At 40.5% G+C, this 1,153,433-nt stretch overlaps 3 protein-coding genes and 2 long non-coding RNA genes across 25 annotated transcripts; 1 reads left to right on the top strand and 4 right to left on the bottom strand.

Annotated features, from left to right (window-relative positions):
* Nucleotides 1-875: 875 nt before the first annotated feature.
* Nucleotides 876-53,245, bottom strand: SPATA6 (spermatogenesis associated 6). 2 transcript variants are annotated; one of them, XM_077182491.1, is made up of 13 exons: nt 52,903-53,245; nt 37,418-37,555; nt 36,039-36,087; nt 35,255-35,296; nt 33,791-33,915; nt 29,505-29,585; nt 27,444-27,722; nt 25,766-25,853; nt 24,529-24,569; nt 23,310-23,482; nt 14,118-14,217; nt 10,517-10,584; nt 876-6,778 (listed from the first exon to the last, which is right to left on the bottom strand). In XM_077182491.1, exons 1-13 carry the CDS (start codon nt 52,966-52,968, stop codon nt 6,598-6,600), a joined length of 1,431 nt encoding a protein of 476 aa, XP_077038606.1. In that variant the 5' UTR covers nt 52,969-53,245; the 3' UTR covers nt 876-6,597. The 2 variants fall into 2 exon arrangements, with proteins under 2 accessions (XP_077038606.1, XP_054494521.2); XM_054638546.2 differs by lacking the exon at nt 52,903-53,245 and adding an exon at nt 42,149-42,305.
* Nucleotides 53,246-66,167: 12,922 nt separating this feature from the next.
* LOC129124075 (BEN domain-containing protein 5) lies at nt 66,168-949,371 on the bottom strand. Of its 14 annotated transcripts, none has more exons than XM_077182498.1 (14): nt 949,248-949,371; nt 932,157-932,279; nt 902,856-902,980; nt 902,652-902,705; nt 731,063-731,157; nt 596,095-596,311; nt 482,599-482,635; nt 270,243-270,332; nt 245,372-245,486; nt 209,144-209,255; nt 158,225-158,377; nt 144,262-144,424; nt 77,656-77,752; nt 66,168-66,330 (listed from the first exon to the last, which is right to left on the bottom strand). In XM_077182498.1, exons 1-14 carry the CDS (start codon nt 949,288-949,290, stop codon nt 66,207-66,209), a joined length of 1,548 nt encoding a protein of 515 aa, XP_077038613.1. In that variant the 5' UTR covers nt 949,291-949,371; the 3' UTR covers nt 66,168-66,206. The 14 variants fall into 14 exon arrangements, with proteins under 14 accessions (XP_077038613.1, XP_077038612.1, XP_054494774.2 ...); XM_077182497.1 differs by having other exon boundaries at nt 482,599-482,638; XM_054638799.2 differs by lacking the exon at nt 902,652-902,705 and having other exon boundaries at nt 482,599-482,638.
* LOC143694660 (uncharacterized) lies at nt 888,581-901,381 on the bottom strand. The gene is made up of 3 exons (XR_013183311.1): nt 895,515-901,381; nt 891,697-891,763; nt 888,581-888,972 (listed from the first exon to the last, which is right to left on the bottom strand). It is a non-coding gene; the product is annotated as an uncharacterized LOC143694660 (long non-coding RNA).
* Nucleotides 949,372-984,946: 35,575 nt separating the features above from the next.
* ELAVL4 (ELAV like RNA binding protein 4) lies at nt 984,947-1,049,137 on the top strand. Of its 7 annotated transcripts, none has more exons than XM_054638422.2 (7): nt 984,947-985,074; nt 1,007,249-1,007,489; nt 1,029,850-1,029,953; nt 1,039,958-1,040,111; nt 1,040,472-1,040,697; nt 1,042,092-1,042,130; nt 1,046,370-1,049,137. In XM_054638422.2, exons 1-7 carry the CDS (start codon nt 985,027-985,029, stop codon nt 1,046,695-1,046,697), a joined length of 1,140 nt encoding a protein of 379 aa, XP_054494397.1. In that variant the 5' UTR covers nt 984,947-985,026; the 3' UTR covers nt 1,046,698-1,049,137. The 7 variants fall into 7 exon arrangements, with proteins under 7 accessions (XP_054494397.1, XP_054494396.1, XP_077038620.1 ...); XM_054638421.2 differs by lacking the exon at nt 984,947-985,074 and adding an exon at nt 985,370-985,510; XM_077182505.1 differs by lacking the exon at nt 984,947-985,074 and adding an exon at nt 987,456-987,549.
* A 20,899-nt stretch (nt 1,049,138-1,070,036) lies between these two features.
* Nucleotides 1,070,037-1,111,735, bottom strand: LOC143694638 (uncharacterized). Its single transcript, XR_013183242.1, has 3 exons — nt 1,111,672-1,111,735; nt 1,086,924-1,087,024; nt 1,070,037-1,070,167 (listed from the first exon to the last, which is right to left on the bottom strand). It is a non-coding gene; the product is annotated as an uncharacterized LOC143694638 (long non-coding RNA).
* Nucleotides 1,111,736-1,153,433: the final 41,698 nt, after the last annotated feature.

Consider the following 1,153,433-nt stretch of genomic DNA (forward strand, 5'->3'; position numbering starts at 1 on the left):
TTCATGGTCAGGTGATGGGGAACAGGGAAGAAACAGGAATGGATTGGTAAGAAAAGTGACCTTTTTTTGGATTTGTGTGTGTTTGTTTGAGCAGGAGGGCACCATCACTCTTGAGCTTCCTCTTTTCAATACCAGGCACTGAAAGAGTGGAGTGTGATCCTCACAGAGCCAGAAGACACCAGGGAGGAGCAGGACCCCTCCACCTGCTCCTGCTCCAGAGCTTGTGCAAACAACACTGAGGGCAGGCTTTGATCTTTGTATGAGCCACACACTTCAGAGCTGGCCTCAATGGCTCTCGTGGGTCCCTTCCAGCTCAGAATATTCTGTGAAATCTACTCACTTTTTTTTTCTTTTTTTTTTTTTTTAATTTAAACCAGCAGATCAATGCAAAATTGAGCACTTCACGCTTGTCATTTCCAAATGACTCCGGTTATATCTCAATCTTCAGTGAGGTTTTGGGTGTAAGACTGGGTAGCACTGAGGGATGCGTCAATTTATAGGCTCTGCAAAAGCCACAGTTAAGGAAAATCCTCAAATACATGAGAAACCTCAATTTTGATTGGCCACATTCCCATAACTTCTTGATAATTCAACTCACTCGAGTATTATTCAGTGTTTTCCTTCTCCCTGCTTTTTTTATCTCTTGACAAGTTTACAAAGAGAAGAATGGAGCCGAGCTGAGCTGCATTCCATCCAATCTGCTGCCTCCACAAACGGCAGAGAAGCTAAATGAAGCCCAGAACATATGGCACTGTGCTGACAGAGCTCCCAAACTGGTTCTGCATGAGCAACAAGGAACATCTTGAAACGCACAAGACATATGTGTTTTAGGAAGAAGATTGAAGTGTTTCATAATAAAACAGGACAAAGTGAAATACAAGTGCAGTATAAAATTTTAATTAAAAACTGGTTTTACCCCTCGACGTGAATATACAATATGTTTCCCAGATGGATTTCATATTTAAGTATTATCCAAACCAGAAACATAAATGAGACAAATAAAGCCTTCAAAAATGGCACAGAGGCTAAAATGTGTGTAAACACTAGATGACTGTGGTGAAAACAAGGCAGGCAGGGAAAGCAACCTCTTAGCAAGTGTTTACTACTGGAATCCTGAATGAAACAGTTCCTACAGCTACAGTCAGGGTGACAATACAAATACAAGCATTAGAATTCACCACCACTCAGTGATGTAAATGGTGCTTTTGTTACTCAGGAGCTGTCCAGGCTATTTCCTACACTGATAACTCATGGTATAGAAGTGCATAATTCATGGATGCCACTCTCCTTGTCTGCCTTGCTCCCAGGCTCCTACCCTGCTCTGTGTGAAGCTCTCTTCATTCCATGCCATCAGCTCCACAGGGGTGTGCAAAGGCCTGGCCACAGAACAGAACCTTTGTGCTGTCTCCTCAGGATCAGTAAATCCTCATGAACCAGGAGGGATGTTGTTTTGCAGCAGCAAACTCCCTTCCCCGAGGAGGTGAGAAGGTGGCTCAGATCCCACTGCTCAGGCTGCAGGAGTTCTCTGCTGGACCAGAGGCAATCACCCAGAATTGAAGGGAAATGCACACCAAGAAAAAGCACAATCTCCACATAGATCAAGCAAAGAGAAAGATTACAGTTCCTTTATGCTGCTATCCAGACAAATTATCACCACACTTCAGAGAATTTCTCACAAAGATAAAATGGGAACAAACCCCATGCCTTTGGCAAGCCAACACTGATAAAAGGAGCTACAGCCACATCTTTGAAGGGCTTTGGTTGATGATGTTTTGAATTCCATGGGGGAAAGCAGCAGAAGCCAACAGTAATCAAGGAGGCTTCTGCTTAACAGCTCCTGTGCAATGGAAACAGGAATATTGGGGGCTTCAATCACTTCCCACAAGGCTGCTGCATTTGTTGGGACTGAAAGGAACTGGGCAAAGAGCAATTCCCTGCTGCTCCCAGAGACATCACCCAAGGCAGACACCCCTTCTGTCAGGGAGGCAGCTCATCAGGATCAGCCCTAGAAGTGCTGTCCTCTCTCAGCTTCAAGTGTTCTCACTGGAACCAAGAGGCTCAATTTCATTGATTTGAGTTTCCTCAAATTCCTTGATTACCAAACAAATTCTCAGCATCCTGATAATGATCACTTCATGACCACTGAAGTAATTAACACCATGGCCTTTCCTGTGACCCAGAGATTCCACATTACCAGATTTATGCAGCAAGAGACCACTGCTAAAAGGCTGAGAATTTTCTTGCATAGTTCAGTGTTTCAGAAAACATTTCAAGCTTAAAAATTGGGAAGAGTAGAATTATGTACCAAATTATTCCTTATACATGGAGTGGGAAGGCAGAGATTCCTTCCAGCTTTCCCTGACAAAGCCATGGCACATTGCACCCTTTGTTCCTGGGGAGAGGATGAGGATAAATGATGTGAGAGATGTTAACAGTGCTGGTTAGTACACAGAGCAAACAGCACTAAGGCATCAGGATGAAAAACATAATTTATATTTAAAAAAAGATAAAAAAGGTATCATAAGAGCAATCAGTGTGAGGATATGAACCTGGATCATGCAGGAGACAGAAGCTGAGCAAGATACCAACTGCAAAGATTAGCTCCTAAGAGCACATGTAGTAAAGCAGCTCATTATCTTTTCTAGCCCTCTCTGATCAAGATAGGAATCTATTAAATCTGATTAAGATTTGTTTAATAATTGTCTGATTAAAACATAATAAATCTGGGAAAATTAAAATAAAGCCTTTTTAGTAACCTGGAGATGAGATGGGACTTTTCAGCCAGGCTTCCATAAAATAATTTCTTTAACATTCACCTCAGGATCCCAAAGCACTTCACAGTCATTTAATTAAGCTTCAACAGAGCACAAACTCCCCATTTTACAGCTGAGGTAACAATGAGAAGGAGTTTGGAAAAGACTATTTAATACTGAGCAGAGCTAAATGTTCTGTTATTTTACCCCAAAAATAGATTCTGAACATCTCCAGGTAGATTTTTTTCTCCCCTGATAATTTTGGCAGCCTCTGAAGTAATAGTAAAATTCAAACATGTGATGCACAGTCTAAAGAACAGCCCTCATCACTTCCCAAGCTGCTCAGCTTTGGAGCATAAACACAGCTCCCCATCCATCTTACAAAGCTGCTCCTACCTGTTCCCATTACTCCAGCCATCCCTAGGTTTCTTATCCTCAGTGGAGCAATTTAAGCTTCTCTTCCTCTAAGTCAAAAACTTAGATAAGGCAAATCATTAAAGAGTTTGACATTTTTGCCTTTAATTCACATCAGGTCAATGACTTAGTGATTTCCAAAGCAGCTACTGTCAGCCAAGGATGGATTTGCATTTCTCCTGAACACAGGCAGGCAGTTTGTCTAAAGCCAGCCCAAGATCCTAAACTGCACCAAGTTATTCATAGGAGAGATGGAAGGGAGCAAGTAGGAAGCAGAGTCTGACTCACTAAACTGAAAGTGATTAAAATATTGCACTGATTGCATCCTGCAAGCATCACTGGATGCTGAACAGCTTTTGGTGAGAACACCCGTGGGTTATAATAACTTGGGGAGGGCAAGAGAGACACAGACTCCATAGAAAAGCGCCAATTCACTCCTCATCTGGCCCATTATTGCCAGATTTGAGTAGGCAGCTTTCCTTTAGGAGCTAAAACAACAGGGGTGGAATTATGCCATCCCACTGTCACTGGAACTTTGAGGATGGCAAAAGATAAGGAAGGAGCACAGCAAATGCTATTTAAAGCTCCACTCAGGCACCTAGAAATTTGCATTTGATAGAAGGGATTTAAATTGTATTAGAAGGCAAGGTGCAGTAAACAATTAGAGCTTATTGCTGCGTTGGTTCAGTGCCTGAACCTCCACTGCTCCCGGGCTGCAGGGGCAGAGCAGCAGCCATGCTCAGAGCTGGGAGGGCTGGCAGGGCCACCTGAGCAAACAGGGAAAGGGAAAATGCCTCTGAAAACAAAGTGCCTCGAAGATACTAGGGACAGATCAGAGTAATTTGGGCCCAAAGTCACATTCCAGAGGAAAGTTTTCCATTTGCCAAACTGGATTTCCAGCACAGTGCTCGGAAGAGAGCACTCTTTGCTGTACCACAGTGTGAGCTGTGGAATAACTGACCCAGGAGAGGAACATCTCCTGCAGCAGCTGATTCAGAGAGACACTGAACACACATCTCCCTCCCAGCTGGAGCAGGGCCAGAGGTACTCAGTCTGTCTGCTCCATTTGATGTTATGTTGCAGAAGAAGGCTACACTGAGAATATTCATACTGCTCAAAATTCAATAATGACATTTTTTTCTCCCATCCAGTTTTCACCTTTGCTGAAAAATTTTTAATCTTTGATGAGAACTGAAGGTTGCCATATTACCATATGCTTCCTTTTTTTAGCTAGGGGAATCAGATATCCTCCAACCATTCCTTGGACCCTTTGAAAGCACCACCTTGCTTTCTTACAGTGGCTCCCAACCTTTCTCATCCCCTTGTGTATTTAGTTCATGGCAAATTGTGTCCTTCATCCAACATACAGAAAACCCCACAACAATCCCTCAGCATTTAGGCCTTCTCACACAGTGAACAAACAGGGACTGAAATCTGCTGGATTGCTGGGGAGGGAAAAATCAAAGAGGTTTTCTATGTCAGGGAGCCAGATGAGGCCAAAGGGGAGCAGCCAATCTTCAGAAGACTAACTTTTACTCAGCTGTGACACTGGGGAGGGAATGCACAGAGAATATTGAATGAAAACTGCATCTTATGGCTCAAACACATAGAGGAAGCTGCAAAACCCTTCAGGATTCAACAGATTAATTTTACACCAAAAGCTTAGAAAGTATTTCTCAGAATCTGCCCCACCTACTTAGGATCTACTTCAATACAGCTACTCCTCTGGGCAGGAAGAAAACTATTCCTTGTGGACAAATGTGGGGTCACTGGAGAGGGCAGTGAACACCACCACGTCCTGGTAGCACAACCCTCCATGGCCTCCATGCCTTCAGGGACACAGCTTGGGCAAATTCTACTTTTCCCTTCTGCAACAAAAAGTGTCCTGGTACTTCACAGAGTGACTCAGCACTTCTCCATGTCATGAGAGGGTGCCACTAATGCCCTCTGAAAGCACTAATGTGCTAAATGGCAGCAGGGACAGGAAGTTATCAGTGTTAATCCACTTCAACTTGTCCAACAGTTACAAGAAATAGAAATGTCTGTATGTGAGACACTTCCTCTGAGAGTGCCCTTGCCTGAAACAGCAGCACACAGCCCCTCCACGTGCTCTCCCACCAGCAGAATTGCTCACCAACTGCTTTCTCAAATCAATTATGTTGTCTCAGCATTAAAGGAGGGAAGGCAGAATAGACTGACTTTTTGTTTATGTAGGCATGCTGGCAGGTTCCAGTCATATGTTGTGCCATCTGTACTGCTAGCTTTATCCTCTCTCTCATCACAACAGGTAAAATGGCATCGGTGGAGCTGCCTGTGTTTGCTCAGAGAAGGAGGCAGCCAGAACAGGCATTTGTTTTTTCCTCATTCTGGGGGGAAGCAGGAGATGGACACTCTTGCCCTTTTAAAACATTCAGCTTTTCAATGGATGGGCAATTTGCCCTGGTCTGCTAATGTGGGATCTGCTCAGTGCAAGGCTGAAAAGGTTCCATCCCTGGGGAAAGCATCGAACTGCTGATGAACATTTGGTGGCCTTTAGCAAAAACGAAGTGATTGCTGCCAACAGGATCCCAGCAGACCGGGAAGGACAGGCTCCAAATTAGGTGGGATTGTGATGCAGGAATTTCAGAAGGCCTGTACAGAACACAAGGAGCTTGCTGACTAGCTCTGGTCTTTCCCCCTGCACAGTCCTTTCTTATTCATATTTTTAAAATGACAAGTGTATTGGCAAATGTCATGGCTGCATTTAGGAGAACGTGGAAGCTTTCAAATGCAAAGGCTGTGTGAAGATGACCTTTCATCTCACACAAAGGCTGCTGGGCTGGGTGGTTTTCATTTAGAATCTCATAGTATTAGAACACTTGTGACTAAAGGTGCTCAAAACTACTTCAAATACATGCCCGATGGGTCCTGCAGTACCAAAGTTTGTGCCATTCTCCAAAATAATTCAATTGTCTAGAAAACAATTCTCTTTGTCCTCGGTGGGGCACTTTTAAACCAACACTCACATTCAACTTCCCCTTTGGGTCTCCCCTCTGCCCACCAGGACATGTTGCTTCTTCAACCAATTCTGTTAAAGTTGCTAAATAGATTTAGATATTTAATGAGAACTGGCTGCAGCTGAAACCTGAGTTGATGTCACAAAGGGATGTCCAGCAGACCTATTAGTCTTCAAATGACTCTGTGTTCAGAGTCTCAAAGGAGCAACACCATCTTGCTTAATTGTAGAGGGGATTTTTTGTTAGGGATTATTGTTTCTTTTTTTGGGAATGAAATGTTAATTATTTCCTTTTCTCAGCCCAGGCCAAATCCCCATTTCTCCAAAACCCTGCTTAACCATAAGACAGCTTAAAAAATAGAATACAAATATTGTTGTATAAAAATAGGTTTAGTTTCAAATACTATATACTGTGCATTTTCAGGTGAGTGGCTTTCAGGAATGTGTTTTGTGGTCTGAAACAGCACCAGCAGTTTTTTCATACATCTCTCTATATATTTTTGCAAGACTCTCCTCCAAGATTGCTCTGTGAGGCTTCTCTTTGTACACAGCTGCAGGACCAGGCCAATGTTCACCACTATCCAAGTGAACAGGAGTGCTCTGCTGCACTGGAGAACTGTCAGAGGAAAGAAGATAAGAAACAATGATCAAACCAAGATATGGAAGAGGAATCAGTGGCACAAAACCAGCAGAAATACCAATGTTAGCTGCTTAGCACAGATTGCCTTCCACAAACCAAAATTAAAACTGCACTGCAGCTACTTTTAAGAAATGAGAACCACCCCCTCCATGTTATTCATTCACACAAATCCTCCCCCACTTATCTGAGTACACTTTGTAATGCCCCCAAATAGAATTAATTTTCAGAGAACCTGCAGGAACTTTGCTGTATTTTTGCAGGCTGTGTGACTAGGCAAGAGCAACACAGTAGGATTTTTGTGTCCTTTGAAGGTGAAATTGTAAGCACAAGCAGCTATTTCAATATGAAGACAATCTATCAGGGGGACATTAAATTACTGTGGTTGCAGCTGTAAAGTGCTGTATTGGAAGCATCATGGATTAAGTTTTCTACCAACTACATTTTGATATAGTGGCAATCCAGGGTTCCTTCCCCACCCCATCTTCTGTGTCACTGTTTTAATACTAAACACAAATACAGGCTCATCTTTCAGTTGCTTTGAGAAATTATTCCTGAGATCTATGAAGTGAAATTCATACTCTGCAAATCATTACAAAACACTGACAAGTCTGAGTAGTTTATATCTCAACATCATGACTATCTGCTTCCTCTTGACACTTTCAAAACAAAGGTTTGTGTCATATAATTAAATGAGCAATTTCCCTGTAATAAAGCATGAAACAAGAAGCTCAAAAATCATCAGAAAAAAATTACAACTGAGATGACATTTTTCACATCTGCTCAGAGATTTAGGCACTTAAGACACTTAAAAATTAGGACTGAGTAATCTTCAGCTTTTGCAAATGTTCTCTGGGAAATGAAACTGGAAATGTGAAGTTTAAGGTGACCATCTTCACTTAGGAAATGGGTTACATTTCACAGGGAAGCTTTACAGCTTCTTATATGCACGTCATTTATTAATGGTAGTGTCTTCTGCAATCAAACCAGTACTTAAAACTTCATCCTCAAGCTACTATCAGCCAACATATGACAAAATTGAAAGAAACCTTAGGCCACATCCATGAATACATGTATTCATCTGCATCAAAACACCAGGTTTTCATCTGAAGAACAGAAAAGGGGAAGAAGAGGAAGATGTAGGATCGGTGTTCTAAATTCACATCTCTAAGCTTCTACTGTACCATGGAAAAAAAAAAAAACAACAGAAGGATCAGCTTTTGCTTTTAAACTTCTTACATTCAAATATTAGGGTGATGCCAACCTACACCAAATAAAGTAAGACCTCTTGTATGGCTCTAACATTAAAAAGAGAGGAAGGCCACGTTCACACTTATTCAAAAAGGCTCCATCATTTAAAGTCAGTCAATGGCATGAAGCAAATTTAAACTTGTTTATCATCCTGAGATAATTGTGCCTCACAGTTTGGACACAAAGAAACCAACCTACCAACCAAAATCAATAGAGCAGCTATACAGGCCTGTGTCAAATGCAGACAAGTCAACACCCTGGGGACTCATCAACAACTGCAGTTTCACTTTCTCCTTCCTGCAGTTTGTGGTACCTCACTTCTGATGGAGAATTCTCAGGCCAACAAGCAGGCACAGCACTTGTAACTATACAACAAACAGCTCTGACACTCTTTTCCTCGGAATCCATTTCCAGCAGCATCTTTGTGCTTGCCCTTTCTTCTCCTAAAAGCTGAATTTACTCAAACCCCAACACTTTAATTGCAGTCAAGACTCAAAAACCAACAGCAACTTCTACAAGTTCCTTATTCTGGTACTGAAAAAGTCTTGTAAAAAGGCCTAATTATCCCTTCTCTTTTTGGAGGAGGCATTTCCATTAGCCAGCCACTTGTGCATGAGACACCTGGACAAAGCTACAGCCAAGGTAGGGAAGATTCCCCCTCCTGTCTCAACTGGAAACCAGCTGACAACCTGAGCTAAGCAATCTGGGAATTACACTCACAAATCATATTAACAGCAGGATTTCTGCACGCAACTCCCTGCTCTGAAATACCTGTCATATGCTTTTGTTCCCTCATACATCTCCTTTAAGAGTCCCAGAAGTTCTTTTCTGAGTGAATCATATACTAAATATTTCACAAAACACAGACCTTTTCCTTACTCCCAGCGGTTTTCAATCATCCATCTACTTTACTGCCAGCATTTGGTCGACAGTACCCTGTCCTTCCATGAACTCTGTCTCTGTCCTTGTGTGCTGTTTATGAGCACTGTGGCAAGCACTCAGCAATGTGACTGTCCTCGAGGCCTTAATGTCTCACCCCCTGTGCTGCTGGCCTCTAAAGCAAGGAGCAGTCCTTTCCCAACCCGAGTGCCACACTTCATATCCCATCCCTTCAGGATTCTGGAGTATTAAGGTTTATTTTCCATGTTTTTTTTCATGGTCTGCTGTTTCAGCGTAAATCTCCAAGTCCCAAAGCTGCCTCAAAACAAAAACTTGCACTTTCTCTCTCACAAACACATCCTAAACAATTTAATTGCCCCAGCTGTCAGGACAAAGGATAAGGGAGCAGAAAGGCTACACAGAATACAGGAGTGAGCACAGTACAGCAGACACAACTGCAGCAGCAACTTTAGAACCATATGGAAGTTGGAGTAATCCCTTGCACGGAGGGGATTACAAACCACAGCGATTTTTAAAGAAGTCAGCAAATCAGAAATGAACTTTTTGGAGCTTATATATTTCAAGAAGAAGTTTGTTATGGTACCCATGTAGAAATACCCTCCTTTCAGGTGTAGACAGTGGTGATTAGGGGTGCCATTGTTAGAAAACAGTGTGAGATACTTAACTATCAAAATAAAGCCTTTTCTAATGGCAACACCTCTCAAATATAGCATCACAGTTCTAGGACTTCTCCTTTAATATAAAGAAAACCAGAAAAGCCATAGGAGCCCAAAAAAGACTTCTAATACTTAGTATCTTTCCTCCAACAGGTACTCAAAACGTTGTACAAAATACTGTGTGCATACACATAGAACATCAGTATTGGTAACTTCTACTACAGAAGTAATCAAAACCAATATAATTGGTATCTTATAAGTAAATTATCAAATTAAACCCTGGTCATGTAAGTGAGGAGCACACAGAGTAATTAATGTACATAAACCAGGTTTATAAGATCTCAGGTTTCCAAGAAAGCTTCTGAAATACAGCATGCTGAATCACTAAACTATACCATATAAATTTGCTGTATTTTTTGGAAAATGCTTTTCTTTTCCAAATATCTGTTTTGCCAAAAAAAAAAAAAAAAAAAAAAAAAAAAAAACCAAAGAAAGGACAATCCAAAAACTGAGCCTCAAACCATATTACTAAATAAACTTAAATTTATTTTTGCACTCCCATAGTTTTAAAGGAAAAATAACCAAGTGATTATTTTAAAAGTGACATTTGCCCTCTGGTTGACAAATTCCAAAAACGTCTGCCCAAGAATCATTTTTATAGCCAAGTCCAGTTCCAAACCCAGTGTTTTATGAAGACTATACTGACACAGTGCCAAAGGACATCAAAGGCACAATAATTTAACTGTATTTTGCTTTTAGGTGAGAAAGCTTAGTATGAGTAACGCCTCCTGAAACCTTTTCCCTGTCCAATACAGGACAAAGCTCAAAATGGGAAGAGAAATTTGTAGCTAAATGTAAAGGGCAATATTGAGTATGATTGTTTTGTCTTGGTCAGAAAAAAACTCCATACCTGCTCCGCAGCTCACTCACAGTCAAGGGCTTATTATCTGTAGGTTCTCTTGTCTGAGGCAAATCATCCTAAAAAAACCCAGAAATCAAATTCTCATTACCTTGGTTTCTGATTACAATGATCTCATTTCAAAAATACTTTCTTTCCATTTAGAGGACTATTAAAGTGCTTACATTTCTTGGGGGAGAAAGGGACAAAGTGTAATGAGCCAAATGCCATTTATGAACACTTTTAATTAAGTTCACTACAATTCAGCTAATAATTTTCAGGTAATAAACTGGAAAGAATTTCTAGACAGTGTAGATCTAGAGAACTATGCAGACAGCAAAAGCTTCAATAAACCCCAATAAACACATTGGCAAAATGCTATGGAATGTACTACTTACTGCTTTTGTGTTCCTTGCAGGAAAGGGGGAAAAAACACCTAAAACTTATGTTATCTATTCCATGTGTTTTACAAGGCAGAAGCATTGCACACACCTCAATTCTTGAATTTCATATCCAAGGTTGAATACATGCTTACTGAACTTTAAAAAACATCTGATGCACTTAATGACCCTTCAGTCAGGTATTCTCAGTTGCTAGAATGCAGTTTTACCTTCCAAATGCTATCTAGACATTAATTAACCCAAATTTGCCCTCTTAAGTAAGAAAGAAAGAAAACACCCATGTGGAGGGAGCCAGCTGCTCACCTGAGATGGGATGGTAGAAATTCCAGCACACACAATCATGTTCACTCTACTCTGAAGAGCAAAGACCCTACTTAAGGGGTGATATTAAGTGATGCTTTCAGCACAAGTCAATTGCTGTAAGGACTACTAAACAAAGTCATCTTTCATGCTATAGGAGAAATAATTGGAAAAAAAGACTGCAGTAAAAATAATCACACTTGCTGGTAACACAGAACTGGGAGAAAAGACAAGAAATATAGTGGTAGATGGCAATAAGATGCAGAGCAAGCTGAACAGCAGCATATGGATGAGGAAAAACCTGAGAGAATTTATTGTGGTGAAATACAAGGTAATAAGTGTGTTTGTAAACAGGAGAGCTCTCTTCCTCCAGCAGTCACAGACTACAAAGCACTGAAGAGGAAATGGGGTACAGTGGTAAATAAAATTCTGCAGCATTTGCCAGAGGCAAATTATGATCTGGAAAGCAAAAAAAAAAGATGGAAACATTACAATACTGTCACAATGTCACAGCAGAAGGGTACAGTGGACACCCCAAGGAATCTGCAGCAGAGCTCCAGTCACACTATTTTGCAGAGCATTATGAAAAAGAAATTTTGGAAGACACAGCTGTATGCTTCTGGGAATGGTTATTTAGTATTAGGCTCTTTGGAGTGAAACAGAATAAGAGGTACTTTTTAACCTTTCAAAGTTTGAAGAGGATCTAGATTGGAGCCAGAATGTGCTCACCACATTGCTTTACTACTCCCTCACCTGTTTTACTACTCCCTCACTTTCAAGATGACCAATTTACCTCAGCCATCTGCTGAGCCATACCACAGCCTCAATTTTGGGCCATGTGGGGAAGCACAACCTGTCTTGGTGAATTTTAAAGCATTCACTGCAAGGATATTTTTTTTCTTTTTTGATTAGGTCAGCTGCTGTTAGCACAGCTTTCATGAGCCAGCTGTACACAACTATCTGACACCACAAGACTTCTCTGTAGCATCCTTCCCTTCCTTTTGCTCAGTGGAAGGAAACAGAATGAGAAAAATGGTCCTTTGCCAGCACTGGCTTGATCAGGTGGGTAATTAAATACCCCAGTAGCTGGATTTTTTAGGGCAGAAACACAAGGTTTTCCAACAGAAGAGGACACAGTATCATCTCTGCTTATTAATCCCTGTGAGGATTCAGCAAGTGTTTGATTCTGGAAATCACAAGGTGAACCAAGAGAGCGCCAGCAGAAAATATCACAATTCAAGAATTCCACCACAATGTTTACAGCGTCTTTTTGACTGTATGGAGAGACCATATAACCAATCATCCAACCCTCCTTATCATAAAGTCATGGTCTACTGTTTGAGAAAAGCAGTCAAGAATCACTGCAGATGGTTCAGGCTGTGCAAGTGTTCATTACATGTAGGTGTTGGACTATCAGGAAATCCAGTTTGTTATCATAAGTTCATTGAAACATCAGGGGAGCATTTGACATGATTTGTACCTATTCTGAGTGGCTGAAACACAGAAAAATGTCATGGGAATCTTCTATTTGAGAGGCAGCAGCTCACAAAATCATAACATTCATATAATAACTCAGGGAGGTACAGCATGAACTAGATCAAACTGTCTTAGTATGGATGAGACAAGGTTTTTCTGACTTAAAACCTACAACTAAGCTAAACATGAACATTGAACAGAAATGAGAAAAGAATCAGATTAAGTGAGAATGAGGTGAGACACTGAGCTGCCCAACATGACTAAATCTGGGGACATGAATAAACAAACAAGCAAACAACTAAATAAATAAATAAGGACTTCAGAGTGATGTTCTTCAATCCATCTTGCAGGACTGGATCAAGACAACAAATATCACTTCTGCCATGGGCTTCCTGTAGCCAGTGGAGTCCCCCATCCCAGGCAGCTGCACCTGCTCTTGCTGTGGGAAATGTGAGGGGGGGACATCAGGGCATCATCTCACACTTTCTATCCCACTTCCCACTGATACAGGGAACTACAGCTGAGGGGAAAGGTGGACAGCTGGGGACAGTAGCAACTTAAAATTGCACCAACATTCAAAAGCAGATTTCTGTCAACATTCTATTTTCTAAGAGAGAAACTGAAGCAAAAAAAAGATGCCTTTCTCCACTTTGGGAGACTTATGCCTCTTCTACCCCATCAATAACATTTCTGAGTTAGAATGCCAGAGCTCCTCATCATCTTATATCATAATCATCATTATCATCATTGTATCATAATCATCTCTCATCCTTACAACCTTTTTATCCTACCTTTCTTTTGCCTCACCTCACACTCAAGATTCTAAATTCTCTGCAGATGAACAATCTTCTTATTCAGCTGGTACAATGCTCCAGCATTTTTTTGAGAAACTATGTTTCTCAAAATCACAATAGGAAAAAATTTGTCTGTCGAAAACCACACCTCAAAATTTCATCAAAGGTAAAATACTCTGTTCCTGGGTGTAATCTCATTAGATAAAGAGCTCTGTTCATTGAAAGCCAGGTAATTAAAGGAAAAAAAAAATCACACATCTGAAGGATAATATTAGCTCTAGAAACAGCTGGATACATGCAGCTGCTGATGTGCAGCTGCACAACATGTTAAGCCTTGATGTTCCACACATCTGTAACATCTTTTGCTTAAATTGGGAGTGGAGAATCAAAATATAAAAAAACCCACACTCCAATATAGTTGTACTCAGTAAGGCATGAGAGGGTTGCCTGTACTACTTCATCAAGGTGAAAGATAAGGAGGCTTCTGAAATCAGTGTGAAACAGTTGAGCTCACACACCAAACCCATATTTCTACAATCAAGGCTGTCCCAAAGGACAACATTATAATAAATCCAGGACTGTAGGCACAGTTCTCTTTTTCAGCCATTTTGGAGAAAAGATTGAGTTTGCAGTCAAACTTACAAATATGAGGCGCTGTCTAGCTCTGTGTGTCCTTAAAATATTTTTCACTCTTTTATGGATCTCATCAATATTTGCTGGTGAAGGCCAACCAGTGCCAAATCTGCAAGAGGAAGAGAAAAAACAAAGTGAAGAAATATGTTCTTGTTGAAAAACTCTGTGATACAGATTTCTTTTTCCTTTTAATTATGAAGCATGCATTACCTTCTTCTATTTGGAACACACACAATGTTTCGATTTGATTCTTCTCCTCTGGAGTATAAGTAAAGAAAAGCAGTGCATAAGCAGTGCATAAACAGTGCATAAACATTAACAGCCACAACAGCAACAGAAGATGAAAAACATAGAAAATGTTGGTGATTTTTTAACTTGAGAAATATTTCTGTAATGTTTGTGTGGTCCCTACAGAATAAAAAAGCTATACTATTCCCAGTGATCAGGTTTCATTTGCCTCTTTAAAGGAAGTATTGCACACATGAAGTTCTTTTCACTGGAATCAATCAAAAGGAAGGTAACCCCAATGCATGCAAATTGGAAAACACATGGAGTAAAAAACTTGCAATTGCAGTCTTTATTTCATGAGAGGAACTGCATTTTAAGTTTGGTTTTTTTGGTTTTTTTTTTTTTTTTTAATATTGAAAACTAGGTAGCTGCTTGGTACGGGTAATTTAAACCAAACAGCTACTTTTTGGATTTTACCTTGTTATGTTTTGGATTATTTTTTTCCACTTTACTAAAAAAAGCCCTTCTCATCCTTCTCAGCAGCTCATCCTTCTGAGCAAGTTCAGAAGCTGACAGAAATTTCATATCAATAATTATCCTCAGTCTCTTAAGGGAGGCAACAAAGATTTTGAGAATATGATTGTTTACATGCCAACCATATTATTACATTAAAAATGTATTTTTTTTAAAAAAGAGACATCAACAGAAGGAAAGCATAATTGGAGGGGAGTTATGAAATGCTTACTTACACAAGCTCATCACACTGCAAAGAGACAGAGCACTAAATGAAGATTGTGCATCTTCATTTCAATGTTGCCTAAGCTCTGAGAGCTTGACTTGGCACCCAGAAAAGCCCAGCTCCTGATGTGGGATCATGCCAATGTGAGCACGGGTCACTGGTGAGCTGTGAGCTGCCAGAGCAGGCACTGCAATCTCAGCTGTGAACGGAGCTGCCATCCCTGCCTGCAGCAGGAGCACCAGGAACACCAAAGGGCTTTGCTGGCTTCCCAAATTTGATGCAGTGGAGAATCAGCATGACTCTGGAGGCTGAGATTCCACAGTTTGCTCTGTGCAGGGACTGGGAGTGCCAGCTTTCCTGCCCTCCTCTCTCCCAGTTATCACATTCCCTGCATTATCCAGTCTGTCACTCTCAAATCCCCAGTCTGATCGCGCCTGGCGCAGTTCACCTTCACCAAACCTCTAGAAATTTCAATACAGCCAAGGAACTGCTCAGCTCCTTTCAAAAAGAACAAACCAAGTACACAGAGAAAGCTTCAGTGCAAAACAAGCAGCCTGGCAATGTAAAAATTAATGGAAGCAGGATCCCAAAAGTGGGATGTGACAGATTATCTTGAAGGTTGCAGGCAGGGCATAGAGTTCTTTGCAATCTTTTGGATCATTCCTTTTATTACCAGAGACAGAGACTGAAGTATAACTAAAAAGAGACCAGTTTTCTGCTTTTGAGTAATCTTCTTCTATGTTCTTTTGTCTAAGCAACTTATTTGGATTCACTTACTGTTGTTTGTATGTCCAAAATATCTCTCTTGGTTCTAAACAGCACCAGTATTTTCAGCTTATTTATGAGTTTCTTTAAATCAATTAATCTACTTGAAAATGCTTCTATTTTTTTTTCAGGAAAGGGTGCCAAGAAATGACACAATATTGGAAGTATATAACATATAATCTATATGGGGATGCATTCCCATGTTTCTAATGATTTTATTGCTATTTATCCTTGGATCACGACAAGCAGCAATTTTCACCAAGCTGACTACAGAATTCAAATGACTGTCCTGAGAAATTTACAATTAATTCCAAACCCAAGAGCATGTATGGCAAATTCATGCTGTGCAATTGTTTTGCATACTAGAATCCAGCAATCTGTTGCACTAAAAGATTTCACCTAACTTCTTCTAAAAGAAAGTAAAATGGCTTGAGAATTTTGTTAGGGGAGAAAAGCATTGCCTTTAAAGAAACAGAAGTGTGAGTCCCTTAAGCAGAAAGGAATGTTCATTTCCCTAATGCAGTCAAACCCCATTTGATGTACTGCATTACAATGCATGTGCTCCACCACCTGTGTTTTGAAAAAAAAACCCCACACTTTCTTTTTTTAAAAGAAGAGAGGTAAGGGAAAGGATCTGCAGTGATACTATCATCTTATGGCTTCCCATTAGAATTTACAACATTTACTGATATTAAAGGACCTCTGAAATGCATGTTTAAAAATCTGCATCCTAGATGCAGTAAGAGTGAGTCATTTCCCACTTGACAAATAAAAGATAGAGCCATGAAGTCATGGCATTTTTCCTTATTTATACAGCAGCTGCTGTTCTTCCAGCACTCAGGTGGCTTGCTCTGAGAAGTTGGAATAGATTGCCTTTGGGAAATAAATTTTATGAAATTCGTATGTAAGACTTCAGGTCATTGTTATTAATCGTAAATTTACAAATATCCTTGGAGATAAATGTATTTACTTTTGGGAAAAAAGAGAAAACCCAGCTTGCTATTGTATTCAGTTAGAAAATACATGGCTATGTCTGCAAGAAGAAGATTTAAGTACTTAATTCGGGAACTATTAAATTCTTTCTCCAGGTGATTTTATGGATCAGTCCACTAGTGTGCGCTGTGGTATAACAAATGTTGGCTCCTCACACAGATCCCAAACTTCATTTAACAAAAAAAAAAAAAAAGGAAAAAAAAAATCAAAACCTTAAGTGTGATTAAAAATGGTACCAGCTTCTTTTTAATTAGCTTTTCTAGTATTTTTATTGTCTAATTTTAGCAACAACTATCGGGTCTAATCCACATTTAAAGAATAATGTTAATATTTGCCAACTGAAATGCAACTAAAATAAAATCATGCCTGAAATGCAAACTAAAATAAAATCATGCCTGAAACACAACAACTATAATCTGAAGTGAAACCTTTTTATGATATTCTAACTCCCCTATTGGAAATACTTTATAAAACAGCCTTTATTGCACAGCTTCTTGGACTATAAATACGGGGATTCCATTTGCCCAAAATCACCAATAACAACTCTTTAAAATCACCAGCTACTTATTTATGTGATTAAGGTGTCACTATCATACTGCAGTGTTCAAAGGAAAGTCATTTCATTTCAATGACTGTTTGTCCTGATAAACAAAATAAACTCCTACAGCTGTATTCTTTGTCATACTTTCAATTTTCCCTAGGACTTGCAAACATTCTGCAGTTACATCAGTTTAAATTGTTTATTGATTCCAATAGATTGTATAAACACTTTGGAAATATAGCTCAGTGACCTAGAAAAAGCCAGATCAATCAGAGAACTTTTCAAGATTAATTTCAAAGATGTTGTGTTGAGTCCGATCAAGGAAACAGAACCATTTTCCCTTGTAATGTGACTAAAAGGCATTTATTTTCTTTTATGAGATAAGGATTTTTTTAAGGTCATACAGACAACATCTGCCTTGATGAAAAAAAAAGAAGCAGCCAAAGAGAGAGTGTAGATTTTGTGCTAAAGATTATTTTCATGTATAATTTTATCCGTTAGGATGAAATACTCCATTAGAAATGCAAACAGGATACATCCACCCATGTACTCTACTCAAACAGCAGCTTGCAAACTTGAGAGCTGTAATAAATAGGAATTTTTAAATGTCAGACAACCCAATCATCCACTTGCACATAGCAAAAACATTAATATCACATTTCAGCGGGAGATATTAATACATTTCCCAGCAGCAGAATTAATGCCAGAGCCTTGTGCAGAGCATTTGCAGTGGCTCTCGTGACCCCTTCCCCCACCACAGCACTCCCCTGCCTTGGGAACATTTCTGTGCATGTGGCCTCCACGAGAATTCATCAGCTTCAAAGACACAGTCCTCATGCTGAGCAAAGCCACATACAAGGACAAACCATCACAGGACAGAAATCAATGAAGTCCTGTAATACCAGATTCACAACTGCAGAGAACACAACTGTAATTGGGGGAAAGAGGGAGTAAGAACACTTAAAGCTGAGTATAACCTGAAAAAAACCACAATCTGCAAGAACTTACACAGGGAAGAGGAGAGAGCCTCAACAAAACCAAAGATATTTAACTCTGAAATAAAACCCCCACCTCACGTATTTTATATCTATGCAGATATTTACTCAGCATTCATAGCAGGGAAGGACATTGCTTTACTCTCATTTTAGAGACATGAGGTGGTAATTGAGCAGGATGGACCTGGTGTGCAGTGCATACTGCTCTGTAAGGAGGCACAATAGAAAAGCTGGGCTACGCTTCTGGGTTTTCCTGGTCTATTTAGTCAAGGACACCATTTTGCTTTTTTGCTTTTTTTAAAAGTGAAAGGCTATGATGCAGCCCTGAAGTGTTTTAGAGGCTCTGTTTGTACATAGAAGCCTGAATTGTAATGAAGTTACACCAACACAAAACCCCTTCCATTCTCACAATGCTGGAAGTGGAGGAGGGTGGCTGCTTTCACAGTGGCAGGATATTACTACAAAGCAAGAACAACCACACACAGACAGGGCCCTAAATCAAGAGCACAGATGCCTAAATATTTGGAAGCAGAAGCTGACAGCTTAGCTGTGCACCAATTTGCTCTCCCTCTTCAGCAGGACATGAAAAAAAAGGTAAATTTTCTCATGCTTTCTACATAGCTTCTCTTACTTTCAAAGCTCTGTTTATAGATGGGCCTTGAAGCACTTGAGACACATTCAGTGTTGAGTTCTTAAATTAGTAAATGCTTTTTCCCCCTCCTTTTCATATCCAGCCCTTAAAACTGTGGCAATATACATCATGTAAAAAGTGAAACTTAATGGCAGACAGCTTCCGAAATTTCAATGAAAGTCAATACTCCAGCTGAGCAGTTGCTCCCAAAAGGTTGAAGTCATTGTGGTACTAAATCATTAGTTTGTCACAAATTGGCTGCACCTCCTTATGCTCTTTGCAAGATTTTCCATTACCTTCTATCTTCTCTGAATTTATTAATTTATACACAAAATGGCTCTGACAGCAATCAATTTCAGATTTACTTACTGCTGCAGCAAAATCAACCAATGAAGATGACAAATAGTACAGATTTTGGTCAAAAATCTGAAACAAGGCTTAGGTATTGCTCACTTTCATCAAATCTAGTATGATTTTCAAGTGCTGATTCCAGAAATTAATATTTAAAGGATGCAAAAGAAGTCAACTTTCCCAAGAGATGAGACTGATAAACCCCAAACCTTCCTACCAAAGAAAATTCCAAAAATCATAAATAATGACTTTTAAATGGCTAGAAACAGACAGGAAACCAAGGTGCAGCCTCTCCTGAGAGCAAGCTTTTTCCTAAGAAGTTTGCAATATTTTTCAGTGTTCTACTTTTTAGCAGGAGTTCTCAAAACCTAAAACATATGCTCTCACAGAAGCAAACCCTGTCTCAGGATGCATGCCAGTCTCTAAAATATCAGGTGAACCACCTGTTTCTGGTTTTTGCTGTGCAATAAAATAACCCTCAAGATCCTGGGACGATTGTTTTCAAGATCACTGAAGCCAAAAATTCTGGTAACTGATGTTTTCAAGGACTTCACATAGGATTTAGTATTTCATTAATATCTATTAGTATCTGTCATTATATCTATCATTACCAGTATCTAACTTCATGCTGTTATTTCCCTAGTACTAGGAAAATGAGAATATAAAAAGATGGTAGTAAAACAATACAGGAATATTACAGAAGGGCATCTGATCCAGACACTTAACCTCTGTCTCACTTCAAAGAGAACTTAGGTTTTTGTTAAATTTTATAGCAGGTAAGATCATATTTCAGCAGCATAACCAGGAGGACATGAAAAAAGCTATCGAACTGCACTTCAATCTGGAAACAAAAGTAGAAGCATGCTATTTCCAGAGCAGGAAAAAGACTCCTTTGATCCCAAATGCACAAGAAGTAGCTTTGCCTCTCACATCAGAAATAGTCAAATACTCCCATGATTGTTGTAGTCTCTTGAGGAAAGGATTTTTCTTGTGCCAGCACACAGCTCTGTTCAAAGGACTTTTTGACCTTATGGAATCCATCTCACTATTTCTCCTTTTCTTTCTGACAGGTACTTTGCTGCAGGTTTCAGTGCTGCAAGCAAGGCTTAGCTTGTAAGTCCCCAAGAAAAACCCCATTTGCTAGGAGTGTGTGAGGATGTCTGTGCACCATGAAAGCAAGGACTGGACTCCAGCTTTGCTTTCCTGAAGCAGCACTGAAAGGACAGAGTGTGAATGCTCTTTCCCAAAGCATCCAGGATGCCCAGGATGCTCCTCTCTGCACAACCAACCAAACAACTGCCTTGCCACGCTGTGGGCAGAAACTCGAGGGTCTGTGAGTGCCACTGGGGCTGCAATCAAACCCCACAGAATCATGGAATAGTGAGGGATGGAAGGGACCTCTGGAGGGTTCTATGACCACATCACTGCTGACTGTCAGCTCCCAACATCAGCAAATGCTTTCCTTAGATGTACATAATGAAAAATGTAAAAAGAAAGTATGAAAAATCAATATTCAAAACTTGGCTGTCTTGTTCAATAGTAAATCTATTTACAGTTCTGCTTCTGACTGAAGTCTCAGAGGAAAGGGGAAGAGGATTGATTTGTGGTGTCTCTAGCAGGCTCAAAGAAAAGACTGGAAACTGCCAGGGAGGATACAAAAGGGCTCAGAGGACCTTGCACAAGACCCCAATTTCTGTCTCACTGGAAAGTATTGCAGTGGTTTTACAACCACACAGCAGGGCTCTGGGACTCACTCCCAAGAAGGCAGCCAGCCACTTGACAGTACTTTTTAAAAAAGAATGGGAAAAGAGGGAACTAAAGGTCAAGGTGGGGAGTCAAGTTTCATATTGACTGTGGGTTGACTAGCATTAAAAACAGTAGCCTGGATATGCTAAGCAATTTGTCTTTGTAATTCAAAATAAAATTGAGGAAATAAGCACCAAATACTGTGAGATAAGACTCCATATTCTTGCAATCACACTAACACTGCTTTCCTTTCAGTGCTCTGATTTCCTCTGTATTTCTATGATCTGAACAGCAGCGTTTGCATGCATTTCCAAACATTGACCTCTAAACCATGTTTGTCATTCCAAGTATAACTCTCAGTACACAATCAGCTCAAACCATTGTTATCTCGGAAGCATGAAACAGAGATCAATTTTTTTTAGACTATGCCCTTTATTTCTCATTTTGATTTTTTTTTCTGATGACAGAAGTAAATGGTTACATATTTTACATAAAGAGATGTTACAGCTCTGAAGAGCTGAGAACATTTGCTTTAATAAGAAGAAAAAACATAATTTCACAAGATCAGAAATCTCTTCTGGAGAGAGGCTCATAAAGAGAAAAAGCAAGAACATTCAGACAAGTTCAAGATTAACTGGCAGACGACTAAATTACTATGCATGTAACAGCAGCTCACAACATACAAGACTTTCCTGCTATCAACAGAAGGCACCCCCTAAGCTCTAAATAAAATGTGTATATAATTTAGCCCAAACCCCCCCAGAAAGAGTCCAGCTGAAGAAAGGATAAAAAAGTTACCATGACAATATCTCTTCCCAGATATGGGCAACTAATGCACAAACACTGTCAGAGGAGAGTGGGGAGGCAGACAAGATGACAAAGAAACCTCCTTCAAACCCCAGATACATTCTAATCTCTGTGTAACACTTTCCAAGACGCACTATTACACACAACAACTAACAAACAAGTTTTCAAGCAGAGGAAGATGTTAAAACACCAACTTGATCTTTGTGAGTATTAAAAATTCAGTCCCCACCTGCCATCTGTCATTTTTCTTTTTAAAGAAAAAACTGAGACAGTTTTTCTATTTTGGAAACAAGCATTAGGCTGTGTGAAGGCTGTAAAATGCAACCTGCAAGCATTGACTAACTTGGTACCAATGGTAACAGAGTGTGAACTGGTCACCAAAGCACATCTTCAGCATTTAGGATGGGACATCAGTTTAATGCTTAGTTTTTCTCAATTAAATTATTTAATCTATTTGCTTACTCAGGCCTAGCTTTTCATACAGTTTTTCTGTTCCCAGAAAGCCAACCAGTAACTTGCCACCTGAATGTACAAGAGAAGCACCAAGAACACATTCTACTTAGCAGGAAGCAGGGAATACTCCCCTTGAAGGATTGGAGGGCTCAAGCATGAAACCATCTGTTGCTTTTTTGACATTTCTTCCATCCCACCCTCATAGGACACTGAAGCTGGGAAGCTGGCCCAAAATATTAACCCAGGGACTGAAATCCATTAAATTAAAGGGTATTTGAAACTGTTCCCAAACAAGTCCCACTGGGGTCAGTGGAGATAGATAAGAAAAATAATTGAAATATAGCAGTTAATCTACACACAAGAGCTGCAGAGGTCCACACTTCCACTCAAAAAATCAAAATCAAGATTTTAGGGTGTCAAAAAAGTGAAAATATTGGAAAATAACACACTGAGTAGATTAAAGCTAGCCCAAGCATGTTATGCACACCAGTCACACATCTGAGTAGAGCACAGCCACAAGGACGTGCTCAAAAACACCTGTGAAAAGTCAGATGGAGAAAAGGTTTCCAAGCACCTACTGTAAAGTTTACTTCCCATTTTTACATATCTGTATTTACATTCCTGAGATTCCAATCACCTCTGAAACAGTGATGATTCATTTAAGTGATGATTTATTAATTCTCTGTTCCAGATGGACATTGGCAGCCTGAAATTTGGGGTGTCACTGTTTCAGACATTTTCACTGCCATGTTACTAGGATTGTCATCATCAAGCAGAGAGATAGCAAACAGAGCAAAAGGAAAAGTCAAACAACAACACAGCTGTTGCAGGAAGATTTTTCAGTCTCTTCAGCCCTCACACCTCCAAACATGCAAATACAGTCATGCAGGCATTGCTATCACCAGCTCATGTTCCTGATTCCAGAATGTCATGAACAAAACCAGGGCATTACCTTTCCCTCAGAGAAGATCGACTCAGCACAGAACTCTGAGACTCCTGAACTGCTGGAGGTGCTGAACACTCCAAAGAAGCTGCAGAATGGGACTCTCTGTTGGGTGGATCTGGGCTCACATCCTCCTTGTAAACAGCAGAACTATCCAAGCCTTTTCCACTGGTGGATTTTGCCTGAAAAATACCCCACCAAACTAAAAATTATTATGAACATTAAGATGTACAATTTTCATCTTAACCTGAAAGGCTAAAGATTGTATATTCATTCAGATTGTACATTCTTAAAAAATCCATGATCTAAAGTAAATCAAAAACTCTCAGAAGAATCTGTTCGTAACTAACACACCATCTTATGTGAAACTCTTCTGCAACAGCCCTTTTATCAACTTTTCTGAGTGCACAAGTAAAGGCTTCCCAGGAATCCCACAGATTCAGAATAATGCCTGAGAGCCTAAACAACCCATGGAAGAATCCAGAGGCAGCACAATATATTAGACTACACAGTACACAGAACAACAGCCCTTGGTAATAAAAGTTTAGAGTCTGACAAAAGTGTGCTTAACATACATATCAAGGTTTATCCTCATAATTCCCTTTCTTTCCTCATCCCTATTGTCATCAATTTTCCCAGTCATTAGGAAATCTAGGAGGGCACACATAACTGCATAAACCCAGGATTTTTACAGTACTTCAGGAACACAGGCAAAAAGCAACTAAATGAGGATGTAAAGAATAAAACCTCCCAAACCCCAAACAATCCTGACATTAACCTTTAGATTCTTTTAATACAGAAAGAAGCCAAAATTGAAAAAGAAAGGATGTGAAATAACACAACAGTGGCTTCCCAGTTGCACCAGTGCCACCTTCACATACATTTCCAGAATAAAGAATGCTCTCAGAGTAACTGGTCAGGCAAATGCAAACAGCCTTTAAAGGCTCCTCTATGGCCTTGCTGCAAGCCTTAATGCCAAGGAAAAGCAAATTCTGTATGTGCAGGCATCTTTATCTTTAAAGAGTGCTAAGTTTCCTTCTAATGTTTGTAAATAATCTGTCAGCAGGCCTTTACTGGGCTAGATCAGATTTAAAATGTCCTTTTTCTTGCTTGTGATACTACAGTAGATAACGTTTCAAATACCTATGCAAGACGATCCAAGAAAGACTGGGAAGCTCAGAGCTTCCCAAAAAACAGTGTGTAAGCAAAACCACTTGCAAGTACTCACTTCAGTTTTCTTGGGTCTGTAGCTGTTGAGAGGAGAAGGATCTGGAGAAGGAAAAAAGGTCCATGACAGAAGAAATCAAAATCACATTTGCATTTCCTAAATTCTATGAAATCTTTTACAAAGCATCCTATCTGTCCTCACAAACATTAAATCTACTTCTTGGTCTGTTCTACCAGTTTGTACTGAACAACCCTCATACTGTGACCCAGGAAAAGAAAAAAGGGACTAAACTGTACTGTCTGCATTAAGATTTCTAATCCTAAGGATCTGTTCTTTTCAGAAGTTACAGTTAAGCCTCAAGACACAGACAGGTGACCAAAGACTCCTCTGGATATTAATAGAGGTAGATTTTGGTCTCTTAAACACTGGCCAGAAACCACCAGCTCATTTTTTAAGTGTGCAATGGTATCAGATGATCTGGTCTGTTCCATTATCCAGCCATCACAGACTGACAAATCTGTTCCCAAAGGGGATGTGAAACCTTTAAAATCCAGCACCCAGTGCAATGACAAAGAACGAATGTAAAATAACACGTTCATAAGGATTTGCTGTATAACAAATTATAATTAGTGAGGAAATGAAATAAAAATGAGGCAGAGCACACATAAACAAATACTGATGAGACTCATTAAAATCCTCATATTGTAAGACATGTGCAATAAAATCAAATTTTAGGGTGCTTTCTTAAATTTCTGGTCCCACACTTTTTATTAAGCTCTCACTTACTGATACCAAAGGGTGCTGAAGCAGATACTGGAGCACATCCTGGATGCTCATTAATAATGGTAAGTCACTGATCCACTACTCACAAATACTGCTGAAATAAACATTACCCATTTTTGAAGGAACAGAGCCCCTGAACTTCAAAATAATCAATACCCCAAGCTTGATCAACACACCCAAAAACCGTGATGCAAATTTTCTCCACCATCCAACTCAACAAAAAAGGGAGTGAAACAGAGCACTCGTCTGAGCTTTGTAATTCTCTCCTATTTTCATATAATGTAGAACTATGCTCCAAGCTTCATGAGGCAAAGAACTTTTCAAGGACACCCTTTGAAGCAGTAATTTATTCAGCATTCTTCCTTTTCCTAGGAAGAACTAACAGCTTTTTCTCCATCACAGATTTTCATAATAAATAAAACCCCCCAAAATAATAATAATAAAAAGCCCCAAATAAAACTGCTTCCTGCAGAAATCAAAAGCAGTTATGAGCTATATAGCAGAAAATACTGACCATGGGGTGCCTTGGGCCAGGCTTCTGCTGTGATTTCTCGCAGGGAACACAAGGAATGAAGTTTAGCACCAGGACTTGGTTGTCCAACCTGAAGCAAAAATACTGTTAAAATACTCAGTATCAGATGTATCAATCCCTGGTTTTTCTGGTTTTGTTTATAAGACCACAACTGGTCTATTTTCTGCAATATTTTACTTTATTTAAATACTATTTTAGACTATTTTCACAGCACTTGGCTCATGGGCATTATTAGTATTACTGTGCATAAACAGAAACAGTGCTAGAAAGGTCGAGAAAACTCTGAATATCGTATTGTTCAAAGAAAGGGAAAATACAGACAGCTTCTCCTTCATCTGTAATGTCTGCAGTCTTTTTAAACAATTCCTGGTATCTCATACTTATTCTAAACAGCTCAGATCTCACCAAGAGAGATCTGAATCTCTTCCTAATTAAAAAGTTACATTTAATACAATCCAATTTTGATCTTCATAACACAAAATCTCCAGGCCAAAAGAGTTCTCAGCAGTAAAGATGCCCTAAAAGGAGATTTCTCAATCTAGAAAGGCCATGACAGTGAGGACATGCTGAATTAAGAGACAAGCTTTCTCCTTTTTTTGTACAAACATAACCAAGCATTGAAAATCAATAATCAGTGTTAATGATACTACAATTAAACTGTGAACTTCACCTATAGATCAAAACCAAGAAGAATTAAATAAAAGGAGTTAAAAGAAAAATATTTGAGAAAAACAGAAGATTGATTAATGATTAATGACTTATTCAGGCCATTTTGAATTTCTTAAAGGTAGCTATATGTAGAATAAAACTTCTAAACTTTGACAATATAGTATTAACTAATTATTACTGATACTAGGTAAAAATATAAGGTAGAAGCAAACTATTTAACCACTTGATTATCTAACTGGTTGTGGTAGGTGCCCAGAACTGTAGAGAAACCATAATGCCACAGCACAGAATATGAACAATCCCATTTCTGCCCCTACAAATTCAAAGTGATTTTCTAAAAACAAAGAATTGTTGAAATAAGAAGAGTAATTAAGAGGAGGGAAAAAAAATGAGTATATGATCCTCCAGGTGGCTGGGAAATGTAGGCCCTTCATTTTAAAAGAGCTACACACAATTTCTTTAAGTACCTAATTTCAGGACAATTTTTCATGTATGGCAAAATGTCCTTATGTTATGAACTCTAAGTCAAAGCGTTTCAGATGTAGCTCTGAGCAAAGGAAGTGTTCCAAATATCACAGGATGACAACATGAAAAAAAGTTGAAAGAGAGGAAGTGTAAGTGTTCATAATGTGACTAGACACTCTTTCTTTAAAGTCTTATTCAGGAATTTTTAATACTAATATCAATTACTTCCAAGCCAAATTTATACACCTATTATCCTGTCTAGTGTGCTGGAAGAAAAGAAATGGGGCCTCAGAGAATTTAACCAAGATATTCATGAAAGAATTTGATCTTTGTCTGTTACTAAAGCGGATAAAAGAAATTTTAGTTTAGTTAATTTTACATTTAAATCATTCTGTGACAGACTGTTAAGGAGAAGAAAAAATTCTTCATCTAAACTAAGAGCTGAATGAATTTTTGGAGCGCTATTTAGTGAAAGAACAACATTTGAACTGAGCTTAAGCTGGAAGCCCTGGGAGCCAACACAAACCCGTCTGATGACAAAGGGAGGTTTGTCAGTGTCTCTCCTGAACTCGTGAGGGCCCAGGTTCAGGTGGGCCAGTCTCTGCCTGGCCTCCTCCGAGAGCTCGCACATGCGGCGCTTGGTGTACGGGGACGGCGAGCGCGACTTGGAGGCAATGGTGGGCAGCTCGTAGCTCCTCAGCGCCGAGCTCTGCCCGCCCTGCTCTGCTGAAGGAGGGCTCTTCTTGGCCAACTTTGAGGGCATTCTTCCATTTGGGGTTGGATGATGCACCCACTGCCTATCGGTCTGAAGCGAAAAAGAGAAATGATCTGATTTGACAGTAGGATAAAGATCGCTGAACATAACACAAACAAGGAACTAATCATTTTACCAGAAGGAGATGCCATGGCAGCTGAAGTCCCCCTCACAAAACTATAATCAAACAGCAATTTAAAAAGCGTGTTTACCATTTTCTCTGAAACCAAAAGAAGGATAAACACCTAGTACTGCATGTTAGATGTTAAGCGTCTGATACTCAATTAGCTTTCTCACACAGTTAATGGAGATTCTAAAAATTAAATTTAATTTTGTCTCAAGTTCCTTTAGTACAAAGTTTATCTGAATTAGCCATACACAGATTTGAAGCATGTTTTCATCTGTTTAAGCTTTTATTTTAAAATTTTTCCCCTTTAAAGTACAAGACAAATTAAAAAAGGAGCCTTTTTAATAGTTTAAATTATATGCATTTAGACTTGCCTAAAGCTCCAGAAGAAGTGCAACTACATGCTCTAAAATTAATATTTTCCTGGATTATGGTGAATTTATTAGTTTTTTAAAGTGTAAAGTTTAGTGGAGAAAAACGATACTCTTTCTGTCAGAGATTTTTTTTCAAGCTGGAGCTAGTTGACATTAGCCCTAAATCTGAATGTTACATGGACTGCTCTGGTTCAGAGGGACCCAGAAATAAAATGTCCAGCTTGCCTTCAAGGCTTTCTTTTTACACCCAGCCAGTGAGGCTGAGGCTGTGTGTTTGTTTTGTATTGACAGAATCTGAACTCACTGGGGCAGCTGATGGTGAGACACAGCACAGACCCAGCCACACAAAGCCAGACCTAATTTTCTAAGACTAATCTCAGCTTCACCAGAAGCAGGTGATGCTGTTCCTGGCTTACACCAGTTGTAAAACTGCAACACAAGTGAATCTGAGCTGCCGTTCATAGATACTTTAGGAACAGTTTAAATTTTAAATCAAATTGCCCTTATTCAAGTCACCTTCACTGAAGTCAATTTTCTGACAATGACAATTTTCACTGATTTTTAATTCTTTTTCTGTCTCGATACATTTCATTTGCTAAATTTGGAAGAAACTTCTCATTGAAGTCATTAGCAATGCCACCAACAGGTCAAAGTCATCTAAGTGTCTTTGCACACAAGCCTTGCTGACAACCATTCCCTTCCAATGATGCTGCACCATTTTTCAATATTACAGCAGAAGAAGGAGGATATAAGAGTAACTTTACATGACAGCTTGTTCCAGAAATCCAGACCAAAATTCCAATCTGTTAGACCAGAGAAGAGTGCTACTTCACCTTTAACTTTACTTGCTGCAAAAGCAGCATTTCCAGATTAATACAGGTGATAGCCTTTTCAACAAAAATCTGCATTTCCATTACTGTCAGTGATACAGTTATGGAAAACAATTAAATTAACTGGTTTGGTTTAATAATGCACCTTCTCTAACCTCACCTAGTTTTTATTGTCCTTAATTTTAGGTGTCAGTAACTAATGGTGAGAAGGCATCTTCCCATGCACAAATGCACCAGGGACTGACACTTCAGCTGATCATAGAACACAGCAGCTGATAATTGTTTCAGATTCAAGGAACTCTCAGCATCTACTGTCATGCACCAAACCCACTCTTTACTCATACTTGATTAAAAATTTAATCAAGTTGTCAAGCACCCGTGATACCCGCTTTAACCACAGCAAAAGAATGAGGAAAGTTTGAAGTGAGCAGCACATGCAAAAGTTGGAAGCAAGGCTATCAATATTAAATCTAGAAATTGCAAACAATTAAATTGTGCTAACCTGTATGTGACTCCTTCCTAAGATTAACAGACTGTCTGAAATATGGCAGGTTGTAGAAAATCTCAATTTTGGTGCAATTCCCTAGAAGAGAGACAATAATTGCATATCAAGCTTCAACTCAAGATAAAGGGTATCAAAGAGGTAAATGTCACCTAATGTAACAAACCATTCCTAATTTTCAGCCATTTCCTTTGTTAATTTCAGCCTTTAATAAAGATAATTAGAAAAGACAGAACAGCAATGGTAAATGTCAAGATGCTAACATTTGCATTTCTGACAATTCAATTACAGATGATTACACTGCTTTTGTACAACAATTAAGGTCTGACTTTTATTTTAATACATTTTTTTGTCAAAAGCACTTTTAAAGATTTTTCATGCCATGCTATATGGCATCAATAAAAATTTCAGTCATGCTCTAGAAGTTTCATTAATACTAACTTTGTAAACTTGTTTGAAAACAGTCTCAGTTGTGCCATCTCATTTGTAAAAACATTTTGTTTAATCAGTCAATCACACTGCAGATAACTATTCCTTTTTAACAGTATGACTAAGAATACCCTTAATTCTGTAATCTTTGGAGTAGTCTGATTTCTGTGGATGCCTCCCTTGTTCCACAACCATGTTCCACCCCCTCACAATCCCCTCCTGCCCATGGGGCAGCCCTAGTTTGTTCCATGTGGAATCACTGGGGTCCCACTGGGCCTCCTGGTGAAGCACAGCACACACAGCAATGGCCAGCATGTCCCTCCATTTTTACATGATTAGCAGCTTCTGTTCCACTCACCTTTTACTGCAGCCATGGCTAGGAACACAACACCTCAGAAAACTACTGCCTTTCTATTCACTGAGCATTGGCCAAGGCATTCAGAATTTACTGGGTGTAAAGGACAGGGATTACAACACACAAGGATTATTTCCCAAACAGCAGCATTAAAAAAAGGCATAAAAGAACTAAATGCCACATATGCTATAAACAAGTGGCAATCATCTATGTGCATCCTATACAGCTCTGCAGAATCCAAGAGAAAATCAAGTGCCCCCAGAAATTCCTACCCCCTCTTCTTTCAACATGGACAGAATTTGGTGCCTAAGGCATCTCAGTGCACAGGCATTTGTGCACATGAACACACAAAATCACTAAGACATGAAAAAGAGCTGGTCTGTTTGTGACTTTATCCCACATCCATAAGAATTAGCAGGAACTTCATGAGTGAAGTCTATTGATTAACCAAACTATTCTCTACCACCTGCCTAAACACTGATTTCCCATTAGGGAACATGATTTGGCCCCAGGATAGATTATGGAAATCAAATGACAAAAATGCCAAGAAAGCTCAGTCGCAGTAATTAACAGAGTCCAGGATTCAATCAAGTCAAGTTATGGCACATAAAAGAGGTTTTAAGCCTGATCATCTTTAATCAACTCGTTTTTATTACTAATGAATTGTCAAGTGCTATCAACAATTTAAAAAGGGACACATCAGAATTAGTAAGTCTACTAAAAAATGCAACAATAGAGCACCTACTGCTCTTACAGAGACTGGAAATGATTACAAAATTGTTAAGTGTTCATCCCTAAAAAATGACACAAACTATGGTTTCTTCAGAGAAGTAGTCTGTAGAGAGGGAATATGGGATGGCATTTGAATGCACAGGCATGGATATGTCAAAAGCAACTCACATGCCAAAGCCATCAGACAATTTGCTCTTTGTTTTCTGCAGTTCCCAAATCAGGGGTTGCTGTAGGATACTCCACACAGAATTATGTAAATACCATCATATAGCCCCAGACACATCTGTAAATGAAAATCCAGCTGGAAAGTTTTTGGGATCTCTTCTGCTTCTGGCTTTGTAGTGTCTGCAGCCCTGAGCATTTCTGCACCAATCATTAAACAGAAGGGACGTAATACCAATTTGACCACAGAAAAAGTATAAAGGTGGTTCACCTTTAGAAAAATACAAGTCTAATATGTGCTTTTGACTATAAGGAACACAAGTACAACCCTAGTTTAAAAAAAGTATACAGGAATGTAACAGAAGGCCCTGCACTGGACTGTTAATGGAAGATAGCATAGCTAAAAAGAAATTGTTTTAAGTAATGTGGCAAATACTGCATGAAGGTGGGGAATGGAGATAAGAACATCTGTAAGAAATCACTACCACAGTCCAGGCATAAACATATTCTGAAAGGTAAAGGTTGCAGAGAAATACAGAAGAGCCAGCAAGAGCCTCAGCTGGGCAACACTGGACCAGGAGAGATAACTCGAGGCATGTCTTGTATGCACACTGAGTTTGTAAACCTTGTAAGACATTTAGCCAGGGACATTATCAGCCAAGTGCCAGATTTCTGGAGGGGTTTTGATCCTCTCAACTTGGGATTCCTTCCAACTGGCAGATTAGCAGTGTTAATCAGACACTGCTTGTCACTGCCTATCTGAACTCCACAACCGTAACCTTACTGTTGCTACCTTTATTTTTTTAATAAAAGACAAATTTATTTGGAATCAAACTGTCACTGAAGCACAGCTGCCATTCAAAAATATTCAACATCTCAGCTGGCTATAAATAACTTTTCATGTGGGAAGAACATGGCTTCAGTAGCATAGGAATAATGTGAGGGTTCTCATGACCTTGTTCAATACTTCCTTTTGCTTAGCATTCACATCCAGCACTTCATGCTGACAGACTTAGCAAGAGACACTTGCCAGTAAAGCTCAGGGAACACTGGGAGAGGGAGGCACTTGAGACTGCATTTCTACTGGAGGTAAAAATCCTTTCATAGTTTTTCCATGTGGCAAACGAGGAGAGGAACAAGAAGTTCCTTTTGGGAGCCTCCTTCGAATGCAATCAAACCCAGCTTCTGCATTATTCCTGAAAAGGGGGTCACTATGCCAAAATCCTCTCTTATACTGTACTTTCAAGTTATGGAGATGGAATAGAGCAACAAAGGCTTCTGCAGTCCCTGTTCCAGGCAGAGATGGATTTTGTTATTCTGCTCCCAAGGATATGAAGTACATCTGTGTCTTACAGCAGTCAACTTTTTAAAGCTACTACAGTGTCATCATTCATCACCTACACTTCCAAATTACTCTGACCACATCTTCTCACAGCTCACAAATTATGGCACCTTCTTTTTATTAGAAAGTACATAATTTTTGTTTCAAATAACTCAGTTTGACAAAACCCATCAAACTTGTCTAGCAGCTCTGCTTCTATGAAGAGTCACTATATTCTGTTCACAAAAAAATCTAAAAACATTTAGCTAATACCACTTCATTTGTTCCTACCTCACTGTTCTTTCTCAACACCAGGAAGGCACCTATTCTATGAGCAGCATCAAGGCCAAACAGGCCCACCCCATCTCTTGAGCCACACCACCAGGCATGGGATGAGCCACATCAAAGAAACACTACAGCCAAAAAATAATGGTTGTTTTTGTTTTTAAGCTACTGCAGAATCAGACATTTTGTAGCACAAAATCACAACCTCAATTCATTCAAATGTAACACAGCATTAGACACCAAATTAGCACCTCTAATTGCAAGTGTCTGGGCAGTTTCCAGGTTGCCCTTTCTGGGGAAAGGCTACACCAGCTAAAAGATAACAATGAACTTTAATCAGCATTTCCCTCCTCCTATGTGCTTTTAGCCCAACCACAATGGACAGGGTAATTGAGTTCTTCTCCAAATGTCCTGTCAATCCACCAGTAAAACTCCACAAAAACCTCAAAACACATCATCACCATCCTCCTTAAGGTGCCTTCCTGGGTTATTCTGCTGACAATTAAGATTCAACAGTCAAACTTCATGAAAGGGCATTGTGAAATGAATTCATTCTCATTTAACATGTACTTGAGCCCTTATCTCCAGAAAATTAGCATTAATTCACTGCACTCATTCTGCCAATTAGCTATTGTTCCAAAATGCTATGGAGAGGGACCAAGGAGGAGGGTTACATGGCTTCTGTTGAGAACCATGAAGTCAATATGACATCTCCTGCATCCCTTCAGCCACCAGCTGCATCACAGATTAAACTGAATGGAGACATGTCATGGTGCCTCACTGGAAACCAAGTGGAAACTAACTTTTCCACATTAAATAATTTCTTGAAGCATTTTGAAAAAAGATTATACTTTCCCCGAAGTTCAGCTGTGGATTTGTACATTCAACACCTTAAAATGGCAAAATCTGTCAGAAGTAATCGCTTTTCATTTGAAGCAGTTCAAGGGGTTTCTTCAGTGAAGCAGACTGTGTCATAAATACAATCCACAGACATTCACTCACTGTGAAAGACGGGGACCTCTTCATTAAAACCTCACGCTGCAAACCACGGAGCCCATGGGTAAGCTTAGGGTCAGGGAACAGGAAATCTCTTGTATTTTCTTCATATGTAGCTAGAACTTTTCCCACTAAAAAGAAAATACGTACTTTAATTGGAAAATAGACAAAGCCACACAGCACAGACACCACACACAGAGCCATGTTGAAACCAGGATAAATTTTGCTCTTTACAAATTAACAGCATGGCTCTAAAACTCCTATAGCACTAGGAAATAACCTCATCAAGTTAAATCAGCAGCAAAAATGTGCAGAATCTACTATGAAACTATGTTTCAATGTTAGTGGAAAAAAAATTAAAGAAGATTGTGTTAACTCTTCTATAACAGGTACATGAAAGGTTTTCTTCAGGTAACTTTTCAGTACTTTTCTTCCTTCTTTCCCTTCCATGCCACAGAAAAAAACCAGTATTTTTTAATGGCACCCAATTCCTTATGAAAACTACCATTCCATACTACAGAACAGTAATAGTAGCAGTAAAAAAAAAAACACAAGCAACAGCAAAATAATTAAGATTTTTCTCAATACCCTGTCTTGCTACTTCTGAAAAAACCAAGGTTTTCTTTAGTTGTAAACCCTTGAATGTATATTGTGAAAAAATGTATCTTGTGATATTGCAGCCATCTTGCTAGCTTATGCTGGGCTGTATCACACCTATGTCTGAGCCCTGAAAATAAATTCTTATGCAAGATCCTTTACTTCGCACAAAAAAACCCCCATTCACTACATTTCTTCAAGTAAACAGTCTGGTAAGTCACCTGAGAGAAGCAGTAGTTTCCTTGAAAGTACTAAGGACAAGTGAGAGAGTGCTTTTAATACCACAGTTTCCAAATGAGTCCTCTTTAAAACTTGACTTTATTTCCAATAAAATGCAGATTTACATTATTCATGGGAACACTTGAATTTCATTAAAATAGATTTTTATAATCACACAAACCAATAACAGAAGTATGACAAATCGCTATTTATTATCTTCACACATCCCAAGAGACCTGTAATACTTATAGGGAGGATAAGAGTTTTCCCAGTGGTCACCATTAAAATGGAAGGAAAAAAAGTGTCACTCTGAGAACAAGATTATGCACTCTGAAATTTCACAGACAGCCTCTCTAGAAGTGAATTGTGATGCAGTTAATAATTATGCACTGGATGATTACAGTTTATTTTCCATTTTTAAAATATTATCACTTTCCTAAGCCTCAGTATGATACATTTAAATATTCAGTTATTATTCTCTTTCAAGAATGAGATCCTCTTGATCTATTAACATTTTCTATTCAGAGGACTATTTGTTGAAGGGCTTTCTATGTTGTTTGTGTGTTGAAAAAAGTAATTATGCTGTAATGGGCAATGTCCACCTGGAAATTCACCTATTAAACTGCATAATTTATGAAAAGACTGATACAATACCTGGAGGAACGAGCTGTATTAGTTCAAGTACTGCTGTGTCAACTAGAAGGGAAAAAAGTTTTTCATGAGTTAAAAAAAAACCTAAAATGAAAATTTCCATAATCAAAACCCAAGAAAAATGAATCACTGATTTAAACTTCACTGCACTGTACATTGCTGCACTATTTCCACCACACCAATAATAAGATAAATTTAAGTATAGCTTGCATAAATATCATAGATGAACACAATGGCATTAGCAGGGTACAAATGACAACACTAAATCTGACTTAGAACTTGTAAGTTCTATCTGCTGCCAAGTTTTTCCTCTTTTAAAGAAGATTATGCAAGCTTTGCCCCCTTTACAGATAACTCCCATGTGAGGGAGTTATCCTGCAGTTTGAGTTCAGGTCAGCGTTTTCTCACCACAATTCATTATACAAATGTAGCAAGACATAATCTTCTTAAAAATGAAAAGAATAACTTTACAAAAATTACAGGTTTATCCTTTTAAAATTTGAAAATTAATCAAATAAATAACCATATAAAGGAACCTACTACCAGATAACCAGCTGGACTTTCAACTACTTATGACTTTTTACCCTTTTCCTGTTCCACAGCATGTAACATACATTTCTAGAGGCATTTTGTTAGGTAATACTGGTTACCTACTAGTTTTTCAGAGAACAGTCTCCTTCTGATAGAAAAACCATCACATACTTTAAACCTCCAAAACATCTTTAGAGCCCATATATGTATGGCATTAATGGATATAACACAGTACAAAAAAAAACCCAGAACTTACACTCCAGTAACTTCACAAGGTCTCCAGGATCAACTATATTAGCAAATTCCTGAAAAAGAAATAATAATAATAGTAGCAGTAGTAATAATAATGATGACACAATCAAAGTAATCAGATGGACCTCTTGGGAAAGTGAAGGGAAAAAAACCCGAAAATCAATGCTCTTCCTTGCTAGGATGGTTGTCAAGAGTCCTATCCCCAGTGGAAAAAATAAAGGATACTAAAATTATCATTTGGAACATGATCGAATTCATTGAAAGCCAGCAGTTCTTGTTATATACTTCCTATGCATACAGAGTTGCCTCTCTGTATGTAAATAACAAAAAATAATTTATTGTGAAGTGTTGAAGGTGTAAAAGTAAGCACTGTCTAAGAAAATTTCAAGAAACATAATTTGCTGCACGTACTACAATTCTGATAGGTCAATGTTCTCTAATTTATTAGTAATGTTTTAAGCTTCATTTTCACGGAGGTGACTTTTCAGTCTCCTGTTCAGGTTTTTTTTTAACCTGAATCCCATGTGAACAGATAGCAAGGAATAGGGTAGGATGTTGCACTGGATGGAAGTCCCTACATTACACTGAAAACAGCATTCAGTACATTCCCCTTAAGAAGTTTGTGTTATGTTTGCCTTTAAAGAATGATGGTCTTTCCTACTCTTCACAGGTAGTGAAATAATCACTGTTTGTTTCTCATCCCCTTCACCAGAGCATCACTCTGAGCAAGTTTACTCAGCCTGGTTTTCAAAGTGCTGGGGAATGCTTAAAGGAGAAGAACTGGAAAGGGCAAGGTATTGTTATTCATAGGTAGTGGAGAAGCCAGATCATATCTGTAAGATACTGTGTTTCATTATCCCTGTGGTACTAATAATGAAGCTAGTAGGGACTCAGAATATGTGATAAACAACTATAAATTACAGGGCCAGAGTACCAATCTGGGAATTCTGGTGACAAACCATGAAAAAAGTATCTCAGAGGGAGTAAGATGTCGCCAAAAAGGCTTGAGCTGCTATTTTATCTTTCTACTAAATTAAGTTTCCTCTCCTATATTTTTGTACAGTCTCTGTTCTTCACCTTGCCGTAATTTTTAGAACAAAAACATTCAGGCCAGGAAAACAGACACTGAGGAAGGACAGTTCACAAAAGAATCAACAAACACCTAAAAACTCTCATCATACATTAGAATCTTCAGTACACACAATTCTTGAGTCCCCATGTGGATAATACAGGCACACCCCTCCTCTGTGCTAAAGAGAAGCAGGAGATAAAATACTGCTCCATTCTCAGTGTGATTATTTGTGCTCATGGGTTTTGCAGACCATTTTTGTGGAATTTGTGATGGGGTTTATTTGGGTTGTATCAGCACTTGACATATCTTACCTTTTCAAATAGTAGTCTTTCTTGAAAGAAGAGTGGGAACACTGCAGGGACACATTCAGTTTTGTGGTACTGCCCAAGTACAAAGACACTGAGATAAAGTTCCTGTTTGTCTTTCAGCTGCACTCCAGGACAAGTTATCTGTAGGAGTAACACACTCATTAAACAAACTGAACTTTAGCTAGACAAGCAATGGCTGTTTCCAAGATAAAAATGAAACAGTCAGGACTGAAATGGTTGATTTGTGAAAGTCAGGATGCAACAGACTAGAGCAAAAAAAAATTCTTCTCTAAAGCAATTCCATTTGTACAGAATGGACAGGAAAAAAAGTCACCATTTTAAAACAATCAGGACCAAATTCCTGCATAAGTAAACACACTCCATTGTCTTCAACCAAAACTGAAACCCAAGGCCAGATTAGCACAATTAAAGGTATGCTCTGACTGTGTAAGGCATAATCATCTTCTATATGAAGACTCATGTAGAATGAAGTCTACATGAGGCCAAAACACAAAACCCCACCCAAAATTCAGCCTAACTACAGAATGAAACTGGTAAATTTATGTGCTTAGATATCCATACTCTGTCCAGCCACCAGAAAGGGCAAGTTTATTGGCAAATTGTCTGTAAATGAGAAAAAAGCAACTGTTGTTCCAGTACTACCAGACACATTTCTTCCTTTCTCTGGGAAGTCTGGCCATCTTTAAACTCAAAGCAGGGAAGGCTTCTCACTAGGCTGCCACATACTGCCCCAAATCTCTCAACTTTCTCTGCACAATTCTGAAATTCTTTGACTAAGAAGTCAGTCTGTTTTTAAAGCTCTGATTGCAAGAATGTACACAACTCACTCCAAAACTATTTGCTATTTTCTCCAAGCCACGTGGATTTATTTTATTTCCCCGAGAGAGAATTGACACCTTTCACTTAAGGTCTCATGCTATTTTTTAAGTCAGTATTAGAAACATGAGGTTGTCTCTTCCAGCATAAGGTTTCTGGAGAAAGTGTTCAGACTTTCAATTGCCAGGAAGAAAGACAAAGGAGGAGAGTGATGGGAATTAAAATAAGTGATTTAGTTACAGTCTCCTACTCCCAAGTGAACATTTTACTTGAGAAATCCTAACTGGATTTAAAAGAAAACTGTATAAACAGCAGGAAAAAAGGTGGAAGAACTAGAAGAAAACAATGTGTGATAGATCACTACAGATAAAGTATAAGGTAAAAAAAAGGTTTCCTCTCCATATAAATGAGGGCTTCAAATCTACAAGAAAAGTGCCAGAATAATGGATAACCCAATTGAAACAGTCTGTCAAGCATTAAACAGCTTGTATGACACTCATGCAGTTGCAAGTGTGAACAGGAGTGAGAGAGACAGATTTCATTCATTCAAGGAAAGATCCCCAAACTACATACTGCATGTCGTATCAGCTTTACTTCTCACTTTTGTCTTCGATATTTTTGTAGAATTTACAACCATTTTAAGCTGGAGTTTTGTGCTTTTCACCTTAGAGAAGGGAACCAATGTTTGCCTATTTGTTAAGAGACCTGAAGATGCTGGAATGGGCAGACCTGCCAACAACAGATGCCATTTTTCTGGTTATCCTGTAAAAAGAAGACAAATTCTTACAAATGAGCATGTGGGTCAAGGTAGCACATGTGGAAACTTGTGATTCTACTACCCTGGAGATAAACTGCACAACTCATCACCTGGGCTGGAACACCAAATCTATGTGGCCATGTAACTTTAAAGCAGTTCCAAAAATGCTTTTGGAAAATGAATGACAAAAAATGAATGACACATGCATACCTGCAGCTCATGACACCTATTCTGTGACATGCAGAGCTCCATAACACTTGGGAGACAAACTGAAGCTCTTATCTGACTGCAGACTGCTCCAGCAGGATAAGGGACTATTTTAAAGAAGGTAAGAGTGTTATCTATGGATCAGCTAAGGAAGAGGGAGATCAGTGCTGCAATTAACTGACCTCACATGCAACCCCAAGGACCATGAGAAATTTCTAGGACAGGTTTATGCTGGGTATCTCTGCTGAAAGTTCCCAGGAGGATGGAAAATGTGTACCAGCCCCCAGTCCCTCCACTGCTGGGACATCACATATAGCCATAAAGAAATCACTGAATTAAGCTCACAGAAAAGGACAGAATTCTACTGATCTTAACCCTCTAGAGCAGTTATTACACACAGTCCATGGCAGGATAAACCAAACAAAAAACCTGCTTAGTCTTTAAGTAAGGCCTTCCATTTGAGAGGAGAAATGAAGGAAACTACTAATAAGACAAACTAAAGAGCTGGTGGACTCAGATTGGAGAAGATCTTGGAATTTCATTACGTCAAAGGAAGCAAAACCCATCTGTATCCTAAAGCAAGGGTAAAACAGAGGGCAGAACTTCTGACAAAACTGGACAGATTTCAAAGAGGGTGGAGAAATATGTAGAGCACTGTAAAAATGGCAGGAAAATAAATCAGAAATCTGGACAAGACTTTGGTCACAAATAAGGCAAACAAAGAGAGAATTAACGGACATGGCATAAATCAGCCAAGATGTGAAAGCTAACAAATCTATGTCGCAAACACAACTGAATATTTTGCCTTGGTTTTAATAAAATTTAACACAGGAGAAAAAAGACAACTCAAAGAATTAAGTTATGGAAACAAAAGTCATCCAATATGCACTAGGCCTGGACCAAGGAGCCACAGGGAGTCTGAACCATCTTCAGCACATGTTGTGAAAGAATATAGTTTTTCTTAAATGAAATGTAATGAAAACAGGGAAGGTAGAATCTGCTCAAAAATCCGTGTGAGACAGAAAGAGAGATCTGAAAACTGACCATCCCATTGACCGAAATATTTAAATATTCAAAAATAAAGAATAAAGACGTGGATTAAAAAAATCACTAGGAAAAAACCCAGTAGGACACATTCCATAAAAACAGATCAATCAAAAAAATTCTACATTTTCTTGAAAATCCATTTTCTGGATAAAGGATATCATATAGTATCATGAGGAATTATTATTTATGACGAAAAAGTTAAGGATAGTTAGTAGAGGAGTTAGTATCAAAGATGGCACAGAACTGGCCAAAGGACAGCATCAATAACGTGCAAAAACCAGGATGTATCAAGCTGAGGTTACCATTAAAAACATTCCTCTCTGCTTACTGAGATTCATGTCTTTTAACATTTTTAATGACCCTGACTCATATTAAGATACATAGGATGAAAGTTGGCCTTTTTTTTTCCCTACATCACCTAAGACAAAATTTAGGGTTTAAAATTAGGGTTCAAAATTAGGGTTCAATTTTGACTCTGATCAATACATATTCAAAGTGGAAGAGTAGCTCCCATCCCTAAGATGGTAAGAAAGCTGGTGAGTCCATCACACAAAATACTACCAAAAATATCAGCTTGCTTTAGCTGATAAAGATCAACTGGGAAATAAAAGAACTGCTGCCCAAAAAACACATCAAGTGAGCAAACACCAAGGGGAAAAAAAAAATCCTTAAATGAAAAGCCAGTGTTGACATTTGTGTAAGAGTAGTCTCCATTCTTACTTGTAGCCTTGAGAGCAGGGTAAATAACAAATACCCCACGCCTGCAAACCTGACCCTGGGGAAATGTGTTCCCTGTACTCAATCCTGGCACAGGAATAGCCCACAGGCAGTGGGAACAGAAAAGGCAAGCACATTGCCCTGCTCCAGGAACCAAGCAGGCCTTGGCATTGTGGAGACAAACACCAGCTGTTGAGACAGCACAGCAACAGCGCCAGGGTGACACCCTGGCCATCCATGTGTGCAAATCCACAGCTCTGCCTCGGAGCAGCCACTCAAGTTTGGGAACAAGGGCAGCTAAGCAACCAGGAATACCTGGCCAATTTCCCAGTACAGACTTCCTGGATTTGCACTCGAGTTTTGTGGCTGGCATCTCGTGTTTTTCTCCCAGCAGCAGGTATCCTTTTATGTATGGCAGTGTTTGTTCTGGACACAGGACCAGGGCATACGAAGCCACCGACTCCAGGTTAACAGGGCCCTGTCTAACGCAGCTACTTCTGCAAGTGTTCAGGAGCATCATACAGCACCTTGCTGTGCTCCCAGCTTGGATATGAGCAGAAAACTTTGCAAAGTGCAGAGTACTATCCTAACATAATGAATGTCAAAACTTTCCACTTTCACACTTTCTGACCTCACTCCCCGCCATGTAACACCCAGATATTCGGGGCTGCCCAGAGCCATGAACGAGCCGCTCTTTCCTGGGACTTGTTTTGGTTTTAGCTTTTTTTTTCCTTTACTCCCCCCCGAGAGTGCTTTTCCCTACACCCTACAGCTTCCCAAGAATCAGTGTGTTTCAAAAAAACCCTTTTCCACAGGAAAATGCGAACTCTAAAGCGGCACGGCCGTTGCTAACACGAGAGGAAGGGCGGGGGCACTGGGACAAACATCCCCCACAACTTTGCCACAGGAAAAGGGAGCTGCGGAGGGGCACGGCTGCTGCCAACACCCCACGGGGGCTGCACACAGGGGCTGCAATGCCAGACGGAGCTCGGCCCCGCTCGGCAGCAGGGCCCGGAGCAGCCCCCCAGAAGCTCCGCCGGGCCGGGAGCGCGGGCGGCGGCCGGCCGAGGAAAGCGGGGCGGGAAGCGCTGCCGGAAGAGCCAAGCGCGGCTTCTCCTGCCGGCCGCGGCCCGGCTGAGGCGGGCGGGGAGCGCGGCCCGGGCACTCACCGAGCAGAGCTCCAGCTGCAGGACGCAGCGCAGCGCTTTCCGCGGCATGGGCGGGCGGGCAGCGGGGCCCGCCGGGTCCGGGCCGCTCGGGCTCGGCCGACGCCGTTGTCACGGTAACCGGGGCGCGTCCGGCCCGCGGCGGCCGCTCCGCCCTCCTCGGGGGCGGCTTCCCCTCCCTCCTTCCTTGTCTCGGTGCCCGCCCCGCCCTGCTCTCACCGCCGTCGCGCTGGAAAGATGAGATCCTGTGCTGGCCCTGCCTACACGCGTCCCCCGAGCGCCCACGTCCCCTTCCCCTCAGCCCCTCACTGCTCTCCGGGTCCTCCTGCCCTCACAGAATCAGGCAGGTTGGAAAAGATCTCTGAGATCGCCGTGTCCGACCTATGGCCGAACACCACTCTCAGCTAGATCATGGCGCACGTCCCGTCTTTCCTCAAACGCCTCTTCAGGGACTGTGGTTCCCCCACTGCCGTGGGCTGCCCGTTCCAGTCTATAATGATCGTTTCCATGAAGTTCTTTCAAATTTCAAACCTAAAAGCCTGGCACACTTTCAGAGTACGTCCTCTTGTCCTGTCGCTAATCCTGTCCCTCATCCCTGCTCATCCCACAACCTTCTCTGGTTCTCCCACCTTCCCATCCTGACCTCAAGCTGGCTCATCCTGGCACTCCCCACAGGGCTTTCTGGAGCTGCTGGAGTACCAAAAGTACCATACATAGTAGATAAAAAACTACCATAAATAGTAAACAAAGCACCATAAATAGTAGATAAAATACAGTTTCCATCCTCTGCCTCCTGAGGGTGGGACAGTGCCAGTGGTGGGTGATGGAGCACTGGTGAGAAAGCGCAGGTGTCCAGTGTGGGACAGGGAATCAGACAGGTCACAGGCTGCCTTGGGACATCCTGGAGGAACGTGAAGCTCAGGATGTGTCAGATTCCTCCAGCTTCTTGATCTGCCAGATTTCTCTAGCTTCTTGGTCCTACTGCAGAAAGGTGCAGAGAGAGGCAGCAAGCCTTCTCTGCAGCAGAGGGGTCTCAACCAAGTTTTATACATCTCCAGGCTTAAGTAGCTAAAAAGCACTGGATTTCCATGCTTTTTTTTTTTTTCTTTTACTCTTTTGATGCAATTTACCCGCATCGTGTTGTAGACATCTGGGCCCTTTTGACTCAAGTATCCCATTTTAATGTTCTCTGTGGGTGAGACACAGTGCACAGGGTATATTCCATCTTTGAAGACTCGTCTGCATGCTCATATCTGAAACTGTTTATTCCTATCCTCCCACAAACTCAGATTTATGTCCTTGATCTTCACCATTTTGGTCATATCAAGGATATTCCCCAATGTCTCTGCTGCTTAGTTGTTTTCAGAGTATTTGCAATCCCATCCAACACCAAAATAGTTTGATTTCTGTCTTAGCAAGTGGAGATTATTTCAGCCTCACACCTTGAGGGGATTTTGGGCTTTAAATATTCTTTCCAAGTCCTGAAGTACAGCTGTAGAGAGGACAGAAAATTTTAATTGCTTCCAAAAGAAAGCAGTGGCTCAAATGTATCCCTTGGCTTTTTTTATTTTAATTTTGCAATTTCAAAGAAAAATCATGTTAAGTGATCTGGAAAGAAACAGCATTCTGAAAATGCTTTGATTTCTGTCTTTGTTTTTTGGTTTTGCTTATTTTTTTTAAAGGAAACAGCAAAGAACACAATAGGCCAGTGCAGACCAAAAGTGAAATCAATAGATGGATTAAGTGTTGCTACTAATACTTGATACCAATATTTTAAAACAAATAAAGGATTGGAAAGGCAGGGCTTGTTTCCATTAATGTGACTTCTGTAGCAGCTCTATTTGTTTCTGTTTAGGTGGTTTTGGGTCTTTTTTAGGGTGTGGTTTGGGTTGTTTTGGTTTAGGGTTGTTTTTTGTTGTTTATTTGGTTTTTGTTTTTTGGGTTTTTTTTTTGTTTTAGCAAAGGATTCTGTGTTTAGGGCCTGAAGAATTCTCTGTAGACTTCTATACGTATATTAAGGAGGGGCTTATTGTTGGATAAAATAATTTTCTAAGTTTTATTAGTCTCAAGGTTATGAATAGCATTCCAGAGTTAATGAGAAGAAAATTCTCACAAATCCATAGCTTCAGATGGTACCAGTATTAAAATGGTTTATTGCTTATTTTCAGCCAGCTTTCATATATATGCTTTTTAGAGGGTTAAATAATGTGTTAAAGATTGTGAAGTATGAGATATTATGGTAAGTGTGGCCTTATAAGAACAGAAGATAGATAAATGCTGAAATCAAAAATGGTATCATGTTTGTGATGAGAATTTAATATCCATGTGCAGTGCCCTGGAACAGAAGTACTTTATAGCCCTTGAAAAAGGAGCACAAGGCAGGACAGAAAGCTTCTCCAAAGTGATAAGGCAGTGATGAATTTCAGTGCCTTTCCCTGGCAAACCCTTCTGGTCTGCAGAGTTTCTGCCCCTTCTCCCTGCTGGGCCTTGGGAAGGAAGGCTGCTGCTGCTGCTGCAGTGCTTTCCTCTCCAGCCCTTTCTGCAGCAATGTGAGACCCAGCTGGACCTTCTCATTTTTGTTAAATGTCTGATTTACACTTGCATTTGCACTGCAGGAACAGTAATGCAGGAATCTGGGTGACAATGAGGGAAACCCAGACTTTTACTAAAAATGCATTTCTAATAAGAAAAAACTGTTAAACAAAATGACAAAAAAAGTGGTTGCTCCTGTAATAGATCTCAGATTTTAACTGCTGTAAAATTTCCCTGCAGTGAAAGCACATGAATTCCTTTGCATTTACAGCAGTAAATCTTCTTGTAATACTACTTATACTTAGTTCTATGTATTAAAGGACTATGAATTACTTCTCTGCATTGTGTTATTTTTTTCTTTTACAATCTACTCTAGTTATGGGCTTCAGCTTTTCCTGTCCTCTGGCCCTCTAAAATGGCTGCTACAGAAGAGCTGTGATGTCATCAAAATACTCAATTTTGTTCTTATTTCTACCACTGCAAACTAGAAGTAACTGTCAGAAGATTGAAGTCACACTGGTTTAAGATAATTAACCACAAGATTTATATCATATTGTTGCAGTTCTCATGATGGTCAGGCATCAGGAGATTCAGTGCATTGAAATATGCTGCAAAATAGGTAAAGTGGGAAAAATAGGAAGGGTGAGGTTTGCAAACAGTGGGTATTGTACAGTTCAGAATCTAAAAAATACTAGGGATTAGACAGAATTAGATCAGATCAGGCTGGAGATCAGAGAGCAAGCCTAACATCACCGAGTTTTTCAGAGGCTCACTTTCAGCTAAGAAGCCAGGAATGGTTTTCTCCATTTCTTAGGAAGCAGAACGCCGGGTGCAAAGTGATATTTCACAGACATCCTGGCAATCAGAGTGAAGGGAATAAAGGAGCTTTCCACATTTGGCACCCTGTGCTACAGTTCTTAGGAATATTGTCAGAGGTTCATTTCTACCTATTTTGAGCCCCTGATGTTGCCCAGGCAGCCAGAGGAGACATCTCTGTTCTTGCACATCGAGCCTGTTATTTAGATATTATCACTGAGCATGACTGACCATTAATAACTGAAGAGAATTCCAGGAAGGCATCTGCTCAAATAACAGCAATAAATTACAGGATATGGTAAGATTTCCACATTAGAAAGGCAAACAAACAAAACATTAAGACTGTGTTACTTTAGAGGGGAGAAAAATAAGATGTAATTCAAAGGAGGTACATAAGGGACTGAATAATATGTAGAAATAAGTTCTTCTGTTTGCCCATGCCTATTTATCCTTTCAAAGGACACGTGCAGTGAAATTAAAAGACGACAAAATCAAAACTGATAGAAGAAAGTACTTTAGATGGTGGAACTTGTTAGCACAAGATGTATTCAACAATGTTCCAAACAGAATTAGGGTGCTCTGGGGACCCCACTGGACAATACCCCCTTGCATTAATTTTGATCTTCTGACTCACTGTGAGGTTAAATGTGCAATCCACAAAAGTCAGTCCCTGTGCAAAGAATTGTAGTAGAAGAAAACAGGCAGCAGAAGTTAAGACTAAATAATCCCAGAACACTATAGAGCAGAGCTGGAAGAATTTTGTGAGAGATTCTAATAGGATCTAAGGGGACCGAAGTGAATTGGATTACTGCAGACAGTAATGTAACAGGGAAAGGTAGAGTGCTAGATTATTGATGAGGACAGAGGATGGAGATTACCTGAGGGTGTCAGCACACTCCTCACAAAATACATTTTCATCTAATCTTTCTACTTTAAAGCAGGGAAAAAAAAGTTGCCCAGAAGTTCCCATTCATTAATATCTATTGCTTTCGAAAAAGGCCACAATGATTTTGTTGATCCTGTCTTATTGAGCATCTTGCTCTTTCCTGATGTGCAAAGACACGACTGGGCAGAGCTCTTGGCTTTCTTGATGAATGTACGAGTTGCTACAGGCAAAAGGCCACCTGCTCATGTTTTTATGTAGGTGAAGCAGTGACCTTTCTTTGCCATGCCCTCCCAGTCTCACCAGTGCCTTTTGCAGAGCATTTTTACTGCACATCTGGAGAAACTCAGTGCCTCTTTAACATTTCACTGTGGCTCAGCCATGACAGAGCAATTCCTCCATTTTGCTGCTAAGTCAATACTCACTTTGGTGCATGTGAGCATTAGCTTCACTTATTCTTGATGTATAACAAAAAAGAGTAATAGGCAAGCTATCTAAAGACACTGAAGTTTTCTTAACATGTAAGCTGTTTTCCAGGTCCGCTAAATTCTTTTTCGACTGGCTGCAGCTGAAGAAATCAAACCTGATTTGATTACAGCCACTAGAGGAATATTCCAGATCTTGAATTCAGCTGTAGTAATTGGAAACTTGTGTTGTAAAGGAATCATCTAAATTCATCTAAGAGATAACTTCTTTGAATACAGTCTTAGGAATTCACAGATGACACAAATTCAATCAGCGAAGACAGCATTAGCTTTGTACCCCAGAAAGTTCCTAGTCTCTCCCTTACTCAGTTCAGAAGAGGTAACATCTTTTTTTGTGCTTTACATTTAAAATAAATTGTCTTAGGTGGAGACATTGCCCCAGCAAAGTTTTTGCCAGAAACAAAATTCTTCTAACCAAGTTATAAACCCCTGAAAATAGGGCTTTATAATGGGACTGCTGATAGACCCTTAACAATAGCACTGTGAATGGTGCTGCTATAATTAATGATACTTCAGAAAGATTTATGGTCCTTAGAAAGAGATAAAACAGAAATATCATTGCTTCTTTTCCGCCCATCATTTTATCCTCTATGAAATTTTATGTGAAATAAGTCAAATGAAAAATGTAAGCTCTTAATCTTTTCCCAGAGTCCCGTCTCTCACTTGATGAACACTTTCACAGAATAAATTAGAGCTTTTTACTTCTTATGTATGTACAGCTTTGTATTTAAAAGGCAAAGAAAAGAACATTGTTGGCTTGGCAAAGCAGCTCAAGACAACGGTCATGGAGGAAGCAAACATGACTCACTATTCTTGTCTGTTCTGCTACACCAGAGACAATGACTCTTGTCCTGCAGTAGTTCTGAGCAGCTGGGTAGTGTCCAAAAGTGCTCTGTAGGGAAGATTCTCTGCTGATGGAAAGTCAGCCACAATGACTCTGGCTGCAACAGCAAGAGCCCAGTGGCCTGAGCAGAAAGCCAAAAGCTGTGGCTTGATTACAGCAGATAGTACCTTTGTGAAAACACAGAATACTATATGGATGTTTAATTTAACTAGGAAGGGCATAGCAAGAATCAGTTGCTGGAGGCTGAAGCTAGAAAAAAATTGAATTAGATATTTGGCATTATATTGTAACAGAGAAAGGGAGTAACCACTGGAACCGGCTATCAAAGAGAAAGTGAATTCTCCATTTCCTGACCATACCAAAGGAGAATGAGAAGCTCACAAAAGAAATGCTTTTGTTGAAACAAAACATATTTTAGCCAAACAAAAAGAAGATTGACAGCAGTATTTAATGGCCTGTGATGTACAGGAGGCTGCCCTGACTGTATGTTCTGTGTGTGAATGTTGTGACTGTACAGCATTTTAACAAATAATGGTAAAGCACTGCTCACTGAGCAGAGATCAGTGGAGAGGGCTCTGAAGGATTTGCCTTGGAGCCCATTCCCTGCAGCACCTGGCACTGCCCAGGGAGCTGCTGGGGGGTGGCAGGGAATGCCAGCTTCTGAGGCTTCTGAGCCTGCAGGGGGACAAGCTTCACCTCTGGGCAGCCAGGCTGAGGCAGCAGCTGAATAGGGGCTGAGAAGTCACAGACTTGGCACAGGCCACCTGGAACGGCAGTTAAAGCTCAAAATCCATCACATCCAGATCAAGGCTCTGGCTTGTGCCAGCCTCACCCAGCTCAGATGGCATCAGGCACTTGTTTTCCAAAAGCCTCTGCAGTGTGTCAGGAGTTTTGTCCCACTGCCCATTAAAGGAGCAGCGTTTGAGCATCTTCCCTGTTATTTTGATTGACAACAGTGAAGTCACTAGAGAACCTCAAGGACTTTCTTGCTGGCTTGTTTTCCTGTTATAAATCATAGCTTTTTATATTAGAGGAAAAAAACCTGAAATGCTATTTCAAAATAATGACTGAAGTTAGTTTCTAATAGGAAGCTCTGAGGGCTATGCTCAAATTCCCCATAAATTATAACATTGCTGCTTTAAAATGTCTCCAATTCATCAGAAAAAGAGAGCGATATTACATACATATATATCTATATATATACTTTAAAAATATTTTTTTTTTTATGACAAGAACTTTTGGTTTTCAATGGAATTCACTTTGGAGGGCAGAACATTTTCTTTTTCATTGTAAGAAGATTTGTAAAGGCATCCCAAGGGGAGCACAAAAGTGCCACAACATGGCTGCCTCCACAGCTTTTTCCTTGGGAACATCCCTAACCCTAGGCTGATTACCTGTAGCAAAAGAAAGGGCAGAGTGGATTAGTGTTAATCAGGGACATGGGAAAGTCAGGAAGGTTTTAAATGAGCTTTTGGGCTAGCAGCTCAAATGAGAATTCCAGATCCATCAGATGTAGGGGCAAAAATACAATTCAGAATAGCAGAAGATACGTCTGAATCCTGGGTAATTAACTTTTGAATGTAATAAGATATTTTTTGGAAGTAGAAGCCTCTCTCTCTCTTTCTCTCTAGCACTGTTATCCTAGTAAAAGTGTGCCCTTAGTATTATAAGAAAGTGACTCCTACCTGCTTTCTTTTTCAGTGTCTTAATTGTGTATACACACAGCACCTTGTTAAAGGAAAGTTAAGTAATAATGAACTAGAGCTTCCCAGTCTCTGGCAATAAATTTTCCCAAACACAGAGTGCAGATGAATTGCCTCCAGAGTTGGGTGAGTTACACCAGGTAACCAGGTAAGGAGCTGGCACAGTATGGGACAGTCATAAGTGGTCTGAAGATCTTGGGGTTCAAGATGAGTTCCAAAATCCCCTAGAGACATTGCTGACTTCAGTAAACATTAGAGCAGGATGGCTGGAGTGTAAGGGTAGGGAGTCTCCTTACAGCTCTGAGATATGAAATATCCCTTAACATTTCTGTGCTGCCAGTTTAACTCCCTGTAAAATGAGGACACTAACACCTAGTCACTAAAAAAGGAAAAAAAAAAAAGAAGAGAAAAATAAAAAAAGAGAAAAAAGAACCCCCACCGATTATCTTTCTTGGAGGCTGTACAATGCTATAATTAACAATCCTATTTCTAGCTGTTTGTGTTTCTTTTACACATGAATCATCATTAAAGGTTAATGAGAAAACTAACACTATATGAAAAGGTTGTTTTCTCATTATTTAAACATTTTCATTTTAAAAGCTCTGTGTATTCCTAGAATATTATTAATTTATGATTTGCTAAACAATATCTTAACTAGTCCCTTTTTATTTCCTCACATGGCATAATTTTAAGCAACTGCAATCAGTGCCCTTAGTTCCACTCATCAGTTCTGAATCTCTGCACTGCTGAGTCTCCAGAAGAACAAACTTCATCCAAACAAAGCACAGACATGTCCATCAAATCAGCCAGAGCTTCTGACACGCACCTGGTGCCAGCTTGGTGCCCTAGTGTTGGCTTTACACTGACTGCCAGAGGAACAGAGGATTCTGGATCCAGTGTCATGTTAGCTCAGCACAGAGAGGTGATGCCTAACGTAGCATAAACCCCATCAGCACTGCACCAAACCTTCCACGTTATTTTTTAACAAATTTAAGCCATCAGGGTGAGCATGTATAAGTTCAGTGCTTTACATCAGTAGATCCAACACTGAGAGCCATAAAGTTACAGGTTGGTCACATCCAAGCCTGCAGTAAATTTTACACTGTGATAAAACACGACTGAATTTAAAAAAAACCCTATAAATCATTTGTCCATTTTCAGTGCATTGGAATATATTATGGTGTTGAAAGCAACTCTTCTGGCATGGTGGAAGATGAACCCAACATTACAGCATCAAACCAAGCCACCTGTGCTCGTGGCCATGAGGGGAAAAGATGAGCAGAAACCCAAAAGTTTGCTCAAGTTCTTGCTCCACACCAGGGCTGTACGTGCCAGGTTTTCCAGTTGGACGTGACTCTCTCTTAATGACCAAAGTTAACAAAACAACCCTTCTGAAAACAGGACTTCATGACAGAAACGCCTACACATCTGTAAGAGCCACTTCTCAAATGTTCCTCTGCTTATGAACCACAAGACTAATATGGCAAAATTTGCCGACTTTTGCAGTTTTCCCCTCTTTTGTCGAAACTAATGAGTCACGATTAGAGTAATGCTTTTCTGTGACTCTGAAACCATTTTGCCTAATGAGGTACTAAGTCTTTATAATTAGGCCCAGAAGGGAGCTGGGACGTGGCCCCTTAAGAGCAATAATTATTTAGGTTATTTATGGTAATAAAAAATTGAAAATAGGAATTCTTCCTCAGAATGCAACTATTTATTCTTTTACATATTGCCTAATAGGCAATTACCCTATTAAGGCAACGTTTTGTTGCTAAAGACATTAATTGAAATGTAAATTAAATGTAAATCAGCTAATTAAATTGATATGTAATGAACTTGTCATGCAGGCCTTTGAGATCAGATGCATTCTGCTAATAAACAAGTGTTTTACTGGTGCCATTGCTCACTGGAGTTAAGGTTGTTTAACGTGTTGTGTCGATAACACTCTCCCATCCCAAACTGAAAGGTTTGGACTGTGTTACTAGAGCCCAGAATGAAGCTGGTACTGGGACCTTCAGGATTTACTCCATCCTATTATTTCCCAATCAACTTCATTGCAAGGTAAGGTGTTTCCCTAATGGGAAGTGCTGCACATCCCATTGGGTTGTGATCCGAGCTCTGTCTGTTCCTTCTGCTCCCCAGAAATGACAAAACACTTTGTAAAAGCCCTCTCCAAGATCAGTTCTGCTGTTTTAGGTGGCTTCTGGAGGGGTTAATGTTATTTCTTTCTCCACTAGCTATGGCCAGTTCAGCAGAGGTAATGAACCCTCCCAGCAGTGGGAGGAAAACTCTACACGTTCCTGAAATAGAAATAAAATGAGAAATGAAGCAATCAGAATTTGCTTGGTGATTATGTTGACAACGTACAAGGTAAACATCAAAGTCAATGCAGCAACAGGAGAATGAGCTAGAATAACCTTCTGTGCTGGCCATAACACACATGTAACCTTCAGCATCAAAGCGTGGGCTTGTGTCAAGCTGTAAATTAAAGGGAAAGAATAGGAAACTATCAGTTCTCCTCTGAAACAATCCATTTTCCTGCAGCTGCTATTTGAGCCAGACGTACTAAAATTTCTGGCAAAAATTCAGGCCCTGTATTGAAGGTATCTTGGAGGACAAAAGTCCTCCCCTGCGAGATACATGGACAAAACTCACTGCCTCCAATTAAGTAACAGTAAGGCAAATATCACACATTTTGCTTTCAAGAAATCTCAGGTCAGCACCTTATAGAACTCACCGCCCACTTCTGTTCACATCATGCAGACATTCCGTGTGCTCAGTCACAAAGCTTAAGCAAATGTAGCAAAAAGGGCTGTAGAAGCAAGAGAATGGAAAAACAGTTCGGAGTTGTGGAAATCCAGAAAGTTTACCTGGATCCATTGTGCTGTAGCTGCACCTGAGCATTAATGCTTAATTATTCTGTCTGGAATAAATCAGATGCTGCGTTTATAACTTCTTCTATCCAGAGAACCTTCAACCCTGCAATCCTTCAGGGCCTAGGGATATTTAATAAACATGTCAACTACCACTCTTCTTTAGCTTGAATGCAGCATCTTGTTTTGTCCTACTGAAGAACACTCCAGTTTGAAGTTTACAGAGCAATTAAAGACCCTCATGGGGCCCCTGATATTGTCAGCATATGTAGATTAGTAATTGTCAAGTTTCTCCCTAAGGCTGAAGAGCTCTTAGTCAAATTCCAGAGATCATCAAATATTCAGATTTCAGTGGGCTTTCTGTCATACGCAACATAGTGGCATAATTAAACTAAAATGTTTCTTTTTTAATAAACTTTTGGATCTGTATATGTTTCTATTGTTATTTTAATTAGCTATGATCACAAAATAAAAAAGAACATCAATCTAAATCTGAAATTTTTATGCTTCCAAAAAAGTAACCCTGGTAGTACCTTTATCTTAAAAAAGTTGGGATTTAGGGACCACACTTATGCTGCCATGAGGCAAGGCATGATTGCAAAGGCTTGATGGAGCACAAACCTCATCAGACTGGAGGTACAGTTCCTTCTCTGCCTTCTTTCCAGTCAACACCTGGGCGCAGGCCATGATGCTGCCTTCTTGAACTGTATCTTCATTGATCTGGTGGCTTGGACTAGCTCAGTTTTTAGTCTATTCTTAACTAGTTTTGATGTCTGTGAACATTGATGTAGATAGAAACAGCACTAAAAAAAAAAAGGAAGAAAAAAATACTTTAGAGGTCAAGAAGGGAATTAGAATAGGGATCCTCCTAACACAGAGTCTTGCTGTAGTGACTGACTCCAACCTTCCCCATTGTTTGAGCCCTCTGCCTGCCACACTGGGCAATCAAATACTCACCTGAATTTAATATTCATTTACCTGAGTGTTGGACAGGAAGTTTGCTGGCTTGCTTTGAATCTTGCATGGTCCAGCAGCTCTTGGAGATCAAATAACTGCTATAATATGGTAAAATCGAGTAAGAAGAGCAACTGGATGAAGCTTTCCTGCATTAAGACTGGCCTGTGCATGTTCCTCCAGCTGGTTCCCCCTGCTGTGGGTTCTCACATCCACTGGATTGTGGTCCCAGGGCTTGGAAGGGTCAAAGTGTTGGTCATTGGTCTGCATCCATCTTTGGAGTCACGTTTCATTGAGCTGTGTCTGTGGACAAAGCCTGTGGCAAGGAGGAAGTTGTTGCAAACCTCTCTGATGTTTTTGACCTACAAACTCAGATTTTAAAGCTGCATTTGGGATCTGAAAGTTTAATTCCTGGCAAAATGAAAAAGAATTGGACTTGAAAATTGTGAAGGCAGCTTTTATAATCTTCATTACAGCATGTTACATAAAAGAGCTACGTTACTGCTCATGAGTAGATCTTAATCTCCATGCTGTTCACATTTTCTAGGTGTAGCAGAGGACAAACTGGCAGTGCTTGGGGACTGACAGAAACCTTTTGTTAACCCCAGACTGCCCATGCACACACAGGTGTGTTCTCACTTAGACTCAGACAAATGTGTCCAAATGAGCAACATTTCTCAGGCTGGTCAAGTGAGTAGGAAATCCTGTTTGTGTGTCCAGGAGGAAAGTCTTTATTACCTCCATTACTGCACTTCAACGGCACTTCTCCCTCTGTAAATCCCATCCTATTTGTCACAACTTACCTGCAGTGCTGAATACGGGCAGCTCTGAAGGCTGAGATCTTTCACTAGCCCCAGAACAGACAGCTGAAGTATCTCCTTCTTAACACAAGGATAACCTGAAGCCAGCAGGTAATTTCAGAGTGGTTTTCTGCAGTCTCAAGCTGACTTTAAAACAAAGCTCTATTATTTTGCCTCCAAGTCTTTCAAGCCTCCATGTCCCCAAGCCCCTTTGTGGACTGAATTGTCATTTCTTGAAAATAACTTAAATTCTTTACCCACTGCTGAGTAACACCCACTGTTGATGTGGCTCTTCTCCACTTGGTGCACTGCATATGGCAGAATATAGTGCTGCTTTCTTTTCAGAGGCTATGGAAAGTGGATCCAAGCAGCACAAAAAATGTTGGGTCTTAAATAGTAGCCCAGGAGGAGATCTCAAGAGTCCCAATAAAAGAAGATCAAAAACTTTCCTCACATTCTTCCTATGATGATACGTCTCAAAATCATTAATTTTTCTTGTCCTTTATCATATCTTAGTCCAAGCTGTTTTTCCCAAGTGAATTGCAACGTGGCCTTTGGTTCAGTGAGTTTAACTGAAGCGTGGCTATCTGGGAAAAGGACTGTTATCTGTAATAAAGTAACTCCTTCAAATTTATTTTCTTGATCTTGTACTTTGGCTGGGCTGCCAGAGTCTTAATGCCTGGAAAAGTATCTCTCACCTAGGGCCCTAATTTTAAAGGACATTAGATTTTCTGGGGCTGGATGGCATCATCTGCTTGCATGGATTTTGTCAGTGTATTCCTGCGAGTGAGCCAGCCTGAGCTGTGTGCTAATTTCCCATCTCCTCTTTGGGTTGATGACAGTCCCTGGCTCAGTGAGATTTCACTTTTGCTCAATGGACTCTTCTTTCCCTGCCCTCCCTGAGATATATTTTCTAAGCACCAATTTCACTCCAAAATTAAAGATGAAATTTAAAGATTGGGGACTGCAGGGTATTTTTTTTTTGTTTTGGTTTTTCTTTTCTTTTCCTTCCAAAGGCATTTCAATGTCTCACACTCATTGATTGAGTTAGGTATCTAAATCATCCAGAGCAATCTGGCCCCCATTCCAAATTAGGTGATGTAAAAGGCCAATTTGCCTTTTAAAAGCTCTCCAGTTTAATCTCCTGCTGTGCGATTAGTGCCACGCGTAATAAACACATTGTGAGCGCCGCGCCGAGGGCAGGTGTGGCTGAGGTAATGGATCCCACCGACTGCCTGCACTACAAATGCCAGGAATATCAAACACTGCCTGCACCAGTCTGCGTCCCAGTCAATTCTAATTACTTGAGTGGACTGACTCCAAATTCAGGTGTGCTGTGGTGTGACTGAGGTCAGGGTCCAGTACATGATTCTTATCTTAATAGCACTGTAGTGCTGGAAAGGTCAAACTGAGCATCGTGCAAGGAGAAGAGGTTCTGGCTCTGTTAAAATTATTCTTCTCTCCACTCTTGAACTAAGGGGTGAAGATCGTGTCTCTGCTGAAGAGTGTTCTGACATACTGCATATTTAAAATAAAAAACAAGGAGGAATGGAGGAATCATTTGTGCAACAATTCCTAACTAAGCCTTCCTGAGCTTTGCCTGAAACCTTGGAGCACTTGGTCTGCCAATCCTTTGAACTACAACTACACCAGAGTCAGAGGCCAGGGAGGGCAGCATTGCCCCTCCAGGCAGGGGTAGTTTCCAGTCCTGACCATTAAGAAAATCCAGCTTTACCTACCAAATAACCTTTTCAGAAAACATTAAAACCCTGTGTTCATTTGTAGGCAATCCTGCTGTTGGAGGAATTGCTGATGAGTGGGGCACAAGGCTGAACTTTCCTTTTCCACTTGCTTACCACTATCCCTGTATACAGTGTATATCAGCTGTAAAGCACCTCCAAGTAGGAATGTTCCCCGTGTGCCAGTTGAAGCATTTTGTTCTGTTTTGCATTGGTTTTCATAACTTTATTAGGTAGTGAGTGCATATCTGGGATCAGAAGCGGTTTTAGTTGGGCTCAGCTCACTGTTAGGAGGTTTTATTATCTGTACCCATTTCTAGTGTAACTTCCCAGGAGCCCACACACTGGATCCCAATCCACAGCCATTCTGCTCATTTAACTTCAGCTATCTCTAAAGTGTTAACTGCTGAAAGCAGAAACACGAAAGCCTGCAACAGAGAGAGCTGATTAGAATTCAGCCCACTGTATCACCCCTAAATAGGAAATAAAGAATACATGGCTGTGATTAATCATCCATAAATGGCCACTGCCTGCTTCCTCTGCTCCATACAAACACAGTCCACGTATTTATTCAGCTCACCAAAGGAGTAACAAGATCATTCCTATTTGTTAGGACCTGGGATTTAAGCAAGTACTTAAAGGGGAGCTCAGTTCTTGTGTGTCTGTAGACATGCACACACATCTGCTCTTCTGTCTGGTTTTCACTATCCATGAGATAAATCAGATTTTTTTTTTTTTAAGGTGTACTTGCCTATAGATCAAAATACATTGAGATGTAAAATCACAGCAATGTCAGTTTTAGTAAAATGATTTTTATGCTATTACAAACATCAGTCTCTAAGGATTGGCAATAATTGTACTATTAAGAAAAAATGTTTTGGTTTTTATGCGTTGCAGCTTGGCCAAATCTGACACCAGGACACTGGGAAAAAAATAATAATAAAAAATCATGTGATGCACAGAAACCTGACCTGTAGCTTGAAGCACTGGTGGGTAAAGCCTGTTTTTACCAGTTGTGGATACATTTCCATTGGAGCACCAGCTTGCCTGCTTGTGGTTCAGCTGAGCTCAGCGGAGCAGGGCTGCCTGCACCAACCACTGCTCCCTGGCAAAACACAGAAACATCTTTCCTTTGCTGGGATTTGCAGTCCAAGGGCTGCATCTGTGAACAGAGTGCTGCCTCCTGAACCTTCATCCTCTGCTGTCACTGGGTGCTTAGAAATTTCCCTGGAAATACCACTTGCACAGGCCTTGCAGTGGCAGCACTGGTCTGGGAAGGGGAGGTGACACTTTGGAGATTGGTCCCTTTGCCCTCAATTTTCCTGAATATCTTTAAGCAAATCCCTTGGTTTGTGGGTGCCTCAGCTGATCAATGGGGATTGTGAGCTACAACCCTCATTAAAAGCACTGGAGATCAAGGAGGGAAAAATGGTGCACGAGAGCCAAATATTTATATTATTACCCTGCAAAATGGTGTAATTGCTGAGAAATGGCCAGAAAAATTGTCAAAATCATGTATAAGAAACAGGAAACAGAATCACAGAATGGATGATGTTGGAAAGGGTCTTGAGATCACTGTGTCCATCTCCTCTGCCCAGGCTGAGTTACCTACATGGAGTTGTCCAGGGCTGTATCTGTCTGGGTTTTGAATATCTGCAAGGGTAGAGACTCCATAGCCTGCTCCAGCATTTGACCACCCTCACAGTTAAAAAGAACTTTCTTGCATTGAGATGGAATTTTATATATTTGTTTTAATTTGTGCCCTTTGCCTCTTGTGCAGCACGTGGTCCCCACTGCCCCCCTGGGGAACCAGTGAGGCCCAGACAGGGGCTGCATGTGACCAGATGTGATCTGATTTTGCCTAGTCACCTTTGAGATCCCAGTGTTCATTCTTTTTTCCCCTCTTGATTTTCCTCAACAGGCTACTTTTGCTTGGAGGCCAGTACCAGCTTGTTGAACCAGTGGGTTTAACAGCCTCCCATCACCTGGAGATGCTCTAGCACCATCCAGGGGCTCCACACCCCCAGGAAGCCAGCAGAGATTGCCCAGCAATGGGGAGCCTTTCCCAGGTGAGACTGTTGTAAAATAGTGATTACCACCACCACAAGATTTCTCTTCTAGGAGAGGAAAAAACCTCTCTTGCCTAAAGATGTTATCATGCATAATTCAGGGAAGAAATCCATACTGCATTTAAAAGATTACATCTTATCATCCAGGGTACTTATTAGCTTGATGATTTAAAAGTAGATGGGGATAGAGCCTTTCCTGCTATTCTGCAGTAGCATCAGTGCTGTGTGCTGATGAGTGATGGCCTCGTGGCTTGGTTTGTGGCTGAACTGCTTTTCTGATGCCACAAGTGGTCCAGATGGGATGGAGAAATTCCCAGTTCATAGCAAGCAGCCCTGGCTCTGTCTGTGTGGGGGTTTCACTAGACTACCACCCCTCTTCTTCCTGCTGGGTTTGGTTAAGTTTGTGGCAGGCAGTCACAAGGGGTTCGTGGTGTTTAGCTCCTCTGGTTAATGCCCTGTCCAGGAGCACACAGCACTCCCATCTCCCCAGGGGCAGGGGAAGATGCTTTGGGACAGCCAAGGGCAGGCGTCTGGACACTGAAATGGTGAGGAGGTTGGAACAAAATTCAGGCAGTTTTACCCTAGACAGCACTAATTGTTCTGATGGCCCTTGGTGATTTCCAAATACATGTTCCCCTTCCCAGAACATGCCCTCCTTTTGACCTGGCATGTCCCATGCTGCATGGAACCTTGCTCAGAACAGGGCTGGGTTTCCACCTCTGCCCTCAGACTGTGCAGATTGTCACTATTTTTCTAAATCAAGAAAAATCTCTCTTTTTTTTTTTTTTTTTTTTTTTCCTAAAACCAACCCACATATGGGCTGGTTTAAATCAAATACGCATTTAAAAAGTATAGTGTAAGTTGTTTAAAAAAGGCATTGCACCAGCAAATAATTTCTTTCAAATACCAGTTGCACCAGATTGAACTTGGAAAGGGAGAACTTGGTTATGACCATGATTTTTACACCATCATTCTGTCCCTCTTATGCCTTGTGCCTCCCCTGCATCACGAGGCAGGACATAGCAAAACTGGCCATTCATGGCAAAACTACTCCAGGTCATCATCTCAGGACCAATCTGCAATACCTAAATAAAGATTTTTTGTTTTTTTAGATTTTGGGCCTTATTCTGCGCTACATACATGTATTAAGAGTGAAAATATGTTCAAGTTGTGTGAGGATGCTTAGGAAATCATACTTTTTTTTTAATCAAATATATCCTGGGCAAGAAAAATTAACCCCAAAAGGTGGCAACTTGCACTGATTGAAGGAAGTGGTGTGGGGGTTTCTAGGGTATTTCTCTATGTGGCTTTCCACACAAGCTCTCATCTCAGAGATTTCCTGATTATATCAGGGACTTAGAACTAAATGATAACCTGGGGACTCTGATTATTACAGCCATTTCAGGCAGAAATCCTCAGATGAATGGCTTGGGAAGTCTCAGTATGGCTGAATGACAGCTTGGTTCAGGAACAGGGTGTACTGAACATGAAGCGGGAGAGTGAGTAAAAAGGAAGTATTCTGCAAAAACCCTTCTCCTGTTTCAAGGTTGAGAGGTATGAAATGTCTGCATTTAACAGTTATTATTAATTACTGCTTACTCTCTGCCAACACTGCCTTGGGAGCATCTGTGATGATTTAGCCAAGCATCCATGGCCATCACTCAACAGGCTGCTGTGACTCACCCATGGAGCCTCGTTCACTTCCCTCCCTGGCTCTGTGACCCACTTCTGCCCTGCTTCAGCTCACTTCATCTGCCTGAGTCTTGGGCCACCATGTGAGAAATGGGTGTTTCCTCACATGGAAAAAATGATATATAAGGCAACATTAGTATGAGGTAAAAAATCATGGGGGTTCGGATGGCAGACATGAATCACAGAGATAAATATTCCTCACCTTATCCTAAATCTTGCAATATCTGATCCATAGAAGAGCTAAAAGTTGCAGTCAAGATTTCCAAGTTAAAATCCTGGCTTTATTAAAAATAGCAAAATGCTTCTTCACCTAAAAAGACCAAAGGTTCATCCTCTGGAGGCTGAATCACAATCTCTGTGAGACCCATGTTCCCATGCCAAAAAAGGGAGAAGAGGGGAGGACTCAAGACTCCCATGCTCAAGAGCAACTTTATGCTCTAACCAGTTTCCTCAGCTAAAGTTAAACTGTGCTTCTCCCCCTTTTTTCTACCCTCTTCTTCCTACTTCTTAGTCAAGCCTCCTCAGACATACTTTGTGTTTTCCACTTGGTGACTCAGCATCAGCTGCTCAAACTCTTTGGGAGCGTGACAGGGCTGTGACCGACTGAGAGGGAAAAGAAATCTGCCTTAGGGGACACAGAAATGATTAAGTGCTAAGTACAACATGAATTTGCCAGAAAACAACATCCCCACCAAGAGCCTGCTGTCTCCCTGCAGGGCTGTGCTCAGCCTTCAGACTTGTGAACACCAGCCAGCAGATTTAGTGCTCATGGCAGCTCTGGAAGGGGCATCACACAACAAGGATAATGCTCAGGGCCTAAAATAATCACACCTCTAGAGATTTATTAACCCAGCCTTAAAATGGGCCCTAAATGCTGTAGAACAAGCTTCATCAATCTTAGCAATACATGCATGGGGCAACCCCCAAAAACTCCCTGCCTTCACCTGGCACCAAAGGGAAAAAAGTACAAATCCTCAGCATTTGTTCAGGCTGCTTTGGTTGAAAGTATCAGGGGTAACAAGCCTAAAAGTGCAAAATGAACAGGGGGCTCTTTATACCCAGGGTAATTTTGTGTACATAACAGAGAATCACAGTAGGATATTGACTCCCTTATGGCTGTGAGAAAGACTTCATCCCCAATGGCATAACTTGCTCTAGTACTCTTTTCTTCCAAACCAAATAAAACCTTCCTTCAGATACACAGGCTATTGGTAGGTGCAGTTTGAATTGTCTGGTTTCTGTTCCCATTGCTTCCAGACAGTAAATTTCACGCTTTACTGAAAAAGCAGCATTTTTATACTTCACAAATTTGGATTCTTTAAAACATTTTTGAAAATAAACAACTTTTTTGATGAAAGACTTAATGAAAAAGAAAAATATCTGTTACATCCATGCCCATCAGTCCTGATGCTCCCAGTCTCCCCTGTGTTCCTTCCACAGGAGGATTCAGAGCCCTCCAGATGCACTCCAAAGCATTTCATCCTTCCACGTGTGCTGCTCTGCCATGGAGGGGTGCATGGGATGTGAGATAAATCACACCTCCCCATACTGAGCAGCACTCCAAAGCATTTCATCCTTCCACGTGTGCTGCTCTGCCATGGAGGGGTGCATGAGATGTGAAATAAATCACACCTCCCCATACTGGGCAGCTGTGACAGCCCCTGACAGCCATGTCAGCTGCCCTTGGATCTCTGCTCAGAGCCACCAGATGGGGAGGAAGATGAGTCATGAGAGGAGCTCCTCCATGCCAGGCAGAGGCACAGGAGGGGTCTTGGCCTGTCCTGAAATCCCCTCTCACGCCACGAACGCCCAGTGCCCAGAGCACTCACCTGCAGAGAAGGGACGAGGCCATGGTGGTCACTCTGCTGCTGAGAGTCACTCTGCTGCTCTGGCTGTGCTGTCCATGCCTGGAGGTGATGTGGCTGCACTCACAGGGTGATGTGGAGGCAGTGGCCAGGCTGTGCCCATCCTCCCCCTGCGGGGCTGTGTGCTGCCCCAGCCACAGCAGTCCATCCTTGGAGCCCTGGGTTTGCAGGGAGCCAGGGAACTTGCTCTTTGCTGTTAAAATGTGGTTATAGATCACTGAATACTGATACTAAAGCACAGGGAAGACCTCCATCAACTCTGGCAAAGTGCTTTGAAATCTTTTTTCTGCACAAGGACAGAGAGATTTTAGGAGATGGAAACCAGCTCCTTTGCCAGCCATGCCAATTGTTTTCTGCAACCTCCAGTGGGAAAAGAAACATGGTGAGCTCTGCTTATGTATCATTCCCATCCAGCACCATTCCCCTGGCTGCTGAGGAACCTGGTTTAACTCATTTTTATGTGCAAAGAAAGAGGTAGGTAGACACGAACACACACATACAAATATATAGAGCACACACACATAGACACACGCAATCTAGGAGGCAAAGAGAGAATCTGTACCTGCATTTGCGATATCTTCCTGCACCAGGTAAGGAAAGCATCTTTTTCCTTTTAACTGGGTGCTGTACCTACATTGTTTCCTTGCAGTCTATCTTTAGGTTATAGCAGTTCACAGGTTTTTTCAGCAGATGTGTTATTCAATTACTTCAGGGCTTTTCCATTTGTAATATTGCGAAGCAATGATAGCCAGCGGACTTCACCTGTCTTTTAGAGATAGCCAGCCTGGTAATTTTAACTCTGCCCATTTTATCCACACCAGTAAATTTCATAACATGGTTATAGAGAGATTCCAATTTTTGTAGAACCTTCTCCTGGGAATTCCTGTATACAGTATTGCCATAGTCTGTAATGGACATAACCTGTGATTGGATTAATGTTTCCCTAGTGAAGAAGTCAAAGCATTTCATGTTCCTATAACTGGTTTGCAGCTCTGCAGTAAAGGTCTTTGGTGTGGCAGAGAGACTAATTGCAAACTCAGCCCCAATTATAATCCCCTCACAGTGAGGGTCTACCTCAGTGCAGTTAGACTGCCCATGCAGGGGTTTGTAGTGGGATTTTCTTGTCAGGAGAGCAGAATGCATGGAAAACAAGTTAATTTCAGCACTTTAATATTCATCATCCAGTCCTGTACGAAGGGAGGCAAATACATTGCTACTGCTCCAAGGGAGAGCCCTGCAGCTCCCCAGAGCAGGGAATGTGAAGAGGCAGGCAGGGCTTTGCAATGGGCCACTGGTCCCCTCACAAGAAAAGCCCTCCACTTGTGTTCAGATAAACATGTGCCCTTGTTCTTAAGAGTAAATACCATTCTGTCCAAATAAAAGCCTAGCTTTGGACCCATATTGGCTTCTGAACCTGTCAGCATCCCTGGTGTCACCTTACCTTGGTCCTGACACAAGTGACTAATAAGGAATTACTGTTGGGAGTTCAGCATGCATTACTTACATCTGAGACACGGATCATCTCCAGGAAGAAGAGGCTAATGGCAAGCCAGAAGTAGGCTCTGAAGCAGGATCTGCCTGCTCAGGTGGAGGAAGAGACCTTCAGCACTCACATGGGAGGAAAAGGGACCTAGAGGCTGGGAACAAAAGGTCTCCTATTTTAACCTCCCATGCTAGTCTCCCCAAAAAATGGGATATGTAAACCCTCAGGCAAACTAGCAGAGACCCCTCAGTGAAAGAAAGGCTCAGGCTCCCATCCCCAGATGGTCAGGGAGAGCTTTCAAGAAGCACAGTTTATTGGAGATCCCTGAAAGCAGCCATGGGTCTCTGAGGAAAGCTGACCATAAAGTCAGCTCTGCCTATGGGGTTCAGGGGAGATGTGACTGGGATCTCAGCATGGAAAAATTGGGTACTGGCAACTGTGGCTCGGCCAGAAAGTGCCAGAGACAAACTGAAAGAGGAATGAAAAGGGAGGCAAGAGCAAAGAGCTTGAACAAGACATTCTGGAACGAGGATGGGTTCCAGGACGGGCGTGCTGCCTGGCTGAAGAGCAAGGCAGATGCTCTTGGCAGATAACCTTCTGTTTGGATGTTACAGCATTGCTGGGCAGGTGGAGAGGATGGGAAGGTTAGCACCATGGGACTTGACAAATGGGATGTCATCATTCCCCATATGGGTAGCTGTCTCCAATCTGTGCTTCCTGTGCCACTGGAAGGTTGGAATATCTCAGCAGAAAGGCAGCATCTCTGGCAGAGATGAGCAAACTACTTTAGGTCTGTCCTAAGACCTACAGATTTCAGGCTGTGGGGCAGATACCTGTGCACAAGACAAGGAAGAAGTGGAAACAGTGATTTTCAGGAAAATCCAGTTATTAAACTTAAAATATTGACTTTTGCAAGTCTGACAGAAGGAGCCTTTGACAGCTGATAGCAGGGCAGCACAAGGGCTTCCCAGAATCCAGCTGTCTTGGTTTTGGAGTGATCTGGGAGCCTGTGAGGAAGAAGAAATGGAAATGAAACAACACGCTCATTCCACAGCTGCTTTTATCACTTTATTCATATTTCTAGAGTAGTCTTTTTAGCAGCTAAGCAAATATTGAAACTCTCTCATTATATATATATATATATGTATGTATGTATGTATATATAGTAACATCCAAAAATAAATAGTGAGGAATTCTCCAAGTGTTTTTGCAATGAACATGCAAAAGAACATTTTAACTCCAGTAAACCAACTTAGAAAGTCTTCCACTAAAACCCTATAAAACCCAATGATAGTCATAAATTAGCACTAGATTAATTCAAAGGAGAACTTATTGCCCCCCTGCGTACCTTCTAATCCATATCTCCAAGAGGTCATTTTAATTATCACACTGTCACTGCTATTCATTATTCTGCTTTTGGAGCCAGAGAGCCAGCACTGTGCCTTTTGGATGCCTTGGAATTCATCATATGAAGGCATTTTATTCTCCCCAAAAATGTACACAGTTTAACCCCCTCACCTTGAAATACTGACGGTAGCAGGTTTGCTTGGTGTTTTAAATCATTTTCCTTACAGTGGGATACCTCCTTCTTGCTTTCAAGTGAGTTCCTCTTGTCAGACAGCAGCTAAGGAAAGTCCAGCTAATGGATGGCTTATACACAGGTGCATTCAGCTCAAGTTTTGGCAGATCCTGAGTAGCTTGTCCTTCTTCAGAGGCATGCAGAACCAAGCTTTTGTCACTGCTCACTCGTTCTGGCTGCAGTAATGCAAACTGGATGGAAACCATTCGCCAGTGGCTCCCAGGAGGTCCACTGGGATGTGGGAGCCAGCTCAGCCTGACTCTGTTCCTGGATCATGGCACTCCTGTCCTGGGAAAGAGGAGAGGGACAACCTACACATTTCTTTTACTAGAGAACACTGTCTGGGGTTAGTACTTCTTCAGGGCCACCCCACACTAAGAGGAGCTCATTCAGTCATGTTTCACTCATCTTTTTTCACCCTCAGTCTCATTCATCCTTTCCCTCTCTTTCCTGCTGGGTCTTGGCACCTTCTCTGCCTCCAGCCACCATTCCAGCCCAGCTCCTGGCAGAAGGCTGTAGAGAAGCTTCTTCCCAAGGCTCCTGATGGGTTGAGAAGAAGCACTTCTAAGTGCATTCTCCCCTTCTATCCCCTGGGAGACATTCACACTCCACTCTGGGTCATCCTCTTTTTGTCTCCAGTCTGAGAATCAAGGCCAGATATTTCAGAGGGTCACACATTGCAGGAGACAAGACTTGGTGACAGTGGCTTTTGAGCAGACATTTTACATGCTGTCCATCCAATGGAGAGGTGCTGAGGTTTTGCTTGGGGTTTCTTACACAACACTGTTTGTTCACCCCTTTCAGCACTACTCCTGACTCACTCTGGCTCAGTCATACATCTGTTGGCAAGTCTGGTCTTTCTAGACCCCAAACAGTTTTTGATGGAGGACCACTGTCTGTGCCTGTTGGACAGGTCTCACAGCAAGTTTCATACCTGCAGCCTGACAGTCCCATTTCTCACATGACCCCTCTCCTCAAATGATCTGATAGAAGAGAAAAAAACCCAGCCATGCAGCGAATGATAAACTGCACACTGAGGAGCACCTGCCTGGCTCCCAGAAGCTATTTATCAGGCTCTCTTAATGCAAGCTAACAGGACTAGCACATGCAGTAGGCATAAGGGCTTCTGAGCCCAACACTAAAAGGGGAGACATCAGATGGTACAGTAGAGAAGCCAGGACTCCCTCATTAGCTCATCATATGGATTACCCCTTTAAAGAGAGAGAAGGGGACTGATGGAGGAAGGAGAGGCTTTTTCATTTTAATAAATAGCTTTTCAGACACCACAAATGATTTCTGCAAATCTATCAGTTCACTCTTTTTTTTTTCCCCTCACAGATAGGAAAAAAAAAAAAAAAAGCCCTGAAATTGATTCACCATCTATAAATAAAAAAGAATCAATAGTAAAATTTCTAGCTAATTTCCCTCTCCCTCTTTGCTCCTTGGACTATTTGTTATCTTAGAAATATTTGTCTGAGGGAAAAAAAAAGAGAAACATCATCGATTCCTGACTGCGACGTGTTCCTCCACCTTGCCCTACAGCTCTCTCCTCTCCTCTCCTCTCCTCTCCTCTCCTCTCCTCTCCTCTCCTCTCCTCTCCTCTCCTCTCCTCTCCTCTCCTCTCCTCTCCTCTCCTCTCCTCTCCTCTCCTCTCCTCTCCTCTCCTCTCCTCTCCTCTCCTCTCCTCTCCTCTCCTCTCCTCTCCTCTCCTCTCCTCTCCTCTCCTCTCCTCTCCTCTCCTCTCTCAGCGTGTGGACACAGACGAATCCTTCAGATGTGCCTGGCTCCTCCTGTCAGGTTTTCCTCCAGCGTGGCTGTTCCCTGGGCCCCGCTGGGCAGTGCATTTATAGGGTGGCACGTTGTCCTTCCTGCCAAAGGAAGAGAGAGAGGACAGGGGCTGTCAGCCACTGCAGTGCTCCATCAGCAGGTCAGCGTGAGTGGGGTGAGCTCTGAGGAGAAGCTGTGTGTGAAGTCTCACAGTGAAATGCATCTGTGAGGAAGGCTTTGGCAGCTCGAGACAAATTAAAGGTGTTAAAGACCAGCTGGTGCCATCCCTCTCTGGCCAGAGCAGGGTTAGTCCTTCCAGGAGGTTTCAAGGGCTTTGTGCTAGCTCTGAGCTCTCCAAGAGAAGGATCCCATCACTTCTCTTTGGGTGAAGCCCTTCCCACTGTTTTCTCCTTCATTTCTGCTCATGAACAGCCCTCCTCTCACTGTGAATATTTCCTTCTGGGGCATGTACCATTCCCAGGATGGCTGGGTTCACACATCTGCTCACAGCTGGATTGCCCCCACTGCCAGGGGTGTTCACAGCTGGGTCAGAGTCTTTGGGGACAGACTGATTGTGTGGCCAGGGAACACCCAGCTCATGATGCCAGCTCTTCCAGCATCCAGACCAGTGCCTTCAAAGGGCCCACAAGGATGTGATACTGCTACTGTGCCCATAACTCCAATTGTCTAACTCCAATTATCTAAGCAAATTTCATGCCAAATTTCAGTTGTCAGTATAGTTTGGAGTTTCCAGTGCCCCTTTCAGGCTGCAGCCCCAGCAGAGCTGTGGGAGTTCTATAACTGGCCTCCAAAGGAGCAGGGTTGTGATAAATACAAAGTGCTTTTTGCAGTGATGCCCCAGGAGTTCACAGGGTAAGAACTGAGCTTTTCACAGCCCAGCACCACAGAACCAGCTCCCCAGCTTCCCACAGCTTATCTGGTGGAAAGACTTGCTTTGTAACACTTCAGTTCCTGATAAGGAACTAAGTCTCATTACTCCTTTCCCAGGCAAACACTCCTCTGTGTATGTGTTTACAGTGTGCATGATGAATTTTTGCTACTTTAAGGAAAAATAAATCTCTGTTAACAGTTAATTCTGCAACATTTCTGTTCTGCTTACTTATAGAGCCATTTTGCTTGGAGGTTGTAATTAAAATCCTCCATCTTACAGCCTGCCACTCTCACTGCCCCTCTTCCCTCTGGGTCCTGGCACACTGCTCACAGCAAGATGGGCACAAGTGACCAGACAGCCTCAGCCCTGGTCTGTCTGTCTGTCTGTCTGGGCAGAGCCAGGCCTGGGGAAAAGGGGTCATAACTCACACCGTTGTGTCCAGAGGCCTTGCTTGATGAGAGGCTGAATTGCAGAGGGTGTGGGTCCTGCAGCACCATCCTCATTCAGGGAGGCTCAGCCAGCACTGGGGTGTCCCAGAGCAGGGGCCTTCCCTTCACAGCCCCTGCCAGCACTGGTGGCTCTCAGTGGGACTGAAAAGCTGTCTCTGAGTCAAACACTGCCACCAGGAGCCAGAGGAACCATCTTTGGCAGGCCCTATAAGCCTGCCTGTGGGATTCCATTGGAGAGTGGGGTCCCTCCACACCCACCCTAGAGCAACACCACCTCTGAGCAGCCATCACCAGCCCCTGCAGACAGACCTTCAGACAGCTTGTCCTTTGTACAAGCAGCAAACCCAACTATCCATTCCCATCCCAAGGAAGATAATCATGCTGTGCTGTCAGTGTTGCTCACACCAGCCAGGGGGCTCCAGTCACCCTTCATGCAGCTCTTGGGCCCCTCAGCCATGCTTTGCCAGCTTTGCTTATTTTCCCCCACTGTTGTGGCAAGACACAGACGAGAAGATTCTCTCCTTGTGCCTGGTATGCTCTTTGAGCTCTCAGTCTGCTCCCTCTGAGGTCAGTGTTTGTATTCCCCAGGGCAGCTGCTGAGCCTGGCCAGGCTGGTGCTGGTGCTGTACCAAACCCTGCTGAGCCTCAGACACCAGGAGGGAGAGGAGCTGTGTCACACATCCGTGTCACACATCCATGTCACAAGTGAAGTGACCTGCCAAAGGCCACGCTGCAGACCTGGGAAGAGCTAAAAAGAGCTAATGGAACCCCACTTTTCTTGATCCCTGCACCCTGACTCACCCCAAGGAATTGGGCTCCTCTGTAGTGACACAGAGAAACCTGCCTTCCTTGCCACACAAGTGTGTGGTTTTCAATACTTCTGCTTTTATTTGCACAAGGATGTTTTAATATACATTTTAAAAAATTGTAATAATGAAGTTGCTGATGGGGCCCAGGGCTTAGAGGGCTTTACCTCCACCAGCCCTTCCCTCCCCACTCTCACAGCTGCCACCAGTTCAGCATTTACTGCATCTCTACAGTTCAATCACCAACCTAAGGCATAGTGGTATTTTGAAGAGATAAACATTGAGACAAAAATAAATAAATTAGGACCCTGGGAGGGAGACCTGAAAGGCACAGTGAAGTGAGAACAAGCATTTTCTCTGGTTCTGTGTCTAATTACATTGACATGTTCCTAGACAACACTGGAGACCCAAACACAGCAGCAGCTGTGATCTAAATGGAGACTCATGAAAAACATCAGAAAGCCAGCCTGGCAGCCCATCCCTTGCCCTGGGGCTGCATCAGCACTGCCCATGTCACTGCTGACAGCCTTCCTGCCCTCTCCCAGGGCACAGCCAGCACTGGGTGGGCAGGCAGGGCTCAGCTCCTGGTCCCCTTTTCTCTGCACCCACTCCAGTCACCCAGCAGCACTGCTGAGTGTCATTCCCACACTGCTCTATGCAAGTGAAGGAAAAACTATAATGCAAAATATGAAAAGAGGACAAAAATGGGTCCTAAACTTCCTTTTTCCTGATTTGGTTAACATAGGAAAAGGAAATCCTGTCATGCCACCAGCACTTAGAGGTGAGATTTTTAGACACTGGCCTTTTTCAGCTGTCCACTGAACTGAAGCATCATGAGAATCAACCACTCGGTTCACATCAGGGACTTGTGGCAAAGTGGTTTTTTTTGGACATACAGCCAATTGACAGTCACAATCAAAGCACAGCTCTGCTGCATGTTCATTGCACTGACAACAGTTAATCGTGCAGCCGTGCAAACTGGTTTGCAAATTGAAATCTCAGAGGCATAGCAATTACAATACCAAATTTATACCACATCTCTCACTCAACTAATTGTACATCCAAAAAATCACCACTTGAATAATCTGAATACATTCACCTTTACAGCTAAAAAAGCCTTTGCTACATGCTTGATCTCAACACAATTTTGAGTTACAGAACCCCATGGGAAAAAAAATGCCAACCTCTGATTTCAACAGGAAAATTGCTTCTATCTAAATACAGCAGATGCATAATTCACACTGAGGTCTAACAGCCTGGTGTTCCCAGCAAAGCTTGTTTTTACTCTGCAAAACTGGGGACGTTGCTGTTGCTGCCTGCAGCTCTCCCAGCCCATCAACAGGACAACCCCTGCTCTGAATGTAGTGTTCACATCCAAAATAACAGCACCTGGATTTCTAATTGTTTGCAAATCTTAAAGGCCTTGAAATGAATTGGCAGACCTACAAATTGGGCTGATGTTTTGGATGAGTTGAGGTTTGCAGAGCCACCAGTGGGGGCACATTTGTGCTGCTGTGGCATTTTGAGCTCTTTCACACACACATTTCTTGACTTTTGTTTCCATCTCGTGAAGCAAGGCAAGGTGGGGAGATTTGAACTAGTGACTTTGCAGCTGGTGTATTAAAGAAAGTCAAAATAGAAGAGAATTGGTGTTTAAATTGCAAACAGAGGTAAAAATAAAGTTATCTAAGCCATGTGAGTGGGATCAAAAATGAGTCATCAAGGCTGGAAAATGGGTAACCTCTGATCCCTGAGACTAAGAAATCTGGCTGCTGTTGTGTTGCTGCTGATCTAATTTTTGCACTTTCCCCTCCAAACAGAGGAGACACGTTTCCATTGTGTCCATCTCAGCTAAACAATCAATGCCTGATCAGTCCCAATGCTTCACTCTCAGGGATGCACAATTAACCAGCTCCATGTTTGACACTGCAAGGGGAGCACAGTATTTTCTGGGAATGCCTGACAAGTTTCAATCATAAAGAACACAAACCAAATGACCCAGCAGATAATGACAGCCTGTGCCCTGACAGTTAGATAATGTGCATGCTCCAAAGCAAGGCCAATTAGAAGCAATAAAAACAAATTTGAAATGTTAGAGCAAAGGTCAGAAATGCTCAGCCATTACCACAGGCTTGATTTTTCTTTTTCTCAAGCAGTCACCAGCACCTATTTCCAGTAAGTGAGCATGTAGTCATGTTTGCCAGGTGCCCACCCATCCATTACAGCACATTGTGACCTCTGGGCCATACAAACCCCACTAAAGCAGCGTGCAGAGAATCCCAGCACTACCTGGAAATCCCATCAGGTCCCTCTGCTATGGCTCTGCCCTCCTGAGTGCAGGGGCTGGTAGTGCAGTGCTGCTCACAGAGAAGGCAGAGGTTCGAGGGTGTGCACGTCTCTCCCTCCACCACAGAAGGGATCCTGCTGCTTGCCATCCATCCCTGGCCTCCCTCCCCAGCTCAGTGCAGCAAGACACACCTGCTTTGTCCAGGAGACAGTGCCTAGAGGCAGGAATAATTAGTTCATAGCTGGAGCCACACTATCACATAAGAGAAGGAGCCACAATTACAAGCAACTCACGTGGCTCACACGCAGCCCACCTTGTGCATCTCTGCTGACCCTGGAGCTGAAGAGAGCACAGGAATGGGTTTTGTCTTGGCTCCTGTCCTCCCATTTCCTAAGGAGCAGCAGGACAATAATGGATTGCACTCACCTGAGGAGATGTAGCAGAAAATGGCAGTTTCTTGAGCTCGTTCAAGTTACCAGCAGGATATTGGGATTAACATCCTGTGTACATCAGACATTATCCACATCAACTCACTCCTCACACAGGCCCCTGTCTCTGCTTTCAAAATCCCAGGCCAGGGTGATGCATGAAGTAACACAAACACTGTAAATCTGCTTATTGAGCCCTGGCTTCCTCAGAGCAGCAAGGCCAGGGAAGGAGAAGGAAAGCAGGTGGGTACCTGCTACAGGCATAGCTATGTGAGGATGCCTGTGAGAGCTAATCTAAATACATTTAGGGTTTAAATGCAAAGCTGATCAGTGAAACCACAGCAAGCTCTCATGTGATATACTCCTTTGGAGTCAAAGTAGCCATAATTCAATTTATTCATTTAGCTCATTTCCAAAAAGTAAATTAAAACTGTAGTAAATTAAATTAAAACAGCCGACAGCACCTTCACTTTGAAAATGATTGTTAACATGGACCCTGACTACTTCATACAGTAATGCAGATTATTTTTGCCTGCTAGGCCCCCCATCAGGCACATCAGCTCCCCATCCTGAAGTATTTTTACACTCTGGTCAGGGAGTCTCCAAGAGCAGGACCAAGCTGGACATGTATTTGGGTGTTTGCATGTGCTTTAGTGTGCACGTGCTCAAATCCAGGGTAAAATCCCTGCAGCTGGCAGCCTCGTTCCCAAGTGTTTGAGAAGCTAATTGTTGTAATGAGGAATTTTGGTGAAGCCTCTGCTGGGAGCTGGCCAAGCACTGCACATCTCTAAACTCTGTAAATGAATCCTTTTCACTGAACCCATGCAAATGTCACCGTTCAAAACCTGGAAGGTGTTCTTTAGTGACAGCTACAAGTATCAAGAGTTGCATAAAATGTGCAGACATGTGTGGGAGCAAGCTGGATTATAATTACCAATAAAGAAGGGGGGAAAACCCCCCAAAAATTATTTTTTTAGGCAAAACATATAATTTGCCTTTAAACCTTAGTATTGCTCCCATTACTAATACAATTTACAGACCTGGAAATCAAACTGAAGTTGTTCTGTTTTGCTGTCCTCATTCCATTTCCTCCCTCCTCTGCAAATTGTAAGAGGTTTTGCTGACCTTTCATTTGTTTGGTCTAGAACATTTTTCCTGATTATTACACTCTGCTCTCCTCTTAGCCACTGAAAATGGTGGGAGAAAAGACAACAAGACAACAATTTAAGTTTGGGACAAGTGAGCTGGGGATGGAAACAGAGCCTCTCAGGAATAAAGCAGGGAGGTGGCTTCACTCCCAGCTCTCACATCAGTCATGGCCAGGTCAAAGAAAGCACAACCAGATGTAGGTGAAACCTCAAAAATCCTGAGCCTGAAAGTGTAGAGAGGAGTTTTTCTGGAACACAGGTAGAGGTGAACTCAGGAGAACATTCCAGACGCGGTGGGGTAGAAGGACCTGCACTCAGCACGTGCCACAGAGCAGCACAGCCCTGGGATGGTGTCAGAGCCTGTCAGCCCACACAACCTCTGGGCACAGCTGCTTAGTGTTGAGATGGGGCTCAAAATGAGCTGTCCAGGCAGAAGGACCTACCTTTGGCCAGGCTGTGCCCACACACAAAGCCTTTCCCCATCCCCAGCTCTCCAAGGTGGGTTAAGTGGGCACAGAGCACTAGGACAGCTCTTGGTGGTGCAGCAGACAGTGCCCATGGCCTCTGGATGGTGGGACAGTCCCGTGGGCACATCCAGCCTGTTGGAGACACAGCTGTGCTCTCATACATCATCATTAGAGCTGCAAAGTCAAGCAGCAAAAGGAGGAATTGCCAGAATAAAGGCTGTCAGAGCAATTTTAATTCAACCTCCTGGCAGATATGCCTTCTGATGGGGTCTTTAATTACCTCATCACAGCCTACTTTTTCTTCAACAAGGCTGCTGCTTTATTCAGGGCACGATGGACAGACAGCAATTAATGAAGGGCCAGTCAATATTTTGTTCTGTCCTTTTTTCATTCAGTGTGTGGCCCCAGGCTCTATTTGCCACATGCCATCAAATCCCTGCTCTTAGAATTATTCATCTTCTTCTGAGCTTTTCTCTCATGTGTATCAGTGTAGCAATTGTGAGGTTCCCACATAGGAAAGAATTTCTTTTCCAGCATTTCTGTGAGCAGAACACCTGGGTTTTACCTACAGGAAAATATGGGGCAGACATGAGCTGCAGAATGCTCCACCAGCAAGGCCCAGGTGGGATTTCTCAGGATACCCACACTGTCTCTGTTCAAAGCCCATCTTCCCTAACCTCTGCCAAAGCTATTTAAACACTCAGGACATCTAGAATTTGAAATTCAGTGTGCCCAGAATATGAGTAACACGGACCTAGTGGATCTCAGAGAGAAAATGTCAGTGGTCTAAAGAGGGAAGATCTCTGCTGATGCTGTGCTGGAGCAGGGCTCTGTCACAGCCAGGGAGCCAGAGTGAAAGAACAGAGAAATGCTGATATGGGCAAAGGGATGAGCTTCAGGCAGTGCAAGCTGACTGGCATTTGTGAATTTTTCACCAAAAGTTCTGCTTTTCCACCTTAGTCATTCTCTGTAACAGCTGTACTCTGCTGTCTCTTAATCTCTTACAATTTTTTCACCTTTTACCAACCTCCTTTCAGAGGAGGACATTTCACACTTTCAACCCAAGAAATCTTAACCTTTCCTCTAGCACAAGTAGAAAGAGGTGAGAGCAGGACAGAGACTCTGTAAGAGCAAGAGCTCCCTGTGCCACTGGCAGCATCAAAAGGAGCCCCACTCAAATGGTTTCCAGTGAGTGCACTGGGAGTGGAACTCTCTGGTCACTGAACAGCTTAGAAAAGGAACAAGAGGAGAGGAAGGGCATGGACCTTCATTGCTGTCCAACAACCCCTTTCTGCACTGCTCTCTCCTGCTCTGTGCCCACTTCACCCACCCTTAGAGAGCTGTCTGGGTGTCCAGGACATGCTCTCTGAGCCTCTCTCAAGCACAGCTAAGTGGCAGTGCTCTCTTCTCCAGCAGCTTCTGCAGGCAGCACAGAGCTCTCTTGTGCCCTGCTAGAAATTCATGGGCCTGCTGGCTTGTCACTCCAAAGAGCATCCAGCATTTTCAGCAAGGCTTTTAATTCATTAGCTCACAGAGGAAAATATTCTAACCTTCTTGCCCTCCTCAGCTGAGTCAGTGATGCTTTCCTACCTCGCTGCAGACACATCACCTTCAGGAAAATAATTACTTAGCATGCAGTTAACAGCAGACATTATCTTTGTGATCTGGGTGTTTGTTTGGGATCACAGGGTCTCCCTGCCACGAGGACTGCAGGACACCCTGGGGTTACAGCTTCAAACCTGCCCTTCCTTTACAGGCTGTGGGAAAATCTGTGCTCACTCCAAGGGGAGCTGGGGGATGCTGGAGGGAGCTCAGTAGGAGGAAAGGGCTGAAGGGTTCTAGGAGGAGCTGGATGAGCTGTGCTGGGCTCCATCACTGGAAGAGGTTGCCCAGAAAAGCTGTGGACTCCACATCCCTGGAAGTGTTCAAGGCCAGGTTGGATGGGGCTTGAAGCAACCAGGTCTAGTGGAAGGTCCTCCATCTAGGGGATGGAACTGGATGATTAAAGTCCCTTCCAACCCAGACCAATCTGTGATTCTGTGATATGTTGATCTACAGGTGGCATTTGGGCTCCTGTAGGCAAGGACAAGTGGAATTTAACCCCGGGTCCAGCCAACCAGTTGGACTCACTTACAGGCACATAATGGCATTATACACAGAATACAGATACAGTTATTTCTTGTGACCTTGAAATAAGCTGCATTTTGGGTAGTGGAGGGTGCCCCACCTCCAGCCTCAGTCTTGTTCTGTAACCAGATCTGTTGCATGAGTTGTTGCCTCCTACTCCAGATGATCCTGATCCCATTCCCACTGAGCTGCCTGCATTGCCTGTGCTGTAGGATGGCTGCTCTCTGACAGCCTGACTGCAAGGAAAAAGCTCTTGTAAAGGTGCCTGAATTTGGGTACCAGCCCTATTTCTGACCCTCAGCTCCACCTCTCCCTTTGTGTGCCTCAATTTCCTTCTCCAAAACATGGTGATTCCAACACAAACATTTCCTTCCTTGTGGTCAGATATGCTCTGGAAGTGTTGCAGGTTGTTGCTATTTCCAGGCCTGTCATTCTAACACATTTTGGCTGCACTAATTCCCTCAAACAGAAATTGTTCTGCCTGTCCTAGTCTGGGACAAAGCAGGCAATTAGCTGTCCCTTACACGTCTATTAACTCTGCAGCTTTCTTTCAATGACTATGTGAAATCCAGTAATGTTTAAATATATTTTCATAAACTGTGGGCACAACATGTCCTGTTTCCACTAATAACCGTGCCATATAATTAGTCCTGATTACACAGATATTTAGTATCATTTTACATATTCCAGTCCTTTCCTAGTGCCACTGCCTAGCCAAGGCATATTTAAAGCTACAGCCATCTCCCTTCTGTTTCCCAGCAGTTTGCAGCAATTCCTTTTGGAGAGGATTGCAGTTAACACAGCAGCTTCAAAGAACAATTTCATTTCACTGGTGTGCAATTTAGGTGCATATATTAAAGGCATATATATATATATATATATATATGTAGGCTCTGATCGAATGTCAGGTGACAAATCCCAGGATACAAATAGAAGGCATTTATCTACTTACAGGGAAAAGCTGGTATTTGAAATCCATCAGAAAATTAACAACATGAATCTTTAAAAATCCATTCCTTAAACATCTGTTGGCTTAGGGCTGAACATTGACCGTATTTAGGATTTTACTGTGAGGAAGCTCCTCCCAAACAAAAGATCCCTCACTGCATTAGGCTCTGGTGGGGGGGACAAGAAGAATTTGCTCTGTGCAACCTGATTAGAGATGTGTATCTTTCCCTGCTGGCGTGGCTGTCTCTATAGAGATGGACATGGATATTTGATGAGATTAAAATGCTTCAGTTACCACTGTCAGTGGTTCTTTAATTTAAAATGAAGAAAGCAAACAACCATTCCTTTTGATGAGGTAACTGGATGATGCTATGGAAAAGCACTTTGCTGTCAGGTGGTAATTAGGTTCAGTAATAGTTGTGGGTTTTTAGCCTTGGAGGCTGTGGCCCCTGGGAGTCTGAGAGAAATGATACATTCAATTTCCGGAGGAGAGGAAGATGCTGGATGCTGTTCCCTGCTAACCCTGCAGGTCTCTGCAGATAAGAGCATTCAGAACTGCAGTGCTGACAATCCTCCTTGAGCCAGCCTAAACTGTGGTGTCGAGATCACAAACAGGAAAGGGAGATGGGCTCAAAGCAGGCCCAACACAGGCAGCCTGGCTCTGACCACATATATAAGGAGCTGCCAGAATGGCTGCAATGAGAGGATTTTTGAAGGCTGCAGAAGGAACTCCAGCAATTGCTCTCTGGTCTGGGCTGATATTTGTAGCATCCATCTTACACATCACTAGAAAATCTTCAGTAGGAAAGTGTTACTGTGCAAACAAGGAACATTCCCACAGCTACTCTTTTAAGGGAGGAAAAAAGAAGGAAAATCTCAAGGCTCAGCTGCCTCCCTTGCCGATTTGGAATTGCCTTTTCCATTGCAAAATATAAACTATATATATTGGTTGTGCTGTTAAGAGCTGAAACCCAAATGAAACATTCCAATTGGTCCAAATGCATTTAATTGAAATTTTTCAGTTTGGAGGCATTATTGCTGTTTTCTCAGAACAGAGGCAAATAGTGAGTATGAAACAGTTGCACAGGTTCCTGCTCTGCTCCCCTCTGGATGTTGTTCCACAGCTTTTCCAGCTCAAGGAATGCTGGTTCTCCATAAACAGCTCAGTGGTATCTCCCCTGCTCCTCACACAAGCTAAGGGACGCTGAAAGGATGCAGCTGGCCAGCACCAGAGAAGGACCAGCAGTGCTGCAGGGAGCCGAGCCTGGGCATTTCATGCTTTTGTGCCTTGCTCACCAGGGCCTGACTTCACACCCCACTTCCTTTTGGACTAGCACCCCCTGAGCTGGGTGTGGAGCTGGAGTAGGGGCTCAGAGAGAGAGGGGATCCCTGGGCAGAGTGTCCAGCTGGGCTGGCAGCAGGAGCCTGCCTCTGGCTGCCAGCACTGCAGCAGCAGCTCCGAGGGCAGGGGGAGAGCTCTGCCTCAGCACAGGCTTGCCAGTAGCTTCCTGAAGCACTGAAAAAGTTTTCACTTCCAGAATTAAAACTTTGCGAAATAAAAGCGGTTCTGATTCGCTCTCAGGAGATAAATGAAGGGTAAGTGCATTAAAGATACTGGTGTGAGATTGGTGCACAGCAGACAGAATTCAGGAAAGATATCGATATCTCCAAAATCCTCTGAATATTTTTTCAGACATAAACCAGGTATCTTTCCTGATCACAAATGCTTTATTTCCAAATGGAATTTCAATAAAATAAGCACAGTTAGACTAGCACATGTTATAAAGCTGTAATGCAGTAGCACTGAAGTTTAGTCAGGAAAGGTATTAAAAGAGCAGCCCAGCTAAAGCAAGAGAAATTGCTTTCTGACCTACCGAGTTTTAGGAGTAGGTGCTAGTGGTCCCTCCACCAAGGAGTTCAGCCTGTAGTAATCCAAGAATGTCCTGGCCACATTTCTTCCAAGCTTCATATCTGTGAGTTTTTAATTAAGGAGCATTTTCTTAATCATTAAGTGTAATAGTAATAATAATAATAATTTTAAAAAAAGAGCAGACTCTAAAGGTAAGTTATTGCTATTTAATTCAAGAGCAAGATTTACATTAACCATCCCACAGAGTTCAGTCTCCAGGCAAAAATGACTTACACTGACAGATAAGGTGGGGGTCATCTTGTTTGCTTCTTGTTTTCACAGGCAGATGCTGCATAAAAACACAGCCAGGAGGAAACAATCTCCCTTTTCCCCCACGCCTGGCTGCAGATCCCTGTGGTTCTCATGAAATAATACACTAAACAAAAGGGGCCCTCCAATTTCCACATTCAGGGAGAATAATTACCTTAAAATGCTTGGATACAGGCAGTGTTTCTGTATCCAGGATACAAGGTCAGCTACACCACGGTGTGAACCTGCCATGGACCAGTGTACTGAAGGTTGGGATTAATGCTGAAGCCCTCCACACCTTTAGCTCTGACACCCAGGGTGTCGTGGGAGCATTCACTGTTCTTTCCCTGGGTTGTATTCAGGACCTGGAATGGTGATTTTAGCACCGACCTGGAAGGACAGTAGGTTACCTTAACAAGTTCAGCAGTAACTCTGGTGTTTCTTCTTACTAGCCACGACTTCTCCTTCAGCTGACCCCTAAACCCAGCATTAGCCAGGCACTGCACATCAAAGCTGCCATGGAGACCTCAGGGGCACAGGAACCAGACCTTCCCAAAGACTCAGCTGCTTACAAAGATGTTGAATAACCTGTGGATTGCATTGAAAAATATCCCAGACAACACGTCCATGGGGTGAACCTGCTGCTCATGTGAGAAGGCAGCATTAAGCCTGCCTGTTACAGAGCAGCATCTCCTTATCATCCACGGGGTGATGTCCAGCTGGGACATATCCAGACATTATCCACAGCTGTGTTGTGGGGGCTGGAGGCTCCTTTATTTGCCTGTTTTGAGCTGATGCCTACCCAGGCTGCAGTAACCTCAGGGTGCTCCAGGGCACTGCCCCAGAGGGTGGTGGTGAGGAGCATTTCAGCAGGGCTGCTGCAGCAGCTGAGGTGTGAACAGCACCTGGGGAGTCTGAAGGGATCTCTGCATCCAACACCCAGCAGTCCAGGAGGATAAACCATTGCTGGGGTGTTTTGTGTGCGTGTATGCATGCTCTGCTTTATCAGCAGTTATCTGCTGATGTTGCCACTAGAGGAAAATTCCAGAAATGCAGCATCCCAGGGGCTTCCAGCATCACCACTGAAGACACTGGCTCCTAAATGAAGTTTTTATTACCCGCCCACTTACATTAGACACATCCAAACAAGTGGGCCTGAGACATCAGGTGCACACAGCACTGTGAGCTCTCTTTATCATTTATTTCTTTATTTATAAGGAAGGTCAAGCTGACGTGACAGTCTTTACTTCTGCAAAAATCCAGACACCAGCTCTGCTAGTGCTGCAGTCAGGTCTAGTGGCTGAGGATGACTCCTGACGTTGCTTTTCTCTCCAATGATCTTATCCTGCTTTTCCAGCTCCCACTGCTGTGCTGGGGATGGTTCCATGGATCTGTCCCTCCTGAGGGTCTGTCCTGACACACTCCTGATCCTAATACCACAAGTGCTGTGGGCACCTCTGTTCTCCTGGCCAGCAGCAGGGCAGAGCTGGAGCAGCTGGTGCTCCCAGATGTTGCCTGCATGGACAGGGAGAGGCAGCTCTGTGGACCAGCACAGGCTGTGTGGATCAGCACCAGCTGTTCCCCAGCTGTTCCCCAGCTGTTCCCCAGCTGTGGCAGTGCCCAGCCAGCTCCCCTTGCAGCCTACCAGGACTGCTGGGCAAGCCCTGCATGCAGGGAGGCTCAGAAAGTTGGAGACAGCCTGAACTTTAGCAATTCAAGGGAGGGCAGTGTTGCTCTGAAAGTGTTTGGTGATTGTTTCTGGAATTTGGGAATGGCTGGGGGCAGCCTGGTTGCTGCGGATGTGGACTCAAAGCAGTGGTGAAGGTTAAGAGTTCAGAGTAGTCTGAGGAAGAGAGGAAGACGGGGAGAAGGCTGTCAGACACTTAAGGGATTGAGAAGACTAACATGGCTTGATCTTGTAGTTTCTTTCATTTACTCGTCACTTTAAAGACATAAAGTGGTAATTGGACTCAGTAAAGTCTCGAGGACATTTTGTCAGTGGCAATCTCAGAAAGCTCCTCTGCCAGAAGTGGCCCTGCTGCCCTTTTCTCTGTCTCTCTGCACTGCTTTTGTTTGCATGGTGGGAAGCACCTGGCCTGCTGTCCTGGGGGAGGAAGCCCTTGGATGGCAGTGGGTGCAGCCCAGGAGGTGGCTCCAGCAGCTCCTGCCTTACCACCCTGCCTCAACCTGCAGGAATCCAGTTCCACTGCTGAGCTCAGATCTTAGGAACAGCTTTCTGAGGTTAAGGACAGCTAACCAGTGGAATAACCTGCCTTAGCATGTCAGGAAATCTCCAGACCAGAGCTCTTCAAGAACAGGCTAAACCCAGAGCAGACATGAATGGTTTAGGTGTAACTGGTGCTGCATGAAATTTGGGTAAGGAAACATAAAAGGGCCTCTCAGGCCACTTCACCCCATTTTCCTACAGTTCTGAACGTATTTTGCACCCCACATAGAGACCTGTTTGCTAAGATTGCCAAGAAAGGTAAGGGCATTTTGCAGAGCATGGACACAGCTGGAGAGCGTGAAGAAACTGGAAATGCAGTGCCACATGCATTCACTGAAAAGTCACAAAATGAGAATAACTTGCAGTCAGCAATGATGAAAAGAGACTCAAACCAGCATGGGATAAAAAATGTGCATGTTCTAATACTAGTCTCTCCAGCCATCCTGCCCCCTCTGCTCTGCCTGTCACTTCTGCAAGGGATGAGCGGTTTCTGTCATGGAAATCAGGCACCTGATACATAAAACCAGGGGCAGAGCATTGGTCTCTCCCTGTGACTGTCCAGTCTGGGCAAGAGCTGGCATGACTCCCTCAGCGAGTGCCAGCAGCACGTGTGTGCAGAACTGGTAGAGGAAAACAAATTAAAGCAATAACATTTGCATTTATCTGTGGTGCACGGAAGGCTCAAGCTCCACTTTGGCTTAAGGAGTATCCTGAGCACGTAAATAACAGATACTGCAACCCAAGCCCACTTCTACTGGGTGCTTTGGTCGGTTGGTTGGTTTTTAACCAGCTTCCTTTCTGCAGTCACACGTGCTGTGTGCCCACAGGAACTCCCTTCCTAGCCTGAGCTGCACTTGACAGAAGGCCATTTCCCAGCTATTCCCATCATGGGAGCTCAGCTCATACAGGACAATCAAAATGTATTTGTGAGAGTCATGTTGGAAACAGCTGGGTGTGTCCTTACCTTCACTAGCATCTGCAGCTCCCTCTGGTCTCTCTTCTTCCTCCACAGACTCATTCCTCCATACTCCATATTTCTGCTTGGAAGTGGAAACCAGTGTCCCTCCTGCAAACGCCCTTCTCACAGCATTCACTCTGTGAATGGCATCAGCAGATTTGGGGAGATTTCAGGACAGTCTGTTTATGCCCAACTCTGCCAAATTTCACAGATGTTCGGAGGTTCAAGAATCGTGCTGGGCTCTCTGCAAAACCCCGCACGTTTATGATCCCTACCATGCCCCACAGCCCAAAGCTTCCAGCCCTGGTGAGAAAGGAGCACAGAGGAGTGGGGACTCTCACAAGCCATTACTAGTTTTCAGCTGACACGATTCATTGAGCCTATTGTGAACAGTCTGCTTAAGCTCCAGCCTCTGGAAGCGCAGACAGAGCCTTGTTCTGTCTGTGCATGGAGGCAATAAAAATCTCAATTTGGAAACCAGTTAGCAGTACAAGTCATTAGGGGAGGTACTAAATGTTGCTGCTTTAATAGCTCACTGATCCTTTAATAATGTCACTGCTGCAGAGCATGGTGGCACCATTCGCTCGCTTTTGTTTTGCTTTTTGAAATTCAGGGTCATTCCACTTTCAAGTGAGTGGATTATCTCTCTTTCCTCCTTCTGCCAGACACAGCAAACTGCTTTAAATAATTAGAAAAAAGGATGGCTCCTTCAAATTCACCATCTCATTTTCATAAGGTCCAGTGTCATTGCTTTGGAACAGGAAGAGAAACCGTGATGGTGGTAAGGATTTGACAAGGGCAAAACAGTTAGCAGCCCCCACTCATCTTTGATAAGTCCTGTGGGGTCTCTGCCAAGCAGATTGGATCTCTGGTTTTATGTCTCATCTAGAGGACGGCACCTCCATCAATTTGAAACACTGCACTGGGTTATTAACTTATGGAATTCATCCAAGTTTAATCCTAAGTAGGATTTGAAATGTGACCATTCAGTCCAGAGGCACCACTGGCCAGACCCACGCAAGTCTTTTGTTTCAGACTAACAGCTTTAAGTTATCCTAAAGACAGACAGAGAGGAAGAAAAAAAAAAAAAAAGGAAAGGGAGAAAGAGGGTAAGGAAAATGAGAACAAAGAGAAAAATGAATCTTTTTAATAGCTCAAATTAAAAACCAGAAGAAGCTCTTTGTTTGACACAACTGAATTTTACAGCAAATCTCAGTCCACCACAACAACGATCCTGTTATTTATGAAAAGAGGGTTATTTTGTTTGGGAGAGTCCCAGATGACTGTGGTCAGTGAGCACACTGTCAGCTTCACACAATCTCAAGAGAAATATGGATGAGGTTTTCTCATCTGCTTATAACAGCTTCCATCAATGGATCAAACCCCTTCCTGACTCGAACAAGAGCTCTAATGGAAAATGGCATTACAGGGCTTTAAACCACCATGTTATATCATGCCAAGCCTGATCAGAGCTAGTCCTCTATTTTAGGAGAGCTGTTTTCACCAGTTACTTGCCTATTTTGTTTCACAGTGCTGACACTGCTCTCTAATAAACAGATGCTGCCCCAGTCTCATCTCATGGGGGGCCCACCCCAAGCAAAGTGTGACTGGGGCAAAATAGAGACTCTGTGGTGAAGGAGGGTGGGGAGAGGGGCTATTCCAAGGCTTTTCACCAGCATTTAATATGGTGCAAGTCTGGGTGCTGATGATGCATCCTTTCCTGGGACTCACTCCAAGGAAAAAATGTCCCCAATTCCTAGCACAGCTGTTACATATTTCAAAATCTTTATCAAAGAAGGAGGAAGCTTCTAAAATGGGAGTTTGGGGAGGAGATTGGGCTTTCCATAGCTCCAGTGTAAGAACCAGGCTCAGAGTGGGAATTACTGGGGATACCCTCTCCTGGTACTCAGCAGGTCAAACTCGAGAAACTCAGCCAGACCATGCAGCCTTAAACTCCATAAAAGCCCTCAACTGCCAACCTGGAAATAGCAAAGGGACTTTCCCCAAGGAGAGCATTTTCATTCCCAACAGCCCCAGCTCCTGATCCCAGATGGGACAGACGCTTTTGGAAGCCAAAGGTAACAGCAATGACAAGCCTTCATTTTTATTCTTCTTGTGTGTTATCAGGGGAGGAACCAGGCGGAAAGATCCCTGACCGACTATTTCAGGCTTTCAGGCCCTTTTCCTGAAATGCTTGATTGTGGTGGAAGAAATTACCAAGATGGGAGCTGTATGCTCTTCTCCCTGAGTAATCAGAGGCGTGTAATTTTCTCTCCTGCTCTGAAAGAGGAGATTGGAGAACAGGTACCTTGGAGAGCGCTGTTTTATCTGTGCTGGAGGGGCTGTGCTTGAGGACCACGCCGTGTGTCCCATGAACTCATTTCAACATCAGCCATTTCTTTTGTCCTCCTGAGCTGACCTGAAACAGGCAGATCCCACCTAACCTCTGGACATTGAGAACAGAGAAGGTGGTGGTGCTGCACAGGAGCCTGTGTGTTGGGAAGGATGAAAGTTTGTCAAGAAAGTCTCACAGATGTGTATGCTTAGCAGAAAGATTTTTAAATGTTGTGTCTGATGAAGGAATAGAGATGGATGCAACTTTTGATATAGAAGAAAAGAATTGCTGAGCCAGTCTTACTGGCTAACCAAGGAGGTAAAGGGTGTGTTAATTAGAAGGGGTTTTTATGGCTTAGAGCAAAGGATAAACCCACCTCAAACAAGAAGATGTTTTTACCAAGCAGAAAGATGGCACAGGCAAACAAGTCAGCAAAGTTGCAAGTAGAAAAAAGGTCTCAGAATTTTCCACTGCAAGAAAACTGAAAAACAACTTCTAGCTTAAACTGTAATGTACTAACTTTTAGTGATTGGAGAATAGTAACATGAATATGGTAATTACAGTAGTTATGATAGGCTGTAGATAATAGTTAAGGTATAGATTGGTTCTACTGTATTAAGATGCTCAGCAAAGAAAAGTCTATAATGCATTGTAACCACAACCAAAGGGTCTCCAGGCCTGCCTGCAGCTGGAGCTGACAGGTGAAGGCACAGGCTCTGTCACCCACGACCCTGGGCTGCTGTAACCTCTTGGATGGAATAAACTGCATTTTGGAGAGATGCCTGGAGTTCTGCATCCCTCATTTTGGCTCTTACACCTGTGGCTGGACAAACCAAGGGCTCCTGGCCCTGCTGGGGAGCTGCATTGAGGGGCAGCCAAGGCAGGAGGGGAGCAGAGTGTGGGGGAGCAGCAGTGTGCCCCAACTCTGCAGCCTGTGAGTCTGGGCACGGTGAAGGAGGTGCCCAGCTGAACCCATTCTGCTGCTGATGGGAACCTGCCCGTGACACTGAGCTGCAGAGTGGCTGCCACACGTGTGGCCATGAGAAGGGAGCACCTGGCTCAACAAAGATTCGAGACACACAGACAGATACAGGGAATTCAGGGTGTCTGAACAGGCACAGAGCAGTGAGGGCTGAGATGCCTCACTGGGAACACCTCAGGGCCACAGCCCATTGTACCTCTGCATCCACGTGCCTTCCCCAGAGCTGTGAGCATGGTTTAACAGGGACACCTCTGACTGCTGCTCCATTGTCCTCACACCATCTTCACATTGCTCCATGCAAGTGACATTTTGCCCATCTTACAGTCTCTGTACACCAGTGGGAGATGGAAATGGGCCCTCCTCTAAATGGTAATCTGGCCTAAACTATAAAATGACCAAAGAAAATGGTTTATTAAATATCTTGGCATTGCTGACTCCTGATGAGGTTTTCTCAGGGACAGAGGTCAGAGCCAAGATCACAGCTGAAAAAGGAAAAACCCTGAAAGAATGAATTTCAGCATCATTACATTTTATTTCATTAAAATATTGCAGCAGCATCACTTCGTAAATTGGTATACTGTAAAATTATGCATTTAAAACCTGATTGTAACAGCTTCTATCAAACTGTCCCAAAATTAATTTGGGCCTGAATTTACTGGTCTCATATTAATGTCTGATGGATCTTTAATAAGAGTAGCAGGAAAACATAGGATAAGTCTCTTTTGTGATTTTAACATTTCTGATCTTTGCTATTGTTTAATTCTGGTTACTTGCCAGCTCTGGGAAGGAGCCCTTGTGGATTAGCTGACCTCAGCTCTTTACACAGTCAATGAAAATTACAGAGCTGATTCTCTCTGATGTACTGAGAAGGGATGAGGACAGGGGAAGAAATTTCCAAGTGAAAATCCAGCATTCACAACCTTCTATCACTGATGAATATTCTCAAATGCACGGGGGAAAAAACAGCATGAAAAACAAAGCCTTAACAGTTGTTTTCAGCTTGGTTGGAAATCCAGGAACAGTGCAGTACTCTCCAATTGTAATTCAACCCTCCCCAAAAATACACTGGAAAATCATAAGCTGAACTCTTTGGGGATCCTCTGAGTCCCTCACGTCTCAGCTCACAAACATGACAATCCCTGTTGCTCCAGGTCTGGAAGTTCCCATTAGACATTCCACCCACTGCTTTGGGCATAACATTTACTACCACCCAAACAAAATCAGTTTCAAGATAAATGGTAGAAAGAGTGTTTCGACACACCAAAGCGTGGATAAACCATTTCTCATCTCTAAATTGCTGGAAGCTCATGAGTTGTATAAATCACAAGCAGGCATCAGTAATCTGTTGTGTGCTGCATTTTCCCTCTTCAGCTGCAGCTTCCACTGGCAGACAGGGCATAGTCAATAGCGTTGACAAGAGCAATCCTACAAAGAAGAAATTAAGAAATGGGATTGACTAAGAAATATGAGGAACTGAGAAACATGAGGGACTAAGAAACAGAAGCCTGTGTGTAGCTGGGTTTAAAGTTTTTGAGTAAAGAGAACTGAAGAGTGCTGGCAGTGATTGCAGGATTCACTGGGATTTTAGGAACCTTCCTTCCCTGTCTGGGATAGCACAGGTTCTGCAGTTGCATCTGCTCTCCAGTGTCTGAGCAGATGTAGATGACCTCCTGAAACCTACCTGAGGTCACCCAGCTGAAAAAGGAATCAGTTCAGTGGTTATTGGATTGTCTAAGTCAAGATGCCTCTTAATAGCTTGCTCAGAGAAACATTGGATTTATTCTGCTTTTAGTCAGTCTTTGTTAAGTCAAAACAAGGCACCATCTGCATTTGTAGTGGGCCAAATGCAGGGAAGGGACCACTTTTCCTCAGGAATTAGTTTAGCTCCTCTCTCAATCTATCCTGCAAGGAAAAAGGACCATGGCCTCAGAGGCTGTGCCTTTAAAAACACTTTCAGTCTCCAAGTAATAGTCATGCTTCAGTGTGTTCAGCATTTCAGCTGAGCTCAGTACAAAGTGCAGTGATTTAAAGCTGGGAGATCAGGCGGGATTCAGCAAATTCAGAATTATTTATTTCTTTAGAGCAGAAAGTCTGGCTACAGATTATTTACTGCAAATGGGTCTGTTTGGGGGAGGGGAGCAAGGCAAGAGGGTAGAGAAGGGGTGAATTGATTGATTGAAATTTTTTTTTCAATTAAAACAAGCAGTTTTTAAAAAAGATTTAATGTTTTATTGAAAACTGTAAAATAATTCAAGAGTCTGGAGCTGTACTAAGGGCAGATCATAGAGATGGGGGGAGAAAAAACAAAAATTTTATTCTGTGGAAGAAGGGAAGAAAGAAGAAAAAAAAAAGCGGGGGGAACTTTGCAATGGGAACTACCCCTGGCCAAAGCAGAGACAGGGCTCCTGCCCCCTCTGCATGGACCAGGCTGGGCTGGGGGGCAGAGAGGCTCCAGAGCAAGGGGTGGAAGTGCTCAAAGGCTCCTTGGGGGTGGCACTGAAGGCTGAGAGGACAATCAGAGCCAAATGAATTAATGCTGGAAGGAAGGGGCCTCAGGCCATGAATGCCAAGACCTCATTTCTGCCCTCACTGCTCCCTGAGACTGAAGGGCCCATCCCACTCTTGGGTTGTTGTCTGCACTAGGGGGGGCTTCCTGCCCAAATCAGGGACACACATGAGCTGGGCCAGAGCTCTCCCCACATCAGCTGGACACACCTCACCATGGGTGGCCACAACAGAGAGGTGGTGCTGGAAGGTAAGAGGAGGATTAGGGCTATTACTGGTAGGTAGAGGAACTAATGATATTTTTGTCGTTTTAGGGAAGTAAAATATTACTATAATCTCCACCACTCCTAAGTTAATTGCCTCTTTGCTAATATAATTCCCATTCCCAGATAAATTTAGCTTTTTCTAAACCCTTTGATTTTTCCTTTGTGTTCCACATTCAAGCTGGAATGCAGTGATAAGGCACTATGCATATATATATATATATATATATATATATGTATATATTTAATCTACACACACACAAATATAGTTATATATAGTCCCTGCCACAAATAACACTCCTCTGACTGCTGTCACAAAGCCCTTGCTAAAACAGCTTCTCACTCAGGCTGGGCTGTTTTCCTCCATCATGTCCCTGGGGAAGGGCTGCTGGCTGTGTCCACAGAAGGATACTGGAAAGGTCTGCAGCTCTCCCCTTCTCCCCTGCCTGTCTCTTCCCTGTGTTTCTCTGATGGGAATGAGCCATTGCCAAACTTCAGACCCACCATCTCCTGTCATTGTCACAACCACCAGCTTTCCTGGAACAGCTGGCAGTGTCCTGCTGTATGTCAGTGAAGGAGTGGCCCTTGAATTTTAAAAGGGGCATCTCAGAGGAAGTTCTTGTGAGGGAATTGAGCATTGAGTGGTGGGGCAGCTTTATAGCCACTGCCATCCTTGGTGAAATGGGGTTCACAGCAGCGTGTTTGTGACTGTAACTGAATCAGCAGCCTCTGGTTAAATTATTTTATGTGACTCTTCAATTAAACCTATCCTATTTTGCTATTGGCACAGTCTCACTCTCTGCTTATGTTGCCTATCTGTATTTCCATATTACCAACAAGGAATAATTCCAGGAGCACTGTTTGCCTCTATTCCCAAGTTCCAGTATCATCCTGGAGGAGTCTCAGTGGTGCCCAGCTCGGGTGACACAGCAGCTCCTCCCTCTCAGAGCCACACCTGGCTCTGGTGTTCACATGGAATCACTGGGGAATATCCACCCACGGGGGCCAAGGATGTTTGCTGCAGCTGTGGCCCTGGTGCAGAGGGCTGGGACTGTGTTTTCAGTGAGCAGCACCTCTGGTCCCTGCAAAGCTGCATGGGGAGCTCCCAGCTGCATCCCAGGCTCTTGTTGGAAGCAGTGTTTGCCTGCTGTAGGGACACAAAGCTCCTGAAGCTGGTTTAATTTCAGCTTCATTGTCTGGATGCTTCAAGGACATAAAAAAAGGCTGATCAGGAGGACAGAAAGTCCAAGGAAGAAAAGCTGAAAAGATTTCTGGACTTTGGGCCATGGAATAGTGATAGAAAATGTACAAGTAAGTTAAGGCTGCTGTTGAATAGGATAAACTTTTCAGCATCTGCTGGTGATGGGACAAGAAGCAATGGCCTTAATTTACAATAAAGCATATTAAGATTAGACTTAGGGGGAAGCTTTCCAGTGACAAGACTAGTGGAGCACAGGAAAAATATCTCCTGGAGAGGGAGTGACATCTGCATCTTAAGACAGAATTAGGGAAAATAGCTATGAGGCCAGAGGAAAGGAGAGTTGAACGTTTTTGAGGATGGAGGGGTCAGCAAAAGGTTGCCCTATAACTCAGTTCCTTGGGATCAGATCTTGCTGTATAGGAGCACTCTCCACCAGTTTTTTCTCAGACCTTAGTAAGGCAATTATGACAAGCCTCTGCTCCTTTTGCATGTCCAGGAAGAAGAGTAAGGGGCACAAAATGACCACTTGGTAGCCCACAAGTCCCAAAAGATCACTCTAACCAGCTCATCATTCACCACCTGCCCTGAGACTGAAAATTCAGCTCCTCTTCAAGGACACCACTGTCTTCAGCTGGATGGAATCCCAAGTCCCCTGTCCCACATTCATCTGCTCTTCACTTCTGAATTCAAACACTGCTCTTCTTTAAAAGCCTCTCTGCCTTTTGCTGATAATTAAAACATTGGTTGCACTCTGGGCTCGCTTTTCCAAGAGGTCTGGACAGCATTGCAGGCAGTTCAGACAAACAAACAACCAGACAAACAGAATCCATTAGGAGCTGCCACTGCTGACTGTCGCCCTTTCGCATACATCACAGTGAAAAGGTTAATGCTTCCCAAAAGGGGTGGGAGAGATGGGTGGAGGGAAGGGCAGGAGGGATCCAATCCTGCGAGGAGCAGATGTCAGAGATGCTCAATACCTCACAGAACGGGCTCCCCCGCCAGCAAGGCGATTGCCCATCTCTTGGCAAAGCTTCCCTTTGAGGGATCTATAATTTATTAGGGAAGGTGGAGTGCTGAATAAATTGTGCATAGAGATGAAGCAGAGATGATCACTAACTCAAATCCCTGGGAGCTTGGCATTTCCAATCTTTAGCTCCCATTTGTGTCCCCCCCGGTCCCTCCGAAGTGAGCGAGCCAAAGAGCTGAATATCGACAAAACATAATGAGCTCATTGAGATCTAAGCGCTGCAATTAGCAGGGTGGAATGGAGCAGAGGGGCTGGGAGGCAGACTGTAATTATTTATAATGTTGATAATCACTTATGTGTAGTTAAAAATATAAATACATCCCAATGCTTGATGGCATTAACCACCCTTCAATTAGCTCCGTGCCCGCTAAGTAAGCAATAGCCAGGTACCCGCAGGAGAGAGGCTGAAGGTCTCTGTCTGGTGGCTGTGCTCACACACACTGGTGGTGGGTGGGTGGAAGAAAAGCATTTAAAGAAGGTACCCCTGTGATAGCTCACACCACCACCTACTGCTGATGGAGTTGTGAAGGAGACAGCCCAGACAAGTGGCTCCTGTTCTCATGGTGGTGGATCACCCTCTGCCATCTTCTTTCCTAAATTTCATCTCCACAGGTTCTCATCCAGATGACCAGAATTTGGTCAAAGCAAGCAATGCCAGTGCAGAGAGCCCCCACTGGGGGTGAGGAGCCCTTTGCTGTGTGACCTGTGCTGCAGTCACAGAAGTACCCGTGGTGTGTTACAGGGACACTTGAACTGTCATGAGAAGCACTCAAACTCCAGCCTCACGTGCCCCTGCACTTCATGCTGTTTCTCCTGTGCCTAAACCAGCTTCTTTAAAAATAGCTTGAGTCCCTCTGTGCTGCAGATACTTCCCTGCTCCTGAAGATTTTTACTAAAAGTCATTTTTTCAACAGAGTCATCCAGTCTGGATGATTCCAGAGATGGACAATCAAAACCCTTCCTTTCTAGCAATATTCCATCTCCTTGTGGATAGCAAATCCAAATGTCTCCCTTACAAAAATATAAGGGATTTTATGAAAGATTTGGTCCAAATACAGTCATGTTTTACCAGCAAGAGGGAAGGAAGAACGAGCAATAGAAAGCAGCAAGTCTGAATTGTAGGCATGGTCTCAGGGAAGATTCCATACCTGACAGTAAGCAGAAATGACCCTTATCATCCCCATAGTGCACTCCATTGGCATAAAAGTTTTACTGGAAAACCAGATAAGAGTAAAACCACAAGAAAGGGGGAGACTGCTGTACATCAAAAAAAAAAAAAAAACCAAAAACATTTTTGTGTGGGAGAGTAGGTAAAACCACAATCTGCCTGTCCCATTGATTTCCTTCCAGGTGAAAGGAGCATTTAACACACTGAGGACTGAAACTTGGACCCTTTTCAGTGCAAATTTACAGAGGACAGCAGTGAAGGAATGGTCACTAGAGTTTAGTGAGGGAGCTTAATGAAAACATGGAAAATGTGGAAAGAAAAAAAAAAGAAAGAAAGAAAGAAAGCAACAAGAACACAAACAGACTGTGTTGCAGCTGAAAATGCTCTGAGAAAATACAGGCAGTGTTCAGTGAAACTGAAAGGGAAAAGAGCAAAACCAGAGTAAATGGAAATTGTTCAAAGATAATTGAATGTATGTCCAAGTGCTGGCGTGTGCCAGCCAGCAATAAATGCACTGCCTGTGAAAACAAGCTGGTAGGGCACAGGGAGAAACTCCTTAAAGCAAACAAGGGGAGCAAGGAGCATCTGCAAGTGGGGTGCAGGGCCAGGAATAGGGGACAAGGAATAGGGGACAAGGGATGACAGGCTGGGAAGGAGCTAGTGAGGCTGGAAATGAGGCAGAACTACATGTCTTGACCTGCATGCAAACAGGACCCCCCAGATCTACCTTGAGCATGGTGGAAATGTGAAGGACAGGCAGCTGGATCACACTGCAAGGGCAGCCTGGCAGTGGCTGGGGGAGTTGGTATTTTTGGGATTGTGTTCTGGTTGAATAACCAACCATTCATTTAGTGAGATGGTGCAGGAAATCAGTCCTTGCTCTGTACATGGCTTTGCAGGGACTGAAGCAGCTAAAAGAGAAATATACCTCAGCTATTCTAGCAGACAAAGAGCAGAGAAAGCACAAAAAGGACAGTGAGTTTCTGGGCTGTCTAGAAAAAAATCCACAGAGAGAGCAGGAATAAAAGATTCTTTCCCAAGAAATACCAAGCCGGTTCAGACCAAGCCTGACCTACTCCAACAGTCTGTCTTTGTCACCAGCCAGTGTCCAGAGGAAGAATTATAAGATTTACACCAAGGGATGAGCCCTTTCTCCCTGTGTGAGGAGCAGTCTTGCTCCTGCAGCAAGGAGCTGTCCCTGAGCTGAGCAGACAATTTAAACTGCCCCCAATTCCTTGGGCACTGACCAGGACAAACATGGCTCAGCCCTTTTCAGAACCAATTTCCCTTCCCTGTTGCCTGGAAAGCCGACCAAGACCTCATGGAACACCACACAGGCACAATTTCAAGTCCTGAATCCATCAGGTAGCACATCCTTTAAAGTGCTGTTCCCAAAGCAAAAATTAATCTAGAACTTAAGGGGCATAGAAAGCTGGTCACCACAACAAATAAAACAATACCTGCCAGTAGCAGAAACCTTTCAAAGGCTGCTGGGCTCCTCCATCTGACATAGATTAAAACCAAAGTGCAAAAGGGGATGTGATGTTTGCAACCATGAAGGAAAATGCAGCAGCACAAACAGAAAAAGGAGCCCTATCCTCACTTGGTCCATGAGAACGTGCCTGTCCTTGGTCAAACTGATGCTTGCACCAGGGGAGACAGTGCAGACACATTGTCTGGAGAGAAGACCAGGGACTAGCATCAAAAACATTTCCACCAAGATTTTCAGGGAGAAAATGCCTTTGGCCCATCTCCATTTGTACTTGCTGTGCGCTGCCTTCCTCAGAGTTCTCAGGAAATCAGTGCAGTGCTGGCTCAGCTCGCACAGCCATGGGGTGATGCCTCACTCAGGTTCAGCAGCTGCACAAGGAAACAAAGCAAGGGAGAGGAGAGAGATCCCACTGGAAGCAGATCCCCTGTCAAAGCATGGCTCTCATGAAGAACAGCCAGCAACTGAGCGGCCACCCAAGAACTGCTTGGCAAAGTAATTTTGAGCTGATGTAGCTGAGAAAATGTGGGTCTACTTGCAGATCATTTGTCAGAGTATGCCAGACTGCTCAGAAGAAACACTTGAGCTGACTGCAATTCTGGGGTGGTTTTTTTTGTTTATTTTATTTTTAATATCAAAATGACTGTGTTTTTTGTTTTCCAAAAAACGTGTTTCCAAAAAAGAGCATATGTTAGTATCAACTACTATTTAAAATATGGAGAGAAAACAAAAAGTAGGACCTTTTCAGTGGAAACAACCTCAGCATTTAAATTATTTCAATGCTACAATATTGTCTCTTCGAGGCAACCAGATAAACTCTAATTAGTTCTGACTAAAGCATCTGCTTTAGCAACACCTGGATCTACAAGCCAAGGAATCCAACAAAAAGACTTCTACTTATTTCAGTGTGCTTTGTAGAAGCTTCATGTTGGATTAACCAGTAAATTCAGTCAAAAACCCAGAGAACAAGGGTGAAATTAATTCAGGCTCCCCAAAAAGGAATGAAGGGATTCTGGCAAGCAAATTCTGAAAGAACAAAAGTGTCTAGATCCACCACCCTTTTATTTTTCTTTATCTCTTGCAGTAACCTGATGAACATGAGATGAATTTATGATGGAAGGAGCCAACTCAGCCAAGCCTACAGTGGCTCCAGAGCCTGCTATTCCTGTCCCAAGAGCCCGATTCCTTTATTGCAGTGTTTTTCATGGATGCTAAAATCCCCTTTATTCTCCTCTGAGCTGCTGTTGCCTTTGATTGTACAGAAGGGATTTCTAAATGCTTATTTACTACCATCCTCCTGTAATTCCTGCATCTGGGAAGAAAGGGAGACCAGTTCATTTTGAAACAAGATGTTCATCTTTTCGACAGCTAGCATAGACTGGGGCATCAATAAATTAAGGGTTCTAGGGATTAATTGATTGGAACAAGGTTGGTTAACTAAATGGGAACTAATCTGCTAGCAGGCAAACTGGAGCTGGGCTACATTTGTCCTCCATGAGTTTGGGCTGTGAAAATGAAAATTTGCTGATGATAGCAGAAAGGGAAAAAGGAGGTTTTTCTCCCTAAAGGAAATGTACACGGGCTCTGCTAGATCTGAAATGATATCTCGCTCAACCTCTTTTCTTTGTGAAAATCACTACTTCTGAAACAGAAATTCTAGTGAAGGGAAGATCCTATTATCAGCAGCAGTCACATTTCACAGCAATGTGATTAACTGCTGGTCACATGCTCCCCTCAGTCACCACTTGTAGACAGCTCAATAATTTTAACAAGGAAAGAAGACTGTCTTTCCCTTTCTTCCTGTCTTTCTTCCTTCCTTTCTTCCTTCCTCCCTTCCCCTCCCCTTTCCCTCTTTTCTTTCTTCCCTCCCCTCCCTTCTCCCCTTTTAGACTTCCCTTACAAGGCAGGCAGTTGAAGCTGACCCTTCAGGAAAGCCCCACCGGGACCTGGATATCACTTATCAAGTCTAAATATGCTGTCCTGGTCCAGGTTGATGTGAAGAGCGGCAGCCACGTCTCAGAAATCTCCCCCTTTCAGAACAAAACCAGTCACCTTGGTTGGGAAATACACCACTTCCATCACAGTCACACTTCAATCACCAGCCTTTCCCTTGTCTCAGCTCCTGTCCTTGGTTCGGAGTATTTACAGCCCATCTGTCTGTCTCAAACACACTTCTCACTCAAGAGGGAAATTAATCTCTCCTTCTCTCCCCTCTCTGCTTTCTCTCTCCTTCTCCCTCCCCCCCTTCCCCCAACACTTGCAATTTGCCATGAACAGCTTCCCTTTTCTCATCTAAAATTCTCGATGACTTTGAAAATTGACTGCACCCACACACCTGGGCACGGTGAGAGATAATTGATTGCATTTTTATTTCGTCTCTTCCCTAAACTGTTTTCCTTGCTAATGGCCAGTTCTCTGCAATTTTTTTTTTAAACTGACACTCAGTGTGAGGGACTGAGGCAAAGGAAGAAATAACCAGCTGCTGAATATTGTCTCTCCTGCCTCTCCAAGGAATTAAAAGCTCGATGAGTGATGAGGATCCTGCATGGAGACAGATCAGCTCTCACAGGGTCCAGGTGATAGAAAGCTTTGCAGGAGACCCTCTGGGGCTTTGCAAAGGGACATGTCCTGTAGCACAGCTAAAAGCAAAGGTCACACAGGCTTCCCAGCCACTAACTAGGGGTACCCCCACGTTTTCCTGTTCTGCTTTTAAGGCTTAAGTTACTCACTGCTCCTGCACCTTCTTTCCAAACAGAGGAGGCTCCCTCTTTTACAAACAGGGAAACTGAGGCATGGTGGAGAAGGGTGATTTCCATGAAATCTCCTGAGATTGGAGGCATTGCGGCTGCCAAAGCACAGAACTGGGAGAGAGAACATCCTTTTATGTCCATCTTGGAATCAAGTGAGGACAGAGGAACCAAATTATTTAGATATGGGCACTGACCTTGGCTCCTAAAGACTGTTAAAAATTCAGAAGTGTTTTTCAGGTAAAATATTGGCTGTGATGTCTCTGACTCAGTTTCCCCATGGTAATAGTGATAGGCCAGTTTGATGGTGAATCTGCCTCTCATCATCAGGATCTGCTGGCAGCTCTGTTATGTCTCTCAGGCTGAAAGGATATTACCAGAACATTTGCTCCCAGGAAAAAAATCTGCTTCTCTTCCCATCCTCTAACTCATCTGGGAATCTTACCCCAAAGGGTGTAGTGGAGATTATGGAGACTGAAATTAGGATGAAGGGATAAGGGATGGATTTCATAGGAGGAATGAAATGGAGTTGGTAAAAGCAAGTCAATCAGCTGAACCTAGAAGGCTGGTTAGGTGAATTCTTCCTGCTTGTGACAACCTCCTTAAGGTCTGTTTCTTGGTTAGTAAAACCTGTTCTTTGTGCTGAGAGGTGGCTTTCAGCACAGGAGTGTGCTGAGGGAAAAGCACAAGTTTCTGAGGTGTGTTGGGTCAATCCATCTGCAGCTGGAGGCCCAGCAAGACCAATCTGGAGACAGATGGCAACACAGGAGAAACCACCTCTGAAATGGCACACAGCATTTGACCCTCAAATCCTGACAGACAGATTCTGTGTATCCAAGTTGCCTGGAGAAACTGAACACACCCCTGGGCAAAATCACATTTATGTCTTACAAAAGAAGTAATAAATGGGAAAAGAAAAGGGCACAGTCCACAGTTTGAGGAAGATTATGAGCATTTCTTTTTGACAGTCTGGTTCAGCTGTGCAAGGAAAAGAGATGGGGCTCCTGAGGAGAAGGAAGGAAAAGGTCTGGATTCAGTCTGCAGGAGGCACAAGCCTCTGATTTCCATTGTATCCATGGCCAACAAGATCCTAGCACTAAAATCAGCCTTCAGCTTAATTCTGTACCTGGGTGCTATGGATTGAGAAAAAACCAGACAGAATATGCAGTCATATATGATTTCTGCAGTGCAAGATAACAGAAATCCTGTAAAGTATCTTGATTTTGCCAGATTACTTGCCAAAACCTAAAGATATTTTGGCACTATTCAGTTTAAAATATACCCTGTGCTTTAGTTCAAGCCTATAGAGCAAAACTTGATCCAAAAGAAACTTCTCCATCCACAGCTGCAGTTCTCCTACAAACTGGAGTTTGCACTTAGCTGGGCTAAGCCAATTTACCTCAAGTCTCATAAAGCCAAAGCTACTCTAACATTTTGCTAATCTGTAAGAGACAGGAACATCCTTCACTTCTAACCTTTCCAGCAAGATCAGCTGATTAGATACATCAAATACTGGTGTCAGAGATGAGCCAGAGCAGCAGCAGTGGGAAATAAGATTTAGCCCCCACCTTCATTTAATTTTTATGATCAAAATGTTTCAAAACCCAGTTATGTCCAAGGGTATCCTCAGGTTGGATGAAGGTGTCAGGCAGATACTGGACCCTTCTTTTCTCTTAGTCCATTGCAAAAGACAGAAAGAACAGCCTGGTGCTTCCAGGAGTGCAGGGCAGGTTTCCAGGGAGAGATTCCTGGGGGTACATTTCTGAAGGATTTCGAGGCAAAGCTTTTCCAACAATAGCATTTAGAAGAGAGTGGATGATATTGTTAGGCAGAATATAGGTTTGTCTGAAATATTCAGCCTCTTCACACAAAACTGTTTCCCCTTTTATCTATTTCAGTGAGCACTCTCTACTTCTATACTCTGAGATGTTTACATAACCTTCACTCAAGGACCACAGATTTAAGCACAAACATGTTTTATCCTTTCCTTTCACCTCATCCATGGATTTCTGTAAATGCAGGAATGGAGAAGTGCTCCCCAAGGCAGGCCCCCCTCTCATCAGTGTGCAGTGACCTCAGGGCTCAACCTTTGGCTTTGCCAAATGTGAGCAAACACAAAATTCGTACAGGGCTGCCATCCAATTCTGCTTTAACATTCCCTTTAGAAGTCAAACCTCCTTGTTATTTACTGTCAGTCTTCAGACCAAAGCAGCAATACCCATTCCTGGTGTGCTGACCTGTCATGACCTGGCCAGCCTTCTTGGCTATCCCCAGCATTACCAACACCCATTTCCAGGGCTGCTGGATGTCAACAAGAGTTAACTTTTGCTGCCCCTACACAGCTCTATCCTCACAGGTGCCTGAAGGCCAACAGCTGGCAGTTTCTCTATTTGCCACCTGGAAATCAGCCTCCTTTTTTCCTGAGTGCTCCATTAACAGAAACCCAGAAGCAGAAGGATGAGGGAATCCAAGTCCCAGCCCAGTGGGAAGCTTCCCTCTGTGTCCAGCAGGCCCTGGATCACCTTCTGCCCAGGCAGGAATTACTTGAAAAGAAAGAGCTGTTGTAATCTTTGGGGCTAGCACAGGGCAGAGGATCATCCATCCATCCATCATCCATCCAGGGTTAACATCCACAAGTGTTAACCCTGCTCTGGTCTGCCAGCACCTCTGCTCCTTCCCTGCCTTACAGCATCATTTTTGGGGTCGGCATCTCCAACTCAGGTACTGGGTAAGACTGGGTATGCACTCCTGTGGGCATGAAAAATCTTAAATTTGAAACCCAGAAGATGAAATTTCCAATGGGCCACATGACTCTGACTCTCTAAGCAAGGCTTTGCATCTTTTTGGCCAGGCTGGGCTTTCTCCCTTTTTTTTTTTTCCACAAATACATTCCAAACAACAGGGGAAATGTAACAAACCAACCATTTAATTAGCAGGTACTGCAGAAAGCAGGAAAAGAGCAATGCTGTTCAGAGTGACTGTGTTTCCTCTCGATTTATTTCACACAGATGGAAGTGTTAGTGACAGCAAAAGAACTAATACTAATTCCTGAAAGAATAATTAAAAAAAACCAAACCAAACCAAGAGGATCCAAAGCCAACCTAACAGTACTGTTTGTAGGCAGTCTGCAAAATGAGCAGCAGAAGGCTCAGCTGCATGCAGAGACAAACTCAAACCTTTCTCTCTATAACACCCAGGGCAGCAGGTGAAGATGGTCTGTCTCCAAATGGAGATGAACAAGAAGCTGATAAATATGTCTGGAGTGGGCCTGGGCTCTAGAGGGGACAAGAAGGTCAAGTGGGCACTACAAAATCCTGGAAAAAGTCGGCTTGGAGCAGATATTGTCGGGAAAAACAAATCCACCACGTGCAGCATGCAGCTGAAGGGAATGTGGTGGTCTTAGGTCCATTTGCCAGTGGAAATGTGTCCACAAGACAAAACCTGCTGAAGGGGTTGGCAGCCTTGTTGCATATTTTCACAGAATAAAAAGGCACTCAGTAGGCTATTGAGATGTCTTTACTTTTCACCTCTAAATCTGGTTCCACCAGATGAGGGCTGAGGCACAGTGGCATGGGTAAGCTCTCCCGTGGATACAGTTTTTTGGGGCTGTTAATTCAGCACTAAATTCACACACATGGGAAGCATTCTCATCAGAAGATATAAAAGCAATTCCTTGTATATGTCACACCATTCACAGGATCTCTCTGGAGCTTTCAAATACAGCACAGTCAGACCTGCTGAGACTTGGAGACACTGGGTCACCTCTGAATGCACAGTTAGAGCCTTTCCCTGCACCCTGGTGACCTGGCTGGTAATGGATGTTTCAGTGAAGAGCCCAGAAACCCAGAAGCTGTCTCACACCGATTACATTTGAGAGTATTGTGCTCTCAAAAACACAGCCTGCACTCAGCAGCTCTGCAGAGCAAAACAAGCTGGAGGCAGCTGAAAGCACCTGCTCCTTCAGGGAAACCTAAACCTTCAGGAATCCTCAGGAAACAGCCAGCTGCAGCAGGGTAAACAGCAATCTCTCTCTCTCTCTCTTGCTGTGCTGCAAACCCTGTTTTCCAGATCTCCAGTTCTCATTCAGCTTGGGCAAACACTTCTGCCATGGCTGGAGGATGCTGTTGATGATGCAAGTTTCCCAAGCTCAGAATTCAGGCACTTGTAGCTGTGTTGATCTACTCCTGCCTCTTAACCTCAGTCAAAATCCACTCATGGGCCTCACTGAAACACACTGTTGTTCTCTGTAAAGAATGTAAGCACCTCCAAGTGACCACAGGGGGATTCCCTCTGTCAGTGGCACTGGGGCAAACGAGACCATGAAGTGAGGTCTGAACTCAGGACATCAGTGCTGGCATGAAGAGCAACACCAGCAGGGAATCTGAGGGGTGCACACTGGCATAAGGGCATTTCAGTGAGCAGCAGGGCTGTTCTGCATCCCCACCAGCCCTTTCATCCATGGGCTCCACCTGCCTGTGCCCTCCCCTGGCTCGGCTGAGCTGCTCACCAAGGTGAGCAGGATGGAATTTGCCCACCTGGGCTTGTGCTTGCTTATCTTGCTCCATGCCCACTTGTGGAACAAAGCACCTGTCAGTTTAGAAGCAATCAGTGCTTAACCTTTACAAAGCCCCAAGAGGGATGGAAAAGGAGGAGGAAAGATGAAATTAAAAAGAAATGAATGATATGGTTTTGTTAACAGTTAATTGTGAAAGCTAACACCCACTTTTTAATTCAGAATGGCATGGCAAGGTCAGGCTGGATGGGGCTCTGAGCAACCTGCTCCAGGCTAAAGGGGGTTGGCACAAGGTGGTCTTTAGGGTCCCTTCCAACCCAAATAATTCTGATTCTATGCAAAAAGTCTGGTTGTCTGTCTCATTTGCTAAAGCACCTCTTCCCCAGCACGGTGATGACTCTACTCTTCGGTAATTCAGTTTAATTGAAATTCTATGCCTGTTAAATTCTGAGCCCTGTATCGATCAACATATGTCAACTGTGGAAAATTGTACTAAATTGTGTTGTTTTACTGTGCAGCAGTCAACTATCTGTTGGTGTCTGAAGTTAGTTTATTTCACCTACTCAAAATTGGGCCTGGACTGATATTACATCTAGAATTGGATTTTCTGTTCTTGATTTTTAATAACCAGGATTTGCACCACACTCAGAGAGATAAACACAGCCAGCAATTGGGGCTGTGGATCTATCAGCTCTTAGGCATGAGGCAGAGCCTTGCCTAGTTTGGAGCTGCATGGGAAAGCTCAGGGCCAGTGAGCTCTTGTGCAAGGTGCAGCTGGGATTTCAGCAAGCAGCTCTCTCCCCTCTCTGCTGGTCCTGAGCCTATCCCATGACCCAGGACACCTGGCACTTAATCATGCTCTCCCCCTCTGTCTGATTTGTCCCCATGCTAAATGGCCCTGAGTTCTACTGACCTTTCTTCTCAAATCCTGTTTTCCAGATCTCCAATTGTCTCTGCAGTTTTTCTCCTCCTGACCCACATTTTTGGGGGTGGCGATAAAAAAAAAATAAAATCCACACTCCAAACTAACCTCTGTGCCCTGGCTGTGACCTCACAAATGCTGAGGAAAGCAGAGGGCTCATTCCAGCACCTATTTCCATGAGAAAATGCTGGTTTCCCCCCACAACAGAATTTATTTCATGCTGGTGATAGTTCCCAAATCCTTTTCATCACTAGTTTGCCTCCTGCCTCAATCCATAGAGCCAATTCCTCCTGCTTGTGTATAAATTCCTGCTTTGCTTTCACTGAATTGCATCCTTCCTCTCTTTCATTTTTTTTCTGAACATTTCTCCAATTTGTTTGATCTTCTCAAGTGGAAGCGCTTGCACTGAGCAGCCTCTACAAATACATGGTGCAGTTTAAATTCCCCAGTGTTAAAAATATCTGCTTGACTGTAAAACACTCTACTTTTTATATGGAAATAGCAGCTCACTGGGACACAAGTGGCACTGTGCTGTATGGCATGCTGAAGCAATCTGGGAAAAAGGAAAACTAATACATACCAGAAGTAAAAATACAAAGTAAATACATAAATAAATAAATAAAGTAAGCAAATGGGATTGAATTTACAAATATATCAAAAACGTCCTATGTGGAGACATTTACTTTCCATGCAAAAGTAGTTTCTTATCTGCTTTTATCTCCATGCTGTGTGCACACAGTGCAGCTCAGGGGACTGACTGCTTGATGTGTTATTGATTTCAGGGGGAGGGGGACACACAGAACTGACAGAAACTTCTTTAGCAAGTAGCACAACTATTCACTCAACATCCATTGGCCTCTGAAACCAATTCTGTCCTCTTTTCCATGTTTTCTCATTTTGTTTTCAATCACCACTGACAGATACCTTCAGCTTTCCTCTCTTTCACACTGCAGAGGGGAAGCAGCTACAATTAATTCTAATCACAGAGAAGAAAAGCACAACTGCAGAGAATGTCCATGGGAAAAATATGGTCAGGAACTCCCCACTCATGCTCCTGCCTGTCTGCTGCTATCATGCACAAAGAGCTGTGAATCCAAAAGGGAGAGGAAAGGCACCTCTTGCTCAGGGTTTTGTGCTTGATCAGGGGTGAATGAGAGACAAAGTAAAGCTCTGTTTAAATTTCTGTGCAATGTGTGGATGAATGTCTCAGAGTGAGTGCATGAATTAGGATGGTCAGCAGAGCCCTCAGGACACATCCCTGCCAGACTGGGACAGACTGGGAGAACCCTTCAAGACAATTCCCACTTTCTGACACTGCTCAGACCTCTGTGATGCTGCATCCAGAATTTTACTGGCTAAATAAAAACTATTCTAAGTGGGAGGCCACCAGTGAATAGACCTGAGCTGCTCCTCTTGGTGTTTAACCCCTTAGGTAGAAGGTCAAAACATTATTTCTTTTGTAGAAGAGAGACAGAAGTGCCACTAAGCGAGAAAGTTTGGAGGGAAAGAGACAGTAAATTCTTTTAAGAAATGCCATTGGATTTTAGAAAAATAGCTGTATTTTGGCCCAAAACCAAAAATAAACAAGGAAAAAACCCCAAACAATATTTTGTCTGATAGGTTTCTCTAATTTTTACGTTTCTTCATTTAGATGCCTCTATCTTTGGGCTTAAACAAGTCTCTCAATAGCCTAACAACAGAGTGCTAAGGATTTGGTACAGGGATTTAGACATGTTTTCCTTTGAGGCAGGTGATGCCTCTAAATTTCATAGCGTTTTTTGAAATGCCACACCTTATATTTTACACCCTTTCTCCTCCAAGAAAAACATATGAACTGACTTAATCTTACAAAAGGCACTAATATTTCTTTCCTCAAGTGATCCAAAATGTTTTACTCATGACTAATAAGGGGCTACCTCTGCATAAAAACATGAGCAATTACTTAGCAGCGTGCATTAACACAAAGTAAAACCCCTTTAAGACAAGAATGACAAGCAGTAAGTCTGCATGAGAAGTTCAGAGAGGAAAAAGATCATCACATCTGCATCACAGTTTGGCTAAGAGAGGTGTCTGCCAGAACACCAAACACTAATGTCAGCTTTTAGTATGACACATGATGTAATCCAAGGATGTATGAATTAAAAAAACAAACAAACAAACAAACCCCCAGCAAAAATAAAAAAAACCACCAGTGCATTATTTCAATGCAAGCATAAACTTAATTCTATGTGGTCAGAACAGCTTAGTGGAGGGATCTGGGGAAGAGAAAGGATGGTCTTCTCTCAATGTTTTGGATTCATGGAAACTCCCAAAAAGGCAACTGCTGCAATGTCCCACTTCTCTAGGGGCAGAGGTGGGGTTTTCTTTGATATTTATGGTCATTCTTACTTCTGGTTACTACCAGAATATGAAATAAAGAGAGCAAAAAGAAGATGTTTTGCAGATATTTTGAACCCAAGAAAACATTTGGTTTACCCTGGGGGAAATACAAAGCCAATGGCCCTTGGAGCAATTTTAACTGGTATTTATTTCTCCTGCTTGGTGTAGGCACTCAGGGAAACATTTCTTGTGCTATTTCAGTGGCTTTATACTGCATGGAAGCTAAAAATCTCTGTGTCCTCATCTCTCTAACATATCACTGTGCTGACAGGGACAGGAAAAGCACCCAGCAAATGCAGTCTGTTGACTCGCTCCTGACATGCATAAAAGGAAGCAAGGAAGATGTAATTTCAGTATTTTATTATACTCCAATTTTCACTCAATCTGATTGTAACCAGCCATTTTCAGAGCCAATACTTTCATTCAGAGAGGCCTCAGAAGCGGGGACATTTTTTTATCAGTGTGAGAGTAGCTTATTGCAGTGTTGATTTATACCAAGGAGCAGGTGGGATAACTTGGGCCAGCTTGAAGCTTTACCATTTAATAAGCAATGGGCAAATGCAACTCATCACTGTGTGGTCTGCTGGGAAAATACTACTTGCTATTTTGATTTCCACAAAAGAGCTGATGCTTTTGTAAAGAATGTGTTGTGCTCCTGGAGGTGACAGGAACTCAGGTGATATGAAAGACATTGATTAATCAGGTAGGCTCCCCCCAAAAACACATGTTTAATCTAAACATGCATAATTATACATGGATACTGTCTGAGGGACCTCTTACAGATGCATTTGTTCTCATGTCAGGCCTTTTACCTCCTTCTGAAAACCTCAAAAAAGAAAAGGCAGCTGCAGGGCCAGAGGTGAAGAAATCTTTTAAAATAACAGAAGGGTTCAGGCCCTCCATGAGTTATGGGCAGTAGCTGGTCCTAGAACTACCAAAGGAGTTATTATTTTTTAGTTATTCCATCAGTAATTTAGTTACCAGGTAGAGTTAACTGAAATACCAACAAATCTGAATTGTTATTATGTTCTCAAATGAAAGTTTCAGGTTATTTTTGCTAGCTTACTAGGAGTTTTTCTTTATTTATTTATTTTGTTATTATTATAATATATAGGGACAGTGCATTCCTCAGTGATGCAGCTGAGATTTCAAATTCCAGACAGTGGCTGGGAGGAAATGGCACTGACTTGGCAGGCATGAAACATAGTTCTGTTTTAGCTGTGCAATTTATTTCCTATCTCACTTTGCACCTGCCTTTTCCTTCTCCCATAATACATTTGTCCACCCAAATTGAACAGCCTTCCCAGCAAGGATGGTCTTTCTCTTACTGTTTGTATCTGGCATCACTCAATAGGGCTCCTGTTTCCTCTGGAGTCCTGAGCAGTATTGTAATTCAGGAAATTAAGATGAGCAAAAAGCCTGATTATTCTGCCTAAAATAAGTCTGTAATGGAACTAAGACTGTGCAGATGGGAGAACAGATACCTCATATGACTATTTTGCTCCATTACACAACAAAGAGTCAACTGTGAGCAGCTCTCTAACAAGCTGGATGTTGGTAATTTTTTTGTCCGGAGCACTCGGCAAACGCTGATAAACAACAAGTGAGCATGCATTTACGAGTGATTTGCTAACAAAACCTGGGAGCCAGCGCTGCTGCACAAACTCTGCTGAAAAGAAATGGGCACACTCAGTTTGCTGTCAGCAGCAGAGGCATCTTCAGTGGTGCTAATGGAGGCTGGGGCCGCGGGCTCTGCAGGGCACGGATTTGGCTCGGCGTTCATACAACACTTAACACAGTCGGGATCCTGCTCTGTTATGGGATGCCATGAATGCTAAATTAACACAAATACATATTTAGTAAGGAGCAAATGATAGATGTTTTGTGGACAGCCAGGCTGCCACGTTATTTGGATTGCAGAGTTTCTACTGCAGCCCAGGCAGTTCTAAGGAAATGCTATAAAGATGCCCAGGAGCTGCCTCATGCAATATTCAATCAGCTGAAGTGATCCGAAGCACTGCTGGTATTAGAGAGCACACTTTGCTGTATTCATCTGTGAGCTGTTCCTTACAGAAATCTGAGCACACAAGAGGTCCAGAATCACAGGTAACATCTGACAGAGGTCTCTTTCCGTCTTAGAAATTCAGCCATCAACATCTGCTGAGATGGGTTCTGTTTCAGATGAGATTTATGGAACAGCTATTGATTAAACCACAGCTTTAGTTCCGTTTACCACTTACACACACATACACAAACAATTAAATACATTACTGAGCTGAATAGCATTTCAAATTAAAGGAGTTTCTGCCTACAAAAGCACTTAAAAGCATTATCCTCAGACATCCATATATATATATATATATATATGTTTGCACTGTTTAATTGACATTGTTTTCCCAACTCCTTCAAGTCACCTGTAATATCAAGTCAATTAAGTATTATTTTCCCAACCTATTTACTGAGCTACCTAGCAATCAATCCACCTACACACAGAGAGAACAAATGCTCATGGGGGATGGTAGATCTTAAAAAAAACACTGAAAAACTGTCAGCCTTCTCCAATGGCAGCCAGGCTCATAGCTTTGCAGGATTACACAGCCTGACATCTTGCAGAAAATAAGTCCATGGGATAAAAGCTCCATATTCCGACAGTACCATTCCCTCCCTGCAAATCAATACACTCCTGTGTGGAATAGCATTACTATTTCAAGTTATACACATGCTAAATATGTTTTGGATTATGTTGGTATAAATAAATAGATGAGAACACATTTCTTTCCCATCTCTGGTCAGGAGATCACCCTCAGAACAGAAAGCAGTGCTGGGACAGGTCAGTAACACTTGGGTAAGTCAGGTTTGGTTCCTGCCATTGCCACCAGGTGACCTTGGGCATGTCACACAGGGCCTGGCTGCCAAACAGGGCTGTGCACAGGGTGGAGAGGCAGAAAATCCCAAGCTTGGTGTCATCCCCTCAGCTACAGCACACTCAGCTAGCCAGAGTCATCCCCACAATACGTTAAATTTTGCTGTATCTGTGTGTGTGGCAATGCAGAAAGAAGCAGAGATATTGTATAATCCACCACTTTTCTGTAGAAGGTGTGTAAATGAGGGTCACTTCAGCTCACAGGTGGTTTATTTGCCAAGTCTCACTGTGATTAAACCCTGTTTTGTCCCTTCTTTGTTTGTGCTGCACCTCAGACTCCATCCCTGAGCACCAGCACCATCCTTAGCACAGGTGGGGCTCCAATTCACACAGGAAAATCTTGGCCTTTCAACATGGACCAAAGAAATAAATCCTGGCCAATAAATCCTGCACAGAGCCAGTGTGAGGCTGGAATCAGAGATGGCCATAAAGCTCTTTCAGAGTGAAAACTATTACTGTTATTATTTGTAGTGCTTCATTTAATAGTAGGGCAAGTCATACCCCTGTACAAACAGGTACATTTTGGGGCACCAAGCCAGGTACTAAAGCACCTGTGACTTGTCAGGTGAGACAAGATCAGTCAGGCTAGGATTTGGAGTTCAACTCACTATTGGAAATGGAGCTTCCTGGGAGCTAGAGCAAACTAAATTAAAGCACAGATACTCACACTGCCAGAGGATTTCAAAATGAAATTTAAAGGGCTTCTTCACAGAGGTCAGAGGGTAATGCAAACAAATGCCCATGAATATTTGTTCACATTTTACAAGCTTCTGCTTTGGCCATTTTCAGCCACCTTCAGTAGTTGTGTGTGTTCAAGTCACCCACATTTTGTGGTTCAAAAGCCACAGCATTTCAGTGTTCACTGCAAATAGGTTGTCTAACATTTTCAGCTGGGGAATAGCACCAGATGATTCCCCCTGCTCAGCTGTATCTGTTGGGACAGCCAACTTTGGAATTCAGTACCAAACGAAAACTGGAAACTTCCCTTCTTCTCAGAGGGACCTGTTTAGTGTTTCCAGAGCAGAGTTACTTATTTTTAGCCTTCTGTGCCCTTCTTGGTCTGAAGAAAGGTCCAGCCTCCCATCATGAGGGCTTTCTGCTACCTTATGCCCAATATCCATTCCTCTCTTTACAGCCCCTGAGTTAATTTTCCCTCATTAGCAGCTGATGTGCCTGCACATACTGAAAATGGGATCCACTGGCAGCATCACCAGACCTGTTGTGTGAGAGGGTTCACACAAACTCTTTCCACAGCCCATCCAGCCTGCCTTTCATCATACTCAATGTGAATAGACCACAAGGAAAGGACAGAATTTCAGTGTAAATCAGCCACTGTTATATACTGAGGACAGTTCTGGAGCAGCCATTTAATCCCTTATTGTTCTTTTTCATAAGAAAAACACATTGCCTACCATAAATCTTTGTTGTGAGTCCACAGGGTCATCTATTTGCCAAAAGAGCAATTATTGATTATTCCCAGCCTACAGCTTCTGTGGCTGTTCCTGAAGTGTGTGTTCTTCTCTAGTCAGAGCTAAGGTTATGACACAGCTTTTGTCATCTGCTTTCCCAGAAAACAACAATATCCCTATGATATCCACAACCAGTGCAGTGGTATAAAACACCAGAAAGAATGGCTTCTTAGTGAAGGATCTTCTCTTATTAGAATCCCATATTTTAGCAGTCCTGATGCCCCTTTTAAATCAGTCAAACCAACTGCAGTTGCAGTCCAGCCTCTGGATCTGTCTGAGCAGGAATCTCTGCCAACTCCTTCTGGCACATTAAGGCTTAGAGGAAAAATTAAGCAGCATTTCAAACACCAGTTAGGTGTAAGACTTAGCCAGGCACTTAGGGTAACAATCAATCACTTGAAATTTTGAAGCTGGGTGTTCTGGCCCTTCTTTCTCACCAAATGATCCCAGTCTCACCAAGGAACAGTGACAGACATGGGTGTGCTAAATGATGTTCAGAGGTTTTGTATGAAAACCTCAGCCACTGCTGGGCCTGGCTGGCCCCAGGAAATGCCAGTGACACTCCTTCTTAGATCATTAGTTCGAATCAATGGTGATGGCTGGAAGGGGCTGCTGTGAAATGAGTTGCTAATAATCATCATGTGTACAGACAGCATTTCAGGGTGGGCTGGGATGCCCCATGTCAGCCTCTACTTTATGTTCACGTGTATAATCCCCATATCAGATAATTCACACCCATTTAAGAGTACCAGTCTGGGAAAATAAATCCTCAGATAACCCACACAGTCAAATAATCCACCAAATCAGATGTGGTGGGATGACCAGGGGTAGGGAAACTATTAGGAGAAAAGGTGCAGGCTGTGGGATCAGAAGCAGCAGAGCTTGACTGGAGAGGAGAAGGGATGCTGAGGTAAATGTCCCCTCATCTCATCCATAAGTGTGGGCAGAGACCACACTGTTCCCAGAGCATTTTGGCTTGTTTTTTTTCACAGAGAATGAGCAGCCTGTTCATGAGAGAATCTAATACTATATGGAATAAATGAGATTTGAAAACTGCATATTTTCCACCCACACTACAATGGGCATTATTGCTGGCAGCCAGCAGTGGGAATAGCTGGGTAGACTAGCCTTAATTAGGAGGAAGGCACATTCTTCTCAGGAGAAAGCTAGGCTTGCAAATGTTTGCATCGAGCACATTCCATGGATTTAAGAGACGTAGCACCATTTGCAAAGCAAGGTCTGATTGAAAATGTGTGTGCACTGGAGGGCATCATTTTCAAAGTCCTGCACAGGACATTTCTCCAGACAAGCAAAGGAGGACAGGGTTTCAGATGCTGTCAGTTCTCCCTTTGTGAATTGTAGGTGATGCATTCACCCAAGATACCAAATGTCAGAAGCAAGGCCCACAATGTCTGCAAGGGTGAGCCCTCTGAAACACTTCAGACCCTCAAGCTGCCATCTGGGAACCCAAGCTGAGCTGTAAAATCATTCAGAATTGGGATCCTACACTGCCTTGGCATGTGTGGCCAAACCTGGTCTGCACTGATGCTGGGGAAAGAGCAACTTGGACTGTCTTTGTAAGGTCTGCAATTGACAATTGCACCCCCTTAAATCACACTGATGTTATTAGGAGGACTTCCTTTGGGATCAAAAGGGGTTAGGAAGGCCAGACAGATCAAGAGTTCCTCAAGCAGCTAAATAATGTGAGCTCAACATTTGTAGAACAGTTTCGATGCCCTTCCTGCATTGGTGTTGTTTTTAGGAAACTGTTTAGAAACAAAATGCTGATTATTCTTCGTGGTGAAAAGCTGAAATGTTGTATTGTTTATCCTGCTTTGGAAGTGTTTTGGCTGCAGACGTCTGAACCTGGCTCCATTTCACTTCTGCATGGCTTCCAGCCTCCCCTGGAGACATCTCACACGCTTGCAGCCCTGTCCTCTGCCCTCCCACCAGCAGGCTGCCACCAAGCCAGGAGGTGCTGCTTCCTCCAAAGCAGTTGTCAGTGTCAGCACATGAATCCTCTGACAGATGGAGACTGAAAGCCATGAGAAAAACAGCCCTGCCCTCGAGATCAAATCCTTCAGCTTCCCACCACGTCTCGCTCCTCTTGCTCACCCAGGAGCTGCCTCCCTGAATCCCCCTGGAGGGTGAATTTCCTTAGGGCCAAAGCACAGAGCTGCCAAGAAGCTGGTGCAGCCCGGGTTTTGTTGTTTCACACTGTAATTACACATTAAGGTTTGGAATGTTTTCCAGGGTTTTTTTTTTTTTTAGAGGCAGCTGAGTCTCTCCATCCTGTCCCATCCAGATGGTGCTCCAACTGGATGCAAATCTTGAGACAACACTTTTGAAACTAAAAACCCAACAACAACAACAAAAAATGGAATTCTGAGTGAATTCTGTGCCTGTGTAAGAGATATGGCTGTGAGGGGGCAGGAGAAAAGAGGCAAATGCCTTAAATGCCTCCATAAGAGGCATTCAGAACTGACCTGGGTGGTGGCTGGAGCCCTGGTGGCACCCAAGGGTCAGGATATGACCCCACCACCCCTCACCTGAACTGTAAGGGTGAAGCACAAATGTCTGTGCTTCCAAAACACCAAGCCAGCATGGCCTGGGTTCAAAGAAAAGCACAACACAGTTCCTCTAATTCCTTTACATTGTTATTGGTTTGGTCTGACTTTTTTATTTCTTTTAAACTTAGAAACAAGAGGAGGCCATTGCCAAGTTCTCTCTGTGAGAGCTGAATCAAGACCACAAAGTCATGTAGATAGGAAGGGTGGTTGAAGGCAAATACTGAGTTTTGGCCCTATGAGGTGAAGGATTTCTAACCCTTCCTGAACACCCATGAGATTATTTACACAAATTCCTTTCTGGGTCCAGAGCTTGGGGTGCCAGAATGGCTCCTGACACCAGAGCACCAAGTGAGTACACAACAATCCAGGAGAAAGTAAAGTGGAGCTGCTTTTAGATCACCTGCCATGCCATTATAATGAAGCTCCTCTATCCAAATGGCTTCACATTAATTTTCCTCATCTGTTTCACACTCTTCCCCCTTTATTGCCCCACTTCTCCAACAATACAAATTATGTTGGCTTGGACCTATTTTCTCTCCAGCAGTTCAATAATTTGGAGACAGCGATGCATCAGAGCTCTCAGTTGGAAAGCACATTCAAACATTTACTATTCTCTCCTACGCTGATTACTCACTCAGAGTGCTTAAAAAAAATAATAGCAACATTAAAAACCAACAAAAACACCAACCTAAAACAAAAAGGGGAATATGAAAGTATGCAGCATTAAAATAAACTCTGGCTCCCTTGCCAAAGTCATTAATAATTTTGGCTTTCAAAAAAAACCCAAAAAACCAAAGAGAAAAAATTTGGATTGCTCTGCTCTTCAAGTATCAAAACATCCAATTAACACAGCTAATTAGCGTCACAAACAGCAGTCAAAAGAATGGTAATTTAGATTCAGGATTTCAAAGGTTTCTTAATCCCAGGCCAATGCAACTAATCTCTCAGAGGCTGAAAGTGTTTTGTTATTGCAATGCAATTGTATAGCATCCCATCAATTAGTGGCATTGCAGGGAACACTCACTTACATGATTCATTTGTATAATCAGAACCTAAAAAAACCTTGGTGGAGTGGGGGGAGGAGGGACAAGAAGGAACAGAAAAATCTAGCCCCGTAGAATGTGCAGCATCAGTTTTATTGAATAATTTATACCATAGCTGGAAATGATTGTGAGTAGCACCACATCCTTCCCAAAAGGAGTGAGCAGGTGGAAGGGCTTTTGCTAGTTTTTAAGAGATTAATAGGAAAAGTAAAGCCAGGCCCAGAAGTGACATCAGCTGGCCTGCAATTAGATGTGCTGGCTGATATGAACATTTTCTTAGAAAGGGAAATGAAAAGATCCCTTTCTTACCGCCCTTCCCTTTATGCAGGACACACAAAAATGGCAAGAGTCTTAACAAACAGACACTCTTACATCACAGTTTCTTGCACAGTATCCAGCGATTTTACCCCAAAACCTCCTGGCAATGCCAAAGTTGACCATGTATCTTATCCTTCCCACTTCTGAAAACCCCCTTCTTCCAGTGGGTAGGAATGCCTCACTGCTGGCATCAGTTTTTTGGTCTTGACTACAGAATTCATCAAATTAAGCATTGAAGGTGTATCTGCCATACCCTCTACTCATTGAGATCATGCATCAGCTCTGTTTTAGGGGTTAAGTCTGCTGGGAAATGAGCAAGATCCAAGTTCAACACAAATTTCCTCTTCATTTGCCATGTTTCTCTCTAAGTTCTAGATCAGCTCAAACCTAGTTTCTGATCAAAACAACACAAAGAAGTCCCAGAGCTCTGGAATCAAACCATCATCTTCTGTCAGCATGACAAGATGAGAGGATTATGACAAAGATGACATTTCATAATAATGGTGGAAAATCACTGATTGACTTTAAGCAGCCTCTACGCAGAGCTGAGCTGCTCAGTACAGCTCACACGTGGAAGGAGTGTTCCAAATCTAAAAACAGAGCTTTTTCTTCCCAGTATGTGCACACACTGCCCCACACCTCCCCACCACAGGGCCCTTCAGCTCCATTTCCTCTTGGGTACAGAGCTGACTTCGAAACCATCAGCATTTCTACCACAGAGGTACCCGAGGGCTTCACTGCTCTGGGTGTCACAAAATTAAGTCTGTGCTTAGGGTAAAAACACTCACTACAAAGCACTTGGTTCTACCCATGGTATCCCTCCTTTGAGTCTGAGAAAAAAGAGAAACACAAACCAAGCTGAATCAAAACACAACCAAGCTGATGGAAAATGGATTATTTATGACAGGAGGGAACCTTTGCCCTCTCCAATCCTAATTTCTAGCTCCTGTATCAAACCTGCCATACAACTGCAGTTAATAAGATTGCATTGAATGAGACAACCCATGAGCAGAACGGGCTCTGTAATGAGGTAAGGGCATGGCCAAACCTAACTGAAGTCAAGAACAGGGAACATACAAAAGCTGGGACCACTGTCTACATGAGCCCAGTAAATGATCCCAGTATCAGTTCCGGTCAAGGCAAAGTAGGTATAAAAAAGGTGTCCAGAGGTGAAAAAAGTTAATGCACAAATACAGTGTTCACTCTTGAAACCACGACCATGTTTTAAGGCATAAAGCGCTAATGAAGATGTATAGACTCAATCTCATGGACTTATAGACTGAATCTCTGCCTCACTTATATTAAGCTCTGGCTGGTCTCGCCCACTCAATCATCCTTAACACACTCATTGGCATCAACAGCTCCTTTTTTCTGTACAGACAGGGCTCCTCATATGCTGCAGGTTTTGATATGAAGTCTAAAGAATGGATAATTATTAAAGGCTGCTTGGCTGTGACTGGACACAGTACTAGTTGGGTTGAACTATTACCATGCACTCAAGAAAAATTAGGAGAAAGACCTTTAGGAAAACCAGACAATGCAAAAAAAATCTCTGAACAGTATAGTTGATTAATGCATGTTATTAGAAATGGCCCAAATGGGAACCTTATCTATGAATTCCTTCACTGTTTTGGGACCAAGGAATTCTCAGATCAAAGTCTGCCTGCATTATTTCCACAATGGAACAGGTGTTAAAAAAGAGAAAGAAAGAATCTATATTCTTTTCTGGTTGGCAACAGTCAGGATGCTTACCAGCCTTGCAGGATTCAAACCTCAAGGGCAGGTTTCCTTAGGAAAAAGGATATCATAGAAATATTTATATTATTTCTTTTAAAATACTGAATCTCAGAGTCAACAAACCGCTCAATAGCATAAGGGATACCTATCCTTATTTCTCCCCCCAGCCAAACGGATCCTAAATCTCTGCACAATTTAGCTTAGCTGACACTAAGGCAGGACATTCTCTGCAGCACATATGCATATGGGTGACAAAATTCAATTATTCAAATTATGTGACACTTTAACTGTTGTTCTGTTGTATAAAGAACAGTTGCTATCAAGTGATTAAAGGCACATTCTGGTTCTGCCTCAAAGGAGAAAGTGATATTTTGATCAAGATGGTTCAAGGTTTTTCACGTCCTGCTCCAGCTTGATAACAGAGCTCATGGACAAAAGAGAATGCAAAGGTAGGAGCAGGTATCTTAAAATAACACTGCAAAAGTTACCAGGTGGCTGGTGAAGTCGTGCTTCTCAGCCTGAAGCTTGAGCAGTAAGGCTTGGCTAATTAAAACACAATAAAGCTGTACTCATAAATAAACACATATAATCTATGTATCAAGTACTCCAGTAGATCATTTTCCAAAACTCACGTTCCTAATGTACGAAATTGAAAGAATATTTGCTTTCCTCTCTAGAGCAGTCTGAAATTCATAAGCATAAAGGTTATTGTTTAGGAGCTCTGAAATACTTCTCTTTATGTAGGGCACATTTACACAATTTATTTCACCTTGTTGTTTCTAGAACTGTTTGGAAATGTGCAGTAGATTCACAGGCAGCAAGTCTTTGTTTGACCAGGAAAAATATTTTGAGGTATGGACTTCCTAGTGCTAGTGAGTCTAAGTCAGGTGCTGAAATATGATCTTAGCATCATTTCTATGTATATTAGCTCAGAGTTAATAGATAGGTACATAGATCTACATTACAATTAATAAGTGTGGCCAGGGAAAAGTAGGTCCCCCAGCACACCTTTCAGAAGCAAGCCGTTATTAATCAGCATTTTAACGAAGCATAATTACAACAGCTTATGGCTCCCACCAGGTAAAGCAATAATTATAGGTGCAACCAAATAAACAAGGAAAATAATTACCTATTTCTCAGAGCTAATATTAATTTAACCAGGCTCGGAGTGATGGCTAGACAGACAGCTTGGTGCTTTCACACTGCCAGCCAGAAAAAAACTGCTCTGATTAGAGCAAAGTCACAGCTGCCATTGTCACGGAGCAGGGAAAGGCACAAAGTGTTTTTAATTTCCAGGATACCTCCCAGATTTCAAATTCCCTGTGTGTGAGAAGCGCATCTTCTCCTGGGAAGATGGGGTGAGACATCCTGGACTGAGACACAGAGCCAGGCTGGATGGGCAGAGTGACACGGGCAGCTCTGAGTGCCCACCATGGGAAGGGTGGCCAGGACACCACACTTGCAGGGATTCTCTGCTTGCCAGGAAAGTCAACCCTGAGACACAGAGCCAGGCTGGATGGGCAGTGTGCACACAGGCAGCTCTGGGCGGGGAGAAGGGCCCACCATGGGAAAGGTGGCCAGGACACCACACTTGCAGGGAATCTCTGCTTGACAGGAAAGTTAACCACTGAGTTAGTCCCACCACTCTGCCTGCCTTGGAGTAAACGGTGCTGTTCAGATGGATCAGCAGAAACTGTTTAATAATTACTTTCCAGAGCAATTTCTGCTGTGCCATTCCTTCTATCCACGGAGAGCAGCAGACGCAGACACACCAAGTGCTGCTGTAATATCTGGAACACTCCAGGCTTCCTCTGGATTATGGTGGCTTGTAAGCACACCCCCTCCTGGACTCAGTGAGGCTTTCTGATTGCATTGGGGATCTCCCACTGCATCAATGCAGGCAAGTCCCTAGCATATGAAATAAAAACTAATGAAAGTTTTGGAATTTGTTTTCGTGATGCTCCCATCTCTCTATGGAAACACAAACAAAGAGGCTGATGATGATTTATTGCCCACTGCAGCCCAGTGGTGTTTTTGATTCCAGCTCTAATACTGTTAAATATTAATACCTTAATGATTCTAATGCATGCTGGTATTACCTGGTGATCCTAAGGAAGGAGGTGGGGGTCAGGGAATATGGTGGAATGCTGCCAAGCACAGGCTGTTCCTCCAAAGTCTTGGATTCTGCAGTGTGGTAGCAGAAATAGGCAAGGAAAGTATGAAGGTAATAGGAAGAGCACTGCACAAAATCACAAGCTGCTGGGTCAAGGCTGAGACTAAATGATACTGGTAGTGATGTCAATATGACACAATCACAGCGTGGCTCTGCTGAGCCCACATTTGTCCTCAGGCCCTTCCCAGCCCTCTGAGTGTTTCAGCAGCACAGTTTCATTGGGTTCTCCAGTGTTTCAGAACAAATCACACTGGTAAACAGATCTGTGGCAACACTCCATGCTGAAAGACCAACTCTGTCTTTGAGCAGCATCGATTCCTCAGGCTGACCCAAGCCAGCACAGACCTGTCTGACTCCAGCCAAACAGCTGGGAGAGGAGAACCAGCCATCCTGAGAGCTCACTAAACCAGCTCAAATCCACAGACCATTTTCCCTCCTCTCTCAATGTTGTAGTGTTTGGCTCTGCCAAAAAAAACAAGTTCAGGAGCATCCTTTGCTGGGGTTGCTTTGGCTTCATAATCAGAACAGCTCCTTTATTCTCATTTTGTCCTTTATTTATTTATTTTTCTCACAAGAATTACCAAGCCTGAAAACACTCACTTATGTTTCATATTTAGCAAAGTGACTTTGCACATCCATGCTGATGAGAGAAAATAAAGATAAAAGGAAACCACAAAAAGAGATGGGGAGGGACTCAAGGCATTTCTGATATTAATAAAAACACAGTGCCATAAGCACTCCTTAAGAAACCATGTTCTCCTGAGTTGCTCCAGAACAAATCATTTGGGAAAAGGTTTGATATATTTCAGCTAAGCTAAACCAAATCCCAAAACCTTTTTAGCTTCACCATCACTAAATGGAGGCTTATGCCACTGTAATTTGGGCTTGAATTGAAGACATGAATGTCAATAGAGTCAAGAGGTTTGGATACAAGTGGGGTGGAAAATTTACCCTGCAGAACAGATTTTACCCCTTGCAAAAGCTGTAAAGCAAGGATTATACAGCAAATGAAGCTATATTGCCAAGAGGAGCACATTTAAACCCTTTAGGAAACTTTTATGTAATTGTATTATTCCTTTAATTTAATTTCTTACAATCTCTTTCTCTCCCCACTCCAAACAGAAACCATGAAATGTTGCACTGGAAGGAGACGTGGTGGTGCCAAATTCTCCTCAGCTGAGATGCTCTAAGCTCAATTTGAACTGACAAGGTGCCTGCACGAGGTGCTGAATCAAGTGCTTGCCTTGTGAAAAGCAACTTTTCTTTGCAACAGAGGGCATTCCTGCTCTGAGGGCCATCATCCTGCTACCCCCCTTTTCATGGCCCAAAACAAGGGAAAGCTTCCTAGCATCCACCAGTACACGAAGCAATAGATTTGTGACCCAGATGTCTGGGTCACCCCCATGGGTTTTTTGAACCTGAAATGTTGTCCCATGGAATCCTTTGGGCTAGATGCAAAAACAGAGCTAAAACCTCCACAAGCAGTTAAAAAGCAATCAGAATTCCTAGGACACTGCTGGAATTAAAATAGGTTCAAACCCTAGGTGTTTTATAAAGTCTTGGGAGAGACTTATCTGTATTTTAAATGCCTCTAAAAACCTTCACCCGTCTTTTGCCTCAGTTCATCTATTTTAAGTACAGTAATAAGCATCATCCCTTGCCTCAGAAGTGTGCTATGACATTTCCTGAAATACATTAGTCAACTCTCAGGAGAGGTCCAAGGGGCAGAAAACTCCTTACATAACTATTGGTGAGGAGGAGAACTCATCCCATGCTAACCATGGTAGCATTTCACAGGAAAAAGGCTCGAAGTAAGAAAATGTTTTAAGAAAACTGCTTCCATTTAGCTGCTGTCTAAAGAAAAATATGAAGCCTCCACTGAATTTCCCCCCAATTTTTCTCCTTGGAAGCTTGTGTGATACTCCAAGTAGCTTTAGGAATCTTTCCAGGCAAGTCAAACTCAAAGCTGTTGCTGCCGGCTGCCTGAGTCACTTGTACAAAGGTTTTCCATGCCACTTTATTTAGAAGGATGTTACCTTAACTTCAAATTCCAGGTATAATTACAGGGAGGGTTTTGTTTTGCCTGGATGTACATTTAATGCCTGGCTGATCAAAGCAGGCTCTGCACATATCTGACTTCACAGAGCTACACTGGCAAACTGGTGCAGAGAAGGAAAATGCAGTGGAACAGTGAGAGTACATGAGGGATCAGCAAGGTGCAAAACCATCCATCACTGAAGGGTGGGACAAAGTCCAGGTATGGGCTGGAAAAAGTCCTCTGCAGAAAGAGATCCTGAAGGCTAAGGTGGCTTCTCCCAGCTGGTTGCCATCTCCTCACACTCCATAAACAGCTGCACCATTCAGAGAATCAGTAAAATGTCTGTTCTGCAGTCACCAACAGGCACACATTTAGAGGAGTTACCTTGAGAACCAAAGTCACTCCTTTTCTTTTGCTTAAATGAGAAATGAAAAATATGAGTGAGGTACCTAAAGTCATCACTGTCCTTTCTGAAATACCCACACCTGGCTGGAGGTCCTGTCCCCAGCCACCCCCCTCCATGTGTCCTGACAACCTGGCATGTGGGAGCTGCTGGTGACAGAGTCCATGAGAGGACCTGTGCAGCTGGGACCTCACTAGCTTGGGTCAGAAATTTGACAACTCATGCAGATCTGAAAGAGATCTACCCTCTCATCCACCTCCTCTTCCTCCCAGGCTATGAAACCAGGGTTACAAAGAATTGCAGGTTTCCTCAGGTCTCTATGAAGCCAGGCTTACAAAGAATTGCAGGGTTTTTCAGGTCTATGGTATCCCCTGTAGAAGTCAAGGCTCTGGGAGCTGTATGATTACTTGAGATTTCCCCAGCATTCATTTAAAAATGCAATTGTAGGCTTCACAGTTGGAGAGAAAAGCTTAATAATGCAACTGTATGCAGACCTAAAAATAGACTCAAAAAGATTGAAAATACTCCCAAATACACCTGGCAGTTCTAGATTCCAGCTTCACTTGTGCATTCCCTTCACTTCAAGCTTTTCTTGCAAGCACAGAGAAACCGGGGAGAGAATGAAAACAAACCAAAATAATGAAGAGGAACACATAACTGTGAAGGTTCAAAAACATTGAAGCAAGAATTAGGAGAAGACACAGTGCCAGAAATTAACTCATTTACAAAGCCTGCCTGGGCTGCTGGGGTCCCTTTAACTGAACACACTCAGCCCAGAAATGAGTCCACATTTATGCAATGAAAATGCTGATGAACGTCATCACCGTGCACTGGCTTCAAAATTGATTTGTAGGGGGTAGGAAGATTTTGTTCCACCTTCCTTAGTGGGGAAGCCAGACAGAGCTTTAAGCTTTATTGACTCTGGTATTACAATCACAGTTTCTGGTCTTTCAACCTGTTTCAGAATTGGAGAGAGGTTTTCTTCTCTGTGTGACTGGGTACTGTGGCATGGTCGATTCTGTGCGGAATTGAAATTCATCAGAGCCTGCTTTGTCTCAACAGAGTAATAAAAGCCTAAAACGTTATTATGCATGAAATGGTTATGGAGCTGGTGAAAGGGTTGTTTCTCCCCCTTGTTGCAAAGAAGGGGAGGAGAGGGGAAATATCTGACCTGACAATAAAAAGTGACTGGAAGAAAGATAAGTGTTTCATATAAAATTGGCTCGACCTGCAAAATTGTGTAAGAGTAGCAAAAAACCTCAAATGGATCTCAGAGAAGGAGCCCAAATAATGAGATAAGAACCTCACCCAGGCCTGGTGCTGCTCAGTGCCGGAGACAGCTGAAATCTCTCTTTGCTCACAGTTAACCCAGTGTTTAAACACAGATGCAGTCTGCACATTCACCTCCTTTCTTGATCTTCCAGCGTGAGACATTAGCAGATACTCCAGGGCACAACACAGTTGTGCCAACACAAGACAGGGCTCCCCTGGCTCCAATCCTGCAGAGAATTATGCACTTACAATACCCCTGTGGCCCAAGTGAGCATTTTTAAAAATCCCTCATGGAATCAAAAGGCCTCAGCAAGACCCAGCTTTCCTAATGGAAACTAAATTGGGAAAATATATACACACAGTCACAATATGACTAAAGATAGAAGAAAACCTTTGTAGCAGGTGAAGACACCTTGATCTTTAGAGGGTCATCTGTCCCAGCTTAAGCATTGCCCATGGAATACCTGTGGTTTGGGCTGCATTTTGTGCTCTTTGAGGTAGACTGGGGGCGATGCTGCTGTGTCAAACTCTGGCTGCATGTGCAGTTGTAAGGGGGCAGCTCACACAGGCACTTCTGGATGAAGGGCACACTCTGAGCAGCTTTTCTCTCCAAGTGCCTATTAGAGTTAATTAGCAATTAAGTAATTGAATTATATACAATTGCACAAAACACATATGCATAGACACAGATAAGTACTATGCACTAGGGTGCCTATGTAAATATATATATAGATATATCTATATATATCTATACCTCCATATACAATCTGCTCAGTAGCACGTACACATAAAATAAAGACACAGGAGGAACTTTGCCCTTGCTGAACTGGATGGGGGTTTGCTAATTTGTTTGAATGGCACCCAGGCTCTGCCTGTGGCTGTTTCCCAGCCATTCCAGAGGCAGTTCCATGACAGGGCAGCCTGCACCTACATACCATCACCTGCAGGGTCAGACTGAGACTCTCTTGCTGAACAGAGTAGCTGGAGATTTAAAGCCATGCCAAACACCCTTGAGCTGCTGGGGACTTCCAAGATTTTGAAGGAGGTAAGGAAAATTCCCAGACATGTGCTAAACAAACCCACAATGTCTGTGTGCTTCTGTAAATTGCTCGATATAAACCACACATTGTTTACCCCTGTGAAAAAAAAGGCTCATGAAAGTGTCTGGTCTCCAACCCCCTTGGATTCTCTCAGAGGGGGGGCTCTCAAAGCAATAACTATTAAAGTGTTCCTGCCATTTGTCTAATGCAATTCCATGCTCCACATCCATCTTTGGCGAGCTGACTTTCATTAACACTTCAAAAATAATTTAAGGTTTTCGCGGTGAAGGTTAGAAACTTTTCACAGCCCAGAGCTAATAGCTCTGCTGTTTACATGCTATAATGTCTTGATAACCTTTTCAAACATGCTGTGGCCGGCAGCTGGGACCTGTCCCTGCTATTTTTGTTCCCAGAATGTAACAGCAGAAATGCAATGACTTTGTGCCCCTGAAATGGTCACATTTCTTCTCTTTAGGCTTCACTTCCATTATGGCACTAACAGAAGGGGCCTCACCTTTTCAAGAGGCTCCCAGTGTACAGAAATACAGCCCTGGCTGTCTTTTCCCTGAAGGGATGAAGCATGCTGATTGTCTCACTGGAAACTCAGTCTTGGGGGATAGGAGGAAGCCTTGCCTTGCCAATCCAGGGGTGCCTTGGAGAAGACAATGGACCTACCTGAACCATTTTGCTTGGAAGAACAAGGGTGGGATTCTTGTTTTCAGATGCTGGCTGGACAAAAGCACAATTCTACTGTGTTTATTCCAACACTGCAGCAAAACAAATTCTGCAGCTCCCTTGCTTTGCTTGAGTTGTGCAGAGATTACAAATCTGTACTGGTGACATGGCAGGCTGGCAAACAGTAGCTGGATGCTGTGGCATCCATAGGATAGAAAATGCCGTCTCCGTCAAAAAGCAGGGATCTCACTTGCTTCAGTCTCCTGCCTGCTCAACAGCTGGAACAGGGAGGCAGCATGGAAGGATGCTGCAGTTTCTAAAAGCCTTTCTAAAAACATCATGCCAGCCTAATTTCAGCATACTGTCCTTAAAATTACTGGGCCAAAAAATGCCCTCAGACACAATTTACATGGAAATATTCAATCCCATGGAGAGCTCCAAGAGGGGTTTTCTCTCCCTTAAACCCAGAAGCAAATAAATGCAGCTGCTCCAAAGTGATAGTGAGCAAAGGCCCTGAAGCTGAGAGAATAGGACCAGTCCATTCCTATTAAGTTAAAACATTAAAAGTCCTGGACAAGCTGTAAAAAACAGAGACATGATCAACTCAGTCAAATTTAGCAGACCTGGGGGCACATCTATGATTTTCTCTCTCTCCTGGGAGCTCTGCTAGATACAGCTTGGAGCAGCCAGAAGCACCACAGCACGTGTTGCAAACAATGGGCTAAATGAGCCCTAAAAGAAATCGTTTTAATGATCATCTTTCTCCTTTTGGGCAGGGAAACGAGAGGCAGAGGTCAATTTGTGCCAGGCTCCCTGTAGCCTTCTTGAACCCATTCAGAAAACCAGATGAGGTGAAATGAGGGGTTGTGGATTCTTCCCAGTCCAGAGAGGGTTCCAGAGGACCCAGTGGTGCCCATGGGCTGCTGCCATCACAGAGAGCTGGTCCTAGAGAGATGGATCTCCACATGGGATTCTAGAGAGCATGGGCTAAAGTATTTCTGGCTACTAGAGAATCACTACCAAGTACCTTGAAGACAAGTGCAGGCTTTTGATCTCCATCCAAGCGCTTTAATTTTTTAAGGTTGAGAAGTGATGACAAAAAACTTTTAAAAGATTCCTTGGCTGGGAAGGAGAGGGGAGTAAATCAAAGAGCGAGGTGTACATCCTACAATTTATCGTGGCTTATTTAGGCAGCCTGGCTAAATACTCCACAGAAAGCTGCAAATTCAGCAGAAATTTTGCAAGGAGTTGGCGTAGCAAATGAGAACAGATAGTGATCAGGCTACAGAACAGCAGAGCAGAGTCACTGTTAATTAAGAGACCTAAACGATGAGGCCCAGTGAATTAGGTCAGTGAATATGCCCCTTCCTGCCCCAGTTTTAGGCTGTGCAAATGACTCCAAGCCAGGTCGTTTTCAGAGTTCCTGTGGTTGCCAGTGGGGCCGTGTAATGGACGTGAGAAACACGGCCAAGAAACACCCAACAATTTAGATCTGCTCTAGAACTGGGTCAACATACGGCAGAAGAGAATTAAAGTCAACAAATGCAAAGTAATGTTCATCACCCCACGATCCTCAGAACCCCTGCTAGGCCTAATTTATATAAATGGCTCTGAGAAGCTGACTGCAAACTGGTTAAGCCTGCTGACAACACAGAATTGGGGAAGTGGACATGGAGAGGGAAGGAGCAAGCAAGCAAAGAAATTCTACAGGGTCCTTAGCTTTGCTGGATAATTTGGACAAGGTGCAGCAAATAGCTCCTAATGTTGACAAATGCAAAAGCAATACAATTTATTTGCAAGACCTCAGGACAAAATGGGAATTGCCTCCAACTTTAGCAAGGGGAGGCTAAAATGGCTACAGCAGGAAGTCAGCAGCCTTTTTCACACAGAAGCCAAGTGGCACAGCCATATAATACATTTTTAAGCTAGGAAAGAAGTCAAGGTGAAGGGAAAGAAAAAAAAACAAAACGCATTCAGGTTGCCTAAAGATAACCCCCCAAATCAGCAAAATGGACCTGCATTTATTATTACATCTCTACAGAAAAGTCTTTAGCTGGCAAAAACACCTGCATAGCTGATACTCTGCAAAGCCTAAGCACAGGTAAGACCTTGCTATAAGTGAATGCAGTAACCTTTGTGTGAGCCAGATGGAAAGGAGCTACAGCTAATTCTGGGTGACTTCTGAGTTACTTCTGGAAGTCCTGCTTAGAAATTTCACTCTTTTGTTACATGAGCAGCCCCAGAGTACAGAAATGACAATGTCCAAAACAAAAGCCAAGCCTTAGAGAGAAGCTGTTTTTGTCATTGACTCGAGATTGATTCTAGTCATACCCAAATGTGTTGCAAGGCTTTTCCAAATGATCAGGGCTTGAGAGGCGTCAGCAGATAAGGCAGTGAGAGGCCAGTTTTGAGGGAGAGCTATCACACCAATTCTACCCCTGCCCATGCCTGCATAGCCAAGTGATCCCACTGCAGCACAGGGCAGGCTATAGGGATCAAGCCTAAATCTGAAAAAGAGGCAGAATGAACTTATTTTAAAAACAAAACTTCCCAGACTGTCCTCCATCTTCATAAAAGCAGTAGAAAGTAACCTTTTGGAGTACTATAGTTCAGACATTAAGAGCAGACTGCACAATGCTTTGGCAAATATACTACACAGCCATGGCTGACCTAGATACAGAGAAGTGATCCATGCTGTAATAGTGAAATGAGCAGCAGGAAAAGCTATAGGACTACTGTAGGCTATAAAGGGGGTGAGTTCAGAAAGGAACCTAAAAGAGAGGGAATAAAAAATACAACACAGATGACATCACAAGTGCGGTAGTCAAGGAAACATGTTTCATTTTTTCCCTCAGTTCAGAGCAAGCAATCATAAAATGGACAAAAATAGGAATTCAGAGCCATTCCTATCTTCTTCCCTGAGATTATACAACTTTCAGAGACAATAAAAAGCAAGGTTTAGTCAGTGTAGACTTAGGATCTAATCTTCAAAAAGGTTTGATCTTTCAATGTTCAGCTCATAGTAATTTTGTTCCTCACTTCAATGCACATTGCATCAGCCCAGGAACAACAGAACACTATGTACATGGTGAGAACTCCTTATCAGCCCCTTTTTGGGGTAGTCTATCAATCACCAACTATGTGTAACAGCATTTTATTAGCTACTCTAAGTTAAATGCTAGCAGCATTGTCAAGGTGCTGCAATTGTGCAGCTGAGCTCCATTTTGAATCTTTGTATGAATGCCATCTCCTTGAGCCCAACAGCCAACAAGCCATTATGTTTCTTACCCCAGACTAAATACCTCGGGCCCACAGGACCTGCAGAATGGTACCAGTGTCCCCCTTCCACTGTCAGAGCCTTCTACTCCCCGAAATTTAGAAAGCAGCTAAAATGATTTGCACAGAAATGTGTCTCACAGCTAGGGAGACGTCCAGAGAGGATGGAAACCTTTTCTCCCTAAAACAATTCAATCATAAAGCAGCAAGCAAGACCACATCAGAAAAAAAGGGAAAATAATGGATGTCAAGCATTGTATTTTGCCATTAGTTAACCAATGTATCCTAACATTATCATTCCTAGGGCCACACAAACAAGTCTATCAGAGTCCCCACCTCTCCACACTATCTTGATTAAAGCAGCTCCCAGTCATTTCCAAATGTAAATTCATAAAAGATGCTTCTCATTTTGCAAATTACTCAACATTTCTTGAAGCAGTGTCGCACATTTTGTCACAAGGGGAGGATGCACATTCCTCTACTGCAGGGCATGCAGAACCTGGAAAATGCCCCCACAAAGAGGTAGTCCAAGGTGGGAGGCACTGGCCATCCAGTGGCATTCCAAATCCTGGGTGCTCCTTTTACCAAGCAAGCCTGCCATATGAGGTCAAGAAAATACTGGTCAAAAAATATTGTTCCTTTTATTGCTTATACGTTTATTTCTTGCCCTCTCTTACAGAATGACCTAGTGAAAAAATACTCTTGTCGTTTATTTCCTTTTAAGCTCTTGCATCATCTTACATTTTTATGTTTGTAGAGATTCCTAACCTTTGAGTCAACACTGTAACCAACATTTAGATACTAAATTGGGAATCACAAACAGATCTGTGGCTATTAAAGATAGCCTGATGCATCCTCTGGATCAGAAAGTTCTTGATGTCCTGATGGCAAAACCTGTGTGAACACTTCAGAATTTCCTCTGCCTTATGTCTCCCGGTTTGATTCATCTTTAGCACTATTCAGTAAAACTTTATTGCCACTAAAAGCTTTATCAAAGTGCATAGTGTTGCCTGAGGTCAGACCAGCCAAGCCTTGAGCCTCATATGAACTGTTTTGATGCATAGAAAATCTGTCTTTAACAATTCCAGCCTCTCCTAATAAACTGGCCCATCCCTAAAGAGCACCAACTTGGAAATATAATTAACCTCGATGCATTCTGCCTTGTGCAGCAAATAGCACTAGGAAGAAAGAGGGTTTTTATCTGATTCACTCTTAACTACTAAATCATGATTCCTTTTATTACGTTTTTGTGCATTTCATCCTAGTGGGACATGGAAACAAGTTTGGGTGGTTTCATTGCCTGAATTTTCTGCTGCATACCAGCTGTCTGGTGTGGCTACATTCTCTGCCCTGGAAAAGAACATTTATTTCCCATTTCTATACTGCCTCCACCACTGTCCTAGGAGGGAAAGATCTTTTCCCTAACACAATTAAAATAAATATAACAAAGTATTTCTTCATCCTAAATCTAGGCATTGTAAAGCCATTTTGTGGTGATGAAGTTATACACCTCCCAGTTTAATTCAGTTTCATATCTGTTCAGTTAAGCTGAAGCTTTGCCAGAGCATATAGTGCTATAGAGAGCCCAGAGGAGGCAGGACTAGACCTTTCATGGAGGTCTTGCCCAGGGATTGCTTCCCCACATACACTGGTGATCTGGGGAGCTCCTTGCTGCCCAAAATTGAGGAAATTAAGAACTTGACAGCATTCAAAGGAGAGGATGTGGCAGAGCCAGAGCACAGAAACATTGTTTAGCCTGTGGACCAGGGTAGAACGTGGGATGAGCAGCAGGGAATGAGAAGGACCCAGCAGGTTTGAGGGAAGATGGATGAGAGGCCGCACACCTCACTCACAGCACATGGGCCTCCATGCCTTTCTCAGGTCACCCTGACAATTTGCTGCTGCAGGAGGAAGGGGAAGCCCTCACAGCCAGCTTTGCAGGCTGGGTACAATCCTGCTCCTGCTGCTTGTTGGATAACCAGGGAAAGGATGACCTTGCTTGGCGGGGAACTTTACACACACTGCATGCCCATGTCAGGTGCCCAAGGCAGCACAGCACCCACCACAGCAGCACCAGGCAGGTACAAACACACCCAGCCCTGGCTGGCAGTTTCAGAGAAAGGCCCTGCTTAGCTCCAGGTAGGCAAGGACCAGCAGAATGTGGTCCCTGCACTCTGTGCCTTGCAAGCAGCTTGTGCTGCTCATTGCAGGGCTGTGCCAAGCACTGCATTCACTCTTGCCCCCACATGCTCTTTGTGTATATCTGCACTAAGGATGCCTCCTCTCGTCACACACACTGTCTGCTCCACTGCTCAGGGCTGAGCTGGCTGGAAAAGGAGAGGCACAAGAGCTGATATCCTCAAACTTGCAAAATTTCTTCCATAAAGAAGGGATTTAGTATATTTGTTATCTCAGTTTAGATGGAAAGACAAGGAGACAGCAAACACCCATGAATTCGAAGGGAATGAAGCTGCATAAAGAGAGTTGGTGAGAGGAGATTTGTCCCCAGAACCACCAGAAACATCTAATCTTCCTTCCTGCCTTGCTGAAAGAATCCTTTTGTTGTTTGCCCAAATGCAGCCATCGCCAACTCTCATACCCAAAATAATTAGACTTGTGACATTTAAATGAAGGACTTTGGCAGGTGAGAAACAGCAGAAGAAAAGCACAGCAAAATGCCATTCTATGCCAGCCTTCCAGGGAACAGTGATATGGGGCAGCCACAATCTGGCTGGGAAAAAGGCTGCAAAGGCTCAAGGTGTCTGCCTCACTCATCTCACCTATGTGTCTCTCAAGCAGAGGAGCAAAGTGCTGTCCCTGCTGGCTCCTGGTGGGCAGCAATAAAAGGAGGCACACAAAGTGATATTTCTCTCTCTCTTGCCTTGAGCAGGTGCCAGCAGAAAGCTCTGGCAGCTGCTGAGTGTTGTGCTCTGGGAATTTCTGCAGCACAGAGTGTTGGTCTCACTGCCACAGTTGGATGACACCAGACCCGTTGGTGACAATGAGCCTTACAAGGAGAAGTGAAGGTGTAAAAACAAGATGAAACCCAAGCTGTGCTCTTTTGCAGGGCAGAAAGCATTTACTGACGTCAAGAGCTGCAGCCTGTTCCATTTGAGGTGTGTGTTGTGCCCAAAATGAATTCAAGAGACCACAAATTCACCTGGAAGATCGATTTCCTGGCCTGAGAGCCAGAATATTAACTGTGCATCACTCAGCTCCAAAGCAGCCCCTCTTTTTCCATGTGTGCTGCTCCTCACAGCCACCACTGCCCAAAGGCACTAGGAAGGCAATTAGCAGAGAGAGGATTGGGGAGCTGGGAAGTGTGTGGGATGAGGTGTGAGGCCAGGGAGACCAGAGGGCTCACAGGGCTGGATTCACCTGTAGCCACGAGCAGGAGCATTGTGCCAATCCCACAGCAGATGGGGTAACACCTGATTTTTATTCCCAAAGAAAGAAACAAGTGGCAAGAAAGATTGCTTTCTGCAGAAAGGAATAAAAGCAATGCTAATTAAGCACCAAGCCTTCCTCTCTGCTTTGTTGCCAGCATTGATCCAAAAGCTACAGAGGTGACTGTGGGACAGATCTCATCTTTGGTGTCACTTTGATGATTTCAGTAGAAACATAACAGGTGATGCAGGAGGAAATTAGCCAAGTAACTTCAACAAACTTGCACCAAGGTGCCAAACAGCCCCCACATATAGTCACCCCTTCATCATCCCCACCATGAAGGATGCCCTGCTCTGCTCACTGTCTCTCATCTTGACCCAGCTCATTACACATCCCCCGTGCAGCTGACAAAGGGAGCAAACAAAATACATCCTGTGTGGCCTGTGCTTCATCCAGCTCACACAGTTAGCACTACTGTAAGTCCAGCTCAAGCTTTCCACTCCCTGGAGCAAAGGAAGAGGCAATCAGCTTGCCCAAACACAAAGATCCCAGCACCAAAGCAGATCAGGAGCAGTATGAGTGACAGACAGAGAGATTTGGTAGAGGGGAAAGTGGTTGCTGCCTCCTTCTTCCTTCCAGCCCCTTCAACCTCCCCAAACATATTGCAAAGCCAGCACAGATTACACAGCTGGAGGATGAGGATGAGCAGGAACAGTGGCATTTGCAGAGACAGACAAGCAGCAGCCAGAAAGTGAGGAGACAGAATCCCACCAGGAGCTGGTGCTTGGCATCTCTGTTTGCCCTGCAGTGGTTTCTGAAGCCAGAAGGTGCCTGCAAACTGGCTCCCAGTGTCCCTGCACCACAGCTCAGCTCTTCCAGGGCTGTGGGGAGGTGACAGGATCCCTGCACTGCCTTCCTGCAGCACTCCCCCTCTGCAGCTCCTTGTCTGCTGATGCGCCCACTGTGGGTTTCCAGCTCCTGACAGGGTTAATTGGCAGGCCCAGCAGGGGAAATAAAATGTTTCAGCTCTGTGGTTGCTTTTTTTTGTCCTTGTTTGCTCATGAGGCTGAGGGAAAGTGCTGGCTCCTGAAGGGTTACAGAGCAAGCACAGCAGGTAGCCAGCTGCTCTAGCTCTCTACCATTTATTCCCGGCCCATATTTGTGCCCCTTCGTGCTGCTCAGGTGCATTTGGCAGACAGACAGCCCTGCTGCCCAGACCTGGGGCTACAGGGAGCAGAGGGCACAGGTCAGGACTGGGGGGATGCCTGGGGCTGAGGGGGACAAGCCAAGGGGCACAGCCCTGGGCACTAAGGGCCATTCTGCATCCAGCAGCAGGAGCTTCTGCAGCCCTTTTTCTCCCCCTCCGAGGCTGTGCTTCAGCAGAGACAAAAGCCCCCTCCCAGCTTCTTCTGTGAAAGCACTCTCATTCCTTTTCCATTTTCATCTAAGTTCCCAATGAAGATTTATTACTCTGAGTGATTACGCTGTCAGCCAAATGAGCAGGGAATAGGAATATCCTTTCTTCTTGCATTCCAGCCACTGGTCTGTTTGGCTCTCAGCAAAAAGAGCAGATTTAGTATGATTTTAGTCCCTTTTTCTTGCAGGTATTATTTATTTTCAGGTTGACAGCATGTGGGAAAACCCATCAAGAATCAGTACCCTGGGGCATGAAGCTGGGTTGTTATTCACCTATTTAAAACCTCGAAGGAATGGGGTGGTCAGTTAAGCCTAAGTCATGTAAAACTCCAAGGCAAAGACTCCCTATCAGCACTGAAAACCAGTCAGATGTGGCAGGAGAAGCAACTAACAAAAGGCAAAGAGGGCGGTGAGGAGACAGAAATGTCAAAGCAGAAGACAGCAATAGTTCCCATCCTACACTCAGAAAACAGGAATTGTACACAGCATGACAATTGCCAAGGAGATGAAGCATGCACGCATATGCAAAGAGACTTTACCCAAGACCTATGAGATCAAGGTTTATTTTTGAAGATTGGTTTGTTGGGCTTTTTGTTGATGTTGTGTTCAGGGTTTTTTCCCCCTGGGATAGGTGGAGAGTGGGACATTTTTGTTTTTAATTTTCATTTCCTTGTAACAAGAATATTCCCCTGTCATGTGAGAATGCAGCTGCAGCAATAACACCACACTATACCTGAATGACAAGGACACAAACCTAAATGTAAATAAAAAGAGTACCCAACTAGTCTGATTTTGGTGCCCACCTGTGAGAAATGCAAGTAACAAACAGATTGCATCAAGAAAAACACCCCTCACGCTGGATTTCTGACATAACTGGTTAGATTATTAAAATGGTAATCAGTAAAAAGGGCAATTTCAATCAATCAACTTCATCTCCTAAGGAGAAGCCACAGGAGGGAGAGTGAAGGAGTCAGGAGATCTGGTTGTGCAGATTTAGGCAAATCACTTTGCTCTGTATGCCTGTTCCATTTTCCTTTTATCTCACTAGACTGTGTCCTAGCACTGTGTCATTGTCTAGACAACGCCATTTCTCCTGTCCTGCATTTTCATCCAAGAAAAAACTGGGTGAGGAAAGGACAGGCACTGAGGCTGCAAAGCACTTTACAGAGCCACAAGCAGATTCACATCCCCACATCTCAACATCCCTAGGCACCAGCAAATGGCCAGAAAACCCTCTGGTAAAAGGTTCCCTTTTTTCTTTCCTTATTTTGGTCCAACAGAGAAGGACAAGGTGCTGTTCTGTGAGCCCAAGCACAGCACCCTGCTCAGGGAGCCCAGGGCTCAGCCCTGCCGATGCTCTGCTCATGTCAGCACAACACCACTTCTGCTCTCGGTTTGCTGTGACAAAATCCAGGAAACGGCACAGAAATGCAATGTTAACAACAAAAAGCAAATAAACAAACCCTGTCAGGATGGCAGAGCTGAAAGCTGCCAACTGGGAAAGGCAGGGAGGGCAGGAGGGAGGCAGGGAGGTGGTGTGACCACCCCCAGTCACAGCAGGTATCGTGACATGGTGACATGCAGGGCAACCCCTTCACCTCAGGTCATGCACAAGGTCCCAAAAGGCCCTCAGTCAAAACAGGGCTGAAGCATCCTAGCAAGGTCAGTGCAAACAAAGCTCACAGGAAAAACACAGCATTTTCAGGGCCTGCCTATGCCAGTGAGGTTTGCCTGGTTCCCCTCGCCAGGCTGCGGATGGAGCCCTGGGATGGGGTTCCCAAAGTGCCTGAGCTGCAGAACACACTGGGGAAATAAATGACAGAAACAATGTCCCTCTGGGTTCTTCTCTTTCTCTGCATATTATCGTGTCACTGTGCATGTCACCTTGTGATGCTGGGTTATTTATCATCACTGAGTGCCTAGATTGGCCCCACTAGAGAAAAATCAAAGAAAGCAGCAGGGGCTGGGGTTTGATGAGGAAGAAACAAATTCTTCCCTTCAAGAGCATGCAAACTTCTCTGCTACCCCTTGCACACCCACACACACAATCCCAGGCTGCTCCTTCCCCCTGCCAGCAGCTCCTCCTCACACATCCCTGCTCCTCTCCCTTTTCTCTGCTCAGACTCAGTGCCTTGTTTCTATGGATTTCTGTGTCAACTCCCTGAAGGATATTCACTGGAATGGACACATTTACAGGATTGCTAACGTTCTGAAAGCAGGTGGTGCTATTATAGTCATACAAAAGCCACCTATTTTTGGTGCCTTGTGCTGTCATCCTGTTAGGCTCTGCTTTGCTCTGCCTGGTTATTGTACCAGCTTCTCAGCACCATGGCTGTGGGCTGCTCCAGTTCCAGCTCTGTCTGCAGAGGCCTGATAGAGGGGCATCTTTGTTCACTGGCTTGGAACTTCCCCACACAAAGGGAGGCCTGCAAGTTTCTCTTGCTGTCATCATTCATTTCCTTCATGAATCTTGAGAATGTACTTCAGAAAAAAAGTTCTGCTATATGTGCATATCTAATGTATGCATACACTCACACATGTAAATTTTCCTATGCAGAGCAGCAGCCTTAAAGTGAAATGTTGGAAGATGACTATATTCACTTTATCCTTATGTCATATTTCAGGTAATCACTTTCAAAGTCATCAGGTAAATTTTGAGTATTGTCTGTGTTTTCCAGTTATGTCTGTTCATATTAACTGCTTTAATAGCTCAGCTTGTATTAGCTGGAAACTCTTGGATTGTCTCATCTCATTTCCTGGCACATGGACTTACCTGTCCCTGCACTCCTGGGTTTGGTTGACAGCACTGTAAGGTGCTGCACTTATCTGCAGCCACAGGCCATCTCTGCCTAAATTCCATCTAAGCACCCAGCACTGAGAAGTAAAGCGAGGTGAAACACAGGCACAAAGTTTAAATAAAATCACATTATTAGCAGTCACATTTCTTGAGCCTCAGTTCTGAGACCTTACTAAACGGATGGTGAAATGATCAGCAAAAAACAATGTCAGCATATGACAGTTTAAAAGTGCATAGACCAGAGCAGGGATCACTGCAGGAAGATTCTCAGGCAGACCAAAACCACCAGGATCTCCTCTGTCCTTTTCACCTTGAAGGGAGAAGCTGGATTTTCACTTTCAGCTCGGCACTTTGCAAAACCTGGCAATCTTGACTCCAGCTCCTTTTACTCCACATAAAGGCAGTGGAGGGCAGTATAAATTGTGTGTGTGCTTCCCAAAGTGTTTCATGCCAATCCAGCTCGCGTGTGAGGGATTTGCATTCAGAGGGCTTACGGTAAGTACAGAATTATTAATACAGCGTTGCACTCGATAGCTGAGACACTGCTTGTAACCAGGGGAAAAAAACCACCACCCTTCTGCCTTAAAGCATCTAAATGGGAATCAGGCTCAGCCTTGTCTCATAGCATAAATGTCCTGACCTGCTGTTCCCTACTTTGTAACACAAATTCAGCTATAATCAATTATGGCTTGAAATGTTCCTTAAACATAGAGAAAAATCCAAAGCACATGCAAAGGCCTCTGATGGTAAATGATATGATAAAGCAGTGCAGGAAACTCCTTTTTCTTAAGGCTGATTCTCAGTGCCTCTGCAGACAGATGCAGTTGCCGTGCTGTGCAGTGCTAACCTTGAACTGACATTAACAAGTGTATCCAAACTTTCCTTTTCCAACAGGATGGGGACTCCTCTGACATTCCCCTCTCCCCTCATTTCATGCCCAACTCTCTCTTGGTAGTCAATAGAGGTCAAATCTAGATCCCATTGGGATTCACGGTGAAAACTATTGCCATCAACAGGTCAGGAATAGCCAAGAGAGGATTTGTACAACAGAGAGAACATGAGCAGGAAAAGGCCACCCCAATCTCAGCCACTGCAAACCAAGATAGTTACAGATTTACAACAGAGAAGGCAGGGGAAAAAAGACAAAAGAGAATAAAATTATCCTTATTTAATCAGCTTGGATGCAAACACAATCTCCTCACAGCCCTGTGTCAGAGGAAAGCTTGGACCTGGCCAGGCTGCTGCAACAGGGATGCTCCGTATCCTGCCGGAGCAGCCCGCTACCGCCGGCGGGGCAGACCGGACTCACGGGGGAAGCAAAGCGAGAAAAACCCTGCTTTGTTCCTGATTTTAGCAACCATCAGGAGCACATGCCCTGCTCTCAGCCGGCTGCCACGGGGGGACGGCACGGTCGGTGCCAGAAGAGGGCACTTGAGCTCCAGCAAGCCGGAGATGCGCGGCAGGGCTCGGGCTGGACCAGCCCCGCCTGCGCCGCGGCACCGGGGATGCGCAAAGGACCGGGATGCTGCTCCCGAGAGCGGCACCGGGGATGCGCAAAGGACCGGGATGCTGCTCCCGAGAGGGCACCGGGGATGCGCAAAGGACCGGGATGCGCAAAGGACCGGGATGCTGCTCCCGAGAGCGGCACCGAGCGCCCTCCTCGCTGTTCTCCTGCCTCGGGGCTTCCTCCAGTCCCCTTGTGGGCAAAGATGGAGCTCCTGCCTCACACAGGTCCCTAACCTGGTTTTCTCCAGCTACATGGACAATGTGCCCGCTGAAATCTCTCCTTACTGGAGCTTTTTGTGGTCACTTTCCCAGACAGACCCTCTGGAGTGCAGTAGCATTTACACTCCCTTCAGTCTTGCCCCCAGCAGAAGTATTTCATGAGTCCCTTTCCTATGCTCAGCTGCCTCTTCTCATCAAACTTGCCCAAACTTAATACTCATGAGAACTCTTGTTGGTAGAAACCAAAAAAAATAAGGTCAGAAGTTTTGGGGTGAATGTGTATCAAACACACAAAAGACTGCTGCCCAGCAAGGCATCCTAAACACAGAGACTGCCTGCTTTTCCCAGCTGTGTCATCTGGTTCAAAACCAGACTGCTCTCCCTACACACCTTACTCACTGAAGCACAAAACCTGCTCCCATCCCTCCAGGCACAACGTAATCAGCCATGCCTCATCTCCTTAGAAAACTCCTGACAACAAAATTTCACAGATTATGCAAAACCCTGAATTAAAGGCAAAAAAGGCCAGAGGAGATGAAGAAAAACAAACTGAATGATACAGCAAATATGGCAATTTAGGTGTTGTTTTGAAAGATTTGTTCTTTTTCAGTGGTGTTCCCTATGACAAATATGAAGCCATTTTCTTGTTTGAGATAGGTGAGCACAAAGTAATAGCTAATGTATCTGAACCAGCCCATAAACTCCCACTGCATCAATCTATACCATCTAATTCTAAGTGGCTGCCTCAGAGTGGTTAGCCCTCTGTTTGCATCCCAAAAGTTTCCAGACACATGAATAAACCAAGCACGGATAAATCGGTCTGAAGGTCTGTTTCTCAGATGGATCTGGCAGCTGCCTCGGTTTATTGGCAGCTCATTTATCATCTCAAGAAAAATATTGATGGTTCTAGAGACACAGGCCCTTTCTGTGTCCTGGCTGAAGGAAAGCTGTCCTTCTGGGCAGGCTTTGGAAAGAAAGTCAATGCAAAGAAATCTGCTTGGCAGAAACGTGAGGGATGTGGCACAAAGAAGAATCATTAAGTAAGGAAGAAGGAACACCAGGATGATAACCCTGTTGGCCCAGAAATAGCCCAGTCTCAAATCTTCACAGTATTACAGCAAGAATATGAGATTGTGGGAGTGCTAACAGGCACAGTCATGGGCATCTTCTCAAGTGGAGGTATCACTGCTGCACAGGAAGAGACAAAGAGCCTGAAGCTGTGTTCTGCCAACAGAGCCAGCCACTCAGCAGACCCTGAAGAAATTCACAGAAACACAGAGATCAAAAGGCTTGAAAACAAGGGGACTGAAGGACTGGAAATTCTCTCCCCTTGGGCTGGCAGCATCATGCAGTCCTGACTCCATGTAGAGTGTTGGCTGTCCAGCTGCCTCTCTCCTAGAAGGACACTGGGAAGACAATTGGAGCCTCTGAGCCATTTCCATTCCCTATCTTGACTAAACCAGCTGCATTCCATTTGAACAGCATATTTAAGGATTTATTGAAAGCAATACTGAGATTTGTCATGAATTGGTGTGGTGGGAAGAGATCTCACTCTTCACATATCCCCCCCATATTGCTCCAGCCAAATGTCCAGAGAAGCCAGTCCAGTGTGAGCTTTGGCTACACATGACACTCCTCTGCCCTGCAGATCCTCCTTGCTGCATGAGAGGGCTTGAGCAGCTAACATTCATACTGGATTTCTTGAGGGACTGGATGATGGAGAAAAGATGAATGGATTGTCCCCTATCACTTGATCTTTTATGGCACCAGATGACAATTGCTGGTTTAATAAGGATTGCTTAATTTCAGAAAAAGAAATAACCAGCCAGAATCATGAATGCAACCTGACTGTGGTAGCATGCTATCTGGAAGTTGCTTTGCTGAACAGGAATTCAGTTAGTTTAAGAAGTTTAGAATCCCTCCTAAGTACCAGGAAAAAAACGAGGACAGGAGAGCAAGCACAGTGTTAAGTGCATCAGGAACTGAACACATGATGTTTACAGTCTCTACTCTGAAACTGAAAGCTTTATTCTTCATTTGGTTCTTATACCTGCTGCTCATGTGACCAGAGTGCCATTTATCCTGAATGCAAATAAAAATCACACAACAAATGCCACTGGAGTCACTGGAGTTGATTCTCCATTACTTGGCAACTCAAACAGTTGTGTATAACCAGAGAAAAACTGTAAGATGACAAACCAACTCTAGACATGGTTACCTGATCTGGTAATATTTTTCTGCTTATGGTGTAGAGGGTAAGTGTGCAGCAAATAACTAAGTAAGCTGTGAAATTTCAAATGTGAAATACAGATGGTTGATGGTCAATGCTGCTCCCAGGCTAACAGGTAGGAATCACAAAATAAAGCTTCCTGGTGGTAGGCTTAAAACAAACAAGTCATTAGTAAGCTATGGAAATCCATAACAAGGAAAGTTGTGGATGCTAAAAATGTATACAGGTTCATGGGAGACACATCCACTGACTGTTATCTCAGATATAATCAACATGTGGGTTTTGGTCTTTTCTCCCAAGTAACGAGTGATAGGACTAGAGAAAATGTCCTCAAGTGGTGCCAGGGGAGGTTCAGGTTGGACCTTAGCAAACATTTCTTCACAGGAAGGGTTGTAAGGCCCTGGAACACGCTGCCCAGGGAAGTGATGGAGTCACTATACCTGGAAGGATTTAAAGGACACATGGATGTGGCACCTGGAGACATGGATTAGTGGTGGGCTTGGCAGTGCTGGGTTACTGGTTGGACTTGATGATCTTAGAGGTCTGTCCCAACCTAAATGATTTCATGAATCCAATAACTCTGGCTCTGGGATCCCCGATCCACTAATTGCTGGAAACCAAAGAATACTGGGAAAATAGTTACATGCTTATTCTGTTTTTAAATTCTTCTCAGGCACCTTATTTTGACCTCTGTCAGACAAGACACTGCAGAGGACTGGTTTTGGTCTGAGCTGATTTGGCTGTTGTCTTCTTAAGAGATGAGACATGAGGGAATCAGACCCACCCTTGCTCTTATCAAAACACAAAGGTTTCTGAGCACTAGATCAAAGCTGCAGGTTATCTTTAGTTTCTGCCTGAGACATGTTCAGGCTTTGTTTTTCTGAACTGTGGACAAAGTTTCCCCTCTAGGTGACAAGAAACACAGCTGGCTTAGGGTGGGCCTGTACTGGCCTTGGCTTGGATGGCTATTCTCATCACCTGTGAACTGAACCCTGACAGGTTTCTGGCCTTTTTCAGCAGAGGTTTGATGGGGAAGGTGCAATCTGCTTTCCAGAATGCCACAAGATATCCTTTCTTAGGGTTTTCACAGGGGTTAGGGGTTGGAGTGTAGAGAGAAAAGGAAAGTGAAGTCTCCACTCACCGTGGGCATGCTCAGAAAGAAAAGGAGATGTTGGATCTGTTTCCTGTGACTTTCATGCCTACTGTCCTCCTCTGGTTTCTAACAATAGACATGCAGCTGTCCCCACTGGAGAGATTAATTGTGGTCTCTCTGCTCATTCAGCCAGCTATTTTTCATGAAACTCATAGGAATGTAATATCTCTGAGACCTTCATCACTGTCACATTCAGTTGCAATTGGTCAAGCAGCTGAGAAAGACACACAGACAGAAAGACACTTCTTTCTTCACAGTTTCCTAAAAATCATCTCTGATATTCTTTCAGAATGTTGGTATTTGAGACTAAAGAAGTAGTTGTCATGAAAAAGCTTCTGCTCCTGCCCTAGAATTCCCTTTAATCAACAGTAACCAAGCTGATAGTAGCAAAATATGAAAGCAAGAAGGAGTAGTTTGGGTGAAAGGCAGTAAAAAGTGAACAAAACCACCAGACTGGGAGGGTCTGATTAGTGAAACACCTCCTGGAAAAAGCCCCATGGGTTGACAGAAGGGCCTGGGGTAGGGCTAATGACCTAAATGCCAACGAGATGGTGAGAACACAGACAGGACAGGCACAGGGGAGAAAACCCAGCCAGATTTGAAGAGACACAGAGAAGAGGAAAAAGAACAGAAATATGGAGACACACAAACACCACCACAGGCTGGCAGAAAAGGAGAGACCTCTCCCAGAGACACTGCAATTTGGCTGTTTATTGCTTTCTGAAAAACACCTTGTTCTGAATGGCTTTTTTCCCTCTTCAATCCCAATGACATTTGGGAAAGCTTCAAAGCACAGCACTGTCTAAAGCCCTTTCCTAACCTAAGTCTCCAACTCACAGACACTAATAATAACCACTCCCCTCAGACATTTCCAACAAATTGTTAATATATTTTAAGCCCTGCTCTCCATTGCCTTTCAGATTAGCCTTGCCCTTTCCTTTGCACTTAAGTTTAGCAAGTGTTACTAATAGGAATTTAACATTTACCAAAGAATTATTTTAACTACGGATCTAATAGCATTTGTATGGTGTTCTGAGCACCCAAGAGCCTCATATCAGTTCTATATGCTTAGTTTTGTCTAAGTTGCTTCTAAGAAAAAGGAAAAATACATGTTTAAGGAAAAGAAAGTTCATAGCAGAGGCATTCAAATCCAGGAAAGCCAGTTCCAAGAAGGATAGCAGCAGTATCTGCAAAGAGCTTTCCCTTCTTTATATTATCCACAAACCTGCAATCACTCATGTGATCAACTTCACCTTCCAACCTTTCAGCAAAAGCTTAACTTGTGCTTGGTCTAAGTTATTTTTTCCCGTGTACAAAAGAAATACTAATAGAAAAAAAATGTGATTATTATTATGGTTATTATTATAATATTGTTATTGATCCATATTATTAGCTGGCAAATTTTATGGGGTTTTAAAAATATACTACCATCAAAACCTTTTTGAACTAGAGAGTTTTGTGCTTGCAGACCAAGAATCATTGAGAGCTTGAGTGGAAAGCACCAGTGAGGCTTACAGTCAGCAAAACCTCAATGACAGCTTGGCACCAGCAGCACTGAGTGTCTCAGCAGGGACCCCAAGGGCTGCATTGGAGGATACCATATCTGGAGCTGGGCATATGAGGATCAGTCCTCCCCTGCCACTGGATACAGCCCTGCCTGGGCTGGGGAGCACATCCTGAGCCAGCCCTGAGTTGAGGACAGCTGCTGGGATGCAGGGGTGGTATTTGCACATGTCTCTAAGATGCTCAGCTGTCCACAAGGTCCCAGTTGCTGAATACAGTTATAAATATTGGTGGTTCCCAAATCAACCTGTCCAAATTCCCTAGTCCAGGCTCACAGCTACTCAAGTCTTCCTGCTCTTCAAAGAAGGCAAACTCCTGTATTCGTGTTTAAAACTGACTTGAGGGCATTTCTGTAAGTCTGAATATGCATCCTGCTTTCATTCTCATCCCACAGCCACCATCTGTTCTCTCCCCTGTACCTTGGTATCCCTGGGAAAGAAAATATGCATACACAAGAGGAAAGAAAAGGTAACTGGAATCATATGGTTAAATTGAATCATTTTGAAGATGTCTTCCAAGACTGATAGTCTACATTTAAGCAAAAAAAAAAATCCTTCTTTAAAATAAAAAAGCACCTTTGTACACTTTCTACTTTTATAGCATCTTTCATCTGAGGCTATCAAAGCACTTTGAGGTACAGCTCCTAAGAAATCCATTACAAAAATTATGCATATTCCTAAGTTGACTGTAGTCACTTCCCCAAATTTCCATTTCTCTACTGACACTCCCAGACAGACTGACGCAGTCAGTGCTACAGGCAACCAGATGAACAAATCTACATAAATATAAACTCTCCCCCACAAACAGCCTCCCCTACAGAAGTGTTTTTGTGCAGCATTGTCCACTCCATTGAGCCCTTTGAGGTGTGCATACTGCAGCATCTTGTACTGCCTTGTACTTTCACTCCACTGCACTTCATTAAACAGACTTTCACTGTTTCTTAATTTTCTTTGAGCAGGTTCCACTGTATATACCCAATATGAACAAACACACAGATTCCTTCTGGGTATGAGCCAACAGCTGCAACCCTGAAAAATATCAGCTTCTTATATCATTAACTGAGTTTCCATGGTGCCCTGGGGCAGAGATATTGATGCTTGACAGCATTATCACTATAAAGTAACTTTACAACTCTATAATTTAACTCTATGCTTCCAGTAATATTAAGAGCATTTGAAATTGTGGCTGTAAACCTTGACACTTTCACACAGACTGGAGAGCTAAAAAGAGGATTTTGTTTCCTCTCCTCCAAACCAGCCCTAAACATGGTACTGAGAAACAAACAAGACATGCAAGGAGGTCACTCAGAAAAATCTGCAGGATTAGGATTAATGCCACGTTTTGCAACACACAGAAAAGAGCCTGTTTCTAGGCCCTCAGCAAAAGAAGTAGACCTCTGGATTCCTTTCCCTGAATATGTGCCTGATTTACTTTGAAATCATCTTGGCAAGAACCTCTAACTGAAGTTCAAACCTAAGCCACGCTGGATAACCTCTGCAGAGCTCCCTCAGCTTTATCAGCACAGCTTTTCATACCTCATTGGCTTCTGCTAGTAATGTTGCCTTTACTGGCTGGGAATGAACCTGCAAGGGCCATAATCTGTCTCATAAGGATCTTCTCTTAAGGATATCACTAACAGAGATAGGAGGATCAGGACAGGCAGTTGCCAAAAAAAGAAATGTAAAAAAGCCCAAAATAACCAAGTACATTTGCCCTAGGGGACTGGCAGGTACATGAAGCTCTAAAAGTTATAGATGCTTTTACTGGAATTGTAGTTTGCATACAGATTCCTTTTCCCCAGGACAGGCATTTACTGAGATCCAAGTACTCTTTAAAAGGAATCTGGATGTAACAAATGACTGTTTCCTCCGGGGATTTAACTTCTCAAGTTCCCAGTCAAGCAGCAGGCAGATATTTTGCTTGAAGTTAAGAATAAGAATGAACCCAGTGGTCTCTGTGTCAAGAGTCCAGGATGTGAGCTCCTGTTAGGTGTTTGAAGAGATTCTAGTCAATCCAAGCCTTCATTTTATGGCTGTAACCACATAAATACATCTTTATGCCCACAAACAAGAGAGAGTTCAGCAGTGCACTTTGGGTGGGGTCCTTCTCCACCTGGAGGAAGATTGGAATTAAGATAAAAATGCACAAAAAAGCTATGGACATGCTGACAATTGTGATGCCCACCCATCTCGATGATCATTCTCCCCTGCAGCTATGGTCATACCAGTTCCTGCCAGTCCTCCATCATTCCTGCCTTCCTGCCTCATGGCTGGGCTGTGGAAGGGTAAAATCCTTTTACTCTCTGTTATGGACTGCCTCCTTTGCAGCAAGCATCCAGTTCAAACACTCTAAACAATGAACCAAATAGATTTTGGAGCTGTTGATGTGAGAGTCCTTTGCTGGCTGCTCTCAGGTCAGGCTGCCATGGCTGCTCTTCAGAGCCATAGTGGGATCCTGGAGAGCACCAGCTCTGGGTGTGCTGTCAGAGCAGGGCTCAGCCCTGCAGCTGGGCACTCCTCTGCCTCCCCCTCTTTATCCCTTGTTCCCTGCCCAGCTCTGAGGCTGGTGAGAATCGAGACAGCTCAGCAGCTCAGCTGCTGCCTGTGAGTGCTGCAGAGCAGTTTACAAGCCTCATGTCATAAGCCCTGTAAATGCCTAGTAAAACATGGAATTTAATGGAAGCGTATCGGCTCATTTTAAAGCTCCTTCACCTGGTGCTGAGCTAACTGTTGTTGTGCTGCCTTTTTTAATCAGTTACCACCAAATGTGTGCATGTGTGAGAAGGGTTTTAAACGTTTCTCTGTCCACTTCCAGGAGAGTAACAGACAAGCCTACAATCCTCTTATTATGCCTTTGAAACAGAGTCCATTCACTGTTATCTGCAGCACGTGTTATCGTGGGGTTTTCTGCAGAGCTTACAGAAAGGGATACAGAACATGTCCCTAATGTTTCTCACACTCCAGGTATGTATCTGTTAGACACAGACCTAGCAGGCACAGACACAGCTCTGCAGCAATGTCTAAGTGCTTTGTTTGCTGAGTGAAAATGCAAGAGGAGCTCCAGCAGTAGCCATTAGGGATACCATGCCAATCAAGGCCTGAGACATTGATGCAGTCATGTTAATTCTATGTGTTAGAAAAGGCCAGAAACTCAACACTCTGCATGATGTTATCCCACCATATATGCCCCAAACATAAACACCCTGCACAGGCTGGAGGAAGACCCTTCCCTCCTGGATTTCATTTAAACATTGCAGCCTCAGTTGCCAATTTGTTTTTAGATCATTCCAGGTGTCATCCTCTAAATTCTGGACCAGTTCATTTAGAACATTCAGACATACTAACTGGAGTAATTTGAAACTGATTTCCACTTCTAATGATACCTTCCCATTCTTTTTTTCTTACTTATCTTATTGAAAAAAGTTACTGTCCACACTAATGGTAAGAATTCAAACACTTAGACTGAAAGTCTGTCTTCCATTTTCATGCATGTAAGGTATCCACTTATCTCAAAAATTACAAAGTATATTTCAGTCAGTCACACAAATCTGAAAAAAATGGATAATCTCACCTAATGTTAAAACATATCTATTACTGCCACATGGAGGTTTGTATGGATCACAGACTTAGCATGTAAAACCTGGAGAACACAAAGAGATAAAAACCCACCAACACACCTAATCCACTTATATAATGGCATGAAAGGGAGAGTACTGTGATCTTATTTGCCACAAATGCTGTAAAGAAAAGAAACTGACAGCTATCATTACTTGTCACCAGTGCAAACAAGTCTATTCAGAGTTTGTTCAGTTTTTCCACCTGTCAACAGGAACAATATCAGGCTAAATTAATATTTTGCAGAATCTGGAGATCCTAATTGGTTTTGTTCTCTAAAAGGAGCAGTATGGCTAGTTCTGGATGTGTGATCCACTTTGTAGTCTCTTTTCATGGTCATGGGTGACCTGAATTTGAGGCTGAATCTCAGTCTGCACTTCTTAATCCAACAGTAGAAGCTTTGAACAATCCTAGCCTCCTGATCCTGTTTCCATTGAAAGGAAAGGGCAATGGGAAAAGGGAAAGAGAAGGGGAAAAAGAGAAAGGGAAAAAGGGAAGGGAAAGGAAAAAAGACTCACACAACCAAATAACATCACAGTGGGATGACCAAAGTTCTAATACATCTTTAAAGGCAGATTTCCAGAATACTTGCACTATCAATTCAGTTCTTGGGCTCGCTGTATTTTCTTCCTTTATTTGCTTGAGTTGCTGCCTGCATGTGAGTAGATAGTTAATAGAAGCAGCCCTGTCCTTGGAGGCCAATATGAGCTGACTGCCTGTGTCTTTGGTTCAGGTCCATTAAAAAATCCGAGCATTAATTAATCACTGACTTGCAAATAGCCTATTCCAGGCTAAATTGGAATGTTCTGCGATTGTTTTACTTTCAGTCACAGGCACTTCAGTGATGTGAAACTTCCTCCCCTGCCAGGACAGGATGTGCATAAATCCAGTGGCTACTCCTGTGTTGGATCAGACCAGTCTAGAGACTATTCCAAGCCGCTCCATTGCTTCCACTAACTAGAAAACTGCACACGTGAGGAAAAGTCCTCACAGGCAGTACTCTGGATAGAATTCCTACATTGAAAAGGAAATAATAAAACCTTCCAGGGCAAAATGCCAGTGGAGCATACTCCATGGGCAAAGAGCCTCCCTCTGCTCTGCTGTCTGCCAGGCCAACCAAAACCTGCTTCTCCTCCTTTTCCACTCAGCTGAGTGAAACCCCAACTGCAGAAACCAAGCTGCTGCTTGAGCTTTCCCTGTGCCAGCTCCAAGAAGGTTCTCTGCTCTGGATCCTGTTTTCTGTGCCCCAGCTGCTGATGGAATGAACAGGGAATAGAAAAGGGAATGGAGCACCTCTGCCTGCAGCAGGCAAGGCAAGCCAAGCAAATGGAGGTGTTGGACCCCACAGGTGAAACTTCTGCCATAGACCAGAAATCTTTGCAGAAAAGGAGACTGAGCCAGTCTGATCTACCGGTCATGAAGGAAAACATTTCCAAGGGAATCATGATCTCGTGTGTATAGGGGCTCTTTCCATTCCTCTCTGTAAAAACTGTTCTTAATAAATAAGGAAGAGAAATAAGTAGTTTTCAGCATGAGCAGAAAGTGAGGAAGAAAATTAAAGGTAAAACTAAGGGACGGGTTCTTGAAACACCAAAATACCAACTTAAGAAAATAAATACCTAAACCTAAGAGTAACAACATTTTCTTCTACAGTGGCAAGATATACTACATTTGTGCATGTTGCAAGGAGCTTTTCCTTCAGTTAACTTTACTGGGCAAAAAAGAGCTTCTATTCCAAATGCTCAAGTCTGGTAAATCACTTTTAATATATTCATCTCCCTCCTTCCTCCAAATTTCACTTTCAGTGGAGAAGTCAAACCAGAAAAGCCCAAATGACAAACAATTCCTTTCCCTGCTCCCTGTTTCTTGCTCTTATTCCCACACTGAGAGCCCGTATACATGGATGGTGAAGAATTATATCTCATATGAAAATTTCTCCCTTGCTATCCCCAACTTCCAAAATGCAGTGGAGAGGTAAATAGGCAATCACAGCTAATCTCTCTCCCTCTGCAGTGTTTCTAAACCTGTGAAAATTTCAAAAGCTGCCATGATAGAATGACAAAATGAAATAACACACCCAGCGCTGAAGTATGGGCACTGGCTGTTTGATTGAGCATGGTGACAAAAAGAAAAAGAAAAACATAAAAGCAGATCATAAGACCAGTCAGAACAATTCCACAAATTGCTGATACATTGAGATAGCCAGATGGATATGTGTTTTTTGAGGAATGAGACACCGCTTCTATTTGAGCACTCAAAAAGGCCAACAACTTTGATGGTTTTGTTTTCACAATTTGACTTCTATTTCTTTGTCAACTGGCATTGAAGATTTGTCCTTGAGGCAGCTGCAGAACCTAATGGATCCTTTTGGCTGCAGTTCAAAGGCAGAGAAGATATTTTACTCAGTACCAAAGACGCACTCTCAACTTGCTATTAAAACAATAACACAAACACAGGGCTAATGAGGGAATAAGGAGAGAAATGAAGAAAGAAATGGAAGGCTGTGGAAGGGAATGGATCACAGACTCTCCAGGACTAGCTCCTATAACAAGTGTGTGAGACAATCTCCTACAAGAGGGAAATGGCTTATTTGATCTAATGTCTTTCTCTTCTTGAATTTCCACAGTATGGAGAATCAATATGAGGGAAATTAAAGCATCAGGAGCAGACTCACATTTCCACTTGTGTGTGCTTCTATCTCAGCAAACTCTTATGGAGACAGAAGTATTTACCTTAAGTGCCTGGTTCACGTGTGCTGCCAGAGGATGGATTTCAAAAGGATACAGGCTTCCTCAGTGTAGGGCACAGCAGGAGCAGCTCCACCCAGGATGTAGCTGTAGAAGGAGACCACCAGGGTGTAGCAGTAGGATGTGTCATTGAGGAGCCCGCCAAGGAAGCGCCGGCCTGTCCCAGCTTTCACAGCGTCCCTGTTGAACGACGTGCTGGACTGCAGGAGCAAGAACACAGGGACACCAGGAGAGCTCAGGAGTGCAGCAAGGGAAGGAGTGTCTGAGAGGATAGAGCAGCTTCACTCACATTGCCAGATCTCATTTGCACTCTACAGACTGCTCTGGGTTTTGATCACGGCCTGGAGGGGAAGCACGATTCTGGCACATGGGCTATAAATGATGCCTGGCAGACCCTCACAAAATTCATCTGGGCTCACCATTAATATCAGCTTTTCCTTTTCCCTCTCAGATAACACAAAGCAAGGCTGTCATATGCAGGAGTTGAAAGTGAGCCTTCCAGATCCCCCTTGCTCAGGAGCTAAGCTGCCCTATTACCTGGATATTGGATTCCTTTGTCTCCACTGCATTCCCCTGTAGCATCACCATTCCCCCCACCCCTTCACCTGGGCTCTTAATCAAAGCAGAAATACAGTGGCATTTATGTTTTGGTGAAACTTTCTCACCTAGGACATTTGACTGGTTCTTAAATTAGGTCACAGAAATTTCCACTTCACTAACTTAAATGTTAAAGGGGTGTTGCTCTCTGGGTGGAAAAATCTACCTCACTATTCTACAGCACTGGCAGCACAGTATAAAAGGCAGTATTTTGTGGTATTACTGAAGATCTGGCTTTAAGAACCCTACAGCTTTATGACTATTCATTTGAGGGGTGGAGGGGAGGACTACAAGCATTTCCATAAATGAGTTTTAGCTCTCCTTTGAAGGCATGACATCTGGAGACTAAAGGGCAGCTCATCTTCAGGTTGATTGAAGTCTCAGTGCTTGTTCCTACCAACTAGACAGAAAAATGGATTCTGATTTCATTTTGATTTTCAGACTCTATTCAGAAACCTCATAACCATTAGACTGAGCCAATCTGGGCTCAGCACAAGCTAGTGACAACCACAAAAAAACGATCCAGCTTGGATCTGTTGTATAAAAGGTCATTACATCTCCCGCTGGAAGAATTTTATGTTGCCAGTGAAACACAAAGAACCCTTAACACAGCTCAATGTTCAGTCATTGTGCCCATGGTGAATTCTTTGAGCTGTCCAGTGTCCTCCTATGAAGCCTTAGGGCTGCTACCTTTTCTAGCCAACACAATGTGAATATTTATGAAATCCTTTTCTCACCAAAACTGGGGAAAATAAAATTTCCTTTGTATTTAAGAAATGGGATGCAATGGCTCAAAATACTGAACTTCTCTAGACTGAGAAAATCAGGTTAATACTGAAATGAGCAACAGTTCTTGATAAATACTGTATAGCAGGAGATATAAAAAAGCAGAAATACCTGTGGGTTTATTAACATTTTGAATGTCTTGAAGTCTCTCTCATGTTGTAAAAAGGAAGGTTTTCCAGTTTAATTAGAATAAAATGGAATTGGGTTTCTTATTAGCATTATATATAGATGTTTTCAAATGCAACTTGATGCCTTTTTGGTAACATAATATTTAACTTTGTGGTAATTTGTACACAGAATACATTCTCCTATGTAGATATCATATAATTTCTGCCAAATTACATATCAGAAGCCTGCAGGATATTCTGAATACCTGTGGGAGAGGGAGTAAAGCACTCATAAGGAATGCTGGGAAAATTAACTGTTAATTTGATATATGGGGTAAAATACTTAAAGAGGTCTACAAGAGGGAATGTTCTCTGGCTCCCTGCAAAATAAACCTTCAAAAGGCCACTGAGATCCTGAGACAGAGGGAAGCTTTGGCCTCAGTTAAATTTCAGAAACAGAGGAAGATGATCATGCTCAGGGAATTTCTTCCTGAGCCAAGTGAGCACCAACTTCAGGGGAAGGTCCTTCATGTTCAAACAAATGCCTGCAGTGGAACTTTTAATGCATGGGAGCATCAGCTGCTGATGGAAACAAAGGAACAGGAAAACAAATGGCTCAGGACAGGATATTGGGCTTTGTGTGCAAGAGCATCACTCACAAAGGGACTAAGGTAGTTCTGAGGCTGTATTTGGCACAGGAAAAACAAGGAAAATGTGGGAGGAGGTGACTCAGGGAAGACATTAGGGATAGAAGTACTTCAGTGAGTAGGAGACTTAGTTACTGATATGGAACATTTGAGAAGATTATGGAATCTCATCAACTATGTTGAAAACAAATTGTACAAGTATCTGCTGAGTACAGTTGGTGGTTTTGGGATACAGTTTGCACATGAAATCCTTCTCCTATTTCCCATTATCTTAATTAGGCTAAAAGAAAGTTATGAGTAGAATTCCTAATAGATGATTCTTGAGATGAATCTTACATAATATTTTCATCACAGTTCTTGGCACGGTAAAGGAGGAGCATGCCAACAAAATTTGCTGATGACACACTGTGGAATGAATCATCATTATGGAGGAGGTTCTGAATATCATACAAATAAAAAAGCAGTGGGATGACTTTGAGGGCCAGAGTGATTGTAGTCAGATGAAACTCAGCCACACAAGTGCCTGGTCATGCACTAAAGCATAATAAAAAAAAAAAATCTGCAATAGGCTATAACCTTGTCAGCTGGAAATATATGAAGAGAGAGTCTGATGTGTTACTTCATTGAAGTGGTTTTTGCTTTCTAGCAGAAGTTGAATCTAGTTATTGGCAAAATTGTATTTGCTGTGTTTCAAAAGTGAAGCATAAGTAGTTTAAACATTATCAAGACAGTTACATAAATGGTAAAAAACAAACAAACAAAAAAACCGACCAAAATTAGCAACTTTTCAGAGTTTGAATTTTTATAACACTATTTCACAGAGCTTAGGGCTTTGGGTTTTATTTTGGGAGGGTGGGGGGCTGTGTTACCTTTTTTTTTGTTTGTGAGTGTTTGTTTAAAAGAAGAGTTTCAGTTTCAGCTGTACAAAATTACTTGAAATAGCAAAGGCATTAATAAAAAAAATCCTCTGTTATTTCTTTGCCAAGTGTTACTGAATTTCCAGGAATAAAAACTGATTCTTCATTTAGGTACCCAAATGTAGATTTTTCTGGTTATAATTGTCCTCATTTTGAAAAAAAAAACCAAAATCTGATGGCATAGGCCAGCTTGGGTAAAAGATAAAACCTCTCATTTGACTCAAGAAGGTTGGGGTAGAACATGACAAATGCATGTTTTGAAACAGCAGCTTGGGCCTGGCTCTAGAGAGAGTGTTATAAGCCAAAATATGATTTGATATTTTATAGGAGAAAAAGAAGACTACAGATAAAAGAAAAATTAGGTAATGACAAGAAAGAGGAGCAGGTACTTGCTGAGTCTGACCTTTACTCACTGTTTTAGCTCAAGATAAAGGGAGTAGGGAAAAAAAAAAGCAACAACTGGCAAAACTTTGATTCCTCACCACAGCTTATCTTGAAGTTTTGCCCATGCACATTTATTTAATGAAACCCTAATCTGGGGAAAAAAGGGCTGGGGGTGGCAAGAGGAGGGCACAAATACAGGGAAAGTTGTCTGCAAATGAGTCTCTTGCTTTTCTGGGAGAATCTATTTCCCTAAACCCCTTTGCAAAGCCAAACTGAAGTCATCATTAAACAAATGCACTGAGCAGGCACAGCAGGAGAACAGCTAAACAAATATTTATTTCTCCAAGGCTGAAACGCATGGGAGTGTTAACAACAGCAGCAGTGAGAAGCACAGTCTGCAGGGTGGGGGGAACACCAAAGACTTTGAAGTTCTTAAATAGTGATATTTGTATAAAATCAACAGTAATGCATTATTAAAACACACAGATACATTAAAGCTCACAGAAGGACTTTGCTTCCCAGCTGGTGTGAGGAAATTCAGTGAATAAAAACTATCCACAGAACTAAAAGCTGCCAAGAAATCCAGTGTAAAAAGAGCAGAGAAGGAAGGGCGAAGGATTCCCTTACTTTCTGGTGGAAGAAAACTCACCAGAAAAAACAGATTTCAAACACATTTGGGAGCCTCAAGGTGTGCTGACTGTCTCTCTACACATCAGGCATTAGTGGCAGCTTCCCCAGGCCTCCCTACCAGACTTCATTCCTCCTCCCATGCTGTGCTGAGTGCCAACTGAACCTTATTCAGGCATTGCAGCAGACAAAGATGTGTGGAAGGAAATAAGAAAGACAAAAAAAAAAAAAGCATGCAAATTCTTTTTGGAGTGATTTCAAACAGAAAAGAATCCTGGCCCTTGGTCAGACCTGTTGAAGTGCCAGAATCCCTGGGATAAGGACACTCAGTGGTCCAGTGAGGCTGGTGCCCCACAGTGTGTCTCCTCAGTGAATTCAGCCCCCTGGGAGGCTCCAGAGCCTGGGCAGCTCCCCCAGGCCTGAGGGATGCTCTTGGCTCCTCAGCACAGCTCCACCTTCCCACTAACAGTGACCAGTGTCACAGACACATTCTATGAAAAACTGTTTCTTTAGGATTTTTTCTCCTGAGAAGTTGAGAGGCCTCAGGAACAAAATGTAAACAATGGTTATCTGCTGCTGTGGAATGCAACAGGTGCATTTGTGATTGGTCTCATGTGGTTGTTTCTAATTAATGGCCAATCACAGTCAGCTGGCTCAGACTCTGTCCAAGACAGAAGCTTTTGTTATCATTCCTTCTTTTTCTATTCTTAGCTAGCCTTCTGATGCAATCCTTTGTTCTATTCTTTTAGTATAGTTTTAATGCAATATAGATCATAAAATAATAAATCAAGCGTTCTGAAACATGGAGTCAGATCCTCATCTCTTCCTTCATCCTTGGACCCCTGTGAACATGGCCACAACTGGAATGAACACACTGGGCAGTCCATGTTTACAAGTGTGCCTATTGCCTCTGTGTGCCTCTGGTAGTCACAAAAGTGTCTCCAAAAGGCAAAGAGGGACATTTGTCACACATCTGAGACTGAATTTGCCCCATCTACCCTTTTCAGCCCTGATGGGCTTGGATTCTGAGTGGCCCTGCATGGCGGGAGCGTTGGCCGGCAGGGCCTCCTCCCCAGTGTGGCCTCAGAGGGGACTGGGCCTGCTTCAGCACCTGAGCACCTCAGGCTGCACAAAAGGAGAAATTGGAGGCAAACACCAGTAAAACTGGATCCAATCTTGAGTAGAAGAAGGGATAACAAAAAGGGATGAAATGTAAAGCAAGCTGTGTCCAGCCAGTGGTGGATGGAAGCTTCATTCCACCCTTCACTGATGGCAGGACAAAGGGACCTTCTCATCCAGAACTTTTTTGGGGAATGAATCTTTGTCATCTTCTGAAATTGCTCAACACATTAAGAAGAAAGGAGCAAGGTATGACCACAGTGTAAGTCAGACATTGCCAGGTTCCCAACATGGGGTCCAGGGTATGGACTGCACATCATTTCTGACCAATGCTAAGGTGTTTCCCCAACCCAGCAAGAATAGAAAAAAAAAAGTACAAAGCATTCAGAAGAATGCCAACCAGGCAGAAATCTGGTCACAGGCTTTGACAGAATGCAGAAGATAAAATTCTGGCATAGCAAGGTCCAGGGAGGTTCCTGAAATTCGAGAGAGATTTTTACCAGCTGTTCACATCTCCTGCAACACAACTGATTATGGATGTGCCTGTGGAAGGAAGTAGCAAACTGCATATATCTTCAAAAATCTGAGCTCTGGTGTGCACATGAATGATTCCCAGATGATCACTTCTCCTCACAAACAAAGTATCTACATGAAATTCAGAATAAAGAGATCTTCCCTAAAGTTTCTTATATATATAGACAATGTAGGTCCAAGAAGTGTCCTACAAAACATGTACAACTGCATGCTCAAAAATCATAAAATTATGTTAGGAATCTTTCCTGGAGAAAAGCAGAGACAAAAACACTAAGAAGATTAATAATTAGAGAATGATTTCATATTGCAACACACAATTAAAAATATGCTGGGTCAGCCTATGCCATTTCCATAGCTGTGTTTCACAGCTGAGCCTAACTACTCCTAAAACACCCCACTCCAAACCCAGTAAATCTGCCCACATTTTACTCATTCTACAGTTAAGAAACAAACACCACACCTACTCGGGTAAACTGGGATTATGCATAGAAGTTGTTTCATGTTCCTCAGTGACCACCACCAGCAATGGCTAGGTGTAATCAGGACTGATTTACAGCATCACCAGAGCTGCTGGCTGCTGATGCTGCTCTCATAGATGAAGAGAAAGGTTTTTTTTCCCAAAGCAGGTCTGACCTCTATGAGCCCTCAACTCAGTGCCGGGTGTGGCCAAAAAAAAAAAAAAAAAAAAAAAAAAAAAAAAAAAAAAAAGTTAGTGCTCTAGAAAGAAAGGAATGGCACACTTGTCATGGAGGAAGAATAGACGTGCCATTGGGAAATGGACTGGAGCCCAGGCAGTGTCAAATCCATCTCAGAGAGCAGTTTTACAGTATCAGCTATAACTCACTCACTCTCATTTTCTAGAAGGCTTTATTGAAGTCTAAAAAAGTTTGAGAAAGGGCACAGAAATGCACTGGCCTTGGAATCTTTGCCACAGACAGAGCTGATTCCTGCCATGGTGTGTCCAGTTGTCGCTGCTTTAACCCTGCCAAACTGTCCTACAAACAAAACTTAACCTCCTTACTTCTCTGGAAGCACTGAGCAAACTTCTCACTTCAAAAGCCAACTTAACTCTCTTAACTCTCTTCTAGATGGTAAAGTAGATGTGTTGGTGTGGTTTGGGGTTTTTTGGGTATTTGTTTTGGCAGTTTTTGTGATAGGCTATCATCAACTCCATGCCAGCTGGGTCTGGAGACTTGGAAATCATGGCATTTGGGAGGCTGCTACCAGGCAGGCTTCTTCCAATTTATTTAACAAGCTGCAGTCAGCATCAATCCCCAAAGCAGACAGCTGATCTGAAGGAGGGAGCAGGCAAAGAGGAAGGATTCTGGGAGCAGAAGTGTGATGGAATGGGAACAGAGCTCAAAATTACTCCACAATTCATCTCACCTTGCAGCTTAGCTGTGTTTCTGATGCACATGAAGAAAACTTATTTCATCTCAAAACCAATTGTGACTACTGAAATCTGGGAAGAGGAGGTTTAGAAAAGTTCAGGATCCTTTCAAAGAGGAATTCCATTGTTTGAAGCTTTTCCAGGTCCCTTAGGAACCTTGGACTGATAATTCCTGGGGCTCACTCACTCTCACAGAAGGCTCTGCAGCTGATATTTCCATAACTTCTGTATACCTGGTAGGAAACACTGAGGTGGGCAGAAAAGTTTGGGTTTAGCTGGGGAATATTCTCTGACCTAGAGTTTGATTTGCAGAAGTCTGAGGAGACCTGGAACAGTTTTAGCTTCACCATGAATGTGAGAGCACCTAAAACTGAAACTTGAAGACCAAAGAGCCTCGAGTCCCAAAAGATTTTTAATAATTCTCCTCCCTGTTTCTTTTTGCCTTCTTCAGTGGAAAGCAATCACCCTTTTTTAGAGGTAGCATCACTGTTGTAGGAGTGCCATGAACACAACACACCACATTCTCAGGCTTTAAAGTGCAATTCTCCTCAGAGAAATAACAGTTTAAAGGTACATTGTCACCACACACACATCTGCTCCCTGAGGGGCTTCATTATCCCTCTAATGTGCAGTGCAGGAATACCAGATCTTCCCCCCTCCCAAGTGTCCTTCAGTCATGCCTGCTTAAGTTTCCTGATAAAAACACATATTTGCATGGTCATTAGGAGAGAGGTTGGAAGGAAGGAGCTTTATAAGCTCTCAGTTTATGCCTCAAGACCAAAAGTACCAAATTAGTTCTTTTTTTTTAAAGAAATTCTGCAGCTAGAAAAGAAACTGGCTCTCAGGCTTCAGGGTTTCAGCTGTTCACCTGTGAGAAGTACAATAGCTGCACTTTTTACTGCTCATTAATACCTGTGCTCTGCACCTTGAACCAGCAGCAGTGCAGGGGTTTTGGGCCTGCATTTCCCATTCCCCAGAATCCTTCCCCACGTGGCCCTAAACTGGTTGTACTCCCAGCTACAGATCTGAAGTTGTTTATTGAGTCTGCTGGGTTCAGCACAGCAGCTAACACGATGGAATCCAAATCACACCAGCAGCTCTCCTGAGGGACAGCTCCTTAAACAACACCTGCAGGGTGGAGATGGCCTGAGACCTCCACAGAGCCAGGCAAGGGTTTTCCTACAGAGATGGGCAGCCCATCACAGCCTACCTGGAAAGAACAAGAGGAGGAAGCACATTCCATCCCATCCCCAAAGCAAACCTCAGGGTTCCTTGTAGCTGGATCTGCCATCCTGAACACACACACCCCCAGAGTGTATGTCCCAAAACATCCTTCCTCAGGTCCTCTCTGCTCCTCCTTTAGTGAGCGTGCATCTCCCCATCACCTCAAGTTCACTTAACCACAAGTGACAATGTCACATACTCAAACATTACCCTGTCACCCATTACCCAGAGTCAGGCTGGAACTTCTCTCCCTTTTAAGAGCCCTCCCAAGCTGTGACCAGTGATGCACACAAATAGGGGATCTGAAAATGTGTCAGGTTAATAATGAAGGAAAGGCCTGCTTTTCCCCCTGTGGTTTTTTTTTTTTACTATCAGCAGCCTCTGCTTCTCAGAGCACCTCCTCCCCCAAACATGCCAATGGTGGCATTTCCTAGGCTAAGCTCTACAGAATAATCACACTGTTTAGAAAATAACTCAAGTCTCTGGAGTTCTCACTTTCTCCATTTGTCAGTAGAAAACGAGACATTTCCTCAAAATATACAATAAAATAGCCTCTAGCAATAGCCTGCAATGCTTCCCTTTACAATACTTTTATGAGCATGAGCGTGGTCTCCTGGGAGTGCTTTCATAATCATTTATACAAATGACAGAAAACTAGGACAATGAGAAGCAAAAAGGAAAATGCAGCCATCATGCACCCAGTTGCTTTGAGTAGTTTGCAGAAAAAGTGTTTTTCTCCATGGCAGAGCTCTCCTCACTTGCAGGCCTAAATCAGGGGACCACAACCTTCCTAAGGTGGGACAGGATGCTGCTCCCAGAGCAACCCAGTGCAGCTCATTGCTCACACTCCTTCTTGGCTCTCTCACTGGTCCAGGACAGTTCTCTGAGCTAGAGGTGTATTCTACATACATTAAAATACCATGTGGTTAAGAAGATAATACCCAAAAAGATATCCTGTCAGGGGGATGGGTGTCCAGTTCTTAACTACCTTCCTGTCCCTCCTTCACAGCACAGTTTGTCCCATCTGAGGGAATTTGTGGTGCTCTGCACGAGGGGCAGCTTGCAGGAGAACCCACAGCAGCTCCTTTCATTGCTGCTACTCTGGGAGGCTGTCACCTGCTCCCAGCAGGTTGACATTAGGTAAGAGTAATGTTGGTCTTTGAAAATAAACCATAAAATTGCTATGAAAACTTGTTTCTTCTGTGTACATTCTAAATTTCTACCTGTGTGGGGATGGAGAAGGGGCTGTCGACTCCTATACGCACAAACAACAAGTCAAGGAGGTACTGAAAGAAAATCCATTTGTTCCAACACTTCCCCCACCCTCCTTTTCTTTTCAATACAAATTCAATCCTCTGTGTACAAGGAGGGGTGAACTGGTGCAGCACAACATAATGGAACAGTTTTATTTCACTGAGGCTCTCCAAAAGGCAGAGTCCTTGTGAGACCAAAGCCTGTAACACTGAGAAGGACAGACTTTACACCAGAAACACATTTCCTGTCTTGGCTCACCCAGCCCCCAGAATAAATAAATAAATAAATAAATAAATAAATAAATAAATAAATAAATTTATGGAGCAACACGTCCAAGAAGCAGCAAGCAGAAATGCATCCCAGAGGGGTGCTAAAGCATATAATAGCTGTATTTGTCTTCCTGGATATGCCTTGGTACAAGACAAAAAAAGGAGGCAGGATCATTTGTTGTGCTCAGGTTTTAAGAGATTTCTGAGTAGATCTGTTAAGCTTGCATGTTGTTAACAAAACCTACCTGAACACAGCAGCTTTTGCCTTTCTGGGAGAAGAGTCTTTTTTTTTTTACTAAAACAGCAGAGAGTCTCTTAGGAGGTGGTGATGCAAGTGAGTATGGATTTTACTTCAGGATAAATTCCAGGCAACTTTTCTACTGCTTCCTCTTCCTTGCTGAGCCATATACAAGCTGGGGTTCTTGTTATTTCAGAACAGATTATAGGGATTTGATAATTCAGTGTTCATATTACTGCCTCAAGCACTTGCACCACCATTGCCTTCAGAGGGAGGTGTCCAGCCAGGGTAAATCATAACAGCCCAGAGAGGCTGCCATAGGTAGAATGGAGGAGGTTTGCTGGAACAAACACATGTTCCCTAAGAAAGCTTGGATGGGGAGATGCTGTGAATATGAGAACAGCAGACCTGGAGTTTGTGGATCAAAGAAAGTCAGCAGAAGATATAAAGAGATCAAAATGTTTTTCTTCGTTGCTCTGTGGTTGAAATCCAAACTAGAAAAAACCAAAAACAACTGAACAAAACACCACCACGGAAAGTACTAGTGCAAATCATTCCATATCTGCATCTTCTCATATTGCTGAGACAATGATAGTCTCTAAAATATGTTTTAGGTGACAGTGTTATGGCATTGGAGCTAGCAACACGCTTCCCTAAAGGAAACTTGGTGGGTTGCTGTCTAGAGACTTCACTCTTGATTGTGAGCATGATATAAAACAGGGAACTGCTGACAAAGAAACAAGACTGGCACTTGGGACATCCAAGTTTTATTCTCCAATTTCTTCAAGAAAATTATTTCTCACCCACTTGTTATCTCTTTCTCAGAATGGTTGGAAGCTTTTAGGGTTGTGCCTAACTTCCTCAGCAGTTACTCAGCATAATGGGACACCAAGTTTTTGTCAGGGTCTTTGGCTAACCCTAGCACATAAAGGTCAAGCAGTGTTTATAAGGAAGGTTCTCTGCTGTGAGGCTGAATACAAGAAAATTAAATGAGAACTCAAACGTATCCCAAGTGCCACCAGTTCACAGTCTAAAGGAAAAAAAAAAAAAGAAACCAAACAGACTGGATCAGGCCAAATACCTCTTGCTGGTCTTTATCCTTTAACTGAAAAGAAAAGCAATCTTTGCAAAGTGATAAAGCCACCCAAGAATGGCTGCAGTTGTTTCTTTTAAACGAACCAGAGAGAACAGATGGTCTCCCCTCATACTGTCACAGGGGTCAAACTTAGCCACCTCTAAGACTAGCAGGTTCTTGAAATGCTCAAATGCTCATGTCTGGTCCTTATGACTAATCCACTCTCCCAAACAAGAAAGGTCAAATGAAGAACATCCCTACAAAAACTGCAACTACTCCAAGCCATGGCTGATGTGTAATGCACTCAGACATGGTGTCAACAACTGCTCCTGAAACACAGTGAGTCAGCCTTTCAAAAGAGCATGCCAGCTTTCACTGTTAGAGCTTTCATATGGATTACATTTACTCTGCAGCGTTTAAAAATATCCTTCTTAAACATTGAAAATATAAAATGTTTTCCTTACAGATTTTGTCCCTTTTGCCCAGGCAGCTGCACAAGAATGTCTCACGTATTTATTTGGGAGCAAAACATCCTAGCTCTTCTTCCACTTTCCTTTTCTCATGCTGACAGCTAAACCAAAGGAAGGCCTCTTTTTTCTGAAGTCATGTACAAATGAGGAATTTCTGGTCCCTTTCCCAACTTATGCCTCTGAACCACAGTCAGCCTTCCAGAGAGCTGTGGGGTCATGAGTTCTGCCCAACAGACAGGGCACAGAGGCACTGGGTGACTGTCCTTTGGTCCTATAACAGGCATGTGGGTACAAATCCCCTATCCATCCCCTACTTTAATCACCAACCTCCCTTGGATACTGTCATTTCAATAAAAAGGCCTATTGGAAATGACAGGTGAAGAAAGCAGCCCAGGCATGAAATGCACTCTAAAGTATATTAATAGAAGGTTGCCAGACGAAACGGTACAAGGCATTTGATCGCATCATCTCAGCCTTGTTGTTCATGCTCCTTTGCATCTGGCTGTGTGATTCCTGCCAGATTCTTGGCTGGAAGAGCAGAGGAGGATTTGCCTGCCTTCCCTAACCCATGCCGGGCTCAGCTGCAATCACGCAGAGCGCTGAAAGAAATCCCTTTGAGTTGGGATTCATTCCGAACATGTAAAACCCAAATGACTGCTTCTCCAAAGTGAATCCCATTTCACAGCAAGTAGGTTATTAGTGTGGAACTCCATACAAGTAGCCTGCATTCAAAAGCCCTCTGCATTATTAATAGAAGATGAGCTTTTGACATCAAAGGAGAACCATTATGTATGCTAAACGGTGGCAAAAATTGTACCCGCACTTCAAACCTTTTCAGCGCTTTGTCCCTTGTAAATCAATCAAGGTTGACAGATGCTTTAAGGAGAGTAATCTTTTCAATGATACTGTCAATGGATAACATAATGGAACATTGTCTCTGTGCTGTGTGAAGACATGGAGCTAGTCAATTATGGACAACACTTCATGCAGCCGCCAGTTTTCACTTGAAGTGCTGCTGTTGAAGTATTATAATCCCAACAAATGGCCACAGCAGCATACAATGTAAATGAGACCTCCTGAAGCTTTGGAAAATTCATTAGTAACAACAGTGGTCCATTCCCACACTTTCAAACACCAGCCTGGTAATGTTAACGATGCACTTCCCCCCTTCCCTTTGAGCAGGCAGTAGGGCATATTTACATACACCCTTTTAAACCTTCAGCACATTTTCCCCCCCCATTTTGGATTCCTTTCCTCTCTTCACCTGATATTTTCAACGAGTCACATAACCCACATGGCTGGAGGCTGGAAACAAGAAAACAGACCTTCCTACTTGGGGACACGTTTTCACTTCACACATGCCAGACACTTCATGGCTGTCCCTTTTTCCAACACTTCTGTCTGCTCAGCTGCCCTGGGAAGAATGGCCTGGAGGGATGGCAGGGGAAGAGCTTCCAGCCTCAATGCACCCAGTGCCAGTAGCACCTGGGTGGAACTCTGCTCGAGAGTCAAAAGGGAGAGACTGTGCTGTTTATTTAGCTATTGGCTTCTATTTCCTGCATCATCTTCTCAAGGATTTTCCCTTTGTCAAGCAAGGCTTGTGCTAAGAGGAACACTTAATCTCCCACAGTAGCAGAGAGAAATCCCACACTTGAGCACAGAATCTCTAAACTCCTATCAACTGCAGGTTTTCATTGCTATGATCTGTGAATGCCCCTTACCCCTAATGTGTTTTTGAAACAACCAGGTGCACACCAGAAATTCAATCACTGAGGGTAAGAACAAGCTGTTCCTTGAACCCAACTTCCCCTTTCCCACTCTCCAAGCTGTAAGTATTGGGCAATTGAAAATCCTCTTGCAGAACAGTTTTCTATGGTAATATCATAGAATTTCAAAATTATACATTCCCTTTGCCACAACTTTCAACAGATGTTATCTAACCTTTTCTTTCAAGCTACGTAATTTTATTTCTATTTGCTAGCATATTATTATTTAGAGTATACAAGTAAAATCTTTGACAAATTAATATAAGCATTGGAACAATAAAGTTGACCCATTTGATCAAAAGAAAAAAGATCTGACATGGTGTGCCAGTAATTCAGAACCAAAGGTTATTAAACAGAAGATGAGAGACCTGCTTTTGTTCATGTGTCTGATGACATATATAAGATCACAACCTACCACTGCTGGATAAAGTCAGTTTAAGAGGGAAGATGGTAGCTAATAATAAAAATTTTAAGTAGGATTTTATTCATACTGAAATAAAATTCACTCAATCAAATAAAGCCAGAGATTTATCATAAAGGCCAAAAAAAAAAAAAAAGAAAAACTAGGAAAAGATAATTAAGAAACACTGACTTACATAAGAAAAGTCTTCAGCATTCTGACAGAGTAGCTTGGGAAAAACAGCCTGTCTCTGAAATCTTTCCTCATCCTCAAAGATGTTCCCATACATGAAGCCATTCATCATGGTGGAGTGGGCATGGATGTCGATATAGAACTCCAGGTTAATCTTCTGTTGAGGGAAAACAACAACAGCAAAACATTCAGCACGAGATAAATCATAACTGAGTTATGCAGGTGAAGCCTCCCATAAATCCAGTTCTGCCATTCTTGAGCCCATCCATGGTGCCAGCAGCAGGGAGCCACACTGAAGATCTCATTGTGATGCACACACCCTTCCTGCCTCTCTGTGGGGGCATGTGAAATACAACAAGGGACCATGACAGACATTTCTTTACCTTTTTTGAGGGTATTGGAACATTCTGCACAGGACATTGTGCAAAAAACCATAATTCATTGTGATACAGGGCTTACTGCCAGTGATAAAAATATGCACCTTCCAGTTCTAGAGCACCATTACTTGGGCATAGCTTTGCCATCTCTGCACAGTTCTGCATTGAATTACGCAGATGTTCCCTTCTGCCAGGTGAAACAGGCTCAAAATTGTGTAAAAAAGACTCCAGTATTTCCTGTGCAGTTTAGTTCTTGTGTATAAGGAGAAAATACTGCAAATATTTTGTCTTCCTCTCCTTTCTAGCAGTAACTCAACAGAAAAACTCTCCAAAGCAATTGCCTGGAATACCCCTCTGCTTGTGCAGGATTCTGCACCAATTCTTGCTTTAAAAGAAGACAGCAGGACCCTATAGCACAGAAGTGCCTGCTCTGCCCACACCCTTCCCATGGCACCAGTGGGAAAGAGGGAATGTTCACCTGGATCCCTCCATACAGTGCCATCAGCAGCACTGTCCAGCACTAAAGAGTGATACCAGAGTAGATGCCACTGAATAACCACGATTCCCCAAATTCTTACAACTTCTGGACCTGAACAAAAGCCCATCCCTGTCACCTGGCCAGCATGGGGCCACTGGGGCTGTCCTGATGCCCAGATCTCACATGTCCCTGCCTCAACAAAGGAATGGAGAAGAGCTCTGCTGGCAGCATGGTGCTCATGAAGCTTCTCCCTGTACTGAAATACATCAGGGAGCTCTGCAGCCCCAGGTCTCTCCTGCACACCAAGTTTGCTGGAGAACACTGAGCTTTGGGACACCCCAGTGTGACAGGAAGGCAGGTTGGGTTGGGCCGTTCATGTGACAGCAGTGCCAGCTCTTCTAGAGCCTCTGATGGGGGGAGAGCATCATTTGGTATGTGACACTAATATAATACAGATTTACTTTCCCCCTGGCAGAAAACCAGTGTATAATACACAGCAACTGTTTGGTTTAATTAAACAACCTAGAGAGAGTAATAATGCATCTTATTAAGCCTCTGCTATATCAAAATGTTAGCTAATGCAATATCAGTATCTGACCATGCTTCATAGGAAAGGGAACATTTGCTTGTGTTTGACTCTAATACAATAAATTGTTTGCTCCTGCCAAAACATTCTGCTGTGCTATAGAGGACCAGCCCTGCAATAAAGCACACATCTGCTATTTGGAGATACAGCACTGAGCAGAAAGATTAGCATTGACAGGATGAAACACCACACAGGATTTTCTTCCTCTCCAAGCATACAGAAATTAAAAACCAAGATTAAGTAATACTATTTTCATGAGATAATTTCCCCATCACAAACAGAATTTGATGAGATCAGATGCACACTGGCATATCACCATAAAACAGAACATCTTGTAGAGTCTCAAAACAGTGATTTGATGAAGTGAGCAGATAATCTAGTTAAACTGGGTATTTGTAAAGCATGAATGTCCTTCACACAGAAGTCAGTGACCTAAGTCATACTCATTCTAGAACAACCAGACAGAATTCTTTATAGGAACATAGTTACTAACATAAAATAATCGAGAAGCACAGTGAGAAATATAACAATAGACTAGAATAATTTGTGAGTTAAGAGAAATAAAATTACTGGTGTAAACTGCAGGATTTGTGGTATGTCATGGTGTACTTATTCATTCACAGTTTTCAAGTTGTTTCCAAAAGAAGGTGGCCACAAACAGAGATGCAGAGGCACAGATTACTAAGATAATTTTCCACAGGCTATCCAGCAAGAAATTCACCTGCAGAACATGACTTGAGCCTCAGCTTAGTATTCAATTATCAAGTTATCCAGTCTAACACAGTATCACTGGAGTATTTTCTAAACTCTCCCAGGACCTTCACTCAAAAAAATTGTTGGTAGAAATGTCACAGAGAATATTAGAAAGTCTCCTGGTGTGCTGAAATTTCCTTGAAGATCTTTTTTGTTCACCAAAACCATTTTCAAATAATCTGGTTGCAATGGTTATTTGTGAGGGAACGGTGTCCTTCACAGATGTCCCCTTCACCTACAGTTTAAGCTTCCAGATCCCTTATTTGGAAGCTGTGCCATTAAACAGGTAGCTCATCACCCAAACAAGGGTTCAAAAACATTTTTCAAGTCATCCATTTCAAGTTAATTAAAAAGTAATTTCTTAGGTTATCCCACAATGACCATTCAACTGGAGTTTTTTTTCTGGTCTTTGTTCCTTAGCCTCCAACTGAACATATAGAAATCTCTATTTCACATAATCCTGTGCGCTAAATTTAGTCCAAACTTGCAACTGCCCATCCTATTCAGCATGTTTTTAAACATTGCTAGAGTAATTGCCAGTTAGATGTACTACTTCCAGACACTGCTGTGTGTGAGCAGAACAGCATTTCAGTGGTTCACATTTCTCCTCCTCACATTCATTACTTTATCAAAGGGAAACATGTTCAGCATTCTCCATTACAGAGCAAAATAATTCAGTGCATTGTTGGTATAACACATGAGTTTCTAATGGAAAAAGTCCTTTTATTCCCAGACACAAAGTTATTGCAGCCTTAAAATGGACAATAACAGCCACTGGGACATTAAAAGTTTGCCACCTCATGCCTCAAGTGGTAAACCAAGCAGCAGACAATTTTTTGGCACTAAAGCTTCACAAGAATTGTGCTATGCTCCTGAACAACAATGATATTTCTTCTTCCTCTTCAGAGTCATAGATATTCATAGGTGCTTTACATGTAGGAACTGTTTCCCCCACTGCCACACAGCAAATTTAGGCAGGGGAATAAAGTTTTATATTTCAGTTGAGGTTCTCTGGAAGATTTTGACATAATTACTAATCTCCAGCAATTCAGGTAGGATCACAGAATTAACATTTTATGGAATATATAATGTCACCTACTGATGGCAATTTCAGCAAAGTCAGCAGAGAGGTGACCTCCTGAATTGTTGCTCTTGGAGATAGGAGAACTTTAGTGGGAGAATGAAGTAAATAAATACATGTTTGCATTTACATGAGCACATGCAAACACGCTTAACCCACTGCTCTCTGCTGCCATACCCCAGGGGTACCTGCCAATATCCACACACCACAACCCACCCCATCAGGGCTTCTCTTGCTGCAGCACCTGCAAGTGAGAGGGGGAATAAATTCAGACATGGTTCAAAGTCTCACATTCACATTTTCTTTATGCAGAAAATAATGAATAACTAGGCTCAAATGGCTCTGGATACCACAGCTGCCTTCTGAGAGACTTACCAGTTACATCCTACAATATGATATTAAACTCATCATTTTCTGCTTTAGAGGTAGAATGCAAAATGATTCAGATGCCTTGTAAAAGTCATCATGCAATTTAATTCTCTCAAGTGTCTTTTCTTTGTGCTTACAAGCAATGGCAGAGTTTTCCTCTCTCACACTGTTTCTTAAGTAAAGCTGTAATTACCTGGATGACCCAGGTTACAGAGCTCCAGAAAACAAAGGCAGACTTGGTTTTTCTTTTCTCTGAGTCTCAAAAGAGAAATCACTTACTAGACTGACAGAGACCATGACTGAACCCCACTTCTTTGGAAAGAAAAGATTCTCTCCCTTTAAAAGAATGGTTTTTATCTCTTCTTGCCACTTACCATATAAACCTAGCATAAATAAACAAGCAAACGAATTTCTGCTCCAAAGTTCATTTGAATCCCTACTGTTGTGACATGCATTTTCCTGCTGAGTCAGTCTGAAGATTCTGTCAGCTTCAGAAATGTACATATAAATTAGAGGGTGGTGAAAATGAAAGAAATCATGAATTAAGAAAAAGAACTCGCATTGTCAAGAGAGGAAATAGTTAAAGTAGTAGAGAAGCTAGTTCATGATGGCACAGAAAGTTTTGAGAAAATGTATCCTCACTTGTCTGCATTTTTATTTCCTTCACTGAATGCCTTTTGGAAGGTCAGTAATTAAAGAGTGAAAGGAAAGAACTATGTTAATATCCAGTGCTGATGTGACCAAACTTAGACTTTGAAGAGTGCAATTATGAGTCTTAAGAAAACAGAGGTTTAATAAATAAATAAATAGAAGCCAGTAAATGCTGTAATAAAAGGATAAATGTGCATTGAGCCCAGAACATGAGCCACTAGAGAGACAAGTGATGCAGGAAGAAGCCAGCCCTGTCCACCAGCTGTCACTTCAATATGGATTTTATTAATTCTTGGGCATAGCAATTGGTTTAGAGAGGCATCCAAAATCCTTCTCCACTCCAATATTTCATATAGGGGATGGGATAAACTCCTTGCAATGTTTTATACAAGCTACTAAAACCATGGACCGTCATTTGTTGGAAAGAAGGGAGCAGCCTCCAGGCAGAATTTGTGCTCTTGCTACTAAACCACTGTTTGGAGTAAATGGACATTCAACAGCTGGCTCAGCAGATGGAGTTTGACCCTTTTCATTCAGAAATTCCCAGCAGAATAGCTCCTTTGATGCTGCCTCAGGTATCTCTCCAAAGCAAAATTCCTCAAAAGAATCCCTTTAAAAGAAAATTTTGCATGTGTCTCTAAGACATCCCTTTTGACATAAGCACATTGTTACCTCAGGATTAGCTATTTTGGGAATGCTTACAGTGGTGACACCAGAAAACAAGCATGCTCCTAAGGAAAATGAAGGAAAACTGAGCATTCAGCATCACATGGCCAGCAGTCCACATTCAGCTACAAAGCAGCATTTCTTCCCCTTTCAGCCCAACTGAATCGTGCCCAGTGCTTTGAATTGCTCCTTGGAGATGTGTGACACTTGTCTCCTTCTGGCTTTCCAAGGGAGCATGAGGTGGGGTTCAAACTGCTTGGATATGGTACACACATTTTCAAGCTTGAAATGCCTGCATTTGGATGCCTGGTAAGATGGATTTTAACCAAATTACTTTTCTTAGCTCTACCTTCTCCCCATATTTCCCCTCCCACCCCAAAAAAGCATTAAATTCTTCCACATTTTCCTCTGCTATCCTTTATATATCCTCTGCTGACCTTTGACAAGTTAGTCCTATGGAATCATTCTCAGTTTTTTCAGACAATGCAAGCCACACCTTATCAGAGGCACTATTTCAGATTTATACCACTCCCCTTTTGTAACCATAGGGACAACATCTTTCTCCTTCCATTCATCATCTCACGGACCACCTGCTCATTCACCTCTGTAAACACCATGGCAACAACAGCAATTATTTACACAAGAAATTAATAGTTGGAAAGGGAGTTGCTATTTTTAACAACCTTAAGAAAAAATGGTTTCCTCATCTTGCTTCCAGAGAAAGGAACATGCCAGTTTAGAACCACTCTTGTTCTCACTGGTGTGAAGCACAAAAGACAATTTTGCTTTTTCTGTAGACACCTTTAGAGTCTGACAATGTCTTTTAAAGTGTCCCTGCAGAAGCAGCTTGCCAACACTGATGTGCCACTAACTCTGCATGACCTTCCAGCAACTCTTCATAACACTTCAAGCATTTTTTTCAGAACATTTCAATGACATTCCAGGAGCTGTTTTCTCTCAGAATGAACCACTCCAACCCAATTGCTATTCATAAGTTACTATTTACCAACCCTGTTTCGTGGCAAATAATGATAAATAATGATACCTCTTGATGGTAGGGGTTACCTGGCATGACTCCCTAGAGGCTCAAAGTGGATGGAGAAGAGACTTCTGTTTGTCTATGGTTCAGCAAAAGGATGGAAGCCCATCAGTACTGCTTTCCTGCCTGCCTGAAAAAGTAAGGGATGCTTTTATCCACAGAAGAGCAGGAACCTGAACCCTACTCTGGTGTGCCCATCAGTCGCCCCAAAAGGAGCTAAACTCAGAGTGCTGGCCTCAGAGTGGGAGGTCAGCAACATGCATATTCTCATCCTGGCTTGTTATCTGCTCGCTTCTCTCACCTGCCAGTGCAGATAACAACACCTCCTGAGGATTAGCTGACGTTTGGAAAGCACTTTGAAGATATAAAGCATCACAGTGTGTGCAAGTGAAGTGTTAATTCCTCTGCGGGGCCGGTTCGCTCTGACCCCTCTGCAGAGACGTCCAGTTAATGTCAGCTCTGGCAGGTTTTGCATTCAGGCACCTGTCCACCAGCCCCTGGACTGCAGCCAGCAATTCACACAGGACACACAAGAGCCGTCAGATGGCAGCAACATTTGGTCATGACAGGCCTGAATTGGATTTGAAAGGGTGACCTGGAGGTGAAAGGCTCTATCAAGAAGCCACTGCTGTTCAAATGCATATTAAATTAGAGAGGCTCCAAAGAGACAGTGTTAAGACCCAGATCAAGTTTAGGCAAGACTTTTGGCTCGGCTGTATGGACAATTCTTGTATAATTTTTACCCTAAATGATTATGACCAGAAAATGTACTCTTATGGATTTAGGGTCTGACCTCAAGCCAAAACTAGAATTGTGAGTCTGAAGAAGGACAGTGCTTGCTCTGTCTCCTCCTTCCTCTCTCTCTCATATGAAGCAAATGTGCACATACACTCAGCACCATTGTTTTTTGACCTTCACAATTTCTGAATTATTAATCCTTGCCTGAATTATTAGAAAAAAAAAAAAGCAGTGGGACTGAACAGGGTCTTGGGGCATTACCTCACCCCAAATTTTGCTGGTTTTACTGGGCTCTGCCCATCTCTGCCCACTTGTGTGTCACCAGCAGATGACCCACAGAACAATTTAGAAATTAGAATTAGAAACAGAACAATCAGAAAATGCTTTAGAAATTCTACCTTGCTCACTCCTCTGCTACTGAACAGCATTGGCTCTACAGAAAAAGGGCTCTTCAGAAAAGACAAGTGGCAAAAGAATCAAGAGCTTTTTAGAAGAGGGAAGAAATCCTACTATAAAAGAGAATAAAAGAGAGAATAAAAGAAAGCAAGCAAGAGGGAAAGAGAGAGTAAAGAAAAGGCAGAGAGAAGATGAGGCAGTAACTGTTACTTATTCTCTTATAATTAAAGCAAGAAAATTAGGTTATGAAACAGAAATATCTAAATGACCATGTTTTCACTGGATAATTAAATTTAGCTCTGGTCTGGTTGTGAAGGTTCTCCCAGCTGAAATGCTCCCAGTGGCTGTGCTGAAGGTTTTAGCATGCCTTGGTGCTGTTCCTTAGACAGCAACTTGCTTGCTGTGTGACAATACACAAGCCATTTAATATCTTCAGGCATCATTAATTGCTGCTTATACGCCTGAAACTATATTAAGGTCAAGAATTCCTGTTCAACTATTCACTTCATAGCAGTATTAATAGCTTTGTGTTTTACCACTAACTTTTAATTATACCTCTGCAGAACCCTCGAACCAAGGAGCACAGACTTTACAAGTACATAAATAAGGCCCAAAGACATTGCCTGCTTCTCCTCTAATTACAAAGGCAAAGAATAGTAGACTAAAAACAATGGCTAGGAGTTATGGCTCCCTGTCCCCTAATTTCCTAGGAACTCTTGCAGTTGGACAAATTGTGTGTAGGCAAATCAAGCTCTTTAACTACCAGTTTCTCTATAGTCTCTCAAATAATATATATCATTATTCACTATTTCTTACTAAATAAGTAGCAGCTGGCAGAATATAAAGTCATCAGGCAGAAGACCAAAGGCAAACAAAATGAAGTGTTTTTTAAATTAGCTTGTACTGCAGCACTCACTGCCACCAGATTTTGGCCAAAACACAGGTGAACAGAAAGATCAATTAGATAAATTCAAAGAAAAATTATGTTATTACACTCCAAGCAGTGAAGACAACTCCTTGAACATTAAATCCCAAATTACACATTATCAGTAGCCTTGCTCTCTTTTTAGTTTACCCCTTAGTATCTGCAATAAAATTCTGAGCCAAATAGACCTTGGGTTTGATGCAGCATCACTGTTCTTATTTTCCAATTACACCTTAATTTATGCTGCAGAATGAGACTTCTGTAGTTCTTAAAAATGTAAAGTGTTGATTGGTGGTGAAAAGTATGTGCATTTCTACACATACATTTACATTTAGTTTAAACTAAGTCTCTAAAACGAGATTAGACAAATGACTCTAAGCTAGATCCTGATCTATGTAAAGCTTTCAGCTCGACAAACCCTAAAACAATGACAACTATAAGTAGACATCAAAGGTAAAGGTCCATTTTACAGATGGAAAATATTTTAGAGGCCCCCAGATTTTCCCACCTATCCAGGAAACTGGATTAGTTGGACTTTTTAGAGGATCTGTAAGGGTTGCTTTTATTTTACATAGATTTGTGTGGAATACAAAGCAAAAAGCCATACCTGGATGGGAACTGCAAACCTGCTCAGCCAGATGGGAGGAAACAGCACTGCCTGTGTCATTCAGAGGTTGGGTGGGCCTCCATTTGCTTGAGAAGACAGGAGGGCTGTGCATGGGCGTTGTGCACATGCTTTACCAGGGCACTGGCAGCTGAAAGCCAAACCAGCTCTTTCTGCTCGCCCTCCTGGCCCAGCCTGGCCACAGGCAGGAGCTGTCCATGGTGATTATTCTGACTCTGCTCCCTTGCAGGCTGAGCCTTTCTGCTCCCTCCTCATGCTCAGGGTGAGCAGCCAGCACATCGAGGAAGAGATAAAAGTGAAAGCTGATAAACAGGAACACAAGGACACCAAAAGAGATTAGGGACTCTACAGCAGACATAAATGCTGAGGGGAGGGACAGCATGCAAATACCAAACAGAACTGACCCTAGTGCTGTCATGCTCACCCATGATTCATCCACAATGGGAAGAACAGGTTTTCTTGGCTTTGTCCTACTCAGAGACAGCTGAGCATAACATTTTGTACCAAACTGTGGGATGTTTTCTCTGAGCTTTACATCTAGCAGTATTTATGGTCTGCACAGTGCTATAAAAGCTAAAATGTAATGCACATTTTGGAAGGGCCTGCCACTACAACTGAAAGCACAACATATCATGCCTTTCCCAGGGCATTTTGTCAGAATCAGTTGTATATGAAACTTTTTTCTCCAAAATTCCCCTATTCCTACTTGGCCAAGAGGTGTTCTGGGCTGCATCAGGCCAGCAGTCAAGGGAGGTGGTTCTTCCCCTGTACCCTGCTCTTGACACCTCACCTGGAGTGCTCTGTACAGTTCTGGGGCCCCCAGAATAAAAATGACACGGAACTGCTGTAGCAGGTCCAGAGGAGACCATGAAGATGCTCAGAGAGATGGAGTAGCTCTCATGAAGACAGGCTGAGAGAGCTGGGGTTGCTCAGCCTGGAGAAGGAAAGTTCTTCTCCAGGGAAGTATAAGTCCTCCTGCAGAGAGGACTTAGAGCACCTTCCAGTACCTCCCTAGGGTGACAAAAAAGCTGCAGAGGGACTTTTGACAAGGACATGTAGTGCAGGGACAAGGGAGAATGGCTCAGACTTAGAGGGCAGGTTTTGATTAGATACCAGATAATTGGGTTTTGATTAGATACCGGATAAAAATTATTTACTGTTAGGGTAGTGAGGCCCTGGCACAGGTTGCCCAGAGATGCTGTGGATGCCCCATCCCTGGGAGTGTCCAAGACCAGGCTGGAAGGGGCCCTGAGCAACCTGGTGCAGTGGAAGGTGTCCCTGCCCATGGCAGGGTACAGGAACAAGGTGATTTTTAAGGTTCCTTTCAACCCAAAGCATTCTGTGTTTCTGTGGTGTTACTGCAGGCAATAATGCCACCTTGTGCTCCTCCTGTCAGACCAAACAGCAGGACTGTGACTATAAATAAAGTCACAACATCTCAAAGACAATGTCTCCCCTGCAAGCACATCCTGGGGACTACTATTTTTTATTATTTCAAACAGAAAGAATATTCAGTTCTTGCAGAAGATGAGGGGACTCAAGATTCAGCACAGTGCTCTAGAAAATAAGTGGCAATCTCAAGAGGACCCACCAGGGCATACCTAACAAAGGATTGGGAGGACTAAGAAGAATATTTCCCACCCTAGACAGCAGCAGCTGACCCACAAGATCAATGGTTGACTTAGAGATTTAGGCAGTTTCTGCATGTTTTTTCCTCTATATATCTATATATTCAACTTTATAAGGATGCCAGTGAGTAAAAATGCATCTTTAAGTACAAATATTTTGAACTTGTTTTCATCCTCCTCCTCTGTATCTGTTACAGCTGCCTGTAATGGACTACAAAGCAATTTTCTCTGAAATGTAAATAAATCAGACCAACATTTAATCCTTGCTCTCTTAAACTTTGCATCATCCCTGGTGGTTTTCAGGTTGAGCATGGTGAACAAAAATATTGTGATTTAACCCTCTCAGGCAGATAAACCCCACAGAGCCACTCACTCCCTCTGCAGTGGACTGGAGAGGAGAACCAGGAGGATAAAAGTGAGAAAACAAGGTTTGCTCTCCTATTCCAACCACAGACCACACAGCAAGGCAGAAACCAACTCCACTCCAAGCAGCAAAGTCTTGCACAAAACTTTGGCAGACAACTCGTGGGCAAAGCAAACTTTTGGTGAACTTGCTGTGTTTTTCCATAGTTTCCCCGACAGTTTCCTCCCCTCCACACTCCCACACACCACACTGAGAGCTGCAGAAAGTCCAGAGCTGTACTTTAACTTTGGATTTCTCAGAAGGAAGGAGGTTGCTGCTATCTCTGATGGTTGGAACCTGATCCTGTCATCATTAAATTTCACAGAGACTCTTCATTTGCTGAATATTGGTCTGTAATAAGAAGCAGGAAGGATAGGCATTTTTATAGCAACTACCTGCCAACAGATTTCAATTCTTTATCCCTTCAAAATCCCACATCTGTCCATGTCTCCAGGCACTAGTGGAAGAAGCTCTGCATTAGTTATTTTTATTATCAACATAAAAATCTTTCCATTTATTTATTTATTAAGGAGAAAAAAACAGCTATCTACAAAACTCAGTTCATTTTGTCCTTAGGCAGACATTTAAAGCTGTCTGCCAATGTCTTTTCTTAATAAAAAAATAAGCTAAAGTCTTTATTACACACTGTGTAACAAAATATGACCAGCTACATTCACCCAGCTGAGACATGCACCATCCATCTATCAGAAAGGATTGCTGTCACTGGAAGAGGAAACATCTGCTAAAGGAGGTGTTATCTACCCTATACCTGAACCTGGCCACTGATGGTGCACCAGCCAGACCCCCAAAAAACCCCACTTTGAGGCTGGGTCTTTGCTTTTGCCTCTTGGACAGTGATATGAGTATTTTTCTGTGATATATGTATTTTTCACATGAAGGCTGAAAAACACAACCCAAACTACTCCTGTACTTTGCACAAATGCCCCTTGGACCCTCATGTGAGGACATGGTGGGTGATGAATCTTCTGCCCAAATTTTTGTGGCCTATATCGTAGGGATATATCCCCATGTCCCTGAAAAGCAGGAAGGATCTGGAGCCCTGGCTGGAATATGTGGCAGAGCTGCTGCCTGCTCTCTTTCTAGGCTAGTGACTGGCATGTTAAACCCAAACAACACATCTTAGACTGACACAAGATGAAGCACATTAGGCAGATGGCATGTTTTTTCTGCACAAGCCAGTGCCAGAGTATTTCCTCCTAATGATCTTCTGTTCTTGTTCTCACAGCAAAATTAGTTTTAAAGCAAAGAGAAACAACAAAAAAAGAAGTAGTATGTAGCATGATGAGAGCAAAGATTATTCTGTGGGAAAAATATCAACAAGAGCAGGGTTTTGTTCTTTCAATTCCATGGCTTTTATTTATATATATATATTGTTTATAAAAACAAACACCCTATTTTGTCAGACTTGAAAAGTCAAAATTTACATTTAAATGGAGACATTTAGCTGGGTTTTTTTTCCTCTCTCTCATCTCTTGAATGCAGAGTACAAAAGATTAAAAACTCTCAATTTTCCTAAATGGACGGATAACAGGTGAACTTTGCATTCTGAGAGCTATTCATTTAGTGAACAATGTTCAACTCAGCAAAAGACCAAAGCCCAGCTGATCAAGGGGAAAAGAGCACTGGCTACTAGGCCTGACACAGATTTGCTCAACAGCTGAGACCAGGAGAAGCTGTGATCCCATTGTGTCCTGTTCCCAAGGGGGAAATTATGTCCTGTACAGCAACACCTACATTTCCAGATGTACAGTGGATCACTATCCAAGCGAAAATCGCTGCAATTTCAGAGATTGCAGTGCTACAATAGCCCTGGTTTCATTGCCAGAACTACTGCAGATGTTTAAAATGTGAGGTGGTCTGCTTGTAAGAGAAAATGAGAAGACTTAAAACAAGTCCATGATTGCATGGCATTAAAGCCATTGTAAAATATCAAAGTGGATGCAAATACTGTGCTGACCCTTAAAGCTTACTACCAATTACCTTCCTTTAATTTTTCTTTTTTTCTTTCCTTTTTTCCTTTTTCTTGTTTACTTCCTGGCCAGGAAAATAATTACTGATTTTAAGCAGGGAGTCTATCAAACAGGTACAAGTGCAAGCAACGTGCTCAGATAATTCCATCTTAGCCCCATGGGAAGGTGCAGTAGCAGCTCATTCAATTCTGGGCTGCATTTCTCCTCTCTGCCTTTTGCTAACATAGAGCTGATCCACAGTGTTAAAAGGACACACAAGCCAAATGGTAACTTCACGTTTTTTAAAACAAGGGTTAACCACAGATCCAGCCAGCCCTTTGTGGGGTCTGATTTTAAATGCTTTTAACAGTTTCTCATTTCTTATACTGAGTGAAATGCATTAATAAAACCCCCACCAACAAACCAAAAATCGCCCCAAACCATCTCCATCTGCCCTGCCAAAAAAAAACCCCAAAACCAAACTCCCTCCACCAAAAAAAAAACCAAACCAAACTAAACAAAACAACAACAACAAAAAAAAAAACCAACAAAAAAAAAACCCCACCAACCAACCAACAAAAAAACAACCAAAAAAGCCCACAAAAACACAAAACCCCCAGGAATAGTAACTGTTTGGAAAAGGCACAGACACAAAATCTAAATGCCTGGGAGGCAAATGCACTATCACTTCTTACCCAGCAGTAGGAAATTACTGACTCACTCTTTTAAAAAAGTTGCAAACAGTGTTTCTAGACTCCCAGGACCAGAAGCTATCCCAATCACATTCCTTCTGGGACATGTATTCTGTTGTTCATCCATCATCTCATTGGTCCCTCTGTCTCTGGAGAGTTTTCCTTTCTGCCACTCTCACAAACCGCAAAAGAATCCATTGTTTAAGCAACAAATGCTGCCAGATTTTCTAGCAGTTCCCAACTTAAAACCATTAAGAAAAAAAAAATACAAGAAAATAGAATATAGTTAATCAATTGATTCTGAATTTAAGTCTTATCCTGAGATTAAAAGGATTTTAACTGAGCCAGCAGGACAGACATCACAATATATGAAGAATGTCTCTCCTGGTTTTCTCCTCAAACAACCAGGAGCATCTGGGAGTATTTGGTTGTATCTGGAGCACTGACTTGACTGGTATCCATGTGGTACTAATCCAAACAGTCTGAGGAGTCTGCCTCAGAAATAGATGAGCAATGACTCCTTTCCCAAGCACACCTCTGCACAGCTGTGTCCATACCTGTGGTTCCTTTCCCCCAAATATGAAGCAGAGCTTTAAGGTAGTGCTGAGATCACTCTGCCATCACTGCAGCTGCTGCAGTGCTGTTTCTGGACACAGAATTTTCACAGCCAAAAACCAGGAGGCTTTTACTTCAGGCAACCCTCAGGATAAGATTTCAGCCTCCAAGTGATATTATCAGCTTGATTCAACCCTGAGTTGTCCTGAAAATGTTTCATTGGATCCCGTGATATTCTCGTTCATTGCCATTTCCTACCATGACCTGTTCTAACAACACTACACAAAGGTTGGTTTATTTACACATTTCTTGTGCCATCCATGCCCACAACATCCAAATCTGACATCTGTTAATTCCACACAAGTGAACTCAGCTGGTCAAGAGGATATAAAGTAATATAAAATGTCAGCTTTCATGTTCTCTGGCCAAAGCCAGCCATGTAATGAGGCACTCTTTATGATGGGCATATCATAGGTAAGCAGTGATGACAGAGTTTATCAGATACCAAAGGCCACTAAAACATTCTCCTGACTCTGCCTCTGCAGGAGTTTTTCCATCAGTGGTCCCACATTTGGCACATGGTTATCACAGCAGGTGGAAACATGAAAGAACTTCTGGGTTACCTTCAAGCCCTAGCAAGAATTAGCATGGCCTTGAATTAACCTTGAATCTTACCCAAGGGAAGAGCTGTGCAATGTATTGAAACAGGCAGGGCTAACTGGCTGCAGAGTGTGAGCTTTGGGACACAACAGGGCCAATAAAGGGAAAATGCTGACCCTTTCCTCCTGATTATCCTGCTGAGGGCTGGACAGGAGCTGCTCTGCTCCTCAAAGGGCCAGACACCAACTAAAGCAGAGTTACATCTCATGCTGAATACCTAACATCTCTAGAATGGCTTCTCTGGTCTGAAGAAGCATCTTCTGGGCTGGCTGGGTGGCCACTGGGTCTATGTGACACTTCTCTGAGTTACCTGAAGCACTTTTATTTAATCCAGGTATTCCTGAATTTCTTGTAGTTGTTTCAGCAAAAAATTTTTGTATTCTTTTCAATAACCAATTTGTGGAGAAAAGGACTTTTAGAAATATTATTCAAAGAAGAATAAGCTCAGCACACAACTGCCGTCAGGTCCCTCATGGAAAGTGATCCAGGCTGAAGGTACACAGTCATTAGTACCATCCTAACTTTTTAGCAGAGTCTGTCTTTACATCCACAAATTTCCCTGCACAGGAGAGATCTTCGTCACATAACTCTTCCTTTTCCTCCACCCACCCCAAAATAACCCCACAAGCCAAGAATCTACAGCTTTATGTGCAGTAATTTGACAACATTACAGTCTTAATCTGCAGCTGGCAAGCAGAGACACAAAGGACAGTACCAGTGAAGAGAAGCAAAGCACCATTCAAGCCTGATTCCTCTTGTGTGCCAACATGATGAATTCATACTCAAACCACCATAGCTAAAACTGTGCTGGGCTGCTCACCTACCTGGAAAAACCAATATACAGTGCTGTTTCTTTTTTTTTTCAGTTTTGTTTATTTTGTTTTTTGTTGTCTTGTTTGGGGTTTTTTTGGTTTTGTTTTGTTTTCTTTTTGTCTTTTTTTCTTCTGGTGAGGCCATTTTTTGCTTTGTTTTCAAGGGCTCTCCAGGTTCCAGTAAATGACACTGGGTTGTGTATAAAGCTGTGGCATTTTATTCTCTAATACCAGAAAATTAATATGCACACATTTTCCAGTTTTTTTTTCTTGTGAATACAAAGACTGAATCAAAGCATCAAAAAAAAGTGGGCTTTTTTTTCTTGCCTAAGTTTTCTGGGACTCAATAATATTGTCAGTTTCTCTTTCTCTCTTGCTTCTATTTTGTCTTAAGGCTCTGCATCTTGGAAGACTGTGAAGCTGCTGTGTGATTTTTATCTCCATGATTAAAGTGTTACACTTTATTGAGCTCTTTGCATCAGCACCAAAATCTGCAATGCAGGATTTTACATAACACTTCATTTTCTCCTCGCACCATTACTGTTATTAACCTGGTTGCAATAAACAGAAAATACAGCTTGGCTCATGATGTACTCCTGAGTTTGTGTATGTGTGTGTATAACAGAAAAGGAAAAAGGAGAAAAAGAATGGAAATGAAAGGGCCTCCACCCTGTGAAAGACTAGGAATGGCTGCATGAACTTGTCTTTTCCTTAAAGAACAATCTCAGCCTTTCAGAGATAAAAGGAAAAGTTCTGTGCTGGAGCTTCTGCATGTAAGGATTTCTTCCAAAAGAAAAGATCAAAACATAACATCCAAACTACTTCCAAATTCTCTAACACATCATTATTCATTGGACTTCTCAGATGGAAGACTTGATTGATATCCTACTTTGGGATGTTGCTAGTTTCTTTGTTTAAATGACAAAGAATGTGAGATCTGCCAAGGGGACACCAATAAGGGTTTGGAAAGCAGCTGAGGATCTGGATGTGCCAGCACAGGTGACCTTCCCACTCCATCAGTGGGTGGAACCTGTGTGTTTCACAGACACCAGATCTCTGAGTTCCCAGGAAAACAATACCCAAATAATAATACCCAATAAATACCCAAATGTGTAGGAATCTGGGTTACTGACAGAGATTCTCTTTTTGCTGAAGCAGGAGAGACCTGCAGGTTGTGGAGCAGAGACATCTAGATGTGTAAGCAAGCCACAGGAGCCATGAAAAAAGAGATGGGTCGTCCATGAACACACGGTCACCAAAACTTGATCAAAGCCTAATGGGGGAGGGAGAAAGAAAGTGTGGGGGACCTGGCATGTCCCAGAGAGAGCCTTCAGAGGCAGAGCCAGTTTGGGTATGGCCTGGCATATATTCTTCAGGAGCTTAGGCTTCATCTTCAAAATAAAACAATTAGGAGGCCAGGCTTCCTAGACTTGCTCTTCCCTTTAGATAACAGAAGCTCTCCTTTTGCAGTCCTGAAATGCTGGAGGTGGGCAGTTGGGGGATATCCTAAAAACCTGTGTCAAGCTGTCTTCACTCAGGTGCTGCAGGACCATGAACTGCACTGTGCTGCCACAGCAGCCCCAGGCAGCTCCTCCCAATCAAAGTCAATGCAGACTGGGCCCAGTGGCACTGCTATAGCTTACCCTGAAATGTTCTGGTTATTTCTGAAGGATTGTTTTGTTTCTTAACCTAAGAGAAATGTTTTCGGAAGCTCGCCAAGCTTCTGCCCCCTACTTATGTGGGTTCTGCTCTTTACTCATGCTATTTATTTTGTACTTGCTCTTTACTCAGTTTACTACAGCTTGAAATATAGCAGAACATTTTTCAGTTCGTCAGTGTGTTGTTTGCTGTCAAGGAGACGAAATGTTACTACTTTCCTCTGGAGAAGCTTAGGACATGATGGATGAAATGTCACAAATAATTAGACTTTCCTTATGAATTACATTTTTTAAACTTCTGTTTGCATGTCAGCAGGTATGTTACAGATAGGCTGCATGGAAGGACCTGGGGAAATTTTAGTTCTCTGGGAACAGCAGTAATGTAATATCTGATAAGCCAGCTGAGACAAACTTTAAAAACTTCTACTATGGCAATTTGGGGCTAGGAAATAGGTGAGTCCAGTGGCAGAATCAAAAAGATCGAATCCAGTTCCTGAATGGCATGGACATTATTAGGGATTTAAAGACTGCCTGACATAGTCTGACCTAAAGTCCATCCACTGCAGTGTCTTGTTTCTGATGGTGATGTGTTGTGGCACTGTTAAGCCCTACATGATATGACACCCAGTGATAATCTAAATAACTATCAGGCTTGGAGGAAATAAAAACTGCAGCTCACTTTCACACTTTGAGCAGAGATGTACTGCAGATAGGCAGATACTCAGATTGCATAAAATTATCCAGGAGACAGACATGAACAAACCCTCCAACTCTGAACTCTCCCTGGATAGTTGGTCTACACTTTATGGGCTGGGCACACAGCAATGAACACCCCCAAATACCTGAGCATGCTGAAAAATCTGCACAAAACAGTCACAGGTATGCATACACTGCTTCTTCTCTAGGGTTTATGTGAGTTTTGAGATCTCTCATCATTTTAATCTCTAAGTTTATAAATGGCTAGTTGTTACAGCAGTAAACACTGGATCAAACATAAAGCTGCAGCTGAATTACTGCTTTGAAATCTTGTACCACACGCAATGCCTTTAAATTGCTTGCTTTGCTAGAAAGGCTGAAAAAACGTGAAGCTGTGACACTCTAAATCACACTAATCAATGATGTAAATCTTAACTGTATGAATGTATCAATAATGAGGAATGCTCCAGGGGAAAAAACCAGGGGAACTGCACACCTTTAAGATCTCCCTTCCATAACCATCTTATTATCATACGTTGTAGAATCATCAAGAAAATATAAAGACTAATAATGACGTGGCAAAATTTACTTAACCCTCTTGACATGGAAATAAAGTCTTATTTTATCTATGGGGAAAAAAGATCTCTCACATGTTATTTGCTCAGCAATCTCAACTGATTAGGAGTGATTCAATTAAAATGGAAGCATTGCAGTGAATGACATAAAAAGCATTACTGAAATTTTCTCAGGAGATTTGAAATGGTATTTTTAATGCTAAAGATAAACTGTATACACACAAATTTTTGAAGGGGAAGAGGAGCCATGAAGTTCCAGTGTTCATAAACAGAACACAGCTTGTTTAGGTCATCACAGTATTTCAGATAAATATTATAGATATTGGTATTATCAAAACAGGGCCTGGGAAAATAGTTTTCAAATACCAGGAAAGGGTAGACACCTCTCAAACCCTTTTTTTCTTCTTACTCAGAAAACAAAGCTGTGATCATCGACTCCTCTCTAAGGATCATAAAACAACAAAAGAAAATTGCCTCCCAATGGCTAACATGATGAGAGGGAAAAGAGGGAGCTTGAGTAGCTCCTTGACTGTGTTGCTTCCTCCCAGCAACAGCTAATGAGATTCCCTGCCAAGGTGGAACCTGCCACACATCCTGTACATCAAAAGGGCTCTGGAGGATATTCTATTGCCTTTGACTACCACGCTGCCTAGTGTGGTAGAAAGCCACATCTGAAAGTCCCCATGACCCCCAAAAGTCACATATTGCTCTCTGAGGAGCTTGGAAGCTGATAAAACCCATAATCAAGGCCTTGTTTTGCTGCTTCACAAACACTTGTTGTATTCTAACAGCTGTGTGCAGGTTTATCAGACAGAGCTGGTTGCATCTCTGCCTTCCTCAGTCAGGCCCATCATAACTTACATGGTCTAATCACTGTCCATCCTTCCCCTTCCTTCACACTGCAGCTAGAGGAAGCTCAGGAACACTGTCAGATTTCCTGTAGTGAAATCACAGAGTTGCTCCCATGGCAGGTTCCCAATCCATGTTCCATGTGCTACAAGCCACCCCTGTGACCGTGTTCACAGCAATCTTAGGATGAGGGAGGAGATGAGGAACTGACTCCATGTTTCAGAAGGCTTGATTTATTATTTTATGATATATATTGCATTAAAACTATACTAAAAGAATAGAAGAAAGGATTTCATCAGAAGGCTGGCTAAGAATAGAAAAGAAGGAATGATAACTAAGGCTTGTGGCTGGGACTCTCTGTCCGAGCCAGCTGACTGTGATTGGCCATTAATTAGAAACAACCACATGAGGCCAATCACAGATCCACCTGTTGCATTCCACAGCAGCAGATAACCATTGTTTACATTTTGTTCCTGAGGCCTCTCAGCTTCTCAGGAGAAAAAATCCTAAGGAAAGGTTTTTTCATAAAAGATGTCTGTGATACAGCCTCAGTGGGGCAAGGCTCAGTTGGCATCCCAGACACCCATGGCTGCTGTCCAACGTGCCTGTGCTCCCTGTGCCACTTTCTAGCCAGTCTGAAAACACTTAATGAATTGTCTCAGTGGGCAGGGTCACAGTGCAGCCCAGCAACCAAAGCACAGGGAGAAAACAACCTGCCCAAGGTCACCCAGGCTGTGAGGAAAAGCCAGGCAGTGCTTTTGATTTCTGTCCATTATGCTGCTGCTCTTGTTTTGGAGGGCTAGGGAAAGGCTCCAGGTGCTGAACTGAAACCTTTTCCATAGTAGACCCTGTTTTCAAGCAGAGTGAAGGTGGAGGTTGTAATACAAAAATGACAGGGAGATGGGAGGTCACTCATCTCTTTCTCTTCTTCCTCTTCTGGGTAAGTATTTTGTTTAGGGGGGACAGGAAGCTTCATAGTCAATGCAGCTTCTACCACTGATCAGTGCAGGCAAAGGAAATAGAGGCTGGTTTTCAGGGAAACTATTTGAAAACCTTGCTGTTTGCTGCACTTTACACTGGGAACCTTATTTCCTTCAGTTTGGGGCAGAGATATAAAGAAGTATTCCAACACGAAGGCATAATTTTGGCTCTGTTCCACTCGACTGGAGATAAGGATGCAGTGTCAGCTGCCTGGGAACATAGCTCCCAGTGCTCTGATATTTTTTTGGATTCCTCTGGTTGGGTCCCAAGTCACTGTGCTCATTTATCACACATTGAGGACTGTTGTTTCCTAGTACTTCTGCTACAGGGAATACTTCAGGAGGCCCTGCCTCCACGGTTCCCAAGCCAGCAGAAACAAAAGGGGCAGAAGCTTCCATCTCATGCAGTGACATGGGCATTGATTCCTCACTTCTGACATGGGCTTGGCATTTGACCTTCAACAAATCACCCAGTTCCCCCCAGCTCTCACTCTTATAATGGGCACTACAGAAACCAGTTTGTTAAATCTCCATAAATCACCACCTCCTCGTGAAAGACACTTTTCCATAGTGCCCAGTAGTGCAAATTCAATGGGATGCTGATCAGAACAGGAGCTGCTGTACCATATATAGCCTGCCATTACACACACCTAAACACGGCACCCTTTTCTTGTGCTCCAGGGTGGAAGTGCAAGAATTACTGGTAAAAGGAACATCCAGAAAAAATGTTATTTCAAAAGGTGCTGTTTACTTAAGAAATTACCCCTACTTTGTATTTAATATTTCATATCTAAGGTTCAATCAATGCAGAAAATTCTCCTTCTATTCTTGTATCTCAACAATAATGATGCAAAAGGTCATACAGCATATCATCAATAAAATACTGTCTCTTGAAAATCAGTTTTCAGATAGTCAAATTATTTTTGAAATAGAAGTGCCATTCTTTAACCCTGACAGGAAGTTAGAGACACAACATTCAGTTTCCATTTAAAAATCAGAGTGTAAAAGGGTAGGGCAAAAAAAATGCCCCAAAAATCACTAACACAAATGTCATTCAGGCCTGGCAAAAAGGAACACAGAGATTAAATGTTACGCTTTATAGTTTGCAACCCAAAGAGAAGATCACTGATCTAGAGCATGACAATAAAATCTATTGCATGTATGCAAACTAGTCAGTCAAATCTCTAGCTCTCTCCAGGCTGGAAAAAATACCCAAAGGAAAAAGAAACAACAAAACATCAGAACAACTGAAAGAAAAAGTAACACTTGAAAAACCTTTCTGTTTCAAGTACATATAATAAGGTGTTCCTGATACTGGGGAAAGTCTGAGGGTTGGATGTTTTTTCTTTTCCTTTTAATGTGAAGGTTTTACTCTGACAATTTATCTTTAATGTTACTTGAACACAGGTTACTCTACCTACACACCAAAATATACTGGCTTGGAGTTTAATTTTGAGACGCTTAACATTACATTTTCCCAAGAAATGGTTGCTCTTCTCCTGAATTTGATGGCTCGTTGAGCTTCCAGGTAAGAGCTGGTTTTACAGGGATGTCTCTGTACATTCTTTACAGTCCTTATAAAACTGCCTGGCCAGCCAGAGCACTCATTGCCTGGGGAACTTTTGGTAGGGGTAGGTTAATCTATGTGACCTCCATAGTTCATCTGAAACTGCTGCACAACTTTCTAAAGGGCCATCTTTATTTCCTCCTCCATCTCTGAGTGACTCCCAGCACACACTTTCTCAAGGATAGATGGATCAAACACAGAGGTGAGCATAAACACACATTTCTTCCTGGGAAAACATTTGCAGTGGTGTAGATAGAGACTCAAGGCTGCCCACTCACACTCACAGTCCCTTGTGTATCAGCCCCAGTGCAAAACCACGTAACTGTGCAAACACAATGATTGTGCTCCAGCAGAAGTATTCCTATTCCCACAAGAAATACAATCCAGCTGCTGAGAGGGGCTTTTTATTAACAGGGATCTGTCCTTTCCACTAATGAAAATAATTTTTCTGTTCTCTAAAAGGACCAGCACATACCATTCATTCCAGGTTAAAGTCTTTTTCCTGTATGCTAATATGTTTGATTTTTAGGCTGATGATGGGTAGTCTGTCAAAGTTATTTCAGTGTAGAGCAAAGGAGTAGCTCCACACAGCTTGTAAGCCCTTCCCTCCCCATCCTCTGAAGCAGCATTAATCAGAACTGCTGCCTAAGCCACGGAATATTTTGTAACTCTACCCAGCCTTCTTCCCACCCCTTAACACCTCCTCTCCTCTTTCCCCCCACCCCATCAGCGTTGCTCCCCCAGCACAAATTGCCACACATCTGTACAAAGGACAGGCGGAAGAATAAGGTGACAGTTCTTTAAGGAAAGAATAAAAATGCAAATTAACAAACACCAAATTTGCTGTAAACATTAAATACTTCAGACATGAAACCTTCTGTGCTACAAGACCGCTTTCAGCATTATCTATTCACAGCAGTTCCTCTGCTCCTGAGGGTCATAAACACTGAGAGATGGAGCCAGCAAAAAAGCTCTAGTTGAAATTCAGCTCACAGCAAAAGCAATTTCCGAGTGTGCAAAGTGCTGTCAGCAGGCCTGATGTTTGTGTATGAAATATAGACAATATGACTGGCCCATCGGCAGTCACTGTCAGCCTGATGGATGGGGCCTGAGCAGGAGTAAAGCGGCTGCCGTTAGGGCCCAGTCTATCAGATGCCTGATGGAGATTCGGGGGCTTAATGGAGGTAAAAGTTTCTTCTAATCGGGCAAAATTTCCAGCAGTGATCACAGAGAAAATAAAAGGGAGAGCGATCTGATACGAGGGCACAAGCAGGCTGCCCTGCCTCGGCACAAAGCAAAAGAGGGAAGAGATGCATCCTCAGTATGGAGGGAAATTGGTGTCTTTGTTCTTGGAGCTCAGCTGTCCCCAAACAGACAGGACAGCCCTAAGGGTCACTGTATGCACAAGCACCTTCGGGTGTTCCCCACTGCCCACTCTCCTGGCAAAATGAAAGCATCGCTCTGGTGCCCCTCACAGCATACCTGTTGCTGTGACACTGATGGACACAGCAACACACCCATGCAGAAATATTTGTGAAACAGCCAGTTCAAATGTCCTCACTCCTTCTACCCTTTGGAAACCAGAGTTCTCACTATTTCTATTTTTCTTTTGCCCCTGATGTCGTTTTGTGGGTAAAACTTGATATGTAGTATGTGTGGGGCATCTGCAGTAAAAACACAGAGGGCTAAACTCCACATCATACCTCATGCTATGGGGTCATTACTTCATGATGCCCCTCAGGGAAAAAAAGTAGAGACCATAGAAAAAAGGCATGGATCAGGGCACTTGTAGTGGTTCAGTTATTAGTACTTGTGCCAAGAAACCATGAAAGTCAAAAGACCCTGTTGAAAAAACGCTGACCGCTTCAATAAAAATAGAGAGCAATTAGAAATGAGCTTGTGCTTCAAAGCCCACGAACCAGTCTGCAGCCAAACTGTATATATTTTGAAACTAAAGAAACCACAGCTTTGATCCATCCCTATTTGCAAAGGCAAAGAAGGGCTGACAGCTTGTGATGTTTGCCTCCCTTCAGGTATGTGAGAAGGCAAGTTCACATCCTAGGGAAAAGCAGAATTATTGCAGGTTTTCACTCCAAGCCAGGACTGCTGAGCAGAAGAAATTTCAATGAATGCTTAAATTTCTTAAGCAAAACCACCATAAGAATTGAGCCAAAATGCAGAACAGGAAATTAGGATTGTGCACAAATGGGAAACCACCCCAGGTCTGGCATTCTGTGTAACATTTTGGAAGAAGCAATATATTTCTACGAGAAAACATAGGTTAAGAAAACCCTTCCTCTTCACTGGGACTTTAAACTTTTCACCCATCATTACAGGCTCTTCCTTGATCAGAAATAAAGCCAAGAGAAATAAAGCCAAAAAATAGTCATTTCTTTGCACTACTGTTTAAATAGCTCTCCAACAGGAGAAGCAGCAAACTTTTCAATACCCTAAATGGTCATGGTCATCGTGACCTGGGCTCAAGAGGACAGAGTACACTTGATTAGTTCCTACCTGACCTTCCAAACACACAACCTACTGGTTCTTTCACCTCTCTGGCATGCTCTCTACAGCTGGAGATTCTCTTCCTCCTCCCCAAAGACATCCATCCCTGCTCTCAGGCTGGGAGCTGATCTTCCCACACCAAACCCATCAGTGTTTCTGTGTTATTCTGTGGGGCTTCTCCTCTGGAGCTCAGTTTATTCTGCCCCAGACTCAGCTGGAAATTCTACATCCCAAAGCCCCAGCTTAGAACCTGTTACAAGGCCTGGCTGTTTCCTACTTACCAAAGGGACACAAGAGCAGGCAGGACTCAGCTGGAGCCTCTGGTAGCAAAGCAGCTCCTGACATTAATATCCTTTAGCACAGGCTCCAGAAGAGCTGCTAACAGTGAGCTTTTAAAAAAGATTGCTGCATCCTTAACAGGTTTTAAACCAAGCTCCTTTACACTATTACCAGCACCTGATGAAAACCACTACCCTATTGAACTCACCAGCGGGCCATTAGAAGTGTGTCAGATTATATTAACTAGGCAATTAAAAAAAAACACCCAACCAGCAACAACAAGGAGCAGCAGCTCGGCTGGTGAGGAGAGCCTGTCTGTCGTTTTGTAAATCCCCAAATTAATTTTGAAAGGCCACTTTCAGCCTGGAGTTAAGGCCAGATTTACCCTCTGTGTTGTCTGCAACGGGCTGAATCTCTGCAGCAACCTGATGAAACTGATTATTTATGATAAGTGACTGACATTGGAACAGTGCCCAAAAGGCGAAGGAATGAAAGCTGCTGTGACCCCAAATGAGAAGATTTTCTTTGATCAGCTTGCACCAACTTCTAAAAAAATTATGACTTTTGGTTTCATGCAGGAGATCAAATAATTAAACAAACAGATGTGCAGATATTAATAACAAAAGGTGTTGCATAAGGGAAGCATTCAACCACAAACAAGCCATTTATTTTAAGACTTAAGTGTTGCTGAAATTCCCAATCAGAAGAAGAAAGAATGATTTTTAAGTGTGGTGGGGGAGACATTTTAGAGAACTGGGGGTAATTTAAAACAGAATATGCTTTTTTGATGAGACTGCCAAAACCAAGATGCCTCTGGATAAAAAATAAAGCAAAATAAAAAGTTAATTTACATACAGACAGAGCTGTCAAGCGAGTCATCAGCAGAGAGAGGGATAACAAGTCTTTGGGTAACAACTCCCTTGTTAGGAAGATGGCAGCAAGAAGCAGGATCAAGGGAAAAGGAAAGTCACTGTACAGATGTTTTAAAGGAACAGTTAGCATTTTCTCTGGCTTGGGGGGCTGAACATTGCAGCTGCTTGCTCAGTGGAAGTAGAGAAACCACCTGCATGAAGGATGCGTGCACAGCTGGGGAAATAATTGAGTAATATCTTCTATTTCTGTTCAGCATACAAGGGTCTGAGCAAGGAGTTTGGGTCTGAACTCCAACCTCAGTTTTCCTCAGCTTTATGCTGCTGGGGAAGGCAGGGAGGATGTTATTTTGGGGTTTTACCTCTCCAGGATAATCAGAAGTGACTTGAGGAGGCACTGGGGAGAGAGTCACAGGCCCTGTCCAAGAACTCTCAAGGAGTACCACACACCCACACACACTCCTTGAGTGCTGCTGGATGAAAAGCCCATGGTAAGAAAAATAAATGAAAAACCTTTTGTCTAGAAGTGAATATTTTATGCAAAAATACATTTTTCTGTTCTTATATGCTACCAAAATAAATCCTTACACTCTGCTGAAGCTAAATATCACACAGATAATTTATTTTAATAAAAACTAAAGTATGTGTGGCAGAAGCTCTACAAAGAGGAAAAACTTTAGGACCAGAACTCTCCATATATTGTTTTAACATGGCCATTTTCATGTATGTGTTTGTGCTGCAGAGCATTGAGCATGCTGCACAGAATTGTACCTTTGTGACCATGGAATATTTGAGTGAATATCAATGTGATAGTGGGTTTCCTCATGAGAGTACAAGAAATAGCTGTTAGAACAGAGCAAAGTGGATTTTTATTAAAAAAAGCCAAAAACACAGTAGGGTAAGAAACAACTTGGGTGGCTATGGGGGTGGACTGGCTAATCTAACAGAGTGTTCCTGTTCCTGCCTTCCAAGTTGCTACAGAAATGACAAATCTACCCAAAATCCAGCCCAGGTGACTCACAATTATCTGCATTTTCCCACTGTGATTGCAGTGATATGGACTGGGGATGGGGTTCAGTTTCAGAAAGCAACACGTACCCACAACTCAGACTGACTTTGTCTTCCAGAAAATGCACAGGGATCAATGCTTTTGGTCCTACAGGAAACCACCAGCAAATTTTCCAACAGTACATTCTCAGGAAAGAGAAGTGCCCAGCCAGGGGACTATTCCTGGCTCCAGTGCTCTACATGTATCCAAGACATGCCTTTGACTGATTCACACAGACAGAAAAATGATCAGTTCTTCATGGCACACGGTCTTTCCTTCCTCTGCATGACCAAAACAATACCAGGATTCAAGACAAATGCCAGATTATGAGGTTGGGGTGGGTGGGAACCACACACACACACGACAGGGAGTGGCCATAGGAGCTGAAAGAGCCTGGCATCCCCACCTTGCCTTGCAAATGCCACAATGTCCCTGTGCAAACAGATGTTCCACTCCTGTGCAACCCCCTTCCCCTTATCAAGGTTTTACACCCTTCACTAAAAATCATTCCCAACATTTTCCTCACTCTGACCTCGCAGTGCAAGAGAACAGCAGCACCAATGGTAATAAAATGTGTCCTTTAGTTTCAGGAGTCTGCCTTCCATTTAAACCATGGAAATGGGAGGCAGCAGCTGCTGATGGCTGTATAAACATAAATGTCCACAGAGCATAACTTTGCTGAACTCATCTCTGCAAAATAATAGATGTGGCTGGTCTGATGTGATAATTCTTGATTGATTTACCCACATGGTATTTAAAATGTGGCTGATGTGACCCTTTTGCTCCAGTCTACCCATGAACCATAGATTTAAACTCCACACATTAAGTGGATTTGTTGGAAAGCTGGAATTCACAAATCAAAGAGGCTGTTAAGGTTCAATAATAGGGTTACATGATGAATGTAAAGCCAGAGCCCATTGCATGCTAAGTATGTTAGATAAAAAGGCATCTCAACAATATCTTAGTGTGATCCCCATTCTTTCCTGTATCTTGACCCTTAGCAAAGTTTTCCAAAGCTGTGAAACCCAGATTTACAGACTTACCAATACAAAGAGCACAACTAAATATAATTTCTTCTGAACATACATCCACATGTTTGAGTGTTTATTCAGATTTCGCCTGGACTTCAACCCCAGCCAGGCTTGAGCCCTCATTAACAACTGTGACTCCAATCCAACATTACCCAGTGACTCTGCTTGACAGCCACCAGTGCTTAGCAAGTCTGTAGTTCTTTATGTCTTGGAGTAGTGCATCATTTAATTTGTCCATATAGCTCAAATGCTTGCTTTGATATATAACTGAAAGGATCAAAGGAATCACTCACGACTGTTTTTCAATGAGGTACCTACCAACATGTTTCCAAGAGCTACAGGCAATTTAGAGGGAAGATGTGGTGGGAATTATGGGTAAACAGCAGCAAATATTACAATAAAATAGAGGAAAACAAATGTTGCAACCACAGCAACAACAACAAGGAAAAATCAGGTTTGTTTGGTTTTTTTTTTTAAACCTGACTGGATTAAAACTTGTTTCCACTAAGCGAAACCAAAAGAAAACCTAACATTTCTAAGTAAAAAAATCCTACTGATTGGAAGTTTTTATTTATTCCTTCTGTGAGTTTCAAAACAAAACCCTATCAAGGGAGAAACTGACTATTTGCTTGTTTTTACCCTTGACAATCATAAAACCACATGTTCAGACAAACCTTTTAACTAAAGAAAACTGTTCTCTCCTCCCTGTGCTTCCCATATGTATGCTCCCTATTATTCACCCTTTTTCATCAATAACTTCCAGCACTTGGAATTTATGTGCAGTATTTAATAAGAGCTGGTGTGAATGTCGAAAGTATCTTGGTAAGATGTTATGTGTCAAAAAGCGATCATGTTACAGTGTGATGGATTAATATGAAGAAACAGCTTGAAGACAAGGTATTCATCTTTTTTTTTTCTTTTCTTTTTTTTTTTTAAATGACAACACTAATACATTTGTTTCAGTTCTGAAATTAATTTCCTAATAGTAAGAAAGGTCAAAATGAACGAGAGACATATGAGCCTTTTTGTCATCTTTGACAAATTATCCAAAACAATCCTGTCAAATCAAAAGGGAAAACATTTTGAGTAATAAATGTTAGTGCTGATTAACTGGTCAAAGTTAATTCTTTCCAGGAATTGCCATATGCAAAAAGCAGGAATTCATTCATTTGCTTTGTTGCATTCATTTGTTTTGGGTTTGTTTGGTGTTTTTTTTTTAATTTTTAATATTTCTTCTATCATGTTTTCAACATAGTTTTCTTTTCTTTCACAGGCCAACCAGTTGTTTTCTGGGAATGATGTCTGTTGCATGGTACAAACTGAAAGTGGTATCTTCTGCAGTGCTCAGATGGGTGTTTTTGAAGTAATTTGAAAGATAAGTGAGATATTAACCGACAGAAAAGGGAAGGGGCTGTTTTGCAATACCTCCTGGTTTCCAGATGCTTTGCAGTGGGATTATGTTGGGGATTTCTCCTGAGACACAAACTCTCCTGAGTATGCAAAGAGTTAACACCCAGTTATAGAAAACTGAAATTTAAATCTAGAAAAAAGAAAGTTCTTCATCATGGCTGCTTCCAAACGGGTAAGGCTGTTGGGTTCTCTAGGGCTGGGTTGCTCTTCTGGGTGTGTTCAGTATGTTCAGAGACTTTGAATTATTAGAAAATCCTTAGGGTAAGACTGGGGCAGAGAAACCACAGATGTCTCAGGGGATTCAAGGATCTGTCCAAGGACAAAAGCCAATAAAGTCCAGCAGATGTTATGGGCTCTTCATCTTTGCCACCTCCGGGACTTCTTTTTGAAAAGAAAAATGGTCCCTTCATCCTATTTCACAAGCACCAAACTATGTGGGAAAGATGTAAGCTGCACTCAGTAGTCCCCAAAACTGCGTAACAAATTGTTATCAACACCTGGTTATAAAACCAGAATACACATAATTTAAATAGAATTTTGGGAATCTGTTTTTCCCAGGTGAAAATCCAGCCCGGGTCTCCAGGGACCAGATGTGATTCATAAGATGTGACTTCCTGGCAGAGTGTCTGCATCACAAAGCAATGACAAACTTGTCTTACTTCTCCAACTATACCAGCTGGGCAAAGGAAAATTATTGCCTCTTCTCCTAAAAACCTTGGGGGTTTTCTGTTCTGAAACCGTGGCAGCCACAGGAACATCGTACCTCATCCCACAAGAACGCCTTAACATCTCCCAAAGGCCTCACTGCACAGTCCAGAAAATCTTTTCTGTGTTTTTGTGAGCTGATTTCACCTGCAGAGCTGCACAAAGGTACTGCTGTGCAATGGTGTGCAGGGCACCCTTGATGGCCTGGGAAAGGGCTGCTCTTAATTCAACCCACACAGTCACAATCATTCTCCTGGCTAAGCAACATTTCCAGCTGCATGCTGCCTTTCTGTCCTCTCTTGGTGACTTCAGCTGCTGCTGTGCATCAGTTCCAGAGGATCCAGCAGAGCTTCCAAGGCAAGCTGAATTACAAACAAGCTGAATTACAAGCACTGAGATCCAGCCACGGTGGGTACCACTGCAGGCTGGGCCCAGCAGTGCCCATGAAGTACCTGGGCTGCTCCAGCAACACATCCTCCACCTCTGCACAGCCCCTCATTTAGGGTCTTCTACTAGAAATACTCTCCTAGGGATCCCCACAGAACTGAATAGTGGCCATGGTCCTGACAGCAAATACCCAAAGGATTTCTCTGTGCCAGTTTTCAGGCATTTAGAAAAATGAGTCAAATTTTCCAATTTAATTGGAAGACTACTCCAGAAGTCTAAAAAACCCCCATACTTAGGGAAGTTTTCCCCTTAACTTATTTCTGTAAACTTATTCTGCTAAACCTTTGGTCAACACTAAATAAATCCTTTTCTCTTTGGGGCTTATGCAAGTCAAAAAAGATCTGGAAGAGAGCACAGAGTTAGGTGACAGGGAGGGGGAGAAATATGCTGAATTCTGATAATTGCTCTTCTCAGAATAAAATGTTTCCAATTTATTACACTTGGAAGGATTTATGCAGCATAGAGAAAGCTATATCAGTCCATACATATTAGCACAAGATTGGGCTCTCTATTATATCAACACTTTCCCAAAACAGGCAGCAGCATGACTAATCTCAAAGCTCCAAAAAAGAAAGTGTCTCTTCTTTGTTTGGCCTCTCAAATCTTCCAAATAATTTTAAAAATATGTTACCTTCTCTTCACCTCCTCCTGCAACTAAAAAAAAAAAAAACCACAGAAACCACAAACCCAAACCAATAACAATAAAAAAACAAAACACACACACACACAAAAAAAATCCCTGAGAAGAATTTAAAGAGCTCATTCAAAAATAAAACACAAAGATAAAACCTCCAGTGGTAGATTCTTTCTAACTGGTGAATTTATTCTAAACTCAGTGCAGAGAACTGAGTAAAATAAAGGTCAGCCCCTGTGCTGGGAATTCCCCTGACCTTTCAGGCTACATCCATCATTGGTATTACACAGAATTTGCCATTTATCACACCAAACAGAGAGCAAATCTTTAACTCCTTTTCTCTTCCCAGCAGTACAGACCCAACAATTATTCAGATTTTAAAACAAAATCGATGTTTATCCAGCTCCTTCTTACAGCTCTGCCTCTTTGGGCTCCTCTCTCTCCAAGCTCTGGATGTACAGCAGGAAACTGATGGAGCAGGGAGCTCATGAGAACCCATGTGTCTTGGGGAGAGGGTGCCAAGGGGTGGATTAAAAATGCAATTGGAAAGGCCTTTTAAAAAGGGTCTGACACCTATTGAAGGGTATTTGTGACAATCCACTCCTGAATTCAGGATCATATCTGGGGAAGCCTGGCATTACTGAGGAAGAGGATTCTTTGAAAGTTTCAGGCCTTCAGATAGCATCAGGGAATTGTTCTGCTACACTTTCTGCAGAAGTCTGGCAGCTGCATACATCAGATTTGAACAGTTTTGAAGGATCCCCCCAGCTGTGAAAGCATCCTGGATGGATGCAGTGAAGGGAGCAGCCCAGCCCATAAGGTCACAGCCCTGCTCATCACCACAGATGAATTTCCCTCTGACATGGAAATCTCTCATTTTATCCTCAGACTTTCTGATAGCAAAGTATAGTCAGTCCAGAAGTGGAGACAAAAAGAAGAAAGAGACTATGGGGAGCAGCCATTTCCATGTGAGAATCCACCCTCCTCAAAGCCAGTGATCAGAGCAGCACTGCCCCTTCTCCAGGACTTGTTCCAGAGAAGAAAATAAACAAGTCAGGGTGCTGGGGTCTGACACAACCACACTGGGAAGCATAGAAAGGAAGGCTGGAATAACCTTATCTCCATCTAAATGATCTCCTGTGTTTACAGCTGCACTACTGCCCAAAAAAATTCAGGGATCACCTGAGACCTGCTCCCTGGGATGCCCCAGCTCAGCTTTCCCGGCTGACAGAGCATGGCAGGATTCAGAGCAAGCCCCTTTCACCTCAGCACAGGGATCTCTTCCTTCCCTAAAAGCTATCAGGACGTGCCTGAGCCACCCAGTGCCCTGGTGCCATTCAGTGGCTGCTGCTTGCATTCAATATTCACATTATCAGCACTAAGGACCAATTTGGGAGCTCCCAAGCTTCCCCCTCACAGAGAATGCAGGAAGAGAGGGCAGTTGCCAGGATATTTATGAAAGGGTGCATGGGACAACTATATCTGTGGAAGGTTAAACAGCCTAATGCATGATATGAGCATCTGTGTCATGAATCAGTGATTAAAGTAAAGCCTCTTTCATCAAAATTCAGCAATCTCAACCATGGTAAATAATAGGCTAATTAGGCATCTGCTCATCCCATGTCCAAAGGGACAGGCCAGTTCCTGGCACAAAGCAAAACATTTGTTGCACCAGTGAAAAGACATTTTCAAGTCTGTGGACCACCTACAGCAGAAGAGATCAGCTCCTTCCTTTGCCAAAGGATGCTCTTCACAAGGAGGAAAGCAAGATCCTCTTCCTGCTGTCAGGGCTTACAAACTGCCCTTGGGTGGCTGAACCCAGCACCTGGTCCAGAGTGAGATGGATGGGGAACTTTGGACTAAATTTTGAAGCACTGATTGATTAGAAAGGATAAAGTGGGGAGCTGGAATGTTCTACCTGCCCAAATGTGTCAGCTACAAGCTTTGAAGTTTACATACAGTTAACAAGGGGACAGAATCTGACCAAATTCCAAAATAGGCAGGTTTGGCCACAACAGTAATTATTTTTCCTTGCACAGACTCGGCCACCCACAACATGCCCAGTACTTCTAGCAGAGGAACATGCTTTATTTGGATCAGGACTGCTCCCCTCCACTCCCATCAAGGTAGGCTCACCTCCCCATTCCCTTTGGCTCTGTAGGTACAGCTTAACACAGGAACTGATGCCTCATGTGCTGTGGTGGGGACAGCAGTGTCCCCACAGCTGGCTGTGGCCCTGGCACCGCTGCAGTGGCCAAATCCATTTGAATGACAGCCAGATTTAAGAGGAGATCTCCTAAGGCTGATTGAAATAACCCCAGGACTGCAAGGATTACATGCCAGTAGGGAGGCTGCAGAACCATCTTTATTCAGAATAAATGCCATTTCTTCCCAAGCACCCTTATCTATCCCTCACACATACCTCTAAGATCCCTTCAAGCAGTGAAGTGCTGCTGCCAGGTGACTGAATACCTGGAGGCCACTTGGCACCAGGCAGCCCCTCAAGCAAAATTTGTCACTAATTTTTCTGCCTGACACACTTTTAAAGACAGACAAGTGGAGTTTTTTGCCTCAAGATTCCTCCTCATATGGCTGGACATTGCAGAGAAGACTGGTCATCCCCTCCTATAATATCAGAAGAATAATCAGCAGCTCCCATGAGTGTAATGAGCTATTTCTTAGAAGGTTTTGTGCTCTCAGCACACCACCTTAATGCCTCAGCAAGGCTCTGTATGCTCTAAAACCAGCCTTGTGCCTGCTGTGGCATTCCCTGGGCTCCTGCATTGCTCCCCCAGGACAGACCAGATTTCCCATGGCAGCTTGCAGCAGACTTCAGAAAGGAAAGTTTTGCTAAATGCAAGATGGTCACGAATAACACAGGGAGTTTAATAACCTGTGTGTTATTTATTTTGCTCCTAAATTCAATCCATGCACTTTATTACATTCAAGGGTGTCAACTCACAAAATATGTCAAGCCTGCTCAGTTATTGCCCAATGTACAGTAAAGCTGTTTTCACTCATATTCCATGAGGTTATTCAAAATGACTTTAAAATGCTTACTGCTACAAGAAGTTCAGGGGAAAGCTAACATCCTCCCTGTGCCCTTCTGTCTCCATTTGTCTGGCTGAATATTTGTCCTTTTGTACCTTCAGCAAAATTTCAGCAAGGTTTTTCATACATATCCTGTCCTGAAAGAGCTGTTTCTGAAAGCCATTACCAGATGCATTTTTAAAGGTATTGAGAACGGGGAGAAAAAAAGTAGATCATCTTAAAAGTATCTTCCTTTTGCAAATACAATTTCTGATGTCAAACTGTTACAGCCAAATTGGCTCTTTCCACATTCTTAGTTTTTAAACATAAGTCACTTTGCCTTCTGAATTTCTGTATCTCACCCTCCTCCTCTCCTTTAATTTTAATGCAAAAGGACTTAGTAGCACTGTGAGAAAAGCTTAGGCTACACAATCAGTTCAAATGAGCAGAGTAAAGTTAAAATAAAAGGAATTTACTGGTACTAAAATAATGAAGCTCAGGGGACATCTAAAGAGCATTCACTTGCTTGCTTACCAGAACTAGTTATTTTGTTTATTAACGTGACAGCCTTTCGTACAGTCAAATAGCTTCACCTGTGCATTACTACAACAACTCTACTACGCTGAAGAAATCCATGGTGAGGTGAAATCTGCACTTAGGAGGAGATAATCCAATATGCCCTGTCTGCAGTCTGTTCTGTCATTTCCAGTCCAAAGCATTAAAATCCTAAAATACCCCATCAAGTCCCAGTGTGCTTCAGGAGGACATTGACTTGGTTATTAACAAAATTAGCTGGGCTACAGAGCCAGTGAGCCCAAGTGCATTTATTTATTTATTCTCTCTACAGGTTGCTGAGCGAGGGTGGCAGCTGGCAGTGCCCTCCATCCAGGCCTGCATCACACAAGCCAGAGCAGGAAAATTCCTACCAGCCCTTGCAGTGAGTGTGCAGGCTCCTGCAGGATGGCTCCCCACAGCTGACTGAGGGGCTGTGCTCCAGTTAGCACAGACCCTCCTGATGCTGGCCAGCCTGCAAAGCCAGATGGCTGCTCCTCCCTGGCATTTTGGGCCTGGGTATACCCAGTGCAGACCACAGCTTTTGGAATGGCCTGGCAAATGGCTCCCAAGCTTTATTTCAAATGCTCCAGCCATCTCCCTGAACTGCAGCACAACTAGATCCAATCATACTTCTGAACTCCACGGGGAAGAGATGCAGATAAATTCCTTTGCAAAATGCATAATCAACAGGAAAACCATGCATAAAACATCCTATAGGTGCAATATATGTATAGACACATACACATAATGCTTTCCCCACTGCTCTCAGTGCACAGATATTAATGGTTCAGGTGACAAATCAATCTGCATGGCTAAAAGCAGTCACAGTGATCATTTACAGCTTCCACTGACTTCAGTCAAAGATTCTAGCACTCTCAAAACAAGACTGAAAACTAAAATAATGCTGCATTGGATGGATTTTGGTGTTTCAGATCTAGCAAGCTGCATTTGAAGTTATTTTCACTAATAACATAAAATCACAATGTCTGATATCCATTTTCATTGCCCTTTCCTATTACAACACTGCTGAAATCAACAAATTCATTTGCAAACACTCTGTCCAGAATCCCAATTTATACAACAGGGGTATATCTAGATTGACTAACACACAGTAACTGCTAAATACTTGGTTTTGCAGAGAACAATCCACTGTAAATAGGCTGGGTTGGAGGGGCTGGTTGCACCACTTCTCCTGGCAACCCATTCCAGATCCCCCTTTCCAAGGGTCTCTAGAGGACAATGAGCATTTACTCCCTCCCTTCCCCTAATCTTGTTAGAGGGTAACCATACCACTTGGAGAATGGAATTAACAGGCTACAACCAGGATGAGATGGGATCAAGCAACCAGCATTTTCCAGCTCTTAAGGAGAAGGAAAAAAGATGAAAACAGTTTTCACTTTAAATCAGCTAATCAATCCTCCACCTTGGACTCTGGGGGAAAAAAACCCAAAAAATCCTGATCTTGTAGTTAATCCTGTTCTTTCACCACAACCCCTTCCCAGCTATGGTGTCAGGCTTTTAAAACAGACTAAAACAGGTCCAAGCATTCTGTCATGGTGAGACATATTCATCATTGCAGAGCTGGAATATTATTTCTTATTTCAAGGGAGCTGGGGGTTTGTGCTAGGAAAATCAAGTACACAGACTTAAATTGTTTTCTAGACAAAAAGCCAACCTCCCCCCAGCAGTATTAGGAGATTCAGCAGTTCCCACTCCTGCAGCTCTGCTTGGAGTTGCTGCAAGTAAAAACTCAGGATCAAAACCTTTTCTCCTGGCTTTTGCTTTCTAGTGAAAACTCCTTGCTGAACTGAACAAGCAAGGAGATGATGAAGTAATTTGCCCAGAGCTGTCAGGCTGGACAACATCCTACCTTCCTCACCCTTCTTACTCCTGGCTCAGGGCAGCTTTAGCCACTTTGATAATTTTTTAAAAGAAATGAATGCTCAGTTATTTGAAAACAGAATTCGTAGGTGGTTTTGCGCACCGTTGTCACTGTGACATATGTTTCCAAACAAGTGAAAATTAGGCTAACCTTTAAACCTTCCTGCATTGCCTGGCAGTCAAAACAAAAATGACAAAAAAATATACTCTAATTTTAGCAGCATCCAAGTGTGACATATGCCAGATTCTGACACATGCCATTTTCCTGAGTCACCAATATGTGGCATCCTGCTGCTCCAGCTTTCACACACTGTGGCTGAGGGATGATGGAATGTGTCTGCTGGTGGCAGTAATAGTCTGGTACCCTTAGCAACATTGGGCAAACTGTGAACCTTTGCTTACATCAGGCCAGATCAATACAGCCATTATCAAGGGACATAAACAGAATAAAAGGCTGTCTCTATTGCATGAGTTAACTGCAGCAAGAGGAGAACATCCAGTTCCTGAAGGGCAGACTCACCAACCAAGCACAGGCAATAACGTTTCCATAGACTACAAGTCATTGGGGAGGATTAAATCTACTCCTGCTGAGATTTAATTCTACAGTGAACCCTTCTTGGGGGAAGTCATAAACCACCACAAATTCCCTAGCAGAAGACCAATACTGAGATGAAGGCAGTTTATTTTCAAAAAATACAAAACAATAGAATAGCTGGACTCAGAACAGAAATAGATTTTTCTTGATGCACATCTAAGTAAACAGCCTTCAAATAGTGCTCTGCTGATGGGGTCTTTTCCAGAGGTGACTACATTTCAGTAGGGCATAAACTGATTCCTAACTTGCATTTAAACTTCACAGGTTTGTCTTCTTGATATAATGAGACAGGACAGGATCCTATTTCAGAGGGTGCTGTTGAAAATCAAAACCTAAATTCAAGATAGTCTCACAGTTAAAAATGGAACTTTGAGGGGTCAGCCCATCAATAAAAAGATTTAAAGCAACAACCTATTTAAAAAATCACATGATAATCCTAGTAGCATTACATATTATGCAGTGTTGATAATTGGGCAAAAGCACCAAAACTACCAAAAACCCCCATTAAATTCTATATATCAACACATATAAAGGGTTGTTGTCTGCCTTGACTAGGAGCTGGCAGTGTCCTTGAGGCCAAGGAGGGCCAGTGGGGTGAGCTTCGACACAAAGAAGGAATTCTGCCCACTGAGCAGGACAGAGCACTGGGACAGGCTAACCAGGGAGGTTATGGATTTCCTTTCCTGGAGATATCCAAGCACCTGGATTTGTTCCTGTGTAACCTGCTCCAGGTGACCCTGCCTTGGAGGGGGCGGGATGATCTCTGGAGGTCCTTCCCAAACCCAAGTGTCCTGTGATTCTATGAACCAAACACAAACACCAGGGTGAAGGAGGGAGCAAACTTGGCACACACATTATTTTGCTGAGCTCCTTTTTCAGCAGTATCAAACACATTGCTGATTTTTCCTTCCTGCTCATATGCTCCATGGTGTGTGTTAACTTAAATTTTGCTTTTTATGCTCAAACAACTCTCTGAATCTCCCAGATATACATTTATGGGAATCAAGGATTATTAGTCTTTGTAATATGATCCCTCCTATGTCTTGAGAAAAAATGAAATAATTTTCAGTATTGTCTCTGAAGGAATCACCCTGGAACACAAACAAGCCCCACAGAAAGGAAGGAGGCAGCTCACACGTTGGAGTATCCCTGGCTTTCAGCATGCTCAGGCAGATTTATCACATAAAGGATGGTCAGATTCTGCAGCTCAGTCCAGCAAAATGACCCAGCTCAGTAATCCAGCTCTACACTGCAGTTTCCTATATATCAGTTCTCAGAAGGTAGATGCACTGAAGAGAAAAATAATTTTTTTAAATTTTTTTTTTTTAAAGAAAAGAATTCGTTTAAAGAAAACCACCTTAGCAGCACAGGAATGGAGTTTTGAAGATATTTAGAGAAAGATTTGATATTCCAGATGCTCTTGTGAGATAAATCCTCTAAGCTCTTTTAGATCAGTCATTTTCTCTAACAGCTAAACCACCAGAAGTTGGGGAAGCTCAGACTTTGATGCCCATTTAGGAAAACCATGATGGATGATATTTAGTACTTTGTAAGTCAGACTAGATTATCACGGTGATTCCTGTCTGCTTTTAAAAACCTATTGATCCACTGGTGTCAGCACTGCAGAAGACAGCAAGCAGAAGCTTTCAAAATACTTTTAAGATGGGGACTATTGCTAACTTTGATGTGGTAAAATTCCAACATCATGATGTATCTCCTGACAAGAAGAAAATTAAACTTCTGTTAATTAATACATTAATTTTAATTGGATTTTTCACAAGGCATATAGTAATCAGATTCTGAAGAGATGACTGAATGCACCCACATAGGAAACATTGGTCTGTCGTGTAGCACTAACTTGAAAGATTTAAGTTGTTAATTCAGTTTTCTTGTCTGAGGAGCCTTTCCAGCAGGTTTGCATATACTGGTCCTCTGGGTTTGGGAGAGTTTCTAAGCATAAACTAGTGAAGGAAGACAGTAAAAAAGCTTTAACAAGAGTAGGAATTAAGTCTTGTTCAAGTGCAGCTTGAGCAATGCTAGGAATAGGTCATATACATCATGGAAACCAGCCATGAAATATAAGAACTTGCAGCCATCCAGAGACTGATTAATGATTCAAATAAGCAATTTCTTTTCATAATTGCACTTAGGGAACATTAGAGACACAGACCCCATTCAACAGCTGAAAATGGGCTCTAGATCAAGAAAACATATGCAAAACTGCAGGGTTGCTGCCTGCAAAAGCCAGCTAGTAATGCTACCAGCATTAAGCCATTTTTTGATGGCTATGAAACTAAAAAAGCAGTTTTTCAGGTTTAAGGAAAACAGCAACTCTGGAAGCAGCTCTGCTTCGTTACAATCCTCACAGGATGAGTTTGCAAAAGGAAAAGATTCTGGCAACTTGAAATCATAAAGGGTATCTATTATATTTTGCAGAAGGGAAAGAGAATTATCCGTTCAGCTCGAGTCACTCACTCTGTAACTAAAACCTATCTGCCTAAATATCCCCACTGGCTCCATTAGTTACCTTCCTTTCAGCTGTGAGGCAGTTGCTCTGTTTTTCTCACAGGATTCCTGTTCTCAGGCATGGGCTCTGGTTGACACAATAAACCAGGCACAAACTGAAAACAAGCAGTGGAGAATCCTGTCTACAGGATTATCTGGGATTACTATTTTGGAATGGCATATGCCAAGAAATCAGTGGGCCTATCCTATACCTCAGTGTATTGTCACAAAGACAATTTAATGGCCTCCCCTGAGGATAATGATCTTTTATCCAGGGAAATCATATGGTATGGAAACGTTTCCCATCAAAACACAGTTTCACTCTTTTTTTCCTCTTTTTTTTTTTGGTTTTTTTTTGTTTGTTTGGTTTTTTTGGTTTTGTTTTGTTTTGTTTTGTTTTTTATGCCACTGCAAAGTACCTCCACTAAAATTCAGATGTCCCCAGGCACCAGAATTAGAGGAATGCAGAGGTACCCAAGGTACACAGGACAGAACAGAGCCCTCTTTTAGGCAGAACAAACACTATTGATTGTTCACAAACCTGATAGTGCCAATCCAGCCACCAAACATCTACTTTAATCAGGGAATAGTACAAGAGGCTGTGTCAGAGGAGCTGTGCTTTCTTTGCCATGCACATGCTCATGAAAGAGCAGCCACACAGATCCCTGGATATGGGCAGCACAGGGTGTTTAAGGAAACAATGCAACAAAGACCAAAAATGAGCACAAAAAGTTCTGATCATCCAAGACAACTTGGATTCTTCACTTCTTTAAAATAATTTGGTTAAAAATTTACCAGTGCTTTTCAGAAATTCAAAATAGGCAACAGGTTGATTGCCTTTATCTTCATGCTCATCCAACCCCCCAAAAAAGGCTAGCAGATGCATAAATTCCACTTTCAAAAATGAAAACTCCCATTAAACCACTGTTATCCATGTTATCTGACTTGTCCCCCATAAAGAGCAGCTCTAATGTGGGAATTCCCTTTAGGCTCCTCACTGTGAGCACCAAAGCAAATAACTCATTTAGCTTTTCTGGAAAGACCTTATTTTCCTTGAGCACTTCTTTTACATCTTGATCATCTATCAACCTTATAGACCTTCAGGCAGGCTTCTTGCCTCTGATGTGTTTGAAAAAGTTTTTATTATTAGTTTTTATGCCTTTAGCAAGTTATTCTTCAAAATTGTTTTTGTCTGCTATTATTATGGGTTTGCATTTAACTTACCAGAGTGTACTGTGGGTTTTTTTTTTTCCTTAGTTCATTTGGGCAAGACTTCAAAGGGTGTCCTTTAAAGCTAATGACCTTCTTCAGTCTAATAATCCCCTTTGCTGACTTCTCATGTAACCTTTTATGAGTTCTGGAGTTTTTCAAATAGGGGTAACACACTCTATAAAGGTAAAGCTACAAAAATGCATCCTACAATGGTGATTTTATATAGCTGCCATGTCACCCCAAAGTGTTATTTTGTTCTGTTTTGCCCTTTTAGCTATTGCTTTTAGATTTCTTTTCCATTTTATGTTGGCCTCCTTTCAGAAGTATGTGCCATTCTAAGGTCTTTTTGCTTTTTCATATGCTACCAGGAATGATGAATTTGAGCATGTTTATATTTATTATTACAGAATGTTTCTATGACAGGTGCATCTTCAATCAAGACTTAATTCTCACTGAGGGACAAATTTAAAAAAAAAAATGCTCTTCTCTTTCAGGCTCTTTGATTTCTTGCTTCCAGAAGATGTCATTTTTAAAGTCTATAAATGTGGTTTCTACATCAATTTTAATCATGACCCTTAATTAGGCTCTGCCATTACATTCTTTGAGTCTTCATTGCTTCTGTGGCAATTCTGAGCATGACAGTAGAGTTGCTTAGTGCTACCATTCCATTTTGGTGTGAAATTTTAATGCACAGAGATTGTGGGATTTTTCAGTACTTGTTGATACAATTCCACTCCCTGCCTTTTTTTTTCCCTTCTTTTCTTTTCTCCTTTTTGCTTCTGATCTTTCTTTGAACTGTAATGTCACTCCTCTGCTGGCTTGGTTTCCTCTGTTATTAGTGTACAATTTTACACTGCTATTCCAGTGCTGCCTGATTGAGATGCTATTATGTCAATATTCTCATTTAAAATCAGCATTTCACTTTACCCATCTTCATTGCATGCACTGGGCTAATTGTCCACTGGCTCTATTACTGCTATCTCACACCAGTAGAATAGCATGAGCAGACATAGTTAGGTCAAACACTTGGCCAGCTGTCTCTAAATCATTTTTGAATACTAAGAGCTCTTTTGTATCAAATAAAAAAGCCCTGGCAGTGACTTTGCCCCTGTGTCTTAAAAGGCAAATGCAATCCCAGGAAAATTGAACAAAGGGCATGGTCCCAACACCTTCTGAAGTGGGGAAAATAAAATGGCTCAGCTCATTCCAGGCGTTTCCACTTGCATCCTGTGAGGAGCCCTGACTCTAAGAAGCTCTGGCAAGAGGCAGCTGGAATTGAGAGCTGCATTGTGCAGGAGCTCATTCTCCTCAGTGCTCAGCAGTTCAAATGCAGGCACTGAAGCAGATTTGGCAGTGACCTTGGCTCTGACCCACTTTATAGAAGCACTTGGGGAAGGAGCAGAAGCAAAGGGGGAGTTTTTCATAAGTGGCTAAAAAAAAATAAATCTCAAACTCCCGTGTCTCGTTGAAAAACTGAGAAGGGGAGGAGAAACATGAAACCAGAATTACTGAGGAGGAGCTTAATGATATCTCCCAGACCCGAGGAAACTCTCAATGCAGCACTGAACATGTCAGCCACTCCCTGATTAATGCTACTTAAAATTAAAAAATCCAAAACCCTCTCTCCCCAATGCAGATGATAAGAGGAATTCAATAGCATCACATCTGTAAGAATTAGAGAATGTATAAGCAGGAAGAGGATGCAACAGAAGGAGAAAAGAATCCATGCTGAACCCCTCTTGTACACTCAGTCCAAGAAAAAAATACATGTATTATATAGAGGGAATGTTTTCCTCCATTGGCAAGGGGTAAATTCTTTGAAGAGATGGCTCTGATTCATCAGCAGGGGGCTGGCAGATGCCCCCAGAAAAATAGAGAACATGGCTCTACGTCTTCAAAAAACTATTTTAGGAGACACTATTTCCTCAGAGGGATATTTGAGTTGTGTTCAGCCCCCTAGGCACATGCCAGGAAAATACAACCATGTTTTGATGGTAGAGAGGATACTAAAGCTTTGATGGATAATATTTTGATCCAAGGTAAAAGAGAGGAGTTTGACTAAAGGCCCTAAAGAGCCATAGAAAGAGGCTGAGATGCTGAGCTAAAACTAAGAAAGCAACACCATAAGTTCCATGTAATAGCAATAAAACACCTGGAAGAGAAGATAAGGTGTACAGTAGATCACTGCAAAGTGCAGGTCATAACTAACATGCCTGCCCCAAACCCACAGCAGCAGCACAGAGATTCCTCAGAGTGCCAAACTCCTGAAAAAACACCCAAAACTGGTTTAGAGCAGTACCAGAAGTACTAAACACAGACACCCCACGCCACAGAATGCAGGAATTAACACAACCTGTGAGAATGTCAGAGTTGAGTAAAGGGACACTTATCTAGAGATATGACAGTGAACCACACATTAATTTGTCTGCAGTGCTTCATGCAGGTGTCTGAGTATCATGGAGAACAGCTCAGATGTGTCAGGTACAAATGAGAACTGGCCATTACTGTGTTGAAAAAAAAGATTTTAGTCACTGGGATTACAACATTTCATTCTTCTTTGTGCTATCAGTTTTACTTGAAACTGTTCCTATTCTAGATAAAAACATTTCCAAAAGGGATAGTAAAAAAACTCCAGTCAACCAAAGAAACTACAACCAGTGTCAGAGATTACCACTATGAAATGATTAGCACAATGACTGAGTACAAACAGAGGGAAATTTGGTAGCTGTAGACACATTTCAGACTTGTTTCCTGGAGACTCTGGAGTATTTGACAAAAATACAGTGGAGCATCATCCAGAGCTAGACTGTGAACATGCAAGTGTGATCAAAACAAAACAAAACCAGCCAAAAAGCCTGTCTAGTTTAGATGAAATGTGATTTATAATTTCAAAATAAAGAAATTTTACTCAGCAAAAAATAAGACTATTAGCACTGGTTGGCCTGAAAAGCACTCCCTTCCTTGACTATCACTTTAACAAGGAGCTCACAGTTACAGGTGGAACTTCATCTAACAGTGTTAATGATTCCTAAAAGTTACCAGAGAAATTATATATTCACTTTTATATATACATTTATATTTATGAAGATTTACATGTTGAAAACAAATCAAAGGGAAGGGATAAAAATCATAGATTAATTGGAGATGAGAAGGAAATCTGTAGAGTTTATTGAGTGTATTCAACTGCCTCAAAAGGGAATTAACTCTATCTTAACCTTTTTCCAATAAATACCTGTCATAAAACCCTCCAGTGGCAAAGATTCAGCATCTCCTGCAAATAATCTGTTCTAGTGTAAAACCAGCTCTGCTATTTGCAAGTTTCTTTGAATATTGTGTGTGTTTAAAGGACTGTGGGAAGAAAGTTGCTGAGATCAGAAGCTGCTTCACCAGGTATAAACATAGAACATATTACTAGATCAAGAGAGAATGTTTACTCCAGGAAGTAAAATTGTTAAAATTTCATGAAAGGAACTGAGGAGTTCTTCTGAACTCTCATAGATAAGATTGCTTATCAGAAAAATGATTGCACACACCACCTTTGCTTCTGTCAGCAGATACCAAATTTATCCTTATTTAACAATGAGTGGATTTTAATGGGAATACTTCTATGCAGCCTGTATGAAGAGAAATGTTAGCTAGAGCATCAGTAACTCTGATTATGCTGGTCCAACAGGAAGGTGTGAAACAGTCAAAATCCACAAGCTTTTGGTGGGTACATCAGACTGCTAAATTACAGCACTGAGAGAAAGGCTGTCCCTGCTACTGTTCAACAAAGAACCAAAATAAGAATGATATTTTCAAAATGCTGAAATTTACACTTCATTCAACAGGGACTTGCAAGAGAGAAGTGGTACAGGGCACTCCTGCAACACCAACAAATGGTACCAACAGGAGCATTGCCATAGCAATGGACACAGGCTATCACAGCTGAACACACACTGCATGAGCAGAGGGGATCCCTCCTCCAGTTTCAGGAGGAGAGAAATAAGAGGCAGCATGTTGGCCATTCTGCCTGAGAAGAACTCAGAGTAGCATATACTATATTATCCCAAGGGTTGTTGGCAGATATGATGCCTGGCAATGACTGTTTTGATATCGGAGTGAAAACCATCAGGTACAAATGACAGCCCAGGATGTCTGATACTCTCTGAGTATCACTTCCTAGTGGGTTGTTAAAATTCAAGATTGAGTTAAAAATGATTATTCACTACTACTGAGTTGTTTAGCAGGAGAAAGAAGTGCAAGAGCTCTGCTAACAGCAAAATGGAGCCAGGTAGTGTGTGATGTTACAGAGCTCATTACCCTGTGTTAATCTGCTCTGACTCCCCACACCAGATGATGCAGACCTCAGCTGATCTGTTTGGCTCCAAGTGAGTTCTGAGCAGCACCAAACCCCAACCCACAGCCTTTCCAAACATTTATTAACATCCAAACTGGCTTCAGCTAGAATGAGAACGAGCTTATAATTTTCCAGTAAAATATTTTCCAGTTTGCTGCTCTGATTTATAACAGGATCAGGGGAGATGATGAGGGAAGAGTTTTTGAAGAGAAAACAATTGCTTGCAGTCATTCAAATGTTAGATTAGAAAATGCTACTTGAGGGCTTATAGCATAAGAAGCCTAAATGTACAGTTTTGATGTGAAAACCTTGCAAAATCTGTTGTTGTACTTTACTTGTCAAATATCCAGTATCACATTGATGGTAATACTAACAACATCATTTCAGGAGATGAGTGGAAGCAGAGCCTCTGAGATTGACACACTTTACAGGACTGACAAAAATAAAATTTATGTCACTCTCCAAGCAAAGCACACACATCTTGGAGACCAGCTGCATATTTCTAAATGTGGAATTGTCTGGTGAAGAATGTGGCACTGCCCAAGGCAGAGAGGACGTGAGGCCACTAAAGCAATGCTGCCATTGGGGATAGTTGCAACCTGCAAAGTACGAGTTCCAAGATTCTAAGCCCGTATTTTGTGACTTAGTTTTCCATAAAAACAGAATGCCTCTCTCAAAATATGGCAGGGATAAGAGAAAAACCAAAAAAATCCTGATTTGTTTCACTGCAAAAGTTGAGGATAATGGGGAAAGTGGGGGGTTGGATGTGCTGCATGTGGAGCTGTCCCACAACACCACGGCTCCTGCACAGTCACAACTCCTCTCCTTGACTGTACACTCCAAATGGTGCTACTGGAGGTCTAGAAAAGATGTATGCTGAACAAGAGCATTGGCAGTGGGTGGCTTAAATGGTGCCTGAAACAGAGCAGCACGAAGATGGGCACTGATGGAGGGACTTCATCAACACCAACACCCAAACTGCATCTTGGAAACAGCTGGGAAGTGACCTGGATGGTAAAAACACCTGCTGAACCTTCTGACAGCAATGAAAACACAGAACCAGAATGGCAGAACCAGGACGTGGAAAGGAAATCTGTGAGCACAGCCAGGGGAAAAAGATTGTACTCCTTGGCAGTGGGAAAACCTAGAGAAACCACCTGGCTGGGCTGGACAGTACAGGCAGCCCTGACAAGGGAGACAATGTGGTTCCCTTCATCTGGGAGCTCACCTGCTTCACACAGCACTCAACCTTCACCTGTTTGCTGTTATCAGGGCTTGTCAGCCACAAGCTGGAACTCAGAGATCAGGCCTTTCTCCCCAGAACAAGCTCTCTCTGCTGTCTTCCTGCAGCAGTGAGGTGCAGGATGTTCTGAGGGTATTCAGTCCTAGGAGGACATCCATCAGCCTCTAAAGAAGGGTCTGAGGAGAGCTGGTAACACAAACCCAGAGGTCTGTATGTTTAATAACTTTGGAAGAAAGCAAATATATTCTCTTTCTGAAGAGGAACACCATCATCTGCTGAAGAATCCAGTTACATTGACTTACCAGCCTAATTCCCCTGTACTGCTTGCCCACTCAAACCTACCTGGATCAAAAGCTGGGCCTCCTCAGAGACACAGGAAGATTGGAAAATGATGATTTTGTTCAAATCTGAGCCTGCACACAGGATCTTAAAAAAAAAAATCCTCAAAAACATAAAAGTTGTCAGTCACCCTCAAATAGCAACCCTCCCCATGCCTACAGTATTGTGTTTACTCATCCTGTCTTATTACTAATGCTGCTGTCAGCAGGTACCCCCAAAGCCCACAGGCTCCTTCCCTCCCTCTTTCCTGTCCTCAGCAATTGCAGATTGCCATCCTCTATCAGCTAATTCATCAGCCCTTGTGGCAGATGTCTGTGTGGTGGATCTAAAGGTTGCAGCCCAGCAGATGATTCAAGAGTTTAGCATGCTGGGACTTTCATTTTGCATAGAAAATTTTCACCCAGAATAGTATTAAAAGTATGCGACATCAAGCACTCCAAAGTCAGGGATGGATAAAGAAAGGTCAGCTTTGCAGAAATAATTTAAATTTTAGTACATATGTGCATGACAAAGGAGATGCTAATTAAGGGGCACATCCCTTAAGTGGTAAGTTGTTTTTTTTCAGTTTTGGATGGGTCTCTGGCTCACTCAGGGCACAAGGTGAACAGCATCTAGCAAAGGAATCATTTGCTTGTAGGACTCCAGCTTCAATTCAACAGGAGGTGGAAAACAGGCAGAACAGAAGAAATACAGAAGAAAGAACACAAAGTCCAGTGTTGCAGTGAGAGTGCCTGGGAGCCCTGTGTCTGCATTTTCACCTGGGAGGAGCAAATTACTTGAAGCAGATTCATCCCAAATGGTCAGTCACAGCCTATTCCTCGTCTCTTAGGTCCTAGGAGGACCAAAGGACAGAAACTGTCTATCCCAATCTTCCTTGCAGAAGGCAAGGGGTAGATACCAGACAGTGAAGGTATCAGTCTTTGCTGAATGACAGGAAACAAATCTGATCCCAGGCACCTTAAACCATCTATCACAAATGAGTAGGTGTGATCATAACTGCTTCCTATACACACAAGGATGAAACATTTGTCTCTCACAGGGGTCCCTCCCCCAAAATAATCCACAGTTCTGTAGTGCTCCCAGGGTATAGCAGTGAGCAGAACAAAAGAGCCTACGAGGAGATGAACAGTTCCATCTTCAGAGCAGGATCTGCACAGGGCACAGTAAACACAGGACAATGCTGCACAATGAACACTGAAGGTAAAACACTGAGTAGCTGCTTAGTGTGTGGGAGTTTTCCTTTGGAGAACTTGGTGAGGGAGAGGTCTAGAAGGGAGAATCACAGCAGCCCCTGAGAGAAAAGGCCATATCACAATGCTCATGGCAAGGGGGCTGAGCTGGCAGTAAGTGCACTCACTAAATCTGTTTTTAAAGGGTGCTGGAATGGCTCACATGCTTTAACAAACTGCAAACATGTTGGTTTAAACAATATATTCATGCTCTGAGATCATTCTGCTACCTGCTCCAGCACAGACAGGGAAACCATCAACAGGTATCATCTGGTGGAGTGGTGGGAAGACATTGCTTGCTCATGTATGGGCAGGCAAAGGGCTTGGGAACAGAAATATCCCCAGCCAGCAGCACATATCTGGAGGAGACTATCACTTCAGTCTCATCTGCAAGACTGATACCACTAGAAACAGCTGAGAACAACCCCTCACTCCATGCAGGTCAACATGATGGCACTGATCATCAGAGTTACTGTGTCAAAATCAGTGGAATGGAGATCAAAAGCTTCCTATTGTTTCTCATTTCTCAACCCACCCATTCCCTCCCAAGGGCAATATGATCCTTAAGGAATCTGAAACACTTTAAAAAGAAAATAAAATAAGCACACTTCGTAAAACCCAGAAGAACAGTGAACCACAAGTGCTTTGGATTATTTTTATACAGTACCTACAGCAAACACTCAGCCTTGGAACACTCAGTGCTGGAATCACTGTAGCTGTGGCATTGTGCATGTGCCTCATACCCACTTCACTTATTTCTGTGTCACTCATCCTCCCTGCTCCAGAATGAACTTTTTTTCAAAGGAAAGAGCTTATCTCCCATACTGCAGAGCTGAGGAAAAATCCTCCTATGCAGCAATATTTAAAACATGGTTTTATGGTCTTATGGCAGCTAATTTTCCTTAAGTGATTTAAGGGAATGAATACATCTAAAAGTCCTGCACTGAGCTGTTCTGCAATGCCAACATGAAGCCAAACTTCCCCTTGCTTTAAACAATCCAGTCTTCTGTGGACAGCCCTTCACAGCAGATCTTGTCTGCAATGGGAGGGATGAAGGTTTTTATTTTTTTATTACATAATTTCTCAGGGAATTGGGTTTTGCATTTAACTTCATTTTCCCCAGTGTGGGAAGACTTTAGATGGGGAGAGGGTGGCAGGACAGATGTGTTCAAACGCAAAATGCCTGATGTGACACAGTTTGACACCAGCTCTGCTGCAGCAGGTCACCTGTGCATGCAGCCAGCCATCCATCATGTAATAGTCATCTCAAAGTAACATTCTACCCCTGAAAAGCACCTAAAATTTTTAGCTGCCTGAAGGGATTCAAAGCAGGTTTTATTCTGGCACTCTGTCTTAACTCAGTAAGAGCAGTCACTGCTAAATGGGATGGTGCATGGACAGTCCCATGGCACCTGGCTTGTCTCCCTCCCCCTTTTGTCCCAGCACTTTGGGTATGGTCTTTTCATACCAATATTACTGGGATCACAGGGACTAAGAATCTGATATTTCCTGAAAATAACAGTAATCCCATATACTGCATTGTATTGCTGAGCATTCCTGATACTGCCAGGAAGGCTGGTGTTGACAAGGCCAGACAAGAAGGTTTTTTTGGTGGGTAGCTAATTCACTAAGAAATGGAATTCTGAACAGCAACCTGAACTTTGCTGCGACTTTAATAAAAAAAAATTCTAAAAAAGTACTTAAAAAAAATTAAATAACCTTGAAAATTAAATGGTTAAAAGAGTCCCTTTTCTTTCCCTCATAAAGAAATTAACTGGAACTGGTTCATCTCAGGTTGATCACTGGGGAGAGTGGGAGTCAGAAAGATGGAGGAAAAAAAAATAATTTCCATTTCAGATCAGCTCTCACCAAACAATTCTTTTGATTTTTCATTTTAGTCACCAAAGCAAATTAATTCATTCTTCACACACAGGACAGCTGGAAGCTACCAGAATTTTCAAAGATTCCTTAGAATGGGATGAAGCTGAAAAGAACTTCCCCCTGTATCCAAGAATAGCTTTACTTTACTGACAGTGACTTTTAATATTGCCAGGATTTGTTGCCTTACTGGCTACAAGCACTTCCCTACATCCAGCTTTCTTGTAATGTTTAAAGACCTCTTCATTCTTGGAAAAAACCTCTTCTTAAAGCAATCTGCATGCTCACTCCATTATCTAGAACAAAAATTATCTTTCTGTTTGGGGTAGAAAACAGAGGAAAGACCAGGCTGGCTCCAAAGCTCCTTTCTGGGCCTTTCCATCATTATCATCATCGCTTTAATAGAGCTCAGGAGCCTTGGTCAGAGGCACAATGCACAGTGCAAGGTGCTGCAGAAACTGAATAGAAAGACAAATTCTGTGCCAAACAATTAGTGGGCTAAGAAAAATATTTTTCATGCAATTGGATTCCAGTCCATATGTAACGATCTTATCTATTAACCTATCTTCCTTGTACCTAAAAACTCCTCTGTACAGGTATTACTGGAAGATAAAAAGTCTAATTAAGATGTATTGGGAAAGCCAGGAGTTAAATTAAAGGAGGTCTTATCCTCTACATGATGTAGCCAGGGGTAAGAATCCTCTTTCTTTATTAGCAAGGGTAGCCAGGTTCTTTTTCCCAGAAACAAAAAGGAAAGAAAGAAAAAACAAAAGGAAAAATTAGCAAAACTTCAGGGACCTAAAGATTCAAATTCCCTCTCCATTGTGAGAAGCAAAAAGAAAAGACAAATACCAGGAATCCTATAATGAAAAAAATAATAATCTATAAAATCTCCTCTTATTTTTTGGTAGTGATTTTTTCCTACCCATATCCATTTTTTTTTCCCAGCAGTTTTTCTTAGGTGCCACGTTCAATAATCCTTCCGCGCTTTGATGTCAAACATTCAATAGCTGTCTGCCTCCCTCCCACTCCTCTTCTCCATATTCTCCTCAATCCATCTCCTCTGATTAGCTAAGATTTCACCTTCAGGAACACCTCTGCCTCTCTGAGCGAGCATGAGTGTGTTCATGTGTCTTTATATAATATTTGCAAACATTCTCTCCCTCCTGCCCCGCACACCACACAGCCACCACCGCCAGAGCCCCGGATTAAGCCTTGCTGCCATTCCCTAATTCAATTTGGGGGGCCTGCTGTTTTGAATCCTGCTCCGAGCAGCTCAACTGAATTCAGGCCCAGCTTTCAGAATTATTTCATAGTTAATCTGAGCTGAACATCATTCCGTGCGCTTTCCCCACTTCTGGTGCTTCCTGTGGCAAAGGCCCGGCTGTTCCCTGATCTCCTGCGGTGGAGGGGTGGCTCCCCCAGCACAAGGGGGGCTCAGCAGCTCTGTGCCCACTCACCGGGTTGTTGTACATGTCGATGATGAGCTCCTTCACTCCGTGCAGGGTGGGGTGAGCCCACGGAGAGGGATTGGCCCAGTGCCGGTTCAGATCGAACCCCAGCAGGGAGCACCTGCACACACACACACACACAAAAAACAGACACTAAAGAACCAGACATAGACTTGGCAGGGCTGTGGCCTTTCCTCAGATCTGCTGCAGAATTAGGGTTATATTCTGTGGCTGAAGTAGTTAAATGTTGTTCTCATGGGGGAAACAAAGCAAACCCTCCCCTGAGGAGAGCCTGCAGCAATGGCACCTTTCAGAAATAACATGGCCAGCAGAATATCAACAGGAACAGCTCTGGCATGCAGCCTCCTTCCCCTCCACAGCCTGTGCTCACTGCATCCTTTGCCTTTTCCCAGTCTGGCAGGCTGGCACTGGAGCAGCCTTGCCTGACCTTGGGGTTCCCTTCTCTTTGGAGCTCTGGCTGAGGGTGTGCAGCTGTGAGGGTGATTCACACACTGCACCACCAAACTGGACCTTCAGCCTGTCCTCAGCCAGGCTCTGACTCAGCAGGGCTCTTCAGAGCGTTGTAATCAATGGCCATTAGGTTTGTGCTTAAGGGATTTAAAGCATGAATGTCATTGTTCCACTAACCCAGGGCCTCTGTCTCTTCCCCTCCTGCAATTGCCTACACAAAAGTTGGCCAACCAAACCAACAAGTTAAAATGCTTATTGGCCATCACACCCTGTAGGCATTGGAGCATGGATGCCACCTTGGCTTCTCCTTCCTGCCCTGGCTCAGATCCCTCCCAGGACACTGTCCTGACTTGGATTGTCCTGCTCACAGCCCCAAAGAGTACCATCCAAATTCTTTGTGAGGCCTCACTGAAACTCAGGAGGCTGCCAATAAGAGTGAGCACTAAAACTGAAAATTTGAATTTTTAAAAAGAAATTAGAAAGCTGGAAGTGGCACAAGTAGGAGAAGGAGGAAATCAGGTCCCTTGCCTGCTGCAAAGATCACCTAGAAAACATTTGGCTACTGATACAGGCAGGAAGAGAACTGTGTCATCTCCAGCTAAGCTTGGGATGAGTTGGGTAAATTCTTGCTCAGGAATTCTGTAGAAGATCATACAAATAATAGAAGCCCAGGTAGAGATGCAACTTCTTCTACAGTTAAAACAAACAAACAAAAAAAATCAACCTTGCTGCTAAGCCTTAAATCTTCTTGAGAAAAGAAGAGCTTTCATTGATCCCGTGTCTATTACAAGAATGTCTGTTCAGCCTTAATCTTTTAAACACACCTATGCAAACAAGAGATTCACTCCTGCAGTGCTATCCCCTGACAAAAAAAAAAAAAAAATCTAAGAATCTGAAGACCCAAAGTATAGGTTTAATTGGCAAAGAGAAAGGAAAATAAAACTAACAGAGGTGAAATACTTAAAAAAGTGAGGGGAGTAAACCAGAGGATGAAATTCATTTCCAAACCTGATGAATAAATGTTTTCCTATGAACCAAAGGATACAAAATTAATGTGACATTCTTTTGTAAAAATTCCTATGGGTATCTAAGCAAGCAGGAGCTGCTTTGCTCCTTGGGCTGACACAACCCACCCATCAGCTCTCTGGCAGCTCAAACACCCAAGTGCAGCTCTGCAGCTCCATCACTGCTGCCCTGGGGGCTTGCTGGGGTGCAGAAGCCACCTCCTTGTCCTGGTAGCCACTTCTCTGCTCGTATAGAAACCAGATGGATTTTTTTTTCCTGGACATTTTAAACAACTACAATTCCACAGACAACTCAGAAAGTTGCTGCCATCCCACTGTACAGCATATTGTGTCAAATTTCTCTCTCTCTCTTCTCTTTGTCTGCATGTAAACTCTCTGCACTCAGCTCTCCTAAATCCTATCTGCTTTTGAACTCATAGACATTAATAAAAACCTGAAGTACTTCCAGAGACGTAGGTGGAATTAGACCAGGATAAGACTGGCAGAAGAGCAGAATGAGAAGAATGAGTTTTTCATTTAATAAAAGCAGAAACTGCCACGAGTTTTACTGTATTTTGGCACAGTTTCCAAGAAAACAACATCCTTACTGTAGAAAAACTTTCTTAAGAGCTCAGAATCTGAACCTATATTTATATAGTTAATATGTCACATTTACATTTTCTTTTAATAATATTTAACACTAGAGAAAATGAGCACACCATCAATATTAAATTTGGGGGTTGGGACTTTTGGGATAACTTTATCTAAGTCATCCCCATAGAGAAAAGAGGTAAGCAATACCTAATTTTTATAAGATCCTAAGTAAGACATTGCAATTTGCAGTATTTGGATGTGTCAGGAATGTCTGGTAAGAGATGAATCTCGTAGTTCATTTAAAACAACAAGAACAGTTGAAAATAGTTGTCTTTACTTGAAAAGACTTTATAAACAGAAGGAAGCAATGCTTAACAAACAAGTTATTCATTTGGGAAGCTCCTCTGAGCTCTGTTTAATAGGAATCCAAATTAATTTCCAAATATCATTTAGCTAGTCTTTGATGTGGTATATCACATATTTATCAATGTAACAACAATTAATTAACTTTCTGATGTAGGCATTACTATTTCTCTCCAGTCTGGAAACAGTGTAATATTTCCTCCCCGCCTCCACTTTTCAAGTCTTTTTTCTTTCCTTTTTGCCTAAAGACAAATTTGTATCTACCACAGCCTCTCTTTATTCATCTGCTGCAAACTTGTGGCCTCTCTAAGGAAACATCAAGTTGTGTTCCTTGGTACTTCAGATTTGATTATTGACTCCATTACATGTAGAGCTGTCTCCCAGAGCTCACGTATATCAGGACATGGCCAAAACACACGGCGAGCTTCTCCCACGTGCCCATTACAGATCCTGCATTCATTTTATTATCTTGCTCCCAGCTGATGTCATCTCCCTCATGGCTAATGCCTCCAATGCAAGAGCTTCAACAGGATAACTTTAAAATTGCATCTTGCACTGTTTTTTAATTCGTCCTCCCTGTCTTAAACCAGCTAATTTCTGGAGCACTTTGCTGCTGGTTCCACTGCTTAACTCTTTGCCTGCAGCTTCAAACACTGGGTAGGCAAAGTAGAAATACAGATATGCTCTGGGAAGAGCATCTCCATGGTGGGAAACAAGTGTGTCCTAAAATAATACATAATCTCTCAATATTTGAGACCAGTTCTTTTGCTCAGGGGGCAAGAGTTGTCATTTGTGTCAATGAACTTCCTCACATGGCTCTAAGTGTTCCCCTAATTTAGAAAGTGCCTCCAAATCTGCCCTATGCAGATTAGATTTATTTTGTGCTGTAAATAAACTAATGTGTTCAGTATAAAATTAACAAGGGGGAAAAAACCCCTAAATTATATCAAAGAACTGCTTAAGGATGCTCTTAGGAGGAGGACCCAGAAGACAAAAAATCAGGAAACATTATGGACTCCAAGAGGTACAAAGGGAGACAAAACCAGCTTCCAAATTAGTGAGGGTTGGACCAAGGGCACTAGAGGATATCCCAATCCAAGAGCATTAATGACCATGCCCATGAATGCTCTTATGAATGTGGCAGGTCACAATCCCACAGAGCCTGATGAGAATGAGGTGCTGGCACAGACTCTCCCAGGTTAGGAAAAAACACAGTCAGAATAGATAGCTACAAGCAAACTAGCAGCCTGCACCTATTACCTGATCTTGGTCTTCATTCCCACTGTAAAAACCTAGGATTTGGTCACATAGTCATTGCAGGAAACAATGACATGTATTTAATTTAAAGCATTTAAGCTGATAACCATTGTTTGAATTTTGGATTATGCTTGCCATAGTTTGCTAGATATACAGACCACATGCTGTGCTTCTGCTTCGTGACTGAATGTTCATTTAAATCAGGTTCTGTGAATATTCTTGTTGAATTAGAATTTGTGTTTCACCAATGTTTTGCAGCCTTTTCCTAAAATTTCTCTTTTCTGTAAGTAGATAAATTTATTACAGTGTTTATAAATTTACATAAACACAGTGCAAATTCAGTCAAAGCAAATGAGTTTCAAAATTGCACTGGAAACTGAAACATTTTGCAGTATTCATCCCTCCCTACTTGGGAGGCAGCCAGATCTGAAGAGGTTACCAGCTCAACTCAGTAAAACCAAAGATGTTCAGACCAGCACCCAGCTTGCTGGGCAGTTCTCTGGACAGAAACCCTCTCTGGGACTGGACTCATCACTGCTTTTAAGGATTTCTTATGCAGCTGCTTTAGTGACAGCATCCTGAGGAAGGATTTAGTACCAAGGCCCATGCTGGGTTTATTTTTCAGGGCTTCTTCCTATTCTTTCAGGAAGAAGAAAGAATCTCTTCTTCCTGGAATCCCCAAGTTATAGAAACCTCCAGGAACTCTGCCTTCCTTTACCTTCAGTTCCCCCTGCCCTGCTCGTTTTTCCTGCCATGTGAGCCTAAATCTCTCCCTTACAGACCCATTTCCACAAGGTGAGATACGGAGAATAATGGAGAAAAGGAGCTAAAGAAATCCTTTTTCACGCCATGTGATTTATTGCAAAGAGAACTGCGCACCCTTCCCTCCAGCTTTGTGAGGCTGCGTTGGTTCATTGGATCAGCACCGGGTGAATCTCCAGATAATCTCCACACTCACAAAGCCAGGGAGCTCCAGCCCACTCGTGGCACCACCAGCAGGGTCAGGGTTTGGGGCTGGGAGGGCAGAGAGGAAGGGGGAGCGCTGTTTTCCTCCCTGCCAGTGCACTGGGAGGGCAGACAGGGGGCAGCTGGTCCCTCTGTCCCTCACAGGCAGTGGCAGCAGGCACTGCCATGGGGGATGGCAGGAGCAGGGATGGCAGGAGTAGGGAGCAAAGGCGAGGGCAGCACGCACAAGGTTTGCTTCTTTTCACAGATATCACCTCAAAACTGGTATGGTCTGTTTTACAAATCAGCTCCACACCTGCCAGCCAAGTCAGGTCTTCATTAGTGTGTGTTTCACCGTCTGGGGGCTTGGGGTTTGCCATTTTTGCATTTGCCTATTATTCATTAAAAAGGACTCACTCAAGCCCACATATTCTAAAGCAATTAGGTAGCAAGACATCCTAACGCTCCAGCTACAGAGAACCCCTGCTCTGAAAGCTCTCTCCTCCTCCCCAGCTTTCTGCATTTTTAATTTCGAGCTCTGGAAACCTTCACAAAGGCTATTTAACAGAGGCACTGCAGTGTGCTCCAGGCAGAGAGCAGCATTAGCTGGCAGAGACCACACGGTGGAGTAGATGTTTGCAGAATGAGCTCTGCCGGGTGTACTGACATAATTTTAAATCGTACATGACGGTTAAAGATGTGTTTCTCCATTTTCTGTGTAAACAATGTTAAATAAGAATAAACACAAAGGGATATTTTCTCCTTCTGATGAATACATGCATTTTTCAGGGCTGGTAAGAGGTGTCACAGGCACACACACCAAGGAAGACACACGTCCCCTTCTGACACAGGCACACTCTGATCTTCAGGATATGTCTCAATTCTTGCATTAACCCTCCTTACACACCCCAGGTAATGCCAGAAGGATTCGTGGGCACAAAGCAGCGTGCTGGAAATAAAAACCCATCCTGCAGGTAGGAGAACTCCACCCTGTGAGTGTGCCTGGTGTGTCAGAGGGTGAGATCCCCTCCCTAGAGCAGCTCACCCCAGCAGCTGTCCCAGGACTCTGTATTTTCACATCTGCATCGTGCCCAGCCCAATTTTCAGTGGTACAAGGTTTCCAGCACTTCCCCTGGGATGCGAGCCCAGCTTAGCAAAGCTGTCCCCTAGGAAGAGCCTGTGCCCATGTGTGGATCTCTCCCAATGACCCTGCAGGAGCCAGTCCCATCTGCCCTGCCCTGGGAGGGCTTTCTCAGGCTCCTGCTCCCAGCTGGATCTGAGTCACTGCCATGCCAGTCTTGGGCACTCAGGTGTTTTAAACAAGCTGATGGCAACACCTACAGTGCTTCCATTTTAAAGCCTGATTCATTGTTTGGCCTTTTCAAAACCAAACACATCACTGACTTAATGACACAGGAGACAGGTTTTTTTCCAACTTTTGGATCCCAAAATATTTCCACTGTAGGCACAGGGCCTTCAGAGCTCTCACATATGTAGCCCATAATGCAGTATTACATAAACTTTTCTGATGTTGTCCAAAAGCCCCTTGCTCATGGATCACTGAGAAAAAGAATTTTAACATGTGCTTAATTTACTGGACTCCCACCCTGTGAACAAGTCAAACTCCTCTAGGCCCTCCTGTCCTATCTACTTGACTTCCCCACAATGTCCTAACAAATGTTTCCCTTCAGATAAGCAACCCTTCTTTAAAACATTTGTATTTTTTGTTGGTCTGTCTACATTTCTGGAGGGGCAAGTTGGGTGAAAATAAGTGTTTCATCATCACAGTGGTTCACTTCTGGAGACATGGCTGCTCTTGAATTGTGCTCTTGTTCCCACTTCTGGCCTTCCTCAGGCTGTGCAAACAGACACACAACACATCTCAGAATTGTTAGGGAATACTCCAGCTGTTATAGGATGGTATAACTCCATATTACACATCTCCTGTCCTGCCTGGCACACAAATCTGGAATTCTACTCACTTCTAGGAAGGAGTGAAGACACATCCTGCTCCCTGCAGACCAGCATGAGAGGAACACCCCCAGAAGATGGTTCAGCTCTTACCACCAGACCCATTACACACAGAGAGCTGCCCTCAAAGGAGCCAACCTTAATGTCACAATGCTGAGCTCTTAAACTTAGGACATTGCACAGGTCCACAGAGCCTTCCTTCAGCCCTGTGCTTGTCACTGTTGTGGCACAGCCTTTAACTGCAGGAGCACAGGGTGCTTTTCCACAGGCTCTCACTTTATTCTGTCACAGGATCCTCACGGGTCATTCATGAGTGGGCTATTCAGTATTTTGGCTTTTCCTTATTGTTCAAAATGCAACCCTATGCTGCTGCTTACTGCATGCTACTCAAAGCCTGCTCCAAGGACAGAGCTATTCAGCTCTTCATGGCTTTTCTAAAGTGCTCAGCACTGCAGGAGACAGCTGCTTTATAAGCACTGATGGACTAATTTTCCCAACAGCACTGGTACAAGAGGGGACCACATTGTCCCCAGTTCATAAAAGAGCAACTGGGACAAAAATTGGCTTACATAAGAGACAGCCACTAATTTGAACCATTCTGTCTGAGAGACAGGACAGGACTTTTTTTAGGAGAATTTGGGTTTACATAGCATGTTACTCGTCCAGCACCTAACTCTGATTTGAGCTGAAGCTGACTGTATTCATATACAAGGCTTCTCCATATCTGACAAAAATGGCACTGTCAGTGGACAGAATATTAGAAACTGTGAATTTTGTCAGAGATCACTAGAAAATGGTAAGGTATTACTGGATCATGAATGGGCTTTGGGTGGGTTTCAGTTATACCTTAATTCAGCCATTTTTCTTGGCTTTATATCTTGATACTGCTGCATTCAGCTGTGTCTGAGAACCTGCTGTAATATGTGGTGGTTAGAGTTAGCACTGTACCTGAGATTTCTTTTATTCTCCTGAATAGATTTAAATGATTACTTTGCTACATTACAGGGTACCAGACTACTTCAACCCAGGACATCCTCATAGGCCATGCCAGAACTCAGCCAGAAATCATCCATCTCCATCATCACAAAGGCCTTTTCGTCTTGGATATCCAAAAGGAAGGGTTTGGCCTGATCCCAAACTGACAAGAAGGTGTGTGCTGGCCCTCAGGGAAGCAGCACAGGGCTGGCAAACTGCTGGCTGAACCCTTACAAGCAAAGTTTAACTCCCCAGCACCAGAGCACGGCTGCTGGATCCCTTTTATAATGTTTGCTGACACGCTCTGACACACTTAGGTACTTCTCACTCCCATACATAGCCAGAATATTAATTGTATTCCTGCATAGTCCTGCTGCATCTACAAATTGTTCAGCTTGAAAGTGACTTTTTGCATTTATAAGGATGCATTTATTTTGGGTTGGTGGGAGGAAAGGCCTATTTGACTTTCCCTGTGCTCTGGTCTGCAAGCAGCCTTCTCCAGCTGCATGGACCAGCAGGAATAAATGTCATCAGGAGTTAGAGCCAGGCACATCCCCATTTGCCAAACACTCACTTTACCACAACTAACTGGAAGTTTTACAGTTGTATGCAAGTCCTGAACAAAATCCCAGTTGTCACAACACAGGAGAGGGACAAGTGACACAGAGGTTCACTCAGGGTGACACCATGAGACTGTCCTGTCACTGCCTCTTATCTAACCTAGGGCACAACTGCAATGCCTCAGTTCTTCACTTGTAAAAATAATTGTAATCCCTCCATGGTGTTTGGAGAGGGAAATGCATGAAGGGTTATGGAGTGTTTTGGTGCTACAGTGATGGGGATATGTAGGTGAGGGTCCATAGTGACCCAGGGTGCCCAGGCAGCTGCAAAGGAGAGACCTTTATTCCAAAAAACCAGGCCTTTTAAAGCCTTGTTATCAGCTCCACAGTTTTAAATCACAGCAAACATCATTCAACCAACCACCACACACCAGAATGTGAACACACAATGGTTACATAACATGTTTTTCTACCCCTAATTCAGCTGAGCCCCTTTCCCACAGTCCCTTTCTGCTTAGCCAAAGTGCTAGGCCTGAGCCAGGGTTTTACAAGGCCTTCCCTTAATGTTTTATATGCAACAGGGTTTTAATAGGTTCTCCAGATGGAGATTAAGTGATCTATGGAATCAAAGAAAGGTTTTCTGACAGGCCCTGAATTTTGTTGAGGTTCATTTCCAACAAGATTGCACAAGTTTGTACTTAACAAACAATCCTGCAATGCCTATAAGAGCATATAGGATAAGATAAGCATGAGATATCCCGGTCCAGCTTTTGAGAAGCATTCTCTAAGGGTTTGGATGGAGAAAAGGGATTGTGTAGGGTCGTGCTGTTGTATCAGTGAACATTCCCTCCTGTTTCTTCTACCCCTTACCACCTGTAACTAAAGATATTTTACTCTCAAATCTGTCTTTATTCTCACTTTCAATTTCAAGGTTATCTGGCCCACTGGGTGTGTTACATATGGCTGTCCAATTAAAGAGAGAAGATTAACCCTATTCTATTAGATTATTTTAACACCTGCCAGGTGACTACTCTGCTTTAGCAAAGGGCCAATGTGACCAAATCAGTTGACAAAACTCCTATCAAAAAATCTAAACCCAAACAAAATACCACACCAAAACCTCCAGATTATTTCATTTTTGGAAAGTCCACCAGAAACTGAGAATGTTGCAAATGTTCTTCCCAGAATCACTACCATAATAAACTAACATTTCAAAGCAGAAATAATACCAGTGTTATGTTTGTCACATAACATTTCAGAAGATGGCAAAGAAGCTGTAAAGTCCTTCTCTGTCTCTGATTGCAATCAATAAAAAGCCCAGATGCTTCAGAAGGGAGTTAAATCAGGCTGAGATTTTTCCCAATCACTTGTTAATTTAAAGGGCAGAGTTTTACCACCTGAGCTTCTCTCTGTGGTGCTGCCTCAGCCCAAACAACCCAGAGAACGAGGAACCATTTGACAGCATGGTGGTCTCTGGTCCATTTCCAATTCCTACCTCAAATCCCTTAGGCTTTAAATTGTCCACAGTGCCAGCAGTTGGGCACACTGTCCACCCCAGAGGGGAAGAGGCCTGGCAAAGAGACATTTCTCACGATGCTCCATGACCCCTCCTCTTCCTAACTCAAAGCCACATGAGAGGGATTTGGTGCCATCCCATGGGACATGGGTCACTTGTCTGATTTGGATGCTCATTGGATGCAGAGGAACAGGAATGTAAAGCACTCAAAGTGTGGCTTCTATCAAATGTGGCTTCTATCCATCACTGCAACACACCAGCAGAATGTGATTTGATACCAAGCCAAGCTGAAACTACACATTTTGGTTCCTGAGCACTGAAACATCTTATTGCAATGAATAATGGTGCAATGATAGATTAGTTTGGGAATCCTGATGAGAATGTTAAAGCTGAAAAATTTAAACCTTCAGGGATTCAGAGGTGGTTCTTTTGTTTGGGGGGGTTATTGTTTGTTTGTTTTTTTGGTTTTTCTTTTTTCTGTTATGCCTCAAAAATAGGTGCAAATGGGTGTAAAATTGTCAGAAAAAATTTATTATTATACCCTTTTCTGAGATGTATAAAAGAATGCAACAATTACTAAAGGCATGTAACTGTTCAAGAAAAGAGATGAGGATGAAACACCAGGGAAGATGAAATCTTCTGGTAATTGTTATACAGAAAGACCAGGAAAACGTTCAGGAGGAAGTTGATCATGGAAGGATTTGGGTTGGAAGAGATATTAAAGACCATTTAGTTCCACCCCCTGCCAGGGGCAGGGACACCTTTCACTAGACCAGGTTTCTCAAAGCTCCATCCATCCTTGAGCAATTTTGGGGATGGAACATCCACAGCTTTCAACCTCCATTGAAAAGATTATATGATGAAGTCAATTTTAATTAGGCAACAGAGAATTCAAATGCCAAAAACCCTCCCACATTATGACTTTTTTATCCATGGAGATTTTCAAATCTTGCCTGTAAGAGCCCTAAGTAACCAACACAACACTGAAGTAAGCCCTGCTTTGAGAATGGGCTGAAGACCTCCAGAGGGCTACACTAAACACTTTTTCTTTATAATTCTTTTAAAGTCTCAGGCACAGTGAAAGTTTCACCTGCTGCTCATACCTCGGTGGACACCAGAGAACCCTGCTGTGGGACAGGCGACTTCACAGGCTCACAGAATTACTTTTTTGGGTTTTTTCTGCATATTTGCAGCCTCACACAGTTCAGCACCCTCGAGATAAAATCCTATAGCAAAAATGTACAATGAATGGGAACATATATGAATGGGAAGCAGAGGAGCAAACAAATTTCAATTTCAAGCTTTCATGGCTTAGCATAAACAAACATGAAACAATTCATCCTCAAAATATAGGGGTGGGAGGGGGATACTGACAGTGTCCTCAAGACACACAGGGAGACTGAGAATGAGGGAGCCTGGAGCGAAGAGAACATTTCAAAAACTCTTTAAAGTCTTGGGAAAGTTTGAAGCAAAGATGAAACTTTCCTGATTCATTCAGTGGGTCTGCAAAAACAATTCTCTTCATCCACTGCCAGCCCCCAGACTGTCAAAAATAAACCAGCTCTGTCAAATGTTGTTTTCTTCTTAACAAAAATGAGCTTTTAAAATATCCGTCAAAATTTGGGATGGGTGAACAGATTTTGAAAAAATAAGAACAGTCTAATAACTTTCTAGAGAAAGATGCAGAAATAGCTTCTAAAGAACTCACACTGAGCTAATTCTCTTTATGAGCCTGCAAAGTCTATTTAAATTTTATATTTTCCTCTCTTTTATTTTTCATAAATTCATCCTCTGCCTGCATCGAAGCTGATACAGGAGTAAAACTCAAAGCCCTCATCTGGGATGGTGCCCCATTTCTACACCTTTTAGCAACAGGGAGTGCAGTGATCTGGAGGTGAATATGAAGTGATTAGGGAGATGGTTTGCTTCTGTTACAGGCTCTTGTAAACATTCATTTGAGCTGTAAATGGACAAAGGAAGAAAGTTCATCTTCCCAGCGGATCTATCCATTAGCTTGTTGTATCCCACACCACACAACCATACAACAGTGATTAACTGTGCAGGTTCTGGCTGTTTTAGCACAATGTCATCCTCCTGACAGGGCTCAGAAATCAATCCCTCCAGTCAGATTCCACCCTGAAAATTAGTTCAGTGTTTGGCAGGCATGAAGGGAATTTCTTCAGCAGAACTGTTACCTGGGTTGTTCAAGGCAGGACTAAGAGCTGAGTGCTGTGGTTTCCACTGTGCACACATTTAGTTCTTTGATTTTGGTAGCCAGCACTCCAAAAACCTTGGAGTTGTTCAGAAGTTGGTTCTTGTTGCCTCCTGACAGAAAAATGCAGGGCCCCCATGTTTGTAAGGTTCTCAAAATGTGATTATTGGAAGCATGTAGGGAAAAGAGCAATTCCTTACCTTCAGAATCAAACAATTCCTCTGCACTGGCTTGACCTAAATGTCTACCAAGAAAGTTGTGGTATCTCTATCCAAAACTTACAAGGCAGAACTAATAAAATAAACCAAATATGGGTCACTCTGTCCATGCATGGGCTTGAAAAAGATTGTGGAGGTAAACAAATCCGAGGATGACAAAAATTTAAATGGTTCACCTGCAGTCAAAGCCCATGGAAAGAGCAGTTTCATGGCCAGGAAGAGACGGAAATTACTTTCTCCACTTTAAAAGAGAATTTATTGAAGCCTTGAAGACAAGAACAGAAGCAAAGAAAACAAAAGAAAACAAAACAAAACAGCCCAGAAGAGCTCTGAAAATCCAATCTCTCCCATCAGCCTCTGGAAAATGGATAACCTATGCGTGGTATGATTGAATTTCTCTGTTTCATCACCCTAGTGGAAGCATCTTGTATGAAACTCTGGTTTATGAATTGAGTTTTGAGAGGGACCTGGGAGAGTAGGAGTTATACCAATCTAATCAGGATGTGACAAACACATGCATCAAAATGTTGCATTGTCAAGATCCAGAAGCCACTTAATTCCAGAAAGATTTTAAAGTTGAGAAAGCAGCTTTGGCAACAGGATTAGAAATGATGAGAGGGCAGATGAAAATCCAGACAGAGGAAGATAGCTCAATTTTTTTCCAAACCATTCTTTCAAAAATTAGGCCATGTCCCTACATGATTTCTTATTAACTTCTTATGCAAACCTATGTTTTATTCAAATGAAGGACACAGTTGCCTTCTTCCATTTATTGTACCTTCTTCCTAAACATATGCTAATGATAGAATGAAAGATACATGAACTGAGATAAATAACACCATAAAATCCTATAAACTCCACAGGTTAAAACACCACAAAACATTCTGAGCAAAATACCCAACAAAGCAGATTAAATACAAGAATAACATGCAAATGTCATTGCCACAGAGCAGAGAAATGTGCTAATGCCAATGCCACAGGACAGGAAGCAAGATTCATGAGACTGATTTGTGATGGCTCCTAAACAAAAGCAGGGCACAAAAATAGCCTGTGATTATCAATAACATGAGATCAAATCAGAAAGCATGTGCATTAAGAGAGATGGCATCAAATGCTTCCTTCAAAAGAAAAAGAATATCACAATCACTTTGTATTTGCCTGGTCTCAGCTTGCATTTCCTATCTAACTACTGAAGATAGTTTCACAGGATAAGTACAGATTAGCAAAATATTCAAGGTGATTGAATGGATTAGCATTATTGTTTAGCACAATGCAAGGTGATAGGAAAATCCACAGAAAAGAAAGATCTGCTATCTGGACAGCCACTTGAAATTATGTAGCTCACAGGTTGAATTCTTACATTTCTTGTAACATCATCAAGTGTCACAGTGGATGCCTGAAAACATTTCCAACCAAAGAGGGAGATTTAAAGCTGGAGATCTTGAGCAACAGGTGGAACAAGAATTCCTAAGTAAACTGCTATCTTGTTTGTCACACAAATAGAAAATCCATATGCCAGTGCCAGAGGCAAAAAGAACATGTTCTAGCAAACAGCACAAAAAACCCCAAACCCTGAAGAAACATTTGTCTGTAGGGAAGGGGTGGGAAAGAAAAGAAGAGATTAAATGCATCTAAAAAAGTCAAAATTACCTATAGAGTAATAAACTGCGTACTAAATCCCAGCCAGGTAGAAAGCACAAATGCCTGCATCCCCACTATCCTGGCCATTGTAATCATGTCCAGCAGCTTGGGCTGCCCATTTTCCCCACCCTTGTGGAGATACCCACTGTAGCTAACAGATGTACTGATGTGCTATGCTCCCCTCAGGCCCCAAGGATGCAATACCTGATCAAACAGACAGACTGTTTCACACTGTGACAGGGAGATTTGGGTTTTTTCTAGGCATCCAACGTTAATAGAGGTCAAACTGTGAACAAATCCACATAACCTGTGACTAGGGATGGAGATTTCACATTCAGACGTTGCAATTCTACACAGTTTTCTTCACTTCCAGAACCAGAGACTTTGTGCCTCAAGAGCTGAATCAAACCCCCTAAAATTCAGACATCTCTGGTTTGCTTTTCAGGGAGTTTCTTGGGGCATTTCACAAGCATTAATGGAATGTCCTCCAATGGTTCAGTGAGGCAGGTGCACAGAATTAGTTTCACTTTGCAACTAAGACCAAGGAGCAGAGGGGGATTGAGGGAATCAGCCAAGATCACTCTGCTTTTGTCTGACAGAGTCAGAAATAGAAATCAGGATTCCAAAAAAAGTAAATAAAACCTCCCTCCCTGGAATATACAACAAAATCTTTGGTTATTTTTGACTGCATGCATCCTTACTGGGTTACAGTCAGGAAAGGAAACATTGTTCTGAGCAAGGTCACTCCTGCAGCAAGTCCAGGCAGACCTTTAGCCATCAATTTTGTGCACAAATCCTCAAAAGAAATAAATATAAATATGAATATTTAAGATCCAAGATACTGGTATAAGGATTTCAACAAATAATAAGCCTTATTTGTTGAAAAAGAGCCCAGTTCCATATTTAGTCCTGTTTCCTCACAGGTAATTATGTAGGAAGAGCTAAACAGTAAATGATACTGGCCAAGCAGACAGAGATTGCCTGGTTAGCAAAATTACCTTCAGATATGAAAAAAACAACTTGGGACAGGCAAGTTTAGCCAAGATAAGGAAAAAAAAATCAGTGTTGATACTCTCTCCAGTGTAGTAGAAGAGCTTAACTGGTCTGTGTGGGGAGGTAAATAGGCAAACCCAGAGAGCTCTGCTTGCCCAAAGCACAACAGACACCTCTCCACTCCACAGAATGCACCATCCAAGCTTAACTGAAAAACTCTTACAGATACATTATTTGGGCTAAAAGGTCTGTTTGCTTTTTACTTCTCCTGACGGTTTTGACAAGATGACTATCAGACAGAGGTTCAGAGAAGATGTAAAGCAAAAAAAAAAGGCCAATTAACAACTTTTTGCTCCTTCAGAAAAATTTGAAACTGCTTTCCAGTAATGAACAATACACAAGCATATCACTGAAAACTGAAAGGTGGCTTACCTGAAGTGATCAGCAAAATAATTGGGACAATTCTCAAACAAAAAAAAAAAACTCCCTCTCTCCAAATTTGTGTTCATACCTCTTCTGACTTCCCTCCAACCCCTGAATTATAAGTCAAGACTATTTTGCCAACACAGGCCCTTTCTGCATCGGCACTAAACGTTCCCTGCAGTCATTGCTGTGGTCACAGTGCTCAGCAAAGGAGGATCATTAACTTTTGAGTAAAAATCTGGCATCACAAAAACCTCTTTAGCCCCGTTTGCTCCACTGTGCCATGCTGCCTCAGCTTATGTTTGAGGGGATGACAAAAAGTTGAGAAACTTTTAAATGCACGAGGTTAGAAGGAGTTCTACATAGAGCAGCCCTGGCCAAAAGGCAAATGTCTACATGACACTTGTAGACACAAATGACAGCAAAAGAGTTGGATTAACACCACAAGGGGACAGGGGGAAAGGAGGAAGATATAAAAGAGCAGCAGATCAGTAACCAATGTAAGAATGTTGGTTTAGTCTTTTGTAGCAGTTCCCATGTTCTTGAACACTTCACTGCTAATCAGACTGACCATTCATGTATAGATACTGAGCCAGAATTAGATCCTAGATACCTACATCCAGTATGATTATGCTTTCTTAGAAGAATAAATTTTTTAAAAAATCCAGAGTGCTGATCCACAGTCAGGTAAATTAGTACAAGTGTTGACAATCGGATGCGTGGATATCAGTAAATTTGAGACTTGAGTCAGATCTCCTGACTCTTTTTAAACAGCTCAAGAGAGGCAGGATAAATCTCACTCTAACCCCAGCCCCAAGTTAACAGGGTTACAGAAATCTGTTCAAATGGCAGCTTATCCCACTGACCATGGATGACACAAATCACTTTCTGGGAATGCCCCACTGAACACAGCCAGCTCTACCAGTCCAGAACACCTGAGTAACTTTTTGATGGCCAAGCCTAAACAAAACTAATCCAACCTGCTCATTCAAAAATGTATTTAAAGTGTAGGTGGTGTTATACCTACTAAGCAAAATCCAGAACCTACAGGACAAGATCTGACAGCAAGAAGACAACAATCCCCTAATCAGGTACACAAAATCTTTCAGGCTTTTCAAAATACTAAAACCCCAAGGGAAATTTTGTCCTCAACCAATTTCAAGTCAAGTTTTACAACCCAATGAGGTACACAGTTTTTCCACTGAGTTTTTACGAATGGAGCATGCAAACCTTTGAAATTCTCTCATGGCTCATTTGTAGGCATCTCACTGTATCCCAGTGAGAGTGGATGAGAGGGATAATTGAAAATGGGACACATGGGCATCAAAACAAGCAAAATGACCCCCTCCTTTCTCTTTTTCCTTTTCTTCTGGTTCATGCTTCTAAATGAAATCCCAGGCTGCCTTCCAACTGCTACTCAGAGCTGTCACAGAGGAGGAACACGTAGAGAGCACTAAACCACTGACCTATTTCCATCCTTGGAGCTGCTGTGTCTAAACCCCTCGTTCTGAATTCTGCACACACACATGCACATGTGCACAGCAATTTCCCTGTATACTCCCACGAGGAACTATTTCCAACATCTAACCTCAGCTCCTAGAGGAGCTCTCTGCTGCTTCCTGAACAGCTGTTAACCCCACGGCCTCAGTGCCCTCCATAATTAGGTTAACTTTTGGGATTCTACCCTTTGGGGAAGACAATAGCAGCTTTGGCTCACTGACCCATCTTTTCTGTTCTCCACTGCATAGTGCTCTATGTCTGAGATATTTGTATACAGGGATCCTTTCATCTCTTTTAAAAATGCAAGCGTGCAAAGCACCGCTGCAGAGTGAATAAATCGAAAAAAGCTCATTAATATGTGCAATTCATGCACACAGCAAAAGACCACTGAAAATGAAACCAAGTGGCTTGTGCCTTCCTACAGCACCTAAATCACTGAAATAGCAAAAGGTGTCAGAACCTGAGGGTTCTCAAACCCTCCCTCCCCCTTTTAGAGTTAAATAAAAAATAAAAGAGCTTTGTTACCCTATATGACTTCTGTGCTACTTATGTCACTTCCTAGGAAGAAGCAGCCACTGTCTTACTGATCTTGGCTCAACTTCAAAGATACAGAAAAGTTAATTGGATGAAATGAGGCTTCCAAAGAAAAACTTTGTGTGAAAAGCTCTTCAACCAAAGATTTACATGCAGTCCAAGGAGCCACAATATGGAGTGGCAGCAGCATTATTAATGTTGTAGAGAAATGCATAATGCTTGGGAGAAAACTTTCCTCTGCTCTTTTTCCTCCAAAATGTTTCATTCTTTTCCTTTTCCCCTGCCCCACCTTCAATTTAAAGGTGTATAAAATAAGAAATGTAAAGAAAGCTAATGAAGGTAATATGGAACATTAAACCAGAGATTATTTCTTAATATGGCCACATTATTGGCCCCTGAGAAAGGATAAAGTAAATGTTGTTCCATTTTTATTTCTTGTTATAACAGTACTCTGGCAAAAGGGAGTATAATTATTACACCTGAAGCTTTGTATCATTCTTCCCATAAGTTTTCTATTTCTGCTTAATGTGGGTTTGTACTGGAGGAAGGCCTGGTCATCAGAGTACCAAGTACTGCACAATACAATTACCTTCTGGGGAGTACAGCACACTCCTGGAGGAGATTTTTATACAGTTATGCAGAACTGGACCAGAAAACTATACTTCACGTGGCCCAGAAAATTGTGATGAACTTCAGAATATCCACATACTATGAAGTCAGGGGAAACCTTTTTTTTACCTAAACTGACTTTTTAAAACAAGAGATTATATTATACCAACAAACTTCTACAGTCACTCTGATAAGGTAGGAAAAAGTTTGGTCTCCACCTGCAGTCCTCATGAGGTGACACTCTGTCATTTGCACTGGCAGCTTCTTTCCCCATTTGAAACATTTACTTTCCTATATGAAAGTCAAATATTTTTGCCATATCCTCCTCTGCTAAAGTTGTCATCACCTGCCTTGCCCCTCTGACTGAGCCACGGTGGTGGGGTCAGCTTCCTGCATTAAACAAAATTATCTCCTTTATCTTGTCCTACAAGGCAGGTTTTCCAGACCTCAGGCAGATCTTTGCATCTCTCTCTCACATCCCAATTTTAAGCCTCCCAAAGCAGAGCCAGTGCAGCAAGGTTTATTGTCTAGGTGGGAGCCCAGTGGCCCCAACAAGCTGTTCCACTATCTGAGTGCAGTCCTCAGTGCTCAGGAGGGTGTCACATAAATAAAAAGTATCTAACATTCACGCCACTCTGCATTTCCACATCAAATGGTGGCAAACACAGCAGTGGCACATCATCCAGGGACAAGAAATCAGTACAGAAACCACCCCAACACTGACTAATGGGCAAGGAGAGAGAGAAAGCCCCTCTCCTCCTCAGCCACACTCAGAGCAGGTTTCAGCTCCTTCACTCTGGCTCTGCTCATGCCCAGAGTATCAAATGTCATTATGGCTCTGCTCTCTTGAGCTCTGTCCCCTCTCAAGCCAAGGATTGCCACAGAAGCTCTCACCAATGATAATCTTGGCATGCATGTGACAGACACCACGTCCTGTCTCCCAGTCATAGGGCACCAAACTCTTAATTTCTTGTTAGCAGATTCAGTCCCATGAAAAGTTGCTGGAATAAAGGGGAATTAGGCACAAGTTACCTTTAAAAATATGTCCCAGAGCAGCTGCAGTCCAGGTACTCAAATTAAAGCAAGTGTCATTGCTTGAAAGGTAATTGAAATGCCAAAATCAGTATGAGAATTTGTGCTAAGTCCTCTCTCAGGACTACACCAAGGCTCGTGATTCAATTAGGTATTACAGCACTAAAGCCAGACCTTCACTCCTAATCTCTGGGCAGAGGATTCAGTATTTTAGAGATAAAAAAAAGCAAATGACAGCACTTTCTTCCTCCTGTTCAGGTCTATATCCAAAAGGCCTGTTCTGCAGCTTTTTTAGGAGATTAGAAGACTGTGTCTCCCGCACACTGTAGTTACAGAGGTGTGTTACAAGGCAAATGCCCATTCCATTAAACCATTTCTGAAGGTTTTTTTTTTTCTTTCTTATTTTAAGTCAGGATAAAGCAAATTCTAAAAAGGGATTGATAAAGAGGGTTTGAGAACCCTCAGGTTCTGACACCTTTTGCTATTTCAGTGATTTAGGTGCTGTAGGAAGGCACAAGCCACTTGGTTTCATTTTCAGTGGTCTTTTGCTGTGTGCATGAATTGCACATATTAATGAGCTTTTTTTGAACTCAGATTGATAAAGCAAGATCTAAAAAGGGAACTCAGATTGTAGATCTTTTAGGACAACTAGAAAGAGTCTCCAGTGCAGCCTTAAAACATGCAGCTGTTACATTCTTGTTATTTACAGATCTAAGAATTTCTTGCAGACACTCTGGATCCTACTTGCTGTAGCATCAACTGTGTCCAGAAATGCAACCTCATGTAGAACTACATCCATGTGCTGAAGAAGAACTACAGAGCTAGTTATAGAAACCTGACCTTACCAGAAAGCTGATATTTTGGATTCTTTTAATTGATAATCTGCATAAAAGTCCTATGTAGCAAACAATTTTTTAAACAAAGGGAACCATCTTAAACTATATATACCAAATATTTCTGTCTTTTTATTTTTTTTGTTTTTTCATCAAACAGCCCTTGAAACCCAGGATTCCATAAAGTTCTTGGGAGAATTGTAACAGTCTCAAGAGAAAATAGAAAAAAAAAAAAAGAGAGAGATAGTACAGCAAGACATAATTGTCTCCTGCAGCTGAACACACTTCTTGAAGTTCCATTCCTATATTCTGTGTGTCCTGAGATGCCCCATCCTGCCCCAAACCAGATCCTCAGCTAACAGAGGACAGAGGCATCTGCTCTGGTCCCAACACTGGTGCATTTATGCCTGCTGGCAATCCCTTGGGAAATTCCACTTGCAGCTGGTTTATACCCACTCCTCCTCTTAGGCTCACTCATGCAAAGGAACAAAATCCAGTGACAGGGGCTGTGGGAGATGAGGAATGCCAAACAGGCCACCAACACAATGCATCTGAATGGAAACAAGCTGAAAGACTGCAATCAGGAGAGGAAATGTCATCCATCTAAAAATCCACTTGCCCCTCTCTTTCATTTACAGGACAAATAACTGTGGAGCCTTTCCATGGCACCAGTGAGGTGCCACACTCTAAATTCCAAAGCCAAACATTGCGAGACTATTTCACTCTCTGATTTGAGAGGTGCTACAAAGGACCTGGAATATTAAAAGCTACTAAACAATCTTCATCTGCACTCCAGAAGCCTTTGAGATATCTTGGGCTCAGTAACCTCAACTTCAGCACCTGAGGACTACAAATTGCTAATGAAAACCACAAGCCCCCAAATCCAGGGCAGAAATCTAAGGCTTTCCTCAAGAGTAGAGCAGGAGGCACAGCCAGGTACCTGAGCCACATCCAGCTCCAGCAGGATGGAGTGAGGAGGGCACAGGAGCTTGGGAAGAGCACAGAACTGATGTCCAGACTGCATTTTCCCTGAGGTGTTCTGAAAGCACTGATTTAACAGACATGGACTGGTATAAAACAAAGCTCTTACTACCAGCCAGTTATATTAAAGTAATTCCAACCATGTAAATGACCACTTGGCATTTTTACTGTATTTTGTCACTGGCACTAATTCTAATTTGCAAAGTAACTTCTTCAGCTATAGAGTATGATAAACACATAGAGAGAGAGAAATTTAGGTGGCCACTTTAGTTAAGATGACCAAAAGCAAAATATTCTGTTATTGACAGAACTCAGTACTAACCTTCACCTTCACCACTGGTGAAAGTCACATTGAGACCATTTAAGCTCTCAAAGTTTAATACAATTTATAATCTAATGATATAGGAAAATACTTTATTGTTTCCAAGACTAGAGAAAAAAGATGTGGACTGAGATACCCATTATTAAGGATGTGGCCACATTCTTTTCTTTGCTCACGACAGCCCTCAGTCATGGCCTGCATCCAACTTAAATAATTGTTCCAAATTCCATGTATCAGCCTTTTATTTTCCAGGTTGGAGATTGTATCTTTATAATAATAATTTGAAAAATCTATTTTTCATGTTTGACCTTAAATAAAGCACCATGTCTATAATGAACTTGTCACCAGGGAACAGGCAGGCACAAACTATTTCTGCTCATGCCAGCAATGGTCAAATGGTCAAAGCTGACTTTCTCCTTGCTTCTGCAGACCTGGAACCTCTATAGGGCTCACACAGCTTCAGCTTCTGCTTAAGGCAAATGTTCAGGGAGGCATCAGCAAAGTTAAATGGATTTTCTGAGGAAGTACAACATTTTATTTTGTGATGTTTCTTCCTTACCCTTTTAAGCTTACATGATACCAAACCACAAACTCCTCTCTGCATTTGCAAAGTTGAAAGGAAAAGCCTCTAGCTTCCATTGATTCTAATGGAATTTGTCATTTGAAAGGAAAAAATTCTCTCCAGAACTCATAGAATACTTCAATTAGATGGAATGACTTAGTTTGTAGGCACTATGTCAAATTTTTCCAGTCAAACAGTCCTTTAACTCTGAGAAAGACCAAGAAATCATTTGGTATATGGGCTTATTGCAAAAGAAAACTATGAGGACTACACAATAGTTTGAAAATCCATTTTCAATCCAGAAAGAGGTTACTGTGATCATCTTTGCTGACCTACCATTCACACACAAAGACCTTTTTTGAAGCCATTCTCATTCACAAAAAAATGAACCACCCCACCAAAAAAAAAAAAAACAAACCCAAAACCAATAAAAAACAACCAGAAAACAAACAAAATCCCAAACATATATTTTAAGAAAATATTTTTATTTCAAACAAAAGCAGTCCATCAGGGAAAACATACCATGTCCCCTTAAAGACTTGAATCTTCTTTTCTTGAGAAGCTGTGTCAAGACATTCAGCTCTGTCTTTCCCTCCCTTAATATGGTGAAAGGAACCTTTCCTGTAACTCCATGTTTATGCTCCTTATGTACATGCTCAGATCACAGACCACTGGGTCCCCACATATTGGCCCCAGATCATTCATTCCCTTGCCTGCTCTCTGCTAAACTGAACAAACAAAGCTCCAGGACTGCCTTGTCGTAGAACGGCTTTTCTAAAACTATTCTTCCTGGTCTTTAGAACAGGTCAAACCTGTGCCAAACACAACTGTTTACACATCAATGCACTTGTCTAAGTGGCTTTTGGAAAGCTGAATTTCCGAACGTTCTGGGTGGTTTGATATAGATCCAAGAAACACAGAGGAAAACTGAATGATGAAATGGACTCAAACCCCCAGGATTCCAAGAAACAGAGTATTTTTTCATACATGAATCAGAAATAAAAGTCTGAGGTAGATTGATGGTTCAAAATATTTTGATTTTCTGATCAAGCAAGCTGTGGTTGTCTCCTTCTCCAGCTTCAAGATTTAAAAAAAAAAAAATCCACCTCAGTTCCTGACTCAGTTCCTCTAAGGTAGCAGTCATTTGACTTCCATGGGAATTTATGAATCCTCAGCTGTGTTGTTACTGTTAACAAGAGCTGACAGTTAAATGCATTTCATTAACAGAAACTAGAATGAGAATGGCAAAACTTTAGCAGATCAGATCTGTAATTGAAAAGGTGACCAATGTAAGGAGAAAGAGCTGCCTGCCAGGATTGCACTCCCTCGCCCCCACACTGATAACAGCCTTATCTCCTGCTCGTGGCCTGTCGCTCTCCCACACAAGTTAGCCCAGCAGCAGCACGATGGAGATGTCAGGAGCAAACCCATGCCAGCATCAGCTCTCCCTGCACATCAAGAGCAGGAGCAAAAGTAAATCCTGCTGGAAGAATTAAAACCAAAGGTTGTTCCCAGCTGAAAAAGTACAGAAGATTAGCAAAGGCACAGCAGAAAGCTGAGGAGGGTGAAGGGTGACAGGCAATCTGTAAATTGATTCTTTTCAGACTTGGAAGAGCGGGCAGAAGACCCAAGGACAACTGCTGGGGTATAAAACTTGCTGGGAGTGCTTTTGTGGGATAGATATTCTCAATGTGCAGCTTCCTCACTGGCAAGCACTGCCAAAAGATTGACTGGGCCTTGAACATCTGTGGATTTTCAAAACCTACTGAACAAACCTACCTCCAGATGCACAGAACGACACTTTAATCCAGATGTAAAACAATGGGTAGAACCATTACACTGCTCAGCTGCAGCAGAATAACAGCAATCCTGGTGCTAGAATGTACTTGATGATTGAACTGGGAGCTGAGTAGAGCTCCACAGATTTGCCCAAGGAGTAAAGAAGAGGAGAACCTCTAAAAGTAATTTATTCTGAAGAAACACACCTTTTGGGTCAACCATCCTTTTCAAATGTATTTTGTCACTGAAAGCTCCTTCCCTGGGTTCACCAAATTTAGAGTAGTCCTACTCTCAGTGGATATATGAAGGTTATTCAGCCTGATTGTGTAGTTTGCTATTGTGTTCCCTTCCACCAACTGGAGGGAGGGAAAGGACACGTGAAAGAGAGGAAAAAACCTACCACTATTCATCCTATTATATTTAGTGCTCTGTCTTCCCCTGCTGTAACAGCTTGCTTGATTGCCTTGTCCCCCTGCTGTGCCATACTCTTTTAGCTCTGAAAGCCCTTGGGAAAGTGAGGATCATTGTTGATACACTTGTATAACACCTAGCAGGACAAGATCTTGGCTTCTGGTCAGCATGGCAGTGTCAAGGCATTATTGACCATCTCAACATTCAGGCTCCCTCACTGACCTCCTCCTGTTCAAACTAATGTACAAAATTTGTTATTAACAATACAAAATACAGCCAGTCTGAGAGGCTTTGGCCTCTTCTGTGACATCCTTCTTTCAGTTCTTGGAGTCCCAAAGATACAGCCTTACTGTGAGCCCTTCCGTGATGCGCCTCACTCGCTGCTTTGCAGAGAATCAAATCACAGCTCAGCCTACTCTATGAGCAGAGATTGGTCTTGTAAACAAGAAAAACAGGTTCTGTCACTCAGCTGTTACTTGGAGAACCAAAGGAAAAACCCCTGCATCCTTTTCTTCCCCTGGCCATGATGTAGAGGCACCTTAGAGGGGTCAGGCTTTTCCAAGCTCCAACAGAGCTGGCAGAGTCCCAGGATAAATGCTGCATGGTGTTCTGGGAAGCTCCAGTCATTTTCCCAGCATTTGAAGGCCTGAATGGCAATGATAAAGGGAGGGGGCAGCCAAACCCACCCCCACCCACCACAGCATTCCAGTGCTGTTAGAAACCCAGCTGTTCTCTGCAAACTGACAGGATTTACTGTTCCTATTTTGGTCAAAGAGACAGACAAAGCTCCCCTTCCCCATCCATTATCATGGTCTAATCTCTCCAGCACATCAGCTCCGGGGCTGCATTAGCATTGCAGGCACGGGCAGCACAGGAGCAGCAGGTTTATGATCTGTGCAGCCCAAGATCAGCACTGCTGGGGGACACCCAGGAGGTGCCCTGAAGTCACCTAAACCTCCAGGAATGTCCATCCTCCCCAGCCTGGGAGGGGACAAAGAGCCACAATCCCTGTGCCTCTCACACAGGCAGAGACACACACAAGGCTTTTGTGGCCAGAAACTGCACGTCCAGAAATCCCACATCCCCTTTCTGATCCCAGCTCCTCCAAGCTGGCAGAGAGCTCTTCCTCCAGCTCCTGGGCACCAACCAGGCAAGGCCATCAGCTGTCACATCTCCCTCCTCCCAGCCTGCCCTGACATCCCCCCTCTGCCTGGTGCCAGGGGCAGCAGAGAAATAATCTGCTATGAGATTAATTGCTCCCTGTGCCAGGTCAGCACAGCTAGGATGGCTGCTGTATTTAGAGGGAGCAGAGAGAAAAGGGATTTGTGGGCAGTTTTTTGCCACGTGTACATAATGGGGTATACCAGGAGCATGGAACACCTCATTTCCAGATTCTGACACCAAAAAGCCCCTGTTTTCTTAAATGGATGTGCCAAGTCAGCCAATTTATTACCAAATAGTATAAATAATTGTTTGCTGCTGTTAGGAAACAATAATCCTAAAAATGAGATCACATGGGCATGGCTGCTTTTGAGCACACCAAAACCCATCCAACAAATCACTGGCTGCCACTGTATTTCATTTCCAAGACCCCCAGAATCACTGCACAACAGCCAACTACAATTTATGCTCTGGATTCAGAATTGCTTTATGTCCATCCCACCCAATCTGCCATGAAAAAGGGATCCCTCTCTGCTCATTCCTCTCTTCTGTCTGGGTCCCACTTTTCTGGCTGCACTGGGAGACAAGTGAGAACTGTTTTGTCAGGCTGGTTTTCTGTGGGATCAGTATTTTTCTAGCTCACAGCACTGCCACACAAGCACCAGTCCTAGCAAAAAGGAGATGGCAGGGATGCACAGCCAGGAGGGAAAACAGAGCTGAACTGCTCCTCTGGGTACCCAGAACACATTTTCCTCAGCTTAAAGCAGCTGTGGAACAGCAGTCTCCCATCTCTCTGTGCTTCAGCAGAAAAGGGATGTGTACTAGTAGCTAAATAAAGTTTCCCTTACAACCACAAACTAAATTTTCAAATGAGCACCAGGACTAGTTTTTAAGAGCTTGATGCCTTGCAAGCTCCTTAAACTCAATATTTAAACATGTTTCTTTTGGGACAATTCCCTTACGAGAATTAAGCCAAGCAAAATGTTTTTTTTTTCTTCAAACAGAAAATGAAACATCACAACTCTGAACCACTTAGAGGTGCTTCACAAGGCACTTCCAAATCACAAAGAGATTCCAGTGTCTGGGGGTCAATGTGCTGACCAAGACACGTGAGTGGGAGCTTTGGGCAGGTGTCTGCCTCTACACTCCTCTGAAGGGATGCACATCCTCAAATTCTTTAATCTTGTTTCATTAATACAATATTGGTTTAGATAACGAATGCTTATTATTTAGCTGTGTCTCAGGATTGTTTTGACATTACATGACACTGCCCTTAGGACCAATATTATAAATTAAACAGCAAGCTGCCATCATTTTAAGTGCTGCAATTTTAAAAATAAAAAAAATTAAAACAACAGCTGTCACCCAGGAAAAGAAAACAACAAAAGTAGAACCTAAACAAACATTCCCTTAGGCTGCTATTGTTTTCCTAATAGCTTGGATGGTATTTCACCATCCCCACCCACACAGCAGCAGTTGGAATAGGAAGACTGGACTTTTCTATTGACAGTTGATAAATTATTTCCCAATTTAAAGAATTAAACCCCTCCCTTGTAAAGCATCATAACTGTATTATATATAATTATAACTACAAGGAAAGAGGCTCTAGCAGAGATCATGGGAGTGACCAGTAGTTGCTGGTGATCTCATGTAAATGGTTACAACTTCAAAAAGTTCCTGGATGTCTGTCCAGAGGGGTCTTCAAGAAAAGTTAATCCCTGTACAGCCTGCCCTGGCAGCTGGTGAATCTGTGCAGGTGAACAGATGTGTCTGAAATGGGACAGTGGAAGTGAGAAAAGATTGAAAAAGATGAGATGATGCTTGGGGTGGAAGAGTCTGAAACTGGGATGCACTCAAATCACAAGCTGGGCCTTTTTCTGTTCACAGACTACAGGCAAAACACCTTCCTCACTCTCCCTCTTTAGGCTGTTCACTCAAAAGGAACTGTGGGTGCTCTCGTGAAGGCAGAATTTGACCTCTAATTGTTAATTTCTAGAGTTAAGGGAAAAATTTCCCCCCTTGACTTGCAATTTCCATTTTTCACTTAATTGTTGCCTAGACAATCCCCGCTGGCACAAACCAGTACTGGAGTGTAACCTGTAAAGCTAAAATACAGAAGTAGCCTGGTTCTGCTCCACGCACCAGCTGAGAGAGGGGCCCCAGTTCTCTGAGAGTCACAGAACCAGAGAACAGTTCAGCTTGGAAGGGACATTTAAAGGCCATCTGGCCCATCTGCCCCACAAAGAGCAGGGAGATCTGTAACTAGATCAGGTTGCTCAGACCCCCAGAGAAGGGAGATCTGTAACTAGATCAGGTTGCTCAGACCCCCATCCAGCCTTGGAAGTTTTCAGGGACCAGGCTTTTACCCCCTCTTTGGGCAACCTGTGCCTGTGTCTGACCACCCTCACCCTAAACATTTTTTCCATTATATTTAGTCTGAATCTACTTTCCTTTATTTTAAAACCATGACCAGCTGTTTGTTTTGTTGCTACAGGCCCTGCTAAAAAGGCTTTTTGTAAGCCCCCTTGAAGCGTTGAAAGGCAGCAATGAGGTCTCCCTGGAGCCTTCTCCAGGAATTCAGGAAGTTCTGCCAAGGACTACAATGGTCCTGTACTCCTCACCAGCAGTCAGGACAGAGAAATCTCTTCCAAAGTAACTCCTGAAGATGGGGTAGAATGGAGGAGACTACTTAGGGAACAACCCAACCCAGGAACTGTGTTAGAGAGGGAAAACCAAACAGGGGCAAGGGCAGGAGGGGGAGAAAGCCCAGAGAGAACCAACACAAGCTCCTGAGTCACAGAGCTCATCCTGCGCACCTCCCTGAGCCAGACCTGCAGCAAAACCAGAGCAGCACAAACCTTGTTTGGGGGAATGGAGGAGACAAACAGGAATTGGAATGGGGAATTGTCCCCACTGGTGACACCTGCACCTCATCCCAGGCCATCTCCTCTTGGGACCCAAAGCACCCAAAGGACTTCTCTGCTGCCCTTTGCCACTGCACTGGCACTCCCCTCTGGTTTGCAAAACCAAAAACAAAGATCCACAGCACGCTGGCAGAAGTTTACTGTTGTTCACATAATTAAAAAAGAAAAACTAACACAATAATAACCCCAAATAAAACACAAAAGCAAGGCAGTCAACCCAAAGAAAAAAAATCACTGGAGAATTGAGTCCTTTGTTTGCTGCTATGAACAGAACTAAGAACTCCAACCACCAGAGATACAAGCCAGATTTATAGAGGAAATTAAAAAAAAGAGAAGAAAGCCAAATATGTTTAGTTACTTAACTGAAAGTAAATCTAAGAAACCCAGATGGGATTATTCAGGCCTAAGATCAGCTATTCAGGAGAGAAAAAAGAGAAACAAATATTTCATCCAAACTGACTTTAACACCTCTGTTAATTACAAATACATTCTGGAAGATAAAGATAAGCAAAAGAAATAAAGTCAGTGAAGGTCAAGAATAGGCTCCTACAGCAGCTTACAGACATAAATGGCACTTAGGCACAAAACTTTGATTCACTTGGCTGGGATTCATGAGCTGGGTGCTTATTCTCTGCATAATGGCTCAAAGGTAATAATCACAAATGGTTCTATTTAAATGGAAAATAAATAGCCCTGTCTCTTTAAGGACATCATGTCTCATTCTCAGTGGAATAGTAGCAGCTATAAAAAAAGCTATGATTTCAGTATTTCTTGTTATGACTTCTCTCCTCGCTCGTCTAAAAATAAAAGGCTACTCTGTAGCTCCAGATCAATCTAACTAAAAGAGAAGAATTCGCTTACAAAAACAAAATAGCAGCTCTGACACTAGTTAGGTATTCATCACATGTGGAAATGGCCCATAATGCTGCCTTCAAACCTTTCCAACAAGTTGTATTAAATTAGGTTGGGTTGGGATTTTTTTTTTCCTTGCACCAAAAGCAAAATAAATATAGCTTTATTTAATGCTGGTAAAACGTTCAGATTCAACTGGAACCCCAAGGCATGTGGCTTTGTTGTTAAAGCACATATAGTGACTCTATTGATTGGTGCAGTCCTCTGTGCAAGAGAATTTGTCACATCAATAGCAACTGAAAAATACTCAGGAGCTGTAATATGGTTTAAATGAGCAGTTACCACATCAATATAAAGAGCATTTCAACGGCAATAGATAGGAACCCTTTTGCAAACCTAGCATTTGTTTTAAGATAAAGCTTGACAACTTTTATTTTTTTTATTTTTTTTTACAAGGGAGATTTTTTTAAGTAATGGTGAGCAAAGCAGCAAGCCCTGTAGCTGTCCTGTGGTGACAGCACTCTCTGGGCAATGAAAGCCACGATGGACAGAAAGCTTCCAGATGGGAAAGGAATGGCAATGCCACGAGCCAGGTGGGTGTGAGGGTCACAGATAACTCTGCTGCTCCTTGGGCTCTTCCATTGCTGCTGCCCAGAGCACACCTGGGTCACAGCTGTGCACCCACCCCTGAGTTTGCTTCCCTGAGCCCCAGCCTGGCACACGCATGGGCTGGGACATGCTGGATGTGACAAGGACACAAGAGAAGATTCCTTACCCATCCTCAATGCCAAGCAAGAGCTGGGGGAGGAGAAATCTTCTGCCTTTCCTCTCCTTCAGCCACCTGGGAGAAGGTGAACCAGGAAATGGCGATTCCCAGTTGAAATCAGATCTGGGTGGGCTCAGAGAGAGACTCACTGGCCTCAATAACATGCAATCCTGTAGCCATGATATTTTCTGAAAAATCCCTTTGCCAGGATTTTTCTCCTGAGGAGCTGAGAAGCCTCAGAGGAAAACCAATGGTTATCTGCTGCTGTGGGATGCAACAGGTGCCTCTTTGATTGGCCTCGTGTGGTTGTTCTTAATTAATTGCCAATCGCAGTCCAGCTGTCTCGGACTCTCTGAGAGTCAAGAGCTTTTGTTATCATTCCACTTCTTTCTTTGCAAGCCTTCTGATGAAATCCTTTCTTCTATTCTTTTAGCATAGTTTTAATATAATATATTATCATAAAATAATAAATCAGCCTTCTGAAACATGGAGTCAAGATTCTCGTATCTTCCCTTGTCCTGGGACCCCTGTGAACACCACCACACAATCCTAATTAAAAAGTCAAGCAAGGTGAGGAGAAGTGCAGGAAGCATCCTGCATTAGTGCATCCTGGGCTTGTGGGGTCTGGCACACAGAGCTGGGCTCCCACACCTCCCCAGGGCATGCAGCCTCTGCTTTGGTCACAACTGAATTGGAAAAAAAAAATATAAATAGGAAACACAAGGCGAGGAATGAACCCCCATTTCAAGGGCTGGAGGAATCCCTGTTTTTCAATAATGAGAAACAGTTCTGTGTTTTCCAAGGAGGGAGCACACTTTTCCTGACCCAGTGTGTTTATAGAGTACAATCCCCTCTCAGCCACACCCCTCCTTCCCTTGGGTTAAAGTGCAAGGGACGCTCTTGTCACCCAGGCAAAAATGCCACTGAAGGAAGATGAGAAGTGGCATGTGCTGCAAGTTTTGAGTAAGATGAGAAATTTCACAGTATCCTGATATCTTCTGGGTAACTGCTTATTTTATGATGACTAATAGGCAATTACTATGGTAATACTGCAATACAACATGTGTGAGGTTTGGAAATGAGAAATTATAGGTAACTACTTTGGACTCATTTCTATGGTAACAAAAAGTAATTGTCATTAAATACCAGTTATATTGCTGCTGTACCTGGTAATTATAGATTTTTTTATGCCCAGTAACATAAATAAAACCAATAAATTTATTCAAAAGGTCCACGATTGTTTACTTATACGTTTCTGTATAGAATACACAATGACAAACACCTAATTAGGAAAAATAAACTCCATTGAGAGCTTCATCTTGTCATCTGAGATGGATACTCTGTTTTTCAATTTAAGAAAATACATGAATTTCACGTCTATTAAATGAAGTTAAGGGGAAAAAAAACCCTTCTCTGCCAGAAAAAAAAGTGAAAAGTAATGAAGAGACAAACAAATGATAGTCTGCATGTGTGGAGCTGTGTCTTACAACTGAATAAGTGATAGTAAAAGCCACCCGACATATCCAGTCCCCCCAAAAGGCACATAAATAATAAAATAATTTGCATAAAGTCTACATGTGCCTTTACTGATAAAAAAAAAAAAATTACGAATTACATGTGATCATGAATTTTTTTACTATTTCTTCAGTCACAGAAATAAAGTCCAGAAAAACATGTTCATGATAAATCTGAAATATTTCACCTGATCCAAAGCCTAGTTTTCTGATTGTATTTCAGACCTTTCAAAATGAATGTTTAGAAAAGGTCAGTTTTTAAACAAATCATGCCATTAACAAACGAAAAATAAATAAGATTGTCCTTTATAAAATGCTGGTATGAATGATTTAAAATGTTTCTCAAGCCTTCCCTTTTTTTTTTTTACTGGAAACAGTTTGCTACATTCGACTCCCTTTTACAAACTATTAAAGTCTTTACAAAACTGCATTTCTGAGACAAAAATATACCATTTGCTCAAAACATGAAATCCCAACACAGCTTTCACATGGACACTGACACTGTTTATGGTGAATTTGGTTTTCCAGTCTGGGTAGGGCTGGCCTCCTTTCTGTCCAACAAATTAATTTGTTAACTCTTCACACAAACAAGAGGTAAGGACTATATTGGGTTCAAAAATATTGTCACTGACATGAGTGAATATTGTCACTGAAATGAGAAAGGATTGGAGTTGGTGTGTGCCCTCTCCTCCCATTCCCACAGATTCTTGCAGTCCCTACAGTCTGACTAGAAGGATACAGCAGTGGTGGGATTTCAGACCATTTCAGCTGATTCATGGCTGTAATTTACTGAAGGCTGATGCTGCCACAGCTCCCCCAGAGAAGGAGCAGAGAAAAGGAATGGGAACACTCACTGGGCCATGCCACAGAGCCTTCAGAGAATGGTCAGGTTATTTCATCTGCCTTGCCATGGCATTTCTGGGGTGCCTTAGTGAAGAGCTTCCCAGACTAAGCAACACATCCCTTTTGGTGCCAGTGTAGGATTTTGCCTCTGAAAGGTGAGGCTGACAAATTGGAACTAATCTAAGGCAGTGTGGTACAGTCATCTCGCCTGCAGGGACACATTTCAGCATTCAGCTGCAGAATGCCAGCTTAAGAACAAGCTCTTGATAAAGGAAAGTTCAGGCCAAGCCTGGGGATGCACGACTTTTAAATCAAGAACATTTTTTTTTTCTCCCCTTAGTCTACCCCCTCCTCCCTGGGGAAGGCAATATGATAATGCTGTACTGCAAATAGAGGGAGAAAAGTTGAGAAATCTCTCTTCACTGCACTAGTTTTCCTTCATTTCCTAAAGCTGTTTCACAGTTTAATCCATCAGAGAGGGTGAGATTAGTGTTATGGAGAAACTCACAAATATTTTTATTTTTGTGCCACATTTTTTTTAAACTAAAGCTAAAGATCAAGTCGTGCACTACCCCCAGCAAAAGGAGTCCTTCTATTCAGGTGAGAGCTGAGGACAAGTTGTCAGCTAGAAATGAGGGGAAATCATGCTGAAGATTCTCTATTTTAGCTGGGTCAAACAATGGCATCTTCCTGGGCAATTTAATTAATAAGCTCATGCAGCATAACACCATCCATGCACTGTAACTGCAAAACCAGTTACACTTAGAAGTGTAATGATACCAGGCTTTAAAGACTTCAAGAAAAGGGAGAAGCCTGTCTTCCTGTTTTGGGAAAGACTCTACATCCTTGGCCACAAGCAAACAGCAGGTACCTGTCATTATTCTGTATTTCAGGAGCAACTGGGTATAATCATGCAGCAAGAAAAGGACTTGGAGGGTATTTTTTCCACTGAGAGTTTAAAAACAACAAACAAACAAACAAGCAAAAAAAACAATAAAAAACCCCAACCAAACAGAGAATCACAAAAACTTGCATTCAGATTGTGTATAGACTTCCTAAATATTCTGAATTAAAGGAGCTGCTTAATCACCCCTGTACATCCCACATTTCTTTTCATTACTTATTGTATAGGAATGAAATTTTTTAAACTCTTGCATAAACTTGAATAAATCAGTAAAGTCTAGCATCCCATTTCCATGCATCCTGATACACTGAGCTCTGACATTCATTTCCAAGACCATTTCTTTTAGAGCCACCTGAATATACCTGCAACATATAAACAGCTTCCTCACAGGTGAGTCTGTGCTTTACAGTTGCAGTCCCAAACTCATTTGTTGCTGGTGATGAAAATTTCACTACATCCAAGTCAGAGTCACAACCCATTTTGTCTGTTGAGAATGAGCAACTATTTGTGGAAAACAGGCAATTCTTGGTGGCATTGTTGCAGAAGTGGCCTAAACTACTAAACCTCAGTTCACAACAACAAAGGAAGAAGGATTTTGGATAAGAGCACAGGACTCACACCCTCAGTCAGTCCTGCATCCCCAAAAACAGCAATGAAGAAAAATCTCACCAGATTAGCTGTTATTATATCACCCTGGCTTGGTGAGTGGTTGGTTCCTGTCCCGATGCCAGGAGAACAAGTCCATCCCATCCCATCCATCCCATCCCATCATCCCATCCCATCCCATCCCATCCCATCCCATCATCCCATCCCATCCCATCCCATCCCATCCCATCCCATCCCATCATCCCATCCCATCATCCCATCCCATCCCATCCCATCCCATCCCATCCCATCATCCCATCATCCCATCATCCCATCCCATCCCACCCTATCCCATCCCATCCCATCCCATCCCATCCCATCCCATCCCATCCCATCCCATCCCATCCCATCCCATCCCATCCCATCCCATCATCCCATCATCCCATCCCATCCCATCCCATCCCATCCCATCCCATCCTATCCCATCCCATCCCATCCCATCCCTCCTCCCAGAGCTGCTGACACTCAGGCTCCTCATGGTGCCTGGGATTCCAGAGGACAGCCAAGTGCATCCAACAGTGCACTTTGCCGGTTGTGCAAGGCTGTGCACTGGTGGGGTAAAAGAAAATCCTCTCTCACACTGGCAGGAGATCAATTTACAAACTCAAGCATGAGGTTTAATTACCCATTTCATTATCTTAGCTTGCATAGTCTGAATGTGAACCTTCAATGAACCAAAGAAATAGTCACCAGCTGCTGCTTTGAGAAGGAGGGAGATAACAGGAAGAAGTTCAAATGCCTAGAACTGCTCTTGCTGCATGTGGCACCCCTTGGAGGTTATCCCCAGCCAACAGATCTGTGTTGGACCCCACTATGTGGAAAACTTCTGAAAGTCCTATTTATGTGCTAATCTGAACAAAGACCAAAAGAGATGAAGCAGAGTTATCTAGCCAATCACTGAGAAGCCTCAGAGTTAAATTTTCAAACACAAGCAAGTGATCCTTAGAGATTTTTTTAGACATTCATCCAGTAAATTCAAGTAAATAAATTGTGATGTGCTTGTGGATTTTGTATGAGCATGAAATAAAGTGTTTGCTGCAAATTATTCACTCAGCACTAGTTAACTGCAATGCTGGCACATTACTAGGCTTTTTAATATTCTTCTCAAGATAACAGGTAGCATTTTGCTTATTATCCTCATTTTTAAGTTATTAGTTACATTAGGCCATTTGTAAATACAGTGAAGAATTGCAAGAAAATCAAATGTTTTTTTTCAACTAGCTCATTAAAATTCTCTTTAGTTCAGGAGGGCTGAAAATCCTGCATATCATGGAAAGTTAAACCAAGAGGACACCATCAAGCTCAGCAATTCCAAATTAATTCACATGCCCTTTCCCTCTACCTGGGTTCCCAAAAGGCTTTTCAAGTTCTGAGCCATATGAATGCCTATAAAAAGCTGCATGTCTTTCAAAAACTATAAATAACAGAGCAGGGGAAAAACCCTACAGGGCAAGTGAACTTAGGGGGAAAACAAAAGCTGCTTAATTGCAAGTGGAGTTTGCTTATGTGCACGGCACCTGGAAGAAAGGAAAGTGATGTAATACCAGATTCTAGAGCCATTTTGGGGTTTTTTTTTCCTTTATAGTGACACATTCTGATAAATTCCTGGTGCTGTCTGATGCCACCCCTGCAGTGTCACTGACTGGTTTGGGATTTGCCAAGAGCTGGGTGAGCATCACTGCAGCTGCAAGGAGCCACCTGTTCTGTGAAGTTTCGCTCAGAACACACAGAACCACTGTGGAAATCACCCCCACCACTCCCTGCTGCTTCATCTTAACAATGAGCAAAGAAAAGGAGCGATAAGGAGCACAGATCACAGGACCATAAATGCTGGAAAAGACCTCTAAAACCACTGAGCCCAGCCATTAACCCAGCACAGCTAATCCATGTCCCTAAGCACCACACCCACACATTTTTTTAATATTTCCAGGGAGAGTAATTCCACCACTGCCTTGGTTCCAATGCCTGATCACCTTTTCAGTAAAGATTTTTTTTTCCTAATATTTAATCTAAAACTCCCCTGGCACAACTTGAGGCTGTTTCCTCAACAAAGAGCTGCCAGCAGCCCCATTTTCTGCACCTTCTATCTTCCTCCTCCTCAGTGGTCTTCTCACCCATACAATAACCCAGCCTTGTTCTGCTTAGCAATGCAACACCTAATTAGATCAGAGCTCAAGGTAGCCTGGCTACAAAGTGAATTGTGTTATTTAGTCTTGCACTGTAAGCAAAACCACATGCAGTATATTTCATTTCTCAGGGGCTTCTCCAGAGAACTGTGTGGTACATGTAATTGCCCCCACAAACAAATCATCAACTAATCAACTGCTTTTCATTATCACCTCCAGCAGCACATTTATTTTGTAAATAAATGCATTAAGAGCAAACAATTTTAGGGAAAACAAAAGATTATCTGAATACGATCTCAGCAGAGGAGGTGGTAAAGTAGTAATTCAGATACTAAAATGGAGCAAAATTAGCATAGGGTGGAATGATTATTCCATTCCATGTATCCCTATCTATTACAGTACAATAACAGAGTGAAATCTGTGACTTTAATGGATGATCTGGGTAGTTTAAGGGAGCTGTGATTGACTGACACATTTACATAGGGGCTGATGAGCAGCATAATGAGTGCATTCATAAAACACAGCTAAGGTCTAACTCTGAGCTGACATTAACTCCCACACCTAGAGGAGCCCTGTACAGCAGATACTCTTGGGGACTTGCTCTCTACCTCCTGGAGCAAACAAATTCCCTATTTTCCCTTTTCCTAGGTGGGAATTTCAGGAAGCACATGGCCATGTGAGAATCTCCAGTTGAAGAGGAATTAATTGAAACAAGTCATATAAGATTAAATGCCAAAACAGTGCAAAGTGTATAAGGCAAATATAACAATAAATGGGTTCATCCCCCACACCATACCTGTAATTTCCTAGGTAAACTCCATCAGGATTGAGCATGGGAGCAATCTTGAACACCAGGTGGTCTCTCAGTACTTTTGCAATTGGATGGTGGCTCACAAGGAAATCAATTATACCTGAGGAAAAAAAAAATTAAAAAGGAGTTTGAAGAGGAGTGTCTGTGACATCAATGATTTCCAGATCTCTACTTGAAATTTCACATATAAAAGATTAGAATGATGATTCCTCCTGGCTCCTGGCACTGCTCCTGCTTCCAACAGAACAAACCACTTGCAATCACACAGCACCTGCTTAAAACTGCAAGAACTTTAAGTAGAAATACCTGAATCTGTCCTCATAATGCAAGTACACCATGGCTGCATTACCAGACACTGTTGGGTTTCCACAGAGGGAGAGGTTACTGCTCATCAGCTAAGCCACAATAATAGAAAGGAGAAATTGAGATACCCCTCACACCCAGCCCGCTCAGAGCTCAACTTGTGAGTGGAAATTTGTTGAGATGAGCCATCTCAAATTCATTTCAGCATACACCCAGACCTACCCACAGCATATGAACACAGATTTCAGATCAGCTGCATGTATGAAGGGGTGTAAAATGCCTCACAAAAACTGGGAGAGTTGCACAATATGTGCACTGGGCACAGGGATATTGTGCCACTGGTGGACTGGAATTTATGCAGCCATATCTTTCACTTCTTTTATACTCCTAAAAAACAGGAGTAACTCCACTTCATCAGCTCCTCTAGTGTGGAACCCTGGCAAGTGATGGGGACCCTAAATGCCCTTCCTTTGGGCACATCACAGCACCAGAGCCTGCAGGAGCTCCTTCCTCTTGGCCTGGTGCTTGGGGAGCCACTGCCTCAGCCCAGGGCTGGTGCTGGGGCAGGAGAAGGAACCTGGCAGCTAAATTCACTGCTGAGTTGGTACTGACAGAAATAGCTTCCAGGGAATTAATGCTGAGATAAATTGAGTTCCTGTGTAATCTCAGGACACCCACAGATAGGTCATGACAATTTGCTATTTATTGTAAGGTCCATCCTGTGAAGCAGGAACCATTTACTGAATTTCCCCAGAATAAATCAATCACTACGGTCTAGCAACAGGGTAAAATTAAGCAGAGAAAAATTAAGGCTGCTCATCAGTAAAATTTCAGTAATGGTGAGCTCTATTAGAGTGTGGAATTGTCTCTCCAGGGTAAGAGTGGAATCCCATCATCAGAAACATTTAACACTGGGCAGGGTAAAGCCTCAGGGAATAGCTATAACAAGCAATAATTCAGCATAGAAGGGATGGCCTGGGCTAACTAGCTGACTTCAGACCTGATTTTTTGTGATTCTATCAAAGAGTTAAAAAAAGCCCCTAAACCCCATGTTCACGCCAGGTTAAACGCATTTGTTTACAGCTTGGCTGAAACATGCATTGAAGATGAGACCAAAATCTTACATTCTGCATGACTCCTTCATTCAGCTAATTTCTTAAGGCCCACTTTGTATTTCAAACACCAGAAAGTCTGAACCTAGGCTGCTGTTGGAATGAATTTGAATTTTCTGGGGCATATGGAGAAAAATTAAGCTTCTGAAATGTCTGAGATCATCAAGGCATAGTTGACTCTAAACATCAGCAATTTTTTCATGTCTCAGTGATGAATCCTGAAGAGGAGAGAAGAACTTTCTGTAACCAGGTCTTCCACTCGAGAAGAAACTAAACCTGAATTTCTGAGGCAAATGAGCATATACATAATTATATTTCTCAGGAAATGTCCCTGCAATTACCTCCTCTTGATGAAGGAAACTGAACATTGATCTGCTTTTTGGCTGCTGTTGTGACTTTTGTTCATTATCCAACAGCAAGAACACGAAGGAACGACGGGGACACAGTTGGATCCTGAATAACCAGATTTCCTAACTGTATGCAAACACAAAAAGCTTAGCTATGTTAAACTGCTGCTCTGACTGTTTCCTGGCAGTGTCTGAAACATAATCCACAGTACTCACACCTGGAGGGCTCAAAATCACTTAAAGGGAAACAACCCCTCACTTAGTCCTTGGTTTCTCAAGACCCTGTGCTGGTTTTAGTTTTAAAGAGCTTGCAACTTGACTCAACTAGACTCAAACTCATCAGTTTGTATTTTCTAAAACACTTGGAGGAGTTAACCACTCAGAAATCAGCGTGTCCAGAACAAGTTTTATCCCAGGTTAGATAAGACCCTTCAAGTAGAAATCAAACCAGCACAAATATTGCATCATGTGCATTGTGGATCATTGCTTTTCTTTCAGGAGGTGACACAAGAGCCCAAACTCTCAGGGCTGTGGCTGCCATGGTGCTGTGGAGAGGCTTGTCCAGGTTCTGCTCGTTTCCTGACGGGGTCTCTGGTGTTGAGATCACCCCAAGGTGTTAGAAAGTCTCTTTTTCCCAGCCCTGAGACCGAAGAAGAAGCTGAGATGTGTCAGTTCTGCTTCCCAAGGTTGTTTATTTTTTCTTATCTATAACATTCTTTCTCTGTCCCACTGAGGTCTGTGCAGCAGGTCGGGTTGAGGCACACTGGCCACCCTCAGGATGCTGTTATTTTTTATAGTAAAAACCACATGTACTTTATTTACAATAATTTTCCAATACTTATCACTTATGTTAGACAGTCTGCCTCTACTCTAAACCAATCCAAAAGTGCCACTATCCCAGCAGAAGATGGAGAAAAAGAAGGAGAAGGAGAAAGACGGGACATGCCCAGATTCCCATCTCACCTCTCAAACCCCCATTCTAAAAATCCCAAAATTCTACATTTTCACCCTGTGATAAATTCACTATCATTCTATTCAAACCCTTGTGGCTCATACATCTTTGCACAAAGTTGGTAATTGCTTCCATGGGTTAAAATCAAGGGCACAGGTGTTTTTGACTCCGTGCCAGGGTCTCTGAGCCCCCTGCCAGGGTCTTGAGCCCTCCAGGGCAGTCAGAGGAATATCCTGGGTTCCGACAGGTTCCCCCTGTTACTGATGCAGCCTCACTCAGAGTTTGGCAGGAGCATCTTGGCAACTGGAAGCTGCAGTTCTCAGCTTTAGCAGGCAATTACTGCTCCCCAAGAAGGAGCATGCAGTGGTGTGGGAGGCTGCACATAAACTGCAGTGGGTGAGGGTCTGCTGTGCCTGATTCACCGCATCCAACTAAAGGAGCTTGGGCACCCAGAGCTTGGTGTCAAACACGACCCAGCATCTCCCCAGGCACCCCAATCTGCTCAGGCTGCTGCAGCCACCCATCAAAAAGAGATTGACTTGATTTTCTTACTTAGCAGATGGTCAGTTAAGCCTGAAGAAGCCCTGCTCCATTGCAAAAATACCAAGGAAGAGTTAAAAATAACTCTCAGAATTCTAACCTGGAAGTAGAGGCAGTTCTAAGGGGCATGAGAAAAGCAGGAGACAAAAGCATACATTTACATATACAATCCTCACTCTAAAATTATTGTAAGTATCCAAAGAATCAATCTAACTAGGAAATAGCTTTGTCCTTCAGAGGAGCCCAATAGTTCTGGACTGCCTGAAATAGTCCAGATCAATAATATTTAAAATAAAAAGACATATATCAGAGTATTAAACAAAAAATACCATTGCCGAGAACTTGGTCCTCCTGTTAATAAATCAATACAAACTAAATTTTACAGCTCCTGTAATCAGCAAGAGACATATCAGTGTATCTCATTAGGCCAGGGTTAAGAATTTGGCAGCAACCAAAGCCCATTTAATATCATTTACTTCAAGGCAGACATGGCAATACAACAGATGCCCTAATTTATTTGTTGATCTTTGTATTAAAATAACAGTTTGCTGGTAAACAGGAAGGGTAATGATGCCAGTCACCCTTGTTAGTGGCTAATAATTGCTTAAATTGTCCACTAATTGACCTGTGGTACTGTTGAAGCACTGGATCGTGTTGCAGGGCATGAAGTAAACAAGGCCACTGTAATGTTACTTTAGAGAATGACTTCTGGAAATAGAACTACTTATTGCCATAAATTTTCTTTTCACAGATGAGCAGATTAATTGGTCTGCCAATTAGTCTGCTATTAAAGAAAAAAAAGGGCTGCCCACAGATTGGTTGGATCTTCGAACTGTAGCCCCAGTTTGGGTCAAAGGAAATAATCCAATCTGAACCAGTCACATCAGCTATGAAAAATAAGACAAGCATTATTTAAAAACACAAACCTCCGTGGCTGGAGATCAAGGAAAATAGCCAAATAATGAAGTAGTAACTCTTCAAGAGACTTCAAAATGAAATAGAGAATGTGATGGAATGGGCCTACCGAGGCACATTACAGTGTGGAAAAGTTCTCCAATTAGAAGAAGCAAAACAATATGGGTTATTTTCCTCTCAAGCTTTCTGGAAAGCAGTTAAAATCTTTATATTTCAAATAATTATGTGCAATTATAGATGCTGCCTGGAACCAGAACAGCTCAGAAATCAGCATTCAGCCATGACACAGGAAGAGGCTTATTCATAGTCCACTAAAAATCCACCAAAGTCTTTACATCAACTTCCAGGAGATTTTCATAGTTGCAAGCAAAAGGGAATAAAGAATTTAAAACAAAGGAAAGGGAAAACAATACTCACAACTGCTAGCATAAGAGACACAGCCACATTGACTTAAAAATGTCAGATTGTTAAAAAACTGATTTCTTGGTAAACCCAGTTTCACTGAAACTGCACTAAATGTGGACCAGGCCCCTTCTACTCTTAGTCACTTCCTTATCATTATTCTTTCTCAAGGCTGAATGCACTTTTTCAAATTTCTCCTGCCTTCTGCAGCTCAGCACCTCTCATCTGCTCCAGTGTTAGGTCCTGTGGCAACTTTCTGCCCAGCCCAAATTATCTGCTGGTTCTTCTCAAGCAAGTTAATCATGCACTCCTCCATAATGTGTCATTTCCACTGTTCTCTCAAGACATTTCCTCAACCAGCCTCCTTAAACTCTGTTTAAACTTCCTGCTGGCTCTAACATGACCTCTCCACATTTGCTCCTTCCAAAGAAAAGCCAGCCTTATCCCCTGCTTTTTCCATTACTCCATCCTTTCACCCTGTCTGACAATATATTTAATTGTGCAGCTATATAATACATTTGCCCTACTCCTATTAGTGAAAATCTAATCAGCACAGATCCTAATGCAATATGGCAACTGCTAATGCAAACATACCCTGCACTGTATCTAGTATATGCCAAGAAAGAAGTGATTTATGTTTTCAAACCCATTTCCTAATGCTGGGTAGCTGCTGGTACCCTTCAGTCAGATCACCACAGCCTGCAGGTTAAAGAGAATGTGACAACTGGGCTCCAACAGCCATAGGATCTATTCACTGGAAAATAAATGTAAAGGAGTCCCAAATACTTATGCTTACATGAAACTGTTGAAATACACAGTTAAAAGAGACTGAATCCAATGTGAATAACACCGTAGTTATGTTTCAGTGGAGAGTAAGAAAGCAAAAATATGGGGTTGGGCTTTTTGGAGAGGTTTTTTTAATGTGACAGTGAAAAAAAAACAAAACAAAAAACCAAACCAGGTGATAATGGCCAAGCACTTACAATATTCTGCCTCCAAAAAACAAGTACAAGACACAGAATAAATGACACCAAGCTACCACTGTGCCACCATTTGCCTGAGAAGTGTTTCTCCTTCTGCAACAGGGCCTTCCTCTGTTCAGCCTTTGCCCTGTCTCATGGCACTGCAGGAAAAAAAAACCCTATAAACCAAACCAAAAAAACCAAACATGAAAAAGACAGATGGACCCTCTTCTCCACCCCAGCATGGTGGGAAAGGTGTCACACTCCCACTGAACCCTGCCCAGCACAGGTCACAGCAATGCTGTGCCAGGGTGGGCTCCAGAGAACACACAGCTTCTCCTTCAGTGCAGCCCCCAGCAGAGCCCTACAGGCAGAAATGGTCCAAAAATGCCTTATTCTGAAGTGCTTCAATGTTCAGCACAACACAAGAACAAAGATAAAAGCATGTGAAGGGTGATAAAGGAGCAGGGCTGACTCATAGTGAGGTTAATGACATGATCTCACATCATGCTGTCACCAAAATTGTTCCTACAAAAGATCATCACAGAGGGGTCCATATGCACAAGATCATCACAGATGCTGACTCTGCCCCTTCTTACAGTTCTGCTCCTCCTCCTAATGTGGAAAAACAGATTGACAAACTCCAGTGTGTTTTGTTTGTAGTATTACACACTTTTTCAGAAACGTGGTTCTTGTGCAGGGGAAGGGGTGAAGAATGCTGATGCTGACATCAATCCAGAAAGAATCTATGGATTTTGAATGCTTTATTAGTAGGTTCCTTTATCTTTCCAAAGGTCCCTTTGGAATCCATGGCAAAACCAAGGTTTATCTCATCAAAATTACAAAAGCTAATATGGCTGGTGAAGAAGCACTGCAAAACCAAAACAGGCACCTGCTTATTGTGTTAGATGAATGAAAATTTGACGTCTGAATTATGTCACCAGTTCCCACATGCCCAAACTGCTGTTCATCTGCATCCATATGCCTCTCTGTCAGTAGTTTCTGGGACTGAGACTGGGAAGATGCAGAGCAGTGTCTGCCTTCCCTGAGCCCCTCTCTGGCCATCCCCAGCACACTCAGCAGCAAGGCAAGGGAGGGCAGGATGCTCTCAGAGGGATGCAGCACCTTACACCTGCACAAAACCCCAGTGAGCATCCCTCAGACCCCACTTCTCAGGCCAGACTCTTCTCCTGCTTCCTCTGCTGACGTTCAGACTTCATTTAGACTTCCCCCAGGAAAGGCTCAGAGGGGACCTGCACAGGCCTGAGGGTGGCACATGATGAAAAACAATCCAGGTGTTTGAAAATGCAGAGAAGTGAACCATTTTCCCCAGTGGTTCCTGTGGACAGGAAGGTCTCGAGGGAGACAACCCAAACAACAACTGCCCATGGCAGAACACATCAGAGCCAACCAAGGCAGGTGAGACAGCTCTAGGAAGGACATCCCTGGTTACATTATTTCTGAAGGGTACAGAAAGAAAAAAGCTCATTGACTCTCTTGGAGTATCAAACCTTTTGATCACACAGCAGTTTGTCCCCAGCTAGACAGGTAAATATTTCAGTGCTAAGATCTCGTTGCATGAGTTTGTTGGTTAAAAGCAGCCCAGAAAAAGTCTGTAGGTTCCCATGGTTATTTCAAGTTTTTTAAACCTGCAACCATCATTGCTGTTGTAAAAAAAAAACCAAAAAACCAAACCAACATTTAGTACTGGTGCATTGTGCACAGAGCCCCACTTCACCTATTTTTAAAGAAGTTTTAATCAACCTGAGACAGAAAAGTTGCCCACCTAACTAAGGATCCAGCTGCAATAAGCAGATTGATTAGAAACACATCAAGCTATATTATGGCATGTTTGTTCTTTTATTTACCATTTAGTCTCTCATCTATTCTCTTCTGTAGCTCTTGGTCTCTTCAAAACACAGGATTAAAAGCAAAGGAAATCTCAAATAATAGGATAAAATGAATGTGCAGGAAATGAATGGGTGAATTAGATTACAGCAGATGAAACACTGAGGTCTCAAATGTAAAATGCAGGGAGTTTATTTAATTTGTTACTCTTTTAAAATGAAAATATGCTCACTGACTTGAATTAGTAATTTTCCTGTTCTAAGATATGTTAGGCCATTACAGCTAGGCCTGTTTCCAGAGCAGTGAAATAAATGGAAAACAGCCAGTCTCCCAGGGAACACAGTCCTCCCTGCATTTTGCCAACCTAGTGGAACAGTGCTAATGTCAGCTCCAGAGTAAACCACGCTTCTGCTGGAGGGGCTGCTGCAAAGGAATTGAGAATGACTGGCAACAAATACTTCAAATGGCAGAGCAAGGCACTGTGGATTTTCTCCAATTTTAATGTGCGTGGTAAGCACAGACAGTAATTGATTTAAAGAAGATTTTAAAAACCCATCATTCCTGACCATTCCCTCCCTCCCTCCCTCCTCCAGCTAGCCCAGGGTTTCACAAATAATTAATCTGGAACTTGGTGTGGCTGGAACACAAATCCATGGAAAGCAATGGGAGCAGCAGCCGGGAACCTCCCAGCTGGGTTTTGTCAGTCTGAGAGAGAAACTGCTCTGTCAGTGGCTGACCCAAGTCAGGGCATCCCAGCCAGCACCTCCACCCCTCCAGGCTCCCCAGATGTCTTCTTTTGTGTGTAATGATCCAACTGATGGGACTGAAGTCTCTGGTGCAGGGCCACAGGTGTGTGACAGCCCTCTCCAAACACACCAGCAGATCCCAGGGTGTGGGGACAGTGAGCGCCCATTGTGCTCCTGCAGCACAGCTCTGTGATGAAATGACTGACCATGTCAACTGTACCCAAGCATTTCAACTGCTTTCCACAATTACATAGGCACAAAAATCCTTCTCACACCACTGTAAGGATACAGGAGACATTTCTGCCATCACAGCCTCAATTGACATTTGGCATCTATTCAGATTGCAAGTTCAATGAAGATTTGGGAAAATTGTGCCATAGTAAAACATTCTGGGACTCCTGGGTAAGGAAATGAACCATATGATACCACGAGGCAGACCTTGTTTCCCATTTTAATGTGTCTGCTGACTGGACAGGACTGACTGGGATGGAAACCTTTAAATTCATCATGGATATTCCACTTAAAGGAAGCACATTTACACCACTGCCTTTCATGTGCACTATCCTACTATTTTTGAGAGACTTCTACATTTAGACTGTGCAAACAAGGCCTCAGAACACCGTAGAGTTCCAGACCCTGACACTCCAGATTAATTTCAAACAGGGAGAATACACAGTGAAATGGATGTGACTGGAATAGTCAGTCACAAATCAGCAGTCTACAAGTACAATCAGTTCAGTGTAGAAAGTTGCTAAGTGATGAGTGTTTGGGATTTCCTATGTATTTTTATGAGCTGTTGCTCTTTCCTCATAAAAAGATTCACATCTGCTTTGAAGGATATGTGGCTGCTGCTGCTTGGCTGGAGCACAACACCCCAGTTCAGTGCTGAAAAGATATAGATATGCATTGCCAGCAAAACATAATTAAAGTTGGCATTCCCAGTGACTGGGATGTGGGACCAGGAGCCAGAATGCCAGATCTTAGTCTCTAGCACTGCTGATTTTTGGCAAGTTGCTACCAGAGTCTGCTATCTTAGTGTGTTCAACTTGAGATAGCAATGGCCAGATTTGCAGGGCAGCAAAACTGGCATCTCTGGGGCCAAAACCAGCAGATGGATTTTCCAAACAAACTCATGAAAGCTCATTGGAGCCGACTGTAGTTGGAAACATGGCAAGTGGCCACAAAATGCTAGGTGTTGAGTAAAATTCTGAAACTTTTCTGCTCTTACTCAGCTCTCACTAGGGAGATCTGAGCCACTGGCAGTCCATCCCCAGCCCACCCTTCCCTAAAGGTAAGCACTTTCTGAGAATCAGCCCTGTAGAGGTCAAGGTGGAAAGACTTTTGGTGACAGAGACAACCAGTGTTACTGGTCACTTCAAAACTGCAGCCCTAAATACTCTCACTCTTTCTTTTCTTTTCTTTTCTTTTCTTTTCTTTTCTTTTCTTTTCTTTTCTTTTCTTTTCTTTTCTTTTCTTTTCTTTTCTTTTCTTTTCTTTTCTTTTCTTTTCTTTTCTTTCCTTTTCTTTCCTTTCCTTTCCTTTCCTTTCCTTTCCTTCCAAACAAGTAAGCACAGAAAGGAGCACGCAAATGTTCCACAAACTATAGCTGGTTCTCAGAACCTCACAGGATTACCTGGAGAGGGGGAAATCTGGCATTTAATTTTGCCTGTAAAAATTTTCAGCAAAAAAAAAAAAAAAAGCAAAGACAATTAAGCATTTTGCAAGGACAAGTCTAGTTCCTAGTTTAAAATTCTCTAGATACTTTATGCTACCTAAAGCCTGATCCAGCCTGAAAAGCCAAAAAAATTAACATTATTAAACAGACTTGAGTAGATGATGAGACCACACAAATGATCTTGCTACAAAAGATGCCCTAGGTCATATAATTCATGTAATTATTAGAACATACATTCATGTAATCTTGTTCTGATAAAACTGTCTTTTAACATGCCTTAAGACTTGCTCTGATGCTTTGGAAACCCCAAAGTTTGGAAACTTTAACAGCTGGAAGCCCCAAGGAACCAAACACTTTGACCCTTTGCTACTTGTTGGATGCAGCAATTTATGGCCTCAGGACTCATTTGGATGCCATTAAATTGTGCATCTTGTGCATAGAACCAGCTGTAGTTTGTGGAACACTTTGTCTGCTCCTTTCTGTGCTTACTTGTTTGGAAGAAGAGAAAAGAGCATCTTTGGACTGTGCATCTTTTCAGCCTTTAGAATAGGGATGCAATGAGGAAAAAACCCACTACATTGAAGCTTGGGTGCTTGAGCACTTGATCAGAGCAGCAGTGGGGTGTTGGTGGCACCATCTCCCCCATCCCACTGCAGCTCTGGGTGCAGGCACTCGCGCTCTCTCCAGCAGCACCACCAGCCCAGGTGGAGCACCAGGCTAATCCCTCCCACCATTTCATGGTCTCTGCCTTCCCTCTTCCTTGCAGCAATGGGATAGCCACAAGCTTCAAGGGAGCAGACTAATTTAGGAGAGCAGAATGAGGCCAGGGCTGGATTTGTCTGGTGAGAAGCGCGAACCTGCACGGAGGGCAGCAGACTGTCTGCCCTGCACAGAGATGAACTCAAATCTCAGCCCCTTCCTTACCCTGATGGCTGATGTTGCTTGCTTAACCACAAACTAATCTCCCCAGGCCCAGGGGCACTTGTGCAGCTCTCCAGCAGGACTGATGCAACCAGCAAAGACCTGTGACTTGAAAGAACCTGTCAGGCTGACAAAGAGAGGAGGTATTGGCAGGAGCACACAGCTCCTGCTTCAGGATTGCCTGAAGGGTTCCTAAATTCAGTGCACAGCACAGACTGAGTGGGTGGCTTCCTTGGCTGGCTTTCCTTTCTTTAATTTTCTTAATATGCTGTAAGGAGCTTGGAGTTCTCCTTGCATCAAAATGAGCCTACCAATACCCCCTGGATAATGCCTCTTTTCCTCCTGGGGAAAAACAAAAGGGTTCCTGGAGAAGCACTGCAAGGATTAGATGATCTTGTTTCATTAATGAATTACTTGGGATTTATCAGAATCATTCTCAAGATGTTACCTCAAGAATATGATGTGCTTGGTCATTATAATTCAAAGTATGTCCTTCCCATGAGTGTGAGTCCCCCAGTTAGCTCAAAAAATATTCACTGCATTATGGCCCTCAATTTTTACAGCACTAACTAATGTTAAATCCAGCTAGAGTTGAACAGAAATATGCAGAAGATTACACCTTCTCTGATGTGCAAGACAAGAGACAAAGCAGAACAGAGGCTTGATTGCAAAGAGGGGAAAATAAAATAAACATAAGGGGAGTAAAATCCAGAATGCATGAGCCAGAGTCAAGCTGGCAGAATTAACTCAGGCACTGTTTCCGGCTATCCTTATCAACTCACAAAACACCAGAGTTTTCACTATGGCCCTGAAGGGGAGTTTCAGCTGTCCACCAACAGCTCACAGAGCACCAGCAAGGAGGGAAAAAGAAAAACCAGAACCTGAAAATCACTTCATTCTCCAGTTTGCTATTTAGAGCTGTAAGGGTCTTGCAGGGGAAACAGAGAAACTGCATCATTATCAGAGTGCTGCTGCTTTACCCAGGAGCAGGCTGAGCTCCCCAGAGCCTGGAAGATGACTGCTTTCCTCCCCATCATGACAACTGCAGATGTGGAGGTCAGAAACCTTTCCAGGGCTGGCAAGAAGACTGCACCACAAGTGTAAATTCTCCAAAGTTGCCTGCACTGGGGAAAAGATTCCCAGCAGAGCTATAAAAGTGATAAAAATAAACTTTGATGGACACAGGGAGGACTAAGCAGACTTAGTTCTACTTGGGAAACCACTAAAATTGCAAGGAATAGGCAAAGAGGATGAACCTGCTCCTTTCAAGCCTTTTGTTGAGTTGTCTCCCCAGACTCAGAGCACTTCCTATATGGCCAGAGTCACCTTTTCACAACCTGGCAGCAGGTGCCTTTCTTGGGAATCAGGAACTTTTGGGATTTCAGTGTACTTGGTGGAGCAAAGGTGGGCACTGGAAGCAGAGGCTGGACTAGTTTTACCCAGTTTCACCCAGTTTTACCCAGTTTCACTCAGTTTCACCCAGTTTTACCCAGTTTTTCCCCCAGGCCTGTCACAGAGTGCTGCTCTGCCGGCCCAGTGAACAAAGCAGCAGCTACACTGAGCTCTTACAGAATTAACTGTGGCCACAACAAGAGCTGCAGAAACCTGAAGATGGATAGATTAGCCCAAGCAAAGAATGTGCTGTAAGCTGAGAAGGCAAAAGGTGGATTTCTCTGGAGGCAGACAGAGAATACATTTACATATGAAAATCTAATACACAGTGAAAAAGGGAAAGGGCATTACATAAATAATGTGAGGCAAGAAATGAAAAATATGTATTTTTAAACACATTCTAAAAACGGTTTCCAGCATCTGCAAACATGTTGCTCAGCCAAGCAAAGACCCAGAGGCAACAGGTTTGGGTCAGGCAGGCACACACACAGACCAGAGGGGCCCTGCAGAACATCACTCATTCACACCAAGTTCCCTTCAGCTCTAGGGTGTTGGGAGAGTGTTGGAGTTATCTCTTTTAATTTGCCTTTATCTTCAATGAGCTGTAGACATATGCTACTGGGAACATTACAAGAGGGCTCCTCAGCCAGACTGACTCCTGGTGCTGGGATGAAAGTGGAACCCAAATTGCTGGGAAGGAGCAGGAGCACACTGGTGCCCCCATGGGTGATGTGGTGCCCTAATGCTCTGGATCTCCAGAGGACACAGGTACAGGACAAAACTGGGATGTGGGAAAGGAACTCTTTCCTGTGCTTCAGCCCAGAACTTTAATCCACTCAGCTAAGGAGAAGAGCTGAGGTGTCCCCTCCTCAGGACTGAACCCCAGCTGTTCACTTCTGCTGGAGATGTGGCTTTGCCATTCACATGTGGCACAAACACTGGCAGCTTGGCCTGGCAGGAACCTGCACAGCCATTTCCCTCCTTTCCCCTGTGGGGATGAACAACCAGATCACTTTGTAACTCCTGATACACAGAACTTACACTAAACCAGCTGTAATGGCACCTTTTGGCTGCTTCATTGATTTCCATTTTACTGGGTTTGCAGGTTACACTGCTTCACTGTTACAGGATTTTCCTGTCCTTCCCTTCAGATGGACTGAAAAGGCACAAGGCAGTTTCTTCCCTTCCCAGGGAGGCAGAGGCACCTGCAAGGCTCCAGTGGCAGAGCAGGGCACAAAGTCTGCAGGCACTGCAAGGCTGGTGTCACCAGCAAGGCAGCAGCTCTAAAATGGACAACCAGAATCAGAGAGAGAGAGAATCCTGTTAATGGAGAGCTGTTTTACACTCTCCTGTGGTTTTTTCTGGGTATGAGAAAGGCAAGAATGGCATCAGCATCCTCAGAGTTGGCTGCCTGTCCCCTGGAGCCAGAGGGAGCTCCCTGCCTGCTCTGGGTTTGCCCCTCAAAGACATCCAAAAGTTCCACATAAGCAAAAGCAGACTAAAGCAGATCTGTGTCCATCTCCTCCCTGACAGATGGTATCAAGGCAGTAGAGGCTGTGCTGCTCTAATCAGTGCCAAAGGACAGTCAAAACTGAATGGAAACATGGAAGTTGATTTGCACAGCAAAGTCTGGAGCTTCAGTTTTGACAGGCAAATAAAGCAGGGACTGTAGGTAACACCTGAACTATTTCTGGGGAAAAGAAAAAAAAGGAAAAAAAGGAGTGATTTATTAAACAAAAACCTAATCCTCAGGGGAGATCTGATGGCCAAGAAAATGCTGGCTGCATCTGAACTTGCTCCCCTTGACTCAGAGATGAAAGTTGTGTATCTGCAAGTTGCTTTCAGTGGTACTGGAGGGGACTTGTTGGGTAGCTGCTTGCACTGGGCTCCAGCAGGAAAAAGCTTTTTTCCCTGTGGAAAAAAGAAGAATATAAAAAAAAAGTAGAAGAATAAAAAAAAAAGTAATGACCGTGTCTCTACATGAAGAAAGAAATTGCAAAAGCTCTGCTCTGCCCCTCGTTGCTGGAGATGGATCTGTTCTTTTATTTACACTGCATGACATCCAGGCAAGAAAAAGCTCCACAGAAATAAATGAGGGTCACTCTCTGTCAGTGCAGGTGTGCTCCTGGCTGTTAAGCAACAGAGTATGGCACAAGCCCCTGCCTCCACTCCAGAGAAAATTTTGCTGTGAAAATGAAGAGGCATTGCAGATCCTAAAGGTGATGGCAATTAGCACTGGAAAGGGAATAATCAGCAGCATTTCCTCACATGAGTAGGGCCACCACAAGCATCTCTCCTTGTGAAGAAGTGAAATTCTCCAGGAGGGTATAAAAAGTACATGTTTCCATCTGAGGAGCATGAGGGAGAAAAGTCAGAGGGATATAACTTTCAGGAGGCCTCCAAGGATTGAGGGGGTTTGTTGTTGCTGTTTTAGGAAGAAGCAACTAAAAAACCCACACTATTTCCTAAAGAATTCTGTTTAGAGACAGTCTTATTGCAAAATCAACTTTGAAGCATATTAAACTAAGAAGGCATAAGATGCTCTCATTCCAGAATAAGAATTGCTGTGGAAATGTTCTAATGCACTCTACATTCACAGTCTGCCTCAGATGCAAATGAAATCTCAAGTGCCAGCAAGCTCCAGACAGAAGCTCTCCCCAAGCACTTTGCAAGGAGGGGTTTAAACTCTGGCAGCACTGTGACCACAGCAGCTGATGTCAAGATGCTCCTTCCCTCATATCCTTGGCCATTAGGAGCATTGCCAGGAAGAAAAATCAGAGTTCACGTGTAACCAGGGGCGAGGAGTGTCTAACTTTCTACCTTGAACAGTCAGATTGAATTTTAAGGTCTTAAAGGTAAACTTAACTTTAATAAACAGCCCCTTTTGCTGCTTGAAGGAGCCAGACTTCAGAAGGGAGAGGTGCCACAGAACAGGCTGAGACCCCAGCGTTCTGCTGTCCCCAGGGCAGGGAATTCCTGCAGTTCCAAGAGGTTTCCAGCTCTGTTCTCTGCCTCTCCCAAGGAATGAGCAGCACACCCAGCCTCTGGAAGGTGGCACCTGGGCCAAGGCTGGGTCACAGCATTTTCCAGTTCTACTCTTGGCTCTCTGACACATCGTGTCCCATCTGATGGAGGCAGGTGAAGCTCTCTGAGGCTGAATGGCTTCTCCTGTACCTGGAACCAGGCACCCTCCTGCTCTCCCTTTGCTGTTATGACACCAAGCACGAGTGTCACAGGACATGAAGCTGATTGGTGTCGTACTAAAATCATCACAGCAGTCAAATTTCAATCATTACAAAAATTAAAAGCTCTCAGTGATGCTCCTTTTAGGTAGGTGGAGGTTGTGGTGAACCAGAACCTGCCCTGTTGTCATTGTCTGTGTCACACCTGTTCTGTAGTCACCCAAATATTTGGCTTGTACTTGCCAATAATATAAAACATATCCATCTTTTTAACATTTTGCCTACACACTGTGCCACTGGCTAAAAATTCTGAAGTAAATTTTTATAATTTCAAACAAAATTTCACATAAGGAGACCTGCAGACTTCTCCTTTCCTCTTCTTTTAACTGACCACAGATCTTTGCCTTTCTTTGTTCTATCCCTTCCCCACCACATTTTTTCCATCAGTGATAAAGTGACAAAAAAATAGAGAAACAAAAAAAAAATAAAGAGACAAAGGGAAAATAGGAGAAAAATAAGTGAGCTTGTATGAAATTTATAATAAAGCAATCTTTGTAAACCTGTGGCATTAGAAAAAAAATACAAATTAATTATTTTTCATCCATCCCCAATTATCTTGTACATTTAGCAGCAGCAGAGACTAAAGCCATAACCTCCAAATCAGAGCACAGACACCAGGAGTGTGTTACCATTTGTGGAACATGTAATAAGTAATTTGACCCTTGAACTAACACTATAGGGCACATCTGGAAATTGCCACTTAGGGGTGACATCAGTCACTAGGGAACCAACCTTCCTGGCCAGAGTGATATTTTACAGAGCCCTTTGCCATTGTTCAAAACTCCCCTAAATTTACCCTTCCTGCCTACAAAGTGTTTAATAGAAGTTTGCCCCTGCATTAGGGTCCCAGCAAAGCAATTCATGCCTGCATCTCTTCTTAGGTAAAAATAAGCAGAACTGGTAATGAATGGGCCCCATTACCCTTTCCTCCCATCCTCAGAGTGCAGAGAAGCCTCAGACTGCACTGAAAGAGCAAAGCCAAGCTCTGCAGGGCTGCAGTCTGGGGCAGAATCCTGCTTCCATCCCAAGTCCCTTCTTCTTGCCCTCCAGACAAGCTGTGCACCCTTCTCTCTGTAAGCTGGAGAAGTCATGGCTCTCATAAATATGTGCACAATGCAACAGGCACCCGAGGAGCTTGTGAGCAATCTGTGCAGGGGCAGAGGGAAAGTTTAATCCCAGTGCCCTGGTGTCAAAGGAAAGCTGGCAGCAGCCAAGTCCCAGTCACTCATCAGTGCTGGCTCCTCAGAGCAAAGCAGGAGGAGCAGGAAGGTAAGTGCAGGGCACCTTGAGACAAAAGGACTGAAAACAAAATTAGAAGAACCCAAAAAAAAAAAATCAATTCAGCTGAACCCAGCCAGGGCAGGCAAAGAACAAAGGGTCAGAAGACAAAGCTGGAAACAATAGACCAGCAAGATGAGTATCAGTTGTGAGGAAGAGCTGGGGCACTGCTGAAGGCCAATGGAAAGGGCTTAAATTATAAAAACTAGGAGAGATTCCTAATTGTGAATCCTGCCCTGCAGCTTGATCAGCACAGCTCTCACACACTGCTGCACTGACTGAAAGGGCTCATCTCAGCCTTCATTCCTTGATGGCAATGATGTTCATTTATCAGAGCCCTTTCTTTGCCATCAACAGAGCCATGCAAAGTAGATCTAAAGACAACCCCAAACTTGCTGTGGTTTTTTCATCTTTGTCCTGAGTTTTGCATATTTATTTCCTGCCTTGGCCCAGAGACCATCTGGTTCCTGGGGGTAATACTGCTCCCTAAAAGTGCAGGACTTGCTGCCCATGGCCTCACAGAGCAATCAGCACAGAAAAGGACCCTGATAGCTGGGCAGACATGGATAAACACCTTCAGAATCCACTCAGACTGCAATTTTTAGTGGGAAAACCAGACCATATTAAGGAAAGCCAAGTGATCATGAAGCCCAGGTAATCAACATTTTCTCTTTATCCTATCCTCAGACATCAGCAACGTGGCCCAGTGTGTACAAATATGATGTTCTTTGTCCTAGAGGGAGGTTGGTAGGGCTGGGAGGAAATTATCTTTAAGCCCATGTTATCCAAAAGTATAAGCAGTCAAGAAACATTGCAAAACCAGGATGTTCAAGAGATTAATTGGGCAATATCACATGGAGACAAAATAAATTTGCCTGTTGTTCTGCAGTGAAAGCCCTTCTCAATGCTCCCCCTTGAAGACCAAGGGCTCCTTTAGCTCTGTGATTATCCCAAAGAGGATTAGTTAAGCAGAGCCAGTCAAAGGCCTGCTCTGGGCAAAGGGCAAACCGAACCAAACAAAGCCACTTGACATTTCTGAGCTGCACAGGCACAGCTGACCTTGCTGTCCCAGGGCTGAGGAGTCACTGGGAGCAGGGAGATGAGCACACAGGGGTGGGCTGGAGAGGGGTGAGCCTGCCTGAGCAGACCAGATTTCTGTTCCTGCCACTGCAGATTGAGCAGAAGAGGTGGGAGAGCAGAGATGTCTCAGCCACAGGTGACACAGCTCTTCCCTCAGGGACAGCTCAGCTTTCCAGAATTCTGGGTTTGCAAACAGCAGCACCCAGCTCATGCATGGTCCACCTCCACAGCCTGCCACCATCACACCTTCTCTGCTGTGCAGGAGTTCCAGAAAACACACCTTGTGAGGGTGTAAATCACGTGACTCTACAGCCTGAGGAATTTAAATCATCATAAATTTCCTCCATCTCAGGAACCTGGGTGTATCACCTCTTGTACCTGCCTGACACCACACACAGTGAATGGATTCAAAGGCTGTGGTACCTTGTAACAGCAAGTGCCACACTGGGGAGCAGGAATCCCTCTCACAGTCTGTTTGCATCAACACAACTTTAAAAGGAGCTTTTATTTCCATTTTATTTCCATTACTCCAATATGGATGCTTTGGTATTCTCAGAACAACCTCTCTCTCCTGGGATACTTCACACTAAAATCTCATCCAGGAGATTTACAGGGGACAGACAATAGTGGTTTTCATGTTGCCTTAGAAGCCAGGGAGAGTGTGTTTCCCTTTGTATTAAAGCTTAGGAGCTATGCACTTGAAAAAAATCTTAGTGGGAAGGGTGAATGCAATTTAACAACTTTAAGAGATCCCTGAAGCTTGTTTTATGGTTGAGCTGCTGAATTCTGTTGGCTTTGTTTGCTTCTCCTCATTTGGTTTCCTGAACTCCTGTAAAGGAGCCCATGAACTGCAGCTCCTGCTCCCCACATTCCCTCACTGCTCCTAAGTGCTGAGCTGCTCCTGAAAGCACAGGAGGGTTCCCATCCCTCCTGAAGGCACAGGAGAGTTCCCATCCCTCCTGAAGGCACAGGAATGCTCCCATCCCTCCTGAAAGCACAGGAGAGTTCCCATCCTCCTGAAAGCACAGGAGGGTTCCCATCCTCCTGAAAGCACAGGAGGGTTCCCATCCCTCCTGAAGGCACAGGAGTGTTCCCATTCTCCTGAAAGCACAGGAGGGTTCCCATCCTCCTGAAAGCACAGGAGGGATCCCATTCCCATCCTGTCCTGACACAACTTGTGCATGCCATTATCTGGATACAGAACACCATTCATTCATGGAAAGATTCTATTCTTCTTTTGACCAAGAGCAGTCACCTCTAGGGTGGAACTGTGCTCCAGGGGATGCACTTTCCTATGGACTGCAGCCAGAAAAAAGATTTTCATAGGATACCATAAATATTGAAAGGGAATGGAAGCTTTGTGTCTTTATACCTTAAAGGGTGGCAAGAGAGTATAAAAGAATACCCTTAAAGTGGAGCTTCTGTGTTGCTCAGTTCTCTTCAGTCTTAGCAATGCAGCCCACAAAGAGAAGCACTGGAAAAGGCTCCCAAAAAAGTCCTTCCTGAACCAGAGAGCAGTCACTCCTTGGCTGCCTGGCCATGGCAGAGCCCCCTCCTGCACCCAGAGATCTCTTACAAGCACATGCAAAGAGGAATTGCAGACTAAGCCTTTATGCATATGCATTCCATTCACTTGGAGCCTAGAAGTAGCCAGGACAGCAGAAGTGTTTGCTTCCATTCTCTTTCATTTGGCAGAGAAGGCAGAAGTGAGACTTGACAGTAATACAACAAACATGCAATTACAGGATTCCTATTCCCTATGGAATGATATTTTCTTTCCCCCTCTGGTAAGAAACATAGCTTGGAAATGAAGATGAATTGGCTTGCTAGACAGAAGAGTAAAACAGATCAAGTGAAATGCAAGCCATGCATTTATTCAGATGCACATTCAGTCTGATGGGAAATCTGGCAGATGATGTCCCCAAGCTTCTGAGGACCCAGTCATTGTCACCACAGCAATTTCTAGGGGCACTGCTTTCTTCTCCAGTGCAGCTGCTCTTCCCAAAAGCTTCTTGTACCAATGGCTACAGAACTCAGTTTCTTTCCCTTAGCAGAAATTTATACCCTGGAGACAGCTAAACAATCACCTCTGCTCCTCCAGAAAGGCTCTTTTCACAGGTAAGGGCTGAATTTGCACTTGTATATAAAACATGTCCTGGCCTTCAGTTACTGTCAACTCATGTCCTAATGCTCAAAAGATTTATGCTTAATAAAAGAAACAGAAAAGCAGCTTTTAACCCTGACAGTATATTCCTCCTCTTTCTTCATAAGAAAAGACAGAATTTGGGTAAAATTCCAAGTAGAAGAAACAGGCTTCACAAGGACCCTTCTCACGCTTAAGACTCTGTTTCCCACAAGAAATAAAAACCACAAATCCCAAACACGTAACAAAACAAAACAAACCCCATAACACAACCAAAAAGCCCCATCCAAGTCACATTTATTGTATTTTAGCAACTTCACTCTCCTACCAATTCCCTCAGGTTTCCTGCAGGATCAAATTCAAAGGATTTGAAGGCACTGCCTCCACAAAATGAACTAGAAAACAGTTTTAAGAGACCACTTTGGAATCTGTCCAGGAGTTAAATCCTTCATAGCACCTGAAGCATCCTGGTGACATAGAGAGCAAGTTCAATTACCCACTGGCCCAGTGAGTTATAGTGCAACACCAGAACTTGAGACACAGCTGCTGAGAGACTTGTTTTCAGGCAGTCTGTTGTCTGCTATTCCATGCTTTAAACTTAGAATTAAAATTTGTACAAGTTTTCAGATTTTTTTTTCCCCTGCCCTCTGCTGGTGAGAGGGTGAGGGTTAAAAACACAGACAAAGAATGCAAACAGGAAATCAAGAGACCTTGCCCAGTGCAATCTGTTCCTTCATTTCATATCATCTGATTTAAGGTGAAGCAAGGGGGAGCATTCATTTAAGCAGCTATAAAGAAAAAAAAAAGATTGATTGAAAAGTAATTTTTTCTCCGTTTCTTATGGAAAAGAGTCACAGGTGTCTGTTTTTCTTATATTTTTTTTTAATGGCTGTTCCCCTTTCAGCCCATAAGATTCAAGGTCAGCTCCAGGTCAAATTACACTGAGCCTGAGATGCTCAGCAGCTTCAAACCCAGCTGTGGGATTCCTCTCTCTCCTGCATTGCACTGGGCTTCCATTCTGGCATCCCAGCCTGGAAATCCCTATGAGAGGCTTGGGGTACAAATTTTCATTTCTGCATTTAGATGGCACAGTGGTTGCCACAGTGGCAAATCAACAAATGACATCCTACTAATAGAACCTGCAAAATCAGTGGGTAAAATATATGTCTTGGTACAGCTAGACATGCTTAACCTTGGAATTACTGACTGCTGGCAAAAGTCAGAGCATACAGGATAAACTTAAACCTAGGAGCATCTCCTACAACTCTCTGTGGATGTGAATAGTGAGGGACAGTTGCTTTTCTCCCACAAAAAATATAAAATCTAGCAAACATAAGAAGTAAAATAAGACTCTGAGAATATTGGGGGCTAAAAGTACCCCTATTGCCAAGCCTTGGATAAAATCCAAGCCTTTTGAAAGCTGCCTTATGGCCAGTGTTTAGAGGGTAGAGGCTTGCACTCATTATTAGTGCACACTGTTACCTGACATTTATTTGCCTTCACAGTAAAGTATGGAAGAGAAAACAGCACACATTTTCTTAAAGGAAAATACTGAGGGGGAGAGAAAGGAGGGAAAATATCTAAGAAAGGAAAATAATCTAAACCCACAACTTCAGAAAAATCCCTCAGAAATCTGAGCAGCCCAAGAGAGACGAGTTCAGGCTGTAAGATGAATTTTCACTTCTTTGTGCTCACTACAAAAGCCCTCCAGGAGCAGCAGTGATTCCAGCAGTTGGTTAAAAAATGGTCTATAATAGCAAAATGAAAACAAATCCTCTTAATCCTGGACCCTACTCCTACTTATTCATCCCTAGAAGTGGTGCAAACATCAATGCTCATGGTGACCACCACCATCTGAGGAGGAGAATACCACCCTACCCTTGGATTGAAAGGTACTCATGTGAATACTCTGAATATCCTCTCTGATGTCTGGGTCTCCATTTCCAGCCCTGAGCTCCACCACAAGCAGTTAAGAACCACCAGGAAAACTTCCTAAAAAGGAGAACCGTTGTACTAACTCTTGAAAGACCAAAACAGAAACAAAAGGTTCTTAATCCATCTTTTTATGAAGAGGCCCTCCAGGGTTTTGTGGCAGCTGCAGCATGTGTGAAATATTACAGCATTTCTTTGTAACTGCTGGATGAGGTGCCTGATGATTCTAAGGAGGGCTGGCTACTGCTGCAAGCACTCCACAGCTGGAAGGTGACACAAATGTCCATCCAAGTTTAAAATACCTGCACATTTGCAGGGATGAAGGGCATTTGTATCCAAAACTCAGTTTTCAGTGCATTCTTTACAGTAGAATATGAAGAAGAATGACAGAGAAACAATTTTGAACAGAGAGATGACAAGATTTTTTTATTCCCGCAGGAATACGAAATCCTTGCTTAGATTCATAACATGTGGGTAAGTGGAGAACAAGGGATCAAAAGACAGGCACAAGCATCTCCTGATGTATTAAAGCTAGAAAACTTGCTTCTTAAGGGCCTTGACTAGTCAAAACCAAAAAAAACCCAAACAAACAAAAAAAAAACCAAACAAAAAAAACCAAAAAACCATGCACACACACACCAAAAAAACAAAAACAAAAACCCCAAAACCAACCAAACAAAACAAAAAACTCATACAAATGGGGCCTGTAATAGGTAGTTTCTGCCAGGCTTCAGGAAACTCCTGTTTGGAGTATACAGCTAAAAATCCCTCAGCAAAAACCAGGGAACTGGTCAGCTCAAAGACAGGATATGAAAGTGAGTAAGGAGTCAGATATTATATTATGTTCAGACATTAAAGAAGACAGTGACTGAACTAATTAAAACCAAAGATCAATGGGAAAATATGAAAACCAAAAAATATAAAGCTTTTTGCTCATTCTCGATTCCCCTATGGACTGATTCTCCAAGCTTGGGCAGTCACAGCTCTGGTCTTCCATCCAGGACATGCTGCTTGCTCCTGGGGAATCTTTGGGATCAGTTTCCAGATCTTAATGCTCCAGGTGGTGAGCATCATCAAACATTCAAGAAGAAATCTCTCCACCAAGAAAAAAAATAGTCCTGACATGTTCCATATGCACTGAGCTGGCATCTGGATATAAAATCTGCAACACCTAACTATGCCAAAAACCTTCCTGAGACTCCAGAAATAAAATTCCTAAGTGTGCCCTCAACTTGACTGCCAGAGGAATCTTTTTTATCCTTTCTTTTGATCCTCCCACACAAAAGTTTCCAAAGATGGAGCAAGCACCCAGTTTCACATTTGGCAGTGTTAGAAACAACTCTGCAATGGCCTTGAAATGTTTGACATTTCCACTTGTCTGGATGCTGATTCTGCACAGGAGGCAGCTCTGCCTGCATGGGGCAGGGGCTCAGTGCAGAGCCCAGAGCCTCTGGGTCCGGGAGTGAATCAGGAGCTGTGACTCAGCCAAAGCAAGTTTCTCATGTGCTTCTCCAAAACTCATATCTTGATATCTCCTTGTTATTTTTCTTGTACTTCCTGCCTTTTTTTTTTTTTTTGCTTATTTGTTTGGGTTTTCTTTGTTTGTTTTTTTGCTTTTTTTCTTACAAAGCATAAAGTTTCCATGAGACAATCAGAGCATGACTTCTATCTAGCTGTTTCATCAGGCTAAGCATGCCACACGCTTTTACACATCCTTTTTTTTTTTTTTCTGATTATTTCCCTTTTGAATAAACTCTCCATTATCAAAATAAAATAACATCATTTACAAAGCACCACCTCAGCAGCATGCCTCAGCTTTCATTTCACAGGGCTATGCCAGCAGCCACAAACAGAATCAAAGCAGCCAATTAAAAATCCATATTCATTAACAAACATCATGTGTGCTATAATGCCCTGCATTGACTGTGGCACGGCAGGAGGTGGGAAACTCGCTGAGTTTTCCTGCTCTCAGTCTGAAGCATTGTTTTATTAGAGGAAGGGTTTTACCTTTGCTGCTCCAGGCCAGCAAGGAGAGTGTCCTGCAAGCCCACGGGGCTGGGGCAGCAGAGGGGGCAGCACCTCAGTGATGCCAGACACAGCCCCTTGCCAGGATGAGGAGCACACAGAGAGAAGAGCATGAATCTGAGCCAGACCCTCCCCACCGAGGTCTTTGGGCACCAGCAGGGCCCATGGCAATGGAGCCTGTGGCACCATGAGCAGACAACATCATAAACTCTGCATATGCTTGATTGATGCAGCTCGTGGGCTCAGCAGGGCCAGGTCCAAGCTGCTGCAGTGAATTACCAAATTGCCCTGGCTCCAGGGGAGCTGCTTTGATTTACACCATCAACACTTCACTGCTGCAGACAGTCACATGCATAAGTACAATATTTCAGACCTGTACAATGAAGTTATATGAAGGCGTGCCAGGGTTATTTATTTATTTGTACCCACGAGCCAAGAGATTTACAACTCTTTATAAATACAAGCTGGGCAATTTGCTTTCTATTTTTAGCAGGAATGCTTTGTGCAGGAAACAGCTGTCAGCCACTGGGAGCTGTGTTCCTCTGAGCAGCAGCTTCAGACAAAGAGAGGCCTCTTAGAATTCAACTGGAGAGGTAGGGTCACTGCTTTGTGTTGGAAAAGAAGCTGGAGATGGTACACAGCAAGAAAAAAAAAAAGCAGTTAACAGAATAAACCCCAAATAAACCCCAGAAAAATGGGCTGGAAAAGCTCGAAGAAAAGGACCTTTACACAAATATATTGCATACAAGTGTGACTGTCTCATTCCTCCCAAACAGCTTCAGAGCCCAATCCTGTCCAATCCTGACCAAGTTCAGAAAACCTTCACGAGACTTGGAGCCAAGCTATTCCTACAGCCTGAAGGAAGATGAGCAGCTGGGTATTAGATGAGAGACTCTGCTGATGTCCTGATATGCTGATTTCCACTGTGGAAAAATCTGTCACGTCCCCTTCCAGAGCCAAAGCTCTCCCCACCAAGCACGTGCAGCAGCAGGAGGAGATCAGATCCCAGATCAGATCTGCCACCTTGGAGCAGACACTCACCTTGGCAGACGAAGGAAGAGGGAGTTTCCCCAGGATGGACCCGTGCTGTGATGAACACAACTTTCTGTTCAGCCCCTGGACGCAGGTTTGCTGCAGCAGAAAGGGGCAGGGGACAGAGTGGGGGGAAAGAAAAAGAGAAATTAAGATCATTAAACTGTGCCCCAGATGTAGAAGCAAACAACTGTTAGTTTCTAAAACACACCCTTTCATTAGAATTGGTCACACATTATAAACAAGCACAATCCCTGACCAAAGGGACAGAGTCACCAGGTCTCCTCCCCAGACTGCACTAGGGCTGCAAGACTAATGACATGCAGCCAAACCTGCAACAATGAGTTTAGGTCTCTTTTTAAACCCCAGGATTTACTGCAGAGAGTTTAACTGCACTGTGATTGTGCTCTCACTCGTGACAAATGACCCCCTGGGCCACAGGAATAGCACTGGGGCTCCAGTCATGGTGAAGCCAATTGCACCCTGCATTACACTTGGTCCAAGCCCTAACAGTGCCAGGCAGTGGCAAAGTGCTACAAATTATATTTATTAGGCTTTGCTCTGGAGGATTTAGAGGTGATTTTTTAAAAATCTGTTAAGTGTTTGGAACTGCACCTGCTCTAACTGAAAGAAAAGTTTAAAAAAAAAAGTATAGAAAAGAGACCAAGATTAAATCCAGGAACCTTCTCCAGTGAGGGCATGAAAATGTGCCATTTCCCCTTCAAATTGCAGATAGGTGGAAGACAGATTTAGATCCCAACTATGCTGACTTTAACATGGGTTAATCCCTCAGTTTTGAAACCACACCACTTTGGCCACCTGCTTCAGCCATAAACTACACGGGTCAACCAGGATCCTTCCTTTGTTTGTGCTGTGACTGCATTTCATAAACAGCAGATGAAAATCCTGCTCTTGCAAAATGGGTTCTGGGAATTTTAAAGACTATAAGAGGTCAGGACCTCAGTTAGATGGCTTATCTCAACCTGAACACACACAGCAGGGGTAATGCTAAACACAGCAGGCTCCAATTGCTAGAGACAGTTTAAATCTTTGTTTTGAAGTAAAAAGTTTACAGACTGGAATCTAAATCCAAGTTGTTGGTTTTTTGTTTTGGGTTTTTTTTTTCCTCTTTTAATTAGGTAGATGTACTGCACACATATCCAAAGTCAGACTTTTATTTTCAAAGATGTGTGAGAGTCCTCAAGACCATACCTTAGTTAATTTTTTTTCATTTCCCAAATTCTTAGAAGTGCTCCATTTTCCCTAGGGCAAATCACACCTTACAGAACCATAGGAATAATCAATACATTTTTTGCTGTTCTCAGGAGACAATTGCAGCAGGTTTCTTCTTTTATTTCCTTAGCATCTCAAAGTCCTGCTGCTGCTCTCCCTATAACTCAGCCGTTCATTTGTTCTCTCTTACACCAGCTTCACCATTCTCTGATGTTTTTGAACTCCAGAGGCAAAGAAATATAAGAAAGAAAGTGTCTGCCAAACCCTGCAGCTGGTGGGGTCAATTCTCTCAGCAGAAGAAAAGTGGGAGGCAACAAAAAGGAGCACAACCCCATCAGCTCGGAGTCGATCACCATCCCACATCATTTGCATTAAGTAGAGTGGGAGGAAGGAGATAAATCACCAAACCAACTTTAAGGAACAAAAGGAGAAGGCTGGGATCACTTTAGCAAGAGGAGATGAGTTTTCTTTCCCTGTTGGAAAACCAGCATTGCATTAAAGGGACTGTGGCACAGCACAGATGTGATGCTCAGCACCATGGCTGCTTTGGGTCTGGATCAGCACTGGACAGGAATCTTTTGGAAAGAGGATTGCTTTGGGGTGTTTTGTGGCTTTGGCTTTGTTTTCAATTACAAAATTGTTGTTATTTATGCTTCATAACACTTATTAGAATCATTATTATGATCAATAACTTTCACTCTGCAAGTCTATTTTAATTGGCAATGAATTAAAATCCCCACAAGTCAAGCCTGCTTTCCCCCCAGTGCAATCAGTAAATGATACCCTTGTCTTTCTCTGACCCATGAGCCTTTCCTTTTTATTTCCTCCCCCGGTCCTGGAGAAGAGGGAGCAGCTGTGTGGGCATCTGGCTGCTAACCAAGGTTAACCCACTAAAAAACTACAAAACACCATTTCATTTTTTAAATTAAATGTTACATTAGAAATACATCCTATTTTCTACTTCAGGATTGAAAAGATCAATCAAAATTAAGAAGATTAGAAGTGTATAGCTTTGCTTAGTAGATGCCAAAAGCGCTTAAGCAAAATGACAGAAAGGCACACTCCATTTAGCCACAGCTTTGAGACTTGTGCAAATGCAGAGAAATCTGTTGTGGTACCACTTTTACCCTTCTGAACACCATAGCAGTGAATCTTAGAAACAAAACTCCTTTGCAAAACTGTTTTTTTTGGAAAGAGAGGAAAGTAGACATGTCTGGAATAGCTCCTTTTCCATTTTCTTTTCTGGAACATATATTGAAGATTTAAATGAATATTTTCTCTTCCCTTTGAAGGCTACCACTATCATTATTGTGGGTAATACTTGCCTTGCCTTACGAGAGACCTAAATAATCTGTCACTGTGTGTTACACCCTGGAGTCCTGCTCCTCACCCACTGCCATCCTGCCCCTGCTCAGAGGAGAATTCCCCAGAGCAAAGCTGTGGAGATCAGAGATGCTATTCAGAACAATCAACACTAACCTCAACATCTACTCTGGCTCCCCAGCAACCACAGTAGTGGTAAACACCAAGCAAATTTCATAGTGAAAAGAAACTCAATGAACTGCAAGCAAGCAGCTCAGATCTCTCATTCTGAACATCACTTGTGCTGCTTGGCCCTCAACCCATGTTCCTTCTCCTCTAAAGCTTTGGCAGGTCAGGCCAGTCACTTAACCCCACTGGCAGCACTCCCTCAGCTCTCACCCAGGAAACAGCAATTTCTACTCCTGGTTGCTTATTGTGCTGCTGCAGCTAAAGGAGGCTCGCACAGAAAACATTTTCTACTTACAAAGAGAGAGTCAGATCGAATTCTAAACCTTCATGGGAAGGCAAGAAATTCACTTAGCCATTTTCATTCAATTTTCATTTTTATGCTACTATAAAAACATGAAAATGATAGTATTTGTATATAGCACCTTAATGGCAGGTATCTAGAACATTCAAGCAGAAATATTAAATTTATGGAATTGCATTTGCACCACCAAGATGAAGTACTATAACAGAACTGAGGGAGAACATCACTCCTCAACCTCCAGGATCTTTTCTGCTGCCTTGTCAGACCAGAATCAGACTGCAGATTTGTGGTTTCTTTAGGTCTTGCAGTCATGATGTAGTTTATGATTCAAATTCACAAATCAGCACTCAGGATGAGAGGTCTGACCCTGGAAGTTGGGTTCAGAAAGCCGTGAGGCTGATGCCCGTCAGGAGATCTTGGGAGTGAATTTCACTCCTTTGCAGAGGACTTCAAAGTTGAGAAAGATACTAGAAAAACCTTGTCATCTCTGTAAGACCAGAAGGCTCCAATCCATGGGAATCCATCATCCTACAAACATATGGCCAAATAACAATTTTATTTAAATACCCACGTATATTTTAATGGAATGTTATCCCCTGCAAATGAATTCCATATTGCCATCCTGTCTCAGGTACTTGGCAGTACGAGGTGGGCTGATGTCAGCTTGTTTTTATTCAAAACCCTGCGAGTTAAAGACTCCACAGAGGAGATCAAAGCAGCTCTATTGCATTCCCCTCCTGTGTGCCACCCCAGCTTGTCTGTGCCCAGCAGAGCTGGAACATCTGTGTCGAAAGCGAGCGCTGCCCCAGGTGCCTCATCCACACCACATTAACCTGCTCCAGCAAATCAAATCCAAGCAGCATTTGCTGTACTCTGGTTTTTCCTAAGAGACCAGATCAGCACCTAATCCCATTTATTTTTGCTCCTTCTGTCCACAAATGCCATTTCAGGTAAGAGCATGCATCTCAGCAATGCAGGAGTGCAAAGGAACAGCAATTTTGGTCACTAGTGAATCCACTGGACTTGGTGAGGTCGGACTTTCTTTCTCACCTTCTTATAGTTGGCTTGAGCAGCACAAAGAAACTAGGAGGTACAGAAGGTAGAAATGATGCCATTTGTACCACAGAGTGATGAGCAAAGACTGGGATAGAGGTTCTGGAAGTCAGACACCCATTCCTATGCAGTTTTACCCAAAATGGGAGGCAGCAGAATTTTGTATCCCATGCAAAAGCCATGGAAGGCCAAGTCTGTGATGGGGTGGCGTTGCTACAGGGGACCCTCACTGCTCGTGGACTGCCCTCACCTCCCATCACCTTCATTCTGTCCTGCCTGGAGTTTTTTCAGCAAAGCCTCCTTTGTGCCAGGACCATCTCCTCAGCAATGGTCCTGCATGTAATGCTCAAAACTGCATCCAAAACCTTCCAAGTTCTGGGTGTTCATTCAGGCTCTGTCCTTGATTCTGTCAGGTGCTTAAGTACATGATTTGTTGGATGGACTTGCATCGTACTCAAAAATGTGCTTAACCATAATTTTGGCATGAGAGCTGAGTTGGGGCCATTTTGCAGGAAGCCTGCCTCTGAGATCATTGTCACAATGTTTTAAAGTTGGAGATTGTGCAACTATTATCCTTTATTGCTCGTTTTATGCCAAAGTCTCCCTTTCTTTTTACATTCCTCTTAAAAGCGAAGCTATTTTGGAGCATTTAATATTATTTAATCTCTTTACTCTGGCAGCATAGAAATTACAGGAACCATTACAATGGTCCTGTGTGAGCGTATGCTTTATTGATGTATATGCTGACCTAATATCAAATTGATTTTACTCAGCTTTTCTGCTGACCATGGAAAAATGCAAATTGGGTATTATATTTGCACACTAATTTTATTGGGCCCCTCTGTCTTCATAAAAAGATAAAGTTTGGGCTAATAAAAATAAAACATTTCTGGGGCTAATATAGGCAAATGTTTATGTAGGCAGGTAACAAATTGGTTTGTCATTTAGGGGAACATAAAGAGCACTAAAATCATCTTTAGGCAAAATAGATTGGTGGCTTTTGCTTAGCTTTTAGCTTTCATTTGCAAAATCAATTTAATGTAGCACAGTGTCTCAAAGAAAGGGTGACACAGGATTAAGACATTAATTGTATTCCCCCTCCATAACTCCCCCTTATTCAGAGGCCCTGGGATTTGGGTTTGCTCTTGTTCAAAGCAAATTAAATATATTTCAGCAGAAAATGGCAAAAAGGAACCTTTAGACTTTTGCCATGAGCATCCTATTGGGACAAACAGGGGCAGGCAGCAAAGTGGGACTCAGTGTTCTGCAGGCAGATGCTGACAGAGTTATCAACACTTGTCAGTGCCACCAGGAATCTGAAAGCCCAGCAGCTGTGTGATGTTCTTCCTGGATATGGCTGTGTCCCTCCCTCCTCTTCCCTCTCAGTCCTCTGTAGCAATGCCCCGTGCCTCCCTCACAGCCTGGAGCTCTGCTGGAATGCAGCTGAGTGAACTTCCACTACAGTTTAAGTAGACAGGCTTATACCAGCAGCCTAACTTCTATTTATTGAAAGGAATTGGCCTATCTACATCTCAGAGCAGGCACTATTTCCACCCAGCTCTTGGTTTTCATCCCCTTGTTCCCCTTCCCTGCCTCAGTTGCAGGGTGTTCTGGATGGGTTCCATGTGGTGGGAGGTTACATAAACAGTTTTGATGTTAAAACTGCATTTTCAACATAATAGCCCAGCAAAAGGATCTGACTGTGAAGCAAAAGGCCAGAAATATCTCCTGGTAAAATTATGCTGAAGCACAGATCGAATGACGCTGCAGAGCTATTTGCAAAATCAGAAATGGCAAATGCCTACAGAGCAAGAGCCCCCTTACCTCCCAGCCACATTTGCTTGTTTTTAATCTTCATTACATCTTGTAAGCAACCATTTTTCCATTTGGGCTTTCTGATACTGGCAGCTCACTACGCTTTTGAGGCAGGAAAATTAAATGCACGCAAAACCATTCAAGATACACTCACATCTTCCCTTCCTCCTCATCTCCACTAAAAAAAAAAGCCTCCAAAAAACACTCCTAAAAACCTGAGGTTTTGTTTTTAAATTATACATATGCATTTGAACATTGGAACATACAGTTCTATGAATAAGAATAGAAATCTGGAATATGAGCAGCACATTATTCGTCCTCAAATGGCCAAGGTGATGACAACTCACAATTAAGGATGCAGACAGTAGCATTTAATGTCACCTACCTGCATCACTGTCATATCATAACAGTTTAGCAGGCAGGTCCCCAGCCTGCTTTCTTTTTCCCTTTTCTGCTTTGCTATTTATAAAGTCAGGTTGGAGTGTAGATCAACCCCTTGCCCTCCAGAGACCAGAAGCATGCAGTAAATTATGGGAAGGCTAAGTGGTACATCAAATGTGTCTCCTCAAAGCTATACATCATCTTGTTAAATTTGATGTCTAATCCCAGAACCCCAGAAATCATTCCCAAAATCCCAGAAAATGCATGTGTCCTTCAGATGATATAGAACAAGAAAGTAAAGTTTACCTGCAGGGAAAAGAATAAAAACACCAAGACAAAAACATTCTAGACACGATTTGCTCAAGTCTTCATTTTACTTGAGTGTCTTTCAGTGCCATTTCCTTAAATGCCATTGACTCAGAACTCACCCATCTGTACTTGAATACATGAACTCTGATCTACAGTACTCACTTTATTTTTCCTTGCAGTGGTTGACAATGAACTACAAATGGAATAAACCAAACGTCCTATTTGTCTCTCTGTAAAAATCTTACATCGGATAGAAATGCAGTGTCTTACATATACAGCAGCACTTCTCCAGTGACAGCAGGAATGATCTTCAGCCATTCCAGAGGGCTCTCTTGACTGGGCTCCACAGCCCCTCACCAGTGAGGAGGAGATGGAAACACTCAGGAGCTGCCTGCTGCCCCAGAGGAAGCAGACCTCATCCTTTGGGAAGGAATCAATACTAACTGGTATCTTTCTTGCTCTCTCTGTTCAGAGCTATCATCCCTCTGGAATTCTCACCCTCCCAGTAGCCTTCACTTTTTACAGAGGAATGGAACTAAAATATTCAGATGCAAGACATTTCCACCTGAAATACTACATTACATGGGTACTTTTTCAGTTTGTCTTTAAAATCCAGGGATTCAGAACATGATGCTAGGACCTCTTAAAAAGCAATTCTCTATCAGCTCTCTCCAGTGGAGAGGGCTACGGCTGTGTTTGTTTGCTATAAGTATGCATGGACTTAAAGATAAGAGAATAATTTATGGCAGAATTTCAGCCAAAGTAGAAAAGAGGGAATTACCACCCCTCACAAAGTAGTCCAGCAGTTACAGGAGCAGCCAGGACACCTTTGATCTGTTTTGGGTTTTTTTTCCAGTTTTGCTGTGGCTTTGCCTGAGATTAACTTTAGTGCTCAGACTTTCCCATAGAAAAACTGAGAAAAACCATGTGCACTTCAGAACAGAACTGAGAGTCAGTCCCTGTACAGCTATTCTCAAAACTCTTCTAATTTCTTTGAGATGCACAGCCACATCCTTGTGCTCTTCATGAATTTTTCCAAGGAAGGCAGCGCTGAAAATGACATTTATAGCTGCCATAAGATACAACTCCAGAATCTGTGAGTCCAGCATCTCTAACCTCTCAGGGCCAATGGATAAAAAAATAGGGAAGGAACAAGCTGCGACAGAACATGCAAAAATTGGGAAAGATGTTTCTGGGAAGCTGTAACCAGAAAATCTCCATTCTCTGGGGCTAGGTCTCATATTATTCACTTAAGAAACAGGCAAAAAGTATAACAGGAGTAGAATTAGGAAAAAAGAAAAGCTTGGTGTGGCCTGAAATAGTGGACAAAGCTGGAGACCTACTCAAGTTTCCTTCTGTGAGGAAAAGAACTGAAAAGCAACCAAAGTTTCAGCCTGCTGGGCTAAGGTCTCAGACCTGGGAGAGCAGTGAAGCAACACAACCAACACTGTCACCAATTCATCTCCTGTGCTCCACCTTTTTGACACTGACCTGAACAACAGGAACCCTGCTCTCTCTTATTCTTCCTGAACACCCATTGAAAAGAGGTGGGGACATGACCAATTACAGGACACAGGAGATGATTTTTTTTTTTTATTTATGTGTTGCATCAGACCCTCCCTGGGCAGAAGGACAAGGACTGACAGGGTTAGGAAGAATAAAACCTTCAGTGTACAAAACCTTGAGAGCAGTGATCCCAAGCAAGAAGTGCAGGGTGTTCTTGCAAGGGGTTTTGGCCTTCACTGAACTATGACTGTGAGCTCTTCGGTAGCTGAGCTAGTGGTCAATAAAAAGCAACCTGCTGAAATGAGATTCATGAAGAGGCATGCTCCTCAGAATGTGACACTGACCTCACTGGGAAGCACCAGCACTCTTTGGAGAGAGGCTTGAGCCCACAGGCAAGAAAGAGACACCACTGAATTGTTTCTCTTTTCATATTCACCACTTGCCTGAAATCAGAATTCAGCCCCGAACCCACGGCACCAAAAATTGAGATGCTCAGTAGAGGGTCTTACACACCAAATTCAAATTTTGAAATACTTCAGCAAGGTGGGGATTACAGACTACCCTCAGGGCTGAAGTACACACACCCCTAAGGCAGCCAGGAGCAAATCCTTCTTTACTGTCATATTAGACATTGGCTTCAAATCAGGGTAAGAAACCTGTTCTTAATGTAAGCAGGATGGCAGAGATGGGGTGGAAAAGGCCCCCTTCTCACAGGCCCCTGCTTTTGCTCATTGATTCTTCTCAGATTTTAATCACAGGGACACGATGCCAGGGAATCTCTGGCTTGGGAGGAGTTGACAGCCCTAAATGAGCTTTGCTTAGGTGTGTGCACTCCATTCACTGGCAACTGACTCCAGCACAGCAGGTGCCACAGACACGGCCTCAGACAGAAGTGCACCAGGAATACTGGACATATCTCATAAATCCCAGAGTCTGGCAGGACAAAGTCCTGTCACACCCTTGTCCTTTCCTTCAAAAGGAAGCAGTGAGATACATGCCTGGAGGCAGGGCACTTTCCATTCTTATTTAGGGCCAACAATTAAGCAAGCTGCCATTCTTTTTCAGATGCTGCTTATGACATTTTCCCCTCTGTTGCAAAAACAATTATCCCAAAGACGTTTACATTCCACCTGGTCACATAAAACCTTCTCCTTCCCCAGCCAACCAGCTGCCTCAGTCCCCTGCCTGGCAACAAACTGAGAGCAGCTCCTCTCACAGACGTGATCCCTCTCAAAGCTCCCTGTAAGCACCACATTAACTTCATGTGCACGCAAGTGTTCACCGATCCTAATTGTCCTTTTTGTCCCATCGTTAGTTAGCAATAAACTCCAGAGGCACAGTCAATCAATACAGCACGGGCCATAAGGGAAAACACATTTTGTTGCCTGCACTAGACACACACTGCAAGGCTGTGAGAGCTTTGCAAAACCTATCTAGTCAGCAAACTGTTAAAACCAATTTATACACACTCACATTCCCTCTCTCAAGGCAATAAGCCTATGGAGAATTTTAATTAAAGTCAAAGGAGCCTTTAAAAGTGGAAGGAGAGAAATCTAGCACAGCGAGAAATAAATTAATAAAAACACGCTCCAAGTTGAAGCTCAAGGGGATCACTCTCAGTCATCATTTATTTAAAGGATGGGACACGTCAAAGATGGGAATGTCAAGTGGGAGATGCTGTGAAGCAGCAGAGGACAGAAGAGGGGCTGATGAACTGCATGCCACAGCTTCTGTAGCAGATCATTTTTTGTCACTTAGGTTATACTTGTGGCTGGCCACCTGCTGCTTGATACTCACTAGCTCTCAAAGTTAGGCACTGAAATATCTGTGTGCCCTTTCACAGTGGAGCTGGGGAGGACCTTTTAGCTCATCTGGAGCATCCTTATCTGGTCAGCACCCAATTTCTGCAGAAAATTATTCCTTTCTCCCAACCTGAGGGAATTTTTCTTGGTATTGAGCCAGCAGTTTCTTTTGCTGAATTTCATTCTATTTGTCACTTGCTTCTTTCCTTGGTGTTTATATATTTTTTTAAATTACTTAATTTTTTATGCATCATTCTAGCTTTTGTTTGGGCCATGGACTACTCCAGAGGAACTGCCTGACCCCTCCAGATGAACTTCTACAGGCAGCAAACCACAGATCTGGTCAATTCTCATGTTCCAGAGCTCAGAGGAGAGCTGGCATCCTGCTCTTCACCTGTCGTTTTTGCAGCCACCAAATCACATCTCACAGCCTTTTTCCATGGCACAGGCAAGATTTCTTCACTCTGGACCAGTTGCAAACAAGCAGTGCCACATTTCTTAACTTTAGCAGCTCCCAGTATCAGCTGCTGGAGCAACTTCTCACCATCCATTGTTACAGCTCAGTGGAGTGTAAGAGGCTTGTGTGGGATCAGTGTCCTCAGCAGCCTCCTGGCTACCAGCCTGTGGCCAAGGGAATGTAATGCTTGTAGCTGGGGCTGTGTCAAAACATCCCCAGCACCACATGCAAATTAATCACCCATAATAATCATGTGATTGTACTGGAAACCCATCCACTCTCAGCCTTCAACTACAAGAAATATGGAGATCAAATATTGACTATCTTGACACTCATTATCTTATTTAGAGAGTCCTGTGCTATCAATTTTCCAGCTAGGTCCCTTGGTAGAAACAAAAACTTCATGGATTAATAAGACCCCACGTTAGTTTCCATGTAAAAGCCTGGAAATACAATTCATTTCCAATGTAGGAAAAAGAACTTCAATTATTCAAAATATTAATAAGTATATTTGATAGTCAATGTAAATTGAATTATGTTTTGCCCTTTCCCATAAAACAAAACAAAACACCCTTTTCATGGAAAGAGGGTTAGAAAGGTTAAAAAAAATGAAGAAAGTCAAAGTCATTACATTCCAATCAAACTTGATAAATATGTAAATTACAGCAACTAAACAATTGTCTTTGACAAATGGCTTCCACGTAATGGATTTTTCATAGTAATGAGGCTACAGTGCAATTGTTTTTTTAAAGCCTTACATTTCTCATTAATAAAAAGTGAGTCAGTGTGCACAATGGGCGTATTTACCAAAAAAAAAAAAGAAATTAAGGAGCAAATAAAATTTTCAGACAGCAGCTGACATCACAGATCACAGAGGGATACCTGAGATGGTGTCATTGCTTCCATCAGCATTGACACATTGTTGACTTTAATTAAGTAACTTTAAATAAGTGTGTTGAGTTTAATTAAATGGCTTGAACTTGAGGAGCTACTCAGTGCCAGAAGAAAGCCCAGGACTTTGCCACTTGCAACTCAGGGTTTGTTTCTCCATCCAGATCAAAAATGCCAGCTGCAATTGCTACACACGCCCTACAACATCTATGAAAATGGCAAAACAAGCAAGAAAATCACTTCATGGCAAAGAAGTAAAATCCCTGGCCACCAGCATCTTCCTGCCTCCTTGAGTCCACTGGCATTTCACCCATGTCAACCTTCACACAGCACCTGTGCATCTCACTACCTTTCTCCAAAGAAAGAAGATTCATGGAAGAAGATGACCATGGACCATACAGCACTGCTTATCACTGTCCTCAGAACATTCCAGTGCTCAGCAAGGCATCTCTAAGCTTCTTACTCTCGATTTCTGTTCCCTTGATGCACTTTGGAGCAGAAGGGCAGCACCCAAGGGGGTTTGAGCCTGCAGCAGCTTTTCCAGGTAAAGGAGCAATGGCTGCAGTGGAAACGTCTCCAGAGCCACAGAGGCTCCCTGGCCACGCACCCAGCTTCATCAGGACACAGCACCCAGGGGTCCCTTTAGTGCAGGCTGCTGGCTACCACCCCTTCCCAAGGCCTGCAGCAGAAAATGCACACTTCTCTCATCTTTTCCAAAGGCCTTTCCTCTGCAGGCATCTTGCCACATCTGCAGAAGCAGTGCTGTTTTCCCCACCTCCACATCCATCCTGATTTAAATAGAAAAAACAGGCTAAATTAAAGGGGGAGCGGAAAAGATCAATCCATTTTTTCAAGTTCTCCAACTTCCCCACCCTATGTGGTATCCCCTATCACCCTGGTGCCAACAGGGCTCTGTATACATATTCAGTATGGTACAAAAATTCCTGAAGTGTAGGGAGAATTTCAATATGCATGCCTACATCATTTAATACAATTTTGGCTGCTCAACCCTTCCTGTTTGAGGGAGGACTGCATTGACATCCCCTCACTATAAGGAATTCTGCCACCTGGAATTTGAATTCCTGAGCCAAGGATACATGACTGAATTTGTATTTACTCCCAACACTCTCTGTGCACCCAAGGGTCAGCCAATACAGGGTGGTGATAGATCAAAGACTCTGCTGCTGATTTTAAGTTATTTAAAGTAAAAACAAACCTTCTCACCCCAATCTGCTGAAAGTACCTAAGGGTGAAGAAGGGAAAACACAGCCAGGGGGAATGTCAGTGGGAAATAAGGACAGAGGAGGTGGAGGAGAGGACTGTTTATAAGTCTTCTAATAAGCCTATAAACCCTGGCTATATCTCTGCATGCATGCATTTCTTTTGCTGATATAGGATGCATACTTCATGTAATGCTATTCTTGTGAGCCAAGAAAATCTGCATGTAATACAGCAGGAGAATGCTAATGGCCTTCAGCTGAGCTGGAATCCAGCAGCACTTCCCTTTATCCAAGGTAGGCTTCAGAGCCAACAGTCAACCTTGGGGTTCCTCATGGAGCTGAGAATCAGGGAGTACAACATGACCACACACATCCCAGTTTGTGCTAAGGGTCCCCCACTTGTACAGGAGTTGGTAATTCTTCCCAAATACCCCCCAGGCTGTAGAAAAGGTATTTTTCAGGCAGCACTTTGTCAGTAAGAGAAAAGCAATTTCAAGCCCATTCCAGTGATGAATTCTTGAAGCAATATGGCTTAACCAGCTCATCCAGCACAGACTGCTGAGTGGTTGGCACAGCCACCAGCAAAACATCTGGTGTTACATCTGGTGGTACATCTTGGTGGTACCCCAACTCCCCACACCACCCTGGCTGGGGGGACAGTCCCTTGGCTTACCCAGACCTCTGATGAAATCAGTGTGTTACTCAACCACACTGTTCTCCAGTCAAAAATATTTGAGAGATTTGGAGCTTTTTCAGATGAAAGAAAAACTAACAGGGACACTCCAGACAAGTGGGAAAACAAGATGTCACCCTGCTGTCCTTGGGAATATGTGACACAAAAGCTCGATTTGAATGAAAATCTAAGTCAGCACTGGCTTGTCTTCTCAGTTTATGAACTGATTTAGGAGAAACAGAGAACAGATTAGTCCTAATTTGCTTTATCTTTGCATTCCCAATCTATTGATTATAATAATTGTGGAAGCTATCTTCCCATTAGCCACAGTTATTACCATACAGAGCACATGCAAAAGCCAGAGTGGATTTAAGAGGTTTTGTTTCCAGTGGTGGTTTAATGGTGCCCTGCACATTTCCAAGGCACAGAAAGTAAAAAGAGAGCTTCCATGCCATTAAATTCAAGCAGATTTTTCTCATCATTGCAGACTTTAAGCTTTCAAACCAGACATGTCCACAATGATGATATTTAGGACTGAACCCTGGAGAGGCTTTTCAGAAGTTGTCAGGGCTGAGCCCAGACCACTGTCCTAGTTTTGAGAAAGCTTCTAAAATGATGGAAAACTTTCTGAAGGTCATTGTCCTCTATCAAACACATAACGTAGCACTGTCTGAATACGAGGAGAAAAGTCAAAAATCCTGTGTTCTTTCTGTTGCTCTTCCACCGAACTGATGAGTAACCTTTCAAAAGACATTCAGGAATAAATCCGCAAACAGATTTAGCCACTAAAGTAGCCTAAATCCCATTTAAGTCCATAGTTTAGATCTTAAGTCCATAGTTTAGATCTACACAGCTGCATTCAGCTGTCACCTAGTTCAGGAGATGTCAGTATCCATAGGCAACTAGAGCTCTTCCTTTGGCCAAGTCTCCCAGAAATCCGTGTACCTCTGCCTCTCCTGCTACTTTTAATAGATATTTCCAAATTGTACCTAAGGGAAGAGCACCACAAAAATCACAGAAGTAAAAAAGTAGTGGCAATAATCTCCAAGTTTTCAACACTCATAGGCCAAGACTTGCCCAGCATTAGGAAAGTCTCCAGGCAAAACCCCTTCTTTAGGCTGAAGACACCTGAAACCACATTTGAGCTTCCAGGAATATCCTAAACACGTTCGACTGGAGATTTTTTTTCTTTTTTTAACGTGCATAGCATTAAATAGTACATGAAGCAGAAACCTGTTCTCCCTCCTTCCACATTGACACCCTGAGCAGAAGATTACAGGATCCTGATTGCTCTTGCCCAACAACTAATCCAGTGAATATTGGCTTAGGTGACAAAGTAGCTTCAGCATGAAGATAGAAGCACCTCTTCCCATCCCCAAAGCATGAAGACTGGGATTCTCTGAAAGCTCAAATTTATAACACAGTTTGGAAAACCTAAAATGACAGGGGTGTGTTAAAAATATTGTTTCCCTAACCCAACTGTCCCCTGGCTTGTCTGTGTAACTTCAGGAGGGATGCCAGGGTGAGAGGACCTTCCCAGTGCTGACAGAGGATGTGAATTGAAAACAGGAACAGAATCCAAGGACTGTCCTTGAGTACACTCTACTTCACTGCCTTGAGTTAACTGGGCTTGTTTAAACCTTATTTTGGGCTTTTTCTGGGAGCACAGATGACTACAGAAAAACTGATGGTTATTTTAAGCAGCAGATCAGGAACCTTCCAGACTGAGAGTGGTGAGGGAGGCACAGGTTGCCCAGAGAAGCTGTGGATGTCCCATCCTTGGAATTGTTCAAGGCCAGGCTGGACAGGCAACCTGGTCCTGTGGAAGGTGTCTCTGCCCATGGCAGGGGGCTGGAATGAGATGATCTTTAAGGTCTTTCCTTTCCAACCCACACCATTCTATGAAAAAATTTGGTACAGGGACTGTGTATAACTGCCCTGCTTTTTTTTTTTTTTTGATGTCTGTTTTCACAGCTCTTGCTCTATTTTCCTCCATTTTGAAAGCACTAGTAATGATTATCTGGTTTTACACATTGCTTTGAGATCCTCAAATCAAATAAAACCTTCACATCTCTTTGCATTTATTACTAAAGCCGAATTGTGCCTGTTTCTTCTGTTCCCTGTAAAACAATCTGGAAAGCACTTTCCCAAAAATCTGCACCTTGATCATGCACTATTTTATCTACAAAAATGCAGATCTCAGGTTTTAGGGTGTTTTCTTTTTTTTTGCTTGAATGGATAGAAGACATCAGAAGAAGGAGAAAAAAATCCCAAAACAAACAACCAACAAACCTTTCCTGGGAATTTTTTTTTTTTGTTGTATTCCTTTCCTACTCCTCTAGCTGTGGGTCACCTATGTAAGTGGCCTTTCATGGCAACATACATCCATGATTATACCAATATAAATCAATAGTAGATATATTTTAGTTCAATTTTTAATATGCCATTCAATCAGTTTTTTTGATAGAAAAAGAGAACCTGAGCTGCATATAAATGGGATACAGTACCTCATGTTTACTGTTAAACATGAATTAAATCGGAGTAGCTTGGCATATCTCTATAATAAAAAAGGAACTATTAATAAGATTTCATTAAATGGGGAGCTAATATGTAACAGCCTTATATCAGATATGTGAAAACAGAGTTTCATAACAAGGTTGGGAAAAGTATTATCAAGGACCTAAGCAGAAAATCTGTCTTTCTCAATACTGGAGGAATTTATATTTGAAGAGTGTTCTTTCCTATTGAGATCTTCATTGACTTGTACAAAAATACCCCTTTTAATCTCAAATCCCCACTGGCATTTTCATATAAGCACTGAAAATGCTATTGGGCTTTAGAGATTTAATTTAATGAAGGAAAAGTATTTCTATTAAAGTGTGTAATTTTTTTTTATTTTATTTTTTTTCTCAACACAACATCTTCTGAGAAACCACGGAAACAGGATTATTTTAAGCTCTGAAAAACTGACTAACCTGTGCCCTTGTAGAACTCCTGCTTCACAAAGGAAGCTTAACAGCTGTGGCAAAGCCTGTAGGTGCACTTGAAAAGGGACCCTACTGTCCCAAGTCATCCACACTGAGAATGCCAAGCCTGGAAAAGGCAGCAGACAGAGAGGAAAAGAAATGTCCCCACGCAGCCAGGTTGTTTGTGCTAAACTGCTGCATCATTAAGCTCCATTTTGAAATGTCAAAGATGGGAAAAACTCACCAAATAGTACTAAATCTTCTGCATTAATAGACTGATCCTCTCATCTGTTCGTGTCAAAAGGTATTAGGTCTGGCTGGGTGGGTAACAAATTCACTGTTGGGGTAAATGAAAGCCACTTCATCAATTTGGGCAGAATTGCACCCATTGGCTCCTGTGATGGACTGGGCTGAATGTGTCATTTAAGATTCCCTCCATACTAATTCTCACAGTGCTGCTTTTGTGAGGCTAAAATCTTTGTTTTATCTGCAGATCGCCCATGCCTTTCTCGTATGAATATTCATTACAAGTATAAATTCCTTTTCATATTGAGAAGGCAAGTGCACTTGACACCAGGAGGCCTCTCAACAGGACACTGCCAGGGCTGACAAGCTCAATAGCAGTTGTTCTATTTGTGTGCAGAGCCTCCACCAAGTTGAATTTCCTCCATTTAAAAAAAAAAAAGAAAAAGCATTTTTTATTTTTTTTTCTTACTTAGGAAACAAGCTGATCACTGAGTTACAGCAATGCAAACCTTACAAGTCATCTACTACAACAACAGCTGGGCCCAGGAGTTAAATGAAAAAGTACTGTGACAGCAGGAGAGGGTAGAGCAGATATAAATACCTGACTTCTCATGAGATCTCCTGCTTATCTCTTATTTGGACAGCCAGCTCTGCAGAGAGGTTATTTCTGCAAGGAGGTGCAGATAACAGAGTACCCAGACACCACCACAAACAAGAAAAAGGGTCATGTCCTGCTTCTGAAGTGAGACAACCTCAGTGCAAAGGGAGTCTGAAGGTCTGATTCCTCATAAGCAGTGCAAGGAGTTGCTGTAGGTTTCACCAGACCTACAGCCCAAACAAGAGTCTGCTGAATCTCACAGTTCCCTTTCCCAGATTTAGCTGCCCATGTTCTCTGTTCAACGTCCTCAGCCCTTTCAGGTAAGTAATATTTCTCCCAGGCATGAAATTGTGGACAAAAAGACAATTGTGCCATTGACCTCAATAGATCCACGATTCCCCTGTGTGCTCAGCCAGTACAGCCATGAGTCTTTCACTGCTTGGGGTTTCTGTGACTGCCCAGGGAAAGCCAAAGTTGGGATTTCACGTGGCTTCCTGCATCAGGTTTGTGAGCTGTGCCAAAGGACCTCATGCTTCATTTCACAAGGTTAAAAAGTCAAATGTGACAAATCTGGGAATGTGGTCAATCACCTGAAGTAGCTGGAAAAATAAATGCACCAGAGTCACAGATGGAACATAAAATTAATTTTCATTTAAGCCTAATTAAAACAGTGGTCAAAGATCATCCTTGAATCTTTATTAAATAATCATATTGTTTGGTGCATATTTGGATAGCTACACATCTGAGCTAGATACACAACTATTTTATTCTAATTGGCTTCATTTATTTTTTTATTGTGGGTAGCATGATGGACCACACTCTGATTTCATTTATTGCTCCTTAAATAGTCCCATGCAGGTGCACAGCTCAAGGGCAAAGACTGACACAGTGTTGATGCTTGGATTAACAAATATCCAGAACTTTCTACTTCTACTCAAGTGTCACCCAAAAATTTGCAAACAGTTATTATACAACAGACTCCTTTTTGGTTTTGTGTGAAAGAAATCAATATTATTAAAACATTTTTACAGTGGCTCTGTTGTTTCCTTACTAAAGAACCAGGAGATGCACTGGGTTATGCCCTGCATAAATCTACAGTCCTACCTCAAAGGCCATCACAAAAGTGGCAGATTAGTTCCATTCTTCCACAATCTAAGCATAAACAGGAGAATAAAAACCTGATTTGATGGCACATGAGCTGGATGATATGAAAGTCCATCTAGTTAGTTTATTTTAAAACACCAGTAGATTTTTTTCAATCAGAAGCTTACCTGTCTTCCTAAACCAGGTTACCCAACTTTTGATTCAGAACAATTCTGAAAAATGCTGTTAACCCCCCAGTCATGAACAGCCTCAAACTTTGGACACAGGTGCAAACTTTACAAGTGACCTCTGTCACCTCAGGAAACTCAACAAAAACAAAAAAACCAAAAAAACAAACAAACCTTCTGGGTAAGGCTCAAGCCACCAGGGACCATCCTTCAGCCAGCACAAACAGCTCCTGCTCTGCTGGAGCCAGTGGAAATGTGACTCCCTGCCTCAGCTCAGGACTGGCCCCAAGTCACTGGCTCATCTCTAATGGCACTGCCAGGGTACAGGGTGGGTGGAAAGGAGAAAACAAGCAGGGAGAAAAGGTTGATGTAGAGCAGCAGACAGGGTTGTTTTGTTTTGTTTTTTTTTTAAGCAGCTGGCACTGTTAATAGAAATCCCTCCTCTTCCACTGCATTCTTATGCAAAGCTCAGATCTGAAGGTTACCTGCTTCCCCAGTGACTTGAAATGGAATTTTTTGTAAGGTAATCTCTTCAATCTGTCTCTTCCTGTATTTACAGAGCATAAAAGTAACCATAAAATGCCACCTTTTCTGAGCAAATCTAATCTGCCCTCCCAGTAATACCAGGCCACATGATGATTATCTCATTTTCTCTTTGACAAATGTGGACTTATTGGCTGGTCATTGTCCAAAAAATGCATGTCTCTACATCAGATACATAGCAGTAAAGACAAATAAAAAATATGAAACACTGAGCATAGGCAATAGGAGGCTGATGTCTCTGCCTGGTGACCTGTTCTGCAGAGTCAGTGACACAGAGCAGTGCTCTTCCATTCCTCTTTTTCCACTTCAGCTTCAGACAAGGAAAGAGGTAAAAAAGGACAAGAAGGGTAAAGAAAACTACTTCTGCATGAAGGGCAAAAGAATTACCAAGCTCTTAACACAAGGAAAGCAGTAAAACAGCCTGGTTTTGGACACCTTGTTTGGGGTAATCAGGATCTCTATAAAGACACAAGGTCAATGGTTTCTAGGGAGGAGGTTTCACTCGATTTTATGTGGATGGAGACAGACTGTAACTGAAGGTCAACCAATGAGAGGAGAAGAAGAGAAGAAGAGAAGAAGAGAAGAAGAGAAGAAGAGAAGAAGAGAAGAAGAGAAGAAGAGAAGAAGAGGAGAAGAGGAGAAGAGGAGAAGAGGAGAAGAGGAGAAGAGGAGGAGAGGAGGAGAGGAGGAGAGGAGGAGAGGAGGAGAGGAGGAGAAGAGGAGAAGAGGAGAAGAGGAGAAGAGGAGAAGAGGAGAAGAGGAGAAGAGGAGAAGAGGAGAAGAGGAGAAGAGGAGGAGAAGAGGAGAAGAGGAGAAGAGGAGAAGAGGAGAAGAAGAGAAGAAGAGAAGAAGAGAAGAAGAAGAGAAGAAGAAGAGAAGAGAAGAGAAGACGAGAAGACGAGAAGATGAGAAGAAGACAGAGGAAGAGAGGAGAGAAAAATAAGTATCTATTCCAGACTTCTGCTATGAAGGACTGGGAGAGGAAGAACCAGCCCTTACAAAATCCAAAGCATTACTTAATTCAGCAAGAAATAACAAGCTGCCCAAAGGAAGCAGTGACAGCTCCAGTGGGGATGCTGCTCCTGCAGCAGATAGGAACTGCTGGAGTGCCAGCACAGTGACACTCGAGTGGTGACAGCCCAATGTGACCATTGGGCTGTCACCCAATGGTGACAAGGCACAGCACAGCCCTTTCCCTGAAGTGCCAGTGCCTGGCTGAGCAAAGCCCAGCCTTACCTGGGCCAGGCACAGCCACTCAGGTCCTGAGCTCAAAGGAGGAGAGCTCTACTCTCCCACTGGAGGTGGAAGCCTTGGATCCCTTTGCTGGGCTGACAGTGGCAGGGTTTGTACCTCAGTTACAGAGCCAGGCTGGTGGGAGAGCTCCTTTGCCAGCAGTAGCAACAAGTGTTACATGGGAAAAAAAAAAAAAGGGGAAAAAAGGATAAAAAAAAAAGGGGTAAAAAAAAAAAAAAGTAAAAAAAAGGGTAAAAAAAAAGGTAAAAAAAAGGTAAAAAAAGGTAAAAAAAGGTAAAAAAAAAGTAAAAAAGGAAAAAAAGGAAAAAGAGGAAAACAGGGAAAAATGTAAAAAAGGCTAAAAAAAGGTAAAAAAAGGTAAAAAAAAGGTTAAAAAAAGGTTAAAAAAGGTAAAAAAGGTAAAAGAAAAGGTAAAAAAAGGTAAAAAAAGGTAAAAAAAGGTAAAAAAAGGTAAAAAAAAAAGTAAAAGAGGAAAAAAGGGAAAAAATGTAAAAAAGGCTAAAAAAAGGCTAAAAAAGGTAAAAAAAGGTTAAAAAAGGTAAAAAAAGGTAAAAAAGGTAAAAGAAAATGGTAAAAGAAAAGGTAAAAAAAAGGTAAAAAAAAGGTAAAAAAAAGGTAAAAAAAAGGTAAAAAAATGGTAAAAAAAAGGTTAAAAAAAGGTAAAAATATGGTAAAAAAAATGGTAAAAAAAGGTCACTTGTAGCCTTGGGCAGAGGGATGGCGAGTTCCTCTGGCTCCCTGGAAAAGTACAGGAGAGCAAAGGCTGACAAAGGAAGTACAGAGGCTGCAGGGAAGAGATTAGGCAGGAACACATCCAGGAGGATATTCAAAAAAGCTCTGTCCTTTTGAATCCACGGGATTTAGACGATAAGGAGGAATCAGACCCCTAAGTGCCTTCCTGTACCTTGGCTTTCAACCAGGATTCATCCCACCTGGCTTTCAGCATTTAAGCAATGAGCCAAGCACCTCCAGAGAGCAAAGCAAGCCTTAGTGGGAGCAGGCACCCTTTGGAGCTTGCAGTCCTCTTGCACTGACTGCCAGGGGAGTGTGGAACCTCCAGCCTGGGCAGCTCAGATAAATGCTCATACTTGGTTGTGACAAATCTAGAGTTTAGCCTCTCCCTGCTTCTCCCTCTGTGAAATACAGGTCAGCCCTCTCCTGTCACAAGCACATCCATACCTACCACAGGCAATTCTCAGCCTGAAGGCTTCATCCTGCTTCTGCTTCACACAGGAGTTCTGCAGCCCAGGGATCTGAGGAAAGCCTCAGGTCTGAGATACAATGCTGTGAGGTGGGACACAGCCTGTATTCTATTCTGTGACTGCCTAGTCCAAGCCAGGACCTGGGAATACTCTGTGTTGGGAGAAAAGGCAGCAAAACCTTGTCTGTGTGGTGTGGAGAGCAAAGAAATGGGGGGGGAGAATGCAGAAGTCTTGCTTAGGTCCAGCAGTCACATTAAAGAACCCCCTTCACAGTCATTACACTTTATTCCTGCACTTTCATTTTCCAGTATCATGAGGCACACTCCAAAGGCATATTTGCATTGCCAAGGCGTTACCAAAGTGAAGTGAAAGAGCTTAAAGCTTCTTTTATAGACAATGCATCTATTCATGGTAGATAAAGGGATTAAAGATCCTACTAAAATCCATTAGAATCAGGAGTAATACTGCCACATATAGTTTTATTTTGCACTTTTATTATACCTTTCCTCACAGGATCTTAGAGCACTTGTCAAATGAGAAATTAGGCTCTGCTACTTTAGCAGCATAAAATAAAAACTCTGCTTTCAGATAGAGAGGACAGCTCCACTGACAGCTGAAGGTCACACAGGAATAGAGCCTGGCTTCTGGGCTCTGCAGCCCATTCTCTTTTTCAATTAAAGGGATGACAGTGCCACATACACGCAGTACTTGGGGTAAACATTTGTCTGAGTTCCTCATCTCCTCCTACCATTATCTGCACCATTTTTATTTGAATGCCTCATCTTTTTTTTTTTTTTTCCCAGAGTTTTCTGCAAAATTCAAATGAAGCGTGAAGAAGAGAATGAGAGGTTTATTGAGCCATAGCAGGCTAACACTACCCATGTTCCTGCATGATTCGAATACTCAAGTGGCCCAGATGCTCTAACATTCAATTAATGAATTCCAGAGATTTGGGAAGGGGGTGGAGGGAAGGAAAAAAATTTCACAAGATGTTAGCTTTGCCATTGCATTATCCTAGGTGTCTCAGTCTGATGAAGGTTAATGAGGAGAGTTCAAATGCTAAGACATAATTAAATAGCAATAATTAAAGAAGCTGACACTGCTAGAAGCAGCAAATGGAAAAAAAGTAAGGTTGTTTCCCTTTAAAAGAAAGTAGGATGTTATTGCTTTAAACACAACCCTAACAGGTTTATGAAATGAATCCCTGTATTCCAAAACACGAGGCAAGCACTCATTAATTGGTATCATTGCACGTTTAGTGCTCTTGCCTTGCCCTCCCCAATGCCATTTGCCTGGTTTTGGATGGGATCCTCAGCACAGTGAGGCCCATTTGGCAAGGCTGGACCCTGCTCAGATGGACATGAGCTGGTCCTGGCTGGCACAGAACTGCCAGGGGTTCAGACATTGCCCAGATGAGCACATTAGGAAAACTGACAGTGAAAACCACTGCCCTGACCCATAATATTCTAGAAGCAGCCAGTGCAGGACATAAAACTGAATGTTTGGAAAACTGGAATATTCAGATCCTAAAAGCTCTGGACATTTGGGTTCATTGGATATCCTTTCTTTAGACTGGCTGGTTCACACAGCATGAAGCAGAAAGGAGAAAAAAAAAAGCAACTTCTAATTTATTTTTCTAATTAATTTGCAGCTGCTAGTTAACATGCATCTTTTGTTAATGACATCAAAACTTCCCACTGTTCAGAAAATTTCACTGATTTACTGAACACTTAAGAATCACTCAGCACTGTCAACATGGCAAGGGCTGCCATGGTAAACACCAGTTTGCCTGCTGCTGAATTCCAACCCTGCATTAAGGGGGAGGGAGACAAGAGGATCTCTCCTAGCTGAATAAAGTTATGTTTAGACACATATAAGGAAAGGAAAGAAGAATGTGTTGTTAAAAATTCAGCACGAGCCAGCCTCCCTCAGAAAGTGTCTTTTTTTTAAACCAGATTGATTCTGACATTTCACCTTTCTCCTGACCACGGGCTCCTGCAGAACTGGCACAGCATCCATCACTGCAAACACCTGAGGAGCAGTAAGTCTCCTTTTGTAAACCTGCCAGCAGCCAGTCAAGGCAAAACTTGCAGCTTTTTAAACAAAGGAGCAAAATCCAGCACTAGAGCAGACAGGTAAGAGCTCATTTTCATCCCAAAGTCACACCAGGATTTGAAGATGGGTCTCCATGGGTGAAAATCCAGTTCATCAATGCACTGAGCTCCCATGAATGCTTTCTTGGGTCATTCTGTCCTTTTAAGAAACTTAAATTAGGAGGAAAACCCACTAAGAATAAGACTAACAACAACAAAAAAGCCACCCCTCCCTGCCTATCTCCATTAGTAAGGTGTGCTGCCCTTGCCCAGCGGTGAGCAAGGGGAATCTGTTTACAGATGACTGGTGGCTGAGCTTTTGACAGCAGAAATATGTCTCCCACAATAAGTTTCTGTCCATCTAAGCTAAAGTGCTCTGCTGTCTCTTTCTACCTACAGATGTCTTAAATTCCAGGCAAGAACTTGGCAGGAGTCAGAAACCAGGCAAAAAGTACTGCAAATATATTCATGGAAATTGTACATTTTGAAGCTTAGCAGACAGAAACCTAATTATAACTTCATAAGCTCTTCCCAAGGTTGATTCCACAGTGGCAGAACCTGGATAATCAACTTTCTGAAGCTGGTCACAGGAAAAAAACCCCTTATTTCCAGGACAGTTTCAGGAGGAAGAAATTCTTCCAGTTATGCAGGAGTTCCAAAGCAATTGGCTCCCCAAAGAACAACCACCCATTGTAGCCTCGGTACCAGCTCAAAAATAAAATAGTAATTACAAAAATCCAAATGAACAGCCCCAACCCAAAACCTGTAGGCAAAGGGCTCTTGACTCAAGAACTCACACCCATTTCAGGATCTGCACCAGCAGAAATCCAAAGGGTTCTCACGTTAACTTTTACTGTGATAAACCACTTTTGCCCTTCAAGGCTTTTTGCAGAGATTTCAAACTGTCAGAAACTCAATTTGCATCCAGAGAAATGAGATAAATGCAAGCCATCTTTAGCTTTTAAGGCCAAAACCTGCTGAAGTTCCCATGACAATGACTAGAGGGCATTTAGATACATCTGCCTGCTCATGACATGTTTTCATTCTTTCACTGCCTCAACTGCTATACTCAAAAAGCCTTTCCTTATTTAATCCTCATGTTTCATATTTCTTTTCAGGTTGCTGGGGTTTGTTTTCAGGGGTTTGGGTGGGGTTGTTGATGTGCTTTGTTTGTTCGTTTTTAAGTATGAATTGCTTGAATGGCTCAGAATGATAAAACATGTAATTACCAATTGTGCATTGTTAAGAGCAACATAAAAAAGTCACAACAAATATTTACAGAACTTGCAACAGCAGTCAAGGCCTCAGGTACTGATCATCAGCCTCCAGAAAATCAAGAGTTAAACATGAAGATCTTAACTGTTTTCTCCTTTGAACTGTTTGAATCAAACAGGATGGCCTATATTAATGGCCATTAAGAGATTACAGGGTGCAAAGACTAAAAGTGGCCCTTAACAATCTAAACCTAAAATCTGGTAAATTCAGGTAGATATAGAGACATTAAACATCCAGAAACAAAGACTTTAAGAATTACTAACAAATCTCTGTCTGAGGAAGATTTTTTGCTGCTCAACTCTTCATCTCACTATTTCTCAACTCTTCATCTCATTTACATTTTGCTTCTCAAGTCTTCATCTATTTCTTTTCTTGTTTTCAAGACAATTTTTCCTGAAATAACTGCACATAAAACACCAATATTCTCTAGTCTGCTGTTAGAATAACATGTTCATGACAGAGGAGATAGGAAAGGAAGGAATAGGAAAGGAAAATAAGGAAGATATGGGGATCAGTTTCTGTACATCAGCAAAAGACAAGTTTTATCAGGTTGGGAAAACCGATGGAGAAAAAGTTGGAAGTAATTTATAGTTCTGTAATCCTACATAAATACAGCTATGATTCTGCTTTTATGTGTAACCTTTTGTTCACCTCACACATGGCACATTCTGCAGGCCAAGAGCTGTACCATTGTCTTTTATCCATGGTTAGGCACTTCTGCATTACTCCAAACTAATGAAACATAATGTTATCCTAATCTCCTCTGTAAAGCTTATCATCAATTGTCAATTATCCACAGTGTTGGGATGAGAAGGGGAAATAAAGTTGGCTCAGCAAAAGAAATTGATAAGGTAAAGCCCATTTAAATTCAATAAATCAGTCACTGTTTTTAAGATGTATATTTTTGAAAGGTGAATTTAGAAGTAGGGTGAGATCATCAATGTGCAAAAGGGTTTTCAAAAGATTAATATCAAGATGATTCCTAAATAACATGGGTAATTGGCTGGTGAACAATCAAAAGACTTGACTACCCTGCAGCTTCTTTCTTTCTTAGAAGTACATTTAAATGCCTCGTTTCATCTCTCACTGTGATTTATACTACTTTTACATAGTCTGCATTACAAGAAAGTTTTGGCCTTCAAATCAGATAGGTCCTCTAGGAACTCAATTATTCACCCAACAAAAAGCTACAGGAAGGCCTCCATATCATGATTTTTCCTGGCAGGTATTCCTAATGAAGTGATGCTCCAGTCAAAGAAGATGGTGGACAAAATGGGACATTTGCAGGCAGCACATTCAAAATTATACATGGACAAAATTAAATTACTATTGAATCATCAATTTCACCATGTAGATTTTTCTCATAATTAATGAGGAGTCTATCCTCAATATTCAAAAGTAATGTGTACAAGGCAAGGCCATACACATCTGTCTCAAACAAAATCAGAAGGCTCTGCTCTTAAGATTGCCAAAATATTGTAACATTCAAGCACAATAATTGAAAATTTAGGCATTTACTTCAACACAAACATACAGAACACACATGCTGAGTACAGCAAAGAAATTCTGATTCTACTTTTAGAAACATATGTAGCAAATGTCCATTTCAGCATTCACCTGATTTCTGGCTAAATAAGCAGCATCCTCTCTCTGCCAACACTAAGGTAATGCATATCCACCATCACCTTCATTGATTTAAAACTGAAAATAATAAAAATAGGGAAGAAACTAATAAATTGACTTCTGTCTTTTAACAGGAAACCCCATATTTATTATCCTAGAGACCAGGCATATGAGAACAGACACAGTTACAATATTGTTTCCTCATTCAAATGCTTCACATTTTAAAAGGAGAAGAACAACAAAATTAAGAAAAGTTGAGGTCTAAGAGGAGTCATCAAACACAGTGGGGTTAAGACTGATTACCACATAAAATCCTGCCAATACCATTAGCCCTCTGTTTATAGTGAACATGTACAAGGTTTATTTTTCAAAGGCAGACCCTCCAGCATGCCAAGCCTGTTTTTTCATGTGGAGATGATGTGTATACTTCAAAAATCACATTTCTAAAGCTAGGAGACATATTCTGCAATGAAGCTGGGAAGGCACCTACAGAGTTTTGCTCATTTACATCACACAGTGTAGCAATCCATGATGCAGAATCTCTGTGGTATCCACTCCCCCTTCCACATTTAACTGCTAACAACTCCATACTGGGAACCAAGTTTGTACAGAGAAAACTTTCCTTAATAGGAAGAAAACCATGCTAAAACTCCATCAGATTTGTATTTTACCTGGGACAGCCTGCCTCCCATCCTTTAGTAAACAGCCCAGTATGAATACAACATTCCACTGAGCCACCTAATAGTCCACTCTCTTCCCTCACTCCCTTAAGCATGAAGTGAAATTATATATTTTATATATATATAGTTTTTAAATTCATTCTTTTGGTGATAAAGAAGCTTCTTATCAGTGATTGCATGCATTAAAATGATGTCCCCTGGAGGTGTAATTTTCCAGCATACTCATTTTAGCATCTGTTGGACCAAACTGTATTTACAATCTCCCTGTGTACCAATATCTGACCCTTGGCCTTGAGGTAGGAATGCTGATCCCCAGCATTTATCTGACAATTCTTCTTTTCCTGCAGTGGCCTCCAAAAGTAAATGAAGATTAGTTTGCTTTCAGGGCTTATTGATTAAGCCCTGTAAAGGATGGTGGTTGTGAACTAACTCAGGTCATAATCACTTAAAGAGGTCTCGGGAGCCAGAGCAGTCATTTTCCTGCAAAGATAACTGAAACCACAGAGCAACACAAGCAAGATAAACACACCCTGGGTTTAGGGGTAGCTGCTGCTTTGTGCTGCAAAGAAACACACAATCAGAAGCGTGTTTCCCCCTGCTTTAAAAACCCTCTCACCACTTTTTCCCTTAAGCTCAGGAAAGGAAATGGGGGCGATCACAATCTCCAAGATGCTCCTGTGTGGTCACATATTTTCTTCCTGCACAGTGCTTTTCATCAAGGATCTCAAATTACTTTTCAAACACTGATTAAGCCCTACCTGTGAGATAAGCATTCTCACAGACACAGGAGGACACAGAGTGCTCAGCAGCTTATCCAAGGACACAGAGTTCCTGAGCTGAGGAGCTGGAAACCAAGCCCAGCCCTGGCAGGGGATGTGATCTCCAGAGTACACCTCCAACCCATGATATTCCCTGCAATGCTGCACAAACACACCACCCCTCACTCAGAATAGCCTTATAAACACCTTCAGTTATTAAAGACAATCATCACGGGCTTCAAAATAAAACTCATACGTCCTGTAGGAGCAGCAGTGGGCAGGAAGATGGCCTCAGGCTGGAAAGACATTGTGTTGGAGGAGGCTGGGGAAAGTGGGCCTGACAAGGGTTTCAGCCTGAAATTGGCTCTTGCTGGAGACAACAACAGATCATCTATCACCTCCCAATAGAGTTAAACCCCAGACCTAAGCCCAGGCCCCGGGGAACAAGCACAAATAACGGGATTTGCACTGGGGAGGAACACAATGAAGAGCACTGCTCACCTCTGACTTCTCAGTGGTGGAAGGACTGCAGTGGGAACATGGACTCAGGGTTTGTGGGCTGCAGACTTTGACTGAGGCAAAACAACTGAGCTCAAAACTAGAAAAAAAACAGCACAGAACTTGCACAGAGCAACCATTTCTTAAATCTGTGTTTAATATTTCACTTAATTCTCGTGAACTAAGTATGCTTGTGAAGTAGCCAGCAGGTATGGGGAGAAATACAATATAAATATGAAAAAATACTACAAATTTCTGTAGGCGATGATGAAGAAAAGTGAATTGCTTAATAAAATGCTGTTTAAACTTTAAAACAAAACACTTAAAATCTGAGATAAACCATATTTTAAAGCAGCTATACAGGGGAGTAACATTAAGTATGCACAAAAATACAAACTGAAGAAAATATAGAAAATATTAATTGAATTAAAAAAAAATCATTGCAGCTTATTCAAATATTATGTTTGATAAGCAAATTGCTGAAGTCTTGCAATTTTCCTGAACATCTGCCCTGCTATATGTAACATTTTTCTCATCCTGTGTCCACAAACCTCCCTGTCCCATCTGCAGAACCCCAGCCCACACACGAATCCCTCACCTCTGCTGCCCTCTCTGCCCCTGCATTGGTTATGCCATCCTGTTTTCCTGCCTGGAGTTCATGCCTTGCTATTAAACACAGTAATTGCACTCTAGCCTTCAGCACAAAGAGGCAGTCTCAGGTATTTCTTCTGGATTCAATGTAGATTTCTGTGGTGGTTGGTCAGGAAGCCTAACAAAGACTGACTCCAAGTGAAGGGATAATATGCCTCTGTTCCTCACTGCTCACCACACAATTGTGCTTCCCACTTACTTTGATCATACAAGAGCAAAAAAAAAAAAAAAAAAAATCAGAATTTCTGATGTTGTTTCATTTTTTTCTTCTAGGTCACTTAAGGAACTAAAATCATACATCTTATACAAAATTATCTCCAAAATGACACATTTTGGGCCCTACAGCACAATCTCCAATGAGCTGTGCTGACAACCACTGTGTCTAACAAGATGCAGCTCAGTTGAAGACTTTCTGGTTCTGCATTGACATTCTTCAGGCTGCAGAGCAATGTGTAGCTCACAATCATTATCTCATTAATATCTAAAAATCTTCAGGTGGTATTGTGCAACAAACACTGAGAAAAGATGCAATCAGTAGGCATTTCAAAACCAGCACATGGGAACCAGCACAGGAGAGGGATTTGAACCAGCATTTACTGTGCAGGAACAGGTGTCACCACTCATCTACACCCCACAGAACAGCAATCAGGGAGAAAAAAGTATCTGTATATACTATCATGAATTCTTCCTTTGCACATGCAGTTGGAGGAGGTTAGTTATGGAATTCAAAGGCTAATTTTTTTTCTTTCATATCAAAACTCTTGGAAATAGTAAAAAAAACCGTTAAATCAGATGTCATTTCTCAAGATGTTCCATTGGACTAAGGGTTGACAATTGATTTTTCTAGGCTCAGAAGCTGATCCCAGGTAGGATTTAAGGCAATTGTGAAGTTAAACCCATTTTCTTCAGTGTACCTTTTGTCTTAAAAGGAAAAGAATAGACATTTTTATACCAGTGTATATATATGTATGTATACACAGGCCAGCACTTCAGGCTGATTTAAAGATTACCTGCAAAAAGGCTTTGTTGCAAGACTCCTGAATCACTGATCATCAGCAAGAAGAGATGCAAGGGACCATATTCAAGGGAGAAAAGACTGTGTAAGCAGAGTTCCTCATCATTACCCTAATATCTAAATTTGGAAAGAACAGTAAAAGCTACTCACACTTACTTCACTGACGTGATTCAGCCAAACATCTGGAGAAACAAGTGTTTAGAAAAGCTCCTTCTTCCTACCTTTCTATTTTCTGTTCTTCCATTTTAGGATCCACTTTCAAGTGATGCTGGTTATTTCGAACAGGCCAATTATATTCTTGAACAGGATGATTTCCCCTCTGCAAAATACGGCCACTCCTGTTCAGCCGAACTTGAATCCACTTGATTTTTCTAAAAATGAGACCACATGGCCTCATTCCCCCTCTAAGCCTAGTCCTCCTCCATTTCATCTCAAAATGCACCGTTTGGTTGACATTCTGCACTGTGCTCTGGTCTGAATTTCAGTGCCTGGGGTACAAAGCCAACTTCCTTTGCCTCAGCAAAAATGTGCAGAGCATCCAAGAACAAAAGCTCAGACCCATGATAAAATTTCTCAATCCTGAGAAGCCTCACCTGGGATAAGTCCTGTGGTTCAATGTGCTCAGTTTGTGAAACAAATTCTCTGTGCTCAAATCTCAGCCAAAGGTGTTGGGGCAGGATGATGCTTCTGCTCAGAAGGGCACGAGAAGTGGCCAGAGGCAGCCAGCAGGGCTCAGCTGATGCTGCATAACTGGATGGGCAGATGGAATTTGGTCAGGTCTCATAAGGTCAGGCACACTTTGCCAGCACTCCTTCTGTGTGTGTTTATAAAACCTGGCTGTATTCTTTGTGTATTACACCACAGAATGCAATATTTTAAGGGATTGCCCTCAAAAACCCTCACCACACATTTGGGTAAGTGTCCTAGATGAAGGAGGCACTTGTTATACTCAGATGTTTTTTAACAAGCTCTGCCTGCACATCCCTCCACAGTTCTGCTTCAAGATCTTGATGTTTATTTCTTACACACAAGACTCTTAGTTGACAGAAAACAAACAAAAAGCTTTGCCCTGAAGCAAGATACTTGACTGCTGGAAAGATGCTTAACTTTCCCTTTGTTCATGGGCTGAGAGAGGAGGGGAAAAGAGCTGAAATTCCTGGTTAAAGTTACTCTCATCATGCTGCATCAGAGCTGGCTAAATCAGTCACGCTGCATTACTCTACATGGCTGATTTAGCCTCCCATGATGAGTCACTGCAGTCAAGCGTCAGCAAAGAGATGTGCTACTTTAGAATATGAAAAAAAAAAATCAGGGCAGGTGCTGCGTGCCCAATTCTGCCTTCCAAATGGACTTTTTGTTGTGGTTGTTGTTAATTTTTAAGCATGGCAGGAGTTTATTTGATCAGCTGTGACTCTTCAAAATAAAACCGTTATCACCTTCATTCTTTATTAATTTTTGTCTGGAGGCCCCCATGCGGGTGGGACACCGCCACATTAGGCACTGCACATTTGTGTGGGAACAGGCAGTGGCAGCACTCCCTGCCATCTCAGCACTCCAGGGGAAAGAAAGAGCTCAGAGCAGGAGGAGTCTGCCTCAGGGTTCCCAGGGCCCAGACTATAATAGTCCTCTAAACCACCAAAAGCCCCTAAAATTAGTTCTGGTTTTCCATGCGTTTTAAAAGGCTCATGGATGAAGGAGAAGGGGAAAACTGAGAGACGAGGATTTGGGCTCTGACAATTAATAAGACAAGAAGAAAAGTCAAGTTTTAGTGACCTTGGCATCTTGTCCTTCCCCATTGTCTCTTCAGATTTCAATGAGAGGTCCCCAAATCTTCCTGCCCCAAGAAAAATTGCAATGCCCAGCCTTGCCTATCACATCATCAGTGTGCTGTGGAAAAGGGGATGAAGAACAAACAAGTCACTGTCCTGCTTTTGTGGAACACAGGCCCCACAGGGCTGGCTGAAAAGGCTTTTTTGGCACTTGAAGTTTTGGGTTGTATTTCTACAGAATCCAGAGACTATTTGAGTGCTCACAGATTGCAGAATAATCCTGGAAAACTATATAAATCATGGTCCCAAGATAGATCTCTTCTTCCTCTTCTTTTCTTCCCTGCCTTCATTTCCTACTTCCTCTCATTTGCTTTTAGATGCCTGGGTAGATTTAGATTAATCTTAGGGCTGAAATGTTACACTGAAGGGTTGTATTAATGCCTGATCCAGCTACTGCATCCTACTGTAATTCATGCACATCGGTAATAAAAATAATCCTCTGGGAAAAATATAGTGGGGAAAGGATTTTTTTTTTTTTTAACTCCGTGACTGTCAGCACATTTTCATTCTAAAGAAAACTAAAAAAGTGTTTCTAAAAAGATACTGCAGTAGAAACCTTTAATGGAAATATCTCTAGGTAGCTGATGATTCCGACTCACTACGGACGCAGTTTGTTTTCAGTCTAAAATAAAACGAGTGGGAAAATTGCAAACCCAAAATATTATTAACTGCATTCCACATATTTCTTTCCTTCATTATTACTTTGCAGTTTCTAGTTTAAGAAGCCAAAGATCAGACTTTTCCACATATTGCAGCACCTACTCGAGTGCCACTTAATCACTTGCCGACAGCTAAATGGGTGCTCCAAAAAGACCCAGTCCTGTCCTCTTCACATGAGCATAATGTATCAGAACCCAGGTGCACCACTTCTAAAAAGCAGAGTTTGCACCAATTTTTCCTACTGTTAAGTCTCTTTTAAGCAGCCTTCTAAAATAAGCATATTTTAATTGAACTTCTTGTAACCCTTGGCAGCATCTTTTGCTACAAAAAAACTTAAAGTGCTTTTTCCATTTCTAAAAAGGCATCTAGGAAAAATAATAATAAAAAAAGACAGTTCATCCAAGGCCATAAGAGGTCACAGATTTTCTACAGAATTAATATGCACGATGAAGAATAAACAAGCATTTATTTACAGGGTATATTAATGGAGGAAAGGAAAAGAATTTTCCCTTGCATCACTACACACACTGACATGAACAAGTAATCATTCAAATGCTTTTAAGAGATGCAGTCTTGCTTGTACAACTCTGGAGTCACAGAGAAATGAATGTAGATTACAGCAGCAATAGAGAAGCTATAAATACACATACTCTGCCAGTCACATCTGGTGGGTTTTTTTAATATAAGATCATGGTATTGATATATTTCTTCTTGCAGATGATTTAAACAGTTATTTAGGATGTCAAGATTAAAAATAGTATTTTAAAGAGCAGCGAAGGTATGATGGTATGATTCCTTGACTTCATTTACTACACTTTCATTTCAGGAAAAAACCCTGCTTACTTACGGAATATCCCAGCCATCAATCAAAGATAAGATCTTTAAACAAATAGGAAGCTTAAAATAAATTATATTATGTGGGAAAATAAAATTAAGTAACACACCAATTAATTCAAATGAGTGTTTTGCTGGAAAGGATTAATTTTAACACAATTTGAATTTCAAAGTTAAGGCAGTCTTCCCAAGTCTCCTACCTGTTCATGCCTACCTTATCTGCATTTTCTATTTCACTGGCTCACAGTTAAAGTGGGGAAAGGGAGATAGAGTTAGAAATTTAAAAAAAGGCATGTTTTAGTTGACTTGTTCTCAAACAAAGATACAGAAAATCCTCCCTCACCCAGCTCAACCAAAACAAGCCTGATTGTTTATAGTCGCAAAATGGGAAAGATTTTTAAGGTCTTAAATTGTCAAATGGTGACACCATTTGATGTCAAATGGTGACTTTCTGCCTACTTTAATTATTATTCTTTTAGCTTTTTTTAAATTCATCAATTCCTGACATTCTGTCTGCCCTCTCGACTGCCTCAAATAAACAAAAGGAGAACATAAAAAAAAATCCACTCTCCCAGCAAAGACATTTGTTCAGAACAGAACACAACTCACACAGGCCAGCATCACTGGAGAAAACTTGTATTTCCTTCTCAAACTGGTAGAGGAATCACAGAAAAATTCAGATAGAAAAACATCTTCTGGATTTTCTACTCCAACACTCTCCTTTAGGAGGACTAAACTCAAAACTGAATGTAGTTAAGTCAAGGTGTTCCATTCCCTTGCACACAGCACAGCTGATCCCCAGGCAGAGCTAAACTGTGGGATTTGCATTTCCCCCTGCAAGGCCCAACAGGTCCTGAGAACCTTGGCAACCTCACAGCAGCCAATTCTTCCACACAAACCAATCACAATTTTCTAAAATAAATTCTTCAACAGATAAACATCCAGCAAACTGGGACAAGAAGATTTTCTTCTCTTTTCCCTTATCTTTATCAAATATTTATTGTTGCCATTGCAAAGAAGATATCACTTACTAATTCCCAAGTATTTCTGTGTTCCTCTGGAATGGGGCACCATTTTGTTTTATAACCTCTAATTTTTTATAGATCTTCCCCTGCCCCTCAAACCTCAAGTGAAGGAGGACTGGCAAAGCTTTATCTTGTATTTTTCTATGATTATATTATGCTCAGCACCAAGAGTGAATTTCAGAGGTGGTGAAATCAGATATAATCCTGATTTCCTCTGCAAACTGAAGAATTCTGAGTCAGTCTAAAACTTGACTTACAGTTTGATGCTGTGAGTAATAAGCTGAAGCAAACAAGAACATGGTCCAAGCAAGCATCACCATACAGAGCTTGCAGAATCATGCAAGCCAAGGATTGGGCCCAATAGATATTTAACGTGAGCAGTGGCCTTTGCAGCATGCCACAACTCAGGACCCTTCAGACTGAGCAAAGCAAGACATATTTCTTGTATAGCTGTAAACCTTAACTCTGCTCCAGCAAAGGCAGCTTTTTTAAAAGTAACACTGTAAAAACATCCAGAGCAGGACATAACACAACTCATCTTTATTAGCAAGCAAGCATCATTTTTCATGGGGGAAACACACTAAATCCAAAAAGGACAGGAAAAGGGAGACATAGATAATTTAATCTTCCAGGAGACAGAGGCAGATCTGTGTGAAAGCTACCATGGAAGAAAACAGGACAATGAGAGTTTGTGATGGAAACAAAGGGAGAAGTTACAAGCAGAATACTTGAATGTGACAAAGAAAAGGAACTCAGCAGTACAAAGATATGCCACACACTTACAGGTCAAGGTTATCCAAGACTGATTTGAGACAAAAATCCTTTCATCCAAAAGTTCACCTGGCTATCCTAAAAACACCCTAAACTGCAGCTCCCAAATCATAAGAAAATTTGTAGGTCAGTTTTACTTCACCCGCTGAGGTCTGTACTGCATCTTTCACTTAGCATGAAGCATTTCCAAGTTCAGTATCATTCCCAGAATAACATTACAATGTGCACAAAGCTATTTGTCAGCCCATAACCAAACACCCAAATTGGGTCTGACAGAACGTGCAATTGCTCACCCTGGACAACACTTGCTGTCCAAACAGATAGAGATTTTGTAGCTAAAGGGAACAATCTTTTAATTATTATTTTTAATCATCAGTGCAGACATCTCATTAATACGAACCAGAAAGGAACTTGACCTAACATAATATACCATGTCAGAAATGAACAAAGGACCATTCCTTTCTTATCAACAACCATTTTCAATTAAAATGTCCACATTTGGATTCAGGATTATTGCAAGAGACTGACTTTGGTGAATAATCTGGCTTCCCTAAGCAGGTCAGTGTTGGGTGAATAGAAGATGAAGGACAGTCTGTAACCATTTCCTCAGACAATCATGTACTCTGTATGTACACAGAAAAGCATTGGAAGGACTGGGTTCTGGGTCCTTACATCCCACTGGAGACAGTTTTGTGCCAATTTGACTCCCTTCTATCCATGGAGTGCTCCAAATTTCCCTTCTGCTCTTCCATTTTGATTTTTTGCTTTTCTACTCTTTGTGTTTCAAGGTAGCCCAGACCTGCTGGGCCCAGATGAACTTGGGATAACATTTTCAGGCACACTCAGCATCACAAAGAGCTTCAGTCCACTTCCAGGAGCTCTCAGAGACAGGCCCAGCAGATACATCCAGTGGGGCACATTTTCCAAGAAACTAATGCAATAAGCAACAGTGTCTCCAAGTCTGGCGGAGAAAAAGAGGTCACCACTGTTTGGCAACACATCATTAACTCCCTAATTATGCACTAATGGACATCTGATATTTCAAAACCACTACTTGATGCAATTACATTCCACTCTCCTACATTAAAGGAGAGCTGTAGCAGCACTACATCATATACCTGCTGCATTTTTTTTTTTAAAACCCACTTAGTTCAGAAGGAATTAATCCCTTCTACCCACCGCTGAGATCAGGCACCAAAAATAAAACTAGTTTTTAGTATTTGAAGGAAAAACAAAACATCCCACACCTTTGATCAGCAACCAGTCTTTGGTACTGGGTATTAGGAATAGGTGACTACTGAAAGGTTTCTCCAGAGCCCTGAGGTAATGGATTACAAGGTTTGGGCCAAAACCCATGCAGTCATGCCAAATTCTGCTGAATGTGTGTGAGTTCCTGGCCTACAACATCTGAGCCAATGCTAACAAAACACTTGTCTCATGTTTTAACTCGGGACTAATTGCACATGCACCTATTCTGTCAGCTGGAGTAATAACACATGTTTTGCCATGGCAGCAGAAGTTGCTGACTCTAACTTATAGCTAAAAAAAAATAAATAAATGAAAGCAACACCACACTTCCATTATTTTTCCTGCTGATCCAAATGTATTCAAAAGTAGTTGTACCCAGCACCCCACTGCTGGACACTTACCAATGTGGTGGGTGACTCCAAAGTCCTGTTACAAATAAAAAGTTCCCCCAAGGCACCATTTCTCCCTTCTCAGGGCAATCACATGAAGGCTTCCCAGGCACTCATGTCATGGACAAAACACCAATAGATACTTTCTGAGTAGTACCTGAAATAGAGCCTCAATCTTTCAGGCAGAGCTGACCCACTGTAGTTCTGACATGAAAGAGCTTTTATAGAAAAAAAAAAAAAAAAAGAAGCAAAAAAAACCCCAAAAAACCAGACCCAAACCCAGTTTTAAGCCATTTATTTTAAGAACAGCCTAGTGTAGCCAAGGGAAGAATTTAGCCTCAATGAAACATAAATGAAATCCCATCAGGAAAGGCCTGTTTACATCCCAGCCCCAAAGGGCTTTTTTCAGAGTTCCTAGCATCCTCAGATGATTTCACTGCCATGATTTATGTATAGCTAGGGAAGACCTTAGATGAAAATCACATGTGGAAATCTGCAGTGCTGCCAGGTGGCCTCTGGAGGGAAGAAACTTCTGGAATGGTTTAAACTTCTGAGCCCCTGCAAGGCAATTTGGATTACATGATGGCCCATAGCAACATGCTGTTCCTGAACACACAAAGCATAAATATAGCAAATCGAGTTAATAGGTTTTGTGCTGCACATCTTGTTTGCAGACAGTGCTACTAGAAACAGCTTCCAACCAGCTTTTCTTTTGCGATTGTTTTGGTCCAGCTCATGCCTGTTTATGCAAATATTCATTTTAAAGTGTCAACTGTAAAAAGCAATTGTGAGTGAGCAAGCGCCGGTCAAGGGCTGGAAAAGATTGCTTGGATTGGTTCCCTCCCCACTGCAGACAATCATGGAAGAAAAGCCAGGATCAAAGAGGCACTTAATGATGTCTGCTTCCCCACTTTTCTCTCTAGCCCTTCTTTTGACCTTCCCAAAGGACGTTTCATCTTCCAGCTCCAGTACAGACAGGGAAAGCTCTCACCCACGGTCCTGACTCTGGGCAATGCAGCCCAAGGGGAAGGAGACCACCTTCAGCACCACCTGCAGAGCCACAGGCTGCCACAGCCACACCTTTTAGGCAACAAAGCCCAGCAGTTTCACCGTGGACAATCCCAACCTGATGCAGCCAGGATTCAAGGCAGTGCTTGGCCAGCAAGTGATCAAAGTGTGACTGTTTGCCTGTAATAACCTACTGCACCTTCTAATTTTTTTGCTGTCCTTCCTTCTCAGAACAAAGCCAAACAACCCACCACATGTGAGTCCCAAGCAACAGATTATTTACCTCATTCCAGTCACCTTGGGGGTACAGAAACCAGCAGGAGCTTCACCTCCTGCCAGCTCTGAAAAGGCTCCTAGCAAACCCATCCTTCCTTAACACCAAACACTAAAAGAGCTTACCAAAAAATGACACTGTATCCTACACACACACTTTGGGTAAATTACCCAGCTTTTTTTTTTTCCTAGCTTAAAGGTAGCCAAATAAATTATTCCATATGTCTGCAACCTTTTCCCATTCTGTGGTGGATTGTTTAACAACCACTTGCAGGCATCTGACACATGGAGGAACTGCTCACCCCTCCAAGTCTGCTGCCCATATGCAATCCTGGACCCTTTCTAGCCTGCTCAAGGGGCCTGGTCCCTCTTGAAACACTCCAGAAGACCCCATTTAATCTCAGCATCTGTAAAATTTGTCCCTGTTTAGCTTGTAGTGAGTGAAGAAACACATCAAGGTGTTGTTACTGTGCTGGAGGACGAGGGGGTAGAGAAAAACCAGAAAGTCACACTAGAGGGGAAGGAAAGCTTCAAGGGCAATCCAAGGATCAGGAAATGTATCCAGCTCAATAGACCCAACATAACTTGGGTATTGACTTGATAACATACACAATTGTGAACTTTCCCAGGGCTTTTTACACATTAATTCATAGTTCACCTGGCACTCCCAGCTCTGCAAGCCTAAGCTCAACACTCCAGTTGCTCAAAAAAATCCTCTCTGGGCTTGGCAGCCAGCACTGCTCCCTCAGTTTTTCACAGCTACAGCTGAATGTGCCACCCACCACTGCTCATCCAGGGAATGCCAGCGTGCACTCAGCCCTGGAGACCCTCCCTGCAGGGGCCAGAAGGGCCAGGACACCAACTCCCTCAGCTGTGAGGGGTTTGGGAAACCCACGGAACCATCTCAGCAAGCAGCAGTGTGTCAGCACTGCAGGGAAGAACTGTGTTAGCAAAGGGACCCATTGACACAGCACGGGGGTGGGAATGTCTGCTAGGGAGCAAGAGCAGGGCAAGTTCAATAGGAACTTGGCACATGCATCAGCTCACTCCATTGACACTGCAGCCATTTGAAAAACACATCCACCAGCAGCTCAGGGAAATTATCCAGCTGGGTTGCAGTGTCTGTCTCTCCTGAGCATTGTCTCCTCCAAGTCTTAATCCAGGGACACTGTGAGGAGAGTCAGGGATCTGATGTCCCATCTCCTGCTGATGAGCGGGCAGGTATGGCAAGGAGACTCGGGAGATTCCCTTTTTAAATAAAAAATGCAGTTGCCAGCACCAGCTGATGGGCATTAATGCAAATAAGCCATCCCAGAGTTGAACTCAGCCATGCCACATGTCAGCACCCCATCACTGCATTACATTATGTAAATCAGCCTCTGAGAAAAACACAACTAGGAAAGAAGAAGCTGCAATCTTGGCAGGCCCTGCTCTGTCAAGTGCAGCCCCAGCTGCCAGCTCCATACAGGAGTTACATCCCAGTGCCTGCAAAGCAGGCTGAAGGCTTTGCACTGGCTCTCCCTCTGCCTCTACTGCTGTTTTATTTAGTTTTCATTGCCTGCATTAAGGGCAGGTCCCTAGGGACTGAGGGAAGGGGATCTAAGGGAGAGTCCAAATCCATGCTTTGGAACAGCACACTCTGCCCAGCACCTTAAATTGGGCCAACCATCCTGGCCCAGCTCTACCTCCCAGGTCAGGTCCAGGTCCAGGTCCAGGTCCAGGTCCACCATGGCTTCTAAACTCAGCCATGCTCTGCACTACAAATGAAAGAAAATAAAGAGGGAAAACAAACAAACAAACAAAACAAAAAACAAACAAACAAAAAAAAAGAAAAACAAATCCCAAAACAAACAAAAGCAAAACCAAACTAGTTTGAAGGACTTATTTAATGTTTTGTCAGGAACATTGAAGTCGCTAAGCATTGAACTCTCCTGTTTATCTTCAGGGACTCAAACCACTCTGCCATCTGCTTTTGCTCACTTCTTATTTGCTCAGTGAAACCTCAAGCTTTGTTTTCAGGAATCCAGGACTGATCTAACATCCATCCACAGTCCACCTTGGTGCTTTTTGCTTTTCACTTGCTTTCTGTCTGCCCAATGCACTCCCTCTGCAATTCTGCTTTTTCCTCATGTACTTGTGCCCGATCCCATTTTTCAGTCACACCACTGGCTGCATTTAACCTACCACTCCAAACCCAAGCTTCCTGCCTCCCACTCACATCTTCCCAACAACTCATCCTCCCCCTTTACTCCCTGTGCTCCCTTCCAGGCTCCTAAGCAGCTTCTCTCTTTTGCTCACTCTTGTGGAAGTCTCACCTTCCACCCATGCATTAAATCTGCGATTTCTTACGTGCCTGACCACACTCCTTCCATTTGTGCCCCTGCAGAAAACATTGCTTTGGTGAGACCTTTCAAACAAATTCACCAACAAATTGTAACAAACAGCCTGAAGACCAAGCTTTGGTGGTCTGATTCACCAGACCTTGCTTGTCTTGGATGTGATACTCACTGCCCTGCTCAGCTCATGAGAGCACTGCAGCAGGGATTGTGATTTCCTGTTCCACAAGGCACAGACCACACTGTCAAGGCCTAATAAACACCAGACAACCTTTCATTTCCTTATAATTAGTTGCATCATTTGACTCATGTTACAGAAAGAAAAGCACAAAAGCAATGCACAGGATTCATGCTATTTGGGGAAAAAAAAAAAAAAAAGGGGATCAAATTTAAATGTAGCATCCAAGAAATATTTAAAGAACAATAAATCTTCAAAGATTCCAAGACAGCATCATAACTGAAAGTAATCCTACTGTAGAGATGACATGCCCTATTCAGTCAGGAAATTTAGAATAGAAATTTCTGTCCACGTTATCTTTACATTATAAAAATGCTTGGTGGGTGTAGGGGAAGGAAAGAGAGGGGAACAGAAAGGACAGGAAGTTTTCCTTTTACTGTGCAACACTACGTAGATTTTTAGCAACTCAAGATCTCAGAGTCTTTTCCCAGTGTGTGATTGCTGGTTTCACTTTTTGCAGGAAGAATTAGGAACTTCAGAGGCAGAATTAAATGCAGGAAAAGAAATGTAAGCAACAAAACAAACTGGAGATGCTTTCATGGTACCAGGGTAGCTGGTAAAAAGATTTTACATAGCCAGGAACTTCTTTTTGTATGTTGTGATATAAAATAGACCATGTTCTAGTCTCAGATTCATGGAGGATGGTCATACTGGTGTTTACATGATCCCATAACACCACACCCAGACCTTTTGTGGGGGGCTGCTGCTGTCCCCAGCCCCCCTAGTCAACCTGCAGCTGACCTTTGCAATCATCCCTGCTGATCCTACAGGGGGAAAGTGTTGTCATTATATTGCAAAGATTTCATATTGCTGTGTCCCTTGTGCAAGAGTTTCACACCTCCTTGATGTTTCTCATGGCAGCTCCTCTAAGCACTGACTCTTCTTTCTTCTCACAGCAAACCCCAGCTCCCCTCAACCATACAATCCACTCTTTTATAACACTCTTCTTATTGGCTACAGCTGTGGGCTATTAAAGTCCTAATCTTTAATAATTTAATAATGAACCCAGCTGCAACTCTTAAGGGGGTAAGATTACTTTCTATACTACCTTTATTTACTTATATTCTATCCCCCTACAGGAAAGAATAATTCCTGCAGGACACCAACCTTCACATTGGGGCTTTAAGTGCTCCTCTAGCTGGGGGTCAACAGGTTGTGGTGGCCCTTCCACCTGGGTGTGCAAAGGCCTGAAAAAAGGATGTTGGGAGGGACTGGAGGCCAGAACAGCAGAGGTTGTGCTGGGGATGGTTCAGCAAGACTAACTACCCTGGTATTAGCTGGATGTGTGTCACTCAAAGGGAGAATGTCTAGTTTCAGTCTGCACAATAATGTCTACAAGAGATTTATCGCAAGAATAAGGAACAAGAAGAAAAGTGCAGAGTCTCAGTGGAGGAAGGGTGAACATCTGGTCTGAGGCAGATGACACTTTTGGAAATGATGGCCATGCAAATCACCCGTGTGTACGAGCTCAGAGCAAAGAGTGCCCACAGCAGATGATCTCCAGGCTCATGCTGCCATTTAAATGGGATCTGCAAAGAAACAAGAATGTCATTTTCATCTGCAGCAGATTTGTTTCACGGCATGCTGGGCCTGACTGGGCTTCTCTGCTAAAGAAATGAGAAATTCCTGGAGCCAAGGACATTAGGAGATGGGACATGGTGCCTGCCAAGTCCCTCTTTCCCCAGGATGTGGAGGCTCCCAGCTCATTCTAGATCAGTCACAACACTGTGGGCAATCAGCCATCTCAGCCCATTCAGACACCAGCCAAACATCATTATGAAAGCTACAAACTCATCCACTCAGAGAAGTGAAAAAACATACATAGCACAATCAAGCCTGTCATCTGCCTGGGCTTTGGTTTGTGGCCATGTTTCAGAGTCACTTAATGAAGTGAAAACCAGATTTCATCTCTGAGTATCCAACAAAGTATGGGGGACATGCCAAGACAGAGAGCAAGGAAATGTGCTCTGTAACAGCCACAAGCAGGTGAGCCATCACATGAGGTCTCTCTAATTACACCCAAACAGAGGCCACAGATTTCATAGCACACGTGAGAATCAAAGGGTTTGGAGAATATTGATCTGGGCATAGTCCAGCACAGAGAAGACGCAGATTGGGGTGACAGGGAGAAGAGAACAAGGCTTATTTTGAAGGACAGTAAAAGCTTTTGTAATCAGGAGGGATGATGTAGTACAGCAATTCCTAAATTCCTTGGGAAGGCAAGACAAACCCCTCTCACCCTGGCATCAAACCACAGGATTCCTGTTACTGTCACTGAGACATAACATCTGGGGATTACAGGAGAGTAAAATTGCCATTCCAAAAGCAAAACACCACCATTTCCCAACGTTTTAGGTCTTAAATGCAAGAAGAAAGACAGACAAACAGTTGAGAACCAGCCCTCAATGGAAACTTTAGGGATTTGGGAAAATCTCTGCTCTCCTCTTGCCCTTCTCAAGTCCTTGGCTCAGCAGTTCTTGCTCCCTGGTTTAGGGTACAGCTTTAGGGGCTGGCAAACACACACCAAAGAGCCCATCAACCCCACAGATCCCAGCCCAATTCTGCTCATGGAAAAGCTGAGTGGGGCTTGAATTAGGACTGAGTGGCAGCTGAATGAACCTTCCAGGGCCGTCAACCTTTGCCTGCTGCTCCCAAAAAATCCTGCATGAGAAATTTGGACTGGGGCACTTGAAGAGGGAAGAGCCAAGTCAAAGCCCCATGAAAAGTCTGAGCAAGCCCACCACCCTCACAGGAGCACCTCAGCAGCTGGACTTACACCTGACAGGGCACAGTCTGCAGCCTGCAGGTCACATCAGGACCTCTGCAGGCACAGGATGAAGCCTCCATCCCATCAGACTCCCACCCTGTCACTGACTGAAACAGCCAGACAAGATGGCATAACCTTCCTCCAAAATCCCTCCTGCAGCCAAGCCTGCCCAAAAGCTCTCCATGCAGGTCTTTTCTCTAAGAGAAAGCTGTTCTTTCTCTAAGAGCAGCTAAGTCCTCCCTGATATTTTCAATCTGGGCAGAGGACTCTGTCGCAGAAGTGCCCCATGAGCCATCTTCCACAAAGATTTTAGAGGCTCACCTTTGAGGCTACCATTTTCCTGTCAGATTTGGTTAGCTGATAGCAATCAGTGGCTCCAGAAGTTATGATGACATACTGCAGAAAGGAGGAATAAAAACAAATCATGGGAATAAAGTCTTAAGGGCTCCAAGTCGAGTACTTAAGTTTAAGATTTGACAGGTGCTGCCCACACAAGTACAACCTGTATAACTGCTATCCAGTGGAGTAAGCACTATATATCTCAGCTGGCAGCTGGAGTAGGGATGTAAGTCAGAGAAAAGAGTTGTTTCCAAGCCAGCCATCACATAAAAGTAACTCTTTGTGGAGTTTCTCACATGCATTGTTAAAGTTGAGTTGCTGCTCGGAGGTACAAAGCAGAAAACCAACACAATCAAAACAGACTTTCAGAAGGGCAAGGAAATATGCCAACAAATACACTGCACAGGGCTTCACCTTGTCAAGACTTTGGCATGCATAGACTTGAAGAAACAAAGGGGAAAAAAAAGAAATCACCTTTTGCCACTTGCTTTAAGAAATTTCACAATCCTCTGAAAACTTACAATGAAGTAGCTTGTTTTGTCAGCGCTGATAAGCAGCTCCTGGATGGAAGACAAGGCAGCTCTCTGTTGAGCACGGCAATATTTTGTCAGGAAACCAATCAACAATATTAATAGCAAGTAAACTCCTTTATTAAGGGAAAGAGATTTCTGCTCACGTTCCTTGCGCTGGCAGATGGCCTCCCATAGATTGCACACTTCAAGTCCAGCCCCAGAGAAAGGAACTGGGGGGAAGGTTTGTCCTTCGAAATAAATAAGCATAGTTTGATTTAACTTTAGAAGGGGAAAAAAAAAATTAGATTACTCAACTGGCTCAGTTGTAAGAACACACAGAAACTACACTGACATTTGGACTTTTTATATTTTCAGAAAATTGAACTGACTTTCTAACTAACTGTCATCCTGCCTCTGCCAAAGGTCTTCCAGCTAGATCCAAAATACTGAAACTTGAGGAGAAACAAAGGTACTATAATGAACAGAGAACATTCCTGAGTACCAAAGCACAGTTTATTCCTCACAAGATGCCTGACAACTTCCCATGCACACAGCAGGTCATTCAAGCCAAAATCAACTCAACAAGAAGAAAGCAAAACTTTCTTAATAGAATATTAATTTATCTCCCTGTTCAAGCTAAGAGGGCTGACAGACAAACAGAAGACTAAGAAGCTTTAGGAATGCTTATTGTTCTAACTCTGACAAAAAGTTTTCGTGTACTTTTTACTTATTAATTCCCTAGCTGCATTTTGATAAAGGCTCTTCTGGACAGAGATCAGTTGAATTCCTAATCAAAACCATGACAAGCGGGGAAAAAAAAAAAACCCAACCAAAAAAAACCCAAAAAAACAACCCAGAACCACTTCTGCTTCCCAGCATGAAAAATTTAGTGTAAAATCCCATGAGCTGCAGTCTAATGACATCACACTAATGGAAGAAGAGAAAACCTTCTAACAATTAAAAAGAGCCTTGCTGAGAAAACACACAGGAAATTGTCAAGCTGTCATTTGTCTCTCAGCCACAGCACATGGGACAGTGCTGGGGACTGCTGTACACCCATTTGTCTCTGTAATGGGCTGCACCAGGAAACAATACAGCCTCAACACTGAAGGAGGTGTTTCTTTGTTTGCTCTTAAACAGAAGGGCAACATCAGTTAAAGGATGCTGTGGTACCACCCACTGCTGCCTTTCCCAGGTCCATGGTCCCACGCTCCCCTCTACAGCACCTGCACAATCCTGAAGCATCCCCAAAAACATTGGAGTTCACCCGTTGCAAAATAAAAAGAGAAGTCTGGCTTAATACATATTCAGTTTTCTGATAACAAAATTTGCGTAGACCAGAGAGCAAATTTTATTTTTTCTCCACGTCCTGCACCTCCAGCAAAATTGCCAGGGAAGGGCTGGTTCCAGCCCCGCGGCTGCTGACACGGCGACGTGCACGGCAGGAAGAACACAGCTTGAGCTTTAGATGCCAGGCTGAGCATTCAGCACAGAAACCTTGTTTTGGCTTTAAACCTGAGCAAATCTGATCTGGGAGTTCACTGATGGAGAATAAATATGGAAGAAACTGATTTCAGATTGTGTCTTTTGAAAGGATGAGTTGACAGGGCAAAAATAGCAAGTGCAATGGGTACCTGACTGCCATTGTTACATTTGTTTAAGCAGAGATTGCTGCAATGTTCAGGAGCTGCATAAAAGACTCTGCAATATGCAATCAAGGCACAGGTCTGAAAACACACCAAGAAACATCCAGTAACTGTCACAAATGATAAGAGCTGGGCAGATAAAAGAAGTAATTACATCTTCTTTGAAACTCTATTTTGCTATTTTTAGTGCTTTAATCAAGGGCCCAATTCTTCCACCTTTCTTCACACCAAGTAATCCTTTACTCTTTAATTATTTTCACTGGTATGGCTACGGGCAAACTAAGCTACAGTGAAGCCAGACTCGAGGGAATCAGAACCAGGCCCAAAACAATTTGGATGAGAAACAGAGACTCTGACAAAACACCACCATCACTGGATAAAAAAAGAAAAAAAACCATGCCTTTTCCTCTTGGTGTGATGGACCCAGCCCAGAGCTGGAGGCTGAGGTTTGCTCACTGTGATATTTAGCCAGGGGCCTCTCTGGGGCTTTGCTAATCAGACCAACCGAGCTGGATCGTGGTCTGGTGCAGGGAAATACAGATGGCTATTAAGGATTGGACTGTGACCAACTCATTCACAAATGCTATCAGGCCATCAAACACCAGCCATTTCTGGGCAAATCCCAGAGGAGAGGGGTAAAAGGTGAAGTATTTCTTAAACAGCAGGGTTTTAGTATGAAACTCCCACAGCAAATCCTGCCATGAGCGCCAAGTGGGGAGCAATGTTCACACAGTGCTCTGCACTGGTTCAGTGGTCTGAATCAGAGTAGAAAGATCCAGAGCCAGAGCAAGACTCCTTTTAATTGCTGTGATGTGTCGACACCAGCAAAGAGTCCAGCCCTGGAGAGGAAGGTGCATGAGCAAGACCCAGACAGCCATACCTAATGAGTTTGCTTTGCTTTGGAGCCCTGTCAGCACAGCACCTGGAGGAGGCTGTCAGTGCTTTAAACAAGAATCACCATTTGTCAGGTTTTGTATTTCACCTTCAGGACTTCATTCTGGTTCCTAACTGTTCACATTCAGATGCTCAGTGCATGCTCTGAGCCTTGCTCAATCAGTATGCAGCACCCACTGCCTCTCTCTTGGTCCCCCCTCTAAGTCCCCATCGAGTTTACTCTGTGTGCTGCATGTTCCAGGAAAAAATAAAGCTACAAAAACAACCCAAAAAGGAACCAAAGACAGGATTAGTGTCCCACTGCTATTTGTTAAGGTATGTTTCTGTGAAAGAAGCCAAATTTCTCTTTCCTGTCAAGCCTTCTTCTTGGAGGAAGGGAGGACATTAATACAAAGAGAAAAAGCCCAAACAACCTCAAGTACAGCAGTTTCAAAACTATCTAGACCAGCAAAGTACTAATACTAATAGAAATACTACTACTACTACTAATAATAGTAATTCTGTAAATAAACATGTAATAAATTATATGTGTTTACATAATAAATATGTAATAAATTATATATCATTTACATATGTAAATATATAAATAAATAAACCCTGACCTTGATAGGGTACTGATCACAAAGTCTGCTCCCCCAGGAACCCCACAGAGCTTAAGTACATCTGGGAAAAGTGTCTCCAGGCACTGTGCTGCTGTGCCAATAGCAGCCCTGTGCTCCTGGGAGTGTCATTTAAAACACCATGGGGACAAGAGAGGAGCAGTGAGGGAGAGCCTTTCCCCCACTGTCAACCCTTCACCTATTGCTGTATTTAGGAAGCAGAATGTTTCCCAAAATTGAGAATAACCCCAACCCCTTAGCATCCCCCATCCCAGCCTCCATCTCACAACAGAGTGCCTGGAAGTCTCTCCCTTCCTGCAGCATGATAGATCTCCTCTGCAACAGCCCTGTCCTGTCCTCTGAAATATTTCCCATCTCTCCAGCCTGAGTTAGGGCTGCATGTGCTCAAAATGCATCTTTTGTGCACCATTTTAGGAACAGATTTCTGACTTTGGAGAAATCCTGCTGTACCAGCGAGTCCAGCCTAGGTGAGTCAAAGTGCTTCAACAGAGTAAGTCCACCAGAGCCTTGCAAAATACAGGTGTTCCTGCAGTTCCCAGCTATTTGTCACAAATAAGAAGCAGAGTGACGCCTCTGTCTTACTGCCAGCACCAGGACAGAAATGTGTCATCATTAAGGTACCTGTGGAGCAGCCCACGAGCACAGGAACAGGAGAACCACACAGGATGGGACTGCAGCCTGGCAGACTGCCACAAATGAGGTAATGGGGAAGGATTCTGAGCACCTCTTCTGTCATACAGAACACCAGCACTGTGAAGCTCCTCTGTTCCAGAAAGGATTTCCTGCCAAAGCCCCAAATATCAGCCACACGAGAGGGGTGCAAGGCACAGCAATGGGAATTAGCTGTACAAACAGCCCTGGTCTACCCTGACCCAAGGCAATTGAATAAGTGGTGTATTATTCCAGACCTCATTTCCACAAGAAGCCATCTGACAGCTGCTACCTCACAAATTGCTCTGTAAAAACAGGTGCAAAATGAGCAGAAAGAGCTATGCTTCCCTTCCTTACTGAAATGGAGCACCCAGAAAAGATGGTTACTAAGAATGATGTTTTCAGAGGGCAGGAAAGACTGGAAGGCCCTTCAGTTTCTTCTACAAAGCAAGGCAGCCCTGTAGCAAACCAGACCTGAAATGATGTATAGCTTAATTACAATCATGGATTAATAGAATGGTTTGGGTAGGAAAGGGCCTTAAAGATCATCTTGTTCCAAACTCTCCCCCCACCATGGTCACTCACTACCAAACTGCTCATTTGTGAGACCTGTAGCTGCAAAGGTGTTAAAAATGCAAAGTGTATCCTTTAAAGCAATAATAATATATATACATATCTTCCTAGACTTCAGAAAAGCTCTATGAATCCAAAGAAAAGTAAAGAAAATGCCAAAATCCTGCATTTGGAGGAATGAGGCATAAAACACTTCAGGACATAATCAGTAAACAAGACAATATTTCCAAGCCAGCCTTTTGAAACTGCACAGAGCAAAGGCACACATATCTAGATTCTCACAAGAAAAGAGCAGCTCACCCACTCGTTATTTTGGTATTCTAAGAGGATCAAAAAGGCCATTTTAATTCTCCAAATCCCTCACAAAAATCTCTCTCAAACACATTTCAGGCAGGCTGGATGGAAAAGAAAGAAAATTGTGATCAGACGCATCACGATTCGGGGAGATCTGAGTGCAGAAACCTGTGAGCATTTCCACAGAATGCAGAGCAGTAATTAAATGCTTCCTATGGAAAAGAAAGTTTGTCCCTTGGACACTTCTGTCAATCTGCATTTAGGAGACACAGCAGCCCTCTCAGTTCAAGCACACAAGCACTCTGGTTCTTTGCTGGAGTGACCTTAGCTGTCAGCCCAGCCTGTCCTGTTCAATATCTGCAGCTCTGCCTGGTGCCTTTCATGAGCACGTGTTGGGATGAGGAGATGCAAAAAGGAAAAAGCACAACGAAAAGGCAAAGCACTGGCCCCAATTAAAAAATTAAACAGGTGTCCTGAGACTGTCAGCCTGAAGATGGAGCATCTACATTTAATTAAAGGGATAAGTTTAGCAGAAAATGCCACTCCAGCTACTGTCAGAATGCATGATTAATCTGTGATAAAATACCCAGCACTGTCTAACAGAAGCAGACGGCTGGGGGACACATATTTACACAATCACTTGTTATTTCTTCAAGATATTACCAATGACCCTCAGCTTAGTGTCAGTGCATTAAAACAAAATTCTCACATCTGGTCTTTTGAAATCTCAGACTTGCTGGAGGCTTTTCCCAAGCAGCCCCATGCAAGAGCACTCCAGAGCCTGGGAAGGGGAAAGCAAACCACTGGTGGAGGCTGCTGCCTCTCCACCAGCAGCGGGGGTCACCCCTTTTAGTGTCAGCTCATCAGCCCATCTCCTGCAGGGACACCAGGGCATGGCTCTTCCTCCAGCTCATCAGCAATGCCAGTCCTTTCCAAGTGATTCCTTAACAGCCCTTTCATTTCCCTGCCACGGCAGCGGGTGCTGCGCCCGCCGCTAATCAACTCCTGCTCCAATTAGTGGGTAGGGTAGGGGGGTTTTCCTCATGATTGATCTACTCTGCTATTGAGCTGCTAAAGAGCACAATTATTTCTCCTCAGTCATAGAGACTGTTTGGCAAACCATTCAGGTCAGATAACGTGCTCAACAGTGGCCTGAAGTTTAACTTTTCCTGCCCCTCTGAGCATGTTTAAATAACAGCTGCCAGGTCCTCAGTGGCTCTCGGCTAAGCAGGAGAGCTGGATTTGTTTCCAGCCCCTGAGACTGGAGAGGTGGTTTCCAGGGTCTCCCTACATCTTCCCCCAGGGAGGGAACATTGTCTTGTCCTGCCTTGGGCTGCCTGAGTCCCCACCTGTAGATTCAGTTGTGCTTTGTTTCCCCTGGATGGGCTGGAAAGGTTTTAAGCATTAAACAAGGCTCCAAGGACACATCTGTGGAACTTCTGCTGGGCTGCTTCCCTGGATTGACACTCTGACATACCATAATAGATACAAACAACTGCACTCAGGGCTCTCACACAACAGGTACTCTCAGAAAGCTGATATCCATCTCTGCTCATACCAGCAGGGGAACACATGGGGCCCACACAGAATGTGCCAACCCCTTCCAGGAAAGAGATTATTATTTCCCAGAGCACAGCAGAGTGCAACTGGCACTGAACAGGACATTATTTGATGCATCTGACTTCTGAATTTTAGGTCTTAATTTTATCCCTGAGAAAGATGAGGAAAAAAAGGCAGGAATCACTACCTTAAACTTCACCTCTGCTTGATGCCAACAGTTTCTTTCTACCTCTGTCCATGGCTATCTCCTAGAATGAGGTTTCTCTTTGGAGACATGCTGGAGATTATTAAGACTTCACTGAGATAACTCTGACTGTTCTACAGCAGAGCCACTTAATCAGCCACATGCTAAAAGCAGGCAGTCATGCCAAAGGTGTATTGTCACCATAAATACAAGATGTGCCACTGCTTGGACTGCCACTGAGCAAAGCTTTTGGCCGTCCCAGGACAGCCAAAGCATTTCTCTTAGCTGTTAATAATGGGATTTTCTATAACAAGTTCATGCAATGTAAATAGCTTTTTATTTATTTTATTTACTTAGCCATCAGCTACCAGTCAACTACCACCAGCAAGGACCTAAATGGATGATAATCTGGAATATTACTACTTCTGCTTCCACAGAAAGAGAGACAATGCTGTGAAAAAAAACATTGCATAAGTCTCCAGCTGGCTATAGGCATAGTTATTCATGATTTGTGTAGTCAAATGGTTGAGCTACTCTCTTCAGTGCCCCTGAAGCATTGAACCAGATCTGAGGACACAAGGCTTGGACAGCAAACTGCCCGTCCCTCAGAACTGCTGCCTCCAGACCTCAGCTGCAGCATGAGCTGCCTGCTTTGGCCTTCATTCCCAGAAGGATCAGCTGTCAGAGGAATGTCACAAACCACCCATATCATATTTCACATCCCCACTTGGATGCTTGATTAAATTAATAGTTATTATGCTTGGTACTAAGACTTTCTGAAGGACAACACCTTGGTTTCTGAGAAGTTTCCCACCTCACACAACGTCCCTTCCATGATCTCCAGCCACAGTTAATAGCACTGTGGAGTTTTGCTCATGGAATTCACTTTTCTGTGGCTTTCCATGGCTCTGTGACCACACTTTCTCTGCACCCTATAACTGTAGGATGGGACACAACAAATCTCACAGATTCAGAGCTGAGGGCCTCATCCAGATGATAGAGGAAAAAGGAAAGGAAAATGCAGAAGAAGTAACTTATTCAAGAGGGCATCCCATAACCCCTTGGAGAGAGTTGGTATATTTTATGCTTTAGCATTACATGAGGATGGAATGGACTAACTATTGGGCTCTTTGTCCCCTTTCCTAGCTGCTAGACTAACTCATTGCTTCCTTTTGCTCCCAAAGAAAGACAGATTTTTGCAGGCTTTCTGCAGTTCTAGCATTTTCAGTAACTAAACTTATCTCTGAGGCAATCACATTTAGGATTACTAGGTTTGCTATCTCCAGGCTAATAGGGTCAAAATGCTTAGCTGCCCTCCTGCCTGCCAGTTTATAGCATTTTGCTAATGGATCATTTCCTTCCATGGGGATAACACTCTGGCTATTAGGTGTTCTCCTGTTGCACAGCAATTTTAGGTGATCAGGCAGTAATAATAAGTGTTCTTGTTAGATGGGAGACTTTATTGCCAGGTTAAAGAGCTACAAGGCAATATGAATAACTTTTTGCTGGCAAAACATCTTCAGCCAAAGACAAGGGACACTTCTGTACTGGTTATCCAATTTTCACCTTGCTTATGCTCAGTTTTGCCACGCTTGTACCCCCAGACTGCAAAACTGCTCAGCTGATTATGCTTCAATGTTCTCATGTTGGAAGAATCCAAGTCCAACAGGTTTTTCTGTCTATTTTAACTGCATCCCTGAGAAGCTTTCTACCTGCAGCACCTTGTTTCTTGTTTTTATTCAGCATTATTCCCTTGTCTGATGTCTCAGCCTCCCCTGCCCACAGAAGCTCAGTGCAGCAGCCAAAGCTCTGAGCAAATGGGCATCCCTGTGTCTTGAAAAGGGGGGGGAGCAAGGAAAAAAAAGGTGCATGCAAACTAATCCCTTCTATGAAATGGAGTGTCTGTGCAAAATGGCATCACTCAGGCCAACTTCAGACCCACACAAATCACTATTTCCTTCCACTCTTTTCACTCCAAAGGGAGTTTATGCTTCTGTGGACAAAAACAATTGCAGTCATATCTACTGCATCCTAGTCTCAATGCAAAGTGGAATGGCAGTGGCTTACCCCCAGAATGTGTTTTTCTGGTAGGACCATTTAATATTACTCAGACCCTTCCAAATGAATGACTTGAAGGGAGAGGATTTCGGATTTTTTTTCCCTAAGTTACTTCAAGGCAATTACATTGCACAGAAAGTAATAATCACTTGTCAGGCTCTCCACTTCACACATAGAGCCTTATTTCCATAGAGGTGAACATGTAGTAGTTCACTTGAATGCTCTTATTTTAAAGGATTTGGTGCAATCAGTGTGAACCTCACATTTTCTCTCTCTCTCTTTTTTCCCTTTCTTAAAAAAATATTTTAAAGAAACTAAGACAACCAATCTGGCATGGGTTCCATTCTCGAGAGCTCAAGAAAAGATGCATTAAAGTTAATTGGTGGCAAAATGAAGCACGTTAAAGTGTGCCTCTTGAGTTCACAAAACTGGAATATGCACAGAGAAGATCTATTCAATTATCTGTGGTAGTGAGATCTGTTTTGAGGAAATCCTTAATGCTCCATCCATTTGTTCCTCTCACAGTCTCTGCCTGTGATCCCATCAGAGCTCCCAGGCTGGGCCCTCTGGCTGGGTCAGTCTTAACAACTGGAGACAGTCAATGGAATTCAGACTTGGACCCAGGATAAACAGTGCTGCTGGTTCTCTTCACCAGCACCACTTCACAGCCCACTCCTCTGATCAGACTGAAAGTGAAAAGGCAGAGAAGAAATAATAGGATTCTGGAGAAAACTCAAGACCACAGAGCCTTAATCAGTTATTTCCAGGAAGCCTTAATCAGTTATTTCCAGAACTTTGCAAGAAGTTATTCTGGAGAATAACTGCTGAGCACTTCTAATTTATCTTTGCTAATATCTACCAAATCTCAACTTATTTGCCTAAGCAAATATTAATCCTGAGCAGTTTGGTTAAAGGCAAACACATTTTCCCTGGAAATAGCTGCCTTTCAGCATTGGGTGGAACAAGTGCACCCCAGCATCACAAATCCAGACTTAATTCTCACTGGCACACACCCACCCCTGGCTGGGGGAGTTCCTGAGCTCCACACAAGCCCCCAGCCTCAGCTGAACAGGGGAAGGCCAGCAGCTTCCCTGGGCTCATGGGTTAGCTCAAGCACAGTGCTAAAGGGGGAGCTTGACAAATTATTATTTTTCATGCCACCTAATGGCACTGTGGTACAAATGAAACACGCCTCAGACTGGCCCAGGCACGCCTTTGACTGCAGAGTAGGTTTATCACACTGAGTGCAATGTAAAATTTGCTCTGGGATCTCTCTGAGTGAAAGACAAGTCATTAACGTCCTCCAAACATCCTCCAGGAGCAGTAAGACAAAGAACAATCATGCACAGGCTCCGCTTTGAATAGCATCTTGATTTTGGCACCTTGTTTCCTATCCCCCATCAGCTTTCAGCAGGTGAGCTGAGGGGGGGATCTGGCTGCACTGGGCAGCAGGCTGAGCTGTGTTTGTTTTCTGTGGGGGTGGCTCATGGAAGCAGCCCAGCAGGGGCTGGGAAGGAGGGGCTGCTCTGCTGTCCGAGCTGGGCGCGCTCTGCCTCCTGCAAAAAACTCCCACCCACACCATGGAGGCACCAGGTGCGGGGATGTCTGGAATATGGAATCAGCTCTGAAGCACAGAGGCAGGGGGAGCAGAGGGAAGATCTGGGCCCTGCCTTTTTCACACCTTTTGATTCTGCCAGAGCTGCAGGCATGGCCTGGCTCTCCACAGCTGCCTCCCACAGAAGCTCAGGCCATGCCCTAAATGTCAAGCCTGAATTTCCATAGTTATGAAGAGTCTGGATGTCAAGTGGCCCCTCCAGGCCTCACATTCATCTGAGGCTGGCAAGACCAGCACAGAGAGTGCTCACAGTTCAATTACAGGCACTGGCTAACAGACTGTACAGCAAGAAGCCCTTTCCCTTTGAAACACTCTTCAGCTTGGGCAAGTCTGTACCAGGACATCTTATCAGGTTATATTATAGATAGATAAGGATTGGCAGAGCTAAAATTTTAAATATGGTGGTCACCACCTATGAGGATGCAAAGTCATTTTCCTCTATCTACCAGTAGTTTCTCAGGGCAAATTCTTCAGTACACAGAATCCTGCAGCTCTAAACTGCAAGCCTACCTGTAGGCATCACATATATACATATATATATATATATGTGTATATATATATATATATATACACACACACACACACATATATATACATATAGAGTGAATCATGCTTTGGTTCAAGAAAACCAGCTTAAGAAAACCATACTGATACTGCCCCAAGCTCACAAAGTATTGATGGAAGGTCTCAATGTATTTTTTTCCCCCTCAAAAAATACTAAATATTCCTTTTTTCCTGCTTCCTTTATGCTGTTTCCCTTTGATGAGTAATAAATAAAGAAGCAGTTGAAAACAGAATGTAAGTGCAAAGCCCCAGATCTGAAAGGGACAAAGACTCCATCTGTCACAGAGAAATCCAAAAATCCAAGTACCAGCACAGAGCCCACCTGCCAAAAAGGTTTTATGTTTATGTTAAGTGTGGCTTTAAGGAACAGAAATGTTCTGGCAGATAAAGGCAGCCACGAGAATGACTAACTGAGATGCACAGACAATAATTCCCTCCTTTGATTTCCTCCACTGTCACAGCTATCAGTTAGACATCTGAATGAAAAATCAGCTTAGAAACTTTGATCCCTTTAAAAACAGAAAAACAAACTCTGTAATCCGGAAATCCTTGGGGGAATATGGAACTGCAGCATCCCCCTATGCAGCACATTTGCTGCAGCTGTGGGGAGCAGGGGTCTGGGCCTTGGACCAGGCAGCCCAGGGTCCAGCACAGAGGTCTCTACTCCCTTCTGGGCCTGATGTGCCTGGGGGAAAAATTTGTTCTTCAGTGCAGCTCCCAGAGCACACCCACCCTCACGGCTTGCTCGCCATTTTGCACATTTTAACAAAAGCAGAATTTCAGGCTGATGTTTCCCAGGCAGGAATGGAGATGGTTGAGTAGCCAGCTGTACCAAACAGGAGGTCCCCTAAATAGCTCAGATTCCTCTATACAGGCTTGTTTTTCTGCACACTCTGTTTTGCTCCTAGTAGACAGAGACTCTGCAATATCCACCTGCTTCCCCAGAGCTCAGCCCTTTGCCTTCACCTCGAACACAGGAGATAACACTACACCTTTACCTTTATGTTGAATTGGAATTAATTTTTTTTTTGTTTCTCTGGCCAAAGGCCAAGACCCAAGTGCTGGAGAATGAAAACACAATGAGCAGTACTGAAGAGCAGAAAGAGCAGAGATTGCAAAGGGGCAGCTCAGCAGCAGCATAATGAGATGTCCTGAGATAGTTCTTGAAAGGGCTGGAAGACCTCAGCACTAACCCTGCTTGGATATGGGAACAACAGCCCCAGCACTGCTTTGCACTGGATGCAATGAACTCCAAATTGCAGAAATGTCCCCAACTTCATCACAAAGGATCAAAACCTGCCACAGCTCCAGAGTGCAACCTGCTCACTTGATCACTCAGGCGCACCAGTGCCACTGGAGACTTTCCAAGCCATCCCCTCACCACCCAGCTCCGTGCTGGGTGCTGCCCTTCCCCAGCCGGGCTCACCTGCTCCAGGTGGGATGGGGCAGCAGCATGGGGAGCCAGCCAAGCTCCTTTCTGGGGCACAGGGCAGGAGGAGGGCACACAGCTCCCATTCCCAGCTACCTCCTCCTTTTCACAGAGCTGCCCTGACTCACCCTGGGTCCCCTCAGCATCCATGTCACCTCCGTGTGTCCCTGCTCCCTCCAGGGCTCTTTGTCTGCCAGCTCTATTAACCCATCTTTGCAGAACACACAAAATACCTGACCTTTCCAAGAAACCTCTCATATCCATGGCCACTAAGGCAACATTTTCCTCCTGGAGTTTTCCCTGCATCCTACACATAGAAGGAAGCAAGAGCAGCTGATTTTAGAGCCTCACACCTGAGGCAAACCTTACACTTTTGTCCTTTCCTAGCACAGCAGTCCTTACTGATGCCTTTTTTCCCTCTGTGCATGTTCAGTGCCTCTCCCCCTCATCAGGAGAGCTTTGAGGGGGAATGTGCACCCCAGAGGATGCCCTTCAGTGGGGTCACTGGGAACAGCCCCCTCCTCCAGCTCCCCTGCCCTGCGAAGGGCACTGGCCCCAGCGTGCCACAGATGGAGAGCAGATATGAAAAACAACAGCCCTGAACACCCCTGCACCCTGACCATTAACTATAATTGTATTCTACATCAATCACAGGAGTTCTCCCCTTAAAGGTTATTAAGTATAATTTCTACTATGCAAATAGTTCCAGCTTCATTAATGGATTTTTGGTTTCTAGTAGAAGTTATTCTTTGATGAATGTCTCCTGGTGTCAGTATCTGAAAAATGTATTGGGGGGAAGAAAATTCTCCCTGATGCAGTGTAAAAAAAGGTCCACTGGAGAGAGGGGGCTGGGGAAGATAGAAATATAATTAAAACAATTAAAATTCTTATCTCATGACCATTTACAGATGCTCCAAAGTGGCTCTAAATTAAAGGGAAATGTCACAGAACATGGATGCTTCTGCCAAAAAGTAGCATTAAAAATGACAAATTCCAAACAGCCTGAACATTCTCGTTAAATCCAAGGCTTTAACAGCTCAACCAAGGCAAGCAGAGTGGGTAGACAAAAAAAAAAAATTCACATCCAACAGTCAGCTGTGGAAATGAAGGAGAGGTGACCAGGGAAAAGCTATCCAGCAGAACAACGAGCCAACATGAGACCTATGGATTTTCAGATTTATTCCCACCAGATCAAGTAGTTTTTCTACCATCTCATCTTTAATGGATTCAGACTGTCTCTTACTATGACCCTGGTTGCTGCCTTTTCCTAACCACAGATTTATTTTTTTTATAAGTGTTTAAAAGCTCTGGTGATGAAAGGCTTCATCTGATATCAAGATTTGCTGGATGAAGTCTCTCATGTACACTCACACCCCAAGTCCCAAGCCAAGGCAGAGAGAAGGCTGGGGGGTTGCATTTCCTCTGCTTTTTCTATTGTTGTTTTTCTCCCTCCCCTTCTCTTCACTCCTGGGAGAAATTTCTTTTGGAATATTTTCTCATTTATATTGTAAGAAACCTCTGCTGGTGTGCTTGGGTAGGGAATCTTGGTTTATTTTTTTCTCAAGGCCATCTGCCTAAACTTCTTACACTCTCTCCCATTTAGGTTTACAGTGGAGAAACTCAATTATAAGAAATACAATAAATATTTATTGAACTGGCGAAAGCAATAGCATATGCTGAACACGCTCCGTTTTCCTGGATATATTTTTTTCTTTCCCCCCCCTCCCTGCATCAAGCCCTTGTTCTGTCAGAATTGTTTTCATGTTAGTATTAGTCAGTCACTCCCCATGTGTCAGGAAATGCAAAACACGCCTGCTGTGAGACAGGGAGCGCGGGTGCCACTTTGCAGCTCCTCGGGATGCGAGCTGGCACACAGACAAAGCGCACACAAAGGATGACAGGCACCACAGCCTGCTCCTCCAAACAGCAAACTGGGCAAGTGACAACGCCTTGGGAGCAGGGCTGAGGTGGGGAGGAGGGAGCACGCGGGTTTGGAGGAGCTGAAAAGGAACTGGAGCAGGTAGGGGAGGTTTCCTTGGCAGGAAGCAGAGCTGCAGGGCACAGCTGCTCGAGGAAAGGAACATCTGTGCGTGGGGTCAGGTACCACAACCTGGAAGCAGAGCCTATTAAGTGGCCATCTGTAGATGGTTTGCTTATTTACAGGCCTTTCAACAGTACAGCTCATCATTACCTAATAAGTGCTAATGAACTTGGCCATATTCTGCAGCTGCAAAGGAGGTGGGGTTTTCATTCCTTCTCCAGCCTACAAAGAGCTTTAACTCTGGATGACTTCACTTTCAGGGGCTCAGCAGTGGTTTGGTTGGAAGTATCCCTCTCTGGCTAAGGACTAGGTTAGACCTAGAGGAGGATTTGGCTCAGGCTCCCTCTCTGTGATGGCCAAACCACACAGGATCCAACCTCCAGAGCACTTGGGGGCTGCCAGCAGTGCTGAGCAGGCTGCTGGCACACGGAGCTGCAAGCTCTCTGCAAGCCCTGGGGACCAGGTCCAGCCCCAAGCACGCTCAGTGCAAGTGCTGGAAGAACAAGCAGCTCAAAATCTTCCCAGGGGAGTCAATCCAGGCATCCCAAATGAGGAGTGTGGGCCCTCATGATCTGATCTCATCGTGCAGAAAGCCCTCGGCACAGTCCGGAAATTAGCTCAGCCTTTCAGCATGCACTGTACTGCCCCAGCCAGAAAAAATTATAGGACAGGAAATTATTGTTGACTGGAACCATCATTATTCTTTTACCATCTGTTACCTTCAGGTTAGTGTTTCTCATAGCTCATACTGCTTTTCAGCATTGCATCCAATTTTAACTGACCAGAAGCTAAAAAAAAAAAAGTTCAGATTTTGATCAGTTCACCTCTAATTCCCAGGGAAGATTTCTGTCATGAAAAATGCTACAGAATCATTAATGAGCAGTTGTAGTGGAGACTTCTGTTTAATCTCCCATCCATCAGACAGCACCTTTGGCATTGCAGTGACCCCAGGCTTCCCACAACACCTGGCACTTACATAGTGCTTCACCTTCTCTAAGCATTTAATTGGCATAATAGATTAATGCTTATTGATTAGCTGACTCAGAAGGAGACCACCACATTCCAGGTTCCTGGTGTCCCTTTTTTGCAGTACATAGCCTTTAGCTGGTGGGTAGGAAGGAGCTAGTTAACCTCTTAGTGTCCAGGATTTCACAGGTTTGGTGGTACAGTGAATTAGGAGGTACCAAGTGACATTCACAGGAGTGATAAAAAGGAGACTCACAACTTAAATAACCTCAATATTAACTATACCACATTTCTACTAATAATATAAAAGAAACAGTGTCTAGCTGCTTACTTGACCCAGGATTACTGATTTCTTTTCCCTGTTCCTTTGGGAGCACACTTCCCCTCCCATCCCCTGAGCCTGGCTCAGGCCCCCAGGCCCAAACACATCAAAAGGCCAAACTCCCCCAGTAAATAATTACAGAAGTCTTCCAAAGCTCCAAACAACTGTAAAAAAAAAAAAAAATTAAAGTGTTTCTTGCCACTGGGCAGGCAGAACACCATCCCCATCACGGGCAGCTGTGCACATGAAGTACAGCAAAGCCAGTGAGGTGTGGAGCACACATCCTGTGAGGAGCAGCTGGGGGAGCTGGGGGTGTTTAGCCTGGAAAAGGAGAGGCTCAGGGAGGACCTTATCACTCCCTACACCTCCCTGAAAGGTGGGGCTCAATGTCCTCTCTCAAGTGACAGGACAAGAGGAGGTGGCCTCAAGTTTTGCCTGGGAAGGTTTAGGCTGGATAACAGGAAAACATCTTCAGTGAAAGTGTTGTCAAGCATTGGAACTGGCTACTCAGGAAAGTAGTGGAGTCACCATCACTGGAGAGATTTAAAAGACATGTAAATGTGGTGCTAGGTTTATGGTTTAGTCCAGGGTCATGGTTTAGTGGTAGACCTGGCAGTGCTCAGTTAGCAGTTGGACTTAAAACACCTTTCCCAACCTAAGTGATCCTATGATTCTGTTTCCCTCTACACAGGCACCTCGAGGAAGCACAGAAAAGCTGTTTGAAATATCTGAGCTCCCCTTTTTTCAGCAAAACATACCAGGGAAGGGAAGTGTCCTCCCTTCAGGCAATGAGCACTGTTCTTAATGGATAACCACCAGCTTAAGAAAAGGCTTAGCAGGCACAAGTGCTGCCTGTAACAAAACACTTTTGGGCAGAAATAATATTCTTTAACACCTTCTTTGGCTAGGATTTAATAAGTGTGAAATCAATGTTATAATCAAACGTAATACTCATTTCCTAGAATAATCCTCTGACACAGCACTTGCTATTTCAGCTGATTAGAAGCATTGTTCAAATAATAGAAATTCCTGATCAGTAACCCACAAGTCCAAGGCAGTTACTTCCCTTCATACTAAATGTTCACAAGTGGAGAAACACTTGTAGGAATTCTTCTGTTGCCATCAACTTAAACACTGTGTTCTCCCAGCAATGGAGAAATAGTGGCTCATTAAGCTGTTGGTGCCTAAGCACCAATAAATTTGTGATTAACAGCCAGACCTGTTCTCTTAAGGCCTGGTTTTTATTTTATTTTTCATACTTCAATAGGCAGAAGCAGAGAGGGAATCTCAGACTGCAAGACTCAATGAGGGAATGCAGGGAAGTCCTCAGGCAACAGGGATGGGATGCTGACAGTCCTAGGTGAGTTCTACAGGTGGAAAACATCTATCTTCAAAAGACTCACTGTCACACACGATAGTTTTCAATAAAGAGATGAAACTGATGGGAGGTTTTCTTTCTGCATTTCTGCCTGCTTTTGGCAGAGCAGACCCGAGTGTGCACGAAGGAGTTATGACTTGACAGCAAGTTGTAAAGCTTTCCCTTCTTATCAAGGCAGAGCAGCTGACACAGCCTCTTCTATAGTTGGCTTTTTAATTGAAAGATTAGAAGTTCTCTTATGCAGTTTGCAGGAAACACAGCATTTCAGAGAGGGCACCCAAGGTCCGTGCTCGGATAACTCCAGGGGTGGAACTGGCAGGTGCCAGCAGCAAGGGGAGAGCACAGGGCTGTCCCCAGCAGGACAAAGCAAAGGGTTTGATCAAGCACCCCCATCTCAATTCAGTGCTCCTCAGGGCCTGTTGGGCTGCACAAAACCCCCCAGACCAGAGTGTGGTGGTGTTTGTGCCTCCCTAGGATGAGGGAAGAGATGAGAATCTTGACTCCATGTTTCAGAAGGCTGATTTATTATTTTATGATATCTATAATGTTAAAATAAAATTACATACTAAAACTACACTAAAGAAAGAGAAAGGAGACATCAGAAGACTAGCAAAGAAGAATGATAATAAAATCTTGTGACTGACCAGAAAGTCTGACACAGCTGGACCTGTGATTGGTCATCAAGTAGAAACAACCACATGAGACCAATCACAGATGCACCTGTCACATTCCACAGCAGCTGATAACCATTGTTTACATTTCTCTTCTGAGGCCTCTCAGCTCCTCAGGAGAAAAATCCTAGGGAAAAGATTTTCATAAAATATGTCTGTGACACCAGAGTTCTTCCCTTTCACCCCCCAGTGCCTCAGGCTCCCTGGGGTCAGCGCAGTGGGAGCAGCTCACAAATGAGGGCACAGCTTAAAGCAGCCCAGCCTGGGACCGAGCCCAGCCCAAGGGCCAGGGCTGATGCCTCCAGGGAGGCTTTCCAAGGAGACAGCAGCTGCATCTCCTGCCCAGGGAGGGAGAGACTTCAGTGGAGAGGGCACCTTGGCAGCATCATCAGTGGGACTGTGATCATGCACCTTGAGCTCCTATTTAGGCCATCACATCTCATTCATGTAACTGAGCTCTGACTCCTGTAACCCCCCCCAGGGAAACAGCAAACACTCCAGCACTGCTGCCCAGGGGAAAAGAGCCAGGAGATGTCTCCCAGCAGAAAAGAAAGGAGCTTCATCCTGCTGCATCCCCCTCTCAGTCCAGCTGCCCCACATCCTGGCAGGGAACAGCAGGGAAACACCTGGGGGTGGGATGCAGGGACACCCACCCACCCCAACACAGGTACAACACATCTTCCCAGTTTTCTATGTCACAGAAAACACCCACAGCTCTTCACAGACTGATCTGGAGTCAATTTTCAATCATTTCCAAGATGGGGTATGCAAAAATCCAGGCCATAAAATCCTGGTGGTGTCTACATGCATCACAGAGAGCAGAGGCATCTGCCAGCACCCTGGAAACAGGAACTACAATAAACACCTTCACCAGAAATGGCCCCTGTCAAAATAAACAGGTGCACATTCCCACTTATTACTGCACTGCCATGCACAGCCCAAGACTTATTTCCAGACTCAAATGGTTCATTACTGAGGAGGTTAAAAAAGGAAATGAAGACAGAGTCACCAAGGGAGAGCACCTTGAGCGAACAGTCTCTGCTTCATGTTTTAACACCTGAGAAAAGAACACAAACCTGGCCCACTAGAGTAGCTCAAGGATCCCTGGCATCCTGTGCCTGAAGACACAATTACATTAAATAAGACAAACTTTGTTTTCCTCAACATATTTGAAATGAAACTCCATTAAAATGGGAGAACGTAGATTTTTTTTTTCCAGCTGATAATCTATTTCTGTTTTGTTTTAATCAGGCTTAAAAATAAACAGTAAAAGGAAACTCTCCTCTCTTTAAGCCTTGCACAATTCATCCATCACCCATCTGTCCACCTTGCACCTCATTATTTATTATTCAATACTCAACAAGCTAGCATGCCAGTTAAGATTTTCCCTGAAGAAAGCTGGCATCTAGACAGACAGCAACTGCTATCAAAATGTTTCTTTTTGATTTCTCTGCCCTCCCTCACTCCATCCTCTGTGGTGGGAATAAATATAAAACCTTTAAAGTAAATAAAACACTTTTTAATGAACCAGCAAAAGCAAGAGGAAAAACAAAACTCAACAGAAGTCTGTTTTCTTTAGTCAGACTTTATCAGTGCTCCATTAAATGACTTTCCTCCTGGTCCCTTTCATCCTCCTGAGTTCTCACCCATAAGGAAAATCTGCTCTCGGACACATGCAGGCTTCTGGATACAAGGCACATCTGTTGTTCAGACCTCAGGCCCAGAGCAGAACTCCAGCCATGATGTTTCTTTTCCAGGCATCCCTCTAATGAGATGATTTAGCTGAGTGGATGCTGGAAAAGCAGCTACCACAACCCAGAAGCCTCATCTCAGCTGCTGGCTGCCCCAGCCAGGGAGCCAGAGGTGCTGCCAGGGCTGGGTCCATCCCCTCCAGCACCAGCACCACCCTCCCATGGGCACAAAGAGAGCCTAGGAGTGACTGGAAATGCAGCCTGTGTTCAGCAGGGACAGCCTGCAGGTCCCCTTAATGTCAGGGGGAATCCCCAAAAGCAGAATTTTGCTTTCTGATTGGGCTGTGCTGGCAGCCTCCAGTCAGTTTGGCTCTGCGAGCAGGAATTCCAGCAAGAATTCCCCCTGTTCCCATCACACTGCACCCACAGAGCTGTCCAGAGGCAGCTGTCCCAGCTGTCCCAGCTGCCAGGGCCAGGCACTCACTCCTGCTGCCCCAGGTGTCCCAGCACTTCTGCTGCCTGCTGGCTCTTGGGTGCACAGGCTCTGCCATGCACTTAAGCCACGTTCAAGGATACCAGCCCTGGACCTGGATCCTCACCACCCAGTGCACTGAGAGATAAGCACACAGCTGCAGCTCCCACCTCCTCCTCCTCCTCCTCTATTTCGGGATTTGCAGAATAATTTAGCAGTGGGCTCCACTCCCAGCCTGAGGGTTACAGCCCCACAAGGCAGCTCCATTCAGAGCCTTGCACTGTTCCATGTTAAAACACACACCTTAGAAAGAAAATAAAGCCCCAGACACCTCTGAAAATCAGGCCTTTTCTCCCCACACCCTTCCAGACAGAGAACAACCTTGTGGCAAAGGCAGAACAGGGTATACAAAGTGCCTTCCTCTCCATGATAACACCTTCCTATTTTTGTATCTTGTATTAAATAACATCCTCCTTTATAACACTCCCAGCAAGAAAATTTATCAGGGAAAACATAAGACAGGAAAGGTGAGATGATTTTTTTCCCCCTTTCTTATCTCAAAGTTTCCTGCCTGTCAGGGTTTCACACATTGGCTGATGTGCCTTTCATGTAATACATGAATATAATTTATGCAGGAATGCATCTCCAAGTGCCTGTGTTAGGGGGCTCTGTGCTTAGGGGCACCTCTGTGAGGGCACAGCTTGCACAGAGCCTGTGTGGATAGCTGGGTTAGGTGATGATGGGGGAAAGTTCAGTCAGTTTTCTAGAGCCAGGCAGAGCACAGACAGTTTGGGAAGGAAGGAACCACACAACTGTGTGACACGAGCTGGGCTTGGGGACAGGAGCTCACAAGTGGTGACTGCCACCCTCAGCTCCAGCTCAGCTGCTCCAAGCACGAGATAACTCCTGGCACATCCAGGTCAGGCATGTGCCAAAACACAAATACATTTTTTACCCTCTCACTAGAAGGAAAAAGGGGAAAAAGAAAGGAAAAAAAAAAAAGCCTCAAGGTTTGGGTTTGGTTTGTTTCTTCTTTTCAATACCCATTGCCCCCCTTCCCAAATGCCTCATTTATTTTGAATTCCAGTTACTTACACCAGTAATATAATGTCCTCATTCCCAAAATTCATTATGATCATTAAGGTTTAAAGCCCACTCAGCAGTAAACGGAGACAAGGAGTAAATGATTCCTCTCTGGTCATGCTACAGTGGAAAGGGAGAACCCCTGGACATTCACAGATGCTCACAGAGCTATACCAGCCCTGGAAAAGCACAGCTGCATCTTCCTCAGCCCCCTGGCTGAAGCATCAGGTCACCTCTCTTACCAAGTATCTGATAATGCTCTAAAACGTCCTACAAACAGAGCTCAGCTCCACACACACCCCTGAAGTACAACGTTCTGCTAGGGAAATGCTCTTTTCCAATATCTTGTCTCCAGAAACAGCATAATCTAAAGTGTCAGTTATTTCATAAATACAAACTAGCGAGACCTGCAGTTGTGGCTGGGTTTTTTTTATGAATCTGCTTTACTCCTTTATCTGCTTACTCATTTGCACTTACCTTTTAGTCTGATCATGTAAGAGGTTTTGGAACAAGTACAGAGGAAGAATAAAAACATAATGGCTTCTCACTGCTCGAGGGCATAACTCTAATTAAAAAGAACATTCTTGCTTTTAGCACCCAGGCTGCTCTCTCCAAAACCTGAACTTTGACATTTTCAAACTGAGATTTAAAACAAGAAAATAATTCTCAGTGCCACGAGGAAGGACTGCCTGCACCGTACAGCAGGAAAGGGGAGGGATGAGGGAGAGAGAGGTTCAAGGCTAATAGACTTATCAGGGAATGGGGGTCAGGAAAATGCAGATTTGCTCATCAGCAAGACCCCATCTCACAGTGCGACGGTCCTGCGCCTACCTGGAGGATGTGCTGCTCTCTCTGCTCAAACCAGGGTGCCACAAATACACCAGCCCTGAACAGGGGATGTTCTCTGCCCCCAGAAGACCTTCCAGGGCCAGGATCAGAGCCAGAGCTCCCCACTGGCAGAGGGGTTTTAAGGATGTCTCTGCTCGCAGGGCGCGGTCCCAACCTCGCAGCTCAACAGCCAAGCCTGGAGCGCTCCTCTTAACACCCTACAGCCTCACACTTGGAATGGCAGCATAGATAACATTGTATTCCTGCTGCAAACTCATCCCACGCTCCCTAATCCAGCCCTTTACCCTCTTCCTGCCCCTCTTTGCAGACACAGCCTCGAGCTACAGGTTTAAGTCATCGAGTGGATTGGCAGAGCAAAATGGAAATTGGCAGCGCGTGCTGCTGAGTCACAGGTGTGGCAAATCCACCTTCTTTACAGGATAGGGTTTGCTTACAGCTCCCTTTACTCCTGAGATATATGAATTATAAATCTTAAGAATATTTTAAATGTGTATTTTATGATTAGCTTCTTGTAATCAGCTAAAAACCATTCACTTCTGAATTATGACTGGGGAAAATAAGGAAAAGTGTAGAGCTCAGAAGGCAAGAAGACAATAGACACAAGATCAAGAAAGGAACAAATGAAATTTTTCAGGTTAGGAATCAAGAATCATTGAAAAGAGCAATTTGGAAAGATGCATCACAGTTACAAAATTGATAGCAATACAAAATTAACTCGTACTACTCTATTTTAACTTCAACACATTACACACCACAGTTCATTTCCTCTTGTAACAATTCAATCAAGGAGCAATTAAATCATTATCACCTCCATCCAATATTAGTATTAATTTTATTTTAAACATCAATATAGAGGAAACATTTACCAACAGCAAATAAAATCCCACACATATATGGATTTCTGAGCTGAAAATCAGCTCAGCAGCTAATATGAACGGATGAGTAAATAATCCCAATGGTTCACATCCAGCACATATTCCCACAAAATGCACATGTAACTGCTCCTAACGTGGCAGAGATGGAGGGATGTGCAAGTGGGAAATCTGCATCCCCCAGGCCAGGCTACCCAGTGCAGTGCAAGGGTAGGAAAGGAAATTCTCCACAACTCAGCATTAACCTGACTGCAGAGCTCTGAGCTTGCAGTGCAGAGAGCTAATGAGTGCTATCAGAACAGCACATGTGCCCATAGAAACATTTGCACGAGGAGCATCCTTGTGATAGGACATGCAGGAGAACTCAGGAGCAGCTGCAGGGTAATTTATTTTTGATTTGGAGTCCTCATCCTGTATAATAACATTAACTAGCTTCTTGGTGATTGACCAGCTTCATCCATCAGATGTTTCAAAGGAAAATGAAGCCACTCTGGAAACATTACTGTAGGCAGATTTTTTTCCCCTTCCTTTTTTTTTTTCCCCTACAGGAAAGGAAAAAATTTTTTCAGTCTTCATTTGCAACAGCAAAAATCCATCTGCACGTGGATGAAACCTTGCAAAGGGCTGGGCATGGACACAAGACATGCAGAACTACAGGTCCCAGACTTTGACACAGCAGTGTAGGAAGAGGGGAGATATGGACCATCCTCTCCACCAGCATTGAGGGTTTGGCTGGTTTAGGAATATCCTTCAAAGCACTGCAGAATTTTGCAATCATTGTCCTGCTGGGGTTTAGTTTATCTGGGATTTTAATTGTGTCCAGCAGTATTGTGTAATGAGAACAGAGGCTGTGCCAGCACACACAGAGGGGTTTTCCAAATCATTTAAAAGTGATTTAGATACTGGGGAAAAAAAGCCCCAAACCTCAACTAATTGTTAACTAAGATATGGTCCAATTTCAATTATTCCACTGATTGATCTCTAAGTGATAGATTTTCAAAAGGACCTATTAATGAAAAGTGTCCAGTTCCCATTAAAATGTAACAGGATTGATACCTAATCTGTTCAGGCTCCTTGGAAAAATCCAGTTTAAATTAATCAGTGGAGAAGCTTTGTACTTTCCAGTTAGTAGAATTTACTCTTGCACTGCATAAATCTGATGAGTGCTAAATAAGATGCTCCTAAAGCATCTGTCCATATGTCTCTGCCCTGGACAACACCATCCATTCTAATCCAGTTCTGGACTTGGGCAATAGAAATCCCCTAATTTCCACTAACCATATGTTAGCTTTGCCATATGGAAAAGAATATGCAGTGATGAGAGTGGTGACAGAGCCAGATTTCTTCCCATATGTAATCTAGAGAATGACAGTCTCTCCAGAGGAGAAAAAGCCAGGTACAGCCCATGTATGTCCTGCAGGGAGAGCCCAAGTTGCCTAGCAAACACACTGAAAAAACTCTCACACAGAGCCTTCAAAAGGATGAATTATCTGCATAATTATTTTATAGTTGTACCCAAATACAAAAGCTTGGTTGTCTGCCATGAGCACTAAGACTTCAAACTGCAAGGAAAAACCTGATTATTTGGTATTACTGAGAATGCCACTCTTAGAGAAATTCAGTGGTGTCTTGATGGGGTTTTATCAGCATCTCAGAAAAAAAAAAAATTGTATAATTTAGAAGAAAAAAACACCTCATGGTTTTGAATTTGTGTTCTTCCAATGTTAAGGTGCTGCTAATAGGCGCCTTTGTTGTGACAGGAGTGATGCAGGTGGCACAGTGGGGACAGAGTGAATATTTGCCCATCTTTGCCCTACAGAACTTGGGTTTCAGTCACAGGCAGGAGTCCAGTGATGGCAGTGTGCTCCCTCTCCTGCCCATCTCCTCACAGACTGAAAGCTCTGCCAGCAAGGCAAAACCCCCAGAAATACAGGGGAGAGGTTTGGCAGGTCCCCAGCTGTGCAGCTCAGCTGTTCATCCCCCATCCCACCTCTCCAGGCTGAGGAAAGGGCTCAAACCTGGGGGATGTCACACCCAGAGTGTGTGACCAGGGCTGACGTGGACCCTGCTGATCCTGACCTTGGATTCAACCTCAACCAATGTGCTCAGGCAGCTCTCAGAGAAATGAGAGAGGCAGAAATTATCTCCTGTGCCGGGCTAATTCCTTCCCTCTGCAAGGAAATCCACGTCTCCAAGTAAAACAAAGCTTCCTCCCTCCTTCCATGGTGCCTCCAAGCAGATGTTCACATGTTCCCTGTTCTGAGTGCTGATACAGCCCAGAAAGGTTATCTAATTACAGAAACAATACTTATTGGATGCACTAATGCTTCTGCAATTTTAATAGCAATATGATAGCTAGGATTTATATTATTTTCCTTTTCTGATTAATTATTTACATAGAGACAAGCATAGATTATTAAGTACGTGTGCGCTGCGCCAGGCTGCAAAGAGATTTTTTAAAAAGAAAAGGGAAGAAAGAGACTCTAAACTTTTTTTTTTTTTTTTTTTTGAAACAATCATCCAAGTGCTTTGATATCCTGTGATCCAGCAATTTGCATTTAGGCTCTTGGGACATTAGTGCAGAGCACAGATTTGATCCAGGACACTACAGGTAATGTTGTGACTCCCCAGTTTGGTGTGGGGAGAGAGAACACTGATGCCAACACATCCATCCAGGAAAGCTGTGTTCAGCCATAAGCCCAACCAAATGCCTCAGAGGAGTGGGAAACATAAAGAAATTGAGGTTGTTTTGCAGTGACTGTTCACCTGTCCCCCATGTAACATGTCCCAAAGGTGCTAACTGGAATCAGGAGAAAATTTAGGGACAATCAAGACTTCAGGGACAGACATTACCACCTACCCAACCCATTTCAAAGCATGGCCATCAGTTCCTCAAGTAGACAGTACTCTGGTGGAAGCACACATTTCCCCTCATTTTAGTTAAAAATCCTCCAACAGCTGTCTAAAATGTATCATATTTTCCTAAGATCAAGTAATTCTTGGAGATTTGCCCCAATATACTTTAACAGACATGTCAGATAATTATTGCTAAATGGCAACATTGAGCCTGGCCAGCTATTCAGGTGGGATGATCTCATTTTCAATATTTCATCAAAAAAAATTCAAATTAGCTTAAGACACTCTTAAGGCCACAGATAAAATTCTGCCCTTTGCAGAAAACTGAAAACCATGGCCACTGCACAACCATTCAGCTGGAAACACAAATCTCTGTTTAACACCTGTGCAAATTCCTCCCCATTTGTTTATCATTCTCCCTACCAAAAAGCACTTTGGTAACTTTCTGCAAATCCAGATATTTCTATGAAATGGTGTTGTGGTGCAGTGGTAAAATTAATGAGAGGAAACTCCTAAGGAGGAAAAAGACAAATCTTTATGCTTATGTCATTAAATTAATTCAGCCTGGAAAGAAATTAATCCTATCAAGTTTTAATCAGGTGGTGACTTTGCTTTGATTTGTGAATAACAGTTTTAATAAAAGATATTTCACAGAACAGAAGAATCTCTAGTGCAAAATGCCCCACAGTCTCCTCCTCTGACTGGAATTTCTGGTCATTAAAAAAAGCCAAAGCAGAACTATCACTACTTACCTCATCTGCAGCTATAAAAACGTGAGTGAGAGGTCAGAGGAAAGGGGAAAAAAAAAAAGAATCCTTGGGAAAAAAAGGGCTGGAAAATATAAAATCTAATTAGAATGACTCTAAAATCCCACCACCCCTCATAGGTTAGGAGGGAGCAAAAGCAGGAGTCCATGAGCCTCAGCAGGGCACGCAGCTCCCTCTCACATCAGCTTTCATGGTATTGCAGGTGGATTAAGTAAATCACTTCAGGCATAAATTTTCCATAAAAGATGGAGGGCACTCCTCCTTCCCCCAGCAAGACCAGGCAGCTGAAGGCATCCAGCAGGCTGCTGGATCATGGGCTGTGCAGTGGCAGTGCAGGGAAGGGTCCCTGCCCTGTTTCCATGGGATGCCCTCCAAGTGGCTGGAGGACAGAGAGATATGAGACACCCTTCCTAATCCCTGCTGCTGGAATAGGGATGTGCCACCCTTGCAGCTCCCAGGGGTGACAGCCCAGGCCTGCATGAACAACAGCTCCAGAAGAGGAGGAGATTTGGGAACAGAAATGTGCATGTATCACACAGCTCATAAAGGTCATAGCTTAGCAGTGGAGTTATTCCAAGCCACAGAAAGAGCCTAGATCCAAATCAAAGGTGGCAGAAACATGGACCAAGGATAAACCATCTTCTCCAAGACCTAAAAGGAAACCAGACACTCTGGGAAAGGAGCCAGAATGGGGCAGATTCGTGTATCTGGGAACTGCAACAGCCTCGGTACCTTCACAGCCTTGGGTGCTGGGGAAGGTGACACACGCCAGAGGGAAAGCAGAAATACTTGTGGATGGAAAGCAGAAATAGTCATGGATAGATAGCAGAAATAGTCATGGATAGATAGCAGAAATACTCATGGATGGAAAGCAGAAATACTCATGGATGGAAAGCAGAAATACTCATGGATAGATAGCAGAAATACTCATGGATAGATAGCAGAAATACTCATGGATAGATAGCAGAAATAGTCATGGATGGATAGCAGAAATAGTTATGGATAGATAGCAGAAATACTCATGGATAGATAGCAGAAATACTCATGGATAGATAGCAGAAATACTCATGGATAGATAGGAGAAATAGTCATGGATAGATAGCAGAAACACTCATGGATAGATAGCAGAAATAGTCATGGATGGATAGCAGAAATAGTTATGGATAGATAGCAGAAATACTCATGGATAGATAGCAGAAATACTCATGGATAGATAGCAGAAATACTCATGGATAGATAGCAGAAATACTCATGGATGGATAGCAGAAATACTCATGGATGGATAGCAGAAATACTCATGGATGGATAGCAGAAATACTCATGGATGGATAGCAGAAATACTCATGGATAGATAGCAGAAATACTCATGGATGGATAGCAGAAATACTCATGGATGGATAGCAGAAATACTCATGGATGGATAGCAGAATCACTCTGGAATGGGCCCAGGTGCCCGTGGTGTTTGCAGCCGTGCTGCAGCCCCGTGAGCACTGCAGCAGCACCTTCCATGGCCAGGCAGCCCTGCTCCCTCTGCCTGCTCTCCTGCAGCAGGATGGGCTGGGAGCTGGCACCTCTCTGCCTGCCAGGAGCAAAGGCAGATCTAGACAGAGCTCCTGCCTCCGCTATTTTCTGGTGAGGACTTCACAATAGAGTAAATCTCAGGTAGCAATGAGCCCTGCTGTGCAGGGAAAAGCTGAGTGTGACTGAGAAACCCTTCCATCACGCTGTCACAGAAAGCAAGTTCCCTGGGGCTTGAAGGAAGGCTGTGCCTTAAACGATTTGCTCTTTAATGGGCTTTTTCTTTGCAATCAGCATGTGAACTTTGAAAAACTGCTGGTTTGGTTTCCAGAGTGTGCAGCCCTGAGCCCACGGAACCCACGCAGCTCGCTGCTCCCCCCACGCTCCACCAGCCTGATTGGCAACCCTGCCAAGAGAGCCTCCCTGCAATTTCTGCATCCTGTATTGTAGTAAAAATAATGTGCTGCTGATTTTAAAAAGAGTTTTTAAAAATATGCCATCGGAGCATCATCTTGATAAAAGCTGAAAAAGATGCATTTTTAGTAGCAGAAATGTGAGAAAAGAACAAAGTCTGGAATGAGGGAGTTTGGCCCAGGTGAGCACTGTAGACCCAGAGTCAGATGGGATCCTCAGGAACCAGAGAGGTTCAGGGTGGGAGTAAAGGATCCTTCAGAGCCAGTGGGAATGGAGGATCAGGCCTGGCTTTGTTCTGACCCCTCTCTAGAGAGAGGACAGGAGGGATGGGAGGATGCAGTGCAAGGGAGGGTGACCTTGCACAGCTGCTCACAGGGTAGTGCTGAATGTTCTCCAGTGCAATGCACACACTGCACCAGAACTGGGGGGCTCTGCAAGACCCAGCTTCAGCCAGAGAAAAGGGCAGCAGCTGGGTGGGATGTGCAGGGAGGAGACTCCTCACTGCCTGCCATCCCTGCCCAAAGCCCCCTCAGCACCTGCTCTCCATGAGCACTCATGATTTGGGCTCCAGCACACACCTAGGACAGCACAGATGTCCCCCAGGTCACACGTGGAGTCTCCAGTGGACCAGAGCACTGATCCAAGGCACCATCTCTACTTCTACAGCCAGACCAACCCTATTCCCCTTGTGCCCTGTATCTCCCACAGTGATTTTTTCCTGGCCTCTTTCTCCAAGGGCCCAATTGCCATCAGTATTTCTCATCCTTTAGGAGGGATGCAGAGGACTAAGGCTGAGCAGCAGCCTCTAACCCCTTCTCCTGAAACAAGCTTAGTCTTTGTTGCACTGTATTTACTTCTGTTTTCCAAGAGTAGGGAAAAGCAAACAATGTAGAAAACCTTTAATTTCACTTTTTTTTCCCAGCTGGTAAAAATGATAGCTGGATATGCACACATCAGTATAATCGTCTCCTAAACAAATGGCACAATGACAAACCGAGGGGGCGGGGAGAGGGGGAGCAGAGCACAAGCTGGTGTTTTCAATTTAGAAAGTATGCATTATTTACACTGCCATTATTCCACTCAATTTGAGTTCACGCTTTAGTCCTAATTTCAGTATAATCAAAGTCAATGAATATTTAATCAGCATTGCTTCCAGAAATTGAGTAATGCCATTAACATAATGTCCCCAGGACTTCAATGCCGATTTTCCTCAAAAGCATGGGACTTTCACTCTTCCTGCCCTTCCCCCCTTCACTTTAACCAGTTGATGCTCTGATCCCCACCTTTGCTGGGCTTTACAAGGTGGGACCTGCCCAAAATGCAGTGAATGGGAGCAACGCTTCCCAAAAGCAGAGATGTGTCCCCGCTGATGCTGATCCAGCCCCAGGATACGTAATAAAAGCAGAGCATTTCCCTTCAATATGGCTCAGTATGGATAAGCATCATAATAACAATAATCCATTTGCACTTCTGGAGCACCTTTCAGTGGAGGGGCTCCAGTCATTCTGCAGGCATTAATTAATGCCTCCCACTCCCCTGCGAGGAGGGCACTTATTTGTGTGATAGCTAATCTGCAGATAGGAAAACTGGAGCATGATGAGGTTAAGTGCCTGGTTTACAGCCACCCAGGAATCCAGTGGCATTTGGGCAGAAGTCTGGAGCTCTGAGTGCCTCCAAGCTTCCTTCCCTAACCAACAGACTGTGCTGCTTCACTAAAATGAGATCAAGAAAAGCAGCAGTACCTATGAATATTTATGAACAATACAAAATTACAGCATAAAAAATTGTACAGACATTTCAGAGCTGCTAAGTGATGGCTCCAGAGCTGTATCTCTCTGTGCACAGAGCATTCAGCAGTCAGGGCACACATGCCCCCTCCAGTGGGGCTGCATCTAATCTATCATCTTTTCTAACATGACTATCACTGTAATATCTCAGCAATGCCTTCAGCTGAAGACCTATCACAGCCTTCCATCTATCTGAGCTGGTTTATAAAGCTTTTCTCCATGGTGCTGGAAAATCTGTGGGGCATGTGTTTTAAAATATTGGATAAATTCCCCACTTTCCCTTCTGTAAGTCTAGATAGAGCTTTAATGCAACCTTTATCAGTAATGAACAATCTCTTGTTCTCCCATAACATTAGAATTAATCCTTTTTTAGGTTAATAAGGAAGGAACAAAGTTCAATTTTGTTCACACAACACATACAGTTGGGAAGTCTGAGGTTACATATAGAAAGTACTTAGAAAGGTATTCTAACCTGATTTTCTAGAGGGTTTTGATAGTTTGGGATCATCACACTTTCATAAACTCTTCCATGAACAATTTCTTATGACATATCAGTTCACTGGTGGCCTAATTTGCAAATCTCTCTGTTCTTCTCAGCAGGTTCCAGCAAGGCTCACCTTAGTGCAGGTGTTCTCTTCACTAATGGCATTAAGGATCATTTTTCAGCTGCTGAAGATTTCTGAGTTGCACAGGTGCATGTGGCATATGGAAATTTTCATTCCCTACCTCTGAGAGTGGTCTTCAAAAATATTTTTTCTAAAAGTTTCCAAAGCTGCTCAAGCTCAAAACCAGTAATACCAATATGTGCCTATTTTGCTGAATTACTTTGGTTGTAACCAACTCTAGCATAGTCCTGCTGGCCTGGCCATGCACTTGGGCTGAGGCTGGCAAAGATGAAGTAGCACCTGACAAATTTACTCTCCAGCTCCATGGAATTACCCTGATGTGGGTAAATATGAAGATCCAGTTTGCAATCATTTAAAAAGCCTTATTCTTGGCTCGTGTCAAGAGTTTGCTCTTGGAGATGGAATGGAGGAAATAAAGGGTGCAGATGGACCAGGGATGGAGGAGTAAAGCCAGTGCCTGCAGAGGGAATGAGGAAGGGCTTTGCTGGAATAGGAGTGGGGAGGTGTTTGTTATGGTCTGGAGAAAGGTAGAGACTTGCTCAGCTCAGGAGCAGCAAAGAATAGCTTGTACATGTCACTGGAATTATAGAATGAAAGCCCCCTGTAATCTCAAGGAGAGCCCTTCTGTGAGCCCAGGTAGCATTTTTCCAACCTATCTCATCCTTAATAACAAATATTTTGAAGCCAGAAGATTGATGGTTTTGTGGCAGTGTCCTATTCTGCTGTCTCTTGGATGAAGTTGTCTCAGCCATGCTCCAGCAACGCCCCCTGATGCCTCCCATTGATCCCAATGGCTTTAAACACCAGCCTTAGCAAACACCAGTGCCACCCTGGCCGGGAGGGAGCAAACCTGGCACCAGCTGCCCCTCAGCAGCAACAGGAATGAAACATGGAGGTTCTGCCCTGGAAAATCCCACCTTCAGCCACTCTGAATGGAGACCAGTGGCTCTGACAACATCTAGGGATTGTTTCCTTTGAAGGAGAGCAGAGCAGTCTCACTCAGGGTCTGCAGCTCACCAGCACCCGCAGAAGGGCAGTCAGCTCTCAGTGCTGCTGGGAAGGATTTCCACAGCCCAGCTCCTGACAGGCAGAGTAAGAGTTAAGCTGGAGGGTGGGGGAGAAGCCAGAGGATTGCCATAACATATCATCAGTGGGTCTATTAATAGGGTTCAGGTTATAACTTATTCATGAACTTGTGCACTTTTCACTCGTACAGCATGGCAGGGTAACTCAGGAACACTTATGAATGACACTACTAATGCACCAAAGAGAAAGGAAACACAGCTCTGCTGCTGTTGCACATTAAACCCATCTATTGCTCTTCAAGACCACAGCAGATCAGTCAGGCAGACATGGATACTGCTGTTAAAAGATCAGCCCTCAGAGCATCACCACCCCGCTGGGCCTGGGATGCCTTTGGCAGACACGTAGCACATTAAATCTTTTTGTCTTGGCAATACTCATGCAATTTGCTGTATGATTCCTGTCTCAGCAAACCCTCCTGAGCATTGTCAGATTCAACAGGCAGCACCTCTCTGCATGGCCATGGAGGCCCAAAGGCATTTCTCTTGCTCTTTGCAAACCCAATGGAATTTGGAGCAATGGCTTTCCTTAACAGTTCCACAATAGAACTCACAGTGAACTGATGCTGATAAACTGGGCCAAAGCAAAGAGTCCAAAGACCTTCACGCCCTGAAAAATCAGCTCTGTCGTTTTTGAAATTCACCTCCTGGGTTCTGAATGGCCCTGAGGGCGGGTGAGAACAACCCCTAGCACCAGGAGGTAATGGCTGACCAGGCAGCACCTGCAAACATCAAAATGGAGCTCACAGAAATGTGAAGGCTCAAATTCCCACTGCTACTTTGGTTCCTGAAGGAGCTGAAGACTTGTACTATGGCACAGATGATTCAGGACTTCATAGATATGGCAAAGGCAATGGGTGTGTCAGTGGCAAGGCTGAGGGAAGAACCTAGAATCCCTAGGGACCAAGAGTATTCCTCTCACCTACACGCCTGGCAAGAGATTTAGCACTTGTCACTGGTCACTGTTTTATCTCCAGTGTCTTAATTGTCTTCCTGCTAGTTAGGGCTCATTGTATGTTCTATTGATTGTTGTTTCCCCACTAATTGACTGTGTGGTTGTTGGTTTCTTTAATTGCCATCCTGAAAGGCACTGTAAATTGTCCTACATCAACATTAGTGATGGTAAGAAAACCAGAGTGGTGCAAGGAATTTCAGTATCAATACAGTGGGGAAACAGCAAGGTCTTGGAATGCTCTCAGCCCATTATTTCTGTCTCTCAGCCAACTCATCCTAACCCTGTACACCAAACATTAAAGTTTTCACTTCCATGTGCTGGATTCAGGTTCTGGTTTTGCCCTATATTCTGGTTCAATATTCATTAACCCAGATGATGGATGTGCAGCACATCCTTTCCCACACACATGTGCTTCCCAGCTCCTTCTCCAGTTACCCAAGTCTGGTCCAAGACACAGAAGTCAGTGGCTATTTTCCAGATCTTAAAACATTTATTACTTCTCACAGACCTAAGGGTACAGACAAGGGACCAAAGGAGATTTTTCAAGAGGTCTAATTCCTACTAATTAACTCAGCCATGTTAGAGCCTTAGAAAGTTTCACAAAGACTCACCAGCATTTTTAGACAGTTGAATTGCTTTACCTGGCTCAGTCCTCCAGCCCCCATATTTGCAAATATTGTCTGGATATGCCAAACTCTTAATCCATGCAACAGGACAGAATGAGTCAGTCATGCAATACATTTAACTGTTCTGGAGATGACAAAAGACTACAAGAAGAAAGATTAATTAAAGACCTAGACAAGGAAAAAAAACCCCTTTTTTTTCAGAAACCATTTAGCAGTGAAAGGCACTGGGCATTATTTGAGCCTTATTGAATTCATGCTGGCTCTCTCTTTTCTGGAATAGCATCAATACTGCAATTGATTCCAGACCTTTTCTCAGAAGAATCCCAGTTCTAATTTAATCCTATTGAGCAGCAGTCAGAAGCCCACCAAGGGAGGAATTCCACTCATTTTAGCCAAGCAGTGGTGGGTTTGACAAAACCAAAAGACATGCCTTTTGCCTTTTTTGAAGGCCTTTTGCCTGTTTTTGGAGGGTAACTGTCACTGCAGCAGTCCCTGTTGCTGCCACTGCCTACTCCAAGAATGCAACATCCAGGATCTTGTTTGTTTTCCTATTAAGGCAACAAAAGTGCTTTGCTAAGTTTTGTGTAAAAATGAAAATGTAGTTTTAAAGATGATAAATGGCCCTTTTGGCTCATGCTGCTTCCTTTTTTCTTTTCTATTCTGTTTTCCTTTTTTTCTCCTAGGTAAGAAAAAAAAATCCCTCCCTTCCTGTGCAAATGTTCACAAGGGAACAGTTAAAGGTTCTTTTTCACACAGCTTTTCAATCAGTCAGTACAGGAGGTCACATTTCAGCTGATGAGAATATGCTATGAAAACTTGTGTGCGCTATGCCTACACATCCTGACGTCCTTCTTATCCCTTCTCACCCCTCCTAGATGCAAGAAAAGCAGCAGAAAAAGAGGAATTCCCCACTCAACACTTGAAATCTTCTCCAGACCACTTGAGCAGTTGTTACTGTAAGTGAGGAGCTAAGGGGGACTTTGAGTTATCCTGCCACATTTACAGGCCTTTCTTTAATTTCAGGACATTGTTCTTGAACTTTAATGGAATGATTAGTGATGTGCAGCAGCAGCAGCAAGAGGAGGAACACAAGTGAAGCCAGGAAAGCCTAGGGATGCAATCCCATCCATCTTTAGATGCCACATCCCCACCAATATCTGCTGTGAGCACCAATTCATTAGGCTGGTGCAATCTCTTCAATAACAGCCCCAGCCTGTCCCCACTGAGCAGCTTGTTAAACCTCACAAGTAAGTGCAGAACCAATTTGCTCAGCCCTCACTGCTTCCCAGCACTAACCTTATTAACCTTTAGGCACAGCAAAAGGGCTGCTCATTTGCTGGAACATCTGCTTTGGATTGAATGACGAGGAGTGTGGTGGGAGCACCAGCCCTGGGAGAACAGCCCAAGGGGCTCTGTCTCATCACCTGAGCAAGTGCCAGGTTCAGCTGGGCTTTTTTCAGAGGAGATGGATGGAGGAGTTCTGTTTCCATGGGTCCTGCTGCTCTGTGCAGATGTTCTGTTTGGCTTCACTTTGCCCTTTCATCTACAAATAAACCAGCTCACCTCCCTCTCCTTCAGAGTTCTACATTTATGTGCACTGTAGCCAAACCACGTCTTTAACTTCTGCTAAAACTTAGATAAATTCCCAATTCTTTGGTTGCCTTTCTGCCACCTCTTTTATGAAGCTGTCCCTGTTTTCCCACACTAACTTGGATCACCTTCTCTCTGAAAGCAGATTCATGCTCAGCAGCTTGAAAAAGAAGAATACGCATGCACACACACACAAACCAACCTAATCCACATCTAATTCTAAGGAGCTGATGGCTACTTGAGGAAGGGCTCTCTTTATAAATGAGAATATATGAAATACCCTACTGAGAAGAGAGGGCTACTCAGTATTTCTGCAGCTTTGTGCAGTGCTCAGGTATTCTGAAGTATTTCTCTTTTGACAGTTTAAGCAAGACCAGTTTCTCTGTCCGAATGCCTTTAACTCTCACCTTCCTGCTAAAACAGAGGCTGTTTTTCCTCTGCCTTCTAGTCCAGCCTCATCACCTATTGCAAACTCCACAGGGAGAAACAAGAAACAAGTGTTCTCCTTTAGCTGCAGCTCTCATGTCCTATATGTGGCACTTGTCAACATTATTTAACTGCAAACTTCTTGCTGGAACCTGATCTGATGGTCCACATTATTTCCTAGCTCTGCCTCATTGTAGGAACATGAATAGAGAAGGTGGCAGAGGTTCTTAGAACAAGAAAGGGAACAGAGACAATCTCTGAGAGGTTTATATCTGCATTTTGAGGTGCCTGACAAAAGTTTGCAAGCACATTTTGCCTGTGAACAGCACACTACCCACCACGTCTGAAGGTGCCAGAAAAGCAAAACTTGGAACGCACACAGGGGAAGGACTGAGCTGAAAAAAAGCCAGTTCAGGATCTATCTGCTCACAACAACCAACAAGCACATAAATGAGCCTTGCACTCTTCTTTTCTCATCTTCACTCTGTGGCCACTCTCCAAAGAGAAGGCAGAGTGATGAGCCAGGGGAAAGCAAAGCAAAACACTCCTGTTTCAAGATCTCATTAACTGGGAAGCTAATAAGTGCACTGAAGCTTTCATTCCTCAAGCTGAAACAGGAAAAGTTAAGAGGGAAAAAAAATACTTTTAAAGTGTTGGAATTTTTTATTTCTCATCTTGAACGGTGCCTCTGTACATTTTTAATAGCTGATCCTCCACATGACACCCTTGGGAGCAAGGCTAGGGAGCCAGAACTTACTGGAGTGCTCACATCCCCATTTCAAAACCCAAAGCCTTTCCACAGAAAATAAGTTGATTGAAAAGCTGCATGAAGTGTCTCTCCCATGTAATCTAGAAGCTTATTAGCTACTTTCTGACTCTTGAGCCATCAAGGTTTACTGGCTCCATGCCTTCATTCTCATCTCCTCTTCCTCTGGGCCAAAAATCTTCCTTGGCTTTCCTGCCCCAACCTTCTCAGAACTTCACCCTTCATCCCTGCAGTGGAGGGGAGGAAGGCAAGGAGTCAATGAGCTCTTTGATACAGCAGCTAGAGGGGGTCAGAGATTTAAATTTACCCAGAGGACAGATGATTAAAAAAACACACCAAACACCCAACCACCCAGAAACAAGTGAGATTGAAGGCTTTGTCTTTGTTTCAAGAACAAGAACTGAGTCAAATGCCTGTGATCGTGACCATGGGATCCTCCCACCTTCAGAAAAACAAAGCACAATCTGAACACAATGGTAACATTTTACACAGGTTATAGTTAGCAAAATGGTCTTTCTTTTATGCAAAAGGGAAAGTAATCCTAAGGAAAGTAGAAGTCTGATGAATTTTTCAAGTCATCCACTTTATTAAATAAGCACAGGACAGAATCAATGGCTTCTGCTAAAATTCAGCAAAACATCCTTGGCATTTTGGAATATCCCTTTTAATTTCCACTGGGGGTGATTTTTTTTTTTCTATTTCAAATTAAGTTTTTTCTTTTTTTGAAGAATTTATAATCAAAGACCATAATTCCTCACTTACTACATGTTTATTTGCTTTCAGCTTCTTAAGACCAATGTACTTATGTATAAAAATAATCACAAGTGCTACTAAAATTGCAAATAAATTCTAAGCAGCCTAGCAGAGTAATGCTCCTAAACCATAGTCAGTGTTTATAAGCAACCCTACAACAATAGATGTGATAAACAATTAACTATTGCTTTTACTGACTTAGGAGTTCAGATCACTACAAAGAGTTGACCCAAACCCTCTGCACAAGACCCTGGGGTATGCATGATCCCACTTTTCAGAAAATCTCTCTACTCCAGGTTGTGTGGTAGCACTTAGCCAAAGTTAAAAAAATTTCATTCGCTTAAACTGGAGCCTAGTAGGCTTTTGTTTATTTTTGTCTGCTAAAAGTGACAAAAATATAAATTTCTGTTACTTAGAAATCTGATATTTAACTGGGAGCTGAGGCCAACACCCCTCAGTTTCAATGGGAGAAAAGGCCTGGGGAACCCTTCAAACTGTGCCCTAGAGATGCCAGGCTGGATTTCTCTTCTTCTCTTCTCTTCTCTTCTCTTCTCTTCTCTTCTCTTCTCTTCTCTTCTCTTCTCTTCTCTTCTCTTCTCTTCTCTTCTTCCAATTAATGTATAAACATTTTTAAACTGACATGGAAAGCAGCATTTTTAGGATAACTGAATGCCTTTCATTCTCTTGAAGGAAAATAAAGACACCTAAACACACCCATGAAATTTGGGGTCCAGTTGTCTGCCTTTAGACAGCTGTAAAAACATTTGGCACGAAGAGGTTGATCCCGCAACAGGACAGTGGCTAAAGGAGAAACTGAAATTGAGGGATGCCCAGATCTTTATCTCTTAAATATCTTTGTAAAACAGTGAGAAAAATGCATAGCTCCAGAACACCCCAGCCCCTTGCCCAGCATGCCAGGAGCGTGGTTGGGATTGCAATGACTGCCAGCCATGGCATTGCCCAAGCAATGACATCACCACTGTCATGGAAACCCCATGGTTTTATCACAGGGAACTGAAACCTGGTGCCTGGGAAGCAACAGTGAGAGCTCGAGTTCCCATTCCAGAGTTCCCATTCCAGAGTTCCCATTCCAAAAGCAACATGTGCCTCTGGCTCAGCTCCCTCCTCTGCTCTGTCCCGTGGCCACAGAGGTCACTGCTGGAGCGGGAGTCTCAGACTGTTCCCTACAAACCAGACAGTGTCTGAAACTGGAGAAAAGTTTTACTTTCTCTTGTGCTTTTTCTAATTTTCACTTTGGGTCACTTCCCTTCCAGCAGCAGAAGAGGCAAGAGGATTCACCCTGGCAGCTGGAGTCAGCTGCTGACAATACATTACACTTAAAATTCCTTTTAATATTCTGCTTAGACACACTGTAAAAGAAGAATGGATATCCCGAATAATTAAAATATGTTTAATTTGCATGGAGCTCAGGGCATTGTTCTGACATCAAACATCACTGTCAACCATATGTGGAATTTCAACTGCCAAGTGCTTCATTTATGTGAAAATTAGCTTAAGTGTACAAAGAATGAAAAATTTATGATTATTTCACATTTTAATAAATGCAGTGCTATGCATTAATTTAGACTTCTAAAACAATTTTGACAGTGACAGGGGAATCCTTCACAGAGTAAGTGCTGCAGCGTGCCGTGCTTCACATGTCCTGCGGAACTGTGTGCTGGAGTGTTAAGGCAGTTAGATTTTTGTGTTTTTAAACAAAGATATTATATGACTATATCACTTAAAACACTGCTTCACTCTTCCCATGAGAGTGGCACAGAACCCATCAATGGCTTTCAGACAGATCGGCATCCCGCGTTGCACAAAAATGTTTGCAGTGAGAAAAAAAAAAGTGCATAAATTACATTGCTCAATGTAACAGGCACTGGCAACTTTCCCCAGACTTTTGTTATACAGGAAAATCACTTGGATCTTCCACAAGGTGCTAAGATCTGGCACCAGTGCATTACTTTTCATGAGCATCTTCTGTTCTTCATGGTAAGACATGAAGCTGCACTACCTCTCACTCCTTATAGGCCTAAATGGAAATCCCACAATGTTTTGGGGTCTGGGGTACCCCAGACTAAGAGAGAAAACATTGGCAACCTCTCACAAACTGCTCCTTCTCTTGCTCCAACCAGAGGTCCCCTTCAAATGGCACTTTTCATATAATGATCGACTTTGCCTTTTGCATGACAAAATTAATAAAGCACTTCTGCAAACATGGACTCATAGGATCACAGCCCAGTTTGGGTTGGAAGGGACCTTTAAAGGTCATCTGGTCCAGCCCCCTGCAACGAGCATCTTCAACCAACGTCTGAAATTCTGTACAAATCCCCTGAACTCCAAATATAACTGACACAAAGAAAGCAGAGAATTTTAGCCATTGTCAGCCCACATAAGTCTGACTTTTGTGCTTTGTAAGATCTGGCATTTACAGACATGTTAAACACAGTACACTCCCCTCTCTGCAGGTACTGCATGCTCAAAATCTACATTAAAAGAAGGTTATTAACACCATCCTGGCAGAGTTCAGAAAAGAGACCAAAACCAACTTCATTCTGCCATTTCCTAAGGTGGGGCTCTTTGAACAAATCTCTTTGGTGTATTTCCATTTCTTCTTTTCTTTCTTTCTTTTTTTTTTAAAGAAAGCAAACTTATAAAAATGGAAATTCTATCACATAGCCTCACCTTGAGCACAGATGAATTATAAACAGGGTTTGATCCTTCAGATCCACCTAGAGCTCTCAGCATGTGAGCTTATCTAGTAACCAAAAGCAGCAAAAAAGCCTTCATCCTATCTGAGAATCAGCTCTGAAAGGAGATGAGATCAGACACATGCTTTGCTATTGGCTTTCATGGCTGTTTCCTGACAGCAAAATAGTACTAAGAATAAAGAACCTTAAGACCCATTCCAGCTGCTTTAAACAGGTGTGATCTGGCAGGCACAGCCACTTCTGTAAACTCTGAATCGTGAGTCAAAATCTCCCCTTCATGGTCTGGTTACTTCTGGCCTTTGTTGTCCAAATGCAGATTTCATTCCTTGTTGCAGGAACACCAAGAGCAGCACCAACCTCTGCTAGGACAGGAGGAAACTTTTGCTCTCTGTCTCTTGGGCACCAGAAAGTTTGGCCTGGCACGGGGAATGAGTCACTTGGAAAATCTGCTGGCTGGGTGTTGAAGAAGAAAATGCTGTCCGTGTGTATGTGGCATTTTGCAGATCCATGACCTGCACAGGGCCTTTTGGGTGAATGTGGGAATGGCCACTCTCTGTGGATGGGCACAGAGCCCAGGACACTGCTGGAGTCCCCCCTGTGTCATTGTTTGATGGTTTGGATGCCACCAGCCAAGCCCAGACTGTCACCTCAGGGCTGGGTGGGCAGGCACAGGCTGCTGTGGTGGCATGCTGTGGTATTTTTGGGGTCCCCCAGCGTGGCGAGGAAAGATGAATCTGACTCCATGTTCTTAGAAGGCTAATTGATATGATATGATATGATATGATATGATATGATATGATATGATATGATATTATGCTATACTAAAACTATACTAAAGAATAGAGAAAGGCTAAAAGATAATAATGAAAACTCGTGACTCCTCCCAGAGTCCCGACGCAGCTAGACTGTGATTGGTCATTAAGTCAAAACAATTCACATGAAACCAAACAATGACCAGTTGGTAAACAATGTCCAAACCGCATTCCAAAGCAGCAAAACACAGGAGAAGCAATCAGATAATGATTGTTTTCATTTTACCCTGAGGCTTCTCAGCTTCCCAGGAGAAGAAATCCTGGCAAAGGGATTTTTCAGAAAATATGACAGTGACAGCATGCCATGGGCCAGCTGGAAATGGAGGGCAATGGAAGGCTAATTTATATATTATATTATATTATATTATATTATATTATATTATATTATATTATATTATATTATATTATATTATATTATATTATATTATATCATATTATATTATATCATATCATATCATATCATATCATATCGTATCATGCTATCCTAAAACTACACTAAAGAATAGGGAAATGATACTTACAGAAGGCTTAACAAGATACTAATGAAAAACCCGTGACTCTCTCCAGAGTCCCAACACAGCCTGACCGTGATTGGTCATTAAGTAAAAACAATTCACAGGTTGGATAAACAATCTCCAACCACATTCCAAAGCAGCAAAACACAGGAGAAGCGAATCAGATAATGATTGTTTTCATTTTTCTCTGAGGCTTCTCAGCTTCCCAGGAGAAGAAATCCTGGTGAAGGGATTTTTCAGAAAATACGACGGTGACAGTTTTGGTCTGAGACTGAGGTGAATCCCTTCCCCCTGCAGCTTCTCCTGTGGGAAGTCACTGGATGCAGAGCTGGTGCTCACACTGCTCCCCTCCAGTGCTCCCTGCCAGCCTGGCACCACACAGGGACCAGGCAAATGCCACCTGCCTTGCTTGGTCCTCCCTGCCACTGCTCTAATGCCTCTGTAGCCCTCAGGCTAAGAGTTTGCACTCATTCACTTGGTGTGTGTGTCAAAGAAAATGAAAATGCGAACAAGAAAATCGATGTTTGGGGGTTTTTTTAACAAGTTATTTTGCTAACATTTACACTGCAAATGCAAGATGGTGTTTGCTATCACTGGCCTACCAGGGCAGGGGAAATAATGGTTCAAAAAAAGCCCCCCTGGAATGAAAACATCTCCATGGGCTTTACACTGGATAGTAGATATGTCATAACTTACATAATCACCTCAAGTGGGATTTCAAAAGTATTCTGCTCTAGTCTTATTTCCACCCCAAATTGAAGACTATTTTAAGCACTGATTTGAATAGAGACATTTAAGAGCCTCAATATTTCTCCAACACTTTTCACTAAGCTTTTGTGCAGTCTGTAAGTCAGATGAGAGTGGTATTTGCATATTTGTAAAATAGCACGTGGATCATTTTTATCTGGAGAATACTGCTGAGAACTGCCATCAGAAACTAAGGGAAAAATCTGGAAGTGTGCATTTAGAAGCAGATGAGGGGCTGGTCTTTTATTTGGCTACCAATTTGTGTAGAATACAACTGTCTGAATTTGTTGGGGGAAAAAATTTCTTGTGATCCTAGGACCACAGTGGGATGTTTTCAGCCAGATGAAATTGAGATCATTCTGGTGTTAAATATTTGCTGGAGGAGGTTAGGCCTTCAACCTAATACCAGCAGCCTGCCCCAAGGAATTGTTCCTAACTGCAGAATGTTTTGTCAAAAGCACTATCATCACATGCTATTTTCAAGCCAGTAACACTAAAGCAGAGAACTGCAGCTGGGGAGAGGAAAAGGCAGTGAAAGGGCAGCAAAAATCAGAAGGAAAAGGGAGCTTGCACCAGCCAGGAGACCAAGGCAGCAGCCAAGAGAGCACCTTTTGTTTATACCAGGGGTGACCAAAACTGAACTTTCCCTCCCCATTTTGCAGCAGCAAAGGAAGGCAGCCACACACAATCCTGCCTCCATGGTTTGAGCAGTTTGAAGGACTACATGGGGGTATCAGTGATGAAACACCCTCTAAGGAGGTTGAAATTGCAGGGGGAGGAGATGGAGCTGAAGATGGCAATGGGATGAGGGAGCAGAAGGGACAAAACAGGATCAGAGCAGGCTGAAACTCCACAAGTGAGACCCTTATGAAAAGAACTGAAAACTTGGCATCACCTGTCAGAGGCCAAAACAGGAATTGTCTCTTCCCTCCATCAAATTATATGGCCCCAGAGCTGTAAAACTATCAGGGGTTTTGTGTGCAAACACTGCTGCTGAATTATGATGCTCATATTGTGGGTCAGGGTTTCTGCACTAGCCCAAGGCCATAGTCCAAGAAGATTAAGAAGACAAAAATCATTAGATGCAAACTCCTCAGAAGCAATGAAAATGCAGCCATGACTCAGGTTGGTCACCACATTTTTAGTGAGCATACATATGCCTGAATACATATATATTATATATCTACAGCTGCAAATCTAGCACAGGCATAACACCTGGAGAAACCCAGAGTGGCTGTAGAACCCAGTGATACAGAATATTCAGCCAAGCCCTTACAGCAAATCAACAACTTTGGAGAAGAGCTCCAAGATCATCTCCAACCTTTGACAGAAAACCCCCATGAAGAGACCACTTTGGCAGGGATGCCTGGACAGCTCCCACACACCAGAGACAAGCAGGGGCACACACAGGGGCACAGCTACACCACGTTTACCCCCTGGCAGACCAGCTAAGACCCATTCAAGGCTCTGTGCCAGCCCCAGCAGGTCCCTCCCTGTGTGTGCAAACAGAGCCAGGGGTGGGACAATGCCCCCGAGGTCCTGCAGTGGTGACAAAGCTGAGCTCTGTGCCCCCAATCCTCCCTGCAGGAGGCAGGGGATGAGCTCAGCCACTGGAAAAGGGATGTTCAACACATCCTTCCCACACCTCCTGCCAGCTGCTGGCAGCTGCTCACCTTGGTGGGAGGTGCAGTGCCACAGGAGCAGGTAGATGGAACAGGAGGAATCTGTCAAGGACTTCAGAGAAACAAAAAAGGGAAAAAAAAAAGAATTAAATAGAAAAAGGGGTTGGGGGATAATTACAAAACAAGTATTTTTAATGGTTGCTGGCAGAAACCCCAACCCTTGTATTTAAATGGCTTTTTTAATTAAAAAACAGCAGGCTATGAATGCTAATCTCTCTGAGCAGAAAGCTCCTGATGGTTTGCCTGTTTCCAAAAGACTAAATCAATCAGCAAGAAGGCTAACCCCATCGTGGGAACAGGCATTTCAGAAGGGCCTCAACTTTCAGAGACTCCATGTGCTGCACTCCTGAGCACACAGGGCAAGGTGTAAACTAACACCAACACTGCAACAAAACATGTCCAATAGTGCTTTTACTTTTTTTTTTTTTCCTAGATCTGATCTGTCTTTCCTTGTTGCTTCAGAATGTTTTTGGTTTGTTTTTTTTTTTTCCTAGCTAAAAATATCAGTGGAGGCCTGCCAGGCTAAAATGTGCAGTTTGAGTCCCTAAGTGTTTGGGTAGGGAATATTCCAATTGCTCCACATTTTTGCCTATGTAAACTACTTAACTTGCAAATCAGAAAGCAATGTTGTATGACACACTTGGGTTTTTCTTGGAATCTCAGCAGACATGCAGAGAAAAAAAAACATATTACCAGCAGAGAGTGTGAGGAGAAGAGAAAAAAGAGAGAGAGAAAGAGAGAGAGAGAAGGATGTCAACCATGTAGTACAAAAATAAATTGTTAGCAATTTTTTATGAACTGAGTTTTCCCAAATGTAAAGCAATTTAACAATTTTGTGCCATTGCAATTCACAGAATCTGTGGGTAGAGGGACTTTAAAGGAAAATCCAGCCCTATTTTATTCTTTGTCAAGAATTATGTGTCATTTTGTTTCTTTCCCACATTTTATATTTGTATAAAGTGTGAGAGAAAGGAAGCCTCACCAGGGAAGGCCACTAGCAGGGAACACCCTAAGAAAATCTGGTGCTGCAGAGCAGTGGAAGGCTCCCTAAGCTGGCACTGTCATGCAGTTTGCAAAAAAAAAAAAAAAAATCCAAATATTATGTATATGCATTTAAGTTAACGCAGTCTACTGGTCTCACAAAGATGTTCAAGAAATATTTTCTGCCAAGTTGCTACACAGAAAGAGGAGATGAAGAGGTCCATCAGTGATGTGCACATCTTCTCTAGAACCTGGCTGCACCAGGAGCCAAGGTTCCTTCAAAGGTAGGAGAGTTTACTCTGCACCAAAGCTGTCACTGAGACACGTGAAAAACCTCAAAGATACCAGCACTCACTCTGTGTGACCACACTTGGTGCACCTGGATGCTCTGTACAGCTCGTGCAGTGCCCTGTAAGACTCAGTGATGGACAAAGCTTTGCAGAGGTGCTGCTCAAATTACTGCCTGGGTGCCCTTTCCTTAAATCAGGCTAAGCTTTCACTGGGATCAAGGTAAGGAACAGCTCCAAGGAATTTCTCTGCAAATTCATTTTGCAGGATGCTGATTTCTCATTATGAGAGAACACAAATCCATTTGACGAGAAATGTTCTCTTCCCATTCTCATTTTGTTTCACAACCTGTGGCCTAAACCTCAGGTGAATTTTCAAATAAGCCGGAGCTCGTCCTTGCAAGGGAACCTCTGAAGGAAACAAACACAGAGAGCACATTGGCATCTTTTGTGTTATTGCCCAGTGCAGCAAGAGAGCACAGGAACACCTTGACAGAAGTGATGTGTGCCCCTCATTCTGCGTGCAAGAAACCAAAAATGCTCTGCAGATTTCTGTGAATTGTGCCACACAGCCTTGCCAAGTTGTTCTTTCCCCCCCTTTCTCAGATGGGGGAACCTGAGGGATGGCTGATAGGAAGGCAGGCCTGGGGAAACTCCCAAAGTGATTTGGGAGCTAGATCAAATGAAATCTCCTGCACTTCAAGAACTAGACCACTCAAAACCAACAAATTGATGTTTCATGCAGAGATGGCTGACTTTATACATTTTGTATTCCAGTGTCACACTGACACTTGCCATTCTTGGCACTGAGGAGCTAAATTTATCACTGTCTTCTTTAATCTGCCCTAGGAAAGGCAGAATTAGAGATGTCCTCCTGCCTGGGTTGCAGCAGCTCCCTGTTGTTAATCCAGCCACGGAACAGCCCCACCAGAAATCTCCTCCAGCTTGATTTGCTCTCTCCACTGAACAGCAGCACGTGGATCAAACCAGCCCGAGCAGCTTGCTGTCCACCTGCCTCTCAAGTGCAACCAAGCAGAAGAAAACTACTCTGACAATTTGAAAGGGGACTACAACCAATTTAGAAGGAAATGATTGCACAGAGTCCAGCGCGGTGCCTCGAACGGCGTCACGGAGCAATCCTTCCTCACTTAATGTGCTGGGCCTGTCACTCTGCTGATTTCAAATGAGCTCAGGTAAACCAGTTCCACAAGCATGATTCACTTTAAAACACTTCCACTCCAGGGCATCACTCTGCATCGCTGGTACTCGTGTACTTGCAAAGAGTGTTTCTACCATGCTTTTCATTTCTTGAAGCAGATTTATATAGATAAAATGTGCTAAATGCAGCCCCTTTGATGACTAATAATCTTATTTCCTTTTGGGAAACAGGAAAAGCTCTGGTAACCACCAATTTGTTTGTAACCACCAATTTGTTTATCGTATCTAGACCTAATTCTCCACCTATGACAGATCTATGCTAGTTAGGTATGGAGTAAACAACACTGGGAGCTCTACTTAGCTAAGACTGATACTTAAACCTCTGGATTTTCAGATGAGAGAGTCACATTTTTGTTTAGTTGAACACTCTTGACCTAAACATCACTTGCTGCCATGGAACTGCATCAAGTGTTCATTGACTTTCAGACCCAAACTACAGTTCAGCATTTTCTTGGGTACTTCAGAAAGAAGCTTGGTTGCAGCATTTCATCCTGAAGTCTCTAATCCCATCCAGTATTAATTTCTTTGCCAAGAATCAAGTCAGTCCATGTCCCTCTGTGCTCCAGCAGACTGCAGGGACTGCCAGAGCAAACCTCACAGGACACTGCTAGAGAAACCCCAGGAAGTCAGTGGAAAGCCAAGCTGAGCTCTGTTGCTTTTGGGACAGTATAAACACCACAGTGGGTAAAGCAGCCACAAAACAAATTAAAGAAAAACCAACCAAACAAGCAAAAAACCACACAGGCAAACAAAACACGAACATACACTTCCAGGGAAGCCTCAGGGGGAGGGAAACAGCCTGCTGTGGTGGGTGCTTGAGGTTAATAATGGTCAAATAACATGACCTAGAAGGGATCAGCAGGATCTTTAACAGCTGTATGGCACAAGCTGTATAGCTACAAGTTACATGGCTAGAAACTTCAAATACTCCTGCAAGGAAACATCACAGATAAAGCGCATCCACAGATTATCTTCCACTTTCCATATACCATAAGTGTAATTTTGTTTGCAATTAAACTGACTTTTTCCAGGTCTTGCCATGGTTACTTAAGGGAAAAGCATAAAAAAGCTGCAGAAATTGTGGCTAATAGGAGTTTTTTCCCCACGGAATTTGAAAAGCAGAAGGAACCTGCATTGTCCAGCTTGTAACAAAGGCACTTCCTCACATTAAATTGATACACACATTTTAGCTTCTCAGTGCTTCTCATGGCATTAGGCTAATTATCAACTCTTTCGGGCCCCAAGTCTTATTTGTGAGGTGGTGAATGCAATCTAACTCCTTAATGGTCCTGCCCTACTTCCTAATAAAGTCCAGCAACGTTGGCAACAGGAGCATCTTCAATGTTTTCAGGTGAGCATTGCTCCCACACAAGTTACATTTATTATCTTCTAGTCTGGCTTCTGGAACTTTAATTAATAGAAGACCACATCCACCCAGGTTTTATCTGCAATAAAGCAATACAGTACATTTCCCCTGGTGCAGGTGTCATTCAGGCTGGGAAGAGCCAGTCTGTAGGGCAGAGACCTGGGGCTGCCAGCTGCACAGCACAAGGGGAGGCAGCCCCAGTGCTCCCAGGAGCTCCCACAGCTGAGGGCTCACTCGGTCCCATCCTTCCTCACATCCCAGATCAGATGTTCCAGACACTGTGGTGTGGGTTTTGGGGCAGGGGAGTGGGGAATCAGGGGATACAGACTGCAGGGAGGCTGTGGCACAGAGCCAGCAGGATGGAGCCATGGAAAGGCTCTGTGTCAGGATTTTTAGCTTATCAGAGTGACCCTGAGAAAAGTTAGAAAGTCTCTTTTCCCAGCCCAGTGCTTGAAGAAGGAGTCAGAGCTCTTCAGTTCTCGGTCTCAAGGTTGTTTATTGTGTCTTATCTATAAAAAATTTTCTCCTGCCCTGCCGAGGTCCATCCAGCAGGACAGTTCAGGCACTCTGCCTGCCCCAGGATGGTGTTATCTCTTTATACTAACAGCTACATGTACAATGTTTACAATTACTTTCCAATACCTATCACCTATGTTAGACAGTGAGCTTCTACTCTAAACCAATCTAAAAGTGCCAACACCACAGCAGAAGATGGAGGCCAAGAAGCAGAAGGAGAAAGGCTGGACATGCCCAGATCCCTCCATCTTGCCCCCTGGATCCCCATTCTAGAAACCCCAAAATCTACTTTTCCACCCCATGATAACTTCACTATTATTCTACCTAAACTGTTGTGGCTTGCTGATCTTTATAAAAGGTTGGTAATTTGCTCCACGGGTCATAATCAAACCCACAGGTGTTTTGGGCTCTGTGCCAGGGTCTCTGAGCCCCCTCTGGCCAGAAGGATGTCCTGGGTCCTGACAGCTCTGCTGCAGGGGCTGTGGAGGGATGCACAAGCAGAGCATCCCCATGGTTTGGGCACATCTGGCTGCCTCTGCACAGTGAGGCACCTGCTCATGAGCTCCTGTGAAGAACCGGAGCTGTGCTCATCCTCCTCCTCCTCCTCACCACCATCCCACAGTGGGGGGAGGAATCCAGCCCTGCCCTGACTCCCTGCACGGGGTCAGGCCATGAATTTGACCTCACTGGAACCCAGATGTGCTCTGTGGTGTCCCAGTCCCTCCCTGTTTAACGAGGACATGTCCCAGCAGCTCCCCTCTGGTGCCTTTTGGAAGCTCTGTCTGCAGCTGCAGAGCTCACTCTGTGCTTCACTAAGAGCAAACTGGGCTTTCAATGACATAATTACAGCCCTATATTAAAATGTTATATTTAAATGATCTCATTCTTCATCAGCAAAGGATACCCCTAACCAAAACAAATTCTTCTATATCATTTATTGTATTTAAGATAATTTAATTCATGCTGGAAGGCAGCAAATGAATAAATTCCACAGCACTTTATTTAAATATTTTTGAACAAATCTTGAAAGATGTTTTCATTTAGCTGAAAGCATACTAATAGCAATTTTTTCCTCTACCACAATAAAAAATATGGGTTTCTTTTTATTGCACTTGTTAAAATAAATGGCATTTTTAATAAAGACTGTCCCCATAACAACATATATGATTTGATCACATTATGAAATAAATGTCATGTGAGATTATACATTTCAAAGCAGACAGTTTATGTTCCTTTAGTTATTAAAATCAATCAGTTTTACTTTTTTTTTTTCCTGAAGGCAGGTATGGTTTTGATTAAAATGTGACCCCAAAAGCAGAATAATTTTAGTGAGAGTGCATTTTCATTTTTTGAAGGTTTATCTACCTTCCCATAGGAACTTAGAAGAAAAAAAATATACGGCTTTCAATGGCAGAATTAAAATTTGGTTTCCTTTGACTGACATTTTTATTCCCAAGAAGACCATGCTACAGCACAGTGCTGAGTGGAAAACTTCAAGCTAACAAACTAGTTACCATGTTTTTAGCCCATAAAATGGATCTGATGTTACAAACGGTCCCAGAATCCATCATTTGTACAGAAACCCAGCCCTGAGCCCCAGGCTGTGACAGGAGACTCCCTGTGACAGGGAACCACCACAGGGCCTGCAGGGAATTTAGATTTCCTCCAGAAACTACCTGAGAACTATTAGATATGAACATGGGTGTGACCATGGTCACAAGGGTTTTCAGGATGAAGAAGAGACAAGAATGTTGACTCCATGATCAGAAGGCTTGATTTATTATTTTATGATATATGTTACATTAAGACTATACTAAAAAGAAATAGAAAGGAAAAGGTTTCTTCAGAAGCTAGCTAAGCTAAGAATAGACAAGAATGAATAGCAAAGATCTGTGTCACAGACAGAGCAAGAGCCAGCTCTGCCATGAGTGGTCAGGAAATCCAAGCATCCACAGGAGACCAATCCCAGGTCTACCTGTTGCATTCCACAGCAGCAGATAACCATTGTTTACTTTTGGTTGCTGAAACTGCAGCTTCTCACAAGGAAAAATCCTAAGAAAGGATTTTTCATGAAAGATGTCTGCAACACATGGGATTGCAGGGAACCAAGCAGGAGTGACTCACAGGACCATATCCACGGCTCCATACAGGCTGACACTTCCTCCACAGGTTTTGGATTGCACTCCAACCGAGAGCAAACCCCCATTCCTGTCTCTGATTGTCTCCCTCCTGCCCACCCTGGCTGCTGAGGGACATGATTTAGGGTGAAGTCCCTCCTTGGGAGGCCCACGGGTCAGAAGCTGCTCCAGCTCTGAGATGGAAGTTGGGTACTTGAGTGGTCTGGCCTTTCCTCCTCACACAGGTGCCCCTAGCACCCCTCTCACACATCCATGGTCAGTACAGTGGGACACCTGCCTGGAAAGAAGGATAGGAAAACCAGCCAATTTTTAGTCTGTCCAGAATGCCCACTGATAATTTCTGGATCATTTCCCTCATTTAGGAATGCAAAAATCAAAGCACTTTGGAAAGGAAGGCTTCATGGTGCCCCTGAGGTCTCCCTCACAACACCAAAGACACAGAATGTGGATCTGCCAGCCCCTGGTGTGACTATCACTGCTGGCTCTTCAGACACTGAATTTTTCTTCAGTGTCTTTCTAAAGCCCTCCCTCCTTTTCAGACACTTTAGCTGCACAACAGCCTTGTTTCGACAAATGAAGCTCCCGTTAAAAATCACTGAGAACACGGGTGTTGGCTTAATAAAGAAATTACTTTTAACCTAAACATAACCATCTGTCAGGCCCTGAAAAGGAAAAACAAGAAAAAAAAAAATAGTGCAGTGATGCACAGCCATGGAGCAGCATTTGAAAGCTCCCATCCCAGCTCTCACTGAGCATGAACACTGAATATTAAACAAACACCTGAAGCTACACGTGCCAGCACCTCAAAGCATCGCTTCATTTTCTGCCGCGTGCTGCGACTTACGGGCAGCATCGCGGGCACCGCCGTCGGTGTTGCCTTTAATTATCCACGGGAGGTGCCCACACCACATCCCACAGCTCCTGCAGGAGCCACAGAGGGGCCACCAGGGCAGGCCATGCGTCCTGGAGCTCGTCTTGTGCTCCAGGGAGTCAGGGCCACGTGCGGTGCCCAGGGAGGTGGGGACAGGCACAGCCTCTCTAGGGTGGCGCTCGCAGGGGTCCCAGGATGAGGGAAGAGATGAGGATCTGACTCCATGTTTCAGAAGGCTTGATTTATTATTTTATGATATATATTATATTAAAACTATGCTAAAAGAATAGAAGAAAGGATTTCACCAGGAAGCTTGCAAGCAAAGGAATGGAATGATAACAAAATCTGTGACCAACCAGCAAGTCTGAAACAGCCAGACTGTGATTGGCCATTAATTAGAAACAACCACATGAGACCAATCACAGATGCACCTGTTTCCACAGCAGCAGATAACCATTGCTTACATTTTGTTTCTGAGGCCTCTCAGCTTCTCAGGAGAAAAATTCTAAGGAAAGGATTTTTCATAAAAGATGTCTGTGACACCTCTCCTTGGGCAGGGGCAGCTGAGGCTCTTTCTCTGATTGCTCTGGGGTGCCCTGACCCCCAGGGGAGCACTGACTCTGACCCTCATTCATGGAGAAAGTTTCCCAGACTTCAAGATAGACTGGAATCCACAAAAGTGTGAAAGAGGTTATAGAGAGTAGTGTAGGTGTATCACTTGGTGAGAAATTTTGGTTTTGGGATTTTTAGTGTGTTGTGGATGGAAGCAAGACGGAGGGCACAGGGTGTCATCCTGGGTTTCTTCTTCATGCTTCTTCTTCTTTCTTCTTCATGGGTTTGGGTGGCATTTTGTAATTGGGCAGAAAAGTCTGCATTGTGGGCTTTTGGGATGAGTTATTGGGTCAAAAGGGAAAATAATCCAGGTGTCAGTTCTTAATTGGATAGTTTAGTCTTAAAAGACCTTGTAACAAGAGATTGTTGGCCATTTTGTGCCTTCTAATGAAAAGCTGCTGAACTCACAGTAGTGAGACTGTTTTACTGAAAAGATATGATAAATACTTGAGTCTGAACATGGATTACTGTCTCACGTGCCTTTAATCCAGACCCAGAGAAACCCACAAGTGAGACCCCCCCAAGGCTCCTCTGCACCTGCCCCAGGAGCTGCTGGCTGCTCCCATTAACACCCTGGGCCAGCTGCTGGAGGCAGAGCTATGAGAGGATGAAGAGGGGAGGATGCAGATCAGGAGCAGCTTTCTGCAGCACTGTCAGGAATTCTGCTGGAGGAAAGTTTCTGATTGCTGACTTGCCTTGAGGTTGGATGAATTGGTGGGAAGCTGGCTGGGTTAGGAGGAAAGTCAGTGATTGACTTCCCCATCATTCCCAACAGCTCTGAGCAAAAGTAATCCTGGGATTAATTGATCCCACCAGCAGCTGAGCTCTAAGGGAGCTTGGTCTGTGCTTGCTGTACCTCCCTGTGCCCCTCCAGCAATCCCAACTGCTCTGTGACATTCCCATCAAACTTCCAAATTATTGCCCAGTCCCTCCACCTGCCCACCCCATCCCACCACCCAGGGGCAGCTGGGGCAGCAGGGAAGGGGCTGGGAAATGAGCAGAAATACCCTGGCAGGCAGCACTGGCAGCTGAGGATGGCTGTGGGTAAATCCAGAGTGAGCAGTCAGATGTTTTACAGACACTTAACTGATCTCCCAATATCCTGCTAAATCTCTCAGGAAATGCTCAGTAAACCCTACTGCCTGCACACTGCAAGTGACAGTCTTCTGCAATTAAAAATGCCAGGAAATGGCTCTCCACTCCTCTGCACAAATAATCCAGACTACAAGCAAATAAACAAAATAAAATTGCTTTCTCAGAAGCAGCTGTGAGGCATCTGGAAAAAAGATGTTCAGGAAACCCAGGCAGAAACAGTGACCCAGACTTGCTCCTTTGGCAGTTCCTGCCCCACTGTCTCCTCTTTTCTGGAGCAAACTCTCCTGCTTATGCCTTGAGGAAAATTTGCACTGAACTGCTCTGAAAAGGTAAAAATTGCAAAAAAAAAAAAAAATGCACCTTTACCAACCAGCATCCTTCTGCTCACAAGGGTTCTTGCTGTGCTGGCGATGGTAGGAATAAAGCCAATTAAAACCAAACTCCAGAAGTCAATCAAATTTTTTGCCCTTCATCCCTTTGTTGTGAGGGAACACTGCATGTTCTCCTCAAGTTACCTCCCCAAGCAACAATCCCATTTACTTTTTGACCTTTGTAAATTAAAACAAGTTTGGAGCTCTCTTGGTTCAGAGCTGTGACTCCATTTACTTGTGAAATTGTTTATTCAAGCAATTCCCACTCTGTAGCATCAAAGTTTGTTGTTAATAGTTGCAGACCACTAATCTACACGATGAATATAACAAAGCTTGTGGAAGAATCCCAAATGGACGGGTGTGATAAGAGATGGTAGAAAGAGGAAGGAGGCTGGCAAAGCTCCAGGTGCACAATATTTTTGTGCCTGACCTCTTTAATTACTTCAACACCAAGCTAGACTGGCAGATGAGCTCCAGAGCTACTCCAGTGACTACCAAGGACTTTCATTTCTGCTGAAAAGATGAGGCTTAATTTTTATTCCACAGTATGGAGGTACCCCCATCCAGAACAACTCACAAAGAGGAAATTATTTTAAAACTAAAAACCAAAGAACTTCACAGCACTTTTCTCCAGCAGAATGTACACATATACCAGCAAATGCACACACATATCCTTCTGTGTGTCACTGCCAGAGAAATATCTCATTGCTAACAGGAGATCAGGGGTGGTGGTGCCACCTCAAGGTCTCAGATGCAGGAAAACTGGGATGGGGACTCTGGAATGATGTTCTGGCTGCTTGCTCCAGCCACTCATCCTAAGGGACCACCATGGGGACCATTCCTGGCTCTGGGGAGACCAGTGGCAATAATGTCTGGGTAAAGGGTTATTGCTAAATGAGGGTTCTACCATTTCAGAGGTTAAATTTTTTATTCTCTGTTGGTGGGTTGGGTTTTTACCCCCTCTTTTTTTTTTTTTTTTTTTTTAAGATCTGTTACACTTCAAAACAAAAGCAGCAAACTACATTTTCATTTTTTTTCCTCATTTCACCTGGTGGACTGCATAAAATGAAATATCTATCTGCTGCTGAAATCAGCATCAAGCTGGAGAGATCCTGACTTCTGAAGTTTCTCCCTAAGTAGCTGGAATTTTTGTCTTTCCTCTCCCAGCTCATCAGGGGCCTGTCTCCTTTCCCCACATCTTGCTGTAGTCTATCATTGAAAAGGTTTAAAATTCTCAAAAGTTTTCACCAAATATCTGTAACTCCCTTCACCCTGGCATTGGAAATTGGAAAGGGGAAAAAAAGATTTTTCAGCTGCAACTTGTCTCAAATCATGAAGCCAAGACAGAATCCCTCACTGGGTTTTGTGCTATGTAGCCTCTATTAAAATTAGCAATATCTGATTTTTGAAGCAAAAAAAAATAACAGATCACAATGTAATATATTATCTTGCCCTTCACAATTGAAAAGATCTTGCAAGAATGAATAAAATTTCATGAAGTACAAAAAGTTATCATTATCATGTACATTTACTGAAAAAAAACATTCAAATGACTGAAGTGATGTTACTCTGTTAAAGGGCAAGAAAATCTCAGGAGTTTCTAAAGCAGAGCTTGCTCCCAAAATCAGTGAAAACTGCCTGGTTCAACATTACTGATCTGGGTGAGCAACTTGGACTTGACTGATGCTCAGCATTTTTTTCACTGCAAAGTGGAATTGTTACTGACCCTCCAGGCTGAACTGAAAAAATAAATCTGTATTTCAGTTCTTGTCAATCCAGAAAGTATCAAGACCTGAGCCTGAAACTTCATTCTTAACCTGAGATATGGAAGAAAACTCTGCTGCTGGTGAGAGATCTGCAAGATGGATTAGGAAGAATTTTGCTTTTGGTTTGATGTTCAAATTAGATTACTAATTCACAGAGTCCTTTTTACTGTTTAATAAATTCAGATGAAAAGGAAAGATACAAATTCTCACAGTTCTCTTGCTACTTAATACATTCAGATGAAAAGGAAAGATAGAGCATAATCAACATGTGTTAATTTATGCAGATCTTTCCCTAGCTCCATGTTTTAAAATGTCTTTTTTAGATAAAAGGCCAATAACACTCAGCATTTTTCATCTTCAAAGTGCTTTGAAAATATTAACTAGCAAATCAGCACAGCACAACCATCAGGGTCCACCAAGATTAGCATCCCTGTTTAAAGAGCAACTCCAGGCAGAAAGGGTATGGGATTTCCTCTCTAACCAGCAGCCTATGCCAAGGAGAGGTGCTGGTTAGCAGATCCATAACTTGAGGTGCAGCATTAGATCACAGCTGGGCTCTAAGTCATTCAGCACAGGTGATGCATGTGCTAAATCTTGGCAACCTGTACTACCTGAAGCTTAAAAAATGCAAAAAAATGGGCATCCTACAGAAAAAAGGTGCATTGTTGGGGAGTGTTTCAGCAGTGCATCATTCTGTTCAGGAGCAGTGCCATGAGATAAGAGAGACTCACTAAGTGGGGGCTGAATGCAGCTCTCACACTGGATCCAGCACGGGGCTGCTGCCAGCTCCTTGGAGCTGCCCATCCATACCTGCTGCCACTGCTGGGCTGGGCAGGGCACCCACACTGCCCTGAGCACAGGGCTCGGGCAGGGCACACAGGGGCAGCTCAGCACACACAGGGGCAGCTCTGGATATGCTCAGCACACCCAGGGGCAGCTCTGGATATGCTCAGCACACCCAGGGGCAGCTCTGGATATGCTCAGCACACCCAGGTGAAACTCAGCACACCCAGGGGCAGCTCTGGATGCCCTCAGCACACCGAAGTGCAGCTCTGGATGCCCTCAGCACACCCAGGTGCAGCTCTGGATGCCCTCAGCACACCCAGGTGCAGCTCTGGATATGCTCAGCACACCCAGGGGCAGCTCTGGATGAGCTCAGCTCACCCAGGGGCAGCTCTGGATGCCCTCAGCACACCCAGGGGCAGCTCTGGATGCCCTCAGCACACCCAGGGGCAGCTCAGCTCACCCAGGTGAAGCTCTGGATGCCCTCAGCACACCCAGGGGCAGCTCTGGATGCTCTCATCGAGTGCCTCTCAGCACACTGAGCTCTGCTCCCTCCCAGCACAGCTGATAAGCAGATCCAGATCCTCTGATCAGTGCCAAGGGCTGCGTGGGCAGATGCCTTTCTGTCACAGAGGGCACAAACACATTGCAGGAGTTGTTCCAGCAGTTTGTTTACAAAACAAGATCACTTTCTAGCTCTGCCACTGGCAGGTCCTTCCTGTCACCCTGGCTCAACCTGAGCCACGCCACTGGGAAAACTTTCACTATGAGCAGTTTCAACACTTCTCCTTTCAAGCTCATTATTTCCTCCCTGTTCATTACGTCCTGTCTGTAAAATAAAGGCACTTTCCTGAAGATCATCAGTAAGGAAACAGGGAAAGGGGTGGGTGGGTGTGCATAAGATTCACCTCAGCTGCTAAGGGCAGGCAGTGTGAGAACTGGGAATACTCCACAAAAAGGCAAAGTAACACAGACACACAATGTGAAAATCATAATGGTTTATGCAAGGATGTAAGCCACAGCTATAGAGAAGCCTTCTTGTTGTGTCTTTTTATTTTCTTTCCTTTTTAAAAATGGACGGCACAGGGCAAAGCGAGGATCTCTAGGTGACAAAAAGCAAAGCTGAAAACATTCCCAGGCCCTAAGTGGGTCATGTGCAGCACCAAATCTTGCTGTAACATCAGCACACCAAGGGCCTGCTTTTTTTTAAACCCAGGGTGTTGTTGTGGGCTGTTTTGGGGAGTGCCCCCAGCAGCAGCAGATCTGTGCTGGCACTTTCTCCAGCCATTCATAACAAGGCTCAGTGATGCAAGGGGAGGCAGCAGCATCGATGGGCTGCAGGCCAGGAGGTGAAATGCCACAGCAATGTTCTAGCCCAGGGCCTCTAAGACAAACATCAGAGTGAGAAAGAGGAGTTCACCAGAGTTCAGGGCTCATCCACGCTGCCTGGGCCTGCCCTTCCCCACAGCATCAAACACTGGGGTCCTGCCTCCACCTTCAAAGCCTCTCCAAATTGTCAGGAGACCTCTGAGAATGGTGCCAGGGCTTTGCCTGGCGCTGCACTGTGGGCTTTGATCCCAGGTAACCCCATCTTCCTTCCTCTGCCTCTCAGGCCCTGCCTCACAAGCAGATGCAGAGCCTCTGGCAGGAGGGTTTTTCTCAGCCCCCAGCCCAGCAGGGTCTGGGATAAAGGATGGGGCTCCCCCCAGAGCTCCCCCACAGCCGCACCTTCACATCTCCCATGCCCCATCTGCCCCCAGCCCCTCTGACAGGAGGAAGGAGGCACCAGGCCCAAGCAGTGGGGCTCTGAAAGAGCTCAGGACTGGATCAAAGGCTGAATGTCGTGTGCCAGCACTGTCTGTAATTGTAACTCTTTCCCACTATGTTTACTCACTCTGTCTCTTACTATGTTTACTCTTCTGAGAGCAAAATGCTCATCTGCTCCAAAGAGCCAGACCCACCACCAAACATTTAAATACTTTCTGAATACAGTGCCTGGATTACAACACACTTTTATCAAAGGTCTGGGCTATCAAAGGTTGCATACTCCATGGGAGAAGTAATATCCGCTTCAGCTTTCAAATATTTTGGCTTTTTTTTATTAAAAATGTGTACAACAAAAGCCTTACACTGTTGTCATATACAAAAGAGATAACAAATGGCATATACAAAGCAGATTAAAAAAATGCAAAGAAGTGGAAATCTGTCAGCTATTAATATCAAAAGGCCACACAGGGAATGAAAGGCAAAGAAGTTTTTCTCTACAGGAGCAAACCAGGTTACTGCATTTTCCAAGCAGCACTTGAGGGGACAGCCAGCTGTGCAGGACAGAGGGGCTACCTCAGCTATGCCTGGGAAAAGTGGCACCAGAGCCAGCACAGGCATGTCCCAGCTTCCACCATTCTCTTCTGGCTTTGCAAGCTCTAATCTGGTGCAAAAACTTTAAATAATTCACTGATTTCAGTGCTGTAAAATCCACACACCCATTGTCAGAGGGCATTAGGCAGATCAGCCTCTGACTCCTGTCATTTGCTCTTGTACACACAAAGGTAGAAATGTCTGTCCCTGACAATTCCAAACGCGCAGAAAAACAGAAATCTCCACAAATGGCAGTAACAGAAGCTTCATGGGGATGTTTTTAGTCTTACAGTAGGGGAAAGCTTTGGGCAAAATAGAAGTTTGTTGGGGAAAAAAAACAACTTTAAACCTGGGGCTAATCCTTTAATTTCTAATAATAAAAATAATACTACTGAGAACAAACCAAAAACAACCAAACTAAAACCCAAACTGGCAACAAACAGAAATTTGCTTTAACTTAGCATTTCAGGTAGGGTAGAAGAGTGATGTATATAACAGAGCAGGTTTGTCCAGTGGAGGGAAAACTGCACTGGGAGGAAGGAGGAATAGGGTTCACAGCTCTGGAAGAAACCAAGGCAACAAGGTTAAGAAACCTTTGCCACACAACTTCTCTGTTTCCAGGTCACTGGTGAAAGGAAGGCAGGCTCTTTTGTGAAAGGGTTCTGTGAGCACACAAGCACAGAATAAGCAGCAATTTTAGATTATTTTACAGGAAGATAATTTTCCCCCTTCATTCAGAAAGATATACAATTTTTTTTTTTTTTGCCTCATTTCACAGCTAAGCTGGATTTGGAGCTTGAAATTACCCTTCTTTTCTCATTAAAAAAATCTGATGAGGCCACAAATAATCAGACTTCACCAGGCGTCTATGAAAAGTATTTCCTACCTTTTGTTCATCTCTATTCCTCTGTAAAGTACTTATGTTTTCACACTTCAGGATCCTTTAAGAGGTAAATTACTTTTGACAACGTATGCTTCTTTTTATTAGGGAAAATATTGATGTCTGCTGGCTTACATCACTATCATAGATGATCTGGAGGCCTATAAAGATAGAAAATGATGTTTGTTGGTTTTTTTCCCCTAAACTGATATTAAACTTTCCTTCCTTTGGCCTTTTGGACTGGTTTGCCCATGACACCATTTCATTTGCATTCCAGCCAAACATAACACTGTCAGTGCCATGTCAGGTAGAACAAAGTCAGACAAACTCATAAAAATAGGTGGTTTGCATTTTCAACCACTGGCAATGACATCAAGGTTAAGAAGATGCAAATATTTTTAGGGCAGCATTTGTGTCACAGCTGCTGTGAAAAACACTGCAGAAGGAGCTGGGCATTGGAACCATCCATTGACAGAGGAGGCTGATCCAAAGGGATATTTCACCAGTTTCCATCTTTCTGCTGGGAAAGTTTAAAGATGAATTTCTTTGTATTTGGCTGGAGAGTTTGCTCAGCAAGTTTGCTCAACCTGTTAAAGCACTGCAAGGGGAAGTACACAACAAAACGTGCTCCCATGCAGCAATGTGAGTTTTGTGGGCAGAAAGGAGGGAAGGAGGATAACACTGGAGAAAGTCAAACTAGAAGCATGGGCCATTGCATTCAGAGTCCAAATATTCGGCATTTACAGAGCAATAATTGCCCTGTGAACAGGACACTATTTAGAAATTCACAAGTGCTGTGTACAAAATGTCAGTCACAGACAAGTCAATCAGTACCAGATAATGAGAAATGGAATATAGAAGCTCATGGCTTTGGGAACCAACATAAAGGGAACATTTAAAAAAAAAGGTTTTGCATGCCACTGCTTCCCTGCAACAAAGGTGAATTCTACATGAGGTATTTGTCACCCTTAGTCACCAATAAAAGTTCAGCTAGTGACCCTGCAGCCACACAACTCCAGCAACTAAAGCTCAGGGTGTCCTTTGCTAGCACGAGCACCCACCCCATGCACATCACAGGAAGGTTTGTCTCCTCTCCCAGGGCACCTGGGGGAAACTGAGCCCATGCTCACAGTGTTCACACTCCTCCCACACCATTCCCTGCAGTCAGGCCTGCATCACTTTGGTTTCAATGATGGCTACCCCCTTGTCTCTCTCTGTCTCTCCAGAGAGTGACGTTTTAATTGTGTGTGCCCTTTTTTTGGCCTGTCAGCTCCCAGTCTCAGCTAAACAGCTGGGCAGCTTTGGTTGGAGTCCAGAGTTAACATAAGTTGTTTTTAACCTCTCAAAGCAAAGGCCTTTCACATGGTTCCCCTGTGTGACCTCTGGGCACAAGGATCTGCTATTAAAAAACAGCACCATGCACAAACCACCAGCATCCTGAGACAGCTGTGCAGAGCCCTGGCCATGGCCTGGGTGGCATCTGGGCACTGTCAATGAGCAGAATATTAGCCTCACCCCTTCTGAGCCAAACACACCCTAGTACAGCACCAGAAACAGCTCCAAAGGATCTGGGAGTATTTAAATACCATTCAAGTTTTAGTTTTCACCAGTTTAGCACTGAAACCCCTTTCCAGTGCCAGGCAATCAGGTTTCCTGTCTAAAGGGGGACTGCACTGCATCCTGCCCACTGTCCAAGGCAGGCAGGGCTGCTGCAGGGTGAAGAGAGGGTTTGAAACACAGGCATGAAGTTCACTATTTAAGAGCTTGGCCATGATTATCAAACACAAGCTGCCAGTGATCAGTGGCTGCTCTGCTCTGCAGCAGCAAATCCCTACTCCAAAGTGCTCAGGCACAGCTGTGCCGGAGCTGCGTGGAATTTGCTGATGAAAGGACTTTGAGACTAAAAGTTAGTCTACTTTTTCCAACTTTCCAGCTCTCAAACTGAGATATTACTGCTTTCTACAAACCCTTGAAACATCAGGACATCTCTGCTTCAGAGGTGAGCCGGGGACTCGGGCACAGCTCCGCAAACGTTGACTTACATAACCTCCCCAGCCAGAGCAGGGAGCGTGGAGTGCAGGGGCTGTCTGAGGGATCCAGGTGCTGTGCCACTGGCAGAGGAGGGATTAATAAGTGCTCAGCAATGCAGGGTAGGCTGCACCTCTTTAATTGCAGGGATGCACAAAGCATGAGTGGTTATTTGCTCGCCTGAGCAACTCCTTCAATAAATGGTGATGCAGGGAGCCGCATCCCAGCCTGCCCCACACTCGGAGCCTGAGCTCCCTGCTTTGGCCATCAGGATGCAAAACCTGGGAAAACTACACCCACTTGAGCCTGCGTGCTTGACAGGGCCCCCAAATATTTGTGTTGACTCAGTAATTCAAGAGTTCTAATCCCATGGCTAAATATCAGCTGGGCCTCATCAGTTCTCATTCGGAGAGGACAGAATGAGAAACCATTAGTTTACTTTTGGCTTCCCTACAAAACAGTGCATTCTCCCAGGCAGCAGCCATCCATTCCACCAGTGTCAGCAGAGCACTTGCAGCAGCGAGGTCCTGGTCCAGGACAGGGGTTGCTAAGCAATATGGAAATACAAACAATAAATGAGTAACAGCCACCTGCAAAAGATTACACACCGAGCTGTACCTTGCCATGAAAGCCTGCGTTTGAAACTTCATCACATTTGGATTCAAATTTGCTGAAATCAAATTTGTAAAGAAGGAATGATTATCGTACAGAAGGTTTTGAGAGATGTAAACGCTTCCTTTTCTATTACTGTGATTCACTTTGGGTTGTTCTCTACTGTTAGGCATTTAAAGCATGCAGCTCTGTGGAACACAATGGCTGGTTTCCTTATTACAGCACGCACTGGAAACTGCTTAAATATATTTTTCTGTCAACACGTATTTGTGATTCCCATATTTAAGGAGTGACTGCTGCTCTGTGTACATGTGCCACCAGCACGACTGATGTCAGAACGGTGTTTGCACAACTCCACTTCGGCAAAGATTAAAAGCTGCTCCTAAGAAATCCTTTTTACAATGCCCAGCTATGCAAACAACCCCATACTAGGACATCTCACCAGAGACACTTCCTCTCAAGGCCGCCTCGCACTGGCTGTACCCGCCCTGAGCTTGAGCAATGGGGCTGCTACTGTGCAGAGGGCAGATTCCTTCCCTGTGGGCTTGGTTTGTGACCATTGGAAAGGTTCCATTGCCTCTAATAGGAATTCAGAGCCTCTCTGCATCACGTCCCATGCCCAGGGCTGGCCAGGGCCACAGAGAGCATGCACAAAGCCGTGCACACAACAAGATCCTCTGGCTGGGGCTTCAGGATTCCACTACGCCTTTGGAATGGTATCCACAGAGTTAAGAAACAAAAGATGCACCCTCTTTTTGTTGCCCTTGGACCTGTGAGCCAGCACAACTCCGTGATTCTGCGTATTCCCACAAACAAAGCTAATTTGGGGTTTTTCTGGTTGCAAGAGAAACAATGGGAAATGAAGGAAAAAACCCCATTTTTTGACAGCGGAAAACCATCAAAACAATTCACTCTAAACCCTGGCATCCAGCTCAGCCACAGCAGCACCCAGACTCCTGTTCTGGCCATGTGGGAACCAACGTGACCCCCGTCCTGTGCACTTCCACAGCAAAACCCTGAAGTAGTTTGGCTTCTTTTGGCTCACAGAGAGTGGGTTTAGGCTTGTAGCCACTGTAGAGCGATTGCTCTCACACACAAACACAAAGCTATGGTTTGCTAAACTGCAGCAATTTAATGACAAATTTTAACATTTGTCATCAAAAGATTATACTACCTGGGGCTAAATGCCCTTCTCAACCTTTGTACACAGCTGGTATACTCTTACCCTGTACCCAAAACTAACAGCAAAAGGTAATATGCCCAGGTTATTTGGTGGGGTTTTTTGGCTGGGGTTTTGGGTGTTTTTTTGTTTGGTTTTGTGGGGTTTTTTGGTTTTTAGTTTTTTTTTTTTTGGTTGGTTGGGTTTTTGTTTGGTTGGTTTTTTTTTGTTGTTTGTTTGTTTTTTGGTTTTTTTTCTAAGAAGCTTTCAGCTGGAGTTTCCTCCCCGGCTCAGAGACAGGGGGGCGGCTGCAGAGAATGGGCAGGTAAAACTGTGCAAATCCCAAAGTGGCAACTTCTGTGGGCAGGTGTGTGGTGTTTGGGATGCTGGGGGAGTGAAGCAAGGCCAGGCAGTGCTGAGGCAGCAGAGGGAATTAGACTAATCCCAGCTCCAAGGGAGGTGCCAGGTTACACAGGCGGATGCGGAGCTTAGCGTTCGCTTTCTCAGGAATGCACTCCCTCCTAACTCGGCTGCTGAGGAGATTTCACTCCACATTATTGCTTAAGCTCACAATCACTCCGTGCTTAAAGATTAATCTGCACAATAAACACAACAACAGCTACTAGAATTGGGGGCATCAGGGAGCAACGTGAACATTCGGGTGGGTTTTTTTAGGGATATTACGCATGCAGCTCAAGAGTTGGAGAGTTCAAAATGAATCTTGCCACAAGTCCTCGAGGCAAGCAAATACAGAGGAGTGTGGCACTACAAACCATCAGCTCACCTGAGCTACTCATGTTTCATAAATATATAAAGAAAAGCAATGGTGGAGCTCAGCCTGATATTGCAACAGTACCATGGGGAAATGCAGGTACAGCACCCCAGAAATCAGAGCCATCAAAATATCCAAAAATGGCTGAAATATCCAAGCATCACTACCTGAAGCTACCCAAGAACCTTGAAAACACAGCTCCCATTAAATTTATCTTCCAGATGGCTTTCCAGATCCCAGCCTCAAGTTTGCACTGACATTCCCCATTTTATAAAAGCTTTTTGATAGTTTTCTGATAAAGATCATACAGTGTTATTTTATGACTTTTAGAACAGAGGGCTTGGGATTGTGTCATCCGTGCTCATTTCTGACTCGAGGTGTGATGCTGAACAAGTCACCAGCTCCCTGTTTCAGTCATTTACTGGAAGGAAAACTATTTTCTCCCCTGGGACAATTTGAGGCTTCATTAAATGTTTACAAACAGTTTTAGAATGGGTAAAACTCTACATAAAAGCAAAGGCAGTTTTCATTTATGCACTGGCTAAGGACAAACTCTAGAGAGACAAACTAATGGCACCATACTGGGAGGTAATATCAGTATGATGTGGCAACAGAGAAATATCAGATGGGAAGTAGAGATCCCTCCAGATGACTTTCAGAAGTGGAATAATGGAGGTGAGATTGAGTTTGACAGCAAATTCCTACAGTGATAGGAAGTCTGCTATACATTAACTCAAAGGAAGGATAACAACCTCAGCAGAGGCATTGATTGCAGCTGAATTATGAGCCCTCAGCATGACAAAGCCATGAAGATATTTCTAGAGAAAGGCATTTCTGGAAAGATAATGTCTCTAAAATGTACTGTTACCACCCAAGATAAAACCCAGCACAAAAGCATCACTGATGGGGAGAGATCAGGCAAGTGCAGGAGACACTGAGTAGGATAAGAGCAGATGAATTGGTGAATGTATCTCCCAAGAAAAATTTAAAAGGCAGGTCAGCCTAGCAAAGGTAAAGTGGATATGATCTCTCATAAACTCTTCAGAGACAGGGAAAAAAAGCTGCTCAAACTTGACAGCAACTCAGGAACAAACAAATAGACTGCTGCTGGTGAGTAAAATCAGACTGGAAGCTGGGTGGGGGGAAACAAAATAATCAAGTCCTGGAGAACAATGTCCTCAGTTTATCTGCCCTGAGCATAGAAAAAGTCAAACTTGAACAGATGAACCTGTGGAACAGTGGGACTTCAACAGCACAGGACCAGTAACTTCAGTCCTGTGTTACAGGTCCAGCAGCAGGTCCAGACACTTCCAGTGCTACAGAAGAGTGGAACAGATACTCTTGGAGAACTTTCCAAAATGAGCAAGAAGACCCTGACATCTTCTAAATTCTTCCTTTCCATAGCAGACTGTAATGTTTACTTTAACTCACCCAAAATATAATCTTACTCCTCCACAAGCCCAAGCCTTCCAATTAAACTGAACTATCTGACACATCCATACAGCTTGATGTGACCTGCAGCAAGGCAATTCAGGCTACAGCTGGCATGATTATTTCACTATTTATTCCCTCTTTCAAGAAAAGCCACATATACAGAATGGAATTCCTGTGCTCTTTTTAATACATCCTTCCCTGAGTTTCATTGTGGATACACCCAGTATCCATAATGCTTCAGACACCACCCACATTTTTTACCATCACCTTTAAAACAGATAATTCATTTGTATCCTCCTACAGGCAAGGCAATGCCAGATGAATTTAGGCAAAGAAGGGATTGTCACATAGCTTCCAGCCCTGGGAGTCAGCGAGGGATTAGCAACAACAGGACTTTCTGTCCTGTGCTCAGGCTCCACTAACCAGTGCCAAGGGATTCGTGGCTCTGCAAGGATGTAGGTCATGCCAGAGGGGACACAGGCAGTCCTGCAGGAGCCTGCAGGCAATTAAAAGCAGTGATGCAGCTGAGCATCACCACAGGCAGTGAAAAGGGACTTCCCCTGAGAGTGGAAATCGCAGACAGGAACGATCTATTCATCTCCCGTGTCCCTGACAAGAAGGGAAGGCTTGGTTATAAAGGCTTTAAAATGCAATGAGTCACTTCTCAAAAGAGGTCACTGAAATTTTGCCATGAGTCACTTCTCAAAAGAGGTCAACTGGTTACTGAATTTTTGCTGAAGTATTTAATACAGAGAATAACAAATACCTTGAATAACAAATATGAATCCCTTTCATCATACCATATCTGATTCTTCCAGTAATTACATTTGGGGTACCTGACAGTACAAATGGGAGATTTTCACATGCAGAGCAGAGGCAATACTGGCCAACAAACCATCCCTCTGCTAAAAAAGCTCCACTAAAATTCATTTCCCAGACCAGAAAAGAGTTTGTTGCCCAGCAATAAAATAAAAGATCCCAAGTTTCTGTGGAACTGCCTGTGTAGCCCTGGCTCAAGGAGGAGGATGCCATGCAGGTTCCCTGAGCAGTGGGCCAGGGCACACAAAGCACCACCCACCCTAAATGCATTTGGCAAACTCTGCAGCCTGTGGGACTCTCTGCATCTCACCACAGGTCAGGTATTGATGAGAAATCTCTCACGCACAAAGGGTGAAAATCCAGCAAGATCTTGCACCACAAAGGTGAAACCTCTCTCAGGTACAGGTTCTACCTGAGCTCCCAAACAGGAAATCGGATTAGTCGGACAAGCAAGGAGACCTCGAGAGCAACTTCTGCACCACCCATAACCCTGCAAAACATCACCAAGGCCTTGCCCAGAGTGTTTAATAATCCTGCAGCACTGGGGTAAGGGCATCGACTGGTTTCTGCCCTTGGTATTACAACATGCACTTAAACTGCACCGATCTAACTCCTCCCATCATTAAGCCACTAGCTAGTTAAAACCTACCCAGCCCCTCCCAAAGCACGTGGGAAAGGGTCACCTTCCACCAGCCCCAGGGAGCCCAGACCAGGCAGAACTTTGCCAGTCCTTCTTTTCTTGAGGTCATCAGACGAGGGCCATCATTTTAACTAGATCAGCTCAGCAATGATGTCCTGTCCATTCTTTGGAAGCTGGACAAACCAGCATGTGAGCTTTAAATTGGCAGAGATATTAATTTCAAATCAATAGGAAGCACAAAAATATCAATAGGCATTTAGGAGTGAAACATTAATTACTTTTCAAAGGGTGCAGTACACAAATTTCCTGGTGCCTTTACAAATAGAAATAAGTCAATAACATGATTTCATAACGTTTATAAATGACTAAGTTAATTAACAGGGAATCTTCAGAGAGATGATGAAGGAAATTTAGAAGAACCTTGTCTAGCATAATTCAAAATTCTCAAAGGAAGGAAGTGACTTCTTAGAAGAGATTAATTGTAAGTTTTTTACTTTACCATGATAGAATATCTGTTTACATATTTAAGCTGGTTTTGACCTTCAAAATTCTGGCAAAGAACAATTTTCATTAAACCATCTCAGTGGAGGAACTTGGCAGATCCTCATCTCATCTCTGAGGTTAAGAGAGGATATTGAGTATTTAGCAGGAATGGTCAAACAAAATATGTATAAGTCCTATCCAAAGCAGCCTTTAATTTATCATAGCAGACACAGCAAGGGCTGATGCACAGCAAGCTCTTCTGTCAGGTCAGATTCCTTCTTGGGACTTGGCTGGAGAGTGGAGTCATCCCACAAAAGTTGAAGTTTCTCCCTAAGGATATTCTACCCAGTTCTGAGAACACATCACAACATAATGATGATAACTTTTCCCCATCCTTTGGCAATTCAAAGCCATCTTCATCCAAGGAAACCCTGCAGGTATCCTGAAGGCACATTCCACAGGAGTAAAATGGCTCTGGCTTCCCTTTCTTCCAAGTTTTACCTCTTCAGTGTCCTATTTTCTGTGAAACTCTGTTCACCTGCTGCCCTTCACAGCCCAGCTGGGCCCCATCACCCACCTGCCTGGCCCAGCTGTGAGGGCAGGAATAAGCAGCTGGAAAGCAGGAGGAACATGCTCTGTCTCCTCACTGGCATGTGAGTGGCACAGAATCAAAGAGGAAAGTGGAGCAGAGATAAACACTCATTTGAAGAACAACATTTCCAGGACAGAGCTACACTTAGTAATAGAGTAAAAATACACTGGGACATCAATTGGTTAAGTATCAAATTATATCAGGGTTTTTTTTTTTTTTCAAAATTAAATTAAGGTTGGCCCACAAAATGAAATTAGTATTGTATATCACATTTTAATACAAAGTGATGTGCCCTAAACCACCAGATTGTATCACATTAACTAAACCAAACACTCCTATAGAAAGAATTTCCATAAAACTCAAATGAGTTTGGGTAGTCATAAAGGAAAAGCATTTCAAAAATGAGTCAGTCATGACCTAGAAAATCTGTGGTGGAAGGAGAGTGAAGGCACTCAGTCAGTCTATTGAGGTGTTTGTGAGCTGCAGAAATACTGGGGGAAGATATTAAGACAGGCAAATTAAGAGCTAGGAATAAGAAGTTAAGCCAGAAAGACTCACAGAGAAATAAGGCACAAGTTGAGCAGCGAGGGCAGCACTAAGCACTGGAATAAACCACTCAAGGAAAAGATGGATTTCACACTTTGATGGATTCTCAAGAATGCTTTATTTTCTGAACAGCACTGCTGTGGTCCAGCCAAGGTTTCTTTTCAAGGGAGCAGCTGAGTGAAGCCTTGTGATGTGTTCTGCAGGGAGCCACACCAGCTCATGGAATAGCCCAGCAGCCACCACAGCCTGCACACCTCCAGGCACAGCTACAAACAGCCTTATCAAGAACCACCCTTAGATCACAGAATTGGAAATGGCTCTTTCTTCCCCAGTTCACCAGGTGGCTGCTCTCACACAGCAGCTGGGAAAAGGAACTAACAGAGGGCAAATTAAAGCCATAGATCAGAATGAATCTGTCAAGGTGCCCAATGTTTTCCAGCACACTCACCTGGGCACTGCCATTAGGTGTGAAACTTCCAGGCCACTGACCCTCTGCAAAAGCAGGGGAACCTCTGAGAAATGAATGTTTTTAAGAGATACTGCTGAAAGATTTACTTATTCCATGTTATCACTTAAAGACCTCCATGTGAGAATGAAATTTCCTTTGCTACAATCTAGGCTTTGGCAGGGCGGGGGGGGGGGGGGGGGAATAAAATAAAACAAACCAACAAGAAAATGCTGCTGTGTGAAGTCCCTGAATGGCAAAGTCTGCCTTACAGTGACAGCAGCACTACCAGATCTCCCAAGGAAATGCTCTAGTTCTGTGTCAGTCACCCCCAGGAACAACAAGCAGGTATTTCACTTCAGAGCCCTGCTGACAATTTGCAAGGCAGGAAACATGAAACGCTCCTGCCTTGTCCCTCTGAGGCGAGCACAGACTCCCATCTGCAGAAGGAACAGCATGGAAAAGGGAAGAGCAGGAAAACAGGCAGGGCTGGGGACCATCAGGAACATTATCAGTTGTGGATTTACATGGCACAGACAGATTTACACAGAATAATGGCACATCACACCTGTACTCATACAGCTGTGTATGTGCAATAGAGAGAGGTCCCTGGCTGCAGAAGAAAATGCTGATTTTGCCACTTCCTAAAGGTTAAATTCTGTGAGCTTTAAGAGTGATTGGATTATTTTTTTTTCCTATTAATAAAACTTTTCACTGATTGAAACCTTAAATGCCAGTTAAACTGCTTGGGATTTTGCTGTTTGGGTACTGACTTCACCTCAATTGCACAAACTAACTCTCTGTAGAAAAGGGGGAAAGGCCTATGTGACCCTTCTGCCACCTCTTTGCCTTCCTGCACCACCAGACTGGGATGCTCCTCCACATCAGGCTGGATGAGTGAATCCCAGTTACTCTGTAAGTTCAGGAAAGCCACAGAGTGGAAGTTGCCCACACCCACCAATGTGGCAATAAACAACATTTCTTGGATGAGCTGCATTAGGGGACAATACCTAAAGAGAAGCCAACTCTCAAGGGTGTCCTTCCCAATCCTAGCAAGGAGGGTGGCTCCTTGTATTGTCCTCCAAAGGAGAGATCATCCTACAACAGCACCTTCAGCTTTGTTTAATCCCAAAAGGCACACCCTTGATTGCTTATTCCTGTAAGGATCTACAGCAGAAAGAAGAACTTGGTCCTGAGAGATGAAAGTGTCCTTGCAAACGCCAAGAAAACCAACGAGTCTCAAAGAATTTTAATATACAGTGCAGGAAAAGAAAGCAAAATCCTACTTTACAGAGTTTTAGTTTTTCATAAGCTAAGACTCTTAAAGAAATGAAAACACAGAACATTAACTTGGAGGCAATGCTCTGACCCATCCACCTTCCATCCTACACATTTTGAGAATTATTCTCTAAAGGTACTTCCATAAATCCTGAAAAGGACTCCATGAGGAAAGGTAAAGTCATAGTTCATCTGGCTCACAAATACAGAATGTCCAAATGGACTATTTTCAAGTATCAGTGGCTTACTACCCCAACTGAAACATGGAGAAAGACATCTCCCATAATGATACTCGGTTAATTACAAGAAAAATGAGAAACACATCAAAGTACATTTTTTAAAAAAACTAAACTACAATTCAGTAAGATTTAAATAAACATTTGGGCTGACATTAAAGATATATTTGAGTATAAAGGATATGAAGCTCCCATAAAAGCATTTTCATCTGAGTCTCCTGTGGAAGGGGCTGGCACCAGTGTGATATGGCACCATCAAGGCACATTCCCTCTGCTGCTGTCCCAGGACATCACTCACACTCAGCAGGGTGGACACCAAAGGGTGTTCACAGCCAATTCTTCTAATGATCAGCCTGTCCCATGAAACCTGCACCCCTCTCCACGCCAAAAGCATGAAAGCTCAGGCCAACTATAAAGGATACACAAGCACCAACACACATCATTTCTTATCTTCTATTTCACAGAACTTTTAGCAATCGTTATGTTACAATAAACGCTAAATCACCCCCAGCCTATGCCTCTCTTGGATTGTTCAGAAAATTTTCTGTGACTCTTTAATTTCAAATCACTAAAGACCAAAATTCAGCATAACAGTAGGTAGCCTGATGCAATGAACATATATATTCATAAAGACTTCAGTTCCATTAAGGTTTTACTATCAATAAACAAGGAACATAAAGTTGATATCCTGCTAAATGTGGAGGAAACAATTTTCTTTGTAGGAAGAAGTTTTCTAGCCAGAAGGCAGTACAGAAAAAAATCCTTTAGGCTCAGCTTCTTCCTCCCCTCCCAGGCTCACTTTCACCTTTGCTCTGATCCAGCCATAATGCAACTTCATCTGATGCTGTGAGGTATTTTCCTCTTTATGGTAAACATATGATCTCACAACCACAGGACCATGATTTCAGTGCATGACAGGAGGGTATCTGACGCATGGAATGAAAGTTATTGTTCAAACATAAACAGGAGAAATAATTGCAAAAGTAAAACAGATGAACAACCACATAAATTAATTCCTTCTTGAGTCACTGCTCCTGTTGTCCAAGTCCAAATGATTCTCTTTCCCTATTTAGGAACCCTGAGGGGATGAAAAAATATCCAAGATGGTGAAATTAAAAATTAGCTATTGAGCATGAAATGTGCAATGATTGCACTTCATAATGCTTTTATTGCCTCGGTGTTGTATGAATCACTTCAGAGTTCCACACTGTTATGATTAAAAAAATGACACCAATAAAGTCTGAGCAATTGATGTTATGACTTCATCAATCCGAGACTAAAGGCACACACAGAATGACAAATATTTTCAAGAGTATGGAGAAAGCAACCACCTCATTCTGAGGAGGCACAAGTTGTGTCTTTGTCTCTTTCAGAAGAGAATTCTCATGTCAGAAAGATGAAATATTGAAATAATCCTCAGTGCAGCTCCATGTGACACAACCTTGCTTTCCCTTTTTGAAACCAGCCAGATTTGGTGTTCTCAAGAGGTATGAACACAGCTCATACACAGTGAAACTACAGCTAATACACAATGCTCCCAATTCACACAATTCTCTGAGCTTCTGCATCAAGATTGTATCATTTTAACAATAACCTGCACTTAGCCTTAATTTTTAAAAGTCTATAGATTCTGGAAGTGTGAAGTAGAATTATCTTTACAATTTCAGTAAATCCCAAAAGTTCAATTTATTGCTACTTAAAACCTCCAAGAGGACAATAATCTCTGCTTAAGACAACAAAGCAGCCATCACAGTAATCTCTCAGATACAACATCAAAGGTAAGGTGCAAAGAAGTGACCTCCCACAGGGAGAATGCACCTGCTTTTGACAGCCAACAACAGCTAACCAATGCAACCTTGAATTCCTACTTAAGAGTTCAACTTTGACATAAGTATTTTACTATTTTTTTAAAAAACCCTCCCATCTCTATAAAGCACCAGTAAATCCAAACCTGTTCTGGAACAGCAGAAACAAACACATTTTTCCCCTCTCTAATAAATACTAGTTTTCTTTTTTTAATTGAGTGGCTAGATTTCCTGACTCAGGTATTAAAGTCCCTGGTAGGATTCTTTCCTTTAACACAACAGCTCATATCCCTTATAAAATCACTAATAGAAAATAAAGCCCTTTTTGTTAACTCTAATCTTGCTTCCTTGCAAGTGTGCCAGAGGCACTTTAATATGGATCAGATTGTGAATATCACAAATTACTGCAGCAATGCGTGATAACAGAAGATCAGATTATTCATATAACAGCAATACCTCCTTCCTGCTTTGATTAAAAAAAAGTAAACTGTCACTTCCTCTTAAATCCATGTCTTTCTGATCCTTACAAATTCAGGTTTACAGTATGAGGTAATGGCCTGGCACAAATCTTAGAATGACGAACGAGGGGTATTACAGGGTGTAATAAAACCTACTTCATTTTCTGTCAAAACTCTCTCCTGTTTCTCATGATGTACAGGTAAGAAGTTACCCTAGAGGAAAAAGTTAGTAGGGACTATTTTCTATAAAGTTTCCTATGGTAGATTCACAGCAGACACAAAATGAACAAAGCAAACTATGTACAGGCAGGCACAATTATGGAAAAATTAATGTACCAACAAGAACAGCCCTGGCCATAAACGCAGTGCAGGAAAATGAAATGAAACTCACAGTTAATTTATACATCGGTTTTGCAATGCAGAAAAGCACACCCCATTAAAGTTCCTATTTTTCTTGGGTATTGCTGGAACACGGAACCGCAGCCTATTTCCCTACTTCAAACAGACACACTGGGAAACAATTGGACAACCTTGATACTGGCTCATGGGGAGGGAGAAGACAAGAGTAATGACCAAATACAAGTATAAAATGTTATTCACACACCCATTACTCCCTGCAGAGCCCCCAGCATGCTACCATACAACACAGTGTGCAGAAATGGCTTATTATTAGCAAAAAACTTATTTCCAGTATCCAAAGATTTAGTTCAAGTTGAAATACAATGTTCTACCTTTAATATATGCTACTTCTTTAACATGACTCAACAAAGTTTCGAGTGGCGCATTAAACACCACTTGCCCAGTCCAATGGACACATTTCTTAGCTCCCATTGACACTAAGTTTCAAAGGGAACTGAACTTTTTTGTGCCACCCAAACACCCCTGTTGAACTCAAATGAAAACTAACCTGGGTTGATGAAATCTCCAGGAAAAACTTAATGAAGCCTTCCATAGATACTGTGCCCAAGGAGAACATTTCAATTCTTCAGCAAAATGCAGTATTAGCATCTGATGGGATGAGTATGTCAAGGAGAAGCCCTAGAAAAGTGATGCTGGTTTTGCAGAAGGAATTAACACCTCTGATTTTTGGGGCCAGGCTGGAGTCCTAACTCTAATTAAATTCTAAGCTGCTTTTTCCAGTTTTCATAAAATAGGCTTATCTTCTAAGAAGTACAGCTTGATCTTCTCATTAAAGAATGTGTTACAATGGAAACACATTAGTACTAAAACCATAAAAGACTGAGGAAATTACGGACATTTTCCCCAAAATAGTGGGTTGCCTTAGTATCACTTAAAAAACCCCAACTTTGCACATTCACAAGTCTGCTTGAAAAGGGGAAAATTGCTGTTTAAATGGTTTTTCAATGTTATCTCTATTTGTTCTTTTTAATTAATAAAAGGATACATGCACTGACATTTTAAACACTAATCTGCTATTTATCATCCCAAATTAGGAGACATAAACATTTATGCACTTCATTAAACACTACCTAAGAACACTTTTGATATTAGCAGGAGACAAGGGAGGCCGTTCAAAGAAACTTCAGGGCACACATAAGACACTGGAAAAACACACTCCTGCTCTTTCCACCCCTCACCACAACAGCTCTGGCTCCATCCTATGGGAAGCAGCTGCTGAGAAATGAACCCTGGAAATCAGTGGGATCTGACACACCTGTTCAGTTACACCTGTGGGGTTAAGGGAAGGCACAGGAATGCAGGTGCACCAGTGGTGAAAATTTGGTGTTCCTGTTTGGCAGCACAGCATGAGGTTGGTGCAAGGCAACCATGAAAGTGACTTTAGAAAGCATAAAGCAAACACTTAGTTATGAGTTAAGACATTAATTACACACAGGTGAAGTACAGGGAGAAACAACCTGTTGTTTGTCTCATCTCTTCCAAGAGAGGCAGGGCAGGTCTAGCACACCTCCTCCTGCCCTCCTCTTTTTCTAACACTCACCCAGCCCTTTAAAGTGTTGTCATCTTATTTCAAAGCTCCCATACCTTCTCGGTGATTTCTCATGGGCAGCTCCTCACAGCCCTGACTCCGTCTTCTCCACAGCACAGCCAAGAAACTGCAGTTCCCCTCACAGCACAACCAACAAACTCCATCTCTCTTCACAGCACAACCAACAAACTCCAACTCTCTTCTCACCCAGCTAACCCACTCTTTTGTAGCACTCATCTCCTTATTGGACACAGCTCTGGCCTATTAAGCTCAGGGCTGTTCTTAATCTTTGGTGATGAGTACAGCTGCAACTCTTCAGGTGTAGACTACCTTCTGCACTATTCTCTTACATTCTAGCCCTCAACATTAAAGAATTATGTAATCATTTAGGTTGGAAATTATCTTTAAGATCATCAAGTCCAGGCACTCACCCAGCACTGCCAATCCCACCACTACCCCATGTCCCCAAGTGCCACATCTATATCTTTTATCATTTAAACACTTCCAGGCATGGCAAGCCCACCCCAGCAGCCTGTTCCTTTCCACATTATCCACATTTACAGGACACTGAAAAAGGCTTCACCTCAGGGTGAACCAGTGCTACAGGAAGGTGATAAGAAATGGGAAGTTTTTCAAGCCTACAGGAAACAGAATTGCAGTGGTAAAGAAACAAATGCTGATGCTCGGGAACAGGCAGACTGAAAGGCAGACAATCACAGCTGTGAGCACAAAATAAATGGAAGGTTAAGTGAGATCACAAACCCTTAAAATTCATCAATCCAGACCTCAAGTTATCTCTAAATCCTTCATGAAAAGAGAATATTTTGCTTCACTTACAGACAATAACATATAGTTCAGATGACAAATTATTTCTAAAAACTTTGCATCGCAAGTCTAACTTCAATGTAGAAAATTATTTTTATTTGTAATTAAAATTTGTGCTAAAAGTGTCCATTGTTAAATTATGGACCCAAACAAAACTGTACTAAATTTTCTACTGTACATACTCTTGCCATAGTGTGGCAATTCTTAAATTGTTTGAAAGTACAAATACACTAAAAAGGTAATATTTCAAGAACAACAGTATGGACACACTGAGGAGCTTTATACCACAACCAGAAATTTGAAGTGTCTTGGTCCCTGTAAAAGAACTGGTTTTAGATTTATTTATTAAAATGAATTATCATGATTTTACAACTTACACCTTTGGGTTCTTTGTTGTTCATTGTTTAGTTTTTGTTTTTTTTTTTTTAACTGAGATGGTAATAGTGATCCGCCTACAAGATAATTGAAAAAGAAACGTTCTTTGTGTATTTTTGATCAAATATATTGTTAGAGATCAAAACAAAGATTTATAAAAACAAACGACTGAAACTTCATTTCAGGAAAAAAACACTTTGTAAAATACAATAAAATCCTTTTCAATAGCAAAGTGAATTTTGTACAGTTCTTCCTTCTAAGCAGATGTTTTACTGCAGCTGAGATCCACTAACTCCAGCAAAACTCAACGCAGGGCAAACGGGTCGGTGTCCGCAGAACCACAACCAACGTACAACCGCAGGTAACAAACAGCAACTCGCTGGAGAAACCTTGGAAACTTCAGTTTTCATTGGGAGTGAACTTACAATATATCTTACATTAGTTAAAAGCAGTTTACACCATGACAGAACCGCTAAAAAAAACGAATCAGTTATAGGAAGAGAGCAACGCTTCGATTCAGCTTCTCCCATCAGCAAAAATGCCACACAAATCAAAAACCAACACTTAAGTAAAACACTAAGACTTTATTAAAAATCCAAAATTTATTGCAAATTGTACTTTGCAATTTCCCTCCTTTCTTCATTTTTACATGATTTATTGATATCCATGATTTTTTCACAGATGTACTTGTTGACTTTGGAGAGTCTCTGTGCAATTTCAGTTTCATCCACAGTTTCTTGTGCTATTCTATCATACAAACATTCTGGGGAGAAAAAAAAAGGAAAGAGTCATTAGGATATTTTTAGAAAACACAATAGCCCTGAGTTGTGCTGACTACTCAAGAGACAGCAGTGAGTAAGTACTGTGTATATTTGTTGCAAGACAAGAGAAGCTTTCCTTGATTCACTGTCTATCTTGTTTAAGTCAAAATTTGTCACCAGGCTTGAATCAGTGGCATGACCAACTTCCAGTTATGCTGTGACTACATTAATAGGCTTTCCATACAGAAACAAGGCTAAACCCAACCTTTTACAGTGCCAGCCTTGCCTGCCTGTCTCCTGCATCTGTCTCAATCTCCACGACAGATTTAAGTCTCTTCCCAGGTGAAGTGTCCCCACCAGAGCTGTATCCACAGTGAGTCACTCCCACCTTCACCCCTTCAGGAGGGTATGGAAATGACAATGCTCAGGAAGAGAAGCAGTAACCAGCAGGAGAACACCTTAACTCATTTATTTCATTTTTTGTATCTCTTGTACATTAATGTTCATGTCTTTATCAGCTGCCCTGTCCCTGGGCTTATTTCACTTTTACTGGTGGATATTCAGGACAAGTGCCATCTCCTTGCATGTTTGATCAATACACTTTCTGAAATACACATTATCTGGAATACAAAAAGCAAGTGATAGCAATAACTGCAAAAGTAATGCAGGCAGTGAATTTCTTCCCAGATTTGGAAGTTTGGTGCCAGAATCCTGCAGAAGTTACTGAAATCTGAAGTGGTGCAACACACATAACTTCTTAGTGACAGGCAGGTTTGGGTTTTTTTGGCTTTTATAAACAGACCAATGTATTTTGTTGTGTAGGCTTCCCAGACTGGTTAAACAAATTCTGTTCTGCTTTGCCTAGTGATCTATTCCATTAGCTGTTTATTGCTTCATATACAGAAAGCCATAGAGATTATTGCTTAATTAATGTGCTTTACAACATTTCTAATGCACCATATTAAAAAGTTATGAAAATTAAGTACTATGCATGTTTTGTTGTTCATTTAGAAACCTCTGAGAAGTTTTATAAAAGGTTATTTTGCATTAACAAGGTTTATAACAGTGCACATCCATCATACTTTTTATCATTTCTTTATTACATACTACACAGTGGGGATTTTTAAGAAGCTATAGAGATATCAGACACATTAAGAGCTAATGTTGTCATTCAAAAATCTATTTTAAATAAGTTAGTCTGTGTCCACAGAATGATGAGAACATCTAAAGCAATGTGAATTTTATGTTGTAAGACGTACTGAATATAAAATAAATGAAATTAAGCAGCATGCAGCCTGATAGCTGAAATGCTGATCATCCATAAACTATGATTGGAAATACAACACCTAAGAAGAGGCACATCACTGGGAGCCTGAAGAAAGGCAGTGTGTTTGCAGGACATAAGCTGGCCCTACAAGAGTGTCAGAACACCCCCAGGCAGATCCACCCAGTAAGGTGAACTCCCAGTGAAAGACAGGCTGTGTTGTTCATTTAGCCACAAAGCCAAGCAAAGAATCACTTAACAGAACTCATTCAAAAGCTGTAATTTTAAAAGTTGGTGTGAATCAGACAGATCTTTGATCACAGTTTTTCCACTCCATCTCTTCCATTTTGTGAGGGGGTGCAGAAATAGTACTTTGGTACTTGCATAAGGATACTGGCTTAGGGCTTCATAGAGTAATTTGGAGGTTCTGCTCCCTTGTTTTTGGGCTTTACAGGAGCACAGAGACACCCCTTCATACTGCTGAATACCAGAGATTCAAGTAGACCTCAAAGGCTAACCAGGAGCTTCACTACTTTTTGTGATGCCTGATCCAAATCACTGGCTACGGAAAACTCCCTCAAATCTCAACTATTTGTCCCCTTGCTGGTCATTAGTTTGTTTTGTTTTGCTTTCTTCTCCATGGTGGGGCAAGAACCTGCTAACACTGACGCAAAGGACACGACAACATGGAAAATCATGGTTATGAACTACCCAGTCCCACTGATACAGGCAGCCTGACACCTCCAACATTGGCCATGCAGATTAACTGGTTCAAGAGGAGATTGTACAGGCTGGAGTCTTAACAAAAGGGAAATCAGAGACAAGGTGAAAGAAACACTAAAAAGAGGAACATAGAAAACCAGGGCATGTAACAGTAGAATTCAAATGAGGGTTGAGGCTTGAAGCAGAAGTATGACAGAAAACAGAAAAACGAGGAAATAGGGAAGAGCTGAATTGCTGGTGAGTGTAAAGGTATGGAAGAGAAGAAAGGGAAGGACCCCATCTGCCTCTCATCATGTACCTGTTGGAGCAGACTCCCAAACTCACTGTAGCCAAAACAAGGGGAGTTAGAAGAAAGCTGTCATTTAAATGGCTTGAGCCATTAGAGTATCCCTGACAACAGTAGAAGAGGAAATTCTCACAGAAACAACCTTGCCAGCAGCACTGAGGAGCAAAATCCTCCAGCAGGGAAACTGGAAACCACATTGCAATGGGCCAGTGGAAAATAACCCCCTTGTGCTGCGTGCTTGTAAACGCACACCAGGGCAACCAATTCTGCTTCCCCTTTGGGAGAGCCACTGCCACAGAGTGGATTCCTTATGTGGCCAGTACGTCACTGTTCAGCTACATGTGTAAGGATTGTACCTAAAGACCCCAGACAGAACTAGAAAATCAGCATGGAACAGCTTCCACTTCCACATATAATCCTGAAGCAGCTTGGTGAAAAAAAACCCCACGTCCTTTCCTCATTTCTTATAAACTAAGAAAGATGACAGTATGGAGATAAGTTTCCAATTTCTCCCCACACAACACAGACACAGGCACACGCACACACTCAGAGAGGAACCGTATTTCTTACTCCAAAACATGGTACTTTCATAGCCAATTACACCACCTATTAATGAGTTCACAGTTAAGAGCACATAGCAACTAAGAACAGGAAATGCAGAATAATGAATCTCTACCAATGGGGAGGTTTCTTTCAGCCCTACTGCAATTTAGTATGGACACACAACCTAAAAATCCAATTTCAGTATGCATTCCATGAGGAAACAACTCAGTTCTGACTTAAAAAGAAGCCTGAAATACCAAGAGAGACAGAAATGATGCAACACAGGCATGATGATACAAAGGGACTGAAATTCACCATTCAGTTCAAATAAAGGAGAAAGCCTCCTCTCTCTCAAAGTACTACACACATGGACTCAGGCTTGCAGTTACTGAAAGTGTCATTGCAATTTTCCCTACCAGATGAGGTCAGCGATTTACACTTCCTGTCCAAATTCCAATTCAAGTGCAACAATTAATTTTTACTATTTCCATTTCTTCACTTAAAAGGGTAGAACTATTCTTTCTTGCCTTTGAAGGTATGCGTATTTTTATAGTCACAGCTATAATGGTTTCTGTGCCTCATGCCAGAGCTGGTTATGTCTGGATAAAAGAATGTCGTAAAGCTACTCTCAGTCTTGTTTAAAGGAATATATGCACTTTAAAAAAATCAGCATGTTACAAATGAATTCTAGAACAACATGTTGTTCTCCAGGCTCAGAGTCCTGCCCTGCACATGGTCTAAAGTGATGATTTTCAAACCTTACTGAAGTCAATGTACAACTCTTCAGCTGTGGAGGCCTGCACTGTGCACAGCTATTGCAATGTGTTTTACTGTTCCTGGGTACGTATGCACTTCACAATGCAATAGCAATCTGAATTACAGTTTTTAATCAGTTAATTTTAAATGAGCTGAAAAGAAGCATCTTTCAACTCGGTGATTAATGGTTAAACTCCAAAGCAGGAAGCAAAAGTTTTCAAATAACCTACCTCTGACAATGCTTAATTTGTGAGGTGAGAGAGGTGGCTTGGGAACGGCATCTTTCTTTTTTTTGGTTGCAACTCCTGTGACACTTCTGTTCTTGAGAACATCTGTTCCCCAAATCATAACCGCTAGATTTTTTGTATACTTTGAATCTCCTTGTGTTACTTGCAGCTGGTGCCATTTCTCCTCATCTACCCAAATTCCACTGCCAAGATGGACCTAGAAGGTAGTAATAATAACAACTTATCTATGGTATGTAGCACACAACAGTATCCAAGTGCTGTAGGAACATTAATATTAGGAACTAAAATAACAGTAATTAGGGCTGAACAAATCCATTTTGCCTAACTCTGAAACTCTTCCAATTTCGGGGGTCAGGGAGTTCAAGTCAACCTCAATATATAATATAGTTCCTTTTAGTAATCCCTACTTTTCCCCCCCACATAACCTCTCTCCTGAAAGACTGTGGTCAGGAACAGAGATTAAAGAAGGAAACAGTGAACACATCCAGTATTATATAATTATGCAGAGCATATAAACCAAGCAGTTGCACCAGCCTAATTCAGGAGCAAGATGAAACACTTCCCTTTGGCTAAAACAGACTTTACCCAAAGCATATTTCAGAGGCAGTAGAGACAGAATTACTTCCTAAGTTGTATTCTGTACCTGTTGGCAAGAGCCAGACTGATTGTTTGAAGTAACTGGAAGGGGAGAAAGGACTTGGAGAGCTCCAATTTCAATATAAGCCAGGAGAGTTGGGAAGCTTTGTAAAACTTCCAGTTCTAACACAAAGTGTGTCTATCATGCACGATCAATGTAAATGCACCACATGAATACTGTTTTGTGGTTAGGCAATGACCCATTGCAGCAACATCATAAACTTTCCACTATCTGAACAATGGGAAGTCGAGGTATTTCACTGAAGTAGTAAAGCAGGATAATATGGGTACTGGAAAACACAGTGTGAAGCCACTGGAGAGTCTCCATAAGGAAGATGCTCAAGTTTGCTTATTAGCCTTACTCAGCACAGACTGTGCTCGGTTGTCTCCCACAGGGCTACCCTATGTCTCCAACCCAAGATTCTCAGTGCTCCAGTCTTAGGACAAATGCCATACAAGAATCCAAGCACCATCCTTAGACTGCCACTACGTGTTTGAGCTGACAGCCCTGACCCTCAGGACACCTTCCAGCACCAGCACAGAGGTAACTCCACGAGTAACCAGCACAAATCTGACACAAGTGCAACCAGGACACACACGCTGGCCCTGCACAGAACCACAAACACTTTGCACCCTGTCTGTCCATGCTCCAGCTCCTGGAGTACAGTGTAGACTCCTCAACTACCTCTGCACACAGAGCTTTGTTCATGTGGTGATGGACTTTACTCACTGGGACACACACTTGCTCTCGTCATAACAAACTAAGGTGTGACCTACAGCTCCCAGCTGCCGATCAGAGCTCACTGCACTCACCTTCAGACAATGTGGACGAGTGCAACATACCAAACCATTGGATTGCTCCATAGCCAAAATCTAGCTTTGATTAGGTCTGGTCCAATGGGGGTTCTTTCTGCGACATTAACGCTTAAAACTAACTTTTGACCTTATGATTAAAAAAAATGCTATCAACAAAATCCTACAGCAAAACTGCATCAGAAGACTGTTTGTCTTAACTGCTCTGCTGTTAGTTTTCTGTGGTTTTACTCATTTCATATGGCTTTACATAAACTGTGCCTGCTACCCACACAAATCCGAGCAGTATCACAGAAGTCCCATTAAATGCAATGAAAATTGGACAAAGCTACTGTAAAATTTTATATACCAAACATTTTATTGCCTGTATTCAACTGAATACCCTTTTTCCTGTAAATGGAAACCTGCTTTAATTATTAATGAGGACTATAACCCCAAGAAATTTCTTGTTACAACGGCATCCTTCAAAAGCAACTAGATGTTTAAAAACTTAAATAGAGTAATATGACTGGTTTGACTACAAGCTATGTTATATTAAAAAAAAAGAAAACTCTACCTTCCTTAAAGCATAAAACCATGCAGCAAGCTGCCTCTCCTGCAGAATCTCCAACACTAAAGGGATTCTAGGAAGCTTTTCACAAGTCTGCATGGACAGAAATTAAACTAGTAACAACCGCAACACAAACACCCTCTTTTTTTTTTCCTTTTTCTCTGTTGTTGAGCCTCTTCATAAATGATTTTTAAAAAGGCACACTCTTTTTGGTGCTCTCTACATATTTTGTTAGGCAACTTCAATGAGCAGTGAGCAGTCTGTGCTCAAAAAATAATTTCATTTTTTAATTCAGTTATTTCTGGTTAGATCCTGGAAAACTTCTTCAGGAAAATGTCGGAAAGTTACCTAGAAAATAACTAAGATTAGAAATGTTGTGGCATAGCAAATTTTGGGTGTTTGTATTACATTAGTGGTAGGGATTGCTGTATTTCATCAAAAATCCAATTCTTCTCTGCCAAAATTAGGGTTTGCCTTTGCCAAAGATTATTTAGTCTCTAAAGCTACTACATTATTCATTAGCTTGAAGTTACTCAAAAGAAAAGAACAAGTTACAGGAAGTATTTTTAATATTTATGCTTCAGACATCATCTCTTCTTTTAACATGCTTCATTTATTAAAACAGCATTTGCTGGTATGAAACACCTATGGCAACAACAACTATGTGACAGACAGCCACAGCCACAGCAATCTTACATCTCCATTTTCTATTTCTAGCACTGTTAGGGTGAGGAATTCAATCTGCCTGTGTCTCAGTTTACCTCTCTACAACAGGCCCTACTGTTTCCTATCAGCCCCAAAGCTCTGGGAAGCTTAGTGAACTCCACATTAAGACATTCCCCTCTTGCTGGAAGAGCTGCCCCATGAGCCAGACTCTTGTCTTGATGAAATCAATGGGAAATTTACTCCCAATTTCAGCAACTGTGGGATCAACCTTCAAGCACAACGCAACAGAGACGGCAGCGAATTCAAAGTGACGCTCACCAGCGTGCCTGTGCTAACATCTGCAACAGATCTAAAACGTGTCTCAGAAGATGAACCCTTTTTTTTCCTTTCTTTCTTCTTCTTTCTTTTCTTTAAATGAATGTCATGGGCTCTTTTTCAGTGACTCCGTTTTCCCTCTGGAGGGAAGAGATTTATCTGTTCTGAAAGAATCCTACTAAGATCAAATCTGGTGCCACAAAGGGTAAGATTTGGAAAAAAAGTACTTCAACTACTCTAGTGGTGCATATCAATAAAGGAATACTGAAATAAAGCCATAAACAAGGAAAACTGAAGAAAACTACCCTCCAACACTCCAAATACATTATTAGTTCACATTTTTGGCATCTGAGCTGGCTGTAGACCTATTAAATAGGCAAACCAAGAAGCAAAATTACAAAAAGAAAATTAAAGAGATACTAATATCTGTAAAGACAGAAAACTTCAGCAAAAGAAGTGCCAAGAAGCTGACAGATGAAAAAAGGGTGCAGGAAAAGCTGCATACAAATACTAAAGGATGTGCCCTATCCCACAGACCTTAAGTGGAAGAGAAGGAGGTAGAGGAAACTCGCACAGTAATACACCCTAAGTACTCATCGCACAAATTTACACAAAATAATCAAGGAAATGACATATTTAAATATATTAGGCAAGAAAAGCCATCTGAACCAAATACCTGTCAAACTGTCAAGATTCTACTATTTTTCACGTACATTCTGTCCCCAGTGATTATGTTGAATTCCTCCTCAAGAGGGACAGACATTGTGCAGTCAATCTTTGAACACCAATCTGAAAACGCAGTTTCATGCTATATTCCTTCAGTAATTCCACTGCACAGCAAAGCTGGAATAAATGGCTCCTCCCTAAAGATTCTCAGATTAGGGTACCAAATGCATCTCTATACAGCAAGAAACAGGATCTGCACAGGCAATTCTGAAGGAATTATAGTTTTGTATAAGAAACATCACACTTATTTAATGATAATGAAAACAGCTGTAAAAGCAGGCCTAGGTAGATGAGCAGTTAATGTGTTAAACAGGCTGAAGTCTGAAAGGCCCTCAGTCAGGTCCTGGCAAACTAGAGCTAGATGGTATTTCAGCAACTTCACAGAGTCTCTGGAAAGTAGCACTACATCAGCTCAATTCAGTGGCAATGCTCCTACCAGCAGCAAGAGAGCCCATTTTCCTTCCAGGGTTCATAACTACCTCCTGCACTCCAACCTAAACATGAGGGCTTCTCTGCAATATGACTACAGCGTATTATAAACATTAAAAACCCTTTAGGAAAAGTATTTTGGTTAAACAGATTCATGTAACTTTATAACGTGGGTTACTGACTTTGGTCAGTATTTGGTGTATTTATGGATGCCACCATACTGAATACTAATGTCAATTTGCCTGTGCATGAATATTTATTTAATATCTATATTCCTCATGTTGCACATCATTCAATGCTCTCACCACTGAGAATATTTTTCTATGCTCTTCATATCTGTGTAACTTCACAATTCTCCTCAGCATAACAGCACACCTTCATGAAAACTGAGGAAGCTTCTACAAGCCACTACCATGCAACACCCCCACGATCAATGAAAATTCCACACGAACATCACCAGATGGACATTTAAAAATGACTCATGCTATATTTAATATAAAATACCTTTCCATTCTCGAGAATATACTTGTCCATTACTGGAACAGGGGCAGGGTAGTACGTTGATGTATTTGCTTCCTCACTGAAGGTCTTCTGTACCTCAGGCTCGGGCTCAATTGATTCAGGTTTTACTTTTTCAACCTCAATGGCAGGTCCTAGACAGTTAAGAAAAGAGAGCTGTCTGCTATCCCAGAGAACATGAAATCAATCCCTTCATCACCCATGATTAGCATAAAATAACATATTAGTCATGTTCATTTTAATGTTAGAAGTAATCTAAACCAAAATCCTACTTCTGAACATCAGTAACTAAAAGCAGGATAAGTATTCCTGCTTTATAAACATTAAAATGTTTAATTTTAATTTAAGTGTTAAATTTTATTCCTAAAGCATAAGGACAATTACAGATATGGGTAAGATTTCTTCAAACTAAGGAATTTATGTTAAAATGACACTGAAATTATAAAGCAAAAGCAACAATAGTAATTCTTCAAATAAGAATTGCCATATAGTTGCATAGGAACCTGCATAATTTACTGTGATAATTACATAAATTATCCACACAGAATTACAAATATTATAGAAATCCAAAATCTCTTTAGATATAACAGAGGTGTTATAAAAATAGGGAGGATCTGCAGAAATGCTATGAAGGAAACAGACTCAGGCTCCTTATGCTGAAGTATCATGCACAGAAAGAATATCAAAGGTTAAAAAACCCCACATAAATTAGAATTTTGATTGTCCAATTCATCCAACACTGATTCTTATTTTTAATCAACAAAAATAATGCACAAATTAAACAACGGAATACTACTAAGCATATGTTTGAGACTTAAAAGTGGATTAGTTATTTTGTTAGTCATCAACTTTTCTTTTCCAGATCGAAGATATAAAATGTTCCTAAAAGGACAGAACAAACTAAAAGTGATTTGTGAACTGGATTTCCTGACTCCATTCATTGCAGGGGTTCCACCAGGAGTCTAGGCTATGGCCCCAAGCCCATCAGTGTCCCTTGATGTGTGGCTCTAGGATCCCAAGAAGCTCCAGCAGGCACTGAAGTTCCATGCAGGGCCAGTGGCTCCACAGCACAGCAAAGTTAGACTCTGGACACCATGGAAATACCCCACGTCCAGAACTCTAAGGATAAACTCACCCACTTGTCAGTGCTAGATTGTCCCAGGCTGGTGCTGAGAGCACTGCAGCACTCTGCAGCCCAACCCTGACATCTTCAGCCATCAATCATCAGGTCACCCCTCAGCTCCCTGCTCAGTGTTTGTGCACACAGACCCAGCCCTGAGCTGATCCAACTCTGCAAGTCACGCTGGCACCACAGCTCAGGTCTTAGTCACGCATCTTAAATAGTTCCTGTGCCTGGAACAAGCACAGCATTCATCCCTCCTACTTTGTGCAGTTTCATTTAGAGATTATTATACAGCAATAGCAGTGCTTCCTCCGTTGTCAGCATTTGACATTTATCCTATAGCTTATCCTACACCTACAGAGCCAGCTCAATGTTCTCAGCTGGCTGCCACTCCACGCTCACCAATGACTAAAAGTTGTCTTGGCAACTCAGACAATCCTACGCTGCAGTGCCACCAACAAGAGGGGCTTAAGAGCCAGCCCCAGTGCAAGCATGGCACAAACAGAGAAATCACAAAACATCCCATTTGCATTATAATTTCATAGTGATCTTAGTAAACACCTCTAGTACCATGAATATACAACAGTACAGCCAAGACAAACTGAACTTCCTAAACTTGAGACTGTAAAGCTGATTGAGACTGGGGGAAGACCTGGACTGGTTAAAGCACCCAAAGCCTGCCCTCAGCATGGGCACAGCTGAACAAGCAGGTGCAGGGATGTAATTGCCAGTGTGACCTTAAGAAGTCATCTCTGAAGCTGTTACTTCACATTCTTCAACAAAGGGCTATTTTCTTATACTTTAAAAGTCACTTTGACAGAGACACCTAAGTATAACCACCTTCTTCCTTGCAGGAAACATTTCTTTCCCTTTAAACACTTTTACTACTCCCTATTTAGAAGTCTTTTACTGTTTTTAGCCATATATTGACACAGCTGGAATTTGGTTTCCAGAGCTTCCCCAAGGAAAAAGCTGATTAAAGTCCACAACAACCACAGCTCTCACAGGTCAGAATTACCTCCGCTCCAATTCATGCTTTAACCACTTGCTTAGAAGTCACCAAAAGAAAGCCTTTAAAATCTCTTTTTTATATCCTGATTTTTGATTCCCAAACAGAAACCTGCCTCTAACCAGGCAGTCTCCACAGCCACTTCCACAACCACTAAACTCTGCATTTTCAGCCCTGCAGGCTGGGAATTGCACATGCAGCTTGCACTCCTGCCTGCCTGCCAGAGTGGTGTGCCCCATTCACCACACTCCAAGCTCCCCCTCTCTGCATCTTATTTTAAAGATGATGAATGGGACACACAAAAATATATACCTCCATCTAAAGGCTTAACAATGACAGCACTTACATAATAAGGATCAGGGAAAAACAAAAAAAGACGAATGCAAGAAGGAAACAAACGTTTTATTGCAAAATCTTTCTCCTGACTGCTGTTTTTTTTAGAATATCCAAGAGGCCAGCAAACTCAAATCAGGATGAAGAGGTAGAAGGCTTCCCTTTACCACCCCTTTTCCTCAAAAATGCATCTTAGGCTACATGCTACTCCTGAAATTAGGAAGAAAATAAAAACAAATTGACTGATAAAGTGGTCAGCATACATTTGTAAGCAGAAAGTTTTTGCACATGGTCTGCTAGAATTTGAAGCAAAACAACACAAGTCTGAGAAGTGGTAAAATAGGTACTTTCTGTACTTGAAAGAAACCTTGGGCCTTTTTTTTTCTTTTAACATCAAAAAGCCAAACAAATGTAGAAAAGCTGAAAAACACTAATACCTGACATGTGGTAAGACACAAATCCCATTTCATTCTCCCTACTCTGGTGTCAGTCCCAAGACACTGTAAACTGGATCACTGAAATTAAACTGGGATTAAAAATAAAACCTTGGGGGTCTGTGTGCACACGCTGATGAATCAATGTTTCTGAATGAATGTGAATATACCACCTGACTTTGGAGCAACACTAATTCTCAGAAATCTAACATGAAATTGAAGAAATTATCAGGGAGCTAAAAACACCCAAGCATTATCCCTATAGAACTTCAGTACTTCTGATCATATTTCCAGCTACAGGAAATGGCACAGATCTTGCCCAGGAGAAAGCTATTTTTTTTTAGGAAGTTATTGAAATTCTTCTTTTGCAATCCAAGGGCTATTTAAAGTCCCTACAGGGGAGAGTCAGTTATTTAATTCTTTAAATTATCTTACTCTCTACTGACAAAAAGAGGGCAAATTAGGTGTGTTTTCAGGTGTAAGAAAACAAACTGCAAAGGCCTACACCTGCAGGGCTTCCAGCTCCCTACATGGGCAATGCAAGAGGCTGCACACATTATTCCAGGAGCTCAAGAGGGACACCACAACCTTTTCCACAACAGTCATCCCATTTTTCCACTGCTCTGGTCCCTACAGCCCTGGTGAAATGCCTGCCTCCTCCGTGAAGAGATGTGCCTGGAAATAATATACTAAAATCATAAAGATGATATTAAGTATTTCTCCATGGATCAGTACTGATTTCACTGCTGTAGCTTGCCACAGCTGCCTCCAAGGCTCTTTTGTGACAAAGAACAATTTGGTGTCACCATGAGGAAGGTGAACCTCCTCACTCCTGCCACAAAAGTGGCTCCAGTTTAGCAGCAGAGCTGAAGGCCTAAGTCTCAAGTACAATGCATTGACTTCCAGCTCCTCACTGAATTCAACACGTTGATGGGAAATTAGGAGACTGACTACTTGACTGCACGTTAGCTCAAGAGACTGTTCTATATTTGATCTGCAAGTTTAAAATGGCAACAGGCAAGCATTTCCCACAGCTGCAATTCATCAGCACAAACCAGCTGTCATCTCATGCAAAGAAATCACAAGTCTCTAAGGTGAAACAGAAATGCAATTAGTTTGCATTAAGTCCAGCCTGCTAGAAGTGCAGTGTAACATAAATTACATGTAATTTGAAACTCTAGGTTTAAGAGATCACTGCAACTGCAGATGAATTCAGGATGTAATTTATTTTCAGAACAATTTTCAGAGATTATTCACATACCCAAACATACCTCATTTATAAGCTGGAAAAGTAAGGAAGACTAAAAAAGTCTTTATGTATCTATTCTTGATTAAAAGTAGTACTTTTTCATACTGTCATCAGACTCTCTAATTTAGAACATGCTGAAGATGTCTCCCTTGCTAATTATTCATAAGTTTTGTATTGATCTTTCTAGAACATGGTTGTTTCTCTGCTGTGAATGAGGCTAAAAGGAAAAACAACAGAGTAAGCAACAGTTAATACACTGAGTCTTAGGAAATTCAAACCCTGTGAAGGACAAAGCCAGCACGGCCAAATTCCACCTTTACCATCCAATGTTCCTTACAAGTAATATTAACAAGGAATTTTTTTTGGAAGTGTCGTATAGCTGATATTTTTCCAGGTATGTGATTAAATTTAAAGAACTTGTCTTCAACGTAATTGGGATTTGTTTTCAGTTGTCACACTGATACATACAATAGAAATGCATGCCCAATATTTAGAGACGATTCAGTATTTTTTTTCCCAGGGTTCCTTTTCCTCTTTCTTTTTTTTTTCCCCTTTTTTCTCTTTTTCTCCTAAGGTTTCTTTATTTGGCTGAAGCAAAAAAATGCATCTTCTTTTTCTTAAAGTGAAAGAAAAGAGATAGAATTCAGTAGCTGTCTTCATTTCACTGCCGGTCTCACCACTCCAACTGCTGTCAAGTCTACCAACTAAATTGGTACTTTACGCTGTTCAGCCCCATTGCCTACCAACATCTGGCTCGTGCTCCATTCCCATAAATTCCAGCTAACTACTTGCAGATGAAGAAACATCTTTCCATCCAAGGAAAATTTTAGAAAGCTCAGTGGAATCTCCTGCCAACCACATCGTCTTTTTCAGGCTGCGGCAACCTTGCCTATTTAGTTTTATTTAGAAAGTTAACTAGAATGTTTATGGTGAGTAACGACATTTTAATTGTGCACAGTGTAACAATGATGAGCATTCACAATCAGACACCCAGTTTAGGTTGTGGGACGCTCCAAGAACCTGGCTCCAAGGGTGTGGGCACACCTGAACACATGCTACAGCACAGGCACATGCTCTCCCAGATCCAGCTCTGTACGTGAGGACTCAGACCCACATGCAAATTGCATGCACTCGTTCCAGTCCAGGAGAAGAGCCAATATCCAACTCACATGCAGAAATTAAGTTTCCAGATACACAAAGGCAGACATAAGAACGGCATGCTAAGTTTGGATGCATAGATTTCAACCAAGTTTCAGTCACCGAGCAAATCTTCAACACAGCAGTACCACATTCTAATTGCAAATAAATGTAATTAGTCCAATTTTTGAAGGTATTCCAAGGGTACCATCTTCAATGAAAAGGATGAACTTTTTATTTTGTCTTTTTTCCCATTTATTCCAACATAATGCTTAAATGATTGTTATAAACCCAAACAAAGGAGCAATTGACCCAAGATATTTAAAAACTGAAATCCAAATTACAAAAACCTGCATTTTGCAACAAGTGTTGATAAACGGGACACTAATATAAAGCCTTTTTAATTATGCTTTTAACAATCCATTGTTTTTCAAATAGCATGGCTGTTTAAAGCCACTGCTAAAACTTCAGGAATATATCACATTCTAATAAGCTGCTGAAGGGAAGAGGGGTCAGAAAATGGAAGGTAACAGTCACATAACAACAAACAAAATCCCTAACTGCAAAGGATAAATTAGTTTTAGCCCAACTATTCATTCCAGCGTCTTTTCTTTACTTTTTTTTTTTTTAAACTGGAACATATTGGTATATTTTGCAGATGATGCTTTATTAACTTTTTCAGCATATATTGGAAGGTCAGAGACTCTTTATAATACAGCTGCTTAAAATGGAACTCTGATTCAGCCATACCAGCACAAAGACCTCTAGTTTTTAAAGAAAGCCGCAGACGTACATAGCATACAAATTCGACACATATTGTACAGCCACAGCAGAAAACCCTTTTAACATTCAATGTCCAGTTTAACAACCACTGCTATTCTTCAAATACATTTCCATGACTATTGATCACACCTGCAAAATTCATTCAAACTAGTCCCACTTAAGTCCGGCACTTACCACTACCTAGTCTTAGGAGCAGTACATCCTGGAGCCTCCTGTTCAAGTCTCTGAGCTCTTTCATTTCTGACACGAGTGCCCCATACTCCTTTAGCTTCTTTGCCTGTTGCACAAGCTGTCTCCGCGTTCTCTCAAGCTCCTGTTGAATGTGTCTCATCTCTTCCTGTTGCTGCTGGTAACTCCTCAGCAATTCCTCATAGAGAATCCGAGGAACTACAGCATCGTCCATATTGTTCATGCCTTCTGTAGCCTCCATAAAAGCCTCCTCAGGGCTGGAAGTATTACTGAGACTCATCCCGTTCTGTTTCTCAAGGCGAGCAACAACTGCTTCAATGCTTTTGTGTGTACCTTCACTTTGTTTCCTCCCATCTTGTCTCTGCACGTTACAATAGAAAACAAATAAATTAGGAGAGTCTTGGGAACTGGTAATATTCTTGTCTTCCAAAAGACTAAGACAAAGCCAGTCTGCAAAAATATTTTGCTTAACAGGTTCTTATGGATCTAATATGCAGCACAACTAACATGCAGCTGTAACTCAGCTACATGCATGTACAAACTTCTGAGGCAGTTAAAGGCCTTCCCACATTTGTGCAACACTTACAAAGTGTATACAGGCAGTGTATACAGGTCACTTGATTCCGTATCATTAATTTCTTTTTGAAAAAGTTGATCTAGATCTCTTTTTCTTTAAAGTTTACCCTTAACATTCAGATTTCTGACAGCAATTGATTTTCTGATAAGCAAGAGAAAGAACGAACTGTGTTCTCCATTTGTCACCTGTGACGACATCAGAGGTGAAAGCAGCACAGGCACAAAGCTGTTCTGTGAGCTCAGGGCTTGTCCTTCCCACACTTTGAGAGACAAAACCTTCACTGAGTATCCCTACAGCACGTTCACCCAACTGCCTGATGCGAGTGACTGAGTTAACACTATCAGCAAACACTGAAAGGGATTTGAAAACACTGAAGCTGGAGACAGAATATATCATCCAGCTTCATCTTCCTTATCAACTGATTCCTTCTATATTAGTACTGCATTGCAGAGGCTTCAGGACCTGGGAACTCTCAGTGGAATTTTACCTTCAGTCATCTGCACAAACCCTACATATAAAATCACACCACTTTCCTGGGGCCTGGATAGTGGGATTAATATGTGACAGTACACTAATATGTAAAGTCACTAAGTTTTGCTGGCCAAATAAGAAAAGGCATTTGAATTTCCAAGCAACTGCAAGGAAAGTAAATGCAGCTCACAGAGTAGAGGTGAGAAACTGACACTATCAAATTCCCATACCACACTATCCATAAGTAATGTGGTAGAAAACAAAATTATTTGATGTTACAACTGCAGCATTCATTCTCTAAAAAAAATTAACAATTAAAAAAAAATCTGGCCCACCACAAGGAAATATACTCATATCACTCTTGCAGCTGCAAAACACATGAAACCATCAAGCAGTATCTTATTCTGAAGGTTGGCAGACTTTTAAAGAAATGATTTGATATTAAAAAATAAATACATTTCCATAGTGGGTTTCTGGCATTTGAACCTAAAAAGGCAACTGGGAGTTAGTATGGAGGGATACAGTCCTGTCAATTCTTCTTCTCAATCACTGTAGTTGGGCAGTCTCAGAGCACCCTTCCCAATTCCAAACAAGCAGTGAGCAATGTCCCCACTGCCACCAAGAACAGCTGGTACAGCTGGGTACTGGTCACTTTTAAGGCATTTTGAGCCAAAGTGGAAGAGCATTGTTGCATCAGTCCCAGGTGGCACTTACACTGTGCAGACAGTATACACAGGAAAACGTCTGATTGCACTTAAATCAGGTTTTGAAAACCCATACCCCACCCCCACACAGAATGTGACCCAATTTCACCAAACACACTGTTTTAAGGGGATCAAAAGCAAGCCTGGAATTCTTAAGCTAGGATGTTCATATATGCCCCAAGCACTTACAAAAAAAGATAAAAAAAGGAGAGGAGTGAAAAAAAACCAGAAAGACTTCAGTACCTTACTGTGTCTAAGCTCCACATCTTCTTCCCCATAATCTGTAACTTCCCCAGCTTCTTCTATGTGATTGAGAGAGAGTTTGGGGATTTTAATTTTCTTCTGCATCACACTGTTCTCAAGGTCAGTTTTGTCCTCTAAAATGTATATTAAAAATAAGGTTTTGTTATATTAATCAGTGTTCTTACTTCCAAATACTACAAGACTTAGGCAAGACCAGTTACAAAAACCCAACCTCCCATACTCCAATCCCCTCATAATACCATGATCAAATTAGTCCATGGTGTAAATCCACTGATGCCCACTGGCAATTCTAGAGTTTCAACTGGGGATCAGGCTGGCCCAACACACAAATAAATACAGAAAAATGCCAAGCTAAATTCAAGTGATCAAAAGTGTTGCTGAGTGGCTTGTACTATCACCAAAGTAAGAGCTGAAGAGGCTGTAAATAAAACTTCCTGCATTGCTCTAAATTATGTTTACCAATGGTACTTTCATATTCATAATCCATTGCTGCAGTTCAAAATCTGCTTAGGGTTAAAGTGAAAATAAACTTGGTAATTCATCCCATACTCTAACCATCATCTGTCAGCAGCACAGATCTATTTGCACACATGGCAGATTCTGCTGTTCTGCAAAGTGCAGGGCTGGAAAAGGGAATTTTGCTGGAGAGCTTCAAAGTGCATTACACAAAAGTTGCATAAGAACCAAATCTGTAACAAAATTACTCCACAACCCTATTTCATTAATTAATGGATTTCATCCTTTTCCTTTAGATACTATTGGCAAAGGCAATAAATATTTACATGAATCTTTGCATCTCATTAAAAATTTGAAATAAAGTATTTTCAAGTCTGTAACATTTTGATGTACCTCAAAATTAGGTATTTAAAAATATTAATCTGAAAATACATTCAAAATATTTTAATATTCCTGAAAAGGTAGAGAGGGGACAGTGAACCAAGAATACAGTCTCCCAAAATGTGCCTGTGATAGGTAAAATTCTTGCAGAACAGACAAGTCTGAGAAGATTCATTTGCTCCTGGCAGTGTCAAGGAGAACTGCATTTAAACTGTCAAGCATTGCCTTCGTACACTGAGAGCTTATGAACAGGAAAATATTTTGAGTCTTCTTATCCACCTGCAAATTTTATTCTGCAACATGTCCCATGAATATTTTTGAAAGTGCCAAGGAGGATGGCCCCTATGAGTGCTTAGTTGCATTGACTTTTGCTTTCTCAAATTAGCATCTCTCCACAGGACCTCAAAATGGTTCGTGTTGACAGTGTAGGAAAGGGAAACAAAGGTAAATCACTGTTTAATGAGGAGCAAGGCATTCATTAGAAATGAATTACACAGATGAATGCAATTCATTTTGTTACAGATAGAAATGGATCTCTTGTAGGCAAATGGTGATATTACAGCCCAAGGCTATGTAAAAAGAATAGGCAAAGAACATGCAGAATGAGACATTAGACAACCTGAAATGAAACGCAGATGGTAGCAATAAATACTAAGACAGATGCAAAAAGAAACAGATAAACAACAAAAAACAGCTAGGCTTATTTTAGATCATTCTCCATTCCCCAGAGCATCGTGGATGCTTATCCCAGTGAAACAAAAAGGCAATCCGACTGTTTCACTTTTGAAAAATAAACCCCTATGTTTTCATTTATCTGGAAAATGTAGGTTCATCAGAAAAGTGAGATAAGCCAATTCTAATGCCAGAGAGATGAGAAGAAAATATGGGAGCCCTTCCCAAAAAAACAAATAATACAAACTTCCAGACTAAAGGATAGACTGATGGGTATTGGTATTATCTTGGAATTTAAGAATAAATGAATCCATATTGAAAAGGGCAAAAAAAGAAAACCACCAACATTTTCTGTGTTTATGTATTTTGGGGTATTGGATAGATCAAGGAATCCTTTGCTAAAATAGGTCTCTCAATTCCTTGGAGGAAGAACAGCACATGGATACTGCAGAGCCAGCTTCTCCAGACTGCTTTACCATCTTCCATAGCACATGCAGATGACCTCCTTCTTCATTTAAAGAATTCAGATCAGCTTCTGTCCTCTGAAATAACCCTTGGCCTCACAACCAGATGGACACAATCCCTTACTTGACACAGTTAACAAAATTTGTCTGCTGACAACTCACTGAGGTCACCAGAAGCCAGAAGCACACAGCAACTGTCAGGGACACAAGGTATCCTCCCCATGGCAGGGAAAAGTGACTCTTGAAACAATCAAGGACAGGGGTCACAGAGGAGTAAGTGCCTGTGCAGACTACAGAAGTCAGCAAATACTTTCCAATGAATAAACCAACATTGAAACAAAAACAATTTAGAAGAACAGTAATATTTATCTTTGATTTTGGCTTTTAAAGTCAATTCAAAATGGTTAGTAACACATTCTATGCACTTAACAATGAAAATGAAAGAAAATATTTAGTTAGGGGTCAAAGAGAACGAATGCAAATTATCTGAATTCTTCATTCTCTTCACTCCACTCAATTTCAGTTTGTTTATGAACTTTATGTTTGCAAAACTTCACTGGTTTTGAAGTTTGTTTAGACATCTCCTTACAAATGCTTAGTTTGTACGTTGCTGGCATGTAACTATCAACACAGTTCTCTTTCTGTTCATTTGACTTTTTGGTTTTACTGCTTATCTGTACAAGAACCAGTAAGACGAACAAAGGAACTGTTTTCTCCACACACAAAATTTGAAGAAACAATGAGTTTATATAAGTTAAAGCTCAGGAACTTTCAACGCATTCAGTAAGCAAATAAATGTTCCTCTGCCTTCCAACAACAATACATGTAATATTTTTTTACATATGCTCTGGCCTTTGAAAGCTTATTTTTACCTAACACAATCCATCCAGTGTGTTGAATATGAAAAGGCCTTTTGTTCTTTTTCTTTTTTTTAAAGTGCATTTCTAACCTCTGTTGTCTTCTACATTAGCTGCAGATAGAGCCAGAAAAATCTCACTCTGAATTTGAGATTAATGCTGGAGTTCTGGCTCTTGTTCTGTAAATATTAATGGAATTTGGGAAGGGGTGGGAGGGAGAGAGTGGAGACTGGGGGAAGGGTAGAAGAAACATGAATATGCATTTATAGCAGCTCTCCTTAGGATTCTCTGTCTCTTGTTGTGGCAGCAAACAAAAGACAGGTACACAAGAACAATCCAGCAAAAAACAACACACGTGATTTTGAGCCAGAAGAAAACCAGGATAGGAACCAAATATATGTACAAGCTCCAATTCAGTGCCTGAGGCTACATACGAGAGAGAAGGGCAGCCTAAAAGCATTGCAACTCAGAGTCTCATTTTGTAACAACCTAAAGAATTTGTCTGGACTTTGTTCCCAGTCATTTAAACCTTGCTAGAAGTTAAAAATTACACCTTCCCCTAGGTGGCTATGATCAGCTTGTTATAAAGTTGTGTCTATTGTTTTCCCCTAGATATGCAATGAGTGGTTCAGTGCTATCAATTACTGAGAACTAGCACTTAACATACTTAATTAGGCACTTGTAACAAAATATGCAGGGTGGAATGCACAATACAAGAATGGATTCCCTCTGTTCTTTAGGAAGGGACATTCTGAAAGACACATGTAAATTAGGAAAAATTGGTTTTGTTCACGGAGAACCTGGTATTCTGTGATTCAAGATAAAGAGCAAAGCATGCTGAAATAACCATGCTCCAAGAAAAGGTCAGACTTGGAGAGATCTTGGCAGCCAACTCCTCCTGGTACTGAGGCACAGGGCTCAAGAGCCAGGGCACATGACAGCGTCTCTCCCCATCCAGCCTTTGGGAACAGGCAGTCAGGAAAAAGGGAACTGCTGAGGAATTCCAGAGTGCCTGGGAACACACTTGGCCCCAGCTCAGTGCTCAAAGAAAGAAAAGCCAAAGAAGCAACTCTGCATTTAAAAATCTCTATCAACTAGCAAAGGATAAACTGTTCCTGGAATGCTTACTTCAATGAGGCCCTCATTTCAGTGTCAGCATGGGTGGATCCAAGCCAAAAGGTAACAGCTTCAAGTCTAGAGGGGAAGGGAACTGAGGCAGAGAAAGCAACTTCAACAGGGCAGGGAGTGGGTTAAATGCAAGGAGAAATAAGTTAGTGCTCTAAAACTGAAAACCCTATTGTGGGATGTAAAATAAAACTATGAAAATCTCAAAGTTCCCTTAAAGCATTCCTTACTTTCTAGTTTAGAAATAAGGACTGAACAAACTAATCCCTTCAAAAAAGAGTTCAAATGCTGATTTTTTTCCATCTTTGGAATGAAAGCTGGAAAAATAAAGGAAGAGAGCTCTGCACTCCAAATGGATGAGGGATGGCAAGTCTGGTATCAGTCCAAAGAAGGGGCTTGGCAATGCCATAAATCTTACAGTAATAAAATGAAAGAACCTTGAACAGAATTCGTCCTTCCCCTAAGCCTTCAAAAAAATTCCACTCCTTGTGAAAAATGATATGCTGACAGATGAAAAAACTTACCATCAGCCTTCTCATTTCCAGGCATGTACCCAGCACATATGGACAACACCTGCACAAGATTCCCCACTCACTGCTGCACTGAACTGGTTTGGTACTGATTCAGCCAGGTTGCTTCTACAGGGAAGGTAAGATCACCTGCCTGGGCAGGCTGTGCACTGGTTACAGATGAGGAAAAGCAAAAGATGCACAAGAACCAGAGCAAACACACCAAGCACAACAGGGCATGGATTCCTAAGTGCCACTTACATACAAATAAACAATTTTCAGTACTGCTGTGACTGAGAAGGAAAACAGCATGATAATAATAATAATTTTTTTAAAAAGCCACCTAGCTTATTTGAAGCTGGAAAAAAAAAGAACTATAAATTACTTTCTTAGCTAATTTAATGCAAACATTAAAGGAGGACTGGAAGAAGAAGAAGAGATGAGATTTCAGAAAATGTAATGATCCTGCAGGAGATATTCACGATACAAAGCAAAAAGAAATGTGCCTCACAGGAGTACACTGAGATTATGACCAGTACAAAAGAAGAAACTGAGAATGACAGTAACAAACACAGGCCAACAGACAGCAGCAGAAATGCAGAAGTTATTTGAAGAGGACAGGTGCCATCAAAATCAATGCAGCTAAAAAAGGGAGGAGTGTGCAAAAGTGGGGTCAACCAGGTGCTGGCACAGTCAATTCAGGATTTGGATAGTAAAATTTACTATGTTGTTGGAAGGACAGAGAAAAATATTCCAGAAATAAACACCAGACACAGTGAAAGCACTTCAGAAGTATATTTAGTTGGACATAAAGGTAGAGCTGAGTGTAAGCAACAAAGCAGATGAGGAGTATGTAAGAGACAGCAAGATTTTGGGTTGGGAACGACAAACGAGATTATTCCTCCTCTAGACTCCAAGTTCAAGACAAATGGACAAAAACTGTAGGAAAATACATTGGGACATCCTAAGCATAAGCTGAAAAAGATTTCTGCTAAGGGTGTCAGAAAGGGAAGCTGACAGAAAATGTGAGAAAAGTTAGCAATAAAAAGGCAGAGCTGAGAGATGCCATCATCTGGGCTTGTATCACTCCCAAAATTTTAAGAACTAAGTTGTTCTGCAGCACTTCACCAGAAAGAGAAAATGACAGCAACACACAAGTGAGTGACTGGAAGGTTGTCTTCAGAGCACAAAGAAGAGTGAGCAAAGAAGTCAGGGAAGAACAACACATCAAGCAGCACTGTGACAGGCAGGGCTGATAAGCACAGGAAGGTGAAGACACGCACTTGAGGAACTGGCCCAAAAGGCTCCTAAATCTTGTGAAGTGAATTTCAATAAAGTCTGAAGAATAGGAAACAGGGTGAAAATAATTCTTAATCAAACTGGGGGAAGGCAAGATAGAAAGGTCTTAAACCACTGCTTGACAGGTTTAGAGATGATGGGTAAGAAGGATGATGTGCCAGGAGCCTGAACCAGGACTGCTCACTGATGATGGAGAGAAAACCACACCTGCTTCGTACAAAGGCACTAAAGAAGGGAGAGAAAGATTAAGGAGCAAAAATCCTACAGAAGAAGAGCACAGATTATATAAACCTCTTAAATCCTCTCTGAAGTCCTACATCAAGTCTGGCTCTTGCTCATTAATATTTAATACAGTAACACAAGTAAATGCACAGAGCATGGACCTGCTGCTGTTCTCACAAAATTCAAAACAAACTAAAACTAAAAAAACAACCTACCATGCCAGCTATTGAAGCAAATAATGTTGAGGTCTCAATGCAATTTTTCTTCCAGTGGAACAACTGAGATAGCCAGTCTAATTCTGGTAGGAGTGACAGTTATTGATATGGCCACCTATTTGTAGTCAAATTTCTAATGCACATGAGGACAATCAAGCATTTTGTTACATTCTCCTTTTGCATGTGCTCACTTATCAGCAGATTGTTCATATCTACAGTCTTGAGTATCAGCCCAGATATTTGCTGCAAGAAAAACCTACATGTATTTTCTTCCTTAATTTCCATTATAAATAGAAAATCTATTTTTCAGTTCTGAAGTGAACACAAAGTCTCATCAAAAATAATTAACCAAAGGCAACACAGCTCAAACTAACACAACTAAAAACAGCCACTATTCTTTGTCTGTGAAACTCTCCCTTTCATTTAACTTTTAGTGATACCAGAACTTGGCTGCAGTACAAACACATGGAGCTGGACAATCAAGTCATGAAAAGACTACTCTGAGAAACAGGAAATCAGGCTCTCTACAACACTGAGGATAGTTTTAATCCTGGATCCAATATTTACTTAAATACTGACTTTGAATAATTCAAACTTTTCATCTTACTGTCCCTATCTAGCTCACTGAAGTGTTGTACAGATTTGTTAATATTTGTACAATACTCTGCACATGTCAAACACAAAGGATTACAGCTATTATAGAACAACTCTCATAATCCTTTCTGAAACAAGTACACTAATACAGCATTACCATTACATTTAAAGGAAACCCTGAAAACAAGCAGGATGTGAAAATGCCATCCATTACATCTTTCCTCTGCACCTACACATGAAACTCAAATATGGGCATTACATTTCAAAAATTGAAACATGATAAATATTTTACAAAAAATATAACAAAAGCTATGTATTTCTTTAGAAGTTCAAAAGCTCATTTAAAGAGACCATCAATCCCAATGACAGCTATAATTTGTCAATCTGGCTGCCCTCCCCAGTTCATCTGTATTGGACTGTACAATTATACTGGGAACAAACCCTGTGATGATTTGATGGCCACACAAAGCCATGGAGATGCTGCCCACAAGCTGTCCAGCAGGTAAAGCAGCAGCCTACAGAGAACACTCCAGGAAGCCTCCACAACATCCCTGCCCAAGGAATAAGCTCACTATGGAAATAGAGGGTAGATTCATGCATTTTTTCAGTTTCCACACAAAAAATGACAATGTGCTTCAGCCTCTACTATTTTTAAAGGAACTCTTTAAAAAACACAAATAATCGACTGACTGGCACTTGGGCAATACACTGGAAGAAATGTCTTACTGTTAATTATGAAAAGAAAAACATTAAGTTACATTTTCTCCCTTTTCACTCCCTTGCAAATTTTAGCATATTTTAATTAGTTTTAGTTACCATAGCTACCATAACCATACTATCTTTGAAGTCAATTTTATTAAAATCCTGAATTTCATATTTTTACTGTATGCTTGCTGAGCTTATACAACAAGTATAAGTGATGTTAAGTGGTGCAACATAACACTAAGACCACGAGAAACAACAACAGTGTAGGTCACCTGTATGTTTTTATGTTACAAAAATAAATTAGATTATTTCTGACTATTAAGGTACAGCAAAAAGGAAACATGACTGAGGAACAAGCAGGTCAGTTGAGAAGGGTTAAAGACAAACAAACAAAAAAATGTATATTCAGAATAAGCAGGGTAATACAGGAAATGAGGAAATTAAATATAAGTGCAAAATCTTCTTGCACAGATGAATCCCAGTTTTTTAATCAATTTTTACAGGCATTGTAGCCTGCTGATGACATCACCACTCTCATTAGGGTTACACCAAACCACTACTTAGCAGTTCCAGTTTTAAAAGTTCCAAATTTTTTTTGCTGCTGCCATTTAGCTTTGTGTCAATGTGCCATAATAAGGCTTCAACACTGAACAAATAACACCAAAAAGACCCCACAAAATTGTGCCTTTGTGGAAGTCCTTCGTACCTCAGAGATGGTCCTACACTAGAATTTAGAAAAAGGGAAAAAATTCCTCCACTCTTCATCTTACATGAGTTAAAAATAAGCCAGAAATGGATCAAATACAAAATGAGTGTGAAATTTAGCTTTAAATATTTTTCATGAGTACTGCCACACTTGTGTTCAGGACTATATTTAGGAGTGTGAAGTAGTTGGTTACTCTGTTAGAGAAAATGATTTGCTGAACCTCTGCATACAGCCAGCTTTTACCTGCTGAAAAGGTAAAACACAGCAGTAGCACGTCAGCTAAGGGTGATAAAGTAGGCCATGCACATCAAATATCACAGTAAAAATTTAAAAAATGAAAAAAAAAGCTATTCTGAACAAGGTTAATTCAGCACTGGCTGGACTGCTGGGCTCAGTTTCTCCCAAAGACTGGAGTGGGCTCTTGGCAGGGCAAGACCTGCACAGGCACAGGAGGTGACACCACCATTAGGGACAGCTGGACTCGCTGCTCAAGGGCAGTGACACAACAGCTCATCCCAAGTACTCCCAAACTAGCCCAGGAAAAATCAAGCCCATTAAAAAGAGCCTGTGAGGAACCACTACCAGTACTGGGAGGTCTCCTACAACCTCTTCCTGGCACTTCTTTAATGAGAACAACCCTTGGGATCACCTGAGAAGCATCTGCAGGTGCTTTGACATTTTTCCTGGTGCCATTTCTCCCCAGGTCTGTCACACACCATCCAAGCAATGCACCCCAGCAGGGGACAGGCCCAGAGATTCCTGGGAACAAAGAGTCAGCTGTCCCTACCACAATGGTTCATTCACCCCACTGACTGCCCTGGGAAAGGAAATGGGGCATATGGAGCATGCAGGAACATAGGATGGAGCGTGGAGACAGTGGCCATAGCCAGGACCTGCTTTAGGTACTCCCCAAGCTGAATGAGGCAAGGAGGAAAATCCTCAGAGAAGCCCAAGACTACAGGAATACCAATAAAAGCTTGGATTTAAATATTACACATCAAGACAACTTCCTGACCTAAATTTTGTATATTCTCGATATAATCTAAAATCTCTTATTGAAAATTTTTCATGTGTTCCAGAATTTGACAAAGGGTCTTTCCTCCATGAAGTTTCCACAGCAAAGAAGCTTGGATTCACACTAAGAAGTTGAAACACTCTCAACCTTACTTTCAAAACTCAGTCCTAGAATCATCTAATTTAAAATCTTTCTATGAACAGATATTTTACATCCTTCTGAAATACATAGTAACATCTCACCATGAGCTGCACAGGCTCTTGAAACAAAAAAAATTCACATAACCTACTCCAATAAAAAGTGGAGCTAACATTTTATTAAAAGGGGCAAGAAAGGATAGGCATGCACCAGGTATTAACATATTTGCTGGGGCAGCTAAGGAATTGCTGGGAGAATCTGATGGAGATATGTCTGCTATGAAAGTGTGGGTGGGAAATGTTGAGGGCAGCAGCTAAAGAGCACAATTATTTGCTGTAGTCAGGAAAGAACACCTCCTAGGAGAAGACAGTCATGATTAACTTGTTAACAAACATAGCCTGAAGTAGGGAACTTTTAGAAGTCTCTGAAACTCAATTCATTCCACCTAATATTCATCACCTAGAAAAGAAAGAAAAAGCTCCAATGGAGTCATCTAAAGATCATGCTGCTATAAGATGCATATGCTCAGAGATAACATTCTGCTAGTGACTATAAAACAAGTGTGGAAAAGCTGCAAGTGGCATATGTGTGTCAAGGAGAGGGACCAGAAAAAACAGCTCTGGAGCATTTTGAGGAGAGGACAGAAAAGAAGAAAGCTGAAGGATGTGGATGATCAGAAAGACAGACCTAAGCTCTTCCTGAAAAGCTGTCTGCTATTTTTGTATTCTCAACAAGACAGACCAGCTAATGTCACCTCAAGGCTGCTCTGTAGTCCAGGCTGCTGAGTTCCATCTTCCATTCAAGAGGCAAGGAAAATTACTCCTTTATTAGTACATGGCATCAGCTGCTGCTAGCCAAATGGTGAACTTGTTAAGGCAAGGCAAGGGACATTGACTTTAACATGCCTTCTGTGGCTGGAAGGTCTGTAACCATCTGAGCCAGGCCAACCTTTCTGGTTTGAGCCCCAGTCCTTGGCTAATGTTTGATAAAGTGGAAGGTTCCCAGGCCAACACATCCCAGCAGTCTCAGCAGTTCCCAACCATGCACACAGGGACACAAAGGGAGGCACAGCTGCTCAGAGTTCATCTACAGCTCTTCTCTAACACTATCACACTACTCACCACAGAATAAAAGACAACAGCATTTATCTCCACAACATACCAAGTCTCTCACAATTACCTGATGATCTGAGCATGTCCCCACACACTTCCCTCTTTTCTTTTTCCATTTTTGAACTTATGATGCCTTTACAGCAGCGCTCTCAGCTCTGTAGAAACAATATCCCTCACAAGTGCATTGGCTTCCAACCATCCAACCTCAGCACAAAGGATCAAAGAATTCCTTCTGGACTCTCTCAAAAGAGGACAATTGTTTTATGAACCCTTCACAAAACCAGTGCTACAATAAAGCTTTGCATTATGGACATAAACCTGTATTTAGGCCTGTGTGAATTCCTACATTACAAGGGTAGATGTTTGAAAGGTATCTAAATTTCTTTAGACATAATAGGAAAGGAAAACTCTTTTCAAAAGAAAAAAAAACATTAATATGTGTCTTGTATCTGTATTCTTTCTTTCCTTCTTTTCTTCAAGTTGCCAGAAAGGAAAAACAAATGGATCTGTTTATTAAACTATGACTAATTTCCACTGCATGGTCAGTGTTTGATGAGAAAAATATATATAAAAAGCTGGAACTTTGTTTACTTGAGCAGCTTTACATGCAAGAAAACTAGTCACCATTCAAACTGTAAAAGAACACTTTGCAGGCTCAAAAAGCCACATTTTCCCCTCTTACTCTCTTCTGTTGTCTGTTTAATTTAATATCTGTAGCATAACTTTGATCCTGAAACCTCTTCCTAATGGGGAATTCTTGGGCCAAAGCAGTAAACCCTTAAAATCATTGAGGTATGGTTTGTGCAGTTAAGGGTTCCTTCCAAAAATTCAAAATCAACCATGTATATTTTAAATATAAAAGCAACTTGATACACATAGTTTACCTTATTACTAAGATAGGCTGAAAACCTTTGGAATTAAAAGTTCTGTACTGGTATGTGAAACGTTACTGCAGACTTGCAAAATTATTTTTAACTAAATAAGCAGTTTGTATAACATTACACTTGCCATGTTTGCCACAAAAACTTGTCATAATCTGAGTTGGTCACTATAAAGCAAGAATTGTGCTACTATGTCTTCATGAAGACCAAGTTTTCTCTCCAAGGTTTTTAACCACAATAAAACCAAAAACCAATATTAACATTTTGGAGAGAAATGACAACTTTAGAAGTGACCCTTGGTATACGACTTCTGTTGAATTCACCTAAGGTATTCTTACATGGTACAGGCTGGAAAGAAATAGAGAAGTAAAGACTCATTTGGTGTTCAAGTGAGAAGTTTTCAAAGAATGCAAAACACAGATCTAGTCAGAATATATTGAGATGTGAGAGCTGTAATAAAGACAGCTGTGTGTTTCCTTGTGTTCCTGGCTCAACAGGAGAATTTCCTGTAGAAATTAGAACCTCTGGAGAGCAATTAGTGCAAATCACTAATACAGGTAATAAGTCCTGTTCTCTGAAGGAAACAGTGTATATTGGTTTGTTCTGGCTCAAGATACATGAAACAAAGAGAAACTGTACAGAAAAATTCAGGAGGGCACATCTTGGGCAGACACAGGCTCTGCCTGGAACAAGGGAAATGGCAAAGATAGGCACTTGCTGCTGGAAAACTGAGGCAACCTGGTGGGCCCAACATGTGAGCAAAGGTCTAATATATCCAAATATAATTTCTAAATATTTCTCTGGAGCACTTTAGCCATGTTGAGACAGAGAGGAAGAACTGAAAGGACACTGCTGCTGCAGGTCCCCAGTGGGACAGAGGAAGATGAAGTGCATTGGGATGCTGCCTGTGGGAAGAGGCCATGCCAACCCTGGACACTGGGATTGTTGTCTTCCATGGATCTGACAGCGACCCTGCAAGAAACACTACACATACACTCCTCTGCCACAGACAGGGCAGCCAAAACATGGGCTGCCACAGGACAACAAAAACTTAGCAGGAGAATCCACACCTCTGCTAGATGGCCTAACTAGTTCTCCTGAACTTCTGGTGTTGGAAATACTCAGAAACTGGAAAACCTTTGCAGGGAACTCATGTTTAGCTGTTCCTGGTTCTTTTGAGGTATTTGTTTATGGCAATACTAGAAACAGGATAATGGCGAAAGTCACTGCTGAGCCAGGAACAAACTGGGCCACCACCAGTCTAAACTGGCTCAGGAACGGCCAACTTCTAAAAATAAAATTAGAAAATTACCAGTTTTAGGTGACTTTAACACCAAGTTACTCTCTTTAGACATCAAAGCTCAGCACTGCCTTCTAAGAGCTCAAGACTAAACAAAAGAGTTTTTTAATTCCATAGTTGGGGAAATAGACATAACCAGTATTTTGTCCAAACTGAAAAAGTCAGGATAACAACCCAGCGTCCCCTTTGCTGCCCAGACTAACATTTCAAATGGTCATTAAAGTCTTTCAAAAGCCTATTGGGCAAGTCCACACTAACCAGCAATTTGCTACAACCACCAAACTTCCTTTCTATGTCAACTATGGCAGCGAGGAAACTTACACAAAGTCTTCAAGGAAACACTCTGCCATAGTCACTATCTGGGGGCAATGTACTGACAGCACTATCTCACCAGGGCCGAACACCTTCAAATGGCCAAGACACGGGGTTATTTCCTAGCATACGCTTGAACTGGTCCCCTTAGCTTGGAGACATTTGTTATCTTTGAACACGAAACAAACCAAACGTAGCAAGCCCACGCTTAACAAGAGCAGTACCTGGAGGTCTGGTTCCACTATTGGTGAAGTCACTTAAACTAACAAAGCGGACATAAAACAGCACCCTCAAAACTGGCAACAACTGCAAAGGTACACAAATGACTCCATGCACTATAAATAAGCCGTAGACGAAAACCTAAACTTTTTTTTCTTTTTTCTTTTCTTTTTTTTTTTTCAGTCTCCACCGCCCCCCTCCCCGGGTACCGCGGGGGGCATCACGGGGGGGGTCGCGGCTATTTTGGAAACCGAGCCTTGGGCCCCCTCCCCGTGCCCGGGGCCGCTCGGAGCTGCCCCTCCCCATCCCCGGCCCTCGCCCCCCACCCTCCCTCCCTCCCTCCCTCAGCGGGGAGGGGGCGGCATCGCCCCCCGCCCGCGGCCCGGTCCGCCCTCACCTGCCAGCGCCAGGATCTGGGCCTTGTGCAGCAGCAGCCGGTCGCCCCACTCGCCGGGGCTCTCGTCGTCCTCGTCCGCCGCCTCCTCGGGGTTGCGGTACACGGTGTAGACCTTCTGGTTGTCGAAGTCCTGCTGGGAGGTGGGGCTGAAGTCCCGCACGCGGGACACGGGCAGCGCGTAGCACACGTTGTCCTCCAGGAACCGCACGAACGCGTACATGGTGCGGGGCGGCCGCGCGGCTCCGCGCCCGCCGCCGTATTGTTCCTGCGGCCGCCTCTGCGCTCGGCTGAGCGGGCCTGGCCGCGCCGCCCGCCGGGCCCCAGACGGCGCCGGCCAGGCGCGAGCAATCCAGCGCGGAGCGACGCGAGCGGGGCGGGCCCGGGCGGGGGCAGCGGGAGCGGCCGCGGCCCCGCTCGGTGCCCGCCGCAAACAGCGCCGCACACAGCCCCGTACACAGCCCCGTAGGGCCCCGGCCCCGCTCGGTGCCCGCCGCAAACAGCGCCGCACACAGCCCCGTAGGGCCCCGGCCCCGCTCGGTGCCCGCCGCAAACAGCCCCGTACACAGTCCCCTACGACCCCGGCCCGCTCGGTGCCCGCTGCAAACAGCGCCCCACACAGCCCCGTACGGCCCCGGCCCGCTCGGTGCCCGCCGCACACAAACAGCGCCCCGCCCGCGGCCCCTCACGGCCCCCGCCCTGCCTGCCGCCACCCTGCAGGCCCGCCCTGCCCCGGCACCTCCGCCGGGGACACGGGTCCCGCCTCCCCTGTCCCCACCCTCAGCCGATCTCGGGCCTCGGGAAGATGTTTTTGCCCCCAGGTTGAGAACTCAGTACACGTGTGCGGCAGGAGGCTTTGTTCCAGAGAATCATGGAGTGGTTTGTGCTGGAAGAGGCCTTAAAGATCGTCTCGTTCCAGCCCTGCTGCCCCGGGCAGGGACAGCTTCCACTGGAGACCAGGGTCTCCAAGCGCCATCCAGCCTGGCCTTGAACACTTCCAGGGATGGGGCATCCGTGACTTCCCTAGACAGCCTGTACCAGGGCCTCAGCAGCCTGACCACACTAAAGAATTTTTTCCTGCTAGCCAATGTAAACCTGCACTCTTTCATTTCGAGGCTCTTCCCCCTTGTCCTGTCACTACACGCTCTTGTAATAAGTCTCTCCTCATCTCTCCTCTTAAGTCTCTTTCAGGTGCTATAGTCTCTTTCAAGGCCATGGTAAGGTCACCCTGAAGCCTTCTCCAGGCTGAACAATCCTGAATCTCTCAGTCTTTCCTCCTTGGAGAGGTGCTCCATCACTCCATCGCTCTGATCACCTTTGGAGGAGAAACAGAGGAGTGACACATGGTGGGATTTGTTTTAACGGCCAGGGCAGAGCCAGTGAGTGCAGGGAAAAGGGGCAGGAGGGAACCTGTGTGAGGAGTGGATCCTTCCTGGCCAGACAACAGAACCCTGTACTCATCTGCCACTTGGCAATGGCACTGGAGCATCAGCTTTTACATGGAGGTCCTCATGGGAATGCAGAACCACCTGCACTCCATCATTCCATGCCCTGGGGGTTGCTGGAGGAGCACAAAGTTCCCCCATCCTCTCCCAAAAGAGCACAGAGAGCTGAGAAATGCTATGCAGGTGTGTCAGAATGAGGCTTAGAGACGGCACACATTTTATCATGAATTACCAAATTTTGGAGGCTCTTAGATACAAAGTATGGATGTTTTGAGGTTCAAGTATGAAAAGGGTAATGTGGCAAAATTGCTTATGGTTCAGAGCAAATTCATACTGCTGTTGTTAGTCCTGAGATCTGTTTTATCCAACCAGACTTAGGAACAGAACAATCACATGGGGAGAACTATGTAATATAAAAATAGAAAAAAAAGAAAAAAAAAATCACAGAATGAGTATGAGAGAAGGGCATCACCAGTTTTTTGTTTACAAAACACCAACACAAAATGAAACCAAAATATATTGCCTTTGTGGGTTTTCATATCCCTGGGCATTTGCAGTACTATCTGTGCCCATTGCACTGAGTAAAACCACACTGCACTTGTTTTTCCTGGTTATCTTTTATAAACTTCCTCCTACATGGAGTTAGACCACAAGCTGGAAAACATGGAGTTCAGTTTTGACTGAGCACTGGCACAGGTTCCCAGAGAGCTGGCGGAGTTTCCATCTTTGGAGGTAACTCAAAACCATCTGGGCATGGTCTTGGGCAACCCCTTGAGCAGGGGCTGAATTAGGTGAGCTCCTGAGGCCTCTCCCAACCTCAGCCATTCTGTGACAGTGCCAGAAACTTTTGGTTGTGCCCAGCAGAAATCTGTCCTAAACAGCACCTGAAAACATAAGGAATCTATACAGGTGTAGTGAAGCCAATGTAAGTATTTCCCCAACAAGCTGCAAACTTCCCATACAGTAACGGCAGCTTTGTTATTTTAGCAATTACAGAGTTTTGCAAATACTCCAGTTTAAGATTGGGGATTTAAATGGCAGTACTTTATGTTAACAATAAAGTATTGCCAGACTCGTGCGTAATTACAGGCAAATATAACTCTGCTACAAAGTATGGATGACAAATGTATTCTAGTAGCAAGTCTGCAAGGGAAATGAAATTCCAGCAAGGATTGTGTCGCTGATCAAACAATACCAGCTGCTGTATCCCTGCTGTCTCCTCTACCTCGTGTTACAGTGGGGCACAGGGAGCTGCAGAGAGATGACAGGACAGGCTGATTGCTGGAATTACTCCATGAACACTGGTAAAATGATGTGAAGGACAATTTTGTTCTACTGAGTTCAGTGGCCAGTGAGGGATTGGGTAGGCTGCCTCCTGCCAGGATTGTATTCCCTCCACAGCTGAATTCTATTAGGGAATAGGAACTCAGAACAATGGTAAAACTGGAAATAAAAGGAAACAAAGAGAAGGTCAGGACTCAAAAATTAGTTTGAGTTGGAAGGGGAGAGATCTCTTTGGGTATCCAAGGATGCCTGGATAATTTGTCCCAATGAAAGGAAGCCAAAAGGCTTCATGTGAAGGCAGCTAGCATCATAGTGGGTTTGTTGGTTGGTTGGTTGGGGCATTTGGGGAAAAGGAACACTCTAATCTGGTGTTTACAATATTTTATGTTTGAATGTTCAATTACAGCAAAGACTGTAAAGATTTTTGCATCAGCAGCAAAAAAATAAAAGGTCTCAAATCCTTTAGGCAGGCTGTTTCACAGTTCTCCACTGAAGGACGTTTTTGAGAACAGATAAGGGTCGGGATGATAAATGCATGTTTACCCTTGGTCCCTTGCAGACACGTTGAGCCAGAAGGCATTATAATGCTAAAGAATTAATAATGATTGCATACATTTTTTCTTCTGCCTACAAGGAAGAGTGTTAATTTCTGGCTTTAAAATCTATAAATAATCTGCACTGGTTAGCTGCGAAGCTGAGGAAAAATCCATTAAAGCAGCGAATGAAACACAAGTCACTTGTTACTCCTGTCTTTTGGACCTTTCCCATTTCTACTAATGGTTAGCCAGCTGCTTTAACACGGAGTTGAGCTTGAAGTTTGAAGGTGCAGAGCTATTTTAAAGGTGTAGATTTTAAAACTCATTGTAAAGGGAATTACTGGAACCTTACTGGATTTAAATCCCTGAGCCATTCCAGCCTTTTAGAAACAGCACAGCCCTGCTGAGAAGTAAATTGTTGTACTTTCAAAATGCAAATGAAGCCTCAGCTGAGAAAGTAATACTGTCACTCCAAGAGTGGAAAAACCACAAAACACAGTCCCAGCCCTTATGGGACTCCTGAGTAGCTCTTTCTTGGAACACTACTTATATTTTGCTGGTGTTATTTTTCTTGAAAAGTAAAAAAAGCGTTCAAGCAAAAGCGGATGTCCACAGCTTTCATGTGCACTCTGTGTTTTCACTTAAAGATACAAAATGAAAAGCTAATAGTTCCAATAAAAGTTATGCAGGTGCCAAATTTCTTTTCCCAGCAAAACATTAAAATTAGGCTCATCATTCACATTATTGCATATTTAGTACCAAATTCTCAAAGGACACCCTATTGACTTTTAATCTGCTAAAGAAGAAATTCCCATTTTCTTTTACTGTCCCAGTGGAGGTGCTTCAGCAGTAACCTGACTCTTCAGCAGTAATCATACATTGGACTACAACTAGGAGTCCCTACACATTGAATATGTGGTTTAGAAAACTGTTGTTTTCTTGTGGATTTATTTGTCCTCCAGGTAGTGCATTTCTTACACAATTGTTTTCAAGCTCAAATGTACCTTGAAGGAAAGATATATTCACAATTTTTTTTGGGTAACACTGTATTGGAACAATGGCATTAAAAGTTATACAAGTTAAAGAAGAGCTCAGCTAACAGGCACAAGAACTGAAGATGTTCAAAGGTTTATATAAGTTCAGGCACGCAATATACTCACAGTCTGGCTAATTTTTATGAAGAATATGATCAGTAGAGTGGTCAGAAGATACTTCCATTCCATGGTTTGCATTTTTTATCATACAATAGAGTGCAAGACAAAGTCATTTTCATATATAAATGTATTTTCCTCCGAACAAAGTCAGGTACAGCTTCTAGGTGTTTTGAAAGAGAGGGTGGTTGGAAGGAGGGAATCTACTATCCAGGTGGAGCAGGGTAAGCATTCCAGAGGGTTGCTTTGTATTTTAAAATAAATTTTAACTCTTGAAACACTGTCACCATACTGTGCTTTCAGCATCACAACGATTACATATAAAAATACAAACAAACAAAAAAAGGTCCTTTCCTGTGTGATCCTAGAAGATGGATGAGAAAATATTTGTATCCATATATAATTCTAAAGCACTCCGTTACCAAGAGTAAGGGAACCTAGATTACACAGATAAATTCTGAAGATTTAATCTTTTGAGATCTATGGCCTTAAACCATCCTCAGTCCCAATTCCTCAGAGTGATCTAACTTTTCTCAGAGCTGTGGATACTAGTCAATCATCTTTTACAGTAAACTCTCACACCCTCACAGAATATTCTTTCAAAGAAATGAAACCCAAGGCACACTTCATGGACCCATTCGCATAGGAGACACTTATTTCCCAGCTGGTGCATTCTGTAACATGAAAAGGTAACGATTAAGCCAAAGTGTCCACAGGAGAAGGCACTTTTCTCACTGTTAATGACTGGCTGGAGAAACCAAGGACCAAAGAAAAAGCCAGACAGTCATTAACTGCTGAAAATTCCTGACCTAAAGGTCATTATTACTATTATAAAATTGGAAAATAAAAAAGTAATTATTGTCTTTGGGTCTTTATATGTATTAAAAATATAAAATTCCGGTGTCTGTTGCTGTGGATACTGGTTGGTAAGGCACTTATCTTTCCAATTCTGGCAGGCTATGCAATGGATAGATCTGGGACTGGCAACCCTTCAGGAATGTGTGCCAGACTGTATTTTCCTCTTCCAAATTCCAGGTTAAACGTGCCCACAGAAAGTCAACAGGAACCAGGAGACGCTGCCAGTCGGCACCATCTCTCCTTGGTGAGAGCAGCAATTCCGCCACCCTCACCCAGCCCTCTCTGGGAGCTGCAAACGTCCTGTCTTTCAGCTCCTACCCTCATGTACCGTTCCAAATCTTGCTAATTGCCATCTTTTGCACTCAGGTAAAATGCTGTTTTCCATGTGATAAACTCCTTTCCTGCAGGGAAGGCAGGGAGGGCTCTGTGTGAGCTGACTCGTGCACGGACTCACCTGTAAAACGCGTCCTTCAGGTGCCATTGCCACCGTCTGCAAAAACTGCTCTGGAGGCGATATTGCTCTTGCAGCCCAAATGATCTTTATTGCTACTACCATCCACTGATGGCTTCAGCCTATATATTTTCACTCTAACTGGAAATTTTATTTGAGATTTGCCCTTTCCTATTATAAACTAGACTTTCCCCTGACTTTTGACAGGCATTTTACTAATATGACTCTAAAAGTAGCTTTGCATGCATAGATTTTGCACCACTGCAAGAATTTGATTCCTTCTGCACTTCAGATGAAAAAGTGACTTTCTTTTGGCAAAGACTAAAGTCTTTTTGTAACTTTTGGTCTTCAGTGTAAAATAACATTACTAGACATTGCCTGTGATTATGTTATAGTTTAGACAGATCCTCTAAGATTATATTAATGACCGTTTTTCATAATATTTTCATTTTGGTTTTCTATTTTCACATCTCTGCAGCACTGTTCTGTCTTGAATGAGCAGTTATGTCTCATACTGACAGGGAAAATGATCCTGCAGCCCTTTTCTGCAGAGACCTATTCTGCTTGAGAGGTTCATACAGTGTAGGATAGACACAGAAGGAAAGGAGGTCAGCTACTAAAAATGCAGGACCACATTTTTTCCAAAAAGGTACCTCCACATACTCCCACTTTCCTTTAGAAATCTGATTATAGCAAGAGCATGGACAGGCTCCAGAGATGGTTCTTGCTGTTTTGGAAGCTTCTGGACAACCAGCAGCTGCAGGAATTGGATTGAGTGAAGGCAGAGTCAAAACTGCTTAAATAGATGTTTTCACAACGCAGTGCTTTTTTAATTTATACTCCTGTCATATTCCTTCTAATCCCTTTCAAGACTGGTTTATATTTCATTACAAAGTGAGTTGAGTTTTTAGAAAATGTTCCCAGGACTTAGTGCTCACATCTCACTACTTCAGAGGGTAGAGTTTTCTACTTCTGATGAAAGTCACAATCAGAGATGGACCAGCTGCTCTTCTGAAGAACATCAACTAATGCGAGCACTTAAAATCCTGTTGTGGAAGGTGAAAGGGAGATAACAGAGCAGGAATAATCCTTGGAATATTTCAGGAAAGTGCCTTCCTCAGCTGTGCATTGTTAATAATCATGTTTAAATTAAAAGGACAGAAAATGAAAGCTGAAACTTCTGGCAAGTGAAAGTGCTCCCTAATCTAAAATCCTTCACTATGCTCTCTGAACCTCTCCACTCTAAATAAAACCAGACATATTTATCATTTATGAGTTCCAAATGAAGCTGCACCTGGTCTGCTCTAGTAGGTGAATTAAAAAAAAACCAAAACAACGCGCAGCAAGTAAATGTGAATTGGAAGGAATTGCTGTGACCCAGCTCTCAAAAATTCATACAAGGGGGTAACTGTGATAGTCCCTCCAAGAATTGTTCTAGTTTTTCAAAGCATAGTGACTCCTTTTATCTCACACAGTGTAGATGATTGGCATTCATCTTTGTCCCACTTACAAGGAAGGTGTTCCCTCAAAATAGAAAATGGCATAGGAAACTGATAATCCAAGAGGTGTTTGAAACCTCAAGGGTCTTCTTGCTTTGCTGGTATTTTCCACAAAAGCCTGAGCAACATCTATTGTTCAATAATATTTAACATTCAGGGGAATCAGGATATTTTTTAAAGTGTGATCAGAAAAAAGGGCCTTTCCTAGGCTGTCCCAGAATTCCTCATAACAAAGAAGGCTTTGTTTCATAAAGAAATACCTTGCACTGGAATACCCTAGGGAAACCAGGGTTTGGGGTTTTTTTAAACAAAGACGGGAATGTTCGAATTCGAAGTTCCCTTTAAGTACTCTTCTAACATGAATATTTTTAAGGATGCTCTATCAAGTTCATGCATGAAATGTCACCCAGCCATTAGTATATTTCTATGCAAATACAGCTGTGAAAGCTAATAACTGAAATCTGCATTTTTTTCCCACATTTCCAGTGTATTAAGCAACTTCTCATTCTTTCCTGTTTTGTAACTCACATTAGCCTCTTGTATCAATAGAACAAAGCTCAGGTTATACTGCTTCCTGCTTGAATTCATCTGCAAACATCAAAGGTGGACATTTGAATAAGCAATTTAATGTATACATTTTTATTCAGTTCAGTGTACTGATTTTCTCCTGGTAGGAATAAGAATTCTGCAAGATGACTGCAGAGAAACACACCATTCAGAATATGAATTGGAATATTGTTGCAATGCTTTTCAGTGAGGATGGTGTGATATTAAGATTAGAATCCTGCATATAATCAGATTTTGATGCTTGTACACATAGTGTGGTATTTCTTTTCCTTTACAAGGTTTGTATGCAAAAACACAGCAATCCAATATTTGGAACATGCACTGTCTGCAGATACTACACCATCCAAACTGATGAAAAAATAATGTCAAGGAAAATAAGAAAGTGTCTGGGGCACTGCTGCATACAAACTTTGCTAAATTCATCAGAAGTAGTTTTACTGTTCTGAAGACAGAAAATATTGCAAACCCAGTCTTTCCAGAACAGCGAGAGCAAACAGGGCTCGTGTCCATTCCTTTATTAAATCTTGGACTAAAAATTGACTCTTTGGGAGCTGTAAATATTTCTCTAATCTTTCAAATTCTCTGATGTGATACACACAGATTTTCTTTTCCAAATTCCCTCTCTTATTATTTACCAGTACATATAAGAGTTAATAAAATAGAAAAGATAAGATAGGTGGGGATTTAATTAGAAGCAAAAGGGGGCACTACTGAGAATATATCACAGTATTTAAGGAACATAAATATAAGGTATACCTTCAGCTTTTATCCAAAAATGCAAGAGAAAAGACCACAAAGCAAAGGAAATCTGAATTTTGTTTAAGGAATCAGCCCAGTGCAGTAGCTCAAAATTCTGCTTCAATAGTTAACTGATTGGGAAGTAAGCTAATAATGCTTTAGATAAATTTTCACTGATGAGAAGTGAGGAATTGTCACATTTCTTAAGAACTAATGACAGTTCAGTAGACACCCTTATCTGTCCTGCCTCTGACATGGAGGCATGATCTAGAATCACAGAATCATGGAATCATTTAGGTTGGAAAAGGCCTATAAGATCATCAATTCCAGCCATTAACCCAGCACTGCCAAGCCCACCACTAACCCATGTCCCTGAGCACCACATCTACACCTCTTTTAATTAACTCCAGGGATGGCGACTCTACCACTTCCCTTGGCTGCCAGTCCCAGGGCTTGACAACCCTTTCAGCAAAGAATTTTCTTTCTAATATCCAATCTGAACCTCCCCTGGTGCAATCGGTGTTCTGTCACTTGTTGTGGGGAGAAGAGAGTGACCCCCACCTGGCTCCAGCCTCTGTCCATGGAACTGTGGTCAGAGATAAGTGAGCAGTGACAGTGATAGTGACAGTGAGCAGTGACAGTGATAGTGACAGTGACAGTGACAGTGATAGTGACAGTGACAGTGATAGTGACAGTGATAGTGACAGTGACCAGTGACAGTGACTGATCAGTGACAGTGAGCAGTGACAGTGATAATGACAGTGATAGTGACAGTGACAGGGATCAGTGACAGTGATAGTGACAGTGATAGTGACAGTGATCAGTGACAGGGATCAGTGACAGTGATAGTGACAGTGACCAGTGACAGTGATCAGTGACAGTGATCAGTGACAGTGACAGTGACATTGATCAGTGACAGTGACCAGTGACAGTGACAGTGACAGTGACAGTGATAGTGACGGTGATAGTGACGGTGATAGTGACAGTGACAGTGACAGTGAGCAGTGACAGTGATCAGTGACAGTGATAGTGACAGTGATAGTGACAGTGACAGTGACAGTGACAGTGATAGTAACAGTGATCAGTGACAGTGATAGTGATCAGTGACAGTGATCAGTGACAGTGACAGTGACAGTGATCAGTGACAGTGATCAGTGACAGTGATAGTGACAATGATAGTGACAGTGATAGTGATCAGTGACAGTGATAGTGACAGTGATAGTGACAATGATCAGTGACAGTGATAGTGACAGGGATCAGTGACAGTGATCAGTGACAGTGATAGTGACAGTGATCAGTGACAGTGACAGTGACAGTGACAGTGATCAGTGACAGTGACAGTGATAGTGACAGTGATCAGTGACAGGGATCAGTGACAGGGATAGTGACAGTGATAGTGACAGTGATCAGTGACAGTGACCAGTGACGGTGATAGTGACAGTGATCAGTGACAGTGACAGTGATAGTGACAGTGATCAGTGACAGTGACAGTGACAGTGATCTCCCCTGACCCCCCTGTTCTCCAGGCTGAGCCCCCCAGCTCCCTCAGCTGCTCCTCACCAGAGCTGTGCTCCAGACCCTGCCCAGCCCCGCTGCCCTTCCCTGGGCTCGCTCCAGCCCCTCAATGTCACTCTTGGCATGAGGGGCCCAGAGCTGGGCACAGCACTCGAGGTGTGGCCCCACAGTGCCCAGGACAGGGGCACAGTCACTGCCCTGCTCCTGCTGCCACACCATTGCTGGGACAAGCCAGGTGCCCCTGGCCTTCCTGCCCACCTGGGCACAGCTGGCTCGTGTTGACCATCACCTCAAGGGTATTTTTACAGTCTCTCCAAAACTCACTAAGATCACTCCTGGCAGCTCTCATGGGTTTCATTTGTTTTGGGGGTTTTTTTGACTCTGTTAACCAAAAGAACAAGGATAGTAGCCATTCTTGCCCTCACATCACGTAACAAAATGAACTCAGAGGTTGGATGTAGCAAAGACACTGGTGGACCTCGGATATCTATCTGCAGCTTTACAACCCAGGAAAACTGACAGAGTTATTGCTTTCCCTGCAGGGCTGTCTCAGTACAAGATCTCAAATACCATCTGTGCTCAGTGTGGAAGCTGCCAAAACCCCATCCACAGAAACAGGGAGCACAGAGTGTTGTAACTCCCGTCTTGCTCTGGAGCAAAGAGTGAAAAAAGACACCTCCATCCTCTTACTTTAACAGCCTAAAATTCTAACCCCTGGCAGGTGCAGATACAAAGTTCCTTTCAAAACTAGACTAAGGGAGATTTATTTCAAAATCCACCAACAAGACCAGGAGATCACCACAGTGATGTCTCCTATTTTTAATTGATAAGCTCCTTGCTGGGCTCCTTGTCTGGAAGTGAGGTGCCTGGTTTTGGTTCCCCCATCTTCCTGAAGGGGTCCGGCCCTCCCAGTCTGCACCTCCACTTGTAAAATCCTTTTCTTCACCTAAGCACATATAATTTCCTCTAGTCAAAGCCCCCAGGAGAGGGATGCATCTGTCTCCTAGTCTCCTGCTCAATGCATTACACTCCAGATGAGTTTTTACTGATCACTTTTAAAGGCAAAAGCACAGTAAGTGACTAAGCTACTGCAGGGTCACTTGAGAGCAAACCACTTTGAATTTACTTACATTCATAGAATCATAAAATGGTTTGGGTTTGAAGGGACCTTAAACATTATCTAAAATCACCTCCCTTGACCTGCTGACTGCACTGCTCTTGATAGGTTTGGCTTTCTGGGCTGCAGGCACACATGGCTGGGTCATGTTGAGCTTCTCATTAACCAGCATCCTCAAGTCCTTCTCCTTAGGGCTGCTCTTAATCCATTCTCTGCCCAGCCTGTATTTGTGACTTGGATTGCCCCAATCCATGTGCAGAACCTTATTTTAAGAGCTCATATATAAGAGCAGTCACTGTAAATCAGCAAATTTGCAGAACACTTGTTATTCCTGAGTAATTTCTTTAGGGGTCTGTATTCTAAAGAGAAAAGTATTGCTGAAGTGGGAAGTAAAAAATGTAAGTAGCAATTAGATTTTCTCTTAAATACTCAAATAGCTCCAAGGTTATGTTTTCTCTGAAAAATATTCTCAGTGAGTGTATGCAGTGCTCTTGCAGCACATGACATGTTTTAGCTTCTTTGGGGAGTCAGTTTTTTATACCTTCAGATTTTAAGGCAAATGGAAGTGGAAAAAATGCTTACATACCTTGCTTTAATTGTTTTAACATTTTGGGGTTTATTTGCTTGTGGTTCTTTCTCAAATAGCAAGACCAATATAAATGCCATGCTTAGGAAGACCAAGAAAAAACTAGAATTCCCTCTGTCTTAAAATTTTGCCTAAAATGGCAGCTATGTCTTTGAGATGCTATTTAATTAACATCAGTGAAAGACTGTCAGTAATCAGTACTGCTGAGTGGTTTATTTACTTGGAAAAAAATATGGGTTTCAGTGCTTAACTTTCATCTTTTAAGTTTAGAAGTTTTGATACCAGCGATATAATTTGCAAAGTTATCTCTAGGCAATTAAAATATATTCTATCGTTTAACCTTTGGATGATGTATAAATATGCATAGACACTCCTACAAGGCAATTTGTCTGCCAATCTGGAAAATGCTAACGCTGTAGTCAATAAGTCAACAGTCTGCAATGTTAAATTATGAAATCAGAAAGAAGTGCAGTTCACATTCAATCCAGATATAAAGATCCTAAGGATTTCCAATTTTCTGTGTGGGACAATAAATTTCAGAGACAACTGTATTCTGCCCCAATAATCACGATCTGCACAGCGTGTTCAGGTATTGTTGGAGAGATTAAAACCACAAAAACAGAGCAGAACAGCTCAGCATCAGATAATCACAAGCAATTCTGTGTCAGCAACAGACAGCTGGAGACATCTGCCAACAATATTGTAAAAGTGGGAAAATGGAGATTTCGTGACAGCAAGGACGTGGGTTTCATACATTAAGCTAAGTTTCAACCCAAAACATTGAAATTGGTGTTCAGAAATAACAGCTCTCTGTCACAGTGTTCAGAAAGTCTACTATTTAGCATAAAAACTATGTAAAGCAAAATTAGGCAGAAGAAGGTATTTGTTTCTCTAATATTTTGCATGTTGACCAGCTATTTGATTTCAGTGTTATCACAGACAAAGAGATCAGAATATTTTTTGCTAAATCAGCTGGAAGAGCTGTCCAGTTATGGACCAGACTAATGATTTGTGAGACTCTTGTGTGAAAAAGCAGTTAGATGGAATTTTATCTACAAATATTTGTCTAAAGATTTTTTCTTCCAAGTATGGTTTAAAAGAAAATGAACAAATCTTGACCTAACTTGAGCTATTCTGTTTTTCCCTTTCCCTTGAGTTTCAAGTGTCCCTGTTCTTCCCTGATACTCATTCCCTTCTATCCCCGCTTTTGTCTTTCACTTTTTAAAATTAAACATCTACTAAGAAGTGAGTCCAAGAATAAAGGCTGAAAAAATCCTATTATATTTATTGCTGTGAAGCAGAAGAGAGTGCAGGGAAAATACTTGGACTTGTGAAGCAAAAAATAATCTACCTTTCCACTGCTTTCTCTCAGAGCCTCCTTTATAGACCCATAAAATCCTTTCCTTTCTTTTTTCTGTAGGTGACCATGTAAAATCAAGATAAAAAAATTCAAGGCTCTGAACCCAAAAAACCCCAAGTTTCCTATTTTCACAAAGAGTTCTCAGAAAACCCTTTGTATGTTTGATTTCTTGTAAAAATGGGAAATAGCTTGAAAATATTCATGAGGAAGTAAAAGCTGTTCTGATAAGTTCACTTCCTCTGCACATGAAGAGCAGTTTCAAAGTGATGTTTTATAGAGGTGGCTGGGCCTGTTTTCTGATTTTGCTGTTGAAGCCCCGCCTTTGTGTCTCAAGTGTTTTGTCCTGGGATCTGGCTGTGATTCCTGAAGCTGTGACTCTCAGGGAGGGTAATGGAGACGAGTGGCTTGTGAGGAAGCTCAGGCCCAGGTCCCCGAGGTGTTTGTGTTTTAGGGCTTGGAGCCTGGTGCAGATTGAAGAGTGATGTAAATGCTTCAGGCATGACTGAAAGAGTTTTAAAAACCAATGCAATAAGAGGCATCAGCAGGGAATGGCAGATTGATTGCAATAACTAATGCCAAAAAGTTCTGCAAAGAAGAAAAATGTAGTCTGAGTAAAAGAAATAAAGAAGAAAAGAGGGAAAGGGTAGTAAGAGCTTGCACGCCTTCCAGCAACTTGCCTGCAGATCGATGTGCATCGGGGACAATTAATCGAGCAATTCCTATGCCTGGCTTTTTACACTGGTGTGCAAACCTTTATGATGCTCTTCAGTCCAGATCTACAGGTTGGATTGACAGGATCTAGCCTAAAAATCAACTTTACTGAAACTTGAGTGGCTTGATGAAGCTTGTCTTTTGGATCAATGGAAGGCCAGCACCTCCAGATGAGAGATCACCCATCAATTTAGGAGTAGGAAGGACCATTCTCTCCTGAAGTGATTATTGGTACCTCAAATATGGAGCATAGACTGGACTCATGGTGTTGGTGTGGCTGAAGCGATATGGGGTAAGGTATAACCTTCACCTTCTCCTTCCCTCCAAGATTAATACCTCAGCTTGTGTGGTAGCTTTTGTAAACAGACCAGAACAGAAACTCTTAATTTCGGGATGTAGTGAACCACACTCTGAACCACAAACCTGTGTGAACAGAGGCCCAGAGCCAGCGTATCTAATCCTGAGAGGCTCACAGAGACACAAAGATGACTTCCAACCCCACAGAGCCCATGCACAGAGCCCATCTGCTGTCACAGCAGGATGTGGCTGCAACAATCCCACATCTGATGATTAAAACCTGCTCTGACTCGTGTTTGGGGTCGCTACCATGCAAAATGCATTACAGCAGCCTCCATGCTCCTCTGCAGCTGGAGAACAGCCCATCAGATCAGCACTGCTGGAGGAAAACTAAAGCCACCTCACAGTCTCACCTTACCCAGGCCAGAACACCGACTGCTGCAAAAAACATGAATCAGGAGTAAAACAGAGCACTGAATACATTAATCAAAATGATCACCGTTGCAAGATCTGCAAAGAACAAAGAAAACAAATCCAAGGAAAGTTAACACTAGAAACCATTTGCAAGGCTGCACAAGTCAGCTAATGAAATAACTGTCAGTTGTAGACACAAACCTTTTGTGCTTTCACACAATTTAAATATAAAGTAATTTGCATTCAGGTATCCAAGTCTCCCTGAAAAAAAAGATTAACAATAGGATTCGCTTTCTTTCTACAACCTTTTTTCTCCCCCCCTTTCCCCCAGGGGTGGCTCTGATAAGGTCACCTTATTAATGCAGATCTCTGTTTTTCAGAAAGCAGCCAGGAGTTTAACTGTTTCACTGTGAAATGATCTATGAGATGAGAACAGTCCATTTTTTATCCTTGATTGATCATTTCAGCATATATAACAGCAAATCCTAAGGGACACCACTCAAATCCCTGCCTCAGAATGACCTAGAGACTCAGCTCTAAAAAGTGTTGCGCTCCACTACACAATCCTTCAGCGTTTTTTCTCAACTTTGCATTTTTCACTGAACATAATAAAGTTGCCTTGCATCATTACAGTTCTCTGTAGAAAAAAAAAAATCTCATAAATAAGTAAAAAGTTTTAACGGCTGAGAATTGGGTGCCACTACAGCCTGCTGAGGAGCTGAGCCATCAAGCAGTTAATGCCTTTTCCCTAGGCACAAAGGCAGGAGCAGGTCTATGATCTCAATTCAGGTGTCACGGCTTCTCATTTCCTTCCCTGGCCACCAGACACCTGTTTCCCTGCTCCTAATAGCCTGTGATGGGAACTGCCTGGTGCCAAAATCACAGGCTCTGGCTCCTGTATGATGAGTTGAAAATAAAGTGATTGCCCTTTATTTTTTTTTAGTTATTTACTGTGTCTAAGCTTTATCTCAAATCCATTGTTGGGTTATTCTTCTCCATTCTGTGTGCTTCCAGCCAACTAATCTTCGTTTTGCTTTTTTTGATGACTTTATGCTGACATGTACAGAGACCTTAAATAAATCATTACGATTATAAATAGCAATGGCTGGATTACAAAGGATTCTGGAACACTTGTGATAGTAAATTAGCAGGCAGGCAAACCTGCAGCTGCCAGCAGCTGATGTAATATTTTAGAGAATTGTTTTCTAGATTGCGTAAGGGAGAATTGTTGTCCTTTGAGCTTCGTTCTCGGTTTCTTTCAGTCTGTCAAACAGTTCAACAATGTGATGCTCACACAAAGTTCACAGAGAAACAGCTTATAAATCCCAAACACCATACACACAGCCTGTCTCAGGCTTTGCAATTTAGAATTTAGGGAAAAAAAAACTCCACAAAGATATCTGTCTATTGCTAACAGCACCCCTGAACAGATAGACATTATATCCACAGAAGCAGCTACCACATCAAGGAACACTTGCACTAATTTTCCCCTTTTTTCCTTCTATCCTTTCTTCATAAACATCAAACTCCAACAGGCTATTGTATTATAATAGTGCATCCTGTAAATTCCTGTAATCAACTGATGGAGCAACATTAATTATGGAGACTTTGTAGAGGCCACATGCATCTTTACATCCCTTTATAAAATGCTGACACATTCCCCATCTAAAAGGGATTACAATCACAGAGGATGATCCTGCAAATGCTTACTATTGAATGTAGCATTTGCTATCATGAGTAAGCCCACTGAAGCTACCAGAAACTCACATGGCCAGACAAAAAGCTCTGATTCACATATATGACTAACAAAGGTGTTCAGGCCACAACATTTTCTGTCTGATTATGCTTTTGCAGATTGAGATTTAGGGGGCTGACGCTTTCAGACTTGAGAATCAGTCTGGGACAGCAGTCTGGCTGGGAGATGACGCAGGCAGGAGGTGCAAGAGCAGGTGGTGGGTGCCCTCAGAAATGTACTGAGAGAAGGAAGACAAAATTTGGGAAGCTGTGTCAGGTATTTATCTTGTAATGATGATGAAGTTGAGATGGGAGGGGTACATGACGTGGAAGGGATACAGGAGATAATAGCAGAGATGTACTAAAGACAAGATTTGGATTAGGTGGGATTTAGCCAGCAGGAACAGAAGGCTCAGCACTAATATTGAAAAGATGGGGAAGCAATAAAAGGATTCAAAGAGCAAGAGGCTTAGTTGTGAGCAGCAGGAGAAGTGATTCTTAGCCAATGCATTGCACTTTGGCAGTAGCTGTTGCTCAAAGGCAGCATGCAGAAGGTGTTGTCCACAGAAAGTCTCATAAAGCTCCCTGAGCAGGGCACGGAGTTGGGTTCCTGATCCTGTGCCGGTCTGGCAGGCGAGGCTCTGGGGTGAGTCATGCAATGAGGCAACCTCACAAACACCGTGTGAGAGCAGCTCCTGGAGCGAGCACCCCGAGATGGAATGCCCTTGAATTGAAAGGAATATGCTGTTCCTTGGCACAACACCTGCCTTTCACTTGTCTCGTTTGGAGAGAGTCATTTTAGTCTTTGGCAGCGATGAGTGGCACATGTTGGAGGTGTTTTGCCTAAGGTGTGCTATTTCATTAGCTGAATGTTGCTTAACAAAGCCTCATCATTTCAGAAGGCACACTGTAATGAATTATTTGCAGGTTATCACTGATGGATACATAAAATCCACTGAAAGCATCAGCTGTCACTCAGCAATAGCATGGCCTGAATATTTATTACCTTTTATTTGCTTTATGCCTATTCTATATCATGGACAGGTAAGAATTTTAAGACATGTTAAAAATCATTTCTGCTGATAAACATCCACAGTGTTAAAATCAATCTCTTTTTGTCCCCACCCAAAACAAAGCAATTCTCTCTCTTCCTATGCCCTGTATTAGTGAAGGCCTGAGTTCAGGGAGAGTTCTTGCTACAGTGCCTGGTGTTGACCAACTCATATTCTCCCACAAATGCCCCTTAAAAATCACCATTAGCATGCAACGATCCAGGGACAGAATAAAGTAAGAAAGCAAGATTAGTGTAACAATGATTAGCTTTAGTGTAGAGCATTATAAGGTCAAATTTCTGGTTGCTGGTCTGGGTGACTATTTTTGCAGCACAGTGTAACTGAGAAAGGGGCTGCTGACTATTCTCAGGTTTGTGTTAAGGCTCTTGGTATGCCCAGTGGGAATGAGAGCTTTCCCAACACTGTGACACCACACAGGGCTGGCTTTACCTTAGTTTTTCATAATAAATTCCAGCCTGTTGAATATTAAATATATGCCTTCAATCACAGACTATGTAAATATTGGCAACATTATTCTGAAAATCTTACACTTCCCAAAGTGATTTTTTTAAAGGCTATTAGTACTTGAGAGGTGGAGGTCTTTGGGACTACACAGTCTATGTACAGCAACTTTGGGATGACATGCCAAACAGAAGTATGTCTGGCAAAGATGTAAAAACAACAAGGAGCAGAATATTTTTAAATTACTTCAAAATACAGCTTGAAGCCACAAACACAAAAGAAGGAACGAACACTTGTCTTCTATTTTGCTTTTTAAAGAATAAACCAAATGAGAAAGGGATTGAGATCTGAGGGTAGTTCAGAACAATTGTAACACTGCAGCTAAAGGGTTATTACTCTTCACTTTGCAGAACATGAACTTCCATAAACATGGGATGACAGGTACAAACCCAGGACTGGCAATAGGTCAGAACACAATGAGGCTACAATGGGGAGTGCTCACAGCAAGTCTGGATCAGGAAATATAAAGCCCTCCTGCAGAGACAGGGCAGGTGGAATAGCTGCACTTTTCTTGATAAAAAACATCATCTGATTCATATTTCTATCATCAGATTGTTTTCTTGTTTTGTTTGTAATTTGCATGAAATATCCTGAGTTGAGCCTGGGTTTCATTGAGGTAAATAGACTAATTTTTTAAATGACCTTCACCTGCTGCTTATATACTGGTCTCTTAGGTCCAAAAGGGATTTGAGGATAAAGGAAAATATAAACCCAAATCAAATCAGGACAACAAGCCTAACTGGACTAAAATAAATAAGCCTATCTATACTGTCCTCAATTATTGACAACTCTTTGGATTATTACTTCTGAATTGAAGCTGACATGCCCCTATGTGATGCACTAAAGCAGTTTAAAGCTTTAACAGATACAAAAATTTAAGGACTCAATTTCTTTCTTAACATAAAACTAGAGTGTTTTGATTTGTTGGAACTTGGGCAATTAGTAATGATACATTTGCTGACAGGTCTTGAGCAGGAACAATCACAAACACTGTGACTCGGTACAAGATTTATTTGTCAGAGTGCACGCTTTTTAAATCTGAGTAAAAATGGATTTTGTAAACTGATTGAGATTAATTAAAGGTATAACTCAGGGAAGGAAAAAAAATGACTCACTGCACATTTATTTTCAGATCATTTTTCACTGGAAAGTTTGCAGGTCTAACGAGCAGAAGCTCCTGACATAGTGTGCAAATGGTTCTGCTTTCACATCACAGGAGAGGGATTTTTTTCTCATTTTTCTTTCCTTGGCTTGTCTGAAAGCCAGGTGTCCAGTCTGTGAGGTTCCTGCCAAGGCACCAGGGAAAAATGTATATTTCTGAGTAGAAGCTGACCTTACTTACTTCAGGAAAGAGAATGATTCTGGAAGGTCTGGGAAAATACTCTCTGTATGAAATTTCTCAACAGTCAGGAGGCAAATACAGAAGAGCTTAAAATATAGATTTGCTCATGTATTTTTTTAATGCTTGAGTCTATAAACACCAAAGAAGAAAAAGAAAGTGATGTAAATTATAAAGCCTTCAGCAAGTGGTTGCAGGCTGCCGTGTCCCAGTGTAAGCCTATGGCTTTAGCCACTTCCCCAAAAGGTTTTTGTACAACTGCAGCTTTTATTGTAATTTAAAACAAAACAAAAAACTGGACCCCAATAGATATGTATTTCAGGTTATCCAGCTGCTGTAAATTGATACCCCAGGAAGGGGCTGAAGTGACACCCATGCAGTTCTGTCCCATGTCACTGTTGCAGTACAGCCTGGTGCAGCTGGTGAGCAGAGCCCAACCCTTGAATCCTTTACCCAAAGCCCTGCTTTTTCCCTGAAGAAGCTGGGGAACAGCTCTCCTACAGCACACACCTTTCACACAGGTGGCCAGGACCCCTCAGCCCCAGAAGCAATAGTGCCATAATACCTGATAGCAGCAGCAACCTGATTTTTTTTCTTGCAAGCAAGAGCAGACATTCCACCCCCTTCCTGGAAGGAACATTTTCTGTGGGAAGTTCAGCGAGGTAACTTGGGGGGTGAAAGGCAGGGACATGGTCCCTGGGAGAGACGCAGTGGGAAGTGAGTACCAGACAAAACATGACTGGTTCTCTTATTATCCAGTGTGAAACCCAGCAGAGATTTCAGGGTTTAACATGATACTGTGAAACATCAAAATTATCAGTTGTGCCCAGACCTAAGGACAAAACATTATTTGTCAAAATATTGGGCAAAACTTCAATGTAAGAATGGTCATCGAGAAACAAAAGGACATCTTTTTAAATGTGATGTTACTCCAGAAGTTCCTTCAGGTATTTTTAATGTGCTTCAAAGAGCTTGTTAACAGAAAGACTTCTCAAAGTCTGCACCATTTCCATCCATGCCACTGCCCCTGCTCAAAGGAGCAAGTCCTCAAAGCAACACATTTGAACAACAGAAATTAATGGAAAGTGAAAAGAAAGTTCAGTAGCCAGAGTTGCTGCCCTTGCTTGGTTATTCTGGTACTGCTCTCTGGGGAACACTCTGCTCCCAGCCAGCATCTGCAGAGAGGGACTCTTGCCACCTTCCAGCTAGGCCAGAAAGGATAATCTATCTGAGTGCCTGTGAAAATCACATAATCCTTTTCCATCAGGATTAATATCCAATGTCACACCAGTCTGATACATACAGGATGAAGTCTGACACTTCTTGTTATAAAGGTCACGCAAGGAAACAATCTCTGCCGTCCCCAAAGCAGAACCCATAAGTGACAAATTTCAATTCCCCCTCTGTGTGTGTTAAAGAGGCAATCTTCATCATCACTATTTTTATTTATTCCTGGGAACAATTTCCACCTGGTGAGCCTGGAGCCTGCATCTGGGTAGTTTTATTCCAGCTGCAGCAGTAGTTTAATCGGAGTGAAGCTAACGGCAGCATCCTTCCTTCCCTGTGCAGTTCAGCTGCTGCCTGTCCCCCTGCAGAGATACCTGTTGTGATTCTTGCAGGAGAAAAATGACCCATTTTCAGGTACACACAAAGAAGCATTACAAAATAAACCAAACTGCTGCCTGCACTTCATCACAAGTTACAGCAACCTCATCACCTGCAGAAAATGTGTTATTACATATATGAGACAGATCATAACTGGAAGTTGGAGGCTCAATAGTCATAAATTCAGGCACAAGCAGTAAGGAAATGTATTTTTCCTCATTCATTTTTAGCCAACAGTATGTGAACAGCAGTTTGAAAAGCTGGTGAAGCAAGGAGGCTTGGAACAACTACAGCACATTCAATCGACATAAGGACGGGACCAGGTCTTGTTATGTATTCATCTTATTCCACCTTGTTAAAATCTAATCCAGCTTGCACCATCTTCAAGACCTGGAGCAGGCCCAGAAGAGCAAATCAAGCTTTCCTCGATGGCATAGAGCAGGCAGGTCCTGCCTTCTGGGATTATTAAAAGATCCCATTTTACATCTTAACCCTGCAGGCAGAAACAAGTCTGCAAGTCACCTTACATGAAGAAATGAAGGAAGGTGTTACATCATTAAAAGCCAGGCTAGTGTTTCTAAGTGGAGCCACACACATTAACTAATTGAATCACTATCTGCTTATCTTGGGGAGACAAGCTGCTGTTACTCCAGATTAAAATGCAAATGTTCACCATCTTTCAGATAGTAATGTGAATTTGAAGTTGGGGACTAGCCTTTCTGTAAGCTTTGACTGCTCTCTCTGCTCTCCAGGCCTGCAAACAGCCAGTGTTATTCTGATTGCTCACACTGCTGAACCCTGGATGTCTATCCATACTGGTGTTTTGCCAACTTTTGCCATCTTCAGCCTCAATGTTTTGTAATTTTTCATAACAGTTCAATACTTCATAAACAATGTGCCTTAGGAAATAATAGGTATACATACATCTTACTGATAGTATAGGCATCAGCTTACTAACAGTCTTTCACAGAGACCAAACAACTCATAATAAATTACAGAATTAGGAAATAAGTTATCCAGACTGAGTGTCCTGTTCCTCCCCCTTCATCATTTTCAGGGATTCTTTCACTGGTATTGACTTGAAAATACCACAAAAAAAAATATTATAGGACAGGATTAAAATTCAGAATGAGCATGACAACTTGAAGAAAGAGCCTGATGAAAAAATGGTGAGAGATCAATAAGGACAAGGTTATACATAAGGAATACCTAACTGAACAAATACAAGCTAGAAGACAACCTGAGAGAGAGATTTTGCAAGAAACTATGACATATATTAAATCAGAAACACAACCCAAGTCAACAGCATCAGACTTTACAAATGAGGCAAATATGAAATACAGGATTTGATCTGCCTGCTCTGTTCAGCTGTTATACAGCCTGAGCTGGAGCAGTGGAGAAATTGTTGTGCAGGGAGCCCTGGGCAGAGCAAGGACTTGTACAGAGGTGACACAGGGGAAATGGCTGGAAGGAGTGAGGTTGTTTGGTCTTCAAAAAAGCAAACTTGAGGTATTTGAAAGTCTGTTGTGGAAAAGGAAAGGAATGATTTATTCTGTATTGTGGAAGGGGTAGAAGCAATGGACTTTTTAGTTCAGCAGGGTCAGTTTAGTTCAGACATCAGCAGACTGCTCTGAGCTGAGACTGCAGGATGGGGATGGGGAGTCTCTGTCCCTCGAGGTGACAGAAACATCCCCCTGGCATGGTGTGTGTTTCCTTGGCTTGGGTTGGGCCAGATGACTCTCCAGGAATCTCCTGGGACAACTGTCCAACACTTTGTGACACCATCTCTGCTTAGGATGACATCAGGGTGCTAACCCAAAGGAAACAGCTCTTGCAAAATTCCAGAATTACACTGTGTACTCCTGAGCCCAGACACCTGGCATTTCAGGGGAGACCAAAAGTATGGCAGAGAGATGTTTGCTCCTGCTCTTTGCCTGCAGCAAACCCAACTGCACGGCAGTGCCACGTGCACATCCTGCAGCAGGGGAGGGTGTTGGCACACAACCATGGGGCAGAGGGGTTCAACAGGCTCCTCTGGACTCTGCAGGCAGGGCAGCTAAAGACTACTCAGCAATGTGGTCACACCAGTCACAGCCTGGAAATGCATCCCAGGCTTGCTCCCGTGGGAAATGCAGGGGTATCTCATGAAGGAGAGGCTGCTTCAGCAGGAGCAAACAGGAGGAATATAACCATGTGGACTGAAACAATAAATTGCTGTCGCATCTGTCCACTATTCCTTTTATTTAGTCAACAGCTATCCAACTCATTTTATTTGCTGTGAAGGAGGAAGAGAAAAGCTGGCAAAACCAAGATGAACTCTGAAGGGGAAAAAAAATAACCTTTTAAATGGTTTTTTGGTTTGTTTTTTTTTTGTGACCCATATTTTTAAGCATTTATTCACATTGACTTTTTAAGGGAGAGAAATACACATAATTTGCACTTTGGGATAAGTTGAAGGTGTCCATGCAATTTCATGGATGGCAGAATACCAATTTTGCTTAAATGATAGAGTCCCACCACATGTCTCCTATTTAAATGACCTGAAAATAAGAGATATGAAGGCATAAGCAAGAACAGAAAATGAACCTAAATATATAAAACTAGTGCATTGTGTGATATTTCTTGGTGTGTATTTCACTGTGAATACCAAGCCCACTCTTGGACATTGTTATCCCTGGCATTAGCCCTCTTTGGAGTGGTCATCCTCATGATGAGCTCTGCTGGGTGTGTACAAAACAGCCAAACACTTAGGGAAAACTCCCAACTCACTAACAAAGCCAGGAGATGGAATTTTTGTTCATAAAACCCATACTGTGTTGGAAGAGCAATATAGCCCTTCTGTGGGACCCATGGTACAATAAAAGCAGCAAAAGCTGGATGCCATCCAGGATTCCCATAGCATTTGAAGCATTGGCATTGCAAGAATTTTATTTCCAAGTTGCAACAAACAAATGAGAAAAATAAAAATTAAAGAAGTTAAAAGACAATAATACCAGATTTTTTTTCAAAATCTGAAATATATAGGTGTTATATCATAAAAAAAATATTTCAAACTTAGCATCATTCCACCTTTTCTCTCAACTTCATCCAGTCAGCTTTGGTTTATGAACTTTAACTCCTCTTCCCATATTTATTTGCTTTGTTTTTTAATACAGTTTCCTGAGATCCTGCTGTGTCCTCTCTCACTTTTCCTGTTTCTCAGAGGAACAGATGGTAGAAAGTTTAAATACATTTTTCTCTCTGTCTTTCCCAGTAACTACTCTGAAATCAGCTGTCCATCTGAAATGCCACAAGGCCTTCAACATCAATGTTCTTTGCCTCGAGTTTACCCAGGTATCGTCATCTTGGAGCTTTTGGTCTCACACTTCCATGAAAACAAAGAACCTTTCCTGGTTTTTAGGTAACACCTGACTTCTGAATGCAGTTCCTAGCCACCCAAATCAAGCTGGGGTGTTTGACTCCCAGCACAGCACCCAACCTGCTCCTCTAATCCAGGAGCTCGCTGTCTTCTCGTTCTCCCCAGGCACATCTGTCCCTCAGATCCTTGCCAGCCCTTAATCTGAGCATAACTCTACCCACACATCCTTCATGCAAATAACTTCTTAAAAATGCTTTTCCAAGAAAGCACATCAGTGTAAGTCCAGAGAAATAAATGATGGAGGCAAACGTGTTTTGAAAATTCAGGGTGAGTGAAGTGTAACCTCCTCTGCTTGGAAATTTAATCACCATGAAATTCTCTGGCATTGTGTATCTTTATTTATTATTCCCATGTAGGATCTATTCCTGTTTCCCCTCACCTCAGTGGCATCTAGGTGGGTTATGAGATGTTAACTTCCACTGAGAAGAAAGCAAATGTTCATTTACACAACCCAAGTGGCAGAGCACCTGCATTATCCATAACACTGTCAGTAGGTGACTTGTTCCACCCGTGCAGGGGGTCATTCTGTTGTGTGCCAGTTGGAATCCCCCTTTCAGATTGGATCATTTCATACACAGCACCTTTCTGAATGCCCAGGGGGCCAAACCTGTGTGAGCTCTGACTCAGGGATAGGTAAGACATGAAAGAAGGTGCCCCAGTCCCCAGCCAGGAGGCTGCAGTCAGCAGCTCTCAGAAATGAATCAGTGGCTCATTTTTTCCTGCACATTCTTTATGCACTGTATAAGTGTTTAATAAAAGCTTTACAGTAGTGCTTTTATTTTGCCTAATTATTTTTAATTTTCCTACGCTTTAATTAGCTGCATTTAATTCACCCAAAATAAAGTATTAGGTTTGTGCTTTCCTCTGGGCCAAGTCATCGTACTTCCAGGAATCATTAAAGTACACATGGGCCCAGCAGTGTAAGCTTACTTGTAATATTAAAAGGACTATTTAACAAGAGCAGTAACTGTTGATTTCCTTCCCAGATTTGTCACAGTTCAAATGCTGAAAGAAAGTAAATAGTATATTTCATTACACACATTATTCTGACATTTGTTCAAATAATATGCTTTGTTTTGTATGACCTTAAGAAAAACAAGTGCCTTACTTCAGAGCAGGATATGTCCCTTCGACTTGTAAAGAGCAGCACATTTCAACATGGTTCAGTACCAAGACATCCTTGTGCAATTCCACTGTAATTAATTCCGAGTTTGGGGGGCTTTTTGGGGCTTCTCAGTTTATTTTAACTATGTTGTCTCTGTGAGCTAAGAAGTTGTTGCTCTGGTCATATTGGAAGGGAGAGTGTGTTAATCAGTGAACAGCAGTGTTTTCAAGTGTTCATTCCACATAGTGAAATGAAGGATGCATTTGGTAAAGGTGCCCTAACAACAGCACCCAGCATTTCTGCAGCACTGAAACACCCACTCATTCCTGGGATGGGGAGAACTGTAAAATCTAGAGGATTTATACAAGTATAGATCTGCAATTCAGAGCAAATAGGACAATAGAAACATCCTGTTAGGCAGCGCACAATGAAGGCAGAAGAAATTTCATATGCACATTCTCTAATTGCTCTGAGAGGGGAGGAAAATAATAACCTAACATTGAATAGTTACATTATAACTGAGCAATCATTTCTTTTCCTGAATTTCCTGTTGGAAAAGGTAGTGTCCCTTGGCTTGGCTGCTGTTGCAGGTGAGCTGTGGTCCTTGCACAGAGCCCTGCAGCAGCACTGCCTGTGCCCAGTTTGACAGGAACCAGAGGGAGCAGCCCAGAGCCCGGGCTCAGTCACTCTGGAGCCCTGCAAACCCACCCAACAGGAACATCCATCACGTTATAAATATCCCATTGCCATCCTCTAGCAGATGGAGCACAGCACTTGCCTCGCTAATCAGCAGAATATAATTCACCTAAACTCTCAAACCGAATTCATTCTCGCAAGGGGAAATCACTCAAATTCACCTGCTGCTTTTCTGAAGGAGTGCAAACCGCAGAGGGGAGCGTGTGCCTTTGCTGACAAAAGCTCAAAGAAAAATACTGAAAATTAGGGAAACGCAATAAACAGAAAACCCCATATGTTGGGGGAAAAAAGAAAAGAAAAAGAAGAATAAGCTGATGTGCTTACTGACTTCCCAAAATACAAACTTCATTTACTTCAAGAATTGAGGTATTTTCTATCTTTTACCTTAAAAAGAGTAGAGAAGGTATTGTGAGGCAGATTTTTTTGAGCTATTTAAACATAAAGCTTCTAAAAAATTATAGGTTTACCATTCTGAGTTCCATTTGCATTTTCTGGCTGTTCACATACCCTTACAATATGCAGTGACTAGAGGTGGGGACCAAGAAAGGAAAGTGGGGAAAGGGAAATGGAAATAAATTCTAAAAAAATCCAACACATTGATATTGTTGATCTGGAAATGAAAGGCAAACCCAGAAAGGCCCAAACTCTGAAAACAGACTGCTAACCACAAGAAAATAAAGTTTTCATGTGGAAGCTTCTTTCCCATTTCAATCCAGTTTTCAGCTTTTTAATGCTACCAGTTCGTTCCATGGGGTACCATTGTTCTCTCTTCCCTGGGTTCTCATATTTCTGTACCAGGCAACAACAACAGGCAACTCTCAGATGTTCAGGAGAGTAACTGAGCCCCTCAGTTCTTCTGCCTGTGATCAGTGGCTGGTATTTTAAAATCTCCTGACTCAGGCTTCAGGACCCTTGTGCAGAGGGAAGTCAGCCACAATTAAACCAGAAGTTTCTATCCTGCCTTACACAAAACGAGACAGATCAGGAAGGCAGCTCCCTGTGGGTATTGCTCAGCATCATCTGATCACCCCCCATCTGCTGAGACAAATGAATTTCTAGTAAAAATCATGAACTGTAGGAACATCAAAAATCCCTGCAAGTAGAACATTCCTAGAAGTGCAGAAATTGCTTTTGACCTTGAAAGAGAACTCTTGAGAGCAAAATTTTATGAAATTCAGAAGTCAGGAAAGAGCCTGATTTTGAGGAATCCATACATCTGAGTAACTGGCAACTTTACAAAATCAGCATTGTAATTTGTGTGCCCACAGGAAGGGCTGGGTGGGTGGCAGCCTGCAGTGTGTGATCCTTGGGAAGAGGGGGAAATTCCACCTGGAGCTGTGCTCAAGGCCAATTTACAGCCCTGTGTAAAGGACATATTTTATTTAACTGAAAATATGGTATGAAAAGCATTACCTTGCCTCATCCAAGGAACTTCTGTGCAATGATTTGTCTGCTTCTCCTGCAGTTTTTAAATTAAAATGCTATTCTGCATATTGGCTTATTATCTTACCAGGACTGAGAAATTAAAATGACACATAGGTCTTGTGTATGTGCCTGTAAACTCTTTCCTGAATTTAAACCTTTTTGTAAAACTAATATGAAATTTGCCTGTTTCACAACAATTCATGTAACAATGGAGTTCTGTTATCCTGTTTATCTATTCTCGATACAAATAAAAAAAAAAAAACCAACCAAAAACAACCTGATGCTTCAAAAGAGCCAATTATTCACAGACAGACAACCAGGCAAATTTGAACTGTGGGAAACCTTTAAACTTTTGAAATGAGAGCAAGCTGAATCCTCCTTTAGGCAGGCTGCAGCTTTCAGCCTCCCTTGAAACACTGATGGGATAAACTGCCACCAGACTGGAAATGGCTCAGAAAGAGCTGGAAAGTGAGATGCCAAGAGAAAAAAGGGATTGCACAAGGTGGGAAAGAAAGGTCATGCTAGTGTTGGGGAAAGACCAGGAGAAATTTTTGAGAATGTTTCTCTTTGCACATGAGCCATAATGAGCTGGGTGTAAAACTAAAGGGCCAAATTATGTATTATGAAAGAGTTCTAAATGACGGAACATATGCGTTAACATATTTCAAGTGATATGTTTTAAAAACATTATCAAGCTTTTATGCACATGTTGCATCGTTCAGCTCCTAAATTCTGCTGCGAGATCTGTGGGAGGAGATAGCCTGCTTGCTTTGATTCCCAGCCTTCACTTTGTGTGCTGCCTGAACACACTCCCAAATGTGCTTGGAGAACAAAATTAACCCCTGATGTGCAACCACACAGCCCAGTCGTGTGGGAGCTGCTTGTTCAGTGAAACAAAGATCTCCATGCATATTGCTTCATCACCAGGTGACTCAGAAATACCTGCACTGCACTCAGGGAGACCCAAGGATGGCTGCACAGGTGCCCTTTTTTTGCCTCAGCTCTAGGGCTATATTAAGAAATAACATATGTGCAGGGTAATGTTTTAAGGTGTTTTATATTTATTTTCAATCTCTTTATATAAAGAGGAAATGCCCCAGACATCTGAAAGCTCAAAGGGCAGTGAATGTTAACCCAGTCCTGATGTGCAGCTCCTTTTGTGCTCTGTCTCACTGCATAAGGGTGGGAGCACTACCCTACAAAAACACTGCTCAAGCCAATCCTAAAACACCCTGACACACACAACTGGGATTCATATTGAGCATTTCAGCATCAATTATGGAGATCAAGGGGTTTGTTTGATGAAACAGCTTCAGGGGTCTGACAGGTATTTACTGTAAAAGTCAAATAAAAGACATCTGAGAGATGCAAGAGCCCAAACCCGCAGTGACAGTGGGGCAGGACACAGGAACAGGCCACAAAACTTTACAGTGATTTGAAAGCCCAAAAATGGTCATTAGGGATTTTAGGATAGAAAAAACTGTGCAAGAAAGCCATGAATGCCAGCCTTGCTTTGTCTTTAAATGGGTATTCAAAATATAAAGTCGAATTTGCTTAGGAAAGCTGCAGAACTTGAAGATTATGTGTAGTGAATAGGTTCAAAGAGAGAAGTTGTGGTTACAGCAACAGGCAGTGGGCATTTCATGTTAGCAGTTGCTGCAACACCACGAGATTATCAGTGCTGGCAAAGAGTGATCTGACAACTGAAAATGGGAAGAGAAGTGGCAGCAAGGTTAAGGCATGGTCAATACTATGGAGAAAAGGGCTCTGGCTCCTGTCTCAGTAATTTCTTTGCTAGCACTGGTGGAAGTAGAATAGGGATCTTATCTGTCATCTTCATTTTCCTAAGATTTTGTTTCTTTTTTGAGTAGGAAATTTAAGCTGGTGCGTGGGTGAAAGCAAGGACTCATGAAAATAAACATGAAACAAACTGAACACCCCACATATCTGTGGTTTGATCCTGTGCAGCACACGCTGCTAGAGCCTGCAAGGAGAAGTGACAATGCCCAGCCCTGCTCTCCCATCCCTCTCCCTGAGCAGTGCCATTTGGAATTGCCAGGGACAGGATTTCTCCTTGGCACAGGAATAACTTCCCTGCTCTGTGCAGCTCCATTTTCACCACAATCCCTAGGAGGTCCAGAAAACCTTTCCCACTGGGCTGCCAATAAGAGGCAGAGATTATTAAACACACACAGAGACTCTTTCAAGGGAAATTTTAGCAGCTCAAGACCATGTGGTTCTTCATCAGACACTGTACATCAGCTTTTTAGCTGCAGTGACACCAACAGAGAGCCCACGTCCAGCCTGCTCTCACCAACATCTCCAACATCACTCACTAAATCTGCCCTCATTGCACCACTCCACTGGCTCCCTCCCCAGCAACCACCACCTTAGAAGAGATGATAAACTCTGCTCTTCACCACCAAACTTCAAAAGGGTTTGTCATTCAGGTGGCTGAATAGTTCATAGCAGCTAAAATTCCTCCTGTGACAGCATTACCTGTTAATTGTCTACCCACTGATAGAATCTCTCCTCACGGTTATATATGCCCTCTCTTTAGGAAGCAGCTAGTTCCAGTAAAACATCATTAATATAATTAATATATTTCATTACCTTTGTTCTGCTTCAGTTATTTTTCAATGGAAAAGCTGAAGAATTTCAATAGCTAGGAGAAGAAATAATGTCACCTTGAATACGGAATTTCTTCATTATGATTCCTGAATTTGATTTCCAGCATGGAAGTGGAATGTATTTGTCAGGATAATGGCCAAAAAGGGAAACAATAGGAAGCCTTTGTTATTTTAAATAGTTAAGTTGTTACACAATATGATGGACTTCTTCTGTTGTACCTTAATGGATAGTAAGACAATCAATAAATGGCTGTAACAATTTCATTCTGCTTCACCTGCTGTAATTGAAAAATAACTCAAGCAGAACTTTGGAGTAGTTTGTGATGTATATTTTTTTCTTCTGCCCTGCCCTGTCCTTTTCTTTTTCCTTTTTTTTTTTTTTGATTAAGATAAAGATTACACTTTAGTGATTGGAGTAGGTGTAATTGTTATTATAAACACCTTTCAACAAGCTGTTGTACCCTGAGAACAATCCTGCAAGGCTACAATAGAATGAATGAAATCAAGGGGAAAAAAACATGGATCTGAGTGGCACGAACAAGGATGTCATTGGTAGAGAGAGAAAATAGGAAGGGATGAGGTGCTGCCATTCACTGCCTCAGACTGTTCAATCTGGAGTGGTCACCACTTCCTCTGCTTGTGACAAACCTGAAGGAACTCTAGGAATTCCAGGCAGAGGATTTTTGTGTTATAAATGCATGGGGGAGAAGCTGTTTCAGCTGTATTTTTACCCAGCTGCAGTATTAAGAACACATGTACTGCAATCATGTCCAAAAGAATTGTTTATAAGAACTTATGTGTGAGAATTCCAAATGGTGATGCAGTAATCATGAATAGAAAGACTACAAACTATAGAAATTTGGAATGGAAGCAATGTTCAAAAGCAGATATGGAAACAGTTAAACGGGACTCAGCCCACTATGCATGCTTCAAGTGCACAGGAAATATTAAAAATACTGTAAAAATATTTTTTGCTTTTTAAGAAGTGAAATTAAGAAGCAATCCCATTTTCAGACTAGGAACTCCTAACTCTCCTCCCTAATACAAGAGACATTACAAAATGATCCAAAAGCTGACTTTCCATGGGTTCAATAGGTTGCTAATCATAAAATCTTAGAGTGGAAGGGACCTAAATGAACATCTAGTTCCAACCCCCACAATACTGGTGATAAGAGAAAAGAAATTCCTTTTACTTCCTTAATTACTTTGCAGAGTGATTGGTTTGGGGGGTTTGGGTTTTTGTTGTTTTGGTTTTTTGGTTTTTTTGGGGTTTTTTGGGGTTTTTTTTTTTGTTTGTTTTTAATAAAAATCTCTGCCACTTTATATTTTGTACTATAGAAATCAGGGCTAAAGAAATGTGACCTAAGATGTGATCGTCTTGTGCTCCTCTGGATTTGTTTCACCACCAGCCTGAGAAAGTTCTGCCCTGCACAAATGAGCTTCCTATTACTGCAAAGAGTGAGTTTTGTTGTGTGGAGAGACTGTCACTGTGGACCTGCTACAAAGTAAGGGGCAGCCTGATCAGGGAAGAGTTTGAATTTAAAGTTTCTGGATATGACCTTCCATCTGATGTCTGGAAGCTTTGTTTGGAAGAAACAATAGTGACAGTCGTCATATTTTAGTCTTTCACAGGGCAGCCATCAGTCATGTAAAGTCTTCAAAGATAGAATGATTTGCTGCATTGTGACCTAAATGCTGCTAATGAGCAAGTCTGATCTGAAGTAGCCAGTGAAGAGACTTTGGTGATATCATAATGGACAGTAAGACTAAAAAATTAACAAATTGTCAGCTGTTAATTGACACAGTTAACTCCTATAGTCAACTTAAAGATTTGAATTCCAAAGAAAACACAAATGTTTTCTGTCCTATTTGTCAAGCATCAAAGCTGATTGTTTATACGTTTTCCCCTCCTATTTAAAGAATACTTGGGGGAAAATAATCCACTTAAAAAAAACCCTTCCAACTGAAACTCTTCTCTTTGGGCACTTCAGTCCACAGCAGTCTCATTTTCTGGGTTCCCTTACTGCTCACTTCTCTCTAATTAGAGCCAAGAGAATAGATCACAGCAAGTAACTTACTCAACAAATTTAGCTTCTTTTCTGCTCTCCAAATGTCTGCAAGCAGATTGCAATTTCCTCAAAACTGTTCATTATTCAAATTTACTGTATATATTTTTTCTCCCTCTGAGTATTTCTCTATGGATTGATCAAGAACAGTTTGCTTTAAGTATTCTGTATTCAAAATCCCAGCTGCCTTCAGTAGTTGTGATTAAATATAGAAGTCATGTGATATCATCCCTGCTTCTCAAATGCAAAAGCATAACTCTTTTTTAGACCCCAATTTGGCAAAGAATTTAAGCATGTGCCTAGAATTAAGCCTAAACGTTCTGCACCACAGAGATGAGACTATTTACCTCATTAAAGTTTAACATGCTTTAAACACTTTCTTGGATCCAGGCCAAATAATATCTCCTCTCCTCCCCCTGCTCCCCCCCGCCCAGCAACACAAGGAATTTTACTCATTTACTTGGATTATTTGTTCCCCTAGCTCCAATCTTTTACAAAACATTTAATATATAGGACACTGCTAAGTCCATGATTTGCCTTCTCTTTCTCTCTCCTGGCCACAGAAATGCTAGTTCCAATGATCTTCCCAGTCTGGGAATTACTTTAACTAAATTCCATTCTTAGTTTTATGACAAGGCTAAGAACACTTAATATTTAACGTTATTATGCACAAATGCACAGTCCATATAGGAAATCCACCTGATGTTTCCAGGCAAATTCAGATGGAGCCATCACAGGGCCCTACTGCTTAAATCCCACTGGAGCAACCATTTGAAAATTCAGATGGAAATTATTTCTGTAGTGATGGTCTCCAAGAGGTAACAGGAGAGTCTGCTTGATAAAGTTTAACATTTCATGTTGCAGGAGTTCACACATTTTGTCCTGTACCTCTGCATCAGAGATCAGTGTGTTCCTGGTGGCCTGAGGTGTGATGCAAGTAAGACTTATGTAGAAGAAGGTAACAAACGAAACAAAAACCCCAACAAAACCCCCACCTTCCACAAAGAGAATTAACAACTGTGAAGACAATGTGTTTATTATTATCTTGGCTTGTTAATGAGGAGTTTTAAGAGTGATTTACCCAAGCTGCTCATCAGCAGTCTCAGGACTGTGCCGTGGCAAACTTCCTAAAGGTTTCTTCTGAAATTCTTCAGCAGTTTTTACTAAAAGGCTGCAGGAACATTATGTCAAGACTATATCCAGATTAGGATGCATCAAAACAGCCCCCAATGCCCAACACTTTGTAAATTTATTTTTAAATAGTGTATATATTCTCTGAGAGGTTTTGTAATGCCTAATGAACCTATGCTCTGTGTGACAGATGGAAAGATTCTTCCTGATTTCATGCTGATTTTATTTATTTATTTTGAAACAAGACCACATCCTGGCCAGTGCATACCTTGCCAAAATAGCACTTGATTCTCTTTGACTCAAGTTATATGCACAAGGGAAAATCTGAGGGTTTATGCTGGATATTATATGGGAAAGAGCTGACTGTGTGTTTTGAAAAGGGCTGTATAGTTCATAGCAGGCAATTTCCCTCAAAAGTGCAAGATTCCACAAAGTAGAAGACATGAAGCAAAGTGCAAAAATATCTCTGATTTTTTCTCATGCCTCCTGCTGCAACTGACTCATGCCTGTCGTTCAACAAATCTCACATCTGGTCTTTCAGGTGCTGTCACTGAGCAGGACAAGCAGTGGCTGCAGGATTTACTTGGAGGGGAGATAGCAAAGTGATTCAGAACAAAAACTCACTGACAGACTGGCTGACAAAAAAATCCCAACACAAAACAAAGCTTTAAGGACAGATAGGCCCTGGAGTCATTCAGCTTTTTATCTTGGTGGCAATGTGCAAAGCCTGTTACACAAGATGTTTCTCACTGCATGGACCAATGTGTCCAAACTTATCATATCCAGCACAACTTACCTGGACCTGGCATCTGATGCACGTGCTGAGATAATTTGAAAGAGATGTCTCACGTCACTGGCTCGGACTCTAACTTCAAATGAGCACTAATTTCCAAATGTACCCTTAAATAAACACACACATAACACAAACAGGACTTGCAAGCTCATTTAAAAATAAATTAGTGCATTCAGTGGATGACCAGGAAAGGGTGTCTTCAATGCCTTTCAGCAGTTTTACCCAGACATCTAGCAAGAATTGCAGTGCAGAAACAGAAATTCTCATCCGGTGGGAGTTTGAATCAGTAGGTAAACAATTTCAAGGTAATCATTCAACGGGAAAAAAAAAGAAAAGCTATTTTTCAGCACATATGAAAGAATAGGAATATGCAGACTAACAAACCTTCAAACCTCATGGTTGCTTTGAAGATCTGGAAGGCTACAGTGGTGCTGGGTAGTGCTAAGCAGACTGTGTCACACAAGGCGCCGTCGCTGGGGTGTGAAATGCAGATTCTGATTACGCTGTCAGTTCTAAGCTGAGCTTTTTCTGTAGCCTGTATTTCTAGAACTCAAAAATATTTATATAGCATCCATTTCTGTCACACCTTCCATCCCACAGAATCCCGGAGTGCGAGCCAAACAGAGATCAACTCCATGCAGGGATGGCTTCACCCAACGCAGCAGCTGTGGAGCTGCACGTGGCAATGCCCCAGACCTTTGTGTGACAGGGAATGGCACCGTGCAAGCTGTGTGCAATGGGAACGCAGGGAGACCAGCCCAAATACCAGTGCTGAGGCTGAGATCTGGTGCCAGCACCCAGGGAAAGGGCTGAGCAGCATCGCTGCCTTAACGCGTTCCAGGCTGGCTTAAAATTCTGCAGGTGACTCGCAGATTTTGAGCTTAGTGCCCTAATTTATCTTCCAGTGCCTTTTCAATTCCCCTATATTTTGGAGCAGTTGTAATCAAGTGCACATGTCACTTTTAAGCAAGAACTAATGATAAAGCAGATTCCATTGCTCTGGAAGGCACTGTTTCCATGATGTATTTTGGTGAAACCTTTGGCAGCTAGAGGTCAGACTGCTTTAATTGTACAACAGCAAAGAATGAAAGGACTAATGGATGTATTCACACCTGAAAAGGCCACCAAAAAAAAAAAAAAAAATAAAAAAAAAAAAAAAAAAAAAGAGGGGGAGAAAATGCAAGTGCAAAGCAGTAAATTTTTTAATGCTTATCAGCTGCAGAAAGGTATCCACATAATAGACTTCACAGGACAAATTTATGATTCTGCAAATGTTCCCGTCATTTAAATCAGCATCCCAGTGACTTTATATCTGCAAATCACCCTAAAATCCTGATGGCCTGAAATTCTAAATGCCACAATGGACCATCTCATGTTCATTCTTCCTGGTAAACAGGGAGGAGGATCTATCATAATGACACTGGGGCCTTTTTGAGGAGCCCAAGGTCTGGCAATTATGCATATTAGGCTGAGTGTTTAAGTCCAATAATGGGGTTTTAGTGATGGATGGATCATCCTTTCCTGTACTTCTAAGATGCTTGTGATAGCTGAATTGTCCCCAAGTGGCACCCATAAATTTTGGCCTTTCAGAAAGGCCCACATATTGTGTAGGTATCACCCAAAGCCCTCATTAGTTAGACTGTGACCTTTGGTGCGTGACTATCAGGCAAAAGCCTACAAAAGGCCTGTGTTCGATTAGCACTGCAATTTGTTCATTATCTCCTGACAGGAATTTGCAAGTGTCAAAGACAATTCTGTTATGAAAAGGTCAAGATCTGAACGGTGGGGAGAGAGAGCATCACTCTCAGAAATTCTGCCCCAGCAGTAGAAACCACCACCTGATTCTCACCCACTTCATTCTGGGTACCAGGAGCCAGGAGCAGGTAAATTGCAATTTCACATAATTCATCATCACAGGAGCTAAATCACTTCAGGATAAAAACGGGTTTTCTGCTTTTTTACTTAAAATTATGGAAATTGTTTCTGACAGCAAATTGCTCCTAATTAATTTACGGTCTCTGCTGGGAAAACGCACTGTACTGTTGATTTCTACCTTCTACAGACTTAATTATTAAAAAAGCAAAATTTTCCTAAACTATTAACTTCTGTGCTGCCAGAATTAAGAGTTATAAGAACTGGAAGGGAGGCTGGGTCTGGTGTGCAACCAGTCTGAGGTTACACTGCACACCTGCAGACAAATGATCCCTCCAGTATCACCCTGGTAATGTAAGGAGCATTATCGCCATTTTAGAAGACTCGATTTTGTTTCATTTTGGAAAAAAGTCAAGCTTCTACAATTGCAACATTGGCTGTCACACCACTGAGCTGCCCTGGCATCGCTTGACCCTTGCCTTGGATGAACTGAGACCTGCAGTGGGTGATGGACACCCAGCACAGGTCTGTCCTTAGCTCTTGGTATTCCTGTCCCCTACCTGAGGCTGTGAAGCAGTTCACAAGGCTATAAATACTTCTCTGATGACAAGCTGTCATGCCACTAATGTGGGAAGGGGGAAAAGTGACTGTGCTGAGAACTCCAGGTTCTCAAACTTGTGGAACCTCTGAGACAGAGCAGAGTGGACAAGATGGCAAAGATGGAAAGATGCAGGCTCATAGTCAGGTGAAAGCCAGACTGCAGCAATACAAATTTCCTCAGCTGTGCCTCACTAGAGGAGCTGAGGAAAAGAGAACCATTACTCCTTTGAGAAAAATGGGCATTGAATCTTCAGGACTGGGGACTACAACCAACCAATAAAAAGGAAAGAAACAGAAGGATCACAAAATCTCTGTAATCTAAATTAGGGGAGTAAGGGTGAGAGGTGAATGGCCAAGATCAGGACTAGGCTACTAATACTTGAGGGGAGAAAAGAGAGAAGAAAAGCTCCCTTTTGAGTCACATTCCATGTTTACAGTGAGGCCCACCTGCACCTCCTGGACACAACAACACAGCTTCAGACTGGTGGTACAGAGGTCTGAGAGGAAACTGAAATGTGCCCTAATCCACAAGGATAAAATTCTCTTGTCTTGGATGTTTTCACCTTTTCCATCTAGATTCCAGCCAAGTCTCAGTGTCAAATTCCTCGTGGCAGCACAGAGGTATAACATGCACTGGGATCCATTCCCCTGTTATTTCCTTGAGGTGCAGGACATCCAATTACACTCTTTATTGGAATTCAAAACTTGTAGTTATCTCTTTGGCAACTGATGATAAAACCTTTGGTAGTGCATACTGGCATTGGTAAAATGTCAAAAGACCTACTGTACAAGCACAGAAAATTTGACCCACTTTTGTAATACTACAAGGGTCAGAGTCTTGCAGTAAGTCCAGTGGGAAAGTTTGGCACAAGCCCATTTGATCCATGATATTTAGTTCTACGAGTCAGATTTACCCAGCTGCTTTCATTTTCTAAGCTGTCCCTGCTGAATGATTCCCATCGCTTGCTGCGAGAGAAAAAGCAGCAGCACATCACAGAAGAATCTAGAAAATGTTGTTCTAATATTTTTTTACATCACTCCTTTGTTGACAGCTGTGACATTTAAGAGGAGAGAAGGATTGGTGAATGAGGATTCACGGCACTGTTGGTTGCCATCAGGGAAACAGCAGCATTGGCACAGAGGGGATGTGCATATTATTAAAGTACAAATACACTCGAGCCTGATACACTTTAAACCTGAGACTGCACAAAAAGGGGCATTGTTGCCATCAGAGAAAACACTTCATATTATCACAGAGAAAAAAAAAAATAAGTAGAGTTTGAGAGTTTGAGGGCAAACAAACCCTGCAACAATTTGCACAGCTATTAAAAGAAAAAACAAAACAAACCTCCAAATAATTAAAGGAAACAAACAAAAACCAAACAAAACAAAACTTCACTGCAAAAATCAACTAAAAGGCCTGAAAAACACAAATTAAGGCTGGGAGCTAGTAGAGAATTACACAGCACACAAGGCAACCTTAACTCTACCCTTTCAGCAGCAATTTGAAAAAGAGTCAAAATAAAAGAGGAAAATTGCTAGAAATCAGGGTATTTGGGATTACTGTGAAAAATACTGCAAACACCATAAAATATTAATACAAAATGGGTCACTCACTAGTCTCCATTCTTTCCTTTGTTTCTTATAAACAGACATTATTCCAATTTTCTTGGCGTAAGAAGAGTGGCCAATTTCAACTTGCAGTAATAGTTTTTCTTAAAAGGTCAACCAGTGATCAATACTGCTTCCTGCCCACAAAACATTTAAACATATACCTCATTTAGAATTTTAAATAGACATTTATGATGCTTATGAAGACATGTTTGATGTTCTTCACTGTCTCCTGAAGTGGGCAAACACCACAATGTGAGGTCATCTCGGGAAATTGTAACCTGTGAGTACAGGCAGCTGGGGCTGGAATGTTACCTGAGCTTACTGCTGCCATTAGGGAAAACACCTGAGCTGAATGACAATAGAGTTCTGCCAATTCAGCTGGGAAGGGAGCACTGCTGGGCTTGGTGGTTAACACAAAGAGAAGAAGTTAATAATTACAGAATGTAACATATCATTTTGAAGGGACTTAAGGGAAATTCCCTCCTTGACAAAAGGAAGTTTACTGTCCCTATGGATAAAATGCAGGAGGAGCAAACGATGCACTAAAGATAATAATCTAAAAAGACATCAATGATAGTTAATGTGCTGTCTCATCAGATGGAGAAAAAGAAAAATTTAACATGCAATAGGAGACTTCAACCTCAAAAAAAGTCCCCTTTATTCTGAGGGCATTCCCTAGGAGGCACAAGGAATTACACAGGGAGTTTTTTACTGACAGGCTCAGGTAGTGACCCTGGCAGGAACAGTCAACAAAAGCAAGCAGCAAGTAAAACTCTTGACTGCTGCAATGAGTGTGATGTGGGCCTGACCCCAAGGACATCTGGCAGCTTCAGCTGGTGCAGGAGGTGGCTGCCTGCCACAGAGGATGAGTCAATGGACAAGAGCATGTTGCACCTGCTCTTGGGCTCCTGCTGGCTGCCAGTCTCGTTCCAGGTGCAAGCTGAAGTGCTGGTTATTAACCATGAAGTCCTTGGTGATGTAGCAACTCAGCGACCTCAGAACGTCAAACACCACGGCTCGATTTTCCTGTGATCTTTATGAGCAGTAAAAGAACCATCCTAAATGAAATGGTTCTTGATCACCAACCAATCCAACTGCCCAGCATCCCCTGTGGCAGCTTTCTGATGCAACTGGTGCAGGTTTCTGACACTCTGGATGCACTGCTGTACCCAATGGTCCCCCAGATCATCTTCCTGGCCAGCATCCTGGATCTGACCTTTCTGTGACAGCACTTTTGATCCCATCAGAAATCTTCTTGATTCCTGATGAAAAACCAAACAGTTTTTCATCAAAACTTCAGCATGAGCAACAATTCCAACTGCAAAGCAGATGGTGATGAGTAAGCACTATTTATTTAGAGTTAAGGTTTTGCCTTTCATTTAATGCTGTGACACTTGAATGCTTCCGTGATGGGCTTATAAATGTCTGCAACTACAAAATGCAGCAGATAAGGTGGAACAGAAATCTTTACAAAAATGGAAGTGGGAAGAGCAGAAATGCACTCCTGTGACACAGTTTGCTGGGACAGAGGCCATGACTCCCACAGCCTGTTCCTGAATGTGACACTGAGTGACATCATGGGAGCTGTGTATCTGCCAGATAATCATAGGAGATGAAAAATCCCCAATTCTTACATAAAGACTGAGATCATGAAGTGACAAGCTAAAAACTACACTGCTAATATCACCACCATTAGCATCAACTTAAACATGAAAAGATTTCCAACAACCCAAATCCCAACTATTGATGAGGATATTTTCTCAAATTTTCTTGTCAAAACAAGAAGTCATTTTACAGACAGAAAAGAACAACCATCAAGTCTTTCTTATGCTCAAGAGATAAACAACCATCAGGTTGCAGAAAATTCCCCACTTTTCCAAATGCTCTCCCCATGCAAGGATGGGGGACCTGCTGGCCAGCTACATCTCCTTTGCCACTACATCTTTATAACTGAACTTTTAAGTCCTGAATTCTAGTGGGAACATAAAGTTTCACAGGTACAGTAAGTGAAGACAGCACTTTTCATGGTTATTTAAGTAAAATATCCTAAAATAAAATGTTAGGCTGCCAAATCCGCTAACTTTGTCAAAATCTTCTGAAGGCGGATCTTTATTATTTGTTAACAAGAGTAAGATTTAGCAATAACTGATATTGGAGAGAAATCATGAAGGGTATTGCTTTTTGCCAGCACAAATGCTCCAGGACAGTGTCAGCTTGGCAGAGCTCAGAAATAGCATTCCTGTTTGAATTATTCCTGACTATTTTGACAGATTAAAGAAAACTGCATTTTTTAATAGGTTTTTGTTGGGTTTTTTTGCCCAGGATATGCATGCTTACAGTAACTCTTGAACCTGTTGAACAATTTCAAGCTCTTAGACAAAGGGTAGTAGCCTGCAAAATCAGAGGCTCCTTCACTTTTAATGAAAACAGGCAGACCATTCAAGGAGAAAGAGACTATTAAAGTGTCTTCATCAGGGGAAAATTTGTAGTATGAGCTCACTACTTATTAAAGACCAGGAAACCCATACTTGCAAGCAGGCATTATTAATCTTTCTGCTAAGAGAACTGCTTATTCTAAAGAAGTGCATGGTGCTGCTGTGCTTCCAAGATATAAGATGACAAATTCATTAAATGTCAAAGTAACTGTTTATACATCAGAAATGGAGCAGACACGGGCACTAACAGGGCTCTTTGTGTGCCTGAGGTGAGCTGCTTTCTCCCAGCCTGTGCAGTTGAGTTCCTCACACTTGTTTGTGGATCAGAAGATGGTACATGAATAGAGGGCGAGGAGAAAATCTTGGGGAGGCACAGCAGAGCCAGGCAAAATGCAGAGCCTGTGCCAGAAAGCTTTTTACACAGACCTCACATGCCTCTGCTGGAAAAGAGGCAAGAGCTCTGCATCTGGCCCGTGCAGCTGCCAGAGCCACCCCAAGAGTGATGGAGAAAAACAGAGCTCAGGAATGCCAAGGGCAGCACAAACCTCTCTGCCAGCACGGGGACTTGATGCCAAGTGAGGAGCAGGATTGCATGCCTCCACCTTGAAATTGCATGCCTTTTTAATAAAGGAAATTTGGATGGAGGAGCAACTTGCCTGGGCACATTTTTTACATGTTTTTAGACTATGCAAAAGGAATAAATGACCAAAACACTTGTGTCTGCACCTATAGCAAGCCCAGCAGTAGTGTGAAAGCTGCCAGCATAACTAAATGAAATCTGCATTGATGCCAGCCACAATCCTCAACTGAGCAGAATATTGCAGAGCTTGGCAGCTGGGGTCTCTGATTGCCATTCAAACAGGTGGAGAGGAGTACAAATGAGACCTCAGTATCTGGTGATCCCAAAGAATCAATGGATTGAAATGATAGTGCCCGAGATTGCAGAAAACGGTAAAGAGAAAAAAAAATGGACAAGAGTGAAGCTAAACTAGGACATGAAAATCCAGGGTAGGCCAGAAAACCTTGCATCTCTCAACAACAAAATAGCAAAATCATAGTGTATTTCCTATTTGTATTTAGGTCATGGACTTTTTTAAGGCGTAAAAGCACATTAGTATTAGAATAGCCTCTGAAGCAGATGAAGCACATTAACTCTACAATTCACTGATGATATGACATCAATGTTGTCATGTATCCATTTGCAAAAATCCAGATTATTCCTTCCTTTGATCCCTGAAAAAGAGAAGCCTCAGATGCCTTTGAGAAAATATCCTCATCAATACTGAAGCACTTGCAGAGCAGTCTGCCACAGGGAAGGAAAGGACTAGACTGGAAAATGAAACATTTGAACTTCAGCCTTCCTCTATTCTTCTAAAACAAAGGAATATAGGAGGGGGGCAGAGTCCATGGGGAACTGCCACAAATTAGACAACTTTTTCAGGTCTGCCATGACTTCAGAGCCCGGGCTGGTGGTGAATGAAAGTCGTGTCCATCTGTGGGCTGCTTGCTGGCAGAGTAGTTTAGCAAACGCTTTTGTGGCACAGGTGCTATTGCTGGCTGTCACAATTGACACTAATTAACGCCCTTGCTGACAGCCTTGGGGGAAAAGGCCAGGGGCTGAATGGGCACAAAGGCTGGCTTGGCCTCTTCCTCCTCCAGCTTGTCTCCTTGAGGGGAGGAGTGGAGGCACACTGGGACATGCTCGGCCTGCCAGGACCTCGTAGTGTCTGTTCTGGGCATGAACACACCAAACTCCACTGCTGGAAACTTCTGGACTGCCTGGCTGTCTGCAAATCCATTCAATAATAAGAGAAGAACCAGAGGGCGTATTTTACAAACGCAGCCTAGAAGAGACATTACAAAGGTAGCCATAATTTAATTGTTTGTCAGCATTCAGTATACTCTCCATTAAAATTCAAAGAATAACCCAGACCCCACAAGAATTAGGGATAAGAGGTATGGTTTATGTAATGTTATTTCTATTTCTTATGCACAGGAGCATTTTTCTTCTAACACCGTGCTGGAAGTGTTAGGTTACCCTGTCAAATTTTTCAAGTCTGCCACTGAGAAGAAGAGACCAATGCTGTGATGAAACCGAAGAAATGTTCTCAGAGATTTTTAATGTACCAGCTTTTCCAGAAGACAGTGACTTTGGTGTGTCATTGAATGAAGTCTTTCACACTCTAAAAGCTGATATCCAGTGTGCAAAAGTGTAGAGCCCTTACGCAAACACAGATTAACCCTGGAAGCTGGACCTTGTTTATACCAACTAGCAAAAGACTGCTACCAAGTGAAAAGTCATACAAACAAATCTGCTAAACAGAGCAGTATTTCTGGGGTAAATCCATCCCAAATTTGGCTTTACTTCAGGCTTCTGTCAAATAGATGCTCTCCTTACAGACCATTTTGGGAATCAAAACTAAACAGAGGAATGAATAACACAGTGTAAAACCCTCCACTTTTCATTGTATGCAATCCACTCCCTGGCCAAATTTCTGACCATTTCCCCCATTGCAGGCAAAACAAAAAAAAAAACCTTCCCACTGTTCAGTAAGAATTCCTACAGGTTTAAGGGGAGAAGAGAAAAAAATGCTTCATAAAAGGGAAACCTCTAAAAGTAATTCACAGAGAAGAAGCCAAGATAGTATCAAGAATACTTCTCAAATCATCCTTGAAGTGAGATCAACTGATTCCTGTGAGTTCCACAAAAACAGAGCATTAACATTTGGGAACAGACTCCACCTCCTGCCTCCTTTCCATCACCAACCCATGTCAATCCTTTCGCAAGAGGAAAAATGCATTTGGCAATTTTGCAGTTGTTCTATCCTGGGACACTGTTTATCAGGCCCTGGTGCATGAAATGTGACAATTCTTCAAGGTTTTCATACTAGGCTATAGCAAATACAGCATATAAAACTGTGATATTAATTCAAAACAGAAAACTGAAAAAACCCCAACAACTTAGAGTCTTGTTTTGCCAGTTTTAAGAGGAGAGACTGTTTCTGGATGCTCAAGGATACACCCACAACAGGCTTTTACCTGCTCAAGAATCCACCCACAACAGGCTTTTTTTTTCTCATGGCAGGCTGAAGCCTTAAATATTGCATGCAACTTTCAAGGCTTGCAGCCAAATTTCAGGGTAGCAACATGTAAATTCTTAGAAGGCTAGTGAGCCTGTTATTCTCATTTGATCCATTCTGATCACTATTGGCCTTTTTAAAATGGTAAAATAGTAAAATATACTTCCAGGCAAAAGAATTCAGGAAATGAGCACATATTTCATTAAGAGAAGTATTAATTAGCTTTTCTGAATGGTTTCACATTCAATGGCAACATCATTTTGCTTATCAAATGCAGAAGTCCAACCTTCCAGCAGTAAAGATAATAACTAATAAATATTGTTCAAAACATAAACCAGCAAATACTTAGATGCTTGCCTTGCCTTTCCACATGATGCATTACAATAACAGCTGCTATTTTACTTTAACTGTGATTTTTCTCTCACTAAATTAAACAATACCCAAACCAATTTGAGTGCATTTTGGTTGTACCCTGAATTAAAAATAATTTGGGATAAACATGTTTGACAACTAGTAAGTTAATGAAACATTTATTTCCTCCATATCACATCCTAAGCATTTTAAGTTTTGAAGCCTGCTTTCTGCATATCTGTGCATCTCCTCATGCTTTGGTTCACATCACAGAGCAATCCTGGAGCACACAAAATGGATGAAATTTAATTAGAAGATGTGCCCTAATCACCAGCAGGCATTCCAGCCACAGGAGCAGACTAGAGCTGATCCAATGGGAAAACCTCAGGAATGCACACAGTAGGTATGGTCATGTGTTCAGTGCCAAATGTTCTGCTCCAAAAATCCAATTCTGTCAGTCCATACAATTTGTTAATCTAAACACAGCTTGAGCAACAGGAGTTGGGATTAACTCTGAGTATTTATCTCAATTGTCTCCACTCCAGAGTTTCTTTGCATGTTCAATGTAAATGTTTTCAGACATTTCAGTTGCATGGGGCAAAGAGGAATGAACATTTTGGTTCTTTTCACTTCTTGTTGCAGTGACATAAGTAGTGGCTGATGGGAAATAAAACAAATACTGCAGATTGTTTTGATTCCTGTCAAGGCTGTTATTACACTGTTCACATATGACTTTTTTTTTTTCTAAAAAACCACTTTGCAAAATAACATGTCTGGTGCTTCACATTGCTGTTGTCAAATAGTCCAGACTATCTCAACATTCTTCCTGTCATATTCCAGAGTATGGCAGAGGAATGATCAAAATGATTTTCTGGGTTTCTGAGCTGAGAAAAAAACATGGATTCCCACAATGAATACTCTTGCTCTTTGGGAGCATCCCCAGTCTTTGAATTCCAGTTGCTCTTCATAACCACATTAAAGATTTGCAGAAAAAAACCCCAGCTTTTTCATTGCATTTGGAATAGAAAAGGGCTGTACGTGTAACTTTTAAAATAAATCTCTCAGGCACAGTGATGTTCAGTACATTGCTCTAATTGTTTGGAATCTGAAAGTTAAATTCTATTACCTCCACCACAACTTGAATATGAACTCTGAAGAAATGCTCTTATTTGTCAAGTTGGCTGAGCGAGGAGAGCACTATCCTTACAGGGATTTCAAATCAATCCTACTCCAGGAGGTAACTGCCACTACTAATAAGGATTTTGTTTGCAATTTGCTGTACGTTTCCTCAGGATGTCACTTTGCTCATCAAGCAAGCCTGCAGGCACTCACTCCACTCCAAACAATATAAAGCCATTAAATTCTTTTGCCTTGTTAAGGGGAAACACAAACTTCCAACCACCCAAATAGAAAGGTAAGTGGAAAAGCAATGTTCAACCCCATGCAAGTGATTTTTTTCTGTGTTATTATTTTAGCAATGTGAGCTCCCTTCCAGTTTGATCTTTAACTTTTGTGAGACTCTCAGAGTTGCACGTATGAAATAAGAGTAATATTTGGTTTTTTTTTTCCAGAAGCAGATCTGCTCTGTTCACTCCTTATTCTCCATGCTTCCAACAGCTTTTGCTTTTCTGGGACATTGCAAATTAGCCCAAAGATTTCCAGAGGTAGTTCATCACACTGGACACTCAAAGTGGAAGAGGAAGAAGTACAACAGAAATGTCATTTTTGGTAGACTGTTCAATGCTGTGCCTGATCCAGCCATTTTGGGTGTTTTTAAGCATCATCTCATTTGTCCATGTAGATCCATTAACTTCAGAGTATTTCAGCAGATTATTGTGCTTTACTCCCCTTTTCTCCTGTCTATGTGTTTCTTGCTTAGCACAGCATGAAACACTTCAACTGTTTACATGGTGTAATTGGTCACCTTGAAGTCAGGAGAAAAAGCACTGAGTGTTTGAGAGCTGACTTGTGAGCTCTGCTCTTGTGTTGGAACTACATAGACTCTATTCTAAAACTTCACATATTCTATTAAACTCTGACTGTTGCCACTTCTCCTTGGTAGCTTTTCTGACTCGAGCTCTGCACTGGCATAACTCTTGGCTGTGATCACACCCTGGTAGCACTTGGATATGTTTATTTCCTCTGACTAAAGGGCAGATCTTCTCAGAAATCCATCTCTGATGCTCTGCCTGTTTCGACACTGTCTGAGCACCACAGAGGGATTCTGAGCAAAACAAAGCTGTAAATTATTTACCTACTTGATTCTAAACCCAGGCAAGCAATGATTTCATCCCTCCACAGCAAGTCCATATAATTTCAGGCAGCCTTGGAGAACACCAGTCCAGCTCATGCCCCACCCAGTTCAGTTAATATTACTGGAAATACTCTGCTTTAAATTTCATACCAGGCTGTACAAAAGACCTTTGCCTGTTGCCATGGGATTCTGCTCCTGATTGTAAGAGATAGACAAAATACATTTCAACAGTTCTTTGCTGTAAATATGTTCCCGTTGTAAATTGACCTCTTATTTTGTGTGTGCCCAGGGACGTAATTCCCATCAAAACTTTGGATTGTGTCTCTCCCATTTGTGTAGCACAAACAGGCACACCCACAAAGGGCTTCTCCACAAAGGCAAATTACATATGTGATTTGGAAGTTGCTTTTTTAAAAAGCAAGTACACACATGCTATCAGTAGGCTCAGAGCCTACCTTCAAATGTGTGTTACAGCATCTCCCTGTCTCACTTTTGACCCAAACTGAATTTAAAGCCTTATAATTTAAACTGGTTTCTCAACTTCTGATACTTCAGTGCCTTTTCTTTGTAAGTGAAAACAAGAATAACACGCATTGAAGTATAAAATATTCCGAGATCCAGGTTTGACATTCTGATCCATTCTGTGTCCCTGCGTATATTACATGAAAAAAGAAAAAAAATGGTTTGAATATATGTCTTTTCAGGCTTCATCCAACTTAATTACTAGACAAACACAATCCCAAATTCTTTTGATCAATACTGCTCCATTAAACAGGCTCTGGCTGCATTCCTGGCTTTAAGAAGCAGATATCTAGTTTGTTTTTTTTTTTTTCTATGCTGAAATGCATTATATTGTGTGAAGGATCCAGCCAGTCAGGAGATCAAGGTTGTACTGTGTGACAAACCTTTCTACATCTTTCTTTACCACTCAACAGCGATGTTTTAATCACTGACAAATCATCATTAGAGGTCTCATTGGGCCCACTACCGTGAAAGGAACCCATTAAAGAGAGCCCCATTCAAGTGAGGCTCCCCCATGGTGAGTGATGTGTGAGATGTGTCAGTTCACTGAACTTTAACCTGTTTGATGCATTCTATATTTTAAAAAGGTTGTAAGGCACTAAATCAAACACCTTAAAAAGTTTATGCAGCTTTGTCAACATATATGTGATATACTCAAAGGCCAAAAAGAATTGTTTGACAAATCCTTTTTCTCTCCAAACACTGATTGCCTTTCATTAGTATTTAACTTTTGCTAACTAAACCTTCATCAGCCTTTTAATTAGTTTCCTGGGGGTTGTTGTCAAAATACCAGTCTGTGCTTACCTGGGTCACACGAGCTGCCTTCCTGAGTATTTGCACAATAAAATGGCAAAGACAACCCTCCCATTTCCAAGACACATTCATTTAGCAGAGCATTGGGTCTGAGGTGATCCCAGCTCCTCTAGGACTCCTGTACTCCTGGTTTAAGAGTGTTTATCCCCAACAAAATCCCTCTCTGTTATTGCTGGACTTGAAAGCATTTTACCCCAAGGTGACAGAAATTAAAAGAAAATCTTACCAGACTCATGGGCCTTTTGAAAATCATAATTTTGAACTAAAACCTGAGGTTTAGTTTATTTAGAATTAAAGACATCCCAGAAAATAAACTAAACTAGAACTTTTTGTTTTGCCCACATGGATTTTTCCTTCATGTCTTTTATTTTCTTCTTCCCCCTTCTTTTCTTCCCCTTTTCCTATTTATTCTTGAAAGCTACTTATATCCCCTATTCCCATTAAGGCTAAACACTTGCTATTAATTTTAAATGCTTTCTTCATTGTGTCACTGAACCATAATGGATTTTTTAGCTAAATTTGTTTTCTTTCATGTCAAGGGATGTGGCTTTGGAGATATGCAATTAATATATTTTCTTACCAAAAGAAAAACCCAAAAAACCCACACAGAAAAAAACCAGAAAAGTATTTTTGCTAAGAAAAATAAATATTTGCTAAGAAATTTGTACAGCTGTGGGAATTTAGTCCTTCTCAAGCACACCATAGTACACCCTTCTCTTCTCCCTTAATGAATATAAACTTGCTATGATCATTGGGCCAGTAGTAACTTATATTTACTGTTGTATTTGTCCATAATCATGCAGCTCAAAATACAGGATGCAGCATCTTTAACTAATAAAAAAACCCATAAAATTTAGAAGCTCAGTTCAAGCTCCACTCCATAGTGGCAGATCCTACAGGAAAAAAAAAAAAAAAATCACAGTTCTACTTGATTTCTTTTCAGATGAAGTCATTTTGCTGATCATCTTCATTGTCTTTCAGAGTACCTCTGCTGGCTCTGCCACCTATTTTTTGATCCATGCATTGTTACATCTAATTTATTCTTTAATTTTGCTGGAATCAAACACTCTGCATTTTTGACTGCTTTTGTGCTCTGAGCAGATGTTTGCAGAGGCTCTGGGATGTCACTCCTGAGGGGTAAGAACTCCTCAGGTCAAGAGAAGTGCACAGGAATTTGGGGCACAGCATCTGTTTTATCTTAAGGTTCTTTCAGCTCCTGTACCATGAAATGCAGTCCCGTGAGCAGGGAGAGCCTTTCTGGATTCCCTTGTCCAAGGTAAGTCCATCACAGCTGAATTACCAGCCACATTTGAAGAAAATCCTGCCAACCACATATGAAGGAAATCAGGAATATGCCAGTATCCTGGCTCTGAATCCTAAATGGACCATCTGCCTGAGCTGCCTGCCCAAGTCCTGCACAGAACAAAAGTTCAGTTGTGTCTGTCTCCTCTGTGTCACAAGAGCACACAACACTTTCAGTTACAATAAAAAAATTTGTAAAAGTCATATTATTGCCATATTATTGTACCACAAACATATTTGCAACTCCACAGCATCTGTTCATTCCTCTGAGCTGGGCTGTGTGTCTGTGCTCCAGTGGGGCAATTTTTTGAAGGTAATACCAGCATGGACAGGGTGTTTCTTTCTGGAACTGATCATCTATGAACAATGGATACAGATAAAACACAGGAGAAAATGTTCTGCCTTTCCCAGGCACTGATCTGTGACCCACAGAGCTGCCTCAGGTAACACAATGGTGTTGTGTAAAGTTTCAGGAACACACTGCACATTTCCAAAGTCCCTCAGCGGTTTGCTGGGAAAGCTCTGAAGCTACACTGATGAGCTGTGCAATCTAGTGCCCAGCTTTTTCAACTGTTCCTATAGATAATTCCATATAGATACTGTTCATATAAACAAGGGCTCTGTTTTGCATTTGACTTGGCAAATAAAGACCTAAATACACAAATATACAAAATTTAATCCAAAGCGTCTCTGCTGTTGATATAAAGTTTGCAGTAAATAGAAGATAAAATATGTAAATATTTGAACAAAAATATAATTAAAGTAAATGAGAGAAACTCCTGTTTTCACATCAGGTCATTGGTGCCAATTGCCAGGCTCACATTTCATCTTCAGGACTCAGTTGATTAAGGTGGCCATGACATATTTTCTGTCAAGAAGCCATTCATGTCTATAACGTTATATGTCCCAACTTCACTCTCTCAAAATAGCAAATTCATTCAGATTTTGTAAAACATGCAAATGCTGCAGCTTCACTGATGCTCATGGAAGGGATCTGCCTCACTAGGGATACATGCAAAAGAGTTTTATTACTTGTTGGATTTTTTTTTTCTCTTTTTTTATCGCCTGCTGTTGGTTTTCCAGCTCCTCACTTTCCAATACAACTTAAAAATACTCAACCTTCCCCAAAGTCATTCCCCAGCAACAAAACTCCATTAGAATGAATGTTATAGGAATGATGGTCCCTTACTACCAATAACTGAATTATAAAATCCATCTTGGTATCCTCATTCTCTGTATGCAGCACCAAGTGGGCAAGGCTGGGAGGCTCCTCCCCTCCCTGGTACATCTCAACCTTGGTGTTGAGGAACTGTCTTCTCCTGGGATAAGAGCCTAATTTACCATCTCTGTAATGATGCATGCTTCTTGTTTCATCCAGCTGCCTTCTTTGGAAGAAATGGACAGCTAAATAGATTTAAATAGATTATATCCTAATTAATAATTAACATTTAAAGCAGATATACAAAATGGCTCACAGCCAAGTGGGAAATAAACCCTTTTCTTCAAGCTACAATTAATTTCTTCCAGAGATGAAATGATAAGAAGTACAAGAAAATATTTAGCAATATTTATCTGCACATTGAAATAGAATTATTATGACCTGAAAAATGTGTGGAAAGGTTCCTGACATCTGGTCCTCCTTGATAATATTCTTCCATGATGCTCAAACAAAATGCTGAATAACAAATACACCACAAAGCTCTGCCTCCTATCCCATAAAGTCTGCTTATCCCTACTATTTTTTTCCTCCCCTTTGTATAAAAATTAAATCAAATATATGAAATTAATCCAGTGAAGAAAAAAATTTCCCAGGATTCAGAGGAGAAATCCTTAAATTTCTACTTATTCTCAGCAAGGTCTGGAAAAGAGTGAGGTTGAACACTGACCAGCTTTACAGACCCTCTTACAGCAAAGATTGCAGGGCCACTTTGCTGCCACTTTTAAGCTCCAGGCTGCTGTGCTATGAATATAGGAAGGGATATTCCATGGCATTTGAAGACAAGCCTGAAAACATGCATTACATATATTTAATATGGTAAATAAAGCATTCTTTCCCCATAGCTCCAGCAATGCAATCCAGTGCTGTTAAACTCCGTGCTTACATTTGCCTTTACTCAATCCCTTTCTATCCAGAGAGCATTTCCTCTTCCCTCCAAACACAGCTGCTTTAATCCCCAGGCCCAGAATAAGCCACGTTTCAGCCCTGGCAGCAGGAGCAGAGGCCAAGGAGCCAAAGGCAGACCTGCCAAGTCTGGAGGCTGCTGTCACTCCTTCCCTCTGCCCCAGGTCTGCACAGGTGATGTTTCCCTCCAGCCTGCATATTTTGGAAACAGCAGGCAGAGATGGGGTGGTACCGTGTGCTCCACCCTGACTTTTGACATGCACGGAGCCCTGAGGAACCTGATTTAGGGGAGGGGAATCCTCCCTGCACATGGCAGGGGGTGGAACATGATGATTTTTACCATCCCTTCCAGTGCAAGCCATTCTATGATTCTATGATGCATTTCAGGTGGGAAAAACATGAAGGATTGAGCTCTTTTCCAGATGGGGACTGCACCCAGCAAAGGATTTACCTGCTGATGGATCCTTTGGCACCACTGCAATAACCCAGATAATTACAAATTGTTATCTTGAGCCAGAGCCTACAGGTCAAACTGGCCCAGAGGCTTCAAATGGAAGCTCACATCATCTTTGAGTGAGTGAACATTAAAAGAAAGGAAGCAGACTTTATCTTTAAGGCTGTGCTAGGCAAACATCTCTTGCAGAAAGTGAATAATAAATATGCTGTGTGCCATAGTAATGTCCATGGGGGGAGGTAAGGAATTGCTATAAAACATGGTATTCTAACTACTACAGATGTTGCTGCTAGAATTTACAGTTTTCCCTGTGTGCTTATCTCTCCTCACCAGTTTCTGCACACTGAATCACATTCAAACATGGGCCATTTGAAGCCATATTTTTATTATTTTAACCTTTTTTTTTTGTTTTGGTGCTGCTATTAATTTCTTCTGTGCTATTCTGTAATGTTAAATAGATTCAAGAACTGTATTTACAAACCACATGCAATCCTATTTTGGCACATGTAAATTACATGCAAATACATTCTAAATTAGTTTGTTTATCACTCCAGAATTCTAATCCAAAGGTTTTGTTTTTTAGATTTAGTTTTTATTCTGACATGTTTACAAATGAGTTTGACTCTGGAAAATAACTTAATAAACTCAGGGTTAGCTATGCAATTAGAGGAGGCATCGGGGAACCATAAAACCTGGAAAACAATATTTACATCTTTTGTACATCCAAGATTCCACCTTTTTTTTTCCTCCCTTAAATTCATCATTTCAAAATATTGCTGTTATTTTCATATGAGGACAAACAGCAAGAACTCATTTTTATAACCAATGACCCCTCTCTCCAACAAGCAATTCATGGGGTAGCACTGGATAAAATGCATAAAGTAGAAGATTTCATTATAAAAAAAGAGAAAATGAAAAATAACTGAATTAACATTGATCATGACTTTTCAACAGCATTTCTTATTATTACGGCCAGGCAAAGTCTCCTGTGGGCAGTAAAGCTTTCCCGTGTATTATTAGCCCTCTACAGAAAGCTATGAAAAGACACAAATCTGTTTTGTCAAAGGACAGAAGAGCATTTAGTTATAGGAGAAAGTATGGCCATAATCCATTGTGGGGTTGAAGGTGAAGAAAACAGAACTATAACACGAAGCCTTAAGAGAGTAATACCCTGCAGTTAATTCCTCAGCTCCACGGCCAGGCTGCCCAGGCTGCAGGGAGAGCTCACTCCCAGGGCAGCCTGGCATCTCCAGGGTTGGTATTTATGAGCAGCAGCACTGCTGCCTGCCAGCCCTGCCCATGCTGGGTGCTTCCAGAGGCATTTTTGGGATGCCACAAGCGGCCACTCCGTGAGCACCAGCGCCCTGGCAGAGCTGTCCCCCAGAGGTGGGAATGCCTTGCTTGGCTGTGCTGCTGCTGGTGATTCAGCCCAGAGCCCAAATGAGACATTTAGGAAAGTTTCCCAGTCCCAGGAAAGATATTTGAGTGTTTGGATAACAAAACTCCAGCCCATCCCCTGGAGTGAGGGGGCTCAGCTCAGGATCAGCGTGAAGTCACTCTCGATGTTGGGTTTGTCCAACCTCCAGCAAGAATTAGGGGTTTGGTCCAAGTCAGCTGCAATTTAAGTGCTCTGGATCAGATCCCAAAGCAAACGTGCAGCAGGTCTAAGTGAGGGTTCCTTTTGCATCCAGCCACAGGCCCTGCACCCTCACAGTCCCTGGAAGGAAGGTGGGTTCAGCACAGGGCATAGGCAGCAGCACAACAGGAATTTGCATCACTGTGAGGCTCCCTGGAGGATGGGCAGATAAATCAGGGTCTCTACAGATAACACCCACCCACCCACCCACCCACACACCCTCCTTCCTTCCTTCCTTCCTTCCTTCCTTCCATCCATCCCCAGAGGATAAGGACAAGGGATGCAGCTGTGCAACAGGGCAGGTAATAAAATAAAGCATCATGAGGAACACAATCTCCTGCTATCTCCCAGGTATTTGGAAAACAGTTATTTTCATTTGGATTCATATGGCCCAGAAATGTGACTCTGGTTTCTGCTGCCTTGTGGCCCTTCCCCTCCTGTGCCTGGCTCCTCTGGCAGCACTCTCTGTCCTGGCACTCACAGCAGGGTCTTGTGCAACGTCAGGAGCAGAGCCTGGTGTTCAAACAGAGTTTCACCTTCCTTTTACTGCTTCCTAAGGACACTGCAGTGCTGCTACTCTAACAGTCCTCACGTTACCTCATTTATAGCAGCTCAAATGACTCCCTCCAAAACTGCACTGAGCTGTGTGATGAACAAGTCTCTTTTCCACCATGGCTTATGCTGCACTTACAGTCTGAATTCACAGAACCAGCACACCTTCCCCATTCAAATCTCTACTAAAAATTCCTTTGTTACAAGCTCAAAATAATAATAAGGGCTCTGGGTTATCCTTTCTTGTGGATTTCCCTGTGACCTTGGCTGACTGCTTTAACAGAAATGTTCTGCATACATAAAAAAATGAGCCCACTGGCAATCCTTAGAAACAAATGAGCTTAGGAAAAGAGCTTTGTGCAGTTCCTGCTCCCCTCTTCCTCAGTCCCACTCATTGTTGCTGTATAATCACCACTGTTTTTGCCATTTTCTGTTACATCAGAGATTGGAGGGAAGGGGGAGAAAAGAGGCACAGTTCTATGAAAATAACATTTTATTTTTGACATTCTCTTTCCATGTTTCCCATCCGCTGCCCTGATCTTTGTCTGCTTAAGTTGCCAATTATTCAGGAGCAGTTTGGTGTCACTGCATCCAGCAGGATGACACCCCTGTGGACTGGGGTACATGGATGCTGCTAAAATAGAAATGAAGCACAGTTGCTGCATGTGCCTGGCTAGGTTAAAAAAAAAAAAGACACAAGCTAAGATTCAGTCCCAGGTGCAATTCAGCTGCACTGGGATAACAGCACCCTCAAGCCAGTGAGAAAAGGACTTGGGGCTTATCTGTCTCGGGCATAGCACCCAAGGAACAGGGCTTGGAGGCAGCTGTCCTCACACTGGTGAGGCTGCAGCACAGCTCTGCTGTTCAGGGCTCTGCTGGCCCATGCATTTCTGCACTGTGTTCTATTCTCTAGTGTCAATATAATCCTCTGCTGTCTTCTAGATATTTAATACAATGATTTCCACTTAGTCTTGTTCAGGTCACTCAGCGAGGAGAAATGTGCCTAAGTGAAGAGTGACAGGTGACCTTGAGAATTAAAATTTCATTAAAAAGGAAGAATGTTTTCCATCCTTTCCATCTGATACTGAAGAAATAAGGGGTTTATGAGAAAAAAAGTTTCTATTTTAAGTTTTCCCTGAGCTTACACAAGAAGAGGATCACAATACACCTGTGCACAGACTTGCTGATTTTCAGTCCCTCTAAAAGAGTGAGATGCTCATTGTGAAATAAAACAGAAAGTATTATGTGCAAACATTTACAGCATAAAAAGCCTTGTCACCTGGGATACTTGCTGCTCCTGAAAATTCTGATCAAAGATAAGAACCAAGACAACTCACTGTAATCAATTATGCACAGATAGTCCTCAGCCTATGTGCAATTCATAAAAATAACACTAAAAACATAACGTGGATTTATATGCAGAAATGAAATATGGACATGGTCAGAACACTAATCTTCTGATTGCTATCTTAAATTGGCAGTCCTGGCACTTTGAGCAGGTCCCTGGCTAGACACTGTTCCCTTAAAGAGATTTCCAGCAGTCCTTCAGCAGCTCCTGCTCACACCAGAGCCACAGCCCAGGGCTGGAGGTGACAGGAGGCAGCGCCCAGGGAGTCAGTGCTGCAACAGCCTGGACATGGGTTTCATGTCCATGCAGGCAGAGATGATGAGCCCCCACACACATCCCCAAAGCCCTCATGGTGCATGGAAAGCCTTCATTTGACAATCTGACTGAATTTTACAGAGGAACAGTGCCCAGCCCTATCCCATGTGTAGCACAGGGCCCCTCTATGTGCACCCCCTGCACATGGACTGCCCAGAGGCAGTGGTCACCCTCCCATATTGGCCACTAAATCCAAAAGGCAAGTTGAGGATGTATCCAGGTTTCAGGCAGGTATGAACATGCTCTGATTGTTGTCCTCACAAATACCAAATTCACACTTTGAGGTCTTTTCTACATCTTTCCCAGCCACCCTTATAACAGCAAAGTCAAGGAATTCATGTTGCAATATCAATCCTCTCATCAGCTTTACACCCCTCAAAACCAGTGAAATATTTAGATTTCCACGTGAGGATTTGTTCCTGTTTTGCTGTAGCTGACATCCTTTCCTCACAGGTCTTACACATTTTTGCCCAGGTGAGCCCCAAAGAGTACACAGTGACTTAATGAGCAGATCAATTACTGTTCATAAGAAAAGATACTGTCTCTTTAAAGGTTATTTGAAGGTTGATTGCTATCTTATTGCTTATATCCTGCAAATCTATTCAGCCTTATGAATGAATTTGACCTTTTTATACTTACTGGGGGAAAAAAACAGAACAGAAGTTAATTTAGAGCTCTATAATACAACACTTTTTCCCAGAGAAATGAAAGGGCATTCAAATCGATACCTGCACAATAACACTCTGATGAATGTTTGCACCCAATTTTCTCATTTTGCTAACTTGAGATTGGGCATTTTGAATAGTTCTCAAAGAACATATTCTTTATGTGCTGTGAAGTATGTGGTATTGTGTCCAAACAATGCTAGAGGATAATCATTATAGGAGTGTCACTGGGCCTGAAAAGGTCAGTTAGTTAGAAATGTCAGCTTTCAATGCAACTGTGCCGGACCTTCCCATGTAAGGAACCAATTAAAGGGACATGCCAAGGTGCATGGAAACACCATGGTGACCCAGAATAATAATAAGGAATTGTGGTAAAGCTTGATATTTTTCTTCAAAAGTAATGGATTAGCCTTTAGAATATCTTCTCTGCAGTCTTATTTTGACTTCGCAAATATCACTTCTTCTACATGTATCCAAAAAAAAGGTCACTTTTTTAAATGCAAAGGTGGGGATGAAACAGCCTTACTCAAAGTAAACATTCTGCAACCAAATGGGGATAAAGTTCTGGTTTCATTATTGAATCCAAAAAGTGTCATTTCAGTAGAACTCAAAACAGGGATGTTGGACATGGACGTGGGTGATGGTGGGGAACACAGGTGGAAATAGGTGAGGGGCAGGCAGAAAGATCAGGGAGGACTTTTTCTTTTGGGACATGGTGTGAGGGAAGGGAAAAGACACTGCAGTAGGAAGCATCTCTGCAATTATTATTCTGGCAAATGCAGAGGTATAACTGAGAATTAGGAAGGTACTGATCTGCATGAAAGAGTAATTACAAGCAACAATATTATTTCTTCTTATCACAGCAAATGGAAATTCTTACAGCTCTTCAGATGAGAAATTGGATATAGTAAAATTTCCTAATTAGCCCCAGGACAGCTGAAGCCAACCTAATGACACAAAAAAATAAAAAGAGTCCACGTCTTCCTTCTGCTCCCTGTTAGTACAATTATCTTGCTAAAGTTTCATCAAGTCTGGAAAAAACTCCTTCCTGTGGCTTTATGGTTCAGCTAAGACAGACAACACGAGAATTTCACTTTGAGCAGAGATTCTAGCATTTGTATTTTATTTTTATGGTAGGGAAATTCTTGTACTGTGGGTTCAGACAAACCATTGCCTTGCTGAGCAGTGAGATTCTGACTCCCCCAGTTATCTCATATTATTGTGGGCAGAGGGGTGGATTAATACCCAGTGATATGGGAAATAATTCACTGAGCATTAAAAGACTCAATTATTACTGGAATTTTAAGTAATTTCTTTTCTCCACCAGCTTTGCAAGTAAAAGAGCGTGTGAAGCTTCAGTAACAAACATGAGCAGTGGTTAAGTTAGGCTGTATAAAATCTTCAATGCCATCCTTTGACACATACTTAGACCAAAATCAATGTGCTATTAATTAATAAGGACTTGCAAAAAAAAAAAAAAATGTCCCTGAGTTTTAGCAGCAAACAACTTTCTGTCACATTTTATTAGTTGGTATCATTTTTACTAATACCTGTCTTATAGCTTCATGACTTTGAGTTCATATTATTTTCATGCTTCAATTAGAAAGAAGTTGATAGCCAGACTATCCTGGAAGGTAATGGAAAAGTCTTGTAGCAGGGCTTAGTGGTGAAATTTATAGTTAAATGAAACTTTGAAATATACTATAAAACTTCTCCTTCCTTTACGCACTTTTACTTGAGGTCTCATAAACAGTAATATGTAGAAATGCAAAACTTAATCAGCTAAAAAATATAGCAAATCCCACATATCACTTTATGCAATGCCAGGAGAGCAGAAATATATTTTCCTAACCAGAGGAAATTAACTAGGCAACAGTCCTATATCTATAATTTAAAGCAGTAAAATATGTATGGCAGAAGCTAAAGCCACCTTAAAAGAATTCAGGGTAGCAGTATATCACAAATTAATGAAATGGAGACATTTTTAGAGCATGCAGCACTGATGATATTAAAGGGGGGCGAATATTTCACCACATAGATCAGACTGATAAATACTTTTAAAATCAAGCATTTTTCTCTGTTTGAAAGTGTAAGATCTTGAATGTTAGGAGGAAGCACGTAGAAGCCATTAACACGTCTGACCAAATCTCAATAGAGATTAGGATTATTTTCCTTTGTCCTTGTCTGTAAAGCTCTGATGTGGTTTACACATTAGGAAAATCTGAGTAAATCAAAAGCCAGGAATTACAGAGTCAGCACTTACATCTTTTCATCTAAAACAGAGCTGAAAGAAACTTAAAAAAATTACTTTATATTCCATGCTGTAGCCAAGCTGGACACTACAGAATATTCAACTACCCCAGGTTTTTTTAAATGCAATCAATTTACTGCTTCCAAATGTAGTAGGTTCATATACATCTGGGAAACATGCACCTACGGTGCTGATGAATTTCTCCTGACATTGCACTGATTTCAAGAGAATGTTATTTTAAATTGGCAGTAGAGAGACTGGTAGAGAAGGATAAAGCCCTGAGGATGGCTGAATCAAAGAGAATTTCAAAAGAATTTTCCTGATGGTTCTTGGATAATATCACATGTTAGCTATTTTCAAAGCCAATAGTTTCCAACACACTTCCATTTATGGTATCAATAATTAAAAAATACTTCAGTGGGAGAGGAACTTACCTTACTGAGAAGAGAAATTGGAAAGCTGTGTTATTATCATAAACACAGGAGATGCAAAAAGCTGTGTCTCCATGGAAAAGCTATGGAAACAGGGGTATCTTATTTGCAGCTATTGAGTGGTTACCACAAAATGTGATGTGATTGCATGTGCGTGTTCAAAGTGCTACTAGAACATGATCACAGAGAAATGAAGGGCAGATCCTCATCTCCTTTGTGCAACAAGGCCAAATTAAACCACCTCAAGCTTTGGTCCTAAACCTCAAAGACAACTAGAATAGCGTTAAGGAAATGTTTTGGATCCAATTCAGAGGTAAAGCTGGGTTTAAAGAAAATTTAAATCACCAAAACTTAAATCTCATTATGTCCCACTCCCTGCCAGCATGTCCCTGCCAGCTCCTAATGAATTTTTAACATCCTTCCCGCACCCCACTGCGCACACCAGCTCTGACTCGGGCACCCTGAACTGTACAGCTGCACTCTAATTGTACCTCACATGTCAAGGGGCAAGAAGAAAGGAGTGTGGTGAGAGCATTGATAAATTTAACTTAACATTCCTCCAGCTCCTCAGCAGCAAGGCAGAGCAGAGAACTCCCCTCCACATTTTACAGGGGTGTCAGTTACCTCAAAGGAATATATTTGAGCACAAGGGAGCCTGGCTTGCTCCCAGCTTATGCAACACTTGTGTCTGGCTGTTTCTGGGGATCCACAGCAAAGCAAAGACTTCCTCCAGTTTGGGACACAGTGTGGAACTTGCCATACCTGTTTTAATAGGGTGCTGGAAGAGGTGAGCCCTGCATGTTGCATACAAACGGTGTAGTTGGAGCTGCAGCTCCAGCCATCTGTATTCCTGTTTCTTTTATTTTTTTCACTTTTGCCCAGGCTTGTTTCAGTCCAGGGTATAGATTAATGGTCTATACCTGTTCAGTTTAGCATACAGATGTGCTTTTAAGCCCAGAACCTGTTCAGGCAGGTTTCAGGAAGCCAAGCACCCATTGCTTGGGGGTTGGAAGCCACATGGAGCAGGGCAAGAGGCAGCGCTGGGTCACTCTCGGTGTGGGTTCAGCACAGCACGAGCAGGGGTGAGGTTCAAGGAACAAAAAACAGCCACAAATTCTGACCCTTCTGGGGGTGATTTCTGGGGCATCATGCAACAGCCACGGCCATGAGGAGCAGTGTGACTGCCATGAGACAATGTTAAGGTTTCTGTGATTCCACAAACTCTCTTTAAATGTTTTGGTTCCTAAGTCTCAACAACACTTAACTTACATTAATGGCATTATTTTACTTTGCAATTAATCTCATTAACTGGCTGATCAGTTTTTGGAAATTGTTTTAGTAGCACATGGAGAACAGCTGTTGTACTATCTGAGAGGGATCACCATCAATCCTTGACTAAAGGTAGAAAAACTGGTTCAAGAGCTTCACACACACACACACACAAGAAAGAGAGATGATATTCATTGTGACAGAAGTGCAAATCTCAGAGGTCACCTTTTCTTTTGAAGCCCTTTGTCTACTCTTACAATTAAGCAATAGGGTTTTGGTGGCCGACACCCCTTGTGGGACACAGAGGACTTTCACAACTCCAGCTAAAGCTGTGTGACCTCTGCCAAAAGCAAAGGCTGCCTGCCTGCGGCAAGGTGGAGAACAGAAACAAGTCCCAGGGGATTGGCAGGTGCAACTAAACAGCTCAGCCCCTCATTTGAATCAGCAAATTAAGGGTTGACGGTGATTATGGCTGATCTCAGCCATCATAACTGATATCACGACTTTGTAAAAGCAGACTGTCAATGTCAGATCTTAGAACTAGGACTCAAAGAATTAAATATTTTAAAGTATCAGTCTCCAAAGACAGACAAAAGCCCCAAGGCTATGATTTATTTTATTTTTGTATTTGTAGGGTTGAAACTAGACCCTTTAATCCACAGGCTGACATTTTCCAATCCTACTGGGAATTGAGTGCCTAACTTTTTCAACCCCTTTGAAAAATCTCAGCTTTAGGCTCTTTGGTAAGTTTGGCCTGATCCAGCACCAAGCTTCTTTTGAAAATGCCTCTTCTGAAGGAAAAACTACAGGCACTTTATTATGTAATCGTGAACAAATATTATTTTTTCCCCTCTGTATACAGTTATGGTAGATTTCTGGTTAAATATCAAAGGGTAAAACTTGTATTTCAGAAGAGGCACATGTTATAGAAAGCTTTTCCCCTACTTTTAGTGCAGCATGCTTACCTACACAGTTATTGAAGATCCTTCTAATTGCTGTGCTCATTTAGTAGATTGCTTTATTAAACAGAGACCTGATCAGCTATTTACTGATCACATCTACGCACCAACTCAACCCAATCAACCCTTTTACGCTGAATACTGTGTCAGAAATTATGAGAAAAGTATCATAAGTTTGTTTTACAGAAAAGTCTCATATTAAGTCATTCTGGTCCCCAACCCTCTTTTCTCTTATTGAAAAAGTGCCTGTAGAGTTTGGTGCCCTTATCCAAGATCTGAGTGTGTGCTATGATTAGGACCTTCAGACAGCTTTTTTTTTTTTCTTTTTCCTCTAGAAACAGGGAATGCTGAAGATATGGAAAATGAAAAATGTGCCATGTTTGTCCTTGAAGTTACAGTTAGAATAGTGACAATAGCTGTATCACACTGTATTGTTGCTTTTATCAGCAAGTGCCCTGAGCATACATTAACATAATTGCAAACTGCGTGAAAAGTGAACATGCAAAAATGTGATGCAATTGCCAATAGCCTCAAACATCTGTCCCAACAAAGTGTTCCTCCTCCTTATTTTAATTCTTATTATTTTAACAAGGTTAGTGAAGGAGAAAGCATGTCACAGATTATATCTACATTCAGAGTGTCAGAACAATTATTGATGCAAAATTGTTATCCAAGCAAATGTGTGTCACATTTTGTTCACTTCCCATAACACCTGTTCATTCTGCTAGCACATTATTACCAGTTAAGGCCAGAATTCATTAGTCCCAGTCAAAGCCCACCTGAAAGCTTAATTCATACACACATCTGAAAAATGAACAAAGTTAACCAAAATTTAGCACTATTTGAGATGGGCTTCAACTGAAGCTGGTGGGCAGCAAATTTCTGTAGCAGCTAATGGAAAGAAAGTGAGCCAGGCAAACAGGAATAAATTAAAAGCCACCCAGCCTTAAGGGCTGAGATCACAGAAGAGCACAAGTGAACCAACCTGCATTTCCACCACGGTGCTGAGACCTTCAAAACTCACTCTTGCCACAGCCCCACACTTTCCCAATAAGAACAAATTTTGGTTTATCTCCTTGACAGGTAAATGACAAAAGCCATCATGAAGCAGATGGTTTAAAGCATTTTAATTCCACCTAAATATTTCCTGCCCCACTTTGGGGTTCTCAGCCCTGAGCCTGGACCTTGTGTCTCCTTCCACATGTCGAGTGCCATCATCTCCCGACTCCCCAAGCTGCTCCCGTTTGCCATCAAGGAAAGTCAAGCTTGCATTTCTGTGATACTTGAACACACTTTGTGAATTTGAGGGCATCTGCCCTGCAGATATACCACTAACTGTAACCCCAGGAGGCTTAAAGAAATATCAGCACTCCAATTCATAGAGTAAAGGTCTGAAGAGGCAGCTCTGTGAACGGATAACTGCCCGGGGCTTTGCCGAGCACAATATAGCTGTCACTTGTTATTAGGTGAAAGATTTTCTGGGGAACAGTGTTTTTCATTTTGCATGTCAGAGACAGGGGAAAAAACACATTTAGACAACCATCTCTTTAAGAAAAGAGAAGAGAGCGGCGCAGCAGAGCTCACTTACCAGGGCTGGTTATTGTCAGGAGGTCAAGCCGCCGCTTCTGCTGAAAAACAAATTATAAAGGAATTGTTAAAAGGGGACTAATTTTAGAGGGTCATCTTAGACCTGCAAAGTAAGTGTTCTGACATTTACAGCAGGATTAATTACAAGTTACATGGCTCACTGTAACTCCTTTGGAAGGGATCCACATGTACTTTATGAGGGAGAAAAATCCCCTTCCCTAGTCCTTTTAATGTGTATTTATTTGCCCTTATAAAGTGTTACTATTTCTTTTTTGGAACATATACTTGAAATGGATAGCTGGAAGCACAGATGAACCGATATATTTATAAAAGTGATTTCTGATTCCACAGGGAAGAAGACATGGAACCAGGACAAGCAACTCTAAATTCTTTATTCATATCAATCATTGACTCAATGCCTGTATGTGATCAAACACAATTATATTGCCTTGGGGTGAACCTTTCAAAGACATGCAGGAGGATCTAGACAAACTCAGAACTGATAAAAGGAAAGCTTCTGTGCATGCTGACTGCAGTCAGCCCATGGATCTTGTTGCCACCAGATATCTCTCATCCCAAAAGCTTGCCAGACTTGATCATCGCTGGATATGTGTACAGACAGCAAAATACAGGCAGTCATTATGGCAAATAATCAAGTTTACACAGAGGACTGGTTTGTAGAAAGGCTGCAAAACTTCACAGGATGAACAAACCCTTACTATGAGAAAGTTAGGAAAATGTTTGGCCTGGAACAAGCCAAAAATCCCACCAAGGCCTTTGTGATGGTGGGTGCATCTGAGGTTCCCTTTTCCCGTAACACGTAGCCAGCGCTGTTACCTACTCCATGTTCCCAGTCTCAGGTGATTTCTCCACCACTATCTCTCTGTGGCTTGCCACTTAAATCCAGGTGCTCCTGGACCATTATCATCTTTTTCCACTTTTCTGTGGGCTGAGAGCTTTCTGTCACAAGCAGGGCTTTCCCCATCTCGCAGGCAGACTGCTACTGCCCCTTCGTCATAGCGCTTTTCAACTTCCTGTCTTCTTCCTAACTTTGCCCAACATCAGTGTGTCTAGCAGGTATTGAAGATTGTACTGTCCAGTTTAATTTCTCTCTCCTAATTTGCTCAATAATGTCTGTGTTACTTTCATTTATTGTCAGCCCTATTGATCTTCCAATCTAATTCTCATCACTGCACTCACTGTATTCCCTATGTGACAGCTGAAAGTCCTTGAGGAGGAAACATTGACTTGGTATTCCCTACCCTGAGTGCTCTTCCTTGGAAATCATGACTGATGAAAGTCCTTTCCAAACCCATCATTTCCCTGTGGTAAACCTTCACTGGCTGAAGTGCATGGGCAGCATTGGTCATCCACTGAATACACTTGAGCTGTGCTGGGCACAACAGCAAATTTGGCCTGCTGGAAGGCCAAGTGGGGCATCAGGATGGAAAAAAACACATTTTCTGAAACCTTCTTGGCCTTTAGTTCCTTACCTCTGGCACAAAACAAAATATATTTGAGAGAAAATTCCTATCTCTTTTTCCAGAGGTTCTCCTTGTTCTCTTAACTCTGCTAAATCATTCCAAGCATGACCTTAGCTGTGTGCTCGAGTATATTTGCTTTAATCTAAAATACTGGGGCCAAACCTTTTTTCCAGGTGTGCCAGGGCAAAAGGGAGCAGAAAACCCTGCTGCTGCCTTGTGTCACCCGCTCACCCTCCTCCTTTCCTGAGAGCAGCAAAGCAGAGTAAGAAATCCTGTGTGTGAGCACAGGACCCACCTTCCCAAGGGGAGCTGTGAGACAAAACATCTCCTAATGAGCTAAATTTTATATAGATCCTGCACCTTTAATCCTGATTCATATGTACAAAGCTGTGAAATGCCAGAGCTTAGCCCCCACTGGGCCAAAAGCTTTGCTTACATTTCTCAGCACAACTGGAACTCCAAATGCTGTATATCTAACGAGCAGCCAGAGCAGAAAATATATATCTGAAGCCTATACTCCGTGAAAGCCTCTCTACTAGGAAAAAAGGTGGAATATAAATATCCTGCATCAAAGAAAGTTGGAAAATGTAAAGATATGGAACAGAGAGAAAGGCATGCAGCCCAACTGGGCCCCAGTCCTGACTTGAGTCTGTTAAATGGGGTAAAAATAAACATTAAATGAAAAACCAAAATAGCTTAGCTTGATGCATCATGAAAACAAAAGCATATAGGACAGGTGAAACAAATGGGAAATAAAATGAAATTATTACAAGTCAAATGTTCAGTTTGTAACTTTTTTCCAGTTTGACTGCTGCCTTCAAGCTGACCTTGGAAAAAACAAATTAACTCCAGATCCAGGAAATCTTTGTGTATATGTTGAACTTTAAGCTGAAGTTATTTCTCTGACTTCAAGTGGAGCAGCACTGATCTTTTGCATCTAACACCTAACTGCTGCAAGGGATTTGAAATGCCACCAGGTTCTTGGCACTGTCCCCACCCAAGTGCTCCAGGCTGGAGCTCGGTGATTCCTGCCTGCCTGGTGACAGAGGGAGGAAAAAATTCTCAGCTCTGACCTTCACTGGACCTTGAAGAGGTTTCTCTGATTTAGCTCCTCAAGGGAAGTTTGTGTACACTCACCCCAGCCCTGGAGAGAAGCAAACAGCAGAGTGCATTCCAGAATCGTGCATTTAAACATGCAAAGATGCCCTAATTATGGACACAATCACTTTCAGGAAATTCCTGCCTGCTCTCAGATCTCAGGGCTAGCTCTGCCGTTTCCAGGGCTCAGCTGGATGCAGGCAGCCTAGTAACTAGATGGATTTAAAAAAAAAAACAAAAAACCCAGACAGACTCACTTATGAGCAGCTATAAAAACAGCAGTATTTGAATTTAAAGAGAGAGACATTACAAATGTCACACCCATTATTAAAATAATTTCATCAGAAGAATCGTGGCTGTGGGGCTTTATGTATTTGCTTCTTTCTTCAGTGCTGAAAGATGCAAATTGCAGCTGTGGCCCCCCTCCAGCATGATCACCCTCTCCCTGTTTTGACAGATTTCTTGAAAGACTCAGCTCACAAGATGTCTGGCTTTTTTTGTTCTGCCTTTAGGAATTTTCCACTTCTCAAACACCTGCCCCTGCTGAGATGCTTGGGACCATCCCAATCTTCAGGCAACCCACTGTCCCAAGAATTTCTTACAATCTGAGCACTGAAATGTGATGAGTGTTGTCCCTGGTTGGGAAGGTGGTGACAGCTTCCCATGTCTCTAAGGCTGGATTTCACCCACGTTGACAAAAGGGCATTCCACAAGAGACACAAAAATGATCCCCACAGCATCAGCCATAATTTATAAGAGGCAAACAGAAATATTCCCTGCATCATCCCAGTATCGCTGCTGCTGCTGCTGTAATCCTGTCCTGCCCTTAAGGGGCAGCATCCTCTTTCCACTCTGCTGAATGTTTGAGCTCCCAAGGGCAGGAAGAGGCCACTGGTGATTCATCCTCATCCCACCTGGAGCAGTTTCCATCGCTGGCACTACCCAGAGGCACAGTCCCTCCAGTGTACCAGGGCTCGGAGCTAACCTGCAGCAGATCGTGCTCACTTCCACAAAATTAACACAATCCTTAATTAATGCAATAAGCACTGATGAGTAATAAATCATATTAAAATACAAGGAAGGCAATTTTTTAATAAATTAAGCATTGATTCACTCAATAAATATTAATCTGCTAAGCATCAAGAATTCATTACATTTTAGGAAACCGGTTGAAGAACGTTGTTGGTGAGCTGGTCTGCAGTGTGCAGAATGGTCCCTGTTCACCCATAATATACACTTACTTTTAACTAATTCCTGAATTTATCAAGTCAAACAACTTCCCTGAAAGTGAGTCTGGAATATTATTCCATTGCAAGATGCAATTTTCTCAATACAGATTCTAACTCACCCTTCAGATTTTTTCCTGTTTCTTAGTAGCTCCTTTTCTAAGTACCTCCTTTATCTTCCTTGGTTTTGGAGGTCTTTAAAATATTTGCTGACTGGTGTCATTTAATTTTTACCTCAATTAACTTAGCAAGAGTTGCAAAACTAGGAAAAAATTGCAGGGGGAGTGTAAATTAACTCATTCATTTAAGTTTAGCTTATCTATGAGATGTTCTTTCACACTTTGCTCTCTGCAGAGTTCCTCCAACCTTTTATATAGATGTGGGATGTGCTGCACTTGCTTTGACTCTTATCTACAGATTAGCAAAAGAGAAGGGAAAAAAAGCCAGATGCAAAGATGCCCCACGAGACTGATATGGAGCTGTTTCTGTAGCAACCGATGATTTTCTTCTCATGTAAGAATGAGCCTCGTCATATCTAATTCTGAATGTATCTGGGCCTTCCTCGCCAGCCAAAGCTGTGTCAAGTATTAAGTCAATATAGTCAGAAAGAGTGATAAAAAAGCAATTATAAAGTCATCTTCCTACTCTTTCTCCAGCCATGATCCAAAAAATATCCTTATCCCTGCCTTCTGTCCCAGCACATCATCTCCAGGGCCCCTGCACCCAGCAGTGCAGGTAAGGGGGGATGGAGCTGGCAGCAGCTACTCAGGGATCTATTCCACACATGATGCTGGAAGCTCCTTCAGCTTCCCAGCCATCCACATCCCAGGAGCCAGCAGAGGTATTTCTAAACAGCAAGGCCATCTATTCCTGCCTTGCCCCATATAAAATTCCTAAGCCCAGAGCTGAGATCAACTCCAGCCCTAGAAACTCCTTTTGGCTTTGTGCCTTTCACTGCCTCCACTCTGTGGGCAGTTTTTGCTGCAGCTGTGAACCCAAAACCAGGCTGCCCACTCACTGACAGCTCCTGCCACTGCCCCCTCACAGGAATCTGCCATTGACTCTCTGGGACCTCACAAGGACTTTGTTTTCTTGTTTTACCCAGCCTGGTCTGTGCTATTGATTTCTTCCCCCTAATTTGAGTGTGTTTTGAGCATGTGTCTGTCCCTCACCACCTTCAATTTACTGTGCAGAGGGTTTAAGATTGAAATGAATTGCACAATGTTATTTTTTTTTTCCTGGAAACTTTGCCACAAGTTGTCACTAACGGCACCTTTTCTTTTTGACTTCAAAACAAGCGTTTCTTTTCTGTAAACTGTGTTGGCACAAGAGTAATTGAAACCAGTGTATCTTATCACTAATAAAGCTGAGGATGTACTGAAGGGTGCATTTCACATTTCTGTAGCCTTTATGATTGCCACCATCTGTAATGCCAATGCTCTGGAAATCTGTCCTTTCACATTATGGCATGAAGGAACCCAGGGGTTCAGAAAAGGATGAAGGAGATCCCAAGTGTGCAGCTTGGCACAGGTGGGTGGCACAACGTGGAGGGAAAATGTGCAGGAGGGGCAGGTTAAAGGCTCTATCCCACCCTTCCTTGTTGCCACCTGCTGTTGGACAGGTTAAGAAATATTCAGGGCTGATCAACATCTGGATAAATTTTTTAAGGAAGGCTTCGATGAAGGAAGGTGCTGGGGAAAAAGTGAACATTCATGTCTGCCCAGTTCCTAGTTCCTCAAATGAAGTTTCACTGCTTGTACCTCCTTCCCTTCAGAGTGCAAGAGTTACCTCCAAAGAGAAACTCTTCATTTAAGTAATGATACCAAAAAAGTACTAATTCAAATCCCACAAAAATGGATAATTTGGTGATTTAAAGATGTCTTTTTTTCCCCCCACATGATTCTGAGCAATAATGTTTTCTTTCCATCCTAAAATCACAGACTTTTGTTCACATTATGAAACAAGATCTCACATTTTGTACTTCCTTTATGAATAGCTGCTAAAGTTTCCAGGTATAATGATAAAATGAACCAGTCAGCTTGTTGACACTTGACTGGGATTTTAGCAAATTGCATCTGCTGTAGCCTACCCTGTGGAATCAATTATTGATAATATAGGTGAGGAAGAACATTTATAAAGTGGTTTGGGATAAGTTGTTGTTCATGCTACGGACTATAATGAGCATTTTAAACCATTTTGACAGTGACCTCTGCAGGTATTTGATTGCTGCAATATGTGGTAACTCGATTCTGGTTTAGAATCAAAACCAAGCCCAAATAATGAAAGACAGTGCCAAAACTTTAAGGAAGAGGGAAGAGGGAAGCTCCTCCACGAGCTCCTCCTGACTGGCTTACCTACCCCCTTTTATCCCGGTCATCTTCATCAGTTACAGCTGCAGCCCATCAAGGGCAACCAGGAACTCTGGGGCAAAGCCTCTATACACATATTCAAATACGTTTCCTCTACTATATTTTCCCCTTTGCTTTTACTTAAATTAACAGTTATACATATATTCAATTACAATACATACATACATTTCTCCATGACTCACAGGCCATGCACAACACACACATTTCTCCATGACTCGCAGGCCATGTACAAACCACATAGCTCCTTGCTCAAAGGCCATACTCTTTCACAGCTCCCTGACCCAAAGGCTATGTTCCGTCGCAGCTCTTGGCCGCCATAGCTCTCGGCTGTCTTATGTGTCGCAGCTCTTGGCCGCCACAGCTCTCGGCTGTCTTATCTTCTGCTAGCAACCACCGCAGCTCTTGGCTGTTCCATCGCAGCTCTTGGCCGCCACAGCTCTCGGCTGTCTTATCTTCTGCTAGCAACCACCGCAGCTCTTGGCTGTTCCGTCGCAGCTCTTGGCCACCACAGCTCTCGGCTGTCTTATGCTCTGCTAACTATCACGTCGGGATCACCACTTGTTGTTCTTCTATTATTTCCAGAGTCCAATATTGTTGTTATTAGATTTCTAAAGTCCATACCTCTTGGGTGTATTCTCATGGCTGCAGCTCTTCACAGACTCCTTCTTCTGCACGCTGTTCTCTCTCAGGCCAGAGCTCCTCCAAGGCTCTCCCTGACTGGCTTACCCACCCCCTTTTATCCCGGTCATCTTCATCAGTTACAGCTGCAGCCCAATTAAGGACATCGCAGCTGCAGCCCATCAAGGGCAACCAGGACCTCTGGGGCAAAGCCTCTATACACATATTCAAATACATTTCCTCTACTATAGGAGCCTGTGAATACATCATAAGGGAGAGACAAATTCAGAGGTTCATGGCCCCTATCTGGACCCTGAAATTGAGTTCTGAACCCACAGATGGTTTACCCCAAACATTCTTTTGCTCTCTATGCCTAAATTAATATTTATTTAAATTGGTACTTAAGTTCCAAAATTCATGTCTGACCCAAGCAGCTTAGGTACCAGCTAGTAGCAGTTTAGTCGCAGTTTTCTATTCTCTTCATGTCAACTAATACTAAGTTTAATAAACTGTCATCATGCCAGAATAGGCAGGACACTGCTGGGGAGGAGGCTGGCTTAGGTTCAAAGGAATTACTGGTTTGCAAAAAAAGGGAATTCTAGGAGAAGTGGAAAAAAAAAAAACCAAAACCACCTCAGATTCTGAAGATGTTGGGAAAATTTCTGAAACATGAGAATTTTTCGCTGAAAGAGTGACTGACTGCAGCCCTCCAAGCTCTGCTCAGGCACCACTACAGCCACAGATTTTTCTGCAATAGGGACAGGCAGGAGGGAAGGGGGAATAACTCTGTGCTTTCACATTTAAACTAGGAGGATTGTTGCAAATCCCCCCCTCAACCCCCAGATATTGTGTACTGTCTCTTAATTACTGTATATAAGTTAAGGCAACATGATAAAAATTTCTTCAAAAAGTTAAATTAGAATCTGTTATGTATGGACAAATATATAAATTTATATGCTCAACTATTTTGGTCTCATCTAATTTCAAGCTTTTCATCTAATTTCAGTTTGAGTCTGTTTCCTTTCACAATCCATGGCAGTGAGTTTGTTTTCCTATTGCTCAAAATTATTTTTTTTCCAAACCAGACCACTGCTTGTCATATTCACTTCAACAAATGATTCAGAGCATCCCAATCTTTATTCTCCCAAAACCTGCCTATTTAATTACAGCCCATGACAGCACTGTCTGGAGAAGTCAAATGGCACAAATGAGCGTGGGCTTTTCTGAGGGTAAAAGGAACAATCTGGCTTTCCAAACAGACCCATCACTTTCTCATTTGTTTCTGAAGTCATGTCATCATGCTTTCCTATGAAATGTGCTAAAATCATCACTAATTCCTGCAGCTGAGGCACCAAGCTTGTGGAGCAAGGTACAGCCAGGCTGCAACTGCTATCAAAATTCCTCAGGACTACCAGGGCAGCTCTGGGACTCCCCACAGCCACTCCCAGGGTCACTCTGCCTTTGTACACTGTCTACTGTAATTCGTGTTTAATCAATGGGTGGTGTCCCTACAATTGTTTAATAAAAAAGCCAAATAGAGGCTACTGCAGCCAAGGCAGCATTTCACTCTATACATTTCAACTGGGACAGTTTCATCTTAGTTTTTAAATTTGGCATTTTAAACCCAAATCCTTCAACCAGGTGCTTTAAACTGTGAAAAGGATTCCAGGGGAATTTTTATTCACAGCAGTTGAAGAGAGTTATATGTGTTGTAAATAATATGTTATGCTATATTAAAGGAGAAAATAAAAGCTTGGTTCATCAAAATCACTGAGCTGAATTAGTTTGCCTGAGAGCAGCCTCAATGGGGAGTTGTGTAAGAAAATGAGGCCATCCAGATATTACAAGTTTGCTCCTCTCCTCAGTCCATGTCAGGTTATTCTGACTAATAAAACAGGGGACAACATTTGTCCTGTCAGCTGAAGAGAGATAAGAGGTCTGAAACCCTCATTTCATTAGCCTCATTGCTAACTGGTTCAAATTATCTCTCTTTTACAGTTGTTCCTTAAGCAATTCACTGGGGACCTGCTACCTGATGTACATCTCATGGTGCTTAAAAAACCCAGAGCACACACTGGTGAAAAATCTGGGCACTACTTTGAGCAGGACGACCTACTGGGAGAGGGAAGGGACCCAAATGCTTATTTACCAATCTTAACATGAAACTGCTCATTTTTTGCATCAGAAATGTGGAGATGCTTCAGGGTCCAGCCCAGCCAAAGGCTGAATTTCCCCAGCTCCCCCTGGTGAGGCACCAGGGGCAGGTTGTGCCCCTCAGAACCAGATCCCCACCAGACAGAAACTGAGATTTGCTCACAGGTAACAAACATTTAACCAAGGACATGGCAATTCTGTTATAAGACATAGCAGTTGTCCTTTGGGCTGCACAGAAAATATGTTTCTCTGGGTAATTTGAAATGTGGATGTTTAGCTATGATTTGTAAGTCACTCTGAAGTTTCCAATTTTTTTTTTTTTAGAAATAGATAGTTCTGTATTTTAACTGCTACCATTGCCCTTATTTACATTCTTCATTTTTTAGAAGAAATCCAAGAGGTTTCCAAACATCCATTGAGCATTAACCTCAAAAATTAATTATCTAGATGTTTGCAACAACATTTACACACTGTGTTAGGAAAAGCAATTTGCTTCCCCCAAAGAGTACCTATTTTTCAGTTAGCAAAAAAAGCTGTGGTATGTCAATAATAACTCAGGGGGAAGCATCAGTCCATCATTTCAAATCAATTTCACAGTTGCAGGAAAGGTGAACAGAGTTTCCACAGGTGAAAATGCCAGGAAAATTTATCCTTGTTCTTAGCCTGAACTCCATTGTGTCAGACAGCAATATTTCAGTGTGGTTTTTTCAAAAAATTTTTTTGAAAGACCAACACAAATGTAAATGTTCTAATTTATAGTGGCAAAATTAGGTGTCAGATTCATTCTTGTTTTCAGTGAGCTTAAATTTTTCTTGTGGGCATTGGAGACAGAGAACATTTTTCCTTCTGAAATGTGGCTCCCTTTGCCACGGTCCTGTGGGTTTGGGTTATGGAGGAGACGCAGGAGCCCAGCTCAGCTTTGCCCTCTCCAGTCCCAGCCTCCCCAGGGAAAACTTTATTCCCCACAGACCACTCCAGAAGAAACTGTCTCTGCTATTTCAGCCACCAGAAATATATCTGTGCTAATTTACAGCTGGAAAAAAAATATAAATATGAGAGTTCACGTCTTTTATATCCCCAAATAAATAAACTAAACGGTTTAGACAATACAATAGAATCAGTATTTTCAAATGAGCTTTTTAATGAAGGCTGAATAGATTTCCAGCCCACATGAGCAGAAAACTAAGTAAAATCATCAGGGATTACTGTTAAAAAGCTCCTTGAAAAAAAAAAAGAAAAAAGAAAAAAGGAAAAAAGGAAAAGAAAGAGAAATTGATCTTAGGGCAGAAAAGGCACTTTGCATACAAGGAACTGGCAAAGCAAGGGGCAGCAGAGAAGAAAGTGTTAAGAGAACTGAAGATAAAAAGGTGCCATTAGGAAGATGGCTTTGGAGCAAATTACATAGAAATAAGATGAAATTTTTCTTAAAACCAAATAAGCAAACAAATCAGCTCCCCCAGCCCTCTGATCAGCAAAGAAATCAGAACTGTCAGCTTTCATCTGCCTCGCACAATAAACCTAAACTCAAAAGAATAGTTAAGTTTTGATTCAAGCCACACAGAGCTAATTTTGCTGGCCATGGCTTTCCCTAACTAGGTGTTTTGGACTCTGAGGAACATGAGATTTTCTAGGTTGGAGAGTGTTTTAGTATTGCTACTGTGTCAACTTTGAATTATGCACGGATTTTTAAATATGGATCTGTTCCTCTACTTATGATGACAGGCACATTCACATCATATAAAATTGGGAATGAGGAGAGCTAAACAAAGCCAGTGAGTTCTGAATTGATCACCTAAAACATCTGCTGTATTGCTTAGGAATTGCAGCCCATATGGTATTTCAGAGCATCCAATATTTGGAGGCACACTACCTATGCAGAGCATCCATAAAATGTCAGAAACACCCATTTTGGCTATTTCAATCTTAACTCTGGATGTTCTTTTTTAAAAATAAAAAGCCTAAAATTATTTCTGGGTTTATTTTTTCTGTTTTGTCATGTAATTTGATTGCAATCAACTTATCTCCTGCCCTAAGTCTCCCCTGTGTTTCTGTATACTGGGAATGTTAATAGTGTTCAAAATAACAAGAACTTAATGGAAAAGAGAAAAATAAGTGATCATCTAAATGTTATCCTTCCTATCTCAGCCAATCTTCTCCTTGCACTTATTCTGAATCTCACCACCATTAGGGTACAATAATCCCTCAGCAACCCTAACACAGTATTGATTAACAACAAATCAGAAATATGCATTTAAAACGGGATTTTGCTCTGATTTAACAATCCTGCTATATCACACTCCAGGTCTTGCCAAGAGAAAGGATGTGAAATTTTTCAACAACTCATCTCAGAGTGAATTAGACACCCAAATAATTTTTAGGCAGTGATGTATTTTTGAGAATGATTCTAAGCATCAAAATCTCACCAAAACAGGTCAGATTGGAGCCTCAAATTTTGCATAAAAAAATAGCAAGGTTACATCTTAAATCATCAAATAAAAGTATTTTTTAAAATTCTACTGGCCAATTATCTGCTTTGCTTTGCAAGTTCGGCTTTGATTTGGGGGAGATAAGAAAGGCTGGACTGCCACAGCCACTCAGACCACATCCCAAAGGAAGAGAGAGTTGCAAAACAGAGAAAATACCAAATGGGGCTTTGGAGCCACAGAGCCAGAGCAACCATGGCATTGAAAATAAATTCTTCAAATGGCAACTAGTCTGGGGAACAGTACAGGTTCAGGAAAGATGGCAGAGATCAGCTAAAATACTTGCAATTTCTCATGACAGAGTTTCCTTTAACCAGTTCAAGCTCAGAAGGAGGTAAGGGTGAACCATGAATCAACACTCACTGAGTCTCTCTGGTAAACTTATTATTTGTTGTTGCAGTCTCTCGCAGAACTCAAGACAAAGGCTTTCCCTCTGCAGATAAACACTAATAAAAGTGCCTGTGTTTTCTCTTTCTGCCTCAAAACCTAATCCATGGGTAAAAATCAGTAGCAAGCTGCATAATTCTTAAAACCCCTCCAAAATTGATTGGATTATGTTCTACAAGTGATTACAAAAAAAACCCAGCACTAATTTACCCTTTATATCTTCAGGCAAATTGGAGATATCCTATTCAGCCATCTCAAACATTCAGAATTTCAGAATTAATTCAGTATTTCAGAATAAAAATATCATTCTCGTGTGGCTGAGAGGTGAATCAGGTACCAGTTTTGCCAATTCCATCTCACATAAACAGAAGGTAATGTGGAGCCCAAACTGCAACACACAAAATTGTATATAGCACTTAAAACAAATTCTGTGCCTAGCAAGAATTGTCCAGTTTAGCAGGATTATTATTTCTAACTCTGGAATGCTAAAATATGGTATTTAATGAAGCTGCATTGTGTACTTCATGATAGCCAGCTGAATAATTCTGAAAATTAAAAGCTTATTTTCTCTCTTTGTACCCTGAAGTCATTGAAACCTAAGAGGGCAAAACTCACAGCTCGCATTTTCTGTGCCATAAACTTATTCTAAACTTAAAAGGTCTCAAATTTTGAAAGAAAAACAAAATTCAGAGCTTTTTTTAAAAGAGCAGATCCCAAAAGCAAAACTATTCCTAGAGCAGAGAGAATTCTGTCAGGGCTCCCTCTTTTGGCAACAAAATAAAAGCTTCACAGATCATCATGAAAAGCTTTTCACAAGGGGTTCTTTGCTTCCAGGAGTACAAACCTCACATCACACATGGCCTGGCTGTATTTTATCTTCTAGGGAAGACCTCAGCTGCCCAAAAGTCTTCATTTAGCCATAAAAAAAGTGCTGCTGCTCTTGAATTTTGGAGTTACTGACACCGTCCCTTGATTCTGAAGATTACTTGGAGCAAGAGGAACCACTCAAAATTCCACATTTTGCTGGGAGCAAAATCTTGCTGGGAGCTAAGAGTTATAGGACTGGCCAGGAGCAGGCAGAAACAAAAGCAATTTGGCATTGGCTGGGATAAAAATCACAGGATTAGTCAAGAAAATAGGTCACAGAGGACAGGCCAAAGAACAAGTGTGAAAAATGGCTTTTTCTGATTAGTCCCTTCCTGGGAAGTGTGCCAGAAAGTACAGAAGGTCCCCAAGAAATTTCCTCAGGCTAAGTTTCACTGTGCAGCTTTTCCACAGAAGCTGTCAAATGGAAAAACATCTCAAAATTTTTTATCATTATTGGGACTGCTGGTACAGAAGATTTTTACCTGGATTTTACACAGGGTTTTTAAGAGCTGCTTGGGAAGCTGCTTGGAGATGGCTTGGGAAGGGGCAGGGCCTGCAACACCTGAATTTGTCACTTACCTGGAGTCTGGGATGTGCAAGGAAGGAAAATCTGTTCACCTGAGCTGTTCCTACATTTCTCAGTAAAATGGAGTTTGGGGTCAGTATGCACAACCTACAGGCAAGTTAAGGCAAATTCTTTAGTATTGTACTAAAACCCCAGACCCATTCATATTAATTTGGCCTTACAGACATATATTTATATATATATTTATATTTAATAAAATATAGGAAAGGATTTGGATAACATTTTCCTTTGGCTTCTCTGTAATTTACATCACCTGATATTCTGAAACTCTGATTTTTTTACAAGGAGAGCTTTTTAGCAACTGTTAGTAAGGGTTATTGAAATTTAAAAGTTCATTATGTTATAATTGTCTCATCCAGGCCTCAAAGGCTTTTGTGTTACTGCTGTCCTGTGGGGAATTGAGCAATGGGGTGCTGGTTTTGTGAACTCAGGGAGAGCTCCTTATAAACATGACAGATATTATGGGGTCTTTCAATTTAAATACCCTGTCTGCAAAAGGCAGATTATTCTGGATTTATACACATAAAGAGAATATCATGCTAACTTTTTATTAAAAATTAAAATCTTTTGAGTCACAACAGAAATCAATATACCACAATTTGAGTGAAGTAGAATGATGATCCTGTGGTTAAGTAATTGAAAAGGGAATTGAGTAATCTGTCATTCCCCCTGCTCTGGGCAACTTAGCTCAGGATGTCTTAAGCATTGCATTGTAGGCTCTTAAAAGAGTTAGACATCATGTTTCCAAAAGCAATTTCAGCAAGCAAGGCAGCATTTTGGGTACATTCCTAAATAAAAGACGTATTTTTTTACATTTTGCACATCTGCAATGGTGGCCTTTTCTAACATCCTGGACTAAGAGGTTCAAGGAGCTCAACAAGGTGGCCAGTAAAGATGGGAGGCATGGCCACATGATCCAAAACAATCAAACATTGCCCATCTCTAACCTGGCAGGTGAGAACCGGCCGTGGCTGTAAAATGTGAGGCTGGGCAGGAGCTGCTGAGAGCTCTGAAATGTGCAAAACCAGCACTGGACCTGCCTGCAACTGGCTTTGAAAAGCATCCTCTGACACCTCAAATCACTTCTGAAAATGAGACTAAACCACCTAAAGTACTTGTGCATTACTCTGCATGGTGTTGTGGAGGTCAAGCTCTAAATTCAAGAGCTCTTTGGGAAACCGAACTGCTCAGCTAAGCAAGAAGGCTGCTGCATTTCCTTTCTTTTGTTCTTTCCCTCCTTAACCAGCATCAGTTTGCCCTATCTGGGAGAACATCATGCAGTGTTGGGGTGTTAGACTAAGTTTTTTGTGCAGATTTTTCTTTGTTGTACACACAATTACATACATCACTGCCTGGTTGTCACGTGGAGCGAGGTGGGCTCAGATGGGTGACCACGAGGGTTTAAAGAATAAAGGCAACAGAAATGCAAAAACATGCATGGTGAAGACAGGAAAATGATGATGCAATTCTGTATGAAAGTGTATCTGTGCAATCAGTGTGGGCAAAATCTGTCCAGGCTACCTGAACCTGGAGTGATGCTTCTTTTCATTACAAGCCATCAGTGCCTTTCTTGCACCCAATGCAGCAGCTCAGGAAGAGAAGTGTTTGCCTTCATTTTGAATTTGCCTGCCTTTTGTCACAACCTTAATTTCACTGAGTTGCTGAGTTTTGTATCTTCATAAAATGCACCATTCAAGCTTCCAGCAGACAGGCAGATTAGCCTTATCCTAAAGCACCTCATCTCTATTTATCCCAGGATAATTAGTCACGTAAATTAGAAGTCATTACCAAAGGCTACAAAAACCTTTAGCAAAGGCTTGTTGACAGGCTAAACATGTTTAAAATACTTTTAGGGTGGGAAGAGAGGGGTATGTATGCAGGGGGAGGTGGGGGGAAGAGAAATATCATCATCAGAGGAAGGAAATTCTGGCAGAGAAAATGGGGCTGTGTTAATCTGTATTCATTCCTAAAGAAAGACTTATACCATTGTGTGCTGCCACGGTGATATATAACAGAGGACATTTCAAATGCCAAGCCATAAAAGTGTATTTTCTTCATTACATTTTCGTTGAATGCTTTGATCTTCCCATTTTACACTATAAGTTTGATTCATCATTACTTTCCAGTAAGAAACTGCCACATTTGATTGTGGAAAGAAGAATTCTTATCTAATTGCAATTTGTAAGCACAGGATTTAGTGTATTGTTGCCTGAAAAATGGAACTGTCTAAATTATTTTCCCTGAAACTAACATCCTCAACAAATAAAAGCAACATATGATAGCTGGGCATAATTAAAGAAAAAATGACACCTACTGTTACATGAATAAAGAAAATATGTTGATGACAAGAAAGGGGAAAAAAAAAGTGATTTCCCTGCAGTTTTGGTAAAACACAAAAGCATCACATTTTAGTTCTTTTAACACATTTGTTCAATGAATTGGAAGAAAAGCAATGCCATCCTCCCAAGCAGGCTGTAATGTACAGTTATTTCCCTGCAGCCCGAGCAGAGCACGTCAGACATTTTGGATTTACTGTGCAGGCTCAGCAGCCCTGTCTGAGTGTCCCGACACCAGCAGCCGTGGGAAAGCAGCCACGAGAATCTGGGCGTGCAGGAAAACCTCCCTGAAAGGTTCCTGTGTGCAGCTTCGCTTTCAACAGCCATTTTGATCTCTTAAGGTGTCTGTACATGTTTTATAAAATCAGTTTTCAAGCAACTTTCTGCTTCTTCAAACCTTTTCTTTTTTTATTTTCTGCTTTATTGCTCGTCGTCCCAGCTCCCTCACATGTGCTTATCTATTCCCTTCCCCAATATTAAGCAACTCATAGAAAACCTCTGGTAACAAAACATGTAATATTCTGTTTGGCATTTTACCATCCAAAGCTTAGAGTATTTGTCTTTTTTTCCTTTGTTTTCAGCACTGTCCTGCCTCACCCCTCCCCACAGCATTCACATATTCATTACAGATGCCTTGATAAACTCGTTTCCACTCCATGGGGTATGAATAGGGTTATGGAAATCACCTATCTATAGCAATACATGATAACAAATATGCAGTGATAGCTCTGAGAGATGAATTATTCCCCATTCTCAACAGCATCAGAACAGTATAATTTGTAACCTGTTGGAGGAAATGCTATCCTGGTATTAGTGAGTTTTCCAGCCCATTCTGAGATCCATTCTGCTCCAGCTACTCCCCCATGTACTCAAGAAAGTTTGAAGCCAGGCTGGATTTTTCTACCCAAGTTGGCAATGCAGCTTTAACTGCAGAGAAGATATATTCAGACAATAATATGTAATGTACTTATAGAAATATACCTAGAATATGACTAAGTACTACAGGAGCACTATTACAATCTACTGTAATAATTACTTGCAAGCAAATATAAACACAGTCAAAAGAAACACTATTAATCCCTAAAAACAACAAAAAATTATGTATTTTCATTGTTTACAAATGGTCCCAAGTATTGTCTCAAAATACAGAGCATTACTCCAAGTAGAAGCAAATAATAATGAGTGGGTTTGCAAGACAAAAATTAATAAAATAAATGGTTACTCTGGAATTTGGGTCATACTGGAGCAACAATGGGGCTGAGCAGCTGTGTGAGGGATGCAGCCAAAACCTGGTCAGAAGCCACTGGCCTTTGCTGGAGATAGAAGAAACACTCTACATGAGTCACCTTCTGAGCCACCTGCAAAGTGCCTATCAACAAGCTCTCAAAATAGCAAAAACATGGCAGGGGGTGGGCATCTGCATCTCTTTCTTGGAGCAGGATCTCCATTTAGTAATAATAAATAATTAATGAAAAGAGGGTTTTATGCAAGAGAAAAATGTGTTTTTCAAACATCCAGGTACTGAACTGGGTGTTTGTGAGCTGTGAAATTTGGCAACAGCTGCACAAGAATTCCAGAGCTGGAGACAGGCCTGACTAAGGCAATGTGATAATAACCACCTTGAAGATGAGTGCCCATTTTGCCAGGATTTCACTGATCATGGCTGCAATGCCATCTTTCACCTCGAGCCATTACATGGAGTTGCTCTCTGCATTGCCAATCATCAGGACAAACCCCGCTATTGGAGCAGAAGAATTTTGCTGTGCACCTCAGGTGAATATCATGTAAAATCCAGGAAAAAGAGCTCTAAACCCAGTTGTTCCAGTGGCAGTGTGGGTGCTGAGCTTGCCAACCAGTGCTGGTGTCCCAGCATCACTGGGAGCAGCTGTCAGAGGCTGCTCAGCAGCCCTGTCACTGCCTGCAGCCACAGTTACCCTTCCTGGATATGGAGAAGGACCAATTCAATTAGAAAACACTTATTGGCATTAAGCATCCATTAGATGATCTCCCAAGGTCCCTTCCAACCTCAGTGATTCTATGAAATATTCTTTTATGTCAATAAACACAAGCAGATCTGATCAAATATTGATTTCCAGCACTGCTCTTCCCCAGGCGGCTTCTCTGTAACATTGTGAGGAGTCAAGTGATGGGGAGGATGAGGGATGTTTTCCCCTACCCTGCCTCTCTTTTGAGGCCTCAGGGAGTTCTTTACAGATTCAAGAGAAACAAAACACATGTGGCTTTGAAGAGAGACAGCTCCTTCTTAGGACTGCCACTGCTGCTTTGGGTCTGAGGGGTTTCTCTGGGACCATTCAAAGGAGAAGTTTTGGACCAGGCTCTGGATGTCCCCTTCACCACGTGGACTCCACAAGCTTCTCCAAATCTAAGATATTAATGAAAATAAAAGGAACAAACAAAAAAGACCATTCCCTGGCATCTTAGCCCAGGCAGGCTTCTTGTTGCTTAAAAGGGAAAATTTCCATTTCTATCAAATAAGTTATGGCTATTGCTGCAGACATTCACTTTGCATGAAAGATTTCTGGATACTGCAGTGTTAGATAAAAGCCCTAAAATATCTGGGATAAAGAACTGTCCCTGGCCCACACTATTTCAAAATATTTGCCAGGCAAAATCAAAATGTGACCTTCTTCAGTAATAAAAAGAGCATTATTTATTTATTTTTCAATTTCCCCTAAAAGTTCCCCAATGTACAAAGAAAGTGGCATTACTGCAGGGCATATCACAAGCATTTGGGAGAGTAGGAAAGAAAAAGAAAAACTCTCCCACTGAGCACCTCTTTTTCAGAAGCATCATTCTATGATCAGGAGTGAGCTGTTTTGATTTCTTTCTTTGTTTTTTTTTTTTCTTTTTTTTTTTTAATTGCTTTCCTATATTGTACCAGATTTTTTTTTTTTCTTGATTGAAGAAAACATTTTCAGTCTGGAATAATTTTTAACTACTTCATTAAATTGTCCTAAAGTACAAAGAATTTCAAAACAGTGTGCTTTTATGATGTGAAAATCCTTTCTAGAGCTTTATAGAGCTACTGCTGTGAAATCATAAATCAGCATGGGCAAAACAATGAACCATAATATTTTGCACGGATGTGGGAGGAACAGTTTCTGGTCTTTTATATAACTTCTAATCTATGTTAAGCAAGAAGTATTAAAAGTAACTTAGAGACACTGTGAGAGTTTGAAAACAGGTATGATAAAGAAAAAGAATTCACTATTGCCTGTCAAACAGGGTATAAACTCAGGCCCTTTCAAAAATTAATCTGAGCATCCTCAAATCCAAAATTAAGTCTGTGGAGTCCTCCAGTAGCTCTGTGGCTCTGAAACTCAGTTGCCCATTTTTTAATGGAGAATGGCAAAATACCTTGTGGGGATACAGAGCAATTTAAAGCATTATGAAGACAAAACACTAAGTACCACTTCTTACTGTACACACCATTTCATCAGGGCATTTTTAATCAGCATGCCTCTGAGAGAGCCGAGCTCAGCTCCACAATATTTAATGTCAATGGCTGCTGGTTAGCAGGGGTGGCAATTCTGCTTAGTGGGGACATCTTCCAGTGATTTAGCAGTGATTAGTGCTGCTCAGTCTCCTGCTGGCTGTGCTGCTCCTTTCTCTAACAATAGCTGCCTGCTGTCCTCAGCCCTTCTGCCTGCTAGAAATTGCTGCCAGTGATTTTCCAGCACCCCCTTCTTGCTGACACCCTCCTCAATTCCTGGAAAGAGCCTTGCTCCCGAGGGCTTGGGGAGACCCTGCTGCACGAGCAGAAATGCTGGGACTGGCCCAGCTGGCAGCACTGCCCTGCTGGGGGAGCATCCAGGCCCTTTCTCAATGAATCCAACATTTAATGCCCCCTCCACGGATCTGTTCAGTGGCAACAAAACACTTTGACACAAGTTTTCAGATCCCTGGGTATGAGCACTGTTGTAGGAAGGAAATTCTTTATGACCTTCACCCATTCAACAGGGAGCTCAGCACACACTGGCCCTTTAAGAAATTCGACAACTTTTTGATAATTTTTGTTTGGTCCTTTTCTCTGGGACAGAATTATTCTTTTGCACATTCTGTCTCTAGTGTACTCACACATTAAATCCCAGTAAATGTATTAGTGGTGCTGAAGTCTGCTATAAGTCCAGACCTGCAATTTCAATACTTTAAATCTGTAATATCATTTGACTGCTTCCTTCCCAATAAAAACAGTGGTTGTTCTTTTGTTGGCTGGGCTGGTTAAGTGATGATTCATGAAATTCCAAGAAAAAAAACTCTCAGTTTTTAATAATTAGTTTCATTCAAATTTAATAACAATGCAGCTTGAATAGAATCCTGATTTAGTGACAGAAAATAACAGAATCAGTCCTTGCTTTTTATTTCTTCTCACTGTAGAACAATACCCGTCTTCTCTCACAGGACACTTTGGGCTCATTATATCAGCAGTAGATGATACGATGTCTAAAATATCAGTTATCTGTTATTGGGTTTGCCATAAATTTCTTGTGTAATCTTCAGCAAGTTACTAGTTTACCATCTAAAGGAATTAACTTCACGCTGTGCTCTACCTGTTCTGGACATTATATGGTTTCCTTAATAAATAGAATAGCAAGAACAGATAGCAGGATATTTTTAAGTGTTTTAAAGGAGAGAAAATTATAAAATACTAGGGGGGTTTTTTGTTTGGTCGGTTTTTTTTTGTTTGTTTGTTTGATTGATTTTTTTTTAATTTTTCTTTGCTAACAACCAGAGAACCTTAAAGGAAGCCTTTGAGCAATGGCTGTATTGCTGGTATCCACTGCTGTTAGAAGAATTTGCAATTTTTTTCGTATTCAAATGGCATCAATAAAACGATGGTTTATGGACACTCTTTAAAATGCAGAGAGGGAAAGAGAATACAGAAAGCTGTATAGTAATGCAATATTCCAAAGACTGCAGCCTATGAAGACAATAAGGACTCTATAACAATGGAAGCCTACAGTGTACATAGAGTTTTGATATCAGACTATTTTTTAATCAGAGAATGAATTTTATCAATGTTGGTCTAAAGTAACCTTGGGCACCGTTAAGATTGCTAAAGGGGGAAGGAGACTGGATAAAATAATTACATATAAATCTCCAAGAAGAAATTGCATTTGATCCCAAGTACACATAGAATATATTACAACCAGGCTATTTTTAAAATACTTACTCAAAGAGATTGAACAATAAGAATTTTCTTGGGCATGAGAAGGGAAAAAAAGCACCTGCTTTTAATAACCATTTTATAAATTGTCCTTATACTTCTTTAAAGACTTCAGGAGAAATACTCACTTGACATAAATGGTTCTAGACCTGCATCTTCAGAAAGTGTCCAGAAGCAAGACCCACAAGATCTCAAAATTTGTACCCCTACATTGTAAACGACAAGCAAGTTTAAGTGCCAAGATTTTTCAGCATTGTTCAGGAATCAATATTTTTTTTTCTGTTCATCTTTACCATGAATTCTACACATGTAGAAAACCATGCTCAGCAGGTAATAAATGTCCACTGGAGACCAAAGCTCCTGGGATTGGGATAAGGGCACATCTCGAACTTCTCCCTCAAAGTTGCTGCCATGCCAAAGCCGCTGAAACTCGGTGAGATTGAGGCAGCCCAAGTGAGGCTGAGCTGTATTTCTTGCTCAGAAACAATTTGGTGCACTGATTTGCATAATGGTGCACGCATTTGCATTGTGAGCAACTTTTGTAATGTTGTATGTGGATGTCCCATGTGCCATAAACTGACTGAAGTTCACAGCCTTGGATATTTAGAAACCATCTAGTGCAAGTTAGTTATCTTGTCTGTCCTTAATATCAATGGATGGATTAAATCCCCTCTATAGGATGAATCTTTTTTACTTCTCTTGGATAAATGTCCTAGGGGAGAGTGAATCATCTTTTAGTTTCCTTACACACACCAGCAATTTAGAAAGAGCCCAAATTGGCAGCTCAAACAAGGTCTTAGCTAAGGTTTGTCATCAGATGAAATTAATTTCACCCTAAAGTTTGTAAAGACTGGAAGGCACATGAGGACAGCAACTTCCCTGAGCCATCCAGCTGCTGATGCTTCTTTCTGGATTAGGTTTTTTAAACTTAATCTTTGTAGGAAGATTCTCAACACAGTTGTAAAGAAAGGAGGCAGAAACTTCCATTTCTAGTTTAAGTACCTTTCGCAAGAGATACTATAGAGTAAGAAAAATCTAAAAATAGGGAAAGGAGTTTTGAAATACTTAAACCACATTACATAAGCAGAACTAACAAGCAAAACAAGGCAGATGAATTTCAAATGGTACTAAATATAACCTTGTAAATAATACCATTCTAGAAGGCTGATTTTCTGAATCAGAGAGCCAGTTAGCATTAATGGACATAACTTCTGTGAGAGATAACAAAACGAAAGGAGGTTAAGGGTTGAACATTTTGCTCTGTTTATTCTCTGAAATCCAATTAACTTCAGGTATTTGAGAAGACAAAGCTTGAAGAACACATCTGAAGAAACATAAGGAATTGACTCCTGAAGGAACAGGAAGAACTCTTGATACAAACATTGCCACACATCCAACAGGGTAAATTCTTTGAATTAGGCATGAAAGAAACAAGAGCTCTTCCCAACAGTCCGGAATGGAGGTATTTTTGTAATTTCTGATCTTCTTTCTGTGCCTCTAAAGTCATCACCTCCAGCAGCTTGAAATCCAGCACTGCTGCCTGTGCCAGATACCTGTATTCATTAGCACCAGCATCTAACAATTGCTGTGTGGCACCTGCTCAGCACTGGGGTTAGGGGCTTATTTGTGCTCCTTGGATGCACAGGCAAAAAGAAAAGTTGAGATGCATAAGCAGATCTTGCACAAACAATCTGTTAGTGATTAAAAAAAAAAAAAAAAAGGAAAAAGCTCCCCCCAAAAGAAAGGAAAACCCCAAGCTAGTGTTCTGGAAGATAGGTGTGCTGCAAACACTGCATAAGTTTGTGAGCTCAGTAACTAGCAAAACTTTTGACAAAGGTGTATGAAAGTGGATCTGTCAGATTGCAGCTTTGAGGGGAAAACACTCAGTCACAGTGGAGAGCAAGAGAGAGGAGTAAACTCTGCCAGGATGAGCTGCAACCTTCCAACAGGTCCATCTCAACGTGAGCCTCACAGGTTGCTCTGCTTTCACAAGAACAAGTAGAAAGGTAAAAGAGAACAGCTCCATCCCACTGAAAAGTCAGGACTGACCCAGGAGAGAGGTACACCATAAAATCAAGCAAATACATAGACTCAGGGATATATCCAGCTTCCAGAAACTGATAAAACCCAGACCATGACTCAGCTAGTGGAATTAAGTGTGCCTGATGTCAGTCATGCTTGCACTTATATATGAAGAAAATTAGCTGCTTGGAAGCAGCTTGTGAGCAATGATGGGCACAATGTTATTTTTTTTTTTCATATAATGGCTGGGGTGGGGACGCTGCTCTGCAAATTAAGCCCCTGCAAGAAATCCAGGGATGAAGTGACTTTGTTGTAATGAACAGGAGTTTCAGCTAATCTGGGGCAAAAGCATTCTCTCATTTTCACCCAAAGTTCAGTATCTCCCTCCTAGAGTTCTAGTGCAGAAACTGATATTAGCTTCTGCTGTGTCATTATACTAAAAAGAAGAAATTTTAGGAAAATAAGCTCAGGGATACTAGATACCAGTAAAAAGAAATGCTAGCACAAAATTAATTGTGATTTGTGTAGCTGGAAGTGAAGATAGATAAACACCTGAAGGGAAACCATACAAATTGAGGATTTGTGGTCTCCTAAAGTCAGTAGGATTTTTGTATTTCTGGACCATCTATATTCACTCAAGTCTGCAGAAGAACTTTCTCTGTATAGACATGTTTTGAAAATGGCAGTCTGACAAATCACACTATGTGGGATCCATCTCACTTATCTTTACAGGATATGCATCAAAGCTGAATTGGTCAACTGGGATTTTATTAAAATAAGAGAAACAGGCCCCTCCAAAGAACTGTTAGTCTCATCTATTGTAAACAACAAGCTCAGGATGGAGCACAGTGCCCTGGAGATCTGTGGGTTTTTTTTGTCTTCATCTATTCCTGAAGAAATCCAACTCTAATTGATAAGGTCAGACAAGAATAACTCTCCCCAGTAAGACAACACATTAGCATGTTCTCCTGGAGTCACAGATATGTTTCAGAAATAAAGAGCAGCCTTGGCTGAGGGAGGGAATGCAGAATTGGATCCCTATAGTGCTAGACAGAGTGTCAACAAAATTGGCTGTAGCTGAAAGGTATGAAATCAGCTCTCCATCTCAGTGCTGTCCATGCAGCTCTGGATTCCCTGTAGTGCTGCTTCTCCTCTTTCACCCTACTCTAGTTGATTTGGGATTAAAATATGAAAGCAACTGGAGCAGAGTAGTTTTATTAAACAGCTGCTGTAGAGGAAGGCTTTGAGCTACCTCCTGTTACTTTGAAAGATACAATGCCAATAAATCTACTTCTGAGTAATGGTAACAACATGCTCAGTGTTAGCGCTGCTCTTGCCCTGTTTGCTTGTCCTGTGAGAAAGATGAATGGCTGTCATGCCTCACATGAGAATCATAAATAGCCTGGTATGAGAAAACGAATTCAGTGTTTATGGGGCACCAGTGCCAGTGAAAGCATTTGTTGGGAGCGTGCCAGCTCTGGCTTGCTTGTGAAAACCACTGAGTTTTCTTTTCTCACATCAGTCCTTCTACTAAAGAGCCTTTGGAGTTTATGCCCACATCGGCATGAGCACTGTGAGGGAATCAGTGCCTGCTTTTAGCTGGAGAGAGGGTTACCAATGCTTCCATAAATTATGTTCTAAGCCTGTGGTTGTGGCAGTAAAAAAACCCCAAAAACTAAAAAAAAAAAAATTAAAAAACACCAAAAAAAACACATCTACAAAAAAACCCCAAAACCCCAAAAAAACCCCCGAAAAGAACAAAACCAAAACAAAAGAACAAAAACCAAACCAAACCAAACAACCAAAAAAAAACCTAAAAAAAACCCCACAAAAACAAAACCCAAAAAAAACCCAAAAAACCAAACCAAACCAAACCAAACCAAAAAAAAAAAAAAAAAACAAAACCAAAAACCTAAACTACCAAAAAAAAAAAAATCTTTATTCTGCCTCTGTGAAAACTGAGGTAAGATATTTCATAGAAATGGTAGATAGAACTGAAAAGCTGGGAAACACTGAAGCCAGGAAAGGAAACAGGATTTTTCTGAAAGGTCTGGGACAAGATTATCAATCTAGATAGGCAATAAATATTCTTGAATGAGGAACTTGTAGGCAGAACAAAATAAACAGTATGGGTGGCAACTTGCAGTCTCAGTTATCTGGAAACAACTGTATTTGTTGAGAATGATTTTGAAATCAGAATGTCTCTCCAAGTAAATATCTAATGTCAGTTATATTGGAGGACTTGTTTACTCTACATTGAGGAGGTTCACATCCATTTGTATCCAGCAAAATAAAGCAGGCACTGCCAGCCAATTAAACTGGTTCCAGTTACTGTCTATAAATCTGTAAATGGCCATTTTTAAATATATTTGTCAATTCTTATTTTAATTATGTAAGAAGTACATTTTATGATCATCAAATTAAAACAGAAGCTAACCCATCTCATTAAACCTATCTGAAAGGAAACAAAATGCACACTGAAGTGACAAATACCAATTGTTGAATCATCTATCAGAATTGAGAGCCAACAAGCATTTTCCTTAAAAACCCTGAAAAAAGTGAAGCAGCATTTCTGAAATAAATGAGTCTGGCAATACAACCTGAAATGGAAAGGGCACTCCTGCACATTGCTCACCCTACCACAGCTCTCAGTGTGCCTTGGTTTTGGGTAACTGGGAATACCATGTGAGGAGACTTCCACAGTGCATAAGGAGCTCCTGGGACTGGGATTTTCTGGGTTCTATTTTAAGGGAATAGAAATAGAATTTGGCTACTAAACTCCTGACTCCATAGCTCCTACAAATTTGAGCCAAGTTCTCCAACAGGGAATGCTTAGAAACACAGATAAATGTGTTTCTACTCCATGCCCCGCAGCATCTCTAATCTTGATTATACAATGAAAACCACAGCCCACACTCCATTCTAGCTACCCTGAGTCAAACCATGCTGAAAATTTCTGGGCTTCTTGGAGTCCATGGACAGACCAGTTGATCAGACAGCATTTGGAGCCAGATTTTCTGCTGGCTTAACACCATTAGTGTTGGTGGAGTTGTGCCAACAGAGAATTTGGCCCTTGAGCCTGGAGTCAGTTTTCTGAAATCCTGTCCATTTCCAAGCGACCACAGAATGTGCTGTGGAGGGCACACAGAGACCAAAGCAAATAAGAGGAGCTTTTTTTTAAAAAAAATCCATGTGAGTACTTTTGGTCTGCCACCAAAAAATAAATAGTGCCTTCAGCTTTCCACCATCTGCAGCACCTGTAATTGCACAGCCCAGGCTCCAAAGGGGCCTGCAGGCTGAAACTGGTTTTGGTTTTAGAACTTACAAACGCTCCATCTCCTGTGAGGTAATGCTGGTTTTTTAAGACTTTTTCAAGGTTTAATTGTCTCACAGTGCATGTGCAATTCACCCAGGTTACTTGCATGCAAGCACTGTCTCTAATATGTCCTGCCTATCTTTTCACACCATTTTTTAGTGATCAGGAAAGATTTTTTCACTGTTTTCTTTTCCCCTACTGTTCCTTTTTTTTTTTTTTTTTTTTGCCTGCTGGCAATAATTATAAGTTGTGCAGACACAAAAAAGCGGATATTAAATACTCTGTATTTTATTAAAAATACTGTCATAGGCTTCAGTCCTGAACCAGCAGTCCGACTAATACATATTTGCCTTCCTTTGGGACATAAACATAGTCATTATTCCTGACAAAACAAAAAAAAAGGGGGGGGGGAGAAGAATTGTAGCTATTTAGTAACAATTTAAGGTTTTCATTTACTGCCTTGCAATGCAATAATGTACATGCATCTGTGTAATTGTTTTTCCTATGCATTCCAGTTGAAATGGATCCTACTTCTTAAATTCATGGCAATGAAACATTTATAGCCCGTACTCTGGGATTAATTTATATTTATCCTATTATATTATATTATTAATATTAACATGCCACTCCTCCACTTTAATTGTCCTTTTCTTTTCATAATAATAGTTTCTGTGAGGAAATACAGTTTGCTGGAAATTCTGCACAAAATTTTTTATCCTATCCTAGTCCAAGGATGTTTGGCCAACTCTTCAGGTGTTATAGCATTAGCTGATTTATACCAGCTGAAGGTCTCATATCTCATTTCAAACTGTGTTTCACTTCAGTTCTCAGACTGTTGTGATAATTCTTCAACTTGATCAGCTCTGTTTGTGCAGTTGTCAAACCCTTTCTTTCAGTCCTTGTTTGCTGAAGAAAGGTGGCTGTGAAGAAAGGTGTAGGTGAGGAACCTACTCACAAAGTTAAATTCTTCAAAAATCTCTGACTCAATGCACAGGGAAAAAATTCTCTTTATTGGCTTCATGCTGTGTTTGCTGCTTACTGCTTGGTTTTGAGAAATGTTTGCTGATCACTGTTCAATGCAATTCTGACTGGAATCAAACAAATTGGACTGGGCTTGTATTGCTGGGATAAAATGCTGTTTTACAGCTCAGCTCTCTTTTCTACAAAATGGGAGAAAGAGAAGACCCTCTGCTGAAGTTCTGTTGGAACAGCAGGATTACAGTAAATGAAATTGGGCAAAAGCTCTAACTGCTGAGCTTTGGAGTCCAGAGATAGTCTCAGATAAAATATCTTTAATCAACTTAATACCACAACAGTTAAGGAAAGATCTTGTGTCGTGTTCTTAGGGTGAGAGATCAGAGCATTCTGAATTTGTGTATAGATAATACAGTGCCTTGGATATTGGTTTCATTTCTGTCTGATCCAGGAAATGGAATTCACTTCTTGGGCATACAAAGCACCAGATAATACTCTCACAGTCCCTTGCTTCTGGGCAGTATCTACCCTCAAATGATCTGAAAATGTATTACATGGAGTGAACTGCACAGCAGTTCAGTAAAGCATAAAGATTGGAGTTGATTATCAGACAGCATTAGTACTACAGACCTCAAAAATATTTCTTTACCTGCTGCAGTAAATCCTGGTCACTGTATCTCAAAGAGTGTTAACTCTTGGAAACAGATGAAATAAGTGCTGTGGGCACACAGCTGAGAGCACATAGCAAAGGCTGGGGCCTCCTCATTTGGAGGGAACAAAGGACACAGACAGTAAGTAATGGTGCAAAAGAATTAATCTGACTGACATTTACCACTATTAAGTGGCAGGAGACAAGGACAGTTTAATGAAACAGAAGGGCTGAACATTTGAAACATTATATGAATAATTCTTAAAATATGCATAGCTAATCTCTGAAACGCTCTAGCACAATCCAGTAAAGAAAGATTTAGTATGATTTAAGAATTATTTGATTTCTGCACATCTAATGAGAATATTCGGGGGTACTTTTGAGTAGAAAGAAGTAAAGGAATTAGCTCTTTGCTTAGAGTAAGACTTTAACCATTTTCTGGTATTTTAAGAAGAAATCAGGCCATAATATGTAATTTCATGGCTGCCCACTTTAGGAACTCTCAATGATGTGCTTGTTACAGCTCATTACTGGTTACAGGATGAAGCTGCTCATTCATCTGATTTGGTGTCTGGTTACTCTTTTACAAATGCTTGGGGTGAGGTAAGAGTGATTTACCTGAGGTGACAGAGAAAATCAGTGACACAACTGGGAGCAGATCCCAAGAGGCTGAATCCCAGCTCCAATAGCTAAGTTGACACTACTCACTTCTCAGTTTTGTAAATAAAGGAACAAAGACCTCTTAAAGAGTGAAAAAAGGCACATTAACTTTGGAAGCATGAGACATTTATTATCTGTATGCACATATCATATTTTAAACCCTGAGACAAAGTAATATTCTATTCCTTTTGCAGACGAAACAGTGCTGGAATTGGTTTAGGCTCATTCAGTAAAACAAGGAGTTAAAGCAAATCTGGTTCTTGCAGTGGGTACTGAAATGTGCACACTGAAATGTGTTAAGGCACACTGAAATTTGCCTTCTGCAACCTCTGCACTGCTGCTGCTGCTGCTGTGCTGGGAAATGCATCACCCTTGGCTGTCTGGTGACTCCACCTGCACCTCTCCTGACCCCTAGAACATCTTGCCCAGGTCCAGGATGGGCAGAGAGGAAGAGGAACCAGAGAACCACAGAATGGTTTGGGTTGGAAGGGACCATGAATGATGCTGTAGCTGCAAGCACCTTGCCAAGGCCTCTAAAGCAACTTCCCAGTGCTACTCAGTCTCTAAATCTATTGCTGAAGAAGCAAGTAATACCAATTTCTTTTAAAATCTGTAGGATTTCAGATATGTTACTAAACAATAATTTTTCTATAACACCAGTTAATGCCCCTGTAGAAATAATGATTTCTATTGCCTGTTCATACACTGGTAACTAGCCACAAAATAATTAGCAACTTGAACTTCTGCTCTGGGTGAAAAGATTCAGATCAAATCCATCATTTCTAGATACCACTGGTTTCTCGAGTAACTGAAGTTTCTGCCAGGAAGTAATGAGAAAAGAAATTCCTAGAGATACATCACAAATTAATTTTCTATGTGATTTCTGTTAAGCCTAAAGCAGGACACACTTCACTCATCTCAGACTTTTTGGGAGGTACTGATGTACTTTAGCACCCTCATGTCACTTCCACTACTGCCAGCAATCTTCCCCAAATCTAAAGCATCTGGTTTCATTTCTGATCAACATCAGGAAGGAATGCATCCCCTGTGAAGAGCTGAGTTTAACTTGAACATAAACTTAATTATCAGCCTCAGAGCATATAAATCACTTGGTAAACTACATCCTGCCTTAAGTCCTGCTGAGGTCACTGCCAGGGGATCAAAAAAGACTGAAAGTTGGATGAAAGTCCAATACATCAAGTGCAGACTAGTGAGATGTTACAAAGGGATGTGGATTTTGAATTTAACAGAAGCAGCTCTAAAACATTCAAAAAATGATCGTTCATTGTCATGGCTTTCATGGTCCAAAGGCTACTGGCATCTCATTTCTGAAAAAGCAAGTAGACTTCTCTTTCTAAGCACTGCTCTGTATATGCATCAAAATTTACTTTGTTTTGACCATCTTTATGCAAAACCCTATTTTCTGTTTAATTATCACCACTACAACATGTTTAAATAAGCAATCCAATCTCTGTGTGAAAATCCACTGCATATCTGTTTGATCTGAAGACAAACTGATGTGTTCAATCTACTGAAAGTAATTCTGTGACATGAATATTCACAGTCCATTTAAACAAAGCTTCACAAAATAATTTGAGTGGTTACTGAGAAGCACTGCAGAAGGTACTGTGTCTGGTGAATTCTCTCTTCTCAGATGTTTGAAAAGATAATTGCTGCCTACACCTTCTATATGGAGAGATTAAAAAAAGGCTTTGGACAATAAGATGCAAAGAACAAATTACTCTTAGCAGTGGGCTGAAATATCACATCCATGTGTACAGTTGACAGAAATCCAAATTAAGGCTGATGTGGAGAGCCTTATGCTCTGTATTGCCAGTTCCATTCTTGCCTTTGTACAAAGTCTTTAGCCTCTGAAAGATTGTCAGGTTTATTTTCCTTAGCTCAGCATTCATGCATGCAGATACATGCATAAGCATTCACCCTCTTATCCATCCTTCAGTTTTTTTGTATACACTAAGAAGACTCAGAAAGCAAAATATGCTGATATAACTTCATTTAGTTTGCTTCTAAGATGGTTATAGCCATCAGGGTGTAGGCTGCTGTTTACACTGGATGACTATCCCCTGGGTAAAGAGCTACCTGAAGGAATGGGGCTTTGGGGAGAATTGCTTTTTCTCTGTGAATTCACATCCTGCTTTTGAACTCCCAACTCCCAAGATTCACAGCTCATACACCACTGAAGGGGACAAGAAAAAATGCAATTAGAAGATAAAGTATGCACCAGTGTGAGAGCTGAACAGGAAAGTGCAGGCACATCTCTGTTAACCCCATGCTTTTGTAGCTGCTTCCTTGTGGCCAGGAGTGTTTGGTGTCAGCCCAGGTCACAGAGCAGAGCCAGACTCAGGTGTTTGCACCTCCAGGGGCAGCTCAGGGAGATGCCAACAGAGACACCAGTGCTGCCCCTCTCTTCAGTTTCCTTGTAACATTTAACACCTTTTTTTCCTAGTTTTTTTATGTTCTGACTATCTGTAGCTCCCACAGCAGCTCACAGAGTCCCAGTGAGGGTCCTCAGGATGCTCTGCCCCATGGGGCACACTGGAACAGGGATCAGTGCTGAAGTTCAGGAGGATCAGGGATCCACTCTGGTAACTTTCTCCTGAGTATTGGCCACTGAGCACTACCATGAAGAAGCTGGAATGCAGCTTAATAATAGTAAATAATGAAATAACATTCATTCTATGGTATCCACCAGAAAGAATGTTATTTCATTATTTACTATTATTCCTGATATTTGCCCAGTCACATGGATGTCAAAGCACCATGCTAGAAGCTTCTCACAGAACCTGTGAGCTGACCACGCTGTCCTCATGCACAGCCCTGTGAATATAACCCAAAAAAACTTTCCCATTTGTATATGTGTTTAGGGAGTGTTAAAAATACCTACAAACTGCAGGAAGCCAGGTGTCCATTCATCCATGCACCTGCACCTGTCTGATTTTCAATTTTGTGTTCTATACGTGGTGACATCAGCATTAGTGACCCAAGGGAGCATCCATGATGCCCACGAAACCAGTTTTATTTAGAGAAATCAGCCTTTAAATAACAATACTGAAATGTTCTTATTTAGTTGCATCTGTAAGGTTTTACTCAGGCATTGCTAGGTATTAACATGCTGTGTTTATCTCTAAGTACCAAACTCCTTTCTGTCCAAAAAAATGATACTGAAAATGCATAAAAGCAACATACTGTGAATAAACAGCTTATCTTGGGGGAGAAAGATAAAATTCACAAAACTAAAAATGGGGGAAACCTCCTTCACTGTTGAATTTACCATTTATAGATTAATCTGTCCATTGTGTTTCTATGAAAAGCTTTTCTGGCATTCTACTCAGAAAAACAAAATCTACATTTAAATGAATGTAAGAGTGTACTACAGCAGGAGCCTGTCAGACTGTTTTATACCTCATTGCTATAATTTAATGTTATTGATGCAACCTAGATTATGTTTGAGAAATGAGATCGTGCAAATTCTCTCTCATAAATCAACCAATGTGGCACAAAATATTAGGCTACAGCATTATGTAGTTCTGAAACTATTATATGACCTCAAAGTTCCCTAAAAGGCTTCAAATTGGCATAGACTAAGAATTTGCTAAGGGTATGTTTTCAAAGGGAATAGCTGTTGCTTGTTCATGGCTTAAACATTATACTATGCCAGTAATAAAATACCAGTGATGCATGCAAATGGAAAATCGTGCTGCTTTTTGTGGTAAAAAGGTTAATTCCTTTGGAAGAAACCAAGTCCCTGGATAAAAAGCATATCTCAGCCACCTGACTAACACACAGACATTTCAGTACAGTTTTATTGTATACAAGGGCTAGGAAAATCTAATAATATCCTGCTTTTTTCCCTAAGATTCAGCAGGTAAAAGCTCTGATTGAATTTCATCTTGATTTCATTAAATATTCATAAAGGCCAATTAGAAGGGCAGCTAAGTAGGCCACAAGGCTCCCTTCCATCATCCTGTCAAAGGCAGTCCATCAGACAGTCCTGTTTGCATTAGGGCCTGTAGTCAATATCTTCATTCAATCTTTATGTAGTATCCCTCTAAATCACTGCTCCATCCCACTTTACGGCTTTTATGGACAGACAAGGGGGGAAAAAAATCTAATAATTCTGAAGGCAAGATGCTTACTCGGTAGAAAGCAAAATGCAAATGAGAAAAAACATCCTCAATCAAATGTTGGAATGAAAATCTTTTCTTTAATGAGCAATGACATTGGTAGAGCACTGATTACATTGAAGAAAAACTGTTTAAAATTCATAATCAATCAAGCAAGTTTATTTTAACCTTTCATGACTAAACCGCTGGGTTACAGTTTAATTTATTGATGGTGCTTATCTCTCCCTTCAACCACTAATTTTAAAATTACAACCCATATAGAATATGCTGAGTTGAGTCACGAAAATATATACTGATGTTTATATTCAAAGAAACCTATTAGCTCTGCCTGTTTCCTTTTAAAGATTCAGTGGCCTTTCCATACATGTCATGTTATATATATTTGCAGTTTATGCAGCTGAAATGCATTAACTCCACTGATGCCTGGCTGGACTGAAGTGTCGTGGCAGTTTTCATATTCAGGTCTGTTTGTCAGATAGAGCTGAGCAATTATTATTTTTTGTACATGAGCACGAGGTAGTGCCTCATGCTGCCACTAACCACTCACTCCTGGCTCAGAGGGCATTGCCTTCCTTGAAACTTCATGAAATTTGAAGATTTTGCAGATAGGCTTTTACTGTGAGCTTTCTAAATTTGTTTATATCAGGTACCATAAAAAGAAAATTATTTCCTTTACTATTGGCTCTCTTTCCAGAAGAACTTCAGGAATGCTATGGGTTATAGCAAGGTAAGATTGGTTTATATCTTGCTTGAATCAGTTGCCTTTGCTTGAATTGCTGTTTTATACAACACCAAAATGTTGTCCCATTTTGGTTTTAAAAGACTTTCAAGCTCTCTCTTCCATTTTCTGAAAATATTGAAATATCTTTCCAACATAACACAGGGCATGGAAACGTAAAGTTTCACCATTCTGAGTTTAAAAAGACATTACTACAAATTCCAGAGACCTAATGGGAACAAGCCCCACCAGTTTCTAAAGGCTGTGTTCATTTCCTTCATGATGATTCCTTGGGAATCTTTAGCAGAGCAAGCTCTGTAGGTCGTTTTCTGCATAGCAGCTCCACGTTTCCTTCCTACAGAATTTGCATGTGTTCAGTTAAGTAAGCTGTACCTAATCCTTAATTAATATTTTCTGCTCATTTTCTTTTTTTCCATGTGTTTAATTACTAACTACCTACTTCTCTTGGTGACAAAGAAATTGAAGGATGGATATCACTGGGAGTCGTTAGCCAGTAGGGGAGACAATTGTGTGTCTTTGTGATACAGCTTCACCTGAGGACACTTGACAGTCTCAAAGGGGTTGCCATGAGAATAAATATATTTTTGAGCAGTCCTCTTTTATTTTCTCAGCAACATATTAGATTATTAAAATGTGCTTCCAGAGTTCTTTATATTAAAAAAATCACCATAAAATTTACTTTACTCAGTTTTGAACAGAGATTGGAATATTCTTTTCTACCTAACTCCCAGTCCTCCTTACTACCTGTACAGCTCCATTAAGGTAGAATGTGGATCTCTGGGCAATTCTGATTTTGGTCATCTGAGAGGCTGAAAAATATGGCCATCCCATTTAACATGCCCTGTAAACTACTGAGAGACAACATTTAGTCTTTTTGGTCTGTGTTTGTTCTGCACTTAGTCCTGCTTGCTTAGGTCAGGCAAGAACCATGAGCAAATTATGCAGGGCTCCCAGCAGGGTGAAGCAAAACACGATTTTCATTTGCTGTGGGAAGGCCAGCTCTCTGCAAAGGAGCTCAGATCTCTTCTTGCCTCTCCAGGCACATCCCAGGGGCACATCCCAGACACTGTGGGTCTGGGGAGGGGCTGGTGCAGGGTCCCCTTTGCTCCACCCACATCTCAGGTTAATCCTGCAGTCCTTACTCTGTCTCTCTGCCTTAACAAAATGCCTTGTGTGGTAAGTAAATCACACCAAAAGGCTGCAACAGCTGCAAGCAGACCAGGCAAAGGGAAGATATTTATCATTTTGTTTGGCCTGCAAAGAGTTTGATGTGCCTTCCACGGGCCACTGGAATGACAGAGCCTTTAAAATATTTGAGTATCTTTTTAATGGAGTAGACATTTTCTACCTGTTCTCTGTTCACTTTCTTAAATCTTGGTCCCATTTCAGTACCAGTTAATTTGAAAAACAACGAGAATAAAGTACACAGAAGCTGCTTTAGGCAGACCAAAGATAACCTACTGTATTGGACATTCCTACCCATAAACCTCTGGCATTAACCATAAACCATCCTAATCACCATTGGAGCTACATTTCTGTCGCTTTCCTAAACTGTGAGCAGAGAAAATCTCTGACCTGTAAAAAAACTAGAAAAATGTCAAATGGCTCAGTTTGTAGCTTGTGTTCAAATGATTATTTAAAGACTCCATCCTGAAAAATTTAAAGCTTAAGTAAACTACTTCTTTCCATTCCTCCCCCTCTGTGTTAAGAAAGAAAAACCATGTCAAATATTCACTGCCCACTTGTATTTGCTACAATGGCAGCCAAAAAATCCCTGACAGGCTGTTGGGAACCACCAGGAAAGCTGTTGCATACAAGCCAGGATGATTTTACCGCTATGCACACCCTTGTGAACATGAATGTTTTGAACCTTGTGTTTGGTTCCTGCATTCTAGGAAGGACACGTGGGGTACTGCATCCAGCTCTGGGCCATGAGGAGGATGTGGACCAGTCTGAGAAGAACACAAAGATGATCAGGAGAGTGGATCACCTCTCCTGTGAGGAAAGGCTGAGAGAGTTGATGTTGGTCAGCCCGGAGAAGTGAAAGCTCTTGTGCTTTCAGTATTACTGGGGGCCTGTAAGGAAGGTGGGGACAGACTTTTTGGCAGGGCCTGTAACAGTAGGAGAAGGGGGAAACCAAAAGGGAAAAGATTGCAACTAAAAAAGAATAAATTCAAAATAGATATAAGGATGACTTTTTTTACAGTGAGGGTGGTAAAACACTGACACAAGTTGCCCACAGAGGTCATGGATGCCCCATCCCTGGAAACAATCAGGGTGAGGTTGGACAGGGCTCTGAACAGCCTGATCTAATTAAAGATCTCCCTATTCATTGCAGATGTCTTTTAAAGGTCCCTTCCAACCCAAATCATTGTGTGATTCTACATTTCTATGAATCTATGACATAGCACAATGAATTTTTTCTATGACTCTAGGACATAGCACAAGGAGAGAGGGTACAAAGAAGGGTTACAAATGAGTAAGATAATGAAGAAACTGCCTAATGAGGAGACTTTGAAAATGCTGGGTTTTTTCAGCTTGCAGAGAAGTCTGTAAGATGGGATAGAGGGTTACAAAATCCTGGAGCTTGTGGATAATATGAAAACAGAAAATAGAGTTGTTACTCACCAAATCTACCAATTACAACCAGGTGCCACTATTCTTACTGAAACCAGTGAAAGAGAGGGTTAAACCAGACAAAATTATAGTGTTTAAATAGCAGAGACTGAACTTCTGGAATTTGTAGCCATAGGAGGTCATGGAGACAGATAGCACTGACAAATTTAAAAAGAACTCCAGGGACATCAGGTCCACAAACAGATCCTAAAGTGAATAGGCGAGGATGTAGTTTTTAATATCCCTAATCCAATGCTGGTGGCTGCTGAGAGGTTGAGAAGGGAAGGCACTGCAAGCAGTGGCCAGCCTGATCCACCCCCTTTGTTGAGCATCTCTTGCTGCCACTGTGGGAAACAGAGCCCTGAGTTAGACAGACCCCTGCCTGCCTCAGCAGGGCCTTTCTGATGTTTCTATATTGCTCTGCAAAAGTGAATGTTCTCTGAAAGATGTGCAGATTGCACCTGTACATGGTAGGTTTAAAAATAAAAAGAGATAAGTTGAGCAAAAAATGTAATATGACATGTTTTTAGGGGGTTACAGAGGAACGAGACTGGAGTCTATTACAGTGAAAAAAGAATCTGAAGTGTTAGGGACCAGTGGTGAGAGGAATGGAAATCAAAAGTACAATAGGAAAATTGTTTTCTTAGGGCTGAAAGGGTGGTGGATACCCACATGCAGATGGGAGAGCATGAATCATTTGTGGCCTTAGTTCTGCTTGTCTGTTAAATGAGGTTTATGCTATTTATCCTGACAGAAAACACAGAAGCTTAATTTGTTATGTTTCAAAGAATTTTGTAGAAGCTTAAATGCAAATTGCTTGGAGATGGATCCAAAATGTGCATAATTCAATAAGGCAATTTTCAATAATTTCCAAGATGCCCTGTGGAAGCCAGCTCTTAGCACTGCACACCAGGTTTAGCAGCAAGCTGCTCAGTGAGAGCATTTGTTTTGCAAACCATGCTCTCATCATCTTCTGGAGGAAAACAGGGATGGATGAACTTTTAAGTTCCTAACACTGAATGAAACTGGAAGTAATTTCCCCTTCCAGAGCATACCATGTTGTAGTTACCATCCTAGACCATCAAGAAAACAAAAAGGTGACTTCTTTTTTAGGATAAAGAGAGCTATTTAAACTGAAAAACTATTCTTAGTCCTGTAGAAATAAAATCTGTTCAGGAGCAGCCCTTAATGATTTTGGTAGCTTTTAGAAATGTTTGCTGATCTACACATCAAGAAGAATCAGAAGAATTTGTGGGGGTTTTTCTGCTTCTTTTTAAGAGCACATTTCTTTCTCCATATTTCTGCAGTTTTTCACATTCTTGTTCTGGATACAGACAATTACTTCCATTAGGCAGCCTAGATACACCAAGAGAGAAATAGGAATGTTTCCCTTTATCCTCCAAAAGCAAATGTAATCATGTTCCCTTGCTGATTTGTGTTTTGAAATTACCATTCTAATCCAATAGTTTAATTTTATTATACCCTTCAGTCTAACAGACCAGGCAGAGAATGTGTAATCACAAACAAAGGGCCAAATCCTGCTTGCCATACTAATGGGAGTAGTCCCACTGATTATAATGGGACTACATCAAGCCTTACCCTTAACTAATGTGAAATGAGATAAACACACTCAGACTCTGCTGCAGGGTTTTCTTGGAGCATTTCTCGAGGCTTGTTACTGAGATTTTAAAACACTGTCTAATGTAGTGCTGAAAGTACCACCAAAGTGGAAAAAAAAACATCTTCTTCATTGGAAAGTGCAATCATTCTGATATTTAGCTTCTGTTGAGATAAAAAGCCTCAAATATAGTATTTATATATAGGCATTTGAGGTGTTTAAATAGAATATATTTCAGTATCCTTTTGCAAAAGAAGCCCTGTGATCTTTCAGGTCTAAACCAACAGATTTAACCACTTCCTGCTTCTCAACAGAATTAATTGTAAATCAGAGTGGTCATGAGGAAAAGGACACTTCATCAGTTCCCTCTTTAGTTTTCCTGGTGCTCATCCCACACGGAGTTCCCTTTGCCCTATACCCCTGACAGGTCACACAGCTTCTGCAGAACTGTGGGGGGAAATCACTCCTTTTGTTTTATCTCAGCTCCCAAACCCATTCTTGCCTGATATTCTCAAACCTTCTCGGTCGAGCCTTCAAGGTAAAGAAAATATAAGTTGTAAAGGGTAGCTGAGACTTATAAAAGAAATCAGGTGGGAGACTTGTAGAGAAAGGTGTTAAATAGTTGCAATATGGGCAAAGAAAGAGCTATAAAGTGAAAAATAAATCTTGGGAAGTACAGCAAACCTATGCTGCTGCCTAAGCAGTATAACCTTTGCTAGGCTATTAAAAACCAACTTTAAAATAATATAATTGATTCCCTACCTCTCCACTCCAACCTTCTCTACAACCAGGATGGAAAAATTTGGAAAAATTTGGAAAACATTTCAGGACAGAAAAAAATAAAGAGGGAAGGAGAGGTTTAGTACTTGGGTTAGGGTTTTTTTGGTGAGTTTTTAATATTTTTTGCCCTGATATTTTCTGCTGTCAGTTGTTTCAGAACCTCAGTGGTTCTGTGTAATATTCAAACTTTTCAATCCTTTAATATAATGTTTATTTCTGTCAGCTGAGCAACCTCTTTATCCAGTTCTCTGATTTAGTATAGTACAAACAAAATACAGCTTTAAAGCCTTCATACTTTCCCATTATCAGGTCCTATGTGCACATTTGGCTTTTTATTCTTGACTATATGTTATTTACACAGAACATCTTTCCTTGGACTCATAAAAGTGTCTAACTGACCATGTTTCTGATATACAAGTCAGTCAATATAAAAGATGTAGAATGAATTGATGACCAAAACTTGCCTTTTCCAAGCCATCATCAGCAGTGCAATAAAAATGATTCAAACACCCAGCATGAGTCATGCTGGCAATCTGATGGGATCATTGTTTCCCAAAAAGGAAGCCTGTACAGAACCCTCTGTGCTATTCACTTCACCAGCCTTCTTTTAAAATAATAAAGCAACACAAGGCTTGTGAGAAATCAGGTCTTACCCATACAGGACCACTCCTCAAACATCCCTGCCATTCCCCTCTTCCTAAGAAAGCCTGGGGACACACTACAGCCTTAAAGCACACATCTCAAATGGGAAAAAAAAAATCCAGAGTACTTTGGAAGTACTTCCCAAAACCAGGGCTCATTTCCAGGAAAGAAAAGCTGGTGCCCTCTCTTTCACAGTGCTTTAGATCCATTCATCCCTGGATTAGGTTAAGGAGGTCACACTCCTTTGTAACCGAATTGATACACCTTATTTAGGAGTTAAGTCACCCTAAGCAACCTAAACAGCTAAGGGAGAGAGACAGACACCTCCAGAAAGCATTTGAGCCAACCTAAGATCAAATTCACTATGGAAGTGCCTTTTTCTTCACTGATTACCAAGAAAGCCCCAGATCAAGCTCCTAGCTTAGAGCAAATCTCAGCAAAATGCTAAAAAAAGGATCAGTTAGGGCTGTAGGCATCTGCAGAGGCAGGCAAATACCTTAATCCAAACCAGACAGGCAGTAGCTATCACAGCTCACTAACAGCTACTCCCATTTTACACCAGCCTTCTCTACAGAAAACTCCTCGTTCTGTAAAGACAAAGCACGCAAAGAACTTTGGATCATCAATGAAAATGAGGGACAAAACTGACCTAAACTCACCTGCCTTCTTCCATTCCCCAATGGCACAAGGGGAAGGGTCCCCTTTAGCCATTTCTATTCATATATGTTCTAGTCATAAATATCTATAGATATATATTTCACATTTGTATTTCTATTCATATATGTAAATAGAGAAATATATTATATATACAATGTTCTGGCCTCAATGGTGTTGGTGGTGAAGTGGACAAGATGAGCCTGATCCAAGGCCCTGATGATGAGGATGGTGCTCCTCATCCACCACTTGCATTAGGGAAGTTGTGCTCTTAGCATGTGCCAGCTGTTCACACACATAAAAACAATTAGTGTCAATTCTGTTCAGGAGAAAATAATACAAAACTGGCCATCACTTCTTCAGTTCTCAAACTGAGATACCAAGATTAATGACATTTTTGCCCAGAAGTGATATGTGGCATCCCAAAATACATACTAAAAAAACCAAAATTTAAATACTAGTTACTGACCTTTCCTGTCTTTCTGGGTAACAAGATACAGTGCGGTCAAGCTCCTTTTGAGTTTTGCTAAGGAAAGGAAGGAATTTTCAATGCCACAGAAGGCATTCCACAGCCTTTTCCCCACATGTGTGTCAACCTTCATGAAGGGTTCTCTTGACAGAGAATTTTAGAAGCTGAAATACAAATTAAAGGAGAGCAAGAACCATCAGGACAAAGGCATCTGAATCTTCTGCCCCTTTAGAAGGAGCATATGAAATGCATCTAAGTCCTTGAAAAAGTGACTTGGAAAAGTGGTTTGGAAAAACAACCAGGCTTTTATACATTATAAAGATTGGGCCAAAAAGACACCAAATAGGGACAAATGTGCCTGAGCCTCTACCCGCTGAGGCAAGAGGCCAAGCTGCAGATGCACAGCAGCAGGGAGAAGCAGCAATGAGAGAAGGGAAAATGGGAAGCCTGGGAGGGAAGAAAGGAGAGAGACGTCCAAAGAGCTCATGGGGGTGATGCTCTTCCAGCTTGGAGCAGCACACTGAGCCACCCTGCAGGGAAAAAGTGGCATGAATGGCTCTGATTTTGTACTCTTCTACCCTCCTCTGGTGGTTTATGTGGACAAGCAGTCTCTTTGCATGGTGACACAAAACAGTGAAAGCAGTACTGTCCAAACACACTTCAAGCAAATTGGGAGATCAAGAGGCAGACAAAACTGACAGACTGAAACTGGAGGTGCCACAGAACTGTAAGATGATAAATAACAGCTATAGCAAATTCAGAGAATATTTTGTTTATTCTTTGCCAGAGGTAGAACAAATGTTGAGTGGCCAGCAATGGATTGATTTTTCTCTGTCAGCTAATGCTGTTCAGAGTCTGAATTGTAATTATTATGCTACTATTACCTGAGTTACAAAAATCCACTCAAGGTTTTCCTTGATTATGCGCAGAACAAGAAACACAGGAGTAAAAACTGAGCAAAGGATTAATACAACTATAAATATAAATGCTGGTGTGAGAGGCATACATTTTCCTCTGACTGGAGCTGCTCACACTTCCAGTAACTAATATCTCATTCAGAAGGGCTGAATTTCAGCCATCCCATAAAGCAAGGACAAGGACTCACGGTCAGCTACAATGTGGTGCACCAAGGCAGGCGTGCCAGCTTTCTATTATCATGGTGAGATTCCATCACTGCATTAAGCCAAGTTGCTTGACAGCTATGAAAAAGACAGCTTCATCCACTTTTATCAGAACACTGACCTTCTCAGGAAATAGCAGGATATATCCTGCTATCATTCCTCACATGAAACTCCTGTTGGGGTCAATAGGAATTTGGCTAAAAATGTGAAATCGGTACTTGGCCCATAATGTTTAGTGCCACATAACAGGCTATTGGGAAAGGATCCAGCCTTGAGCATCAGCTCTCATTAACTACACTGCAGATTCCATTTCAAAAGACTTTCTGAAATTTTCTGTGCACATTAAGTACCAAGAGCCAGATCCTGAGCTGATGTAAATCAGAATATCCACGATGAAGTCAAAGAAATAAGGTCAATAAAAATCAGTCAATGAACTCAATACAGCTAAGGAAAACTACACAACAGAGAATCTGGCCCAATGAATAATTCTTTAGTCCAAGCAACGCTGCAGAATTTTTTATCTGCAGTGACTGATCTTTTCTGCATATTCTGTGGTTCTTCACCTGTGGAAGGTCATTAGATGAAACTGCTGGAAACCCCAATACAACAAAGGCTGTACCATGAATAAATTCAGTTCTGGACTGTAAAACAGCATTTTGCCCTACTATAATAAATAAAATTCTTTTCTGACTTTTGTGATGGCCCGACTTTTCTTGTGATGGAACAATAGCATAATTTACTATCCAACCAATCCCCGCCTACAGGAAAGGGGGGAAGTTCTCTTCTGCCTACTTTTTTTCCTGATTTTTATAGTCTACTGTGTTATGTAAAAAAGGAAATAGGCTCAAATGTTTATTTTTAAATGAAGCACTGCTAAATATGTAGCTTTCTCTCCTCTTGTTTGAATATGACTTACCCAGTCTAGAGCCCTGGCCAATATTTTTGGATACACATTTCTAAGAAAATATATTTGAACTACCTTACAGATTACAAGTCTGTAACATTAGTGTTTGTAGAGATCAAAAGCCTCCACACAGGCATTCAGTGAACCAGATATAAACATTTGGACAATAATTTTAATCAAGTCATAGAACTCATTTTTCCAAGCCAAAATATTACCCTTTTTAACAATAATAATTTATAGTACCATAAATGTCCTAACAAGAAAACAGGAATATTTTTAAGTTAAGCACTGCACAAATGCCAGCCAAGGTGAGAGTTACAAAAATAATAATACAGAAGTCCTGTCACAACCTCTCTTACACTCCAGAGAGGAAAAGATGGAGCAGTAAAAGCAAATACACTTTATGATACTGTACTGCAACAAGTCATCTTCTCTCTGTGTACAATTTGGGTTTGCAGGAAGTCTGTGCACCTTGGTGTTTATTTGGTAAAACTAAAAGCTGGAAATGAATCTGGCATGTGTTTCAGACCATGCAGCATTCTGGCAGCATCACAAAGCCCTAAATGGGGCCCACATAAAAAACAACTCCTCTTTGCAATATTCCTTCATCTTGCGCTTGAAGGTCATCAAAATATGAAATTACCTTAAATATGGAAGCTGCATGACAACATTTCAATTAAAAAGCTTTTAGGAAAGGTCATGGAGAGCATCTATAACATATTTCCAAAGGTCTTGGGAAGGAGAAGGGTACAATATGGGTCACATCACAATTACGGTAAATTGGGTAAAACAGTTTCCTAAGGCTGCTCCAAGCAGAATAAAAGTGATTGAGAAAGTCACAATATGACAGATATTAATAAGTACTACCTATCATAATGTCTGATATAATATCTTTTATCAGAAGGATCCCAGAGCATTTTGTAAAACTCTACGTGAACTAATTTCTTTTATCACTAATACATTCCCATATTTCTGAGAAAGCAGTGCACTGATGAACTCTACACAGCAGCACAGCATGAAATTTCTCATAATCCCAGAAAGGGAAGAATACCATTTCTGTTTGAAATTTGGGCAGGGCAATCTGCATTTAGGGGTAAGTTCTCACTAGCACTGTACATTTTCAATAGCAAACATCCTGAAGTGCTGCTTGCTTCTGTCCAAAGCCAACAACATCCAGCACAGCTGTGCACTTTGTAACCACTTTTTTAGAGTAAGTTCAGAAGAGGAGCATCAGTCACTGAATCACCAGGAATATGCCCTTCGAAATCCGTGTCTAATCCCAAGGTTTCCTATCAAAGCACTGCCTCAGATCAAGATGATCTGAATTATGAGAACTGAAGAGATTCCAGTCCATGTGACACAGCAAATCCCACACTCCTGTGTTATTTAACAGTCAGTAAAATATCGAAAACCTTCCTGTAATCTTACCTGAGTATCTAGGGAAGATGGCCTAAAAGTCATAATGTGTTTAAACAATAATTAAAAAAAAAAAGAAGCAAAGAAACAGATAGATTGCTGAAGAGGAAATCTTCTAGGGTCTGGATTTGACAGCCTTGTCAATATTAAGCAAAAATATGTGCCTAAAGTAAGGAGAGGATGAAAACAAAGACCTATTACCAAGTATAAAATATTTCCTTTTGGTTCAGACTGCCCTTTTCTTACCTTGCCTTTCTTGAACTCTGTGCCCATTCTTAAAATATCTATCTATCTATCTATCTATCAATCATCTATCTATCTATCTATCTATCTATCATCTATCTCTCTATCTATCTATCTATCTATCTATCTATCTATCTATCATCTATCTCTCTATCTATCTATCTGCCTATCTTCAGGCAAACAACAATACAAAAATGAGATTTTTTTCCTATGCCCACAAAGGAAGCATGCCTGATGTCATAAGGATGCAAAATTACAGGGAAAGATCTCTCAGAAAACAAATCTGTCTCTTGTGTCTTGGGAGGAGTTTGATTAGTGTGACTATGGATTTTTTCTGGGTATTATTATTTTTTTCCTGTGCCTGTGAATGTTAAATGAATAATTATATTGCAAGAGTTCAGCTTAAGAAAAGTATTTATTTGCAAAGAAAGGTGTATACAGCTTCATTTGTTAATCTTACTATTTCTCCTTTTCCAGATCATACAATTGAAAAACTGCTGGGTTTTTTTAATATGCCTTTCATAATTTTGATGATGGCAAGACAAATATTCACATGGTTTTTCAAAGGACAGTTCAAGGTCTTTAAAAATCTGGGAAACTCTTTTATTAAATGTGATATGTCTCAAATGAGGATTTTCTGAAATATGAAACCCTTCCATATTTACATGAATTTGTCCAGGTCGTATCTCTCCCTTGCCTTGAATTTTTCCCTGACTTCAAAATGTCCCAGCAGGGCTGTGTAGGTAAGAGGACATTGCAATCCTATGGATCCTATGGATCACCATTCCTATCACTTCAATTATTTCCTAGAAATCATCTGAGATCTATACATGGGGATTCCTGCCTCCCCAGTCCACCACATGTGCACACACACACACACACACACACAAGCACACAAAGGATTATTTTATACTGACATTCAGCTGCCAGCTCATTTTATCCTGGTCTTTATAAAATAATATCCTAAGTAGCCTATTAGCTTTAAGGTCAAAGTCTTTGTCTATTTTCTAAATCTGTTCCCTGCTCTCCCCCCCGCCCCCCACTTCCTTTCCTTTCATTACCCTTTCCTATCAATTATCTCATCCCTGCCTGCTGCCCATCTGAGCAAGCCAGCAGGACCCCCTCAGTGCCCGCCAGATTGTCTCATTCAGCGAGCTCTCAGGTTGCTGCTGATTGCCGTCTTTATTCATTACCAAAACACTTGCTACGCGCCGCCCGGGCCCTGGCAACCAAAGGCGAGGCGCTGCCAGCGAGAACGTAATTACTGCTGCTCCACAAACAGAGCAGGGATGGGTGGAGGGATGGATGGAGGGATGGATGGAGGGATGGATGGATGGATGGATGGATGGATGGATGGATGGATGGATGGATGGATGGAGGGATGGATGGAGTTGTTAGAAGCAGCAGTGAGATGGGCCTGGGCTGGTTTCCTGCTGGAGCTGGCTGCGGGTTTGCCGGGCAGTGAGCACGCTAATGATCGGCCGGACTCGCGGTTCTGACGGGCTTGGTCTGAGACAAAATGCATCTCTAAACAAACACAGTAGCAATTTACAGGTGTGGGATGTGGTGTGAGAGGAGCTCTGCCTGAGCTTTCACCTACGGGTTTGTGAAGTGTCTGCAGCCATGAATGTAGACAGTGCTTGGATGTGGAAGGTGGGCTGGGAGCCTGCTCTGATCCGTGGGAGGCTACCCAGAAGGGCAGAGTTCGTTTTCCTGATTTCTTTGCTGAACTAAAACAGTTATTAGACACTGTTAGGCAGCCCAAAGTCTCCCAAGTGATGATTGCCTTCCCAAAGGAGCTGAATGTTACTTTCAAATGATCTCAGGCACAGATCATCCTTTTCTCTCCTTGCGTGCAAATTGCACAAGTTCTTATTTCATTCTCTGTATTTATTGCCCTTCCCTATAAAAACCCATCTTAAAATTTCCCTCTTCCATTGGGGAAGTAAAGCTGAGCAGTGCTGCTGTTTCTAAAAAATATTTATTAGGGGAAGATCATTCTAACATCAGCTGAAAGCTTCTGTGTGCCTTTTGTATCTGCTCTTCAAATCCTTAATCTTTAAAGTGCTCACAACGAGGAAAATGCCTTAATGCTAAGCAGTCTCTAGCAGATTTGAAAGTTAAATTCAAGCAGCATTTATCTCACCATCAATGGGAAGGATTTATCCTATTACCTATTACTGCCACTGACAAGAATGGGTCCTGTGTATCTCCAACACACAATGGGAAGCAGACCCATCTAAAACTTCTCATATAAGAAAAATCACCTTTGATCCAAGCAGTATCAAACTGTATGACAACAGTTATAGTGATAATACTGTATATCACATGGAGAATAATTGATGAACTGAAAGGAAGCCAAAGAGATAATTAAAAAAAAAAAAAAAGAGAAAAGAGAGAAAAAAAGGGAGAAACCTTTCATACCACAGAGTTACAAAGACCTTGCCCCTGGATTTGTTTGCAGTGCTTTGCTTAAGGTTTAATTCTATTGATTACACATTCCATTTTCCAAAGTGCCATTTGCCTGAAGGAGCAGGTGGTGTTTGCTGTTTCCATTTAACTGATATATTAGCCATGTGGTGCACTGCATCAGTGGGCAGTATTAATCAATTTACGGCAAGATGACAGAGAGAATCACTCACAGCAAAATTGCAAGGGGGAAAAAAAGGACAAAAGCAGGAAAATAATGACCATTAATGGGGAACTTGAAAACAGAAAAAACCAAAATCTGGGCTTTTAATACTTCTCTTTCATAACAAATGGAATTGGAAAAATTTAGGAGCAGCCAGTGTTTGAAAGGAGACAAATATTGCTGTGTTCAGTGCAGTACTTTTTGTAAGCACTTTGCTGTTTGGCATTGTGTAATGAATACACAGTCACAGACCTCAATACTTGCTGAGAAACTTAGATTTCCCTCCCTTAACTAAAAGAAAAATGCATTATACTAGATCGAAGCTAGTGCAACTCCTTTCTTGAAAGATCCATTAAGTCTCTATATGTGAAAATTATTTTTGTGCTACTTCATATATTTCAATAAATATTTTAAATTTGTGAATTTAGTATGAAGATTTCTACGACACTGAGGCATTCAGGTTCAAATCAGCTGATTCCTTCCATCTGTAAGATTTTTATTTTTATTTTAAAAGAAGACTAAATTCACATTGTTCTGTAATTATGTTTCCTCAAAAATATATCTTGATTTAAATTCAGTGAGAAAATAGAGAAAAACACATGCAGAGGAGGGCAAGTGACTTCCTCTCTCTTTGCAGTAAGGAAATTCATACCTTTCTTCAGGAATCACAGGAAAGGCACCAAACTTTAACTAAATAGTTTTGCACTCCAAACTGCTTCCTCATCCACAAAATAAAGAATTGGCAGAGAAACTTTAGGCTTCCCAAGAGTGTCTCCAGCAGGAGCTTGGAGGGCCTTGCTTTCCCCAGTGAGGTCAGTCATACCAGACGAGGAGCAGCCACAAATCTCACTGTCCTTTCTCTCCCCATCCAACATTTTCACCCTGCCAAACTGGGTCCAGGCCCACCCTGCCCTGCTGGGTCCCCATTCTGCAAACAGAGAAATGCCCTGGCCACATCCACACTGGGTTAATTTGGATGGTCCAGCAGAGATTCTCTAGGGAGCAGAAGTTGAGTTCGGGCTTTGGGGCCAGGCTGGATCAGCCCCTACAAACCCGATCCAGAGAGTGCCACCCCGGCCCATGGCAGGGGGCTTGGGGCCAGCTGAGCTTTAAGGGCTTTTCTACCCAAACTATTCCATTATTCTATGATTCTATAAACCACAGAAAAGACCCAGGATGGCTGAAGATTTCTTGAAGTTTGCAGAATCAAAGGATTCTGCGAGAAATGCAAACCCTCCCATTGAATACCTAACAACACAGGGACAAAGAGCTGAAAGGAATGTGAGCCCATGTAAAAGGAGAGGCTCCATTTAGGAACTGTCAGATGTTCCTGAACAGCATGTAATCCATCTCCTTTGTCTCCTTGCACATGCTGTCTCCTATAAACTGACTTATCCCTAACTATCTGATGCATTTTGTTGTTTAATATTCTGTCCTTCCTCACTGTTATAAAGTATGAGGATGCAGTGAAACTATGCTTCATAAATTAACAAATAATAATATAACACTGCTTCAGAAACTTGTCTAAATGATGTAATGTTCTCATGAATCATAGCCTTAATGAGGATAAAGGAAATATTTGGCAATGGAGTATCATACTGCAAAATTCAATGCAGTGAAGTTAAAACAGCTTTCAGAAGTACCCCATCATTAAATAAATTTAGCAAACTTTTCAATTTGATGCCATGTTCTAGATGTAATAAACTTGCGATGAGTTTGCTTTTCTATCTTGTGTGGTTTTTCTTTTTTGCATCTCTGGACAAAGAGAGAGTTTGAACATCTGAGCAAGTTTACGGGGTCTAAGTGAAGATGACAATAATGTGAAAAGCAGAACTGGGAAAATCACTTTAAAACATTAAGTGAAATTGTACATGGGCTAATTTACAGACTAGGGACTCTTAAGGGAAATTTCTTTTATCCTCCTGAGCTACTTCATAGCAAAACATTATCAGGAAACCATTTCAAAAAATCATGCCAGCTTAGGAATTGCCACAATTAATGAATCTCATGGACCGATCTTCCCCATTGTTCTTTCCTCAACAATGTCTAATAGCTTGTATTTTGGAAGAAAATGTGAAAAAGCCCCACAGCCTTGCTGCACACAGCTGTAAGGTTACTCCCTTTGGTCTCCTCACAATTGCTAAAATGAAATAATTTAATGCTGAAGCATATGCTTTAATATTATGGGAAACTTGTTAGGCAATTAGAACTCCAGCTTTTCTTTATAAGCACTCAAGGAGCTGATCTTAGGGGAATGTTTCTGTATTTTTGGTCTCTGTTACACCTGGTGTCTAACAGTTCCACAGTGGATTTTTTCCTGGTACTACTCCAGCAGCAGGCACTATTCTTGCCACCCTGTGGATTACCATTGTTTTTCGTAGATTTTGATCTGTTTGCTGTGATTTTTGTTGTAATGCACTATGTAAAGACACAATATAGCAGCTGCTGAGTGTTCCATCACCTTTGCCAAGCTTTGCAGCTCTTACTCATACAGGCACACCCAGAATATGAGATGCTAATTAGTTCAGGAGAGGCAGTAGGAAGGACTACTCACATCTCTACCCACCGAAACAGAGGACATGGAAATAGAGCTGTGAATTTCTATTTGCAATTTCTGCTTTAGTGTTCTCACTCAGTGCTTTCTGCTCAAACATGAAAATGTTTTTAGTGATGCTGTAAGTAACTGCAATAGATTGCCACAAGTCACGATGCAGGAGCAAGGGCCTTAACATCTCTACCTTAATATTTTCATGATTTTTTTTTGTTTGTTTTACACACCCAAACACATAGTTCTGGTGTCAGGCTGCTTATCTGCTGTTGTGAAGGGACTCACAGAATGATGCTGCTCACGCTTCCTGAGAGAAGGGAAAGATGCCTTAGGAGCTGCAGTGCCTTCATCTCTCTAAAAGGAGTCGTGGGACAGCAGAGTGACCTTCCCTGGCAATAGGAGCGATGCCATTTATGACTGTGATCCCAGAGCACATTCCCAATGCACTGCAGAGCACCTTACAGCACTGCTCTCTACCTCCATCAGCACCACAGCCTTCCAAGAGCGGCGTGATTACAGCCCTGAGCCCATTCCTCTCCTTGTCTCTTAAGGAAGACAAGCAATTTATTTTCTCCTCTGTAGCAGTGCCCTCCTTCCTGGCCTGGCACATCACTCCAAGTCACTTGGTGTGATGTAAGGGCGGGCAGAGACTGGCCCTCATCAGCAATTCTGCATAGTTATGCCCATGTAGAATAAAAGCAGCCTTCTCCACACCAGGCTGCTTATTAAACAGCTCTTAATGGTCTGTGAGACCTTCCCTCTTCCCTCTGCCTCCAAAAATGTACCTTGCTTTATGGGACTTGTGGGAACTACAGGCTGACTACGTAGAACTAGAAAAGGATGAATTCTAATTAAGAGATAATGTCAGTGGAATAGAACTTTGTCACAGGATAATGATCCCCTGCTGTTAGATAAATATGGAAGCAAAACTTAGGCAGTTTTTGAAAATAAACAGTGAGGTGATGCCAAGATGTTTATATTCAGGAAGGGAAACATTTATCCCTCTGCAGTATTTCTATTTCATGGGGTTTTTTAATTAAACAAAACCAATCCTTCCCTCCCACACAACAGAAAACATCTTCATTAATGACCTTGGCCTTGCAAACCATCAGCAGTGTACAATCCTCACTGAAATCCAAGGGAGGTGGAAGGCAGCACTGACAGGTTCACCTTAGGGAGGTAATAGAGTTTTGAGAACGTCATCAATAAAGCTTAGCAATGATTAGTAATATTTTTCCACTTATTAATACTCAAATTACTAGCTATAATGAGCCAAACTACCTTCTGGCAAAACTCCTTTTTGTCAATGGACATACGCCAGCAGGCAATTTGGTTCAGTGTTTTACATTTACTGTATATGTATTCAGTGGGCAAAGTTTGATCTGTTACCTGTTTATATTTGGAGCACATCAACAAAAGTCAGTGGAATTGCAAAGTGAAAACTGTGCAAAATCTGCTTATTAATGCTTTCACACTGTATTTCTTTAATTTACAATTTCTTGGGAGCTGGGAAGAAAATAAAGCATGCAAAATATAGTGATTTCTCAAAATCTGAAGGAAAAAAGCTGCACAAGTCAAACTGTATGGCAGTGACTTTGTTTGCTATGTCTGCCAAAAACAGTTCTCTTCCTCCAATGCAACTGGAGGTCACATGAAAATACAAAAGTGTGGGGAGAAAACCTGGCTGCTGCTTCAGGCTGCAGAAAAGGGCATCAGAAACACCAAGCTTGGAAGTTCCAGGTAACCAACCACAGGCTCTGGTTTTTACCCTCTGTTTAAGGGAAAAGCCTTGTTCTCACTCTATTTTCTGGTTTCTAGTGAATCTAGGAAGGGATACAATCAGGGTGCACTTGTTGGTCCCAAATCCTTGGATATCTTTGGGGCTGACCCCAGAAATTAATGTCAGCCCTGCACCAGTGCCAATGCCGCTCTGGAGTGGCTTTTCTACTACCCCCAGCAAGAAGGAAGGAGGAAATTTTTGAAGGATGGCATAGAGGCATCAATGTGCCAGCAAGAAAGAATCAGCACTGACATGCCATCAGTTGGAACTTGTCTCACATGACAGAACCTATGCCACAAAGATTCAGCTGCTTCCCTACGCAATTTAGGCTCCATCCTATCCCAAATTGCAGATTTTGTCAACTGACAAAAAAGCATCGCACAGATATTTCAGCAAGAATGAGCATAGTTTTGTAAATTGATGAAATGAATCTGGTACACTTCTACATTGTTTTTCTGATCTGTTATTTTCATAATATGGTATTTAGCTGCCAGGAATTACGATCAGGAAAATTCAGTGGCTTGTGTTTGTTTTGGGTCTTTTTTTTCCTAGATGAGCAAGTATAAAAAAAAAAAATCAATTAAAAAGCAGGAATGCAATTTCTAGTGGCACTTTGCAATGACTGATTAATATCTTTTGAATATTTTTCCACCATAAATCTGCTCAGCTTGATTCAATTCCCTAGGAAACTATTTAAAAATGAATCAACTTGTCAACATTTTGTTTATTCTTAAATAGCATCATTGTTTTTGCTGTTGTTATTAGTGGAGAGTAACTTTGGTTTTTTTTGCCATCCAGAGGATTTCAGGAGCTCTGGCTCTGTGCATGGCCCAACTATTTGATATTCAGGATGCTTTGCCCCTTCTTCCATTGCTATGACAAGGTTACACAAAGTCTGCAGCTCTGTGGAAACAGGTTCCTCTGGAAGCTGCAACTCTGACAGACTTCGTACACAGCAAGGCACCCGTGACATCCTGGCGTCTGCCAGCTCCATTCCTGCTTGATTAGCTCTTGGTTACCTCAGTGATAATGTCTGGAGGCACTGATTAATGCACAATAATGGTACATCTCACTGGAAAGATAAGCTTATAGAAAATCAATTAAACAGTGGCAATTTCACAGGCTACAAGCTGGAAGAATTGTACCTGCAGCCTTTTCTGGGAGATGTTTTATAACCAGTCTCTTTTGCTTGCTCTAGAATTTTCATTTAAAATGCTGACTATCATAGGGGGGGAAAAAAGAAACACCCTGAAAACGGAAGGTGATGGTACCCATTAAAATTACAAGGGAAAATTAATATGAATCGAGGGCCCTGAACATTCCTTCAGCTGTCAGAGGGCTACAAATTCTGCTTAGATGATAAGACAAGAAGTTTTTTCAAATGCAAACTTGCCATAAATGGTAAATAAGAGAATGCCATTGTTTCATGCAATTACATTGTTGCCTGGGCAACCATGTACAAAAGTTAATGTAAGTACAGGTTTAAAGATGAAGTGTCTCCCGAATTGGAATAAAACCCCATTTAATAGTATAGATGATCCACAGGAAAAAAAAATGACCTGAATGTAACTATAAAAAGACCTCTTCTTCAGAAGGAGTATAAATTAAAGGTTATCTTCCTCCTTCAGTTTTTAGTCAGTCATTTTAATAATAATAATAATAATAAAAGCAGAAATCTTCAAGTACTATATATTAATAGATATAACAATGGAAATTTAAAGAAAATTAATATCATCTTCATATCAGAAAGCTTTAGAGAGATTCATCCTCTAAATAAAAAATTCACAGGACAGTTTTTCTCATAAGGGCATTTAGCACAGACAACAAATTATTTTGCCCTAGAAAACACCACTATGAGAAAGTACTTTTTATTGAAATGCATCCAGAGATTGTTCTTCCAATAATTATATTTAATGCAGATGGGGAGGGAGAAAGCCCATATTGTACTGGGCAGTCAGTTTTATTACTGGAATGACTACACTTCTTCCTATCATCAGGCTGGAATTAATGGCAGAATTATGGCCCATTATGTCTATTGCAATGACTTCTCCGGAAGAGGGTGACCAAAGATGTATATTTGAATGTGGAACTAAAGCACACTGTTGAATGTATTCTTTGGGGGATTTTGCCTCCCTGGTCACAAGCCAAAGTGGAGAGACATCCAGAAATCATGACAGACAGAGGACATGAAACAGCAAAAGAGCAGAAATTAAGGAAGACAAAGATCTCCCTTGTTATGCAGTCATGGGTTTGGGGTTTTTTTAAATCAAAATATAATCTGCAAGGCATCCTGCATTTACACCCCTATTTATAATGACAGCAACTGCCACTGCCTGTCAAATCAAAAGAAATACCTTTCTCAATTTGCAGGGAAGATTAAAAATACTCTTCTTTCTTTTCTTTACAAATACAGGTATTATTTTTGAAGGAAAAATAAACTCTTGTGCAGTATTTTTTTCACTGTTAAAAAAAAAAAAACCCACAACAAAACAAACAAAGATGTGTCCTGTATTTAGAAAGGACAAAACACAAGAAAACTTATTGAAAGGAACAATGCTGTACTACTGCAGATATGGAGCAGCTGACCTAGCAGGCCTTTTCCATCTCTTACATCTCTGACTCTGTGAGAAATGGTACAAATGCATAATAAAGTCTAAAATATATTCACTAAGACACCGAGGAACTGAAATACGTAACAAAATAACACAATTTTGCCTGCTAGGAAATGGTAAGTGTGTTTTGCTGAAAACGTCAGTTAGGAAGAAAAGAGATTTCTGGCCGATGTTGAAAGAAAAACCTCTTTGTGTTAATCCAGTTGGGCATGATTTTCACAAGTGCAGAACACTTAAAACTCCACTTGAAGTCAATAGAAGCTGCAAGTGCTCAGCACTCCTCAAAATCAAGCCCCTCGGGAACTGGTGAAGAACAAAGAGCAAGGAACTTGTGCCTCAGATAAACTGACTGTCAAAATTTGTAGAGCTGCCATCATCTTCTCATTTAAACATGTTCTTAACACCTTCCTCTGCCTCTGAGTGATAGCTATAAGTCACTCCAATCTGGCACTGGTTAGGCAAGCAGCAAGCTAAGAATTCTGCATTTATGCTAATGCATGTGATTTGGAATGATCATCTTGCGTGTGGAACTCCGCATCTGTACCTTTTAATGCATTTAACACACTTGTGTTGTTTCCTACACTGGTTGAAGTTATTAGAACAGATACCTTCATAAAACATCAATTAGATGTAATCAGTTCTCTCTCCTTTTCTTTTTTTCTTTTTTTTTTAATGCATTATTATGGATCTCTCCAAAGCTGGAATTATCCAGCTTCAGCATGGTGGTTATCAACCCGAGCTTATAGAAATTGCAAGATTATTAAGTTGACATTACAAACCACAGGTAATTGGAAGGTATCAATCTTTGGGTGTCTGTCAGATTAGGGTTATAAATCAACACAGTTAAGAACAAAGAAGGAATTGGACATTGAGCCATTTTTTTTAAAAATGTACTGACAACTCCAGCAACTGCAGTTTGTTTCTGAGGAAATAGGAGAACTTAAAACATTGTCTCAGTTTGATAAAGAAAAGAGATCTTATTGGAATTCTTATGGAGAGGAAAAAATGTCTTGTTATGACTCATAAAATAATAATAGTATGAATAATACTTTGCATTGTTTTAGAGCCTTCTATCTCAGAAGCTGAAAGTAACTTTATAAAAATTAATGGATTAATCTTGACACTTCATCTTTGAGGTGAACCATTATCTTTGTTTTACAGATATTAAACTAAAGGCAAACAGATTCTACACATCTTGCTAGATTAACACTTGGAGCAAGCATTAAATACAGTCTTTGCAGGAAATGCTGGCCTTCTGTGGAAGCAAGGCAGAATTATCAGTTCATCTGTTGGTATAATCCAGATCATATGAAATTGCTTTTGAACCTGATGGTCAGTGACATTTGAAAGAACTGAAGTCAATAATTGGTAATTTCCTCCTGAAGTCTGGAGGCAAGCAAAGGCAATGATCCAACATAGTGTCCCTCTGGCATCAAGGTCTACATTTTCCAGACCTTTTATTTGGCAACAATACCTGATAGCCAACATGAACATAAAACTCAAGACAAGCCATGGTTTGTTTCCTTCCACCCAGAGGATCTCCTGGCGCACATCTTGTGAAAAGGGGAAGAGGTGGGATGGTTTTGGGGCTAGGGGACACAGTAAACAGATTTATGGGATACCAGAGTTAACAGTTCTGCTAAAAGAATGTCTATGTGTGCTTAGTTAAAAAATAAAATTTATTTCAGAAACCAGTCCCTTTAGGAAAAAAAACATCAAACACCTGAGTGCTAAAACACATCTCTCAATATCTATCCTTCATTTTTGCCTAATGACATATGCCTGGATAGCCACCAATCCAGAGTACTTTGGAAAAGATCTTAATCTGTCTGAAATGGAAGAGCTGTCACACTGAGATAAGATCAAGGACTAAAAATTTGTTTTACTAAAAATTGCTATCTGGAAATTCTTTCTGTAGCAAGGTAAACAGTTCCAGCTAACCTACTTTCTACAGAGTCAAAGGAAATATTTTCAAAGGATACCAGAGGTTCACATACCAAAACGCATACGAATTTCTCCGTGCTTGCTTATATACTTGTGTTTATCATGACTGGGCACCTATCACAGTGTCAGCCTAACAGAAGTGAAAGTCAAAAATCATCTAAGTATGTGTTCCTGTGCACAACTGCAATAATACTTCACTGGATGACTGAAGGCATAAAAGCACTGGCACAGCAGTGTGAATAGGTGAGGTTCAAACTGATGAAAACTGTTTTGAGATGCATATCCTGGGGATGGGCCAGAATTACATGGTTTATTATTAAGACCCTTGGGTTCAGCCAGGACAGATCTTACTGACCACAGCAAATTCTGGGAGTGTACTGTTGATGGTATATTATTCATGTAGCACTACATAAAATTAACACAACGGTGAGGAAATATTGGCTACAATCCCAGCAATAAAGCTCTCACCTAATATGAGGGCCATTATTAATGAGGAGAAATAAATTATGTGCTTTAGCTCTTCCTTCATGTTCCCCAATGTAACATGGGCTCCTTTACACCTTGTATGGATTTTGAAGACTGGTGTAAGACTCATATGGATCTCTTTGCAAGATAAAAGGCTTTTATGTATGAGGTATGGAAGACCACGTAGTTCAGTTCACCTCAGCTGCAGAGCTCTAGTGATAATATATAAATCATCATGCCACCAGGGCTAGGTATCTTTGAAGGATCTCTACATTTGAAGCTCTCCTAATCTCAGATCTGATTCTCTTTATCTCTTCAATCAGAAGACGAGGCAATATATGAGAGAGCAAGGTGGAAGCATAGCTGATGAGCTCCCCATTTAACGACTCAGGCTAAAAAGAAGAAATTTCCAGGACTTCGAGATTGTCCCAAGGTCAGCTGCCTTCACTCACACTCATTTTGGAAGGGGAAGATTGGTTTATAGACATGGCTTTGGAGGATGCCTCCAGTACAGGAAGTTTACACAGGACCACAAGTTTGGCTCATCGCAGCACGCGATGCCATGGGGAAGAAGAGCATTTTCCCTGAGCTCTGGATTCTCCCAGTTAGTGAGCACACCAGCTCAGCACACCGGGGGAGAGCAGCACAGTTGACAGGCCCATCCGATTTCAATTAGCATTTCAGCTTCAGCTGACAAGTCAGAAAGACAGAGTAGGGGAAAGCTGAACACGAGACAGCGAAACATGGCACAGAAACTCAGCAGACAGGGAAATAATGTAAAGGCTGCTTGATTTGCAAATTGACTCATGCAGCAAAATCAGTTTCCTTATTATTGTTTTACAAGACAGAAAATTAAGGGGCGGGGGGGCAGATATATAACTACATGAAATTATTTAAACCTCAAAGAAAATATCTGGAAAATGTGAATGGTTCATCCACTTGAAAATGCTGTAGAAGTAACAGGCAGGGGGAGCTCCTCTACTGGTCACAGGTGAGATAAAAACCAGAAGGTCCAGGAGCTGCTGTCATCACTGAGCTGGGGCAATACTGGCCACCTGCTAATTAAAGGGTCTGACATAACTACAAAAAATTCAAGGCTATGGGATTTCCCACCAGTTACAAGATGAGTGGACACAAAAGTCAGGATCTATTACAACTGGCATTTTTTGGCGAAAATGAGCTACACTTCAGATCTATTTTCCCTCAGGGTTTTGAAGAAGGGGGACAGATGGTTGGATAATTTATACCATTTGGCATGAGGTTACATTTGAAAAAAAAAGAGAAGAGAAAATAAAGGAAACCGAGAGAGACAGAGAGGCATGAGCTATACATAACCAAGCAGAGAGGCAATCACTAGACACAGATCTGCTCAGGCAACACCACCAGTGTGTGTCGCTAAATATTATAATGGCAATTTTAAATGGAAGAGAGGGATTGGTGACTCCACTGAGGAGAAACTAGAGGGGACAATATGAACATTTATTTTCTAAGCACTCCCATCTGAAGATTTCAGAAAGCTCTTGCATCTGTTTGTTTACATTAATACGTGATCATGCTTTTCACTTCATATTCTTACTCATCACAAGGTACCAGGCTTCAGTGGTTCACTTCCTCCAGACTTCAGCTTGCAGCAAATACCACCATTTTTCTTGTACAGCAACGAACAGGTAAAGTTCTAGCTAATACTAGATCAATTTTAGGAGGGATCATATTAAAAAAAAATCCAAAATATGATGGTCAATTGCAGTGTAATGAACTTCAGAGCACATAAAAGTGAAGATGAGCTCAATGGAGTAGTAAATGCTACACATTCCAAAACTGAGAAATAACAAATCATCTAAAGGGCACTGCAAAGGGAAACACAGCAAATGGAAGGTCTTTTTCAGCCTGGCTTCCTGAAGAACTCAGTTTATGTAAAAATCCCTAATAATTTTTCAGTCTTCTCTACCATCACTGCACCCACTAGCCAATTGTTGTTAAATCTCTCAAAGACACCTGATTGATATATGGATATTGGGTGGTTTAGGCACAGGAATGGGTTGCCCAGTGAAGCTGGGGATGCTGCATCCCTGGCAATGTCCAAGACCAGGTTGGATGGGGCTGTGAGGAAATTGCCCTAGTGGAAGGTGCCCCCACCCATGAAGGAATGTGGGGACAAGGTGATCTCTAAGATCCCTTCCCACCCAAACCACTCTGTGACTTTGATTCTGTGATATTGCAGTTAGACAGGTTACACAGGGGTAAATAAAGGAGAGATACTCAAAATAGATCCACAGCTGAGAAAAAACTCACAGCCTAAACTTCATGGTGCATTACAGAGCACAGCTGCCACACAAAGCAGTGCCACAAGGAGCCTGTGTCCACTGTCCACTGCTTCCATGTTGATCTGCAAAATAAATCCAAACCAACAAATTTTTCTGAGCCCCTCTGGCTGGTGGAGGTGCAACACTTACCTCAGCAGCCACAATTCCCAACCCCAGCACTTCTCAGTAGCTAACATTTACTCTCTTAAATGTGTTTCTCAAACAGCCACCTCGGGAAGGTCTTGGAAAAAGCCAAAGCAATCAAAATACGTACAGAGAGCTGTGTCAAATCTAAAGCTGTAAATATTAAAAAGCCATTGCATGAATATTGCAAAGCTAAATGCTGCATGTTGGCAGAAAGCCCACAGTTGCCAGTGACCTTCTTTGGGAAGGGAAGGCCGACCTCCAAACAGCCGTATGGGGGTTGCCTGTGTTTGTGTTTATTGTGCATATAAATACACGCTGGTCTGTTGACCAAGTTTGTGGGACATTTACAGTAGTTATTAAACTCAATCTGTATTGTTTCAATCTTTCCAGAGCTCTGACAATGTTTGTACAATAAATGCTGTCATCTACAAAAGAAACTGGGGGAAAAAACTAAAAGGAAAGCGTGATTATATGGGACAGAGAGGCTGTCACAGCCTTGGTGGCTTCCCAGGTGGGAACAGGAGAGGCTGAGACCAACATGGGGGTTGGCCAGTGCTGCAGGCTCAGGAGACTGCACTTGCTCAAAGCTGAGGCAGAAAGAAGCAGCTCTGTCCTGGTTACATGCAAGCTGCTATGGAGGCAGCTGTGGCTGGACAGACTCTGCTGCATTTGCACCAAAAATCTGTCTTGTACTTGGTGCAGACTGGGAGAGGCACAGCAAGAGCCAAGGTGATGAACCTTTGGAAATGCTTAAATGTTCAACATTTACACCATGACCAGACAGCCTTGCTGTGTTTCTTGGAGTTGGCATTTTGGTGTGAAACCATCTCTGTGAGAATTAAAAATCCAGATAAACCCTGCCACAATGAATCTGAACTTGATCCAGTGGAAAAAAATCAGACCAAGTTTTGAATACCCCCATCATCTTCACAGGGTGAAAGAAACTACAGAAGATGATCTTTTAGCAGAGGAAGGGTTGGTGAACACCTTAGACACATCTCTGGCACTAAGGTTTTTATTCACTGGGCTTTTAATTTGTTTTCACAGCGGTTTGAACAAATTGAATTTGTTAATTAAAGCGGTAAAATGAAATGCTGAACATTATTGACTAGATGCTAATTACATTAGAAGAGATATCGGGGGAGGGAGGAGTCCTTGTTTTCAATAGCCAGGACAAATCATATTAAGAGAGACAAGTGATCAGTCTGAGCCTAAATTCTGCAGGGAAAAAACTGTTTACATGTTGTGGTTTAATGTTTATCATTCATGATCTTCAATTGGCAATACCAATAGAAACATGATTACTGCAGCTTGCTATTGTACCTCTTTTCAAATTTCACCCTAGTTTATAACATTCACTAAGCAGAGGTCATTACCCAATTAAATGCAATGATGCTCACTGTGCTAATCAGGAAGGACATTATTTTAAAGTTAGCCTCATGAAAATGCAAGCAGTTCACATTCCATGTCTGAAAAGCCCTTTGAGTGTTCAAGCTGTAACTTTTAGTATTAAAAAAAATATTATCAAGTTGATTGTTTTGTTTCTTCATACTCTCTTTCATTTAATGACTTTAATTTCCGTATTAGCATATTATTTTCAGCAAAATTTTAATTTCACCCTTCATCTATTTGCATGGGAATGGCTGGAATTTGGTATTACTTTCCTCAGTGTAATTTAACATAAATATAACCATAGTCCTTCCTGTTAATGACCACTACACAATTTCTGTTATGTGGATATCCAGCCCCACATAAGTTATTTGTAAACAAAATGCTTTCACCACATGACTGAAATCACTACCTTCAAAAAAATCTCTGTAAAATCCTGCTGCTGTAGAATTGCCAAGGGATTTTGGTTCCTGAGGTACCTAAATAATGTCTGAAAATAGAACTGAGCCCCTAGATTACTTAATTGATAATTAATATTGTACTCTAGGTGCAGCAGTTCCTTTCCAGATTGGAGCTATAGATACCAACACGTCTGATCAAAGTGCAATCCAGTTTAAGCCCTCAGAGTTATATTGACTTTGCTGTGTGAACAGGGGCAATAAAGATTACCAGAAGCTTTCTGTGTCACTACCATCCAACAGCTCGGAATCCAGAGAGAGGAGATTTGCTGAGTAAGAGGAGCCATTTTTAGAGTAACCATTTTCTTCCTCTCTGTTGTGCTCATAATCATGACCCTTTTTTGAACACCACCAGGATACTTAATGCTTTACAAAAACACAAGGAGATTTTTAGAAAGAATGAAGGCATTTCGTTCTAAAAGGCATCAAGTCTCTGCTGCTCATAAATACACTGTAAACAATAGATGAAGCCTCATTATAAAGAAACAAAGAACAATTGTAGCACAGAGAATCAGTGTTAAACCTTGCTGGGCAGAGGGAATAAACATTGTTCTTCCTTTAGAGTCACAGCAGAGAAGTGGCAATAAAATGATAAAAGACTGATTAATGTAAATGGAATAAACTGAAGCATCAATTTCTATGTCTAAGAAACAGGAGCAGAGCAAAAAAGCCTGAACTGCAACCATCAGGAACAGTAAAAGCAGCTGCAAAGCAGGGCACAGCCACCTGCATTAGCTTAAGCAATGAGTGCAATAAAGCCCCAAGCACAGGAAGGTGATAAATTAAAGGTTCTCAGCTCTGGCATGTTGAGAGTGCCTTAACAGGGACAAAGAGAAAACAAACAAATACTCTTCCTGTTAGCTGTTAAGAGCACGTACTTTTCTCCCCTTTCCAGTGTGGACAAACAATGCACAGAATGGCCTAAATGACACATTTCCATTTACTTTCTTTTGGGAAGTTAATTGCCTGGCAGCAACACAACCTGGTTGGGCTCAGTAGGGTCCTGAATGCTCAGCCCATGTGTAACTTCATGCATTCAGGCAGGCTCATTGAATCTGTGGGTTTGCACAATGGGCCCTTTGAGCATGGTCAGTGCTCAGCAGAGTGGTGGCCCTGGGAATGGTGGTGCTCCAAAGGCTCTTCAGCCTGGAAACAAAGCCAGTCAAACCACAGCACATACACTGGGAATGACCCCACTATGGCCAGTAGGTCTGACACACTCAGTATGGATTCATGATGCAAAAGATTCATGGATGCATAAATGAGGCACAAATTGAAGCTGATTTTCACAATGGTTCTATTTAGAAAAACAGGTTCCTCCAATAATAGTTCAGGATTTTTTTCTCACACGTCTTTTACATAAAATGACCTTATAATATGTAAAAACCAGGTACAGTACAGAGAGCTGACAGGTGCAGCCCTGGCTGATGGGTCTGCAGAGACTTCTTCAAGGTACAGATGTGCAGCCTGCACCCCGGGAACCCATTTCTTCAGATGACACCAACTTCAAATAGAATTGTGTACTTATTCTCTGCTTACCTTTTTGAAGGTAAAGAGAGCAGAATAACAGTCAAGAGCCTGATCCTTCCTGCTTAACCTCATTCTGGTCTTTCCCTGAGCATGTTTGAGGTTTTTGGTATCTGAAACAAAATCTGCTTCTGTGTCTATCTAATAATAAATCTGTTGAAAAAATACTCTCCAATAACCAGACTTAATCCGACTAAGTCTGCCCTTTGCTAGTTCTAACTTTTTATTCATATATACTTTATTTGCACTCTAAACTGTGAGTAGCTTGGGTATTGAGTTTTTGGAGGAGTCTCCTGAACAAGTTTCCTTGAACATTTTTGAATGGAGTGCATATAGCATGAAGTTTAAGTTTGAGCCAAATTCTTGGCCAAAGAAATGGAAGAGAGAAAAAGCCCAGAAACCTGAAGTAAAATACATGGGAATGCCACAGCAGAAGTTATTACCACTAATGCTTCCGAGCTCCTGCTGCGTTGATGTGGTTTTACAGATACACAGTGAAGGTCTGTTGCTCAACAAAAGAATTTTGCTCCATGTTTGCATGGAAGAAGTAATAAATTTATTACAATCAGTGAGCAAAATCCAAAAAGATTGGACATCTGCCTTGGAATCTGCTCTCTATACAGAAAACTGTTTAATATTGGCAAAGAAACAAATCTGAGAAGAGCACAGGACCTAATTAAAGGAGACGTGCTTAGAAAACAGATAGCAAAATGACAGACACTGCTTTTGGACTAGAGATGAACCATGAAGAGAGAGTATGAATTTCAGGGTGTTTATTTTTTGAGGTTTTCAGGCAGGCTTGTTAGAACTCTGTGGGTACCAGGGCTGGTGAGGCTGCTGGTCTCTGACAGCGCCCTCGATGGCTCTGTGTGTTTCAGAAAAGTTCTCTTTACAAACTCTTCATGGAGGACTGAGCACACCCTGCTCCACCAGAAATATGCACTACAGGGAGGAGAGGTTTTAATTGATCGCCTTCAATACAGCTGAGGAAAAATGCACAGAACAGACTTACCATGAATTTACTATTTAGATGTTTTATTGATTAAAAATAAATGGCCAATATGGCAAGTCTCTGTCTGCACATTTGTTTCCTTTTTATTTCAACTAATGCTCAATCAGAAAAGTAGCTTTGCTGCAGGGTCTCTCCATTTAATTCATGTTCTGGCCTGCAAAAGTTTATATCTGACATCAGAGGGATATTCCTTTTTCTTTTTTTTTTTTTATTATTCATATGGGCATATTGTTATCCTTTCTTTGGCTTAACCAGTTTAATTCATTTTCTAACATCATGAGAGGAGGAATTTTGCTTTTTCCATGTGACAGAAAATCAGTTCTTAAAACTTCAAATGTTGTGTCACCATTGCCTTTACCAAGCCACTGGAGCTCAGGACTTGAGTTCTGCAGGACACAGCTGTGGACAGTCAGAAAATTCTAGGCAACATTACCCTCTGGAGCTGTTTGTGTTTTGAGAATTGTGTCTGGATTCCAAAGATCAAAACTTTGCTTTCTGCTTGCCTTCCACCTGCATTTCTGAAAAACAAGAATTCTAACTTCACAAAGATTGCTTGTTAGATAGTGCTCCTGGCCCTCGGGAAACTTTCAGAAGCTTCAACTGGCTCAGAGGAATCTAAAATTAAAGGATGACCTTAGTGACCTTCATCATGAAAGTCTGTGCCAGCTAGCAATAATCTGGTTCATATTTTGGGAAGTCAGTAAAACATCACCAAGGAGAAAAGTTTTAAAAATGAATGTAAAAAGCCAAGGGTATTGAAATTAGCACCAAATTTGGACAGCCATTTAAGTTTCCATTTCCAGTAATTCCTAATTGTGGTCAAAGAACATGAAGAATTTCAGTCCATTTCCTCCAGAACAGATTAATGCTGCAATCAAAAGCAATAAACTAAAACACAAAACATAATTGAAAAAATGGAACTGGAAGTCCTTGGTCAGGCTAATGGATGTAAGAAGTGAAGCAATTTGTGAGCTCTTGTTGCTCCCTCTGAGCTGTTCCCTACCACTCTGGTAATGAGACAGTATCACAAAGTTTGTCACTGGAGTGTCAGAACAAATCAACAAAGAGTCAAAAGGTACCTCACCTCTCAAGAAATTGTCTCTACATTTGTCTTAAGAAGCAGAAGGAATTCATATTGCAGTGGTTTGAAGTAAGCCTATGTGTTAGGACCTATTTAGATCTGCATCTGTACTGAAAATGTTACCAAACTTTTAACTTTGCTACAGAGCCACATCACACTCTTGTGAGAAAAATACACCTATGTACACAAAACTTAGGCTGTTTTACCTAAACTATTCCAAACCAGACAAGCTATGAATGTCCCTGTACACTCAGCATGCTGATATGCAGGAAATCCCAAATGTGGGGGCCCATCCCAGCAGCTCGGGAGGTGACGCAGTGAGCTGAACCCTACCACAGGTAATCATGGCACACTCAATTGCCAGCAGCACTGCACAACTGCTGCCAGCAATGATGCCCATCACACAACACTGCAGCTGGGTGATTAAAGAAGAGGACTCTGGACCTTAAATTTCTTTGTTTTGCCATTCACAGGCTATGGAGTCCTAGATTCTTTTCAGAGCTGATATGTCAATGCACTCATTATGGTTTAGCTGAGGTCTGTGTATTGTTCTTCATATATATTCACAGCATACAGTAAACTCTAATAGCTCCTTTGGAGCTTTAACACTGTATGCTGTAAATGGTTATTAACAATAGTATTCATTCATTTACATGTAATGGATTCATAATAGCAAAAGTAGAGTGAAAATCTTATGCTGTAATATAAAAAGTAGATACTGCATAAAGGCAGCATTTTAATACTCAATACTCTGACTGCTTTAATTATTTTTTAAATATCAATAGGTCCTGCTTCAGTAGCTTGTAAAATTACACAAACCAAAGCAGCCCTTGTGTCAAAGGAGCACAATGAACAGGGTGCACAAAGGCAGAGATCTCCACAGGCCCAGTCTTCCCACAGACCTGCCCATGGTGGGCATGCCAATCCATTCACATAAGGATCTCTACCTGTGAATGGGCACCAGGATGGAGATGATCCCACCCCTGCAGTGCCCAACATGGAATGCCTGTCCTCCAGGCACTCACAGGTGCTCCAGGAAGTTGCAATCCATCTGCAGAAGGCAGAGGAGGCAAATGAAGAAAGCCACCAGGGAGAAATTCATAACAGTTTCCAAAATCTACAGGCAGGTCATATAACTTCCACCTGATCACCTTTAACAGGACATTCTTTAACCACTAAAACTTCTCTGGAAGGGAAATTGAAGCTGACAAAAAAGTCCAAAATGGCTCCAAGGAACTGAGAAATGAAGTCCTACATTTCTGAGTGCTGCCATAGAGAATCGATCCTGGTTCCTCCAAATAGGAAAATCCCCAAAAAACTTCCTCACTGAAAACTGTCCTTCTCAGCCCTTTTCAGTGTAAGTTACCAGAACCATGTATTTTTACTGCTTCAAATAAAAATACAGCAAATAAGTCAAATGGATGCAGTTTAGGACAAACAAAGACACTCCACAGAAAATGTCTGAGGCATTCACTCCCCACAGCCATGGTGGCAAACACCCAATGGAACCTTACAGATGCAGCTCACCACTGGTGCAGAGAAAGGGGCAGAGAGAAAGCAGCAGCTCTGGGGCCCTTCCTAATAAAGTGAAAAAGAAATAGTCTTTCTTTGTGGGTTATTTTAGGGTTTCTTTAAGTTCAAGCACAGCTAAAGCTAACCAAAGGAACAGATTTGAAAATGGAGTCACTAGCACACCATGAACACACTATGAAGACTGACACCACTGTGAGAAAGCACTTGAGCTTCCAGTAAAGGTTTGCTAAAGTCATGTTTTATTTATCTAAGAGTTTAGTACAGTTGGGAGTGTATTTTCTGTGGATTTTTTTTTTTCAGGACTTGAGATGGCTTCTTTCAGCACAATCTGAGATGGTAGAATTACATAAGAGTATCAGGTCTCATTATATCAGCTTAATAACTGGTTTCTTTAGTAATCTAGAAATCTAATGGAAACTGTAAATATCAATACAAATTTAGCTTTAGTTGGTATCCTCTGAATACCACTAATTTAGCCATTAGTTAGATTGCCTCATAACATAAATGCAATGCCTTTCTTCTTAAGCAATAAGATGAAATAGAGGAGGAAAAACATACATGAATTCATGATGGTGAGCACCAGATATGCCATTAAAGGGATTTTTTTTCTATCTGAGAAGGTTCATATATAGCATAAAGGATATTGAAGCTTTTTTCTAGCACAGAAAAAGGAAAAGAAATAGATTTTTAAGGGATTCACTGCACAAACTCTTTCTGGAGGCCAAGTCCAACACCCAGTAAAATCCACCAGCAGTTATTTATCACAGAAGAATAATTTGCTCCAATACTTGAATACTTCATGGTGAACAGTAAAGAGCAAATGTTGCTCTTTGTTTTGTTGTTTCTTATTTTTATTTGGCTAATCAAAGGTACTGAAATCACACTGACATAACCCATGTTCTAATTTACCTGTGGTTTACAGCTGTTGTTTTCGAGCTTACACTAAAGGTCAGCAGGGCTGCTTGTATCCCTGTCAAGGACATTCAAAACATCTTATAAATCAGTAATATTCGGGAAAAACAGAATCAAGAAAATTATAGCTGCAATGCCATTTATTTTTGTCTACTTATTAAACTACTATTCCAATGTATTTTATATCTGTAACTATTTAATATAATTAGCTGCAAGGCAATGACATTTTTTATAGCATTGGAGATAAAAAGCTAATATGTTAACCCTCAGGACCCAATTTTTGTGAGGTGAGAGTTTGCTCATTATATTCAAATTAGTAGAGATACAAGAGCACAGGCATTATATAGCTTATCTTTTCTGCAAATATATGTAGACCACTTTAAAATGATTTGCCTCTTTTTTTCCCTGGCTATAAATAACTGGAAAGATAGGTTTTTGGTTTGTGCTAAAACTGAGTCTTAAACTATGAATATCACAGAAGAAAAATTGTTCTTTTACATCTGAATGTAAATGTTTACTTCTATATCATAACTATCTCTTTGTTCATAGGAATGAAAAATAAAGATTAATATATTCAGAGTTTCACTGCTATTAGCAACACAAAACCCAGCTTTGTCTCAGATCACAACTGATTAAAAATAATATTCAATTGTAATTATCAAAATTGTACCCAATCAAAAGAGCTGCTGTATTGCAGGCATATTCAGAACTTCACAGACAGAGGGCAAGGAAGGAGGTTAGAAAATCTTAATGTGAAAGCAATTTGTATGATCTGCATAGTAACTTAATCAACAGCAAAAACAAAGTCATTTCTTGTGCGCTCCTCGTTTGTATTTTTATATTTAACTGTGTTCTGAGTGGTGCCAATTACCAATGTGAGAGTTACAGAGTTGATTATCTCCCTGATTCTAGAGAGTCCTGTTGCATTGATAAGAATATCTGGTATACAGCCTGTATCACACAATGCTGCTCCATCGCCTGATATTGAGTTAAAAGGACCATAAATCCTGCTTGGCAACCTGGTCTGCTGGAATAATGGAAAGTACTTGGCAGCAGTGGCTGAGCTGTAATTCAAGCTCATCTCCTCAGACAACTGGAGAGGGACACACATGGCCGCAGAACTCATTTCGGAGTCTGAAAGCCATTAAACATCTTTTGCTGGCTTCTACATGAAGGACTGTGATGCCAGAACCTCAGTGCCAAGGGATACCCAAAGGGAAGGCATATGGTCTGCTTTCACTTGTGCTAAAGAGTTCATTCTTGTTATTTAAAGAAATAATGGAATGTGTGCTTCTTTCTTTATCAACACCCTGCCTATTTTAAAGGAGGTATAATGATATGTAATTAAATCAAATACTGTATTTAAGCCTCCTTCACACTGTGCACTGTTGTATCTGCAGAATGGTGGATGTGCAAAGAAGGGAAAAGTCCCAGGAGGGAGCCCAGCTCACCTCTGTGCTCCTCCAAAGAGTGCCTTGAAAAGAGTGAGAGGCATCACTCATCCGTGCTCTTCCAGTCCCACAGTAAACCATGCTGTGGACATTTTCTACCAGCAGGGCAAGGAATGCTGCTTCTGATGTATAGCAGGTACCAAAGACTCACTCTCTGGCAGAAATGAATGCTTGTAAAAGCAATCAATGTTTCCCCTTGTGTAACCTTCCCTTACATGATCTAGTCTCACATCAAACCCCTCATCTTAGCACGCAACTGAAATCTGCAAAATTAATGTCAATATTAATAAACTTGTCAGTGCGGTGTGTTAGAACTGCGTGCAAAAAACCTAGAGTTGGTTTAGAGCAACTGGTACAGCACGAGCTTATTGTGAGTCTTTATTTCATTCCATGTAGGAAGGGAAATTTTCATTCCTGTAGGATTCACAGACTGGCTGTGACACCAACACTAAATATAACCAGCAGCCAGAAATAAGGAACAGAAAGAGCAGGTACAAAGAAATGGAAGAAATCTGTAAGAAGCTGGAATGAGGTTAGAATTCTTTGCATCTTTTCATCAAGCATACTTATAGGGAAAAAGGAGTGGAGCTGGAGCTGCTGGACAAGCAGACCAATGCTCCAGCCTTTTAGATCTGCTGTTCTTACAGCTCATTTAAAACCTTACCTCTATTCCTTGAATCAATACTCAGACAGCTGTTTTGACAATCTCACTCTGGTGGTATTTCTCCTGGAAGGATGGACAAAGGGAAGAGGGCAATCATCTCAACAAGGTCCAAGCCCTCAAAGGTTTCCAAGGCAGAAAGAGATTGAAACATCAGATACCAATTGCTGAGATGGACACCACACAACCCAGCACCTGGTCAAGGAACATTGGGTGACTGAGTCACTGAGAGAATGTGTGTGGCAAGACGAACAAGCTAGTGTTTATAAAAAAATAGACCAATTTAAATATGTAGTTTAATGTTATAAATTAAAATTTTACCCTTAAATACCCACATTGGCAACACTACAAAAATCTGAATCCTGAATAGATCAAATAAAAACTGGATACAAATCACATCTGAAGTATGTATTCCTTCTTCCCCTCACCTTTTGTTCATCTAGGAAATGGAAATTTCACAATCAAATGATTTCATAAAACGCAAGTTTCATAAAAGAGTTAAAAAACAAGTCAGATAAATGAAAGCAGGTACTACTCCACCTCCCAGAGTAAACATGCTAATGGAGGGATAATTATTCCATTAAGACACAGGCTACAACAAGACAATGAAACTGAACATAGAAACATCAATTTTATAACTCACTGTGCTATAATTATTCTCTGGCTCAGTGAATGCATATACCCTTTCAGAAACCTACCGTGCCTTTCATCTTACATAAAGGATTAAATCTTTAACCCACACACAGGAAATACAGCCTTCTGTAACATTCCCATATTACTCCCTGCACACTGCTAGATACTGCTCATTTATAGTAAAATCTGACTATTCGCAACATCTGAGGAATGTTGTCCAAATGGCTTTTTTCAGATATGTTTATGTATCTCTGACCTGATTACATCTTCCTAAACTACATATCCAAGAGTATAATACATTCCTGAGCAGCAAACTAAACAATTTGTGGGGAAAGCTGGGAAGAATTCAAAGATCTTCAGTGAGAATGCTAACTATGATGTATAATTGGAGGACAAAGATACTTCCTTTTAAAATCCAGGAACAGGAATGACCCCTTCCAAATAACACAGTACAAGGCATCTAAACACATTTTCCAAACAACATTCACCCAATTAAAATCACACCAAAAAAATCCCAATACAAATTAATGTGGTTTAAACAGTTTCATTCATATCTACTACAGCTCCTGAATATAAACCAATGTGCCATTTACACAGCAGATACTCTCAGCAGTACTCTGTTCTTTCTCCATGCATAGGACACTCAATGCTATGAAGAGGAGTTTATATGTTTAGGGAGATGGAATCCAAATTAATTAATGGAGTTTATATGTGTAGAGAGATGGAATCCAAATTAATCTAGTAGAAATGTGAACAAAATTCCTCCTGTAAATTATTTGTGAGGTCTGCTTAAACCATTAACCATTTTCATTGTGCAGTTCTTTCAAACACAGCCAGTACTTTGTGTAGAGCATACTGTTGATTGCGTTTCGTGTATATATGAAAATACTGATTTACAACACTTTTCTCTGCCCAAGCAGTACCACATGAACACACACATCTGGTAAACTTGCTGATAACACTCACAGAGAGAACCCTGTGAGTTCATTCTGAATTATAATATCTCTGTAAATCTGAGTAACAACAGCAAGCAGAAAATCATTCAAAGGTTTTCCTGTAAAACACGAGGTTAGTAACCAACGGTCAACTTCACTGGGTTCCTTTATCCCTATCAAAAGTAAATCGTTGCCATGCAATTTGTTTGCCCTGAAGCTACAGAAACTAGGCACTGACTCCCTCTGCTCTGTCATTCCTGATCCCATCCTTTCAGCTGGTAAAAGTGCCAGTTTAGTGCTATCAAATGTGAAGAATCAATATGCTGGCAGACACCAGTAGCACGTTGAGCCATCAGACCATAACAGTCTGAGATCAGTTTTATTTTTTTCCCTTTTGTTTTTGTGCTGCTTTTTCCCTACTGTCTTATCTGGAGTCACTGGATAGAAGCCATCTATCAATCAAGCAAAGTCTCAACAAGGTTTATTACTCAGCTGCTCAAAACAGGGAATATAGATCAGGCCTCATTATTATCACAGAATATGTTAGAATCTACTTTATTTTTGCAGTGATTCTTTCTCTTTGCCACATTAACCTAATGGCATAACTTTAATTGACCCACAGGCTACTGACTTACTGAGAAATGTAGCTGAGACTTCCTATAAATAAAAGGTCCCTGAACAAATTAGAAAAAAAATAATTTGCAATGTCTGTGGTCAGTATTTTATTTACCTTACTCAATTGTGTTTGTACATGTGCCTGAAGGAACCAATGGCCACCGACCATTTCTTTGAATTCTTGGAAATGTTTTCTCCCCAGCAATCAAAATTTATTATTCCCTCCATTCTAATGCAAAGCAGGTTGTTTTCCAAAACTGTTCTTCAGTGTGTGCCTCTTACAGCAGAGAAAACTGAATGCTTTGTGTTTTCCACCCTCAGTAGAACTAATCCTGGAATAAGAATTACCCATCTATTTATGTGCATCAGTGGATGTAGGCCACAGAGAGAAGAAGATTTGCAGAGGTGTGGAACTCTTATGTGAGCCAAACACCACCTCCACACTGGATTCATCTGTCCTCATCTGTAATGAAGCTGATCATCTGAAGGATGAGTCAGCCTGGTACAAGGCTGGCACACAACAGTAGTTTTCCTTACTGCTACATAAGGGACAGGAACTGGGTCTAATTTCTTCCCCCTTAAAATCTGAACTTTCAAAATTAGGCAATCCCATTGTAATTTTATCATAATTAAAGACTGAGGCGTACAGTGACAGCACTGCTCTCTGAATTCACACAGATTCATTCCGGGATTTCTTGCTATCCTGTAATTAGCACAATGAAGAACCTTGAAATTCACTTAGCAATTAGCAGTGATGAACAAAAATGAGTTGCCTTTAAGGCACTTAGGCCATATTCACACATCTTATTTTAAGAACCAAGCTGCCTAATTTCCACACCTGCAAACCATGCTCCTGGATCTGGAAGGATGATTCAGACAGCTTAAGTTAGGACTGAAATTTTTTTGTATCCAGAATCACACTGACACAGTTTGGATCCAAGTGCAGGCACTGCTTTCCTCCCTGTTGCCAGTCACACTGAGTCCTACCCTGGTCTCTTATTCTAAATCTGAGATATGCCACGTCTAAAGGCTTTAAATCCCAGGTCAAATAGCAAGAGAAACCAGCTAAAGGCCAGCTTTGCATGTCATGGCTGATGCTGTCCAGAAGGATTTCCAGGATGTGTCAGTATTAGACGTGTCAAAGAACCGAGGAGAAATGCCCTGCATGTCAGGAGGCTTGTCAATAACTCTAAACCTGAGAGCAGGAGAAGCAGATAACCATAAAATGATGCTTTGCATATTCAACTGTTTGATAAGCTCTGAAAATGCAATTTAATGGCTCTGTACAAATGCCAGGATTGTTGCTCTTTTAGAAATGAAAAGATTAAAAAGCAATATATATTGCATTATCCCTCTCCTGTGCCACCAAGGAATGTGCCAACCAATATTCCTCACAGAAAAGCCCTCATTCTTCACCTCACCTTTTGCAGTTTACACCTACTCTTGACAGCAAATATCTCTATGATTAAGCATAAAATCCCATTTCTTTGTTGTGACGGATTGCTGACCAAATAATTAAACCATTTCTATTTTTTATTTTGGATCTGTACTTAAATAGGTGAAATCAGTAAGAGGCATTACTTTAATCCCATTGTGGTTTTAATTTGTTTTACTTTGTGCATGCTGAGAAGGTCTTTCTTCCACATCCTTCCAGAAACCAAGAACAATGAGGTCAAATCCTGGTTCTTTGCTTGGATTGAGACCCAGGATTCCTGCCGAGTGCAGCAGCAACCACCCAAGTGCAAGAGATGGGAAATAAAAAGCCACTGGAATGTCTTCAACTTTGTAAAACTCAAATGGTTGTAGATGTTTGATTGATTTGATTTTTTTTTACTTGAGAAATGCTTATAATAGGGAAGCATTTTTCTAAAAAGTATTTTTAGATAAATCAGTCTTCTATAAGGATTTTAGCTTCATTTTTTGTTTTCCACATACTTAACTCTGGTTTGTGAGAAGGAAGTTCTTCTTCTGTTTTCAGACTTTTTCAAAAGTAAAGAAAGCTTTCTGTCTAACCTATTTTACATATATTTTTATAAACCACTTAAAAAAATAAGAAAACTCTTAAGTTCACCCAAAGAAGTTCACAGGACAAATAATTTTGGTTTGAGCAGCAGTGGGCAAAGGCTGACAGGAGAGTTCCAGGGAAGCCTGAGGAGGGAGGCCACCATAGCATCCTGCTGATACCTTATTTAAAACACATCCTACTCAATTATATCCACTTTATCACCACGGCATACCCCACACTGCAAAGTTTCACAAAAACTGCAACTGATCTGTGTCATTTATTTCCACTTGAGCCAATTAAAGAACAGTGATTGGAAAAGCATTCTCTGTAAATTATTTCCATTTGGACTACAAAGCTGGGTAAATCTGGAGTTTTGTGATAACCTTGTTTCAGTATTTTTAAGCAACTGATAGATAGAAGTGAAACAATACCAAACAGATTAGGGCATTATCTATCCAATTAAGAAAGAGAAAGGAACACTCCAGCCTTGGATGATTTGGCAAGTAATGCATTTGTGTGCACTTTTTTTTCCCTTTATTATTACAAAGCAATGACTTGGACCCACAACGCTTTATTGTTGTAAATATTAAGCACTTTACTCAGAGATGGTTCATCTTCATTTCACCAAACCAGCTTTTATTCACCTCCTTAAAGGCATGCAGGGATAGGGAGGAGGAACTTGATGATAAAGGTAAACATATTCACATATTCACATATATTTTTGGCCTGGACCCAGAGGTCAGGTCTTGCTGCCTCTCAGTACAATGGGATTTTTTCACTGAGTTCAGTGGGAACAGGAATGGACCACTGGGCTACAAAACACCCCATGCCAGCACTGTAATGAAACAGGGACACAAGACTCTCTGATCAGTGTGTTCCTGCACTGACTGGTGGAAGAGCTGCCAGATGTCATTCAAAAAGAAATTCCTCAGTAGAAATTTAAGCCACAATACTAAGTAGATTGTTCAAAAAGTTTAGGTGTTATCAGTGGATTTCAAGTTAACTGATACAGATGCAATGATTTACAGCAGAACAAGAAATCACCTATTGCACCTGGGTATGCCAAAGTACCTTGGAGCATATTTCAGCTTTAACCAAGAAACTAATGAAGACTTTGTGGAAGAAGAATGGGTCTGAGAAACAACTTACTGTTTATATTATCTTCCTCTGTGACCATGGGAAAAGCATTCATCTTGTTTACTCCATCTTTAAAATCGGGCTAAATATATATTATTCATCTTTAGGCAGGGCTGAGTTATTGATGGCAATGGCTGTGTAACTGTTCACCATTATTTATTATTATCAGAACTGAAAGCTTTGCAATGGATCAGACAATAAAATCTAATAATTTCTGTTTATCAGTGAGCCAAGCTAAACAGAACTTGATTTTCTTGTAACAAAACTGTGCTTTCCTTCTCTTCCTCAGGTAATCCAATGATTGAATCCTCCTACATTTAGAATAGCTATTGAAAAAGCAAATGTGCAGAAAGTTTGCCATGGAAACCTATTGGACTGTAAACCTGGACTTCCAGGGTCTTTTGACTTTAATTTTTTTCTCATATACTACAAAAGAGATTTTGAAAGCTGACGTAAGTAGTTAATCACAGTGGCATCTTCTAAGCATCATTTTTTTATTCCAAGAACAGGAACTTTACTGTGTTAAACCCCATATAACCCATCTGCAACCCATTCCCAGTGAATCAGAGATTAATCCCTCTGACACCAGGAAAACCTTCACTCCGTGCTCTGCAATTTGCAGGGGCAGCTGAGGCAAGTCCTGGAAGGAGCTGAGGAATTAGCAGTTAGAAGGGAACACAGAAAATGTGTGCCCAGTTGCCAGTCAGAGAGTCAGACATCTCCTGGCTAGAGTTATTTCACCTTGAGCCCTAGAAAATCGAGATAAGAGTTGAAATTGCACATTTTATAATTTTTTTTTTCCTAATAAAATGCAGTTCACTTTCAGAGGTAGGAGGCTCATTTAAGAGGGTGCATTACTGCAGAACTCATGAGCACAAACATTTCCGAGATAACCTGTTCTTGTTTAATGGAAAATAGGTTGGTGCAATGCAATCATGTGCTATCCTTTATCAATGGATATCCCATAGAAACTCCCTTCTAATTTCCCTCCAACACAATGGCTCCAGAGGAAGCAGAACATTGAAGCAAGAATGTGAAAGATCTCTTGACTGTGTTTGTTACAATTTCATATACAGACTGATGGCAGTGTGAAGCATTTATGTCCACATGAAATTAGTGCTTAGAGCTCCTAAAATATTACTATTTTCCAACACAATTTATATTTTTTGACTTGTAGAAGTTATAATCAAGATACCCTATGGATCTTCAGTAATTAATGAGATACAGAAATCAAAGGCTACTGAAGCACCACAATTTGGTATATTACATTATTTATGCAAGCTAAGAAAAGAAATATAAATTTGCTCTTGCTGGATGAGTGTCACTAGTGGACATGTAACCCACAACATTTTGTCTACCTCTATGAATGATTAATTAAAAGAAAAAATAGTTAATCAAGATAAACTTCTACACCTAGCTAACAGAGAACTGAAAGTTTATCATGTCTAAATATGTTTCTCATACATTTACTGCAAATTAGTTTTTGAAAGTGAATTTCAAGGTCTACTGGCTCCGAGGTTCACTAACTCAGTTTTCATTAAGTTTTCACAAATGATCTACTGTAGCATTATTCTTTTATAGTAGTGGAGATTTAAGGCCCAGTATGAAAAGCAATTATACTGTCAGAAAAGTGTATTTTGACTTATTAAAATATTGAAAGGTTTCGTGAAACTATTTATTTTGGTGCCCATTTAGAGTGCATGTTGACAGTGTTATGAAGAAAGTCTTTTTTTGGGTTGTATCTCTCATTGTACCTTCTTGTTGAAAACTTGATATAATCTTATTTAGAAGTTATGTTAAATACTTGTGTAGGTAATAAATACAAGGTAATTGTGGTTCTGCCCTGCAATTGGCCCACTGGATTTATTGTGCTTGATCTGTTTTATATTAATAATGCTTAAGTGTTAGTTAAAAGTATATTAATTTTATTTCTGTTAATACTGAAGATGTTTAAAAGAAAACCTGGATATTTAGCAGTCTGATGAGTTACATGAGTCATATCAAGAAACAATTTTGTCCAATTTTCTTGGATCACTTGTTTCAACTGCATTGCATTAACTTTTTCCGATTACCTCATTATCTGGCAGAGTGTTATTTTTATATCCTGTTTGAGCACTATTCATCTCAAATAACTATGACTTGGAGAGCAACCACAATGCTCTCTTCTGGTAAAGGACTGGGGAAAGCTTAAAATATGAGGAAAGGATTTACCCTCCAATTGTTTCATGGCACCTAGGAATAAATTCAGCTGTTTGCCTCTTGACTTCCTTTTCAGAGCAAGTGACTAAGAAGTATTTAAGGAAAGGACAAAAAGTGGGTGATAATTGATTCAACTTAACCCTCCATCTTGTTACACAAAAGCCATTGTTCAAGACACAAGAGGAAGAAGGGATGACATTACTACTTAGTTACTTCTAAAAGTCAATGCCTACACAGGCAACAGCAAATAAGGGGGTTTTATCTGCCTCTAAAAAAATAGTACCATGTAATTTCTTTTTTATCCATCTCAATTAGATTACCTCGATTACTGTGTACATTACTCATGAAAAACAATAACTTCCAAGTTTATCCTTTTTTGCCTGGCCTTGTCCAATTGTGTAATCATGTAGATTGACATGAAATTCTAGGAACTACCAGAAAGGAGTTGGTGGTTTTCTTTGCAGGAATCTCATTAGGTCCAAGCCAAAAAACAACAGTCGGTGTGAGATGAATGTGTATGCTAAAGCAAGGCTTGTAGGAAATAAGCAGGAGGAACAGGATGTGTTAAACAACTAATAAGAACCTCACCACAGCTTTTTTTAGCAGCAAGACTTAGAGAAATTATGTGTAGAAAGGTGTCTGGGGTCTGATTAAACCCTACAGAAAGGAAGAGAGCAGTGAAAGGAGGCATTGATCAGATGACATCTTTTGAGAAGGGAAAGGCAGAGAAGAGTAAAATAAAGAGAAATAAAGGCCTACTTTCAAGAACAATAACCTCAGTGAGCTGCAGGGTTAGATAGCACAGGAAGCAACTATAAAACTCTTAATGACACAAATACAAGTCATGGCAGCATGCAAGAAGTGTGCTCATTTTAGTGAGAGACAAACTTGGGGAAATCCCAAGCTCTTCAGTGAGAAATGGCACAGAACATGAAAAATATGCATTACAAAAGTTAAGAAGTAGACTTTGTAGAATAGAAAGAAATAAAAAGGCCAGGACACAAAGTGAGATGCAGCAAGCAGGTCCAGAAAATTCCCTATAGGAACATTTTCTAAATTCAATAACAGTAGAGCTAGATCAAGAACAAATTGCTCACTATTACATACAGAAGAAAAACTAGCAGCAAACATTAAGATTGCTGAAGTATTTAAAACCATATCATTCCAACCTTCCTGAAAAAGTTCAATTATTATAAGAAAGTTGTGTTCAGAATGCAAGCTACACAGCCCTTTGACTTCCCTCAGCAGAGATCTTTGGCTCTTGGACAGTTTTAATACAATAAATGCAGTATGGAAAGCCATAAAGTTATTTCTACCAAATAAATGCATTCACAGCACCATAGCATGGTATTCATTTTACCTTATAGCCACCTGTAAAACAATGGCCACCATACCACAAGCACAGGAAAAATTCTGTTTGAAGACATATTGCATGGTACTGGCCCTACCAGCTCCTGGTTAAATGCTGACACATTGAGATTTTGCTGTTTTATTGATTTCCCTTAATTATATTGATTCTAGAGGTTATGCACTGTTATTGTTTAAGCTGTAAATACTCATTACATCCATTAGGATCTTTACTTTGAGAAGTGAAGAGGAAGCTCTGTAATAACTACAAAAAAAAGTTTTAGTTATAACTTATGGTACTAGAAACAAATTGTCAATAGGATCCATTTCTTAGGTGTTAGTAATGAGTCTTTTCATCAACAGAGTTAGCTACTAATTAAGCCTCCAAGCTCGTGGTCTATTAGCATACTCTCTCTAAATGCATTGATACTCTAGCACACAAGATAAGGGATTTATTTTCCTAATTCTAAAAGCTAAGGGGCTGTTCCCCTTTTGACAGGTTTACAAAACTCTTTATATTTTAAATAGTTCTACATGTAAGATCTCACACTGCAAACAACCTAATTAGGGCTAAAGGAACAGATACAGATTTAAATAAGTTACTGTGGATTCTTTATAATTAACTTTCCATGAGTTCTCCTGGCGTTTTCCCAGCATGATGTGGCTTTCTCTTGGCTCTTCACTTCTACATTGTCTGCTCCTCCAAAGGCCATAGATCATTTCCTGTTCTGCAGCTGAAATAGCACAGCTTCAAAGGCTGTGACTAACATCATTTAAACCATTATCATTTTTTACCCAACTATTATTAAACAAATTGATTTCCCCCCAGTCCCCACGATAAAGAAAATCATTCATTCATTTTGTGTGTTCTTGGAAATCTATGTTTCTTCTTTAAATCACATAATAGCAGGAATTAGGAAAAATGATCATTTATCTGATGTCAGTAAGTTGGGCAAAGCTATTACATTTGTCATCATGTAGGAAACTGCCATTACATTAGGCCAATTTTTGCAACTAATATTTTCTGATTCATTCACTACTCAAAAATTATAATTGTCTTTGAACCTTTTTAATTGTCCCACTGGAAAAAGAATACTTTGGACTGTATCTGATGTGACTTAAAAAAAAAAATTTGGTTTAAAATAACCCCTTCATGTTCCACCCAGCAAAGAACTTTTCTAGACAAAACAAACAGGTTTTGAAGATGGGAAATGTTAGCAAGATACTAAAATACTTTTTCTTTTTTAGCCACCTTAAAATCTAAGGCACTTGCCCCATAAGTGTGGCATAGAGACTGAATGATCTGCCACGTGTCATGTTCCATCATCCCACAGTCCTTGTCATCCCCTCATTGCATATTTTGCTTATGCAGTAGGACTGAAGTGAAAAGGATGATGGTGTTTTTGCCTGCCATAAAGTCTGCATATCTCCACAAAAATCTTTTGTAAAAGGATATAGAAAGTAATACAATGACATCTGTGATGAATCTGGGTAGTCATGTGAGAAATACCAAGCTCAGCACACATTCTGGTAAGAAACAGCTGATATCTGTTCCCATTTAATAGAACTACTCTTGCTAGTAGAATAAACAAAGTTTTTATTTATTCTGCAGTTAGTTATATAAAATCATTTCATGTGAGTGCCTGCTAGCAGAATCTGAAGAAAGCAGCCAATCCTGTTCATTTTCATGACAGATGGTATAAAGTAGTGTTTAAGGCACTGGTGGGAAAATGGAGAGAGAGATTTTAATCTTGAATTCCCCATGGTGCTGCAGTACAGCCTGTAATGCCAGCTCACTGCTCTGTGCCTCTGTTTACCTTTTCCCTTTTCTACATTTCAGAAGGGAGCTTTTCTCCCTGAGTACATTCATCCAGTGCCTGCATGAAAAGGCCACAGTAGCAGTGAGAGCATCAAGCAGTGTCCCAGGACCAGCAGTGCTACCAGTTTTATGTAAACTCCTTATTTATTCTATAAAAGCACTGCAGTGTACCAACAGTATGCACTGAGAAAGGCTCCCTGGTAGAGATTTTCTCTCTGAACTGTTGTTTTGCCACATAACAAGAGCTTTAAGATCACTGAAAGGATTATCTGAATTCCATGGCTAGTAAATGAGCGAGGTTTTTTGGCAATAAATTCATGCAAAGCCAGGGCTGCTGAACTTCAACAGCTGACACTGGCTTCTGCAGGTGCGAAATCACAGATGGTTACATGTCATTACTGCCACAGAAGTGCTACTGAATTCACTAACATTTGCCAGGCTGTGCAGAATACTGTACACACAATATGCTATAGGATTCAGGCAGCCCTGGACATCATATATTCAGGATACTCCACTGTGCTCAGTAATAAACAAATGATTCAATGTGTAGGTCCTACATTAACATCCATATCTTTGTTCTTCAGACTTCACCTTGTCCTTTTAAAGAGGATTACAATTCACACCCAGGAGGACCTGGTTTTGTGCACAACACATGGCAAGGTCAAATTAGACATATATAAAGCTTTAGTCTCCAACATGGTGTCCCTGACACTGTGTTGTTAGGCATGAGAGTTTGGCCAATCATCAATAACAATTTTGTCCTTGCTTTCCCTCCTCCTGCTGCAGGAAACAAGCCCCAGGCTACTGCAGCAGCTCATACACTGGGATAGAGCAGGCTCAGTAATTCAGGACCTATTATTTAGCAAGAGAATGAGCTGTGATCCTTCTTATCCTCCACAGAAAATAACGCAGAAACCAACAGGACCTTATGTTTGTAATAGTCAGCTCACACCTTCTCATTGATTTAAGTTCTCATTTTTCTGTCTCCCTTTAAGAGGAATTTTTTTGTATTGAAATTGCACTCAGGGTAATAACCAATTTACAACTTTTTTCACATTCCTATTGCAGACAAATAGATTGTGATCAGAAGTGTTTTAAAACTACAATTCTACTAATGTTATCTACTTGACAAATTGCCCATAATACGTGAGAAAACCAAACAAAGTTATACTAATCCAGACTTCAGAGAACAAAAGTATCAGCTATGGCTCATTTTGTAGTTCATTTTGCTTCTACTCAGATACTTAGATCCTTATCCTTAAAATGGAACAGAGATGAAGGACAAAAAAATACTGAGAACTCTGTTACTTAAGAGGAGCTTTACAGATTGACCACTAAGTTGCAGGTGTCCAGAGGGCAAAATCTGGTCTTTATATATTTTCTGAGATAGAGAACACTTGCTGTAATGGGAGATTATAAAAGTGGAAAGAGGTATTACTTTTTTTTTTTTTTTTTCCCCTAAAAGATAGTGGAGAGTAAGTAACTAGAGGCTAAGAATTCTCCTTTGCTAACCTGTCTAAAATACAATAATTACATGACAGAGTAAAAGCGATCCTGTGCCAACAGAAATCCATGGCAGCTAATCACACTGCTGTATGGCTGACCACGTACTTAGTGATATAAACAAATTAATTCCCAAAAGATAGCTAATCCAGCTTTTCTAGCCCCCTAGTAACATTGTGGAGCCTGTGCACTAATACCTAACAGCATGTACTTTATAGCATTTGGTGGCAACTTTTCCATTAACTGGCAACAAAGGACTTTTTTATTTGGATTTAGAAATTCCCAAAGCAAATTTCTGAAGGGCAAACTTACATAACACCATTTAATTTGCAATGATTCCAGATCCCAACAGTGTGAGAGCTCCTACTGAAGCCTGTTCTGTTTCCTTTAACCAGAAATGTGATGGTTATAACAACAGACCAAATCACCAACGTGCCTGCAATGTAAAAAAATATTTTTACAGATAAAAGATGTGATGGAAAAATACACATTTCTCACACACTTTGGTTAGACTAGCATGGGGCCTGAATGAAAGGACACACAGTTGTCTAATGAGCTCTTGGAGCTGCTCTAAACAAAAAACAAACAAACCAACCAAAAAAGGGGGCTAAAATCTCATTGCCTCATCTGCAAACCCCTGCCCTTGGGGGGTTCAATGGAGGAAGGGTCTGACTCCACCCAAGTTTCACCATCTACTTCTGAGGGGCACAAAAAAATAACTGCTGTGTCACATTCCTATAATGGTGCAGAAATTATTAGCTCTCATGAATTCAAATTAATAAAATAAAACAATCTCATATGATCCTCTCTCTTCCTTCCAAAATAAATACTTCAAATTTATCTCAAAAGCTACTTTCCCTAAGTGTCCTATTTTCCTTTTACATTATGTGGCAGGATTAGAATATCATTATTCTCTGAAAATGGATGTTTAAGAACACTTTGATAGTGTTTAAATTTTTTCTCTTTTTCTACTGATTTATTGTACATTCCAAAAATACCCTGGAGCAAAACATTTGTTTTGGTTTGGGAGAGGAAAAGTCAAAAATATATTTGCTATATTTGTCTCAGTCAAACCCAAATTTGAACTCAGTCTTCAAGGTACAAAAATCTCCCAAGAAATGAAACAAAAACATATATACCCCTTACTTCTGTCCTTCTCCTTCATCCTCTATATTGATACAGTATTTGAGTCTCTAGAGGCATAACCCTTTATTCCTTGAGTTAATTTTTTTCCTCCAAGTGGTTATATTGATAAAAAATTAATATCATATACTGAAGTCTTTGACTTTCCCTTGCATATCTTCATTCTTTGCAATTTCTGTTGTGGGCGCATATCTAACCTCCACATTCTTTTACTGCAGGAATGTAGGAAATAATGAATATTTGCATAGTTAGTGATAAGTGATGAAAACTGGGACAGGACAGCTGCATAAATAATTCTAATTGTGAAGGAAAGTCTAATGACCCACCTGAAATTCACCCTGCACCCTGGTAAAGACACAGGGGTTTACACAGGGGCTGAAGTTAGATAAAGTTAGTCTGGGAATCCAAGTTAGAACAATAAATATTTAAAACATAGTTATAAGTGATTGCTAAAAAGTCCTTTATACTTTAATAACTGTTTCTAGTAGAAAATTGCCTGCATTCTCAGTCCAGAGATGGCTGACAAATATTTCTTAAGAAAAGTAGTGAATTCTTCAGATATAACCAAACAAAACAAACAACTTAGCAATGAAAATTTTCCAATAGAACTTTCTGATACAAGTCCATATATTTCATATGTTACTCAGTGTAACTTCAAGAGCCTCCCTCTGCCATTTTGGATTGGTGTTGGTCTCCTGGGGGTCTCTGCCCTATTTGCTGTGCCAGTGTGAAAGCCTCAGCTACTCAAGGGTACCAAAAGCAGTCCTAGAAAGCCTTCTGAACAACCAAATCCTGTCTCAAACAATGCCAGCAAACTGGAGCTAAACAAGTAGAAGGAAGATCAAATAAAAGGGCTGGATGTCAAAGATGTTACATACTTTCTACTCTCCAAAACTGATAACCATGCTGGGAAAATTCTCTCATTTAATTTATGATGAATGGTATTCTACATCCAACAAGCAAATATTTTTCTCACGCTTCTGACTCCATTTTCTATCTTTGATTATCTTTTACATTGTCTGTAGCAGCACTCCTTCATGATCAGCTCTCTGAAAATAACCTCTAAGGGGAAAAGACAAGTCATTCTTGAAGAAGAGTTGTTCTCTTTGGACTAACTTTAACTGGTGTAAGCTGACAGCATCTTCCATTTATCATGAGGTCAGAGCACACATATAAGCAGTTACTATGGAGCAGCTTATGCATTGCAAATTAACACCTCTGTTTAAATATCACTAATTTATTCACATGCTCACTCCCTTAATCTTAGCAAGAGAATTGCATTAGACTGCAAGAGCCACAGAAAGACAAAAAATTAGTTATAAACAAGCCACATTCATATCTATGATTTTACAATATTTTTAAATACTCTTCTGACCCTCAAGTCCTCAGTATTTACAAAACAAAAAAATATACATTTCTAAAGAGATTGTTAAGAGTAAATTCCACTAGTACTTGAACCATTCAACCCCCACTCAGCTTTCTACACACAAAATACATATTGGGGGAATGGTGCATATGGAAAGCATATGGACTGTGGCTAAAATGGAGCAAAGCCACCTTTTTTGGTAAGAATTCTGTGTGAAGCACTCACATCTGCAGAGTAACAGTGATGGCCCTTTAACATATGCAAGTTATTCTCCCCTCTGAATTCAGCCAGTGGTTCTTTAACCGACAGACACCAGTATGAAGCCGTGGCTTCATTCCCAGTAAATTCATCTGTCTCAGGGAGCAAAGGAGAATGTAACATTGGAATTATGCATGAGAACCAAGCATGGAAACTTATCTGGATTGACCAAGAAAGGAAAAATAGCCCAGACATATGGGGTGGTGTAGGAAAAGGCACAGATTCTCCTGTAGGAGCATGGCACTGCCAGAACAGCTAAGCATAAACAGCCAGCTGAGAGCAAGAAATGTCTGAGAATGAAGGGCAAAATGAGCTGGGTAGGAAGAAGAAGAAACACCAAGTGGAAAATGAAGGGATTTGGTTTTGTTTAGAATGAAAATATAATCCAGCTCTTGGACTTCAAGGAAGAGGGTAGTAGAGAGTATCAGGTTAGGAAGGCTAAGTTAAGGGTGTTTTTAATGAATTTCTAGGTTGTTCACTCTCCTTCAAAGAATCCAGAGAAGTTTATAGGGCAAGATGCTAAATATATTTCTAGATACTAACCTAGCAATGCAGATCACATTAACATACAGCTTTGTAAGGAATGGTATATAAATTAGAACTATTTGCAAAGGAATGGAAATAATAAGCTCATATAGAATGATAAATGTGTGTTATTAATACTCTGTTGTCTTAATTGCAAGGCTTTTGTTCTCTAATACAGAATGAGAATATTCCCTGCAATACAATTATTCTCTTGATTGTTGGTTAGATTAGGATTTGCCACAGGGCTTTATGCTTCAGAAAATATTTTACTTGCATGAAAAAACCATGAAAGGCAGGCAGATAGCAAACAGTGAAGTCAAAGCAAACAGATCATGTTTGCTCTGTCATTCTTTCTTAACCATCTAACTGGTCATTTATGGATGGGAGTGCTTCTCACATGAGGAAAAACTGAACAGAGCTCGCATGCTCAGTTCAGAATTTTATGGGTGGGTATTTTGTGTGCTATTCCAGAAAAAGAAAAAAAAATACATATATATGGAAGAAAAAATTGTATGGAGGCACTTTATTTGAGCCATTTCCAACATTTTTTGGCCAAACCTGAAATCTTATTTGTTCACACACTGCCTACTGATAGAGTAATATGAACATCATGGAACTGAAAATACAAGTAAACAAACCTTTCTTTTAAGACATTTATGACTCAGCAGGTCATGATTTTCCAATCACTAGGTGAGTCAGAACTAATTCTGTGAAATGGTGTTAGAAAGTACAAGACTTGATCCTTCATCTGCAGTGCAAGAATCACTGTCCTGACCATCCTTGTATTTAAGTTATCCATTCCTGTTGTAATGGAATGTGTCCCAGCCAAATTCCCAGTCTGGTACTTTCTCCCTGTCCCAGCTTGCTCCTGCAATTTCTTTTGGATATGGAACTCAGTCTGTCCTGCCCTGACCAGGGAGCTGAGGCTGTGTGTGGCTCAATGGCTGCTGTCCTGGTTAATGTTTATTATAATGCCACTTTGAGATACTTTAGTGGAAAGCACAACAGAAACACAAAGGACAGGTCCCTGACTCCAGGCTGAAGGAACCAGATCAGAACACTCAAGGAGATATTTGAGAGAGATTGAGGGAACCACCCTGTGAGGTTTCCATCCAAGCAATGACTGCAAATGGAATCTTGCAGCATTTTTGACAGTAGCAGCAAGGTTACAGGATGTGTGCATATCATGGCTTGTTGCTAATGGAGATTATTGTCCGTGTTTATTCAATCGATATCAGCATGTCTGAGGGGACTGGAAAGGCACTAATAAGGACACACATTGTTTGGGGTAAACACAGAGCTGATTACAGCCACATCCACTTGATTTGGTGACTAAGATGTAAATGGGTCTTTTCGAGATGTGACAGTGGCATGTACAACTCACCTGGCAATGAGAGAAGAGGACAGCACCTTCTGGGCTCTCTGTTACTCTTAGAACAACAATCCTGGGACTCACCATGGGTCTGGCTCAGCTGCTGGCAGCCTCTCAAGCCACTGCATTGAGAATATTTAGTGTACACCTACACTCTGCAGCAGGGAATGCAGACACAAGCCAGGTAACTCACCTAGATATTCCTCTTCTATTGTGTATACCCAGGCTGCCAAATTGTGCAGCCTAAGAGACTGCAAGCCAACAAAGGATTTGTCACAGAGAGTATGTGCCATGGGACAATGAAGCACAGAGATGCTCAGAAGTTGGCTCTAAGATCACAGTTGGATACTGAATGTAAATTACATTATGGAAGTCTATTGCACATCGACTTCAGATTTGATCCGAAAACAGAACTGTGTGATTGCTGCACAGTGAAGAAATCCTTTGAGAATAAATATTCACACTGTTATTGTTTAAAAGATGAATGATCATATTGGCCCTCAAGAATGCCCTCACAGAAATAATCTGTTCAGACTTTTCAGTCAGATATGTGTATGCCATTTTAAGTGAGGAAAGAAACAATTTCGCCTCGATAGAGCTTATATTCTGACAGGAATGTCAGCTATATCACTTGGGACTCTGTCTAAAAAAAGGACTTGAAGGCATAAAATTGAAATCAGGAGGAATTTTGGTAGAGAAACCCAGAGCTGCGATCCTGAGTTGTGAACCTCAGCTGCCACTTGTATCCCATTCATTCAGCATTTTGTGGCTGTAAAGCTGACTAGAGACTAGCAAGTTCTGCTTTGGCACCCACTCAGAATTGCCTGAGTTTTGACAGAGCTGAGCAGTTTGGCTCTTAACCCAGTCAGGCAAAAGGAGACTTGGCATTGCTGATGACAAAGAAAATAGTTTTTGGAGAATTAAATACATTTTTTTGATTTGCTGAAATAGAGTAATTCCAATCATTAGCAGAAGTACAGAATGGCCTGACCATTGCATTTCAGACCTTGGTTTTTCTATGCACACAATGGTAGAGCACATTAACTTTTCTGCTAAAGTAGCCCTGGATGACATTCCATCTGTACTATGATGGATCTCCAGTCACTTCCTGGAACACACTGGTGCAGTGCACAAAATCCAACTTTGTGCCTACATAGATTTTTTCAGATATAGGAACTTAGAAACCAAGAGCAAAACTGCATTCACATAGTACTCAAACTTTGTCACTATTTTCTCATATTTCAGGAGATTACTGGTGACAATTGTCTCCAGGTCTGGTGGTGCTAAATACCTGCAGTTCCTGTGAAAGTTCAGTAGAACTGAGAATGTCTGATAATTTGACAAACTCTCACAGCAATTTTATACTTCGTGCCAGCAGAATAATATGGAAAAACATAACATTTGGTATTTCCTTAGAACTTTGTCACAGAGAGTATCTGTGAAGAAAAATAAATCTCATGGTCATCACCCATAGGCAAGTCTGGAAGCTGATATCTGGAAATGCTTTGAAAGCAATGACAAAATTTATTCACTTTAACAGTGCAAGAGAGCACACACAAAAAGGTTCTTTAACTGCTTCTCTCTGAGTTGTAGCGTTCAGATAAACACAATTCTGCAAGTGTTCAAAACCTGAAAAGCAGCCCCTGAGATCTTTGACAAGGTGTAGAAATAACCCAAAATAAGCAAGTCTTATCTCCATAAAGGAAAATTGCACATGGCACAGCATCACCTCCTCTCAACCTTCACCTCCCTGGAAATCCACCAAGAGTTCTGAGGGAGAGGCATGAGGAAAAAGGGCTGGAAAGGCAGGTAGGAACAACACCATTTGTGCAAGAACTGTTAGATTTCTCTCTCCTTTAAGCTTTTGCACGTAGATCCCTCACAGAGCAGGGAATGTTAAACACTGCTATAGACTAAATGTCATTCCTTGACTAACCACACAAGCTGAATAAAGCCAGGAGGAATTTCTCTCCCAAAAGTTGCAAAGAAGAGGGAGTAAACAGAAGTTCTTCCAAGCCCAGGTAAGAAACTGAGGTAGCAGCAGACTCAGGTGATCCTTGCTCCACCTGGTCATGGGGACTTTGCAGGTTCTAAGCAGGGAAGGAATTATTAATTCCCAAGTTTTTGGTTGCATACATACAAGTACATATGAACATAAAATACACCATCTTCCTCGATAAACTACCAACATTTCAACAAAACAGTTGTAGTAAAAGAATGAACCACAGCCTTGCAAACTGAACAATAAAACAAAACAAAACAAAAACACAAACAAACAAAAACCACACAAAACACCAAACAAATGAAAAAAAAACACCCCAGAGACAAACCCTAAACATATGGCAGTAGAATTCAAACACTTCTTTTCTCTTTATTCACAGCAAAATGCTTATATAGACATACTAGCTACAAATGTCACTGTCTAATGTATCTAATATGCAATGTATAGTGTTATACTGTAATAGCTAAAACTTTCATCTCCTTCATGTAAAGATGAGTGTACTCTTTAACTGGAAGAAGCAATCATAAGGAATGCATCACTAGGGCTATTTACTATTTGTTATTGGCAGTCCAACATTTCCAAGCACGTTTGGAAGGAATATTTGGACAGTGTATTCAGCAATTTTAAAGATTGTCCTGGTATTATTTACAGACTCCAAGCAGAAGTGTTATTTCTAATAATTTAAGGCACTGTTCTCAAAATTCTTCTGTCTAACAGCTGTGCCTTGTCTCTCTCACAATGCACACATGTTGCCATTTTTACCTCTCTCAAACCTGGTTATTCCAATCGTTATCCCATCACCCACTCCACTTTTACTAGTTTCAAAAATGCCTCTGGCACCCCAAATGCCCCCAGCAGCACTCTGCTATTCACCCCTCCTCTTCTGTCCATTGTCTGCAGGTAAATATCACATTACTCCCAGGACTACAAATGAGCCTTTGGGATTTTTCAAATGGAGGAAGGACATTTGTGAGGAACAAAATAACCCAATCCCTTATCTTCTCCCATATGAAAGGAAGCTACAGCTTAACTTGAGACTGGTATAATTTTCTTAAATCTCTGCACCTTCAGACTAGCAGTCATCCTCAGGAAGGTCAGCTCATCCAAGCCACCCCTGCCTTTTTGATGTGATAAGCTCTGAACAACACATCAAACCTGAAATGCAAAAAAATATTCTATCGTTTAACTGTTTTGCAGCAACTCACACAGAAGAAGCTCTTCCCAATTTGTCACACCAGTGGCAGGCTCAGTTTAAGGTAGGATGATGACCACTGAAAATTGCACCATTTTGGCCAACATTAAGACAAAAGGTTTGAAAATGACAAAATGAACAGACATCATTACCTGTTGAATTAATGTTTGCCTGTACATATAGGCTTATATGTGTGTGCCTGTATGTAATTACATTTCCCCCTCCCCAGCCTTCTCCTCTCTCACATTCCCACACATCCATCCTTGGAAAGGAGAAAAACCTTCTGTGTATTTTTATTGGCCTGTCAATCTGCTAACTTTTTTTTCCTCTTCCATAACTGGAATGTCATGTAGCATGTCAGTCTTCCTGCTTTCCCTTTCACCAGAATTAAGCACCCTGCATGACTGCAGAGAAAGCTGCTGGGGGAAAAGGCAATTTCTTTTCAACATTTAGGTTTGATACAAGAGGTGCCATACATTGTGTATCCAGGAAAAGAGACATCATGATGAAATCCAGCAAAGTTTAAATCTAAAGTATTCTATATCTCTTGTCCTTTATTAAAATACATACTGAGAAAAAGACACAGATTTTACTTGGTGGAGTAAAACCAAGCAGAATTCTTACCAACCTGGGAATCAAACCCAAAGCATCCATGAACAGGCTTAGAAATGAATCTTTGAAGTCTCACTTTAGAACTGACCCCTGAGGTTTTGGTGACCACCAAAATGTTACAGCATGAAATTTAGGAGACAGGGTTTATCAGTGTTTCTTTAAAGAAACCAGCAGGTGATGCTTGCAGTGATGCTGCCACAAGGGTACTCACTCACCATTCCAAATTTTCCTCTTCCATGCTGATATTCCATCCATCCCCCTCCCTTCTTTCCCTGAACACCCCCGGAAATATAACACTTAAACTGGATGAAAAAATACAGTAACTAAAAAAGTTCCCATAATAAGCTGGGAACTGGCATGACTATCTGTCTTTCAGTGTGAGCATTCATAGCTCTGTTTCAAAACCTATTCAAACCTGGACAGCCTTTTGTGGGGACAAATGGGGCTGCTGCCAGTTTTCAACAAGTTATAAAATTTTCAGCATCACAATAAATTGTGAGACAAGGAGAAGAGAAATTCAATTTAACAAGGAACTCGTAACTTTTCATTGAAGGAGTGCTCAATTGTGGGACAAGGAAGAAAGAGTGAGAGGTACAGTGTGCATCAATATCTTATCCCTTTCCTTCTGGGTTGTCCTTGGAGGCTTGTCCATAATTTACTTTCCCAGGGGAAATTTAACACAAGTGTAGCAATTTTTCCTTTCATCCTACTGATGGACTAAGCTAGCTTCAGAAAAAAAGGAGGGGGTAAAAAAGAAGGAGAATGGGAAGATGCACAGATATTGTTTACCCTGCAGATAATGTATTATTTTTACCTTCAGATGTACATATTTTGATAGTAGTGCTAACTGTGCACACACACACGCACACGCTGGGGCAGTGTGATCAATGGCAGGGGTCAATAATCCCATTTCAGAGACAGTTCTGCTGCAGACTGAAATGAAACAGAGTAAAGTCTACAGTAATGAAATGTGACAGAGCCACATTCACTGCCATCCTCCAAATATGGGGAGAAATACATTTCTACACGAGGAAATCCAAACTGTCAAATTAGCTCCACTCATATAATAAACAGGGCTACACATGGCATCATCCTTAGAATTTGCCTTCTTCAATTAACTATAATATGATCTCACAAAGTCTGATTTTTGTTGGAGTATGAATGACTAACCTTCAGGTTTCCTTGTGAGCAAATAGCCTATCTCATTAGTTCACAATATTAATCAAATCTTTTATTCCCTCTTTATATTTGCTATATCACAGTGATACTATAGCTTCTTCAATTGGTTAAATCAAAAAATGATCTATAAACAATCACAGTGCATTTAGTATCATAATTGCCAATGCATCTCATTACATTGGGCAGGGCTGGTGACAGCTGGCAAATCTGTCTTTGATCTATGAGCAATCCCAGGCCTGGGTGAAGCTGCCCCTCAGTCAATATAAACGTCAGAAGCAATAGCACTGTGTTATAAAGTGTGATCTCAGAAACAATGGAGCCTCCTTCCAAAGCACTGAGCAGATCCAAGGCTAGGAGCAAGCCTAAGGGGTCTCCCTGTGGCAAACTGTGGGTATAAGTGCAGCAATATCAATTTGGTGGAACTTTGCACGCCTGCATCAGAGCAACCTAGAGGAACAGGAAAACCAGCAGAGCAGATATTTGGGACTTTTACTGCTGGAAGGAAGCTGCACAGAGATGGGTATTTTCTTGTCCTGTCTTTGGGTTTCCCCCATGCCATAAATAAAATTTGTTATGGATAAGATAGATTGTTTTGTGTATCTCCTTATTACCCATTTACTCATCCTAATGCACCTTTTCCATCCCACCTTTCCTTTTCCCAGCTTCTGCTTCTGGAAAGGTAACTACCATTTCTATAAAATTAAAAATCTCAGTACAGACAGGAAATGTAACTGATGTCTGCAGCAATAATTTCATGGAGCTTTTGACTTACTTCCAATTGTCACTAGAATTTAAAAATAGATAATTCCATTAATTCAATAAAGTATAAGTTCAGTGCATGAAGTGCTAATTGAAGAAAATTCCCCAGAAGTAGTAATTAAAGAATGAACATGTGATGAAGATGTTTTTGATGGAAATACGAAAAATAGGTATTACCTAACACTGTCCAATCTCTGAATTGAGGATCTAAAAGAAAAGGTGGATGTACCACAGCCATCATATGTGGCCAACAGAGAGCTGGAGAGGTGACAGATGATGAAGAGCAGGTTAATCATACAAAACTGGTCACTGTGTTATTTGGACTACTTCAAAGTCTGTGGTCTAGATGCAAGGAAATATGGAAGTATACATTTATGAATAAAAATACCTACAGAACAAAGGAACTACCCATCTGGTAGGGATAAAAGTAAAAAATCCAAATAAGTGTGTACATGAGACACATACATAAAGAGACATCAAGGGTAACAAAAACCACTCTATAGATACTTCAGTAAGAGGGATATCAAGGAAAAGACTACTCTACTCCTTAAGGAAGAAGTGAAACATGATGGATGATGCCAAAAGACTAATGAATACCTATTTTTTTCACCTCAATCTTTACTATAAGGTCAATCACAATCATGCTTCTATCACAATTAATTTCACTGACAAAGGGCCAGACTTGAGCCTCAAATAGAGAAGGTACAATATTCAGAGCACTTAGATAAGGTGGATGTTTTTAAACAGGCTGAGTCTAATGAACTTCATCCACCAGTACTTACAGAGCTAAATGGGAATCTCAAAGTCAGCAGGGCTTATTTCTGAGAACTTAAAAAGGACAGTGGATAAACTGGAAGTCCTAGAAAAGGGCCAGTGTGATGTCTACCTTTACAAAGTATTTTAAAGAAAAAGGCAAGCCTGACAATTGTAAACCAATCAGCTTATCTTCAATTCATGGAAAAATACTGAAACAAAGAGCCCAACTCTTTGTGAGTGCCTGGAAGGTAATGAGAACATGTATAACATCCAACATGGATTTGTCAAGAGCAATCATGTCAGAGCAATCTAATTTTCTTCCCTGATAAGGTAACAGGCCTTGTGGACAGAGGGAAAGCATCAGATGTCATTTGTACTCTGGACTCTTTTTTGATCCCCTTCCACATATCAATCTTCTAAGCAAACCATGGAAGCATGATTCAGAGGAAAATAGTACAAAGTGGCTGCAACACTGATTCAGAAAAAAAACATGCTTGGGGTGTAATTAGCAATGTTCCTATTGACATGAAAATTTACCTCAAGTGACAATCTGGATGAGGCCCTCCTAAGTCTGGTAACATTTAGGATTTTGATTAATGACCTGGAAAATAGCATCACATACACACTTGCTGTGACAATATCCTTCTCAGAGGCATTAAAAACACACTGGATTTATAATGACCAGAATTCAGAGAAAACTTGATGAATTTAAAGATCTGATTCAGAGGCCAGAGTGCTTGTTTAGTAGGGATAAATGCAAAGTACTTCACCGAGCCAAGAAAAATCAACTACTTGGGATGGAGAACCACTGCCATTGGTAGCCATTCTGTAGAAAATTAAAACTTACTGTGGATCACAAGCTGGATAATCCATCAACAATATCATGCTGCTCCAGTAAAGATGAATGTCCTACTGCAATGGATAAATTAGTTCTACTTTGCTTGACACAGAAGAATCTTTCTACTCAGCACCAGGAAAGCTGCAGCTGCATTTTAGTTGATCCAGTATGAAGAACTGTAGCTCCAAAAAGTGAGGACCAACTTGTGATAACCCAGAAGAAATTTATGATTTAGGAAACACAAGAATTGAGGTTGCTAAAAAAAAACCAAAAAACAAGTACAGATATAAGTAAAATGCTGCTAAAAAACTAAAAAAATAAAAACAAACCAACAAAAAAAAAAAAAAATTAAGGGGGGAAAAATTTAAAAGAAAGGAAAAAAGCCCCAAACCACAAAACTGGTAAACAGCTCTTTGTGCTGATGTTAGATAGGGCAAGGCAAAAAAGACTTAAAGAGCAGCCAGGGAGACTGAGGCTAGATTTTAGGAAAAAAACTGTCAGGCAGTAAAAAGCAATAAACAGTAGAGAAGAAAGATTGCCTGTGGAAGTTCTGGAATACTCCTGGAAAAAGCTGTCAGAAATAACACAGAAATCCTTCCAAAATAAATGTGGATCTTGCCACACTAAAAGGGTGATCCAGGTTACCCAAAGGTCCTTCCCACTGGTGTGATTCCATGAGCCCTACTGAAATGTTCCAGAAATGAGATCCTTGCCCGTGATGTTTGGGAGCAGTGAGCAAAATTAAATATCTATATTTTTCCAAATAAAGTATTTTATAAAGCTGAATGAAATGATGGAAATTTAGAACCTGTATTTTTTTAAAACGATGTTGAGAAACTGAAAGACTCAACAAGAAGCCACAGGAAATACTTAAGGGGTGAATATATCTTGACAGGAGACTCAAGTACTACAATGTGCTGCATTACAATTACCATTAACTTCCCATCTCTATCCCCCCCATAGAAGCAAATGATTTCTTAATCTTGTAGCAAAAAATTAGCTACCAGAGGGAAAAAAAATTATATAATCCAAGATTAATTCGACTCAAAAATTAGATTTATGTTTTTAACAGTGAAAGTAATCAGACACTGGAACAAATTACCAAAGGAAGCAGTAGATACTCTGCTTCCTGATGCCTTGAAATCAAGACTGGATGCTTTCCCAAAAGACAGACTTCAGTCATACGTAGGTTAAAAGTTCAACCCAAGGCAATACAGGTTTAATTTAACAGTCTGTGATGTCCTAGAGGGATCCCACAATTGTTCAAAGTCCAGGAATTAATTTAAAGTGAGCCTGAACTTCTTTTCATCTGAACAGGAGGGTCCCTACACCCAGAGACTGGTGTTGCAACCTGAAATGGCATTGTCTCCTCTGCTATGTGGTATTTTTATACACTGGGCTTCTTTTCCACAGCCCTGTGAACTCAGAAATATCCTTTCCCAACAGAAAGCTGGAAAATGAAAAACATTATATCTAAAAAACACTTTCCCCCCCCAACACCTCAAAACATATTTTGCTCAAACAGCAGAAAATGAAAGGTTCTAGAAATCTAAATGGGTAATTTGTGATATGTTTCTCCTTTTCAGAACTTTAAGAATGTACTATTTAATGCCTTATTTAGTCTGTAAAAGTTCTGCCTGCTTTAAGAGCAAAAGGATTAATGGTTTCAAATTCCAGTGTGTTGACCTTTATTCAACATTAAAATGCTTATTTGAGCATTCTGCCATGGTACCAGTAAGCCTCTGTCTAATGAAAATGGTAAGGGAAAGAAATTTTAACTCCCATATGCCCACAAATAGAATTATTTTGCATTAGGAGGTTTAGGGGATCTTCTCTGCACACATGCAGAGGTAACATTGGTGCAAAGTGCACTACAAGCACAGAGTACACATGCTACTGCTCTGGCTGCAGGCTGAATGTTAGAGCAACATTAATGATGATGTAGAATAAAAATGGTTAAGAGCTCCTGCTCCCAACTTATTGCCCTGAATTATTTGTGACAGCAAATAATTTCAGGCAAAGTCAAACAAAAGCAAATCATACCAGTGACTTCTGAAATAAATTACAGAGTTTTGCTTCCAAACACCAAAAAGCCTGATGAAAACTGAAGAAGCAATTTGCATACCAGGGTACAGGGTGTGTGCTAAGACAGCAAATCAAAGTGGGGAAGGGGAGGCCAAGATTGATTTTGGGTGATGCTGAACAGGAGAGAGGGGAGGCTGTAAATGCTGGGGCTGACACAGCAGGAAGGACTGGGGGAGAAGCTGGAGGCAATAAAGAGACACTGCTGCTGCTGCTGCAGACCTTCAGAGCACCTGCTGAACACAGGGAATTGTCCTCAGAGGCTGATGCAAAGAGAGAAAGCCTTAATCACACTGAATTACTGCTCTGATACTGACTCAAATAACAGCTGTGCAAAAAGCAAGGCAGGGGAAGATTTTTGTCAAGGCAGGTTCCCACTCACCCCTCTCAGCTGAGAAGGAAACAGGATCAAGTGCAATCCACAGCATCAGCCACACAGGGATGGCACATGCAAGGAATTAATTGCCAGCCAAGGTTTTGTGGTCACAGTCTTACCATACTTCAGTAAATCTTTTTCTTTTATGAAAGATTACAGGTCAGTCTTTTAAGTACTGAAAGGTTTCTTGGGCAAAACCACAGCTGTTACAACAGTTTTTTGAATAAAAAAATAAATTGCTCAGAACCTAAAGAGCTAAAATAACTTCCCAATGGTAAAAAGTAATCAACAGCTTATCTAAAGAAGGGGCATTGAGCAAGCACATTTTAAAATGTTACAATAATTTTGTAAGAATTACAAAATGTGTCATAACTGAAGTTAGTCGTGACTAAGAAATTATGCATAGGACAAGTAAGGAACGGCAGAATCAACACTGCAGGAATGTGCAGGTTTAAGGAGATGAGAATAGTAGACAGGAAAATCAATTTATTGCATGATAAATGTTCATATGCAAAATAGCATGAGCAAAAAAACCCAGCTGTGAAGAATGTGGCAGTGAAGGGGATCAAATCATTATGCATCAGAGTGAATATTTCATCATTCTAATTCAAACTTCCTGTGCAAATATTAACAGAACCACAGGAAAAGAAAAATCCTATAAAGCATGCCAGCATTTTGCTAAAAATACATACAACCACTCCAGAACTGCAAATATAATTCAAAATTCCCAACTCTCTTAGAAGTCTGACTTCACTGAACATAGAATAAATTCAGGCACAGAGGAAACCAGAATGGAGAAGGTAGAGGTGGATTTATTTCTGCCTCTTAAACAACTTTAAATAAACTTAAGGCAAGGCAAGACATGCTCAGAGTGAATAAAAGGAATAAAGTTGGAGAGGGGAGGACTGAAAAAAAAGTGTTCCATAAATATTCTTTTTAAATTATGTTCTTTTATTACATATTGAAATTCAAAGTAATTGTTTTTTAACCTAACACTAAAAAGAACACAAAAGCTTTATTTAAAAAATCCAATCAGTGAGTGACTGCAAAAATAATGGTGTCTGCCAGGAGCACTGATGCCTCTAAAGAAATATATATTTAGTTTGGCTTACTCAGCAGTGCTCCAAAAAACTCTAGGAATCATTCTGGGTAGAATATGCATTTTTAATAAATACTAACAAAAAAGGGGAAAAAAATCAATTCAACGCAGAAAAAAAGGCCATAAAGTTTTTTTCTGCTCTGAAATGCAAGCATTGTCTTAGCCCAGTTCCTTTTTCAGCCATCTATAGACAGCACAACAATGAAACAGCAGCAAGCTTGGACTGAGCTCTCTGAATTTCTGCAGGTAAAAATGATGGCACTGAATCCATCAATCCTACTGCAAGGAATTGGCTGCTAGGACAAGGACTGGGGGATACCCCCAGTGTGCCATCCCACACCACAGGGAACAGAGGGATTGGGGCCAATCTATACAGTAATTGATCCTTACTTCTGCCATAAATCTCAAATACAAACACTGTTGTACTCTGAATCAAAATATCATTTGCCATAGCTCATTGTTCATCCCATTCCAAATTTAATGCCATGCAATTAACAAAACTACTCTAAATTTATCTCCAGAGCTTATGTGCAGCATGTTGGACTTGTGAAATGAAATAGGCAATGTGGTAAAACATGTTCCTGTTTTTGCTGATTCTCAGCATAAATGTTTCCTCCCCTCTTATCAGTTGCCTGAACACCAGCATGCTACAATCAACTTCCTGCTAGTTAGTTAAGATTCTTGCCTGCTTGCCTTTCTTCTCTAAATACAGCTCTCTCATGCTGCTATTGATCAGTGACTGAAGAAAAAAAGGCAGGATGAAACTCCTTTTTCTTTCCTTTCTTTTTTTTGTTATTGATATTTTTTTAAAAGGTCCTTTCATCTTCTCCTCTACCAGGAAAGCATTACTGGATGGAAATACAAGAATAATGAATCTAAAGCTGTTCAACACCAAACTACCTAGAAATGGAAAACATCCCCCTAGAATTGAGCCTCCTGCTTCCCAGTGAAGCAGCACACATGCACTCCAATTACATTCTCTGTTACAACATCAGTAACTCAAGGAAATTCTCAAGTTCCAGTCAATAGTGCTTCCAGAGATTATATGCCATTGGGAAAAAGGGCAGAATTTGACCCACTTCTTTTTGGTCATAAAAAACTATCAAGGATGATAGGTAGCACATCAAAATATTTAATATGATTCTATAGTTTAAGATTTATAGCCTCACACTGCTCATGAAGTCTCTACTTCCATGCAGTTTATGCTATTAGCAGGAGGGGTTAATTCCAGCAGAACTTTTGAAAGCCACTTCCCACTTCTCTGGTCATCCCTCTGAGCACAGGAGTACCAGAGGTAGCTGAAAACAGAGCAATGTATATTTAGCCTGCAGTGTTATATAACCTGTCTGTTAACAAATGCAAGACACAAAGTAAAGTCATGTAACCCAATTGAAACAGTTCGTTCTGGAGGTTGATTTCCCTTGGGAAACTGAAACATCAAGTAAGAAACTGAACCAGTTAAATATAACCTTTTTAAAGGGCAAAAGAATTCAAAGGTAATCAAGGATTTTTTTTTCCTCAGAAGGGCATTTATAATTATATTCCACTCTTATTTATAACAACCCTTTTAATGTTGGTACTACAAAGAACTCCACAGAAAGCCAGCTTTGCTTTATATAACAGCATTCAATCTCCACGTGGTTTTTATATGCAAAACATCTTCTACACAAGGTATGCACTGACAAAAGCACATTTCCCTGAAGAAACAAGGAATGTGTTTTCAAAGTGGTTCATGAGCCTTCAGCCACGTGCCTTTTGCTAATATTGTGGGAGACTCGAGAAGAAATCCTTAACTCTTGTTTTGAGAAAATAATGGCAAGTAACTCCCTGTGCAAATACAGTGAGCTAAGAACCTAGTGGTTAATTCCCTTTATTATCCTAGAATAGAATGGTTTGCTTTAATCTACTGATTTCTGAGGAGAAGGAAACAGAACAATTACCAGACTGTTTGTTTCAGTTTCTTCCCACTGGTTAAGCAGGTATAAATTAAGAAGTAGAAATGATGGGCACGAGGTAATGTGCAGAAGCACATTTCAAAATTCAGCACCAGAGTGACCAGGTGGTCTGTGATTAATCATTTAAGATCCCAAGTTTCGTGTTCATGTTATGTTAGGACACAACATCTTGTGTTATGAAAACAACAGTGGGAATTTCAGAGTGGGATCTGGAGGTGCACAAAGCCAATGAGAAGGAAATCCACAACAAAGGGTAAGGATGGGTTTGGGTGGGACAAGCTCTTGCACAGAAGGTCTGCTGGATGCAGTAGAAATGAATTATACAGAAACCTGCTGCTGTGCATGCTTCCATCTTCTACAGACCCAGCAGATACTCACACAGGCTCACTCTGCAGTCTGTTACCCTTGAACAATAAAAACAATGCAAAGGGCAGAGCCTTCACACAGCCAGAGATGCTCTCAAATTATGCTGCACAGATTAAAAACGTGCAGGAGCTTCCCAGGACGATATAAATTATTGATCTATCCCATTTCTCATGTTGCCCAAACGCTTGTAAATGTTACTACACAAAAACATCTGTAGCAAACTGCCCTAATAAATTTATTCCGCGAAGAAAAAGAAAAGTTAATTTAATCTCAGAATTACAGGAGAGACATTCTGTTTGAGTAGCAGCAAGCATGCAGAATCCCAGCATGGATTCCATTGTGCATACCTGCTCAAAGTCTCAGCAGACACACTGAACACCTGCAAGAGCCTGACAGAGGCAATCGGGCTGGTGATTTCTTACCCACAACAGGCAATCTGTTGATACACTATGAAACCAGTATTAGGAGATGCTTTAGTCAAAATGCTGCAGGTTATTAATCACAGCTCTGGGGTTTCTGACAGGATGTTTTGATAAAATAAATCTATTTTAAGTGACTGTAATGAAATACTAACCGGTTTTTGAAGGGCTTTTAAGATGTTTTTAAGAAGTTTCAGATCAAAGACTCAGTTAATGTAACCTCCATGCATTAAATATTTAGTACTTATTCAGTCACTTGAGCACTCAGGCATCTTGACATTGTAAAAGGAGGAGAGGGAAATTGAGTTTAAGTCAGTTTTACACAGTGGGATTTTTCAGTTTTTATGTTAAAATCCCAGGCATGTAATTTTAATACAAAGGGGTCTATTCTTCTACAACAGTATATGCACCACCCATTAAAAGAATTCTTTGTTCACCTGCATAGATGGGAGAATAAATCCTCTATAGAGTCACTTCAGTAGAAACTGTTGTGCTGGGATTAACATCATGATTGAACATTATTCTGTCTCTGAGCTCTCTGATGGACAAAACCAAATGCACACACTTCTCCTTCCTGAACAAGTAGGCTCTTACAAGGAACACAGAATTTTAACAATGGCAGATAGATTTAAGCAAGTTCTTTTTAGATATTTGGATTATGTGACTGTAAGATTTATCCCCTTTCTAGCATCACCAAATTCCAACAGCTGCTCTTTACCATTTCATCTCTTCGAAAAAGTGCTCAGAGGTCTCCAAAACAGATGAGGGAAATAATCCTATTTGGGGACTTATTAAAAGAGATGTCTTAAATTAATAAACTGCAGATAAGTAGGGGCTGGATATCCATGCTGAAAATGGAACACTATATATAAATTTTACAGTTTCTGAAGCACCACCTTCCTTGTGAAAGCTCAGTGAGTGTAGTAGGAGCTTGAGGATGACTTCAAGCAGAATGATGACACTCCTGAGTGCATTTCTTGGCTCACTTGCAGAGGATTATAGACACTAAAATATTAAAAATTGCCTTTGAAACTATTGCCATGACCCACATTAGCAACTATTCTCAGAATCAAGGAAGGTATTGTGCATTTCTATCCTGTTTAACACAAACATAGACACATCCAAGTTCTTTGATTTGCACAGTTGCTCCAAGGCTCTTGTGTTTTGCATTAATTTGTAATACATAAAGAAAAGAAACAACCTTACCTCAAACACTACCCATATATGAAAAAAACACAGCAAATGGTTCTGCACATTTTTCACAGACATTTCCCAAATTTCATCACAAAAATTTTCCCAAAATTTACAGTGTGATTGAAGATGACTGCACCCTAAATTCAAAAAACCTAAAACTGACCTCTGAAGTAATGGCAGCAATACATATTCCCAAATCTGGTAAGGCATCATCATTACATGACCTTATTTGTCATAAATATCTTCTGAATGTTAAACAAGCACAAAGGCTGTGTGTCACCACAGGCTGAGCTGTGACACAAAGACAAAGAGCCACTGAAAACATCCACATGGATCTCATGGTAACCCCATGATCTCATCTGTTTTTCTCAAAGAATTGTCTTGTTCTTCCCTGCTGTCACTGCTGTCCATGGCTCTGGAGCGCCTGTCTTCTCTGCCATCTTAAATTATATAAACACATGGTGCAAGAAGGTGCAAGGTGATTTTACAGGATTTTACATTTCTTTGTACATAACTTGAATATTTCTTATGCATGCTTGCCTCTGTGTGCATGCCACTGTGAGAAACTCCCAAACAGCAAATTAAACAAATTAATCCTTGCTCTGCTGAAGAAGAAACTATGTCAGAAATGTTCTATGCAAAGAAATCCAAACCACAAGACAACCCTTGCCACATAAAGGATGTTAAATACTCCAATAGGTCCCTCACTGATTTACACAACAGTCAGAATGTGTCTGCAAGGTACTACTGAATAACTTCATGTCTGTGGTTTTTTTTTTGGGTTCTTTGATTGTTTTGAGAGTGGAGAACTGTGTTAAAACCGCCTAAACAGCCAATGAATCAAGATGATTCCTGAATAATTTAGCTGTGTGAAAGTAGATCTCTAAAGATCCCCTGGAATTTTAGAAATCAATTATATCCTCAAAACAGGAAGCTTAGGAAAAGGCAGAGATAATAATTTGGTTAATTCTGAAACAGCAAACAAATCACCTAGATGTAATCTAGGAGAACCTTTATGGTAATGAGGCACAGCTCAGGAGAAGTCAGGTTTCAGATGTTGTCCTGCTGCCTCTGTCACTGACACTGCACTCCAAAGGAAGGCAGCTTGGACAGGGGGACTGTAAGGAGGTTCTGACCAATGCTCCAGTGCAGGTGCCATGAAAAATGAGGGGAACAATGAAAGCAGTTTTGATAATAGTAAAAAAAAAAAAAAAAAAAAAGGCCTTTACCCAGTTCTATAGAAACTGAATGCAGCATTATGAAATACTCAGCTTGACTGTGGCACTTTCAGATGCTCTGTCGATTAAAAATGAAAAAGGAAGAAAAAAAGAAAAAAGTGGAAAGGAGAAGCTGTCCAAAATTAGCAACATTAAAACATTAAAAATTTCAAATGGTATTGATCAGAAGACAGGAAATGTGAGAATTATCAAGTTTCCTTATAGAAATTAATGCCATTCAGATAGATTCCAGTTTATTGGTAGTTATGATGTTTCCACTTGTAATGAATATGGCCTTTTGAAATCAGGATATATCCACACATAATGCTTTGAGATGCAATGGACTTCTGAAAAAAAAGCAATCTTGGCTGTAAGTTAGCTATTAACAGAATTGTTCCAGGCTTTCAGAATCTGGGATCATTTGAGTAACAATCAGTTTACACAACTCTGATAGGGTGAAGGTGTCTCCCAGAGAGATTAAACATGGACTGTCCCTGGAACAAAAATTGTAAAATGTTGTGTTCATATTGGCTGCAGCCAGAGGTGCAGATGGGTATTCCCAGCACACAGGAGGTGGCATGAAGCTGCTGTAAGGAATTCTATCCATGATCATTGCTGAAATACATCTGCCACCAGTGCTAAGTGCAGCCAGGGAGGTCTGATCCAGAGGTTTACCACCACAACACATTGCTGTTATGCAGTCAGCTGTGATCCTTGCCTTATCATCATTATGTGTTTTTTTTAAATCAGAGAAAGAATATGTTGAAACATATTCTTTGTGATTTCTAGTAAATTTCTTTGCAATACAATTCCCAGAAAAGCCCAATGTTCTGAACTCTGTGCACATGGGCTCCCTGTTGTGTTAAAGCCCATGTGTTATCTCCTGTTGACGTTTTCCAATAAATCATGTAGTGTGTCCTGCTGCCAGAGTACAGGCTATCCTACTTTCTAGCACATGGAGCAACTTTTGAAGCTAATCAAAGGTGTCTTTTTTGAATTAGTATTTTATGGATGCTAATCATCATCAGTCCAAGGTCTTTCTAAACCTCTTGTTGTGATTCAGCACTGTTGCATGTAAAGATAATAACTTGTGACTGTATGAAAGAAAAGAGAGCTTATCTGCATTTCAAAAAATACATAGACATAAAAAAGGGTCACTCCCCTAGGTTATCTTAAAAAAGGGATTAAGGACCAATTACTCTGTGGTCCCCATTTGCAGGAGAGAACTTCTTTCTTTCTGAGTAAGTTTTCAGATTGAGCATGTCAGGAAATTTGTGCTATTATGTGTAAACACATGAAACTGGGGTGGAAATAATTTCTAGAACCCAGTTTGTTAAAAAATGAACACAGGTGCAGTTCCTATCAAATAAGGAAAGACAGATGAGGACAGGAAAGGTTTTGACATGCAGTTCTCATTCACTTCTACCAAAAATTTGCTTGGCTGGTGCCGGAGATTCTGGAGATGGCTGCTACAGGAATCATCAGTTTACTTTCCTTGGTACCACCTGATGGCTCATACTGATTTTGCACTACGTAGAAGGGGAAGTGATTGCTGTCCAGGAGCTTTGCAATAAATTGATTTTCCTTTTTTTCTGATTTAACTTTCCAATGAGCAGAGAGAGACCAGCATACATAAATTCATTGTATTGCAACATACATAAATTCATTGCAGTTCTAAAGGAAGTCCAGATTTCTAAAAGAAGAGATTGTATTTGTCTATATTTCTCTGGGAAGATGAAAAATCTGAGATTTCAGAGACCACAGTCATTTTGCTCCATTATTGTCATAGCAACAAATGATCTTGAAGCACTGTATGCAACATCTATAGCCATTTGCAGTATAGCTCTAGCTACTAACTTGTTTCTGTTAATGGCTGGCATGAACCAGTCTCTGTAATCTCTGCAATTTAATTGATGAACCACAAAACAAATGGTCATAGTTAATAAAATTATATTTTGCCATCTGTGTCCAGTAATGAGAAAATCTGAATTATAGGAATGAAAAAGAATGAAGTTTTCTTCCAAACAGATCAATGCATCCCACCTCTTTGTCAGCATTAAATTCAATGTTATCTGTTGCTGTGTATTTCCCTCCTTGGTTGCCATGGCTAATGGGAGTTTCAGCCGCGATGGACAAGGATTCTGTTTGACCATGGGGAATATAATACCTTTTCCTCTGTTTTCCTCTGACTCTGTGTGGTATGAGTCTACAATCTTATTTGGTCTGAGTGCATCCAAGTCTCACTTATAGGAGGACAATTTTGTTCAGCTCTGCAGTGTTATTTGCTGTTACAAAAGCTTATCTATTTCTATAAAAGAAATCTAGAGGATATGTGCAGTTTTATTCCTAAAGCTCTGAAGGTTTTCAAAATCAGCTGGAGCTGAGGGCAAATCTGGTGCCGCCACAGTATCTTGTAAGGATGATTACAACAGCAGTAAGGTACACCTTTGGAACACATATTCTGTTTTCCTGAGTTCACATTCTGAGCAGTTTGTTCCCTTGAGAGCAAGGACATAAATTGTCTGGACTCTCCATAAAGAGGCCACTACAATTTAAATGAAAAACTAAAACAAGAAACAACCCACCTCAAAACCTTTTATAAATTCTGTAGGAACCTCTATATCATTAATTCCCCTAAGAGATAGATGGTCCCCACACAGAAGATAGCAAAGTAATTTATGGTGATAACTTGATTACCTAGACCTTGCCAAAGATTTGGAGCATTTCCTTAAGCTTAAGAGAGGAAGACAGACTAAGGCAAGAAGGAGAGTATATTATATCCATTCACAGGAGACAAAGAAAATGCAATGCTGCTGAGCACCCTGTTGTGTGCAGCAACACTATTCTTGTTCTACATAGTACCTTTCAGATTTTGAAATATTCATTGTTTGGATTAATATCTATGTCTAGGTCTCAGACAAGTCTTGATGGATCTCACTGTATTGCCAAAATACCTCCTCTTTTTTCACCACAGTACCATCAACCTCTGTTTTAGTCATCATCTGTTAATCTATAAAGTGCCCTTAATCAGTCATCTCTGACATTCCTATAAATTTCCCATCAGACATAACACATTACAGGCTATTTTTCATTCTTAGAAGGCAAATAAGAAAAACAGACTTGAGGTCTTGAATCACATAAACTGTGCAAAATAGCAGACTGCATTTCCAGCTCCTTTCCTGAAAACCACAGCCATAATTTGAGGAGCTCAGCAGCTACAAAAATAGGGCCTGGTTTGCAAAACACAAACTTATTTTGGGGGTGTAAATGTCAGCAGTTGGGGCTCAGTTTTGTGCATCAGGAGCTCTGAAAAGAGAAGTTTGTGTGAAGTGAAACTGAAAAGGTGCTGGGAGCGCCTCGGGAAGCGCGATGGGCTGCGCTGTCCAGGGTCCTGACAAGGACGGGAGGACTCGATCCTGCCCTGAGCTCCATCTAAATTATCAGGTTGCTATGGCTGACTTCTCAAAATGAACACCAAAGGCTTTCCCACAGGCTGCTTCCAAGCAGTCCAGGTTTCTGCAATAGTCTCCTTTCCCATAAAATGACACTGCAGTCAGAAGAATGTTATGAACCTTAACTTACTGATATTTATGCAATATTTTGGAGGCTGTCAGAGCAAAAGTTCAAAAAAAAGAAGTTTTCTTTAAAGACAGGCATGCGATTTTCCCTTATTCCATGCTCAGAACAGTGCAGCACTCATACATATGGAAAGACTAGTTAATATTTTAATTTTAAGCAACATAGATGTTTTTAAAAAAGGGGGGGAAGGAAAAACAAACAACATTTAACAATATGCAGCTGTTACTAATGAATTTAGAAGCTGATTAAAAATAGAATTATGGATATTAATGCATTATTATAAACCTCCATAATGCAGGAGGAAAAAAGTATGTATTATAAAATCCTGAAGTTGTCAGATTTTGAGAAAGTAATAGTCGCCTTAAATTTTAACTAATTAGGACTAAGTGCAGAATTGGATGCAATTAATGAGAAATTAAAAATAAATGGGAGGGAAATTATTTCTAAAACAGATTTTTCTTTCATGCATACTCATGAAAACTCCTGAAGTGGATGGTACCTCTCCTTTGTCTTCCTCCATGTCACACATTTATTAGAACATCAGAAAAGGAGGTTCAGAAAAACACACTTTCTGTAGAAAGGTATGTCCACAATTCTAGGGAATTCTGAGTGAAAATATTTGACTGTGGGCCTAAGGCTGGCTCTTTTTTTCTTCCACTGGAAATGTCATGTAACTGGGGCCTTTTCAATCCGTGTTCATTTTCTCAGATTGTTCTCTGCTGCCACAGTATGGTGCTCAGCTGCTGTTTGAAAACATGAAAAAGAGGATCTTTATCAGAGACTGCAGTTCTTTTCATGTACCAATATGACTGGTTGCCATGTAAGATCTCTTTTAAAGAGTATTAAAAAGGCTTTAAGCTGTATCTTATATTTCCTAAGAAGTGAAAAAAAAACTATTTTCAATTAAGTACCTACTGCTTTACATTAAAAAGCTTCTGTCTTCTCATGTTATTTGTGTGTCATTTTGTCTTCAAAACAAAGATAAATATTGCTTTCAGTATTTGTGGATAATAGCAGCACTTCAACAGCAGCAACATTTTCTACAAAACACTCTTTTTTAATCTTTTCCAGGAATATGATAGTCTTGTAAAATAAAATATGTTTGAATGCAACATGATGTCTTAAAATAAGGATGGCACTGGCCTCCTTCACATGTGTTTGATGTGCTTCATAATTGCACTGTTCTTTGATTCAAAAATACTTTGCTAACAGTGCAGAAAAGTAAGGGTCATTAAAATCCCACTGAAATCAACCACAGATCACAGGCTACACATAACATCTCTCAGCTGTGCTTCCTTGTATGTGCTATATTTTCCTGAGCCTTACTTCCTCTCTTCAAGTACCTATCTTCAAATACTTGGGTCAACAGTAAGGATGCACTCAGCCAGCTGGGGCCACAGGAGCAACATTGACTTCATCTCTACTATCTTATAATCTGCATCAAAATATGTTCTTATGTCTTTATTTTCTCATTTCTATATGATATCTCCCCAAATCCCTTCTGACATACAGGCAGAAGTCTTCTTAGAGGCAGCTCTTAGCTTTCAAGGCTTAAGGACAAAAGAGATAAAGTCTTACTGAACATGTGCATGGCAAGGACAAAGAACTCCAGGATTAGCACAAATCTCTTATGCAGAAGGCCTCAAATGCAAACCTTACTCATACACTACTAAAAAATAAAGATTGCTGAGCAATGATGGGATTCACTTTACACACAGACATTTAGCATATTTATAGAAAAGTGCAAAAAGGGTGGTTTTATTATTATTTTTTGCCTGTAGTCATGTTGTCACAGTGGTAGTACAAGTTCACAACAAAACATTAGGGCACCAGGCCTAAATGCTGATTGTTTTGACCTTGGAGCTTAAGGACATTTTATACACATGAAACTTGATGTCATGAACTGTGCCAGTGTCTTCAGCATGTCTATTTAACATATTTAACGAGTTTAAATCTACACTTAAGTGTTTTGCTGGATCAGAGCCACAATGCTCAGTTTACATAAATTATATGAACAAGATTTTGCCTGAGGTATTTAGAGATTTTAATATATTATACTTACATTCTAGAACTGGTATAAAGTTAAAAAAATCAATAAATAGTTCTTTCTTTGGTTAAATTAAAAGGCATAAATCCAAATCATTTGGACTGAGCAGACTTTGAAATTGTTAAATAAGCCTTCAATCCCAAGATTTCAGCCCTACAGGTAATGCAAGCCAGGCTAACCATCTTTTGGGTCTACAGTCAAAGAATAAAGATTAAAAAACTGCTCCAGCCCCACAGATGCATTACACAGCCACCACTTGGGAGATCTAAACAGAAACCAACTCAAAGACAGCCAAAATCCCAGCAGAATCAATGCAGTGAAGTGCTACGGGGCAAATGTAGTTAATAGCTCCACATAGCACGATTTCCCCTCCACGCCAGCACATCCAGCATCACTATCAACATGGTAATTATTGCTTAGTGCTGTGCTGCAAAGCTGGGAAAACACATTTCTGGAAATGGAACTGCAAGAAGACTGAAGGCATTCTAGGGTTTTCTCAGGGCCCTACACAACCTCAAAACAAACTCATGTTTTGCAGGGCAACTAAATAGATTTTAAAACCATGAAAAAGCTTTATGTTGGTGTACACACAGGACCTCAGACTGAGGGGTTTTTATGAGATTATATTAATTGGTTGTGCCATGTTATTTCCCAAGTTCCAACTAAAAACAGGGATTCTAGTCAGCACTGAACATGGAAAGTAAAAATAGGTTCTTTGTGTTCCCAGAAGCTTAGGGTGCAGTAACTAAAGGCAACTGCATAGATCTGAAGTTCAACTCTCTGTGTGGACAAAACCAGTAGGTTTCCCACTGGGATTAAAATTACCCCTTTGTGGCACTCAAGCAAGTAGGACAAAGTGCTGAAGACAGGAATGAGTAAAACCTGCCTTTTACTTGAAATTTTCCATTGCCCTGAGAAAAGGAGCCAGACCCTGAAATGCCTTCCTGCACCTGGCTGTGAGCTCAGCCATTTCAGGACATCTGACTAGATCATTAGTGTTCCCTTTCCAGGTTGAAGCCCGGACAAGCAACATATTATTCCAGCGTTTCTGGAAATGCAGGAGTACATATTAAGGGATGGAGCAAATAGGGAACAGAAAAGACAGAAGGGCAAGGAAGACAAGTCCTAGAGCAGGATATGAAGTCATGTGAAATGGCACTGAGGTGGGGCTATCGAGTGCATAGAGGAGAACACGACTACCTTGTGCAGTCCTGGTATTTAAAAGACCTCACAGCTATTTTGGATTCGCCCTTCACAACTCAAAGAGATAAGGGGAATGAATAGGAAAGAACAAAGCAGGATAAGTAACATAAGAGCAGAAAACAAATACCACAGCTTCTTTCTTCTAGCTAGCTTAGGAGAGTACAAACTAAATGGAAAGAAAAGGGAAGGTTAGATCTGAGGTAAAGAAAGGGCAGGCCAGATGAAGGACAAGTGTGGAGTAAAGGTGAGATGAAGAGTCTGACTTGGAAATGGGAAGAGCCATGAAGCAAAAGGCCAACCTGAACAGCTACAAAAAGTCCAGTGAAAACTTCAGAAAAGTCACTGACTTTCCAAAGGTTTCCCTGAGTGACTACAAGATGAAAGGGTAAAGCTTGGGACCTGTGCAAGAAAACAGATTGCATGGACTAACTTTGCCACACACAATTCATTTGCTGTCATTTCTTTCAGGAAGTTTCTTCTTAATAAAATAGATCATAACATTTTTTTTTCTTCAGATGATTTCTTACCTCAATGGGCTTTTTGTGCTCAAAGCTTCTTTTTGGTGAAGTGCTTTTTCCAAGAGTTCTTTTTATTAAATGGAGAATGGTAGTTATAAAATGTGAGCTGCAAAATGCACTTAAGATTTGAATCCTTCTTCACAATTTAAGATTTTTTTACTCATAATTAGATAAAAAGCAGTTAATGCAAATCTTTCTAGAAATTATTTTACTTTATCAAACAGTGTTCTTTCTGTAATTTAAGAAATAACCAGCTTATGCATTTAGTAACCTTCCATGATATTAGCTGCAAATTATGGTTTCATTGTTTGTTTTTTTTCAAAAACTATATACTGCTGCCAACTTACACCAAAGTATTTCTTGTTTTCACCATGAACCCTTGTATATATCCAACAGACAGAGGGCAACACTCAATAGTAACATCATTTCACCTATCCATCCTACTCTGTGATTTCCACAGGCCAGGTTATCTCCCAGAACTCCTTTAAAATTGTAAAAAAGACATTTTCCTTAAAACTGACGGTATAGAATAGTCCCCTGTAATTTTTCATGTTATTTATATAATTTCCCTCGTAGCACACTGTGCTATTATGTGCTATAAATCCTATTTTATTTTGGAAAGAACTGCTGGTGGTGTTATTTTTAGAGTTATATCTAACTCTACTTCTGCTGATATCCAATCCAGCTAAGAAAATAGCTGTAGGAACATTTAAAATCTCACATACAGGGTTGGGATGACATCCACATTACGAATGTTTTGGGAACAGCACCACTATAGGAGTAAAAAATACACCACTGCATAAAGATAATGTGTCCTGAACATATACATAGCTGCTCTTTTAAACTACTGAGAAATGAGAAAGGGGATTTACTTTTCCTAAGCACGATTTCTGTGGCCTTTTTCAGGCCAAGTAAATTGCCACAAATTACATTTACATGACATTTCAACCTAGTTACAGTCAAATCCATTGGAAAATACAGTATCTGACACCAACAGGATTTCAGAGGTACATTACATTACACAGAAGCCTGTAACTTCTATTTTTTTCCAAAGACCAAGAGTATACTTTTCTTTTACAGAGCTGTTATTACATAACCCAGAGTTGAATGCAGAAATGGGAATTTTAACCTTAGAAAAACTGCCTATTTTCTTTGCTTCATGCTTTAAAACGTTCATAACTGAGCAGTTAAAAATGGACCAGTAGAAAACGGCAGAACCGATCAAGAATTTTTACTGGGGTACGAAGTCATTTAGTCAGTAAATAAAGGAAATTTGGTCAACGAAGCGGCAATGTGACATCTGGTGTGCAGTTTCACAGTCTTAGGGCATCATTCTGCTTCTCTCTGGTACCAGCATCAATCAGGAGTAACTCATGTAAATGAAAAGCACACCCCAAAGTGGTGTGGAGTCAGGAGGAAGCACTCTGTGTCCCAGTCTGAGTCTTTCAGTGTTCCATATCTGACTTAAGTGATGGGCTCATTTACAGAGCCCTACATTAGACATATTGCCTTCTTGTTTTAAAATATGTGTGTTTAATATTTAATTTAACAGAACTCCATATTCTAGTCTCTGTGTACTGTGGGAGTCCCTTTGAGGCTCGTGGTTTGTATGTGCAGTCACAATTCTCCTCAAGTGTAATTTGGAAGCACCATTGCCTAATGGAGTGAAAGGAAGTATCTGGCTCTGATTAATCCTGGTTCTCTTTGGAGTGAGTAATGAAAATAATGCCCAGCCAGTGTCAATTTGTAAAGTGGGCTGTAGAAGTTGAGCCAGGCTGTCCAAACTCATTTAATTTATTATGCATGTCCATGGAATACCAGTGGAGGTACAGGTCCCATCAATTGTCCACACACTTCAAGCACACACAGGCAATTTGAACCACCAGCCTCAAATGACAACACACTCCAAAATTTTGACAACTCTTAAAAATTGGTTATAATGCTACACATATAGCTATTGCACGTGAGACTGCACAAAATATGTACTGTAAATGTAAAATGTGCCTGTGCTTATATTTTCACAGAAATATAAAAAATGTTTTAAATTATGTTGTACTGTGAAATATTGTATTATATTTGCTGAGAGGAGAGACACATCAATAATATGCAAAAAAGTAATTCCACAATTCAAAAAAGTGCTCACAGATTTTGAACTTCTGATCTGTCGGGGCAAACAAGAAAATCTGAAGTTACCCAAGGCCAATAACAGCAGAATGAAAATAGCAGCTTAAATGGTACCTGGGTGACCATCTCAGCTCACTTGCAGGAGAGACTATTTTCAAGAACATTTGGCACATCTAGAATGTGAGATAGCTCTCTGAAGTAAAGAATATAAGCATTAAAAGGTCAGAAATAGTACAGCTAAGTTATCCATTTAAATGGGAATGGGAAACTTTGCCATTTGGCTCTGAACCATTTTGTCATTCTCCGTCCTAATGACAATTACATGTCCCATACCGATATTTCACTTTCAATTTTCATAGAATTAGTGATAGTATTTCAGGAGTTAACAGAGGCAGAGTACTTTCTTAAGAGAAGATATGAAATTAGATTAGAAATTAGATTGCCTTGAAAACATTATATGCAGCAAAATGTGCACTCAGAAAGCCTCCAGGAGTAATCCCCTAGGCATGGCTTCTTGTGACTTGAGTTTTACTTTTTCACAACAAAGGAAAAAAAAAAAACAAAACCAAAACAGCTCCAAAGATCTGTGGTGAGATTCTGCCATCTCCAAGAGACACAGCTCAAAACCACCTAATCCAGGAGAAGTGAAATTACAAACACTTCCCCATCCTCCCAATCACAGACTGCAGCGGGGGGCTGTGAGATTCCCCTGGCATGAACCCGAGGGGACCAGCAGCTGCGTGGCAGCTGGACAGATGTGCTGCAGCCTCCCCCTTCCATGTTCTCCCTCCTCAGCCTGTGCCCAGCATGAGGAATCAAACAGAGTTTGTCCTCAGATGGCACCTTTAAAATACCTTTCACCATGTGCTGCCAGGGGTATCGTCCCTTGGCCAGGAATAGAGCTTCTGAGGGCCTCTTTATGCCAATCTGATTCCTCTTATCTTACATAAGGGGCCAGGGCAGGGACAGAGCTCTCTTTCTTAGCTCTAAATCTATCCTATATGGCACGCAATCCTCCAAAGTACAGCCAGCTTCTGCTTTTATGGAGCACTGTGCAGTGAAGAATGAAGGATCCTGTTTTTCACCATTTAAAGATGTATGATAGCAACAAAGCTCTATGTTAAAATATTTAACTCGCAGAGAACTTATGGAAATTGTCTATTCAAGCTCAGCAAAGACATTAAATTACCAAGCTGTTCTAGGACAGTTGTGTGTGGAGAAAAGCCAGAAATGCTCTGAGATTGTAATGTTGCTCACAAAGATTACAGCATGAGCCTGATTCAGAAGCTTTTTTATACAGCTTGGGGAGCTGCAAAATGTTACCATATCAATTTCTGCAAAACATACTGTGTGTGTACATATAGATATAAAAGCAGGACTTATACACAGCACATTTCCTGCCACATTTTGAGTGGCATCTGTTTGTTTAGCATGCTGAAATATGAAAAATAATATTTAGCAACTACTGGTAACACAATGTTAACAAGATTTAAGAGTATAGCTCTGTCTGTCAAAATGCAGATAAAAGACAAATCCTTCAATCTCTGTATTTTAATCAGTCAGATCAGAGGTTTGATGAATATGCAAATGAGACTGTTTATACACTAGTTTCAGAGTGAAAGGAAACAAATTCAGTTTCATTATAGAATTAATGACAGCTCTGTCCTCTAAGATTAATAATTAAAGCCCTACACACATTAAGATGACAGTGCTCTTTCCGCCCAGCCTCTGCAGATTTTACTTTTCTATTTTTTAATACCCCTCTCCCTTATAATTGTTTGTCCCCCTAATTGGAATGATTAATAATTAATGCCAGTTCATGGATATGCAATAGTCATCTTTAGAACAAGAACTGTAGTTAACCTACAAAAAGGGTTAAAAAATTACTTCTTTTTAATTCTGTCTTTTACTCTTGTTAAGTTAATTTTTTCTCCAAGTTTTATGCCACCATAGGAATTTCAATGGCCTGCTTTAATGATTGAAGCCTTTCATTTGTTTCAGTGCAGGGTATATATATGAGTTCATTTTGATGTTCACAATATATGCTGGGTTTCTTTTCAAAGCCCCTGCTGCTGGTATCAGCAGCCTTCACAACTTTCTGATTCTGAAAGACACACTACAAGTTTCAACCAAATCAAACCTCAGATAAAAGATTAAGAGTGTGGTACAAGTGCATTATAAAGTTCAAGAAAGCAAAAGTTAAAAAAAAAAAAGAGAAAAGAGATTTGAGCTATTATTTTTTAATCTGATGATTTCTGAGTTGACATGGGAGTGGCTGAGTCATGCTTGCCAAATACCCTGGACAAGCAACATTTCAGAAGAAGATTATAGCAAAGTGAACAGAAGTTCAGCCTCACCATTAACTCTCTTTCCTGCTCTAGAAGAACTATGACACTTCATTTTATGTGGCCATTAGGATCTACACAGAGACCACTAAATCCCTTCTAATTGCAAATGACCAAAGCACAAATTTTTAAGAGAAAAGAAAATAGCTGGTTTGTGCATGTTTTGCATTATTTTATCAAGAAAAGTTGTCTTCTGGGTCAAAAACCCCATATTTCTTTCTGAACAGAAAAGCACTTCCAGAAAGACAAACAGTCAGAGTACTCTAAAAATCACATTTCTTCAATAAAGCCATTTCAGTTTCATCTTTTAATGTCTTTAGAGGTGAACTGATCCTACACAGGAATCTAGCATTGGCTTGACTATCTCAAATGAAACATTTTATGTGAAATTCAATTAGCATTTGCCTATACTTCACCATTCAGGTACACTTCCTCCTGTGTCACTGATAGCAAGAAAACAAATCTGTGTATGTGGGTGCTTTAGCAAGGACGATGAATGGTACTCTGGAAGCATTTAAGGGTAGATAGACATCCATAAGGAAGCCTGCTGGTACTTACCACACTGAGCCCCAGCAATTCCCTGCAGAAGTAGTCCATGTTCCTCCTCTGGAGGTTGTCCAGGTAGTGCTGAAGGCGGGTGTAGGTGTAGGGGTAGCAGTAGGCAAACTGGTAAGTGTCGTCCTCTCGGTCGAAGCAGAATGCAAAGGACATGACATAGTTCTTCCTGTGGTCTGGGCAGCGGTAGTAATACACGTTTTTGGAGGGGATTCTTTGCCTGAAAAACAAAAACAAACAAAAACATGTCTGTAAGTTAATTTTTTCCTCCAAGTTTTATGCCACCATAGGAATCTCAATATGTATTAATTGATGCATATCAGCATGGACATAAGAGATCTGATCTGTGTGAGATTCAGATTCCCTCCAAAGTAAATGAAGTGGAGCAGCTTGAGCAGCTCAGGAGCTGGTGAGGAGGTCCCAGAGCTTGTGTTTGGGAGCACCTGTGCAGACCAGGGCTGTGACTGCTCCAGTGCCACTGTCACCACTGGGACTGCAGCTCTGCCCGGGTGCCCAGGCTGGCAGAGTCACCAGAGCAGGGAGAGTACCACAGAACCAGGGAAAGCCATTCCCACAAAGTGAAAAGGATGCACAGGCTGTGCAAATATCCTCTACCTTACTATCAGGCTGCTGCCACCTCACACCACTCATAACTCATGGACAGGCTCCAGCCAAACCTTCACCCTTTCTTTCAGTTCACCAGCACAGAGAGGAGGCACAGCTAATGAAGGAATGTCAGGCAACACTGACAAAACTAACTCTGAAATTCACAACATCTTTTTATATAGATATCCTTAATAGTCAGCATACATATCAACATATAGCCAATGAATGGAACAAAAGATAAATTCTTGAGGTTAAAAAACAAACAAACAACAAACAACCTGAAAATCATACAAGAAAACTTCAGGTATGGAAAATAACCAGCTCTTAAAACAGAAAGCAAAAGAGAATTCTTTTGTTGTATTTGTTCCCATTCCAAATTGGACTGCTGCTCTCCTCAACATTTCTGGTTTATCTGACAAGATAGAAATGAATGTACCTGATGGTAAATAATTATAATAAAGACATTTATGTCATTGTTATCAAGGTGGCATCTCTTTGAGGAGCAACAAATATCTGCCTGCAATCTCTCACACGACTCCTGTTATTTTCTTACTTTTCAAGATAAATAAGTAATATTTCAGAGGTGGGGCAAAAACTTGTTCTATGGATGGGAGATGTTCACTACTTCTGCTTGTATGCCTTGTTCATTTCTTAGGTGGAATTTCCAGCTTCATTTAGACAGGAATAGTCTCCAATCATGCCATGCACTTGTAATTTGATGTAAGTAACTTACCAGTCATGTTTGGCAACAAAATGCTATGGTCCTGCAGACTTTACTTGATTCAATTACACAACCTTATAAACAGGTCTCTTCTAATGATTGAAGCAGATCTCAGCTAAACTGGGATCATGGTGAGGTAGAAGCATAACAAGATTTACAGACATAGCACCAGTAATGTGTGTCTTTGTAATCATTCCGAGAAGCTGGTCTGCTGCAGAGCCTCAGTTTTGGCCTCTCATTGCTAATCTGAATTAGAGGACAAAACCCTCTCATTATACACAGGTACTCGTTTGCCAATTAGCATCAGTTAACGAGTCTGACCAGCAAGACTCAGGGTCTACAAAAAGAAACAGAAAAGAATTGAAATCTTCTTGAGAAAGCAAGATAAAGAACCAGTGATGCAGTTAATTACACTCAGAAAAAGAATTTATCTGCTGCCATTTTTAACGCCCTGCTTCTTGAACATTCAGGACCTCAATAACTTCACCATCATGACTGAACATGAGCCAGCTGTGCCCAGGTGGGCAGGAAGGCCAGGGGCACCTGGCTTGTCCCAGCAATGGTGTGGCAGCAGGAGCAGGGCAGTGACTGTGCCCCTGTTCTGGGCACTGTGGGGCCACACAATCAAATTTATATTGGATATAAGGAAATATTTCTTCAGTGGAAGGGTTGTCAAGCGTTGGAAGAGGCTGTCAGAGCATGTGGTGGAGTCACCATTCCTGGAGGTATTTAAAGGATGTGTAGATGTGGCATCTGGGGATGTATTTTGGGGGCAGCATTGGTCAGGATAAATTTGGACTCAATGATATTAAAGGACTTTTCCAACCTAATAAAATCTATGATGTAAAGATTTTTTTTTGTTAAATAAGACATTTGTTCACCACTAAGATCTGGAAATTCTATTTAACACACAAGTATAAAAGACAGAAAAACAAACCTTTTATTCTTTTTTACAAAGTATCAGTAGGGAAAAAACGCCACCAGCCATCTGCATGCAGCCCTCTTACCTAATGGTTTTCTTCAGTATCTTAACATATTTCTATCATTCTCCCTTACTCTGGAGTGCTATAGGACATCCCTCATTTGATCTCAAATCAAGCAGATGATATGGCAGTGGGTAAATGTATTCCAGCTCCCAGTCCTCAAACCGTAATGCAAGTTTAAACAGTGTGTTGCTGAGTTGTTGAACTTTATTTGTTTCCAAATTAGCATGGGGAAAATAATAAAGGACAAGCCTCACTTTGTGCTATAAAAATTTCATGTAAAATGAGACCAATAGGAGGAAATTCAGGATTTTAGAAAGGCTAATGCTAATTGAAATTCATCTGCCGATAGTTAATGTTTAAATGACACATAGTTCTCCTTGGTTCAATAACTTTCTACTTTTAAGCAAGTTGAAGACAACTTTGTTAATGTATTAAAGGCACTTTTGATATTTCATTCCCTTTCCCCTTCATTATAAAAGCTAAGCATCTGTTTTATTATCCACTTTGACACATCACTTTATGGCTGCATTTGGCTATTATGGCTAATCTTGATGTCTAGGACATCTGGTATTGACATTTCACTATCTGGTGTCTGACACAACAGCAGAAACCATCCTCAGCTCCTAGGTTTAAATTCACCCTCTCAGGGCAAAAAGTGCCCAAACTCTTAATTCAAGCCATATCTTCCAAAAATAATTATAATAGTACTCCTGTCACTGCTAATCTATTTTTATCTCTCCTAGCACTTTGTCACTGCTAATCTATTTGTGAGTCATACAGAGAAAGAGAGTTAGCATTTAGATACCAACAACACATCTTTACACACAGGAGCTTAATCAGATTGAGATCTTATCAGGGAATTAAAGAAGAAAAGAAAAAAGGGAAAGAAAAGGAAAGAAAAGAGACAAAGTGCTAGATATCACCAACTGAGTTTTTGATAACGAAAAGACATTGCTCAGTTCTTGAATTAACCTTTGTGTCCTAGACACACTATTGTTTACTCTTTCCCTTTTTTGTTCTATGCCTTCTGGAAAAGGACACCCACACACTGTGGCAGCAGCTGCTCCTATTAATTTAAAGCTATTACAAAAATTAAAATTAAACCCAATTACTTTGGCTGGTTTATAGCTGGGGAACGGCTTAGTCTGATTGTTCCCTCTGGTTATGGACAAAAACAATATTCCTACCTACAGGCAGCTGCCAGTGGAATACTAATGCATCTAGGGCCTGGCAGGAACAGATTCAGAATGCAGAGTCTAACTGCATTTCTTACTAAAGAAAAATATCTTATCACGGATCTGCAGAAATGCACCAACTTCTTACGCTGTGAGTCACAATGAAGCTGATTTGTAGTTAGAGGCAGGAAGGCAAAATGATGATGGAAACCTCAGTGCTCTCATTTGTCCCTTTGCATTTCCAGGCAGCTCAGACTCAGCAATGCATCCTGCTAATTGATGCACAACTGCCCGGATGTCTGAGCTCCTGAGTGGTTCTTTAAAGGAGAACCACCCCCATTCCAAGCACAGCCACAGAATAACGTGCAAACAACTCATTTCCACTCTGTTTTCTAGATGTATTTAAAGAAATGGAGCTTGATATCATACATCAGTTTGACACAAATTCAGAATGCCTAGTCTTGAAGATAAACACAAAAATCTTTCTGTCCAAGGAAGAAGGAGGCACAGAAATGGAGACTTTCTCTCTATTTTGATGCTAACAATCCTGTGCCAAAACTTGAACCTTTGAGTGTCTTCTCCTCCTGTCTGACAAGGCAGCACACCCAACCCAGTGGATTTGATGTTCCAAGTGCGAGTGGCCATGAGCTTTCCTGTTCCTCTGTTGGCAGCAGGGCAGTCTGGAGTCAGGACATTTGCTCTGTTTTGGTAGTGTGCAGTAGGATCAAATTTGTCAGTGTACAAAAAATAAAAATTAAAATTGTAGTCCTTATCCAGTACCAAAAACCTGTTGACTTTCGAGGCCCCAAGATTTTACTCCTTGGTACTGCAAGAGGCAGTAAGGGGTATAAATTCAGAACTTCGAAAACTTTATTCTAACTATACTTCTAATTCAAACATAATTTTAACTTCAACTAAGAATTCTGACTTTAAAAGCAAACCTTTTATTATCTCTCCTGCTTTTTTCTTTTTTCTTTTTTTTTTTTTTTTTCTGCTACCTTCTGCTTATTTCCATTTGAAAATTGGGAGTTAATCAATGCTTTGGAGGACAAACACTGAGGGTACTGATGGTACTGCTTTGTGGAATCTCAGTTTTAAACATGGAAGGGTGATAATCAAATCCTCTTGTGGCACCACAGCACAAGTAATTACAAAATAACAATTTTTGGAACGCTTTCCTCTCCCTATTGCATGACCAAAGCAGGGAGCTATGGCCCAGCCAAATTCCCAATGACTTTAATGAGCAGCATAAATAGTCTTTGGACTGCTTTTAATATGGCACTCATAAAGTAATTATTCAGTCCCTTGCCTCCACAGGATCAGGTTAGACATAACCCAGTCAGGAGACTTCAAAGGAAGATGATGATCTTTGGAGCAAAAACAAAAAACTGCAGGTGCTGTAAAAAATCAATGGCCAAAATAAAAATTCCTGGATCTGGCTTGTAGAGAAACGCTCAAGTTGTGGTGCAGCATTAGCTGTGGTGACACACTGTGGTGAGCATTTCCAATTGCCATCACTTTGCATGGGGAGGGATACCACTGAACAAATTCACAAATTTCCAAGCCTGCTATAGGACTCCAAGGGGTGGGCCTGAGTCACAATCTCAGACAAAATTAAGCCTACTGACCCAAAACTTGATTCTGATTCAACTTTGAAAAATAACCTCCAGGTATTTATTGATGTTGTCCTGAATCCTAGATGTGGCTACTCTTTCTGAGTGCTTAGATTTTAGTCCTAGAGCTGGATGTCCCCAGTTATTAACTGCAAGAAATCCAACAAACCCTGGACAAAATCTAAGGATGTAAATCTTGTGCTGCAAACTCCTCTTCTGGAAGGCAGCCCTTTCCTTCCTGACTTCTTTCCCTGTTAGTCTAAGCCATTATTTTTCTTCTTGCTTATTCTTGTTGACAAGTGGAGCTGACCATCTTCAAAATTCTTAGCTTACTTGTGACAAAATAAGTTTGTAGGGTTTTTTTCTTGCACATAATTTTATATTTGATTCACAGAGCATGGAGTGACAGTGAATATGTCAGATGGTGTTAAATATTTTTTGCAGACAACTGAATGGGTTTTGGCACAGCTAACTCAGTTTCAGACACTGTGAAACAAGTCCTGCTTTCTTTCTTCCTACTGTGTATTACAATGTTCCCCAAATATATTCATAACTTAAGACCTCAAGGTTTTCCACCTCTAACAGTACCTGGTTTCTTCTTCTTAAGTATAAAAATCAAAATATTGTGTAATTCAATTTAATAAAAATCAGAAACTCTACACATTAAGCATGCAGCTCTCATTTCAATTGAAATAATTAAGCAACCTCTATCAAAACTGTTAGGGAATTCAAATAATAATGAACTGCACAAAAATTGCTTGTAAAGTCTCTTCATTCTTTACAACTTCAAGGAGAAAACACTGCATTTTAACCATTTTTTTCTCTAAATTCCATTAATCATTAAGCCTTTTTTTTTCCTTTTTGAGAGAAAAAGCAGGGAAGAAGCAGGGTAGGGTCATGATTGCAGGATATGAAGCTATGCTGCAAACCTGTCCCCAGGTTCTTCTGGCAGAAATGAAGTCACCACCCTTCAGTTTGCCAAAATTAGGACAATGAAAGGGAGGGCTGATAAAGTGTAAACTGGCAAGAAATAGTTTTTAAAATTACTGAATTAATTTTAGGCAACTTCATATCAGATAGGGCAACACTCAATCCCTCAAATGGAGAAAAGTGTTGGTTCAGTTTCTCCAAACCTCTATTTGGTTTTGTGGGAGGAGGCTTCAATCAATGCTTCTATAACTTCCCACGTGTCTATCTCCCCTAAACATGAAATCTGTCCACAAAGGTCAAAATTTATCACTCTTTTGTCAAAACACTTCAATATGTCTAAGAGCAGCTGTCAGCTGATAACAAAATCCAAAATCTTCTGCCAGCAGCAGGTACAAGTGGGATTTCCAGTGCACAAGCAGCCAATTCCCCTCCTTCCTCCCTCCTGCCTACCTTCAGAGCCAGAGCCACACTCCCCCCTCCATCTTTTGTTTATTCTGTCCAGTTGCTAAATCTCAAACTGCAGTGACTTTCCTCTGTTGGAGCAGCAGCTCCAACACTGCAATTATTCTACGGAAACTCTCTTTTAAACTGCAGGGATAATGAATGGTGCTGATTTTTTCTTCAGTCAAAATATGATTTGCCTACTGACCACAGGTACTCCAGCCATAGATTGTTTCAATAGAAATATCTCTATGCAGTGTTTGTAAATGACAAAAAAGAAAGAGAAGGAGAAAAGACAACTTTCCACAAAAATACTAGTTAGCCATACATGTGTTGTGATCCTCTGAAGATATCATGAGTGCAAGAGAAGGATGCAAGGGCCAGCATTTATGTCCTAAAATGCAGCTACCAGGAGAAAAAAAAATACAGATTAAAAATAAAATTTAAAAATACTTAAATTTGTGATAAGAATCACTGAATAAGGTAAGGTACAAGGGAAGTAAAGGAGTGACACGCCACTGTAGTTCCAAAGTTTGCAGTGTAGAAAAGAAAAACAAAAGGATTTTGAAGAAATTGAGAAAGGGTAGCCACAAATGCTGTAAATAAGTGGAAAAATTTAAAAAATAAAGTCAGCATAAATAATGTTGTACCAAAAAAAGGTGAGGACAAAAAATGTTCTACCTCAGCACAACGCCTGTCCTGGCTTTGACCTGTACCAGACTCTCTGGCCACAAAAGAGCAAAGCTCCTGACAACTTCAGAATACAGTTTGCATACACTGACATCAGGGAGCAAATAAGCAAATAAAATCCAGAAGAATGTGTATCACTGACTGCATTGGGAAAGAAGGCAGGTCAGGAGACAGAGAGAAGGGGACAAGATTGGCACAGCACGAGCACACCAGCTACAAATTGGCCAGAAACAAGGTAATGGGATGACTTACAATAAATGCCCTTTTAGGTCTTTGCTTTGTCTACAGTCTCTGGAAAGAAAAATCATGCTTGAGAGAATCATGATCTGGACAAATTTTAGGAAAGGCTGCTTGGTGAGAAATAGTTAATTCTTACTAAGAATCTCTTCAAAACACATTTATTTCAATTTTTTTTTCAACAGACATTCAGATGAATCCCAAAGAATTTCACCAAACAATTTATCCATTAGCATAATAATTTAACATCTTCATGACCAAATTCAGCATTTTACTCCATAATTCTTTCCTGCCTCCACTATAATCTGACATACAATCCCTCCAGATTATGTTGACTGGAAAATACATACAGGATGATACAGGCTGTGAAACAGAGTCCTTATGATGTTTGGAGCATGTGTTGGCCTGGGAATGAGGGACCAACCTCAATCCCAAATTCAAGTCCCTGAACTGCATTACCAGTAGACCACTGGGTCAGCTCTAATAGCCTCTTAGCCTCAATTACCTAATTAGCCTTTTCTTCAGTCTCCTCTTCTCCCTTTCCCATCTGTTCATATATTCCCACCCCTCCCTGTTCTTCTGCAAGAATAATTTTTAAAATCTATGTTAACTTCATTTAGGTTAGTCTCAGGTGACTTCTCTATGCAAGAATAATTTATAAGTCTCATAAGAGCCCCAACTTGAAGAAGCTTTTCAGTAACATATGAATTCTGAAATCCATGCTGAAAATGTTGATGATCTCAACAGTCTAAATACAAAGTTGAGATTTTTAATTTATATCATTTAGATGTGAATTTTAAGTAACTACCAAAGGAAGGAGAATGGATAGGAAAGAGGTTTTTGCCAATTGTAGCTTGGTTGATACTGAACTGTCCTTAGCAAGATCTCAAACCCTCTGGAAGCCTTTGCCTTCCCAAAGTATATTATTCCTGATAAAGATCAGTGCATCTCTGATAGCAGATGATGTATGAGCAGGATAAAGACAAAAGAAAACAGGAAATTGTCATCATGGATCAGACTTTGTTAGCTGGGGAAACTTCCCCATAATATTTTGCTTTATCCTCTCATCTGTCTACACACAATGAAGACTGAGTTCAGTAATTCATTTTTAATGCCCCATTTCTTACGCCTTCTAGCACCTTGTTCACTTTTTCTACCATAACAGCATCTCAAATGACTTCTGCTGTGGAACTGCCAACAGCAATCTTCAGGGTTTTTCCCTTTAGTCAGAGGATAACGTTTTTGTGTGGTTTCCTCCACAGACTAACTTCTCATTTATCAGGAATGAACCTTCTTGCTAGAACACCCAGAAGTTTGCAACAGTGTGCTACAGGCTTAAATTACTTAAGTAATTACACGTCATTTGTAAATGTTACCACCTAATCCTTCACCTCTCTCTCCCAGGATCATTAATAAAGAGATTTAGCATGTGACCTGATAGTTAACTTTAAGAAACACAGCTGCTGGCCTTTTAGTGGGATGAAAACTGACCACTTAGCCCTCTGCCTTTTTGTTTCCTTGTCGGGTTTTGATCTATGGGGATACTTGCCCTGTCACCATATGTGACTACTTAGCCTTTGCAGCAGTGTCTGGTGACAGACTTTGTCACATGCTTTTAAAAAGTCAAAATACATTATGTCAGGCAGCTCATCTCTCATAAGCCTGGGAGCTGAAACCCAAAGGCGAGGAAACATTCCCAGGAATTCCCAGGGGGAAAGTGCACCTTGGCATCCAATGCAATCCAAGGGAGATAAACTGGAAAGGTTGGTGGGAAAGCCAGAAACACCTTTCTTTGGCACATACTGCAACTATAGAGCTAAGTAAAATTATATTTTTTCAGTTATGAAGGGAGTTACTTCATCACAAGGAGAAAATGTGGAAAAGACCACGTCAACTGACTGTCCAAGTGAGTCAATCCAGGAAGAGTATAAAGCAGCAAAATACAAAGGTTTCACCTTAATAAAAAAAAAAAAAAGTAAAAAAAGGGGGTGGGGGGTAAAAAGGAGACTTGTCTTAAAGCCTTCTGCAAGACATGCTAGTCCCAGAAGCTGTTTAAGCCTCACTTAAGTGGGAGCCTGTGCCTGGTTCTCAGCACTGTGCTTACTTTTCCAGGGGTCGAAACAACAAAATGAGTCAGCAGAGGGGTGGGAGCTGATGGAACAGTGGGTGAGAGCACCATGGACTGCAGAGCACCCAGAGGTGTGGCCAGCAGAAGCTCCAGGTGAGGCCTGCCAGGAAATGCTTGGCTGGGGGAGTGCAGAGCCAACAAAACAACAGAGTGGCCTCACTAGATGAAAATACTGCTGGTACAGTTATACCTTGGAGCTGGTTATTGCTAGTCTGAACATCCAAGCTGTTGGAGTCCTCTCTGATCCTTTTCAGGAAAACTGAAAAGGGTGGTCTAACATTGCTTATTTTACCACCCGATTCCTTTTTGTCAGTGGGGGAAATTCTCTCTCTGAGCAGCAATGAGTTCAGGACTCGTTTCTGGGAAAGGGATGATGTCAGCATGTCAGCAGATGACCCCCTGAAATTCAGACATGGCCTTTGTTGCTGTCAATCAAGTCCAAGCGAAAAGGGTTATCTAAATCTTTTTATTCCTCTCTCTTTCCTGTGTGGCTGTGACAGGGCACTGAGAGAGGCAGGACGCTGGGCTAGAGGGAATTTTGGTCTGATCCAGGATGATCATTCTAATTCCTATTTATGGGCACATCCACAGAGTTGGTTTTCCTTTGCTGAAGCTGTTCTCATTAAAGTCTCTCACATCATGATCTTCCAGGTGTTTTATTATTCCCTTTTAAATTCCTCTTTTGACCATTTGCAATGTGCAGATGTAATGCTTACTGGTCTAAATATAGGATAAACCCCAGATACTTGCCAACCCTCTGGAAAAGAGCTTGGTTTTAATGAGAGTGCATATCTTTGTTAGCAGTTCACCTAATTCATTCTTAATCTTCCTCAGAATTCTTTTATACATAAATCATGTGGGACTGATGATTTACTACTTTTTAATTAATCAATTTGCTCCATCTTCTCAATCTCTGATAGTGCCTCATCTTTATTCCCAGAAAAGAGCAGGTCTGAGATAGGTACCTCCTAGTTCGCCATAAAGACTGACTTATGCTGTAGAACTCCTGATTGTTTCTGCATGAAAACACATAATTTTAAAACATGTACAAGACATGACAATGTGAGAGCAAAATAATTTAGATTCAGCATCGAAAAAATTTTATTTCTTCCCCAGGCTACACATCTTGCATGTACACAAATTTTATTCTCCATGCTCCTCTGTAAGCTCCTTCAAATTCCCTCCTTTCACCTCCCTCCATTGAAAAACTACTTTATGACATCCTCCTACTCTTGAGAGTGTTGCAGAGTACCCATCTCCAAGGGTGCTTGCATTTCTCTATGACAAGGAGAGGCTGTAGGTCTCGCATTTATCCCCTGTGCCAGCATGTGGCCTGTTAGCAATGGCAATACTGCATTTTCAGGACTAAACATGCATTCTGGCGGGCAGCCCTGCCTTTTGTGTCCTTTAGTTATCCCTTCTGGAGACAGAACTCAGAGCTATCACATTAAACACACAGCAGAAAAAAAAAAAAAAAAAAGTCTGGAAGGAAAAGCCTCAGTTTTCCCAGTCAGAAGGAAGCAACAAACACAAAAGATGAAAGTGAATGAAACAGGACTTCAATACTCTGGCTCACAGACCAGGAGCTACTGCTTCACAAACACCCCAGGCCTCCCAACTCCAGCAAATGCTGACCTTGATGCCTCTCCCCACTGAGCCCAGCCCTAAGAAAAAACACCACCTAGATGGCCACCTAGAGAACAAAGTCCTTATTTTAGCGAGGGGAAAAAAATTCCAATGTTTTCTTGCTACTCAAATCCTTTGCCATCTTATTCACATTGGTCTTTTTGCCTGCTGGTGCTGGTTCAGAAATAACCTGAGCAGGCTTTCTTCCCCAGCTAACAGAGATGGACCCAATGTAAAGGTGCTCAGTCTGCAGAGGTAATAAAAGACAATTCCCTCCTCTCCTCTTTTCCAACATTCCTAGCTGCTGACACCCACAGCAGTATTGATCTAAGAGGGACTAAACATCCTGCTCTCTCAGTCTCTCCTTATTTACAATGCACATGGAAACATGGGAGCAGAGGGAAAAAGCTGGGAGCAGGGGGCCCAGGCAGTCAGGAACCATTGTACACACATGGGATTTCTCATCCCAGACACAAAGTTAAAAAAATGAGATGCTGCAATGGTTGGAGCTGTGGAAGACAGGAGAAATTGAAAAATGGTGTGTTACACTAATCTTGTTTTTCCAAACTGTATGCGTGATATCACCCAGGCCACTCCAATTTTTCACAATAATAGTTACAGCATCATTTTTCTTGATAGCCCTTTAAAAAATATTCATTTTGGGAAAACTCTGTGGTTTGTTGCTTTGCTTTTTTTTCCTCTACCTGAACAGTCAGTGTCACAAAATGGAGCAACTGCAATCCTTATGCATATTTAAAAGTACTGCCCCATTTCACCGTGCTGAGTTTGTTTAGACTAGAAGAGCATTACCTCCTTTACCCTCTTCTGCAACATAACTAGACATGATGGCAAAGGGAAGGGAAAGGTAGGATACATTTCGTTAAATTACACCAAGTTTCATTTAGCCTTGAAAGACTCTTCACATTCTCCTGCAGCTGACAAAGTTCTAGACACTTTCCACTTTTCCTTCCTCTTTAGACTGTTATAAAACTTGGTGAGAGAATGCACACACTGCTCCTAAGTCAGCAGGGAGGCTGATACCCTGAGTTATATATCAGGTAGTTGTCTACAAGCCAGTGATCGCCAATGCTACAGTGCAGAATTTGATATCCGATCAACACAAGTATTTTTTTCTGTGGTCTCAGGAAATGTCAACAAAATAGAGGAGACTCTCCTCACTCTTCACCCCTCAAAGATTCTCTGAGCTAAATCTTCAGGAAGCTCTGGGAAGAGGAATGGAGGTTTATGACAGTTTGAGTTCCAAGTGACAGACATGTACCTGTAAAAACCATGCCTCCGATGATTTCTAGGCATACACTGTAAAGCTCCAGAGAGGTTGGTTACTCTTAAAATCATTGTTCAAATGTTTGCACTTCCAGGGCCTAATCAATGAGATAATCTAAGCAGGTGCTGCACTAGTCGCTAGTCCAGACCAATCACCACAGATTCCTAGTGAAATATGTGTGGTGCTTGTAGATTTCAGATGAGGAAAACGTGGGCAGAGAAAACCCTAAACAAAGGTCTTAGGTCACAGACTCCAATGATAAAATTAAAAACAGGAAAACAGAAAAGATCCCAAGATGATGGGGTATCCTTCTATATTTCTCAGTATTTCCTGAACTGATCAGCATCAACAACTGTAAAATGCAATTTAACTGTGAAATCATACATGGAAGGATGTGAAAACTTTATGTAAAGCAAAATATGATCAATTGCATCCACTTTGTCATTCTGTTTTCCAAATGAAATATTAGCAAGTAGCAGTAATGCTCCTCAGTTTCTTTCAGGTTTTTACCCTGCATCACCATGATGAGTTACCCTTACCTTCACCATGTTAGACCACCCTGCATGAAAACATTAGCACCTACAGAAAAGCCAGTAGGACTATCACTGCATTTTATTTGTATTTGATGTAAGGTTTTCTGGGGATTATTTTACATTTCTCCCAGGATCTCATCTGTTTCACATATCTAAAGGTTTGGTCCAAATATTATCTTTCATTTTGGACAAGTAAGGCTGTATAGGACTGGCACGTTTGTTAAAAACAGCAGTCTTTACTGCAGTAAGGATGAGGTGTTGAAACAAAGCATCTAAAAATCTTCCAAACAGTGTCAGGAAGCTGTAATATTTATGCTTAAATAAGAGAAAATAAGAGAAAGCAACATATGGGATACAAAAACTTTTATAAGCAAATCATCTTCAAAATGCTCCATATATTGTGTATTTCCAGGAGAATGACAGGACATTTGTCAAAATACTTGTAGGAAATTTTTGTAAGAGTACTTGAAAAATAATATACACAGCTCTCAGTTTAAACACACAAATGGTGAAAATTTAGCTTGTAATAACATTAAATACTTAAAGGCTTTCAAGTAGGAGTCACAATTTCTTATCTGTTGCTTTTCCAGGCAACACCATGTATTAAACATTGTCCCTCTGGTATTTAAATGGGACCAGAAGGCACAGAGGTGTTGTATATCCAAACACAGTTGTGTGTTAACTATTATGGCCAGCATCTTAGGAAATTTAACCATGTAATACTGAAGATAAAAGGTATGGTATTTTCACTGAAATAGTTGGGAAAATTCAATACACATACATGTGCAATTAATAAAAAAAAATATACATCAAGCTATTACGTAGCCCACTGGTTTGAAATCTTTGTGGAAGACTTTGCATCTGTCTCATTTTCTCACAGCTGTACATTAGCTTAGCTTTAAGCAGAGTCCTGCTGAATATGAACCACAGTTTTAAGTAAGATTCATAAATTAGGGTTTAGCATTAAGAGGCAGGAAGGTAGATGCCATTTCCTATTCCATTAATGACTATAAAAATTCAAGCACAGGAAAAATATGTGCTGAAAGGTCTTAAAAGTTAACAGCTGACTTTAAAAAAGGAAGCCATATATTACATTAAAACTTGAAAACAGAAGAACAAAAGCTATTTCTGTGTCATTTTGTACACTATTTGTATATGTAAAAACATAGGTATGTATTAAGTCCCACAGCACTAAAAATGAAAATATAAAACCTCCAAAAGTTCTTTAGCTTTATTTACCTGGATTGGAACTGGGAGAAAAAAATATATCATGGCTTATAGCATTTTCAACTGGATGTGATCATGCTCATATTCCTTTATGAATCTCTGTCTCAGAATCGTTAAACTTGATGTCCATTAACCACGAGGGCCTGGCTGGTTAAACCACTTACCCCAGACATAATCCATGTCCCACCCAGCAGTGCTGGTGCAGATAATGTGGCCCTGCAGTGCTCCTGCTGCACTCACTGCTGGGGTCTCCATCAGGAGATGCCTGGATTGTGTTTGCCCCATGCTGCTGCGGCGTGTGGACACATCAAACTCCCGGGGGAACAGGCTAAAAGGCCAAGGCATTTTCATAACTCAAGCAAACCAAATCTGAGCCCAACTTTCCCTGACAGATCAGTTTGTGCTGTTGCTGCTCTCAGCCTGTTCCTAGCACTCGACTGTAAGAGCGCAGCGTGGCTTTAAGTGAAAAGACACTGCTATTGCAGACAGCCAGCACCAAAACTGCCTATCACTGTTATTATTTTAAAATTGCCACTATTAAATTCAAAACAGGCAATGTAAATGGAAACATTAAAAAAAATTATTTTCTTAAATTGAAATTACAAATATCAGAAGGGAAGTTAAATGACCTCAGGAAAAATTGGGAAGAGCACACACAAACCATAACCCAGTGCTTTTGTTTCACAACTGTCTCTCCAGTGCCTGACTGTCTGAAGCCTCTAATCTGCCAGATAAACACGCTGTAACTCATCATTTACCCCCCCAAAACCCCCTGATCAGCCAAGAGCTGTTACAGCCACAGAGTGTCCCAGGATTTGCACAGTCAGGAAAAGCTCTTCAAAACCGTGCAGGAGAAATGCTGCAAATCCAGAAACGACCACCTAAAGAAAGGCTTGAAAATGCAACATTTCATACCTCCTGAATGATGACACAAGATCTCTCTGGCAGTTGTCTGAGAGAGAGCTAATGGAGCTGGCAAATTCAAGAGAGATAAGAAAGGCACAGTAGCTGTGCCTATTAGAACAACAGATTGGACCGGGAAAAGCAAACACATCCAGCCAGAAGAGCTCATGGGCCTTAAAGCTTTCTGCTTTTCTGAATTCAGCCAGCTCATTTCATAAAATATTCTACCTTTAGCTCATATCCACTTCATGACTGAGCATACTTGTTACAGGTTAGTTGTGCCTTTGATTCCTTTTCGGTCTCTCCCAAGCAAACACTCTAAGTGACTCATCCTACATCTCCACTTTTCCTGGAATCGTGTCTCATGATTTCCTCCCACCTTCTTCCACCACTGTAACACATTTCATCAGCAAAAAAATGCAAAAACCCACCACAGACTTCCTTTGAGAAGCCATGGTCATAAGAGAAGTACAATGATTTAGAACAGTATTCGAAAATCAGAATTGTTATCTGTCAGTCGAACCTGATAATCAGAGTAAAGACTTTATGTGTAGCTTAAAACCTGGACTATCCCCTAAATTGCTAGGCCACATCCAAGCTGACCAGGGAAACATTAACATTAAACTTACAAATGACACCTGCACTGACAGAGATGAGTGACTGGCATATCTGACTTCAGTACTTGCAGGCATTATTATGTAATACATTAAGCCAATCTAAACAAAAAAAAAAAAAATTATGTTACAGTTAAATTTAAGTCCTGTCTTCTATTTTTCACTGTGTCTTGCAGCCTTTTACCCTGCCAAATCTCATGTATTAGTATTAAAACCTTTTATTCCATCTCAGAGAATGATCCTGTCTCTATCAATTCCTCACTGTATCTCACCAGCCTTTTAAGACCAGTTTTAGGCATGTAAAGAATAATGAAAAGTTCAGAAATTTATTTTGATTTCCTGCAATATGCTACCCAACAGTTTTCTGTTGTGTTATATGACCTTTCTGCCTAGCTAGTGTTTTGCTATTGATTTTAATTACTCAGTTTAATTTACTGCATGCCAACACAAAGCTGTTTACTCCTACTTGCCAAAATGTTGTCGTAGTCCCCCAGAGGAGGGCAAAATGAGAAAACTGTACATGTTTTACAGTTACATGCTATTCATTATAAAGAATTTAATAGATTCACTTCACATAAATGTCACTGTGCTCACATGTAGCCACTAAACACACCAAAACATCACACAGGAAGGAAAATTCTGAGCCATTCAGAGAAGAGGTAAGAATATAAAAGCCTTAATTTATGAAAGGCTTTGACTTGAAGCAGTTTAGATTTTCTGCTTTGCCATTCTCCTCGGAACAAGTGAGGGAGTTAGGACCATATGTTCCCCTTCTGCATAAAAAAATCATGGGCAGAAATGAATGAGTCCTAGAGCCACACAGTGATTATAAATTCAGGTAAATTCTACCTTGCCCCATAATACAACTGCAGGGTGAGAAAGAGGGAATGCTAATTTCTGACCACTCTTCTCTTTTCCTCTTCTTGCCACACATCACAGAAATGATGAGAAGAAACCTCGTTGTGAGAGGTTCCCACAAGCAGAATGTTCTTCCAAGAGAAATTATGTCGGCATAATAGAAGTTGGCAATGCTGGAAGATGAAGGAAGCTCATTTCTGAAGTAACAGCTGAGCCCTTTTACTGAGCAGTGCTTATCAGTCCAGTTCCTCTGTGAGGAGGCAGATAGGAAGGGATAGTAGGGCTGGAGAAACTCTGAAGAAGAATCTCCGTCTCTTACTACACCTTGGAAAACCTATAAGTGAATTAAACCTTTTATTTCTTTGTAGAGAAAACATTAAAAAAAAAAAAGGCAATTGCAAAACCCTCATACCAGCTCGACATTTCAGCTAGATATGAAAATTCACAAAAGGTAATTTAGTTCCCATATAATTATTTTGAAACCTACTGATCCATGGTTATGGAATCCTGTTGTGCCGGGATTCTAGAGACCCAAAAAAAAAATGCCCAAACTTGCTCCAGTGATGAATGAAAATAGCCTTTGGTGCATTTGATCATCTTTGAAAGTATGCATTATACTGACTAAGATTCGTGCTTTTTAAACACCAGGTCATCTACCAGCTCTTTGATTTCAATTGTGTTTAAAAATAGGATCATCTGATGATAGTACTGTGTTATAAAAGCTTCACCAACTTAGCTCAATTGTAGAGTGCTCTTGAGGAATGATAAGATCTTTGGACAAAGTCGAATATCAAGATGATACATGCTAAGAATATGAAAATTCTCTATTTGAGTACTTTGTTTACAGAGTGAGAGTCAATCTCCTGCAGAACCTTTGAAAATTGTATTTTAAATTAGGGGGGAAAATGATCGAAAATACGAAACCCATTAATTTTTCATAGTGCTTTGTATTTGTTTATTGCGGTTTTATGTTTACCATAATATTCTTCCGAAATTAGAGATTTTATCCTGAGACTCTCACCACTACAAAGCATTTGTAAAACTATAAAGTCAAGCTCTTAAAACAACACTTGTTCAAAACCATGATGATTCACTATGAAAATATTCATAGCCTAAAATTTTCTTATGACCTTGATGTAAACCATAAACTGAACAAGACTTCCCTAAAATCCAGGCCCATGTTTGCTAAGTGTAGGGACAGATTTGCTTGAAGGCTTCCATAAGAGTCGAAATGAGGCAGGAAAACTTGTCATTGCTTCATCTTCCACTGTACTTTGTGCAGCTGAAAGACCAAAGGTTCTTTGGAGGCGAAGCATTGGCTAAACTACCAGCCAATGCCTTAGAGCATTGGCTGGTAGTTTAGAGCTAAATTTTCAGCAGATTCTCAAGTCTAAATAAAGTGCATCTGCTGCCTGTCCAATACAAGCCAAGAGTCAGACACCTCTGAATGTGAGGCAGCAGGAAATGCCCAGGACTAGGACAATTTCATCTGCTCTGTGATCACAGGATAATTCAGGTTGGAAGGGACCTCAAGAGGTCATCAAATCCAACTTCCTTCTCAAGTCAGGGTCAGCTCTGAGATCAGACCAGGTTTTTCAAGAGGTTTATCCGGTCAGGTCATGCAGACCCTGGTGACAGTGGCAGTGTCTTTTGTTAGACACTCTATCAGCAATTAACAGCGCTTAGGACACCTGCCCATCTTGAAGGAGACCTGCCATGACTCTCACCTCTGCCTAAGAGTTGTCCCCTCAGGGCAGGGACTAACCAGTCTGCTGCTGGCTTGGCTCAGACAGGAAATTCCTCTGTTCTTACACACATGGTCCATTTTAGATGAGGGGAATTCAAAGATTTCTTGGATAAGAAAACTTTCAGCAGCCCAGCAAAGATACTTTCTCCACCTACCTTATATATGCTCGTTTTCTACAAAACCTGGAAAGTTCTCTGTGTCTTGATCCCAGCCATCAGGATAAGCCCAGAACAGGCTGAAGAATTCCAAATTTACAAGTCTTGGCAGAAGCCAAAGGTTAGGACTGGGCTCCTGACATTATTACAACTGACAAATGTATGGATGCATCCTAGAAATTCATAAGTCAAAACATAGGAACTTAGAGACCAAAAATATTTGTGAACTTACAAATCTAGACAGCAGCTCTGCAGGGACTTTACAACTTCACATCTATACTTGGGTTTCAATAACTGGAACCAGGCTCAATTCTAACCAAGTTCTTGTGAAGATCCATCTTCTAGACCAGGCAACTGGCAGAATATTACAATACCAAATGGCAGCAGTACCAAAACACAGCAGACCTCAAGAAAGCTCATTAATAGTCCCACAGAGCTAAAACAAATATGAAGCAAAACCAAAGGAAAAAAAATCAATATTCAAAACCTTATTCCCAAATTCTCCAGGTGGCACTGTGTACAAAATTATACATCTAAACTCAACATCTAGTCTTCCAACACCCAGTATTAAAAATGCCAAATCTGAAATCATTTACCAGCAGGTGTAATGCTTGCTATCATTAGCAGCACTGCTCTAAATCAGAGTGGTAAATAGTAAATCAGAGAGACTACTCCTGGCAGTAAGCATTATGCCCACAAGTAAGAGTTTATAGTTGCCAGCCCAACAAATGTCGTGCTATGATTTTTCCAGCTATAGCAGTAATAAGATGCCAAACTATACTGTGAAAAATGACGTAGATGCTGAAAACATATTTGGCTTTTCATTTTTTTACACGTGGTCTATACAGATTCAATGAGGAAATGGAAGTCTGTTACTCCAATGCTGTATGAAATAAATTATCTGCACTGCATAGTTTATTGTTCCATCCTGCAGGTTTTTTTGACCACTAGTAAATGATGTTAAAGTAGCATGCAGACATGTAGCCTACTCTTCTACATACTTTCTAGGGCTTAAAATCCCTTGTTGAAAGGAAAACATCTTCACACAAGGCTCTACACCCAATAGGACAAGCAGAGTACAAGTTGTTTCTTGATAGCCCGCAAGGGTTTGCACGGGGACTCTTGCAAATCAGTGAACACACCTGTCACCAGCTGATCCTGCTGAAAACACGGGGCACTTCCACAGCTGAAGTCACAGAATGGGCTGTAGAAGATCTGCTTTCTGCCTTGAGGTCTACTCATCTGCTGCTTTATGACATTTTAGAATTAACTTCATTTTAAAAGAACAAAAACCAAAAACAAACAAACAAAACCAAAAATAAAAACAAAAATACCCCGCTGAAAAATCTTGATACATTCAAGTATCTTTTTTTTTCTTTTTTTCTATTTTTTTTTAAAGATACCAGCCTCTTTCACAGGTTCTGTAATTTATCATAAACTCTAGTGCAAATCCGTAGGACAAAAAATCCTTGATCCTAGGAGAGCAGTAAAAGTTGACTTAAACCTGTCTGACAGTTCCTTTCGTATCATGACTATGAAGGTTTTAATGGATCATGTACTGAATTATGAAATTCCAATATGCTAAGGCTTTTTTTCTTTACTCTAAAATTAGGATTTTTCCCTTGAAAGAGCATCAAAACTTTTCCCCATTATTTGTTATGATAAATCAGCCTTTACCCATAACCAGCCTGGAGACCTTTACAATTTCTGAGCCCAGAATTTCCATTTGAATGAGTCATGTTTTTTCTCACAATAACCCCAATTCTCTCTCCTTGTTAATATGGTTGCCCCTGGTGCTGCATTAGCTAATCCCTTCAAGAAGGCAGCTAGCAGGACCAGGAATTGGGAGTTCAAAGGTCACCCCCAATATCTCCCCAGTGGCAACATGAGGTGAGCAATGACACAGAGAATTTCTTATTTTTTTTAAATAAATCTAGCACCCTTTGCTGCTGACAAAATTACTCCCTATGACTTCACAGCATGTAAACATTTCCTATTTTATACAGTACCCGGAGTTTTTCTGCTAAAGGAACATGACTCTTAAGATTTATACTCCTGGTCATATTGCATTTGAAAATATTTTAGGCTACTCTGTTTATTTATTCCTCTTCTCTTCCTTACTCATAATAATACCCTAGATACCTAAAAATGGTATCACTTTTCTTATCTGAAAGTGGGCTGTCTGCCAATTTTTTGGAATTTAGCTCTCTAGCTAGACCTAGTCTTCTTTAATATTCAGAAGATACAGATCTGTTATTTTAACCAGAATACATTTCACTATGTACAGATTCTTGGAGTATCCCTATTAGAAGTGCAATTATATACAACACAGGGCTTAACTTAATTTAAAGAGTTAGTTATGCACTGCCCAAAAAATATAAATCTGCTTTTACAAACCTTCAAAATCAAAACAAGCCAAAGGTATATAAAACTTACTGTGTCCACCAAGGATTGTCAGGCTTTCTCCCAAGAAATCAAAGATGCTTAAAAATACCAGATATCTTTTTTTAAATGCTCAATCCCTCACAGAGAACTATAGGGCAAAATACTTCATGGGCACACACAAAAAAAAAAAGCTCCTGTTCAGAGGTTGTTGTTATGACTTATCTCTCTGGAGACTGTATAAGACATTGTCTTTTCCCACTGTAAAACCTTTTTATATGTTCTGCTCAGTCTGATTTTGGAAAGAAAAAAGGACATTTTCTCTCTAACAGTCTGATTCAGAATAAAGCATTCATCTAAAAGGAAGGTATAAACTGGGCATATACAAATGGATCTTGTAATTTACTGTGTGCTGTGACATCACCTAAAACACCTCTTGAAAGTGACTACTCTGTTTTCTGCTTTTGCTGTATTGTCTGTGAAATAAATTTTCGTACCAATACACGTGTACAGACTTCTGCTAGAAGTTTTGCAAAGATGGTCTTGTGAGATTATCCTTTGACATTTGTACTATGAAGTCCAGTTTAGCTTGGAAAAAAATGGGTAAATAACAGGGGTTTAACTTTAAAAAGATACACCTATGTAAGAAAATTTTTAACAGATGTTCTTCACAGGATTATTTTTCCATTCACAATTCCACTTCTTAGAATGCAACAGCTACCTTGCTGGTACAAAATAACCTTGCATTATACTATTTCTGCAAAGAAATAAAAAGGGAAAGGTGAGTTGTAATATATTTCAGAGGTGAAGAAATACTTATGTTACTGTTTCCATTGCAATATCATAGCTTTGCTAATGGCAGCCTGCTGCGCAGGTAAAAAGAAAAAGGAAAAAAAAGGAAGAAAGGAAAAAAGGGAAGAAAGGGAACCTGGTTAATTAGAGTACAGTTGCTGCTTTATTGCAGCATTACTGCTAAGTGCACTGAGATGCCTTCCCATAGGCAGGTGCCGGTGGTTGTACAGCTCATTTAGCCTGGGTGAGCAATGTCAGATCAGGAGGAGAGAAAGACTTGTGTCTTCAAACTTTCAATCTGCCTCCATTATCTGTGATCAAGGTGGAACCACAGGGGAGTGGAATTACTGGCAGGTCTAGGACAAGTGAAGAGACAGTGAATCTATAAGACATATTAATCATCTTTCCCTTCTCTTGGCTGGCGCCAGCCTGTGCCTCCGACTCCCCGGCGCCAGGCAAATGGATTCTCTGTCCCCACAGGTACAAGCCAGTGCCTTTCAGGGGCAAGTCATCAGAATAATAATTACTGACACTGCTGAGATCAGCCCTAACCAGTCCAAAAGAGAAGAGAAAGTAGGAAAAAACACATTTCCTGAACTTTCATACTGGTATTTATGGTATCGAGATATTTTTCAATTACATTAAGGACTTTCAAATTATATAATTATGAATCTAGGTTTCTCAGTATTATAGTAGCATCACCAATGTAGTATGACTATTTAAAATCTTTACAGCTTCTCTTTAAAACATAATTTAGATCTGTTGCTGAGGTGTGAGCACAGAGAAGTGGATATTGCATCAGCTATATTATGACAAGTGTTAAAAATCAGTTGATATTAAAAAGAACATGATCCTTACATGTGTTCCTTTGCTTAGCTCTGAAACAGAGGTTTGGTATATCTGCTCTTAGTAATAAATATGAAATAGGCATTAAGATAAGAATCATTATAAATACAATGCAGCAATAGCCACATATATACATAAATAAATATATAAACTCAGAAATATTTTAAAGTCATAAGCATAATTTAAACACAGCTAATTTAACACAGTATGACTATTCTGAATTTTATTATAACAAGGGGAATTTTTGGTGCCTTTTCTCTCCAAAGCATTATTTATAAACACAAACAATATAATGCAGTGCATTATCAAACTTAAATAGAAGAATAAACTCCAGCAAAAATCTATTTCTGTTTCAATTCAGTAATTGTATCAATATCTAAAGAGTTCAGAATAAGAAATAAAGCAATTTGTTACATTTTACACTATAGAGAAAATCTTACATTATAACATATTGTACATTACAGCACAGAAATGAAATATTTTCTTGGTCCTGATTACAATCAGTTCAATATCTGACTGTCAATGATACTGAGCTCAATATAAGAGTATCACAGCAAAATGTCAAATTACTTGCCAGAATAACAAGACAAAACTGGCTCATTAAAATATGCTGCTTGATGAGCCCTCCATGTAAATACAGATCTTAACTTCAAGAGTTTACATCATAAAGTATCTGACCTTGAGTTCAGCTGGGAGCTCGCCACACACCTGCAGCCATGTAAGCAACAATAATGCTAATATTTGTGTTTGCCATTTTGTGTTAAGGACCAAAAAAAAGAAAAGTAAAAGAATGGATTCAAGCAGTAACATGTGTTCATTTATTTTCAAATCAGCGATTTCGAAGTTTACTGACAGACAATACAGAGCAGGGGAATGACTTGAAAATGCAAAATCAAATCAAATCCCTGCTTTCTTGGTGATCAGCTGCAGCAGCAGCTCCAAATCAGCCAATCCACACTCACTATTGATTTTTCTGCTGGTCTTAAGTGACTTTGGACACTGATCAATGTTCTAAAAGAGAAATATTAAATCTCATAAAGAAAAATGCACATCTGACTAAAGAGCAGCAATGAAAGCAAAAGTTTGCCAAAAGATAAAAGGATGTGCATATTTAATGACAGTCAGACTCTCAGGACACAGACAGCCACTCTAAGAGCACAATTAAGCTCTATCCTTTTTTTTTTTTTTGTGAGAATTGTAGAATAAAAATTTCTTTGACATCCTCTCAAAACTATTTAGAATTTTATCTAGCAAAATAAGCAATCTCTGTGCCTGCAGTGTTTACTGCTGTTATAGATATATAGACCCCTAGAAGATATAAAATAGCAGTGGAAAGCTGTTGTTAGATTTTTAAAGTAAAAGACACTTTAAAAAAAAAAAAACATTAAAAGTTCATAACTATCCCATTATTTCCATATCCCTGTTTATTGTAATTTGAATCTTTTTTTTTTTTTCCTTGTTAATAAAGACCACAGATTTTCCAGGAAGTTTATCATTAATTTAATGAGCTACAACTATTTTTTTTTTAACTCAGCTGTGTACAAAGGGGAACCTTGATGCATCGGCAAGCCCAGCTAAGACCCTGTGGATAGATACAGTGTATTCAGATATCAGCTGGCGTGACAGTGCCTAATCCTGAGTAACGTGACCAAGAGCCAAGGGAATGCTATTTCTCTCCGTTGTTCCAAACAACAGATGCTGTCAATTAACTTTAAGCAGCGTCCAAGAAAACCCTTTTGTTATATTTCGGAGTATTATGCAGAAAGTGTCACCTCTGGAAATGAGGGAACAAGCTGTTTTTCATTATCATTCAATTGTCCCAATCAATCTGACAATTACAAAGAGAAAAAGTCTTAATCACTAGACACATGCTAGTTGCTGCTAGTTTTACCAGCTGCAAAGAAAAAAGGGAAAGGGAAAGAACTACAGCCCCCCACAAACAACAGAAACAACAAAAATAAAAGCAACAAAAGAAAAACCAAACAGAAAAATTCAAAAACTGTTTTCCTATTTAGAGATGTAACCCAAAAGCATACCTGCATTAGGGTGAAAGATAATTGAATACACAGTTATGCTAGGTATGGGAATAGCCATTGCAACAAATTAGTAATTAAATCAGCTTATGCTGTTGATTTACTGTGGCTTTTATAGAAGTACCATTTGCTGTGTACAAAGAAACAGCCATCAGCATCTTATTCATTTGAATACAAGAAAAGTTGTTCATTAAAGTTGTGACTAGCGAATTTCCATATCATTAAAGTACTGTATACATAAGCAATAAAGGAGCTTTCTGGGAGCTGGTGAGACAATGAGTGTAAATACAGATGGCCAGATTCATTTATTTGGCTGGAAGGACTGAGGCTGCACAAAGGTGGCATTGCCAGCGGGGACATGGGCAGGACTGGAACTACTGCTTTGGGGACTCTCCTCAAGAGCCTCCAACAATAAATGCAGTTTTTCCACTGGAAAAACTCCTTTTTATCTTCTGATCTGTGCTTTCCTGCACTGATGAGGAGCACATGTAGCATTTTTACGCAGAAAATTCAAGCGCCAGCATACTATAAAGGATTCTCACACTCTCAGTTTCTGCTCTTTGAGTCTCAGGTGTTTGGTAAACTGACTCATCATGGTACCTTCACCTGGCCTGTTCATCCCACCAGTGTTCATGAGAGTGGGCTTGGTGGCCCACTCCTCAGGTAGCATAAAATTCCTGCATAGCCTCTATTTGAACAGGAAACAAGCAGCAGATTTGGCCTGCCATCAGGATTTTGAAGGATTTGATCTACCTGGAATTTCTATAGCAATAAATACTATCCCATGGAAAAAATAATTGTACTTTTCAGTACATTAAAATGTTCTCTCTCTCCTACCATCACCCAGAATAGAGCAGCAGCTTTTGGAACAGAACTGGCATCAGGAGTGGCATCGCTCGGTGACACATGCACTGGCTGGTGAGTGACATCCATTAGAATAGGCATTCCAGTAAATGCCAGGTATGTGACACTGAAAGTATCTGTCTGATGCAAGTCTTTCAGTATGCACCAGTTATGTTTTGTCATCTCTTCTCAAACAGCTCCACTGTCACTAAAACACAGAGAACATTCCGTATTCCCCACCACGCTGCTCTGGCCATCAACACCTGGCCACTAAAGAAGGGCCACAGATGGAAATTATTCCAGAACTATTGGCAACCTTGTTGAATCCTTCATCCTGATGCCATTCTTGAAGGAAACAAGGGTGAAAAAAATGCCTTGGTTTGCTGATATTCTCACTCAAGAAGCTACATGTGGTTTTTTTGTACCTTTATCAAAAAGGGCCCACTCTCCTTCATCTGACTGTGTAGGATCTTTCAAAAAGTCGCATTACAGTGAGATCCCTGGGCCCTGATGCAGTTCACATAAAAGTGTGCTTACACTCTGGAGGCCAATACTATGATGCTGGTATATAAACCTGGATTTCAGTTTTTGTCCTCAGGAAATCTGCTAGTCACAATAATTCCAAACCATACACATAAAGATATAAAGATCAATGCACAAAAGAGATTCACAGTAAGTATTAAAACAAAACACATATCTTACAGCAATCCATAAGACTTAGATGAGAAGGAAATTTGATACCTGAGGCATGAAGAAGAAGAAAGAACAGGTAAGCCTTTCGGATAAAAAAAGAGAACTCTCAGGTGTTGCATTTGGCAATCACACACAGTTTTGTACACTCTGACCAATAAATCTATGAAACTGCAGGCCAGGCCTATAAGGCAATGAACAAAGTGGGACAACTCAGAGACAAACAAATAATTTTGATTTCTAATCTCTTTAGAGACAAGGCTTGTGGACATCATGGGCCCTGCAAAGGCCACCTGCCCAAGATGGAAAAAAAGTCTTTGACCCCAAACCTGTTGAAAACCAGGAGATGAGAAGGATACAAGGGGCAGCTGGCTCTGAGAGTTTTCTCAAGAGGTGGCAAATTTGTGACTGGTTGTAAAACTACTCATTATTCTTGGCAGGCTTTTCTGATTTCTAAACTATTCAAGCTAGTTCAGGTTTCACTAAAGGCACGGCACATGAAGATGGAAAGAGGTTTTTGTCTTAGCCAGGCCCTTTCAATGGGAATTTTCTGCCCTCACCCCCAGTTAACCTGTAAAATTGATACAAGTCACTCAGAGGGGGAATCTCAGTTACTGTGGGATGGCTGACCCATTGAAGATATTTTTTGCTGTAGAAAATCTTTATTTTATAACACAAGATTTCCTTTACTATCTACAGTGACAGCACAGATCCCACACAGACCTGCATTACTTGTGCAGGGAAAGTCTAGCTCTTTCTATAAAGTACAGAAGATGGTACTGAAATTTTTATTTTTGAAAGAATAACATCCCTTTGAAAAATAATTCTTTAAAGAGATAAAGCATTTTTTGAGATGTGTATGTTTATTTGTATAAAAGAGAGGAAAATCAAGCTAATCAGTCTTTTAATAGATCTTTTTGTTTTGGTGGGATTTTTTGTCCACAACTGAGAATGAAGTAGGTTGCTTGATCCATTTCTCTTTGCAGAGCTCAACTGTCCTTGCCATAAAATTAAACAATTCTGTAAGATAAAATGAACATCAGAATAGAGTTAGCATCCTTTTGCATTTTATCTTGATAGTGGGGAGAAAAAAGTACTACTTTTTATTGTAATTATACTGATCTGCATGTGTCTGTTCAGTCTTTCAAGATCTCTTTTAAATAAACTCTTGAGTCTATGCTGCTTCCTTCTTGAATGTTATTCTTCATTCTACTGTGTAGAAGAACTTACAGAATTACAGAATAGAGAGAACAGGTGTGTTTATTAACAGTTATGAGGCACTCAACTAGAATCTTACAATTTTCATTTACAGTTGGACTGCAAGAGTGCATATGTAAAAGTGCAACTTCAGAATGAGTGAAACTATTCAAAATACCAGATCCAGAAGAAAAAAAAAAAGACCAATTATCACAGAAGAAGCACCTTGTTTTGACTTACTCAGAATAAAATGTCCTAAAAAAACCAAACTCATTTTGAAATGTATGAGGATTTAATTTGCAAAAGACATAAGTAGCTAAAAAGAAAACATAAGAATTTTAAAAATAAACAACATGAATGAAATTGTGCACAAAGCTCTATTTCCTATAGCACTGGGCAGCCTTAGAGGACACTAAAGACCAGTGGCTCTCTGAGAATACCCAGCTTGACACTGTCAGAGATCACAAATATTGCATGTGAGCCCTCAGCACCTCCAGAGGAGGGGTGAAAAGGAGGAATGAAGCCAGTTCAGGATTATAAAGTGTGTAGAGGGGAAAAAAGCAAATTTAAAGGGAAAACCATTTTTTTAAATAATTAATTAAATTTAAATAGAATAAAGAAGTTTCTGCAAGGAGCACAGGCAGTGATGGAGGGGCAGCTCCATCTTTCCATGGTAACTCAGAGCCATCTCAGGAAATCAGCAGCAGCCAAAGCTCACCCTGTGCCAGCCCCCACAGGCAGTGGGGTTAAATAAGGAGGAAATTCTCCTCTGCTGCTTTGGGCTTCGTGTCTGGAGCCTGTCCCACTCAGAGCCAGAGGAGCAGGAAGTAATTCCTCGTCTCACACTGCTGCTTCTTGGCCTTCACCAAAATTTCCCTGCTGTCACTAAGGAAGAGATGCTGCTAGAGTACCTCAGAAAGATGTATAAAAAAAATAACCTTCCAGAAGCCAATTAAAATGTAGGCCAAATGCTCAGGGAAAATTTCTGTAAACACAGGTGGAGTGTGCCAGCTCTGTGGAAAGTGGGTGTTTTTAATAAAAATGATGGAGAAGGGCTGCATGGCAGACTGCTGAGTGGAGTCAGAAACCTGCAGCTGCTTTCTGGGGATGGAGGGGGAAGATCCAGCCATGGTAGGATCTGGGTAGGTCTGGCTTTTGTTATCAGGGCAGCAACTAGAGAAAACAAGGAGTATGATAAGGAATGACTAGAGAAGCTGGCTATCAGAAGGCAGAAATAATTTTAAATGGAAATAAATTAAAAGAGTAAGAGGGGAAATGGCACTTTGGACAGAATGCCAAAGTGCACTTCTGGTGACCTGGGATTGTTGGCTTAACCCACCAGAGATGAAAGGGCAGACTGGAATACATTTAAAAACCCTCACTCTTTATGTAATACATTAAAGTAGGGATGAATTTGGAAGAAGTTATGGAAAAATTGTTAATGGTATTTATAAATCTACACAACATTCCCTAATCATACAAGGGTCAGGCAGGAAAAGATATTCCTCACTCTTTTCAGCAATGTATTTTGGATAATCTCCTCATCTTGGCCCATTCCAGGGAAATTTTACTGCTCTGAATCCAATTACCACAATGGCTGTACCTCTAGCAGAGACAAAATAAAGATGGGAAAGAAGCAGAGCCCAGCCCTCCTGCAGCTAATGGCACTAATCAGCTATTGATGAGTCTTCAATGTCAGTAATGGACCAGGCATTAATGAGGAATGCTCACTGTTGATTTATTAGCGAGATATTCCTATCCCAGGGAAGAACTATTGTTGGAGAAAATGCCCATTCAGTGGGAGAATAATAACAGGTAATGGGAGCACCACACTCAGGTCCAAGCCCTTCTGTGCTGCCCATCCCTGGCAGGCTCTGTGAGCTATTGTGGAGATGACCTTACTGGGAAGCATGCAAAATACAGGATGCAGCTCTGCCTCAGGAAGCTAATTAAAAAGAAAAAGCAAGATAAAATACGTGGAAATACCTTTAGCTAATTCAGATCTTTGGCTGATAACAAAGCAAGACAAATTGCAAAGATCTGATACAAGTTCTGTGTGGCTTTTTAGCTTTGTGAAGTATTTTCTTTGCAAAATTGGATGGAGTATTTTTATTCTTAATAACTGAAAGTGTAATGTACTGTATTTTATGCTATTATAGAATTGTGTAAAGGTTATTTTGCTGCTAGTTCAATGCATATTTTCATATGCAAATGACACAAATTAAATTATCTCAAATAGTAGCAGAAATTCCAGGAGAATAGTATTTTAAATATAAACCCTCATCCCCTCAAGTCATACTATAGATAGAAAATTGCTTCTGTATTTATATTTTTTCATTAAAAATAAAATGATTAATTTTACAAGTTAATTTACCTTCCCCATCACAACACCAAAATTGAAATTATATATTCTAATGCTCAGAGATATTAAAGACTGGTTTATTGAAAGCAACTTATTGTTTTAGGAGCATCTTCTTGATAAGTGCATGCTGCTGCTACACTTCTACAACATTTGTAAAGATTTTATTGAACATCTGTGCATTGCTGCTTGGGTTTTGCTCAGCTTTATAGAATTCAGATCTGCTCAGGAACGTACAAGAGATTTTATGCACAACCTTACACTTTTTTTCCAGATTTGGATATTTGAAGGGAGCTCTGCAGCAGCCTTGGTCATGGATTTTAGGGAAAGGCTTGACTGCAATGCAGTGACTGTCTCAGGATGGTCTCAGAAGGGTTAATGGGAACAACCTGCTCCCCCCACACCACGTGGAAACTCACTTTTATTTCCACACAGCTTTCTTTCTATTATAACCTGATCATAACCTTCAAAGATGAATCTTGGTGAACCATAGTAATGGGTTTATAAGAATAAGACGTGAAAACACCTCCAGCATTTTCACAGCCTCATCTTTTCCCTCAAAAGAAATCTTCCTTTCATTTAATAATAGGGCTTATTCTTTCTTCTATTAATAAAATGATAGCTTTGCTCTCTTTTAGATTTTTATATTGTGCCTAACTAAGGTCAAAGAAGGCTCGGGTTGGGCATCTCTTTGCAATAATTTCATGTTGGAGGAACAAGAAATATATGTGGCAGGGAAATTATCCCACCAGCTAGACAAGAACCTGTGTTTAGTCACTGAGCCACTTGAAGGTTAATCAGATCTCCAACCAATCCCATCAACAGGGATGTGATGAATATTTGATTCAGACTAATTAGAAGGCAAATCCAGACATTCTGAAGGTATTTGGAATGGCTTAGACAGTGACCTGGAAAAAGAATAGAGGTAGCAATACTCCCCATTATTACACTCCAAAAATTACTGCACTCCCCCTTAGGTCACCTTCACAAGCCCAGAAAGCTTGCAGGTGTGAATAACAATAATCAGAAATAATGGTAGATGTTATAATTTCTCTTTCTTTTGTCAGTATTTCCCTGGAAATGGAGATTGTGGACGTCATGGTTGTGCTCAGCCTGGAGGAGAATGTAGTTCCAAGGGGTTAGGATACACGTACATCAAAGATGTAATATTTGTTACTTTATGCATTTCCAAAGGTCTGAAATAAGGTGCTAAAACTTAGTCCAGCCAATACTTTCAGAAATACCATCTTCACACCAACACTATTCTGTTACAGAACAAAATGCTTCACAGTCTAAGGCAGAAAGCAAATCCTCCCTCTAGCTGGACCTTTCCCTCTCCAAGGAATTCTTCCCTGGAAAGTTTTGTGCACTGCAGACACATTTGGCACACAGTGCCTCAGAGCAAGATAAGCAATTACTGCATTATAAGCAAAAGAAACTTAAATTCTGCGATTTCTATAACACTGTGATTGGTAAGTTGGTATCATCACTCTTTGCCAAACCTGCATTTTCCCCCCACCAAAATACAGCAAACCTTGACACAACAAGGTTTATAAACCAAATCCACCAAATCCTAAAGCTGGCCTGCAAGCAGTGCCATTTAGAGTTTCTAAATAGATAAATAAAAAAGAGAAAAAAAATGCCCTGAGTGGCCTTTTCTCTTCACAAGACAAAAACCTTTACAAGGGGAGCACAAGGGGAACTCTTTGTTGGTCAGATCATTTCTCTTGTCAGGTTTTGACACTGTTTCGATTATACAGTCAGTAATAAATCTGTGAGAACATCACTATTAATTAAAAAGGTTCATATCTTGACTTGGATTTGTCTTCTTTTTTTAGAAAGAAGTTGAAACAAAATTTCAGATTAAAATGAAAAAATAAAAAGGCCCCCACAAATTCTAAATCAGAAATGTCAAAAGTAAAAAAAGTGCTATGTTCTCTCAAAATATGGTGATGTAGCAAAAGCAAATTTTATCTTGAGTGGATACCAGAGTGTGAGCATACCTTGACTTACATGTTTCCCAGCCAGCAAGTGAGCAAATTTTTCTTTTTGACTGCAGAAAAAATATCCAATTTTTACTGAAGCAAAAAAGAACTGTGCTACAGAAGGAATTTCAAGTAGTTTTACCACCACTGACAGACAGAAACAAGAATATAGAAATAAATGGGAAAAGCCATTTACTGAATAAAGGGTGTCATTACACAGGGTGCTAAACTTCTTCCCTTTAATGAGGCTTGACCATGTCCTAGCACTCTCCATGGTCACTTGGACTCAACATGGCTAACAAATTGCAGACTTGGACATGAATGATGGATTTCTGGGCATTAATAGAAAATGAATTATTGAAATACATTTTTTTATTCTTCAGATCAGATTACTGAGAGATCTACACAGGCTCACATGTATACAGAGCCGCACAGTTTACAGGAAAATAGAAAAAATTCACACAAAAGTGTGATCCATGACTTATCAGCCTACATGATCAAATGAGGTGTTCCAAGGACGCCTTTACTCCATGGGTTTCTAGGATTGGACCCTAAACTAACCAGTCAAGTCATCTAAAGGCTTTTGAAAAAAGACTTAAAAATACCCCACAGCCCTTAAACCACCTCACTTGTCAGTTTATAACTTGAGCTGTAAAAAAGATGCAGAAATAGAAATAGATGCAGCAAGGAAACAGGAAGATGGGGAATGGCTAAAAGAACCTGCTCACAAACAGAAATCCAGTTTTAAACTATACCTGTGCCTATCCAGCAACTGACCACAAAAATTACATTTCCAGGCAAAAGTATACAGTTTTTGTAATAACCTGCAGAAACTCTTATTAAAAATCCCTACTACCTTTATGCCAAAAGTGTGCCTAAAATCAGTCTCATTTTTTTATAGTACTACATTAATGCATTTGAATTTTTAAAAATCCTGTAGAACCCAGCACTCATGTTTAACAAATGTATAAAAAGAAAATTAAACACTGAGATAAATTATGAGAGTAACATTTTATAGGTATCTGACTGTTTTACTCAGAAAAAAAATAACTTATTGATAGGTATTTCGTTATAAGATAATTAGATTTCTTTCATAGTGTAAAGAAATATAAAAGATATTTAGAAACTACACAGGCAAATTTTCTCTTTCATGTTTTCATTACACATCCTAGAAATATAACAAAAAGACACATTTTTGAAACAAAAAAAAATTGTCTCTGAATGAGCCAATATTTCAAAATGATAATACATGACAAAATATATCAAAATAATTATAAAAGTGACTCAGACAAAAGTGACTCTACATATTTTAAGATAAATAGCAAGCTGTTAGTCTAAGCAAGAAAATCTTATGCTTCTCAGTCATTTTTCTTCACAGATTTTTAGGAAACACAGAATGCTTGAGGTTGGAAGGGACCTCTGGAGATTGTTTAGCCCAAGCCCTGCCTTGGAGCAGGGTCAGCTCCTGCAGGTTCAAGAATCTTCTCAGTGGGGCATAAATAACTCCATGAATGGACACTCTACAATCTCTCTGAGCGACCTGTCTGACCACCCTTATCATTAAAAAAGCTTTTTCCTACATTTAAATGGAATTTCCTGCATTTCCATTGGTGTCCTTTGCCTCATCCTGCCACAGATGTCCTATTTAAAGGCACTGATAATATTCCCCCTGAGCCTTCTCTCCTCCATGCTCAAGAGTCAGCTGTGTCAGCCTCTTCCCATGTGAGAGATGCTCCAGTCCTTGAGCCAGCTTTGTGAGAATGAGCTCTCCATGTCTGTCTGCTGCTGGAGAGAACTGGGCACAGCATGCCAGATGTGTCCCAGCAGCACTGGAGGGAAAAGGAGGATCCTGTCCCTCATCCTTCCACTAAAGCTTCCCTGCTTCCACTTCTGCATCTCATGGGCTTTCTCAAATTAATGAAAACACAGTAAACCACTGGAAGTTGTTAATAAAAAAATTAAGATAAAAGGCAACAGCTTAAAAAATGAGATGAGGGTTCAGTATGGAAATATGGCCCCACAGTTCTCAGATTCTATGTAACAGCTTCTATATAAAGCAGAGTAGTTCTGAGAACAGTGTTGTAAGAAATCCACATGCTTTGCTTCTAAGAAAAAGGATGTTTTGACATTAGTTTTAGGTAGGTCAAGCTTTTACTTTCAGATTTTATTTGTAAAGCAAAAAACTGTTATCACAGAGAGGAAAAAGAAGGTATGCTAGCTAGCAACAGGGAGTTGATTAATGCACAGCTGAAGACCTAAAAATGCCATGAATTTCCTGGCAAAGTATGTTAACGAGCAACAGGGAGCTGATGCATCTGAGGACAAAAAATTCCATGAATTTGTTGGCAAACCCATAGAAACTGCACATGTTACTGCAGGACACTAAATGCATAGTCCTGCAAGATGCTGGGTCTCACCCCAGCAATTAAATCCTTCACAATCTCAAGTCCTGTTCTGGGCTCACCACAGATCACTTTAAGGGCCCTATTTTTGTTATCTTCAGCACATTGTTTACACTTCTCAGAATTAGTCTATTTCCTTTTAATTACAGTTTGGCAAATCATTGCTCCCAACTGTTTGTTCAAAGACACTTTGAAAAACAAGCCTTTAAGTTTCAGAAGAAAAATATTACAACTGCACACAGCTACTCTCAAAATCCAAACAGGAGCATGGATTTCTCATGGAGGAACTCATCACACTTCTTCCTAGAATCTGGATGAACCTTCAAGGTGTAACACCTTTGCAAATATTTAGTCTTCCAGAAGAGGATGCATGCCCAATGGCATGAATTACCAGGGGGAAAAAAATACACAGACTAGGTGTGTTTGTGTAAAAACTGCTGCATTAGGACACATCAAAGATTCATCCAAATGGATGTCCAATGACTAATAAAGAACACAAATAGGTTCTGAGGATAAATATAACAACACCAGTGCAGGTATTATGAAAAGAGTTAAAGTGCAAAAAGATTCAAATATGACCTTTTCATCTCATGTACAATCCACAGACAAATGTAGAGATATGCAAAAAATCAGGCAGGAAGGAAAACAGATGATAATTACTAACAAGCATTAGGATTTGCAGAGCATAGGTAATTTCAAACAAATAAGATTAGAGTCTCATAAAGATAACAGGGCAGCTATACAAAACAAAGTTATCCCATCTAAGAGATTGCTGAGGAAACAATAAGGCTACAGAGATCCTAACTTGAGTCCTGGAAATGTGTCTTATCACAGCACTGACACCTCCAACAGAATATTTCCCACTTCTCAGGAAGGCTAGAGGTGAGGGAGAGGATCACAGGGAAGCAACTGCACAGTTCTCACTTCTGTGGCAAGCTGGGTACACCCTGGGGTGAGGATCTCTCCTTTGCAGGGCAATGACAGGCACTCTATCAACATCCCCTGCTTCAGGCTTCACAAAGTATTTGGCTTCCTCTCTCATAATATTTGGAATGAAAACAGCACTATCCAAATGTCATGAACCTCCATTTTCTTTAATTAAATTGACTACATTGATGGAGCCAGAAAGGCTTCTGAACATGAGGAATCACTCCATGAAATATTTCTAGTGTGGGACCTTTGTAAATTTACCCTTTTCTGGCAGTTTTATGAATAAAAAAAAGAAAACATGGTGATATGGTGGGTGACATATGCAGAATACATTTTGAGAATAATGACATGGATAAATCACTGGGGTGATATATTTTAATATAAGGAATGTCATCTTGGGTTAGGTCAGTGGTCCATCTAACTCAAAACTGTCTCTGCATTTGGCAAATACAAGTTCTGCAGGACACAACCTAAAAACAGACAGCAAATCACTCAGCAATTATTTTACTTTAGAATAAGGAGACACTGGGTAGGATGAAACACTGCTGTGTGGTAATTATACCTTCAATGGACAAACATGGAACAGCAGAAACAAATACAGACCACACACATGCAATGAGTTCTGGTCTGCACCATCAGGCAGAATAAAGTTTTGATAGAAACACTTCAAGAGAGAAAAAAAAAAAAAACAAGTTGTAATAATGGAAAAGTTTGGAAGAGAATCATATTTCATCTGTGGCTCACTGAAAGGGCATGTGTGCCGTGGAGCCTCTGCTGAGGCTGCAGAGTGTGGTTACACTCAGATGGGCACTGCAGGCTGCGAGAGGGCACAGTCATGCTCGGGCAGCTGGAACAGCCCAAAAAGCTGCCCAGGTTTGTGGGTGACATTTAGAAGGCAGAAACATTTGTAACCTCAGCTGAATAAGGGCTAGTGAAGGCCCAAGACTGAAAGCTGAAACTGAAGTATTTCAAACTAAGAACAGCGTGTGCATTTTCAAACAGGAGGATTATCGATCATCTAAAAGAAAAAAAAATAAAAATAAATCTTAAAAGATTCTGTTAATCGCCCTCTATTACCTGACATCCATAAATCAAAAGTAGATTTTCTGGGAGACACACTGTAACATTTTGAGCTCACTGCAGAATTTATGAGTATTACTCTCAAGTCTGTTCTCTGCGAGAAGCAGCCCCAGATCACCACGGTGGTACATGACATTCTTAGCAGCCAGGTGAGTACTGCTCTCTGCTTTCTTATGAGTGCAGACACTGGTTTATTCCCCATGGCTTTTTCAGTGTTCCTAGAAGCAGCTATTCCACCAAGGGAGAGGAAAGAGGCCCTTGGACTCTTCCTAGTGCACAGGCAATGGAATCAGCAAGGTACAGGGTGCTGAGCTTCTATGAAAGATAAACTCGATCCATGCAGCTCAGAATTTGTGGTAGGGATAATTTGGGTAAAGAGAGAGGCCAAGCAGAGCTGACACACACATACCAGCAGTAAAATGTTTACATCTGGGTTCTGTTTACTGGTCACATCTTTCACAGACCTCTTAACTTCTATTTACAACATATCTTCTTCAAAAATTATAAATTGTTTTAGCTGGAACTGTCAGCACTGTGCTGACAATGCTTAGTTGTATTGATTTTATGATGGAATATTATTTGCTTTGTTGAAGGTTTTGCAGAGCTGTTTCTAATCTAGTGATAGATGTTGGCAAACTATCCTTAGGAATTTTAACATTCTGACGGTTCTTGCAGTCTGAATATAATTAATAAAAAAAAGCTGTAGCAAACTGCTTAGTGGAACAAGACTATGGTTTGAGTCATTTCATTACAGTCTTTGACTAACAAATTGGAATCAATTTTTAAGGACAGAACAGAAGACTATTTTGGCATTTAAAGTATATTTAGAATGAGAGAAACATAAAAGACCTCTTTTTGTTCCAACATTTAACCCATTGTCTCCAAAATGCAGATTTTATTACTTTGGGGATTAATCATTTCAGTTTCCCATTTTTGTTTTTCCTGTCTGTTCACCTGTATTTACCTACTTTCATCTCTCTTCAGACCCATTATGAATCTGGCCAATAATTTGGGATGCAGTGAGTAAAACTGAGAATTATTAGGGAATTTTTCACTTTGTGCATAGCAAAAGAAAAACAGGAAAAAATAATCATGAAAATGAAGCAATATTATAGAGCAGAGCTAAGCTGGTTTGATATGGTTTCCAACAGAGCTTCTCCAAGACAAGCAAAAGAAATGAGCCCATTTGAGCAAATTAAAAGTTGGCTGGGAGGAGCACGAGGGAGCACAGCACAAGAAACAAGAGCAGGGCTCTGAACAATGAAAGCAGGGAGATGTTGGATTTTGTTGCTTGCTTTTCAAACCATCTGCTCCTCAGGCATGAAGGAGTTTAAAAAGTGACCCGAATACGTGACTGGACCGTACAAAACACAATAGTAGGCGCATGCTTTTTAATTAAAATCAGTGATTAAACAGCAAAACATCTGCTGAAGAAAAGGTCTTTATTTGGCTTTACAAATTTATAGTATGTTTTCAGTGAAAGGAAAATCTTAATAGTCCGATTTGTGATGTTGCAAGTATTTTCTAAACTAAAATAGGGATAACTGTGGTGTATTTTTATATAGGAAATGACCTTCCATATTGTCTTTATCTGAGAAGTCATCTCTCTTTTATCATCAAAAAAGACATAATGCTACATAAAGAAAATACAATATGGATGTTCTTTCATACTAGATTTTAACCATGATTAAAATAGGGCTCTATAAAGCCAGAGCTGCTGAAGTCTCTGGGATTTGCAATTATACTTGGCAGCAAACAAATGGGAACTATAGGGGAGAAGTGTATGCTACAGCATATAAACAAAAGGCAGGAAGATAACTATGAAACATTTTATCAATGCTCAGCAAGAAAGAGCATTTATATCTTGAGCTGAGAGATGAGTCCATCCTTCATAGCTTAAACAGAAAAAAATGTTTTTTTGGATCCATGCAGACAGACTGGAAATGACTGTGGGAGCATTAGATTCTTAAAATTCCAAGCTAAGAAAATTTCTATGGTATCTGATTGGTTATATCTTAATTTCATAGCACATAAGTATTCAAGATAAGAATTTCCCTACTTTTCAAGTGATCAGAGGCAAATCTCTTAGCCAAAACAGCTAAACAAGGTATTATTATTTTAAACTGCTTCAGAAATTCTGTAGATGCTAAAAACCACTCTGCTTCAGCTTTCTTTCCATACAAGGGCACAAAGCTAGCTGCCAATAAAAATAAATTATCTGGGAAGCAATCAGAAAACCTCACAAACACTAAATAAAATGCCATAAGGTACTGTACCAGGAGTACCATACCATAAGGTACCATAAGCACTGAAATATATTGTATGTCAAACCGTGTTAGCAAATATGCTTCACTAACACTCATCAAGGAGCAGAAAAATCCCAGCTTCTATTCCCCTAATCCTTAGAGCAGAAAGCATTCTATAAATAGATGTTTAAAAAAAACCCCACAGTATATTGCTCTTGTTCCAATATTTTACCGTTACTGCTCACTTACAGTATCTGACTTGCTTCCTAAATACATCTAAGGAAATTCGTATTTAGAGCTGACTTGGAGGGCAAAAATTTCAATCTTAGACTGAAATTAAAGTTGAACACTGGCTGGACTCAGAGCTTTCTTAAATGCTGCCCAGGTCTTCAATACACACTGAAAACAATTTCCAAGTCCTTTCTCTACAATCCTATCAGCATCCTATTGATAACATACACTGACTTTGAGCTTCATTTGCTGGGATAAAACATCTTAGATAGATGATGGGAGCCCACAAATGAAGGTTTAAGGTGAGCCAGGGGTGTCAGGATGGGAGAGGAAGGAATGAGAGGACATTACTGTCACTCCTTGTGCCCCACTCTGGCAGTGCCAGTGTGGTGTGCTGGGGTCTGGCCACACAGCCCCACCTTCACAGAGGTGTGGTTTGGTGCCCAAATGGAAATGGAAAGGAGCTGGAAACACCATTTGCACCTTCAAAGAGCAAAGCCAAACACAGATTTGGGTGACCACCCTGCATTAGTGTAAGCCCAGCTGAGGATTCTATATCCCCTCCAGTGTTAAATACATTCCCACAGGTATCCCCTTAACAATGCTTCGTATTTTGGTGTCTATAAAATTTAAATACTAAATATGAAACACACATCACAGGACCACAGCTCTGTTCTACAGGATAATTAAAACTATTTATTTATCACCACTTCTCCCCCTTGCACTTTCAAAAAGGCAGAAGAAATCATAAGCATAAAGTAAAATTATAGCTGTGTTCAGCTATTCTTCCTCCCTGGGAACTGTCTGAACTGCAAAAAAAGAAGGCAAATATGGTGGGCACTGGACAGCAGATGAGACTGGACACCTTCCAGAGCACCCCTGATGCAACTTCTGTATCTATGGGAATAGATTCATCCTTTTTAAAGAATACAGCCCTAAGAAAGAGTTCAGGCACCTGAGCTGCAAACTTTTCACCTGTGTGTCCTCAATTCCCAGTGACCCACAAATTGCCAAATATACTTTGATTTACAATGCTTTTTCCCCCCCTTTTTTTTTTGTAAAAACAGCTGCCCTAAGAAGAACATTAAAGTGACATGTTGCTTTAAAAAAATCACCTGCTAACATCTTCATTAAACAATTGCATTTGAATCCTTAATGCCAATTGTAAAGTTGCTGTTGGATTTCTGGGATTCTGTTTAAAGCAGGAGTTATTTTGCTTCTTTAATGTTGGTGGGTCCCTGACAGCTTACATCATTACTCCAAAGGATACAAAGGACTTAAAAGTATCCTTCAGACATTGATTTAAATCAAACAGCAGTGGAGGAAAATGAACTGGTGTGTGAAAGGTTTGAATCTTCTGACATACATTTCCTCACATTTGCAAGTAGGTTGAATACTGCAACTGAATAACTGCATCAAAAGAAATGAAAGATATGAATACTTGCACTAATTTTTTTTTTTTTGTATCTCTCAGTGATGATAATCTAACAAGGATACGTTTTTCAATCTCATCTCATTACTAAATGAAAGTAAGCTTTTATACTTCTTTAAATGGAGATCAGGAAAATGGTAAAGTCAGCATTAGAATTCAGCAGTGCTGAAATTTGCCACCACTACAAGACAAAGTAGGCTTTGTTGTCATTTCAGCATGATTATTTTTCCCATAAGATTCTGACTCACCCCCACAATAATTTTCAATCAGAAAAAAAAGTAGAAGGAGAAAAAATGGGCTTTTTAAAGCAAAAACGTAGCTTCTAAAATAAACTTCCCTGAACAAAACATTTCTTGTTTTTCAGATTTCATGTCCTTGATTAAATATTAAAGATGAAACATTGCAGAGCATCAGCATATTTCTTCATTAAACCAAAGGGACATCCTGAAGATATCCTTGTGCTTTATTTCTGCCTGGCTATACCACAGGATCAGCAAAATATGCAACTAATATAACCTTGACCACTGCCTTACATTCAACAGGGACCTGAGGGTTTACATTGCATTATCCCTGGAGTTATCTATTTTAGCTTTTCTATTTTTATGTGTTTAGACACAAATTATTTACAAACTGCTGGTTTGCAGTGACTAATTCAAAAAAAAAAAAAAAAAAAGAAAAGAAAAGAAAAGAAAAAGAAAAAAAGGAAAAATCGGCCAAAAAGAAAAAAGATCTTTCCAAAAATTCAGTACAATCTTGAGTAAGCAGGAGAAACAACCAGAAGGAGCAAGAGAACAGGACAACAGCTGAAGCCAGAGGGTTTCTGCTCAAGATCAGATTATGATGAAAAGTACAAAACAGAGATATATCCCAGGTAATTCCTGGATCAGAAGAATATTGATTATCAAGAATATATTCCTGTCCACAAATCAATCTCAATGTAATATAAAAATAGTAGGAAAAAGAAAATTCACTGCTGAGGAAAGCTATGAATCACTAAGGAGTAAAAGGCAGGTAGTTTGACATAAAGACAAACATCTTAAGAGGTTGTTTCCTATGATGAATTATGAAAAACTGTTTTTTGACTTGAAATGCTGCACTTTTCCATTATACCTATGCATGGGTCAAAACACTTCAAAATTACTTTTTACAGAAAATAAAGGTGTGGTGAGGTAATCAACAAACCCACAGGAGAAGATCATTGATCAATGGCTAGAAAATGCAGAGAGACTAAAGCGACACTTCCACCAAATTAATACTTATTTAATTAAATCCAGTCCAGGAAATGAGCACAAGGCATTCTCATAGGAGCCAAGAGCCTGGCAATGGGTGCTCCTGCATGTGGTAAAACAGGCTCTGGTTCAAGGTTGTAGCTGTGGCAAAGCCAAAAAACTACTTGAGCCAGGGCCTTACATATCTACAATAACTTCATGAATCTCACCAAAACTCCACCCTGAACCTAGGAAATTGTTAGCCAGTGAAACCTGAAGAAATATTTGTTAAAAAAGAAAAAAAGTCCATTCTTTTCCATTTTTCAAACGCTTCATTTAGTCAAAACACTTCTTGATAGTTCTTTTCTTTCAAGGCATACTCTGACCAGACAAACACAGTGAAGTGCTGCACAGAGAGAAAAAAGACTCCAAGCCCAGAAGAGCTTACATTTAAATCTTTGTATCTGAGAACACAAGAATGAGACAAAAAAGCCCAAGAAAAGTCTCTTCTCATTTAGAAGGCTAAATGATTGTAACTTTTCCTTTGTTAATGTGCACATATCTTTTTATTAGCATTGAAAATTAAATGAATAGAAATTGACAAAAGATGGGATTCTGATTCCAGAAAAGTCAGTTTGTAAAACAACCCTTTAGAAATGAAACTCTTCCTGTACAACTTCTAACAGTAATGGAGCGTGTAGGGCTAACAGCATAACAAGCTAAAAATAAGCTCTCACAGATATTAAAAGTAGATGCCAAGAAGGAGATCTGGACATTTGTTTGAATTCAGATTCTCACTTGGCAATGTTCTGAAGGCAAACCTAATTAAAGGTTACAGTTGGCTACATTGCATTACCCAGACATTACAGACTGTAATTGTTCTAGGACCATGTGAGTGTTTAATTTCTACAAAAAAAAAAAAAACCTCACAGTTAAATTAAACATTTATCTATTTGAGATAGTGAGCTAAACACCCACTCAAAAGAAAAGAAAAAGAAGTCAGAAAAGGTAACTGAATGAATAGCAGCATAACAGTTAGAAAACTTTTGCTAGTTCCACTTCCATTACAATACTCAGCTTGAAGCTCACAGCACTACCACATGCAGAAGGATGTTGTATAGAGAAAATTGGTTTATTGTCTGAGAAATACAGGAAATCTCTCTCTCCTCTTTTGTTTCTGAACAATTAATGCAGCACTGGTTAGACACAGTCTGGAATTGGGCACCTAACACAAGAATGGTCAAGACTGAAATGAAATTAAAAAACCAAGTTCCACCTTCACTGGAGCTGAGGGCTGAGCACTACTGTGGAGTGCCAAACACTTGTTCAATTAGCTCCTCTACCCAAGTGCATCTCAGTTAAAATTTTCCACCTCTCAAGATGTAAGCTATCCTTTTTTTGGGTGAGCTGCTCTCATTCCCTGCTACAATGAATGCTAAGAGCTCTGTCCAATTGGAGCAGGAAGAAATTGGCCCATGAAACTTGAACCTGGTCCACTGATGCATCTGAAGCCCACCAACCTTTTTAGGGCAACCTAACCTTGAAGACACAAAAAACTGTGTAAGAACTCAAAAGCTCTGGAGTTAGGCCCTAATTTCCTGAGCTGAGCCTCCACGATCTGATTTTAGCACAAAACAACCTCTCTAAAGCCTCCCAGAGGCACTTGAACAGTCAAATTTGGTCAGGACTATACTCTCTGGTGCTGATGCCTCACTTTTTTGTAGCAGCGTGATGGTTGGATTACTCACTCTGGGAGTAGGAGGCAGTGGATTTAAATCTCTGAACAGTCTGATGGAACCAAATTTGTATTTTCCATGTCCTGAGAGAATGACTAAATCCCTGCCTCCAGCCTGATGACTCTAAGTGAGTTTCCACGCTCCACTCCCTGCAATGTACATATATTTTTACAAGAGATCTACACTGGATAAAAAAGAAGCATTGTGGGTCACCTGATGTAAATGGTACTATGAATTTTTTAGTATTTGATGAAAAGTTGAACTGTTTCAAAAATATATTACTTTCTTGGACTTCAAAGATCTGTGAAGGACTCTGCACTCCAAGTGAAAGCTTTAATTCCTCAGAATAAAAGGGAGAAAAATAGTGCTAGAAGTGGTTTGAGGATATCTGCCAAATTTGATGTGCAATTGGCACAGATCTGGCTCAGTGTTCATGCACGTACATCCACAGCTTGGGTTGCCAGGGAATGTCGCTGTTGAACTGGATTAGTGCCCCCACCACGCCCTGGAGTTTCAGGGATCTCAGCTGCAAAGACCATCCTTAGAACTGCATCTTGGTAGAGCCAAATCCAGACAGGTGCTCATCACCTCATTGCTGCTTCCCCAAGGTCAGCCTCAAGTTTCACATTGATCAGCTGCATCCCGGTGAAAAACACGGCCAAAGCCTGGTTTCAACTAACAGCTCGTGCTGAGGCTGCTATTTAATTTCGCTGCCTTAGAACAAAACTTTCAGAGATGTTCTGTTTGCCTAAAGACAAACGGCTTATTTATACTCTGATTTTATATCCCTACCAGATACTTGCATTTCCAGAGGATGGCTATGTTTAGAAATTCATCTATGTAAATAAAGTGACTTACACAGCTCTGGGTCCCTGAATAACACGTTTACAGATAAATCAATGGGTTTGCTCTGTTCCAGCTGGAAATCTTTCACCTGAAGCCATGCAAAGTGGATCCTATCTTACATTTTACATCACCAGCAAAAACTCTCAGCTTGAATTTTCGGCAGCATCACATTTGCTATCAGTGACAAAGAGAAAGAGGCAAAAGAATTGCTCTGTTTTCAAGAGGAGGTGGAATCTGCACAATCTGGCTGCAACAATCTATGTTTTTCAAGAGTCTCCATGTCTCGTGGGGTCCTTTGCACTTGTGAGAAGGAAGTGAAAGTGTGAAAGAGAAGAAAGCTATGAACACATGTGCTGCCCCCTTTATCATGAAGTCTGTGACTTCAATATTTTAAGTCATTTTATGTTAAAATACGAAATTCACAAAAAAAACCATTCACAAAAAACCATTATTTAGGCTGGCAGATTTAGATCTCTGTGCTGAAATTGAGACCTCCAACACAAGTGAAGCATGTAGTAATGCATAAATAATACAGTATATTAAATACAAAGAACAAGGTTATGATCAAAAACAATATGAACTTAAAAATTCATGGTTACTCATGCTACACCATATGTCTTCCACCACCTAGCCACAACAGGGTGCCCTTTAATTACTCTGCTAATGTGCTCTTTGTGTCTAAGTGCTGGAGGACATATGGTACATTTCAGTTGTAGCCATGAATTTCATGTCTTTAATGCTTTCTGTCAAAATTGAGATGTCCTTTTAAATGTATACATGTGTATACATTTGAATTCATATGCTGATATTGTCACCTCTTTGAATCCCTATACTGTTCTGCACCTCATGGTGCAATTCATTTATACTCCGTTTCAGGAGCAAATGGATAAAAAAATTGAAATCTATTATATTTTTATTGCACAGACATATTAAAACCAGAAAAAACACAGCACCACCTACTTAATGACCTGGAAGAGGGAGGGACAGGCAGCTAAATCACCAGTTATATAAAAATGGCTTTTTAGTTTCAAACTTCCTGGCTGAGCTTACACACAGAAATACTAAGTGAATCGACAGCACTTCTGCCTTATTCTTTGAGATTGTATCAGAGAGCAGCTTTGCAATTTATTGTCATGTGCTGCTGTCCATTAACAGACAATATTTTTAATATATTTTTTCATTTCAGGTTGAAAAGGAAGAAGGTTTTGTCAGACTCCTCAATTTTTCTGCTAGTGACAGTTCAGATAGGAGCTGATGAATGAAAATGCCATTCTGATGTGCCTAATGTATTGTAGGCAGCAATCAGATCTTTGGTATAAACAAGGTGCAACACGGACTTCAGAACATGGTATTCCTCATCTTAAAAGGTGTCAGTGTCTAGACAAAGAGGATGACATCCTTTAAAGTGCCTTTGGAAATTAGACAGCGATTCAATGCACCCTGGACTCAGATGGTGGTGATGTGCTTGATGTATGTACAGTCAAGACAATTAAGTTACATTAATCACATTCTGAGTCAATTACAGTTCCAGAGAGATTTGGGATTTGCCCTGTGTAGGAAGAAAGCTCATTTTATGTTCCAGTTACAATAAAGAATTTTTCAAGCATCTCCTGTGTCATTTAGGGGTTTAAATCAGAGACAGCTCTCACATCAGCCACTGAATACTACAATGCTTCCTCCAGTACCCCAAACTGCAACCTGCAAAGGCTTCAAATGCTGCTGCTGTTCAGACTGAACAGATCAAGGTCAAATATTGTGCTAGAAAACATAGGCCTAAAGTACCTCATGCCATTTTATGGGTTAGGAAACTTACAGACTGTTCCACTTCACAGCAAATAGCCAGTGAGAAAACCAGAAATGTAGCTCTGTGATGGGTTGAGTTTATTTTTTCAGGCTTGATGATGCTGCTGCTACTTTTAAACTAACCAACATTCTGATGCTTGTCTTTGATCTGTAAACTCACATGAAGTGCAGTTTCTTACCAGGAGGAATGTTTGGTACAACCTGGAAGTCCAGCATTTGCCTGTTCTTACTCTGGAAACTATAAATAAATTTTCAACCTAAATCAGTTTATGAATATGACCAAAACACAATAATCTCAGAACTAATCACAGGAAAAGAATTGTAAAACTGAAAGAGAACTTCCCCTCTACCATGATTGCCTAGAACTGCTGTCCTTTTTTGTTGCCTTTTATCAGCACATGAGCTCCATTTGAGACAAGGGAGCAGGAGAACCATGGCACGAGGAGATTAGGTTATTGGGGATTATGTGGACAAATTCCACACATTCCTACATAAAATGAAAACTCTCTGTAGCCATTTATGATTCAGTTTTCTTGAAAATATGCCAACTGAATTATAGCTGTTTGAGACCAATCTGCCAAAATTCACAGGATAAAGCAAAATGTTTACAAGGTAATGCAACTCAGTGCACAAGATGGCTAACAGCACATACAGCTAAAGATTCACAGCTATTCAGGGGAAAAGAGACAAAGTGCTGTAAACAATTTTCTATGAAATAGCTTTCCAAACACTGCCCAAACCAGATAAAACACTAGAGGCTATAAAAAATTGCCAGAAATTGCAAGTTCATGCTTTCAATAACCCTCCAACTTGGCAGTGTCTTTCTACAATTGTGTTAAAAGAAAATAAATTCTATTTACATGGGCAATGAGCTCGGTTTCCATATTTGCAACTTCCAAAGACAGTCCGAGTGCAAGGCCAACCTGGGAGGTCAAATTAATTACAACTGTCTCTTGTAAAGGTTTGCATACTGCAAAATTGCAGCTAATCTGAATTCATATCCAGCACAATAAAATGACATTTGAAGTAGAAGAACAGAATAAACTATTTCGTGGAGGATTAGTTAATTGCAAACAAAGTATAATAGATTACTCTGAATCAAAGTCTCCTTATGGGAGATCAAGAATTATGCTTATTTTAGCACTGGGAAAATGACTCAGATTTCTTCACACAAATTTAAGCAGCAAAAATAAAAATAAAAGGTAAAAATTCAGCCAGACTTATTATTTACTATTATTCTGCCTAGAAATAGCAAAAAATAAAACACTTTGCCTCTGAAATATGACATTAATGTTTTTTAAATTATTTTACAGTAATGAATATAGTATATGCTTGAGTGCATCCAGAGGAGGGGAATGAGGCTGGTGAGGGGCTGGGAACACAAACCCTGTGAGGAACCACTGAGGGAGCTGGGGGTGTTTAGCCTGGAGAAAAGGAGACTCAGGGGTGACCTTATTGCTCTCTACAAATTCCTAAAAGGTGGTTGTGGTCAGGTGGGGTTGGGCTCTTTCTCCAGGCAGCACTGACAGAACCAGAGGACACAGCCTTACGCTGTGCCAAGGGAAATACAGGTTGGAAATTAGGAAAAAATTTTTATGGAAAGAGTGATAATGTTCTGGAATGGTCTTCTCAGGGAGGTGGTGGAGCCACCATCCCTGGATGTGTTTAACAAAGCCTGGATGTGGCACTGGGTGCCAGGGTTTAGTTGAGGTGCTGGGGCTGAGCTGGACTCAGTGATCTTGAAGGTCTCTTCCAACCCAGTCATTCTGTGAAAGTATTAAACAGAACTATATAGCACTGATAAAATTAGAGAAAGTTTTAAATCCAGCAGGATTTTCCATTAACATTTGACAAACACCTTTTTCTTAAAAAATATGCTTCTGTGGTTCAAGCTTGACTTTATATCTATGACTGCATTGAAATAAACTGAGCAAAGACCTGAGGGATCCCATATGTGTAGACAGAACAAAAAGCAAAATTATGTTTAGATAGGAGGATAGCTTCAACTATCAGTGTCAGAAGTTTAGATGGCCTATTATAGTGAAGAAATAAATAAAAGTCCCTTTTTTCTTTTAGGTTGGGGGGTCTGGGGCCCTTTTTATTTTTTAGTTTTCATTAACTGCTAAACATGAGAAGATTTTTTTTTTCTCTCTTTTGTCCAGAAAAATAAAAAAGTTCCCTTGTGGTTGATTTTCATCCAGTTTCTTCATGAAAGAACTATCAAAGAAAGTTACAGTGTATATTACTTTTCATTTCAGAAGGATTTCAGCAATCCCTAAACCTCCAATAGAATCTTCTTGACAACCTAATCTCTTTGTAGTAGTAGCTAAATTAAACCAAACTGTCATCAGTGAAAGCTCTCAGGAGTAACTCAAGGATATTCAGTACATATGATCTATAAGGGTACAGTAACCCATCTTTAAAAAAAACTGTTTAGGGTAAAAATTTTTATTAAAGACCATAGTCTTCATAATACATTTGTATTTAACAATTATTTTTGTCTATTCTCATCTTCCAAATGACCTCAATCTTTTTTATTTGAAGTTTATTTGAAGTTTAGCTTCAAAAATTATGTCTTCATTGGCCAAAAGAAAAAAAAACCTCAAACCACAAAATAATATAAACCTCTAGAAAAACAAATTATTGTTGTTGAGTTGAACATAAAAACAAATACAAAATACCACAGATTGTATTTCCATATAATTAGTGTAATGCCCAGACACTTATATCTTTTCAGGTATTTCTATGAGGGCAAGAAAAACACATTGCACAAATGATGTATGAATGCCACATTTGAGTAAGGAATGAAGGCATCCAAAACTGCTTGACACAATACCACCATTATGAAGGAAGAAACTGATTTTTATTCCCACAAATTGAAACAGAGGAAGAAAACAGGTGTGAAAGAAATTTTACTTGAGATGCCAATCACACTTAACAAGTTTTTATACTTGGCTGGAACCTGAAATGCTCAGTGATGGGAGCAGGATACAGATCTGGTCAAGACAGAATATCTGACCACAAAATCCACACACTCCACAATCTGCTACCCCATAATTCAGATACTGCCACTTTAATTTATTTAAAAGAATATGTGAAACGTGCTGCTAAACACAGAAAAAACAAAAAAGCCCTGAATTCCAAATTTCACCAGCATTTTTCATTCCAGGAAAGAAAGTGGGGCTGTTTTAAAATATCAGGAACATTTGTCTTTGTGAAGTGCATCTATGGTATTTTCCTTGCTCTGGGTGGAGAATGGGACATACACCATGATAAACTTTACTACTAAACATGATAAACATTAACTTCCATACTGAGAATCCCTAAAACCATTGATATCAATTACACAGCCCGAAAAATGTCAAAGCTTCAAACTACTATCATGATTTTCACTCCAAGTTGTCCAAGGCCAGAAGGATAATTCCATTATAGAGCACCTACAGATTTTTGAATACTGATTTTGCTGCAGGTAGTGCAGCTTTGCAATTGAAAATCAAACTCCTTGCTACTGGCTGTACATGTAGATTTAAAGTAACAGTTTAGAAACCCAAGTTTGGAGACAAGTTATCTATATTCTTAATTAAGGAATGGTTAAGAAGATGACACAGACCCAGGAGCCCCTGGCACACATTGCTATGGAAAACAAAGTGGGGATGAATGCTATTGTGAGCAACAGTAGATTTCCCTGCTTTATGGTTCTGGTTTGCTTCAGTTTGGGGGATTTTTTTTAAATTAACATATGAGGAGATGATAAATAAAACCTCTCAGACATTTTTTTATGAGACATAAAACTAATTTGCATGCTGTCTTGCTTTGAGGTTGCAGCAACAGATACCATTTTCAGAGACAGGGACACACTTGTCACCATGATGACTACAACTGAGTTCTCGTTATCTCTGTAACACAACAGAATATGTTCAAGTTGAGGGAACAACACAAGGAGAGTTAAAACATTTTGTTTTCCCATTTGTAGGAAAATTGCAGGAAAATTTGTAGGAAAATTATTCAAAAAATGGGAGGAAGGAATATGCACAATCCACCACTTTGCAACTCCTGCCGCAACCTGAGGAGTCAGGTGAGTCCAGCACCCTGAACCTCCAGCTTTACTCAGCTGAGTGGGTGGCAGCTATTTAATGAAACAGCATTTTAAGAGCACCAAGTGAAAACTCCATCCTGGGTGTTATTAGTGCATTGTGTCCTCCATGAGAGTGATGGAAAGCAGGAGCTGTTAAACGGTATCAGTCAAATATAACGATTTGTTAGTGATGCTGTCACCTGCATTTGAGCGTTGGCTGCTCTCCCCGTGCTCTGCTATTCACAGCCAGGGAACACTCAGCCCCTGTCTGTCAGCCCCAGGTTATCTCTGAACTTTTGTCACCTGAAGGCATATTTAGACATGGCAACACGCAAACCACCTTTTTCTCACTCATCAACACTTTGTATTACAGTGTCAGAGAGAGGATATTGCACAAAGGACCCTGACTAGCCAAATTGGTTGGTGAGATGTCAAAGCCATTTTGTGGCAATCAAATGAACATATTTATTCACAGATGAAATAACTGAACATAGATTTATCGTAGTTTTGATTCAGTCCTCGTCTTTCCTGCAGGAACAAACAAAAGCTTTCATCTTGGACAGCAATGCAGATGGTAAAAGCAAAAGAACATTACAGAAAAAGATCTGTCTTAAAATTCAGACTTTATATAACAAATTACTTGAAAGGGCAAACAGAATGCTGTCATATTCCTTTCCATCTTAGAAGAGCCCCACAACAGAACTTCTATTTTAAATAAAAAGAAATACTGTAAAAAGTTAAATAATTAAGAAAAATCTTCAAGCCCTAGTAATTGGAAGGGTCCCAAAATCCCTTTGTGTTTCATGCTGAGATGCACGGAGAGTTGTTCCTATTTAATTGAAAATGTATTAACATTACAATTTCAAAGGATCAAAAATAAAAGGAGTTCCCTGAAAATTTAAACCAGGCTTCCAGTGTTTCCTGTTGTGCAGAAGAAAGATCTATTTTTAATGGTATAAACTGTAGAAAAGGACCTAAAGAGGGCAATTTCTTCATTCTTCAGGGAAACTGGTGGGAAGTAAAATGGTGTATAATTAGTTTTGGTGGGTTTTCTTTTTAAATATATTTAAAACTTTGTGAAGGTTAATGCTCCCACACATCTGCATTCAAGCACAAACTTTATCTGAAGGGTGTTTTCAATAATTTTAGATCCCACTAATTTAAATTTACAAATACTAAAGACTACTTTGAAACCCTTAAAAAGGTTTACACTTTCTTTTTCATGTTTTAAAATTCTCACTTATTATAATATTGCATATTCTTTTAATGTTAATTATTTTTCCTTCTTGATATATTATGGATATCTTTGTAGCCTCAAGAAAAGACCTTGATTATATTTATAAAAACATATATATGAACTAAAAGGTTAAAAAAAAAGGAAATTACCACACTCATATAATAACAGAATTGTTAAGGTTGGAAAAGGCTTTTAAGATCATCGTGTCCAACAGTCACCATGTTCACCATTAAATCATGTCCTCAAGTTCCATATCTACACAATTTTTTAACACTTCCAGGGATTGCAACTCCACTACTTTTCCGGGTAACCTGTTCTAATGCTTGGCAGCCCTTTCTGAGATTTTTTTTTGGTGTGTAATGTCACCCACACTTCCCCTGGTGCAACTTGAGGCCATTTCCTCTCATCCTGTCTCTTCTTAACTGGGAGAAGAGACCAACCCTCACCTCACTACAACCTCCTTTGAGGAGCTGTGGAGGGTGATGAGGTCCCTCCTGAGCCTCCTTTCCTCCAGGATAAACATCCCCAGTTGCTCCTCACAGGACTCGTGCCCCAGACCCTTCCCCAGATTTGCTGCCCTAAGATCCTATTTCTGAATATTCATCCTCCCAGGTGGATATTTGCAACTAAAGTGAAAGCAAGCACAACCAATTTAAAAGAATTGTCAGGAGGAATCGTACTCAAACACCCTGGTATTATATTTTATATGTGTTTTTTTTAAAGCTGCTTTCTTACAGCTTGTGATGCCTCGTAAAAACTGTAATTTCATAACAAGTAGTCACTCACTGGTCATGCCATTTTATGGGAGAGTGCAGTCAATGGCACAGCAGTAATTGGGAAACATCATGCTTATCAAAGTGTACTTTTACTTTGGTCTCCAATTATCCAAAACTTTGAAAGGCCTGATGCATAAGGCAGTCAGAACGCCTTAGATCAATACTGCTGGAGTGAGCAACTGACACTTCTTGGCACCATAAATTAAATGATTACATCAATCATTTTTCCTTTTTTATTTAAACAATGTTAAGTCAACAAAACACTGCCACAGGATCAACGTCTCCTGCTTGGAAAATAAATTCTTCTACACTTATGTAGCAGCAGGAGATTGCTGTTGTACAGCAACAGTCTATACCATTTTCTTAATTACAGCAACAATCATTAGTGTTTGTGCTGGGTTTGGGTGGGATAGAGTTAATTTTATTCCTAGTAGCTGCTATAGTGCTGTGGTTTGGATTTAGGATAAGAACAATAACGCAAACACTGATGTTTCAGTTGTTGTTGAGCAGTATTTACACTTGTCAAGGACTTTTAGGCTTCTATGCTTTTTATATTTTATTTTTGGTATACCAATGATATAATTATTATTTAAATTATTAAACTGTTCTTACCTCAACCCACAAGTTTTCTTACTTCATCTTTCCAATTCTCTTCCCCATCCCACTGGGGAATATGAACAAGCAGCTGGATGGTTCTTAGTTGTTGGGGCTAAACCCTGACACTTATGAGGAAGAAATACTGAGTTACTGAGTTTCTTTTACAACACACTTCCTTGCAGTGCATACTTTTACTGCTTCAGAAGGGGCAGGAGCTGATGCTTTAAGGCTTTGCTTTAACAAAACATAAAATGACCCGAAAATAGGAACAGAAATCTACCCAGGATGTCTGACCAGCGCTCAAACCCCTACATTGGAGCCGGTCAGCAAGCAGCAAGGGTGAGGTCAAACTAATTTGTTGCACAGAGGCATCCACACCTTCTTGCTGGGGTACACCTCCCCTTCAGCGACTCCTCACACGTGGCATGCACACGAGCAGCAGGAGCTGCACAACCTGCACATGAACCCTCCCCATGTACCCGTGTTCTTCTCAGAGCTGTGCCAGCACCCTTGGCTGAGCACCTACAGAAGGCAGATGGTGCACCTTGAGTGTGTGCTAACAGCTGGAGAATGTGTTCTCACACCTGTGTGACCCATCCACACACACTCCTCCAGTGCCTTCCCACAGCTATTTCAGCCATGTGGCCAGCCCCAGGAGCTGCTGGTTTTCCCAATCATTCCTTGTTCAGAAGTCAGCCCTGCAAATGGAGATGCAGCTGGTCAGGATTTCATCTTTTGCCAAGATATAGGTAATCCTGGTTTTATCCACTGCTTGCTGTGAGCAAACTACAAATGATGATGCTGGAACCCAATATAATTTCAAGTATCCAACTGTAGAATTGTGCCAATTTTTATTTCAGGCATGAATTTGTGTCCTGAAAATGCAGCTCATCAGTGATGTTGACTGCTCACACACTTCTATCACAACAGCAATGATAATTCACTTGTTAATACCACAATACCAAAATCATGTGAAATAAATCTGGGATACATCAGGTTCCAGTTAGCTCCTTTTAGAGACTGAGATGTTCTCCATCACCTATGGCCAGTGCTAATTCTTTGTGTTAAGCAGAAGGTATGCTCCTTTTCCAGTTCAGCACTCTGGAACCACAATAGATCACCTCAAGCCATTCCCAGGAAAACTTATCTCACTGTATTGAGTCAGGCTTTGTAAGGCCCAGCTTCCTGGGGGTTGTTCCCTGCACTGGCATTCTGCTTTGCCTAAACCAGGGGACACTTCACTGCTGCTCCCTGAGCCTGGGAGGGGGATAACAGAGCATTAAAATATTTCATCTTTTCCCCTTATAGTTCTTTATTTAAATATATTCTTCATGTAATCTACAACAGAAAATTAAGAATCCAGGACTTCTTAATTTATCTTAATTTTTTCATATACAAGCACCAGACAAACTATATAGAAATCACAGATCTCTTGCCCTTATTATATGTGAAAATTTGCAGGGACATTTGAGAATAATGTCCAAATACTTCTGCATTTCTCTATGGGTTAATGAGTAGTTAAACTTGGTAAAAACACAATGCTGGATTGCAAAGCTTACCATTCAAAAAAAAAATTCCAAGAACATGTTAAAGTAGATATTTATCTCTCTAATCAATAAAAGTGGAATCATAAGTTCTTCGTGCTTTTTGTGAAATAACTGGTAGCTTCTATTCAGACAGATTATGCCAATTTGGATGTGATACTCCACAAAAAAGGATCACATTACATTTCAAGAATTAGATTACTAGAGTAAGAGAAACAAAATATTTTGATCACATCTCATCCAGCAAGAATATCTGATCTCCTCCCAAAAAAGCGACAACTCAAAGCTTCAGCAGAATCACATTACTCTGCTAAGGGATATTGGAGAGGCAGCTTCCATTACAAGTGTCTGCACTACCTAATTAGCCAGTGGGCTTTGGGGCACAGTTGCCTCAGAATACCCACTTTTGTCTTTGGCACTTGGAAATGAAGCTTTGTAAGAGAACACTGGGCCCTTGGGAATAAGCATGCAATTTGCAGAATACAGCTGAGACCTCCTGCTTGCTTGGTAATGGAGCAGGCAGACAGAGTAGGGCTGAATCTGGGAGAGGTTTCTTAGAGGGTGACAAAGTGGAGAGAGAGGCTGCTCTCCACTCTTCCCTGAGTTGAGAAAGATGTCTCTGTTACCAAGATTGCAGACTTCATTATTCCTTCTGAGAAGGAGCTGGTGGAGGTGACTGATGACAAGTGTGACTGATGTGATTGGGAACATCGGATGTGACCCAGGCTGTGCTGCCCTTCTCTCAACAACAATGCAGTCAGAGGAGACTTTCACTCTGAGCCTTTGCTAATACTTCATAATAAAAAGAAATTCCATGCTGAAAAAAAGGAATCAAAAGCTCAGCCTTAACCTTGAGGTGGTTTCATCATCTGAAGCAGCTGACATATTGCCTCACTGGATCACACACACACACTCACATCCCCAAAAAAAGATATGGCAACAGTAATAGATGTCCTAAAGCAAGAGTTTCAGTTTATAATGACTCATGTAGCAACTGCATTCTCAGAAATTAAGTATAGTGTAAATGATATGACTGCTTTGCCAGAGTGGGGTGTAAGCTCAGATGAAACATCCAAGAGAATAATCCTATTATGGCCTGGCAGCTGGGTAACTGTGAGAAAAGAAACAAGTTGTTTATACATCTGAGTCATCATCTACTGAACTGAATTATTTGAATGTGAAGGCTCTGAGACCTTTCATTAATGAACATGTGGGAAAAACATGCCTAATGTTAGTGCATAAAGACAGGTGGGGCAAAAAATTGGCTGCAGAATAAAAACAAATTATATGTAATAATATTAAATAACAAGGAGGAAGATTTTGGTATTAAATATAGATGTGGAGGGAAAAAAAGTTCCAAAGAGAGTAAAAAGTTTGTTCAGGCAGTGCATCTACCCCCCTGTCTAGTTCATCTTCATATATTGAAGGTATGAAAGGTCGCAAGTGAGAGCTACCATAATGAGGTATTTTAGTGGACACATTTACCCATTAGACAAAACCAGAATCTTTGCCACAAATAAGAGTTCTGATTGTTCCATTAAAGCCAGACAATTTTAGGCCAGGCTGTTTTGTCATCAGTCCAGTCTGTTCTCACTGGTATGTGAAATTTGTATCAAATGCTAGAGGATGGAATGTCCCAAATCATTATTTTTGGGCAGCTGTTAAAAAAGTGCAAGCCCAGGCCAGGCACTTGCTCTTTGCCCATGTGGGTGTTTTGCTTCATTGAGCCTCCATAACAAAAGACACAACTCTATTCAATCCAACTCTGAACAACACAACACACAAGCACCTAAATCACATTGAAATTGATAAAGTTGACCATATTCCTACAGGTTTTGCTGAACAGGTGCTTCAAGGAAATATTCTGAAAAGTACAATTTATTAATAGTTGTGGCTATAAAATTAGGAGATGTCAACACTTATGTCACACTTCCAAGTTATTGACTTTTACCTTTCCTAGCTATAGGAAAGCATTTGGAGTAGGTGCCAAATTGGGCCAGCACCAACGATAATCAGTTAGAAAGCAAAATATATTTGGCACCAGATACCAACAAGGTCCACCATTACCACACTTAATGAATAACACTGTTTGTTTCTTGTGTGCAGGCAGCTGTCGTTTTGAAGCAGATAAGACAAACCTTGCTCTGCATGTTCTTGTGGAGATTATAGATCACTACTCAATTCAACTACTGCAGACCATCTTTTGGGGTACCATTACCCTGCTGGTAGATCTCACAGTTCTGCTCTATCAGAGGGCCCAGGCACAATGTGACAGGATCATGGAGGCATTAAGGATGCAGAAGACCTCCAAGATCATCAAGTCCAGCCTTCAAGAAAATGCAACTGTGCCCATTAAACCATATTGCAAGGTGCCACATCTGCTCATCTTTTGAACACTTCAGTGACTCCACCACTTCCTTGGGGAGCCTGTTCCATCTCCCCCTCACAACTGGTTTGAGCTCTTCAGACCTGCCACAACTAAATTAGTGTGTGAGAAAAGGGTCGATAGCAGGAAATGGTCAGAAGGACATAAGACATAAAAAAAAAAGTCCAGAAGGATGTGGTGATAGGTGCCTCCCCAGAGTTGACAGATTTGCTCATGATCAGGGTTTCTCCCAGCTGACCTACTTCACCTTGAAGCAGCCAATGTTTCTGGGCTGTGTAATTCATTTCTCACACAGAGACACACTATTCTTCTATAAAAATTAAAAAAAAAAAAAATCCAAGCTCTATACATTTGTGTCTCAGCTTCATCACTCACATTCCAACTCGCCTTCCCTCTGTGATAAACAACAAATCTCTGTGCATTTACAAACTAGTAGCTGGTAGCTATGAATTTTAGCAGTTTACCTTGCTGTCTTTTAAGGTGTTTGGTTTTTTATAGGGGACAGCTACCATGGGGGGAATATTTTGGGTGAAATTGGTGCACGTACATCACTTGGTCAACTCTCTGCCATAACAAGCTCTGTATTGTTTCACTCCATGCAGGTATCATCACACAAAGGTGATAACACCATGGGTAATTTTTCATCTTCTTTCCAACAATCCCACTTACCCAATGTTTTTATTAATCAGCCTATTCCATACTGATGCTGAAGCTATTAAATGCACACATTTCAGTCTTAGAGGAAAGCTGTAGTAATCATACTATGCTTGAGCATGTTTTGAGACAAGTGACACTGGGCCAGCAGTTTTAATTGCCTTGAGTTGGTGAGAATCAGATATAGCCAAACACTGTCACACTATAAATGGAAGTGTAATGGGTATCTGAGATAAACAGAAGCACAAACAACTCAGCTGCAAATGAGCAAAATCTGTTCACAAGGCAGTCTTATGAAATAATTGAGTACTTCTGTTCATTATGTTTTTGCTTGGACTATTACCAGTCAGGTGCATCAGCCATTATTGCAAATTACAAACCTGATTTCTCATGTACTGTGGAAAAATTTGCCCTGAAAACAAAAGGCCATCCAAACCAGATTCCAGCTCTTGTTCTCAGATTGCTCCAGCTTGTTCTAGAAGTCCCTCCCTGCATTTCACCCCTGCTTCCAGCCCTTGGCTTTGACAAGAGTTTAATGTTAATATTAAGACTCCTTATCCATAATGCTGACCACAGTGAGGAATTTTGGGATCTGTACAACCACTCCAGTGTCCCTGCTGCTGCAGTGTTCCAGAGTTGGCCTGCCTCCATAGGGACCATGTCTTTCTTCTCAAATGATTTTCCCATAAAGTCATGGCTCTTGTTGATCACTCCTGACCAATAGATTCCAGCACTCCAAGGTTCTTACTTCTCATTCTTAGCAGGAATTGGAAAATATTCATTTCTGCCTGTTGACATGCCAACAAACATCCCAAGTGTGGGTCATTGACTCAAATATTGTCCCCCTTTCCTGTAACCACACTGCTCTGAACCAGCTGTGGCTCCCAGCCACCCTCCCCTCTAAATACTAATTAAGGCCAAGAAAATCAACAATCTCAAAGTTAACCCCTTCACTGATCCAATCCTACATAAATGTAAACTTGAAAAATACATAGTAGCTCTCTAGCAACTTTAAACATCTGTATTGGATAACACTCTCCCATGGCAGCAGCAAGTTTGGCCTGTGATTTATGCCAGTAAAGCATAGATTCATATTCTCATAATTAGAAATTTCACTGTGAAGAAGATTGTTCATTTGTTACAAAATTATCTTCATAATATAATAATTTAATATCTTGATGCTGGCAACAGATTCAAATATTCAGGTTATTCTTAGAACCAACATTTTTAAAGGTTTTTTTTTTTTTATTATAGCTATTTATGTGGCTGCCACAGCATAGCATTAGTCTATTTGGTCCCTGAAGAACTAATTCTAAAACATATTTTTGGCACAGCAGGCTATGCTTTATGGATTGGAAATTTAGGAAGATAACCAAGGAATGAGCACAAGACCTGGCAATCATACTTTCCACCCCAGTTCAAGTCCATAATCTGTTATTTAGATGCCTAAAAAACCCAAAAAACCAACCCACACTCCAGTGGGCACCATGTCCACCCTCACAGGATGCTCTCACAAACCAAGCAGGCCACTGCTCAAATGTCTGGTGTGGGTGAGCTATCTAAAGCTTCAGCACAGCATATGAGTACCACACACTATCATATGCTTGGAAGTGCACGGCATCTGCTTAAGAATGAGACATTACTCCTCTACCAGGAGGTGTGTTCAGCCAAAAAGGAGCCCCCATCACACAACCTGACACACACATGCCACCTTGATACAGGAGGCATTCGTAATTTGCTCACACCCAGAGGAGATGCTGACATTTCAGTCCCAAGAGATGACCTGCAGACACTTGGGGAATCTCCAAGCAACCCCTTGGGAAGGAGGAGCAGAGAGCAAGACAGCCAGGTCAGTTTAATGACAGAGAAGGTCAGCAGCCCTGATTTAAGCTACATTTAATAAAAATGCATTGCATTAAAGACCTGATAAGCTGAGAAAATTAATAGAACATAGCTGCAATTCATTAGTTATTTATCATTTTTATCATTCCTCTCATTTCAAATGAATAAGTTATTATACAGTTTGAACAAAACTGCTTAAGAAAACCGTACATCAACTGCAGAGCCTAAGATGGCCACCTGCTCAGCTAAAATTATAGCATCAATACATTAAATAATTGCTCTTCTCTAGATGTATATATATCTACACCATTTTTAGATTTGGTATTTTGGATGAAATTTTCAACCACTACTTGTAACTACAGGATATGATCAAGAGGTGGCAGCAGAATTGCCAAGAATTCCTCTCTAGACATACTTTTTGTGTACTTCATTCTAAAAGCAGACCATTTCCTTGACATCCCCCATAGAGGAGCAGTTCTCAACTCTCATTATAAACTTGGATTTTTAATCACTTCTTCTTACAAGTTTCGTGCATGGAAGAACACATGTTCATATATATACTGCACTATATTGCCAAGTAGGCAACGTAAGAAATGTTCTTAAACTTGACTGTGTTTATACTTTCAGTTTTTCTGGGATCAGCTGACTGTGCAGTCACTACTACCAGCTAATTTAAACAACTTAAACTGACAGAACATGTTACAGCAATTCCATGTTGCACCGTGACACGTGTACAAGCATTAGCATCATAGCCAGAGTGTTACAGCTGAAACATAAAAAGGAGCACAGGAATAAATCGCTAATTTTCAGGATGTTCTTGTTTGTCACTACAGATACATAATTCTAGGATGAAAATTCTGTTCCAGTCAACAAAACCTCAGCATTTAAAGACAAATTTTTAATGCACAAATGTGTGAATCAACACAAGATTGCATGAGGCGTTCTGCCTCCTACTGTCATTCTCTGCATGTGACCAACAATAGAAATTGGAAAAACTCCAGCAGCTGTGTTTAAGTGTCTGCAGTTTTGCACAGATGCCCAGTAACATTCTGGTCAGCACTTGTACCATACATAGCACACAGGAAAGCATGGACAAGCACAATGGGTAGAAAAATAAAGGGCATGTCAAAATAGCAGCTAGGCTGCAAAATTAAATAGATTAATTTTTAAATCTTGACCTATACCCTTCCTGCATATGCAAAATAATGAATTTTTCATTGCATAGCGAAATCTTCACTGCCTGTACTTCCCATGGAATTCAAGCAATATTGAGGAAACAAAAGGCAGGCCACAGTTATTGACGTGCAGCTGCTCTATACTTTGCTTTCTCTTCAGTGCTCAATATGTGGCCTCCTGACTTACTGCACACTGTGCAGAAAGGACAATCAGCAAATCAGTGCATGGGCTGATCACAGGCAGTCATTTGGGTTGTATTCCCTGGTTCCCATACTTTTCCAGGGTTACATTCAGAGCAGCTTCACTGCATTCTGTAAGGACAAGCTGAGGTAAAACAGGAGCTGTTCCTCCTGACTGGAGAAGTGCAACTTCCCCACCTTGGGCTATGTGGGCAAAGCTGGGGCTTCCCTGAATCCCCAGCTCCAGCGCAGGTGGAACCACAGTTCCCAGTGAGTCCTTTGATAGAACCATTATTCCCAGTTGGTCCCTTGTCACACCCACCAAGAGTGGTGGATGACACTCCTTGCTCTCAGTGCAGTGATGGCAAACATTCCCCCAGGGGTAGGAGACAAGCAAGATAGTAGCACTGTCTGGGACACGTAGAAAATGCAGAACCACCGGTTTTGCAAAGTAAAATAAATAATGATCCTTTCTGTCAAGATGTCAAAACACAAATCCTTATGCATTCTGTGGGGAATTTACACCAAAAAATCTGAAGTTCTAGGATACTCATAGATTACATTTGTTAATGCTGTTCAAATAAAAGTCTTGTATTAAGGGAAAATTAAAAGTATTTATGTTGAGGTTTTCCATAGTTAAAACCAGTGGCACTTCCGGAAGGTATACAAAATATAAAGCGCATTGCACAACTCCTTTTTTCAGTTAATTATACTGTAATTTGATGCATCATTCTGGGGTTATTTCTCTCCTCTTACTGAGCCTTCATCCAACTCTGAAAACGCTTTTGTAGAGTAAATTGAAACCAATACTGGAAGCTGTTTCACACTTAGGAATTAGGCCCTTTATGATGAAATTATACACTTCATGATAAAACCTGATATCATACTGATGCTGCTGGAACAGAACCCCCTAAGTTGCTGAACAGACACATCAATCCCTTCAATTTTAGAACAACAGTTTTGTAACTCATTTATGACCTTATATATCTGAAGTAGGAAAAAAAAACATCACAAAAGACAGCGTAGCAAACTATGAAAGAAAACACCAATATTTTGTAGTTTAAAACTGAACTACAAAAGTAGTTAAAATGATAGCACAGCTTACATATCACACTCTCTTGCTAATAATTTTGCCGTTGTAGCCAGCCACAGCAAAAGCACCTGAGCTGCTGGTGATCACTGGCATGAGTGCAGAAACAAAACCCTTGCTTGCTGCACAAATCCCCATCACCCGGGGCTTTTACTACTGGCAGCCTTGGCATTGCTCACCACCCCACTGCTCCTGCGATCCTTCGCACGCAGTTATCGCCATAGGACCCGCCGTAATTTAGATGGAGAACATGAATTTGCATCAGAACAGAAAAAGGCCATTTGGCCCCAAATCCTCACTTTCTGAGTACTTATCTCAACATAGAGACTGGCAAAAAAAACCCAAAACACAACCCTCCTTTTTGAACTGGATCCCAAGCTGCTGTAGGGACTCAAAACAAGTAGGACAAAATAACAAAGATGCCTCAGAGAAGCCAGATAAGAGGGGAAATGGGGCCTCTTACAGACTGCTGACCTTCAAGCAGACAAAACCATCTATAAAACAATTCAATTAAAATGATTCAGCAGGCCAGCTTCAGCTCTCCTTACCAACAGACTACTGTAATGCCACTGAAATTAAGATAATTATTTTGCATTATTATTTTGCATGAGTGCCAGCGGCAGGAGGATTTGCCTGGTAAATGACTTACAAGTCTTTAAATCACCATACAATAGAAATAGCTGCCTAAAAATTATTCATTCAGTGGTTAAGTTCCGTATATTAATATATATCTTGTGCCTTTATCTATATTCAATGTAAACTCATTTGTAGAATAAGAAAAAACAGCAATGAATTGTGGAGGGCCCAGTAAAGATTGAAAGAAAATAACAAATTCAGATGACTCCCCCTATTTTAATAGCAGAATTAGAATGTGGAGATCAGGGAGAAGAAGTCCATTCAAATAGGAAAAGCACAAAAGCCAGAAGTGAAGTGACAATCCTAAACCAGTTGTTTCAGTGTCTGCAGTGAAGGCTGATGGGACAGACAAATCTGATTCACAGCAAGGAGCAGGATTTAGTTGTACAGTAGCAGATAAGAGTGGAGATGAGGGATGGCAAGCTTTCGTAGAGTTGTGGTGACTAAGAAAAAATATGTACCAAGCACTGGACAGATAAAATAGAGCTGGTGATATAAACCAGAACAGTATGTCAGTATTTCCACTGGTAAACTCAAATATTATACAGCCTCCACATCTGCATTACAGCCTGGAAAGAATTTATCAGTATTTATGTTAATCAAATATTTTAAATCCAATATATTAAAAATTATTATATATTAAAAATAACGAGTCACTATTCTCTCATTCTTTGTTTATGCTGTAACACAACAGCTGTGATAACATATTTTCAGTGATCTGATGCATCCACAAACCACAGTCTCTAGGAACACAACAAATTAAAAATGAAAATAAATAAATAACTGCATTACATTAACAAATTAGAGAAGCCACTCTCAATAGAAGAGAAACCTCTGAAGTGATGAACCACTGATAAAGTGTCCAATCCAAACCAGGTACCTTGTGCAGTGCACAGACCTTGGCAGGTCACCAAAAGGTGAGAGGTGTACAGGTTTTACCAAAAATACTCAGCCTTCTCGGGCACCTACATCTGGTGCTCTCTGCAGGTAGCCCAAACTCCATCCCAGCCACTGCACCTGAAATCTTATCTTGGCTGGCTCCAGCTGCCAAGGAGGGTAAGTCAAATGGAAACACAAGATCCAGAGGCTGAAGAAGAATTTACCCATCTGAATAGATCAGCAAGGTGGCCCCTGCACTGATGCCCATCTTTTCAACGATACAGGAAGGAAGCCTTGGTTTCTGGCACACCAATGTCCTAAAACATCAATGCCATTCTCACCCTGTGCCCAGGCAGCACCTGAATCACTCCCGCTGTCCCTTCAAGTCACATTGACTTTAAGAAAGACTAGACTTCATTAAATCTAAAATCAGCAAACTGTGAGCCTAATCCTACACAGCCTACAAGGAAAAGAACACACAAAATTTCAGCATCTCTGAAATTTTGCATAAAGACTGAAACACATCTACCTTACCCTACCCTACAGCAGGAAGCTGGTCCTGCTGCTCCCTGCACATGCTGCAGATCCAAGTAACTCTCCAAAAGTAATCTTAAACAGACCCCATTACAGTAAACCCCAGCAAGAGGGGAAAATCTATAATTAATGATCACTGTCAATTTAGCATCTCCCATGAGCGATTCCAGAAAGCTGAAGCCTTGACATTTTGAGAGTTATCATAATCAATTTAATTAGTTGAAAAATGGTTATTCTCAGTATAATGACCACTCTAACTGTTCCCAAAGTCCCAAGGACACCAGGATTTAAGAGCATTCAGAAGGACTTACCTGTTGAGAGACTGATGCACTCCATGAAGTGAAGGATATGACAGATAAGGTGCAGGGAATAAAAGGCTATCAGAAAGATTACAAACAGACACACAATCCTAATGTTTCATAATAATTAAGCAGCCTGAAACAGTTATCCCAGCCGCTACTCTACATGTGTGATTGATGCAGACTTTTCCACATTTTAAAATTACAGTGTAAATGATTATGCCATAGCAATTCCAGAAAAGGACTGGTCTTCTTTTCCCATTAAATTAAGATTCAAAGAGAAAGTACTGGAGAGAAAGCCACCCCACAACTCAATCAGTTCTTTAAATAGATAACACAGGACACAGGAATTATTCAGAGTTTTAATGAGACTTAGTGCAGAAAGCAACAACAAAAATCCTGAGGCAAAACCTCCCCAATTAGGAGACGTTTTATCTCGCTTTATGTTTAGCTTAGAAACCTTTGCATCCCTGCAGTCTACAAGCAAAAAAATTCTTTACATAGCAGGTTTCAAAGATTGCCTAACAATCAATATTTGGGAAGAGCTACATGAGAAATTTCCCCTGTGATTTGGCAATGACTCCGATTCCCCAAGGTCTGTGTTACTGACATTGCTGCAAATGTAGTGCAAGCAATGAAAAATGGAAGCTGCACATACTGTGCTTTCCCTGTTGCCTTTACTCAAGTCATAACTCACTCTTGCATATACTGTAATTTAACCTGTGGAGATCCCAGAGGGGGCTGTACAAACACCGTGTGGAAACTTAACCCCATCATTAAAACAGTATCACAGATTTTGCTGATTATTGAGTGTTTTCCAGTAGATCACTCAGCTGAACTTTCTTGCGTTAAGCAGGGCTTCGTCCAATTCATAAAATAATTTTTCATATTAGGCAAATTCCCACAGTACTTTGGCACCTAAAATCAGCCAGGAGATGAGAAATTAAAGCCATGTATGTCAAATTTCTGCATGTATTCTGACAGACCTTAATCTCTTCCCTATCATGTCCCTTAAGGTGTCATAAGTCACTATATAAAAAGATAAGATACACCACTACTGGTTTTAAATTTGGAGCTGGGCAGCTGCTAAAGTTACCCTTGGAGGAAAAGCTCGATCTTTGGGCAAAGACTGTGCTCTGTCTCACAAACACCCAGCTGAAGCCTGGCACCCCTTCAGACCTGATACCCACCACTCAAATTGTTAGCAGGTATTAGCTGTCACGTTCCATTAGCCCCTCATCATGCTATCTTGCATCATGCCAGCATATAATGTGATTTAATGGGACATGACGTGACATATGTGAGGTGACGTGATGTGATGTGACAGCTACCGTTTAAAGGGGAACACACCTATTTTTGAATTAGATGTCCATTATCAATTAAAGCTGCTCTGGTGATGGTCAGAAATTTATATGTCAAGCCCAAGCAAAACTAACCAGCATGTGTTGCCTGTGCTACTGAACTGATGAGCTGGGAATCCGCCAGCCACCCAAATTATCCTTGGGTAATTTGACAGATCTGTAATATAAGCTCTGTGTATCAGTTCCATGTCATATTTGCTCAGTACTACTGAAAGCATGTTTTTGCCATTTTTCTCCTTCATCCATCATAATTAAAATCACCTAAAACGGTGATTTCCAAGCTGTAACTTCGGTTCTGTTATTATCAGCTGCTGTGCTCAGTACGTGAGAGAAAAAGAGGACAAAGAATATTGTGCTGTAGCTGCAGTGAACAAAGTGCTGAGAGCATGGCAAAAATGGTCATTTAACTGACCAGATACAATGTGGAACTAATACCTAAGTTAGGAAGAGCAGCATACAGCGTGAGCAATAAAACCTTTTTGCATCCACTCCTGCGCAATGATTTTTTCTCCCTCAGTAAAGACATTAAGTGCTTGATGCTTAAAACCAAAAAAGATTTGCATAGGTGCAATGAGATTGTCATAAATCTGTTGTAGGCAACAGGCTATGGAATGTATGCATAATTCAGAAGGAGAGAGAGCTTGCAGATGAGTTCAGCGTACGAGCGAAATTCAGACACTGTGGTGCAGCAGCTTTACAATGCATAAGGAACGCACATTATCCTTATGCAGATTAAAGTATTGATTCTTCATCATTCTATAGCTTAGCCATTAATATTCATGCAAACCCTCGGGGCTGGTCACCTTGCAGGGAGGCACAGAGCGGTGGAGGATCAGCCCCGTTTTCCGCCGGTGCCTCAGCTCTGGAGAGAGCTCTCTGTGCATCACCGTAACATGGCTTCCCTTCCCGGGAGTGATATCCCTGCTCTTGCTGCTCAGTTGACTGTTTCTGATGATCTTGCTGCTGCTGCAAAAAAGGGTAAAGCTGCTGCCTCTAGATTTCCCGATGCAAAAATTGCACTTCAAGGCCGGATGGCAGCTTGAAGGTCACACACGCTGACGCCTCGCATGCCAGAGACAGGAAGCCTAATTTTAGCCCACAAGAAACTAGAGTGCTGATTAGAAAAAATGAGATTCTATAATGCTTCAAAAGCTTTACAGGGGAAAATTATTCTTAGCACAAGATATCCCATCATACCTATGGGATGCAATGCTTCAAGGATGTAGAAAGAAAAGGTTTCCATAATAAGTGGTGGAAATGAATGAAAAGTAATTACACAATTGTCTAAAGCAGTGAATGTTGAAAGAGAGTGTGGATATAATAGGATTATATAGTGATTCTTTACCTTATGATCATCCAGCATCATAGGATAATAGAGAAATAAGTAGCAGGCTGTGGATTAAAGGCGCTGGAAATATTTATAGTTGTATTCCCTGGCATAGCAGTTTCTACAAAAACCTGCAACATGAACTGTAGACTGTGCCACCTTTTCTTCCACAAAACACTCCCAGATTTAGTATGAAGGCTCCCACACAGGTCTGTCTTATCAGAGAGCCTGGTCTCACCCGAGTGGCCAAGCAGGAGCAGACAGTCTGTGTGGTATCTGCCCCTGATATTCTGCCAAGTGCCAGTGGTTGTTCCATGAATTGGAGCCTGGTGCCTTAAGAAAGGGAAGTTGTGTTGCTAGGAGAGGTTGTTTCACAGCCAGCTCCATTCATGACCACATATATTTTCCCTTTCTCCTCTTTGTAGCCCATATCATTCTTGCAGAATATGTTGCACTCACTTCCAGAGAAAAACAGCTCTCTCCCTGCACTCGTTTTTAAGACTGTGCTTAAGAGCATTTAGTGGCCAGAAGAGATGGGCTGATAGAGAAGGGCCATGACCAGCTCCCTAAACACCACTTGCAGCTACTGCTGAGAATCACACCAGGAATCTCCAGCTGGGCAAACCCCTGGAAGAACTCAGCAGGAGTTGTGTGGCTGCATGATCAGCTCTGCTGTCACACACAGGCTACATCCAGTGTGCCACTGATGCACTGCACATGGTGACAATGACAGAGAAACCCTGTGCCTTCCACATCCTTTGTTTCAGCAATAAATCAGCTTTGGGAAAGCTTTTGGGAAAGATTTATTTGGAATTTTCACTTTCCTGATCACAGTTGCATATATTGCTTAACATTCACACAGTCCTCACTGTAATTTTCAAGTTCTCAAATAGTTATAAGAATCGTTTCTGAACTTCATGCAATGCAATTACAAAACAAGCATAACCAGTTCATAAAACATGCCACAAAGATTATTACCAACATTTCTGCTCCCCCAGACTTTTTGTCAAATCATAAGAATAAAGTTGAGTTCTGAATTTACTTTTGTAAGCATTTCTGAATGCATTTCTCCTAAAACTTTTTAATAGAAAAATGAAAATAAATGTGCCAGAGCAGGAAGCAGTAAAGTTAAAGGGAGCAGTGCCCCATTCAAAAGTTTCAATTAATTTCTCCTATGGGCACCTGACCCATCTGATATGGTGAAATTTGTTTGCTTACATGTACCTATTGATGGAGACTTGACAGATTATTGGCATAAATTGCTGGATATATGCTCATTAATCTACAGTGCATTTTTCTTACTTCTTTTCAGGATAATTTTGAACTAAATGCTTTACTTCATTCTGTGTAGAGAATTCTGTCCCTTTACTTCATTCTGTATAGAGTTCTTGAAAAAGCATTGCAAACAAGCAGGAAATGCAAAGGGAAATCAGGGTTGAGTTGTTTGGGGTTATATTCCTGTATTTTGCACCTTCAGGCACAGTGTTTATTTAATTATAATGATATATTTACCATTGGGGATTTTCTGTTCCCATCCAGATTTAAAAGTTCAAATCAAGGTCAGGAATTGCATTTTAGACTCAAACTTCAGATTCTGAGTCTGACCTGTTTTCTTTTTTTTAGACACACACAGAGTATACAATTCCTCAAATTCAGGTAAACTTGAAAAGCAGTTGAGAACATAAAAACAGCCATACTGAGCCCAGAAACCCCTCTTGCACTGTATTACATTTCCAACAACAGCCATAAGTGGATAAGTAAGGAAAAGTATAAAAACAGGAAAAGTATAAATCATTATTTCCCCTAATATTCACCAGGTTTCACTTGTTCTCAACTTAGAGACTCCCTGAACCAGACACGATAACCATGTGTTCAGCTAAACCTCAGTGAATTTCTCCTCCATGAACTTGACCATTCTCCCCTTAGACCAATAGAGAATTTTAGCACCCATCAATCTTTTGGCAAGATCACCAAGCCAACACATGAGATCTGTGTCTTTTTATTTCTTTTAAATCTGGCTCCTGCTACCTTCATTTGATTTCCCCTGGCTCTTGGACAAGATACTGTGAAGAGAATGTGAACAACTGAGCCTTATCAGCACTTTATGATTTTATAGACTGCTATCACAGTCTCCATCAGCCCTCTCTTTTCCAGACTGAAAGATCCTCATTTATTTAATCATTCCTAATACAGAAGCTCTTCCATTCTTTGCTTATCTTTTAGACCTTTCATGGAGCCCTCCTCAGTTCTACTGCAGCCTTCTGGAGACTGGGGAGGAGGGAGGTCTGTAGGGGTGGCAAAAACTTCTCAGTGTCTAGTTGGAGGCAGATCATGGATTTTCACAATAATTATATTTTTCATTTCTTTTTTATTATTATTTTTTCTAATTATTTCTAACATTTTATTCGTTATCTAACCATTACTGAGCACTGAACTGACTCAGGGACTTGCCTACTGTCAGTGGAATATCTTACCCCAGAATACAGAGGATAACATCACAGACATCATCACACATCTAGGCAGTATGGAATTATTTTTTTTTCCTCATGTGCATCACCTGACATTTACCTACACTGAATTTATCTGCTATTTTATTTTATTCTGCAGACACTCACACTATCTGTTTTTCATTTGTCTAGCAAAACAAGGCAGATTATCTGTGTGTACGTCAGCATCCTCTAGACACATTTTTAGAGTGGGCTATTTGTCCCATCAACTTTGAATGATAGAAATTGCTCCTGCATTTGTTAAGATATTTGCCCCATCTGTCCAAAGAGGTCACAGCATGGATTTATTCCAGTTTACTTCATAAAAATAATATCTTCCTGGAGGGTTCACTGTGCCACACCCCCATTTAGACCTCTGAATACATCCACACAAAGCTGCTCAGACAATCTCAGACATGTTTTTAGCTGAATATTGAAATAAAGACACCTTGCAGAAATAGTCCTACTTCTAAACATTCAGCAAACCTCAGGCATAATCCTGCAGGACTCTTGCCTGTGCCTCCCAGCTCAAAGACTGGTTTTAAGCTCCTGGTTGCTCCCAGGTCAGCAGTGCTGTGGTATTCCCTGGTCACCCCAGCTCCCAGCCTCTCTGGAGCCAGTTTCTAGATACAGGTCTTGTGGCAGCCTCTTTGGGTCTTGGAAACTCTGGCAGCTGAACAAAAAAGCTGCCAAATGTTTCCAGGTATTTTTATAGTTGAAGGAATTGTTTTAGCAAGCTGATCAGTTGCCCTGGTGTTATTTATTAGCAGGCAAACAGAACCAATGGGAATTGTGTTACCTTCTGCCCACAGTTACAAGGAATTTCCAAGGCTTTGCTGCATATTACCTATTTCCCCTTGGAAAAAATCTGGATTGTCTTTGATAAGGAAAACAATGCAGGATTTTAAAAAACAAATATTTGCATAAGTATACTGTGGGTTTGGTCTTGCTTTCATATTTTCTGATTTTGCACCCAGTCGAGAAGAACTTTTTCACAGATATTTTTTCCAAAACGTCGACCAAGCACAAGTTGTTCATTGAAAGGGAAAAAATTTGTTTAGATTTCTGCCACCTTCAGATGACTTTTTTGTTCAATTTCACAGATGTTAAGGATGTTCATTATTTAACAAATCACATCATCAGGAGGATATCTAAAATCAAATCTATTAAATTGTCAATAGACAGAATTAAGACTTCAGATTTATTTCAGTGGGGAAATAATTTATTTATATGTTCATATTGGCAACTGTTTCTCCAGAGGAAAAAAATTACTATCCAAATACACTTTCCAATTCCCTAATGAATTCTTCCACTGCCATGTGAAAACTTTTACACTTGAATAATCAGCTGTTTGATGGCTTGCCATTAAAAATAAATAAATCAACAATTCAAGCATAGTTTAAATTCCCATGCAGAGGAGTGGCAGAAAAATGAAACAAACAAACAAAAATCACAAATTTAAATATTTCTAGAACATATTTTCATCTAAAACTAAGTAGCATTTATTGATGAAAAATCTTCATCTATATTGGAAATTCAAAACATCTGTTTTCAGAGCAGAAAATCCCAAACTACTAAACTTCTCAATTCTTAAAGAGACCTTTCCTCACAGATCTATGCCTTGTACTCTAATTCTTGGAGATGATCTTTACTCTCATTGATCTAAAAGGGCAACTTGAATGATGAAGCATTGCAGTAGAGGTCTATTGCATTTCAAATTTTAGATCCCAAAAAAAGTGAAAAATTTTTGGCAGCATCATGAAGATATCTGTTCCTCCTAAAATAGAAACAACAGAATATGCTTCAGCGACTCTTTGACTACACAAATCAGTAATTGCAAAGATCAGATGATTGTTCTTTTAGTAGAGAAAAGAATCTCAATAGTTTTATAACAGAACAATTCCTGTGTGATTTTTTTTTTTTAGAAGACAAAATATAATCATTTTAACCCAAGGATTAAAGTGCCTTTCTCCTTCAATTATATAAATCCTACACCAGATTAGAAGACAAAATCATATTTCTGTCTACATTACAACCTGAAATGAAACAGATTTTTTGCTATATTGACAGAAATATTTATCTCCAGGGGCCTGCATTTGCTCTTACTGAAGTTAATGCAAAAAATCTAATTGGTTTCAATGGCAGCAGGAAACGTTCTGAGGCTCCATTCATGTGCCTTTCTGAAGGAAACACAAGGAGAACTTTTGTGGCCATTATCCCCTCCCTCTTTTATCATTTATCCTTTCTTCTCCTTTTGCCCCACATTTCAAAATTTTAATAGTCAGACATAATTGCTGGGGCTAGAAAGAAACTGCCATGTGGGAAATGTATTTCTTGGGCACCTTTGAATTATTTTAAACTGTCACCTCTCAGAGACTGCTGGCTGGCAAGACTCCTGCTCTGTTCCAGAGTGTCAAATTCTATGTTGGATACTGCCCATTTTTTGGAAAGATGTACAGAATTATACTTGTGCTTTGCATTAAAAATATAGCTAATTTTTTTATACATGAGCCTGAAGATGCAAAGTGTTAGATTAACAGGGTGATGTTTTCATGAAGGAAACAAGGGAAGCAAAACCATGGAAAAGGCAAAAATGTTTTAGGTATAAGTGAAAAACATAAAATTATCCTGCTTCTATCTAAATTTTTTTCCTATATGGATGCTTTTAATTGTTGGTTGGGTGGGGTTTTTTTCAGTATATTTCAAATAGAGCAGACAAGGGCCCATGGCCAGACAGGAATGGAAAAGCTGAGACACTATTCCTGGAATGGGCTGGGTTGGAAGATATCTTAAACACCATCCACTCCCAACCCCTGCCATGGACAGGGACACCACCCACTATCCCAGGCTGCTCAGAGCCCCATCCAGCCTGGCCTGGAACACTTCCAGGGATGGCACAGCCACATTTTCTCTGGGCAGCCTCTGCCAGTGTCTCTCTGCTCTCACAGTAAAGAATTTCTCCCTAACACCTCATTCCTAAACACAACGACAGAAAAGGTCAGAACTCACACTGCTCACATTAATATTGCAAATCCACCTCTACAGAAATGGGAAACAAATTGAAATTAATTCATTGTTTGCTGGTTTCCATATCCTCGAGTCTTCTGAGCAATCAAATCTAAAACTAGTACAAGGTGACTACTCAAGAATCTTTCTAAAAGGAGCCAACTGCAGAAGAGTTTTTCCTGATTACTTTGTTCACTCAAACCAAGTGTTTCCACACTGCTAGAAAAGGTATTTCCATAAGTAAAGCCCAGGTGCAATCTAGTCACACACACACTAATAATACACAGCTCTTTTCCCAGGCATACTATTTACATTATGGATTTATTATTGTCTTCTGTTATGTTGACACGAAATAATCTTCCATCTCCTTCTATGTTAAAAGAGTGCAAGCATCCTTTGCTCAGTAAATAATTCAAAGGCATATAAATATTTTAAGAACAATAAGCAGTATATTTTGGAGCAGTGGAAGAGAACTGAAATTAGTTATTTGTAGCTGAGATCTTGATTGCAGCAACATAATTGTTTTTCAGTTTTCATTATCCCACAGTGAACCAAATTTCTCCCTTTACTTTCAGACACTGAATATTTACTTTCATCTGCAAAAGTAATTTTTATGAAAAAACACAAAAGCATTCAAGCATGAACTTCCAATGCTTCCAAAATCTCTGTGCTAAACAAAAGGAAATTTACTTATAATAATTTGTTGGTCCTGCATACAAAATTGAAACCATGGTATATTAATCTTTTTTCTCAAATATTATGTTTATGGGTTAGTAGATACAACCCCACAGAATATTTGAATATAATTAACTTGTGAAAAAGTTTCAGTTAAAAGGAGCTTTTCCTGATCACACTGAAATAACAAAGAGGAAAATTTCTTATTCCTTTTATAATCACATAGTAACTATAGTTGAAATGATAAATCAAAACTGACCTAAAGTCAAAAGTAATAGAAGTTTAGAAAGCTGAATAATGTGCAGACATAGCAAAAATTCATTTGGGAATCACTTATTGCTAGCTATTTTTCTATGATCTGAGGCTGGCCCTCAGATCTGCAATGCAGATCTCCAAAATCTGGAAGGAGACAGGCTATAAGGCCTGGCAGGAGATCTACATTAATATTGTCAATGCATTCACATGTCATCTTGTTTCCCTTAAAAGATTAGCACCGAATCTGTGTCTCCCATTCTCTTTTCAGTGTTGGATAGGCCTGCCCTAAAACATGTGTAAGAAGCAAATATTGAAACTCTGAGTAGTAGTGAAGTTTTAGGCACAGTTGACTTGGTATTAATTTTAAAATATGAAGGGTGAAAAGTTTCAGGAAAAAAAAAAGAAAAAATATGTAAAGCTATAGAATGCTTGCAGAACAAACAGTCACCCATCTCTGAGCAGCCAGCCCCTGTCACTGGATAAGGATATTTTGTAAGGGAGCATTTGGCTGCAGTCCTTCAACGTGGCTTTGACAGCTGCAAACCTCAGTGCCACAGACAACCCAGAAATTTAGAACTTCAATTTAAATCGTGCTTCTGAAACACACGACAGTGCAAAACCCAGGGAAAAATATCTGTTTGATCAGATATTTTCTATGAAGGTGATTGAAAGTATACTTGGGGGGAGGTTTGGCTATTTGTGAAACAGCTAAATGTAATCATGTCCCATGCTTCAGTAAATTTTAAGTGGGGACTGCATTCCAACTCCATCACACAGCACTGCATGACAAACACAGGGCTCAGAGAAGCTTTGTCAAATGGAAAAGAAATATTTTGAGGAAGAGAGATGACCAGGAGTATGAAAGCCAGGGACTGACCTCACCCAGTCTCTTGTACAAAGTAATACATCCTTTTCAAAATCTCTGTCCATTTAAAACAAGGAGATTTTATAAGTTTTGGGTTAAGTCCCTTTTCCTTCATCCTATTGTGCCTTTCCTTAGCTTTCTCCTGAATAGGGCTTGTTATCCTTTGGTTTTCCCCCTCTTTCTGTTTGTTTTAGAAGCCTGAGGGTTACATAAAAAACTCTTTGAAGTCCAACAGAAATTTAGTAGCTGCCCTTGTGACCTTGATAAAGATCAAGGATAGACTTGATTTAATACTGCTAAAAGGCAGTAGCAAAACAAAATTGGAAATATCTCATTGTAAAATACAGGAGAAATAACTCCTTCAGCCCTCAGAAACATCAGAAATAAAGCTGACACATTTGCATACTCCCAAACATGGAAAACAACAATTTCAGTACTGCAATTACCTTTTCAAACATATTTCTAATCTTTCAAGAGAGCAGGTTGTAAAGGCAAGTGCTTATTTAATTATCTACTGCACCTTTTGTCACAGGTATTTTGGTGTGCTTTATTTTCAAATCCAGACGAAGGTACTGGAAAATACCTAACCAGAATTCCTCCAGCTCCAGACACCTAAGGCAATACTAGCATTTTCCTTTCATACAGGAACTTTACAGACCTTGTACCTGGAGAGCTGCAGGACCAGGTGGGGTTTTTTTTAGATTTGGACCAAGTTTCCAACCTAAATCCCCAGCAACCTCTACCTCAGCATTTTGGGAGAGAGGTGATGTTTCAGATGAGTCTCATTATGACCAGGGTGACCCGTGAGGGCCATTGCACACACCACAGTGAAGTATTTGAGAAAAGGTCAATCTACGAACTTTAAGAAATTATTAGTATAACCATGGATTTTGTTTAGATTACTTTATGAGTAAAAACATGATAACAAGACATCCTAATTGACTATATCCCATGGACTTTAAAAGTGTCAGAGCAATTTAGCCTTTAAAGCACTACATAAAATATTTTATCACATCTCTGCCTCAGTAACTTTAATAAACTACACAGCCTTCAGGGACCAGGCTCCTTATAAATTAACTGCCTTCAACTTGCTGCACAAGGGTCTTTATCTGTTGTCAGCTTAATTATGTGTTTAATTTTATTTTTAACATTTTTTTTAAATGACCCACACCAAGAGAAGCCTAGATTGTTTAATTAAACAAATGAATATGGTTATATCTAGCACGATCAAAGCACTAATTTGTCATACTAATGTTTTATACAAAGCTGATAGTTCCATTGTAGTGCTGATACACTAGTTTAGTCTCAAGTTTATCAGCTCACCTTTCCAGCAGTAATTTAAAGTTTAACTTTGTTCCACCACCCTCTTACAACTAATTGGCTGTAGCTTTTCCCTGGTGTCTCCACAGAAGCCAGGCTCTAAGAAGTTATTAAGCAATAGTTAATGCATTATTGCTTATGCATGTGTTCCAAACTCACACTCTGCTCCAGGAGGGCTCAGATGAGTGTCTGGGTAGCAGAACACAGCTGCACAAGTTGTTCACTTCAGCTGCAAAGGCCTCAAAGCACTTTAGCCACTTATGTTAAAGGGTAACAGAAATGGGAGAAGAGGCTTTCAGCTCTCTCTGTTGATTTGGCTGCAAGAGGGAGAAAAGGAACGAGAGCCAAAGTTTGTCAGCCCCAATCATCAGAAAACACTCACTTGTAGCAGGAGTCTTCATCTCACTATATGCTCCCAAAAAGTAGTTTACTTTTCACACTGAAGTATGATTAAATTAGAACAAAATCATTGGAAACCAAAATCATTGGAAACCAGGCTATTCTGCTGCTCTGTGACAACAGAGAGCAGCAAGGCTACCATCAGACATTCAGTCTCACTGTGTGAGAAGCTGTGATAGCTGAGATTATTCTCCCTTTCCTTCCCTTCCCAAGCAACCTCTAGACTAGACACGCAGTTAAGGAATGAGACCCTGATTTTGATAGAAACAGGAGCTGAAGCCAGGTGTCCCACACTTGAGAAAGGCTCTAACACTACATGACTGCATAAGAGCTGTGCAGAAGGAAGGACAACAGAAGTTTTTGGGGGTGGAAACAGGTATTCAGAACCCAAATTCAGCACAGCTTCTCATTGCAAGGTTTCAATGATAGGACACACTCCCAGGGCACTGAGGAAGGTACTAAGCCCTTTCAGCTGAATTTAAATTACTCATTCCCTTCACTTTGCAAAGAGTAAGGAAGAAAAAGGGGAGCTAATGGGATTTTGAGGAGACCCACAGGAGAACTTGAGTGTTTGGGATCTAGTGGGAAGGCACCCTGTCTATCTGGAAGTTGTGTCTCCCTTTGAGGTCTCCATATTCCCACTTTCCCCTAAGAGCAAGAATTCTTCTTCATAGAATTATTGGTGTTTCAGTCTCATGACTTTTCTGTCGATATTGTGATTTTTTTGATTTTTTTTTTTTGATGGACTGACTGCTGACCCATGCACACCAGGACTGGCAATAAGGGCAGAGCACATTTGCCTGCTTTAATATTAATATCTTTTATGTTGCCCTTTTAGGAAACTGCTTAGAAGTCATAGCCATGTAGCACAGTAAAGGGAATCAATTGTTTCACATTTCCTGAAGGCCCACAACAGCCCTCCTTCCCCAGCCTTGTGACAGAGCTCACAGAAGTGACAAGGCAGCAGATGTGGGAACATGATGAAGCACTAAGCACTGGCTGTAGGGTCCATTTGGTCAAGAGGCTCATCACTTCCCAAAAGCAGAGGAGGGGGAGTGGCTAGGGGTGACAAAGTCCATCCTGTCACAGAGATGCCAACTATCACAATGGATAATTTATAAAGGGAGGTCACTTCTCTATGTGTGGATTTAAAACTCAGGTCAGTAGAAGTCAAATATGTATTTTTTGAAATCTTCAGTGCCAGGATGAGACCAGGCAGTAGATGGGAATGGTGCAGGGTGACACAAGTTGATTGATGATGGCTCCACAGTACATATGCAGAGCAACTTCAGACAGTGATAGAAGGCACCTGGTAAAAGTCCATGGTGAAGGTCAAAGCTGCCAGAACCTTTATATATGTGGGAAGATGCCAGGGAAAGAGCAATAACTTTCAGGAATGCTAAAAGAAGTAAAAAAGCTGAAAAATACAATTGCAAGATCTTGTGGAATTTATGGCTTGCTTGGTTAATGTGTCTGGCTGGCTGATTGATAGTTCCATTGTGGCAATAATACAATAGCAGAAAGTGAAGTTCAACTGCCCATCTTTCCAGACAAAATGTAGAACTTTCACTTTGTTCACAGTGCCCTCAGACCAACAAGGACTGACTTGTTTTATCAAATGCATTGCAGATGCTCATAAGTTATTACCCAATTACTTTTTTGCCACATGCATCCAGGCAGTTAGTACATGAAATTTAAGACTCACACTTAATGGAAAACTTTGAGAAGGATTTTAGTTAAAATGCTTCTCTATATAAACCCTGGATTCTTCTGTTTTCTTGGGTAAATTTTCTGCACGTCCTTTGATTTTAGGAATTTCATTGTCTTCATCTTCACTGTTTTTGTCTTCATCTGAAACCATTATGTTTTACTCATTTTTCTCCATAGAAATTATGTCATCAATGAAGCATGGTGGCTTCAAGGCAGAAACAGAGAATAAACATTTAATGTTTTCAAAATTAAAATATAAAAATATTGGTCTAACATAAGCAAAATGTGATAGCCACATGTTGCAGAGGTAAAAGCAATGAACTGCCAATGGGGCCAAATCATCAAATGAAAGCAATAATTGATTTTAAAAGGCTCTGTGCTAGTTTTCCCCTAGCTACAAAACTAGCTGAATTAAAGATATGATTGACAGCTTCTTCTTTTCAAGCTTTCTGAATCATAACTCACTAAGAATGGTTTTCACTTGTTGAAATTATGATGACGCTCATGATTTAAGCCAAAGCTTCCCACACTGAATCTTTGGACTGAGATGTTCCTTTGACTGTTGCATGAACTCTGTCCAGATCAAAAACTCTCATATCATCACAATTTGCTCCTCTCTGTAAAAGTTTGTAAAATTCCAACTAAATTCCCCCAAAATTCATCTTCTGATTTGTAGCAGTCACCATGTTTTCCTCTTAGGTTCAGTTGCTGATCTGGAAAATAAGCCAGATTCCTCCCATACTCCTGATTTCTGTCTTCCCCATGAAGAAGCTCTGTGGAGGAAGCCTTTTGAAAGTAGAAGATCTAAACCAAAGGAATTAAAGAAGGAAAAAAAGAAAAGCAGATCAAGTGGCCAAGAAGCTTTTAGAAGATGGGATTTGTTCCTAGTGGTTTATCGACTGCACTGGAAATACCAGAGCTGGGTTTGCAGCCAGATGCCAGAATGGCTCTGCAATTTCAGCCCCTGCACACCCTTGTCTCAAGCAGGGTATTCCCAGACTTCACAAAGCCTGCCCCAGGAGCAGTGTGCTGCAGCCAGCTGAAAATGCCTCTGATCTGCCCAGGAGCCATGCACAAACACAAACTCTGGTGTTTTGCCTGTGTACAAATCAAGGCTATGCAACATCCACACCTCTGAGTGTGTACATGGAGGCAACTGGGCTGGCCTAGTAATTCCTCTGGTTTTATAGATTGCTGTGTGGTTGTATTTTTACATATAGTCCACTATATTAAATAATTATATTAGGGGTGAAGGGATCCTCAGCTACCACAGCTGGTAAGAAATGGTACATTATAAATTGCATTTGCTTTTATAAATCAGAATAATCAGATTCCCAGTCCAGCTCTTAAAATCATCATTACTTCAGGTAATGTGGTACGTTACATGACTCACCTAACTTCTGCAAACTTCTAATTGTTGCTAAGAAATCCATTCCTTCACTGAAGTCATCAGACATTTCACTTACATTGAGAACTCTGTTCTATGACAGTACCAGTTAAACATCCATTTATTTTTTTCTATGCCTTTCTCATTTGCTGAAAGCCTGGGCAACAGTACACCTTAGGTTAATCCTAACATTTTAATTAGTTCCAAGCTGGCAGCTATTTGTATTTTCAGTAATAAATTTTAAAGTCACTGAAAAGTAGATTAGTGTGTAATTTAGGAAAGCTTGCTCATGTGTTTCACTTCTCTGTGAAAGAGACACGCTCATGAGATTAAGCTCTAGCCTGGCAGAGAACCTGTTTTTCCTAGCACACATTTGCTTCTGATGTCATAAATTATGTTTAAATCCTGACTTGGCCAACCTGTTGGTGGCAAGCAGTTCACAGAAGGTGGCTCATTTGCTGGTAGAACATTCAGGGAAGTTGTCCCATTCTTGGAGATACTGCCTGGTTCATCAACTAATTTGACCTTCCTCAGTTCCTATTGTTCTACGTGTGCTGTTTTGCCATATGCAATACAGCCCATGGAGGTCACTGCATTTCCAAGCAAATTAAGTTGGTTTTGCCATCATTCACACCTCTGGATGGCCCCTCTCTCCATAAATACTTCTTGAAGACCTGTACCACCAGTGCTTCCATTCACCTGAGACTACTGCATGTCATTTATGACAGAAAGAAAACTACTGTGCTCAAAGGTAAGGTCTTACTGGAAGGTTTGTGTGCTGTTATATTCATTTTTGAGGAAACTGGTTCTTCAAGTAGAGAAAGTGACCCTGATGGTTTGACAGGGTCAGGTCAGACTTAGCCAGTGACATAAAATTATGCACCAGTCATCATTCTTCAATATATACTCCAGGGAATGAAAGGGAAATGAAAACCTGTTCCTGAGTATACAAATCTTCTTTCTTTGCAACTCTAGACACTACACAAATACACCTGATTTTCAAATGTCTTACAATATAGTAAAGTTATAATATCAGATTTTACAAATTCATTCACTGCTGTACCATCAGATTTGAACCTTCCTTGTGCTTCCACAAATAAAATAGGAGTGTGCTTTCTGTTAAAGATGCTGGAAATGACTAGATAATGCATTTCACAACCATGCCAATGGTTATTTTCTTTCACTCATCATCTTTTGTTCACTGCCAGTTATTTCAGTTGGCAGATGTGGTTTCACAATCCTCTATAATTGTATCTGCTAACATTGCCTAGCTGAAAGTTCCTCCCAAGAGCCTCTTTAGATATTTCTTATGCCCACTGCAGGTCTGTTTCCCATTAGTTATTTCCTTACAGAATAATTTCTTCAGTAAATGCCTCTTGCCCAACTGTGGAAGGCATTCTTCTTATCCAGCTGTGATAGGAAATGGTAGCACACATTCCCTTTTCACTTTCTGGCTGGCCCAGCACAAAAATAAAGCAACTGCTCTCCTCAGTAGGAGCTCAGCTAACCCCACTGCAGGAGCTTCTGTATTTCCTCTTTCTATATTATTTGTTCACATTCCTGCAGGGGATGACTAGAAGGGCACCTACCAGAGGGTTTTCCCAGCAAAAGGAGGAGAATTATTTAGGCTATGCTAGGTCTGATCTGTTTAGTGGTCAGTAAATGTAGACCACAATAAAAACTGATTTAAAATGTTAAGAAATTCTCCAGATGTTTTAACAGTAGGCACAAGTGACACGATTGATATTAGAACAGATACAGTAATTAATTCAAAATAATTTTCACTTTTTGACTCTTCCCCCCACCAGCCCAACCTTAAAAAGAATCAAACACTATCTAATCAACACTTAATGTTTTCCCCACCACTTCATAAAGATATTTTTAATTTCCTTCAGGCAGTCATATTAATAACAAAAAGTTCAGTTTCTGTTCTAGAAATATTTTGAAACCCTATGCATACATACACACAGGAAGTGAGAGTAAATAGTTGCTGTAAACATAATGAAAAACTGCTAAAATTTAGACTTTGCTAAAAACTAATTTGATTTCTCAGTTATGTTAAAATCATCACAAACACTAATCTACAGCTGGTAGTCTCAACTGTTCCTTCACTCGTAGTGATTAAAGATGGGTATAAAAGTCTAAAACAAATGTGAAAATTAAAATTGAAATTTCAAAAATACCCTGCTGAAAATAGGACAAGATTTTTTTTTTCCCTTCCTTAATAATTTCTGAATTGCAGCTTATTTCTTATGTCATAGAATGGTTTATGTTGGAAAAGGCCTTGAAGATCATCACCAACGCTCCTGCCATGGGCAGTGACATCTTACATTAAACCAGGTTGCTCAGAGCCTGCCCTCTGAAGAATTTTTTCCTACTATCCAGTCTAAACCTACCATCTGTCAATTTAAAGCCATAAAGGCCCACAAATAAAACCCCAAACAAACAAATAAAAAAAAAAAGAGGAAAAAAACCACAACCCCAGACAAAAACCACAAATAAACCACAAAAACCAAAACAACAAAAAATCTCAAAAACAAAACTAATTAAAAAAACATACACACACAAAAACCCCAACCAACCAAAAAAAATCTCAACCACAACAACAACAAAAAAAAGGCAACAAATCAAAAAAAAAAAAGCCCAAAAAACCCAAATCTCAACCAAACCAAAAAAAGGAAAACCACCTGCAGAGATTCTGCCCTGGATGAATGAAGATAACTAGACCACAGAAAGGGATTTCTCTAATTTCAAAGGTATTTAAGCATTTCCTTAAGGAGTTTAAAATATACTGTGCTGGTTTTGACTGTGACAGAGTAGTTTTTTTCATAGCAGCCAGTATGGAGCTATATTTTGGGTTTTGCTGAAAACAGTTTTGATGGCACAGGTATGTTTTAGTTTTTGCCAAGCGGTGCTTACACAGAAACATCAACTAACAACAAACCATTCCTGTGATTTACACCCTTTCTCTGAGAGAAGAAAATTTACATTATAATAAAACTAGTTGCCCACCCTGGGGGAGCAGCTGTGCTGAAGTCTCCACAGCAAATAATGTTGGGATGTCTCCTGTCAAGCAAATGGGAAGGATAGCTGGGGTGCAGTCTCACAGCATCCAGCCTGGGAAGCACAGATATGCCCTGACATTTGGAAAAGCTCTCCAGCAGTGATGCTACAACAGAGATGAGCAACATAACCCACTTCTCAATCCTCTAGTCAATTGGAGCTGTCAAGTGGCACCTTGTACTTGGCTAATGTGAAACTCTTCAAGAATGTCCAACAGTTGGGTGCTGTCAAGTATTTTGCTGAAATCTACAGTCCTTAAAAGCAAGGAAGTCTAATAGGATATGTATGTAAATCATGCAAAGTACTCCTAAGGATGTGACAAATCATACGATAGGAACAGCTTCAAAGCCCAGCAGCATGTGCCAATCTGATTACTGATTAACATTCAGAAACATTTCAGAGAGAAGCCAGGCTCAAGACAGGATTGGAAGTGATATATGTTATGTGAGAGGTACATTCATTTTCATAAGTGACTCTTCAGAGACTTTTGATAATTCCCAGAGGGACCTCCCTCTAATGATTTAACAAAGTGATCAAGGATCAAGGCACCTAGAATTCATGAACAGCATGACACTGCCTCCCTTTCATGTCTGACATCCTAAGGACAAAGAAACTATGAAAGGTTCACAGCTGTAACAAAAGTGAGAATTGTTAAAATACAGCAGTGATGGCAGTTCCAAAGGAATTAGTCTGAACTCAGCATAACTTTCCAACAAACAAATAATTCCAGAAAAATTTCCCTCTAGCCTATTTCAGTATAAATCAATGATACCTTTTTACAGGTGTCCCATACTCTTCTACTATGACCCCACAAATGTAGCAGCATATTAGCTGGGCTATTCTCAGATCAGTAGAGCAGCCTTTACATCAATTCTTTGTGATCTGCCTTGTCTCTATGCCCACCTAGCTATCCTCAGCTGTTGCTTGCATCTGCTTTCTCCAGGGCACATCATACCCAGCAAAAACTGATGCAATGACAAAGAGATGAGAGTGCTCTATTTTGCCATATTCAATATCCCAGGATGCTGTAAGAGAGGAGTAACATGCTTTACCAGGCATGGTTTACTTTTGCTAGAACACTTCCAACTACTAAAGAACTCTCCATGTATTCATAAATAAAGCGTGGATGGGTACACATAAAACGAGACAAAGCAGGACAAGAAGTCACTGAGAAAATAACATTAGTACTGTCTCAGCTTCTTGTGGAGAAATAGAGAGACACAGAAAGGAGCAAGTAAAGCACACAGGGATGCTAAAGTCCATATGTTACCTTGAGAAAAAAAAGCTCCCAGTGATCGGCATCTGGGGCCAGCAGATGCCAGGTTCGCCTAATGAAGGGCCAGAGCAGCTCCCAGCTCTGTGACAGGATGAAGGGCAGTGCAAAGAAACTCACTCCCCACTACAGGCCACAGCAGGTCTGCATGGCAATGCTGCTGCCATGGCAAATAAGAACACTGTGATCACTAAAAGAGTGAAAGGGAAGTAATTTTAAAAAGCTTAAATACCAGGCAGGTGTTTACCAGTCCCATACACTGCAATCCAGATTTGATAGCAATGCAATAGTTGAATATGGTAATTAAACACAATTTTTTCTGTCACATATGGAATTGACTTCTAGGCTCCTTTTCCCTCACCCTTGTTACTTAGCAGCTACTAAAATAAAGGTCACTAATTTCAGTATGAATTTTGCCCAAATTCTGTTTCAACTCCTTTTGTCCTACTCTTGAAGGGAGTTTTGCTCATTTGCCTGATTAAACTGCTTTGGTTGCTGAGAATCTAGGAATATCTCAACAAGTCAGGTTACATTTTCCCGAGAAACAGGAATTCTGGGAAGTCTTATTCCATTAATTGATCCATTTCTGTGAGTGCAGATAAATATGCACTGAGCAGTATATAATTTGTTTGCAAAATAGGTACACATAGCTTAAGCTATCTTAGCTGAAGTCTATGGAAATCACTGAGTGACCTCTATTAGAGGGCCTTAGGATTTTACACTGAAGCTGTAAGATCCAAGGGGCAATTACTAAGGAAGGAAACCAATAAATTATGTGAACTGAAATGTGTGTGGTCTGTCTGCTGCTATGGATACTTTCTAAAATAGTATTTGAAATATTGCCTTAAGGGAGCACTGACCAGTTCAATGTATTTCATATAGCCCTAGGAAGAAAGTTCCAAGCCAAACACCAAATATTTTTAAAGTAAATAATTAAATAAATAAAAGCACCCTGATTAGCATTGCTAAACATTGAGCATGGAAATGAGGTTCAGGTAAGCATTACAAAATTTAACCCTGAATCAATACATGATAAAATATATATTTGAATAAATGTAAATTCTTTAAAACAAAGATGAGACACTTGTGAACAGATGAAGAGTCAAGACTTTGATATTTTATTTATGTTTTAATAATTCTGGTATTTGTATTCTCTCCTCTCTAAGTGAAGGTTATACCTGGAATTGTCACCAAGATAGGTGAGAAGCACTTCAAACTATTTACATCCAGATTTGCACTTCCTCAGAAGTTTTTGGCACTTGAATGTAATGATTTTTTTAAAGGTCCTCATTGTGTCAAGGAGACAAGATAGGATTCCAACTAATTCTTTTCTCCTTTGATCCCTTGCAGGACCTTGCGACATTTCTAAATACAGAGTTTCTAACTTTTCTCAGTGGATAAAATCCAAATCTCTGTGAAAACAGTGAAAGAATTCTCCTTGTCCCTAGCAACCTTTGGAAAAGGACCTGTATACCATGTGGACTGCAGGTATACTCAAGAGTGAGTCTTCATTTTCTTTTCATTTTACTCCATTGTTATCTTTTCTCATAAATTAATAGCAGTGGCTTGTGAAATTTAAAGATGTCGTAGAAATGTTCTACTTGGAAGATGTCATAAAAATAGGTGTACCTTTAATGTTTGCCAACTGCTTACTAGATAATAAACAAACTCATAATGCCAAACACTGCAAGCAATTTTCAGTGAAAACTCCTTTAGCAACCCCTGTCTAAAATTTGATTACTGTATTTGGTACATTGATTTAGCAATGAAAGTAACAACAATATCATAATTTTGAACTTCTTGCAGGAGTGTTGTAGAGATACACTTAAGTTCATGTTTGTGTAGCTTTCCCTGTCTGCTTTAAATTATGAAATGCATTATTTAAGGAGAGTGATAACAGCTCTAATTGCAAATAAAAACAGGGTGTATCTTTGAAAAGTGCCCCTGTGAGACGTTACAGCTAAACCCAGTACTACAGGAACAGCCCATAAAACCTGATAGATTATAGAAAAAAAGCCCAGTGACAGTTTTCATGGTCTGTTCACCCCATATTGCATTTCTGAAGAAAGCATTCTTAGTTAAATTTGCTCAGTGAGCAACAGAAACACTGTTATTTATGTGTGCTTAGAAGCTCCTATTACAGACTAAGGCCTCACTGTGCAAGGTGCAGTACAAATATTACAGAAACTTGCCCAGCTGGAAAGGATGCATGATGTGAATATTATAAATATGTTCTGTTTACAGTTGTATTGTAACCTTTATTTTTCAGTTCAGACACCTCCTGTCCATTACCAGTTGTTTCTGATGTCCCACTGAATTCCCAAGCACTACCATGACATCTCATACTGGGTTTGATGTCACTAATGCCACACTTGCTCTGGAAAAAGAGTAGGAGGGGTTGTCTGCTATTTAGCTCTGATAAAAATCCATAAACATTGCAAACATTGTTTTTTCTTCCCTAACCTCCAGAAATTCTAGAGCACACCCTCCCAAGACATTCAGTGTTTGGACAACACTCTCAGACACATGGTGGGGTTCTTGGGGCTGACGTGTGCAGGGCCAGGAGGTGGACTTCAGTGATCCTTGTGGGTTCTTTCCAACTCAGGATATTTCATGATTCTATGAAAAATGTTAGAATAATTGACATTTTTTGCCCTAGATTTAAGGTTGGGTTTCACTGCTGCACAAGGCTAGCTGACTTTAGTTTTAATGGTATGTGGTAACATACCATTAAAAGTGGTAACACTATTAACAATGGGAGTAGACTATTTGTTATGCAGATGCCACTGCCTGATAGAGAACCTTCTTTACTCTCAACTCATTTCCTTGGTTTGTGATATGCAGAAATTGAAGACAAAATTTTACCTTGATACATGCCTCTTTCTTTTTCTGAAAGCCTTAAACTTCCAGCTTGTCTGATGAAGTATGCAATGCTCTCAATGCACCTCCCAGCTAATGGGACTGGTGACTTTGCCTTCAGTTTTAGCTGTCTCTCACTCATAAAGCACAAAAATATAATTAGTATATCACTCAGCACTCAATGGTATGTTCTTTATGTTCATGTAATTTATCTCCAATTTGTCAAAGCTCCTGTCAAATTGCCTACCTCTACATGGTGCCTTATTCTAGGTCTGTCCACTAACATGAAAGTCTTGAAACCAGGCAGATGGTTTTGTGAAGTAAAGACTGTTTTGCCTCAAGCAAGAAGCTTGTAGATTAAAAGAAAGGTTAATTCAAAAATAATTCAAGGTAAAGATAAAAATTTGACAGATGTGCGCGGTTCTTTCGCCAATCCCCTTTTCCACGGTGTCACTGCAGTATTTATATATTCTAGATCATACCTATGTGGAAGTGTACAAAATTTATCATGGGAGCAAGGATCTGAAATTAATTCCTAATCAGCAAAGAGTATCCTGGCAACATGGCTGGTCTAAATTCCCTTAGCCCACAGGCCACGAGTAACCCCCACAGCTCTGTGCTTTCAAAGTCCTCCGAGCAGATATTGTCAAGACTTTGTGGTATAGATTATCTGGTTTGGCAGTATCGCATTCCGCTCATGTGGAATGTCAGTGTAGGCTTGTGAAATGATCTTTAAAAAGCAAATTAATTTTTAGAAAAATGCTATCTTCCAAAGGAATGTAATCAAGATGTCACATGGGAAATTGCAATGCCTCCTGGTTTCAGAAGGGTAGTGAAGAAGAGAACAATCTCCTTTGTATCTGTCGGTTTTATGTCAAGGTCTACATATATAATTAAAAGAAAACTCCAAACTAGTAAGATGTCTTGTGCCTGTCTATTTTTAGAAGAAAGAGAAAGAAGTAGGTAATATTCTTACAGAGTAACAAATCAAGATATTTCAAATTTGCCCACCAAATCTGTCCCACTCATGGCCAAGGGGCCTTTACAAACATTTATGACTTAAAACCACACCCTAAATTAGGGCTCCTCTCACTAAAATAGACATTAAATGAATGGTTGCTATGAGAAGTTATGAATGAACTTTACAGAGTTTGGATGTTTGGCTTAAACAATTATCCACATCTGGCAGTTAATACAGCATCATCATAAAAAGATTTTACTTTGAAGTAAGATGAACATCTGTGAAATAACTGGATCTTGGATGTTAAAAAAAAAAAAAAGATTCCTCCTCTACTTCAGGCTGCAAAATGTCTTAGAAATGTCTTCAACACAGCCTTTTCCATGGCATTCTGGCATTATTTTTGAAGTGTTTTATATGTCTATATTTCTATTTTAGAATTGTCTCAAATAAGCCAAACAACACTTAACAAAACAAGATAATTTGTGACATATGTTCTTTGTGACTATGCCTCAGATTTAACTACAACAATTTTGACACAGCTAAAGCAAAGTTTTTTGATAAGGATTTCTTCACATTCATATCTCAGTTTTCCCACTGTTTTGTCTCAGGACAAGGAGATGACCTGTACAACATTTCACTGCCAGCAGCTGAGGCCCGGGATCTGGGCAGGGCCCCCCAGCTTAGCAGTGCCCACCTGGTTTATCCTCAGTCTATGGCATCACAGCAGTTTTTGTATAAAAATTGCAGTAGAGGTAAAACTGGCACCCAGCCCTGCCAAGGAGCACAGAGCAGGGTTAAGGACAGGCAGAAAAATTCCTTTGGATTTGGCTCAAACCACTTTACTCTGAGATCTTAAACCAAACCTCAGGCACAGCTATTAAAAAGAGACATACCCCAAATAGCCTAAACTTTGTGTTCAGATGTGATGGATTTTCCTGGAGCCTCAGTGCCTTAGCTATGCAAGCCACATTTTGCCATGCTGAAACAAGAACTAAATACCTTTGCAAGTCACAACCTCAGAACTGAAATAGTGACAAAACCTGTGAGATCTATAAGCCTCTATCTTTTTTTTTTTTTAACCTTCCTTTCTGACCACTAAAACTATTCTCATCCTGTCACAATATGTTAGTTCCTCTACTTGTCTCAGTTTCATTTGTATCACTGTCATACAATTACTGTATGCACTGAGTGATTTCCCCAGCCCAGATTTAGGAACTAGCTCCTTCCATCCTGTGCCAGAAGATTTTTGAACCCCAGTGTTTGCAGAGGTTGTTTCTGCAGTCAGGCATAGCTAATGGTAGCTATTCTGAAGCAGCCAACATCTGTTTCAGTACTTTTAACTCAATTTTATCAGCCACTCCATGTCCACCATTCTTGTTTTCTCCTGCTGTCATTTTATAGGATATTTTCTCAATTTTGCTTTTGCGAGTACTACTCTGATTAAGACTAGATAAGTGAACGAATGAAATCGGCAGTGCCACTAAGCAGCAATGTTTCAATCCAGCTCACAGAGGTTAACACTCAGGCTTTAATGGAACAGAACTGCGACTTCTGTAGCTTTAAGAAAGCTGTCCATGCTAACCTTAGTTTTTCCTTTCAGTATGACTTCTAATTTGATCAAACGCTGTAAGTATCTAGTGTGAAACAGATGGTGTGTGTTTGGGAAAGTTTAAAAAGGGAGCATAATATACTCCCTTTGGCGGGCGACTGTGAAATGCATCTGTTCTCTCTGCAGCGAGGCTCCTCTCCCGGCTGCAGGCAGGCGCTGCGAAAGCCTCCCCACGCCGCGCCCGCTCCGTGCGGCTGAATCACTCTGTGTTCCCGTTCTGCTCGGGGCCCCGCTCCCTTTGGAACTGAATGCTAATCAAGGCGGCATCCTTTATTTATTTATTATTTTTTTTTATAAAGGACAAACATTAACAAAACGAGGCCTTGGAGAGAGTCCTTTCCCTCGCGAGCTGCGGGCTGAGGTTTGGAAAGGTTCCGGATGCTCTGTGCGCAAAGCACTGACGAGGAGTGCAGCGGGTTTTAGACGAGGGGTGAGCAGCCCCTGGCCCACACAGCCGTGTCAGACACTGAACAGCAGCAGGGAGATGTAGCATATCTGGGAGTTAGCAGTGCCCACTTTGTGACTGCCACCAAAACCCGAGCTCAGCAAGGAAAAGGAGCTAAACAGATGCTGATCATCAGGATGAGTGGCAACCCCACACCTTAGTGCCTTCTGGCACCCTTCACTTTCTCACTGCAGAAAAAAAAAAAAAAGCAATACAGGTGGGAATCATCCCCCTTTAAAATGGGAAATCTGCATTAAAATGGTCACAAAATTATTTATCAGCTCAGAACGGCAATGCCCATCAATTTGCTCTGGAGTCCAGGGTGGAGATCAGGCAACTCAATGAGTTAAATCAACATTCATACTGACATTGATTTGGTTTTCCTGTGTATCATCCATCAGAGATATGTTTTTAAATTTAACCCCACACACATAGCAGCAGTGCAATATTAAATCAGAGCCTGGCTTAAGCTGCCAACAAAAATATTTTTGGGGTCTAGTCACGAAGATGGGAATGTGTGTAACACGTAAGCTTTAAGGAAATTACTAGCCAAGAGCACCAAGATCTCATCAATAATCACCTTTGCATTAAAACACTGATGAGTCATGAGCAATACTCTGTGATTATCCAGACTGCACAGACACTGGCTTTAGAGAGAAACTGGAGCTGTGATTCCAGCTTCACTATTAGAGAAACAACAGAGGAAAGGAAATTGAGCCAGACTAACAAAAAAAGCTGAAGTACTCTGTATCCAGAATGCTGTTCATTCTATGCAACCTCTCTCCAATTTATTTTTTTCCTTTCCAATGCTTATACACCACTGTTATGTGAGGAAATCACTTGAACCCAAGATTCACCTATGTTATTTCCAATATTTTGGGGCTTATTTTTATCAACAATTGCCCAATGGCCAAACAGATTTACACATCTGTTCATAAGCAAAGCAACTCCAGGTACTGATCCTGGAAAATCTTAATTGTTTTGGGCATTTCAGTATAATACTTCTTTAAAAATCAAATCACTGCAATGCTCTTTGAGATTGCAAATATATTATTGTACTTCTGAACTCTGCTAGCTCTAGTGACATATTTTGATTTCTGACATTTCAAATTGGTTCTTTTCATCTGTTAAATTTAAACCAAAGGTAGAAGAACCAAAAGCTAAATCTCAGCAGCACTTCAGGGTAGTAATAATCTTGTGAAATGACCTCTTGGTTCCTGTATTCCCCCAACACCATTTTCCAAAAGTCACTTTTTAGGTAATATAAAAATTTAATTAAAGTTAATGAATTGCTTTGGGACTGCCAGATTAATACAAAGAAATACAGTCAATGAAAAAGTGTTTTCAATACTGAAGAATTCAGAAACATTAACACACAAGGAGGAAAGCACCATTGTAAAAATTCAGGGCAAGTATAGGGCATTTCTTTAGATAAAAAAGATTTTATTTTCCTCTTCAATTTTCAGAGTAAAAGGTTGGCCATGGGATGTAAAGCTGCTACTCAGATATATAGCATATAAACCAAACTTCATAGAAAGTAGTTGCCCATTCTACATAGATTGTTTCATTAATCTGAATGATTAGGCACTTTATATTATTACTTTTTAAAAACATAAAGCAATTAAAAAGTAACAGGGCATTCTGGAAAATGGAATTCCTCACTGCATACTGTAAACCCCAGTCTCAGTTGTTATAAATACTTAAACACAAAAAAATAAACTTTATCATTTAAAGGCAAATAAAGCTACGCTTCTCTCTCAAACTGGAAAGTCCCAAAGGCTTTATATTCTAAAGTCTTTCCTCTAAAAGATTTTTCCAATTTATTTTCAAAATAGAAACCAGCAGGACAAAGGACTAAAGGGTCCCCATGGAATGGAAGTGTAGGCATGATCTTCCCTTTCACTCTACTCAGATTTGTTTAACTACAAAATTCTAACACATTTGGCTATGACTGGGAAGAATGAACTTTGCTGACTTGTCTGTTGTGCTGCCTGTGACCTTGTGGTCAGTATAAAACTAAACCAAATTAATTCAATACTTTTGGCTAACTACATTCCAATAAAGAATTACAGAACTTCATCAAGCTGGAATGCGCAATCAAGAGCACAAACCACGGACAGCTAAGCTGATTCTTCAGCCATCTGCAGTGGCACTGGGACAACTGCTCACCTTGGGCAGCAGAGAAAGCCACAGAGCCAGAGGGAGGCCCAGGGCTCCCTACCTGCAGCACAGCCTGCCATCACTGCCCCTCTCCTCTCACAGGGCTGGGCACTGGGCAAACCCTGCCCTACTCAGCTGGCAGAGCTCTGTTTTTCAGGGACAAGAGGGATGAGAGATGTTCATATCATCAGCACTTGCAGCAGGGCTTGTGTTGATAAGGAACCAGGTGAAGCAAACCAGAACTCACTGTTTTCCAGTTAAGCACCATATGCAACCCTGATGTGAAGATGGAGGTGATAAAAGGATCACTGATCAGATCCATCGTTTAAAATGAGTTTTGCATACAGTGGCAGACATGTAAACATTAGTTTTCTGATGAATACCGTGACTGTGATAGCGCTGACATTTTGCTAGAGCTATTTTCAAACATTTATGGTTTGTTCACCACAAAAGAATACTGGTGAGCTTGTGAGTGTGTGAAACACCTGGGGAAATGCTGCATCTGCAATCAAAGCCAGCAGAGTAGAACAGCAGGCACATTTTATTTACAGGTTTAGACATTTATCAATAACTCAGTTATGTGACTGGTGCTCAGTGTTACTCAGGCATGAGGCTAACAAACCTTTTAATAGACTAGGATTAAAAGTCAAATGCTGAAGGAATATATTTGTAGCTGGAGTTTTACTAGTAACAGAACAAATTGCAGAATTTGTAAAGTCTTTGGCATAGAGATTCTCTCAAACCACAATACATAGACACAACCTGAATATAATTTGGCTTTAATTATAGCTGTGATAGTAAGCACTATATGAAGTTTATTAGTTCTATAAGTTAGAAAGGTAAACTTTACTTTTGAAAGCACAAATCAACTGTAGAATAGAAGCAAATTTAAAATGTAAAATCTCCATTTTGCATGTACTAGCAGCATCCAAAAAAACAAAACAAAACAAACTGAGGAAGCAGAAATAACTGAGCACAAAAACCATCACATTTAAAAATGTAAAACCATTGACAGCACAAGCTAAACCTTTAAACATCATGGATAATTACATAGCATTTGAACGCTGATTATTAATTTGGATTCTGCACTATGCTTGTAGCTAAAAATTACTCTGGCATTAAAACCAGAGCTAAACTCAGGCAAACAGTGTGTTATTTTTACAGCATATCTATGTTTGATTACAATACCATAGGGAGAAGGAAATACAGACAGAATGGCCATGCCTACACCTCTCACACAACAACAAACAAGTGGCCAATAGTTCCTCCAGTGCTCCTGAAGCTCAGGTGCCAGAATCTGTGATCTCCTGAAGGAAACCTGCTCCCAAGCTCTGCAGTTGGGGAACTCAAGCACAGGCACAGCCAGAACAAGATAACAAATGCTGTCTCTGCCTGCAGAACAACTGAGGCTGTCAGGAACCTTTCTTGTGACAAGATTTCAAACATTTTTCCTGGATAATTTTTATTCTACTGTGAAAGACCCATACAAGAAAAAAAATATCCACCTGTTGATTAAGCTGTTCATCCAGAAGATAGGGGTAAGAATTCAGGAGCAAGAACTTCTGTTTCTCCTGTCTTGGGCTTATACTAGAAATAGCTTTTGACTCATTATTTTCTAATGACTAAAGGTGACACATTATTTATGTAATTTTGTAACTGTCTCAAAATATGAGGTAGAATTATTTTTCCTGTTGTTGGACAGCTGTTTCAAAATTCCCCTCCTCCAGTATTCAGAAATCTTTTAATTTCCAGTTTAAATTTATTCATTGACAGTGTTACCCATGTGGTTTTAGTTTAATGCCAACTTTTCCTCTTGGATATCAATCCTAGATTGTATTACTAGGGTAAATTTTAAAACCTTTCTCTGACTTCACTTTACTGGAATAAACAAAAAAAAAATCTTCTGTATGATTGCTTTTTCCTTGGCCATCTCTGTATTTGTGCCAAGGTACCTTTTATGAAAATAGATGATAAAAAATATACACAGTACTCTACAGAGTGTCCTTTGGATTTAATAAATATGTGGTATACCCCAGCTCAGCCCAGAGAATGACTTTTTGAGTACTCAGAAGAGTACTCAAAGGCACACATGGACAAATTTACATTCTCTGTATGAGTAATTCCAAGCCATCAGTCCACCTTCTTCATTGGGTACAGTATTAATAGTTCCATAAAATGAGACAGCCATCTGATCCACAAAAGCCACACTAAGAGGTGTACAGGTGTAGATAAGAAGCCTTTTTATTTGCATAAAGTAAAAACTGGGCCTGTGTTATTTCATTCCTCCTATCCTGGCCCAGCACTACTTTATAGGATGACTGTCTAATTGTCTAAGAAGGCTGAAGTGGGAGGTATTAAAAATACATTTTAACTAGATCTTGAATGACCAAAAATATAAATTGGCCCGAGTTTGACTTTCAACAGACAGAAGGGAATCCAGTTAATGCTGAATCAACAGTGAAATATATTTAGAAATGCAATAGAAAATGCCCCAGTAGATCAAGGACCTTTTGAATCTCCTCACTTTCTTCCCTATATACGCATAGAAGTATCCTGCACATTTGCTATTTTTTGTTTTTTGCATTAAGTCTGCCTTTATAATACATCTTGCCTATTTTTTATATGTTGGAGATGAGTCATGTCACACTCCAGTCACCACTAAAATCCTACTTCTTGTACCTACGTGGGTATCAACATATGCTTGGGTTATTAGAGATTTCAAGTAGAAATTTAAAAAATACCATAAGGTACTCTACTCTAACTGGTCAGATAATCAATGTTGGAATAAACTGAAAGCCTTTCTTATTTAAAAGAGTGATGAAGACAGTTCTGCTTACCCTTGTGAAAGTAAGAAAACTGTGGTATGAAAATCTCCTGTCTCATCACAGGGCTCCTACATGTTCTGTTTCCAGAGACTTTTTGCTGTTTGAAATTAATTCTAATTTTAGGGAGACACTGAAGCTCAAGATAAGATTAAATGCTAAGAACCATGCATACCTTCTTTTTCAGTCCTTTTAAGTGCATATGTTATTGCCCACACACATCTAGCATATAATTGTTGGCAGTGATGTTTTTTGGCTGGCACATCCTTTGGTGGTTGAAGGTTTCTGTATTGCTAAAATGAAATTGTATGACTGCCTCAGAGCGAGACAGATAGGGGGGTGGGAAAAGTTCATATTGACATACTGCACTTTCCCAATTAAGTTAAATATCACCACACTCAGAAAATGCTCTGCTGAGAGATTTGGTGTCTACCTTTGCTACAGGATTTTGGCAGTTTGTTGGCATTTAGCAGTTAATTTTGCCAAACTGCAGACAAGACTAAGGGACAAAAATGCCTCCATTATATTTCTGACTGTCTGGCAGACTTACATTTGACCAAGGGCAAATCTCTCAGATGAATATTTTTAAAGCTAGAGTGGCTCATCCAAATTATCTCTTTTCAGCTGCTGGGGATGCTTGGTATTCTCTGGCAATCAGAGGGCAGCAATTGCATATTGGGCACCTGAAAGAGCAAAAGATAGAGGTCACATAGAAGCCACTTTTGTTTCTCATCATTTCCAGGCTTAGGATCCCTTGATTAGACAAAGGATAGATAAAACTTGGACAGTGTCTGCAAATTTCACATCGTCCTGCCAATTCGCCTGAAGCCTTATCTGGAAAGACTGCTTTAAGATGTCAGAGGGAAGTTCATCCTCATGCTCACAGAAGCTGCCAAAAAGAATGTAATTGTGACAGGTTTTGTTTTTTGTTGTTGTTTTTTTGAATGTGAATACCATCAGTTCCTTTCACACAGACTCCCAAACAACCATCAGATGATAATGAATTTCTGTCAATACAGACCCGAGCCAAATTTGAACTGGCAAGCTACAAATGAAAGGCTCTCTATCTGTTACCTATCACCTGGGCTATCCATTCCTTCCTGCTCACACTTATTCCTAATTTACAAATAAACTGTCATTCAAAGTCAAAGACTAAAATTAGTTGGGGAAAATAAAGAAACACTGTTTAAATACACACTTCACACCCAGATTTTACAGTAGCAGCACACAGTGAAGCCATGAAGTGGTGAGGAAATACACTGGGTGCACCATTACTGCAGCCACAAGTGCTTTCTCTGAAGTGTTAAGCACAATTCAATATTCAGCCAAGACTTCATTTTTGGCCCAGCCTCACCCACTGTCACTGAAGGAGGACATGGGAGGAGAGCTTATGCTTATTTTACATAAAGATATTTCCCAGATGAGAAATCCTGAAAAGGACAGTTCTGAGTCCCCCATATTTCAAGTATGCAACAGCCAAGATCCCTCACTGCTCTGGTCATGAAAATGGCAGTAAAAACTCAACTGATTCCAGAACCAGCTCTGGCAGCAAACTTTGATACCTACTGTGGTCTCAGCCTTCCCATGTATGGAGTTCATCAGACCTATCCATAGGAGATGACACAATGCCATTTACAACAGCAGGAAATGAAACTGAGACTGATTTAATTTGTTACATCTTGATCGAGTGGACTGGATCCTTCTAGAGGCTGCTGATATTTTTTTTAATGTCTTCTGACATTCAAAGGACTTCTACATAGTCCCCACCAGCAAAGAACTGAAATTTAATTGCTCACTGCTTTTGCAAAACACTTCCCATTTCCCAGCTAGACTGTACACACTGTATTTTAAAACAGTAACATCTATTAAGTGAATCCATTTGCAATGCACACAAAATGTCTCGGGATTTGTATTGTGCAGCAATGAGGAAATGGCTGAGAAGGAGAGACCAAGAAAAAGGATGGATATGGGGATGGACCTAGGGCTGAGAGAGACATCTCAACATCCAGTGAAGAAATACCTATCCAAGACCAGCCACGAAGCAGGTTCACAGATAAACACTACTGAAACAATGAGAATACAAAAAAATTCTCCTGAAGACATCCAGGCATGGCTCTGTAAACAGCAAAGCCACTCCATTAGCAGCTTGTGTTTCAATTCCCAGTGCTCTTCCACATGAAACTCAAGTCTTTCACAATGCCATAAGACCTGGCATCATCACAGCCCAATTAAAATCTTTGTTCCAGTAGACTAAATGAAATGAAGGAATAGATATGCCTAAACAAATTTAAAATACTTGTGAATGGCATTTAGAAATGTGAAGAAAAGTTCTTTGTCTATGTGGGGAAGCCATATGCATCAATTCTACAGACCAAGAAGTGGGAAAGAAGCTCCAGTGTTTGTTTACCTCATGTACCTGTGGTTTTGGCTCTTAGCAGGGAGCTTCCAAACACTCCTAACAGAACAGAGCCCACACTGTTTAATTTAAATTGAAAGATTTCTTAACCTGAACTCCCTTGACTTTACCATGAGGATTTCTTCCTGCTGGGTCACTCAATCTCTGCCTCCAGTGGAGCAGGAGCATGGTTAAAATTGACCCTTCTGCTATAACCTCCCACCTGCAGCACTGAACCTGATGAAACAACCCTGGGTATGGGTAAGGTTCTGAGAACCCGAACCCAGTGACAGCAACCCACTGTGATACACACAGTTCACAAGACAAGGTTGAACAAATAAATTAGTTAAAATGTTTCAAGTGCTGCAAAAGCTGACAAAAATTTAAAAATATTAAATTAACTAACCTCAACCTAGAGAGAAAAAAAGGGACCAATTAATAACTTGTTTAATAATTAAACCAAATGTCAGATAAATGTCTCCAGTTTGGTAGCAGTGGCACATGGTCCATGACTATATGCTGTGGTTTCAGAAAACCATTGTCAGTGGTTTTCATTTAAGAGCAGCAGAGGTCCCACCTATAGGTGCAGACCTTTGTTCCTCTGCCACCTGCAGCCCTGTGGTTACTGAGAATAAGGGCTATTACATGTGCAGTTTACAAAACATTAGTATTTCATATTCCTCTATGTTAATTACTAATGGAATGCAATTAACTGATTCTCTCATGAACTGTGATACCAGATATAACAAGCCTGATTCCTTTCTCACTGTGACATAAATTAGCAGTAACTTCATTAATGCAAATAACATTATATTGTATAAAAAGGATGAATGGATGAAAATAGAGACGAGTTAGGATAATCTAATATCAGGGCAACACATTAGAACAATACATCAAGCCAAGGAATAACAGAAAACATTTTAAAGGACTAATACATTTTTAAAACACTGCTATAATAATGTGTTCAAAACTGCATTTGTTACCTTTCTAAAAGCCTTACAAAATGCAAGGAAGCAGTCAGAAATGCAGATTAGGGAAGGCTACCTGATGTCTTGGCCATCCTCTGCTGAAACGTAGCAGCAAGCACAGAATTTGGTGTTTCAATTTTCACTTTTAAGGGATTAACTTTTCTCCCTCATGCTAATTTAAATTTCACCTTAATTTGCCTCTCTAAGCTGTGTGTTTGAGTTTTCTAATTAAATGTAAATACTTAGTACATTTTTTAAAATAATCTGGTTTAAATTCTCTAAGAAAGTAGCACGTAGTCTTTAAAAATGTCATATCTGAAAAAAACCTAAAGCTTTACTTACAAATAACAAGACTTCAAAGGTCAGAAGTGAAATGTTTAATTTCTATGACTGTTGTCTAGAATCTTCCTAGCCTCCCACTAGTGGGCTTTTAGGCACAGCCTCCAAAGGTCAGGATCTTACATGTGATAGGAATTAAGAAAGATACAAACATTTCTTAGAGGCTGCAGGTTGGCACACAGATGGTTAAAGGCTCCATGTGTTAATAAGTTGTCCATGATTCAGAAAAATCTCTATTTACCAAGATCCAAACTGCACAGTCTGGTTGGGGGAGAATAAGTGGATAAGAAGAACAAGAAATACCATCCCCCGCTGGATACACACCACTGATTCTTTTGCACCTACCAAGTAGAAGGGCTTGACAAGATATATTTGTTTTTCAGTTAATATTCATAAAAGGTGTGAATAGGATTCAGAACTTTTTAGTACAAAGCAAATCCAAACAAAAGGAATACTCAAATTAAAACTCTCATTTTTTTCAAGACACAGCAGCCTTTTCTAAGCTTTATTAGAAAATTATCATGCCAGCTGTCTCTTTTCCCTGACTGTTATTCACACAATATGCCTCTCTCTTGTTTCTTTTCAGCTTTGTACATGTATAATAATGAGTTTTCTAGAATGGAAAACCCAGCGGAATATTAAAATTGCAAAGAGCAGCTCTTTGAGTTAATTTCACCAAAGTGCATCACAACATAATACAGTGTAGTAAGAATGAATTTCTAATAGGAATTCATTCATGGAAAAATTAATTAAAGAAAATGTTATTGCTAATATAGCTTTTCATATATGTACTGTTATGTATTGGCAGTTATAAAAGCTAAACATTCAAAAATCCAAACTGCACATGACATAGTTCCTGCCCTGTTTCACGAAAAATATCTTTTCACAATAACACAGTACATATTCACTCTAGAAATGTAGCTTATTATGATATTACTGAAATACAAAGCAGGGGGAAGACTATCCCCACAGATATTTTTTTTACCAAATTCTTACATTAAAAAGAAGCTCTAGCCTTATCAAAATGAAAGTTAGTAGATCAATATTTTCATAATATTAATCAAAAAATGTATGAATAAAATGAAATTTCCTAATTAAAAAAAAAATGAGACAATGTCAACATAAAAGATTGGGATATCACATATAAAGAAAAACCTTGAGGTGTAAAGTAATAGAGGTAGGATGAAATTCAGTGCAGTGAAGGGTATGTAAGTGGAGACTAAAAATTATGAACCTGAGCTACAGGACACTGAAAAGGGGAGGAAGAAAAAGATATATAGGATGATAAGTATAAACTTTAAAAAAAAAGGCAAATATGATCACAGATAGAATACATCAATCAGTTCATCTCCCAAAGAGCTTAAAATAAAATCCTCCCAGGACTGCTTAAAGCACTGACAAGGCCCTGCCTGGGTTCCTGTGTACAGGAGGGAGTTGCAAAAGATGCAGGGAAGTAAAACACAGGAATTAGGAAGGGCCAAACTATCAAATAAAAGAGCCCAATATGAATTGCCTCATCTGGGAAGTCAAAAAAGCCTGTATATAGAAATATTTTTTCAAGAGGGAAAATCAAGCTAAAAATCAGAGCTGGAACAGAAACAAATGGTCATGAACAAAATCAGAATAAACCAGTCATGAATAAATTTAGCCTAGGGATTAGGAGGCTTCTAACTATCAGAGAACCAAAGCACAGACTCAGCATCCAAAGGTAGAAAAAGATGCTTCTTTTAACTTGGAATGTGATAGATTGTGAAAATTTTATGTGAAATAATTGCCTGTGATAGAAGAAGACCAAGCAATATGGTTTCAGGAGATTCCTTCCAATCCCAAGTTTTTAAATTCATATTCAACTATGCAAATTACACTCACTCTATGTCAAACAGAATACATGCATCTCTCTCTCATAAAGATCAAAATGTTTTCCTGTTTTTCCTCTAGTTTCAGCATGTCTCAATTATAGCTTTCAATGTTTTGAATTTTTGTTTTTCCTAATAGGCTCAAACTTGCCTTAAATATTTGCTCATGAAACCACATTTATACATCTGACTTCATGTCCTAGGTACTCATTGCTCCTGTTACACAACATTTCTGCAGCAGAAGAAGCAGAAACAATCCCAAAACAAAGCATTCTTTACCTTGGTACTCATTCATCATGGGAAATGCAAGTTTTAACCTCCTTCACAAAGGGGAAGCCAAACTCAAGACCTCACATACTGCATGAAAACTCTAAATACATTCCACAGTATTTGTCACATAAGCACATCACCAAATGCTCTGGATTCTGTCTTGGAGGTTTTTCTAGAGATACACACCCAGATTTGACTTCATGAATATTTTAAACACGAGTTTCAAATGTTTAGCCACACGCAGGAAAGCAAGTAATGAGCAGGCAGCAATGAGAAGGGGACAGACTGCAATGATCACAGAGACAGGCTGATAAACCAGCTGCTGGCAAGGTGCTTCTCTTCCCTCAACACCACCTTCTTCTTTTTTTAAGTGTGTAAAGTGATGTTCAGAATATCTGATCAACAGAAAAGAAAGTCAAATAATGATAATTTTCCTGGAATATATTACAGATGGCTAGTCATTCATGTGTCAGCTTTATTTAAATCTGTGAGGAATGAAAGTGATCTGAAAAGCCTCACTGTGCACAAAGTTACATATTTAAAAGCAAGTTTAAAAATCTGTGGTTTAGCCCTTTGAAGCTTTTTGCAGCTTTTCCCTTTGTTTCAAGGCCTGTAGACATGTTCTCTTTTTTGTACCATCTAAACATTAAAATTGCAGCTCACTTAGGATGAATGACTTGTGCTCAGAGTTGACTTTTTATCAATCATGTTAATTTGGAAATAAGCTATTGGTTTGACTTTTTATTCATCATAGTCAAAAGGGGATTGTGTTAGCCCTGTCCCATTTGCCCTTAATTAACAACCATTGAATCCCCATATTAATTAGCAGAGCTATTAGTAATTTTACATCACTCTTCACTATAGTAGATAATTAAAAGTCCAATTAATAAAACTCTGGTATTCATAATTTGTATAAACCTATTATGAAACAATAAACCTGATTACACTATAGCTTTTTACATGCTTGTTTATTGATATAACACTGCCTGAATTTAAAAATAATTCACAGCCTTATAAAGGTGTTTAAGTGGTGGCTTTAGTTTAATTCATCTGGTACATGAAACTTCTGAGATGACAGACTCCAGTACCTCCTGAAAGAGCCCAAGAAATAATTGCCACTATTGGAAATGAGCAACATTTGGGTACGTGTCATTTTGGGGACCTTTTTTTTACATTTACAAAACCATGAACCTTCATTTTTATTTATAACACAGCACCAGAGACTGATTGATTCCTGCTTGTGCACAGGAGGTGCGATCCAGAAGACAGCAACTTTAAATGACAGCTACAGCTTAATTGGCATCATCCAAGGGAAGCTGTCCTGCTGAAGCACTGAACCATCATTTCCCTAAGGCACCTTGGCCTTGCCACATCCCCAGTCAGCATCACTTTTGCATTTTTAGATAAAGTGCCTCAGGGCCCTTTGCTGGAAGATCTTTGCCAAGGACCTCTGAAACCATGAAGCCCAATGCCTTAAAACTTTTTGTCACAGTCTTTGATGAAAACGAGGCAGAGATTTACATTAATAAAAATCTGGACAGGTGAAAATTGTCAAAGACGCTCGGGTGACAGTGGCAAGATACTCAAAGCTGAATCAGTCCTGCCTAACTTGTACCCACCATACAACTTCTGGGGGTTAACTAAAAAGTCAATTACTTATTCCTTGAAATTTAATTAATACCATTTGATCCATTTCAGAAGTCTACCAGATAACTAAAAGGTAACAGGTAGAAGTATCATTTGTAGGGGAACCTACAGCTTCTGAGTTGCAAAGGAAACAACAAATCATAAATGCAACCCATTGGACAGGTAACACCAAATTTATTTTCAGATACTTGCCCAAAACCTTTTTTCAAGACTAATTTACCTCTGCCTGCTTTCCTAATAGTATTTCCACTGCTTTTAACTGGTGTTTATAAATCTTTGGTCGCAGATTCCAAGATTCAAGATCTTCTGTGAAATCTCCTGTTACACAAGGTTTTAAAAACCTGGTGTATGTTAAATGTTTCCTGTTCAAGTCAGTGCAGCCACTGAGTACTCACAGCCCACAAAAATGTAAATTCCTTTTCTTTTGGGTTTTTATCCTGGGTTATAGTCTCTAATCATCACTTAATATTTCTTTATAGACAATTTATAAATATAGTGATAAAAGCCGATTCTCTGGGATTTTGAAATCTTCTGTGTGAAATAAGCAACTACTCTGATTTAAATTCTAGGAAGACATTCAAGAAGTCACTGTTTCCTCACCAAAGAAATTCATTTAAATTTCAAGTTTAAAGTTAAATCTAATTCTGCATCCCTGTTTAATTAAGAAATCTTTAGCTCTTTTCACTGAGGATTTGTAACTCCCTACTGCATTCTCACTAGAACTAGTTAGATTTGCCGAGTTTAATTTTTATCACAGTTCTCTGGCTTTCTACTTCTGTCATGTACTCCCAGGCAAAAACCACCTGTTAAAAAGCCCTACAAGCTTTCATTTGTAATAAGAGGTTAAAAATTAGAGAAAAGCAGCAGAAATGTATGCCAACTCTGACATTCCCTCAGGAAACGTTGCAAGTTAGGGAAATTTTTCAATATTATGAACTAAAGGCTTAGGCTGTCATTTCTGTGGGAATTGCTGATATTCTGCTGCTATGACTTTTGTGCAAATGAAACTCTGTGTGGGTGAGAACTGTATTTAAGTAGAGTGGCTGTGAATTTATAAAATGCAGACAAGATGTTCTACTGCAATTTAGTAAGAATTCGCAATTGCAAACAAACAGGAAACATACCTCAAAGCCAGCTTATCAATATGCAGGTGAAAGACAGAGAAGAGAGTATCTCCCACTACAACCTCTCTTCTCCACTCTTTCCTTCAACTAAATGTATTCTCATGTCACAAAGTATTGCTCAGGAAAGCACTAACATGAAAATAAATGATACCTATTTAATATATCAGCATTTTGAAAGGATCTGCACCTCAAGTTGTGGTTTGTGGAAAAAAGGATGCATCTATAAAAAACCCTGATTTTATAATTTACTCTTCCTACATTTGAAATTCAAGATGGTGACTCACTTTCCAGCACATTATCAACACAATGCAATGTTGATTCTGTGAAGTAATTTCCTAAAGCTACACAGAATTTCCAGCATCCAGGTATTTTGATCATCTCTGTCACTCATATTTTGTAATCCTTTGGAAGAAGCTATGGTTATAAACCAAATGGCAAGGAAAATATTTGCAATATTCCTTAAAAAATCTAATATCTCTTACAAAGCTCCATTTTGAAGGATTTTAAAATAGCTAGAATACCAAACTTCTGATTTATTTTTTTTAAACAGAAGTGTTTTATCCATTTCTCTAAAGAAAAATGAAAGCACTCTTCTTATTGACTTTTTAAAAGCTTCCATTTCAACAGCAGCCAACAACAGGAATCTTGGCAACATCAGTATAACTCAATTGCAGACATGCACTTTAGTGGTGCGTCCAACCCTCTTTTTTAATTCTGTGAGCAATATATGTGCTGGTATCATTACCTTACCATAGAAGGTTTTTCCCTGCTTTTCCCTCCTGTTAGTGAGGAAAGACACTGGGCACAATGACTAAGGTATAAGAACAGAGCTTTCAGAGTGCAGAATACCCCAGATATATGGTGAAAGGAAGGAAAACTCACACCTCATTTCATAGCCTAAGCATGAATATTTAGACTCAGTTTCATCCCTGCTATATTTAAAGTACCTTCCCTATAATCAGCACATCACGCTGACACATGCTGGTGGTGGATCTGACCCTTTATCCACAGCAAGGCTTCCTTCCCAAGCAAAACACAGAGTCCTACATCTGAAGTGGCTATCAGGCATTTCACAGAAACAACACAACGTGACAGCTCTTCAGAAGAGGAAGGGAAGATGACAATTAATTGGAACTTAGGGGGAAATTTTTGGAAGGATGGAAGTGGAATACTAAGACTTTATACTACTCTATAAGACTACTCTTTTTAGTAAAAGAGGTTGCACACATTGCTGACTTGCCAAGAAATAATGCAGGACACCATTGACCTCAGCCTCAAGTGTTCCTGAAAGTAAATTGCAGCAGCTATACTTGTGTTTGTAGGGTTCAGCTAAATCACTACTCAGTTAAAATAAATGCCTGCTTTTCATTAGATTCGATGAAATCACTAATAACGTCTCTAGACTAAAAAATTACAATCCTTTTATCTGAGGAAAAGGGTCATAGATTGGTGGGTATTAGAACACACCTGAAATGACTGTCAGCTTGTTCTATTTGAGTCCAGATGACCAGAAGAAAGTGAAAGCCCATGATGGGTAAACTTCTTCCCTTTGGCTGTTTTAACTGTTCTACAGAACAGAATTTAGGGCATTGTTTTTTATTATTAAAATGCTACAACAAAGATAATCAGAGTAACATCCCATGTGATGAAATACTGAAGAGAGCAAAGAAATTAAAACAATAATTGAAAAATCCAGAGAGCTATGAATCCTTTTTATTAGAGATGCTCTGGACTGTGTGCCAACAAGGTTGTAAACTGAAGTGGAATCTCTCACCCTGTCCTTGTACACTGTCATTCATCCTGTCAGCTCATTCCCCAACGTGACCCTGGAGATACTCATTAAATGAAGGGTCTTAAGTGACAAGATGGTGAAAAGAAGACAAAAAAAAAAAAATAAACCACTTTCAGTAAGCTGAAAATTTTAAACTGTGCTAAGGAGATCTGCCATCTGGGATGTTGGAATGCAAAGAAAAGGAGCATTTGGAGTTGGGAATATGAGTCTAGTATGGGGCATATTGTTTCTACTCCTATGGATTCATCACTCTTCTTCAAGCCAGCATATTCTATTTCCTGTAACTTCATAAGCAAGGATCAGAATTCATCAATCAAACCTCAGCAATGTCCTTGTGTCCAGCATGGTGGGAGATTAACATGGATTAATTTTGGTTCAGTCTTTACTGTTTAGTCTGCCAGCAGAGACATTCCCACAGAAGCAGAACTACACACATTATACCCTACACTGCTACGAAGAGTCACAACTGCCCCATACATTTCTGAGAGTAGCAGTAGATCCTTGCAGGTTTTAAGAAGGATATTTTTATCACTGTAGAGGTGTGCATATGTAGATGAAAGGAAGAGAGAAGCCCCGCCAAGTCTTACTCATCTGATGGCAGACAATTTCTTCACCCTGCACCTATTTTAAGACATCTTTTAAAAGTATCTGTACCTACAAAGAAATAGGCAGTGTGTATTTCAAGAAGACATTTAGAATCACACAGTTTAACAGCAGAAAAGGGGGTAGAAATTTCTCTGCCCAAAGAGTGGATGGCCTTTCAATAAATCTTTAGAAACAAACACCTCTGTGACCTTGAATTTAAGTGTAGAAAAATTCTGTTCTGCATAGGATTATCTGTTAAACATATGCTATGCCTAAAGTAGGCCACCAAACACAAACAAATAGCAACTAAGAAGGATTTACCCAAAATTTGTTATTTCTGTGTTTTGACTGAATAATCGAAGAGCACTTCCTCGAGTATTCAGAGCCTGTCTCTCCTGCCCTGCCTCCAGGAGTTTAAATTTTCTGTTTACCCTATTTATAAACATCCATCCATGCCATGACAGTCCAGAAGAATTTGAGACTTCACTGTCACCTCCCAAAATCAGCCTGCACAACTGACTCTGCACACACCCTGCCCTGCCACCTGGGCAGCCAACGCAGCAGAGGCTGAACACTGCCTCAAACAGCCAGGTGGGCAGCACTTTGCTGCTTCCCTGAGTCAGTAAGGCTTGAAACAAGGCAACAAGAATCCTGCCACCTTGCCCATTCTGTCCTGTTCTTTCCTAATGTACCCAGCAGTAAAACCGGAGAGCTAAACATATCAGTTGTTTTTTCCTGTTTTGAGCATAGAGTGCATATTAACAAAGAGAAAATTACTCTATTTTTTCATCATTCCTTGAGAAATGAAGCATCACTGTGTGCTATCACAATGGTTTATTTGCAGTGGCATTCAGTTCAGAATGTTCCTTTAAAAAATTTATAGCTGCATTAAAGTGAGTCCTTGTGAGGAGAGGGAGACTGGCTGGAAGAATTGAGGTGAACAGAGTTTCAGGCTGTGTCAAGGCTACAGATTTCTGCCAGCATCACTGCAATGACTGGGGATAAGTACCAGTTAAATCCCTGCCACTGGAAGAGTTCACTCAAATGCTCACAATCTAAATCTACTGACCAGCATAAACTGCAGCAACTCCATCATAATGTTATCCTGGGAAAGAGTTTCTGCTACAGGCATAGACCTCATACATGAATCCAGAGACTGATACATGTTTCTACTTCTGTGGAATAGCTATTCATTTCATTCATGCTTTTTATCCTCCAACTCTAAAATTTTGGCTTCTCTAACTCATTAAAATCAATTCTTCAAAGAAATTCAGAGAAATGATACCTGGCAGTCAGAAATGCACAACAAACATGACAGGTATTCAACACACCGGATTAACAAATGCTTAACTTGCCACCTTACTGCCTACAGTATTTCTTCCCCTGTAAATCAGGCTGCAGAAGGACAGAGGAGGAAAAAATGGTGCACAGAGAGGTCAGTGACAATGCTGAATCAGAGCTCCCCAGCCATCAGCAGAGCTGGTATCATCACTGCTCACAGCAGCACCAGACTGACTCATTCCAGGCAGGACTGAGTGTCTCAGGACCTGCAGCCTGGTTCCCATCCATCACCTGCAGAGTCTGCCCTGGGATAATTCAGACACCACTGCACTGATTTTCCATCCAAGAGGGGCTTGGCTTTGAATGCTGCCAATGGTGACTTTGCAGAGGCTGATTTACCAGGAATCTAAAGCACCAAGTGTATCACTTTTAATTTGCACCATGAATGCAGTAAATGATTTATTACTGTCATCCGCACTGATTTCTCCATCACTAAAAGTCAGTCAAAAACTTGGAAAAGTCCTTAATTGAATTTCAGGCAAATCTGAATTTCCCTTCTCTGGAAAATTTGAATAAATAGCTACATTCAGTATTTTTTGTGTTATCTTATCATAAAGCCCCTTAAAAGGATTGATTTGAGACCACAATCTGACTGGAATGCTTTTATTTACTTTTAAGATTTTACAGAATGTTGCTTAAGAGCTCCTCACTAGACAAATTCACTTAAAGATATTTTCAGTTTCTGTGAAGGATTTTCTGAACTTCAGCTAAAACATATTCCTGGATTCTTTTCACCCTTTGTCAGCTGCAACTCCCAGGTCTACAATAAAAGGCTGGGCCTCTCATGTATAAGTGTTTATATGATTCTATTCTCTATGGACTGGCATCACTAGATAGTAAAACACCTGGAAGCCTTTAGATACAATGGAAGAACACCAACAAAGTAACTGGAAATGTGTTTTTAGTAAACTGATTCTAAATTTCCTTATATGCATCATAAGCTCTTGTATCCCCAAGAGGGCTTATTAGATACAGATAAAATGTTTTAGAAAATTCCTATCACCTAACTACTTTAAGCTGCATTAATCATTTTAAATTCCACCCAAATCATGAGCAAAAAGTCTGCACTCATTTAATGAATATAAATGCTTTTGCTTCCATAACTAAATTTCTTGGGCTGAAGTTTTACAAACATTTAATGGGAGATGTTCACAGAAAATCCATTAAACAAATAAAAGGTTGCATGTGCAAATTTCCTGTGCAGTATGCTGTGTGGAAATTCATCCCCTTTATTACTTAGCATTTTCTTTTCAAATATCAGGATTGGATTTTAAATACTGAAAAGTCATTCTTTCAATACTTTGTATTTTTTTTTTTTACATTTCATTACTTATATTTCTTAAAAAGTATTTCCTTGCAAATCATTCCAAGTCTCCCTTAGCCATGCAGGAAAAAAAAAAGGCAAGGAATGGCACAGAAACCTGTGGACATGTTCTTAATTCATTCTCCTAGATATTTCCATTGCATGTATACCACTGAAATGCAGATGTTTTTGTGAGATTAAATTTCCTGGCTCCTACATTTATTATCTAAATAAACAGCACTTAATTCTGGCAGGTTTGATTCTATGTTTCAGACTCTGAAATCTCTGATCAGAAACTTTCTTTTTTCCTTGGAGATCCACGGACGCTGTCCTTTCCCAGTTTATAGTCCATGTCTGTGCTGAGCTGCCAGCAGGCATTCCATACTGCCATGGCTATAAACAAGGACCTGCAGATGACACTTCCTCCTGCATTAAACTCCAGCCAGCTGTCCCAGGGTAGGATGACACCAAGGACTTGATGAAGGCAGCTGGCTGAAGTGAAACCTAGATCACAAGATACCAGATTAGTCAAGGATAAATGGCGAAGGACTGGGATTTGGGAATTCTCTGCTCAGTTTCTGTTTCTACTCCATTTGTGACCTTAAGTAAATCACTCAGTCCCAGAACCCCAAGAGGTAATTAGACACCAAATTTCCAAAGACTTCAATGTCGTTTCAGTTTCCAAACCTAAGCAGATCTAAACCCTAATTAAAATTTCCAGGTCTGATCTGAGCCAAAGCTGTGAACACCAAGACTAATCTTTCTATCCAGGTATATGTCATTATAGGAGACTAAATTTGGTGAAGATTATGGCAGGGATGCATTACCCCCGTGCACTTGAGGCTCCTCTCAATAAAGCAAAAACTCTGAGAAGCCAAGATGCCCTTCAGGCTCACAGCACAGAACAGCAGCTCTTGGGCAGAGTTCAATGCTCTGTTTGAGGCACCCATAAAATACATTTCTGGAATACCATAAATGAATTTAGTTAGACAGAAAACCAAAAGAGAGAAAGCAGTTCTGTAATGAAGAACTCTGCCTTCTCAGTGTGAAAAGGGTACAAAATCTCCTGTGCCACTTAAATGGAAAGTGCAGGAATAGAAACAGTTGCACAAAGCAGCTTCTTCCATCCTTTTCTGACTGAGCAAGTATGCTAAAAATTCAGACTACTTACATTCAGAGAAATACTAATGCAAGAGCTTCCTTGGCATGCCACCTAGCACTCTGGGAACTCCTCTTCACAGAAGCTAAGCAACTGGCTCACTAGGTAGGATATTTTTAAAAGTTCAAGATTAACTGCCCAAATTCAAGAGAAATAAAGTAGAAGTTTTATGTTTAACTCTTTTCAGCCTTCTTTGAAAATGAAGAACAGTATTCCCAGGTGAATTACAGCTTTGACTTCATAACTCTTAACTTTGCACATACTTTCTGTATTAGTAATAACGTCTCCAATAAAACTCATCCATGCAATAAGCTCACCGAAGCCAAAGAAATTACAATGATGACTACTTTGGTCTACTGTTTCTTAATTAGCTTCTTTCACATTCAATTGACTGTGTTTTAGCCAGCTCTACAAAACCAAAGGTTATTGTATGGAGAGTCACTTCTTGGCTGTGCTGGTTGTAAATCACAGGGATCTGCAGAAACCTCCTCTCCATCCCTGCTTGGGAGCAGAAGGGAGCTGCCCTGGGGCTCAGCCACTGGGCTCTGCAGAAGCTTCTCTGCAGGGCTGGAGATTTGCAGCTGGGAGGAGCTTGGCCACAGGCACAGGACAGGTAGGCTGCCAAACATTCCCTCCTCCAGCCAGAGGAGGATGAACACTTCCACAAGTAGAATTTGGTTGGGGTTTTTTTATCTTCACTGCAAATTCTCTGAAGAGCACTCTGGAAACTAAACCAGCTGGAAGCACCTGGTACTGCAAGTCACCCCTTGGGGCAGGGAGAGGCAGAACTTGTGCAGTTACAGCGAGGGCACAGGGACACTTACTGACACTTACTGACTTTGTCAGATGTTTGGATGTACACAAATCTCAGAGAAGCAGAAAGTTTTAAAGGCTATGTCCCTGCAGTCTACAGAGAAGAAAAAAAAATATATATTTTCCCAAGCTGCAGATTTTCAGTGTATACACTAACGAGAAGAACCATGTGCAATTTCTTGGCCTTCCCATATGTATTTCCCAAAAGGATACAAAGTGGGTCACACATGAATGGAGACACAGATGAATTCTACCATCAAATATTAACAAGTCTGAACAATTTTTTGAATCCAAAACTCATTTTGTTAGGCATTCCTGAACACATTTGAGGTTTGGAGTTAACACCCACAAGAGTTCAAACACACATGCAAGTTGTCTCATAAATGCCTTCCACCACAAAACATTTTTGTACTTCCACACAGCTCTCTTCATGCCATCCTTCCATATCTGAGACCAGGGCATGACATCTCTTCTATCCCACTTTAGATCCTCCCTGTTAACTGAGTGGATCTGCTCTCCTTTCTCCAAAGACCACCCTGCCAGGCCCTGGTTTGGAGCTGTCTGGATAAATTCCCCTAGTGAAGCCCCACTCAGAGTCTACACTGTGGACACATCTCATTGGAAAGGACACATCTCTCACCTCATTCCTACTTTCCATCTTTAGAGTTATTCTGTTCTTCAAACTATATTTACTTCAAGGGTTCAAATCCAATGTGAAGTGTTTCTCAGATCCAGGCAGAGGTGGAAGGACAGAGAAGCAGAACCTTGTCTAGACAGTTGTTGAGGTTGGTTGTTTGGTTGGGTTTTTTTTATAGAGATGGTTTGAACTTTGCATAGTCATTCAGGGTGGATTTTCACAGCTACTCAGGCAGATTCATGTATTATAGCTGTCCCGAGAGCCCCACTCAATATTTTTTTGGACTTGCTTGAAATTTGGACTTGCCACTGCTTTTAATGGATGCCCCTTCAAGCAAAGACATAGATGTCTTGAAATGTTTGTATGAAAACACGGGAATCAAACACAAGGAAGTTCACTACTTAAGGAGGTATCATTTCAGTGGAGACAAGAGAAAAACAGCAGTGCAGGTCCATATGGGAATAAGGTACTGAAACTTATTTTCTATTTTCTTACAATTCTTAACTACAGCAAAAAAGGGATAAATCCTTTTATGGTTTTTGCTCCAATAAACATGTTACAATCACATTCTGCAATTTTACAGTCCCAATAGGTCTACCTATTGGGACTAGAAGGATGCTAGTCCTAGAAGGACTAGCATAATCTAGAAGGATTAGCATAATTTTTTCTCTTTTTTTGTCCTTTTCAGGATAGCCACAATATTTCAGGGCCTAACATAGCTGGAGCCCAGCTTTAACAGCAACCCTCAAATACTTCCTTTATAATTTAAAAATACCTTCCTTTATAATTTAAATACATATATAACTAAGGAAAAAAAGTGAATAGAAAGTTAAAAATCCATTTTAAAAATCCTTCTCTCAGGAATGTAACCCAGAGTGATAAAGAACAAGGCATTTATCTTCATTTGCAGGGAACAACATAAGACAACTTGGTCTGCTTTGCCCCTTGTGATTTGTTTCAGCACCCCAAATGTCTGAAAAACAAAACTGCTATTGTACTTATTAGAACTCTCTCCATATATTTATTTATATTTTTTTTAATCTTCTAAAAGGCACAAACAACCTGTCAGATACATTCAAGCATATGCAAAATTCTAACTAGACAGACAAAAATAATCTTTGTTCTTTTTCCCATGTGCTCTGTGGGAGTTTTGTCTTGTTTGTGTGATTGATCAGTTTGTATTTTACTTCAGCAAAATCATTTTTCACACACAGTACATGCAGTTTGGGAGCAGAAGAAAAATATTCCAGCCAGAGCTTTTACTGGACAAAGAAAAGTCAATACATAAAACTGCAATGTTCAACAAGATTACAAAGTGTCCCACCAAATAACATTAGAATCCCTCTGAGAAATAATGATTTGAGTTTTTCTTGCCCAGTAGCCAGGTTGTTTCCTGAGTAGTTGAGAGGGTGGGGTGGGTGATGAACCCCAAACGAGATTTTCAACATCCACTCTATTTTCTGTGAAAAATAAGCCTTTTGGGGAATCAAATGGCAAATGAAACATCAGAATATTGGCAGAAAAAGTTAAAGCCAGCAATGAATGCATCAGTCACCTTCAGAAAAGGTCACATTTCCTTTGATCATTCTTCAGTATGCTGTAATAATAGAAGCATAGTTGTACTTCCCATGTATTCCTCTTCATGTTCTCCCTTCCCAGCTGACCTTACAAAGTTAGCCTCTATGAATTCCTATTTTGCCATCAGAGCACAGTAATGCTCTTTTTGTCAGCAATGAAGGTGAAAGATAGTCATGCTATCTTTCAACTGTACTACTTGGAAGAGAGTTCCTTGCTTTTGCCCCTAGCAATCTTTAAATAAATTTGTTAATCGTTAAGATTGCTTCCCATGACTTATCCCACAGCTGCCTTTCTTTTTGACAACTGAGTTTTACAACTTGTATTCCTTGTACATCTCAAGTATCCTTGCTAATGTAAGTCAATGGGAGATCGAGGCAGGTACAAAGGCAGAATTACAAGCCCTGTTCATAAATTACTTCTAATTCATAGTAATTCTTCAGAGTTTTTTACACAAATGTGTTGACAGGCTATACATTTCCTCAACAGAATTTACTTCTGCACAACCCCCATCTAAAACAAATCCTTGTATTTTTTCCCTTTACTTACGGCAGCATTTACTAAATTGGGTGAAACTTCACAAAATTTCTACAGTCAGAGGGTTAAAAGCCACAGAAGTGAAAGATATCACTACAACATTGCAGACACTTTTGTGCAGATTTCCAAAGCTAAAATTGTACTTCATGCTCAGTGTAGCATTTTCCCTCGTGCGAGTGCATGTATTCTGCTAATCACAGTCATCACTGCATCCTACTTCACTGCTCAATGACGGGGGGAAAGGATCTTTCATTCCCAAAATAGCTCTGATCTTATAAGTGTGCTCATCAGCCAGTTTAGACAGTGCCATCTAATTGAAGTCAATCACAGAAAAATTATTAAAAAACAAGTTTGAAAAAGCAGCGTGTATGTGGCAACAATGCAGTAAACCCTCTCACAGCCTTCTGCCTTCAGAGTATTTGTTGCTTTTGCAATATGTAACTTGATCATTTTTCTAGACAGGAATTTTTAGAATCCTCTACAAATAACCCACAGTATCAATAGTAATCAGCACAGCAGGAGTCACCATCTTTAACATTTCTATATTTTTTTTTTCCAGAACCATACTGCTGTTTACCCAGAAGTTTAAAGGAGAATCCTGCAATTTCTGGGAAAAAAAAATGTAGGTTGCTGTTTTAGTGTGTTTTCCAGATACTCATCCCTTACTCTGACACTCTGAGTGACCTTAGGCATTTCAATTGACCTCTGTAAGCCTCAGTCAGCTCAGCTAAAAGACAGAGTCCCTTTGAAAAGCAGATGTTGTATCAGTCCTGCGTTTTCTTGGATAAATGCATTTAAAATTAAAAGAAAGCTATGACTGCTCAACGACCTTTCAGTACACTTAATGTCAAGGGCCTTTCTTTCGGAGACTGAGTGTCTATCTGGAATTGCTAATGCAATTTAAAGGAAAAAGAGAAAAATCAAATTGTAACAGCTCAGAGAGATGCAGAGGTAGGGATTGCCTTTTCATTGATATTATATGCTTTGGCTCTATCACATCTTTTTTCTGGGTGTATTTCAAGATAAATCATTTATAGTACTGTAATAGCTTATATTCATGCAGCTTTTCATTTTAAAGTTCTGTATTTATGCTGGATCTTTCATGCCAAAACATCTCAAAACACATCCAAACTTAAACTTTTAATAAAAAAAAAAAAAAAAGGGAAAAAGAGAAAAAGAAACCAACCTGACAGGAAGCTAAGAAACAGCCCTGGGTATGTGCAAGAAGAGAAAACACAGTTTACATAATGAGGATACAATCTCCCACCACATCCCCAGGCCCTGCCAGCCAAGCATGGATGTTTGCACTTGTCAGGTGCTGATTCCACACGCTGTGCTGAGCAGCTGTGAACCACCAGCAAGCACAGTGAGCAGGGCAGGGTTTGTGGCTTGGGTGACTGACAGCCCCAGGGCTGGCGACAGCTCTGGCGGTGGCTGGATCAGCCCCTGGGGTGGGCAGGAGCATTCATCAGCTCCTCTGCCAGTGACTCAGCACATACACACACATTCCAGAATGGTTCACTGTAATCTCCTGTAGACTTTCAATCCTTTTAATCACTGCCTGCTCTTTTCACCATTACATCCCCCTGCTTTTGCTTTTTAAGGAAAGATATTACGATATTCACCAATCTTCTTTTTTTCAAGTCCAGAGAACCAGGTGTTATTTTATTCATCTAAATCAGTTACCAGTTACTTCTTAACTGGATCCACCCATGTCTTCATTTAAATGAAACTGCTTTCAGTGCAGCTCTCCAAGAAGTATTGCCTTAAGAAAAGCCACTTTCTGCTCACTGTTACATCCTCTATGACACAAGTGCAATGACTTGCAAAGCACAAGTACATCACTATTTCACACTGTAAACCCATCCCAAGTTTCTCTCATCACCAGTGGTCCCATAAGTATGAGGAAAAATGGAAGGAAGAAATAAAGGCAATATTACAAATTCCCACATTCCAAACCCTGCTTCTAAGCGTTTGCCAAACCAACGTGTGTGCTGCTGTAAACGTGCTGGAATGTCAGCTTTAGAGTGCTGTTAATGCCATTTGATGATGAACTGCACCCACAACTCCAGGACAAGGTGACAAAGAAGCTGTTTTGGTGTTTGACTTGACCCTCATCCCTGTGCTACACAGTTTACCTGAAGCATCTGGTTGGAGCAGACTGATGTGGCAGAAACCTTGTGCAGAAAGTGAATTCCTGGCATGTTTGCTGAGCCTGAGTTTGCTGTACAGGAAGGGAGGAAACCTGCCCAGACCATCAGTGTCTGTCACCTTCCCAGTGGCCACTGCCCACTTCCTTGAGGAGGACAGAACATGTTCCTTCCCCTCCAGCCCTCCCAGTTCACAGCCTGGTACTACCAACAATGAACAATGAAAGCAGTAATTATTTATTAATAAAGAGGGATAACAAGTAGGAGTTTTAATGTTACTGTATTACTATTAAACAAACACAATTACTGTAGTTTTAATGCATACTCTTCATTATCTTCTGTTGGGTTGAGCTCTATGTGTAAAAAAAGAGATTGTATGGCCTTCCTAATAAATAAGATTCAAGTAGTGTTTATACTTTGCAGCCTTGCAAACAGTAGTTGACTTTATCACTTGAAAACATTCTGAATAATTTTGAATCATTCTCTGAAGACTCCTAACTGAATTCCCTTAGATATTTTGGGAGTCTCTTTTTACATTTAGATACCTGAGTTGATACCTGAGGACTGTTTAATTGTCCATGCGCTCAGACCAACACAACTCACAAAAATATCCTCAAGGGCCATACCAAAAGCCTTGTTAAAGTTGAGGTAAATAACCACTTTCCCATGTGTCATCTGCAAAGGCAATAGAAGGCAGTCAGGTAGATTAAGCATCCAAATGCCTTCCTCTTCACAGCCCAGAGATATCTTCCAAGAGAACCTGCTCCATACAGGGCCCAAAGTGAGTTCATCTACCCTGTGCCTCCCCCAGCTGACCTCTTGGCCATTTTGAAAATAAGGACAAAATTTGTCTTCCTCCAGTCAACAGGAAACTCTCCCTGTTTCCATTTCTATTCCAAGGCAACAAACAATGGCAGAGAACATCAGCCAGCCCCCTGAGCACCTTGGATGCTGCTCATGTTCCTCCGTGGCCCTAGAGGGAACGAGCTCCTACAGTCTTGTCCTTCAATCTGTCACACCAGCAATGCAATAACCACTGTGAGAGTGGGCACTGCACTTAACGTATTTGCTCTGCACAAAACATTTCTTATGCTCTCTGTGTCTCACAACCTTATCATTTCCTCACAACAGAAAGATCAATCAATTTCATAAGCAATGTCTTCCAGGCTGGCTTTGATACGAAATGGTGGGATAGCCTTGCCATCACCTTAATCCTCACATGCTCATACACGTTCAGCTGCAACAGTTTTGACATGCGGGTCAAAAGGTTGATTTGAGAATAACCAAAGCAGTTCATAAGGTTAATTTGATAACATCCAAACCTGTAATCTGCAATCAGCTGAAGGAAGGAAGGACCTCCTGCTGCACAGGTGGTACAAAGACACCCATGTTACCCATAGCAGCTGGGGAACAAAAATCAACAACATTGTTGTAGTAAATTCACAATGTGTACACAAACCCTTTGAAACAATGTGCATAAACACCTCCTGTGAGAAACAAAAGCAGTCAAAAATGAAAATACAACAGTCTGCTGTGATCTACACTATTTAATGTCTCACATGCAGTCATGCCCATGATTTTGCATTCATTTCCCTTGGTCCCAGGTTTGTAATCTGGGACTGCTGAATTCTCAGACAGGAATACTGACCTGTCAGATGTTTTTGATTTGGGATCAAATATTCCCCGTACTGTAGTTTTATCCCTCACAATTACAGACTCGAAGCCACACTACCTGTGCCTTCCTGCACTGCCAGCAATGCTTGTGACTGCCTCTGTCTTCTGTGGGGACTGCAGAGTCAGTCTGGACAGCTGATTACCCTAAAAAACCCCTACAACACACAATCCTACACTCTGCTTTTAGACAGACACAAAAATCACTGAAAGGACCTAATTATGGCCCTGCTGGTTGAGCACACAGGCAGAGCAGTAGTGAATTATTGTTTCTTTAAGTCTAGAAGAAATCACACCTCTCACAGATTCCAAAAGCTGACTGGTCTCTACTTCTTCCCAACCTAGAATGCCTCCACCCCTTTGTAGCAGCAGGGTCATGTTCCCTGCTCCTCTCACCAGCCCAGACAATGCGTTCTTTCAACAGCTTCCACATTTCCTACAGACGGATCCTCTACTCCAGCTGTTCCCCGAATAGCTCTGCAATGTTCCTTCCCAGAACCCTACAATATTTGTCAGTAATTTCTGCTATAGATTCCCTGTAACACATTGTTTGTGTGCTCTTGATTATGTTCTACCAGGCTGCTTACCCCATTTTCCGTGGCTTATTCTGATGTTACCATGGTACCATAATAAGTACAAGTAGAGACTCTCCAACAGTAGATCACCTTTTACTGCACTACCCTTTCACTGAAAAGGAAGCAATCCACCTCAGTACTGCTTCTTTTATTTCTTCTTTTTTTTTTTACTGAACTATTACCTAACAGCCCCAAGAGCTTTCTAAAATATTTGCCCTTCACAGCTTAAACTTTGTTTTTTATTTGAAGTCTTCCATTGAGTAAGAAAATTCCTAACAAAGTTATTTCAGAAAGAAAAAAAGAATAGAACCCCCCCCCCCCAAAAAATACAAAAAACTCCATCCACAAAAGAAACAAACAAAAAAAAAAGAGGAGAAAAATTAAATCTCAGAGAAACCACCAACCAAAATGACAAAAAACTCCACACAGATTTGAATACCAGATATGTAATGGGTGGTTATGGGAAATGCAGACTCCGAATCACCACACTCCTATTTCTTGCTAGACTCTCATCAACAACAGAACAAATTTATCTATTTCAAGCTTAGATGAGACCAGATTACTAAAAGCAGAAGGATTTTTGCAAGATACTGGAAAATATCTTATGAGGTCAGCAGGTATTTCAAAATTTCCATCAAATAATGGCTTTTACATGCTCCAAAGGGAATCAGACTTTTTAAAACAGCACCCATCTACATCATACCTAGAAGCACTGGAAACACACCCTGCAGGAAGTACCAACCCTACAAGTCCTGTGGTCTCCAGGAAGAAAAGTTGGATGACATCAATGATCATATATACAACAATATTCATATTTTTCATGCATATGAATATTTTTTCCACCACTGTCTGGTGAAAAACGAGTATCACTGCTACAAGAAATGAGTGGTAATTGATCCAGAAGTGCAGGCACCATCTCAGTTTTGCACAGCTGTGGTGAAACTGCTTCAAAGTCACTTTTCCCGCAGCCAGGCAGCACCTATAGTTTCATTACTAAAAGCAGCATGCTGGAAGCAACAGAACAGATAAGCCTGGGAGGGTCTTTGAAATTATTCATAGTCTTTCTACTGACAGCTTCAGCAGAACTTTTAACATTAAACAGCTTGCAAACAGAGATCAACAGCACATCAGCTCGTACTGACTACAAACCTTCCGCAGGTTTCAAGCGATACGCAGTGGGCATTAGCACAGCTCAAAGGGTTTTTAAAAAGACTGTAGGAAGCTGGAAGATGCAGATATTTCAAGCATAATTCATGATGTAACTGTTGCTTATGATAATTTTGTTGAGCAATATACACTGGGTAGTTCTTGAAGGGAATAATTTGTATTATTTTCTCATTATAAAGCTCATTTTTTTAGCCATTGGAAAATAAAGAATGGCTGGATTTGTACCTATTTCTTTGGTAATGGGACACTACATGATTGACAATGCAATTACCAGTGTAAAGGTTTTGATATGCCAAGTAATACTTAAAATAGAACTACAATATTTTTCATGTACAGAGCTGTGGGTTTCGTAACAACCTGTTTTTCTGCAACTCAAGAATTCTTCACAGGTTCAAGAAAAATTCCTTTAAACTTGATATTTGTGAAGAGAGACACGCATATAAGAGACATTCAAGCATTCCATGGAAAGGTTGGGGAAATTAACGTTTCAATTACATGAAGAGTACAGTTACACTTTTATAGATCTTCATGAACTGAAAGAACCTTTTTTATTTGAAAAACATTAAAAATCTGTCTCTTCTAACGATATTGAGAGATATTTTAGACCTCAATTTCCATATCTACTTTAAGCCAAGTTAGTATGTGGGCATGTAACATTAATGTCGACTTATTCCTTCCCCTTTACTATAATTTTTCTCCTCTAAGCTTGCCAGGTACAGTCTGACAGTCGGAAGCCACTGCGATTTACCAGATTCAACCTCTTGTATAGAGGTCCATCTACTAGTGCCAAAAAAAAAATAAAATAGCATACTATAATTATTTAGTTAGGCCATTTAAAAACAAAAAATCCTTATTTCACCTTTAGACTTAAATCTTCACTTGCCTTGAAGAAAATATGAATTTCTGTCTCTGCTGTGACTACACAGAACATGGTCTGGATCCTGTACAATACACATGCAGTTTCACAGTTCTGGTTTGCATCATGCTTCTCTTAGGACTGGTGATTTGTTAGCATATTTCCTTCTTTTCCTTAGAGCTTCTCATACTATTACAAATCTCTTCCTTTTACTTTCTGTTCTTTCTCTCCTCTTGTTTATTACTGGTTTTCAACACAATTGCTGAGAGAAGTTTTCCATTTCTTTATGGAGGACGGTAAAACTCCTCACTCCTCCAATCTGTTCTGGTAAAAGAGACTGCAATGCAAACCCTGCTGGGGAGCTGCCTTCTTTCACCTTGAATTTCAGCACCCATGACCAAGGCTGTCTCTCTTTGATATCCTAGGCCAAGATACATGGCAGCTTCTAGTACAAATATAAGCTGTGAGACCATACCTGGAACTTGCCAGTGTTTTCTGAGGTCACCAGGAAGGCAGAACAACAGAATCTTCAGTAGCTGGTGCAGCTGAAGAGATGCTGCAGGTGTGTTCACAACATATCTTACCAGGAAGAGAATAGAGTGTTCCAGCTGTCCACTGAAGGAAGTGAATTAAAGGGGACTTTTATATGAACCACAATTTTCCCCAGGCAGCATGTGATCCAGAACCATTTTCTAAAAAAAAGAGCTTTCCCATCCTTGGAGAGTTTGACTTTAGCTACAACCCCATCCCTCTCTGCCTTTAGGTGGATCTCAGCCAGCTGCTCCTCACACATGGGTGCAGATCCCAGCCAGGCAAAGGATGTTTGGGACACACTCCTTAGGAACAGCAGCAAGTGGGGTTTATGGCTGATGGCCACCTGTGCATTTCTGGCATTTGGGAGAAGTCTGCATCCATCAAGGCACTTAAAAATGTGCTCCACCTTGACTTCAAGCAAACTCTCGAAATAAAGTGAATGCTTCACCTGAGACCACAAAATCCTACAATATGATGGAGGAAAGGAGCCTACATTACACTGATTTAAATCTAAAAATTACCCCAGCTAAATCCAGAGGTTTCTCCAGATTTTCCCTGATGTGAAAATACCTATAGTATTCACAAAGCCCACAGTCACCACACTCAGTTCTTTATCTTGTAAGTTCATTCTTTACTTTCTCAACAGAAATATCTATATAATTATCCTATGCATGAGTAATATTGGCTCAGAAAATCAACTAACATGGGATTCAGCAGACCCAAGAATTATGCAAAGACTGTTTTAAGCAGCTTACTATTTAAAAGAAACATTTTTTTTTAAAAAGTGCATCCACCAAAAAAAGCAATAAAGTTCTTTGCATACAAGCAAATTAGCAATATTTCTTCCGTTCAGCTGAAAAGCTGTGGACATTGAAAATTAAAAAGTCATTCCATGAGAAAAGAAAAGCTGCATAATTATAAAAAAATATAGTTATAAACGTCCTTTTGTGAGAGTGCATAAATGAAAATTAGATGGGAGAAAGAAGGAAACCAAGTATAAACATAATTTTTTTTAAAACAACCCAGAGATATTGGACCCACTACAAAAATGAGCCGCAGTCCCCCTTTTTTTCAGCTGTAGTTTTACTGCAATTAGTGAAGCCACATCAGTCTGCTTAAAGTATAACATCACCTAAATATATTCAATTTCTAAACAATATTTCCTTACAATTGTTTCTTTCTCATTGTTCTTACCCTTTCCCTACCTTTATACTGCCTTTGAATGCCAATGGGTGGTTATGGAAAACATTTGCTGTCATATCAAGGGCTTTCAGCCTCCAGTAACCCTGTTAGAACAGGTCTTTAATTAGCATTATAAATAATTGCTGACTACATTTTTGTTCTGGGATGCAGAGAAAAGTTGATTTGAAACTAATTCCAATTCAAGAATTTTATTTCTTTTTCTGCAGTTCAGAGATAGAGATGGAAGAATGGTCCTCACTCAGAAGTGACTGGCAACCTCTTTATACATTATTTTCCAGGTCATTTCACTGAGCATTTTGCAGGTATTCTATTTCATTCCTTGGCAACTGACCCAAAACTTTGAGCTGGATTACTTGAGAGATAGGCATTGTCTTTGGTATCCTTGGGTAAAATAAAGCTATTTTTCTAGCCTGCAATTCTTCCCAATATACCAATGAAGATTCCCCCTCCCAGCTCTCACATTTTTTTCCTTTTAAATGGCATTTTGGCCTTAATTATTAGGATCAGAAGAAAAACATCCATATCATTATAAATTAGAAAATGTTTAATAAGAATGAGCTTGAACAAATTTTTGTTATAATGAAAGGATTAAGATGCCTGATAGCATTAATATTTAGGAAAAATTAAACAAAATTGCTTTTTATCTGCTGCAAACTATGTTAAATATTTAATATGCCACATTATAAGGGCACCATTTGCACAAAGGGTATGACAACCTTTGTGTTATGAACCTTCATTTCAGCAGTTCAAACTTAGCTGGAAAAACTTCTAAAAGCTAAATTTAAAACCAAGTACAGGGGGATTTTTTGGCAGTTAGACCTGAGAAAAACTTCAAACCTGTGCAGGGCTCCAGCAGAACATTTTGCAAACATTCGGGGCTAAAGAGGCTGCCTCTCCTCACCCAGCACATGGTTTATTTAGAAGGGAGCACTGAGTTTAATTGTTCTGGAACTTATGGGAAGCCTTTCTGTTGCTTAGCTTGGAGTGTCTGGATGTATTTTTAGACAGCTTTGAAACATTAAAAAAAAAAAAAATAGCAAGTATTCTGAGGTGATGAAGGGTGATTTCTTTTTCAGTAATCTAGCAAGAGATAACTTTAATGTAAATATTGTGAGAGGAAAATTCTAGCTCTCAGATTATGAGTATAAATATTCCTTTATAACTAATAAGGTGTGATAAATCTGCTAGGATCAGTAGTATGCTTCTGAAACAAGAGCAAATCACTTTCTGAAGTCTGAAATCCTGGAAATTTTCAAGCTTTCCCTGGGAGTTTAAACAAATAAATCTCCAGAAAAAAAAACAAAATAAGTAAGCCCCAGAACCCAAGCTGGACCTGCTTACAGCCACCTATGTAGGGCATGAAATTTTAAGGTAATAATGTAACAGTATAATGTAGTAAATTTGGTACTGGATTTTTACTGCTTGCAGATCACTGAACTGAGAAACAAATAAAATGAAAAAATTCTGAGGTTGCGCCTAAGCTGCTCCTTACAATGACCTTGAAAAAAAATCCATTATCTTTTGCCTTTATCTCTCCTCCTGTAAAATGTGATAATAAATACTAGTTAGATATTCGATCTTGGGATGGGACTCTGAGCAGACAACAGCAAAAATTTACAACCACTTTGCTTTTGCTGGCTGAGTTTCCAAAGTCAGCCTCACAGTCTATAACCCCAAAAACATAACCAGAATCACCCTAACTCTTCAAAACCTAATCAGTCACTGTGAGTTACATTTAAAGCTCTCCTTCCACCTCAGCTGACTTTCCTTTTATCCATCCAAGTCAATTGGTTTCATCTCTATCCAAGGCAGCTCTTAGCTATTGGACTGGGGAGCAGGTTCAGCTCTGTTGTGCAGCCCATGTCTGGTGCCATCATTTCAAGAACTGTGGTTTTTTTCCATTCTCTATTTCTCACAGCTGTCATCCTCACTGAATAAAAACTTTGATCCTTTGCACAATGAACAAAAAAAAAAGCATCACAATTATTTTATTTTATTGTTACTGTGCTGTAACTGAATCCATGACCAGCTTCTGAACACTACTGGATTTTCTCAGCTGTAACATCCTTGTTTCCAAGGCCCAGCTTTGTGAAGTTCACATCTCACATTCGAGGCAATCCAGTATTAAACAGGAGAAGGACAGGAGAAGTAAAACAATTTCAGAGACACTGCCGTTCACAATTAGCTTCCAGATTTTCTAACTCTGGCATATATTGTTGCATTTAGATATAATAGGAAAAATTAAGAGACATTTTACTATGTTGCAGTCTTGTAGATAGGAAAAAAAGAGTAGTTGACCAGCATTTCAAAACTACAACTGTTTCATATGAAATTAAAATGCAAGATATCCAGCAGAATCTTGCACAAAGTGAAGGTAAAAAATTAGTACTGTTCAAAAACTCTCCAGATTCAAGTCTGATTTACCACTAGAACAGTAACAGGATATACTTTATGTATCTATATTTTAATAAAATCAACCTAAATTATATTTTTTTGACCTTTACTACAATATCTGTATTATGCCACTTAGGGTCAGAAGGCTTTTTTTATATTTTTAAAGTGTTTTTAATTCCCTACCAATGCAAAAATGGTAGAATACCAACAGGAGAAACTAGTACAGAAGCACACTGGAACTCAAAATATCAAGTATCTCTACTTAAAGGTATATCTTAGAAAATATACTCCAATAAATAGCTTTTACTGAGGCATTAGTGATCATTAAGCTCTCATGCATGTGGCTCATGCTGTCAGGCAGATCATATTAGTGATACTTGTAAATGTTGTGCATCTGCTAGAAAGTATCTCAGCTTCACTTACCAGAAGGTTTTCTAAACATTAATTCACATTTTTGGTGGCTTCAAGAGAGATAGCTTTTATTAATTACATGTTAAATTAAAGCTACAAACAGCCTTTATTTATGTTAGCACAAGATTCTGTCAAGGGATATCTTTATTTCATTGCACTATACTTTCCAAGAACTGAAACCTTCAAAAGAAACTCTAATAACAAGTTTGGTTTGGACCTAAAATTGTATACCAACCTTTGAAACAAAGAACAAAAGGAAACCTTCAGTTTCAACTGTAAATATGAGGGTATTGAAATATCAGGTTGTGCTGAACACCTATATTTGGAAGGCAGAAACTTTTCAAGCATGAAATCCCTCCTTCAAGGAAGGCAAACTGAAATCAAAACTAAAACTAAAAAAGCAAACCTTTGGAAATGCACCATGCCATTTTCACTGCCATCACTCTCCTTCCCACACCTGCTGCTGCTTGGAGTATGTTGATAATTTGCTGGAGAAGAGCTTTCCTTACCTGCAGAATTTCAGGGGAAACCACACAGTGGCAGTACTGTGAATGCAAACACTCTGTTCTGTTGTGCAGCAGCTGCTAACAACTAAAATACAGTTTTCCAGCCTTGCTTATGGCTCAGTTGGCTGTTTCTTTTCTATATAGAAGAACATGCAGTCAACATGTAATTTATTTCCCTTTTTAATTTTAGTATCCAGAGGCCCCAGGCACAGTCACATTTCACTCCAGGCTACTATTTTCTTGCCCTTTGTATCCACTCCTTCACTTCCTCTACCCAGATATGTTTGTAAAGCCCAGTTCCTTAGTGAAAACTTGGAATTCTTTGCCAAAAGAAAAGGGACACAAACTGAAGGAGCATCCCTACACAAAAATACCAGCACACCCACCCCAGACATTTATGATTCATCTGGGTTATTGGTTCTGTACTTACATAGCACACAGAAACAAGTTGATGAGTATTAGAAATGACAAATCCAGAATGCTCTGTTCACTTCCCTGTACTCTGAGACTCTTTTCAAAGACTGCAGCCACACAGATCACAGATGTCAACTTCTGATTTAAAAGTACCTCACATCAGCTGGGAAATTTCCACTCTTTTGGAAATTTCCTCCAGGTGAACACTCTCTGATTGTAAATAATTTTCTGGTTTTAAAACCCCCAGATTTCAGGCAGGAATGTAACAGTTAGCATGAACATGTATTCTTGAAGAGCGTGACATACAGCACAGGGTTTGTAGCTTGTTTGTTTTTTAACTTATACAGAAAAGTCTATTTATATCCATCATTCCCACCTAAATCAATAACCCTTCATTTCACCAGGTACACACACAGTATTTCTCTTTTTTTTTTTCTTTTTTCTCCTTTCAAAGCAAGAATCAGCTTTTCCCCTGCAGGGGTTAACACTCAGTGAATCTGAATGTGTTTCCTTCCCTACTTATCTTTGCTTTTAGCTACAGAAGCTGCTCCTGAAGGTAAAGCCCTTCTGACTGCACATGCAGCAGCACTTTTCCCCTGGCTGAGTCATTCCTCAAGTTCACAGAGTTGAAACAAGCCAAACACTTCCTGGGCAGGATTGGCATCACAATCCTTTCCACCAGTACCCCCAGGATAGAGACAGTCCCTCAGGAGAGCTCAGGGAGTTATGTTTAATAAAAAACTACACAGAAAAATACACATGCTACATGACTCCCCTTCATTGACTGAATGACATTTAAAAAACAACCATAAGAACATTAAAGTATCCAGTACCATAGCAGAAAGGGAAAACTTCTTTTTCTTATCAAAGCTAAATCATTATATCACTTCTGGTTGTGAAGCCATGGGGTACTGGTGTTTTTTAATTCCACTAGGAAAAATATTAGGAGAGGATTTTATCACATATTAAAAGGCAGAGTATGTTATTTTAACTTGGATATTGCTCAGTTTCTTTCTTTGGTAAATCTATCCTTTTAAGTTGAATCTCTTTATCTTGAGCTGAAATGTCCCTGCCTATAAATTTTGTAAATGGTATCACATATTTCCAATAAACAATTCCAAAAGAATTCTCCACAGAATGAATTCAGCATTTTTACAGCAGCACCTCAGAAAGGATAAAAAACAGTGATGTTTTCAAACAAAAAACAAACAGAAACACCATTTTCTTCCCCAATCCCAACAGCAATTCCCTGTTAGGGAAGTTACTAATTTTACCATTTCATGTCATTTTACTACAGGTCCAGTTACCTGCTACAAGTCCCTAATAAATTAACAGCCAATCCTTAATGAAAGTCTAATCCTTGAGCTGCTGAGAGGACACTTTCTGCTCATGACTGTGCTTCTCAGGACACAGTTCCTTTGGCCACACGTTTTGGGGCAGATGGCAGCAGAGTGAGCACACACACCCTGCTCACACACCCACAGGTGCCTCTGATGGGACAGTCTGTGCCAGCAATGCCCACAGCCACTCACCAGGGATGCCAGCCTCTCATGGGGCTTGGCAGTGTCTGTGCAAGGGCACAGAATGGGGAAAAAGCTGAGAATAGGCCTAGAAAAGGGCACAAGGCAGCCCCTAAGGGAGGTGCCCCAAGGTAGGCCGCAGCCCAGCCGCACGCAGGGCACTTTCTTTCCATCAGAGCAGTCCAGCTAAAATAAACACTTTATGGCTTCTTTGTCAACATTTTTAACACTTCCCACACACCCATCATTGTTAAAAGACAAAATCAGATAAGGGCTCACACGCTGCTGTGGTGTAGGAGCTGAGGAATCCCTCCCTGGCCGGGGCGTGCAGGGCTCCCCTCCTGCCTCAGAGCCCCTGTTCTCCCCAAGGGGCTGCTTTGAATCATCTGCAGCAGGTACAGCCCTGAGGGTGGGCACTGCACTGCTCACCCACCTGTACTGCTCACCTGTACTGCTCACCTGTACTGCTCACCCTCCTGCACTGCTCACCCACCTGCACTGCCCACCTGCACTGCTCACCCACCTGTACTGCTCACCTGTACTGCTCACCTGTACTGCTCACCCACCTGCACTGCTCACCTGCACTACTCACCCACCTGTACTGCTCACACACCTGCACTGCTCACCTGTACTGCTCACCCTCCTGCACTGCTCACCTGCACTGCTCACCTGTACTGCTCACCCACCTGCACTGCTCACCTGCACTACTCACCCACCTGTACTGCTCACCCACCTGTACTGCTCACCTGCACTGCTCACCCACCTGTACTGCTCACCTGTACTGCTCACCCACCTGCACTGCTCACCTGTACTGCTCACCTGCACTGCCCACCCACCTGCACTGCTCACCTGTACTGCTCACCTGCACTGCTCACCCACCTGCACTGCTCACCTGTACTGCTCACCCACCTGCACAGCCCACCTGCACTGCCCACCCACCTGCACTGCTCACCCACCTGCACTGTTCACCCACCTGCACTGCTCACCTGCACTGCCCATCTGCACTGCTCACCCACCTGCACTGCTCACCCACCTGCACTGCTCACCTGTACTGCCCACCTGCATGTCTCTCCTTCACCCACCTTCATGGCTCACCCCACCCACCTGCACAGCCCAGCTGTGGGCATGTCCAGCCTGAGAATGCCACCCCAGGTACCAGGAAATGTCCCAGACCAGCTTCCCAATACCCCAGGAGCCCATAATAGTAAACCAGCCCTGCATCCCAGCCAGAGGAGCTCAGCAGAAGGCAGGGAAAGCTGTAAGGAAACCTGAGGGTGGTAATGAAGGCTCTGTGTGGTTCAGCCCTCTGCCAAAGATCCGTGGTTTCCACAGGGATGCTGTTCCAGCCAAGAACCAGCCCTGCCCAGACCACTCACCCAGCACAGCCCATCCCCTCCCCAGCAGCACTCTGATTTTCCAGAGGCAGGGAACTGTCAGCAAAGCTGCCAGCTTTCCCCTGAGAGCCTGGAGCCTCACCTTTCCATTACCCAAAACATCTGACAGCCAGTTATCCTCGTGCTGCCTGAGCAGTACTAGACAGAATGATTGGAATTAGTATTTGCTGCCAAAAAATATTGGATACATTCTAATCACACTAGGAGAGCTCTTGCTAGGTTTTCAATCTCAAAGATGCTTAATATAGTGAAGCAGGAAGACAAAGTTTCACTTTCAAGCTGGAATTCAATAATCCTACTTGAAGCAGTTTTAAAAAACAAACTTTAAGCACTGCCTCAGCATCTAAAGATACAGGAAAGATCTTATCCCTATTGTATTATCATTAAATTTTAATTCTCTCAAACCAGTGCCATATCATACAGAAGTTAATTCATAACTTATCCCTAGTAATCACAGCATAAAACCCAGGTTTTTATCTTTTGGGTTTGTATACAACTGTTGAATCCCATGAGTCCAAGTTTAATATACAGCACCTATTATTTTAATGTTCTGATCCTGCATTATCACTTGCCATATTTATTTACTGCTTATTTTCTCTACAGTTCTCAATTTCCACAGTACAGCAAAATGTTTTTGTCTCCTATTTTATTTTCTATTAAAAGAGAAATTGAACTCATTGCTTTGACTTTTACTACCTCGAATATAAGGCAAGGGTCTCACTTTTATCAGAAATTCACACCTTTTCCTCTGCACTAAACATTGTTTCTTCACAGCAAATGAATAAAAAACTTTGTTGTTAATGATTCAAACAAACATTCAAAAATATTAGGCTGGATGTTTCAGCCCTAACTTTGCTTAGAATTGTATTTCTGATGTATTGCACATTCTATGCTTTTATGTCATATGTAAATTTAAACAGGACTATGTATTTTTAAAACTCTGTGTTGAAAGATCTTTAAAGTTGCAAGGCTAAGTGAAGGAAAGCCAAAATTTAACCTGCCTGTGCTGCGTCCTGGTGCATTCTCAATTATATTATGTCATAGGTTATTACATCTTGTTAAATTCAACTTGTCTAGCACTCTTCAGACCATTAAAAGATTCTTAAAGAGATGTTACATTTTCTGATTACAGTTTTTGGCTCTTATTTGTGTAGTCTTGTGTTAACAGTCTGATTTTCAAGTACATTTCTTGGTGACACTCAGCTTTGTCTGTGTAGAGCTCTTACTACTAAGTACTTACAGCTGATAAATGCCATTCTTAACAGAGGTGATTTTCATTCTGCTTCACTCCATTAGTCCAAAGTATAAAATTGCAATGAAAAGCTGCAATGTCCTCTTGGTAGTTTGACTCTACTTTGAGCTCAGTGCTGCCCATATTTATCTAACTTACAGACTCATTTCAGGGAGAAAAAAGCTTCAATTTTATGTACTTTTTGTTAAACCTGCCAAGGTTAGGGACCCAGTTCTGTGAACACTTTTCATGCAATCAGTTCCACCAAATGCCCATCACCTGAGGAGAGAGAATGACCTGTTTCAGGATGGGATATAATGCACAGCTCTGGTCATATTTTGCAGCTATTAAACTCAATACCATGGACTGTAGTGTGAAAAACCTACAATTCAGTTGTTTCAAACTGCCACAAAATCTCCCAACTGCAAATTTCATTGTGGTTTGCACCGGTGATGGGGGAGCTATTTCCACACAGCTGTATGCTTTTAAGATTTTTTTGAAGTTCTCATCAGAACCCCAGTAATTAAGTATTTATAGATGACAAAAATGCACCTAACAGGAACAAACCCATTTGTTTCCTATGGGCTTCAAACCTTTCATGAATAAGTAGTGCCAAGGGTAACCTTTCATGAATACAACCTTAGGGATCACAGAGTGCCCTCAATCAATGCAGGGAACTCATGTTGACAGAGAATATGGGAAACAGATTGAGGTATTAAAGCACATAGCCTCTGGTGTTTTAGATGTAAATACTATAACCATCAAATATTTAGACTCTTATGTAAGCAGTATGTCATTTTTTAAACAGTTACTGCTTGGAATAAATCTTTAAGGATGGAGTTTTCAGAAGTGCTCAGTATTGGCCTAACTTTGCTCTTACTGAAATCAATCATAAAATTTTCACAACTTTAAAAAAGGACTTTGTCTGTTTATATGTTTCCACAACACTAAGCACAATAAGTCTTGATCCTGGCTGGGGCCTTTTGACTCTGCTGTAATCTAAATAAATTGATTTATAGGAGATCAGTTAGATAAATGATGAGGAAACACACACATACATATAAAACAGCTAGGGTTTTTCATGATGGCATAGCAGCCTTTGGAACTTCTTCATTTTCTCTTTGAATCCTAAAACTCATTTGCCTTTCTTTATATTAATTTCTTTGTTATTAGTTTTCTCCAACATAATTCCATCTTAAATTTGCAGTGAAGTATCCCTCCAATAAAATGTAACTTACTTTCTTGACACAAATTTAATCCCATTAATCTACACAATAAACAATTAATTTTGGGATCTGACTCAAACATTGTTTCAGAAGAATATAATATCTCCTCTATTTCCACAAAAGCTGTTGTTAATAACAGTGCCATGGAATCTCCTCTCTACATCCAGGAAAAACCACCTTTGCTGAGCTGGGAAAGAGGAAATGACTGTGTTTCTTTTTCAGGTTTGTAGAGAGGTTGGAACTGTTTCTTTTGTTATTTTGCAAGATTCACACAAACATTAATTTACCCAGGGATTGGCAGTTATTTCACTTTAATATACATGGCAACCTGAAACCTGTCTAAAAAGATCTTATTTTCTGCCAAAGAGCTGCACTAAGACCAAGACAAAGCTTCTGCTTTTCACTCAAATTGGGATATCAAAAGGTTGATACTGAAATACCTTTCCCCCTATGCTCTCCAAATAAAATGCTACAAGTTATTGAAATTAAGGCTGTGGTTCCCCAGACAGTTCCCAAGGCATTTTTGTGGGAGCTGCTACCCCAATCCTTCATCCCTGCTTCAGCCACTGGTTCCCAGTTCCCTTACTGCTCCTGTGGCTGGAGCTGTACAGCTGATTTTGGATCTCTGCCATGACCCAGACCAAGGCTAAATCCTCTTTCTCTTCCTTGAAATCTTGTTTTTACCCTGGGCCCACTCCCAGCCTGGTGCTCCTGTGCAGAGCTGCGCAGGATGAGGGAGGAGCTGGAGCTGCCCCTGGCAGGGGCTGCAGCAACACCCACCTGTGCCACGGGACACATTCCTGAGCCTCCAAAAGCATTCTCACCACATCCCTCAGGAAAGCAGGAGCAAGCACACGTGACATCACAGAGCTGGCAAAAGAACAAACCTCCAAGAGTAGCCAAAGTTGTAAAATAGGCCAAGGAAGGAAGCAGGTAATGCTAACAGCTTGTTCATCTTCCTCACCTAAATTCAGGTGATGTTATCACTAGCCCCAGCCTGCCACATATTTTATAGTAAGCAGTTTTAGTCTTTCAGATTAGCAAGCTATATATATATTTAGTGCTTTATTCTCAAACTGTTTCACCACAAATGACAGCTCATTTCACAAACAGCTTATCTTATGGCTAAAGATATATAAATACATACTAAAAATGCTGCTGAAAGTCTCAGAATGTATAATGCAGCCTGGTAGACATGGTAGTGATTGTAACACTGCATTGTAGACACAAATGTTAAAGAAACTTGGCAAGAAGCAACACATTTTAGCTACTCAAAATTCAGATTTTCTCAGACTTGTCCCCTTCTGATGAATGGAACATATGGGAGTATTGTTCATAAAACTTACATTGCTTTTCTTGATGTCTACCAAAATTCCTCATCATGACAATATTTACCAAGATACATAAAGATTCAAATTTGAATTAATTACCCAGAAGTTTTTCTGTTCTTCCAGGTTTGCTGGAAAAGAAAAACACTTCAGAAGCAATGTGTTGTGAGCATTTAGCAGTAGATGTTTTAGCAGCAGAGGTAGCAGAGTGCTTGCTGGGGAAGGGGCCTACCCAGTTAAAAGCCATCGCTGCTGAGTGAGATAAAAGACAGGGAAGAAAGCAGCTGCTTTGCCAAGAAGCAGTTTGAAATCTGACATTATAAACAAAACACATTTAGATCTAGACATAAATCCTCCGTATGCTGAAGGCTCAATAATATTTTAGCTAGCATTATTACTTACAAACAAACAGTTCCTGAGATACAGCATCAAAACTGCAGAACAGCCTTTAACCTTGTGTTCATCCACTCAAGAGCCATGTTATTTATTATCCTTTATCCCTTAATTATGGGGACTTCACCTACTGCTCTCTACTCATTTGAAATGCAGAATAAAATACAATGGATGTCTAAAGACTTAACAGGTGTCAACCAGATATTTGCCAGCTACTGCTACTATTCTACTGGGAGGAGTTGCTGTTCTATAAATACTAATCAGAGTTTTGCACATGATCTTGCTGAAATACCTAAGGTGATGAGTGGCCAGTTGTTACTTTTAAAAGATTAGCACAATTTGAAAAACTAATGTCCCCAATGAGGCAATGCTCACACTGAATAATCAAGAGTTATAGCTGTTCTCTGCCCAAAGGGAATATTTGCTCACTTCATCATTTGGAAAATCTGCTGCCTCTCGAACAATTCACTCTTCTATTTAACTTTGAGAAACTTGTAAAACTTTGTGCAATCAATAAATTAGTACAGTATATGTACTTAGATGGTCTTCTACTCCTATGCCCACATGGCAGGCTTTTTTACTACCTTTACTTCCAAAGACAGAGCTCTCAGTGTAAAAACATGATTAAGAAACTGCAACAAAATAATGTCATACTTAAATCAAGCAGCAAAGAAAAATAGGATTACAGCACAAAGTCCACAACACACAGCAAAAATTCAATTTACTCAAATCCATCTCCCTTCAAATTCTTCACATCCACTAAACAGGAAAAACAGACACAGGCAAATCAGAACAGGTCTCTATGATACTGAGGTTTTATATTAAAAAATTTATATATAGCAATTTTTGATTTTAAAATACCCTCCAATTCTCTAAAATCTTGGTGCAATAGTAAATTTTAAGCAAAATGTTAAAGTGACACAGCCTATTTCCTTGGTTTGTAATAAAATCTTGAGTTTTATCTTGTCCAGTACGCAACTGATGTCACAAGGTGTGACACATTGCTGTATTTCTATATGTGAGCCGTGCTTCAATGCAGTGAATTTGATACAACTGATATAATCCCTTACTATTTAGTGTCCATGACCAAATGTGGGGAAAACATATGCATCATTTTAATCAGAATTTTTTTCCAGGCTTTAATTTTTTTTTTAAGAAATCTTTTTCTTTACAGTGAAACCTATATTTTTCCTTATCCCTCAAGGATATCCCTACTGCTTCCTCTTTTCCAGTAGCTCATTACTGGAAATGTTTGGCCTTGCTTCAAAAGAGAAGAATATGTCAACACCAGAACATCTGTGTCCACATAGAGTGCTTTGATGACAGTGATATACTCCATTTACATCAGTAACACTGAGCTGAACCTTGATGCTGTCTGCATTTAAAGATCTTACCCCACAGGGCAAGAGAATACAGGTCAAAAACGTTGATCTCTGTTTGACACACTCTCTACTTCAAGAGCACTTGGCAGCAATTTGTTCCAGAGTCAAGAATCAAACTCACAAAGTGTTGCAAAGCTCGGAGCCATGTTTGCATAACCACATTCAAAACAAATATTAAAATTCACAGTCTCTGGAGGCCAATCTACTTTTGATATGCAGGGGTTTGTGAGCAGTACAGTCAAATTCTAGCCTGAATACAGAAGGAGTTTTCATTTAAATCAAAAAAGCCTTAACTCAGGCCTGAACATCTTTTATTAAGAGGGATAATGTACCTATATCTCTCAAATGCAAAAAGGAAAACAGGCAATTTATCATCTAAAAGTAAAAATTGATCATCTAAAAAGGGAGTGGAATAGTTATGTGTGACACATGGTTGTGCCTATCAGTGGGGTCAGAGGGTGAATTTTGGTACAGAACAAATGCAGGCACAATAATGATTAATTCCTCAAATATTTCATAAAGAGGAGTTCAGAGATGAAGCCTGAGCTACAGAGTATTTGTAGCCCATGGCTACTGGTAATCTTCCCTTTAACTGGATTTTAAAACCTTTGGCATTTCTTCAGCTTTTTTTAATTAATATACCATTTTCTAATTTAATTACATTGTGCCCACAAAAACTGCTATGCTGACAAAAACCCTAATATGAGGTGGAGAGTTCCAATAGTCTCCTTCCACACCTTCCTCCCCTCATGTAGAGCTCAGCACTTTTGCAGCGTTGAATGATCCAGTACTGCTTACAAGAGTAATACATACAAAACATCAAACAGGATCCAATCAATGCAGCTGGATATTGCCCTGCTCGTGTTCAAGGACCACAGCCACCTGTGTGCTGCAACAGCAGCTGCCACTGCTGCTAAATCCTATTTCAGCAAACAGAGAAAGAGAAAATTTTGTTTACAGGTTGCACTAGAATGCCATGGAAACAGATACAGAGGTAACTGTGAAAGGCATAATCCAAATGGAAGACAGCCCTGATAGAGCTCATATATCCAAAAATAATATATATGTTTTCCCACTTGGCAAACACATGCATAAATCCTATTAACATCAAGACAGAAAATTATACTGAGTAGACCCCAATATCACCAAGGTCCCTGATAACAGTATGAATTAATGTGCACCTTCAAAGCAGAGCAAGATGTTTTCATATGCAGACTATTAGAAAGAAATAAAAATATCTTAATAGAATAATCATCTTTTTAAAGAAAAAAATTACATCTTGAATTTTTGAAACAGGATTAAAGTGTGGTAGTAGCCCTGTAAAAGGAAGCTGCTCAGCACCTGCTGCCTACACTGTGCCTGGCTTCAGGCAATGTTATTCATTCCTCACTTTCATGGGAGCAAAATACATCCTCTAAAAATATAAAACACAAAAATAAATAGATCTCCAGGGAAATTGAAGAGAAATCGGTTTTAAAAATAGTGAAGGAGCCTCTATGTTCTAAAAAAATAAGTCCATTTTGCATTGTTTTGTAAGATTTACACTTTAATTTGAAACCAAAGTAAGGCATAAAATTTGTATGAAAGCAATATCTGATTTATAGATAAACTTAAAACACAATACACTCAGCTGCAAATACCAGACCCCAGTGAGAGAAGCCAAAGGTTTTGAAAGATGATTAAAATATGCTTGATAAATGTGGCCCTGAAATGCCCCAAAAGATTTTTCAGAAGTTAAATAGTAAACACAATTAACATGGCTTTTGCTACAAAAACACTAAATGCAATGGATTTTTTAAATTAATTTTCAATGTTATTACATGTTCCTATTGAGCTGGAATTGACTCAATCCACTAAGTGTACTGTGAGTCAGTTCTTTTGTCCATATGACCTTGCCATCTAGACAAAAAGCCAAATATCCATTCTGTTGGTCATATGAAGAGGAAGCCACACAATGAGAACAATCTTATGACCACCATTTCCATCTTGTGAGTGGAAAATTTGTGACAGTTGAAGCATTTAAGAAAGATATATTCATAAAGCCCAGATAATGTCCAGCTTGATCAAATGTATTACTAATTAACCAATAAAAAGTAGCAGCTGTGGAGGCTGACAAGAATAACTTACTGTACACCTCTGGCCTAACCTCACTATCCATATTCAAACAAGTCTCCTGGCAAAGGCAAATCAAATAATTCTTGGGAGTCTTGCATGCATTCAGACTCACTAGATTTACATATTATTATTCACAGTAGATGTTTCATTACATTTGCTTTGAGAAAATGTACAATCTATATGGGTATTCACATGTTTAATATGCACATGAGTTCTCGTTTTGTACATTTTATGTAGCTGAAGATGAGGTTGTTTGGCCTCCCTCTGCCTTAGACCAGGCACTGCTCATTCACATGAGGTCAACTCACGTGGCAGAGCTCAGAGCTCACATTCCCCCACCAAACTCCAGCCACCCCAAAAAAGGCAGAACAATTCCAAGCAGCTTTTCAAAACCAGACCAACCCCAGTCCATCTCCCATAATATTTGCAGGGTTTTTTTGGGACATTAATGCAGGCAAAAAATGGTACAATTGCTCTCTCAAGAACTGGACTGTTGCTGTAAAACAATTTGTCCCAAGCCCTGACTGCTCAGTTTGCTCAAATGAACATCCCTTCAGTCATGGCACTTGAAACAAGGCACTACAGAGGCCTCCAGAATTCAAATTCACATCTGTTCCAAAGAGAACCTGTCCTCACAGCACTGCTGCATCAAGGTTCTCATACTCTCAGGTAAAAGTGCTCCTCAGCCATGGGGTCTTTGGTCCAAGTGCCAAGTAAAACACATTTATCTCATTAATTCTTTAAGAGAATAACTCACCATTTTGGTCGGCTTGTGGATTTCACCATTGGAGCCATCCCATCTCTGTAGAGGCTTTTTGTTTTACTGAAGTTGACAACATTGAAAATTACTCTCTGGAAGGGAAAAAAAGGAAAAGAAAAGAGATCAGGTATAAATTCTGAAAGACTTTCTACATGTGCTGTCTATACCAGATGCATAAAAATATACACAGATAACATATGCAATAGATGTGTAGCTTATGAATTATTGGTATTCTCCATAGACTCAGATAATGGATATCCTGTCTGTTCCAAGTATTTAAAATGTCCATGTTGTTTCACACTGCATTGATACATGTGAAATATATGTTTTTAATTTAGCACGCTGATTTTTCAGTAGGAATTTTAGCCAGACAAAAAAACGAGCAGAGCTAGTCCAGTGTGCTGCAGTTAACATTACAGAGAAGGATGGAAACCTGGGAGATGGGGTAGCATTCCTTGTGAAAACCTTCTAACTGCTTCACAGAACCGTAGGATAGAAAGACAGAATTGCTGAAGTTGGAAAAGACTTCCAAGATCAAGTCCAACTATTAATCCAGCACTGCCAAGTCCATTGCTGAACCATGTCCCTGAGCACCACATCCACATCCCTCTGGAGAAGGTGATCACTTCCCTTAGTGGACAGTTCCAATCCTTAACACCCCTTTCAGTGAAGATTTTTTTCCCCAATATACAACGTAAAACCTCTGATAAAACCTCTTGTCCTATTGTTTGTTATCTGGGAGAAGAGACTGACCCCCACCCTGCTACAACCTCCTTCCAGGTAGTTGTAAGGTCACCTCTGACCCCCCTGTTCTCCAGGCTGAGCCCCCCAGCTCCCTCAGCTGCTCCTCACCAGAGCTGTGCTCCAGACCCTGCCCAGCCCCGCTGCCCTTCCCTGGGCTCGCTCCAGCCCCTCAATGTCACTCTTGGCATGAGGGGCCCAGAGCTGGACACAGCACTCGAGGTGTGGCCCCACAGTGCCCAGGACAGGGGCACAGTCACTGCCCTGCTCCTGCTGCCACACCATTGCTGGGACAAGCCAGGTGCCCCTGGCCTTCCTGCCCACCTGGGCACAGCTGGCTCATGTTCAGCCCCTGCTGAGAGCACCCCCAAGGCATTTTTCCCCAGGCAGTTTTCCAGCCACCGCAGGGATTGTTGTGGCCCAAAGGCTGGACCTGACACTTGGCCTTTTTGAACTTCATACAATTTGCCTTGGTTGATCAACCCATCCTGTCCAGACCCCTCTGCAGAGCCTTCCTGCATTCCAGCACATCAACACTCCCATCCAAGTTGGTGTTATCTGCAAACTGACAAGGGTACACTTGGCTCCCCACCCTTCTTAGCCCTCACGCAGCAGCAGCAAAAAAAAAAAAAAAGTTTTCTGATTTTTTTTTCCCAAAGATAGGAATAGTTCTCTTCCCCTGGCAAAAGGAAGAATTTTCCTTTGCAAGAAGTGTCCAGGATACCTACCTAGATATTGCACATAGCCATCAGTTGTTTGAATATGAAGAAAAAAATATTCTAAATCTGATCTTACTTTAAACTAAAACTTTGGGGAAACTGAAGATGATATTTAATAGGTCAAGGGAAGACTAGAATTTAGATCTTTAAGGGTAATGGACTGATACTAAAAGGAAATTAATGCAGGGAGAAGACAAGAGAAAACAGAGACAAAACCTTTTTCTTTACCATCTGTCTGCTTCAAGTCATTTCATACAAAATTACTTATTCTGTCTCTGTTAAGAAAATCTAAATTGGATCTAGCTCATCTCATGGAGAACACTGACTTTTCAGATGGCAAATGCAGTATCCCTCATTTGTTGTACTCTTTTGATACCCAATGTTGATGTATTCCAAGAAAACAAAATATGAAGTCTAAATTAGTTTTTATAAAACAGTCCACAATATACTGATGCATTCAATTTGTATCTCTCTTTAAATTTGTTTTTTTAAAGGTAGAAGTGAAGACAAACCACTAAAAATTATATTCACACTTTTCTTTTAGAGCAAACTATTGTAACATTGGCACCCTTCATAATGGTCCACAAGAAGCCTGAGAACTGATTGATCACTGTTTAAAAATCAAACAATTTTTGACTAAAACAATAAGCTTTCATATGTAAAACTTTGCAAAAACAAATCTTGACCTTCCAGGCAGTCTGCTCAGGCAATAGGGAGTGAGAATATTAAAGTGAAAGGAATCAGCAGTGGGACACAAACAGGAACCAGGCACATTTAGCTTTTCATATGGGATAGGTAGGAGGCCAGGTTAACTGCATAGTCCTAAGTGGCTCTGTACTCAAGAAAAATTAAGTTTTTTTGAGGTAAGGTGGTGCTGAAGGTTTTGTGAATGGGAGCACATACATCTATGCTGCAAATTCTGCCAATCAGTAAAAGCAAAAGCTAAAAATAACCTGTAGGTTTGACTAGAACTGACATGAAAAACTAGAAAGTTGAGAAAATCACTTTTTTGAAGGTGGTAATTCAATTTTGCACCAAAGGCAGTAGGGAAACTACATATCCCTGCACAAGAGTTTTCATGTATTTTGATTTTGATATTTTCTAGTGGTCATGAGATGAACTTATTTTTATAACTCTGGATAAAAGAATGCACTGAAATTTACAGAATGTTATGTCTGTAATTTTAGGTATTTAGGCTATTGCTTATCTGATGAAATATCCACTTTGAGAGGTCTCCAGTTATTTTCCATCTAATGTTTATAATGGATGGCTTTAAGTTACAGAATGGTATTCAGGTCTCTACATGCTTTATGCCCTACATAGAAACATTTCCTCTATTAGAATGCTCAGATTTTCCTCTGTTACTTAACTCTGTTCATATTTTTGAAAACAAATTAAGTTGCAACAAATTGGTTTGTTAATCTTGATGTTTGCATGGAGTGAATGAAACAAACAAGATCTCCAAACCAATTGCCTTAAACTTTGGATGCAATCATGTCACTGTTGGAAAGGGAAAGTTGCTAATTTTGTTACATACTGACTCAGAGCAGACAGCTGGTAGAGAATGTTCTTATTCCAATCAAGCTTATTTTGTATAATGAGTTGGGCAAATGTACACAACTGGGTAAGCAATGTATATAAAAACAAAAATATGCAGCTCATTTAACAAAACACTGCCGATTATTGCGCTCCGAGCGCGGAGCGAGCGCTCAGCAACGCGTGCAATTCCCCCAGCATGGCACCGAGCTAGATTGGCAGAACCAAAGATTTAACAGCACAGAGCAGAACTTTATCAACACACACACACCACTGAAGTCATAAAGCACACAAACCGAAGCACTCAAATGAGCAGCTGAACTCCGTCAAGTGTTCCTGGTGATGGTTAAAATAGTCCATGCAGCTCAGCCAGTGGAGTGTGCAAAAATGTAATGACTACAGGATGCACACTGGATACACATGCTGGAAAAATATGCAGCTTGCTCAATAAGGTATGCAAACAGCTTTGAACTGAATGCTGCCATAAAAGGCTGTGATACAGCAATCAAAGTTTTGCTGAACAGATCTAATTTTTAGTCTAATTTCTGTCTATACTTATATCCTTTAACACACCAGTTATGAAGCGTAAAGAGCAAAAGGAATAGAAACAAACTGAGCACATTCTAATTTTTAGTCTAATTTCTGTCTATACTTATAATCCTTTAACACACCAGTTATGCAGTGTAAAGAGCAAAAGGACTAAAAACAAACTGAGCACGTTAAAACACTCTTTTGCAAGAAAATTATCACTATTCTGAATTATTAAGTCAGTTATAGAGAGGTAGAAGATTGTCCTCTTATAAGCAATATAATTGAGATACTCCAAAATGAGTATTCAAGAATTTAAGAAATGTCAAGAAAATAAAATTAGATTAAATCTACTTAAAATTCCCTAGAAATTTTTCTGGTCTCCAGAGCATCAATACAGAGAAAAATGGTGCAAATTTTTACAATAAAAATACTTCTTGGGTATTTGGGAGTGTATGAATACCACTAAAAGAGGCAATGTTCAAACTGATGCTGTACCAGAAATAATAATTCTTTGCTTTCACTTCAGATTTTGGATAAAATCTTAAGTATATTTCATTATTTTGACAAACTGATCTGCCATTTTTTGGGTAGGTGGAAGAGGCATGATGCAGAAAAGCCTCTCAGGAGAGCACCGAGTCAAACCATGCTCCTGGGGATGTGTTGTGGCTTCACAGCATGAGGGAAGACAACTGCTGCAGTCTCAGGCTCTGGGCTTGGGCTGCCAAATCTGAGACAGATGTTGGAGAACATGAGACAAGGCAGGCAAGTTCTGCCTACTGAGAGAAGGAGGAGGAGGACCTCTTTCCATAACATGGGCAATAAGTATGAAATTGAAGGTATCTTGCTCATAAAACCACTGGGACAGAAAACAAAGGAAAAGCTTGGTACCTCCTTTAGCCTTAAAATTTACATAGAAATTGAATTTATGTCTAGTTTTCCTTATAGTCCTTTGCAAACTTACATCAGGAATTAAAGCACAATCAGGTATAAAGGGATGCTCAGTATATTTAAGGTGAGCAAGACAAAGATGAGCCATGAATAAAAGGAGGAAAGGTGGCTGAAATACATCACATTTTCCTCTTGTTGCCAGCAGTTTTCCTGACTGGTGCTGGAAGGAGCTGCTGGCTGTTTGGGGAGCAAGCACACAGCAGGGTGGTTTGGGTTTGGAGCTGAAGGCACTGAGAGGAGATGGCTGCATTGAGGATCATATTCCAGCAGGCTGGTGGGAGCACAGGGTTCACCCAGCTCCCAGCAGGTTTCCAAAAGAAAGTCACACTTTTGACAAAGGTTAAGTGCCTTCCCCCAGGATCAGGACACATTAGGTCCCTTCAAAAAGGCTTCCAGGTTTATTCTGCACGGTTTTCCCTGGCTGGCTGCTCACAGAAATAAATGTGCAGCTCTGGCTGACATTAAAAGGGAAAAAAAAAACAAACACACCATAGAACACCACAAAATTCTGCCTGAGGCAGACACCTGGCACGGAAAATTTTGTGTCAAATCATTACAAGTATGAGAAGTTTTAACTAACTGAAAATAGGGTTTGCAGTAGGAAGTGTCAGGCTTCTTAATACTGATGTAACATACATATATTAAATATTTAAATGTATATAATATATTTAATATTAATAGAATAACAATTTCAATTCAGTGGACAGTGCTGAATGCTACCAGTATGAGCTATCAAAGTACCTGGGGACCAATTGTTTGAAGTCAGTCATGAACAATTTCTTCATTTAACCAGCCAAAATAAGACAACTGGGCACTAAGTAAGACCTTTCAGCTGAAATTAAGCTGAGCTTCTTTTCTTTGAATGAACATTAAAATCCAAAGCTGGTGGATACCATGGGGCTCTGCCTCGCTTATGCTGCTTTGATCTTGCTTTCCTCTCCTGTAGATTCTTTAGATATTACAGCGTTTTGTGAATTCCTGAAACCTGCACCTTTTTTTGAGTTGGGTTCTTGCCTTGGCTAGATTCTTGGTTATCCTTTCCTTCTTTTTTTTAAAAAAAGGTAAAGATGTAAGTTTTCACCCCTTTAAAGGGCAGATCTACTTCAGAAGGAGAGAAAGAAAAAAAACAAAAAAAAACACAAAGAAAGAAAAATGAACCAAATCATGACTTGTGAGATTTTGAGACACCATTTGTGAATGTGAGAAAGTGGCAACTCGGGATTGCTGCCTGCTCACCAAAAATAGTGCTGCATTTTGGTATTTGAGTCAGAAGGTCTTTAGGATCTTTTCTGACAAAGCACCTTATACAAAGCTGTACAAAAATAAATTACACTGGAGGGACTTCCAAATGGCAAGAAAAAAGTGTCACCTGCAACTGTTATCAATGCTGAAGAAAACAAGTAATATAACAGTCAGGTCTTTGCAAAATCCCCAATGAGAACTTACAAATAGCGTTTTTCTGACCTTTTCAAATTTAAATCATTCATTACTGCTAACATTTTAAAATAAGCCATGCTTTTCTTTTCCCTTTGTAGGAACACTTGTCCTTTCAAATGGAAAAGTTTTTAATATTGACAGCATTTAGCCTTTTTCTCTTCAGCTAAGGAGCTTTCAAAACCTGCTGATGCTCAGGAGGGGAACATAAATTCTCACTTTCAGAGGGGGGAGGATGCTGGGGACCCCTGAGAGCTCCACCAGCCTCGCTCATCAGCTGCACCTGTGTCTTGTTAAGTGGAAACTGTCGTGTCTTTACAACACAACAAAATTTTAGGAAAGTGACGCAGCAAATGTATTACAGATTGTGAATTATTAGTGTTTTTCCCTTGGTAGAGATCTTCATTTAGTTACTTGAAAGAGAGGAATGCTGAAGTCTGGGATGTAGCAAAGAGCAACATTAAAAAGAGACCCAAAGGATTTTAATACAACAACACCTCTGATATAATGCTTTGCTAACTATTAAATTAGTTTAGCCTTTATTGTGGTATTTGTCTGTGTGTGGGAGATATCCTTGGGTCTGGTGCCAGCCCAGCACCCTTGAGCTGTATGAGTGGTTTCACTAATTCTATAGCAGGGGGAAACTCTTTCCTCTTCCAGCAGAAAGTTTTCAAAAGGATTTTCAGAGGAATTTCTACTCCCTGTGTAATTCCATGCTGTGGAATGACCACTAACCTGGCTTCTCTGTGTGACCTGTTGGACTTAAAAATTACGAGACCAAGTTTTCTCAACTCAACTTTTTTTTGGAAAACAGCAACTTTTTCAATGAACAGAATAACAGTACTGTTCTCTTGCAATCATAAGTCAGCTTTCTGTTCTAACTTTTCATCTGAACATCAATAATCTGACACTTTCAATTGAAAACTCAGAAATGTCCATTTGGAAAGCCAGCACTTGAGTAATTAGACTGACTCCTGTTCCTTGCTCCCTTGGGCCAAAATCTCCAATAGAATTGCAAATGTGTCACAAGACATATATTGAATTGTGTTGATTCATCAAAAAGAAAATAGCACAAGTCCTGACAGGGCATATAACCAGGCTACAGAGTTATTTAAAACAGGTTTGAAGCTGAAAGCTTCCTGCCATTTTTTTTCCATTTTTTGTAGCAAAAGGTCAAAGTTTTTGCAAAAATAACAAAGGCATCTTTATTTAATTAGCTTGGGGGAAAAAAACAAGTACTTCTATTATTTCCTATCTCTTAATATATATGCAGACTTTGGCAAAGGAGAGGCTTCTAGTTCCATTGCTGGGAAATTGCAGAGCTACAGGGATGTGAGAGCAACTTTTTATTTGCTAACTGACAGGTGCCTGAGCCCTGTTGGTCTTGCCATTGCCTTTTTCCACATCCATGAATATTTTCAGGAATCAGCAATACAAGAAAACAGTGCATAGTCTTTCTCTGAGACTTTCTCAACCAGCTGAATTATTTCCTAATAGATTCCATGCCACATTGCAGCCACTGCCAGATGACATTTGAAGTAGCATCATGTATTAAACTCATTCTGCATAATTACAGAAGCTATCCATGTTTAGGTTCTATATTCTTTTCAATCAATATTATGGCTGCAGGTGGATAGTAACAGCTGGCTGTTCTGGAACGTGTTAGCAAAATTTGCGGATATCTTACATCCCTCAAGAGGAAGCAGCTGAAAAGACTTACATTTTCCTTTTCCTAATAGAAATTATTTAGCCAGTGAGAAGAAATGCTACAAGGTTTTGTAGGATTTGAAATGGTTATAATAGTAACATCTTGGTGGTACAAAAAGATAATGCTATCAATTAAATGTTTTCTAGTCCATATCCCCTTCATGGTGCAGGCCCCACAGGAGGCTTCAAAACCATGAGAGCAGTTTGGAAAAGGGAAAGGACCAGAAAAAGCTTCCACATATAGAAACTACGGCAAGAACCAAAAGCCCATGGTTATAAGCACTGGCATAAAGTTTGTCCTGAAGAGCAGAGCATGAAGTGGCACTAGGTTCATATGGGAGCATTCTGCACACTCTGCACAGACTGCTTCTCTGAGCCCCTCATAAAGTGCAAATCAGCCCATGATCCAGAATGAAAGCCTCCCTTACCAACAAGGGATGCACTTCCCTACAAATCACACCCTGGTGACGGACACCAAAGGGATGCAGAGCTGAAAGCATGCAGGTGGAGTGCTGAACACTCACCCAAAACACTGCAAGGCAGCAGGTGACAGTGGCACTAACAATGACAGAGTGGCACTGATACTTGCATGGATCATGACTTTGCTCAATCCCTAAACACACAGAAGGTAACAATCTCAGTTTAAATAGCATGCAAACAGAATCTGATACCCAGGCTGGAAGATGAGAATGAAAAAGCTTTTTCAAGTGTAGGCCCTTGTGAGGAAGATAAAGAAAACCCTGTTAAGGGAGAGATTTGGATGAAGCTTTTCCAGCAATTGTTTACTTTGTATTTTTGCAGCTGGCATTTTTCACAGTTAAAAGCTAATGTTTGTCTGGAGCTTGTGGGAAAATTCTGTGGGGGAAAAGAAGGAGATGATAACACATAGAAGGCAAAACAGGATATATGGGAGAGCTCAAAAACCAGCACCAATGTATTTTTCCTCAGTGTTCTCTGCTGGGTTAGAAAACAATGACATTTTGATGTGTACAGCCCCTGGTCATTACTGCCAGTGGTCTTGGTCATGTTACTATGATCATAGCCTTGCAAACATAAACCCTCTCTATTTACTTCTCCAGCAACTAAGCACAGATGGGCTTTGTGTCCAGGTTATTCATGGAGGTCCTTGGTTTTCCTTTATTTTCTTTAATTCAAGCATTTTAGAAGCTATTACAATGAAACCTTTGAACCTTCTATGTTCTTCCATGCATGGCTCTGAATAGTAATAGAATAAAGGTTTCCCATATTGTACAGCTCCTTTATATTTAGACAGAATTTGAATTGGATCCTTACTGGAGTAGCTGCAGCACTGATGAAAAAAAAAAAACCTTTTTTGAGGGAAAATATAAACTATATGCTATCAATTTCATGAAAATAAGGGATATTATTATAGCATGTACCCTCTAGTTTTCCTTTGCAAAATTAATAATCCATTCTATTTCTATATAACAGTGTTCAAATACTGGGGTTTTTTTCTGCTCTTTCTAGCTGAATCCTTTTGCAATACTGCAACATTCACACAATTCACTGATTTCTATAAGAAAATGCAATCGATGTGTTAGTGCACATTGGAATCTTAGCATTGACAACCAGGAGCTTGCAGTATTGATTTGAAAAAAAATGCTCATGATTTCTACAGTTCTTCAGCACTATTTCTTGTATTTTCAATTTTCACTGCTTAGAATTCTACTCCAAGAGTCTAACTCATGTACTAACAGACTATTCAAAGTTTTGTGCTTCAAAAGAAAACCCAAGGGTAAGTAGAAGGAAATCTGATCTAATTCCTGCTAGTTTTTGTGTACCTATTTGACATTTAGAATAAGACCTCAGAACTGCCTTAACCAACCCTAATAGTAAGGGGATAACATGAATTGTACTCAAAGCTTTGAAAATCCCATTCTGGAGCTGAAATGCTGAACGTTAGATTCAAATGCTGGTCTCTGTCTGTTTGCAAAGGTGATTCACAGCATGTGGAATAAACATGTTTTGGCAGTGTCATGAACAGAACAGCTAAACAAAAGGAGCAGGGAGGATTTCAACAGGAAAGTTAAGTGTCTTAAAGCAAGGTGCCCTGTGCTGTATTTGTGTAACATGGGTGTCATTCCCCTCTGGCATTCCTCCCTGGCACTGGAAAGGGGAAAAAAACACCCAGAAATGGCAAATTCTCATTACTGGGGTGAGCAGTATGACTGCAGTCCAGTCAGTCAGGTCCTTTTGCTTTCAAATGCCAGAGGTAAAACTTCATTTTGCCCTGCCTGAGTTTAAAATGCGGATAAAAAAAATCTGTGTTCAGAACAGCTCTCAATCACATAAATATTTAGCTCCACTTTAAGTGTTCCTAGAGGCTTAAAGTTAAGCAAACATTCACACTTTCTTGCTGAACATGGGTGGATTTCTGATTCAGGATTTAAGGCAGCCTAGAATTATGGGAAAAAGATGCTGGGTTTGCCAAAAATCCCATAGGCACCATTTATCCTTACTAAGTGATCACTGTAGATTGGAAGTGACGTTTCTGCAGCTTTGTGATGCAGCAACATTTTTATTACTGTTACAGATCAACTTTAAGTGTAATATTGTTTTGTTAGTTTATGTAAATCAATCTGCTGTATGAATAAAAGGAATTTGGAAATGGATTGCTCATCTTTATTGGCTTTGAAGTACTGAGTATTTGGTACTTTGCTGAAACTATTATATTATATTGAGTTATAAGAACCATTGCTCAGATACTAAGCAAGTCTCAGCACAAATTCTGGTAATTTTCCATCAAGAACAAGGCTCCAAAAATATATAAATATGGTACAGGGCTGAACATCTTTCTAAAAAAAATTGTATCATGTACAGCCAAAGCCCCTTTCAATATGATACAGATTTGATTTTCCTTCAGATCCCTTCCAAAAGGTAGAGTAGAAATCTGCTGTGAAGTGCCCTCCTGGTAGAGAAAACATCATCTCTAAATGGTTGCTTATTCTTCTGCAAAGCAACAGTAACAGCAGGCTGCTATGAGGCTACTATGAATGCTCCGTGCATTTTAACAGGTAAATTCTGCACTTTTAATATGCCAGGTTGATGGAATATTCAAAGTTGCTGAAAACCCTTCTGGGGAAATGTGAAAATTGATAACATTGCTTCTCATAACTCAGTATTTTAATACAACATCTCAATATTAACCGTAATGCTGCAAAAAGATCTTTCACACTTTATGTTGTTCAATTTTTTCATTTTGGAAAAGACTCAAGTTTTTTTGGAAACCATATGTAAATATAATTCCTTTCAGATTTCCTAGAATTTTAAAATTGTAACAGCACAAGATACAAATTATTAGCAAAGAAAAAAATTTGTAATCAAAAATCCAAGACATCCCTCAGTTCCCTTACAAAGTAATCACAGCTGATCATCTCTCATTTTCCAGAGTATCAGTTAAGCCCTGAGCTTTCCAGAGCACTAATGCAGTTTACATTTATTTTTACTGCAATGCATATGATAAGTTCTCCCTTGATTTTACTTATATCTATAGTTACATCACCTCATGAACACTGCTCTGACAGCGAGCCTATAACCACGTATCACACAGGCAAAATCTGCAAACACTATTTTGGTGGCCAAGCCTGGGGAGGGGAAGGAGCCCACTTATCACTGGGGAGGCAGGAAAATACAAACAAAAAAAGTGCATGCAGTGGCAGGAGCAGAGGACTTTCAATAAACAAAAAATGCTAATATGACCTTAAAAATAATGAGGACTTTCCCACAAAATTGAAACAGTGCTCTGTCACCAAAGCACAAATTCCCATTGCATGGGAGAATGCTTCTCTGTGGTCCTTATGTGCTTGACACCGGATTCAACAGGAATTTTAGTTATGCCAGGAATAAAGATTGAAGCTGTAAACGTGACTGTGAGAAATGAAATGGTGATTCAGATTTGGGATGTCAGCTGCAAGAGCAGCACGCTGGGTGTCTCAGGAGGGTGAAATACACGGCTTAGCACTGTCCTAGTTCTGGATCATTAGGGATTTCCTGGGCATAAATCAAAGAAATCTAAACAGTCCAGCCCAGCCCAGCTGCCGAGATCCCTGGGGTGGGAGAGCTGAGTCATCCACGCTCTGTGGCAGCACTGACTGCAAACTTTCTGTCACCCTGGTTTTTGAGTTCTTCTAAGCTTTCTGATGTTTACATTCTTGTAAGGAACTTTCTCACTTGCTTTTCTGTAAATACTTATTGTTTTGCATTCTTTTCTGGAGGAGGAGAAATTTGATGGACTGTTCATTTGATGTCCAGTGTCATTGGAGAGGTGGCACTGTCATCCTCCAATCCACTGTCATTTTGAAAATCTATAAATGTTGGAGTCAGAAATTAAACTTTCTCCTTTTTACCTTGGAGATTCCAGTGTCCGCATCGTTTTATTTCGTGTCCTATAGCAACATTTTGCCACCCAAGGCTCCCCCAGATGGCACCTTCCTGCTTTCCACGTGGCAATGTGACAGTGATGACAGTGCCAGCACTGCACTGGTAACCTGTGACAGCACAGCCCCAGATCAGAGCCTGGAGATAAACAGGCCCCTCACATCAAAATTTCAAATCTCCTCTCCTTTTGTCTGTGACTCCAGTACAAGTAAACTTGCAGAGTACAGTCCCACATCACCACGTAAAAACCTTGCCTCTAAAAAATAATAATACAAAAAAATTAATAAAGCGTACATGAGAAAGTCACATACAAGTAAAAAATTATACAAAAGAAAAAAGAGAAGCTTCAGAATTAATCACTGCAACTCAGACTGTGGAAAGACTCAATTATCCAGTCTAAGAGGGGTAAAAAGAAAGTAGGAAAAGCAGAGAAAAGCAAACAGAAGTTGTTGCTGTAAGAGTCTGTGGTTTGGGAAGGAAAAAGCTGCTAAATCCCCTCCTGGAGCTCATTTCTGTAAATATACAAGTATTTTGTACTGCTTGCTAAAGGAAAGGTTACAGCTCATCATGAACCAGAGCCCTGGTAAGAAAGAACATAGACATAAAAAAGGGGAAATTTTTACTTCACTCCCTTGTGCTTTTTATTTCACTCCTTCAAGCCCTTGTGTTTTCCCTGTGTTTTAAGGCAGTTCTAACAGTGCTGTTTATTTGCCTGTACCATGCCAGCTCCTATGGAATGCTGAAATAAAAAATATGGCCATGAAGAATTCTCCATGTTAAAATATGCCCATCTTCCAAAAATTAGTTGGGTCAAAAAAAAGAGTCAGGTTCCCTCTTTTGGAAAGGACAATTCCTCTTCTCATATTGTTCCTCACAGCACATGCTTTGAGCCTTTTCTTCCTCAAGGAATTGACTTTTAAAAGCATGCCAATAGGAAAAAAAAATAACAACTGCCTTGCAGGATAGATTAAAATTTTGTCCAAGTTTGTAACTCTATTACCCTAACAATAAAGCAGATTATAGGATATTTTACTAGAACACTGACAATTCTAAAACCTATTAAAAATATGAACAAATCAATAAAGATAAAGCTGAACTATACATATAAGGAACATTTTCTTTATTGAACAATTCTTATAGATCGCTTTGAAACAACATTGTTCTAGATGTTTGCTTGGGTGATCTTATTGCTGAGTTCCAATGTGATAACTACAGCAGTTCTGCATTATGCCCTTACCAACAGCAAACAAGCAGAAGAATGGAAAGACATTCAGATATAAACATATATGAAGTCTCTTGTAAATAGCTTCAAGGGTTTAATCACATTAACAGCATGTTTATTATTTTTTTTAAAATTGCTAAAACACAGCTGGTAAAAGAAAAAAAGTTTCATTACAAACACAATGTTGAATATGTTGAATTAGTCTAGTTAGTTACTTCTGCTGAGACTTGTGTAATAGAATAGAATTGGTAAAGAATCATGACCCTTTATATATGCATGAAATGTAAACCAGAGAAATGGTCTGGTAAATTGAGAAAATCTGTTTTGATGTTTATAGAAATGTTTTCTTTGCATTTTGTAAGTTTCTGTATATAAATACAAGGTTAGCAGAGTAAATTATAGTTTGAAACCAGGACAGCTCTGGTCCCCAGAATATGGTATTGCTGACCACAAAAGGATTGTAAGATTTATTTTAACCTTAATAGATTTTTAATTGAGTAAAACTGGTTATTTCAGCACCAGAACATGTTATGGCAGACTCCATTTTCTAATATACACATAAGTTTCTCAAAGAAAGATACCATTGCATAGCCAGATTTTTCTTAGGAAAAAGTCAGGGCAATTCACTTCTCTTTGCTTCTTTCACCCCTGGGAGGACCTCTCACAATAAGAATTGTCAGTGCCTTATTTATAATGGCAGATCTCAGGTTTGATTCTGGCAGCTTTTGATCTCTTGATGGCCCAAAAGCTTTCAAATACAGAAGAATCTGATGCTTTTTTGGCATCCTGCAGTGTGCCTAAACCTCAAAAGCAAGTTTTAGTCCCAGAAGTGAATTACTGAAGCAATGTAAACAAAACACAAACGTCACAAAATTATGAATATCTCACACAAAATGTCTTTGTCAGACAGATGACAACCTCAGATCACTTGAAAAGCATTTGTAGAAACTCTGCAATCTGCAAACAAACTTCTGTTTTACAACCTAAAACTAAAAAATACATGAAAACAATGAATTATTAAAACTGCAAATATTCTTTTTTTGACATTGATATGAAAATTCAAATATCTCCATTCTTTTAAACATTTAGTCCCTGTAAAAAAAAAAAGACCCTGCATGTTTCTACACCACAGAAATGTACATAACTACCCAGTCACAACAGAGCTGTCAGGAAAAGGATACAAGAGCTCGACTGAACACTGCCTTCAACAAAGCTCTCATATTTGATTTATTGAAAAAGAACAGAATAAATGAGAGGCAAAATATTTTATGTCATTTGAAGAAATAACTTTTGAGCAGTATATGACAATGAAAGCTATTTTATGCCTAGAAACCTCTTTTTGGATAGTCTATATTTTAGGTAAGACCTCTGTGCACATGCAGAAAATAATTGTACATTTCAAATGGGAGAATGTCTGCCTTTTTGCTCCATTAATACATTATTCTTTAACTCTTAGCAAAGCCTAAGGTTTTCTTTTTTCATTGTGAGGGTGGAAAGGGAAGGCAGAGAGGAAGGAGAGGGAAGGAACCACGCTCTGCTACAAAAGGTCTGAGGGATGTTTCTTTGGGTTTTTATTTTAGCACAAAGATGCACTAAAAGTTGTTTTTTCAACCAATTTTCAGGTTTATGTCCCTCAGTGCTGCTTTCAGGTTGCAGTGGATGCTGTAAAATACCAGATCCATGCCTCAGTCTATCAGACATCATGCTTTGCTTTTTTTTAAGCAAACTGCAAACACAGATAAAATGTTGTAGACTAGCAGGCTTGATACTGTAACCTTTTTATACCAGCCATAACTACATTAACATAAAGATAGCTGCTATAATATCATTACTGGGAATCAAGGCACTTTGAAAATCTTTGCTCCTTGTGCCAATTTGTGATGGAGTTAAATTAGCACTAAAGCTCTGTAGTAGTAACACTGCCATTAGTAAAAAAAAAAAAAAGTTAAAAAAAAAAGTGAGAATACATTTGGAAATAATTCAAAGAGATTGGGGAATGACAGCAGAGGATTTGCCAGAATAATGAAATTCCTCATTCCTAACCTTTAAATACCTGCATGTACTGTACAAGGCTCCATTCTGACTAAATCTGTGCTGCTAGGTTTACAAATAAACCTGCTAAACCTTTTGCATTATTGATCAGGGATGGCATGCTTAACCCACATGTCCTATTTACATTCTATTTCTTTTACACTTCTAAAATATAGTGTGTCTTTTACAAAACAAGAGCTCTTTCCATTTAAACCCTGCAGTTTGTGTTCTTCATACAATTTAATGGCTGTAAGCAATTTAGAAGGTTAGTCTTTGAATAGTAGATAAAACTGGCAATATTTATTGGTAAATAAATGCCCTAATTATGATAATTTAGGAAGATTTCCAATATATGTTTTTTCCCAAATAAATAGCTGCAAAAATTATCTCCTTCATATAACAATAATATTTTAAAAAAGACTGTGTAACAACTTACATCATTTTAATGTTATCATAAGATTTTTTGCACCTATTCTAATCAAAATGCAAGAATTTTTAAACCCAAAATAAGAAATAAATATGTGGGTTTGAATATAGCAAATTTAACCTCATGTTCTGCAGACACAAACTAAGCCTACCTTCCCAAGGCTTGTAAAAGAGAGACTGGCACTGCACCAAAGACAAATTTAGATGAAATGAGCCAGGTCTTGAAAAAATTTTGTGTTTCAGGACAATTGGGGAAAATTCTGACTCCTTATTCCTGCTTTCTGAGGAATGTAATGATCAAATACTCTTTAACAGTAGGTGTGCTACTCCCCCACACACTTGCTGACCAGAATCACCTTCTAAATCCTTTAAAAGCACCTAGAAAGTTTTCAAACAGTTCCTCAGGTTCCAAATCTGCCTATTCCCACCACCAGGCATTTTCAGTGTCAGTGTTTCTGAAGTCAGAAAAGGAAAATCATCAGCCACTTCAAGCAGGTCCTGCTTTGACATCAGAAAGTCAATTCACTCAGCTTAGCAGCATTCAATTCTCAACAACATTTTGTTCTGGGTCTCTGTCAAGTTATTCTAGGCTGTGAAATTGTCAGGAATGATGGATGACTATCAGCCTTCTGCTATCTTTTTCTTTCTCCTTAGAGATTTGCGGCTGCTGACTGCAAAGCAAATTCCTCTTTTCCCTTTTTTTTGCACAACACACCAAATGAACAACAGTAATTATGAGGAAGCCTACACTACAATTATTTTAGCACTTAACTTTGTATTGACATCTGTAAGAGACAGAGCTCTCTAGATTGATTAGCAATGATATAGCTTCCTGCCTTTTACTACTATTGCTGCAGTCATGCTTTACATGCAATTTGTTCAAAATAAAAACCCCCACTGTTTTTTTCTCTTAATATTTTAAATTAAAAATTGAACTGATCACTGAAAAATTCTAATTTTAATATAGGACATTATTACTAATATAGGACATTATTACTAATATACTAGTATTTCAATCTGTGTAGTATTTATAACACAATCAAAGCTGACTAAAGAGAATAATTTAAGGATAATGGGATTTTGTTGGGGAATATGCTAAAGCTACATTATTTGTCCAGGTTGAAATCCTTGCTTGAACAAATCCTGTTTGGCCAGCCATTCCAGTCCTTGCATATATAGGGGGAAAATTACTGAAAAATTGCTGACAGAATTTGATATCAAGAATTTAAACCGTGTACTAAAACTAAATACAGAAAGAAATATCCAGCCCTGAAAATGAACAATTTTGGGAGGAAAAATGCAACAGTGAGAGAAAATAAACTGGAACATCCTTCAAACCCATGCAAATTATAATCCAGTCTCCCATATTTCTATTGTATTCAAAATAACTGCAAACTTTCTCACAAACAGCTCTCTAGCAATAAAAATACATTAATTAATCTCCATTACTCTCAGTCACAAAGCTGTTCCTTTCCATTACACATCAGATCTGCTCAGCTCACTACACAGGGCTGCACACACACAGTGAGATGGAGCCTGTTCCATGGACAAGGCTGAAAAACAGATTCAGCACCCCCAAGGAAACCATTATCAGATATCCTCATCGTTGTCTTCAACATCAGATTCAAACAAAACCAGAACACTTTCCAAAAATCCTAAATAATGCAGAAAGATTTTCCCTAAATATGCCCCAGCAGGCCAAAGGCTGACATTGATCTATCTCATCACATGAAATACATGGGAGGTAGAAATAAAAGTTTGTCCCTCCTAAGTTCCTGTTATGAGGCAGGAAACATTTTTGTGGTTTAGAATTTACAAAGTACGAAAGTGGATGCGCACAAATGGAGTAATATTCACACAAAGATTTCCTCCTTGACCTTTTTTATTTCAAATTCTCTTTTTATGTTGTGTTCTGTTTCTTTTAAATAGCAAGTGTTGCACTCTCAGACATTAATACAGGTTTGGTGGGGTTATGAACTAATTTGCAATTGTCTCAGCATTCCCTCGTTTCCCTCAGCCTCACTAATGGATAACCATTTTATTATGGGATCATTCTCCATGAGTAAATCCAAATGAAAGGATACAGACTACAGAAAAATAGAAACTCTGCTACTTAGAAAAACAAAATCTGAGGAATGATGGCAAAATTCAGCTCAGTGCCTTTGTATGACATCCTGCTACCAGCCCTGGATTCACCAGAACCTGTGGAAGGTCCTGTCCTTTGTTGTGTGTTTTCATTTTATGTTCACTGTACAGAAGTACTCACCAGGAAACCAGGGATGGATTTAGCTGGTATTAACAGTAAATTACCTTCATGCTTTGGCCTGTTGTGACAGAATTCTGTCATAGCACTTTCAAAGGCATTAATAACTGTTTAAACTGCATGGTTCACTCCCACAAAAAAAATATCAGTTTAATATTTCTGAACTCCAATATGTAAAAGTTGACTTCTCCTAGGTTTTAGAAAATCAAGCAGCTTTGACCTGTGAGCAGAATGTGCTTTTCAGCACAACACTTGCATACAGGGATTGGATCACCATTATGGTGAACCAGAAGTTATATTCATTTTACAGAAAAAAAAATTGATTGAAACAAAAATCAAATTAGCCCAAACTGAAGTTTCAGAACTTGGTCATGAATGGAATTGTCCCCACCTTACTAAAAAAATTGCTTTCAAACATGGGGTCACTACCAGGTCAAAGACTATCAGGATCTTTAATCTAGAAATCTGTAATATATGGAGTCAAATTTTACATTGAAGGTACCTAATCAGTGGGACTGTATTATCACAATTAATCCTTAATCAGATAAATTAACTCCCTGGTATGTTTAAAAAAATTTTCAATCTTTTCCTGGAGTAGAAAAATGAATTTAACCTCTCCTAGGAAATGTCCTAAATGTCTCCCTCAAAAAGTCATTAGCTGGAATCAGTGGTATATGGTAACTTAATGTCAGAAAAAGAGGTAACAGACGTTAACAGTCCCTTAATGAGATGAAATGCAATTTAAAACTGTAATCTCATTACCTAAAAATAAATAAACCTCTTCTGCTTTACCTTTTGGACTTAGCTTAGGCCTATTTGTTTTATCTCCATTTAGATTTCAACTTTAATCATATCTCAGAAGCTTTTACACAGAAGAACTGCAGTAGCAACTGAGTTTGTCTACAATATTTGCTTGCTTGTAGCTGTTTACTCTGAAATTTCTCATTTGCTGCCAAATAGAAGGCAATGTCCAAAGCCAGAGAGCAGAGATAAGAGCTTAAATCTCACTATCAAGAGAATCACCCTCTCAACAGAAAAGTTGGAACCATATTAAATTAAATATTATTATATTTACCTTCAATGCATCCATTTATTTTTCTTATACCAAGAGTATCCAGATATGTGTATAAATAAATGTGGCACGAACCCTTTTTTATCATTTTGTAACATGATTCTAATATTGTTATCTTCCAGCTTGTAAGAATGCCTTTATCGGTAGCTGTTTGAAAAAATATCTTATATGTGGATATCTGCCCATATTATATTAAAAATCTAAGAGGGAATAAGAGAGTAAAAGAAGTATATTCTTCTTCACGTATGTAATCTATTAAATATTGATAATTAATATCTGCAGCAAGAATGAGTTTAAAAGGAATTTCCAAAAAGAAAAGAAAAGCCCTTACCATTCTACAAGACATTTATGCACAAAGTACTTTATGAACAGTCTTTCAAGGAAACCATATGAAACTAAAGCCAAATTAATTTCCATTTCCCCAAAATTTCAAGTACAGCATATTTTCCCTCCAACCCATCATTACGCTCTAGCCAGGCAAAAGGCTCACATTTATCAATTTCCTGTGATTATATTGTGTGTAACATACATACCCCATGTATTAAGTAGAAATTAAAACACTTCTTCCTCCCAAGTTTATGAACCAGAAATCATTTGAATACACTTATTGTGTTCTCAATTTTGCAAGATGAGAGTGGGTGCCTTTGGAAAAGGTCATCTTTTCTCTGTCATTCTCCACTCCTCTCTAAGCTTTTTTCTTTTTATCAGAAAGAGAACATTTTCTATAACTCTTACCACCCCAAAATGGGTTGTTCTCCTACGTGACCAGGGGCTCTCTGGCACCATTTTGCACAAGGGCATGGCTTGGGAAATGTTGGCTCATGCTTATAAAAACAGACAAGGAGTGGCAACTAAACAATGAGGCCAACTGGAATCCCAGTTTGTGGGGAGCAATGCCACAAAGGGAGGTCCCAGTTTGGGCTGCACAGAAATAGGGAGGTTTCTGTGTAAGGAGAGGTCTCCCTCACCCTCTTCGTGGTACCTTGGGGCAGACACAAGAAAAAATCTTTGCAATTCATCATTCAGGTACACAGCATGGCACATCATGTTCTTCTCTAAGATTTGTGATTCTACTGTCATCAGGTTTCAAATTTAGTTTTTTGAAGCTTGAATATGTTACTTAGATCAGATTTATAAGAGTTTTTTAAACTTTCACATCCATCTTTTCTTTAATAAACCCACAAAGCCCTTTTTGTACATTCCTCAGTGAACTATCTTTTCCCTTGATGTATTTGAAAATGAAAAGAGATAAAAATTCTGCAAAATTTGGGTAATGGAGAAGAAAAGGATTTCAACATTGGCCATTTCCTAGCTGAAGACTCCAGAAGTATGCATGGAGATCTATAGGCCATGGTAGTTCTCAGAAATGAAATACATTTTCCTGAATAAATCCTTTTTCTTCCTTTCAGTTCTTTCATGATTTGTTTTCAGGTGAGTTGAATTTTTGACAGAACTTGTTGAAAATGTAACAGTGTAACCTATCCATTAATCAAGGAATTATTTCAAAGCTGAGGAATGATCAGATTTCAGACAGCATCAGAAACAGGATAAGTTTTGAAGCACTGTGGGAGAAACCTAAGTAACATCCAGCCAACTCTGAGTCATGACCATCTTTTGTATTTTCACAGAACTATAAGACTAAAATTGAGCAATCTTCACTGGATATTCAACTAAAAAATTTTGTAGATAGAATATTTTTAAGACCTTTACTTCTACAGGATATAAAGATATTTATCCCATGGCCACGTCTCACCCTTATCATGTTTTAAAGGTTGATCAACTGAGATATCAGTAATATTTCAATAAGAAATGATCAGGACCCCTGCTATATGCCTGCAATTAAATATTATATTTTTATATTATGCCTAATAAGGAAAATAACTAAAATGGATTCATTACTCATATTTTTTTCATAGTTATTCATATTTAGTCTAGTGCCTCTGTAAGTAAACAGTATTATCAGATGCAAAAGATAACATGCTCTCAGAGTTCAAATGCTTGGTCACACCCTACCTTGCAGGTGACCTGATATTTCTGAGCCACTTTCACTTCCTTCTTCAAAGTAATCAAATAGACATATAAGGCTAAAAACCTATTTTAAAAATTGATATTGTAGTTTTGAAATCTCAGGAGCCATGGAGAAGAATGTACCTTTTCAACCAAGCTTTTAATTATTTTTTTCCCCATCTGGAGAAAGGAGCTAACATAGTTTATTCTGCAGCATCCCCACACATCTCGCAGTAATTTCAAATATATTGACACTCCCAACACTGAAAGTCCTCCATGTCCCCTCTGCCATATCCCCTGGAAAAACCTTACTGCCCACGCCAGCCTTCCCAGGGGCAGCAAAATTCAATTTTGCCTACACTGCTGACAAGCCTTAAGCTGCCTCTGATCTGAATAATAAGCAATGATCCCATTGGACTCAGCACTGCACAGAGACATAACAATGAGTTGGTCCCTGCCACAAAAGCTTACAAGCTAATTACTGAAAAAACAGGTTTAGTCCTATCTGTAAAACAATGCAAAGATGAAAATGGGAATCCCAGGGTGGGTGGTCCAGTGCTGCATGAGGTGCTGCAAAACTTTGAGTTCAGAAAGGATGGACTTGGGCATATTTCTAAGTTATCTTAAAATTACTCTCCTAAAGCCATCCAGAAAGAAGTAGGGAGAAGGGAAACGTTAAAGGAAAAGGTTGCAGTTAGAATTGTCTCTGTGCTATAGGCTGGGGTTTAATCCAGTTATCTCACTCTGTTGTTTTTTTCCCTAATCTTGGCATTTAAGCACTTTGTGATTCTTTCACTTCACTGAAAACCCAGAATGATCCCATTAAAGTATTCCTCCTTTGTGACTTTTAACAACCTAACAAGAGAATATAATCCAACGCAGTGTTATATCCTCCTACGAACAGGTAGAGGTGATAACTCTAAACTGTGTGAACTGCACTTTTTATCTCTCTGATGTTACTATTATTAACTGCTTCACTGTGGGTAATTTTAGCACAAACATGCATCAATTCTGCCTTATAGTCAAAAAACAACATTACATTTCTTCAAGCCAGGAAGAATCCATCTTCCACAATGCGTCCTCAACCCCAGCAACTTTTTTTAATACTTTTTTAATGAACTGTTCGGCAAATCTGCTGCAGCATGAAAACAAACTATTAAATTCAATGAAATATAAATAGCTCGAGGTGCTACTAAGAAAAAGGATGCACAATAACACTTTAAACAGTGGCTCCCAGTCTGGGTGGAAATACCAGTTGCAGTGTTATTCCCACTGGAAAGGCATTTTTTGAGTGCAGTGGCACAAAGCCTGTAGGATTCATCTGCAGAAGTGTTTTCTCCAGGGTCTACACCTTCCTGCCTGTGTGCTTTAGAGTGTGGGAAATTCCCAGGACCATACCTACTGTCTCATCTCTTTTTTTTTACAGATTGTGTATGGCTGCAGGCTCCAGAGCATCATTGCTATAGGCAGCAGGAGGCTTGAGGAAAAGCTCCTTGAATAAAGCCAGGTAAAACTCTGTCTGGACAAGAGAAGTGAGGCAGTTTGAGTCACAGAATTTTGGGGTTCAGGAGGAGGGAAGAGTAACCCCACTCTGCATGGAGTGTTCTGCCTGCAGTCATCTGCCTTGCACAAGAAAGTTCTGAGAGGTGATTGCTAATTCTTATTAAATCTTACTTCAGCCATCCTGTTTCCCCTGGGACATTGTCTCTTTTTTCATACAAACTTTAAAAAAGGACTAAAATTTCAGGCAAACTGGCCTACTGGAGAGCACATTAAAAATATCAGACAATGAAAATAACTTTCAATTGAAATGGGGTTTTATTAGAACAGTTTTAAACTGTGGTCTTCACAGTGCAAACCATATGGAGTGACCACAGCTACTGACAGAGAAGGCTGTATGCAAAGAATATACCTAAATGCTTAAAATTAATTATGCTAGTCTATTATTTCTACCCATTTGGGAAATGTTTGGTTTAATTTTTTTATCTACTTTAATTAGAAAGACAAATATAAAATATAAATAAATTAAGGAAGAGGACGTTACTAGGGAGAAAAAATCCTCAGTAAACTAGAAAATTCTTTGCACATTGTCCAGTCTTTTTTTTTTAATTCCCTAAACATTTGACAAATCAAAACTTGTAAAGAATCAGATCAGAATAAATCTAAATAATTTGGGGTGTCTGAATGTAATCGAAAATTACAGTAAAACAAATACTAAATAACTTTGCAGTTGCAAGAAGAAATGGGAAAAAATCCCAGTATCCAACATAACACAGAATTCTTTGTTACTTATTTGCTGCAGTTGGTCTAGCAGATACACAGCCACAAGATGCTCCTAAGTGTTTCTGAAATCAGACAGAATGGATCTCTGAATTTAGTGTCTGTGTCACAGACATCTGCCTTAAAAATGGAAAGCACTGTACTCTGACTTCTATTTCTGAAATATCTATTTATCCTCTAAGAGCATATTTTTAGGTTCTTCAGAAACTCACAGATGAGATTATTCTTATTTCACTCTTCCACTTGTCCTATATATAAGTTGAGAGAAATTTCAGCAAAATGCATCATTTACTATAAATTTATCTAGAAATTTATTCAGCAGTAGTTGAGGAAAGTGGTCCTTTTAAACCTCTGAAAATTCCTGCTGCTTCTGGAGGTCTGGAGTCTTCTGAATTTGCTTTTCCTTCTCAGAACACTTTTGATTACCAGGACTGAATTGTTGAAAATTACTGTTGTGGTAAAAAACAGTTTCGATGTTTCCAAATACTTTTATCTCCTGTTTGTTTTCCAAAACTTTCAGGTTCTGTTCTATTAATTTTTCTCTGCCTGGATGCACAGCTAACTGCAACATAAATCATCTAACGACACGGATTTATCACATCTGGAAGATTCTCTTCAGCACTGTCTGCAAGGTTAAACCTTTGCTTTTTAATCCACCTGTATTTCTCATTTCCCCATTTTATCTGGCACATTTAAACGAGATGCAAAATACACTTTCTACTCACTCATGAAATAACTGTGACAGGATATAACAGCTGTGGAAAATGGAGAAGACAACCTTTAAAACATTCACAAAAAGGGATACCAGGACTCAGGGATGCTGTTCCCACCCATAACACTAAGCAGGACTCAATGAATCAGGATACTATGGCAGGGAAAATGGTTACTCAAACCTGAGAGAATTTTTTCTCAAGTTTGAGACAATTTGTGGCTGGTTGGGCACTGGGCATTTTCACAGGAGTGCTGCTCAATCCCATCTCACAGCCCTGGGTCTGACACTGGCACATTTTGTAATCATAAGATATCTGTGGGCCCCACTTTTCCATCATCAGCACTAAAATGGCAGCACTAACCTGTCTTCCCTTAGTTAATTAGTCTTAACTAATATCTGAAAGCTGCAACCTCAAATTAAACACTATTTATAAGGACAGTTACTTGTCCCTGATAATGGACAAACAGGATAGAAAAAGAGAGGAAAGAGAACCTTGATTGCCAATGCAGCTTTCTCCTATTGTTATCCTACCTCATCAGTCCTTCCTGCTTCCAGCACTCCAATTTTCAGCTTTTCCACCAGTGGACAAAAACCTGCATGTACTTCATAAGATTGGAAGTATATTTGCAAATGAAGTGGCCCAGGCCACTGTGCAATGATCAAGTGGGAAGCTCCAAATAACTACGAAGTGCCAAGGTGAAAGAGCATCCGACCACAGGCAGTGCAACAGGATTTTATCCCTAATAATATTGTAGCCAGATGAAAAATATGAGCTTAGATCCAAAATCCTGTGAGCCTTTCTCAGCCTGGGACTTCAGCACTAGCAGCATCCCAGAAGAAGCAGCTCTGGCTTGTATCTGACTGCCTCATTTCAAAGAGTATCTCACACCAGAGATACCCAAGTTGGAAAAGTTGAAATGTGTGTTAAATATCAGGAAGTATAAAGACTGACATTTATCTGAAAGTATTTTTAATAATGGTTCCACTTTTCCACAAAAAAAAACTATTCTCAATAACACCTGCCTCCTTCTGTTATCTGGAGGAGGCATTTCTATGACTCTAGTGTGAAATAGGAAAAAAGGAAATAGAAAATTGGAGCAAGCCCACATGTGCTGCTGAACAAAATGGTTTCTGAATTAAAACGAATCTGACGTGTATTTCTAAAGCTTGCTCTGCCTAGATAGGTTTAAAATATAAGCAGCTTTGCCAGTAAATAAGCAAGTAAACAGCAGAGGAGGGCATGATAAGGGAAGGACCAAGTCAACACTCTCCCTGGAAACTGAGAGCCTACAATTAAGAAATAAGATAACACCAGGAGGTTTATCTCCATTTCAGTGGCAGATGTGCCCATATGATTTATATGTGAAAAACAATATCAAAACAAACCAAATCAAAACAGTCTTCACATTTATGGGGCTGTGAGTTTGTACTTCTCTTCAGTTACAGTGATAATTAAGAGTAGACATTTGAAACACCCACTTCAAAAAACGAACATACTTAATATAGGGTAAGATAACACAGAACTTAGTAAAGATGTCAGCTCAGTCTAAAATCATAATTACTGTGTACAACTTGCTCCTGAGAGGTTTTCCCAGTAGAAATAATTGCATTACTTCAAGTTCCTTTTATTAAAAAAAAAAATTATAGATAGGCATAACATGTAATTTTGCAAACAAAAAATACTGTTTTCCTTTTATTCCCAGATTTTATATTTCCCTTGCAAAATGCTGCAGACTGCAGGGAAAACAGTAACATTCAGCTTGGAGTAAACTTTAACACTCTGAATCAGATTATATTTAAATTAAACAGCTGCACAATTAATGATAGAATAAGCAAACTTCCTAATTACCCAAAGTATAACTTTAATTTTTATGATCTTGTTATCTGTTACCCACCAGCTGGACTACTGCATTCCTTTCTGGCCCTCATCCTACCCAAAAGAATATTTTGGTTGTTCTGAAGAAAAAAAACAGTTACAGAAGGGTGATATATTGAGATTGTGAATACAAGGAGTAGCTTTGCTTTTGCATTTTAAATTATTGCCTAGCCTCCGCAGTGCATATATCACCACCCCATAACCCTCATCAAACCTAAAATTTTTGATGCAATAATGTATTTTTACAAAAGATATCAGGCTGATTAAAGATTCCAAGTGATGGACAAGTCCATTATTTCCTAAGTTGGTTGAAAATGTTGAATGTCCCCCACTGCTGCAAATGTGTGGTGCCTTTCTGTGGCCTGGATTTGTTCCCACTAACTGGATAATCCCACACCTTTGGAGACAGGAAATGTGAGCTGTCCCTACCCAGTGTCTGAGCAGTGTGGGCACAATGGTCTGCACGTCCTCCAGCGCTAAAACAACAAAGGAAAATCCCAGGAAGCAGGAAAAAATGGCATTTATTGTATTTATAGTAGCCATATGCTGAAAACACTGGTTCCTTCAGTCAATCTCCCCAACTCTCTGTATCCCCCACTTGGATTATATTTGGCTTCATTTAAAATGAAGGGAACAAAACCCCCAGCATTTCAATCTATTAGTTCCATTAAAATGAGGATTCTTTTTATTGGCACAATCTGGTCTTGTGATTGAAAGTATTTACTTATGGAGACATGTTACATCTATGAAATTGTGCAACATATTAATACTCAATCAAGATAGAAAAAAATAATTTTCTTGTTTATCTGTTTCTCACAGAGGCTCTTATCAAATGCTGCAAAAGCAACCTCAGTCTTTATAGATATTTCCCAAAATTTACAGACTATCAGTTACAAATCAGCCTTGATCAGCTAGGGGGCAGGGGGAAAATAAAAAGCACCTTTTACTTTAAAGTCTCCATATCCAGTTTTTCCTTCACATTTGAAGTTAAGAAGAAAAGATTATTTTCTTTTACTTTTAAATGAATCAGCATTTACTCACAATCTGGTAACTGACCACAGTCACATTTTTCTCCAATAAGTTTAAGGCCCTTAAGACTACAAATGAGACTGTTTTTTACCCCTTCTGTTTAAAGTGACAGGGCTGAAAGAGGAGTAGAAATGCAGCAAAAGTACTCAGTGCATGCTGAAGTTTCCAAGCAATTAAAAATAACCCAAAACCACTCTATGTGCTTTTGCATATTAAACCAAGATAAAATCATAGAATCATATCTGAGTGCATCTATCAGGAATTTAGTTAGAACAAAACTGCAATTGGAGTGCCCTCATTTTCTCCTTTGTGATAGGATGTGATATTGCCAATCACCATGAAACCAGTTGTAAAACAAAATTTCAAAGGGAACCGCACAACAGCACCTCAGCCTCAAACACCCCTAAGCTTAGAAAGAAAAATTTCCTCTTGAAGGTTGAATCCAATTGTTATCAATGGGCTGAGCATGAGGAATGATCCAAATAAACCTTCAGTGTGGGTGGAGTTCACTTTTGGGTTTGAACTCTGGGCCAATCTTCATGAATTTCACAAATCTGCTGTGAAAACAATTCCATTCACAGTGTGAAGATTTCTGAGCTATTCTATAACTCATTAAGTGTGTGTTAAAAGTCAAATCAATTATTTCCTCGTAGACACCAAACAAGTTCTAGCTACATAATAAATAGAACACTATTTATTAAGTAACAAGTGTAATTATTTCCTGAGCAATCACATTCTCTTCCCCTTAGAAATAATCATTTCCTTTGTTCTCCCAGCCTTCGGCTTCTTCCCCACTCATTTTCCTCTTCTATACAAATTTTCTTGTAAGAGAGGAGGAGTTTCTCCCAACAGCTTTTCTAAGAGAGAGTTTTTACACCCACATTTCAGAGCTGGGGAAAACTGGATAGCTCTTCATGTTCCATCTCCTCCCCAGGACATGGCAGAGTCCCCCCTCTCTGGAAGTTTTCAAGATACAATTGGTCAGAGTGCTAAATAATCTCGTCTAAACTCATTGCTCACAAAATGGTTCCCATCAAGCTCCCTTCCAAACTGGGATATTCTGTGATTTTGCACTTTGAATAAAGAGAATTCTTCTCCCCCGAGCAGCAAGTCCCATGGATTCTAAAATGCTTGCCAGCTCTGCAAGGAAATGGAAACAATTGGAATAATTGAAATAGTGATAGGGAAGGACAAGTTATCTCTGGATGACCTCTGTGCAACAAGGCCACTGAACCTATGTGGAGCCTCACTATTGTTCAGTAGAAGTTATTTGATAAAATGATGATGACAACTTTCTTTATCACAATCTTCCCCTCCTGTTCCATCTTCATTTGAAATTTGAGAATTCAGCACTATATTTTATTAAGCATAACTTGATTACGTGAAGACACTGTGATGATATTACTATTGACTAGGATATTAGAATAACCTTGAAAACCAGAACTCTTTTAGAACATTAAATGATCCTATTAATATTTTCGACCTCTGCTCCCTGCTATCACTACCCTCTATGGGCTCTGTAGTGCAAAAGTAGAAATTAAAGAAATTAAAGGAGAGTGTTTGTATATTTTCTCTATATTTTTATATATTTACATAACAGGTTCACCTACAACTAAATGCACAAACCTCTGCTCTTCAGCCCTGAAGGTCAACCAGCACATGAAGGCTGACCATTTAAAGGTCAGCAAATCCCAAACATTGAGCATCAGGTGGTGATCAGTGTTGGTCACATCTGAAGAACAGGCTGAACAGAAGAAAAGGGAGTTTTCCTCACAGGTGGCAAACAAAATTTCATGCTGTCCTGCCTCACCCATTCTGCCTCCAACAGCCTCTGTGTGAGGTAAATTTCTCTCCAGGGAGAGAAGAGCAGCATCACCTGAGACAGTGCTCCAGCCCTGACACTGTCAACTCTCACTTCTGCCTGTCTGCAGTGGATTCCCCTCCAGCAGGTCCAGCTGAGAGGTGTCCAAGCACACCCAACCCCACAGAGGCACAGTCCTGCCCTAACCCTTTCCCCAGAGTCACTGCACACACCTGGAAAATAAACTGCAGTGGGAAAGGCTGATTTAGCTGGTGGGAGAGAAATAAAAGACATAATTTGTGCAACAGAGATGTGAAAATAACTGATTTCCCAGCCAGAAAGCTGAACAAAAATTTCATCAGGTTAGCGGGTCTGATGTTTTCAAAGTATTTTTCTTTAGCCTTAAGAAACTAACTAACTGAAATCCATTAGAACTAGGTCCTAGAACCTGGGAAATCTCAGGAAAATCTCCACTGGATATGGTCACTGCCTTGTGGTCAAACAGGGAAGGGATTCCAAATTTTCTTTCTGCCACTGAGCTTAGTGTTTCAGCCTCTAGGTTAAAAGGTTTCTGCAGATTTGAATCTTCTCAACATTATTTTGCATTTCTAATGTCACAACATCCCTTATCAGGTCATCTCTGAATGTTTGTGCCCTTGCTTTGATCAGAGCTGTTCAAGAAACTGCTAGAAAAAGTTTGTTCTCCCAAGTCAGTTGCTTTGGCCATATTAGTCTTTAAATCCCTGTACACATTTGTTTTCACAGCTGTATCCAAGTTATTCACCTTCATTTGTAAAACTCTTTACAGGCTCAGATCAAAACATGCATTTCAGTAATTTTGTTTCTCTCCTTAAGCCCTCACACAAATCCCAGCATACTGTATATCCAAATTTGATGAGTTGTAATGAGAACAAAATAGTAAATTATCACGTTCCTAACCATCATATTAAAATGATGCAGTGGTTAAGGAATTATATACTGAATAGAGCAGAGCACTGCTCTGCTACACCAGTGTAAATCCATAGTAACTCCATCAACTCACTGAGATTTACACAGATGTTCTGGGGACAAAATCTGACCCACAGACCTTTGGGAAGTGTATTAGGCCTGTGAGGTTTTGTAAGTAGGGCAGAGCGAGGATTACATCACATTTTAATAGAAAGCCTGTTCTTAGAAGTGAAGGGTTTTGCACTTGTTGGAAGGTGCTTGTCAAATGAGAAATAGGAGAGCAGGAGGAACTGAAGAATAGCAGCCTTATGTCATGGGTAGTCTATGAAAGGCAGCCTTGAATAGAGTGCACTATAAAGAAAGAATATTGTTATGTTTTCTGACAAGGATCTGGTTTGCTAAGTGATTCTTGAACTCCACGGGGGGACTTGTCTCTTCACCTTGATTTAAAAGAACGTACAAACAATACCACTTAAAATATGCTCAGGCTGTCTTCTGATTTCACTGAAAGAATCTCAGAACAAGGCAAAACAGATGGTACTGAAGCCCTTTCCTTTAGCTAATACTGGCTGTACTTATAAGTCTGGAAAGAGCGAGAGGTTTAAGAAGAAAAACAGACCTTATGTTTTCTTCTTTTTTTTTTTTTTTTAATTGTCAGGGCCTATAAATAAAGAGAAAGTTATTAATCCAATTATTTTCTGTGAAGTATTGATTCACTGCAGAGTGATCCAAGCTAACTGATATTGTATGTTGCCTTTTCATCAATAGCAGAAAAGAGCTTAGTACATTGGATCAGCTCTCCATAATAAAACATGGACTAGAGTTTATTTATCATTTTGATTAAAGTAATTTCCCTGTAGATCTGCAGTTTCTTATGTTAGAAACAGAGTTCTCTGACGCAGTTATAGGTATTCTACGTGTTATACATAACTCTCTCATTGTCATTCTTTTCTATAAAGGCAATGTTCATTTTGCTATTTCTTGCATTTTTAATCATATTACCAAGGAGAAAAACAGAAACCATGCATTACCACAAAAGATCAACCCTCTGCAATCATGGAGAAAAGCTTATAGTAACAAGATGCTTGGATTATTACAGAAAATTTATAAATGGTAAGAGAAATTAAAACAAACTGTCACAAATATTTTTTTTTTATTATCTATTCTTGCAGAAGATGAAAAGGCAGAAAAGAGAACCAAGAAGTCTGAGATTGAAGAGAGCCTTTGTTACCATAGATACTGGGCAGGTGTGTCATTCTCAACTATAAGCACACATATGATAAGAGTCTTCTGACTGCAAATGCACCTGAATAAAATAAGGAAGAGTTGTAACAAAAAAAGAAAAGGAGGTAGAGAGACTGAGCTGTTTCACACCTCCAGCTTATCGTAGTTGATGTGTTATCAAGTCTCTGAAATTTCCATCTAAACAAAGAACAAGCAGATTTTTAGAATTTGCTGGGTTGTGAGCCTTCAAATCTGTTCACCCTGCATTCCACCACTTTCACATAGATTTTAATACCAAATAGTCATGAGATGAGTGGTATTTCTAGATATCCAAGTCTGTCTTTAAGACCTTTCTGTCTTCATACACAGAAGTTGAAATTTTTTTTTTTTTCTTGGAGATCTGTGAGAAAAGCATGGGAGAAAAAATAGCTGATGGCAACAATTGTTGTTTAGAAAAGAGACAAAATGTTTAAAAATTCTGTTTCTCAAAACTTCTAAATGCATATTAGAGATGCACTTGCTAACACTCAGCAGCAGTAACAACCTACACAAAATGATAGAAAATTCTTTCAAATTGCCAGTCCCAACATTGTATTCTTGAAATGTAAAGAAAAATGTTCATGTAAATGTTAAAGGCAGAAGTCAATCTTCTTTGGATGCACATGTGATTATCTTTGGAAGATTATTAAAGCTGGTTTCATTAAATGACTTCCACTATTCACCTACAAAACCATTGATAGTTTGTATCAACTATGTGCATATCAAAGAAAAAAAATTGAAAGAAGCAACAAACACTAAGCCATTTTTTTAATTATTATTTTTATATCACCATAACTAAGATATAGGAATTTCCTTTCCCTTGCAGTCAAATTCATTGGTGATAATGGCTTGGAATAGGAGTTATTAAACAAAAAGTCAATCTGCCCACTTAATCTACATATTGCCTTATTTGTGAGTTAATTCCCTATGAATTTTACTTATTTCTTCCCAACAGGCAGGAGACTGTCTTTTAAAACATTTTGCTAGAGGTAAAAAATTACAATAAAACTCTGACTTAAGTGTTTCTAACCTAAAAAAATAATTTAATTTCAGTTGTAGATAATGATTTTATCTGAATGATCTGTGTACCTGCTCATCTCACTTCTGTTCCAGCACCTTCACATGCATTGTATCAACATCACCAGATCTTTTTTTTCTGAAGGATGTAGAAGCAGAGCTTCATTGAGAAGGCAGAAAACCCTGTGTGAGCCAAAGCTTGGCAGGTATTTCATCAAAGAAGGGGTAGGCCTCTGGGAATATAAAGCATTAGTCATTACAGGGAAATTAATGATGATCTTTACCTTAAATATCTTCTTCACGTCTGTGAATAATAACAACTTGCTGTATCTAGCTATGTTTCTACCTCAATCCACACCTGTAGGCAGAAATTACCTCCAGTATTCCAATAATAAAATCCTATTTCTGAGGACCTGTCAGAACACTGGCTGCTGCTTTTCTCCAGCTGGCTACTCCCTGGTCTTGCAGAAGAGCTTTTGTTTCTCCTTGAAGAACCACCAGGTGACCCAGGAGGAAACTGAGTTTGTCACCCTGAGGTTCCCAGTGAGGTCACTGTGGACAAGGCGCCACCACCACACACACTCACACCTCACATGTGATTTGCAGAAAGAAGGATGTCTTCATCCCTAGGTTTTGAAAATGCCTTCTTTCAATGCAACAAAGTGAGTCCTGACCACAGGATGTCACTGAAGCTCATGCTTCACAGGAGCATGGGATTTTGCATTGCCATCCCAGTCGAAATGCAATATCCAATTCTTCACATTAGCTTTAATTAGATCCAGTCATGTTCTTCAACTTGATGATAGTATAGACTTCTATGACTAATTACTCTCAGTAATCACAATGCTAATAAAAATCTTTGTATAGCAGAAATCATCCATTAATTGAACGTTAATCTCATGAAGCCATTTACCCATTTATCCATTTATGTGTTTTCACTAAAAGCCAACGGCACATATATGCTTTTAAAAGAAGCAGAGGCTTAAAATATTTTTCTGATGTTATCTTGAGGCTATGTTCCAGATGAAGCAAGGTTCATTCTTCACCTCCAGCCATCAAGCCTCACACCAAAGAGCTATTCAAACTCTGAGATGCATCATCAGTCTATCCACAGACAGCAGCACTGCCCAGATCCAGGTACCAAGAAAATCCTGCCTACCTGCTCCCATGATCATTTGGAATCCTCATTAACACACAAGCCATGTCCCTCCACCAGCCAGGATACCAGGTGATTTCCCTTCAAGAATTCAAAAGGTTTTCATCAAAAAAATATTGATTGTCCAATTCTTAGCCATTTCATCTCTGTTTTCCCAGCTGGTAAAAGAGACGTAGGAGTGACAAATCCTCCCTTGGCCCAATTTGACATTTTCTTTCTTCTTCAAGAATGCAATAGATTGTCTAATAGTGAATTGTCTTTCACCTTCCTTACCTACCTTGATAAAACAAAGTCAATTACCATCCAACTCCAAGCTTTGTTGTCACAAAGGCTGCCTAAAGCTCGACTGATTTGAACATCTTCCATTAGCACAATGTGGATTGCAGCAATGATTAGGAATAGAGGTTGCCCTAACATTGTTCAGTTTTTTGTTGACAGAGGGCATTTGCTTACCTTTAGTCCCCCTGGACCACAGCAGCATGCCATGGATTTCATCTCTAGAATTTTCTGGTACACCACAGGAAGGGATGTCTACTAAAATCCCTTCAGAGACCCCATGTCTTGCCTGGAGGGACACATGCACAGGGCAGATATGAAGCACTACACAACCTCTCCACATTTCAGTTGCAGAAACATTCTTTTCATCCAGATTGGCTCTGTGTTAAGCCAAGATCATCAGGTTAACCACCAGTGAACTGCTGAAACTAAACAGAGGAACAGCACTGGTGAGACCCTCTGAGAGCAGGTGATATTTTGAGGCATTGCCATTGCAGTGCAGGCTTTTTTGGAAGCTCCCAGCTGGGAATGTCTGAGCCATTCTCCAGTCTGGTGATTCTCAGACTCCACCTCATTGCAGAAGCTGTGAACTGCCTGGCAATTTGGCTAGAAATTGTTCCATGCTTAATGTGATGGTCTGGTTTCATTGATTGCTGCTGCTGTAGTCTGCTGCCATGTATTTCCCTCATCCCACCCTCTCCCAAGGCCATAAAGTTCTTCAAACTCCCATCTGCAGAACACACCAGCAGCAGACACCATAAGGTTCAGGGATGCTTCCTTTTCTTTGGTGTCCTGTTTGGTTACAACTCCTCCTGACAGGGAAACTATTCATAGGAAAATTTAAACAGCGAAGTACAGTGCATCTCCTCAGCCACCAAGATTTTCAAGAACAGTTCTGATTTCTACTCTCTGCATCAGCTTCCCCTAAAGTTTAAATAATTCTCTCCTTCAAGTGATCTATGTGCCCATTCCAGTGAAAAAGCCTCCATGAAAAGGATTTTTTGATCACAAGTCTACTTCTGACACAGAAGATGGGTAGAGCTCCACCATGTACTAGATGAAATTTTTTAATGAGCTGCTTTGGAGCCTGGGATAATTTATGCCACAGTCTATGTCATTCCAAGTACAAACACTCATTTGACCTGTTGGCTGATAACAAAACCCTAACACAATTTGAAGAACAAATGGAGGGGAGGGGGTTACATTACATGATTTCCCTACAGGAGGGCAGGACAGAAGTATCACTCATGATGAATCATGGGTCTGTGGCAATGGCTTAATGAAAATATATGCTGTTACTTCTAATCCAGGATTGTGCTTTTTGTCATGTTTCAGGCAAATAAATGGAAAAGAACCTCAGTTAGCTGGGCTGCAGTAACACACAAAGAGGACATTTGGTTCTGCCCATACTAATTTCTAATATCCTTGTGTTTTCCTATAACTTTAGGGTTTTATTTAATGAAGTTTTAGTCCATTTATGAAAGCTGTTATGGAACAGATACAAAATCCTCTCAGACTTAAGTCAAACAAAAACTAAACATTAGGTAGTGCAGAGGCAGGAAAGGACTACTGTATCTTTTTTGTTGTTTTGTGGGGTTTTTTTCCTGGGAATTTAAAATCTGCATTTAACAGTGGTAATGGTTGAGAGATAATCCCTGGAACCACTTAAGACAGAGAACTTTGTTACTGCTTGTCCTTATCTGGATAATCAAATAATAAAGTCCAACTGGCTACCAAAGCAGAGCTTTCAACTTAACTCTGAAATACTTTAAATGTAATTTGTTCAGTAAACTGCAGTACATTAAATTTCTATATTAAGTAAATTATAAGGAAGAGTGCACTTTGCAAAATTAAAAAGTGCTCCGTTAACTTATCTATTACTCCTCTGGGAAAGTTTCCAAAGTGTGTCTAGTACAATTAGGTACTTTCTTTATGGACAGTCTATAGCCAGGAAAGAATTCTTGCAGCTCAGCAAATGTGTTTCCAGTATTGTTGTAGACTTCTTTTTATTTTCCAAGGTGAAACTCCCTGATCAAATGCCATTTTTCTAGGTTGTATGGGCAGATTGAAGAGTTTTAGATAAAAATAACTACCTAAATCAGTACCAGGCAGTTAGAATCAAAGAAATATTGATCACCTGCTTTTAAGTGACTTTTTAAAAAAGTACTCTTTGGAAATGCATTTAGAATAAAAGTAAGTGGGATACAAGACGCAGTGGATTTACTTCAATAAAGTCCCACTACACAGCAATTACAAAATACCTACATCACATGCTATAGAATAAAAGGAGATATTACATTCAAGATGCAATTTTTATAAGAAAAGATACCAATGCTTCACAAGGATATGAAAAACAATTGACCCCAAACCAAAAAAAAAAAAAAAAAACACTTTTATTTTCTGTAAAGCCTTTCATTCTAAACTGGTTTTTTACTATCTGGATACTGAAGTCTTAGTGTGTAGGAGTCCCAGTCCCTTATCACTGAGATGACCCAACTGATCAATGCTTTTTAGTTACAGTCTCTTCTTAATTACTGTAATGGCAAAAATCTTACTTGCATGAGATATGCCTCCCTTTGCACCTTGCCAGACAAAGTCCAAGAGGAAAAAATAAAAAGGGAGGGGGGACCCCTCACTTTACTCACATTACAAGAAATGGCTGCAAAACCCCCCAGAAAATTTGCATTTCTGAAAGAAATGTTGTATTTTGTTAGTGTGTATCAGCCAGAAAAATAAATAAGCTGAAACTGCATCTGTGGAAGCTTACAGGAGTATCAAAGATTAAGGTCACAGCGTAGCCAGGCTTTCAAATCAACCATATTGAGAGCTCTGCAAAAGCTGGAAGACCCTGGAGGTTAGATACAACAGGCACCATCAGAAACCTTCTCTCCCAAAGAGAAACTGCACCAGCTGAGAAGTCACAAATATCTCCAGTGGAATGTCTGAACTCCAGGTCAGTGATGTGCTTAGTAGAGTTTCAATATCACCCTTCCCACAGAAAATATTCCCACATCTTCTGATTTTAAATGCCATCATCCCAGAAAAAGTTTCCCATGAGCAGTAGTCATGCTGAAAGCAGAAAATAACTCCTATCATGTGTGTGGTCTTTTAAGACCAAAACTCATGGGGTTTTTTTTCTCTCACCTACTTTTCAAGGCCTGGGTTGTGCATGCCCAGGCCTTCAGCAGCTGGCCACAGCTTCCTGGACATGTTAAAATAATAATAATGACCATTTGCCAAATGAGAGAATGGTTTGTGGCTGGCAGGGAGGACCTTGTCAGTGCTCTGCTCTTGCTGTAAGTAGCTGCAGACTCCAATGGGATTAGAGAGGAGGTTTCTCCACACCTTTTGCATCTGTATGAATGATGCATTGTTTAAACAAGATGGTTCCAAAGAGTCATCTCACTGAAATATCTCTCAAGGATTAAGACAGGTTTATCACCAGCTGAATACTCAGCAACTATAAATACACCACCCATTTTATTCCAAACTGCCTTTTCATGAGCTGGCTCTGCCAGGGCACAGGCACAAGGTGAACCACACGCTGCATACAGAAAAGCCTGCAGAAGAATAAACAATCATGGACAGCTCTCTGGCTGGAGACAGCTGGTGCTGACTCAGGTACAGTGGAGCCTGGCAGACACTGTCATTCACATCCTCAAGCCCTTTGAGGAGTTAGTTTGAAAAATAAGCTCTGGAGATGTGTGTATGTGTGTCATCATGCCAGCTGTCAGGGCTCTGACAGTCCCCCCTCAGCATGTGAGTACTGGATCAAGGCAACGAGGCCAAAAAAAAGGAAGTGTTATCTTGTCTTTCTGAGCTGTTTAACAGTGTGGTGTCAGTGAAGGCACCATGTAGAATGAGTTCTGATTCCTTAGCTCAGGCACTTCTCTGCCAGTTCTCCATTTCCCCAAGACAATGCCAGAACTGTCACGCACAGTCAAGCTGAGGAACATCAGGGGAAAATCCCAGCCATCCAAGAAGCAATAATAAAGACCAGAGATTATCATCCAGCCCACCTGGAAGCTGCAAACGTAATGAGCTATTTGGAAAAGCTCATGACAACCTCAAACTCAAGTGACTCTTGTTTCTGCCAAATCTGAGCCAGCCCTGCACCTCGTTGAGCTCGCTCCTCACAGAGCAGGTCTTGCTGAGTGGTGCAAGTCTAACACCAGCTCACTTCCACATCTTGCAAACCTGGCTTTGTCTTTGCTTGGAGCTCTTCCCAGCAACATTCTTTCTGAGAGGCTCTTCAGCTACACTGAGGATGTTACATCTAAAAACAGATGCCAGCTCCTGCCAGCAAATGCAAAATGGCTCGTCGCCTTGCAGTTTAATCTGCCCACGCTCGGCTTCTGTACCAGTGGCTATTTGCAACTTTTTACCAGGATTTTCAGGGTACTTGTGCACATTATGCACTTAATTTTCACAAAAAATAGTTATTATCACGTAAGCTAAAGTGCTTATATCATATATTCCCCGTTTAAATTTTTAAGTAGATCTACAAGTGCTGGAAACCAAGCAGCAATTTGCTTCCCTCCCTAGGATTCTTTTCCCTTCCATTCCTCAAGTCTGTGAAACATTTGTCACAGGTAGCATATATAAAATGCATTGAGAGACATTTGCCTTCCCACTCTTCCTTACAGAACAATCTTTAAACCTTTTGGGATGCATGCTGCAAATAGGATTTTAATTTTCAGTATTTGTACATTTAATGCATAGCAGATGACTTAACTCCTACTCTTATTTGCTTGGAGCCTTTCATTGTGGATAACTTTGGAGGATTGCTGTGGAAAGTGTGTGTTGGGAGGGAAATTCTACAATTTCATATGCTGTACTAAAGTCACAGGACTGTATTTTAGCTTAAGAGGGGAAGAAAATACCTCCTATTTAGAGGAAATAGTAATTGACAACCAGCTCATCACCATCTCTAAATTTAAGCATTTGACTTAGGGGATCTGGACCACTTCCTGGCAAAACTCACCTCTTCCAATATTTACAGTACCACTATTTATATCCACAGACTTTATAGGAAATTGTGTCCTTAGAAAGGTGTCTGAACTGAAATACAGTCAGATATCTACAATAATCTCAAGTCTGAATGTCCATTAATACAAACTTTTCCAAACAAAACGGTTTGCTTGGAAGAACACTTCTCAAAATCCCCCTTCTCTCCCTCATCCCACCTTCAGGAGGTTGCAGCCTGTTGACACCTTCCCATCCTTTTCCCATATTTTCTTTCATTCCCACAGCTGCAGCACCAGGATGCAGCCTCTGGACTTATCCTGCTCAGCCTGAAACCCATAGCCAAGGAGGGAGTGTCAAAAGAAATTTTTTCCCCGAACTGGCAGTTTCATTCCCAACCTTGCAGCTTTAAACCAGCACCAACACTGCTTTTGGTGCCCAGAACGTGAATGAAAACTGCTTTTGTGCACAGGAAAGTCCTGAGTGCTCAAACTGGCAAGCAAATACCTGGTTCTCCCCACATCCCCTGTCATGTCCTGAAGTCAGGAGCTGACCTTTTTGAATGCCACATCTTGTTGCAACTGGCACAGCTTTGTCAGGTCCCTATTGAGCTGTTCCTCAGGAGCACAGCCTGGCTTCTCTGCAGACCTGACAGAGCACAAGTAGAAATGTCTTCTCACTCATCATCAGATTGTTAGTAAACAAGGCACATTAAGCAGTGTTTCTGTTCAACAAAGACCCTGCTGGGTAATTTTGGATCATTTACCCCCAGTTAACCATTAATTGCTACATAAAATTTTAATCTCCATTTAAACAGACTAAAGCTCTGTGTCTGTTTCTGTGTCAGCCTCAAGACAGCAGTAACTTTGCAGCTGTGGAATACTGACTGCTTCATATTTCCTAAACAGAAAGGCAACATCATGCACAACCCAAATGCTAAATGAGGAACTGAAAAAAAAAAAAAAAAAAGAAAAAGATTAAAATTGCCGTTGTGAAGAAGATCAAGAAGGGATGGAAAGGGAAAGAGCAAAAAATTAACAAAAGGTAAGTTTGAAAAGCACAGTTTTATTTTTGATAATAGGATAAGTATTGCCTTTAAAGGAACTTAGAGTTCTTTAACACTTTGAGGGAGTTAACCCCCACAAATGATTTTTTTTTTAAAGAATTGCTAATATAAGAATTAACCAAAGCCTAACAAGTTTTGCTCCCACACCACTTTCCTCTGTGACTTGTGCACAGTGTCCACCACAGGCTCCCTGCATGGGTGGTTTCTGCTGGGCTCTGCCCCTTGGCAGAACAATCTGCAGTTTGGTGGCTGATGTCAAAAGGGATAAATTGATTCAGAACATCACATCCTTAACAAAACCCCACATAAAAATAGCACATTCATAAACATCTTCCCTTGACATAATCACAAAGAATAGTAGGGAAAAATCACACTTATTTTGGGCACTCCCACACACACACTCAGGGGAAGCTCCAAGCTTCTTGCCAGGAAGGGACTGATCTCCACCTGCTGAAGGGAAAAGCAGATGTCCCATGGGCAAAGTCAAATGCAAAGCAAATAGCTCCTTGGAGCCTGATTTCTGAAGAAAGGGAGAAATAAAGAAGATCTATGCCTTCCCTCAGCCAGAGAGGGAAATCCTGGCTCCACTGCTGTCACTGGGATCTTGTTCCTGCCTTCAGTCAGGCTGGAATATTTACCAGCATGTTTAAACTGAAAGAAAGGGGGCTGCTTGTAACAAATTTTACCACCTTGTTTTATCCTAAACGTTAGGGAACTTACTCCCAGCTTCATTTTGTGCCTATATAAAACCTCTTTTTTCAGTTTCTCCCTCTTCTTGGACTTTGCAAGCTCCACGTGTAGTCCTAGGCAGTATTTAATCCTCATTTACATCCTGAATTAAATGAGGCACTATTGAAATGTTGAGCTTTGTGCAGGCCCTTTAACTAGAAACGAATTTCCTGCTGACTTTGGGATGTTTTGACACGATTCTGCTCCTCAGTTCTTGCCATCATGAGTCTTTTCAGCAAAAGCATGCACCTGGTTTAGAAAGAGTTTGACATACTAAGGACTTCTACATCCAGATCTATAACTGGAAAGACATAGAGAAAAACCAACAACAATGCATTTTACTAATATCCTTCTCTTCAGTGCTATGAAATTGCTAAAAAGCACTCACAGGAAAAAGTTATAAAAATTGATAGTTCCTACATTGTTGATTATACAAAAATAATTTCCTTTATCATAAAAATGGTCTTTCAAATGATTATTTTTATTATTTTTAATGCTATTTTTATAAAAGCAAAAGTGTAAATCTTCTAAGACAGATTTAAGGCTAAGACATATTTAAGGCATATTTAAACAGATTCAGGAAGGCAGATATCCACATTTTAATTAATAGGCCTTCAAAGGCAGATCCTGGTAAACTATCTATCTGGACACAAATCTGTTCCCTGCTCCTCAGGAAAAAAAGACAAGATGTCTCATGGATTAAATAGAAATGTAAATGAGGGAGATAATTTGTTTCTTTTTCTGAATAAAAGTAGGAAAATAAAAAGTTACTGTTCTTTGTTAACTGATTTCTGTGTTGAGGCTAAAATAATGAACAACAGGCAGGGGAACTATAAGACTTTCTTACCCATATATATAGCAAACATCTGAGGATAAGGATTTTATGTGGGTTTTTTCTATCACATGAGGCAGTAGTGGAAATAAATGAATTTTTATGAGCCATATGAAGATTTTCCAGACAAAATTATGCCAAGGAAGTCTGCCAGAAAAATTTGGGCTTTCTCTGATTGATCTCCATTATTACTAAAATCCTGGACTACACACAGCAAATACAGCCTTGGAATTTCAGCTGTGACTTCTGTAGTGAGCAAATCTACTCCCTTACCATCAAAAGACTGAGAATCCCAGTAAAGGAAATCTTGAATATGTGCTGCAATTGAGGGAGAAACAGTGAGGCACTTTTCTTAGATATGTATTTGCTTTTGATTTTTAAAACACTTTTGGCTGGAGTAAATTCAGTGTTGGTAAGATTAAATCTACAGAACACCCTCCAAGATTCCATCAAAAATCTGAGGCTGTAGGGAAAACTTGCATGAAAGTAGCTATCTTAAGACACCAAAAATGCTTTTCAACATACTCTGGAAGAGGAAAGTGTTGCTCCTTTGTGTATATAATGGTAGGAAAAAAGGGCATCAGTAAATTGCTGCCGTGCATGAAGAGGGTTCAGGTGACGCTCAAATCCTTGCTCATCACCTCTCTGTAGATTTTCAAGGGCATGCAATGAGAAATGTCTGAGTAGAAAATTTGTAAGACAGCACCTGTGTATTCAGCTAACCTGACAATTCATGTGAATTTGGGACACTGACTTCAGACACCAGAATGGTCATTCCTCATGTATGATTTGGGTTTATTAATGTTGCTATATGCAAATTAATTCAATCCATATTATGTGATGGTCTTCAGAAAAACTCCTTAAATACAGAAAATGTTCCTCACCAGACAGACAGCAAAGTCACAAAATAAAACTGCATCACCAAACTTCGTAATCCTGGATTATTAATAATTCTGAGTTTTCCTACAGTTTGCTCCAACAAAGTACAAGCAACAAGCCCAGAGATTGTGAGCTACCATGCAGCCCCAAAACCCACCAGTAAACAAGTTGTAGAGCCTGGCTGAGAGGTTTGACTCAGGGGTGTTGTTTAATGCAAACACTGGGGCTCAGGTTCCCATCCCAGCTTGGGAAGTAACATCACTGAACCCTCACAACTTTCCATGGCTGAACCCCTCACAAATTTCCATGGCTGAACCCCTCACAACTTTCCATGGCTGAACCCCTCACAAATTTCCATCACTGAACCCCTCACAACTTTCCATCGTTGAACCCTCACAACTTTCCATCACTGAACCCTCACAACTTTCCATCGTTGAACCCCTCACAACTTTCCATCACTGAACCCTCACAACTTTCCATCATTGAACCCTCACAACTTTCCATCCCTGAACCCCTCACAACTTTCCATCACTGAACCCTCACAAATTTCCATCACTGAACCCCTCACAACTTTCCATCGTTGAACCCCTCACAACTTTCCATCGCTGAACCCCTCACAACTTTCCATCGCTGAACCCCTCACAACTTTCCATGGCTGAACCCCTCACAACTTTCCATCGCTGAACCCCTCACAACTTTCCATCAGGAATTCTCTGGATGAGTTCAGTTCTGTGCTACCTGGTATTTCTGTTCCCACAAGGAAGAGCCCACAGTCCCTGTCTTTCCCCTCCATGAGCCCAAAGGGTGGAATACAGATTTCTTGTCAGTTTTGCCAAATCCTGAATTGTTGGTAGCTTTTGGCAGCCCTTGGAAGTGGCCAATTTTTGTTTAATCTTACAGTTTAATCTCCATACATAGAAATGCAATGTTGGTGACTACTTAAACTGAAGTCTGCAATCCAAACAAAGGATCCATGCCTCTGCCATGCCCCAGAGATCATCTACATTTAATAACTCTTCCTGTACTGCATTTCTACTTTATTATAAAGCACCCATTCAGATTTGGGACAATTCCAAGCAGCAGCCACCTACAATTTGCAATAACCTGGACTGAAATAATAAAAATGCTGTTTCCTGTTCTTGCTGACTTGCCACCTCCCTTAACACCAAGACTTTATGTGAGAAAGAAGTCACATCTTTTCCTTTCTGGCTCAGTGTGAGTATAAATTCCTCCCCAAAGTCCCATAAGATGCTAAGGTGCTTTCTCAGAAAAGCTGCTGCACCACAGTCATTACTCTGATTTCATGGAGAGATTGTGACAGGACCAGAAGGAATAGTAAGGCAAGAAATAGTCAAAACAACAACAAAAAAAAACCAGCTTCAGATGGGACTTGGAAAAGATAAAATTCAAATGTTTGTTTTTCAAAACAGAATTAAAGATGCATTAAATTGATGGTTGACAATCATTTATGGACCTTGAATTATTGAATACAAATTAGATTTAAACTTACCATTATTTCAGAACAGTTTGGAATATGAGCTGAATATTTTCCAAGGCCTAATAGTAGGAATTTGATAACATTATGCAAAGTAGTATATCCAGCATAATACTAAACCACCATAGAATAAAACAGAAACAGCAATCACTGCTATAATATGTAGGAGTTGAAGGCGTGAAGCAAACACAAGCCATTGATAAAAGTCAACATTTGCCAGGCATTACCATACAGTTCCTGCAGATACCTCCCATTCCGAGTGGAGAAAAATCCCAACGAATCATTCTATACTACTATGAAATAACTGATGGCATGTTTATGACCTTTTCAGATCAAAAGCAAATTATAGCTTATAATGAGAATATTTACACAATAATGTGAATTCAGTATGCTGCATATCAAATTTAACCACAAGTCAGGAATTGGAACAGTAAAATGCCACACAGTACTTCATTATGATTCAGGATAGCCAGGTGATAATTCTAGTGCTTTGCTGATTATAATTTCTTTAGCACACAATGTAATGAAAGAAAAAATGGGAACAGTGGAAACATTTTGGCATGATTAAATGGCCACTGTGTTCAAACAAAAGTTCTGATCTAAATCTATTCTGAATTAAATAGCTGCCAGAAAGGGTATTAATCTAACGCCTGGGCAGTGGAATGGGACTTGTGATTTGGCTTCTTTTTCCAGCCCCACGGGACACTGCACCAAGCCACTGTTTTTTAGAGTTTCCATTTCTATTTTACAAATGGATATCACCATGCATTTTGCAGCCAATGTAATGACATATTAGCACACTCAGGAAGCAGACAGGAGTGCATCTACCTTTTTCCAAGAACAAGTCCAACCCAGAGGGTCCAAATGTAATTGAATGTGGACAGCATGACATATGAATTAAAATCAAACCCAAGTAAAATAGGTATTTGGCACACAAAGACTTTTTTTATGTATTTTAACTATCAGTATGATTTAGTTAAGTTTTACAAAGCTTTCTGTTCCACAACTTTACAGCTATGATATAAACAAAAATTCATACTGTCAAAACACTGAGTCTAAATTGTGTTGTTTTATTTCTACTATAATAAATGCAGCAGATATGGCTCTACTAGAAATGCATGGCAGTATTTTGTAAATGGAGAGGACCAGACCTGGGGGATCAGTCAGCATGTCCAAGGGCAGGGCTGCCACCCAGGCTGGAGAAAAGGGCAGGCAGGAACCTAATGAAAGTCAGCAAGGAGAAATGCAAAATCCCGCAAGCCCTTGCCATGACAGAGGGCTGGGAAGTTTCAATCGAGCCAACCATGTTCCCTAGCAGCAAAGAAGGACAGCAGCACCCTTGGATATCTGAACAGAAGCATGGCCAGGGGATGTAGCAAAGCAATTATTCCTCTCTGCTCAGCCCTTGTCTAGATTTTCCCCTCCAGATACAAGAGAGGCGTTGATCACCTGGAGCAAGATCAGCGCTGGGATGGCTGTGGGGTGAAGCACTTCTCTGGGGCTGGAGGGGCAGGCCTGGCTCCGTCTGGAGAAGAGACCCCAGAGCCTCCAAAGGGTTCCACAGAGGAGGGACCAGGCTCTCCACAGTGCTGCATCCCAGCAGGACGAGCAGCAACTGATACAAATTGAAATTAGAGCAGATCTGACGGCACAGAAGGAGAAACTTGTTTCCCATGAGGACAGCGCAGAGAGGTTGTGCCATTGCTATCCTTGGAGGTTTTCAAGATCTGACTGGATAAAGCCCTGAGCAACTTGGTCTGATTTCACAGCTGGCTCTGCTTTGAGAAGGAGGCTGGACTAGAGATCTCCTGAGGTTCTTTCCAACCTCAATTATTCTGTGATTCCACGATTCTGTAATTAACTGAGCATGAAACCTAAGCTGGAAAGAAATTAAATTGCTTTCTTCTTACCCAAACCCTCTGTGAAACTATTTTTTGTTTAATTATTTCTGACTACTGACATGGAGAGCTAGCTTTCAGTATTCTCCAGTAAATAAAGTTATGTAGCTTGACTGACTGCACAAAATTTGACATATTAGAACTTGGTGCAGCAAAGAAAGCATGTGGATTTTTAGCCTGATGTGTATATTTTTATACTGAAACTGCCTGTGACTCAGAACAACTTAAGAAAGAAAGAAACTATTGCACAGCTGGATTCACAATCAAGGACCAGTTTACTGATTTTAAATTTCCTGTATATTTACCAAAGCATTGCTTGCTGCACTTTTCCCTTGCATATCCCAGTCTTAAAGGCAATAGAAACTGCAAAAGATACAGTGAAGTTCAATAATTATAATTTTATCCTAATTAGCATCATTCATTTTTAGACAGACCTTTAATTATTTGCATATAAGCAGGTCTGTGGAATCTCATGAACAGAAAACAACAAATAGTGGGCAAGGGCTTGGATTTGGAGGCAGAGCCCTTCTATATGTATTCTGTCAGATATAGAGGCCAGATGACCTGTTTCTTTGGAGGCTTTAGAAAATGAAATGGAAATGATTCTGTGGAGAACAGAGGCCATGATCTCTTCATATCCTACTCGTATTCCCTTGCCCTTCCCTCCTGCTTCTCTGGGATTATCTATTTTGACTTCACACAGAGAAGTTTAAGCATACAAAACCCAGGGACCTTTTACCCACCCCAGATGCAAGCTCATGTGTCTTCCTTAGTGACTGTGAGCACTGTGCTCACTGTGCTCTGTGCTCTTGTCCCATGAGGGAGCCTGGATCATGTTTAAATTAGTTTTTAGTTTCTGAAGATCAAATGAGAGAATAAACATGATCAGAGAGGAAAGAGTTAAGAGAGGCATGGCTAAGTTGTGGCTGTTTTTCTCCCCTCAGTTTGCATCCTCCTGAAGGCAGCCAGGGTGGCTTATTGTATCTGCAATCCTGGATATTGACAGAATGAGGTAGAAGTTAATGGCTGAATGCAGCAACAGGCCTCATAGCTAAAAAAGCAAAATAAGCACATTGCACACAGCTCTATTTTTTATTAAATACAGTTTAAAGCCTGGCATTAAGGGTGCTGGTTTTTGTTTTTTTAAAAATCCCAGATCGTTTGAGGACAGGCTGCCAAGTTCATCCATCAACTCAGCAACTGAAATATTGGTGTTCTAAAAAATTTATACAGCATGAGTTCTCCACAACCTGAAACTGTGGAGACCTTTGTTTTTAAATTATAGTCTTCCACTTCATTTCAATCCTTTTTCTTAAAAGGCAAAGCCTCTGTTTTAGAAAAACATGTTTGCCTTCTGTGAGCTACATGGCCTTGAGAAGAACAGGTATTTTCAGCAGGATGCAGGACCTAGAGGCTGGAGGATGGAAATTTGAAGAATGTATTTAGCTGTGTCCATGTTAGAGTTACAGTTTTCTTCTGGGAAATCTCATTTTCTATTACCACAAGTCAGAATGTTCTACACTGAACTCTGACTTCTCAAAAACAGAATTTTAGGCAATGAAACATCTCTTTCTACAATAAACACACACCTTCGACTGTTGTTTTTATAGAATCAGAGTAATTCAGGTCAGAAGCAAATTTGGGAGGTTATCTCAGCCAAGCTCCTGCTCAAAGCAAGTTTTATATTCAACAAGAAAATATAGGCAAGGTGTAATGATTATGCTGGAATTTAATTAGCCTCAAAAAGATAATATCCTAACCTCTGTCCAGCTCTCTTTCATGCAGAGGCATGACATACAGTAAAAGAATATAGCTTACATTGTGAAACAAAAGTAGATCTGACACAAATGTCATAAGGCATAAAACAGTAAAGGAAGTTGTAAAGGTAAAGCTGAAGTTTGCACATGAAACAATACAAACCAAATCTCCCTTCATGACAAGTTTCCATTTTCAAAATAATTCAACTTTTTTAACAACAGCAAAAGGGAGAAGCAAGTGATTGTCATTGGTTTATTAAGGACAAATCCATCAAAATGCATTTCAAATGCATTAAAGTCTGTGTATCTACACAAATTCCTGATTTTATTTACTTATGACTAAAAAGGGAATAAAGACACAGAAATTCCTGAATTTCAGGGGTTTTGGTGCAGCAGCCCTTAATGCCACTGGTATGAATTGCACACAAATGCAGCTTCACAAGGCTGCCACTGCAGCATTGCAGGGCATGGCCCTGACCTGCAATCTCAGCAGCTGCAAACTCCAACCAGAGCTGCAACTTTGGGGAAAACACATTAACAGCAAAAACTGCCTGTGCTGGTTTCCAGAGCAGTGTGTGCAGCCTTATAACATGTCCCACAAAGGGACAGGACCCCTGGTAGCAGCAGCTCATGAGAAACCTGTGCAGTATTTCGTTTTTTCCTGCAATGGCTTTAGTGAGGGAAAACTCTGCCCCTCCCTCAGCCCCACCTACCTGGCCATTCTCACTTGAATTATGAGCAGTGCAAGCAGAAAACACTCCCTGTGCTTGGGAACAAGGCTGGCCTCATTCACATTTTGGGTACCAACAGCCCTGCCCCTCGTGCCATTCCAGCCACATTACCCTGCTGCTCTTCAGTTTCCAGCCATGAAAACCTGGATTGCTTCCTTGACCTTTAGGATGTCCAAGCTGAGTAATATTTGACTGGCATGGAGCCTGCAGAAGATAAGGATCGTATCTCATTATTATCACTAAGATGCCAAACAGTGCAGTGACTCCTCTTCAAATTCAGTTAATTTTCCTCATTAAAACATAAGACAAAAGTTCTCGCTGACCCTAAAATTCTCTGCAAATCCCAATGCAAGGTGTCTGGTAATAGGCAATAAAATGCAACCCACATCCAATACTTTATTTGATATTGATAAGAATGTAAAGCCATTCCTGCAACAGACAAACCACCAGTTTCATTAAACTATAACAGAATTGTTCCTAACATGTGGTGGCAAACCCATTAGTTCTGCATGGCAGTGTAACTTTGCAAAGTAAGCCATATGTGGAAGTTTAATTGTTGTTTGTTTATTAAGCTAGTTGCAAAACTGTTAATTATGTACTAATACAATGCTAAAAATTGTCCAATACTTAGCTAAATACCTTGGTTGTTTTCTCTGATGAACCAACCTCGTACATTCTAAGCAAATATCCACATATCCTGCTCTAAGGTCAGATTTTAGCACTGTTCAGCCTCTCTGAGACTGAGTCAATGGCAGCACAGATACACATAATCACCACAGGTAATTTAACCATTCCAAAAGAACTTTTAATAGCAAAAGATTTCTATGTGTTGAAATACAGACTCATGGAACAGAAAAATAATGCAATTACTTTGGAGAGTGTTAAAAGTGTGATCAAACTCAGCTTACATTGATTGAGACAACAGTGAACCTTTTATTTAGATGCAGAGTTTCTCTGGAGCTGATGCCTCTGAAACAATACAGGGCTAAAAATATTCTTAGTTACTACTTGAAAAGGTAAAAACCATAAAGGGTTGGCCAAAAGAAAAATAAGGGGAAAAAACCAAACAAGCTGAAAAATCCTATTAAAAATGAACATAAACAGCTTTCCTTTTCCTCCCTACTATTTTTAAGAGGAGCTCCCTTTAACCAGCCAAGAGATTAATCGTTTTTTTTTTTTTTCTTTTTTACAATATCACACAAACACAACCAAAACACACAAATAAAACTTTGAATACACCAGCACCCTGAACTGCACATACAACTGTTACTGGCTCAGGCAACACTTAGTGACAAAGCTTATGGCTTTCCATCTGTCACCCGAAAAGCCGGCGGCAGCGCGGCACAGCCTCGGAGCTGAGCTCAGTGACCCGCTGCACGGGGGAGGATTCACTCCTCATCTGGCTGCTGCACAGCTCAGCATGCAGAAGGGCTGCCCAGGACAGCTGGGCACACAAAACAGGGGACAACTCATCCCAGCTGGGGAAACAGCCCACGTCACCCTGGAAGCATTTCTTGATCAAATCGGGAAATAGGAAATGGGCGCAGCGAGCTCTGAGAGAAAGAGGAGACCATGGAAGTTCAGAGGAACCATTCTCTGGTTTGCTGGAGGCTCTAGAAGTAGGTCATGTTCAGTCCAGTTTCTCCAGCCCACGTGAAATGAAGTTCCTCTCAACACAGGCAAAATACACCAACTCATGCAAGCAAAGAGTTTCCAACACCAAACACAAAATTTATATTGATGTGAATCCTAGCTCTTCCCAAGAGACAGGCCTTTCAAGGTGAAAAAGCCTGAAAAAGGCAACAATTTAATAGAAAACCTAGCTTAGGCCTTTCCTGTTGCTGTCTTTGATATTGTAGGGGAAAATATGAGCAGTCTTTGTACAATGAGTGCATTGAACTGATTGGCAATCAGAGAAACTGCCAGCTTCCAGAGAAAGTGGACTGGGGACATCCAAAAATCTCTGAAAAATACCCAAAGCCTTCATCTTGTGCTCAGAGGAGATTTTCTGATTTTAAAAAAGACACAACTAGAGGAAGCCCAGATACATGATTGCAGTAGCAAAGAATAATTTTCATAACCAGACAAAAGTTGTAATTAGTTTAAACCCTCCTTGTCTGTTTGTATAATATTTTTGAGCAGATGGCTTTGGCAAAGAGCTGGGATTTGCACGCCCACTTGCATTTTGCAGTGATAAAATAGAGATGAAAGACATATCTTAGGTCATCCAGTCCATTGCCCTATCAGTGAAGGATTGATCCCAGCAACATGCAAACCAGCAGTCAACCATTTGCCATCTGATGCACACAGTTATCCAAACAGAAGGGATCTATAGGGAAGATCACCAGGCATAGAGAGAGGGGGGTGAGATGCATAAGAAATCAGGAACGTTTACATTGGTAAAGGAAAAAATATTTACTGCAGAATGAGCTTCATGGAGAGTCAATAGTCACAAGAGAGCAAGGCTTCAGCTACAAAAGCAAAATGTTTTGTAAGATAGGCATTTAAAACATAGCAAATCGTTGGTCTTACTACCAGTGTAGAAGAGCCATCTCTGCTGCTTCCAATGCTTGTGAAGAAATGGCAAAGGAATTGGAGTCATCCTTGCAAAGTTAGACATTTTGCAACCACAGATAGCTGTATGGCTCCCAGGCAGCCTTCCCAATCCTGAAACATGGCGAGCTGGGAATGCCTTCACATGGATTCTGGCGTACACTTAATGATTACTTTTCCAGGTATTTCTAGTACATGTTTCATTTTATTCCCTATTTACTATTTATTTAGTGTTATAGTCCCCCCATTTTCATTACTAAGTTTCCTTTCTTTTGTGTTGTCTCTTTCAAAAAGTTCTTCTGACAATTGTTTATGATCAAAACCAGGTTGAAGCAATGACTTAGACTGTCCACACTAAGAGAATTTAGACTGTGCCTTTCTCTTTTTGCATTTAAGTACAGAGCCATTCTGCAGGTCTTTTACCAATTCTGCTCCTACATAATCCATATTTAGCAGTTTCATTTACTATAAAAAGCCTGCAGTACTTCCTGTAAAGAACAGCTCTGCAAAACAAAGACAAAATATACATAACTCTACACTGTGTGTCAGTCCACACAAGTGAAGATCTGCATTATATTCTATTTATATATATACATTTTAAAGCCCCAACCATTTCCATTTGATTTTCTCCCTCAGATATGTACTTAGCATCTAAATATTCTAATTATTATTTGAATGATGGCAAATGAAAAGCCCCAGTAGCCTGTTGACGAGCGCTTATCACATCTCCAATTCTTATCTGAGCACTTCTAAAGCCCCTTTTGAGCTTGTATTTCAGCATTTCCCTAAAAATAATGGGAGCTATAATTAGAGCAGTGCAGTAACAAGACTTAACAAATAACAATCAAAGAACAGCCACCAACAGCTAAAATACAGAAGAGGAGGAACATCCAGGCCATATATCAGTGAGAACTCTCTATAAATCAGAGCAGCACAAACAGGGCTCAGACCTCTGGTAAATGTCTACATCAGAATTGCAGAGGTTAGATTGGCAGATTAGAAAAATAAATCCATTTCTTTCTGTCTGAGAGGGAAAAGATACAGTGCTGGGCACACAGATTACAATAGAAGCTTTTGCATTATTACTCCAAAGGCAAATAAGTGGAGACTTTTTCTTTAACCAAAAAAAAAACAAAAAAAAAAATAAAGGAAAGTGGTTATTTATATGCCTTTAATGGATTTTCTCACCTTGCAAGGCTACTGCCATTGAATGACACTGAGCTCAGACTTTCCTCACACTCCAAAAAAGAAAAGAAAAAAAAAAGAGAAAAGAAAATTAAGAAAGACAAGAAAAAAGATAGCTTTCCTTCAGGAGAGGTGGCATTCTAAAAATATAGATGTGCAATAGACTTAACCACATCATACACAGACATGGAAACAAATCTAATAACTACACTTCTGGCTAGATAACAGAGGTAAGTACAGTCCAGAAGGCTTACTTTTTCTTTACTTTCAGCTTCTTACTTATTTTTAGATTTAACTGGATGGAGCCTCTGAATTCATGGTAACAGAAATCAGATATGATGAAAAAAATTCCTTGTGCACAAAGAAATAGCACATAAACACTGTGGGCTTTAAAAATTTTTCTGGGAAACAAAATACCACTTTTTTGTACATCCTATTGCAGGACTTCAGTGTCTTCCAACACTACAAAAAATACCTACAAAATAAACTTTGTGAGGGGAGACACTCAGGATCTTGCTGAAGGCTGTTCAAACACCAGCTGCAAATTTGAGGACAAATCTCAGAGTCTGTGTCCTTCAACTTTGTGCTCTTCCACCACAAATACTTCCCCCCATTGCTGACAGCAGGGAAATCTCAATCTACCAAAGCAAATTTTGATTTTGAAGCAATCAAGCTATTTCCCAGACCAAAATGACTGCTGAAAAACCCTGCCTGGCTCAGTAACCAAGCTTGTAGAGTATTGCAGAGCTGATTCTGTAAAGCAGCACAAAGTCCCAGTGACTGCCAAAAGGAAAGGGATGACAGTAACAGGATCTTCTTGCTATGCCTCCTCCAGTTCATGAAATATCCTTTGATACTAACCAAAATAAAATCTAACAATTCAAAATATAAAAAGGGAATTTCTCCAATAAGGATAAAATTACAAAAAATTATGTCACACATCAGTATAAAGAGCCTCTTGTTTCTTTCTGGATATGCCAAAGAGAGTGGTGTTCTGCATTATTCCATCAATTTACTGCTGCAAAATGGAATAGATCTGAAATTGAGTGCACTGCAAGGAAGTCTTGAGATCACACCCTTCCCTTTTGAAAACTACCTAGGAGTCTGGTTATTAAGGTGTATTTTGATGCTCCAGAGACCCTAATTCTAGGCACTGTGCTGCTGAGTTTCCATCACAAGAGCAGCTCCTTCTATACCATGAAAATGACTCCTCCTTTTATTGGCATTTCTGAACAATGGAAATACAGTGTTTCATAGTTTTGGAATAAATAAAAAGATTGTTACACAGAACCTGCCTATTGTCCCAACTTACAAGAATGTTTTTGTCAGAGCAGTGCTAAAAAAAAACCTTATTCCAGCTGGCTAAAGAAACCCAAAAAAATCACCCCAGAATAAAACAAAACCAAACAGACACAAAATTATCTCAGTGTAACAGATTGATCTCGTGGTAAGATCATGAGAATTGCAATTGAAAACATGTCACAGCCAGAAAGTCCTCCCCAAAAATGCCAACTTTAAGCTGAGTCACTTCTCCTGGGCTACCCAGAGAGATTCCATGCAGGGCAGCCATGGGAGAAGCTTTGCCTGCCCTGCACCCAAGCAGGGAGATAAAACAAGGGCTCTGCTTTCCTGGGGTGCAATTGTTCCCCACTTCAGAGCCGTAAACAAGGCTTCTTGCTCCTGAGTATTGAAAGAAAAGAAATTATTCTGGGCAGACAATAGTGAAAATTATGATTAAAGAACAAAGATTCGGTGGAAAATCGGCCCTGGGAATTGGAATGCAAGCCTGCCTTGGTGTGTTCAAGGGAAATGCAATGTCTTTTACCCTAAGAGACCATCCTTTCCTACAGAGACTAAAGCTTCCTTTAGACTCTTTGTGAACAGCAATGTTGTAAGGGTTAGACAATAGTCCTTAAACACCTTTCAAATGCTTCATTTAAACATGAATGCAGTAATATAGACGCTGAGAAAAGAACCAGCTGATTAGCCAGTCTGATTTAGCATGTGTATTTAATAAAGATGAAAAACCACCTTTTTCTGCTTTCCAACAAGTAAATGCCTTATCTATCAACCTAAATTTCTCCAATGTTTTACTCTTTGAAATGAAAAAATATTAAAATAGGACACAATCAGCACAAATTTGCTGCAAGAAAAAAAATAAAATAAACCTTTTTACCGTTTCATTGCTATTTGCATGCCAAATGTAAACTTGAAGCAAAGTGACCTTGGTTATAAAAAATAAGAAAGCAATGTCAGAATTCATAGGACATACCATTAGTATTTCATTCTGACAGGTAGGAAATAGGCATGTCAGCAGTGAATGTTACAGACTGAGCTGTGGCCCTGATCGCAGTCAAAGCAGTAAATTTCTGCCTACAAAAGTAATTTCCATCAAAACAAAAAGTACTTAAATAATACAACTATCTCAAGATGAAAATAACTCTCTATGGCTGAGCTCAAAGGCAAACAAATGAAAATGCAACAAATAGCTTTTGTATTGTGTAAATGCCAGAAATGTAATATTAGGTGCCATTAAATTGTACAATGGTTAAATATTCGGTGAGCTTTCCAGTTCCTAGAAACTTCTTCCATAGGAAAACTCTACTGAAAAGAATGGTTACACAAAGGCTTCATAAATGGACTTATTATTGTATTCAAAAAATCTGAATTATAACACTGAAATGAAGCAAGCAACATCTGTACCTATTCAACTACTCATATTGTGATGTGATCAAATAATCACTCAAATGTTCAATAATTAATAGATGCATGAACTAAAGTTTCCACTACTAATATAATCAGTAGCGAGAACTTACTACCTTTATTTTAAAAAAATTAGGTAGTACAACTAAATTAAAAACTGGTTAAACAAAGTTTTTACAATCAAGGCAAGTCCATGAGTAATGCAACAAAGTTCTAATAAGTTTACTTTTATTTTGATACATGAAGCTCAAAGGGCATTCCTGCCTTCATTTTCAAACTGCATTACCAATTCTAATATTTCATCTCCCTGGAGAATCTCATGGAATTTCACATTGTATGCTACCACCTACACTACCAAGAAAATGAAAAAAAGCCATCTTTTTAATCAGGAAGATCTAACATACTTTACAAAAGTGGTAAAAAATTTGTAAGTTACAAACCTAATAACAGAGGTCTTTATTAAGAGAGGATGAATCCACAATTTATTCTCCTCTTGAAGACAAGGTTTATATCTGGTGTCACAGTTTGCCATCAGCTTCATACACCATCAGATTCCTAAATGCTACATCATTTAACATTTAGGCATTCCTCATGATAATCCAAACATTCACCAGCTAAGAATTCATTTAGGAATGCCCTAAAACAGGGCAATTAATATTCCACTCTTTTCCTGCAGTGGAGGCAACTATGGACCATCTCACTCTAACTGGGCAATCCTCTGATTAGGGAAAAATAAATTATTTCCTACTTAAGGAGCTCTGTTGACACATCACTTGGTGATGCCTGTGGTTTTGGTGTGTGAAAGGACCCAGTGAAAGGACTCTCCAGACACCACTGGACAGTCTGTTCTAACAATAACTGAAAAACCAAACATTTAAAACCCATCACTGTTCCAGGCCCAGCATGGAGATGGGCAGCTCCAGAGATGCACCACATCCCACCCTGGTCATGCTCCTGATGGAATCCTGTGCCCAGGAATCTGGGTGCCTTCTGTGACTCTGGAAAATGAGCATTGTCATTGGAAGTGACTGATCCTTTCCACTGACTCCTGTTCCACTTTTCTCCATTGGAGAAGAGACACAGTTAGACAATACACCTAATTTTAAAGCAATGCAAGACAAGACCCATCCCAGCTGTACTAATAATGGACAGATTAGTTAGAAAATAACTTTCAATTATAAATGGTTTCTCTTTTTTTGCCAGACTGTTGCCTTTATTATACCAAAAATTATCAGGAAAGAAACCCAACCAAACTGGTCTGGGGGAAGAAGAGAATCAGGTATGTCTCCCACCACATTATGTTACTCCCATTAGTGAACTTGTTGACTGTTCTCAGCAGGTTCTGCATAGAGCTCATTCATGCCTTCTTTCATTTAAGTAGAAATTGGACATTGAAAGTAAAAGGGGATGGAACTGGGGAAATAGGGAGTAATTGATTACAAGTTTTACAAGAACTACTAAAGGGAATGTCAGTTTCCCTTGGCTCCTGACCAAAATTTAGTCATATTCATCAGTAAGACACACCTTCATCCTTCTAGCTACAAAAATAATGTTCTAAAATATTATCCACTGTGCAAATATACAGCCTTATTCTTCAGGGAATAAAATTTGAACATTTTTTAAATGTGAAAAAATTTAACTAGAGCAACATTGTTTCAACTTTTTCTCCTTTTCATCACATCTTTAACAAAAGCTAGAAGGACTATTCCCTGAAGGATTAAAAAAAATAGGTCATAGATAAATGCAAAGCAAAACTATTTAAATAAAGATTTGATAAAATGAAAGACTTTGTGAGCATCTAGTAGAAATAACCTACAGAAAAGCATCTAAGATAGGAGGCAATCGTTCAGAGACATTTTTCCATACTCAGCCTTTATTTTAGGAATGCTCTGTGTAAGGGATTTATCGTGACACAGTGGGAAGAAAAACACCCAAGTCTCCCTGACCTCACCTACCTGCTGTTGCTGGCACCTCTGAAACCTTCCCTTCCCCCCCAGTGGACTCTAATACCTCTGATCTCATTTCCTTCTTATAATTGCTGAGCACACACACAGTTTAATATACGAACTTGTACCTTTCATATTGTCAGAAGAACTATCAGAATACTTACACTAAATCCTTGTACATTTTGCCTTATTTTACCAAAGGATTACGTACCTCTCCCATTCACATATAAAACATGTCTTTTAATGATGTACTTTTAGAAAAGTCTAATTAAAATTCAATGCATAAAAGCGTGCAAGGGCTGATAACCCACAGAACTCAGCAGACCCTAGTTAACATTCTAATGCATCCTCCATTTGGAGAGAGACAGTAAGACTTTTCCACCTCGGTGGCAGACACTAATGATACTTGCAAATATGACTAATGTCTTCATTGGTAAAAAATTAATGCACCACAATAATTTTTCTACCTGGGGTTAATGAACATGTCAGATGCTGAAAATGAGTTGTTTGAAAGTAAATTACTATAATCTATATTTAGAAGACTCTGCTCTTGGAAAAAAAAAAAAACTCTATGGTGTGTTTGATGTCCCCTGCTTATTTTTGTCATGAATTTTGCTGTCCACCTCGTGAGACTACACTATGCTGTAGTCCCTATACATTGGTGCAAGGGAATGCTTTATTTTCCTGAAATGTCCATTTTCTGGGGGAAGAAGTCCAGTTTGACTCCACTTGCCACAACCATTCTTTCAGCTCTACGAGCAGTAGGAGCAAGCCGATGCCCATGAAAACCAGCTTATCTTCACTAAGGCTAGACTCAAAGCAGCATCTCACTGAGCATTTTGGAAAATCCAGACAGTCACTTTACAGCTTGTCCTTTATCTGAAGAGGAGGGACTAGTTTCCCAATTTTGATTGCTTCCTCTGCCACAACTCCCCTTTTCCTTTACCAAAGTTAATGAATGCTCTAGGAAGCTGTAGGAATTTCTTTAAGGCATTTTCTGAGTAGAAAATGCCTTAAAGAAATAGCCATAACAGAGAGAATGGAGTTGTTCTGTCAGTGAAGTGAGTTCACTATAGATCAGCCTAAAATTTTTAGAGCCATGCTCCTTCCAAAGCACTTGGGGTTTCAGCTGCCTAGTGGGAACTGGTATGATCTGGTTAGTGGGAATTAGTAGCAATTTTGAAATATGGGACTTATTCCTTATGTTGGAATCATCCTTTGCCTTCAACTGTGATCACTTCTTCAGAAAATATGCAAATGCATTCATCTTCTAAATGCCATTTCTAACAGAGCACAGAACTCCAACTCCACATTTAGCACTGCAAGTGTAACTCCACAACATTTCTTTCAAAATGTGCAAGCAGAGAAAAAAGGGTACAGAAGAGTATGCCTGGCCTTTATTCAGGTTTCAGCAGTAGCTCATGGTGAGTTTAGGGAGTTGGAAGTATTCTGAATCAAAATTTAAAGTCTTTAAGTAATGACAGATTCAATACATTCCTGCACAACCCATCCCAAAGGCTGAGTATTCCTTCCTACTGTCAGAACATATGCACTTTATTTACTTCTGACACCTTGCTGACTTTAATTCTGGCCATGAGACATTTTCAGCTAGTTTTAAAAGCTTTCCAGTATTAGATGCCTTTACCTACATGAGCAGTTACACATCATGACTTGGCAGCTTCTCGATTATGTGCTCAAAAAGTAGAGAAACAGAACTTCAGTAAATGACAATGATTCAGTGCTTGAGGCTGCATAAATATTCCATGTCTCTGAATTTCCTGGTCACATATGGGTGTCTGGCAAATCTGAGCCAGCACTATGGAACCACAGTCAATTCTCAGAATTAATCCCATTCCAGAGAACACCTGGAACTGAGTGATTAATCCAGTCCACTTCCAGCAGAGCAAAGACTTTTTCTGAGAATTATCAATTCACTCTAGCACAGGAAATCTGCTTGAATTTAGGTCTCACAGGGTACTGAAATAATCAGTTCTCAGATGACAGAATGTTTACTATTTCTTCAGATTCCTAGGGATAAAACATTAAGACTTTTGCTGCTAACCTTTTTTTCCCCAATTTTATTTCAACTTTCTGAACAATGATTGCTTTCCCTCATTTCTTGTTTTTTACAGTACTTTGAGTTAGGATAGCAAACACACAATAGAACTTTACTATTCTTAAATAAGCTGTCTACCCACAAAAATTTTGTCACTCCATTTTGACAGATCAAGTAATAATTTTATCTACCATGGGAGAGTATAAACTGTACCAGTACAGGAATCATAGTGGGCGTATAAGCTGTAACCATCATAAATGACACTTTTTATTCCCTTTGAAAATCCTCCTGATTTATTACATTTACTTAGAGACTGTCACAGCTTATTTTTACTAGACACATCTTTTTTTAACATTCCATCAAGTGAGCTCCTATTTGATGCAGAGCAAACTGATAGAAAATGGTGACACTCTCACCCAAGCTGTCATTATTCAAAATGATTTCTTCTGCTCAGGTTGTTTTCATTTAGTAAAATAATTTGATTTTTCTATGTCTGCCCACATTCTATTCACAGGAGGAAAAGGAAGCTCAAAACAATGTCTTCTGCATTTAATATGCAAGGAGAATGCTTAATAGAATCATTTGCAGGATAATTAAAAGTCTGCTGATACATCTTAAGAAAGTGTGAAACAAAGTACAAAATGAATAGAGCCAAATGGCAATTGCTTATTTCTGTAGAATAAGTGCTAAGTCAAAGAGGTCATAATTGCTGTTTTGCATATGGAAAACAGTTAACAGGGTTTTATAGATATATATTCCGCAGTAAAGCTGAAGCTGATTGTTTTCATACAGAAGTTAGTTGAATATCACAAATGAAAAGGTTACAGGGTAGTGCTGCTAGCTCTGCCTGTGATATCAAGGGAAAGAAGTCCACAAATTCAAATACAACTAAGGAATGGCTTCAGTTGAAGTCAATTCCTGCTCACATTTATAAAATGGCACATTCAGCTTCAATACAACTCCTCTGAAACAAACCTGACATTTTCTGGCAAACCAAAAGAAATCTACCCAATTCATTCACACGACACCTATCAAAATGCTAATGTTGTATAGTTAATAAATGGTTGCACCTTGTTCCCCAAGCCCTGTCCCCACACTCTGTAAGTTCTCATGTTTCAAATCTAAAAGAAATTTTCTTAAGTAACCACTTTCTGAGGCAGATACATACGTCCTATTATGAATTATGGGAATTGTGTGTGCTCACTGAGGACAGAGTATGGCCACCAGCTGTGCCAGTTATCCTGATTATATTCATTTCTCATGAAGTGGATAGCCCCTTATCTGGCTTTTTTATGACTACAAATTAGTTCTTAATTACAGTCAGTCATTGTAATTTCAGAGCAACTGCTAGCTCAAGCATTGACCCATTTTAGTGAATTATAAGCAAAGTAGATAGCATAGATTCCTTTATTCCCCAAACACTAAAAAAAAAAAGAGAAAATTCTTAAAATTTGGCATTCCTGTTCCACTCCTGCCTACTGTTTAGACATTATCACAACTGTTCCCTACATCTGCTGATGTTCACCTCCAAATAACAGTTGCCATGAGACTGTGCAATTGAAGAAAAAAAAAAAAGTAATGTAAAGACCATGCCACCCAAATTAATGCAAGTCAAGGATCTCACTGTAGGCACAATGCATTCTGTTAGCTCTCTGAGACAGTAACCAATTGCTGCAGTGACTTTACTTGTGACTGCTTTTAGGTCGAGGAAGAAGAGAATTATGCCACAGCCTCTAATTATCTGCATTTAGAGAGTGTAAGCATTGTAGTGATCTCTATTCAGAGACAGAAAAACTTCTGCCTGACTTGAATTGTTAATGCTATTGTTGTGATTTCAGAAGCATGGAGGAAATTACAAATCCAGGTGGCATTTGCAGTGGGAACCTTAGGCACTGCATTATTCTGATGTCACATTTCATGCCTGTGCAGCTATTTGGCACCACCACAGACTCGCTCATCCAGTGGTGACTCCAATTTGAAAGCCAGTTAAACCCAGTGAAACACAATGGAAAGAGTGAAATCAGCATTTCATTTTCTTGGGCCCAATTGTTAACAGAGCAAAAACTTTCACAGCACATTGTAAAGTGGTGAATTCCCTTGATTCCAGCGCTCCCGGTGTGCCAGACTGTGAGCGGATATTCAAGTATTTATGTTTTCAACTTGTATTTATGTTTCAACTTGCATTTTGCATTCTACATCTTCAGAACCTACATCCACAAGGGTCTGTTTTCCCACATTACAGCCCTAAAGCTCAGCAGGCACCTGTGCTCAGCACTCCTGGGGGAGGTGTCAGTGCCCTGCTGTGCTGATTCCCCCTCGGGTCCTTAAGGCTGTGCCCTGGCTGATGGCTCTGGAAAGGGTGCAGCCTGCTCCCCCAGTTCCAGCAGCTCCAGCAGACTGACACAAAGGTCAAGGGGTAGAGACAGAGGCAAGGGCATGGCCTGCTCCCCTGTCCACCTGCCCCAGGGAGCAGCAGTAGAGCTGCCTCTGCGGTGCTTTGAAGTGCCAAGGCAGAGGAAGCTCCTCACATCCTCACCAAGGAGTGTGCTTGTCACAGAGAGCCCCGAGCAAGTATTAGAATTCAGCTGCCAGAACTAGAAAGACCAAGACACAGCCACAGTCCCAATGTCTGTCATGTTGGGAAGTGAGAAAAATGTAACACATCCACTTGGAGCATTGACAGATACTGAATAGGAGCTGATGCTTTTCCTGCCTAAGAGGTAACACAGAGACCAAAAAAAAATTCATGCACTTGTCTTACACATCTTGCACTGACTTGAGACTAATGCCTTGTCCCACACAGAGCAAATGATACATTAATTTCCTTAGCAAATACATAGGGATCCATTTTGTTTACTTTAAAGCAAAAACACTGCAAGGGCTTCCACTGTGAAGAAAGACAGAAAGAACAAGCCTGACTATGATATGCCAGGAACCTTTTCACCATCAGTTTTCAAGTCGTTCTTCTTTACTCTTGTGCTTCTGGGCTAATTAATTATACACTAAACATACTGCTAGTGTGATAAAAATAATTAATTAAACATGGTCACAGGCTAGAACATTAATTGTGACAATATATTACACTTACTGCTGCCTGTCTCTTTTAGCTAATATGAACTTAGCAACATGCAGGGATTCCAGCCTGGCAAATATGTCTGCATATTTACTGTAATAAAAATATGCACAGAACAGTATTTATTGTTTCTGTGGGGCAATGTCTGGACAGTAGGAAGGAAATCTGCCTTTCTTTATACCATGACAGTAGGTCAACACTTCCCTGGGTTCTCAGATATCTCAGGAAAAAAAAAAAAAACAAAAAACTAATTTTGTCTGGTTTTTTTTCACCGGGCGTTCTCTGAAGAAGCAGAGTCTGAGCTGCTGAAAAGGGCAGGAAAAAGAAGGGCTGGCCAGAGAAAGAACAAACTTCAGCAAACACAAACACAATATTAAGCCGATTTTAGGGGTTCCAGGGCTGGCAAGCACATAGGTATTATTCTCAGCAAGACCAAGAAGATTCCTTAAAGAGATTAGTAACATTTACCTTGAGCACAGGAAATGTTCTGAGAATTCATCACTTGATGCCTACAGTGCTGAAAACACAGCATGTTGCAGCAGCATTAAGTATTATTAGTGTGCTTACCTGCAGCTCCTATATCCTACCAGATGGCACCCAGAGTTTACTTTGCTTTCTCTTTTAAAATTGCCAGGAAAAAAAAAAAATCGCGTTATTCATAAGAAGGTATTATTGCATTTTTTTGTGCCTAAAACATGAAAATCACAATTTTTAAGACAATAGTGCTGCTGGATGCTTTTTCCCTTCTGCTGGGAGGGTCAGACATGGCATGTACACAGCACACAGGAAGAGAATAATTCATAGCACACACTGAAGTGAAGAAGACCTTTGAGGCAGATTAAACTACATACCATAAGAGAGAGAATCAAGACCTAAAATACCTTACCAAAGGTTTTGGGCTTTTCAAGCTTTTTAGAAAGAAACTGTGCCTTAGATACATAACCATTTAATAGATAAAACATTTAAATGACTTGTGTTGGAATTTTTATTTGTAGTGTGTGCAGTTAAAGTGCTTTTTAAAGCTATGGTTAATTTTTTAGTTGTTCTATCATTTCTCCTTGGCTGGAAAAAGAAGAGTTTTATGACACCTTTTTTGGCAAGTGGATTTAGCACCTTCGAGTACTGAAGTTCATTCATTAGCATAAGCTTTTATTACAAGCCATAAACTCCTCTTTATCTCAACTGCCAGGGGTGAGGACATCAAGGCACCATCTCCCATCATTGGTAGATGGAAACATCTCCCATTTGATTTCAATATACAAAGCACGTGTTTGAACCTGTAATGCAAATATCTTCATCTTTTAAAGGTAACCACTAACAAAGCATCGCATAAGAGTCATGTCAAATATATTTAAAAAATAAAAAAAAGAACCCTAAAACATCAAAACACAGGTACAAATGAGAAATGTAAGTGAAATACTTTATTTCTATCACTTATTCCACCTCATTTATAAAGTGGGATTTCTTTTAAATGATGCCTTCTACAACTTTGATTATTTTTACTACAAGTATCTGCTGCAGTCATGCCACCAACCCTGAACCATGGGCCAGGATATGATGTTAAACCATTATAATCATTAAATAAAATCTTCATTGATAGATTTTTAATATAATAGCCATAATAAATATAAGAGCTAAACTAATTTTTTTATCTAGGCATTCCAATTTACCCTTTTTTTCCTATTTAGAAATAAAAACTGTAATGACACTGTTCAATTAAGTGATATCTTCCATCTTTTATGGTATTTTTTAGACTTTATCCATATCATTCTGGTGTAATTTGACTTTTATAAACACCTACCATCATCAGAATACTGCAAATGATTGTTTTTATGAAAATAAGATACAAACATGAGAGACCAGAATAAAGAATTCATAGAAGCCTTGCATGTCAAGAGAGAGCAATCAGAGACACAACTTTAGTTTATGTTGCTTCCTAAAGACAATGAACTAACTAGAAAAACATTCCTTTTATTTCAATGTTCATTCAAAGAGAGGAAAAAAAGACTCATCAGAATAAACCTGTAAAGACCATAAATCTTGCCTGAGGGACAAAAGTACAGTGCTATTGTTTAATATTCTTGTTTGTTGCCAGGTGTTTGTAAAATACTGCTTTGCTTTACCTTACAGAAATACTTTGCAGCTTTGCATGCAACTCAATCAGAATCTCTGATTACAAAGATTCCAAATCAACAGGATAGAGATGACAGGGACACAATACCAAGTTCAGTTTGTCACATCAGTAAGAAGCATCACTATGTTTTACACCATAGCACTCATATCTCTGAGATTTTTAGCATTAATGTCAAAGCTTTCTCCCACCAAAAAAGGAAGTCACATCTTCTTCCTTTACCCCTCTGTGAAACTCCCACTAATAGTAACCAGAAATGAGTACTGTGCTTTTCCCAAAGAAAACCCCTTTGTTCTCCGATAAAAATAAAGATTACAGGATAATGCTTTCCATTTTCCAAAGAAAGAATAATTTAGGACGCTTTCTAGGATTTTCTTTGAACTACATTTATATTCCTGCGTGCTGATAGCAAGCACAAGGAAACGTGCTTTCCTATATTTCAGCACTTAGGCCCCACTCATAAAAATTAGGTGCTTAGGAACCAATTAAAGAGCTTTGCCTTAGTGAGCAGAGTGTTACAAGTGAGGGAGAGCACTCACCTGTGGTCCCAGTTTGGACTCAGATTTCCCATTAATAGTTGTTTCTTATTAACCGTTGTCAGGAACAGAAAAAGAAAATATTTTGGAAATTTAATCTCAGCATCACTTTCAGGATAACTCGTAGGTAATTACATATGAAAAACTACAAATTATTTTGTTTTCTATGCAAAGTTTGAACAAAAAAGAAACCACTGAGGATTAGTAACTTAGAAATAACATAGATATTGTCTGATCTACTGATTTGTTGGTTTGATGTCATGTGAACAGGCTGTTCTAGGTAGATTTTATGTTGAATATTCATCAGGGGCTGAGAAGAAGGAGGAAAGGATGTGAAGAGATTTATTCAAGGTATCCATGTGTCATCCTCTTTGTGGGCAATTTTACCTATTTTTTGTGAGACATTAATCACCTCCCTCCCATAAAGTAACGTGAGTACTTCATATTTTTACTTCAGAGGCTTTTGGGCCTCAACACCCAGAGAGAGGATGTCATATCCAGGGGGGTAAAACCCCAGAGCAGTTAAAACCCCAGAGCAGTCCCACTTGCCCACCACATCTTTATTGCCACAACCTCCTGATGACAAAGCATTCTGCTCCAGCACAGAACAAAAGATTGTAAAATGCATTTTCATAGCAGAGCCAAAATTGCTGTGGTAATAAAAATTTATTTTTGTTTTCTCTTTGAAGGCTACTGCATAGGCAATCCATTATTAGTGGCTCACGGCCAGCAACTGGCTGTGAATCGAGCTGGTAAATTAATCAGCCTATGTAGAAAAAGACCCAGAATTCTGGTCATATTTCTGGATATGTGAGTGTGCAAAAGAGGCCCCAAACAACGAAAATTTTTCTGTTTCTCTAATGCAAATGGCTTAATGATGGATGACCCCATTCCTCTAATGTCCACTTGGGTGCTTCATATAACTACTTGAATATTCACCTGAACTTAATTCCTTTCACCATCAGTTTGGGAACTGTTGAAAATACTGTTTCCTCATATAATCCAAAAATAGCAATGCATCTTCCAGAGAGTTGAAATATGAGCTATACATTGCTAAATCTGCTGCTTTCATAGCTGAGCTGCTTCTTCACAGTGGGGAGAGTGACTGTGCATATTCTTTCCTTTATAAATTTGGCATATAGTGCTGCTTGTTACCATTGGATTAATCTATCTTCAAGTCAACTGTAAAGTTACACAAATATTTGAGCTCTGACCTTCAGTGTATTCCCAGGTTCCTCCAAGTCTTTCACCTGATGATGATCCAAAAACATTTCTTAGTGCCTAATGATGGATGCATCCCTTTGGCATTGCTTGGCAGAGCATTAGAGGAAAAGAGATATCTCCATATGGAGCTGATATCTTCCCATAAATCTAACAAAATTTAACCTCCTTATTTTGGAGGATAGATAAAAGCAGGAGGAACCCAAAAACTCCAGATCAAGTGTCATCTTGAACAGAACCTACTCTTTTAGTTCCAAAGAACTTTGTCTTCTCCAGATCTCTGTCTCCAGCCATAAAGATACTTTGGGAAAGGTAGTATAGGTAAGTATAGCCCAAAAATAAGGGTAATAATCTTACTGATCCATTGTTTCCAGTTTCTTTGATTCTGAAAACCTGTGAACAGTTTGTAACCAAGAGAGGAATGGTATAGATCATTTATATTAACTATAACACAGCTTTTAAACAAATATTCCCAGACACAAAATAGGTACACTTCCATTTTGGAACTTCCACAGTTCACTGAAGGAAAAAGCAAAGCATGAGAGTAATGCCTTCTCTCATTTTTTAATTTAAAGGGCAAATATTTAAGTCCTACAAGAAAAAAACAATAGCCTATGAATTCTTCAGCAGCCCCTTGTGACAACTGAGATTCCCATGAACCAGCAACAAAATCCACAGCAGTCTGCAGTCATACCTAAAACCTAAATACCTCCACAGACTAATATTAAAAATCCTTCTGCTCTCCTATTAGTGTAAATTGTAGTTTAAATCTCCTCATGGAGATTCCTTTGTTTCTGTACATGAAGGGACAGCATAAGAGGCTCCCTGAGAAATCAGGGCAATGTTCACAGCACACTGGTGGCTCCATATGTCACACATGTGCCCCCTGTACTCATGGCAGTGGCTTTAATCTGCCATTTCTGTGGTGTAGTCTCACTTCTGCTTTCAGGTTTAGGGGCATGAAGAGATGAGATTGTCCTTGGCTGCAGTTCCCAACAGAGAGGACAGCAACTCTACAAATCCAAAATTTCCCTTCTACACACCTTTATGAAGGTTCACTGCTCTTTCTCTGTACATGCAAAGGCTTTTGTCAGGTTTCTCCAAAGCATGCCCAAAATATCCTGGATGTGTAAGAAGACCAGGAAGCTACAAGGTAAGAGAACATATTGCCAGAGCAGCAGAATTTGCTGGGAGGTTTCGATGTCACATTGTTTTATCTGCACCTGCTTTTCTGGAGAGCAAGGCTGGAACAGAACTATTGCCTCACTGTGCTGATGGCAGACCAAGAAATTTGACCCCACACTCAGCCAGTCCCATATTCCATTTTCCCAAGCGTGGGTGCCACTGACAACCCGTGCACACCCAGGATTTGCAGTCACCAGGGATGAAAGGACTGCAGGAAAGCAAAATTCATGTGTGCAGGAATTTTGTGCAGAGGTGAAACTGCTCTCTGCAGTCTCTAAAGGCATCATGCAACACTTACAGCACAGAGGGTCTCACATGAGAGTGATAATTTGCCATTTGGACAGTCAAAATTCCTGATATTTCATCTGGGCCAAAATTCTGCTACCAGTTCACTGGGAAAGAAGGAGAAAAACAAACAAACAAACAAACAAACAAACAAACAAACTAGCATTCACGTATCTGTCTTGATAGTGCAATCGTGCAGAAACCTCCTGAAACCAATTTTATGAAACTAAAACACATCCATTGCACTCATTTTAAGGAATATTTGATTGCATAAAAGTAAGGGCTGTACCTCACCAAGATCAAAAGCAAATTTCATTGGAAATTCAGTAAACTCAATAACTTCAATCCTTGACATTGCTCAGTAAAGAATTTTGTCCAGCAACCAAAGAAAAAGATATTTCTATGACTAACACAGCACAGATGATCTTTTTCATTTGTTTCCAGAGGCAGATGTTTTCTCTGGGTACTTGAACTCTTAGGTGGAGGACAGAATCACAAACACACACAAATATAAACACTCTCAGCTCCAGCCAGATTTGCAGAGCATGGGGGAATGGTGCCATGAGGGTGGGAATTCTCTGAAGGCTTCCATGCCCCTGGAGCAAGACAGAAACAACTGCTGTATCCCTACAGAGACTAAGGATAATCCTGCCTCTTGGAAAACATCCTTTGGAACAGAAAGCCTTCATGACCACAGTCAGAGCTGCCACCTCTTACTTTGTTATAATTACTGTCAGAGTAAACACAATACTCATGCAAGAATCCAGGATAATGATATAAATGCAAGAACACTTGTCAGACTCCGGGAGGATATTGGATTTTGGTGCTGTATAGAACAAAACAGCAAAGCTGTTGTTGAGTGCTCACACTGACAGCATTTTTCAGCTTATTGAAAACTCCTCATGATTTGCACAAACACATTACCATGTCTTCTACATGGCCAATAAGTCTTTGTCTCTGTTCCTGTAGGAATAAATATTAATTCCCAAACTATTACATTATGAGTATACATTATATAATGATTATATATGAATATATATTTCTATGAGTATATAATGAATTTATAATGAATATACGATTTCTGCCATAATTTTTTTTTTTTTGCAAAATGCTAAAGTTTCTTTTCTTTCTAAAATGTTGAAACTATTAAAAGTGTTAAAATTATATCTGCATTGAATAATAGATTCTGGGGCCATGGTCAGAGCCATCATCTCCTGGATTATCTTTAGGCAAACACCCATAATCCAGTTTTTCTTAGCAACAGTTGATTTTGTACAAGTGACATGGAACTGAGCAGAAGCATGTTGTTGACATTTCAGTCTACATAAACTAGCAGAGAAAAGACCCAGTGTGGAGGTGACATGTGATATTTACAGTATGGAAAGATCTTGTTACAACCTTTCCCTGTTCCATGAGGGACCTCTCCCTGAGGCAAGCCTATAGTTTTCTGCAGTCAAAAATGGCACACCTTGCTATGAACAGCCTCTTGCTTCAGGGCCATGGGTTCTCCTGTCTGCTCCTGCTGCCTCTATCTGGTAACAATTCTTTAAAGGTTATCCATTGTTATTGCACCCCAAATGCCCCTGGTTTCTTCCCCCTTGCTCTGACAGCTCCCAGTGAAACTCCAATGGTGTTAAGACCTCCCAGCAGCACTACTGCATTCCTGCTCCTAAGGTGTTAAGACCTCCCAGCAGCCTACTGCATTTCAAGGTAATTCTTTTCCCAAAATCTTTCCAGAATGCCCTTGTCCTCCGCTATTCCCGAGCTGTGCATGGATCACAAAGGTGGGAAAATGCAGCACATAATACATACAGGTGCAAAATCATCCTTACAATACCAAATGAACTCTCAGATGAGAGATATTTCTCATCTGGATCATTGCCATTATCAGTGTATTTTCATTAATTTATCACTTTTTTTCTTCCTCTGCTATCTCTTCATGAATATTTTCTTTCCATGCTAAAATTATCTTTTAAATTTATGCTGAGTAGTAGGACAACGTGTTTACCGTAAATAATTTAGCAACGTAAAATATTTGAAAAAAACTCTGGGGGAAACCAGTTATTTACATAACTAAAGTTTCTAACGGATATGAAGTTGACAATTTTACTTGCTTCATCATCACAAAACTTCAGAGTTCTTGTCATTGACCAGGACTCCATGGTGCCAAGTGCTGTTCACTAAGTGCTGCGTTAGCAGAGAACAAAACCCCAGCTCCTGCCCTAGACAGCTCGCCATCTGCAAGACAAGGGGAGCACGGACAGATGGAGAGGGATGGAAGGTGACAAGATGCTTGTGATCACTGCTCCAGGCAGGAGTCAGAGCAGAAGAACGCTGTTGTCCAGTTTTAAACAGGCATCACAGAAAAGAAGGGTTTTAGGGAGATGCAACTCTCCTAAGCCACTGGAATAGAGCAGTGATTTGCCATTTATTTTTACTTTCTAATTTGAACTCTCCTTTTCTTCTCTCCGGGCTCTGAGGTTCTCTCTGAATAAAAACATGTAGTAAAAATCAAAAACATTACAACCACTGCCTTCACTTGGAGAAGCTCTACTTGCTGATAAAGTCACATAATGTCATTTAAACACCATCTTGGAGCTTTATAAATATTTTAGCATATTTTATAATGTATAGAAGAGTGTGCACTTGCTTGAATGCAAGATTTATACGTCTTTAACTGTTGTTAACAAAGACACTGCTTGAAATTCAGACCTAAACCACTCTTTCAGTCAAAAAAATGGTGAAATGACCAAATAATATTGATTATGATGATGATGTAAGCAGTAAGGTTTAATATACTGTAGTATATGCCAACACATCAGGCTAAATTTCACCTCAGTCTGCACAGAACTCCTGCTGGAGACTCTGAGCATAGCAGTAACAGGGAAGCTACACACAGACAAAATGGAGTTTGTAATTTTTACAAAAGAAAATAAGAGTAATTATCGCTCCAAAAAATCAATATGGATAGGAGGGAGAGAAATCCACTCCCCCCCATCTCTTCAGATTATCTACATTCTGGTAAATTTAATAACTTGCCTTTCATAGAGAAAAGCAAAACATACATGCTTAAAAAAATTTACACTGCTTGATATAGCAGATTTTAAACAATTAAAGCCTAACTCCTCTCTAAGTGGATGCAATTTTAGGATAAAAACAAAGTAGAATAAGTATTTCAATTAGCATTTACATTCCACTCTGAGAAGCATTTTAAAAAAGAAACAATTATCACAAGTCCAAGCCAGGGGTGTACACTTCACAGATGCAAACAAACTGTGGCTGCTGGGAGGAATCTATGTGTTCAAATCTTCATTTTCAGTCACAATGGATTCACTGAATGATTAATATATTTACAAACCAACTAAAAACCACAAACCAAATTATACACATTCACATTTCTGCTATCAGAACAGGCTCCTCATCTTGCCTCAGACTGAAGTGATATCAGCACAAATCATCCTGCTGCCATAAATATCATTCCTGAAGCCATACTGAAGGGTAGAACCAAACTTTAAGCAGGTTTAACTTGACTATTTGGAACAGGTTTCCCCAGCTTCCTATGCATTATTCCTATCTAAAACTTCTTTATGCAGCTACATGTCACAGATGACTTGGACAAGGCAAAGACAAAGCAAAGACCCTCCCCAGGTCAATAAATTTATACACTTCAAAGCAGTGCACCATGATGTCCACACCCAGCTGTGACCTCAGGTATTGCAGCTATCCACATTTTACCCCAGAAAGCTGTAAGTCATAATTCCCATATTATCTTTTTCCCTACCAGAAATGTGCAGCTGCTACAGCCACTTTCGCTTTTTTCCTCCTCATTGCTACCCTGGTTTATTTAACTGTGGTAATGTCTCAAACTTGTAAAAATACCAGTCCACAAGTTGCAGCAGTGTATAAATTGCTTTCCAGTGCCTTTGCATTGACTAGGCTTAACATAAAAAGGAAATGCTCCCATCCATGTGTCAGCAATATGATAAATAGCAGTGATGGAAGGCAGAGAGGAGGTCTGTGTGTAAAACTTGTGTAAAACTTCCCCCCTTCTCTCTGGTACATCAAAGAGCCTTGGTGCTCTGAAGCACCACAAAAGATGAGGCAGGTGATGCTGGGAGCTGTGGCAGGCAGAGTCTGCTCCCTGCACATGGAATACTCAGCCAGAAACAGCATGTCCAAGAGGCTGCTTGGGAGGAGGAGGATGATGGAAGTTTGGAGGGAGAGCAGAGCGTGACAGCAAACTGAAGATGCAGAAGTCAAACGGCAGTAGGTTAAGCTGGCTTGACACGTACAGCCAGACAAAAGGTACTGCCTCTTCCTCAACAGCACTGAGCTGCAGGAATGAAAAGGACAATAAAAAGAAATGATTGAGGGAGGGGAAAAGAATAAACAACATGAAAAACATCAAGAGAACACAAGAGAAAAGAAAGCAAAGCTGACTGAGATATGAAGTCGTTCTAGAAACAAAACAAAAATCTCCCGACAGCACAAATGCAAAATGGGGACAAACTGTGAATAAAAATGGTTAAAGGCAGGCCTCAGTTTACTGCTGGCATAGTTAATATGCTGCACCAGGTTGGAGGGAGATAACAGCTGCTGCTGCTCTGCTGAAACACCCACCTAGAACGGCGCTCGGTCACCGCGCAGCGCTCGCCTACAGCCAGCACCGCTGCTCAGCCAGGGAGCACGGGCTCCAGGAGACACCAAAATATGGCAGCAAACCACAATGTATTCCTGCAGAAGACAATCAGCCACCGATGCCATATTGTAATAGCAGCCAAAGGCAAGAAAATAGTAAAAAAATAATAAGTATTCTTCACAGGGAGAAGTCTTTAATGTTTTGCAGATACAAGAAAAAGAGATGTATTGCACCTGCAGCAAACAATGTGAATAAAAGGAATTGTATTAGCAGGAGCTAAATAAATATTTGCTAAATAATACATAATATGCATTTTATTTTTGTTTTCAGCTGTTCTTTTCAAACACCTCTAATGATTCAGTAGCTGAATTAACTAACTGGGGGGAAAAAAGCCCCAGTCTCTGGAAAGCAGCTTAGATGTGGAAGGAGAAATATTCTGAATTAAGATATCTTGGTCTCCAATCTCAGGGTTTAATTTACTCAGTTTGCCTCCGAGAATTGAACAAACTTGGGTGGGCAATTTGAAGACTATTTAATCTCATCCCTAATCTATATCCTAATAACAAATGTAGTGATTCTCAAGAAGCTGTTAACTGAACAAACAACAGAAAGAGAATCAGCTGTCTGCCATATGTTTCTTGTTTATTTAAACAAAAATATCCATTCTGTGTTCAATCCAGTGTCCATCCAAGTCAATGAAAATGCTCTTTCTAGTTTGAACAAGTCCTGGAATAAATTTTATGTGGTTTTACATTTGGAATCTTTTTGTATATTAGCACTACAACTGCACCAAACCTCACCAGCTGAAAAACTAAACAAAACTGTAAAAGATGTGTTTAGTTGGTGTGTGTTGACGTGTTAAAACTTTGCACTCCAGGAATTCAACACAGCAGCTGGTTTCCTAAACTCTATTCAGAAGTTTAAGTGCTCATGGGTACACTCAGCTCCCTGCTTTGTGGATTGAAAAAATTCCATTTGAGCATAAAATACCCATTGCTTTGGGTACACAAAGGTAAACCTTTTCTCATTTCAAGATGTCTTCCTATTTGCATTCATTCCAGAGGGAAGACTTTGAGAAATAAGAAATTAGTTTCTTGTGGGCTAAATGGATTCCCTAAAATTTGAGATAAAACCTGCTTTCAGCAAATAAAGGTATTATTTAAATACATTAAATACTTGGATTTCAATTTATTCAAATATCTTAATTATTACATTTAAATACAGTATTTAAATATTTAAATATAGTGTTTAAATAGATATTAATTAAAGATAGGGAGAAGCATTACTTTGGAATAAAATGTAGAACAGCCCTCAAGAAGTTATATTAGCCTTAGTTCTGGAACAATGTCTTTGCTTCTGGTCGTACTCACAAAAATATGGAGGATCATTCTAATTCTATCTGTTTCAGATGATCTGTTTCCTATTTTGATCTCAAGTGGCTCAAGTCATGCACAGAGACTTCACAAACCAAGCTTTCCCTCATGCAAATATTAAGTACCACTATGCAAAGTTCTCACTGTCACCACATCTTGCAAACCTAAAAGAGGTGACATTTACCCATGAAACCACATTTTTCCCTTTAAAAAAAATGTTGTTTTTTGACAATACTAACAAGTTACTTTTTTTTTCTGTCATTAAATATTGACATCTTGCACCTTTTGCTTCATTCAAAGCAGTTATTCAAAAAAACAAAAACACCCAAACCACAACACCACAAAAACAAGAGGAAAGATCTCCTTGATACATGTACCTGTCCTCCAAAGAGTCATTACACAACTTCTGGGCCCAGAACATTTTAAGAAACCAGATGTTTTTCCCTACATGGAAGGCACAACTGGGACGTGGTGGCTTAGGAAGTCAGTCCACTGAGATCTGCTGTCGCAGCCAAACCCAGCAGCCTCCTCTGCCACTGCCTAGAGGAGGAATTCTGACCCAGTCAACCATGTCTGTGATGGATACAGTGACAGACAAATAAAGTGTCTTATGTAATTTGCCTGCCTGCAATTCGGGCTTTGCAGCAGTCCTTGGTCAAATCCTGGCAAACGAGCATGCAGGAATCCAGCATAGTTTGAGCTGCAGCCTCCACAAACATGGCAAAGAACAGCTTGAAATGCTCAGACACATTAAGTGCCTGGAAATTTTCAAATATTCATTTGCAAGAATTATTGTACCTCAAAGCCCAAGTCTTCAGACCACCACTCCCCAAAAGAGCTGTGCTAGAGAAATGGAAGGCTTCTTCCAACAGGCAGGCAGGTGCAAACTCATTTCCAATTGCCCTCCAGCTTGGGTCTGTGTAACCCAATGAAATCTAGTCTCATCACTTATTAAATTTAACTATTTTTACATTAGGGCAACACTGAAGACAACCTTTTCCAAGTGAATTCATTTTTTTCCTTTTGAGTGAGTCCCCCTCATTCAGTCTTACATGGCAGCACAATAATCAGCTGACAGTGCAGCACCAGTATGGCAGGAGACAGAAAAGAAATTCTATTGACTTGGGCTACAGGAGGAAATCCCTCACCAATGTGAGAAAATGGGGTTTGGACAGAAGTCCCACGTCACTGGGTTACCTGTGCACGCTTTGCCTCCCAAGTTACAACAGAGCTCTTTGGCTACTGCACTCGATACACCCACACTCCTCCTCCTCCTCTTCCAAACAACTGGCACTATCAACATTTCTATAATCCAGATCTGGGTGGCCTCGCTCCTCTAGCTCCCTCTTCCTTTTTGCATTGAGAAGCATGAAAAACTCACAGAATTTGTTTCAGTGTCAAGCAGATTTTACTTTAAGTCAACAACAGGATTTCCATGAGCTTCAAGGGACGTGGCAGTAGATCCTCTTGGTGTCAAGCTACATTCCAATGTTAGATTAAACTTAGCACTTCTTTCACAAGTTTATTTTCTCATCCCAGAACACTGGCAAACGATGAATTCCATGCTACTACATAACTCTTGCATTTTCTGTCAAGATACTTCCGTGTAACATTAGACACATTACTTTTCATCAAAAAGAATTGCAAAATAATATGTGGATGGAATTTCTTACCATGAAGATGTTAGTCCAAATGTTTTGATTGCATTATGTAAAACTCATAAAATGAAATTTCTACACTATAAAAGCATTTTTAGTAGATTACAAAACACTTAAGTAGCAGATATGACTAATTCAATAAAAGTCAATAGGAAACTGATATGATTACACTTTTTCCATTTTTACTTCCGTTTCATTTATCATTTTCTCTCAAAACACATGCCTTTCTCTTCAAAAAATTTCATTTCTATAAGCAACATTATTCATGTTCCATGAATTTGACCAAGTTCAGAAACTAAAATTACTTGCAATCTACCTTATGGGCTCCTACATTAAAGTTCTGACCCTGGTGGCCCCACCTAATAGAACAAACTCTGGTGTGAGGCAGGTTTTACTTAAGCTGAAATAAAGCATCTGTATTTTCCTCGTAATGGTGCAGCCACATGTCAAAGTAAATTATTTAAACAAGTAATTCTGCTGGCAAATGTATCCATGAAGTGGCAGATTGTGTACAAGAGCAGGAAGATAGCCCTGCTCCAAGGCCAGCCACAAGTGTCCCTCCTACACCCTCCTACGAGGCAGAGCATTCACTACTGCAACCAAAGTCTGAAGTTATGAATGCATAAAGAACCATGTGGTTAAAAAAAAAAAAAAAAAAAAGAGCAATCTCCATAAACTGAATCCTGAAGTTCCTTATTTAATTTTAACTCAATCAAATTTCCCTTTCAATAATATTTAAATCTTGTTCAGCATAGATCTCAAAGTACTTTACAAAGCAGCATAAGCCTTATTATCTCACTGAAGTTAAAAGGAGATTGTCCTAAGGAAGGAAAGAACAAGGATTTCAGGATTTGTCTCAATAAAAAGTATAAAAAACCTGCTAGAGTTGAACAGATCTATTACATCAGAGAAAAGCTAAAACTGTAATGTTTCCTTTTTTCCCATTAAGTTTTTTTTATCAGATTAGTTCAAATATCATCACTACATCTTGTAATATCCTGTAGACTAATATCAGAGCATTTGCTTATTTAATTTTTGGTTACAAGTTTGGGAACTTTTTCATGTGCCAAGGAAAATTTTCAGATAGAAGTTTTATTTATCATTTACAGGAGAGATTAAGGGCAGTTTATAGAGAGCAACAGAACCATTTTACCATCTGTCCATGCAGAAAAGGGATTTTTGGAGAGTACAGAGTACAATTGCAATGGTGTTTTCTAGTTCAGTTTAGCAGCTACAAACATGAAGCACTGCTGGATGCAGCCTCTGTCCTGGAGTGCCTGTTGTGATGTCTGGATGCTGGAGGACACCTAGAAAAGCTGGGCACACATTTTCCCCTGTAATTTAAAAGGCAATCATTGTGTGGGACCACCAAGAGATTTTGGCCCTGAGACAAAGCTTGTCACAGCTAAGGAGCAGGGACATGAACCTCAGGCGCAAGAAAAAATTCCCTAAAATAATCTTGGAAAAGGCCTTCAGCAATTCCCAGCAGGGAGACAACCCTTGAGGAGGCCCCTGAAAGCAGGGGAGCTCAGGAACAAGAACAGACCTGAAACACCAGTCTAGGACCACCTGAGAGGAGAGACTCCCTCCATTATCAATTAAATTAAAGAATCATGGGCTGAGCTCTTCTCTCCAGAGCATGGGTTGTGCTTAGGGTGGCCAGGAATGACTTTGGAAGCTCTGGCAGGCAATGGATTGAAGACACAGAAAGAACACTAGAGACAAAATCTCAGGTATCTACCAGACTTCAGACATCTGAAGGCTTGAAGGATTTAAAAGATCCCATAAATTACGTGAAATTTAGACACCATTTGCTTGCCAGTTCCTGGAAGTACTTTTCTTTTTAAATCACATCCTTTCTATCTGTAATAGAAGGCAATTATATATTTGGACTTGAGAGCATGTAATATTTTGAAAATTTACAATATAAATATTTCTCACAGAGTTGTAATTTTCTTCAGGTGATCATAAGAGCTACAGCACATTCATCTGACTAACAATGCAGGAAGATATATACATATTTCAGGATTAATGATAGGGTGCTTAAAGCAGCTTGCAATAATACTCAGAAGAATAAGAGGTTGTCATTAAAAAAAAAGGCAGAGGAAAATTTTGGGATTGCAAACTAGAATTATTCTGCATAGGTAGTTACTTCTTTAATATGATATAACTTCACTGATGTGAATGAACAGAAAGGCATCAGATATTGTTTTGTTTATTGTCACTTAAGTGGCTCCTGATTGCTGGAGGTATCTTCATTAGACTGGGCATAAAAAACCATGTATTTAACATGGGTGCATTTTTTTGCCCATTCTCACAACATACTTTTTGCTAATACATCTAGAAGAAACTGTAAAATAAAATTTTCTATTTCTGCAATGACAAGCTCACCAGTTCCAATTCAACATTGTTTAAAAAAATAGATGGCATTAGAGCTTGAGAAATTTATTTAACATTCCCTAGCCTGCAGTCTGAGCCCCTTTGTTGCAGGGAAAAATGCCAGTGGTAACATACTCTAAAAGCCTTATCTTCTACCACTGAAAGGAATACAACATTTGTGTATCACTCACAGTATGAGGTATTTATTTATAATGCTGGAAACTGTCAGCTCCTGTTTTATTTCCATTATATCGAGGATGGCAGGAACTGTCAAGAGGAGGAGTTTTACCAAGGGACCAGCCATGGAAAGGCAGTGGATTGACTGGGTGGATGCTGCAGTGAACACACACTGCTGGCCACCAGGGAGCCCTTGTGGGGCAGCCACAGGATTGTGGGGCTGAGCACAACCTCCCCCACTCAGGCTGCACTGGGGGCTCCTTAGGCCAGGAAAAGGCAGAATTAAAACCTGTACATACAAAATGTATCAGGGAAGCTGTCATTTAAGGAAGGAAAAAAAGCGTTTATACTAAAGAAAACCCCAAGCAAGAGTAAGAGAACAGCCATGATTAAATTTAGACTGAGAATTCGTTGGCTATTTCTGACCATCTGAGAAGTGAAGTTGTAGAAACCTGTCTTACTATGAGTGCTGGGTTAATAACTAACCCACCCTAATCTGTGAGGCTCAGACTGCAGAAAACATGGTGTGCACAGCTCCGTGGAAGAGTGGGATCCCCTCACAGAGATCCAAACTCACTGGGAACAGCCAAGGACACGAGAGCAGCTCAGGAGCATTAGCACAGCTCCCCACCCACTGTTTGCTTTCTCGTCTGCGCTGCGCTTCCTCTTTCCTCCACAGCATCACAGACAACTTTATATAAATGGCTTTTGGAATCTGTTCCCTCTCTCTTCACACTTATTTTATCTTTCTTCACTATCACTGTGCATTCTAAGCCCTGCCCTTGACTTTGTCCAGTCCACCCCTTTTCCCACAAAGACCATTCTCTTTGAATGCTGCGTTCCCTTTCATAATTTAACAGTCCTTTCCTCTCCCACACATCCTGGCACCCACAATTTTTATTCCCATCTGCTGCTTTATGCCTAGGATTGAAATATTTACCAGAAACATAGTAACTAGTGAACTAAATGAAGAAATGGAGCCCATTTTCCAGAGACAATATGTAGAGAGCAAACCAGATCATCTTGTTCATCTTCAGATAGATGCACTGATACCTCTAATCCATACTGGGAAGACAAAGAAGCAGGTTTTGGCAGGGATGAACAAAAGCATCAAAAAGGGAAGCAGCTTTAAGAAGACTCTTTCTTTATGACCTAGACATACACATCCATTGCACGAAAAAAAAAATCCTGAACATTTTATCACTGCATATGGAAATTCCTTTCAGTGTGTTCTTCTCAAACTCAAACCCATGTTTTCTCACATTCTACCAACGTTGTATAAAAAACCTGAAGAGTCCTTACTCACCAGGCTTTGTGGGAAAGAGAGAACACTTCATCTTTCCTTCCTGCTTTATCACATCACAGCACTTTCGTGCTCCTGAGATGAGATTGAAGGTGACAGCAGGACAGATTAGCAAAAGAATAATAGGCTGTCTTCAGGTGGCTGTTCTGCACCAAATTCTTCTACCAATATCTCCTTCTTCTCATTGCTTTCATAAGGGGCACCTGAGTGGAAGCAGACCTGGTCTTGGAAGTTCTGTTCATCCCATGTTTCTCCAAGGGACCTCCTCCACATCACTGTACCCAGGTCTAAACACACAAATTTATTGACTATGGTTAGAGAAATCCTAACAAGCCTGATACAGCTGTACACATGCCCCAGCCTGCCTGCTGTGGTGGGGAAATTGTGCTTCACACAAGCAATAAGGGAGAGAAAAATGCAAGTGGCAAAACAGTAGAGAAGGACTCCTTCCTCACTGGTGAGTACAGCAGACACCTAACACTGCCAGGTTGGACCTGTAGGCTTGCACAGACATTTCCTGGACAGGTCAGTCCATTTGGCTGAGAGTTGCAAGTGTTAATTTTTTACTTTTTCCTGAGGAATATTTTCCCGCTGCTTTTGTGTTTCCCCTTTCCCCCAGACCTGCTTGTCCTGATGAGTGTCTGCCCATCAGGGAAAAAAACACCCACTGATAGAGATGCATAAAAACTAGGAATAATTATAACCATTATGTACCTTTTCCAAAAATAGAAACCTTAAAGTTTTAAATTTCAAGAGGTCTCTTGCATCCAGATTTGCATTTCTGGTCTATTCAATGAGGATAATAAACTTGTCATTAACTTAACACAGGAACTGCTGTAGATATCATCAATCATGCACTTGGTTTACTTTTACTTTTTACTTTTGCTTTCCACAAAATTGAGTGGAGAAGTCACTTTACTTTTTAACATGCTAATCACTTTCAAAACACCTGTATCCCCTTTGTCGACTGTGCATCTTTTATTAGGTATTGGTGAATTGGTTTTAAACAGAATTCTCACAAGTCCCAGATATGAAAGAGCAATCAACATGTCAACTCACATATTAGTAAGAGACTATCACACATCAGATCTTTTCAATGTTTGTGATTCTGTTGGGATAATATGGATTGAAATAGTATATCACAAACACAGAAAGGAAAGTCTCCAGTGACAACAGTACATCAATGATGTCAAAACACTGTCAAATAAAGCTATTATTCTTCCAGCTGATACTTTCACTTGCATAGTTTGCCTTTGTTATGTTGCAATTTCCCCTGTATTTTCATTGTTCAAAATTCAAGCAATTATTAATTTTATACACGCGCGTCAGATCAGACATTAAACACAGGACTATTTTAAGCATTTGGGAGTTATGCTGTTCATTACAGAACTGTCTTCCCTCTTAGGAAAGCTTTCCATGCCTTAAAGTGTACCATAAATGCAACCTCTTTGTTTTTAAACACTACTGAACATATAGATGAAAACTGAAAAAAAAGCAACTAAGGAATGCACTCTGTAGTTGAAGACATTCAATTGGAACATATTTTATTTCATAGTTTACTATAGCAGTGGGCAGCACTATTTTAATCATGAAAAAATTTTGTAACATTATGCCTTAAAGCCCTCTCTGAGCACAAAAAGATGGGACTTTCCTGGAAAGATTTATCAAAACTACCTAAAAAAAGCAAGATATAAATGCTTTCTAAGTGCTCTCATCAGCTTGTGCAGGTTTTGAAGTTGTAATATGCCTTAAAAGTAGGTTATTGCATGTTACAATACACAAATATATTAAGAAAGTATCTCTGTTGTAAAAAAATAGATAAGCAGCAGTCAAGTGAGACTCTTCCTAATTTACCATCCATTCATTATCAGTGCAACTTTGAGTGAACAGAGCCCCCAGCTCTAAACACAACATCTGTGGAAAGAAAGTCTATTTCCCAACTCTGTAAAGTACTATGAAATGCTGGATGAAAAGCAATTTCTTAATACAAAACTCATCAGCCCTACAATAGAAAACATTATAATTGTTATAAAGCACTAAGCACACTCAGCAGGAACTAATGACAAATGCTGCTACCAAGCACCATGTTTAGTGCTACATCCTTCCTCCTGCCTCTCTTCTGTGCTGTTCTGTGGAAATGTTTATCTTTTGTCTATTCTTGGGGAAAACAAACCCCAAAATATCTCAATGCCTTGTACTTCTTACCTATGGAAAGAAATAACTCAGTGTCCTGTCCCACAGTACTCATCTGTGCAAGTCTAGGAGTAGAGCAATTAAACACAGATAGATATCTCTCTAAGCCCCAGTCACAGCTGACATCCCTGAAGACCTAAATCCCTTCAAACACATGGATTTTTCAGGCTGAAAGACAGGATATTATAAATAGCTGCAAAGAGACAATTCAATAATTATATTACAGCTTCACCCAGTCTAAAAATATTCATAGAGTAGAGATTTTTAGAAAGTTTTAGGAGTGTAGAAATATGACTGTTAGCCCATGATTATATTCCTGCTTTGAGTATGAGAGCCACACAATTTTCCTCTAACACATAGACACCTGTAACAACACACAAAATATAATACCTGCTTCCTGACAAAACAATTTGTTGCATATATCTCTGTAATGGCAAAATGGAAACATTGATTCTTTCTCCTTTAATCTCTGCACTTCTTTTTGAAGATAGCATTGGGCTGATTTTTTTCTTTTTTCTTTTTTTTTTCCTAAATGAAGAAAATAATACCTTTGGCACATTCTGTCAATGATTCTGTCATTTTGCAACCTGCCCACAGAAAACCTGTCTCCATAGTCCTTCTTCCATCTATTTAGCATCACTTCTTCAGAAGAAGCAACTGCACTTGTAGCTGCACCAACACCCCAATCTTGGGCTAAAGCCTGAGATTAGAGGTAAATATGATCTGTCTGGGGAGGTGATGTTGCCCTCAGGGCTGCCTCTGGCAACCAAAATATAATAAATCAGAGGGTTGGGACTCCCCTTAAATACTGAGAGGGCAGCTCACTTCCCCTGATCTGGTAAACAGAACTGTCATGCTCAGATCTTATGACTGTGACTAAAGAAAGCCATTATTTATTGATATGATTGTTATTATAATAAATTCCTAATAATAGCTGGCACTGGACATACACGTGGTGCTTGTGCTGAGAATATTTTCAAATAAGTCTAAAGAGAATTTGGAGATTTGAGGTAATGCTGTAAAAACAGAAGTGATATTGTTACATTTGAGTAAGGGGTGGCTGCCTCAGCCTTTGCCCTGGGACAGCAGTGGGGGAGTCAGGGCTTACCACAGGAATTCTGTAATTCACATGATTAAATCAACCCACTTAATGATTTGAAACAATTCTATGGTTCCAGCTAAGAATCTATGATTCCAGCTAGGGCAGAAGGCACAGAGAGCACATCCCTAGGGCTGCTCTGGTGCTGGTGCTGTAAGAGGACCCCAAAAAAAGAGTTGGCATCTCTTACTCAGCCAAGTGGGGTACTGGGTGGGACACTGGCAAGTTTTTGACCCTCAAAACACGTCCATGCTTAATATCTTGTTTCCTCCTACACTAATTTTATCATCAGTACATCTGTTAAAAAAAAAAAAAAAGAAAAAAATAGAAGACAAACTACTGCTCACAATCCCTAACCTTCTTAGAAGATTGATTCTCCATGACAAACAAGACTTTAACAGGACCCTAACACAGCTCAATAAGGGGCATCTCAAATCCTTCCCTCAGTGCTCCCTCTGACTTTCATGCACTGAAAATAAACTGATTGGTTTGGAGTGAAGTTACAAAAAATGGCCAAAAAATATTTTTCCTCCAGCAAGCAGCTTCAATAAATTTGAAATGGAAAAATATTATCACATTTTGAAACCATATTTCCTAAGTCTGTAGCCTGGTCAGATAAAACTTTCAGAGTGGAGATTTCTAAAAAGTATTCATTTTTATGGCTATTTAGTTTGCATTTAAATTAAATTAATCAGAAATGCATACTAATATATATTTATTTGGTTCAATCATTGCAAGCTGACTTTGTTTGGGAAGCGTTATATACATCTTGCTGAGTCTAACACATTTATTTAATGGAAATAATTTTCACCAAGTATTTTTCCTCATGTGATCACTCTCAATAGTAATTTCCTGTTGTTATTCTCCTCTCCTTAATCTAAATTCTGTTCAACTTACTTAAGCAAGTAGTAATTTGTCCCTCTGTGCATGATGGCTGTGGTCTCTCACCACACTTACAGGACTTTTTCCAGTAAAATGGCAATTTCTTTTCTGAGAAGAAGAGCTCCTCTTGATGATGATGACTAAATTATATGTGTATCAGAAAATGTGGCTCAGATTAAAAATGGAACTCAGTGGACATTTTATGCCTTTTGCCCATCAGAGCTTGTGGGGGGAGACAAAAAATACAGAGAGAAGACCTAGGGAAAGATTTCTAAAAGAGTCCTGTGAACTACAGCCACTCCCCCAAATCACCACTGTAAATGATTCATGCTGCACTGGAATTGTGCAGTGGGGAGAAAAGGGCAAGGCAGGTCCAACGCCAGGCTTGGTGCTTGTATTTCATCAGTTCAGGGAGCAGCAGAATGGGGCTGCAGCCCACAAAACCAGGCTACAAAGGTTAAATGTGCTGTAGAGCTGCACCCAAAGTGTTTGGCATGTTCCACCCTCCTTTGCACAGTGCTGCAGCCCAGGAGTTCTGGTCAATCTGAAACTAATTATTTCTTGGTAGACAAGTGTATTTCTGTAGGATGAAGCTCCATTCAGCACTTGTCTCCAAAGCATTTAGAATCTTATTATAATCCATGTGACCTGTTTCTATTTTAAGTGGAGTAATTCACCAAACTGACACTGATAATTCCAACTAAAGTTTTACAGTCAGTCACAGGAAGTACTGTGTGGGGAGATTTCTTTCTTTCTCTTTGGTATTTTTTGTGTATCTCTGTATATTATAAAAGCAGGAGTTAATCTTGAACCAATGCAGTTTTGGGAATACACTCTATACACCCTTAAGATCCAGGCAAGGCTGGCAGCAACTGTTCAATTGTCACAGTTGATTTCTTAGATACTAGAATAAGGTGTTCTGACAAGGATGATACTTGGATAGTATGATTTTTTTAAGTATTTGGTTTATAAGCACAAGAACAAGATAAAGCCAATCTGGTATGAGAGGAACTCATGTAGTAACCTGCACCAGAAACAAAAGGATCAACTTGAGTTCTCAGGCCATTCTACCACGTGGATCTGTCAAATAGTTTTAAATTATATTTTTTTAATAATGAATCAAAAGCATGGTTGATTTCTCACGTGATTTAGCACCTTTTCTGTATGACAGTAAAGGGAGAGCCAATACCTGAATGCTTCCCAGACTCAGTGTGTGAGATGACCTTTCAAAAATCACTTGGCCATGGAATGGCTCAGCTCCCCATCTGTAAGGTGGCAAAATATTTCTTATGACACAATAAACACCTTCAAGATCTACTCACAAGAAGTGTTCGCATTAGAACGTGTCAGGTAATACTTAGGCAACAACAACAGTACATAGCTTTAGGTAATAAACAAGATTCTTTAAAATGTGTAATTAAATGAAAAATAAACACCCCATTCTGCTCAGCACTTGTTCAGACACACCAGCAGTAAGATTTCTAGTTTTGATCCTTCCCAGGTCATGACAGACACTGAAAACCTGCCAGTGATGCAGTAGGAGGCCACCACAATGATTAAGGTGTTTGAGAAGTTAAAATACAAAGAAATGTCGAGGGTCTTGGATTTGCTCAGCTTAGAGGGCTGAGAGCAGTGAGCACAAACACTGGCAGTCAAAAACTGCAGCTAACCTTGGCAAGAGCCATGCCTTGACAGATCCTAATTCTGCTGAGAAGTATTCCCATAAAAGCCTACATAGTTTGTCTTGCTCTGGAGCATTACAATGTAGGAAATGCAAGGAAGACCTTATGGCATTTGAATAGCCAATTCCATTGATCCAGTGCAGGCACAAAGATCAAACCCTTGCCTGTCCACTCCAGACTTTGTGAGAAATGTTTGCCAATAGGACTTGTGAATGTATTTCTGAAGCAGAGGAGATGAATCACAGATATTGTGATTCTGTAGGAAAACACACCAGCTCCCCAGACAAATCACCCCCTTGCATTAAGGAGCTGCTGTGACACTTCCTTGCTTGTTCATGCAAAGCACTGCTCTGCTGGTGTCTGTCATTAAATGGATGCTTTAGCCAGCAATGGCCAGGAGCTTTCTCCACTGCTCTGTCACACAGCAAAGACTGAACCTCTTCTCACAGGAAACCATCCAGGGAACATCCCTGGGGTTGGTTTGTTGGGATGGATATTCTGCTACTGGCTAAAGTAATTTCATGCTGTCCAGGGGCAATATAAAAAAAAAAAAATATATATATATATATATATAAGCGATCCTCAAAGCTAGTAGACTAAGTAGAATTCTGGTATCTGGGCAGCTCTTCACAAAATCAGCAAATTATCTGACTAATAAAAAGGCAGAGGTAAACTGACCTAAGTATAGTCGCATCTGAGCTGGAACAACATGACTGCTTCTTCCATGAATATGAAGAATTTTTACCTACACACATGGAATAAGGATATCATTATCCATGTTTGTTCTTCATAGATTGGATGGGAATATCCGAAGACTATAATACAGCACGTGATGTTTTTGTCTGTGCAAAATTTATTGTGTCCTTGAACTTAAAATATCCCCTATAAAAGAGATGAGAACTGAAGGAAAATGAGCACCAACAATTGCTTACCAGAGAACCAACAATAATTCTCTCCACATATGGGTCACATGGAAATGACAATAACAAAATGATAACTAAAAACTTATATAATGCACATCATTGGCAATGCTGTCAGAAAATCAATCCAGACAAATTTAAGCTTCATATTGAATTCATTACTTTTCAAAAATATTTCAGATAATCCAAAATGCTTGTCCATGCCAGGAATTTATTCACAGCTGCATAACATGTGGTGGGGACAATTTCCTTAAGTGCAGGAAAGGATACAAAAGAATGCAATTGTAAATGTAATGGGCACAGGAAAAGAAAACCTATATATGTGGAGTTGCATTAGATAGCCAAATAGATATATTTCTGCTCAATTATCCTGACTATGTGCACAATGCTACCAGCTTTAAAATTATTTGAAACTTTAATATGCATTTCACTGTCACATTCACTGCTGCATCCATGATGAAGTAAAAACATTAAACCTTTCAAGAGAGGATCCTGGAGGCCATCAGTAATTAATTTTACTAGGAAAATTGAGAGAAGAAAGTGAATGTAGATAACAAAGGTTGTGAAGCACATGACAAAACAGTAGCCACAAACATTTTTGCTGTTGATTTAACAGAAGTTGGTGACCTTACTGGATAAACAAAGAGAAGCAATAATCACATTTAACTAGCATGAGGCACCTCCACATCCAGAAGATTGTAGAGGTCATTTACTCCCATATATTCTAATTTCATGAGCAAAGAAAATCTGTACAGGTTTTAGAGATGATCAGTACAGGCTGTATTGCCATTTGAGAAAAGAAATAAAATAACAGCAAGTTTGGCATCCATTAAAGAAGGAACATCTTTCAGTGTTGAGGTGAGACTTATCTGCAAACTGAAATAAGATATTATTTGGTTTAAACTATGCTACATGGAAATGGAGAAAATACTTATCTGCACTTAAGGCAGGACTTTGAAGTGCACTGGAATGTTTGTTTTCTACATGAACTATTGGAAAAAATGTATGGATAATCTTTCCTAGGAATGCAGTCATAGGGGTTCAAATTTGCTCTGTCCTTCTTGACCAGTCAAATAAAAATAGTAAGCTTTGCCTTTGCATAGATTTCTAGGCAAAACAGAAGAGTAACTCATGCAAGCAGTTGTGTGCCTAGAAAACGCAGGTGGTTAGGGAATATTTCTGTGTTTACTCCTACATTGAAATTTATACCACAGGTTATTCACATTCACCTGCTACCTGAGACTCAGGCACGATGTAAGGGATGCATCCTGTGCTTGCAATTTTGTGTTCTAGAGGAGTTGCTGTGGTCTAGGCATCCCAGACAGCAAGCAAGCTTACATTCACAAGCCATATTTATCTATAAGTACGACACAAAACTGATTAAAAACAAAACAACTGATGGGAAAAAACCAGAATTAAATCAGTTGATATTAATATCAACTCCCATAAGTGAAACAAGATGATTGTAACAGGATGTGTTTAACACATCTAAGCCTCACTGTAAAAAGCAAAAACACAATGCTGCAATTAATCTAATAAACATTAAAAAGATAATTTAATCATCATTCTCTTCCACCAGCCTTAAATGAAGATTTCAGTTAAAAAATAAAGTATAAACTATATGTTCAGCAGCTCTTTTCTCAATGAAAGGCTCACAGTTCTTGTCTATCATTTGTGTATGCCACCAGTGCATCTTTCCTTGCTTTGTGCCATTTCATAGAGCAATTATTTTGAATGTTTTTTCTTATGGGCACCTTTTTCCACCCTGTGCCAGGGGCAACAAGGAATACACTCAGGCCTCATGCTTCAAACACATCTGAGATGCTTCCATTTTTTGGTTTTTTTAACTACTAAGGCAAGGAGTTGAAGTCTACTGAATTTCAGCCCTTGCTACAAACTGATTCCGTTTAATTAGATAATATTTTCCTGAGCATTTTCTCTAAAAAGAATTTGAAATTTGACTGTACACTTCGTGTTCTTTCCAGCTTACACAGCTATACAGCACTGCATAAATTATGTTTGTATTGAAGACGGATAGCTTGGTCCATAAATTGTACATTATTGGAGAATGGATGCTGTGTAAGTAGGTGACAAAAGCCTGCTCTCACCAGACAGCAATCAGCTCTGCAGATCACCAGGCTCCAGCATTACTGCCAGAAAATGGGAAGGGTCCCACAAGAGGAGCACCATGCTGCCCAAATGCAGAGAAGGGGACAACAACCTAATAAGAGCTCTGTGATTAGTAGGAATTAATAATTAATCCCACCTTTTTAATCTTTGCTTTTAAACAGTTAAGCTGCCACTTAGAAGAGGCATATTGTCAGCAAAACCTAATTCTTTTTAATCCATGTGCTGCCTGCATGACATTCCTGTGGTTTTTCCCACACACACTGAACTCGGAGGCAATGCCAAGGAGACAATATCTTGCTTAACACAAAATCTGTGTTAAGCCTTTCACAAAGTACAATAACTCCTTAAGTATCCATGAAAACCCATGGCAAGCACTTTCAGACATGGGATGATGCCTTTCATTTTGACTTTAAAGCTGAAAATTCGGTCGGCTTGAAATATTCTGTATCAAAAGTTGAGACAGAGCATCCATTAGCATTGCTCCACTGAACTTCATTGTTTGGCTATGAAACCTCTCACCAATGATGCTTAATTTATACTGCATTTGCAAAGGCAACAATTACCTCTAATGCCATTTTTCCTTTGTTCTGATGGCCTTTTTTGATCTCTTACCCCATTGAAAAATCCTGTGATTTTAATCAATACGTAGTTAAGAGCAAAATGTTGTAAAAACATCTTCTCTGACTATGTCAAAACTCCCCTGTATACCATATCCAGCATCTAGAGACTGATAACAAAAAACATGTCAAGTGCAACATCACTAAGCAGTAGCCAGCTCTTATTTTAATAGTATTCATAAATGGTGGCTAATTTAAGTGCATTGTATTGGACTGATAATGGAGTCTCAGTTATTGCTCATCTCTAGAAGCATCTATTCATATGTAAAGCAAAGACATTAGCCATGTAATTAGCCTGCAGCATAACTATCATCCTTCACTCAATCATTTCAGTTCCAACTGCCCAAACAATAGTAACATTTCACAATGTTTTCACTTGAAATAGCTGGTGCCTTAATCATAGTGTGAATTTCTTATGAAAAGCTCCCACAGATAGGGTACATCATGCTGGGAAAATGAGTTTAAGTACAAGAAACCGATTAAAACTCTAACAATCTCCTAAGGATAATTTGTTAAAGGGGTTTTGTTACTTTGCGTTCACTCTAAAAATAATCTAGTTCTTTATTAAAAGGTTCAGCACCTAAATAACTACTTAAGATTGTATAAGAATAATCAATGTTTTTCCCTTTGTTGGCTACATACATTTATATTAAACAGAAATGCAATTTCACTGTTAGTTTTAATAATATTTCCACACATTTCTATTTCATTATTCATGATTCTGTTCTGAAAGAAAAGAGAATATAATCACTCAAAGCAATTATTAGAAAGATCTAAGTTTATTTTAAGATGGAAGTTAAACTAAAAGGACCTTTATGATGTTTTCTGCTATAGTGGGGCCCTGGATTCTAAGACTTGTGCATCCCATCTTCCTTTTGTTCTTATGTTGTTGCATCTATGAATGTTGTTTTCAAGACATTAGGTTCCACATGTTTTGTAACATATTCCTTAGTTATTTTAATCAATGCCTACAGTGTCAGTTAAGGCTGACTTTGGAGGTCACTCTTGGACATGAGCCATCCATCCCTCCTTGTCAATGCATTTATTGGTACCTACAGACAAAAACCATCCCCAGTGCTTGCCAGGAATGATCTGCCTCAGGCAGGAGCAGCAAAGCTGTTCCTGCTCCCCACTGCATTTGTAACCAGGGGGTCTTGGCCCCAGGGCAGGAAAGGGTGGGCTCATGGAAAGGTTTATCTCACATCCTGCATTCTGCAATCTGGGCTCAGAACTGTGACCAGAGATTTGCAAGTTGGGTTGGGCATCACCAGCTCAAGATTGTAAGGTCAGGCTAACAAATTTCAAGTCTCTTTAGTGTCTCAAACACAAAAATTAACTGTCCAAAGGGACCCCAAGAATGACCTCGTGTATAAGGTAGTGAAAGCAGTGTTTAGTTTATCTATAAAGAGCATCCTTAGAAGCAATCTGATACAGAAAGGCATCAGCAGGTGGGAAGGAAACAAAAAAAAAAAAAAAGAGAGGGGAGGATTGGGATCCAGAAAAGCCAAAACAGTCACTTGGAGCCTGGAAATGCTCAGAAAAATTATTTTCTCCGGCCATATCACAGATATTCTCCTTTGTATTCCACTCATTTATCTAAGGAACAGTAAAGTGAGCCTTTAAATTTATTCTCTTTCCACATTAAATTCTTTTTTAGCATTCCATAAAAACATTTAAATCTTTTCCTCAAACATCTTCACTTGGGGGGAAAATAATTGGAAAACTACTACAATTTGCAAGAAAAGTCGACATAAATTTACCTCAGCACATTATGTAAAATGACTGAATACCTCAAAGCTTCAGTGTGTGTTAGCTGGCAAGTTTCCAGTGCTGTTCCAATAATTTCTACTCCAATAACAGTATGATAAATAATTTTACTGAGCTAAGATGGAACTGAAGTTGTGTGCACTTTCATGAAAATATGATTATCTTAAAATCAAATATGAGATTTCCAACTGAACATACGAATAAGAGCTGCAAATGTGATGTCAGTGCCTAGTAGGGACCCTAAGAGTAATGGAAGTGAAATGACATGCATATTGTATTATCTTTACAGTAGTTTGGAGACCTGGTTTTATGGACAGAATGGCAAAACAGCACAGGAAAATGTGAATTAATTAATCTAAATGATAGTGCAGAAGGTACTCTCCGACCTAAGCTGCAGATAATGAGAAAAAACCAGGCAATTGCACTTCTTAACTTGCCAGAGTCCCAAGGTGAAGCAAGAGTTCTCAGTTGCTCAGGGAAACTTTGAGCAAGCCCAGAATGGAAAGGGCCACTGAAGTACTGCGTGCTGGACCAGCTCCATTTGTTTAATTTAAGGGAGACAGCTGCTGCGATTTACATAAATTGTGCTTTATTGATCCACAGAGATTCTTGTGGCAGCTTGCCTTCCCCCAGAAAAAAAAATGAAAAAAAGAAAAGAATGCCTTGTCATCCTCCCCATGTCTTAGAGGCACCAGAAGAAATATTGAGCAGGTTTTTTGCATTAACTCAGAGTTTACAGTTGAAGTTTGAAGAGGTGCAATACCTATTTTCAGTATCAGAGACTAGGTTTGGGTTTCACGTGGGAAGAAAACACATCAGAAATAGAGATGGGAGGAAAAGCACTTTGTAAAGCATGTAAAAGAGCAGGATAAAGATGGGAAAATTAAAATATTTGTGCATGAGCTCAGTTTTCTTCCTCAGCAATTTTTTTAAAGAGAGGAATTAATATTTTTGGGGGATTGTGGTAAATATAGATCTCTGAGGGCAAGGGGCAAAGCATAAAGGAAGGCCCAGAGGATCCAAGCTTTCTTGTGAGCTGCCACTTCAATATGTGCATTGCAGCAGACAGGTAGGATAAATCAAACAATGTTTGTACAGTGTTGTGGAAATTGCAAATGATGTAAAAGTGCTAAGAATTATTATTAGGTATAAGATACATGCAAAGAAATCTGTAAAATTTTTTAAAAAAAATCACACCAAAAAACTAACACTAGCTAACCAAGATATTCTAATTAAACACACATATTTCTATCAGGTACTCAAACTTGTCTCCATGCCAGTGTCAGCCTCTGGATTAGCCATGGGCAACTACTGGGAAACAGCAAGAGTAGAAAAGGAAGAAAATAAAATGTCTGTTGAGCCACAGGGTGTTGGGAAAAGAAGAAGGAGGCACTGGAGAACTGCAGCAGGATCCTCAGGCAGAACACTCTGAGTGCTCTGCCCACCCACAGCCCACACATTGCTCTGGGCTAAAACCCAGCTCAGTCCCAATGCAGCCAACAGAAAATGACATTTGCGACATCCTAAGGTTAGCCTAACATTAATTAAACCATCACAGCGCTGCACTATTATCCTCTTTACTTATTTCTTTTGTGGATTTTACTTTTCCTTGAGAAACAGTCGTTTCCAATTAGAAATTCGGAATAAATCTGAATGTCAGAACTCCCCGAGTATGAATGTCATCTTTGTTTAGAGGCTGGAAGGAAGAACTGAAAGCAGTGATGTCCTTGAGCACTAAAATTAGCTGAAATCCTCATCTACCACAGGAACCTGAATGTGGCACTAGACCTCAAAGTGGCTAAATTAGAATTGTTGCAAAAGAACATTCCAGGATTCTGTTTCCCTGAAAGCCACAGGCTGCCTGTGGTGGTCCCTGGCAGTGCTGAGATTCCCAGGGGAAATCAGAGCCTAGCAACTGCCAATCCAACACAATCAAACCATCAAATGCTGCATACAGCCTTCAGATTTCCCCTTCTCGCTAATATTTTACCAGTGAGCATTTCCTTCTCCTACAATCTCTGCTCTGATGCTTCAGGACCACGAGAAAGTTTGGACCTGAGGGATTTCTTGCAAGTGGTTAAGAGTGAGTGGCTGCTCTTTCCAAGGTTTTTGTGCAAATGCCACAAAACCTCTGTGCAGGGGATGCAAATCCACCTTCCCAATCAAGAACCAGCTGCCTGTGTGGTAATTTCTCTACCATAATTTGCTGCACTGAAAGGTACTTTGGGTAGATCACCAGATAACACTTTCATGCAAAACTAGCAGGAAGGAAACACGGATCCCATCACCCAGATTCCCTTTGAGGTATTATTATATCAGGTGTATGATTATTCACCTCCATCTATTGTTAGACACTCTGCATTTTCCTAAGAAAATTATGGTTCTGGTTATTAAGCAACAGATTTTTTTTTTTTTTTTTTGCCAAAGGGTACACAACAATAAAATGTTTTTTTTTTTTTCAAATATAATTGTTTCTGTTCAGAAGCAAGTGTTTATAAACATGTTGCCATGTGAACTGAATCAAGAAAACTGCCCTTTCTTCTTTTATCTCAGCCTTCAGGAAAAGTGAGAACTGCATTAAAGATGGGGTTTAACCTTTCAGTAAAGTTGTTGCAGGCATTTTGAATAATTTCATATGGCTAAGTTTGCTCAATATTTCATAGGTAGTGCTTTGTACTGAATGCCAGAGCTGCACACTTAGAAAATGGCAGTAGAATTTAGCAATATTGCTGCATACCAGAGGTAAGCCTACATTCACTACTCCAACATTTCACTCTGCCATCCTTCACTCAAAGCAATTTAACATGGAAAAAAATTTTAAATCATTGAGATACAATAAGGTAAAATACATCAGTCATCCAACAAGAGAACGTGTCACTGCTGCACAATGTACAGATCATTTGCCAAAGTCAGAGGTGGCAGAAAATTAAGAAATATACAAACACAACTAAGAGCACCAGGTAGACCTGAAAAGGCACAAAATAAATCACTTTGTCCTGCCAAGGTTAAGACTGACCCATGAACTTTCTTGCATTTGGAATTTTTTAGGAGGGAATAGATCTTGAGATCTCGTGCACAGAAGCTTGGTTTATTCCACCTCAAGGTTTTTTACTCCATGACTCACCTAGAACAGCCAATGCTACAGCAGCATCAGTTTTAAACAAATCCAAGGTTTGGAATATACAAGAAACATGGAATTATTTACTGCAGTTTGGGCTCTGATAGTTACCAGGATAAGCAGATGAAGAAAGTGGAAGCTGCTCCAAACACAGAACTCTGGGTTAAGCAAAACTCCTCTTTCCCATTATAACAAGACATTATAATCTGCACAATAAAAGTCTTCTGGACTAAGCAATCATTTTCTTGGTTAAATGCTTCTTACTGTCAGTGTCAAGGCCTGTTGCTTTGGAGAAAATCCTCCTTTTTAAAATAAAAGAGGTTGGTTTTGACATGCAAAATTTGCTCTTCAACAGATAAGAAAAGTCACAGAAACACAGCATCTATAACCTGAGGATGTCTGCATTGAAAGTGAAAGCAAACTAAAATATAATAAACTGCACAAAACCAAGCAAAACTGTTTCTTTGCCCCATTAAAGTATTAGGTGAAGGAAATGTGTTAGGCCTTCTGATTCATTTTCTTGCAAATGAACATTTTTACCGAGATATTTATGTATGCAAATATAACAGAATAATTAACAGTACAGGAGTAATATGAGTGTGTACAAAACTGCCCATTAAGATTCCACACACAGTCCTGATTACTGACATGGGAGAGATTCTTATGACTTGGAAAGTTCAACAAGAGAGTCCTTTAGTAGTAGAAATTGTCTAAAATAGACAGTATTAAAATATTTCTTAAACTATTGCCAGCATCTATAATGACAAGAGGCTTTGAAATTTTAACTTTTCTATTGTTTGATTTACAACCCCCCCCAAAATATGCTTACTTGTAAAGCTATTTATCTTTCTGTCAACCAACCCACGTGATTTATGGTGGTGGCTTCACACTGATATTGTATTTCACCACTCAGGTATTTGGATACCCAATTGTATAAAAGACTACTTTCAAACAGTTAAATCCCCAAAAGAAAGCAGGATGTGAGCCAAAAAAATTTTAAGTGAGATGAACCGAAGCCTGGAATACATCTGTGTTTACACATGGTCTGTTAGTCTGCAAATATATATGGGCAACTGTGCACACCTAATTCCACAAATCTGAGTTCATAAATTCATTTCCTTCACTCCCAGTTGACACTGTCAATGTATTCTTTAGTCTTTTTGCCGAAAGAGGATCAAGTGTGCCAGCCATGAGAGTGACTTTCGAGGCTGCAAACACTTTCCAAGAGAAAGGGACTGATAAAACTGCCTTAGTTTGCATATGGTAGGAAAACAGAAGATACCAAAGGTTATTTACTACTGATATGTTCCACATTTAAAAGAACAATCTTAAGCCCACTGCCTGTCCCTTGAGCCATCTGGTCCCTCCATTATTAATTGTTCTACCCGACCTTCACAAGAGAAGACAAATATTGTTGTATCTTCTTTTATCTTGTCTTATAATAGGAATCATGTTTCATAGTGTTGAAATAAATTACTTGCACAGTGATCAAACATCTTAGCTTCATTTCAGCATTTAATCACCCGTGAAAGCCTTTTATTGCTTTGTATACTCCAAAGTCATGAACATTATTTCCTATCTATTCTATGGAAAGTATCTTTCATTTTATTTTTCAATTACATCTCAAATTCTATCGTTCTTCCAGCAAGCACTTTGGTGTAATCCAAATGCATAAAAGACCTTTGTTTCCCTGGTATTTAAAGTAAAATACTCTGGCTAAAGTAATACTAATTTCATTGACACTACTTTACCTCCACTCAATATATACATTAAAAAATGCCTCAGAAAAATAATAATAAATAAAATCAATACATCAGGCAATGGAACAGACTATGATTTTTCTAAAATCCATTATGTTTTCTAGGCTGCTTGTCAAAGCATCATTGCAAAACAATAGTCCTGCACCAATTCTGTCTGAAACTCTCACCAAGTTTATGGATGTTTCAGACAATTAATTAGTGTCAAAAACCTCAGTATAGGTTGTGCAACATATCTAGATTTTTGTTTGGTGAGCTAGCTCAAAGTCAAACTGCTCTTTCAGATGCATAAGGAAAACCCAAAGCTTTAGTAATTAGAGAAAAAAAACCCACCCTTCAAGACTTTTAATAGCAAAACACACACACACAAATTGCTATTCTAGAAAGCCAGATTAAGAGAGGTATAATGGAGAGAAAACATTTCTTGAAAACCCAGTCAGTCTGTGTGTCATAATCAGGGAGTTTTGTATCACATCCTACAAGTATTAGTGCAGCTGAAATAAGTCTGACAACTTACAGTGGCAGAGGAAGTATCAAACTAAAGCCTCATCTAACATCTGTGGCAAGGCCATGAACAATTTGAACCAACTTTTAAGTGGGCCCTGTTTTGGGCAGGAGCCCAGTTCTCAGAGGAACCCCACCTTTATAATTCTGTTCATCCATAAACCACAGGATTTAATCAGGAATACTTAAGAATATATTAAGTTAAACCTTTCATCATAATAAACTTTTCAGAAGTTCTAACTTTCAAACAAGCTCTGGGACAGTGGTCCAATAGAAGCATTGGTGGCAAAGCAAAATAACCATTTTTTAGATGAAGTTTAAGAACTTACTGCCCCACCAGGCACCTGCTGAAATGCAGGACTGGCACAGATGAAAAAATTGTTCCCTTTTCAATGTTCCTATGCTCCATTGAAAGCCTTTTCAGGAAACAACCATTACATATTTTTTTATATTGAATATAAAAAAATTCTGGTATGTGAAGAAGAAATATTCACCCTTTTATATCTTCATCCAGTTTAAATCAGAGTTATGGCTAATAGTTCACTAATTTCTGATTATGAAAATATTTTATATTTCACATCTTATACAAATTCACTTTTATTGAAATATGATGGCAGTGAATTTGGATGCTGAATTCCAAAATGACACAAATGTTATTTCTGTTACAGTAGCTTTTTCTACCCCTTGAGAATTTTTCCATTCTGATTGGTTTCATAGATTATGAGTTTTTAGATAGTAGTAAAGCTTCTTATAGATAAGTATGAGAAAACAGTAGAAAAAGAAAGAATAAATAAACAGCATCTGTTTGGAATGATTATTTAGCTGATAGATTTTGGTCTTAAGCAAACAAGGAAAAACGCATCCTCTAAAATGATAAATGTTTGAAAAACTTAGTTATTTACTTGTCCAACCTAAGGCTGGGGATATTTTACACTGAACATAACTGAGGGCACACAAACAGATTATATTGATTTCAATTAGAAAATCATGTGAATAGATCTGTCACCCTTGATAACCTTTCACTGGAACTTTGATTGTTGCATTATGAGCCGAAACTGCACATATTATTAGAGACAATACTCAAGTGAAAAAGCACATTTATTCTGAAGACAGATGAATTTATTTTTAATAGTGTTAAGCATTAGCAGCTACTACTACCAGTATCAGTTATGTTTATCAGTTAGGTTACCAGTATTATCATAAAATAGTTCTCTCAAAGTGAGGGGGTTTGGGTTTTTTTTTTTTTACAATATATTAAAATAAAATTTAAAAAAAAAAACATTTCTAGGTAGAAGATAATTAAGAACTCCTTCACAGACATGAATTCTGTAGAATTCCACACCAAATTTTCTAGAGCTTTAATTCCATGTCAGAACACAAAGCCCAGGCTAATCTGCTCTGGACAGCCTAGAAAGACAAACCTACAAACCACATTCCTTAGACTCTGGACTGTGACCTTCAGCCAAATTCCCAGCACCACAAATCCCCTCGTCCAGCTTCAGCAGGAAATGAAGACACATTCCAGTTAAAATATTGTCTTTTTTAGGCTGTGTCTAAGCTTTAGGTAAAGGTGCAGCAGCAGCTGACATGCAAAATATGTTGACAAAGGAGTCAACACACTTGTTGGGAGTTATATCACTGTCCCCGTAATCCAGATATGCCAGAATTCCCCAGATACAGAAATCTTAATGACCTTCAGTGTTAAATTCACAATGAACAACAAACTTTAAAAATCCTTTTACTAGGATGTTAAATAAACACTTCTAAAACTGTTTCAAGTCAATTTGTAGAGGGTTGAGTGACTGAAGAGGAAGATATTTCAAACTAGCTTGTACCAGAGGAAAACTTGAGATACTCAACCTTTTTTCTGAAATGGATTGTTTTGTGCAGAAACTGTACATAGCTGCAGTTTGGGGAAGGTGCCTCAGACAGGAGAGGTGCTTCTCCTTTTTTCTCTTGTACATATGCTCACCAACAGGCAGAGACCACAAGGAGAACCAAAAGAGAACTCCAACACCCACCTGTGGGAGCACAGGCACTGCAGAGCATCCCAACAGGCTGAGCCTCTCTCTGCTTAGCCCCCACCACTGGAGAGGAGCAACATCATCTGCTGGAAGGTGTCCCTGCCCATGGCAGGGGCTTGGAATTAGATCATCTCTAAGGGTCCCTTCCAACCTCAACCACTCAGTGATTCTGCAGTCATGTGCAACCATTTGTGTTCAGCACCACAGCCGACCTCTTATTTCCAGATTATTCTGATTTTAAAGACCTTCCCATGACCTTCCAGCATTTCTTTCCATAGTTTCCTGTATGAAACTCCTGATCTGGCAAAAGTTCTCCCTCTCCCCAGCCACCATAGATGCCCTTTGCACTTCAGTCCTTACTGAGGCAATAACCAGAAGAACCAGAGCATCTCATTTGCTCCTGTGATTTCTCCTGTGCTGTTCATGTCATTGCAGCACACACTGTCCTGTTTACATAATACCTAGATTTGCAAAGTGGGAAGGCTACAGATGAGCATCTCACTTGAAAATGAACTAAACCAGTGCTATTTTTACTCTCTCTGTTTGTTCTCTGCCCATCCTCACAGATTCAATATCTGCACATAACAAAGTCTCCTTTTGTCTCTTGCTTGACCACAGACTTTCCTCCCCGAGGCCTGCCCTCTGGTTTTTTTCAGAATTCATCAGTCCTGCCTGCACACAGCCTATTCTGGCTCAGCACTAAGCCCCCTTTTGTCCAGCTGCCTCCAGAGCACAAAGGGAGCTCCACAGTCAGGTCTGATTACACCAAATGCCCACTGGTGCAGGTTCCTCCACTAATCTCCAGCCAGACAAAAAGAAGGGCTTTAATCCTTGAAATCCTCTTAATGACCTTCCAAAGACATGGCCATCAGTCTTCCTGCAGTCCCTCAGGCAGAATGCTCTAGGTTTCAAAATCTTTCCAGATAACTTCCCAAAACATTGACTGACACCAGGAAAATACATAAGGCACACATTGTAATAACTGTAATACAGTAACTGGCAGTACTAAGAGGAGAAATAATAGCTTTTCAGGCAAACATTAAAGTCAGGGCAAGTTAATTCAGTCTGAGTAAACAAATTGTACAAAAGTCCAATTTTTGTGAAATGACTCCTACTGAGCACAATTCTTCCCATTAGTCACACAATAATTATGCAACCACACAGCAAACAAACCTCAGCCTTTCCCTTTCTTCTGTCTTGGTTGCTGAGGACTCATGAGGATACAGACATTATTGAGTAAAAGCATTAATCTCTGAAAAAGCATGTTTGCAATGCTCATTTTGTCCCATGAAAGAAATATGAAACCAGAAATTACCAATAATTTCACTGTGGAAGCACAGGAAAGTATTTATGAGGTACACCACTCACAGTGCTCTGAAGGATCAGAGCACAGAACTGACTGAAGATTTTAAATTAAGGGTATTTATCTTAACTAAACATGTGAAATAATTTTAAAAATACAATTAACTGGTCAAAACATCAGCAATATAGGATGTTGTGGAACATATACCTGTGAGGTTTTCACTCCTGTCAGCAAAGAACACAGTTCTTAAAGCTTCCACTGTTGTCAAAGTGTGTTAGAGCTTGTATAAACTATTTCCCCAGTTCTGCACACTCAATCTTAACAAAAAACAGTTCCAAATCTCAGAACAGTTTTAGTTACAGTCTACAATTACAATGGCTGTAGCACAACCATCTTTCCAATGGTAAACAACAAAAAAAATCTCTCTTCTCAGTTTGGTCAACAGTTTGTGATTGGATCAGATTACTATTTTCAAGTTAACCAATATTTTGTGTTGTATTAAAAAGACTTGATTTCATTCTGTTTGGTGGGATTTCATATTTAGCTACTTATTTGAAGCTATAATTTTAATGATTTCAAAAAGTTCAAATATCCCAAACTCATTAAAAGACATACTATAGTTAGAGTAAATAAAGGTTTTGAGGGTTTTGTTTTAGTTCTGAAAAAGCAAAAATGTCCATGGCACTTCACATGTTAAATAATTCAGGAAGGGATATTAGAAATGAAAAGGAAAATAATTATAGGGATTACATTTCAGTTCATAGATAATCCTGTTACATAAGAAATTTGAGTTATACCTTCTCAAGTTTTGATATGGACTAATAATTATTTCTTCAAATAATAATTCCCATTTCTTTAAGTGCTGAAATAAATTTATTCCAAAAAAATGGTTGTGGGTGGTGGTTTTTCTTTTTTTTTTTTTGGGGGGGGGTGTGTTTCTCCCAAATAAAGTAAAATTGTTTAAATTAATCTGTTCTATAGAATTGCAGGTTTCTGCACTGGGAATGCCTTATACTAGGTAGTTTCTTAAACTTAAATCTAATTAATCTCACATCTAGTTCCTCCAAGCAGAGTGACTGTAGAGAAAGTTCATGGTGAGGGTGTTGCCACAAACTCAGATTTCAATCAGATGTGGAAAAAACTGAGGCAGAGCTTTCATGCTTTAATACAGAGGAACGTAAGAAATGCCATTTGACCAAAAAGTTCATTTCTGATTTGAAAATTGATTTTATGCTTTCTTCTATTATACTTCACTTGAGCATTTTTTTTTTCTGGGTTAGGGAAAAGGGAGGATTATTTGGTTTTGTTGATCTGGGGTTTTTTTACCAGGCAGTAAAGAGTGTGAACTGTTTCTTTGCAGTTTGAGGGACAAATGATGTCAAAAAAGCCACCTAACTTTTCTTTGCATGTTAAAATCAGCTATATAACTATAAAAGTGACAAAATGCTCTGCAGGAAATACTTCCAAATCTTTAGTATTTAACTGTGGGCAAGGATATAAAAGAAAGAAAAATCTTAAATAAATCTAGGAAATATGGAAACCTTCTGATTGAAGTATAAACATTTTGAGATCTTTTTTAAAAGTTGTCAGGCAAGTTTAAACTATCCAATGTAATCTGTGTTTTCGGGAACTTAAAAAATTTTAAACCTTCATTGGTATTGACAACACACTTCCCTTTGTGATCCAGAGCATGTGAATTTTTTTAATAGGCTACAAGTGGATGCAAAAAACTCACTATTTTTATTCTTTTCATTCCACTCTGGAAGATACTCATAACAATGAAAACTTTCATTTAAAAAAAAAATCCTTAAGGAAACTTTACACATGAATTCACATCTTGAATTACAGATTAGAAATATTTCTGAAAGATGGTTTGATACTTTGAATGTTCCACAAAAAGAAGTTTTGAGATTAAGCAAAGTCTGCTCAGATTCACCTCAGGAAGTTATCACAAAGGTCTGAGCCAGTAAAAACTCCCTAAACATCACGATTTAGATGCAGGAACACAAAGTTACCTCCAGTGTAATTATTGTCCATCTGAGGGATAACCCACACGCCAATGAAGAGGAAAAGGTAAAGGTTCAGTGGCAGGTGACTGCACAGTTATAGACATTAAAGATCTGAACATTTCAGGGGGACAGGGAAGCTCAGTGAGAACTGAACTGCCACTCAGCAGTGAACAGCTGCCTTTCTAAAATTCAGATCAGAGCAAATGGCCTCAAAATCACTCATAAAGCCAGGACACCAGAATGAGCATTTAGTTGAAGCGGTGCAAAGCCAAGGAAATAAAAAAAGCTTCAATCACCTGCCTGGCTGACATTTTTATTTGTAACCACTGAGTAAAAACCATTTTGTAGAGCAGCAATGATGAGATGTTTATTATGAATTATATATCTAATGACACAACCTCACCTCAGGATCAGTTGCATATCTTGCAGCACCAGCAGTTTTCCGAGTTGTTGTGATTTCTGTTGGACATGTCACATGCCTGTGCCTCATGGCATAAAACAGCTATTTTTAAAAGTGGCCTCCATGGTGCAGTACCGGCCTCGTGATCAGCAGAGCCACAGGTGTCAGAAATGCAAACACTCAGGGCTGTTTCCCACCCCATAAAGATCTCAAGTAGCAAGCACAGTCTGGATCACAAGATTCACAGAATCACAGGGTTGGAAGAGCCCTTAAAGATCATTGTGTCCAACCCAGCATCAAGACCTCAACTAAGCCATGGCACTGAGTGCCACATCCATCCTTTTGTTAAACACACCCAGGGATGGTGACTCCACCACCTCCCCAGGCAGCCCATTCCACAACTTCATCACTCTCTGTGAAAAACCTTTTCATGTGGACAAGGCAGCCAGAAAAACAATTATTAGCACATCAAACCACTTTTTTTCATAGCAAATACTCTTATTACTTCAGTATTATTCCTGCTGTGACCAGGAAGAGGGACCTGACCATGGGCACAGTGGGAAGCAGCAGCACAGACTGTGTTAGGTGGCACCTGAGGAAAGCCATGGAACAGCAGTGCAGGGAGCACTGTCCTGGAACTGTCCAGGCAAGTCACACCTCTGATGGACTCCAACACAATTTGATCTGCAAATGTTACAAGAATTTTAGGGCAATGACGCCAATAATCACATTTTGGCAGAACAACACTATTTTTACAGGTCAAATATGCATTTAAATCGAGTTTCAATGAAATTTGGAGAAGAATTGGGAAGGAAATTAATCAGATTAACTGAAATTAAAATCTGGCCATTTCGTAGAGAAATATTTGATCTAACAAGAACTTAGATTAATGCAAAGCATTGAGAAGAGGCCCAGTTTGGACTCTGGTGCTCCTCCTCTCCAGCAGAGCCATTTGCTCTGGTTCATCACTGCAGCTTGGGAGAGACACAGGCTGGAGACAAACCCAGCTCATAAGCAGGCCTAAGTGCTTTCTGCCTAAACAGACTGCAAGAAATGACTGAAAAACTGCAAAAACCATGAGCCTGAGGCAATACAATGTGTCAATAAAGCTGCCAAATATCATCAGCGCAGCTGCAGTCCAAATCCTTGGTTTAATCATTCTGCAGTCTTATGTCAAACATGTCTTGCCACCTATTATTCAAAATACAAACACAAAACAAAGAAAAGCCTCCAGTGTTTTTTAGAGCTTTTCTTAATCTTAGTAAGGCTCATTGTATCAGCCACATGGCAAGAAGCTGAAACAATGTTGTGGGACTTAGAAATGCTATTTCTCAGAAGGAAAATTTTGAAAAAAATTTAACTGTTTACTATTCCTGCCAATAAGTGTATTCCTGACAGTTGCAATTCTATTACTATGCTTTGTCTTCTAACAGTAAGAAAACACAATGTTTTAGAATTTAAAAGATTATGCAAAAGAGTGTGAAATAGAAAATACAGAAGAACAAATTATTTGCTTTAAAAAAACCTTCCTTAGGTATTTCTGTGGATTGCAAACAGAATTTTTTACAACAGTTTGACAGAATTACACTTATTCCACAGGAAAAAAATGTCTGCTGTGTTTCTAGGAAATCTCTCCACTTACAGGAACAAATTGATAACATCAAGTGCTGAAAGGCTCAAAGGTCAAAAAATGGTCCTTGCCCTGTCCCTTTGTGCTGAAGGACAGTTACTATCTCATTGTTTGAATTTATTTTCTTTTATAAGGCAGACTCCAAAGCACATTCTGTTGCATGATCATCATTATTAATTAAATTAAAACACCATTTTCAATTAAAGAATAAAGTACACAACATAATGCAGTATGTCTGAGATATTTATTCCATATATTAATTTACTTCCTAATTTATAGTTTGGTCTTCTCTAATACAAATAGAAGTCATTAGTGCAAATTACTGATGTTCTTATTAAAAGTTTAATAAGAGAAGTGCTCTAAGAGTGTGACTCTTAGTCATTCATCTCTGTGCTCATCTTGCAATAGTTGGATGGTATTTTAGAACCAAAAACAGAATAGGACACTATAGTCTTTACTCCTTTTTACGTACTAATACTGACATTAATTGATAGGAATAAAGAACTCTTGGTCCTGCATGATGAAGAACCTGTCTAAAAATAATTTCTTTACTTAACCTTTAATTATTTATGGCTGTTGTATTTTAAAAGAAAATTAAAAGTACTTTTTATTGCTGAAGTGGTTATAAATCCCTATTAACAAAGGAAGCACTGTGGCTGTCCAGCTCCCAGGAACAAGTACAGATTTCACCAGCAGTGTCTGGGTCATTTCTTGACCTAGAGCACCTGGCTGGAGGGAGTTAATGGGGGAGAGGAGGAGTATGAAACAAGCACAGGGAACAGGATGAGAGAAGGTGGGCAGCTGTGTGGAAACACATAAAGGAAGCTGGCAAAAAAAAGTTCTGCAGGAATTTATAGAGTGAGTAGGAATATGCAATAAAAAGCACCCTGGGCTTGTGATACAATGAATGATATACATTCTTTTTCTCATTTACATTATACTTTGAACATTCTCAAACTATGACCCTTTTAGAATGCAGCCTTGGTAGCAATCTGTAAAAAGTGGGACTCTCAGAACCAAGATGCAGCCTACAAGAAGAAAAAAACAAAGCATTAAACAGCAGCTTTTGCATAACAGTCCTTAAAAGTCAAGATTATAGATCTATATCCCATTATGCAATCCCATTTCCCTAGTAGAAAAGTCCCAATGGTAGACACTTAGGAGTCCATTATATGGAATTTCCAGGGACTCTTTCTCTGGAATATCTCCTTTGCATGACACAGCCTTGACACCCTCTCCCCTACTTCTGGGCCACCTAAATTTAGCAAGACCCCAGTGTTTCCCCCTCAGCCTGACCACCCTCCCCTCCTGAAGCACCAGCCAGAAACTGCAACCAAATGAGGGGAACCAGGACCCTTCCAAAGTCACCAACAGCTTTCAGTTCTTAGCTGCTCACAGGAGGTCATTTTAGGAAAATCCCACCTACTTTCTACATCCAGGCAGGCAGAAACAACTGTGAATTGTGGCACTTGTGAACTTCTCCATTCTCCCCTCGCTCATTTGTAACTCCTAGTTCTACATGTGCATTCAGTCTGTTATTCAAAAAAATTAACTGAAATCTAAATATCTTTTTCAACCCTCATAAAGCCTTTCTGGCTTTCTTTTAGTGCTTTCAGTATAAAATAGAAATTACTTTGCAACAGAAAACAAGCATATCTCATTCCACCTTACAGAAACAAATGTAAGAGGCAAAAATTTAGAGTAGAGTCCTTCTCTATTGATCTAATATTCCTCCCTAGTTTATTACCCATGACACATAATAAAGATCTCTTTTATTTTTGAATGTTCTTTCTCCTAATGACTAAAATTAAATCAAAACAAAGGTAGAAATATGTTCCAACAACCCTAAGACAGTATCTAAGGAAATCCCTTTCTGTTTGCCTTCTCAACCTTGTTTTGTCACTCATCTATTAATTATGTGCATATTAATCTTATGTACAAGGTTAAAATCAGTATTGGACAGAAAGTGACAGGAATTCAGCCCCTGCTCTAAAAACTCCTGTCATGTCCTGGTGGTGTACTTACAAATATTGCACCAAGTAGCTGAAATATGTGCATGATAACACAAATTGTGAAACACTTATTTGACTTCAATAATGCCTTACTTGCAACGTAAATTGCTACTTCAAAACTGCCATGTTAGCCTACTTAACTTTAGGGTGTCAGCATTTATAAAATATGGATGCTGAGCCTGTACATTCAAATACAACAGGAAATTAATATGTATGCTGCAACCACTTGCACTTAGAGACACATATCCTGGAGTAAGAGGTATATTATATTTCCAATTTAAAAGAAAAAAAATTGATCAGATTTCAAGTATCCTGAAGAAGCCCCTCATTGTTTCCTTTTTTTAGCATGAATCAATAAAATAAGCATTAAAGTCTCTGACTGAGGAAAATAAAACAAACCCATACCATTTAGAGCCATGAAATTTAATATTGGAGAGAGTGACAGGAACAAATATGCAGCTGTATGAAGTGAATATCTTAAAAAATAAACTACATCAAAATGGTTCTTCTTAATCTCAGACAGTCAATGTTGCATTATTAAATAAATTCTTTTTTAACAAAGCTCAAGGTTCCTTAAGTTCTGTACCTTGGGTATTTCTCTCCTAACAGTTGTCAATTCATATTCCAATTTCCATATCAGAGTGTGGCCTCCCAGGATATGAAAGCTCCCATTTTGAGCAAGTTCTTTCTATCACCTATCAAAAACTTTTTTCTCTACTCAGGCAAAAATGACCCCAGCACAGAGGACCAGAGTAAAACACAGCTCTTAAAGAGATGGATTATGGTGCATCAGTAATACAGGCACCTTTTCTTTTGTTCAGAGAGATTCAAATACACGTTGAAGCCCATTATGATGCTGAAAGTATCCATAGGAATAAGTAATTTCCTTCTATCAGCAGAAGCAATCTTTGTGCAGCACAGTTCTCACTCAGGCAAAGGTCCCATGAAGTTATACAATTCAATTAGAAGAGTTTTACTTGATGATTTTGAGGTCAATTTTGAAGAATGGAAAAAAATCTCTTTTTTTATAGAACACCACCCAAAGCTTAATCCAGTGAGAGCTCTGAAGAATTAAGAAGTCTCAGGCAAATATTTCTCACTCTACAGAGCACTTGACAAGTTTTCTGCTTCCATTTGAACAAGTTGTACTTGAGGCTTTTATACTTGAAACAATTTGCAACCATATATCCCTTTGGCCTACCGTATTATCACACTTATCAAACTTGCCAGAGTTATACACATATTAATTTCTTTTGCATTGTCTGACTATTAAGAATTTATCTTGCTAGCCAAATTTTGGCCTGCTGCCTTCCATCAAAATCATATACATATATGCAGAATTATCTGTATAATCTGCAATTCACAATGGTTATTCAAGGACACATGAAGGAATGAAAGCTATTCCTAGAACTCTGCTTATGAGTTTTGCTGTATGAGTAGCAGAATTGCTTTATTTGCAGTCTGTATGCTAAGTCCAAAACCCAGAGGAAAGTTCACTTTCTATGTTCTACCTATGATTGTTTTAGATTTTCTGGCAGATAATCAGGCACAGGTCAGTTCTGGAACATGTCCCAAAAATCCAAACACAGCACAAATGGTCACATAGAAATTTAAGCCTATGCTGCACAGAGTTTTCAGTCTAGAAGAGTTTCTGTAGGAACCAGATGGAATAAGTAAAATTTTAAAAAATCCTAAAGTCCATTTTACTTTACAAATTCAATGCCACAGAAGCGTGGATCAGTTGTTAGGAACTTTCTGTCCTCCCTTTGTGGCACCAACCACACAAATCAGTTCATCTCCAAGCCATTTATTTGCTCCGATGATGAAGCTAGATTTAAATAACCCCCATTATAGTTTCTATCTTTCTGTCTTTTTTGATTGGAGAATATCTTCTTTGCTGTTGCCTCAGAATAAAATATGCTTGCTGGGGAAGGGAATTCTCAGCTTTAAATGACAGCTGTCATATTTTGTTATGGAAGTGCAATTCTATTTAATGGACCTGATTGCGCAATTTGCTGCACCTACCTCACATTATGTGGGCTCCTGTGTCTGAGCAGAGCTGCAGGATCAGTGCCAAAATAAAACAGAAACATGCAGAGGGGGAAAGTGGGGGGAAAGAAGTGCCAGGAAAAGCACTTGTGTCATTAGAACCAGGCTGGGCTCGTTGCAGTGCCAGCCCCAGCAGGTGACGCCTCAGGTGGGCTCAAGAACAGCTCAGCATCTTTAACTGGGAGCAGGAGATGAAACTCTGAGCATGGAAATGCATCCCCTTCCCAGAGCAGTTCTGACAATCAGCATCCTGCTTGGGCTCTTGTCAGGAATACACAAAGTGACTCAGAGATTTTGTGCAGCACTGAACTGCAGCGTTTGACTCATTCAGGCGCTCCAAAACTGTTTTAAGAGAGGCACATTTAAAATAAAATTCTGTTCTATTATAAGTGTACTATATGCCCAGACCTTAATATGGGATACACATCTTTTTTTCTTAAAAAACAATATATTTTCAGAGAACAGAGATAAAGGACTAGTGCTTCAGGCCCTGAGAGTGTAATATGCCAGCTGTAATGAGAAATCAGTGATTACACCTGAGATAATTTAATAAATTCAACTTTTTTTTCCAGTGAGAATATGAATCGCCACCTACTGATATTTAAATTTTATATGGCAAAATCTAAGAATGCAAAACTGCTGCTGTGATTTTTTTCCCCACACATCCCTCCCTCTCTCCTTCAATGAATTCCACATCTTACTGAAACCTGCCCCCTGCCCTGGGCTAACAGACTGGATCAATACTCTCTCAACACCAGTATAAACACAAAAGAAAGGAGGAGTCACAAGGGGGAAAAGTCAAGAGTTAGGGCTAAAATTCCTGTTCAGCTTCCTTGGCAGGCTGACTCCCTAAACCAGCCTTTGGGAAACACAGTGCTGCTGCAGCAATCCTTTTCTCACTGTAATTGTGAATATTTCAGAAAAAAAAACAACAAATACTTTCAAGAGCGGCCAGTGGCAATTACAATTTCCATCTGAACCAGAAAAAAAAATAAAAAGCCAATTCAGTTTCATTAGGGAACCATCTTCTCCTCTTCCTCAAAAACTCAAGGGCCTGACAATGAATTAAGATTTATAGAAAAATCCTTTCACTACCTAAATGGAATTATGATTTTGCCATTAACTCAGAGTCAAGACGTTCTCTCTGTGTATGAAGATAACTTTTTAGCAGGGATTGCATGGGTAAGTAATATTATAAACTGCAATTCTGTAGCAATTTCCTAATGGTCTGCAAGGAGCAAAAGAGACAATGAATTTAATGGTGTCCAAAAAGAAGACTGATCACTGCCAGGACAGGAATAAATGATGCTGAGGCCAGAGCACAGCAGACCCAATGATAAAAGACTGGCCAAAACGTACTTTCCTGCACTTTCTTTACTCTGCAACAAATACTGAATTTATTTCCTTTCTTGTCCATTTCTCTTCAGCAAGCTGGTTGCAGCAAACAAAATTAACAATTGCCTCTTATAAATCTTGTAAATGCAGATTTAGAGATAGCAGAACACATGACAGGCATTTGCTATCTTGGATGGAGTTTCTGGAAAACACTCGATTTTCCAGCAGCAGAGAAAACCATAAGGAAATTCAGGGCTGGAACCAGTCCTGAATGTCACAGAGGACACTGCTGAAAAAACACAGCACAACCCACAATGGCAGGCAATCTGAGACCATTTTGGGATTTTGTACAGTTTTGCTTAAATCTATCTGAATTATTCAGACCTTTTGTGCTTTAGTGTTCAACTATAGTAACTTTGGATCATTTTTTTTTTTTAAGCAGTTACTCTTAAAAAAACTCGTGGCCAGTGGACTAAAGAGATGCTGGAGTGATCTGCCACTGGTTGCTGCTTTTAACAAAGTTCTGGGAGGGGGAAATAGTTTCTTACAGTCTTAGAAGGCCATGAAAATATTAATAAAGGGCAAGGCAGATTACCCCAGTTCACCCCATCAGGAGGCTGGAGGAAAAAGCTGACAGGAGATTCAATTGATAAAGAATTAAAGGAGAAAACATTTAAAAAGTCAATCAAAATGATTTTATGGAAAATAGGACTCATAAAAAGTTGCTTTATTATTTTAAAGGGAGGTTGATTGTGTTAATCTCACATGTAATATAGTTTTTAAAAGTATTGCAATCCATACTGCATGCAAGTAATTTACAGATTGGCTTTACAAAATATCAGCAAAGCATATATTAGGTGTACCAGGAGCCAGCTAACTTGGATGTGATTCCCCACTGGAAACTACTCTGTGAAACTCATCAGCTGTTTTAGAACAGCATTGGAGGGATTAATGTACAGCTGGACAGGGAACATGTTCATCTGAATGGAAGAATTCAGGTTTCTAATAAAACCTGCAAGCAAATGCAGAGGATGAGCAGATAGAGAAGTGAACTGAAACACCTATTTTGCCTTATGTGTATATATTAAATTACAATTTGTTTTTTTAACCTGTAAAAAAAAAACCGATAAGGAACAAACTTTTTGCTAAGTGCAGTATCAGAAACAGGAGATGTAGGAAATGCCAAGTTCATACTGGATGAGTAATTAAACATTGGGACTCCCCAGAGTGCTGCAAAGGGGCAAATTGGACTCCTGAATGCCTAAACAAGAAAATAAAGAATAAAATAAGAACTACAACATTAATTCTACTTAAGACCCTGGAAAGCCTGACATTTGGGCTGTACATCGTTCCAGCGTTTCTGTTTTAAAGTGGTTGTTGAAAAGTGAATTCCCAAAGTGATTTAAAAGTACCTTACAGCAAAACTGCTGGAGCTCAGTGCCTTTAATTAAAAAAAAAAAAATAAAAGGCTAAACACAGGCATAGTCCAAGAAGTTACCACAGTGTTAAAGTCATTTCACAGAGTATGAATTACAGTGCATTAGCTCTCTATACAAACAGTTTTAAATTATCCTCTGGCCTTTATCCAAGGGAGATTCTTCCACTACCAAACCAGCATAAGGACAAGGACCTGTCTCACCCACAGCTCTCAAGGAGCTGCTGCTGCTTCACGATGAAATTTCACACACAGCTTTGCCAGTGCAGGCAAGGGCAGAGGAGTGACTGAAATGCAGTATGTTAAACCTTTCCAAAGGACAATAAATACTTTGTTCTAAGTGCTTTTTAAACATGGAACCAGCCAGACAGCTCTTAAGAACCTGTACTGATAATTTTTTTAATTAAAAAGCAAAGGTTGGAAGAACTTACTGAGTTTAGCAATTCTTTTCCCCATTGATTGAGATCTTTGAATGATGATCAGATATGTTTGCAGGGGATATATTTTGATTAAACACAGTTTATTGTTAACAGATAAAATGCAAGACTGGTAGCATGTAATAAAGCAGATGAATTATATTTTTCTGAAAGGCTTTAATTGCAACTACACTGTACAGCCAAGTTACTGATTGCATTTCAAAAGTTTAGGAGACTATAAGTACAAAGGATAGTCAGATCAGTACCACAGCCTCTGAAAGATGCTGCAAAAGTGAATTTGGAGATCTCAGGTCAGTTCACAGTCAAAAGCTGGTTCAAACTGAGCATTATGCTAATGTAATTTATTTATTTCATGATAAAACATTACAATTTATATTAGCATATTCTTCAAATACCTCAGAGAAGTATCACAGCAAATAGAAGTGTTTAAGGGCAATGACAAGCACATGAAATTAGGAATAAATAAAAAGAAACTATATAAAGAGAATTAAAATCAAGCACATTTTTACATTATGCATCATACAAATTAGTCACTAATTATGAAAATGTTCTTCAGCTTCACAAGTGGTATTGCCTGTACTATTTTATCCTTTGCTAGGCATCTTTTTGAAGCACTTTTTTATATCTTCTTTCTATTAGGCTGTCAGCAGTAATCAATGTTAATACACTCGATTACACACAGCAATTTAAGAAATAATCAGTTTTAAACACTACAGTGTTGCCATACTCCTGGTGGCCTGTATTATTAGGTCTTCACTCTGTAGTATATATTCAATGCAGAGTTTAAAATGGTGTGAAACACTCACTTTCAAGTCATAAACGTATTTTTCTCACTCAAGTGTTCTCCTCTCTGAGAAAAGCTGATTTGCTTGAATGTTCTAGGTGAGAATATAAGAGTGAAGATTTCTGGTGCTGCTAGCAGCAATAAAGTTAATGATGTTTTCTCAAGAAACCTTCCTTTCCTCTAAAGATTCCGTTTAGTTACATAATAGATAAATTATCATCATACATTGCTCACAAGGCAGATATATTGCATTTATTTAATTCAGATATGCTTCTTTAACAGCTCTCAACTAAATTTTGGAGTATTGTTAAAAGTTACATGCAGAGCACTTTCAAACTAGACTTTTTCTCCTATAACAGTGATAAAGTTATTATTTCATCATCTTTATTATGGAATAAAAGAGAAAGCAATTTTCTGAAAGCACCTAAGCTCATAAACAAGTTATGTGCTTTTGAAAATGGGAGTCTACATTGTTGAGCAATTTTGAAAGTTTTTCTATCATTTTACTCACCTGTCCCAGCTTAGTAAAGACGATAAACAATTCCAAACATTTGGCTCCTCAGAGCATTGTAAACCACTGCATCTAAGTCCAAACCTGACAGCAGGACCACACAAGATCCCACTCATATGAGAGCACAGCTACACAGAATGCTTTTCTCCAGCAGAAATTCCAAACACACTGAAAGCAACTCAAAGGGGAGATTCTCACAGGTGCTCCCTATTTATTTCAGCTTTTCCGTTGGAGAGTTGTGGAATGGTTGAATGGCCTCAGCTGCAACTGCAGCAAAGAGGAGCTGTACATCAAATGAAGTATTGTGTACTGGTGGGTAGGCACAAAAATCAAGTCTCAGATGTTTCAAACTGGGCACATACAATATGCCTGACATTTGTCTGTGCTTGAGAGCAGAAATAGTCTCTCCTCAACAAACATGCATTAAGGTGGCAATTTATTTCACATTGTAAGACACTCCAATCTCACCACAATGAGTGCTATAGAAAAGCCCATGAGGAAGTTAATTATTCTGCCTTCAGCACAGCATTTAAATAGTGTATAGTAAACAGCCTATACTGCAGCCTGGGACCACACACTGAACACGATAAAACAAAATACTGGATCACTGCTCGTTAAATTCTTATCTCTTCTGTGAGAGCAATGTGAGATTACATATTTAAAGATTGTAGAGCAGGGCATGCTCACAAGGCAGGCTGCTTGGGCAGCCCAGAACCAGTCCTCACACTTTTCAGAGGTGCAGTCTGTAGCCAGTGCTTGTCCTACCTACACTTTGCATATTTTTCCTTTTATCAATTATGGGTTTTTATTCAAAATCCTCAAGTGAGTCACCATTAACAAGACAGAATATTGTCTTAAATCTGCAAGAGCTCCCACCATCCCCAAGCCCTCACAGTCTCAAAAAAGTCACTAAACCTTGACTCTAAAAGCTGTAAAAGAACACACCACGCTTCTAATCCTCTGCCTTCCCCACCCTTTATTTGTATCATCTGGTTGTAAATCTCTGTTCTTCCAGCCCTGTTATGACTTTCAAATAATCATGGCTCAAAACCAACTGTTTAACCTTTTCTTCCCTGATGGGAAAAAGCAGAATCCCATCATACAGTTAAATTAAAACTGCAGGCAGCCTAACTTATACATGTGAGATACTGAAACTTTTGCATTCTTTTTTTAGTAAGTATGGTGGGTTTAAAGTATAGGAAAGATGGTAGTGTTTTGAAATGTGATGCATTTCACAGCATCTCAGCACAACAGGAAGTTTCCTCCTTTGCACTCCCACTATGTTTCAAAGAAATAACTTTGCCTTAAATTTTTTCTCCAGTGTTTTACAATGTGAAGAGTAACCCTTGACTACCATAAGCCATCTTCTGCTGGATCTGAGGATATCTATCCACCACACAGTAGAAAGGGGTGGCAAATATAATGTTATAGATCTCCATGTTTATTTTCTTTCTGCAACATCCATATCTAGTTGTTTAAATTATTATTAAAGTGATAATCAGTCTTACTGCTGGCCATGTAAACACGGCCTTGTGTTTGAATGGCAAGCTGGACTCTTCCTGCCTACATTTGGAACAGCAAAAAACAGTTTGTAGATGAACTAACTAATACTTTTCTCTGAGATACACTGCCAGAAATACAGCCAGGCTCACTTTCACATATTTGTGGAGACTGCACTGCTTGGCCTAACTAGGGCTGAGATTAAACCCTGCTTGGACACTAACATGATCACATGTACTGCCTCTGAAAAGAGAGGAAAGCTTCTCCCTTGCCTCTATCTCTAGTGAATCACCCACCAGCTTCTGACAGAAATGCAATCTTGTTCTCAGTGCCTAAACCAAGTACAGAGGGAAAATATTGCACCGTGGAATAGCCAGGAGTAATTGGTGACTCTTAGCAGCAAATACTGCAGGACTCTGCATGGCCCAGGGTTATATACAGCAATACACAAACACACATTGCCCAATCCATGCTGTTTATACACTAAAACATTGGCCTGTTACTGATTACAGGCTCTCAAGAGAGTAGAAGCATTAACTCATCAGGCCTCAAGAAAAGGAAATGGCAAAAACTTTTTTGGCAATTCAGCAGTGGCATCCACAGACTCAGCTGAGGCTCCCTTGTTCCCAGCCTCCAGACTGAGATGCCAAGTAATTGATTTAATTAATCACAGTACTTCCATAATTTGAAGGAGGCAATATGACCAATGATTCAAGCACAAGGCCTGGGATTCAGTCAATTATAATACAACTACACAGTGGAATTTTTCTGCAAGATCTTCATCAGCTCATGTACTTTTTATGACTTAAAATAATTAAAAGCTTGACCACTATCCAATTTCTTCAATTTTACTGCACAGGAGACAAATAAAAGCAGCATTTGGACCTGGCTGTTTTACTTTCTGAAGTTATTTTTTTTATCCTACCATAAAAGAATTATTGAGGATTTAAAGTTAGCTTTGCAAAGACTTGCTGACTTCCTCATTCCCACTTATTTCAATGAGTCAAGAAGCAAAATGACCCTGAAACACTGTGCCAAAAGATTTTTAATGTGTAAATATTTGTAAAAATGTAAAAAAAAAATTTTTAAGTGAGATGAATTAAAAAATATTAATGTCTTCTAGAATTCTATATTCATGCACATATTTCTTCAACTTGTAAAACACGTAAGTTAGATGCCTGCAACCAATACAAGCAAAGCAAATATTCTGTCTTCAGTTTCTGCATGGTGAAATTGGCATCAGGACCAACATAGAGACCCCTCCTCTCAGCAGAACTGTTCACATCCAATTTCTCAGATCCACAGTTACAGAAAGAAACTACCATATGCACCTCAGGAAAAAAGGAAGAGGAAATTAGACTCCCTCCCCATCCACTGGCTTCCCTGTTTTACTCCCTGTCCTCAGCTTTTATTTAAGGAGATATGAAAACATTAGGATTTATAATAAACTTTGAAATTTATGCACAGTGGACAAAAGAGCTTATATTTTTCTGCTGTGCAACGAGTATGAACATATAGAAAATTCACATTCAGACTGAGTACATTTGAAGCTCTTTGAATCACAGAAAAGGCAATTAATCTTAGTAACCTCACAGAGAACTGACAGAGTGTTTTAACATAGTCAAAATGCTGAAGGTCCTTGAATGCTTTCTAATAAAAAAATGTTATGAATTTTTGAATTTTATGTTTACTGTCTCATCTCTGTGGGGAACCTAATGAAAAATGCAGTATGGGAACACAGTATGGATATTTCATGTAAATAATTGCTATAAATGTTTATTATTGGAAATGCAACCATACATGACTCTTAAATGTAAACTATATTACAGACTAATCAAATAATTGATTGTGATTCCTGATCATATCAAATTTTTGTTCACATTAATAGTGTTTCTAGGAAAAGATGACATGCTAGGTAGAGCATGTACTTAAGGGAAGCCATGCCTTGAAGAGCAGAGGAAGAATATATTTAGTATTTAGTGGTATTTATTTCATAACATTCATGCAAATTCTGTATGTGAGTGACTGAAACAAAATCTCCACTACTGCTTAAAGTATAAAATTATGCAAAGCATTTTCACAATGCACTGTCATTTTCAAGGCATTAACACCATCCCATATTATCACAAATTACAATAAAGAAAGAAGAGGTCATCAGTTAATGTTCTTAAGCACAGTCCTCTTTCTTATTCTGGGTGAGCATTTACAAAAGAATAATAGTCCATTTTCTTTGATTAAGGGATTTGTTAGTTGGGAAACGCTTAAATACTGCTCTTTGTGATGCAAAAAAAGTACTTTCTTTTATATTCACAAAATCACAGAAAAGTTGAGATCGGTAGAGATCTCTGCAGGTTGCCTTGTCCAACGCTCTTGCCTGAGCAGTGTGAACTAAAGCAGGCTGTCAAGGACCATGTCCCGACAAGTTTTTAATATCTTCAGAGACAGACAGTCCATACCCTCTCAGGGCAAGTAGTTTCAGTGTTCCATCAGACTTACAGTAAAAAAATGTTTAAAAAATTATACCCTCATAGTCCCACACTCCTCCTGAGTCCCCTGCTCCTGCCATGGCTCTCAGGGCTCGCTCACCTCTCAGGGCTGGTGTCACCATCAAGTTCAAGGTCATGGCCTCTTGCCTGGGGCTCCACCCAGAGCTCGGTCTGAACCCCAATCCTCAAACTGACCTGCACCAGCTGTGCTCCTCAACACCAGCTCCCAAAGGATATTTATGCTCACTGATTAGATCCACTTCCCTGACAATCTACTTTAGGTTTAGGTTTTCCTTCATTTCATCCTCCTCCATCAAGGGTGAGCCTTCCATGCTCCAGACGTTACATTGGCCTCAGGGAGCTGAGAGCCTTGAAAAGCAGTCTGACCAACAAGCACTGAGAAGTTGGTCAAAATTCCTACTCCTTCCCTGTGTCTTGTATCACCACACTGCATCTCTCCCTTGGCAGCGAGCCCACCATTTCTCTTGTCTTCCTTTTACAGATAAGTTACTTCTTTCCCTCCAAGCCCCTGGACAAATCCAAACCCAGCTGGGCTTTGGCTTTCTTAACCCTATCCCTGAATGTTCAAACAGTCTCTCTACTTTTTCCAGGTCACCTACTCTTCTTCCATCTCTTGTACATTTTCTTTTCACATTTGAGCTTTTTCAGGACCAACTTGTCCACCCATGCAGGACTCCTGTTGTCTTTATCTGATTTCTATCTCATCAGGATAGATGATTCCTTTAAAACCAACCATCTCTCCAGGACCCCTCTTTCCTCCAGGGCTATAACCCATGGGATTTTTCCTGCCAGGTCCCTAAACAAACAAAAGTTTGCCCTCATGAAGTCTAAGAGGTCATTTTAGATTTCTGCTTCCTCTCTCTTCCAGACTTCACTTTGCCAATAATGAGTAAGGATGTGTTAATTGTACTCAGAAATAAGATATAGATTATTTTTTTCTCAGCCCTTGATGAGCTAGACTGCTCTGGAAATTTGAACCCAACCTATTTCTAATAATAATGAATGTATCACTTGGAACCTCTATGAAGGGAATATCAGTCTTTTCTGCAGCACTAGCTTAAATTCACTTCTCTACACCCCTTAAAGTCTTCAATGCACACAATACTACAGTAATTAGATATTTTAACTACATATTTTTATACCTAAACTTTTAAAATCTACTTATGACAGTTTCTATTCTTTTTCTGGGGTTCATGGAAACTTATTAGGGCAATAAACCCATTAATGAAACACTGTGGTTGAGAATTTTAATGCAGTGAAGCCAAGAAATGAGCTTGAAATTATAGTTCTGCATATGAACCAGTGCATATGAATAACCTATCTCATATGCATATTGACTCAAATATTCATCACTCTATCCAGCAAGACAAAATTCATCACACACACAGAGTAATCCCTAATAAATGCTGAAATACTGAGGTTCACTCTTGGATTCCAGAACTATGTCAAAAGCCAGGAAAGAAGTGTTGATGTATTTGGATATAGGACATGAACCAAGGTAACTGGAATCAAATAATTTACTATTCCAAAACTAAGAGGGGAAGAAATTAAATGCAAGCTGAACTGTGACAAAACTGTAGACTTGTGCTTAAAACTTCTATTTAATACTAAGTATTTCTCTCACATTTTTCTTTCATCTCACTGATCCTGGCTACAACTTAATTGGTAATTTATTTTTTTTCTACATAAACACTAAATGGACATCTTCCTGCAACATTGTTGTAGACCTGATGATGTAATGAAGGCTAAGTTTGTAGACTGCTCCTCACACACAAAAAAGTCACCTTTCTTTACACATTTTATTATGGATGCGCATTGAAAAATTGTCATTTGTATTGTAATAATAATAGTAGCTTTTTTGCTTCTCTTTCCTTAGACACTCCTCACAGTTGAAAAGCTCCTCTACAAGCATTCATGGTAACAAATATTATTTAGTGGGAAGATGACATATTCAAGAAGAGAAACAGTCTATAAAGAAACACTCTGGCCACGAAGTGTAAATGCATCTGCAGTCTTTGAGATAAAAACAGTTCTATGCCCAAAACAAATTGTGACTGAATAGAGGCTTCTCTATAAAGAATCATTAAACCATTTTCCTTAAGAATTGTTTTTAAAAAAGCAAATTGCCTTAAAAATTTTCTTAGAAAATATTGATTAATCAGCCATAACAAAAACTGAAAGAGGCACATACTCTGGAGAAACTGTAGAGAGAAGGTTATTTGGGTTTAAGAGGAACTGTAATCAGGCTTCATTTTATTTCTATTCCTTGTATTCTGTATTTCAAGAAGCTGACCTACATTAATAGATTTTCACTCAATCACACCAGAAAACTGTTGATATGATGGATTTGTGTATAAAGGGCCTTGGGAAACTAAGAGCAGAATTCAAACAGGAAGTGTCAAAGCATAAGGAAGCTGTTTTAGGCAGGAAGGAAAAATTACATGGCCTTCCATAACCATAATTTCCATTTTGTGTTCATCAAGCCCACTGAGATGTGCTGTGGAAGATGGCTTAAGAAGCACCCTTGAGTAGTAGGGAACTGAGGTACAGTCCAGGAAACACCTGGGTTTGGAACTAAATCTGTGCAGAATAGACCCCTCTGTTTCCAAAAAGAGCAATATAACCCCTGTGTTTGCAATAAAAACATGCACACTGGAATTATCTGCCACAGGTAAATCAGAATATAGTCAACAATTAAAATTTCCAAAAGCTGTATGGACATTTAATGTGATTTATGTAATGGAACACTTCTTGTGCGGACTGAAAAATAAATCAAAAGCAACTCAGGTGCAGAGCTCCAGTCCTCTCTCTTTGTCTTATCATGGACATCACTCCTGTGTTGTCCCTGTTGTTGTCGATTTCCCCATTTAGACACATCACATTTTATCAGTGCTTTTTGAAGGCCATAAATCTGGAATTCTCTCTCCTGAAGGCTTGCAAAGCCTCACTCCAAATAGCTTCTAGAGACAAAGTGTCACTTTGGGTTTGCATTGCTCTGTTCAGTAGATTATAAACAATGCATCTCTCACATATGGCTTTATTCAGTATTAAATCCTGAAACTGCTTTAAAAAGGAAGCCAATAACATTTTCCCCATTATACAGATGAGGAAAATGAAGCAAGCTGATAGGCAAATTGCTCTGGCCAGTGAATATGATCTCCTAAGTTTCAGTTCAGCGCTCTGTCAAATAGAATCACTGATTTTAGCAATTAATACAAAGTAGTTTATCATTTTCTTATTATGCAGGGTTCATTTAGCTCCTCTGATAAATGTGGTTTATATATTTACAGGATTATTTACGTAGGCTGCATTTACACAAGGGTTGCCTGCTTCAGTGACGGATCAACACACAGAGAACTTGCAAATGAACACCTAAATAAATACATTTGTAGAAAAGAGAGAAGTTTCTGAGTAACTCTTACACTATCTGAACTATGTGATGAAGTACATGAACAACACATAGTCATAGCACAGCCATACATTTTATGCAGGCAATGAGAAAACCAAGTTGGTAACCAAATTTTATGCCAAACAAGCAGGTGTTTGATCTTAGTGTGGAGTTAATACTGCCACACAACTGGAACACAGCTCCCCATAATGTGTCATCCAGAGGTATCACTAACATTTAAAACCATTCCATTCCAAACCACTTTGCAGTGGTTTTTACACAGACAAAGCCCTTCCAGAGCAAGAGCTGCAATTTAGGAAAGACTGCAGAAATATAAGGCTGAACAGGGACAGGTAATCAAGCACATTCATATTTTTAGAAGGCCCAGATTAACAAGACTTGTGGTAAGGGTGAGTACCTATCTCAGTCACAGTATGCCACTGCTGCAAAAGAGCTCTGCTTCCAACATCCAACTCTGGAACATGGCAAAGATTTTAAAGTGAGATTAATTTTATTCCCTGGTTAACAACCAGACTTAAATTGCTTTAGTATTACCCACCTACTCAAAGGCAGAAAAAGCATTTTTTTTCCTGTGAATACTGTCTCTTATGAGAAAGTTGTTAATACTAAAGCAGCACCAATTATTTTCCATCTTGTAAATCTAATAAAAAACAAGCTTCATGCTGGTTGCACTAGTGGCACAATTTTTTTCACATGGTGAGATACAGAACCTGCAGAGAAACGAGTCAGGTTCTAGATACCTCAACCCTCCCTGAATCTAACAGAGCTGCAGCATAGAAAACCCATTTTAATATTAAAGTCAGCCAACCAGTTTATTAGGCCCAAAGCAGCCTTGAGCCAACAACAGGACCCATCAGGATTGTTTACACATTAAGACATTACACTTCAAACCATTTTCAGATCACTTGTCAAGAAATGTAAGAACTGTTAATGCTTACCACATCCAGCATCTGTTTGAAATGAAATCCATGTCCCTTTCCACAGAACCAAAGGTGCCCTGATGCAGAACAATCCAGGTCTGGAAGCCCTGTTGTGCTGACCCTGTGGCTTCCCAGAGGTTTCCTTCCTTTGCCCCTCTCTTTTCCTTGGGAGTGTCCTATAAGGAAGATAACCCAAGAGGAGCAGTGCTGGGGCTGACACTGAGCTCTGCAGCACACAAGGCAGTCAGTCCTCTTGCAGAAGTGAAACCTAACTTAAGCATGGCTTGCATGGAAATGAATATGCAGTGACAGGCACTGAGGAGCTCTGTGGTTTTCTCGCGGTGCACGGAAAGGTTTCAGTCTGTCCCCCAAGAAACCACCAGTAAATTGTGCACAGCATTGTGTTGTCATCTTTTTTCAAAAGTCCCACACCTTCTTGGTGATTTCTCATGGGCAGCACCTTGCAGCACTGACTCCTTTTTCTTCCCAGTACAAACAAACTCCAACTCTCTCCTCACCCAGCTAACCCACTCTTTTGTAGCACTCCTCTGCTTATTGGACACAGCTCTGGCCTGTTAAGGGCAGGCCTGTTCCTAATCTTTGGTGATGAGTATAGCTGCAACTCCTCAGGTGTGAGATTACCTTCTGCACTATTTTCTTACATTCTATCCCTCCACAGCACTGGGCAAAAGAAGGAGATGGTGTCCCTCAGGTAATAATTCAGTCATAGATGTTTGTATTGTGTCATATAATCCAGTCAAGAACTCTTTGAAAGATCCAAGTGTGGATCGCTTTTATTCACCAAGTGTGGTGATTAAGTAAAATATCTGGTTGTTTCAAAAATCAACCACTTATTAAACTCAGTCTAAAAAACATCCTTTCCCAGTGCCTATGAGGCCATTACTTAGACAATCAACACAAAATAAAGTGACAAAGACTGCTTTAGCCCCTTCCAGGGCCTGCTAAGTCAGTGTTCACATGTAAACCAGAAGATGCCATGAATACTCAAAGGAACCTTTTTGGTTCAAGAGCTCTCCTTGTTACACTTTTTAGATGCACCAAATTTAATTTCTGCACCTGCAAAGAAAACAGCATCAAGAACCCAGTTCAGAGTTTTTAGCTCATTGCCTTCACTAAAGGCACAAAGGTACAAACAAGGTGTTGTCACTGACTTTTTGTCAAAGTCCTCCAATTTCTGTGTGTCTATTGTGCTTTAACAGAAGTGCTCATTTATGCCACTCTAAACTTAAATCCTGTGCTCAATAAATGCTTTCCCTCAGGTTTTGGCTTCCAGCCTGGATTAAACCCAGCCCAGCAGAGCATGAGTTGGGTTTGTGCATCTGCCTTCAGCATTCACTAACCTGGCAAAGAGTGTCCATCCTTCCTGTAGTGCAACACCATATAGGATCCTACAGTATTTCGTATTTTCTTTGATTTAAATGATGTAATCTATTTTAGAACACTTTCTTTGGTTTGACAAAAACACACATGCTAGGCATGAATCTCCTTTTAATTTGGTTATTGCAATTTTTTGTGTCATGAAAAATTTACAATATTATAGACTGCTGATAAATATATATTTGATAATAAATTAATAAGGATCATATAAATATTTCTTTATTACTGCTTTGCTCATTTTCTTTATTATTTTAATTAATTCTTTATTTATTATTCCTTATTAAGAGATAAATTTCTTCCATTGCTCTCAGTTGGAGTTTTAATAGACATGAATAGATATTTAAAAGACATGAATAGACATTTTATTACTTTTCAATAGTATTCATGCAAATGATTATAATACTAGCAATTATTTTCTCTAATACTCTTGTATTCATGTCCTTCAAGTTTTGTGAACCACTGAACTGTCAGGAAAAAAAAAACCTAAATGATTTTTCCTTTAGCAGTATTATTTCAATTAGATTAATATTTCCCAAGTTTATAATTAATTTGACAGAAATGTCATTATAGTAAAAAGTCAATACTCCTTCTGTTCCATGCTGGCAAACTTTCCCTACAGTGTAGAATTTTATTACAGTGCCAAAAATCATCAATTTGCCTAAATATGGATATACACATGTCAAATATTTGTTTCTTTTTACTTATTTCTTTAGCACCTATTACTAGGCTAGATAGATGAATCTTCTGTTATTTATTATTTGAAACACAATAAAACAATGAAAATAGATATTTCATATAAATGTCCAGTACCTCTGCAAATGTTGCCATGGTCCTTTGGGTTTTAAATATTTCTTGTGCTAGAGCACTCTACCTTAGAATAACAGGAAATATCATTTTATATATTGAAAATTAGAGGCCATATTATGATAATTATTTTCAGCCCAGAAGTACTGAAAACATCAGACATTTATTGTATGAAGTGTTTACAAGTGCTGTGATGGCCAATAGCAAATTTCACACAAATAATTGCATATTAATTCTTGCAGGTTTAAAGCTGTCTTCATCTCTCTAGACTGTGAATAAGAGTGAGAGAAATTTTGTCATTCTAATGCCTGAACTAATATACCTGTAAAACCCTCTTTAAATAAGGAGGGAATACTTGATGCTGGTAAGTTCTTAGCCACTCCAGATAATTTTGATGATTTTTCATCATGATGAAATCACATTTCCTAAGACAGATGTTTTGAAATTGGAGAAGGAAAAAAACAGCTCATGTTCCCTATTCAAATAATTAGTGCAGCATTGTTTTTACAAGGGTACCTTCTACTAATATTTGTTTCTGTTTTTTAAATGTTAATTAGTGTAGCTGCTGTTTAGTCACACCTGCTTTTATTTTGTAATTTAAGCATCTGCTGGTGCCCACCAGAGATTGTAATAGACATTTTTTCTGACCTGGTACTGTGACCTTTATGTTTTTATGCACCACTAGTCTTGGAAAACTATTGCAAAGTGTATTGATCTCATTATCAAATCTTCATCCTCTAGTGTATTTGGATATTTTAACTTCCTGAAATTGCACTATGGCAGTATTTTATTTCCCTCCATTAGTTTTTAATAGTTTCCCATACTGTCTCAAAATACTCTCCCTTACTTTTAAATATTTACAGGGCATCACCATGTACCTTTCCCAATCTTAGGTATTATTTAATCAATTCTTACCCAGGGGAGCATTTAACAAACAACTCACTAAATTTGATGTCAGCACGCCTATTTATACCTTTCAGCAGGCATTTTCTCTTGCTGCACCACAGCCTTACAGAATTATTTGCCATCTCTTTATTACTTTTGCAGTTTTTCTCTTGACTTCAACAAACAAGCGCTTTTCTGAATTGAATGTGAAGTACAAAAAATTTTGCATACACCCTTTAACCTCCAACATGAAACTCACACTTTATAACATTTTTACAAATTCTCAATGAAAACCTAATTTTCAGTACTTGCAACCTTCATATCTGATTTTAAGAATGGGTTTTGTCCCATATGAGACTTGCTTTTCCTGTTGTTGATCAACATTTTTACAGAAATTTAAAAATACTGAGGTAATTAGAGGAAGTTCACAAGACCAAACATCCAAGAACCATAGGAAAGAAGAGCTGAAAGGAGCCATGAGGAGTAATTGCAGGACCATAAGAGAAAATTATGATAAACACTGACAAAGACCAAAACTACTCAGATATTTACCATTCACACCCCTGTGATTTCATCTTGATCATACATCCCTTTCTATGAGGATAGTTTTATCTAATCTCTAATGAAAGAGGCTTCACAACCCAGAATGTTCCATTCACTAACTCTGTAGTTAGAAAAGGTCTTTATAATCTAATTTAAATCTTTTGCTGTGGGTAAAATTCTATGACATGAAGATATGACAAACCACTGTTAACTGTATCTTTAGATTTCCCTCCCCCAAAATTTCAAGTTACCTGTATCTTTCTTGAAGTAAATCCTACTTCAAGGGACTTATCCATTTCAAGATGGATAAATCCTGAAGATATTATCCATTTCAACACCACCAGACTGAGGGAAATTGTAATAATTATCTCATGTCTTAAACACAACACTCCTAATTACATATCACAGAAAAATATGTCTTGTTTTGCCATTCAATTGCAATAATTCAAATTCAGTTTTTACTTCACTATTGCCCTCCTACTGTCAGATAGTGCAACTCCCAAATCAGTGACTTTATATTTTGTACTCAAGGTTTATTTTTCCTTCCTAAAAAATAACACTTTGGTCTCCTCGTTACTGGATCATTCCTGCAGTTCTGTCAAGATCACTCAGAATACTTAGACCTTTTCTCAATGGGTTTGCAGGCCCTCCCACTTTAACTGATTACAAAATATTAACTGATTACAATCTCATGAAAACCCAAGCAAGGAAATCACTAAATATTTCAATATTTCAAACTTGGGTTTTCACTTCTTCGGTTTTTTAATTCATTTTTCTGAACCTTTAATGTAATAATAATCAAAGTGACCTTTTGGACTGTAGCAGTAAAAAAAAATAGACAAATTTGTTATGAAAGAAATGTATGGGTGTGTTAATGGCCTGCAAAAATACTGTTTGCATAAACGCCTATGCAAATAAATTTTAATGAAGAATAATCCAGCTGGAGACATTCCACTATTACCAGTATTCAGATTCCAGAGAGTCAGAGAATGGACATCCCAAATCCTTTGTCTGGGCCCTCCCAAGGTCCCTCCATCTTCCCGCTCTCCAAGGATGGACCTTGAGCTGCCAGCTCAGAGGCTTTTTCAGCACATCCTTGACAACGCAGAGATGGCTCCAGTGGGTTAATTGGAAACTGCCCCAGAGGAAGCTGAGTTGCTGGCAGCATAGCACTAGAAGTCACATATTTCTGAGCAACAATGTGCTAGTTTTTATTAATAATTATGAGTATTAAATAATAGTACCATTAAAGGATGGCAACTACTTCATTTCTTCCATAAAAATTACAGAGAGTGACCCTTGGCACAAAGAAGTTGCTTAATAAATCAGTTATACATTAACTGTGAAGGAAATTTATTTATTGGTACCTGCATTTTTTTAAGATTCAAAGCACAGACAAAAGATTCTGATATATATCTTTACAATAAAAAAAAAACAAACCAGAGGCTATTCTCTCAAACATGCAATGACAGTGGAAGGGCATCTTGCTGAAGTAAACTAATATATGAAGCAGTTAAACTATGACAAAAAGGTGAAATATTATTAAATATAATTCATTTATTCACTTATGAATACTGTATGTGCATCTACAAAGGTATGCTTCTTCATGTAATTTAATGGCTTTGAATGTAATTTTCACACTATTTACAGATCTGACCCTTCTCTGCAACATCAGTTTCTCAATAATCAGCACTTTTATGTTTGCTAACTCCCAATAATATCTGTAAAATAAAGGACATCACAGAGCGATCTTTGCATCTTTTAACTTCCCTCTAACCTGTGCCTATTCTGCATAGTGCCATCCTGAGAACCATCTTAGCTGAGCATTCTAAACAAAGGAAGTCTCAGTTATCTCTCTTTCCTTCTATAAATATTGTCAACCTAGCAACAACGTGATTAACTATGATTGTTACTAATAAAAGTAGTAGGTAGTTCCCTGCATATTTCCATTTTAGTTTCTAGACAGAAGAAAAGCCTTTTTAATATTGGCAGAGAATGGATTTTCTTCCTACTATGAAGTACTATAGCACTGAATAAAGTCTTTCTGATCAAACCATACCATAATAGCTTTTGTCTTGTGTCACTATATGTTAGCCAGCATCAGAAGAGAAAATAAGCAGAGGCTTGCTATTGTGCCTCTATTTTAAAAGGGCCTTCCATCTGGTAGGAAGCAGAAGCCATCAGCACTGTAATTAAAATGCAATTACTGTCCCCCGCCGCAATCCCAGGACGACCATTCCATCTGTGTGATATACAGTGGAAAAACCACAATTTTTTGCACTTTTCTAGCCCCATTAAGTTTATTCTCTTTCTATTAATTAATCTAACAGCACTAAGGGATCGTTCCTGTTTTGCAAGCTATTGTGTCACAAACTGCACGCTCACAAAGACTGAAACCACATGAATTTTTAAAACTCTCCGCTATCACTGTGACATAAAACCTTAATTACTTCTGACTAAATCTGTAATTAAAATATATCACCGCAGCAGATTTACCTGCGTGTGGGTGTTGGAGTGCATGCTTCTGTGACTGTCACAAATGAATCACTCAGAGACAGTGTTATAAAAAGGGGGATTAGCATGTATGACAGAAAGGATGGGGAAAAGGGACTTGAAAATGAAAAAAACTGCCAGTAGTCTAGGAAAAAGTTGTACACTGGTAAAATAAGAAAGTAATTCTCTTATTTTGCTGATTTTTTTAAAATAAAAATATTCATAATGTGCATGTAGACATAGCAAATGCTCCAATGTAAATTTTATTCCTCTGTGGTCCTACATTTTAATGTGCTACCTTGACCTTACGACAATAAAATGACAATAAGTATAATCTCTGATACTGCAAAACAAAATCCCATAATATTTTTCATAGCAATCCATCTTGTAGTCATGAAGATAATCTCATAATCTGCCCTTTCTTTCATTCACAACTGTGCAGTCCAAGGCCTTCCATCTGCAAAGCTAGAAAATCTTAAAATCTTTGTGAGAAGTACAAGCATTGTGCATATCAAGCAAAAGTATTAGCTAAATATTAAGGTGAAATCCTTGCCCTGTCATAGCTTGTTGGAGTTTTGCCTTTGACTTCAGTGAAGTCAAAGAGTATTTTGTCTTTTCTTTTAAAGCATGTTGCTAGGGGAAAACAAAGAAACAAGGCTCTCTGCAAATGCCCAGCTGCAAGAAGTGAGCTGACTAGCAGTGAACTCAGGCACAAGAATTCTAGCTGTAAAATGTCATGTGAAAATTAGATTAAAAGGCCTGGCAAATAATAAATTCCCTAATTCCGTTTTTTTTTTTTTGGTTTTTTTTTTGAGCATCTTGGAATCCATTAAGGTTCAGCATGTGCATAAGTGTTTTTTACAAACTCAGCATTTGGGCTCAATATGTCTCCAACAGAAGAGAATTTTGGCATTTCGTAGTTTTAATAAAGGGGAAGGACAGAAGTATTCATAAAATGTTTAGGACAGCTTCCTGCAGCTCATAGGTCATTAAATGTGCCACTCACCCTCTTATTTAGCACAATGACATGGTTTTAGCCAGGGCACAGAGTCCCCTTTCAAAGGTACCACCAGACATGGAGTCTCAATTTCAGAGTTTACTCCAGCAGACAAGGATTCTGATCAGTAAGAATTTGCACCTCAGTCCAACTTGTTTTATCTGGTTTAAGATTCCAGCATTAGTTTCTACCAAGGTTCTGTGCATGAATAAAAAAAGCTTTTTAATACCCCATATTTTCTTCCTGTGAATTTACTTGCACACTGTAATCATGTTACCTATCAATCTTCTTTTGATAAGATAAACAGATTGAGCTATTTAAATCTCCCACTACAAAGCAATTTCTCCAGCTCTTAAAATGTGTCTTCTTCCTGCACCTCCTGCAATTTTAAAAATGTGGAGAATAGCATGTAAAACACTCTCTATCCTCAAGGTAAGAAAAAAATGACAACATTTGCTGCTTTATGTGGTTACTAAAATAACCTGGACTAGGAACTGGTCCTCAACAAGGAGAAAACCATCTCCCAGGAGTGGCTCCAGCCAGAGCCTGTGGAGAGTGGCTTCCCACAAACACTGTGGAGATCTTTGGCTTGCATGCAGTAGGTTACCAGTGATACCCTAATTGGCAATATCTTGTTTACTGCAAGGGAAGTCTCACAGGACAGGCAGCTACAGGGAACCTACAAGAATTTAGTGGGTTCACAAGTTACTGTCTCACTGGAACCAGATGGTTTGGCTATAGCTTGTCTCTGTGTAGGAAAGCAGTTCTCACACACTTCCTATAAATGTTGTCATTCAAACTGGTATTTTTTAAATCCACAGGAGTGATGATTTGGTGCTGCTTAAAAAAAAAAAAAGAAAGTGATATCACATGTTGCCCAGCCTCAAATGCTGAGTATTCCATAAATGAAGGTATATTATTCTTATTAAGAAAACAGAAACATTAACTACATGTGATTGAATGAATAAAGCTTTATATTAAACAATGGTCATGTATGAGGTATATTGGCACTTAGATACATAAAAAGGAGCTGAATTTACATTAAAACATAATATTTTATAGCAATCTCTCAAATAGAATTGCTTATAATTCAAGAAAAGATAAAGAGGTTAGTTATGTTGGCTTTCTGGATACAATACAGTTTTATGATAAAGCTTGATAAAATAATTGTTATTTTAAATTATTCTGAACTTGCCTTTGAAAAAGGCATGAATATCCAAGTGGGATTTTTCATTCTGCACCAGTGCTGCTCTTCTCATTACCTACACCACTTCCTGTCCAGGGCAAGCACAGTATACACACAGCAAATATCCAGTTCTAGTGTATATGACAGCACTTAGTGGCCTACTTTGAGGTCCTTTTCACCTTCAGACCCTAGTGATACAATATATTTAGAAATAAACTGCACACAAAAACGTCCAGCCTAAGAAAATATAAACATGGCACTGTGGGCCTACATAATTCATCTGATGGGGGCGAGAGTTGAATAAGACCAGATACACTCTGCCAATTATTCTGTCAATACATTTATAAGTGTTTGGAACATAATAATTGCATATCCCCAAATGCTGTCCAGTGCTATTAGTTTCACCTCCTAAGGACACCCTATAGAACACCAGCTATTGCTGTGCCACAGGAAAAAAAAAGTCTGCACTTAGTAGGAAGACCTAGATGGAATTAAATTAACCTACAAGAATCTGGAGGATAACCAGGGACCTGTCTCTGCATGGCCTCTCCAAAGCACCTCCCAAATAAACACATTCTAAATTGGAATGGCAACCCATACTGACAACAAATAAGAATTTTAAAGAAGGACAGAAGAAAATCGGAGGGTTTTTTTTACAGAAAACACACAAGAATATATGTTTAAAACATGGTATCTGCTTCAAGCCCTTCCCAGTGCACAGAAGCTGCCTGTGCAAAGGTAGCAAAGACCTCCTGGCTGCCATCGTCAGCAGCAGCCACACACTGGGATCTGTTTTGCTAACATAGTGCATAAAGCAATACAAAATTAGCTTTCATATCATACAGTCTATCACTGTTTGACCCTCTGGGCTCTTTTTATTTATAGCATGTAGTTTCTTGTTTACTTTAGTGTTTTCATATTAAATAAATATTCATGAAAGTGCACTCTTCCTGAAATTGGGTCATTTAGGGACTATCCCATTAAAAATAGATTTACTTTTTTTTACAGGTGTCATCCATTAAGGTAGGGAATAGACAAACTCAGCCAATTGTATCTGTCAAGAAGATGTTAGTCCTTCCAGAAAGTCTGTCCTTTACATATATAGCACTTAATAGCAAAATGACTAACTTCATACTTTGGGGAATTTTTTATTGTTGCACGATTTGTATCTGAGGCTTTGAGGAGATATTTTAATCCTTCCAAGTTGTTCAGATGCTGGCACCAGGCTTATAAATAAAAGCTTTTTCTTATTGGCTAAGATGTGGGCAGCCTATTGCAAAAGTGGCTCAGGGAAGAGGAGTTTAACTCCTCACTGGGATTAAACACAAACCAGTGGCAGAAGGAAAAGCAGAACACTGGCATGGTCTGTCCTAGGGCAGAGCATATGGGAATCTCCATGGAGCAGTGCATCCACTTGGTTCAGTGAGGCTCTTGGTCACATGAACTCCTGTAGGGCTTGTGCAGAGAACAGTGTGGGTTCTTAAATTCAGCCTTCATCGCCCATATCCCCAAATGTTGGAAGAAGTGTGGAATGAGAGTTCTAGGAGCATGTCTAGAGAGGAGGTAATGTCTGTGACAGATGCATGGGAAGAACTGGCAAGGCTTGGACATGAGCTGAACAAAAGCCCAGGACTGGAGGAATGGAAAGAGGCAAGCACTTCTACAGAGCCATCCATCACCCCACTGCCTCTCACAAAGGCTTTAAAATGGGATGAAAAGCCTTTCAGAGTGACTTGAGGGGGGTGAGAAGCATGCAGGGAGTTTAGACACCTAATCTAGACTGGAGATCTAAACTTTGGACTGTGACACTTAAGTGAAATGAATTTTAGGATTAACAAGGACACTTCATCAAAAGATCCAAGCAAATTTGTCTGGTGCATTTCCCCAGTCAGAACTGGTATTTTTAGTCCAGACACCACCAACCACTACTATGGATATTTCACACTAGTTATGAAATAAAACTGTTTGAAAATTAAATCTTTGCAGAAAGAAGGCATGAAAACATTTTGATCATTTTCATGCCAGTGAGCCTGTGATGAATCACAATTTCATCACATGGCAATAAACTCAGGTCCAAATTTTCAGAATGTAACTTTCTGCTAATACACTAGTAATACTTTGATATTGCAGCCATTACCAAGAGATGAGCTATATCAGCCAGAAGTTTTCTCTTCACCAGACCCTGTTGTATCAAATTACTTACAAAATAAAAATAGAGGTTTTAAAAAATTTTATGCACAGGGGAGTGTTAAAAAGAAGTTATCCATTTTCCATGGATATTTTCCTAGCAACTTGAATAGTCTTGAAAAATATTCTTAATATGTTCAATAGGACATTAATACAGAAGTCAATAGCTTCCATTCAAAAGATAAAAACAACTACAGAGAAAAGCAATTTTCAAATGCAGCAATTGTTGCAAACATTGGTTGTTTAAAAATAAGACAAAGATTATAACAGAACATTAAGTGAAAGAATCCACAATAACTAACCTTAAATCAGCCTTGCAAAGTCTTAATTGCCCACTGTCTGGAGTGAGAAATTCTTTTGACAAGGAAGTAAATTATCATTAGTCTTGTCTATTATCATCAATCATTATGGTCAAATGCTGATGAGTGAATTTATGTCTGGGCTGGTGCATCCTCACATCAACTTTCCCACACAGGTTCAGATTAAGTCACAAGTAAGGGCACCAAAGAATCTAAAATCAGCTGTTTAAATTTCTTCATCTGCATAGCAATACAAATAAACCCTAACCTTTATTGTAATAGAAATTCCTCTAAGTAGTTTTAAATACCATAAAAGTGTTTGTGTGTGAGAAGGTATATATGTGAACATCTACCTGAAAGATCCATGTAAGATCTTTTGTTTCCTTTCATGGAAAACTACTCTCCAACACTTCAGTCTCTGCTGAATGAAACTGCAAAGCATAACTCAGGTAGAAGAGCTGAACAGACTCCAGAAAGGAGAGTTCTACTACTGGGAAAATGAGGCTGATTTATTCCCTGGCTGACTGGCAACAAATAAAGACTGAGGAACCTTCTACAGCAGCACTGCTCTTGAAAGAACTGCAAATCTGAGAGTACAATGTGGCATTGCTGAATGCAAGTGGCAACAACAACAAACCACCGTTATCAGATACCCAGCACCACACTGGAGCAGCTCTTAGCTTAAGCTATTAATAATAATAGTAATGAACTAATAATAGTAATGAATTCAAAGCAAACTGTTTTACTGAATAGTTTCAGCATTTTGTCAAGAATGAGAATAAAGTTTTTCTAATACATTGATACATGGGTGGGATAGGTAGTAATGCTGTTAATAAAGGAGTTCTAATGGCCTTCAACCAGCTTTGGAGTTGTCTATAACAAAATTAACATGTCTGGAAAATTTTACATTAAACAAATACATTAAACATTCCTGTGGAAGTAGCTAGAGAGGAATATTGAAGCAAAGGAACCTAACAGTCTTCTTACATCTAATTAAATATTACTAAATTCTCAAGTTTGAGAGCTTATAGTCCTGAAAACTTCACTTCCATTCTATTCATACAACAACACAATTTTATTTTTGGCGTTTGTCTAGGATAGACTTTCTATTCATACAGGTACTTCATCTCAGGCAGGCACACAAGCTGGGTTTGGTGAATGACTTCTCAGAATCCCCAGGATGCTCACTTCATCTTCAGTGTGTAAGAGTATTTGTATCTGGGGGGAAGGTGAGATCCTGAAATTAGCATTTTTGTGTATTTTGCAGGAAAAAAAAACCAATTAAGCCCAGAGTTTATAATAGAGATAAGCTCTAGATATATGTTTCAATAGTTTCACATTAGTGTGGCCATACTGAAATGCATTTATATGCAGTGACCATCAACAGGGTCTCAGTGCATCAGAGCAACCAAAGCAGCTTGAGAATTTCACAAATTTATAGATTAAAGGCCTGAGGGGATCATGGTGATGATCTAATCTAACCTTTATGAAATAAAGGCATGTACTAATTCTCTTTTGAATTAAAGTATATATTTTAGGGTGAAAATATCCATCAGTTGCCATTTATGAAGAGTGAACTGGCCTATGGTAAATCATTCCAACATTAATTAACCTAACGGTTATAAATAATGTCAGCTTCAATTTCCAGTCATTCTATTTATACTTTTATTTACTGAATTGAAAATCCCATTTTCAAAGTTTTGTTTCCTAATTTTTTCTCAATCTTGTGGCTCTTCTGTAGAGCATTTCTAATTTAGCCAGACCTTATATTTTCTTTACCTTATACAATCAATGAAGCAACTTGAGTCAATGTCTTGTTTTTTCAAGGTCCCTTTTCCTATGCCAAAGTTCCTTCATCTGGATGGACATGAACACCTATCCCTTCCATTATTTACTTGCTCAGCTTTTCATCACTGATCTTCCTGTGTTTAAAATTTCATTCAAATCATGGTAATGATCTCAAGCATTGTTGATCTAAATGCTCAAAAACTACCTGCCACTGAAGAAAGATGTTCTTTGCTGACATCATGCAAACATACACAAATAAAAAAAAAAAATAAGTCCTATATTCAAAGATTTGAGTACTACTTCCAGTGAGTCACTCACATCTCAGTAAAAATTTCCTTGGTGAAAAAAATATTCAGATTCAGACACCAATGCCAAAGATGAGGGTATTTTCTTCTTACCTTAAAAAAAATTTTAAAAGGAGGAAAATGCACAGGACAAGTAGCACCTGACTTCAAACTTCAACCTACCAAGCTTTATCATCACCTGATATGACTACTGTGGTACAATAAGTAATAATAACTGCTTTTTAACAAAAATTATATCGTCTTACAAAGATGCCAAAGGATTTACTAGTCTGACATTGTCCAAAACCAGTTTCTATTAATTTCATTGGTTTATTCTCTTTTATAATGAAAATTTGTAGGTCTAATTCTGATCTAATTCTGACCCTGGACTCTCCAGTCAGATTTTGATAAACACATATTGGCCATTGATGATTATATCTTATTCCCTGCCAATTAGATGATTCAGACACCTTTTTTCACAGTTTCCACAATTCTCTAAATTTAAATAAATCAAAATCTGAAATTGTTCCATAGGAATTGTGGCATTTCCCTTCCTTTGTATCAAATCTAGTTATTTTGACTGACACAGAGTGTTCTCAAATCTTTGCCCCTTATTCTCTCCTGTCTGCATAAAAGCAGATACCATGAATTAAGACAAGAAGGATAGAGAAAATGTGATTTACATGGACCAAAGGAAATGGGAATACTCATCTGGACAAGACACACACTCTGTCCCTCTGTTTTCCAAGTGCATGAGGCTGAAGGAAGTGCAGATGCTTTTGGGAATGTTCTTCTCTGTCAAGGATTGGACTGGGACTAAGGTTTCACTTACATTAACAACAAAAGAATTGTTTAAATTAATTGCATAGAGTTCAGAATGGTAGCAGTTACCATCCTATAGCAAAATATGCTGAAACTATCTAAGTTATCATATCAAGGCCCAGGACTTCAAATCAGAAGATTAATTGGAAACGGCTCTGCCTAGAACAATGGTAAAATAATTTTGTACTCAACCCAAATTTCCTATGGTACTTAAGCACCTACATAATAATTAAAGTTTAGCCTTAAGTGTTGGACTCCTTTGAAAACCATGAAAATAAACTGGTAACATTTCATTTTAAATGCTTTAGTGATTTATTTAGAGAAAATAACATTGAAAAGCTTTGAAAAATTAGACGGTTGGCATTATGACCATGTGTCATTCTATGTTAAAAATACTCTAAGAAATAAAGCCTGCTGTTACCTATAGTAAACAGCCATTTATCACTTTGAAGAATATATGATCTAGTCTTTTCAGAAAAAAATGGGCAGAGCCTTAACTTGAGTACAGGGTAGACTTACACTCAGACAAAAAACACTTGGATAGGTCACTTCCTGATCAGATTTCTAATGTTTATTCACTTCTAATGTGACTAAACTATAATCATTGGTAAGGAGCTGATAGTTATTTTTCCTATAAAGGCACAGAGCACTCAGTTTTGACTACTTTTAAAACCTACAGGCAGAAACTACAATAACTACATGCACTCTAGAAAAATATTGTTGCTGATAGGTGTTAATTTTGAAAAGAACATTCTTTGCAAAAGCCTGGCCATTATTTGATGCCTTTTGTAGGTATTGAAAGTAACTAGGTCATTTCCTTGCATTCCCCATAGATCCTTTCTGTCCTTAAAAGTCTTCATAAACACAAGCTATCATTTTTCCTGTGCATACTGAGAAATGTGCTCGTTACAGGAGTTATATTTTGATCAGGCAGAAGGGAATGAAGCTCAGTTGTGATTCACCATCTACAGAAATCTTCTCCCAAGTGCAAACTAATCTAAATGCTACATATATATCTTTCTTAACTATATATATCAGCAATTAGCATATATATGGGCATATACACTTTATATTAGTGTGTGTATATTGGTGCATACACAGTAATTCAGAGTTGAAAGAATCTTTCTAATGTATAAATGTAACAGCATTATTGAAACATTTCTTAGACTCTATCACGCTAGATACTGTGCTTATACCATGCCTATCTACTGTCTAATTAACTCTCTTGGGATTTCATCTTTTTGTACACAATCCAACCACACAAACCCCACTAATAACAAGAGTACATCTTCTTCAAAATAACCTTACCTTGAACTTAAGCTTTAACCTTAAAATTTCTTTCCTTATCAAATTACCTTTAAAAAAAAATTTTGTTCTGCATACCATGAGAACTTGAAAAAATAATAGTCTAGGAAAAAAATCACAAAATCAAAAACTTAGATAATTCCACAAAAATTAACAGAATATGATATATATATAAATATTTGCTGCTCCCCTTGCTCTGAAATATTCTTATTGAGGGAAAACATTATGTAATTATAGTTAGGAGCAATTGCAAGCTGCTATGAAATTTGGACAGCTCAGTAAAAACATACCAAATAGGACATTACACAGGTAACCAAAGAGTAAAAACGCTTCAACTTTCACAGTATTCAAAAATAGACTGCCAAAGGCTGCCGGGGGAAAAGGCATGTCAATTAGTTTGTTCAATCTACCCTCAGTTGCACTGATCTCAAACACCTGAGATCACAAAAATGACACATCTAACACTTTCAGATCCCAAAGAAGAAATTAGTGTGTGAGTTAAGAACAAGCTGTTCTCCTGGATTAATATGAAATTACGTAGCTGGTCTGAAACACTGAAATTCTATGGATTTTGCTCCCTTTTTTGTTTTAGGCAGAGTAGTCTATCAATAGTATTGAGGGAATCTTGTGGCTGCTCCTTGTCCTGGGTATATGTCTGAAAAGAATTTGGATCTAAATAAATAGACCTAAGATTCAAAAATAAACTAGATACACTGTGTTATTTTGAAAAGTTTTTGACCTTTTGTGGAATCACCAACACACTTCCATAAAAACAGCTGCTCATTTATGCTTGTTTATAAGAAAAGTGGTTCTTCATCCTACCGTTCTTATTTTTATAGGACTAATGTTTGAGAGTTATTAATTGTCTAGTCTGGAAACAAAAGTTTCTACACTACATGCCTGTGATCCTGCATCACAAGGATCACATTATGTGATATCTTCTGAAGTTCTCAGGGACTGGGAGCAAAGGAAGCCAAATAGTTCTCATTTACTTCTCATAAGGATTTGTGGATTTTGTTTGCTTGTTTGGTTTGGGTTTATATATCATCCTTACAAGAAGTGAACAACACCCCAATTCTCAGAAGCTCTGGGTACTGTTCTCACACATAACTCAGTGCTCTATAAACATATTTGGAGCTAATATGACCATAGTTCTTCTACTAACCAAGCTAATTAAGTTAGAGTTAGATCACTGGCTTATGCAGACAAACCTCAGAAGGCAAAAGTTGTGCAGAATGGAATAAATAAGTGATTAGCTTGCAACTGAGTATATTTTGCTTTTAAGCTAAAGTGATTTTTTTAAAAAAATATTTTTTCCTGCTTCCTCTTGTATGGCTGGCATCTCAATAGCAGAATAGATTTTCTAAAATTATTTTTATTAATAATTTAGAGCCAGACTTCTTTTGGAGTGATACAGTCAAATTCAGGCAATAAGGTATTGGGTGAAATTGTTATTCCTGGCTATATTTTGATAAATAAAGTGTTTTCTTAGTTAAGATTCTAGATCAAACTGTTCAACTTGAAATCATAAATAGAGCAGGCCTAGCAATTAAATTTTACAGTGACATGAAATGAAAAACTCAACAATAACTAATTGTGCTAATATTTAAATACGTATTAGCTTTCAATCATTAATTAAGCTTGTTTTGTATCAGTTTTTCAATTAATAGAACTTGAGTTTGTTTTCACTTTCAACAAGTAACAGTTAAAATAAATTGTTAGAATTTAAAAATCAAATTCTATCATTCTCCTAATGAATCACACCTCATGTTTGGCACTCTTTATTCCAGAACTAATTACGTGGTGCACACAAGCATTCCTAAGATAAATGTTTATTACGGAAATGATAACATGACTGCAACATAATGGCAATATCATGATGCAATTACAATGAATCACTGTAATCCGTGGAGTGTTTTGAGATACTCAGATATGCAGTACACTTCAGATACACCATGTTACGTTGTCTCATTTACCCACACAGAGCAGAAATCTCTGTTCTTCTTCATTATTTTACCACTGTTGTGTGCCGCTGATATTATCCTCATGTTTGGGAGTTTCAGGCCTTGTCCAGTTTTGGTTTTTTAATCTGGGGAAGAAATGGTGTTGGTTGAAGGAGTTTTAAACATTAAGATCAAGGCAGACACGTGGGAAAGCACAAATAAAAGTGTTGGCCAGCCCCAGCCACTGTGGTCACGCACAGATTTCTGGTCACATTGCCTCATCATCTGTGCCAAGGGGGAAAAAACAGTTTTACAAGAGAGGAAAAGAGAATAATGGGTTATTTTCATAACTGTAACCACAAAGCAATAAACTAAATAATGACCCCAGTTCACACCCCTTCATGCATTCAAGTGTGAAGTTTGAGGCAGTTGTCAGTGGAACCAAAACTTTTCTTTCTTTTTAAACATATTTGCTATGTGTGAACCTCTGAGATTTTCTAATAGAATTTTGATGTTCCCTGGAAGAATCTTCCTTTCTTTTTTTTTTTTTTTTTTTTTTGAAAACTCTTTTCTGGAGTTTTCCTTATTTCAAAACAGATGTCTTCCCAACTGTAAATATGATTTTCCCCTTTGCATTTAAGTCAGTGCTCTATCTTTCCTATTCGTGTCTCTATATATAATTAATACTGAATTTACTATTTCTTTTTTGGCATTTACAAATGAAATGTAATTATAATAAGCCATTTGCACTGTTTTACCTGCAGGCTTTTGGTATTTAAATTGTTCCTTTGCTCTCTTCTGTGGCACTTTTTCATTCCACCCTTTACATCTGGAAACCCTTCCTTGGCTACATCCTCTTTTCTCACTAATTGGATACTTTCCAGAGACTCAAAAAAAAAAGCTTAAAATATATTCCCAAAATATCTCTCCAAAGCTAAATAAAGATCAAAAATTTAACTAAAGTGTGGTTAAAAAAAAAAAACGCACTCAGATTTTCCTGCATTTTATTGCCATCCAATACTGGATACCTTGAATTTAGATTCTGTAAGAAAGGAACCCTCCTCTCCATGATATCTGCAAAGCACTGAGCACACCTGTGGTGTTAAATGAAAAGTTATAATAGATACATGGGTGAATAGCATTAAATGGCAGTGGGCACAAAGATATTCACTGGATCACCTGTTTTGACCAGCCTGATTAATGTGGTAATTGTGCATGCATTATTTGGTGCACAGACTTTCCTCAGTGACAAAAGCCATATTGTGAGTGGCCACCAGCCCCATCCTGGTAATTTCACTCACACACAACAACTTCCAGTGTTAAAATCTGTGTCCCACATTAACAAGAGAAAAGAAACCATGCCATGTTGTGGCAAGTGACAAAGGAATTATTAAGCAAAAAGACAGAAAATAATTGCACTAATTTTTAATTCTATCTTCTATCATTTTTGAAGGGACCCAAATTTAGTATCCTTGCTTTCCAAAACCTTCGGCCTCCTAACCAGCTTAATTGGTCTCTGTTCATTTCTTACTCAGATCATTTATGAGCTGCCTCCATGGTCCCTGCTGCCTTTTCAAAGCAGCATATGGTCCCTCCATTCATGATAGTCACAATTTCTATTAGTGAGTAAAGGAGAAAAAAAAATGTTAATGTCATAATTAGACTGCAGCAGAAAAAGCCTGAAACAAAATTTGGGATTCAAGAATGAAGGTATCAATGGAGACAATAACTCTGAAACATCACCCACCCTGGAGGATTTATAGTGCATTTTTAGTCCATTAACTTCTACAATACTCAGTGCAGATATTAGGCTATGTTTAAAAAAGAAATTCACGTTTAAATACACTACAATAAGCATCTGTTGCATATGTTGTTCAAACCTCAAGGACTGTCTTTCTTATTGTGCTTTTACATGTGATTAAAAAAATAATGCCACATAGGCTCTTACATTTAAATTGAGCCAAGATCAATTAATTAAGAAGAATGTCTCAGTATTGAACTGATTATCTCACAAAATACAGAAGAGAGTTAAAATACAGAGAGTTAGTGTCCCATCCCAAAAGATTAAATATTGCAATTAAAAGACAAAAATACAAGTGACCATTACCTTTAGTCCTCTCTTTTACAAACTATGCTATTTGAATTATTCTTTTTATAATATAATTTATTATTTGAATTTGAATTTTAACTACACCAAGAAATGTTTCTACAGCTATAGGGAATGAAGGCTGAGGCCATAGGCTCTAATTCCTTTCAGTGGTTAGCAACAGGTATGGCCCATTTTTATTACAAACATATTTCAAGTTCTTCAAATATTCATTATTAGTTTCAACCATTAAAAAATAAATGCATATTCTATCAAACTTAGGCATACTCATGGTTTAATGTCTTTTTGTCCGTTCTACTGGCATTTTTTAAGTTACAATCAAAAATAAAAATATTTTTAACTTCTCTTTATGTTCTTAGATTTTTATTTCCTTTTTTTGATAGTTAATCTATTTAGTTTCACTCTGCTAGCCAGTTTGGATGAAAGGTTAACACATTGCTAATTGAGATATACTGGGTATTACTTTGAACAGCAGAGGCAGCTTTTATGGATGGTGATATGAATTCAATAAAGCTGAATTAGCATGAAATAAGGCTAATTTAGTGCCTGCATACTTATCAATTGATTTCAAATTTTCTTCTTTAATGTTTTTTTTTCATTCAGGAAAATAACTATTTGTTATACAGGTCATTAACTTGTTTCAGCCCAATAAAAGCACCAGAGTGGTGTCAGCTCCAGAACTGTGTATTAAAAAAGTCCTTCTGTTCTCACTACATCTCACCTTCATTCCCACCATGTCACCATTTGCACAGATTCCAAACTAAAATGACCCAACAGGTGGATTTTTTTCTTGAGATCCCTCCAATTAGTGTATTTTAGGTGTACTTTCTATCTGTTGACAATATTAAGAAATATTATTATGGTTAAATATTCAGAATATTATATGGTTAAATATAAGAAATATTATATTGTTAAAGTATAAAAAGAAGCCAGCTGTCTTATTATCTCTTTTAGATATTTACAAAGAGTACATCATTATTAAGTTACTTGGCTTGTTTTAGGAATGACAAAATCCAGCTCTGTGTTCTTAAGAGGATGCAGTAGACATGTGTAGGGTAAGAATCCATTATTAAATAGTTCCCAAGAAAAGATAAGCCTTCCTACATATGGATACAGTTCTTATTTCTCAGTAATTTTACACAGGACAAATTTTTTCGTACAATAAAAATTATAATAGAAACATAAATTTTAATATAATAGACCATATTTCAACAAATTCAATTTGCATTACCTCAGTGCAGGTGGTTATTTATTACAGTGTATACACACATAATCTTGATGTTTTGAAGGTGACTCAGAGTGGCTGAGTGAGTAAGCCAGGGACAGTCAGGGAAAGCATTTACTCAGCATCTAGAGTACATATTACAAGCTCAGCTCTGCATGAAGGGCAATTTGGACTATGAAGAAGCAGCAAAAGGAATCAAGGACAACTGTAGTTTAATATTTCCAATCTCATCAACTGAGAGCAAAATCCCATTTTTAAAGGGGAAAAAAAGTCTAAAGATAAAAACCCAGTTCACAAAAACAGTTCAAGTACAGTCCTGAGAATTTACAGTAATGAAAGTTTGTGTGTTATTGTGTGGTTAAAAACATAATAGCTGCATTTTTCTGAAAACTATTTCAAGGCTAGTAGATTGGTTTCAGATTTTTTCTCTTTTTTTCTTTTTTTCCCTTTTCCCTTAAATAGAAAGCAATTAGGTTTTATGGCACTGCTACTTAATATATATATATAACCTGGAGCAGTGGGGAAAAAGGAGAGAGAGAATAAAAGTGATCTAAAATCAAAGAGAAAGAGAGAAAGGAAAAGAGATGTTTGAATCTAGAAGGATTGATAGAAGACAAGTCCTGAAAACACTGAGAAAGAAAGGGAAATAGGCATAAGAAACTGAAGGTAAAGACACAGATGTTACTCTGAGTTGGACAAACACATTTCTTATAGAATACTTTAATATGACTCATACTTTTGGCAAAGAGACCCCCAGAAGACACCTGAAAAAAAATCTATGTAATAGCAACATATTTACCCAAGAGAGGTGTTCCCCAAATTTGATTCATTTTTACTGATAGTTTAAAAGTAATATATCATGTTTACTCACTCTTAAAGGTTACACTTCTTCCTTATTTAGCACTGAAAGAAAACTGACTTAAATTAGCTCTTTGAGATTTATCCATTAGTAATTTTGTCCCAGTCTCCTTGCTCTGCCTGATTTACTGCTGATTTACTCTGCTGCAACACTGACAATCTCATTTGTAATGCCTTGGCAGTAAGACCCATTTAAATCACTAGATATACATATATGTACTCAAACTTCATCTTTCTGCCAACAGCCTTAATTTAGATGCCCATAGTCATAAGGATTTTATAGGCTATTCTGTTTCTTTTATGTTATATGCAGCCAACTTCTATGAAGTTGTTAATTTTACTAAAAACCCTACCAGCATTTAGGCATTTTACATCATTGCAGTTATTATCTCAAATCTAATCAGAGACAAGCAGCACTAACAGTTCCAAACTGGAGGTGCTTGTGCAAGATAAATAATAAGTAAGAAAAAGTAATTTAACAAATACTAATAGCAATATCTATGATGAATGCAGTATTTTACATGTCTACAGCATGTCTTCAGTACTTACAGAATACAGTATGTCCTACTGTCTTTTACTAATTAGGGAAACTGGAGTAAAGTTTTAGGGAGCCCTTGAGAGAGGGTAAAGAAGGAATCTGAGCACACAATTTCCTTCTTCCCAGCTTTTGGGCTCACATGGCTCGCACCATTAATTTCAAGTCATAATTATGCTTTGATCATCTTAAAGCTGATCGTACATCATAATTTTCAGACCTATAAAATAACAAATGAAGCTTTTGACCAAATAGGATGGAGTGCAAGCAGGATGAGGCCTATCCTGGCCTCTATCCAGTAAAGCACACTCATCCCTTCCAACAAGACTTACACTGGCAATGGGCACACCTAGTTAAATATCAGCTGGTATTCACTGCTAGGTAGCATTTACAGAGTTCAGCAGAACTCCTCCCAAACTATCCTAATCCTGGAACTTATTACTTATCCCAAAAGCAAGTTGTTTAATTCAACTTCTTGGGTAAAACAGGTTTCCACCTGTGAATTAAGGTTTATAAACTAATCCCTATTATTGTCATTTATCAAAAGGAGCATGTGAAAGAATGCTAATTTGAATGCAAGTACGGTTGCACTATCCTGTTTGTACATATTTCATTGTCAATATTTTACATTGTTCTATATGCAAACCAATTCTAATGCAAACTATTTAATTTCCCCCAGGTAATGAGAAGGTAAAGGATGTAATCAAGATATAAATCTAGATTCTGCTCTTTTTCAGCTAGTACAAATGTAACATGAATTAAAGTTTGATTTACCAACAAAGCAGGCATAGTTCTAAGGCAAATGGCCTCAGATGTCATTTCCTTCATCTCACTAACATACAAAATAATTTGGCACTCTGGGCAGCTTCCTGTCTAATCCATGTTGTAGATATCTAATGACGGAGACCATATCTTTCCTAGGAATATCATTTCAGGGATTCTCTGCCTTTACAGCAAAATGCCTCTACCTAATATCTACTCTGAATTCTCCTTCAGCACTTCCAATGTGCTACTACAGTTAAAGTTTGTTAGTTACTGCCCAAATCACAAGAGACCACACATACTCAAAATTGTCATGTTCTATCTCAATATTCCCTCTAATAAGCTGAAGTTCTTCCATTTTTCATTACAGATCACCTACAACTTCTGATCATCATTTCCACTCTTCTTTCAGTTGCCTCCATCCAGCCCACAGTTTCCTGGAAGTGAATTATGCAAAACAGGATGCAGTTTGTCCTTGTTCATGCTGGGAAAAGCTAAAAAATTACTCCACACGTGTTCTAAGCTAGGCTTCTGCTTCTACATCCAGAATACTTTTTCCTCTCTCCAAGTGAAAGATCATTTTGAATTCTAATTTTTTGTCTTAAAAATCTGTCCTAGAATGTTGTCAACACATAGAAATTTAATTCCATCATCTAAGTCTAATGAGGAATAGAATTCCACTGAGTCCCACCCAATAGGCTTTTTTCACAGCTTTGACTGTGAGCCACTACACAATTCTCTGGATAAGCTTTCAAAGAAATATTGTATCAGCTATAACATAGTCTCATCTATACACACATTTTGCTAATGATATCATTTGTTAATGATAATACTATTAGTAACAAGGACAAAGTCCTTCTGCACCTGCCATTTCTTCTCCAACCATAAAACTTATAAAATCTTCCTGTTTTAAAACTGTACAGATTTTGTTGTTGAATTTATACTTCAGTATCTATTTGATTTCACAGAACTGTTTTGCTTCAGAATTGTTTTATAAAAATGGCAAAATTAACCCACCTATCTACCTCCTAACCACGAGCAAAACTTAAAAGCATTCTAACACTAACTCTCCTCTGTTAAACAAAAAGAATCACATTGCTTTTACAGTTTACTGTGGGGAATCTTTCATCTTCAGAGACAAGCAGAAGATGTCTGGTAAGAACAGAGATGGGGAAAAAATACCCTCCCTAGTGCTTCAGCATTGACAAGATGTGTCAAGTTTAAATGAATCATGGAGAAAAAAAAAAAGGTTTCTTCTCTTATAGGGGATCAATTTTGAAAAAGAACAGTCAAATGAGCATTTTGCAGAACATCACACAGTTTGTATAAATAACAGAGTACTTTCCTTGAACATCAGCTACACCAATGCACAGTTACTTTGTCCAGACAAAAAAATAAAATTTATTAGCCATGTCCTGTTGCCTCGTACAGTATCTTAGCGACCTAATGGTATTACTTGAGCAACACTGTTGTCAGAGTAGAGATGGCCCCAAATTGAATTCAAATACCCTTGAGCCTCACTTAGCTGAGAAATAGGCTAGGACACAGTTGTTAGACCAGGTCAAAGAGGGAAAAGGTAGAAGAGAGCTCACAAATGCTTGAGGGAAGAAAAGTGAAAATGAAATGGATTACACTGCAAACAGAAAAGAGCAAACAAAAAGGATTATTTAAACAGGAAATGCTAAAGAAGAACAAAAGGGTTTTAGAAAGGTAAAGGAAGTATGACTAAGCATCTATGAACTATACAACTATGCCATGTTCCAGCCCCCTCATTTCTTTTCTTACATTTATAAAGTTCTTAAATACGAAGTCAATCAGAGGTTTAGATATTTAATTATCACTACAGACTATGCAAACTCTTATTATCCTGTTGTCCTCTGGCACTGGGATGCCTCTATATTGACTTCAGTGGGAATACTCCAAGTGTGTGATGCTACATGCACAAATCTCTCCAGGAGCTTTCCAGAGTCTAACCTCCAAAGAAACCCCACTGCCATGCTGGCTCTGCCTGGCAAGCCTCATGGACATCCTCCATGTTCAAAGCTAATAGTTTGTCATTTCCAGGGAATCTTATAAATACTTAATTGGGAGAAATATTTTTTTCCTTCTCTGTTCCTTTAGCAGAGTAACCATAGCAAGTATATACAATCTTCATTCTTCTGATCATATTGTCAGCCAAATTCTACTTAAAGAAATTTAAGTCTTTTTTGATGTTTCAAGCAAAGTGAGAAAAGTATCTGTTATGGTCACTTATTTTGATCTTATGTTTTTCTGTCAGACTTGAGGGTGGGTCTGCTTGTCCTCAGTTCAGAATTTCTGCTCAGTAACTTCTGCATTATTCTGTCTGATGAAGTTAGAACAGCCACACTGGGGGAAGAAAGAAGTTATTCAAGTTACAAGCAAGCCAGCATCCTTAGAAGTAACCCATTGTCTTGTCCCATTTTACTGAAGTGTACACACTTCCCAATCATGACCCAAAGTTTAAGAAGCTTTTCTTGTAATGATTATAAAAAATAAATTTAATGTGTCATACAAGAGCAAGTAAAGTGTAACCACTTCTGTTCTTCAGTTTTCTATGTCCAGTGTGGGAGGTAACTTCCCTGAGCTGTGACCTTCAGCTGTCCTTTGTCATGCTGGAATTGCCCCTTGGAGCCACCCTCCTCAAGGAGGCAGCTAAATAAATTCTAATATTCAGCCAAAGGATTCATTTTCTTTCTGGACATGCTGAGGTTTTTAAATGTTTCTACCACTCTTTATTTTGATCTACGCAGAAGGATGGAAGTTTCAACAATTTAAAGTTTTCTCTCATCCAAAGCTGCATAAACCCAGTCACCTACACATTTGGAGAGGAGGTTAATCCATGTATCTGCAAGACTTCCCGCCCAGCACAGGAAAGACATACATATGAAATATAAATATTGCTCACCTTCTTCTTTGGTGTTTGTTTAAAGTTATCTTTGGAACCAGATGACCGTGGAAATAGGATAAAATTAGGGTTGGGGTGGGGGTGAAGCCCTCCTGAAGTCTTGAATTATGGAATTTCCTGTCCTGTGGATGCTAGATACCCTAGCACTGGCTTTGTGACCATGACAGCATTATTTGGTTTCTTCTAACAGATGCTGGCCTAAAAAGACCATGTGAGTTGCTATTTCTGCTACATAAAGGAAAAGTTTTCAGCTTCAGTGTTGGACACACTTAGTGGAGTGATAAAGGACTTCCTCTACTTCCCTGTGTGCCTGTTTATAGTGAAGGGACACCACACCAGCTGCCTGAAACACATGGACTGCTCCCATATCCCAAGCTACCTTTGTGCAGTTCCTATTTCTGTGACTGGTATACACAGACAAATGCAAACAGCTCTTGCTCTGCCAGGAATTTTTATCTTGAGTATTTTTATTCACACTTTTTTAATGTGCACTTCCTCACTAATTTAAGTATAGCAGCCTTGAAGACCAGTCTCTGGTGGTGGCAAAGACCTGGCTTTTGGGTGGGCTTCTTTTCCATGGGAAATTTTCCACCCATTTTGCTACCACCTGAGATGTGAAATCACCACAGCATACCAGCATTTTAAAAGAAATTGTTGCTGAGAAAGTTAAAGACATAAAACTTTTTTGTGAAGAGTAAATTTTCTGCACTTTCCTTTTTTATTCCACACTCTGATTATAGGTAAAGATGTAGTTCTCTGCTCCTATATATTTACAGGCACATATATCCCTGGAGTTAAACTACTTAATACAAAAAGTAAACTTTGTTTTTCTGGAGATTTGCATTATTAGAACGTATTTTCCTTTTTTCTTCATCTTTTTTTGAACCAAAGCTTCTGTAACTTTGCATTTCATATGTGTAAGCTTTCCATAATATGTTGGAGCAGAATCAGAGGGACTTTTAACGGGAAAGTCTTTTCCCTGTGAAATTAATGTGGATGGTAGTATTGTAGAAAAGTACTCAGACAAGAAAGACATACAATTAAGGAAGTATTCCAAATATGGTTGGAAGGGGATTTCATCTTCCACTGTCCTGGATAAAATGCTGTAGGATATAACTCTGTAATGTGAAACACAGGAATCTACTTAAGCATCACAAAATTAAGCTGTTTTATAAAAAAGTCTGTTTGACTGACATGTATTTTGAGCCTAACTTTCCAACTGTAGTAGTGCACCATTACTAATGCATGTGCTCAGCACATGAAACACAACCTACCTTATCTAACAGTAGGAAACCATGAGATGAGAAACAAAAACCAAAACGAAATCTAGTCAATATATTTAGTCAATACTTTTATCTTTGAAAAGGGTCCCAGAAGCTTTAATGTTCACAAGAGATCAGGATCTCGAGTTTATCTGCACCTTCAGAGAATAACATCTCCATCAGCAGTCCTTCTGGCATCACTAATTAAAGAACAATCTACTGATTTACTGACTTGAGCTGGAATATAAGGGAATTCACACAAAACTGCTTTGGAATGAATAGTCCTGCAATTCTAAAATCCCAATACACTAAGCCATGTTAACTTTAGTGCCATTTGGTGGGAAAAACAATATAGATAACTGTAAACATGCTTAATATGTAAATGAGAATATAATTATATTTTAACATCTTCCCTTAAAGTTTAGGTCATGTAATATAAATATGATCCAAAACTTCGAGACCATAATATTTTGTTATAAAGTTATAAAGGCACTGTATGGTCTCTGCCCAGAATTTAAGGACTCAGTAAACATGCCCAAATGCATGAAAGCAAACATGCATTTCTATTTTCAAAAGTCAAAAGTGTAGCTATACAGCCACAATTCTTGCATAGGGATTGGAATCCTTCTGCAATTTTGACAGCATAATATGAGCAGCAAGTTATCCATCTTCTTTCACTAATCAAACAAGGAAAAATAATTAAAAAGAGATTTAAGCAATTTCATTTTTATTAAACCAAATGGATGATGTGGCTGAAGTTTAGTAGAAAATGCCAGAAAGTTATAAACAGCTATTTTCTCTAAGAGAAAAAGGCATAATGATACCCACTGCTTTGAAGCTGGAACTCCACAAATACACACAAGAAATAAGGAATATCTTGCTAATGAAGATAATTAGCAACTAAAACAACAACTGGGACGATTTTTTCACAATTTATGGATGTTAGGTAAAGTAAGCATCAGTCATTACTTCCACAACAGGCTTTGCACTTATCAGTAATTGTAACAAGCTTAATCTGTACTGGTTCTTCTCTAAATTCCGTTTAACACTGCATGAACTGGAGACCGTAGGTCCTACTGATGCCTTCAGTGATACTAATGTTACATTCACTTAAAGTATATTCAAGATTATTTTCATAAATACATTCTATTGATGTCTCACAGCCACAGCTGATCAGCACATACACTCAACCATTTCTCACCCTTTGTGTTTTGCAATTAGTGGAGTCCTCTTTGTGACAGTTTCACATGATTAACCACTAAATCTTACAGTTCACACTGTCTTACCTTACTTCAATTGTGCTGCTGAAGTTCCCTATGGGATAAATATAAGCTAGCCTGACCCTTGCCTTTAATAGCCACACTTCCCATTGTCATGTTGTTTCATGGGTGTGATCCAATTATGAGAAAACTCCTTCTGATGTTACCAAGAAGCAGATGAAAGCTGTGTTCCACAGAGGAAACTGCTGAATGGTTGGTCAGATGTTCTTTCTAATGCAAACAAAAGGAAACCTAGAATACCCCAGAATCAACAAGAGAAAACAGGACTGACATCATATTGACACCCACAGATAGGCAGACCTGGGACCTGAATGACACACCTTGCTCCAGTGGCTGCTGAGATTGAAGGGGAACTAAAGAGAAGCCAGAGAGGGGCGCTTGGTGAGGGACTGCAGTGATTGAACAAGGAGTATTGAGTAAAAATTGAAGTAGGGGGAATTTAGGTTTGATATTAGGAAGAAATTCTTCAAGGCCCGTGTTGGATGGAGCACCTCTTCTAGTGGGAGGCGTCCCTGCCCATGGCAGGGCAGCTGGGGCTGCAGGATCTTTAAGGTCTCTTGTAATCCTTAAAATTCTCTATGATTCCATGATTCTGTGAAATGGTTTGCTGAATAGAATATAATTGTTGTAGACTGACAAGGCCCTTTTCCACTGTGTCCCTTCATAAAACAAGGGACTCACATCTGTGTTTACATGAGGCCGAGGGATGGACAGATGGAGAACAGACTGAAAAGTCTCCATGGGCATAAGGTGAGAAAATAAAGCAGGGAGGCTACCAGGATGCAGCCTGTAAAGACTGGGAGTTAAAGTTGGTGTCTTTAGAGCTTGACTGAGGTTACCTAGTGCACCAATTATTACATTAACTAGGAATCTCTCATCCTTGAGCCAAACACATCCCTAATTTTTTCCAGGATCAAGATCTCTAAGCAAAATTCGTGTGACTTCAGAACATCACTGCAATATTCGAGCTGGATTAAAATATGTAACACTGTTAGGAGGTGGCAAATAGGAACTCGGCAGCAGCAAAATGTAACAAGAAAATGAGAAACAGATATAAGAGAATATTTTTTAGTAAGATAATGTCTTTAGAGAAGTAAATGTTCAGAACAATAAAAGAAGTAAACCAATAATATATGCATTCCTTTAATAAAAGCAGAATGTGATATTCTATTTTAATTGGGTAAATTGAAATGTAGTATGCAATTTGGTATTATTTAATCCTTTAGATAGTTTTCTTTTTTTTTTTAATTTTTAATGATTTCTTAAATTATTACTTATGTAACACAGGACTGAAAGGCAAGCTTCATAAATCAGCTCATACCATAATAAAAATTGCTTTATTTTTTATAACAAGGGTGTTATAGGATTCTACAATGTCACCCCACAGTCTGCCCACTCTTTTTTAACTTTCTAAAAGAAATATTGGAAAAGTTCATGCATGCAGGCACTAATACTTAAAACTCTGCATTAACACATTTGCAGACAAATTATCAGTCTATTTTTGCAGACAGCAGTTTGCAGACAATCCTACAAAGGCATACATACTTCATAACTTTGTATTATTTACCTGGAGTACACTTATTCATTGTAAAATTAATCAAGGTACAAATCTCTGCAGAATGTAAGTCAGGATAGTATCTTGTCTGGGAATATATTTCTGCAGATATAAACAACCCCTCAAATTTGGAGAAAAAAATCACTCTGTAACGTCACACACATATATATATATTTGTAATTTGCACCATGGAACACAGTGAGAGTTATCTAAGTCAGTATTTTTACATTGCAAGAAGACTTTCAAAAGAAATGCAATTTTGAAAAGTAATAAACCTCTTTTAAATCACCAATAGCTTTAGTTCAGCAAAAGCATCATCACTTGCTGTTTGCTTCTAAAGTCTCTATTTTTCAGTTTTTAAAAATATGGTCAACGTTTTCTTTATGGTTTAATTTTCTTTTCAGGGCTTCTCCTTTTTATACTCTCATTTTCTACCTAAACTGAAATAATGCTATTACCTTATATTCACATTTCTAAAACCTTCCAGTACCTTTGAAGTATTATTGTCCTCATTAATATACAGCACTTTCCAATTTAGTGCAATCTAAGAATGTAATTCAAGGTCTATTCCTCCCCCACATCATTTACGAAATTGTCAAATAAAATTAGACTTATCACCAAACCTGGCAGTCCTTTAATGAGCAGTTTCATCTTGGTTGTAATTATTTTTTGTTTGTGTATATTCAGTGATTTTTCATTCTACTTCTCACAAATTATAGCAACTCTTACATTTTACCCAGTGGAAATCATAATTTTTTTCCCTTTTCATTTTGGAATTTCTATGTACCACATTACATAGATTGCTTTATGCCTATATAAAAATCTGAAGAAATAATTAACATTAGGAAGGCACCTAGTAGAGTGTTTTATTGCATTTTCTTTCTCTTTAGTTATTGTTGGTGTTGCTGCTTTTGCTGCTAATTATTCTAACAGGAACTCAAAGGTAGTTACACATGTTCATGAGGAAGTGCATAAAGCTACTGGTCCCTGTTTCCTCACTGTCTCCTTAGACTTTGTCTCATTATTCCATAAGGCTTTCCAAGATAATTCTTTCACCCTTACTTAATTACTCTATTTATAAATTTTGCATGTTCATATTTTCTGGTACTTTTCTGACAGTTGGGGAGGTTTTTTTTAGGAAAAAAAAAAAGAAACTAAAATTTAAAAAATTAATTAATTGCCATTAATAGTGCTGTATCCAACTAGCATAAATTTCTGGATTTAAGTCACGATCCTGAAAAATTCCTTTCTTCTACGTGGAAAGTCTGTAACCATTAAAGGGTACCTGTCACACTTTTCATATGACAAAATGAAACCTGAATGATTTCTATGGTCTAAAACCCTGAAGATCCTGTGAATTTGAGGGAGTTCCCACCATTAATGTTGCAAAAGAAATTTATTTGAAATTTAAATCATTCAATAAGTATCACATCAAAGGAATTACTTTAAAAAAACAAAAATGTAGATTTCAAATATTCTCAATACAATTCGTTATTGCAGAACACCTATTTTTCACCACTGAAGCTCTAGCTAAGGTAATGTTTTCCTTTGCAGTGCAAATTGTGGTATTTCTGACCTCTACCACTAAAAAAATATAAACCTGGCAAAATATGGCAAAATAATTATCACTTTATCACTGAACACTATCATTAAACTGACTTTCAGTCTTGGAGGGAAAAGGATGGATGATACCAGAAATATGCAACATTTCAGTGTGGTGTAAGATACTACTCGTTTTCATCAAGTTGTGATTAACATTATCAAATGCTATTATCAAGCTCTATTATTTAGATCTGGTGCTGCACAAACTGAAATTTTCTCTCCAATTTTGAATCTATTTTGTTATAGGTGTGTTTGGCTCTGACTTTTGCACCTTTGGTTAATTGTATTTCTATAAAAGCCCTGAAGGTTATGTAAATAGCAGCTACATTTATATGAAAATTTAAAATTTTCTTTATTACTAGAACACAGGTAAAATTTAGTCAACAATTTTGTGCAGTCAAGTTTTTTCCTTTAGCACATATTTGATTCATCCTTTCCCAAGCACACCATATATACAAATTGAATTTCAAATTGTATCCTTGGGCAGCAGAACAGATATTCACAAGGTAACTATCTTTAAAAGCTCTTTATCTTTTGAACTGATCTTGAGGTCATACAGCCTTTATGATTGCAAGGTGGACAGAAATACCAGTTTTTAGGCTGTGGTATCTTACATTTTGTGATTTGTGTCTCATGTCATTAAAAAAATAGCTTTTCATAGTCTAAGATGGCAGCTAAACAAGCGCTGCACTATTTTTATTTACTATTCATGCATTTTTTTCTCAGATGTACCTTCAACTATCAATATTCTACTTATTAATCCATGACAAGTCATTAACCAGTAAATGGAGAATTCTGGTAGTTGTTACAAAATTATCACACTCAACCTTTTATGAGTTCCTGAGGTCACCTTTCTGCAGGAACAAAAGAGTTCTACTTGCATTGCACTACAGTGTAAGAGGGAGATTTTCAGGAATTTTAGTAGATGATCAAGAATAGTTATCAATGCTTAAAATGCCTCTGTTTTGTCAATTGAAACAGTATTACGAGAAAGAAAAACATTCCACTGATTTCCCATATTTGATAAAATTCCTGCTGAGGAATAACCTGAAACCTGAAAAAACACTTCTGTGGTAACCAGCCTTACAGATATATTTCTTCCAGTGCTTTACTGCTCAGGGGCTTTCCAAGGAAAATAAGAGGTCACAGTTTATACTCATTACTTTCTTCTTTCTATCTTATGTTTTTGAGATTACAGTTGATATTAATGGAAGTAGAGAATTCGTGTATTGATCAAAGAGCATGTTTGGCACAGAGGATTCTTTGTGCAGTCCTGACACTGTTATTTCAACCCCGAGGTAGAATTCCATTGCTGTAAAAGAAGCTGAAAATTTGCACCTGGTATTTTACATGAGCCAGTAAATGCAGGCACATGAACTTGAACTGGGAAACTCTGGTGACTGTTTGGATACTCCCACAAAAACATCCCTCACTTTCAGAGGGGAATGGAAAAGACTGTTCTGCATAAGTTCTAACAGGAATGAACACCCGGGAGGCAGAATTGATGGTTAGTTTTAAGAATAATATTGTCAAAAGAACAAATGAGTCTTATGTGGTTATTAATGAGTTGAGAAATTAGAGGGCCTCAAACTTTCAGAGGACTAACATCTCAAACATGTTTGCTAAAGGAATACTTTATTTTAAAGGATAGCTGGCCAAATTAAGGAATTTATAATAGCAGGGTATTCAACTGTCTACAATAGAAACTCTCTTCCTGTCCAGCATTGTATTATTTCTGGATATTTCACATAGCAGACAGGGTGGCAGAGGGATATTCAGCCACTAACCACTAAGTTCTCATTATGTCCCACATTCTGTCCTTTCTCCAATTTTAACCTTTTAAAATTGAAATCTTCAATTGCAGATTTTTTTGTTCATCATCCTATTTAATTTTTTTCAGTTTAGAAGGAACTGATTTAACATCCTACTCCACACTTAGTACTTTTTTATTTGATATATATATATATAAAACCACACAATAATCACAGGGGTTTTTTGATTCAGTAGCAAGACAATATTCCTGTATAGAAATGCCAAATTATTCTCCTATCTGACTGTGCTGTTGGGTCATGGAATCCTTCATGGAGACAAAGCAACTGCTTACTGTTAAATAAGCCTATCCAAATCATGAATATAATGCTAGGTTTCTCTAGGGACAAGAAAAACAATCCCACAAAAAGCAAAATTATAACAAGCAATGTGCTGGCTGAACTGCATTTCATTTTCCATTCAGTAAGCAGTCAAAATAGAAAAAGACTATTGTGTTTGGTATGTAAATTTAAGGGGAAAAGCCATGCTGTTTTGACTCCATAATATGGATTATTTTAAACAAAATGGCAGCCATCACCAGTGTCTGCAGTATATTTCAAGCAGTATATTCTACAATACAGATAGAGTATATATCATGTTGCTTACACCATACCATAAATGTGTGTAGGAATAACACTCTGGCACCTGGAGCCAAAATGATCTCTCGCATTCTGTGGTGAGAATTTCTCTCTAAATAATATACACTTAGCAAAATACCATCAGAGAAGTATTTTCTACCCTCATGTTCTGCAAATTGAGGATTAGAAGTGATGCTCAGCCTTTCAGAAAGAAATCATTATCTAGTCATTAACTTTTCTTTTACCCTCCCTCTCTCCTTCAAAAACCAAAGTGTAAATGAAACTGTTTAAGAAATAACATTGCAAACAACTAAATGCTTATGCCCACACAAATGACTAAATAGGAAGGTGAAACATAATTATGTTCATTTACAGTCTGATTTCTGACATCAAGCACTGAGTGTGCTCATTCACTCTTTTATGGGCAAACACCAATTTTTAATTAATTCACTCAATTTGAAGAAACCAAGTCAAACTGTTGAACATATTCATAGCAATTATATTTTAAAACAACAGAAAGATAGTGAATATGCATCTTGTTTAAGTAAAACAGGAATCTCATTAACTTGAAAAAGATATTGCTCATCTTCAGAGAGAGGCAGATACAACAGTTACTTAAAAAAGGAAAAACTGAAGATTGGAAATAGTACAGTACACATATTATAAATAGAGATAGTGTCAATTAGGTGGGATTATTAATACACTGGCAACTGATTCTGTGGAGAAAGACATTGTTGAACAATTGTGTTTGTTTGTTTCAGTATAAAAGTCAGATGTAATTACTTTTCAAATGCATTCATTTGACACTCCACTATTTCTGTAAGTACATTTGTGTATGCATGCCCCTCAATATTATGATATTTTGAAGAATTTTGTCTCCTCTCCTGTTAAGTACCACCTATCCAGAATGTCAAGCATTATTCTTCAGAAGGCTGCATGGAAGTTGAGCATGCAAAAATGGGCAAACACACTGCTCAAACTGCAGGACTCAGTGTGTTTACAAAGGAAAGCTTTTATACACACTCAGCTAAATCTGAGTGGGCAGCCTTGGGAACCTGACCAATATGTTTCTAGGCTTTTAAATGCATTTGTAGCATAGGCAATGATGATACATTCATTTAATAGGTTATGTATTTAAATAATTGGCAAGTTCAATGATAAAAATATTTTTTTCATTTGCTCTAAGCGCTACAAATATATCTAAAATAACTTTTTATGGATTTTACTGTCGGGCCAAATACATGCAACCACTGCCTCGTGAGCTAATTTACTTCTTACACAAAACTTAATCATAAATACTTAGTATTGTATAATCTCAGTGAAAATTTGCACGCAACTGAGCTTCAAATACAGTTTCAGACTCTTCATCATTCAATGTGCATCCATGATGCCTTTAATCAGAATAAGATACTTGTAAAATGTGGACAATACACACACTAATAAATATTCAGCATGTACAAAGAAAATCTTAGGGTAAGGGGTATAAAGTTATTTGGCTACAGCTTTTTAATTAAAAAAAAAAAATTGTCAAGGCAGAAGCTTTCCAATGTTTCTGTATTTTCCCTGTGACTACACTTTTTTTTCCTACAGTAAATGATAACCTCACGTGAATCTCCTTCTGTTTGGTTTACCTGTTGAAAACATTCATAAAAATGCAATAAAAGGAGGCAATACAATTCATTTACAGCTCAGCACTGAGGGATCTGTGATCCATACTGCTCGAGCTGTGAGTAATAACAATTTCTAAGTGAGGCCAGTAGCGTACATGGTGCACACCATTTTCTCTTCTTTCTAACATCACAAGGTTCAGCAGCTTCATAGATGAGAGAATTGTGGAAAACACACTGGCTTTAACTGGATGTCCCTGTTGAAAGCCCAGAGGAGGGTGGTGAATGGGGTTACATCCAGCTCACAAGTGGTTTCCCCCAAGGGGAAATCAGCTCTGTTTCATCTCTTCTTTGACGATCTGGACAAGGGGATTGGGTGCACCCTCAGTTCACAGGTGACACCAAGTCAGGCAGGAGTGTTGATCTGCTGGAGGGCAGGAAGGCTCTGCAGAGGGATCTGGACAGGCTGGATCATTGGGATGAGGGAACTGTATGAGGTTCAATAAGACAAAGTGCCAGATCCTGCACTTGGATCACAACAATACCCAGCAGTGCTACAGGCTGAGGGCAGAACATGGGAAAATGCCCTGGGGGTGCTCTCAACAAGGGCTGAACATGAGCCAGCTGTGCCCAGGTGGGCAGGAAGGCCAGTGGCACCTGGCTTGTCCCAGCAATGGTGTGGCAGCAGGAGCAGGGCAGTGACTGTGCCCCTGTCCTGGGCACTGTGGGGCCACACCTCGAGTGCTGTGTCCAGCTCTGGGCCCCTCATGCCAAGAGTGACATTGAGGGGCTGGAGCGAGCCCAGGGAAGGGCAGCGGGGCTGGGCAGGGTCTGGAGCACAGCTCTGGTGAGGAGCAGCTGAGGGAGCTGGGGGGCTCAGCCTGGAGAACAGGGGGGTCAGGGGACATCACTGTCACTGTCACTGTCACTATCACTGTCACTATCACTGTCACTATCACTGTCACTGGTCACTGTCACTATCACTGTCACTATCACTGTCACTGCTCACTGTCACTGATCACTGTCACTATCACTGTCACTGCTCACTGTCACTATCACTATCACTGTCACTATCACTGTCACTATCACTGTCACTATCACTGTCACTGTCACTGTCACTGTCACTATCACTGTCACTGTCACTGATCACTGTCACTGATCACTGTCACTATCACTGTCACTATCACTGTCACTGATCACTGTCACTATCACTGTCACTGGTCACTGTCACTATCACTGTCACTGATCTGACCACAGCTCCATGGACAGAGGCTGGAGCCAGGTGGGGGTCAGTCTCTTCTCCCCACAAGTGACAGAACACTGATTGCACCAGGGCAGGTTCAGATTGGATATTAGAAAGAAAATTCTTTGCTGAAAGGGTTGTCAAGCCCTGGGACTGGCTGCCAAGGGAAGTGGTAGAGTCACCATCCCTGGAGTTAATTAAAAGAGGTGTAGATGTGGTGCTCAGGGACATGGGTTAGTGGTGGGCTTGGCAGTGCTGGGTTAATGGCTGGAATTGATGATCCTAAAGGTCTTTTCCAACCCAAACAATTTCACAGTTCTATGGTTTCAGTCTTGATCACCAGGATCCCTACTCTAATCATATTAACTTTCATTTTTAAAAGGCAAAATGTTGTATGATCTGTGAGGCCTGACCAAACAGGCACTCAGAAGAGAATGTCAGATATCCTTTCATGTTTGAACTAACATTATCGACTGCTGCATGTTTAGACACAAATAAAATGTTAAATTAATGTAGTTTATTTACACAGGTTGATGCAAGTATGTATGTAAACCAACGGGCACACTGTAGCTTTGCATAAACAAAACACTCCTCTTAAGGGAACTATGAATAAAAGCTTTATTTAGCACAGCAGTAATTTATCCTCTAAACAACTTCACACAGTTAGAGGGAATAAAGTGAAAAACAAAGGAATATAAATGATTAAAAGCTATTTGCTGTGATACTTCACTAGAAATGAAGATTATAGAGGGCAAGAAATTTCCAGTCAGGACAAAAGGCTTTTTAAATCTTTTAAATCTTTTGTTGTGCCTGTGACTACAGGTTGAAATGATTGATTTTCCTCTATGACAGTGTCTTAAATTGTGTGTCACATAGTCAAAATTTAAAGCTTGATAGGTCCACAGAACAGTTTTAAAATCATTCAAAGAAGCTCAAAATTTAATTAGGAAAAACATTAGACCAATTAAGACAAAATGGTAATATAAAATATTAAGGTAAAACATGTATTAGCGTGACATTTGCATTTTTATGAAGTATGAATCACAAAGAAATAAAAACTGCTGCTAAATTTCAGTTAAGTCCCTTTTAAAAATCTTGTTTCCATGGCAATGCTGAGGATGTAAGATATGGATTTTTTATTAAAAAAAAAAAAAAAAACCCCACAACAGTTTAAATGAGAAATAGCAACATCATGGCCTCCTTTCAATTTCCTAATATGCCCAAGAGGCACAGAAAATAAGTCACCAAGACATCAATGCCAGGAATAATGCAGAAGGACAGACCCCTACTTATCCCACTGGTTTGCAGTATGCTGCTAAATAAACACATTCACCAGTGTCATTCTGCTGCAAACACACTAATTGTTAACAGGCAACAGTATTTTTACAATCTGAAGGCCTAGTAGAGCCCATTCTATCAGGAAAGCTTAATAACAGCACTCATTACCAAGATGAGCTTAAATTCCACTACAAAGGCTACCTATGACAAAAGTAACCAAGTGATTATTCTTTTACATTCCAGATCTAAGAAAAGTTGTTCAAGTCTCTAATGAGTAATCAGGGATTGAGGTTTCTAGGCTACAAAAATCCTGTTATGGCAAAAAAGGCAGAAACCTAACACCCAAATCAATACTGTATTACTCTCTCCACAGGCAAGAGCTGCTGGGTCAGGAAAATCATGAAAAATTCATAGTGAAGGTGGTCAAGTCATCCATAAGATAGAGAAAATAATGCTATATCTAAAGATCCCTTGAGCAATCGAAGACATTTTATAGATTTCACCATGGATAAGTGCTGGTTTGTCTCATCTATGTACCTTAATACTGTTCCTCTCTTATTTCTAACAGTAAATGAGGATGGTCTGGTCTATATTTACTGCCTTTCCTATTTACTTTATTAATTTCTATCTCTTTGTGCTCCACTGTTGTTGCAATAGCTATCCTCAAGAGAATTCTGAGTCACCCCTGCTAGAAGAAAAAGCAGGTAACACATCTTGGAGGAGTCCTCCACCTAAATTCCTCAGCAGGGATGAGCTTAATTCAGGCTAGGAGAAAAAGTTAGGAATGTCCTGCTCCTTTTTTTGTGACATCACTTCTGCCAAAGGGGAGCAAGCAACAGCCTTCATTTTTATCAAGTCAAAACTCTCAAGCATAAAAAAGAAAAATACAATTTTATTTCATATAAGGGTAATAGAAGGAAAAGAAGTGTTTCAAGACACACATGTGGAAAAGATTTGAGCATGATTAATAACTGGGTTTGCACATCTTCATTCCTCCTTCAGCATCAAATTTATGCCTAACAAAACAACAGTAAAAAAAGTAAAATGGCAAAGCAGGTCCCCCTGTACAATACATAATAAAGTAAGTAATAAAAAGGAACCCTAACAATAGCAAGAAGTGATAGAAATCTAACTGCCAGACAGAAGACACGGCACTTTCTAAAGGTTCATAAACATTTCTGAAAACTGGGGAAAGGCACATTCTTCCACAATGCACAGAAATCCAAAGCTTTCCAGTAGGATGAGCTGCACAGTTATCCCACACCTGTAAAAGATTTAAACGTTCTATGATTCAAGACACAAGACACTTTGTGGAAAATGGATATAGTCATGATTAAATCTGTTATGCCAAAATAAGATAAACAATGTAAGAAAGACTGTGCATCTCTCTGCCACTGAGGAGAAAGAATTAAATTAAGGATGAAAACTGCTAGTCCATTTTGTCAATTGTCTGCAGGATGCAGTTCTGCCTCCTGTTCTGAAACAGCAATCCCTATCTAGCGAGCCATTTAAGAAACTGTTGAAGTTTTTTATTGTGTTTAAAAAATATTATTCACCTGTGAATATAATTGTCCAAGTATATTGCCTCTCTAGATACACATTAGACCCAGTCATGTGCAAGTTCTTGGAATAATCTGGAATATAATGAATGGAGGGGCAAGACATGTTCTCTCTTAAACCTGAATGTGCTGGACATTCACCTAGAACATTAATAAACATCCCTGACCTTGTTATATAATGCCAGTCAAAGACCCAGAGAACAATTCCATACATCAAATGTATTCCATGTTTTTAGTTTGGATTCCTTTTCTTTGGGAAAATTAGGAAAGAATATTGGAAGCAAAAAAGCAGGAAAAAAATTAATTTGGACAGTAGTCGGAGACTTAGCTCTGAAGGCTTATATAATTTTACTTGAAAGCACATGAGAGAATTTATAGAGATTGGTGCCAAGAAATATAAAGGCCAATTTTCCAAGGTGCTAATAGTACTGAAATGTCACTAAAGTCAATGGAAACTCTGGTTATTTTGCACTTCTTAGAAAATGTTTGAAAATAGCAAGTCCATAACAGAGACCTTGTGAAATCACTTGTGGCACCTGTATTCCCCTAGCAGAGCAAATATCAGCACAGAAAGCAGAGGTTATTTTGAAGTTGAGGGGTGAAATCAGCTGCAAGGAAAAAAAGGATTCATAACTGGCATCATGTAGCATGATCAGTATGTATTCACAGCATGGGCCAGGACCACAGAAGACGACACACGTTAATATGTGTCACCAACAAACTGCTGTATGAAAAAGAGTGTTCAAACAAACTCACCAAGGATTGTTCTTGAATGGTAGATCAGAATATTTAAGGTTGGGGTTTTTTTAAACTACATTGACCAACGTCCAAATCTATTAAAGTTTTACCAAAAAAAGTTTCCCAAAGAAAACAGGTTTTCTAGAGAATGACACAAAGTGTCATGAATGCCAACATTTCTGGGGCTGCCAGTACTTCACTGTACAGGGATTATTATTTTCACCTAGGTGGACATAGCAAAATGTTACCTTGGTGAGATGAGAGTAATGGAAATCTGGTGCATCACTGAGAGCCACCTGTGGGGCTGAAACACTGATTTTTGTCAGAGCTCTCCATTGCCACCAACTGAAGTCTGCTGATTCCAGAGTAACCCAGCCCGTGGCCAGGTTGGGCTTCAAATACCTTATTCAGAAGTTTCCATTTACATGGTTTAGGTTTCAAGTTCTCTGGGTTAAAACACTTGCAAGAGTAGCACAAAAGATGCCACTTGTCTTATTTTAGCTTATGGGTATTTGTTATGTATTAGCACTAACATGGTTATTTGCATGGCAGACAGAATTTTTCTTTTTTTCATTTCTCCCCACAGAAGTTCTCTAAAATATTCTGTTCTAAGACATTCTTATAATAGCATGCAGATACAAAAAATATAAGTTTCATTAGAAAAGAATGAATTATTGGGAAAAGGAATACACTATTTAAATAAACAAAATCACTGTTTCTTGCATAAAGATAAGGATACTCCCTAGGAGAATGTTGAAAAGTTTGCATTTGTTCTTGTTAATTATACTCTTTATCTTCAAAACCAGGAAAAAAATTCAAAATATTTTTCATTAATTTTCCACATATATATAGCACATCTATTAATAAAATAATCTGTAGTGTAGTAGAATACATTTTACAGCCTGATAAGCATTGCATTACATACAAAGTAAAATGGCTGTATCATTTACTGTGCTCCTCTCAGTTAATATCTGTAACAGCCTGCATCTTCTCACAATATTCTAACTTTACATTACTACAAAACACAATTTCATAAATTGTAAAGGTCTGTACAAACAAGAAATGTATTTTAATACAGAAAACTTGACACTATCACTGCACTTTTCTTCATAAATATTCTTTTCTTTCTTTGACATTTTTTTGGCTTACACAACAGGGTGCCAAACATTCGTGACAGCTTACAATAGAAAAACAATATTGCTTTTAGTTAACAATGTTAGCTATGAATATATATTGACAGCATTTTCACTGCAGATTTGCTGCCAACATAATACAAAGCAAATAGCATTCAATATGTTGGAACACTCAGGGGAATTAAAGAGTTTCAAAAACAAATTTATGGCATTAGGTGCTGAATGCTAAATCTAATGAAAATGCAAATTCAGAAGTATCTCCTGCACATACTTCATGCAAAGGAACACAGTTTGGCAAAGTGATAAAATTAAGATTGTTTAAGTCAGGAGAAAATTATGTTAAAATGCCTCTGCTTGTTTGGCTTTTTATAAAGCCAGTTTTACCACAAAGATTAATTTTTTTCCAAAATTCTTTCTGCTTTTCTTCCTTGAAGTACATCAGAGAGAGATCATAAAAAAACCTCAGAATTCAAAATGCTCCCAAATGTTTTGAGAAAATACAACTACATCATTTTATAACTTTAATATTTGTAGCTTCACTACTAATCACATACAAACCCAAGCATCACTGTTCCCTTGAAACAACAGAAGCTGAGTTTTCCATCCAACTCTGTACATTTATTATCTACAAAACAAGCAAAGGAGTACATAGAAATTATGATTTAAATGTTATAAAATACAGTAATTTACTGCAACATTGTAGTCTCATCTCCTATCTATTAACATGTATTTTTAAAATCAAACATTTCTTGACCGTACTTTATACCTGACACGACACTAATAGTTTTTAAACCATTTACAAAGAAAATTAATGGAAGTTAGCAATACCACAATGCCAAGAAAGCAAAAATTGATCAGATTTCATAGCTGTTGAAATAATAATTTTTTATTAATTTTTAGGTGAACTTGACGTTTATCATGACTGAAACATAACAAGCTATTCAACACTTCGATCTAACAGTCCTTGTAAGACATATAAATATTATCTAGGTTTTAAAATAACTTGTTTAGATAGACAAAAAATTATAACAAATTCTTCATAGGTTGCACTCTGGTATTCGTGAAGGCATTTTGTACTCTCTAAATAACAAAGAAAAAAGAAAAAGAAAAAGGAAAAAGTATTTGTAGAACAATATTTAGGTTTAAGCACTGAAGTGTAAAATTATTATAATCCATAATTATCAAACTCACTATAAGACACAGAAATTTATGAATTTCAGGTTTATTAGAAAGCTGAATGAAGCACATTTTAGGATTAAGCTTGGCCATCACACACAGTTTTCCATGAGGCTCATACTACTTGCATTATAGAATAGCCTAAACTGCAAAATTATGCAGTACTTCCCACTCTGGCGAGAGAGCCACAACTCCACATTTAGATCTGCAAAGGAAAAAGAGGAAATGCAAAGATTCCCTTTTGCTAAGCTATGAATTTCAAAATGTGCTTTCGAGCTCACCCAGTGCAATATGGACCCGTGTTCTCCAAGCACCAAATGAACTGATTTTTTAGAAGCTGAAAGACTGAAACTGGTGAGGATGGAATAAACACAGTTAATTTGTTAACGTCTACTCTGTCTCTTTTCACTAACTGTCAAGGAAATCATATTTTACATTTTTTTCAGTATGTGCTTGGAAAGGATTTCCCAGTAACCTACACTCACTCTCACTGAAGGGCGACAACAGAAATCAATATGTGTCTCTGAAGAATAATCTAGCCAAACATTTACATTTAGAAAATTCATTTGTATCTATGCATGAGAAATTCCTGGCAAAAAAAAAAAAAAAAAAAAGAAATTAGCTCCCTGCATACATGCCATCTCTTTTTATAGGCTGATTTTTATAATGAACCGGCTTTAAATCAATAAAATAAATATATATAACTCTATGTTAAATAACCTAGGTAGGTAGCTATACTAAACTCTGGCTCAAAGAAATCCTTCTGCAGCCATAGGGAAGAGACAACCCACAAGGAACAGCTATTGTAGTTTCATCCTGGATATTCCAAAGCCATGGAATTGCCATTCCACATGCCTGCCAGGAAGGATATGCGGTTTAATCTAACAATTGAGGTGATTCTAAACCTAACACTGGAGGTACTCAGCATCACTGTCAAATTTGCAGGGCCAGGGAATGCCCTGCCATGGACCCCACAAGACTCTGTAGGGCTCTGATTGTGGGATTAGTTTTGCCCACAGAGTTCACAGAAGATCAGAACAGGAACACACAACAAACTGCAAAGCTGCAATTCTGCTTCCCTGCATCACCCCTGAGTACAACACGGTCCTGCATGAAACCATGCAAAGGGAAAGGAAAACCTGCTGGGAGAATCTGCACATTGGTGTAATGCTATTTTTATAAAGGTTTTAATAAACATTTCTGCGAAGCTTCATGAGAATTTTCAGAGGGACAATTAACACAACACCCTCCAAAAATTATACTGCACAATTAGAAAATTAAATAAGTGTTCTGTAGAGCACCATCAGTTCAAGACAGGTAAAATTGCCATTCCAATAAAAGCTTGTTACAGTGTTCAAGGTTAAGGCTCTGAATTCATGCATTTTGGTGTTTAGTAGGACAATACATATATTAAGTGGGCAAAAATTTTGGTAGCACTGCTCTTCTCAAAGTTGAAAATTATAATTAGGAAGTGGTTGTCCAATTTGTTGTCTCTTATCTTGGAAAATTATTAGGGAAAAAAGAGAATGGTAAACAGGAGCCACAACCCTGCTCAGTGACTGGCTTAGAGAAAACAAATATTTTGGGCAGATTATTTGTATTCCTTATGCCAAGCCACTAAAAGCTTCAGAAAGATTATCCTTTCTATTACAATGTAAACGCCATTCAACAACATGCACTAGATTTAGCAGAAAATACATGCAGTTGTTTTAAATCTATGCTGAATGTGTTCCACTGTATATACATCCTCTAGTAAAAGGAGTAATAAAAAACTCATTTCTACTTGAAAAAACCTGCCGAGTTTTAGTTCCTACATAACATAATGCATATTTAGACTATCATGTTATTCTGTAAAAGATGTCCAAACAAGATGATTTGATGTTGGAATAGTCATCTCAGAACAACCAGAGCAATGTAAGGTAAAATAATTGTCAAGTCAATCTCTAGCTTACACTTTATTGCAGAAATAAATTGAACTCTGCTCTAGCTTTTTGACACGTAATTCTGATACTAATGGGTTCAAATCCATTTCTCTTTGCTCTCCTTCCTAACAGGAAGCCTTATGTAATACAGTGTCAGAAATCTACCAGTTACTGGCTAATGTTTCCCTTAAATAAAAAGTCTCTGCCTGTAATAGTATTAACAGCTGCCATCAGTTTACAGTAATGAGCCTCAGTTCATCATGGTAGTGCTACTATGAAAATTAGAAGCTTCCATGGAGCTTCTCAAATCACAAAAAAAATTACCAGAGCCATCCTGAGCTGTGGTGTAACAGCAGATGTTGCCTATCCAGGGTGCACAGGTCAGATTCTAAACTGGGGGAACTGTACTCAATCATCAGAATCACTCAGCTGATTATTCTGCGTTCTGTATGTAAAATACAGCAGCTCTATGTTAAGAGTCATCTTATAAATCCAGTGTTAATTTTCCTTAATTTCTCAAAGCAGATAAAAAATGCACAGTAATTTTACAGAGTATTTCACAGCTTCTTCAATAGATAAATTAAAATATATTTTGCTGGAAGAAACTTAATAATTTTATTATATATAATGTAATATCTCAGGTAACCTATACAGTTTTCCAGTTTCAATTAACAGTAAAAACAAACAAACAAAAAGGAAAGTATCTACAAATCATGGCATTTTAATTTTGCTCCCTAAAAAATTGAAAGTGCTTATCTTAATGTTTGATAGCTCCAGAGTTTTATAAACTAAGCATATACTTGTGAGCAGTAAAGCAAAGGAACAAAATATTTAATTGAGATGAGGATGGAATTTTTCTGCAGCATTTAGCACTGTAGGAACTTTGTTCCCTTGGAAATCAATGGGAGACCTAGATTATTCCGAATTTTTAAAAAATTAAAAATTATTCTGAATTTAAAAGATAAAAAAAATCTAAAAGCAGGAAAGTTAAAAACATTTCATCTTCACTTCTTCAATGTATGCTTCTACATTCTGATATAAAGACTTTTCAGTAATAAAAGGAAAATGAAACCAAATTTGCATGGAAGACAATTCACTCTGGAACTAAAAAAGGGAGTATTTAATCAGAAATCAAAAAGGTTTTAAACTGAAAGAAAAGTAAGCATGTCACATCACTGACATCAAGATCATCACAGCGCTGATTTTGTTGATGACATCTATAATGTATTTTTGACATTTTGAGTGACAGATGCCACCACCACAGGAAATTAAACACACCTGGCCATTAGTTTCCTGGAGGCAAAAGGCAGTGTTAAATCTGAAGAGTACAGTAGGTGTGCAATAATTACTGAACACTGGAATCTGAAATGTTCTTACAGACACCTGGAACAGAGAAAGTTTATGAATTTAACACTGCCTTGCCAAGAGTGAATATTTCACCAGGACAGAGGTTGTTCTGGTAATGCTGACTGTTTCCCCTGTTTACCAACCCACCTGCATTCATTACTTTTAAAGGATGATACCTGTCATGACAGCTTTTCATCATTTCATGGACATGCACACTATATTGCACTTACCAAAGTTTCACATGCACCCTCTATCTATTCCAAGCACAACTGAATTATCGATCCAAAATAAAATTATACGTACTTGAAAGGATTCCAACTTGGAAGAATCATCATTTATAAATCTAATTTTATACATGACCAATATAGGCACAAGTTTCCAAAATGGTAACATTATTTTTCTTCAAAACTGCACCATGTTCAATAGATTTTTCTTTTTTTAAATGTTGAGACACACATGCAATCTATTTTAAATGTCATCACTTTGTTTCTTGTTTAACTATCATTTCATATGGCTTCCTCAGTAAGTAAATGATTACCTCAACTGCTATAGGTATCATCAACCCTGTGCAACTTTTGACTTATGATAAAATTGTACCACTTTCCAACCCAGGGATCAGTAAAACTACTTTTAAAAATACAAAGGCTCCTTTGAAATAATCCATTTTAATTTTTAATACAAATTTCAGATAATTCAAGCCCTTCCCTAACAAAAAGTAACAGGCTCATATTACCAGGTGCTATGGTACCACAAGGTCTTACAAAATTTGCATCATGATTCTGCCTCCATCCTTCTTTTCCCTTTTTTTTTCCAAGTTGAAGGGCATGTGCTACTCAAATAAATAATCTTACCCTGTAGAAAAGCTGTCACTAAAAAGTTATTATCCAAATGCACTCACCTCAGCTTCTCGTGTTTTCTAGGCAGGTAGGTGTAGATCTGTGCACATGTTTATAAATAAAATATACATATGCACACAAACACAGCTTTAAGGAACTTGGCCAGTGCAGGATTTGCAGTGCAGCATTGTCATACACAGGGATGCCATCGGATTAAACAAAAACCAACTTAAAGTCCAGATTTTTGCTGCTTCTAAATTCTAAAAGGAATCCCAAAGGATACAAACACATACCTGATTTTCCTCAACTGTTGTCATATCTGCTACTGAACACCAAAGAATTTTCACTGAAATCATTCTCTGAGATTAATTTTCTTTACTTGATTTTTCCTGATGAAAATGTTTCAAGACATCTTTGGCTCCTTTTTAATCTTACAAAACTGATTATAATTTCAACCTTTATGCAGTATTTGCTTTTCTCCAAGGGAAAATAAATCATGATATGATATGACATGATAATGATGAATGATAATGACTGGCAAACCCAGCAGCCTTAGATGCATGCCAAAGTTTAAATTTTAACCAAGTTCAGCCACAAGAACTGAAATCCACTATTTGATAGCTAAGAGAAAAGGAAAAACTTCACTCACATATGAAACAAATAAAAATTTGATACTGCTCTAACTAAATCAATACTAACACTACAGTAAGCAGGAAATGAAAAGTTATAGCAGTGATGCTACTCACAGTTACACCTTGAAGTCAAAATGGGAATGTGAGCTGGTAGTGTCAGCTGGGTTACTGATGTCCATTTAACCTCTTAAATATAGATGGTTTTCAAGAAAAGTATCAGAACTAAGGAAACAAAATAAATTCATATGACAAAAGAAAACTGGGATGTGAAAAACATCAGGTTTTGCCTACCTGTGTAAACGGTGACTAAAATACCAAAATACAGGAAGAGTTGGACATCTTTTCCTAGAGTGCTAAAAATTCACATAAGAGTACATAAAGATGGGGAGCAGCTGAAAGCTTCCTAAACAGGGAAAATTCAAATAATCCAGTGATTTTCCTTGCAAATTATTATAAACAGCTATTTGGATAGATTACAGTAGCTGACCAGAAGAGGATTAATAAATTATAATGTAAATTATTAATAAATGAGTGATGTATACCTAATTTATTAAGAAGGTATAAGCAATGAAACACACTAAAGAAATTATGCATTTAAGATGGGTTAGGAATTGTTGCAAAAAATTGCTTTATTCATTCACTTCAAATGTATTTGCTTGAAAATTTCAAATCTTTCATACTTTCTTTTACTCTTTCATAAAAGCCTGCCCTTTTACATATGCATTTTCCAAAGCTAGGAAAATGCAATATAGCCTTTAATACACAGTAAAGAAAATATCTGTCTTCTCAAATGAGAAGCTGGAAAGAGTATAAGATGTTATAAAGCATCTTGATACCAGTAACTAAATCCCCAAGTGACAGTAGAGCAAAGCATGTCTGCTTAAGAAGAAGAAAGTGAAAAGGTAGCCTGTTTCCAACTTTAGCCTGCTTTTGATGTCATATTCACTCCATCTTACTTTGGATGCAGCTTCTGCAGGAATTAACTGCACAGAATGAGTTCTTAGGTCAGAAAAAAAGGTTGAGTACCTCAAATTATGCCTGCTTTTCTTTTTTTCCTCCCTGCTTCTCCAAAATGTGTCAGTTGGTATAAAGAGAGACATTATCTCTCCCTATACACGTATCACTCATATCTTTAAACAATCACAGCTGTAGCATCATAAAGAAGCAATTGTCTGCTAAGGATCATTGAGTTGTTTTAGGACAGTGAAAAGAGGCCTGAACATATTATAAAATCCACTGTCAATAACAAATATTTCCTGAATATCTAATCAATTAAAGATAACAGAGATCTTACAGCCTTTTCTATTTTACAAAACAGTGTAGGACAAAAACCCATAAAATTCTACAGTGACAGTTCCATGCATTCATAATAATGTCCAGCTATGATAATGTCTGTCTTACCTGGGCATCCTGTTTAAAATTCTGAAGAGCAGGCTATCCTTTTTCCTGGTCCATACTCACACATAAAAAACCCCAAAAAAATTCATGAGTCAAAATTCTAGTTTCACTCCAACAGCAACTGAAGTAACAGAGAAAACGCCTTTGAAGTAAATAACATTTGGTTCTTTGATTTTAACCTCAATCTGGATTGATTTATTAACTGTAAGTAATGATCAAGTCCTAGCTGCCAAATATCCATTCTTCTCCTCTCTCCTTCTTGGTATATTTTGTCAGTACCTTTGTGATGAAGAACTCCAAATGTGTTTATCAACACTTACAGAACAAAATTTGGCACTATTAGGAAACCCCTTCTGTTGGAAATTCTTTTTTTAATCTCAGTGAAAATACCATTTCTCAACATGATTCATCCAACAGCAGAGCTCCTCAGGGTACACACACACAGAATTTGTCATGAGGCCTAGATGTGCATTAGTTAGTGGTATAATATGGCTGCTGAGTGTTAAATCAAAAATCCTCAAATATTTTTAATCCTTTCATTGCTTTCTTGTATTTAACTCTTATCTCTTCTCAAATTGCTCAAAAGAAAATTTTCTAGGACAAAGATCATATTTTTCCAGTGTAGTCACAGTATCTGGAACAGTGAGTGTCAAGCACTTGAGAAGAATTTCTGACTATGGCCCTCAAAAACAATAATCATTCTTTTCAGCTGTAAAATCCTCCAATATCGGTATACCAGCATATTTTTTATAATTTATCACACGTACACACATTTCTTTTTTTTTTCCCAAAAAGCTCAAATGAATCACTGTTGCTAGTAATAGTATTAAAGCCATTCTAGCTCAGAGGTAATCTTGCACCTGAAGCACTGTGTATTTAAAATACTTGAAATGCAATTGGGAGATGAAATTTGTTCATCCAATTTCCGACTGCGCAGAGAAGAAATTTAGCAAAATCTTAGATGGTGTTTGAAGGGCCATGGCTGAAGTGAATAGGAAGCAAGCCCTGCCCAGTAAAGAGCATTATCAGGAATAGAGAGCAGCCTGTGACACGTATATAATTAGAGAAATTGGAGGCTTTGCCCATGAGACTATGTGTTCCACAGCAAATCCTATTTCCTTCACTCTCCCTTTCATGGATATGTGTAAATCATAAAAGTCTATGTATTTTCTTTACATATAACATATCAGTTTCTTTTTTTCTTTTCCAATATTGGTGTTAATTGAATTCACCAAACAAGTAACAAAAAAGAATCATAGCTCACATCTTTTCAGACCAACTGAGTACCAAGTCAGAAACCATGTAAGGAGACCAAAAGACCAAATTTTACATCTTGCAGGTATCTTACATGATGGCTCATTTCCTCCCATAAATATATGGCATTAGCCTTTTTTAAAAATCTTTTTACCTTGTTAAAAAAAGTACAAATAAAACTGACAACAAAAAATGTCTGTTGATGTAGATGCCCAAAATGAAGTAGAAGCCCAAATCATAAGGAAGAAGAAATTAATTTCTCAACATCCAAATTTAAAAAAAAAAGTCTGTTGGTTCGACTTCAATGTCAGGAAGTGAACATCAAATAAACCAAGTTTATAATAAAATTCTAAAAATAATTCTGGAAATATTAGGGCTGTCACTGGCATGGCACAGAGCTTAGCTCTATTACCTATGAAGCACAACAGTAACCTCAAACATACGTAACAGAAGCAAGGAAGCAATCACTCTAAAAAAGACTTCTGTATGATAGGGAAAAACAAATTAGGCCTGAGTTTCCATAGTGATGCAGCAACAAAAGGCTGCTGCAATTTCCAGCTGTCTACAGCGAGGCAGTAACAGAGCAAAGGGACTCGAGCCCCTTCTCTGTAAATTGGGATTAGCATACTCAGAATTATCCATTAAATTTTAGTTCCGCACTAGAAAGAAAATATTGAAGGAACTGGAAGAGGAAGAATAATAATAAAAACAAGAAGTTCTGCAAGAAGCAAAATTACTAAATGCTATGGATTTGGATTTCATGGTTGGATTCTCTGGTATCTTAAAAATGCAAATTCCAATGAATACTTTCTCCTATTCATCTCCTCTGTGGATTCTCTGATGTTTAATAAGAAATGATCTCATACTATAGCCTGTCTGCCAGTGGGAACACTAATGGGTCTCTTGCCCATCTGGCAGCCTGCTTTCCCAAAACTTACAGGAATTCCTGTCCAGTGATGCTGAAACTGGCCAAGAGTTAAGAAGCTATTGAAGGAGAAAAGAGAGGAGAGGGGATCAGCAGCCATACAAACACCTAGGCTAGCAAGTAGATAGTGTGATCATATTAGCTTCCTTCCTTGGGAAACTGGGATAATTATCAAAGGACTGAAACATTCACTTTGATGAAAGTCCAAAGGCCCCAAAGCGGAAAAATACTTAAAAGGTAAAGTGGTCTATTGGACATAGGGCTGAAAGAACCAAACATGATAGCTAGGTTGACACACAAATGATGAGGAATGTTATAATTCACAGAAATATAAATGTTAGTCAGGGATGATGAGGATTTATTCGTACCAAGAGGAGTTATTACTAAGCAGAATTGCAACTGGGAATTGTGGGATTAAATAAAGGAAAGCTTTAGGCTAAAAATCAAGCAACACTGTAAGTGAGAGGAGTCCATAAAACAGTTTTGAGACATAGGAAATGGAAGCTCCATGACTTAAGAAAATTAAAACCAGAAGAAAGCAAAGAACCTGTTTTCTTATAGAATAATGCATGGATGGTAAGATTAGCTGGAATGTCTAACTGGTCTTTCTTTTCATTTATCAGTAGATTATTAACACAAAATTCTGCACTAACAGATAATATAAAAAACAAAAATACTTACTCTTTGTGAGTCCTTATCCAAAAGGCTGAAACCAGACCTCATATATACAGGTGTATTGATGTGCCTTCTTCACACGTTACTTATATGATATATCAAAAATAAATGCAATATTACCCAGGTAATGATTTATAGAGAGCTATTAAATATCTACTTTTATACATAATGTGATCAAAGGTCCTCTGTATTTGTATTAGTGCAACATTTTGAAGCAATACCGAATAGTTTGGGCTTCCTTGTTACTGTTTTCTAGTAAAACATAAAATAATCAAAATGCAGAAAACAAATTACATTACACAGTACGTTTGATGCAGCAACTTCTAACTTTCATTTAATATAGCTGAGCTGCAATGACTAATGCTGCCCATGGCCTGTAGTACAAAGACCTAAAAAAGGTTCCAGACTAGATTAGGTCCAGGCAGGTCTCATTTTAACGGAAATTGGAGAGATGAGAAAAAGATTATAGGAGCACACATTATAAAAACAGACCTCACAAGTCAAACTTAATAGTGGAACCATTCTCTTTCATGTAGACAACCATGAAAACAAATATCCTGTAAGCACGAGATATATATTGTATCTTTCTACCCGATCTCTTTGCCTCCTTGAGACAGATTCCCATTCATCTCATGACTATATAATTTGATCATAGTTGAGTAAGGCACAGCAGGGGAAAGGGTCTGTCTGATACAGTATCAGGCTCCAAGACGATAGATAAACAATTTCATGATTTCCAGTTGTAACAGGAATGATACAGTGCTGGATATTAAGATATTAGTCTCGTAGGAATACAACTATCAAGCCTCTGCATTTTCTCTTACTAAATATGCTTTATTTCCATTAAGTAAAAATGACAGACTGATTTTGATAAACTAAGGCAGGCCACCAGAACAAAATTCAAGGCGCATGTGAAAAGTGAAATGAAATTTTTTTATTATTGTTTTTCCATGTGAAAGTTAGTATATAACTTTTATTAGTGATAAAATAGAGCAAGGATGTTTCTTTCTCAAGGGGCATCTTTACTGCAAAAAACATTCTTTAAAAGTAAGTGAAACAGTTGCCTATCAATTTGCTTCACATTTAAACCTCCTCTTTCACAAGGGACACGTTGGCAAGCAACTCCTCTGCTGCAAGTCACTGGGGAAATGCCTGTTTGCACAGCTACCCCATTGTTCTACAGGTATTAAACGAAGGCTTGAGTGATAATATTTGAACAGCTATGATGGACTTCTTTTTTGTATATTAACACACATATTTGGTTAGAATGCAAAAGCACAAATACATGGCAGCCATTATTAATACCAGTTCTGTTAGTTGGCAAAAATTATAATGTCTTTGCAATTACCTCCTGTCTTGGATAGCCGAAAAGCATGGTCATACCCACTCCTGCTGATATCTGCTTTTGTTTATAAAAAATTCAAAGAACAAAGATACATTTTAAAGAAATTTTTAGTTGCAAACCTGGGGTGTCATCTTTTTTGTTAAGTAAACATGTTCTGGAGTAAGCAATTTTTGAAGCTATCATACCATCTAATTTATTATCACTTACCTGTGATTCCTTCACATTTTCCACAGTGAAGTTGAACCAGACTCGGAAGCGTGGGTTGCAGGTGTCTGGCCTGATGAAGAGGTCATACTCAAACTCTGTGACATGGTCCACACGGCCAAGGTTCCCTACCAAGAACAGATGAAACAGGATGAGTTTTAATGAATGCCTGATCAACTCTCCAGGAACAACACTGAAAAAAGTTTTTAAAACTTCTACCTCCATTGGTTAAAATATACAAGTAAAATAGGCCTTGCAAGACTTCACAATTATTGTTAAAAGTAGTTCAGAATTATTGTTAAAAGCTTCATTGTAGTCATAAAATAAAATATGTACCAGTAAGCTACATGCATATGAATACACCAAAAAGAAGACAACACAGATTTTTATTATTCAATCAAATTGACCTTTTGTCTCCTCTTATCTGAATATTCCAATTATGTGTTCTAACATCCTTTTAATTGTTTCCTTTATTCTTTTTTCACTTTTCTACTGATGTCGCAGCACATCTTTTAGTCCCCACCTGTGAGGACTTCTTTCCTTCCAACTGTTGCTCAAGTTCAAGTCCCTGTAACATTAAAGAGTCCCCAGATTTCTGCCTGGCCCCTCTGGCTGTTGCTCTAAGCATCCCTCTCTCCCCACAGACGGTCCAGCCTTCATCTCTTCTGTGATTCAAAAACCATCTCAATCCCTTTCCTTCACCATTTACAGCCACTATCACCTCCTTCCAAAGACACAAATGAGATTTTGCTTCAGCTTGCTCCCAGTGAATTTCATGGAATAGTATTTTTAAATATAGTCAGAGCTACATTGTCCCCTATGGCATTATTCAGCAGGCAACCACACCAGCTATAGAAATGAAGTTCAGCACTGGAAAAACCCACTAAGTGCTTTTAAATTGCTAAAATGGCATTTTTCCTTTGAAGTGTGCCAAGATTTTTAGAGACAGGGTTTAGACTGTCCATTTCATTTATCCACTACAAAAATAAGACTTTACATTTTCCTGATCCAATCCAAAACCCATCTCATCTTGTAAGACAGGGCCATGTTTTAGCTCACATGCTAAATTATATTTCTTTTTTTAAAGTAGCACTGAAAACCTGGGTTTATGGTTTCAGATATATTTCTGGGGCTAGATATATCTTCTTGGGTTGGAAATATACTGTTGGGTTCTAATGTGTATTTAAAAGGTTATTTGAGCTAAATGATTCCCTCTTCAGCAAGTCCCACTGCAGTCAATAGGACTGTTCTCTGGCAACACATTGCTCAATACCAGCATGAGCAGCAAAATTCAGCTGATCTGCTGCTCTGGGCTGGAAAAGAAGAGGGAAAAAGACATTTTAAATTCTGTTTATCAATACAGTTCCAGGATTTCTACCTTATCCTAAATTGTTTCTGGCTTTACTAATGGAACATGCTTAATCTTCTCTATTTTTAATGTTATCCTCTACTTTCCTACCCACATCCTTCTTTTCAGAAGAAAATTCTCTCCACTGCTTCCCTCTGCAGAGACCTGCTCCACGCTCTCAATCTGTTCCTGAGGGCTTGCCTCAAGGAGACACTTGGCATTGGAAATATTTGAAAAAACAGCTCTATTGCAAAGCCAGAATGCCTCTGCCAAACACAAATAATGTCACCTGCCATGGTGGGTGCCCGTGCCCAGGTGCTGGAATGGGCTGCAGGCCTGGCTCTTGGGGAGGCTGTGCTGCCCCTTCCCTTCCAGCTCGTTCCTGACACTCCCAGATGGCTCCAGAAAGCCTCACCCATGGCACAGCTCAGCCCCTCAGCCCAGGTGGTGAAAATGTGTCCAGTGAAAGCCAAAATCCTACACAGGCAGAGGGGTGAAGGAGCCTGAGGAGAGCTGAGGAAGAGGAGAGAAGGGGATGCTCTGGGAGCCAGGACAGAGAGTCCTGTGTCCTGTGGGGAGAGGCTGGAGCAGGTTGGTGTCTCCTGGAGAAGCATTGACCCACAGATGATCCAGGCCAGAGCAGGTTGGTGTCTCCTGGAGCAGCATTGATCCACAAAGGACCCAGGCTGGAGCAGGTTGGTATCTCCTGGAGGAGCAGTGACCCACAGAGGACCCAGGCTGGAGCAGGTTGGTGTCTCCTGGAGGAGCAGTGACCCACAGAGGACCCAGGCTGGAGCAGGTTGGTGTCTCCTGGAGCAGCACTGACCCACAGAGGACCCAGGCTGGAGCAGGTTGGTATCTCCTGGAGCAGCATTGACCCACAGATGATCCAGGCCAGAGCAGGTTGGTGTCTCCTGGACAAGCAGTGACCCACAGAGGACCCAGGCTGGAGCAGGTGCTCCTGACATGACTGCAGCCCTGGGAAGGGAAAAGGCCCAGGGCGGAGCAGGGGAGCAAAGAAGGATCAGCCCTCACCCCTTGCACAGCTCCTTGTGTGAGGAAGATGATCTGGGAAACAGGGAAGGGCAGGGACAAGGCACTGGTTTAGTTTCTCTTTGAATTTCACTATGCAAACCTATTTTAACTGGCAATAAATGAGTCTCCCTGTCTGCACCTCCACCCATTTTCATCTCTGTCCTGGTGAGGAGTGGGGGAGAGAAAGCACTGGGTGGGCAAAGCCAACCCACCACTGCTCCTTGGTTTATTTTTCATTAAATTTCATGCATAAATGACATAGCTGGCATAATAATATTCCTTGGATATTTCAGGATTTAGGTAGTCCAAGGTATTCATCCCAAAAGTTTAGATTCCAGTTGTGTCACAGGTGACAGGTTTAGATCTCTCTGGACAAAGTTTGGTGTGTGAATTCACTTGAGCCTGAGCTGTGCATGTGATCCTGGCAGATTCTCTAGGGTTAAGGCAGCAGGCTGCATGAACACAGATGGTGGGCTAGGTCCATCTTGTCAACTAATAAACTACTATACATGCCTCCCAGCAATCCCAGAAATTCCAGATATGGATTGCGTTATCTGCAGCACAGAGCAGAGGTGCAAATTTTGATGGTACTCCCAAAGAAGGAGACAGAAGCAATTAAATTCATACTTAAAGTTCAAAGACCATTAAAAACTTGTAGTGCAAGGAATAAGAAACTAAAAGATTATTAAGTGAATAATTAAAACAGAGCAAAATGAGACCTTGATTTTGACCTTTTGCACATTTCAGTTTCTTTTTCAACATCAAGCTAACTTGAACTGGATAGGGAACAGATGACCCACTCAGAACTGCTTTACAGGGTCCTCAGGATCCCTAAACTAGCACTGGAGAATTGTACTGATGTCAAGGGAATAAGGGATGGTGAAGAGCTGGTGTGCTGAAGCCACTGCCATCCAGTCTGCTCTGGAAAACCCATCTCAAATCCAGCAGAACCCTTAAAATGTAATCATCTGTGTGCTTGACTCCTCAGGAGCCCCAACATGGTTTTCTCTCTTGATTTGAATACTCCTTTCCCTGCTAATGCACTGGGTTTTTTTTCCTTTTGTGAGTTTATTGGTTTATTATTAGTTTTTGCCTCTTACCAGGCACACATCAGCTGCCATTGTCACCTGCAGCCCTCTGCAGTTTGGTGTCATTTGGACATTTCATTAGCCCACTATTTCTTCTCTGTCTTCCAGATGCTAAAGAGGCTGGACTGAGCACTAATGCCTCCGGTAACTAATTCAACAAGTTCCTCGTGCTCAATAGACTATTGTTTGTAATATCACAGCCTTTGCTCACAATCTGTCAGCCTAATTTCAGCCCACATAGCAATGTCATTAAACAAGACAGCAGTTTTGGTACAAAGAAGCCAAGAACTGTAGGAACAAAACACCTCCTCACTTTAAGAGATGCTTTGTAGAAAACTGATAATGCCACCAAAAAACATTTCTTGGTGTCCAAGCAAGGATTTAAACTTCCCAGTGTTAATCTCGTAAAAAAACTGCACAGTTTTTGTCTTGCCTTCAGAGTGCTGTAATCATGGGAAATGCATTTATTCTAATGGATGACAATTATATTCCAATACCACAGGTCCCACAGTGACATGCATTAGAAACTATGGAACAGGAATTAAAACATTGATTACAGCATTCCATTTAGATATTAAGCCATTTTAACATTTTAACACTGAAAATAAACAACTTTTTTCTTAAGTGCAAATCACCTCTAAACCGATTTTTTGCTAAATATATAGCAAGAGAGAAAACAATTTAATAAGTGGGTAGACAGCAAGTTCCTTCTGTGTCCCAGGAATTTCTGTGCAATTCCACAATGCATACACTGTACTTTGCAGCACCTGCAGCCAACAGTTCCTGTGCTGAAATTGTGACAAATGTAAGAAAAAGCCAGATAGCACCAATTTTGTGAAATGAACCTACCAACAGTTTTCAGTCATGGTACAACTACTGTATGACCCCTGTGTGCATTGCTATTCTGGTCACTTGTGGTATCAGAGAGAGTCTGTTCACAACCTCATTGGTTGAGTATCTTCTAAAATCAGAGAAAAAGTCTCACACTACTGAAACATCAGCTTTGCTTTACTTCACTTTGAGTTCATGCCCATGTGAACTCATCACCACTCCATTCCATAAATACAGAAGTTGTATATATGAGAGTATACAGCATTCTTCAAAGCCTCATCACTCCATATCTAGTGATTAGCACTATATTTGGGGGTTAAGATTATACAACACAAGATATTAATGTTATTTAAGGTACATGTATGATTAATGAACTGATTAATGAGACCTGCAAGGGGAAAAAAACCAACAACATTATGAGCAATAAAATCTGAACTGGTTGGCATTCTTGTTAAACTTCTTTTTAATAATGTGGGTGCACATCTGTATGCAAATGACTGCCAGACTACATCTTAAAAGTAAAACAAGTAATTTATTAGGATAGCCAGCACTTTGCAAAACATTTTGTATTTTCTCTCCTATGCACTCTGAAATTAGTTTTAGGGTTTTTTTTTTCTATTATTATTTTACTTTACAGAAATATTAACATGGATCTTTTTAAACTGATGGGAAGATGTGAACAAATCAAATTCCCAAATGTCTATAAACTGACTTTCAGTTAGCCTTGGGGTTGGTTTTTAAGGCATGCTCAATTTTCAGTCACAGCTCTGTTCAATACTCTTAGCATACTGAGAAAAGAGGAGACATACTTTCCTTTAATCATTCGAGCTGACATTCTTAATTATATTTGCTTAAATTACTTCACAGAGTAATGTTTAGTGCAAGGCTCTCAAAATGTGAATAGTGAAAGGGGTCAATAGCATGTTTCAAGTTTCTTTAAAAGTCAGAAAAAAGCCCAATGATACTATTTTATTAATCATGCAACACACACTTAGTCCTCATAAAATATTAATGTTATTGCTTCCTACATCAATAAAAAGTGTACTTTACACAAAGAAAGAAAACCTGCTGAAGAAAATGCTAGCTAAAGTTACTAAACATTCTAACAATTATCATAAAAACGCTAGAAAAGAAAATATAGATATGTTAAGCAATCCTAAAATCTTCTTAAACCGCACATTGTGCTTGCCTACAGAGAATTTTTAAGATGAAAAATAGACCTTGAGGGTCTTAGACAAGCCTGAGGCAATATAAAGAAAAAGGTCAAACACTCTGCTAAAAAGGACCGTTATCTTCAGAACAACAACTTATCAGCCAGCTTGCAGCCCTGCTTATTTACAGTTATTGGTCCCAGAGGAAGTGCACTTCAGCGCAGGGCGCGATTACTTTGTAATGAGTTTGCCAGAAATGGTAAAGGAAACTAATTTGTAACAATGTGCTGTTCCCGGCACATGAACTTTCTCAGACACTTTTTTTTTTTGTCCGGCCATGAATAACTAACTTCAGCCTCCCTAATAAGCAGTGAAAACAGAAGTGCACTAAAGCCGACTGAGTCGCGAGCATAAATGTGCTGAAATATCAGTGATTATCCCTCTCAGCTGTCCATTACAGTACTCATGATGACCACCAATTCCCCTGTGGTGGATATATAGAATGCAGGTTTCAGGGGGTGGATTTGCACATGAAAATTAACACCATTTGGAAGAAAATAGCCTGCACCTGTCACAGATTAGCAACAAAAGGTCAAATGCCTCCTTTTACACCTAGAGCACTTGCATATTGTATGTCTTGCTTATAGGAGCCTAATTCTAGTTTCTTAATTCAGAAAAGTGAGCACCATGGTGAACTGAGGAGAAAAAAAGAATTAAATCTTGGCTAAAAGCTATCAATAAATCTATTGATCAAGATACATATGAATGGAAGTAGCTGAGGCAATCTCTGTCTCTAAAAGAGGTAGTTTTTCAAAAGAGAATTACACAAAGTGCTCTTCTGTTTTTGTCAATATGCTGCCAGGTTTTGAAATGCTATTTTTCATCCACACAATAAAAATCTTGACAAGTAAGCAATAGAAAATCACTAATACACTTGCAGCTGCATTTCAATCTATACAAATTTTTTAAACAAAAACAACCAAGGAACAGATTGGAATATACATCATTTTCACCAGTTGAACCTGGGATCAAGTCCAAGATAGCCAAACAGTATTAATCTATATTTCATGCAACTCCACATTTCCCAGAATAAGGTAAAATGTTGAATATGGAATAACCTCTATGAAATTCATCCTTACAGATCATAAAACACATTGAGATGATAATGCAAAGAAATTTTATTGATATGTTCTAAATGGAACAGGAACTACAGGGACTGAGATCTGTAAAAACTCCACTCTAGTGAAAGATTAGATATCTTCTGAAAGGAGTGCATCTAGGAATATCAGATGTAAATTCCCACTTGCTTTATGGTCTTTGCCTGTGAAAAGAGCTCATAAAAAATAGTTTGGCAATAAGTCCTAAAGAACTTCTAAACAGTATTTGATTTCTAAATAGGAAAAAAAAAATCTAATGATATCTGAAAACCCATGACAGTTTTTGCATCATGCCCAGAGCAATGTCAGCTCAAGATACTTGAAACCACAAAGCATGATTTCAAAAAAAAAAACAATACCATAAAAACCACATATACAACACCTGTAAATTATAGTTTAAATTATTCAAATTGCACATATCAAGCTCTGCAATGCAAAATATTATCTTCACTACCACAGTTAAATCAATGCTCTGCAGATAATCCCTGCGTACTCTTCACCAATATAGCATTCTTTTAAAAACCTGATGTTTCTGTTAAAAACAAAGCAATGCTTATGACTCCTCTTTTGGTCAAAAATCCAGACTTCCTTTGAAAAATGGTCAAGAATATCAAATAGGCAAAGCATTTCAAAAGTACATGGCTCAAAAAGCTGGATGCTTCAGACTTGAAGTCTCTTTTCTATCTTCCCTCCTCAATTAAATAAGTTGAAATTGTTGTTTCCATCATGTTTTATGTTTTTATCAATAGTGACATCCAAATAGCAGTGGATCAGTAGTTTTTGTGAAAAATATTGTATGGGAACAATGACTTAGGTCTTAGCAGCAGCTGGTGGAAGGCCAGGTTCCATCTCTGCAAAGGGTAGATCAGGATGTAGAGCTCACAGAGGCCGAGAAAGTCTGATTGAGCTTTTATTGTAAGCAGACCATGTGATAAAATCTAATTGTGACTGAGAGCACATGAAAATTCTAGCTTTACACTTTTCTTGTTTATCTATGTAAACAGCATTAAAATAAAATGTATTGATGGGGGGGTATATAATTATGGATATCTGCTGGTTTATTTGTTTCTTTTGGTGTTGATCTTAATTCATAACAATGAGAGCCCAATCTGCTTTTCCACCCCTTTTCAGGATCACATTCAGAGTTCCACTGTCTCCAATACTCTTCCTCCCAGGTGACACAAGTAAGGTGCACTGGATCCATTCCCTGGGGGCATTTGGCCCATAGGCCTGGGAACACAGTTACTGCTCCTCAGTGGTTCCCAACAAGTGTAATGAACAAATCTTTAATTCCTTTGTATTGAGTTAAATTGCAGAAATATTAATCATGTGTGGCCTAGACTAAAACACCCACAGGAGTTTTATAAATTAAAACTTTTATCTGAGTTAGAGTAGGAGGCAGAATTGTCTTCCACACAGAAAATTAAGAGAACTCAAAACCTTTAAGAAAGAAGAACTGGTTGAAAAATGAGAGAATCATAACTGATCTTAAACCTATTCATTGAATATAAAACAAGGAGGGGTGAGGTGGCCAATGCCATGAATTATTTTACTAAAAACAGTTACAAAAAGATTCTCATGTTCTAGGAGTCCAGGCAGTGCTGCCAATGGATAGATTTAGGATGAGTTCTTCCTTTCAGAAAAAATATTTTTCTTGGTCACAAGTGTTTGAATGATGTCTGGGCAAAGGGGAAGGGGCAATAGAGGGATTAAAATTTATTAAGTAGGCTTGAGGTTCCTCCTGCAATGAGGATACAGTTACAGAGACTTCACATTATAAAATATCTGTAAAGTTCTAGCATGTGTTGATGCCAAAGGCCACCTACTGACATCACTTGCAACTTTCTTTTATAGACCAGGAGAGCAAACAATGACATTTAGAAAGACAACACAAGCAGCTAGAACTGAAATATTTTCTGTCTTTTTATGTTCATTAAGTAGAGCAGTCTTATTGGTGATGCCAGTTTAGAGCACAGTCAAAAACAGCAACAAGTATTCCTGAATATTTAGTGATCATGATTGCTCAAGAACCACTATGAGTAAAGTAGCACAAAATACAAGTAACAGATATCCCAAAATACTACAAAAACCATTGTGTAAACAGGAGGCTCACATATGTATTAAGAAATTATACAATACAATCTTGCTGTAAGAATTCAATAGTTTTGATAAAATGAGATTGATATTTAATCACTTGCAGCCAAAGAGCCTTATTTCAAAATTGCCCTTTTCAATAAAAACTAATGCTTTCAGTTAAAGGACCTAAAAAACCTGGTGCTGCAAAGAATAAAATGTCAATGTTCACCGAGTAGGGAAATTGTAAAGGATGAATAAAATGGAGTCAGGCTCTTGACTCATTCTCCTACATCTGTGAGAGTCTTATAAATTACAGAAATATCAGCAGAGCCCAAGACTGCAGGAAAAATGCTCCAAAAAGTTACAAAATCATGTAAACACACCAACTGGCAGTGGTAAAGCTGCAACTTAGTAGGGAGTGTCAAGAGTGCTTAAAAATCAGAGGCCTGTGCCCTAAGATGGCCATCCCACACCCACTACACCAAATCCACCAAATCCCCAGAAAAACAGATTTCTCAGCTCCCTCTTTATCAACTCCCCAAAGGCCTCCAATGACAGATGGGCAGTTATTTAGCCACGGCAGTGAACCTTTGTTAGAGGAAAATCAGAATACAAAGAGGTTTTGCATTAGTGTCACGAAACTCAGCTTTCTTTAACAAAGCGTGCGCTCCCAAAATGAGTCTCTCACGGCTGGGCTTGTACCACATCTTTCAGAGCAGAGCTCTCAAAGGAAAAGCATTTGGGGAAATTTCTGTTTGGAAGTCACTTAGCATATAATGGGTGCTATCCTAAATAAATAATGAATGAGTTAATAAATAAATTATAACGACGTCTGCAGCCTTAACCATGGAAGCAACCACCAGCCAAGGCAGATGAGGGAGCAGGAACTGCAGGACCACAGTGGGATGTACCATCACTGGTGCCACAGACAGAAACACGTCCCAAATTCTGAGTTTTTAGGGCCTGATGCTCAGTGCACACCACTGAAATCTGTTGCTCTCTGCAGCCTCTGATGTAAAACATTCTCATATTACCTAACAGCACGAGTGTGCCAAAAATGTATTAAAAATGGTTAAAAAAAATTTAAAGCTGCATATTCTTTATTCTTTCGTACATCACAGCAGTGCTACTTATGTAATGCTTCCTACTCAATATATTCATCATTTTGCAAAGACCCTGAGAATTCTTGTAATGCAAAAGACAAGGAAGTTCTTTCATCCTACAAGAGAGGATATTCCTGTTGATTTATTACTGCACAGTAATGCTGTAATTCTGCATTTGGCCTAGTTTGGTACCTCATACACAGAATCACAATTTTTCCAGGGGAATCCTTCCAAAGTATAACTACACACTGACACTTGAATAAAAATTAATAGATGGAAACCTTAATCAGAGACCTACAGTTATATTATATTCTCAAAGACTTCTCAAAAGTCACCAGAGCTGTAAATAAAATCAGAAGTTTTTATTAAAGAATATTAATGGAAAGGTTCCAGGTATTGCCCTATAAAAGAACCTTGTTTTCCTGGATAAGATCCTTCTTTAAATAATAAATTACTGGATTTACAGTTGAAACTTTCTTTATCTTATAAAAAAAAATCCTTGGAAAAAGGTACTGCAAGGATAGGCTTTCCACACAAATACTGAATGTGAATAACGTGTGTCCTACATAGAGCTTTTGCACGAGAAACAGTCTTATTTTAGTTTATTATAAAACTGAATTTGATTCTCTGTGCCATTATCAATCTAGTCACAAAAACAGTTTGAGGGCTAGAAATGTTATTCTCATTCAATACATTAATCCCATCATTTCATTGCCTAAAAGTGGTATCTTACCATATAATCTCCATGACAAAATTCACAGATAGACTTTCCTGCAGTCTGGGTACATTTTTAGCCATTCCATCAGATTAGACTGATACACAACTTTTCTGTTCATCTCCTCCTCCTCCTCCTCTGTAGCTCTTACTCTGGCATTCTTTTGTAGAACAAGGTGATTTCTCTACTTTTCTCTTTATTATACAGCATTTTGATCCTTCTGTAGGTAATGGAACTTACTCCTGTATTTTCACTTATACAATTTTCTGACTCCTGTGTCTTGCTATTTTCCTTTCCTCCAGACACCAGCCTGTTCTGGAAGTTCCCCTTGACTTTCAGATTTACCAATATTTATGAAATGCCAATACTGTTCATAATATAACGACATTATGTTGGTTTGTTTTTATAATGATGCTAGAATTTATACAGGCCTTTGTAACTGTACCCACATGGATGTAACAGAAAACTGCTTTCCCTCATTTATCTTTGTTTAGCTAAATCTTAAATTAAACCTTAAAGAACTATCTAGTTGATGTTATTTTTTCAATCAGAAGTGATAATTTAAATATTGACATTTTAGATGGCACCAACATGTTTTTGATTTCTGCATGGTTACAATGGTTTTTTTATATCTGAATGTCTGTCTTAATTTTGTTGGGGTTTTGGTGTTTTGTTGTGTTTTTTTTTTATTTTGCTGAATCCAGAAGCGTTTCTTTTTATTTCAAAGTATTTCTATGTTTGTAGTAAATTAAACATTAATCTTTCTCTGCAAATGTCAAGTGATATTTAAATGTTTTTCTGGCAGATAAATGATTACTAATATTAATGCAATAAAATCACAGCTCTTTGTCCTTTCTTTGATATTTAAGAAAAAATTAAGAATGTCAAAACAGTTCTGCAAAAAGAGAATTCATTGGTCTACCATCCACTCTTCATTAGCCTGAGAGGTAAAAAATTACTGATCTTGTGAGACAATGTGTTTATAGAATCAGAAAGGGTTGAAAATGAATTACTCTATCAGTGGTAGAGTGTGTATCACTTCAATGTGAAAATGCCTTGTTAAAGTTCATTTTAATTTAAAACCCCCTTTTGTCATTCAAAAAGCTTTAGCACAACGAAAGAATCTTTGTCACTTTCATAATTAGCCCCTCTTGCACTAAATGAGAATAAAATCTGATCAGAAGTCTATACAGGCAAGGTCATAAATCAAAGGGAAAAGCTCCACAACATTCCTGTAAGATGTCCAAAGGCACACAGAGCCTGGAATTAAAGCACTGCAGTCAGGATCCACTCCCAGAAACACAGCACAAAAAAAGCCCCAATAATATCTGTTTGACAGGCTAAATTTATCTCCATATTCTGTAGCCCTATAAACACATTTTGCTGTTTAGATACAAAAGCAATTTCAGCACCAAGGACAATCCAGGAAAGCAAACAGCTGTTAAAGTGCTACTATCACCATTTGCCAAGCAAAGTCAAATTAATTTAACTTAATGCTCTCACTTCAAACTGTGGCAGTAAAACAAAAAAAAAAAAAACCCACCATATATGATAATTGTCATAAAGTAGGAAAAAAGTTGTATTAACAGAAAAAACTCCTTAGGAAATCAAATTTGATTTTATACACAGCAGTGAGTATGCAGCCCAGCTCAAATGTAAACTGGATTTTATTCAACTTATTTTCATTTTCAGATGAAAGTAAAAGACATTTTGAAAGATGTAATAGAATTCTCAACCTTGGGGAGTTATGGAGAGAGTGACAGCACATCACTCTCTCTACTCAGGGATCATAAGAACACCAACAGATATCCAAGCCATCAACATATTATTTTACTCCTCATGTTAACACAAAATGAGGATTTCATCAGAAAATGATGCCTAAAACATGGGGAGAGAGAAGGGCAAGGAGAGGGCAAGGTAGGAAGTCGAAGGGAAGACTGCTATTAGTGGCAGCCAGCAATGAAAATTTGTACTCTACAATAGATACACCTTTGATAATTCCATGTATTATGTTAACATTAAATGCTAATCTTAATTTTCAATCAGATGAGAGTACTTTTAAAGTACCTACATCCATACAAACAGGAACTTTCATGAAAATTCACATTCATATCTATAAAGTATACATATATGTGAAGACATTTGTATGGCTCTACCTTGAAATACATTGCTATGTCCATTAAAACTGTGTAAATTTCCTTTATGAGATTTTGGGTTTTAACAGTATTTTCTCTGCAGAACCAAGCTATTTCTGCAATTTTTTGCAGAGCCAAGCTATTAATGTTCTGTCTCTAGCCATGCAAACACCAAACTACTTCCAAAGGAATGCCATTTTTGGAGGGTGTGGTTGCTTGCACATCCGTCACACGTTCCCAAAATTCCACGTTACAATAATTATATAATGATCACAAGTAATTCAATTCCACATATTTGGAGACGTGGAATTGGTCTGCTAAGCAACAGCCTGAAGAGATCAGTGTGACAAAAAGAGAGCACTGCCTTTCTCCATCCTCCTACAGTCTCACACTTCAGTTTGCTACCACGGAGCTTCTCACGTTGGCTCAGGTACGGAGCACCTTGGTTTCCTCCTGGACACAGCCCCCCTGTGCTTTAGGCACAAAAGAAATGTAATTTCCCTTGTCTCTCAGACATACAGGTGTCCCAAAAGTGCAATTTGCAAACTCCCATACAAGCAAAGCAAGCCTGGGAACTGTGACGAGGGCATGCAGGTGATTAGAGAAAGAAAATGGATTTAAGATGGATGGGATGAGAATCTGAGTCAGACATATTATTGAAATTGAACTGCCTAGATCTTTTCCTTATAAGTGAGTATTCCAAAAAGCCAATAAAGCTTTTAAACAAAAAGCAGGCCTTTTTTTGCCATATAATAAGCTAGATTAATTGGCTTTTAAATACAGAAAACTCAAAATGACAAAGTATGAAGGAACAAAAATCAAAACAGAACTCGCTTGCCCACTGTGCTATTACTTTTCACCTTTATCTGAATCTCAAAAAATGTGGAGGAAACTATGATTTTAAAGCAAATCACATCATATACTCACTTTTTCTGTGATAATTCTTTGATATCCAGAAGTTTCTAGCCTACAAAGACGCCCACTTAAGCTTGATTTAGGATTCCAATTAAGTGGAGCAAATTTTTTTTTTTATTTGACTGTATCTCCAATTTTTTTTTTTTCTCACTGGGTTTGAGTTTGGTAGGAACATATTTTTCCAAAAAGAAAAAAAATTATCTAAAAAAAGGGAAATATGTAGATTTTCAAAATAGTCAAAATTTTCTCAGCAATTATTTTATGAAAAAAAAAAAATCAGTAATCCTAAAGCAATTAGTACTTAAATAACCTTTCAGTGATTGTTGAGCTGTATTATTGTGTCTCATGGGCATGAAGTGACCTTGATCAATTATACAGATCCTATGTTGCTTTTGACTCTTCAAAGGCAGGGACTTACACACAATTTCCAGTACTATTTCTATTGAAAATTAGGCTGAAATTCTCAAGAGGGGTGCCAATTTACCTCTACATAAGAATTTAAAGAAATATCAAAATTTTCAGTTAAAAACAACAACAAAACACACTTTTTTTTTTACATATTATGTTATACTTCTAATAGTACACCCCAACAATATAAGAAGCTGCTGATATAATATGAGCTCTTTAGAACATAATGGACATTAACTATGAGATTAAGGGGTTAATTAAAATTACTTCTTTAAATATATCCATGGTTAATTCCAATTTTCAGTTTGAATCTATATGTATGTGCTTTACAACACATTCATTCATTATGCCATACAAAAATCTTTGTGTTATTAAATGCATTGGAAAGTTTTAATACATTATGAAACACTGGACAAGAACTCACATAACAAAACAATTACCATATCAAGAAGCAAGTAATTATTTGTGGTTCCTCATTTTAATAACATTCTGCTACTTTAACCTCAATAACCTGTATTTCTTTAGTTTATTTACTTGGAAGTAAAAAATCAGATATTTAATATGTTAGTAAAAAAAATTTTTACATGTTGCTATCCATAGTGAAAAACTTTCAAATAAAGAAGTTAACAAATGTCACTAACTTTAACCAAATAGACCTGCTATTTCAAAAGCCAGTCTTCAAAACCAGGAACTTTTTAAAAGTCTGTCTGTTCATGTTCATATTTTTACCACACTGACAGGAAAACATCATCTCTGTAACTGAGAGATGACTTTCTGTCACACTGCTGATGTGAAGGCAGTCAGCAACAGAGGCACCTTTGGCTTTAGAACATTCCAGACTCACAGGAAACATGGCACTCCCACTGTCCCCTCTAAAGATGGAAATAGTTTATACTTTGGGAATTATAATTAGGATCTAAAAGACTTCCAATTCTGAACAGCTGGGCAGCTTATTACAATTACTAGGATGGCAGAGGTGTTGTATATTTCAATTTATAAACTCTTTTACTAATAAGTATATAAATAGGGGATATCAGGGCCTAGCAGCTATATTTTCATTTAAAAAAAACCCATAATTTTTCATTGTTAGCAAAGTGATTTTTTTAAGCTCATATAAAATTTCACCTGCAAAAATCAGTTCTACAAGCATTGAGGGATTTGCCCTCAGTGTACAGAACAAGGTATTCCAAGGTCACATGGATATTTGCGTCTTTCTTCCCCTTTCTCTCATTATTTTTACATTTGCTGCTGCATTTTCCTGCTCATCAAGGCCTGGAACAGCCTGGAATGAACCCATGGCCCCAGATCCACCCTGAGCACGCTGCACGGCAAGGGCGTGGTCCAAGGTGGCCCCACCTGTGAGTGTCACACCAGGGGCAGTGACACTGCCCACTGCTCCCACACTGAACTGAGCCCCCACCTTCCTCTGCACGGCATCTGACACCAAAACCACTCCAGGACATTCCTCCAGTATCATCCACCAAACAATAATAATCATGGAGGAATGACTGGATAACAATTTTTAGGGGGCAAGATAATTTTATAGAACTGGACAGGTTAATTAAGAATACTATTAATAAACAAGTTTATTTCATTTGGTAAGATTTTCTTGGTGTTGAAATCCTTCTGCAAGATGGGAAATAATTCACAAACATTATCTTTTCAATGTAACATCCACAGTAAAATGACATTGGATTGCATATTAATTAGCCAAAACTGAATTTTCTCCACATTTTCTACTTCATAGCCTGTAGAATTTTATGTTGTTAGAATATAGTAGCTTATATTTGCTCTTACTATGAAGTCATGTAGATAAAGAAGACCAAATCACAATTATCAAATTACAATAATACAACTTTCTGACTTCAGCATTCTTCCTTTCTCAGAAGAACCAACAATTTAACATATGTCTTCCAGTTATTATTATCAGTTAGCAAAGCTTGTTACAGAACTGTCAAAGAACACAATATTGCTTTTCTCCTCATCTAGGTTAAATCAGCCAAAACTGAATAGGTTGCAAAAGATAATGCTTGTTCTCCCTCCTCTTTCTTTACTCAGCTGATTCATTCTTCATTAGTCTGACTCAGAGAAGATAACCTAACACAATTTTTCCAACAGTATTTAAGTTTCCCCGTGCTGCTGAAATAATATCAGTTATTGTTACATTCTATCTGAAATAGTATCTATTATTCCTGATACCTGTTGAAGCATGGCAGACTATTATAAAATAGCATCCCTACAAAGGAAAGTCCATCTTAGCCACCGTGATTCAGGATGACACATACTTTGTTCAGTTTTAAGGAGTAATCAAAGGTGTGGGCTTAAATCCAATTAGTGTGCTTCAAAGAAGGTAATGTCAAAATGCTTCAAATGGTGATTCTACCATGTAACACTGAAGCTCTAAACTTCTGGGAGCCTTGGATTTCTGGAACTATAAAATGAAAACAAAAGTACCTTGAAGAGCACACAGTGATCTCTTGCTGTAAAGGACTGTAAGTATAAGCAAAAGTTATTATTAACTAGGCTAACATTCTAAACAGAAAATAAAATCAACGTATTCACATCCTAAGAAGTATCTAGATGTCATTGTGACACTGCAGATACATGGGACAGACACTTTTAATTGAACTCCTCATAATCACTGAGAATGTTCTCCTTTTCCTGCCATCCAATCACTTCTGACTCCTTTGGCATCCACGCTCACTGATCTGTGGCCAATTGAGTGACAGAGCATTTGCCCCCTTGCCGCATGAAACTTTCATAGAAAGTTTCACAAGCTTATGGCCTGACCCAAAACCAACAGCAACTAGTTATGCAGAAATTTTTCCTCAGATTTCTGCCCTGGACCAGGCACTGAAGATTTGGTATCTGTCAACATAGATCCCCCATGCTAGAGAAAATATTTAGAGTGCACAGCTGGAGTTTTGGGCAAGAAACATTTCATGTCCAAAAGAGCATGCAGACTGAATAAGGACAAACATCAGGACAATAGCTCTGGATCCCAGTTCTTTTGAATGTTAAATATGTATAAATATAAATTAAGACATTTAAGAAGAAAAAAATAGGAAGCATTTTGGAAAGGCAGATTTACAAAATTCTTTCAAGGAGGGATACTGGTAGAGGAAATTGTAAAAATGGGCAACCTTGACTAAAATAAAATGGATAAAATGTTTGCTGATGAAAATGAAATTCAAATATGAGGGAAGGAAATAAATTGATCACTAAATCCAAAAGGATAAAGAAGAGCACACAGATGGGAATAATAAAAAACAAAACAAATGCTAATGGCAGACCAATAACATGGAGTCCTAGATGTGATAACAGCAAGATTTAATTTGATACAGCAGTTAATGTACAGGCTCCAGGAGTGAGGCTCAACATTCTCTCAACATACAAAAGAAGATACTTCAGCAATAACATTTACACAAATGCAGAGAGTAAAGAGAACTAACAAGCAGGACAGCATAGAGATAATCAAGTAAGAGGATGAGAAGTGTCTGAGATGAGTGAGAATTGCCCTGAAGCTACTGAAACAGAAGGGCCCCTGAAATACACACAGTAATAACCAGAAGTCAAGTTCCAACTTGCTATCAGCTTTTATTTCTCAGACAAAAGCATAAATTAATTATAACATTGCTGCCCCATTCCTCCTCCTAACTTTACTTTTAGTAAGGAGCACAGCTACCATCCATCACCCCAGCGAGCTCAGGCACAAAGCTCTGGTGTTCTGACAGCAATGGATCTGTAACAGCACAAAATTCCAGAGTGAACTCACCCTCCAATCTAAAGACATTTTGGGCTGTGCTAACACTGCTAAACAATCTGATTTAACTGTACCTACACAAGAGACCATCAGCCCAGTGCAGGTACCTGGGCAGTTTTATGTTGCATTGAAGGTGTTTCATTATACAAGTTAACATCATATGAAATATATATGTAAAGCCTATATAATTGGATCCTAATATAATAAAAACTGCAAGTGAGAAGAAAGACCAAAAAGGAACAGAAGTGTCAAAAAGAATTCTTAGTCAATCATTCAAAAAACTCACTGTGAACATAATTTCTTAAGCTGACCACCAAACTGCTAAAAGGAAAAGGAAAAAAACCTAGATGTATTATTCCTTAGCTCTCCATATTTTATATTGCATTCATGATAAAGGCTTAAAAGTTTTTCACATCAGAAATATGACATTCACTTACAATCCTAAAAAAGGCTACTAAAATGAATTATTCATAACATAATACAGTAGCAACAATAAACATTCAAACCAATTTTTTTTTTAAACAGAATAAATTATTCTTCTTATGAAAAAGCTACAGTTTCAGATGAGGAAAAAGAGATGTGATTCCACCAGAAACTGTTAGAACATAATAATAACCCTTAATATATTATGGTAATTTACCTTCACATTATGTTATTGTAGTAGATACTGGAATTCCAGTAGCTGTCTAAAGAACACACAGTGATAATTTATGGTTTGTTCCCAGTTTGTTTTCAGAAATACAAACACTAAATCAAAATTAGCATGCTAAAGGCTGAACCTAGAAGGCAATTAGGTTACTAAATAGCATCGATAAATGCAAAATGAAGCTCTGCATGTATCCAAAACAATGTGCTTCCCACTTAATAACTTGTATCCAAATTCTGTTAGGCTGAGCAAAAAATTCCAAAATAGTTTCTCCTGAAATCAGATAGTATCCATCCAAGAATAAAAAACACTTTTTGTTTATGAAACACCTCTTCTGAAGTATGTTTTCCAGCCAGTATTCTTTCAAAAGTACAGACCACTGTTTATTTCACAGCGTTTTGTCTCTTCTTGCATTAGAGTGGCAGCTCAAACAAGCAAAGATCTTAATTTGGCTTGTTAACTTTGGAACAGCAGGCAGCTGAGAATTTTTAAGTGATTTAAAGAACAAGAACAGAATCTATCTGAAGTGTATTGTAATTTCAGGGCAAAAAAAAAAGAGAAGTGTTAATATTGTAAGTGATCTCTTAGGGATTTCTGGAGATGGTCTAGTCCTACAAGAGGGTCAGCATGAGGAGGCTGCCCTGAACTGCATCTGCCCAGGTTCTGAACGCCTCTGTGGATGGAGACTCCACAGCCCCTCTGGGCACCCTGTGCCAGTGTCTTCAGCCCACTGGGAAAAAAATCAAACATGACCACACAAAGGGTAGGATTAATGAGAAAGGACTGAGGGAGATGGGCCTGTTCAACCCTGGCAAGACATAACTGAGAAGGGCCCTCATCTGTCTGTCAGTGTCTGCAGGGAGGGATCAGAGCAAGGACCAGGCTCTGCTCGGTGGTGCCCAGCAATGACACAAGAGGATCAGGCAGAAACTGATGCACAGGAAATTGCACCTGGACATGAGGAAGAATTTTCCTGTGCAGTGACTGAGCACTGGAAAAGGATGCCCAGACAGGGTGTGCAATCTCCCTCACTGGAAATATTCCAGAACTGCGTGCACACAACCCTGTGCCACGTGCTTGAGCAGGAAGGTGGGACAAGGTGACCCACTGCGGTCCCTTCCCACCATCCTGGGATTCTGTGCAAGGTATTCCTGTATCTGGGGCTGAGAAAGAAGTACAGGGATCATTTTTCTCCCAGCTGGTGCTGCCTGAGCCCTGTCCTGAGCCAAGAGCAGCACCACATGTTGGGTCACACAGGGGCAGAGAAGCAGCAGCTCAGCACCGCTGTGCCCATGGCAGGAGCCCTTCCAGGGCAGGGGCTCACATGAACATTTCCAATGGTTCTTCTCTGCTTTAGTCCCCTTCCTTCTGTTCCCCTATTCTTTATAGCATCCCTGTTTGATCAAATCTAGTAGACATAGTACAAGATATGAAATTTCCTACATTTCAGTCTGAATTTGGCTCACATGGATCTGATGCAAAGCACTCTCAACGTTTCTCAGCCATTTTGCATTCATTTCACACAGCTGAAATTCACTACAAAAGGCACTAGGCAGACAAGAACCAGGGCTTTTGTGTTCCTGTCTTCTGCAAAACAGGGATAATATTACAGGTTACTGAACTAACTGAACAAAATACCACTGTTTAGTCAAGCAGAATATTTCAATGTTCTCCCAAGATGAAAATAAAGCCTTTCCAATACCTCTTAGCTCCCAAATATTTACTGTTCTGATGCTACTTTCCCTTTTATTCTGAGTACAGCCACTCCTTGTGATAGTCTATATAGCACCATCTGCATAAGCAGAGTAAAGAACACTTCAACTTCTTCTAGTTCTGAAGGGCTCTGATTTCAAAAGACAGAGGTTAAGCATATAAGCAGGACAGTGAAGGCAGAATACTTTACTACTTTCAGGAAATAGCAAGGAAATAGCATTCCTGGCAAAATAAACAACTCCAGAATTTTTCCACTGGCTCTGCACTACATTCTATTTTGCCTGGGTTTTAGAACCCAGCAAGATGAAATTTGGGAAGGGTGGCTGACAGCTCTTTTAAAGGCTCAAAATCAGATAAAAACCTAAGGTACAGTTAAGGTCTGCACTGCACCCATCAGAAGAGATTGACCTGGACCTACCAATCACTCAAAACTAACACGATTCTCTATTTTAAGAAGCAATTATTCAAAGCAATTATTTCCTTAGTCAGTAACTGAGGCAGAGGTCACCTGTTATTCTATAGAGTAACCACAGATTTATTCAAATCCAGGGATTGTATATGAGAAGAATTTTGCATCTCCTCATTAGTGACTTCCAATGGTGTTAAAAAATCTTTAGGTACAGCACAAACTCATCTAGACATTTTTCCTTCATACTTTTAACTGCCCCAGGCTTCTATTGTGTCACTATATATACATACCTCTATACATTCCTGATTCCTGATGTCACATTCATGTTCATATTAACATGTGCAGTTTGAAATAAACACAGCTGCATTTATGTCAATGATTTTATATTCAAATATATCTGATTATGCTGAAATAAACACAGCTGCATTTATTTCAGTGATTGTACATTCAGATAAGGATATTTGTTCAGTGTAATGTAATGTTCCTTCACACTGGCAGGGACATTGCTATTCTTTCTTGTATTTCCCTCTATCATTTTTCCAGATGGAAATTTTTGAACAGAGCCAGAAAAATTAAAACTAGAAAATTTATCTCAGAACCTGATATGTAGGAAAATACTTTTGCTTATTCTCAAAAATTACTTAGCCATCTTTATATAAAGTATCTTTGTTGTTGAGGGGTTTTTTTAATTCCTTCTCTGTCACAGAAGAAGCTTACAAAAATCCCATGAAAACTTTTAAATCTGATGGAAATCTAGTATCAGGAATGTGCAAAATCTTAATAGATCTGCATCAGGTCTGTTGCTGGACCACCTTCACCCACTGTCCTCCTTAGAAAACAGTTTGAATAGAAACAAGAACTGTAAGATTTTCCTTCCTATTATTTGATCAAAGTATAGTTTTTCATGATGTTAATTCTGGCTTGCAACTATAACCTCAAATCTTTTTTTAAAAATAACACAACATTATTAAATGTACTAACAGTGATTAACCATTTAATCAGATGTTTCTATCAGGTGAGATCAAGGTCCAGCTCAGTAACTGCCAGAAATGGATCCCTACAAAGGAGTATAAGAAAAACAACAACCATTGGAAGACACCTCCCAGTATAATTCCCTAATTTACAAGGCACAGTTTATGAACCTGCTGAGCCAGAAATGGTGTCAGTATTTAGTAGCTCTCAACTGATCTTTCTTTCCTGGGCTCATCAGTTGATTTTTTTATTGAAAGCATGACACATGTCAAGTTTTAGCATCCACAATGTTCTGCAGGAAGAAGTTCCACAGCTTAATTAAACAACATGTAAGGAATCATTCTCCTTTGTTTGCTTTCAACATATTAACTGCTAGTTTCATTTGATGGCCCTTAGTTTTTTGTACAAAGAGAACAGACAGGGAAACACTGATATTTTAACTACAAATCATAATTTTACAGACCTTTATTATATTACTTCTCAGTTGCCTTTTTTCCAGACTAGGGATCCATACTGTATTTAGTTGTTTCTGATACTGAGACTGTTGTAAATCTGCTGTGAGCTTACAATATCTGATCACAGACATTTCTGCTTTTGTTTCCAGTTGCTTATTCTGGTGCCTTTGAGGTCAGTCAAAGACCAAATCAACACATGTGCCTTCATACCAGCTGAGGAGATAAAAACACATGGGAAGAGGGAGGAGAGGATTGGTCCTGAAGAAGGTAGTGTGAGAATCAGATGGTAAACTGACTGTAAAAATCATAATTGTCACAACAACTGCAATTATCATCCTAATTCTTTACTCTTGTTGTTACAGTAATACTTCCTGCATTTTCTTTAGTTCCATAGGTCATTAATATCCATTTTCCACAAGTTATGCTATCTGACTAATGCCATATGTGTTGGCTGGCATCACATTGACACCAAGCACTCTCCATTTGTAAAAATGCATTCCATACTATATCTGTTTAGATATTTAAAAGGTTAATATTTAGTTCCATTTGCAATGCTGACCTAGCAAGAAAGAAATTAATTTGGCATTACAGCAGTAACATCAATTTCCCATGTAACTTTAGTAATGCATTTACTGGAAAGAGATTAATATCAATTCCATAAATCATTCACGTGCTTTTTCCGGAGTTTGAGACATCTGAGTAATGTCATATATGTTAACTGATAGCACTCTGTGCATGCTACATCCATTAATCTATGCCTAGTGTCATCATTAAAACACACAAAAAATTAAAATCAATCTTTTGCTCTTACTATTTTTCTGACTTTTAACTTGCAGTAGTCCAAAGGTATTGATACTCTGCTAGAGTAAAACTGCTCTGAACAGGGAACAGACATGTTCAGAAATGGGAAACATTTGCTAAATTATCCCTACTGGCAGAAATAACCACTTCATGCCTTCCTTTGAAATGTGACATAAATTACTGTCAAAAAATAAGGAAATAACTAAAATGTTTCATTAATCAGACACACCTTGAAGCCCCAAAAGCAGGCTGAAAACAGACATCATTACTGAAATAACACAGAGACTTTCATTCCTTTGTTTCTACTTTACAGATGAGCATCCCTGTAGAAGTGAAAGACAAAACAGTTCCACCTGACTTAGTGATTCTAGATATACATGAGAGATTATAATACAGGAAATTTGGAATATCAACTATTTTTTGCTCCAAAACACAGTTTAGCCTACCACTAAAAGTGTTTGCATTGGAAGAAAGTATCCTTACACAGCTTTTGCACTTTCTATTTCTACTGATGTGCCTTTATGACACTTGCCTGTATTGCTTTATTCCTCTTCTAGGATATCATCACAGTGCTACTGAAATCAGGGGGAAGAAGGGTTTTTCTGTTCATTTAAACACAAACACACAGAGAGTCAGATTGTTTAATAATTTTGCAAGTACATTACAATTCTATGTTAGATGGCAAAAACACAACTATTTCCTAGGTTGGATTTCAGTTCTTCTTTGAGCATGACACATAACAGTACCATCATCTGTGTTGTCTTGGTTTTCATTTTTAAATTTTTACAAACAAAAATGTCAATTTCAGAAAAAGCTTTGCAAATCAAATTTTACTATATTTCACTAATCACATCTAAGAATAATCACCCCTAATTTTAGCTCTCTAAAGTTACATGTCAAGTCTTAACAACTGGGACAGAAGCAGCCCCAAAGGGCAATCCATCCTATATTATCTGTGCTTTTGTTCAGAAGATATCTTTCATGGTAAAGCTCAATGGCCTATTTCACGCCTCTAAGTGGTTACAATGAGATCAGCGGAATTACAATCACTTATTGCAATTTTGAGTGTTGTGCAAAGTGTTTTATAAGTACATTATCCTATTTTTGAAATATAGGAGGATATTTAAAACCTTAACAAAAATGATACAAGGGTACTTCTCAGTCATATGAGATCTCTTAATACATTGCAAGTTTTAACTTTTTCCAACTGATTAATATCATTTGCAATCTGTCAGCCCTGAATTTTTTATCAGGTTTCTAATGCAAAATATTTTACAAACCTGCTGCAGGAAAAGACAAACTAATGTTTGTGAATCGTTTTCATTGCAAGGTGGTGGTACAGCAGTTAACATAATTTGAGGCTTACAGTAATTGAGATTGAATCTAAAATTTTACAAAACTTTAATTACAATCTTTTGAACATAAACCACAATACAGAAATTACCCAATCATAACATTTTTTCATAAAAAAAATAAGAATTCATCCAAAGGATAGAAGATTTAATGACTCTTGGCGGAGTTCCACTTTTTGGTTGAAATGAGAATAAAAGCAGACAGCAGCTTCATTTCTAATTTCAAGAAACACAGTATTTTTTAACAGTTAAACAGCATTATATTTGATTAACAAGCCAAAATATATATTTTCAAAGCCTTATTAAAAGCCCCTGTATTTAACAGTGTAAATGCTGAGATTTACAAACCTCTGTGAGCCAACACTGCTCCTTCAATTCTCAAAAGTAATTATAAAACAAGCAATTTGAGCCACAAGCAGCAGAAACTGTCGAGCTTGGGGTTTTTAACCATGCTCACAACACATCAGAGCCTGCAGCCTGACTCCAGCTCCCTGCCCTATTCCCTGTCCATCCCAGGCCAGGCAGGACTGGGGGGCAGCCCCGAGCATGCCAGAGCCACCAACCAACCCATCCCTGGGGGCTGCAGCCCAGTGACACCAGGCAAAAGGAACATGTGAACCTCCCCAGCATTCTTCTGCAGCAAAGCCACCTCTGGCAGTGTCAGCCCAAGTTTTTCATCTGCCAGTTCTCTCCATGGAGATCCCAGGGAGGCAAAAGCTGAAGAACAACCAGAGCCCACCTCAGAATCACTCTGTGATGGTGGCTACACCCTGCAAACAGCCTTGGCACAATGAGAAGAAAGGTGGGGCTTTTTAAGAGCTGAGTAATTCAGTTTGTGTTTTCTTTGTTCACTTTGAAAAATAAATAGAAAAAGCTTCTCATGCATCATGTTAAATTCACTAAAAATTTGTGACCTCATGCAGAAGCAAAGCTATTGCAGATATGTAAGCTCCCAGAAAAACAAGTGGCTTCCAGCTCTGGAGGTATCATCTCCAAAAACATCTCTTACAGTTAAAGTGACTAAGCAGATAAAACAGCTCTTAGCCACAATACAGAATAGGCTGCTGACTTAATGGATGCCATCAGAAATCACAAGCACAAAGGCAACACAAGACAGTAGGGGCAGCTGGCTAAACTAGACTTTGAAGTCCTTTAGATAAAATGTCTGAAATACCAACTCACCTTGAGTATGAAATGCCAGATTCCCTGAAGGACACGTTCATATCAAAATCTGGGCCCTCTTTAATCAGGAAGGACTTCTTTGCATGGCAGAAATCAATACATCCTTTTACCCAGAGCATTATAATGTGCAAAATTCCCATTTTGACAGAACAGTGGGTGGGATGAGAGGTAAACATTTGTACAGTTGCGCATTGCTGCTAAACTGAAACTGTGTTAATAATTTAATGCATTAATGAATATTAGGAAACAGAATTACAACTGACAAAATGTAGACATTTTAGATGTGGCATTTATTTCCTTTAAATTTGTACTATGCATAGGTAGCTGTGCTTCCATCTTTCCCTGAAACTAACTAACTCATGTTTCTCGTGAAAACTGAAATTATCTAAAAAGTATGGTGTGCTATGCAAGAAATCTGAATTTTTATCAGTTTCTTTCATGCTAATGATAAATCAATGTAAAAAGTTTCTTTTGGCTGTATAGATTCTTAAATAATAATAAAGATAACAAGGAAGATTACAGGCAGAACATTAACTATGGGAACTTGAACTATGGGAAACACAAATTCCTCACATACTTGCAAGTTGATAATTCTCCATCTTCTTTACTCCTCTGTCAGTTATTAATATGATAAAGGGCTGAGGCACCTTTCTTCATTTGCAGTAATTGCATTTATTTCACAGCAATGATTTTTTCCCTAGTAATAGATTCATTAAGGGTAAGTAAAGTGCAAGGCACCAGCTGCACTGGTTTAGCTCCTTCAGAAAAGGACCTGGACAGTATAAGGGTTCACAAGTTTTATAGAAGTCAACAGTACCATGCTATTGTGAAAAAGATTGGACTGTCACATTGCAGAAGTAAATAGATTGCAAGGCATGTCATGTAATAAACTCTACATAGGATTGGCACCAGCTTATCTGAGTATCATGCTCACCTTGGACCACTGCCAATCAAGAAAGGCAGAAAACAGCTGGAGATAGGCCAGAGGAAATAAAAACAGCTGGAGATAGGCCAAAGGAAATAAAGAATGAGAGAAAATTCGGAAAATGTGAGCACTAAGGAACCATTGAAAAAAATAGCAGTTATTTAACCTGAGGAGGGAAAGGCCAAGGAAAGATATGATAGCAGCTTTCCATTAAGTCAAAGAAAAAAGAAATAATCTGCTTTCCGTGCCTATAGGACTGGACAAGAATTAATGCCTTTTTTGTAAGAACATTTCTACATAGAAAGAAAATGTTTCTTATACTGAGCAAATTGCAGTGTTAGAATGGATTGCTGCTTTCTCATTGAAACTCACTGAAAGTCTCTGAAAAAGATAAATATCTGTCAGAAATGGCAAAAATAGTTTATTTTGCCTCTTAACAACAGAATGGACTAAAAAGAAATCTCAGTGCCCAATTCTATTTTTTATGAATTTTTGAAAGCATGGCACTTCAAAACAGCAAGCTGGACATTGGTTTTCAGACTACATAAAAACACACCTCCGTCTCAAACAAATTCATACTTTTCAATGTTATTTAATACAATAATGATAGCAATTACAAAAATGAAACCACATTAAATAGCATTTCTTCTCCATATATTAATATTTTTTCCTGATTTCTACAAGTTTAATACCCCTTCTCTATTCTGAAATCTGTTTACTTCCATTTCCACAATATAAAACAGTCATTGAAAAATAGGTATTTTCTTTCTATCAACCAGACCTTTCAAGAAAGCAGAGAATGCAGCCAAAAAAAGAAAAGCCACTTATAGAATTACATTTAACACAACTTCTGTTTTAGAATCATAGACTGGCTGGGGTTGCAAGGATCATAAATATAATTTTGTTCCAACCTCCCCTACTGTGGGCAGAGCCACCTTCCACTGTCCCAGGGTGCTCAGAGCCCCATCCAACCTGGCCTTGAACACTTCCAGGGATGGGGCTGCCACAGCTTCTCTGGGCAACCTGCGCTTCACCTGCCTCATTGTAAACAATTGCTTCCTCACAGCCAACCTAAATCTCAGGTTAAACCCCTTTCTCCCTGCCCTGTCCCCACAGACCTTGGTAAAAAGTCTTCCTCCACCTTTTTTACAGGCCCCCTTTACATACTGAGAGGCCACACAAGTCTCCTCAGAACTTTCTCTCCTCCAGGCCAGGTGAGCCCAGTATTCCCAGCCTGTGTCCATAGGGAAGGAGCCCCAGCCCCTGAAGCATCTTTGTGGCCTCCTCGGGGCCCCTCCAGCAGGTTCCTGTATTTCTTGTTGTGGGGACCCCAGAGATAGGGGCAGTACTGCAGGTGGGGTCAGTTTTACCATCTGTTCTTTGAAAAAGGCAATTTCAATAGGATATTATATTTAAGGTGGTACTCAAAGAGCATCAAAACAATCTTATGAATGTTGTATCCTACTGTGTGGACAACAGGGTGGGATAGATTCCATTATTAACAACAATTTCATAAGTTATCCAAGATCAGTTAATTTGCTTTGACCAGTAAAGGTACTCCAAGCAATTACTTGGCTGACATAGAACAAAAGATGAAGTGAATTTACATATGAAGTGTACACAATATTACTCTCACTCTTGCTAATACATTGTCATCATGAGAAAGTAAATGAAGGTATTAATTTCATTCACACTTGTGTTTTGGAAGTGTCTGAATATACAAAGCAACATCACAGCCTCATCATGTTAGAATGTAAATAAATACAGTATTTCAAATAGCACCTGCTTCTATCATATTCTATTATTGCCAAAGTATGTAAAGTATGAACATTACCTTTGAACGGAATAAACATTTTAATTTAAAAATATAATTAATTCCATTGTTCAAAAACTGGAATTAAACCATCATGCAATGACTCACAATACTTCACAAATAATTTGATGACTGCTACTGATCTTTTTTCATTGCAGAGAAATTTAGCACAATAAAGTAAATTTCCCAGCTTGGCCATGATTCATTTCTTAAGCTGTTTTCTGATACAAAAATGCAAAAACCCCACATAAGTATTATAAAATAGCAGTCAAAGTATTTTTAAAAATACAGAACTATTGTCTAAACCTTCAGAGACACACCTTAAAAAATACTCTTTATTATTCACTGCATCATTTGCACTTTTTACATAATGTAATCACAGGATTTAAATAACTCAATTTAATATTTATCCAGGAACTGGCAGCCAGTATTCTACCCTAAGGGATGTAACTCTTTATAAAAAGCTCATTTTACAAGACACTGGAGCAGTTTTGGCATTACCATCACCTCTCACATAAACCATGCAGAAAACTGTAGTTTATCCTGCCAAATGCCTTTTCTACATATGGTGTTTAACAGTGCTCTGTAGGTCTGAAAGCCAGTAATAATAGATTTAAGCTAAAAATCTGGTAGCACACATGTATGTAACACAAAAATTTAAACAATGCTACATTTTCATGGATATATTTACCTACATAGCCCACATGCATATAAGCAATTAAAATGACTATTTAAATTAATGTGCTAACTATAACTCCTGTAAAAACAGTTTCAGTTTGCAGTAGCTTCCTAAAGTTTAATTCTCCTATTGACATCAGAGGCAGAACTTCCATTAGCCTCAGCAATATAGGATCAGGCCACAGGAAACCCAAAGTAATATATTTAAAGACAGCACATACAGATTTTCAAAATTCTTTAATTATGCAAGGATGGGCTTGGCACTTTACTGGGTTAACTGCCCCAGTAAACTTCTAAATTAAAATTTGAAATAGCATATTTTAAATACAACATCATAAATACATAAATACTACACATAAATAATGACAGAATAAAATCCTGTTATGTGTCCACCTGTGGTTAAAGATGGACCTGATGAAATTTTTATTGTAGGCAACAGCAAACCTCAAAACTTTTTTGACATTTGAAGACTGACTTGAAGTCAAACGTGACTGAAGGGAATCAGCTGAATTTGTTAAGTAGTATTTAATGTAAGTCTTCTTTATAATTAAGACACTTCATAAAAAGATGAGTGATGGAGTTTAAAATGTTAATATATTTACAACTGGGTAACATAATGATGAAAATACTCACCACTTTCAAAGCAGGCATCAAATATAAGATGTCCTTTTTTGGGCTGTCCACAGTAACCAGCTGGGAGAACAATGTACTTGCTCACGTTCCCTGCTATGATATCATCGCTTCCCATGGCACTGCCTGTTGCAGTAAAAGTGAAAAAAAAAAACCATTAGCATAAAACACAATATATTTAACATATAATAACCAGTAGAAGGCTACTTCCCCACACATTTCTACATAAAATAAATTTTTCACCATTTAACATCTGCACCAGTAAATTAACTCTTTCTTTTCAAAGTGTATATAAGAATTTTGACATAATAATGGCATAACCTGTTAAAGGTTGTTCCTCTCTAAGGAACAAATCACCCAGCTGGTTTCATGCATGTTTATGACCTGTGGCTGAGCCCTCTCGTATGTATTAGTCTAATATTCAGCTGGATCTACTTCCTTCAACAGGAATTCTCTAGCTCTAGATCCTGCTGGATTCCCTAGAATTAAACTCCTCATCAGGTTCTTTATCACAACCCTCAGAAGCATCTTTCTCTCTATCAGCATTAATGGGATCTTCTTCCTCTATCCTGATGCCTATTTTCATGCATCTTAAATGAACTTAGAACCTTTCACACTGTTCAGTCTCACTCAAATTTGAAATTTTAGAATTATTAGAAGGAAGAGACACCCACCCATAGAGCCATGTGACTGAGCTCTCCTTGTTAGGAAACAAAACTCAGAAAAAGAACCTGAATAATTATATTTTTTAATGAGGCATTGTTTCATGGTAAAATATAGAAGGATGTAAGTTTCCATACAATGGCATGATTTTTGTCAAAATATATCAGTACTGAATACACTGAAAGCTTTATCCTTACGGTAAAATTATAATAACAAATTGTAGTCTGCAAAATATTTGTTTCCAAATAGGGATAGAAAAACACTATTTTTTTTTCCATTTGAGATATGTACAACAAAGCAAGCAAATAATTGTATATTATATCATACATTTATATTATAGTGTAAGAAACATTCAGTACTTTCTTCACTACTTACAGCTTGGACAAGAAATATTTAACAATAGAAAAACTATCTTCTGTATTATAGAAAATGAAGAAATGGTATGGCTTCAAGTGCAGAAGGCATGGGATGGGATAATGGGATGATAATATCTTATTTCACTCTGATAAATAGGGCTTCTAGAAATAGACTTTTGGTCTGCACTGATTTTTTTGACATTTAAATGGGTTATGGGGAATGATAAATGTGACATAAAGCTCAATTTGTTTTATTTTTATATTGAAAAGTATTTCACACAAATGTTACAAGCAATTCATATTGTCCCTGAATGAGGAAAACAGCTTATTAATTAAAAGTGACCTTTCCATACATAAAAGTATTCCACCTCTTGAGGCAAAACACCTTAGCTGAGGTAACAAATTATATCAATGTATTATGACACCATAGTTAAAGGGTCTGTCAGGCTTTCTATCATATACCCATATTTTCCCAGGTACATAAATCCCACATTAAAGAATATGCAAATCCAGGTTAATATCTGGCATATGAATCCTCAGTCTTCCCCTGGAAGAAATTTGGAACTTACTCTCTTTGGGAAGTACTACAACAGAACAAACAGAATTTAGACCTTTTCTTACTTTAGCATAATCTAGAATTGTAGATATTTAATAATGCATAATAGTATTTTTTAGCAAAATTGTTATTTGTAACCTCTGGGTTATTTGTTTTAGACTGAAATATTACCCACAGACAGCAATCTGTGGCATTTAAATTGTTTTCTTTAAGTGTATAATTGATACATAGGATATTTTAACTGGATGTTTTTTACCAGCGTGCTGATACAATTTGCTTAAAGCCTGGGAACAGTAGCGACAAACTGAGGCCTGGATGGGGCATCTGTGAATCTGCATGGCTGTGATCCTGTCCCTTGATAAAATTCACCCCTCTGCATTGAGCAAGCTCCAGTGCAGAGCAGGAGCCAGAGGAAAACCCTTCCTCAGTTTCACCTGAGTTGGATCAATACTTACCTCTTACAGCTAAGATGGCAAATGTGCAATGAAACATTGTGGAATTAAGGATACAAAGAAAAATTAGTGGAAAACCTGCAAATCACCATGAGTGCCTGAGCTGCCAGGGACCAAACTGAAAGAATGGGAAGCAGGGAGTCACCTGAGTAGAGATGTTTGAAGACTGGATTCCTCTTGGTAAATGTTCCTTTTGAGTCTCAGCTAAAAGTAACAGACCTCTTAGAAATTATAGAAGATAACTGGGAAAAAGCTGAAGAAACTAGAAAGGATTACATTCATAGCACTAACACCATAAGACAGTGGAGGAAAAGCAGGCAGAAGAGAGAGTTACATCTCCCTGGCAATTTAGAAAATCTGCCAATGGAGACTTTACACAATGCAGAAGGAAGCTGTCAAGTAACTGTGTCCCAGCAAAAAGTTTCCATCTGCTCCTCCTGACCTAATGTAGCCCTCCAGGAATGAGAATAAAATCATCAAATAGCCTGCAATTCATAGTCATTTAACAATATTACTCTCCTAGCATGTTCTTTATTCCACGGTAATTACAATATTCAGAACGCACTGTTGCTATATTTTGAGTTATATTATCTTTAATCTCTAAACATGCAAAACTGCTGTCTTTGAACTCCACATTATTCAGCAGCACAACAGCACCACGTCCCTTCTGGCATGTTCTCCTTGGGTGATAGAGAAAAGGCCAGAGCACTGCCTGAAAAGGAGCCTGTGTGAGTCCATGATAAACCATGGCTTCACGCCTGTGCGCTCAGCAGATGCAGAGAGTGGGGCTGGGAACACGACACCACCCTCAGATGGAGGGAACAGCTACCCTGGGCTCCTCTGGCCAATCCTGAGATCCTGTCCTCACAACTGGGGAGCCCTCAGCAGATTTTCCTGCCTGGAGGCAAAGATGTATGACAGAACCTAGTGGGGAAGGGAAATGGCTCTTCGATCTGAAACAAACTGAAAGGGAAAGAAGAGAATTAACTGAAGTACATCCTGCGCATTCCACTTAAGGAGACCAGAGTCTCCTTTGAAAAAAAAGGTTAGATAAGACAAGCAAAGGCAAAACCGAGCAAAGAAATTGTCTCAGAATGTAGTTCTTATTTTGTCAATTATTTTTCTTATGGGTTGTAAGACACATAGCTATTTTATTCTAATTCTTCATAGCTTAAACTCCAGGAGGCTCCAGCAAATCCCTAGGATTTACTTTTACTGCAGTATTAAACTTTAATGGTAATTTTCTATCAGGTATAAAATCTGTGGGCGCCTGAAATCTCTGTAAGTATATAAGGCTTTAAAATAAAACCTGGGCAGAGTCTTCTGGTATCTGCATTCATCACTATTGTCATTGTGGATATATTTCACATCAAACTAGTGAAAATGAATAGAATCAGTTCCAGGAGACTGGGATTCGTGGGAGGGAGAGTTTGGAAATTTCCAGAGTTTCTTTGCCCTTCTTAAATTCAAAGGGTAAAGCCAACTTTTTCTTTTTTTTTTCATTTAGGAAAAGATGAAATCAGTATTTGCTACAATAAACATCATGCAAATTTAAGTACATTTTCTTTAAACACTGTAGTTTCCAGAGGTAGGTACCTCTTTAGAAAGTAACAGGGACTCTGGATTGGGTAAACAACAAGCCCAGCTTCCACAAGTGCCAAACACGAAAACCCAGGGAGCAAGCAGCCAGCAGCTACCCTCATGCTACATTAGGCAGGAGAGCACAGCTACATTAAAACAAACATGGAAAAATATAGCGAGAATTTGCCTGGAAAACCTGCATCTTTCTTCTAATCACACTGTCTAACAATGAGAGCCAATTAGAAAGGTGAGGTAACACAAAAACCTACAACAACTGCAAGGAACCTTTGTGGAAGTCTTTCTTTAATTACAAATGGCATCAAGACACCCTGCATTCTCTTATGAGATCCTTATTTTAGAATAAAATTAGAGTACATTTTGCTGCTGGAAACATCCATGGTATAAAGATCTAATAACCAGATCCCTGTCATCCGGGGGCTAGGAAAAGTCTCCAGGTATCCCAGATAAGCTCCATCAGCCTTGCACAGTACTTTTAATAGAAACCCACACAAAGAAGTGAATCTGAACTCTCAGTACAGTTTGCAATTAAAAACAAAAAATTCAGATGACCAACAGCAACTCCTATTAGCTCCAAAACATTCTACGTCTCCAGATGAACACTGCTCAACTCACACTTAGGCTAAGCAGCACTAATGGAAGTTATGCCAATAACAGTGTCTGCTCCACAAACCTGAAAACAATGTCATTTTAGCAAAATTCTTTCAAATGATAGCATTTAGTACAAGTCCACATTCTCAATAGCTGATTATGTTCTCTTATTCTTTGATTTATTTTTTTTTAATAAAAGCTTTATATCATTGTCCCTAGGCTTCAGAAACACTGATATTCAGGAAGACAAGCTATTTCTGCTATGAATTCTGAATTCTCTGTAGCCATTCTAAAAATCCTACAGGCAGCAGCAGTCAGGAACTTGGAATTCCAGCTCCATTGACTTAAAAATGCTAAGAAAAAGAAGAAAACACAACTGTCATTTTGATCTTCACAGCCATGTATCCCGAAGCAAGGCTTGGGCATGACCCGGAGAATCTAAACATACTACAGAGTGCTGTCAATCTGAAATGTACTTAAATCACAGGCACTGTGATCTGAAAAGAAAGGGGAAAAATGTATTTAGACTACAAATCCCAGGGTTTGAGATAATGCCTGGCATGGCAGCAGCCACACCTGCTCCTCACACTGGGGTACTGAGCCCATTCTGTCATCATTACCTATTTCAAAAGTCCAGCAAGGAAAACACTGGTTACCACAAGAAGGCATTGTCATATAGCTTGGTCTAGTTCTAAAAAATAGTAATATTGTGTTGTCATTTAAAAACCAAATTTGAGATAAAGCAGCTTTGCAGCAATTGTCTCTTCAATTACTTTCCTCCTACGGTTGACCAACAGACTGCTTGTCAATTCTGTCTCCAAACTGTGAGATGATATACATATTCAAGAAAACAAGCAAAGTAAAGATGAACTGTAGTTTAGCAGAGATCACACAAATTCTGAGATCTGTACAGATTCACAGGTTCTGAAAGTAGTCAGTAGAAATAAACTCCATATTACTGCCAGGGACTTGAGCGAGCTTGTGGTTGGTCGCATAGTAGGAAGGAAACAAAATTTATGGTTTGGGTCTTTAATTTATTGCACAAGTTACTCTTTCTTCAGAGGCTACCAGACAATATTACCTTTCAACTTTTCTAACACAACTCCTTAGCTAACCCACCATTAATTTTTATTTTGGGCTAGAAGCTAAAGTAGATCTAAATACCTCATGCCTCTTTAGCTGCACAGACCCAAACTCCTTCACTGTAGCAGAAGGTGTGGAATTGGTGTCTGAGGCAAAGCTCAGGGTGGAAAATCTTGTTCGTATGTGCGAATATGTAAAGCAAAATGACCACTAAAGGTGGTGACACATGGGGTGCCTACAAAAGCCTCAGTGGCACCACAAAGAGGACTTTGCCTGCAACACGCTGAGCAGAAAGCCCAAGGCAAGTAGGGACAAAAAGGTACACAAGGTGCTTAGCCTAAAACAAAGCACTGACTACCAGGCTGGTCAAGTGTGAGAAGGTGGTGAGAAATTTCCACTGCATGGTCCTTTCAAAAAGACCAGATCCACGCAGAGATACAACTATCAATCCAAGGTCAATTATAGCTGCTATCCAAAATCCAATGAGGAACATTCAACTGGAGATATTTGGCAGACAGATAGATACTGCTCTGCCCAATGACTCCTCACTCTCAGGGGCTGGCATTCTCTTATGAGTTTATAGAAAAAAGAAGAAAAGTCAGCTTGTGTGGGGTTGCACTTATTTCATATGTGAAATTTGTTTCCATTCTTCAACCTAAAAGCTTTACTTCAAGACTACTCATTTATTATCTCAGTGTGGGCTATCCCCAAGGATATACCTTTCTGTTAGAGACAAATGGCAATGAAATTTTTTTTATCACTTCAGTGAAATCCAAAGTGTCCAAGAAGGTATGAACAGATTTTTCTACTGAAAATTTTAAAAAGCAAAAAAGCAATTAATGCTTTGAACTTAGCAAGCAAAAAAAAAAAAAAAAAAATTCCATTACTCTTTTTACTGCACTTATAAGCTCTAAACTAAAATTCTACCACAAATGAAAAAAAAGAATGAAAATACAGTTGTATTGAATACATAAACTGAAAATATGTTTATTTAAAAACATTATAAGGATCAGTGAATTTCATGATATATAGATTTATTTTTAACAAGTATTTGGTATCTTGATAACATCAAAGGTATCACATGATGCAACAGTTGCTATAGTAGCAATACTTAAGTAAAAAAACCCACATCAAACAAAAGCATAAAACATATAAACAGTAAACAAAATTATAGTACATAATATGCAACACCAACTAGCAGAAAAAAGAGAAGATAATAGCTATTGAGTTGAACTAGTCCTCAGAGTTGCATCCACAAAAAAGTATCAGCAAGTCCACCCTTTCTGGGAAATAAGGGATGGCTCAGAGAATTAGCTCTGCATGTGAATGAGAGGAGATGCTGAAACACCAGCAAAGAGTACAGGAATTCAAGTTCTGGGTGAAGAAAAAAAAATTTGGGGATGTTCCTACCTGGAATGGTAGGAAAAAATCTGAAAAAATCTGAAAATCTGTCTAGGGATTCTGAGGCAGGAAAAGAACTGAAGAGTTAAAGCCAATTCCTTGTGTGGTACCACAGAACTTTGAGAAGCAAAACTCTTCCATAGCATCCCATATATTTCTGAAATTTGTATGCAACTGATTTCCCAAAGACAAGGAGGGTGTGTGACCTGCAAAAAATACTAAGTCAAGCAGGCAGGCAATTGCAGGGTTTGGAATTGTAGTGGAGGAAATTTCAGGTAAGGGCAAAACCCGATATTACTCACAAAACTGGAAAAAGATGGTAGTGGTTGAAGTTACTCACTAGTATTTGCTGATGCCACCCTAAAATGCTGTAAATATTTCCCATGCTATTTAATACTGAAACAAATCAGCTTTTATATACCTGGGTTTGTGTTATATGTGAGGGAGCATAGAAGAAATGGAAGGAAAGGGAGAGATTCATGGATATATGCTGTGTATAAATCCATATATACTCCTGGATAATATGTATACACCCATGTTTCAGCTGCCCTGGGTGTGAGGCACTGATTTAACAAAAGCACATTATCTTGCTTAAACTTGACAGCATAACTGGAAGAAGTCATGAGAAAATAAATTTCTAAACTAAAGATAGCTCACATTGAGGCAAGCTAAATGTAAATAAAGCATCTTTGATGTAGCAACCAATGCAGTGACCTGACCCAAGATTATATAGCCTTTAGTTACTAACAAAGTTTAATCTCTCCAAGTTAACAACTTTGTGTGTCTCCTTGCTTGGGGAACAACTGATTCTCAGCTGGGAAACTGAAAAAAGACTCAATAGGTAATAAATATTCTTGATATAACAGAGAAGTAGGTTGATTTCAGCTTTTGCAAAAGGCCAAGGCTTTATTTCTTGTCCTAGTTTCAGATTCCTCAGCCCTGACTATCACATTCAAAATGTTTGTCCACAAAAGACATCTTGTAAAAATACCAGGTATGAAGTACTATGGAAGCCTTTCAAGAATATCAGCAAGGTCAAGTATGGAGCATATAAACAGCACTTTTTCTGTTCATGAAAATTAGCCTGCTCATGCCAAAATCCTAGCACTTTTCATGGCTTACTATGTCTGTTGATTGAACAGGAACTTCCCAAATTTATGTTTAAAGAGATGTCTATGCCACAGTGTGGGAGCATGAGGTTATCTGCTGAATCCCAGGAAGGCCAAAGGCAGGCAGCATGGCTGTGATGCTGAGCTAGCAAGCTGGATCATGGACATTATTCCAGGGTTAGCACTGAGGGAATACAGCTGTGCTTTCTAATTTGGCTATTCTTCACAAGCAATCAGCCTGGTGAGCCTCAACACAGGTCAGCTGTGGCACTACACCAAACCCACTATTAACAGCTATTTAAATTTTTTCATACCTAAAGTGCAACTACTGTAAATTTCTTGCAGATGCACATGTCCAGATTTTTTTTTAATATTTGATTATCACTAATTCAAGTGTTCAGGAGACTTCAATTCAATTTCTGACTCAACCACTAACATCATTATGGTGATAATAAATCTTTATCCATGGGAAACTGGGCGTTCCATGAGGGCTCCAGGGCAGGCAGAAAATCCTGTGGGGAAACACATCAGCAGCTTTGCACAGCACCATCTCTCTGTTCAAGACCTTGTATTTCCCAAGTGACTGGAACAAAGGTGGTCACTGCAGCTGCTTGGGCTGCCATCCTGAGTGTGGTAAATGAAACTTGGGCAGCCTCGGCGCACGGACAGTTTCCATCCTGGTTATTACACACCATTCCTGTATTCTTCTTTGGGTTAAACTGCTGTTTCCCTTGGCTCTTGCTTCCTATTCACCTGTTGTTTAGGGATGTAGGGATGTCTTCTGCCAGTTAAAACTTAAGCCAGCAGTAGTTTCAGCCATAGTTTCTTCACTTTTGAGTTAGACTCTTCTTCACTATTGCATATTTAAAATAATTTGGGAATTTTAGTACTACTTCTGAAATAATTTGTTCCCCCAGGTTGCTGAAATCAATTACATTATTAATTACTGCCATAGTAATCATTGAAACAACTCCTTTAACTTCTTTGTTTAGAAGAGCATTTCTCCCTACTTTCCAAAAGTCCATTCCAAAAAGTAGTATTTTAAACTATTGAGAATTTCTTTGATCCAAGCATTTTCCACTCACATTCCCTTTATTTAAAAACATAATTTAGTATTTCATTCCAAACAATTTGATCATTGCAATTTTATTTTATTCACAAAGCACCGTATAGAAAAATATTAAATATTCTTTCAGAATTCCCATTTTCTAACATAAAAAATGTCAGCAAAAACAAACGATCTATTAACTGTCTTGCATCAGCAACAGAACAGGAATAAAACTACAGAGAACGCTACTAACTAATACAGCATATTCAGCAGTTTTTTTAACTAAGCAAATACTAAGTTGATACAATATTTATAGGAATATGAAATGCATACAAAATACTTCAAATATTCAGAACACAAGCCAAAAATTCCACCTTCAAGAAGGCTTACACAGAGAAAGCTCTGAGATCAAATTACTGTTTATTTGTACCGCTCAGAAATAAAATAACCAGCAGATATAGTGGTATTGTGCCTAGTTACAAAACATCTGCTGTTCTGGAGCACCACAGGCTTTGGGTGTAGGTAAGTAGTACAGAGCCAAGTTTATCTCACAGTCCTACTTCACATGGACAGCTCCCATGAAATAATGCTGCTGCTTTTGGATTTGTATAGGTTATTTGAGGAATTTTTCATTAATCAAACACACCATACTACCTCATCTGCATTTTATATGCATGAAAACCTGATAGTCACTTGCCAGGCTTCCCAGCACTGAAGTTGTCTGTAATGGCAAAGTGCCTCTGCTGCTTATTGCAAATGAAAACACATCAGCAGAGCTGCAATGAATCCAAACGGGCTCCCTTTGCGATGGATTCCTGCTGCTCTGCTCTGGTGATTCACGGGAACTGATGTTCCACTTGCTTTAGTGGAGATTGAAATTCAACACATTTTTCAAGGTGCTTATGAAACAAAATGTAAAAGGAAAATCTTGCCAGTTTTCACTCATGATTGTGAGATCCACTGCTAAGTAAGCAGCTCTGTGAATTAGCAGTTAAATGGAATCATTAGAGAGCTTATTAATCTAATAATAATAATTTAAGACAACTACTTTTTCCTCCATTCCCTTTTCTATGCTTGATTTTTGACATAATGCAACTATGAAATCAGCTAGTTTACCATTCTGAGAGAACAGGGATAAATATGTATATTAGAAAATATATGTATCAAAACATAGAAGTTTTAGTCTCTAACGTTTATACATTACTTATCCTAAAATAGAACCAGTCACGAAAAGCATTTACTATACACAAATACATCAAATTCATTGCCAAACATTTGCAGGATGAGAGCCCTAGATTTAATACTGAAGTCCACATTCTGAGTTTGAGAGTCTGTGACAAAATGAAATGGAAGTCATTATTATTTTGGTAGAGCAGTTTTCCAAACCATTTCAACAGACAAATAGTAAAATTACTTCAAGAAACTTATGTAAAAATCCAAAGTTAACAAATACAGTACTTCTTAAATGGCAGTCTTGGCCTCTGTGGCAAAGTCAAGAAAATTGGTTGTGGGGACAATGTGACAAGGAAGCTGGGATACAGGATACATTGATGTGTACCCATAACCAACTTCAATTCATTGTAAATTGGTTTACCTCTATTATAGATTAATGCCAGACACAGCTTGAGCCCAGAAGAACTCATTATCTCAGGTACAGTGCAATCTAAACATGGCAATTCTGCATCAAGGCTCTGCCAACAACCTTCGGGCATCACTTGAGAAATCTAAGCTGGTTTCTACAGATTCCCATCGTTCTGGAAAAGGGCAGCACGATCAATCCTCCAGAAACAAGAGTGATGGAGCCCGATGCACACACCCAGGTGGCTGTGCTGGAGCTGCTCTGCATCAGCAGCACTGCTGTGAGCAAAGCAGCACGGCTGCATCTCGGTGACATCAGCAGGAAACAGCTGCACAAACTGCCCTCCCTGTCCTCCAGCACCTCCTTTATCCAAGGGCTGCTGCTTTCTGTTGCCAAGTTATCAGACATCTTCATTAAAAAACTTTAAAAAAGGTAACGATGACTATTCAGCCATTTCCTTCTGTCCCTAAGCAGGTGTTGTGCAGGGAAGAGGAGGAAGGAAAATTTCCCAGCGTAGACAAGTTGTTCATCCCTCCTGGGGCAGCTGACAGCTACTGTGTGAGGTGTCCCACCTGGAGGGTGGGCTGGTGCTGCAGATCTCAGTGTCCCAGTCCTGGTAGGGGCCCCATGTGGAGATCAAGCTGGTTCCGTTGTAACACAGGGACATGACTCTAAAAACCTATTTTATTCAGCATTAAATCTATAGAACTCCTCTTCCAAAAACAGAAAAGCTATGTAGGGCACATAACTGCATTCTGAGGTTGATCTGGTCTTTTGCATGAGACTTTAGCCTACTAAAAGTAGTGACGGCCACACTAAAGAAACTTGCAGAAACTTCTGTTTTACAAATTTCAGTATAAAACCTATTAAAATTCTCCATGTGTCTCATTTTACTTTTTACGAATTCAAAAGCCTCCTCTCACAAGTGCTAGTAATTAATAGGGTGCTTTGAACTTCACTGAAAGAAAAAATGTTGGGAGGCTTGAGGTAAGTAACTTTTCAAAGCTTTGATTATTCGTCAAAGAAAAAAATGTATGAAATATGGCTAGGAAATGGTAAACCATTCAAAAATGGCAGCTGGAACGCCTAACACATTCCTGTTTCTTTCTTTTTCTGAAATTATATCTTCTGGCTGTATAAAGCCTTCATTAGTATTTCTCAGGTCTCCTTATATGGCAAATTATGTAACAAAAATATGATCAAAGCTTTAAGTACCAAATATACATTAGCAGCTCTTCTTCAATGAATTTTTCTAGTGGGTGTTTTTTTTTCCACTAGATAACTGAAAAACGTTGGAAATTACTTGAACAGCAGCCTACTGGCAACAGAGTCTAATGATCACTATAATACCTTTCTGCAGCAACTAGAGTTAATTTCTGTATAGAACTTCAATGAATATTTCACCTTATACAGTTAAAACTGAAAGAGTTAATAGTCTTACAAAGAGCTCAGATTTACTAAGAAACCTTTCTCTAATGTCCCCTGGACTTCCAACTGCTCTGGCTGAAATGTACCAATGCAATCAGTAAATTCTGGCAAATGTCTTTATTGAACAAAACCCATTTTAGATTTGTTTACAAATCTATCCTGCAGCATTTGATAAACAACTGCAAACAGCTCTTTCTGCTGTGTGAACATCTGCAGGGCTGGGCCCAGTCCCCACACAGTTTTCCAGTGACTCTTGAAGCCTCCTCGTGTTGATAGGAGGATACAGTGGGCAGATCCCATCCAGCACGAAGGCTGCAGTGTCTTTACCCAAACACTGGAATTCTGCTATGCCCACAGGTTACTTGTCTATGTTACAAAATAAGCTCTGTTGTTTGTATACACTTTAAAGTTCAGAAATCATTTAGGGAAAGTTAATTCAATTGAAGAAATTAAGTTTACCTGGAGAATCAGAAGTACCACTGATGTACAGTGTTATTTTAATGACCAAGATTAAGTACTATTGTTAAAGTAATTAGCTGATCTCTCCTATTTTAAATTTCCTCATGATAAAGCTGGTGAATTAGTTATCAAAAAACCCTATATTTAAAGACAAATCAATTATTTTCTTATTTAGTTTGGCTTTTTATTTAATAATTAAGGCCACTGAAAAGAAAGCAGTTATGTGTCTGATACTAGAATGTTGTCATATCACATATGATTAAATATTTTTAAAATAATAACTTTTCTTTTCTGAAAGAATAATGAAAAGCTATCTTCAAAACAATCCAGCTCAGCACAATCATACTGAAATCAATTAGAAAACACTGCAGCATTTACACAGCTGTTCTATTGGCCCCTTCACATGCAGATCTCTAAAATAAAATGAGCTGAACACCAATTGCTTTAGGAACACTAATTACTACACAAACTTTGGGTGGGGCTTGAGCATTCAGCAGAGGTTTGCAGATTTCCTCCCTGAAGCCAGGTCACAGCACTGCTGTGAACACTTTGAAAATTCCAACCATTCTTAACATGAAATGTGACTCAACACCACTCTGCAAGGTACCGACTGTGACATGTAAATAAACATTAAAAACTCCACGTTCAGCTGGGAAGCCTGTTTATTCTGATAACCAGGATTTTTGGTCTAAAGACATTTATTTATATCCTGTCCAGTACTGTGAGTACATGCCTTTCCTTGCTTTCACTATGATTTCAGTGATGATGACACAATGAAATACCAGAAATACTAATATCCACAAAATGACCAGCAATTGTGGAATAACACATATTAGAACTGTCAATCCAGGCTAATATGCAGTTGCCTCAGATAGAAAACTATTACAGAACTCAGAGATAACCTGCACCCTTTGATCATTCAGGTCTCCAGATGCAAGTCCTCTGAAGGTAATACAGATGCCTTGAACAGAAACCTGGGGAGAATGAGATAACTAGTGAAATTCTAAATTGGAAAACACTTTCATCTGGTTCATGGGTCAAAAACTTTAACAGATACAGGCACTCTGTACTCACTGTGACCTACTCTAAACCTTCCTTACTGAAGCTAAAATGTCCTCTTTGCTCCAGAACTGGAAAAAGAACATTCATCTGGTTTTGAAGAAACTTAACTAAACTGGTTCTTTTCCTGTATCCTGTATCTTCCAGAGGTTTAGGACAACAAGATGAGCTGAGCAGAACAATGGAAATCAAACCAAGAAACTCCTGAGAGTAACTAACTGCACTCAATCGTTTTCATCCTCCTGCAAACTTCATTTGTGAAGGTTTACGTTGCTTTTATGTTGGATTCCCAGTTTGAGACATGAAGGTTTCAACCTGGAAAACCAAACAGGAGGCATACAAATTTAGACTTTACTGCAAAAGGCTGATTTAAACACTTTCAAGAAAGCAGGTAGGACTAAGGAGCTAACTACAATGGTAAAATGATTAATTCAGAATAAAATGAGCTGATTTGCAGCACTCTAACCAAACATCAGAATACAGAAACTATTTTAATGGATTAGAGCAGATGTCTGCCTAGTCCAGTGAGGATAGCAGCAGAATATGAACTCTGTACAAGACAGGTGTGAGATAATCTACCTTCCATATTAAGTCTCAATTTTACATGGAATTGCACTGAAACCATGATGTAGAGAACAATGCTGGGCATAACAGTAGACGAAAAACTGATGGAAATCCCTCTCCTGAAATGCTTTGTCCAATTCTGTGTGTCCTAATCCCCCTCCCCAATAAAAAGAATTAAAAAGGTTAAAAATTTGCAAAAACAGCAACAAAAAATCTTCTACAGGGAAAAGGAATGGAATATGAAAATGTTTGTATATAAGGAAAGAGTACAAATAATTACCAGTATAAAATAGATTAATATATTTACTTCCCTATAACAGGAAGAGATACTAATAAAACTGAAAGAAAAAATTCTTGCTTTATAAAAAATATGTATTTTCCATAAAGTATAATTAATTTACAAAATGTCTTGACACAGTGTATTTTCAAATCTAAGAGTTTAGAGGGGTCATAAGCATCCTAGATGTGCATAATTCTCTGTCAGATAACCTTTAGGAAGAAACCTAATTTTTATAATCCCTTATCTCTAAGTGCACAGTATATTTTTCCTGACATCAACTCTTGTCAAACCTGGGTTCTGAACTAAATCAGTAAAGAATGGTCCATCACAGCAATCTGTGCTGCTATAAACCATGAATAAGTTACCATCCATTTCTCTGTAACACAGTTTCCTTATGCAAAAATGGCAAGTATTTCAAGATGAGAAGATGAGATGATGAGAGTTATTACTTGTGTTTTCTGATCCTTGACAAAAACATGATGTTGCTGTTAAAAAAATTAAAAAAAAAAAAACAAAACAAAACAAAAACCATCCAGCAAGTATCACATACTCATACTAGCTAAATTGTCTGAACAATGTTCAGTCCTTCTGTAATGGCTTTATTCTCCTTGCATTTGTGCAAAATGCAGGTTCCAGAGCTACATTCCTGTATCTCCTAAAGACTGCTCAAGATCTCACACATGATGAAGATACACTAAGCAGTGAGGATGCAGCAGGAACATTCCCCAATTATGTGTTCAACAACACTGTCAGTGTCACCCAGAAGTAAAGGGGAGGAAAAAAGAGATTCTTTGAGGGATTTGCCATGGAAAGAACCTGCCTGTCGACTTAGTGTCAGCTGACAGTCAGAAAAAATCCAAAACATCTCACCTTTTTTTCTCACAGTCTACTTTCCATGACCTTTCTTAAAAGTGGGCCAAGATCACAAGATTGCTTCCTTTTCTCTGAGGATTTTGGGTCTTTTTCCTATCTTTGTGTTTATTTGCATTTTTAATTCCTTATCTGGCTTCTCCAAAACAGAATGACCTGCAAATTAAACTTGCAAAGTGGCCAGACAAGCACTGTATAACTCAAGCAGACATGGACCAGGATATGCAACTAGACATGAATTCAGCACAAGCTGGAACACAACATTTATGAGAAAATCATTGGTTAGTCAGCTAGTGGTCAGAAGTGGGAAAAGTTCTGGGCGAGGCTGAAATTAAAAAACAAATACTGTGGTGCTGCAGGTTTAAGCAATACAGCAGAGAACACAATGTAAATTAACCTGGAAGTAGCAGGAAATTTACATTCCATGTGGAAGTTACTGACAAGGGCACAGGTACAGGGGGTAGGCAGGAAAGCTGACAAAGTCCAATGGCCACCAGGGATCTGTTCCCCAATTCACAGCTCAGGCAGAGCTGATCACCTGTGTTGGCAGTGTTACAGAGTGCAGATGGAAATAATCACCTGCTTCATGGACAAGTTCAACACACAATAAACTTCACAGTGTTTGTCCATGGGCTCATAAACAGTATGGCTGAACACAGAGTTCAAGATCCATGTGGACAATCCACTTCGATGCAGACTCTGTAGTATCATTTCCCAGAACACAACAGCATTTGACATACTTATCCCTTTTTTTCACCTTAAATGGCTACAAATCCAAGATCAGTTCTATGGGTAATGCATATTTATTTGGAGCCACTTCTGAGGCTGAACAGTGGAGGTGCAGCAGCTAACACAGCAGGCTGGGAAAATGAACTCCTGGTTCAGGAACCCAGATAATTTATGTATGGTACTATGGGAGATTAAATATTCAGGAATACTGTCATCTTTGTTCCATCTTCCAAATGTTAGTATCTCTAATTTTCATAATATATTTTGAGTGCTTTTGTTTTCACGTGGGCTGGAAAAGACCTTAACTGTGTTTCATTACCACAGGAAAGACCCCTGTACCTAGAGGGTCCTTATAATTTATGAGGAGACACAAAGCTGCAGTTTCACAGACAAACTTATCTCACATACGCAGTTAAAGCCATTGTTAATACATCCTGAACAGGAAGAATAACATTTGGCACCTTCCTTAAAGAAATCTTCAGTAACAGTGTAAGGGAGGGGAGCTGTCAGGTGTGCTGCTCGCTGTCCCTCTGCAGCCTCCGGGTACTTTACACCTCCCAGACAGGTCAAGCAGCACCTGCAGGTCAACCCGCAAGCTACCAGCCTTGTGCTGCAGTTTCAGTCCCAGACCTGTGTCTTCATGTATTATTTTTTTCATGCTAATTCACGCAGGCGGTCGTTTCTTGTGTAAGGGGAGCTCCTCTGCACCGCCGGTTTGCTCTGCTCTTCGCCACCGCCACCTTTGCCCCTGCGCGGGAGGATGGAGCAGGGTGCGGGAGGATGGAGCAGGGTGCGGGAGGATGGGGATGGGGCAGGGTGCAGGCTGCCCCACCATCAGCCTCCTCCTCTGCCCCGCCGGGGCTCGGCCCCGCAGCGCCGGCCGGGTGAGCCGGCCTGTGGCCCTCACACCTTCCACGCCACAGCGGGTCAGTCCCGCTCAGGCAGGCCTGGAACGAGGCGGGCTCTTCCCTGTCTACCTGCCTGAAGGAGCTTTCCCCACGACCACCTTGTCCCTGGGAAGACTCTCCTCTTCCCCCAAGGGAAAGGGCTTTGCCCTTCGTAACAGCTCCTTGGGCAGGAGCCTCTGCCGCGGTCCCTTCACCACCTCAGTGCCCTCGGCCAGAGGTGCTCCCCCCCGCGTCTCCCCCAGGACAAGGGCTCCGTCTGCGCACTCCGCTGCGAGCCGGGCCCCCTCTACCGCCAGAAGCCCCTGGAGAAGGGGGGGCTCCCCCTCTCCCCCCGCCCAGGCGCCTGCGGCTGGCACTGACCCGTCTCTGCCGTCCTGCTCCTCTCCGCCATATTTGTTGTCATCCCGCCACCCCCCCCAACGCCGCCCGGCCGTCGCCATGGCAACGCGCGTCAGCGCCATGGGGGAGCCCCGCGCCCCCCCGACATGGCGGCGGGGCTGACGGCCCTCCCCGGGGACAGCCTGCCCGGGGACAGCCTTCCTTCCCTGCGAGCGGCTTCCCGGGCTCATCCTGCCCGGAGAGAGCCTTCCCTAGGAGTGCCTGCCCGGGAACAGCCTGCGCGGGAAGCAGCGTCCGCTTCCATCCTCGCCCAGCCCGGCGGCCGCCGCGGTGGTGGCGGGCGGGGCGTGAGGGGAGCACCGCCGGCCGCCCGCCCCTCACGCAGCACGGCTCCCTCCCGCACGGCCGCGCCCGCCCCGCCCCGCCCCGCCTCCCGCGGCCGCTGTTTACCGGCACTGTTCGGACGAGGAAAGGAGGGCTCGTTTTCTGCTCCCTGGTGGCTGCCCGCCACTCCGGCAATTGCCGTCACTGAGCCCTGGAGGATGGAGCTGTGCCGGTACCGGAGCTTCTCTCGGGGCTCCTGCCTGCCCGTGGGAGTCGGTGTGGGCCTGAGGTGCGCACAGGGCGCTGAGGAGGAGAGGCTCGTTATCACAGAGTGTCACTTAGGTTGGAAAAGACCTCTGAGGTCATCAAGTCCAATCTAAGACCCAACACCACTATGTCACCTAGACCATGGCACCAAGTCTAGTCCTTCATTAACACCTGCAGGGACGGCGACTCCATCCCCTCCCTGTGCAGTCCATTCCCACGTCTAATCACCCTTTCTGTGAAGAAATCTTCTATTGTCCGATGTCCTGGTGTTACATGTCCCCCTCCACACAGCTCAGAGCAGCAGGGGGCAGAGGGGCCGGCGGCCTGTGTGGGTTCGGGGTCTCTTGTCGGCCCAGGGGAAGCGAGCACATCCCTCCTGCTCCGATTCCAGCCCCATGCACTGAGGTGCAGCACCAGCAGAGATGGCCAATGCATGTGTGCATGACTGCCCCACCCTGCCCCACGACTCAGCAGGTGAGTCTGGTCATGTGGCAGTTATGTCAACTTTTATTTTTTTTTTTTTTAATTTCTTAAGGCAGCCCAGTGGGGAGCTTCATTATGCGTGTGAGTGTTGCCCGTCTGTCTCCTTGCCCCAGCCCCAGCAGGTGAGCCTGACCATATGGCAAATGCAGTGCTGGGGACGGGAGGGCTCCTGTGTGCGCGTGTTCGCGGGCCCGCTGGGTGACACTCACCATGTGGCGAACACGGCCATGAAGGCTCTGGTGTACAGGGGCTAATAATGTGTGTGAGTCCCGGGGGACCCGGCAGCCTGGGTGTGATCATGCGTGTCTCGCTAATGCTGAGGCGCAAGCTCCATTGTGCATCCTCCCCGCAGACAGCTCCAGCCTCTGGGAAGCGAGGCTGACCGCGGGACGAGGGCAGGGTTACAAGTACAAGCATCAAGGCTCGTGTTTATGTGCATACACAGGCAGACGTGGGGCTGAATGCGCCCCGAACCAGGCGGCTCTTAAAACTCTGGAACAGGGAGTACACGAGCAGTGCTGAGCAATGGAAACAGGCAGGACTGTGGTTATGGTAATGCACTCAGGTGTTTGCTTCCTTAGACCTTAGTAAATTAATGTAACCATTTCCTAGTGACTCCTAGTCAGGGAAACAATCCAAGATTAAAAATTAAGGCATGTAAAGTTGTATCTTTCTCCATCTAAGTTCTGTTATTTAAACATCACTTTACCTCTTTGTCTTCCTACCTAGTATGTGCCTTTTCTGCTCCAGTTCAGCTCCTCTTAACACTCAGGTGGACAATACCTACAGGTTCTACATACTTAGATTTTTCTGTGGGTCACTTGCTAGCTTTCTCCCTGAAAAAGAGAAAGCCTGCTCCTTTTTGCAGCCTTGTTCATTCTTCTTTCAGTTCATAGTTCTCTGGTTATTTTTGCAGCATTTATTTTTGTGGTTTCACTTCCTTTACTGTTTCCTTTATTTTTCACTGGCACTTAGGCCTCTTTCCTTTATCTATTCCTCTTCTCTCTCAGTATCTTACTTTAGTATTACATAAGCTAATTGAACATTTCTTCAGCCACATTCCTGTTCCATGATGAAATACCTGTCTGAAGTGGTGTACCAAGGGGGCTTTGTGATGCGCTTGGAAGATACACCCTGGCACAGAATGTTGAAGGTCATCTAGATCCAAGCTCTGCAAAAATATTTTCTAGACTTTCCTCTCTGCAGTCTTTATAAACTATAGGTGGTCACTTGCATACTAAAAAGGTGGATTTGTCTCGCTGCTGACAGTGAGCTACACTAAGTGCACACACCCCCACAGACACATTCTTTTCCTTACAGCCTTACTCCAGGCCAGCAAATCACCCAGGCCTTCTGCTCTTCCTTATCTATTGCTGGGTAAATGATCCTGGGACTTCCCTCTTCAGAATATGCCGCATATACTCTGATCTTTCTCCTCTTTCTTTTGTGTTCCCTGATAGCCATGTCCCATCCCAACTATCCTTCAAATAATTTCTCATAGTCCTGATCACTTCATTCCTTTATTTGAGATTTTTTTTCCTATTTCTAGGTCTTAAACAGTTCTGTCCAAGTTTGCAGCTCTAGTCTGGTTTCTTACCATGTCCCCACATCCCCTTATTCCCTTTGTTCTACTTGCTATTCCAGCTTTAGTGTCCCCTCATCCATATTTCATTTCTATCTATTATTACCCATATAGCATTTTTCATCTGTAAATTTCTAAGAATTAAGTGCCTGTGGAGAGACTTTCCATATCTGTTCTTCGGGTGACCTCTTTATTCACATTTCTCTGAGACTCGCTTCTATGGTGACCACAAATACTAATCCAAAGGCCTTTTGCATCTAATTGCCAGCCGATTAACTCAACTGAAATACCTGCAAGAAGTTCTATTGAAATCAGAGACATTTGGGGGAAAGCACTTTTTCCATTCAAATTATCTCTTCTGAGTTAACACACTTGAAAAACCTAGAAATGCCACACTCATTTTTTTAGTCTGAGTTTAATGCTATGTTATAGTCACCTCACCAAGCTGAAGTGGTGTTAAATATAGATGATATGCAGTCTTTCCAAAAACAGTAAGATAATTTGACAAGAGAGGACTGCAAAGTTCATATAGAAAGTTCTTTTGGAAATAGAAAGATAACTGGATGGTGTAATTCGATTCAGGGCTGAAGAATGAGGGAAATGGTTTTCAGGAGAGTCAGTTGCTTATTTTTATTTGTGCATTTTTAGAGTACCTGAGAATATGTTGGGGTTGTCATTAGTACAAAGAGGCCTTTGGCCCTAACAGTCTGATTTTGGACATTACAAAACAACAAATAACAGAACACTGTTGCAAGACACTGGTGCCCTGGTTATCCTCACATTTGCTGCTTCAGCCCTATTCCTTGTTCCAGCATGTCCCTCCTCCCCCTTCTGCATCTTGGCAAGCAGAAGCTGCCTCACTTCTGTGGCTCTTTGCAGCTTATTCCCACCCCACCATCTTTTAATAGCCTATGGAGAAACCAACGGCTTCCCCCCACACATTTCATTCAGTAATAACTCTCTACTTGTTACATTTTCAAACCAGCACCTTCATGCTTTCCCTCGCTGCTGCTTCGCACTCCCACTCACTTAATTTTCCTCCTTCAAATCCCTCCCTAAAAATCTCCTCTGCTGTGATGTCTACCGAAGGAATGATAATGAATCGTCAGCTGTGTGCCAAGCTGAGTGTCTGTCATGGGGACTGGTCTGATGTGCTGGGCAGCCACTGCTTGTGTGGGACTGGCAGTGCCTGGAGGCAGCCCCTCTTTCCACTCTGCTCATTATGGGTCCTGGGATGGGCCCTTAAAACTCGTTATATAAGCAAACAGAAATAAATTGAGGCAATGCAAATGGAAATGCTGGCCAAAATCAGGAAGATTAGACAATATTTCAGTTATGATTCATCAGCTTAGGTAAATTTACATAAAAATTAATGTGACTGACAACTCCTTTCATTGCAAATATTGAGAAATAAATTATTTTTCTAAATACAGATTTGTGCCATTTTTCTACTTATTTTTAATCTATAAGGACTTGAGGAGTATGCTTTACTTTTTTTCTCTGTGTTTGTATTTGAAACATTAGATATTCCATTGTTTGTTTATCTTTCGTTTGCAGCCTGCAAGGCTGTGGTGATTAAAGAATATAAGAGAGAATAATAACATAGGAGCAAAGACTTGAAAGGAAAAAAGATTCCTGATCACTTTTTTTTCAACATGAGGATAATTCAAATATGTTGAAGATCGAATGATTTGTCTTATACATTCAATACTTCTGATTCAGCTAGAGGTGGCTGCTGTCAATACATGTCTGTCGAAACCCCAAAGAAAATCAGTAAAAATCCAATTTTACAATCCTGATATTTTCAGTGTTTAAAAAATTGGCAAAAAAATGCCCTTTCTTATACATTACAAAAAAGCCAGTAAGGTGCATTATTGATTTTTCACAAATCGTTTGTAAGTGACTGTTAAGGCTGGATGAGAAGGAGAAGATGGAGCATTAGCACGAGTTTTGCATCTGTTTCACACACCACATGCATGGTGCATGTTGTGGGTCTTCAAGGTGGGGATCTAAGAATCCAGGTGTAATTGTGTAGAAATCACATAATTACTCTTTTTTGTATCCCTTTCCCCACGTAGAATAAAGTAGTGCAGGCATTCAAGTATATTTCTACTGTGACTACTGTCAGAGAAAAGGCCATAGAAATGGTTCTGATGCAAACAGGGCATCCATGGTGGCTGTGCAAGCAGAGCAGGCACAACCCAATTTTAAAAAGCAGGAAAAAAAGAAAGAAAAGCAAAAGTCTGGTCAGTTTTTTGCCAGGTTGTTATGGTCCGGTGAACTCAGAGATAAAATTAAATCTGATAAAGAAAGAAAAAGCCAAAATGAAAACCAAAGCCCAGACTGAGGTAGCAAAATTGAAGTGAATTTTAAACGATGCACACATAGTGGAGGAATCCTATAATCTTATTATTGTAACCTCGATCCATTCGTTCTCCCAGCATTTATTGCTCTCATTAGTTATGTAATATCTAAAAGCACACTGTAAATTTTTTTGTATCAGGACAGTACCTTTAATGTATTCTGAACATGCCTAGTATAATTAGAGAGCTTTATACAAAAATAATATTACCTGCTGCTTTTTTTTCTGTATTATTTCTAAGCATAGGAAAAATTAAAATGCAGGAAGTCTGGAAAGGTCAAACTGAATCTCCCCTCATTCTGTGCATGATTTCAGAAATAATCAAAAAGTTATGCTGAGATAACTGATATGAAACCAGTGACACTATCATCACAAAACTCGGATCAATTTGTGCCCATGCAGGCGAATCATCATCTCATTTCACACCTGAAAATATTTTTTTTAATTCTATGTTTTATAGATATTTTGAACTGTTTGTTCCTAACGGTTTGTTGCCACAGATGTGCATCAATATTGTGTAATTACACAGAGACACTGTCGGCCCAAAGGAACCCAGGCTGCAAACGACGACTGTGCTGCAGGGAAGGTGAACAACCTGTGCCTCCAGGATATGGAATGCTGCCTTGCTTTTCCACTCTTCCACAAGCACTTCTGGGCTTGTAAAAGCCAGGGATCACCAAGGTGTAGAGCTCTCTCAGGTGCACGTCCTTGCTCTTTCAGTGTCCCTCTAAGCCAGGCAGGGCTGACAAGGGCTTGGCTGCCAGCGTGCACTTTGCCCTGCATTTGACTAGGAAAGGGAAGGAAGGTCAGTGCCAGCCACCTGGGTACAGAATGGAAAAAGAGATGTTACCCAAGGCCACGAGTAAACTCTTGCTGGTACAAAAATGAGCCTTTGAAATTCTTTTCAGGAAATAACCTTCATTTTTAAGTTCCCATCAGAAAGGTATACACAGGTACGTGATAAAAGTGCACTTTATCTGGGAAAGGTGAAGGGCTAAGTCAGTTCTCCTGGGATTTGAGCATGTGGATCAAGATGGTTTAAGATTTCAAACCCAAAGAATAATGCTAAGCTAGAATTCTGTGCCACTCAGAGGAGGAGCCCAAAGAACTCTTCTGCAGTGGAACCCTGGAATTCCCTGGAAGCCCTCAGTGGGGAAAGCACTTTCCAGGGGGGTCTAATTGTGGAGCTGCTAAACACGGTCTGTGACTTGACAGGTGTTCCCAAAGGGTCTACAGGATCCTGGTCCAGTCCCAGTGGCAAGGATTACTATACCTATACTTAGAAATTAAAATATATGCTTGTGTGATGTTTTAATATACTTACTGGAAATATTTAATATCCAAGTATTAGTTTTTCATTAATATTTCAATATTATTATGGACATTGTCCAGACTCAGTCCTGTGTCTATATTTACAGACACATTTTATGCATTGCATTTTAATCATCTATAAACTTTACAGTTCTCTGCTGTCTTTTAGTCCTTTTCAGTATCTACTGTGATAAAATTCTTTTAATGTAGCCAATGAACATCTGGAAAAATGAGAGAGGTACAAGGAGAACTTAATTTTGGATTAACAATTGTTTGCTGTTTTGAAACTGATTATTTGGCCCTCAACTGAAATTTAATTCTTTAGAGAAAAGAAGAATTCATAATGAATTTAGGAACCATGTTAAATTCCATACTTATAAAATAAATTCATGGTTTCTTAAGGTTCCAGTGGCACAGAAAAAGGAGCAGCAAATCTCTGAGAGACAATCACTACATGTAGCAGCTGGGAAAGAGGAGGTAAACTGAAATGGCAGGAATTTACTTGAGACTGCAATAAGCTTATGTTCACTAACACATGGCAACTAATACACGATAAAATCCCAGTGCAGAAAGGCCATTTTTAGTTTTCACATTTGTTAGCAGATCATGGTAAACAGTTGGCTCACCCTAGTATGCACTTGTCTTCCCTAGCATTTTTTTCTCACACTAAGTGGCAAGGAACTCTCATTTGCTCCTATCATATACAAGTCTTACAAGTACTCAGATAGGAGTGGAGGAGATCTGTGCCAATGTCAGCCACACAGATGAACAATGATGGGTTTATTCCTTTTAGGAATCCAAGGAGTGAACTCAGGGGCTGCAGGCTGATTGCCTTTCGTTGCTAAGTTGTTGTGAGGACTCGAGACTTTCAGCCTTTGAGGTCCTGGTTCACCTTTCACCTTCACTGGAACATTGCTGCACTCCCAGTTACTCCACAAGCCCTTCAGTGCCACCAAAACAAGTCCTTGCAGTGCAAAATATTATCAACATTTGCCTTTAACAATAGTACAGTAAGGAAAACTCAAGCCCATAGCAGCACTCCATCAGCTCAGGAAAGGGATAAGAACACGTTAGACACATTCTCTGTGGAATCCAGGGTACAGAGTAAAGCAAAATATGGGACCGACCGAGGCCAACAACATTCCCTCAGGAATACAAAAACAAGAGTTGTTCAGTGAATCTAGTCCTAAATACTACCTGCTATGGCAAAATAATGAGAACTCAAGAGAAAAAGATCATTATGCCCCTAAGGAAAATGTAATTTCTGATGATGGTCCACAAGATGGTCAGGGACTAGCGCTCCCCACACAAACTCCAGCCTGACTGTGGTGAGATAGGCAGAGACCTGGCTTTGGTGGTGCTAGAGAATCAGTACGCCAAGGCCACATCCTCAGTAACATTTTAAAATCACTATTTTATGTGTTTGGAGAAACACATGAAACACATAGCATCTTCTCTTTAATCTCTCTATGTCATCCAAGTAACACAAAATTCTAGATATTTCTGAACACCATGATTACCAAAATTGTTTCCCTTGTTATGATAACAGTGCTGAGAAGTGAATATCCAGTAAGACATAATCACACCCAATTATCTGTCCCCAACCTTGAACCTAGAGTCTGTAGAAAAACTCACATAAACTTTTCAAGGTTTGTATCCATAATATTTTCTGCATTCAGTGACCCTTCCAGCCTGCAAACTTTCTGCTCCTCACTGCAACCTGACCCTATAGATGATAAAAAATTCTTCAAATTAAGATCTTAAGGAAATGAATGAGTATATATGTATCTGATCAGAATCTGCAGAAATAATTTAATGTAATTACTAGCTAATCCATCTTGAAATCAAGGACAATTTAAAAATTAAGGCATTAGGATGAAATTAGAATCACTTGAAGTTTGGATGAAGGAAGTACACAGTAAAAAATGTAGTTACATTACCATGTTTATCTTCTAAATGAAGATATTTGGTGAAGCACAGATGGGCTACATTATTTTGTAATCCTCTGACCCATAAGGATTGGCACTGAGACAGTGTTCCCACTAACACATCTCTCACTCCATACTTTTCCACGTGGCATTGAAATACTACATTTGGGAGCTCATTGACTCACTTAGGAGAGCGGCTGCTGTACCAGAGAAAGGAAGCTGATTTCCTTTTCATATTTTGAGCACACATAAAAGTGGTAGCAACTTAGGAATCAGCTCTTAGAAAAAGGACCTAGAATAGAAAAGCTCTTAAAATCTTACCTGCCAGAAAAAAATGTTCCATTATACAAGAGAAGGGAAGCTCAATACTGAGGGTCTGATTAGGGAGAGGGCACAGCACTGTCCAGGACAGGTGATCTTGACCATTCCTGAAACTGTGCCACAATTGTAATGAGGGGCAGAGCTGTTCACAAGCCAGGCACAGTTTCTGCACCTGGACAATTTCTGTAGAGGAGGGCTTCCAAGTAAATTCCAGCTTTCTTAAAATTCTGTGCTGGAGTCTGCAGGATTGGACACTACAGCAGTGACCCCATCAGTCACCTGAAGTTACACCCTCCTGATGGGGTCATGTGTGACTTAGCAATCACTTAAGGATTCTACTGTAGTGCAAGAAACTGATTTGGATTCCAAAGTACCAGCCTTGCCCACCAGGACCTTCCTCCCATACAGAAAGCAAGAGCTTTTAAGGGGAGCAGCTGCAGCCAGCCAGTGAGCCTGAAAGTGACAGAAATGTGGGTAAAATGTCCCAGTGTGGCATGGCACTCTGACAGAGATCCACACAAGAGGCACGACTAAAGGAAACATAAGAATAGATGCTATTTAATTAGGACCTTCACAGAAAAGCATCTGGTATAATTGGTTAAGGGGAAGTCTTCACTCAGGCAACATTTATTGGGATATAAACAATGTCCAGTTGCAAACACTAATTAAACAGCAGGGCTAAGGTAACTGAGTTTTGCCTGCCTGACTAAGATGTAAGGTTTATAATCCATGCTGTTATGGGACAACTGTGAGAACAAATAATTGCATATCCAAAAAGTCAATTATGCCCTTCTTTTTGTAATGACATGCTCCAGAGGTCAGAGAATACTTGGTCTTTAAGTAACATAGCCAGTTTTTGATAGATATTGACACTTAATTACTGTTCAGTGTTTGTGAGGAAAGTAGCAGTGGCAAAACAAGCCTGATGGATATCCAGCCCTGTCTGGTGGTGTCTTATGTGACCAGCACCACCAAGCTCTAGGCACCCTCATGCCCTTTGGTTTCAGCAAACAAATTCTCTTTATTTTGAGCTGTGTGGCCCATAACAGTTCCTCTAGGAACTCATATCATTGACCACGTATTATTTCAAAATGTCCTTTCAAAGAAAGTTCACTCATAATTTTTGGTGATAGATATAAATATAAAGTTTGAATTAATGCAAATTCCATGGCAGGTACATGCCTGTGTAGCTACAAATTCATATTGCAAACCCATATTGCAGAACTTCTTCAGACCTTCTGCAATGAGTGCAGCCTGATTTCCCTCACCCCTCCCAGGCTGCCTCCGGGTTATTCACAGGCCAGCCTGGACCTTCTACAGCATCTCCAGCTTCCTTTCTCCTTGGCAACATAATACCTGCCATAGCAATCCCTTCAAAGTCTCTATAACAAAGAAAATTCTGATTTATTAACGTTCTTCTTGCTTATCTTCCTTGTACTGTTGGAACGACCTAATGCTGCAAATGGGAAGAAAATGAGAGGTTTGGAGGAAAATCATCCAGAACATAGAACATCTCAAGCTGGAAGGTACCATAAGGATCATCAAGGCCAACTCCCAGCTCCTTGCATGACTCCCAGTCCATGTGACTCAGAATGTCATCTTCTGTGAAGAGGGAGGGATGTTTGCCCTTGACTGGCATTCTAGGCACTAACATAATCTGTGGCATTAAGAAGCACCATTTGTCACACACAGTGAACAACTGAAGTAGAGAATCTACCATGAAGAGCCCTTGTCCAAACCAGTGACACCCACAGGAGCTTTATGTCTTTTAAGCAAACACAATTAAGGCTTTCTTTTTAATAGTTATCATGACACTGTATGGGCTACACGGCATATGGGCCTCTTTCCAACTGTGGCCCCCAAACAATGTGAATTCTGTGAGAAGGCTGCAGGCTGAGCAGTGACAGACAAATGCATTGACATCTTAACTTAGTTTATAGCCTTTTAAAGTGCACATAATCTTCTCACAAACTAAACACCTGCAGCAAGTGGAAAATCTAACATTAAAAACTTGTAACTTTTTTTAAGTTCACAGCCTCTAGCAAGATATTAAAATGAGCAGTAGGTATAAAACTATACTCAAAACCTTAAATGTTTTCACAATAATTTTTACTTTTAATAATTTAATTTATTGCATTTTAGGTTTGAAAGTTGCAAGGACAATTTCAAACGAAAACTTCAAAAACAAGATATAACCAAAGACTTTTTAAGGATGAAAGAACACATGTAAGGAGGATCAAGACCCAACAGTGAGATCAGCTATTAGCTAATTAAATATGTGACTAAAATTCATCATTTTAAATAGCAGCCGTATTGATGGTGAGCAATCTGGTAAGCAAACAAATGATAGTGGATTTTTTTTTCATCTCTTCAGAGAGAAACATTTATCTTAATAAGATTCACTGTGCCATAATACACGTGGAATAAGTCAATGTCTACTAATTAAAGGACATTGTCAACCTGATTTTCTAAACAGCTAATTAAAATATGTAGCATCTAACAACAGCTTTTCTTGCAAAACATGCTGTTAAAAATACACATCCCTGGAAAAGTTACTTGTTTTTCTATTCCCTTGTGTTTGCTTTTTTAAATGGTTTTTCAAGAAAGGAGGATCTGCTGAGCTGAGGTTCTATTTCTGTACCAAGTTCCATTGATACATACCCCTGTACTAAGGCAGAAGACCAATGATTTGCAGCTCTAAAAGGCTAGACAAGACAACAATGACACCAATCCTAAAGGTTTGCTGTTGTTGCTTTTTCAGAGATGACATGACGTTCCCCTCTCTGGTTTTTGTGAGGATTTTAGATAGTCTAGATGTTACCTGAAACCGTAAAATTTTCAAGAAAAATGTGATTTTCATAATGATGAGGAATCTTTAACCTCCCATTTTATGTATTACATTAGTTTCTCAGAATTAGCAGGCTTCTCTCTGTCTTATTCTGATTCTGTAAGTAGCTTTTTCAAGAGAAAGAAGTTGTTGTAGATCTGTCAGCAAGGCTCTGGGAGTAGGAGGATGTTTGGATTTCCGGCATATTGCAACGCAGTTCTTGGCCACCAGCAAAGCTATGTGTGTGAATCTCATTTTATATCCGTTGTTTGCAATACCACATATTTTAAGAGGCATTTGAAATAGTCTCTGTACTCCTAATCACAAATCATTCCCTAAAACATGCTGAGAAGGCAAAATACAAACCTTTACAGGACTCATGTCAAGACAGACAGTGGATGAAATGATGCTGTCATGGAATTAAAATAAAATCACTTATATCTTGAACAATGTATTCTGTGTTCAAAGTTCTTAGCTCAAATCAGCTTATTGCTTGTTATGTTTTCCTCTCCCAATTCAGATTGTCATTTTCTATGACATACCTTTTACATTAAAACATTACCCAGCTAATCTCATTAGCCAATTTTTAAATCTATATTAAAATGTATTTTTGCAGTGCAGAAAGCTGAGACAGTGGACTACGAACTCTGTGACTAATTATTTTCAAACCTGGAAGTATGCAGAGCTCATCTTCAATTCTTATTTGCATTATTTTTTCTCTAAAGATCACCCGAGTCACCACTCCCACCATTTCCCCTTCTTTTCTAGCCTCGACCAGTACAAAGAAAACATCATTTTCCCAGCCAAGGCATATGCAGCATCCTTCGGAATGCGTCACAGCAGATCCCTCAGCAGCCAGAGGAATCACTGTGGTAATGTGAAGTCCTTCCTGCCCAGCAGCACAGAACAAGCTTGGGATCACCACACGTTTTTTATTTGCCAGCAAAGAGGTGATTTTAGCATTGTTTTACCTAATAAACATTTTCCTTTCACGTAGCTGTGCCCTTTTGTGGGCAAGCACTCAGCTCCTCCTCTTAAATTATGACAGCTCAGTGACTGATCAGAGGCTTTGGCAATCTTCTATGGGACAATGACTTGAAACCAAACCTCTCTCTTGCAAATAATTCCAGAATAAAATGTAACTGAGGGCTGTGTAAACAATGATTTAGGAGGGCAAAATACATTTTACTTTTCTATAGCTCTCTGCATTCTACAGTGTTTACAGGAGTTAAAATCTAGTTTAGTCATTAATCAGGTATGAATCAAAGAAACTCAGGAGATGCTGTTGTTGAGAAAGTAGAATTATTTTCACACAAAGAAGCATTTTCCTCATTCTAACTTCTTCTTAATGGGTATATATCTTCAATAAACAAACCCATTATTTTGAATTGTATCAAGAAATTTTCATCTGTAATACAGCTCAAACAAAAAATACTAAAATGCTGAAGGCAGTTTGGTTTTTTAAATACACATCTAGTATGTTCATTGCCATAATGCAATACTGTAAATGCCAAAAAAGTGAATCACTGATATATAACTTCAAAATGCCAGTGATTTCCCAGCTGTCACTGATCTTGGAAAATTTCCCCAGTAGCATGTGGAGATCAATAATTGTTTACAGACTTTTTAGTCCCAGTGTATAAGGAGGGTATCACTGTGGACTATGTCAGATCTTTTAACTGTGAAGTTTAAGCCTGGTTTCACTTAAATCTATCCAAAAGCCCATCATGCTAAGAAATGCAAGAATGATGATCCAGGGAACTACTGCTTGTCCTCTGGGACAATAATGCTGCAAGTCTGCAGGAACCATTCCTGAAGAAAGAAACGTGATTAGAAATAGTATCCAGCATGGCTTTTCCAAGGTTTGCCCAACCTGACCAAGCCTAATGACCTTCTGTGATGCCCTGGAAGATGTGCAGACAAAGGCAGAGCTGTAGATGTTGCCTACCTTGCCTTCAGCAAGGCTCTCAGCATGGTCCCCACAGCAGCCTCTATCATGTCCTCAACCAACTGATTTCAGTGTCGACCCTGATCTCAGAAGTTTGCACTAGAAAACCTCCTAAAGTCTGTTCCAACTGAATGATTCCATGGTTCTGAGAAAGAGGATTTTCAAAGTTCACCTTTGCCATCCATCCTATCCTTAGGTTTTCCCTATACATGTGTAGTTCTGGGCTGATGTCAAAAGTAAGTAAATTAACATGTCCTCCTCATCCTTGTAGCTGAGAAGCAGGTTTAAGATCAATATCCTGTGCATGCTGATCCCAAATTCCATGGCAACGTTAATGTATCCCATTAGCAGAAAATACCCTTCTCACTCACTATTTTTCTCTCCTTGCACACGTATTCATGTGAAAGTGGGTAAAGAACCTTTCTCTTCTGAATCCAGATGATTTTCTATTCAATGTTTTTCAGAAAAGGTACTGAAAAACAATTTTGTCTTTGATTATGTCTCTTTACAGCTTATTCATCAATGTTTTTGGTTATGGTAGATCAATTCTTTTCTGTGCTCATCCATTTCTCTTTTGTTTCATCTAATTTTTCATCAGCTGAGTCTTTTCCTTATTTAACTGAAATGAGAGCTAAGGCTTCACACGCATCACTGTGTCCATAGCTCTAAACATTAATTGGAAAAGAAACTGTGATACAAATTGGTAAAAGGGCATGCTATATCCCAACACTGTAAAGAAATGGGAGTTTTGCACTGTTCTTGTGGAATCCAAAATTTAATTCCATTACTCCATGCAGGGAAGTCAAACACACTAAAACGGGTGTCCCTTACAACCTTTCAGAGGTTTCATCTCTTCACAGCTACATTCATACTGCAAACTCCCTGCTTAGCAAACCAGGCATTGCAGGCAATCCTCAAAATGAACAGTAACACTGCAGTGTAGTCATTTGTCACAGAACTGCACATTCTAAATGTGACACTATTTAGCAAATAGTAAAAATGTATACTGGAAATGAACCATATATTTTCTCCCTAATTCCTTTATTAAGAGTGGTTAAACACATTAAGTTGTGCAGTTTCATATCCAAGGTCTTATTTTCAGCATTATAAAACACTGCCAGGAAGCAGGAAGTATTTAAACCTTCTTTGTGTGTATCATCATAAAGAAAAAAATCTGAATTGTAAGGAAAACTTCCAAACATACAGATTTAAAGTGGCAACTGGAATTCTCCAAATTTGTGCAATTAAAACCACATAAAATGGAATTTCTAAGATATTATATATATACAAAATGATTAAGCATGAAAATAGCCAGAAGGCTTTTTGGGGCAGCTATAGCATACATTGGTGGCTTTGCCACAGACTGAAGCCAAATTAACTTCTTTTAAACCCATGAGAAACCCAACACTTTTCCTGAGGTGCAGTACTGTGTATATCAATAGTGGAAGCAGTTTAAACACTTTCAAACAGAAAAAAATATCTTAAAAGTCCAGAAAGATATAAACAACATACTCTTCTTCTTTATCCTTGTTCCTTTTTTCACTCCTGGCTATGCAAACTAGAAAAAAGTAGAAGGTTGTGATAGCAGTGGAAGACTCACCAAAATACATTTCCAAACTAAGAAAAAGTATTTAAATGGGTATGAAAAAAATCAATAGTTATACTGACAGTTGAAGGCAGAGTGAATACGAAGTCATGTGGCTCTGAGGCCTGATCTTTTAAGCTGCTCCTAATTAAATGCAGCTTTGCTCTTACTGGATGTTAAGAGCTTTCCAGGTTACTGCCCGTATTAAAGGAAAATTAGATACTTATCTGTATGAATGTTCCAAAGTTGATTGAAAAAAGATAATGTGTGAAAACTGTGTCAAAAAATAATATTGCTGATTCATTCTAATGTGCTTAGACATTCCTGAACTCTGATGGTTCATCAGTACCTCATAGTATGGGTCATAATCCTTAGCAGATAAATGCTTAATCCGAGATAAATCGTAATAAATCCAAATGAGATTAGACCTTTACCAAAATACCCAATGAGTGGTGTAAAAACATCTTTGAGTGACTGTGATACATCAGTGGGAGTCACCAACTGAATTCTTTACAGAATAGCAGAGAAGGTGCAATAATACTTAAAAGCAAAGCAAAGCAGAACTGTTCTGATCAGCACCACTCGGGGGCTGGTGTTGAGTGTTCTTCACCAGCCTCCCTTCTTAACAATATTCCTCTGATCTGCAAGGCTTCATGGTTTACATCAGTGTTCTGTCAAAGTCACCTACTTTCTGAAACAAATGTTTTATTTATCTCCTCCTTCCCATTCCTGTTGTGAATCCGAATAAAACCTGCAGGAGCCTTAAGGCTAAAACATTCAGAGGGATCCACTGGCATTTTCATCCCCTCTGTATTGGTAGTTTATGATATCAGGTTAAGTCATTAAGTATTTACAGTAAAGGACATCTTTGCATACCATTTTAGAAAATCAAAAAGCCACCATTACTGAAATTCATGGTTCTATGACTGAGTAAATGCATTATGGTTAGAGATGGACAAAAATATAAGAAACGCTGTTTGCTGCTAAGATCTGAGATTGCTATGAAAATCTAGACTCTTTACCTGGAAGAAATTTTGCCTGCCTTTAGTCGTGACACAAATATAACCTCTTAACCTGCCAAAAGTAAACAAAAGGCTGTTGTCTTGAATAAAAAGTACTTCAGCTACATTTTTAAGTTTTTTATTCTGTAATAATAAAACCTCCAAGAAATTCTATTCTAAAAATTGCGTTGCCTTACATCAAGCAATTTAGAGGAAAAATCATTACAAGAAATCACTATTTAAAAAATTGCAACCTGAATTAAATTACAATTGTGAATGAAGCTGCCCATGGAAGTCAGAGTTCCATTAGCATTACTGAACATACTCAAGAGTCGTGATCCTGGGACATTGACTTCATGGGAGTTTTGACTGTGGGAAGAATTAAAGTTTGTATCTGATGTCCTCAAAGCCTTTGATGTGTTTATAGCTTTTATAGGTCAGTTGCAAAGATAAGCTTTGTAATGGCTTTCTACACTTACCCTGGAAAAGCACTTACACTCTCTTTCCATTGCTTAAAATACAGAACTATTTACTTCTGACACTTGCTATTTGTTCTAAACACCGCGGTGTGCATTACCCGTGTATCGATTCACAAGCAGCCTCTGAACGGGCAATTTCCTCACCCTGCTCTGACAGCACAGAGAAGCCACCAGATGTTGTCACCGTCTGACTTCGGCTGCTGCCGCCGTTTCATCATCAGGTGATGCGACCACAGCTCTGCCCTGGGTGCTGTGATTGTAGCAGCGACCTGGGCGAGGATGCGAGCACAGTTCTGCCCTGGGTGCTGTGATTGTAGCAGTGACCTGGGCGAGGATGCGAGCACAGCTCTGCCCTGGGTGCTGTGATTGTAGCAGTGACCTGGGCGAGGATGCGAGCACAGCTCTGCCCTGGGTGCTGTGATTGTAGCAGTGACCTGGGTAAGTAAGCGTTTCTCACTGGCAGCTCCCGCCCTCCATCTGGCCCAGGCTTCCCAGCTCCAGCGGATCCCGTTGTTGGTGGCTCCGAGGAGACAAAGGAACGGGGCGGGCTGTGGGAGGAGAATGGTGAGCAGGGTGCTCAGGTAGAGACAGACACACAGAGCAACAGAGGTGATCTCTAGCACAGGTGCAGAATGAGAACTCACGTCCTCTGAGCTGAGACTTCACCTCACTTTCACTGCCTACAACACACGACTCATTTTTCTGAAGGAGAAAAGTAAGTTCTTATTTTAGAAGGTGTTTTTGTTGGTGGTTTCACCATGTAACTAAGAAATGAAGCAGCATGAAAATGAACTAAATCTTTTACTTTGTGTAGTCTCTAAATCATGCATTAGCAGCATTCAGTTATAAGAAACAGTCACAATTGCTTCCTATTTGAGCAGATTACCTAGAATATTCTTTCCATAGTACCTACATTGGTCTTTACCCTTCTCAAGGGTACAGAAGGCTTTTCTATGACTATTTTTGGTTCCATTTTTAAAGAGTTGGTAGGAATATCCTCTGAATCCAAACTTGCATCATCAAGCCAATGCCAATGCGAGATAACGATCATTAGTTGTACAACAGTGTAGACCTTCCTCTACACCTGTGGAGAAACATTTGCACTGTAACCAGATCCAGTAGGAACTATAAAATAATAGATGCACAGTTTTGGAGTATTAAGTAATTTATTTTTTTTCTTGAGACCTAAAACTTCTAGGTAAATAACTGAAATCCTGAATAGTGCAGCCTGGGTATGCCACAAATAAAAAAAGCTGTGTAAGAGATGTCATTTTCTTGGGTATACAGCGTTCAAAGTAAAACGCTTTTAGAAAAGCTGTTGTCTAATGTGGTGATTCCTTATCATTTAATGGATTGATGCCCTTTTCCTGACTGTTGTTTGCAGCTAGACTTCTGAGTTTTTAAGAGTATCAATACCTCTTCAAAAGTTGTAGAGGCTGTAAGTCAGGAAGGATTTTCCATCATTCTGTCAAAATAAACACAAGGAAAATATCCAGCGCACCTAAAAGTACAGCTACACTACTTTGGGTGGGAGAGAAGCACTCTGAGACCAGGACACTGGGCAGGGGCAGATGATTTAATATAAGAGTGCTGTGAGAAAGTCAAGCTTGTTTACAGGAAAACAAATAATCTTACTTTAGCTTTGTCTGGATTCCTGACAATGACATTTCCTATCTCCTCTGTTTAGAATAATTCATGTATTTTAGGGGTTGCCTGCACAGAGTGTATCACAGATCTTTTCCCTATGTGATAGCATGTCTCTAAAACAAGAGAATTTGGACCAAACTAATAGACAGATGAAGCCAAACAAACAAATTGCTGCTATGCTAATTTCTGAAACAGATGGCTGTGATCCAGCATTTGCTGGGAAATGCAATTCCTTGTCAATCTAACACAGAATCATGTCTGCCTTTCTGCAATCTTGTATGTATAGCATATAGGGATGAATCTGGCTCAGGATACTCCACCCACAGCTAAATTTATACACAAAGAACTGAAAATCAAAGTGCATAAACAAGTACAAATTCTGCCGTCCGTACTGGAAGCGGAGATTGGACCCCGTTTTGAAGTTTCAGGTACAGATCTTCAAAAGGCCCAAGATGTTCAGTTTTACCTCACTTCGTGGTAGAAATACCCTTGAAATTAATGCTAGTTGTATATATGGCTTGCAGCACTGAAGTAAAGCAGGCAAGCTAGAAGCCCCTCATTCTTTTAGACTCCAGGTATTTTATTTAAACATCTGAGATTTCAGTACTTTTAACCATGCTACCTGAAACAAAAGAAGTCAGTAAAAAGGTAAATAATTTCACCCCCAGGTTCCTGACCAGGCCACAGCTGAGGCTGTAGGTCCAGCTCTTCTTCTTCAGACTGTCTTCACTGCTGGTGCATCTTCATCTAAATTTAGCCTAATGTTAAGGATGACCTACACAGCAAGAAAATAAACTGTTTGAAAAAATATAGGACAAAGCTTATGTCTAAGGAAAAGCTTCCCACAATGTTCTATTTGTGGCACACGATCATACATTTGTGTCACATCATCTTATCCTTTCCTTGATTGAAAAAGAGGCTTTTTAACCTACTGAAAATTCTTCCTCATACATCTTTACAGCCAGGGGTCACGGACCCAGTCAGAAACAGGGGGAAAGCACCTGCATGGTGGAGATCAACACAAACCTCACCCTGCCCGCCGCGCTTCATTAATTTCCATTCCCACACCGGGAGGCACCTGCGAGGGAGCGGAGCTGTGGGGACCCTCCTGGCTGCTTAACCCCAGCTCTGGCTCTTCCCTCCCGCCCCCCACACGTGTTCCCTCTCCGCGGCCGGGGTTTGCCCCCTCAGCCCGCACAGCTGCCGCGGGTTCCGTGTGCCATAAGAGCCGTCCCCGCGGCGCTCAGCGCGGCCCCCAAGCGCTGCCAGCGGAGCATGGCGGCGGTGCCGCTGCCGCCTCACGCCGCTGCCTAGCGCCCCGCCGGCCTGCGCGGGAGACCCCGTAGGCGCCAGCGCCACGTGCGGCCGCGCGCCCCCCTCGAGGCCGTCCCGCGGCGGCGGAAGATGCGCGGCCGGAGCGCGGTGAGAGAGCGGAGCCCGGGGCGGGTGGCGGTGGGGACGGGGCGCAGCGGCCTAATCGCCTTCTCCCTTCTCCTGCCGGCCAGCGCTCCCGGAGAACGGAGGTTAAACCACCCTTTCCCCTTTCCCGTGCCGCCCGGAGCGGGCCCGCCGCGCTCGGACCGGTTTGGGTGATGCCGCCTAAATGAAAGGCTTGGGGTTCATTCCGCTCTAAACAAAAGGCTTATTTTTGTTTGTTTGTTTGTTTTTAACGACAAAAAAGTAATTTTGCACTGTGTGTCCTAAATTAGAGGTTTTAGAATGAAAATTGATCCATCGAGGGCTTGCGGGGTGCGGCCTCTGGGACCGGGGGGATCCGCCGGGGCGGGGACGCGGCCGCGCCCCGTGGCCGCTCCCGGGGGCCGTGGCCGCGCACTCCCGGTGGCCTCCCCGGTATCCCTGCCTGTGGGTGGCTTCTCCCTCTGTCTGTACCTCTTCACCTTCCAGTGGCTTCTCCTTGTTTCTCTACCTGTGTTACTCTGTGACGCATATGCGAGTTGCAGGCTCAGTCCCCTTCACTGTGATGAGTACAATTAAGGTGTTTTTAATTAAAGTCATTACCCATGACTGTAGTTTTAATTGCCTAATAGTTACTCTGGAAGTTAGTGCTGTTTTTATGCTAATGGCATTATTTTTTTTTCCTGTAGCAGGCTGATGGTATATGAAGTATTCCCAGGTGTTAAAAGGTTGGCATGGATAGAGTTTAAACTTCTGTTCATCTGTTATGCCATACATAAAATAAAATCTAAAAGGAAATTCTATCAATGAACATTTGTGTTAAAGAATATAGATTTCCCTAAATATTTTCTCTGAGTTCTTTTCCAGTGCAGTGGCATGCTTTGAGTAAGACTCACTGGCTGTGGAGGCTGGCTGGCAGTAAGGCTGCCTACGGTGATAAATCATCCTTTAAATTTCACCAAAGCAAGAGCAGGACAGCTCATATTGCATCACTTGCTCAATTTGTTTATTGGTTCTTAAGTAGGTCTCCCACTGGCGTCATTGGAAGGTTGTTGTATCCAGTGGCACCCTCAGTGCTATTTAAGACTTTTATTATCTCCTTGTATTAATAGAGGACCACAGAATATTATTTAACAGGTATATTGGAGGTTTGGTTTTGTGCCAGCACTCGGCCTTTTCTTGTAAGAAAGGTCAGGGAAAGCAGTTGAGAATTCTTTTAATAAAAACAAAGCAATAGTTCCTCCTGTTTTTTAATTCAAAAATTCCAGAACAGTATTGGAAGCCTTAAACAAGGAAGTTCTAGTGGTTGAGAAGCAGAGCCTGCAACACATTCAAAGCGAAAATGAAATTGATAGTCTAATTTTACTATCCACACTGAGTGACATCTGAAATAGTAAGGAAGCCCAAATGATGGAAAGTAAATTAGATTTTTAAATTAGATAATGTTTGAAGATGTTAGAGTATTACTACATTTATTTCCTTGTTAATATTCTGAGGTGTTTTAGGAAAAAGTAAGGAAAGATAAATCATACCAAAATAATTTAAATGACACTTTAAAAAAATCAATTACAGTGTGAGGCTTATTGCTATGCAGAGGAAGAAGCCTTTGCACAGAAATAAGCCTTTTACTTTATTCCACCTATTGAACAGAAAAGTGTAGACTAGGGAGAAAGTGCTTGTCTAGCTTTGGCAGTAGAGAAGCCTGGAAATAGTCTGAGGAAATGGAGATTGCATTCCATTTCAGCACTGCTGGTGAGTTACCTGGCACAGGCATGTTTATTTTAATCTAAATTTTAAAGGGGGTTTGAAACACAGTTAACTTTTTTTAGCCATATGCAGGAAGGACTTGTTATTTTTGTCTCAATATGGAGGAAACACCTGAAATTTACAAGTTTAAAATGAATGACTTTCAAGGAAGATGTGTACTGTGTCATTAGTTAAGAGAAGGCTGCTTTATATACTTAGTGGTTTTGTGAAAGGGGGAAAAGGTGACACCCTACAGCTGTAAGTCAGAAAGCTACAGGCAGAACAGCATTGTCTGGAACTTTAAACGTGGGAATGAGAAACGTGCTGTTGTGGGCAGACAATTCTTCCTGGATAGTTTAAGGGTAATCTTATTAGTAAGGTAATACATTAGAACAGAATTTTAGGGGGCCACAGACTTCTCTTAAATGTAAGAGTATATTTTTTGAAAAGTCAAATTTGGCTTCTGTGGAGGTGCAGAAATAACCTGGAAGATGGTTCCTGAGTTTGGTAATCACAAAGAGTTAACATGTATCCCAATGGAGTGTTGGTTTTTGTGCCAACACTGTAGGGGAGAGGCAGAAGTTGTTAATTGCAAGTCACTTTGCTGTTTGCATTCTGGGCTGGGAATTCCTTTTTTACCCAGGTTTTCTGGGTTTTTTTTTTTTTTTTCCCTAGGTATACTTGGGGTTTTTACAGCTGGGAGTCAGCAACTTTTTATTAATTTTCTGGAAATAGATGTGTAGCAAATAAGTTCTTAAATAACTCCAGGTTGTGTCAGCATTTTTCTTTGCTTGTTTCTATCAGCATTAACTGTTACTGTTCAAATCAGCCTAGTAACAGTTTTGAAGAATGGCAAAAGTAATGAGAATGGATGTATTTTCACGAAAGGGTAGTATATAAGAGCAGAGAAGTAAAACCTTAATATTGCCAGTTAGATTCCTATTATCTGTAACTGCTTTCTGGCCCTAAGGGAAGTAGATACCTCTAACAGTAAAATCTGTGTGAAACAGCATCATATTCTTATACTGGTCTAGCTGCCTGGATAAAAGGAAAATGTGGAGTGTAGCATTATTGATGTGGCAGTTTTATCAGGCTCCATTTGTAGTAACTGTGGATTTGTTCAGGATTAATGGGGGGAGTGTATAATAATTATAATTCTGGCCCTGCAAGAATGATACTGTCTAGGCAGAGAAGAGTGTGTCTCAAAACTAATGACAAAACATGCCTGCCATACAGAGTTAAAGCTCGGTGGTATTTTAGTCACTTTTGCTTAGTTTTTGAATAAATTGATGGAAGAATCCTGCATTCAAACAACAGAGGAGTTCAAACAAGGTGTAGGAGTAAAGAGCAAGCTGAAAAATCATGACTAAACTCAGAAACAGTGACAAAATAATTGTGGTCACTTCTAATTAGCCTGTTTATTTCATGGTACCAATTCAGATTTTTCTAAGAAAGTATATATGCTGGTGTTTTTTTAATTAGCTCCCCTTGATTTTTCTTACATATCTTAATTAAAAGTTTGGTGGTAGTTGTTAATTATGATGTACTTGTTTAGCCTTTTGTTTAGTCTTTGTTCTGTTTATGAATGCTGCCTTCGAACAGCACTGCTCTTACTCAAACATCTTGCACGATAGTTTTCCTTGGGGGTTATGGAAATGATAATCAGCCTTATGCTTGCTCTGTTTCCAGGTGCCAGAAAGAGACTCTCTGGAAACAGGAGCTCAACAAACAGACATTTTGTGTTGTACCATCACCTAGTCCAGTTTGTCAAAGGTGGAATTTTAAAGTATTAGATTGGGCTATAATGATAAGCAATCTGCTAGGGGATTTTCATGTTTCTGCCTTGGTTGGACTTCAAAGTTCTGGTTTCAGTGACCTTCTTTGTTGTGTTTTGTGTGAAAAGAGGGTTGTAGTGGAGAATCTAAGTGTGCGTTGTCCTTCCTGCAGTCTTTTGTGTTTTGTTGGTTTTTTTCCTCTCCAAACTCTTGCAGCAAGTATAGCATAGAAGCACAGAAAACTCTTAACCTCTTGCAAAAAGAAATAACATGTAAAATATTACAGTTTATAACTGGATTCAGAAAGCAATTGACTTGTGAACCAGGCTTGGTGAACCATTTTATTCACAATGTCTTTTCATTACTTATTCAGATAATTGATGCAATGTTTGAAGTCCCTGAAGTGCACAGAAGCATCTGCAATTTCATTGACATAGTAAACTATTTTAGAAAAAAAGGTACTTCAGTATCCTTACAATAGACAAAATATGCAGCCTTTGTTTCCATAAAGATTTAAAGTTAATGCATGGGAGATTGGGTTTGGGATTTCCATAAATTAAGGGGAGTTCTCACCTTTCAACAGTTGGGTTTTTAGTACTGAAAAACAAGTGTAGTTTCTCTGTGGGTTTGTGTGACTTCATTAAAAAGAAGCATTCTGGTGCTTCCCCCTGGTTATAAAAACTACTAATAATAAATGGTGGTATTTGTAAAACTGCTGACACTTCAGCAGTCGAAGAACACATTGAACAGATGCCTCCTGTTGCCCTCCACTTCAGAGTGTTTACTGGTGCTTCATGCAGCCTAGGTCATATTCTTGTTTTCGTGTTTCTGAGTGCTCCTGCAGCCTCTTCCCTCTGAATGCAGTCAGCTGCTCCCTGATTTGGTTTACATGCTCTTAGTGTCTCCCTCGGGTTCTCTCCATTCACCCGTCTTTCACAACAGGCTCTGCAAGCTTTGTTAATCAGCTCATCCATTTGCATTAGAAGGTGGTTTTTTTTTTTTACAGCACAAGAAAAATGGTTTTCACCCCTCACTGCTTGCTGTCATTCCTTAGTTTGGAGGTTTGTAGTTTATCGAATTTATCACTTGCTGTACTTAGAGACAGAGCTACTTTTCTGTGGGTTTTTTTTTTTTTGCATGTGTGTCCATCTATGTTACCTGGCCCCTTGCCTGCCTTTATAAAAAAAGCTTATTTTTTCTTCTTGATTGATTTCTTCCACTTGGTTCCTTTCATTTTCTTCACTGACTAGTAGTTCTATCACTTCTGGGATTTCATGCACTATTTCCAACACAGTTGACTTTATTTGAACCATTGTCCTCCATATTTTCATGCAATGTATAGCTAAAGAGTCTTTGTGTAGCTGAAGTCATTGCATCTTGCTGCTGTTAGTTTTTCCTTTTTTTTTTTTTTAGGACTTTTTCAGTTTGGAACAGTCACTTGCAGTAAAATACCTACATAAGAATGTTTTCTTTTGTCCAGTATATTAACAGTGGATTTCTTGAGCTTCCCAACTATCATGTCTGCTATATATCCTTTTGTATTTACTTCTTACAGATGCATAATTCTAAATGTCTTTTAATGAGTTGTAATAGTCCAATTCACGCATTTTTGACATCTTGCCAGTTTCTTTAGTTGCAGTAGCCCATGTAAAGTCAACTTTTGCCAAGCTGTTGCTCATTGCTTATGCAGAACCTCAGACTGTCAAAGGTATATAAAAATGGATATTGCTTAAAAGAAGTAACTTTTATTGGAGGAGTTTTGTATGTCAAAAAGGAAGCTTTCCTATTAAGATGATGTGGTGCAAAGCTGGTCTGATACAGACTCCTGTATCCAAGTCTAACACTTGCCAACATTTTTAATTGTTCTTCCTCATTCAAGTATTTCTGGTTTTGGATCACTTCTGTCTTGTTATGCTCCTAGCTTTCCAAGAGAAGTCCTTTCTCTACCCTGCTTGTCTATTGTTCATGTATTCCCTGCTTAATAGATTTCTAACCCACTGGCAAGTCTTCAACAGATATCAGAAAGGTGGAATTTTCAAAGATGCTAAACTACCTTAGGTTTTGTAAAATCAAACGTCCAAAGAGGGTGTTAATTTGGTCTCATCTCTTTGGGAATTGCACAGCAGCAAGACTGGATGCTGTAGCCTTAGAAAAGCATTGTTTCCACAGGACAAGGTTCCTGCTAGCAGCCTTAATGTGTGGGAGATGATTTCTGCCATGCCATGATGAGAAGAGATAAAACACTTTGTATACCCTTACTGGCATCCTAGGTAACATCTCATAATCCAGACAATTTACTTTTGCTTGAATTGAGATGCTTGTTGGTGTTCACAATACCAAGCTTTCTGTTAATGTACTCATTGCTGAATTCCACTGCTCTAAAGAAAACATCAGCTTTAATTATGTCTTGGAAGAGTTGTTCAAATTCTGTCACTCAGGGCTGCACGCTGTGGTTTGTCCTGGGCTCACTGGGGCTCTTCTCAGCAGCAGGGAGCACGCAATAGCACCAGGATTGCTCTCTGCAGCTCTCCTTGGATGTGGCACCAGCCAGAGGAAGTTAATAAACACAACAGATGAAAGCAGGGAAGGAATCAAAGATGAAAAGAGATTGGTAGAGAAGGAAAAAATGGCATTTTTGGAAGTAAGTAGCACATTAAGCAGATTGGGTCTGATTGGTTTGTTTTGCCTTTTTTCTGTTCTGAGGAGGAAGCATGATGTTTGTTGGCCAGAAAAGCAGATTCTGGAAGAATTATGTGCCTAGAAAGAGAGAACTAAACCTCAGCATGCTTAAAGATGGTTGCTGCATGTTTCACTCAGGGATGGGCTGTATCCTTACTGTCCTGTACTCCCTCTGATCTGCATCAATTTTCTGTGTAAGTTGCTCCTGTAGGTGCCAGCTCAAGCATCTCAGACTTTTGTGCAGGTAGGAAAAACCTCCAGGAATGTCCACCAGGCAGCTTGTCTTAGCAGATATGTGATACAGAGGAAGGAGCAAGAAGCAACAAATACTTGATATTTGGAATATAATTCCATGTCATGCTGGGCATTTTCAGTCCATCGGATAATTTACACTGACTGAATAATGTCAGGAGGTTTCACTGTTTCACATGATCTGAGAAGCCTCTCTTTCCCAGTAAGTCAGAGTCCTGTGATATCTGAACTGGACTTACCCTGTCATAATAGGACAGCCAAATTTCCCACTTCACCAGTGGGACCTTAGGAGGAAGAGCAGTTGCCAGTTTGCATTTGCCACAGCTGGCAGAGTGACTGGAGAGGTGAGAAACTTCCTCTCCAGCCCAGATATCTTCCTCTGGCAGCAGTAAAGACAAACTGATGCCAGATTTCTCTCTCTCCACTTGTCCTCTGCTGGTATGTGGGGGAAGATATTAAGGTCAGCCCCAGGCTCCGTGTGCTGTGACAGGGTAGGTTGTTCCCTTTACACAGATGGTCTGGCTAATGAGAGTACATTGCTGAACAGTTCTGAGTCAGGGTTATTAACACCCAGAACTAACTACACTTCATGGAACCACGGGGTTCAATCATCTGTACTACTGGGATGCTCTGTGTGGCACAGACACTCACTTCTTGTGTGCCTCTCTGTGCATCTTACCCTGCAAATGTCTGATGAAAATCCCAAGCTGAGATACAGTATTGGAGATAAGAGCTGGAGTTATGCTGCCTATTGTCTGTTTTTCCATCCACTTTCTCAATGGTAAAATGGTCTACTTAGAAACTGAAAACTCAGAGTTGTGCCCTCTGTCCCCAAGCCCTGAGCTTAAATGGAGCACCTGGGCTGGGGTGGTGGTGGAGGCTGCAGGTGGGACCCATCAGGGCACTCAACCCTGGGAGTGCATGGCAGTGCCATGCTCCCAGCTCTTCTTCCTTTCCTCGCTCCCAGAGTCTCATGTTGCTCTCTGCAGGTCACTCCACTGGAAACCTGTTTGAAATTTTGCCAGGTTATGTTGCTTTTTGTAGTGTTGAACAACACATTTGGGATCTTCTTGCAGTATGGGAATGTCATTGGCTGATGTGCTTTTTTTTCCTCTGTCCTGTTAACCTGTCAGCTCTGATGCTCAGCATTTGCCCTGTCACAGAATGGTGAGGTTGAGTTGGTGGGCAGGATAGGAAAATGCTGAGGAGCAAATTTGGTACACTGGAGCATCTGGCCTGTTCATCTTAATCTGAATCTTACAAGCAGTCTCTTGTGTAGAAATTGTGAGGGTTTTTTTTTCTGGATTCTTAAATAGATGAATCAAGTGAAGACTCCATTAAGCTTGATTGCAGTGTTTTTAAAATTATTTCTATCTGGGTCTTGTGGAAGCATTTGGAGCAAGATTTTACTGTATACACTTACATGTTGTTTTTTTCCCAACATTCATTTTTAGTATCTGGTCTTATTTTGGTTTGCATAGTTGATGTGACTGTATCTGTGAGATGTTTTTTTCCTTCATTCATTACTTAAAAGCTTATGAAATGTGCAATAGCATCTAGTTTTGACAGATTTTTTTAATAAATTACTGTTATGATCCTAATGATACAGAAGGAGAGGTTGGCTCTGCTTTCCACATGGAACAGCAAATGATGAAATTCAGGGAGTTCATTACTGGAGGGAATTCTGCATCTGTCAGCATCATGTGCAGAGCTGCAGTCCTTATCATGGCAGCGCTCATACCTGGTGCTGTGGGCACAGGCCCTGTGTGTTGGGGAGTCTTGAACATACTAAGACCTGACTGATGCCAGTGGAAAGAGCAAAGAAAACCTTTGTGTGTCTCAAGTCATCCAGGTTGCTAAGGAATGTTCTGTGCTAGTAGGAGTTGCTGAGCATCCAAGTCTTTGTGCCCATGTGGCAGCTGAGAAGTGACAGCAGCAGGAATGGATAGAGCCATGTCATCATCCTCCAGCCTGGGATAGTCTCCCAACCAGCTGAAGAGGGTGGCTTCCTGAACAGATGATTGCTCCTAAATAATTGGCCGCGTTTTCTGTGTTGACAGTCTTCCAGTTAACAGTGAGGTCAGTGGGAGTAATTGGTTAATAGCTTCATTGTGTCTTAAATTTAAATAGCACCATTAACCTCAAAGGTCATGAGCTGAAATTTCCACTACCAAACCACAGAATTTTATGGTGTGCACCTATACTGCCCTGTTACTTTGGCAGAAAGCACAAAATTATGGAAGTAGTCTGGAGAAAGACACGGCACCAATATGCTGGAGTGATTTTGCAATTTGTTGCCAGCAGCTGAAATTCCTTGTCAAATGTTCTACAGCATCACTGATGTCTGGCTTTCCTTTACCCACAGAAGTAGGACCCTCCACCACAGCAGAATAAAATCTTGTCCTTTAACACCTTTAAAAAAAAAAGTAAACATATTTTTTTGTACACTAGTTCTATGTTGGTTATCTGTGCTTGCTTGGAACATTTTAAGTGAATTTTCTTAGGCATGGGACTATGGAAAATGTTCAAAATAGAGGACTGTTTTGTTTATTATGTGAGTTTAAAGTTCCTTCATTGTACGATGTCAGAAGAACAATTAAGTTTTATCTGAGCAGAGCAGGGTGTCCCTAGGTGCAGGTTACAACGCATCCAGTGATACTATTAAAAGAAAGATCGTTTGTTGTTGCATTGGGGAATCCTTATAAAACATGAGGAAAACTGCCTGGAAGAATATAAATGTGTTCAGGCAATGGAGTGAAATATTCTTAAACTGCAGGGTGATGGCCTGTAGCTGGATAGGTTTTCAGAGCAGCTGTTTTGATGTGATTGTTGCTTTTCCCAACAGTCATAAATTGGATGTACTAGAACCCTTTCTTTTTCTTAAGGCTTTGCTGTTCGGAGGTCCAGAATCAAAGCTTTTGTTATGAAAGCAAGATTATCTAGCCTAGAGTTCATGAAATTAACTTTGCTGGGTTTTTTTTTTTTCCTTTTGATGAGTTGTTTACATGCTTCCAAAGATGTTAGGCTTTTTCTGTGTACAGACCAATGTAGTCTTGCAGGATTTGCTTTGTGTAGCTGTTATGGGTGCACTGAGTGTTGGCCTTGGTGTGGGTCTGTGTCTGTGCTAAACTTGCCTTGCTTGAATTGCTACTCACTGAAGTACTTATTTGTCCTTATGAACAGCTGTGCTGAGTTAAATCAAGGATTGCACTGTGGAGTTGAGACCCTAGTGTGGCCAAAGTTCCTTTAGGTGAGGGTCAGCTGGAGACCATCAGCTTTGGTCACCTGGTAAACCCATGGTGGGACTGGGCTGACCAAAGGTGGACTTTCTGCTGGAGCAAGGCTCCCCTGGTGATCATTGGAGACCTCCCTAGTGTGCAGCCAGTGAAGAAGAGCTTGCTTTATCTTCCTCTCAGAAATCTGTAGAACAGGACAGATGAACTGTGCCTTGGAAGTGCCCATTTCCTAAGAACCTCCTGTACAAAGGGCTGGGGAGAGTCGCTGCCCAGCAGATGGGTAACCTCAGGTGAGGTAAATTCATCCACACTGGCTTCTAGGACTGGTAAAGCCCATCCTCTCACATGCAGCTTTTCTCCACAGACTGGAGAAACCACAAGCAGCCTGGCTGCTGCCTCATCTTCTACCTGCCTGTTCAATGAAAAAACAAATCAGCTGTGGCTGTGGAAGAGACAGTTCAGCACAGAAGTGAATTCACTCTTGGGTGCCAACCTGCCAGCTTCTCCAGCTGGGCTGCACAAATCCCTTGAAGCCCTAGCACCAAATATCTATTGCTAGGTAACTGTAACATAAAGTTATTTATTAGGAAGGTTAGGCACCAGAGCAACTCTTATACCTACTAGCATATTTTTATTTTTTTTAAAAAGGACAGTATTAAAAATACCCATTGTTCATCTGCCCTACTTTAAAGGAAGCTAAAAATCATACCATGCTAAGGTATGTCACACTTTGAAAAGACAAAGTTTAAAGAAAACCATAGGTCTGTATGAAAATCTGAGACCTGGGTAGGAAAGCTACAGTCATCCTCGTCCCAAGAGATGAGCTCCAGGAACTCTAGAGGGCAAAAAGAGGAGCTGCAGATGATTTCTTTCAGTTGTCTTTCTTTAGCCTCTCCCTGATTTTGTGTCAGTATGCAAAGTTCAGTGTTGGCATTGCTCTTCTTTTAAAGAGAGAATACTGCATCAGTTCTGGGTTTCATACCCATTGCCTTCTCTGTATTTCAACTTGTCTTCCTTATTATCAAATTGTCATTTCTGTAATCTAAATTATACACTAAAGACTTGTGTTAGCCATATTCATCTGGGATCTGTTTATCCCTGAGATTTGGGTACCTTATTTAGGCAGCTTACCTAACCTTTATTTCTTAAGGGGTAAAATAAAACAGATGTACACAGGAAGCTTCTTGAAAGTCCTGGCACTTGTATATACAGGTGCAAGCTTAGTAAAGCCATTTTAAACTTCTTCTCCTTTCCAGAATCCTTGGTTTGAGAATAGGTTGCACAAAAGGGTCTACCCATAAATTACTGAGGATTGGTTTTTTTTAATGTATGAAATTGTAATACTTATTTACCTTCTGCCTGCTGCTACTAAAATACTTTGTGTAAGTGCCAGCTGCTCTAACGAGAAGTAATTTGGACAATTAATAGCTCTTGATGCTTTTTGTTGTCTTCATTCTCTTTTGTATCTTCCCTGCTTCTGCATCCTTCCTGTGTAATTGCAAGTTGCAGGAGACATAACCCTTCTGCATGCTGCTCACAGGTCTCCTTTGATTCCTCCTGTACCTCTGTTCTGATCCAGCCACCTCACACTCGTCCCCAGATCTCTTTCTGATCACTGTCTCAAAGCTTGGAAACATCAGCACATTAATCCCCTTTCAGGTTTTTATCTTTGTTCTTGTTATTGATATTGTTTGGCCTGAGTGCAAGGTGTATAGCACACTGTATTACAGATGGGCTTAAAGCAAATCCATCAACTGTTCTAAAATTAGGTGATGCTGGTTGCAAGACCCTGTTCACATTTTTTATGAGGGTTTTTGTGCTTATACATAGGCACATTAAAAATGGCTGAACTCATGTAAATCTCCCTGGTAAGTCTGGAGTTCTTCAGTGTCTAGGTCCTTTCATTATTTACAAGTAAATACATTTTAAAAATGCAGTCATAAATCTTTGAAAACATCTTCATTTGTGCTCAGTTGAAACTTTGCTAACTGTATTATACAAAATTGACAGCAATGTAGAAATGTTTTAACTCTCCCTGTAGGTAGGATTGAGTTCTGCTTGTAGTGATAGGAAAGCAAGCTGTAGGATTTAGGATGTCTGTCGCATGCAACTTTTAGTATCTCTGAATTTAAAAGGAGGAAAACAAAATCAGGGGACTGAAGGCATTAAAATCTCTATTCCTGAGCCAAAAGTGAAAGAACTGGAAGAGGGAGAAAGGTACCAGTAATTCTTAGTGCTGTGTTAACATGTTTACCTGCAGTGTATGCTGCCTTTTGCTTTTCAGTCTTGTGGTGCTGACAGTGGGTTCTTTAAAATGTGTTGAAAATTGGCCAGGCAGGACATAGTGGGACCAAGTAGACGCTGTGTGTTGCAGAGCAGCAATTCAGAGCTGGGAGAGGAGTGTGGGGCCAAGGACACTGCTGGCCTTCAGACTTGCTGGGAAGGTGCTGAATCATCTTCTCCAAAGCCTTCTTGCACTGCAGCAGAGCTGCTGGCCCCCTTCCCTGGCTGGCCTGTGCCCTGACAGTCCCAGGAATCCTCTGCTGAGGTTATTCACTGCCACACGCGCGTGCCTAAATCTGTGTGGCTGCCCAGCTTCCAGCTGTGGCACTGAGGATGTGGTTCCTATCACTACTAAGGCTTCTCTCACCATCAGTGGTATTTACATCTATTCATTTTGTTACCTCTGTGCTCTGCTGTGCCCTGGAGAGTTTTGTTCCAGTCTCCTGGCGTTCAAACATAAGTATCCACAGTGGGGTTTGCAAATACACACATCTTTGGAAAATTGGCATGTGATACTTAGAGCAGCTATGCAGTATCCAAATTACACATCTCATAAGGCATGAAAAAGAAAGTGGGCAAGCAACATTAAATAGCATATTTGTGCAAAAGCAGCTGAAGTGTGATTTCTGTGGGAACTGTGACTACTTGCCTAAGCTTTGTGCATCTAAATTCCTCATTTAGGGTTGTAAGTATTTAGGAAGGCTTTCTGTCTTGTTTTGTATCTAGCGTCTAGCTCTTTAAGGAGCTAGAGCTCTGACTACTCTTGATTCTTCTTCTGGGTTGGTTTTTTTTTTCCTTTCTCTCTTTTCTGGGTTCAGATCCAAAAGGTGATAGTTTTTCCAGGTACCTGTGTGTTATATTTCATCTCCTCGGCATCAGGAGGAATTTCATTGCACCACACAGAACATGGCATCGGCAGCAGAGCTTGTACAGCTTGTCAGTGGGTTCCACAGCAGGGGCAGGGTAGGAGGCAGGGACAGGTTCCTGTGTTTCTGAGTGGATCATCTAATAAAAGCTAATAAAAGCTCAGGACCATGTCAGTCATCTTTTTCAACTAGTGTTTTCTCAGAAATTTTGTGGGTTTTTTTTTTTATATGGCTAGTGTTCAATTATCATGACTTACATATTTTGCAGTGAAGCCTTAAAAATTTAACTCTGTTTCATGAAATACCTTCATTCACTAACCTTTAAGAGCCTGAAAAACATTTTCAATGTCATGCAAGGTTAGTCTCAATCACCCACTCCTGCTTGATTTCCACAGGGCAGTTGGTAAGGTGTTTTATTTTGCTGGTTCTTTTTTAAATTACTCAGTAGATAAATTATGTATGTATACTCTTAACTGTTAGCTGTTCAAGTAACAGTGGAAAAAGCCCCCTTGTTATGTGAGTAAATAACCTGTTTAGCCATTGTTTTTCCCTCTTCCCCCTAGTCCCTGCCACCTCCTGTACACATGTACAGCAAAGGGCAGTCAGTTTAATTGGGCTGGTTTCTTTTTTTCTTTCCTGTTCTCTTTGCTGAAATCTGGCTTTGGGTTAGATGCCATGAACAATTCAGCTCTAGCTTTCTCATCTGAGTTTGTGACTGTCAGCATCACATGAATTACATGTTTAGCTTTTCAGTTTCTTGTAATTTCACGGAGGGTTTAAAATTAGTTAATTTTTTCTGTGTATATTTATAAGGGGTTTGCACACCTTCGTGTTCCTGTTTTCTCCTAGTGCACTTTTTTAGTTAGTTATGCAGTGCATTTGCATGGGGTTATAGGTGGTGGAGGATATTTTAAATTATTATGAGATGTTCTGATGAAAGCACTGTGTGAGCTCAGTGTTGCTGAAGACAGTGTTGATGTGGTATCTTGAACTGGAGGCTGTTTCCACAGAGGTTCTTGAATTACTGCATAGGACAAAGCCGAGTGCTTGCATTGTGTAATGTCCTTTCCCTGCCCGTTATCTTTATTAAATCATTTTGTACACGAGATCCATCTCTTGCTCACACATGCCTCTCCTTGGTTCCTCATCCACCTGCACCCTCCCATCTGTCAAACAACAAAATAACTCTTTGATAAGAATTAAATGTTAATTTTATGAGAGGAATGTCTTGGAAAAGAGTAAAACTGTTCCAGAGATAAATGCTTAGATCTCCAGAAGAGTAGAAAATGAGGTGATGGAAAATGCCAGGTTGTAGTTCACAGGCAGCAGCATTTAAATGGTTTGCTATAATCATATTAGGATAGAATTAAATTGAGTTCTTTATTTTGTGCTGCAGTGGAATAGGACTGTTACTGATCATTTTCTCCTCCCTCTTGCTTTGATGATTAGTGTGAAAACTCAAGCAGCAAAAATTACAGGAGTTCAGGAGTGCAGGGAGACAGTGGTGTGAGGAGGTCTGACTTTGGAGTGTTGTGTCCTTGCACACGAGAGCTCTGGTGCTTGCCTAATAGACTGAAAATGAGACCACTGCTGCTTTATAAGAGGTCTGTTCCAGCCACATTGCTCTACAGCTTGGCAGATGGTGGCATGTGAATGGTTTCATATTGATTGGATGGATTTGCCTCGGGGTAATAGGAGTATGGGTCCTTAAAGATGTAATTCTAGATAGTTTTTTTTTTTCTTTTTATTTGAAAAAAAAATCCAACAAAAATGTGCATTTGTAAGACACCTCTCTTTACATGAGTGGGGTGTGTGGTAATCAAAGCACTGAAGTTACGTGGAAATAAAAAGTCCTTAAATAGATTATCACAAAGACCAAAAAGCCAAGAATACTTATTTACTAAGTGATTACGTTTTTACATTAGAAGAAAGTGACACTTTTAATTAGTGTTCAAGGCATATGGTGAATGAGAAAATAAGCTTATTTCATGCAAACAGAAATCGATGCAAATAACCTTTCTCATATAAAAAGAGATGACTTGAAACTCAATACATATTCAAGAAGGTTAAGTCATTACTGCATCACTTTAATATTAGTTAAAGGCCAGCAAAGAAAATCACTACTCTGCATATACTTACTCAGCATGGATTGCTATAAATGAAAGGAAATAGGTGATGGCGCTTTGTAGGTGGCAAATCTAAAGAAGCCTTTGTCCATCTAATGCATTTATTCTTTAACCTCAGCAAATAACCTTTTGGGTTCTGCTTTAGCACAGGTTGCAGCTGGGAAGAATTGCCTTGGTTCCTCCAGCAATTCTTCCCAGCTGGTAAAGACATTTTGTGATGCTCTTTTATTGTTCTTTCTCACTCCTCTGCTTTGTGCTTTCAGTCTTGTAAATGTTGTTTGTAAATCCTTCGGTATGAAATGACTTTTCAAATGTGTTTGTACAGCACCTAACACAAAGATCCCAATCTCATTCATGCCTCTGGGTGTTGCTGTAGAGCGTTTAGTGAATTGGTACTTTTTATAGTAATGGAAGTATTTCTTGAGGTATTTGACCTTAAATGAAGTGGCAAAAAAATACTTAAATAGCTTGCAGACATGATGGAATAGGGACAGTTTGATACCTTGGGAGTCTTAGGTGCTATTGAACACTGGATCCTTTCCACGTATTTCAGTCTTGTGCTCTGATGCGTGCAACAGTGGTTTAGTAAATGAATTTAAGCCACAGTAAGTCATAGCAGTATCTTATCAAGTTGTCTTCAATTTGCTTGAAGGTATAGTTCATATTTTCTAGCAGAATTATTTACATGCTGAATTTTGTCTTCCCATGAAAGAACCCTCTTGTGAACGTAGTGCTGATTTTTTGTTCTTCTGTAATACAAACCAGTTAGTTGGGTGTGCTTTCCCTTTAAATTATACTTTGTTCTCAAAACTGATTGGATTTTACCACTTTTGCTGAATGGAAAGCTCCTCTATAAATTTTAAGGTCCCTTTAAAAAAAAAAAATCTGCGTTAAAAGCTAAGTGATTTTAGGGTTTTGTTCTTGGGCTTGCTGCTGGGGAGGAAAGGGCATAAAACAGTGACAATTTTTTTTCCTCCTGCTTGATAAGTGTAGGGGGGATTTACGTTGTATATCACAACCAGCAGCTATTCCAAGAAAAATCTTTAAGATGGTTACTTGGATCTGTGTACACTGCCCACCTGGTGGTTATGGAGTGAACTGTTACTTTAAAGAATAGTTTAAACAACAGCCATGTTTGGGGCAGGCTAATCTTGCAAAGAGAGCAGTACATATAACAGGAGTCTACAGTGTGATAAGGGGAAAATTCAGCTCACTGACTAGATGTTTTAATGTGCGAACTCTAGGGAAATAACATATTGACTATTCTGTTGTGCGCAAGAAAATTGAAGAACCCTTTGCAGACAGAGGGCTTGCAAAGGATTCTTTCTGTTTCTCTTAACCAAAATCTGTGGCAAGATGTTTGAAATCAGCAGGACGCTTAATGCTGCTTTGTTAAATAATGAGGTAATATTTTGTCACTTTTTCTGGGCAGCATCTGTTTTTTCTCCTTTTTCATATGTTGGTGAAGGATTCAGTTTAATCTTATGCAAGTAAGAGATTTTTTTTTTTAAAAAATCATTCTTCAATTTATTATTTTTTTCCTTTTGATGCTTTTGGAGAATTGGGTTGTCTTTTATTTGCGGTTTCAATCGGCTGCTGTTGCCTAGGACATTATGCCACGTAAGGCTTCTAAACTGCACAGAGTAGGTAGTTATTAACGCTGAATTGGCTTCTGGTATAGTCCATCTGGGCTCTGTATGAGAGAGCTTGCTAGCGGCTACTGATGCTAAGATACCCGCAACCTTTGGGATGTATGCGTGGTGGAGAGGGGCTCAGTGATATGAGATCACTTCTTTTAAGGGAAACTGTCATTAATGAGTCAAGAAACTGCTCATTTATGGTAAGGAGAGGGAGGGGGGGGCTGGGAAACAACCCTGTGATTTCATTTTGATATTGGATTAGCTGTTTAAGACAAGTTTCTTTTTGTGGGGATGGAAGATTGCACTAAAAATATGCTTTGCTCAGGGGCTTGCTGGCTGATGCTGGAGAGACTGTATAGAGAATCTGATGCTTTACAAATGTCACCACCGTGATGCGGTGGTCAGTCCCTTTCCCTGAAAGATAAATGGTACTATTGGAAACACGAGAATAAGGTTGACTTTTTCAACAATAGGATTCTGCCTTTGTCTTTCCAGAGAGAGGCCTCTGAGGATGTTTGAGCATTTGTTTTAGTGTTTCTCGGGAAGGCTGCGTGTGTGGGGCGCTTTTTGGGAAAGCGGTCAGTGTGCAGAGTACCTGGATTTATAGATGGATAAGATTAGCTAATTTTTGAGAGGAGCAGCGAGCGATTATTGTTTCAGAAAAATGGCTGAATCTTGATATGCACAACGAATTTATAGTAACGAAGTAGGCTGAAGTTGAAAAGACTTAAAAATAATTTCTGGGTGCCTTCTCTGGTGTTATTAACCCCTGAAGAGACCTTAAGTAAAAAATATGCATTACAGATCTAACTTTAATATTTGATGTATGTTTGCACAGGAATCTGTGGTAATATACTAGCTGTTGTAGCATTTTGATGTTTGTGTGTTCACACAGTCTAATGGGTCACCTAAATTTGAGTTAGGAAATGTATCTTACAGGCTCCTTTAATCTATGTTAGTTTTTACTAAGCTACAAATGTGCTCAGAGAGATGCGTGGTGAGAGAAATCCTCTGCAGCCTTTCACATTGTTCATATTTTAATTGAATTCAGTGCTCATTCCACAAATAGATTGTATGATGTTTTTTAAATGTGATTTTTCTCCTTGCTTGGTTTGTGTATAGCTGGATTTTATGAGCTTTACTACATTTCATACGTTTTATTGGTGTGTTTAGTCTCTGTGTGTGTTTGAGCGTATCTATGGTTTAAAGAAATTTAAAATGTACTGAATGTCAGTCCCCAGCTTAGCAGTGTGAAGGGAATATTTATACTTTTAGAAAGATGAAACTTGTAGAACAATGATTTGATTTATGTGTTTTGAAAATGGTTTTGGTGGTTTGTAGTCAGGTTTTCTTTCTCTAGGAAAGAGCTAAGTGAGCTTATAATGTGGCCCATCCTAGCTTTCTCGGTTTTCAGCTCTTACATATAAAAACGCTTTCAATGGTACTGATTTTTTTTATTTTTTTTAAAGTATTTAGTTGTTGAAATGAATCTGTGGATGGTGAAACTAAACAATCCTATGTGTATTAGTAGGGTAATACTCGGTTGCTTTAGTTGAGATAAATGTAAATTCAAGGTTTGTTGTAATTACAGAGTGCTATGCCTGGTTACTTACTACAGAACATGCTTTAGGAAAATACCTCTCAAGTAAAGAGAAAGAAATGAATGCATCCTAACTTGTGAGAATTCTTACAGAACTTGCCGTGGTCGGAAGGGGGTAAAATATTGCTGTTGGAAGTGAAGTTTTGTTAGTTTGTCAGTGGCAGCGAGCGGAGGATTAATGAGTGTGCATTGTTAAGTTAAGCACGTTTCTCGAAGGCTGGAAAAGAAAATTCTTTTAAATGCTCCAAGTTTGCTGTTGTTTTATTTCCTGTCGAGCTGAAGAATAATGAAGCGAGGTGGCAAAATAATTCTGAAATACTACTGTCGTTCGGGGGGAGCGCCCGATAAAGAGGTGTCTGCTGTGCCTTAGACATTGTCAAGTGGCAGCAACATCAAATCCAGTCCTTTAAAAATACGTATTTTAAAAAACCTCACCGGGCGGAAGGAAGGAGAGATGGGTTGATTATTAAAATCAATAGTACCTGAAAATAAATGCAGCTTTAAATGCACGTCAAAGTGCTTTTGTTGTGCCTTTAAGCCTAGAGGCAGATCATTAAATATGCATTTCTCCGGAAAGCAACTGTCGAAAAAGATAAGGTGGTTAAAATACGCCGGACCTGGGAGCGGGGCGCGCAGGAGGTAAGGAGATGTAGGCACTGGAGCATGGCCGAGGTATGGCACCGCCGGGCCCAGGGGTGGGAACAGGGGGAACCAAAAAAAAAAAAGAAAAAAATTTAAAAAAAAACGGGGCTGCGTGTTGTTTCTTCAACCGGGCCTTAATTACTAGACACAAGCAGCAGTTCAGAAATCTGGTCTCTGTTGTTGTAGAGGTCACCGCATCATTAACATTGTCAATCTGGCAGCGGCTAATTTCAATAGCACCTGATGTCGCAACGCCTCCCCCCCCACACACACCACACACACACCCTCCCTCCCCGCTGCCGGCCCCCCCCGCGCGCGCGGCGCGCTCGGCCAATCAGCGCGCGGCGCCGCTGACAGATGGTCCCATAAATGGCGGTAAAGGGGCGACGGCGGCCGCCAGTCGCAGCAGGGCCCGCGCCGCTCCGCGCGCTCCGCTCCGCGCGTCCCGCCCCGCGCCGCTCCGCGCTCCGCCCGCCGCCGGCGCCGCCGCCCTCCCGCCGCAGCACCACACTGAGACAACGAGATAATATACTTAGCTATTATTATTTATTATTTATTATTATTATTATCGCTGCCGCTTTTATTTTTTTATTATCGATAATAATTTCTCGCTGCACAAACGTCTAGCAGTGTGCTTTGTGGCTCTTCAAAAAAAAAAAGAGAGAATAATAATAATAAAATAATTCCCTGAAACCTTAGCAAAACCGTTAGAAGAGTTGAAGCCTTTCAAGACACCCAATATTTGCCATTAAGAATGGTTATGGTAGGTATTAGTAGTTTTAAAATCTGATCGTAGCGGGTTTATATAGAGGTAGATATAGAAGCTAACATACAGGTTTTCCCCGAATCTGCATCATCCTCAGTCTGTGTTTTCCCATGAATTTAGTTTTCTGCTACTGATCTGTTTGTACATGATCTCTCCCTTTCCCCCCCTCCCTTTCTCTTTCCCCCTCTCTCTCGCTCTCTCTCTTTCATATTTAATGTCTGCGTATCCTTTAATAAAGGATGTACTTTGTCATTTTAAGGTAATTGCGATTTCTCTCAGAATAAAGAGAAAAGCTCATTTCTAATGCAAGGCTGGTATGTGGCTAACTGAAATGCAAAAGGAAGAAGAGGCTTTTTTTTTTAAGGGTGGGGGAGAGTTAATTTCCACATTGACATTTTGGAGATACAAATGCAGAGCAAAATCCTTGGGGGGGGGGGGGAAATGTTTAAAAAAAAAAAGCCTCGAGATTGGTAATTTTGTTTTTGGTGGACTGCGCAATAGGTATGGTAATTTTAAAAGAGGGTGATTTATATGAGCTTCAGTAAATGCTGCATATTGTATTTCAAAGAGTTTCCTGTCGTGACCTCATAAAAAGAGGAGGAGGCTTGTATGTGTTGCAGTGCCTAGTATATGTCGATTTTGTTGCATCGTTGGGCAGCAGCGCTGTAAGAAGGAATGTCAGCTTTTACATAACGCTCTTTTTGCTTTTGACTCTGTGAGGGGCTGTAAGGGTCCATCTTTGTGATCACAGATGGAGTGGAATGGCTTGAAAATGGTAAGTGAACGGGGAGAGCCTGCTCGTGGGGTTTTGTCTCGTTTCTCGTGTGCCTCGCGAATTTCTTTTGTTCAGGGCGGCGGATCGTGAGTCATAAAATAAAATTAGAGAGCCTTGTTTATTTTCTTTTTTTTTTTTTTTCGGTGGGATATGTCTGCCTGTGCGTGTGCATATGTATCTGTACATCCATTTACCGTGCCTAGCTGCGATGGCACTCCACAGCGTTTCCATTGAACGTTGCGTTTCAGTTGAGCGCGGATGGTCTCTGCTGACAGTCACGGTGTCATGGTACCGCGTGTGCCTGGCGGAGCGGGCGGCCGATGATGCCTTTTAATCTCCGTTCCTATTACACCAGCCTTAAATACAAACCTAATAATCGCCTCTAAAAATCCAGGTATCGCGTTTCCCATGGAGCCGGTGCTGTCGAGGATGGATGGATGGATGGGTGGATGGATGGATGGATGGATGGAAGCAAGGGTGTGTTTTTTTTGTGTCGGGGTGGGGGCTGGGGTTGGGGGGGTTGGGGGAGAGCCGTGTTGTTTTGTGCTTTTTTAAATGCCGGGAGAAGTCAAAAGCCATTTATGTGAAAAATAGTATTTCTATTTTTAGCCCGTATTCTCCTGGCGGAGGAGCCCGGACGTGCTCATCTCGTCCCCTCTTTTGTGCTTTTCCTTACAGATTGTGCAAAATGGCATGATCAGACACACAACTGCGGGCACCGGGGCTGCGCCGAGCGGGGCGACCCGGGTGGGGGCTGGGGCCGCCCGCACAATACCCGGCCCTCCTGCCAGCCCCGGGATGGGGGGGCGCGGGGACCCCCCCCTTTCCCCCCTAATTTAACGTTTTGCAGACTTTTGCCGCGGATATTTATTATAACCGGGGAAACAAAGCGACGGTCTTTTCCCATTCTTACAGGATTGTCTTTGTCTAGCTGCTTGTTTTGATGGGTGTAAAACAAATAAGATTAGACTGAGCAGCCGAACTGAAAGCGATAGCTGGGAGGAAAAGCCAATGAAAGGTTGCCGGGGAAACGAGCATAGGGGAAGCTGAGTGGGGGAGCAGGTGGCAATCATGTGGGAATACTGCAAACAGTGTAAAAAAAAAAACCTAAAAAAAAAAAAGAAGCAGGGGCTACCTCGATTATCTCTGCTCTTCTTTGTGGCAGTCACAACTTTAATTATTCTTTATAAATAGGTGTTAATTACATTTCTGGCTCAGGCTTACAGTGATTTCTAGAAATCTGGTTTTAAGCATCTGTTCTTTCTCCTTTGCAAAAGAGGGTTATCTTTTTTTTTTCTTCCCCCTCCCTGCTGTGAAATTGTACGTGCAAAAAATTGCAAGGAATCCTGTGAGGCAGTATAAAAAAAAATGTAAATTATATTGAATGAAGTTGACAGAGATATAATAGTGAACTCCCACAGCTGATAGCTTCTGCAAATCATTTCTTAGAATTTTCCAGCAAATGTCCCTATGAGAACAGTAGGTAGAATGAATTTACCCTAAGCAGTGATTTTGTGTTAAGTGATATTGGTAATTTTACGAAATCAGATGGTTATATGGCAGAATAATCGGTTCAGGGGAGTTCACCATGTTTTAGGGTTTAGGCACTGAGAGGAATTGACAAAAATACTGAAATTATTCTTCTCTTCGTCTCCGGCCCCACCTTTAGCCACAGTCTGTTCTCTATCTGCTGGAGCAATATCCACTTCCAGTGTCGGGCTCCTTGTGGCAACTCTACTTTTTAAACCATGGCTGAATATTTTGTTAATCGTGATGGTCTCTTAATTGTAGTGGCAAACAATAATGGGAAATAGCTGTTGGTGCTAGAAGTGTTAAAAAAGCGTAGTAGACTAGTAAGTGATAGACGGTAGCGTAAAAGATATAAAAATGTGGTTGCCCAGAAAACGTTCATCTATCACACATCAGGAGGCATAAGAAGCAAAGCAGGAATATAGAACACGCCTTTCTTTCTGTCTTCGGATTTGTAGATATTTTTACTTTATTCCTTTCTTTGGTGCAGGGTTACTTTGAATGCGAATTCAAGCAGGGATAGTAGTGCTTGGTTGAAGTAGGAATTTTAAAAATTAAATACCCTTTTTAATTTGTTTTAAGTATTGCTTCTGCTGCAGTCCTTTCTGTGAAAAAGTGATTGAATGGCCCTCTGAAAACTGCACTGCTTTACAATGTAGAGGGGGAGAAAAAATCTTGAGGGGGTGTGTGCGTGTGTAAAATTCCGTATTTTACAGTCTGTGCATGTGCAGAGATGCATTCTGACATGCATTGTAGTTGTACGTGAGAGTAAAATAATTTTTCTACTGTCCAAAACAGAGATACTGTGTTCTAAATCTGTTAACTTAGTCATGACAATAAATAAGGGTGCCTTTTATTATACACAGCTGCATTGTTTGTTTTAAGAGTCATCAGCTAGTAGTTACATTTTCATTTTCTGTTCAATTTCGTGTTTCTACAAAGATTTAAAAATAATGCAATGGTTGTTTTACGGTGCACGTGTTCCTGCCCTGATCTTCCTCTTTTCTTTGTTTTAAGATTATATTAATGAATACAGCCTGCATGTACATAGTGACATTTTCTTTCTGCATGTAAAAGATTGCATTGTAAATCTTCCTATAGAAAAAATAGCTGTTAAGTTAGTGAAATAGAATTAAGATTGCTAGTAATGCTAAACGATGAAAATGTAAAACCTTTCTGTTGAGACAAAAAGATACAGAAAATGTAGTTGTCCTTAGACATGACATTTTCCTTTTTTTAAAAACTGTTGTCTTGGTGTACTAGTCAGAAAGGAGGCAATCTTGCAATTGGATATTGATGCAATGTAAATACCAGCCATCAGTTTAAAATCCTATCCTCATGTACTTAGCATAATCAAGTTCCCATGTTAGATACAGGGATGCCTCTCCACTGGTGACTGGCTTGGTTGCCTCCTTTGCTTTCTTCTTCTTTATTAATTTTACCTTTTTGAGCTCTCTCAAAGTGAGCCCGAGCTGTTGTGACAAAGGATGGTTACAATGAGCTGGAAGGGGTATACTTAAAAATCCCATTTGAATGGGTTTGAAATAGTCTTCATCATCTTTATTTGGTCCTGTTAAATATTGTGACTCTATTGAAAGAAAATCTAGTTGCATTAAACTTACATATATTTAATGGATTAATTTTTTTTAAATAATATCTTCTAACTTGCAGGGAATGGTTTTTTTTTCCTCAGCCTTCCTATTTGGTATGCTGGGAGTGTACTAATTAAATGCAGGTTATTTTCTGTGAGTAATTGTCATACTATTGGTACATAACCTAGAGCCACTCTAAACCCTGAGGTTTTTCGGAAGAAATAAGGTATGATTGCATCCCATATTCTGGCAGGGGAATTTGGTGTCTTCTTTGGGAGCTTGGACTTTGGAAATAATTTCAGCAAACAGCCCAGGCAAGAAATGGACAGTGGCAGAGAATATTATGGTGAGAGAGATGCAGATAACTTGACAAATCCACTTGTCCATTTTGGCAATCTGTGTCCTCTGCACACTTCATTTACGTGCCTGGACACATTAAAATGTACATTTGTTTGTCTGTGGGACAGCTAACTGGATACACTCCGATGCACTGGCAAATACTGCAATGCAGTATTTTTTCAATGTCATTGGGGTTTTGGGGGAGAAGTGGGCACAAACAGTTTTACTATAAGCGAGTAGATGTTAAAAAGCATGGTACCTCTGTAAGGCATAGGCCAGATTTTGCAAAATTCACTAATCTGTGATGGAAAGTCACCCCTCCCCCTTGCACTCCTCTTCTTCTCTTGCTCTTTTCCTTTCTGTGTAGGGTGGAGGAAGAGATGGGTACGTGTGTATTTGTGTGTGTGTTTTGTGCATGTGCATCTTCCTTTCCCAATTGAATGGATGTTAAAGAAAATGCTGGGATTTGCACGAGGAGGGAAAGGACATATGTGCAATGTAACACTTCCCAACCGTTTCTGTAAATGTCCAGTTACCAGCGGTGTAGGACTTGGAGCAACTTTAAAAGAAGGCACATTTTTAATTTTCTAAGGAACTTTGTGAAGAGGAGGGCGGTGTTGCAGTTCAACAAGTATGATTGATAGATTAAATCCTAATAAAACGTGTTTAAAGGGTGCCTGTACCTTGCCTTAGCCTTTGGGTATGTTTAACCATTTGAGATAATGTAAAGGGAAGATGTTGGAGAAACAGATACTTAGAGACTCCTTGCTTGCTTTTCCCCTCAAATGATCAGTCTTTACTTTTTTAAATACTGGAATATTTTAGGTGCAAGGGGCTTTTGTAGGTCACTAGCTTTACAGCAAGAAGAAGAAAGGGGGGGAGAAAAGGTCTCAGTGTGTCAGAGGCAGTAATTGTATAAAATTAGCCATCTAGAAAAGGCAGGAAAGGCTTGCAGGAAAGAAGGAGGCACTAATATGTGAAACAGCACTGTGCTAGTCAGGGAGATAATGAGTGATAAATTTGAACTGGTGCAGTGGTGTGATGCCCATTAATTTCTCAGAACCTTGACTTTGCAGGTTTGTTACTCCGTTGTTCACACCTTTAATTATAACTAGTTTTGGATGATAGCTTGGGGCACTGAAGATGAGACCTTTTGTTTGTTGTTTACTCATTTAAATATTCAGAGTTTGCAATAGCATTGGAACATCAGTGTTAGAAATTACATACTCTCAGATGAGATTATAGTAAGAGTGCAGTTAATTCTTGGAACTGCCTAACATTGTCTTATTTGTAGCATTTACATTGCTTGCATGAATTCATTAAGAATTAGCTCAGCAATATTAGGCTGAGCTTTATTTTATGTAGTGAAAATCTGCGTGCCCTAATGGAGCTCCTGATGCGTTATTGCTTATTTAGAGCCCCAAAAAGTAGGGAGGAAGTGGAGAGCCCATCTTACCTATTGTTCTACCCTTGACAGTGCCTTACATGAGGACTTGCACCTCAATGGCTAAGAAAATCTGTACAAGCCAGGAAATGCTGAGAACCAGTTAGGAATTATTAATTAAATGGGGAGAAAAGACAGAATAGTAAGAAAATATTTAAAACAAAGGATAGCTAAACCTTTGTGTGTCCTCTCTGGAAATGTAGTTGCACCGTGTAAGATGCAAACCTGGCTTTGACAATATTTAGAGGCACGATGTATAGAAAATGCTGTAGTACGCCTTCGTTGCTAAGGCACGCGCAGTTGCGTCAGCAATGCTGTTGTGATGGGAAATTATTCGTCCTTGAATTCTGGGGGAAAAATAAGCTTTCATTTATTTTATTCCTTTAATTTTAAACTTCTCTAATTGCTATAAAATTCCGTATACTGCTGCTGGTAGTCTTCCCAGTCTGCAGACGTGCGCCAGCATGTTCTCGGCGTCAGGGCGGTGACATTTGGTGGCTTTGGAGCGCTGGGGACCCTTGGAGCTGAAGGTGGCGCGATAACGTGTGTTTGTTTCAAAGCAGACGCCCGTGACTATGGGAGGTGGCTCTCGCTTGCAGTGCTTCGAGAAGGTTCCTCACGTAACGCGTCCGTGCCCACGTAAGTGATGTTGGTGTTGGCAGAGGGCAGCAGCGCCACTGGAGCCTTTCCAGTAGCGCCGGCCCTTCAGCTCCAGCCGCTCTGCCGCGCACCTGGTGGCGCTCGCCGAGCCGCGCACGGAAACCCAAACCGCTTCCCCGGGTTTTCGCTTCCTGAGGGACGCTCGGTGAGGAGGTCCCACCTGATCTCCATGTAGAGGCCCCTAAAGGTTGCTGCTGGAGCAGGTAACTGTGCCCCGGTCCTACCTGTTGGCCTGTAGTTGCATGCGCTCCCCTTTGGAGAGGCTGAGTGGTTTCCTGAGCACTTCCAAGTATTTTCTGCCAGGCTGAGTGCTGTTGAAAAGCCTTTGTAGAGACATGAGGGATGAAGGACGCATGTCCTTCTTGCTTTTCTTCCTTTTAAGAATCTCTCATGGTTGCATTCTAGAAAACTAGCAAAGACAACAATTTACTCACAATTTAGAATTGAAGGAGAGCTGCCTCCTCTTGTAATGTTATGTCTAATTGCCCAGCAAGGACATGGAGTTTCTGCTACTGCTGGTCAGGACAGTTGCTGGAAGTCCTTGTTTCCCTACTGTTCTTAACAGCAAAACTGGTGTTTGTGAGTTTGAGTTTGAGAATTATTATTGCTAGACAGAAGTTCATTGGAAGGTTTGACAGTGAGGATTTTTTTGGTTAATACATGGATTAATTAAAAGACTCTTGATGTCTATGAAGTGCTTGGTGTGTGTGGAAGTCAACCTGGTTCTAGTAGTTCTGATTAGAGAGGGTCATAAAAAACTACATGGGCAAAATACTAACAAACCTTTTTAAAGAGTTGAATGCTAATCTGGAGGGGAGGCCAGGCCTTTTTTCGGTCCCCTTCAGCTGATACATAGACACCCATAGTCAGCAGCAGTTTAATGTTAGATAACATGAAATTCATGACTCAACGGCATGAAATAACCCATATTTAAGTCACTACACTGTGGCGGAGTGTTAACACTTTCCGCTTTGGGGATCAGAGGTATTTGGGGTATTTGGCTTTTCTGCCTGCTTGAAGGGTTTATAAATGTGACTGTTAATTGCAGTACTTGTATTAATCTTCTGTTGGTCCTTCCTAATCTTTTAATGGTGGTCGGTGACTTTTTCCTTTACTATGTGCAGAAGATCTTGTGGGCAAAGATGTTATTTCTGTAAAGCAGAAGGCACAGTCACGACTCCATAGAAGTAATAATGTATGTAAATAAATGCTTCTTAAATAAAAATAGTTCTAATATATCTTTGTTCCAAATGAAGTTACTGGCAGTAGATGAGTAGGGGGGAGTTGATTTTTAGCAGAAAGCATGAATGCTGGAAATTCTTCCTAATATGCCTGTGCCAGCTATACTGTGACAATGTTGCTGTCGATTCCCTTCCTGTGAGAGCAGCTGTTCAGGGAATTAAACTCTTTGCTTGATGCGGAGGTCCTGAAAAATTCAGTGTGCAGCTACAGTGGTGGCTGTGGCCATTTTTAGTGTGGCCGTTGATAGGAGCTAACTCTGTGATCCAGCACAGTAGCATATTGTTCTTTAGCCTAACTGGGCCAGGACAGAATTATCATTCTGTATTTCGTGTGCTCTGTGAGAGATTCCGGAGAGCACTTCAGAATTTGACATTGTGTTTGATAATTTATAGAGCACAGTTTATATTTAACTGTAGACATACTAATCCAGGGAAAAAGAGTAGTATATTTTTAGAATCCTTTTTTTATTGTCTGTGCTTGTCATCACCCAACTACTGAAAGAAGTGCTCGCAAATGTAAATGCTCAGATAGAAATTGAGTTTAATTTCCATCGTTAGTCTTTGCTAAGTGCAAAAGTGAATATTACTTGTGTGATGTTCTCTGAGGTGATCAAGGAGCTTTGCAGCCGTATGTAGCTGATGCGGCTGCTGGAGGAGCCACGTTCTCCTCCAGCATTTCAGCACCAGGCTGGACCAGGACACTTGGGCTGAGTGCCTCCATGGCCAGGGTGCTTAGGTGAGGTAGTAGTTTTAATAGTGACAGTGTGACTTCTGTCACCAGCCTGTTTGAGGTGAAATGGATGGAAGTGGATCCAGCTCCAGCTTTAAAGCGCCTGCCTGTGGCCGCTGTGTGTTTTAAGGAAAGCACAGCCAATAGAGGACAGTAACTTGGTTCCTTTGGCTTTTTTAATACTCAACCATTAGTTCATGTGTGTTTAGGCTCTTAGGACATTTCCCCCTGCTGATCTCTAATAGTGGATGTTGTATTTCCAGTTACTTTTTGACATCTAAGTGAAATGTCATTTGTGGGGCTTGGAGTCAGGACAGCTGGGGTGGTCTGTCTTCCCCCCTGTCCCCTAGCACCTGAACAGGGACTGAGCTTGGCAGGGCTCCCATTGAGTGCTTGAGCAGAATTGTTTGAACCAGGGGATTGTTATCCATAAGGTCTCCTCAGCTTTTGAAGAGGAGTTTTGGTGCATTTTTAATTTCTTGCTGTTCAGGGTATGTTTGTTAACTTACATTTATTAAGGAAGGTGTTTGGTTTGGCCCGTGGCATGCTTCTCTTCTGTAGTACAGAGATTAATAGTTTGTCTAGGATAGAACATATGGATCTGTTAGCCTGACCTGTGACAGATATGTCCTTGATATTTTGTCCTTTATTGATGAAGAATATATTCCTAATCTCTAATAAGTCTTTGAGTTTAGCATAGATGCTTTCATGCATGAGATTGTTTGAATTTAAGCATTACTGAGATATTTATGCCATGCAGTACTTTAAAACTTATACTCATTTAAGCCATTTTGTAGGTAGTTTTGTGAGACCGAGTAAACAGCTACCTCTGTTCTCTCAAAGGTGATTTCTGGTTATTTTGCTCCCAGAAGCTTCTCAAACTTAGAATTTCTATTATCCACTCACTTTCTTTAAGATGGTGATGGCGTATTATTTTCAGTAATTCATGGTAACTTTGTCTACCATGGGTATGTTACAGAAGTTAGAATGCTTATGTTTTATGAGAAGGTTATTTCCATTAGCAATGTTAGTGTGATAGAGAGCTGTAGACTAGCAGGTGAATTGTGGTAAAGATGTAAATTTATTTTTTATTTTTAATCTGGTTAAGTTTTAAGAGAAATACTGATAGCTTTCAGCAGGCAAAGATTTCTAATGATGGAGATAGGACTTAGCTGAACATCATAGTTTCTATTTTGGGGTCTGTCTCGCTTAGACCTGCAAGCTGCAGTATCCATAGAGATGCTGTTGCCAGCAGTTGAGATGTACACATGTTGATTAGTGTTTCCTAATTTCATTTAGCAGTGTGTCTTCATTAACATCCTGTTGAGGACAGAGCCTTAAAACATCTTGGTTGGGTTGTGTGTTTCACTAAGCCATCCATTCCTGCCTAACATAAGCCTGGCTTTGCATGAAAAATACATGGGCAACATTTTCAGAAGAGCTTATGGCTTAGGAGCTGAAATCCTATTGCAGTGAACTTTAATGAATATTAAATTGCTTAAGGGCTCCTGAAAATTGTAGCTTTTTGTTTCTAGAACTTCAGTAGAAATAACAGCAGTGGGGGGTTGGATGTTCCTAGGCTTCACGGAGAGCCTGCACTGTCCTTGCTTTGCTTTGCCTTCTGGTAAGTAGATGCTTTTAGGCTTCAGTATGGCTCATAACACAGGTTTCACTGACTAAACTCTGGGGTTGCAAATGATTCTAGATTATTTTCTTAAAGGGAAAAAAGCATAAAGTGGAATTGTGACAGGTCTACAGCAGCTGAAGACTTGCAGCTGTCTGCTTCTTTCATGAACGTGTACGTCCCCGTGGGAATCTGTGCGTCAGTACGCAGTGCTACATACATATTCCCAAGTCAGTAATAGAATTCAGTTACAGATTAGCAATATATAACTCAGTAATAGAGTCAGTAAACCAAACAAGTAAGTAGTGATTAGGAAACAAAACTGAGCTAAAAATAAAATTCAGATAGTAACCAGAAATATAAAAAGACTCTCAATTTCCTTTGCTTTCATTTCAGTGTATTTTTAGGCTGCATGTCCTTTAGACTGAGAATCCGTCTTAAGTGTTGATCTCTACCATGTTCTTACTGTCTAATATGTAGGCTTTTGAGAGACCCTCTTCTGTATTTCAGTTTCCCTCATGTCCTTAATGTTTTTGGTGGTATAATCTGTTTTTTTAGCACCCTGTTAACACAGATTTCAAATATGGTTTCTGTTAGTCACAGTCTCTTTTTCAAGAGGGACAATGCAGTCATGGGGAGACTTCTTGCCTTTGTGGTGTCTAATAAACTCTGCAGCCCATGGAGGAAGAAGATGGTTTCATCAAATTTTGGCTTGGAGTGTCAATTGAAGAGCTCTTTTTGCTGAGACTTGATTTTTTTTTTTTATTCCTTTAGCCTTCATATGCATCTTGAGAGAGCAAGTAGTAGCCTCAGTGAAAAGACAGGAGGGAATAAGAAGCAATCTGGAATGATGAAATTACTAAAATAAAGCCCTTGTAAAATTTTAGGCACAGGGTTGCCTGGTATGAATTTGGCAGAAGTAGAAGTGCGATTGAAGAAGAAATAGATGTTCCTTCAGAAGTGAAAGCCTGACCGTGTTGTCTTTATTTCAGTCCAAAAATAGTGCAGCCCTTTGAGCAGAGGCGGCGGGTGACCCCCGGAGACACGGGTGGGCAGGAGCCATTGGTGGCCTGTCCCAGGACAGAAGTAGGACACATCCCTTTCACCAGCCTCTCTTGCAGTCTGTGGGATCCAAGTGGTTGGAAGGGTTTTTAACCTGAGCATGTTGGGTCCCCCGTCTAATAGACAGGACACATCCATTTTCCTCTCCTGGTGTTTTTGCTGATGCCTTTCCCCAAAGCTGTGTTCCGTAGTGGTGTTTGAATGCTGTGAAATCAAGGCTGTGTTTCCTCATTTCTTCATGTCTGAATTGCATTTAATGGTAGAAATTATCATAAACTCTGGTGAAACCATTTTAAATAAACGAGGGGGTAACTGGCTAGCATTCCAAGAGTCAGTTTGTCTTAATGAAAAGGATAACTCTGATCCAGACACAGAAGGGAACTTCTCTGCCCATCACCTATTACACCACTTTCTTCCCTACCACCTTCCAAGTGCTGTTGCTGTGGGCTTCAACAGGATACTGGGAGAACACTGAAGAATAGAGCCAAACACCTCTGAGGTTTCCAACAGCATAGTTGCTGATAATTTTTGCAAGAGGCAAAGAAAAAGCTGGAAATAGTTGAAGGTAAAGCTCAGTAGAAGTTCATAAAGCATCTCACATTTTGTGAGCTGAGACAGGACACAACACAGAATTATAACTATAGTCTGCTTCTGGACAAATATTGTTGTCCTTATAAATGTGCCGTGCTTCCCAGAAACTGCTGTGCATGGAGTGCTTGTCTGTGCACCTGCTCCCCGGTCCTGTGTGTTTCCTCTGAGCTTTGCAGAGTGCTGAGCTCTATGAATGATAATTGTAGTTCTCCTCCTCCAATTTCTTACCCCCAGAGTACCTGCAGGAAGAGTAAGAGATTATGCAAAGGATGGGATATGGTGCCTTTGTTCCTATCTTTAGTGTAGTTACTGGATGTGTAGTTCCAAGAGTGTTTTCCCCTACTGCTCAACTAGTAGCGATTGATGTTGAAATAGTTGCAACTTATTTTGGTGTCTACTTTTTGCTCTCTACTCCTTCCCTTTTGCTCTTAAAATTAAATACAAAACTGTAGAGCCCGTACTTTGTGGGAACGGAAGACGTTTATCTGAAACTCTCAGAAAACCTGTTGTTGGGTGCATCATTATTATACTTTTTGTTTTTGAAAAAGTTGTTAGGAGTTGTTCCTTATCAGTGGGCCAGGTTTGAGGGTAGGGTGGTGCATTACAAGGCTGTCACAGCTTCCTGTGTAACTTCAGCAGTTTGCCTAGATACTTTCATCTGGTTTTTTTATTTCACTTCTGTGAAATCTCGAATAAAAAGTAACAGGTTTTTGCCTGCTTTTTGTCACTGTGTTGGTAGAGCAGCAGTCTCTGCCTTACTGCCCATTTGTAGAGCACAACTTGGTGCTGCTGTGGGTTATGTCCTTCAGGCACTGCAGTGATAACGAGAAATATTGCCAGTAAACTTTGCATTCATTTCACTGCAGATTGAGGACAGAATATTTTGGTTTAGTAAATTCATGCAAAAGCCTATAATGGACTGGTTCAGGGTAAATTTAGCTATTAAAGAAAAAAAATTTCTCCTTTATTTGAACTGAGGCTTGCATCTTAAAAGGAACACATTTTTGTCTTCTCCATTTGGATCACTTCTGTGCTCTGTACAATTATCGTGGCACCCATAAATGTGAATTTGCTGAAAATGTTTGAATGCCATTTCAACCTGAGTGCAGCTCACTCTGAAAGCAAGTTAAGACGGCTGTATCTGTGCCATGAGAGCCAGAGATTGCCAGTTTTCTGAGCTGAGACTTTCAGCTGTTTCTATATTTAAAATATTAAATGTGACTTTTACTCCAAGGAAGGTAAAGATGTAGCATGTAGAAGTGTGTGTGAGTGGGGAACATGTCAAAATACGGAGGGTTAGATAATGATTTGTTTCTGGGGTATTGGATTTGCCTCCAGGCAGATAGACTAAAAAGCTTCATTTTCCTCCTTTATTTCATGTTCATGATGTATTTATTAGGTAAATAATAGCAAAGTCTAGTTGAGCAGTATATAAGCTTTAATAAAAATGTAATTGACAGTGAAATTTGACAGTTGTTACAGTTAAGAGAATCTGTACTGGAGCTGCACACAGAGCATCATTTGCTGCTCCTGAGGTCACTTCAGAAAAAGCCCATGTGTGGTCCAGGTGCACCTGCTTCTTGCTCTGGCTGCAGTTGTGGTTTTGAACCAAGGAAGGCTTAAAATCACTTTATGTTCCTTTCCTTTAACACTCTGATGGGAAGGTGGCATGATGTGTCCTGAACATTCTGTGATCCAGTGCCTCATTCTGCAAAAAAAATGTGCTAAATCCCTATGGAGCAAGTAGCAGCTTTGGTGCATTTTAAACTGGGCTGGGGTTCCTGGGCTGGAGCAGGGCTGAGGGACCTGGATGTGTTTGTGTGTTCTGCTCCATGCCCATGGATCAACCTCCTGGCTTTGGCATGGCTGTTCATGGCTCAGCAGATGGCAAGGCTGTGCATGGACTGGTCAGGCAGCCCCTGTAAATGGGGAATTTCTCACCTGCAGAAAAGTTCTGGGGGAACAGACTTGTACTGTGCTGACTTCTATTCAAAAGAGCAGATATGCAGGGAGTTAAAGCCTGTTCCTCATTGTATGAGGGAAACCTTTGTGAATCTACATTTATTTTCTTTGAGAGGTTTTGTTTGTTTCTTCTTTTGTCATCGTTTTTCACGAGATGGCTGTGGGACCTCTGCCATGGCACCATTTGTTTTCACTTGTAAAAGCAAACAACTTGCAATGCTAATTAAAGAGCTTTTTTAGATAAAGTAAGAGCTTTGCATTATTTATCTAAACTCTTTTTTATGGGAGAATGTTCTGAGTTTGTTCATTAATGAACATTTAGAAATAATATAAAATTAGACCTCATGAATTCTTCATGAGGTGTAATTTGCCGTGATCTTTTTTCTTGGCATTTAGGTGCTGTGAACAGTTCATTATTCATAGCTAACTTTTTTGACTTCTGAGTCCTCAAAATGGATATGTCTGCATGAATTTTCTGGGGTTTAGATTTTTTTTCAGATTTTGATTTCAGGAGAAGATTGTTTCTGGTGTGTTTAGAAACACTTCTCTTTAGTGCCTATAAATAACACTTATTCTTAAGATTTTTAATTGTGATTTTTTTAATACGTACCAAATTAGTTTCTGTTTATTGTGGACTGTGGTCAGTGGAGTATACATAATTCAGATAGCAGGAATGGATGCTGACTATTTGCTGAATGCAAGCTCCTTTTGCTGTACATATGTGAAAGCCTTAGTTCAACATGCAGACCTTCTTTTAGACTGCTGAGAAGGAATTTTGTAAATATAAAAAAATGTATATTTACATTTACGGAGCCATTGGCTATTGCTTATGCATGCAGTAGGGAGATAAGGCTGTCTTAGTCTGTGGGTAGTTTTCCAAATGATTCATTAACTGTGCTTTGTAATGGTAGATGGATGTCACACATTTACTGTAATAAGTGAAGATTAGTGTCAGTTACTCCAGCTTGTAATAGTTGGTAATTGTAACAGTTCTGTTTATACATACAGGTATTTTTTGCGTTATTGTTGGAGCTAATATTTTAGCAGGAATAAATTGAAATTAGTTGAATTAATTGAAAAAACAATGAAGATGTGATGGAAGTATTTCTGAAACATTAGTAATGTAGGAGTAGCTCTAATGGGTATTTGTGGCAGATACTCTGTGGGAGAGGTTTATACCAAGCATTTTGGTAAGCAGTGTTTTGCAAAACACTGGCAAAGCTTATGTTGTCTTCCCCAAAGCATTTATTTGTGAAATCTGTCAAACTAAAATACCTCATACTTTGCTGATACATTACCATAGCGAGAAAAGTAGTACACCAGGAAATGGTCATTTTTTTTAAAGCAGCAGTCTGATGAAATACGTGCACAATTTGAAACATGTGACTTAGAAAATTAGTGTTGAAATTCTATCACAGATAGTATTTGTCAGCGTTAGAATATTTAGATTATTGGTGGCTAAATGATCAAATGTCTATTAGCAATAACTGCAGTTTATTCCTCAAAGATGCTATTACCCTATATATAGAGTATCATATTGCAGAATTGGGAGTTTGGCAAGTTATTGCCCCCAAAAAATAAAATGCTTCTTTGTACCAGTAGCATGTGAATGTCATCACACATGACATTTGCACTGTAATATTTCAGGACCGGTAGTAACTGCCTAAATTGGGTCAGAAAAGGTCTACAAAAAGAGATGTTGCTCAGAGCACTGATATTGCTAAATTTACTTGCTTATGGAGCTTTAAGAGTACCTTCAGGGATAACAGCGTATTTTGTTTTTAAAAAATTAACATAGGTGTTAAGTCACTCTTGAATTTTCATCATTTGTTTTGCCTATATCCAGATAAGTCCTTGATGAGTTAGGCAGACTTAGAGCTTTCTTTGATATTTTGGTAGAATTTAATTGCAGCCCAATACTTTTCTGTATTTAAAAAAAGTTATTACCAGTAATTAAAACACAGTAAGTTAACTGTGTGCCCTAGAAACTGGAGTATTGATTTAAAAAATATTCATATTGTGATACAGGTATTGAATTAAAAATTTAAACCGTGGTGTTGTGGATAGAGGAAAAAAAAACATACAGGAACTGTCATGTTGAAATCTATTTGAATAAATAATAGTCCTCTTATGTAATATGCTGACTGATGTGGAATCAACAGCTACTTAATATTAAAACCAGTGCTTGGCAATAAACATCCCAGTGCATGCACACTGAACTCTGCCTGGGGATTGAGCTTCGGGCACGTCGGGGACAGGACCAAATGTCTGGGAAGGAGAGCCAGGGCTTCCCTTTTGGTTACCATTAATAATGTGAGTTTCCACTCATGGCAGGAGTCAGTATGCACACCTAAAGTGTTTTATTCCTTTGTGCCTGTGAGAGCTTCGAATGCCAGCTCTGCTACAGAACTGCTTTTGCACAGAAATCACTCTGTAAATGGAGTTAAAATTATGCAGTAAAAAAAAAAAAAAAATCTGAAGTCCTTTATCAGAAATGCTTTTTATAATTCTTCAACATTTCTCTCCATCCATTATCTTTTTTTTAATATGTATATAGCAAATGGATTTTCAGTAACCTATGACTTGGCAATAATTTGAAGGGCAAATAAGTGCCTTAGTTTTCCGTTCTACTATTAAAAAAATCAGGAAAACCTAATTGGAGTTGAGAGTAACTAGGAAGAAAACCTGGCACCTGGTGCAAAATTAGTTTATGCCAAGGTACTTTGAAGTATATGAGGAAATGTACTTGTTCAGGAACAGATTTTTACCGAGCAGCTTACTCTTAATGTTCTGAATGTGTTAAATGTCTTGGGTTGAATTCTGTTCCTTTGCTTGGTGGGGAAAGTATGAATGCTGAAAATTTAACTAAAAAGCTTTTGCAAAATGCCTAAGTAGGACACCATCCAGTTAGGAATTTTGTTTTCTTTCACAGATTTTAAAAGATCCAGGGTTATTGTCTACCGCGGGGAACTATAGATAGCTTTTGAGTCTGTTGCTAATAATAGATGCTGTACCTTCCTTGCTATGTTGTGCTGAAGTCCTGCTTCTGCTGAAACTGAAACCAGAGGTGTGGTGTCCCTGCTGGCTCCAGGGGGGCAGGATCAGTCCCTAAAACTGCAGCTTATCTTGTGGGGTTTTACATTGGGAAGAATATGGTCCAGTGATGTAAAGGCAGGCGGGAAGCTGCCGTTAGCCATGTCAGCTGCTTCACTCATCCTCTGACTGTGCCTTGGCGTCGGAACTGGGATTTTTTCCCCCAAATTTCAGCTGGGTGGCTGCGGGTGCAGGCTGTAGGAGCAGGCTGCGCTGAGCGGGAGCGCGGCCGCCTTGGGGTGCGAACCCCGGCCCCGCAGCAGCTGCTGGCGGAGCTCGGAGCCGTGGGGTCGCGGAGGCGCGGAGATCAAAGGATGATCTTCCAGCTGGAATCCCGAGCTAAACAGATTTAGCAGCATCTGAAGCGTTTAAGTAGTACGTGTGAGTAAATACATGGGTGGAATTAGCTTGGAGAAGGGACGGAAGTATGGCCGGTGCCGGGTAGAACGGGGAATCTTGAAGGAAGAGTGTGTGGGGCTGGCACAGCTTGGCCAAGGATGCCAGCAGTACTTGGTGCCACGTGGCTGGTAAAATTGGCAGGGGGATTCTGGTTTGGATGTGCCCATGTCTTTCAAGAAGTGACTATTTTTGTGCAGTTTATTTTCAAAATGATTCTGCTGTGTGGTTTTAAGGCATTTCTGTTAAGCACAATGTGGCAAGGCTTCTTTTTATTTAAAAGCTGTTAAACCAAGTAGCTATTCCTGGGCTTGATAATAAAAATAATGGTAATTCAAAACTTATTTCCATTGATAAAAAAGAGGGTTATTTCCTAAATGAGGCATTAAACTAACACTGAAGCATTTCAATTAAAAAAAGACATGGCCAGAATATAACCTATTTAGACTCTGAGCCACCCTCGTGCAGTTAATTTTAGAATAGACACCCTTTTTTGGGGGGGTGTGTGTCCCCATCGTCCTGAATTACGGGCCTGATTTGTCACAATATGTACCTCCCTGGATTAAAAAAAGATAGCAAATTAAGTCTTGAGTAATTATAATAATTACAGGATCAGCAGAATACCAGGTTCAGAGTGTGTGATGCCTTAGCCCTCTGCTCTCCCGTGCTTGTCCCTGTCCCTGGGCAGTGGAATCTCCTGCCTGGGGCAGCAGTTTGCATCACTGAGTGTCTGGTGGAGGGAAGCTGAGCCCATCTGAGGGACGATCTTCAATTCCAGTGAAGCTGCACATCACAAACCTCACAGCAGGCAGCAAAAGCCACCATTTGTATGGCTTTAATTTATCTAGGATTGAGGCTAAGCTGTCCCTCCCTTTGGCAGCACTGGGGACAGTGAAGATGGGCTAGAACCCACCGTAGAGGCAAATTATATAGAAAAAGCTCGAAGTACCATGGTTTTTCTGCTTCCTTTGTCTGCCTGTGCAGTTTTGGGATGAAAACTTGTGTTCTGCAGATAAACATTGCAGGCAGCTTTGCTCACGTGACGGGTGACACTGGTGACAATGGGGCTACTGTCCTGCAACACACTTTGTTAAGCTGGATTCTTATTTGTCGTTTTTTGGAAAGGTCTATTTAAGTCTCTTCTGTGAAAGCTGCAGATTTGTGTTTCAAGATAGATGTGCTTGTTATAATTGCAGCCTTCACCTGTGCCTGATAAGCCTTTCTTTGATTAAACCTTTTTGATTATAGTAAATATCTGAAGACCTTTATATCTGTGAAGATTGCGAATCCAGGGCTTTATTATTTAAAGAAGTGTCAGTTCGTTAGTGGAAAATACAGGTGGAGAATATAGGTCATCACTGGAACCAGTCAATGGTATGTCTTGGGACACCAAGTTTATTAATTGAAGGCAAGCTGAGTGATGACATGGTGCAGATTGACTGTGCCTGGTTAATGTTGTTGTCATTGCACTCTGTGATACAGTTATTAAATAGGTAAAATATTTTACCTTTTCATATAGAGCCATACACTTACTTCATCTGATTTAATGGAACTATAATTTTAATTATGATTATTACCTTAAATTATAATTAAATTTATGTGGTTTAAATTTACATTTGTGAAAATGGCTGCGTGATGAAAGCAGAAATCAGCTTCGCATTAACAAAAAAAGGTTTTTTTTAACTGCATCTTAGTATATGCTCACAGCCAAAGACTAGCATGACCTACTTTGCAACAATAACAGAGGAATCAAGCCGGGTTTTTTTGTTGAAGTATCTAAATTGGCCATGAATGCTACCTACTCATTCGTTTGTGAGTATCTTTAAAAATAGCTATTGTATCTATGAAACTTAAGGGTGGTTTTTTTCCCCTTTCTCTTATTTTGCTGTAGATAATTAGCACCATGGAGCCTCAGGTGTCGAATGGCCCTACTTCCAATACAACCAATGGACCCTCCAGCAACAGTAGAAACTGCCCTTCCCCCATGCAGACAGGGGCTGCTACAGATGACAGCAAAACCAACCTCATAGTCAACTATTTACCCCAGAACATGACCCAGGAGGAGTTCAGGAGTCTCTTTGGGAGCATTGGTGAAATCGAATCCTGCAAGCTCGTGAGAGACAAAATCACAGGTAAGCGCTTTGTGTTGTGGGTTCTGCCTGGTAAGGGTCAGCTTGTGCTTGGGGTCAGCAGAACCTTGGTGCTGCTGTCTTGCAAGTGCTAACACAGGGAATGCAGCAGATGCAGTGCTTGACTTCAGGGGCAAGCCTTTTGTTTTCAGTGCTGCACACTGGATCTAGAACAGCTGAGAAGCCCCTTGTCTGTCAGCCTCTACAGATCTGGGGGAGAAATCTGAACATTGCCAGTCTGCATGTATGTTACACACGGTGCAGCTTCTTGCAGGAGAGCTTAGACAGCGGCCTTGCTTTCCTCTTCATTCTCAGTTTTATTTAACATGGACTCGTCTGAATGGCTTGAGCCAGCTGACGGTTCCTAATTCTGACTCTGCCATTTGAGCTTGACCAAACCCTCATTAATTTCAGCCTGTTTAAGAACATTCTAAAGTGAGGTGGTTCTGCATGTCCATCACAGCTTATTGACCATGGTGTTCTGGAACAGCAGTGGGCTATACTTGAAGCACACTGCTCTGGATTTCATTCACACATCTGTAGATAATAGTTAATTAACTCTGGTCCCCGAAAACATTTTCATTTGCAGTGATCCTTTTTCATATGAAGTAGCACCCATTGGTCGGTTCCTTCAGAATAAACGCCTCCCATGGCAGATGCTGCCTCAACAAGGAGAGGTCTGTGCTGTCACTAGAGGAGGTGTGGATGGGTGCAGATGCACCTGGCCTAATCCACATCCTTGCTGCTGCAGCCAGGAATCCACTGGTGCACAAGATGGGATGAACAATCAGCTTTTATAGGTTAGTTTTCTAGGTTGTGTGTCTACTCACACCGTAGGTGGGAGCAGCTGAAATTTCACTGCTGTTCAGTGCATCACCAGTGCTGTTATGTTTAGCACAGAGAGCAGCAGCCTTGGGAGGGAAAGGGTTCCAAAAAAGGAGTCAGCTCCCCTCAGAGGCTCTCCTGGCAACTTGGGGGTGTGCTCTGTGGGAAGAGGCACCATGGGAAGATGAGGAATTAAAATGCAAATCTTCATACCTGCTTCTATAACATCCTGGCAGCCATTGTACTGGCAGCATTAGCATGATCTGCTTAGTGCTTTTCAACATGCAATGTTGCTTTTTTGTTTACTTCCCGACACACAGCAATGCTCTGGTTGAACACAAGGCACATAACAAATGGCAGTAGCTGCAGGGCAGCTTGAGTCCTCTCAAGTGTAGTCCAGCAGAGCTTTCTTTAGCACGTTGACCATGATGTATCTATTGCAGTAAATCTGATTTGGCCACAGCTTCGGGTGTTCTGAAAAGAAGATTGAAAAATGGAATTGACTTTTATTTACTTTGGGGTTTTTTTTCTACAGACCTTTGTTTTTCTTCTAGGCTGAAAATAATCTGAAAAATTTAACTGCAGGTTAGTTCAGTTATTTCAGGCAGGAGCAAAACCTTCCTCTACACGAGTCTTGGGTGCCTAGCTTGAATTTTCATCTTGTGTTTGATGAGCTTTTACTACTTAGTCTATCCCTCAAATTCACGATGATGTTCTTACAATATATTTTCAAGACTTAAGATATTCAGTGTTGTTTCCATAGGGAATGTCTTTGGACAGAGAGCCATTACTTCATCAGCAAGGAACAGTGTTCTTTTTGTTTCATTCCATCTCCAGGCTTTTGTCTTTCTGTTTGAAGATATGAGAAATTTGCTATATGATCTTCTGACACATTCTTGGGTAGTTTTTTTTTGCCTATGCTTTTTCTTTCCATACAAGGTGCATAAATCTTTGATCACTAAAATACTTTAAAGGAACCATTCTTTAAAAAAAACTTGCACAGATGCCTTGAGGACATCACCCCTATGTGTTGTTTTAAGAGGTGATACAAGTACAAAAGAGCCATATTTGCAAAAAAAAAAAATTGTGCTCCAAATTATCTGTGCTGTTTTTGAAAACAGAATTTTCATCTGCCAAGGTTTTCAGGCCTGTTATCAAGGCATTGTGCAACATTAGTGAATTTGAGGATGCATATTCATTCCTCACATTGAATTCAGAGTTAGTAAATCAAATTCAGTCCTCTGCCAGAAGCAGTTCGTGTTTTTAAGGTTCTTAGAACATGGAGAGTAACAAAATGGAAATGCACTGAGGTCATCCCCAGCTCATCTTTCTGGATCATCATGTAAGCATGTCCTTCATTAGGCCCCTGGACTGTTTTTTTGGGAGGGGAGGGTGGAGGTATGCCAGTAGGCTGCAAGAGGAATGACTGGCTTTTCAGGGGTTCTTTACTTTTTCCTTATTAAAAATCAATAGAAGTATTTTTTTCTGACAGTGAAAGCTATATTGAAAAAAAAAACCCAGTGAATTCTTAAGCTATTGCTTTAGCAGTGAAGATGTGAAGCAGTTTAGATTTTGCCTGCTTTTAGACTCCTCATTGTTTCTGTTGAAAATTTTGTGGCTTTAATAAATCTAAGCTAAGCATGCTCGGTTTCGTTATGCCTTTAAAAAAACATGCTGTTCTTTCTGTTAAAAGTCTGGTTTGTCTTCATATATTGTAAGTTTGCTTCCTTCTTGCTGGGCTGAATTATCTGGCAAATCAAAAAAAAGTCAGAATAAAAAGCTGTAGGGAGAGCTTGCTTCAAGAAAAATAGAAAAGGTCATAAACCAAATCATGATTAAATAGTTCTCCTGGCAAAACCATAGTAGAAAATCTCAAATGTATTTCTGAAGCTAGGTAGCATTGAATTGGCTCATGTAAAAGATTCTATTTCCCTTGTCAAGGAGCTGAAAAGTTGGTGGGTTTTTTTTTTTAGGATAATGTTGAGTCTTCTGAAATGTTTTTTTTCCAAGGAGTTAAAAGGTATAGAAAATCTTTTTAAACATACTGGATCTCTCCAATAAAATTCATTACCTGAACTCTTATTCATTTTAAATTTGGTTAAACAATGACAGGAACAGTCATCTGCTCCAAGTCTTTTTGCAGCCTTAGAACAGTAGTAGGAGTTTTTAATAAAATTGGTTTATGAAGTTGCCCCCTCGCTTTGGGAAGGCACATGTTAAAACAAGCATATTCCTTTACTAAAAAACTATGCTAATTTGGTAGTACACCGCACTGAGTGGAATAGGAATGACAGCTTCTAAGACAGCCTTTAATTTGGTATTCAAAACCAAAATCGTAAACTTGGGTTTTGTTTGGTAGCTTCTCAGAACAGGCAGGATATACAGTAGCATTTTTTAAAGATGCTAATGACTTGAGAGAGGAGATGGAAGTCAGGCATACATTTTAATTATGGGGGAGGGGTTGCAATAGCAAAAATGGTTTGGGTTTTTTTTTTTTTTTTTTCCACTGCAGAGATTTTAAGGGAATGAGACAAGGAAAAACAAGACTGAAGATAGTTGCCTTCATTTGGCAGGGGTGTTTAATAAAAGCAGAACTTGTGGTTGTAAAGTGTGCTTATTAAATTCTTCATTTACACTACCTAATTAATTCTAGCATTTTAAATTAACAGTGAAACTGGTCCCTGCTGTACCATTTCATAGCTACAGCATATTTCGTCCAACAACCCAGTTGTTCAGGTTTAATCAGCTGCGCTCAAAAAATGAGAAGGAACTTGGGTTAAAAAAAACCCAGCTAAATGGCATAAACATTTTAGAACAGCATTAGATGAGAGGAGGTGACTTCAGGGAGGAAACCTATGGCTTCAGATGGATGTGAGTGAGGCTCAGCACTAACCAGAAATGCTAAGGTAGAGAGCGTTGCAGATGCTCTTTATTTCTTATTTTGTCTGAAGAAAACCAGTGACAAATATCTTCATCGCTTGAGGGAGAGGGCTTGAATTCATGGGAATTTTCAGAGAAGAAATGCTGAACTTGTTTTGTCCTGTGTTTGCAAACAAAAGATCCAGTCAGTGTAGTGTCCGTCAGATACTGTAAGAGCTGCTGGCCCTCTGAGTTGTCCTTGTTGACATAGTTTGTGTGTGGGAGAAGGGGATGTTTGTTACTAATTTTTTAATTCATTTGGTAGCTTTTTTCCTTTTTTTTTTTTCTTTCTCTGTTACTTACCCAGGAGCTTACCTCTTTGAATCTTCAGATGATTGGTATCCAAAAATCTTTGGCTTGCAAATCTTTTGCATCTTCAAATGATCCAGGAACACTGTAAAGCAGAATATTTATTGATACAAGAGTTCTTGCATCCCTTAAGTTATGGCAGGGTTTGCATAATTCCACTGTGTGGTACAATTTTATGTTCTTTGCATGTATAATCAGGAACTTTGTTGTTCCTCTGCCCAGAATGTTAACTCTGTTGGTTTTGGGTTTTTTTAATTGTTCTTTTTTGAATTTGCAATTCCTTTAAGATTATGTACAAAGACTGAAGCCTTTCACTTTAGTTTCAGGTATAATATTCCTGATGCAGGTTTAGATTAAAACTGAAGTTCAGAAATAATCATGGCATTGTAAGTATAATTTAAATATCAATGAGTGCAAAGGGGAGATGGAAATACTGACTGCATTACCTGCAGCCTTCTCTAGAAGTTATGGATTGTCCACTCCTTACTCCTTGGGATGTTCAAGCATAGGATCCAAGAACCAAAACCTACTAAAATGGCAGAACCAGAAGTCATGCAGTATTACGAGAGTACAGGAAGGTATCTTTCACATGAGGACTGTGCAGTGCTGATTCCTCTGTGAAAACCAATAAATTGTTGACCTGGGAAGGCTGTTCTGCTCCTTCAGTCCTGAAGTTTGTCCACACTGAGTTGGTATTGTGTGCCATCTAGAAAAAAACGTTTCCAACTTTCCTGTAAAATAAGAAGCCCATATTGAAAAGCTGCTGCCGTAAAAAGCAAAGACCCAGATTTTATTTAACCAAATGATGGGGAACTAGTGTGTTTCTATCTAGAACATGCTGTTCAGAGCTGCAAGTTTGCAGTTTGCTGAAATTTGGAGCTTAATTAAGCAGCCTTAATTTCAGCATCTGCATTTGGAAAGCAAGGGATGGAGAAGGTCTGTATCCTCAGGAGCAGAAGCCATTTATTGCACACTGCTGATGCCCAGGGAGGCAGGAGAGAAGGCAGGTGGGAATGGTCATGTTCTCCAGGAGAGAATTTCTGGGGTCTAATGGCAGATGTGCAGCAGCAGGAATGCTTTCCCTGGTAAGCAGACATCACCTAGTATTGGCCCAGTGTTGCCAGCAGCCAAGTTTTATGTATTTTAATTGGAGGTTTTGAGGCAGGGCAGAGTAGATAACCAGGAGGTCCCAGTGGGTCCATCTGGGTTGGAGTCAAAGGAGGACTCTGGAATCTCATCATAATGTAAAGAGGCAAAGCAAAAATGGGACTAATGGCTAAATTTAGTTCTAGGGAACAGGCCTTTAGTAAGGCAGTTTGTGACAATAGGTAACTATTGCATGGTTAAGTCTTGCAGGTGAAACACTTAAGCTGGAAATTGCAGAGATATTAGTGAAATTGTGTTGCTTTGTCAAGGGGAGAAAAGATTTATTTTTATTTAAGGGAAATAGTTCACAGCTATTTATGCTTAGACACCGCAGATAGAACATGTATTCACTGAAAAATTCACATACAAAGGCTGGCAGTGTTTCATCTATCTTTAATAATTTTGTGAAATGGTGTGCCAGAAGTGTCCTGTGGAAAGAAAAAAAACCAGCTCCATATGCAGATTAAAATCATTTACAGTGAAACCCAGCATTAAGGTACCTGATCTGAGATAACTGGAAGTCTAACCTGAGCATAAACTACTTCTGCATTTGATGTCCATTCACTGATTGTGCTTTGGAAGTGCCTTCCATTTTGAGATATTACTGGTTCCAGCGGTTTTCCCCACGTAAAATGCATTAAACAGATAGGATTATGGAATGCAAGGATTATGTTAGATAAGACTTATAAACTCTTTAGAAAGTATGTAAACACTCATGCCTCATAGCATAAGCCCACCTAATAACAGGGTTTAGGAGAAAAATACCTTGTAGAGGTAGTTTATTCCCTTGTTGACGTGGAAGGGGGTTTTAGTAATTCTCTGTAAAGCGGTGGTAACCAGTCACTGATCTCTGATCATTTATTTGGCACAGATCTTGTTGCCTTAGACTGAGTGTTAGCAGCAATTTCATTGCTCTGGTAGAGGAGGAGAATTAATACAGTCCTTCAGAACAGGGGGAAAATGCTTCATGCAGTGGTGTTCACCATAAATTGAATATATATTTCTGGCATTTGGCTTGATTGCATTTAAAGGTCATATTTAGTAGTGCCCCTCAAATTGATTGTATAGGGAATCTCTGTAAGAAGCTGTGGAGTTTTGCATTTGACTTCCTTGAAAGCAAAAGACTTGGTATTTGCTGAAATAGGAAAAATATTTATACAGCAAAGTACTCAGCTAGGGTTCTTTTGTCTGAAAAAATAATACCAAATTAGGTGAATTGCCTTAGGTTTTTCAGGAAGTGACTGTACGTTGGCCCCACTGTATTTATTAGGTAAAGGAGATTTGTATGGAAGTTACTTCTTTGTGTTGAATGCATAGACAAATGCAGTGAAGAAAGAGTGGTCAGAGCAGTGTTAGTGCAGCTGAAAGTCAAGTGCCCGGAGAAGCAGAAGTCTGAGATAATGTAGTTTGGAACTGAAAAGAAAAAATTCTTTCTGCTCATCAGATGGAATACAGACTATGCTTTATTTTTTCGTTGTATGCAGAGAATGAAATATTACAAGATATGTGGAAAACCAGACATGTTTCAGAGTCTTTTAAATTTGAAATCTAGAATTATTTTTAAAGGACTAAATATATGGCTCTGAATGTTATTAAAGACCTTTGATAAATTGATCTTAATTTCATAGCCTAGTTATTTTTACAGCTTATTTCCTGAAGTATATTCTGTTCTGGAGCAGAGATAAACGTAATTTCCATGTTGCATATCCTATTTTAAGGGCTGCAGATTCAAGACAATCCCCAAATATTGATTATTTTAATGAACATTTGCATTAAGTATCTGAACTTAGCACTGTGGGGGAGGAGACACAGAAATGGTAGCGAGTGTCTCAGTGCTGGATCTCTAAAATGTTTTTTTGTGTGGTTTGATGTCAGTGCTGAACACTGAGGAAAATGGTCAAATTAGCATCCATCATTTTCTTTATCACTTCTCTGCAGTCGCCTGGTACAGACTCTGTGCCGGCGAACAAAAGAATTTTGATTTCTTGATTATTGGAAAAAAAGCAATTGAGATGAGTGTTGGGGCAAATAGGCAGAGAGCAAGGAGGCATATGGCCCTTGTGCTGCAAAAGAGCTTTCTAATTAACTTCACTGGTTTCAATCCTGAGCTGCTTCTGCAGCGTATTAAATGCCTCTAATGCATATTTAGAATATTCTTCAGTTTTTGCTGCTTGGTTTGAGTAAATACCATCACCTTCCCATCAAGCCCAGTGTGGAAGGATTACCAGGGTGATTTTCCTCACCAGCCCAAGCAGGCCTGCATCTCTGAGCTCATGACCTCCTGATACAAGGTTACTTGTGAGGCTTCCCGGTGTGTCTGCTTACCTCCTGCTCTGAGCCTTTTTTCCATCCCTCCTATCACCTGCGTTGAAGAGAAGCCGTCTGCCAGGGGACAGCCAGTGAAATGGCTCTGGTGCAGCCCTCTCTTGGTGGCATTCCACCCTTCACTTCTGGTGTTCTCTCTCCTTTTTGGATCATTCTGCCCTCTCCTCCAGAAGCCCAGACCCTGTCCCTCAGCACTTGGCACAGCTGCTTCTCTCCGTAACTTTTTCTTTCCTTTTAGCCCAAGGAGAAAGGGGAGGAAAGGAATGCGAGTGCCAGGAAAGCTCTGGGAGACTGTCAGCCACTAGCAAGGCACTCCCAGCTGAGGCAGGGTCCTGTGGGGCAGCAGCAGACAGCACACCCAGGTGCCTGTCAGGCCTCCAAGGCTGATTTTCCTAATGTTTCTCCATTCCCTGCTGCCCTCCAGCCATACCTATGGGCTGTACTGTGGCTGTCACCTCTGCCTGCTTCCCCTGTGCTTTAGCTGCACAGCTTGTCCAGGAACAGCAGTGACCTGCGTAAAACCACTCCAAATGCTTTGCAAAGTGGTCTCCCTCCTGCTCTCCCTTTTTCCACCAACACTGCATTTGGAGTTTCTTCTTGACTTTCAGAGGGTGTTCAGTAAACTCGTGACTGGGGTTACTTGACCTGCCTGCAGTAGCTCATTCTCTGAATCAGTGAGCCAGGGAGTCCTTGTCCCTTCTGTCTTGCAGAGCTGATCCATCATCAGTTGAGTTCCCCCTAGCAGGCTGTTTGTTTTCTCTTCAGCCAGAAGAGTTCTGCCAAGGTGATCTTCACCTTGGCTTCTGGGAATGGTCCATGTGAGCCCTTCAGACCGGTACTGGGATCCCCTGCTCCTAGGAGTGTGAATGTCCTCAGCATTCCTGCCTCTCTTCTGTTTTCTACCACCTCAGTTCATGTGCAGTCCCTAAACTGATCAAAGTCATCATTCAGTTTCCATCCTCTCAGAATACATCCTTCAGATTTTTGCTTTTGGGGTTACTCTAACTGTGACTTGAGGAAAGATCCATTTACATAATCAAGCCAACCTCTTTTCTATTTGTCAAATGATATGCAATTTGTCAAGGGCAAAGTTCCTTTTGGAATATTTACTCCATGGAGGTCTTGCCCGGCCTTAAATCCTTTATTTTCCTTATTTGCTTTCAGAAAACTTCAGAAGTTCAATCTCACTGCTTGGAAACTTAGGCCACCATTTTAAACTGACTTACAGTTAAAACTTCTTAACTTCTAATTTTGCTGTTAAACACAAGGATATATGGAGAGGGTGTTTTTTACACCCCTAACACTGCTCACCACTTCTTTTCTCCTGCATAAAACATGGTTTCTCTTGCTGCCTGAGCTGGGAGTCCAGCAGCCTTTGTGTGCAGCTCACTGGCAGTCCTGTGCTTAGAGTCAGCACAGATAACCATCTCGGGAATCTGGGCTATTGGAAGTTGCTCTGATGTGCAGTCTTTGCCAACAAATCTCTGGATTGCATCAGCATTCTCTTCATGTCCTGTGCTTCATTCCTGGAATAGTCATTGATAGGGTACTGCAGCCTCTGACTTTTCAAACTGTTTGTGATACAGTCCGAGTTTTGTTTTGGCCCCTTCTGAATCTTTCCACATCTATTAAGAAATGTTTTGCTCAGGTACCATGTTTGCCATTTCTGTGATGCCACAATCTAATGGTCACTCTCCACTCTCATTCCTGTGAAATTCTCATTCTATGAAAAGAGAAGAGAGAAAGCAAGCATCCAAGCATCAGGGCCAGTCCATTTATTTGGCTTTGCTCACTGGCACTGCTTTGGCTGACTCACTGCTGCATGTTGTTGGATTCCTGAGCAGGATCCATCACTGACTTTGCAGATGTTGCTGCTTGTCCCTGCTAGGAATTTCAGTGCAAGTAACTGACTTGCAGGTGCTGCTGGAGGCAGAATATTGGACCAGGCAGATCTCTGCTCTGACACAGTACTGCTGTTCTTATGACTCTCAGCATCTGTTTAATCAGTGGAATATATCAGCTTGAGGGGCAAAAAGCTGAACACTTACTACTTTTATTCACAAGAGCCTAAACTGTCTTTTTTTTTTTCCAGTTAGATGGTTTTCAAGGGGTGTTGCAAAAGCAGATGGACAAAAAGCTGCGTCATACTCACCTGCAAGCAAACAAATGGCAGCATTGCCAGTGTGATTAATTGTTGCTGTACTAGAGGGACTGCTGTTCCTGCAGTACAAGCTCTAATCTCCCTGCTGCCCTAGTCAGATAATTGTGCTCACACACATTTGGAAGCACCTTAAGTTAGGTATCAACAGGCTTCCCTCCTCTTGCTGCAGAATTCTAGGACCCAAAAAATGAGGCTGCCTCCTCCTTCCCTGGGAAGCTGTTGGCTGGATGGAGGGGGTGTATTCACTTTCCTGGCTGTGAGGATGGTAGGTAGGGCATGAGAAGATAGGACATGTAACAAGAAGTATTCTCCAGCAGTTCCTTTTTTAGACTCCTCTGTTCTCCTACTTGCTGTATCTGTGTCATTTCTATTTACCAGTGCATATCTTTGCCCAGTTCTCTGTTTCTTTAAACATTTTCCTGCTCTGGAAGCCACTTTGTGTTAACCAAAAAAAAAAAAAAAACCCAAAAACCCAGCCCCAAAGATGAACAGCTTTGGGAGCTTGACTGGTGACATATTTTTCCCTTATGCTTTCTGCTGCATTGGAATAGCTGCTCTGGTGCCTTCATTTTGGATGTTGGTAGTATTGTGGTACTCACTTGCTCCAGGTTAGGTATTTTGCCAAACTGGAAAGGAAAGGAAGAAGTTTATTGACCACCTTCCTGCTTAATATTGAGAAAAGCCTTTTATAAGAGTAGTGTATCACAGAAATTGCACTGTTTTTAGTGGTGGGTAGCCAACAATGGCAGAAATCTGCCATCTTGAAAAGAGCAGAATTTTTATGCTGGAGAAAATTTACTGAGGCGCATATTCATGCTAATATTCTGTTCAAAAAAATTACCGAGATTAAGTGATAGAACTAAGTAGTATGTGCACACAAAGTCATAATATTTTCTCCTTGAAGTGGTTTTCATTACTTTTGTTACCTGCAGGTACCTAAAAGGAATATTTTAAACATTTGAAACCCAACTGAAATTCCTGCTCTTGCTTTAAAATTTTGCAAGTTCTGTCTTAAAGCTGGAACAAATTTATGGTGAGGCTCCCTGCAGTCTGTATCTCAGTGCATAGCAAAATGTCTATAGGTAGCATGTTTTGGAATATGATGAAGTAGCTTTACCTTTCTCAGCATCTTTCCAGATGCCGTGTAAAGTCATCTACGCAAATCTAACTATTACAGATTAACCTTCTTAGCTGTCAGGTTGCAGCTTTTATTTATGTTTCTGCTGATCAGATTAAAAATGCTGCAGTCACGAGTTGTGTTGTTAATATTAAATTTTGTATTTCAATCTGTAATAAATTACTTGCCTCTGTGCATTGGAAAAAGTGGTTAGTAGAGCTCAGAGTTTAATTAGTAGGCTGTTGATGAGACAGAAAACAGGTATTGAGAGTCATTGTTCTGAATTACTGTGAAATTTGTTAGTATTGTTATGGCTTTTGTTTTTTGCTGTTTGACAGAGGCTGAGGTACAAAACCTTAAATGTTGCTGAATTAAATCATTTCATGACAAAATTACCAGGGCCTTTTGAGTTTGCAGTCAAACAGGTTTCAGATATTGATGTTGCAGTATAATATTATGTCCAGCTTAATATGCTTGTTTTGCAAAACATAGTCTTGGTTTTTTCCAGTTCTATGTTCCTTTGCCATTTCCTCTAGAATGGAAGCATTACTGCCACCATTTCTACATGAAATTATTCCAAGTTTGCTGATGCACTGGCTTTTCCAGATCTTGGCTGTGTCTTTCCCATGTTCTCTGCTTGCTTCCTTCTTATTGATAGAGTATGTTTTTGGCCTTTTTATTAAAATCTCTAGCATATGAAGCAAGATTTTTGTTGTGCCAGGACTTTCCACTCTGCAGTTCTCGGACACTTCATGAAAGTAGGAACCTTGGTCTGTGTGCAGGCTCTGTCCTGGTTCTGTCCTTTTGCCTTTCTTCTACCACTCACTGCCATAATTTTCCCGTGGAGCTTCTCATAAGCTTTGACTCTAGGTGTCTGGCATTGCCCTTTTTCATACAAGTTTGGCACATTTGCACCAAAACTGTGTATATGGTATGGTATGGGCTCCCTGTACTATGAACTTACTGTGCCTTTGGTTGAAGCCTAATTATTGAACAGTGAATAATCACTCTTTCTTTTGGTTTGCCTTCAGCTTCTGGTCCATTGTTCAGTATTAAATTTTTAGTTGCATTCTGCTTTCATCTAAATTTCAGAAGTGCCAGCATTTGGGGTGATATGCAGGAGGGAAGATACATCTGCTCTAATGAAGCATGTGCCTCTTCTGTGACCTGCTGGCTGATGTTCTTGGAGTGCCTTTTCTCTTTGGTTCCAGACAGTAATTCTTTCTACCCTCTTGTAATTTCATCTTTTTTTTGAATAACAATATTAAAAGCAGCACTTCCAATATTTCATCTTCAGTCATAGTCTTTACACATTTGAAGTATCTATAGGCTTTTGTATCTCACTTTGGTCAGATTTCATCAAAGGATACCATATTTTAGTGTTTTAGCACTGAACACTTCTAAGCTTGTATCTTAAGTCACTCTTGAGCCTTAGGTCTTATTTTTAAAATGTCATGACTGCAGATATTTGCCTTCAGTTCATTGCCTTCCTTTTCTCTGGTGCATACATTCCTTGTTGGAGTTGTGTGGTCTTTACCATTCTTTGTGTACTGCTTGTCCAGTGATGCTGTGTCCTTTCTCCCCAGCGTGACATCCCCTGTTTGGGATGAGGACTGCTTCCCACAGCGTAGTGCGTGCTTAGTATAATGCAGTGACTTCTTTAATTCTTTTTGCAGATTTTTTTTTCACACTGCTGATAACCATTTTTATGTGCTGCTACATCATTCAGGAGTTTTTTTCCCTGGTTCTATTTGTTTTCACTTTTTCTCAGTGAATCTTGTTTTCACTTAGCCTGTTTGTTTCTAATGTCTGCATTCTTGTGTTTAAGTCGTCTCTTCAGCATTGAATTTACTGTTCAGGATAGACAAGTCATGGCTGTTTCTTGTCCATTCATGCCTGTCCCCAGAACACTGGATTTTTATAGTACAGTCCCTGTTCTGTTCTGGGACAAAGCAGGGAGGAGTGCAGCCTTGCTCTTCTCGGAACAGCTGCTAATTCAGAGGCTGTGTGCTCCTTGAAGGAAGGGGGAGGAGAAGATGAAAAGAAGGGGAAGCAAGAGATGTCAACTGAGGGGAGCAAAATCCAAATATTTGCTCAGAAATGGAACTCACTTGTCTTGTGTATGTCAGGAGCAATAGCTTTTCAAAACCTATTTAATCAGTTGCTTGCAGTAGTACGAACACACCCATGCTGAAAATTCAGTTTTGCATTTAGAGAAACTTGATAAAAGCAAGCAAACAAAAAAGAAAAAGGAGGATAATATATTCTACAGAACATGAAATGTGTGTGTTGTTTACAAGATATCTCTAGCCCAGCACAACTCTCAATGGACCAGTGATAAGGTTCCAATCTTAGAGGGGGGGAGCTGCAGTTTTAGCTCCTTGTTATAGTGGCTGTGTTACTCTGTCCAAGTTCACCCTGGAAATTGTGATGCTTTCAGTTTTTTCTTTTCCAAAACAGGAATAAAAGTGCTTTCCACAGTGGTGTTTGTGAAGAAAGGTGTGTTTCAGAGGTAAAATGTTTCCGTGCTAAGGTAATGGGAACCATGGAAGACTCCAGCCAAGTCAGCAGCATCTGTCTCCAAGTGCCACTTAAACTTTGCAGGCAGATGAGTCCATGTCCTCAAGCACAGCAGTGGCACAGCTGACTTGGGTGGACTCTGTAGTCTGCACGTGAGAGCAAAGCCTTGTTTCAGGTGAGATGCAGAACATCTGAAATGATAGAAGCCTTTAGGAGTCTGTAAGGCACAATTTTCAAGAGCAGGTGTGTCTTACCTTGCTGGTCAAGTGTAAAATGGAGTAGTTGCATGGTTTTGGAAGCCTTCTTGAAGTTTTTGTGGAGGTAGGATTTTTTGGCAGGATCTGGTGGTGCTGGGCAGCAGCAGGCTGTCAAAGGGTGCTCCATCTTGTTCTGTGCTGGGAGTTGGATATATGGGGCCATTCTAAAGTGAAAATTACTGTATCTAATTTTGGAAAATGGCAGTTACTGTCAGTTGGTATTTAATTTAGACAAGACCTGCTACTGCTTCAGCATCTCTGAAAATCAAGACATTAAATTACACCATCTTGCATTAAAAGATTTGTCAGAACTACAGAAGAGGACAAAACTCATGTAATCTCCTCTGGCACTGCCTGGCCAAATCAAGCTTTCTAACTCAAGATGCTGGATCAATGATGTTTCTTTCTGTTATGGGGAGCTTGCAGATGGGTTTGGGGAGTCTTGCTTTGATTTTGAGGTCACTGTGTCCAGGTCCTCGTGGCTCCCTTCCAGAGACATGTGAAAGTCCAGGGCTTGCAGTTACCTCACCAGCACTAATAATTTGCTTTAGCTACATTTATAGGATTTGTTTCACATTTTGGGCAACGCTTCTTTTTATTCCCCTTTTATTTTTCTAGGCTTGTTGTCATGGTATCTGGCACTTCCCATTCAGATATTAAAATTGAGTGAGTGGTGTCTGTATGTCTGGTTCATTTTCCCTCTCTTATCCTCTCCCTGAGGGAGAGTTTTACGTGGGATGTAGCACACTGTTTGCAAGGGCTTCCTTTGGGGGATTTTTTAATCATGTAGCAGTGTCTCTGTTGGGGAAGGCCTGGTGCAAAGGAGCCCCTTCCACTTGGGCTGGAGTTTATTAAATCCTGTGTGCACAGGGCTCCCGTGGGACCTCATTGTGTCTCCCCTCGAGCTCCCCAAAAAGGTCTCTCTCCTGCATGAATGAGCTTTTAGTCGAGTCTCTCTGGCATTTAGGCAGTGATAGGAATTTTCTCTCTGCAGATACCTGATGGGGAGTGCTATAGCTGTTTGGGTATCAGGGCTCTGATGCCTTGGGAGGAGAGTTTGCTTGAGGGATCCTGTCCCCTCTGAGGATCTTTGTCATTGTGTAGCCTTTGCAGGTGCTCTAGCTGTAGAACACAGAGGGTTTTTCCCAGAGGTTTGGGGTTAGCTTTACTTTTTTATTTTTTTTGTGAAGCTATGGGCACGTTTCTTAAGAGGGGATCTTTTAAAAATGCATTTCACTGTTAGTCTGCAACATGGCTTTGCTCTCCAGTTGTATTTTAAGGATCTACAGAACTTGGATAGTGCTGGTGGCTGTTTTTAGCCAAGGACAAATCATGCTTCTTAATTGTAGGTGCACTGTAGCATCACAGCATATCTGGGGCTCTAGATTGGATTGCTTTTAAATACAGCTGATCTTTCCTGATGTATAGGGGTGGGATAGTCTCAAAAGAACTAAGGATAATTCAAGTATAGTAATTTGATGGAAGGTTCCATCTTGTACCCGGATGCCTTCCTGCAAAAAGCAAAAAACAAATGATTTATCACTCATGCTTGACTGTCTGGTTTTTGCTTTGAGAAAGATTGTGCATTTTTCCCTAAATTCTTACAAAAGTGAGTTAATAGGGGGAGAGTGTTTTCTTACTGTTCATGGACAATGTGTATTGAATGAATCCTAATTTGTACAAACATAAGGAGTCTGTATTGTAAATAAGCTATAGACTAAATGGGGGCTGTGATAGAGCTGCACTAAGCACAGAACAAGTTACCCTTCATAGATGGGTTGCAGTGAATTGTGACAATGACAGCCTTAGCTTAATTGTTTGGTCCTAGGAGCACTGTGTGCAGAAGATGCTTCCCTTCTGGTTTGGTTCTCCTGAGACTGCAGTGTGCATTGCTGGGGTGACAGCAGGTGATTCTCCTTGGTAAAGTGGTGGAGGATGAATGGGGCTGACATTTACTGGTATAAAAAAGCGTCAGACAAGGAGCAGGTTTTGAACTGGGCTCATGATCAGATCTCCTTTTCTCTTGATCTGAATTTTCTCTCTATAGCTTACCTCCTTTTTGAGGTGAACAGCTCTATTTGTTGGTGACTGTTGTGGAAACAACAAGAAAAAAACATGAAAGTCATTTCACTTGACCCTCTTTGCACATTATGAATATATCATCTCAAGGATATTTATGTAACCTTCTCCAAAATCCTCTACTTCATACAGCTTTTTGTATGAGATGCAGTCATTCCTTTTCATCCCGGGAATATGTTTAAAAGACTTCTGAATTGGTTTGAAGGCTCACAGGGTGGTGTTCTGAAATGGGCCTGCCTGCTGGAGCCAGGATTGCCTTGAACATCAGAATTCTCTTTGGTTTCTCTTGCTTAAAAAACAGAAAGCAATCTCCCTGCCATCCATCCATAGGTTCTATTTATTACAAACATCTCAATCTTGAGAAACACTGGGAAAAGTGGGAGAGTTATGTGCAGGTTTGCTTGGAAGAGCCACAGGTGGACAGCAAGTTGAGCTGAGCTTTTGTGACAGAGAGGAGCTCACCCCGCGACCAGTTCCTTCCCTGAATTTCACCGAGGTTTGAACAGGCAAAAATGGATCTGGGGAGATGTGGAGAATTGGTGGTGAGCATTATTTATCTTCTGGTCCCCAAGGCAGAGTGACTGAAGGCTGTTGCTGTCTGACTCCTGCCTGGCTGATGCGAGATGAGCTGTCAGACGTGCCCTACTTCCGAAGGGAGGGATGGTGTCGGCGCTCGCGGTACGCCTCTCTGTAGGGAGGGCAGCTTTAATTAGGCTTTTCATTTGGGCAGGGGACAACAAAACCACAATTTGAGGCAGTTCAGATCACTGCTGTCCCATTCTGTGCTTGTTCTCATGACTGGCTGCTTATAGTGGGGACCATAGTTCTTTAATTCCACAGTAATTTATTTCCAAATAAAAAAGATGTTTCTAACCATTTTTTTAACTTACCTGGTCACAGGTGGGCAATTAAAAGTTGTACTCATCTCACAGTTGCTCTTAGAATAGTTTCCTGCAGTAGGAAGGCTTCAGACTTTCTGAGGATGTAGTTTGCTTCTGCTTTGCTTGTGGCAATGATTGTTCTTCATAGAACCAGCAGGAACAGTGTATTTGTAGAGCTTCAGAGTAGAAGAGATTATTGAGCACTTAACACATCCTGCCAAAACGTTCCCTGGATTAATTTCTGCTTGAGCTAGAGCATCGCTTTCAGAAAAAAATCAAGCCTTCAGAATTTCTAGTGGTAGAACTGACAAAATGGTTGGTAGGTACTTAAATTTGTGTTACCTTCCATGTCAAAAACACAGAGCAAATGGCTTCCACAGGAAAACAGCATTTGCTGTATGGTTTCTAGTCTGGTTTCACTTGCCAAACAGTGGGATTTGGGGTACATAACTCTGTGGGTAAACATTAGTAAGAAACAAAAATTTGTACATCAGGTGAATACTAATGTAGTAATGTTCAGGTTCAACTTCATTCAAAGCCCTATTGCAACTTTGTGATCAGGTAGGCAGATTGACCCCCTTATCTCTACTGAAGGAGTTCTTGTGCTGTAGTCAATTCTCATGGCCCCATCACCAAGGCATCAGTGTCTTGCTTGGAGCACATGCACCAGGACTGGGCTCTTCCTCAGCAAAGCACAGGCAGATCAGAAGCAACAATTTTTCCTTCCATTTCTGATTCTGTGACTTGTATGGCAAAAATAGTTTTAACTCTTGTGTCAGTGGTGCAAGCTTGATGTAGCCTGTGTCAGTCTTTTCATTTCAGCGTTCCTAAAGCATGGCACAGTTAACTTGGTTTGGCAGGATGTAATCTTTGTGCTGTGCAAATGTGTGTATTTGTGGTTTACTGAGGAGCTTAAATTGCTTTGTGCTTTCCCTCTGTCCTCTTTGTACTTATCCTCTCCTCCTCCTGTCTTTCTGCAGTCAATTTTCTCAAGCAAGGAGTTTGGGTTTTTTCCACTTACTGGTGGAAATAAACAATTTAGGGCCAAGATCTGTTTCCTGAGATAGATGCTTTCCTACAGGTCTTCATCGTGATTTCCTGTTCACAAGTCCCAGTAAGAGATCTGTTGGCTTCTTTAATCCGTTTAATGTGTACCCTGTTAATTTTATTTTAGTCAATTAATAAGCAGTACCAAATCAAGTCCTTTAGAGAAGACCAAGTATATCAATGTTGATTAAATGGCATTCTTAAAATTTATAGGTCAAACTTGTAGTCTCATCAAGAAGGTTGTCAGTTCAGTTTGACAGAATCTGTTTTCCATAGACTTAATTTGATTGACATTGATTTTATTACCCCCTCACTAATTCTTTATTATGGAAGTCCAGTATTGAATATTCTGTAAATTTGCCTTGCTCAGCATTAGACTGCTGGACCTGTAAGTACATGGGCTCTCCTGTCCTCCCTCTTTGAATTCCAGTGCAAACATTTTTCCTCCAGGCTTCTGGAATTTCTTGATCACAAAAGAGAGCCCCTTTTTTTGGAGTCTGTTCTCTGCAAATAATCCAGATCATTTAATTTAAACATTTATAACTTCAGAAGCTCCTGTTTAGCATTCACCTGGGTATATCTTCACATACTTCTTCAGGTGTACATAATGCCTCTTGTCTCTGTACTGTTACTATTAGTATCTTCTGGTGAGTCAGGATGAGTGTTAAGGGATCTTTTTTCAGTAACCTAAAAAAAAAAGTATTTTGTTATTCCAACCTTTACTAGAGGGGTTTTATGCCTTTCTTTTAATTGGTTTTCTATTATATTTTTGTTCTAACTTACAGGGGTTTTTCTAGGTGTTTTCCCTTTACCTCTTAACATATATATGGAATTGGCCAATGTAGACTGACTTACAGAGGAAGTAAAGGAAGGTGCAGGTCTTTGACACTGCCTTTTTAACAGTTGCAGGTTTTTGGATGTATGGTTAAAGATTATACAGAGTGAATTGATTTTTTTTTTCATATCTTCTTTCTCATTACTTGTTTTAAGTGTAATTTTCAGCTCTGAAATGGGACTTTCTCAAATGCAAAACATGTACATTTCCAGTTTGGGTTTGGCTTTGCCTGTTTTGATTTTTTAAGACTGTCAAGTTCTTGGTAACTTCTAGCCCTGTTACTGCTCATTTTTAGACCTATTCCTTACCAGATTCTGGGAGGTCCACTGTCCATTTCCTGCTGCTAGAGAAAACATTCGGAAAGAGCAGTGGGAATAGCAAGATAACAAGGTGTTGTTTTAGGATCATCTAGAAATATCTCTTGCCTGACCTACTGAATCACAGCATGTGATGAACTATTGGATTCCAAATCACAGAAAATATTTACTATTTACGGTGCTGTTCCTGGGAAGTGTAGCATGGGAATGAACTACAGTGTCTGTGTGGGATCCCACTGAGAGGTCCAGCTGCTTGCTTTGTGCTGCCAGATTGTGTCCAAAGAAGTGTTACCCTTTTGGAGTACATGCAGGAAGAGCACATGATGAAAAAAATAGGGAAGTTCATACTGTTTACTGTATTTTGGAAGAAATCCTTTCCGTTCTTCACCTGTAACAATTTTTAGTTCTTGCATATCTGGAGTCTGTTTTGTCTGACATAAGGTACATTGCTCTTGAGAGGAATTTGAAACTCATGTTTTTAGCTGCTTGTATAAATTTTTTTGGCTTCTTAACTGTAAATGTTTAGCACAGTAAAACTTTATGATGTTTTCCACAGTCATCATAAAGCTTTTCACAGACAAAAAACTAATCTGAGGGGTTTTTTTTTTTTCAATTTTTTGGGACTGGGGTGTTTGTGTCAATTTTTAAACACGTGATAATATTTAGGCAAGATTGTTGAAAATACAAAGTAACCAAACAAAATAGACCCTTGAAGTGGAAAGCTCTTAATGGAAAGTTTTTTTCCTTTCAGCTTCACTGGTACAGTGAGGTCTATGCCAGAACACAGCAGAAGGAATTTGCTGATGGAAACAACTGCACTGAGCTTTCAATGGGCTGTGAAGGGTGTGGAGTTTGAGTTTTTAAGATAAAAGGGCATTCATTGAATTAACAGAAATTCAGTGCTCAAAATTCTGAGCATTCACCCTTTTTGTGAGAATACAGTACAGCTAATATAGCAATCAGTGGGATATGAATTCATAACCAAATGCTTCTGAGTAACAGGCCTGCTATCCTGTTACAAATTTCATATATTTCTTGATGTCCAGGAGTATATACACTAACAAGAAGAAATCTTGTTTCTGCAGACCTGTTGTTTGAAAGAAAAATGGTATGACAGTGTGATAGTTTTCATTAAGCCAGGTTCTGCAGTCCTGCATGAGGACGAGACCAACTTTATTTGTTTTGGTATTTGTTATCCTTTACCTTGGAGAAAATACATTTAGCCATTGCCACTTGGTAGAGAGAGATGATGGTATCTAAATAACTTGAATGTTACTGGGGGACTCAAAAAAAAAATGTAATTGTGATCTCATTGTTTTCTTGTATTGCCATTCATTTTCCTTTCCTACTGCTAGTGCTGTCTGTGGGTTTACTGTCCATGGTCTCTCTTGTGTAAGTACTTGCAGAAGTGAGAATGTTTGTATGGGAGATTGTTGAAAAGCAGTGTATACATTGTAGAGGTTGGTCAGTCCATGTGCCTTGAGAATAGCAGTGGGTGGACATGGAAGCCCAGGATCAGACATTGGCCATTAATCCCAGTCTCACATCAGCTACTCCTGCTTTCCGTGTGCCTTTGAAGCCCAGAGATGATTAATAGGGAAAGGATACAAACACAGGTTATCCATCTCTGATCCTTGAGTCTCCTTCCCCCCATAAAAAGATGTTTGTTTCCTAGAGAATGGCTTTCCTCTCCCTAGGATTGTTTAGGATTAAACATATCAAAGATTTGATGTGTTCAGAGGCACAGGGATTTGGGCTGTATAAAATACCTCAGGTAAGCAAGCAGAAGAAGGCATGGCAGGGAAAGTATCTTTACAGTATTTTTGCTCCAGGCTTTGTGCTCAGCCAGACTTCAGGTCATTCTTGGTTAATGTCATGTAACTTGGGTAAGAATATTTTTGCTGAGATTAGTTCAGCTCTCCAGGAAGACCGAGTATGTTTTTATACTTTTTTCTGAAGTTAAATTGATGGGACGTAATTGCTCCCTGGCTGTATTGCATGTTAAAACAGCCATTTCTTCTCCTTCGCCTGCATGTGGGCATTTCAGGCATGAACTGCAGTGTTTCCATGGATTTTTAAAGTCTTCCATTGCATAGTTAGCAGCTTTTAGGGCTTTGATCTGATTTCGTAAGACAGAAGCGCTCCCTATATTTGTGTTACAGCAAACGCTGTATTTTTGGTGGCGTCTGACTTTGAGAAACACACAGATGCTTTTTTGTAGTCCAGGAGACAAAGAAACAAAGCTTTGTGCTGGGAGGCAGGATCTGTGCCTCCAGGGGACATCAAGGCACTTGGTGTGCAGCTGCCTTCCCAACCTCCCCTTCCTCCTGGTGAGCAGGAGCTGGGTCGCTGTTTGCTGCTCCCGTGGCTAGAAATCTCCACAAATGCTGCTCCTCTCCTGGGGAGGGATTTTCACATGTTTCCTTTCTCACTGCCTGTGAGCAGCAGCATTTTGATCCCCTGCACATCAGTGCCGAGGGACAGGTGGTTTTTTGGCATGCTGTGCCCAGATACACAGAAGGGTGTATGAGAGGGAGCCTGACAGGATGGTTCACCTGCCTGCTTGGGCTTACTGATTCTTGAAATGTGATTATCTGTGCGTGTTTGAGTTCATGTGCCTTAAAAAAAAAAAAAGCTGTGTTTTCCAAACATGCAAAATAAGTTCAGTAGGATGCTGGAAGGAAGGGATCTGGAAGCGGCTGTCTGTCACGTTGCATTAATAGAATCGGTGCTGCAAAGCTGCTGCTTGGGAATTGGGAAAAGATCCTGTGGAGCAGGTTCTCCCAGCCCTGTGCAGCCCCACAGCCCCGTGTGTGTGTGTGATCCCTGCAGTGCCCACAGCACGGCCTCTCCAGCCCCGTGTCACTTAGCCCAGGTATTAACCGGCTCTGTTCCTGCTGCAGACACACACACACGGGTCTGGCTGGGCAGGCAGAAGCTGTTGAAAGGCTTTTGGCTGCTGCAGTGGCCTCCTGCCATCCCGTGCACAGCAGCAGTTGTTGCACTGTTTGGGTTTGCTGTCATCCTGAATGCTCCGAGGGGAGCTCTAATGTGGTCCCTCGCCCGGCTGCAATTTGGGCTGTCCCTTCTCCTATTTACTGGCTGCTCACTGAGCAGTAAAAAGAGATGTAAAGGTGGTTTCTGTTCCTCAGCTCCTTCAAGGTTAGTGTAAAAATGCAGTTTCCTAATTTTGTGGTTTAAATACTTCAAGACTTGTTTACAAACAGCAGCAAAATTATACGTGTGTGTTTATTTAATTTTAAGAGGTGGCCTTGTTACTGGCAGGTCAGCCAGTTATATTTATTAGGAGCTCAGCACAAAACTATTACACAGTTCTGTTGCTGTCAAGTCTCATACATGCTTAGCAGTAAACTCCTGGGGAAGGCAGGGTGAGGAGTTGCTGCTTCTCGTTCTTACAGAAGGCTCTCAAGAGGAGCAGTTTAAAGTTATGATGGCTCCCCCTGTATTAAGGAGATAAAGAAATGGTGAAAAACAGCGTAGAGCCTCTAAGGGAAAGCAGGGATGAAATGAACTGCCTAAGAATATTGTGCTTTCACTCTTGGAAGTTGTTCCTGTGCTGAAAAATACTGAGTCCTTTTTTTCTTTATTTCTTGTGTTTCAACAGGGCAGAGTTTAGGGTATGGATTCGTTAACTACATTGATCCAAAGGATGCAGAGAAAGCCATTAACACTTTAAATGGACTCAGACTCCAGACCAAAACCATAAAGGTAAGACAATATAAAATGCCTCTTGCTCAATTCAGGAACAGGAGAAAGTAGTTGGAACTGTTTCTGGCAATTTCATCACTATTTTATTCTCCATTGTAAGGGGGTTAACGAGCTCCTCCTTGGAACAATGAACGGACATGCAGAAGATGAAATCTCTCGTCTCCGAAATTGCTGCTATTGTTAAAGAGAGGGGAAAGTAACAGGAAGCTCTTTAAAGCATGACAGTGAGGCTTAAATGTAGAATAGAACAGCCAGAGTGATACCATTATCCATAAACAGGTGAAGTACCTGATGGTGTATTCACAAGTTACATGTTTCCTTATGTTTTCAAAGGAAATACTTTGTCACAGAGTTCTCCTTTAGTGACACTTCTGTCCTTATCAGGTGTTGAAAGCACGTTTCTCACAAGTTAGAATATGTTGTTCTCAACAAAAAATTTTTTCTCAATTTCCACATCCTTAATTTGATTTATTTTTTTAAAAGCTGGAGGCTTCCCACCGAAGTCTCTTATTTCATTGTTTGTAATAGACCATTAGTTATTCAATGACCTTCCTAAGTGGTCTCACAAGAAAAGCAAGCTTCTACACTGTCACCGTTTTTGCTGCATGGCTGATAAAGCTGTTCTGGAACAGCTTACAGAAGATTTCCACACCCCAAATTCTGACAAATAATACAGCTTAAGGGATGTGAATCAAAAAATTGAACAGGAGCAAACAGCAGATCAGATTCAAATTATCTGAAACTCCTTTGATCATTTTTTTGAATGCTGGCTTTTGATTTGCACCATTTTCTTAATTTTTCTTCTGTAGTTAATTTGTATTTCAAAGCTAAAAGTGTTAATATAAAAATAGAATTTTTACTGTACTGAATATTGGTACAAGTAATATCAGTGATGTTGTGTCTTGCAAAAAAAAGATACGATGTAATGTAGCCAATACTGTGGGTTTTGGCAGTCTGGCTAAAGATTGTGGTTTGGACAAAGTGGTATTCCCTGAAGTTAAAATATTTCTTGGATTCTGGTGTATTTCTAAGGATTGTTTCAAGCAAGTTTTTCCCCTGATGTTTGATCAGTGAAGAGCAGAAGTGCTGAGCTGAGGGTTATGAAAGTGGTGGAGCAGCTGCATGGATTTCTTAGGAAAGGCTGCTTCCAAACCTCCCTCAGACCATCCAGATCCCAGCCCACAGACAGGCATGTGGGCCATACCTCAAAATGCTCACAGCATGGTTTTGTAGAGCTAATGGAAACACTTACAGGAATATGTAAGGCAAGGCAGCAAAATCTACCATCTTATCAACTGCTGCAGGTGGAAATGCAGGCTTGGACTCAGCAGTTTCCACTTGCAGTGAAAAGTTGCTCTCCAAATTGCTTTTAAAGGCATATTATCGGGGAAAAATATTTTGAAAATGCTTATTAAGAATTCAGTAGAACTTGAAAAATCTACATCAGTTTTTCATGCAGCACATGTATATTTTGAACATTATTCAGCCGTAGGAAAGAGCTGCATTTCTTGTCCCTAAGTACATCTGCTGCTTTGCCTGTTTTTCTTTTTTGTGGACCAGAGCAATGCTATTACATTCATAATATTTCAAGGTTACAGGAAACTCATGCAGTAAAAGGCCTCCAGAAACTGGAACCCACACCAATTATTATTATACATTTCTCACATGCAAAATTAAACCATTATGCCTTGTTATCATCTGTAGTAAGACTTTTGTTGTCTGGGAATTTACTATGTAAAATCTTATTCGTGGTACATTTTTTTTAATTCAGTATAAATTTTAGAAATTCAGTGGTTTGTTTTGGGGTTGGCATGTTTATTAATAGCTTGTAAACTAGCATAGAATAAAAGGACATGGGGAGGCTTTTGAAAGCGGTTAAAATTTAATAATAAGCAAAGAGATTGATCTAATCTGCATGCACAGGAGCTGCATGAGTTCTTCTATGGCTGGGAGGAAGCATAGGGTTTAGGATTTTTTTAAATAAAGTTGGGGTTATGCAGTTGCCTAAAACGAACCCAAGGGAGCCTCCTATGCCAACAGCCAAAGTTTTGGCCCCAGGGACATCTAATCAGTAGCTTCCAACCCAGTTTTTCATTGCAGAATCACATGCGATTACCTTATCTTTACCTCCTTGTTTTTTTTATATTTTTAATTATGTTTTACTTCTGGAAATCCTGATAAATTAGGTCTGCTTTGCCTAGTACTGTGCAGTGGGGATGGAGCTTTCCCAGTGTTCACGCTGAGGGATAAATCAGGTGCATTTAGTGCTGCCAGTGGCATTTGTGTTGCTGGAGAGATCTCTGGTTTCCAAAGGGCTTCAAGGTGCTGAGGAGCAGAACTCAGCACTGCTGAACCTCCTCGCTTGCCCATTGCCCCCACATGCTGCTTTCCAGCATCTCACTGTCGTTCTTTGTAAGGCTGAAGTATTTAAACATGTGGAAATATTATATTTAATTATCAGACCCAATTACTTTAGCTGCAGTTGCCCTTTACAGTTACTAAAAATGCACCATTGGTGCATTAAAAAACCTCTCTCAAGAGAACATCTAGAAATGAATTTGGTAGCACATAGCTTTGTAGACTAAAAAATATTTAGTAGGACAACATTGAGCTGGAAAAGTACTGAAAATTACTTTGTTCTGCTTTCTTCATGAATGTGGCTGGTTTTTTTGCTTCGGAATCAATCTGTAAATATCTTATTGATGGATGGGCTGAACCTTGACTCCTGTCCATGTATGTTGGGTAGCTGCAGTCCTCCAGGTGGAATTTCTCTGGCTGCCTTTTGGAAGCTGTTTTGATGGAAAGCAAGTTGAAATGAGTAATCTGTGAAAGCCTTCTACAGTGGCAAATTACTTCTACTTGCCAAGGTCACTGTGGTCCTGCTGGCTTTGTCCCATCTGTGTCGTGGGCTCTGCTGTTCCTTGCACCTAGACTGAACATGAGGTGGCTCTGGGGAGTTGCATTTGCACTCATTTTTTGACCCCACAAGGCTTAATTCCTGTTTAAAAATAATATATGTATTTTATGCATGTGGCCCGAGATGCTGTCCTTTTCACTTCTGTAACATTTTTGTGGCAGCTTAATGTTCTCTCTCTCCTGATGCCTTGCAAAACAGCCATGCAGTCACAGGAGGAACTGGCTTAATAGCAGGATCAGCAGAACAGCCAGGCACAGTCAACTCTGATGTGTGGACTAAAATAACTGAAGAAATGTTCTTTTTATTCTGTCATTGTTATGATAAATAATCCCTTTTCACTCCAGCAGCTAAAATATTTATGTGCATTTTATTTAAGTCAATGATGCCCTTTCAAGTCAAAGTTGAGAGGTGACGATTTACAGAATATCTGTTGGGGAAAAGCATTGGAGGGAGTTGTTTGGTGGTAATAGGTTATACACATTTTGTTCCTCCTCAGCTGATCATAGTGCATATTTTATTTACGCCATTTCATAGCAGCATCATCTTCTTGTGAGAGAGAAAAGCTTCACTTTATTTTTACAGCTAAAGCTTGACATAATTCTGCAAAACAGTTTAGAGTGAGGGAAGAGACAGTGTGTGTTGAAATAAATATATATTCCAGAAATTGAATCTATTTTTAGAAATTAAATTTGCCCATCCATAAAAGCATATGAAAGGTCACTGCTGCTGTTGAAGATTGCCTGGCAATTCAGTTGCATCAAATATCAGAAGGAAAATAAGATGTGTGATGCATGGGGTACAGATTGTTTAAACTGCTGCTTTGCCCTGAAAAAAGGACAACGCCTGAAAGGATGCGAAGGAAGTGTTTTACAATTTACTTGGGGATTCAGGTGACCTGGCCTCATTGGAACAAGGGCAGAACAGTTTTGAAAGGAAGTTTGAAATCTAAAAAGAGCCAGTGACCCCCTGAAGTGCAGTCTTGTGCACCCCTCTCTTCCTTTTTCTCTGTTGCCTGAGAAATAGGTTTGCTTCTTCATTCCCTCACAGGAGCAGGTACATGCTGTGACACTGCTGGAGCAAAGGGAGATGTCCCCAGAGAGGAGAGAAGGAATCTGGGTTCTCTGAGCCTTTAAAACAACTGGATGACCTCCAGTTTTTAAATCTATCATATCTATCCAATGGTAAAATACCAAACGGATAAGTTGATTCGTCTGTGCTCAGAGGCTTTTTCTAGTTATTTTAATTTTCAGTTAAACTGAGTAAATAGCATGAAATTTTGTATTTCTGCTTTATTCTGTTATTTTGATCAATAGGTCTGGATGGTCCTAGTTTAAAATACAGTAAGTAAGGCTGTGGGAGAAAGTAATGCTGCTTTTTCTGAAAATAAAGTAGTAACATTACTGCTGAAAGATCTTCCTATTTATCTTGGTTTCTGTGGCATTTTTCAAAATGCCAGCTATTTCCACAAAACTAAATCTGTCGGGCTCTAAATCTGTCCATGTTAATTCTTGTAATTGTCCACAAAACTACAAAGCATCCTGTCACTGTAGGGTAACCAAATAACAGCAGCCTCAGACTTCTCTGTCCTACAAAGTCATTTGTCACAAAGATTGCCTTCCAGCCGTGCTGCGCGGAGGAGGGATTGCAGCAGGGAGTGCTGGGGAAGAGACTGCATCTCCTGCACCCCATCCTTGACTCCTGGGGAGGAGTGGGGGGAGCTCAACACAATTTGGGTGGCAGCCAGAAAGCTCTGGACTGCTGACAGGGATGGTAGCAGAGCTCTGGTGTTGGTGCCCTTGGTGCAATGCTCAGCCACAACCCCATGTTCTCCAGCCATGTTCTTCCACAGCTTCCCCAGGGCCACTGAGGCTGCTGGGCACTGCCTGCAGCCTCCTATCCCTCTGAAGAAATGGGATGTTGTGCAAGGCTGGGTGGTAAGGAGAGGGTGTACAGAGAGATCTGGGCAAGGTACAGGAGGAGCTTGGATGCTCTGCAAGGAGGAAGGGATGGAAGGTTTGGATGTTGGAAGGTGCTGGGAGTAGCTGAGTATGTTGGACTGCAGCAAAGAGGGATTTGCATTTTTGAGTGTCTTGTGTGCATTGGACCCCCTTTTTTCCCCTTTCCTGAAAATTCGCATTACAGGCACAAACTGCAGATTTGGGATGTAGCTATTTTATGGCTCCACCTAAAATTAACTGCTTGTTCTCTTTTATGGTAGCTCACAGTTAGTCAAAGAGGGGTCATTTGCTGTGGCTGCTGCTCCCCAAGACAAAGTCTTGGACCAGAAACTTGAAAGATGCTACAGACCTGGAAAGCCTAAACGAAGTTGACTCCTGGTTTGCTCTTTAGGAGCCTCTGTCAGTGTAACCCTTTGGACTTCGTAGTGCTTGTTAACAAACAAACCTTCCTCTACTCTTTGTGCCTGCAATGATACTGGTGCTCCAAGGACCTTTCAGTGCCGCATTTGAAGGTTCAGCTTTGGTTCTGCTGCTTTCAGCAGGCACCAGAGAGTCTCTGCCTCTTAATTTCATGCATCTTCTCTTAATCGGGATTTTTCTTTTTACTGCCTTGGTTTTGCCAGTGAGTCCTTTTCACTCCACCGAGCCAGAGCAATTATTTCTCTTAGCCTTGCTCTTGATACAGCCAAGAGTGTTCCTAGGTTATTATCTATGGATGTCTTTCCTGAAATGATGGGATAGACCATTGTACCTGCAATTATAATTAATCTCTGTAGAATGGCATTGAATCGCTCAACAGTAAAGTGCCTCGTCACTCCCTTCCATCCCCCAGCCAAGGGCTTAGGGAACAGAAAGGACAGAGCAGTGCAAGCATCAGATGTGAAAGTGTTCCAGATCCTGGTCTTCAGCCTCTGGACCAGAGGGCTTTTGTGTTTGCTTGTTCTGACAAAGCACAGAGCTTTCACAGGAGGGGGTCTCAAATCTGGTTTTGCACAAAATTAGGACACAGTTGAGGGTCTGGAAGTGGTTGCAAGGAAATGTCTCTTTTTGCCATAGCCTGTTCACTGGTGCTAAGATGATTTTACTTCTAGTTCTGGATGTGCATTAAACAAGTGAGACTGTGCTTTATTTGTGTGTGAGGCTTTTGAGTGGTTGTGTTAAAGCTCTTCCAGTTTGTACTAGTGGGATAAGGGGCAGCAAATGAAGGAAGGGTGGTCCCCATTTTAAACTGGACTTGAAGCAGAAGAAAGCCAAGTGACTCACCCTAAAAATCACACAAGAAATCCTGTATCTCGGGGGGTCACAAAAGGACAAAGCAAAGTCTCTGTAATAAGGTCACCAAGAAGTCTGATATTTTTAAATGTTACACAGACTTTTTGAAAGCTGCCCAGAGAGTCACTTAACACGGACTGCCCCTTAGCTGCCCATGGTTGGAGAGGTGTTCTGGGGACTGCAGGTGCCCTGGGTGGGTGACTTGGTGGTCCTTGGGTGCCTGTGCTGCATCCTGATTCAAGGTTCCTGCATGGTTTCCATTCTCCAGGTGAGGAATGGTAGATGCAGAGCAAGACACATCTCAGAGAAGGTTGGCATCTGCAGAATTAGCTGCTTGGTTGCTGCTCAGGTGTGTCCAGGGCAGGGTGGCTGTGCTGGCAGAGCATGTCATTCCAGGAAAGGATGATGCAGCTCCTCTTCATAGCAGACCAGAGTTAAATTTTACAAGGAGGCTTCTAGAAATGGACTTGGACATTTGAGAAGTCCAGGATTGGCACAGGAGTTGAAGGCTTCTCTTACAGGGAGCAGCAGCAAAGTGGTTAAATGGCAGCATTCAAATGGCTGCTGTTGCTTGTTCCAGAAGACAAATGGGATGTGTTCATGCCTCTGGGTGCCTTTGCTGTGGGCTCTGGCTTGGGAAGGCCAGACCACTTCAATTTATGTTCTGAAGAGTCTCGAGGTTAGTAATTCTTCAAAAAGTTTTCTATATGGGAAAGCAGGTAGGAAATCAATAGGGAAGATAATTACTTGGAGATATTTTCTGTGCACCTGAAGAAAAATGTGCTTTGCCATGGAAGATATGAAATGCTGGACCTTCTGATGCTGCAGTGGTATTGGGAAACAGTGGTGCAGCCTCTGGAGATAGCTGTTTATTATGAAGAGAAGCCCTTACACTGGCTAATGCTCAATGTCAGATGAGAAATGTCCTATTAAATGTTTTTCATAGTTATTATACATGTATTTATAGAAACTAACATCTGAGGCCAGCAAGCCATTAAATGAATTCTACAATATTTTATTATCTTCCTTGCAAATTTGACCGCAGAACTCCTAAATGATCTTCTGCAGCGAAATCCAGCACCATGGTTCGACCTTCAACCGTTGTACGAACGGACAAACATTTTAATGCTGAGAAATGCCTGGGTCAAACAGTAGCTTGGTGTTCTCTAGCTCATTATTTGGAATCCTAGCCACCACAAGGAATTCATACTCTTTTCTTTTTCAACGCTCTGTTTCATTACAGGGTGCTAACACTGCCGTGAGCAAAGGAAGGGAAAAAAAAATCATTTTTGAGTGTGAATATAAAGAATTAATGCAGCGTCCTCACGCAGCGCTTTGCGGTTTGCAGGGATAAAATGGGAGCTGGTTTTTGCTCCCATTTTAACTCACACAGCATAAGGAGCTTCTGGTGTGATGGAGGGTCAGGGTGGGCGATTTCTTCCTTTGATAGCTCACACACGGGAAGACATCCCGTCCTCAGCACTAACTGAATAATAGCTTGAAAGCAGGATGGCACACTCTAACCAATCGATTTGTCATTGGCTGACCTCAGAGGGAAGATGAAAAAGATTCAAAAGCAGATAAATAATTGACATTACTAGCCTTGAGTCCATTCAGCTCTGCAACCTTTTCTCCTTGATATTAAAGACGGCTGAGTTGCTTTTGGCAGCTTCTTTCTTTGGCTCAGGCTCCCCTGCAGCCTGAATGTTTGATTGCAGGAGGAAATAAAACCTAGACCTGAGCAGCAATAGGTGTTCACATGTGCTGTGAGTGGAGGGTTGGGAGTGTGAGCAGCCTCTCCTTGCTCTGCCTGCCTGCAAGGTGCACGAGAGCAGAGAGCCTTCTGTAAGTAGAACTGTATATATATATAAAATGTCAGGCACTCATTGCTCTGGGAAGTAGTGTTTTTTGCATATCCCAATACTTTTCATCTTCCCTGTAACGTGGCATTTGGTTAATGAATGTGCCAGAGTGAGAAACCCAAAGGAAACCCCTGGCTGTTTGCCCAGGAACTTTATTCATTTTGCTGTTCTCAGTTTTGAGGAATAGGTAAGATCCCTACCCTCACTCCCAGAGAGGCTCTCAAATGTTTTTTAAGCTGTTGTTCCTAAAGTAGGTTAAACTGTAGATGCCTGAACTCTTACAGTGCCCTCTCAAGGTGAGGTATTTGCAGAGTGGGGAGGGAGAGTCTGCTTTTCCAAATGCCCCAGCACCAAACCAAGCTGTAGGCAAAAGCACCATGTGATTATCCCTGGTGTCCCCAGGGTCTGGATTGAGCCTTGTTACATAAAAGCCAAGTGGTGCCATCCATGTGTGTTCTGGTCCTGGGTCCATCAGAGGGGTGTTCAGAACCAGCAGGGAAGTGATGGAAATGCTGCACCCCATCAAGAGCTCATGGGTTGTGGCACAGAATAATTTCTACCCCAATATCCTTCTTCCTTTCAGCACCTGAAGGTTTCTCCTCATGTTCTGCTTGAGCGTTTGTGCTTTGTGCCTGAGCTTCCCTCTATTGATGCAAATGTTTTATCTAACCCTTATTTCATATTTCTTTCCCTGAATTTTCCACCTCCTCTCCCCAGCCTTCTCTGTAAATGTTAGATTTAAAAGGTTATGGACAAACATGTAAGTTATAAAGAAATTGCCAAAAACCTTAAAATCTAGCATCTTTAGAGTTTGTCTGCTATTATGCAGAGAAGACTGTGGAAGCAAATATTAGTCATTAACATAATTTTCTGTGTTGAGTCAACATCTATTTTTAGGTGTGGAGTGCATAAAGACAACTCTTTGACACATAAAACACATAGACATGCATTTGACATCATCTGTGTTCAGCTGAGGCTCAGGAAAAAGGGAATACAATTGCTGAATGTATTGTATTCGTGATGGGAACCCCCCCCCACTTCCTTCCTAGACACATTTTAAGACATAATGCAGGAGAGTACTGATCTGTTTATATTGAAATAAATCAAAATGAAGTGCAGGATATTCAGCTTGGTTTCCAATGCTTTTTCAGATGTGCTGCAAAGTAATTCATGATCTGTGCTGAAAATTTGCCATTAGGCTTTATCCAGGAAGTGTTTTTATTATGTTAAATGTGTTTATTCTAAATGTATATATTATTTTAAAAGTGCAGAAGGCTTTTTATGCCTTTATACCTATTATAATTATAAATCTGATTCATAGGTAGAAGAGCAGCTAAGAGGCTTGAATTAGTAATTTTCCAACAGCACACATGCAGAGCCACAGCTAGATTTTCTTGTTTGCTTGGTCATAATATTTTATGGTCTGATTCTGGGCTTTATAATGCAAGGGAACTTCTCGTGATAAATTGCAGATCCGACAATGAGTGTCAGTCTACAGCTCCCTGAGCAGATGTTCATTTAGTCTAATTTCACCAGTACTTTACTGTTCATCCAGAACAGATCTTGCCAGCTCAGGATGCAAACACAAAGAGAGAGCACAAAAGATCGCTCTGCAAATAACCTGATCTGTTTCAGACACTTGGAGGGGGAAAAGAAAAACATGAGGGAACTTCAGCGTGCAGGGCTGGCTACGGCAAATCATCCACACACCCACACCTGTGGGGGCAAATTCACAGAGCCGTGCGTGGGAAGGTGCACATTAATCCACCTCTGAACAATGGGGTTTTATCACTGCACTTCAGAACCCTTGTGTCTGTTTTAAAGTCTCTGCAGCTCTTCCTTTGTTCCTCCAGCCATTCCTGGCTCTGCTGGTTTGGCAGAACAGGTCCTGTCTGAACTGCAGGGTTGTGTCTTGTGAAAGAAGGGAACATTGTCTGTCCAAAATGCCCAGGGTGGCTGTAGCTCACTAACACTCCTCTCCTTTTCTCTCCGTAGGTGTCGTATGCCCGTCCAAGTTCAGCCTCCATCCGGGATGCGAACTTGTATGTCAGCGGCCTTCCCAAAACCATGACCCAGAAAGAATTAGAGCAGTTATTCTCACAATATGGGCGCATCATCACCTCACGGATTCTGGTTGATCAAGTCACAGGTTAAAAGAAAACTTTTCTTGATAAGTGCATGGGTTTGTTGTTTTTTTTTTTTTTGAAGTGGCAAAATCGCAAATGTCTGCGTCTGGGCTTTTTTGATTCATAGTGTAAAATGCAGTGCCTGTTTCCTTATAAATGTAACTAGAGGTATAACTGCTGCCTCTTTAATGAGGGACTATCAAAATACAGAATATTGTTTACTTAAAATCATTGGGATTAGGAAGAGGATTTTTCTTTACAGGACTTTTCTTAATTTGCAAACCACCTATTGTGTGAAGTCGAACCCACCGTTCAGTTTGCGCGTTGTGTAAATGAGGCTGTTCCTACAAATATTCATCTCTTCACATGTTTTTACTTCCCAGGGGTTTCTCGAGGTGTGGGATTTATCCGTTTTGATAAGAGAATAGAGGCAGAAGAAGCCATAAAGGGACTAAATGGCCAGAAGCCTAGTGGTGCTACAGAACCAATTACTGTGAAGTTTGCCAATAACCCCAGCCAGAAAACAAGCCAGGCACTCCTTTCACAGCTGTATCAGTCTCCCAACAGACGCTACCCTGGACCACTTCACCACCAGGCTCAGAGATTCAGGTAATAACCTGGAAAAGAACTGAGGTTCCACCAGTGACAACAATGTGGGGCAGGTGCTGTGCAGAAAAATATGCTTTAGTTGCGTAGGCTGACCTGATTTTGTTTGTAAAATTAAATATTCTTTCCTGGAGAATGAGGAGGAAAATCTGCTGACAGCAGTAGTCAGGTTGTATTTACTAAAACAGCTGAAGTACTGTACAATCAGATCTCATGAAGGCTCATAGAAAAAAGGGAGGACAGAATAGAGTTACTCTGGTAATCAAATGAGCAGTGACTGTCCTGTTCTTTCTCTCTTTTTGGGTAATGCTTTTATTTTCTGCTATATTACTACAGTTTTGATGCAGCTTAGACTTTGATGTTAATGACAGTGGATTGGTAGCAGGAAAAAAGCTGAGTCTGTCCCAGTCAGCAGGAGTATCATTAAATTTATTAGCCTGAGATATCTACTCTTAGTATAAAGAGACCTTGTATTAGTCTTTGGTGTGAGTCTTCAGATGCTTTTGGGGATGTTTTATGCTTTGCATTCTGAATATACTGTTTCCATCTGATGCATAAGGCAGAGTTAGCAGTATGTGATGTTCCTATTACTTTCATACTTAATGGTTCTCAGGCAACCCAGCTTTCAAATAAAAAAGTCTGCCTTCAAGAAAGAAAACTTGGACATATTTGCATAACTGAGTTGCACACTGGCTTTAGAGAATTATTCAGAAGTAATTTTAGTTTGTCAGTGATGAAAAGTGCTAATGAATTAAAGATCATAAAAAGTCAGTCATTGGATACATTAAATTTACTCTTGTTTTTGTGTCTTTGGCATGCAGCTGTGTCCATTGAGGTTATCACTGAATCATTCCATGGACAGAAGGACTTTATTGTGCTGCCATGGAAAGCAGATGATTATATTCTGCAAAATTTGGTGGTCAATTTAGATTGACATGTCATGAAGGATTAATGCTAACTATATGTAATAAAATGGGGAGAATGTATTATACTAAAGCAGCTTATCAAGAAGTTTTCCAGTTCCAGCAGTTTTGGACTTAATATTTTATTTTTAAATTAACTGTAAATATAAGGTGAGCAGTTAAATTACCAAAAAAAGTTGAATTATTAAAAAAAAAAAGACAAATCCTAAGTGCATTTTTTAAAACCAAGCTATGAAGGTTAAGCTTTTCTCTAGACTGTAGACAAGTTTAAAAAAGGCTTTTAAATGCTCTGGTGGAAATTTAAGCACAACCTCAGACGTAACAAAGCAGGCCGGGAGTTGTTAGGCTCCTTAGATGTGTGGGAAACTTGTTGAACGTTTCTTCTTTGAAAATGGAACACTATTAATAATAGTTCCATTGAGCGATCTTGCCATCTGTGAGACATTAACCCAAAGACCCTCCTTCTCTTTTCAGGCTGGACAATTTGCTTAATATGGCCTATGGCGTAAAGAGGTAATTAGAATTCCACAGATTGCCAGATGTCCGTGTTGGCACAGATTGGTGCTACAATTTATTTTTTTTTAATTCACTAACTTTATTTTTTTTATCCCTTCTTTTCTTCCACCAGCATGTCAAATTCTTTTTAAGTTTGGACTTCAGTTGGTTTTGTTACTTTAAAGGCCTCACGCACAAGTTCTGTGGGGTTTTTCAACCTTTTTTTATTTACAGGTGGGCTTCTCAAATGGTTTAGGTGCCACAGCTACAAGCATTGAAATTGCAGTTGCTCTGCTAAGTGGTGCTTTTTCCAGAATCAAAACTATTAACTTGATTTTTTTAACAAATCTCTGATCCGGTAATGGAAAATTTAAGTCAAAAATCAGAATTAGACTGCTGTGGTCTCTACAGTTTAGACCATCTTTCTCCCTCATTTGATATCATAAGTTTGACTTGAAAATACAGCTGTGTGCACCTCAATCAGCCCAAAGTTTCTTTTGTTACAGGTTTAATACTTTGAAATTTTTTTTTCAGTCCTTGAAATTTATTTTTTTGTTTGTTTAAAATAGCTGTGTGTTTGTATGTGCACGCATGTGTGAAAGCTCAGCTGATCTGTCAACATTTCTGCTGTTCCATGAGTATGTTTGGTAGCTAAAATTGAGATGATGTGTTGTTAGTGTTTCTTTTAATGGCAACATCAGCATAAGCGATCCTTGCAGCAAAACCAAGGTGTAGTCTTATTCCTGATGTTGCCCTAAGATGTCCAGATTAAGATGAGAAAGTACTACTTAATCTTCTGAAATCTTCTACTCACCACACTTGAAAATTACTTGAGCTTTTGTTTGAAGCTCATCCTCTAAAAAGGTATGGTAAGTATATCTGTACAGTAGCTAGTAGCAGACAGTAAGGTGGGGTTTTTAACCCCTCAGAAACTCAGTACAGCTCTGAACTCTTGAGTACTCACAAGAGGAAAGTCAAACCAGAGCTTCTCCCCAGCAGCAGCAGCAGTGCTGGTGTTCCTGGGCGCGTTGGTTGTGCTGGGATATCCTTAGTGGCGATGGGGATGCGGTGAGTCAGAACCCCCTGCCTGATTTTGCCATACAGCTCTTCTCCTGTGCTCTCCCACCTTATTTGCTCTTGGAAATCTCATCAGAAACATGGAAACACTCCCAGTTGAGTGTCTGTCGAGGTGCAGGTCAGTGTCAGAAGGATGGGTTTGTTCTGGGAGGTTTCCCTGGGTTTTTGCTGCTGCTGCTGCTCCTTTGCTGGAATTGGGCCGGCGTGTGGTGCAGGATAGGCTCAGCCTGAGCAGAGGAAAAGAGCAGTTACCTGCCTTTATAGGTTATACATCTGCTTTCTCAACATTGTCTGCAGTGTTACTCTAAAAACACAGCAGTGTTCAAAGTCATTTTGCAGGCATCTTAAATTAGTTCTTATCTCCTCTCAGCAAACCTTGGCAATTGTACCTGCACTGGCAAAACCTGAATTTATAGGTGCAGGGTGACAAAAAATACCACACTGATAATTTCTGAAGCTGCTTCAGAAACAGGAGATTGGCTCTCCCTGTGCTAACTGTGTGGTACTGATGGAAAAAGAGACATGCTGATGTGGAAAAAAGGTTTTATTGAGGCTAATTTCAGATCACTTGCTAGAAGCAAAGCTCCTTATGTGATAGGTGATCTTGTATTTGTGTCAATACACTTGCACCAGTTTCATGCATGTTTTGTTGGATTTACAGCAGCTGCTGTGCTCATGGCACATAAATAGTTGAAAGCTGCATAGCTCCTAAAGGTTTCCAGGGAAAGCTGCTCTCCAGTGAACTGTAGGAAACTTTAACCCTTTGCATCAGGGCAGCATTTCTTTAAAATGCAAAAGCCTTATAATGCATTGACACACACAGCTTTGCATTGTATGGGTTTTATTTCATCCTTACTTAGAGCATGGTGTGTCCTCAGTATTGTATTTCACTGAGTGTTAAATTTAAACATTCCAGAAAACCAGTGTTTGCTGGCTTATGTATGTTACTGGCACAGTCAGCACTGGCCAGCAATGGGCTTGGAGTCCCATCTTCCAGATTCCAAAATGAGCTGAATCTGTTGCCTTGTACAAGCCCTGGCTGTGCCTTATTTCCAATGCTTATTTCCACCTGCAGTGGAAAGAGCAGTAGAAATTTGCCTTGTCCAGCCTTTCCGTGCTGAACTGTTCTGATAATGTCACTGGTTTCACTGTGTGGGAGAGAAACTAAAATGTGTCGAGATAAGGATTTGCAAAAGTGAAGTTGAGTTGGAAAATTGCCATGGATTTTTAATAAACTGTCTGCAAACCTTCCTGAGGATCTGATGCTGTGAGCATTTGTGAACTGCTCATTTACAGCACAGCTACACCCCAGTGATGATCTTCAGCTTAAGATGTATATTCCAAGTGTCTTCTTTCTCCCTGAATATACATAAAAAGTGCCGTCAGGCGTCAACAGAACAGTGAGCAACCATCAAGTGTGCAGTTTCCTTTATGGTTATTTAATATACACTGCATAATATTGTGCAGATTGTGAAATGTGGAAATTATTACAAGTGTAAAAAGTTTTGGAGAGCTCAAGAACTCGCTCAGCAACAGAGTATCTCCCTCTGCTCCTTCAATCATCGCTCAGAAAATCCTGAGGAATTATTATTCCATTCTGGTATTGAAACTCATCATATTGAAGGTACACGTGAAACTGGATTTTTAAGACATTTCCTCTGTGCAGTTGTTATTTTAAAACATATCCCAAAGTGTAGCTTCAGAAAGCATGTCAATTTTTTTTTCCACACTGATGAAAGGAAAATTATGTTGATCCTGAGGGCTGATACTGCTTAACATCTTCATTAATAACCTGAGTCATGGGCTGCGCTGCGCCCTCCTCGCATTAGCGGGTGACACTAAATTGGTGAGGAGCAGGGGCTGTCACTGCTGCTGGCCATGGCTGCCACTGGGGAGACCTTGGGAAGCTGCAGGAACACGCTGAAATTGGGGAAAGGCAAATGTAGAGTTTAGCCCCTGACTGCTGCCTTCAGCTGCCTACAAGGGGCTTTAGAAAGAAGGTGAAGCCAAGTTTTCCGCAGAGGTCGGACGCAGGAGGACAAGAATCAGCAGTGACAGGCTGCAGCAGGGGAAATTCCACTTGAGGATAAGGGAAACTCATTCGCACTGAGGATGAAACCCTGCAGCAGGGACTGCAGGAGTGGAGTTACTGTCTTTGGAGATTTCCTAAGCTTCCCTCTGCAGGGCCATGACCAGCAGGTCTCATTTGGGAAGTTTGCCTTGCTTGGAGCAGGAGGCTGATCCGATGATCTCCATAGATCCTGCCCAGCTTTTGTTATCCCATGATGGATCTGTGTTCCTAAACTCCTGGCTTTATCTGCTCTCTTGGGATATTCGAGGTAAAGTCCTAAAGGACAGTGAAGGAGAAACAGTAGGGTGCTCTATTGAATTCTGGAAGTTAGTCCTTGCATTGACTTTTTGAAGAACCTAAAGCCTGTCATGGAAATGAAGCTTCAGAGTGTGAAGGTATCAGTAATGTGCTCATTAATTGTATTTATGTTCTACTTATTCTACAATTGCTGCATAAACCTTCTTTCATATGTGGCTGGCTTTAGGACTCTTTATCACCTGGATTTTTTCCCCAGTGTATGTCAATTAAGGACCATGTTAGGAGGAGAAATAAAATCTACCACTTAAAGACATCTCTCTAATAGTATTTTTAGCTGAAGAAGCTACCGTTACAGCTGAATCCTGACAAAGGCATTTCTTATTAATCTTTAAAATAGGTCTTGAAGCTTGCTTGGATTTTTTTTCTCTGCAGACTAGTATGAGATGAAGCATTAGATCTCTGTTGTCCTGAAACTTATATCAGTGCTGGAAATAAGTGGCAAATTTCTACAGGCCCTTTTTTTACGAGCTGTTGTTTATCACAGTATGTGCAGGCCCTCTCTGACTCAGATTGTCCTCAAGCATTTCTTTTCTGAGGTCTTTGTACACATCCAAGCAGGGCTTATCCTTGGAGGGAGATGCATTTATGCCCAGATTTGGCGATTTTATTTATTTAGCACAGCTCCCCTCCGCTTCAGCAGGAGTTAGAGAGCGAGGGTGGCTCTGTGGTCATCTTCCAGGGACAGGATCCAGAACCTTCAGTACCATTGGCTTATTTACTTTAAAGTCTTGGAGCCCTATAGCTCGTGCCAAGAGATATATTTAGAATAGACCCCTCTTTTTGCTCGGTAGGTTTTCTCCGATCACAATTGATGGTATGACGAGCCTTGTGGGAATGAATATCCCTGGTCACACCGGGACTGGATGGTGCATCTTCGTCTACAACTTGTCCCCCGACTCGGATGAGAGCGTGCTGTGGCAGTTGTTTGGTCCCTTTGGAGCGGTCAATAATGTCAAGGTGATCCGTGATTTCAACACCAACAAGTGCAAGGGATTTGGCTTTGTCACCATGACCAACTACGACGAAGCTGCCATGGCCATTGCCAGCCTTAATGGATACCGTTTAGGAGACAGAGTATTGCAAGTTTCCTTTAAAACCAATAAAACCCACAAATCCTGAATTTCATATCCTTACTTACTAAAATATATATATATAAATATATATACGAACAAAACAAAACAAAAAAAAAAAACTCTTCAAGGCTTATATTCAACCATGGACTTTATAAGCCAGTGTTGCCTAAGTATTAAAACATTGGATATCCTGTGAGGAACAGGAAAGGATTTTATAATGCTTAGAAAAAAAAAAAAACCTTTGATGCATTGAATGTTCTTTCATAGCTGTCGTTGTTGAATATAATATACATAGATAACAATGTGCAGGGATTTTTACCCGGCCAGCTAGTTTTACTACCTTCCTTGAAGGTGGGTCTTTTTAAGATGACCATTCACTCATTTGAAAAAATAATAAAACAAAAAACAATTTTTACGAACTAATGGGATTAAAAGCGAGAAAAAAAAAAAAAGATTTTTGTTTTCTTTTCTGTTTTTTCAAAACATTGATTGAATCAGATTGGTAAACCCCCCACACAAATTAAAGAGGAACAATAAAAATTGCAAAAAGAAGAACATAATTTTGCAACTTTTTTTATTTTTCCTTTTTTCTTTTGTATCATGTGAACTAAACAGTCTTCTGTTAGGGAATGGGGTAACGGGGGATACCTGATGACATAACAATTTAAATAACATTAACAATGTTGCCAAAGAGGTGGTCTCTTTGCTGAAAATGGGTTTCAAGAAAAATCTATTTTTATAAAATATAAAGAATTTTTACAAGAGAATCTGGATTTGAGAAAAAATATTTTGACTGGCTAATTTAGGGGAAATTGACAACTTTGTCATGTTCATACTGCACTGGTAACTTTTTAGAGATCAAGATGTGTGTTTTAAACTGGATTAGTAGATTGTTTTTTGAAGGATGGGCTACAAACAGATGATCTTCGTATCTTTTCATAGCATGTAATAAAAATATTAAATACAGTACGGGAGAGTGTTCTTCCCAGGCACGCAGTTACCCACAGTCAAAACCCAAAAGCAAGGAGATGAGTTGCAAGACGGTTTTTCTTTAAGTCATCAGTATGGGATATCAGCAGAACAAAAGTTAAAAAAATTAATTTTTTGATCAAAAACTTCCTTGGTTTGAGCAGTAGGTGCTACAAAATTATTTACATATCTTAGTATCATAGTTAAATGTAATGTGTTTAGAAAAAAATACATTTGCTTTAAATTTGTTAAGAATTTTCAAATTCACTTTATAGCCCAAGCTAATATAATTGGGCTGTGTTGGCACATTTGGAACACTGTTTATGTTGCTTGAAACACTTATTTATTTAATTGCCGATGTGATGCATATGGCCAAAATCAAATATAGCTAGTTTGGCTAGTCTACTTATTTGTTTACTTAAACTATGGGAAGAAGCATATTATTGTGTCATTTTGTTGTGTGTGTATGTGTATATATAATATAAATATATATATATATAAAGTTATTTTTTCTTTTGGTTAATTTATTATAAGTTGTAACACTTTGCTAGTTTTGTTTGTATATGTCTTAAAATGTTTTCTTATGATACTTAAGTGACAGAGGTATCAAGGTAACTTGTGTAGAAATATTGTTTGATATATTGTCATGTTTGTTGTGAATATTTTTTCTTACTGCACAGTAGAAAAGAAAACAACTGGGTCTTTATTTTAATGTAATTCAGATTGGGGAAAACAGAGCTAAGGGAACAAAATGACTGAGGGGGTGCTCTCCCATGTCCAGTGCACTGATCATTTTAGTATGTTTGTGCTTTGTACGGTTATATATTTAAAACAAAAAAGGGTCATGCTCTTCCCTGAGTACTAGAAACAGTTACTCGCTATGCATAATCTAGTTGATAGTTAAATTTGCTATTGCTTTTCTTGTCTTGTTATATAAAATCTTTTCAATACAAGTTTAGTCTTAATGGTAATAAAACGTTATGGTTATTTATAACTTGTGCTTATTTTGTGCATTTTTTCCATGCTATACCCACTAACTGCATGTAGACTAAGTATTGTTTTTTCACACTGAAGAGGCAAACTTTTGTAGTAGACAAATAACTAAAAGCAAAGGCTGCATCATAATTTTATCAGTTTTTTACTTTAACAATGTTAGATTTTAGTTTAAAGGAACACTCATTCAATGTTCAGGGAAACCTTTATACATCATCTGCTATGAATGAGCGCAGTTTGCTGGGAAAGTTTTGATGCATTTGCTAAGCATTAGTGGGGAAGGCATGTCAGAATCTTTTCTCTACGATGTGTTTTACTATCTGAATAATAATAATAATTTAAAAAATCTTTCTTAGGACCAGGCAGTTGTATACTTTAGTTATAATGAATGACTTCATGTTAACCTTGCTAGTTTAGATCATTTCTGAGGGAAAGTATTGTAAATGTTTTTTTCATAACCTTGTTGTGTTTGAATTATTTGTACTTTAATTGTCCAGACAATAAATGAAAGTGTGTAGAATGGCTATGGACTTTCCACCTTTTTAAGTGTGTTCAGATGTTTTAGTGTTCCCAGCCGCACCTCAGCCGAGGTCGAGGTTTAGTCTCTGATTCCAGAAGCAAGGTCTTCAAGAGAGAAACGTTCTAGTCAAACCAGATTGAGCATATTCATGATTTGTTTTTCCTTCCGAGGGCCAGAAAGAATCGGCCGTTTAATTTAAGATGTTGAACACCAAATACCAAACTGTAACTTTCATTTATTTGAATGTGGAAGATGCTGAAGGGTTTCTACTATATACAGTATTTTTACACAATGAAAATATTAACTCAGTCAATATCAACACTTTAAATCATAGTGAGCAAATTTCAGTGATAACAGTTTTTAAGCCATCATTTAGTTTGACTTTTCTATGAATATGCTATGAATGTCATGCAATATGAAACAGTGTACATATTGTCTGATGTACAACAGTATATATGATCACATTCCAAATTTGATTCTTTTCACCATGTGTTATAACTAGAGTTGATACTTCTTTCAGTTGACTTGTTTGAATCTCATTAATACAAATATTCACTTCATGTTTATGTTCTGTAACATTCACTAATTGAGAATATGTACCTTGTAAAACTGCAGCATTGAATTTCGTAACTGAGATTAGGAAACTCTATCAGAGGGCTGGATGGACTGTGTGGTTCTTCAGCTCCTTCACCTATTAATAAACTCGTGTTTTTGTGAGATTAAGTTACCATGTTGGTTATAATAATTAATTTCAAGCCACAAATGAGTTTGTTCTTAAATTTACAGCTTGCTCAATTCATCCTTAAATCCACCTCACCGTGCCATAGTAAAAAGCAGAAGTGGTTAATTTGGTCTGTTTCAAGACTTGGCTCTGAAAAACATCATCCTTCCATCTACCTATATATGTATATACACATATTTTGATCATATACATATATACACTTTACAACACGCATCAGCCCATTAAGAAGAAAACAACCCCTGCACTTTCCATTTAAGAAAGTGATATTTTATAACCAGCACTATTTACTATGGTTCTATCAGCTTTATAGCATTTGTTAGGGTTGTCACCTAATTTTTCTGCAGTCCTTTCTTCAGGAAGTAGTGAGACCAAAACCACTGTATGGTCTGGATGCTCTTTAGACAGAACACAGCTGGCACTGGAGCCAGTTTTGATTATCTCCACACTTTCACTTAAGGGTTGGCTCCTTGTCTTTACATCTCCCACAGAACCTTTTTCCCCATTCAGCAGCTTGTTGAGCTCCTGTGAGCTGAAGCACACCAGTAACACGAGAGAAAGGACTCTGCTCCCTTTAGGGATCTGGGATGCAAAGTTCAGTCCCCTTTTGAGGGTATCACAAATGGGAACAGGATAAAAACAGTCTCAGACAGGTTCCCCGTGCTGCTCCTATGGGAGCGTTTTCAGAAAGTTTTACTGAACCACAGTTTCTGCCCAGCTGGGATCAGAACCACATTTCACTAACACACATTCAAAGTAATCAAGGTTTCTATTTCCTTCTTGAAAGGGTAATCACTCTTTCTGCAATTAGTGAGCCTGCTGCATAAATGGAAAACCACCTGGGGGAGGGTGTTTCAAGTGCATTCACTTTGTGTTCCACTTCAGCTTACCTTAGACACTGAGAGAGGAACATGTGTTGGGAAAAAACATCTGACAGCTCCAAGGGAGCAGTGAGCTACCCTTAAATCCATACTGAGGCCATTCAGCTTTCCTGGTGCCCCTGGGTTGTGGCAGCCAAGCACACAAGGACTCTGGTGCTCCTCCTTTCCAGTGGGAAGGGTGGGTAGGGGGGTCTGGATGCACTGCATCAGGCAGAGGTGGCTGCCTGGGTTCTTGGATCAGCCTCAGGATCACTGAGGGGAGAGGCACACCCAGGGCTACTCCAGGAAACCCTTTCTCCATCACCAGAAGCCAGGCAAGGCTGTTACCTTGCCCATCTCACTGACATGGCTACAGAGAGATGAGGTCAGAGTGTGGTGACAGCAAAGATTCGCTCCCTGCCCCGGAGATCTTGCAGACTGAGCTCCCTGCACAGAAGTAATTCATTGTGCATACAGAGCAAAATGAAAGATCAAATCCAGCATAACTTCACAAAAGCCCTGACATCTCAGAATAATACAGTATCTCTCTTTTAAAAGTACCTGACTTCCTAAACCCAGGAGCTGGGATGGAGCCAGTCCAGCTGAGCCTCAGTAGCTCACAGGGGACACATCACCTGGGCACAAGCAGGGGCTGCTGCGGGAGAGAAATGCCAGCCACACTCAGACACAAAGCCTGTGGCATGCTGCACTGGGCATTGCTGCAGTGCAGCCCATGCTCAGCACCCTGCCTTCATCCCAAGTGCTTTGGGGGTACCTTCAGTGCCATGGGGAGTGGTGGTGCTGCTGCAAGAGGCACTTCTGAGGCCTCTCCAAGAAACGCTGTGTGCCACTGGTGTGCTCGAGAAATTCCAGTGGGATCACGTGCAGAATGGCACCAGAGTGATCAGGAGAACAGAAACTCTGAAGAGTCACCAAGCTTGACTTGTTTCTACCTCCTATAAACACAAACCCCATGTTTTTAAAAGCCTGTTCCTGTAAATCTTCCAGAGCTGAGCATTAGAAAGGGCTGTAAGAAGAAAAGTGCCCAAAAGGAGGGCTCATACAAAGGCACCCTGATTTAACTCACCCACAAAGACAAGAAATCAGACTGGTTCTTCCAGATTAGCACTTTTCTGAAATACTCTTTCTACTCACAGTAGAAATAACTGGGAAGATGGATACACACACACACGCAACAGCTGCTTTTCAGACACAGTTGGAAGTTTTGCTTGCCACACTCCTAAGGTATCACTGATATTTTTAAATGCCAGTCCAGCATATTTTAAAACACTTCATCTAAAATTTCACTGAGATTTTAAATATTACAGAGCTGCAAATTTTTTCTTGTGCAGTAGCAAAAAATAAAACCCTAAACCCTCTATTCTATTCATTCCACAATAAACCTCCTGTCTCACATCGCTGGGGTTTGGAGCTGCCAGCAAATGAGACCCAGCTACTGCTGCTTACAGGCAAACACAAGCTGAAGCAGGTTCATATTCCCTGTCCCAGAGAGCAAGCTAACCCATGTGCTTAGGGGAGCATTGCTCTGTCAACAAGTCCAGAAGCTTGTTTTTGTCACCAGAACCACACGTCTTGTCCCCAAGCCCTCCAGCCCAGCCACCAGCCTCGTGCTGCTGAGACCCCCAGGCCCCTGTCAGGTGTGACATCCTCATCCTGCCACTGGGGCATCCTTGGGGTGAGCCCAGCCTTGCTCTGGAGTCTGAAGGACAGAGGGGACAGGATTTACTTCTCTGCCAATCCACCCCATGGCACAGGGTCCCCCACACTGGGACTCTCCCTGCAGGCCCACAGCGCCCGCTGCATCACTGAAAATAACCAAATTCCCTAAATTCCATTTCTGACAAGCCATCCCAGTGGCCCAGTAGCCATCACACAGGAGGAGGAGCGGGTGAACCACCACCTCTGGCCTTATTTCGTCCATCCTGAACCTCTTCTTAACACCACAGCCATTCAGGCCCTGGGTTCCCCCCTTTCCAAGGCCACCAGTGTGACCCTGTCCTAGACAAAGCCACGTTTTTGGTGCCACCCAAGGCTGCCCAAGCACAGGGTGCCATGGGGCTGCTGAGTGCCTGACCTCCCCTGAAATGCTCCAAGTTCTCTTTCTCCTCCAAAGCCAGGCAGGAGCCTGGGATGCTGCATGGCCAGAGCACGGGTTTTTCATAACGACACAAGGGTTTATCAAATTAGAGGAAACAAAAATCCCCTAAACTCTGAAAAGTAACATAAGCAATGCCATTGGAAGAGCAGTTATTTACAAATAAATCCCTGCTTAGGAAAAATTCCCGGCCAAAGGGAAAGGGGTTGAGTTTGGAGCCTTGGCTGTGCTGGGGTATCACCGTGTGTGCCACTGAGTGTGGCTGGACTGCCCCAGAAACCTTAGAAACCAAAAGCAGCACCTGGCAGTCCCAAAATGCTAAATTTCATTTAGTGACTTTTAAACACATACAGTCATTACCTCCTCAGTCTGAACATCAGGACTGACTAGGGCTGCCACAATCCATTTGTTTTAAAGCAGCACTTAGACTTTTCTTCCTTGCATTTTGTTGGAATTGCAGAGGTCCCAACAAAATTATATGCAAGAATTAGCTTTTTACGAACAATACAATTCTGATTTTACATCAGCACATGAGACAATTAATTTTGTAAGATAAGGAATCTGTTGCAAATATACAGCAGTACACCCACACATCACCATCTGCTGTGGAGAATTAAATGTACAACTCACAAATTAAATCCTGCAAAGTTGGTGCAAAAAGGTCCTTGCCTTGAATTTAAACAAGGCTGTGGAAACCTGCAAACACATTGCAAAAGATCATGAAAACAATAACAAATTTGTCCATCTGTGAGTCAGCTCTAGCAGGGTTGGGGTTTTGTTTTGTTTTTTTATAGTGGTGCATTTGCAATAAACGCTGCAGCTCACAATGCAAGTTGTATAAACTATATTTGAGCTCTCCTGGCCAGGAAAAGTCACTCTTGGAGGTGCCCCTTACACATCCCATGACTTTACCCCAGGTCTTCTATTCTTACAGAGAGGAAAAACAAAACAAAACAGAAAACAAAATTCCTTTTTTTTCATAGTCAGTTTATTGAAGAAAAAAAAAATTGGCAAATCTGGCAATTGTTGTGGATGTTTTATTATTAGATTTATTAACAAACACTGTTCCAGTGAAGTGAGGAAAAATAAACATCAACAATTACTGCTGCCATGAAAAAATTCTGACAAGCACAAATAGCTGCATCCCTTTGAGCCTCCTGGAGCCAAACCTTCATTCTCTGATTTTGCCTCCCATGTTCTTCTGACACACTGCTCTTCATTTTTTTTTACACCTGGCAGAACCACCTGAGACTAAGTCACATCTGCTGGTCTCCTGCACTGAGGAAGTGGCTCTGAAACCTTGCTGGCCATGAAAGGCAGTGAAGCCTTGGACCTGGGAACACCAGTGAAACACAGGGGTGGGTGTGAGGAGGAGGCTGGGGCAGCCTGGAAGCCAAACTCTTTGCTTCTCTGCCTTTTTTGTGTTTGGCTTTGACCCCCGGGTCTGCTGGGCACTCCTGGGCTGTAAATGAGCCTGGGACCTGCTCCTCACACTCTCACCAGCTGGGCACCTCAAAAAAGCTGTCTTTTCCAGCATTAGGATGACCAAGCTGTGACAGTGATGTCTGAAATGCAGGTGCCCTTCTCTTTTCTTTTTTAATGGGATGCTGGGAAAGCACACTGGCATTTTCCCTGGTTACTCCTTGATTGTGTCAATAACAGAGCTATAAACGCTGTCTCACAGCACACACTTATGCCACCAAGCCCATCAGCATCTGGAGTTCTACCTGCACATCCCCAAACCACAGGGCAGGAAATACAAGATACAGCATTCCCCTGCCACGGACAAAAATTGCTCTGGGTTGGTGTTCTCAGGGATTTTAGCAGGGTGGGGTTTTTTTTGAAAATGAAAAGATTTCCTAAACCTTTTCTGAGATGCATGTGCTGCCTTAGCACACACTTATCCTCTCACACACCTGGGAAGTGCTCTCAGCACACACACCCCGAGTATAATTTATGCTGAGGGGCCTGCTACATGTTTAACTCAGATAAAGTGTATCCATAATTAAGAACTGCAGCATCAGAGGTGCAAGGCGCGGGGAAATTCGCGGAAAGGATCCTATCAACGGAACGAATGCTGCCGAGGACTATTTAAAACCACAACCTAATCAGAATACTACGCCTCTCTATATATTTATATCAATATCACCAACCCTTTGACATCCCCAGCACTGCTAACACTCTGCCTGGAAGCCGACTTATCGCAGCTGCCTTGGGCACACTCGCATGCATAAAAAATCAAGTGACTCGATTAATCAGGGGAAGTTGCTGAATCATGGGCTTGCAGCCCTGCCTGCCTAGCCCTGGCTATCGATGGGAAACTGGCAGCCTGGGACTGGGATTAATCCCTATCAGCTGGTCCGCAGACCTGTGTGGCCTTTTGCCAGCGTTTTTTATGAGAAATAGAATCTTAAACATTTCAGGCCTGAAAAAAAGCCGTGTCAAAGGGGTGGGAGTGCGTGTGTGAGAAGGGGCTCCAACCACCAGTGGCAAAAGGGAAGTGGAGCTCAGGGGAAGAGAGAGGAAAGCTGTGAGCAAGAAAATCCTGACTCCACCTGGAAGCACAGCCAGAGACAGCAGCTGCAGGTGTATCCCAGCTCGAGCAAACCCTGTCTGAAATTCAGCAGCCCCATCAGGGAAAAGCAGGAAGAAGTGAGGGATGTGTGATGTGGGTGGGGATGGAAAGCAAAAGTAGCCAAGATGTAGCACCAGTGCAACCATACCAGGAAAATGGGTCTCCTGGGCATGAGCTGCCTTGCCTTGGGCTTTCAGAAGTCAGAGAGGCTGGGGGAAAAAAAATTTTCCTTAACACATAAAGAGCAATTTGTCCAGAAGTAAAAAAGATAAATGTCTAGGGGATACGTTTTATTTGACACTCCTTGTGGAGGCTCCTTGCCAGGCTTACCCTGCCCAGGGTCTAGCAAGCTTCACCTGCTCTCAGGACAGCTGGGGCCTTTGGGAGAAGGAGCTTCCTTTCTGTGCCAGCCTGTGTCTGGAAAAAAGAGAAAAAAACCACCTTGGAAACAATTCACTGAGCCCTACAGGGACCATGTGCAGCAGCCCTGCTGTCTGGCCATGTCAGATGGGAATGGTGCTTTTTGTCTTGGAGTTCAAACCCTCCCATCCAGAGACATTATCCTTTGGTTGGATCTTCAGGTGAGACAAACAGCCACTGCTCCTCTGAAGGACCCTGCCCCAGCTGCTTTCTGCTAGGAAATCAAGAAACTTTTTGTTTAAAGAAACACATTTGCCAAATCTTTACTGCCAGGCAGCTGGTCGAGGCTTTAGCTTTGCTTTTTCAGAGGGTAAGTTAAGTGTCCTTGAATGAGTGTCTGGAATAAAAGGAAAAGGAGGGCAAGCACCCTTTGTGCCAAACCTCTTATGCTCCCTCCAGTGTGACTCTGCTGCACTTGTGAATAATCATATTAACATATATTAGAGGCGTTGTGTGCCAGTAATGGAAGAGATTGTGAAACCACAGTACCTTATCTATTAAAATAGCCAGAGCAATAATATCATGTCAGCTGAATTAAAAAGCAGAGAAGACACCAGTCAGGTTGATCACTGCCTAAACCCAGTGTATCTTTGGCTACACACATATATATTTCAATATGAACTGACTCTGTGTGTATTTTCAATATTAAGAGATAAAATACTGCTCTTTGCCATGTTATAAACCAAGTTTGTGCAATGGAACAGATTTTTAAAGCTAAGTTAAAACCTCTTGAGACGAAGGGGTTTATAATGGAAATGCTGACAGACTCTTAACTGGAGCACTGGGATCTCTCTTGCTATTATGACCAGATAAACCCACAAGGTAATTCAATGTAGTGTTCCAGCTCCAAGACACTAACACACTCCTTCTGGTCCCAGGTGCTGAGGGGAAGTTAAATATAAAACTTAATGAAACTGCTGTGACTGACTACAGGGCTGGCCGGTTGCCCCTGCACCAGGGAAAGGTGAATTTCCCTCCTGGGAAAGTGTCTGAAAGGCAGGCTGGTTCAAGTGCAAGCTCTGGCTGGAGCCTTCTAAACTTCTCAGAAGTCAAATGGCTTTCTAAAGCCTAATGGGTGGCTAAAGCTGGAAAGCTGTGAGAATCACACCCAGTCTCTGCAGACACACTAGACCAAGAACTGACTGGAAACACAGAGCAGGTCCAATACTCTCCCAACACACCACACAAGGGTGCTGGGGGCAGGATCTCTGCTCACAGGGGCTGGGACACAGGGATCTCCCCTCCCTCCCTGCAAAATTGCCCCAGAAACCTTCAGTTCAGCAACTCAAATGCCAGGGAATCCAGCTCTGCTCTCAAAGCACAGCCTCAGGGAAGCTGGGGCGTGCATGATGCCACCCCTGGCCCCAGAGCCAGGAGATAGCATTGGGGTTGTGCTAAGCTGGCACAGCAGCTCTCCAGCTTCTGTGCAAACAGACAGCAAAGCTGCCAGCATCAGGAATGCTGTTCATGCCATGCTTTGACACCCAGAAAACTTTGCTATTCCTTTTTTTGCCACTTATAATATTACCAAGACTACTGGGAGGTGCACACGCTGCCTCTACCTACACATGAAACCCCGAGCAAACGTCCCAGGGTTGGAGGGCTGGTAGCTCTGCCTACTGTCAAGACCGTCTGACATCTCCAATTACAAGACTCTATTTTCAGCTGCTTATAACTGTCATATTTTGACCAGTAACTTGTCATTTTTCCATCCTGGGCATCTGCCCCAGGCTGAATTTTTTTTGGAAAGCTTCAGCCAAAACAATATAGCTATTCCCATGGGCAAGGCCAGGGAACAATGCACTGTTTTGTAATTGTAAAAGAGAAAAAGAACTGACATCCTCTTCTTTAAGATGCACCACGAGGCCTCACAGTTTGGATAGGGGAGTAGAAATTTAGTCGATCTGTGACCTTTGTATTAAGGATGTGCCTTTTTGTTACTGCCATGAAAATCTATGCAAGTGTGGCCAAGTGAAAGCATTTGGAAAAATTCCAACCTGACTTCTTCAGCAAACACTTTTCTTTCATTGAGAATCCTAAAAGCTCTGAGGATCTTGTTCTGCTGGGCTCATCTTGCCCTCCAACTTGTGCAGAAGGGAGTAGCCCCATCCCAAAGGCAAAGAGATGGGGAGAGAAAAGGCAGAACTGGAACAAGGAGGAGACGGAGGGGAGCAGGCAGAGTGATTTGCACCCACCAGAGCTGCTGGATTTCCAGGGCAGGGGATGGGATCCAGGATCCTGAGTCTCAGCATCAGGAGGCTGCCAGGAAGTGCTGTGAGATCCCACTGTGCCCGCTGGGAAGCAGCAGCTTTTACAGCTCCTGGGTTCACAGCCCACCAGCAGGAACTGCAGCTGGAAGTGCTCCACACTCTGGAAATCAGGTGCCAAAATGAGCAGCAAACATTTAGCAACCCCATGCAGAAGGCTGGGTTAAACACCCTTCCCAGGCCCACAGAGCTTTTGGCAGGTCCATCCAGGCAGCTGAACGGGGACAGCCTCCCATGCCCAGCTGCATTCCCAGAGCGCTCCCAAATCCACCGCAAACAAAGCAGGCACCTGTGGGAAAAGCATCCCTGACTCACCTGTGCTCCCAAAGCCATCCTGGGCAGCAGCCCCTCCTGCACCCAGGGGGACAGAGGGAAGGTGTGACACCAAAATCACACACAAGGGTACAGGAGGCTTCTGTTCATGGATTCCCTGAATTTTTACTCCAGGAATGCAATCATTATGCCCTTTGAATATGGAAATCCAGGAGAGAGAAAATGGAGGGCGCTTTCTTTCGTGAGAGTTGTCTTTGAGTGGCACATCCTTCCTTTACAGAAAGCTGATGTTTACTACTGCAATATATTTATTTTGAAACTCAGTTCATCTCCTGTAAGAAATTACTCAGACCATTAATTTTGGAAGCCAATGCTGAGAGATCATGAATGTTAAGAATTCTAATCATGTTTGGTCTGGAAAATTTAATGAATAAAAGAGACTTTTCATAAGAATCTCAAGCCATAATATTTTAATGCTATTGGCATTAATTAAAATATCTGGAATTTTTAAAGGAGTCCTCTCCTTCTCCCTTTAAATATTTTACTCCTACCATTAGAACAGAAACAGAATTTTGCTAAAGCCACAAAAAAAAAAGTGTTCTCTCTGGCTGATCATCTCATTTATAATCGTGTCATGGCGGGAACAACCTTTCGCTGAAATTTTGTTTATGCTTCAAAAATTTTTCTCCTAATAACATCTTCCCCACCCCCTTCCCAAGCACTAGCAGGCCTGGATTTGTCTTCTGTGCAGGGATGGGAAGATAAAAGTCCAGATGATTTTGGCATCCTACAAGGGACTGAACTCTCAGTGCCTGATTAATGACACTATCCATCTCAGAAGGTAGTGATTCCCTCCTTTAGAGCTTAGGGGCAAAAAATAGCCTAACCTTTGAATTCATGCTTCATCATCCTCCTCTGGCATTTGTGGCTTTCTGCAGGACACAGGGCTCAGTGCTGCCCTGCTCCCCACACCAACCAGCACAGCAAACACCCTGGGAAAGAGGGGGCACCTGCTCCTCTGCTGCTGCTTTGCAGGCACCCAGGGTTCCCAGGGGTTTGGTGCCGTGTCCTGGGTGCACAAAAAAAGGAAATTTCCAGGGGAGCCCTTGCACTGCAGGGTGGGCAGACAGTGGCTGCCAAGGTCTCTGCTGCCTGTGCTGTGCCCAGTGGCAGCAGTGCTGAATGCAGAGGTCAGAGGCTGCTCTGGCTCTGAGGTCTTGGGAAGTGGGCTCATTCCCTGACTTGAGAGCTCAAATGAGCTCAGAAAGATAAAAGGGTTTTTTTTGTCTCTGATCTTAAGCTCACGGGTTTTTACTTGGATTTTTCTTAGTATCTAAATATACAGTCACTTGCTAGTTAGTAATAGTGGGACCTCACCTTGTTTGATGGTGTTCTCAGTTTTTAGAGTGTCTAATTAAAGGAGGGACACAGGAACTGCCAGTGCTCAGCCATTGAGAAAATGGAGCCACTGGGTTTTCCAGGCACTGAACATGCCAGGAACTGCCTCAGATGGAACCAGCACTCTGCCATTGCCTGGGCAAGGCAGGGACAGGTGAATGGAACATTAGGGGCAGTGAAGAAGCTGCCATGTCCTCAGACACATTTAAAAAGGCATTTTCTCTTGAAAAGGCCACCACTCTAGTTGTGAAATTTGAAATGTGAAAACAACAAAACAGCATTTTGCAATGGATCGGGGGAAACAGTTTCCATAAGAACAGGAAACAACAAAAGAAGTTTGAGCTTTATTTCTACCAAATTTGGCACACCCTCCTCTGTCTCAGAGGTGCTTGGCACACGACAAGGCTGCTCCTGTTGGGACTCTGCACATCATCATTGCAGAGAGGCAGGTCACTGCTTCCTGGCAGCACTTTCTCCTCCAGCACAAACATGCGGATTCAGCAGGCTGCCAAGCCTGCCTGTGCTGATTTCTGTGCTGGGCACAGCCAGGTGTCACACAGGTGAGGTTGCACACAGACACACAGGAGGCCCAGAGGGCTTTTATCTATTTTCTCCATGTGGCTGAGAGAGCACTCAAAGGCACCTGCTGATTTTGTATGTTCAGTGCCGCAGAGAGGAAAATCGATGTGGGAGCTACAGATGGCTTCAGTGGTACAGGCTATTCCAGCCTGCTTTCCTGATGGAAACAGAACTGATTTACTCTTGGTGCCTTAACTTCACTGACCAGTATATTTTGTTTCATTTTGCAAAGGCTAACACTGAAGAAACATGTTGTGAACATGCCTGGCTCTTTCAGGTGGAAGGAGGTGAGAACCATTTGTGCTGAAGCATTTCAGAGACTTGTTTTAGTGACTTCACATGGCTTCAGGAAGCTTTTCCTCTCATATTGAGCTGCCTTTTGCAGGTGTTTTTATTTTCCTACACCTTGGGATCCAGTATCATTTCCTTGTTTTTTCTGCACTCCAGTGCTATCAGCCATCCTCAAGTGTTTGTCTCATCACTTTCAAGACTGCACCCCTACCCAGGAAAACAGTGAGGGACAAACTTTCTGCTCTCTGCAGGCATTTCTCCCAATAAGCTGGAAAATAATGTTTGTTTGGCTCATATTCTTAGCTAGCTGCAGACTCCCCACTGATACCCCCTGCCCTGTCAATTGCTAACTAATCGTGCCTGCAGTAAAAGTAATCCAAACTGGGGAGTTATTCAGCAGCAGCAGAAGGATCCATTAAAACAGATTATGCTCTGTGCTCCATTTCTGTCCTCATCCCCTGGGATCACCCTGCCTGGGCTCTGCCCCAGGGCACACCCACGCTCTGCAGAGTCACCCTGGAGTGTCCCTTCAAAGGGCTGCCAGGCTCAGCTCAAAGGGACAGGGCAAATCCAGGCCAAGGGGGCTGTCCCCGAGGGACCCGGCTGCCAGGTGATGTTAACAGGCAGGAATGCTCTCCAGGAATGCTCAGGGGCAGGAAGCTGTCCAGGGGGCTGCTGTGATGGTTTTTCAGCTTTCTTATCCTTGACACACAGGCAGCAAAGCAGCTCAGTGTTTGGTTTGACTGAGGCTTCAAGGGCAGCAATCCCCTGTAGTATTCAGGCCCTAGGGAGGCAAAAAAATGCACAGTGGTGATGTCCTGGAGCCAATTCAGCCTTGAAACTCAGTGGCTGCCAGGCAGCAGGAGAGACCCCGGTCTGGAGGCTGGAGCAGGATTTCTGAAGGCCTTTGGAACAAGCCTCTGGTATTTCACAAAGTCATAAACTCACAAAACAGTTTGGGTCAGAAGGGACCTTAGAAATCACCTCATTCCACCCCCTGCCATGGGCAGGGACACCTTCCACTGTCCCAGGGTGCTTAGAGCCACATCCAGCCTGGCCTTGGAGACTTCATGGATGGCACAGCCACAGCTTCTCTGGGCAGCCTGTGCCAGGGCCTGCCCACCTCACAGGAAGCAATTCCTTCCTAACAGCAAATCTATACCTGCTCTCTCCCAGTTTAAAGCCATTCCCCCTTCTGAAAAGCCTCAATCCATATTTGCATCCCTTTCCCTGAGAGTGGATTGGTTACAAGGCCTTTATGTCTGTCCCTGTGGGTTTTGCCCCTGTGGAGACCATCTCAGGCTCAGCCTTGCTCCCAGTATTGGCTTCCTGGAGATCCTGCTGTACAGAGTAACAAATACACTCCTGTTACACCCATGAGCACAATTCAGGCACCTACAGCTGGGAAATAACCACTGCTAACAACACCTGGGGTGCCCTGTGGGGTCAAGAGGCCCTGGAGCTGGAAGATGAGGGGCACTGATGGAATGGAGTCACCTCAGCTGGGCCCACACCAGCCACCACTGCTGCTGCAGAGAGCACTGGGCACATGGCTGGACCTTGCTGGGTTTCCTCTCCCCACTTTGCTTAATTGTGTGACATTAAAGCCGCCCCTGAGCCAGTAGGACAGGCGTGTGCAGAATGTACCTATTTACCTTGCAGGTTTTTAAATTCAAATGGGTTATGTAAAGCAGCACAGTCTACACAATTTAAATTGGCCTGACTTCTGAAAGCTGCAGGTTCCAGGACCTGAAAGAAAGCCTGCAGCTAGGCTGAGGATCCAAGGGAGGTCCTCCTGGCACACAAAGATCAAGCACAATCTGAAATTCAAACATACCTTTACGCTTAGTTTTTATCTTATTTCAGTTTCACGCAAAATAATGTTGCCCTAGAAATGAAATTTCCCCACATGTCTGGCACAGCTCTACAATGGCCATTTAGTGGAGCAGTAAAGCAAAGCACCAGGTACTTGACAGCTCTTTTTGTGTCACTCCCACCATGCCTTCTAATTCCAGAGAGCTGCTGCCATGTACTCCAACAGGGTTTCTTTGCTTTCCTGAAGCAGTTACGTGACTTAAGAGCTTGGTCATCTTTCCTGCTCATAGGAATTGAGGAATTGTACATAGGAAGGGCACACGGGTAGAAAGCCCTGCACATGAAAATCAAGCTTGCTCAGGACACCACTAATATGATCCACACAGCTCTGCAAAAGGAATTTTTATTATTTTCCCAGCTTAACATGCTAGCATTAATATTTCATTACTAGATTTCACTATGATTTTGGTCCTGTTACTGTCTCAACCAATTTATTGCTTGAGAAGGTTATTTTTAATCTTCAGCAGTAACTGAGAATATACCCTCAGAAAACCTTTCCCAATGTGGAATTTCATTGCTGTTTCATTATAATTGAGGTGATGCTGTATCCAACAGCTCTTTATGAGAACAAAATATATTTTAAGAGAAGAGGGAGTTTTTATCAGTTTCTAGCTGAAAGTCTGCATTGCCCACTTGTCTTAATTTGTAATTATAGAATTTCAGCCATTACGAGTGAGGAGAATGAGCTAAAAAGATGTGATTTGATCCAGAAAGGCTGGGTTTAGCACTGAGCACTCAGTGCTTCTGAGGTGCTACAGCACTGGTGCTTCAGCAGTTTCCCTTTGAAAAATGAAGGTGTTTATTTGGGTTCTGATTCAAATAACGTTGAGGATGCAAAATCACAGGCAGCATTAGGCCAGGTTTGTTCCTCTCTAGGTTTGTGATTTAGGGCCGTGTCTCAGAGACAGTCCTGGCAGCCAGAGAATGAGAAAGGACCAAAGACTGCACAGAGAGTCTGGTCCTGACCCCGTCTCCCACCAGCCTCCAGGGTTTAGCACACAGGCTGTGCACTAACTGTAAGAGGAAAAGAACAGGTCTCAAAAAAAGGTCTCTCAAAATCTGCTTCAGAGTTACAAAATGTTTCTCAGTGTCAAACACAAGCAATTAGTGTTATTTATTCATCCCCTTAAAACATCTCTCTCCCCAGTTCCAATTCCCTCCAGCCAGGTACTGCCAGTGATATTGCACCTCCCCTTAATTCCAGCCTGATGGATTTAGGACAGGATGTGCCATTTTGGTCCCTTATCCTACCCTGGGGAGTCTGCTCTCTTTGCTTTGTGGACAACTTCTTTGTCCTAAGTGCAGGGTTATTTTCCCAGCTGTTGTGGGGATGGGGCAGGGATGCAGGCAGTTCTTTACCAACCACTGACATAAAGAATAACTGACCCTTCAGCAGCCAGGAAATTCAGAGTATTCCCAAAGGTACACAGAAAGGCAGGGGGATGCTGGCCTAGCATCAGGCAGATGATTTTCCTTTTCCCATAAACTCAGAATGTTGTGACATCTCCTAAGGGGATCTTTCTTCCTCAGGTGCACAAACCCTCCCCTGAGTTCTACCTGCGGTAACACCACCCTCCACGTGCACCAAACCAGCCATGCAGGGGCTCCCCTGGGCTGCCTTGTACCCCTCCAGAGTGCATCCCCAGTATTTCAGTCCAAAGGAAAACGTGGATCTGTGCCTGTCTGTGCAGCCTGGGGCAGCATGAACCTTCATGGGCACCTGAAAGGGCCACTGAGGTACAAATCCCCACACCAGCCCCACGTCCCAGTGCAGTCTGTTCAGGGACAGTGACACATCACCAGCTCTCCAGCAGACCTCAGGTACCTGCATTTCCAGGGGTTTTACTGCTCAAGTGCTTGTTCTGAAACCTCTCCTGGGGTAATCATAGAATAATCATCTCATTTGGGGAACTTAAAACCAATTCAGAGCAGAACCAAGGGACACAGATTTTCCACTCTGAGTTTTTATGGTTCTCAAAGCCTGCTGGTGAGTGGCCCAAACAGAAGAGATTGATGAGTTCATCAGTACTTGGACAAGCAGGTTTTGGGGAGAAACCAGGAGGTGGGCTCATACTTATCCCTTTTCAGACTCCAGGAATGAAGCTAATCCAAATCAAATGGTCTGTCTTTGACACAGCATCAAGCAACTCATAAAAGCCTTCCTGGATTCTAAAGATTGGGTGCATTCTTCACAGGGAAGATGAGCAGCAGACCACATTTTCCATTGAAAACATTTTCTTCTGTAATTTTTCCTGATCTGAGAATTGTAACAAGTGCATGGAAATTACAAGCTGCTATAAAAATTACAGAGAATAAAACTACAATTTTATCCTCCTGCATTAGAACAATTTTAACATTGTTAGAGGAATATATCTCTTCAATTTTAAAATTATTTGAGTCATGACAGAAAGACTCACAACTGCAATATTTATCTTTCAGATTCATCTTAGGATGTTCCTGAAGACTTGTGAGATGTCACACTATATAGCATTTTGTGGGGACTGGAGAATGTCACTTTGACAAGCAACACATGTAAATTGGAGCCATTGATTATGGGGAATTTAATTTTATCTATTCTGTATTCATGGTACAATAAATAAAAATCCTTCAGTGGTCACTGTAGGACTGCAACAACTTCTACAGAAATGCAATTTATAGTTGCATATTTTTAACAGCGAGCTTCGGCGTACATTTGATTAAATTCTGCTTTCCAGTGCACTTAATGAGAATTCTAATTCTCTAGAGATTTCTATAGGCATGCCAGGTAAAGAGGAGTCTATCAAGTCAGAGCTGTGGTTGTTAGTACAAGGAGCTGGTTCCTTTGAAGAGAAATAAAATTCATAAGCATGCATGCATATATTTTCATATTGCCAAGATACATATTGGCAGAGCAATAAATAGTAAGAAGATTTATTACCCACTCTATTTCCCACTGTATACAAATGCAAGTGATACTTGTGAGGTATAACATCTTTTGGGCATGTGTTTGAACTGAGGGGCTGGGGCAAAGCCTATTTATTTTGGGTTCTCAGAAAAATTGAGGTTGATTCAGTCTCTGAATTTCTTCAAGTTATCCCATTGATTTCCCTGCCTGCCAGGTGAGGAAGGTGAAGGACTTCCTCTGAGGGATGCAATGTCAAGCCCTGACTGAGGGCCATCCACTTCTCTAAACAAACAGGGTCAAAAAATAAAAAAACTTTTTCTTACCTGCTCCTATTGGATATCTCTCTGCTCCAGCTCTCAGATCATTTTTATAAGGACTAACTCACTACCACAATCATCTTCTCACAGCAACTTGGAAAACACATTTACCCTTCCTGGTAGGAATACTGGGGGTGTCCAGAGAGGACAGCTCCTTCCTATACCAATCTGTAGCCACAACCTCACCTCAGGTAAATTCTACAAGAGATAATTTATTTTTGGCAAGTGTTTTTCCTTTGGCTGCAGAGCTGGGAGAAGGACAAGCCCTGCTGGACACGGGGGTGAGTTTGCCTTGTTCAGTCTGCCTTGTTTGAGCCCCGGTGCTGCAGAGTGTGAGTGAAAGCCTGGACACGTTCACCTCAGTGGCAAAACCCCTGCCACAGGAATGGGATCAGCACTTTTCCATGCAGGGATAGGTGCATCTGCCAGGTCTGCCAGGTCTGGAAAATTATAATGGCTGCTTGTCTCCAGACTTGTTCTGGATTTGCTGCAGAGTTTATTGATTACTGGGTGTTTACATCATTTTTTTGGTGTGAAAGTATGAACAAGATTATCTAGCCCTACGTCATGTTTAATATGCATCTTTCAAATTGGCTGAGGAGCTCAGGAGATTTGCACCCACCTTCTGATGGGAACCCAGTGAGAGTTGCTGTTCAGGATAGCAGAAGGGGGACACTGGCAAGACAGGGAGAGAGCAGAGAGTGTGAAGCTGTGCCCCACGCTGCAGTCATCAGGTCACAGTGTTATTCTTCAGGAGACTTTTCTTGCTGTCACTACTATTAGTCCTGGGATTAAACTAAAATTAGTCTCCCCTAAAGAATATAAAAGAATATCATAAACCTTACTTTTTGTCCTCTCAGCTGTTACATTCTGAACCAATGGGTTATTGTAGTACTGACCAATGCTCAATTTCTGATTCTTACACTGGAATAAAAAAAAAATAAATAAAACCACATTTGGAAAATAAAAAGCAACCAACCAAAAAACAACCAAACCCAAGCCACAAGAAAAGAACAAATTAAATATAGCTTGTGCTTATGCTGATTTTCAGAAATAGGTTAATAAACATTGCTTAGATGAAAGGAGCTTCAAGCGTTAAAGAAAGAAATCAGAAGGTCTCACTTAAGTGATTTTTTGGCAGGAATCAAATTAACGAATATAATATGGATTGCTGACAAGGTGCTTGATCATTCTCAGCAGCGAGGAATTTTTTTATGTATATATTGTATTTATTTATATAGATATATATGCATGAGTTTGTGTTTGAGTTGATTCCATTAACCCTTCATTTGATAATGATAAATAGCATTTTTATTGAAAAGGAAAATATCATGACATCCTGATTTGCAAGAGCGAGTTAGAATGTATGACATTATTATGTCCTACTGCTTTTTCTTCTTCTTTAAAAAAAACACTTTCAATGCTAGCACAAAAGAATGGAAACATTTTATTTAGTGCGTAGCCAATTTCAATCTGCAAATAACAAAAAGTACTTTTTTTTGTAAGAGGGTGGAAGATAAACCAGAAAGGGAGACATAAAAGCGACTTAATTAGATCATGGAACTCTTTCTTAAGCAGTTCAGCATCTTAATTTCTGGTAAATTCAAGCAACATCCATCTGGGGGTTGATTCTGTCAGTGTGTATCTGTGTCTGTCTGCCTTTTCCCATCTCTCTAGGCATCCATGGCCGTGGCTCCGGAGCAGCACCGAGCATCCCGAGCCGTGCGCGCAGCGCGCTGCAGGATCCAGCCCCTCTTTGACAATGATTGCGGCTGACACTGACAAGCACTTACACCCCATTCTCGGGCTCTTTTTGTTTGGCCTCGCGTACACGTGTTGTCTGGCAAAAGTTAAAAATAAAGCGTTTAGGGCTAGGCTGTGGTCAGTTTTCCCTGTGCCTCCGCAGTGCGAGGGGGAGGAAGGGGAGGGGAGGCTCCGCGTTCTGCACCACTCGCATCAAGGTCAGGCTGAACTGCTGCGAGAGCAGAGCCGGAGCCACCCGGAGCACGTGGTGTGCCAGAAAAGAGCTTTTCCTCCGAGAAAAACACCTAAAAATTCCCTCCTAATCACCTGCGGGTCCGGAGGGGCTGAGAGATGCTCAGGCGTCGCCCCCACTGATTCAGGCAGCAGATTTAGCTGGCCACACCCCGATGCAAGCAGCTCCTGAGCCTCAGGGCTCTTTGAAAATTTTCCATCAAAACTTTCAGGCGAAGTATCTGATTTCCTTGAAAATGTCAGCGTGTTTTGATTTCATTCTGCTAGACAAATTAAATATGGGCAATGGAAAGGATATTAGCAGAAACCCAGGAACTCTGATGGCAGGGGAAGGGGACAGTATGCATTTTGTCAATGAGAAGCTGATATTTCCAGCTGAACATTTTGGATTAAAATGGTGATGGCCTGACTAGGCAAAATAATAACTGGACAAACCTACCTCTCATTTATGAGGAGCTCTATTTCAGATATTTATGCAGTAAAGTTGACTGCTTCCCACCCTCCCAACTCCCACATTTCTCACTGTCAAAGAGGTGGATACAGGCAAAACATTTTCCTTTCCCCAATTTCCTAAGGCTGTAGAATCTCCCTGCTACCCCTGTGTGCCAAAGCTGCAGAACTGCTGTGACCCTGCTCTGTACCAGGGGTGCTGGGGCTCACCTGAGGGCATTCAGGGGTAAAAGCTGAGTTGGATTTCTGTGAATATGGGACCAGAATGAAAGAGAACAGGAGGATGGGACAGAGTCCAGTGGTCACAGAGCCCAGTGCGCTGCTGCAGCAGACAGACATCTGCTGCATCCCCCAGACACACACCCACCTCCCTCACTGAAATACTGACAGGGGTTCTCCCCTGTGCTGATGTGGAAGGCTTTTCCAGAAACTCCCATCTTTCATTAGAAACCTTCTGCTAAAATACAGGGTCGCTTACTGATGACTAGCTTACAGTTATTTATGTATCAATATTGTCTAATCTTAAAACAATCCCCTTCATCCCTCTCATGTTTATGGATGATTCTCTGCAGGCTTTAGTCTGCTAAGGCACAATCCCTCTTCTCCCATTGAACTATTCACTGCTCCTCCCCTAGGCTGAATTTCTTTCTTTCAAACACAGGTGGTTACAACTGGTCACTACATTCCTGAAAAAGCCTTACTATGGCTTTCTAAAAGGTATTCATTTTTTTCCCAGCTTGACTGGAAATGCTTCTTTTGATATAGTGCCAAATATATGCCCCATTCTTCTGCATCTGTCCAACCAACAAGCCTTACCTTATATTAGAAATTGTCATTAGTTCCCAGCTACCTGACCTTGCCACTTGAACTGTTCAGTGTAATCCCATTTATATCTTCCTGGTCCCTGAGGATATTCTGTTTTTCTGTATGCTGTCAGCCTCCTTGCTATTGACAAACCCTCCCACCTCCAGCCATCAGCATTTCTCTAGCAGGTTCTTTTTGTTCCTAGTTGATTAATGAAAATATTAAGTGATATTATTCCCCAGACTGTGCCTTCAGAAACTCCACTTTTAGCTCTCTCCAGCTTGGTATTTCCTCTTTCAGCATCATCTGTTATTATCTCCTTTAGCCAGTTTCTATTTATTTTACAATCCTGGGCCTAATCTTCATCATTCCCAATCAAACAATTCCCCATGTAGCTCTGTGTCAGATGTTTCTCTCTCAGTGTATACACATCTCATCTATTGCCGTTTTCTTTGTCTAAAAAGATCAGGATAATCTAAAGATTATCAAGTTAATCTCGCAAATCTGCTTTCAGTAAACCTATTCTGTGTGTTATCCTACTTCTGCCATTTGCTATGCTCTCTATTCCTCTGCTTTCCAAAGGCACTCTAATGCCTTGTGTGCTACTGATGCCATGTTAATATGCCCACATTTAACTAGAACACAATTTTTTCCTATTTGGAATACAGGAATCATATTTGAAATTTCTCTTGCCACTCCTACTTTAACACAGTTCTAAATACCCTTCAAGCAGAAGTGCAGTTTTGAATGCCAGCTCCTTCAGACAGCTGGGACACAGATGCTTGGAAACCACTCCTTGAATTTTACTTCCACCTCAAAGGCATCATTTTCACCCTTCCAAACTCACTCCCATAAAGCCAGTTTTCTTCCATCCAAGCTCAGAGCCTTTATCCAAATTGAACACAGAGCCACAAAACCATCTCAGTTTTGGAAAGCAACTATGTCAACTTTAAACCCATCTTCCCTCAAGCCAACCTCACTGTTACTTTCCTTACTGTCATCTAATTTTGATTGCTGGAAACCCCACTGTTTGGTTGGGTTTTTTTTAATTTCTTTTGCTACTTTTGAGTTGACTTCAATTCCCATTTTACCTCTGTGATTCTGGATCTTACACTTCCTGTTGATCACTGTTTCCATTCCTGGGAGACTTTACCATTTTGAAATTTCATAATTTCCTCTGAGTAAAAATACCTGCAATGGAACAATATCAGAAAAACATTGTATTCTAAGTCATTGCCAAAATTTGTTATTATCCTTTTTACAGTGTAACACAATTTCCTTCTATTTATTGACTTCAATAATGTCTTATATTTGGAAGCATTGCTCCTCACATTCAGAACAGCAGATTCACTGAAGCTGAATGTTGATTGGAAAGCAAACTTCTGCTGCTGTGAGCAGTTGGACCAGGGCTCTGTATGGCCCATCCACCCATGCAAGGTGTCATTGCAGCTGGAAATGTCCCCCCATCAGAACAAAGCTCCTGGATTTAATCCTTCTCTGTCTCTGTGTTAAGCTTGCAAGTCAAAAGAGGGTTTCTCTAATGTCACCTTTGAAATGTCACTTTTAGGTCTGCAGTTAAACCCTGCCTTTATTTCCTCCTCCCTCATCACCAGCACCAGGCTGGTTTAGCAGAGGAATGACAGCTCAGGACCCACTGCAAAGCTCCAAGTGTGAGCTCGTTTGAGGATCAGGCCCTTTGATTGGAACTGCAGAAGGGATGTGGCAATCCATCCATTCTCCATGGTAATTTTGACTTTGTAGGGCTTTGAGTTTAAAACTGAACTGTGGAGTCTAATGGAGGTTGTGTTGACAGAGGGAAAAACAACTCTCTAGAATAGGCACTTGTCAGACTTCCAGGTTAAACACAGGGCTCCACATTTGCAGAGCCCTTTCTCTGGGCTAGGCACCACCAGCAAGGTGCACAGCCCTGGAGCTTTGCAGGTTTGAGGAGTGGAAATGTCTCTGCAACGCACAAAGAACCACACTGCTCTTCCCACAGCACAGTTTAGTCTCCAAAGCAATCCCATTAATCCATAGCTTATTTCTATCAAATCAAAACCTAGAATAAAAAATTTCAAGTGCTCTTGGCCACAGTAGTGATTGTGTTTCATAGAGAAGCAGATGTGTTTCAATTTTATTTTTTTTTTAATATTCCTAGTATTTGGTATCTTAGATAAGCTCAGGAATGCTTGATTGTAACTGTAAGTACCTTCTAGCAGGATTCATGTATAGGAATGGAAACATATTCAATGTTTCAGATTCAATGATTTATCGAATGGCAGGACTGAGATATAGCTGCCAAGTCAAAACTGAATCCACCATTTCAGCCTCATGCACATGGTCAGCTCACTTTAATGTGAGATATGTCTGTAACTCATTTCAAAACTAACTGAAATCCTACCCTGCTTCATAAATCAGATTATAGTTTCTCTGTGAAGTAGGAATTAATTATTAAACATGGCTCCAATCTTAAGTATGTCCTATTAGTACACAGCTATATCCTGGACTTGGTACCACTGAAAAGGCTATTCTTGTTGTAACATCTAAAAAAGATGATTAATGTCCTATACCTCTGGTCCTGTGGTATTGATTTGCTGCCCCACTTAACAGGAATAGGTTGCTAAGGTAAGTGACTTATTTCTATCCCTTTCTTTATTGAATTGTCCTCTAAGTGAAGAAAGCTGGCTCCCCTGTACTGAAAATTATCTTGCTTCCATTAACAAGATGGCAAAAAATAATATATTATTTCATGCTTCAAAATTTCAAGTAAACCTTTCCATTTTGTTCACTGTCACACAAAGAAGAATATTTATTCAGATAACCACAAGGCCATATATAATAAATGGATAATGTGACTTTTAGCAGTAACTTTTTTCTATCATGAATTTTGCTTTGATACTTGTCTTCTGTTTCATTTAGAATTCCCAGCCCTTCATTATTAAATTATAGCCTACAAACTATTAAAATTTACCAATTAGAACTGACAGATACTTTTTTCAAAGTGAAGATTTAAGTGTTGATTTATTGCAAGAAAATATTCACATCCTTCATGCACAAGCAGCATTTGCCCAGCTTGCTCACAGTAGCTGCTGGATTTACCAGCCCAGGCTCCCCCATGATTGCAGGTGAAAGGAAGAGAAAGAGGGATGAACAGTTTAACATGGAAAAAAGCCTTAGACAGGAAAAAAAATCTCTGCTACAGATGGTTGTTGGCACTAAAGCAAAAAGTAAAAATGGGATAACTTAAGGAGAAGGTTTCTAATCATAAGAGAGAAGTTGTTCTAGAAGAGACTTCCATAAGAGTAGAGCAACAAAAGAAAGCCCAACTACCTGCAAGATGGAACTCAATATAAATGTTCAGGATTATGTGATTTGAGCACCAGTAACAACTGGGGGTTTGACTTCCTGCTTGTTTCCATTGTGAATTAACAATGCAACAATCAGACTTTTCTTGAAATGTATTATCAATAACAATGTGCAATTTTATGGTTTGTGTATTGCTGGAGCTCCGGTCATCTTCCAAACTCCCCAAAGGAAATGCAAGGAGTGCAAAAGCAGCTAACGAGCTGGTGAGCTTGAAAATGTGGTTGAAGTGGAATGTGTTGAAAAGGAATGAGATGGAAAGTCACTGGATCACAGCTTAGTCCAGGTTCAGGTCCAGGTCCAAACTTGTCTGGAAAAGCAAAGGTGGCAAAGCACAGCAAATCAAAATCTGAGAGGTAAAGAGAGCAAAGAAAACTGTCCTCACACATAACCAAGAAGGAAGGCAGAGAGCCCCGCAGAGGAACCATCCCAGAACTGGGCTGAGAAGGAGGGAGGTCCCTGGTCACAAAACATTCCTCTGCAGGTGAAGCCCACAAGTGAAATCAGGTACCTGACAGGGAGAAAGGGAGGTAAAGGAATTCTGAAATTAGGTTTGCTTCTACAAATCAGGATAGGTTTGCAGGCTGAGGGAGAATGGAAGCAAGAGTTTTAACATCTGGATCCTTGCTGGTGGCTCTCTAACTTGGGTAGCAGCACAGTCACCTAAACACAAGTGGGGCTTTGAAGAACAAGCACGTGCTAACTCTGAAGAGGAGTCAGCACCTGTATTTACCTTCAAAATTTACTGCTGAAGATTTTGAAATCCTGAAAGTGACCCATTAAGATCCTTCTAGTTCTAGCCTTATTTCTATGATAAGATTCTTTTGACATGTTCTGAAACCTAGAGGCAAGTGACTAAATATATTTCCATAAAATTTAACACCTGCTTGCATTAATCTACATTCCCACCATAGTATACTTATTATTTTAAAAAATCATTTTCAACAATTTAAAAAAAATAATTTCTAAGTGAAAGGTGACACAAATCAATATTGTTTTCAGTGTTACATGGAAGGCTACAGTGACCTAAATCCATGAAAAAGACACTACTTCTCTCATATTGGTATGGAAAATAAGGAAGTTTGTCTCGGAGATAATTAGGAGGGGTATATGGTTGTGACAGCCTCATGGTAGTGATCACCATCATCTGCCATTGTTGATCACACCAAAAATTCAAAGTGAATTGGAAATTCAGCCAATAAGACTGCCAGATGCTTCTGGCTGCTTATTTCTGTGATCAAGCTTCATATCCATCCTGGTATCAAATCAAAGGAGTCAGTTTTTAGGTCTTTCACATATCCACAGCATTTTTTTCCCTAGAAAACTGTGTCTGATGTCAATATCTGCATTTAGTGTAAATGAAAAGCCATTTTCTAGGGGAAGGTCACTTCTGCAGACATGGCCATGCAGGAATTAAAAGTTTCCTCTTGTTTCAGACAGGTATTGCAGCACACCTAACAACTACCGCCAGAGAAACCTTCTAGGTCAGTCAAATCTTGGCAAAATTTCCAGGTACGAGCTTGTTGGTAATTAATTATTTTGAGAATGTTTATTAGGAAAAATTAGAATCCATATATAAAATCGTCCTATGCCAGGTGTGAATTTTCTAACTAAAAGTGGTAATCCTCCTACTCCACAAAATGTACACAGAGGTAATAAATCCAGCATTAAATAATAATTTCACTGTGCCTTTGGCTATACAATGGTTTCAACTGCTTTTCTTTTCCACATTATAACCAGTCACTGATATGTGTTCTTTAGATCCATAATGATGACAAAGAGTTAAATTCAGGAAATATAAGGAGTGGTTCTTCATGACACTTTTTTTGACCAGAAGAACAGCATAAGGAAACTTATCTTGCATTTCACTGTGACAATGTTTTCCTATCATTTCACTCAAATTATCATTCATGTACAGTATTTATTTTTAATTTAAAATTAAAACGCTGAATAATTAAGTACCATGGAGAATACTGATGTGTGGAACAAAGTGGGACAAATAGACTCTGTCTACAAGATTTCTATGATCCTCTCTCCATTAACATAAGCATGAGTTCTACTGGGTATTTACATATTAGATTTGGCAAGCAATAATACAATGAGAAGTAATTTCTGCATTAATATTTTTCTTTCAAATAAGACAAGTTCCTGAACTTGTCAAACATAAATGCAAAATTATGAAAAACAATCCTAACCAAAAACTCTTGTTATTAAAATGCATGGCAACTAATTATTGATCTGATGCTATTCTGCATAAAGAAGACATGCTTGACTGAACAAAAATATTTTAAAATCATTAATATACATGTGTTTATTTTACTGAGTCTAAATTGGAAGTGGTAGATTATTCTTATTGTCTAACGAATTAGGAAGTGTGACAATACTGCTGTACAGCACTGATGTATGATATCTTTCTCCTTAAACTTATTAATTTCTGTCAAATTAAAACTAAAACACTACTGCAAACCTTGAACAGCCACAGTATGAAAATCAAATGTGATTTGCTATTAGAAAAGCCATAGTACCTTAGATTGCTCCAGGCAAACACACAGAGATACAATACTAAACACTGTCTTTGTATAAGAAAGGAAAGGAAAAAAATCTCTTGTGGGACGTGCTGCCAGTTGAAGCTGAAGCCCTGTCAAAACTGCAGTTCTTCTGTGGGAACATGGTGAAATCGAAAATCTTTGTGCAGCTGGGGTTTCTCTTCCCTTCAGTTTTCCACTTGAAACAAAAACCTAAGTGAAATTCAGTTCACTGCAGATTTGCCAATGCATCATTTCACTCTAAGGACAGATTAATAATTTCTGAACTTATTTGAAGTGAATTTCATGGTCAAGATATCCCGTAATTTTACACCTCCCCACAATGACCTTTATACTGTACTTATTTTACAAAATACCACTGGTAACGTTTTTTCCATTCCAACAATCTTCAGGATACATATATCTTGATATAACTTTGCAATTACTATGGTGTGGAGTGCTCTGTAAATAATCAATGACATGTAGCTCGTTCACTATAAAATTCTGAGGAGCATAGTACTGAAGACTGTTCATCTTTAATGCATTTTTACAAGTCAAAGTTAACCTTTATGGAAGGTGCAAGCTCATTTCAATGGATTCCTAAATCAGCCCTGCTAATCTAACTCTGGATAACCAGAAATGTATAATATAACAATAGCAACACACCTGCTGCACAATGTGACTTCCCCACAGAAAATGCTGTGACAGAACAACTCCATAGCCCCTGAACATCCCAAAAAGCTCTTTGATAATTTCTCTAAAAGCAGGTTCTGACACCCTTGGCATATTTCCTTTCTGTTATTCATGGGGGCAAAGTAGCAAATGCTGCTGTCACAGCTGAAAGTTTTTCTGAGTTTATATCCCAGTCACTGCCAGAACACACAAAGCACCCAAATGGTACGTGATGCACCCAGAGGCACTGAGTAGTTAAACAAATCCCCCAGAGCCTTCTCTTCCAGGGAATATTAACACATTGATACACTGCCTGCATGTAGATATCCTATCTGGAAGTGCAGTGGTACATTGCTGTAAAAACATTCTGACTCCTGTACGTCCCTGATTTTAGGAAGAACTTGTGAGCACCTGGGAGTAGTTGTTGTACAGCACTGCTGGGGACAATTAGGAAAGTTCTTCTAGAAGGTGAAATACCCTCTAGATTATTCTGGTAATCCAGGGGCCAGCTGGGTGAAGGACTGCCCACTGTGTCCATGAGCCCTTCCAAGCCTTTCCTTTGCCAGCATGAGGAGCTGCCCTGGAGAACATGAGCAATGAGTACCCTACAGAAAACATACAGCTCATGTCATTCATCAACTCCTGCTTTAACAACTCTTTTGCTCTAGACCTGTCTTTTCTTTGCAATCAGGCCTCTTACCCTTCCCTACGCCCTGCTCCTGCTCTGTTGGTGCTGCTGTGATCCACTGCTCCTCACCAAGCTTCCTGCTGCCCAAGGCTCTCCTGGAAGGGGAAAATTGCTCTGGAATTGCTCTTGCTGTCCTTCAGCTGAGGTGTTTTATTGCTTTTGTAGATATTGATCTGCTTTTGGAAATGTTTGAACCAAAAATCTCTTTCCATGAAAATGTCCAAGAGAAGAATTTCTTCGGAAAGATAAACTCCAAACCTATTCTCTGACAAAGTCCTTGTAAGCCATGGTTTTCAGAAGCACAGGAATGATTCATATGGAACAGGCTACCAATAAAGACTGGAACAAGCCATAGTTGCTCACTATGACATGCTATGAAAAGGGATATTCAGAGTTCTAAACCAATATCTTCACAGCCTGGAGCCTCTAGGCTATCTCTGGGACTGGTATCTCCCATCTGCTCTCTGACAGGAAAGCTCTATTAGAGTGGAGTGTGACAGGCAGTACAGTGATTGTGTTATTTTGGTGAAGTCACTTCACCATGTCAAACATAAAATCAGAATTCCCTGAAAACTGCTCACTAGATCTGAGCACAATTTCCCAACTTTCAGTTTAACAGGAGGCTCAGTGCAATAGGAAACACCATTTTGAAGGGAATTGTTTCATTTCATTTACAAAACAAGACTATACTAAGATTTTCCTGCTGTTTACTCAGTAGAATATACTTTTGATTTTGGCAAATACAGTTCCTTCCAACTACATCAAAACTCCATTACAAATACAAAGTAATCAACAAAAAAGAGCTGATGCAAGCACATCACCACAGTACTGAGGATTTGGGTAAACAATTCTCCAAACCCTTTGCTTGCCTTCTCTCCTGTACAGTTATTCTTTCACCTTTATTACCTGCCACTGCTAGATGAGAAAAGCAAGAGTTTTATTTGTGTTGTGGTGGCACATAAGAGCTCATCTCATAAATGGACCCCACTGTTTTATGTTACATAAACCTCACAGTAACACATTATTTCTACAAATGAACACAGTTAAAATTCTAACAATTGGTCTCACATTGATCTACTCCTTCATCTCAACCTTTCCCATCACTGAAAATTGACTAGGATATAAGCATGCAAAAGCAGAAATAAAGATTTTTAATAGGTCAGATCCCTAAGAACTGGAGTAGCTTGGAGGAGGTCAATAGAGTTGTACTGATTTACAGCAGCTGAATATGCATCTGCCATGGCATACTGGCCCCATATGTATGTATGGGAAGAAAAATTGTTACAAAAGAAAAGGAAAAAAAATCAGCAATACTTTTATAATGTTTTACATGAATCCCTAATGTAAGCCGCTCAATAAATTTTTGAATCTCTGCTGTAAGAATATAATGAATAGTGAAAATTGTGATGTTCCTTTGATGTAGTAAGTTGAGAGCTCTTAGTGAATCAACTTTAATTCTTTCAGATACTGATGGTTCACTTACCAAGGAACTCAGCTGGATTTTGAAATAAATGTGGTAATTTAAAACTACTTTGGTAAAAAAGTTTAATGATAGCTGAAAACTGAAAAGTATAAAAGATGGAGGTTCAATGACTAAAGCATTTGCTCCTTCTGCTTTCCAGGTTTAGCTGATGGCTAAACAAGTGTTGTTTTCCAGGACTCTTAGTTATTATCCCATAACAAATTGGTTGAGTTCAGCTCCTCATATGGTGGAAAGAAAAACTACATAAAAACCCCCAAATAAACTCTGGCTGTGATGAAAGTGGTGGCAGAGCTCCATTATTTCCCATGTTCTCAGCTTGCTTCCAATCTTCATAAACTCACTGTAATGGCAAAAATTGAGCAACAGAAATGGTGGTAAACTGTGGACTGCCAATTCTCTGTAATCTCATGTCCTAAAGTCACACAAAACTGCAGTATTCACTCCTGATGTCTAAAATTATCAGCAACAGGAACACGATACAATGTGAGAGATGAGGACAAGCAAAGGATTATTTTCAGAGGTTTTGGATTTGGTCATCAGTGAAAAACTGTTCACATGACCACCAACAATCTAATCTTATTTTCTCAACACATGAGGAAATGATTCATTATCTAATCTTATTTACATCATGAGCATCCAAGTCATTCTCTTACTCTCTTTTTTAATCCTTAAATCCCAGCTAAATGGATTATGCCAGTACAATTTGTGTTTTGAAATCCTACCTCTGATTGCCTTCTGGGCAGAAATAAATACCATCATATGTATTCAGTCTAAACTCTGGAGTCAAGTCCTCATGTGAGCTAAATTAGCAGAGCTTTGTCAGATGTATAGAAAGTGGCATCTACTTCATTTGTTTACAGCTATTGAAATATTGGCTCCTAGTGTAGGCAGAGAAATTCAGGACTCCTCGGATATTTTCTTTACCACCTGAATGCAGTTAAGCATCATATTTCAACAGTTTGTCCATAACTATTAAATATCTAAAACAATTAAAAATCTATAACTATTAAATGTACCTTAAATATATCCCTCAATGGCACCCTGTCAGTACCCAGGGACAGAAGACAGAATGTGAAGTCTGAGCAGCAGAAAGGAGTAGATGACTCTAGATGGTTTCTGAAAAACTTTATATGTATGCCTTCTCTATTTTTTTAAGTAAGCAAGCTATCCAAACAACCTGGAATATTTCCAGTCAAAAGGCATACTTTCTCCTGAAAGTCTTCATAGTAGCTTTGTTCTCAGAGAACACAGAATATTTTTTCTGAATTCAATGTCTAGTTACAATTGAAAACCTCCAGGGAATTCTGGCCCATGTTTTTAGCCCTTGTAAATCCTCTTCATACCTTTCTGGCTGCACTTGTTTACAAGGATTCATGAGAAATGTGGAAGTCACATTTTTTTACCAGTAAGTGCAGGAGGCGAACTGGTTTAATGATGGGGAGGCAAACTGGTTTAATGATGTGGAGGCTGCTCCAGAAATCACCTCTGTCCTAACCTCCAGCTTATTTAAACCCAGGCAGGTCTCCTGGCCATGTCTCAGATTTGGTCATCAGCAACTTAAGTCTAACTGCTGCATGAAAGCATTGCCCTTACTTCCAGTAAAATGGGATTCCAATGAGCTTGTCATCCCAGCCCTTTATTTTGTTATATGGTCTCCATGAGCCTGGTATCCAGGGCACTCAGCATTTACAGGGAACCTGTCATCAGGGAGAAACTGAGGCAAAGATAAATTACATGACTTGCCCTGAAACTGAACTCAATTGAACTCAAACTGAACTCAAATTTCCTAAGTCCCAACCTGACAACTACTGGAATCATCTGTCAGTAAAATAATAAGAAATTTAGAAGAAATTGGTATGCTCTACCCATCCTCCTCTCTACTTACCTACTATGGTGTTTGATTCTGTTTCTTTACTCTGGATCAGTATCTTATAAATTTTTAAGAACAAAGTGTCTTGTTTTATGATAAGGTTCACAGTTCTGAATCTGTCTAAATACAAGGTTCCAAGAAATCCTAGGAAGATTACATGCCAAAATGTTTGAGGGAAGAAAATTAGTCTTAGCTTTGCCCAGAAAATAGGATCATCCATATTTACCTGGACAGAAACTTTGTCCACATTACACATGAATTGTGGGGGTTGTTGGTTGGTTGATTTGTTTGTTTTGCTAGTATTTTCTTTGCGTATTTTAGGAAAAATAAGAGCTTGTACCTCTGAGAAAATCAGACCAGCAATTTAGTCAGGATTTTTAACATTCCCTATATTCTTATTCTGCTATCCTCAGGCTTTCCCTTTCAATAATTTTCTCTGTATTTATTAAATAATACAAATAATGCTAAAATAGGTCTGGTCATTGAAACTCTGAGAGATTTATGTTTATAGGGCAGCTTTCATAGCACTAATGTAAATGTGAAGGGCATAAAGAAGCATGAAATATAAAGCAGAAGAGGAGACAAATTCCAATTAAATCACCCAGGTCTTCAAAAAAAAAATTCACTGATTAGTTTCAATATCTCACTTCCCATTACAATATCCTCTTCTTTTCTCTTCACAGAAAACTAGTGCATGCACAGTAAATAATGTTGGTATTAATAGAGATGCACAGATGCACTAAACTAAAAAGGATGAGTTGGTAATGAAGTAGTTAACATGAAGAGGAAAAAAATGTAAATAATGTTGGTATTAACAGAGATGCACTACATTTAAAAAAAAAAATGAGTTGGTAATGAAGTAGTTAACATGAAGAGGAAAAAGCCCTGGGTGTATTTGGCTGATCCAGCTCATGCTCTCAGTTCAACAGGCAGCAGCAGTGAAGGTTGGTAAGATGCTAGCACACATTAAGAAAGGTATATCTGTAACAAAGCCAGTAAAATTACATTTTTACTATGTAAGACCCTGTGGTGGTAGACCAAATCTGGAATATAATGTCCAATTTTGGTCATGAGAGTGGAAGACAGATGTAAATAAAATGGAGAAAGTACAGCAGAGGGCAACCAACATGATTAATGTACTGGAGAATGCTGGCAGAGTAGCTGAGAGAATGATGAAATGGGAATTATTTAGCCTCAAGGAAAGGTGATTAGGAGGTGAACTGACTGAAATATTTAAACTACCTATGGGTTATTATAAAATTAAGCTTGAAGGTGAATTTGAAATTTTTTGACAGACTAGAAATAAGGGAGGCAGGATTAAATACACATTAAATTAATGTCCTCACAGGCCACTGGGGTACACACATTGGCTGCATGAGACGCCAACATGTGGACACTGCAGCTCAGGCTTTGTGCTCCAACGTGTGGGCACACGGGGCCTTTGAACAACCTGGCATTTCTGGTGGGAGAGGAAGGCTCAGTCATGACAGCATCAGCAGCAAACTCCCCTCTGGGCAGTGAGATTGCTCAGGGCAGGCCATGTCCATGGGGACTGGGGCTGCCTGCTCCTTTCCACACCTGCAGAGTGGCTAAAAGCCTGGCTCCCAAATGGAGCAGTCAGCTCCCTGCCTACAGGACTGGTTCATGGGGTAACACACTCTGCATCATTGGATGGATTCTCTGAACCCAATGGGGGGGATTCATCCCAGCCACCTTTGGCCACCCAAGGCAGGGCAAGGCACTGACTTGGAGCTGGTCACCTGAGCTAATTGCAGGCCCTGGAGGGAAGAAGAGCAGCTGAGGGGCTGGGAACACAAGCCCTGTGAGGAACTGGAGGATTTGGGGGTGTTTAGCCTGGAGAAAAGGAGACTCGGGGTGACCTTATCACTCTTCACATCTCCTGAAAGGTGGGTGTGGTCAGGTGGGGTTGGTCTCTTTCTCCAAGCAGCAACTGACAGAACCAGAGGACACAGCCTTAAACTGCATCAAGGGAAAGAGAGGTTGGATATTAGGAAAAAGTTTTTACAGAAAGGGTGATAATGGCCTGTCTGGGGAGGTGGAGGAGTCCCCATCCCTGGATGTGTTTAAAAAAGCCTGGATGTGGCACTGGGTGCCAGGGTTTAGTTGAGGTGTTGGGGATGGGTTGGACTCAGTGATCTTGAAGGTCTCTTCCAACCCTGTGATTCTGTGATCCTCTGATTCTGTGATTCTGTGATTCTGTGAATTCTCTGCACTGCCAATGCAGAGCTCCTTGCCTGTCCTAAGGCAGGTGCCTAAGATAGGTAGCATTAATTGCTCTCTGGAGGTGTCTTTCTTTTTCCATTGTCTCTGCTGGCAGCCTCACATGGAACCAGGCTGGAATCCCAGTGCTAGGCACCTTTTTGGCAACCATTGCCATGATGCTTCTGAGCTAGCATGAAGAGAAGAGTCCATGAACACACAGAAAAAACAGAGACTACTGAGAAGTGGGGGCCAGAATTTAGGTAGATGGCATTGAAAACAAGATTTAAGTCCCCAGGGAGAGGTGAGGGAGATGATGAGGAGAGGTAAAGAGTTCAAGCTCACTTATAGTCATTCAGGAATCTGGGAGTTAAGCAAAAATTTTTGATGAACAAACAGTTCAGTTTGTCACTGATGGATGAAGGCTCTGGATCTGCATTGAGGCAGTCCTGACATGGTACTTAAACAATGCAGACTAAGAAAAATAAACTGCACATGAACAAAGAAATGAAGAGGACACAGTGGCTATTAACAGTGAAAGATGGTGGTTTTAATTAGCAAATGCTAATTGTAGGACTGGATATACAGTGGAATGGAAACATTGAATCTCAGGTGGAAGTAGGTGATAGCAAAATACTATTAATCTGAAAAGGTATAATGAGAAAAACAGAGTAAGGGAAAATGGAAAGGCTGATTGTTCCTTCCAGCAAGAAAATGTTATTATCAATAAAAAAATTAAGTGAAGCCTATTTTTTCTGTATTGGAACAAATTTTATACAGTATGTATAATGCTTGAATTATATTTTTTGCATTAAGAAGCCTAAAAATGGATAATATTAATTTCCAAAATAATATAGACTTGAGTAAATCATGGAAATCCAGTAATACAGAAAAAAATTCTGTAGATTTCACAGCAGTGGTATAAGCAGGAGAAGGGGAACATAAGAAGGAAGAGCTAGAAAGTGAGTTATATGTATAAGTAAATCTTCAAAACAGAACATAAATGTGTAGATAGACTTAAAGATAAAAAAATTATCAAGCAGGATTACCAATTTCACATTTGAAAACTATGTTAGCAATAATTGGGAGGGAAAAAACAGTAGCAAAACCATAATTTCTGATGGACTCTCTCTATTTCAGACTCTGTTGGGTTTATACCCCACCTGCCTGGGAGGCAAGGGGATCATAATTGCCCTGGACTTTGTTTCCAAAAATGAACAAAGCTGAGCAATAAAACACAAAATTAAAATTCAGTGATCATATCATTAGACCTGAAATATTTGTAAGGAAAAGGCAGTGACATCATGTAATGCTGTTGTTACAGTCAGACTCTAAAAGAATATAGAATAAATTTTAAAAATGTCTTGAACAAAGTGTTGGACAGAAAAAAGATTACAGTGTACTGGTAAATATTTAAGAGCAGGTAAAGATGATAAAATCAAAATTAATTCCATCAGAGCCCACCAGATTGCAGCTGAAGAGTTTGGAAGCTGCATACAGTTTTGCTGAAGCATAAAATCACAGATAAACAGGAGTAGTCACAAATACTGGGAACAAACATTAACATTAGTGTCTGCACCATACCAAATCTATTGATTTTTTTTAAGGTAACATAAAATGGTTTTATTTTACTGAGAGGAAACATAAACTGAATGTGAAGAGAAATTGCAGATATTGGAACTATTTACACTAAAAAAAAGACTGAGAGGTTATGATAAAAGTCAAAAAAGCCATTTAACAGCCCTGCTCCGTTCCTTGTGATTGTTTTTGTCCTTCCAGAAGTACAAGGGAAACACAATGAGACTGAACAGTTGCAAATTCAAAACATTAACTTGATAACTCTGGTACTACTACCTCACCAAGACTCTGAAGGTAAACTGCAGCAAATAGGCAGTGTGCACAAGATAATTCTTTTTTTTTTTTCCTTCTTTTAAATGGTTTTGAAGCACTTTGCTTCAGAATCTGCACCATCCTTCACCTCTCAGGACTGGTAGGAAAGGATGATGGCCACAGTTATCCCGTAATTGCACCTCTGCCTGCAGGAACTGTCATGGATTGTTGTTAAAGGATTGGACAATGCAAATCCCTCTGAGTCAAAATGGGCAGTCAAATCTTCTTCTTTGTGTGTGTTTTTTTTTGAAGAGAATAAAGGACATCTTAAAGAAGAGGGAAAGAATCCATCCGTATTTCAAGCTCTAAAATTGCACTTACGCGTGTGTTTGTACAATGTACGCACATTTAAGAAACCCCTGGGTTTTGCTGTGGAAACATAATTATTATGAACTTAAAAACATCTAGACAGAAAGATATGACTCCTATCCTTACTTTCACCTTCCTATCAGAGAAGAAGGATGATGAACTGGCTCCTTTTAATAGCTCCAGAAAATGGCAGCATGTTTCTGCTCACACACTGACAGGGAAGGACTTGACTGCTTGGAAAAATAGTGGAATAGTGGTTGCCAGCTGTGCTCTGAGTAAAACTAGGATTGGTCTGATAAAACTGCCAGACCAAGTGCAATATAAGAAATGAAGCCTTGGCAATATCATGTAAGGAGAGGCTGAAAATTATTTCATGTATTTTATAAAAACTGAACTCTGAATATGGTAGGAGTCTGCAAAGAGTGGAGGCTAATAACAGGGTGCTTCCAAAACACAGACTCATGGCTGTGTGGGCCCTGGGACAGACTCTTATCTTTCACAGGACCAAATGTGAACAAGGTGTTGGTGTAACAACAGTTTTTGGTTGCTCAGCCCATTTGCTCTGTGCCTTCAGGAGGAGCATGTGAGGGGACATCGATACTGGAGACATCTCCTGAAATGCTGCTGTGACCTGCAGGGCTCTGCAGCTCCTTCACACAGAGGGATGGAGGCCCTTGGGTCCATGGGCAGAGTTTTGGAGATTCTCCACCTTCCTATGCCATGAACGTACAGCATAAGAGAAGGATGCCAGCTAAACACTGTGCCTGTTTCCCACTTGCAAATGAGGACAGCAAAGCCTTTCTGTTGTGTAGTGTAGGATAACCCTCACCATTACAGCCTAGAGTGTGTTCTGATATCTCAGAGGTAAACACAGATGAACTGCACAGCATTATCAGCCTTAAAATGGCAAAGAAGGACTTGGGCTGTTACAAGGCCTTAGCCTTTTCCTCCCACTTTGCTTTCCTCTCAGAATGCCCCAAACACATGGTGAGGACATAACACTGTGATGGCAGCTAAGGAAGGGCCAGTGGGTACTGAAGTGTGGCTTTGTCAGTTTAATAAGCTGCTGCTCTTGCAAAAATGGCTGCAGTCTCTAAACTTAACCCCTGAGAACTTCAATTATTTTATCTACCAATCTTTTGGATTACTGACACCCTCTAAGGGAAAAGCTGTTGTCTTGGATTAGCCAAAGCAGCTACAATGCTGTCTTCCTTAGAGACGGAGGATGACTTAGCTGTCTTATCCTTGGAAAATCTATATAATCCAAAGATTAATCCAGAAGACCCTGATCTCTTTGCAGCAAAAGGCGATTCCTAACAAACTGCTTTCTCCCTAGCAAAGCTAGCTCTTCTCTTTCTCTTTCAGCCTAGAGTAAAAAGAGCTGTAATTGTCCTAATAAAAGCATTTTAGTGTCATGGATAGCAACTGTCATAATACAATTTCTTGCCTAGATAAAATTTATCCAGAGAATAAAATGGTTCCTGCATTGCTTGCTATGAAAAAAAAAAAAAAAAAAAAAAGAGAGAGTTAATTGCTATCAGTTAAATGAAAGCATGGAGGAAATTGGATGAACAGCTTTCCCTTGGATCTCCTACAAGTGTCTTAGGCTACAAAATACTTACTAGTGTATGTGTGTTGACTTTAAAATCATTGTGGGATACAAAATAATGCACATTGCCTCTCTGAGCTGCTTCATTAGCCTGATTTACCTCCAAGGTTCCTGTTTCAGGCAAGTCTGTTAGTCCTGCATACAAAAGGATCAGCCACAGAACTCTGCAGCATGAGCCGAGCCTTTTGTCCTTCCAGTAAGAGGGAATAAAGTACAAAACAAAAACAAACCTTCCCTGCAAAAGTAGCCTGTCAAATTAGCAGGGCATTTCAAATACAAAGATCTTCAAATCCTCACTTCTGCTCTATTTAAGAGACAGAGGAGAAAAGCCTTATTTAGCAACAAAACACAGTCCTTGAGACACATGGCTTTTAAAATGCCTAATCGATCAATCTCTCCCTTCCTCTGTCCTTCCTTTAAGAGAGAAGATTGAATGTAGTTTGAAAAGAAATGTCCAAGAAAGCTCATCTGTGTGACAAAGCAAAAGCCAGACCTAAAGCAAACAGTAAAAGCTGAAAATATCTCTGCTCTTCTGGAAAATGTAGGAAAAGAGGCAGAGTCCTGGGGCAGGGTGTGGGAGCCCCACGGGCTGTCGAGGTGCTCTGCAAATGAAGCCACATAAAGCATCTCACCTGCCCCTACCAGTGACTGTGGGACATTTCAGAGTGTGACCTTTTGAAATGTACATAAAATACTGGAGATCGTCTCCTCTCCTGAGGGCATCTGTAGCATGAAACTGAAGGTGGCCTCACAGTTGGCAGAAAGTGTGTGGGGCTTTCTGTTTACATTTATTTGTGTACAGACACTGGCTTGTTTGCTGCTTTTTTCTAAATTACTGCCCTCTGCATTTCCTTCATTTTACATGCACTGCTGTTAAATCACTTTTTCTGATAAATATGGAAACATGATGAGTTGAAAAAATCCTTCCATGTCAATTCTGCAGTTCATATTCATGCTGAGATTGTATCTAATTTTGAAAATCTTCACACTTGTGCCCTGCCATCATGTGTAATCTTTTATGCATGGCTACCTCCACTGCTGCTGAAGCAGTTGCTATGCGACAGATGAACCTGCTCCGTGGGGCCCTGACATTAGTAAAAGCAAATTGACCACAGGAGCACTAATCTAGCATGAAAAGCAGTTGGTGCCGTGCATTTCCTAGAGAAGGATTACCTAATCAACAAGCAAAACCTCCTTTTAAACGTGAGCTGAATTACCTGGGTCTGGATTTCCCCGTTTCGCACCTTTTTGCTTCCCCAAATCATCCTGAAGAGTGAAGCCTGCAAAGAGGTATTACTCAAGAGGAGCAGGGACTCACCTGGGATCAGATTCTTCAGCTCTCACCCTGGCCTGCTGGCAAATTTGTCATCTGGTAGTTCTGATAGTTCCTGTAACTTCTTTCTCCAAGGTTACCAAAAACTGGTAATGAAGACAAATAAAGACAAAGGATGGTCAGACTACAGTGAATGTCACCCTCTTGTCACCTCACTGATAAACCACATGAGCTTTAAGTGTCAGAAAAGGGTTAGATGAGAAAGTGGTCACCTAATCCACATGGAGCCCAGGGCATAATGCCTGCTCAAAAACCACCACAGCACACTGCTGCCATTTTTTGAGAAAGTGATCTCAAGGGAATTATACTTTGCCAGCCAGATCACTACTAACATCATTATTAGTGATTTAACCCTGCAAGTACTGGGCAATTTTCTTTGAATCCATCACCAAACATATGATTATATTAGAGAAAATGAGTCCTGACTCACATAAAGGTTCAGCTGACCTCTATCTGGATGTTTCTGAGGAGGCTAAGGCTGATAATCTACTGTTTTCTCCTAGAGGTAGAAAGGCTTTTTAACCTTTATCTTGCCACAGGAGAAGAGAGTTGTTGGAAAACTTGACCTCAAAAGCCACTTTTGAAGAGGCAAAGGTTTTATAATGAAAAGCATTTTGAGGACAATTACAGGCACTCCTGGAGGATCCTCCAGATTTGAGGGATCCAAATTGGCCCAAGTGAGGTGTCTGGAACTTCATTACATCCCAGTGAGATATGATTTTTTGTATAAAAGAGCTTCCTGCCCTCCTGTTTCTAGTGTGGTGCACCACAAAGAAATCCAACAATCCAGGGTGCAATGCTCCAACGTGTCAGAATTGTGCACCTGGATATTGCAGAAACAGCAGCTCAGGTAGAACACCTGGGAATGCTACAGCCAAGGTTAAAATCATGTTTTGACTGCAGTTCAACTACACCCAGTTTGTGCCAACAGCTCAGCATGCTTACCTCTAAGTGCAGATAAAGAGAGAATTTGGTGACACCTTCACAGGGATAACACTGAAAACTGTTGCATCATAAGGCTCAGAAAAGGATGTCAGATAGGAAAACAGAAATCACCTCTTCCAAAATCTTGATCTCTTCCTTAACTCTTTGTTTTCCTCAGTTTCTGAACACAACAGTAACTACAACAATACTTGCTGTTCTTAAATTAATAGTTTCATTTAGTCCATCAAATGAGTTTTATTTCTAGTGCTGCTGCTGCTTGTGACTAACTCTTGTTAAGGCTCATGGTACAAGGGCTCCTGACTGTTCACCCAGTGACATGAAGGGACTTAATGGTACAACTTCCATTAACCTTGGTAGGATCCACACAGCTAAATCCCCACCCTGAATATTTAACCTCCGTGGTCTCTGTCTCTTCTGGTCTGTATAAATTGCCTTGAGGAGAGACATAAATAAATGCATCTCTGCTACCTTTGGTGCAGTTTAAGCACAGGGAGCCGAGATTCAGCACATCTGAACTGTGCTTGGGTGGGTCCTGCCCCACAGCCCCTCACTGCCCCACACACACCAGCACAGGAGAATTCTTCCTACCAGCTGAGTTTCCTTTCTGTGCAATGCTAGCAGCCTCCTGTGCAGGGCTGTCTCCTGCCCTGCACACATCATGTTCTGTGCTGTAGGAATTTCATTTAGAGCCATCACAAATGAATCAGGATCATGTGTAGGACTGGTGAGAGCCTGGGAGGTGGGAGGTCAGCTCACATTCATGCAGGAGTTCTTTGGTTCATACCAAACCAGTGCTCCAGCACAGATCTCAGGGCATCAGCAGACATCAGCCAGTGGCAGCATCATGCACTGGGAGAGTCCAGCAAAGAATTCCACACTGTACTTTTTGCCATCTACATCGACTGTGAAGCAACCTCCGTACCACAGAACCCCAGCCTGCTGACTAGAACTTGGTCTCCAAAACACTCTGTAGTTTCAGGCAGATTTTCACTTCCCATGTCCAGGCTTTGCTGAGGTAACCATGTGCTGTAAATCTGCTGCCACTCAAGTGCTCATCCACAAGGGGCTGAACAAGTTCAGCTGGTAATTCTGTGGTGTCTTTTAACTTGCTAGTCAAGGCAACAAACATCTCCTACAAACCAGGTTCAATATTCCTAATGAAAAGCAAAACTGCTCCTCTGCCACTGTTTTCATGACCAGTTTAAGTACATCTTTTCTTGCCTCATGTTTAACTGGTTCTTTTCCTCCTTCACTCATCCTTCCCAAAATAAGCATGCACACAATTCAGTGTCTATCCTTATGAAGAGAAAAATTATACTCATCTGGTCTTGACTTGAGCAGGCTCAGCAAGATTTTAGGCTGGGTTTTATGGCCTGAGGAGAAGAGCTGTGCAAGCCAGCTCCAGTTCTAGAAAGCTGTAAAGGTGCTTCAGCACATCATTCCACCTGAGCAAAGTATTTATGCACTGCAGGGTGCTTCAGTGGAGCTTCAGGGCCACACTAAGGCTGCTATTTCCAGATTTGAGTGCACCATCTGGATGTAGGAGCTTGGGCAGGTGCTAGCTCAAGGCTTTCTTTGTTGTACTTCAATACACAGAATAGACACATCCCCACTTGTCAGGCAGGCTCTCTCCCTTGTCACCCTCTGTCCTTTCCAGCACCTGTTTCAGCTTGACTTTGTTTTCCTTGAAGGAAAATTATGAGAATTATAAGGGTGAGATTGTCCTGAACTCATCAGTGTTTTGTACAATGCTCCTAATAATTCCCTCTTTCTCCTGGAAATACCTGTCTTAATGGATCCTGTGACCACATATGGGGCTTCTGCCCATTCATGTTAATTTAATCTCTCCCATTGTTCATCAGAGCTTTTTTCCTGCCCTAACAGCCACTTCTTTTTTTGGAGCAGTGACACAAATTATCATTAAGCAGGGCAATGCTCAAACCCTCAAGGGCTACAATTAGGTTTCAGGGTTCCGTGTGGGAGGACTGCACCAGAATACTATAATCCTTTCTTTATTCTTTAATGATCATTACACTCTCTATGTATTAATAAAATTCATTTCCTATCCTTCTGGATATGCAAGACAAAAGTAATTAAAACAAAAATTAAGAAGCTCTTGTTGTCTATAAAAACAACAAGGGTCCAAGCTCAGTTTTCAGCAGAGCTCCTGCAGCTTGATTCTGTGCCCAAAAATGTCATTGAAAAATCTCATAGAATCACAGAATGCTTTGGGTTGGAAGGGACCCTAAAGATCACTTGGTTCCAACCCCTCTGCCCCAGGTGTAGGGGCACCTTCCACTAGACCAGGCTGCTGAAAGCCCCATCCAGCCTGGCAGTGAACATTTCCAGGGATGGGAAATCCACAGCTTCTCTGGGCACCCTGTGCCAGGGCCTCCCCACCCTCACAGGGAAGAATTTATTCCCAATATCTAATGCAAGTCCACCATTTTCAATTTAGAGCCATTGCCACTTGTCTTGTCCCTCCAGACCTTTCTCCAAAGCCCCTCTCCCAGTCTCTTGTAGCCACTTTAGGCACAGGAAGGTGCTCCAAGATCTCCCTGGAGCTTTCTCTTTTCCAACTCAGGCTGTCTCCATAGCAGAGGTGCTCCAGCCCTCTGGTGATGTCTGTGGCCTCCTCTGGACTCACTCCAGCAGGTCCATGTCCTTCTGTGACCTTCTCTCATATTTTGGTGCCTCTGAGAGTTGAATTTCTGTCCCTGCTCACCAAGGGCTGGGAACAAGGCTGGGAACAGAAATGCATGAGCTTCAAAGTCAAAGATGGGAGGAGTGTCCTAAAAAATTTGAAGCCCAAACTTATAAGTTTCCTGTGATGAAAACTAATTATAAAATCAGAATGCATTACCATAATTGTTTATATCTGTGTTTTAAGGAATTTGCTGTCTTCTGAATCTAATAAACGAAGGAACTGAAGCTTGACTGCTACAACAGTTTTTAATCTGTTTGGAAATTAATCCAAACAATGAAGAAATGCTTTCCAGTACTACAAGAAAACGTTACAGTAAGGAAAGAAAATGGAAGGGAAAGAGAAACCTTTAAAGAAAGGGGAAAAAAAAAAAAAGAAGCTAACAAAACATTTAATTATTATCTGGGGATAATTAGGGGCAGAGTGTTGCTGCTTCCCCTGGAGTGCAGGGTGGGAAACAAGGGCATGGGAAGCATTGCCTTTGGCTCTCTGACCCCACTCATCCCTGCAGATGCCAGACATTGCTCCCCAAGGAAGGGGGGAGCCAGGGGCCCTTGTGCATGGCCAGGAGGGGCTGGCAGGTCACAGATGGGGAGTTGTGATCCCACCCCTCTGAAAGACCTGTGAGCTCCACTGTATCCCTAAGGTTCAGCTGCAAATGAATATGGTACACTCCTGGCAAGCTAAACGTGAAATATCTGTCAAATATCACCATCTCTGTGTTTTCAGCCCTCTCAGCAAGGTATTCTTCAAGCACCTGCTCATACCTCTGCAGCTGAGGCAGATTAATTCAAAGGATAAAACATCAGATAGAGAATAATTGCTTAAGAGCAGCCAAAGCAGACAGAGTTTTAGTATAACCATGTTTAGAATTAGCACAGATCCTTCATCCTATTCTTGGCCATAAAAGAGAAATTAGTCTATTTCCCACATCTCTCACTTCTACAGCTGTTCACCTCATCACATTGTGCACAGAGTTGTTAGAGCTGCCGAAGATTAAACTAGTTTTTGGCAAAGATTGCAAGGTAGGCACTTTTCTGTCAGATGGGGAGGACTGTGTAGGAGGTTAATAATATCAGGCACACCCAATGAGAGCAGTCATGGCACAGAGGCCAATAAAAGCCCTAAAATCAACAGCACTTTTGAAATTCATCTCAACCCAATTTTTCACAGACATGGTCAGGAGGCTTTGGTTTGCTTCCTCATGAGAACCTGCTCCTATCACCTGAGCTCAGCTCATTTCTGTAGTTCAGGGTCAGCAAAGTCCCCAAGATCTGAATGAGCAAAGAGAGCCAATAAATGGTGTTTTTATCCTACTCATGACCTTCCAGGTGCACACACAAGTGCAGCAGTGGAGAGAAGCAGGCCAGTTGTTAGTGTTGTTACCTGTGCTACACCTGTACAGGGCATCAAAGCCCAGCTTTGGTTCCAATCTTTCCAAGCAAGCACAGCTTCCAGAGGGAGCAAGCCTGCTAATTTCATGGTGCATCTCCTCTGCCTAAAGCTGAGTGTCACTGATCCCATGCATGGATGCTGTGGCTCTCAATCCAGTATTAACAGCCACTTAATCACCAGCCAAAAACAGTAAACTCAGCAGCTCCATGCTGTAATATTGCAGGGAGTGCTCCAGAAAAACTCTCTAAACAAAAGTTCTATCTCTGACTCAGAAACAAATCCTCTGACATTTTTGTCTGCAGAAGCCAGCTAAAAATATCCTTTTAATCATGATTTGGCCAAAATAATCTCTAGCAAGGGTGAAACAGTGAGTGTCCAAGCCTTGCTGCAGAATGAATCTGTCAGAAGTGCAGCTGGGGCAGGGCTGGGTGCTGAAGGCAGAGCTCATCTGGTTATCCACAAGGGAAGGTACAGTGGGGTGAATTTCTCACATTTTCTCAGCCAGTGCAGAGTTCTCTTCCTCTCCTCTTTTTGAGGATGAAAGTAGCATTTGTAGCTTGCTAAAAAAAAATAAAAACAAAAATTAAAAAAAAAAATGGAGCTTGCTAGAGGACGTTCTATTTCTAATCCAGCCTGTGTGCATCTCCCACATGTTCCTGAATTTTCTGTGGCAATAGGTGTTTGTTGTACTCCTGTATGGAATCTTAAATAGCTTTATAACACCATCTCCTCAGATGTCTCATTACTCCTAAAAACAATGTTGTGTTAGAAGTGTTTGCTTTCTTTCATTTTTGTTTCAAGATTTAAAAAGGCAGCTGCAAGAGATCGATTTTCAGTTTTTAAAATGCTCCACTCCTAAATAATACAGCATCATGTGCCTCTCAGATGGAGATCACAGTTTGGCTGCATGCTTAACCAAGCTGCTTTCCTTGGGAAAATATCACAGCTGGGATGTGACCTGCTTCAAATCCCATGCTATGGATCTAGACTTTGATTTCATTTCTGCAAGAAAGCAGCCCACCTCGGTTTGTTAGCCCTTTGAGCAGGATTTACGTATTGCTCGCTCAGGCCAAGCACAGTGTTAGCCCTCAATAATAATAATGAGTTGTGAAAGGAGTTCATAACTGGATGTATGAGATAAAGAATATTTGAAGAGCAAAGGTTCACAATATTCTCAGGGATAATGGCATTATTTCAGGGAATCTCTCTAAGCAGCATGTATGAGAGGAATTTGTTCCCCACAGACCCCAGTGCCAGCCTGCACCTACTTTATTTTCCCAGCCATTACCAAACCAGCATTTCTTCTTCAAACCCTTTGGAGCCATAGACCTTTTGAAAACACATACTCCCAGGAGGAGTTTAGCACTCCAAATAAAATAAAGTAATTAAGCATAATAAAATAAAATATGAAGGTAACAAAGCCAGAGACTGATTAGCAATACCTACGCAAACCTTGCTGTTTGAAAAGTGCTGCAGATTTTGTTGTACACTCTTCCTGCTAGGACAAGTACTTTGTAAGTAATCACAATTTTGCTGCCTCAGAGAACGTGATTTCAGCTGCTTCCTGCTCAATAAAGTGAACATCCGAATCACAGTGGAAAAAATTTCAATCAGAAATCTCTCAATATTCACAAATTTCTTCCAGGTGTTTGCATAGCTGCTCACAGTGTATTCTGCATGCTTTAATGAACTGTTTCTTGTTGCTACAACAGGAAGCACTGGTGTGAGGAAATGAACTCCCTGGCATGGGAAGCAATACTCTCCTGACCTCTTGCAGCCTCTCCATTTTTGTATTCTCATCAAAAGATGTGTACACTGAAATCAATGTGCGCAAACTCAATGTGTTTGAATCATACGTAGACATCAGCTTTTTTCCTCCCCCCCATTTTCTTTTGTATATCTTCCTGTGCCTGTAAATGCCCAGAAAAACTGTAGAGTATATCCTTTTGGGTCCCAATTAAGATTCTGAACTGCTGTTCTCTGTATGATAACAACCTGAAGTGCTGACAACACGCTACCTGTCAACAGGCAAATGAAGGCCAACCATCTGTTCTACTATAAATTGTCTCCATTACTCTCAACTTGAAAATCTGCTTTAAAGACTCCCCAATTATCCAGTAACCTGAGCCAAACGACGCAGTGTTATTTTAACTAAAATCGTCATTGTATACAAGAAAAATAAACATAAAAAGCTCTGAACAAAGAAAGATTTTTGAAAAGTTGGTTTATGTCTGATTTTGTGTGTGCAGCTCTGATGTTTGTGCTGGAGCAGCTCAGAGTTGCAGAAGCAAAAGGTATCAGATTGCTGCTGGTTGAAATCCTGAATTTCAATGGATAGGGAGCTGGCTATACCCTCCTACCCAGAAGCTTTTTTCTCAAACAGATTTGGTTTGATTTTATTTCAGTTAAGTTGGGCTTGCATCTAGTCCCAGAATCTTCATGTCCAAAAGTAAAGATCAGCAAAACCAAGCACTAAAGCAAGGGTTCAGCTTCTGCCTGCTTACCTGTCCACAGAACATTCCCTATTCCTCAGACTGTCCTTGTGTTATTAGCTGGCTTGTTTCTTTGGGACATTCCCTGCTTGTTAAAACTCTGAAACCTCAATGGAAAGTTTACAATGGGACCCAGTACAGAATTTATATTGTTATAAATGAACAGATGCACTGGGCTGATAATCTAACCCAGATTTCCCCTATTCAGTAACCAAAAATTTGCATCAGCAGCTGGGGCAAGCAAGCAGGCCAGTCTTAAATGCTACTCAGGGGATTCATCTACTGATCACATCTACTAGACTACATGTAACAGCACTCAGATTTTGAACACAGGACCCATTTACAGGGTCCATTTTACTCACAGAGCCAAAAAGCTCAGCAGACTTCCTATGTACAAAGAAAATATATTTTCAAACTGTCCGTAGTTTTTAATGTCTAGAGATTACAGATAGCAAAGATATCATTGACTGAATGAAAAATGATAGAAAAGTGTGTGGCCTTACTTTGCAGATGCAAGAATTAGGATATGGGATTCCACTGGAAAACCTGCAGGCATCTTCAGAGTCATCTTAGGGTGCAGGTGGTAAATTGAAGATTCAAAGACAGCAAAGAAGAAATCCAAAACAGGGACACAGACATAGGCATGTAAATGTTTTTGTCATTGAGGTGACTTTTACAAGGCCATTCACCTGTATAAGACCCTATTGACAAGAAAATGTTTGTAATTTGCAGTGCTTAAATGACACAGAAACACTCCAAAATATTTAGCAACAAAACAACAGTACTTGATCCCATGCTACGGACCCAGCAACACGAAATAACTGCTTTTTATAAAGCCTTGTGCTGGAATAACACTTTGTGCTCCATGGTATTTACCAGGGAAGTTAAATGCAGAGAAAAATAAGATGACACAGTTGCTTCATCATGAATGGCTTTTTGAAAGTTCATATTTCTTCATTCATACAAAAGAAAGTCAGGAACTTATAGACTGTACCAGATATTTCCAAGAAATTCAGAAAACGAGGCAAAGGTAAAAAAACTGAATAAATGACTCCGAGTCATCAGAGTAACCATTGTAACACACAAATGAATCAGATCATTCAATACAAGGTGCAGCCTTCAACAGGGACACAAATCTGTGCTTGTGTCATGACTCTTGAGATATTGTTTTCCATTATGGACTTTATTTTTCCTCCTACAGATTTCTGTGTAAAGGAAAGGCTGCCTCCTATTTTGATATACTAAACTACTTTGGGTTTTGCTGGCTGGCTGACCTGATGGGAGTTTTGGTTTTTGGTTAGGTTTGTCATTCTCCTTTGCAAAATCTGCGGCCAAGATTTTGATCCAGGGCAGTTGTGTTTGCCTTTGCACCAGCACCAGCCTGCACTTGCTGCTGGCACTTACAACCTTCCACTGGTGCAAGCAGTCCTAGGAACCAACACACCCAAGTATTTCCAAAGAGTAGAACACAGAACTGTTTGCATTTCTGCCAGCTTCCTGGGGTATATAATCTGAAAATATGCAGACTGCTGAAATGTAGTGACCCACTCTGGCAGCTACACCCAGTATGCATTCCATGAGTTTTGTCACAGCCAGTGCAGAGGAGGATCCATGTGCACACACACCTGGGCCTCTGACCACCTCCCTGCAGTCTGGAAATCCTCAGTGAATGGTCAGTCAGTACAAACTCTTTAAACTGGTGACTCATTGAAGAGCTGATCCACCTCCAAATAAATGCTGTTACTAACTTGAGCCAAATTGGAAAAATATCACATTATCTTAAATTTAGAATTACATGTGAAAGAAATCTGGAGATAATACAGGAAATCTATCTTAATAAATTTGTACCAAAGTCCCAAACCAAGGACTATTTTACATTATGGAAGAGAAGGCATGTGAAGAGCACCATTTCTCAAGGTCTCAAACCAAAATAATGCTAAATCAGGCACCAAATGTAGCCCAGGTTGGATCTCACAGCCAGACCTCTGTGCTATTTCATAGCAACATTCAATACTCACATCTCTAATCATCAACTATTTGGAGATTTGGGACAGGGAGAGGATCTCCAAAGACAAAAGTCTAAACAAATAAAGCCAAGAACTTGTTTGCATCACACAATTACTCGTTCCGTGAACTGCAGCTACCTCGTTTCCTGTTGCTTCAGTCAGGAACAGTTCACTAAGGACCTGGGTACCACCTTCTAAACAAGTATGTCCAAACAGCAATGCAGCAAAAAGTGAAATACCTGATATATGAATACCTATTAGCTGATGTAATGTACAGTGGGAGAAGGAGGAAATGTATATTCAGCTTTGTGACAGGTATTTCAAAGCACCACATAATTAGCTTTGTTTAGTTATTTTAATTTTGTTTTTATTGGCAAGATGCAGCATAAAAAATCCACTAATTAGATAGGAAGTTCCCCTAAAGACATCTATCAACGGTTTCTATTAATACAGGCAACTGTGAGTAAGTAGGTAGGATGGAATAACATTCAAAACCAACTTTTAGTTAATTAAATTGAGGTCTGGATGCAAAATACTTTTCCCCCATCAACAAATGTTCAGTCGCATTTCTTAGAAAATTGGTGTGAAAAATAATCCTAAATCTGAGGAACCTGTCAGAATTTTGATTTCCATCTACTTTGTTTCTCATCACTTCAACACAGTAACACCAAGAATATTATCTCGATGGCTTGCTGAGCTCCACAGAGAAATCCACTGTCCCCAGCAGTAAGAGCTGTGTATTCACCAATTAATGTTAGGTTTTGTTGGTTATTTTTGTATTTTTGTTGCGGTTGGGATACCAGGTGTTTGGGATGAGAACTTGTGGTTTAAATGTTTCATTTTTTTAATTTATATTATAGTTTTACAGTAGTCAGTTTTGTAGTTTTTTATTAATAAGGTATAAAATGGCTAACTATTTTTTGTTATAAGGTTTTTTAAGGTTAAACTATTTAATTAAAAAATGATACTTACATTATTTTTATTTTTAACTTAATAATTAATTATTCAAAGTCCGCAATGAGGACATTTTTGTTTCATTATAAAATACTACTTAAACTTATGAAGAAGAAGGGTGTTTGATGTGTAGGGTGGTAGAACTTTTTTAACATTTGCACTCCTTGGCCTTACATAGTTGCAGATTAATAATAATTGAAGTACCACCAACTGCTGAGTCTGGGTCCTCTTAGACAGAAAACTCTGTTGGGTTTTTTTCCTCTCTTGACTAAAAAATATACAGAGACCTTTTGTGGTTCTCAGGCTGGCCAGCCAGCAGTTGGCCATGTTGCCATCTGAGGGCTGCTGGTCAGGTGAGGTTCAACGGTGCAGGAATGCATCAAGAGCCCCCAAGGGAAGATTTAGATTGGGTGGGTTTCAGAAATACATGGCCACAACTTGGAGACAGTGTGCTCTGGTTCTAATGGAAGCAGGGCAGCAGCAGATGACTTAGCACACATTCATTGAATATTTGGAGTCTTTGTGCTGCTCTGCCTGGGCAGGAAGGGCAGAATCAGCCACATCCTCCTCCTGTGTAGGCTGGAGCATCCTCAGTGGGGCCTTTGTGTGGAGCCTGTGTAGACACCTGGCATGGCATTACACCACAGCTGGAGGGCACAGCTGCAATGTAACCAGCATTGAGCTCACCTGGGGTGTTTGCCTGTGTGTGCTGGGTGCAGGAACCTGCTGGGGCATCGCCTGGCAAGAGCAGAGGCAACAGGGACAAGCACCGAAGCAGCAGAGGTAGCCATGGATGCCAGACTCCCTCCAGCCTTGTGGCCAGGCTCTGGGTGAGCAGGCAGCCCAGCATGGAGTCTGGATCCATGTGGAAATCTGGGGAGTGTCTCCTTCCCACACGGAGCAGGGATGCCTGCGAGCCAGGCGAGCCAGGCGGAGTCCAGCTGCTCGGGAGGGGAAGGATGCAGAGCCACTTAGAGAGATTGACAAGGCAAGGTCTGCTGAAGGACAGCCAAACAGAGCCTGCTCTCCCTGCAGATCTGGGACCAGGAGGGGCAGGTGAATGTCCGAGCTAGAAAAGAAGCCCTGCTTTAATTCCTGCTGTGCATAATGCAGGTAGCAGGAAAGGAGCAGCTGAGGAGTGAATTTGCTGAACAGATACAGCACACAGTGCAGCATTCCTCCTCACATTTAGAAAATAACTAGATCTCATGCTTATTTCCCTTCCCTTCTCTATATCTAAATTCATATTCTTTACCACCTGCGTGTGCAGAATGGAATAAATAATGATTACCACTGTGATAGAGAACTACTGCTAAAATCCCAGTAAGTCATCAAATGGTTGTTATGTACAAAGATAATGCAGTCAATAGTGAGGCTTTTTCAGCAGGGTTAGGCAGCAACACTATATGTGCATGTTTTATTAGTTACAAAAATGGGTATTTCAGTATAAGCACCACATGTAGATCAAACTGACAGACTCCTTTGGGATTAAGCCCCATCGCCTTCTGAATGCAAGACAAGCATAAAACCACTGCAGCAACGGGGAAAAAAAAATCAGCTTGAAAATAATTAAACAGCAAGGCAGCCACCCATAATGATATTCAGCAGAACACATTAGGGACAGTTTGCTGGGAATGCACAAGAGCACTCCAGTTGTTTAATTAACATTGAAACGGCGGTTCCACAAGAACTAAAAATCCTGTTAATTTATGTGTCTCTTAATGATGCTCATTTAAATACTGTCAACTTTTCTCCAGTTTAATATTCATGATTTTTAGTCATTAAAACACCACTCTCAGCTTGTGGATTCACCGAGAAACACAAATTGTTTGATGATGATGTCAGTTCTTTAAAAAGTTCTTTTCCCCTTAAAGTGTACATCTCTCAATGCTCATCACGAGGGTCATTGTAGTCTGGTCTATAAATACCATTTTTATCATTCCTATAATATAATAAACCACAATGTTCTCTCTCACCTTCAAAGACGAGCCCTGCTTGCATAGTCAGGAGTTATTTATGTAAAGGTAGTTATCTTTTTATGACAGAGCATCTCAGCTGGTTAATGTAATGGCTTTATATATTGGGATACTGGGCTCAAGTCCCACTTTAGATTATAAAAACTATTTTCATCCAGGGTAGGAAACATTACATTAAAGATAATTTTAGTGCTGGAAAGACGCTTGCAGCTGGATATTAAAAAGATACTGCCAATGTAGGCAGAAGTCAAATTTTGACCTCCCTAGAATCAGTAAATCCATGGTCTGAATGAACACTTGATTCCATGGAACCTTTTTTTACCCTGCCCTTTCCTTGTGCTGGCAAGTTCAGACAGTCTCCAATGCTGCCTCTTTGGCAGAAACTATGATGGAGCCTCCTGTGACTGGGACTTCTCCAGAAAAATGTTTTATATTGATCTTCTATGGTCAGAGAAAATCCATTAAGGTTTTTATAAATTGAAAGAATACAGCTTATTTGTACAGATAATCTTTTCATTGTATGATGATTTCAAGGAAAAGATGAACATTTCAGCAAGACAGAGCAGGACATTTGGAACAGAAGTACAGACAGCTACAGATGGACATTTCTTCCCTTACAAGGGCATTTCTTCCTACCATTTTTGTTCTAAGCACCAGCCCTTAACATCTTCTTAATTCCTTCCTCTGATAATGCCATGTTTTCCAGGACAAGATATATTATTCCTTTTATTCTTCTTTTTAGTACCCAAACAATTGGAAGTGCCTCTTATTAGATACTTTATTTTTTTCTCTAAGTGGATTGTAAAAAATATTAATAAAAGACACAGGTTCAGTCTTAAAAGAGGTCATATACAAAGAGCAGATGAAATCTTGTTAGCACTCCAATTCCCACTGCATACTTTTAAGACCTAGCTGAGTTGCCTGTCTCAGGGTTTTTTTATTATTCCTGTCAGATTTCCAGTACACATTGAAATGCAACAGTGCCATATAATTTTTCTGAAAGACAGTTTGTTTGGCATTTTAGACAGACATCCAACACAACAAAATGTACTTTATTATACAGAGAGAAAAATATTCTGTGAACCAGGCAGCACAGAACTTATACTACCTGATTAGTAGCAAAGCCAATATTTATCACCTACTTCTGCTCATTTCAGTTTTTGCATTTTATTCTTTCCCTGTTGTTTCATATTTACAATCTGCACTTCATAACTAAATATCTTAATGTGATTTACCTCTGAAAAAAACAGTCATAACTAGATGGTCTAGACATAATCTTAATTACAAAAATGCTATCCTCTGTCTGAAGTGCTTTTTATGCAGTTACTGTTGCTATTTTCTTCCAGAAGCATTTCAATTAAGCAAGTAATCTGTATTAACTTATTGTGTACACATTTTAATGTGATATACATTATTTTCAGCATCATTCATCCCTGAAGAGATCTTTCTATTTATTTTAGTAGTCTAAATGTTCTTTTTTTCAGCAAAGGATTCTTTTTTCATTATACCTTATGATGGCCTAATTATTAAATGCAATTCCTTGGGACCATAATTTTGGGATAAAGCCTGATACATAATTCTAGCATGAAATATATGACCATCTTTATTCTGCTTTAATCTGTAATAGATTTTTTCCCAGGAAAAATGCATTATAGCTCCAGATTGATCGATTAATGGTCTATGCAATTCCAATGTCCCTGTCGTTTTTCAAGTTGAACATAGAAAAAAAATTATTAACATCTTAATTTTTTTTTTTTTTTTTTACTAAAAAAGGAGGCAATTCTTAAGGTAAAATATGTTAATTCTATCTATGGCAACTTCATCTGTTTACATCATTACAGATAAATTTGGAAACATAAACCTAATATGATAACTTACACCGCTCTTCCATTTTGGTATTTATACTTCCATATCCAAGCCTTTTGACATTGCTTTCAGGAGGCACTTGAAACTTAGGCATTGCCTCTAAACTAGTTCCCATGTGAAGGTTTCCATTACATTAAATTGGTATTTTGTATAGCCAGCATGAAGTAATCAGCATATGATATCTATTCCCAGTACATTTATTTACTAAACTTCTTCAGTGTCCCTAATCTTTGGCACTAATGGTTCAATAATTAAACAAATTATAATGAACAGTCTTCTCTTGTTCCTTGTTTTTGAAGCACTTGAACCCAATGCACAAGGAAAGTCGTTTCACATGCTAATTCAATTCTGAAAGCATTTTTCATGTTTCTCCAACATCCCAATTAAACACAGAGATCCTACCAAGAAAAACAGAACACTTTCTCTGGACCTATATATTGTGAAAAAGCCTCGTTTTCAGAATCTGTGATGTGCTAAACGTCTCACAAGAATTTCTTGCACTTACCTAAGGGAATTCTTTCCTAAAACACAGATTGGTTTGCATCAGCAGAAGCTTTCTTGTCTCTATCTCCACCAAGACTTAGTGGAAAACCTTTGGCTCAGGAGGGAGGTTGATTAGGCTCATCCTGGTTTGGAAAGAGTTTCTAAACTGTTTTTAAGGGGGGAAAGTTGTCAGCTAAGTATTCAATTTCCATGGAGAAAAGAGTTCTCTGTAAGAAGGAAGGAAGGAATTTGTGTCCCAAATATTTCAGAGAGGCATCCAGTAGATCATGACTCTTCCCTATTTTTAATGTACCTGTATCACGTTCTTCAGATGTTTAGAATCCCTGCAATAGATCAGCTGACCCTCCATGTTTCCATATTTATTAATATGCATTTGTGCAGAGTTATAACACCTGCATTTTACAAATCTCTTCATCTTGCTTGACCTTGTTTCTGAGCACTCCTTGTTCTCGTAGCTGTCTTAGATCATCTATTAAAATTAAATCTGGCTGCTAATGTGCCCAACTTCTTCCCTATGGAGAAGAAAAATGCCAAAGGCTAGTGGTTTGCAAATAGTTCTTTCTGGGCTTTGGCTCTTGTTTATATCAGTAGTGGCTCTGTCTGGATGTTTCACTCTTTTCCTCTCATGAAAATCTTTCTCATTATGGCTCCTGCAAAGCACAAACTTGTTACTCTGAGTCTACATGTTTGTGTCTATCTCATGTTTTTCCTAAATCCACTATGCAAGTAAACATATATCCCTTTATAATTGCTTTAAAGGCCCCTTCCTAGGATTCTGAAGATAAATTCTGTAAGAGATTGCCCAGCATATAATTATTGTGTGATTTTCTGGTTTATTCACACTTTCTTTCAGTGCTACTTAATCTCCCTCTTTTCCTCTGACATGGACTTTATTTTTATGAATACCAATGCACAGTCAGAGATACTGCTGTTCTTATTATAATACTGAGAATCTCACATAATAGACTTCTTGATATCAAAATTAAATCACCTGGAGTATGTATTTTGAGAGATTCAGAGAAATAAATATATTCTGTTAAGTCATAGAAATCTTCCTGAGTCCATCAACTCTGGGGTTTATAAACTGATTCCAACATTTAAGCTTTTTCAGTGAAGCTGCTGGAAGACTTGTTTGTGTATCCTGGGCTGGGCTGATGCAAAAACAATTATCTGTGAATCCAGAGCTGCTGCAAGCACTAATCAAACACTAAAATTTTATATGGGTAAACATCAGTGACAAACTCATCTTCTTTCTGCATCTGGTTTAAAACTTTTACAGTCCAACGCTACTTGTACAGGCATTAATAAAACCACAGTTTTTAATGGCTGCAAAACACTTCTATAGTGAACTCCTTATAGTTTTTGGTGCCATCAATTTTTTCCTTCAGGTGAGCTTCCTGATGAGTCACTGCCCACATTTCTGTGTTTTACTGCTTTTGATTTGTGCTTTACTGAGGTTTGGTTTTGTTTGTGTTCTTTTCTGTTTAAAAAAGGGTATTTTTAATTGATTGCTTTTGCTCCATTTTTAAAATCTCTTTTCCTGATTTCTGCTATATTTAATAGCAATATTAAGCTTTACTTGGTGGTATCTCTTCATTATGCTTGTAGGGGGTTTTTCTTGTATCTCCATGTCTCCTAATCAGACTTCTGATTATATTGAACATTGTACCAATTTAGAGCAAAACTTTAAACTATAGGTTAGCCCTATGCTACATTTTTCTTTGTTCTATGTTTTCTGGTATCCATATTAGCAATGGCAAACTTTCATAATGTAAGCTCTCATAGTTGTTACTTGTTATTTGTTGGAAATTTGTTTCTTAAACTGTATAATTTTAGCACAAAACTCATTATATACAGTTTTTTGCCACCAAGGCAGTATTTTTTCACAGCACCAGCACAGTGTTTTATTACATTCAAAAGGCATATGAATTCCCTTTCTCCTATAGTTAATGAGCCCTCAGGTGAAATACACTTAACTTGGGTCTAATCAGTGCCTATTTGTTCTTGCTTCCAGCAATGAGGTCAGGAACTTTTGGACTTCCCCTGGCACAGAGAAAGCATGGGTTTGACTTACTTGATACATATTTAGGGTTGTTGAGAACTCTGGAGCATAGTGCTCCTATGGAGATGTTTGCAGATTTGTGTTAATAAAGTCCCCTTGGTTGTGCTCTACTGTTGTCTCTTTTGATGTCCAGAAAACTAATCACTATAATAATATAACTCTGCTATGCCTGGATGACTTCATTTACTGCATCCTCAAACCCTGATACTTTCTGAATTTTATTTGACTATAAAAATGCAAAGTTTTAGGCATCTGCTTGTCAAAGGTGTTGCATATCTGTGGCCACGTTTTCCAACTCTGGTATTGTCCTCACACTCTTGTTTTTCAGTTCTATCCATTAGGTCACAGACTTCCCTGTGCTTGTTCCCTCTCTGTCCCCATGACTCTTGCATAATTGGTTTTACATTGGCCCACTTTCAGTTGGAGATGTGGAAGGTATCCCTTGCTAGCACTGTAAAATAGCCAATTTGCAGGTAGGAAGAATGTTCTCATTGAAGGTTGGACGTGGATGTTTGAATCTCCTCAGCTGGAGCAAAATTTAACCTAAATTCCTTCACTCTGAGAACATTCTCATCACAAGCTTTTGCTGCTTTGTCCTGTTCTTTCCCATGCCCCTTGTGCATTTTAAGCATAGGAAGTATTACTGTCTTTGTACCTTGTTCAGAGAGTTCACTGACTGCAGACCTCAAAGAACTCCTTAAATACAAAAGAGACAGAGTTTTGGATGTTTCCACTTGCACTGCCTATTGCCTAGTTTAAGTTCCCTCCCATTGCTATGTTTGTTGGCTTAACTCTCTTTAGCCCCTGTACAGAATCTCAAGCACATGACTTTTACTTTTTCACTCTAATCCTACAGCTAAGAACCCAGTTTTTAGTCCAAGCACCAAGAACCCTAGCTGGTTTTGGAATCTATCCCATAAGTCAGGCATGTTTTTGTCCTGGATTCATGAATCTGCAGCCTAAGAACCATCTATTTCCTACCCCAGACATAGCTCTAGTCCCAGGGAAGCATGTCCCTGCCAGGTTCACCTGGGGACAGCTTGACCTCTAAAAACAATTGACAGACTGGTGTTATGAATTTTTCTTTCACAAAATAGCTATGAAAAAAAAAAGACTTCTTTAAAACAGTAATTAAGTAACCCTATCTCCTTCCTCCTAACAGCCTAATGAAGGAACATTTAAATTGGGGAAGGTAAAATTCTAATCCATTATATCATAATAATGACATATTGTTTGGCATGGGCAGAGAATTGTGCTGCAGTGTAGTGATTAAAGCATCCATTTATAAAAATTATTTCCATTAGTGCATGAGTAAATATTTAAGTCAAAATTCAGCAGTGCTTAAGCATATGTTTAAATCACAGAGAGTATACAATCAGTGTGGTGCACACGTTCTCCTTGTCTGGTGTTGAACATTCTGTAATACTTGGCATTAGCTTGTTTTAGTGGGTCAGAAACACAGAAGGAGATGAAATGAACCTAAAAAGATGCAGTGCACAGTGGATTGGCAGTTATCTTTTGGCAGTTAGCTTTTCTTTTCTTTCCCCAAGTAAAAATCAAACTAAGATTCTAGATTCATAGGCATGAAGGGAAGGAGAGCACAAGCTTGCATCTTCTGGACCAGCAGCCAACTTCACGAGGATTTCCTTGCAAGAATGAACAATTACTTGGTCAGCAAGGACTCCATAGACATCCTGTAGTTAGTTGAACTGGATCTTTGTGTTCATCCCATTACAATGCAATGCAGATTTTGGCTAAAAACAGGTTTAGAATGAATTCATAACACTTTTTATACAGTTTCATGGGAGATGCCTCAGTACAACTCCCTCCACCCCTTGTGAGGAGCTGGACTCTCCCATTTTCAGATGTGCTGCTCCTGCTGACAGCCAGTCAGTGCCAAACTGACTGTCAAGATTTCAGTGCAGATCCAGTGAAGATTCAGAGATCAGGTTTTATAAGGTTTTCATCTCCCTCCTGCCCTTCCTGAGGCAGAAATGCTCTCTTCAAAAGCAGGATTTGAGTGAGAGGTGCAGCCCTGCAGTAATTTACAAACAGCACAGCAATTTAAAAACATATTTCATTACAGTTATCTATTTAGAAAAATTAAAGTAAAATGTTTACCCTCCTAATTGACCATAGGGAACCAAATACTTTGTGAATGTAAATTATAACTGTGATTAAAATATAAGCTGCACTTTCTCAATATTCATAGTGATGTCTGGTACAAGCAGCGTTAACATAAATTCATATATTTTCTTATCTCTCCAAACCCATACTTTTATTCAAATGAAAAGTTTATTATTTATTATTCTCTTGGTGGGAGTTGGGGTTTATGCCTCTATAAAGAATCTAAGCTGTCATATTTTCTTTATCCCATATTTGCCAGGTTGCCTTGTGGTTCATTTATTTGTTAAATGTATTGATCTGTTACAGCCATTATGCATTTCATAAACAGCTGTGGACTAATTGGTATTCATGTGTTGGGAGTTTTTTCTTATGGTACTGAAGTGATACAGTGAAGTTTATAACCAAATGATAGTTCAGTGCACTGTTTTTGAAGTTCAAATACAGAAAAAGCCCAAGTTAAAAAATGTTGTAAGAAATATTAGGCTAACTTTTATAAAGGATTTTTTTTTCTTTTCTCTGAAAATACAAGCAAAAGAACATGAGAGGAAAGCAACCAGTCATTCAAGAACTACATAATCCTGCCTCAATCAACATGCATGCAAGCAGCTGCACCCTTCTTGAACTCCCTGCAACTCCTCCAAACAGCTTAGAACAACTTCTATTCATAAATAACACTGCCTACCTCACTTAAAACTCAACTCTAGCTTTTATCTCTTGCCCCTGGAAGGATGCTTAAAGCCAGTCCTGATTCTGAATAGATCCATGCAGACCAAGCTCACAGACAAGACTCAGGTCCTCAACAAGCGATCTCTCGTTACACTGGTTTTATGTAAAAGTGTTTTCAAGCAGCAGTTCAGCAGCCCTTGCCTAAACCTGTGACTTTGACCAGCACAGGCAGCAAGTTAAATGCTTGAATATTCTGAGAGATCCAATTTACATTATTTTATGAATTTTCTCCTTGCCTGGGGCCTGGCAGCATCAGCTGGCAGCAGGAGCTATCAGGGGCACTCTCACTTCAGTGAAGCCACATTATTTTGATCCTTCCTTGTGCCCTGCTAAGTTGTTCATGAGACTGAGCAGCCTCAACTCCTCTGCTACCAGAAGAGTTTTATTCTTCCTTACCCAAGGAACAAACACCACACCACCCCCCTCTAATGTGTTGGGTGCAGCACTGTGTGGTGGCTCCTGGCAGCCCCAGCCTGGCCATTTGAGCAAAGGTAAATGCATTTGAAATGTCAGGATGAAGTCCAGAGACTTCTTGAATCGCTTCTCAGCAGCAAGGAGAGGGTTTCCATTAAGGGACAGGTCAGAATTCTTTCGGGGGTCAAGAGATGAGTTTCCTGAGTGCATCCAAGCTGACATTTGCTGTTACCCATAGAAAGCAGCAAGACAGAACAGAGTCATAAATTGCCTGGTGGGCCTGTTGGCTGAGTTCACTTTTACTCCTTCTCAATTGAGGGGTTTTAGCTGGTAGAAATTAGGATTGAAGGCTTTTGAGCAAATATTAAACATCAGTAAGGTTTCTGGTGTATAAATAAACCTTGTAGCTACACAGAAAATATTGTATCTTTGTTTACTTCTACTTTAAAGGCATCTTCACTAAAATTTGGGAATGAAAAGTTGTCACCTTTGCTAACATGATAGAGCATATAGTGATCCACTTGTGTACATGGTGAGAAATAGATTAATGTTTTTATTTAAATTATCATCACATACAACAGCTTTAATCACAGACTAACATTACATTGTGGTTTTGCCACACGTGCACAGGAAAAAATTCTCTCCATCCTACAAATGGTAGAAAAGCCATAGAAAAACAAAGGGAGACAGTTAAGAGTGATGCATTTATTTTTACATCTACATTTATTTTTACATTTATTTTTAAATCAGTTGTGCATAAGATTTTGATCATGAAAATAAAATATTAACATATTATCTGTCTTATTTTTGTTTTTCCCTTAGCTTCAAAACAGAGCTCATTAGAGAGGTTCACCTTTGTTTGTACATGGGCTCCAGTCAGTACCACTTCCAACATAATGTCTGACATGTCCTTTACTACAAGAGAATCTTTCTACATCTAAAGGGGTTCCACAGAGATTTAAACAAAGGCCAACAATCACACTCATATTACTTTAGGCCTGCGCATACCTTATTAAAACTGATGCAGTATCTGGAGTTTAAGAAAAGGTGAATGCTTTTGAAATCTGAGTGTTTAACTGATTTCTAGGCCCTGTTCTGAGCCTAGAGAGGAAAATATATTTCACCATTTTGCTAGGCTTGCAAGAAAATCCCACAAAAATGGTGCCACCCTGTAGAACTAATTACTTCTCATCACCACTAATAGAAAAGGGGATGTTTCTCCATGTGACAAGCCCTGCAGTACAGAAGAAATAATTTCTATTACTGTAAGAGAACTGAAACAAGATACAAGTAGATTTTAGAGATATTAAACATGAAGAAAAGCTTTGGTTTTGACCAACACGAGGTGTTCTGTTCCTAACCAATACCAACACTATCATCTGATTCACAGCTGACAAGAAGTTCTGCAGCTGAAATCCAATAACTGAAGGAACTCAGAGTCTCAAAAGCGTTGAGCCACATAACTCCCTCAGAAATCAAGGCACTGGAATTCCTGCAGGGGTGATGGCCTTGTCACCTCTCAGTAAGAGAAAGCTCGTAAGGCTGTGACAGGTTAAGTACAACCAGAAGTTGCAGGAGCCACAGTCAGCTGATTAGCTGCTGTTTTGTGGGGATGTGTTAGTGCTCCTCACACCTTTGCTCCCAGATCTGCTCCAGCTGGTAGTTTCAATCAGCAGTGTGCTCACACTAAGGCTGCATCAGCCAAAGGCAACTTGCAGCTGGATCTTGGGTTCTGGACTCATTCCAGAGCATTAATGTGTTCTGGGTGTCTTTCATCAATCAGAAGGGCAAGAGCCCCACTTCTACCCTCTATAAAAACTTAGCAATCAAGGCTGCAGAAACATCTGCAGTGGCACTCCATGGATTTCCAGATGTGCCCATGTAGAGACCAAAGCCACATGCCTTTTACCAGAGGTTTTTCCTGTGCTTTGGATGCCTGAAATTTGTCTGGTGTGACTTCAGAAACTCACCCATTCCTTCATTTAGGGAGGACCTAATTTATCTTTGTGCTTCTGCACCTCGAGTCGGAAGACAGACACATCCATAATGCATGGCTTTGTGATGTGTGCTCCATGACAGCTGCAATCTGTGAAGCACACACCAAAACTCCTTGAGAAAAGCTCTTGCTGAGAGCTGAGGCCAGCCACACACAACACCCCTCTCCTTCACAGCACACTTTACAGTGCTGAGGGTACTGTTTTCTACCCTCCATCTCAAAGGTTTCACTGCTGGAAAACTCTTCAGCATCTGCATAATGAGCAATGATATAAACACACATCAGTCTCCAGTTCCTTGTGTCTCTGAGATAACATATTTGATTTAAAGATACATTTAAACAAGGGAGATTTGGAAAATTGCATATCATCTTCAAGGTCAGTGAAAAATTTAACTGGCAACTACATTACAAATACATTTAATCCATTAGTCTGTCTCATGTAACTGAGATTAATAAATGCAAGGCTTAGATTTGTTCCTTCAGTATCCAGCAGAACGTGTTTCTGAGGAGTCATCTTGCTTTCCTGATTGCTCTCATTACAGGCTCAGGGAAGAGCACAAGCCACTTTCTAAAATGTACCCACTTCTGAGACTGCTCTCAGAAGAGCCAGAGCAGCAATCCTCTTGGGCTAGCAAGCTGGGGCTCTCCTGGAACGTGGATCTCCAGCTGGCTTGGGAACAAACTCCATCCAACCCCTCCTGCCCTGCCCCAAAGGCATTCCCACATGGGAACAGAGCTGTCCACCCACCAGGGTAGATCCATGCACTCATGGGATCATTTCAGGGGAAGGATCTGCCTTCTTCACCAGCTCCATGTCCCTTTCCAGGCTGCCTGGAGGTTACAGCTGTTTACAACCCTGAGCAGGGTATTCTTCCCAGCAAATCACAATGGCTGAAATCAATGGGAGATTTTACAGTAATGCAGTAATGGTCCATGTAAAGAGGCCCAGGCTGGAAGATTTCTAGTGAAGGCCTGTGCCTGAGGATTTCTGTACCTCTGGCTTAAAAAAAGAGGGGGGGAAAGGTTTCATATTTTTTCCATGACTCAGTGTAAAACGTTCCTCTTAATTTGCACATTCCTTACATGCAGTGGCCATGGAATTTATGAATATTGTCACTCAGGGAGGCAAATGCTGTAAATAACCCACCTAAGAATGCGACTTTAAAAAAGGAGGAATGTGAAGCCCTTTTGGGTAGAAGAGATGTCCTTCTGGATTATGCATGTGACACTCCAGTGTTAAAATTAGGGACCATTCGAACTACATTTCTCTCAGATCTTTCTCCCTCTCTCTGCCAAGGCTTTCAGAGAGGGTTTTATTTTTTTCTTTATGATACCCTGAGGAAATACCTCTCATGTTGGGTCAGCATCTTGAGCTGTCTACAGCATTTCCAAGACTAGCTTCCGAGGTTTTGCCCTCTGAGAAAATCAGTAAAAAGGAAGGCATGATGTGATCATACATTAGCTGGCCACAATCTCCCTCTATGGCTGCTCTTAATGCACTCAGTGGTTCCAGTGGAACTGCCCTTCCTGACCAACAGGAAAAGTCACTACTCTGTGAGTGATGCACTACAGCCTAGCTCCCCTGAACAAATTAATGCAATTATTGTATTAATTTAAAATTTCAGTCCCTCAGAACCATAGTCCCCTTTCCCCAATTTCCCTTGAATGTTTCTCTGTTGCCAGTGGCCTCAGGTGGGAAGAGGTTTCCACCCAGGTCCTCTCTAGTCCTCCAAGGTGTGTGAGCAGCCCATGTCACTCCCAGATTTTGGTGTACCCATACTCCATGCAGATGTATAAGATAGGTCCTGGTTTATTCCTGTTCCCTTGGCCAGGATAAAGTCTGACCCACAGCATTGCTGTTCGTTTTTAGAAAACTAACACAGGTGAGATTTTCTCACCTTCTTTCACTAATATTTTGTTAGCAAGATCTCCAGAGTATTGTTTGTAAGGACTCCCCCAACAGATGAGTCCAGGACTTGGTAATCACCAATGAGTGATCTGTGGAAGAAATTCAAATTAAACCAAACAAGCATTTTTCATGGTGCACCTCACCCACTAAGCAGCCCTGCACAGGGACGGAAAATTTCCTTCCCAATGTCCACAAATGATCAGTTCCTGCCTTGGAGCACTGAGCTGGATTCGATTACACTGAAATCATTATTTCAGTTCATGTAACTCCAGACTACTAGTGATACCCAATGACTCTGGCACACTGGGAATTCAATCAAATGTTTATACTAAGGGGGACTATTTACTTCAACCCCTAGAGGTACCACTTTAAAAAAATCCCCTGAATATCGCTGAAATTAATATTAAGACTTTATACCCTCATGTATTTTTGAGGATTTATATATGTTGAGATATCATTTTTCCTACCACTTATCCTCTTACATACTCCCACAATATCTCATCTGTGGCATTTTCCCAGATGGGGCCCACAGCAACGTTCTTGTAGCTTTTGGCTCACTTAACACTCCCGCTTAACAAAATCCTTGATTTGCCGAGGCCTTCTCTGCTACAGCACCCAGCTCTGCAGACCCCCAGGCAGTGCCTGTTGGTAACTAACCTCTCTGTTTGCTGCATGGCATCCTCTGTGCTCTGCACACCCCAGGAGTGGCCACGGACCTGATTCTCCTCTGTCCCGCGGTCTCCTAAGGAAAAGGAAGCTCTGGGAGCGCCCACGCAAGCCACTGCCAGAGAAACAGCAGAAATTTGGCATTCTGCATCTGTGTAGGCAACAAGACAAAGTGAAAGGCAGCAGATAACTGAGCTCTTTATTTCTTCTCCACCATAATTTTCCTGTTTTCAAAATGGAACGGTCCAAATGGAACGACGGGGCTGACAGCCTGTGCACTGGCTTCCATGGGCTCTGCCTCAGATTTCTATTTCTGGATGTGAAGACCTAATTTTCAAAGGCAGATTATTTTTGAAACTGAGCCTACACCCCTTTCACTGCTCTTGATTTACATGAGATTTTTCAAACAATTAAAATGTGCATATTGTCATCACAAGGCCAAAACATCTCTTCATGTCTTCTTCATTTTCATTTCCCCACAGCACAGTTTTCAACAAGTGAACTTGGCACTGAACAAAGCCTCCTTGCCACTCCTGACTGAATGGGGCTTCAGTCACCCTGCAAATGTTCACATGGCATTTCATCTGATCTCATCTTTGTGTATTCAAGCACACACTCACATTTTCTTCTTCCATTTTTTCCTCCCATCATGAGTTACTTTTATTCCTTAACAAGCCCCTTAATTTGTACAAACTCTTCTACCTAAGCTGTTTTCATCTTGGCCTTTGAATTGAGCACTCGTGCTGTAGTCTGTGACATACAGATTTTTTTACAGGTATCTCACAAATTCTCAGTATTTCTTAAATTTCTGAAGTCAGCAAACAGGGTAAAACACCTGCCAATTATTTCCCTGAACTAAGCCAGATTTTCTAAGTCAATCAGTGTGTTCCCATTCAGATATTTAATCATCCTCTGCTTCTCTCAACCTGCCAATTCATGCTGCACTTCTGGCAGACCAAACTGATATTTAGATACTATTGAGCACCAATTCACAGGATTGTTTGCACACAGGTGTGCCATGAGGTTCCCATCACTTGTGGCAAACATGTCAGGAACCCAAGCCACACAATTTATCCAGAACATTTGCACAGTGGAGATAACAATTCTGCCACTTTCCCAGGAGGCTACAAAAGATGGACACAATGGGAAGATTTGTATTTTTTGTGCTATCACAGACCCCATAAACTATTTTAAACTGTGTTTTTAAGAAAAATGAAAAAGTGTGACGAAAGATTGGGCACTAGGAGAATCAGCTAAAATTTTAGAGAATCACAAATAATTTTCTGCATATTAGACAATGTTCCTTTTACACTGTATCCAACTGATTTTTCTAGGAAATGTCAACATACAAGTGATTGCCATGTGTTCCCTGAAAATTGATACTATACTTAGGAACATAAGAATTAAAAAAAATCTGCTAATTAATGAAGAGTTTCCACTGCCAGTTACTACAGCTGAGTTCTTCACCTACAAAAATCTTCTAGGTTTTCTTATTTTTAAAAATCTATTAATAATAATCCTAAATAGTATCAGAATTTTGTGATGTAAGTAAATTAGGCTTTCTCAGATGTGCAAAGCAGGTTTGGTCCCAGACGTTATCTCAAAGGAAACAGAATTTCATGCAGTTTGTTCAAGACAAAGCTGGCTTCTCCTTCCTGAAAATTTTTCTGCAAGTCTATCTTCCATCTGTGCCTTGGCTTTGTCCTACAAATCATAGCAGCACAAGGCACTGATCTTCAAAATGTCAATGTTTTCTTATTTAGATGCTACACATCTAATAAATAGCCCTTCCCTGTCCTTCAGTGATACCATGTGCAGTTTCAGCACAGAAGTGGATCTCAGAGGACTCTATCTAAACAGTGGCCTATCAATGCACCCACTTGCTGATGTGTATTTGGTGTTTACAGAATACTTCACCCAACATCTAGTTCAGATTTCCTTCCTTAGGAGGTGAACACACTGCCTAGGAGTGACAGCCAAGGTCACAGCTGCAAGTGAGCATCCTGCTCAGAGAATGTCCCAGCAGATCTACAGTACAGCCTGTGCAGCTCACACATTGACAGAATTCAGTCTATGCCCATTTCTTAATTTTATTAAAAATTACTGAGAAAACACTTGCCCGGGCATTGCCTTCCAAATATGGGTGGTTTTAGTTACTGGCAAAGATGTATAATCATTATCTGTCCCTTGCCACAGTGGGATTTGCTTACCCACTAAAAGATGTTTTGGATCCTGCATTTCCACTGTGAAGTGAACTCTTCCCAGGTCAGACTGATGTGGAAAGGTCAAATCCCCAGGGTACATAACCAGACCACATGCAAACAGGCTCCCAGTCACCTCCGTGGCCATTTGCATAAAGAAAAATCCTCCCATGGACAAGCAAAGCAATTTGAGATATGTGCCAGGATATTTGTGTCCATCTTCTACAGAAGGACAGAGCACCATTCTTATAACTGGAATACAGCTCCACAAAAATCACGCTGGCTCCTTGCCACACCATTGTGTTCCAAGGATCTCTACTGAAAATTAAGTTTACGCCCTTGGTTACTGCATGGCCACAGCTAAGATGATGCAGCTGCCTCTCCAACTTCTCCAGCAGGTTATTCTGCACACTCATGGCAGATGTCAACCTTTTGGGGTGCCCAGTGCCACACTGCTTACCCCTAAGGAAACATCAACAGCCTCATGCACTGATTACTGCCTAACATGTCTTTGTCAAACACTTAATGAAGCACATATTGGGTCTGCTGATCTGACTGTCAATTTATTCTGAATAAATCCACATGCCAAAGGATTTAGGTGCCAAAAGCTGGAAGAGCTTTCAAGATGATTTTTTTTTAGCCCTGACCATGAGCTGCACAGCAATATGCCATCTGAGACAAGAGATGTTTGAAAACTTGGAGTACCAGGTAGTTCAAAATCACAAATCTCTGTGACTTCCTCTGAAAAATGACTCTTTGGCTCTACCCCAACAAGCAGAAATGACAAGCCTACGAGATCCCTTTTTATACTACAGAGCAGAGGTATTAATTTCATGTTGTAAGCATAACCTGTGACCAGCCTGGGAAAGCGGCAATTATATTATTTTGTTTGGGTTTGTTTTGCTTCTGTCCCTGTTTTGTACAGCCCACATGCAGCTGAACTAGCAAAGCTTAAGAGGGAGTAAGAGCCCCAAAATGATGGTCACAAAGGAAAAAAGGTTGTGTTTCACTGGCAGCAGATCTATTTTAGGACCTTCTCACTCCCCTCCTGATGTTACCCTCTTGTAGCTCCTCAGCTGTGTGGCACACCAAGCCTGCCTCCCTGACCCTGCCCTGACTGAAGGTGATGGGGAGAGGGCAGGGAAGGGCAGGAGTGAGCAAAGGCTGCCAGGAACGTGGGAGGCCAGGCTTTCTTAAAACAGCAATGGAAAGATAAACTAATTACTGAGTGTGAAATTGATAAACGATAAAGCAGCCATCGTTTAACAGCCCCAGTGTTGAGCACAGATGTTCTGCATCCACGTATGAAGTGCTGCTGCTGGGCTTTCCATTGCTGCTCCTGGCTTCTCATTTCTGCCCTGAGCAAGGGCAAGGCATTTATCCCAGCTCCTGGCCTTTCCTTTCTCATTGATTGAGAGAAGCAAGGTCAGCCACCCCAGTCTGGCCTTTAAAGCAGAACTGTCCATCACTCAGAGCCTCTAGAACCAGAGGACAAAGGTTATTTAAAGTCTTCCCTAAAACAGTTAGGAGGGAATTTGCATATGAGAGGATTTGGGATGAAATTAGGATCTCCAATCACCATAACTGATCAGAGGGCTTTGGCCCAGCCAGATGTTTTGCAGTGGTAGATAAAAGTTCTCCCTTAAGACTGCATCCTGCTCGGCTTTGGAGCCCCTGAACAGAGTGGGCTGCAAGGCATCTTCACAAAGTGAACACCAGAGAAGCTAATATTACATGAATTAACCTCTGCACAATAAAGGAATCCTTCTAAAAATAATAAATATCCATTCAAATGACAGTGGAACCCCAGCTCCATGTTAAACACTGGCCCATGGTTATTCCAAATCTTTGTTAAAGTACTTCAGGGAAAAAACAGCACTTAGGGATGGTCATCATGACCATCAGAATGACCCTGATAACCCAGACTCGTAAATACATGGAAGTAACAAACATGCAAAATAAACAGCTTGCAAACTACTGTAAACAAACAAAAAAAAAAAGTCCAGAAGGGAGAGACTCAATTATAGTACAAACCTGTCAAGGTTTCATTAAAAGGCTGATTTAAAGTGAAAAAAATCAGGAAAACTCCAAAGTTGGGCCAAAACATCATCCTTCACTTATCTTCTGGTACCTGCACATCAGAGCTAATAGTGCCTTCTCTGAGCAGTGGGTGACCTTCTGTACCAAGTGTGCTGCAATAACTAAATACAGCAGGGGTGAATTGAAGATGACATTTCAGCCTTTAACTGAATTTCCTACATTTCTTCAATTTACGCCAGACCCTTACATTATTTCAACTTATCTTTCCTCTGATGGCACACAAAGCCAGGGGCTCAGAGAGTGGCACTCACAAACAGGGGCACATACACGCACCAAGCAATTATTGCACTGCCAAATTATCTGCACAATCTCTCATTGAATATTTGTCTTCAGAAAGACCTGCAGGAACTGCTCTTTTCCACACACAACCCCTCTGCAGCCCTTGACCAAGGAATCCTGGAAGCAAACATTCGGCCAAAGCACCTGAATTTGACTCATGCTGCACCATTAAAATGAGTCAATAATTTCATCAATCCAGCAAGAAATTGCAAGTCACTTCATTTATAAACAGACCTTTGAGGGATTTTTTTTAATCCAGTAACAAAAGGAGAAACAGAAAGACTTCCTTTACAGATAAATGCTGCAGGGGAAAAAAAAAAAGACAATTTTTAGAGAAATCATTCAGCACTGTTAGCCCGTTGGTACAGTGTACACCTTGGCTGCACATCAGCTGTTATTGGATAGCAGAAGCTGTATCCATCTGTAACTTTCATTAAAATAGAATGCCACTGCATAATTATATCTGGATTTTTTAATTCTTTTTTTTTTTTTTTTTTGCATAGGATACCAGTAAATCTTTCTTTCTCTGTTGGAACACACACAATATGTGAAATCTGCATTTATAGCCAAAAAATGGGTGCACAGCATCAAAGCATAGCATAGAAATCGAGCATGATAAATACAAAGCAGCAAGAAAACTGAAACATCAAATGGCTCTTACTTGATATTTCTGCCATTCATAGCATCACAAAATTAAAAAAAAAAATACAAGGGCCATGTCTGTTTCAGAAAAATAGACATATCAGATATTTCCATATGAAAACTATATACATATCTAATTCCAGAGCAAACAGGGACAATTCTGTCCTCCCCTTGTCGCACAGAGCACAGACTTGTCAAGAGAACAATTCAGCAGAAAGCTCCCTGCCTCAGGTAGAGCCTGGTTACCAGCAGAATTGCCTTGATGCCTTTGCCTTGATGACCGAGGAGTAGCAGGCAGACAATACTTCACATTTCGAGCTTCAGTCACTCCTGGAGCTGGCTCGGTTACAAGGAATAATTCTGATTCTCAGCAAGTTCAACACATTTGCATGAAAGAAATAATTTACTCTGTTGCACCCCCTAGTGGGATTATTTAGAGTAATCAGATCCTCACGGTTTTGTTATTTCTCTATTCATAGTACACGTTAACTAAGGGGAGTCAAAAAAGGATGTACTTAGGTTCCCAAATTAATTTACTTCAAGGTTAACTGACATTTCTCTCTTTTGTTGGTGGTTTCCAATAAGGAATAGTAAGACACAGAGCACCCTGTGATACATAAACGTTTGATATAATCATGAATTTCTGGTTTGTGAGCTGGGTTCTATTTTCAGTTTAAACCCAGAGTAGAAAGAATTTCTATTCCAGGGAAAAATTACTCATTCTCTTTTTAAGGTCAAGCAATACGTGTAATAAGGAGAGATCCAAAGAGAGGAGGAGAAAATGTGGAGTTGGTGCATTATTAATGCCAGCTATCTCCAATGCGTCCAATAAGTTTTTGCAAATTGGCAAATGGCAAAAAGTCACAGTATTGTTAACATCATTATTTGACTTTGTGTCCATGTTGCTCCTACCTCGGTGAACTTACCTGGAAAAAAAAAATCAGCCCCATAATGAATGAAGCAAAGGGTGAAGGAAGCAAATTGCCAGGACTCAAATCCTGGTTTTTTGTTTGTTTTTTTTTTTTTGCTGTTGAGCTGATTGTGCTCTCATTGCAAAGAGAGCTGTTTGTCAGCCACAGCTCACAGATTCAGCGTGGCCAGGACTGACACTGCACACAAACCGTGGACAGGAAGCTTTTGGAAAATCAGGCCCAAATGTTGTGCTCAGACCAGCAGTATCTAGATAGGACACAGGGCTGGTAGCAACAGCTGGGAGCTCCATCCTTGCTCCAGCTTCCTCATGGCAGACACAGAAAGAGAGAGGCATAAACCTGTCCTTAAACCTCAACCTGGCCATTGCTGAAGTGGAGCAGAGGAGCACAGACAATTTTCCCTTCTCTGGAGGTGCCTGCCTGGCCTGCACAGCGCATCAAGGGCAGATCAAAGAGCTGCTGTAGGAACAGGTGCCACTGGGCTGCTGGAAGGCATTTCCCCCTTCCCCCAGGCAGGTCTGTCCAGTCTTGCTGAAGCTCTCACCCTCTAAGGGTTTTAACTACACATATAAAGATGTACAGACAATCCCAAATTGCCTTCCTCACCGCATTAGGATTTAAAATATCACGGCACTTCCAACAAGTCCTGACATCGGATGGCAAGAAGGAGCAAACAAAGAGATCTAGCTTATCTTTTGTGCTTAGATATATTTTATACCAGAGTATAAAGGAAATCAATATTCCCATCATAAATCTTGCTTACTCTCCTTATAGAGGTGATGGCTGACTTCCACGTGAAAATGTCAAAATAAAAGCACTTTGCTCTCCAAGAGACTTTGGTTCAATCAGGCATAATACAGCACAAACAACCCTAATGTAAATAAATGCACTGAGAATGCAAACATCCACAGGAGGCAGGACTGTCAGAGCCCTCTTACTTCCACTAGGGATATGCATCCACTGCCTAGGCAGAGTGGGAGCATCTCCTGCCTGCTGCCCACCAGAATGAGCAAGCATGGGCTCTGTAATCTGATGAGCCGTGATTTTCCCTCATTCATTAACATTCAAAATGGTTTCTTTCTGCTTCCTTGCAGCCCCTGAGATGGTTGACCAGAACATAAACAGGAAAGACCATTGATGCTAGCCAGGGAAGGCTGACTCTGGCTGGCTGCCTGTGTAACTATGATAATAAGCCATTCTTAGAGCGTTATCAATGAAAACCGTCTTGAAATCCACACACGCCGTGGAAAACGTGAATCTGTCCTGGTGAACCCTCATGACGCAGCCACTGCTCTTCTGCTTCACCATGGCTGACACAGATCACATCAAAGCCATTATGACCAGAGGGAAGATTAATAACTTCTGCAATTTCAGCTACAAATGTGTTAACAGGACTATGTTTACGTATTTTGGATTAAAAAAGAATCAACGCTAACAAGTAACTTGAGCATTATCATTTCACATTAGTGAATTGCCAATAAATTATTTTGTGGAAATTGCTTCATTGTGAAACCAGGACACTGGAAAGAACAATCTTATGTGTATAAAATTAAATTTTGGCAAATCTATCTGACAGACAATAGACAGGGAAAGTATATATTTCCAATAATGAGCATTTGCAATTCACAATAATTTTATCTGTGTATGTATCTGAAACAAGAAGAAAACACAAGGGAAGATTTTGTAGGGAAGTGTTGATAACAGAGGTAACAGGATGAAAAGAATAAAAATAAAATTGCTTCCAGTAACTGGCGGCAAAAACTAAAGCACAGTGTCATCAATATCCATGACATCCGTGAACAGAGTCATCACAATGCTAAAAAAATCATATTTCATTTCCTCTGTTCAGGTTAGCCCAGCGATCTGGCACCTCTGCTTCTCGTTATAATGCTGTCAGTAGGTGAAATTCACAGGACAAGGGCTGTGTGTTACCTCTGTCCTACTTAAGCCTACATTTACTCAGGGTGTGTACTATAATCTGTTACACCTAAACACTTCTTTTGATCATTGATACTTGGTTTTAAATTATTTTGATCCAAATATCAATCCAAATATCTTTTCAGTGATGCAGGTGTAAAAGCAAAACCTAACAATACCACAAATTTGGATTTAATTTTCCATACAGAAGGACTTTTTTTTCATTTTAGTGCTCCTCACATGCTGATATTAACACCTGTGCAAACTGAGTGTAAAAGGCGATCAAATCACAATTCCCCAATCACATCAGCTGTGGTATTTTTGCACCCACTTGGCACAGATGCAATTTATTATATGAGATTAAACACAGTGGTGAATCAGGCCTCCTGTATTTAAAATAACAGCTCATATTTTCACCTATAGATACCATCACCAGATCTAGGCAGGGGGGTAATAATGTTTTAAGCTCATCTTGAATTCTCATGGATTCTTGTAACTATCACCAGGTAATCCTGTGGCTGAGAGGCACCGCTCAGGAGCAGCCCAAGAAGGAGAAAGTTTTTATAAATCAGGCTCAAAATGCACAGGCATGGCTGTGCCAGTAAGATGTCACAGTGCATAGCTGTTACAGACCTCTTGGGCTTGAAAATATTAAATACATGCCAGATGTAGTGGCAAAATAGTCAAAATGTCATCATAACATAACAACATAACTCCATAAGGAAACACTGTAACCCCAATCTTACTGCCTCTTAAGGATTGCTAATTCAAAGGGGAAAAAACAAGCTGAGTTTCCATCTTTGAAAAATACCCTCCAAAAAAGGTTCCCTACGTCATATCAACGTTGTCTGTAATGTGGAAATTGTATAGTGGGAGAATAAATTATCAGCAAATTAATTGGATATAAATAGAATGCTGTTATGTGTTTGGCTTTAGCTGTCAGCAGCTCAGCACTCAGAGCTGATCATGGGTGTTGTTTTATTCAATCAAATAAGACCCTTTATATTATAGTGTTCTATATTCTGTAACTAGAACTATTATAATTTGAGCTGAAGCAGTTATCTTTACTACCTTGTGAATACAATCTGAAAGAGTTACAGAAAATGCTGATATACTTAGGATGACCTTCTTTGGTTCAGTGGTGTTACAGGCATACATTTTTTTCTTTTTTTGTTACTAGGAAGGAGAAAATTACATTGGGCTAAAATGAATACTAATGAAACTCCTTAGTTAGCTTTCTTTGTGATAAGAATAAAAAATTGGAGCTATGTTCCTCTAGAATCTCAAGCAATTTTTGTCCTTTATTCTGATAGAAAGATTACTGACAGTAGAGAAGGAGAGCAAAGTAATTTCATAAAATATCTGCATTTTTAAGAATGCTTTTGTTGCAAAAATGTTGGTGTGCAATTTCTTCAATCTACTTTTAAGGCTGTAAAGAAAAAGTACCTATTTGTTCTGCACTGCAACAATGCCAGCTGCATTCAATCAACTAAAAAGCTGCAAGCCATAAACCTTCCTCCACAGCTATAGAAGAAAAAAAGGCAGGGCCATAAAAATTCATCAGGATAATGTAGAGATGAGGCGTGTTTGAATCACCATCCCTGCAATCAACCAATCACTCATCCTGTGGCATTTACAGCACATCTCATTCCCCTGTTCCTTAAGGACAATTGATTTTCCTGATTCCATTAGCATAACGGCAAGGAAAATGACTGCAGTGCAATATTTCTGGAAACTTCCAACAAGTATGCTGTGTGCTGGAGTGTGACCATAATAATAAGCTACCTAGCTAGCAACTGCGTGTGCTGCTGCTGCTGCTGCTATGGTATCACATCCAAGGGAAAAGGACACAGACTAAGCAATTTTGGGTTCATGCACAGGGGGGGAAAAAAAAATGTTTTCACAGAATATAAACCAAAAACTCACTTAAGCAAATAAACATAATTTCAAGGCGGGCTGATCAGTAGGCAACATCTAGCAGGCCTTGAGCATTATTGTGTTATGGTTAATAATTCCATTTTCTGAAACATTAGTAATACTTCTGCATTCCTCAATGGCTTTTATACTCCTGTTTTAGCTTAGTTTAAAACAGAAGAAAATGAAACTTTAATACCAGAGTTTTGTTATAAATATACAAGAAGAATGCATCAGTGGATTCCCCAAAGAATTTACAACCATTCACAGCATTACACAGTCATCAGCACTACGCAGGGGTCTCCACATTTTTCAGTTTTCTCTGTAAGTTCAATGATAATATCCACACTAGCTTAAATTATTCAAGATGATGAAACCTTATTGGTGAACATGCAGTGCCTAAATTTAAAACTGTACATTATTATCTTCCCTTGTGAATGTATTTTAAGGATGTGTTAAGCTTTTTGAAGTGTAATTCAGAGACTACTGTATCTCAAACAACATAAAATACTTTTCATCTTGTGAAGGATCCTTTAGACTTCTAAGGTCCTATCTGTTGTACATTTTTAAGTCCCTTTATAGTTTCAAACCCAGTGGGTTACGCATGTTAAATTCAATCCCTAAATTGAATTCAAAGTTGATACGAGCCTGCCTGCAGAACTAAGGAAAGTCCTCCTATTATAAGAACCAAAAGTCAATATTTTTAACCCCTCATTGACATGGGTTTCTTTTCTTTATCCCTAGAAATGCTCCAATACTCCTTATGAATGAAAGGAAGAAAGGAAAAAAAAAAAAGAAAGAACTTAATTTCGATTGCATCTTGTGACAGGACTACCAAAATGGCCCAGACTCTCACAAGAATTGTTACTGTTGCTGCTTTTTACTATTATTATTTTACATTCTATAATCTTATTCATAAATATAAATCCTTTCATTCTAAGCGTGATAAAGACATGGGACTTGCGAGAACTTAAAACTTACATACCAAAAAAATTGCAATAGATATAAACAGGAGAAAATTAAAAGTTACATTGCAATTAAGAGTTACATCTCGGTGTGAAAGCCCAGTGGTTCACTGGGATCAGACACAACCAACCCACAGCCCCATCTCAGGCCATGGCAGGACTGAAAATTCAGAATAACAAGGATAAATACCCAACAGTGTTTCCTCTGTAAATCATCATCACAACAAAGTGACCTACAGAAATGCTGCCTTCTGCACAAAGGCACCCCATTAACCAAATGCCCCACTATTGGAGAACCCCATGGGGGTTGTCAGGGATCTTCAGGGAACAATTCTGGGACAAACAGAAAAGGGATCTGGCAGAGCCAATGTCTTGGGACTGCTCCCTTGACCCTGGGATACTGATGGCAGCTGCTTCCCAGCAGAGTGAAATCTTGTGGCTACTTCAGCTCCTGCCCAGAAGTGCAGCAAATCCAGTGTGGGCAGAGCAGTGTGCCCCTGGAACCCTTTGTGCTGCACTCAGTGCTTCCTGCTTCCCCAGCTTCCACCCTCTGGTTAACAGCACGGGCAAAGCAAGAACAACTCAATACACTCAAAACAATTAGCTTTCAGGAAAGGCTTCTGTCATCAATTCTGTCTATCTTACAAAGTTAGAAATTCCCTTGATACGCTGCCCATGTCACTATGCTAAATAACAGCAACTATTCTTAATTAAAAATGATCTCTGGGTGTAGCTTTCCATCTTCATGGACGTCTACAAAGAATCACAGTATAGGGATTACAATGTCAGAGAGGAGTAAGCCCAAATCTGTCTAAACTCTACAGACCCAGATGCTCTTCTCTTACATAAGAAGTCAGTGTCTCCAAAAAGCAAGAGTTTGATTTGATTGCTTGCAGCATCTAATTTTGTCCACATAGATTAGCCCATTTTGGCCCTGGGTGTGTGGTTTTAATTCCTCTTGTTTACATCTCAGCCCAATGTTTTACATTCTGCCTAATGTCTGCCGGGAACCAAAGCGTTTTGCAGGCTGAATGCAAATGTCAAATAACCTTTTCAACAGAAAAAAAATGGACTGAGGCATGTCATGGTCTCCTGCTCTGGCAGATCCAAGTTTACAGCCCTGGCTGACAAATACTTAATGTACAGATTTAGACAAATGATATAGATTCTCTCCATCTCCATTTCCTCATGTACATAATGAGGATAAGGACATACCATTGCTTTGGAGAAGTCTTATTAGATTAACTGATATTTGGGCAGCAGTGTGACTCCGTGGTCCATCTCACCACTGAAACAGCCATTCCAGAATCTGCTTAAAAAAGAACAGCAAAATGCCTACTTGATATAAAAAGAAAATGAAAAAATGTGATTTGAATCTCTGTCACCCACTGTGATTTAACCCCACAAAAATATCTCCAGCTCATGAGTATCAACACCATGCAATGCCCCCAGTGACTGTCAGTCCAGGCCTTTCCTGGCATATTCTGCAATTTCAGTGGGTGGGGCCAGTCCCACAGCCAGGATAAAGAGGCATCATTTGCTAGAGAAGGACTGTAATGGACAATGGAATTGGCACAGCTCCTCCCTTAAAGCAGATTTGTCCTCCTAATGAGGATGAGGATGTTCATGTGCACTTGTTGATCAACACCAGGCATCAGAGCCACTGGTTTAAAATTTAGACATCCTAAACACAAATTATATTTGAAGTAGAAGCAGACCAAAATAAAAAGGAAAGATTATTTTGTGGGGTTTTATAGTTGGTCAGGAACTCATCTTAATAGCTCCTCTGAAAAACAGCACTATCAGCAAAGACACCCTACAGTGTGAGGGCATCAGCTCTAAACTAACTCAGAGGGAAATGCAAATCTATTAAGTCAACACCAGTTGTCTCTGACCTATTTAGTCCTTATCTGCCCACAAGCTTATTCTGATTTACTTAAAGCAGTTTATCCAGGATGAGCTAAGCCCCTGTTACTAATTGGTGAGCATCTTGTTTCACATTGGCCTAAATGTCTTAAACTCAGCTAAAAAACTCTAGTTTAGAAAGATCAAAGTGTCTACACAGCTATCCACATTGCTTTAACTAAGGTCTTTTTAAATTGAATCTTAAATTAGTCTGCATTAATTGAATCCTTTTAATTAAGGTGCATGCTTGAGCCCAGGACAGTGCCTATTTGCGTGCTGACCAAAGTCCTGCTTAACTGGCACAGAAAACCCATTGGGCAAAAGACACCTCACTTCCCAAATGTTTCTTTTCTGTTTTGCTTCCAGGCATCAGAACCATAAAGCCTCCAGGTCCACTGAAGTGTGCTGAACCTTGATCCTAGAAGTGCTGTCACACAGAGTGAAAATGAGGTACATGAGAGCATGAATAATAAATATCACATTGCACTACATAGCTCCTTGGCATGCAAATGTCAAGAACTGGATCGTCAGCACAATATTCAGTCCAGTTCACAGGCTGAATACAGTATTAGGTGCTGTTGTTTATTTTTTAAACTCAATCAAAAATGTCCCTGAGAGAAGCTAACAGTTTAGGCCAAAACAGTAAGAAATGCCCCCTACCCCAGGAGCAAAACCAGGGTCAGTCTCAGTTGGGTCAGGGAGTATAAAGCCCTCTGTCACACCAAGACTGATGTTGAGCAGACAAGTAGATTTACTTCTTTATTTCTGACTTCTTCCTCCTGTTTCCCAAAGCTGCAGCTAACAGCTCCTCAAACCTCAACATTGGCTGTTCTGCTACAAACCAGACACTGGCAGATCCTTGCAAATTCCTCAGCACCTGTGGGAGCAGGGGGAATAAAGAGCAGAGTGGAAGTTTTCAGGAAAAAAATGTGTGAGGAGGGGGTCAGGAGAGGTTCCACATTTTTGCTGTCACTTGTTTCTCTGATCTGATTCCTTCCAATTCCCAACATGGCTTGTTCCTCATCCCAGCTCCCCCTGTAACCATTACTTATTTTGTGCTCTAATGAACACTTCTAGCTTGTAGGGAAAGCTGACATTGGAGGCAAGCAATATTAAGCCTCACACTATCAGAAATCCCAGATTATGCAGCTACACAAGCCACAACAGGACAGAGGAAGGAAAAAGGACCCACATCTTGACCCCTGTGAGATAATGCTACCTTTGGTTGCCAGAAAAGGTCTTTTCTCTTTATGTCACCTCTCAGTCACTCTGTGAACAGCTGCTTATATTTATTCCTTCCTTGGACATGATTCTAAAAATGCACAGTGTTGATATGCAGCTCCAGGTTCTACCACCTCCTTTCAGCTGCTGAACCAGATTCCATATTCAGGGAGAAATTCTACCTGCTCCCCTGAGGGCACCAAGGGAATCCAGGGAGAAATGCAAGTGAGGGACCCTTGTACATGTGGGATACGATTTTAAAAAGAGCAGGGCAGACTCAATAGACCATCCCTGCACCATGTGTGACAGCAGGGCTTGTAAGGTCACTGTAGAAAGAGGGGGAGCAGAAGAGGCACTCTCGAGGTGACCAGAAGTCCATCTCTTTCTGCCTCGACTCAGGAGAAACTTCTCTCTTTAGAAGGAAGTGTCTGCCCCTGGAGAATAGACACAGTCTTCAAGACAAGGCCTCCTGTTTTCCACTCATAATGTGCCTTTTAACAGCGTTAAATTGCTCTGCACATTAGTGAGGTGGATAATTAATAAATAATAATAATAATTACTTGATGCCGGTTCCATCTGGCATCCGCCGGAGAGCTCAGCCCTCAGTGTGGCTTGGAAATGCTTTCAGCACTTACCAGTCAGACACCATCAGGCCACTCCAGGGCTGCTGGTAAGAGACAGTCTGGGCAGCACAGGGGAGGGGTTTCTTGTTCAGAAGGCCGCTGGATTTATTTAGTATCATATAAAAGCCCTTAGAAAAAAAAACTCCTTCCTTTCACTTAACTCCCTGCCAAGAAATTACTTGGGGGAATGGGGAAAATGCTCTTTTAAAGGCTATTAAATGTTATTGTTGAAAGAAAAAGGTGCCCATAATGTAATACCTTCCCCACAGCAGTTCTTTCCTCTCCCCAAAACAGCATCTCAGTTTTCTGTTTGTTTTGCACTACCAAACTCAAGTTGACACTGTGGCTCCTGATGAATTGGTTCTTTATGCCATGGTTAATAGTTCTCCAAAAGGAGACTATTTGGCTTTTTTTTTTTGCAACAGCAGCTACGTTTGGGGCCTCACAAAACAAACAAAAAAATATTATTTACCCTTTCATCAAGCAATCTTTAAAATCCCTTCCAACCCAAACCATTCTATGACTATCTCAGAGGAAGGCAACTCCCTTTTTTCTTCAAGAACTTGGGTGAGAAACTCGCTTTAAATATCACCAAAGTCCTGTTCATTCATCACTGCATGTGCAAGGAGAGCAATGCCATTACCTCTAGGCAAGGGCTGACCCTGTGAAGATGGAAGTTTCAGGCTGCCCAAGGTCATGAGCATTGCAGGCTGCTGCAGACCAAAACTTCAAAGGAAACTTCCAGTATTACTTTTAATCACTGTCACCCTCCAACATCACGTCTGAGGAAATCTGAGCCTGATCTGAGGCTTGCATTCCTGACCAAATCTATTAAGCAAACTATACATCAAGGAGATTATTCAAAATACTGCAGCACTGCTAAGCTCACCAGTAAGAGAGCAGGCCTGGAGTTGGTAACCTTTGGCAATTTTTGGCACCTGATATGTATGAACAGATGCATGCAAATAGTACACAAAGGCTGGAGAGGTTTTTCCCTTCCCAGCCCCAGATCTGAGTGCCCATCCTACAGCAATTGGTGAGCTTGCACCAGCCCCAACATTTGACTCAGACTGGATCTGAATTTATTACATTGGTTTTAAGCAGACCAGAAACTTGAGCAAAACAAACAAACAAAAGCCAAACAAACAAACAAAACAAAAAAAAAAAAAAACAGGAGGCCCTATTTTCACATCCTTGGCATTGATTTGACAGCAAGCAGGTCTTTTTTAGCCCTGGTGTTGCTGTCTCACTGGCAGAGAAGTAGGAAGGAACTTATTTTTCTTTTTTTTTTCAGTTTTAAAAGCCTAGTAATGTTTAAGTTGGCTCTTGCTATACATACAGCCCCCAGGTGACATCACAGCTTTGAGGTTCAATGTGGAATGTGAAGCTATTACAGTGGGAGGGGAAGAGGGAAGAAGTCATTTTAAAAATCAGACTGGCAGCCAGAGTTCTGAATGGCAGCTACCAACAGCTGTCCTGGCTTTGAACTGCCACAGGTTTATTTTCAAAATTTAGCTCAGGAGTATAAACTCCCCATCCCACTTTCAGCATTTTTAATAAAAATTCAAAGTGAGGAGTTGTGATAGCCCTGAGTAAAAGCAATTGAAAGAACTAGGGTTGGCTACAAAACCAGGGAAAGGAAATTTTCTTGTTACATTTCCAGCAGCAGTGGAAAGAAAATGAGAAAAGGGAAGGGAAAAAACCCAGAAAGCCTGGAGTGGTCAAAGGGTCAAGAAGAAAAAGAGAGGAACTAGTTCAGTTTGTTGTTGTTAGAGGACAGACACAGTTACCAGCACGTTGAGTGCCACTTGTATGTACAGTGCTACGGCTGACATCAGTGCACTCAAGAGAGCAAATTCTGCCAGCCCTTGCAGCCTCCAATGTCTTCAATGAATTGTCCCAATTCCACAAGAAATCCACAGAAACAGCCTGTATCATCATTGCCTGACTGGGATGTCAGAGAAAAGAAAAGATTCCAGCCCCATCTCAAAGTCAGCCCTGTCCTTCCCAGCCCTGGCAGTGTGATCTGTGTGGGCACTGCAGATGCCTGCAGGACTGGATGGAATTCCATATTCTGGGAGTCTTGGAGTGGGAATGTGAAGTGTAAATGGAGCCAAAATCTTCACTGTGAAATACTGTATGTTAAAAAAAAGAGAAATTATGAAACCCTAGGGTTATCCCTGTAACAACTCTTAGTTTTTATTTGAAAAACTTAATCGGGAATTCTTATTACTCCCAAATAGTGTTTTAAAATAAAAACCAATCCCTTCCCTCCTGCCTTGGGCATACAGTGCTGAAACTTGCAGATGGAAGTCACTCTTGCAGACAGTGCTCCCTAATCCTGCCAGGAGTTGGAGTGAGGACAAGGAAATCTTCAGGGTAAAATAACGGGAGCAGAGGTCCTGTAGGACAAGAAGATGATGAATTCCAAGGGAGCAAGGAGAGCAAAACATCAGAGGAAGAGATTCTGGGTTAAGGAAGCAGAACAGCAGTGGAGGGAAAAGCCTTATGGGAGAACAGAGTAGCAAGAGAGGTGAGGCATAGCAGAGCCCAGAGTGGCAGAGCCACAGGCCCAAATCTGCAGATAGCTTTGGGAATGCTGGAACCCAAACTGCAGGAAAAGGAGAATAATGTAAATGCAGTGAGTTGGAGGGGAGGTTATGTCTAATAATTTACAAAATGAAGTTTACAATCAGGAACACTTTCTAAAACAGCCTTTTCCATATGTCAGAGCTGAAGAAAAGCCACAAATCACTTGAGATACTGCTCATGGTGTTGAGAGTCACAGTCTGCTCTGTCTAGGTGTCCTTCGGTGTCTTTGTATAGTATTGAACAGGTTCCTATACTGTGTCCACCACAAGTTAGAGCTAAACTGAGCAGCTACTCCTGGAACAAGAGCAGGAAAATTTCCTATTTTTCATCTAACCAATTTTCTCAAACTTTACTCTTTAGAGTTTCTGTTTTCTAAGGCTGGAAAACTTCAGTAGAAATTATCGAAGTTCTTCTATGAAAAGGCAGAAAGAAATGTATGTTTCTTCTTGTATTTATCTACAAGAAGAAAAAAGAAATCCATCCTTTAGCGGTTCTTTAAACAGATGTGGAACCAAACCAACCACCCAAGAAAGATGAATTCTGAACTGAAAATTGGCTTTGCTGGTTCCCCATGGAGCCTAGCTCATGAGTTTTGACTCTCTTGGTTCTCACTCTGACTTTGAGTTCAAGTCAAAGATTACATGTCCAGTCATCTTTTGACCTTGCATTTTTGCCCAGTGTTAAACAATGAGTTCCATAGATTAATTCTCTCTCGGTACCATATGTACAATTATATAAATGGTTTTCTATCTAGATAGAGAGCTAGACAGGAAGCTAAGGCAGACACCAGCACAGAGATTATAGATAATCACTGTTCATTTACTGATCCCTACCCCCCACAGTACTGTGTAAGTTAATGAGCTCTGAAATATGAGTTTCAAAAAAACTTTCATTTCAATAATATTCTACACCCTCGGGCTCCTCTTAAACTTTTTTTGCAACAATAACACCATTCAAACTAACATTCACATGTGAATTACAGTGATACTGCACCCCATGAAAATGCAGAAAAAATGAAATAGGAAAGAAAAGAAATCAGTCTGCCAGCTAACTTAGCCACATTCAAATTAATCAGCAGCAGCTCCCAAGGACAGGTGAATGGCCCCCAATAAAACCAGAAACTGCCCAGCCTTCCACCATATAGTGGAAATGAGCAGCTGGAAAGCAGAAAGATCACAAGGTTTATTTCTCTCTACCCTGCTCAAAGTGCAGCAAGCACCAGCCTTCTTGAGGGACTTTCTATCAGATCATTGACACCACCACTCTCCTAAAGAGATACCCACACTGCTCCTCATCACAACGTGCACCAACAATTCCAAGGTTAACCTTGCCCCAAGCCTGTATGTGACCCACACAGCAGAGACTCATTCACTAAACTCTGCTGTTTCCAGCTTCACCCTCCCTTGCAGTGAGGCAGCTCCAGAGCTGCCACAAACACTGCGCAGAGATCTCCCCCAGGAAATCCCACGCAGAAGATTTGCAGAAAGATCTGACTCACAGATTTATGCCCAGTACAGATGGGTGAGACTTGCCCTCCCAGCTCAAGCCAGGGCCTGTTTTTGAAGTCCTCTAGCAACCTGAACAAGTCAGCTAACACTTAATGAAATTCCAAAAGCTCAGTGGAAATCAGAAGAGAGTGGCCAGGCACTTCTGTAATTCTGGTTAGGCAGCTACTGACACCAGCACCATTCAAAATGTGGCTGTGGAGCTCTTTAGAAAAGCTGCCTTTCATGTTTTGTACATCATTCATGTGCACATTGATTTGGATGCCTATCCAGGAAAGCTACAATCCAAAAATATGACTTTCATGAGCAGAGAAGGCCAAACCCACAACACAGGTCCCTTACATACTTCAGCCCCACAAAGTCTGAATTCTGATCCCAGTCCAAATCTAATCTGAATTCACCTCTACACATCAACATCTGTGCTGCAATTTTTGCTGGAGCTTCATGCCATAATGCTGTAAGAAGAACTCAAGATTTCCAAAAGCAATAAGGCTAAGCCAAGATCACAGCAGGATCTGGGATCTGGCCTCTAATTTGTTCCTGGAATTTCAAACCTTCAGGTTACAGGTTTCTGTTCTGCCTCTGAGCCAGTGAGGAGCTCTGTCTGGTGACAGGAATTTGAGCTGCCTAGTGCTCATCACAGGAATAAGATATTTCTTTCCTATTTTCATTATGTGGCCTTGGATCTCTCTGATTCATAGAATAAAGTAAATGAGACTGAAGTGAATTTTTTAAAGGCTCTGTTATTTCTGTCTCAGCTAATTGTGTAATCCAGTTCTGTGCAATAACAATCACATACGTTTTCTGTATGAGGTTCAGCCTTATACACAAAACCTTTTCAACACAGTTCTTTTAATATCCCTGTGCCTACACAATTCCAGTGCAATCCAACAGAGTGGGCTGGCCAACTCACAACTGGTGGCTGTTGATTTTTTTGTTTGTTTATTTGCAGATCATCAAGAGCATGTGAAGAGTGGGTATGTGTGAAAAGAACTGCAGACTGAGCAGCTTAAAATTGGATTGCTTGAGCAAAAAACACTCTTTTCCTGTTCAAAATTGTTCAGGACTGAATCCTGACCTCGAGGTAAAGCAGAGAAAACTGATTTTGAAAAGGATGGGATCTTCAACTGTTCGAAAAAAGGAGCAGATTCTATTTATAGGCACAGGTTGCTCTCTCCCAAGGCAAAGGACACAAGAAACATCATTCTGCTCTGCAGCCCTATAGCTGCAGGGGTAACCTTTGTATCTGCACTATCTGCAATCAGTCTGATCACCACTGCCTACACATCTTGCCCACTCTATTTCAGAAGCTGTGGCAAGGACTGTGCAGAGAAATGTCTCTGAAGTTGACAGCCCCATGCAGCTGATCCTGTCTGGCTCTGCTGGCTTCTGCAAATCCAGGGATTTGAAAGCCTCCCTTCTAATGCCTGCCTAGAATAATGGGTGGTCAGAGAAGCGCTGTGGCTTGGAGAGAAAAACATAAAGATGTTAGATGCTCTTTCTTCCCAGCAAGGCCTGTATTAGCTTTGCAGTGAATAATTATTATGGCATCTCAGAACAAGTACAGGCCGGAAATCTCAAAACTGAAATAGGAGGGCGTTTTTGGATAAGAAGTGCAGCGTGACCAGGGGGTGAGGCTGGGGAAAGGACCCTGAGCACCATGAGCCCCAGGGGCTCTGTCTCAGCAGAGCACCTTAATGCAGCCCCACAGTGCAGGAGTGCCCTAACAGTGCTCTCCAATCAGGCTGAGATGACCTATCAGGAAATGGGAGATGACTATGGATAAATGGTCCATATGCTGAATACCAAGGCACTTAATGAAAAATTTTCCTAATAGAAAAATTTTCCATGCTCAATATTTTTCATTGACTACCTTTTTACAATTTTACCCATTTAATAGCCACTGTCATTAAGTTATTTTCTATGTAATATCAACCGAAAATCATTTATTTCCTGCTCCAAACAGCAATTAATGCCAATTATTTTACACAGCACCATGAACTGCTACAGATTTTTCAATTTTCCACTCAGCTTCTCTACATAATTTTTTATTATTTTAGTTTAGTTTATTTTTCAACTATTTGAAACAAGAGGCTGAATTGGTGATTTAATCTTTTTTGGCAAAAAAGAATTGAAAAGGCCCAACTATTACAGCAAAAGGAATCCTATTTAAAAAAAAATAATAATAATAAAGATGCACCATTGTCTTGCTGACTTTGATTTTAACTTAGGGAATGTCAATATTCACAACAGAAAATCCAAGGCAGAGCTGTGTTATACTGCAATGGACAGGGTGCCTTTTTTATGTTACAAATACAAGTTTCTTACATAGTTCTGTTCTTGTGACAAGGTGGCAAATTTGAGACCCCAGGACTGCTTTCTCTCTTGATGGTAGCAAATGCTACATCCTGAAGATTTCTTGATTGCCAGGCCAAGGTCAGAGCTCTGATGAGCAGTGGAGACTGGATCCCGGGAGTGATCCCAGAAAGAGTTAATGCTTTCCTTTGACTTTGGTCTGGCCATCTGACAATTTCCTGAAAGTTTACTTTTTTCCCTTGAGATTGGTTCCATTGTTACAGATAATGGAAAGGAACTTCAGGTTTTTGAACATTCACAAATGTTATGTTTAATTTAATGACGATATTTTCAATTTTTATCAACTTTTTTAGAGGAGAAATCTATTTTCCTGGTTTGCTGCAGATGGATTTTGTGAATTCTGTTTCACAGCAGCTAATGCTTCCTTACACTTTACACTCATTAGGTCTGTCCTAACCTACTGTTGCCTCCCCTAAATCTGCCAGACCTACACAAGGACCAGAAGAAAATACTCCAGAAAATGTCTTGTGCAGCAGAGCCTTCAAACTCAACACCTTCTCCTAAATCCTCATCTTTCTTGAAGAATTTCACCCTCAGTAACTTAAATAATAGAAAATCCCTCTTCAGAAAGTTTTTTTTAATCAAATGAAATGATAGATCCATGTTTTACTCTCGTGGCTAAAGTCCAAAAACACACACTCTGTCAATGGTGTTGAATTTAGCATTTTTGTGATAAAGTTCTTTGAGTTCCTTTTCAAATAAACATGTTCAGCTATAAATGAATAAATCATGCAAATACATGTTAATGTATACATAAATTAACACAACATAATAAGGAAAATGAAGAAACAAGATTACGAATTTTCTGCACCTCCAAAATATGAGTGTGATATTTGCTTTAGAAAGAACAAACTAATTTAGAGAAAAAGCTTATATAGATACAAACAAACCCAAATCGCCAATGAAAGCTAATTTTATGTTCAGCAACGAAGGAAGATGTGCTTCCCACTACAATAGGCAAAACCCAATTAGATTAGGCAAACTTAGAAACACAGAAACAGAATTTCACTTAGTAAATAAAATCTCTGAGTCGAATTCTGTTGTCCACTCCACGTTCACAGCCCCCACAAAATGAGTCAGAAATTCTGAGGAACAGCATTTATTGTGTATTAAGAATGGGGGATGTTGGCAGGAGAATCTGCCTCAAAGATTCAACTTCTCAATTAAATTTTTCATGAAAACGATTTATTTTCTTTGTCCTGACTTATTATTATTTCAGCTTCTCTTTTTCAGCTTTGAATGTCTTTAAATTAAGACCACAAAATCAGCATTTGGAGAGTACTGCTCACAAAACACCACCTCAACATGCTTGCTCCATGCATATGCCCTCTGCAATGGGATGGATTTTTCCAAGTGCTCCCTCTTTGCCTAACCCTGTTCCCAGGACCCACTTCAATGGACACAGAATAGGGCATTGCTGAGTGTTTTTTAAATTTCTGCACAGTCCTGGTTTCTGTTATCACTCTTACCAACAAGCTGCTGTTATTACTAGAGGTGTCATAAATCTGTGGTTTGTGAGGTTACAAAGAACTTCTCTTGCTCTCTAACAGCCACAGACAGTAGTTTTCTAAGATAAACCCAAACTCCAGAACAATGCTGCCAAGTTTAGAGGAAAAACATCTCCTGATAGATGGCCTGCATTGCTGCTCACTGCCACATGTTGGGGGTTTGTTTATTAATATCAAGTGTATTTTGACAAATGATGCTCAGGTTTCTGCTGAATTCTGCTTTCTGTTCACAGGAATCAAACAAAAAATAAAGACACCTCACAGCTCAGAAATGTTCAACAGAACCTTTTGCTTAAATCAGATGCCTTTCACCCTGAGCAACCTTCCTGAGAAGAGCAGAAAATTCAGCCTAAGTCTGATAGCCATCTGAAGATGGAAGTTTTTATCACAGTCAAGCAGAGTATAAAGTAAGGACACAGATCTGATGCCTCTCATCTGTCTAATGCATTTGCCAGACCCTTATCTCTGCACCTGGATGCCACAACTGACTCCATTTACCAGTCAGTTTTGATACACGGACTCATAGGATGATTCTCCACATTACCACTTTAAATATCTGATTGCTTATCTGGAATGACAGCCCTGTTAGAACCAATTCATTCTTCACAGTGTCCTGGACCTTGGCCCTCTCCTTAAGCTGGAGAGAAGCAGAGCAGATTTTTATTTGCAGCAGCCTTATGCCCGCTGCTCCCCTGCCCTTCCCAGCATGTCAGCCTTTACACAAATGCATATTTTTATTTTAGGATTCAATTCAGCATCCAAAGAGAGCACGTGGAAAGATTCTGACTACATTAAATGCTAGTTGCTCAGATTCTGGTCATTTTTCCACACAGTGGTTGAAAAATAAGCACAGCTGAGAACGTCCCTCTGCTCTGTCCTCCAAATCACCCAGCTTGCAACCATTTCTTCTGGTGAGTCCAAGGCTAATATTGACATGTCAGAAATGTTCAGATATATTTCTCCTTCAGTATAAAGAATATGTGCTTTCCTGACAGACTTCAGTACAGAACTGTCAACAAAAATATCAGTACAATAAAGCTACAAAGTTAACAACCCATTCTGTGGTTTCTGGAGATGTCAGTAGTTATTATAAATGACTTTCCAGTTAATTACCTGTTTTGAAAATTAAGGAGATTGGGGGTTCACAGCTGCTCCAATAAGTAGCTTCAGTGCCTGCCTCATCCCATTGAGTATGATAAATAATATATTCTCTACCACCCAGACTGCCAGACAGTGGCTGTGTCAAACTCCTCAGAGAGCACACTTTGTCTGCCATGTGTTACAGGCAACATTTATGACAAAAGTAGAAATTAGATGGTGGTTAATCTTGCTTCTCTGTGTCCCATGTGGGGCACAAGCACAGTTGTAGTGTGGCTTGCTGGATGACACTCAGAAAAAATGATCTCAGCAAATTGTGTGTACACCAGGATACAGCACAAAGAATGGGCTCAGGAAATTATTTTTGGTGAATTGGGCAATGAGGTAGTCTCTGAAAAGAGAAACGAGGTGACAGAAGAGCAAATTTTATTTCCTCTTAAAACAAAAAAAACCCAGCAAGCTTTACATTACAGTTAGATCACAGTGAAGAAGAATGAAATCATACTGCTCTGGGGTTTTTAATTTGCTTCTTATTGCTGCTTAGGCTATTTAGCTTGCAGATCATAATAAACTCTGTTATAATGACAGCACCAGAAGATGGATCCAGCTTATAAAAATACTACTAAACTAATAGCAGTAAGTTCTGCATTTTAGTTCCTGTGAGATGCAAAAGGAACAATTCTTATTTCAGTTACATGCTTATAAACAAGGTAAATGTGATAGTCACACTGACAAATTAAGGCAAGTGAGATCAGGCCTGGACTTAGATTCAGGCTGTCCTCCCACTGTAACAACACAGGACAGGAATCAAAGTTTTGCCTGAAGAGAAACTCTGAGTCAGCCTCACCTGCTTCTAAACGAGATTTGATGCAGCTCACGAAGTAACTTGAAGTCAACCCCCAGCTGTGACTTCCCTCTGAACACTTTTTTAAATATATAATTGTAGCATGAAGATCATTAGAGGTAGCATAAGTTAAGAGAATCATAATTTTCTAAAGGAACATGCTGGCTAGAGTTAGAGATTCCTTATATCAAAGCACAAGGACAGGTAACACTGGTACCTCTTCATCCCTCAGCATCTCCTGTCTAACACACATCACCCCAGAAATGCAGCACCATTCATGACTAGCAATGCCATTTTTCATTTAATTTCCTGCTTTCAACTAAACTATGCATTTGTATCAAGAACTTGGGAGCTGTAGCTACACTTCAAACTGGAACTGTCCAAATTTCAACGTTTCTGCCCACGGTTGACATATTTTACTGAAACAAATAAACACAGTGATGGATCTGAGCACCACAAGGAGCAGCCTGCACATAATGTGTTCTGTCTAAGACTGAATTAAATGTACAATAATGCCTGGTCTGAGAGGTGTTAACTCATCTTGGGAGTTTCTGAGAACTCCTGGGAATTCTTTTAGGAGAAGCAGAATTTTCACTTCACTTTGATGAATCTTTTATTTCCTCCCTGATTTTTAATGAAATGCAGGAACTTTAACTCCTAAAAGTTGATAACAGCTGGCATCCTTTTGCTTTCACGCTTCACATCTTTTCATTCTTAAGAGCCTTGCCAATCTTGTTTTGACCCCTCAACTCTGTATTTCTTTCTGTCTGTTGATGCAGTGACTGGTTTACCACCACGGAAGAATAGTCATATAGAAGATCACTTGCTGTGTAATAAACTTTAAACTTAACATTTCTTTCCAGTTCTGTATAGAATACAGTAATTCCCCGAACATTCAACTTCATATAGGCTTGGCTGGAATAAACAAACCAGCCTCCTGCATTCTCCTCTGAAGATTTTCAAAGGCTCTACAGCACTCGAATCAGGAATCACATTGATTTTCAGTAAATCCTTTCTCCTAATTCCTCTAAAGCGTTTCAGAAAACCTCCTGCAAAAAGCCTCAGAAAACATATGTAGTGCAGTCTCAGGGACATGAAATGGAAGGTGATGTTAAAAAAATGTTTACATTTGCTATACCAATAGCATGCTGACATGAATACCCAACATAAATTTCTCTGTAGAAAGATACAGGACTACAGGGCTACAGCTTTACTAAAATGGCCTGCTCATTATCATGAAATCTATTGATCTATTTTCATTAGGTAGAGCCATCTTTTCCTTCACTGGAAAGATCTAGAAATCATAATCTTTTTTTCTTTGATTTCATAATACAAGGCCTTCAGCTAGGATGACAATTTTGGTCTGTAAAACTGTAAATATTTGTCTATTCAAAGGCAGCATTTATTTTACAAAGGCACACATAGCAGTTTTGCCTCTGACAAGTTCCTTGTTTATTTATTACTCTAATAACAAATAGACTGTCATCCCTGCTGGGCCTCAAAGATGAACTAAATCTGCTGACACAACTGATTGGGAGCGGCTGCAAATTATTTTATTAAAAACTGTGCAATAGCAGATTCATGGTGGGGAGAGTGTTTAAATCATAATTCTGTTATTGGTCTATATGTTCCATAGTAACAACATCCAAAGAAGCAAGAAACACTTTTGTAACCCTCATGTTTTTACTGCAGAGTTTGATTTTCATTTTGTCCAAACAGGAGAGAGGCAGTGAAGGGAAGACAGATTTCTTTTGTGTTGAGTGCTCTGTGTGCACACACACCAAGAGCAAAGCACAGCATCTTAATTAGATGGGTCCAGAGGCTCTGGCAGACAAGGGAGAGTGACAGTCACTGGACATGCTTGATAGCTCTCTCTAAAGCAGGGCAGAGACTTTCTGGGAAAAGCAAGACAGATCCATACATCTCCAATTTCGTAGAGCTGAGCCAACCAGAACGTGATAGGAAAGGACGAGAAGACAGTGAGGAAAAGATCCTCGGTGCAGTAGGGGACAACAGTCCTAGGACACATTGTGCCTCACCAGGTCACCTGCTGTGCTGGCCTTAAGGACAGAATGGGGAGAAATCCCCAGCCTCTTGTATGGAATGGGGAGAAATCACTGCCTGACAGAAATCCCCAGCCTCTTGCATAGGATGGGGAGAAATCACTGCCTGACAGTGGTACCCGGCTCCAGAACCACAGCCCCAGGACAGGATAACCCAGCAGAGACCCACCCTGGCACCCACTGGGAGCAGCAAGCCCCTGGCTATTAGGTAACAGCAACAGTAAAGAGGAAAATTGCCTCTTTTCATCTCTTTTAAAGAATCCCCACGTAATAGTTCTGTTTAGCAGTATCATTCACAGAGCCTTTAAATGCAGGAGGCAGATGTTTGCATGTATGAACAGCCAGGCCTTGAGAAGGAGTTTGTGACACTCATTGTCTTGACTGCCTCCCAGGCTTAATGCCTTCTGGGCTCTTACAAAGGTCTCCCCCCCAGAATGAGCTTTTGGAGCAGTGGAGATTTAGGAGAGGCACAAGAGAAAGGGAACAGATTAGAAACACATAAAATTAACTCAGCCTTTTTGTAAATCACCCCCTTGTCCCACAGCTGTCACTGGAGCTCACAAAGCTGTGCACTAGAAGGAAACCTCTCTTCCCACACTGGTGCCACAGGAGCTGCAGAGCATTCCATCTCCTGCTCCATACCACGAGGTGCATCCCCAGCTGGCTGCACACCCTCCTGGCTTGGTTCACAGGCCCTCCACAGCCCCTGCCACACATTACTGCCTTCTCTACTTTGTCAGCTTGGCTGCTATTTCAGCCCAACAGAGAGCCAGGCTAGCTGAGATGTGCTAACCAACCCACTTCAGACAAGCTGGGCTGTGTGGCAAAGAGAAACTCTTGAGACTGGCACATCTTCAATGAGGAGAGCACATGTGAGGACAGTGGGATTCTTGTACACCTGGATGGACAGATCAGAACCTGGAGTGGAGAAACCAAATGCCATAAAAAGGCTGCTGTGCTGCTTAGCTCTGGTTGGGGGTGAGGGGAGAGAGACTTGGAACACTGCCCTGAGCCAAGGGTGGCTGCTGGACTCACCACAGGACATTTGTGTGCAGAATGAGAGTGAAGCAGGGAGAGTATTATTGTGCATCAAAAGGGTCTTTTCCAATGACACAGATTTACTGGGATAAACCATTCACAATCAAGGAGACACACAGCACAAATAAACATTATCACTGAAAATATTTCTCTAGTCCAGAGTTTAGGTACCTGCAGAGAACTCAGCTGGGAATCTCTGCATCCTTCAGTCTTCCTTAAACGTGTCAAGGTACCTGAATTTTATGGTGGACTCTGCTCAGAGAGAATTAGATGGGACCAACCTCCTGGGCACCTTCCCCTGCCTGCATTCACTGGCTCCTGAGCTGGCCAGGTCCTTACCCTGCACTCTGTAATAGCTGCTGTAGTCATTTGGTCATGTGGTTTGAGGCATTTCCAAGGAAACCTCTCAGCAATTATTTCTGGAGATGGAAAGCAGTCTTTTAGCGTGTCTTGCTATCTATTCCACGTACTTTATATTATAACAATTTATTCTGCAATGTGATTACATGTTGGCATAGACTCTGATTAGAGCTTTAAACAGGAACTAACAGCAGTTATGTTGAATATGTTTTTCATCTGATGATGCACAATACCATTGATTGGATGTAGATTATATTCAGCATTAACTCCAGCTATATAAAAATATCACAAAGAAAATTCTATCTCATGGCACAGAATACTCTTTAATTGCATGGATGCTTAGTACATGTTGTGACTTCTGCTTTTTTAAAAAATCCTGTACACAAGAAAAGTCACGCCTGTAACAGGAACATTAATCCAAGAAATTACCAAGCATTGTTTACTTTTCCTCATAATCTCTGCAGGTTTTTTTTTTATTTTCACCCATGCACTGTCATAAACCTAAAGTGATAGGGGTAAAAAAAAAACCTGGATACTTTGTTGTCTAAAGATAAAAGTTTAAAGTTCGTAATGTCAGGATTCAGGAAATGCATTAACTGTTTCTTGCTGACTGCAGATGTACTGCAAAGCTCTGATAATGTTTTTTTTTCTTCATAATACCCCTTGAAACTCATATCTTCACTGCACCTTATACTTTTGCCATCCTACAGACTCAGAGCGTCTTTAACAGATCTGTACCCCTTGGAGATGAGAAATGTCACTAAGTGTCCAATTTATTTGCCCATGATCATGGGGCCTGCAGCAGAACAGACCTGAATGAGGACAGGTCTCTAAGTTACTTTTTTTATCCCTGAAAACCTTACTGCTGTTGGCTTTCTAGGGCTGAGGAAGGAGATTGGGAAGAGATATTTCAGACTCCCTGACAGGATTTGATAGGATGTACATGACAAAAAAAATGAAGAAGCTAACCGTGATATCACTACAAATGCAAGAAAGACTAAGCTGTGCAGAGATGTCCAGCTGAGCTCTCTACATTACCAGAAAGGAAGGAAATGCTGAAAAAGGTGAGTATGAAAAGGCAGGGTCAGATTCAGTCCCTCCTCAGCACCATCAAAGAAAATCAGGATTTGCAGGTGTGAATGAAGAAAGTGGAACCATGGTATGTCTTTGGGGAATTTTTGTAACAAATTCTGTTCAGTTTATTCCCTTATTAGACAATTTATTCTTCGTCCACTTGGATGAAATGAAGGAGGCAAAAAGTTGGAAGGGGAAGTAGGAAAGAACTGATCTGATAGAGACAGAACTAAGGGAGGAGCATAGGGAGCCTTGATCAGCTTTTTGAGAAATACAAAGAGGAATTTCTGTTTCCACTGTAATTACCCACAGCCGGTGGTGAATCCTCCATTTTACCTCAAATCAGGTCTAGGGCAGAAACTTTTTACCTGTGCTGTACCATTTCTAATTCCAGAAAACTCCATGGTTTTTTTTTTATTTATTTTTTACATTTTTATTAACTTACACTGCTAATATAATCTTGTCTTATATTGGTACACTTGTAGTTTTGCTAATTGTATTTTGGACCAGGTGCCCACCAGGAGTGTTTGGCCGCACAACTCTATCAGAAAACATTTTTACTTTCATTTAGGCCTTACAAGGTAGAGGAGAACATCTTTGACAGATGGAAAACAGTGATTATCAATTGCCCTAGAGAATACTCTGATTCATGTTATTATCTGCAGGTAGAATAAAGTGCAGAGAGTCATAGGAATTAAAATTGAAATCGTTTTAAAGGCACCATTCCAAATTTTAAAAAATTAAGAAAAAAAGTTTATGTCTTATGAGAAAGTTTTTTTCCATCCTAATCTCCTGTAACATACTGGTGGTGTTATTTTTGTACTTATCATTAAAGTCATTCTCTTCTGAAAATTGCATATAGCTGAAAGAGAGCAAAATCAAACCAACAAATGGGCGGAGAGAAGGAAGGAGAAGATTTGGTGATGGTATTGGAAAAAATTTCTATTCATATCCAGGAGGGTACAAATAAGCTGGGGTTTAAGCAAAGTCCATTTAAGTCATGATTTCTGCAGAGAACATTATGAAATGAATATGCAGCACCAGGACAAGAGAAGGAGGGAGTGTAAACCTTCCAAACTGTGCCTAATGTATTAGAAAAACTAATGGCTGGTGAACAGTTAGCAGAAAGGGAGACAGCACCTTTCCACACACAGAGAAAGTTTAATGCTGAAGCATTAGAGATAAAGGATTCAGTATTCATTGGTGGCATTGTGTCCACTCATAGCAACATGGTCAATGGACCAGAAGGGAATATTTCATTGAGTTTTAACACAGGCAAAGAAAGGCCTTTTAAAAATTTTTATATGCATCTCATCCAAGGTAATAAAAAAGCAAAAATGTGGTAGAAGAACAGAAGACCTTGATGTGCCCATCAAGAACAGCTCAAGTGGGTTATTATGAATAGGGTTCTGCCAGGATTTTAACCACCATAAAGAGAGTGAGCATGGATAGGCAATTGCAGAAATGTACAGACACTACCAGGATGATATTAGTAAGACAAGGATGAGAGAGACTGATACAATACACACCAGAGAAAAAATAGAAGTTCCATCAAAACAACATGAGCATGTGCACTTACTCTGTTGTTACAAGCCCTTGTTTGGAGGGTGAAAGCTGCCAGTTCCTGACAGCAGAATGCATTGCTAATCATAGAGCAGGCTACACTGGCAGGCTTTCAATTGCAAGTGAAAGTATTCATTTGCAGAAGAAAGAAGGTCAAAAGTCAGTGAATTCTTTGCATACTTTAGTTCTTCAGATGTTTGTATGGTTTGCTTTTCCTATTTGAACTGTAATGAGCACCAAACTACACAGAAGACCACGTTCAAGAATGATCTCCAAACTGGACTGACCCCCAGTTTCTCATAAAATTATTTCTTAATATTTTCAATATTCAGAGCAGATCTGATCACCAAAGACCACATGATCTCTCTACTTATTATAGTCACATCACTTCAAGGAAGTAATTTTTTCTCCTAATAAAAGCCTATCTAATAACTCTGGCTACAATATATCACCTTATTATTTATATATCATGCCTAATACCAAATTGCCTTGGGGCCCTCTTCATGATGGCCCTAGACACCCACTGTGGCAAGCAGACCTCTGCTTGGACTTGCATTTATTTGTCCTTGATTTATTGGTCCTTTGTTGGCTACCTGAAGATTCCATTGCCCTCCTCTTCAGGCAAGGGGCTCTGTAGATGCCCTAAACTGTAGAGGAAAGTTGGATCCATTGTTCCTTGACACCTTCTCTTAATTTTTTAGCCACAGACTTTTTGAATTTAATCCTGTCTTTTCTACTTGCTCTAATTTTCTACTTGCTCTTTCCTGATCCTCAGGAGAAGTTTCCTCAACTGACCACGTAACAAAAACTGTAATAAATACTCTGGAAAAATTATAAGCAAAATTTTAGTGTCTATCACATGTCCTGAGGTTCATCCACATATATCACAAAAAAGAATCAATCCACAGATGATGAATGGAGACAGACATGGCTAAATACATAATCTATAGTGCATATAGCCAGGAAAATAATCTCTGTGACAGGATACAAGAATTAAGACATAATGAATACCATTTCACAAATGTACAGGTTACACTGAATTAGAGAGACATACCAGACTCTGAAGAATTTTAGAAAGCTGCAAGAGAAAACAGTCTGATGTGTGAATTAATTGTCTGACCCCTGCTTCAACTATGTCATATCCCTGTCATTTCATTTTATTAAAAGACTGTATAATCATGAACATAATCATAAATGCAATGTTTAAGGAAAATCTGATTTGAACCTTTGTACTTGGGTCACATGTAATGTAATTCAGTTTTACTCTCTTCATAAAGTGATTCATGTACAGAATTGCCACACAAATATATAAAACATAGAGAAAAAAACTGTTCCAAAAGAAACAGTAACTTTTCAACCAAAATATTTAAAACAAAATGGGTAAAGTCACTAATCCCATCACAACACCACATTACCTAATTGGACACAGAAATACTGACATCTTGTAGGACTAGGTTGTAGCATGCATGACAAAAATCACATCACTCTGATGGCAATACTGGAGGTATAAGCCTTTTTTCAAAATTAATTAATTCTTTTTACTGAAATACATTTGAAAACATGGCCTACTACAATGGCCATATAAGAAAAGCCTTGGAAGCTGAAGTGACTCTGACTTTGTTGTTGACTTTTGCTGTACTTTGCTGATGGAATGTCATTGCCCTGTGTGTACTCAGATGATCATTCATGCTAATTTGTGATCAGTTAAAATATCTTCACCATTTCAATGCAATAAATACCAGCCTATGTTGTACAAATCAGAAGGGATTGCTAGGAATATATTAGTCTGAATGAACAAGACTAATATTAATAGCAGGATTTAATACTAATCATTCTCCTCTCCTTACTTGCAGGACTTTTTCTTCCATTTTTTTTCCTATTTAGAGACATTGCAGTTATAAATTTAGTTTGTGCCTGTCTTTCTAAAGTTTGCATTGAAATCTGAAAACAGTTACTCTCTCTTTACACAGCATTTGATGTTTACAGCCACACTTCACAAAGCTTTTGTTAAAGAGCTCCTGCACCTATTACAAGTCTGTAGGAGCACGTTGTTTATGAACTTGAAATAATAGAGACACACCAGAGTGGCTCCTTTTAGGCAGCATACGGCACCTACCTGGATATACTGCAGTGCTATGGATCATTTGCTACAATTAATAGAGCTAACCAATATAAAGAAAGGCCACTTGGCCAAAAAAAAGGAAAAAAATCTTTTAAGGTTTTGTTCCAAACTGAATTGAGATTAATATTTGAGACTTTCAAAAAAAATTGCATTTTGAAAGGACTGAAACATGCTATTTATCAGATTGACTGGGAAAAATCCACAGGAAACAGCAACATGAAGGGGGAAAGAATGGCCCTTGGTCCTGCTCAGTCTCATTCTGCTCAGTGTGCTCACAGCCCTCTGGTTTGGGAAAGGTTTCCTGGGCTCACTTCAGTTGGTCCCAAAGTGAAGTTCAAGGTGCACGGATCATGATGAAAAAGCTGAACAAGCTGCTCTGAGACTGCAGCCTGGGAGCATCTCAAAGGACTCCAGACCCCAGGCTGCAGGTCACAGCTCACAAGGCTGCTTCCTAGGCAGAGCTTTCATACTCCCTGTTTTAGATGATGTTGTCATGCTCCCTGTTTCAGATGATGCTGCAGGAGAGTCCCTGGCAGCTCTGGAAGGCTGTGCTAGAGCTGTGAGCACCCCAACCCCACTGTGGAGACTGCTTAGATCAGCCCCAGTGTGGATTGCTCAGCTCAACCCCACGAGCTGTAGCCATAGCATTTCCAATGTGTGTGGCTCTAGGACAAGTTAAAAACTAAAACACAGATCTGTAGCCTTGGAAAGCTTGTTCTGCACAGAGTCCTTGAACCTTAAGAGACAAGGTCTGAGCAGAATGCCACAGCATTCACAGCTTCAGAGCAGCCAGCCTGAAGCTGCAGGACATGAAAGCACCTCTGGATGTGGGCAGCCCACTCCTCCTGTATCAAATACAAAATATTTCCATCAGCCATGGACACTGGGACACCCCACCTGAGAGCTGCCCTGAGAGTGGCAGGGAATTTTCAGCCCCTCTCTTGTTGCAGCTCATGAAAGGCACCTCGTTGTTCAGGCAACAAACATGAATCCCCAGTCCTCTGTGAGTAAATGTTTTGAAAATAGGGAGCTAAATGCCTACTTTAAGGCTTTAATGTTTCAAACATCATGATGAAAAATTGAAGCAACGTTACTTCCTGCAGAGGTGAGACAGAAATAAATCAGGGGAGTAATTTACTTCAAAGGTCTCTATGTTTACCTCTCCCTGTCTTCTAACTGGGACACCAATCTTACTGACTGAAACCAAGAATGTAACCAAGGGAAAAATGTCCACAAAATGCTCAAAATAGGCCAAATGAATGTAAATTCTGATGGGTTTAGGATTGGTTCTGGCAGTTTTGTATTACATGACAGCGTTAGGTGTTAATTTTCATTTTTGTTTGCATTTCTTGTCACAGTTAGGATCAAATTCTCCTTAAGCCAGAGCTGCCTTAGCAGTTCTGTTGGAAACCAATGGGAATTGGTGCTGGACAGAGTATTTCTGTCTTCCATCAAGAGCCCCAGCACTTGCCACAGGCCCAGAGGGCGTGCTTCACACCAGAACCTCTGGGTAATCTGTGCCAGGGAGGAGAGAAATCACAATATAGCACTTATATCTTTGAGATACATTTGGGTAATGGGCTGCACTTGTTCTGTCACTTCCCATTCCTGAGTCCTGTAGTCATTCACTCAATCTGCTATATTTTGCCTTAGCCAAAAAAAGCAACAGGCTATTTTAAGTGGTTATATTTATTTCAGATTAAGAAAGCAATAAATCAAGAGAGTGGCAAAGGTTTTATAAGTGAACGCAAAGTGAATTGCCGGGTAAGAGGGAAAGCCAGACAACTCTGAATTGCAATAAAAAGGACTTACAGAAGAGATTGCTTGTTGCTTGTTAAGCACAGCAAATGGTAGCAGTTTGCTTTTATCAAAATACGTGGTTTTTGAAGAATGAAATGTGACAGAACCATCCTAAAACACCCAGAAGTGTTCTGCCCAGATTCCCTGCTCGTGTCCACTATACAGATTATTGTCTGGCTCTGCAAGGCAGAATGTTTAAAGATTAAAAAGTGCAGTGCACAGAAAAATGAGACTTTAGAATGACATCATCAAACACAACACAAAATGAGGCAGAATTACTAAAGGATTCCCTGGAGCAACCACAAGTCCTGCTGAGAACGTTCCTGCTGGGGCTCCCTAATTAATGTACCCATTTTCCACCTGTCACACAGCAGAATTAAACTCACTGCATCTCTGCTTTAATTCTCCACTCAATCAATAATTCGGAAAACGGATTCAAAGTTCTGTAGATTCTATGTATTGATCTTCTCCCACCCTCAATTTGCCAGTTGTCTCCACTAACTTTGAGCAGTATGTCACTGAAAGTCCATTTCATTTAAAATGTAATCACTTTGCCAATGCTGAACTGCTTGCCAGTTTTATTAGTCTTCAGAAAACTTTCCCAAAATATGGAGCTGTAAACACATTGAGTATAGCTTAGAAGCAGAAATCAGTGTTCAATCCATGACTTCTCTTGAAATAAAATTTCTCTGTGCAGATACATAGAGATACATAAAAATTCCATATTTTAACCACTAAACCCTTGCAAAGTTCACCAGAACTAGGCTACAGCTTCAAATACACTTTTCTTTTTTTTCTCTATGGCAACTTCAAACAATTTTTGCTGATTGGAAAAAAAAAAAAGTTTTACTTATAATATTTGAATAGAGAAGGTTTGTAACCAAAAGGCAAATAATAAACCTACCCTTATTCTGCTGAGGCAGCCTCTATCTTTTGCAACCCTGTAAAGACAGATCTCCAAACCTCATGAGGTTTCACAGTAATTAATGCAAACCATTTAGATCTGATTCTGAAAGCTGAATGGACTAAACAATGGAAGGTAAATTACTTTTTGCTGTTTTACATCTTTTCAATTCCTCGGCAAGGGTCAGAGCTGACATGGGGAAGATTAAATAGCATACAGCACAAAACGACCCTTATCACTGCCTTTCTGGAAAATTTGTTTTCTATGTATGTAAAAGGTATATAATGCTCTTGACTAAGAAGATACATGGGCATCATTACTATGTTTATACCAAGTGAATAGAAATAGATCAGAAGATGCTCAGTTATTGGAGGAGAGATAGCAGAAGGAAGTTATTAAAACACAGAGAAAGTACTGTTAGCAGCAGCCAATGCAAGACAGGTCCCTGCATTGTTTTTCTGAAGATAAAATTCACTGAAAAAAAAGTTACCAGAAAAAAGTAAGTTTCTGATAGCAGTCAAGTCAGACATGAGTAAGGACAGCAAACCCACTGTGTTCAGCTCCTAAAGCTCAGTCTGGCTCCAGCAGTGCCACAGTGATGCATTTTGCCAGAAGAATCTGTGCCCAGCCCTGTGCCTTTCCAGCATGTGTGTCATGGGGAAAAGGCTGATACATAAAGCCTGGAAAATCTGTTATTTGGTCAGCTCCCTTCCTGTCCCTAGTAAATTCTTGATCTGCATAGTAGCTTTGAAGTATTACTAGATAATATTTTTTCCTTGATCTACCAAGTTGGTACACCACCAGCACCCAGTCACCTTGGAAGAAACAAGGGAATAACTGATCACTGCTATAAAAAAGGGAGTTGAAGAGAATTAGGAAGGCTTACCAGCCTGGCAAAGCTCTTCCAGCTGCCCTGACTGCTAGTTGTACTCAGGAGCTCATAAGTATTTAAAAATAATTTGGGATAGCCATACAATCATACATCACATCAACCACTGGTTTGGTTTCTGGTAAGTTAGGAGTTTATAAATTCAGGTCTCCTGTTATCCTAGGCTGCTTAAACCCATGTTAGAAGGGATCTCAGAGCTCAGATCTCTCAGAGAGGAGATCTCAGATTAAAGGTTAGCCATGGAAATTAATGGTAGACTTGCAGTAGAAGAAAGGATTAGATTTTTATTATATTTTCCATTCTTTTAAAATAAGTTGGCATATTATTAATTAGCTTCATTTCCTGGAAAAGTTCTCAAATTAAATAATCAACCATATTATAAGTGCCTGCAAGATAATAAGGAAATGGGTTACACCCAACAAAGATTCTGTCAGGAAGTCATCTTGCCAAGAAACCATCATTTATTTGTTAACAAGATAATGGGCTCTGTGGATAAGGGAGGAACAGTTAATAATATTGTACCTTGAATCTAATAACATTTACCATGTGATCTTAGATGATAGCCCAACAATGGCATGAATTAAACTGCTGCAGGTTGGGTACACAACTCTTTGGATTATCATGCTCAAAGAGAAATTACCTCTGTCATTTTTCCATACTTGGACAAGATCACAGCATGGTTTCTGCAAAGGATTTGTCCTAAATGTTGCTAGGCTCAATACTTTCTGTAATGGTACCATCACAGAGTATGTAGCTGTCACCTTCAGATGACAAGAAACTTGGAAAGATTGACAGTTTATCAAGAAAACAGAAACAGATTTCATAGTGATTGTGGAAACCTGGAAGAATGCTCAGAAAAATGGGGTAAACAATTTGAGATATGGTACCTGTGAAATACCAGCTGTAGATGCATGCAGTGTAAAATCACTAAGTAGTTAAGAACTTAAACTCTAATTGCAAAAAAAATAGTTAGAATTTTAAATTATTTGAGCTGAAGATGAATTAATAGTAACATGCTGTTTCACAAAAGGAAACATAGAGAGTCAGGCCTGTAAAGACCATTACAAAATGATTCTGCTCTCTTTGCCACACTGTCACCATCTGCTTCAGAAAGGTGCAGACAGGAATCCACAGCAGAGCCCACTGCATCACAATGTCAGAGAGCAAACTCAAAAATGGGACCAGTTAGAAAATATAGAAAGAATTCTGATTGTGTCTATAGAGGAGATACCTGAGAAGGGGTGCAAGCACCATTCCTGTGTAAATAAATAAATGAATTAATTAATCTTGCATACAGGAAAAGACCAATTTATTCCCCATGTCCTTGGGAACAAGATGTACACAGCTAATGCAGCAAGCAGAAGTTAGACCAAGGGAAAACACACCCTGGAGAAAAGGACAATGCAGCACTGGAATATGGTCCTCAGGGCAGGCTCTGAGGCTTCCCCCAGCAGAGACCCTTGAGAAGAGGCTTGCAGAAAGCTCCAGCAGTGACACAGGGGCTGAGGGGGACACTGAGCCCATCTCAGACACCCCAGCTGCTCTGAGCTGCACAGCTGCATCTCAGCCAGATGTTCTGCAGGCAGGAGAAACACACACACAGGAGAAACATGCAAGAGTTATCTCTGCCCAGCCGTGGAAAGAGATGACTGTGCAGATTTTTATGAAATATTTGTGGTCTCTCCCAGCCTTGCATGGACACTTGCAAACTTCTGCCTTCCTGAATTGCAAAATGTGTTTTTCCATTGGAATTTCAGACTGAGTGAGCAATTCCAGCTACATTATCAATGAGATCAGGACAAAAATGGACAAGATCAATGCTTGTACGTGGCTATGCACAAACTGTGGGACCTGGGAGTCCTTCCAAGTTCTTCAGTCCCATTCAATGTTTCATTCACCCCTGACTCAATGCAAACCAGATGGAAAATGCTGTCCCTCACTGTCTGCATGTTATAGTCTCCATGGGGAAGGAATACAGGTGTACAAGCCAGGGAGAAACTTGCTTGCCATCCTTGCACTAGGCTAAACCTGTAGATAGCCAATATATAACAGTGCCTGGCTTTTCAAACTCAGATCACCCACCAGGATCAGATTATGATGTTTTTTCAGAAGACTCTGGGACTGGTTTTTTGATGTACTGTTTTGTTGCCATAACCTTGATGCATTGGTTCTCCACACCCAAGGTCCCAGTGTTTAGCTACAATAAATCTAAATCAGTTGTTCTGTTCAATTCATTTTCTGTGGGTCCAGTGCTAAATGAGTTGGTCTTGAAGAGAACCTATTTCACTAAGCTAAAACAAAAAACCCCTATCCTGACAGTATTTATTAGAAATGAGATCAGTAGCTAGTGGGGAAGAAGCCCAGCAGAAGATATGTCTATTCTGCAGCTGGACTGAAGAAAAGGGCATTTCACTTACAAAAATTGTCACTCATTTACTATTTGAACAGAAAAATCTCATAATATATTAACTATATTTGTAAAGCCTGCAAAGTCACAGTTGCATTGATTTATACCAACAAATGCACTAAGTCATTTATTTAAACTCTGTGAGAACAATTCTTTTTAGAAAAAATGCACAGGATTTGACAAATACATAAAATTCCTCAGTTCCTGTCAAACAACAGACTTATCCTGTGGACACATTGAAAAGATCATAGAACAGTTTGGGTTGGAAGGGACCTTAAAGATCCCATTGCAATCCCCCTGCCATGCTCAGGATCACCTTCCACAAGACCAGGCTGCTCATGGCCCCATCCAACCTGGCCTTGAGCACGTCCATGGATGGGGCAGCCACAGCTTCTCTGGGAATCCTGCTCCAGTGTCTCACCACACTCACAGGGAAGAATCTCTCCCCAGCATCTCATCCAAACCTGCCCTCTTACAGTTTAAAGCCACTACATAAGTGCTGCAGTAGGATTCATGCAACCTACCCTGTGCCAGCCATTTCACAAGGCTCTTTGGAGAGGTGAACAGAGAAATCCAGGGGAGGCCTTAAATCAGTCCTTGACAATACCACGGTGTTAGCTCAGATGTGGCACAGAGCACACTGCAGTAGCACAGGTTTCCCTCAGATCCCACATGTACAAACTGAATAGCTATTTGTGCAAGAGCAGCTCACTCTTAACAGTGTCTCTATTAAGACTACACAGCTTGGTTTGTCCTGATTAGGACGTTTTTGTCATGTAACCATTTATTATTGAATATAAGGATGAAAAAAATGTCATGCTACAAGGGCTTTAGACTGCAGTCTATCCTGCAATGATGCAAGGCTCCTGATAAGACACTTTAGTTGCAGATATATCAAAGCAAACCTTGAAAACAATACCTTCAAGGAGTGGTAGCAATGAGTTCTTTCTATTTCAATAAAAGCTTTCCATCTCAAGATCCTAAAGAGCTTTTTAAATATTAATCAAGCCTCTAAGCAGCCCTGGAGATGCTAAAATACTGCAGCCAATGATCAATTAAACCATACACAGTTTATCCACTTTATAGATAAGGCATGGCACAAATGCAGAAATACCCAAAGTTGCTCTTCACAGAGCCAGATGAGGCTCTCCTGAGTGGATGGGAGCCACTTTGGCATCTGAAATATCCTCTTTACGGTGTCCCATGATGACTGTGCTATCCAGGCTTGTCCATTTATCCTGGGGATCCAAATCCCTATTAGAGGAGAAGTGACTGCTACTTCTATTTTATCATAGATGAGTGACTGAGGTACAGGGAGATAAATGATTTGCCCAAGGTCACACAAGAGACCTGTAGCAGAGAAATAGGGTATTGCTCAGTATTCCTGTTTCTCCTCAACAGCTAAAATGGTTCTTTCTTTATTTTCCTTTTTTTTTACATCCCTTTTTCAGCACAGTCCAGAGGGTACTGAATCAGTCTGAATGACACGTTATCTGGCAGTGTGGGAATTTATTTTTTGTTATAGTTTTGACATGTGTAATGAGTAAAACATTCTGTACTTGCAGCATTATTTATCCTGCAGCCCTAACTGCAGTGTTCAAAAACTCCCAGTGACTGCACCTTTCAGAGCACATGCAAGGGTAGCCTGTTATTTGTCAAAGCTCACAAAGGCATTGCTGAGAGTGCAAGCTTTGCTCCTCAGACAGGGCTGCTCTTCCCCCTTTTATGCTGCAAATTCCTGGGCAATGTCAATACCCGTTTAAGAGGTCTCCCACTCTCTAGGCTCTTTCTGTCATGTGTTGACATCTTCTAGGAATCAGCAGATTTTATGCCTCTCTTCAATTCACTTGACCTGCCTCCAAATATGCTCCTGGCATCAGAAAAGCCATTCCCCACACACACATATGATGAAGCTCAGATCAATAGCACAGGATAAAAACAAACAAGCTAACTAAGGCAAGTCTAAAGTCTTAAGAGCTATCCACAGATGCTGCTATCTGGACTGTTCAATATGATCTTCTGAATTGCACACAGCAGGGTTTCATTTGCTACAAATAGCTTTGCACCAGCAGCATCTTCAATAATTTTATCATGCAGTGTTCCCTAGATAGACCAATATTTCATTTAATAAACAGCAAATTAAAATAGCAAATGTAGTGAAAGACAAAGCATGAATAGATTTGCTTCAGAGTTTTAAAGGGAAAGATTGAAATTTTTTTGTTTGGTTGGTTGGTTGGTTTGTTTTATTTTATTTTTTAGTATTTCTATAGTTGCTCATAAGGTCACCTTCATGACAATTCCAACAGGGGTTTATCTTGTAGTGCTCACTCTGACATACAGCCTGATGATTTATTATTGCTTAGTTCTTGATACTGTTCACTGCACAATCCAATCTAAGAGAGACACATATTTCTCAATTCAGGGACTTCTTTTATTTTATGAGAAATCAGCTTGGTGCTTTGTGGTAAAAACTAGACTTGGCATTTGATCTTAATTTTTTTAAGTATTTCCTTCTGTTCTTTGTTTCTCTGCTGTATCTTTGATGTATGCCGGGACCATTTTTGTTTTCTATCCTTTGCTTTTCTCCTCTCACCCTATTTTTCTGTGGCTACACCCTAAAGAAAAATCTGGCACAGCAGCAGTTTCTTACAGACACTCTTATCTAGACTTCTCTTTCATACTAGTGGGTGACATGGTGATAGATTTCATAGGTTTTCTCTTCTCATTTGGGAGAAAGAATATAATTATGCAAAGGAGGGTTAGATGGGCAGTAGGAATATATCACTATTAACCCACCAGAACACATGCAGATTCACTGTGGTTATGTGCTTAGAGGGAGGAAAAAAAGCCTTTCATGTGCTAGACAAGATATTTTTCCTTTCCTTGCATTAATATCAATTCAAGGGTAAGC

Source organism: Agelaius phoeniceus, chromosome 8, assembly GCF_051311805.1.
Source record: "Agelaius phoeniceus isolate bAgePho1 chromosome 8, bAgePho1.hap1, whole genome shotgun sequence".
Classification (NCBI taxonomy): domain Eukaryota; kingdom Metazoa; phylum Chordata; class Aves; order Passeriformes; family Icteridae; genus Agelaius; species Agelaius phoeniceus.

Coding starts and splice junctions, on each gene's coding strand:
- SPATA6 (XM_077182491.1), bottom strand. CDS start 52,968: ATGGCCTGCGCCCAGGTGTTGACTGGAAAGAAGGCAGAGAAGGAACTG. Junction 37,556..52,902: donor TGTACCTCCAGTCTGATGAG/GTTTGTGCTCCA, acceptor TTACTCCTACAG/ATAACTTGTCCTGGAGTGCA. Junction 23,483..24,528: donor ACAGACCCAAGAAAACTGAA/GTGAGTACTTGC, acceptor GGTATTTTTCAG/GCAAAATCCACCAGTGGAAA.
- LOC129124075 (XM_077182492.1), bottom strand. CDS start 949,290: ATGACAACAAATATGGCGGAGAGGAGCAGGACGGCAGAGACGG. Junction 406,658..482,598: donor CCTGACAATAACCAGCCCTG/GTAAGTGAGCTC, acceptor TATACATTTTAG/AGGACAAAACTGACCTTGAG. Junction 398,406..404,513: donor GCTCCTAAGACTAGGTAGTG/GTAAGTGCCGGA, acceptor TTAACTGTCTAG/GACCTGCCATTGAGGTTGAA.
- ELAVL4 (XM_054638421.2), top strand. CDS start 985,394: ATGCTAAGATACCCGCAACCTTTGGGATGTATGCGTGGTGGAGAGGGG. Junction 985,511..1,007,248: donor CAAGAAACTGCTCATTTATG/GTAAGGAGAGGG, acceptor ATTTTGCTGTAG/ATAATTAGCACCATGGAGCC. Junction 1,007,490..1,029,849: donor CGTGAGAGACAAAATCACAG/GTAAGCGCTTTG, acceptor GTGTTTCAACAG/GGCAGAGTTTAGGGTATGGA.